This window comes from Anthonomus grandis, chromosome 1, assembly GCF_022605725.1.
Source record: "Anthonomus grandis grandis chromosome 1, icAntGran1.3, whole genome shotgun sequence".
Lineage (NCBI taxonomy): Eukaryota > Metazoa > Arthropoda > Insecta > Coleoptera > Curculionidae > Anthonomus > Anthonomus grandis.
The window spans coordinates 40211842-41295362 of record NC_065546.1 but is presented as its reverse complement, the minus strand read 5'-3'; the positions used below and the strand labels follow the sequence as shown (position 1 = coordinate 41295362).

At 32.3% G+C, this 1083521-nt stretch overlaps 8 protein-coding genes and 5 long non-coding RNA genes across 28 annotated transcripts; 6 read left to right on the top strand and 7 right to left on the bottom strand.

The window, feature by feature from the left end:
- Positions 1-1723: 1723 nt before the first annotated feature.
- On the bottom strand, positions 1724-3372 carry LOC126742073 (dehydrogenase/reductase SDR family member 4-like). The gene is made up of 7 exons (XM_050448609.1): positions 3104-3372; positions 2866-3043; positions 2732-2806; positions 2507-2653; positions 2304-2438; positions 1939-1994; positions 1724-1884 (listed from the first exon to the last, which is right to left on the bottom strand). Exons 1-7 carry the CDS (start codon positions 3145-3147, stop codon positions 1770-1772), a joined length of 750 nt encoding a protein of 249 aa, XP_050304566.1. The 5' UTR covers positions 3148-3372; the 3' UTR covers positions 1724-1769.
- Positions 3373-4262: 890 nt separating this feature from the next.
- Positions 4263-14511, bottom strand: LOC126742063 (glucose-6-phosphate isomerase). Its single transcript, XM_050448597.1, has 8 exons — positions 14097-14511; positions 9377-9682; positions 9033-9306; positions 8738-8977; positions 5640-5804; positions 5364-5503; positions 5060-5283; positions 4263-4905 (listed from the first exon to the last, which is right to left on the bottom strand). The coding sequence occupies exons 1-8, from the start codon at positions 14360-14362 to the stop codon at positions 4718-4720; spliced, it is 1803 nt and encodes a 600-aa protein (XP_050304554.1). The 5' UTR covers positions 14363-14511; the 3' UTR covers positions 4263-4717.
- On the top strand, positions 13765-158352 carry LOC126742055 (5-oxoprolinase). The gene is made up of 20 exons (XM_050448583.1): positions 13765-13915; positions 34984-35159; positions 35337-35528; positions 36043-36328; positions 36438-36680; positions 36874-37084; positions 37479-37731; positions 37864-38071; positions 38885-39058; positions 39174-39361; positions 39425-39590; positions 39644-39836; positions 44672-44929; positions 45581-45845; positions 60252-60484; positions 70220-70331; positions 80708-80932; positions 111337-111580; positions 124071-124168; positions 157758-158352. Exons 2-20 carry the CDS (start codon positions 34998-35000, stop codon positions 157914-157916), a joined length of 3870 nt encoding a protein of 1289 aa, XP_050304540.1. The 5' UTR covers positions 13765-13915; positions 34984-34997; the 3' UTR covers positions 157917-158352.
- LOC126742079 (uncharacterized) lies at positions 103537-124166 on the bottom strand. Of its 7 annotated transcripts, none has more exons than XR_007662487.1 (10): positions 124022-124166; positions 123466-123739; positions 123260-123349; positions 123128-123199; positions 122705-122773; positions 121911-122081; positions 105271-105459; positions 105018-105207; positions 104810-104962; positions 103537-104444 (listed from the first exon to the last, which is right to left on the bottom strand). It is a non-coding gene; the product is annotated as an uncharacterized LOC126742079 (long non-coding RNA). The 7 variants fall into 7 exon arrangements; XR_007662488.1 differs by having other exon boundaries at positions 123503-123739; XR_007662482.1 differs by having other exon boundaries at positions 123260-123739.
- A 12536-nt stretch (positions 158353-170888) lies between the features above and the next one.
- Positions 170889-793127, bottom strand: LOC126737743 (neuropilin and tolloid-like protein 2). 3 transcript variants are annotated; one of them, XM_050442771.1, is made up of 12 exons: positions 792457-793099; positions 403686-403736; positions 402828-403007; positions 312075-312338; positions 282151-282311; positions 228796-229033; positions 228478-228605; positions 208430-208567; positions 182366-182516; positions 182209-182278; positions 174223-174393; positions 170889-173693 (listed from the first exon to the last, which is right to left on the bottom strand). In XM_050442771.1, the coding sequence occupies exons 1-12, from the start codon at positions 792491-792493 to the stop codon at positions 173642-173644; spliced, it is 1641 nt and encodes a 546-aa protein (XP_050298728.1). In that variant the 5' UTR covers positions 792494-793099; the 3' UTR covers positions 170889-173641. The 3 variants fall into 3 exon arrangements, with proteins under 3 accessions (XP_050298728.1, XP_050298721.1, XP_050298737.1); XM_050442764.1 differs by having other exon boundaries at positions 182209-182516; positions 792457-792569; positions 792624-793098; XM_050442780.1 differs by lacking the exons at positions 170889-173693; positions 174223-174393; positions 182209-182278; ... (6 more) ...; positions 402828-403007; positions 403686-403736 and adding exons at positions 692974-693866; positions 693921-695152 and having other exon boundaries at positions 792457-793127.
- On the bottom strand, positions 265248-265833 carry LOC126737803 (uncharacterized). The gene is made up of 2 exons (XR_007661109.1): positions 265674-265833; positions 265248-265534 (listed from the first exon to the last, which is right to left on the bottom strand). It is a non-coding gene; the product is annotated as an uncharacterized LOC126737803 (long non-coding RNA).
- LOC126737821 (uncharacterized) lies at positions 270168-277016 on the top strand. The gene is made up of 5 exons (XR_007661116.1): positions 270168-270660; positions 271719-273514; positions 273822-273966; positions 274805-275104; positions 275185-277016. It is a non-coding gene; the product is annotated as an uncharacterized LOC126737821 (long non-coding RNA).
- LOC126737797 (uncharacterized) lies at positions 461795-463435 on the top strand. Its single transcript, XM_050442853.1, has 3 exons — positions 461795-461889; positions 461983-462180; positions 462262-463435. The coding sequence occupies exons 1-3, from the start codon at positions 461832-461834 to the stop codon at positions 462978-462980; spliced, it is 975 nt and encodes a 324-aa protein (XP_050298810.1). The 5' UTR covers positions 461795-461831; the 3' UTR covers positions 462981-463435.
- LOC126737825 (uncharacterized) lies at positions 746497-757456 on the top strand. The gene is made up of 3 exons (XR_007661119.1): positions 746497-746659; positions 756519-756755; positions 756981-757456. It is a non-coding gene; the product is annotated as an uncharacterized LOC126737825 (long non-coding RNA).
- A 36136-nt stretch (positions 793128-829263) lies between the features above and the next one.
- LOC126737762 (longitudinals lacking protein-like) lies at positions 829264-848883 on the bottom strand. Of its 7 annotated transcripts, none has more exons than XR_007661107.1 (4): positions 848734-848883; positions 848386-848594; positions 840864-841131; positions 840501-840785 (listed from the first exon to the last, which is right to left on the bottom strand). XR_007661107.1 is itself a non-coding variant. In XM_050442829.1 (3 exons), exon 3 carries the CDS (start codon positions 832440-832442, stop codon positions 831096-831098), a length of 1347 nt encoding a protein of 448 aa, XP_050298786.1. In that variant the 5' UTR covers positions 832443-840640; positions 840701-840785; positions 840864-840926; the 3' UTR covers positions 829264-831095. The 7 variants fall into 7 exon arrangements, 5 of the variants coding, with proteins under 5 accessions (XP_050298786.1, XP_050298762.1, XP_050298780.1 ...); XR_007661108.1 differs by having other exon boundaries at positions 840867-841131; XM_050442829.1 differs by lacking the exons at positions 848386-848594; positions 848734-848883 and having other exon boundaries at positions 829264-840640; positions 840701-840785; positions 840864-840926.
- Positions 848884-849109: 226 nt separating this feature from the next.
- On the top strand, positions 849110-1083220 carry LOC126737736 (dynein regulatory complex subunit 7). The gene is made up of 15 exons (XM_050442752.1): positions 849110-849331; positions 854857-855247; positions 855305-855430; positions 1060042-1060163; positions 1064732-1064963; positions 1065083-1065268; positions 1065451-1065667; positions 1065721-1065978; positions 1080730-1080871; positions 1081157-1081241; positions 1081302-1081489; positions 1081801-1081936; positions 1081992-1082297; positions 1082357-1082520; positions 1083093-1083220. The coding sequence occupies exons 1-15, from the start codon at positions 849231-849233 to the stop codon at positions 1083154-1083156; spliced, it is 2718 nt and encodes a 905-aa protein (XP_050298709.1). The 5' UTR covers positions 849110-849230; the 3' UTR covers positions 1083157-1083220.
- Positions 871889-872974, bottom strand: LOC126737809 (uncharacterized). Of its 2 annotated transcripts, XR_007661114.1 has the most exons (4): positions 872820-872974; positions 872454-872758; positions 872197-872371; positions 871889-872142 (listed from the first exon to the last, which is right to left on the bottom strand). It is a non-coding gene; the product is annotated as an uncharacterized LOC126737809 (long non-coding RNA). The 2 variants fall into 2 exon arrangements; XR_007661112.1 differs by having other exon boundaries at positions 871889-872371.
- On the top strand, positions 875102-877950 carry LOC126737759 (protein distal antenna). Its single transcript, XM_050442794.1, has one exon. The coding sequence runs from the start codon at positions 875833-875835 to the stop codon at positions 877270-877272; it is 1440 nt and encodes a 479-aa protein (XP_050298751.1). The 5' UTR covers positions 875102-875832; the 3' UTR covers positions 877273-877950.
- Positions 1083221-1083521: the final 301 nt, after the last annotated feature.

The window sequence follows — 1083521 nt, the reverse complement described above, 5'->3', positions numbered from 1 at the left end:
ATTTTACCCGAGCTAGGGATAAAATTCACTATATAGTAAAATTGTACAAATGGGTTATCCAGAATTTCAGGTCAGAATCTTTCAGTTAATATCAGATCTTTAATATGTCTGTTATTTACTCTTCCCTATATCAAACTTCTGTTACTTTGAGGTGCAGACTAGATTCTTGCGTGACCTTGTGTTTTTAAAATTCATGTAATTTTTACTCATAATAATTAGGAGGTGATTGATATTGGTTGTAATAAATCTCTCTACTCTTCAGAAAAGAACCCACTGTAATATTTATCATTATTAAAATCATTAATGGCTTGCTAGTCCTGTAACCTGATTCTATCTTAATTTGCTTTTTAATACTATACGACGCAAAACAAATAGGAATTTTTACGTTATTCCTATTTAGTATAGTTTCCTTTTTAGTGGTGACGTAACTCTAGAAAACAAAAATATTTTAACGATTATGATTAAATATACATGGAAGCTACACAGTAAAATCGGTATAACTAGTGATATAAATGAAGGAACGTTCCCTTCGTGCTATGGCGAATATTCGCGCCTGATAAATCGTTCGTGCGCGCAAGATAGATCGTTCTCTCGTGCGCGAACGTGCGCCAGAGAATTTTCAGCACGATTCCGTATTCCGCGCGCTTTATTTACAAAAACTACTGTCGGCGTCGGCAACAGCATCAATCACAAAGACAAAGCGGCGGTTCCCCGAATATTGCGGCTGGTCTCTTTTGTAGCAATGCCCACTGTAGTTTTTGCATGTTATTTATGCATTTTTTGTTCATTTTGTGTTGCGTTTAACAAAACGAGAGTTCAGAGACTGGATGAGTCCGATGACGAAGAGAGCGGGAAGATGATGACGAGAAGAGCCTACAGTGTTCACGATTTCGATTCCAATAGTAGCATTGGGCCAGAAAGTTTCGATGGGCTTGACTACTCTTGATCTTGATCCACAATTAGAGTACCTGAGTTAGGTTAAAACTGTATTTTTGGTTTATTGCAGTTTATTTTTTTGTATCAAGCTTTTTTTGAGTTACTTCTTACATCATAAAACGTTTCTCTTTACTTTACCTACTTTGTATTTGTATTTACATAGCATAGCACACAAACTATGCTCAGTCTTTAAGAATATAATATCAAACCTGATCGGTAACACAAATTCTTGTATATTCTTTAAAAACCCCTTTAGATATAATATTTGGTTATTTATGATGAATATTCTTATTCCATCCGGATTTATGAATATTATTATGTTAAAGTTTTTATAAAGTTAGAACAATAATTCAGTGTCGGTATTTTACAAAGCATTAGGAGAATATTGAGCATTTGGAGCATTTTGAGAAAAAATCATGAAAAATAAGTTTTTGAATACTTTACCACATCCCAAACATAAATTCTCAGGTTTTTTTCATTTATGCTTGTTTATTCTCGTTCGTGCTCAGGGAACATTCTTTTAAATTACGCGCTCGAGAATTTTACATCACTAGGTATAGCCATTGACATTAACTATAAATTAAAATAAATCCTAAAATTCTTTTTGACTAAATATAATAAGTCTATTTCCCCAAGGTTAAAGAACGCCTAATGCCTCATAATAAATTAAAAATAAAGCATTATTATCTTTGCATTCTGTTAAGTGTTAACAATTACGTTCTTTATTTTTTTTGTTTTTATCATATTACTATAAGATTTCGTGTGACATTAACCAAATAAGACCAAATTGAAGTTTAATAGGTATATTTGAAAGTATAAATTTACACTTGTTTTTAAAGTCTGGCACTAAATCCTCCAGAAACAAGAAGATTTTCTCCGGTAATATATGACGCATCATCAGATGCCAGGAATGCTACGGAAGAAGCGACTTCTTCAGATTTTCCGATTCTACAGAAAGGGAAATTTTTAAATAATATTACTTAACGTTTAATCACAAATTACCTTCCCATAGGAATGTTAGTCAGTTCCTCTTTTAACATATCATCAGAACTTCTCATCTAAAAGAAAAACAACTTATAATATTAATAAAAAGTGTGAATTTTAAATAAATCCGCTTTGCATAACATCATACCTGCGCTATTTGTTATGTATTATGTTATTTCGTATTGCGTTATACGAAGTGTATTTTTTATATTTTATGATTACCTAATGATGATAAATCAATGAGTTTTCGTTTTGTCTGTTTCTTTCTTAATATCAGGATAATGCCCCTTACATAAGAAATACTTAACAATATATACTTATTTAAAATATTTATCATTAACAAAATGGAGCAATTTCTTAATTTAGGTTTGTTGAATGCTTACAACTTTAGAAAACCTAGTTTCTATGTGTCCGGGACAAATGCAATTCACTGTAATTCCTTCTGGTGCAAGTTGTAATGCTGCATTTTTTGTAAGGCCTAAGAGGGCGGTTTTACTAAAACCATATGCACCTAATAACTATAAATATAAAAAGACGTTTTTATTTTAAATTCAAAACTAGGATTTAAATAAAGTTGAGGACTTACTATGTGAGGATAATAAGCTGAAATTGATGAAATAAATATAATCCGCCCATGCTTGCTTTTCCTTAATAATGGAAGTGCTTCTTTTGCAAGCAAAAAAGAGGACTTTACGTTAACATCATAAATTTTGTCAAATATTGACTCACTGCACTAAAAAGAATATGTATTATGCTACATTATAGTCTCTCCATAGTTCTTTTTGTTATTATTAAATGGAGTTTTGCATACATCTAAAATTCCACCGTGAACTGGATTTACTGCTGCGTTGGATACTAAAATATCTAGGCCGCCAAACGATTTTGCCTGAAAAGTCAGTACGTATAAAAACTAAAACATAGATAGTAATAGTAGATTATAGATACTTCTTCAAAGAGCTTCTTTCGGTTTTCAGCGTCTGAAACATGACAAACGAGACTTTTGACCCTAAGCCCTTCAGATTGTAATTCTTTTGTAGCTCGTTCGACATTTTCAGGTTTTCTGCTGCTTATTACAAGGCTTGCTCCTTCTTGACCAAGTCGTCTTGCAATCGCTAATCCTATACTACAATTGATAAATCAAACATTTATATTAATTTTTCAGAATTTATGGAATGAATCTTACCCATCTGTAGAAGCCGTTACAATTGCAACTCTGTTTGCTAGCATGTCTATTTCATCTAACACCCAATAAAGATTTATTTTTAATGAAATACTTATAAATAAACTGCCTCTCGCTTACATTAAATGAATGTATGTTAATTTATAAATAGCAGCAGTAAGCTGTTAACCTTGATTTAATTATTACCCATGCACGTATAAAATTATGCCCGCTTAACCTCCTTGGGTTTATACATGAATTTGTTTAACAAGCTTTCAAAGTTGTTATCAGACTGATAAAAATACCCTATCTGCTACAGTAATTGAAAATATAATAAAATGCTTTTTAATAAGTAGTAACAATTATGGATTTTTTTTGAAATGGGTATTGATAATGTTAAATATTATCAATAATAGTAGCGGATGTTCGATAATTAGGTTTATTACAAAATAATAATTAATACAAAAGTAACAAATAATATTCCGAGCAGCGTTTAACCCGAACACGGAGAGAATAATACCCATAAATTCTTTCTTTAACCATCGACAACCTTTTTACATTTCGATGATTCAGCTTATTATAATCTCCTGACCGGTGGCGGCTCGACAGAAATTCCTTATCACAAGATGTTTTCTTACAATACATAAAGGCTGCCCCACGATGAACTGCTATCAATGTAACAAACCAATGTAAACATTGGAAACTTGGTAATTAAAGAAGCTTTAAAATTTGGTAACGTTGTTTGATAGTAAGATTATGAAGTTATTTCTCCTAAAAATATCTTTAGTTATGCGGTGTTGCCAATTCTATATTAAACAGAACACGAATTTATTATTTTGAATCGAGCACCTACTAAAACTGCCTGCACAAAATTTTAGACATATTTTATGCACCTATGTAAAAATACAGGGTGGCCAAAAATTAGCCTCGAAATTTATATTGACAATAAATGACTTTTTCCATGTTTCTGTCATTGTGAATTCGAAGTATCACTCTATAAAATTATTGTGGATAAATTAATACAATGCACTAAAATAGTTTTCAAAATTTTTAAACTACTTTGCGTGGTAATGATAAACGGTTGCTGTACACTCAACCACAAAAGACGAGAGAAATTATTATTTTTTAGGTTTTGAGTACTAAAGAGAGCAGCACTTTTTATTAAGTTCTAAAGAAAAAACAATTTTGGGAAACATAATTTAATTTCATCAATAAATGTAAATAAACATCAAAATAACATATCCATAAAAATATCATTTAAAAACACTTGTATATAAAGTAAATTTCATAAAAGTGGGTGTAAAAATAATAAGTTTCAGTGTTAAAATATGGGACTTTCTAATTTGTTTTCTTGATACACTTTTGTACTTTATCTACGATTAACGTTAATATTTTTCAGCATTTGGGCTCTTTCTAGTTAAATTTCTGTTGTATGTAAGAAACCCTAGTCTATGCTCATAGCTAAGTCATCTAAAAGCACCAGAAAATTACTTTTAACCTTCCATGCTATTACAAATATTTGAAAAAGCAAAAATTATTAATTTACTAATCCCTAACCAATAAAGTAAGCAACCCAGCTATAAGTAAAGACCGGTCACTTTTACAATTAATACAAGGTTCACTATTGATAGAATCGTCTTAACGATTGGCTTTTATGAAATTAATAAGTCCGTTGGTAGAGGAATCGTGCGAAGATACTGGGTTGTTGTCTTGTAACTCCGGCTCTATAGCTTTGGCCAACTGTTTTCCCAGCTCCACACCCCATTGGTCGAACGAGTTAATGCTCCAAATGATGCCTTGTGTGAAGATTTTGTGCTCGTAGAGAGCTGAAAAACGTTTAGTTTGAAAGTAGAAGCTTTATTTCAAAAACGAAAATTTACTTTGCCCTAAAGAAGCGGTGTCTGCATGTGCAACCCTTATATTTTCCTGGTTCCCGACAATTTTTCGTCTTAAGTTTAACTGGTTTTTAATATTGCTTACCTATTAAAACACCCAAAGTAAAAGGTGTGAATTTCTTAACGACGATACTGTTAGTTGGCCTATTTCCCAAAAACACTTTGTGTGGCAATATTTTCTCTAACGTTTCGCCTGACATACCGGCCTTTTCCAATTCCGCGCGAGCTTGCTCGGTTGTTTTACCGAAAGCTAAAGCTTCGGTCTGAGCTAGGAAGTTAGCCAGAAGGATTTTATGATGAAGACCTTCACTAAAATATAAATAATCATTATGGCAATTTAAAAATTTATAAGCATTGTGGATTTAATTTTTTTAAATTATTCTGCTTACCGAATGGGATTTTGCGTTTGGGCTGGAGCAATAAAATCTGCGGGTATTATCTTGGTACCCTGATGTATCAACTGATAAAATGCATGTTGGCCGTTTGTACCTGGTTCTCCCCACACAATCGGTCCAGTACTATAATCCACCTAAAATATTTGATTACAGGTATGCCTTTTTTAAGGAAATTTTAAATGTAGAATCTAATTTAACAGATTTAAAATTTTCAATCATTGATTTAATCGGCTTATAAAGATTTAACATTTTTTAAAAAAAAATTCTTACTTGTTTACCACTTCTGGTAACATATTTTCCATTACTCTCCATGTCACCTTGTTGAAAATAGGCGGCGAATCTGTGAAGGTATTGGTCATAAGGAAGCAAGGCGTGAGTTTCAGCCCCATAGAAGTTGCCATACCAGATACCAAGAAGAGCAAGAATTACTGGAGCCTAAAAGTTTATGAAAAATTAAAACAAAGCAAGCCCTCTGTAATGCTTATTTTAATCTTAATTAATAATAAGAATCAACCATAAGATTAAGTAACTATCATCTATTCTTCATGTAAAATTATTTTAAAGTTTAATAAATATATTATATAGAATAAAATAAATAAATAAGGCCTTTTATTAGATGAAACAAAACACGTTCGTAATAACCGTTACTTACACCTAATAGTGCGTGGATGGCGAAGTCTAACAAACAAATGCAACCATACCTACATACATCTATACAGGGTGTTTCTTAACCTATACGCATAAACTTGGGAAATTATTGCTGACAGCAAATAATGACTAATAGTGAAAAAAAAATTAGTAAAATAGTTTTAGTTACGGAGACAAACGACTTATTAATTAAAATTTAAAAAAAACGTAAATTCTCCAAAATAAATGTTTATTTAACTATTATAGTAACTGTTCAAAGTTATTTCCATGACTTTCAATACATAATTGAGCACGCCTAATCCAAGAGATTTCCTCGGCGGCAGCAAATATCCGATTTCTTAATTCTTGTTCATTGTCAACTTCAGTTACATACACCAGAGATTTAAGGTGGCCCCAAAAATAAAAGTCAAGCGAATTAAGGTCGGGTGATCGAGGAGGCCATCCAATTGGACCACCTCGGCCTATCCATCGTTCGGGGCACATTCGATCCAAATGCCGTCGCACTGGTCGCGCAAAATATGGTGGAGCACCATCGTGAAGAAACCACAAATTCTGCCTAATGTGAAGAGGGACTTCTTCAAGGAGTACCGGCAAATTTTGTCGCAAGAATTGTAAATAAAGAGCACCAGTTAGACGATTATCCAAAATGAAAAGGCCAATAAGTATTCCGTTTACAATTCCAGCCCACACATTTACTGAAAATCGTTGTTGAAAGTTTGTTCGCCGAATGGCATGCGGATTTTCAACTGCCCAAAAATGCGTGTTGCGAAAATTGTGAATACCATTGCGTGTGAAAGTTGCTTCATCCGTAGCTAAAATGTTCCTGGTAAAGTTTGGGTTTAACTGCTGCTGATGTAACAACCACTCGCAAAAGTTTACTCGAGGCGCATGATCCCTTGGAAGTAAAGCTTGTACCCTTTGGACGTGAAATGGATACAGTAATTCATGCCTTAAAATTCGCCAAACTGTGACTGGTGATAATCCAAATTGCGTTGCAATTGTTCTAGTGCTTATGTCAGGATGCTCTTCGATGATATCTAAAATCAAATTCTCCAGATTTAAAATGCGCCTAAGTCTAATGGCTCCACCATGTTGCCCTGGCCTCGGCTGCAAATTTCCAGTTTCTCTACCCCGCTGAACCACACGCAAAAAAGCTTCACGCGACGGATGATACCTATGAGGAAACCTTTGTGCATAAAGATTAGCTGCAGCCACACTGTTTTGTCTTGATTCCCCGTATGCCAGTAACATGTCCATTAGTTCCTCATTTATTATATAGTTCAAATTATGCGGCATGATTTTAATAAAAAACGAAATACGACCACAACTGTATCAACTGATAGCAAAGTAGGTACTACTAAACATAATAAACATCATCCGGACTTGTTTAATTCTTAATTTGAAAACAAAATTCCACCTGATAAAGTTTTTGTGAAAAAAAAAGAATTATCTCAGAAAGTAAAAATATTTTACTTAAATTTTTTTTCACTATTAGTCATTATTTATCATTAGCAATAATTTCCCAAGTTTATGCGTATAGGTTAAGAAACACCCTGTATTTCACAAAAAGTAATTATTATAATAAAAATGTGTACACTGAACTATGAGAGTAAAAATAAACAAAAACACATGGATCAACGCTTGTATGGGGAAGAAAGGAATACAAACCAATAAAAAATAAAATGATATTGGGGCAGCAAAGGGGTAGTTTACCATAACATAAATACAAAATAAGTTCTGTGTGAAAAAAGAAAAACGCCAGGTCACACATATACTGGACAATTTTGTTTTTCTAGGAAATCTTTTTTTAATTTAAACTGAAATTTATTGACATTAAAGAGGCGAAATTCATCGGAAAGTTGAATAAGCTAATTGCATTGTAAGAAAAGGATCTAGTATAAAAAGCAGTTCGAAATTGGGGCATTATTATAACATGTTTACAGAATGTGCAGAACGTCGTATAATAAAAATAATTCGCAAAATATTAAAATTACGATCATGAATAGTTAAAGAGTTTCTGTGTAAAATTGCATAAGTGATGCTTCCAAATATTTTCCATTTTGAGCCATTTCAATTTAATAATTTTATGAGAAATGTGATCGCGTTTCTTAAGATCCAAAAATTAGACGAGAGCAAGCATTTTGCATTACTTGTATCATGTTTTTGTGAAAAATATCAAGGCAAGGAGAATATAAAAAATTACAATAATTAAAGATGAAAGAACGAGTGATTCAGTAAACATTTTTCTACGTTTAAAAAAGTGGCTATTAGTAAAAATAATCTTTATCCTGGTAAATGCCTTACGCCTTAACATTTCTACATGTGAACTAAAACGTAATCGAGAATCGAATACCATAACAATAGCTACGGATACCGACAAGCAAATTTTTGGAGTAAGGCTAATTGTATTTTACACTTATTTTTAGTTTTCTATGTTGCTAATAATTTCAGCAAACTATGAACAAGTAGGAATAAATTAGCTTCCGAAATAGAAAAATTGAAGATGTAACTGCATAGTGTATAAATAGAATTTTGAATAAGATTGTTTTGCATTATCAAGAAATTATATGAGACAAGTAAAAATCAGTAAACTTTTATTTAAAAGAATATCTCAAGTTTTTACTTTTCATTTATGTCCACTCCGTAAATATTAACGCACCTTAAACTGTAACAACTATCGCGATTAGTTTAATCATATTTTCAAATTTATAGTGACTTACATTTTGTTCTAACGGAGCAGTTTGAAAATGCTTGTCCAAGTGATGAGCCCCTTCTAAAAGTTGTTGAAAATTATCAAATCCGACGGAGAGGCAAATGCTTAAGCCTATGGCGGACCACAAGGAGTATCGTCCCCCGACCCAGTCCCAAAAACCGAACATATTTGCCGGATCGATACCGAATTCCGTAACTTTCGGCTCGTTTGTACTTAAAGCAACGAAGTGTTTTGCAACCGCAGCAGGCTGAAGGAATAATTACGATTAAAATATAATAAAATAAAATCACACTTCCGCTCACGTCTTTAGCATATCCTAAAAACCACTCTTTGGCAGAGGTGGCATTAGTAATAGTTTCCTGAGTGGTAAACGTTTTTGAAGCAATAATAAATAAAACAGTCTCTGGATCGACTTTTCTCAATGTTTCAGCCATATGGGTTCCATCAATGTTTGACACAAAGTGAACTTTAAGTCCTTTGTTGTAAGGTTTTAAGGCTTCTGTAACCATAAGAGGTCCAAGATCAGAGCCACCAATGCCAATGTTAATGACATCAGTGATTTGCTTTCCTGAATATCTGAAGCAAAAGCGCAGAAAATTGAATAAATTACATATGTAAACAACATATAATTTCAAAATAGATTTACCCCCGCCATTGTCCACTTAAAATAGAGTTAGTGAACTGTTTCATGTGCTCCAACACTGCATTGACATCAGGCATAACATCTTTCCCATCAACCAAAATTGGAGTGTTTGATCTGTTCCGTAGAGCCACATGAAGTACAGCCCTATCTTCAGTAAAGTTTATTTTTTTACCGGTAAACATAAAGTCTCTGGCCTGTTCGACTTTTCTGTCCTTCGCCAAAGCAAATAAGAGCCTAAGGGCTTGTTCATCAATACAGTTCTTGGAATAATCAACAAGGATTTCGCCATCGGGAGTGGCTACCTTAAGACTGGAAGAACAAATATATAAATAGTAACGAAAAACACATAATTTGTAGAGAATAGTAAAAGGGGTAATAAGTAAAGGTTTTTTGTTTTAGTTTATGGACCGAACTAATTCAATGTATTTATTGGCCAAGTAACTTACTTCGAATTGTAAGTAAAAAAACACTAAGATAAGAAAGAGCTTGCTCTTAATTAAGAAAATTGTTACACATGGCAATAGCTATGAATCCACTTAAAGATATCATAAAATTGTTTGTACTTATGAAATAAATAGGATAAGAAATATAAAAGAAAATAAATACATAATGTGCATAACACAAAAATTACCTTAAAAATTAAATTACTTCAATAAATATCTAACATTAATAAATACCTAATATATATTACTGTTTCTGTTACAGTTCTGTTTGAATTTTTTTAGTATTATTATTGTCTTAAAACGATTCAAACTGAATCAATGTGAAAATCGGGAGCCAACCTGTTAAAATATTTTAAAAAGAGGGAATCATTTTAATTCTTTTTTTTATTCAGAGACAGTCTATCAAAAATTCCTAACAAATGATCATTGTCATAGTCTCTCTGGGAAATATTAAAAATTGCCTGAAATACATGCACTTTAAAAACTTCAATTGAACCCCTCCAATCATTGCTATACAGGTATTGTACCGGCGGGACCCATATTCCAAGCTTGGTAAAACTATCAAAAAAATAAAGGACCACTTCAACATTTAGCTTCTTGGTGGTACTAGTAATAAATCTATAGATTTTTTGGGCATTATCTACTCTAGATAAAATGTCTTCAGAAAATTAAAGAGTGGGGTCAAGGATTACTTGTAGATCCTTCTGCTGAGGTGAATGACATACAAGCACACTGATTTTTAATATAAAGCTATTTAATTTCCACTAGCTCACACCATCATGTTGCAATGCCTGAAATACATTCTCTGATTCAATATGAAGAACATTTGAACACTTGCATTGTAAATTATACAAGAATTGCAAATCAAACCCTTGATATTGATGATGCAGCCGAAAACAAGAGTCATTCAAGATTGAAGCCTACTTTTAAAGAGACATGACTTGGAACCTTTAGTTTCAACATATTGGAACCTTTAACTGAGATATGACTGGATTAAGTAAGTTATATTTATGAAGATACAGCTAAGTCTTACAAATCCTTTAAAATTATACAGTGTCTCACTGTTTTCTCCATACCTGTATAGATAACATCAACCTAAGACTTTTCATTTATAGCTTAATGGACATATTGACAGAATGACGTAAGATTCGTACAAGTTGATTCTTTTAGGCAAGACTCCATGTTGTAAAGCGACCAGATATTTCAATCATTAGTCATAGTCAAGTTAGTCATCTAGACTCAATATAAGATACATATATTTCAATTTACTTTATATTGAAAATGATTTGTTTCTCTTGAGAATAAAATATAAAGATTAAAATAAAAACATTTTTTAAATTTTCATAAGCAAGTAATGAAATGAATATATTACTGTGCAACATGTTTTTTGCAATGGTCAATGTGGACATATCTTGCATTGGCATAAGATTATATACAGACCCAGTTTGAAATTTTATGTTAAACACACAATCAATATTAAATTTTTAAAAAAACACTACAATTAGCACAATTTAAAATTATTTAAAATCATTTACAACCTTACAAGTTTTGACACACTATAGAAATATTTAATATTTAATAATCTCTTAGCCACAGCCTGAAGCCTATTGAGACTAATGAACTTATCTGAGTAAGATATTTGTAAAAGTAGGTGCTTAGTAAAATGTTAGATTCCAAGTGATTAATAGATATATTATAATGGAAAGGTAAGTATTTCAAAGCAGAGAAATACAGGTTTTGCATCACCTCTGTAGACAGTTTCAGTAATGACTCCCTCCTGATCTCCTCTGCAAACTAAACAGTGTTTCCACATGTGCAGAATGGACCCAAACTATTAAATCATATACACAAGCTAAAAACATAAGAAAATGGTACAATCCCAATAGAACCCTCTGCTTAACGATTTGAGCTGAATTTCTAAAAAGAAATATACTAGGTGCAATCCTTTTACAAACAAGTTATATGTTTATACGTAGGTAGAAAAGGTAGTGCTCATGTAAACTTTGATTTTCAGTAAGAGAGCTTTTCAATTTAAATACAATGAGATTACAAAGACATAGTTAAATGCTTTGGACAGATCATCAAAAACTGAACCTATAAAAGTGTTTTCTATGGCCTCTCGCACATCATTAAAACTCACCTCAGAAAAAGAAAAGAAGTTATTGCTAAGATTTTGCTTGTGGTAGAGATAATAAAAATCTCTTTGGCCATAGATCAAAATAATTAGTTAACTTCCTCAGGGTCAATATTGACATTCCTCTCTATGTTGTTCCCTTAGTGATTCTCTTTCAGGATGCAGAAAAGGGCAACCCAACTCATTTGACTCTACACCGAAGACAGAAAAGTAGTTTTTTTTAAACTTTTGATATCTGTTGGAAAGAATAACTTTATTAAAAATTTAGGGATTATCCAATACTATTCTGATAGTTTTGCTAATCAAAATACCTGGGAAAACTGCAGCTTCAGAATAAACTAAAGATGTAACTAAAATAACACATATTTATGCAGGAATACCAAGCTTCTAAACTTCTTTGAGCAGTTACAGTGTGATCATGAGCACAATCCTAGATATGAAAACTTTGCTATTCCTGAAAGATCAAATTTCACTAACATAAATAGCAACTGCAAACATTATGGTTATTAAAATATGGAAAACCTCAACTTAAAACTTTAAAAAAGTGACTTTTAAGATTTGCTGTGATATAAAATAAAAAATCCTTGTGTTGCCTAATATTTATAAAATTGTATTTCTTTAGATTTTAAGTACCTATGTTTGTTTTATTATCTTTGTTTCATTTTATGAATCTTCTAATTTATGTGACATAGTATGTAAATTTTTAATGTTATATGACACAATCCACAATCTTATGAAGTATAATTCTTCATTATTAAGTGCAAACATATAAGGATCTATTATTAATTGAATCAGGAAGGATTTTAAGAAAGAAATGACATTAACTATAAATAGACTGGAAATAGAGGCCAAAAGTGTGAATCTTGTGGAACTACAGATCAGCTTAGATAAGTGATTATCAACTCTATCCAAGGCAATAAAGGAATACAAATATCAAATGAGTAAAATAGTCTAGATTACTTTATCAAAAGCCTTGCTAAAATCAGTATAAGTTTGTAACTAGAGTTTGCAAAAGGAAAAATTTATATAAACTGAACACTAATAACAGGCGATAAATTATGTAAGGAATTTAAGAAAAAAGTACATGGATCATTGTAGAATTCAAATTCAAATCTTTATTATCCAAAATTGACACAATACAGTATATGGAATTTGTCCATGTTCAAAGAAGCTAAAATTTCAATCATTATATACTTGAATCTACACTATAAGTTTATACTATTGTCACTATATAGTTTACATACTCAAAGAAATTATTAAGCATATAAAAGAGTAACAAAAATAAATAATATATACTTTATAGCTAGTTATTACTTCGAAAGGTAGGTAGGTCTTAATATCATAGTACCACTTCAAAACTAAAAAAGGTTTGTTGACAAACTATTACAATTTTTTATGTCATTTGGAAATTTATTAAATACTTTTTCAGGATAAAATTTTTTGAAAGAGTTAATCTAGTACGCAACAAAGATAAATCATTTCTTAGTCTAGTTGGATAATTATGAAGAAATAAGTAAAAACAGTTAATCCTATATCTTGGCCTATATTGGCTATAGACCATATTTTGGCCTTTAACTCTTGATACTTGTATGCAAAATTTCTATACAGGGCCACTCAGTGGCAACAGAATGTAAAATTTCTTTGGTAAGCACACAAAATCCATTTTTGCAACTTGATAAATAGTAATATAATTTTTCAATAAATGAATTTATCTGTATACCTATCCTATGGAGATAGCTTTGAATGACTGACTAATGTAAATTCTACTTGAATTTATGAATAAATATGCTCTTAAATAACAATAATCTATAGCAATTATTTAAAGTAGATAAGAAAACATGGCATTTTTTTTTGTAGTATGTTTAGTGTAGTTTGTTTCCTTGGCCAGTGCACTATTTTTAAATATATTTTTTCACTTAGTGATATCAAACTGGGGAGTATATATTATTTCAATTATTGCATAAGGTAAGACAAATTTATGTTATACATATGCAAGTTGCTGGAAATACTTGCTTCATGTTTAAAATCATAAAAATATGGAAAAACAAAACAGAATGTTTTATCTCTACTCTTCGCAAGGTCATTTAGAGGTGACCGGCCAACTAGGTTTAGAAGCAAATACTCAAAAACTAACAATTATTCTTACCTTAATTTATCGAATCGTTTAGGATCACTTGAAAACAAGTCTTTAATCACCAAATTGCTTTTATTTTGATTGTAATATTCTTGTAATTTTTGCCAAGTCGGCTCGGAGGTTAAGTGCGGTAACTCCATCTCGCTCTCAATTTCGGAATCGACAGCCTGATCTGGCGTTGGGGGCCCCGTCTTTAATGGGATGCGTGCGCAACCTTTTCCTTGTCGCGCCATACATTTTGGCCCGGTCATCACGCATTTTAATTTGTCATCCTCCATTATTGACAATTATTGTTTTATTTTAGTTTTACTAAGATGATCTTCAAAATAAGATTGTTTTAGATCTTTTTCCCCTTAAGTTTTGTTTGTTCCAGTTCTAAATTCACTAAAATTTGCAGCAGTAAAACGTTAAAATTTGATAGTTTAATATAACCTCAAACCAAATACAGCGGTTGGCTTGACACTAACTCATTCATTCATGACAAAAGAAAAAAATTCATTCCCTTAACTACTATCGTTGATTGAATATTTGGGAAGATACGCAACCTTATGGGCTAAAGCGTGACCGCAAATATGCGTGAAAAATAGATGGCGATTCTCTCCAGTATGCGCGAAAATAATTTCGTCCGTCGCTTCTCATTAGTAATCGGCCGATCATCCCTGAGTCGTGTGGGAGAGTTTTTGCACAGGTTCGTGTTTGCCGTATTGAAATTTGGTAGTTGTTAAAAAATTTTCTTGGATATCATAATCACAAATAGATAGATATATGTAAATGTGTTTAGTTTGTGAGATAGAAATATTTTTAATTAATAAAAGCTTTGCTAAATCAAATAATGTATCTTCTCTAATAAACCCATCAAATGACATGAATTTTTCAAATTTATGTCAAAACACAATAAAATCCTTTAATGAACTTTATTATACTCTAAAAGTAAATAATAATATATGCAAGTCAATTAATAAAATATTACTAGATAAAATAAATATAAATAAACCAAACCTATGTCCACAGCATATTGATAAATTTTTGCATTTATTAATTAAGACTTTGATTTATACCAACCTAAAATGGGAATCTCAAAATCTTATTAGAAAATCTTTAAAAAAATCTAATTATAAACCTCACAGAAAATTATCTATTTTATCAACAAAAATCAATCCGAACTCTTAAAGATATTGTCTCTTCATATCTATGAGAGCCATTTTCTCTTTTTCTTTTTTTTACTTTAAGAAAATTTTAAATCAATATATTATGTTTATGGTCTTTAGTGTTTTAAGTATTTTCAATAATTGTTTTCATGATGAAATTCATTCATGAAAAAGATAAAAAATAAGGCCTAAAAAGCCTTTAAAGTTATTGAGAAACTGGTTATAGTACGAATGGTAGCTTTCCTAATTAAAAAAAATAACATATTAAATGAATGTCGAGTAATGTTTTCGTTCCTGGAGAGATTATATTTGAGCTTGAAGAAGGTCACTTTGCTGCAGCGGTATTCTGCGACTTCTCTAAAGACTTTGACAGTGTCAACCATGGAATACTGCTCGGTAAGCTTTCTAGATATGGGTTTAGGGGAGTTGCTCTAGAATGGTTAAAATTTTGTTTCGTTAGACAGAAAAAAGTTTGTTTGGCCAAATGGCAGTTTGTCTGAACTTTGTGTAGTAAGCAGGGTTCGTTTCTCGGTCCTATTTTATTTCTATTGTATATAAATGACCTGGCGTCTCTCCAGATAAAAGGATTCTTCACTATTTTTGCAGATGACACCACTATCTTATGGGCAGACAATAATAAAAGCACATTAACAAGAACAATTTCTAAAGATTTATTAATGATTAAACAGTGGTTTGTTCTTTAAACATAGATAAGACTAAATTGTTAAGTTTTTATGTTCAGAGCAGTTCATGATTCACAACAAAGAATTGGAAGTGAATAATTTTAACAGATTCTTGGAATTGTTATCGATCATAAACCTAAGTTTTATGGAGATATGTCAGGAGGCAAAAACTGGCTAGACGATGTTATGCTGTTAGAGTGGTTTTAAATGAACTGAAATTGATATCTGCAAAAACGGTCTATTTTTGTTTGTTGAAAGTTGGAACTTACTTTCATACAAAAATACCTACAGTATGGAATAACATTTTGGAGTTGCATTAGTAAACGGCTTTTTGACTCGATGTTTGTTTTTAAAAAACGAGCCATTAAATATATGTGTCATAAATCTCCACAGGACATGCAGACCCCTATTTAAAGATACTTTCCTTGTGTTGCTTGTTTATTGTTGAGTCTGCTTACCTAATATATAAAAAATATAAATTGTATCTTCAAAATAATGGCTCCTTAAAACATTATAATATCAGAAAAAAATACAATATTCCAATGCCCATCCCGAAAAGTGAACTAAGAATTCTCTTATTTATTTGAGCATAAAATTTTTTAATCATTTTCCAAATGTCATAAAAGTCTCTAGAAGTTCTCCTTGCTTTAAAAAGTCCTTAACGAAACTTCTTAAAAGCAAGTATTTTTATAGCATTAGAATTTTTTGAAGATAGTTACGAATAGGCCAATAGTATATAATTAGTTTTTAGTAAAGATGTAAAGGTTAGAATTTATGATGTTACTCTAAAATTTTTAAGTCGTCTTGCTTTGAAATTGAAAATACATTTTGTGTTTATACTAGTATGTTGAACCCACTATTGTGTATTGTTTTTAAATTATGTGTTAGTAATATGTCGATTAATGTGCCTATTTTATATCATAGAAGTACCATGTCAACAAGTAGGTACCATGTATTTATGAATAAAGTATGTTTTGAATTTTTTGAAATTCGAAATTGTATTTAAAAGAGAGAGAGGTATATAATATTTAATAGGGATGATTCCAATTACTCACTAGAAATTACCTCGTTGAAAAAGTAATTAAAAGGGTTATTCAAAACTGCAAGTGGCCAACATGGCGTCGACAAGAAGAAAAAAAGTTGATTATGACTCTCTAAAGAAGGAACGTCGTATTTAAAAGTTAAAGATGTTAACTTGTAAATGAGAAAAAGTGTTTACAACAATGTATAAATGATTTTATTTTATATTTTCAAATAACGCCAGAAAAAAATAAAAAACCATTTTGCCAAATTTCACCTTTTTCCTAAATATTAGGAAGTATTTGGCATTTTTCCAATTTTTAGATTGCATTTATATTGCGCAACTTTCGCCTAATTAAACCATTTACTGCTCATCCTTACTTTGGACATCCTGTATAATCGCGATGAGACCCTTCATACTGTTAAACAAAATATTTGTTTTTTTTCTTATTAACTTTTTCTAGTTTTAAGAATTAGTAATTAAGTGTTTGCCTGTATTGCAAATTAAAATGTGGCCTATTTTCTATATTTTATAGTGTTGTTACACCCTTATTCAAAACCTTTTAAATTTTGCGATTTTATTTTTATATTAATTTCAGTTAAAGGTATCTATTTTTCAATATTTTTGTCCAAAAAAAGTGTACTTCACAGATCTCACTACCCTACACAGTTTTTGAGATATTGGCTGGTTTCACAAACCCGTATTGTCAAAAATCACATTACGGGCTACTTTTTGCAAAAAATTATTGACTATAAAACTATAGTACCGTATATAGATATTAAATATTTAATTATTGAATTTACTCTTTATATTTACGTGAAACCTACCTATATCATCACCTTTATTTAATTTTCTAATTAATAAATAAAAGCTTATTGAATTTTTGTTTTGTTTTTATTTATTTATTTATGTCTCAAAAAAGGATTTTGGTAAGTAATTATTTGTTCATAAAATTTAAGTTGTAAGAGATAGCACCTTCCAATACATTACTTGACCACCACATTTATCTAGTTATTTATGCGAGATCACAGCGCATTTAAATATCGGCAATAACAAAATAAATAAAAGCGCCGTTATCATCATCGCCCTTGTCTTAAAAAAATAACAAAACGGCCGGGCGCCCAAAGATTCCCGCGTCGTTAAACTGCAAATGGTCAATATAGCGCCGACAAAGAAAAACAAAACAAGTTGATGATGGCTCTTTAAAGACAGAACGTCGTATTTTAAATTTAAAGGTGTCATCGTATAGGCCAGAAAAAGTGGTCACAATAATTTATTCATTTAATAAATACTTTTGTCATATATTTTGAAATAACACCAGAAAAAAAAATGATTTTGCCAAATTTCAGTTTTTTGCAAAATTTAGGAAGTATTTAGATTTTATTATAAAAGGACACTATATGTTGCTTAACTTTCCTCTAATTATACCACCTCTATTGACGTCCTGTATAACCGTGATGCGGGGTCTTTAAACAAAATGTTTTTTTTTGTTACTAGGTATCTTTTTATAGTTTTAAGTATAGTTGTAACAACTGGTAATTGAGAATTTTCCTGTGTCGCTTAAAACTTAAAATGTGGCCTATTTTCTATTTCTATTAACATCCTCACTCACAACCCCTTACTTTACAGGTCTCACACTCTCACTACGCTGTACAATTTTTCAGATATTGAATCACATGACAAAATGAGTTACTTTTTACAAAAAAATATTGATCAAGAAGTTATATTACCATCGGTATTAAGTCTTAAGAATTATTTCAATTATTCTTTATAAAATTTACGTGAAACCTACTTATATCTTAAAATTTGTTCCACATATTTTTTGTATATTAGTTTTTAGTTAATTAAGTGCAACGGGCTTTTTATTTAAAAACTTGACCCTCTTGAACACAAAATGGAGGAAACATAATGTTTGTTGGAATTATAACGTGTATTAAACTTTGTTAATTTTATAAAAATAGTAAAAATGGTAATTTTGTAAAAATAGCTTTTTATATATATTTTTGTATTAATTTTTGTCTCAAAAACATATTTTGGTAAATAATTATTTGTTTATAAAATTTAACTTTTAAGAAATTTCAATATGCCTCCACCCTTAAGTATATCACTTATCACTTGACCACCACATAAATGACACCGTGTTGTATGTTAAAAAAAAATAATAAAAACATAGTTGGCAACATCATCCCATATCTTAAAAAATATCCAACACGGCCGCGTAACCGGAGATTCCAGCGTCGTTGAAAACCTGACTCAAAGAAGCCAAAAGCCAAGTCCACGCAGCTAAAATAAATCGTTCCTAGATATGACGCTTCGCGGCAGCACCACACGGTGCACGAAACTGAACGGCAATCCGATAGTCGACCGGGTACACTTTTTAACACAGGATTGCGTATCTTCCCAAATATTCAATCAACGGTAAAACATTACAGCTACCCGCGGGTCAGTATGACCCACTTATTTATTTTGAAAATAAAAAACTGTTTGATCAAAATAAACTAATTTATTCATAAAAAATGATGAAATAAACATTAATAAACAAATTTTGTTGGCCGAAATATCCTAAACACACTTTGGCAGATTTTTTTTGAACATTGCTGGCAAACTGGTATTTTGCAGGAATCGCAGAAGGTGTTCGTTTTGCGGTCCTTTTTCGGTGGGCAGAAAGCACATCTCTTTCTTTTGGATGCACCCTGAGCCTGCTGAAGAGCACAATGCGTTTTTATAACAACCCCAAGTATATCTGCAGTCAGTTCTCTCAACCTACGTGGTATTTTGTTGTTGTAAACTCTCGATCTCAAATAGGGTTCGCATAGTTGACGACCAAGATTTTTTAGAAAATTTAATCTACAAATTTCTTTGCCTTCGGCAGCAAATTGATAGATAACTCTGCTGTTGATTGCAGAAACGTTCAAAATCATTGGCCATCGGCGTGTCCTGCGAGATGTCGAATATGTTGCACATTTCTGGTCTAGTGCGTCAACACCGGCTTTTGTATCCTTGTAAAATAACACTATATCCGGCTTTTTTGATGAGTCGTCTACAACATATCGTTGTGCATTGTCGACAACAATATTACGTATTTGTTTTTTTTGGGAACGTGAGACACAATAGTGTGAGTAGAGGTAAACCCGAAAATGGAGGACTCTACTTCACGTTTTTTGCAAGGTAAGAATTCGGGTGGAACAAATCTTTTATTCATCTTGACTGTGCCAACATATGTAAGCTTACGATTGAGAAGTTCACCAGTTAATTCCATTGATGTGTACCAATTATCTCCCGTTATGTTTCTATTGGTCCCAACCACAGGACCAACTAAACGAAGTACTGTTTCTGTCGGTATAGACAAGTTAGACCGGTCACTGCGTTTTCCGGTGTAGATTTCAGAATTAATCATATAATGTGATTTGGAATCTGCTAAAATTTGAATCTTGATGCCGTATTTCGCCGGCTTAGCAGGCATGTACATTCTAAAACCGCAGCGCCCTCTAAAAGGAACTAACATTTCATCTACGGTTAAGAATTCAGAGGGCGTGTAACACATCATTGAGTTTTCAACAAATTCATTATAAATTTCGGATATTGCAGCCAGTTTGTCGACTTTCATTCTCTCCCGCCTGGTAACCATATCGTCGAATCTTAGGCAACATAATAGGAAAGAAAAAAGTGCAAGAGACATCGTACAACGAAATATATCTCAACCTGTCCCGTCGGTAGCCCATAGAGATCGTAGATCTTCGTGTCCGGATTTAAAAGAACCCAGCAAATATAAAAGGCCTAAAACGCCTCTATTTCAATTTTATCGGTCTCTTGAATAAAAACTGGTCGAAATAATGATCTGCTATTTTTTCGCTTCTTGAAAGTTGTATACTGACCTTGCATAGCTCTAATTTTTGTATTGGTATGTTCAACAATCTTTTCAAGAATAGAGTGTGTGATGAGAACTCTCCAAGATTCCAACTCCGATGAGGGAGAGTTCTGGCGAGCTGGTCCTTTCAATCCAGGAAGTATTTTTATAATATTAGTACTTTTCGTTTTTCCCCTAGGCAAGGGCACCTGACACCACTTAGTTTTATCTTTTCCATACCACAATTTTGTTTTCTTTACTGTTTGTCCTTCGTCTTCATATTCACTTTCCGATGATAACTCTGACTGACCCAATGGTTCATCATCTGACTGCCACTCATTTTCGCTATCGCTGTCATGTTCACTGAATTCTTCAGAATCACATTCGACCTTATCGCTTTCGTCTCCGTTGTCAAAAATCAGGTTACATGAAATCTGTCTGTCGTCAATAACGTTTGTGCCGCTGGTTGATGGTTCATTTGAAGTAGTTCTATTTTCTTCAGGCTTATTTATAGACTCCAGATCTTCTCAAAAAGTATTATTTTTTGTGTCATAATCTAAAAACAAAACAAAGTATATGTATATTATGAAGTGTTTATCCACATTAAGGCTCGTTTTCATGCGACATAATAATGTCATGACAGTTAAAGTCATGACAATATGACATTTTTTGTGAGTGTTTTCATGTATTCAATGTCTTGACTTTTGCATTAAACTAAAAATGGCGTCGACTGAAGTGATTGCGGCAGCTGCACGAGTGTTAAGTTTAATTATAAGTGAAAAAAAAGAAAAAAAAGGAAAAGTGAAAAAAAAATCTGGGTAAGACAATGGATCCAACGAAGAAATAAATTGGGTGCATGTAACACCCTTATACGAGAACTTGCTGCAGAAGATCCTTCAAGCTTTTTGAATTTCATGCGCATAGACCAGGCTATGTTTAATATTCTACTTGGGAAGGTTCAAACTAGCATTCAAAAGAAGAATACTGTTATGCGAGACGCATTATCAGCTAAATTGAAGCTTCAAATAACTCTGAGGTACTCGGCTACAGGAGACTCATTATCTTCTTTACAGTATTTGTATCGAGTCCCGAAACGTTCAATAAGTATATTCCTACCTGATGTGTTGGACGCCATATATGCAGGATTGAAGGAATTTATAAAGGTAAGTAATTTATTAATGTAACCAAATGTAACATTGAAACACGTTAATATGAAAACAAAACATTTATTCTGTGATCCCTCATAATTTTTATTATAAACGCATAAAAAAAACACTAACTCATAAAAATGTTTATGTAACATAATTTGTATAAGCGCGATAAAACACGTTGCTTACACTATAATTGCTGAAGTGACCAATTCGAAAAGTATGTTTGTAGTGGAGAACTTAGTGGTGGCGCTATATATGTAGAGTCTATTGCGACTGATTGATTGGTTACACCGCCTTCCCCAAAATTTTGTGCATATTGGGTTGTAGTTGGAGTATGCACGCTACTTGTGCTAAAGGATGAACTGGGACGAGAGGAATCTGATAAAGAATTCTGCTCTAAATATTGTAAGCGAGTTTGTGTAATCAGATTTTGGATTTCACTCTGAAATTTTAATGCTGCTGGTAACGGTAGCTTTTCTAGTTGCATACCAACGGAAGTCCCAAATGCTATAAATCCGTTGTTTGCGTGAGCATTTGAAATTTTTTCTAAGTAGGCTACAGCATTATCGATTGATGATATTTGCTTTTTGCGACATCGAGATGTGAGTGGCCGTTTTGTGACTGCTCTTGCTGGATTTGACTCTGAAGTATTGCTAGTTGATGGATTTAAGATACCGCTGGTGTTTGCATTATTTAGAGTAGCATTGTTGTCCATAGACGGATTCTCAATCGCTGTACGAGCAGCTTCATCCTCCTCCTCTTCTTCATCCTCGTCATCATCCGGTCGCTGTAAAAAAAAAATTATTTAGAATTGAAAATTAGAAAAATGATTTTTTTAGTTGAGCTTTACAGTACCTAGTATAATAGTTGGTTATTGTTTCAGATACCAAGGGACAAAAACGTATGGAAGAATATAGCACAAGGATTTGATAAGAAATGGAACTTCCCAGGCTGCGTGGGAGCATTAGACGGCAAGCACGTGGTAATTCAATGCCCACCCAATACGACATCTTTGTATTTTAATTACAAGGGAACATTTAGCATTGTCCTGTTAGCACTAGTCGATCACGATTATTGTTTCACATTAATAGACATCGGGGGATATGGAAGTCAATCAGATGGCGCAATTTTCGATCATTGTGCATTTAAAACTGCACTTGAATCAAATGCACTAGAGATTCCACCAGAATGTGTTATCTTAGGAGATGATGCCTTTCCATTAAAACGGTATCTCATGACTCAATACCCTCGACGTCCAGACATGCCATACGAACAGAAGATCTTTAACTACCGACATTGCCGTGCGAGGCGCATTGTAGAGAATGCTTTTGGTATACTAGCCAGTCGATTTCGTATATACAGGAAACCAATATGTGTAGCTGAACGTACTGCAGTTAAAATAGCAAAAGGTACTTGTGCCCTACACAACTGGATTCGAAAAACCATTGGACCCGCTAATGATAGCATAACTTGTGATGCAGAAGACTTTGTGCAGGGTAAAATTATACAAGGAAGTTGGCATAAGGAACCTTCTGAGGGATTAGTTAATCTAAGGGCTACAAAAAATCGAAATTACCGCAACGAAGCCCGTGAAAAAAGAAATAATTATGCGACATATTTTGTTGGAGAAGGCGCTGTAGACTGGCAAGATCAAATGATTTTGTGAATATTTCTTATTTTGTAATAAATGTATTAACTATAGAAAAAGTATTAATTCACTTACCAGGTTTGATTCCGAGAATATTTCTGTTGTTGGTCTTAGGAATCTATCAGCAACTTCAAACCAAAAAAGCTTTGGAACATACACATCTCCCGTTCCACTTCCAGTTTTTTTACTGTTTTTAATTTTCCGTACTTCTGTATTGTATGTACCACGAATACTCCTTATTTTTTTTGCGCAATGTTTTTACGTCTTTAATTCCAGTTCTAGCTAATAAATGTTCTTCTGCTTTGCTTCTTGCGATTCTGTCTTTAAATTCACGATTAATCTTATTCCACAAACAAGGAACTCTCTCATATTCCTCCAAAAAGTGAACAATATCAAAAAAACTATTTCCTTTTTCCATTATTTAAACCTTGTAAACTTATTCTTTTTAACCTCACTTTCACACGCGGGACTCGTAAACTTAATGCCACGTAGTCACGACAATGCGGAATTGCAGTTTTCACAAGGTTTGTTACTTGGAACTAACATAAAATGTCACAAAAATAACAACATGATATTTTTGATATCGCGACACTAATGCCACGGCGTCAAATTGTTGTCACGACAACGTGACTTTGAAGTTTACATGTTTTAAAATGTCGTGACTTTTAGTGTCATGGCACTAAAGTCGCGACATTATCGCCACATGAAAACTGACCTTAAATGTCAAAAAAATCAATAAAATATCGATCAAATCGTATAACGAAATACTTACTGTATATTCCCGGGTCAATTTGACCCACTAGACCGAAAAAAAATATCAACGCAACCACTAAGACACTTCTCCTCTCCTATGAAACACTAGATGGCGCAAAAAACGAATATGCCTTGAGTCAGTTTGACCCGGCGGATAGTAGTTAAGGGTTAAAATTTAGGTGTTGATTTTTTCTTTTATTTTTCTGACCCGTGGATTGGCATTGTCACTTGCTCGTTTTTTGCAATAAAAGTCGCTTTCTTTTGCAACTAAATTGAATCATGATTTGATACCGATTTGTTTGTTCAGAAGAACATGTTTGAATATTGTCCTCCGAAAGAACTAGGGTTAGGATCTTGATCCAAACAAAAACCGATTCCAAGCGGTCTATCGATTATTACCGTTCCTAAATGGTATTAACCAAACACGGCTAAGCGGTTATAGCTATAACCGTGTTGAGATACGTGACGTCAGTCGTCACCAATTAACCCTTTAGTCCCTTTATACGTCATCAATTTGGAACAGTAATTACACACGTCCGGAGCTGTTTTCTACACGTCAAATGTCAAAAATATTGAAATAAGTGCGGGAAAAAATAACAACAAACAACAAATTATTTCCTTTTTAAAAATGACACAAATTTATTATGCCTAGTTTTCTTTTTTGATCTATGTTTAAGAACTAATTACATATAACATTACTGGCGTCTGGAGTATTATTTACAAACAAACAAAATGATGACAGCGACAGCTGACAAGTTACGAAGTTACTTTAACCAAACCAAACACTAGTGCTGTCAGATTCGGTTACTTTTAACTACTTGTAACGATTCGTTATTTTCGGTACCAGTACTCGTTACTTCGGAGATCTGATCCGTTATTCGAGTACTCGTTTCCTTAAATTTTGCATTAGGTATTATTGGTATTCGGTTTGAAGTTAAATAATGAATATTACATTTTTCACGGGTTTTACCCGATGCAACTTTATATAGAACTTATTTAAAAACATTGCATAGAAACATAAGGGTCATAGGGGAATTAATAAACAATATTACACTTAGTGTAATTTTAAAGTGGAAATTTGGATTTTAATTAGATTTATATGTTTTTTCTTTTCAGTACTATTTGAACATATTTTTTGTTATTAAAAATCTGTTTTATTTTTTCAGGGAAGGGTGTGTATTTAAAATAATCAGATTTATTATTCAAATAAAATATACACGACACGTATTTTCCCTTAAAAATAATTATTTAGAAAATATTTTGATTAACGTTTAGAAAGAGTAAACTTTGGACATTCTTGCTTTTAATAGAGCTTCTTTTTCGAGATACAATCTCTCCTGCTTTCGAAAATATCCGTTCAGAAGGTACAGAGGTGGCGACTATACCCAAATATTTCTTGGCCAATTTACTAAGATGGGGATAAATTAATTTCCTGCTTTTCCAATATTGCAAGGGGTCTTTGTTTTCTATCAATAGGGGCATCTTCCATGTACATTCTGATTTTTATTATGGCTTGAGAAACTGAACTTTGGACTGAAATGTCTTTTGTTTGCCTATCAAAATCTTTCCAGACTAGATGAATTTCATTGTCTTCTTTATTTACTTCTGACTCATTTTTTGGTAACTTATTGTCCAAAGTTTGATCCTGATCTTGCTTTTCTTTATTAATTAATTGGACAACTAGGTCTTGAATTTTTTCTTTAGTTTTTTAGCAAGTACATCAGTACTAAATGCTCCGTCCTTAAATCGAGGATCTAATATTGCCGCTTTGGATATTGTATTATTCAATTCAATATTTACAAACCTAGTTGACATAGATTCCAATAAACTAATTAATAATTTCTTGGAGTCCTGTTGTGTAATGGTATCCTGAAATTTTTGAAGCACAACATTTAGGCCCCGAACAAGGTTAATCACTTTTGATAAAGTCACTGCTTCCTCAGAACTCATTTCCGTAGTAACTTGATCAAAAGGTTTTAAAATTTTACAGGCTTCTTTTAAGCTACTCCATTCGGGTTCTGTTAGCGGTTCAACTGGATAATGCAATAAGCCAATAGTAGCTGTGAGAGATTCTTCCACCTTAATCATTCTTTCGAACATTAAAAAAGGAGAATTCCACCTAGTAGGTACGCCATTTTTTAATTTTATTGGAGTAGAATCAGAATTTATTTGCTTCTGAGTGGAAAAAAAATTTGTATTGGGTTGAGTGCTCCTGTGAAAGTATTCTACTATAGATTTTACTTTTTTTCTTATGGTATCTAGTTCTTTAATTGCTTGTTGAACAAGGAGGTTTAAAGTATGAGCAAAGCAAGGGATGTGTGTCCAACCGGTTATTTTAATAGAATTAACGATATTTGCTGCATTATCTGTAGTAACTGCATGAATTTTATCTAATATATTCCATTGCGACGCAAGAGTTTGAATGTGCTCACATACATTTTTTGACGTATGGCTTTCTTTATAAATGAAAAAATCCAACAGAGCAGATACAAATACCCAATCAGAAACAAAATGAGCCGATATATAGCTTTTATTGGCTAGCGAAGTCCAGCCATCAGTTGTAAGGTTAATAAATTTTGCTTTGTTTAATAATACACTTAAAGCATCTTTTGCATCGTCATATTTTTTGGGTAACAATTGACTAAAAGTCTGTCTAGAAGGAAATTTATAAGATGGTTCAAGTTCTAGAATTAAGCGTCGAAATGTTCAAAATTAAGTTATTAATTTTCTGTTGTTTCTGTAGAGATATTGATCTGGATACAAAATTTCCCAATGATGACTGTACTTTCGGTGTTTTGGAGATGTGAGTTGGCTCTAATGCTGATTGTGTTTCTGATGATTGTAATATTGTTTTTACGGTAGACGCTGATGTCTTTCCTTGGCCCGTCCCTTAAAATTAACAAAAAAAAACTTTCAATTAGGTACAGTTACTTTATATTTTCACCACTTGGAGGGAATAATTGTTACTTTTTGCTTTATGATACAAAAAATTCTTACTTATTTATTCTTTATTAGGAAAAGTTACAGTAGTGGGTTAAATTTAATCCAAAAAATCAGTGGGCCCGATAACTTCATTAAACACACTAGTTTATTTTTGCACCATATTCCTTTAAGGCAATCAATAATGTATAAATTTAAATTAACAAATTTACCTTGAATGTTTGTCAATCTTTGCTCTACCGCCACGGTAATTCTGGAAACAGATTTTTGCAGATTAATCGTCGGATGCTTGCTCGATAGATGTTTCTTTAAGTTTGAAGTCGTTTCACCCTTGTAAGAATAAATTGTGCTACATAATATACATTTAGCATTTTCATTTGAAGAAGTTGTAAAATAGTGCTAAATATCACTTCGTTTCTGAGATCCAGACATACTAAGCCTTAAAATGTTTTAGCAATAGAAATGAGTTTTAAAAATTTATTAAGTGATTATTGTATCATATTTTCTAATAACGAAAAACTTTACTTTTTCTGTAATATTTTACAAAACATCTATAAAAACCTACCTTTTTCTCTACAAAATACACTATTAAATAAAATACACCATATAATATAGAAAACCAACTGCAAGCAACAAAAGAAACGATCGCAAACGCCACTGTCTATTCTGCTATGACACTGCAACAAATTTATCATATAAAAAACACGTTTTACTATACCGGGGAATCACCGAATCAATCTGTCAAAATAGTCGATACGTGCATTATCGATATCGAAACCGATGTCGTACCGTAAAGCCAAACATATTTTTCGTTCGCGCAGTGTAGAAGTTGCAGCAGACAACACAACCCAATCCACCCCACAAGTCATAACATAAGTCTTCTATTGCCAGCGCCCTCGCCTCACCCACCGGCCCCGACTATAGTCGATTCCTGTATTCGCTTTATATTTCTTACTACTAACTAGCCACTGAATATTCGCACCGGTGGCGGACTGCCATTACTGCCAATGCGCCCAGCGAAAGCCGTAGAGAAACGAGTACTCGAATCACCGTTTGTAAGCTGTCATCGATATCCGTTACTTCGGATCTGAGTAAGTAACGAGTACTCGAGTAACGAATAGTTACTTTTTTTACAGCTCTACCAAACACGTCCAAGCGGACACGATTGGTTATAAAAATGAAATGTTCAGTATGTTCAGAAATGTTCAAATCTTGATCCTCCAACTGTCAAACTGCGAATGAACATGATAAATGAAACATAACGCGTTGTGTTTAGCTGATCCGGTCCGAAAGAAAGCGGCTAAATATAGATTAATATTCTTAGATAGGAAACTCCCTTAAGAGCCAATATAACACTCACAAAACACAAATGTATACAAGAGAACACTGAAAGCCGATTGACTGCCGCCCTCTGAATGTCGCGAAGTAGTACTAACCGGAAGTAAAAATGAGTTTGTGACGTCATAATAGAGTGTAATCTTAAATTTGATTATGGCGCCAAATTTGAATTTCACTCGTGTTAAAAGCGGGACCTTTTTTGTTTCCATATTAAATAAAGTCCTCGATTTGTCACTTATTCTATTTGAGTACTATAATTTCTGAAATACCAATACATATCCTACTAGATACAAAGCTCTAGATCTCAGAAATTAAACAAGAAACAGTCACAAAATGTATAACTATGTTATAAGAAGATTATTTTTATAGAAATTCTTCCAAATTCCATAATGTATAAACTTCTGACTCAATTTAATTAGGAACTTTGTTGTATGAGCAACAAACTTTGCAAGTTATAATTTATTCAGGGTGTTATAAAAGGCCAATAAAAATTTAAAAAAAACAACAAGAAATTACTGCATACTCAATTCACCAGTAATGTCCCTTACTAAATATTATAAATTAAATAAAAATCAACAAATTAGCAATGAAAGAGAGAACAAGTAAACATTATAGCAGCAGAAGCAAAAGATAAAAAAATCACAAATGCATTATAAAGAGATTTCACAAAAAAATTCACAAGTTATACAATCAAAATTAACAGTTATACATGCTTGTTAAAGTATTAAATAAAATATAAACATTTTTCCAAATTCCATAGTATATAAACTTACGACTTAATTGAATGAGGCACTTTGTTGTATGAAGAGCAACCTTAGTAAAATAAAATTTATACAGGGTGTGGCAAAAGATTATAGTAAATGTACAAAGGCAAGAAAATTTTTATAAAATCACCAAGGAATTACTAATTATCCAGATTTGTAGAGGATACAAAATTGCTCATGTATTAAAGCTGCTGAAATTGCTCTTCTCTCAGGTTTCGCATTGCATTTTGAGTAAGTTTTGACATTGAATCTGTCAAAAAGTCTGTACAGAAACAAGAAGAACTCTGCTCCATATTGAGGTTCACTGGGTAGTTTATTTTGAAATCTTTGAAATCCAATATCTTGAAATAGAAAGCATATTTTCTAAAATATTAATTATTAAAATCATTCAAAAAAAAAATAATCTCACTCTGTTTTGCCATATTGTCCATTTAGAATCCTATGGTATTACTAAGCACCTGGGTGCAGTTTTTAACTTTCAATCCATTAGCATATTCTGTTGTCGCCTACTGCTTGATCTGATCAAAAGTAGTCAGTTCTTTATAATTGTGATCTGATAAAAGACATTTTTATATGTTCTGTATATCTTGGACTCAAACAAATAAAAATATATTATTTTATTAATTTCAAATATATCATGCAAAATATCCTTTGGCCACACCACAGTGGTGTCAGTCTAAGATTATTAAGTTAAATTTATTATTATGATAAAGCTAAAATACTAATTAAAGAGCTTAATTTAACCCAAGCAGTTTATCAAAATTAAGCTTAAGCTTACACCTCTGGTGGGGTTACTTGTTATGAAGATCATTCTAACTTATCTTGTATTAAGACTGGCAGGTTAACTGCAGGAATGGCATCTGGTTTCTTCTTGAATTGGACTTGAAAGAATGTATATTAAAACAATTTTCACATGCATAGAATTATTTATTACTGATATTTTCATGGTTTCAAGGCTTAAGAATCTGTACCCAAGTATTAAACATATTGGACCTCTTAAGAAATCAGGTCCTGTTAAGAAATCAATCAATTTGTGTCTTTTACTGTCCACAGATTTAAACTTCTCATGAAATTGTCTTTGTTTTTCATAATTACTGATAATAAACTTTAAAATCTAAAATTAATATAAATGTATATACAAACATTCAAGATATACATACCTGTAGATTTCTGTTGAAGATCTTCTTCAGGTTTTCACGAAAAAAAGACTACTATATTAAGTACAGTTTTAATTTTTAAAAAACTCAAAACAAGGAAACTTATGGAAATGGGTAACATGCCAAATACTGAACCACAGATTTACTTGGGTATTCTGTAAATCTGTGACTGAGCGAAAAAAAATGATAATATCAGTATAGTCCCAGTGATGGTGCGCTGCCTTTTCCAGCCATTCCAACGACTAACTGTCAAGTGTCAAAAATGTGACCGAAACGTGCTATCATTTAACGCCTCTCTTATTTTACTTTCTTTAGCCAATTTTCAGCGTGGGACGGTTCTTAGTTGGTATTTATCAATGCATTTCTGTGATTCTGGTTCTTCAAAATAGAGGAAATCGTGACGTCACGGACGCTCGGTTTTGGACTTTTTCGTTTATACAGTCTAGAAGAAGGCTATAGTCAAAATCGCTCTTATCGCGCGGGTGCATCTTAATTTGCGCAAACGTTTTTTAACTACAACGTGTTCGATAAACGAAACAGATATATGCAGCGTTAATGTATCAAAAGAAGATAAAATGATAAATGTCAGTGGTTCTAAAACAATTACTTTCATAACAAACATGCCTGTCTCGTTTCGATTGACGGATGACATTATTTGTCACAAGATAATTTAAATTTCAAATTATGGAAAAGAAAAAGCCTTTTTGTGGATTTCGAAATCCTCAAGCCAAAAAAATGATAGTTAATGTTATTAATTAGTTCGAGAACGAAAAAGAAAATAAAGGGTTGCCTAAGAATGTACAAGAAGAAGTAGCTAAAGCGCTTGGAATTAGTTTAAGAATGGTGCAAAAGGTTGTATATGAAAACAAGAACAATCTTATTCCCAAGAAGGAAAAAAAGTGTAAAAGGAAGAAGCCGAAGACTAAAGATTTAAGTGAATGTGTAAAAATGGAAGTAAGGGATAGGATTTATGAACTATATAGGCTAAAAACAAATATAACGCTGCCATTTCTGAGGGTTGTTTTAAAGCAACGCGGCACTTTGGAAATTGGACTTTCTGCTTTATCAAAATTAATTAAAAGCATAGGTTTTCGCTATAAAAAAGACTGCAATAGAAGATATTTGTGTTTAACTACCAAATATTGTGAGCCAACGAATAGGATTTTTAAGACAATATACACAAAATGAAAAATCAAAGTTAAGGAAAGTGGTATTCTTAGATGAAACTTGGATATTTTCAAACGGGAGTGGAATAAAATCTTGGCAAGATGAATCTGTGAAAAGCGTCAAAAGAAAAAAAGGATGTGGTCAGGGAAAACGATTTATTATTTTACATGCCGGGTCTTCAAGGGGATTCGTTCCAGGTGCAAGTTTAATTTTTTCTTCTAAGTCTAAAAGTATGGATTATTATGACAATATGAATTGCGAAATGTTTGAAAAATGGTTAAAGGAACAGTTAATACCGAACTTGCAAGAACCTTTCTTAATAGTATTAGACAATGCGTCATATCATTTAAGAATTTTGAATAAACAACCAAATGGAAGTTGGAGAAAAAGCAAAATTTATGAATGGTTAGTAAAAGAAAATCAGAATCCCTTGCCATATATGCTAAAATCCGAACTTCTTTCAATTGCAAAATCGCTGAAAAGACCAAAAATATATGCTGTTGACGAAATAGTACGTGAATATGACCATGAAGTTTTAAGATTGCCACCATACCATTGTCAGTTTAATGCCATTGAGTTTATATGGGCAGGGTCAAAATCTTATTATGAGAAGCATGTGGGTACTGGGCTTAGATCTGACCAGGTTGAAGCTGTTTGGAATGAGGCATTGAATCACATCACAAAGGAGTATTGGCGGAAATCAGTGGATCACACAGAAAACATTATTAGAACCTGGTGGAAGAGAGAAAAAGTACTCGATATCCAAGTTGAACCATTGATCTTGCTCCATTTGAAGAAGATTCGGAAAATGACGAAGAGTTTTCCGACTCTGTTAATGATAATAATGATAGTTATAATTAGTTTCTTTTTTTAGTCAAATTTGTTACTTCATTTTTACACATTCACTTAAATCTTCAGTCTTCGGCTTCTTCCTTTTACACTTTGTTTCCTGCTTGGAAATAAGATTGTTCTTGTTTTCATATACAACCTTTTGCACCATTCTTAAACTAATTCCAAGCGCTTTAGCTACTTCTTCTTGTACATTCTAAGCAATCCCTTATTTTCTTTTTCGTTATTAAAATAATTAGTCTTCTTTTTACATTTCAGTTATTATTTAGGTATGATTAAAAAGTACAAAATTTTTTTTTACAGCTAAGTAAATGAATTGGTGAATGCGCTGGGGGATAGATATGCCCGGCGCATTCTCCATTTTTTTAATAGTTAGTTTCAATCTTTTTTTGCCTTGTAATGTGTAAATAAATAAATATTCATAAGAAAACGACATTTTAAAGAACTGTCGTAGCTCGCCTCGTATTTATCTTTTTAAACAAAGTTAAATAAATGAATTGGTGAATGCGCTGGGAGATAGAAATGCCCGCCGCATTCACCAGTTTTTTTTTAGTTATTTTTTATCTTTTTTTGACTTTTAACTGATATAAAAGAAAAGATAACACAACTTTTTTAATTTTCTGTGCATCAACGTATAGATTGGGTCGAACGATAAATAATAAATCATAAAATTAAAATGTCATTTTAAAAGTGAGATTGTAACATGAACTTGCCTTTAAACAAAAAAAGTAGTTGTCTGGTCTCTACTGCACTGCATCACACATAATACAAATTAATTGTTTGTCATTATACCGAAATGTATAGTTTCCCAATAATTATTACAAAAAAACACAATCACACATAAACAAAGAAGAAGACAAGATCAAATAATCGTTTAAAATTAGACGCCGTGCCCTGAAATCGACAAATTAGTATGTGATGCACATACATAGGGTCATGCTAAATCGTATACTAATTTTTCAAAAATTTAAATAACAACCATTTTTTAATGAAATATGTACAATTTTAATGAAAGGCTAGGGAGGCATTTCTGCTCTCATAAAAAGTATAAAATGCTTAGATTTAGAGATTATTGCGTAAAGAAAAATTGTTATTGAGAATTCCGTCTATTTCAGACAATTTTTCAAAAAAGAAAAGTAAATATTATGTCTGGCAACTTAGCAGAATATCGGAGATTCTAGGCATATACCGATGAGGCGTATACCCAACGGGCTTTATACTTATGTGGCTCAATGTATTGTCAAACTCTCAAGGAAATAACATTTTGGCAGCCACTAATTTTTCAATTTGATTCATATTACGTGGTGACCTTTGAACCCGCACGATAAGAGCGAAGGCGACTATATGCTTGATTTGTAAAAAATTGATTGAGGATTACGATATGGTGTGCGCCCTTTATAAATTCTGAAAAATATATACCAATTAGTTTTAAATTATCAAGAAGAACAAGTAGTAGTTAAGGTTGAGGACCTGGAAACGACAAGGAATTTGCTTGATGGTACCTATGTTGGAAATTTTATATTATGTTATATTTATTACGCATACATATTTTATATTCTTTTCAACTACTTCATAGTAAAGTATTAATACGCTACTTAGTAAAAAAAAAAGTTTAATTAAAGGAAAAAACATATAAAACTAATTTCGGCAATAAGGTGTTTAGGGGTTCATCCATGCAAATTTATATAACCATTATACATAATTTATTTAGATAAATAAAAGCACAATAGTTTATTCGAGAGAAAAGAGTTGCTAAAGCTCTGGAAAATCAAAAAATTCGACTTTATTTTTCAATCAAACATAAAAGAAAAAACATAAACTCTTTGATTCCTAATAACCAATTCATTTTAGCGACTGTTTCTTTAGATCAGAATTTTTAAGTAATGGGAGACCAATACGTTACACTTACCTGTCAAAATTGTCAACCAAAAGAGTAACCGCGGTTCTTACCAATCCAACGTTGAAAATCGGCTTAATGGTTCGACAACTGTGATTTGTCTAGATATATTTCAAGCTACTAAAGCTGAATTTATCGTTAACATTGCGTTTTCTTTAAATACCACTAAAAATTAACATGAATCCCAGGAAACCCATGATCAGGTGTTGAAGGTGAAAAATACACAACACACTTAGCGATTTTGTCAGGTTATGCAATTTATATTATAAGTTTTTGAGGCTAGCCAAGATGTCTTAATTAAATAGCTACATAAATTTAAAATTTGGATCCATTTTAAATTAGTAAACCCTCAAATTAGGTTTAAGAGCTGATGGTTTATTTGATGATTTGGTGATTTCTAGTTCCATTATGCAATACTTGGCATAATGGAACTGAAGAATGAAATGTGTGGTGTGTTACATAGCTCCACTTAAACTGGAGTTAAACGTTAATTCAAATTTATAGTTGGTAAAAAGAGAATTTCCACTTATTTATAGGATTCAAGGAAAAAATGCCTACCAAATTTAAATTTGCCATTGATAGAGGAGGAACATTCACCGATGTCTTCGCAATCTGTCCAGGTGGTAAGATTAGAGTCCTTAAGTTACTCTCCGAAGATCCCCAACATTATAAGGATGCTCCCACAGAAGGAATCAGAAGAATTATACTTGAAGTAAGCAAAATAAGTTATATTAAAGAGTATCAAATTCGTAATTTATGTGCTCGTGTAGTATTCCGAGCCGCATATTATCCCCAGTCAAACATGTCTGGTACAGAAAAACAGAAAGAAGGGAACCCATGGCTTTTACTCGATTAAACACTCCTTAAATGCTGTGTTATTTATTTCCAGGAAACTAAAAAAAATGTGGACAAAAATGGGCACATAGACAACTCGGTAATAGAGTGGATCAGAATGGGAACGACGGTGGCCACGAACGCCTTATTGGAAAGGAAAGGGGAGAAAATGGTATTTGTTACCAACCAAGGCTTCAAAGATATTCTCTTAATTGGAAATCAAGCTAGGCCGAAAATTTTCGATTTGGTAAGAAATATATCAACATATTTGAGGCTTTAAAAACCGAATTACTATTCGATATGCATACGTTGTCCAAACACCAAAAAAAAGGGATTTCTTGAATTTTATTCATTTATTTCGATCCATCTTCCACATTTGTCAAAAAGTTATTATTGAGGTGTAAAAATCTCTTTCAGGGAACTTGTTCATATAAATCAAAGATAAAAGCTCTTATGGAATTCCGGTTATTTGACTCTCTATAGACAGCCAGAAATCGATACGACAATAATATGCCGAGTATTTGCAGATTCTCGTTCGAATATGAGCTGTCACCGGCTATTGAACGGCGCAATTTTAGAATAAAAAGAGTGCTTGGCTTATTTAACTTTCAGTTTATTCTTTTTTTAAATGATATTTTTTACCTACGTAGCTTATTAGGAGATGAAACTTTTGAGATGTGACAGAACCTTCCTGTCGAATATCTCACTAGAAGCAGCGGAATGATGCTTCATCTTTCTCTTATTCAAAAATGCCTTTTTAGAACATTCGTCGGCCAGAAGTTCTTTACTCTGAAGTGGTGGAAATCAACTGCAGAGTAATACCGACTCTAGATGAAAAATGCGAACTTTCTACGAATAACTGGCGCGTTGTCACTGGAAAAAGTGGCGAAAAATTCTACGTAAATAAAGAGTTGGATAAAGATGAAGTTCGGAAAAAATTATTGGCAGTTAAGTTGAAAGGATACGAGAGTATTTCCGTTGCATTTGCGCACAGTTACACCTTCTTTGAGCATGAAGTTGAAGTTGGGAAAATTGCGCAGGAAATTGGTAAAGTGATTTATAAGTTTTCTGTTGGACCTTTGACAACCAACTGAACTTCATTTAGAAATTTATCATATATAATCTTTTATACCAATATATGTATTCTTTCTAATAGGTTTTAGGCATATCTCACTCTCTCATCAAGTGATAGCTATGACCAGAATCGTGCCCAGGGGATTTACGTCATGCGCTGATGCCTACTTGACTCCTCATGTAAAGAAATACATTGAAGGTTTCTGTAGCGGATTCAAGGATAACCTTAAAGGTACAAGGGTACTATTTATGCAAAGTGATGGAGGTTTAACGCCCATGCAAAATTTTAATGGGGCTAGGGCAATCCTTTCTGGACCCGCTGGAGGTAAGATTAAAATTTGTACAGGGTGTTAGTGGAATATGAGGAGCAACCGATAACGCCGCTTAGTATTCAAAACTAATGTGCGCGCAAGTGAAAAATCCGGCAGGTTCGTCACGGCTCGTAGCTTATCGTTTCAGCATTGTTGCCATATGTTGCGAAAAATAATTAAACCTATTTAAAATTTTCGAACTTTAAGGTGTAGTGGGTTATGCGATGACGACTTGGCAAAAGGAAACTGACCTGCCGGTAATTGGCTTTGATATGGGTGGTACTTCCACGGACGTATCTAGATTCGCAGGAAACTTTGAACATGTTTATGAGAGTACCACAGCTGGTGTCACGATCCAAGCGCCGCAGTTGGATGTTAATACTGTGGCTGCAGGTGGTGGTTCTATGTTGTTTTTTAGGTAAGGACATCCAGATTTAGCAATTTCAAATAGAATAGAAATACTCCTACATAATATATGAAGGTTGGTCGTAAAGTAAGAAATATATTCAATATCTCGGTTTTTTTAATCTCTGTTGAAAAAGTTGAGCTCTGCTAAAAAAATGTTTTTTCTTTTCAAATTGCAAATTGTGAATGAGAATAACTCCAATCCACGCAAAATATGCCCAGAAAGAAAATAAAATCGACGGGTTCGAGCGATTTAAAAAGTCTTACTTACTCTACGACCACCCTGTACAATTCTTCAGTACACACATTCTACCTTTAATTGCAATAATTTACCCTGACATGTCACAAGATGATTTTTTTGAAGGATGATGTGGTGTAAAGAGTTAATCCGAAAACTATTTTTCCAGATCTGGAATGTTCGTAGTTGGTCCAGAATCAGCAGGAGCTCATCCAGGTCCTGTTTGTTATAAGAAAGGTGGCCCCTTAACAGTTACTGATGCCAATTTGGTCCTAGGCCGTCTTCTTCCAGACTTTTTTCCGAAAATATTCGGTCCTAATGAAGATTCTCCGTTAGATAAGGAGGCCACCGTTAAACAATTTGAGATTTTAACTCATAAAATAAATGAGTTTTTAGTAAGTCAAAAAAGGAAAGGCGAAAAGGTAAGTCATATTTATTTGTGTGCTAAAGAGGACATAAAAAAACGCAGATTGATTCTCTTACTTGTAATTATATACAAAAAAGCAAAAAATTAAACTATTGGCCTCAGTTCATAAAAAAATATTATTTTCTAGGTTAAAATGTCAGTTCAAGATGTAGCTATGGGCTTCATTCATGTAGCTAACGAAGCCATGTGTCGACCAATAAGAGCCCTAACCCAAGGAAAAGGTTATGACACTTCCAGACATGCTTTAGCATGCTTCGGTGGTGCCGGTGGACAGCATGCTTGTGCCATAGCAAGATCATTGGGGATGTCAACAGTTTTTGTTCATAAATATGCAGGTAAATAACTTTATATTTTAATATATTGGTGTATCCTGGAAACATTCCGTGGGGATGATTTAGGAAAATGTATTAATACTGGGGTGCTTGATATAAATATATGTATGTATGTTTATCGAGCCCAGTTAAAAATTTATTAACGTCTATACACACAAATTTGAATAGAAATTTAAGTGTGAATTAAAGCGTTTGATGCACAAAAATAATTAACTGATTGATTATACACGTAGACTGAATGTAATGACTTAAGCCTGCTAGAAACAATTATTTACACTGTATTTATTTTGATTTAAAAGATGTTCCAATATTCTGACCTGAACTGGCCTCCAAGTGGCCATGGCTCCTTATATACCAACCAGGTAGACCAGCAATATGTCTATAGAAAAAATATTGGTACACTTGTATATCAAGAGTCAACCATAAATTTGCATGTGATACAAGTTTTAATTAAACTATATATATATATATATATATATTGTCACAAATTTTAATTAAATTGTAGTCACAAAGTAATTTCAGATTTTTTCGGGTCTGAAATAACCTCCTAAAAATGTCACATCTTTTATATCTTTTCAATGTCTGCTTTAAAGAACCTGTTGAACTTTCAGACCTATTTAAAACGTTCAAAAAAGCCCGTAAGGAATGCATTTGAATTTTGTTTATTCTTTGAGTTATTTTTCATTATTTTTCATTTAATCCTTTGATTATGACTTCCTAATGATGTTATCTGTGATTTGCCATAAATAACGAAAAATGAAATTTTTAGTCTTTCGGATATTAAGCGATATGCTTATAGTTATTTTAACTTTGAAGGCATTTTATCAGCTTACGGGATGGCTCTGGCCGATGTAGTACAGGAAGCTCAAGAATCTTGCGCTAAAATTTATGACCCGACGAATTTTGCATATTTCGATAGTCGTCTGGAAGCCTTAAAACGGCAGTGCAAAGAAGAATTGGAAAATCACGGTTTTTCTGATAAGGATATTGGTTAGTAAGACATGCTTATAAATGGATTTCCATAAATGTACCAGTATGCCTGGTATAAATTCTGAAACTTTTCCGAGAACATTCAGTTTAATTATTAAAGTAAATTTTTTTCTAGTTTTTGAACCGTACCTACATATGCGCTACGACGGAACAGATTGTGCCCTCATGTGCAATCCCAGTAGCACGAAAAGTGAATCTCTGCACCCAAAAGAGGGTGATTTCATGAAATCATTTATTGAAAGATACAAATCTGAATTTGGATTTGTTATTTCTAATAGAAATGTTATTGTTGATGATATTAGGGTATTGATGTCTATTATTCTTAAAAACTCTTAGTTTTTATATGAATTATTATTTATTTCCTAGGTTAGGGGAGTGGGAAAGAGCCTTATTGAACAAGAAACACCACTGGACACATCTGAAACATTTTTAATAGCTCCGATCACCAAAACAAAAGTTTTTTTTGAAACCGAAGAGCTGGAAACAAACGTTTACCAGTTGAAGGATTTAAATTCCGGAAATAAATTAATAGGTAACAAAAACTTGGATATTTTGGATAATTATTAAAAAGGAATTTTTTTGTAGGCCCCTGTATAATAATGGATCAACTAAGCACCATCTTAGTGGAACCGGACTGTACGGCGATAATAACAAAATATGGAGATATAAAAATAACCATCGGATCCGGAAAAATAAAAGAGATCGGTCCTGAGCTGGATTCCATCCAACTTAGCATATTTAGTCATAGATTTATGAGTATTGCCGAACAGATGGGCAGGTAAGAAACTGAAGAGTAAAATTATGAATCATATCTAAAAATACGAAGTTTAAAGGGTAGCAGTTTAATGGGCACTAAAACTAAAATGATTCGTAGAGTGTCTATAAAGTTCTGCATCTTTTTGAATGGAGTAGCCTGCATAATACAAGGTAATTGACGACCGATAGTACATTAGCCGTATATGGAAACGTATTGAACGTAGCATTTTTCTGAAAATTTGGTTGCCATGGTAGTAGACAATGGCATGATCTAAGATATTTTCAGCACTGCAGCGTTGCCGCTTATATATATAAAATGGTAACATATTCGATTTTTCAAATGAAGTCTAAGGTACTTGAGGGGAATAAGGCCTAGCTAAGAAAAAAATTGAATAAAGTGAAAGACTGTAATGTTAATATTTAGTTTAATACACCAAAGTTCTTATAAGGTTATATTAATTTTAACAAACTTAAAAAAATAATCTCTAAAAAAAATTAGAAAACAAAAAATAAATATTAAGAAAAATAACGCAAATCGGCCTTATTATCCGATGGAGGTTTAATAAAGCCTATGCATAAAAATAGCACAACTAGTTAATTGGGCGAAGTTTAGCAGCCATCGGGACACTCAAAATCATCCATGTCATTGACTGTTAAGCCAACACATTCCTCATGGTACCATTTAAGACATTTGCTGCACTGCCTCATATCGGCCTGCCTGTCTTCCTCACATCCATGGAAATAGCATTCGGTACTTAACTTTTCCCTGCAGCTTTCAATATCTTTATTCAATTTGGCACGACTTTTGTTCTCCTCGGTAAAAAGATCTCTAGTGACTGGAGTTCCTTTGTAGTTTAGAGCTTTATTTCGATTTTTTTTAGGTTTTTCATTAGTTTTTACTGGTGTGGGCAAAAGCTCATTAAAAGAAGTGACTTTTGTTGTTCGTCTCTTTAATTCAGCAAGAGGGATATGGTCATCAGTCGAATCCGAGTCAGAAGAGTAAACATTGGAATAGGAAAATTTGCCAGACTTGTTGGATGCCATTCCAGACGGACCAGGTTGAGGAGATTCAGGTGAACACCTGTTTTCTTTGTTGGTATCATCCAGTGCCGGTACGTCTGAGAGAATTGAAGAAGCAAATGCTGTTCCTGGAATTGCCTCGGGATTTAATGGAAACAGACCAGTAGCCTTAAAACCGTTTATAATGTTACTATGTGTCATGCATTTAGACCAAACATTTGAAAGTATGATGTTAAAACGTGATTTGGTTAGCTTTTTGTTAGGATTCTGATCCAAGAATAATAATACCTCATTGTCCCAATGATGCTCAAATGAACGATATACAGATTTGTCGAGGGGTTGAACCTCATGTGTTGTATTCGATGGCAAACAGTAGAGATCTATATCAAGGGAGTCTCCAACATCAACAATTGACAAATCAAGATGACAAGCTGCACCATCAAAAACTAAGAGGCACCTTCCTGGACTTTTGTATCGGGCTTTTGTAAGTGCTTAAGGAATTCTTTAAAAAGTTCGTTAGTCATGTAGCCTTTACTTGATTTTTCCACTAGAGTTCCTGGTGGCAAATTATCATGTAATTCTGGCTTTAGCCTCTTTCGTTTAAAAATAATCATAGGAGGTATTGGTATTCCAAGGGCATTGACACATCCTCTCTGCATGTTCTGACGATTGAAAGTGAACACGTTTTACTCCTTTCTTAGCTAACACGGTTGGCTGGTGGTGAATAGTCAAGCGGCATCCTTTTTCATCCATATTATAAAGTCTTTCAGGGTGATTAATTAAATCAAGATCATCATACATTTTCCCTATTTTTGAAAAATGATCATCAACTATAAATTTATTAAGTTTTTGAGCCCTAGCTGGATTCATAAACTGTGCTTTTCTTTTAGAAATTACAGGATTTCTCTTCATAAAAGCCTTAAGCCAGTATTTACCAGCAAGTTTTGAAGTTGTATTAAATTGATGAGCAATTTTGTTATCTTCGCAGAATCTGAATACCAATCGACAAAGGATCCGTGGAGTCACAGGCTATTTCACTAAATCTCATTATTCTTTTAACGAGATCAGCTTCTTGTTCTTCTTTTAAAATAGATTTACGCCCTAGTCTTTTTATTAGGTTCTTCTGGGAATATTAAACCTTGCCGCAGCCCCATATGTACTCAGAGTACCGCGTTGAACAGATCGAACTGCTGATATTAAATCCTCCTCGCACCAAGGTGCCCTTTTAGGAGGCATGATGTTAAAAATCACTGAAAGTAAAACGAGAATAGTTTAGAAGTTTAATAATATGTTAATAAAAACATTAATTTGTCATGAGGATAATAAGGCCTACATGGAGGGTAATAAGGCCTATAGCTTATTTTTATAGGCCTTATTACCCATCCATGACGAAATATTATGTAAATTTATTTAAATTATGTCGGCTAAATTTAATCTAATAAACTATTGAAATCACAAAATATAAAGTCTAACCAAAATATCTGCAGTTATAAATTAAAAATACAATTATAAATACTAAAAATACTTACGTTTTTATTCGTTGTATCCTTATAATATCACACGCGGCGACCCGTCGACACAAGTCGTTGGAACTTACTGACGCCCGAAACCCGAAAGCGAGGAACGCGGGTAGTCCGTTCGAATGTCGTTTGTAAATGGACCAATAAGAGACGCGGACCCAACGCAATCGATTTGCGATTAATTTAAAACGGTTTTTTTGAATATAGGCCTTATTACCCGACAGGACCTATTACCTGCAGGTAGCTTATCTGAATTTCCTAAGCGCCTTTTTCGCTTAGGATTTTTGGTAATTTTAAGCGCGTAATAAATAACCATAATAATAAAAAACCGATAAATCGCAATAACTCAAAAACTTAAAATCTTGAGATGCGTCTTTTTAACTTAGGACGGCAGAATAGTCAGTGAGCAATAGTGTACAACATATCACCAATTTCAAAACCGAAAAAAAACAAAGGTTTTCTTTATTACATTTATTATTTAATATTCCTGAAAAATAATTACTTACAATTATACATATTATTCATTATAATAGATATATAAATTAGAATTAATCTTAAAATGTTTAAAAGTATTTTGTTAGTACTGAACTATGCCAACTCAAACAGATTAGAAAATATTGTTAAGATTTTTGTCTTATTTTCTTATCATACATGTAAAGACATTACCATTGGGTTAATAATATCCCTATTTTACTAACACAGATTCTATAGAGGATAATAATATATTAATTATAAATGTTTTTTATTTGCAAATATACAATACATATTATGTTTAGAACTAAAATACAAAACTATATATGCAAATAAAAGCCGACAAATTCAAATTAATGCAGTGCAGATTCTATTCTTCCACATTGTAAAACGAAGAAAAAGGAACATTTTATAAAGTATATAGTTCAGCTAGCAGACAATTAAGGTAATGTTTTCGAATAATACTTAAGACTAACGACATAAGTACAAACATTTATGTAGTAAACTTACACAAGTTAAACAATAGTCTATATTATTAAAAATAATTTAAAAACAAAACATGTCAGACGCAGACAGAAATGGCAAACAAAATACATATAATGATACATACAAAAAATATTAAATAACTACAACTAAATTAAATATTCAAAAAAATATATAATAATTGAAAAAAAAAATCTAAATGTCGCTGCTGAATAAATTAACTTTGCTTAATATACATACATACTTCTTTCTGTTTCCTTAAATTAAACATATTTTAAAACTTAATAAAAAATTTTATAACAGAGTATTATTTAAAAAAATAATATATCTATCAAATACAAAAGAAACTCTTTGAAAATAAAAACAACTTATAGTATAGCATATATCACATACATAGTATATATTTGTTGGTCTCATAATACTAAGAACATAACTTGGAACTATAATATTGAAAAAAAAGTTAACTGAAAGACAAATGCTTACAGAAAATAAAAATAAACTTACAAGTTGTTATAACAGAAACATTCACTCTGATCCATTCTGCGTGCTCAGCTCTCTTAGTCTCTATATCTATGTCTCGCCTCAGTGAACACAGGAAGTGGTATGATACGACCATGAAATAAAAACAAAAAATAGGCAGTGCAATTCTTATAAATAAATTCTCTAAATGATTCATGTGAAAATGAATGATAAAATAAATATGTATTGTAGTGTGAAGCCAGCAGTATCAGCGTTATTAAAATTTGTTGGACAGAACTGATCAGAACAAATTCTACAGCTCAAAGTCTTAATAAGATTTACATTACAATTAAAAATTAAATATATGTGAAAGGTGAAACATATTGATTAAGACTAACTGAATTTGATTTTATTAGTGATAAACAAAATCACATTTCAGTCAATGTCAACGAGGTAATTTCTGTCAGCTCAATTTTGCCAAGCAAGATGGCCGACATACGATTGCGATATTCATCATACAAGCTTCATACATGTGCTAGGAAATGAGTAAAGAAATAATTCTGTCCGATGTGGTCACGTTTATTTATTTGTCTATTACAATAGACCATGGGAGTTTGTTAGCGACAAAAAAATTAAAACTTAGAATATACGGTTAACCTACTATCAGTCGTCAATCACCCTGTATATCGTTCGAGCTTTCTCCAGGGGCTAGCTGTTTAGGCAAATTTTATTTATTGCACTTACACAACAATAGTTATATTAGATTACGTCCTTACGGCACCTTATTATATGCAACAGTTATAGCTTAGCTGAGACCCTAATAAATATTTTTACTTAATATACATCCAATTTGGTTCCTTTGAAAAAAAAAATTAAAAATTACATAAAAAACTTTTAATTTCAGGATCCTCCAACGCACGTCAATTTCGACAAACATAAAGGAGCGTCTGGATTTTTCATGTGCCCTTTTTGGGTCGGACGGGGGTCTGGTATCCAACGCCCCCCACATTCCCGTACACTTGGGAGCCATGCAAGAAGCGGTTCAATTCCAAATGAAAGCTAGACAACAATTTTTCCCCGGTGACGTAATCCTTTCTAATCATCCCAAGGCCGGCGGATCGCATTTACCCGACTTTACGGTCATTACGCCAGTGTTTTATAAGTAAGTTTAGCATTGTTTTATTCAGCGCCGCATCCGAGGGATAATAAGTTTTTTAAATATTAAAAACAAGCTTAACAAATATTTTTTAAATGCGTTTAAGTAAAACATTTTGTTAAAAAATGAGAAAATGTTCGTCGGATCCTAATAAGTTATGTATACTATTTCGTTATACATTTTCAATTTTCGTTAACTCATTTTAGTCCATGAAATATTAAAAAACGATGAAACATCTATAAGGGTGCAGGTATAAAATATTAAAAAACGATCATTGTGTCCAATAAAGTTATGCATAAATTACCATACAGGATATTCGAAAAACGAGTCAAATTTTGAAGATGCAGAATAATATAGGATTAAACCTAAAAACATTAGCTTAAGTACATTTTTGTTAATAATAATAATTTTATTAATAATCTAAACGACATCTATTTTTATTATTAAAACTTTAAACTTCTATTTCTAACTCTTAAATAAGTTTTTACTCTAAATCTGGAAAAATGTTCGTGTCCAATTATAAGGTAAGCACAAATAGACGCATTGTCATAAATTTGTTCAAAAGGTCATTGGCTATATCCAGTTAAGTTAAAGATCACTAATTAAATTGTTTGATTCTGGTTTTACTTAGATTTATGAATTTCTCAAACATTTCAGAGATCATAAGAAGCCAATATTTTTCGTTGCCAGCCGTGGACACCATGCAGATATAGGAGGAATAACACCCGGATCCATGCCTCCTCACTCCACTAGCCTTGACCAAGAAGGAGCGGCATTTAAATCATTTTTATTGGTCGAAAAAAATCAGTTTATGGAGGCAGAAGTTACTAAAGCGATAAAAGCTGCCGGTGGACGGAACTTACAAGATAATATTTCAGATCTTAGAGCTCAAGTGGCGGCTAATAAAAAGGGCATCGACTTGGTAAGTAGACCCACATTTATTTATTGTAGTTTATTATACTTTCCTTTTAGAGATTTATTATATTGTGACGTAGTTCAGGAACATTGTTTGAACAGTTTTTATTGATACCGTCAAAAAGCTTTACCTGATTCGCGTTGATTTTCGCTTAATTGTTTCCAAGGTAAACAACAAAACTGATTAATATCACGAAACGCGGTCTCTTTTGAAGACCTTTGGAACAATTTAGAAATGTTTAGAATTTTCTACATTGTTTTTGCTGATGGAGAAGAATAATTCTAAGAGAATACTGATAGACAAAGAAAGCAAGTATACAAATTCTAAAAAATTGAAAAAATTTAGCTACGCGGATTTTCAATATTTAATATAACCCAAATAACCTAAATTGGGGCCTAAATGGAGTCCTCAAACAAGAATAAGTAGTAAAACCTAGACACTAAGTAAAAAAAAAACTAAGCATAAGTAGAATTCTAAATAAACTTAACTAATCAACCCAAACCAGAAATAACGAGCCTGTTTTGCTCGTTATAGCAACTATAAAAATATTTAACGTATTTACATTTTCATAACAATATTTTGAATTTTAATATACTCTAAGGATTCTAGGTTTAAAACTATGATTCAAACTGACTAAATTAATAGTACTAACTAATTTATTTAATATAATAAAATCATCCTGTTATGATTAATTTATTATTTTACCATATAATAAATATAGTAACCAGAATATTAAATTTGCTTCCGCGAGTCAAATTCATTAAATTACTTCGTTAGTAAATTTGTTGATTAGCGTGATATCATCACCATTAGTATAATAACATTTGTTATCGTTATTTCATTTAAATTTGGCGTAAGTTTAATTTGGTAATAAATTATATTTTATCATAACTTTTTCATAATGCTTAAAGTCATTCATAAAGTTTCAGTCAAATTTGAAATAATTCGACAAAAAAATATTTTTAAGGCATTTCTTTCAGGTTCGTAAGACAATTAACTTTTATAAAACTTTAGAGCTCAACCATGAGAAGAAAAAATCTTTTTGTCTGAGTTTTAAGGTGAAAAGCTCATTTTTACATAATTTTCTCAACAGCTCTCAATATAATCAATCAATAATTACATGATGTGTTTTATTTTCTATAAGGTTTCCTCAGACCTACATAAAACCATTTTAACTTATAAAATCTATAAGGGAATAGTTTTATATATAACGGAGTAAATTTAGTTTCGGTTATAATATGGTGCCAAGATTTTAATGTAAAGAATGTTGCACCACATTTCAGAGAAAATACTACAATTCTTAAAAAAATAAAGTAGAAAATATTAATTTAATCCTACAGAGGTCGCGCTAGTTTTCAGACGCAAACGCTCGCGATGGGTAAAATTTACCCATATTTAAACAAAGAGGTTTTTCAAATATTTATTAAACCTTCAGGTAATACAAGTAAATAGAACTAACTAAATACACAAAAAACTTTAATATTAGCGTAAAGTTAAATTATAGATACGTTAAATTTTCAACTTATAATCTAAGAAACATTTTTTTTGCACAATTTTCACAAGAACAGTATTGATGCTCTCGACAAATATAAATTTTGCAACTGTAGCAACAAATTGTAGTTTTTCTGTCTTTTTTGTTTGTACAGATGGCACATCTTCCTCTGATACCAGTTGCTATTTGAACGTTATCGATGGTTTCCATTCCAACATATTTCCTTATTTTTTGGAGTAAGTCTCTTGGCAACGTAGTGATTGCAGCTCTGTTTTTTTATGTGTTCTTGACAAAAAGAAAGCCCCAACTCCTTCAGAAACTTTCTTCTTACCACAGTATTGCCCACATTTTCTGCATAAATTACTTGCGCATTTATTGCGGCTATATTTAGCACTGAAAAAAAAATTACAAGTGGCCAACGATTGGTTTTTCAGGAAACATTGTAGGATCCTTTCATTTCATCTACAACATTAACAGCGCCTTTTGTCTTGTTGTAGTAAGTAATAATTTCAGCTTTTAATTTTTCCTTAGTTTCGAGATCTATAGCATCATCATGGTGCATTGTCGAGAGTAGTAAAACCAATTTTCCTTTTGGTGATGTATGCGAAACCAAAGTTATATAATTTTTGAAACCAAACGTATTACAAGGAATTTCAGACTTCTTCTTTTTAGAGCAAAATTCAACTGGTATTTCTCTTTTATTTTTCCTTATTGTACCTACCATGGTAAGGTTATGGTTTTTCATTAACTCTTCGGATAAAAGAACGCTAGTGAACCAATTATCCATGGTCACGTTACGTCCTGTACCTGCAATGGGAAAAACCTACCTCTTCACTACTTCAAATGCCGAATTATCAAGATAGTATGGCCCCGGAGGCTGTTTACCTGCATATATTTCCAAATTAGATGTATAAAAGTTTTTTGAATCAACCATGGCAAAAATTTTTATTCCGTAACGGGCCGGTTTATTTTTTATATATATTGCCGAAACCCACATCGCCCACGGAAGGGTTCTAACATTCCGTCTGTTGTCACATTCTCTGATACGGTGTACATGTTTTGATATTTTTGGACAAAATCTTCAAACATGTCACGAACTGGAGCTAATTTGTCTTCTAATTTTCGCTCTTGGCGATCCAAAATATCGTCGAAACGCAGACATCTCATCAAAAATTTAAATCGAGATATCGACATCACAGCAGGAAATATATCCAAACCCATACCATGAGTTGCCCATAAATCGTATATGTTGACATGTGACGACTTAGCAACTCCAGCCAGGTACAAAAGTACAGAGTACTGGCGTTTAATTTTATCAATGTAAATGTTAGAGTAATCTACAATTTTTTGAAGCAAATCATTAGATAAAAAAAGATTCTAGAGGCGTCTTTACATGCTTCGCTTCAGGACGTACTCCTGGTTTGTGTCGATCAGTTACCTTATTGTGTTTAGGCGTCCGCACATTTTGACTTGGTCGATCTTTATTCCATTTAGTTCCGTCACGTCCGACATAGTTCCGCACAAAATTGGAAAGGGGAATATCATCAGGTATGTTCATTATTGCTTTATTTTCTTCAAAAGGATCCTCCTCTGAAGCCAAGTCGTGATCACTAAAGTGTAGATCATCTTCTTCATCTGTTTCTTGACCTCCTAGAATATCTTCGCCTTGGTCACTTTCTAACTCGTCGTACCATTTTAGCAACTGATCTTCAGTTTTTTTATCCATTTGTTAGAATAATATTATGCCTGCAAAAAATATGTCAATGCAGACATCACCTAAATAATAAAAAAATAACACTTATCTGTTGGTAACAAAACACTTAAAAACTGGAACGTAACCGCTCGGGCTATGGGTAAATTTTATTCAGCCAAAAACAATAGAAGACAAAAAAATTTTAAGCGTCCGGCAGCGATGGTCACCAAAACGAAACTGACGAATAACCTATTTTAGGAAGGTACTATAGGTGCGGGGCGGATATTCGCGCGTTTCACAAAGATACGGACCAAAGAAAAAGGAATGGGTATATTTTACCCAAGCGCGTGCGTTCTAGGGTTAAATAGAATTATTATACTATCAACTAAATTTGGAATGAAAGAAAAGAAAAAAAATACTACAGAAAAGAAAGTTCTGAAAATACAAACTAAAAATAAATTAAATTTACTTAAAAGTAAAAAATAATAATTTATATTTATATTGGATATTAATTATCCAATATCAATTCACCCTAACATCATAATATTTGAAGAATTATAAAAATTTGTTGGTCTTGATCCTTTATCCAGATAGAAAGTTTATTTAAATAACTAGAAAAAATTTTAGTTATATGGGCAAGTGTGTACATTTTTGGCCCAATGAATACTATGTCTTTGTGAGACTGCAGTATGCCAGTGGCACCACCAAGTTATCTTTATCAACCAATCGTATTGCAGCTGTATTTAAAATTGATTGTTTATATTTTTCTCTCTTTTTATGTATCGAAGAACACTTTTTATATATAATTTTCTTATTGTTAAAAGGTTTGTTCATCTATAAAGTAAATTTGATGGAAATCTTTTAGGTTCTTTGGTAAAAATATTGATTTAATATATTTTTGTGTGATGTTTTAAGGTTAAATTAGATAGATGGTAAGATAAAGCCATACATAAAAATTGACTCAATTAGTAGGTAATTAATATACAATTTTTAATAATTTCAAAGATAGAATTTCACGTAGTTGATAAAATTAATAAATGGTTTTGCCAATCTTTCCAACATAATCTATATGATTCACATAGCCCAAATTCGTATCAATACAAACACCCAAATATCTCACATGATTTCTGACCGATTTGATACGATCACATTTACACTGCATAGTTTTAGTGTAACAGGAATACTGATGCACTTTATAATCCGGAAAATTGTTATTATGATTATTATTTATTGAAAATGGAACATACCGGGTAGTGCGTCGCCGAGCGGAACAAATGAAATCCCACGTAAATTTTAAGGGGGTCAATTATTGGCTTCCCTGTACATTTTACAGAAAAAATGTAAGGTAACTTTTTGAAGAGACCAATCTGGCAAACCCTCGTGCAAAGTTTTAAAATATTTTAATGAGCGAATCTTGAATTATTTAATTAAATGTAATTGCCAAATCACTAAATTTTCGTTAACGTAATTAAATGGGATTCTCATCTCAATACTACCAGAAAATATGAATAAAAAGAATTTTAGGATATTATTGCAATAAAAATAAATAAATTTTAATCTTTACATTCTTTTAAAGCAATTTCTAAGGCGCTTAAAGTCATACTTTTTATTCAACTTAATTTAATCTATCTAGTTTTCATGCAATCGTGACATAGTTATTTGATTACATTTAAATGTAATATCAATGAAAGAAAATAGCAGTACAAATGAATAAAATTAAAGGCCTCCTATTTATATTAAAATATATGCTCTGCCTATTTAGCGAATGCTTTTAACTGCCAATATGTAAATATAAATTATGCATATTGCCCCAAAATCATGAGTGCTTTTGACATAATTATATTGTAGATTAACGTTCAAACTTATAAACTATTAGGCGTAATTCATTAAATTATTTAATGAGAATTTTATAATGAACTATTGAATGCTTAATGAATTAAGTTATTACAGAGAATGCTTATTACCTTAGAGTAACTCTTAAATTAATCTACTTATGCACCAAGGCATAGTAGAAATCTGGTCTTAATCCGATAAGCCCTTCCAGTCTATGCGTCTAATTTTGCCACTAAGTATCTTAGGCCATATGCAGCTGTATGCAGAATATTTAAGTAATTATGAGTAAGAAGACAGAATACCATAGGCATGAGGAGCCATCATGTTATATTAAATGTGTTTTGTGTTTCATAAGAAGACTATTTCAATAATGGACAACTGAGATAACATTTTTCGATTAATATCATATTATTCTTCATCTATTTTTAATTATTTTTGTAGATTTTTTCTTTTAACTTGTAAGATGCTTTAGATATTTTTGTTGAAGTTAAAAACTAGCTTGACTAGAATCGTTTTAGTTTCTGATACATCTTTTTTATTAAATTTTCTCTTGTTTATAGAATCACATGAACAAATTTAAAGTCTTCGGGATATTTCTGCTATCTTTTCTTAAAAGAAAGCATTTCTAAGAAATAATCTCATATATAAAATGTTTTTGTGGTTCTTTTGAGCCAGAATCATTTTTTTTTGTCAAGACCCAAAACTCAGATTTATAGATTTTGGGATAAATTAAATACTCTACATTATTAAATTACTTTTGGGAATATTATACTTTCCTTATAAATTGCAAGCTATTTCCAATATACCTGTAGTTCTCTGACATGAAAATTGGAATTGAAAAAAACATTTTTTTGGCCTAAAAATTTCTGAGCTAGAACAAGTTAAGTTCATGAAACTTGAAGATTTTCCTACTATTTTGTTTTTGAGGAAAACCTACATACATGTTCTTGCATAATTATCTGCATGCTTCAAAAACTGCAGACGGTAATGCAGTATTTTACAGTCCTTTGTTAAATCTAAAATGGCAATAGAAATTAGATAAAAATTTAAATGTCTTTTCATCAAGAGAAGCCATTGCTATTCGAGAAGAACTAAGTTTATACTGAGATAGCCTAAGAAAAATTCTATTATCTTTCCGAACTCTATATCTGTGCTACAATCTATCGAGACCAGAAATGGATTATGGTCGTACACAGTCCATCAATCCAACCATCCAATCTAATATTATTCCTTGTATAAGTTTGATGGGAAAAAGCATAACATTTTATTGGACCAAAGAAAATAAAGTTGCTTACCAGCTGGTAAAACAAATATTATCAATTGAATTTTTTTACTAAGCTCAATAATCAAATATGTGTTTTTTACTAAATGGAATGATATTAGGAATAGAGCTTGTATGAAATGGCCGACAAAATATTGCCTGTTGGAATCTATGATATCTTTAAATTATCAGCATAAAAACCTAAACGTGTCCAGGTGATTTGTGACTTTTATAATTAGAACGAAATTTGGACATTCCTAATATTAAACTCATGCATGCATTTACTATTCCATAATGTTATGAATTATGCTAAAACGCACGATGTATTACATACAGTCAGGATTCTGTTGAGATCATAGCCCCGATCACTTTTGAAGTCTAGAATGATCGAGGTAAGCTTACTGTAGGCTGCTTGTTAGTTAGATTACTCCAAAGCATTTAACAGGCTTAAAATCTAGAAAAATAAATATTCGTAATGGAGTTCCTCAAGGATTAATACTTAGACTTTTTCTTTTTATCTCATAAATTATCCGGCTGTGTACTTACCTTAAATATTCATGTATTTATATTACTATTAATGATTCCCAATTCATCTATCGTTTTTACTCGAGGAAAGAATCAAAGCTTAGAAGCTAACAACAAGATTAACGTGGATATCAACTTTTGTTTAACACTGCTGAAAAATATTACTTGGAGCTGAACAGAAAAAAACGTCAGATTCTCTGATTTAGTTAATATTACTTAAATAAGCTTAACCTTCTGGTGTAGGTGTATACCGAAAAAGTTGAACTTTTCAAGAGTGTTAGAGATGCATGCTGATTTGAGAATTTCATTCCATTCACTAATCCTTTATGAAAAACTATTATGTGATTATCCAGTTTTTTTGCAATTTGCATATTATTAGTTTAATCAGTGGCATGAGAAAATATCGCTGCAAAGAAAAAAAATCGGATGGCTTTCCATGAATGAAAAAAGACTACGTCATAGTCTAATGTTATACATATAATAACGTAATTTGTAATGTGCGACGAAAATAAAACTCTGGTATGATGCTCATAACGTCTCCAATGTCACTGGTTGACGTATTATAGGACTGATGTTGAGGGGTTCCAAAGCAGAAGATTTAGTCACGATTAGTCACGGCCTAATGCAACTTATACGGGAGCCAACCAGAATCTCGAATTGATAGGGAGACTCTGGCTTGCTAGCTTCCTGGATCTACTTCTCTCGACGGATTCTGACTCGTACAATAATACCGTACATCCAACACAAGGAACATCATATCACAAATTAATAACCGCAATATGTGATTTAGAAATCAAAATCCATACGGCATAGAGTTTGGTATTAAAAATCAGCTAACTGGAGCCATTTAAAGCAGTTCCTCTCGTCGTTTCCTTGGAATGATTTCCGGATTTTGGTTGATGAAGATCAGAAGGCATATATTTGAAACACCTTGGAAAGTTCTTCAGACAGTAAAGACAGTTGCACCAAGGCAGTTAAGGCCTACAAATTACATAAACTTTATTGTCTTGAAAAATGGGTGCAAGCAGATGATCGATATCTGCAAGGAAAAATATAAGAGAAACTTCTCAATTGCTCAAATGGATTCTGGACTATAACAAAAACACTTGAGATTTCTGTAGGTCAAAAATTCCACCTTTGACTACAAAAGATGGTTCCATTTAAATAAACGCAACAGAAAAGGCAGATTTGTTGGGTCAGATGTTCACATCAAACCCTACCGTAGACTCACGAGGCAAAAGACCACGGACGTTGCCGTGAAAGTCTTCTTCGATGCTGAAATAGTCTTTCTACACAGAGATTTTCAAAACTTGTGCACTAACAAGGCCAGCGGCCTTGGTGAAATGCCGCCAGTAGTATGAACAAAGTGTGTGGTCGTACTGACACCTACAGAAGAGGTCTCTTCATTGGAGATGGGAAACTTGCACCTGGATTCGGCCCAAAAAAATTTTTTTTTTCTTTATACTGACTTTTTCGGTATTCATCAATTACCGTTCGATTGTTTTAGTTACGGCAATTGCCAAGGTAATAGAGAAACCTGTCAACCGGCAAACTTTTTAAATATATGGAATCCAGCATCATTAGTGATTGTTAGCATGGTTTTCAAAAACACAGGTCTACTGGCGATCTGTTAACCTATGTGACGCATATTTTGATGTTTGGACCGAAGCTAGAGCAGCTAGACCGAGAAATATGATGAACCTCTGGATATTTCAAAGGCATTCGTTAAGGTCTAGGAGGAAAACCTGTTATATAAACCGTATTCTTACGGCATGCCACCAACTCTCTTGGCTTTGAAGCTTCCTCGAGAATCGATCCATCCAGATTGTGGTTGACGGACACCTTGCAGACGCTTCAAATTATCTCTTTCTATTCCAAATCAACCAATCAACCTTCTCGACCAGTTAAATTATTCGAAGTTAATTTAACTTAAAGCTTTGCTGATGACAGTACATTGGTATCTTCCTTCAAGTCGCTCAACCAGATGATTTCTGCTGAGACCCAGTGCTATAAGCATCGCCAGGTAATAACTATTAGTCTCAATCTTAACATAATTTTGAAGTGGAATCAGTGCAGGCTTAAAGCAGCTCAGGGTCTGTATTTACAAAGCAGACTGCCTCTGACGTCCCAAGCCTTATTAAGTCTAGGCTTACTTAGCCCTTGACTTCGTCAGTTCCCATGGTAGGTTGAAAGCAATGGGTCTTAGCGGGAATAGCTAAAGTGGCTTCTTAAAAACTCGTGGCGCTCTTTAGAACAAAAAGACTGTTACGAAGTGTAGATGAAGTGTTAACGTTTTACACGGCTCAGATTTATTTGTCTCTTGATCATTGCTCACATATACGGGATCTCTACACCCCAAAAAAAGCTGCTTAGTTTCATCCAAGAGGACCATTCCTCTTACGGGAGATCCAGAGATAACAAAAAGTTGTACAGTTTGTTCCATAAAAGGAAGGCGGCGGCCTTGACTCGGTTTTATCGATACCATTACGGTAAAAGCTTTTCCAAACTACACGCATGATCTACTTGATAGGCGACTTATGAATATCAAGTGCATCTGCAGACACCTAGAACGTTGCTATATCGGGAGTTTTTATATAAAAATTTTAGGAAACAATTTTCAGAACACGTCTTTCCCGACCATAACAACTTGCAGAACTTTAACAAAAATATTCACAGACACCTCCGTAGCAGTTCTTCTATTCATGATACTCGATTATCATGTGTGACAGCGTAATCCGTAAAAGAAGAATAAATAGTTAATTTATATATTATATGAAAGATAGTTTAGTTCGAGGTCTATAGCGAGGTCATAAAGAGAGTAATTAAAGTTAGTTTTAGTTACAAATTTAATTTCTAAACAGTAAATAAGTAGTTGTTTCTTTTCATCGCAATGAATCCGTTATTATTATTGAGTGCTATGCGGACAACACTGTATCAAATATATCGATCTGTTTTGATCTCCTTTGATTTTCGTAAAATTATAAGTTTTTAAGTGCAATCAAAGTATGTTACATCTGCTGAGTGACTAATCTTCAATAGTTTTCTAGTATCCGCTTATAAAACAGCGAATTTTCGCATTCGGAACCTAAAAACAACATTTATCTGGTTGCTTTTATTCAACGTTTCTGCTACGCTGAGAGATGGATGGATTGTGCAGATATTCCTGACGCAATCTTTGCATCGTAATTGGAGTCTGTTGGTATTTGAGCATGGTAATTTGGGGATGAAAACATGCCTTCTGATATCACAGTAGATACATGTGGTAAATGCAAGGACAATTTCATTGTTGTAAATAAGTCTGTTAAGTACAGTGGCTGCTTGCGTGGCTATTAGAGATGCATGGCTTAAAATAATCGTTGATTGTCCTAACTTGCACTGGTTATGTGATGATTGTAACAAAAAGCACATTCTTAATTCAACCGCCACCAGCTGTGATAATGTCTTGCTAGAAAAGGAGGTGGATTGTCTGAAGAGAGATCTAGAAGTAACCAAAAAGTTGCTTAGAAGCTCTGAATATACTATAGAGTTGCAAAAAACAGTGCTTAATTCTCATAATTTACATGATTCTAAATCAAGGGACGTCTCACCTCCAAATAGTAGTAACTATATCTCTACAGCAGCTACTAACTCATCTAGTAATGTATTAAATTCGAGTTCTGTTCTTCTTATCAAAACAAACGCGGAAACAGTCAGGACAATATCTTGGCTGAAATAGCACATTCAATCAATCCAGGGGATATAAAGGCTTGTATTAATAACACCAGGAAAATACGTGGGGGTGTTGCTATCCATTGTCAGGATGATAAATCATTACAGGCTTTAAAAACCTCTCTTAGTGCTACAGTAGGCGACAAATACAAAATTGATGAAGCTCTAAAATACAATCCAAGGTTACTTGTAAGGGATGTGCGATTGGAGGGATTGGAAACACCTGAACAGATAATCAATAACATCACGGCTTTAAATGATAACTTGGAGGCTGTTTCCTCTGAAATCAAGTTTATTACCTAGCTAAAGCACTCAAATAACATATATGACTTGGTAATTGAAGTCTCCCCTACGGTTCGGGGAATGCTTCTCAAAAAGGAATTTATTTTTATTGGATGGAGGAAATCTAAAATTGAGGACTATTTACGTGTTATTAAGTGCTACTGTTGCTGTGGATACGGCCACACAAGTAGGGACTGTAGGGAGCGCAAGGATATCTGTCCCGAATGTAGTAAGGACCATAATCTGAAAGAGTCTAAGTCCAGTGAGGAGAGTTGCATAAATTGTGTTAGACTAAACAACCAAAATAGGCATAAATCACCAATCGATCATTACGCTTATAACAAGAATAAAATTGCCCAGTATATGTAGGTTATCTTTCGAAATTAAGATCTAAAATTAATTATAACTGTTGAGTTCTGTTTTTTTCTTAAATGGTTCAGAATGCGCCTTCTTTGTTAAATATTGCCAATACAAATGTTAGATCTATTTTGCCTAGCATTGCAGAGCTTAATAATTTAGTTACTGATATATATGATATTATAGGAGTAGCAGAGACTTGGTTAAATCCAGCTATCTCATCCAATAATGTATCTTTACCCGGCTATTCATTTTATAGGAAAGATAAAGTTAACAGGATAGGTGGTGGTGTGGGGGTTTATGTGAGGTCCGTCATTCCCTGTGAGATTGTCAACATCGAGATCGATGTAAGTTTTGAGTTTATTTTTCTAAAACTAAAACTAAATGTCTCTAGTGTAGCATTGATTATGATTTATAGTCCTCCCCACACAAGGGTTTCTAACATTCTTGAATTTTGTGATGAATACATTCCTAATTTGCTTACTTTTTATGACTTCAATTATAATGGGTGACTTTCATATTGCCAAATTCATATTCCATGTTCTAGATGCTCACGGATTCGTTCAACTTATAAATGAGCCTACACGTATAACTAACTCATCAGCTACATGTCTTGATCCAATTTTTATAAGTTGCAGATATATTTGTCACAATAGTGGCACTATAATTTCAAATATAAGTGACCTAGATATAAAAATGAAAAAAACCGACGCAAAAATTATTAGTCTCCGTTGTTTTAAGAATGTTAATTTAATTAATTTTGAAACTGATTAGCAAAATATTGCTTGGGATCACTTATTTTACATTAAAGATATAAATGAAAAGGTTTTATTCTTGCAAAATAACATACCTTTATTATTTAACATATACATGCCCCACTTAAACAAATTAGAGTTAGTAAGAAGCCAGCCGCATGGCTAACAGATAACTTAAAATGAATTCTTAATGGAAGGGATAGAGCACACACACGAAATATAAACAATGTAAGACACCTGAAAATTGGAGTCTTTACAGGGATAGACGTAATTTTGCCCTTACAGGGATAGACGTAATTTTGCCCTTGCATCTATCAGGTGTGAAAAAGCGGCATATGTTCACCACTTGGAAGCTGTCAAAACTGGTAAGAGACTTTAGAACAGTTTAGGTAACATTCAGATTAAATATTAAAACAAAAACAGAATCGGAACTACCAATTGAGCTAGGTCAGCCCAATACAATTAATGACTATTTCATAAACATTTTCAATAAGTCAAATGCTTGTCTTAACAAAATTAACTATTACCAAAACCATAAGTTTTGCGCAGATCACACCTTTCATTTTGCCCTGGTGGACCAGATTAGTGTTTCTAGAGTCATTGATAATATTAAATCCAATGCAGCTGGAAATGATGGAATTTCTCTTCATATGTTGCGTCTATGTTTGCCACATCTTATTAATCATATTACTTACATTGTAAATACTTGCCTGGAAACTGGTTATTTCCTAGACCATGGCGCGAATCTATAGTCTGCCCAATTTCCAAAGTTTCTAATCCCAAAAATGTTCAAGACCTACGGCCCATAAGTCTCTTGCCTCTTGTCTCTAAAATCTTGGAAAGAATAGTACATGGTCAACTGATGGATCACCTTTGTGAGACTAATATTCTGCCAGCTCAATAATCCGGATTTAGAAAATACTTTTAGTGCTCTTAGTCATAGTACTACTAGTGCTCTTCTAAATATTACAGATAATATCATTACAGCCTTAGACAAAAAGTTGGCTGTGATTTTGGTAACACTGGATTATTCTAAGGTATTTGACTTGATTGATCATGACTTGCTCGTTGTCAAGTTGTCTTATTTTGGTTGTGATGACTCCGTCTTATCGTTTTTTAAATCGTATTTATAGAGACGGTCGCAGCGAGTATGGGTACAAAATGAATATTCTGAATCAAAAATATTAGTTTCCGGGATACCGCAGGGATCTATATTGGGGCCACTTTTGTTCCTAATGTATACCTCTGATCTACGTAACGTAGCCTTATACTCGGACGTCTACCTGTATGCGGACAATATTCAGGTTCTTCACCTATTTAATTCACATAATGTTTAGCTTGCAGCAGACTCCATTAATTTTGATTTGGAGCAGATAATCAATTTCTCCAGTAAACATAATTTGCAGATTAACCATATTAAAACTAAAGTTTTATTGTTTGCGGGTCGTAATCATTGGCATAACATAGAAAATACACTTAATATTACGCTTAATAATACTACTCTCACTTTTTCAAATCACGTAAAAATTTTGGGTCTCATTGTTGACACATTTTTCAGATTTAGGGATCACTGCAATATGTTATTACGCTTGCGAATGCTTTATGCAAATAAAAGTATTTTAAATTACAAAACAAGACAAAAGCTTTCTGAATCCTTGGTTATGTCTATCATTAATTATTGTATAATTGTGTATTGCCCATGTCTAGATAGAATAACGCAAAATCGCTTGCATCGTATTCAAAACACATGTTGTCGTTTTATTAATAATCTTAGGAAATACGAATATGTATCTTAAGCTATACTTCAACTTAAATGGCTAAAAATTGTGAATATATTGTAAAAATTGTGAAGTTGTATTTATTAGTATTTTTGTATCGCCTATTTAAAACACGCGGCTTTGTGTGAAAAGATGATTTACAGAAGTGAGGTTCATAGTCGTAATATAAGGTATAATATACTTTTAATGCCACGTCACACTACATCAATGTTTGAACGCTGTTTTACCTATCAAGCTGTGATTCTATTTAATCGTTTCAGGCCTAATTTTCATTTTACCATTTATTGTTATCGAAGATTCTATAAAGGTCTATTCTTGGAACATCAATGATTGGTTGTTCTCGGTTAATTTATTTAATTGTTACTTAGCTCATGGAACATATGTTTTACTTTAAAGTAGTATTAATTTAAGTTTTTTTTTAAAACTGGATAGGTTAAGAGATAAAGAGTAGCTTTTAGCTAATCTTCGCCTGTTCAGGCAAATACTGTAATTTGCAGGGTTTGTTAAGTAAAGACGATTTATTATTATTATTATTATTATTATTATATAAAAAATTACAATACATTTAATTGCCTATATAAATAATATAAACCTTTAATTAAAGCTGTTCATCTATGTTATAAATTAATTGCTTAGTTTTTGGAGATAAAAGCAAATTAAAAAGTTTTATGCTACAAAAGCTTTAAAAAAATAATAATTTTTTCGGCATTTAATTAATTATTTTTCAGGTCTTGGAACTTATTAATCAATACGGTCTGGTTGTTGTCCAAGCATATATGCAGCATATTCAAACAAACGCTGAACTTGCTGTTAGGGACATGCTAAGGGAGGTTGCCAGAAAAGCTGTCGCTGCAACGGGCAGTCCCACTTTAAAATACCTGGACTTTATGGATGACGGATCACCGATTAGTTTAACCGTTTCTTTGGATGAAGAAAATGGTTCTGCATTATGTGACTTCAGGTTAGTGTTTTATTGATGAGAAAAGCGAACATAAAAATATTTTAAAGCGATTTTCGGATAACCTCTTCACTTTAATGGCTTAACGAGATTTTAATGTATCTGTTATACAATACGTTAATGCTTTAAAGTTTATTTGGCGATTATATGCTGTTCCATACTCAGTTTCATTTTTCAGTGAAATAACTTATTAAAAATTGACCATTTTTTACTTTCTGTAATTTGTGTCATGAAAATTTGAAAAATTCATCCATTTATGTACAAAATATTTATGTTTACTGCTTTCTGCTTAACAGGGTACTTTGTTTAGGATGCTCGCAACATAAAATATGTATAGCTTATTTTGTATTAAGGTAGTATAAGACGTATTTTATCATAGGGAATGATATAGTTTTCTGAATGAGTAAAAGAAACCTATTTGGAATGATAAAATATTTATTTAAGCAAAAGTAGGCCAGTGACCTAAAAAAATTATAGAAAATGTGATTTTTTTACCTTAAACGTTTGGCTATTATAAAACAGTCAAGTCTGCAATTATTTTAAAAGCTATTAAAAAAATATATATTTTCTGTAAGGTTTTTTTAGTACGAAATTGCTAAAAAGGTTTTTTTTCTTATGGGCTATTGAGTTAGTGGTACTGTTAATTTTTCGAAACAATAGCGACTAAAAATTGTATATATTATCTTATGGACTTAAATAAATAAATGTAATATTCGATGGCGAAGAAAAACAAAAAAAACATTTTTTTCCTTGTTAAGAAGGAAATAACTAAGCATTAATCTTAGCAGTGAATTTAAAAGTAGATTGACTGTTCAAAGAAAGGCTTTTCTCCTAACGGCTTGGAAAACAATGAATATATATTACGGCAGTGATTTTTAATTAAATATTTAACTAAGCAAATTAAAAATGTCAGGCACCTAAAATAAATAAATATACTGATTTTTTTTTCTTGATCACTATTATGACTAATAATGACATATTTATAAGGTTCGTTACTTTAAACGTGTTAAAATAATGTTTTTTCTTTATTATCTTAAAATAATAAAGCGTTTATCGCATTTCAAAGATTTCATTGTGTATTAACCCTTTATCAAATTATTAAGATCAGCGATCTAAATCAAATAAAAATACAATTTTCCTATTATCTTAAAAATTAAACGTTACAATTAACCTTAAACGAGTAAATGTAATCCTAATTACCCTATAAACAATTATACAGTTATATTAGTATTGATTTTTCATGAAACATTTTTTCCTCGAACTTCAAAGCTTTACGACCTAAAACAAAAAATACTGTTTTTTCTCTGATTTTCAAGGCTTGTAACCTTAAGCGAATTAAAATAATGTATTTTCTTTATCACATTCAAAGCAACGACACATTTATTCTATCAATGATTGTTAACGTTTCTTATCTTAAATGACTTAAAGTAATGTTTTTTCTTTTTCACTTTGAATTAATGACCCATTTGTCTTATTAAATAATTTGTTTTTAATTTGATAAAAAAATATTTAGCCGGTGATTTTTAACCAAATATTAAGCCTCGTAGGAAATTAGAAAAAGTGGATCGACCTGAAACAATTAAAAATACTGTTCTTTTCTCGATCAACTTGAATATAGTGAAACATATATCTCATCAGTGATTTTCAACGATTATAACTTAAAACAAATTAATTAAATAATTATACCTTAACGGGTATTTTAAAGAATGATCGCCCAGAAAAATATTTTCAAAGACTACGAAATAATTAGTTTTATTTCTCACAGCAGTGAATTTCAGAATGCGTCAATGGCAAAACTTAAAAGTGGCGAATGTAAAGGTTCTGAAACTTAAAACTAGGATAGATACTGTTTTTTTCTTTTTTTGAAGTAAGTAAAACAAATAACTTTATATCTTATATCAATTGACATATTTTCCTTATCAGTGATTTTAATGACCAAACCACAAATAAAAAATGATTTTATATCTGCCTGTAGATAAATGTCAGAAACATCTTCGATTTCGTATATATTGGGCGTTTCACTAAGCCTGGGTAGCGGCTGTTTCTCGGGAACTATCAATCTGACATCATTGGAATTTTTTTTACCTAAAAAAAGTGGTCAACAGAAAGTCCCGGAAATTTATTTTTAAGTTCGAAATTTAGGTCTATTAAAAGTTTAATAATTCAATTTTGATTTTTTTTTGAAAAATCTTAGCTTAAGGTACCATTTTTTTTAATATAATTAGGAACCTTGGAATATTTTCCATCGGTTTGATCAAATACCTGGCATACCGACCCTCATAAAGTAAAGGAAGGCAGTTAAAGATACATAAATAAATAATCAATAAATTTAACAACAAACAACATTTATCTTAAAATAAAATTATGAAGTTCTCAAATTATTCTCCCTGTGTACCATGTGTCTTGGTTGCATTCTTTCACGAATATTGAGCACCACAATGATTTATTTTTCGGCCACTTAATCTGTTCAATATTCTTGTTTAATAGGCACATTCTATTGATAGTTAAACGCACCTCCTTAATATTCTTATAGTCTCCCCTCGCAACTTGATTCTTTAGTACTTCCCATAAAAATGTATCTAAAACATTCAAATCAGGAGATCTCGCCGGCCATCTTACAGGACCATTATTTCCAATCCATCTGTTACCGAAATCTGGATGAAACCAAACTTTATACTAATTTTCTAAAAGAATCACGTTCAATCATCGAATAATCGTCGGATCTTTTAAATTAGATCTTAAAAAACTGGTAATAAGAAGCTTCGTTAAGAGTTCCATTAATAAAGGTTGATTTGAATTTTTATTTTTTCCCGAACTTTTTGAAATTGATGCCACAGTTTGTAAATGTACTTTCATCGGTCCAATTCAAATTCTCAAAAAAACTGGGGTAATGAGTAATTTTTTGTGCTAGCCAGTTGCAAAAATACCTACGTACGTCTTTCAGCATCACCAGGATGCAGTTTTGAGCAAAATGAATTTAGATGGCTTAAATCCACTTTTTCTAAGTTATCTCCAAGACTCAAAATACTTAGGCCATAATAGTTTGGAATACTTGCCGAGTAGATATCTATAGGTTCATATTTTTTATACAGGGTGCATCAGCAAGGCGTACGGCTAAAATAGCGTCTAAATCTGTATATTTTTTTAAGTATTTAAGAAAAAAATACCTTTTTTTTTCTATTATTTATTTTAAATTATGAGGTTTTTTTTCACTTATTTTTTAAATTGGCGGCAATAAGTGGATTACGTCTTATTATAATATTATGACTTTATTGGATACAACATATTTCTTTGTAGTTGTCATGTTAGCACGATAACTAAATTCTAAATATTGTGGGTTAAGATAAATTAAACAACGATTATATTTAAAACGAATTTACTTTATTCCTTGTCAAAACTTTTTTAAAGAAAAAATTAGGAAACAGATGTTTAATTTAAAACAAATATTGAAAAACTAATCCAAATCTTTACAAAATGGAACTCTAATATGACTATTTTGTTCCCTTACTTTTTTCAGCCTTTCTTGTGGAACTTTTATTTTTTTGTACTTCTGTATTGTTTACCTTTTTGTTTGATACTTCTGTTTTTTCGTAATATTTTATTAGGTCGTAAAAGTAGTGCGTGTCTTTTGGAATCACTTTTTTTAACTGTTTTAAATCCATCCATTTTTTCTTTGAAATTTCTAACCCTTTACTGTATAAGGGCCTGGGTACGTATTCATCCAAGGTAATTCCTTTTTGTCTTTGTGGTAAAATTGCATACGGGTCGTCGTATTTAGTTTTATACAAGATTTCCCCCGAAGGTAAATATTTTAGACATCTTAAGTCTGCCACCTTTAACGGACTATTTAATTTTCCTGGGCGAATTAATACGAGTGGTCTAAATATTCCACTTCTAAAGGCATTGGGTTTTTTCTGGCATCTTTTATCATATTAATGTAGTCTGTATGTAGAAAAATATCTTTTCCCTTCAATCGTCTCTCAATAAGGCTATGAGAAGAGTCACACTCCGTTTGAGTATGACCCTTCTCAAGAAATTTTTATTCAATCTCAATATTAAATTTTGTTGCAAGAAAGGACAATGCATTGGACAGAACGACATTTTTATTTTGATAACCGCAACTATCCGAGTATAAAATAATAGGTTTTTTGTCTGCCAAAGCTGATGTCAGATGTTTGATGATGCAGGTTACAAAAACTTCTGTTTCATTCCACAGGAAATTTTTGCATGCATGGCTTGACAAGTTGTAGATGGTAAAATTGTGTATCTGCAATTTTGTTTTATAATACAAGGAGCTTGCTTGTAATTGAGGACATAATTTGACGGCCTGTACGTCCATTGTAAACTAATAAATAGACTGATCTTGTGCTTTCTTCTTGTCGAAGTCTTTTTCCTTTTGAGCATGATCATTTGCTAAAATATGATTCTGATAAACATTTTCGTCAATCTGATTCATTTTGTATCCACAGCATAAATCGCACTGATCCTTTCTAGGCTTAAACAATGCAAGATTCATTTCGTCAAACTCTTTTAGAAAAGTACTCATTGACAAGGGCAGCAGATCTTCGTTTAGGCATTTGTTTTTATAAAGTTGAAATACGTCAGTTTTTGATTTAAAATCTTCCTCTAGATATAACTTGTTTGACTTTTTGCGGCAGTAGTGACTTTCAATTTTAGGCAAACTATCTAAAAATAGGTGCAACTGTTCTAGCTTTTTATTTTGTTCAACTGAATGTATTGATGTATTTTTTTTATTAGTCTTATTTTTGTTTATGTCCTCCTGATTATTTTGTGTTCCAAACACTGATCCCTCATTAACCCAGTGCCTAACCATTCGTTCTTTTATACGTAGCGTACCAAGAAATGTTTGCTTGCACACTTGGTGTTTTCTGTCCTCAATTTTTAAATAGTACTGAAAGAAACCTTGTCTTCTGGATGGATTTTTTGTGTAACTTCTTTTTCTTTCAACGTAACTAGTCATGTGCAAAACGTTAAGACTTTTTTGCTCCCAGGACATATTCCAAAATGTTTTAAAAATTGATTGTCGGATTTCTTCTGACATTAGGTGGCAGAAACGATTTGCTGCTTTTTTACAAAAACTCGACATACATTTAGGTCCAAGTATTCTTTTATTTCTTTTTGTATCGTATTTCTTTTGTTTAACGGTCCCGTCTTTAGATCTTGGGTATCCAATGTACTCTTCTCCCATCATTCTTTTTCTTTTGTTGACATTTTTATCCTATAATTCTTTATTAGCTTTTTTCTTCCTTCTTTTTTCAGCTATTTTTGTATCTATAAAAAAAAGAAATTGACTTTTAAATAGGTTTTGCAACCCAAAATCGAATAAGATGGGAGAAGATTTTTGAATAGGGGTCCAATAAAAGTAGAAAGCTTCTTTATTTAAATATCGACGTTCGATTTTTATGAACTTATCTTTAGGACACTACAATGGTAAACGGATTTAAAATGTTTATTTTTTTAAATTTCGGAAAAAACTACTATGTTCTTTAAAGTATAAAACTTATAATTTCTTATAACTATAAAACTTATTATTTTTTTCATAATCGCGTTTCCCATAGACTTTCCGAGCTGGGGTGGTTAAATATGCAAAATCCTAGAGTTGCTCATTCACTTACTTTTTTTTATAAAATTCTTAAATACCGTAGTCCACCTTACCTATACCTTAAGATTACTTTAAGAAATGATGTTCACCATTTGGGCTTAAGAAGAAACACAATTCATATTCCAAGACATAAGACTCAATTATTTAAAAGGTCCTTTTCCTATAATTTTGCATATCAGATGAACTCTTTGGGCATAAGTTTTGAGTTGGGTTTGGTGTCTGTTTAGAGTTTTCACAGGGGAATGATGGTGCGTCTGATGAGTCAGCAGCTGTCTGCGTAAAATCTGAAGGGTCAATATTGTTAGTTTGGGTATGGGTGGAGACCGAAAATTTGTGTTTAGTGTGGGTAACTTAATGTGCGTGTTTTCCTTTTTTTTTGTGAGAGGTACTATGTTAATGTTAATGTTCTAAATTTTTTGGGTAGGTGTGTATAATTAAACTAAGTCTGTTACAAGCGTTTCTACATTTTTTTCTAGTTAGTTTTTTTAAGTTTTGGCCACAATGTTAAAGACCAGAATCTGCCCTGTGAAGATGCAGAATTCTGAATTTGTCGGCCTTTTATTTGCATAAAATAATAAATGTGTATTTCTTTCTCTTTTTTTATGTAGTTATGTTGAGTTTGCAAATAAAAAATATTTATTATTATTATTATATCTGGTTTACATCGAGGGGTCCTGAGGATGACTTTACTGAAGTCGAAACCTCGACATTTAAGTCAAGAAATTTTAGATTTATTGGGCCTCTACCCAACAATTTTCTCCGATCTTTAGTATTTTACTGATGTTAAATTTTACCTTCAGACTACTAAATCTGGGTCTTCGTCTGAGTTATGTTCATGCAAGTTTTTTTTATCAGGGTTATCTTCATCTGGGTTATTTTGATTTTGTTCTTCATTTAAGTCGTCTTCTTATGATAATCGTATAAATTCGGAATCAAAATTATCTTTGGGCTCTTTTTAGCTTGGCAAACCTTGCTTTTAAGTTCCAATAGAGATAGGTCATCTTCATCTATTTCATCCGTTTGGGGTGCTTCAATAGTATTATTTAAGTCGATTATTGGCAGACTGTTATAGATTACGTCTGCGGAATGCAAAAAATCAACGTTCACGCTGTGATTATCAAAGGGGTATTGAAAAAAGTTATTGTCATCTTCCTTACTTACTTCTAAATCGTAAGGCACATTGTACATCATATCGTTAATATTTACTTCGACATTGATGAATTTGGGTTCATTAGTAATAGTTTCGGTTTGATTTAAAGCCATTGTCATTATCTTTGCTACTCTATTAGAGATCTAAAACAAATAGTCCGTTTAAGTAAAAAACTTACAATATCTACCCATAACAAACTTTAAAGGTAAAATAAAAAAATAAATAGCTATAACCAGTTTTACTCTAAATAAAAAAGTTATTTTTCGTTCAATTTCTATAGGTGTCACAGTATTTTTTTTAATTTATAATTTGGCTTAAAATGCCTAAATTATAAATTATTCTTATAGATTTTGCTCAGATAAACCCATACAAATACATTTATTTATAGCTCTAATACGACCTAAGCCACAAAATACATGGTATCGTTACGTCGTATTAAGCAGTAATTTTTATAAATACATATGTCGTATCCAACATGGTTATTCAGAATTACAATACGACGTATATGACCTATATTTAAAAAGCAAATATTGTTACTATAATTTTATAGTATAAATAAATTTAAATGCGTTAAGAAAATAATAGATATTACAATGTAACTTACCTTCGACATTTTGAAAATATAGACACTTAAGATACCCTTTTTAATAATGCAACAAAGTATATACTATCAACACTCAGTAAAACCATGGAGCGACTGTGGTATACGACCTATTAGAAAGAAAAAAACCAGCTGTTTTATTTACGACATATTAGAAAAGGCGTCTAACAGATATTTCTAGTTAAATGATTTTTACGATATATTAGAATTCGAAGGAACACAGTGAATTGAAACCATTTTTGTAAAAAACGTACGTTTATGGTATCAGTTTTATCTTCTAGTAAAAGTCTGAGGTTTTTTTCATACAGAATGTCTAATATAAATTTTAGCAATTTACTCAAATAAAATATGCAATAAGTCGATTTTTTTAACGGAACATCCTGTATCTTTCTTTTTCATGAAGTTTCCTTATTTATTTGTCTACATTTCTTACAAAGTATGTCGTACACCTAACTCGCTTTTTTGAGATATTTTACATTCTTTAAAAAACGATGCCAATAAAAGCGCATAACTATGTATTTAAAAAAAATCTATCAATATTGCTTAGAAATTTTTTTTTGTAATGTTAACAGACTCTCGGCACAAATACTGATCTGAGATTTAAATAGTTGCTTTTGATTTACTGTTTTTTTTTGAATATCGTTAATAAAAATGTTTTGCATTCGAGCTGAAATAAGTTTTAAAGATTAAAATTATTATATTAATGCAAATTATGAATTATCCACGGAAGAACTTGTCGAAATGATATATGCTTTAGGGGCTGGAGAACGAAATTTACTTTTGGCATTCGACAAAAGAAATTATTTGAGAAACTTAAAGGAAGATTCGAAAGGATAGGAAGTGTTACGTATGAAAAACATGAACGGGTAAATCCAGCTACAAATGAAGAAAATAAAATGATAGTAGCTTTAAGTGTAGTTGAGACGCCTTAAAGAAGTACTATACAATTTGCTAGAGAATTACTGGTTGGTATTAGTGCAAGTTCCATTACACGAATGCTTCGAAGTGAACATTTTCATCCTTACCATATTCAACTATTACATAAACTACAGCCGTAGATTATGAAAGATGACTTACTTTTTATCAATGGGCATAATGCCATGGCAATGCATGTGCAAGTTCCATTACACGAATGCTTCGAAGTGAACATTTTCATCCTTACCATATTCAACTATTACATAAACTACAGCCGCAAGATTATGAAAGATGACTTACTTTTTATCAATGGGCATAAAATATAATTTCCGGAGAAAATTTCAGTTGAATTATTCAATTTTTGATTATGCTTTCTAGTGACTAAATTTCGAACTTAAAGATAATTTCCGGCATTTGTTCTTGGCCACTTTTATAGTAAAAAAAAATTCTTTTTAGATTGTTAGTTCCCAAGATATAGCCGTGATCCACGCCTAGTGACACACCCTATATTAAAAGTAATAATATGCACATTTATTATTTGTCATTACCAATATAATTTCACACATTAATAGATCTTTTAGCTTCTAAAAAATAAATAATAATTTTATTGGGTATTTAAATCGTATATAATTGTTCTTCCAATAAACAGTGCAAATAAATAAATTATTTACCTTTAATTTATAATGCTAAAAGTCAAATTTTTATTTATATTTATTTATTTTGGATACTCTTTATTATATAATATTTATAAATATAAATTATACGTGGAAATTCTGCAAACTTTATTGATTAATATTACAATTCAAATGAAAGAGGAATGTTCGATAAACCGCTTGAAAACCGAAATATAATCAGAGAAATTGTAACTAAAACTCGGTGGTTTATGCTTTTTGGAAACAATGGATAATACTAAGCCAAGCCCATAAAATTATTAATGACAAATCTGTGTTACTGTTATATAAAAGCCCCGACTTTAGTACGACTTTTTCAAATAAAATTTCACGATTTTTCACACATTTCTGCAACTGCCAATACCACTATAAAGATTAAAGACTTCCATGGACTTTTTAGCTCAGATAAACAGAGCATAAAATCCGAAGGTCGCGAGTTTAAATCTTCTAGTAATTTAAATGAGCATTTTGTCCATAAAAATGCTTTGATATTCGCCCAAAATTAAACCACAAAGTTTTGAATTTTTGATAATTCATCCTCAGTAAACTACACAAATTTAACTATTGCCATTAAAACTAGACAACTCTTCCTTGATAAACGCCACAAAATATAACCTAAATTACAACTAATAGTCCGTTTTCTCAGAATTTTGGGGGGGAATTAGTAGGAATCCAAGTATGTGACCTGGTAAACCGACATCCCAATTGCCTCCGTTTTTGTTTGACACGATTACGAGACCGTTTTCAGTGCCGTGCTAAACGCAGTGGTAATTTGCAGAGGATCCGGCGTTGAGGTGTGGGGTAATTGTAATGCACCCCGAGCAGTGTCGCTGTCCGCCCTAATTTATTGCCTCAGGTGCATGGTGGGACATGACGTACCCTTAAATCAGGTGAGTAGCTCGGAAAAAGATGTTTCGTAAAGAAATCTTGGTTTTATTTATTCTCGTACAGTAAACATAAAATGTTTACACTGAATTTTTGTGGCATAAGAGTGTTGGAAAAAAAAAGCTTTTTTGACACAATTAAAAGCAAATAATAATTTATTTATTTATCATAGTAGTGAATTTTTGGGCTTATTGAACTGAGAATAATTTAAAAAATCCGATTTTCTTTTATCTTAATTTATTTGCAATATAATTACTGAATAAAATCTCACTGAAAATTTATATTTTTTTTTAAATATCATTAATCTACTCTATCTAAATTTATTTTTATTAATATTTTATTATTCATATATTTTATGAATTTTTAATTTTAATAGTTGAATATTTAAAAGTTTAATTTTTTTGTTGATACATATATCTATTAAGTAAGTTAGATTTTATTCAGTAAATTATTCATTTATTTATTTCTATTTTTAGCAATATTGGTTCATTGTATTAAGTCATAATTTTTTTAAAGCAACCTTATTGCTTTTTACAGCTTAGAAGTCACATACAATAACTACAACAGTCATATTTCCTACGACATTGAAGAAAAAAATTTCAGCAGTAATTAGGGCTTATCAGCTGCAAACTATTAAGAAATAACTTTTTCTGTATTTGCCTTAAAATATTAATACATCTATCTCTCCACCTATTTTAAAAGCTTGTAAAATAAAAAATATCCTAATAGTGATTTTAGTGGGATCCTCAAATTAGAACAATTAAACAAATAGTTTTTTTATTACAACAGTGATTTTAATTGGTCGTCAACTAAAACATCAAACTAACAAATAAAATTATTTATTGTTAATTTAATTAAGGATCAATTAGGAATAAATAGGTTTTTTTATGACATTGGAATTTACTCAATATTTTTTCAAACATATATTTTAATACATTACCTATACCTAAATCTACTACCTTTACCTAAATATAACGATCCAAAAAACTTTTCCGACTTAGTATATACTAAAGTATTTTACCTGCCTTATTAAAAATATTTGAAAAGGTTTTATACCAGCAAATCCTAAAATTCTGCAATGACAACGAAATTATACCAGTTTGCCAATGTGGGTTCCGACAAGGTTTCAGCAACTCAACTGCTTTGGCAAAAGTAACTAATGATATCTTCGAGGCTTATGATAAGGGATTTGCAACTCTGTTTATTTTGTTAGACTATTCGAAGGCATTTGATACAATAAATCATCAGCTACTTATTGTTAAATATTATGGTTTCGAATCGTCAGCATTACAATTAGTAGAGTCTTATCTATCGGAAAGAACCCAGAGCATATTTTATAAAGGCAACTTTTCCGATAGGATTGATATTTTAACTGGAGTCCCACAAGGATCTATTTCGGGCCCACTGTTATTTATAATTTATACGTCTGACTTACTCGCTTCCTTAAAACATTGTAAAAAGGTTACCTATGCTGATGATACACAACTGTACATTTCATTCAAACCTGATGAATATAGAATTGTTAATGATTTAGTAAATCAAGAATTAGACATTATTCAGCATTGAGCATAATCTAACATTAAACTCTTCTAAATCTAACGTAATGTTATTTGCAAATAAAAAAAATCAGTATTTCTAAAGAATAATATTAATATTTCTATTAATCAAGTGCCACTTAACTTTATTGAGGTGACTCGTAACTTGGGCTTGATAATGGACTCTCAGCTAAGATTTGAACATCACGTTGCAGACATGAGAAAAAAAGCATTTTACAACTTAAAACTGCTTTATGCAAATCGTAAATATCTCAATAAAAATCTTGCAAAAGCGCTATCTGAATCACTAATGCTATCAAGATTCAACTATTGTGATTTTATTTACTTTCCATGTCTTACTTATCTTGAAAAAAATAAGATACAAGTCATGCAAAATGCCTGTTGCAGACTGATATTTGGCTAGACTTATTGAGTAGACGTGATCATATGTCACATAAGGTTAACCAGCTTAAATGGCTCAGAATGGAAAATCGTTGGAGACTTCATTTGGGTAGTTTTTTACATAAGACCATGAATTTATCAATAAATAGTACCCAGTCAGATTGTCTTTTTCTCACTAGGTCTGCAGTTCACAATAATAACATTAGGCGCAAACATAAATACACAATTCCCAAATTCCGTACTTCCGTTTTTAGAAAATCGTTTGCGTATAATTCAATTACTTTGCTTAACTTATTACCTGAAAACATGAAGTATTTCAACATTTTAAAGTTTAAATATAAACTTAGAGAAATTTTATTTGCTGAACAACTTGGCTAAAATGAAAGTTTTTTTTTCATTAATTTCTCAAAGCTTTAACTTACTGTTAACATTATTTGGATAATATAATTCGATAATTATGTTTCTGTTGCCATCAAAATAAAAATAAAAGTAAAAAAAGAAAAAGGGAAGGAAAAAGAAATAGAAAGAAAGAAGAAAGAATAAAAATTAAAAATTTAAAAATTGTGATGATTGTTTTTTTTCTTTTTTACAATGGTGAAATGTGTTTTGAAATGTTATTAGGTTAGCTAGTGTAAGGGTACCTGTATTTTTCTGTATTTTTTTTTGAATGTGTGTATTTTATCTAATAATAAGTTTTTATAAGATTGTTTCTATTCTTCTCAATTTTTGTGGTTAAGTAGAATAGCAGTGTTGCTAGACTTCGCCATAAACTTGTATAGTTTTTCAAATAAAGGCCAGATTTATTTATTTATTTAATAGATGACCGATCTGTCTTGAATACAGAAATTTTAGTTCATATATTATAATTTTAGTAGTGATTTATCTCATCGGTTACTTTAAAGATTAATATAAAATAAATGGGTAAAAATACTTTTTTTATAATCGGCTTAGGATGTTTTACAATTTGTATTATTATTATTTATTAGTAATTTTAGAAAAATATTACATTAGTGTTTTTACGTGCTCATAAATTTATTATGAGATTGGAAGCGGTTCATGTTGGGTTGGACTCAATTAAATATTTAATTAAGTATTTGTGTAAATAACTTATATTCATTCGTTAGTTATTTATAAATTTAAAGTATTTTTATTTTCAATAATTTTCATTTCATTTTTTTGGGAATATTTGTATATTATTAGTTATATATTTTTTTGAAAACAATACTATTTCCATTAACACTTTGAAAGTCACATGCAATAATTATCTGAAATATTTGTATTTGTGATGCTGTAGATTTCGTGTTTTTTACCTTTTATAAAAGTGTATGACCAGCATCTTTGGGATAATGGGTGAATTTTTCGAGTTAAATTATCTGAAAAGTGTAATCACAAAACAGTTTTACCGCTAACCAAAACTCTTTATTGTAGTCTCTACACATATTTCACTAACGATATTATAGCATCTTTAGGAAAATATGTTTCTGATTTAAGTGTTAAACTAAAGGTTTTAACTATAGGACTAACTGAATAGTGATTTTAATTCACCTCACCTGGAATAAATCAACCGATAGAGACTGGAATTTATTCAATATTTTGTGAAGGATTGATTTTATGAACTTTGAATGATTGAATACATGATACGAAAATCATGAATGATTGAATACATGACCTGGTATGAATACAGAACTTTTATTTCACATATTAATTAGCTTAACCATCACAAAATATTTATCTCTGCAGTGATTTTAATTGGTCATGAATTCCAAATTTATAAATACAATGTTTATTCATCATGGAGTTTTTGCACTTTTTTGTGGCTTATTAATATATTTAAAAAAACATAAGAGCAGTGATTTTACTTGCTCATAAATATTATATGGGATTGGAAACTGACCTAGTCGGGTTAGGCTCAATAAAATAGTTATTTCAGTAGTGATTGATCTCATCAGTTATTTTAAAGATTGATATACAGGTGTTTCGGGAGGAAAGGGAAATATTTTTTTTTAGAATAAATATTGGGAACATGTTCAGAAGGTCAAAATAAGATAAATTAACCCATATGTTTTAATCCGATTCTCAACCGTTTCTGAAATAATCGGTTCTGAAGTTTTTTTGTAAGAATTTTTATTTTAAAAGCAACACAAACAAATACTAGTAAAAAAACAAAAATCGGCTAGTTTAAAATGTTTTCGAAAATACCCCCACCTACTTCAAGGCAAGCTGCAGCACGTTTGTTAAGCGCTCGTGTTGCACGTTTAATTGCTTGGGGATTGTTTTTAATAATATTTTAAGCAAAATTTGATTGCGGAGTCCTTCTATGGTTTCTACTGGTGTTTTGTATACTAGAGCTTTCATCCACTTTCAGAGGCAATATCCAGTGAATTTAAGTCTTGTGACCTCGGTGGCGCACTCGGCGACTAAAATAAGGCGGGCCTCCATCGTGTTAAAAATACATTCGGTGTCGAACAGTTGAGGAACTTCATCCAACATGTGTATTAAATTGTCTTCCAAAAAGCGTAAATATCCCCCTCTAGTAAGATGCTCATCTAATACAAAAGGACCAAACAACTGGTCGTTCAGCATTCCACACCACACGTTAACACTGAATCGATGTTAAAAGTTTCGTTCAAACGTGGCATGAGGATTTTCATCTGACCACCGATGTTCATTGTGTCGGTTATTAATTCCATTGCGGATAAAATGCCCTTCATCGCTAAATAAAATGTATTGTAGGCCTCGATTTTGTTGGATCCATTCGCAAAATTAAACCCTTAAGCCATAATCACTCTCTTGAAGATGTTGAACCGGTTAAATATGGAAAGGCATAAAACCTTTTTTCCTAAGTGTCTTCCAAAAATCCACATGTGATGCTAATCGAAGTTCTTTTGTAATCCAGAACATTTTCTTCATTTTCCATATTTAGTCCCGTCTTTCATTCAGGATTAATAAAATTATTACGCTTGGGAACATTCCTAACTGTTTCCTGAGCATTTGCAAAAACTGTCTAAAAAACCTTTCGATTAGGAATTCTTCGATTTGGAAAACGACGTCGGTATTCATTAACAGCACGTAATGCGCTACCATTACAGAAACCATACACAAATATCATGTCAGCATACTCCTTATGGGTGAATGTGTGAGGCATTACGTAATGGAAATTTTGCTCTTTTCAAACTGAAACGCTCAGAATCAATCAAACTGATACCATGCTTGTCAAAAGTACCAGTCAATTAAAATAGGTATTAACAAACAATGATGAAATACCTGCAACCTTATTTCAGAAACGGTTAAGAATTGGATTAAAACATATGGCTTAATTTATCTATTCCCTTTTCTCCCGAAACACGATGTATAATAAATAGGTAAAAATTGTTTTTTTATAATCGGCTTCGAATCTTTTACATATTTGTCTTATTAGTAATTTAAAAAATATATTACAATAGTGTTTTTACTTGGTTATAAATTTTTCATGAGATTAGAAGCTGATCTTGTTGGGTTGGACTCAGTTGAATATTTATTTTGGATGTATTAATTATCTCTCTTACCACCCGTTTTAATACTGGTTTTCAAGAAATTAATATTTTTTATAAGACTTGAATTAATTAATATTTATTTCAGCAGTGATTGATTCAACTCGCTAAAAGCTGGTTATAGCTATTTCAAAAATTAATATATAATAAATTAATAAAAAAAAAATAATTTTTTTGTATCGACTTGCGATTTTTACAAATATTACAATAATAATTTAAGTTGATCTGAATTATTTGAACTTAATTAAATTTTTATCTCTTATTATTTTAAAAATTCGTAAAAATGAAGGAGTAAAATTTAACTGTACTTTGGAATTGAAAGATAATCAATGATTTTGATTATCTTTCAATTCCAAATTGTTGAATCCAAAGTTTCTTTCTTTATTCAGGATTTGTTTAAGTATTTTTAATTTCAATAATTTACCTTAGAAAAGTTTATTTTTTTGTTTATATATTTATTATAATAGATTTTTATTCACTGATTTACACGTTTATTAATTTTTTTTTTGGAAATATTTGTACGTTATTAGACATATATTTTCTTGAAAACAATACTATTTCTCTTAATAGCTTGGAAGTCACATAATTTATTAAAAAGTGAAATCACAAAACAGTTTTGGTTAGTAGACTCTTTATTTTACTCTCCACACGTGTTGCTAACGATATAATGGCATCTTTTGATTTGAGTGGTAAATTTGAGTGTATTATGTCAACCATAGGATTACCTGAATAGCGATTTTAATTCACCCCATCTGGAACAAATAAACCTTTTGTATTTCCTATAACATGAAAAATAATCTTAAAGGTTTATCAGCCATAAATAATTAGACCATGTATTAAAAAAATAAATATAAAAAAATATATATATTTTAATTTTGATATATATTTTAAATTTTATAATAAATAGATTTTAATGGGTTCGTCAAACTAGAACGAGTAAACAAACAGTTTTTTTGTTATCACAGCAGTCATTTTATTTGATCATTATTTCCTAATAACTGAAAAAAAAAGCGAATAAATACAATTTTTTTAAATGCTTATTTAGTTATGGATCGACCAGAAACGAATATTTTTTTTAATATAATTAGATTTTATTAAGTATTTTTATTAAGACATTGATTGGTGATTGTTGATAGTTGACTGACCTGCAATAAAATTTTATTTCATATGATAGCTTGGAAATCACAAAACATTTATCGCAGCAGTGACTTTAATTGGCCATAAATTCTAAATTACTGAATACAATGATTTTTTAAACATTTTTTTTATTAGTCATTTCAAAAAATATAATAGCAGTGATTTTACTTAATCATATATTTTTTATGTTATATATTTAGTAATATATAATTTTTTAATCTTTATGTATTTTAATTAATTATTTATTAGCATGAGAATCGGACAAAAATTATATATAAATTACTAAATACCATATTTAGTTAGTATTCATTAATTACCTCTTTTACTTAAGGTTTGAATAATGGTTCTACGAGAAATGAATTTATTTTTATTAGTGATTTAAAAAAGAGCATAGCAGTGATTTTACTTGATCATCCATTTTTTTTATGACTTTAGAAGCTGCTCTTGTCGGGTTAGACTGAATTAAATAATCATCTCAGTAGAGATTTTAAATATTCGTGAACTTGAACGAGTAAAATCATCATCAGAGTTTTATCGCAGCAATGATCTAGTTAGCTATTTTTAGCTCAGTTTTTTAATAAATTGAAAATCAGAAAAAATATACTGTTGCCATCAATATACTGGTTCTTTAGCTTTTTAGAATTTATTTATTACCTCTTCTACCTGCCATTTTATTGATGGTTTTACGAGAAATAAATATTTTTTTAACTGGAACTGGAATTATTTAAATATTTATCTAAATAGTGACATAGTAAATTATCGGATTGTATATGAGTATATATTCACAGTTATTTTAAAAACTCATCTACAGCCAATTAATTAAAAAAAACGTGTTTTTTTATTTTAATAATATTTGTCTCATTAGGTAGTGATTTAGTAGTGATTTTAAAAGTTAATTATTTTTTATTATTGCAATAGCTATTTTAAATATTTGCCAATCAGGAACGGATAAAAAATATTTTTTTCGTCGATAATCTTATAGCGATAGTGATTTTATAATAATTTTTTTTATAGGCCAATCGAAAATTCCCATTTTAAAATAAAAAAATATAAAATATTAATTTATTTGTTTTATTTATTAACGGTATCCACCAATTTTACAAAAATAAAATAATACAAAAGATACTAATATTAATACAACTTAAGCTAGATAATAGTAAGACATAAATCAATGTTACAAATTAATTTAAGAGAACTCCTAAAACTGCTAAAAGAAATGTGCAAGTCAAGACTATACCTATCAAAAGAACGTTGCATTCTAGTTATAGGATTGTGCTGTCCATAAGAACTACTATCAAAATCTACATAGAAGAGTTTTTTAAGTCTAGTCAATTTTTGGGCCCGAAAATTCAGTCTATTTAAAAGATAATCGTAATCAGTCATGCCAGATATTAATTTAAAAATAAAACACAAGTCTGAATTATTACGCCTTAACTCAAGTGGGTCCAAAGAGAGAACTGACATGACCGACTTGTAATTAGTATGGCCATTAGCTAATGGAACCTTTAAGTTTAAGTTTAAAAGAACAATTTCTTAAGAATTTATTTTGGACTTTCTCAATATTTTCAATATGCGATTCATAAAATGGAGACCATACGCAACTAGCATACTCCAAACTAGAACGGACCAACGAACAGTACAGAACTTTATAGACAGAGCTTGACTGCATCTAGTTATAAATCCTAGATTTCTATACGCTTTCTGAACTAACTTTTCAGCATGAGACACAAATGTCAACTTAGAATCGAAAATTACTCCGAGGTCCCGAACTTCCGCTACCCTTTTTAAAATAGTGGAGCCTATAGTATATTCTAACAATGTAAGATTGCGAATCCTTCCAAAAGTTATTGAATAACACTTCGGAACATTTAAATCTAAACCATTAAGGTTGCACCATTCACAGAGATCATGCAAGTCATTCTGTAACAATTGACATTGAACATTAGAATCAATAGACAAAAACAATTTAAAATTATCAGCAAATAATAAGAATTCACAATTTCTTACAAATAATCTTATATCATTAACAAAGATTGTAAAAAGCAACGGACCCATATGTGGCACCTGCGGAACGCCAGATGGCATAGAAAAGCTGCTAGATAAAAAGTTATTAAGCCGTATACATTGCGATCTGCCCAGTAGATAGTCCCTTGGCCAACAAATAACATTCGAACCAAAACCCAAAGCTTGGAGCTTTGCCAGTAGTAGTGCATGATTAACTCTCTCGAACGCCTATGTATTATTAAAGCACAGTTTTATTGGCCTATTATTGGTTCCATGACGTCCAATTCTATAGACCTTAAAGGGCTCAATATGATCTATTCCCAACTTATTGGACAGAACATCAAGTACGAACTCCTTATCATGACTAATTCTATTATTCATATCATCAGAATGACTTTCCTGGACATTAAACATCATAATATTATTTTTACGCTCATTTCTATCATTTATCTCAGAAATTATAATGACGTTACTATCCTTAATCTTATCATTTGTTGGTTGAGCCGGGTTGTTCTTAAATGTTTGAAGTTTCTGTAATGTCTCCACGAGTTTATTAATTGTTGATTGCTGAGAAACAATAAGTTTATGCAATTCAATAATGCCGTTTATCAGATCACCAATGGAAGTATTTTTTTAGACAAAATCTCAGGTAATGATATTACATCGCCCATTCCTATATTTTCCTGAACAGTCTTTATAGAACTAGAGCTTTCATTATCATTATGAACACCAATACTTGACAACCGTCTGTTGGTAACCGTACTACAAGAACTACACTTTCACTCATGACTCTTCTTCTTTTAAAAAGTCGCACAGATTTTGGCAAATTCGGTTTTGGAAAGATTAGAGCAGCCTTTGTGAAACCAGGAACGACACAAGCTGCATTCAACGGAAATTGCTCCTGATTTAATTACTTTATCGCAACTGCTACACAGTTCCCTGACAAGAAACTCAAAATCACAACGAAAATAAATTAATTAGACGAAAAAATATGATTTTATCAAATAATTCGCAACAAACATAAACACGACTTATTTGCTATCCTGCCGCGACGAGACTGGGACTTATCGATCTTGGAATATCGACAAATATTTATCTTAGGGTATGAGTTTAAAGATCCTTTGGTCCTGAATAGTCTGTGAACTTTGAGTGTAATTGAATATTGAATTTTCATTTAATCTTCTCGCCAAGATGTTAAAATCGTTAGCAAAATAAGAGTTTTGGTTAGCGGTAAAAATGTTTTGCGATTTGAGTGTCACATGTAAAGCTTCAACCCTAGGACGACTAACCTTAAGTGAGTAAAAAAATATAAAATATTTATCTCAGGAGTGTTTGTAAGAGAACCTTCGACTCAGAATGAACAAAAAATATTTTTTTCTTTATCTTGCTTTTTTTGGTAATTCTGAGGTTGAGTGAAGTCATGATAATAAAATTTTTATCGTATTTCTGATTTTAAAGATTTGTAGCTCATAAAAGACAAAAAAATAGTAGTTTTTCTGAACAACTGAAATAATGAAATATTTATTTCAGCACTGATTTGAGAGTTATAAAAACCCGAAATATATCTAAAACAATCAGTTTTTTCGTTGTTTTATTTTATTTATGCAATAACTTATATATCTTTTTATTGCCCCATTTGCCTATTTTTTTATCTCATTCAGATATACACATCTTATTCTACCCAACATTCTTCATTGATAAATTTTTAAAATCAATTTGAAAAAAAATAATAAAAGAAAAGAACCTATTAAGTTTAAATCCAACCATTTTCAGGGTTGTCTTACACCAGTTAAAGTGGAAATTCCCAAGGGTTCTATACTGGACCCTAGCGATAACGCAGCCGTGGTGGGCGGAAACGTTTTAACTTCTCAAAGGATCGTTGACGTTGTTCTTGGAGCTTTTAAAGCATGTGCGGCATCAAACGGGTGCATGAACAATATAACGTTTGGAAACGAGCATTGGGGGTGTTATGAAACTGTGGCCGGAGGTAGTGGAGCGGTAAGTTCATATTGTAACATTTCTACCATTCGTTAGGGTGAATTTAAACTTTCCATTCATTGAAATAGTCACTTATTTATTTTACTCGTAGAAACTAAAGACGATCACGTATTAGACTACTGAAAATTCGCAACATTGCCAATATTGCTACAATACCAATAGGTTCAAACGTTTTGCAAACATTCTAAAACATGTATAGGTAACCAGGTTACATAAAACTACATCGTTCGTTTGTTTTGAAATATACAGGGTGTCAAGTTTCAACGCGAAAATCTCTCGAATTAAAAAAGTTAGACAAAACCAATTCGGTTTTAAACAAAAATATTTTATAGGTAAGGGAAAGAATGCCTACTATATTTAAGTCATGAGGTGAACAAATTCTTGAGCTCCATGCTCTCCAGCCGCTTAGATGGGCTAAATATTAGATATATTTAGATGGGCTATCCCATTTTTGATACCTCAAATTAAAGCTTTTTCCAGTAATAATGTTTCTATTTAGTTTAATATAGCATACATTTTCTTTTTGTAAAATGCTATTATATTAAACAATATGCTCAAAATGCTGTTCACTTATGCTAAATAAAATAAAAATCTATTTTGAACGTTATTTTGCACATTTTGTAACTCTGTTTTTGGAATAAGGTCATATTCTGTAATAATTTGTTGCCGAAGATGATCAAGGAAATCTGGTTTCGTTTAAAGAAAACAGTTTTCAAGTAACCACAGGAAAAAAATCAAAAAGTATTAGATCTGGTAATCTGGGCGGCCAGTTTATTTGAGCTCTCTTCCAATCTACTGACCTGGAAATATATCGTTTAAATATTTGTTCACAGGATGAGCATAGTGAGGCTACTTTAGGGTCACCCTTTATAAGTAAAGGTCCAGTAAATTCCCGCCCATATATTTATTTTTTTGGAGTACTCTATACGTCCTTTCCTGAAAACATGTGGATTTTCATCATATCTTCAGTATAAATATTTTTAAGCAACTTAAAAGTAATTCTCAATTTTTCTGTTATTTCTGTATTTTTGATTTATGAGAACTTCCTGCTAACGCTAAGCCCTGGCGTAAAGACATGGCAAGATGCACTGCAAAATGTTCTAATACTTCTACTTGTAATTCAACTATCGAAAAGAATATAGTAGTTCTTCAAGTACTCTACGCTGAACCCATTCTTTTTGCTACCGGGTCCGTCCCTTTAAATTTTAAAATTAGAATGATTTTATTTTACGCGGCTTTTAAATGACTAAAAATGTAAGTGAAATAAGTGTCACTCACAGTAAAATAAAAATACAGCAGCAGTACTAAACGCATAACGACAATTCAACAAACTGAAATAGTTAATGTTTTTTTAAGACACTTTAAGCCTAACTCACTATACTTAAAGTCATCAGCATAATATGCAATTATATGATATAAATGTGAAGCCTTACACAGGATCACATATGCTGTCCTTTTCTAATCATAATCAATTTCCTGACGGGGATTCCAAAAACTACCTTTGTTCAAAAGGAAGCTAGGTAGGTTAGTCCAGCTCGATCATTCAGATTGTCACTGGCCTGATGATACCATTTATGAGATGATATGTTCCTTCATACATTTGGCATGAACTATTAAAGCTTTTATTTATTAATTTCAGTAATCGATTTTTAAGAAAATTATATTTCTATATCATAAAAAAAATGTGTTTTAAAATCACTTATTAATTCTGAGCGGTATTACCAAATTACCTTAAAAAGGAACAAAAACCCGTTTGGTAATTTTTTTAAATAAACTCTCATTACTATATTACTATTCTCATTATAAATACTCATTATTCTTTAAGAATCAGTTTAGCTTTAAAGAGAGTTTGTGAACCGAGGATGTTAAGTTGGTTACTAATTTATATTTACAAAGGAAAAAAATCATTTGTTCGTTCTTGGATTTGGCCGAAGAATTTGAATACCGTCGACCATAATATTTTTATAGAAATCTAGGAAAACGTTGTCTTAAAGGAATATCCTTTAATCTTGTCAGAACTTATGTTATTGAAAGAACTCGTGTGTGGTTATAAATAAAGAAAAGCCCAGTCTGTATGGGGGTTCTTCAAGGTAATGTTTTAGGCCCAATTTGGTTTACTACTATAGTGTAAATTATTTTAAACTATATAGTAAACCAATGCTGATGGTTGCAGATCACACTAAAATAAATTATATGGGTGATAATTGCGATAATTTAAAACCATGGCAGAGTCTGACCTGGAAAAAGTGTTTTCCTGGTTTAACAATTAAAAGTTAAGAATAAATTCTGACAAAACCTTTTTGATGAATATTTGTTGCAGTTTTTTCTAGTCTGAAAGTCCACAACCAAACTACAGGGTGATAACCTTAATGTATTTTTTTTGTATTCTGACTATAAACCAAACATTTATAATTTAAAACCCACACTTTAACCCATTAGGTTTTTGTATACAGGGTGTTTCGTAATTAGTGGAACAATTTCGGAGGGCCTCCAAATAAGCAAGTTTGCGTAATAAACCCCTGTCCGAAAATCATTAGATTTGGAAATAAAGAGTGATAAAATTTTAAGAAAAAAATCTTTTTCCGAAAATCGATAAGAAATAATAACATTCTTTACAACATATTTGAAAGAAATAGTATATTGCATACCTAGTAGGAAAAGCTTAACATTCCCGGGCGATCGTAAAAATTGCCAGTCGAGGCGCAAGCCGAGACTGGCAATACGAAGTCCGGGAATGTGGCTTTTTCTACGAGGTCTACATATTATTTTTCCGAAAATCGGGAATCATTAAAATTACGGTAAATTATTACTAATCATGTTAAAAATTTCAAATCAACATTATTATTTTTCCCTTAAATAAAAGAAGCCATGAAACATTGTTTCGTAACTACGGAAACGAAGTACATAATTTTAAATTGTCAAACTTGACGAGTGAAAAGTTTATTTGTGGCGTCTTTCCAAAGTATTGATTTTTTAACGTTTTAAAAAGCCAAAGTAACGTGTAAAATGATGAGTGATGATGACTGTTCCATTTCTGGAACCCCCCGAGAACTCACGGAGGCAGTGAATGCTGCATCATTGGAATTGTTACCAGCGAAATCTAGAAATAAGTATAACTATGCATACAACCGCTTCATGGACTAAGGAAATGTTATTTCCATACAGTACACTTTAGAGCATAAATGCGAACAGGTTTTTTCCTAAACAATTTTATTTTTAAAACTTTCAGCACAAACAAGGCTAACATTATATTTTAAAATTATTACTTATTATTTGTTATATTTACTGTTATTTGACAATTAGTACAAGTATTGAAAACTGGAAGAACTTGGGAACTAATAGAATTATTTTGTTGAATATTTTCCAAACTAATAATTTTATTTGTATGACAATAATTAATATTGGGCGTTACTGCAGTATTAGAAATATTAGATTTACTTTCTTGATTTTTTTCTGCTGTGAAAATTTTATTTGCCACTTCTTCCTTATTAGTAAGAGACTCTTCTATATATCCTTCAGCGACCTTTGTTAATCTCCATCCATCCAGTCTCTTTAAACTAGTAATATCTCCACCAGAATCAACAAGCATTGTGGCAGAAGACCGACGAAAACAGTGGCCGGTATATTCTTTCGAGTTTGGCAAATTCAAACAACTGGCCACTATTTTAGGCATGTTTCTAAATTGGTGAATTCCTACTACTTGTCTACTACCTTTTTCATTTTGGTACTTAAAAAAACCCAGTGGTATTCATGTCTCTTGGTCTTAAAGAGACATACTTGCGATACAGATTTAAGTACATTTCGTTTACTATAAATGATCTTGATGTATTGGTTTTTGAATCCGGTATGGTAACTAAAAGTTTAGATAGTAGGTCTTGTATATCTTGTACAGTCATTTTAACCAGCTCGTCCATTCTGCAAGCTCCGGAAATTCCAAATATTACAGCTACCTACAACAATAAATAAGCATGTAAAGAATCCAAATATAATTTGAAGTTTTATAAGTTACCTTAATCATTAAATATTCCTTATCTGGAGCTTCCTGAATAAATTTGTTTATTTCTTCTTTAGTTAAAATCTTGGATTTTTTTGGCTTATAGGCATGTGCTTGCCGTTTCAGGAATGTCCGAAGTTTTGAATATTTAGATATATCCACATCATGTCTAATTGCAAGGGTTGCCTTCAGCATTGAATAATTGGCCCATAAAGTTGAAGATTTCATCTTGAAACCAAGCTCCAAAAAGTATGCCATTACAACATTTTCCGAGAAAGAAGTTACATTTTTATTCGTACGGTAGTCCATGAAGCGGTTGTATGCATAGTTATACTTATTTCTAGATTTTACTGGTAACAATTCCAATGATGCAGCATTCACTGCCTCCGTGAGTTCTGGGGGGGTTTCAGAAATGGAACAGTCATCATCACTCATCATTTTACACGTTACTTTGGCTTTTTAAAACATTAAAAAATCAACACTTTGGAAAGACGCCACAAATAAACTTTTCACTCGTCAGTTTGACAATTTAAAATTATGTACTTCGTTTCCGTAGTTACGAAACAATGTTTCATGGCTTCTTTTATTTAAGGGAAAAATAATAATGTTGATTTGAAATTTTTAACATGACTAGTAATAATTTACAGTAATTTTAATGATCCCCGATTTTCGAAAAAATAGTATGTAGACCTCGTAGGAAAAGCCACATTCCCGGACTCCGTATTGCCAACAGGCAATTTTTACGATCGCCCGGGAATGTTAAGCTTTTCCTACTATTAGGTATACAATATACTATTTTTTTAACATTTACAATGAAAAAAATTCACTTTCTAGTACCGAATTCCACATTAAAAGCAAGTAATTTTTTCCTTATAATAAATAACGCACCTACAAATTTTAATTTTAGCGAAAGACATATCAAACTATAGATTTATTTTTTTTATGTAAAACTGGTATGAGAAAACAAAGCAAGAAACGAAATTTACTCTAAATTAAACGAGGATTAAAAAAATATTTTTAATTTAAAAATTTTTTCTTTAAATTATAAGCAGACTATCTGTAACGTAAGAAAATGCGATTTTGATTTTGCTTGAAGACTAGCAATGGACATGCACTTAAGTGAATTCGGAAGTTCATTATACAACGAAACAGCATTAAAAAGAAAACATGGGTGAAGAAAGGCAGAATGAAAACGAGGAGCCGATAATTTACTTATACATCTTAGAATGATGTTGTGCTAATCTCTTCGAAAACTGAATTTTTCACGAAGGTAAGCAGGGGAGGACGTAGCAAATAAATGACATCGAAAGTAGAAAAAGCAGAAAAATCCTTGTTTCGTTACATTCCAAGCTAACTTATCTCCGGAAACCGTTTTGCCATATTTAATAAAATAACTATATATGATTTATTTAAATATTTAGGAGAAAGATTTTTTATTTTGTTGCAGAAGACCTATGTCAAACACAAAAATTGATTTGGGAGTATTACGATAGGACTAGTTATTATTCCCAGAATTTGGATAGCTATGGCATGCATTACTTTTACTACAATAAGTATCCTTATCATTATTATCATCAGCATCTGCAACGAAAAGGAAAATTAGAAGATAATTTTTTTTAGTATTAGCTATTTATGACTTCAAATAATGCCTACAGTCGAGGGCTCAACCCGATTGAACTTTATTTCCAAATTAATGATGTTCATTACTACTAGATATGCTATATACTGATAAGCCATTATATATCTTTAACTAATAATAATATTGACAAGCAATTTTATAAGAAATATATTCTCGTAAATTTATTTGTTTGACTTGACTGGAACGATATATATTTTATATTATTTTACAAGTTATTGATTAATGTAATTTAAAAATTAAAAGTAGATATATGTGAAAAATTTTTACCAAAGCTACATATTTGAGTCCATATACAATTTGTAATTTAAACGAAATATATTTTTCTTATGGCATGAAATTAAAAAAAAAAAAACTATATCTATAAGAAAGCATGTATGAAAAAAAAACAATTTATATTTTTGCAAATTAGACTAAAAAATCAAAAAGACATGTTACGAAACTTGTTGCATTGGCAGTGTAAGCACCTGTAATTATTGGTTACGTAACAACAGGATAAGAAATACAAAAAACTTAAAAAATATGTTCTTACTGTATTTAAAAGTAAAAACTAATACAAAACAAATTTTGAAAACTTTTATTAAGCAAATTTTAAACCTGATACTGCAAACTGCACTTAACTAGTTAAGATGTAAAATTCTCTATACAGCGACTGTTCAACTGCAATTTATCGATGAAGCTAAGCACGCGCTAGACAAATCAACAGACTTTTCGGTTGAAATGCTGTAATTAAGCAGTCAGTTGTATAGGTTAAGTTATAAGCATTGAGAGCGAAAATATATAGGAAATGTAACTTGCGCATTTGTTTATGTTAGCTACTCTCGAACCAATGGTCAGACATGCGCCGGCATGACTCGCGGATTCTGTGTAAAGGATTATTACCGATAACTTTACCTTAGAGATACGTTTTACACGGCAGACGATCTTTTCCAAAATTTTCTATATTACACGTGTTTGACGTCGTGTATATAATTTTTTATTCCCCGTATAACAATTCTCTTGTATATAAAACGCCTCTAATACAGGTAAAACTGTAAAACGGCGCTTATTAAAACAGTTTTTTCCTTTCATCAAAGTTGTTACATAATTCATGAAATGACTGCGACTGAAAATTGTAAAGAAATTTCTCGAAATTCCTATTATGGTACATCCAAGTAGACTGGATATAAGGAGGCTTATCTCCGCGCTTCCCAAATGAGCTGACGCATACGCAAAATTAAACGATAAGTGAATTCGTTGAGTAGCCACTTCGGCGCTGTTGTTCAGAAGTGTCACTCTGATTGGCTACTCTGCACGTTGTTTTTATTTTCACTCGCCTCACTTGATGATTTCGTAAAAGAATTTTTGGTAAAAAATCGTTTTAAATTGATTTTCGATGCGAGCAAGGCGTTTTAACGTTCGCGGTTGCGCTATCGGCTCTCGTTCTGATCGGAAAAAAAGAAAAAAAGAGAAAAAAAAACGGTTTTAACTCTTTTTAAGACAGCACAGGTCAATATGAATATTTTTTTTTACTTCTTCATGTATTTTTCAAATTTTTGTTAACAATTTCACGAAATATAAAAAAAACCTAAATCACTGAAAAACACTGAACATATATTAAATTTATATAAAGTAACGAAGACGAACATTCGCAAAAAAAACCAAAATAGATGTTCTCTCTCCGCGGACCGATATTCAATGCCCGACCCTTTTCGCTATCTTTTTTGCCAGATGCTGTTGCTTTTTTTACAGGTGGCCGGGTGTGTCTTCGTAGTGCGTGGCGACTGATATAGGGCATATTTTGTCAACACAGCCCTTCCTGACATTTGCGTGTCCTCACGCTGGACAATCGAGCAGGCACCACAATTTTACACCTGTAATTGGCAAATACATAATATTTAGCTTTTGACAGGTTATCAGGGAATTAATTAAATATAAAATCATAACATTTTAATCGGGTAACGCAGTAGTCTCGATGTCCACCTAACCTAAATTAAATCAAGCAAATAGATAAAGATAAAGTAAATAGATAGATAAACAAAACAAATATATATAATACAATTGTTTGCAAACAAATAAAATATAAACGTGTAACAAAATAAACAGGTTATTCAAAAAAACAATACTTATGGGGTCCCAATTATTGGTGATGCACAGCACAGACCGGCGAAATGCCTGCATCATTACGATACAAATGTTCCTCCAAGTCAGAACTTGCGTGTGCATTTACCACCAGGAATGCATTCCACCCTTTTCTCTGATACGCTGCCCCACCAGAGAAAAGCCAGACCACAAGCCTGCCGAGTATCTTACTCGCTACCGATTCTTACTTGTACCTTACCCAAGGACGCATATTATCTACTACAGCCACACCAGAATACCTTATTCTTGATCGAGATGTACCTGGTATGTCTTCCACCTGTTATCGATCATTGTCCATTATCTTTGTGACCCTAAAAGGTCCTCGCCATTTTGGTAATAGCTTCCGGCTGTTACCAGTTGCTACTGAACTTATTATTTTTAACAAAACCAAATCTCCAATGTCCTATTTCACTGGATTCCACAACACATCTCTTGGTATCAAACCGACGTTTTTGATTTTCTTGATATCGACTTCAGCGAGCGATTTGCTCCCTCAAACCAGTAACATTTAGCACCTCACGTTCTTCTGCTTCTAACTGACCATTTCCAACTACACGGAAACCCATCAATACTTCACTGGGAGCAGCACCAAGGGACCGATTAAAAGTAACATTTTATCCGACTTGAATGTTACAAATATTTAAATCCCATTATTCATCATCATCAACATTAGCTCCCATTGCAGCAAGTAACTCAAGTATGGTCCTGTTATAGCGCTCCACCTGTCGATTTGCCCTTGGAACAGCTACAGCAGTCAGTTGGTGGTTAACACCTACTGAATTAACAAATTCAGCGAAAACAGATGACAGGTTCTACCTTGATCAGTTATTATCCGTCGGGGCACTCCAAAAATCTAAAACATATCTTTTAGAGATCTGTTAGTACATTTTGCTGAGGCGGTTTTAATAGAATATATCATAACAAATTTTGTAAATAAATCGACGATTACAATTATTTGTGTATTACCTTTCTTACTTTTAATAAATGGACCCAAGTGGTCTACATGAATGGTATGAAATGGTTTTGGTTCTTTAGGTATGCGATGGAGAAATCCAGGCTTTCTAACTCCTGGTGACCTAAAAAAATAAATAGTTTAATCAATTTCTTACATGTTTTAAAATAAATGGCCGCATGTTTTTAAACCAATATTTATTTGCAATTATTTCATAAGTTTTATCAAAACCGAAATGACCTGATTCATCATGAGCCATTTGCAAAATTTGAAAACGAACCATTTTTGGAACAAACCATCTTAACCCTTGCCCGGTAATTCTATAAACCTTTCCCCTTTTTAAAGCTTAATCGTTAAAAATATCTTTATTATTCCCTATTTCACCGGTTTCTAAAATCCGTTTTATACGTCTAATTTTGGAATCATTTTGCTGTGTAGCAAGCAACCAATCCTCCTCCTCTATTGTTACCATTAAATAAACTCTCTATTCCAATTTAGATTGCGACTAAGAGCATATTCATCACTCATTTGTTGATTATTTTTATGTTTAATTTCAAACTGATATTCGGTAAACTCTAACACCCACCTCCCAACTCGTGCATTCACTTCATGCTTTAAAAAGGTACTTCGGACCGCTGCACAATCTGTAAAAATAGTAACATTTCTGCGAAGTAAGTAGTGACGGAAACGTTTTACAGCTGTCACTACAGCTAACGCTTTCAGTTCAAACGAATGATAGTTTTGTTCAGTGGCACTCGTAGTTTTACTAAAGTAAGCTACTGCATATTCCTTCCCATCCTGTACCTGTATTAAAATCCCAGCTATATCTATTCGACTAGCGTCTGTGTATAACCGTGTTTCTAAATTAGGGTTAAATAATTTTAATATTGGTTTTGTTATAAAATATTGTCATAATTGTTTTTTCCCTTGTTTTTTCCCCCACAATACCCCTCATAATTAAATTAACTTTATCTTCGTCATTAAGAGGAATTTTTAGCTGTTGAATTAATGCTAATTTCTTACAGGTATATTCATATATAAAGTTTCACCAAATACCGGAACACAAGCCATCATATTTTGCATACTTTTAAATAAATTTCTTTTAGGTTTAAAATTTTGTAATAACATATCACGCCATTCTGGCCATTTAAACATACGCGTAAGTAAGCCTCTATACCATATTTCAGCCGGCCCTCTTAATTTACTAAGAGCAAAAAAGCAAACAGTTTTATCGTCCCATTCATGCATAATTGCATATTTATCAACAGAATCTATCCAGTCACTAATATTATTTATTAACGGATTTTTGAATAATATTATTGCTAGATGACATACTTATAGTACCAGCAGGCCTACCGTGTTTTGACAACAATTGGTCAATTCCCTAAACAATTGTTGTCCCCAGTTGGTCCCGAGACTCAACCTGCCGATCCATCACATTCCTGACGTCGCCGATGACATTTATCGCTTTTAGATTGAGTACGTGATGATCTCGACCTTGACCTTTCCCTGAAACTTCCTAAGTCACGATAGGGCTCCATTGCGCTTACGCAATGGAGCCCTATCTTATTAAGGATAAGGATTAGGATTGGGATTAAACTTATACCACTTCGTCGGCTGATTCTTAAATCATTTCGATTTTCCTTCCCAGTCCTATGATTTTGATGACCATACTCGAAACGATCGTCACGCCGACATGACATGGTTTTTGTAAAAAAGTAACGAAGACAAACATTCGCAAGAAAAACCAAAATAGATGTTCTCTCTCTGCGGACCGATATTCAATACCCTTTTTGGCTATCTTTTTTGCCAGATGTTGCTTTTTTTACAGGTGGCCGTAGAAGACACACTAGCACACACTTTCTAGTGCATAGCGACTGATATAGACAGGGCATATTTTGTCAACATTTTATATATCAAAAACTGTTTCGCATCCATTACGTTTTTTTTCGTCTGTGCAGGATGGAAATAGATTTCGAAAGTGGCGAGATACACTGCCACCAACAGCGCTGATGTGGCAGCTTTCTGAAACTAGTTTTTGTAAATTTTTGGGTACACACGTTTAGCATACAATCAGTCTCCTTATCTCTTGGGTGGGTTTGGGTAGGTCTCTTTGGGTACATCGGTTGAGGTCCTGCGGGCTCCGGGAATTAGTCCGGGCTGCTCCCACCTCTCCTGCTCTTTTTGCCGGTAATTGTTTTTATTTGTATGGAAAACTATGATGATCATATAAACATCGATTCCAAATGAATTCTACTTTACTCCGAATCAATGCTATTTGGAACATAACAAAGCATTTTCTTATAAATGCACTGATTTTACTATGATATTGGATGAGAAATTATGTATCATCCAGGTATATTCTCTGATTTTTTCCATTAAACTTACATCAGGCTTTTTCTATTTAGTCTGAAAAATTATTCATTACAGAGCCATGGAAAAACTAAGATTAGAAGTCAAGTTTTTATCCAAATTTCTAATATTATTTGTAAAAAAAATTGTTGATTTACTGTAACCATTGCAAAAGCTTGTCCAACCCTTCATAATTTTTTCCAAATTCTGAAAAAGTTTTGAAGGAAACACATGTAAGCCTTTATCATCTGCAGGCTTGTCACTCAAATGTTAAGACTTCATAAGAAAGCTATTGGCATTTGATATGAGTGATAAGACTTCAAGAGGTTTTGAATAATAATAATAATTGCTATGACCTAAGACTAAAAATAAAGAGTGAATACTCGCAAACTTCATAAATCTTTGAGTTTCGTGTAAATTTTATTTGAGCCCCTATGCTATTCACCCTAATTAATTTTAAATGCTATTAATTACTTACTCACTAATGAATACATATGCCGACACCTCAATTAATAAGCTTCTGATTTTATTTTGGACCTATATTTACGACGAAAAGTGAATATCAAATATTACAGTTAATTAGTATACATTTTTATATAGAACAAATTTGTTGAATGAATTTTAATTAAATTAAATTAAATTATTAATATTGCTTTATAAAGGGCCCTTGAAAAATATTTTAATAAAATATAAGCGAGCTTTTATATATTATTTTATGTGACTGGGTAAATTTTTAGTAAAAAATTTAGTTTTTTTTTCGGTTCGTAATAAATATATTTCCCTTTTTGTTTAAACAATATTATAAACAAAAGAAAAGTACTTTTGCTCTATAATGGCACATTCAATCGTTCAATTTATTCAATAATAATTAACATTCTGTTTACTGGACTGGTTCTTAATTCAAAGAAATTTGATATTTGTGTGTCTTGCTAATGTCATCTATTGCGTCTATTGCGACGTAGTAATGACGTTTATTGTCCTAGCGTGGATCACTGATATAACTCGCCCTTTTAGTTAGACTAAGAAATATCTTTTATATAAGACTTTTATTGGCATTTAACTCAAACTCTTCTTCTATAGGTTCTCCAACACCAGGTCTTCGTTTTGGTAGAAATTTTCTAAAATTCACAAAAAATGGAGTTCGATCTCTTGGAAATGATGAAGAAAAGAAAGAAAATCTAAATTTGAAACAATGCCAATTTTAAAACTTCTTCTTCTGCATTTACAATAAATATAGAGGACAATTAGAAAACCAATAAATATAAGTACAGTAAACCAATGGATATGCTTATTGTTGAATGGTTGCTGGATTATATTATCCAATTTTTCTGCATATTGATTCAATTTATATTGTGCTTTCATTAGTAATCAGTTTACTTGTTTTTAATGGTTTAAGATCTGGCATATAAGATTTATTTGGAAATTTTTCACAGCACTCATCACGGATGTTGACACTGCATGATAATTATAAGTTATTTTACTGCCTGTCTCAGTATTTTCTTTTAAGCGAACTCTTGTTGTACCAATAAATGCGTTATATTTAGGTTGCGATTTAAAAACAATTAAAAGTATTATTTTTAGTTATTTTGATCACAATGTCTCTTGACGAACACTTAATTGTTAATATTAATGAATCTGAGATTGTTCTACTAGTGGTATATTTAAAACAAAACCAACTTTAACATCTGCCGCCCTAGTAAAAAAAAAACAAGAAAAAGTGGAAGATTATTATTTTATAAAGCTTCAAAATTTGGAAAATTTTGCTAGATCACTTAACTAATTCAAAAGGTGTAATTATAGAGCTGTATAAAATTTTTAGGCGTGCAAAAGTAATTGCATTTAAAACATTGTCAAGTGTATTTTTAATAAAAGTATAGCTTTCCATTTGCAAGGTTCGAAAGAGAAATTTCAACTGCTTAGAAATGCATCATTTGCTAAATCATAAATTGACTTTTTAATTGCTGTTTATATCTTTATTGAATGTTTCTTCGTCCACTTGTAATTTTTAAATTGTTTTAATAAAGCATTTAATAACTGAAGAACTTTTAATTTACTTACAATTTTATATTCATATCTTGAAACTTTATTAATACAATAAATTGAAATATTCACCATCGGAAGCATACAAATGTATTTTCTTGTATTAGTCATAATTCCCAAATATTTTTCATTAACTGAATTTGAAATTTGATTGAAAAGACTAACATGGGTCTGAGCATCAATATGGAATGAACGACTATTTTAAAGGTGTCAAAAATATTATCAAGAATTTATTAATATTATCAATCGTATCTTTAATACGCTTGTCTTTAAAAAACAATAGGATTCCATTTATCATTAAATATTTTAATTGTTTCTTCTTCTTTATAATACACACCAATTGTATTATTAATAGGAGCTAAAATATATTGCGCTTGTACTACCACTAATATTAGTCCCAAGTATTTAGAAAAGAAAACTAAATCTTAGAACTGAATATTAGAATAAATATTTTCAAGATGAAATAGCATTCTATCGAAGTTAATTTTAGTTTTTTGTTTTGTTTAACCTAATTTAGAAGTTTTTTTCCTTTTTTTAATTTGATTTGTTTTTCTTTTATTTTGTTATAATTTGTTGGTCTGCTATGTATTTTTGGTAAACTGATATGGAAGCTAATACGGTTAAAAATGTTAATTTTGGGCATCTAAATGTCCGATCACTGTTTACAGGCTTTGATCATTTTGTAAATTTAATTACGTTAACCAATACTGACATTATGTGTATTTCTGAAAGCTGGCTGAGCGATTCTAAGGCTGATAATTTTCTGATCCCGAACTACAAATTATTTGTAAAGAATAGACGTGGTAGGGGTGGGGGCGTGGCTGTCTAAGTACGACAGATTTTTGAAAGCTCTTTAGTTTTTGCTGACATTGACTTTTCTGATGATTTAGAGTGTTTGTTTATTAAAGTAAATATAGGCAAAACAATTTTTTTTTGTTGGAACAGTCTATAGACCACCAAGGTCAGATTTAGAGCATTGTGTTGAATGTTTTGATGATATATTATCACATGCATGTCTACAGTATGAGAATATTATCATCCTAGGTGATGTTAATGTTACTCATTTTACAAATAATATTTTACTTGATTGTCTTACAGCTTATGATTTTACTCAGTTAATAAATGAGCCTACTCGTATTGGTGCTATGGCACAAACACTCATTGATGTTATCTATTTTAATAAACCCTCAAATGTTACCAGTACAGCAGTACTTAACGCTGATCTAATTAGTGACCATCAAGCTATATTTTGCAGTATCGAGATTGCGGCACAGAGTAGGGAGATAAAAACGAAACTCTATCGTAATTTTAAACATTTTTATAAAAATGATTTTTATAAGGACCTGAATAAAATTGCGTGGGATAATGTGTACTATATCAATAATCTAGACGAAAAAATTCAGTATCTTACTAGTAATATTTGCTCATTATTTGATAGACATGCACCCTTTACGACGCCAAAAATTTCTAAGCCTTATACCCCGTGGATAACTACAAATGTGCAGCTTTTTATAAAAGAAAAAAATAAGGCATTGTCAAGTTTTAAAAAATCTAAAAATTTGACTGATTGGGCATATTATAGACAGATGCGTAATCTTGTAGTGGGAATGATTAGGCGAGAAAAAAGAAATTATCTGCAATTTCATCAGAACATCAGAGATAGTAAACAGTTATGGAAAGCTATTAACAATCTAAGTCTAAAAAATGTCTCTAATCGTTCTATTCCTTTAAATCTCCCAGATCCAAACAAAATTAATGACTATTTTGCTTCAATTTATAGCCCGTTAGGTAGTTGCCCCGAAGAAGTTGCTAATTTTCAGAACAAACAGTTTAAGCATGATCTAAATTTTTCATTTCGATTAGCCAAAGTTGAGGAAATTTCTAAAATAGTCTTAAGCCTAAAATCAAATGCACACGGTTGTGATTCAATATCAGCGTTAATGTTGCAACACTGTATTCCAAAGCTATCTCCACATATTACGCATATTATAAACTGTTGCCTAGAAGCTGGGTACTTCCCGGGTATGTGGAAAATTTCTCTCTTAACACCTTTGGCTAAAATTAATAATCCAACTAATTTCAGCGACCTTAGACCAATTTCAATTATCCCGGTCATCGCTAAAGTTTTGGAAAAGTTTATGCAGCCGCACATTTATGACTTTCTCACCTCCAATAATATTATTCAGCTAAGCAATCTGGGTTTAGAAAACAACATAGCAAGACATCTGTCTTACTAAACGTTACCCAAGAGATAATTTCTGCAATGGATAAAGGTGACTCCACAGCACTTATAATGCTTGATTTTTCCAAAGCATTTGACACCTTGGATTATCATTTGCTTCTGGCAAAATTGGCTTATTATGGCTTTGATAATGTTTCCCAAATGTTTTTTAAATCCTACTTATCCAACAGAAGGCAAATGGTGGTCTTGGAAGATCAGACTTTTTCAAATATCAAATTTATAACATCTGGAGTACCTCAGGGATCTGTTTTGGGACATCTCTTATTTCTGATATATGTTTCTGATTTGTTTAAAGTTGTAAAATACTGCCAGATCCAGGGGTTCGCGGATGATATGCAAATTTATCATTCTTTTAAAGCTGAATCTGTATTGGAGGCATCAAATAAAATAAACGACGATCTTTCTAGAATTTCCTTCTTTTCCTCTCAAAATAATTTAAAACTCAATCCTTCAAAGTGTTATGTGCTTTACTTCTAAGAACAAAAAAAGAATAGCATTGGACGGTTTAAAGCTTTTTGTGGGAGGTAATCAGCTAAGTATGGTTAAATGTGCAAAAAATCTTGGATTGCTTTTGGATGATGAATTGCGCTTTAAGTTACACGTTTCTAATGTTATTAAAAAGTCATACTATTCTTTAAAGCCATTGTATGCAAACAGAAATATAATTAATTTTAAGGTAAGGAAAAAACTGTATGAGTCTTTAGTATTACCTATTATGAATTACTGCAATATTGTTTATTTTCCACATTTAGACAAAATCACTGCATACCGTTTGCAAAAGCTGCAAAATCAATGCTGCAGATTTATTTATGGACTGAGAAAGAATGATAGAATCTCTGCAAGGCTATGTGAACTTAGTTGGCTGCGCGTGGAAAATGTATTCTGTTTGCAATTGGCGGTTTTTGTGCATAGACTGCTAGCGTCGTCTACTCCTCCCTACCTCCGCAAAAAACTTACTTTTCGGAAAAATGTACATGAAGCAAATCTGAGATTTATAAATAAGTTCTCAATTCCTAGATATCGAACAGCCTTCTTTCGTCGTAGTTTTCTGTATAATGCTGTGGCAATTTACAATGACCTTGTTCCGAATCCTATAAAAGAAATGTCAGTAGCGGGTTTCAAGAAAAAACTAAAGCTGCATTTTTTAACAAAACAGAATAGCTTAATTGTCAGTAGGTATTTCTTATTTTATAATTTGGACCAATGGGTGTATATCTGTTTATTTTTATATTAATATTAGTGTTACCATTACAAATGTTAATTTTTTTCTTTCTGTTGTGCTATCTAAAATAATTTTGCTTACTTTTTATAAATAGGTTAAGTAGATTAGTCTTTGGCTAGACTTCGCCTATGTACACTATTGAAAAGTACAAATAAAGCCATTATTTATTTATCTATTTATTTATTTATTTGTTTCTGTAATACCAAAAGATGAAGTTACTCTTTTTATTAAGCCGGGCCAATTGTATTTTAATTTGATACGTCGATAGTTTTTATTAATATAACGAAGTAAATTAGTTTTACTTATATAATATTGATCTAAAATTATATGAATTTCGTCGTCATCAGCAAACACATAGCTTAATATATTGTTCTGCAAAAATAAGACAACAAATTTCTCAAATGGGTAATTCTAAATTATCTAGAACATAATATTTTGGGTAGTATTAAATTAATTTTTACTTTTGTCTCTGAAGTAGAAAAAACATTGGACTACTATTTTGGGATCAAAAGGTAAAAGTAAAATATTATGTTTACGATTTTATACCTATTTGATGTTAAAAATGTTGATTACATTTACATTGAAATTCGGTTGTTCTTCGTCTAGAAAGTCATCTAATTTTTGATCATGTAAATTTTCTAGCTCATTTTGTCTATAAATGGTTATGTATTTTACTTAATAATTCCTCATTTAAAATTTCATTTTTATAATAATCAATTATGTATTGAAATTTATATAGGTCAGTAAATAAATTATATTTTTGCGTTATCTGCGTACTAAAGTCATCACTTAATTCATTACTTTTATTTTCATTGACGTCATCACTTTTATTTTCATCCGGAGGTCTACCACAATAATTTCCTCTTAGGGTTGCATTTTTAGAATTATCATCACAATAGTTGTTTATTAAGACTGATATTTTATTATGTTAATTAATACAATCTCTAAAACGGATTATTTTAATGGGACACAATGCATCTGTATTCTTATTAATTTTATTGAGTTCGTGAATAATTGTATAATCGAATTATTCCAATTTTGAACGCCAACGATCTAACCTTAAGTGGGATCTTTAAATAAAAGCGAAACGACGATATGAAAGTAAATTTTCTACTAAATAATGATAACGGAAATGTTTTACTGCCCAAACAATTGAGGCGTGTTTTACAAAAAACACATATGTCCAAAATCCAAAATTTTCAGGAAATGAAAAAAACATTTTGTTTTAAAACAAATTCATTTCTTCATATTTTTTTACTAATTACAGCGTATATTAAGCTAATATACAAATACAAATCCTATCCTATTTAATAAATGTACTCACGTACATTTATTAAATCACTTATACTAGTTTTCCTTTTTTTTCAAAGCTTTAATTACAATAAATAAAATAATCCAAATACGACTTTAATTTTTAAAAGAACAATTTTTCTGTTTAATTGTAGGATATAATTATTACTACGGCTACTAGAATAATAATGGCGGTGACGCGGCAAACTTAAATACGATAGATAGTGCTGACGCGTCATTTAATGTCACATAGAGTTCCTGATGGCATTGTAGAAGAAACAACAACAAGCTTCTTATGTTTCATTAGAAAATACATTATGCTTGCTGAAATGGTCCTTTTTGCGTCTTGAGTAAATAAGGATAATTATGTCTTCTACTTGACTGCCCTGGCGTGGGTCACTGATATAACACAAATTAATTAATCAAATAGTCCCAAAAACTTAATTTTATCTAAGTTCAATATATTTACGTACTAAACTATGGTAAAAAATAACTTCTACCGGAATTATTATACATTTGGCACGCATCATTAGCAACCTAAATACTACTGTTTGGTCCCTAGCTCATTTCGCAAAACTTCAAAATGGCGGCGAGACGATATTTTGAAAAATTAAATTAAATAGAAAAGGGGGTCATGCGATACATCGTTTGAAAGATCCCACTGAACGCTTTAGGGGCTTAGAATATAATCTATAGCGAAATGGCAGCCTGTGAAAATATTATTTTTCGCATTTTTATTTTTTTACTACACCTGTTCAGGTGTAATTTTTTTGTAGGTGTGGTGTTGTTTGCACCATAATACTACACATCTATTATTATACAGTGCATCCCAAAAGTTATGTCTAAATTCATTTAAAATTCAGGGGTGTGCTCGAAAAAAAAACGCTAGGACCCGTCGATTTATATTTTAAGTTGCGCATTTTTGTACGTGAAGTTTGTATATACAGGGTAAATAAATTACGACCATAAACTTCATTTTTTCAAATGAAAGCACCTATTTCTATTTTATTTTTGAATTTGGCGTGGAATTCTACGTATGTTTCATGTATCATGTCCTATACCTAAAGTCAACAGTTATCGAAAAAAAGACGACCAAACAGTATTATTAAAGTTCACCTTACGAGTCACCTTATCTCTGAGAATTTTTATACAGAGCAAAATTCCATTCATTCATGTTTTTTTATTGTTGGCTGGTGATCGTGTATTTTCATAGAAACTGCATGATAGTTGTACACACAATATTATTTACCCTAACTATAATAGTTATAGTACCCACCAAACACTTAAACCATACATTGATAATTAAACATCTTTAATACTTTATTATAGCTATATTAGTTTATTATATATAATTTATTTTCACCAATTGAGTAGACTTGTAATTATATTCAGAATCTTGTTTTATTTTTTTAATTTCCTTTATTATTGATGGATTCATACTTTTGAAATTGGTTGTAATGAATTGATGTGGCGGTAAGAGTGAATATATACACAAATTGTTGTGATATATAATGTCTTTAGGTTAGTTATTTTTAAATATTAATATATAAATATTACATTAGTCTGATGCAGCCTTGGCTCTTTAAAGATGGCTTAAGTATATTTTATGTACCATACTAATTATTTTCAGTGCATTAGTATAAAAACCAGCCAAATCCAATATACCATATGTCAAAATAAGTTCTGCTAGCGATTTAGAGACAATTTCTGTACTTTATAAATATATAATCATCTAATCATCTCCATTTATGGACGTGTCTCAATAATATTGATATTAGTTTTGCGTATTTTGAGGCATATTTATTTGAAAAATTGATATTAAGTATGCTTTTTAGCATATATATTAAATTTTGACCTTCAAGGGTCAATTAGTTTTGGGATATCTTTGGCATATTCAAAATTATAGGTTTTGTTTCTTTTTCTTCTCTCTCACGTTTTATATTTCTACTGTCTTTCTGTAATCAAAATGTAATCAATTTATCTATCTCACTCTCACCACCTACATTAATTTTTTTTTTATATTTAGAATTACGGATAATTTTGCATCGAAAGAAATAAAGCTTTTCATAGTACATATAAACACTGAACCCATTCAAATTTAACTTAAAATACTTAAAAATGTTTAAAAAAAGTTTTAATATTTATTTTTAAGAGTTACATTTCAATCTAGAAAATATCACACGTGATTTATTTTTGATTACTTATATTGGATATTTCCAAAAATTGATGCATACAATATTGGTATTAAAAAGGTTTTAATTCATATATTAACATTTGTAATTTTTAAGGTTATGTGACACGTTTTTATAAATCCTACCTAAATAACATTTTGTATGCAAAGTCATTTTACAATTGTTTAATTAATTTGGCATGACAATAGGTTAAAAATTTAATTATAAACTAATACCTCATATAGCCTTCATAGTACATAACACCAAACCGTCTTTTCTAATTACTACAAACCTCTCTGTGGAAAATTCAGTTTTCTCGCCATTGTAAAATTAAAGTTAATTTTGGAGCAGCTGCAGCTGAATTAACCGCGAGATCATGGTGGACATAAATGTTATAAGTTGTAGCTACAAAATACACATGTCGACGTGTTGGTCTGCGCCCATACATTATGAAAACTACTTAGGGCTTACGGTGTTATACCTTATATGTTCGTCTAGTTTGTTCAAGTGTTTAACCGACGAAAGTGTCGCCCATAATTTATGACATTATGGCTCCCGGACAAAGTGAAAGAAAATATTTACTGAGGTCTAAGATTTTCACTTTATGAAGTATTTTGATTTTAATATTTGTTATGAAAGTATATTTTATTAAAAAGTACAGACTGTTTGCATTTGCATTTGCCAAGCTGATCTTTCTTAAGTTGTTTCCCTAAAATTTTCTTTTCGGAATTTTGAATATGAATCGTTAATTGGCTGAAATTACACTTTAAGTTTTGAGTATTATTTTTATAAATATTACTGCATAAATATATTAAAAAAATTAATCAAATTAATAGCAAAACAGTTAGCACATAGCCTCAACATTTAAATTTAATAACACTATTTAAAAATTCATTAAGGCAAAAGTTACTGCAATATAACCTTGCAATTGACATACTCAATATCAATGTGGCTTTTCCAAATAAGATGGGAAGAGTATGCCTAATTCAGCATACTCTTTTTTTAAATTATCTTCAAAAGTTCGCATCATAACCTAAAAAAAATGTAAAATGTATACTTAAATTCATTCAATAGATAAAAATAACCTTAAATATTACGCAGGAAGTAAACTTCAATACTATTTAAGGAGTGAAAAAAAAATCTGAAAATTAATTAAAAAATTCAAAACTTTAAATTGGGTCGAGAGGTTTATAGCATTGATTGAGAATATGGGAATGATGTTGAACCCATTATTCAATCAACGTTTATAGGTTAGGACGGGTTGGGCTTTTCACTGATAAATTCGCAACAACTACATATCGATGCTGTCAAGTAAAAACGGCACAAACATCATTTACCAAATTTTTCAGGAGACACTAAAAACTAAATATTTTATTTGTTTTAAAATTTTATACTTTTTTTACAAATTAAGGGGATAAATACGACTTATTATAATAAGGATTTCTTTTTTATTAAGTAAAAAGGTAAGTAAGTATAAGTATTTAGATTACGTTTCTCTTTTAAATTGGTTATTTCAGGTGATTTTTAGCTTGTTAGATTTCTTTTAACTTGGTTTGCTACTCTTTTCGCTTTTCGGGTTCATTTTTAATCTCTTGTATGTTCGGTGTATCTCGTAGAACTATTTTTTACAGGTATTCTTCCTTATCTCGAAAAACTCATCCATTATCCCAAAGATGCTGGTCATACACTTTTATAAAAGGTAAAAAACACGAAATCTACAGCATCACAAATACATTTAATAAAATAACAAAGGTTACATGTTTCGCTCGACTAGAGCATCATCAGACCTAAACAATAATTAAAATTATGTAACCCGAAAACAGGAGAATTCAACAAAAACTTACCATAACATACACAAAACACCTAATATTTAAGTAAACAAAGATTACAATAAAGTGGCACTATCTATGTACAAAGAACTCAACTAAACAATCAAATCCTTTATACATTTCAGAAATCTAACCATCATTTAAGAGTCTAGAACTACTTGAGGTTATTAAAAACTAGGTGGCCATCAAAATCAAACCTTTCATTAACACAGGACAGATCTGGGCTTTTAAAAGCTTTACTAATCTCCATTGTCTCCAACAAGTCTAGTTTTTTACTTTTGTTGCATTGATGCAGTATTTTTATATTTTGGCTGTCAGGAAAATCATGTCTGGAGTCGAGAAGGTGATTAGCAAAAGCTGATCTGGTCACTGTGATTTCGGTATTTTTAAATTTATTGTATTGGGCCTTGTGTTCACTAATCCTAGTAGAAATCTTCCTACCAGACTGGCCGACGTACACTGCAGGGCACTCTTTACACCTAATCTCATAAACTCCTGGAGAAGATAGCGGGGGTAGTTTATCTTTAGTTTTAATTAGATGTCTATTTAAGGTATTATTGGTTTTAAAAGCTGCGGTTATGCCAAAGGGAGAGAAAAAGCGGGATAATTGTAACGAAATTGGTCCAAAATAAGTAAACGACCTATTTTATCAGACAACAAACAAACAATATCAAAACTTTTAGGTCGTTTACTTATTTTGGACCAATTTCGTTACAATTATCCCGCTTTTTCTCTCCCTTTGGCATAACCGCAGCTTTTAAAACCAATAATACCTTAAATAGACATCTAATTAAAACTAAAGATAAACTACCCCCGCTATCTTCTCCAGGAGTTTATGAGATTAGGTGTAAAGAGTGCCCTGCAGTGTACGTCGGCCAGTCTGGTAGGAAGATTTCTACTAGGATTAGTGAACACAAGGCCCAATACAATAAATTTAAAAATACCGAAATCACAGTGACCAGATCAGCTTTTGCTAATCACCTTCTCGACTCCAGACATGATTTTCCTGACAGCCAAAATATAAAAATACTGCATCAATGCAACAAAAGTAAAAAACTAGACTTGTTGGAGACAATGGAGATTAGTAAAGCTTTTAAAAGCCCAGATCTGTCCTGTGTTAATGAAAGGTTTGATTTTGATGGCCACCTAGTTTTTAATAACCTCAAGTAGTTCTAGACTCTTAAATGATGGTTAGATTTCTGAAATGTATAAAGGATTTGATTGTTTAGTTGAGTTCTTTGTACATAGATAGTGCCACTTTATTGTAATCTTTGTTTACTTAAATATTAGGTGTTTTGTGTATGTTATGGTAAGTTTTTGTTGAATTCTCCTGTTTTCGGGTTACATAATTTTAATTATTGTTTAGGTCTGATGATGCTCTAGTCGAGCGAAACATGTAACCTTTGTTATTTTATTAAATGTATTTGTGATGCTGTAGATTTCGTGTTTTTTACCTTTTATAAAAAAAATTCTTCCTTATGTTTCCTTTAAATGTGACGTTTGCGATGTGGCCTTATTTCTTCTTATAGGAGCAAGACATTTCTGGCGTACGTTTCTTATTTATAGCTGAAGTTGCATCGACTGCCGTTCGTGGTGATGGGGTAGGGTAAATCGGTAACTCTTGCCATGAGAGCCAAGTCATCATCAGTAAGCAAGTGTGAATCTAAAAATTATGCACCTTAAGAAAAGCCGTTGGTAAAATTTAGTGGAATAAAAGCTCGCTGATATGTGATAACAATAAGATTTGCCATGTCTTTCAAACAAACCATTTGTCCGAGATTTCGAATAAAATCTTAATAAGTTAAAATATGTTTTAAAAGTCCATATATGTCAATGTCTGTAACAGTTGGCTTGTATGTGGTGTTATTGTTATCAAAACTCAATTATCTCATCTTGCTTGAAAATATCTAGACCTCTGAGAGATAAAATGGCTGCTGTGGTTGTCTAATATTAAGAATAGAACATTTTTATCTAGGGTATATTTTATCAAGTTAATGAAATGACAAAGAAAGAGTTCGTAGTTCTTACTAGTGATTCAGCTACTCTAGATCTTGGTGGCTCTCCAAGTGTCATATATGTTATTTACCATGCACAAGCCCGTGATGGTTTAGCCTCTCTCACCTAAAGGAACTTTGCTTTTTTCCTTTCTTGCTTTTTTTCTTTCTTTGACAGTCTGCACTCCTGTTTTATCACAATTATATATAAAATCTGGTGTAAACTTTTTTCGAGTTAATACCTGTCTAAGTAAATTATAAAGTCCCAACGGTGTGTTGAATTAAGGTTGTCGCCCGAGCAAGACTGGTCGGTCCCAGGGTTCGATACAATAACTTTAAGTTAATGGAGTCATTCGTATGAAGCTTCCTCATTTTTTGCCTAATTTGGAAGAATTTTCTTTTTTTTTTGACGATGTAAACCCATAATTCATTCTAGATATGGTTAGCAAATATTCAGCTAGACTTTTCTCTTCCTCACAAGTACACATTTTTTACCTCGTAAAGTTTGGCCTAAAGTCTCCTTTCTGTTTCAATTTTGCAACAAAGTCATTTTGTTGAGGTCGTATTTTGCAGCCGTGGTTCCCAGCTTGCACCCATCTATAACATCAAGTACAGCTTTTTTCATTCGTTCAGGTAAAGCCAGCACCGTTACGTTTTTTTGTTCACTTAAAAGGCATCCTGAATCTGAAAATATTTTTTTTATAAAAAATTATTATTATTATTATTATATACTCGTGGGGAGGATTGATACATGTATCAAGTCTCCCCAGATTCGGTTGTATATATCCTCCCTTGTATGACGTCATGTTTGTTGGGGCGGACCACTTTTTCACAATCGACTCGGTGAAAATATTTTAGCGATATCGTGAATTTAACTTCAGGTAAGTATACGTTTAAGTTTCAGGTTTTTACGACGAAGTAAATAAAACAAACCGGGTTTAACTTGGATTAATTGATTTATTACAACGAATAAATATTAAAGCGGACTGTATGAGGTTAAAATCAACTACAAAATTTAAGACCCGACACTGTAAAGGCGAGAAAATAATAAAAGTTACAGAAGTAAAAGTCCGTTCGCGACAAAATCTAGCGAGCGCGATCGAGTGTCTTTTGCACAAGTAGTAGGTCAAGAATAATAAAAAAGTTAGTAAAGGAACCGACCGGTCCTGATCGCGGCTCCTGATTGGCCGATACACACGTAAACAAAGGTTCTATAAATAGCTTGCCAAACGGACTGTCTGGTGATTTTCGCGACGGGCCAAATATATATTTTATTAGAAATTAAAGCAGGTGCGTTTATTACGTAAGATTTTCTCGTAACATACCGCCGCCCTTGAAATGACCGAGTTAAGAAAAGCGAGAGAGTTTCAATAAATAAAAGGTCACTGCAAAAACATAGAAATTCTAATGGATTGTCTCAGTCTCTAATTGTAGCGGACACACCTTTACTACACTTCGTTTAATCACGCCCCCCTTTGTCTTTATGCTCACCACGCGCACTACATTATCCTTACCAGGATGAATGTCTATGACTCGTCCAACACTCCAACACTGCGAAGGAAGACCATCCTCCTTAATTAACACTAGAACACCAAGCAGATTGTCAATGTTAGTCTTCACCTTCCATTTAAAGCGCTGGTGAAGGGTATGCAAGTAGTCAGAAGACCAAGTAGTCAGAGTCCAGAAATGCTGAGTCATCCTTTAAATGTGAGCATAACGATCTAGGCGATTTACAGGAACTTCCCTTAAATCTGATTCAGGCAGGGCGTTCAAAGGGCGTCCGATTAAGAAATGCCCCGGCCTCGAATTCAAAACCGCTTCAATTCGAACCACCAGGGTATAAAGTTCCTCATAAGTTAAAGGAGTATTGTTTACAACGCGCTTCAGGTGCTGCTTAAAAGACTTCACCGCCGCCTCCCACACACCTCCGAAGTGAGGTGATCGAGATGGTATAAAATGCCACTTCATACTGGTTGTTTACAAACACCTTTGAAACTTGCTGTCGCGTAAAACATTATTTATTGCGTTAAACTCGTTGTTGGCTCCCACAAAATTCGAACCGTTGTCAGAAAATAGGGATTCACACACCCCACGCCGAGCCACAAACCGCTTGAAGGCCGCAATGAAAGCCTGAGTTGTTAGTTCTGTAGCTAACTCTACATGGACGGCCTTGGTGGACAGGCAAATATAATATACACAAATATCCTTTGAGGTACTTTTTATTTCGAAATTTTGAATCTTTAATGATGAAGGGACCTGCATAATCCACACTACTCTTTGGGCAGGTAGATTCCCCATTTGTGGTTGAAGGTGTCTTGGATTTGCTTTAAAGCATTGAATACATTTTCGTATAATACCCTTTACAAGGGTTTTGCCATTTATGGGCTAAAATCTTTGGCGGACAAAGGATAAGGTAGAATGAATGTCTGGATGCAGGTTTTTCTCATGAACATACTGAATTATTAACCTTGTAAAGACAGAGTCATGGGGAAGCAACAGGGGGTGTTTGTAATCAAAGTTAACTTTGGCGTGTATTAATCTACCTCCAACTCAGAGAATACTGTCCTTATCGAGAAACGGGTTTAACGTGCTTAGACGACTGGAGGTTCGGACATTCTTGCCTCGTTTACTTCGTTCGATCTCATCACCAAAATATTCCCTTTGAATTTGCTTGACTACAAAGCCTAGAGTTTCATCAAATTTACAAGGTTGAATAGGGACAGTTTTCCTTAGTTCCATGGATGCTTTACAATTAAATACAAAGCGAAAACAATACGATAAAATACGATACAATTTAGTAAAACTTGAGTATTTATTCAAGATTTCATTCAAAAATTGGGAAGGAATAATTGTGGTTAATGTCACACGATTAGGATTGAATTCGGGAATTTGTTTTGAGTCATTGGGTTGACGTGCATATTTGCTAATGTGATTGATAGTGGGCCAATTCTCAGTGCATTCAATTAAAAAACTAGGACCGTGCCACCACAAGTCACTATTTTTTAGGTCATTCCCCTGGAGATTAAATCAGCAGGATTTTTTGCTGAAGGAATATGACACCAATTATTTGTGTCTGTGAGATGCTGTATTTCCGCTACGCGGTTGCATTCAAAGGTCTTTAAAGTTCGGGGTTCTAAGCATAACCAGGAAAGGACGAGAGACGAGTCTGTCCAATAGAATAACTCAACGGGTCGATTGTCTAAGGTTTCACAAAGTTTCTTCATGAGTTTGGCTAATAAAAGTGCACCGCAAAGTTCTAGACGCGGCAATGAATCCGCCTTGAGAGGAGCGACACGCGACTTGGCGCAAACTAATCTGCTATCACTCCTATCTTGGGATCGTATGTATATGCACGTACCATAAGCATTGCTGGATGCGTCAGAAAATCCATGTAATTGAAAGGTAGAAGCATTCTTAAGAAAGGCATGACGTGGAATTTTTATAGTGCTAGCCGAGTGAAGTTTGCTAAATAAATGCTTTACTAAATTTAACCATTTTTGGCGAATATCAGATGGAACAGGTTCATCCCAAGGGATTTTTAATAACCATAGTTTTTGTAGAAGACACTTGGCTTGAATTATCATAGGGCCTAGCAATCCCAGGGGATCGAAGAACTGAGAGATATCGGATAGCATAGAACGCTTGGTTACTATACTTGGATTAGGATTAACATTTGAATGGTAAATTAATTTATCAGATAATGAATTCCATACAATTCCTAATGTTTTGGAACTCTGGGAATCGTTAATGGAAAATTCAATTGAGTTTTCGTTTGCTAAATCGGACAATAAAAATGGGTCATTTGAAGCAAATTTTCTTAAGTCAAAACCGTATTCCTTAAAAATTTTTGATAGATTATTTCTTATTTTTAGAAGACCTTCTGATAAGGCACTCCCGGTTATGACGTCATCGACATAATAGTCCTTTTCTATGATTTCACTTTCAACAGGGTATTCAGAACGTTTGTCCAGCGATATTTGCTTCAGGCAACGAGTCACCAAGAACGAGGCGCTAGCTGTGCCATACGTGATGGTATTCAATTGAAAGTGAGATAACTCAGTGTCTGAGCTTTCGCGCCAGACAATTCTCTGAAGGTGGCGTTGCCGGGGGTCGATCAAGACCTGGCGATACATTTTTACTATATCACCAGTCAACACATAATTATGTTGTCGAAAACGAATGACAATTGAAAACAAATCATTTTGAACATTTGGTCCAACTTTCAAACATCATTCAGAGAAATGCCCGATCTAGATTTCGCGGACGCATCAAAGATGACACGTAATTTTGTGGTTAAGCTGTCGTGCTTCTCCACCGCGCGATGTGGGATGTAATAGATAGGACAATCAATGGGTTTGTTGGGAACAATTTTGGTCATGTGACCTAAGTCGACATATTCTTGCATGAATGAGACATAGGATTTTTTAAATTCTGCGTTTTTTGAAAACTTTCGCTCAATAGACAAAAATCTTTTAATCGCAGTGTCTTGAGAACTGCCTAATTGATCGACACTAGATTTGGTGGGCAGAGAAACTTGAAACCTTCCTGATTCATCACGACTGGTGGTTTTAATAAAATGAATTTCACATTCAGTCTCTTCTGCGGAAAGTTTATTGGCTAAATCGGGTGAATCTTCAATCTTCTAGAACCTTTCAAGACTATTATACATTGCGAAATCATTCAAGCTTAAACAGCAGTTTGCTTGACTAGGTAGGTTAAAAGGCAATGGGCCAGAAATCAATCAGCCTAGCTTACTTGATTGCAACATCGGATTATTTTTTTCCTAAGCTTATTTGTCCAGAGCTTAATAAACTATAAAACAAACTAGCCCCTATTAGAAGGTCTATTTCTGAGAGCTCAGAAAAGGTTGGATCAGCGAGACAAATATCAATAGGAATAGGAATCTGGGAGATATCTAAAGGTTGAGGTGGAATACTCTCAGTTATTTTGTCTATTACAAGAGCTGATAAACTAAATTTATAGCCATTGTGATTGGCGGCTAAAGACAGATTAACACACGTAGCCTGGTTGATTCCACAGACTGGAATATTGATTTTATTAAAAGCGAGGTTTAATTTCTCAAACAAGGTTTTAGACACAAAATTGGATTGTGAACCGCTGTCCAATAACGCTTTACATAAAATAGCGTTTCGGTGGTTATCATATACTTTGACTAAGGCTGTTGATAGCAGAACATAAGTGTTGGCGGTTGCATTGGCACAGGAGAAACTATAATGTAAGTTAGATGAATCTTGATAGTTACTGGCTGGTTCATGTTGTAAAATGTTAGTAGGAGGTGCTTGCGTTGGATTGTTTCTTGGATTTATTAAGGGTTGAGCTTCATTAATGGCTGGAATGATAGCTTTATGGGAATGATTGTTAGCATGCGCGTCATTGGTTTGCGTGAATAAACTTGTTTGACGGGGTATGGCACCTTGATTTGATCTGGTAATCGGTCTTGGCTTAAATGCTGTATTACTTGTGGAAGGATTAGTGGTTGGGTTGTTATCTTGATGTAGCAATGAGTGATGGTTACGACGACATGTTTTGCAAGTAAATTTAGATTTGCAAACGGAAGTAAAATGACCGGGGCGAAGACAATTAGTGCACAGGTTTAAACGCTTTGCTTCTTTGTAGCGAAAACTTATTGGCAGCTCAATAAAACAATTACACGAATAAACAAAATGGCTCTCATTGCAAAGTGGACAAGTAGTATTCGAAATAGGATTAGGATAGTCTACGAATGCCGCATGCGAGTGGGTCTTGTGTGCAGCGACAGACTTACTAGGATTTTCAAATTTGCTATTAACAGCCTTGAAATCAATCGATTCGAGCAAGTGACACCGTTCAGTGAGAAAATCAGTAAAGTTTTGTGTTGAAGGTCTTTCTTCATCCTTAGAGTATATTTCCCATTCCCTCCGAGTCGTTTGATTTAGCTTAGATACGAGTAAGTAGATAAGACACTCCAACACGTTTTCTCCTAGGTTCTGTAATAGGCGGAAATGCTTTTGAAAATTGTCTAAGAATTTACGCAAGCTTAAATGGGTTTCCTCTTTAATTGGAGGCAAGTTAAATAGGGCTTTGATGTGTGAATGGATAATGGCCTTTTTATTTTGGTATCGGTTGATCAATAATTTCCAGGCAATAGTGTAATTTTCATTGGTTGCGGTTAAAGAGCTAATGATATGAGATGCATCACCCTTCAGAGCTGATTGTAAATAGTAAAACTTTTGAACGTTTGATAGGGATGGATTAGCATCAATAAGGGATGTGAATGTTTTGTTAAATTGAGTCAAAGTATCGTAGGAACCTGAGAACTCCGGAATGGCAAATATGGGAAGTTTTGTAGTAAATATATTCGACACAATCGGATCCATATTAGTATTTTGAACTAAACCTTGAGGATTATCAGGGATAGTTGCCGGAGGAGGTTTAAGGGCCAATTGGGCCATAGACATATTAATTTCAGTTATAGATTTTAATTTCAGTACAAAAATCATAATAAATATGAGTAATGTCAGAGATTATTCTTCTTAAGCTATATAATAAATTTTATTTTAGGGTCCTACTTGGGATGGTTGTTCCGGTGTTCACACACACATGACTAACACCCGTATAACCGACGTAGAAATAGTGGAAAGAAGGTATCCCGTCCATGTTAAAACATTTACCCTTCGTCCGAATAGTGGAGGAAAAGGAAAATATAAGGGAGGAGATGGTGTTATTAGAGAGCTCATGTTTCGTGCAAAACTCACATTATCGGTTTTAACGGAAAGGAGAGTTCTGCAACCCTATGGATTGGAAGGTGAGAATTATTAATATATATATATTTTTTATTATGGCTACTAATTAGGGTAAAGACCATAAACACGATCTATGGCCAAGAGATAAACTCGTAAATTATACGCGCTAAATTTGCCGGATATCCGTAAATCAATCAAATCAATTTAACGTGTAACACACGAGGCGTCACACATATTCATAAGGAGATTGATTACAAGATATTTAGTTTCCTACTCGTATACCCAGTATTTACTATTTAATTAATCAATTGTAATATTGCAGTTTTGGATTTAAAAATTTAATTTGGTAGCAGCTCGTATAAACGGCATGAAAACTCAATGAAACTTGCAGTTTTATATATTTTTTGCTACTATAATATAATATATTATAGTTTATAAGTTAAGTATTTGGACACATTCTGTATATTAAAAATAATAATGATAATATTAACAATAATAATAATAATAATAAAAATAAGTTTATTTAACAAATCACCGTAAAATAAAGTTTAAAATTAAAATGTCTGAATAAACAAATGACTCACAAAAGGTGAAACTTGTCACCGATTTATGAATAATTTTACAGAGTGATGATTTAAACAAAGTAAATTTTAAAATAAAAAAGTTTAAACGAAAATCTTCCTAATTTGGTGCTATTTAACTTATTACACTAATAACTGATACCTAACATTCCTTTTTCAAATCAATAATAGTTTCATTTAAATGTTATAATTCCAATTTCAATTAAATAATATTTTTTGGATACTCCTTTTAGTTTAAAAATGTTGATTTTTTGCTAGAAATTTGTATGCATTTGCTAAGGATTTCCATGATATTTGTCAAAAATTTTTTTTATTGAAATTTCATTTTTCATAGGTAAAATATCTTACATGAGATTTGGATATTCGCTTTACGAATATCAAAAAAAATATTTTCTATCCTAATTTTATTTATTGAAATGTAATTTTCTAATTTTGATATTTTGGTTAAAATTTTGGAAATGAAACTCTTGATCGCTCTCAATATTTCTCTCGATTAAAAATAAAATTTGTAAAAATATTTTATATAAATTTTTTATATTTCTGCAGGAAATTTCAAGAAAATTGTTTTTTTTTTACAAAAAAGGTTTAGATGTTCGATAAAAGTTTTTCTGGTCTTCTATTTTTGACCATTTCACCAAGAATAATATCCTATTTTGTTACAATTACCATATACCGGAAGACACAGGAAATAGGGAATATTTAATAACTATTGTATTTTTCAAAATAAGCAAATGATATTTGATATATTTTACGCATGCATTTCCTTAGAAAATAATATTCTAAAAACAATGATACTACATTCGCTACTTTTTGATTTATACTTATAGAAAAAAATGTTTTTAAGTTTTAAAAGAAGTGTGTGTCATTAATACGTTAAAAGTTTTAATTTTTAATTAAGTAATATTATTCTCAGAATATAATTTTCTTTCAAAATACGTAATAATACACGAATTATCCTATTTAAAATAAAAAAGTTAGTGCCACTGGTTGTTAAATCGGAAGTGATGAAAAACAAAAGACTATGTCAAAAGATGCTTTTATAAATATTCTATTGATATACCAAATTTTGTTTATTTTTCTGGAGAAGTAAAAAAGTTATTAAGTGTTCCCTTTTTCATGTGTCACCCAGTATTATACTTTTTCATAATTTAGTTTTTTTTCTTAAAATTTTAATTTTTACCTTTTAAAAATTTAAAATATAATAAATTTAATAAAATACAATCTTATTTTCCAAAGTTTTTTAAAATTTAGTGCTATTTAAAAGACTGATCTTTGTGTTTTAAATTAAAATAAATTTAGATATATTTTGGCCATTCCTTTTTCAAATTTTACATAATATTTTTTCAAATATTACGAAATGTTTGTGTTTTATTACAGACTACAAATAATTCTAGATAAGATCCCTGGATAAGAGTTTTGTTAGAAAATATACAGAGTCGTGAATTAAGGATAATTCAATATTCAATTAAAGGAGAAAAAAATCATAGACACATCGAATTTATTTTCGAATCGCGCATATTTTAACATTAAATGTAATTATACAGGATGTCGTAAAAAATTTAACAAAAAATATTTTTCTCTTAAATTTAACCTCCTATATATTTTTGCATTTTTATATTCTCCAAATAATTCTGGCCAACTTTTTAATTTCGTAAATTAGAGACTTAAAAAGGGCGGAATTAATCAGAAATTGGTAGTGACGATATGCGAAAACTTTCAATTTTTTCGAATATGCGCATATTTTTAATCAAATCGTCTTTATTAAGGCGGGAAAATTCGCCGGATTTTGTTGCTTACATAATTTTACACTTTCAAGAGCAATGGGTGGAACAAGGATAAAGAGGTGACGCTGAATATGAATCGAACCTAGTTCGTTTCTGCACAGAATAATGAGTGGAAGTAGTATGGTGGCGTGGGAGAAGGATGGTGATGTCTAGCAACAATTATAACTGCACCGTCTTCGTCTCTTGACGTCACGGACTATTTTATTCATTAATTAATTCTTGATATTATGGCGATAATTTTAAACGGCATTTTAACAAATTATTATGATAATTAAAATAAATATAAATAATAATAATTATATGTATATTTGTAATATACAGAGGGCATTGATGTTTAGAAACATTTGTGAGGATGATAATATTATAGTAATATAATTATACCGAGGGTTTTAAGGTTTAGGGCGTATGTAAGGAAAACAACAATTATAATAATAGTTATAGTTGTAATAATGTACAGAGTGTTTTAAAGTTGTTGACTACCCAAAGCGCAGAAATCATCGTCATGAGTGATTTTAACGCTCACAATATCAACTGGCTGCGCTTCTGCAACAAGAACGACGATGAAGGATGAGAAGCTGAGCTATTTGCCACCATATGCAGGCTTACGCAGCTTGTGGAGGAACCTACCAGAATCCCCGATCGAGACGGCGAGTTCGCGAGTCTCCTAGATCTGGTCTTGGCTTCAGACCCTGACTCGTACACAGTATCAGTACATACCCCCCTAGGAACATCGGACCACAAATTGTTAACAGTCTCTTGCCAGTTGGAGGTTAAAACGCAGGATCCTCCGATTACGCGGAAGGTATGGCACTATAAATCAGCAGAGTGGAACCATCTTCGGGAATTTTATCGCTCATTCCCTTGGAAAGAAGTCTGATTTAGAACCAATAACATCTCAGAATGTGCAAACCAAATTAGAGAGGCGATCTTGGCAGGAATGGAAGCTTATATCCCTTTTTCTACTAAATGCGGATCAAACAACAAGCAATGGTTCAACCTGAATTGCAAAAAGGCAGTAAACACTAAAAACGCAGCGAATCGCATATGGCGTCAACATCCTTCCATTGAAAATCGGAGGAACTTTTTAGCCTCCAGAAATAGCTGCAAGCGAATTATTGATGAATGCAAAGAGAGTCACAACAACAGGATCAAAAACAAACTGCTAAACTGCCCAAATGAAACAAGATCTTTCTGGTCGGTATCGAAAGCCATTAGTCAAGGATTTGTTAAGTCGGCCTTGCCACCCCTAACAGCAGATGATGGTTCTATCGCGGTATCAGCAAGGGAAAAAGCCAACTTACTGGGTAAACTCTTCGCGTCTAATTCTACTCTGCATTCGCAAGGCAAAACACCGCCATATTTGCCAAGGGTTAATTCATCGATGGGAGAAATTTCGTTTCCCCAACGAATTATAAATAAAATTCTTAAAAGCGTAGACACCAACAAAGCTTCTAGACCCGATGGAATTCCAGCCCTAATACTAAAACGTTGTGCAGTCGAATTGACTCCTCCCTTATGTAGACTGTTCACGGCACCGTATAAGCAGGGCCAATTTCCAACAAGCTGGAAAACTGCTCGAGTGCAAACTGTACCCAAAAAGGGTAAGAAGACGATGCCCTCCAATTACCGCCCGATTGCACTAGTTTCAGTAATATCGAAGATTATGGAGAAAGCAGTCAACCAACAACTGTTAAGATATCTGGAATCATCTGGACTAATCAGCGATCATCAATACGGCTTCCGAAAGCTTAGATCCACCGGCGATCTTCTGGCCTACGTACTTCTAGCGGCGAGTCCTGCTCAGTCGCTCTTGACATTTCCTAGGCATTTGACAGAGTGTGGCATGAGGGACTTCTAACCAAGCTCTCCTCAATCAGCATACAAAACTCACTATTGAATGATACTGGCATGATCACGTTGCCGAGGTCGCCAGGGCGGCTTCCAAAAAACTCGGAGTGCTTTTCAAAACGAAAAAACTGTATACACCAGAACAGCTGCTGACTCTTTATAAGGCTCAAATACGCCCTTCCCTCGAGTATTGCTCGCATGTCTGGAGCTCTGAACCCAAGCATAGTTTAAACCTGCTGGATTCTATACAGAAGAGAGCTATTCGTCTTATCGACAAACCAGAACTGACAAAGAGTCTGGATAGTCTGGAGCACAGGAGAAAGGTGGCTGATCTCTGTTTATTCTACCGTTATTATCACGGTAAGTGCTCCTCGGAGCTGGCAGGCCTGATTCCACCCAGGGCTGCTCCGGCAAGAAGGACGCGTCTAGCAGTTGCGGCTCATCAACATCGAGTCCACCTGCCTACCCCAAGGACGTCGCTGTATCGGGACTCATTCATCTGGAGAACATCTTCTTTGTGGAACGGGCTTCCACCTCACATATTTCCCGACGCATACAACCTACAGCGTTTCAAGATAAATGCCCACAAATATCTTCGCGCAAGCACCACTCCAAGAGTGACATAGGACTTTCGTTTTGTGCTTGTGTTTACCATAAAAAAAAGTTTAAATGCTATGTTAAATTAATTCATATTTATACTTTTTTCAAGATCAAATTAATTAATTTCCAAATTGGTGAATCTTAGGGTCACGTGACCATCATAACTTCTTTGCTATTCGCCCGATTTGCTGAAATTTGTTATTTGTGGTTGACTTAGGATGCAATTAACAAATTTTGACAGATATTTGACATTTGAGATCCAGGTCACGTAACTACCGTAATTCTTTTGCTATTGATCCGATTGGGTTAAAATTTGGTATTTGGAGTTTATTTAGGATGCAACTAATAAATTTTGACAGATATTTGACATACTGAATTTTAAAGTCACGTGACTATCATAACTCTTTTGCTATTGATCCGATTGTGTTGAAATTGATTGTGAGTATTTGAAGTTGATTTAGGATGCAATTAATAAATTTTGACAGATATTTGATATTTAATACATTATATTGACATACAACGAGACTATATAAATACATTACGGTTCTTTGAAACATGATACCCCAACAACTGGTCCTCTCTTTTTTTGGCATCTAAACGTTGACCTCCCCGACTGACCAAACTTAAGTACTCCTGATAATTTTCGTTTTTATTTTAGGAATTCCTTTATGGCTCTGCACAGACAAGACCTATTTGCTCCAAACTGGTCCCCACGGACCAAAAGTATAGGAGCGAAATGACTATACTTGTTGATAATACCTGAAATATATATAACTGGTTATAAATCAGAAAATAACTTTCCCCAAGCCAGGCATAATATTAGGTGCCCAGTACTTAAAATAAGTAAATAGTATGTCTATAAAATAATTATCCTTTCAATTAAAAATTTGTCTAAAACTAGTCACTTGTCTAGGGTTATTATCAGTTTCTGCGACCTGGATCATCTTTTAGTAGCGTTGATGTACTTACATTTTATAAGGCCGCTTTTATTTGCAAAGCGAGCTGAACACTTGAGAGGTTGGGATTTTCGTGTAATGAAATTAGGATATCCAGTTTTTATTGTTAGCATCGCCAATCTTTCCTGGTCTGCCAAGATTCCTAACAATTCCAATATCTCTGCACTTATTCTCACTATAAGTCCGTAGACTGACTTATAGATTTTCTGTGCAGATATTTATTGTTGAATATTATTCGTATTATTACCTTCGTTGCGTATTTTAGTTTCCTCATAACAGCTAAGCATAATTTATTTTTAGATTTTATATCTCTCAGTTAAAAGTATTGTAAATGTTTTCAGTTGACAATACAGTTGAAATTTTTAAAGAATTTACACTTATTTAAAGACTATGTCAAATATTAAGAAAACATAGGTACAGGTAATTGCAAAAGTGGTTATAACCGATTATTATTATTATTATTATTATTATTATTATTATTGTTATTATTGTTATTATTATTATTATTATTATTATTATTATTATTATTATTATTATTATTATTATTATTATTATTATTATTATTTAAATACACTTAACCAAAAATACAAAAATTGTACAAAGTTTCATTAAAAAAAAAAAACGTGTCACAGTTTTTTACGATACTCATGTGCATATATTTACATTTGATATCAAAATATGACTGCCTCAAAAATAAAATTGACACTGATTTCTTTGATTAATTTATTCGTTATTAAATGACAATACAGATGAGATATAAATGTTTCCGTGATAAACAATACAGTAATTTGTACTCACGTACATAGAACACGGCATCAATAAAACAGTATATTACAAACCCTTAAGCAGAAGTTAATTTCAGCTTATAATTCAGAGCATGATATTACTCTGATTTTCTGGCTACACTTTCCTATAATGCGATTTATGGAAATAAGTGAAATCAAGTGAAAATAATTTAAGTAAGTTCGGAATATTAATACGAATACAATTCAGTAAAATAACGCATGACTACTCATTATTTCTAAATAATTTGTATTATTCATGAGCTCTGGAACGTAGGGAATGTACAAAATAATATAGATTTATAATCCAGGAAAAAAAACAAATCTTTTTCTGTATGTAAATAATTTAAGGTTCTTTTACAATGCATACGTTTTATCTGCTTTCCACTCAAAAGTATATACCGGGTGGTGCGTCGCCGAGCGGAATATAGGAAAACCCATGTATATTTTAAGGGGGTCAATTATTGGCTTCCCTGTGCATTTTACAGAAAAAATGTATGATAACTTTTTGAAGAGACCAATCTGGCCCTTGTGCCCCTTGTACAAAGTTTCAAAAAATTATAATAAGCGAATCTTAAATTATTCAATTAAATGTAATTGCAAAATTAGCAAATTTTCGGTTCAGGTAAAACCAAACAGGCACCAGTAAAATGAATATTGTCACTGACGTGAGGAAAAGTGTCAATAAATCAGTGACAGTCGATATTTGGAAACAAGTATGAATTATTCAATCGACGAAAAAATAGCCATAATTAAGTGGCATTATGCGAGAATCAGTTTTAGAGCAGTATTTATTATTCGTATAAATTCGAAAAACATCAAGAGCTGCAGGAAGGAGATGAAGAGCGAAGAATGGCATTTTGTTTTAAAATGATGGAAAGAGCAAATAATGATACGAATTTTTTAAGAAATATTTGTTTTACCGATGAATGTACATTTACCGTCAACAATGTTCACATCAAGTAGATCACGAAAATACCGGGTTATAAGGGAATACGAGCAGAACTAAGAAATCGAGTATTTTTTCGACCTCGTTTTTGAGGCCAAAAATAGGCACCAAAAATGCCATATCTCGGCTATTATAAAAACTACGACCTTGCGGATAGTCTCGTTGAATTCAAAATGACAAAACTAAGAGAAAACCGTTGGAACTTTCCCGATAGCTCCTATAGAAGCCGAGATATCAGCGTTCAAAGTTTGGGTTTTTCCGTTTTTCGGGTATACCCCCACGTATCGATTTAAAAAAAAAAAATTTTTTTCGAATTCGAACTAACTATACCAGCGGATTGTTCTCATCAAGTAGATCACGAAAATACCGGGTTATAAGGGAATCCGAGCAGAACTAAGAAATCGAGTATTTTTTCGACCTCGTTTTTGAAGCCATAAATGGGTATCAAAAATGCCATATCTCGGCTATTATAAAAGCTACGACCTTGCGGATAGTCTCGTTGAATTCAAAATGACAAAACTAAGAGAAAACCGTTGGAATTTTTTCGATAGCTCCTATAGAAGCCGATATATCAGCCTTCAAAATTTGGGTTTTTCCGTTTTTCGGGTATACCCCCACGTATCGATTTTTTTCAAAAAATTTTTTTTTTCGAATTCGAACTAACTATATTAGCGGATTGTTCTCATCAAGTAGATCACGAAAATACCGGGTTATAAGGGAATCCGAGCAGAACTAAGAAATCGAGTATTTTTTCGACCTCGTTTTTGAGGCCAAAAATGGGCATCAAAAATGCCATATCTCGGCTATTATAAAAGCTACTACCTTGCGGATAGTCTCGTTAAATTCAAAATGACAAAACTAAGACAAAACAGTTGGAATTTTTCCGATAGCTCCTATAGAAGCCGAGATATCAGCCTTCAAAGTTTGGGTTTTTCCGTTTTTCGGGTATACTCCCACGTATCGATTTAAAAAAAAAATTTTTTTTTCGAATTCGAACTAACTACACCAGCGGATTGTTCTCATCAAGTAGATCACGAAAATACCGGGTTATAAGGGAATCCGAGCAGAACTAAGAAATCGAGTATTTTTTCGACATTGTTTTTGAAGCCATAAATGGGTATCAAAAATGCCATATCTCGGCTATTATAAAAGCTACGACCTTGCGGATAGTCTCGTTGAATTCAAAATGACAAAACTAAGAGAAAACCGTTGGAATTTTTTCGATAGCTCCTATAGAAGCCGATATATCAGCCTTCAAAATTTGGGTTTTTCCGTTTTTCGGGTATACCCCCACGTATCGATTTTTTTCAAAAAAATTTTTTTTTTCGAATTCGAACTAACTATATTAGCGGATTGTTCTCATCAAGTAGATCACGAAAATACCGGGTTATAAGGGAATCCGAGCAGAACTAAGAAATCGAGTATTTTTTCGACCTCGTTTTTGAGGCCAAAAATGGGCATCAAAAATGCCATATCTCGGCTATTATAAAAGCTACGACCTTGCGGATAGCCTCGTTAAATTCAAAATGACAAAACTAAGACAAAACAGTTGGAATTTTTCCGATAGCTCCTATAGAAGCCGAGATATCAGCCTTCAAAGTTTGGGTTTTTCCGTTTTTCGGGTATACCCCCACGTATCGATTTTTAAAAAATTTTTTTTTTTTTTCAAATTCGAACTAACTATACCAGCGGATTGTTCTCATCAAGTAGATCACGAAAATACCGAATTATAAGGGAATACGAGCAGAACTAAGAAATCGAGTATTTTTTCGACCTCGTTTTTGAGGCCAAAAATAGGCACCAAAAATGCCATATCTCGGCTATTATAAAAACTACGACCTTGCGGATAGCCTCGTTGAATTCAAAATGACAAAACTAAGAGAAAACCGTTGGAACTTTCCCGATAGCTCCTATAGAAGCCGAGATATCAGCGTTCAAAGTTTGGGTTTTTCCGTTTTTCGGGTATACCCCCACGTATCGATTTAAAAAAAAAAATTTTTTTTCGAATTCGAACTAACTATACCAGCGGATTGTTCTCATCAAGTAGATCACGAAAATACCGGGTTATAAGGGAATCCGAGCAGAACTAAGAAATCGAGTATTTTTTCGACCTCGTTTTTGAAGGCAAAAATGGGCATCAAAAATGCCATATCTCGGCTATTATAAAAGCTACGAACTTGCTGATAGTTTCGTTGAATTCAAAATGACAAAACTAAGAGAAAACTGTTGGAATTTTCTCAATAGCTCCTATACAAGCGGAGATATCAGACTTCAAAGTTTGGGTTTTCCGTTTTTCGGGTATACCCGCACGTATCGATTATTAAAATTTTTTTTTTTTTTCTCGAATTCGAACTAACTATACCAGCGGATTGTTCTCATCAAGTAGATCACGAAAATACCGGGTTATAAGGGAATCCGAGCAGAACTAAGAAATCGAGTATTTTTTTCGACCTCGTTTTTGAAGGCAAAAATGGGCATCAAAAATGCCATATCTCGGCTATTATAAAAGCTACGAACTTGCTGATAGTCTCGTTGAATTCAAAACGACAAAACTAAGAGAAAACTGTTGTAATTTTTCCGATAGCTCCTATAGAAGCCGAGATATCAGCCTTCAAAGTTTGGGTTTTTCCGTTTTTCGGGTATACCCCCACGTATCGATTTTTTTCAAAAAATTTTTTTTTTTCGAATTTGAACTATCTATACCAGCGGATTATTCTCATCAAGTAGATCACGAAAATAACGGGTTATAACGGAATCCGAGCAGAACTAAGAAATCGAGTATTTTTTCGACATTGTTTAGTGGATTCATCTGAGGTGTTTTTTTATATAGCGTACGAGAATATTCATATATTCAAATAAAAAATAAAAGTCTAAGTAAACAAATTTTCTTACCTTTGGTCCGGTAAGTCCATCAATTCTAAGCGGTCCAGGAGGACCAGGTTCGCTCCTCTCACCTGCTGGTCCAGGTTCCGCTGGCATTTCCTGCCTACCATCGTGTCCCGAGGGACCCTCGCGACCTGAAGAACCCAGTAGTTCTGGAAGACCTGGCTCTCCAGGCACTCCCTTTTAAATGAAAATGTTTTATGTCGCGGTTTATATTCTCAAAAAGGAAACGGGTAAAGTATGCTCAAGAAGTGTAAAATACGTAAAGAAAGTATTAATATAATAAGTTAATTACATGCAATTTATACAGGTAATAATATAGCTATAACATGCATTTTACCTACATTAAAACATGTATTTAGGTGAAAAAGCGTGCAAGAAAGTATATTGTCGCTCATTTTTGAATAATTCATTCGTTTAAATCATTTAGAAAAAGAAAATTAAAATAATAGAAAATTAAACCAACTCACTTTGAGTGTAATGAGAGTTTCCCCGGTAATGTTATGGCCCCTTTCTTGCAGGCCCTTAAAATACACTAATTATAAATTAAAAAACCAAAACATAATTTACCATAAATCATAATAAAGGATTAATTATAAATAAACCGCTAAGCTCCCATAACCTAAAACTAAATAAACATGCGAAAACAACATATAAAACCAGAATGTTTATTTTTCAGGAATATTGAACTGCTGTATACTCAGTTTCCAGTAGGAGGGTAATAAAATAGACATTCTTGGTAAATATCTACACCACAAACACACAAACTGCGCCACTGATTGGGAGGGTTGCTGTCAATTTACCTTGACAGCTACGATCTCGGCGTAGCCTAGCGTCCCTCCTCGTAGAGTTGTCACTGATTTTTTAAAGCCCTAGATGGAAATTTATTTGTTTTACTTAATTCAAAATGAATATTCTAAGGAAAATTTATATTTTAAGCGGGCGAAATTTATTGATTTTTGTTTTTTTATTTAACATCTAATGGATCTATACTACGTTCAGAAACCTTGCAACATAAATAAAATCTTCGACATTTTAGGTGTTACTTACCCTTCCCGGTGGCTTTTAAAAAGAAATGAAATCAAATGAAAATAAGCATAGACAGTAGGGGTCTTTTCAAAATATATTTCTAAGCTACTTCAGAAAGAAATTGAACTTTTTGTCAACTATTTTGGGCAATTATAACTAAAATTAAATCACATAAAAAATAAATTAAGTATGTTTACCTTAAGGGCTTGTATCACATCGATGCCTGCACTTCCTGTTTGACCCTTTTGTCCTTTATCACCTGGTAGACTCTAAAATTTGTTTGTGTACATTATTTTTACTTTGAAAATAAAATTGACAGTAATGTTAACTTATTATGTGGGACCTTCAATGGGAAATTGCCATGCGCAGTTGCTAACCAATAATGCCACCTAGTTGATTGTAGAAACAGTGGGAGCGTACTTAAAATTAGATAAAAAATATTTGCTTTAAAAAAATTTAATTAAAAAAAAATTTCTAATATAGTTTAGTCTTTTAACACATTAGTGCATAACATCCACGAACTTAATAAATATACCTGGACTGCTAATGCATATAATAATATGGCCCCATACCCAAAAATTACTACTGCCTGATGGCCACCATTTTTATAGTGGTTGCCTAGTTTTTGGCGATTTGTAAACGACACGCTTGTGTATAATATGGTCTGCTTCAGGAGATGTCTTCCTTTTTTTAATACATGGATAATGTATCAGCATCCTTATTTAAACGTATTTGGCTCACTCTTTCTCAAAACCGAATTATTCTGAATTGTCTGTCTGTATTGTTTATCATAGTATCACTACGCTTTCCTGAAATGCGATTTATGGAAATAAGTGAAAATAATTTAAGTAAGTTAATTATATTAATACGAATACAATTCAGTAAAATAACGCATGACTACTCGTAATTTGTAAATAATTTGTATTATTCATGAGCTCTGGAACATCGTGGAATGTACAAAATAATATAGATTTATAATCCAGGAAAAAAAAACAATTCTTTTTTTGTATATAAATAATTTAAAGTTCTTTTACAATGCATACGTTTTATCTGCTTTCTACTCAGAAATACATATATAAATCCATACATACGCTTCTTCCGTCGTTTTTTATTCATGGCTCATTTTTTAACTTTTTCCAGGTGGCGAGGCTGGATCCAGAGGACTCAATCTTCTGATTAGGGCTGACGGAAGAACCATTAATCTTGGCCCAAAGACTGTGGTCGATATTCAACCCGGGGTAAGAATCATATAATCGCTTATCACCTCTATTAATGAAAGTTTGATCGTTATTCAAATCGTACCTAATATAGTTTCTTCGAAAGTTTTAAACGAATAAAATAGCAAACTTTAAATTGTACTAAAATAGAATTATGTTTTTTTTTTAACTTTTTTGTTTTGACAATTTTGTTTGTAATAATATCTTAAAAAAGCACAAAACCGAATAATTTTGGTGGATATCTTAATATTTATGATTTTATGTTTTATGAGTCTCACTCCTGCTAGAGTTTGCGTTCACGAAGTAAAATGCACAAAAAAAAAGTTGCCCCCAAAAAAAAACAAAAAAACCGACTGGACCGACTTTTTTTTTCAGTAAATAATCTGGCGTGCCCAAAATTGCTTTTTGATCATTCATTCTCAAGTGGCCACCCTATGTAAAAGTTTTTGGTAGAAGGATTATACATATTAATTAGTGAACATATTAATCAATAATAATTATAATTATTATTATTATTATTAATACTTCATACGAACTTTTTTATAATCATAGTAGCAATTTAATTTAGGGAATCGAAAAAAGATCAAGAAATGAAATCTGCTATAAAAAAAAATTAAATATATATTTTTTATAATAAGAAAAAGCAGTGGCGTACTGTTTTTTTTCAAAAATATTCGGTTTAAAGCCGGCCTAAACGCCAATGACCAATATTAAAAGTTAAATTATACACCAGAAAATGGCTCGTAATGCACTTCGAACCAATTAAAAAAAAAAATTGTAGAGAAATTTCAAATTTATAGAATTATTATATACCGGGTGACACGGGAAAAAGGATCACTTAATAACTTTTTTACTTTTTAAAATAAACAAATGAAATTTGGCATATCGATAGACTAGTTATAAGAGCATCTTTTGACATATTCTATTGTTTTCCATCACTTCCGGTTTAACAGGAAATGACACTAACTTTCTTATTTTAAACAACACTTGGTATATTATTACGTATTTCGATAAAAAATAATATTCTGAAATCAATGGTACTCTATCTGCTACTTTTTGTTTCATACGCATAGAAAAATAATTTTTTTAAATTTTAAAATAGGGTGTCATGAATACGTTGAACGTTTTAATGGTTAATCAAATTATCACGGAAAAATAGTTTTCATTGCATTTTATGTCTTAAATCTTTTACACGCGTATTTAAACAGTCCAAACCATTAATTTTACCATTTACTTTATTTTTTTAAATAGCACATTATTGGGAACAATCACTTTTAAAATGTGGTATCTCTTTCCCAATAATTTGATATGATTATCTTTTAAATCGGTTGATAAATAAGCCCATAAAAAGAAAAAAACTAACTCACAAAAGTAAATGAACAGAAAACATTGAAATGACACTTCCGCGTATTTTTTTCAAGTGACATAACACATCATATTTTATCAAACGTCATATCACTATTTAAGAATAAAAGAATACATTTTTCAATATAATATTTTTTTCAATATCTTAATACTACGTCTTTTATTTAATATTTACCTAACATAACAAAGGTACACACAATCGGTAAAAAAACAGAAAAAATATGAGGTTTATCAATTATTTTAATACAAAACTGTTTACATGTGTGCAATAATACACTTCAATTTATTATAAACTACTTTATCATTTAAAAAAAAAGTGAAATAATTAACGAACAAGTCTTAACAGCAAGAAAACAATTCACTGACTAACTCACAGCAAACGTTTGTATGCAAAATTGCCCAACATTACATTCCCAGAAATCTGCATAAGAAATATACGGGGTATCCCAAAAGTATGGACACACCCAAAAATCTTGGGAAATATGGGCGCTATAAAAAATCTTTAAATACAAAAGTTTTGGGGAATCTGATGGTGTTAAGATCACTTGACCTTGAGCTTGACCTTTAAGGTTATTTAAAGGTCAAAGCGATTTTTTTTAATGGGAACCCTTATTTTTGACACCGGATTCTGAAAGAGCGGAAAATTTTACCTCCGGGTATGTATTGACGCATGAGGTTGAAGTAATCCCAAGAGGTCAAATAATAAGGATTTCCATTTGAAGAAATGAGGTCGACCTTCAAATGACCTTGAAAATGAGGTTCAACGTCAAATCCAAGGTCACCGTTGGATTCCTCGTTAAGACTTACCTAGGGTATGACCTTTATTTGTTTTCTTTTACCACTGAACTCGCAAGATTTTTAAGAAGTCATTATTTGACCTCTCGGGATTACTTCAACCTCATACCTCAATACATACCCGGACGTAAAATTTTCCGCTCTTTCAGAATCCGGTGTCAAAAATAGGGGTTTCCATTTAAAAAAATCGCTTTGACCTTTAAATAGCCTTGAAGGTCAAGTTTAAGGTCACTATCAGATGCACCGATTGATTCCCCGAAACTCTTGTATTTAAAGATTTTTTCTAGCGCCCATATTTCCCAAGATTTTCGGGTGTGTCCATACTTTTGGGACACCCTGTATATTAAAAACATTGGTAAATAACTAGGATGCAGCGTGGACAATATTTCTTTAGATTCCCCTCTGGAGCGAATAACTGCAGTGAGTAGATTTATTCCGGTTAGCTTTATTAGGAGCCTCTCACATTCGGCCATCCTGAGCGGATATTGGTCGACTGTCTACTGTTTATCACTTATATCTGGAATAAGAAGTATGGAAACAAAATTCCATTAAATTCTATAAAATATGGTGCCACAGGGAAATTCCCAACGGAGGATTTAACTAAGTAATCCCGACAGCATTTAGGCTCGGGAACTATACCGACAGCCTCATCTCAGGGATGCACTTTACTCAAGAAGGCTGAGCGATTTCTTGACGGTTGAAGACCCAGAGAAGCTCACCAAATTTCACTTCATCGAACCCAGGGCTCCTCAAGAAAGCCCAACGGTATGAAAATTCATTGAAACTCAGGGACATTACTTCCCGACGGCTTATATCTATTCACAGCTAAGAGATTCCTAACTCTGACGGCTTCTTAAGGTGCCCAAGAGCCATCTCAACGGCTTAAATATAAAACATTGACAAAGAAATGATCACACATTTCGACTATCTTACCTTATTTAACGTCATCAAAAGTGACCCATTTCTTCATTTGCTCGGAAGCATAGACTCCAAGGTATAATAGATCCTAGACTTTTTCTGACCAGGAGGGTCAGTCACCTCAAACCTATCATTTCCAAGGCATTTGGATATTTTAAATGAACCTTTCCATTTGGGCACCAAGTTCCGACTATCTCCGGTGCTAACAATAGAGGAAATTTTTATGAGCACCAAGTCGCCTGGGCTAAAGGATTTTGGTCCGACGCGATGCTCATCAAAATTGGCCTTCTGTCGATGTTGACTGGCCTCTATTTTATCTATTATTGACTAGCGTAATCCCAAAACATCAACAGGATCTTCAGGTTCTACAAAGGCTAGATTTTGCGGACCAGATCGGTAGCCCAATAATGCTTCGGACGGTGAAGTCACAATGGCCTTATTGAGGGTGTTATTAAGGCCCAGTTGGATATTGATGATTTTTTCGTCCCATTCATCCTCATCTTTGTCTGCTCCCATTGTGGCCAACGAGTCAAGAACGGTTTCTCCTCACAAAAGTTTTTGAACGTCTTAGAAGTAAATGCCCTACTTCTATCGGTAATTATTCTTCTTGGTACCCCGAATATTTTTATAATTTCAGATACTTCCTGGACAACATATTTAGCTTTAGTGTTTTTAACGACTTTTCTAAAATAAAACTTGTGTGAACGCATCAACAATAACAATTAAATAACTATTGCCTTCTTTACTTTTACAAAACGGACCAAGGTGGTCAATGTGGATTGTATGAAATGGGCGGGGAATTTTTGGTATGGGATGCAAATCACCAGGCCGTTTACCTAAGGGGATCTTATGAAACATACAGTTTGTACAAGAATTTGCAAACTTATAAACAAATTTGCGTATTTTTGGGAACCAAAAACTAGCGGATATTCGTTCAAATGTTTTGTCAAATGCAAAATGTCCTATATAAAATTTAAACAATTATATTATCTTCTTTTGAAGGTTCGCTATTTTTAAGTTTTAATTGGAAAAAGGGCCATAGAGACTTCCATAAAAATGCTATAATTAATAACATTATTACAACATATAGTAAAACTGTCCAAATACTTGTTCTATTATAATAAATATGATTTTTAAGTAATTTATTATTTTCACTTTTTTGTAAATTAATATCATTCTGTAATTGATCAAATTTATTAAAATTAATATTATTAAGATTGAGCAGTTTTACTTTTTTATATACAGTGTTTCTTGTAAAGTTAAACGATACATTAGGTAATGGTATTTTCTTAAAAGTATGTTTAGTATTTTTATAAGCCTTAATAATTATATCATTTAATTTTAACATACATGGTGAACTTAGTTCTATGAGATAAGTACCAAAACATTATGTAAACATTATGTTATTTTGCGAGTTTTCGCAAGATTCTATTTCTACAATATCGGTAGTTGTTATAATAATCCACGTATTATCGTTAATATTTTGGATTTGTGTATCTTCTATATCTATAGATATTGGTTTACAATTTGAACTATTAGAATTATATTTAAGTAACTGTACCTCACAGGGGTATATTTTCATAGAATGATTCAGAATGAATATGATTACATGAATATCCATTTTCTGCAATTTTTTTACAGGGTTGGTTAGAATATCCAAAATGTTTTTCATTTAGCAATAAATATTTTAAATTGGGAACAATTATTTGAAAATGATTATTATTATTTTTTGTAGGTAGTGGAAATAAATGATACAAATTATAATTGTATTTCTCTACCAGAGGTATTTCTATAATAAAGATGATTTCTGATTCTTTAACGTAACTTCTAATATTTAAAGTATTTTCTATTAACAAAATAGTTTCTACTGAGGGTTCAAAGGGTAGTTTTTCAGGACCTAGATTCTTTTTTATTAGTTGTAGTTCAATTAGGAAATCTTTTATGTTGACAATTGCATTATGAAATACGTTTAGTTTTGCAAAACTTATGGCTACTTCAATTTCATGGAAAATATTATATATATTTTGAAAAAGTGTATTTATTTGGGAAAAAGTTGCGTGTATTCGAGTAATGTCGGAAATAAAGGCATTTTCTAGTTCAAAATGATTCATAGTTTCTAAAATTTGATTAATGCGATTCTTTAATGTTTCTTGATTATGAGATATATTTTTTATAGATTCTTGGAAAGTGTTAACGGATTTACTAAGGATTGTCATTTGTTGATTTAAGGAATGTTTTAGGTTATTTTGGTTTTGTCTTAGAATTTTGATATTTTTATCTATTCTTTCGGCATCTTCGTTATCCAAATTAGCTGTAATACTTTTTATTATACTACCTAATCCATTTATTAAGCCTCGTTTTTCACGTTTTTTAGTAGGAATTATTTGATTAATTTGTTCTTCAATTTTTCGTTGTAAATTGTCTGTTATTATAAATGAGTTGAAAAATTCATTTTAATATTTAGGATAAATATTAAGATTATTTTTGAGTTCATTATATTTATTACAAATGTTATCATATTCGTGAATTAAGTTTGTCAAGTCAAATATTTGTATAAAAGTCCAGTGATTTATTACCTTTTGTGCGTTTCCTATTTTGTAAGGTAAAATTCCAGGATTATTATTTAAGTAGTGGTATTTTGGGGATGCTCCAAAGGCGAAGGACCATCTGTAACAAGAGGTCTTTTTAACTCTTTAATATGAATTATTTCTGGTTTTCCCGGGTTTTTGCAACTTTTTATTTTTATTTGGTTTTAAATTTATCAAATCTTGGATTAAACATTCAATAGATCTTTGATCCGAGAAAGTTGTTAATAACACATTTTTTATTAAAGACCATTTATTTAATTCGCCACGAGAAACAATTAATTCAGCGGTTCTGCCAGTAAACTTACTTAATATTATATCAAAAAGACATGTATTTATAGATGCATTTGGATCGGTTTTATCTTGAAAAGCTTTAAGTAAATTTTCTACAGCGCTTATAAAACGATTTAATAATTTTGGGTTACCATCAAAACGGGGAATATTATCAGATTGATATTTTAAAAGTTGATAATCTGGTGGGGCCATTTCTTTTAAATTCAAGTTATCTAGAATCGAAATTAAAGAGTTTACGTTATTATCAGAATTCGACTCAATTTTTGCAAAGTTTAAATATTAAATACGTACGAAAAATAATCAATACTGTAAAAACAAAAATTAGATATACCAATACGTGAATCATAAAATAAAATATAGTATAAATAAAATGATTAAATGCGTAGAATAAAAATAAAATAATATATAATATATATATGGTCGAAAATAATATGATAATACTATAAATACAATATAAAAATATTTGTGTATACCGCTATCAATATGCCATTGATAATTTGTTGTGTTGATATACGAATATTTAAAGGTAAAATATATGTACAAAAATTAATAAAAATGTTAAGACTTACAATAAGGTAAGAATTAATATCTTCATTGGGATTTGATGACTTCTCTGTCTAGTCCAACTCTTCTTCTTGTCTGTAGCTGCTTTTTCTTCTTCCGATTCTCTCTTTTCCTGTCTCACGGGTCCAACAACAACGCGTCCAACGATTCTGGATTACTGGATAGATACCTTAGATCAGTACTCTCTGTCTATCTTTGTTCTCCTAGTGATTGGTTGAACGAAAAGCCACCTTAGATCGGTACTTTCTTACTTTTTGTCTTCCAAAATAGTCCAAAAGCTGTCTTAGATCGACACTATCTGGCTTCTGATCTTCACCTAATCGTTGTAGCACCTTTTTGAGTAAATTCTTGAAAGAAACCGTTCTTTTACGTATTCCGCGTCGATAAGAACGTCTTAAAAAATCCGAACGACTGCGCCAGTTACGTATGGGCCGAGGGTAACAAAGTTTTAAAAAAACAAACTTTTATTTAAAATATTATTCATGTCTAGCGGAGAAAAGATCCAGCCAAGGTGTCCAAAGTGTCGTCAATGGGAGGAAGAGAATAGCTGTCCTTTTTAATAACATTATTAAGCTGCAGGTAATTTACGCAGAATCTGGTCAAGCCTCTTTCTTCTTTAACAGTATATACTACCGGTAAAGATCATAGACTGTTAAGTGGTATATTGATGCCTTCCTTGGTCATGTTCTCAAACATATTATCAGCCATGTAAACGCCATTTTGATTGTCAAACCTTAGCTGCAGACTTGACTACATCGGATCTTACGATTGTCTTTTATCATAAAACATTACAATTTCTTTTTAACATACTGGTCCTGTTCTTCTTGAACAAAAGAATCACCAAAGAATATTTTTTTCCCAAATTTCCTCTTTTAAATCTTTCTTGTTTTCCAAAATCTTTTCTTCTTATCTGGCAGAATTTTCTCTTGGCTTTGCTTTAATGACCTTTCATCCGTTTTTGTGGAATTTTCAAACAATTTAGCTTCCAAACTTTGCACTGATATTGGTTACTACAGCAAAAACAAAATCGTTCGGGTTAGTTTACCTTCCTCAAGTAATGCATTACGAGGCCGCTCTCGTAAGTTTGATTTGTTTTCTGACGTATCGCAATCTCTTTCCTTCCCTTTTCAGTTCTTCACACACTTTAGTCCGATTTATTTCAGTTTACTTTTATTCTTCACTAATGGTGATTTCTAGAATGACGAAGCACAGTTGGTATTCGCAGAGTTGCCAATATCATTATAGTATTACTGCTGGATTTTTTTTAAACATATACATCTGCTTGTTCTTAGAGTCTTTCATATATTTATTATACTCTCTGGGTTGGCTTATATGTATAAGATTAATCCCAAAAAGGCCAGCAGGGAATACTGAATGAATTTTTCGACTCAGATACGTGTAAAAACGCTGTCCTAATGGGGTGTTTATTTTTGGTAAATTTATTCTAAAAAAAAACTTAGCATAAGGTTAACATAAGGTATTAAGTATTAAGGCAGGTTAGCATAAGGTTAACTTAACATAAGGGTGTGTAATTAATAATAATGTCTATTTCCACAATTTCCATTTAAATTGTCTTATAGCTACAGAGTAATAAAATAGCTGCCTTAATTTTCAATTTGGCTAATGTTATTTTAAAATTTATAATTTTAAAAACATCAAGGCTTAGTATTTCAAATTCGAATTTTAAATCACTTCTTATATAAATAATTTTAGCGTCCTAGTTATTAATATTTTCTCCATTATATAATAAGTCGTATCCCTGATATCTGCAGTAAATTTAAGTCTTGTATGATGAATGATTCGGTAAGGACAATGATTGAATTCTTTATGAAAGCTGTGCAGATATGCTTCTTACTTAATAAAATTATGAGAAAGACTTCGTATATTATCATGATAAATGAAAAAATCACTTTGGTCAAGAGCACCTTCATTTGAAAAATCTGTTACTTTCTTACAAGCTCATTATTTTCGTACAAGACTATAACTATAAAGTCTGCCCAACCAATCTGTAGCTAAGCGGTATCGGTGCGGGGAACGTGGTTGTAGACTAGACCCGCCTCATTTCATTCATGAAATGGCCAGTGACGTGCGAAATTTTATAAACCGATTACACAGATTTGAATGTATTAAATATTAAAAAATATGGTTGTTTTAATTTTAAAATAGGTATTTGTAGGTAAGATATTAATTTGAAAATTAAGGTCTTCTAAAATATTTTATTTGTAAATATGTAATAAAAAAATGACAGACAAGATTAGGGAAGTTTGAGATAAAAGTAAAGTAAAGAAAACACAAAATTTGTAATACACCTACTTAGTTTATTCACTTAAAATAAGAGTGCCGTACACGATGCCTGGATATCGCGAGGGAAAGCACACGGCAGATAATCCGAATTATGCTGTTTAAACATTGAATTTACTACATAATATGTATAATCTAAATTATTATTTAAATAAGTATAATCAATTTGTACCTGCTGAAGATATATTGCTAACCACTCCAGTAACAGTCTCACTCTACCAGAATTTTTTAAACGTTAGGTCATTGTCTATCCAAGTTTCATCTAAATAGACAATATTGCGACCTTCGGCTCGGTGTTTTTTCATTTCTCTTTGGTATTTATACCTTAAAGATGTTATTTTTGAAAAATATTTTCTTCTTCTGGCAATTTTTGCAACAGCTTTCTGCTAGTAGGCACAACTTTAAACCTATATAAATTTGATTTATTAGGTGTTTAACTATTTGAAAATCAAAGTTGTCGTCTTGTTCCACCTTCGTCATTCGCGGTCTTTTTTTTGCCGAAGTATATAATCCTGATATTCGATTTTTTTTTGTCGTCGTTCCAATTCATATTACTTATATTTATAGACATTTTATATTCAAAATAACCAACATTGACTTTAAATCTTTTTGTTTGTAAAGCAATCGAGCTTGGTTTTATTTCATTGAATATGATTTTTATTTATTACAACATTAGGCAGATAATTTTTGAAATTTAGTGTCGCATAAATTATGATTTTATTTTAATGTTTTTTTTTTATAACTGTGCTTAGGCTTTATAATTCTCTTATAATCATTTTACTTACCTATAAACATTCGCAATCACTTTCCTTGCCTGGCTATGAATTGTCTTTCTATGAATAAAGTTATTCATTTTAACGTAAATAACACCAAAACTGTTAAAAATTATGAACTTTAACAACAAAAAAACAAATAACACAAAACAACAACAAAACAGCAACAATAATAGCAAATAAACTAAACTATGCTACACTACTCAAAAGTCATAGGTCATAAATTAAGTAGGTACCTAAAAATACAACAATAAAAACAGTTTAATAGCTCAAAAGTATTAACATACGCCGCCGCCACTGAATCCGCAAGAAATCGATATTATTCCTAAAATTACACAAAACCTGGTAGGATGCGATCCAATAAGATAGAGAAAGACAGAGAGCTGCATAAAAATAATAAATTAATGGCCGCGATGTCATCAACCAATCACCTGTCCCCAAACAGCAAGATGCTTCCGCGAAAGCACTACGTTGCCGGCTTTGTAAGTTTTATTAGGAATTTCGGATAAATGTTAGTCAATATTGGATTTTATAATATGCAAAACATTAGCAAATAGAACAAAAAAATATGGTTTAAACTGCATTACATAATTTATTATCTTTTTTATGATTAAATAGCTGAATTTTACCATTATATTTACTTTTTATTCTATACTATTTCATTTTTGCAGTAAGACGTGACAACGCTTCAAAATTTCGCCCGCATTCTTTTCGTAGACACAGATCCGATGGTCAAACTATAGGTATAGGGTATTATTTTAAGATTGCGACAAAATGATCGAGAATGTGCTTCTTAGATAAAATTAAACATTATTATTTTTCAAGAAAAAAAACAAATGAAATTTGGTATATCAATAGAATAGTTATAAGAGCATCTTTTGGCATATTCTATTGTTTTCCATCACTTCCGCTTTAACAGGAAATTATACTAACTTTCTTATTTTAAATGGGACACTGGGTGTATTGTTACGTATTTCGATAAAAAATAATATTCTGAAAACAATGATACTGTATTTTCTACTTTCTATTTTATACTCATAGAAAAAATATTCTTTTAAAATTTTTGAATGTGTTCAAAGTTAAACGCATTCTCATTGTCACTTTTGAAATGTGGTTTCTTTTTCTTAATAATTTTATATGATTATCTTTTAAATCGGTTGATAAATAAGCCCATAAGGAGAAAAAAACTACAAAGTCACATAAATAAACGCATTTAATGAATAAAAATGGCATAGACAGCTTTGATTTCTTGAATGGCTGCGCTTTGACGCGTTCTTCATTTATTTTTCAATTGACATAATACATGACATCTTGTTAAGCTCAATTATTATTTGTTATTTAAATAAGTTTGCTAATATTTAAAATGATTACCAGTGAAGAAAAAGTTAATATACCGTACGCTATATATTCCCGCGCAAGTTACATCCCTAAAATAGCTGATGTTTACATTAAATAACTCTCCTTTACTATTAGATAAGGCAAGGTTATAAATATAAGGTAAAATGCATTGAGTACGACTTCATTGTTTAGCTTAACCTATTTTCTGTACTTTTGTTAAACCCCGATTTTGATTTTCTTTAATTTTGTTCCACGTACGAATCCTCCCTAAATAAATTTGTTACTCATACGAGGTATTTTAAATAAAAGTTTGTTTTTTTTAAAACTTGTTACCCTCGGCCCATACGTAACTGGCGCATTCGTTCGGATTTTTTGAGACGTTCTTATTGACGCGGAATACGTAAAAGAACGGTTTCTTTCAAGAATTTACTCAAAAAGGTGCTACAACGGTTAGGTGAAGATCAGAAGCCAGATAGTGTCGATCTGGCAAGTTGATTTAGCCTCTGAAGATTGGGAAGTGATGGCTTTTCTAGTGGGTGCTATATGTAATGCCTGGAAGACTTCCATGGTTTACATTCATGACATTATTGTGGTAGGAAAACTATTTCAAGACCACATGAAGAATCTGGAAGAAGTGTTTCTGAAGCCAGGAGGTTTTGGACTAAAATTGAGTCTAAAAAAATTTCATTTGTTTCAAAGGGCTGTGTAGTATCTGGGCGCTATGTTGAGGAATTTGCCAACATCGCAGAATCATTGACCTAGTTGACAAAAGAAAAATGGAAATTCCAATGGTTCCAAGACCAGAAAGCTTCTCCTAAAATAAGCTTTGTACAAGCCGACTGAGCTATCCTTTATCTAAAGTAAAATTTGTACTGGAAATCGACGCTTGCAGTGGCCTAGGAGCACGGCTATCCCAAAGCCAGAATGGCCAAGAAGAAAAAGTAATTGGTTATTTTAGTAAGACGTTGTGCAAGCCAGAGCCTAACTATTGCGTCACTCTTCGAGAGTCTTCAAAGCGATAGAGCACCTCTATGTGTGGTATAAGTTCCTGAAAGCGAACTGAACGATCAGCTCCTTCAGTTAAAAAATCCGGAGCGTGAAGTGGCAAGATCGATAGAGAAGCTATAAAAGTTTGACTTTGAAACTGAACACCGAGCAGATAATCTATGGAAATACAAATGCTCTACAAAGAGGACGATGTCTAAAAGACTGCAAACATTATCAATGGGCAGGGGAAAAATACTCCATCGTTGATGATACTTGGTAAAATGGGGATATAATAAGAGACCAACAGGACGATTTTGGTATCCAGATAGTCCAAACATGGATGAAGGAACAGAAGAAGCTAACATGGGAAGAACTTGTCCTTCTTACAAGCATAGCATAGCATCCTTAATAAATTTCAATATGGTTTTCAAGAGTCTAAAGGCACTAACGACGCTATCCTTGAGGTACTGCAAAAATTATATTTAAATCTTAATTATGGTAATGGCGCATTTATTCTTTGACATCTCTATAGCTTTGGATTGTGTATGCCATAATAGTTTATTAAGGAAATTGGAGGTTTATGACGTTAGGCAAACTCCACATCTGATTATTTAGAAATCTATTCTGGCGTTCATCAGAGTTCAATATTGGGCCCTCTTTTGTTTCTGCTCTATATAAATAATCCGTCCAGCTTACTTGAGTATGGCCGGTGTGCAGGTTTTGCCGATGACACTACCATTTTGTGGCATCACAATGACTTGTTACATGGTAGGATTAATGAAGATCTTAAACAAGTCGAGTATTGGTGTAACGCTAACCTTTGAATCTTCAATACATTCAAGGCTAATCTTTCAAACTTTAAATGTTGCGTCAGAAATATAGCAATGGGGCATAATTACTGTGTCGCATATTTATATAAATGCAAGTTCCTGGGACTCTTTACTGATAGCAAATTGAAGTTTGAAACCCATATTAGTAATTTGTGTAGTAAGTGTTTTTTATGTTTTTCCATCCGCACTGTGAGAAACAAGGTTGGGCATATTTCGCTCTTATGGAATTACATCTCAGATATGGAGTATGCTTTTGAGCATGACGCTATTTAAATCTGTATTTAAGTTGCAAAAAAGAGCATTGCGACATGTCTACAATCTCTCTTCCAGACAATCCTGGCGTCCATACAAGGTAAGATGCTGTCATTGCTATAGAGGGTATTACAAAATTCGATGCAAACATTTTAAGAGCGTATTGTTACAGTTAAAATAAGACTTTTTCCTATAAATATGTGTCCTAAAGTGCATCCCCTCGGGGCTACAACCCGGGCAAATTGCTTGAAGAAAATCGATTACTTGGAATAATGACTACAGTTATACGTCAAATCTTTTGGAAATGTTCAAGTCCTAATTGTCTTGGGTCTTCTTGACATTTTTGGATCAAAAAATGGTGTGAAAATTATGGTTAGGAAATGATTTGGAAGGGGGGGGCCTACCCTTTTGATGGCCCATATCTTATGTTTCCAATCAAAAATTTGAACATGTAGAGCAACATCTAGTTAGTCATGAAAAAATCTAAAATTATCATTTTTTGTATAAAATTAATTTGATCTGACAAAAAATAAAATAGTAACAGCTCACTTCGCGTTTTCTAATTTAAAAGTTTAAGAGGGTTTAATAGTGCTCCCCTTTCAATTATCAGCGATTTTCTCGAAAACGTTTAATTATAGTGAAAAAATGCGAGAGACCAAAAATTTTATATTTTTTCATGGCTAATTAGATGGTGTTGCTAGATTTTTAAATTTCTTATTGGAAACCCAAGATACGGGCCAACAGAAGGGTAAGCTCCCCTGAATCCTCCTCTAAAATTGGATTTACACCATTTTTGGGACGGTACATAAAAAGAGCACCCAAAAAACGGGAACATGCAAATTTTCAGAAGAATTGATGCATAATTGTAGTTTTCAAATAATCGATTTTCTCCAATTTGCGCGAGCTGTAGGTCTGGGAGGGTGCATTTTAGGACACATATTTATAGGAAAAAAATGTCTTATTTTAATTGCAACGACACGATCTTAAAATATTTGCACCGAATTACCAATTGGCACCGAATTGCCAATCCACATGACGCTTTGACAAAACAGTCTTTGATTTATGACAGTAAAAAGCTGTTCAACCATCTGCCAATTGGCATTAGACAAATTCAGTAAAGACTATAGAAAATTTAAATATAACGATAAAAAAATGCTAACCTACTATAGATTTAATCATGTGGATGAATATTTTGAACACCAATTTTAAAGAAGATTATTATTTTATTGTGATTGTATTTTGTTGTTGCTCTTATTTTTATTATACTTGTACTGTATTAACTTTAAATGGTCCGTATGTATCACTACTTGTATATAAACACGTAAAAGTTGACACATCCTTTCTTACATATTTGTATTTGTATTTTTTTAGCTTTCTCGAAAAACATTTAATGTTATGATAATAAAGAATATTTGATTTGATAATTTGCCTTGATTCTCCCAATGTCAAGTCATATCGGGAACAATAAAACTCTAATTTTGAAAGATGAACCCTTGAGGCGAAAAATAAATAACAATCACGGCACAGAGAAACGAAGGCAAATCGTGGTCCCTAAATTTCGAATTTCGGAAATGGGATTGGAAATCCGGCGTGTCTGGAAGATATCTTGAAGTAACAAAGACCTATGAAATACAGCAAGACCGATTTAGTTCTCCAGATGAGTATTCTCTGGCACGTTATGTGATTTTACAAATGTCAGGGGGAATAGCTGAAGTTTTTTATAAAAAGTTCGTAAAAATTCAAGAATGTTGTAGGTCTAACCCCAGAGTTAAGCAAGCACTCAAGATAACCAACGAAGAGAGTAGACAGATTTTCTACCTGGTTACCGAAGAAGCATCACACTAGAAGTTAACCTATAAGGGCGGTTAGGTTAGGCTATAAAGCGGCCCAAACCCGCTTTGTGTTCTCTAAAGGAGGACTAAGAAACCTAGCAATTCACAAACTCGCATGCGGAATCGATTACCTAAACCACAGATGTAAATAGCTCCGCACGGAGCTATTTACATCTGTGCCTAAACTAAAGGCGGCTGTACACGATGCGAGAAATCACGTGCGAGACGGCCTCGAATGTTCCACGCATGCGAGTTGGAATCGTGTACACTGTTCACGCGCGAGCACGTACGAAGTTCGTGCGTGCTCGAAACGACTTCAATTATATTTGTTATTTAACTAGTTTCTCGCAAGAGTTCGTGTGAGAGTGCCTTTTAACAGTTTTTTGCATTTTTTTACATTTTTTATAAACAATTTTTTAACAGTTTTTTGAGATTTCTTGTTATCATGGCTCGGTGGTCTGAGAATCAAATGACTACTTTTGTCCATTTATATGAAATGCATTTTTGTTTGTGGTAATCAAACTATCCTGAATATAAAAATCGTGAAAAAAGACAAAGCGCTTTGGAAACTATAGTCACGGAAATGAATATATCAGGTTTTACAGTAACTGAGTGTAAAAGTAAAATTAAAAATATGCGTTCACGTTAGTGCCAAGAGTTGAAGAAAATAAAAGCATCTATGAAAAGTGGTACAGGAAGGGATGATGTATATAAGCCGACATTGCCACAGTTCGAAGTCTTAAATGGGTTTTTGAGTAACTTTGTAGTGCAAAAACTGAATCAAACTTATAGGTAAGTAAAGGTGGAACAAATTTATGATTTATTTTAAATGATACTCCAGTCATCTGGTAGTTTTCCCTGCAAAGTTTTGCGGGAGTGTTGAAAATTTGCAATTTTGTAAATTTTGATGTGCTCTTTTTGAATTTTGATTTTGCCACCTCCTTTCCAAATTATTTTACAATAAAAACTGTTAAATACAAAATGAAACTCGAGACAATTACCTACAATTTATGTTAAAAAAACTGCTATTTGGAAAGGAGATAGTGTCAAAAAACTGCTTTCTGTAAATTTCTCAAAATCTGTAAAATTAATTAAGTAATAAAAACTGTTAAATACAAAATGAAACTCGAGACAATTACCTACAATTTATGTTAAAAAAACTGCTATTTGGAAAGGAGATAGTGTCAAAAAACTGCTTTCTGTAAATTTCTCAAAATCTGTAAAATTACTAATTTTTAAAACTCCTGGAAAACTTTCGAGGCAACCCCTATTTTTCGTACCAAATGATCGTACTATCATAACATTAATTAATCATTTTTTGCTGCCATGGTACAGCACCCTCTCCATTGAAATAAGCGCAGTATTTATTTCGTAGGTTAATGGAATCTTTTGACGAATTATTAGTACTCCTGTCTGCACGTAGGCTTGTTAGTCCTTGTGCAATGTGTCTTCATTGGCCAAGAACAATTTCTCCAGATTCCAGATCTTCTCTATCTGCTATTCCTTGTGACCAGTACGTTTGGTCCTTCGATGTTCGGAGCCAATTATGCAGGGAACATGCAGCAAATATTACTTTATTTACTTTATGTGGTGGTAAATTTGTATTGTAGAAAAATGCGTTTTCTACAATACGTCTCGCTCTTGAAAGTTCATAATTAAAATTTTTTTCTAATTCAGTTAAACCTCTTTTCTTGTAAGGCTTCATTGTTTAAACTGTGAGAGGAAACGCATCATCAGCTACAATTATTCCATTTTCTGGTAAATTTAACCTTTTATTCTGCAGCGAATCAAAAAAAGATTAGTTTCGAAAAATTCCTTCATCTGAAAATCGTCCTTTGGCTCCCACGTCAATGTAAGTAAAACGATAGTCCTCATTCAACAACGCCATTTTTTCCACGCTGTTTTTCCCTTTGTAGTTGAAAAAATCTGAACCACTTTTCGCAGGACTTCTAATGTTAACGTGCTTTTCATCCAATGCTCCAATTACATTTCGATTACATTTCCAAGTTCCAGCGATGTTTGAAGCCTCGCTGAATTCGCTGCCATTTTTCGATTATTGTATGAACCTGTAACAAAGGATTGTCATTAAACTCCGATGCGAATGGAATATTTATATATATTTATTTTCTTCTTTTCAGATCCCAACTCAAGACACGATAGAACAGACACAATATGAAGACGCAAATCATGATGAAGACGAGATGCAAGTTATAGATATAGATAAAGAAGCAGTAAGCCAAGAAAGAAATGTGTTGCACATGAAAAAGAACCGTTAACACCAACTTCTTTAACTATAAACAACACCCAAGTCGTTGACTCTGGCGGCGGTACTGGGAGATCGAACAGTCATAAAAGAAAAATGGAGAACACGGTTGAAAATAGTGACAAAGAAATAATTAAATCTGCAATGTAAAGACTTGAAAACATTTCTAATAATGTCACGACAGCTGCTAAAAATACTGAATTTGATATGTTTGGTCAAAGTGTTGCAGCGCAGTTAAATGTCCTACCACTTAAAGATGCTCTTGATCTCCAGTAACAGATTCCACAGTTAATTACAAAACATCGTATTAGCAAACTTAAGGAGATGCACAACCTCTACGACCCATAAATTCGGGTTATAAAGTGATTCATACTTCAGCTCACTCTAAAAACTCTGTATTCCAGGAAGAGTCGGAAAAATTATTACAGGAATCTACAGATGAATCTATTCTGTCGCTGTTTGATCTTTAGTTTGTTTTGCGATGTTTTCATTGAATCATTTTTGAACTTGTTAATTTGTATAATATAAGTAAATACTGTTTCGTTACTAATTATCTATTACTAATATATCTACTTATATGCAAAGTACTCACCTTTAAATACTCCGCCAACACCGTTCTAATATCGTCACAAACTTCTGGAATAAATCGCGACATTGTAGTAACAGGTAATCGAAATAAATACTGCAAGCTAGTGAATGAATCCCCCGTAGATAAATATCTGAACGTCACTTCCAGTTTAAGGTTAGATGACAATGGCTCACGCATCACTGTCCACTTCGGTTCAATCAAAGGATGCACTTTATTCAACAAGATATCGAATTGCTCTGGGTTTAGTCTGAAGACATTTTTAAATGAAGATGTATCTTCATTTCTTAACTCCTTATATAACTGATGTGAAACGTCAAATTGCTTTCGTCTACTTATCCAGCTTCTTACCCAGACCCGATGTCCGACATTTCGTTTTTTTCTTTTTAATAATTTTTTTGATATAATTACGGCCAAAATCGTACTGACGAGCGCCACACTCTCTTGAACGGAATTCATTTTGCAACTAACAAGAGCACGGATTTATTTGTCAAGTGCTTTAGAGATATCTCGAATCATGTCAATAGGATCACTTATGCTAGATTCGTGGTGTGAGACACAAATGCTCTTCTCGCACGTGATTTCTCGCATCGTGTACAGCCGCCTTAAAAGATGATTTGCAGCATATTGGAAGTGGTCTTTAGGTCTATATGCATGCAAGTTCTAGTGTGCTGTTATTCTCCCTAACGTCATTTTCTGGAGAAAACTGTTTATTGTTATTTCCACTGTTGATCATCAGCAAGACCAAACAGAACGCATTGATGCATCAGTTCAATGTGAGAAGTCCCATCGAAAGGATGGATATTGACTTTGCTGGGCCGTTTCCCGGATCAGAAGGCGGGAATAAATTTATCGTGATTGATCGTGATGGGCTACTTTAGCAAATGGGTTAAGGCCTAACCTCTACCTAAACAGAAAGCCTTGACTGTCGCTGATGCCTTAATGATGGCTGCTGACTGGATATACTTATTTCATGTACTTTTGGTGCTACAATTAGACTAAGGAAGAAATTTTGAGCTTAGTGTGTTCCAGAACATTTGTAAGACACCCGGAATTAGGAAAACGCTGTACACCCGCGATCAGATGGTATGATGTAACGAAGAAATAGAGCCATTAATCTGGTGGTGTTTGCTCAAAATAGTCTCAATAGTGATGAGAACAGAACTCTTTCATGCCATCTAAAGTTTGGTTGCTCGCTAGGACCCGCTGTTGCCGCAGAGGACTACGTCAGTGAGCTGCATAGTAGAATGGACACAAGAGACAAACAAACTTTTTTCGTTCGTCTCTTCTGTGGAATCGATGTCGTTCATAGTAAAATCAATAATCCAATGATTAGATGAAGAACGCATGTGATTTCAACGCTTAAGACCAGAGGTATAACAACGGTGACTTGGGTTGGCACTATAACTTTAAGAGACAGACTCAGTTAATCGACTGGCTCTTTATTATAAAAACCACGACAACGCTGAGCTGCGGCAAATCGAATTATACAATTTCGAATATCATAAGTACCTTTTATAGTCATAATAGTGTAATAAATTTGATACTACTAAATTAAGATTTTTGTTCAAAGTTTTTATTTTACTAAAAAATCTACTTTGTTTAAATTATTAGTTTGTACATTCGTAAATCCCTGACAAAGTTAATCATTTGTAGGTCATTTCTTTACTCAGATATTTTAATTTTAAGAGTAACTTTATTGTGCGTATTTTGTTGAATAAACTTATTAATATTATAAGTTTTACACGTCTAATTTTTTTTTTACTAGAACCACTGGAATGGAATTGGAACTCAAAAATATTAAATGGTACCATAAAGTAAGTAAATAAATAAATAAAAAAAGTTGTACGCATTTTTTGCTGCTAGAAAATCATTCGATTTTCCAAATAAAAAATAAATGTTTCTTTTTTGACATTTTCGGGTTGCCTTTATAATTTTAATAATAATAATAGTAATAAGAGCAATTCTTAACATAGTTTTATTATTTAGGTGTTCTGGATATTCATAAAGTTGGTTTTTATTTTTTTAGGTGAAAGCCGTTTCTTATTACTTCATAAAATGGTATAAATCAGAGAAACGTTTACTTGATTTTATCCAAGCAGTACATTTTTGACTATTTTGTGGCCTTGTATCTGACAGAACACCCTAAATAAGTTTTGTTGTTGCAAAAATAATAAACATATATGATTCTTTATGGGAGGTGAATTTTTGTTTTTGGTTAGCATCATGTAGTTCGTATTTTTTTATATCTGGGGTGGTGATGGCAGTGCAGTGCGAGGTGGGCGTCTTGGGGGTCCTGTACAGGAGAACATAGGGAATGTATTGTTCGATAATGGATAGAGATTTGTATATTCGACGAAGGTCGGATGACTATAACATTTTTTTTTGAAAGCATAGGCCCTTTGAATAATTTAATAGTAGGCCATTTAAACATAATATCCTTAAATACAGATTTTAAATACAGAATTTTCTTCAAAAACCATCATTCGCACTTGTTTCAATTTATCGCCCTCCATCAAAGAGCATACCAACGTTTTTAAATGATTTGGAAAGCATGCTTGAATCCTTGGTTATATTTCTATGACTATGAAATACTGGTGGGTGATTTTAATATCGAGTTCTTGAAAATAAATTTGTATAGTAACAGATTTATTTTGGAAAGTTTTAATTTGACACAAAATATTGTTGAACCTACCAGAATAGACTTAAATACAGGTAATGGTAGTCTTAATGATTTCATAATATCTAGTAAACAATTAATATCCAAAAAATCACAATCGATTCCAATTTCAGAGGCAATATCCGATCATAATTTAATTTTTTCTATTTTTGAATATGAAAACGTTAGAAATCAAGAACCACATATAATATTTCGAGATTACAATAATTTAAACTACAACAATTTCATCACGGATGCCATTCGATGGGAACGTATTTATTATTTAAGAAATATAGACGATAAAATCATTTTTTTAAATAAAAACATAACCATGCTCTTAGACAAGCATATTCCTGTTTAAACTAAAATATGAAAAAATAAGCCATTCTGCCTATGGATCACCGACAATATTAAACTTTTAATAAAATTAAGAGACCATGCGCATTAAAAATTTCATAAATCAAAATCAAACCTAGATTTGCAATATTATCGACAAATAAGAAATTATACAAAACACGCAATAATTCGTGAAAAAACCACTTTTTTCAATCAAATAACTAACAAAAAAGGCAAAGAATTTTAGACCGTTGCTGAAAAACTTAAGTTAACGAAAAAAAAAACATATGCTGACCTCCCAATTGATTTATGTAATCCGGATGACATTCAAAACTACTTCCAGAGTGTTAGCAGTTTACCAGATACCACTAACCAAGGCATCATCGAATATTATAAAAATAATAATTTTAACAACGAACAGGTAGTGTTTCGATTAAATATATATATATTAATTATAATAATTAACTTATTGAAGATTATTTCAACTATTAAAACCAGCGCAAAGTAAATAGACCAGTTGTCGATTAAAGATATAAAATTACGTCTGCCGTTTTGCTTAAATCCAATAGTCAATATTATTAACGAATGCATTTTACAACAAATATATCCATCAATATGGAAAAAGGCAATCATAAAGCCTATAGCTAAAATAGTAGAGCAAAAGGAAATTTCAGATTTAAGACCAATAAGTATACTGCCAGCTATATCTAAGGTCATTGAGAAACATATTTATAATGAGATATTTAGTTTTGCCGAATCTTTTAATATAATTCCGGTTTGCCAATCTGGATTTAGGAAAAATTTTAGCACTTCGACGGCTTTAGTAAACATATTAAACGACATAAGAATCATCGAGGAACAAAATCGTCCTACTTGTATGGCATTACTGGACTTCAGTAAAGCCTTCGATACCATAAATCACGAATTATTATTAGCAAAATTACAATTTTTGGGTGTGTCACTTGAAGGTATCAAATTTTTAAAGGATTATCTACATAATCCACAGAGTTGTGTGGTCGTTAATCAGGTCTCTGAAAACAAAGTCTCCACATTTATGACCTGTAATCGAGGAGTACCCCAGGGGTCGATACTCTTACCCCTGCTTTTTTCAATATATGTGTCAGATATGCAGGAAACAATAAAGTACTCAAGATTACAACAATATGACAAATATACTTACCTGTGAGCTGCGAAAATTTAAATACAGTGCAAGAAAAACTTAATTTAGACCTATTAAACCTAAATGCTTGGGCAGAGAATCATAACATTAAGTTGAATGCCACTAAATCAAAAATTCTAGTAATGTCGGCAAATAATTTATTAAGGGAAAATATAAAAAATACCATTTCTATTTAAATAAATGATACACAAATCCCAATAGTATCAGAAGCAAAAAACTTGGGTATAGCTTTCGATCAATCGAATCTCATGATAAAAACAAAATTAAAGCTGCATATCTAAGATTAAGGCAGCTTTATAAAATAAAAACATTTCTCACCCCAAAACAGAAATATCTACTTTGCCAAAGTCTGGTTTTGTCTTTGTTCGATTATGGGGACGTAATTTATGGAGATCGTTATCTGTAAGTACCAAAAAGGCTATGCAAAAAGTTCAGAATTCCCGCATGAGATTGGCATATAACATTTCATATAGACATCACATAAGACCGTATCTTAACGCTAATCAAGTTCTTAATATGAATAATAGAAGACTACTGCACATGCACATGTTTGTATACAGAGGCATAAAAAGAGGACAACCGGCATATTTAAGACACCAGCTTCAAGAATTTGTTCATTCTTATGCAACTCGAAATAACGATTTTATTGTACCTATCCACAGATAAGCGGCCTTTAGGCATTCTTTTAAATTTTGTAACGGTTGATTTTTGCTTAAACTATTTTATATATTAATCTAATTCTTTAAAAACAAAGTTTCTTAACTATTTAATCAAACAATTAAAAATTATCGAACTGTATATTACTATTTAATTCACAGCCATCCTGTATAAATAATATTCGTTTGAAAACAATCCTAGTCCGGCATTTTTTATACGCGTTCTGTTTTTTTTTTGGGTACATTTTTTTTTTGGGTTTTTTCGCTCACGGTAAATCACCGAGCATCGGGCATTTTCTGCCAAGATCCACTTCTGTGCAACTAAAATCGCTGTTTTGTCGCAATTTAATGCTTTAGTAATTTTTGCGTTCCTTTGTGGATTAATAGCTACAAAATTAGCAAATTAAATGAATTGTATCTCTGTAGGAGTTCTTTTAAAATTCATTTACTCACTTTGGTCAGGACAAATGGTTTTGGTCTTATAGTAGCATAGAAAATCTTTCGGGTTTCTGAAGTTTCTGAGACTTTATTCCAGCTTAATTGGTTTTTTTGGGTGACTATAATAGGTTTAAATTTCTTTTTAGCTTAAATAAATCAATTTATATTGGAGGACTCGAAAGCTAGAACAATTTTATTAATTCTGTTGCTTTCCCACTGCTGAATTCTGAAGTGTAAAAAAAAAGTATATAAAAGCCACAAAATTCCACCATTGTGTAAGTAAAAGATAAACCTATTTTTTCGTAATAATTTTATTAATATTAAGCCTTAAATAATAAGCCAAAAATATTAAAAATAAGTTCTTTATTCATCTTGAAGTTTGATATTAACTATACATTTTATTGACACTAAAGAATAATTTTATTACATAATAGCTTAGTTCTAAAATTTTATTACAACAAATTAAATAATTAAATAAGTACTGTAAATTTAAATTAAATATTTATTCTTAAATTTATGACAAAGTTACATGGGTACTGGGGTATTTTAGGGTTGAAGGATAGGGTGAAAAGAAAGACCGAAAGCAGTTCTATTCTTCCTCGTTGGTCTCTGGTTTCCAGATTGGATGAAAGTTAGTTTGGTCTGATGAAGTTCCAGATATGTCCAGTTGGTTGATGGTGTGCTCGATTCTTGAGTCTGTTGTGGTGTCCCAGGCTCCCAGATAAGTCGTGTTTTTGTAAATTTGGTGCAGCCTGAATGTTGAAAACAAAAGATTAATATATATATTTTTTGTAATTTAAATTAAGGCTAAATTGAAAACTTACCTATTTTTACTTACCGTGTCCAAAGTGTAAATTTTGCAAGTATTTATTTTATTCAAAAATAGTGCTTAAAATATTACTTATCGACACAAAAGGTGTGATAACACAGTTTTTATTTTCTTATATCGGCAGAAATGTAAACCAAATTGTGATCACAATAAGGTGGGTTTATCTTCGTTGTATTTTCTTTATAAGCTTTATTAAGTATTGTGTGGCCCTTTACTTAAATTCTATCGGGGAATTTGGTCACTGCCGCCCCTGAGCTTTATTTTATTTACTTCCTTTGTTTTAAAGAACTTGCACGACCACTCTCCGCGAGTTAGGCTAGCCCAGCACTCTTTTCTTGTCCACCCTTTTATATTGCATTTTATGTTGACCTATGGTAAAAAAAAATATGGGTGGCAATTTGTTGCTGATTAGATATGGAACAGTTTCTCCCAAGAACTAAAAGAATTACCTCTCCAAAGCTTTTTTAAACAAGTCAAATTAAAAATACTTTTGGGTCAAAATAATATTTGATTTTGTTTTTTCTTATATGTACTTGCAAAAAAAAAACAGTTTTACGTGTCTCTGACTAGTTTCGCCCATTCATCTGCATTTCTCTTCAGGCCGGTCTCGCTTTCTCGCATCAGCGCTGCCTCCCTATCTAAGCTGGCATCCCCATTCCCCATTGAGGGTATATAACTTTTTTTTATTAATATTTTTCTTAGTGGTTTTTCTTGATTTGTTTATGTTTTTACATTCCTATTCAAATATAGGTTCTTTTAATTTTGGCTCATAAATATTTAAAATATATTGCAACTGGAATGTTAATACACTCGCCGGCACAAAATTCCGCCACCCCGAAATATTGGCCAAGATTGATGTTTTATAATTTTTTTATTTTTTATCAGATTCTCACGATTTTGCCATCAGTTTTTAGATACGTTTGTTATGATTTTTTAAAATCATTTTGTAAAGTAGCATTTTTCGATTAGGCTATATTATACAGGAGTAAACAAACTGTTGTTTTTTCTCGTAATTTCAAAAGGCCCTGTAGGAAAATTAAGTTGGATAATTCTGTTTACATACTGTTCCTTGAAATCTTTGATGTATTCTAAACATTTCGATTTTTGATTCATTCCATTATCTCATTTCTGCTGCGAGCTGCAAATTTTTTATTAAAACGCTGATTTGAAGCGTATTTTTATTAGGAGAAACAAACACTAGGTATATCATAAAGTTAATTAAAAAAAACAATTTTAATAGCGTGTATTTCCTCCTCTCGCGGCAATAACAGCTTGCAGTCTTCGCGGCATCGAATGAATAAGGTTCCTTATTCTTTCTTGAGGAATAGCCTCATATTCTTCGATCAGCGCTAGTCGTAAGTCTTGCAAGGTTTGTGGTTGTACAGGACGACGACGAACGGCCGTTTTAAGTTGATCCCAAAGATGTTCTATTAGGTTGAGATCCGGGCCATTCCAATCTTGGGAGTCCAACTTCATCCAGATATTCGCTCACTACATGTGCAACGTGAGGTCTAGCATTATCATGCATTAACGTAAATTGGTTCCCAATGAATGGAGCAAATGGGACAACAACTTCTTGAAGGATTTCCTCAATGTAACGGTGGGCGGTTAGAGCTCCATTTTCAATAAATACAAGATTGGTGCGTGCTTCGGTAGAAATACCCGCCCAAATCATGACTGAACCGCCACGATATGAGATTTGTTCTGAAATGGTGCAGTCAGCATATCTTTCATTTCTACGTCTGTATACCCGCTCACGACCATCCGGCGTCCTTAAACAAACTCTGGATTCAGAATCTGTGAATAGTACGTTTGCCCACTGTTCTAGAGTCTACTCAAAATGCGATCTTGCAACCCTCAGTCGGTGTTGTCGATGCCGAGGAAGTAATTGTGGACATCTTGCTGGCCTTCGTGAATAAAGTCCAGCTTCTGCCAATCTTTTACGTATCGTTCTTTCACTTACACTTACTCCATGACGTATTCGCAAGTCATTTTTTAGACACACAGCAGTAGATCTTCGATCTCTTAAAGAACTAATGATGACAAAGTGATCATCAGCTGCAGAGGTCATTCTCCTTCTGCCAGAGCCTTGTCGTCTAGTAAAAATTCCCGTCTGTAAATACCTATTCCAGGCATCTCGAACTGTAGACCGCGGAAATCTCAGAGTACGGCCGACAAACTTTTGCTACGGCCATCCTCTATTAACGCAACAATTCTACCCACGTCTGCTGGAGCTAATACCATATTGACACACAGCAAATTATAATAGTGACACTGTCAAACTTTATGTCACATTAATTGCGTCCTTAGCCAACGTCGATAATTTTTAACCGAAAACTTGACATTAATTATCTAAAAATAAGCTTCAAATCAGCGTTTTAATAAAAAATTTGCAGCTCGCAGCAGAAATGAGATAATGGAATGAATAAAAAATCGAAATGTTTAGAATACATCAAAGATTACAAGGAACAGTATGTAAATAGAATTATCCACCTTAATTTTCCTACAGGGTCTTTTAAAATTACAAGAAAAAACAACAGTTTGTTTTACTCCTGTATAATATAGCCTAATCGAAAAATGCTACTTTACAAAATGATTTTAAAAAATCACAACAAATGTATCTAAAAACTGATGGCAAAATTGTGAGAATCTGATAAAAAATAAAAAAATTATAAAACATCAAACTTGGCCAATATTTAAGGGGGCCGAATTTTGTGCCGGCGAGTATAATTGTTTAAGGTCTTTAAAAGGGTTGTCTCACTTGTACTACAGTTTACTGATGGTGCAGGCAAACGGTTGTTTTAATAGAGAGACACTCCTATTTGCCATAATAAAATAAGTGAACACAAAAATGTAACTTGATTATAAAACTGACAAATAAAATCTTTTTGTATTTGTATTTGTATTTGTATTTGTATATTAAAAAAAAATACATTTCTTTTTCAAATTTGAGGTTGAGAAAAAGGGACTTAAAATGTACATTTCTAAAGTTAAATTTGTGTCAAATTTCCTTTGCGTAAAGTCATTATATATATAAATTTTTTATTACAACTTCTTGTCTGCTCTGGATTCGCGAAAATAAATATTTGCACAGACAGAACTGAATCTTTTATTAGGCCACTGTCTCGGCTGCTTAAAAAAATATGCTATATTAAGGAAAATTATATAAGATTAAAAGAAAAGTGGTATGTATTTGCTAGTTTGTTTCTTATGCCTTTTAAGCTAATTATAAAGGAATATAAATTTTTATATATCATATTTATATATGTATCTAATATTTATCGAACTATTTTTATCAAAGAGGAGCCATTTAAAGCTAACTTTAAAGTTAGAGTTTTTACTTTAATTAATACAACCATCTTAAGGATAATTAAATATAAATTGTCTAAAGTTTTATCAATGGCGTTATTTTTAAGGTAAATATCTTTCTGAAAAATAATTTCTAACTTATAGTTCAATAAAACTTATATCCAAGAGTTAATAAGATTACCATCGGTTAAATAAATTATATTCGAAACCTTATATTGAAAATTATTGCCGAGGTAGCGTTACCGACCGAGTATAAGGTCTAATCGTATTCGAGACACGAAAGTCATTTTAAATAAATTGAAATTTTAAAACGAAAATATTGGGATGTGGCTTGCCTGCTGGATGTTGGGATTTCTTACGAGAGTCTTTTGGATTTTTACTTTACGGTTTTATTATTTATGTTACATTTCTGATTGTCAGTGATTTTTGAAATTGGGATTAGCATATTTATACTGCTCTAGGTGATGCTGATTTAGGGTGGTTTATAATAAAAATGGAAGCGATGAGGCGGCTTTATAGTCAAATATTAAAATTAGCTTTTAAATTACCGTGTTATGAAATTAATTTTTTTTGATCAATTTACCGTCAAAGTTTATGACATTTTTAAAAGCATGTGATTTGAAATTATTTTTCACAGGTATTTACGAATTTCAAATGATTTGTTCTAGATATGATTTTCTTTTGCATGTAAAAGTAAAATTTTAGTTTTTCCAAGCATTTAGAGTAATTTTCGAAAATATTTTTTTTTGGAAAATTTTTCTTATTGAAATATTTAAAGACATTTTAAGTTCTATTTCAGACATCATTTACTATATTTTTATTAAGGGTTTCAAGTATTCTTCAGACACATAATCTTAGTAATATACACTACCGCTCAAAAGTATTTGCCCACCATATGTTCTTTTTAATATTTTAAATTAGATACAAAAGTCTTATCTTTATACCTATATTTAGATTGTATCTCTTTTGTAAATTGCATATATGCTTAAACAGCATACCTATCAACTATGGTTCATTGAAAAACATGCAACATAAAAATATGCACTTCTTCTAAAAAACTAATCTGTTTACAGCTCGTTTCCGATGAAATTTGAAACATTTAAAGGTGTTTAGTCTTCAAGAATTGATTTTGTCTAACATTAGTAAATAATTTCGCTTGTATATTGATGATTGTCACCGTTTCTTTGCTGGTTTTTTATCATTCTTTAAAATTGCTAAAACAAAAGAGTTATCGGTAGAAACCAAAGGTATTATCATTGGACTTCATAAGGCTGGAAAGACTAACCGTCAAATTTCGACGGATTTGGGAATTTCAATGCGGACTGTCGATTATAATGTTAGGAAATTCACCAGAGAAGGGACTATTAGCAACAAACCTCGATCGGGAAGGCCAAAGGCAACAAGTTCAAAGGAGGATTAAAATATTATAATTACAAGCAAACGTAATAGACGCCTTACCGCCCCTGAAATCACAGCAAAAATCAACAAGGAGCGTAAAAAAGCGGTCAGTGTTTCGACAGTAAAACGGCGACTTTATAATGCTGGTCTTAAAGGACGTTTAGCTGTATTAAAACCGCTACTGAAGAATGTTAATAAGAAGAAAAGACTTGAGTGGGCCCAATCACACAAAGAATAGACTATTGATGACTGGAAGAAAGTTCTCTGGAGTGACGAGTCGAAATTCGAGGTTTTTGGAATGAAAAGGCGAGTTTTTGTTTGCCGTTATGCCAATGAAAGGGACGCTGAGAACTGTACGGTGGCCTCAGTTAAATACGGTGGTGGTTCGGTGATGGTGTGGGGTTGTTTCTGAGGATCTGCAGTGGGGGATTTAATTAGAATAGAGGGAATTCTTCAAAAAGAGGGTTACAAAACAATTTTAAGTGACAATGTACTTCCTTCTGGTACTCGAATAATTGGGGAAAACTTCATCTTTCAACATGGCAATGACCCCAAGCACACGTCGAAATTATGCAAGCAATATTTAGGTCAATTACAAAGGCGACATCTTCTGAAAGTTATGATATGGCCCCCACAATCACCGGACCTCAATGCTATCGAATTACTGTGGGATGAACTGGATAGACAAGTGCGAAAGTCATGCCCGACATCAAAAGAAGACTTGTGGAGGATCACCCAAGAAGAGTGGTACAAGATACCTCAGGAAACTTTGGACAAATTAATTAGAAGACTATCGAAACTCTGTGAAGATGCTATTAAAAATCGAGGCGGACATGTAGATGAATCCAATATTTGATTTTCTTAAATTTAATTAATTGAAAAATGTATTGTTTATATTCATTTTGTTATAAATAAACCGTTTCATAAGAGTAACTGATGGGTTTATTATTTTTAGTTATAACTTTAAAACAGTCATATGTGGGCAAATACTGTTGAGCGGTAATGTACTTTTTGAACGCATTTAAAATATTCCTGTTTAATTTTTTGAAGTCTTAGATGTCATTCATGTAATTTTTTCAGGTATTTAGTATATCATATTTATATATCGTTGGCTTGCTGCAAAAACTCATTAAGTCAAAAATGATAGTTTCTGGAAAAATCAATTATTTACTAATGCCGATGGTTTAGGTGGTTTTGGGAAAAAATAATTTTGTAGTTTTTAGTTTCCGGCAATAAAATATGGTTTTGTGTGTTATTTCAAAGCTAACAGTAAAATAATAATGAAAAAGTAGTATTTTGTTAATCAATAATAATTGGAAAGATTAAAAATTATAAAATTTAAAATGTGACTAGTGAGTTTTGATTTTATTTGAAATATTGTCAAATTACTGCCTTAATGAGTTAATTTTTATAAATAAACTTGATGTTGAAAAACTAGTATACTTTTTTTGGTAATATACCTTTTTTATTAAAAAAAATACAAAACCTAATAATACATTTTGTTAAACATAATGTAACTAAGAACTAAAACGTCTCCCCGTCTGAGTCAGAATATCTAGGTTCAGGAATTACATCCTTCAATATTGTGCCTATTGGCAGCGATTTATACCAATCATGGTACTCATTAGCTATCACTCCTTTTTAGCATAACTTTAAAAGGTCTTCTTTTTTTTAACAGATATTGGCAGCATAGTTTTGTACAACTTGCTTATTTTCAAGGTACTATAGTCAATTTTTTGAGTGGCTCTCGATTTTCTTTCAATATTAATGCTTTTATATTCACCAAAATAATCATAGCGGTATTCAAGAATACCAGGCTGTATTTTCTGAAATCTGAAGCACTTTACTTTCAACCAGTTTACTTTATCATTATTACAATCAGTTGTCTTATTTCTAAATAAAGTCTTGGATAAATCCAGTAAATTAAGAAATTCATTAAACCTAAACTCTTTGGTGATGAATGGATCTCCAAATTTATTTCGGTTACGTTTGGATCTAGCTCGTTTAAAAATACTTATCCAGTCATGGACTACATAAACTGGTCGATATTTTTTCTCTTTTTCAATGCCACTGTGCATGGAATCAACATTCATGTAGCTGTGGCCACTTTCTAAGAATTTATGCTCTATGATATCAACCGCAGTTGTTTGAACAATATAAAGAAATAGAGCAGCAATATTCTGGTTTCGGTTTTGTCCACCGCATGTATCCGAATATAAGGTTACGTGTTTTACTTCCGGCTTTAAGCCTATAAACCATTTATACAGTGATGTTCCAATTTCACAGCTACCTCGCTTTCCATGTAGTTCAGTCCATGCAAAGCAGTATGCTCTGTTTGGTTCTGAAGGTTCATAAATAGTTAAGTTATAAGTACATATTAATTTTTCGGATGTAATACATCGGTGAAACATCGGAATATGGAATCTGTAACACAGATTGTAAGTCGAACGTAACCATGATAAATGCAGAATTGTCTTCCAAAGCAGCTTTATCAATTTCTTTTGATCGGGCCGCTTCGTTTTTCTGAGTAATATGATTTTGGTATGAACCTTCCAAGTTACAGCGGTCTTGAATGTTAGAATTTTGATACCGATTACAAGTTGCGCACTGATCTTTTTTTGGCTTAAAAAAAGAAATATTATAAGATGTGCAAAAAATGTTTCTATATGCATGGGAAGAAACTGATTTAAAATTATTCTTTAAACAGTAGGCCCGGTATAGGTCGTACATCTTTGAGATTGATAGCTTACGATCTAAATGGGACAATTCGTATAGTATTACAAATTTATGTTAAAAGTAGTAAATGCAGTATTATTATTCTGAGAATAATGATACTGCATTTGCTACTTTTTGTTTTATACTCATAGGAAAACTCAATTTTTTAAATATGGAATTAGGGTATCATGAATGCGTTTTCTGTCAGTTCCCAGTACACCTTTTTGCCCCTGTTTGGAATAACAGGATTCAGGTCTGGTTGATTAAATTCTGTAAATGTTGTATTTCTGATCCCGAGAAGTAGGTGTTCAAGCATTAAGCCAAGCGTTTCCTCATCGGTTTTCGTATATTCTTTATTAAAATTTATGCACGAACCAAGATTCTATTGCGGCCCCTTGGAGTCTTGTATATGCTGGTATTTCAATTAGGTCTCTGTATAGTTTCCTCCATTCTTCTTGTTTTGGCTTTTTTATGGCATCATTGTATCTGATTGTAAGCTTTGTCTCTATTGATTCGATTTCTCAGTTTTCTTTGCTCTGTTTAAAAGTTTTCTTACTGTTCCTCTAAGCTTGCTTAGTTCTTTGTCCACGACTGTTCCCTACCTAGGAATTGTTGGAGGACTCGATTTTTCAAATGCATGTCTGATAGTCTCTGGAACTGACTCCGTCAGCACTTTGAGCTTCAGATTGTTTTTAGCCTCCAGTGGACCAGGTTGCCCTTACGGCGGAGGTACTCATATGCCACTATAACTGCAATGGCTACCTATACAAAATAAGCTTATCCGACACAAACATTTGCAGATTCTGCGGTCAGGAAGAGGACTCTGGTCACAGTGCAAAAGGCCACCCGGGGTCAGATCCCCATTGCATCACATTACATTTCATTACATTAGATATTTCAGAAATTTGTTATGATTTTCATGATTTTTAATGATTGAATTTTTTTGTTTCATTTTGATTTTTGTTAAATATTTTACAGGATATTTTTAAAAAGTTTTGAGGTTTTTGGAATGATCCAGAGATTGAAACAAGGAAAATTTGATGCCATTTTTCTTGAATTTCTAACATTGGACATGACTTTGCATTTTATTGTAGGAACCTGGACGCAGTGTGGAATTTATAATTTGCTTTCCAGATGATGGACGCCATCTTTTATGTCCTAAACTGTAGTTTTTTTATGTCTTTCTGGTTGTTATAGTAAGAAAAAAAAACCTTTTTCTTTTTTTTTATTAAAATTGTTACTTATATTTTTATTTAAGCACAAGGTGGATTTATACAATTCAGTGAGAGATTTAAAGTGGACTGTATTTTTGTGATTAAAAGTAAATGTGGAAAGGTCGAAAAACCAGCCTTTAAAGATCCTTACCTTAAGGTATCTGTATCCGGCTTCAGCAGGCCTGCTATGGACTTCTTGGGTCTTCTAATTCGGGTTTAATTACTAAGAGTGGTTGCGGGTTTGATAAGTAAATCACGATATGTGATGCGGCAAGATTAAGACAACAGGTGCGGACATAAAGGTATAGATTATGACACTGGAATCAATGCGCGATGCGTAAAAGTGCTAACAAGGAAGTAAATCTTCTCTCTGGTCTCCGTTCAGCACAAACCAAAGGAATTTAAAAATTTAAAGGCTATCATACATGCGCAAATTTGTTATTGTTAAGGCTTAGAAAATATTAATTAAATTGAATATAATAAAAGGAGAAAATTAAATTAAAATGAAATGGTTTGGAGAGAAAAACAAATAAATATTAAGTATAAAAAGAAAAAAAACTAAACTATTTGGACGTTTACAAACTAAATGTGGACGGACCACTTTCTATATGTTTTTTAATAAATTCCTTATGGCAGTCTTATTATATTGCACTTTATAATATACAGCCTCGGATTTTTTTGTGTGATTAATATTCGCGTTAAGATTACTCTGAAATAGGCTTCAAATTTTCCGCCAAAGTCAAAAATCTACTTCAAAAAAGCTATTAAACCTTAAATTAATTCATAACTCAATAATTAAACATCACATATACGTATAAATTTCAATTTTATTCTATTCAGCAAATAGCGTAATATATCTGCAACTCAATTCTGTTTGGGCGCAAAAACCGTTTTCACCTTAACACTCTAACGTCATTAATCTTGACAAAAGGCAGTGCTGCCCAAAATTCGGACGACGAGATAACGTATTATATGCATTTCCGTTTTCGAGGTTATGAGATGATGAAGGTTTTACCCAGTCGGGGCAAGTAAAGCGAGCAAAAGCTCTTCCTACTAAATGGTTTTGTTCATACGTAACATGCAAATGCTAGTAAATCGTTAATAATTTGCTTTGCTTTTATTACCTTGATTAAATATTGTATAAAGTTGCTTAACAAAAAAGTTTTCTTTTTTAATAATTATATTTATTTCAGGATACATTCAAATTACAAACCCCAGGGGGTGGAGGTTACGGACCCGCGGGATTATCGAAACGACCGGTCGAAGAAGGAACATCGTCGGAGGGCGCCAAGAAAATGTTTACCGAACGTGGTAGCGTGTTTGAATATAGAATGGCGCAAGAAGGGGCATAATTATTGTTTAGGTTTAATTATCTTCTATCGATTACGGTGGCTCCGGTAGCCTTTTGTTCAAAATTTTAATCATAACATTGCAGTAATCATAACATTGCAGTAGTAGTAAAACGAAGTCATCCAAAACAATTTTTTTTGTTGGGTTGGTTTTTCCATTATTTAAAAAAAAATGTATGTTAAAAGTTATGAATTTAATTTGTTTTATTATTTAAAAATAAGATAAATATAAGTCTAAACTATTTGAATACTACCTAAGAAAATGCGTTTCATATCACTTTTTGTTATACATAGCGCATAAATAAGGCTCCTTTACTCCTTCCTTAATGCTTAAATTTCGCTATTTCAAGCTTGCAAGCATAAGACAATAAATAAATAAATAATTACTTTTATTCAAAAACAAAAATTTATACATTGAATAAATACTTTATGAATATTACATTTTGGTTTTAATGTAGTTTGAGTCTGGCCCAACTCTAGCATGAAGGTAGTCAACTGAACCAGATAAAAAACGCTGTAATAATATTTTTAGATTTATCTCCCTATAAGTCGGTCCCTTGACTCAAAAATGGAACATAGCATAAATCGCAGGGACATCTCGTTACATCTCATGAAATCTTTGAGACGCTTTCGGTACAGTGCAGGCCATAAATGGGATCATTCCAAGTTGATCTTATAGACGTCATTTGGATAGTATTATAAACGTACAGGGTGGGCCAATTTAGACGTTTTCTTATGGGAAGTCATGTCCCTGTTAGAGATAAAAAAATTTTGACCTCCATTCTCCGGGCTCAAATTTTAAAAGAAGTTTATTGAAGCAAATGAAATTTTTCTATGGCAAACAGTTTGGCCGCTAGAGGGCGTTTCTGAAATTTAGTCATTTTCGGCTATGGCTGTTGTGTTTTTAAAGATAAATGATTTCTGTAAAGACTTTCTTATAGCACTTTTAAGCGCTTAACATGCTCATGATATTTAAATTTATACAGGGTGCTTCATTATTAAATTTTTTTTTTTTTTTTTAATGGAATGCATATTATTTTTTTGCATTTTCTTATAGCCCTTAAAATTCCCTTTTCAAATATATATAACACTAATAATCTAAATTTAATAGTTTACGATATATAAATAAATTTCTTAAATATTAAAAACACGTAGGTAATGACTCGCCATTTTAATCGCGTAAACGGAAGAGTAGGCGTGTTTTAAACTGCTATAAGTGAAGCTTAATATTTACATAAACAAACTTGTTTTTATAATCTATGTTTTCCTTTGTATTTATATTTTGATATTAGAATCCAAAAACGTATCAATTTTTCAAAAAATTCCATATGATTAGATGTTTTATCAAATATAATGAGAATTTAAGGGCCTGCGATATCAACGTCCTTATTAAAAATAAGTGCAGTTATTTAAGACACTCAAAGATTAAAAAAGGACGTTATAGGTTCTGTATTTTTTATTTGTGATACTTCAGTAAGCGCTTTTAAAAATCAAAAGTAAATTAAACAATAGCTCCTATTTTATTAAATATTAATTATATTAATGGACAAATACAGTTATAAAAACAAAATAATACTGTAAAAAAAAAAGTATTTATTTATTTATTTATTTTAAACTTAGAATATGAACTAACAAACAAAAAGTAAAAACCAGATTTTATTTTTTTATTGATATTTTAACTAAAACTGCAACTCTATATATTACGTACTTATAACAAGTGTTCCTGATCAATGCACCAGCGGCTACGTTTTTCAACATTATCAACAGCGTTTCTTAATTCAATATTTGTTATTGTTGCAAATGCATTATGTAAAGCTTCTTCCAACATTACTCTTGAAGCAATTGGCTGTTGATATACCAAGTCTTTTATTCTTCCCCAAAGATAAAAATCTAAGGGTGTTAAGTCAGGGGATCTAGGCGGCTAACGTATTGGACCTTGATTTCCTCTCCACTGCTCACCAAACTGCTCATTTAAATAATTACTGACCACTCTAGAATTGTGCGGTGGCGCACCATCCTGCTGGAAAAATATAGGATGCCTCTGCTGGGCTAGAGGCAATTCCTCTAGGAAGCGCTCAACTTGCGTTTGCAGAATTTGTAAATATCCCTCTGAATTTAACTGTCCATCATAAATATAGGGACCAATAAATCTACCACGAAATATGCCTACCCATACACTAAAACTGTAACGGCCTTGATTTCTTACAGCCACCGTTGCGTGAGGATTTGCTCGAGCCCAGGTATACCTATTATACCTATTAAAAATGCCTGCACTACTAATCGATGCTTCATCCGTCCAAATACAATTGTAGCCAAATGTTGTATCTTGACCACACTTTTGCAAATACCACCGACAGAATTCCAATTTTCTATCACGATCCGCAGGAAAGAGATGATGAACTTTTCGGGTTCGATAAGCTTTATACCTATATTTTTTTTAAATCCGTCTTGCAGAGGTCCTTGGCACACCAGTTTCTACTTCCAATTTCCGGGTGGATAGATTAGAGTTATTTTCAATTGCGCCCAAAACTGTTATATCCAATAGTTCTTGATCGTCATTTATATTATTATTAGCATTTCTTCGCGGTTTAGCAAAAGAACCAAAATTAATAAGGTTTCTTTTTAATTTCTCAAACAGCGTACTATGTGGCTGCCCCCGTTCTGGATATCGTCGTTGATATAAATTACAGGCCTCTCTTGCATTTTCATTATATTCAATAAAACATTTAATCATATCGAATTTTTCATAGTTTTGATACATTGTGATTATCACATAAAAGAAATACAAAGTAAAACAGATTATGAAAATAAGCTTGTTTATGTCAAAATGACGTAGTTTTAGGCGTTTTAAATGGCACGGCATTATAATTTATTGATACTTAAGAAATCTATTTATATCTCCTAAACTAATGAATTTAGATTATAAGTGTTATATATATTTGAAAAGGGAATTTTAAGGGCTACAAGAAAATGCAAAAAAATAATATGCATTCCATTAAAAAAAAAAAAAAATTAATAATGAAGCACCCTGTATAAATTTAAATATCATGAGCATGTTAAGCGCTTAAAAGTGCTATAAGAAAGTCTTTACAGAAATCATTTATCTTTAAAAACACAGCAGCCATAGCCGAAAAACGAAAATGACCAAATTTCAGAAACGCCCTCTAGCGGCCAAACTGTTTGCCATCGCAAAATTTCATTTGCTTCAATAAACTTCTTTTAAAATTTGAGCCCGGAGAATGGAGGTCAAAATTTTTTTATCTCTAACAGGGACATGACTTCCCATAAGAAAACGTCTAAATTGGCCCACCCTGTACAGGGGACTTATTGGCTGCCAGTGGACGTATAAGTGACAACAATATTTACGTTTTTTCGGATATTGTTTAGAATATAAAAGGGATGGTAGAAAAACTATAACAAGCGGTATATTTTATAAAAAATCACTTAAATTTTAATATTGTACAGTTACGATTTCAATATTTTTTCGTATAACTCGTGTAATTTTTGGGTTAAGCATTACTCTTTCTAAAACAAAAAATTATTACTTGCATGAGTTTTTATTCTTGAATGAAATTCTTTTGCATCTTTAGACATTTTAAATATAATTCAGATTAACCTTCTTGCAGCACTATACTGTGGCAACTTAGAATGAAGGTAAAGTTAAGGGAGTCTAGTTCAAAGTCTCCAATTATTTATTACAAATAATTAGTTGCCGCTAAGGATCAAACTTACCAAATCTAAAAAGAAAATGGAGGATGCAGAATGCTGCGCAATGAACTGAACGTTCCATCCCTAATGTGCATTACAATAACAGGGAGAATCGACGACAACAGCGACCTCTCCATGCCATGGAGTATAATGTTAAATGGAACAATTGGTATGGTATTACAAATTTACGTTAAAAGTAGCAAATGCAGTATTATTATTCTGAGAATAATGATACTGCATTTGCTACTTTTGCTTTTATACTCATAGGAAAACTCAATTTTTAAATCTGGAATTAGGGTGTCATGAATGCGTTTTTTGTCAGTTCCCAGTACTCCTTTTTTCCCCTGTTTGAAATAACAGGATTCAGGCCTGTGTTGATTAAACTATTTCCGATCCCGAGAAGAGGGTGATCAAGTATTAAGCCAAGCGTTTCCTCCTCGGTTTTCATATATTCTTTATTAAAATTTATGCACGAACCAAGATTCTATTGCGGCCCCTTGGAGTCTTGCATAGGCTGGTATCTCAATTAGGTCCCTGTATAGTTTCCTCCATTCTTCTTGTTTTGGCTTTTTTATGGCATCATTGTATCTGATTGTAAGCTTTGTCTCTATTGATTCGATTTCTCAGTTTTCTTTGCTCTGTTTAAAAGTTGTCTTACTGTTCCTCTAAGCTTGCTTAGTTCTTTGTCCACGACTGTTCCCTACCTAGGAATTGTTGGAGGACTCGATTTTTCAAATGCATCTCTGATAGTCTCTGGAACTGACTCTGTCAGCACTTTGAGCTTCAGATTGTTTTTAGCCTCCAGTGGACCAGGTTGCGCCCTGATATCTCTTTATAGAGACTGCAGTTCGTTTTCGTCGAAGTCCTGTAAATCCTCGGTTTTGTGTCCGCAGATTCAACCTTTACCAGTTCAAACTTTATATACCTGTGATCTGATAAATTAGGTTCGTCAGATACGTGCCATCTTGTCACAAATTAGAACAATTACTTTTCTGCGGCGTACGTTGACGAATGACAGCTCATTCCCCATATTAAGCATATTTAATACGCTGACTGCCATGACATTTATATAAAAAAAATTCTCAGACGCCACTATGTCAAAATTGAAATAATTAGTCAAAATGGCTTACAAATCAACATTTTTAATATTATATGTTATATTTATTTTTTTTTTGTAAAAAAAACGACTTTCGAGTTATCTCGTGGTCGGGCGTCTCCGAGCAGAAGTTTCTTGCGGCGCCCAACCACGATTTCAAATAATGCACAAAGTGCGAAAAGTTTCTGTGAAAACTAATATAATAAAGGACTACAATGCACGAATGTCAGGTATTGACTAGTCCGATCAAATGCTAAGTTACTATAGCGCAGTAAGAAAAACCATTAGATGGCCGAAAAAGATTGCATTGCATATTCTCGAAATATACAGGGTGTCATTGAAATGGTGTAAAAAAATTCGGGGGGTGATAGTACTCCTAAAAATTTTAAAAAAAGTTCCTATAACTATAGGGCGGAAAATGCATATTAAGGAAGTTAGGGGCACTGAAAGGGTAAATTTAAAAAACGGTTTTTTGAAATTGTAGGCTTAAAAAACGAGATAAAATTTCGAAAAAAAATCCTCTGCCATAAATTTTGACCCAAAATCAAATGGTGATACTGAAAAATAATTTGGAAAATCGGAAAGGGTAGTTTTTGCAAGGGTAGGGGGTTAATTCGTGAATAACTTTTTTTAGGTTATTTTTTTCGCAACGTGGGTTCATTTTTTAAAAACTACATACTTTTTCCTACAAAAAAGGTACTCTTGTTACACATCGCCCAGAACGATGGTTTTCGAGAAAATTGAAGGCAAAAAGTTTGCTCTGATGGGTTGCTAACTGGTTAAACAACATAAACCTATGAAAGTTATGGGGTTTCAAAAGTAAACACGTAGTTATTAAATAATTAATTGAAAAATCTAAATTTTATGATTTTTAAAACATCTTATTGCTTTAAAAAACGAAATAAACCAATTACCAAAATTCCTTATTAAAATAATGCATTTCTTAATTCATTCATAGTAAATGTTCAAAGTGACCACCATTCATTTCAATGCAGACATCTGCTCTTCTTCTCCATGATCTGCGTACCCTGTGGAATATCCCTGGGGTTGTACGAATTTGATTGGAACAGTCGATAATGCGTTGACGTAGTTGCTCTTCAGTATTAATCGGCACTGAGTAAACCAAAGTTTTCAAGTGGCCCCAGAAGTAGAAATCTAATGGATTAAGATCTGGTGATCTTGCTGGCCAAGCTTGTGGACCACCACGTCCTATCCAACGCCTCTCAAAAACTTGGTTTAAATGATTCCTCACCGCTAGCGGAAAATGAGCTGGTGCACCATCATGCATAAAATACGTGATCTGCCTTTGTGCTATGGGAACTTCCTCCAAAAGTGCTGGTAGATCATGTATTAGAAAATTAAGGTAACTTTGACCATTTAGCCTAAAATGTTTATTATTATAAATAACAAGCGACTTTTCAAAAGGTGTCAAATTAACCTCGGGGGTAGAAAAAATGGTCCAATAAGTCTATCGCCAAGAATTCCCGCCCAAACATTAACATTTGGTACTCGCGGTGTAAACTAGGCTAATGAATCAAATAAGTATGCATTTAATAAGGAATTTTGGTAATTGGTTTATTTCGTTTTTTTAAAGCAATACGATGTTTTAAAAATCATGAAATTTAGATTTTTCAATTAATTATTTAATAACTACTTGTTTACTTTTGAAACCCCATAACTTTCATAAGTTTATGTTGTTTAACCAGTTAGCAGCCCATCAGAGCAAACTTTTTGCCTTCAATTTTCTCGAAAACCATCGTTCTGGGCGATGTGCAACAAGAGTACCTTTTTTGTAGGAAAAAGTATGTAGTTTTTAAAAAATGAACCCACGTTGCGAAGAAAATAACCTAAAAAAAGTTATTCACGAATTAACCCCCTACCCTTGCAAAAACTACCCTTTCCGATTTTCCAAATAATTTTTCAGTATCACCATTTGATTTTGGGTCAAAATTTATGGCAGAGGATTTTTTTTCGAAATTTTATCTCGTTTTTTAAGACTACAATTTCAAAAAACCGTTTTTTAAATTTACCCTTTCAGTGCCCCTAACTCCCTTAATATGCATTTTCCACCCTATAGTTATAGGAACTTTTTTTAAAATTTTTAGGAGTACTATCACCCCCCGAATTTTTTTACACCATTTCAATGACACCCTGTATATACATAACGCTTACTTGCTGTTTCGTAAATCGACCGGAAGCAGAATAAAATCTTTAAAATTTAGAGAGATGTTTGTGTCTACTCTTCTCGGTGATAAAATGTCCAGCAGCGTACAGCAGCGGGATTTTCATTATTTGGAAGGTATACCACCAACCGAAAAAAAAATCGACCTACATGAGCTTGCCGTGTATGTACTTCGAATAAACTTCGACGAGAAACACGTTATTTCTGTCCTGTCTGTGAAGAAAAACCAGCCTTGTGTGGAAAATTGCTTCAAGGACTACCACCTAAAGTAAAAACGACTAAACAAGATTTTTTAGACAATTTTTTTTATTATTTTTTTTTGTAAACTTCATATTATTATCCAAACTATCTGTAAATACTAGCAATTAAGTTTCCCTATTTTTAAGGCACAGTTTATGTTTTTCCGCTTTTTGTTAGAACTAAAAACAGTTTTAATTTTTTTTTGTGTCACTGCATTTTGCTTCCTCTGTACTAAACAAGATGAATATATAATTTAAAAATGACGCCACAGTGTGTTTTACTGGTCTATTGCGAGTGCCCAGCACCACAAATTTCAATGCAAATGCCACGAGTCTACTTGTACTGGGCGCTTAAAAGAGTAGTCAAAACCGAGATAACTCGTGGCTGGCGACTGGCTATAGATTGCCAACCACGAGTTATCTCGTGCTTGGCAGTCAACGTGTTAAGCCCAAGGCTGCACAGTAATCTAATAGTAACTTACCTCCTTCTTTCTTTTTTTCCACTCCATGATAAATTGAAATTGGCGGTTAAGCTGCCTGTACTGCGAACATGCGGCAAATACTTACTATCTTTGAAATTAAAAACCAAATATTATTCTACAAGAGTCTAATATAAAAGTGTTTGCCTTACACATTCACCCCCCATGGTATATGCTGACATGATATTCGTGTATGGTTTCTGCAATGGTACCGTATTACGTGCTGTTGATGAATGCCAACATCGTTTTCCAAATCGAAAAGTTTTTCAGACAGTTTTTGCAAATGCTTAGGAAACAGGAATGTTTCCAAGCGTAAGAATTAATTCTGAACGAGAGGCCGGACTAAATGGTGAAAATGTTCTGAATATGGCTAAAGAGAACTCGGGTGTAGGTACGAGGCGGATTACAAAAGAACTTCGATTAGCATCACATGTGGTCGTTTGAAAGACACTTAGAGAAAACGGTTTTAAGCCTTTCCATATTCAACCGGTTCGACATCTTCAAGAGGGTGATTATGGCTTAAAAGTTCAATTTTCCGAATGGATCCAAGAAAATCGACATACATACATTTTATTTAGCGATGAAGCTCATTTTACCCGCAATGGAATTATTAACCGACACAATGAACATCGGTGGTCAGATGAAAATCCTCAGGCCACGTTTCTAAAACGAAAACGAAACTTTCAAAATCGATTCAGTGTTAACGGGTGGTGTGGAATGCTGAACGAGCAGTTGTTCGGTCCTTTGTTGGTCCTGTTTGATGAGCGTCTTACTGGAGAAGAACGGTTGAGAATCGGTTTAAAACATATGGGTTAATTTATCTTATTTTGACCTTCTGAACAAAATATTTCCCTTTCCTCCCAAAACACCCTGTACATTGAAAAAAAAACATTTTTTTCTTTGTGTTTAAGTGTTTTAATCTTTAGATTCTCCCATTACTCTTAAATTTTGCCAATACGACTATGTAAATTTAATCCGAATAGTTGTGCATCAATTTGACTGTCTTTCACTGTATCCAAATGAATTGAAAGCTGCGGTTAAGCTGCGTGTTATTGCAAAATGCCGCGAATACTTTCAAAATATATTCTTACTACTGTGTATACTGGTTCAATAAGTACGTCATACCCATTTAGTACATGCTTGACATGTAAATAAGTATGTTTTATACCTTTAGTTTGATGTTTCAATCTTCTAATTGTCGTCCATCGTTTTATAATTATTATAAAGGGTGTTTTTTTTAGAGGTGGACAACTTTCATTTGGCAACACTGTTTTTTATGATAGCCGACCTGACAGTTCTGGGTTATTTTTAGATTAGTTTGGTTTGGCAATTCATCATGAACAGACTGACGCCGGAGCAACGTTTCCAAATTGTTCAAATTTATTTTGAAAGACATGGTTCTATTCGAGAAACACATCGGGCATTACGTGAGTTACATAGAATGTTGAGTGTGGTCAAAATATTAATAAAAAAGTGAGGATGATTGGAAAAAATACAAAACTTTAGAAATTATGAAGGGTTTTCTACATACGTTAAACACGTAATTATTGCCAGCTTGCACAAGATTTTTTAGCTCTTGATTTTGCTATAGTTAAAAAATATATATATTGGGGCAATTTTGAAACTTTGGAACTTTTTGGGGGCTATTATTGTAAATTTATATAATTTTTTATCGCTCTGTACCCTTTTTAATTACATATTTTGTAATTTACACACAAGAAATATAAAACAACAACCGTATTGATAAAAATGGCAGTGGCTTCAGTATGTCCCCAGTAGTATTTTTTGGTTTTGTCTGGAACACTTTTTAGTTGGATGGGTTGGCTGTGGACTCAATTTTAGATAATAAAGGCATAATATAGGTAGATTTTACATTACATGAACAAAACACATTTATCAGGTGTTAAAAAATAGGTATTATTTATTTAAATTATTTGATATTTTATGTAATTTAATATATAATAAGTAATAATAAATTTAAAAAAAAAAACATAATTTAAGATATTTAATTATTAATAGGTAAATAATAACGATGAGGTTTAATGTACATTAACTTATAGTCAAAACAATAAATATCTTTAAATTCATTATAGGCATTAGGAATAGGAATAAAGCATAGGAATTATAGGCGGTGGAATTATAACTGGCACAAACGTGTGTTTGTGCCTATAATTCCCATTTTCTAACTATTATCCCATTCCCTAAATAGGGCTCAAACGACTATCTAACCCACTATTTAGCGCCAACCCAAGGTTCCAATCCCTTTTTGCAATCCCAACTCTACATGTGCGCCAACCACACAGTCCCATGTGCACACACGGGGCTTCCGCCCCATGTGCGCCCGTCTTGTATGCGCATATTTTATGATTACATAAATAAACAAATACTTACCTATAATGAGACAGGACAGAAAATTACGATAATCCTACTAGTACAGTAGCCACTCCCAATAAATAATATTTGTTGACGTAAGTGACATTTTGACAGTCTTTTTTATTTATGAATAAATCCGTATTTACATATTTGATATTTCTGATTTGCGTATGGAAATTTGTGTTTATCACCTAAAGAAGTGATGTAAATCCTTCTAAATTACGGAATTTTGTTACTTAAGGCTTTAAATTTAAATTAATAGCATATACAATAGTCAACATGATGCCTAGTCGCAAATAGAATGTAATGAAGCCGGGTGTAATTGTGAATCATACGTAAGTAGAAAATCCTTTATAATTTTTAACATTTTCCATTTTTTTAGTTCATCCTTACTTTTTTATCAATAAAATTTTCAAACTCAATATTCTATGTAAAAATTTTCAAAAAAAAATCGTTTTTTAGACGTCCCTTTAACTTTAACGGACCCTTATGGTGCTCATAATCGTTCTTCAGAAAGATTAATTCGAGAAACTGTTGATCGTTTTCGCAATACTTTTACTCTAGTCGACAATACGCATCCCGTAAGACGCCGTACAGTGAGCACGCAACAAGCGATAGCTGCTGTGCAGCACAGTGTTGATAATGATCCAAATGTGTCAATTCGTCGTCGTTCTCAACAAGTGAACTTATGTCCATCCACTTTATGGAAAATTTTGCGCAAATATCTCGGACTGCGAGTATATAAAATTCAACTTGTCCAGGAGTTGAAACCCCAGGATCATCTTTGGCGCCGTACATTAGCTGAATGGGTGGAAGGAAAGATTGCTGTTGATCCACGATTTCATATGAAAATTTTGTTCAGTCATGAAGCACACTTTTGGTTAAATGGATATGTAAACAAGCAGAATTGAGAGAATTCACAAGGTATTGGCGAAAAACCGTTACATCTAGAAAAACTAACCGTTTGGTGCGCTTTATGGGCCGGTGGAATCATTGTCTTATGTCTTCAGAAATGCTGATGGTCAGAACGTTACAGTAAACGGTGAGTGATACAGAAACATGATAACCAACTTTTTTGTGCCTCAATTGGAAGCCGTTGCAGACGTTGCAGAAATGTGGTTTTAGCAGGACGGTGCCACGTGTCATACAGCGCGCCAAACAATTAATTTACTGCAAGAGACATTCGAGCAACGAATAATTTCAAGGAATGGACCTGTAAACTGGCCAGCTCGTTCATGTGACTTGACGCCATTAGATTATTTTCTTTGGGGCTATGTTAAGTCTACGGACATGTCTACGCTGATAAACCCGAAACACTTGAGCACTTGGAAGCCAACATACAACGCGTGATTGCCGAAATACAGCCTGCAGTACTGAAAAGAGTGTGTGAAAATTGGACCTCTATATTACGCCACGTATGCGCCAGCCGTGGGGGTCACATGTCCGAAATAATTTTTAAATATTAATGCCAAAAAAAATTCTTGAATATAAAAGCAAATTCGTTCATATTAATAAAAAGATGAATAAATGAAATTTTGTGTTTAATTTTAATTTAAAGTTCTCCGTCTCAAAAAAAACACCCTTTAGATATCAAAGTATAAAAGATATTTTGAAATATTTATTACAAAAGTGTGCAATCTCAATATTGGTTATGTATATGATTATGCAAAAGCAATATTTTAAGTTTTCATATTCCAATAATAAAAATGTGAAACAATGATTTAAAATATATTTTCCAGTCATACTTCCTGTTTTCCAGCGGCAGTTGAGATACTTCAATTTTAATACAAAGAGTTTGGCTTAGGTCTTTGTTTTTCGTTGTATGTGCACTGCTATATACCTGAAATAAAAATTATAGAACACGGTTTTCTCAGTTGAAATCGGTTCGTCAGTGGTGTTTGAGAAAATGGAGTTTTGATAGGAAGAAGTTAGCATATGTAATCGTTCTTAGTATGTAAAAATTTCTATCTGAAATATTGCAATAAAATTAAAATCTAAATTAAAAACTGAAATAAAATTTATAGCCTATGAATAAAAAACAAATATTAGAAGATTCAATATATAAAGTGTGCGTCGCATGCATTTTAGTTATGCATAACTGATAAAAAACTATGGTTTTGCCTCTTAGTTTGTATGTTTTAACCTGATGACTTGACTTGCACTATCTCAATATTGATCAAATTTTACCTTAAACTCTAGTTAAACTACTAAACTGCGAAGATGCTTAAAAAATATATTTTTTTATTAAGTCTAATAAGAATGTGTATGATATATTCATATTGATCATGGACAACTTAAAAAACTTTTTTAATCTATCATCAAATTTCAAAGCTTGAAAAGTCATCGTTATTTTAAAAATTAGCTTATGATATTAATTATTCAAAGTTATATTTTTAATGCTGGGGATAATACCAGTTTCAAACCCATATTAACACGCAACCGTGTCATCTACTCGCTTATTAAATTGCTTTTTGCACGTTTTCATTAATAGTATTGCGCCGCATAGTTAGATCGCACACCCAAAGGTAATTTATTAGAGCTATGTATAAACAGACTAATAATAATCAATTTCTAATTGAAAATGTTAATGGCTAATGTAGTTTGAACACGTAATTCGCATGAGTTAAAACTATCAGTACCTGCTAAGCGATAGCACGTATTGGATGCACAATGGTATTAATAGATACATTTATCTTGAAGATTTAGTATTATTACATGTTATTAAATGATATTATCTATGAAAGAAAACACCAATATGCAAATAAATAAAAGAAATGAATGCACGTGTACACGACTGCCAACATGTGTATAATTTTCTAAGTTTCAATTACTTTTTGAGATTCTTAATTAAAACTTCGTCTATACATTTTAATAATTTATTTACAAACATTATCCAAGAGAGATAGAGATACAAAAATGTACCTAATATATACAAGTTATTTTTAGCTATTATGGGGTGAATAATTAATAATTTAATTAAGTATTTTTAATGAGGGTATGGATATAAACAGTAGCTGTTTAGAAATATGCTAAAAATCCGCCTTTAAAATATTAAATAATGTTAAGATTTCCTGAAAATTAAGTACTTTTACAAAGTTTTTGAGATCATTTAAAAAACATCTAAAGTACGCTATTATTAATGAGTCGGACTTACAAGGGTTGGGATTTTTCTGGCTTAATAATTCCTAAACATTTCTATGCATTTTGTCTGATTTATTATTATATAATTCGCCATTTATTAATAATATTAAAATCACCTTGAAATTATTTAAAAATTTACGCAATAAAGCTAAAACGTATTTTTTTTGTAAATTTTCAAATGCATAATAACATAATCATTATGTATTTGGCATGAATTTAATTTCATTGCGAGAACCATTTAACATTAAACATTGATTTTTAAATGACTTATACACAGATATTGATAGCTATAAAATAACGATTAAAGAAAAACCGATCTTAATATTAAAAAGTATTTTTCTAAATTATCCTAGATTTTAAAATAATACTAATAAAAATTAGTTATACAGTTTAAGTGTCCAGTGTTAAGTACCAAGACTGTATAAATAATTTATTCAATGGATATTCGATCTAAAAAAATATTATTTTTATATAGGGTATCTCATTACACATATACAATTTTACTACTATAATTTGATTACAATAGAAGCGTGTCTCTATCATGGTATCAACTGGACTTGCAATCTAAATAAGAGACGATTTTTTCCATAATAGAATACCACTTGACTCATAATTTCATCAAAAGAGGTTTTTAAGTCATTCGAGTCTTAGTAGAAACAGATACAGTATTCCGAATTGGAATTCTGCTGGGAATCGAGCTGAAAAGCTAGTAGATTCTACTTGATTACTCTATACCTTAACCAAAATTTATAAAACACTCTTTTTCCATACATCAGTATTTGTTTCACAATTTTTTAACTAGTATTTTTCAAGATATTTAAAGCATAAATTAACGTTCCTGCGTTTAAATATTAAAAAAATCTGTTTGGATAGCTGTACACTCTAAATAAAACTTATAAAACACGTTTTTTTTAATAAAACATTCCTTGTTTTATTATTTTTTTCACCTTTAGAGATAATGAGATAAATTATACTAGAGCGAGGTAACCCGTTACTTGAAGGAAAGCTTAAAAGTTTAATAAAAATTGCTAAACACCTCTAAAAAATTACAAAATATTCTTTTCTCAATAGAATATTACTGGTTTCAAAATTTTTGCATTAGCGGCATTTAAGATGTTTGAGTTATATTAAGAAGAGGTTAGCTTAGGAACTCGTTCCTGGATTTATGTCCGAAAAAATTGAAAAGTTTTAATTGAATTGCTAAGCCCTTTAAGCAAAAATTAATATGCGTTTTTTTCAATAGATGTTTTATTGAAAAAGAAAGTTTCAAATTTTCGCACCAGTAATATTTAGGATATTTAAGATTTCTATTTTGCAAACTCCTTCCTAAACCTGGATCCAGAAACCTAAAATGTTCTATCTGGATTACTTAAAACCTCAAATAAAATGTATAAAACATTTTCTCAATAGAACACTTGTTTCGTCTTCCTGGACTTGGAGTCGGAAAAATCAAAAAGCTGTATTCAGATTTATATACACTTGAAATTAAATTAATTAAATACTCTAGTCTCAATAAAACATTAATTGTTTCATAATTTATCCAACAGTGGTGTTTGAGTTATTATAGAAAGTAGGAATTTGTTCATGGACTCGGAGAAAAATTTAAAAGTTCTATCTATATCTGTATATCTAATATTACTGCTTTCATAATTTGTGCACCTGGTTGTTGGGATATTTGAATTTTAGTAGAAAGTTGTTGGGTTAGAAACTTGTTCCTGAAAAAATTGAAAAGATTGGATCTAGATCGATATAAACTTTAAATATAATTAATTGAACACTCGAGACTATATGAAAATAATTGTTTCATTTTCTTTCCACCAGTGATTTTCAGTTATTTGAGTTTTGGTAGAATATAGTTGGCTTAGAAACTTTTTCTAGATTTGGAATAATGAAAGAGTTCTATCTGGATTGATCTACATTTCAACTAAAATGAATTTAACAGTCTGGTCGCAATAGAACATAAATTATTTCATAATTTTTACAGATGGTTTTTAGGATATTTGAGTTATAGTAATAGTAAGCGAACGCAGACATATAGAGCTGAACAACTTAATACCTTTAAGACTATTAATTCATAGAGCATTTTCAACATTCGATTCATACTTTTTCTACCATTGCATTTCAAGATATTGAGGTTTTAGAAGTAACAGGTGTAATCAATATGATAATATTTAGATGACAAGGCATTTTAACCAAAAACTCACAGAGACACGCCATAATTTTAATAATATAATAAATCCCTTTTGTCTAATAAGACGCCCTAGAAAATATAACTTTAAGTTTAAAATTTGAAAAACTAAATAACAGATTGTCAACAAGAAATTGATCTAATTTAAGATAAAATTGATTTAACATTACAAATGAAACTATTATGGCTGAGTGAAGGTTGAAACTTGAGTCCCACTTGTCGAGCCCATTACGTCCGAAGAACTGTCCACCCGAGCAGATTTTAAAATGTGCTGGCGCGGGTGTCTTCGTTTATAGGGCTCCCATTCATTGTTCAGCATATGTCAGTGTGTCACTATTACGTCTGGAGCTGATTTTGTTGTTTGGACGCTATACCTGAAATAAAAGACAAGTCTCTTTGAACATTAGAAAATGGAAGATCAGAAAAAGGAAAGGTTTTGTTCTATATTCACAGCATGATTTCACCTGACTTGAGTTGCTTGGCTGATGTTGAATTATTTTCAACATAAACAACAAAACTGATTAAAGGGCTCCTATACTTGCTATAATATGTGCACCGGGTCCTGCAGTAACATTCATAAGCAGAAGTACAGACTACAAATACTTCTTTAATTCATTTAGTGAAACGTCTTGAATAATTTCAACACATCAAATCTAAAGGCCTTAAAATAAATTCTACGGGATCTTTAAATGCTTACATATTAGATGTTCTTGTTAGAAAAACACACAGAAGTATTTTTAGCTGTCACAAAATTATTAAACATTATTATTTAAATCGATGAAGGCCACGAATTTTCAAAGCAACAAATTGTATCTAAAGAATATTACAATAACGGTATAAACAAAAGTACACACTGCGAAACTTCTTCTTCTAATTTATTTAATCACATATAACATTTCTTACCTTTTGTCATACTTGGACGAGGGAGTGTTGGACATTTCGCGATGCATTTCTATCTTCGCCTCAGCCTTAAACTTGTTACTATCTTTCCTATTGTAGCCGAAAGTGCTGAATGGAGCAGGCGGTGAGTTCGTGTGGACGCTATTGTTCGGCGTGCTATTTCCCGAACTGTATCTGGAAGAAGGAACATCCCGATGAAGTTCAAGTGCAGCAGGGACTTATCTACGCGTTTATGATTTTAGAGAAATCATTTATTTTCTACCAGCTTGCGACTTATATATTTTTATATGTCTCATTATTTATGAGGTAATGACCGAATATCTTCTGAAAGGCAAAAACCGTATTAATAGTCATCCTGTGAAAATGTCAAATAATTTCACACAAAAGTAATAGAGTCATCTTAGGAATTTGCATTTAGAGCTTGAAACCAAAAGGAATTCTGGTGAACATCCTTTTCATTATGTAAAGATTTTTTTTAATTATATTTTTTATCTTTTTATTAAAATTTGTAATTTTAAAATCAACCACAATTTAATTTAAGGTTAATAGTTTATTAAATATGGGATAAAATACTAATAAAAAATGAAGGTACAGGAAAACAAAATTGAGAAATCTTTTCATATGATTAATAATAGCTCAAGAAACATAAAATAATGAGAAACAATGTACAATTTAAAAATATGATTAAAATGATAATTTTAACTTAATGATTTTGTTTTTGTTTGTTATAACTTCTAATGCAAATTATAATAAAAAAAAAATTGAAATCGAAAAGTATGGATTTAAAGACAATCAAAATTCATACGCTTAAATGAATTTAATCCAGTAAGCATTATAATTTCCTATAATTTATACATTTACTAAAAGAAACTTGGTTGTTGCTTTTAAAGAAATTTGTAAAATTTTTTCATTTAATTAAATTACCTAAATTATAAAAATTCAAAAATTTTTACCTAAATTCAAAAATTCATAATCAAACTAAAATAATCTTAAATTAAATAAGTTTTATTAAATGCGGTATTTTCTACGTAAATTTCTTTAAAATATTAAATAATGTTAAGGTTTCCTAAAAATTAAGTACTTTTATAAACTTTTTGAGATCATTTAAAAAACATCTAAAGTACGCTATTATTGCTGAGTCGTACTTACAAGGGTTGGGATTTTTATGGCTTAATAATTCCTAAACATTTCTATGCATTTTGTCTGATTTATTATTATATAATTCGTCATTTAACAATAATATTAAAATCACCTTGAAATTATTTAAAAAATTAACTTCTTAAAACTTTATTAGTAATATTTTTTTTTTTAACCCTTATGTGACTGGGAAAAAAACACCTTCTAAGGACGGCGTGGGTACCCGGGTACCTACTATGTATTTTATATAGAGCCGTGGCTTTTTCTGTGAATTTCTAACTATAAACATGCACATCTGTGTGGGTTTTTCCCTATCTCTGGCGCTTCGGACTGTTTATGTTTTTGCACAAGATCAGTTCATATTCGTCAGTAACGAGTTGTACCCACTTGAGTAGAGTTTGAATTACGTTAAATCTAAAGTATTTTTTATACGTTAAAATGTCGGATAGTGAGGCTGATCCTAGTCGAAGCGATAGTGTAAGAGGAAAATGGCGGAAGACAAGGTAAAACAAATATATTTATTATTTTTACATAATAGGTAAAATGTCAAAGTTAATACAGAGTACAAAAGGAGGTAAATTAAATTATAATAGGTTGACCTATTTGGAATTAGAAGAAGCCTTAGAACACCTAAGTGATGAAGAAGAAGAGCCATTTATTGCTTCTAATGAAGAGGAGTATATTTCACAACTGTCAGATGGAGAGGGCGAGGATTCTGATGTTGAAAACGATCCTGTTGTAGGGCTAGAAGATTCGGAGTATGATGATGATGACGTTCATCCAGATTTAGCTTCACAATTCCATTGGACTAGTAAAGATGGCACTCAGTGGAATGACTCACCTACACTACAACGACAAACGGTAGGTCGAAATATTTTGCGTGAAAAAAGTGGTGCACCAGCCTTAAGTCGTTTATATACGCCCAAAGACATTTTCAAAACTATTATATCCCCAGAAATGTGTACCCTGATTCTAAAATATAGCAATAAAAAAGGGAATACAGTTACGGAGGAATATAACCAAAGGTTATTGGCAATAACTAAGCCGCCGAAAACATTTTCTCCAAAAGTATTTATTCCATTTACTGATGTAGAACTAGATGCATTTTTCGGAATTCTAATTACTGCTGGTTTACATAGGTTCAATAAATAACACATTTCTGAAATGTGGAAGATGGATTCGCTCCCTTTGTTTCGCGCAGCTATGCCTCGTGATCGCTTCAAAATGTTTCTAAGATTTATTCGGTTTGATGACCAGAATACGCGTATAAAACGTGCAAAGACAGATAAAGCAGCTCCAATTCGAGATATCTGGATTATGCTGAATTCAAATTTGGCAACAAATTATCGGCCAACAGAGTGTATTACAGTAGATGAATAATTATTTCCATATAGAGGACACACTAAGTTTATCCAGTACGTTCCCTCGAAACCAGCGAAATATGGAATAAAGGATTTTTGAGCTTGTGATGCGATACATTCCTATCCTCTAAAGGGTCAGCTATATACCTGAAAACCACCAGGTGGTGAACGTCAGGCAAATATTGGTGAGAGAACAGTATTGGGCTTAGTTGCACATTACAAGGGATCAGGAAGAAATATCACAACAGACAATTTTTTTACAAGTTTGCAACTTGCTCGTACTTTAAATTCATAGAATATGACTTTAGTAGGAACAGTTAGAAAAAATAAAACGTTTTTACCTTCCAATATGCAAGCACAAAAAGATAGAGCCATAAATTCAACCATTTTTGCATTCAACAAAGATGCTACATTGTGCTCTTATGTTCCAAAAAAAAAAACAAGGCAGTGATTTTTTTATCAACTATGCACACAACAGGCGAAGTAGATAATACTTCTGTTGCAAAGCCTGAAATTAACAAATATTATAACAAAACTAAAGGCGGTGTTTACCCTATGCTATGTGAATATACTGTCAAACGTAGAACAAATCGCTGGCCATTAGCATTTTTTTTTAACATAATTGACGTTGCTAGTTTAGCTTGTTATTGTATATACAAGGAACCTAATCCTTCTTTTAAAACTACTGATCAACGTCGGCGATTTTTAAAAGATCTTGGTAATGAGCTGTGTTTGTCAAGTATCCAAATAAGATCCCAAATTCCAAAAGTTGTTGGTAATCATTTTACTCGTCAGGCTATAGAAATGGTACTTCACCGACGAATGCCTGTTCCTTTAGGTAATCCAGTTAGAGAACAAGCAGTTTATGAACGAGATGCATCTGGACGTGTAAGGGTGGTTGGTAGTGGCCAAATATGCAGAAAGCGAACCCATAAACAGAGAAAAACTCGTAAAGCCTGTAAATCGTGCTCCAAACCAGTTTGTAATGAGCATTCAGTGGCTCAAACTATTTGTCAAAACTGTAATTCATAAGTAATGTTTTTTAGTGTTTTTAAGTGTTTGTTTCCTATGTTGCGTTAATTTGTACCTCACTGTAATTTTCTATGACTTCTTATTTCTGTATATATAATAAAACATATGATTTTTACTCTTAAAATTTTATTAGTATTATAAACATAGTATAGGTACCCGGGTAACCATCCAGTCAACTATGGGTGAAAATTTTCTACACCTTATTTACTTTGAAAAAAAAATAATTTCAAATTTTAACAATAACTTAAAAAAAACCAAATTAAGAAATGTCACAAAAGTACAAGCTTCATCGAAGGTGAGTTAAAAAGATATTCATATCTGAAAACTGAAAAGGTACCCGGGTACCTTTCCAGTCACATTCACATTCTAGTCACACGGGTTAATAAATATTTGATTAAAAAAATTATTTAAAGTAGTAGAGCCTTAAAAATGAATTAATTATTATTCAAAGTATTGGCAAGAAAAAAATAGTTTTTTACGGCATTTCCTAATTTACTTATAAAACACTTGAATTGGTTAAAAAACACATCTAAGATTTTTACAAGATCAATATTTATTTACAAGACAAAAAGTAAAGAGATGTTTTTTATTTTAAATTAAACAAGGATTTCATAAAAAAAAAGAAATTTAAAAAAACAGTTGCGCATCATTTTTTTAAATAAAGTTAATTAAAATTGTATGAAGATCGGCCCGCACACATGCCACTGGTGAATAAAATTAATAATTTTTGCACAAAAAGATGCGTCTTGATTAACTGTCTAAACGTGCCAGATTTCATTAAAATATCTAAAAAAGTGGTTTAAGAAAAATTTAAAAAAAATGATTTTTTTAATTAGAATTTTGACACCCTGTAATTTTTTAACGAATCATTTTTCGAATATTATTTATAATAGCAAACTTATTATTTTTTCGTTCTCCGTCGGCCATTTAATTTTCCGCTATCGAAACCGGACCACCCTGTATATATATTCAAATAAAATAATTGTTTTAATAAAATTTCCATTAAAAGACATTATTGATACATTTCAGAAATGTCTAGAAAACTAAGAAACTTATTATCGTAGAGCAAAAAAAAACCCTTAATTTTTGATTGTAATGATATTAATAACGAAGAAAATAGCTTAAAATAAATAAAAGTCATATATTTATCCTTAAAATCTATAAAACAAATATAAGAATTGTTAAAATAAAAACTTTAAATAAAAAATAACAAATTATAAGAATGTTATGAGAAATTATTAATTTTTTAGTTTACTCAGAATACACATTTCACTTAAAAACCATCACAGTTAAAATTAAATCTTTTACCAAACGTTTATTTTTTTCTTATTAAATATTTCAATTCTAATTAAAATTGTATTCTTTTAGTGTAAATGTAAAGAATTTCCCAAATTAAATGAACTAAAAAATAAGTTACTAAAACTTTGTTTTTAGATTTAGAATTCTTCATTTTCCATTAAGAATTTTTACAAATATATAATTATAATATTTTAAAAAACTGTTAAAACGACTATACAGGGTGTTTCCTAACTACGGTACGAAACTATACAGGGTAAATCGTTCGGTCGTTTTATGAAAAAAGTTCCTATGAACTTATGTCGGGAGTTGCTTTGTTTCTGAGATACAGGGCGATGAAGGTTCAAAAAAAATAACGGTATTTTAAAAATACTATAACTATCCTTAAACCGATTTGGTTGAAAATTGGTGCAGTTATTTGAAGTTATAAGACGCTTGTTTAGCTGTAACTAGATTGAAATTATTAGGTCCAGTGGCGTATCAGTGGACACCACATGCTTATTGTTGAGAAAAAAACAAGGCCAATAATTGTTTTGCAGCTTTTTATTAATTTTTGTATTTAAGCAACTAAAAATACAACTTTTTCGTATCTTATATTATCTTCATATCTGGCTTTGTTTTCGAAAAAAAAATTTAAAGTATCTTTAACTCATTCTAAAAATTATCCATGGACGACAACATGAAATAAAAACCAATTAATTCGATAAACCATTTCGATCTTAAAGTAAATGAGCAAAATGCCCACCTTCTGATAAAATACACGACTGCAAACGATTTGTCATTGAGTGTCTGACACGCTCAAAAATACCTGGAGTATCCTTTATGATATTGCAATTGACAATTATCCGATTCCTCAAGTCATTCACATCTAGAACAGGAGTTTTATAAACAAGAGCCTTCAGATGGCCCCATAAATAGTAATCAAGGGGATTCATATCAGGACTGCGAGCCGGCCAATATTGAGGTCCTGCACGTCCAATGCAGCAATTAGGGTAGATGACGTCGAGATGCTGACGAGCAAGAACACTGAAATGAGCTGGAGCCCGTCGTGCATAAACCACATGTTGACTCTTACTTGTAGGGGTACTTCTTCTAATAAAGTAGGTAAATGGTTTTGCAAGAAATCTGTGTAGGATTCACCTGTTAATCTTGCCGGTAAAAAAAATGGACCAATTAGGTAGTCACCAATAATTCCTATCCAAACGTTCAGCGAAAATTGTTGCTGAAAATGAGTTTCTCTAATAACGTGGGGATTTTTGTCGGCCCAAAAATGATAATTGTGAAAGTTCATAATAGCATCTCTTGAAAATTTTGCCTCGTCCGTAAATAAAATATTTGGTAGGAAATTATTATTAAGTGCCATCGTATGAATCAACCACCTGCAAAACATTAATCTTGGATGAAAATTTCGAGGCAGTAGAGCTTGTATACGCTGTATGTGATATAGATGCAGGTTTCTTTTTAGAACTTTCCAAACGGTTTTTGAACTGACTTCAAGCTGCTTCAGGATTGCACTCTTCCTGATACTATTGGAAGGATCTTCTTCTATCGCATCAAGTATAGCTTCTTCCAGTTCAGGCGTTGTTATAGTTTCTAGTCTTCCACCACCCATATTTTTATTAAAACTCCCAGTTTCACATAATCTTATATGTCGTTTTCTAAATGTTTTTGCACATGGAATTACTCTGTTAGGATATCTGTCCTGGTAAATTCTTTGTGCTTCTTCCGCATTTCCATTTGCTAATCCATAAATAAAGTGCATGTCGGTCATTTCATGGTTAGTAAAATTATTTATGATGGAGTAACGAATCACTGCTAATTGACAGCTGAATTTTACTTATAGCAATTCTATCACTGTCAGCTGATCTCCAAAGCAGATAGGTACAAAGGAGGTACTTGAATGGACTTGCCAATTATTTGTCATAAGAAGCAATGCATTTGTTATTTTGTTGTATTTCAAAAATCTGATAATAAAAATCGTAGAAGTTGAATGTTTACTATCATAGTAAACAAGACACAAGAGACCAAAAAGTCGTGCATTGGAGGGTGGACATTTTGCTCATGTACTTTAAGGTCCACATTGTTTATCGAATTAATTGGTATTTATTTCATGTTGTCGTCCATGGATAATTTTTAGAATGAGTTAAAGATACTTTAACTTTTTTTTCTCGAAAACAAAGCCAGATATGAAGATAATAAGATAAGATACGAAAAAGTTGTATTTTTACTTGCTTAAATACAAAAATAAATAAAAACCTGTAAAACAATTAATTATTGGCCTTGTTTTTTTCTCAACAATAAACATGTGGTTCCCACTGACACGCCACTGGACCTAATAATTTCAATCTAGTTACAGCTAAATAAGCGTCTTATAACTTCAAATAACTGCACGAAATTTCAACGAAATCGGTTTAAGGATAGTTATAGTATTTTTAAAATACCGTTATTTTTTTGAACCTTCATCGTCCTGTATCTCAGAAACAAAGCAACTCCCGACATACGTTCATAGGAACTTTTTTTCTTAAAACGACCTAACGATTCACCCTGTATAGTTTCGTACCGTAGTTAAGAAACACCCTGTATATAGTTTTATTTCATCTAACTATCTTACTAAAAATATGTTGATAAAATAAATGAGACTTAAAATATAAAAATGCAGATGAAGTTGAAATAAAGATGAAGTAAAATAAAACTTTAAAACAAATAATTAATAGATACACAGGACTATACTTATTTAGTGCTGGATATCCTCCTATAAATAAAAATAAAGTAGTAAATAAATAAAATATATCGAACGGAAACTTAGGAGTCCTGTGTTTAGGGATGACCGGGCTTATTAGAGTTACGTGTATGTCAATAATAGATGGTAGCGTGGAATCTGCTCTTGATAATACAATTTTGTAAATACATTTAACCACTTGGTTGCTTAAGAGCTTTATATATTTTAAATAGCTACTATTTTTAAATCTCTATTTTCGATATTCAATAAAAAACTTCAAAATAGTCACGTATTTAATAAAAAAACTAACTTAATTATTAAGCCTTTTAAAAATGATTTAATATTGAGTTTATATTGCAAAAGCCCTATTTTTTAATTCATAATACTTGTATTTTCCTTACCTATAAAAAACTAAAACTACACTAAATACATAAACAAACTTACTCTTGGGACGTGAACAAACTTTCCCTAGTTTGACACGCGCTATCGCACATCTTTGGTATATCCTCCTTATCTACGGTATAAATGTTTTGATTATACATGCTCCCGTTGGACGGCGCCGGGTGTGAATTCTTTATTAATATAGGAAGAATCTCTTCACCTGGAACGTAACAGGGAGCAGTTCCGGATTCTGTAGGTCCAAACCTGGTCGATTCTACCGAAGGGGTTCTATGTGGGCCACTGTTGGTCTTTGATGACCGTTTATCATCTTCAAGGTCCTTGTCTAATTGTTCTCTGCTACGTTTAAATTCCTGCAACAAATAAATAATGATATTATGTAATAAGAGCATGAAAATTAAGTTTTAATTTAAATTAATATGCCAAATAATATATTAGATAATAATAATAATAATACCAATGTTTATTAGTCACTCAAAAAGTAAAAAAAAAGTACAAACAGAGGTACAGAGATAGTGAAAAACACTATGTTATTTGAATGAAAAAAAGGACACTACGAATATTATTCGTTACCCTTAACAATATAATTTTGTACATACATAGTAAAATAATTTATACCTACATACATTTATGAATTTTAAGCCAATGTGTATAAAATTTAGGTTTTAATCTGATAAGGGATTCTGTGGGGTAACTAAGAAAAATACGTACTTTTGGATTGACTCTTTTAAATATCATTAATGGGATAAATAATTTTTGTTCCATTATAATAAAGATCATTTTTTCTGATATTAAGTGATTAAATATTTAAAATAACGCAGATAAATAATTTATCAGTTAAAAACTGATCTAGGAATATTACTTCCTGCTAATAAGTTAATGATCCATTTAAATTGCTACAGGACTTAAAAAATGTAAATTCAACCAAAATAAGAAATTAAAGTTTACATGTAATAAGGTAGTGTAAATAGACTTTCACTGCTTTCGGATTTAATCCTATTAAAATCAGTTATGAGGCAAATAGTTCTTGTTCCAGTATAATAAACGATTAAACGTTTTCGGTCACAAAATATTTATAATCCCTGCGAAAATAAATAATTTATTAACTAGAAATTTTATTTACTAGCTCTTTGGACTCAATAATATTATAATTTAAATTATCATAATAGGAACAAAATCCTTATTTTTAATTAAAGTTTTTCTCTTCATTGAAAAGCGAACAAATATGCTAAATGGATAAAAGGTGCCATGTTACATAAAAAACTATTTCCGATTTAATAGTATCCACTACACATTAGTGAGATTGTAAATGATGACTAATCCCGTTTCAGTCATGCGTAATTAAAGGAACTGCGATATCGCTGTTACGTAGCATTATTGAAGTTTTTTTATTGATTTTTTGTTAAAAACATTTACCATTTCCAATTTAAAAAAAGGCACTTTTTTGTGTGCAAAAAAAGCATCATTTATTTTAAAAAGTGCTATTGCTTATCTCACTTAAAGAACGACTCGAGTCACAATTAATTCGTTAGCCGATTTAAACGATCCTTTCTTATCCCACTTTCACCTTAAGTCATGCATTTAACTGAGATCGCCCATTTTTGGTCGGTTCGTTACTCTTAAGTCCTTTTTTTATCCTTTGTCGTCCGACCATTTTCTACGGAGGATTACTCCGTTTGGTTGGTGTAAAAGTAAATTAACAAAAGCTTATAGTGGCAGTGATGCATTTTCTTTTTTGGCGCCCAACGAAAATAATTGTTGGTTTTAAAGCAAAGAACAAGAAAAATCGAATGTATGCTTATGTAATCTGGAAAAGTTTGTCTATAATATACAGAGCGTTCGTGTAACGCAATATTCAATTTAGTGTTAAAGAGCTTTTAAATAAATGTGATTGTTGTAAAGGTAGAAAAACTTAATTATTTTTTGAGAAAACTAATTGTAGTAAATTATTAAAATAAATATAATTTACAACACAAAATCAAAAATCTATTAATATTCATTACTATTTTTACCTTAAAATGTTTAAGCGAACGGGTTAAATTAAAGCAATAAAGCTTTCACACTAAAACCATGTAAAAATACTTTTAAAAATTTCTAAGGTAATAACAACGAGATTATATCGCTCTAATGACTCGGTTAATAAAAATTGATGATCGTTTCGCTTTACTGGCAAAATATACCTTTTTAAATTAAACTTTTATATATTTTTGGGCAGGTTATTGCCAGCTTAATTTTGATTAATGCCTCTATTATAAACTTTTCTTAACGACATTTTCGTTGTAAAAAAATATAATTCAAACATTTGAACTCGAAGCTTCGGGTGTACAAAGTTAATTTAAGTTTTATAACTTACCACTCAAAGATTTTTCTTTAATTAGAATTTTATTTAAAAAAGTTTTTTTTTAAAGCAAACAACATTAGTACTATGGAGCTTAAGATAAATCAATTTTTTTAGCTAATTATCTGATTTTGATTTCTTCAGTAAATTTTTTCTGAATTTCAATAATTTTATTTTATTTTAAAAGGAAAGTTGAAAAACTGTTAAGTATAACAACTACAAAACATAGGTTTTTGAAAATTTGTACAAAGATTTAATATTCCAAAGATTTATAATTTTTATATTTTACATGATTGACATTATTCATTAGGAGGCCAAATGATTATGCAGTGCGCAATATATTTCCTTATTTAATTTTTCAAAAGTAACCTGAATTTAGATAAAAGTGTCATTAATATTACCACTATTAAAATTTCCTAATGTTATGTCACTTTAAGATGATCACTAACAAAAATTTTGCTTTTACCAATAACTGTTTAGAGGTAGGATATATTCCCAGGGCCTGGCGTGAGTCGGTGGTATATCTGACTCCCAAATTCTCGAATCCTGAAAGTGTTCAAGATTTGCGTCCGATAAGTTTTTTTCCTGTAATCTCCAAGGTTCTTGAAAGAATAGTCTATATGCTGCTGTCATAATTTTTATTAAAATTGACGAAAAACAAGGAAAAACACAAAGTCACGGTCTCACAACATGTAATTAAACGGGCTACACGGGTTTTGCTCTAGTTAGAGCATCATCAGGCCTTTAGAAGCCATCTACACACTTCACAGTACATAAATAAAAAATTTTAGGTTTAAAAAAATTACAAGACAGTTTCTTGTAAAAAAAACTCCTGAAATCAAAACTCTATGTACTAAAGTTATAAAATCTAAAAAGAAATCAATAATCCGCTAGTATGTAACTATCCTTTAGCCAAAGTCAGCAACCTACCGCACGGTACACTGTACAACATATATGTACTAAATCAAAAAAAAAAAAAATACCTTTCAGTGCGGTTAATTACATATAATACTGTGAAAGTCAGAATAGTGAAATTAAAAAAGATTAAGTAAATTATTATTTCAGTAGAGATACAACAAGAACTTTAATCACTAAACAATAATTGATAAATTAAGGAAACATTAAATAATATAAATTAGCCAATATGACTATACTCTATTTCCTTTTGGGTGAGAGCACAGTGCCTCATTATTTATGCAGAAGTGGCATAAATATAGGGTGAGTCTTCCATTTTTCTACATGTAACAAAATGATAAACCAGGCTGTTTTTACCAATTTTAAGTGGACAAGTCCTGTATGGTCTCAAATACAATAGGTCGTAAAATTCGGAACAATGGTTTCGAGTTCATTTTTATGACAAACGGGTTGCCAGTGTCGTCCCGACTGTGGATATTGATTTTAATTTTTAAGTTAAATAATTATGTGTTATGAAAAATTTATAAATAATGTTGGATTTCATCTATTATCTATTAGATAAAGATTTTTAGAAAAAGTATGGTTGGTAGGTATAACCTATATTTATTAAATTAACAAGAAACATTTCTTAAAAGCGGAAAAGCGTCATTATAAAACTATGGCAAATAAAATTAAATATAAAAATTTGATTACTACCGCAATTTGATTGTTTTCTAAATGTTTAAAAAATTGTTGTAAAATTTCATTTTTTTAATACCAACCAATAAAAAATGCAACTCTCCAAACATATCTTGTCAATTATAAGAAAGGTACATAAATATAAGGATCTTTTAATTTATTAACCATATTTACATATATTACAATAAAAATATTTACGAAATATACAAAAAAAAATCAATTTATAAATCACACATTTCATTACTCTCATCGCTTTCATCCGAATCAGACATTCTCACTGTTATAACTAAGGGTTCGACAGTTTCTTCTAGAAGATTATCGAGGGTCCACATCTTTTCTTCTTCTTTTATAGCATGATTCACAGCATTGCTCCAGTTTTCTTGGGTAACGTTATCCACTGCTGCTTTCAGAAGTTCTCTTCACACATCTTCACACTCTTCTCTCTCACATCTTTCAATTTAAAGGTTTTATTATTTCCAGCCACAAATCCTTTTACTTGAGCCCAAATTAACTCTATAGGATTTAATTCACAATGGTAAGGTGGCAAATGAAGTACAGTTATATTATGTTGTTTTGCCATTTCGTCAACAACGTGTCTTTTATATTTTGATTTATTTTCTGTAACTATTATAACTATTACTATTGTCAAAAGCTCTGCTTTTACCGCGTCATCTACAAAAGGTATTTCTTTTTCGGTAAGCCAGTTTTTTATTTCCCCTTTTCGCCAGCAGGATGATGGTAATTTTTCTATTAATCTTGAATGGTAGCTGGCATTGTCCATAACAATAATTGAATTTTCGGGAATTTACTTGATCATTTCGGAAAAATAATCTTCAAAAACATCAGCGTTCATTTCTTCGTGGTAATCCTTAGTTGACTTCGATTCGAATTCAAACAGACCGCCATTTAAAAATCCTTTATAGCTCTATATATAATATGTGTAATTATTAATCTGTGGCCCTTACCAGAAGGAGACTTCAAGCCAGTCGATAAACCTTCTAAAAAAACCTGACGGGAGCTTCCAACATTTTTATCCTGCCAGCACTTGCTCACAGTGTGTCCTTCGTTAAGCCAGGTTTCATCCCAATAATAAATGTTTCTTCCTTCCTTTCGATACTCCTTAATTTGCCTTAAATACTTTCTTCTCCAACAGACTATTTCTTCTTTATCTATTAAAATAGATTTTCTGTTTTGCTTTTGCCAAGAAAAATGTAATTCGTGTTTCCATAATTTTTTTCTTCCCATTTCTGGTACATTTTCGTCTTCTTTTATAAGTGTCAAAATTTTGTCGATAGTTGGGATTTCATTCTTAAAATAAAATGAATGTACTGTCCTCCTGATGATATGCTTTGCTGTCTCATCAACTGCTATCGGCTTCCTACCGGCAGTTTTCTTTACACTCTTCTTAGGCAAGTTCTCACGGTTTTCACTTTTTCTGTCACTAAGAAGTCTGTAAATTGTTGCTTTAGTTATGCCTGTCATATTGGCACATGTAGAAACTAGATTTCTAACAGTACTTAGAGGCATTTGATGCACAAGTGCATCATGTACGTTTAGTATTATAGTCCTTGCTTTAAAATCTAAAACACCTTTACACACTACGGGGCTAAACTTTGACATTCTTACAACAAATGCGCAACAATACTGAAAAATAAATTAAGTTTTTAGGATATATCTACATTATATACCATAAAATATAACTACCTGTTTGCATTTAATTGCACAATTTAGGTACCTATAATACTTATACCTCCATATTTACCTACCTAGACAATATCTACTTATAAGGGTTAAAAAGAACTTGTTCATTAGGTACTTAAGTAATTCAAAGAATTTATGGCTAAAATTGGCCTATTTCTTGCACTATTAAATAAACCCAACAAATGAAAATATTCAGGTACATTTAAAAGCAAATTGAATATATTTAGTTATAAAATAGAAATGATTCATTGAAAATACGAACGCAGAGAATGAAAATTAAAAAAAACTATTTAAAAAGTTGCACTTACAAAATGGTGGCATTAAATCCTTTTTTTAATTTATTATAACATTTTGCTTTATATTTAAAAACTGTACCTTAATAATTGTACTTTGAAAAAATTTAATATTTTTCATCCTTCCTTGTAATATGATTGAAGTTTTCACTATTTCCATTTTCATCATTTTATTATTCATTGAACCTACATACATATACGAATATTTTTGAAATTGGTCATCGCAATTTTTTGCAAGACAACTTGAATGGCTAAATGCATTGCTACAAACAGCACAAAGCAGGAAAACTAAGGTCGAAGCAACTTGAGTTGCAAAATAGTCGCTCTTTCGCATCTGGTTATGTCCAATCTGTGATAGAGAACTAAGCAAAATGATTTCTCTAGTTTTAAAATTGCATCGAAAACAATTTTCTTGGTAGTAAAAGGAAAATTGTGAAGCTTTGTAAAATTCGTTCTTTCACTTTGCCTTATGGAAACCTAATTAATAACAGCATCATTGTTCTTAGAGACGCTTATTATTATATTTTCCGCAGCAGTAGTAACTTGAGCATTTAGACGACTTCAATTGTGTTTCAATCAAATTGTTTTAGCATTAACTTGCTTTAACTTCTTAACTGTTTGACCGATTTTAACAAATTTGGTTTTGTTGAAAAGGAAATGCCTTGGGCAATAATAATCGTCTAAAATAAGTAAATAAAAAATCAAAAGAAATTATATGGCTTTTTCTTTATAAAAAAGCAGCCAAACAAAGACAATAAAAATTTCAACAATATCGCCCGGTTCAATAGATCGCTAGTCTGTCTCTACTAATTTAAAATGCTGAACATCTCTAACCGCACTATACGCTTTAAAAAACATCAATCTTTCCGCGTGTCTCTAAATCAAATGGCTCATTACATATTGAAACAAATCCGCAATTTTTTTTGTTAAATAAGAAGAAAGAGGGTTGATTTTAAATTTACAAGAACATGTACCACGTGTAATTAACAAAAAATCAAATTTTAAAACATTTAATTTGTATTTGGATTATGGAAGATCTTCGTCAGAGAAACTGCTGGCATAAATATATCTTCGACAGAAAGATTTGGCAACTTAAAACATCCAAAACATTTAAAGAAGCCAGTGAATTTTTTTTTTAAATCTCGTTCCCAAATATTGGAAAAATTAGATTAGGTAAATTTCCTAACACTATTAAAAACTTAGGGACACAATGAATAAAATGTTAAACAGGTGAGTCTAAAAAATATAAATTATTAAAAATGATGAAAAAAATTTATAACATCAGAACATTCATGTTGCTCCAAAGGGATTAAACGCAACCTGTCATTTTAACATTATTCTCGGAATTCTAACCCCTAGTTTAAAAAGTAAGTCTAGAAACCCAAAATACAACTTAAAATTTTAATTTAATTAAATCAGCTCAATAAGAAGAATAACAATTGAAAACCTGAGTTAAATACTAAAATTTACAAGAAACATAATCTCAGAAAATCTAGTTATGTCAAAATTATATCAAAATTTATTAATTATATATAATAGCCTATTGTGCTCCAAGGCAAATAATTAACACAAGAATCTTTAGATGTTTCCTTTTACTATGATTCTGTTTATAATTGCGCACATATACTCAATGAATATTTCTCGGTCTCCCGAGTTTGATTGTATCTCTGGGAAAGGATTAAAGATATAGTTTTTGCACCAAGGCCAACCTACCGCGAAGATATGATTCCAAGAATTAGGAATCCCATCTGGAACATCCCAAGACCTGAAATTGAGACTGCTGTTCTTTCAACTCATTAGCGTCTGCAGATATGCATCCAAAATAATGGAGGCCATTAGATAATTTTCTTTTTCCTTTCATTATTAAATAACGGTTCTTCTTAGAGCCACAGATCATCTCATAAAAAGAATTCAGTAAACTAATTATAATACACCCTCGATTATACTTATAATATTAAAGTGACTTAATATGATGCGGAAATTTGTAGCGGGGGTACTTACATACTTGCCGTATGTCCACCGTCTAACCTTTGACGTCGCAGGATATCCGTCAACCCCCTTCACTATTTCTTTACAGTTATAGGAGAAAAAGTTGACAAAATGCCTCGGGCGCCACTCTAAGTAATTAAAGGAGCTTAGAGTCCCCTCGAGCCTCTCGGGTAAGCCTTTAGACAGTGGAGAAACCAGGTAAAGATTGAAAGTAGACTGTCCGGTTATAATGAGATCTTATTGCTCTTAATCTTTATTATTACAAATACTAATAAGTAACAGGTTTGGTTGCTTAAAACTAAATGAACAAAAGTGTCCTTAAAATCTAACAATTCCCTTTACCAATTTCTATGATTAAGCACAGGCAGTCATTTAGGAAAATGTACCGGAAAATTCGGCACTCTATTAATGACGCAAAATAGTAGGAATCTTTACATTCGTTAAGCAAAGCCGGAAACTCAACATCAATCAAGCGAAGCAATCTCAATCAATCGGTCAGCATTTACCTCTGCTCTGTTGCTATACGAATAGTAATTATGACATCACAGACTCGGTTATTACTTGTCTCTCACCATTTTGAGAAGCCAAGTAATAATTAATAAACGCCTACAAAACACGAAGAAAGATAATGTCCAAGCAGTAGTTTTTATCAATCAAACAATTAAACGGAACGGTACGGCCGCGAACAGAGCAGAAAATAAAAAGTCAATAATAAAAATTATCAATTAAATACAAAATAAATCCGCAGTGAATGTTCCTCTGGTTGCAAACAAGAATGTAAATTTTCGCGAACGGAATTAATGAAACGTTGGTTTAATCACCCGTTTACTACCTGCCCTACAAAACACGAAGAAAGATAGTGTCCAAACCACAGTTTTAAAAGTTCATAATGCGGAGCGGAATCAATATGAATATTCTAATAATTAATCACAGATGAAAACTCACAGCGGAAACATAAAATACCACCGTCTTCCAAGCTTGTAAAAATGGTAACTAAAATACCGTAACGCGGATAATTTTACGATAATTTCATTAATATAACCCGCTTACTACCTGCCCTACAAAACACGAAGAAAGATATCAATAGCAACGGATTCGATAAAGATCTTAATACGCGAGCTTGGAAGCGGCCGGTCAACTGTCTACCTAACCCAATTCACACTGTCAACGTCAAGACAAAATTAAACGTAAATATTGAAAATTTAACGGTATTGAAATATGGAAAAATTACTGGTACTTCGCTCGAAATGTATGGTACGACCTTACTGCGACGAATGTGTCTTATGTTCAGAATACATTGACAGGCCTAAGTTTAATCCTTTTGGAGCAAACATAATTGTTTTGATAATATAAATTTTTTATGATTTTAATAGTGTTCGGAAATTTACCGTGCGATCCTTAGCCTTCGCAGGTTCATTTTTCTCATTTTCTTAATATTTGAGGCTAGACACAAGATTTTGAACGGTTGAAAAAAACGGTTTTCACTGCCTTCTTAAATTGTTATTTGGCTACTTTTTCGTGAAGAAAAAGTCATATTATTCTAGTTGATTCTTTTTATTTTAAGGTTTTGGGTCATGGTGTTTAAAGTAGCCCCTTGGCGGAGAAGGACTCACCTTTTTTCAACTATATCAAATCATGTTAAAATCGGTCAAATTACTAAAAAGTCAAAGTAGATTATTGCAAAAAAACTGAAATCCAACCACCATCTTTCTTAACATGACTTAAAAAATTCTTAGTTCATTATGCAAAAATTAAAGACTATGCAATTTTAAAATTTAATATGGAGTTAGCCCTCTGGTGGTCGTTTTTAGAATTTGAAAATCCAGCGATTCTTCATAGCCGATTTACTCTTCCAAAATATTTACATATATGTTTTTTTTCAAACAAACAGTCACGAAATTAATGTTTAATTTTTTTTTTAATTTGCACAAATGATTTCTTGTTAATTTAATTAGACACATATTTCAGCATTTTACAGAATATTTACAAAAATTAAAAAAATAATAATTATTTAGAATTTATTATATTTTTTTTATTCAGCATTAAGTCGCCTTACTCAAAAATTTGAAAACGTAGATTGTTGAAGATTTCTAAATCGACTCTATTTTGATTAAATTGATTAGATACGTAGTTTAACGTTTTCAAAAAAAAATATATTGTAAAAAAAAGTTTCGTTTTTAAATTCTACGAGTGTTATTAATTTAAGATAACAGACCTATTTTAGCATTTTTTATATTTGAAAATAAATAATAATTAAATAACTTAAATTAAAAAAAAAATTAAAATTAATTAAATACAGTAATTTTTGAATATATTTATATAGGACCTTTTAAAATATGACTAATTTTATAGCATAAGTTTAAGCAGTTTTTCATATAAGTTGATTTTAATTAATAAAATGATTTATAAATATACCGGGTGATTGCCATATGTTTATTCAGGAGTAGATAAAATTGACAGTTTTTGCCCATGAAGACCCGCAGGTTAAAAATGATTTTGAAAATCATTTGATATAGTAGCCAGTTTTGCCTGATTATATTTTCTTAATTAAGACTTCCTCAAAATTAAGTATAAAAACAAAGAATTCTACAATACTTACAATTTAGCAGAAACTTATTTTTAGGGCCAAAAAGACTAATAAATCAAAAGTTCTTGCCGTTTTGTGAAGTCAAACTTAACAAAACGATCTTAGGGACACCTACAATAATTTTAAGCCAGATACAGAATTATATATTATATAATTAATCTTTTTCCGAAAGTATTATTGAGAACTTTACCAATATCAATAAATTAGTCATTGTATTTTAATGACTATCAATTAATTTAATTAAAACAAAAGGCAACCTTCATAAAATAGAGCCCTTAAAAGCATTCCTATTAATAAATTTAATGCTAATTTTATTGAAATTAGAATTGCTTGTCACTGGAAGTTAACTAATTAATTTTTTCATCAGGCAAATAAGACTTTTTTTTTTCTTAAAAAATTCCTTTGACAAATATTTTAAGTTTAAATTGAAATTTATTCATAGGAACTTTTTCAATTTACTTTATATTTGTAGTTTTAATTAAAACTTTGAAAATTATCAGCTTGTAAAAAATAGGCAAAATATTTGAAAGTCCCAAAGCTTTAGGAAATTAAAACGATCTGATAGATGTTTAACCTTCAGTAGTTTTTCTCTTTTTAGAATGAAATTTGTGATGTAATCATGGAAAAATTTAAGACTCACTAATTATGAAACTATGGATGCTTACATATTAAACCATCTATACCACAAGCATATATTTTATTTGCTCTTCCATTGAATATACTGTTACGAATAATAAAATAAAGATGTATATAACATTCGTTATTTAAAGTAGCGCAACCCCACAAAATCTACACAGACGAGAGCATACAAAATACAATTTAGGTTGTTAAAATCGCATTATAACGTTCAAAATTTCCCTGGTGTAAAGCGGCGTCGAATATTTTTTGAAACAGGAAAATCGTGTACTAAAAATATAAATCAAATTTTTATGATTATTTGCTGATATTTGAATGTTTCATTTTTGGCTTTTATGTAAACACTCTATTGACTAAAAAGTACTAAAGTGTTTTTTTTAACTCCATTTTACCAATTTTTGTTTAAACAATGTTTACTAAAAATGTATTGAATCAGTTTATTTAGATAAAAAATATGAATCAAATATGTATGTTTATTGAGTGACACTCATACATAAAGGATGCCAATTTTTAAGGTGAAAAAACCATCATCAAATAATACTATCCTTAAGGTCGTAGCTCTTTTAAAAGGTCTGTCATTTTTAGAAAAGAATTTAAGGCTCAAATACCTGTAAAAAATGACTGCTTTTATTCCTATACAGGGTGTCCCGAAATTACATCGCAATATTTTACCAGCCGCACCTTTGTCTAAAAATAAGACAAAAATTCATATCCAGGAATCTTGAAAAGTGAATCGTTTTCATGTCACAGGGTGTTTTATAATTCCTATTGAAGATGGTTTTTTGTTAATATTTTCGAAACGCCTGGTCCTTATTTTTCGAAATTTTTATCGTATATGTACTACTGTTATTTTTACTAACTGATTTTATAACATCTTATGCTAAAATGTATACAGGGTCGATTAAATTGTATACAGTGGTCAGCAAAGATAAAAACGTCATAACTTTTTTTCTGGTTTCTTTTCAATTATTTGAATAATAAAATTAAAAGAACCAACATTTTTACATAAAAAGGAACTCTTGTCTGATTTCGTTAGAAGCCTCTGGTTTCAACAAATTTTTTGTTATTTTGTTCTGTTTGATATTTTCAATTTTTTTTTCTTAGCTAAAAAGTTAATTGTTGAGTATTTTGAAAACGGGCGCTCCTATCGAAATAAGACAAGAGCACCTTTTTTATGTAAAAATGTTGGTTCTTTTTAGTTTTACTATTCAGATAATTAAAAAGTAACCAGAAAAAAAGATATGACATTTTTATCTTTGCTGACCACTAATTTTAATCGACCCTGTATACATTTTAGCATAAATACTATTTATATCAGTTAGTAACAATAACAGTAGTACGTATACGATAAAAATTTCGAAAAATAAGGACTAGGCGTTTCGAAAATATTAACAAAAAACAATCTTCAATAGGAATTATAAAACATCCTGTAACATAAAAAAGATTCACTTTTCAAGATTCCTGTATATAAATTTTTTGTTTTATTTTTAGACAAAGATGCAGCTGGTAAAATATTGCGATGTAATTTCGGGACATTCTGTATATCTTTTTATATCCCATCATAAGCTGGTGCTTTCGTAATGTATGAGATAAGAAAATTACGGTTTAAAAGTTTATATGTTAGTTTTTTGTAAAAAAGTTCATGCCCACAGGTACCCAAAAAATTAAAAATTCCAACCTTTGAAGATCTTGGAAGAATCTCTGTGTTTCCGTGGGCTCTTTCGTTCTAAAAATCGCCAAATATGGCATTTTTGTGAATTTTTTTAGTAATCTTATTGTCACCGCATACTCTTTACATATGTTTATCAGCAGTAGTTTGAAGAAATTGGTAATTAATAACAAATCTTTTATTTTATAATAAAAATATTAATGATAAGGAAAACTTCGTCAAAATCCACACACGTCATGAGCACATCATGACGATGATCCACATCGACGCCAGAAGATCCGGCTTCGACTCCACAGAGCACCACGTGCCAGGGCAATAAAGACGAAAACTACACTTCGCGTCCGCTTGGTCAGTAAACCTCGGCTAAACCCATATATCTCAAAAGACGCAAGCACTCGAGGACAACACAGCTTTCTGTATGTTCATTGCTATCTGTTCAGGCACCGGAATTCTGGTATTTCCATAGTTCTTTCACAAATTTATCCTTAGTCCTCCCTAAAACATCAATTATGAGTACCAACAAAAGACCTGTTTTTCATTTTGGATAAAGCCTGTCTAGTTCACCAACCAGATCTACATATTTCGCTTGCATTTTCTCTTCCTTAACCTCGAGATTTGTTTTTGCCGGGGCAAAAAACTATATGACATATATAGCTAGTCGCTTTATCCAGAAGAACAATGTCAGGTTTATTAGCCTGAAAACGTGTAGCCGTAGAAAAAGCATAATTCCAATAAATGCAGCACTTGTGATTCCCCACTACTATTTCACTGTCTACGGTATCATCGATACCATAAAAATGTCGCAGATAATAATAGAGCGCATTAAATAGCCTGCAGTGGTACATTGTGCCGGTGCATGTATCAATAAGCAAGCTGAGAGTAAAGCCATAAGCGATTCCGGATACTAATGATATCTTTTGAAACTATTGTAGGCGACGTCAAAAAATTTATTACGGTAGGCTTGAGTTTTAATCACTCCATCCTGCCAACCATGCAGAAAGCCCTGAGTTTCAGACTTCAGACCGGTAGACTTTGAAGGTTTCTATACACTTTGTGCTGCTACTTGTTGAGATGCTCCTCAAAGAGTCTTCATTCTTCTAATCTTTTAATAAAAGCTTTCAGAGCATCTGAGTCTAAGCGACAGTGCATCATCCGCATCCAATCCGAATTTGAGACTTCGGCGATCTGGTGTTTGCCTTGCTAAAAATAAAATTTTCCGACATTAGCGGTTTCGTGATCTTTAACGGAGCGTAGTAGTAGGTCTTCGCTATTGATGATTTTGCAGGCCATTCCTAAAACCAGTCTATTATACAGATAATCCAAGCTTAAAAGACCCCTTACTTTTTTTAGGATTTAAATAAGTACACTGAGGATCATGGATAAACGCTGCGGCTGAGATGCGTTGTCTTACGTATCCTCACACCAGCTCACGCTACTCGCCCACCTCCCCATCAGCACTCTAAAGGAGTAGAAAACTACAGGTACTGAAAATATATTATAGCCTCGACGTTGCTTATAATAAGCTTCGATTTCTATATTTTACGCAGATGCTGATTATCGGTGCTTTGTAACATTTTTGGTATCGGTTTTGATCAACACCGAGATATCTGTTAATCTCACCTGCTTTAAAATTGCTTCGTCGGTGAGTTGCTGATTTTCTGGATAATTTTCGTAACATCTCTTTTTTACGGTATTATATTTTTTAAAACTACACTCGAATCCTTTAGGAATTATCGGCCATTTTTCTTCCTCCCATATGTCGAGGTAGCGTAGTTTGTTCTACGGCTTTCAATAGTAGTGTTCTTTATAGATCTATGGTCTACTCATTGCGCCTCTTTCATTCCTACATATTTGTAGGATTCTTCTACGTCATAAAATTTATTATTTGACTGTTTTTTATAAATAGAAACAGATCATCCATTTTTCTCTAAGAGACCAAACAAAAACAAAACAAAGGTAGGAACACAAAGTCACGGTCTCATCAACTCCATATAATTTGTTCAAACCTACACGTGTTTCGCTTCAATCGGAGCATCATCAGGCCTAAAAAATATATTAAGATATTTTTCACAAAAAGAACGCTTATAAATTATAATAAAACTCATTAGCTAGACCTACACAGATCACATTACAACTAACAACAAAGGAAAGCTAGGTTTAGTTAACAATTCCCACCATAGATAAAAATGTATGCTTAAAAAATAAAAAATTAAAAAAAAACGTAAAATGTCACCAGTGGGGAACGATCCAGGAACCTTCCTAGATCCTAGATTCATAGGCGCGCGTCTAACCTATAGGTCACCAAGTAACTTAATCAAACATGAGGAATAATCTGAACTATATTAATATGTGTGAATATAAAGAAACAATCTTAACAATAAAAACCAAAAATATATAAAATCGAAAAGGACAAGACTTGATTCTTTGAAAGAGGTTGTTGTAAATGAGGTGAGGTTCAAACGTGAAAATTTCGTTCACACACACAAGGACAGGGCTCTTCTTAGCTTTAGTTATTTCCATTTTTTCCAACAAGTCCAGTTTTTTGCCTTTTGAGCACTCATGCAAAATATCCGCTCCCTGAGTTAAAGAAAAATCATGTGAGGAGGCCAATAAATGATTTGCAAACGCCGATTTAGTTTCAATCATGTCAGTATCCCTGTAACTGTCCGATGATGCTCCGATAGGAGCGAAACAGGTGTAGCTTTGAACAAATTATATGGATTTGATGAGACCGTGACTTTGTGTTCTTACCTTTGTTTTGTGACTGTTTTTTATCTAAAAGTCACCTGGTTGCAATTTAATCCAAACAATGTTCACAGTTCGGCACATATTCACTCCAAAGGTCGTTCTTATATCCTATATGAATTTGATAATTACCTGTTCTTTATACGCAATGGTACATCCTGTCGTTTGAGCCGCTTTTATGCTATTCTGGTCACAATGTCTGTAAATACGTTCTGTAATTCAAGTTGTAATTAGTTTATAGAGTGTGGGTAAGAATGTTATTCGCCCATATTCAGCCGGATTTTGAGTGTTTTGGTAGTTCTTGTACATGAGGTAAGTGGTACCTTATGTTAAAGAATTGGGCATGTTCGGAGGATTCATCAGTTCATCATTCATCAGTCAGTTGTTGGTGTATTGACCACAGCTTCTTAATCCACTAATTTTGGACGTGACCTGGAGCTTTCCAGTTACGATTTTTTATTATTTATTGCATTAACTGAAAATGGTAAAAATGCCATTTGATTATATATTTAGTACTTTGGTCGTTCTTCATCCAGCCATTCACTATCGAGGTTGCATTCACTAAATGTTGTTTATTAATCATTGTCTGGCGAATTTTCCCTTATTTCGTTTAAGGCCTGTTGATGATTTATTTCTGCTGCAATATTTCTTCTAATAGAGTTAATTCGGGTTCCTGGGATCAAGTTGTTTCTAAGACTGATGCCGTATTAGTCCGGGACTCTCTACTCACTCACGTTTATATTTGGATAATTTCTGCAAAATTCAACATGTAGCTGTTGTCTGTAGCCAATCATCTGTTGCCTTAAAAAAATGTAAAAAAAATGCGCATTATAGATTCGTTCATGGTACTGTTCATTTTAAGCGCTGTCTCGGTAACTCTGCTTATCATTCTTATTATTATTATTAATATTATTTTTATTATTTTTATTATTATTTATATAAACTAAGAGGGAAAAAATATTCAATTAGTCATAAATGGGGTTTTTTTTATAATAACTTAATTATAAAATCTAATTTAAAATAAACTGCTAAAAAGTTCTTAAATATCCATATCCATTAGGGAGCTCTTTTTTGTTCATCTTTCCATTTATTCTTTTCTATCCTAATTGAACCAATGCAGCAGAAAATGTCATATTTTTCCCTTATGAAACTATTACCTTATACCGCTTTGACTGCTTCACTAATGAATTTCACTTTTTAATGGGATAAATAATCTACTTACCAGAGCTTTTAGGTCCCTATATCGATTTTACCAGTAAGCTTATGACGTTTTATACATCGTAATTAAGTTTTGATTAAGTAGCACTGCGATGGTGACAGTTTTTTTATATAAGCATTTTTAGTCTAGTAGCCACAGAAGCTTTTAAGTAAAATTAATAAAAAAATCATTATATTAGAAGGTCTTTAGTTTTGACGTTAAAAATAATCTATTCTTAAACTTTCTTTTCTGGTGATTTTAGATACGTTGCGATTTTCTTTGCATTTTTTATAAGTCTACCATATTTACTTTTTCTGATATTTTACGTATATTCCATTATATACAAGTACATTTTTAAGAAAATTTTTAAGTCACTTGAGTCGAATGAGTTTGGGATGGGTTAGTTATCTCTGAAATAGTCTTCCATTCACTAAAACTTGGAGCTTTTACTTATATTTTATTTCATTATTTTATAAACAACTGTGACTTCGTGATATGTTGGATGAGAACAAGGGTCCGGTATAGTAGTTCGATATCTAGAAAAATATTTCCCAAAACTCCATCCCAAACTTTTAAGGTCAACAGCTCAGCTTCCATGGGATCTATCGTCATATTTCCAACGTCTTTTTCTTAGTTTCATTTTTTTAAAGTGAATGAGACTATCCGCAAAATCGTAGTTCTCTTATAATTTTTGTAAAATTTAAAAATGTTCTTTTCATTCCCACACATCAGCTCGTATCCACCGACATAATCTGGTATTTTCATGATGTATCTGATGAGAACAAGATCCTGGCATAATTAGTTCGATATTAAGAAAAAAATTCTTGGGTAAAAAAATCTATGCTCTTATTTTATATTTATTTATTTATTCATGTAACCATATTAAAGTCCAGTGCAACGATATATTAGAATGGTCACCCATCAAAACACCAGCATTCCACCTGCTAAACAATGTCATCCACCTTCTATTTACATTGTTTGAGAAGTAAAATGCTGGTGTTTTGACGGGTGACCATTCTAATATATCGTTGCACTGGACTTTGTCAGTTTCCCTTAGATGTTGGTAAATTCGTTGAAATGTCTTTTGATTTTAAAAAGTACGGTTAGTAAATTCTTCTTCGTACAACCTTTTAGCCTACAATACATTGCAAGACGCAAGGCCATACAAGCATACTCAATAAACCTAGAATCATTATTTCGACTTAATTCAAATCAAATTCACCAAGAAATTCAAAAATCAATAAATTATTATCGAAATAAAGGATCAATGTATTAACAACGTGAAAGATGGCAAATTTTTAAAGATAGGCATTTGTTTATTGTGTACCATGGAAACATTTGCAACAATGGTGCGTTTAGAAAAACAAAAAATGCCGATAAAAAGATGCAAAGACATTTTTTTCAGTTTCCATTTTTTTCCAGGTTGTTTTTGTAAGAACCATACTGCATTTTTAAAAACATGTACTTTTGCAGATTAAACAACTTAAAATGGATTTTCTCTATAATTTTAATAACTGTCGCATCGCTGAAAAAAGAACATTTTATGTTTCTTTTTAATTAAAATAAAACAGTGAATTCTTATTTTTTTGTCTTCAAAAACGTTCATTTTGTCCATAATGAATAAGAGTGCTTTTTCTTTAGTTTAAGGATTAAACTACCCATAAATTATTATTTCAGAGCCTTGATCATACATGGTGTTAAAAATTAAAGTATCATAATATACAACCTAGTCCGGCCCTGGTAAAATAAACAAGGTGAATCTATTTTAACGACTCCATTTTTAGAGGCCCATAGTGGTGTTTTTCACGTACATTTTTTAAAAAATTATATCTACTTCAAAAGTTATGCAAGAAAAACTGCGGCGTCCTTAAGAGGCTGTATTTAAAGGGACGGCCTATAGTAATTTTTTTTTATAGGAAAGTTCCATATTACTATTTTATTTTCTACCTAAATCCGAGAAATGCCCACATTTTTGGGGACACGTTTTTTAAACCTATGATATTTATCGGGTTATGCGTGATAATTATACAGGGTGTTTTAGAACTATGGGATCAAACTTCTAGCGGTTGTTTAGTGCAACAGTAGAATCCATTTGAGTATAGGCACCCATGTCCGGAAATGTGTCACTACGCCACTACGGCCCTAAGACGCGTTTAAATTTAGAAAAAATATTAATTACCTAAATAGGATCTGATGCATTTATTTTTACCTTTTGTATATGATACCATCACAACAATTGTTCAAAATGTCTTCCTCCAATCTGAATACACCGATTTACACGCCGCACCTGATTTCGGCAAACTACACTAAAAATTTGATCCTCGTTTTAAATAATTTCAAATACTGCTGTTATTCGTCCAATTAAGTCTAGCTCTGATTCTATTGAAGTTTCGTAGACTAAAGACTTTACATGTTCCCACAAGAAAAAATCGAGCGACGTTAAATCGGATTACCTAGGAGGCCAAGAAACTCCACCTCTGGCAATCCAACGGTGCCCAAACCGCTGAGCCAAATACTCGCGTACTTGTACAGCAAAGTGAGCCGGCGCTGTATCATGCTGAAACCACATTTGCTGTCTAACGTTTAGTGGAACATTTTCAAGGAGTTTTGGGAGAACTTCCTCCAAGAAACGCAGATAAATAGGTCCTGTTTACCGTTCCGGTAGAAGGTATGGCCCAATTAAATAATCATCAACAATGCCTGCCCATACGTTGACAGACCAACAAATCTGATGTATTCTTGGAAAAATTGCATAAGGATTTTCTTCGTCCCAAACATGGCTATTCCTACTATTAAAAATACCGTATCTTGTGAAAGAGGCTTCATCGGTCCACAAAACATATCGTAAATAATTTGGTTGTGCAATGATGTGATCCAGAAGCCATCGACAAAATTGAACTCTAGGATGATAATCGGCTGCAGTTATACCTTGAACTTTCTGGAAGTGGTAAGGATGAAGTTGTTGTTCGTGTAGTACCCGCCAGACAGAAGCGTTACTCGTATTCATATTCTTAGCGACGTCACGTGTGCTATTTGATGGTTCATCGGCAACTCGCTGAAGCACCTCTTCTTCAAATTCGACCGTTCTTACGGTTCGAGCAACACCAGCATCATGCATCTTGGTCTTAAACATGCCTGTCTCAGCGAGCCGACGATGAACCGCAATAAAGTTTTTGTATCCAAGATACTGTCGTTCGGGATAACGATCATGATACAACCGCGATGCTGCTCGTGCATTGCAGTTTGTTGCTCCGTATGCCAAATGCATATCCGCCAATTCTTGATTGGTAAAGTTTTCCATTAGTGATAAATGTTTAAAAATTGTAATCTATAAAATTTTTAAACATGACATTGAGAATTGACATTGATAAGCGTTGATTTTAAACAATTGTTGTTATACATCATGTTATGGTATCTATCTCCTCTCAATGAAGAGATTTAATTTTGAAAATAGTGATTCCAAGTGTGAGATATATCACTTTGACATCTGTATTAACCTCAAACCTTTGAGAGTTGTGTTTTTCAAGTAAAGCAATGACTTGCACGTGCAATGTCACATATGAATTGTCGAGGTATCTTTATACGTAAAGTCAAAGTAATAAAACTGTTTTGACTTTAATAATCGAAGCAAAAATGGATTTTAAAAAAATTAACATTTTTGTCGCGCTACAAATATGCGACAAATATTATACATGGACAAATAGGCCCATAAAAATTGCAAACGCTACAGAACTTCTTAGTATAAAAACAAGGTAATGCAAAACTTTTAAATCTATGTAAATTTAGAGATACTCTTGGATCAACAAATAAATATTCATGTAAATTATATTTGTAAAAAGATTGCCAAGGAAGTTGGATTTTTTTGGAGAACCTCTACTGCTATTATTTTACCGCACTTTACTTACTCTTTGACTCATTACTTATACTATGGTCTCAAGAACACTTGAATCAAATATAATTTCCACAAAATAAAGTAATGCGAATTTTTCTTAACTGTAATAAACTTATACCTATCAATTAAAAGCCTCAAATATTAAAATGACTTCCTGTGAAGCAGAATCTTCTTTAGGCAAATTTAATTTATAAACTCGAGCACTGATTTACGCCCTTATATCTGTAAAAAGAAAATTAAATGTCAAAAGTTAGATCAGCTTTATTACAGAAATCATAATTTTTTGAAGGATTGCAAGTTTTCAAATCTCTTTCATTAGAAATCAAAAGCGACTTCATCACGTAATTAGAAATAGTAAGTGTTACGTGATGTACAGTTTATGTATTAACATATTGAATGTATTCGCCAAGTGCTTAATAACGAATATTATTATTAGTTTATTATTATTTATTATAGTTAATTTGATATCGAAGAAAGAAATGTTTTGATGAAAAAAAGCCATGCCTGAAGGTATTAGAAAATCAAAAATCTCAAATTTAGAAGTTTGATATCTCGGTCGTGGCTTTCTTACTATTCGAAATCTGTCATTTTCAAAAATTAATTTGCGGTAGTAAACAATAATTGCATTTTCTTATAATTTGCTCTTATCTCATTATAACCTGGCATTTTCGTTATAGCTATGAGAACAAGGCCCAAGGGTACTAAGTTCGATATCGAAAAAAAAATCTTTTAATAATATGTCTAAATTAATTAGTTTACAAAAAAAAGCCAGTTAAAATCAGTTTATAAAAGACTTAATCTTCTTATTTTCGTTAAACGCGTAATTTTATTTTACTTTTTATATATAATAAAATGAATGCATTAAAAGTACAGAGACAAACGGGCAGCTCATATACGTTCAACTTGCTTTACTGCCTTTCATGGGCTTCGGGAACAAATTCGTAGAAAGAAATATGAGTCCCTAATTGTGAAAAATGGCCGGGTTTCCTTAACACATACATCGCAAAAATGGGTAGTCAGACCCGGAAAATATTCTTTCATTTTCAGCTGCTGGGCTGGAAATGCTTTCAAAATGTGAATTTCGTGAAAAACTTAGGATTTTATTTTTTTGACATACCGGGTGACACAGAAAAAAGGGAACACCTAATATCTTTTTTATTTTTTAACATAAACAAATGAAATTTGGTATATCGATAGAATAGTTATAAGAGCATCTTTTGACATATTCTATTGTTTTCCATCACTTCCGGTTTAACAGGAAGAGACACCAACTTTCTTATTTTAAATGGGACATTATATTTTATCAAACGTCAGATTACTTTTTGAGAATAAAAAAATACATTTTTCAATGCAATATTTTTTCAGTATCTTAATACTACATATTTTATTTAACATTTGCGTAATATAACATAGATACACACCCAAGCAGTAAACAAACAGAAAAAATATGAGGTTTATAAATTATTTTAATATAAACTTTTTATATGTATTGTTCGAAACAACCACCTTCTTGTCTAATGAAAGTATTAAAAATATAAATATCAAATTATTCGGAAAAATAAACCGCATTTCAAAAGCGGTCGTTTTCAATAATGTACTATTTAAAAAAATAAAGCAAATGCCAAAATTAATTGTTTGGGCATTTTAAATAGACGTGTAAAGTCATAAAATGCAATGAAAAATATGTTTCCGTGATTACTTAATTAAAAATTAAAACTTTCAACGCGTTCATAGCACCCTATTTTAAAATTTAAAAAATGATTTTTACTATGAGTATTAAACAAAAAGTAGCAAATAGAGTATAATTGTTTTCAGAATATTATTTTCTATCGAAATACGTAATAATATACCAAGTGTCCCATTAAAAATAAGAAAATTAGTGTCTCTTCCTGTTAAACCGGAAGTGATAGTAAGCAATAGAATATGTCAGAAGATGCTCTTATAAATATTTTATCGATATACCAAATTTCATTTGTTTATGTTAAAAAATAAAAAAGTTATTAAGTGTTCCCCTTTTTCTGTGTCACCCGGTATATGTATATTAATTTAACAGTAATCTCGGATTTGCCCAAAATTTGTCTATGACAGTCTTTTTAATAAACTCACTGCTTTCTTTTAAATAGATGCGATGTATGCTCATCACACATAAACCTGTAAACCTTTCTTCACCCATGGTGCTTCTATGCCACGCATTAACTCTTCTAAGTATTTTCTTGGGAGAATCGAATATTCAGTGATGAAATGAGTGAACCAATGTATGGCATTATAAGAAAACGCCGCCAATATTCGTTATCATTGTCTAATGGCGTTACATTACTTCTGTGTGTTTGCTTGTGAGCAAGACGAGGCACCGAAATTTCTTTGTTCAAATCCATTGCAACAGCTCGCGAGTTATCGCAATCTTTAGTTGGGAGGTTAGAACTAATCGAGAAATTGTCAATTGCTTAGGCAATTGTTGAATAATTTTGTGCTTTTAGTTCAACGAACCCTACAAATTCTCCTCTGATTTTCATTTTGCTTGCGTCGTAGAATCGCATGCCTATTAACAGCTGTTCTTTCCCAGCTAAGTCTGCTGTTTCATCAGCTAAGACTGCGTAAGCCATGGTCTTCTGAACCTTACTTATTATATTCTCCTTAATAACTTCGCCACATAAATTTATTAATTCGTTTTGTATTTTTGACCATGTGTAAACTGAATTGCGACGGCACATTTCCGGAATTGATTCTCAACTTCAATAAATCTAATAACCCCTAAAACACCCTCATCTGTTTGTTTTTTCCTAAGAGGCATAATCAGGTGTACCGCAAATTACTATACAAGAAATAATTGATGACAATATTTGTCTATTTTCATCGATTGTTTTTTGGTGTCCACTTTGCAGTTGGATGTCTACAGGAACATTTCCAAGAAAATTTTTTGCAACCTTTGTCGCTATTAGGTGAAGGTTGGTCGTTGCATGCTTTCCGCAGTCTTCATGCATATTTTTGAACTTATATGGCCTGACCATAAACCTGACTTTTAGTCGCTTGGAATATACTAGCCATGGTACATATTAATCCAACAAAGTAGTAATTCCAACTAAAACAGTAATTTCTGGGCGGGATCCAAGGATTTTGTAGCAACTCCCACTTCTTTTCCGTCGATAGCTACGTAGCCAACCTAACAAAACGACCCAGATCATTTTCATGATAGCCATCGTCCACTATAATTGCAAGATCGACGTTGATAAGTTTGTCGGGATGTCAATAGAGAAGTCAATCATCCTTTTCACGTTTTGTTCTTTGATTTGATTTAATTAGATTTTTGACAGGAATTTTAAGTCAAGAAATAAAAGCAATAATTACTATTAGTATTCCTTGTTATACAGTGCATCCCAAAAGTTATATCTAAATTCATTTAAAATTCAGGGGTGTCTTCGAAAAAAAAAACGCACGGACACGTCGATTTTTATTTCAAGTTGCGCATTTTTGTACGTGAAGTTTGTATATACAGGGTTGCTCAAAAATAAATTACGACCATCAACTTCATTTTTTCAAATGAAAGCACCTTTTTTTATTTCATCTTTGAATTTCGCAAATAAAAAATTTTCGTTGCACATTTTCAATCATTTCCGGAGTTATGGCGCTCACTTCTCTGCGAATTCTCTCTTTCAAGTCGTCTAGATTATTTGGCCTATTAACAAATACCTTCCACTTGAGGTATCCCCACAAAAAAAAGTCGATTGGTGTTAGGTCAGGCAACCTAGCAGGCCATTCGATGGGTTCTCTCATTCCTATCCACCGATTGGGAAAGGTTTCATCCAAAAATGCTCGCACAGTGGCAGCATAGGGCAGAGGAGCGCCATCTTGCTGGAAAATTAGTTCTTCGTCAGGATAGTCTGGGTCCAATGGATTTGGAAATTAATTTAGTAATGCTGGAACTAATTCAAATTGGAGAAAATCGAGATACACTTGTCCCGTTAAACTCTGTTCAAAGAAAAAGGGACCTATTACTCTTTCGCGCACTATTCCACACCACACATTTAGTTTTTGAGGGTACTGGTTGTTTACCTCCATCATCCAATGCGGATTTTCTGTTGCCCAATGTCGACAATTTCGTCTGTTCACACTACCATTCAAACAGAACGTGGCTTCATCGGAAAAAATAATATTTGTTATTAAATTATTATTTAGATTGCACATGTTTTGTAAGCGTTCACAAAACTCATTTCGCCTATCGAAATCGTCATCAAATAACCCTTGCACAGGAATAACTTTGTAGGGGTGGTATTTGTGCTTTTTAACTATTCGGTGAATTATAGATTTCGCCATGTGTAAATTTGCCCTAATCTGCGACAGAGGAGTGCATGGATTTTCTTCCAAAGAAAGCAAAACGTCACGTTGTTCATTTTCATCTCGAGCAGGTCGACCAGATTTCGGCAGATTTCTAACATAACCGAATTCTCTAAATTTAGCCTCTATTCTACTCACCTTTTGACTTTTGACATATCGGAGGACGATCAGGATTTCATTGAATAATTGAGCAGCTTCTCTTTGAGTACGAGTTCTATCACCAAACCCAACCATGCACAGAATTTCAATTTTTTCTTGTTCCGTTAACTTTACCATTGTAAAAACCGCAACTTTGCTCATACACTTCACACTTGACAATATTTGTTTGGCTTACAACTGTCATACAGTTTCTATGAAAATACAGGGTCACCAGCCAACAATAAAAAAACACGAATAAATGTAATTTAGCTCTGTATAAAAATTCTCAGGGATCGTAAGGTGAACTTCAATAATAATGTTTGGTCGTCTTTTTTTCGATAATCGTTGACTTTAGGTATAGGACATGATGCATGAAACATACGTAGAATTCAAGATTACAAATCAAAAAAAAGGTGCTTTCATTTGAAAAAGTTGATGGTCGTAATTTATTTTTGAGCAACCCTGTATATACATACACGTACAAAAATGCGCAACTTGAAATAAAAAACGACGGGTCCGAGCATTTTTTTTTCGAACACACCCCTGAATTTTAAATGAATTTAGACATTAAGTATACTTACATATAAGTATAATATGTAAAAAACTACAAGTCTTTTAACCTCGTCCTATATAAATATTTAACTTCTTTCAGGCATGTTTTGCCATTCCATTTAAGACGTACTTTAGCCGATATATAGTACGACTCATTGACGTCATTTTGGATGTGACATTTGTACATCACTTTAAATAAGGACGTTAAAATGACTCCTCATAGAGACCAAAAAGTATGAAAAACGTTGGTACGAAAAATTTTGCTACCTAATTTTGATATTATGATATTAGGATGAAGTTGGTATTTGATGCTATGTTTGAATACTAATATGGTATTTTTTTTAAAATGTATTTTCCAGTAACAGATTGTCAAAACAGATTTTATAAGAATTAGACTATTTGATACAATAATTTTGTTTTTAAGATGCATATAGTGTAATGTTCTATGTTAACGGAAAGTCATTACTGTAAATAAGTATTATCTATTTACATATGGAATACGCATCGAGTGCCACCGGGGGATTCAACAACAACCGGTGTTCATAAATAATTTCTTCGCTAATAAAAAAAGTCTACCCTACAACTACACCAATAAAAACTTACTTTGATAGTTTTATGGTCCCTTAGAAGCTTCTTTATACAGTTATAGACGAAAGTTATAAACATCCCAGCTAAAATCAACGAGAAGATAACCATGATTATCACAATGTGGTCATCAGTCAATACGAAATTTTCACCACCCTGAAACAAACAAAAAAATTGCTAAGTTACTCTGATAATTCATTAGATTCAGCAAATTGATGGTTGTTAATAATGAGCGATTTAATTAAGAGGAAAACAAAAAAAAACACTTACTAATAAGTTTTTTGTGGAAATTGAAGAAATTTTTAATATTTTTTTTTTCACTTGCTATTGCCTAAAACTATTTAATTTTTAATTTATCTTTCGGAGTCAAGAATACAAAAATGTCAACGAATTTGGATGAACATTTTTTTTATACTGTTTTAAAAACGTATTCATTTGCGTTTGAAATTAACCTATTATAAAATCTGTTCTTGTATTATGTTGTAATAAGCAGCCAAATTCTCCACGGTTCTATTTCAACCTAATCATTTCTAAGAAGAGACAATGCTGAAAATTTATAATAACATTAAGCTCTTAACTCAGCCTTATTAAGTCCCCTCATAACTTTCTCAAGATATTCTCCAGATCGTTAGGAATACAAACACAGGGCGCAGAGTTAAAATATTAAAGTTAAAAGAGACGTGCCGGTGGTTTTCTCAGCAGTTTCGAATACCTTATTTAATCTTAATTTTCAAATGGAAAGGATGAAATTATCATACAAAGAAACCGTTGTTGGTAGTTATACTGTAATAAAGCAGGGTAGAGGATTATTAAAGTGAAATTTTAGTAAAACAAAAGTCTGTATTTGTAGTAACAATAGGTAAAGGATTTTGAAAAATGAACTGAAATAGAATAATAAAGTGAAGTTGTGGGTATAATTTAATAAGCCCACTGATAATTCAAGAGAACTTAAGCCTATAATTGGAAATAATTAATGAAGAAGAATATCTAAAAATTAAAATTTATTCATAGAGTTATATATTTGAGACTCCGTAATCCTCGAAAAACGTAATAAAATAATTCTCTTCCTCAATAATAAGATGATGTAGGTTCTTATTGAATAATCATTATAACATTTTAAAATAATTTGCAATTTTTCTCATTGTTAAGACTAAACGTAAAAAATAATAAAATAAAATAAACAATAATAAAAAAAAATATATTATGAAAAACAATATTATTTATATTTTTGGTCGTAGTTCAGGCTCAACAACTGTAAAGAATCTTAAAATACAGGGTGTTTGAGAACTATGGGATCAAACTTCTAGGGGTTGTTCAGTGCAACAGTAGAATCCATTTGAGTATAGGAACCCATGTCCGGAAATGTGTCACTACGCCACTACGGCCCTAAGAAGCGTTTACATTTAGAAAAAATATTAATTACCTAAATAGGAATTGTAGGGTTCGTTGAACTAAACCCTCGGGGGAACCTGTAACCCCTAGAGGGCGCGTCCCCAGGTGGCGGATAGGGGAATGCCTTCCAGATATGGGTGGTAGGAGGGAAATCAAATACCTCCCGCGGACCAAACAGGTGTGGGTGTCTGACTCCAGAGGAGCGACCCAAAACAGCGTCTGACCCAAAGTGGGCGGCTGAAACCAAAACTGGCCAACCCGCTAGGCAAGCGTGGCCTTTTAATGCCAAAACCCTTCCAATATTGAGTTCTAAAACAGATATACCCCAGGCGAGTAGCGTGAAAAACTCAGAATCTCGGACTGATAAGTCAAGTCGCCTCATGGATTCTGGGGGAGGCAAAAACTCAATAAACCCAAACATCAACCCCGCTTCAAAGATCGAAATCTAAATTGCTACGTATAACACCCGCACTATGAGATCAAAGGAACACCTTGAGATCCTGGAAAACGAACTAGAGGATATCAAATAGGATATAATTGGCCTAAGTGAAACTAGACGTCAAGGAGAGAGTGTGACCACCCTTACGTCTAGACACCTATTATATAAGAAGAACGCGGACACAAACTCACATATTGGTGGAGTGGCGATCATGATAAACAAAAAACTAAAACACCTAGTCACTAAAATGGAGGCTGCTTCAAACAGAGTAATATACATTATATTAAAGATCAATAAAAGATGCTCCATGCAAGTAATCCAAGTATACGCCCCTACAAGCTCCTCTCCAGACCAAGAAGTCGAACAATTTTATGAAGACATCGAGACAGCTCAAAGGTCGGAAAACGCCAAGTTTCAAATCATTATGAGAGATTTTAACGCGAAAATCGGCCGGAAAAACGAAGACGATCCACCAAATATAGGATCATATAGTATAGGAAACCGAAACGACAGAGGAAATGCTACTAGAATACCTCCAACATCAAAATCTATGCTGTTTGAACACCTTTTACAAAAAACCCCCCCAGAGAAAGTGGACTTGGAGAAGCCCGGACGGACAAATAAAAAACGAAATAGACTATATAATTTCCAACAGACGAGACATATGCCAAGATGTGTCTGTCTTAAACTCTTTCGATACAGGCAACGACCACCGATTGGTCCGAACAAGATTGCTAATCAACACTAAAGCTGAAAGGAAAAAGATGGTTCAAAAAGGAAACTATCCAACCACTGAAACATTGATGTCAAAGGTAGACGAATACCAAACTATTTTAGAAGCCAAACTGCACAACTTAAATTACCTGAAGAAAATGGAACTGGACGAGCTATCAACAACCATCACGAGCAGTATCCAGGTAGCAACAAAGAAAATTTGCTGTAAGTACAAAGTAAAAAAACCATCCAAACTAAGCCCAAACACACTGAAGCTAATAGACCAAAGGAAAAGAACTGCCAGAGACTCAAATGAATACAGGGAGATATGTAAAACAATAAACAAAGAATGTCGAAAAGACTTAAGATCTCATAATAATCAGCTAATAGAAAGAGCCATTGAAAAAAACTCAAACATGAAAGTACTCAGGTCAAATATGTCTGGAGGAAGGAAAACACTTTTTAAAATAAAAATGGGGAAATGGTTACAGATAGACAAGGTGTAATAAATGTCATTCAAGACTTCTACAAGGACCCTGCCTAAACCAAACATCGCCTGGCAAGAAATTCGGAACGTTGGATCCGAAGATATACCAGAAGTAAACAGAAGCGAACTAAAAAAGGCCCTGAAACAAATGAAAAGTAGGAAAGCACCTGGAGAAGACAGCGTTACCGCTGAGATGCTAAAAATGGGAGGAGCAGCGCTTGAGCATGCCCTTTGTCTCCTTTTAAACAAATGTATTAGCGAAGAGAAAATACCGGAATCTTGGCAAAATGCCGAAGTTGTTTTAATCTTCAAAAAAGCGGACAACACCAATATTGCAAACTATCGACCGATCAGTCTTCTTTCACACTTGTACAAGCTTCTCACAAAAGTTTTGACCAACCGGCTGACAAATAAACTTGACTTCTATCAACCAGTCGAGCAAGCAGGATTCAGGAAGGAATTTAGTACAAATGACCATCTACAAAACGTCCGTACTCTAATAGAGAAATGCTCCGAGTATAACATAACTGCACATGGCGTTCGTCGATTACGAGAAGGCGTTCGATTCTGTCGAGACCTGGGCTGTCCTGAACGCAATGGACGAGGCAAGAATTGACACAAGATACTCCAAACCTATAAAACACATCTACGACAACGCAACACTACAAGTGACCATCAACGAAGAAGCATCAACAAATAAGATCAAGATAGAAAAGGGGGTCCGCCAAGGAGTTACCATATCCCCTAAGCTCTTCACGATCGCACTGGAAAGTTCGTTTAAAAAGCTGCCATGGGGAAATAAAGGTATCAACGTAGATGGAGCTCGATTTGCTGATGATATTGTTGTCATTAGTGATGACATCAACGAGCTAAAAGATATGTTGGAAGAACTGCAAGAAACATCAAAACAAATCGGACTCAAGATGAATCTAAACAAAACCAAAATAATGACCAACGAACAAACAGTAATAACTATAGAAGGCCACGCTCTCGAAAACGTCGAGGAATACATATACCTGGGCCACGCTGTCAGACTGGGAAAACAAAACCAAACATCCGAAATATCCCGGAGAACAAGACTTGGAGCTGGGCAGCATTCGGAAGAATAGGATACATTTTAAAATCCCAAAGAATCCCAATTAATATTAAGCGGAAAGTCTACGAGGCTTGCATATCACCCGTTACAGCGTATGGACTCGAGACGATGACACTGACAAAGAGGAGCGCAGAAAGACTCAGAACAACCCAGAGAGCCATGGAGCGCGCCATACTGGGAACTAGCTTAAGAGACCACATTAGAAACGATGAGATTCGAAGAAGGACAAAGGTAACGGATGTTATGAAAAGAGTAGCCGAACTAAAATGGAGATGGGCAGGTCACGTTGCAAGGCAAGACCCATCTAGATGGACTAACAAAATCATGCAATGGCGCCCAAGAGCTACAAAAAGAAATGCGGGAAGACCACCAACGCGGTGGCGGGACGACATCCAACGAATAGCAGGGAGAAACTGGCTCCAAACTGCCCTAGATAGACAAACATGGAAAGCACTGGAAGAAGCCTACATTCAGGAGTGGATAGATACAGGCTAGAGAAGAAATAGGATCTGATACATTTATTTTTACCTTTTGTATATAATACTATCACAACAATTGTTCAAAATGTCTTCCTCCAACCTCAATACACCGTTTTAAACGCCGCACATGATTTCGGCGGACTACACTAAACATTTGATCCTCGTTTTGAATTATTTCAAATGCTACTGTTATTCATCCAATTAAGTCTAGCTCTGAGTCTACTGGAGTTTCGTAGACTAAAGACTGTACATGTCCCCACAAGAAAAAATCGAGCGACGTTAAATCGGGTGACCTAGGAGGCCAGGAAACTGCGCTCCACCTCTAGCAATCCAATGGTGCCCAAACCGCTGAGCCAAATACTCGCGTACTTGTACAGCAAAGTGAGCCGGCGTTCCATCATGCTGAAACCACATTTGCTGTCTAACGTTTAGTGGAACATTTTCAAGGAGTTCTGGGAGAACTTCCTCCAAGAAACACAGATAAATAGGTCCTGTTAACCGTTCCGGTAGAAGGTATGGCCCAATTAAATAATCATCAATAATGCCTGCGTATACGTTGACAGACCAACGATTCTGATGTTTTCTTGGAAAAATTGCATAAGGATTTTCTTCTTCGTCCCAAACATGGCTATTTCTACTATTAAAAATACCGTCTCTTGTGAAAGAGGCTTCATCGGTCCACAAAACATATCGTAAAAAATTTGGTTGTGCAATGATGTGATCCAGAAGCCATCGACAAAATTGAACTCTAGGATGATAATCGGCTGCAGTCATACCTTGAACTTTCTGGAACTGGTAAGGATGGAGTTGTTGCTCGTGTAGTACCCGCCAGACAGAAGCGTTACTCGTATTCATATTCTTAGCGACGTCACGTGTGCTATTTGATGGTTCATCGGCAACTCGCTGAAGCACCTCTTCTTCAAATTCGACCGTTCTTATGGTTCGAGCAACACCAGTATCATGCATCTTGGTCTTCACATGCCTGTCTCAGCGAGCCGCCGATGAACCGCAATAAACTTTTTGTATCCAGGATGCTGTCGTTCGGGATAACGTCCATGACACAACCGCGATGCTGCTCGTGCATTGCAGTTTGTTGCTCCGTATGCCAAATGCATATCTGCCAATTCTTGATTGGTAAAGTTTTCCATTAGCAATAAATGTTTAAAAATTGTAAGCTATAAAATTTTTAAACATGACATTGAGAATTGACATTGATAAGCGTTAATTTTAAACAATTGTTTTTATGGTATCATGTACAAAAGGTAAAAATAAATGTAGCAGATCCTATTTAGGTAATTAATGGTTTTTATAAATTTTAACGCGTCTTAGGGCCGTAGTGGCGTAGTGACGCATTTCCGGACATGGGTTTCTTTACTCAAATGGATTCTTCTGTTGCACTGAACAACCCCCAGAAGTTTGATCCCATAGTTCTGATACCTGTATTGGTATCCTATGATATAAATCACTATAAATACATCTGACAATGTCACTATACTATAAAGTCATGTATACCAGAAGTCAGGTGTCACATTGTCACTGTGTACTAGAAGTCAGGTAAGTTTCTCTCCTATAATTAAAAAAAAAACGAATAAAATATGATATTTTAAGAAAAAAACTTACGCAAATACAGCTTCTTTAAAAGCAGCCAACCTAAAAGGCTTAACAGTGTTATCCTTAGGTGTGCTTGTGTGTTCTAAATTTTCTTAGTAGATTGCAAAATAGAATTTTAATTCTTTTAATTTAATTAAACTAAAACAAACAGCACCTACGCCAGAGAAGAACAGAACACCAATGCATAAAATTAATAAGGAATAATTATTATTGTCAAGTTTCTAACAAACGGAGTTGAGCAACTCTTTAGAAGCTCATTCCACAGCTAAACTATAACCAAATTACCAATTTTTGAAAAATGGCTGTTTAATGTGCTTTATTTTAAAATCTAGTATGATGTGAGTGCGCCTGTGGATTAAAAATCCGTTTTAAGTAGAAAGACTCCTGTAAATTAATACAAAGTATGATAATTACGTCTGCTAGCCATTAATACAATTAATTAGGTATGGAGAAATGTGGTTACAAAATGGTATAGAAGATTGGCTAAAATGTATATTCAATACAATTCCAACAAATCAATGAGAAAAATGATATAAAAATGTCGTAACCTGCACAAGGACGTTTTTCGGTGTTTTGTTGATTACAATAAGAGCTTCGACAAAGTACAATACAGAAAGCTGCAATACGACTAAAGAGAAGGTTTACTTTTACTATATAATTTTACTATTTACTATACTCGTATATATTTAGACAAAAGCTTTAAAGGATCTACTCAAAAGCGAAAATGAGTACAAATCAATAAAAAATATATAAATACTATATAACATACCGACGACACTGTTATTCTAAGTGACAAATGTCAACTAAGAGACCTGCAACATCTATGTAAACGTAGAAGAAAATGCAGCTTTACATCGATATCAACAAGACAAATAATTTTATTGTTTTCAGTCGACATGCTGCACTACAGGTTGACACAAAAAAGGAGATAGAGTACAAAATATAATTATAGCATAGAGTCGCAGTAAAAATAGGGAAAATAAAGAAGTCAAAAATTTAAATAAAAGGATAAGTATAACATTTAATAAAGTTTTTTTTAATGGTCTTGTTTCGAGCACATTTTGTGACAAATTCTAAGTGGAATAACGGTATTCATGTTGTAGTTTAATAAAGTTATTAAATAAGAAAGTGGCTTTCTGCATATAATGATCTCTTTAGCAAGTGTGATTTCATAGCGTTGCAAATTGTTATAACTTGAACTTGAATGGCAGATAATTGCGGTTTTTTTTGTATTGTATATAAAAAAGCTTTTAACTAACTCTGGATATTAGGTTAAAAGATAAAGAGCATGCTCCTTGTTCTTAAGTTAGTAATTGCGAGATTCGGCCTTTCTGGAATTGCTGATATATTTTTCCGAATACAACAAGCAAACTCAAATTTGACTAAAGAAGAAAGGGTTAATATTTTATATTACTTTAAGAGTTCTGGACACGGGTAGTTTAAAAATATGTTCCAATTAATTCGCATAACATGTATCACAGGAAAAAGGTATAACGAAGATGTAAGGATGCTAAATATTGCATTGTCAAATACCCTGATATCGATCTTAGGGCAAAACATGCGTCTAATTTTTTGTATAAGGTGTGTAATAAATAATTAGATGTGTAATCGATGTGCAAGTCCCATTTTAAGGACTTTACTTTTACAATAAGTCGCAAAAACTTGCCAAGATTTAGTGGTGACTAAATCATGATAGCTTATCAGCTTACAAGAAGACATCATCATACCTTATAATCTCCCTTACAATCTAATTTCTGATATTAAGAGCCTTAAACCGCAGCACTCAGGGTTCTTCCGAACCCATACTGCTGCAACTTATTAATTAAGATATTATAAATGAATAGTTCAAATTTGTAGCGAAATTTGAATGATCTGTTGAATGATTTTTCTTTAGACACTAAATAGACTTTGGTCTACTAAATAGAAACGTTGGTGCATTTGTTACTCAAGAATCCAAATAGATAAGGAATAAGAATTTTATATTTAAACAGAAAAAGAAGCTTTTATAAACAATCTGTAATGATCTTATATAACGGGAAAAGGAGGGTAATTCAACGACAATCCAAAACTTAATATCAGATTTAAAAAAAAATTGTATTTTGTAATTGTAAAAGTTCCAGTGAGCTCTAGTCTTACATTTTAAATATTTTGGATGTGCTTTGCCTTTGAGTTTATTAATAGTTTAATGGTTGCGGTTATCCATGCTGTTAAATGGTTTTACTTAATTTTTTTTGTTTAAGAAACACTTTTTTTAAGTAGATTTAAAATATTCTTATTAAAAATGTCCTATTTTAATTCTTAAAGTTAAGTTAGGAATCGAATAAATTTGCCTTGCAATTCATTGAGTATGATCAAATATTGTCTCGGAAATTGGAAATTGAATCACATTGCTGCTGCAGCCATCGATATTGCTGTTTGTTATAATAACATCAATTAAACTTCATGTACCTATTCACGTATTTGAGATGAGATAAGATTCAAATTTAAGAAGATTAAAAATTTCAAGAAGCTTAATAATTAATTATTAATCCCTCAGGCCCAAGCAATCATCGAAAATGATAATAAAATATTACTTTTTCTATGTAGTTGGCATTATTACATAAGAAAATAAATAATTCAGGCTATTATTGAAGAATGAAACGATATAGAAACCAAGAAAAAAAATATTTTTGATCAATAATTTTATCAATTTTTTAACGATATTATTATTCTCAGGTCACATGTTATAAATGGGACATATAAATGGACATGGATGGTTATAAGATGCAATGGGCTATAATGAGCATTATTACGTAGTTAAGCGAATGATTCAGGTCATAATTAGTACGTAAAATATAGGAGATAACTTTAGATATTTGTTCTCTTCCTTCATTTATTTCCTTAGGCCAAACAATCATATTATATAAAAGATTAGTAATTTAGCTCATAACTGAAAAATGTAATGAGGTAGAAACCATTTCATAAGGAGAAATTATGCCCAATATGTGTCATATGCGTTATTATGCGAAAAATACAGAAAAGCAAAAGAATCTATATTCTATGGTTATTAAAGAACAAACCGTACAATAAATTGATATTAGTTTAAGTATAAATTTTTTTATTAGCATAATTAAATTTAAAAAAAAAACAATGTTTTTGAATATTAAATTTAAAATATCAAAATGCCTGAATTAAACAAAAAAAAACTCTAAATTTACATCAATATGGATAACATAAGTGTCCGATCCACCGTCATCAATCATTCTTTAATATAATCGTCTCGGTTAATCCTGTACAGTAACGTGATTTATGACGTAAAAAATAAGTATAACCCACTTCAAATCGATATTTTCTGTATAAGTTTACATTAATAGACCAAGTTAAAATGTCTTTTTATATATTATTAATCTACATGTAACTTTAAAGTATACGGATCGTTAGCCAAAGATCAATTTTATCTTTTGTAGAGCGAGAATTCAGTTGGAGTAAAGCCAAAAATGTACTTTTAATATCAACCTTGATTGATTTTACTAGAAATTTTAATGGTATGTGTTTTAATTTAAATACATACCATTAAAATAAAAAACGGTATAAATAAATGTTTCTAGTAGTTTTAGATAATTGTGTTTAGTACAGTAAGTGTGTAAATAAATTTACTTGAGTATTTTTATTTATATGGGTGTGAATATGTAGCTCATGAATTTAGAAGTGGATGAGCTGAAAAGTGAGTTGAACGGAAAAAACTGGTCAAAGCCAACCCGGACAACTTTGTTCTTGCTGGTGCAAGCGATATCGGTTAAATATTCCAAGGTTTCAAAGCTAAATTTATGGTAAATTCGGAAAAGTAGAAGAAGGTTTGAAACAAGAAGTGCTGGAAAATTCTGCAAAGAACAAAGAAGGTATATAAAAAGAATTGCAGGAAAATACTGCAGAGGTCAAGGGAGGTTTGAAAAAAGAATTATTCGAAAGTTCCGGCAACCTGGAAGTGAAATTGCAATAAAATTCTGCCCACCTGAAAGCTAAATTGCTGGAAAATTCTGCAGAATTGGAAGAAAACTCTGCCACACTCACCAATTTAACAACTGAGCTTGGGAAAAACCACTGCCCTACATGAGCTGTTCTGTAGATCTTCAGTAGTGAACTACAAGAATGAAGTTTGTGACAATACCAAATTCGACTGGTGCGCCTTAAATTGCTTTAATCTGATGGTACTTCTTCATGTGAAATTTATCAGCGTCAATTTGAAACCGCTGCAAAAGCAAAGAGTTGCTCATCCAGAAAGAAGGCTTATCGAAGAAGAGAGAGTCTACGAATACGACCTAGTGAGGCACTTAGAGATTTAAGTCATACCTGAAACATCAATCATTAGTAGCGGCTAGAAGAAAGAGATGCTAAATTGTGAAGAATCACCATCGTCGGTAATATTTGCAAAACGGGAACAGTCATCCGGGGTCAAGTGGATATTTTTACGGGAAATGTATAAATGCTTATTTTTATAGGTTTTGCACCATTGCATCTTTGTACATATTAAGGTTATGATATTGTTAGGTTATCTTGACTATTTTTTTATGTTTACTATTTCTTTCAGATACCTCGCATATATACTAAGAAGGCTGTGGCAGATGTGAAGGCGAAAAAAATGTCGATGAGACAAGCGTCAAAAGAATTTTTTTCTATGTAACCTTAAACTATCGCGTAAAGAATAAATCTGAACCTTATGGAGGACAGCCAGCATTAACAAATGAAGTAAAAAGAGTGCTTGTTGATGGTCTTCACCTGTGCGCACAGTGGGGTTTTCCACTAAAACCGACATCTGTTCGACGCATAAACTTCAATAAACGAGAAGCGGTTCCATAATAACCTGCTCGGTCTTGAATGGTTCCTCTGTTTCATGAATCGGCATCGGTAACTTACCACAAACTTTGCGGAGAGAAGAGTTCCAGTAAGCTATGTTATTATGTCTTTGTAAAACACCGTGCCACCGGAGGAATCAGATTCTTAATAAAAAGAAAATTTTATTTTTTTGACAATATGACTTTATTGCGTAAAAACACCTTCACTTAGTACAACTGCAATTGCATTACATTAAAAAATTTTGTTTTTTTAGACTGAAATTGACTAACGCGACGTAAAAATCGAGTGACGTAGTCCAGAGAGACCAGACAGACCAACAAGTTTCGAATCGGTTGAGGACACGAACTTAATAAATATACCTGGACTGCCAATTCAATCAAAAGTAAATGACCATTACTAGGGGGTCGCCATTTTGCGTGATGGTGTCCTTTCGATGTTGGTCACTCTGACAAATTTTAGTTGTGCCAATTGTAGGGAAACAAAACAATTAAAGTTTTTGAGAGGTTATGTTTACAAAAATACAAAATAGAAAGTTACATAACGGTAAGAATTTGGGATAGTTGCGTTATAACTGTGATTTTTCTGGTACTTTCGTTAAAATTTATGAAAGAAAGTAATCCTCACCTAAAATGAGACAACATTTTAATCAACTTGGAATAGATGCATGCACTTTAAAATATTTGTGTTATTATTCTGATAATCTTGCATCTTTTAAATCTAAACGTAAACTTGAATCGTATAAACCCTAATACCGTGAAAATAATGATCTTCATTTAAATTTTTGCTTGTATTTGCTTCACAAAATCAGTTAAAACACTTTTATTTTCTTTCTATTTTTACTATTACGAGTCTTACTTCTCCTCCATGTACAATATTTCCACATAAATAGATACAATCATCTATAAAAATCAAAATATAGATGATTTTATGAGGTTTTTTAATTAGCAAAGGTTTATATAGTAAAAATATATAATTCTATCATAAACAACACAGATAATTCACAATAATTCGGTTTTGAGAAACAGTGAACCAAATACCTTTAAATAAAGATAGACATTATTCACGTATTAAATAAGGAGGAAGATACATCGCCTGTTCCAGACGATATACTCAAGCGTCGTTTACAAATCGCCAAAAACTAGGAAATCTGCTATACTCACACGTCAAACGTCAGCGTCGTCAACTTCATTACCGTTATTTAATATATTTTTGTTGGCAACACTAAACATATTCAGAGTGACATCAAAAGGACACAACCACTATAAAATGGCGGCCACCAGGCAGTGGTCATTTTTGGGTAGCGTGGCCATATGCATTAGCAGTCCAGGTATATTTATTAAGTTCGTGGTTAAGGAGTATTGCAATCATCTACGGGATTCTCTTGAAAACATTCCACCGTCTAATATAATAAATTATGACCGAACCAACTTCGCTGACGATCCTGGTGCCCTCAAAGTATAGTCAAAGTGAGATACTAAGCATGCATTCAGGGCACTTGACGCGAGCAAAACTACCACCACGGTTGTTTGTTATTGTCGCGGGCAGAACTCGTCTTGCACCTCGCATCTGCACCCTACGCAATGTATAAAGCCCAAAATATTTACGAAGAGTGGAAAGAGAGTGGAAGGATCCGAGTATAATCGCTCCCAGAAAAGCTGGTGTGATTCTACTCTTTGCGAAGACTGTTTCTATTAAGTTGTATTGCCTTATTTTTAACAGCTGGAAGGTGATAAAAATGTTTTTTGGTAATAATCTCAGAAGCTATATAACAATAAGTATGACTTAAAAGTGCGCAAAAAATAACATTAGTTTTATCCTAATTCCACAAAATTGCGCGCACATGCTACAGCAGTGACGTACTAGACGTGGCTTATTTTCGCCCGTGAAAATTATCGTGAAGGAAAAATTCTAGAAATGTGGAAACTGCGAAACAGGGGTGTCCTTCCCAAGACCTTATTCCCTCGAATGTTAAAAAAAAACAATAGAGGATCTTGGAGATAGATTTAGAGTTAACGCTATGGCGGGGTTCAAGGCGTCTGCTATAGTGCATTTTAATCCCAACGCAGTTTTGGATAAGATAAAACGTACAACTGACGACTCTGAGCTGATGGAAAGTGCATGGAGGTATGTGTTAGAAAGTTTTGAACTTAAAAGCGGACCTAGTCAACCACCGAAACGGTGCAAGAAAATTAATATCGTGGCGGGTAAAAGCATCACCACTAATGATGTCACATCGACTCAAATTATATCAAAACAATAACAACCAAAACATGACAAGTCAAAAAGCAAGAGTGGTCGTGAAGTTGATGATGCTGAGGATTTAGATCCAGGCTCTTTGAGATCAGACAAAGAAGAAATTTGCGACGAAGTCGGCGAGTGCAGCACAAGCGAGCTAGATCACTCTGCTAATGGTCTGAACCTGGGTGGCTTTGTTACTGTGAAATTTAAAATAAATAAGCGTAACCGCCTGTATGTGGCCAACACCATACGTTAAATTTGTACTAAAAAGAATACTGCTTTTGTATTCCCCCCAATTCCCGATTTATCTATCATTGAACACGGCCAAATCCCAAGAAAAGTGAGTCTTAACAACGAACGCAGAGGTCGCCATTCGCCTTATTTAAGACATGGGGAAAAGGAAAACTTCAAATGTGACTGTTTATACGACTGATTGACAAAATTTTTTTTTATTTTGATTTACCAGTATGGGTTTCAAGTTTTTATTTACTGATTGCGATTGCAACAATAAAATTTTGGCTGTAATAGCGTTATATTACTTAGAAGAAATAAATATTTCTTATTTCTATACAGGCATGTTCCTTTATTAGTGAAGTGCCATACAACCTTTAAAAAATATATTTTTTTTATTTTTGAGTGATCCACTTTCCCCGTTAGCTCGTTTAAAATGAACTTCGGGCGATTTTAAATTGATGATCCACTTCACCGTATCAACATATTAACGTGAAGTGGATCATGCTTTGACTAAAAATAAATCATATAACATTTAACACAAGAACCGAAAAAAACGACATTTGATCGACGAGATGTGCAGGAATCTAAATTTCAAGTTTTAGTTGAATCGCTTAACCGGTTTAGAAGTTTTTTCAAAATTTGTCATATTAGTGATCCACTTCACCCCGGATGACGTATATAAGAAATCAAGAAAAAGATTCCAATATCGAGATAGCCCTAACCTAGATAAAAAAAATGGGAAGAAGCCAACTTGGGTAAAAGTTGTCAAATATTCTTCTAATGTCAAGTCATATTGGGCAAAATGGAACTTTCCAATTTTCAAAGAAGAATTCTTACAGCGGAAAATAGTTGACCATCACGTCAAAGAGGAAAGAATGTAGGCTTACAAATTCAGATTTCTGCGGTACTAAAATAAATCTATGCCGCTGTATTAGGACGACATCTAGAAATAAGAAAGACCATGAGAGAAGTAAAAGAAAGATTTTACTGGATCAATAGCAACGTAGTTTGTGCCTTAAGTAATGGACCTTAAAGAAAGCAGAAGATTTAATGCACCAGTATAACGTAGCAAGTCCCTTTGAAAATATTGCTATTGACTTTGCTAGTCCATTTTCCAAATAAAAGGCACTTATAAGTGCATCGTGGTTGTGATGGACTATTTGAGTAAGTGGGTTGCGGCGCGGCGCACTCTCTACCAAGCCAGAAAGTCAACATCTACTATCGCCATCGCCTTAATAAAGGAATAGATCTTATTAAGGATTCCTTTTAGAACTGCATTCAGATTACAGACGATATTTTGAATCCAGCCTGTTCCAGAAAAAAAAAAACGAGAGCTGCATTACATCCGCAATCAGATGCTATGGTGGAACGAATCAATAGAACCATTAACAGGTATTTCGCCTAAATAGTCTCTAGTCACTAAAGAGATTGGGATAGGTTTCTTCCATATAGATACTGGCCTATCGATCAGACATCTATAAAAGCACAGCAAAGTCTTAGGTTCGAATAGTGATGGGAAGAGAACTCCGTCTGCCATACGATCTGATGTGTCAGTGAGCTGGATAGAAGAATTGATGTAATTAATAGTCAAGTTCGTAATTCCGATCAAGATGCCAGCGATTGGATAAAAGTCGCATATCAGGACTACGCCAAAGACTAGAGGTACAACAACGGTGACCTGGTTTGGCTCTATGATACTAAGAGACGAAAGGGTCTGTCAGTATAATAGCATACCGATAAAGTTTGAGTCATTCACTTACTGACTGGGTTCTTATTAAAGGAACAACGAAGATGCTTATCTGGGGCAAATTAAACCAGAGTCACTTTTGACATTCGGTGAATTCATTGCTCATCATTCTAATGGCCAAAAAAGTTGATTTGGCATGAACTATAAAGTGCAGTAAGACTTTCTTACTACTTTAGCTGAGTATGGTCTGTATTGGAAGGCTAAATATTTATAAATGTTTGGAGGAATAGCTGTCGTTTTCCGTCGAAAGTTCGAAAGAGCTTCGTCTATCTAATCACAGAGTCGGACAAGCACTCAAGATTAGCTATGAAGAGACCTACCTGAAAGAGAATACCTGGTTAGCACAGTGGCGTTACATCACAAGCCAACCTAAAAGGATGTTTGGGACGCTTTGTATTCTCCAAAGGGCAATTTTGAAACTCGTATGCGGACTCGATATCCTGGACTGGAGAATGATTCACAGCATGTCAGAGGTAGTCTACAAGCGTGCAAGTTTGGGTATGCTGTTTTACTCCCCAATATCGTTATCTGGAGAAATGCGTTATTTCTACAAGAGGCCCAGTTGCAACAACAGGACCTTTGTGACTATATCGAGATCCATGATCAATTCATGTTTGATTCAATTTAGTTCGGAAAACTGGCGTGATCTTTAAATTAAATATAAATTATATTAAATAGATAAGATGTAAAACTTAGACCATTGAAAGGCTAGAATTAGTATACAACATCATGTGCACAGATACAAGGGGGTGTTTTGTTTACAAACATATTCATCGATTCTCTGTTATCAAGGTTTACACGCATTTTCAAAAGAAGAAAATTTTCAACTATATATCAACATATATTAATGTTAATTTAACTTATTGATTTTAGATTTTGGATTAAAAATAAAAAGTAAAAATCGATATATGTTATTCTAAACGCAAAAATAACATCTTCAAGGCAAAAAATTAATATTCTTATTCGTAAAAGACCTAAAAAAATCGAAATGCAACAGTGCAGGCAAAAGCTGATGTCATTTTACGAAATCCCATCTTGACAAACGGCTTTGTGTTTACATTTATCATTTGCAAAAATTTGCATTGTTTTATGTTTTTTCTTTAGTTTTTTGTTGAAAAAAGAGAAAGGTTGCGGCATTTCAGTGTTTTTACGAACTGTTACGATAGTAATACCTTGTGCGGCTTGTACCGCATCATGGGAAAAAGGACATTTAACACGATCTTTTCACAAGCAAATACCGATATTGTCATAACATCATATCAAAGGACAACCGTCGTCATAAACGTGAAATAATAAAAACTTATTAAGAAATTCATAATAATTTTAAAATATTGATTTGCCATAAAAATGCTTTTTATTAGATAAATACCTTTACTCTAATTATAACGTTAAAAAATGCATAAAGAATGTATAAATGGTAATATTGTCTATAATTTAATGCATAATGTATTAATAATAATTATTTATCATGTAAATATTTTTTGACGGCGTCACTGGTAAAAATTACTTGTGTCGGAAGAATCAACAATGCGATCGAACGGCGCGGCGTTGCGATGTTGTTGCCTTTTTCTCTAATATACGTGATCTACATTAATTTAGCTTTGAATGTTGACTTCTTTATAGTATCTTAGAGTATTATCTTAGCATATTTTATTAAAAAAAAACTATTTATGTTTTATTAAAGAGGAATGATATTGTTTTGCCCCTGTCAAAATAGGCGAACATTTTTTTATGACACTATAAAGTGTGTTTTATTGCCATATCTTAAAAAAAATTTCTGCAATAGCCAAAAAAAATCATAAAAATAACCAGTATAGATAAAATAATAAAAGAAATATAAATATGCATCTTTTCTAAACGTACTTTATGTATTTTTTCAACTAGTCAAATCCAAATATTTTCCTGATAATTTAAGTAAAGTATTTTCCATGAAATGACTTGTCATATCTAAAGGAAAGTTTTTTAATAGAAAAACATACTAAAAAATTAAAAACTTTAAGAAAATCTTTATACTGGCCTATTATTTGCAACTCCAAATTCCTTCTCAATAATTAAATTTTTTTTGCTAAATACTTTTCAAAAAAGTTCGGAAAAATAGCAAGAAAAAAAGCAAGATAAGAATTGATATATTTTATAGTTGCTGTCCATATATTAATACCTTTTAATTGTAAAAATCCAAAATTTTCCTTACTAATTCACATCAATTACTTGATTTTCCAAAATACAGTAAACCTTTTATGAGTTATATGTAGATTTTAAAACAAAATATGAAGGTAATAAATTACGTACCTGTAAGCGAGCGTCTACCAGATTATGCTAAACGTTGATTTATTATTTTAGGCTCAGTACTTGTCTATTTTTAGTTTAAAAGCAGGATGGAAGGAGAAAAATATACATTAATAAAAGTTTTTTTTAAAGTTTGATTCATTAATATTTAATTTAAAACTTATATACCCTGTGTCTGGACCTCACAAAAAATATCTTTTTACTTCGCAGATTAAGTTTTCAAATGAGCTGAAAACCTTGCATACCTTTTAACAAATTTTCTAAATGTTGTGGCCTTATCTGATTTTGGTAAAGGTACAGTCATTTTTATTTTTCACAAACTAGGCTGTGACTAAGCTAGCTAAAGCTCCCTATGTAATTATTTCTTTGTTTAACACTGATGGTAAAAATATGTAAAAAGTGAGCAAAACCTATAACTACTAAGGGCGATAGAAAATATAAAACTTCACACAAAATCGCTTTTGCTTTACATTTCTTCTTTAAATAATCACTTTTTATTAAATTTGTTTTAAAATATTTACATTTAAAGAAGAAATGTAAGACATTACACACATGATATATAATAGGGCGGGGCAGCTGTGTGATGAAATCCAGTTTTAAATAAAGCAAAAAAAAAATATTAAAAAAATGAGTTTACTTTATTCGTTACGTCTGCTTAGAGACATTCGTGTGAAGCGTAGTAAATAATATTTAAAACGTGGATTTCAAGAGCCAAAGAGCGATATTCTACCAAAAATCCAAGCGCAACAAATTGTGATTGAAAATCACCAAAAAAAAACTGTAGTAACTACAAAATTCACAACTGAACACGATACTTAGATTTTTGCTTATGAGGGTAACTGACCAGAATGGAATCCTGAAAAAATAAATGTATTCATGTTAGCATTAATCAGTAAAATATAAATGTACATTAAAATATTGTACATGAAGATATTTAAGAATCGAATTTAAATTTCTCAATACATTTTCTGCTTTTAACAGAAAAGTTTCTTATTATAAAGAAAATTTCTCTCTAAAAACTGCTATTTTAACTAAAGTTTATAGAAACTAATTGGCCTTTTCCGGACAAAATTAACATATTTTGTCCGGAAAGATGAGTCTTTTTTATTTCTGGTAATTATTTGCTTGGCCAAAAAGTCCATACTTGCCAAGTTTTCACTTCTTCTGGACACTTCTGGATTTCATTTTAATAAGATTACTATAATCAAGGTGTCCCCTTTCAACTAGTCAAAAATGATACAGTATTTACAAGAACCATGAAAAAGTAGTTTGAGATAGGACGTAGATAGTTGGAAGTGCCTCGTTAACAGGGCTCAAATACAGGGTGTTGAAATTTTTCAAAAAAATCGTTTTTTTCCCTTTGTATTAAAAACGCTTTAACCGATTTAAATGAATTTTTTTGGTTTTAAATAATAATAATTATAAAGTGTGTACATGTTTTTCTCATGTTTAGTGTCGGTGCATGCCTACTATCGTATTTTTACGATATGGGAGTCACTTTTTTAGGAGATCGAATCGGAAGTCAATTTTTGCAGAAAATGGAGATACCATACCCAATTGCAAATAATGTGGTCAGAGAGAATATTAGAGATCAGAGGAGAACTCTGGTTCCAGTACGAATGAGAATGAGAACTACAACAACAGGTGGATTGGTAGAGATGATCCAGTCCCCTGGCCAGCAAGGTCACCTGATCTGACACCTGTAGAGTTTTTTTTCTGGGGACCCCATGAAACAGTGTATCTACGCAACACCTGTAACCAATAGAGAAGACCTAGTTGCTAGAGTTGTGGTGGCTGCGGACTTTCTGATAAACGATACGGGGGTTTTTACTCGCGTACATCTTGGGTCCACAGGTGCAGAAAATGTGTGAAAATGAGGATACTTTGAGTATTTGGTTTGAATTGTTTATTGTTTGATTTTTTTTTAAATACTTAAATTATTTATTTTAAGTTGTTTCTTATTTTTTATTTAAATTGTTTATTGTTTAGTTAAATTATTTATGTTTTATTGTAATGACATTAAAATTTTCGTTGTAACAAAAAAGTTTTAAAGAATCCTTGTATTAATTTTATTTTTTTTGCACGAAAACGATGCGTTAGAGCGGAAAAACGCAAGGGATTTGTTTTATTAGAAATGAACAAGTTATTTCGAAAAAAATTTTTTTTTTCAAAAAACAGTGTTGCATCTTTTTTTAAAATTAATATACATGTGCTGCAACTCCGTCCTGGATAGGTTAAATTACCTGCAATTTCTCAAAAAGTTGCCTCACCACCTATCATTTAAAACCTAAAAGTTTCATTTTAATACAGAGGACAAAAACGATTTTTTTGAAAAATTTCAACATCCTGTATTTTGGAAACGGCGCTATGTCGGTATCCTATATCAAACTACTTCTTTATGGCTCCTATATATACTCGAGCTATTTTGACCATTTGAAAGGGGACACTCTGTATAGGTTCCTGGTTGTTTTGGATAATAAAGTATATAAATGATTTAGAATTCTACTTACATGGCATCCCTCTTCATCCCATCTAAACCTACAGTTATATCGCTCATTACACCTTAAAGTGGATGATATGCAGGTGTAGTCTTCGCAATCAAATTCATTATCGAGGCATCTTTTTGCGTTTGTTTTATCTTTAAAAAATAAAGATATTTAGTAATAAATTTAAAAAAAAAATTATATGGAACTAAATTAACTAAATTCTATACAAAAAGCGGTATTTTCATGCTTATATAGTATTACTATTTATTAGCGAGTACAAAAAGAATTACTTTTAATACATTTTCGTTAAAATCTTTTATATAGGGATGTAGCGCCTTTTACCTTTTTTTGAGTCCCTATAAGCAGTAAAATTTGCGGCAAACGTAGTAGATCCTCGAGAGTGTTGGGAATAAAATCGAACTATCATCACGTTATGGTTAACTTCTGATAATACTGTATCGGCCATTGACCCGCAGAATTTTTTTTTCGAATTTATTGTATTGTTCGAGAATACTTCGACAAAATTTGACTCGCAGTCGTTCGGTGTTTCAAGTTTGAACGCCTCGAACTGAAGTTGTATCTGAAACAAAGATATAAATTTGTAAATTTCTCGAGAAAATTAATATTAATTTTTAGTAGTGGATTTAATTAGAATAAAAAGAAAACTTATAACTATAGTTATATCACTTTAAACCTATACTAAGCAAGGTTCAAAGCGTTTTTTTTTTCAATAAAACGGTTTTGGAACAGTTTTTAAGATTACCTATAGATTATATATTTGATACTAATTTTGGGTTTTTAAATTACTTTTTATAAAAAGGGTAAACTGATTATAAATTAATCTTATAAAGAATTACAAACCCAAAATTTAAATCCGAAATTTATTTAGGTGATTTGGGTTAATATTAGGTGTTAAATAAGGATTAAATTTTATTTAAAATTTAATTATCTTACCAGTGTAAGCAAATATATATTTAATTCTTACTAATCTAGAAACATTGGGGTCATGAGTGAATTTAAATTTAAATTTTTTAGGCTTTTCTGCATATGTTTTAAATTATAACCTTTTTTTCAAGAGGTCACCTATAACTTTTTTTGCTACTGGATACTCATGCTATAACTCCGCTGGTATATTGCATAATAATAATAATAATAATAATAATATTCTTTATTTACATAATTCCGAAAATACAACAAAGAAAGTTCTAAAAAGTCTAGTATGAAACTACTCTTATACTAATAAAAAAAGAATAATTACATTATCTAGAAATATAATGAAATCTAAATAAATAAATAATAATATCTATTACAAATAAGCAGATCAGGAGATGGATAAGTGAGGATACATTGTAAGTTATTTTTCACCTTCTTCAGGTGTTAGAAATTATAAATTTTTTTGAACAATTCTACTGAGTTTTTCATAAACCATTCCGTGGGTTTTATAACCACGATGCTTTTTTTCTACCGTTTTTACCCAATACCTTTTTGTTTTTTTTTAATGGGGTGTATAACTTTTACATAATTTTTAATTCTTCTATGTTGGTCATGTAAGCTGTCCATGATGTTTTAAGCATTTTCCTGAATAGCCAGATCCCAAATACTTCCGGATTTTTAGTAGTGACTTCTATAAGTATTCCAGTATTCCATATGATACAGCAAAATAGAAAAGTCATAGCATACGTCGCGTTACTGGGAACTATTTATCAAATCTCTTTATTAAAATTTTGCAAAGTCAAAAATCGTGACAAAATAAAGGACAATAAACTCTGTCTTAAAACTTATAAAATAACATGTCGAAATAGTTTCATATATTTAAAAAACAAATCAAAAATTATTTCTATGCAAATATATGTTGCTGTTCAAAAAAAAAAAAATAATAATAATAATAATAATAATAATAATAATAATAATATTAATAATAATAATAATAATAATAATAATGTATTTATTTAGCTTGAGCTACAAAGGTAATACATAATATATAGATAATACAAGTATAATACATATTAAAAAAAAACTTAAAAATTTAAATCAATAAAAATAAAAAAATTGCAAATAATTTGAAAAAAAAGTTGAAAAAAAAAGTGTGTGCTTGTACAAAATGGCATACATATACAAAAAATACAAAAAGTCTCACATACAGAAAATTTATAAATAAAATTTAAGCCTAAAATAAAATAGCAAAAATAAAACAAAATACGAGTTAAAATTGTAAAATAAAAATAAAATAAATACACATATAAACTACAATTACATAAATAAAGGTAAAACGAATGATAAAACAAAATATGTACAAATAAAACTTACAGAAAAAGTATAAATAAAACACGAGTCTAAAATAAAACAAAGTACGAGTAGAATTGTAAAACTAAAACAAAATAAATATAAATACAAACCAACAACAACTACACAAACAAGGGTTATAAGGATAAAACGGTAAAAGAAAGTATGTATAAATAAAACTTAAAAATAACTAAAATTACTGTTTAAAAGTGTATAAATAAAATGAAACAACTAAAACTAAGAATAAAATGTTAACATGTATAAAAATAAAAATAAAATAAGACATTCACACACTGGTAAATTTTCTCAATAGCCTCCTAAACTGGTTTAAATTATCACAGCTTTTGATTTCAGTTGGCAACTTATTAAATTCAATAAGTCCCTTGCTGAGTACAGAATTTAATATCTGACTAGTATTGCATCTATCAAGGACAAAGTCTGTATTATTTCTGGTGCAGTAATTGTGGACGTCTCCGAACACTCTTATTTTATCACAAATATATGTGGGTAGTAGACGTTGTTTTAATTTAAAAATAAATACATACACACTAAACATAATTCTTTGCCTGACAGACATCATACCTAGCACACTTAACATAATAATAACAGGAGTGTATCGATTGCATTTTAGGATTAGTCTCATTGCTCTATTTTGAATTACTTCAAACTGTTTCACTTTGTCTTTAGGCAGGTTGAACAATAATGTGGAGCAAAACTGCAAATGGGGAACAGCAATGGCATTATACAGCAGGAGTTTTGTATGCATCGATAAGTTTTTTCCAACTCTATTAATAAACCCAACTTTCTTGGACAATTTTCTCATGGCGTAATCCGCATGTGCCATAAAATTCAAATTTGCATCCAAAATTGTACCCAAATACTTTATTTCATTTTCATAAAAAATACTCTCCCCACCTACACTGATGTTCACATTGTCAATATTTATTTGATTATTTTTCGATTTTTTAGTAAAAAGGCAAAATTTAGATTAACTTGTATTTAAACATAATTTGTTGATACAGAGCCAGCTGAAAATGTTGGTTAAGTCACTATTTATATCAGTTACCATCTGATCAATATTGTTTCCTATTATATAAATCATTGTGTCATCTGCAAATAACACAGTTTTACATGTTTGTATAACTTTTACCATATCATTTATATATAATAAGAACAATAATGGACCCAAAACTGTTCCCTGGGGAACACCAAATACAACATTTGAGAGACTATTCCCATACTTTACACGTTGGACTCTGTTACGCAAATAAGATTCAAACCAGTTCAAGACATCACCTCTAATTCCCAATTGGCTTAATTTATATAGCAGAATTTCTCGGTCTATCGTTTCGAATGCTCGTTTAAAATCTAAGAATACCGCTAAAATATATTTATTATTATCAATGGCTCTGAGAAAATTATCACATATATTAACGACAACAGACTCACACGAGTGACACTCACGAAAACAAGACTGATTTTCAATAATTATCGAGTTTTCGTTACAGTAATTTAGGAGTTGCTCTTTTACACATACCTCAAGGAGCTCTTCATAGACAGGTACCGTATTAATTGGTCGGAACTCATTATAGTTGATGGTATTTGGTACTTTGGGAACAGCAACAACAGTAGACAGTTTCCATGATTCCGGGAAGACTCCATTTTTTAAAGAAGTGTTAATAACATCCAAGACACGATCACCGACAGCACAAGATACGTCACACAAGACTTGCTTAGATATGCCTTTTTCTCCAACTCCAACGTTTTTAAAATTTTTAAGAATTCCTTTAATTTTTTTCATTGATACTTGACCAAACTTGGAAAATAGTTTACTAGGTTCAGCTCTGGTACCATTATTTATTACATTTGGTGACTGTGGGATGTTAGTGACAATAATGTGTATACTTTCTATAAAATATTTATTAAATTCTTGAGCAATGCTTGCTTCATCGCTGATTAATTTTCCGTTCAAATTGATTTGTTTGGTCAAAATATGCTTTTTACCTGATAGTAGAGCTTTAAGATTTTTCCATAATTCTTTATAATTCTTTTTGTTTTCGTCTATGCATTGTGCATAAAATTTTTCCTTCTCTACTCTAATTTTGTTTACAATAATATTTCTTTTAGTTTTATACTCTTTCCAGGCACCCTCATTTCTATCTAAAACGGCCCTTTTATATAAAGTATCTCTTTCTGGCATCATTTGTTTAATGTCAGACGTTATCCATTTTTTATCCGCATATTTTTGATTCTGGATAATCTGAACCCTAGGGCACATTTGGTCTAAAATAATCTCAATATCAGTGATCAATGAGTCAGCTAGTAGATTTATGTTGGAGCTATTCTTGTTCTAATCAATAGCAAGAAGTATTTCTTGTAGTAGATGCGAGTCGTAGTTTTTTAAACGATCTTTGATGTTTAACGGTTTTGATATTTTGGTTGTTTTCCTGATTAAGAGATATAGACAAAATCGCGCCAGATGCTTGTCATTGGTGACTATAAAATCGATTAATGTCTGGCTCGTAGGAGCTATTCTGGTAGGTGTTTCCACAATTTGTGTAAAACCATTTGTGTAAATTATATTTTTTATTTTGTTACTATAAAACGTATTTTTAAGTAAATCAAAGTTAAAATCCCCAACAATGATATTAATTCCACTAAAATTACTAACTTCATTCAAATACTCAGAGAAAAAATCTAAAAAATTTGCTTCTTCTTTTTTAGGTGGATGATATAGCACAGAACACAAATATTTCACGCCACAAACAGAAAACTCCAAAGACATTAGCCAGACAAAACTAATAACAGACGAAACATTTTTAATTTTATAACGTACATCAGATCTTACCAATGCCATCACTCCGCCTGTTCTACTGTTGTTACTAATAGATTGTTCCATTCTGTACCCATCTATGTCCAGCTCACAAGGTTCAATTTCAGCTGTAACGTGGGTCTCACTTAAAAGCAGGATCTTAGGTTTCCAGTCATTGACTAATAGGGTAATGTTATCCTTATTATTAAGATAACCCTGACAATTAAAGTAGACAATGGTCGTGTTAAGTACAATATTTGAATTTAATTGCTACCTTATGTATTTATTTCTCTGAATATCTTCAATTTTTTTATATGACTCGCATTTATTAACATCCCAAGAGACATGGTTAATATTTAAACTAAGACCATATTTTTCATTGGACAACACACAATTAGCACATTTGACAATATTTACGTTACATTCCTTTACATCATGATTACCGCAACACCTAGTGAATGATTTTATGTTACGCCTCTGTTATGTTACGCGCCTCTGTTTTAAACCTGTTATTTCGCCCGTCCATCTCTCTCTTGCTTTAAACTATAATCGAGCCACGTTATGTGAATCCATTCCGATATTCCTGTGTAACCAAAAGAGACAGATATATAACGATTATGTGCGCTAGTAGTAGTGGTGGTGGTAAACGTCTGTTTGCGTGTGCAACGGCCCCGCGAGAGGGAGAGAGTCGCTTCTTGCCTTTTGTATAATCTCAGAGTTTTATATAATAAGTAATGAACTTCGTTTAGGCATCTTAAGTATTCAATTAAAGGTTGTAAAATTGAGCCTTTAGTTTAATTTCCACCATTGGGGATGTCTCAGGCACCCTGCCGCAAGTGAGCCCCAACAGAAGTTGGTCCTTCGAGCCGGATAGCTGAATTTATGGTCCTTCGCAGCAAAACCCAAGAAACCCAAACGTTTTAATACGTCCAAAAATGGCGACCGTACGACTCCCAGCGGCCGCTGCAGCCGGCGCACCGATTGGCATGACGCAATAGTTTGTTTACATGACGAAATTGAATTTTTTGTCTGACGGAAGCAGTAAAACGAGGTTAGTCCGATCCATTTTATTATCCTAATCCATTTTAAGTTAATATTTATGCCAATTGAACCATTTTATTGCATATTATGCCAGTTTTCATCAAAATTGGTGTTTGTTTACTTTACTAACCTAAACGTACTTATACGTAAATTATATTCTATTAAACCTATTTATTCGTTTCGACTTTAGTCACCATCTACTCGCCATTTTTATGGTATTCATGCATATTTAACCTTAGCTTTATTTAAAGCAAAAACTACCTATCTAAATAAATATTATTTGTGTTTATTTTTTGTGTACACTGTACCCCATAAACCTCCAAGATGCCTAAAACTAAGCGAAGTAGCAAATCTAACGCAGACATTCCTAGTAATGTCGAACAATCTGTCCAACCTCAAGAGGACGAGCAAATTATTATTTATAATAATCTAATTAGTCGCCGTGACGCTTTAACAAATCAAATAAATCGATTCGAAACCTTTTTAGAAACAAAATGTGTCTCTTTAGACAATCCTCTTATAAAAATCGACTTAACAACCCGGTTAAGTAAAATCGAAACCATTTTAACTGATTTTGAGCATATTCAATTGGAAATCGAGCAAGTGTGTATAAACAATAAGTTTGATGAATCAAAAGACCAAGAACAAGAGCGTGAAACATTCGAAAATTTGTTTTACACTAATATTTCTAATGCGAAATTAATTTTGGAAAAAATAAATGCTTTAAATGTACCACCTACCACTGAAAGCACTAATTTAGTGGAACTCTCGAACTCTCAACACACAAACTTACCTTTCTTCCAATCGGGTGGGCAATATGGTCCTCGTTTACCACCTATACCTCTACCCAAATTTGATGGTTCATATGAAACTTGGACTCATTTTAGAGATACATTTGTCTCCCTTATTGACAAAAATGTGCAAATAAATAATGTAGAAAAATTCTACTATTTACAATCTACCCTACAGGGTGAAGCCACTCAAATTATAAACTCTCTATCTACAACTGAAAATAGTTATAACACTGCATGGTCCCTCTTAAAGGAACGATATGAAAATCTAAAAGCTATTATTTATTCTCATGTGAAATGTATATTTGATTTACCCATAATAAAAGATGAATCCTATACTCAACTGAGGAAATTTCTAGATACATTTCAAACCCATTTTAAATCTCTCGAAAATTTAAATGAGCCTGTAGATAAATGGTGCACACTTATTATTCATCTTTTAAGTTCTAAGCTAGATTTTAAAACCCGAAAGGAGTGGGAAACCCTTTCCAAAAGTATTGATAAACCAACAACTCAGGACTTTGTAAGTTTTTTATCACAACATTGTCGATTTTTAGAATCTTTAGATTTTAAATTAAATACCAAAAAACAATATGGTAAATTTGAAAAAACTTATGAGCGAAAATCTTTCATTTCCCAGAATTCTATTCCATCTTGTCCCATGTGTAATGATAATCACTTTATTTATTACACAAAAAAGGCAAATTTATGTACAAATTGTTTACGACATGGACATCGAAATGGAGAATGTAAATCTGCTCATACTTGCCGAAGGTGTCAAGGTAAACACCACACACTTTTACACAACGATTCTAATATCTCAAATTCAAATTTTAGCCATCGCAAATCTTCTTATCAATCCCACTCATTTCAGGACAGAGACAAGCAACCTAACCAATCATCGCATCGTGCCCTACCAATGATACAACCTAAACCCAACTTGACAAACCAAAATAATCATAAAAGCTTAGCCCAAGGCGAAAATGCCAATCGAAATGCCAACCACCCGACTACACTTTTAACTCCCAGTAATTATTATACCCCAAATAACGAGTCATTTTTGCAGAATGCACAACCTCAATCAAATCTTATTCACTCAAATGAACCCACTTACTCACATATACCTAATATGAGTGAAAATACTCAAAACTTACACTGTACTAATCAAAACCCTAATTCATTTGTATTACTGTCTACAGCATCAATATATGTTTATGACAAAAATAAGCTACCTATTCTTTGCAAGGCTGTTCTGGATAATGGCAGTCAATCAAATTTCATTAGTGAAAAATTGTTTAAAAAACTTGATTTACCCTACACCTCTGTAAATATGTCAATCTCAGGCATCGATCCAGATGTGACAAATCTCAACAAGCGTACTCAGTTACATGTTAAGTCCAGTGTAAGCAACTACTCACTAAACTTGCCTGCATTAGTCATTAATGCAATTACTGAGCTGACGCCTCAATTTCCTCTTGATATTTCTAACATTAAATTTCCAAATAATCTGCCCTTTGCTGATACATCTTTCCATACACCATCAGAAATCGATATCCTGATAGGTGCAGGATTATTCTATGAAATTCTTGGTTCTAATCAAATTAAAACAGGCAAAGGCAATCCTATTCTTCAAGAAACCAAGCTTGGATGGGTGATAAGTGGTCCAATATCCTTGTTAGCTACATCCCAAGCCAAATCTCAATCATTCTTTTGCACTAGCGAGCTTCAAAATAGTCTGGAAAAATTTTGGTCAATCGAAGAAACCACAGAGCAACATCCACAAAAACTTTCCAAAGAGGAGCTTGAATGCGAAGAGCATTTCAAGAATACTGTTGTTCGTGATTCAACAGGCCGTTTCATAGTTAACCTTCCGATCAAACCCACTGTTTTTGAACTAGGCGATTCCCTGAAATCATCTTTAAAACGTTTCCAGTCTTTGGAAATAAAATTCAATAAAAACCCTGAACTTAAAGAATCCTATTCTAAATTCATTAAAGAATATTTGCATCTAGGACATATGTCCAAAATAGATCCCGATAAATCCATATCTTCTACATATCCCATCTACTATCTTCCCCATCATTGCGTGGAAAAACTGGATAGCACCACAACACGCCTAAGAGTCGTTTTTGATGCTTCTTGTACCTCGAGTACTGGCATATCTCTTAATGACACTCTTAAGGTGGGTCCCAATATCCAAAATGATATTTTTTCTATCCTCTTAAATTTCCGAAAACATAATTATGTCTTAACAGGAGACATAGCAAAAATGTACAGGCAATTCCTAGTAGATCCCAGGCAGCGCAGCCTACAGCGCATAATATGGCGGGATAACCCAAATCAAGAAATTCAACACTTTGAACTCAACACCATCACATATGGAATGTCCAGTTCATCTTTTTTAGCCACTCGGTGTGTAAAGGAAATTGCTAACCAATGTGTAAACGATTACCCTCTTGAAAGCCATGTACTTATGTTCAATTGCTTTGTCGACGACATTTTAACAGGATGTGCTACGAAAAAAGAGCTTATCAACCTTAGAAAAAATCTTGTCAATGTACTTAAACCTTATGGGCTTGAACTGAGAAAGTTTCATTCAAACGACCCTGAAGTACTATTTGATTTAATTCCTGAAATCTCTAGTGATTCTAATTACATTTTAAACGATGACTCCCAGAGTACGAAAACCTTAGGTATTTCCTGGAATTCAAACCAAGATTTATTTATATATACCTCAACCATTAAATCAACTTCGCAGTTTGTAACTAAGAGAACTATACTCTCGCTTATATCCCAAATTTTTGACCCTTTGGGCCTTCTAGGTCCCATGATAGTACAGGTCAAAATCCTTTTACAAAAATTATGGCTATTGAAAATAGATTGGGACGAACCAGTTCCCATAGACATTTTTAGAACCTGGAATAATTTTATATATCATTTATCTCTTGTTGATTATTTTAAAATTCCCCGACAAGTAACGATTAAAAACCCTATTTTTTTTGAACTCCACGGTTTTAGTGATTCATCCATCAATGCTTTTGGTGCGTCTATATACGTACGATCAATTGATAGCTTCGGTAATATTGCTGTTAACCTCTTATGTGCCAAAAGCCGAGTAGCTCCCTTAAAGGCTGTAACTTTGCTACACCTTGAACTCTGTGGCGCTTTAGTTCTTTCTCGACTAATGACAAAAACTCTAACTGCTCTAAACTTAAATCCATTTAAGATAAATTATTACACAGATTCAACCATTGTCCTTTGTTGGCTTTCTTTAGAGCCACGCCAGCTAAAAACTTACGTATGCAATAGAGTTTCTCAAATACAGCAACTAACTGACACCAACAACTGGTACCATATAGCATCTGCTGAAAATCCAGCCGATATTATTTCGCGTGGTATTAATCCTCAAGATTTAAAAACTTCTCGTTTATGGTGGCACGGACCACTATTCCTTTCAAAACCCTTAGAAAGCTGGACCAATGAAAATCATATTTCAAATTACCATAAAGGAAAGTTCAATCCTGAAGTTTTGGAATTAAACCCCAAATCTATAATTCTTGCTTCAAGTAATATTACTCCAAATCCCATTTTTTATAAATTTTCCAATTATGTTAAGCTTACTAATGTCATAGCTTATTGTCTCAGATTTATTCATAATTCAAGAGCACCCAAATCATCACGTCAAGGTGGGAATTTAACACCCCTTGAGCGTGAAAATGCATTGACATGCATGGTAAAAATAATCCAAAATGAATGTTTTTCTAGCGACTTTAAAGATCTCCAATCTACACATGGATTAAAGAAACAAAGTAATTTAAGGTCTTTAAATCCGTTTGTTGACAACAGAGGAGTCTTACGAGTTGGTGGACGACTTGAAAATTCAAGGCTTGCCTATCAAGCTAAACACCCTATACTTTTGCCACAAGGTCATCCTTTTACCAGTCTTGTCATATCTCATGAACATCAAAGGAATTTCCACTCCGGAACTCAATCCACTTTGTCTTTTGTTAGGCAAAATTTCTGGCCTATACATGGCAAATCCTCAGTTAAGGCTGTTATTCGCAAATGTGTAGCTTGCTACAAGGCAAACCCTAAGTCTTTATCAACTCTTATGGGCGACTTGCCTAAGCCTCGAGTGAATCCATCTAGACCTTTCCTTCATACTGGCATAGATTATGCAGGGTTTTTCTTAATAAAGAATTCCAAAATAAGAAATAAAAAATTTATTAAAGCTTACCTCTGTGTATTTGTGTGCTTAGCCACCAAGGCGGTACATTTAGAGCTGGTAACCGATCTAACTTCCAAAGGTTTCTTGTCGATGCTCAAAAGGTTTGTGTCAAGACGTGGCCTATGCCAACATATATATTGTGACAATGGCACAAATTTTGTTGGAGCGGACAGCGAGCTACGCGAAATATATAAAATATATGAAACCTCTGAATTTCAATCCTATTTTGCGGCAAATATGATTCAATTTCACTACAATCCCGCGAGATCTCCTCATTTTGGAGGTTTGTGGGAGGGTGTAGTTAAATCTTTTAAATACCATTTACGACGGGTACTGTCTGATAAAAATCCTTTAACATATGAAGAATTTTATACGTTTGTGGTTCAAGTGGAGGCGATATTAAACTCACGTCCTCTCTTACCTATCAGTAATGACCCCCATGATTTTGAAACCCTAACTCCCGGACATTTCCTCGTTGGGCATCCATTAAACCTCATTCCCGACGTAGATCTTCAACAAACAGCAGCAAACAGGTTGACCAGATATGAAATGCTGCAGTCTATGGTTCAACACTTTTGGCTAAAGTGGTCTGAGCAGTACCTTCATACACTTCACGAACGATCCAAATGGCAGTTCAAGACTCCAGACCAGAATCTTCTTGGATCCTTGGTATTGCTGAAGGATGAGAACAGTCCCCCATCCAAATGGAGTACCGGAAGAATCGTTGCTACGCATCCTGGAAAGGACGGCAACATCCGTGTGGTTAGTGTGCGTACATCCAATGGAAACATTTTAAAAAGTAGTGTCATGAAAGTCTGTATACTTCCAATTAATGATGATATTTAATCTATAACTCTGTAATGCGTTTATACAGTGAACCTAGAGTAAACCCTTTTCTTTTTATGAATATTTTGAGGAATTTAGGCCATTTCCATTTTTCCAAGGTGACTTAAATTTAAACCAACTTTGTTAAGTTAAGGTTTGTTATTTTAATCTTAAGTGTTTCAGGTTTACAATTTATATTGAAATTTAAGATTTATATTTGTTATACGATTTAAGTGTATTTTAATCTTAAGTTTATTGAAAGTTACCGCAGTACTTTCAAGGGCGGCGGTATGAATGATTTTATGTTACGCCTCTGTTATGTTACGCGCCTCTGTTTTAAACCTGTTATTTCGCCCGTCCATCTCTCTCTTGCTTTAAACTATAATCGAGCCACGTTATGTGAATCCATTCCGATATTCCTGTGTAACCAAAAAGACAGATATATAACGATTATGTGCGCTAGTAGTAGTGGTGGTGGTAAACGTCTGTTTGCGTGTGCAACGGCCCCGCGAGAGGGAGAGAGTCGCTTCTTGCCTTTTGTATAATCTCAGAGTTTTATATAATAAGTAATGAACTTCGTTTAGGCATCTTAAGTATTCAATTAAAGGTTGTAAAATTGAGCCTTTAGTTTAATTTCCACCATTGGGGATGTCTCAGGCACCCTGCCGCAAGTGAGCCCCAACACCTAGCACACACTTTATTTTCTTTACAATCCTTAATAATATAACCGTAGCGACAACATCTAAAGCACCTACGTATCCCCTACTCATTAAAGACTGGACAACAGTTCCACCCAATATTCATCCTCTCCCTTTCTATAAATAGCCCATAAGAAGTGGCATCAACTTCAAAGATTATGTTAAATTTTTTATTTACAATTTTTGACCTTCGTACAATTTTAATTTACCTGTTTGCAGACTCTTGTAAGTTGTTTTGACTTTCAATTTTTTTAATTAGCTCATTTTCTGAAAGGGGATATTCGGATTCATTTATACCCACTACCTTGATTCTATGTTCTAACACCTTGGGGACCTCAACGCTATATGAATCTCCCATCTTTTTCTGAATCTGATTCTGAATATTAGATATATCTTTCTCGCTACCACACTTCAAAATAATTCCTCCATTCCTTGTTGGTTTACCTAGAGATAAACCTACTCCAATATCTGTAGGGTTTACTTTTTTCCGTAAGTCCTCCTTAACCTGCTGAACATTTTTTTGGGAAGCCTTCTGCTTGACGACCAATACCTTGTTATCGTTTTTCTTCTGTAAAATTGTAGCATATGATGTTGAATTACTCCCTGCTACTACAGTTTCTGATTTTTTTGTTTCTTTTAAACTGGCAATTTCTGATTTTAAATTACAATTTTACAAGAGACATATAAAAAGAAATATAAATATCTAAGTTTTTTTTTCAACTAGAAATAGGTACATATTTCATAAAAAAGTAAGTATTAAAAAAATCTTTTATATAGTTTCATAGGTTATTGTGAAATTCCATAAAGCAAGGGTCTAAACACAGTCCTGGCAGTTCCGCACAAGTCTTACAATAAAGGCTTGTATCTCTACGAATTCCACGTTTTAAACACCATCGGCATTTTTTTCGCAGCTTTCTATTACATGGGCTCTTTTCTAGTTTGGCTAGGATTGGCCTGGCTTGGATCTTAGGTACCATTGCTTCAACGGTCCTCTAGGAACGACATCTTCGGTCTACAACATTTATTGTATAACATATAGAAATTGTACAACATATAGTTTCCCTTATATGAAGTCTACTTTTTTATATCATCGTATGGTTTTACGATGGGTAGGGTAGAAGGACTGCAATTGATCTTGTAAATCTATACCCGACATATATTTGTTGTATTGCACGATTGGAATTGATTTAATTTTATTAATGCCAAATCTAGACAAAACTTCTATTAATGTATGTGCATGCTCGGTAATAATATTGAATACTAAGGCAAAGGACGATATTAGCGGCATCTTTGAAAGGTTCTTGCCCGGAGAATAAATCGACTCCTTTTTATTGTTAAAAAAATTCAATAATGGCCGAACTTAAAGAATTCCCAGGACAAATTTAAATCCCAAGAATAAAGTAATTTCTTTTTTATCGACAGAGTTGGGCTTAGATGGTTCATTTAATAGCACGTGTTCTGCGTACAACATACATATTAGTTTGTCATACTAAGATTTCAAAAAACTCGTTGTCGGCCAGGAATAAAAAAAATCAATAGGTTTAACTTCACCAGCTGGTATTGGTATTTTTAATTCTTGCTTTCTAGGGAGCGTAATTTGCCTAAAATCTGAGTTTTCTGCTCATATATACTAATTGTTCATTTTGCACATTCTCCACATCATCAATAGCTCCATGTCGCTCTGCGAGCCAGTAGACATTTCTTCTTGGCGTTCCTCAGATATTCCAGATGAATCACTTCAGTTGCTGCCTGAGTCTGGAAATGGCTATTAATCACTCGAACTTCAGAAATATTTTTTTCATTTCATCTTCAGTAAACACTTTGGGATTTTTGTTTTTCTAAACCATTTCAGTGCTGAAGGGTCTGGAGACGGACTGTCAGCGATTACAAAAAAAATCAAACGAAATGTCGTACCACGTATCACAACTTCAAAATAAAACCCATAAGAACATGCTCTTACGAAATCTTTTTTTTCTAATAAAAAATTATATTTGTTTATGATCTTCATAATTTGTCGGTTTTTAAAAGTTCCACTTGGTTCTTTTTTTAATAAAAGTTAAATCTGTCGTGTCTGGCTAGCAGTAAGTGTTGTTCTGTTCCATTTGTTTTAAAATTTCACTGGTCTTTTTGGTTGCCTTTTCTGGTTTAAAAAAGCGTTTCTTTGTTAAATCTATTATCTTGCTAAAATCCTTAATGTCCCCATGGATGCCATTCACCTGTTTAATTATTTTAACTTTATGTTAACGTATTCGCTTGCTTTGTTGTTTATTTTATTATAAATGGTTGCAGAGTCTTCATGTCCTAAAAAGGAATCATTTTCTTCTCAACTTTCTTCAGTTTCAACTCTTACTAGAGGAATTTGATCTGATTTAAAGCCGGCCAACATTAAAGCAGTTTTTAAACATCTTTTACGAAAAAGCGAAGCTCGTAGGAAGTTTTTGTTTCCACCGATTTTCTGACCGATTTTTTGATGATTTTGTTTGTGGCTTTTACCGTTATACGTATAAAGGTTGAGAGCACAGGATAGTAAGAAAAATGTATCTGCTCCTTTCAAAGAAAGAAAAAACATTAAAAAACTGTTTTTTTGGAAACTTTTAATCACGGTTCATTTGCGTTGTTATGGTTTTTCCAATAATTTTTAAGATTTACGGACATAAAAGCTCTTGACGAAAAGGTTTTTTCAAATGACGCTCTCTGAGATCAACCCACGGGAAGTTCCCTTATTCGCTCCGTGAAAATTTTACTTGCTACCTCGGGTATTAAAACGGCTCTGGGGCCGTATTTTCGAAACCATGCGAGAATCTTCGAATGCGAACAAAGTCGAGCGGCAAAATTCGCACACGAATTAAAAAGTGCAACAGCATTCGAAATTTCATTCGCATACGAACATAAAATGTAGTGGCAACGTAGCAGTAAAGTGGAGTGCTATTGGAGGCTATGTCAAACGGAATGAAGACGATAAAGATTTTTTAACCTAACCTAAAATTTAAGTCAGGTATTTTTGAGGTTTTTTTCATGTCGCTTCTTGGGTTTTTCGAATTGACTTTTTTTAAGTTGGATTTAAAAAATAAAAAATATTGCGATTTCGTTCGAGTGAGCAAAAGAAAGAACTAATTTCATTTATGGCAGAGCACCTGGAATTAAAGTCGGGCAAATTTACCGAAGATTTTTCAGCTAAAACTGCACAAGCCTTGTGGACAGATTACACAGTCTCCCTGGAGCACATAAAGAGCACATCAATTCCATTGTAATAGGCTTGCTTAATCTATATAATTTAATAAATTGAGCATCTGAATACATTTCAAGTGGGTCAAGAAATCAAGAGTAAATCCTATTCCTTCTATCTGCCAGAGTTTCAATCTCTTCCAGTGCATCGACGACGTTTTTTTGCACAAGATTGTTCTTTTGATTATTGTTATTTTTTTTTCAATAAACAACAAAAAACATTACGAAAATACTTAACCAACTCACACAATTAAAAAAAAAAATAAAGCTCGTTTAAAATTAAAACAAGACAAGTGGCGGAATCAAATTGAAAATCGCACACGAACTTTCAAATTCGAATGGTATATACCCATTCGAGACACCGCATGCAAAAAATTTTGCATACGAAGTGGTCGAAAATAGAAATACCGATTTTTCGTGTGAAATCCTCTAATTTCGTATGCGAATCAAAGTCGAATGGTTTCAAAAATACGACCCCTGGAGCCTAAGGGGTTTAATTAATAATATAACAAATTAATGGTATATTTTCTATGTAAATATATCAATCTTTTTAGTAGAAGGTATTCTCTACACAAATATTACTTCATAAAACAAACGGGTCTAAACAAGAATTTTTACTTAAAAAAAAAAAGTTTTACAGAAATGATTTTTTCACCAATACAAAAAAGATCATTCAATTTGATTTATTTACATGATTTGAAAGTTTAATCTTTTAGCTTTAAATAGAGGTATGGCGCTAGATAATATATAGATAATAACCACTTTTTGAGCCCCTTTTTAACCAACGTTTTCAGTTTTTTTTAATAACTCTTTATTAGCGCCACCTAGAGGTTTCAAATTTTAATAATTTTTTATCACAATCTACGTAGAGTAGTAGTTTTCTGACTTTGACGCCTAATACTGCCATACCTTAGCCACCTTCAAAAAATATTTTTTTCCCTCAGACAGCGGATTTCCTTGGCTTTAATCTACTAAAAGCCGTTTTTATTAAAAAGCCACTTTCTACGAAAAATCTCGAAAAATAGCGATTACAATCAAGCAGCGTGACCCTAAACACTACGGAGGTGACCGTCATGGTGAAATAAGTAAGTGGTCCAGCACCCAACGTAAAAGTATAGGAACGATATTTGAATCAAATAGCGTCTGGCTAGATGACGTCGTATCCATATGGTTTTTAAGCAAATGGCGGCAATTGGTAAATTGTATCGGACTCGACTTTTTAATTTCGAATATAAGGCATAAAATGGATCGAAATGAAACTTTGAATTTTCCGAATATGTGTATATTTTTTATCGAATGGTCTTTATTGAGGCGAGAAAATTCGCGCGCTTTAATGTTTATCATATTTACATTCTTGGGGCTAATTTGCGCAATGAGTGGGAGTAGGATTACGGTGTGGCAAAAGGATATTGTTGTCTGTTCTATTTTGAACCTGAACTCGTGAAGGTTAACTGACTGTTGCTGACTGCAGTTTAATTAATTATTTGATGGTAATATGGGTATTATTTTAAACGATTTTTAATACATTTTGAGGATTATTAAAAAAATATAAATATTATTAAATATATATTTATTATATACAGGAGGTCTTTAAGGTTTAGGTTATTGCACATACCGACTTCAAAATTGGTGTGCAGAACTTAAATCACTTAAAGCGGCTGAAGGATATTAGTATGTGGCTACCGGGCACTCTCATAAATTCATGTTTGGAAACCTCTAAAGCGCCAGTCCAAATAAATAGTACCACCTCACCCAAATCTAAGCCTTCCCAGTCTAAGTCTCACTCTCCGGACAGCCATAACCTGCAACATCGCTCAGTTCCATCAACATCTGCTACAATATCCAGAGAGGTTCAATCTTTGAAAATTAGTTCTGATAGGGAGGCCATTGCTGCCTCTAAATCCCTTGCAACAGAATTATTAGAGGTTAATTTTGTCATCGATAATAATTCAGTGGCGAATAAAGCAGCAAATATGGACCCGTTGACTCCACCAATAGTGCGGCTATCAAGAGACTCAGATGCGACTGATGGTCGCTATTTATTGGCCAGACTGAGAGACCCTTCCATCTTAAAACCTCTTAGGCTATTCCTTGCCTATCTGTATGATCAACCCTCCAGTGTGGGTTTTGAAGGACATACCAACACCAGCATCCGATTGGCACTTGCATCAGAGGGACTTCCTGGTGACATAGACTCTTTGCGGAGGCTCTACTTTCGCTACCATCGCCTATGGTATTGGTCCAACTGAAGTTGAAGCAGATCTGTCAGCCTTCAGGTCCTTCTTCTCATCAGAAAAGCTGCCTTCAAAACGCCTTCAAAAAATCAGAGAGAGTCATAGCAATTATTATTTTGGTGGATCTCCCGCCAGGAATAAAAATTTTTAAATGACTTGACGCAAACAGAGGATCAAGCACCCTCTGAAATACTGGACAATGGTAAGCTTAGTATTTTCTCTCTAATTATTCAGTCCTTAAGACATAAAACTAATGATTTATTTCTTTTACTAGAAGAGCTTCATTTTTCAGAAATCGTTGACATAACTGAACATTGGTTGCATGTTGGTGAGCCTGTGATGGTGAAAAATTACACTACAGTTGTCAGATTTGATAGAACAAATCTAACTTATGGAGGTACTGTAAGATTATCTACTAGCAACGACTTTTCAATGGTAACCAAGTTCGATAATTTAGTTTCTGAAAAAATATTTGAAAATTTTCCATTGTGTACAATAATAATTTTGATCTTTACGTTGTTTGTATTTACAGAACACCTGATGCTGACGTAAATATTTTTTTCCAAAAATTACTAAGCTTGCTTGAGTCTCTGCCGTTAAAAAGCAAACTCATTTTATGTGGCGACCTAAATATTGATTTTTCCAGTGTGTGTGCTGCTCAAGAATCTCTCCAGTCCATTTTCAACTCTTTTGGCTTAATCATGCACATTAAATCACCTACCAGAATAACTAAAACCTTAGTTAAGCTTACCTAAAGCTCTAATACAATAGATTATGTCGTATCTTCCTTTGAGCCAGATTTCGTCAATTGTACTGTCTTAAGCTCAAGTTTCTCAGACCATGAAGCAGTGTTAACAAAGTTTTTCATAACTAAATCTAAAAGTAAAAATGTTCCACGCAAATTAGGCCGTATTTTCTCGGATAAATTTTTTTTACATTTTAGGCACTTTTGTCAACCAACTGATTGGAATATTCTCTCTGACGACGTTGATTCAGAATTCTCTAGATTTGTAAAAACGCTATCTAGTCTTTCTCACAAATCCTTTCCTTTGAGACCTCTTAAAAAGAAGCAACATAACCCCTGGTCTACCCAAGGCTTGCGTACATCTGCTAAGAACATGCGCTAATTATCTCATCTTAAGAAATTTTCAGACAGCGCTTTTTTCATGAATACGTAAGACTTTACAAAAAAATTTATCAGAGAACTTTAAAAGCCGCCAAGGATATTTACTATAATGGGAGACTGGCTAAATCTAAAAATGTGGCTAAGGAAACATGGTCGATTGTTAATGCTTTGAGAAATAAGCCCTCTTTGTCGAATCTATGCCGTAAGCGTGGGTTAGGTTTGTTTTAACGATGCTATACATAAAGATACATCAGATATGCAATATGAATCTTAATAAGAGTTGTAGGGGCTATAGAATTTGTTCTGATCACATCATTTGTCATAGAGTTAGGCACGATGTTATACTCTGACTTCTATTAAAATATTAAGTTTTCACTAAAAACAATTATTTATTTATAAAACCGAAACACCTAAAAACATCTGCAGGTTATGGTACTGAAACTGCTAAAATTCTCATGACTGTAGACGTAAGTAATGAGTCTACTTTATTATGCTGTTTTATGGAAAATATTCAGTCTTTTCAACCTCAAACGATGCCTCAGTCCATGCCTTGACGGAAATCTGTTATTCAAGTCTTCTATAAAAAAAAAATTTCTAGCTTAGGCTGGTTTTTTCCAAAATAGTTTAAATTATGAACAGGAGATTATGTATCTGCTACAAAGTTGTCAAAACTAAAGTTATTTTTGAAAACTGGGAAAGCGGAATTTCAATCTTAAAAGTCCCACTACAATGATTGAATATTTCAAGTTATAGAAAGCAGCCTAAACGGAGCAACTAAGAAATTCATTAATTCACAGTTGCTAAATGTTCGTCGTTGTGCTCTGATGTTTAAGGAGATTTCCTTACTTTCAGGACTTTTTTATTATTATTACTTTTTTATTTAAATGTTTCCCATACAGTGAGAGAAAATTTTGAAAAATCTTTAATCCAAAAAAAGCAATTTTATCAGAAAGTATGAAAAATTTCATGGCTTTTGTTTTTGCAATAGATGCCTTTTTTAAGGATAAAATAAAAAATGATAATGATAAAAATGAGTTAATAGCATTTTTTAATATTTAAAATTTTCAGTTGATCAAATCAAATTTTCTTGTTGTATGTTGGTCATAAAAAAAATATTAGAAAAGTATAATACGAAAATTTTCTATTTTCCATCGGAAAGGAATACTGGGTATAACCACAGATGTAAATAGCTCCGCACGCAGGAGCTATTTACATCTGTGGTATAACCTTAAAGCAAGCAAATCATAAATTATTAAGTATAGAGCGTTTTCATGCTATTTGCCATAAATATTATTAAATATTACATAAATATAAAAGACGGTAGTTGATTTCCGAGAGCAGTGCAAGTAAACTGTAAGTTCTGAATATTCCGAGATAAAAGCCTATTTAATTGTTCGCTTACCTAAAAGCTTCCAAATAATCATGTCAAATTTTGGGGCCATGCTAATCAAATTGCTCCCTGACTTTGACTTGCAGGGTCAAAATGCTACAGCTGAGTGGAAATCTTAGCGTACGGAATTCGAGGAATATTTGATTGACCCGGGGCAAAAGCAGGTTACTGATGGTGAAACTCTCAATATTAAGGAGAATTATATGTTCTAGGTGTATCCAAGCCTTCAAATTATACATTCCTAACTATTAACCCGGGATTATATTTGCGAGCCTGATTGATAATATATATTCTTCCCACGGTGATATCTAGTTTTGCTTTAATAGCTTGTACTCATCACCTTAACAGTGAATTGTTAAACCTTCTCGAATTTTAACAATATTATTTATACATGCATTTGTTTGAGCTGGATTGACAGGGTTTGGACAATATTATTGAATACTTCATTTGGACTTAATATGTGATTTTTAGAACATTTTTTAACATATTTTTAGCAATCTCTAACTCTGAAATCTCTTTATCCTTACATAATTTATAGAACCAATAGCTTTGGTTGTCTCTAAGAATCTTAACCATGAGTCTCTGTACTTGGAAACTTAGAATCACCAAAAAAAATGTTCTTTACATTTTTCTCTACAAGTTTCTATCACCATCACATCAGTGCCATAATTATATTTCAATTTGACCAAACTAAGGTGCCATCTCAGTAAATTCTACGACGCGATGTGTGGCGAGCTAAAAAAACGCTTTTTTATATTATTGCGATAATGTGGTTGCAATATCATGCATTTAATTTTGGTTGATTATAAATAAAAGCGTATAGGCAGTATTTAAATAAAATAAACCCAACAATTTAACTACTGCTGCACTTTTTCAATTATTTAAACTTTAAAACTATGTATTTGAGCAGTTTTTACTCGCATGAAAATTTTAACAGAAAACATTTTGAAAAGTGGCGGCGGCGGCGTTTAAATCTAGTTATTAGAAAGAGATACATGAATAAATTAAAAGAAATTTAGATTTATTTAGATTCATAATTGATACGAGCTTTCTTTATCAGATTTATCTTCCATTGACGGTTTTTGTCGTAAAATCTCGCTGAAGCGCTCGTATTATTAGTCAGTTTGTTATTGTTTTGTCTATAAACCAGACGTGTTACAATTTGCGTTTTCTTGCTCAAAAATTATACTTAAAAAAATGCAAGATCGTGAAGAAGTGTTAAGTAATTGGCCTACAAAAAAGCCAAAGAAAATAAAGAAGGAGACAGTGATCAAAGAGTTAAAAGTTCGTGGTGAAGAGCACATAAATCACAAGGGCAAACGTGTTTTAGCGCGTAACACTGGCGAAGCATACAGGTATGTTAGAGGGTATATTTTTTAAGTGTGGGTTTTCCAATAAAAAAATATTTTTTTATAGTTGCAAAAATTCCTGTTTTTCCAAAGTTGCTGAAGAAAAAAGAATTGCCATTCTTAACCAGTTTAATAATATGACTGACAAAAATAATCAAGATTCTTATTTAACTGGTCTCATATCAATGAACCATATTATTAGAAGACGTCCCCGATCTGAAATAAATAAAAAACTCACGGTGCTAGTTTTACTTACAAAATAAGGGTGGATGAATCTGAAATAAAAGTGTGTAAGAAAGCTTTTCTCAGCCTATATGGCAATAAAGATGCTCGTTTAAGGCGAATTCAAGATTCCCTTATGACTACTGGAGCTTCTCCCAACGACAAAAGAGGAATACATGGAAATAGGCCAACAAAAACTCCAGATCACATTACGAGACTTATTAAAATCCATATAAAATCATTTTCCGCTAGACGCTCGCGTTATTCACGTCGTAAAAAACTGTTCCTATTTACCAGAATCTTTTACGTTAAGGGATATGCATAGAATGTTCCTACAAAGTTATAATATAAACATACCATATAAAAGTTACTGGAAAGTATTTAAGACACATTTTAACATTAAATTTGAATTTCCAAGATCTGACACTTGTTCAGAATGTGACAATCTTACTCAGCAACTAAACCATACAGATCTTAGCATAGATGAACGAAATAGATTAGAATTAGAAAAGGAGATACACCTTCGTAAAGCTGAAGCTTTTTTTGACCTAAAACGAAAATTTAAAATCAAAGCAAAAGCTGGAGAAGTAATGTATATTAGTTCTGATTTTATGCAAAATTTGCCCCTTCCTCACATACCATCTAACCCTGTTTTTTATAGCCGTCTACTTTGGTATAATGTTTTTGGTATACATGACCTTGGAACTGATAATGTTTGGATGTACACTTATCTTGAAAATTAAGCCAAAAAGGGTGCCAATGAGGTCACTTCGATGTTACTGCATTTCCTTAAAAACCACATCCATAACCGCAGTTTGGTTATTTTAAGTGACGGTTGCCCAGGGCAAAATAAAAATTACGTAATGGCTCATTTTTTGTACACCTTGGTCAATATTCTAAAAATCGTTGATTCAGTAGAATACATATTTCTAATGAGGGGTCATTCCTTTTTGCCAAACGATTCTGATTTTGCCCTGATAGAGAAAAAGAAAAGACACCTGGAGAGAGCCGACAGACCAGAGGATTGGGATAATATCTTTTTAAATACCAGAATGAAACCTAACTAACTGCGACCTGCAACTTTTTCCTAAAAACTTCAAAGCCAGCTATCAACATTAAAAAAATTAGGATTATGAAAATAACTAACCAAACATCTTTACTTTTTTTAAAGGACTCATACAGTGGCCCATTCAGAAGCAGTATTGTTGCCAAAGCAAATTTATCATGCAACATCCAATTGGAAAGGCTTTACAAGGAACCTCTTCCGTTTGCTTCAAATAAAGCTGAGAATTTAAGATCACTGTTACCGTTACTACGTCTTGTAGCTAATAAAAACTACTATGAATGTATTCTGGATAATACTTACCCTGATAACATGGACATTAATGAAGAAGATGATAATAGTAGTGGATGTGAAGATTAATTTACTACAAACTATTAAACTAATTCTTGTTAAGAATTTATTTTATGTTTAAATTTGTTAAATAAAATGTATGTTTTTTCTTATTTAACTTTTTTTTTCTTGCAAAAACAACTTATGTCCAACGGTTTTTTCAAATTTTTGACAAATATATTAGAATTATTTTTTTAAACAAGAATTAAATATATTAGCTTAATATACGTTGTAATTAATAAAAAAATATGAAGAAATTAATTTGTTTTAAAACAAAATGTTTTTTTCATTTCCTGAAAATTTTGGATTTTGGACATATGTGTTTTTTGTAAAACACGCCTCAATTAATGAAACTTTCATACGTACATTACGTTTTTCCGATGTGAAACACGATAAATTAGAAAAAAAACATATTTTTTATGGCTATGCAAGAATTAGTTTATCAATTATTTTATCATAAGTGATGTATCTGCTTGTAAATATTCTATTATAGTCTATAATTTGCAATAAATACATAAATAAAAAAATAAAAATGGGTATTAAATAAATAAAACAACATCAATCAGTGGCAACATAATTCAATGGTTTATGGCAGCTCCATAAATGACAGTATATATTTCGTAATCTGGATTCAGTTAAATTCAACATAGTGTCACTTCATAATCAATATAGTAGTTATTGATAATACGAGAATGTTTTCTATTGGTAACATCACAATTTCTTATCAGTAGAATCGTTTAGACGTATACTAGTCGACCAAAGTGTCTTGGCCTCTGAGATTTGGATGCGCGGTGACAAAACCGACGGGAGCTCATTTAAAGTGGTGCTCTCGTAGTGTTCACATTGTTTACTCCGCAATACCTATACTCACTCGGCAGTAAATCTTTATTAATATTTTGTGAGGTGATATTAAAACTTTTATAGTTCAAAATGCCCTTTCAAACTAGTTTAAAAAATAAAGTTCTTACCGGTCAAAGTCGGGAAATAATTAGCAGTTTGTTAAATTTTATGCAAGCAGAAGCTGTAGCTGGAGAAGTTTCAATTCCTCTCGAAAAGGTATGTATGTATACTATTAACTTATTATTATTACATTAACTTAACTTATTATCATTGTTTTTTACGCGACTGATGTAAGAGTAAACAATTAAAACAAGTTACAAATTATGACCTTTGATCCCACGAAATGTACGGTATTTTTTATAAGGGCATCAAAGTTTGGATTAAATTTGTAAAGGTTATTTTGATAATTTTTTAAATTGAGAATTTGATTTTGACTAAGGCGGTCACTTTTAAATGATAAAAATAATAATTTTTGTTTTAAGGAAATTGTCACTTTATATAATGTATCTATAAATTTATAATGTAGGTATATATGTACATAGGTATGTACCTACGTGTTATGAAATCATGATAAAGATTTTTATGGTTATTATATTTTTGTACATAATTTAAAATGTTTACTTTTTAAACAAATATGTAAATATATGTATATCTAGGTTTTTACCTAAAAAGTACCTACCTAGGAGAAGATAGTTTGGTAATATAGGTTAGGTACTTGTATTTAAGGTAATCAGGTTAACACCCCTTAATAACACGCAATTAGTTAATCCTTTTTATTGATTTGTTCCCTTAGATTAAAATAATTTGATATTTACCATTAGATCATCTTCAGAAAACTTAAGAAAATCCAATTAATACATATTTACCTGGCCTGGTGCGCCTTTATTTATAATTTTATAAATTTTTGTATAAGCTCGTATTTTTACCACGTGTTAATGCAACAGCAAAGTATTTTTTCCTTATGTGTAATTGTTTGGCAGATTTATAAATTAACTTTTTTTTATAGGTTCAAGAACGCATTGCAGCAGCAACAGGGGTATCAATTAGAAGTATTCGACGAATTAGAAAAGAGGCAACATTGGTTACATCAGGCCAATCAACATCGTTTTCAACACCTAACAGAACTAATAAAAATACCAAAATTAAAATTCGCTTGGACGACGCAGATTTGGGAATTTTGCGAAGAATAATCATTAACCACAATTTCACAGAGACGACAGTTCCTAGATTAAAAACAGTACATGCAAAATATGTCGCAGATACTGAGTATCAAGGATGTAAAGAGACTCTGTGTAAGGAAATGCATAAAATCGGTTTTCGATGGAATAAATTTAGGAGCAATCAAAGAGTGCTAATGGAGCAGCAACCCATCAGGCTGCTAAGAATAGAGTTTCTTAAAAAAATGCGTCAGTACAGAGAAGAAGGTAGTAATATAGTATATATGGACGAGACATACATTCACTCAACGCATACTCACTTAAAAGGTTGGAGTGATAACTCTTTGGAAGGCATTAAAAAAACAACAGGCAAGGGACCACGTCTCATTATAGTTCATGCAGCTGGCGAAGATGGTTTTGTCCCAAATGCGTATATTAGATGGAAATCCAACAGCACAAGTGGCGATTATCATCACGATATGAATTATGATAACTACAAAAAATGGTTTCAGACAATCTCGATCCAAACCTAAAGCAAAGGTCTGTTGTGGTAATTGACAATGCTCCATACCACAATAAGCAAATAGATAAAGCACCAACAACAATAACAAAAAAAGCAGAAATGCAACAATGGTTACGTTTAAGGGGTATATCATATGACGATAACATGTTAAAGCCGCAACTATATCATTTAATAAAACTGCATAAACCCAAATATAAAAGATATAAAATAGACGAGCTTTTCAATGCAAAAGGTCATGATATGCTAAGATTACCTCCATACCATCCAGACCTTAATCCCATTGAATTGGTTTGGGCTGAATTAAAACAATTCGTTGCCAAAAAAATGTTAATTTTAATTTCAATGAGGTAATTAAACATTGTGATGATTTCTTTAGAGAATTCTTTATTGACGAATGGAAATCAAGATGTGAACGAGCAAAACGATTTGAAAAAGAATTTATTTTAAAGGAACCTACAATTGATATAGCCATAGAAAAGGTTATAATTAACCTTAACGATAGCGATATTGAAACAGACAGTGATTACTCTAATGAGTCGGATAAACCAGAAAGTGACTTATCTGGAATAGACGAACTTACTGATAATGTTGAAGAACAAGCTGTGGAAAATAAGAATCTAACAGTTGACGATGATAAAACGTACCTTAATTTATAATTTTTTTTTATGTATAAATTTATTAATGAAATATTAGATAGGTATATTGCATTTATTACCATTTACATAACATAATTTCATTTTATAATAAGAACATTTTTTATGTATTATGTCTATATAAATTTACTTATAATGTATTAATATGTATATAATTAAATATATGTATCCATACATAATGTGTACAAAATGTAGGAAATACATAATAAATAAATATTGGTAAATATTAGACTGGATTTAATTTAGGATTATTAAATAAAGTAATATAAATACCTTTGTTATAATTATTCTTTTATTCTATTAATGTATTCAAAATTTTTATCCTAAGTAATTTCCGTCAAGGCTGGTACACACTTGGGACACACACGCATTGGTAAATATATTAATTCATACGTTCATTTACTATTCATAATATAATTTAATTAAAACAAAAATTAAATAAAATTTTAAGCGCGTCAAATATGCTGGATGTAAACGTAGTACATGAGCCTCGATTTATTGATTTGTATGTTTTGCATCTTCCTCGCACCCTGACTCTTTCACTTCTTTATTTGCGCATCTCAGAGGCCAAGACACTTTGGTTGACTAGTAGTTTCTATTTATTTTCATAGTTAGCGCAGTTGCTATAGTTAATATTATTGACAACAGAAAACGTTTACTTATTAAAAGAACTAAACTCGCCGTGACCCGTCACCAAACTATATTTTTAACTTTTATAAAAGGTAAAAACACAAAATCTACAGCATCACAAATAATATATGTATTTTTACCTTTTATAGAAGTGTATAACCAGCATCTTTGGGATAATGGATGAATTTTTCGAGTTTCGTATTTCTAATACCCATTCTGGCCTTACATCCTCTCTTCAGTTGCCAGTTAACACAAACATAAACAAATCCCGATTATTATGGTTATTTGATATTTTCTTTTATTCTAGCTGACAAACGAGAACGTATTTTTTAATTTAGAATAAATGGTACATTTATTTAAAAAAATTTAGGAAACCTTACAATATCAGCGAAGGTCTGGTCACTGTGAGCAAAATATACCTAAGACGCAATTTAAAATGTATTGCGAAAAATGCCAGAAATCTTACCGTCTCAAGTGTACTGACATGGCTGGAGTTAAAGCTAGATTAATGATGGAGCGAGGTAAAGATTGGACTTGTAGGGTGTAAAAGACAAACTATAAATCATATAAGTACTGGGGACTACTCAAGGAAGTCAACTAGGATGTCATTAAGTCTAGGTTCTATTGATTCAACGACGATCTAATTGAGCTGAGAACAGACATAAGTGCTCTAAAAGCTGATATGATAGATGTCAAAATGTCTTTTGATTTGTCCAATTTAATGGACGAAAAAAGAAGATGTGAAGAGCTTTTGCATATTAAAAACAAACTATCTGAAATGGAATTTGAAGAAATGGAAAACTTTTAAATGGTGCTTTTAACACAGCCGACACTGAAGTAATAATTAACGATAATTGCCTAAAATTATCTATTCCCGGAGATAAGCATTAGTACAGTAAATGTGTCAAAAAAAGGTCGTTTTGACGACAAAGTACCTACACACTTTTGCGGAAATCGTTAAAAGAGCATTTAAAACCTCGACGCATACCGGATTTTTGAAAAAACTCAAAAGTTTTTTGGATTTTATTTATTTCGAGAATGGTAGGTTTTTGTAAAAATTTGTAAGGACAAAAAATGTCGGGGACATCATTTTCTACAACTTTTCTCATTGAGTTAACTTGCTGCGATAAAAATTACAAAAAATAGATGGCGCCAAATAAACCGTTCCTTAGTTATAGCATCTCAAACTTGTCCCTTAGGATTTTTATAAACGATAATGATCTTTTTTGTGATTTTTTTATTTTTGCGAATATCGTAGTTGTTCATCACCGACTAAGTTAATTTAATTTTATTAGGTTTTCAAACTTTATTTACATTATTATTTTATTCTGCACTCATGTACTACTATGTATTATTATCATAAAAGGATGATTTACACGTCAATTTATTTATTTAACAAATAAATAAGTAAATAAACAATTGCACCTATTGTTAATGTGTAAAATAATAAACAACAATTTTTTCCGTACTTTATTATAAAATTAAAAAATCTTATGTAACCTTATCAAAGTGAGCAAACATAATAATTTCTAAAGTAATAATTTAAAAGTAAGAATTACAAACAACTTTAATTATTAAACATGAATTAATAAGTAATGGCAGTTAATTTCACTGTAATTATAACCACATAATAGTGATAAGCGCAACAAGCCGACAAGAACAAAGTAAAGTAAGTTATTGTAAGTACAAAACATTTTAAACGAAGATTATCATGAACGAAACACCTTTCATCAAATTCTTTCACAGTTTACCAACAAGGAATATTCTAACAAAAATATATACAATTTTTTTTTATTATAAATATTATATGAAAATTTTCTCTTTTGACTAATGAAGTTACTATTCATATACTATTTTCTTAAATATTCATATAATATTTTTCATTTTCTTATTATTGTTCATTATTATTATTTATAATTTTGCAATTAAAAATATTTTTTCTTAATGTAAATATGGAAGAACATTTTTAAATATTTTAAGTATAAAAAAACTTGATTTCATCATACAAAGCAAAATGGTCGTAATTGTACACGCTATAACTAGGGAACGGTTTATCGGCCAAGAAAATGTTTTAAATGAGTTTTGTAGATTTTTTTAAGACGAACAACTTTTTCATTGACAATGTTGCAATAAATATATTTTTTCTATCCCAAAAAGCGAAAAAACACTGTTTTGGGTACTTTGGCGCCATCTACTTTTTGTAATTTTCATCGCAGCAAGTAGACACAATGAGAAGAGTTGTACAAAATAATATCCCCGACATATTTTGTCCTTACAAATTTTTCCAGAAACTTACTATTCCCGAAATAAATGAAATTCAAAAAATTTTTGAGTTTTTTCAAAAACCCGGTACACGTCGAGGTTACAAATTTCAAGTTAAGCTTTTTGCATGCTCTTTTAACGATTGCCGCAAAAAAAAGTGTGTAGGTAATTTTTCGTCATAAATTTGACAGATTTACTGTACTACAGCTGTCGGAAAATAATAGTACCCGAATAAAAACTTCGTTCATCAAAAATATACCACATGTAGTAGCAAAGATATTTAACAAAGAGGAATTAGTAAAAAAATATTACCAAGAAAATACGAGAAGTAAATTCAAATGTAAGCATTCAAATGTGCAGCACCAATGAGAGTAATAATAAAATCTATGTTAATCAGCAGCAACATATCAGCTCTGAGCCAAGAAGTTAAAAATATCGACTATAAATTTGTGTTGTTTTTTACAGGTTTAGTACTAATAAGAAAAAGGGAAGATGAGAAAGGTATAAAAATTTGCAGTCTGAACCAAGTAAATAATATTTTAGATTAAGAAAACATCGTTTAATAAACTAAATTTAAAAAAAAATTGTATTTTTTCCATTTGTATTTTTTTCTTGATCTGAGATGATTTATGATATCTTATTAGATAATTTTAGATCTTTTAAATATGTTTTTTATCTATAGTGCAGTGGTTTAAATTCAAACTCCTCAAAAAATTTACAACTCATTTAACAAGCACTTCCTAGAGTATGTTAATGCTAACGGAGTTAGCATTAACTCCGTTAGCTCTCAAATTATATTTACAGTTCTTTTCTAACCCCCATGACCTAGAAAGAAATATGTAAGATACTTCTACATGTATGCAGGAAAACAATAGTTCATTTGAGCAGGGCAAATTTCCCAACCTACTAAAAACCGCCAGAGTAATCCCAATTTTTGTAAAATGTGACAAATACAATCTAAATAATTACCGCCTTATCTCAAACATGTCGATTTCCAGGTCTGACGCAATACCTTTTAAAATGTCTTACTTTTAGACTGTCAACATGGGTTCTTAAAAGGAAAATCTACTGAAACCGCCTTCTTTGAAAACTTAAATCATATTTATTACAAGCTTGATATGAAACAATTTGCTGTTGGGATATATTAAGGCCCTCAACAAGAGGCTTCTAAATCATAAACTTGAATCTTTTGGCATACGGGGAGGGGGGGGGGGAGCTGCTTTGAATTGGCTTATATCATATGTATCCGACAGGCGCCAACTTGTCAAAGTTACATCCAAATCAGGATGGATTCTCAATTACAAATTCAGGTCACAAATCCAAAGTGTTAGATACTGTATTCCCCAAAAGGCGGAACATTCTCATCTTCACTGTTCTTGCTATGTTGCAATGATTTAAGCGATTATCTAGAACAATCGGACCATCATAGAATTTATCAATATACGGACGACACCTCACTAACAATTTTCCACATGTCTGAGATTAAACTTACAGAAATTGCAAATAGTAATTTATTCAAATTTTCAGAAAGGGTGTCCCATGACCTTATACTCAACTTTCAATAATTAGCCCTTTTCAGTTTTCAGAAAACGCGTGGGTCATTAATCGCGATCCTATATAGTCTTTAAAATAGGTATCCATATTGACCAAGATGGTGCCGTCATATGGATTATTAATTTAACCAACAAATTAGTCTCCTCATGTTTTGCGGCATCTAAATTATTAAAGAAGTCCATTTAAAAGCAATTCTTCTCTAGGTGCACACACATGTTATGAGTCCACTCTCCTACGGTATTATTGTGTGGGGATTATCCATCGAAATTAATAGACTATTCCTATTGCAAAAACGCTGATGGTGCTGAGTGGGTAACTCATACCGCTAAATTTAACATCATATCAATAATCTCATTATACTTTTATAAATTATTGATATTCATTAGAAAGCACGAAAACTATTTTAAGAATAATTCTCATAATAATAGAGCATTTCAGACTCATTATGGGCTGGACCCTAGCATGTTCGAGACTTCACCAATGCTCTGGGCAATCAAAACATACTAAGCACTTTCCTCCAACATTAAAAGTATACAAAATTTTAACTTATATAAGAAAACAATCAAATCAATTTTAACTAAAAATGTAGTATATTCTCATAATGATGAACCGCCAGACAATTTTCAGGCAGCACTATTATGAGTCTTCTACCCTCACTTCTGCCACTCTTAGTTTCGTTTTTCATAGCTTTAATTGGTTTTATTTTATTTTATTGTATGTTATCCTACTTTTTAGTTCACTGTATCTGTTTAGTATTGTTTAGCGAACTTTGACAATGACTTTTTACCTAATATTTGATTTGTCGATTAATTCCTTTATTATTTTTAACCTTAGTGGTAATTATAATATTGTAGAATTACACGCACGCACTCCACATACAGTATATGTATCTTACAATTTTGAGAAAAAAATAAATAAACAAATAAAGTCTATATGTGATAACTCGCTCAACCTTAATATATTTTATTGCAATATAAAAGGAATAAGATTTAATTTTAATAACTTAATGTTGTTACTTAGTTCACTGAAGATTCACTGTGATGTTGAAATTTTATCACTCTCACTGCTTATCTTCTCCAAAATATAAATGTGTCTAAAATACCAAATTTACTTGTCTTTATAAGAAAAACAAAATAAACAAACTATAATTTAGGTAAAATCTGAATCAAGTCTACGGCAAAAAGTCATCGCTGTAGTCGACCTCAAATTTATTAGAATGAAAATCCAAAAAAATACCAAATTATATCAAATTACCGATTACCATCGCTAGGTGCGGGAAATATTGAAAAACATTACATAAACCTTTTTCGGATCATCACTACAATTCTTGCAGTATAGAAATCTTTAGGAGTGACATAAACATTAATCTTAATCTCGAAAAATTCATCCATTGTAATTAATTTTTAGTATAGCAAATCAAAATCTACTATTCCATCCTATAAACATTGAATACCTGGAATAAGCCTAGCTGCAAACCACAGGCGAGGTTGTTTGAGTTCAGCATCTCTCCACAAGCAACTTTCCACTTTTTCTTACAATATATATTTTTCTTAATCCACTAAATATCTTTTTAATGTGTTGTATTTTGTAACAGGTAAACAATGTACTCTTTAAAAGTTTCGTTTATGTGCTAACTAATAATATATATCTTGAGAGTAATCAAAAAAGTTAATAAAAAAAAAAGCAACTTGGCAACGTAAAATACCTCCTTGTTTATAATGCAAGTATGCGATGTTGCCACTTTGTGTTTTTTTTTCTAGATATGTTTGCATATTTCTAAAGCTAACGTCCGATCAATATAGATATTGATCTTGCTAGAGCAAGCAAAATCTAGAACGCAGCATATGTCGTTTACCAGCAACCTATTTATAGTCCGCGCCCGCTGTTATTTAATCGTTATAATGACCACATCTCCTGAAATTCCCAAGGAATTTTAATAATTTTTTGTACAGATATTAACAATCAATAAATCGATTTATGGTTACTAAATCGATTTATGGTGGTTAAAAACCTCTACAAACTAAAGTTTTTTTTTGTGAAAATTAGTTAAAAAGTCGAATGTTAAAGCAGGGAAAAAGGCGCCCAAACTATTTGAATTCATCTTTTTTCTATAATATACAATAAATATCTAAACGGGTTTGAGATCGCAAATTTCTACAAATAAAAGTTTGTTGGTAAAAAATTACTGAATTGTTAGATGTTATAACTCCTAACGGTTATAAGGAAAAGTTCTATCCATATAACTCAAAGTTATCTAACAAATCGCTCTCAGTACGTTGTCGTAAATGCAGTAAAGTCTTCTTGTACAACCGTAACTTCAGGAGTACCGCAAGGTTCTCATTTGGGACCGATTTTGTTCTCAATTTTTTTAAATGACATTGGTCAATGTTTCTCTACCTGTAGATATCTTGCATATGCAGATGACCTAAAAATCTTTACAACAATTAAGAAGGTATCAGATTTTCGTGTCCTGCAATCTGATCTTGCAAATTTTGAAAGGTACTGTACCTTAAATAAATTATTTATTAATCCAGAAAAGTTTCATTCTATACTTTTTAGCAGAAAACTATCTCAGACACAAAACAAATGTGATGTCTATCTCGGGAGCACTATCCTGAAGTAAGTGGAGTTTATTAAGGATTTAGGTGTGACGTTGGATTCCAGACTGCTCTTCGACGTTCATATAGAAAACATTGTTCAGAAAGCTCTAAAAAATCTAGGTTTTATAACTCGAATTACAAAGGGTTTTAGTAATCAATCATCATTAATATTATTATATAATGCGTTCGTTAAACCTACTATAGAATATGCGACAGTGGCTTGGAATCCGATGTATCACAAATATATTGACCAAATTGAAAGAGTTCAACGAAAGTTTGCAAATATAGTCAATTTTCGCTTTAATAGACAGAGACATTTTTTTACTTACTATAACTTAAAATTTTATGGTATGAAGCCCTTAGAGAGTCGTAGAAACAATTTTGATTTAATATTGATTTATAAAATTATTAATAATTTAATAGACTGCCCTTTCTGTCTGGAAAATTTACATATCAACGTTAATCCTTATATTTTGCGTAATAGATCAACCTTTAGCATCTCAAGATATTCTTCAAACTATTTGTCTAACTCTCCATTGTTCAGATGCGCCCGTAGTTTTAATAATTTTCAAGAAACTAATTTGAATAATGATATATTTTTCTCCAGTATGGCTTCATTTAAGCGATACTAAAATAAAGAACGATAAATATTGTCCTTTTTTTCGCTATTGTCATTATTCATATGTATATATGCTTCTTTATTATTTATAAGAGATACTATTAAATAAGTTAGTTATGTTTATATTGCTTGGTGTATTTGTTAGGTAGGTGAAAATGTAATGTTTGGCAAAACGCTTACTTGTATTTAAATTCATAAGATACTTTGTGCTTTCCTGTTATTGGATTGCTTAGTCTATCTGTAGGAGAGCCTTGTACTTAAATACATAAATAAATAAATATCCTTTAGCAGTTATAACCTGTAATAATTTTTTACCCAAAAAAACTTTCGTTTGTAGAGGTTTGCAACCATCTTAATTCTGTTTAGATATTTATGATATATTATAGAAAAAAGTTTATTTCGAATCCGTTGGAAGCTAAATTTTTAAATTCACTAAAAAACCTTAGTTTGTCAAGATTTATTCTCACTATAAACCAATTTAGTTATCCATTGTTGATCTAGACAAAAACATTATTAATACACCTTCAGAATTTCAGGAGATACGGGCATTGTATCGACTATCGATTAAATAACAGTAGGCGCGGACTATAAATATGTTGCTGGCAAACGACATATGCTGCGTTTTTGATTTGGTTGCTAGATGTTTACTGGACACTTCATTATTTTTGCGGCATTTCGGGTTCGAATAATTTATTAATATTTTCCTAAAAGAAATTAAGGGAAAAAGCTTATTAATTTTGGTAACCAATACTCAATAGATATATCACAAACATGTCGTCTTTTATAATATTATAATCTAGAAGGATGACACCATTGACACCTAACTCGCCTGCGAAAGGAACGATTTGAATTACCTTTTTCCCAATATATGTGACCCAGTTTAGACTTCTCATCATTTTTCAGCAAAAAGCGAGTTTTTAATTTTAATATTAATTAAAGAAATGTACTGAAACCACTCAACATATCCTTGTAATACTACATAGAGAAATGAATATTAAAAGAGTGTTCAAAAGGTAGCCTAAACTGATCATCAAGTTCTAAAACTTAACCTAAAAAATTTAGTTCGGTTAGACCGCATCGAGGGCCAACTTCTGTCATAATTATTGTCATTCGATTTTCTTTCGTCCCTTTCCACTACCCACCTTCGCATCATCGATCGTCGCCATTGCTTATTCCTTTTTATTTGGCGTCCATTGGGTGTGTCCTTTTGTTTTTTTCTCAACAAAAAATAGTTAAAAATGTTGCTTAAAGTCATTAAAGTGTAATTTCATCATATACAAGCTTTTTTGTTATTTTATTGTGTGGTTTCAGATCCCTAGGATGGGGTAAGTGCAATTTTTTTTATCAAAGAGTTTTCACCATGTTGTAGGTTTATATTTCCCGAAAGTGACATTATTAGGAGTTCCGAATGGTTTAAAATACTTGGTTTAAGCCCAACCTCAACAAGGTGTTATTTATGTCAAGACCATTTTAATGATATTTCATTTACTAGTACTATACATACTCGTTTAAGAAAGTGTGCTCTCCCAATTGCTGGCCCAAGTATTATTCAAAATGCCCCAGTACTGGTTGAGGCACAAGTACCTTGGGAAGATACATTGACTTTATTACCTGCTGTCATAATCCAGCAATCTCAATATAATGTTCAGAATGAACATAATTATGCTATAATATAGGTCACTTTTTACTAGGTTTGACGAAAGGTATCATCAGTGCTTTGCTGCTAGGAAGTACCAAAAGCACAATAAGTAAAACAACTTCAATTCTACCAGGTCACTACTCATGGAGGTACCTCACCTCGATAAGATGGGAGTAAGATCCAGGGATTCTCCTTGAATATTTAGGAAAAAGGACCGATGACATCTAGAATTTATACAATACAATAAGTATACATCAGTGTCAACTAATAATATCATACTCTCCATAAAGAATATTTTAATTACAGGGTTAGTTTTTATATATTACCACTCCCCTAACATTTTTGGATACCCCCTGTACAAAAAAGTAGGTAGTAAACATAAAATTTTTAGGGCATATTTTTGAGAAATATAGTTCTTATGTCTATAAATAATTAATTTATTAATTTGATAAATTGTAATAATTTTTGTATCATATCCTCAAAATGTAGAAAAAGCAAAATACATAGCATGGACAGTGTTGTGTCAAAGCAGCACAAAAACAAATTGTATCAGGATTCCTTTTAAGACAATAAATTATAAACTTACTTTACAATTGACTTTAATTCTACCCCTTACTAAATTTTTAAGAATGAAAAAAGTAAAAAAAGTTTATTTTTAAATGAGAAAAAATAAGGAGATTGTTTAACCTTAATATTAAAATTACATGTAGTAACAAATTATATTAAAGTCAATTAAGTATAAAAAATATATCAATATTCTTAACATTTTTTATACATTTTAACAAGAAATATTCCAACAATCATCAATATAAAAATTCCCAACATAAGGACATTTAGTATAATAAGGTTTCTAGTTAGGCGAGTCATTTTCCGAGTATTTTTCGGTTTTTCTCTTCAATTCATTCGTAATATCATTACTTCCTATTATCTGTTACTCTTCCTCCTGTCGTAACGTTGGATCAGCTAAGAACCAGACAATACAAACCACTAAAAAAAATAATATTAAATTATTAAAATTTTTTTTTTTAGATCTTATATGAAACAGCATCGATGTAATTAAATATAATCATAAAAATGTTTTTTTTATATTCTAAGGTACATGTTGTTATACAAAATATTAGATTACCTCCACAAAAAACAAAAAACATACAAACAACTATAAAGGCTAGTATAAGAGTTTGTTTTGAATTTTCCTCTTGTTCTCTCTCTGATATCATAGATCTTTTGCCTAAAAAATTCATAAAATAATTTTATCATATAATTTTACTATCTAATGTCAAATGACATGTCATTACAATATGCTATGATCGGAAGTACGGTTCTTTAAAAAATAGTGAAAAAAAAAACATTTTTCACAAATAAAAGCATTTAACGTAAATGCGTATTAAATTATCCATCCAATGATCCGCCTTACAGGCGAGATGAAAAACTGTCGATTGACGAGTCCGATAACCGTTAAGCCTCTCCCACGCAAACGAGAATAAAATAGCACATTTCATTTGCGTTTTTTTTTTCATCCGATAATCTGCTTAATAAATCCAAATTTTTTAATTAATTAACATGCTTTTCATTTTCAATGAAATATTTGTAATATGTTGTAAATTTATCAAACAAATAAAATTACATTATTTATTACAACAAAATTACATTATTACGATTGGTGAATTATATAGCTTTTCAGTATTTTTGAATTTTTGTAAAAGTTATAGTTCAAATTCATAAATTTTATAAAAATAAGAAAAAAAACCAGCTGGTCCCTTAGGAGAGCCTCTGTTTGATAAAAGTTTTATCAATATTGCTGTTTAATAACAGAATTATTCTTATGGTTTTATATAATTTAAAACTGAATATTTCATAAAAGAATAACTTAATAGGTATATCAAAAAAAAAAAAAATAAAAATATATATTTTTGTTGTTGCCCTTAGCTGATCCAGCATTACGAAAGAGAAAGTGACAAATAATGGGAGATAATAATATTACAGACCAGTAGAAAGAGATCGAGAAACATTCGGAAAATGTGCCGCGTAACTAAAACAACTGAGTATCTTAAACGCCTTTACGTTGAGAATTTTTGTATTGATTGGTGAACATTTATTATTGAATTAGTGGAATGTTTATTATTAACTTGCTTCTTCTTCTTCTTCTTTTTTTATGCCGCCTTCCTCGTAGATAACGCAGAATATGCCAGAAGCATACCATTTATCACCAAATGTTTTAGACATTTATCGTATATTCTAACGATGATTTTTATTTAAAATATTGTCGGTATGATTCTCATACGATGTTTTAAAAATCATTTTTGCATGCGTGTGTTTTGGCTGTCATAAAATAAAACAAAATTAAAATGTTTGGCATAAAATGTTTTGGAGGAAAATTAAAATAAAATAGGAAAAATCAATGCAGCAAACTAATAATTTCAAATATCCAATTTCTGGCTAATAATCATCTAAGTAACTATAAATAAAAATATAATATACTACCACTTCAACGCAATATTTCGTTTAAATCTCCACAGATATTTGGCACAACTATCCCAAAATTATCTAGGTATATTAGTTATTTAAATTAACCGCCATAGAAATAAGATAATTGTCTTTTAATTATTGTCAATGAGTAAATAAAAATACTTCGGTTATCCTCCACTAAATTTATTTAAAAATTATTAATCCGACTTGTTTCGGACATATGACATATCCATCATCAGGGATAACAAATTAAGGGGTTCCGCCAATACATCTTATATATATAGTGCCTCCGATAAGGTCAAAAGGTTAAAACGACTAGAAATGAATCAAAATGACATATTAAGATACATGAGAATGGGACTAAACCTGAATCTACAAAAACATTAAGATCACCTCATTACAACAATATGATAATTGTTTTCGTTTTATTGTTGTAATGCACTAGGTAAATCTCCCATAAGATAATTTAGTGGCTTTGGATTGGCTTTAAAACATTTATAACATTTTCTAATAACAGCGTTGCAAATTTTCCTACCCAACAAAGGCTAATACGATTCTCTTATAGAACAAAGCAATACTTGTACCCCACAATTCAAAGGCATGTATGTTCATGAATCAATATGAGCTTTGTTAAATTATGACCATTTGGTAAAATAATTGGAAACTTTGTCTCGTACGGCTGATCGGCATTTCTTGATCTACCATTTACGCGAATTAAATTGTTTTTCATGAAAGGATTAAGAGATAAAATTGTGTTAGTCTTTGATAATGGTTTATATAATAAACATTGATATTCTTTGGGAAACACTTCCCTTTGTACATGCATTATCAGTAGATTTTTAGCTGTAGTTATTTCTTCCACAGTCAAAGGATCGATTTTCTTTTAATTTAAGATTATAAATAAATCTTAATATATACGCTAATTGTTCTAAAAGAAGATCTTTCTAATAAATAATGAATAATATAATTCTCCCCTTCTATCACTAAACCCGATATAGTTTTTCGTTTTTCTGGTATAGCGTCAATATTGCTAGTATTTGGAGAGTCCCAAAGACTACTATCTAGTTTAAGCCATTGTGGACCACTCCACCACAAATCATTCTGTAATAATACCCAAGATAATACTCCTAGATAATAAATCGACTGGATTCTCCAGCGATTGGATCTCGTAACTCGATTTGCTACAAAGGTTTTCCATCTCACTGGTGCATCCTAAATCCAAGCTAAAACAATTTGGGAATCTGTCCGAAAGTATACCTTATTAAATTGTAATTCCAGTGAGTCTCTTGTTCTATTGTACAAATTTGCCAATAACAGAGAACCACACAGTTCTAAACGCGGCCAAGTAATCTGTTTTATGGGCGCAACTCTCGATTTTGCGCAGAACAGATTAGTAATAATCAAATTGTAGGGCGTAATACAATAAATGCACAAACAAGCTCCATAAGCTTTTTCAGAAGCATCACTAACTAAATCGGTGGACTTCCAAAGCATACTCCGAAAAAATAGTCTATTTTGGATCTTAATTATTATGTTGTTAATCTGACCCAAATCTTCTTGAAAGTCTGACCATATCTTTAGTATTTCATCTAAGAGTTTATTGTTCCAACCAATCTTGACCTTCCACAACTCTTGAATTATAAGTTTGCCCTTACTTATGATGAGACATACTAAGCCCAAAGGATCACAGACTTGGCATGCTATTGACAAAATGGATGTTTTTGATATTATTTTTAGAAGAAAAACTTTACTGTTATTAGCCTTATAAGTAATTATACCCTCATTGGAATCCCATTAAACACCTAACGTTTTGTTTTGCCCTCCTTGACCAATATTCAAGATATTAATATCTAAATTATCAAAAAGATCAAATTTTTTTAGTAAATTTTCATTATTACATATCCCATTTCCAAGTTGAAAACCGGCATAGAATTTAAAATTTTTTTAAAAAGAAATCTCTCCTTATTATGTTGCAGACTTGAGGAAATTCCTTTTTATTTTACGCAGCTAAATGAAACAAACATTTATAGCAGCTAAATATGGTGACGACGCATTACTATCTGTAACAGTATTTAAGGAGAAAACCTTTAATTCTTCCCTCTTATTAGCTCGCCAAAATATTTTCTGATACTTTCGCTGTTCAGGTGAAATTAATATTTGTCTAAACATCTTAGGAACATCCGCTGTCATAACATATTTATGCAGACGGAATCTATTAAACATAAGAAAATGTCATGTTGAAGAGGAGGACCCACGTATTACATATCATTTAAAAACAAATTATTATTTATTTTATAGGACGAATCAAATACCGCTCTACATTTCGTCGTAAGACTGGTTGTTTTTAATACCGCATGATGCGGAAAAAAAATCCTTTCGTATTTTCAAAATCCATATATAATTCAAACCTTCATACTCCAACATAAATTGAGAATATTCTTTTCTCAAACCATAATTTTTTACAAATTTACCTTCTACTAAGTCAAATCTTTTTAGAGCCTTATCTCTCGAATATCCAAGTTCTTCAATTTCTTCTTTAAGTTCTTTGTTCTTGTATTTCTCTTAACCGTCTTCTCAAAAAATTCTTCGCAGTAACCTTCTTAAACTGTTAGTTTTAGTTTTGACCCTTTAATTTCTTCAATATCCCAAAATTTATTTAAAATATCTTCTAAGGGTTTCTCAGTTCCTAGTATGGATAAGCAACTTATAGTTTTCTGCCAATATTTATCACCTTATGCTAATTTTCCTACTACAGCTCATCCAAACACAGTATTTTTTAATATGGGCAAGTCAGATCCTAACACATGATAACCTGGCGTTAAAATTCTTTAAAAGATCTCCGAACCTATCAGAACATCAATATCTTTACAAACTAACTTAACATGAGGATTAGCTATATAAAATGAACTTGGTATTTTTAATATTTCTTTATTAAAGTTCATGGTGGATACTATTATTTTATTATTATTGATAATTGTTTGGCCTACTCGTTTTACAATATGTTCAATTCTTTCTGGCCTTATTTCCAATAAATCACACATTTTTGTAGAAATAAAATTTGATTGTGAACCACTATCTAATAACGCACGCGTTTCAATAATTTTTCCATCAGAACGTTTTCAATTAACAACTGTCGAAAGTAAAATCTGCCTCGGTCAATAAAATTAATTCTGCTGTTTTGATTGGTCTAGACCGAGCGCAGGTACGTTTTGCTGCACTTAACGGAAACGTGGTGCAATATGCCAAATCCTGTTCAGCATCCGAGTCGAGACCGAACACAGGTGCGTTTTGCCGTGAGGCTTACTGCAACGCGGTACATTATGGCAAGGCGCACATTGAGACACACGCGACGCAACCCACGCAGGGCAGCACACGCCACGTTTTTGTATCATGTAGTTAGCATTGCACGCCCGCATATTAGGACGCAGCACAGCTTAAGCCACGAATGTGCCAAACAAAACGTGTGTCGCCCAGTGTTCGAGACACAGATTTCGTGAGCGAGTGTGGCAAAACAATGCAGGAAGAACTTATTGAGGCTGTCAGAAAATTTCCTGTTCTATATGATACAAATGATCCCTCATATATGAAATCCAAGCTAAAAGATGACATCTGGAACACGATTGCTAAACATGTTAAATTAAAAACCGGTAAGTACATAATACAATATACAGATAAAAACAATTTAGGATAGTTTATGATGTTTTATTTTTAAATTAAAAACATTTTACGGTGTACATACAAACTGAAAACATTGCTATCGAAAATTGCCAGGCTACATTACCATCCGTGTTAAAATACGCTGTAAACTTTTCTCTCACCGCAAAAGCATTCAATGAACTTCTACTATTTGTTGGTCGTAAGCGAAGTAACTCAGATGTAGGCATTTTTTCTAGTTGTTCGTCCAAAGTATTTACCTTTTCTTTTGTCAAATAGTTGTGTAATATACAAGCTCCTTTCACGACACTGACGACACTGTCCACTTTTATTTCAAATGCTTGTTTGAAAATACGAAATCGCGAAGCTAGAATTCCAAAAGCACATTCTGCACACTGGCGCGCTCGTGACAATCTGTAATCCAAGCACATTTCTTCTTGGATAGGGTCTCATAAAATTTTGTGTTAAAGGAAATGCCTCATCCCCTACGAAAACGTAAGGCAAAAGTCCTTCAACTGTTAGTAGTTCACTGGGTTCTGGTAGATTCAAAGTTTTGTTTGCTATTTTTTTTTCTAATGGACTACTAGAAAAAATATTTCTATCGCTAAATCTTCCCATTGATCTAATATCTATTGTTGTAAACTTATAGTTAGCATCAACACTCGCCATTAAGACAATGGAAAAATTATGTTTATAGTTATAGTATGAGGATCCCGTTTTTGACGGTTTCTTTATATCTATATGTTTACCGTCAACAGCACCTACGCAATATGGGAAGTGCCATTTGTCTTCAAACTCCAAAGATATTTTTTGCTACATTTCAGTTGTGGGCTGTGGTAAATATACGGGTTGCATATTTTCCCAAATAGCTTTTGATACTTCAAGAACGATATTGGAAACCGTGCGATCGCCCAATTTGTATCTATAGGCTATACTTTTGTAACTGTATCCCGACGCCAAATATCTGTAAATGAAAAAAAACATCAATATTATTTTATAAAGAAGAAATGTTATAATAGTTAAATCTAAAAATGTTCATATTTTATTGCAGGAAGCGAGGCAAAATAAAGTTGGCTAAAATTGCGAGGTTGTCGTCGTGAAGCATTACGTAGACTGAAAAATACTTTTAAAAGTGGATCTGCTGCAGCCGTGATAAAAGTCTGGAAATACCAGAAGCAAATGGATTTTCTAGTCCCTTATATGGGAAATCGACCACGCGAGGGTAACCTAGATCTCGAAAGCGAAGAAGAACAAACACAGGATTTGTCTCAAAATGCAGACAGTGATACTTCAGTTCATGAAAATGAAAACACTGAAAACTTGTCCGCAGAGGAGAATACCGAAACCGAACATTTGCTAAATAAAAATACAATAAGTAATTCTGGTATTTCTAAATCAATGTCGGACACTATTGTACAGAAAAATAAGCGAATGAAAAAAGATGATATAGCCGGCGTACTGAAGAAATCGATGATTCGGCGGGAAAAAAGAGCTGAAGAACGGGCAATTGAAAGAAAAAAAGCCAGTGAAGAGGCAGTAACACCTCAACGTAATGGACTTCAAAAGTTTTTTTTGGCCATGTATGAAATGACAAGGGAAATGCCTGCTACGTACCAACATGTTATAAGAAATAGAGTATATCAAGCAGTGTCAGAAGTAGAAGCTGAATATTTACAGTTAGGCACTTCTTCAATTCTCACACACAAACTTTTTCACAAACTGGTTCTCAGACTCCAATTTTGCACCAGCTTCAACCAATACCTCAGGAAACCTGCAGCCCTTCAACATCATACTCCCATGCTTCCTATTCATCTTTTACTAGCACACCCCTACAGTCTCCTGGTACAGAGGCACCAGAGTCAGTCAGTGCGCAGTCCAAAGACACCGCATCATTTTTTCATAACTTTTCAGTTTAACAAAAATGCATTCTAGTGTTATTTTTTTTAAATAAATAAATTTTTAGTTTACATTAAATAAATTTCTTACCTTAAGAATACAGCTGGTTTTTCTTTTGTTCCTATGGGTGTCTGGGCATTACAACCTTCAGAATAAATTGCCTCTTCTATTATATTGAGCACTTCATTAAACTGATTTTTATTTAGTCGAAAATAATTTGTAAACTTTGAGTCCGAAAATTCAGATGCCAGATTAAATTCGTCATGACTTTGTCTTTTTTTTCATGTAATTGCTTTTCCAATATGATTTCTTTCTTTTTTTAGATAGGTCGTACAGCAAAACTTCTGTTTCCCAATTTGCGTCCGAATCTGACTCAAAACTTAAGTCTAGTAATAAATTTTCCATGAATATTAATTTAAGAAAACTACCTACTACGCAGGAAACAACACAGCTTGTGTAACAATATGCCTGCAGCCGACACATCCCACGAATTTCGTGGACTTCGACGTTTGTGATGCTCTGCGTGGGTTGCGTCGCATGTGTCTCAATGTGCGCCTTGCCTATGCCTTGCCTCGTTTCGCATGCGATGTATAATTAACTGTTGGTCTGGACCGAGCGCAGGTACATTTGGCAACAAGGACTGAGACGAGGTGGATATTGTCAATTGCCATTTATTTTTTTTTTAATCAGTTTGCCGCGCGCTAGTGCATTCTGTGTTTTTGATTAGCTTGTTGTTTCGTATTGCTCAACTATGTCAATAGATTCACCGTATCCTTTGCCAGATATATTTAGATATCGTATTAAAGATGTTAATAATAAAACTACTATGCTTTATGCTGAGCTAAATTCGATTGAAGAGTGCGATAGGTGGATAAATGTCTTCTCAAAAATAACCTCGACAAAGTGGATAGTACGACTTACTCTGCCAGCATCAACTCGTATTACGTGCAGGTAAAAAATTATAACAATGTAATAAAATAAGGCTCGTTCGTAGTGGCATCAGAAACTAATCAGCGTCTATTTGATTGACCCGAAACAGAGTGGAATGGTTTGAAAACTGCAATCACACTAGTTAGTGGCTCTGACTAATTTCTGATCGCCTCTGCGAACATACCAGCTTTTTTGGAGTTTAAAAAATGACGGTTCTAGAACGATTTAAAACAATTGCACAGTTTACTATTAAATTTTTTCAAGAATATTTTAAATGCATTTTTTTTTGCATAATACAGAGCTTATTATAGGAAACAATTTTTTTTAGAAAAGATTATGTTTGTCATCATGCTTCCTACAGAAAGAAAACAAGTAATTCCCGGAAGTTGAAAAATTTGGAGTTTGAAGCGAAAATTTCTATTGTTGTTAAATTAATAACGGAAGTGACTAAAAGAAGAAATGATCATATAAAGGTAAATAATCATATTTAAAAGCCATTTTTTTAACTTGCAATATGTGCTGCTTAGCATCTAATAAAGTTTCTAACCCAAAGCACAACTTCTTGCCTTGCAAGTCGTTGGGAATAAGATATCTACCAATAATTTCCACAAAAAAAAATTAGAATAGAGTTACACTCTCAAAACTCCTTAAAAGCCATTGGGGTGAAATATCCTTATATAATATCCCTTTAAAAAAATTAAAGAAAATCCTAAAATTAGAGTTGTACCTTCAAATTCGCTTTAAGTGCTTCTTAGCAATAAATAAAGCTGCTGACTATAGCAAAAAATATATAAAAAAACCCAATAATAATAGTTTCACTTTCAAACGCGTTATGAGTGTTTCTTAGCATGAAATAAAGCTTCTAAATATGGCAAAACCCCTTGCAAGCCATTAGGGTGTGGTATATCCACCTATTTTTGAAAAAAATTTAAAAATTACTACGTTAAAATAAAGTTATATCTTTAAACTCGCTATGTGTGTTTCTTTGCATCTAATAAAGCTACTAACCAAGCAAAAAATGCAGTGTAAGTTTTTTAAGTAGTTTTTTGATTTTTTTTTTTTGAAAATAGGAGTGTATGTATATTTAACCCCCAACAACTTACATGGGGTAAGCTTTATTAGATGATATGAAACATGCATAGCAGGTTTAAATTTACATTAAGTTAAAAAAGTCACTTTGTAAGTTTAAAACAATTTCAGCCAAAAATTATGTATTTGCCTAATTATAAAAAAAAATATATCGATAAGCTTAGAAATAGAGAGCTGATGAAATTAGTTAGGGACACCTTTTATAATTGAGATATTTTTCAGAATAACTTACCTGCTGTTGTTACAATTAATACCGACCATACCCATAGCATAGACAGTGCTGATATATTTGGTGCATTGCCTGCTTCACGCGAAACGAGAATAATTTTTGAATCGTATTTAGATAATGGATTAGGCATCACAGAAGCTATCAATTATCATGTTTCAAAAATAGAGCTTGAAATGGATGAAATGGATTTGGCTAAAGGATCATTGAATCCGAAATATCGTACAATCAGGTACTGGTACGACAGTTGGAGAAAACTACACCTAGGACCACGTGATGGTGTTGGTGTCCTAGAGGTATATTTACAGTAGTAGCTTATACATTACATTTTAAAATTTCATTGTGCTCTTTCGCATCTTGTATTTGTATTTTTTAGAAGCTGAAAGAAAAACAAGATGAATATGGAAAATTGGGAATCACTGTAGAGATTCAGACAAATCCATTCACTATTGTTATTGTCACCCCTTTAATGAAGACAGCACATAACCTATCAAACGCAGGAGATATTGTTTTTTGTGGACAGTACCGCCTCCTGCAATGCAGAACATAATACAATAACCTTCATGTTGACAGTTACTGCTGCAGGAGCTGTACCATTAGCAATTATAATAACCAAGACGCAAACTTTTATAGATTATGTATCAGGGTTTTAGCTTGTTAAAAATGTTATAGGCAATAATGGATTTGGTGGACAAAGCGAACCAAAGCTCTTTAGCTTTATGACCGACGATAGCGAGGCGGAAAGGAGAGCCCTGAATCAAGTATTTCCCACAGCGAATTTGCTGCTTTGTACTTTCCATATTGGCTTTCCATAAAGCTGTTTGGAGGTACCTTTGTGATAAAAATCATTTGATTGTTAAAGAAGATCGTTCAGTACTGTACCAATTTTTCAAACAGATATTAATCTCGTCCTCAGATTTAAAAGCAGAATCTGATTTCTAAAAAGCTATTACTAATGAAGTCGCAGCTAAATACCCAAATTGGAAAATTTATGTAACAAATTACTGGAATCGTCGAGAAAGTTGGGCCCTGTGTTACCGTGATGCTAGAACACATGGAAATCAAACGAATAATTTCTCCGAAATTAGTGTTCGATTATACAAGGATATAGTTCTTAGAAGATGTAAAGCATATAATGTCGTTGCTCTCGTTGATTTCTCATCAACAGTTATGGAACAATACTATGTGAGCCGTCTCAGAGATTTTGCCAACGGTCGTTGTGATAAAAATCGACTTACACTTAAAGCACAAATTCATAAGGCATCATACCTTTCAAAAGAGATGATTGCACGACAAAACGAATATTGCTTTAAAGTACCAAGTGAAAAGAGTAACGAGCTCTATGATGTAGATTTACAAATCGGCTATTTTTCTTGTGAAAGTGGAAAATTGGGTGCTCTGTGCAAACACCAAGCTGGTGTTTATTATTTTTTCTTGGATATTAATGAGCCAACTGCAGATGACCGTTTCCATATAGCAATCTTAGCACTAGGTGATAAGGCCAACAAAAAATAATTTTACACGCCAATGACAAAAAATAATAAAATAATCGATAATTCGACAATTGTTCCTGAATATCCAGAAAATACAAATGAGAACTTGACAAATAATAATCGTGGCCTGATTGGAGAAGATATGTAGATATGTCCCTCGGGGAAAATATTGCAAGTGGCGATGTAACCTTCTCAATGTTAGTTGACGAACTAAAAATAAAACAACAAAAATTTGGTACTTCTTCTTTAATTGTTAACCGATGTTTGAAAAGATTGGATAAGGTTAAGAGCAGAGCAAGTTGGGACGTATTTCTGAGTTTCTTCGAAATGAATATTCCTTTAAGACATCGATCAGGAGCAGCGATACATGTTCAGCCTACCGCACTCGCCAGAAGAACAGCTGGAGTAACAAGAGGTAGCAGAAGGTTGCTATGTGGACGTCCACCTTCGAGTGACACACGGCCTACGATCAAACGAAAGCGTAACTTGGCTGCTAATGTTAAAAAAAATTTGCCAAATGCAAAATCGCATGGTACAGGTCATTAGATCGTAAACATATCTACTACTTATTAGATCTTAGAATATTCTGTTTCATTTTTAATTATTTTCAGTGAAAGGCACTTTGTTGTATACCTACATAGGTATATATCTTATAATGACATGTTTTATTAATAATTATTTTCAGTGAAAGGCACTAATATATTTGTTGTTTTCGTACATATATCTGTATTTGTTCTTATGAAATGTTCGTCGTACCTACAACCAGTACAAAACGAGGCAAGGCATAATGTAGCGCGTTTCAGTAAGCCTCATAGCAAAACGCACCTGTGTTCGGTCTCGACTCGGGCGCTGAAGGGGATTTGGCATATTGCACCACGTTTCAGTCAAGTGCAGCAAAACGTACCTGCGCTAGGTCTAGTAAACAGACCTTAATAACAGCTTGAGGATAATAACACATACAAATGCTTAAAAGTAGAAGGCAAAGATTATATAAACTATAAAAATGTAAATGAAAAACTAACCAAAGAATTTAGAAAACGACTAAGGCTGATTCCAAATACACACCTTAATCAGCTTAGAGGCATACAGCAATTTGCAATTCCTGCTCTGCTTTATAGTTTTGAAGTGATAAACTCGAGAATAAATTAAATAAAGCCAACAGACAAAAAAAATGAGAAAACTTCTACCACCTTACAGTAAGCACCATCTACGAGGGGATACCGAGCGTAAAAGAAGAAATGAAGATGGTACCCAAGTAACAATTTGCAGTCACCTAAGTTGTAATTAATCTTATTTTCACTAGTTGCAACGTTGCTTTCAGTGCAAAATTTAGTTGGTTTTGCAACGACGTTTAGTTTCGACCAAACTTCGACGTACTGCACCTGTATCGTATCTGTTGTAAAACTCTACTGTTTTTACAACGTATTTTTTACTATAGATGGTCGCAGTAGTAATTTATACTTAAAACAACGATGTGCAGACGTGTACAATTTTTCGAATCAAAAACCCAGTAAGAACAACGTTACCTCATCGTTAGCGAATGGGTATTACATTGCCTGATCGTCTGTGTTGAGCACTCATCGCTAAACAGGGAGCTTTTTGACATGTTAAGAGATTTAGGAAGAAGATGAAAAAGGTAGAGAGAATAAGAGGAGGAAAAAATACTCAATTCAACATTAATATATTACAATTAAATATTCTGCAACTTACTACAGATGCAAAAAAATACTTGCAATGGAAGCAAAAATGCCTACAACTAGCTTACCTGAAGTTGATATGGATTATCTAGAATCAAGTGGCAGAAGATAGCAGTGAAAAGGTTTGTATTAATTTTTACATGTGGACCACTTTAAAATGTTCTTCCACTCTCTCGGAGTTTATAGTTTTCGAAAAACTTTTGAAGAATTTTTTTGTAAAAGTTACAGTTTTTGTTTGTATAAAAACGTGCTGCATACGCGCAACAAACTGCAAACAATAATTGAAATATTAGAATTTTAGGTTAGGTCCATCCGTTCTTCCTCTTGCCTCAGGCCAACGATGGTCAACGACAACGGGTTTCTACCAATAAAAAAAAATACTTTTTTTTCGAAATCCGCTATAAATTCAGGGCGCGCGTGTTATTTAGTAGAAATAACATCTTTTCGCAGTAAACTATGTTCCGTTTATAAATTAAGTGCTTGTAAATCTTTCAAAACAGGTAGGGGAAGTGTGCCTGGTGATGGACCCCTTAAGAAATTATTGTTACCATTTCTTTAGTTTTGTTGTTTCCATTTTTTTTTATACAAAAATCAATCTATCACTGGATGTCAAATATAGGAAATAGTGAATTTTGTATTAATATATATTTTTTTTTAATAATAAACGCCTTTAAAAAAAAATATGAGGAGTCCATCAATGGCACATTATGTGCCCATGTTGGCCCCTGTTGTAAATAAATATTATTTTATCTTATTAACTTCTTTTTTAAGCTTTAATAAAAAAAAATAATTTGTGGGTACAAAAATATACATATAAACTCAAAGTACATAATTCACAAATAAATGATTTGCAACGGTAACTAACACCCGCAGACTCAATGTGGCACCACGATTTACATACTTGACAGCGAATTCACTTTTCTTTGCTACGTGAGTGAGAGAATAACTCGTTATAGTAAATGCAACTGGCATCATATATGTCTTCTTTACCTTTTTTAAGGAATTCCTCCAAGATAGACTCATCTTCGTCAGAACTGTCATTTTCAATGACAAGTTGCCGTTTTACTGCCCTACCTTATTGTTTTCTTAAGTTCGTTTCCTTTTCAATAACTTTTTCTTTGAGTTCTTGAATTTCTGGAGTGGAATTTAAATGACCAGTTTTTGCACGAGTTTTGCATTTTCTTTTTTCAACGCCCCGAGGTACCGCTTGAGGTGGAGGTAAAATTTCTTTCAGTGACATACTTAAAACTGAAGATGAAGAGGTGTTAAGAAAAGAAGTACTTGGTTGATTGTGAATGTCTAACTTGATGGTACTGAGTTGAGCCTCCAATGGAATCTGCCTATCCGTTGCTAAAGCTGGTGCAAACTCCCAATCTTCGAAAATATCGGGATTAAAAGGATGAATTCCCGTCTTTTTAAATGAATTTATTGCGTTAGATGGAATAGCACTCTTCAAAAAGTCTCGATTAAGAAGGCTTGCTATTTTATATTGTGTGACTGCCTTTTCTGGGTTTTGACGCAGCCATAATTGGATTTCCTGGTTAAAATAGGTGTGAAGAGGACGAAAGAATCTGACATTTAACGTTGAACGTGATGGGAACAGTGCGCCGGAAAACAAAATACTACAACCCCGTTTTCTTTAGAAAACTGTCTAGAGACAAGCCTTTTATGCCTACTGTGGCCATCTAAAAGTAAAAGAACCTAGTTCTCATTAGATGCTTTTGAATACCTTACAAAGTGCTTTAGCCATTTACAAAAAAATTCAGTGTTCATCCGTCCTTTTTCTTGCACAAAAGCTATGCTACCAGCGGGAGCACCAGTCATAAGCTCATCATTCATTCTTTGACGAGGATAAATAAGAGCAGGTGGAATATAAGTACCTATGGCATTCAGTGCGCACACTACAGTGACGTGTTGCCCCCGCTCTGCACTGCTGAGTACCCCAACTTGCTTGCGTCCTTTTGCAGCGTAAATTTTCTGACATTTCTTTTGGACTGTGGTCAAACCTGACTCATCCATATTATATATGTTTTCCGGAAGAAAGTTAAACTGCTCTAGAGTATTACATAGTGCTTGAAAATAGGCTTGAATATTTGGCTTGTTAAAAGCCTGGGCTCTGGCCAATGACGTGCTTTCTGGGCATCGCAAAGATATACGTCTTAAAAATCCCCTAACCCACTTCCAACCCAACCTGCCATTTTTGTTTTCCGATTAAAATTATGTTTTATATTATTCCTCTCGGCTACTTCAAATACCATCCGTCGCAAATCTTTAGAAGTTAGTCTAAAAAATCGTTTTTTCATTTCAATATGTTCGGCAATCTCCTCTTCGATGGCTTTAGAGAACGTTGCTTTTCGTCCTCCCAAATATCCTTTAGAACAGTGCCGCTTAGCCAAATGTCTTCTTAAAGTTGTCTTCGGTACATTGAAGGTTTTGGCTGCTAACTTAAAGCCCATATTGCTATTTCTTACATTCTCAATAGCCTGCCGCATGTCATCCTCATCCCACTGTTGCCTTTTTTTGGATGCCATATTTCAACCTAAATAGAAAAAAATATATCTATAGAATAATTAAATTTGTATATTGTTGCCAATGACGGACCCCTGGTCCATCATAAGACAATTTCAAGGGGTCCATCATACGCTGTTTAGCACAAATCACATAAAAAAAATAAAAAATTCTTTGCCATAACCTCAATTTTTTCGCGGTAGTTAAAACGAAACAGTTTTCCTACAGCAGTGAGAAAAATAAATAAAACAAAAATTATCTAACATTAGGTTAACCTACTTTGTTATATCAGTACTTACCAATTTTAACTTTTCTGTTTATTTTGATAAAATCACTTTATATTTGCACGAGTACATATAAACCACTAAAGAAAAGCTTTAATCAACCTAACAAATGCGACGAAAATGTATCTTGCGCGGTAAATTTAAATATTTAACTAGTGGTCCATCATGGGCAGGGATCCATCATAGGCATATTTACCCTATTTTACCCGTATAATTCACTATATTAAACTACATACAAAACAAATATTAATAAGGACTGTTCAAAAGATGGATTAAAAAGGTTGTATTTTTGGAGTAGCTGCTTGATCTATTAGTTTATTGTTAAAAAAGTAATTAATTTTTCTGTCGTTATGGCGTCCATTCGTCCAAAAATCAGTTACTGTAAAAACGTTGCAAAAGCGTTTAAAAAGTTAACGGGTAATCACTGCGTAATGTTGAGATAACCAAAAAAATCTCTTTCAAATTGGTGTAAAACGGGGTTGTCTCTACGGTTAAGAAAACGTAACAATACAACGTTGTGTTGCAATTTTTAACGTTATCGCGTCGAAAAATTGCTAATTGGGTAGGGAACTACTTTTTAATTTAAATTTGTATTAAAAAAATATTCCAAAATAAAAAAAAATTAAAGGATAGAATTTTCATTGTTTAATACATTAACAGTTTTAATATGTTTTTCCAATAAAAAAACCTTTGAAAATTTAGGGCGATGCAAAACTTTTTGTTGAATATATGTGCATAAGTCGTCATACTGGCGATGGGAGAAATCAAGGCTTAATTTTATCACAATTAATTAATACTAATGCTGTTTTTTTAAATCTTTGCAGTGATTTAAGAACGTTTATACTTATGTTAAAAATAATTTTTTTACCATTTGCTGGGCTATGATGCCATAAGTTATTAAGTTTTTCAACTTTTTGCAACTCTGAATACAAAAAAAGTACGGATTGTCGGCATCACTACGTTTTTTTAGTATCCTGCAGCAAGAGCTTTTATCTATGTAACTTTTCTGGTTATTTATTTAACTGTTATTAATTTTTCGAGTAATTTAACAAAACCAACTAAATTTTTGTTGTTTTAGCGTAAATAAAAAAAGGCACAAATTACAAAACAAATGTTTTTTTTTTGAGAATTTATGTTTTCGTTCTCGATCAGACATTGAGAGATATCAAGGATCTATTATATCATTACTATTATAATCAGCTTCATTGTCTTTTTGATTCTTATTAGCAATCAATAAATGAAACTTTTAAGCCTGTCAGTAGTAAAAATGCATAAAATGGAAAAGAAATCTAAAAAAGAAAAAATAGGAAAAAATAGTTTTAAGGCAAAAAAAATATTTAGCGAAAAAAGAGTGACTTACCCTCCAGTTATATCTGACAGTGATGACCCACATGCAATCGATTGGGAGATCGTGTTGCTTGTCAAACTCGATTATGTCCGCCGGTATGTCGTCCTTCGAAAATCGGCCTTCCTCCTTAAAGCTTATTTCCTTTTTACACTCTTTAATTTCCGGCACGCTGGCTGAAACCGAAATGACACCGAATACATTATTCACTTTGTTTCCGTGTAAAAAATAGGAAGTTAAATCATAAAATAAAACCGGCTTTACTGAAAAATTCTGGAAATATTAAGTGCTAGCAGTAATTTTAACGTAAAATTGAGCTACTCAGCTAATATTTACAGGATTTGTTTATAAATTAATTTAATATTTAATGTAGATTTAACGATAGTTTATTCCAAATTGGAGATTTTGCATGTTTTATAATAAATCAATTTAATCAGATTCCTAAATTTGATTGTATATTGTACAAGAAGACGATCTAAAATGAAATATTTAGGAAGCTGCAGTCTGATTTAAAAAGTAAATTCCGAGATTTGCAATGTCTTTCAAAAACTAGCCTTTAAACCCTATAAAGCAATTACTTTGGGGTCTGTCCTATTGTTTAAAGCCCTAAAGGTGATTTTTGGAGCTTGGGAAATGGTTTAAAATGAAATCTCAGTCGTGATACTCTCTGAGTGAAGCAGAAGTGGACTGAAAATGTAATCCTAAATAAACATAAAGTTTGTTCAGGCTTTAGCTTAGGCAAGGACATTTTATATATATAATATTTTCTGACTTCTTTTAGGAAACAATATATTATGGCGGTATTTTAGAACATTGTTTTTTTAAGTTGCCAGTTATAAAACGAAAACTTTCAAGAAAGATTTTTGGAAGTTTTTTATTCTACACAACCTTTATAAAAAAAGATATGTTTCAATTTACCGTCAGAAGTGGTCGAAAATATCATGGTTGAAAATATTCTGACAAATGGAGCTGCAACAGAAGTAAATGTTTATCGTGTAAACTTAAAGGAGAAGCAGCGAATCGGCTTGAATTGAATTGTCGAAACAGTGGGCTTCCGAAGCAGTTGTGCCATATTGTGCATATAGTTCTCCTCATGGACCCGTCATGCCCCACCGGGGGTTACCAGAGCCCAACGGCCTTAGAGAAACCGATAAGGCTCTCTGGTCTGAAGGACTTAAAGTCACTCGGTACACTGAAAGTGTTACCCAAGTATTTGAACCTGGCGCGCGTGAGTGGTCAACGGTTTCATCCTCCTCACAGCACCATCGGCATTCCGGGTTGTCCGCAATACCGATAGTATGGAGATGGCTTCTTAAGTGCCAGTGACCGGTTAAAAGACCTGTCACTAGCCGAATTTCGCGTCTTTTTAGCCTTTAGGCGTAGTTGATTTTTGGTGAGACAGGCAGAGGACCCACCTATGTGCGTTTTGGCCTGTCAGTCCATCTTCGGTGGGTTCCCTTTTGGTGGATCCACTGCCACGGCCGTGATAGCCTTAATGGCAGCTCTGCTGTCCGAGGATATTGATACGGCTGTATTGCGGTGTCCGCAGCTTAGGATTTTCTGTCCGCATTTTAATACAGCGAATACTTCGGCCTGGAAGACAGTGGCGTGCTCCCCCAGCGAGTATGCCCTACTGGTATGTGGGATCCCACCACAAAGCCCTGATCCAGCTCTGTTATTCATTCTGGAGCCATCTGTGTACCAGATGGTCCCATTATTTAGCAATGCAGGTCTGTTGGAATGCTGCCACTCCTCTCTGCCTGCAATGTGCGTCACGAATCCCTCGCAGTCCACAGTCACTGGAGCCATGCAGTCACTGCCCATCAGAAGGAGAGGACATTCCTGTATGGCCCGTGACCAAATTTTTGCGTGACCGGTCTCGCCAGCACGTAGTTCGCCGAGGACGTATAGCCTGTACGCAGTCCTCATTGCCTTGAATTGCACAACGAGGTCCAGAGGCGGAAGGCTCAACAGAGTCTCAAGCGCTCTCGTTGGCGCCGTCCGCATGGAACCCCTTTGTTGGAAACAAATCCAACAACCTTTTATTTGTATGTATTTTTGAATTGTGTTAGAATTTGTAAGTAATGTGCACGCCTATGACGCGACGCTATGCCAGTGGTTTGATTTTAGTGACAAGTGATTGATGTGACTTTGACTTTGGGCGCGTAAGCGGCGTTGTTCGTTAGTGCATTCTAAAAGTCGGCAAGAAGCGCACTGAAATCTTTTTTAGTTTTCTATTTTATATTTTAAGGCAGCAAAATGCTGAATCTTATACATAAAAAGTGTAAATTGCTGGAAATAGTGTATTATAGGAATTTTCTCATCGGCAGTGTCTTTTTTTCCCGACTCCAGCGCTTCCTGAAAATACAGTCCACATTTTTTTTTATATTGAAGCAGTTACATCACCGAATATGTGTACCAGTAAAAAGGGTTTGCACACCCTTATGCTGAGACATGCATAAGGAGACCTCAGGTATTGCCGAAAGCCCGCCTGCAGGCCCATAGCGCGCAGGTGGCCTTCTTCATTTTAGTGTCTGCATGATCATGCCAGGAGAGTTTGGGATCTAACTCGATTCCCAGAAATCGAACTGTCCTGGAGTAATGCAGCTGCACGCCACCTAGAAATATAACAGGGGGCGTGCCAAAGTTACGTCTCCTCGTAAATAGTAGGAGCTCTGCTTTTTTGGGGTTAATCCTGAGACCCCCCGAGAGGCACTATATGTCCACCATACGCAGGGCTCTCATCATAGGGCCCCGCATTGAGACGGCGTCTCTCCCTGGGCAAAGGATTACCAGATCATCAGCGTAGGCCTGTGTGTGTATAGGCCAGCATTGTTTAAAAGATTTATCAGGCTGTCGATCACAAGGCACCTCAAGGTAGGGAACGATACTCCTCCCTGCGGGCAGCCCCTAGCCGCCAACACAATCTCGTTGTTGAGCTGGGCAGATACATGACGTTTCGAGAGCATGGCCTTTATCCAGCTAACCAAACAGGGTTCTGAGCCGCGGCTCGCGGATCGGCTTATTCGCTCTAAACTATTAAGACAAACCATGGAAGGATATACGCACATATTTTTTAAATGTATTTCTAAAACCTGTTGTTCTTATGGACATATTCAAGGAAGCAGTTCTTTGACACTGGAATATTCCTGAATTGGTGGATAAGCAAATACACGATTTGAAGAATTTTTGCATTGCACTAAGAGATCTCTGGAGTCTCACTAAAAGGCTGGCGCTATTTCCAACTGATCATCAAATTAGTTCAAAGCGTCATGCTTTTATTCCGCCATACAAAATAAAACAACCATTTATCGAAAATTTGTGGATATATTGCACCTAATTGTTTCGAAACAGGAAATAATTCCACCAGAATTGGTAAGATTGTTTCTTCTTTGTTTAATACAGATGCAACACATACAGTGCATCCGTAAAGTAGCGGACAAATTCAATAAAAATGAAATGGGCCGTTTCTGAAAAAAATGCCCGAAGCCGTCGATTTTAATACTGGGTTTATGGTTTTTCTACGTGGAAATTAAAAATACAGGGTGACTCGAAAAAAAAGAAATTCCGTTATCAAAATGCTTTTTGAATAGAAATTTGAATAGAAACCACCATTTTTAAATGCAGAATCAGAAAGAACGCGTTTTTTTTATATGGATATGGTACGAATGAATAGTGGGTACATAAGCGATTTTAAACGAAAAATGATGATAAAATGTAAAATTAAAGAAATGCCCATGTAAAATAAATGTTCGAATGAGCACCGTTAATAACCTGACAATAACCAAGGCGATTTTCAAATCCTTTTTGAACGTTGTCAATGCCATTTGGAGTAATATTTCTAACTTCCTGGCATATTTGCTCTTTTAAATCGCTGGTTTAGTCACATACACTTTTTAAGTATCCCTATAAAAAGTAATGGAGGGGAGTTAAATCTGGCGATTAGGGTGGCTCTTAAATTAACCCTCGTCTACCTATCCAATGATTTGGAAAAACTTTATCTGGATAACGGCGAATGAAATTTCTGATGGTAAAATTGTTCGTTTTCGGGTTTCATAATTTTTATAAGGCAATTTTATTCAAGCCAGCTGTTTTTCTTATGCGGATATTTAATATCGGTCGCATAAAAAGTCGCTGTAACTTTTGTGAACTCCTTCGAAATAGTATTGGAGAGACGTATTCATTACCAATAATTAATAAATGACCAAGTTAATTGCATTATTGGTTCTTTTTATTTTACGACTTTTGCTACGTCTTTAACCATATACCTGTTACAATTGCATTGAGACTTTTGTAACTCCAGATGGCTAATACGAATTCTTGTTTGTATCTTGTATTTATCAAAGGGCTATTGATAAAGCTCTTATAGATATACAAATTAAATTTTCCGTTGTCTTTATTGATGCTACACTGATTCCTTCTATTTAATTTCTAAAGTCTCGGTCTTCGGTCACAAATCGGATTTTTATTTAATTTAAGATATTTCACATTTCTTAAAACTAAAATTCTGTTCCCATGGTACTGTGTTTCAAAAATTATTCCGCTGAGTTATTTCTGAATTCTCAAAAGTCCTATACATTTATTCGTTAGTCTTTAAGTTTTGTACTTTCGACAGTTTATACCAAGTTCACCTGAAATTGCAGCTCTGTATTCGAGCGATCGATGGTCTGGTTTGTAATAAAATATATTCACGTGGATTTAAAATACTACAAAAGATAAAACCTCAAGTAGTAGTCCAACAGAAATACTTTTTGGTACTTAAATTTACTCATTGCGATTAAAAAATTGATTGCATACATCTTTAGAGGATGATAATATGAGAAAGTCTTTATTCAAAATAAGAGAAGAAGCAAGTAAAAAATATAAGTAAATAATTAATGAGAATTCAGGTAAAATAAAAACTTTTGCTGTAAAAAATTTTGTTTATGAACAGTAGATAGTAAGATTAGGGGACCGGACCATATAGGATTATAATAGATATGGATATGAAGTGCAGAAAGTTAGTGGGAAAGAAAGCATAAGTAAATTGGTCCATGCTTAGCGCTGGCTGAATTAAGAACAAGAGATGTTTGATTGTGAGAGTAAAGATGGAAAAGAAAACATGAATGAGTAACAGTCAAGATAGCTGCGGTAATCGATTTCTTGGCAGCTGTAAAAGCTGCCTCAAAAAGTGTTCAGTTCTTGCAATTGGCACTATTGGCAACCTCGCGAACTGTGTACTGGCACAACCTTCTTTATCTCTAGCCACGAACATCATCACATCGGCAACATAGCGAGTCGATCGACGCCGCCATCTTGGAAACCCCATAACCCCATATATTGGCATATATTAGTAGGTAATCGCAGCGGTTTCCGTGGGTGTTTACCTCGTTTCTCTCTTAAAATTCCGGATTTTTGTGCTTAAATTTAAATTACTAACGTTAAGACTCAATTTTAAAAACCTACTCTAAGTTCTAGTTATATTGTTTAATGTGGATTTTGCGTAGTTATTTAAATAATCGAACCTAAAAGTCGAACAAAATTTACCGGCCGGCTAGCTAAATGACGTTTTAAAAGTGGGTTTGTTATTATTGTGTGTTTCTTGGCTTTCTTGCTTAAAATAGTTTTGTGACTTGTATTTTGAACTTGTGGTAGTTCATTTATTTGGTTAGTCTGTGGATAATAATATATTGCTTTATAGCTTAATATACATAGGGAGAAATATGGAAAATTGGTGTAGGTATTTGTCTCCTTACTTGTAAACAATATGTGGTAAGTAAGTAGTTTAAGTCAGGGTTAGGAGTTGTAGTAGCCGGTAGTAGGTAAGTTTATATAATATTTGTGTAATATTTGTACATTTTTAACATGCCAAGTCCACGCTGTGTCCCTGGATGCAAATCCAATTACAAAACTTCATTAGATGCAGGAGGCGAGGGAGCTGAATCAGTGTTTGGTTTTCCTAAAGATGAGCAAATTAAAGATAAATGGCTGAAAGCAATTCCTAGAGACAACTGAACTCCTACTAAGCATTCTGTTGTTTGTAGCATTTTGCCCCCACTGACATCATTCGGGAGGATATTTATCTTTTGCCAAATGGCACAATAACAAAAATACCTACTAAAACTCGATTAGTTCCTTCAGCAGTTCCTCAAATTTTTCCAAATTTACCTGGATATCTTTCAAAAAAAGTTCCTCTACCTCGAAAGAGTCTAGAAGAAAGAAATAAAGAACACGAACATCGTCTTGAACTCAACAATCTTGAATTTGAACAATCAGATCTTATTACAAATTTTCATATGATGTAAGTAAAAGTGTTTATAAATAGGAATGAACTGACCCATATTGACCTAAATTGGATTTTACCTTTCGAATTGAAACTAAATAGGTGGTCTCAGCTAGAGAATTTGTTGTCTAGATATAAATCACCTAGCTGTGAACCATCAGCTTAGCGATATTCTTTAAAAAAGCGTAAATTGCTTAAAGAGAGGCATTATTTTAATTAATAATAATTGTGATTTGGAATCAGCCTCGGAATTAGCCAATTATTATAATAATGAGGACTGGAATGAGGACGTATTTGAGAAAACTAACAATCTTTGTAACAGGCTTTTACTTTTAATTGATCAAAGAAATCTCCTGTCAAAGCATAAACGTTATTCACCATCAACCATTGTGATGTCTTTTATGTTATATACTTCCTGGCCTTGCACTTATGAGATGTTGAGAGACTTTTTCACACTACCCACTAAAAGACACTTGCAGTACCTTTCATCCAGTATTGATGTATCACCAAATATTAATAATGCACAAAAAATCAATAATGTTACCACAAATTATTTAAACATTGTATCTGGCTCTTTAACATCCACAGAAAAAGTAGTTAACTTATTAATTGATGAAATATATATTTCCAAAAGATTGGATTATCGAGGGAAGAGTCTAATTGGTGTAGCTGCAAATGATACTTCATTAGCTCAAACTGTATTAGCTTTCATGATATGTTCTTCTTTTGGAAATTTTTCAGAAATTGTAAAACTTTTGCCAGTTAATAAAATTAAAGGAATAGAGATGGTGCCAATTACCAACAATTTAATTTCTTTAGTACAGAAAAATTGTTTTGAAGTTTTAGATGTGATTACTGATAACCATAAAATTAACCATCCACCTGCTATTTCCATTCTTTGACTAGTCAAAAGCTGGCTTTTTGACAGGTGACCAAAACGGATTATAGATGGAGGCAACCATATCTACCTATATTTACTTTAAGAAAACTGATAATATGCTTTGATCTGCCCTGTATACTGGCTATTTTGTGTTCAAAATCACCCAATCTCATACTTATTTCTGTAAGTGTTTTTGACGACATTTTTGATGATACTTAACTTTCAATTTAAAACAATCATATTTTCACATTTATTATGTACCACACTGTATAATATGTAATAATTCAGGCTTTGCATGTTAATTTACAATTTAAAACTTTGTATCCACCATTTATTTACCATATGTAGAAATATTATTCGAAAAAAGCGAAAAAAAAATTTGATCAATAATAAGTAAACATCCAGAGGTAAATTTTTTTTTGTTGTATAAATTGGAATATAATCTTGATATTATGAAAATAAAGTTAAAAAATCATATCAAATCTATTTTCCAATGAATAGCATAATGCCTTCAACAAAACGGGCATTTCTGTTAGTAAAAAAAATTAAAATCATTGCCGAGTCCCGTTAAATACGGCTATTAAATCGATCCGGAAGCATAAGCGGTTCGCGGTGTTGCCTTGCGATGTTCGCGGCTAGAGTAAAGATGGCTGTGGTGCTGGACTAGTGAGCGGAAAACGCAGCGCGCGCAGGTATTTCGACATCCTTTCGTTTGTCGTTTTCAGCAGTGTGAGAGAACTAGCCTACGAGTCTGCACTTTAGTCAGAAAAATATTTTATTTGCGTATTTCATAACCTAATTTTATGTTATCTCGCATGTATTACTTTGACCCTTGTAATTTTAAATGTTATTAAATTCTCTCAGTCTCAGTATTTACTTGGTGTTATTAACGTTAAAGTGGCCCAACCAGGCCTTATATACAGAGATGATATCAAATTTCCTTACATGATCTCATGGTGGAATATTAGCTATTAGGATATTTAGTTACTTGTCAGGATGGACAAGTGGTATTAGTCACTTATGGTTGTTGCTTTGCTTCCAGGTGGCGTACTGGATTAGTGGCCGAGGACGTGCCTATACGTAATTATATATATTTTGAATATTATTTTGATTAGGGCATTTATTATATTAGTTTCAAAAGCGCTCAAGCTTTCTTTTTTAGCCTGGTTTGTAACTTAGTAGTGCTGAAATATTCGTAGTTCGAGCTGACAGCATATATGATCATTTGACATATACAGGGTGTCCGCTAATTAATGGTACATGGAAAAACCACAGACTCCTGATGTAAAAATATTACGATTTAACTATATTTACCTATATCCAAAAGTTAAAAATTAAAAAGTTAAACTTAAAACTTTTTTTTTTTGTTTTTCCCCAATAACTTTAACAAAAGTTAACTTTTTTTCACAAAAATTTGTAGTTAGGAGATTTTTAGGTCGAGAAATTAATTTTTTTAACAAATTGAGTGTACAATGTAGGGGGCGCTGTCTGCGACATCTTTTTCTCTTTCATAAGGTCATAACTTTTTTGTGCTTAACTGTATTTAAGTTTTTATTGAAAATAACACTTTTTTCATATTTTTACGTAAAAAAGGTATACTACTTTCGGGTCGCTCAGAGTCGCCATTTTCGAGATATCTGCCTTCAAATTATTTAGTACAACAGCTCAAGCAAGCAATAATGTCTTGTTACTCTTTACCAATCATTTTTTACATCATAAATAAAGTTTTAGTATAAGTCATTGAGAATAATGCAGACAAAAATTAGATTATCATTTAATTAACTTTATTTAAAATAACTATGACACTAGAAAATCTATTGAAAGAAAATAACATTAACGAAAACAAACTTAACTATGCGACTGATAACTTTTTTATTTTGAAACTGTGGCGAGATTTAGTAAAAAAATAGATCTGCTTTTGACAAAAACTGTTCAAAATGTCTACCATTCACTTCACTACATTTAACAGTTCTTTTGCTGAAAGATCTCCTAATTTAAAAAAATAATTGTTCGTTTCGTAGCTTTTGTGCAGCATATAAAATTCTCTGCCATAGTTCTTCTCTGGAATTCACTATTTCTTTGTAAACGAGCGACTTCATATAGCCCCATACACAAAAATCCAGCGGGTTAAAATCGGGACTTCGCGCCGGCCATGGCCTCTGGCTCCCACGACCTATCCAGCGATTAGGAAAACGGTTGTTCAGATACTCTCTGACAGCTCTAGAGAAGTGTGCTGGCGCTCCGTCTTGCATGGAATACATATGTTGCCTTATGTCCAGCGGAATATCATCGAGAAAATCTGGTAAATGTGTTTGTAGGAACTCAAGGTAGAGTTCTCCGTTTAAATTGGGCGGTAGTTCGAAAAGGCCCAATAAATAATTATCGATTATACCATACCATACATTAATTTTGAATTCATGTTGGAAATGACGTTCGTGTACTGAATGTGGATTTTGTAATGCCCATGTGTGTTTATCACTTATGTGTGTTTAATGCCTCTACGTGTAAACGTTGCTTCATCAGTAAATAGTATCTTATTCAGAAACATGAGGTCAGTATTTATTTGGGCACGGCAAAAACGGGCAAATTCTATCCTGGGCAAAAAATCATTTTCTAATAAATTTTGCACAGGAGTGAAATGATACGGATAAAGACCCTCTTCGTGAAATATTTTACAAATAGATGACTTGCCTACTCCAGTTGCCGCAGCAGTATGTCTTGCACTTATTTCCGGATTTTCAGCCACGCGGACCAGAATTTCTTCTTCTTGTTCTGGAGTTATAACCTTCGGGCGCCCTGCGGAATTCCGTTTAGGACGAAATGTACCTGTTTCTCCTAATCGATCGTAAAGATTTTTGAAGATCTTGAAAGCAGGTTGTCTTCGATTTAGATAGAGTTCTGAATATCGTCTATAGGCTTCGCGTCCATTAAAATTTGCCTGCGAATACACACAACATATCCCTCATTTCGGCATTTGAAAAAAGATTGTGACTCGGCATTGTTTCTCAACTTACGAAAAATTTAAAAATTCAACAAAACAGTAAACTGGATGCAAAATCACAGAAAACACTAATTAAATATTTTCTGACAACTTTAAACTAATCAACAAACAACAACAACATGGCGGTTTCCTAACAGCTGCGTCTCTAAAGTTCATTTGCTTTCTCATAGCTTACTTTAAAAAAGCGAATTATTTCCCGATTATATTAATTATTCAGCCGGGGTCGAGTGCATGGTGCACTAAATAATTTAAATACAAATATCTCCAAAACGGTAACTCTGAGCGACTTTAACTTAGTATACCTTTTTTACGTAAAAAATATGAAAAAAGTATTATGTTCAATAAAAACTTGAATACAGTTAAGCACAAAAAAGTTATGACCTTATGAAAGAGACAAAGATGTCGTAGACAGCGCCCTCTACATTGTACACTCAATTTGTTAAAAAAACGAATTTCTCGACCTAAAAAACCCATAACTATAAATTTTTGTGAAAAAAGTTAACTTTTGTTAAAGTTATTGGGGAAAAACAAAAAAAAAGTTTTAAGTTTAACACCCTGTATCTCAGTTAATATCAACTTTTGGATATAGGTAAATATAGTTAAATCGTAATATTTTCACATCAGGAGTCTGTGGTTTTTCCATGTACCATTAATTAGCGGACATTTTAAGTTAAAGATATTATTTTTTTTCTAAATTGTCAGTTTAACGGGGATTTTCTTCCAGTTTTCGTATATGAGACGGCGACATTAAAAAAATATTCTTTCATCCTATGGAAATTTGATCGAAAAACCCAATAAATGTACACCCACTCACTATTCTACACAGCCTTTATAAAAAAAATCCAATTTCGTAAAATTTTCTAACCTATTTCAATATTCAGTCTAATTTAATAAGGAAATTCAATCGATGAAATTTTCTAAAAAAGGTTTTTATAAGAACTCGGAATTGCTCACATATAATATTAGGCATTTATTTTCCTAAAAGTGACTACATATTTACGATATGAGCCGAACTTTGACCTAAAGTCGATATCATGCGTAAAGCTGTAAAATAATATAAAATAGCTTCGACTACTGCTCGTAAATAGAAATTTACAATCCTTGTAAAACTCATATCACTTTTATAAGGTTTTATAGCCCTCATATATCAACGGCTCAGTTAAGTAATCTTAAACGAACTACTAGATCAGATCCTATATCTTCCAGAGCCTATAACATGTTGCTCCAAAATGATTACCCTATAAAAGGCATAACGGCTGAACACATTTACTCGCATTAGGTATATACTACAGTAATATCTCTTAGAAGCTTTAACATGCCTGCTATATGTAACAATGTGGAATTAGTCTTGTAAATTATTGTTTTAAGCCACTGCTTTAGTAAAAATTACGTTTAGATTTAAAGGGTGTATACTGTATATACAGTGTGTATTGCCCAACTCTATTTACACAAGATTTTATTGGCCTCTGTAACTCATATGAAAAGAAAATTAAGATAAGACGTGTTTGTTTGAAAATAATAATTTTGTTGACAGTATTGGTAAATATACAGTGTCTCATAAACAAAGTTTTCATTCTAAAATAGGTTTTTTTTAATGAAACGGCCTGAAGATTTGCAAAATTAGCAAATTTTCGGTTCAGGTAAAACCAAACGGGCACCAGCAAACAATTTGTTATAAAGCTTTGTCAAATCTGACGTACAGCCGAATACAAGAAATGTTTTTTTTTCGTTTTATCAATCTCACAATTATACATTCAAAGTAAAACACATTACTTTTTATCAAAACTTTTATTTAATATAACGATATTAAAGTTAAACCAATAATATCTAGAATAGAGATTCATTTATGGTTTTGCAATTATTAATTTACTAAAAAAAATAAATAGGTATACCAGCGGATTGTTCTCATCAAGTAGATCATGAAAATACCGGGTTATAAGGGAATCCGAGCAGAACTAGGAAATCGAGTATTTTGTCGACCTCGTTTTTGAGGCCAAAAATGGGCATCAAAAATGCCATATCTCGGTTATTATAAAAGCTACGACCTTGCGGATAGTCTCGTTGAATTTAAAATAACAAAACTAAGACAAGACCCTTGGAATTTTCCCGATAGCTCCTATAGAAGCCGAGATATCAGGCTTTAAAATTTCGGGTTTTCCGTTTTTCGGGTATCCCCCACGTATCGGTTTTTTTCAAAAAAATTATTTTTTTTCCAATTCGAACTAACTATACCAGCGGATTGTTCTCATCAAGTAGATCACGAAAATACCGGGTTATAAGGGAATCCGAGCAGAACTAAGAAATCGAGTATTTTTTTGAGGCCAAAAATGGGCATCAAAAATGCCATATCTCGGCTATTATAAAAACTACGACCTTGCGGATATTCTCGTTGAATTCAAAATGACAAAACTAAGACAAAACCGTTGGAATTTTCGCGATAGCTCCTATAGAAGCCGAGATATCAGCCTTTAAAGTTTGGTTTTTTCCGTTTTTTACGTATACGGGTAATCGATATTATACCCCACGTATCGATTTTTTTCAAATTTTTTTTTTCGAATTCAAACTAATTAGGACATTTTGGACGAAATTTAATTTATAAGAAGAAATGGGCTTTTATTGGCAAACGAAAAATCGATTGGACAGCCACATTCATATGTAAGGAATGTTTGTAGACAGCACAATGATCAGCGGAAATTGTCAAGTCAGTACAACTATGTTGCTATATACCTACAAAGGCGGTTCATTTTTGAGGTTATGGATATTGGTAAGGTAAGAAATTGATAGCCGAAATTAATTAATAAATTGAAATTTGAGGTATAAACATGAACATTAAAAAATCATTTAACAATAACAGGCAACCATGTAGTTATTAGGACAAAAGACCAGCTTGGCAATACCGCGATTCAATGTGCTTTCTATAAGCATTAATGTTACAACATTGAATACACTAGAATGAACATTGGCTATTTTGGGTTGAGCATCATTTTAAAGTGCAAACGCTGTAAATTTCGTCCGGAGATATTCTCTCGATGGTATTTGGCTATTGCGTGCTTTATCTACGTTTGAATTGTTACCTACTTTTTATATATTATTGTTATTATAAGGATATTTTCGGTGATTCCTATGCATTTTCTTATTAATAATAGATAATAAAATTATTATAAACTTGCTTTTTACTAATAAATGGTAAAGAAATGTGTCACATATATTAGAAACTTTACTACAACTATCTCCTAAGGACGTTTGTGGTAGTAATAAAACTACTGGCTTTGAATAGTGAAAAAGTTTATTTTTATCTAATTAAAGATAATCATCAGAATCAAAATAGTAATGTAAAGGCAAATACACTGATTTTGATTGTAACAGTACTCTCCCACACAATCATCATTTTCTAACCCCATAAGACTAAAAGAAATACTTAAGAAATCATATAACCTCTTAAATTTTCAAGAATTACTTTGTTCAGAGAGTTCTTTTAAGTATCTGCGCTTTGATCACTGATGTACTAAAACCTTAGTTCTAAAAAACTCCAGTTTGAAGCTGGTCCTGGGTGCTTGGATGACTTTTAACGCAGCCTGGCTGTAGGAGTAAATGATGATTTCAGTCTCCGGGCCCTCTTTAACTTCTTCCCTGGTGGCCACCTCGAGAATAACGAACATTTCCGCTTAAAAGACTGTCGAATGTTTCCAAGCGAGAAAGCTTATCCTTGATCACTATCGCTACGATATACTTCAGCTTCTAACAGCCCTGTTTGGGCCATTCTTGAACCGACTGTTTACCATATTTGCAAATCCTTTCGAGGTTGAGCCTCTATGTTACGCCATTCTTTCCTGCTTACTATGTCATCCTCAAAGAAACCTCCTAATCACACAGCAGGAGCAGAGGAGCTTGAGGAGCAGCAGGATTGGTACTTCCTTCTTTGCCAGGCTTATTTTTTATTTACAGGCTATATTGTGATTGTGTGACTGTTAATACGTGGGACATCCTTGTAGACCCTTATAAACACGCTTAGCTGAGCACTTAAGTAAGCCCTCTTCTGCATTTGGGTTAGAATACAAGATCTAGTAACTATAATTTTAGTTTAAGGTCTAATTCTAAGTTTGCCTGTATACCGGTAATTAAATTATAACGTATATTTATACTCTTCACCCAAACATAAAATCCCTGTTGAAGCCTAGTTCGTTTTAACATCCAACTTTTGTGACAATTTTATGGTCAATGCTTCTAGGCCGATTTGTCGCCACTATAGTTTCGACAGGTTTGACGCTGAATTTGAAGTGAAGTTGAGAGAAGGATAATTCTAACCTATTTTAATGTTGTATAACTAACATCCTTCCTTATCTCAAATATTGTACGGCCTTCTACATTTAGTAATTACATTTTACATTTAGTGATTTGTAGTCTTGAATTTTGCTTTAATTTGTGACAACATTTTTCCACCATTATGTGGAACTCCTGTGCGTAACTAATAAGTGAGTACATTTTATTTCTCTATCTCTAAGTTCAATATTTTTTTCCTATAAATAAAAAATCATATTCAACTCACTGTCAAATAGAAGTCTTATAAGCCGAAAGAGCTCTTCTAAGCTATTAATAAACCTTTCGCCGAATATACAGGGTGTAACATAAGTGATGACTTTAATTTTAAGGGATGATTCCTTATCATATTTTAAGTAAAAAAGTTCATATAAACATATGTCCGGAAACGCTTCGTTTTCGAGCCTGTATCTCGAATTACTCAAATTAAAAATTCGTGTTAAACCTTTTTTTTTAAATAGATTTTTTATTAATATCTCATAAACGCATTTACCGAATTTGTTGAAATCTTTACACTTTGTTAGTCACTTTATAAGGTACCTTTTGGAATTTTCACATCTGGCCTAGAAATTTCAGGGGCAAGTATGATATTTTTTTAAAATAAAGCCTCTAAAAATGAAACTTTTTTGTCTCTTAATTTTATTTCGTATCTTGCTTCGTTTAGAACTAAATTTTAAAAACCATATTTTAGCACGTCTATCGGGCCTCCATAAAAAAAAACCTAAAATGCTTCAAAATTGATTTTATTGGGAATACTACATATTTATGCAGGTATGTATAAAAATTTCTCTGATAAGAACATTCCTGTCTTACATTAATATTTACCCGGTACTGGGTACTGTTAGTTGAATGTGTTTTACTGTGCAGATAACTATGAATAACGCCGAATTAGCTCAAACGCATTTCATTTATGGCCTTGCAGATAGAAATGGTGCAGAAGCCCGTCGAATTTATCATGAACGCTTTCCCGATAGACCAATTCCAGCAGAAAGAACTTTCATAAGACTTCATGCCCGTCTGTGTGAGACTGGATCTGTCAATGCTCAAGCTGAGCCCGTTGGTAGACCGAGGGCAATAATGACGCCACAACTAGAGGAAGTAATTCTCCAAGCAGTGGAAGACGATCCGTCAACAAGTACATGAAGAATCGAGATCGAGACAAGTACATGAAGAATCTCGACAATCGAGATTGTCAAGATCCCACATTTTGTCCTCTTGCTTAATTACATGCTGGACTGCTTTTCGCCAATTCTCTGGTGTCGCTTCCGTAATGGCTTGATCAAACAGTAGCTTAACATCTTTCATTTTAAAAGTCGTGTTTTGTCTTGCTACAAATCCTTTTACCTGCGCCCATATCAGTTCTATAGGATTTAGTTCGCAATGATATGGCGGTAAGCGCAGTACAGTTATATTATATTTTTCGGCTATATCTTCCACGGCGTATTTCATGAAACGAGTTTTGTGTAAGTTTGCTATTGCCAGCAGTTCTTTTTTTATCAAATTTGCTTCAAACGCAATACCTTTTGCAGTCAGCCAATCGATAATTTCTTGCTTTCTCCAACTTGAAGTTGGCGTCTTCTCTATTCGCCGTGAATGATAGCTTGCGTTATCCATAACCACCACCGAATTAGCCGGAAGAAATTTTATCATTTCACCAAAATAGTCCTCGAAAACGTCCGAGTTCATGTCTTCATGGTAATCTCCTGTGCGAGTCGACTCAAAGGTTAGCAGACCTTCTTTTAAAAATCCCTCTTCGCTTCCAATATGTGTGATTATAAGTCTTTTTCCTTTTCCCGAAGGTACTTTATTACCCGTAGACAGGCCTTCTATGAAAGCTTGGCGAGCACTGGTTATATTTTTGTCTTGCCACATTTTTTGGACTATATAACCTTCGTTAATCCACGTCTCATCAAGATAAAAAAACTTTCTTTTGCTCCCTGCGGTACTGCTTGATACTTCTCAAGTATTGTCGTCTCCAACAAACAATTTCGTCGCTCTCCAGTAAAAGTGCTTTGCGGTTATGCTTTTCCCAGGCAAAATCCATATTTTTTAATTTTATTTAGATTAATGTGATTTGACTATAGTTTGTAAAAGGTATCTAGGGCCAGTGAGGTATTGTGAATTTGGCTCCAAACATATACTTCTTGTAAACAACACGTGATCACGTTTTGGATTTTCCCCTTGAACAGTAGTTCAGTGCGGATTTGTTTTTTTTTTCTAATTCTTCGCCTTAAGCATACCTCAAGTAACTCTTAATTTTTTTTTTCAACTTTTATTTATTTAAAATTACTACAGTATTACATTTTGAATAATTATCTAAATTTAAATATCTCAGTGGAATTTAATTTTTTATATAAATGGAAGTGACTATGTAAATTCTTGGATGATTATAACAATCTGGTGGACCTATGGACTGTTATTTGAGTTTTTCCCAAATTATTTTCAGCTTTTAGGATCTAGGTACAGGCATAAATATAGGTCATCATTTTCTTGATTAATGGGGGCTTATATTCCATCATAATATATCAGGGTTTGGTGTAAAATATTTAAATCAAGTGGCGCTCTTATTAAAATTTCTCCCACTAAGGTAGTGTCTAAAAGCTGTGTCTCCACTGTCTAATAGCTGGCGGCCACCAAATCTCTGAATCTTTTAAAACAAAATTTGCTTGTCTGGACTTATTTTTTTGTGATTGGATAGTAGGTATGACTCACACGGGTTGGAAATAAATTGGTTTGAGCCGAGTTACGCGCTATTACTTTTTCCTCCTAGGCTGAATGGTGATACTTACAGACAATTTTTAGAAGAAATATTGCCAGATTTATTAGAAGACGTACCACTAGCAACAAGAAATACCATGTGGTTTATGCACGACGGTGCACCTGCTCATTTTAGTTTTGTCGCTCGAAACTATCTAAATGATACTTTTGCTCAGCAATGGATAGGTCGGGGGGGACCTCAGCTATGGCCAGCACGATCTCCAGACCTGAATATTCTGGACTATTTCTTTTGGGGATATCTGAAATCGCTTGTTTATGCGACGCCAGTTGTGGATGAAAACGATTTGAGAAACCCGATTGTAAACTCTTCTAATGTCATACGCAACACTGACATTTCTAGGCCAGATGTGAGAATTCCAAAAGGTACCTTATAAAGTGACTAACAAAATGTAAAGATTTCAACAAAATCGATAAATGCGTTTATGAGATATTAATAAAAAATCGATTTTAAAAAAAAGTTTTACACTCTGTATGTCGAAAACGAAGCATTTCCGGACATATGTTTATACGAACTTTTTTACTTAAAATATGACAAGGAATCACCCCTTAAAATTAAAGTCATCGCTTATGTTACACCCTGTATATGGTATGCATATTTCGTTTAAAAAAGCCTGAAACTTTAGATATTTTATCTAAAATTATAAAATTTTTAACAACAGTTACTGTGTTTACCGCCAGAGGGGGGAGCATTAACATGCACTAAATTAAAAATAAAACTCACCCTTCAATGTATCTAGGGTATAAAACATAATTAAAATCATTAAAAAAACATAATGTAAAAAGTCAAATTTCACAACTGACTTGCTCTAAAAATTAACTTTTTAAAAGGAAAAAACTCGTTACATCCTTGGAAATGGTGTTCCTAATTCCTTTTTAAATTCCAGGGCTGTGGAAAATAAGAAATAAGCAGAAGGGCAACTACTTCAGTCCCTAGATAAAATGGACGTGATGATACTTAAAATGCATCTTTTTATCCCCTAGAGAAGTGCCTTAAGTCTCTTAAGATTATGTTTAATAGCACTTCGAGCTCTTTGAAATGAGTTTTCTCATTATTTTTACATTATCTTACAAGAAATACTGAATTTTTATTATAATTGAGCTAAGTAATAAGTTTGAGCGAAAACCTAAAAAACTATATTTTAATCATTTTTATACAGTTTTTTGGGGGAAATTAATTAAAATAAAAGAGATTTATCATTGTCGAAATTTTATGAGTTTCCTGTAAAAATATTTTACTCAAATATCGCGTTTTGTTCAGAGCCTCAATAATATTCTCGGGTAACGCTGCAATTTTTCCATGTCAAAAGTCTGCGAAGCGTATGCTGTTTGCCCAAGCTGTTTGCCAGCAGCATCATGGAATAGAGAAAAGTTTTCCTAATACGCAGCTTGCATAACAATTTTGAGATATCAAGCAGATTCTTTAATAGTAGAAACAGAAATAAATTTGCTGTATATAGATATTTTTGGGCAATATACCAGGAGAAAAGAGTGGAATAAAGCAATTTTATGGTAAAATCATTCGCCAAAGCGTTCATACTATAACATTGTAAGCTAAGTAATTTGATTAGGACCGAAATAGTTTATCAAGCATTTTTTAATTTATATAAAAAAAATTAAATTGGTTTGATGTTAAAATTGATTTAATACTAAGATGCTAGTACAATTAGGAAAAATTAAGTAAACAAATTTTCAAAAGCAAAAAAACAAAATCAACGTACTACTTTCCTGTTAGCAATACTCAATGCTATGTTGTTAGTACAATTATTAAACATAAAGTGAATAAATGTTCAGGAAAAAGTTATAAAAAATTATTTTTTTCTATAGTAAATAATACGTTTATACAGTATATTTCTTCGAGAAATGCTTTGATGAATAGGTCAAAGGGCAATATTAAAAATTTTCTATACAACAAAGAGAAGTAGGAATTCACAAAATAAAGCAAAAAAATTTGAAATTTATATAGCATCGGCAAGAAGTCCTAATTGTAAGCTAAGATATTTGATTAATATTGAAGTAATAAAAAACTTTTTTGAAAGTAGTATAGCATTTTTATTTTTTTGGTTGCTTTTATAATGTAATAATTTAATATTGTATGAATAGGTAGTACTAATCGCGATATCTACTGTCTAGTTAATGGCATTGTAAAAATAAGAACTCCTAGATGGAGTTAACAGTTCTTCGCTTTGAATGTTAAATAATTTCCTTGAATCAGGTTGTTTTTCTCTCTCTCTCTCTCTCTGACTAACGTGATTTTTCTATCTGTTTGTCTTTGTCATTAGTCACTTACGCGATGCTCAAGGACCAACTTTACGAATTGGCATTTTCAATACCGGGTTATTGTTGCTATTCTTTTTCCTGTAACTTGACTACTACGCCTTTTGGGATTGGATTGATTGTACTCGCTGCAACTTAACTCTTAACTGGCGTGGTGACATTTTGAAACACAAACCACGTTATGGGGTCTCTAGGACTCTCAAAAAATTTTTCCTGGGACAATATTTTGACTTGACAACAGATTATAACAGTGTTATATTTTCTGTTTTATATTTTAGGGTAAAAAGGGCATTCCATAAAAAAAACCTATAAAGAAAATTCACTTTATTTTAACATAAAACAAAAGCGGTAATCTATCCAAAAAAACAAATAAAAAGAACATTTTTTTCTAAATGCGTAGGCAACCTTACGCCATCAAAATATTCGTTAAACTACTGTAGCTTTTTCTTTGTAATATATACCTGCAAAAAAATACTTGGTTATACAAAAGATATTTATACAAAAATCTGCAAGGATTATTTACCGTGATTTTTTTTTTTCATTTATTCACTTTCATCGACATCAATGAGCACATGATTTTGCATTTTGTGCATAAATAAGAAGCCTTCCTCCGTAGTCTTGGGTTGCAACGTGAGCAGTATTTTCTTGCGTTTCTATGTAAAACTTCCGGCTCTTCGTCGTTCTGTGGTTCAGTTGCAATTGCTAGTACCTTTTTGATACTCTCTCTCAAATGGTTTGGTAGACCAGGGTTGGCGGCTCTTTGAATAAGAAGAGGAACATATAGTTGTTTAGCCAGCAATTTTAGAAATTCAAGTCTTGATAACACCTGCCTGTTTTTATGAGATTGATGAATTATACAGTGTTTTCATTTCAAAACAATCCACCCTTAGAATTAGATATACAGGGGGGCGTTTAATTATGCATTTACTGAAGTTCTGTCAATCACCTCCTCACCTCCAGCTAAGCTCACTTTAATATGTCAAATGGGAACCTCCATCGTGTGATACATCATAGTAAGGAGCGTAAAATTCTCTATTCAACGGTACCAAAAAAAATGAAATCGGTAAATGTGTAAGCAAATAGCGAAAATGTCTAGAAATAATGAATATTTTATTTACGCCAAACTTTCGTATGTCAAATGGCTACCCCATGGTGTGATACATTATTTTAAAGGGCATTCATTATGCTATCAATAGATGTAAGAAAAAATAAAATTGATTGACCAAGAAGCAATTAAAGTATAAATCGGTAGGGTAGAAAAACAAATTTAATTAGTTTAACAAATTTATTTTATTAAATGTTCAAAATGCGCGCCGTTATTAGCAAGACAATAAAAAAGCCTATTTTCAAACTCCTTACGAACATTGGCAAGGGTCTGCCCGCTAATTTCTCTGCATTCTTGAAATATTCTATTTTTTTAAATTCTCAATATTCTCAGGTGGGGTTTTATAAACTTTGCTTTTTAAGTAGCCCCAAAGAAAAATACATAGTCTATACTCTATTTCCTTTTTGGTGAGAGCACAGTGCCTCATTATTTATGCAGAAGTAGCATAAATATAGGGTGAGTCTTCCATTTTTCTACATGTAACAAAATGATAAACCAGGCTGTTTTTACCAATTTTAAGTAGACAAGTCCTGTATGGTCTCAAATACAATAGGTCGTAAAATTCGGAACAATGGTTACGAGTTCATTTTTATGACAAACGGGTTGCCAGTGTCGTCCCGACTATGGATATTGATTTTAATTTTTAAGTTAAATAGTAAAATCTGTTATGAAAAATTTATAAATAATGTTGGATTTTATCTATTATCTATTAGATAAAGATTTTTAGAAAAAGTATGGTTGGTAGGTATAACCTATATTTATTAAATTAACAAGAAACATTTCTTAAAAGCGGAAAAGCCTCATTATAAAACTATGGCAAATAAAATGAAATATAAAAATTTGATTAATACCGCAATTTGATTGTTTTTTAAATGTTTAAAAAATTGTTGTAAAATTTCATTTTTTTAATACCAACCAATAAAAAATGCAACTCTCCAAACATATCTTATCATTTATAAGAAAGGTACATAAATATAAGGATCTTTTAATTTATTAACCATATTTACATATATTATACAATAAAAATATTTACGAAATATACAAAAAAAAATCAATTTATAAATCACACATTTCATTACTCTCATCGCTTTCATCCGAATCAGACATTCTCACTGTTATAACTAAGGGTTGGACAGTTTCTTCTAGAAGATTATCGAGGGTCCACATCTTTTCTTCTTCTTTTATAGCATGATTCACAGCATTGCTCCAGTTTTCTTGGGTAACGTTATCCATTGCTGCTTTCAGAAGTTCTCTCACATCTTTTAATTTAAAGGTTTTATTATTTCTAGCCACAAATCTTTTTACTTGAGCCCAAATTAACTCTATAGGATTTAATTCACAATGGTAAGGTGGCAAACGAAGTACAGTTATATTGTGTTGTTTTGCTATTTCGTCAACAACGTGTCTTTTATATTTTGATTTATTTTCTGTAACTATTTTCAGAAGCTCTGTTTTTCCCGCGTCATCTCCAAAAGATATTTCTTTTTCGGTAAGCCAGTTTTTTATTTCCCCTTTTCGCCAGCAGGATGATGGTAATTTTTCTATTAATCTTGTATGGTAGCTGGCATTGTCTATAACAATAATTGAATTTTCGGGAATTGACTTGATCATTTCGGAAAAATAATCTTCAAAAACATCAGCGTTCATTTCTTCGTGGTAATCCTTAGTTGACTTCGATTCGAATTCAAACAGACCGCCATTTAAAAATCCTTTATAGCTCCCAATATGTGTAATTATTAATCTGTGGCCCTTACCAGAAGGAGACTTCAAGCCAGTCGATAAACCTTCTAAAAAAGCCTGACGGGAGCTTCCAACATTTTTATCCTGCCAGCACTTAAGCCAGGTTTCATCCAAATAATAAATGTTTCTTCCTTCCTTTCGATACTCCTTAATTTGTCTTAAATACTTTCTTCTCCAACAGACTATTTCTTCTTTATCTATTAAAATAGATTTTCTATTTTGCTTTTGCCAAGAAAAATGTAATTCGTGTAAAATTTTCCATAATTTTTTTCTTCCCATTTCTGGTACATTTTCGTCTTCTTTTATAAGTGTCAAAATTTTGTCGATAGTTGGGATTTCATTCTTAAAATAAAATGAATGTACTGTCCTCCTGATGATATGCTTTGCTGTCTCATCAACTGCTATCAGCTTCCTACCGGCAGTTTTCTTTACACTCTTCTTAGGCAAGTTCTCACGGTTTTCACTTTTTCTATCACTAAGAAGTCCGTAAATTGTTGCATAACTTATGTCAGTCATATTAGCACATGTAGAAACTAGATTTCTAACAGTACTTAGAGGCATTTGATGCATAAGTGCATAATGTACGTTTAGTACTATAGTCCTTGCTTTAAAATCTAAAACACCTTTACACACTACGGGGCTAACCTTTGACATTCTTATAACAAATGCGCAACAATACTGAAAAATAAATTAAGTTTTTAGGATATATCTACATTATATACCATAAAATATAACTACCTGTTTGCATTTAAGATTGCACAATTTAGGTACCTATAATACTTATACCTCCATATTTACCTACCTAGACAATATCTACTTATAAGGGTTAAAAAGAACTTGTTCATTAGGTACTTAAGTAATTCAAAGAATTTATGGCTAAAATTGGCCTATTTCTTACACTATTAAATAAACCCAACAAATGAAAACATTCAGGTCTTAATGTACTTGAAAAGTGGGACGCCAATGGTTTACCACCGTTTTATGGCTATCGACCCTTTCGTGTGCTCCTACGGATTAAGAAATGGACTATAGTGGGGTTAGGTCCGGAAACCGCGCAGGCCATTCGATTGCACCACGTTGAAAATTATTTCTATTCTTTCGGCTAGCGTATACACCATTTTATTAACTCACTGTTTTAACTAAAATTGAAAAATTGCACGCTTCAAACTGACAGTTTTAACAATAATAAATCGCCTGCTTTTTAAACGCCTTAAAAATGTAAGGTATTGCAGTGTTTTTTTGTACCTATTAGGTAGGTTTCGCAAAAAATATAAGTGAAATAAATACACATACAAAGTTATAAGACTGCAAAGATTTTTGGAAAAAATTTGAAGACACTGTTTTTTCTCGCAAATAACGGTACACATTCTTTACTTAAAAAAATAAATAATTTGCTTGAACTAAATGTACTGTTTGCTACCACACATTTTGACTTCTAAATTGCTTGTATTGTTTTTTTGATGATCTATTATAAAAAGTGTAAGAATTTTAAAATGATGTAGGTACCACACTAAAAGTATTCATTTAAAATACCAAAGTTTGGCGTAAATAAAATATTCATTATTTCTAGACATTTTCGCTAACTATTTGCTTACACATTTACCGATTTCATTTTTTTTGGTACCGTTGAATAGAGAATTTTACCCTGCTTACTATGATGTATCACAAGATGGGGGTTCCCATTTGACATATTAAAGTGAGGTTAGCTGGAGGTGAGGAGGTGATTGACAGAACTTCAGTAAATGCATAATTAAACGTCCCCCTGTATATCGAATTTGACGGGTTTTTTTTTTTTTTTTTTTTTTAAGAAAGTTATTAAGGGTGGATTGTTTTGAAATGAAAGCACTGTATATGCATTCATTCCATTCATATCGACAATTCTATAGAATATTGCCATTGGCCATCGTCTTGTACGTCTGCTACCCGAATACTTGAAACATTTTTTGTCCACACCTGATTTCGTGTTTTTGTAAAATTCATTTATCTCCTGCAATCCTGTATCTGGGTCAACATTTTTAGTGTGGTGCGGGGATGAAAGGAGGACAACAGCTTTTCCCTTCTTCGGTACGATCGATAATAAAGTTATTGATTTGGTATTGCGATAGAGACATGACCCTACTTCTCTTGTTCTGAAAGGAAGGAATTTAAGAGGTTCTTCACGCTTATTTTTTTTAGTATACCAACGTGCGTGAGTTTGTTTTTTAATAAAATATCCTTCAAATATTCAATAGTTCAATTGAACTGTACCAGTTGTCTCCCGTGATATTCCTGTTGGTCCCAAAGATTGGTTTGCAAAGGCGAACAACAGCTTCCGTAGGAATAGCCAGCTTCTTCGCTTTGTCAGTCAAGTCCTCTGAAGTGTCGCTACCTTTACCACAATATATATAGGTGATGTACACATAATGAGTTCTGGCATCAGCTAAGCATTGCACCTTCACTCCATATTTTTCAGGTTTACTGGGTATGTGTTTAAAACGACATCGACCTTTAAAACCCACAAACATTTCATCTACCGTAACATTTCTACCCAAAGTATTAGCAGCCTGTGAATTTTTGTTGAATTTTTTTCAAAATTTCTGATATTGCAGCCGCTGAATCAATTTTCATTCGCTGCTTTCTTTTGTTGCGTGTATCAGATCGGATACATGTCAGAAGCACTTGAAACCTACGGGCTAAAAAACCAGTCGGAATATTTCTCTTCCAGTTACATCTGTGGCGAATATAGCTCCTGTACTTTCGTTATTTGATTTGAATATAGATGTCCAGTGCAAGAGACCAAGGAATCTATTAATCTCAATTTCGTTGGTGTCTCTAAATTCAGTGCGATTCTCATTGGAAGCCTTCTGTCTCTACTCCTGTAATTTTAGGTTAATGTAATGTACCATACATAACTTCTAACATGTCTTGGCTAAACATTTTTTTCCAGGCGTCAATTCGTCAAATATGCCACGCATAGAAGGGAGCTTTAGAATGTTGTGGCTGGGAATGCGGATGTTTCGTGTAGGTTCAACCGATGACCACTTATAACGATTTTTCCCATAATAATTTTTTCTTACATGTTCATTCCTTTCTTGATCTAAGTTCTCCTCCATCTCATCTTCCATTTCGTCCACAACATTCTCGACTCCTGCAGATGTATCAATTTCTTCCTCGGACATTTCACTTTGGGATTCATGTGCACTGAAAACATATTCACCATCTTCCATACTATCTCCTTCAAGATCTGAAGAATCACTGCCCACGCCTGAATAGTCTCTTCAAATTCGGGATCACCCGATTGCAACACTTTCGACGAGTTGCCATTTCTCAAAAAGGTCAAGAAAACTACGCTGTGAGGTCCCAGGGACTAGCACGCGCTCGGTTGAAAGGTACAATAGTGACTGACAATTTTGTCGTGCTAACATGAGGTTGCTGAGGCCATAGAAGGAAGGTAATAAAAAGGGTTCCGCGCTGGGATAAAAGGCTAAAAATGAATACCTGCTAATATAGTTCTGGGAGTCCCTGGGACTCCACAACGTCTGTTAAGGGTTAAAGCTAAGCAAGGCAATGTTGTATTGTCAATTCTTGTAAAACTAAGCCTGCGTGGGATTATTTATCGAAGAGGTACCCAGAAATTGCGTTTTGTTTTCTAAATGGTGTGGTCTTCAGGTTAACCATTTCAATTGCTCGAGGTTGGGATTCGACCTCATAGTTATGGTAACACTAGCCATGTAAAGTGAAATATTACTTTAATACACTTTATAAAGGACCCTCCAATATCTTGAGATAAGCTTGATTCCTATTTTTTGTTAAACGTTTTCTCATGGTTTTTAAGGCCGCCATTTTTGCGGTTGTACGTATTAATTTTAGGGTCCTATGCCGGATCCTAAACCTTAATGAGATCTTAGGTAAGGACTTACGCCAGATCTTAAGCCGAGTCTTAAGTTTTTAGGGGCATCCCAAGACCATCGCGAGACATCTCAGGTGCTGTTCACATTTCCCATTATAAATTAGAGCTTTATCAGGATTTATTGCTTCTTCGTTACGTTATTGATCGGACCTTAGTCGGCTGCTATCGTTGAATCTGCACAATGGGTCACCAGCTGGTCAAGGAAGATAAAAGGAACGTGAAAGCAATGTTACGATTTTATTTTGGAACTAGTCATATCGCTAATTTATATCATTTGATGGCTCCTTAATTTATTAATTATTGTCTAGTATCTAAAGTTCTTTCTTGGTAATTTACATTATAATGTAATTTACATATCTACCTAAATAATAATTTATTCAATACCTTTTAATCTTACTATCCTGATTTTCACTCAGTTTTATATGTCAGCAACCGCACTGAAAGGTATATGTATTTTTTATTTGATTTAGTACATGTTCTACAGTGTAAAGTGCGGTAGGTTACTGGCTGGCTTTAGCCAAAGGGTAGTTATATACTAGCAAGATAGTGATTTTTTTAATGTTTTAGAACTTTAATGCATTAAGTTTTGATTTCAGGCCCTATCATATTAGGAATGCAATTCTAAAGAGAGCACCTCTACATTCTTCAATATGTTTATAGAGCGAGCAGATCTACAGAAACCACACTACATCAATTAATACAAATCATTGAGAAAAGTATAAGTGATTAAGAAATAGCCATTTGCTCTTTTCTAGATATATCTGGAGCATTAATTAATACGTCACATGTACCAATCAAAAATGCCCTAAAGAAGAGAAACTTGAATAAAACCATAATTCAATATATTTTTTAAATGCTTGCTACAAGTACAGCTGAGATAACTGCAAGTGAAGAGGCTACAGGCATCAGAACTACTCATAGCATGGTCCAAGAAGGAGTGATCATCTTACACATAGAACTTAGTAGTCGATGAACTACTTCAAATATTGACAAACTATGGAATGAACTGCATAGGATATGGTAGTGATATAGTCATTATAGCGAAAGGCAGGTATAAGGTAGGACCTCACGCAAGAAAGCCTAAGCATTACGGAAAAATGGGTGCGTTAGAAGTAAACATCAATTCGGCAACAGGTACCATTGTATGATTCGCTCATAAAAGAAAAATGCAACCCATCAAAGATACTTATCTGAGCGGGAATTTGTATATACATCGAATGAAATAAAAAATCTGCAAATGGCACCTACGGAACAGTGGTGTGGCATGACTCAATAAAGTCAAGCACAGTAACGCCCAAACTCAACAGAGTTCGATAACTTGCACGCGTATGCATTGCAGAGGCTATAGAAACGTATCCCACAGAAGCACTGGAAGTTACAGTTGACCTAGAATCTTTTCGTATGCTATATTTTAAACAATATCTACTCACCTGTTTGATGCTCCCAAGGATGCTATAATTAGAGAATATCACTCTGTGACGAATGTCACTATAAAAAGTGACTGGAAAAATGAAAAAATTACCCAGTTTTTTAAATTGAATACCATCAAATGGTACACAAATAGTTCTAAAACCGAAAAAGGAACACTATCTGGAGAATTCGGGCCTGGCAGCAAATACTCGGAGAAATAGACGGTATAGAAAGATGCGCTCAATTAACACTGACCAGATACTATCTCAAGCAGCAGATCGGAATCTTCACCGACCGTGAAGCGGCTAAAATGGTAAGAGATTGTTAAGGGAAATTAAATGAGCTAGGAAAGAAAATTAAAGTTGCAATATTTTGAGTACCTAAGTACGAGGTAACGAAGATCCAATATTTTGGCGAAAAAGTGTTCCGGCTCTCAATTTGTGGAACTCAAACATTTCTGAGTCAGAGGCAAGAGTACATACAGGGTGTCCCGAAACTACATCGCAATATTTTACTAGCCGCATCTTTGTCTAAAAATAAGACAAAAACTTCATATACAGGAGTCTTGAAAAGTAAATCGTTTTCATGTTACAGGGAGTTTTATAATTCCTATTGAGGGTGGTCTTTTGTTAATATTTTCGAAACGCCTGGTTATTTTTTGAAATTTTTATCGTACACTACTGTTATTGTTACTAACTGATTTTATAACATTTTATGCTAAAATGCATACAGGGTCGTTTAAAATTAGTGGTCAGCAAAGATAAAAATGTCATGACTTTTTTTCTGGTTACTTTTTATTTATTTGGATAGTAAAATTAATAAGAAGAAAATTTAAAAAAAAATTTACATAAAAAAGGTACTCTTATCTTATTTCGTTAGAAGCCTCCGGTTTCAAGAAAAATAATTTAAGAAAAAAAGTTTCAAAAAAGTTCATGACTTGGTACTGAAAAGGTAACTATGTATAAAATAAAAAATTGCAGTTGGCTACATTTTTAACAATTTGTTGACTCAAAATGATCTCAAGCTCTCACGAGTTTAACTAAAACTAAACTACGTATTTCCACAGGTTTTTTAACGGAGTATTATAATGTTGAGCATCTTTGAGAACACGGCAGGAAATTAAAACTAGCACAGTCTAGTAAATGGAGATTCTGCGGGAAAGAGAAATATACCTCAGAATACTTAGTAACTGCTTGCAAAACCGTTGCCTAAAGTTTCTGCATAAATCATAGCATCACTAAAGCACAATTATTAGTCTTTATCAAAGCAATAGGATTATTCAAAGTAATTTGAATGGAGACTGACATCAGTAATTAGAAATGAGCACACAATAGATCTTATACTTAGATCGTAGTGTAATTTCACCCTCATTTTAATCTAACCCTAATCTAATCTAGTTTGACATAGCACTGTTACCGAATTTGTAATATCTTTTCTATTTATAGTTTTCGCATATGATATATTAATAAATTAACACCAATATAAAATATATGTACAAAAGAATTTAATGCAAACAAATCTGATATATATTTTTTTAAATTATTAATCAGCCATTTATTTCTAAAGCATGTGTATTAAACGATAAAAAAACTGACAATTGTTATTATTAATAATAATATTATCTGCTATAAAATTGGTATAATTTATTTCTATTTTTTTTTTACATACATACCAATGGAGCAAACAATTATTTCCAGAACATCTGTTCATTTGAGCGAACAATTAGCTTATTTTAGCTGTTTTAGCTCGTCTAAATAGCTGTTCTATTATTGTTATCAGCACTATTAAAACAATAATTGCTATATTAACAGGTTTATTTAATATTATTGGAAAAAAGCATACCAGGGGAATACTATTTTTAATCAAACAATTTTCTCCGAAAATTTAAAATAAACATTCTTTAGTATTAAGGGATTTATTTACAAATAATTAATATTTAAATCGGTACAAATCATACATAATACTAAAATAAATATAAAAATGTTTATTTATGATTTAAAATTAAAATTTTATCATGATTGTAGTGCCTTATTAAATAGAGTATTTAAAATTTCATATTTGCTAATAATGTTAATTAAATTATTTTGTATATTGCAATACCGATTTAGCTGTTTCTATAAAATACGTTCGTCTGTAAAATATGATAATGGAATTGGTTTTGTTTTTGCATTAGAAAATTGCGTGTATTTAATTTAAATATTTTCTTTATATACTATTAACTTTACAGTGAAAAATTTTTAGTAACAGAACTAAAAAAAACTTATAAGTAAATTATATACTTACATTTGTTGGCCCTGGGTACATAATGAAATACAGCTCTGAATCCCTTGCCTTCGATATTCTCGTCCGATTTGAAATATATCCATAAATGCCTATTAGACGATCTGACGTTCGGTGGAAATTCGTTTATGCCGCAAAAGTGCAATAGAACATTGTTAAATCCGTATTTTCCATCACGCACTTCGAGGAAATCATTTTTACATCCGTCGGATTTTTCGATTTCGAACCAGTCGAGGAAGTCTAGGTCTATTACGTGGTTTTTGGGAGCTGAAACAAAGAGATGGCTATATTATTTATAGTTTGTTCCAGAAGGATGGACTTTGACTTTATATTATTTTTTGTAAATAATTCGATTAACCCAGTATTTTTCGGTATGGAAAATGTAACCAAAAATCATCAATCTAATATGTCTAAAATGACATTTTCATTATACCGAATATCATGCATAAATATTTTTTGAAAAATATAAATTTTGGTAAAATTGTTTATTTCCCTTAGGATTAAAGAAATGAAAATAACTCATGGCATTACGGGCAAATATTTGTGGTCGATCCAATTATGTGTTCTATTTGAGGTCGGGTCGGTTTAAAATGCGTATATGCGGGTAAAAGCAAAAAATCTATTAGCAAAAAAATTTTTTTAGGCAAAAATTAACTACTTCAACTTTAAATTAAATTGTTTGACGGCTACTTGGGTTTGATAATAACAAGTTATCAGGTAGAATGAGCTGGGTAAAAGTAATTCCCTCACTTTAAATGTTCCACTTTATATCGATGGCACCAATTTAGCACCCTTTGTCATAAAAGCTAAATGTTGCACAACTCCCCCGAGCCGGATTACCTTAGCATTTATAGGCCTAATCGGACACATAAAAACAAACGTTTTTATCTGCGTAAGCACGTGCCTAAAATCCAAATGTCATAAAATTAGATATGGAAGGGCACGTTTAACTATGTCGGTAGGTGTCCTTTATGTTGTCGAAGATCTTCGCTCCTTACAGATTATTCTATAAAAAGGAACTTGTTATGACTTAAGCCAATATTATGAATTTTAGAGGAGGGTAAAGCATAAGGGTGAGTAGGGTTAATTGTATCTTTTTTGTCGAATCTTTTTGGCTTTAGCAGTACAAGTTTAAATAACTTAAGGATGGAGAAAACTTTCGCTAAAATACATTTCTTGTTAGCAACGTTACTATTCAAGCCTTAAAAGCAATTCGCTTTTGAATATTTGATGCTAGCATTACTGTATTTATAGCATTGTATAGCAATATTGTCAGCTAGATAACGTTTTAAAAAGTTTCATGTACTTCTTTTTTTGACAATATAAAATTAAAGTCTATACCTAGTAATAGTTATTGATATGTGCCTCTTTCTTTCAATTCCTTTTCTCTCCAAGTCAAAAAAACCAAAGGAAAAAAAGAGAACTAAATTGAGCCTTTTAAACCAAGAAAAATTGAAATGGTCTAAATGACAATCGTTCATAAAACTCATACTACCTTACCTACCTTACCTACTTACCTAGATTAGTCCCTACATACAACTTAAAATCTTACCATTAATTAATTATTAGAATAATACTGAGTGCTTTTAATACTTCTTAAATTTGAAGTTTCCTTACTTTCTAAAATTAAATCAATATAAAAAATTATTTATAATAAATTTAGTCAATTTAACAGCATTATAAGCAAACATTTTCAAAAGCGCCAGTTTATTTAATCAATAACTAATAAAAAAAATTTTTTTAATGAAAAATGCACAATTTAAATGGATATGAAACCTAACCTCCATTTTTTAAAATCTTAGTAAGTTATGAAGATTATGTCTCTGTGACATTTCATATATTAGATTTCGAATACGTTCAAGTAGACTAGTAGGTTGAAAAAAGGCGTCCTTTGTTAAACATTCACATCCAAGTTTTTTTGAGTAATTATGGACAGTTTTGTTAGGGTTTTTCTTAAAAGATCTATGTATTTAAATGTCTCTTGTGTTGCCTTATATTTGTTTAAAAGTTTCATTGTTGGGGCCTGAATAATATCTAGGTATTTCAAAAATTTCTTTAAAAAATTCAAAGATTTATATACAGGGTGGCCATTTGAAAACGAAACAGAGCCTATTTTGGGTCCCTCAGAATATTTGCGAAAAAATCCTCGGACCCGTCAATTTTTGATTCAATGTGACCATTTTTTTTGCTAGTTTCGCCCCCTTGAGGGCAAAGCCCTAGCGGGGGTGACAAGGGCCCCCAAAATTTTAAACGAAACGGGGGGTCGGGTGATACCTTATTTCGAAGGTATTTTTATGTGGATTATAACCCTAAAGTTTTAAATCGTTACAATTTGCCTAGTCGATACAGGGGCTAGGTAGGTATCTATGCCAATTCTACAAGGGAACTCTTGGTTATTGTTGAGACTGTTATTATAGCAACATTTTGAAGTTTAATAGTGTTTGTCAATTACTGCTGTCAGATCATAGTGTGTCAAACAAATAGCTCTTTAAAGTTAGTTAGTTACAACATTGAGTGTGATAATGGTTTATTCACTTGCTGAAAGAGTTGAAATAATTTCTCTTTTCTTCGCGAACAATGAAAATGCTAATAGAACTGCCCAGCTCTTTAACACACTACAAAACCCTAATCGACAGGTCCATCGCAAGTACATTTTGGAATTGGTTCAAAAATTTAGGGAAACTGGGTCTGTGGCTAATAAAAAGCGCGAAATGGATAATCCAGTGGTGAATGAAGCTTCAGAAGTAGCTATTTTAGGCCATATTGTGTAAGATCCTACATTGAGCACAAGGAAGTTATCAACCGTGTCTGGTATTAAGAGAAGCAGCATTCAGAAGATATTAAAAAAAAACAAGTTTCATCCGTACAAAATGCATCTGGTACAAGAACTAAACGAAGACGATTTTGATAGGCGAGTACAATTTTGTGAAACTATATCTGAACAAGCCGCCAATGATCCACACTTTCTATTTAATGTATGTTTTTCTGACGAATGCTCCTTTTTCCTAAACGGTACTGTGAATCGTCACAACTGTCGCTATTGGGCTGATTCAAATTCCAGAATATTTCGTGAGGTGCATACACAACATCCTAAAAAATTAAATGTTTGGGCTGGCATTTTTGATAAACATATCGTAGGCCCCTTTTTTACCTGGCAATTTAACAGGAGAGATGTACCTGGAGTTATTAGAAAATACAATTTATCCAGCATTAGTGGAGATACTAGAAAATAACGACGAGTACTTGGAAAATCGTCTAGTATTTCAGCAAGATGGGTCGCCACCCCAGTATGCTGCAAGGGTTCGTCAATATTTGGACCAAACGTTTCTAGGACAATGGATTGGAAGAAGAGGAGCTATTGAATGGCCTCCTCGTTCCCCGGACTTAAGCCCGTTAGATTTTTTTTATAGGACCATTTAAAAACTAAACGCAAATAGTACACAACCACCATTTTTTATTCAAAGTGGTGCAATCTCTATCTTTCTTAAAAACTACTTATTCTCGAGATATAAATTATTTGCTTAAAAATGACGTATAAATAATATATGTACTGAAAGAATAATACTCATAAAAGAAATAAATAGACGTAATAAATGCTAGAAAAAGTATCATTTAAAAAAGAGGCACTGATATTCTTATAATAGATGGTATATGCGAATGTTAAAATTATTCCTTACAAAATAAAAATAATCTTAGTTTGCTCATTAAGAACAATCATGAAAGCAAATATAAGTACATTCTAAATTAAAAGTGCTTAATTTAAATGGATATGAAGCTGTTAGTTAATTGTTTTGCTCAAAAAAAGTTTTAAATGTAAATTGTTAATTATTGTGCATCAGCTCATTCTAATTTAATTTAAAACTATAGTTTAAAATTAATAATTTCTTCTAATTATTATATAATTTCTTTTATTGGATATGTTCTATCAAACTCTATAATTTTTCTCACATTTTTAACACATTAAAACATCCTATTACAAGTGCATTTAAACGAAAAATATACGGAATATTAAGTTACGTTATATAAGACAAGAGATGGCACATAGGAAAGTTTGCAATTCAGAAAAAGGCGAAAGTCGAGACGGGAAATAGCGCCTGTCGTGACAGGAGATAAGAGCAAAGGCCCTTTAATGGAACATAAGGGAAATGATTGTGCGCCTTTTATCTTTTCGGTATAAAGGAGGGTGTAAATAAAAATTTCAAAGTAAATTAATGAAAAAATATATAAAATTTCATAATATTGTATGAAATTTCAGTTATGTTGGAGTTCAGTAAGTTTTAATTTAAAAAAGATTTTACAAGATGATTTAAGGCAGGAAGGAAAAATAAATCACGTAAATTCTTTTAGTGCCCCCCTTAAAAAATAGAATAAACGTATAGAATGCCTCTGATAAAAATTCACTAATTTAATTAGTTGAAACAGTTCCATCTAGTTTTCCTAGTCTGAACACATCAAACTTTCGGGAAAGTTTCTTGAAATATCCTTCTGACAGCGGCTGAGTCATTAAGTTTTTTCGGGCTAAGATAAATGACTTAGGTTTATAGAAAACTCTGAAAGAGGGAAATCCAAGATAACAAGGTCGAGATTGTAACATTCAGAAATAAGTTAAAATTTTTCATTCAGATGATAACTAGAAGATGATGTTTTCATTATACTCAGATTCAGATAATATTGAAAATCTCGATAAAATGGTTAGAAAAATGAGATTTATAATTCAAAGATCTTATGCCGTCACAAAAATAGCAAACTACAAGAGCAAAGATGGATACTCAAAACATTCAGATGAAAAATGAAAAATTATATTTCTTTATATCGCCATCTCAGTTTAGAGTAAACAATTATATTTTTTCTACATCGTTCAATAAACTATGGGAGAAAACAATAGTATTTAGAAAATTGAAGCAGAATATTATTGTCCTGAGGAGCAAACCTCGTCCAAAAGTACAAAAATTCTTCGCAGTAGGTAAAATGCAACATTTGCTATACGACATGTACAATTTAACAATTAAATGGGTGAATAAGCATTGAAACACCATAGCCTCCAGTCGCACTCTTTTTAGATAGATTTAGGATTTAAGTAGAGGATCTTTTGTGTTAAATGAGTTAACCTAATAAGTTTATTGACGAATTGTTAAGCTCTGATCTACGGTTGATCACATTTTTTTTTCAGTTTTTCAAAAGTTGAGGCAGATAGTAAGCTGTTTTGGACAATTACTCGCCTCTGCTCAGTGAGTCGCTGCTCGGTTACATTCTGCAAATTTATTTATTTTATTTATTTATTTATCAAAAACAAATAGGATGTTAACAGGCCGAAACCCAAAGGAACATCCATAAATTACAAAGTGTTTCAGGTGTACTTAACTAATACAAAATTAAAAAATAATTCAAGAGCAGAAATACATTAAAGTGCTAAGTTTCTAATTTTGTGTTTTTGTTAGTTAGAACAAGGATCTCTGATTTTCTTTTTAAACATAGAAAGAGAGCGGCAAAATAAATGTACAGAAAAAAATTTGGAATTATATAAGGAAAGCATACGACTTAACGGCAAGTTCCTTGCTACATTGGTTCTATACAAACAGACTGGAAACAAATAAGAATTTCGAAAATTTCGCTGAGGTATATGAAAAGGTATTTGGGATATTAGATAACTCGAGTCAATCTGATAGTTAATTATTTTATAGAGAAAGAACATGTCTGTGTGGGAGCGCCGTGTTTTAAGTGAATATAATTGATATTTAACTCTAAGTTCTATTAAATTAGCATGTAGGTTAAATATACCAGTATTTTTATAGTCCAAAAATCTTAAAAATTTATTTTGTATTATTTTCAATCTGTTAGCATGCACCGCATATTGCGGAGCCCAGACGACAGAGGCAAAACCCAAACGACTATAAATATAGGCAAAATATAATGCTTTTAGAGAGCTATTAGAAGTTAATAGCTTACTATTTCTTACAATTAATCCCAGCATTCGATTACACTTGATGCTTAAGTAATTAATATGTTCTGCGAAAGTTAGCTTTTGATCATATATGACACCCAGATCCCTCACTTTATCAGTCCTCTATTCCATTAGTAGAATTCCATTAAAATTATGATCGAATTGAAATAAGTTAGTATTACGTGTAAAACTAATGAATGCGCATTTATCATAATTAAGGTAAAGTTTATTTCTCTGACAATATTCATAAAATCTGTCCAAATCATTTTGTAAGAGAAAGCAATCACCGAGATTATTAATGGAAGCAAAAATCTTAATATCGTCTGCATAAAGTAATATTTTAGAAGAAGGTAAAACATTTTATAACATCATTTAAATAGATTATAAGTAATAAGGGCCCCAAGTGGAAACCTTAAGGTACGCCTGAGGGAACTGGATACGTGGAGGACTGGTGGCCATGTACAGTGACATACTGGGATCGATTAAAAATGTACGACGCTAACCACCGCAGGAGATCTCAATGAAATCCCACTCCAGCAAGTTTCTGTAATAAAGTGTTATGATCAATTTTGTCAAATGCTTTGCTGAAGTCGGTGTACACAGAGTCTACCTGCGTCTGACAATCCATTGAACAGAGTATATATTCCGAGAAAACAACTAAGTTGGAATCAATTGATCGTTTGGGAAAAAAACCGTGCTGCTCATCGATAATTATAGGTTTTAGAAAATGTATCAATTTATTATGAATTAATGATTCAAAAATTTTACCGAAGATATCAAGTTTACTTATTGGTCTATAGGTAATTTTTCACACTAGATTTGTTACCACTTTTATAAATTGGCACCACATTAGCCATCTTTCACTTGCAAGGGAACACACATTGCTTAAGAGATAAGTTATAAATAATAGACAATGGTTTATATAGCGACTGTGCACATTTTTTTACAAAAATAGACGGTATACCAACAGGCCCGCCACCCTTACTCTCGTCCAAGTCGGACAGAGCTCTCCATACTTCCTCTGAATCTAAAAAGAATGCATTAGGAATAATTGCATTAAATATGGGTGAATTATTATGATTTACTGACTGTACATACATAGGGTTTAAAAGCTTCCCTAAAAAAATCTGAGAATAGTTGGCTGACCTGAGGTCCCCGAGCAGCTTTCTGATCAACGTATATAGATTTGGGTATCCCACTACTTTTATTGTTAACCGAGATCAATTGCCAGAATTTCTTTTTATTCTTTGAAATATCATTATCAACAGATTTTACATAACTAACATAATCCGAATGTATTATTGTTTTACTTTGCCGACGTAACTCACTAAATACGCGATAATGAATTTCAGAGTTTGATCTTTTCCATTTTTTATGAGCTCGATTCTTTTGCAAAATTTTATCAATAGTTTTTTTTACTAAAATAAAGTGGAAAATTTTTATTAATTTGTTTTAAAGGTACATAATTATTTATTGCATGGTTTACAATTTCATAAAATTTACTTATACATAAATTTATGTTATAATCTTTAAAAATGTCTTCCCAATCAAAATTATCAAAATGCAAATTTAGACCATCGTAAATCACCTTTTTTAAAATTATGGACAATTATGGACAATTATGGATCAAGTATTCGGTTATTTTAGTTTTTGAGATTATTCATTTGGAAAAGACCAAAGAAGTTAAGCATGTCATAAAAAGTATTAAATTTAGGGTTATGATTTTCATCTACATAGTAAATTTCTCTCGGTATCAAATTAATAGTAGCGAAATTAAAATCATCGCAGATTAAAATTTTGTCCCCTAATATAAAATTTAAAATGCTCTGAAGCTTATCCAAGGAGCAGGTTAGCGCAAGATCATTACCTGGTGGAATATAAACACAGCAAAAATGGGCTTTACCGCCATTCTTAAAGTAAATCATAACCCAGACATCCTCTGCATCACTTTCCCACTCTGAAAGTCTCACAACAGTATATTCGTGTGACGCAGCAATTAAACATCCACCTCCATCACTTTTCACGCTCCCAGTCTGTTCTCGGTCTCGTCGAAAAACATGGTAACCATCGAAAAACATGGTAATAGTTCGGAATCAAAAACATCAGTATTCAACCAGGTTTCTGTTAGAAAGATACAATTAAAGTTGTTGGAGAGTAAATTACACTTGAAATCATGGGTTTTAGATCTTAGGCCCCTTACATTTTGATAAAAAGATGAAAAAAACGTGAACAGGATATATTAAGACCAAGAAAATATCACTGCCACAAATCTAAGTTAAATTTTAAAGAAAAAGCCTACATAGTAAGCAAATCTTCCTCACTTCTTATATGTTTGACATTGCTTCCGGGCATTTTTCGCATTAAAATATTGCCATTATTAATCCAGACATATTTGTAAGACTTGGCTCGAGCTTGTTCGCGAGTTTTTTTAAAAAGGAGTTTATTATGTGGGGATCGATTTTCATTTATGAATATGTTATTTGATATACCTTCAAGAGACAGACCGTCTTTATTATTATCTCTTCTTAGTTTTGAGACCTGAAGAACATTATCTCTTACTTTGCGTGATGCATATTTTATTACCACATTCTTAGGTTGATCTTTGCGAAAGGATTGAACCCTCTGCGTATGCTCTATAGCATCTTCTTCAACTTCAACTCCGATCAAGGTGTGAATCCTCTTGACTATGCTAATAAGATCCTCATTTCTTCCTTTAGGGAGTCCCTGTATTTCTATATTGGTGTTTCTAGATACCTGGTCATAATCGTTGACCCTCCCGGAAAGCTCCTTAACAGTCTTTTTTAAGGTCTCGTTTTCCGTTTTTAATATTTGAATTACCTTCATTTCTTCACTTAACTTCTTTAGAGATTCCTCAAACTCCGACACCTTATGAGAACAAAAATCCACAGACTGTAAAAGTTCATCTTGCTTAGTGCGGAACTCGCGAATTTGAGCCTTAATATCTCTCATAAAATCGACCATTTCAGCTTTAAATCCAATATCAGCAGTACTCGTGGAATAACCCAGTCCAATTGGGGCATCGATTGGACTTTGACCCACAGGATCGCCGCTGCCGCTGCAACTTGAACATTTCCACAAAATGCCCAGTTTATCGCTAATGATACTTACTTGATTTATCGATAGACCAACACATTTAGCATGATAAGAATTCCTACAGATTCCTTGGCATTGTATACCTGGAGATTTTTTCGTTATTTGTGACGTGGAGGATATACATATTGGCGACATTGTTTACTTAATACGCGAACTACTTCATATGTCGTTATGATATTATAGATTATCACTAAGAATACTGCAAGTTAAAAAATGGCACACAATTTACTTTAACTAAGAGACTTTAGCTACTAAATATTGCGTTTAAATAGAGAGCTGCGTAAGTACACACTGAGAAACGCTATTGAACTGTGATAATCTTGGGCAAAAGCACAATGGGCGGTTCTGTAGGAGACTAAATCTGTTTGAAACATACAACTTAAATACAACTTTACAACTTTTTTTTTTATAAAACCAATACAACTTTTGTAGTCTAAGAAATAGTGACTTGTCTTTTTCTTAAGACCTTAAGAAGACTAGCGAAGGAAGCAGCATGATGTCAAGTATCAACAAACCTATTGTCTAATGTGGCCTTCGCCATCGGCTTTGCAGAATCAAGAAATAAGAGAATCAAACCATCTAGATTCTTCAAATCTTCTTAGAGTTTCAAGAAAAATACAGGTCACTATTTCTTAGACTATAAAAGTTGCAGAGAAAAGGAAGCTGCTAAATTAAACAAAAGACATGAATTTTTCTAAGTACGCTCCTACTATAAAATTAGAATGTTTCAAACAGATTTAACCACCAACAGAACAGCCCATAGTGCTTTTACCCAAGAATATCATGATTTGCAGAATGTAACCGAGCAGCGACTCACTGAGCAGAGGCGAGTAATTGTCGAAAACAGCTTACTATCTGCCTCAACTAACCGTAGATCAGATCTTAACAATTCGTCAATAAACTTCTAAAAATGATTATGGAAGGCTCCGTAAGTGCAGTACGAATAAGAAGCAAAGCTTTCAACTTTTTTTTACTATAAATATTAGAGTAAAATAGTGAGACGCCATCTCGTCACTCATTTTTAAAACAGCTGTATAGAAGGTGACAAGGGATGCAACAAAATGACTTTTTTATTTACAAATCGAGGCCTCCGTTTTATATTAACCTTTGTGGATGATATAGATATCGGTGGGAACTCAATTGAGAACATTAAGCAAGAATTAAAAAAAAAATTAAATCTGCCTCGGAAAATATAGGTCTGAAGATAAATGAGAATAAAACCAATTATACGATCATATCAAGAACCTTAGAACATTGAATTGCTAGAATTAGCATTGCCGTGGAACTATGGGCAGTTTGTTTTGCTTGCAACATATCTGATGCAATGATGCCTAACGCTTATGTAGAAACTACAAAAAAAAAACACACTTTATTCACTTTTCATAAAATTTTTACAGCTATTTTTATTTTGACAGGAGCTATTCCTCTTTAATAAAATATGTAAAGCATTTTTTTTCAGAAAAAGACAACAACATGACAACGCCGCTCGATTGCATTGTTGATTCCACCGACACAAGTAATCTTTACCAGTGACGCCGTCAAAAATTATTTAGATGGTAAATATTTATTATTATTAGATTATGCTTTAAAATGTAAACAATATTACCGTTTATAAACTCTTTATGCGTTTTTTTACGTACTTCATTAGAGTAAAGGTACTTATTTAATATAAAGTATTTTTATGGAAATTAAATGTTTTATAACTATTATAGATTTCTTAATAAGTTTTTATTACTTACGTTTATAATGACGGTTGCCCTTGATATTATGACAATGTCGGTATTTACTTGTAAAAAGCTCGGCTTAAGTCGTCTTTTTTCCATGGTGTGGCACAAAGGGCACAAGTTTTTACTATCGTAACAATTTACAAAAACACTGAAATGACGAAATTTTTTTCCTTTTTCAACCAAAAACTAAAGAAGACATAAAACTTCACAAATGCCGAATGTAAACACAAAGCCACCGTTTGTCAAGGACATTTCGTCATACATCAGCTTTTGCCTGCGGTGTTGCCATTTCAAGTTTTTTAGAAGCGGCTTTAGGAATAAAAATGTTAATAATTTTTTTTGTGCTTTGAAGATGTTAATTTTCGCTTAGAATAACATATATCTAAGCTATGGTAAATAGCTGAAATTTTTTAATAATAATAATAATAATAATAATAATAATAATAATAATAATAATAATAATAATAATAATAATAATAATCATAATCTTTATTTAGCATAAAAAAAGCTACATATAAAATACAATGCATTTTTACAAAGTTCAATGAAATTATAATATTTTTGTAAACCCAGTACATTATAACCTACTTTCGTAAGCAGGAATAACAAATATCGAATTAATACATACGTGGGTCACTGCAAACCGATGATTTGACAAAACAAGTTATTGTAAACTATAAAATCGCATAGCGGCAATGACGACACCTGTATCTGGGTCAAGTTGTGGCCTAGTTGAATTGGGTTCAATAAGGGTCAACCCGGCGAGAACCCGCGGTGCCCCGGTTTTTCCAGGAACCACAGCATCCCGGTAATCCATGGATGCCGCTTTATTCCGGTCCGCAAACACCGTCTCGGCCCCGATCTAGGCCTTTCCCCACAAGGGCCCATCCAAAAGCTGTTAAAAGCCACATACAAGACCACTCCTACTAACGTATTGTTTAAACAAAAATTTTGCATTTTCTTTTTGAGGAAAATTCAATAGACAAACACCACACATAATTTTGCACGCACTCTATATACAGTTCTTAAGGAATATTTAATATCACTTCTTATTAAAACCATTACTCCTCCAGTTCTTCTATTATTTGTGATGCACTGTTCAATTCTATATCCATTGATCTTTAATTCACAGTGCTTCATTTCCTCATAAACATGAGTTTCAGATAAGAATAAGATCTTTGGTTGCCAATTAATTATAAATACAATTATATTATCCTTGTTATTTAAAAAACCCTGACAATTAAAATATACAATACTTGAATTTTTTGCCATTTCATCATCTAACTGCTATTTAAAAAACTTATTTTTTTACATGTTTTTTATCCTCTTCAGTGTTTCACACTGATTTATATCCGAAGTGACGTGATCGACATTTAGAGACATTCCATACTTTTTATTTGATAAGATACAATTGACACATTTATTAAAATTATTTTGGCATTCGTTAATATCGTGTTCTTCACTACACTTGGAACATACTTTTTTTTTGTTTACATTCTTTGCTGAAATGGCCGAATTGACAACAATTATAGCATCTAATTAGTCCATATTCATTGTAAACAGGACAACGATTCCACCCTATATTCATTTTTCCCCTATTTATAAACAAATTATAGGTTACATCATCAGCTTCGAATACTAAATTGAATCTATGGTTTAAAACGTTGGTTCTACGCAATATTTTTAAGCTAAAATTACTACAATTACTTTTTAGATAATTTTGTTTGATTAGCTTATTTATAATATCACTATCACTTATCTCATGCTCCTTCTCACTAAGTCCGATTACCCCAATTCCAGGATCCACTTTAGTTTTCAAATCATTCTTTACTTGTTTCTCGTCTCGTTTTCGTGATAAAACTTTTTACATACGGAACACTCGATCACTGATTTTACATCATCAAAACCCAATTTCCACACAAAGCAATTAAAAACACCTCGCTCTCGCCTAAACCTGCGATCGTCGCCATGGTCAGCGACCAACCATCTGATCGTTACCTGTTTTGCATTACAGAAAATAATAAACAGAAAAAATATATCTTGGACTAAAATGACAATATATCATTCAACACAGTAAAAAAACATAGACACAAACGAGAACGTAGAGAGAAAAAAGAGAAATATAAGAACTATACGACCAACGGACATTGTAAGAATAATTAAGCCAAAAGACCGATGGACAAAAGACAGGAAGATGCAAGAGTTGTTACGTTAGTATGGGAGCAGGCCTTGATCAGTAGAAGACTGTTAGAAAAACCACGAGTACGATGGACGGACGATATAACTTTAATTCTGAATATCTCGAGAGCTGAAGAGCTAATAATGGGCAGAGTCTAGTGGAGAAAAATTTTTGAGTCAGCCAAGCTCTCCGTATTCGGACTTCTATTCTATTGAATAGAAGTTTTAAAGAGACAGAGAGAAACATATATTTTAAGCTATGTGAGTTAAATGTTGAGGGATATAAGTTATAGAATAATGCACGATCAACAAAAATTAACAGAGAGGGGTGGAGGGGAACATCTTGTAGCGTTTTATTTTTCTATTCCTTATGTTCACTAACGCTCCATTGACATATCATTAATTTTAATAATTTCAGTCAACTTCTTTTATTTATATTTCTTTAAACTCACACTGTCAATGACACATTACTACTGTAACGCATCACTCTCCTGGTTTAATTACTCTTGCTATCTGTTGACGGTCCGTCACTTCTCTGATTGGCTGATATTGACAGCTCAGGTGACAGGTGGGGTCATTATCGATTTAGTCGGTACTGCGGCGTCCATTTTTCGACGACTTGTTCCCGTGTTGCAGGTAGGAGCGCACGTAAAAGGTCAATTTTTTTATTTCCGAAGTTTGTGCAGCAGGAAGTGGCCAATATGGTTTATAATTTATAGTCCTTAATCTTGTTCCTTTAGGGAACCGTTTATTTCATAATTCTGGTGCAGGATGCCCAAGATTTTGATGGATAGATAATAAAACTTAGCAAGGATTTTACTTTTCCGTTTTCCTCTTTATTCTTCTTCAATTGTTGATGGCTGCAGGCTTTTGATTTGCCGGGAAAATTGCTGAAAGCGGTGAAGCTGGAGCCAGAGTTAGAGCTAGTATTAGAGATTCCCAGTCCGGATAGCTAAGCTACAAATGGCATACATTCACAGTCTTGGTTTTGAAGGCTATCCGTTCATTTCTTGGAGGAATATACAGGCCAGTTTATTCCATTTATTTAAATATTACTAACCATATATTTGTCTCACTTATTTAAATTTTTATTAATATACCTTTTATTTCAATTTAACGTTACAAATATTTAATCAATGTCATAATATAATACGTCAATTTCTTATCTATAATATTAGTTATTTTTTGTTCAGTACTTTTCAGTACCCTTTTTGGTAGTTAAGTAGATATAACACGGTTAAGACTTGCAGTGCCATGAATTTAACAGTGCACTCTACGTACAGAACAAGCTTTAGTTTTTTAAGAAACAGTTTAGGTTTTTGTGAAAAAATATTTTTTACTAACTTTTTGATTATTTATTTAGATATTTTAATGAAATCTTTGATGTATCAAAAATAATTTTTTGACCTGAAAGTTTTCTTTTCTTTTTTTATCAGTGGTGTTGAGATTTTTAATTGGGTATTTTTGAAGAGAAAATGGAAGGTCAATTTTTTATTATTATTATTTATTTTATAGAGATTACCCTGAAAAACTTCCTAAAATCTTTGGAAAATTAAAAAAAAACTAAAAAAATAAAGAACTCTGGTATGGATTTTATTTTTTTGCACAAAAATGGTGTGTCAAATTGCTAAAATGCAAGATCTGTATTTTGTTAGAAATAAATAAGATATTAAGGAGAAAATAATTTTTTTTTTAAATCCACCTATCATTTAAACCGCTTAAAGCGTTTTTAATACAGAGGAAACAAAACGATTTTTTTGAAAAATTTCAACACCCTGTAATTTGGAAAAGGCACTTCGACCATCGATGTCTTATCTCAAACTACATTTTTATAGCTCTTGTATATACTATAGCATATTTGACTATTTGAAAGGGGACACCCTGTATCTATTAAATTCGGTATTAAATATTTATTAAGTTCGGAGTAATTAAATTCGTCTTTAAAAAAATCGCTGGTAAATGAAAAAGGGCCATTATAAAACTCAATTAAACTGTATATATAGACTATTTTATTTTTATATTTTATAAACTTAGGTTAAGTTTGTTTTGTTTTTCCCTAATTCTAACCAGTTAGTTCACTTTGTGTAGTTTAAGTTATGATTCTCGTTGCTTTGTTTATCTATGGTGTGTTTTGCAAATTATCTGTTTTGTAAATTTAACCATTTTTACTTTTATTAAAAAATGCAGATATTACTTTTTATTTAACTATGACACGAAATAAATGCTTTATTAAAAAATTAAAAATTCGGGGATAAAATTAAAATACATTTATATTATTTAATATTGTCAAGCGTTGTCTCTCTCTAATTTTTTATTAAATTTTGTGTGTCCAAAGACGAAAAAAAAAAAGAAAAAAATACCTATTTATTTAATTAATTCTTCGTGTTTTTGTGTTTCGAGCTTAAAATATCCAAAAGGACTCATAAGCCCCCAAAGAGGCATCCTGCAGGCGATTTGCTAAGACGGAGACCCAGCGGAAGATTTATCGACCCCTTAGGTAGGATTGCTGCAAATTAGTGCCGCATTAAAAGGGATTTATTCCGACCAAATATTTGGTTAAAATAAAACGACGTTAAGGATTAAATGGGTCTTATTTTTATTGAATTTTGCTTGAGAAACAAAAGGAAAGTTTAATTTTTAGTCAATGAGTTGTTTTTTTTGGGGTGTTAAACCTATTTCTTATTGAGTATAAAAACCGGGTTAATCTTAGAGACAAATAAATAGTTAAAGGGATAAGTCTTGTAGGAAGATTATTTCTAATATTGTCGGTCATTCCAGAAAATTAATTTTAATTAGAGCGGACACCCTAACCCTCTTTTAGGTCTGACCGTTATACGCGTTATACAAGTTTTACTTGAACTAATTTTCTCGGATTTCAGAAGTTTTCCTATTTATAGACGTACGCAAGTATGTAGACGATATAAGGCGCACTATGGGGTTATATTGAAGTAAACTGGTAACACCAAAATCTAATGTAAAAAAATCCTCTAATAATTCAAACAACAAAAAACTATCGTCTTCTGAGTAGAAAAAATATATACGAGACTTCAGCTATCAGCGTAATTCAACCAAATTTTAGAACTGATCCTTCTCAACTTAAGGATATAGCAACATCGCGCGTCGACAAGCAGAGTTAGGAAGCAAGTGCGCAATCGCGATCTTTGAGTAAAATTGCATTGCAAGATGCTAGAGTGAGTTTCATTTTTGGGTGTTTTAACAACTTTTTATGATCAGATTTAGATAAACTAAAAAATATTAAACTTGTGTAAAATGTATGATAATAAAGTTTATATAATATTACTTCAAATATAAGGATAATTTCTGGAAAATTTGAGATGTTTTAAAACTACCAGGCAACATTGCAAAACCGCTAAATTTAATTTTGGTTCTTTAGGTGCGTATATTTAAACCATTCGACAATATCGCATTATAAGTTATCAAATGGGGAGTAATCAAGCAAAACCATACAAATTCACTTTTTAACAAAGATGAGTTTATCAGGGATTTCTATATAATTTGACCAGATAAATTCAAAGGTGAGCTTAGATTTTAGCAAACCCACTAAATCCCTTCTAAAATCGACCTTAAAATCAAGTAAATCAAGCAAAACCAGATAAATCCACAAAATAAAATTGCAAATAGTAATCCGCATTGGAGGGTTACCATTTGGGTAAATGATAAAAAGACGCGTTTAAAGAAAAGCGAATAACTTCATAGCTACAGGGTCTCATTAAAATGTTTAAAAAAAAATTGGGGGATATGATAGTACTACTAAAAATAGAGTAAAAATAGTTCCTATAGTATAGAACAAAAATGCATTTAAAAAATAAAATAAATAAATTCCAAAATCCCCTATTAAATGGATTTAACATTGGACACCATTTGATTATTAGGGTCAATATTTATAACAAAGGATTTTTTTTGAAGTATCTTGTTTTTTAAGCCTACAATTTCAAAAATACCGTTTTTCAAATTCACTCTTTCTGTGCCCCTAACTTTCTCAATATGCATTTTCCGCCCTAGACTTATAGGAACCTTTTGCCTATTTTTAGGAGTACTATCATCCCTCGAGTTTCTTTACATCGTTTCAATGATGTCCTGTATATTAAAACATCACTTTTACCGTTGATTGAAGAGGCGATCAACGCTTTTACATTATAAAATAAACTACATATATCCAACTCAATCAAAATCAGATAAATAAATTATTTAATTACCAATAATTCTTATGTTAAATAATAAGAACTATAATATTGTTTACTAGGTCTATAATAACAATTGTTTCACGTATATAACACACTATAACTTATTTTGATAAGTGCATAGGTGCCCTATTGGCATGTTTTTTTGTAAATCTCTCGGAATTTTATATAAATAATTTATCTGGTTTCGCTCGATCGTTTCTCAAATATAGTACTAAAGTACTAAATCTTAGTGGGAATTAAAGAAAGTTATGATAGTATTACCGTTGTTGGCAAATGGTCTTAGTAGAACTCCTATATATATAGGAGTCCTATTCATTATTAGCATTTTCAAAGAATTTAGATCGTAGTTTCTTATTTATGTATTGATGAATATTAAAATTATGTTTATTTGTGGCACTTTTAATAGAAAACTGCAAAGAATCTAGGCAACAATGCATATAAGCTCTGCCTCAATTTGGTCGGTAAGGTGAGTGGTACCTTAAGACTAATTTAAAATATTAATAAGTACTTTTGATAATATTGTCAGCATTTAGTACCATCGCCTTAAGTTTTGAAATGTACCGACTTAGCCCTTAGAACATTGGATGCCTACAAAAAGCCTAGCTGCAAGCCATAGGTGAAATGTTGGGTTTCCAATTTTTCATATATATTTTTCTTAATTCACTAAATATTTTTTTAATGTGTTGTAATTTGTGACAGCTAAAAAAGTACTTTTGAAATTTTCTTTGCTAACTAATAATATATTTACTTTAAGACTAATCAACAAACTTTCTCATATTTGAGAAAATTTTTCTAGATATGTTCAGATGTGCATCTGATCGATCTCCAGCAACAAAAATCGAGAACGTAGCATATATCGTTTGCCAGCGACCTATTAGACCGCGCCACGAACTTAACAAATATGTCCGGACTGAAAAGTAAATGATTATCTGGTGGCCGCCATTTTGCGTAATTGTCTCTCTGACAAATTTCAGTTCTGCCAATTAGTAGGGAAACAAGACAATTAAAGTTTTTAGGATTTTATGTTTACAAAAACAAAATAGAAAGTTACATTTAGTTAAGAATTTAAGATAATTGCGTTAGATCTGAGATTTTTTTTGTATTATTAAGAATTTTGTCAAAATTTATGAAAGAAAGTAATCCTAACCTAAAAAGAAATAAGTTTCAATTAACTTGGGATAGATGCATGCACGTAATATTATAAATCCTAACACTATGAAAATGATAATGTTCATTTAAATTTTTGCATGTGTTTTCTTAACGAATTTAGTTAAAAACATGGTTATTGAAACTCTATGATTTCATTTCTATGATACCCATTCCAACAATTTTAACCTGACACATATGTTTTAATTTAGAATGTTTGAAAACAATATCAATAAAAAAAATGAATTTAGTTCGTGACAGATCACACGTCAAACGTCAGCGTCGTCAACTTTATTACCTTCATTTAATGTATTTTTTATTGGCAACACTGAAAATGTTCAGAGTGATCAACATCAAAAGGACACTACCACTATAAAAATGGCGGCCACGAGGCAGCGGTCATTTTTGGTTATGGTGGCCATATGCATTAACAGTCCAGGTAAATTCGTCCATAGAGTTCGTGGTCCGTGCCCATGGTTTTTTCCAAAAATAATTAAGAAGTCGTATGTTAAAGAAATGAAAAAGGCTCCCAAAACTCTCAAAGGATTTGAATAAGTTAAATAAGATAATAATTTATTATTCTATAATATATAATAAATATCTAAATGAATTTCAGATGGTTGCAAACCTCTAAAAACGAAAGTTTTTTGGTAAAATATTATTGAATTGTTAGATGTCAGAATAGAAAGGATGTCCGACAGAATGATGACAAAGCGGTCCACCCTGAAAGTCTTGAAACATAAATTGCTTAGCCAAAAAGGGCCGAAAACATCAAATTTAATATATTAAGCGGTATATACAGGGTGAGTTTTTTAAAGTGTTACAATGCGATATGTTAAAAACGGCTGCAAATTTTTTTTTGACATTTTGGTGACATTTTAAGTATACCGGGGGGCACTTTTTGTGATATTTTTGACATTTGTCCCTTCACCCCCCTAAGAGGAGCGAGGGTCACTTCCTTATTTTAAATGAAATGACGTGTTTTTTATTCTTAAATACGAATCTACATAAAATATGAAGTCTGTTTACAAAAAATTTTTAAAATTGCTCTGCACAGCAACAGTAGGATTTCCATGGCAACATAACAAGCAGTGTCACATAAAAATTTTGTGTGAAAAAAAAACGTGGTATTAACAAGTAAATTGTGTTTAAAAAGAAAAAAATGGAAGCGAATTTCAGTGTAGAAGTAGATATGTTGTTAATTTTGGGGGAGTGCAGAAAAAATTTTAGGGAGGCTGCAGTAGTGTGGGCCGAGAGGTTTCCGGATATTCCAAAATCTCATATGGCCTTTAAGAGACTGGAGACCAGAAGTCGTATGACTGGTAGTCTAAAAAGTAAACGACGAAATCGGATTAAAACGCAAACAGATGAAAATAAGGCAGTTGCTGTATTAGGAGCAGTAGCTATTGATCCTCAAATCAGTACCAGGCGGCTTGCTTTAGATGCTGGAATTAGTCAATCATCAATTATAACAATTCTGCACCGGTACAAGTTTCATCCTTACCACATTACACTTCATCAAGAGCTTTACGGGCATGATTTTGAGAATCGCATTAATTTTTGCACTTGGATTTCAACAAAAATACGTGAAAATAACCATTTTTTGAGAAACGTTATTTTTTCTGATGAGGCTTCTTTTAATAATTGCGGGCAGGTAAGATTTAACTTATTTAAATTAGAACATATTCAAGTTTTGATTGTTTGTGTTTCTAAAAGGTAAACAGGCACAACATGCATTACTGGGCAGCAAATAATCCTCACTGGATGAGAACTGTACCAAATCAACATCCCTGGTCTGTGAACGTATGGTGTGGTATTTTCGAGGATAGAGTAATTGGTCCGCATTTTTTCCAAGGTCATTTAAATGGACAGGTCTACACAGATTTTTTAAGAAATCAGTTACCTCGTCTACTAAACCAAAATTTAAATCCTAACGTATGGTTTCAGCAGGACGGAGCTCCACCCCATTATGCCATACAGGCCCGTACTTATTTAAATGAGATTTTTGAAAACAGGTGGATTGGTCGAGGTGGTCTTGTCAACTGGCCTGCTCGTTCGCCAGATTTGACCCCCCCTTGACTTTTTTTTATGGGGAAGACAAAGTAATGACAAAGCACCTACAACTCCAGAGGACATGAACAACAGGATTCGTTTTGCTTGTTCATTAGTGACACCAGCAATGTTACAGCGGGTACGAAACTCATGTCAAGAAAGGATAAGAAAGTGTTTGGAAGTCGAAGGCGGTCACTTCGAACAGCTCCTTAGGCATAATACATAGACGATAAATAGTTAAAAAGTAGGAAATAATTTGTTTTTATTGTAGTAGAATATTCGAATTATTTTTAAATTTAATCAAAACATTTTTGATCATAATTCCGTAACCAGCAGAGCAATTTTAAAATGTTTTTGTAAACAGACTTCTTATTTTATGTAGATTCGTATTTAAAAATAAAAAATACGTCATTCCATTTAAAATAAGGAAGTGACCCTCCCCCCTCTTAGGGGGGTGAAGGGACAAATGTTAAATATATCACAAAAAGTGCCGCCCGGTATACTTGAAATGTCACCAAAATGTCAAAAAAAAAATTTGCAGCCGTTTTTGACATATCGCATTGTAACACCCAAAATTTAAATAGACGTACACATATTCATAACAAACAATAACCCCAACAAAAACCAAATCACAATCTAATCAATGTTGTTAACTGTACAACAATCCAATTGTTGTACAGTTAACAACATTGGATCCAACAATTAGATTGTTATACAGTTAACAACAAACGGTTGTCAAGTATTGGTGTTCATAATGATAATGAAAGCTCTAGTTCTATAAAGACTGTTCAGGAAAATGTAGGAATGGGCGATGTAATATCATTACCTGAGATTTTGTCTAAGAGAAATGCTTCCATTGGTGATCTGATGAACGGCATTATTGAATTGCATAAACTTATTGTTTCTCAGCAATCAATAATTAATAAACTCGTGGAGGAATTACAGAAACTTCAAACATTTAAGAATCACCCTGCTCAACCAGCAAATGATAAGATTAAGGATAGTAACTCCATTATAATTTCTGAGATAAATGATAGAAATAAGCGCAAAAATAATATTATGATGTTTAATGTTCAGGAAAGTAATTCTGATGATATGAATAATAGAATTAGTCATGATAAGGAGTTCGTACTTGATGTTCTGTCCAATAAGTTGGGAATAGATCATATTGAGCCCTTTAAGGTCTATAGAATTAGTGGAGCCAATAATAGATATATAAAAGTGTGCTCTCGGTACTATTACGAGATTGTACAAAAATGTTTGAGAGAAAAAAAAAATTAGGTGTCTATAGTAATTAAAATGGATTTCACCAAATTACAGCGTGATGAAATCCGAAAAATCTATGGAGAATGGCAAAAAGAAAGGAAAAGGTGAAGATGTGATAGTTAAATTTACCAATGGGGTTCCATCAGTCTCTAAGAGAATTGTACGAGGTCCAAAAAACGATTAAGTGATTCCTTGGTAATGTAGTATTTTAACGCTGGGGGTATGAGGTCTAAGCTGAAGCATTTGAAGCAAACAATATCCGCATGCAGTTATGATGTCATTTCGTTAGCTGAAACATGGTTGTTTCCGGACATTTTGTCATCTGAATTGGAGTTTACGGCATAAACGTGATGTAAAAAAATAAAATAAACATGAAGTATTAGATGTGATAAAAGTGCCCTAACAAGTGCTAAGAAAAATGGTGGGGGTGTTTTACTCGCTATGAGAAAGGAGTTAAAGCCGCGATTAATTAAACACTCTTGTTCATCGTTAGAGCGTTTTTATTTCTGTACAACTTAATCTTAAGAATATTGTTTTTGGTGTGGTTTACCTGCCGCCAAAATCAGATATGGGTCAATACATTGCTTTCTGTAATACAGTACTGGAGATCATTGAGGCCCATCTGAATCGCTTATTTAGTATTGCAGGAGACTTTAACCTACCTGGCTGCACTTGGTTTAATGAAGATCAAAATCTTAAAGTTACCTTTTCGGATGGGTGTTCGAATGTCGCACCAGCTTCACTGGACAGGTATTTAATTACTTTCCTTGCGTCTATTGACTGATCCTTTATAAACAACACTTCTGATATAAATATTTTTCCTAAATAAGTTTTATGACCTTTTGTATGAAGGAATCAGCTATTTTGTGCCTATTAAGTCCTATAATACTGGTAGCTTTCCTGTATGGTTTTCAAGAGAGTTAAGAAGCTTAGTTTTACGTAAGAGCATTGCTCATAAGACGTTTAAGGAGTCTCAATTGCAAAGTGATTACTTGGTTTTCTCTGGGCTTCGGCAGTCATGCAGTGTGTTGAGCGGTCAGTGTTACCGCGATTATATTTCTCGTACTGAGAATAATCTATTGCTAAATCCTAGGTTATTCTGGACACATGTAAGCAATGTTAAAAAGTAAAATATTCTTCCTAAACATGTTTTTTTAATGATGAAACTAGTGATGAGGGTTGTGATACTGTTAATTTATTTGCCAAATATGTGTCAAACGTATATTCTGATAAAGCATTTCAAATACCTGAAAATTACATGACAGGGCTTGTGGATCAATTCGATGTCAAATTTGTAAAGTTATCTTTAGTAGAGGTTTTTGACGAGATTCTTGGCTTACAGAGCAAGACTTCTGCGGGACCGGATGGCATATCCAGCTTGCTACTTCGTGAATGTGTATGTACTCTGTCGAAGCCTATTTGCACTTTATTCAATCTGTCTTTAAAGTCGGGAGTATTTCCTTTTTTTTGGAAGAATTCGTATATTACGCCGATATTTAAGTTTGGTAATACTAGTGATGTCAGTAATTATCGGAGAGTTTGTATACAGTCAACCTTGCCTAAACTTTTGGATGCACTTGTAACCAAGCCATTGTCATGGCAATGTAAAAGCCTTATTATTAACAGTCAACATGGTTTTCAAAAAGGTCGTTCGACTGTTACTAAGTTAATATGTTATGAAGATTATCTGTTTAATGCTTTTGGTAAGAGTTCACAAGTTGATGCCGTTTATACGGATTTTTCGAAGGCGTTCGACAGAGTTAATCATGCGCTTCTTCTAGCAAAGCTCCAAGCTTTGGGTTTTAGATAAAATGTTATTTGTTGGCTAAGGGACTATCTACTGGGTAGATCGCTATGTATACGGCTTAATAACTTCTTATCTAGCAGCTTCTCTGTGCCACCTGGCGCTCCTCAGGGGTCACATGTGGGTCCATTGCTTTTTACAATCTTTGTTAATGATATAGGATTATTTGTAAGAAATTGTAAATTTTTATTATTCGCTGATGATTTAAAACTGTTTTTGTCTATTGATTCTAATGTTCAATGTCAATTGTTACAGGATGACCTGCATAATCTCTATGAATGGTGCAACCTTAATGGTTTAGATTTAAATGCTCCGAAGTGTTATTCAATAACTTTTGGAAGAATTCGCAATCCTACATTGTTTGATTATAGCGTAGGTTCCACTATTTTAAAAAGGGTAACGGAAGTTAGGGATCTCGGAGTAATTTTCGATTCTTAGTTGACATTTTTGTCTCATGCTGAAAAGTTAGTTCAGAAAGCGTATAGAAATCTAGGATTTATAACTAGATGCGGTCAAGACTTCTCATGCTCTGTCTATAAAGTTCTGTACTATTCGTTAGTCCGTTCTGGTTTGGAGTATGCTAGTCCCGTATGGTCTCGATTTTATAAATCGCATATTGAAAATATTGAGAAAGTCCAAAATAAATTCTTAAGAAATTGTTGTTTTAAACTTAAGGTTCCATTAGCTAATGGTCATAGTGATTACGAGTCGGTCATGTCAGTTCTTTCTTTGGACTCACTTGAGTTAAGGCGTAATAATTCAGACTTGTGTTTTATTTTTAAATTAATATCCTGCATGACTGATTGTGATTATCTTTTAAATAGGCTGAATTTTCGGGCGCAAAAATTGACTAGACTTAAAAAACTCTTCTATGTAGATTTTGATAGTTGTTCTTATGATCAACAAAACTATCTTCAAAATCCTATAACTAGAATGAAACGTTCTTTCGATAGGTATAGTCTTGACTTGCACGTTTGTTTTAGCAGTTTTAGGAGTTCTCTTAAATTAATTAATTAATTAGTGACTCGTTACTTTAACAGGTTTCTTTATTGTAACCCTAATTATAATAATTACAATAACCAACGATATATAAACCAAATATACAATAATTGAAGATTTATTACTAATCCCGAATTTCCTAGAGGCCCAGTAGATATTAGACCTCGACAATTACCTCAGAGACCATTACCAACAGTATATAATAAAACGTCAAATTAATTATATTTAATATTGAGGGGCACATTTATTGACAGAAATTGCGTTTCTCAGACTTCATCCCCCAGAGCCCCCATGTAATATTTTTTTAAATAGGAATAGAGGTCGAATGATATCTTGTATTAAATTTAATTTTATTTAATTTTATTCCCTACAATGCCCTATTTTAATTTTTTATTTCATTAACTCGATGTCAAGAAATAAGGATAAATATGAATAAAAAATAAAGCTTATTTTAAACGAAAAAACTAAAAAGTATCTAACACCTATTTTACTAAACGTTGAAATCCGTTGACCATATAAAAATACAATTGTTGTCCAAAACTTCTGCGCACATTTCGGGCGTTTTTAACTGACAATCGTTAACAATTGTATTTGAAAGATCCTTAAAAGCGTCAGGCTTTGTGGTAAAGACTTTGGTTCTTAGATAACCCCATAAAAAATCCAAAGAAGTAAGATCAGCAGAGCTATCAGACCATCCTACGGTACCTCTCTTGGCAATCCATCATTCAAAAAATATGACGAACGGTCATATTTTCTGTTGTGTGGGGGTCCCGCCCATCTTATTTAAACATCAGTTCATTTTCTAGAAGGTATCTTGTTCAAGTAACTCAGTTATTTTGAGTTTGATAGCGTCCTGTAGAAGGTCCGAGTCATTTTTAGCACTAAAATTTATATTAATAAAAAAAGATTTAACCAGCCCATGCATTCAGGTTTTGAGGTCGCTCTGTATGTTTCTCAAAATAAATGAGGATTAGTGTCGCTTCAGTATCGACAGTTGTGTCGATTGACTTCAACGTGTAAATATGACGAGTGGTTGTCTTAAAAACAGACATCGTACAGCAAATTTTTCTCACGATTTTAACGATCACTAAGGTACTCCCAAAATTGCACGCGACGTTCACAATCATCTTCTTTTAACTGATGTACTAGTTTGATTTTGTAGGCATGATATTTATGTCATTTTAAAATTTGGAAACAGTACTCTTAGGTACACCAGATGCAATAGCAAATTTTCGAGCAAATGTGTTAGGGAGAAATGAAGTGGTTGCAATTTTTACCACTTCATTTCTCTCTTGGATACTGCTGAACGTTTTTCTGTTTTGTCACCATTCTGTTTCTTGAAACTTCCTTATTAAATCAATTATATAAGGATGATTTACCCGGATGATTACCATTAAAATCACGTGCTGCTCCTCTAGCAGACTTATTCTTTTGAGAATAAATACCCAACAACTCAACTCTTTCTTGCAGCGTATAAACCTTTATTGTTGTCGATACTATCAATATCACCAGGACTAGATTAAACAAATACTTCTTATTACTGTTGTTATTGCTCACTTCAACAAAACGCAGATACCAAAATAAAAGAGCTAAATCAATAAAAGCATCGAAATATACAGGTACTTAGTGCATATTTTGACGTTTGTTTCTCAAAATAACTTTTCGAATTTTCGAAAAAAAAACAGGGTTTATAACCATCTCAAATCCATTTAGATATTTAGTATGCCATATTATAGAAAAAAAATATTCAAATCCTTTAGGAGTTTTGGGAGCCTTTTCCATTTCTTTAGCATTCGACTTTAATTAATTTTCACAAACAAAAAAAAGTTAGTTTGCAGAGGTTTGCAACACCCATAAATTGATTTAGTTATTTATTGTTATTATCTAAACAAAAAAATATTAAAATTCCTTGAGAATTTCAAGAGATACGGTCATTATATCGATTAAATAACAGTGGTCGCGGACAACTACAAATAGGTAGGTTGCTAGTTCTCGATTTAATTTTCTGGATAAGACCGAACTTGAGCTTCATACATTATTTTTGCAGCGTTTACTCATTTGAAAAACCGAAAAATTTGCCTCATTATAACAACATATTTAATTACACATTTTTATTAATATTTTCCTAAAAAAAAATTAAGAGAAACAGCTTAATTTTGGTATAGTACAAATGGTACTAGTATGTTCTATAGAGCTTAATGTTTAATATTTTATTTAATTTCCAATAAGGCTCACAAATATGCCTTCTTTTATGATATTATAACCTATAAGGATGACACCTAACTCGCGGGTGAAAGGAACGATTTGAATTTCCCTTTTCCCAATATATGTGACTCACTTCAGACTTCTTTATCATTCTTCAGCAAGAAGGAACTTCGAATATTAAGCATCAACAAAATATCTCCTCTGCCCCATGTGTAGATGTTACGTTCGATCCAAAACAGCCAATGTTCATTTTAATGTATTCAATGTTCTAAGACTGGTTGGGAACCGAATGAACTCGTGACAATTGCATTAACGTTATTGCCAAATATTGCTAGCAGTGTTTTTATTCATTATTAGAATTTCTTTAAAAATATTTAATTTCAAATAAAATTTGTTTAGGAGCACTAATTTACAGAAGTAAAGCAAAAATTTGAAAATCGTGCAATAAAGAGAATAGTCTTATTAGTTCTTGTTGGCAACATCGTGCAGCGACAAGAGTAAATTATTAAAGCAAGCACTGAGTTTAATAATAATAATAATAATAATAATAATAATAATCGTCTTTTATTCAAAAAAATAAAACAATAGATTGACAAATATTACAAATGGAAAAAAAAAGGCGAAGTCTAGCCTAAGGCTACTCAAACTTAACCCTAATAAATAATAAATAAATTTCGGTAATCATACATAATAATAATAAGAAAAATAATATAAAGATGAAATATTATAAAGAAACAATTGTTCACACCAAAAAAATACTTATACCCAACACGGAGGAGATATAAAACTCACAACCTGTACCAAAACAAGACTGTACACAAACAAATACCTTTGTATGCAATCGTAAACAACCAAAACTATCATCATGTTACCTTTGGAGCACACCATACTAGTGAGTTAAAAAATAGGAGCTCAACTGTTCTCTAAACAAATACAACCTAAATCCTGACTTAAACTATATAGTTAAATTATAAAGTAGTAAATCATTGTTTGGCAAGGAATTACATGTTTTAATCGCATTATAAGTAAAAGACTTCTTGTATGTTCTTGTATTATGTCGAGGAATAATATATTTAAATTTATTGCTGGTATTTATATCATGGACGCTCAAATTGGTTTTAAATTTATTTTTTAGAGATTTAGATATGAATTTTGAATTAGTAATTAAACCATGCATAAAAAGACCCAAATGTTGAGTTCTATGATTTGACATATTTAACCAGTTCAACTCATTAATTTTATGTGATACGTGATCTGACTTTCTTAAATTAAAAATTAGACGAATACATGTATTCTGCACCTTTTGAATACGATATTGTTCCGCTTGACGAAGACAAGGTCCATAAATAAAATCAGCATAGTTAAAGTGGGAAAGTATAAGAGTTTCACATAACATTGCCATTAACTTGGTACCTAAAAGGTTTCTATTGGAATATAGTTGTTTAAGCGATGTAAATGACCTTTGTAGAAGTAACTTAATATGATCGGAGAAATTAAGCTGACAATCAAGTATAACACCTAGATTACGAGCAGAATTACAAAATGGTAATATTTGGTCATCTATTTTGATTTTAATATTATTTTTTAAATATTCGTTTTGATTTTTTTTGCCAAACAGCATAAGTTTTGATTTTGATGGATTTAGTTGAAGGCCATGTTTTTTAGAGAGATCTTTTAGGTTGTTTAGCTCATGATTGATAGTTTCGTTACAAGTAACAAAGTCTTTTGAAGAGAAATGATAGTACAACTGGTATCGTTAGCAAAAGCTTGTATCTTTCCGACATGAAGAGAGCTTATAAGTTCAGAAGTGTAAATAATAAAGAAAAGGGGGCCAAGAATAGAGCCCTGAGGTACTTCTAATAGTATGGCACTAGACTCCGAGTACACACCATTAACAAACACTTTTTGTGACCTGTTAGAGAAGTATGATGCGATGAGTGACAGTGAGTCGACGTCGAAACCGTAATATCTTAGCTTTGCCAACAAGAGTCGATGATTTATAGTGTCAAATGCCTTGGAGTAATCTAATAGTATAAGAATACTTTCAAGTCCATGATCCAGTGCCTCAATTATATCATTAGTTACCACAGCCAAGGCGGAGGATGTGGAATACCCCTTACGAAACCCGTTTTGCAATTCTGAGATCATACCATTATCATTTAAATATGAGTACATCTGGCTGTATAAAATTTTCTCCATTATTTTCGAAATGGCAGGTAAAATTGCTATAATGCGTAAGTCATTGAAGGTCTCTGGTTTTTTTGATTTTGGTAAAAGTATTCCTATTGCAGTTTTCCAACTTTGAGGAAAATAATTTTGTTCTATGCAACTGTTAACAATATTAGTTATGTAAAGATCAATAAATGGACTGCAATATTTTAACATAGATGATGTGATTTTATCTGTGCCACAAGCAGTAGTTTTCATGTTTTGAATAATTTTATGAACATCTTCTATAGAACACATGGAAAGCTTACATTTTTTCGATGCGCTGAATTTGTTGTTTTCGTAAAATTCTATAGTTTCATCACAGTCGTTAGATCTGTTGTTAAAAAATTGAGAAAAATGCTGGTTTATTAAGTTTGGATCTGTTAAATTAGGTGATAACTTGCTATCACTTGAGCTTAAAACAAAACCTTTAAAACAACGATACGTAACAAGTTTTGATAAAGGTTTATTAGATTTTAGTTTTAAGTCAACAAAAACGAGTCTGTGATCAGAGATTGTATCGGCAGAGAGTGTACCAGAGGATGCAACTAATGTGGTATCACTGATAAAAATTGGATCTATAAGCTTGCTTGAATTTTGAGTTATCCGAGTTGGTTCGTTAAGTATCTGAACCAAACTATATGAGTCAAAACAGTTAAGGACAACATTATTAAAATCAAAAAAAATTAATATTAAAGTCTCCTAAACATAATACCACATCAAAATTTGGAACAACTTCAGATAAAATGTTATCAAAATCTTTCAAAAGAGGACCTATGTTTATATTTGCGGGGCGATAAAAATTACCAATGGCAATAGAAGAAGATTTTAGCTTTATTTCTAAAAAGATATATTTAAGTTCTTTACTTATTGGGAAATCAAATATAATTAAGTCTACATCTAAGTGATCCTTAACATAGGCATCCACACCGCCTCCTCTACCATCTCTGTTTTTTATATAAAAATTATAGCCCGGCATTTTGAAAACAGATACATCCTGACCATTAGAAAGCCAAGTTTCTGTGACTAAAATAACATCAAAATTATTTGAATTTACAATCAAAGTCTGAAAGTCATTGAAAGCTGTGTTTATTGAGCGCAAATTAATATGCGCTACTTTCATTTTCACGCCATAAAAATTTAAAACAAATAAATAAAATAACTGTACGTAAACAAAGAACTCCTTTAAACTTAATATTAACGCAACAAACAACATCATTACATAATAAAGATGGCTCCAGAAGTATCTACCAATCATACGATATACAAAAATATATCAAGAAAATAATAAATCACCCCCAAGTACAGTTCAACAATTATGAATAAAAAATATTTATAAATTGATTATAATTCTATGTGGGCAATAGAAATATGCAGGTTGAGTAATTAACAATTTAAATTTTAAGTGGGTGCAGGTTTTAAGTAATATATGATAAATCCAAATAATAAACACAATTAATGTAAAGAAAATATAAATCTACGCCCTAGTAACTGCTCATATGGATAAATAATATATATTATAACTTTTAATTTACTGCAAAAACAAGAAAAACCCAAAATTAAACAATTGCCACCAAGCAGTAATATTTACAACAAATAAATAATGTAGTAGTTTAGTTTTTTTTATAGTTAGTTTAGTTTTGGTTTCAACAAACTTTTATAATGTTGGCAGTCTCGAAATAAGTTGACATTCTGTCTTTTAATACTAACAAGTATAGCGTATAAAAAAACCTTTAAAAGCAAATAAATAAATACTGTTTAAAAGAGATTTAATTTTGAATTAGTTTTTCTAAAACTCTTTCTTTTATTGCTTGTACTTGTAAAAGCAAACAATTGTTCCAGGCTAACTTCGTTAAGCCCTTCGGGAGCATGACTTTTTCTTGCGAGTCGAACAAAACTTGTAAAACTCCGCCTGTTTTTTATGTTTTCCAGATTAAAAGTATTTTGCAAAAAATCAATATTTCACTTACACCAATAAAAAAAGAACTGATAATAAAATCAAACCATAATTCAACACTTTAAACGCATTTTTATATTTTTGTTTATTACATTATTTCGGAGAAAAAACAACTTTTACCAGTCGGACGCAGAACAACTTTCTTTCGCATTATAATTAGTTTTATCTAGGAAGTACGGCTTCGTGAGTCTTAAAGTTTAGTCCTAAGCAAAGTTTAATTAAAACTAATTTCATTGTGCCCAGGAAACTTCCCGAAGTGCAAAATTAATAATAAATGCCTACTTTGGCTTATTTTCCTTTATTTTGTTTGTTGTATTCCATTTTAACGAAACGAACGTAATCCATTGCAACAAATTATTATTTATAATGCAGCGCTTTTATTCACCAGATGCGAATTAGAACACTCGAGGTATAAAAAGAGATAATTGATATATTTAACGCATTTACACTAAACACGGTCAATTAAAGCAGTGTAGATAAATATCCGTAGGTTCATACTATTGGGATATTTACACTGTATTTACTTATAGTACTATTTACTAAGTGTTACTATTGAAAAGTCGCGCCAATATTCTCACTTCAACTGTCCCCCTGGTGGCACAAACTCCTAGTATACTCGCTAGACCATGGGTTCGGAAGATTTGCTAATCTTCCAAGTGTCTCCAGAGATGTCGTGTGGTGTGCCCGCTGTTTGCGTCATCGCGATGATTCCAAATTGCTAGGAAAATACACCACAGTTTTCTAAGCAGAGTGGTTTGTTATATTTTAAGTAGCAAACAAGTAGGAAGCATTGGAAAGTAACGAGATTTGTATGTACTTTTATGGCCAATATGCTCTCATCCAAGAACCCAGGGTCAGCGCAGCGCTAGTCCAGGAGTGCAGGGAAGTATTGGAAAGCAAGTCACACAAGCAAGTGTGACTGAGGTGGGTCTTAAGACACCAAGGCATTGAGGGAAATAAACGGGTTAATAAACTAACAAGATAGTAGGCCTTAAGCCGTGTCTTGACTTCAGTAAAAAACGTAATTCCCAAGCACTTAAGAAAGAAGTCAACATTTTATATACTTTATCTATGAAATTATCTTAAGTATATGTAAAACCGCAGACTAAAATTCAAGCTGTTTTTGTATTAATTTTGTCGTATTTTTAAAGAAATTTTTAAGGATGGGTCTATCGCCTTTAAAATAGTTCTGTTGGATGGGTCTATCAGCAATAGTCGGGAGGGGAGTCATGTGAGGTTATTATTATCTGATGGGTTTTGCCGGTTTTGCTTTTTACACGTTTATGAAAGTGGAGAATTTAGAATTTGGCTTATAATCGTCTAAATTTTTTACAGCTTACTGCCCCTGTTGTCCTTCGGCGATACAATAAAGTCTGCTTCTTCCTCCATTTTCTGAGAAAAAGTCCCTTTTTTGCCATGGTAACAAAACCCTTTTTTTATTAATTAAACAAGCTTAAAATTTTGATTTTTACAGCTTACTGCCTTTGTTGTCCATCACCGACACAATAAAGTCTACCTCTTCCTCCATTTTCTGAAAAAAAAACCGTTTTTTGCTATGGTAAGTAAAACACTGTTTTTATTAAGATAACAAGTTTAAAATTATGTTTTTTTCAGTTTTTGTTGTTCTGTCCCAGAAAGCCAAGACTACTTCTTTCATAATTTACTGAAAGAAAAAAGTCTCTTTTACATCCAAACTGTAATTATTTAAAAAAAAATATTGTAAATATATTATTATTAATGAAAAGTAAAATTTATTTCTGCTACTCGTGTACACTTTTTAAATCTGTTTTAGTATCTTTATGCTTCAGTGCGAGATGAAGTTGAAATCCATAGCGGCAACGGAGAAACTGTTTCCTTCCTTAATAGAAGAAACTGCTAACAAAAAAGGCAAAAAAAAACAGAGTTTAGAAAACTGTGTTAACTCTTTGGGCCAGATTCAAATGAGTGGTTAAATTTATAAAAGTATTTAGTATCCTCACTGTAATTTTAGGATCCATTATAATTAAAATGGAGTGTTTTGTATAAGATTTTTAGTTTTTAGCATAAGCATTTATTTTTATTAATTTTCATCTAATCTCTGCTATTATGCAGAATAACTAAAAACGCATAAGATATAGACAGCTAAATGGTTTTTAATGTAAAAGTTTATTTTAAAAATATGCTTGCACTTTTCTGACTACATAATTACTTTTTATTAAAAGATGTTGGTACTAAATATAGAGATGAGGTTTTCATGAGAAAGTTATTATAATAGTATATCATAATATGTATAAATTAAAAAAAAAAACAGTAATAAAGGACATTGAATGTGGCAACCAAAATCCTCGTTAATAATAACCACCAAATAAAATTAAATTTTAATACCCAAAAAAAAAAAGGAAATATATAACATTTGAAGACAAACCAAAACATTTTACACTTTTGTGTCAAAAAGTAAGTCTTTAATGCATTAATCCACAGAATAAATGGGCCTAAGTAATTTGTACCACCTATTCTCTCATCACTTAATATAAACACCCCATTGATGGCGCTAAAAACTAAACTTATTGAAATAAAATTTTTGGTTAAAGTGATTTACGTACTTAAATCTTATCTTTAAATTAAATATTATCCTGCTATTAACTATCCTAAATTTCTAGCTTTTTAATAAAACTAAACAAAAAAATTACGAATAATAAAATTTTAAATACAAATAAATTTTAAGGCCGGGCCTGTGCAACTTTTCACGCTTGAGTGGCTAAGACTGAGGTCAGACGTCTAACAAAATAGTACGTGGACGTCTGTAGTCAAATTTTACGAATCAACTGTATAAATTTAAAAAAAAATGTTTAAAACATTTATTTATTTAAAGGAATGATCAAATAACGCTTAGAATATTACTTTATGACTCTTTCCACATAAAATTTTGCGATTTAAACATGCATGCCATGTGACAATACAAGCAACACCGGTACACAGACTATTTGCGGCACATCAAAGATTCTAATAGATCTCTGAACTGGTCTTCGTCTAATCTCTCATCTCATTAGTGATAAAGGCTTGGCGGGAATCCTAACTGTGTGCAACTGCCAAAACAGGTATCTCTGTCTGAATTTCGGGACAGAAAATAAAACTTCATACGACATGTTAGGAATTTGCAATAGGTGGATTCGCTTAAGATGGAAAATTTTTGGAGCTACGACTCTTCAGCGAGAAGATCTGAAACAAAGAAAACTGGACTGAGATAGTTTTTATTAAAATGGGGAAGTGAATGGGGAGTGGAGGTGTGAATGAATGGGGAGTGGAGGTGTAGGGATGGGTGATTCTGGGATTTGCGAAAAGTGACTTTAATGCCTTCTTACTAAGCTAGATCCTCCAGCCTTCCTACTACTTCTGCTATTACTACTACGACTAAAAATACTATTAGGGTCGTAAAACCAAACCAAGTCACCGTGCTTATAGTTTTGATCTTTGGCATTGACATCATATGCGTCCCTCATCGGATCGCTAGCATCTCGAATGGAAATGCGCACTTGACTGACTATAAACGATAGCCACAAATGCTTCGCTAGATGATCCTTGCCTTTGCAAGAATGCGGCACGACTACCCTCGACATATAGATAGCGATAAGAAAGCGGAACTACCGAGGGGAGACTGCATCACAGTCTCACAGTTGTTGTAAGTAGTATTGTAAGTTGAAATTTATACAGGGTTACTGGTAATTCGATACATTCCTTTGGAGATGTGATAGGGAAGGGGGTAAGAAGTAAATTAAACCCTAATATGTATTATGCAAAAGTTGATAGTTTTCGACATATTTAATTTTTTCTGTTTTTCTCAAAAATGTAGACCTTAGTGGTTTAAAAGGCAGTTTCCAGAAAATCCGCTGTATATTTTTTTAACTTTTTAGGCAAAATACATGCTCAACACAATAGTGTTACGTTTGTAATGGCAAAAGTCCCGCAAATAGTTGTAACCATAGGTAAATTCTCGATGCAAAGTGTAATTTTTTTTTCTTAAATAAAATACTACACTTTCTAGTGGATATTTTTTGAAAAAAAATTATGCTACATTCTTCAAAATTTACGTAAAACTTCCTTATTATCTAAGCTCTATAACTTTCTAAAAACTTTCTTATTATCTAAGCTTATATCACATCTCCAAAGGAATGTATCGAATTACCAGTAACCCTGTATACTTTGACTGCATGAGCTGGCAAGTATCTGATATAACAATATAATTATATTAATGCCGAAAAACTTCCTAGCTTTTTAGTTCCTTTTAATATTTGCCTTCTTTTTATTTCTGCTGAAATTTAAATTTTTTATATCCAAACTTACTATCATTAATCAAATTTTCCGAAAAAGTCTTAACAAAATTGATTTGGCACAAAATTTTACGAGTTATTTAGCGCAGTTTACTTTCCTGAGTTTTGTTTTTCAAATTTAGGCGTGTTGACACGGAAGGTTAAGGAATCTTTTTAAAATAGTAATGAATTTTATTGTAAATATTGTATAAAAGCTAAATATTAAATAAAGTTTCAATCAAACTGTGTAGGAATTGCAATTTTTTTTCTGTAAAAAATGGCAAGTTCAAATGGAAACGATAAAAATGAAAAACAGAACGCATTGTACTAGATTTGTGGACAGCAAAAGGCATATATTTCTTGATTTAACAGGCCCAATAGGTTTACTAACAATATTAGTGATGAGAAATTTTATTTTAAATTTCTTTGTAAATCCTACTACTGATTTATTCATACCCAATTTGACGAGACACCTTAAACCAGACGCCATATCTTCAGTTAAGTTAGAATGGCCTTCATAACAAATGACCCTGCTAGAGGTGGTAAGGTTTAACCCTAATTATTAACGATAAACTGCTTGGGTTAAATTTAACTCTTTAATTATTAATTTATCTTAATGATAGTAAAAAAAAATATAACACTTAAATACTAATTTACTAATAATGAATCTCTTGGACTGATACCTGTTGTGTGGCCCAATGTCATCTTGTATGATATATTTGGTATCAAAGAAATTATCTTTTTATTTGAGGCAAAGATTTATAGAACATTTCATTAAAAAATGTCCTTTTTCAGACAATTATTATAAAGGCCATTTTTAATCACCTAGAACTGTCTTCGACTAATTTTTCTTCACTATAGGATCTCCAACTTAAAAATTTTTAGTAAAGCAATTTGAGACATTAAAAGTACCTTCTGAATGTTTTTCAGTCAAAAACAGCCAACAAATTATTTCAAAAGGCAATAATTTAATTCAATAAAGTGAAAATTGAAATTCTTTAGATTCTTTTGATGTATCTGCTCTATTCCCAAACATTCTTTTACCAGAGACTTTGGAATACTAATTAAACTTTTTGTAACGATTTCGATAATATCAAAGAAATAATTAAATTTACAAATATTTTAACATGTTTTAAATACTGATCACTTTGTAGGGATAGTCAACTTAAAATTACTTAAACCAGTTAATAATAGTCCAATCCAATATAGTCAATTGTATAGTTTAGTTTGTTTCGCCATGCTTCATCACATTTCACGCTCTATTGGTTACAACTTTAGTATATAAGGACACCAGTAAGTAGTTTTACTTTAGTTTTAATCTTTTCTCGAAAGTGCCAACTTTGTTAGTGAAACACGTGTCGAGAATAAAATGAAAAGTTTTGGTTAGTGCTAAAAGTAACTTGACAGACTTACTGCGATTTTTGCTTTTTTTGATTCGGATTAAACCATTTTTGAAAATTAATACAATAAGTCCTATTATTTAATAGGACTTATGTCAATAAACTTTGATGAATACTTAAATTTTTTTTAATCTTTTAATTTTTGATGAATACCTAAATTTTTTTTTTCTATTCATTTCTTTTAAAAACCATATAATCTTTCTTAAAGTGCATTTAATTCTGACCGATTTCAAATTAGTTCCCTATTAATTATCGCGTTTATTTTACTGGTCTTTTTTATTGTTCGGCGATTATAGTGTAAAATCCAAGGGATAATAATTCGACAAAAGTAATAAAAGATTTACTGTAACTTTACCAAAATAATTTCATTTACACAAATGATAGACAGATTTTTAATGAGAAAAAGTCAGCATTAGAAAGCACAACCTCATCTGCATCAAAAGAAACGGATAAAAAAAGTTTATATAATACTTCTAGCAGCAATGAACACAAGCGCCTGTACAAAGAAGCCTGTACAATTATTTAAGTTATAGATTTTCTTGGACAAGTAAGGAAGATAAATTTAATACAGAGTGCGTATGTCATAAAAATCTGTCAAATGTATAGACAGTTCCAAACAAGATGCAAAGTTATTTGGAACAAAATCATCAAAGCATCTCTCAAATAATCGCTTGCGTATTTCCAATTAATCATCTTCAGTTATGATGGACAATCGAATAAAACTCTCGCTGTAAATTGGCGGTAAAAAACTTATTTTACCGCCATGTAAAGAAATCTTTGCTACAATTTAATGTCTGGAAAGTCCGGATCAGTTGAACAAATTTCAAAGATACCTTTGCCAAATCACTCGACGACTCCATTGACGCATAATCGATATGTCAGTCAATATTTCAAGTATTGTCAGGGAGGTATTGGCAAATCTACATTTTGCTCTCCAACTATATGGAAGCATGGATATTTCGGAAAAACGTCAGTTGATATCTTGGTGAGATTTGCGCCCTTTGGCTGGAAATTTTGAACAATATTGTTAAATGGCGTCAAACCACGTTGAGCGACGCCATTTTAAGATCGCACAGACTTCTTGTGACCTAAAATGAGGTCCGAACGGCGTGATTATGCCGTCAACAAAATTACTTTTTTTTAACACAGTTAATCTGGTTCATTAAAAACCAAAGCCCATTAATTAAGTAATCTGTCATGTGAATAAAATAAAATATACAGTTGGTGGTGTGGTAGGGAGCGCTGTTTCACTTGCTTCTGCCATGTGTTTATGGACATGGTGGGCGGCCATATTGAACAAAAAAAGTGTTTTTTTACATCGTTTAGAGCATGTCATCTTGATCTAATCTTCTATATAGATTTAAAAAATATTATAGGAAAACATAGCTTATTTGAGCGTGCACTTGCTTTTATACAAATTGAAAGTTGTCAGTATTTTTATACCGAATATTTCCTTAGGAAAATTGATGAATGAATGTCTGCTCTATTTTGTTATACTTACAAATAAATAAAGTTATATATATATATATATATATATATATATATATATACAGGGTGTCCAAGATAAGAATCCTAAGCATGGGGATCTCGGTGCCTTGTGGTACTACTTCAAAAGTGTCAATGAGAAAGTGTCAATAGTTTTTTGATATCTTTTAAAATCAAGCCAGGAAAAAATAAAATCGATATTGGCAAATTTCCGTTTTTTCCAAATATCTCAGCAGGCCTTGGAAATTTTTGAAGTTTCTCAACGGCATGTAAATACGCTTCAAAGTGCACAACTTTTTCCTAATTTAACCGAAGCTGTATCTCCAACAGGTACCGAGATTCCCATGCTTAGGATCCGTATCTTGGACACCCTGTATATATATATTTTTTTTTTTTGATTATAAGTAAAAATATTCCAGAAGTCTTCGAAGGTCATTTTTCATTCCGGTTTAAGATGTCTTTTAGCATTTATTTAGGACGATCGATGTCTCTTAGATTCTTAAGACGTCATTTTGGATATGACATTTGTAGGTCGCTTTAAGGTCTTAAAGACCTCAAAAAAACTCGTCATATAGAACAAAAAGTACGAAAAACTACTTCTTCAAGACGTCATTCTACTACCTGCGTATAGCTGATATATTTGCTACTGTCGACTTTTTTCAAGCTTACGGACTCTAGTAGACAGATTGCATTGTGATATCTATAGATGTTGCCGCTGCAATGACGGGAAATATCAAGGGATTTTTAAGTTTTGTACTAAAGAAAAAGCAGTTGATGATAATTGCTCAATGCTTTTTGCATCGAAAAGCTCTAGTAGTAAAAGCTACGAATGGAGGCTTATTGGATGGAATTATTCATAAATTTTTTATTATCAACTATACTAAAACTCCTCCGATAAACTCAAGGGTGTTTGACAACCTTTGTAACGAAATGGGTGCAGATATTCAAGTCTTGTTATTTCATAATAAAATTCGTTGGTTTCTAAAGAAAAACTACTAAGGTACCTGCAGGCCTGTTATTAATATTTATTAATAAGGCCTGTCTGGTAATAAGGCCTATATCCAAAAAAACCGCTTTAAATTAATCGCAAATCGATTGCGTTGGGTCCGCGTCTCCTATTGGTCTATTTACAAACGACATTCGAACGGACTACTTAAACGGACTACTATTAAACTTCTAAACTATTCTCGTTTTATTTTCAGTGATTTTTAACATCATGCTTCCTAAAAGGGCACCTTGGTGCGAGGAGGATTTAATATCAGCAGTTCGATCTGTTCAACGCGGTACTCTGAGTACATATGGGGCTGCGGCAAGGTTTAATATTCCCAGAAGAACCATTAGAAATCATGTTCAGAATGGAATCCTAATCAAAAGACTAGGTCGTAAATCTAATTTAAAAGAAGAACAAGAAGCTGATCTTGTTAAAAGATTTTAATAATATATCTTGATAATAAGATTTAGTGAAATAGGTCTACCTGTGACTCCACGGATCTTTCGACGATTGGTATTCAGATTCTGCGATAAGAGATAATGTCGATGCCCTTGGAATAGCAATACCTCCTATGATTATTTTTAAAGGAAAGAGGCTAAAGCCAGAATTACATGATAATTTGCCACCAGGAACTCTAGTGGAAAAATCAAGTAAAGGCTACATGACTAACGAACTTTTTAAAGAACTCCTCAAGCACTTAGCCCGATACAAAAGTCCAGGAAGGTGCCTCTTAGTTTTTGATGGTGCAGCTTGTCATCTTGATTTGTCAATTGTTGATGTTGGAGACTCACTTGATATAGATCTTTACTGTTTGCCATCGAATACAACACATGAGCTTCAACCCCTCGACAAATCTGTATATTGTTCATTTGAGCATCATTGGGATAATAAGGTATTATTATTCTTGGATCAGAATCCTAACAAAAAGCTGACCAAATCATGTTTTCATCCTTTTCCAACATCATAATTTCAAATGTTTGGTCTAAATGCATGACACATAGTAACATTATAAACGGTTTTAAGGCTACTGGTCTGTTTCCATTAAATCTCGAGGCAATTCCAGAAACAGCATTTGCTGCTTCAATTCTCTCAGACGTACCGGCACCGGATGATACCAACAAAGAAAATAGGCGTCCACCTGAATCTCCTCAACCTGGTCCGTCATCCAACAAGTCTGGCAAATTTTCCTATTCCAATGTTTACTCTTCTGACTCGGATTCGACTGATGACCATATCCCTCTTGCTGAATTAAAGAGACGAACAACAAAAGTCACTTCTTTTAATGAGCTTTTGCCCACGCCAGTAAAAACTAATGAAAAACCTAAAAAAAATCGAAAAAAGCTCTAAACTACAAAGAAACTCCAGTCACTAGAGATCTTTTTACTGAGGAGAACACAAGTCGTGCCAAATTGAATAAAGATATTGCAAGCTCCAGGGAAAAGTTAAGTACCGAATGGTTTTGCCATTCGGTACTTAACTTTTCCTGTGAAGATTTAACTTTTCTCGTGAGGAAGACAGGCAGGCCGATATGAGGCAGTGCAGCAAATGTCTTAAATGGTACCATGAGGAATGTGTTGGCTTAACAGTCAATGACATGGATGATTTTGAGTGTCCCGATGGCTGCTAAACTTCGCCCAAGTAACGAGTTGGGCCATTTTTATGTATAGGCTTTATTAAACCTCCATCGGATAATAAGGCCGATTTGCGTTATTTTTCCTAATATTTATTTTTTGTTTTCTATTTTTTTTTTAGAGATTATTTTTTTAAGTTTGTTAAAATTAATATAACCTTATAAGCACTTTGGTGTATTAAACTAAATATTAACATTACAGTCTTTCACTTTATTCAATTTTTTTCTTAGTTAGGCCTTATTCCCAGGTTCTGGAACTTAAAAATAAGCTTCTCGGAGTTGTCAAGACCGAGGATGGTCAAACTCATTTTTGTCTTTGTCAAGACCCGCTTTGGTGTGTTAAGTTGGCTTACGTATCTGACATTTTTAGTAAGCTAAATCCTTTAAATGTAAAGGGCATAATATTATCAACGGATAAATTAAATGTGTTTTCCAAAAATTTTATATTATAGAACTCGGCTATAGCAAGAAATGATTTGACTGCTTTTCAACAAACGTATAACACTTTAATTAACCCAAAATATGAAGTGACAACTTTACTAAAGGAGAGCATATAAAAGCACCTATGTAAGTTACAAGAAGGGATAAGTAAATATTTTCTTCTATCCCAGGTAGGAAGATCGGACGTCAAATGACGTTACGCGACGTCACAGACTTTGTGTGACCTAAAATGACATCCGGGCGCCGTTATTTTAGGAACGTCAGTGAAAGACGTCTTTATGTCGTCCTGATTGGTCTTCTCAGATTAATTAGCGCTTACTTTCTGGTCTTTAAAATGAGTTTCTTTTACCACAGGTTACTGAGACTGAGTTTTTTTTATTACATAATTTATTACCAAAATCTAAATTTTAAAGTAAAAAAAAAATTAAAAAGAACAGACAATGTGGAGAATTGAACCCGAGATCACCTGCACTATATTCGCTGTAAAACAAATACACACTAAAGGCTGCTAATACCCAAAGGTGATTAACTTTTAGTAATCTATCACGTGACCAAAATAAGATATGCAATTGTGGTACAGGTAGCGCTGGCGGTGACTCCACCATTGCTCGACGACGTTTCACGTTTTTGGTTATTGAACATGCTCAATGCTACATGAAATTAGCAAATGGCCAAATTGGATGAAATCAGGTACATTATTTTATATTTTAATGGTTTAAATATCGACAGAACTTATTTTTTTAATAGCTGTTGCAGTTGTTTCTGCCATGTGTTCATTGACATGCTAAGCGGCCATATTGTGTAATAAAACGAATTTACTCCTTATGGCTTTTTGCAGCAGCAGTCTTCATAAGCTTCATTTTTTAAATGGAATCATCCTCTTCATGTTTTATTATTTGATTTAATCTAATTAGACTTTTGATAGTTTAAAATTTTAAGTTAAGAAAAAAAGTATTAATTTTTAATAATATGATAAGTATGTTGCCTTGTTATATTTATGTTACTTATAATTTTTTATAAAAGTATATGTAAAAAACTACATTGTTTATAAAAATGTCCGCCCGAAATATTATAAAAAATAAAAGTTGCCAGCAGTATTTTTGTACCGAATGTTTCCTTAAGAAAATTATCTGAAGGATGTTTGTATTTTATATTTTGGTATACTTACAAATAAATACATAAATATATATTTGGATTTTAAGTAAGAATGTTTTTTTATGTTCAGAAGTCCTCAAAGTCTTTAAAACTCGTCATATATAAATATTTGAGATCTTCCAGGCGTCTTTTTCCATTCCATTTAAGACGTCTTTTAGCACTTATTTACTACGTCTCATCGACGTCATTTAGCGTTTATTTAGGACGTCTCAGAAACATCTCTTCAGACGTCAATTTGTACGTCAATACGTCTTTCAGCTCGTAAGGACGTCAAAATGAGTCGTCACATGGACGTACCAAATACGACGTCCTCAATACGTCATTTTGCTACCTTGAATCTCGAGTGCTGACTGTGAGTGCAGCATTAATCTGTTTTGAAAAGGAATAACTCATCGAAGTGTATTCTGATACAGTTTTAAAATTTAGAAAAGTTGCTCTGGATGTTTTTTGGACTTAAGTTAAAAATAAATACCCAGACTTAACAAAGAAAGCAAAATCTCATTTGGTTTTAACATCACACTTGTGTGAATCTGCATTTTTTGTGATAAAAAATATAAAATCTGGATACCGGGCTTGACTACTTAATGCTGACAGCGAAGTATTAGTGTGCCTGTCTACAATTTGTCCTCGAATAAATAAACTTTACAAAAATCGACAAGGTAAGTTCCTAATTTTTTGATTTTTGTATTAGTTCTGTTATAGTATGTTCTAACAAAGAATTAAAAATACGAATTAAAAGACGTTTGTTTGATATCTGTAGGTAAATCCTACAACTATTAAAAAAATATTTTTTGGCCTCCTCTAGAGCACTACAACAAATAAAAAGTATAAGAACCTATAATAAGATAAAAATAAAATAAAATAATAAGAACCTGTATTATCCCCTACATTATTCAACAATCACAATTAAAAACTAACGGTTAAAAATAATTACTTAAAATCTCTAAAATTGTTCAAATAAATCTCTAAAATTGGTAAATATGAATTTTAGAATAATAAAAGAAAACAATTTTCATTAATTATTATATATATATGAAACCATCGTAAAGCAAGAATTCAATAGGAAATTAAATTAAATAAGTAATGTTTTATATGACACTTCTGAAAAGTTTAAGTGTAGTGTTTAAGTGTATTTGTGTTACTGTTTAAGTGTATCAACGATCTTAACCTCCTCAAATTTAAATTAGTGCCGTTCTGAATCTGCATGTTCTGTCAAAGAGGATTTATTTTTTGACCTTACTTATATTTCACGCGTTTTTAACGCTTCTTTCCTATTCCGTTACCCTAGTTATTAAACAAAGATCCGTTTGACCTATATAGGCATCCTGACAATCGGAGCATGAAAAGTTGTAAACAGCACTTTGTAGTTCTTTGGGTATTGACGCTTTTTGTCTACTGTATAGTTGTTGTTTTATTGTATTTTTGTATTTGAAAAGCTCATTTTTTAGAGAAAAAGCTAATCTTTTAGACAAATTGTTGACATATGAAATTTTTAATAATCGGTTGTAAGAATTGCATCAATTCAATTTTAAGAGGGGTCAAGATCATTGATTTATAAAATAACTACAAAAAAAATAGTTTTGGAAGATATTAATATAAGAAAACATCAATTCTACATTAATAAAAAATAAAACACTTTTAAACACATCATATTGAAATCCAATCAAAAGTATGCTCTTAGTGAAGAGTTATATTAATGTTGCGTTTCACAATTTACAACGAAAGCTCTTGACTTTTCTGTAGGTACATTTGAGTATATGTATATACATATTCCCCCCTATTAATTTTAAATGTTAGTTTTTAATTGCGATTGTTGAGTAATAATAGCGATATTGAAATATTTTACTAGATATTTAAAATATATTATACTGGTTGTAGTGCCTGACGAGAGCCGATGATAATAGGCAATTATAAAGTTCGAAACGTTGGCATAAAAAACATTGAAAAGGCTTGCAGTTTTATTTGGCCTCGTAAACAACTAATTCTAAAAACAAAGCTTTTTATTCGGCTATTAAAATAAAATATTGAAGTAAAAAAATAAATAATTAATTAAAAAAAATATATAATATACATGCATAATAAAATATAACGTAATAAATACAGGGTGTTCCTTAAAGACGTGCTACTATTCAAGGGGGTGATTCCTGCACCAATTTTAAGAAGATTCTATGAACATATGTCATAAACGTCTTAACTTTTGAAATACACGGTGTTAAAGTTTTTAAAAAAATTAGTTTTTTAATATTAACTTAAACAATATTGTAGACATTTTAATGAAATTTGGTACATGTATTCCATGCATCAAGACGTATTTTTTAATGTGCAAAAAGAAATGTTTTCTCTGCCAGTGTCGTCCCTACAGGTCTTCTATTAAATATTTTTAGTGACAAAAATACTACGCCACTGGTTTTTCTTAATATAAAAATTATTCACTATATATATACCACTTTTTAGCAAATTTGATTTTTTGTTTTTGTTTTTATCCGACGCATGATTTTCGCTTAAAGAAATAAAAATAAATTTACTTCCCTTATTTTTGAGCTGGTTTTAAAAATAATTTTTGTTTTAAGAAAAAGCGGAGGCGTAATATTTTTTTTCACTAAAAATATTCAATAGAAGACCTGTAGGGACGATACTGACAGAGAAAAATTTTTTTTGCGCATTAAAAAATGCGTTTTGATGCATAGAATACATGTACTTCATAAAAATGTTTAAGTTATTATTAAAAAATTGATTTTTTTTGAAAAGTTTTAACAACCTGTATCTCAAAAGTTAAGACGTTGAGGACATATGTTCATAGGAACTTTTTTTCTTAAAATGGCTTCAGGAATCACCCCCTTAAATATTAGCACGTCTTTAAGGAACACCCTATATATTTGCGCTGTACCTGTCCTGAAACTTTAAATGTTTAAAGATTTTACTAAAAATTTTTTCAAATTATTTGAAATGTTTTGCAATAACATTCTGAGATCCGTTAAAGGCATTGTCACGGAATACTGCGGCTGAAGCTTCCATGGTATCTAAGGTATACGTCTTTGAGATAGAATTTTAAATGAATTTAATTTTTTTCTTTCAGGAATCTCTATAAAGGGCCAACCATTAGATCAGACAAATAATCTTTAATAGAGTGCCTTGAAGGTCCGAAACGTCGGACGCTCTTATGCATTTTTATGAATTACGTGCTATATATTAATTTTTTGGGACAGATCAAAGAGAAAATTCAATCATGCAGATCTGCAAAGCATTAACGCTATGGACATTAAAAAGATCAAGATTTATTGTGATGTTCGTCAACACTGTCTTAACCTACCAAAAATTTGTTTAGGAAATTTCAGAAAACGAACCTCGAAAATGTTATAGTTCGCTAAAGCTTCCAGTAAGGTATTACAAATTAAAATTTAACTCTCACTTAAATTTTAAAGAAGTTCAGTCCTGAGAAAAGCTTAATAAAAACTAATTTCTCTGTGCCCAGGAAACTATCTGAAGATCAATTGAATATTAAAAGCGTACGTCGTTTTATTTTTGTTTCTTTTTAGGTTTGTTGTTTTTAACCGGACAAATCCATTAAAAAACATAAAATAAATTTGTTTATTTCGAAAATTATTTTTCCGAATAGAAAAAATTATGATTTGTTGGTTTTTTATTAGCCTTATATAATAATTTTTTTCGCTGTAATTGAATAAACTATACAATAAAAATAAATTTAAAAAAAAATCAGAGGCTAATTTAGAAAATTAAAAAAAGAATTTTTTTAACCCTTTGAGGCTGGATTTATTTTTTTTTAACTTTTGGTGAAAATTTTTGTTTTGCTCAATTAATTAAAGATTATTTAATATGTTTTTAATATTAAATCTTTTTTTTTTTTGCATATGAGTTAGTTACAATGAGGTGTACTCACTGTAAGGACACTAGGCAGATAAAAAAAAACAAATTGGCAAAAAACTTATTTTTTATTGCTAGAAAAATACATTGATTATAAAAAATTTATTTAGTATGATATTGACGGAAACAGTTTTTCTTATCTGGAAGGCACAGGGCAACATCACACCTGAAAAAATAACACTAATTAACTATGTTTATTTATTTATCAATGTAATATCAACAGCTATCTTGTACAATGCCATCTTGATTTGTCAGGTTCCGCCTTGGTACTACAAAAAGCACATCTTCCAGGCTTGCCATATAGAGGCATGTGGGAACAAGAGTCGTACCGAATTTCATATGGTACAGTACGTTTGAAATGATTTACCGTTGCCGATGGCCGACCCTTTTTCGGTAAACCTTGTTCAGCCCTAGGCCCACTGAACGCCGAAAAAGTTTTAGCGAAAGTTGCGTTGGAATCCGTTCTTTTTTGATACAATATGAATGCATTTACTAAGGATAAATCTATGAAATAGAAAAAAATTCTATGCCACCACTTTTTCGACTTTCGGTCAACCTCATGAAGAGTTTTTAGCATGTCCGTCTTATCCACGTATCCCATATGCGTATTATATTTCTTTACCAGTTCAGGACAAGTAACATCTTTGGCGGAACCATCTTTTTTTTGCGGGAAACCCATTGATTTTTGCATGGATCCAGATAATTAGTTAAAAAATGGACTGGCCTATTATCCATCCATTTCAAAAATGCCAACCCATCAGTGCTAACTCTCTAATCGAATTCACCCCTTGTTAACTGCTTGTCATCTAGTAGATCTGTTTGTAGATTCTTTCGATCTTTTCTGACGGTACCGCAAGCGTAAATCAACTCAGTTGCAGTTGTTTTAGCAGCTCGACCGAATTAAAATAATTGTCAAAATATGTTTCGTACCCTTTTCCAACTAAATCTCTTGTAAGGTCTCGAACAACTCTACCACCAAGAGACTTTTCCGTCATTTGACCTATTTTACCAGTGTAAATCTGAAACTGACATACGTATCCTGAATTTTCGGAACGAATTCAAACTTTATAGCCACGTTTTACTGGTTTCTTTGGTATATACTGTTTTAGGGAGCTTCGTCCTTTGAATCGGATCATCGACTCATCAATAGCTTAATGTTGACTTGGTTTCAAAGCATTTTTACATGTATCAGATAATACATCTAACAAAGGCCGTAATTTGTAAAGCTTATCAAAGTTTTGGTGATCACGGCCAGGCTGTACAGAGTTGTCGTTTAGGTGCAGGTTGGCTAACATCCATGAAAACCTGTCTCTTGACATTATTGAACTTATGAATGGATCTCTCATTTCCAATCGTGAGGATCAGTAATCCTTGTAGCTGGGTAGCTTTTTATGCCCATTATCAATTTATTGCAATAAAACCCTTTATTTCCTTTACATTAGTAGGCGTAAATGCGTGACTATTACCTCCGTTTCTTTGCAAGGCATATAAGTTAGTTTGAAAAGCTATGTGGTCTAACAGATGCTCAGGGAATATATGCAAAAACATGTCGGTAGGGGTTTCTATATCGGTGGGAATGTTTGGTCCTATTTCTTCTCCAAATTCTTTAAATTTTCGAACACAGTGTGAGTTGGAGTTAGTCCATATAGTTTTTTTGCGAATTACCTAGGCTCGTATTAGTGACAAAGGTAGCTCATCCTCACTGCTCCATTCGGCTAAGTCAGCATCAGCGTCTTGGGACAAAGTATCATTTCCAAATATAATAGGCATATTTTCTATGTCAAACAAATCATTTGCTGGCGACGCCGCTGCCGTTCGGCCTACTATTTCTGCGTCCCCTTCAATCTCATCTTCACTAACATCTCCTAACTCGCTAATGTTGTCACAAGGAATTTCTTCCAAATAATCATACAGGTCATTGGAGTTGAAATTTATAAGCTTGTTATAAAATTTATCTGTAAATAAAAATAAAATCCTATAAAAAAACCGTTAAAAAAATACTCATGAAATTTTGAGAAAATTATTTGTCTAAGAGACTGGTGTCACCGCCCTGACCACACCATATATTTTCTGTAAAACTAATACCTTTTTCTCAAAATTGGATTCTAGCGATAACATAAATATCATCCTAGATATTTTATTTCTAATATAAAAGCAAATCTTACCAACCATGGTCCCAAAAAATGCTCTAACAACCAAAAAACATGTGGAAACACGTGGAAACTTGTTACCACCACAATACCACGTGCGAACATTAATATGCAAACTGTCCAAATAATACTCGACTCTTATTGGCGCTTAAATTTAGAGGAGCGACACGCTTCCGCATACGTCATCAATGATATCTTCGCTGTAAGCACACCAGGAGCGTCAGTAAAAATTAATTTGTAAGTGTCCTCACCGCAAGCACTCTAGCACACAAAGGGTTAAAAAGTCATAAAAGGGAAGTGGCTGTGTTGGTTGACGGACGGTACGAAATAATCAAACTAGATATATTCAGAGCAAAATGTTTCTTATTAACTTAGCAGAGCGTTTTGGTGTATGAGCCATCATCATTGTTTACTGAAAGTGAGTTATATGTGCTAAAATGTACTCATTTCTCAGTTATAGACAGGAATTCCATATAGTGGCGGGGCTACAAATAACACACTACTTGTGAAAAGACGTATAATATTCAAAAAGGATGGAGACCTTAGTACTAAATAAACACAACGTTTAAATAAGAATCAGGATCAAATCTGTCAAAAGGATAGTGGCGACAGATCGGTCTAAGAATATTGATTACAAAATTGTCACGTTTCAGTTAAAACGAAATGGTGTACAAATAATGTTCAATAGTGAATTTGTGTGGAGAGAGCCATCACATAATAACTCTATTGATCTGTAAAACATTATGGCCGTGGACACTAAAAAGATCCAAACCTGATGTGATGGTTATCAGCATACTCTTAACATGTTAAAAATTCGTATGAGAAAACTCCACACTTTTAAGGAAAATGAAATTTCCAGTACGATAGAAACAAATCATCCATCCATCTATCATAAAAAAGACTAAATAAAAAACAAAAAAGATAATAAATTTACGGTTCCTGTAAGGTATTACAAGTTAGAATTTATTTTAATTTAAATATTAAAGATGGTTATTCCTGAGCAAATCCTAATTAAAACTAATGTATACTAACATTTCTTTGTGCTCAGGAAACTTCCTGAAAAGCAGAATGAATATTAAGAGCCTACTTTGATTTATTTCTGTTTTTTTATTTGCTATTTTTAGCCGAACGAATGTAATTTATTAAAACCAATTGTTTACATATGAAAGTTTGTTTAATTAAAAAAAAATATTGTTCCAAATAGGAAATATGGTTATTTCGTTAGTGTTTTACTATATATTGCTTTTTCAGTTTAAGATATTATAAAAAAAATCTCTAGATGTAAATAGTACCTTTGTATATTATAGTTTATTTATTGAGTTTTCTCCAGATCCTCCTTTGGATCTTTTATTTTGACTTAATGTAACAGTGCATAAAAATTAAAAACGTTTACCTTCCGGTTATAGCGGAAAAAAGTACCAATTTCGGTCCTTTAATTTAATCAATTAGTTCAAAATCTTGATGATTATACATTCAGCATCAGCTGTTAAAACTGTCATAATTGAGAAATTACTTTCGAATGACCAAAAAACTAATTCAAATTTAATTAGGCCAAATGCAAATTATTTCTTCTGTTAAAAGCGCATGCTGGCTATAAATTCTAATTAAATAGTTTTGGAGATTGCGTGAATTACTATTTAATTATGAGAAATGTTTTGTTTTATTTGCTTTTTACCAGATTAAACAGTAGAGGAATATCATTATTTCGATTAATAACGTGAGCTGAAATTAATTAAATTTGTTTTTGTTAATCTTTTTAAGGACTTTTAAAGAGCCATATTAAACACTAATTATCGACTAATTACCGCCTAATCAATTGCCGCTGTAATTAAACTGAGTACTTTTGTTTTAAAACGTAAAACACCAAAAAAAAATCGCTTTTTATATTCGTAAAAACAATGTGTCGGAATTTCCGTTTTTAATTACCTCCTAGTTTAGTAGAACGAGTCACGTTAATAAATAACCTTTAATCTGAAAACGAATCTTTGTCCCTTTAAATTAATTTGCATGTTCTGCTGTATTTTTTGAACCAAAAAATTCATTATTGGTTTTAAAAAAAATTCTAATTGGAACGTTATTATCACTAGATAAACAATAAAAAATATGGGAAAAATTAACGTAAAGGTAGTATTCAATCCATTTTATATACATCTATTATTATCTTCTTGATTTTGTACATTACGTTTTTATTTTATTAACAAATTAATACAACAAAATTGAAGGTTTGAATCTCGTTTCTATGTAGTTTTCATTCTTTATAAATCAAAGCAACGGCAAATTCATGTCTTACTAGATTATATCAGTGGGTTGTTTAAACCTATATTTATTCTTACAGCTCTTTTTATTTTCTTCTTGAGATCTTGCATAATAATTATAAATATTATTTGACATGGTAAAATCTACATTCGATTTTTGTGCTAAATTAAATATTATTAATTTAATATTATAAACTTGTTCCAAAATTAAATATTAGGACAATTCTTTCTATCTTGAGTTTTCTTTACTCCCTCTATAATACTTTGTACATAAATTAAAGATTTGTTTGAGTCGTATTTTTTTGGGCATTTATAGTTATCAAAAAATATAACATTTTTATTTTATATATAAAAACTATTCTAGGATATTTGGTGCTCAAAGTGCATGGCGTTTTAGGTACAAAGAATATTGTTACGGATGTAGTGGTGTCAGTAAATAAGCACACTTGAATACTAAATACTAAACTTTTATTCACTACTTTACTTATCAATAATCACTTACTCTTTCTAAACACTTATTGATTATTTAGCGTACTCTAATCACAACTATAAACTCCATCTTGCGATTTCTCCTTCTGGTTGCTTCATCTGCAACAACCGTTTTAAGGCTGCATAATATGGTCTACCGCTGTCACAATAGCTAGAAGCCCTCTCCTCATGATGCGATAATTTCTTTCCTCGGTAACTCGTTCCTCGTCATTCTGGACTTGTGATAACACAGCAAAATAAATTTTTCTTGTTGTGGGTATCGTAATAAAGACTGGAATATAAAGCAGGTTTTATCCTTCGAAAAGCAAAATCGCACTCGGTATTACATTGAAAACTGGATTTATGTTCTGTCAATATTGACAAATCTCACAAACCTTCGATAGTAAATCTAGAATCCAAGAAAAGTGAACTTTCCCATTATGAGAACATTGGCAAGATATACAAGATATGCCTTTCATGTAAGGCTTCGTAGTACAAATTCCATTGACTCTCGAACGTAGCGCTAGAATTAAACAGATCAAATGCCATAACACTAAACTGATAGAGGCCATAACCAGTAAATAACGCAGTTTTCTCCTTGTCTTCTTCACGAATACCTACTAGTCAATATCCACTTTATAGATCTATGGTTAAAAATCAGCTTGAACCGGTAAGAGTTGAAAGCGTATCGTCACTTCTAGGTGGATAACTTTTTGGGTATATTTTTTATAGTCCACACAGTATTTAGTTGATTCTTTTTCGTCACTAAGACGACTGGAGAAGACCATAGAGTGTTTGTGTCAATAATCCTTTCCTTTAGTATATTGTTTATAAGGGACAATACATTCTAGTGTTTGGTAACAGGTAGTCTTTAACGTGGCTAAAGGATTGGTTAAGTATTTCTAGTATTTATTTTATGCTTATCTATTCCAGTTGCACCACTAGGTTCATTAAAGACATTGCTATGCTTGGTGATGAACTCTTTGGCCTTGTTCAATTTGTTCGGATAAAGATGTTTCTAATCCTTGGTCAAAGAAATAACGCAACCTTATTCACATCTGGATACAGATCTTACTATTTGGTATAAAGCCACTAAGTTACCCTTGATTATCTTAAAGAATCTGCTGCAACACTTATCGCTGCTGCGCCTTCAGTTGCACTAGACAAAATACATTCTTCCGAACCGAATATGAGAATATTTAGTTTATTATGAAATTATAATCTGTTTTGCATAAGATCCATTCTCAAATTAAACTCATCTTCTATACCTGCCACTAATATTTTGCGACTTCCCAACACGCTTGACTCTATGAGACACTGCTGCTCCCGTGTCAACTGGAATGGTAGCCGGTCTTTCGTTAACTCCTTCTTCGATGGTCAGGCTTTTGATAGAAATATTCCCGGGGCCTTTATCTTCACAAGCAAACATCTCATTTCATGTGCCCAATGCATCTACATCGATAGCATTGGATATCTTGGCGGCGAGGAGGCTGCTGTATTTCTTCTTTTAATTCCTACCTTATTATATTAATAAGAGATTTTGTAGACCAGCACTATTGGTATCACCCTTACTCTCTTCGATGGAAACAACTCTGATCTTTGGCCTGGACATATTATCTTCAGCTTCAATTTCAATCTTAGCTATATCCAGCGCTTGATTGCTATTTTCACATTTCATGATGCGCAGCATTCATTGGATTTCTTGGTCTCTAATGCCATGTACAAAATATTAGGCAGCAAATTTTTCTTGGAATTTCTCAGCGACTCTTGGATAGTTCAGATGATCAAAGCGTCTTATATCTGTCTTAGACTCTCGTAAAGTTCTCCTGGCTTTTTGATGTCTAGATTTTATTTAAGACAGGTATAGCTGAATTCGTTGTTGGTGGCCAAATCTTCTTTCTAGGCTATGGCCAATATTTCATCGTCTCGTTGGTGAGAAGCTGGTAGCTGGAGCCACTCCAAGATCAATCCCAGAAAAGCTACTAACAAAGGAGTTGCTTTATCTTTATTATCCCAGCCATTGTTTGCTGCCTCTGCTTCAAATTGTCAGCTTTATATTCTGTGAGATATTATGAGTTGTTAATCCCACTGATGTTCGCCGTTTTGTCCATGTATTTTTGGACTATAAGTTGTATTATACAAGTGCTTTTGTGCTCTTTGTATCTCGTTTTCTATTTTCTGTTGCTCGACCCGAATCTTTTTTATTTAAATTATTTTCTGCCTGTTCGCCCTTAAAACCATCTTATATTAATTTCTGGAATCTTTCCTGTTATCGATGCTTCTTTTGACGTCTTCTTTCCTCATCCTGTCATCTCATGCTCTTCTTCCTTTTGTTTTTTCTGTCGTCGTCGCTCTTCTATTTAATTAAAAAATTCGTGAATTAATCCTGAAATGACATGAACTGGTTCTTGTCGTCCATCTCGGAATTTAATTTTCTTATATTTACCATTTACCAAAATTCTAAAATTCGTTTCCCTGTCCATCTGGTTTTTTAATACTTTGTGTTGCAAAATACCTTTTTTTATCCCTTTTGTGGCACCAATTGTTATGGATTGATGGAAACAAAAAAGGCTTGGACGTAGAATATTTGATGTACCGGTTCAACTAGAAGTATTAGGACATTTTGAATAGTTTTCATCAGCACAAAATGCAAATACCTAAAGAATTATTGTTGAAGATGATTCGGATCCAAGAATGACAGAAAAGGTAAGGATTATACCTGAGTTGCTTAAAAATATTTATTTTACCAATGAGTAACTGAGGCTTGGAAATTCAAAAGCACCCAATGGCCCAAATAGGGTATTTTAGTATTACTGTAGTCTATGTACATACATACTGAGTATGGTAATTAGACTTTGTTATAACATATGACAAAACCTAATTATCATACTCACTACTTCTATGTCTGGTCCACAATTTCACAGAAAACCGTGTGCCATTTAGTGATAAATTGTTATAATCAAAGGTTATAAATAACCGTATTTTTAGTGAGTAGTTGAAATGTGTGATCATGTGGAAGTTGGTTTTCAAAATAACATTGTAAAAAAAGATAGTAAAACTGTTAAGAAAGAAAGAAAACGTTTAAGTGTTCTCATTTATAAACTTTATATTTTATCCTTTTTTATCATAAGTTACAGTATCGCAGCTTTAGATGGGAACATTTATAATATCACTTCTTTACGAGTCTAACCATCTTTTAACGAAACTATTGATTTCAATAAACCGAGTAATTATTTTCTGGCGTCATGTACATATCAAAGGCCTAAAGAAAGTCGACTTTTAATAACAAATGAACAAACGCAACGAGTTGTCTATGCACAGTTGTCATTTTATCATTAACTGATAATAACATACTTCCAACTAAACAGTCTGGCTTTAGAGAAGGATTCAGCACAGCTACCATCCTCTTGAACATCATAGACAACATAATAAGGGCTCTCGATAAGAAACTGCCCGTAATTTTAGCTTCCTTAGATTATTCAAAGGCTTTCGATGTAATCGATCATGACTTGTTAGCCACCAAGTTAAAATTTTATGGTTGCAATGAAGTTGTTTTTTTCTTTTTTTAAGTCCTATCTCTGGAATGGTACTTAACGAGTACGTGTCAATAACAATTACTCCGATTCGAAACACATCATTTCTGGAGTTCCTCAAGGATCGATTCTAGGACCTCTTTTATTCTTGCTATATACTGTGAATCTTTCTTTAGTCGTAAATATCTCTAAGGTGTACCAGTACGCTGACGATACTCAGTTAATTTATTATGTCGATCCAGATGACATAGAACGGGCTTCTGAAAGTATAAATAGAGATCTAAGCTTAATCTTGCGCTACTCGAAAAAACACAATCTTAATATTAATGCCAGTAAGACTAATGTTTTACCAATAAAAATCGTCGTGCTAACGTTAAAAAAATATATACATTCAATATGATAATAACCCCATGGCTTTTGCTAAGACCGTCAAGATTCTAGGTTTAACTATTGATTCTTCTTTAAGATTCCAAGGACATATTAGTGCTGTCTTGCAGAGATACTATTTGCGTATGCGTTTGCTGTATGCTAACAAACATATTTTAAATTTTAAAACAAGAAAGTTTCCCTTTCTCACATTTATGTATCAGTTCAATAAAAACCAAAAGCCAAAATATGTATTAGAGAAATTAATTTCAAGAAATGCGATTCATGATAAGGATATAAAACATAAGACTCTGACATTGCCACACCATAGCACAGCTAGTTTCGCACCTAGTTATACTTAGATTACCGTAACAATTTATAATCGATTTAGACCTAATTTTTCAATTCCAATATCTCGCTTTAAAAATGATTATAAAACTCTGTTTTTGGAGGAACAATTGCACAATTAGTTTCTTGTTCTCTGCGGATTTACAAATGTATTTAATACATTTTTTCTCTCAATTTGTTTTTTGGTTAATTTTTATATTACTATTACTGCTTGTTTGTCAAAACATTTGTAATTATTATTATTAGGGTTTAGAGATAAAAGTAGCTTTAGCTAATCTTCGCCTTTTCGGGCAAATTTAATGTAATGTGCGTTTGATACCAAATAAAGACATATTTATTTATTATAACATTCAGCGAAATATTTGCATTTACACATAGTAATAGTTCTCGTCGTAAAAAAAATGGGCAAGGCCCCCTTTCACGCGCCAACATGTTTGCGCAAACTGATTTGTACAAACTGTTTTGCGCAAACATGTTGGAGTCTATGTTTGCATTTTGACGCTCAAATATTTTAGTCCATTCGGTCCACGACTTGTTAACCGTCGCGAAAAAGTCTCCTGTATTTATGGAATTAAAACAAAGCAAAAATGGATATTGATAAAGAGGAAGAACTACTGCTACTAGGACTTGCTGCTGTTTGTATTATTAAAAAGAAACTTATCTTGCAGAGAAAGAAAAGAAGACCAACTAGATCGTGGCTAGAAAAAAGACCTTTACTGGCTCATACTTCTTTAATACGAGAAGTAAGAAATGAACCCCAAGATTTTCGTAATTATTTGCGAATGGATGAAGAAACTTATCTTCAATTGTTAAGTTTAGTTACGTCAATCATTATAAATAAAGATACTGTCATGAAACGTGCAATTACACCACATGAACGGCTAACTGCTACATTGCGGTTTTTGGCTACCGGGAGATCCTACGAAGATCTTAAATTTTCCACGTGTATTTCGGCATGTCACCTAAGTCAAATTATTCCCGAAACCTGTGAGGCTATATACATTGCATTACGAGGTGAATATTTAAAGGTACGTAAATATAATTTTAACAAATAAAATATATTTCTCTTATAATAATACAGGAAATTTCAAAAAAACTATGTTCCTTTATCAAAAAGAAAAACAAACAAATAAAATTTTCTTAAAAAACACTTTCTCCAGGAAAAAACGAATAACAAAAGTTAAACATCTTTAAAATGTTGAAAGTATGTTGACACTGAGCTCTCACCCTTTTTTTGATTGCTGGGTTCATTCTGCAGTAGGGCTTCTTTTGTCAAGTGTTGTTGTTCTTGTTGAAACTGATCTTTTATGTTTGTTTGCTCTGGTGAATGGGGTAGACATGAAGTGAGATTGACTTCTTCCGGCATGTGTAGAAATGCTTGTTTTTGCTGTAGTTGCGAATAAGTTGGCTGTATTGACATTGGCCATTGTTGTCCGTGAGGTGGTTGATTGTACGGTTGTGTATGGTGCTGAAGTGTCTGTGGTTGTAGGTATCGCTGAGTCTGGTGCCGATAAGCCTCTATGTTTTGAAAATATGTTTGATTCTGTAACCGATTTGCAGGTTGATAAGTGGTTTGAGAAGCGGAGTTAGGAGTCAACTTTTCTAAGTGGGCCTCGTAAAAAATATCAATAATTAATTTTTTGGCATAAACCGCTTGAAGTGGAACAAGTTAACTTCACTGCCCATGTTTTGGCTATTAATGTAAATTTGTCTTCAACGGCGCCGTGGCTGTAAGACGTTTCCCAATCACATGTAATATATCATTTCATCTATCCAGCTGCCGTTTCATGGTTCTAGTTGTCTGAGTGGATGGGCGTGTGGATGTGGATGGTCCCAACGTCAAAGAGTGTGGTGTAGAGGGTGGAGAAATACTTGGCGACTCCCTTGGTGAGAATAATCCTGATTCACTAGTTGCTTCATCACGCTCAGCCGTAAATTGATGAAGTTCCTGAAAATCATACTAATATATCAATGTATATAATTATACTTTTTATAAAGAATTGTGAAACAGCTGTGAGTAATGAGGTATTATTTTGGTTACAGTTTCCTAAAACTACGACGGAATGGAAGAGTATCGGTAGAGAGTTTGAGCAAACATGGAATTTTCCACATTGCTTGGGCGCTGTTGATGGCAAGCATATACAAATTGTGGCACCTCCTCGATCTGGATCATACTACTATAATTACAAAAAAACTTACAGCATTGTGCTAATGGCCATTATGAATGCAAACTGTGAATTTATTATGTGCGATGTTGGAACTAACGGTCGAGTATCTGATGGTGGTGTGCTAGACAATACAATATTTATGAAGAACTTAATGGAAAATAAATTACATTTGCCAGCTGCAGAGGCAGTTGTCGACGGAGAGCCCCCCTTGAATTTCGTCTTCGTCGGAGATGAGGCATTTGCGCTGCGACCAGACTTCCTCAAGCCTTACAATCAAAGGGAATTGGACTATAATAAAAGGATTTTCAACTCCCGATTATCCCGTGCCCGCCGAATAGTCGAAAACGGATTCGGCATTTTAGCTGCCAGATTTCGAATTTTTTATACAAAAATCAATTTGAAAGTTGAAAATATTGATAAAGTAGTGTTAGCATCCTGTGTTCTTCACAACTTCCTACGAAAGCATACAAATGAAGCGTATGCTCCTATGGACGCATTCGACGTGAAAGACGTAACAACTGGTATCATTACGTCTGGCCTTCGCACAACTGATTATAATTTATTGGATCTTGCTCGCGGCCATCAGCGCAATGCCAGTTCAGAAGCAAAAGATGTAAGGGAGAAATTTTCAAACTATTTTAACAATTCTGGCAAAATTCCATGCCAGGATAAAATAGTTTCTTCAACAATTCAAGGCATTTAGAAAAGTAGCTACCTATATCTACTATTACATACCTACGTAATATAAATTTACTTCCTGATTCTTCATCTTCATCTTCAACATTGGTTTGCGTCTTTCGTGGAATTTCTTGATCCCGTATAAAGTTAAGCAAATCAAAATACCACAAATGAGGAACGTACACGTCTTCTTCACCAGCACCAGACCTCTCCGAATCAATAACTTTTTTTAATTCTCTCCTGTACGCGGTTCTTAAAGAGTTAATTTTTTTTACTACAGTTTCTTTGTTTGCTCCTACATCAAACTCCCGCATTTTTTTAATCATACTTTCATAAGCCTGTTGTTTCGCATTACGATCACTGTACTGCTTGGATTTTATATTCCAGAGACACGGGAATGATCTGTACAACTCAATAAACTCACTTAAAAACTGTTTTTCTTTCTTTGACATTGTAAAGCAGAACAAATAAAATTTTACACACTATTAAATGTGAGCGTTAACTAACAGGCCGCAGATAACTGAGCCCTCCGTGCAAATAGTTGCTAGGTTCGGCATAGCACTCCGAAAACTCTGAACTAAAAAAGGATAGAAATATTCCATGCACACGAATTAAAAAAGAATAGATAGTCTTGACATAGCTGATTAACGTCAAAAATCAGGTTTATCTGTCCTCCATTCACTCTTGATAATGAGCAGGAGTGAAAATATGACAGATAAACCACATTTTAGACGTTAATCAGCTGTATCGAAACTATCTATTCTTCTCTAACTCGCGTGCATGGAATATTTCTATCCTTTTTTAGTTTAGAGTTTTCGGAGTGCAATCCCGAACCCACCTAGTGTCAATGCGCAGGTACTAGGCTTAAAACATGCAGAAATCGGTTTGATTTGTCTTTTCACGCTTATACCAATGCAACAACCTCAAACAAAAATTCAAAACTCGACAGATTCGTTCAAACCCAACATTTTCGTATGTACAAACAAGATGTTTTCTCTTAAACGCACAAATTGTTTGCGCAAAACAGTTTGTACAAACCAGTTTGCGCAAACATGTTGGCGCGTGAAAGGGGGCCTTTAAGGCCGTAACCAATTTGCGTCGCAAAGGAAAAGCAGAAACAAAAGTAATTATTTTTATGAAATTTGTGAACATATAAAAGAAGTAATCAGTAATTTTTCCCTTGAAGAAAATTATTACAACCGAAAAAAGTCTTGAGTCATTTTGAGGCCCTAATCTTAATCGAATGCATTGTGCATACATAATAATAAAATAAAAGCATGTGGCTCAAACTATAAAGGGGCGACTTAAACATGAGCTGTAGTTACGTCATCGGAATGCTGAACGAGGAGAGCTAAAACAATGAATGCAGATAAAGAGTAGTATGATTAACAGTTGTTGATCTAAAACAGGTCTTATTCATTCCCACATGAACTCATTCAGTAATATTTTATAGCACACAGCACTCTTGTTATAATTTGGGTGTATATTTATCTGATTTAGACCATGCCTACATATGCTATCATTGTGACAATTAAAGGGTGTCCCAATAGGAACGCACATTTTGAATTGCGCAGCATTCTTTTTTTATCGCAGTATGTCAAAAAAAAACTGAAAAGAATAATGTAAACATTTTGCGATTAGTAGCCATGTAACAATATACGGTCGAACAACGAATTATTATTGTTAAAACACACTACAAATATGGAGAATGTTTTGCGGAAACAGTTCGTAAATTGCGGGGCATTTTTGGTCGACACGATGCACAAAATCACACGACCGTCCAAAGACTAATTGATAAATTTAAACAAAATGGTTCTGTCGTGGATGTAAAAACACCAGTACGTCACCGTACTAGCCGTTCTGTTGAAAATATTGCTGCAGTGCGTGAAAGTGTTGGCGAGAATCCGGGAACATCTATCCGTCATCGTGCACAGCAGTTGCACATTTCGAAGAGCACTACCCACCTAATTCCAATGAAAGATCTTCATTTACATGCCTATAAGATTCAATTGACCCAAGAATCAGTGGCGAAGCGTGAACTTTTTTTTCGGGTTAACAATAAAAATCGTTAATTAGAAAAAAATTTGTATTCAATATTATTTACTTTAATGAAATAGAGAATGAAAGCGCATGAAATATTAACTTAAAGAAAAAATTATGTAGTGATATAAAAAAGAAAAAAATAATTACCACTAGCATAAAAAGTTAGATAGATTAAAATAAATACTACTTACAAAAAAAACACAACTAAAATATAATTGCCGATATCTAACAGTCGTTTATAAATAACCACTAAAATTTCCACTAAAAAAACTTTTTCTATACACCCAAAAATTAAAATACTAATTATTAAATTACTATCGCACGCGCCCGCACCAAATACCAAATGCCGAAATGCAGAAAACAAACTGAAGATGTATTGCGGCCGACCAGATCAAGCGTGTCCATAAACAATAACCCCTAACAGCATAATAAAATAGCTGGTCGACTTCGATAGACAAAAGCTCGAATGTCTTTCCGGCGAGTAAATTTTGCATACGTAGAGGCTGAATGCTGATGTGGCCGGACCTCTGTAGCCTGCTTGATGCGTATTTGGTTCGATTAGATGCTCCAAATTTCGGAAGACAAATATCAATGTGTCTTCCTGGGGCTCGTATACATTAATTGGGTGTCAGCCCTGTATTTTTATTTTAATCGTTGCGGCAGGCGGGGCGCGCCTTCGGATTAATCATGTTTAGATACTATATAATAATAGTAAGGACAGCGACTACGTTTTGTGTTAATTTTTTTTTAATTTTAATTCAACAATTATATAAAATAATTACATCATAAATTAATGACAAATAACTGAATAATTTTGGGTAGACAGTGTCTACCTTGTCTACTCGTACGCTTCGCCGCTGCCAAGAATTAAACCAAAGGACCATGCGACGCGCCCTACATTTTCTTCTTGGGTATTGCACAAACACAACAACAAATGGATGTCGATTTTTCGAAAAAAATTTTGTATACCGATGAGGCACACTTTCACCTTAATGGCTTTGTTAATAAACAAAATTGTCGAATTTGGAACGAAGAAAATCCTAGAGTCATTCATGAGAAAAAAAGCATCCATTAAGAGTCACTGTTTGGTGCGGACTTTGGACAGGTAGAGTAATTGGACCGTACTTCTTCGAGGACGAGGCTGAAAATGCAGTTACCGTGAACAGCGAACGCTATCGTAACATGCTCACTGAGTTTTTATGGCCTCAATTGGATGGTATGGATACGGGCGGTATGTGGTACCAACAGGATGGTGCGACATGTTACACTACACGTGAAGGAATTCAATTATTGCAAAGAAAGTTTCCCGGTCGTGTGATTTCACGGAATGGAGACTAGAACTGGCCCACAAGTTCATGCGATTTAACGCCTTGTGACTTTTTACTTTGGGGTTTTTTAAAATCCCTCGTATACGCTAATAACCCAACAACAATTCCACAGTTGAAAAACGAAATTAGACGTATTATTAGCGAAACTGGGCCGCAATTATATGAAAATGTAATTGAAAATTTCTCAAAACGAATAAGAGCCTTTAACCTCACTTTAATATGTCAAATGGGAATCCCCATCGTGTGATACATCATAGTAAGAAGCGTAAAATTCTCTATTTAACGGTACCAAAAAAAATGAAATCGGTAAATGTGTAAGCAAATAGTTAGCGAAAATGTCTAGAAATAATGAATATTTTATTTACGCCAAACTTTGGTATGTCAAATGGCTACCCCATGATATGATAAATTATTTTAAAGGGCATTCATTATGCTATCAATGGTTGTAAAAAAAATAAAATTGATTGACCAAGAAGCAATTAAAGTGTAAATCGAAAGGGTAGAAAAACAAATTTAATTAGTTTATTAAATTTATTTTATTAAATGTTCAAAATGCGCGCCATTATTAGCAAGACAATAAAAAAGCCTATTTTCGAACTCCTTACGAACATTGGCAAGGGTCTGCCCGCTAATTTCTCTGCATTCTTGAAATATTCTATTTTTTAAATTCTCAATACTCTCAGGTGGGGTATTATAACCTTTGCTTTTTAAGTAGCCCCAAAGAAAAAAGTCTAGTGGGGTTAAGTCCGGAGACCGCGCAGGCCATTCGATTGCACCACGTCTGCCAATCCACTTTTCTCGAAAATTTTCATCAAGCCACTCTCGAACTACCAAAGTGTAGTGCGCGGGAGCTCCATCCTGGTGAAAATGTATATTATTTTCATTCAATAATATAGCACCATGTTGATCTACTTGATTTTCCATAGATTGGATGATGGTAGAGTATATTGCATTTTCTAAAAGGTTTAAATGAATTTTGCCAGTCAAATTTTCTTACAAAATGGCCCGATTATTTCATTCCCATAAATTCCTGCCCAAACATTAATTTTTTGGGGATATTGGGTATGGCCTTCCCGAAAAACATGCGGATTTTCATTATTCCAGTATCTACGATTATGTCTGTTCACCAGCCATTTAAAAAAATGACGTGACTGACGTAAATGTTCTTCAATAAATGGGGATCGTCGTCAATTCGCTGGCACATCACTTCACAAAATTGAATTCTCCTATTAAAATCATGAATTTTATAAGGAAAGAACTTATTTTTTTTTTAACTTTATGTACGGAACCAGTGAAAATATTTGTTTGTTTTGCGGCCTTTGGTATAGACAAAGTTGGATCCATAGCAAATTGTCCTAGTACTTTAACTTGGCATGCTTCATCGATAACTCTATTTTCATATTTTTTCTTATTGCAAATCGATCTCGTCTCTTCAAATTTTCGAATCAATTCTAATACGTATTTATGGCTCACGTTTTTATCTTGATACCTTTCATTAAATGCTCTCGCGGTTCTGCGAGCACGCCGATCTTGAGCTCCATAAAGGAAAATTATTTCTATTCTTTCGGCTAGCGTATACACCATTTTATTAACTCACTGTTTTTAACTAAAATTGAAAAATTGCACGCCTCAAACTGACAGTTTTAACAATAATAAATCGCCTGCTTTTTAAACGCCTTAAAAATGTAAGGTATTGCAGTGTTTTTTTGTACCTATTAGGTAGGTTTCGCAAAAAATATAAATGAAATAAATACACATATAAAGTTATAAGACTGCAAAGATTTTTGCAAACAATTTAAAGACACTCTTTTTTCTCGCAAATAACGGTACACATTCTTTACTTAAAAAAATAAATAATTTGCTTGAACTAAATGTACTGTTTGTTACCACACATTTTAACTTCTAAATTGCTTGGTTTTTTTTGATGATCTATTATAAAAAATGTAAGAATTTTAAAATGATGTAGGTACCACACTAAAAGTATTCATTTAAAATACCAAAGTTTGGCGTAAATAAAATATTCATTATTTCTAGACATTTTCGCTAACTATTTGCTTACACATTTACCGATTTCATTTTTTTTTGGTACCGTTGAATAGATAATTTTACGCTCCTTACTATGATGTATCACACGATGGGGGTTCCCATTTGACATATGAGGTTAGCTGGAGGTGAGGAGGTGATTGACAGAACTTCAGTAAATGCATAATTAAACGTCCCCCTGTATATCTAATTTGACGTGTTTTTTTTTTTTTTTAAGAAAGTTATTAAGGGTGGATCGTTTTGAAATGAAAGCACTGTATAAACAAATTGAACAAGAATTTTTAATTTATGGGCATTCACATTACTCGCGAGACTTCACTTAAATTCAGAAGCGAAATAAGTAACAAAAGCCTTAACCCCAAATAATATAAACGTTACGATAATGAATACATGCTTTAATAATCCTTTTAGAGCTTTAACAATGAAATTCGAAGATTTTAATGGCTTTCAGACTCTTGCTGACACCGTGGGAATAAGATAAAGTTACAAATATCCCAGTGTTCGTGGACTATGGTTCATAAAGGAAATCCAAAGATGGTGAAAACTAAGAAATCTAATAAACTGGAAGAATGGACCGAATGCGACGTATTAAATGAGGAAAAAAGAGGAGAGGACACAGTAGTAAAACTACCTCTATATGCAAAAATCGAATGTCGGCTGAAAAAAGTTTTGAGAATATGCAAGAATATATACCTGATTTTAAATAACTTTAAGTTAATATTTTTCAAAAAAATTTCAGAAATAACTATATATGAAACAGACGTTTTCAAACCTTAAACTTGTTAATAATTTCTGACACACCTTTACCTATCTCTACAAAATGTTTTTTCTATTTTGTTTTTAAACGTAGATTTTTCTGGAGGTATAATTTTTTACTAACTATGATTTTTAATAATTTAAGCTCATGTTTAAGTTGGTTATAAGTTTTTTATTTTCATTTTGTATATACCATTCTTCCTCCATCATTTTTTTTCTTTTCTTCTGGATGCAATTACTATTTACGATTTTCGTTGATTTTTACAAATTGAGCAAAGAATCTTTAATAGGAAAAAGGTTCATTTGCACGCAGCTGTAGCATTTTAAAATGTCTACATTAACAAAACTCTAAAAATGTATGGCGCTTATTCACCAATCCGCGATAAGTCTGAGTTATTACAATGACATAACTTTAGCAGTGTCAAACGAAGACACTATTGTTATATGAAATCTATAAAACTATTATTGACTTAACCTTATTGGAAAAATTTAATATCTTTATTTCCAGATTTTCTTCTAGATATCCGAATACTTTTTATGTCAAAACCTCTAGCACAAATGTTTCGCAAAATTCTCCACTCCATGCCATATGTAAAAAGATCAATTGAAGGGTACAGAGAAAAAACCAGATATGTCATTTCCTTTCACATTAGAGCAAATTGAATTTTAATGTTCAAAACCAATTATTTTTATTTCCAAAACGAATATAAACATGCAGTTTACATAAAACAGAAGTTAATATTATTATAAGCTATTATGACTATGGTTTTTTGGTTTAGAAAAACTAAATACGGCTTTATTGCAAAAAAATCTGCATCACTCAGGGTTTTGCAGGAACAAAAGCAGCAATGTCACCTGAAACCGACAAAAACCAGCTGCTTTTATTTTTGAAATAAAAAAGAAGATTTAATTTTTTGTAATTTTTAATGTTTATTTACCAACATATTATTATAAAGTAAGTTACAGATGAGCCAGGTTTTGAAAAAATGTCACGGCTTTTGGACTGCAAAACCTCATGAGGCTCATTAGGTCGTTAAACTTAGCCTTTGGAATTGGTAATGAACCTGTAAAAAAAATTACAAAAATTAATACATCTCATTTTTATTTAAAACCTTTTTATAACTTACCATCGTAAGTACTGCAGAACGGGCAGCAAAAATTATCCGCATCTTAATGCTGAATTTCGGTCAAAGCGTTTTCGTATTAATCCAGACAAAACTGGTCCATTGTATGTTGAACGGTAGTAGATAAGGCGGCTATGATCAGATGATACCACTATTTCCTGCAAAATCTGGATTTTAAATGGGCATTTTGGAAATATATTGTGTCTAAAAATGATTTCCAATCCACTATCATATTTTGTGACACACTCACTACAACAAACGGCGATGGTTTGGAGCGGGAAAGCCTAATGACTTCTTCGAACTCTTCCGGGACCTCAAAGAGGCTCTTCAAATCCCACAATCCTACATTCTTGTCATATTCCAAATAGGAGTGTCCTCTTATAGGGAATGTGATTTTTATTTCACTCAGATTATGAATTTTGTTGTTTACTACAAAATGAATATTGGCGTTTATAATACACGTCGTTAGTGGCAATTTTAGGAATTGAAATATTTTTTGCAGTCAAACTTTTAAGCTTAATTTGAAATTCATCACTCGTTGCGCATGTGTCACTACTAGGGTATCCAAAAGCAATATTGAATTCTTTATTAAAGATTGTTTTGTACGTTTCATACGAGACTTTAGCATTTAGATGCTTTTCCTTAAGGAGGTTAAACATCTTAGATAGAGGTTAAAGATCTTTTTGATTGTAAGTTCTTCTGGTAAATAGGTCTTTTTTGTAGCTTTTAGACTATAGTAGCTCTGAAGACCTTTAAAACTTTTGATGTGGTCACATACCAAACCTTTTGTTAAGTCGTCCAGCTTCCTATGAGTTGCACTATGCTTTCCACGTCTGTCCTTAGGAGCTGCACCACTTCGTTTGAGGCTTTCCTTTATATAATTTATTTTATTTTTTGTAATCCCATGAATGGAACAAAAAGCTTTGGCACACACCGGAATATCACCAACGCGAACTCGAACTCGATACGCATAACTTGCATCATGGAAACTGGCAGTATTCTCGTTTTGACGAAGTCTTCTATGCTGGACAGGTAAGACTGTAATTAAACCAGCTAAATAATAATTTTGCTCATCGTAAAAGCTTACAGCATTAAAATGTCTCAATATTTCTGCTTTTTGCGCCTCATTAAGTACCTCAAAGTACTTTAATCTTGAGTAATTACAAGGCTGTCCAGCTTCATGAGTGGATAACTTCAACATTTTAGAGACCTCCGATATCCGACCGGTTCTCTTTCTTTTTTTTTTGAAGGCATAATTTTGTTCTCAGTGGATCCCTCCGAATCACTATTAGCCATAATGGTTTATTATTAATCACACAGACAAACAAGAAGTCACACTTTTGCGCTTACAATAATACTGGCACGTTTTTTAAAAATTGCATCAGCCGGTTTGTTTACATGACATCGTCGGTTTTTTCCCTGGACGTTTGGACTAAGCTTGTTTTTATTCGGTACGCTATATTTTAGATACTAATTTACGCAAGACTACAGTGGTTGTTTTCCGGTTTTAGTACTCTAAAATAAACGTCTTCATTCGAAGAATTCAATGGCGCCTCTACCAAGATGTTCAATAAAAAGTAACATATCTGGTTTTTTCCCTGTACCCTTTAATTCTGTTAGAAAAAAATTATATTTATTTTATATTACTTCACTTAAACTGTCGGATATAAAATCCCACCTTTATCTAAATTATTCAGTTGCCCTTTGTATTCAATTATTATTCTGTAGAGTATTACATCAAAAATAAGTAACTTAATAATAAATCCCAACTATTTTTTACGCCATCTATAAAAATTATTATTTTATATATTTTTTTTTGACAAAACCGTGAAAATAATGCAATATTCCATATGCATGACTTATGACCCTCATAAAACCGCCACTACAAAAATAGAAACAGTAAAAACAATGAAATGCACCAATATATATTTTTTTAAAGCCATTTTACCAAAATAATATAAAAGCAAAAAGTACGTGAATACCCATCAATATTTTTTTTGTTATATGAAATCGCCAAACTTCAATTAAATGCCACACATACAAAAACAGCTTTATCCACGTACAATTTTATGTAAGGAGACTTAATCTAAAAATAACACATACAGGGCTGAAAAATAAAAAAAATATTTGTTTATTAAAAGTGATTTATAGGGAAGTCGAGATCTTCAGTATAATAATTAATTTTTAAATTAAAAGAAAATGCCCCAACGAAACTGTGTAGAATTGATGCTACAAAAGCTTGACCAGTAGTGACCAATATTAACAAAAAAAGCCTCAATACACAGAAATTCAATTATAAGAGTTTTGGATCACCATAAATTTCCGAAAGTTTTTTGTTTCACCAAAAAAAGACTATACACAACAAATTATAATAATAAAAAATATTAATAATTGATTGGTTTTAATCAAGAAAATAATTACATGTAAAAAAATATTAATCTTGAGACTTTTTTTTTAAACATAGGGTTATTTTCTAATACAAATTAAAATTAATAAATTGATAGTTTTTCTTGCGCTGGTTTTCCTGAGCGGCATAAATAAGTTCTTGTATTATAGTCCTCGGTTGGTTTCCACATGGTGACACTGGAAAACATATCCCAAGCATGTTCTATGGGATTCATGTCTAGCGATAGCAATTGCTGCCTTCCTATTCCAGATATTTATTTACAGCCCTGGTATGGTTAGTTTGGGCGTTATCATCCATAAAAACCTAAGGTCTGACCTAAGGGTCTATAATCTCACCAGTCATTGTGCCTTGAATATAAATTAATTCTGTACCGCCCTTAAATATATTACGTATATCTGACTGTCTTGACGTCAACAATCGAACCAAAAAAAAAATTCTAACATTTTTGTCGAGCAACAAATATGAGACGAATACGAAACATAAATATTGATAAATTAACCCATAAAAGACGCTGAAGAATTTCTCGTATAGAAACAAAGTGATGCTGGAACTTTTGAATCTATATAGCAGGCTTTTAATTAGGGAGCGAAATATAATATTCCTATGATTGGTTTACTAAGTTTTAAAATAAATGTTCAAAATAATATTGAGTAAGTCAAGGTGTTATTTGCTTATTGGCAGGTAAGCCGATCCATTAGTTTTGCAGTTACATAAAAAAAAAGTCTCGATATGGCGCATTTTATTTTGAGCATTGCTAGGTAAGGTAAGAACATACGAATGTTTTAATACGAATAACATAGTATAAAAATAAAGGAAGTTTAGGAAAAGAAAAAGAAGTTGGCGATACTTGCCAAATTAGTTCGAAAAATACGAATATAATAATTTTGCATTTTTTTTCCTTATTCCTATTGCATTTTATTCCTTCATATTTTTTTATACATGCAATATTAAATATTTTATTTTGGTAATGATTTTAGAAAAAAATTTAACTTTTTGATGCATAATTTTATTACGATATGCCATATTTTGACATTCATTAGAGGATTTATTAAGTCTGAAAATGAGGAATATTTAATTTTTACATTTTTCCTGTACTGCAAATAAATAAATTATCTTATTTTTTTTTTTAAATATTCTTGGGGTTACTTATTTTGAGAAGTCTAATTTGTACAAGATTCTTCATGATTCTTGGGTCTGAGCTAGCGTTTTAAGATTTCCGGCAAAATTGAGAAAAAATACGGAAATTTTAAATTTGTTATATGTCTACAAGTATGGTGACTGAATTTTTTATTAATATAAATCGTTACGTATTTCCTATATTTTTATAAATAGTTTAAGGGTCCTTATTTATAGAATATAATGATTAAACTTAACTGTATCGAAAATATTGATAACATGAAACTAAAGTAAAGCTAAAAATAATTAAAAAGAATCTAAAGTTGAAGGACAAAAAATCTGCAAATGAAACAGTAACGAACGCTATTGTTTTAGACGTCTTCTGGACCATGACAACAGTTTATGCAACATTAACGTGCACACTGAAGGCATATGGGCTTTTTGCATGTTATACAGGTGTATGCAGTCTTTCTTCTCAATCGGGAAGGACAAATATAGCAGTATTTCCTGGTTTGTAGACGTTCTTCTTGAACTGGAGGCTCCGGCATACTCAAAGTTCGACGAATTAGACCTTTTATATCTCTGTTAACATATAAATTTTCTAATCGATCTCTCATATGATTCTGAATCAACTGAGATGCTAAGGTTTTAATGAAAGTGAAACGGGACATATCATTATTAGGAAAGGAAGCATACATTATAAAAGAGTTTACACTGCAAATATCGAGAATTTTATAAAAAATTGCTAATGGCCATCGTCAAGTTCGGCGACTACACGTATATTTAGCACATTTCTCATCCATGGCATCAACTCCTCCTTTCGTACAGTTATAAAAGGCATTTATTTCAGTATTTCCTGTTGCTTCATCAGCTGCTTCACAATGGTGCATAGTTGATAAACTTATAACTGCTTTATTTTTTTTAGGAGTATGTGAAACAATAGTCATGTTTTTTGTAAATCCCTAAAGCGTATCACCTTACTTGCGATCTTTTCTAGGAAGAAGTTCAGGAGGAATCTCCTTTTTATTTTTTCTAAGGGTCCCCACAAATGTCAATTTATTTGCAAATAGGTGTTCTACAGACGAAAACCAGTTGTCAGCAGTTATATTCCTATTGGAATTGTACAAATATTTGGCGAGCCTTATGACTGACTGAGTTGGTTTTCGAAGTTTTTTCTCTTCATTCGTCAATCCACGACTGTCACTGTCTTTGCCTGCATAAATATAGGCGTTGTATAAATATTGGGTTCTTGTATCTGTTAGTGCCATTATTTTTATGCCATACTTTTCTGGTTTAGAGGGAATGTACATCTTGAATCTACATCTGCCTCGAAATCCCACCAACATTTCATCTATGCAAGCATTCGCACCTATCGTATAGGAGTTTCTGGCATTTTTAATGAAAGGTCAAATAATTCACTTATAGTAGCTACTGGATTTTCCTTCTTTCGTACTTCCCTGTCATCTGAATCGTCAAATAATAAAGCTGTTAATAGTATGAGAAAACGCTCTTTAGACATTACTGCTCAAAAGACATCCCTGCCTCTACCATCAGTCACAAAAATACTTCTAACGTCTTCATCGTTGGATTTGAAAATCGCAGTATATAACAATAAACCCAAAAGCGCCTCTAATTCCCTTATGCCAATGTCTACAAGCTCTGGTTTAATTTGCCGTTTATATTTTGTTCGAATGGAAGCTAATTTTTTGTTTGTCCACTTTAAAATCAGTTCAAACATCTGGGCAGGAAACAATTGACTGAAAAATGCCTTTTGATTAGTGTTATCACCTACAACAACACGTACCGCTGGTAAACGTACAATACTATGCGCTAAAGTACGCACATTTCTTGTGGGTTCATTTGTACTCCATTTGAATCTATTTTTTCCCATAGAAGTATTTTTTTCTTTTTTCTCCATTTCTGTTACATAAATGATCACTGTCTAGTTTTTTATCACTACTAGTTTTACTATCACTATCACTGCTAGAAACATCCATCTTTTGAGTTTCATTATGGTGTTCATAATTAGAGTCATCATCACTAAGCTCTTGTTCGCTTGCTGATTCATGCTCGCTCTCAATGTACTCATTTTCTTCGGGTTCAATGTCACTATTATCACTGTCTAGATTTTCATACCACTTTTTAGCGATTTCTTCAAAGTTTGAGTCAAGAACACGGACTTGTTTGGATGTGCCAGGCTTTGAACTAGCCATGATAATAGAATAATAATAAAAAAATATTACTTACCAGACTTCCAGGTGCGTACAACTTGAGTAAAAAAAATTCCAAGATACAGCCACTTTAACACGCTGCAGGCAACTAAAAATGCGGAAGGTACTTGGCGCGGCAGACGCTAGAAAAATTTGTGGTGGGAGTAACAGTAAGAAATCTATGTCGCGGAGTCTGCTAGACTCCATGTCAGTAGTTAAGGGTTAAGTTGTATTATGTTTTGGAAATTGAAAATTTGTTAGTTTTTTTGTTAGTTTTTCGTAAATATTATACAAATATGTATTTTCAATAAACGTATGGTAAACGTTTTTGATGTAATAATGTATAAATATGACATTCAGGCTTTTGTTATAGTTTTTATTTATATATATATATATATATATTGACAAGAGTCTACGAGACTCCCTGTCAGTATTACTGTTCGAAAAACAAGTGTCCGTACTTAAGGGTTAATACCCACATTATTGCAGAAAGTGTAAATTGTTTTTGACCTAAGATAAGAACCTCTATCAGATTGGTCCTTTTGGGGACACCGAAAAGATATATAAAATTTTCAAGTGCCTTAAGTACGTGTTCTACTTCCGTAAATTTCACAGCTTCTATAAAACCAAACTTTGTAAACCCATTAGCAATTACCAATAAATGAGTTTTTCCACTTGCCGTTATTATTAACGGCCCTAAATAGTATATATCAGTTGTTTTAAATGGCACGTTGGATTTTGGAATTGGATGTAAATAACCAAATTATAAAAATAATTTTTGTTCTCTGTTTTGTTTTCTAAATATAAAATATGAATTATCCGCACAATTTCATCGTCTAGCGGTTGTACTGCTATTACTCATTCTTCTTCCGTTAAATTGTCTATGGCATTTACACTGTAGTTCTGTTCACCAATATCACGGCTTAAACAAGCAAAATGTTTCATTTAATCAACAGGCTGATAATATACCTCCAGGGTAAACTCTTGCAGTTTCAACCACCATCTTTCTATCCGCAGTAGTAGATTTCGCTTTGTACTGCAAGCTCTTATTGCAGAAGAATCAGTGTATAATACCTTAAACTGTTTTCCTAATAGATATACTCAAAAATGTCTTAGCGCAAACACAACTGCCAGGGTTTCAATTTCAAACATTACTATATTTCTATCTAGATCTTATGTTTTTAAGACTGGCCTTGATATTATAATTTCTTCTACTTGCTCTATTGCTTTTGTTTGGATTGAAGTCCATATCCAATTTGCATTTTGCTGCAAAAGTTTTGTAAATTAACTGATAATTTGTGCATAATTTTCACAAACTTCCGGAAGTATCCCAAAAATCTCTGTAACTCCTTATTCTTTGGTTCATGTAAATTAATTAAAGCTTGTATTTTTACATTATCAGCACGCACCTCGACATGAGATAATTCTCTTCCCCAATGATTAAGCTCTTCCATACAAAATTTACATTTTTTCAGTTGTAAGGTAAGATTATATTTTCTAAATAAACTAAGAACTTTTCTTAATTCTTCCAAAGAATATTCTTGACTTTCTGCGGGTACTGAGACGTCATCAATGTATCCAATTGCCATCCTGGGTAGTAGTTCTGGTAAGATTTGATTCATCATTTGTTGAAAAATAAATGGAGCCTTCCACAAACAAAAACTCATTCGCAAGAAATCAAATTTTCCTTTCGGATCAATCAATGCAGTTTTTTCGATTGAATCTTTAGCCTCTGGAATTTGGTAGTACCCAGAAAATAAATCCAAAGATGTAAACATTTCAAAATATCTCAGTTTGTCAATTTGGTCTTCTCTCGTTATACTGTTTAACTTTGTAAAGTCGATAGCAGACAACATCAGGCTTAGGAATTAGAACTACAGGGCATGCATAGGTTAGTTATGCCCGTTAGATTAGTTAGACTCTTGAGTAATATTGTGTTCTAAGAGCTCATCCAAAATAACTTGACTTAACTTAATTTTTGTCTTCTATCCTCTCACCTGCTCAATTAGGTTGCTTTCAAGAAATTGGTTCACGCGTCCTTAAAGACAAACTTATTTGTTGTTCGTAAGTTACCTAATTATTTTTATTACAAGTGGCATATCGTTAGAAGGACTATTAACTAGAGAAGTTTTTCAACACATTTTAAAACCCCACAACTTTTTTTTGTTATTATTTTTTCCATTGTAAAGTTGACGTAACATTTTTTTTCTATTGATTTGAGGAAGTTTGTTACTCCACTATTACTTTCTTTTCAAATATTTTTCTCAGTTATTACCTAAATCTAAATGAGACAACATTAGTGTTTAAAATAAAATTAATTGTGCGCCATTTTGGCCAAAAATTAAAAAAAAATTGAAGGTTAAATTAAAAAAACGGGGAAAATCTAATAAAAAAAGGAAAAAATATATTACTCCTTAAATTTGAGGAAAAACAAAAAAATACTATGCGTTTTAAATAGCCAGTAACCTCCCCTATTCTCCGTTTTCGTTTGGCTACTCACCTTTTAAACACCCTGTATATAGAACAGTTTAGTTTCAAGTCCAATCTTGGCAAAACTAATAATTTGTCTATGCAGTACACTATTTCCAATTAATACTTGCGCAGGACAACAACCGAATCTGGAACTATCAACATTTGTTCTGTAATTTCTACATCATCTATGCTTAATAAAATATCGACAATCTTTTTACTTTCTATTATTTTACTAGCTAAACTTTGCCAATCTAACTAACAACTCGCATTTTTTGACAACAAATTCTCTAATTAAAAAGCATTCACTTCCCGTGTCAACAAGCCCGTACATTTTATTTAAATTAATAAAAACTTTTTTGTAAAACAAATTATTGGCGTGATAAAATGAATATTTTTTTTCTCCAACAATCTTTTTCCATATGATCTCGTTTACTCTGCAAATACTACACTCATTACTTACACCTGGATTAACTATATTAGACCTTACATTAGAGTAACTTGCTTTCTTAATATTAATTTTAAGACCTTAATATGCGTTACTATAAAACATAATGCAGGGAAAATAAGAGGGAAAAGAAGCCAGGGAAGAAGAACATCTTAAACATCTGTTCTTTTGACGCATAGTCATTTCCGCGTAAAAATATCAATATAATCATTCATCTAAACACTTATTGCTAAAAGGTAGTGGTCTAAGACCTGGGTTAATTATACTCCTGGCAATAATGTTAATTTTTGTCACGTTCCGGTAAGTTCTATGAAAGTTTATTTATTAAAGCTAAGTTTTGCCCAAAATATTCAATTAAGTTAGCGCTCAGAACTTCAAAATGTTGCCGCGTTTTTAAATACTGATCCTATAGTTCGAATATCAATACCGTATAGTTCATGAAAACGTTTTGTGAGGTCGATAAGCCTAAAGTCAGAGACATTCATTCGTAGAAATATTTTTACGGACAGGATCAATCGGTGATATTTCTTCCCACGTAAAAGAATACTTTTCATCGCTAACCTTATTGGCCTGTTTTTAAATCCTACTTTTTCCTCCAGCGATAAATTCTTCGGTACTTTGACAACTTTCACAGGTCGATTTTGTACAGGTTACGAGGGTGTATAACTGTCTTCTGAGATTGCAAACTTACTTTTTACTATAGCAGCACACAACACCACACAGGCACAAATAAAAATCTATTAGTTTCAATTATGCATACACAAAAGAGCGTCCTGACGTCGACGTCACGAAAATATTAACGTGTATACCTTATATTAATTTGTACTTTTGAAAGCTTTCCAGAAAGAAAGAAAGAAAGAAAGAAAGAAAATGTGCTATATTACGTAAGAATAATCTTGTTTACAAGCATCCTACAAGCTAAAAAAAACAAAAAAAATACAATTTCAAAAATTGACAAAACAATGAATAAAATTATCAACACAAGAGACAAAACTTTTTGAACATACTTGAATTAAAGATAACTAAATAAAACAATCAATTTCTAAATAAAAGTAAACTTGTTGACAAAACCAGAGAAGAAAAAAGGAAAAAAAAAGCTTTCCAATATGTCCAAGGTTAAAACCTATCATTAAAAAAGTCATCCAGGTTATAATATGCCTTAGCCAATAAAAGCGTCTTTAATTATCTTTTAAATTTCTTAACATCCGATATATGTCTAACACATAGAGGAACATGATTGTAAATTTTTTTACTTATGTAAATTAATGAGTTTTTAGTAAGGGAAGATGTAGAAATAGGTAGGGGAACATCATTTACACGACGAGTCAAATGGCCAGTGTCAGAGGGTAGTTTGGGAATTTTGTGAATAAGAGCAGCTGTTTCTAAGATAAAGAGTGAAAAAAAGAGTTTTTCAGAAATGAAGAGGGATTTGCAAAAATCTCTTGACTTAGCGGAACACAGGTATCTAACTGCTTTTTTTCTGAATAACAAAGACAATATTAAGTAGCCCCTTATTGGTTAAACCCCAAAAAGGCAAGCCATACCGAATATGAGATTCAATAAGTGAAAAGTACACAGAACGTGCAACCACCCCTCCCAACTCTTGTTTTGCCATTCTTACTGCAAAACATCCAGAAGATAATTTCCCAGCTAAATGTAAAATATGATCTTCAAACCGAAGGCGACCATCAATGGTAATTTCTAGAAACTTGCAGCACTCTTTATTTTGCAAGAGGGAATTTTCGTCAAACATCAGACCCTGAACATCGCACTTAAACCCCATAATAGACGTCTTTCTTACATTAAACACGATCCTGTTGGAAGCACACCACCCTGATAAAATCTGAAGGTCTTCAAGGATACAAGTCTTAATATAATCAGATTTTTTAAGGCTCCATAGTGTGGTGGTATCCTAAGCAAACTGAACACTAAGCACCTTGCCCTGCAGTTTCAATGAACTCAAGTCATCCACATACAGTAAAAATAACAGTGGTCCTAACACTGAACCCTGGGGAACGCCGCATTTTAGGGATCTAGAAGCAGACAAATGCCCAAACACTGTAATCTTCTGAGTACGATTTGATAGATAGGACTCAAGCCATCGCAACGCTACGCCCCTAAAACCATATTTATCGAGCTTAGATAACAGTTTTCCATGATCCACACAGTCAAATGCTTTGGCTAGATCACAAAACACTGCCGCCGATGACTCTCCAGAATTCAAGGACACATAGACGCTCTCCAAAAAGCTAAAAACAGCATCATGAATCCCTTTACCGGCTTGAAATCCAAACTGATTTGCAGACAAAATGCCGTTATGATGTAAAAAGGACAAAATTCTGCTTTTTGCAAGTTTTTTAACTATCTTAGAGAGGGTAGACAAAATAGAAATGGGACGTAAATTACAAGGCTGATCCAATTCTCCACCCTTATGAAAAGGGATAACCACTGCCTCTTTTAAACATGAAGGAAAAATGCCAATATGTAAAGAATTGTTTATGGCAGAAACTAAAGCATTTAAGGCTGAATCAGGCAAAAAGAGTAACAACCTCGAAAATATCCCATCAGCTCTAGATGATTTATTTTTTTTTAGGCGTTTGATTTCATATTTTACTTCGGTAAGATCGACAGGATGAAAGAATAGTGAATGCTCAACCGACACTTGTTGAAGATAGTGTAAGGGATCAATGTTACTACGAATGCCCTTGAGGAAGATATTAGGTATATCACAATAATAGTCGTTTAAAATGTCAGGTCTTAACTCCGGTTCAGATACTTTTCTATGGCAATGTCTAAAATCATTATTAATCGACCATCACTCTCTTTGCCTATTTGATGACATATTTAAGCGATCCCTATAATAATTAGATTTTGCTGCTTTAATAATTGTCTTTCTGTACAGACTACGGTATTTCTGATGATATACAAGGATATTTTCATTTGTGGTATATTTGCAGAATTTAGTCAAAAAACGGAGGTTTTTAGCTGAAATTCTAAGGCCTCTTATAACCCATGGTTTTCATTTCTTAGTTTTAAGCCTCATTTTAAGAAAGCACTGATTGATCTTATCACAAAGAACTTGAAAAAATAAAGTAAGTGGGTCAGAAGCCGTTTCAAGTGCTTTCCAATTTACCCAAGCTGTAGCAACAGAAAAAGCATTGAAATTTCTCCTGCTGAAAATTCTTCCCATATAATAATAAGTATTATATGGCATTTTAGCAAGAATAGCTTCATGGTCGGAAATACCAGATGGGAGTACTGTGCATAAAACGTCATCAAAATATGTACAGAAATAGTCAATTGTAGTTGCAGATGAAGAAGTTATTCGTGTGGGAGAACGAACGTGCATTTTCAAGTCGTAAGAATTTAAAATACTTAAAAGAGAAGTACGTGGCAAGGTTTCATCAGTGTAGTTGATATTAAAGTCACCAGCTAATATAACCTTAGAGTGTAGGGACAACTGGGATAAAAGAGAATCAAATTTGTCCAAAAATATCGCAATATCTCCTGTAGGTGGCCTATAAACACAAAGAATATATAAATTAAAACGCTTACAAAAAGAAAGAGAGAATTCAAAAACATTCTCTAACAGGAGATTATCATACTTATCATTATTACAAAAAATCGTTTCAATTGTTTGCCTAGCCAATGTATAGATTGTTCCTCCATGTATAGATTTTTGACGACAAAAATTTGATATAGGAACATAATCAGATATTAAAAAACATTTATTAGGCCTCAACCAGTTCTAGGCCCTATTCGACTAACTCCATGCGATTTCTCAACTTATTTACAAATTAACTCATGATACTGAAACTCTTGCAACAGCACAAAGGTACAAATACTTGAAACCGATAAATACAGAAAGACCGTCGGGGGACATCACCATTATTTATTTTTCCTGACATAAGGGAATATAACTATTGGAGAGTATCCTCATACTCCTGGATTACTTAGAAGCCTGCGACACAATAAATCACGAACTACTTAAATATTATGTTTCCTAAATAAGGAAAATATGTATAGAAGATTACTTGATATTTTAACTGCATGTCAATCAAGTCAACTTGGCATCGACTATTCATTTCTGAAAACACCATGGGCTTGACAACAAGACCCGTTTTAATAGATTTTCGTTTCCTTTGACATGCAACACACAGATTGAGGTATATTATGATTATGTCCTGCATTATATTTTTATACTTTTTATTTACTGCATTTAACATACGGTACTTTCCGTTATGTCCGATAGCCACGTGAGTCTCATGTAGGACCAATAAGTCTTTTAACTCTAGCATATTATACAAAAACGTCAAATTTTTTCAATCGACGATACTGTAAAGCCGATTTACATTTTGCTTCCTTCGCCACTTTTACAGACTCCAAAAACTCACTATACCGTATAGAGCTCATACAAGATGTATTTAAGTCTTTATGTGACATCAATTCAAAAAGCATTTCATTAAATCGCGTCTTAAAATGCGAAGCCACTTATTTTCTTGCGCTATCTGGAACTGAACTGCCTAAATATTGCACCATGCTGTATTATCTAAAAAATATTGGGAAAGACTAGTATGAACCGGGTAAATCTAGAATACAACGATATTTTGGACTTTATCCACTTTGCTTGGATAGTTCGGGTTTTATTCAGGTAACATTACATAAATTATTTACCTTTTGTTGCATACTATAGACCTTGCTTTGTATGTTATCGATAAAATAATACTTTCTAGTACGTAGTACGCAAAAAGTTTTCTTATAGCATTTTTCAGATCAATCGGTATTCTAGGAGCCATTTTGTCTCCTAGTGTAGGTGATAATTGTAGTTACGCACTAATATGTAATTTAAAAATTGTTTTTGATTTTATATTAGTTAAAATAGCGATTTTATACACGATTTAATAATGACGTAGACACATAATCACTATACGGTACTCACTATTCAAAAAAATTACATTAGGTTTATTACTCTTTGCCTCCATTTTCTTTCAGACTCAAAATTTAACTTTGCCTCATCTTAGGAGTCCTCATCCTAGGACACACTGTATATACAGTACCGGAGAAAATTTAAACTATTAAAAACCTATTGGTTAACCCATATTTTCAATTCCATATTAAAATATATTTTATTTTTGCAACAGTTTAGCTCAGACAAATGTGTTTACGTTTAGTTTGACCAGCAAATCGTTTATCTTTCATTCCAAAATATGCTGAGAATTTTGTCGGACAAAATTGAAGTAACTTTTTAAAAAGTATAATATTTTATTTTATTTTATTTTATTTTATTTTATTTTTTATTTTATTTATTTTCTTAAGGATACAAACAGGTAAACCCACTACAGTATCCACTCATAAATATAGAAGCAAATATAAACTTGCAAACACTAAAGTTAAATTCATCTCATCATTCTACACAGTGGAGATGACTGACAACTGTTAGTATTTCTGAAAGGTAAATTAAAAAGATCACTAAGTCTTAACTGCCATGATGGAACATTAAACCTCAACCCCTGCATCAAACATGGACAATTTACTTTATTATTCAACAGTTTATGCAAAAATAGGGTCTGAAATTTTTCTTCTGTTGTCAAGAGTAAGTATACCAAAATGTTTCCTTATATCACCTAAGTCATTAGTAGAACTATTTAAATTATCCCTATAATAAAGACACTTTAAAAATTTGTTCTGCACAGATTCCAATCTATCTTTATAAATTGAGTAAATCGGATTCCAAACAACACACCCAAAATTAAGCTTGCTATAAACAAATGCATAATACAAAAAAATATAGGATCTAGAGGATTTCAAAATTTTAGCCTGCCTATTAATAAACCCTAACATTTTATACGCACTTAACACTAAGGTATTAATATATTTATCAAAAAGTAACTTCTCGTCAAAAATGATTCCCAAATCCTTCACATCTTGAGCCCTTTTAAGATCAACATTATTTATATTATAATTAAATTGGATTTTTAATTTGTTTTTAGTAAATGAAATAAACTGACATTTTTCAATATTTAAAAAAAGGCAATTGATCCGACAGTATTCAACAAGGCTTTCTATATCCTCTTGCAGGAGCTGGCAGTCTTCGTGTGATTTTATAGCTCTAAAGAATTTAGGATCATCTGCAACTCCGAGTGTTTAAAACATTTAAATATATCATTTATAAATATTATGAAAAAAAGGGGGCCCAAATGAGATCCTTGGGGCACCCCCGACGTTACATTAACTATTTCGGAGTTTACGCCGTTTATGCAGTCTGTGAACCTTCGATTTGAGAGGTAAGATTCAACCCATTTTAAAAGAAAACCACCCACCCCTACCAAAGCTAGTTTTTTTAGCAAAATTGAAATGTTAATTTTATCGAAGGCCTTGCTGAAGTCTGTGTAGACGCTATCAACCTGAATACGTTTGTCCATATTTTTCTTTAAAAATTCAAGATAGGTGAGAGAATTGCTGTTTACAGAACGGTTTGCAAAAAACCCATGTTGTTCAAAAATCAATTGTCCTTTCACCAACTTAAAAAAATATGTATCTAAAAGTTTTTCAAATAATTTTGCAAATATACTGAGCTTACTTATTGGACGGTAGTTGGAGCTAATATTTTTTTGTCCGTTCTTATATATAGGAATTACATTGGAAACGTGATTATTTGATACACTTGGCGCTACAAAAACTGATTTAAAATACTCTGAGAATAAATCGCTAATTTTTTTTGAGGTGGAGGCTACAATATTATTATATTTCATAACTGAAGGTAAGCCAGAATTTCCCCTCTTAACAGATACAAGTTTCCAGAAAATTTTATTATTCGTTGATATTTCGTCCTCTAAAAAGGATATATAGTTATTAAAATCACGTTTTATTAGCCCCTTAGATCGACTTCTTAAGAGTTTAAATATGTTTATGATTTAATATTAATATATTAAGTTTATAATACTTTTGCATTCCTTCTTATTTAAGTATGCCTCGTGAAATTATTATCATTGATCCGATAGAACGCATTATAAATGCGTATAAAGCAGGTAACTTTCAAATCAATATTGCAAAGCAATTTTCTGTCGAAAAATATGTCGTTTCAAAGACTATTAAGAAATATCGAATTCGTGGTAATGTAGTAAACCTAAAAAGAGGTGGCCGCCACAGAAAAAACCCCTAAGAAACTAGACCGGCGTATAAAGAAGATAAGTCAAAGTGTTTCTAGGATGTCAAAATGATCCATACATTTTGGCTAAACTGGAAGGCACTTGCCTGCTCTCACGAACAAGAACCTTTACTTTACAAAAAAAATAGAGACATTAGGTTACTTTTTGCAACTTTTTATCATAACTGGACAGCCAAAGACTGAAAAAAGTTAAAAAAAACTTTTCCGACGAATTAAAATTTTGCATTTTCGGTAGCAATGGTGTGATGTGGATACGTAAATATGTTAACCCGTTAGTAACGCATGAAAAAAGTAATATACTGGTGTGGAGTTGATTTCCTTCATATGGTATGGGACCATTATAAATATAAAATTTGCGGGAAAATGAATCAATTCGAGGATCGAAACATTCCTAAAAATGATATATTGCCCCATATACAGAATGAAAAATGCCGTTAAAGTTCATATTCCAACATGACAATAATCCTAAACATACCGCCAAAATTGTAAAGCAATGATTTACGAAAAATCACATTAAATTTTTGAAGTGGGCACCTCAGTCATCGGTAGAAAATTTGTGAGAAATCGTAGACAATCAAATTTGAATAAAAAATTGAATAAAAAAAATGGAAATAGTGTTTTTTTTTCACTTTTTCCACATATTATCATCCGCTGGTTTTCTGTATGTTGCAAGAAGCACAATTATGTAAATACCTTAACACATTTGCATCTTTTTTTTACTTCTACATAAGTATCTTTTAAGTTAATTGCACTCGTAGTAAACCGACTTTGTTTGTAAATTAATATTTCGCATAGTTTTACTTAATTTTAAGTTTAATTTGAGTTCGTTGTATTAAAGGAATCCTGTGTATGTCTAAATGAATGCATGTCTTATATTTTCCATTCACCAAAATATAAGGTTTAACAGCCATGAGATTTGGGATTTGGGATAAATGTACAGAATTGGTACATACAATATAAGAATCACATTAATCTAGTGACTTTTAGGCATTTTATATCAATTAATTACTTACGTAATATTCGGGAGTTATCCTTCACTTATGATTAATTTCCTCTAAATTCTTGACCCAATTATATTATCCCTAAGTCCCAAAACTAATTAGCATCTGGAGCGAGCCTTTAGTTAGGACAAAAAGTTTGCTGCAGAGAAGACTAAACTATTAACGAAAACACAAGAAGATGGCCGAGTAAAACATTATATTTCATTAAATTTAATTTGAATGATATTTTGTTATTTATTAAAAATGGTTTTAAGTTTATGTTATATGTAATTTTATAATACTAAAGTTCTGGAAAAATTAAAAAATGCTATTTTTAGGCATCAATGCCAGACTCAATTTTAATGGAGACTTTATTTTAAATTGGGGTTGTCTTATGTAGAGTCAAATTACGAAAGAAATAATAAGAACGTGAGATGTTTTAGGTAGAAATAAAATTTTATATAAAAGATAAAAAGTTATGTTGGAAAAATTTTTATAGAAAAATATTTTATTAAAAATGGGTAATTTTTTATATTTTATAAATTAAATTATAAAATATAAAAAATATTTTTCATATATATCTTATATCTTTCATATATATATTATTTCTTAAATAATATTGTTTGGTGCTTATATGTTTTTTAACAATCGAATCCAAAAATATTATGATGAAATAATATTTCTCGAACATAAAAGTGAAAAAGTAGTTGCGGTCTATGTGCTACATGCGACATAAATAAATACATGAGTTAAATTTATTATCCATCACAAAGTAACTATAATAATGATAGTGGTAAAAAACATAAGAATTTACAATTGATTAGCCGGCCCTAAGCATAACTGATCATGTCATTATTAATTTGGTCTACTTGGTTTTATTATCGTCCAAGCCAGTGTTTTTTAATCTTTTTGATTTCGCGACCCCTTTAAAGGTTGAAATTTTCCGGCGACCCTCTTGTGTCATAGAAAGCCAAACATATAATTTAATTAAAAGACTACATACGTTAGGTAATGATTTTTTCCTATTTTGGTACATTTAGTTTATTCACGCGGGTCAAACTACGTCGGCGACGCACAGTGTTGCAACCAATGGACAAAAATGCACAAATAAAGCATTTAATTTTTAAAACATTCTTGGTGTTATGTTTAGCAAAATACCCGAGTAAGATAAGGCAGGTACCCTTAACTTTTTTTATTCAAAAATTTTTGGATAATAAAAACATTTTATACCGAAAAGATTTGTGGTTATTTTTAGAAGTTTAGTTTAAAATAAAATTGTTGTAGTGTGCACTAGTGTTTTAAAGTTAATATATTTTTAATTTGTTCACTTAAGTATGAACAACATTTTCGAAGGTAAGTTATCATTTTCATGTAAAGCCTTTTGCAGATATATAATTAAAAGTGTTAAAATACCCTTTTTCTCACTTTCAGCAAGATTTACAAAAAGTAGTTTAAAGTTGTTTCATACAATTTTTAGGATCAATCCTCCAAAGTGTTTGCTTTTAAATGACACCCATCACTTTTTGCGGAATAATGCGGAATTTTTGTTTTTTAGAAAAAACCATACCTAATACAATCCTGTATGAAAAATGGCTAAGTTGCGAAAAAAATAAAAAGGCATCAGGAATAATGGAAATAATTAAAACTTATGTTCAACTGACCTTGAAGCAAAGCTGCTAAATAGGAGCAAGCTATTTTCTGTTTCGTTAGAAAGAATGTGGAACAAATGTGGAAGACGCCGAGATGCTTTTCTTAGAAAACATTCGACATGGTTACAAAGCACTCTTCATTTACCCTATCTTCAACCAAATATTCCAACTGAAGCAACTGATATGGAAGTGGATCCTCAACCAAGACCTAGTCGTGGAAGACCGCATGTGCCTATTGAAGCTGCATCAAAAAGAACCAAATTGCGCAGAGTACAAGAGTTGTAGACAAATTATACGCCAGAAGAAATATGTTTTGCGGCAGAGAGGATTAATTCTCAACGAAAGGAAATTCCTTCAGAGGCAAAAAAATTAACACCTGAAGACGCCTTAGCACTTTACCACGACCTAAACCTTTCGGTTGAGAGATATAACATACTGCGTTCTAAGATTAATTCTTTGCATACAAACTGTTTTCCGAGCTATCGCACTCTATTTGAATGTAAAAAAACATTTTTATCCTCGCAAATTATTGTGACTGACACTTCAGCTGAAGTTAATCTTCAAGAGCTTCTAAATAAAACTGCAGAGGGTATTTTAAAAATTCAGGATAATATGATACATTCTGACAAATATTTTAAATTAATTTGCAAATGGGGGTTTGACGGTAGCTCGGGGCATAGTCTTTATAAGCAAAAATTTGAAGAGAGTTTGTTAACAGATGAATACATGTTTCTTACGAAATGTTATTTACTATGTTTGACGGTAGTGTGGCCAATATCCTTTCAGAAACCTGTTCTACATCCAGGTGCATTATTTGTGGAGTCACACCAAGGCAAATGAACCAGGACTCAGTGCTTCAAAGAACACCAAATGCTGAAAACTATCGCTTTGGCCTATCGACACTTCATTGCTGGATTCGTTTTTTTGAGTGTGTATTGCACATCGCCTATCGCTTACAATTAAAAACGTGGCAAGTAAAAGGTGGTGAAAGTAAGGAAATTTTTGAAAATACAAAAAAGAGAATTCAGTTAGAATTTAAAGACAAATTGGGATTAATTGTCGATAAGCCAAAGCCCAGGTATGGTTCTACAAATGATGGTAATAATGCCAGGACATTTTTTAAAAACCTAGAAATTAGCTCTGAAATAACAGGTATCGACTCAACTCTAATTAAAAACTTTCAATTAATTTTAAGAGTACTTTCTTCAGGTTCTAAGACTAACGTACCTAAATTTCAGTCCTGACTTATTGATACTAGGAGCATTTATTTAAATTTTTATGAATGGTACTACATGCCCAGTACTGTTCATAAAATTTTGACGCACGGTTGCGAAATTATTATAGCTTTTTTGAACTCCCTGTAGGGCAGCTGGCAGAAGATGCTCTCGAAGCTAGACACAAGGAATTTAGAAAAATTCGTTTACATCACACACGAAAAGTATCGAGAATTCAAAGCAATACAGACCTCATTAGAACCCTTTTGATAACTTCCGACCCTAACTTGGCTTATCTTAGAAATCTGTCAAAAAAACAAAACAAACCCATAACGTGGGATATGGATATTGTAGAATATTTAAATGACCATATAGAAACAGATTCGTTACTTTTAGAAAATGATAATGTACCCAAAGATGTTTAGTGTTGTAAAAAACTTCTTTTTTTTAACCTGTATAAAGACACCAATTTCTATTCAAACTATGTATAATTTGATAGGTTGTTGGTAAAAGTATTCATATATAAATAAAACCAAAAAATTGGTTACTTTAACTCTTAATTAGATAATGATTTTTGTCTTGATTTGTTTCACCCTGTATAAATACATCAATTCCTATTCAAACTATAATTTGATAGGTTGTTGGTAAAAGTGTCCATGTATAAATAAAACCAAAAAAATGGTTAATTTAACTTATAGTTGAATAATGATTTTTGTCCTGATTTTTTTCACCCTGTATAGAGACACCAATGCACTTTTTTGTTTAAAATATGATTAAATATTATTGTTTAAAGTGTCCATGTATAAATAAAAATTTAAAAGTGGTTAGTTTAACTTTTATCTAGTGATAATGATTTTTGTCCTGATTTCCCTATAAGTTGCAATACTGTGCGACTGGATGTTGCCACACCGCATTGTCGTTGCGGCGACGGTAAGAGCCCTGCGCGCGTAAATAAAACCGTCAAAGCTTATGCGGCATCTTACAACCAAGCATCAAAAAGAAGCTGATAAGCCGTTGGATTTCTTTAAACGAAAGTTAAAAGTTCTTACTCAGCAGCAAAATACTATAATTCAGGTAAGTAATAATATAATGTTTTCCTAGTCTCCACGAAGTGTTGGTAAGACCCTCAATGCACTTGAGCGACAAGCTTAAGGCGACTCTATTCTAATTGTTGCTATTTTTAACACGCTAGTTAGATAAAGGGATCGGCACAACTTCTTTTTAAAAACAAATTTTATTGAAGAAAAATTACAGATACGGATTTACGTTACTATTGACAGAACAAGTAAGAATGAGGTAAAACACAAAAGTACATATATTTATAATCTACGATATTCATTACGATTGATGTGGGGTCGATGGAGAGATTCAGCGATGGTAACATTTTCTCAAGCAGCCCACTTGGGAAGAAACTGATCAGACAAACTTTGGCTCTTCCATAACCGACTTTATTTGGTACAGCTGAGGTGCCTTTACCATACGTTTTTGTGGGTGATGCGCCCCTATCCGAGACGAAGTGTTACTGATAATCACGAAAATAAAATTTTTAACTACAGGCTGTCACGAGCTCGTCAATGTATTGAATGTGCCTTCGGAATTCTCGCTTCTCGGTTTCGTGTATTCAGAAGACCTCTTGAAATTAAAGTTGAAAGCGTTGTGAATGTTACAAAAGCAGCTTGCGTCCTGCACAATTATTTAAGAGGGTGTAAAGAAGCATGTAGCAACATGGAAGGAACCGATGCTGAAATGCCTACAAATCAGCTACTTTCATTGCGAAACTGTAATACCCGAAGTTCATCAAACGCTTTTCTAATAAGACAAAAATTTACGCAATATTTTAATACTGAAGGACAAATACAAGACAGAAAAAAGTGTTTTACAAGGAAAATTTTAATATTAATCTGACGTAGTAATGTATTGTTTTGATATACCTACCTACTTATAATTTTGTAGCCAAACTTTGTCGACCCCTGTCTAACTTTAATTAATATACAGCTTTAATTAATATAACATATTTGTTTAACTTACCGCTTTTCAAATTAAGTTCTTTTCCTATATCTTTCCATAATTCATCCTTTAATTTTCCTTTTAAATAATTGGGATCGTTGGTATCATAAAGAATTGTATGCCTCCTTACCAATTCAATTAATTGTTCATTCATTTCGAATATAACCTCAAAAAAAGTACCGCTAACCAAAAACTATGAACCACGTGGCACAGAAAACTGTGTCCGGGAGACTGCGCTAGGCAGATTTATTTTAACGCAGTTCTGTGCTACCCTACTCTGCGTTCCAATTTGCGCGGGTCTATTTAAATTAAGTGAATACAGAAACCTGCACTGCCCTGCGCTGCATCGCCTGTGTTACCTGCGTCCCAATGTGCGCCTGTGCGGCCGGCTTTATAGCAATCAGCTTTTGAATTTTAACAGTATAAAGACCAGTTTATTTCTAAAATTGAAATTCAAAAGGCAATTAGCATAAATGGCTGCGATGTACCCAAATTATGCTCTTTAAAGAGGAAGCAATGAACTATCCAATAAGAATTTTAACTAAGATTGCGACCCTGCTTAATTTGCAACAACTTTCCCTACGTATAGATTTATTGAATGAGCTATTTCAGAAATCTAAAAAGGTATATAGCTTCCATTAACATAAGCTAGCATCACGAAGATTTGCTGCAAAATAATTATACAAATATTTTACAAGAATCTGGAACTAAATCAGTCTAGGACCTAACTGGAAATCATGGCCAATGGCAGGAAACTGCCTCGAATCAGTTATTACTTCCTATTTATTACTACCAGGCAACGAAGTTTACATTCTGCGACAAGAGTAACAATTTATAAAAATTATTTTCATAAAAAGACTGGTAATTAATTACATTTGGGCAATTTGAGAATTTGTACTATGAGCCTAGAACCTATCTGAAAATCACGTTCAAGGGCAGAAAACTACGCAGAAATTACTAGGTACCTAGAGAAAAGTATTAAATTATTCTAGGCAATTGGGCTTATATTCAGCTCTAAGAGTAAGATATATACAGTGCCTAAAGTTCCGTATAAATTCGATAAAAATTAGAGACATGATTTTTTGAGAAAACGCTCGGACCCGTCGATTTTTATTTTAAGTTGCGCATTTTTCACATACATCTTTGTATACAGGGTGGAACAAAAAAAATATGACGTCATCGGTCATTTTTTTAAATGGAATGCTATATTTTTTATAGCATTTTTGAAATATAGGCAAAATTCCAAGTAAGTTTTGTATAACACACCTTATCTCAAAACTCAACTGTTTCCAAAATAATTACATTTAAATAACAAGAAAACAAATAAGTACGTCTATTTACAAACTAAGGTAAAATCGAGGATAAAAATAATGTTATAAACACTGTCAATTGTTTCTATTTCCATGGTTGCACTTGTAAAGAATCTCCATTTTCGAATGTCACTGTCAGCTCGAAAATTAATAGTTTTTATCAGAATAAATTATGGCTAATTTAACGGAAACCCAACAAATTAAAATTTTGATGATGCTAGGGTACGGGGATCGAGTACGCACGCAAAAAGAAGTAAGTGAACTGTTTAATGCCAAATACCCAAACCATCCTATTTCTCAGTCAACAGTTAGTAGAATAAAGCACAAATTCATAACTTCAGGTCATGTCAGGGATTTGCCAAGATCAGGTCGTCCAAAAATTTCTGAAGAAACAAAATTAAACGTTCTGCTCTCCGTGGAAGAAAATCCAAACAATGCAACTTCACAAATTTCAGTTGATAATAATATAGCCGGAACGTCAGTAAGACGCATCTTAAAAGCAAATGAATACCACCCTTATAAAATTATACTAACACACGAATTAAATGAGGACGATCCTGATCGAAAAACCAATTTTGCGAGCGAATGATGAACATTTGCAATAATAACCGTCAGTTTGTGTTACGAGTTTTGTTTTCGGATGAAGCAACTTTTTGTTTAAGCAGTGTCGTAAATCGGCAAAATTGTCGTTACTGGTCAGTGTCAAATCCACACTGGGCAACTGAGGCTCATACACAGTACCGTAAATCTATTAATGTTTGGGCTGGTATCGTGGAAAATAAAGTAATAGGGGCACACTTTTTCGAAGAAAACTTAACAGGACAACGCTATTTGAATTTTCTTCAAGAAGATCTTATCCCTGCTTTGGCTGCCCTATACCCAGACGAACAAGACCCTGCTGTCCCGACAGATAATTTGTGGTTTCAGCAAGACGGCGCACCGCCCGCCACATTTCTTTCGAGATGTCCGTAATTCCTTGGATACAGTGTTACCAGGAAGATGGATAGGACGAAGAGGGCCAATAGAGTGGCCGGCCAGGTCACCAGACCTAAATCCCTGCGACTATTTTCTATGCGGGTACCTAAAAAGTAAAATTTATATTGAGAAGCCAAACAACGTAGAAGATTTGAAAAATAGAATTAGATATGAAATAAGACGTATATCACCCAAAATTGATAGTGTTTTACATGAGTTTGTAAACCGTCTTGCTTTCTGCCAAGAAGTAAATGGGGATCAGTTTGAACACTTGATACACTATTAAGAGTTTTCACAGTTTATAACATTTTATCCTCCATTTTATCTTAAATTGTAAATAGACGTACTTACTTGCTTTCTTGTTGGTTAAGTGTAAATATTTCTGAAACAGTTGAGTTTTGGGATAAGGTGTGTTATACGAAACCTGCTTCGAATTTCGCCTATATTTCATAAATGCAATAAAAAATATAGCATTTTATTTAAAAAAATGACCGATGACGTCAAATTCTTTTTCTTCCACCCTGTATACAAAAATTTATGTGAAATAGTGCGCAACTTAAAATAAAAATCGACGAGTCCGAGCGTTTTCTCAAAAAATCATGTCTCTAATTTTTATCGAATTTATGCGGAACTTTAGGCGGTCACTGTAAATACCCAAATATATATATAAAATCATTTTAAAGTGGCAGAGTATTATAAAAATAAAACTGCTGCCTAAAATAAAATGTTTTTTTATTACAGTACATGTAAAACCGAGCGAAAATTTTATTCTCTTCTATTCTATTTTTTATATTATATTAGGATAAAAATTAGGTATTTAGAAATAACATTCACTAGCTGCAAACTACAGAGAAATGACTGCCTGGCATTAATTATTGCTTTTCGCTTATCAACACTTAAAATGGTCGAAAGAAATATCCATCAATTATTTCATAAAGGCAAGAAAATATCGAGAAATGTTTTCCTGAAATCGGTTATTACTTTATTCAAGGTAATTAGATTCAAGTTCTACTATAAGGGTAAGAAATAACCAGAACTCATATCAAGGGATGATAGTGCCCCTGAATTACTACCAGGATTAAATTATGAATAGAAATACGAATTACGAGTACCCACGAAAGATAATGAATAGAATCCAGTAATTATAAGATATGATTTTCGAGAAAATCTAAACTATATTTTCAAAATATAACGATGGTATAGAAAAAAAAGTTTAAACCTTCAAAAAGGAATGGACTCTTTGTTCATGGAAACCATTATTGCTACTAAAAAAATATTAGTATATACATGTTTTTGCGTATATAATTTCCTAAATTTCTTAAAAAAAAAGTACTAATGCATATTTTCAAGCTAACTGCTCCCTAAAAGACAACATAAGCTCAATTCAATAAAAAGTAATAATTCAATAAAAGTATAATGCGTAAAAAAATGACCCTAAAAATAAAATACGCCATTTAAATACGTTACTTGCCTGTAAGTACAAGTGTACAATTTGTATTATTGGGATAAGTGGGTGCATCTGGGGGAGATGCAGGACTGTAAAACTCGTTATTGGTGATATCGGCAAACCGATGGCAAGGGTGCAATAGTGGATAAGGATTCATGTATTCCGGCATTTCTGGTGATTCTGTTGTGGCAAATTCAATGTCACCTGAAATAAATAAAAAATATATTTTTTATACGATTTGATTGTAATAACAAATATTTAAAAACATTTTGCGAAAATTATTTTTAAACAATTATTTTTTTTTATATCAACAAACTAAACAAGGCAATCTCAAAAAAAATTATTTCTGGTAAGCTGATTAATTGTTTTCATTCGTAAACCCATAAAGCACTTTATTACATTTTTCTTTGGTTTTTTTGTTAGAAATAAAAGTACCCTAATTAAAAATTTCAGAAGCGTTCGTTGAACAAAGCCGCCAGGCACTTTTCGTGGATTTTCTTCCATCTCTGAGGCTGTTATAATTAAAAAGGCCGAAAATTTAATTTTCTGACAAGAAAAAGGAATTCTTTATAAAATTTGCGTCAATTCGCGACCCGTTCGCTCGCTTTTTCGTTATTTGGAAATAGTTTCTTTTTTTTTAGTTTAATCTCTGTTAATTGCTAAGACACAAAAGCGACTGCCAGAATCCTAATTTTATAATTTATACTTCAAAGAAACAGCTACTCTAAATTTTTAGTAAGAAGCCAGGAGAAGTTTAATTAATTTTTTTTTAAGAAACTAAGATGCAAATATCTTTGTTAAATCCCTTTGGTAAATTTAGTGTCTCAAAATAGAAGTTACCAATGTAATAAAAATTAAGAACCTAAATTTAATTACACTTACCAGTTTCTAACTGCGCTAAGGAAGTTGTAGGCAGATTTATAGCGTAGGAGACTGAAAAAGAAAACAATTATCAGATATTTTATGTATAATTTATCTATTTAAAAATTATAAGCCTTTAATATTTAAAAGTATGGTTATAAATAAATGAATTAAAATTAACTTAAGTTGTAATATTTATTTATGTCAATAGTATAAAACAATTCTGCAGATTTGCCGAAAAGTTCAGTTATACAAATATTAATAAAACATAAATAAATTTTAAAAAATATTCACTGTAATTAAAAAAATACTGCAAACTTAAGGTTTTTTTTATATTATAAATTAAATTCGAATTATATTAGGAAATATGTAATTATAAACCTCTAATATTTCTTAACGTTGGAATGTCACCGTTATTCGATAATTTGAAATAAGTTAAAAAATAGCATGGCACTAAATGTAAATATATTTCTATACTATTTTCCATGCTAATTATCAAAATGTGGATTTTAGGATTTTTTATTTAAATCACTTATGAAATTATATTTTTTTTAGGAAATATTTAGACCACTTACATAAATTAAATGCATTAATATAAATCATTATTACAACCGTGTTTAACAGTAAAGTTAAAAAGTATCTTAAACTCCTTAAAGCCGTTTAAAATATATTTTTTTTTGTTCATGTATCGAATTGAACTTTTTAACCCTTAAACTATTTGGCTTGTAAAAATAGGGCTTGCGCCAACCTCGAATCCGAATACGGATTACAAATTAAAGTCCTTTTCATTTAGGGACTGATTTACGCCGCTTTGTTTCTGAAATTTAATTATTTTGCCGGAAATAGTCGGCTTAAAAACTTTTTTCCGTTTACATTTAGCTACAAAATAACCCTCGTTTATTTATTAAAACGTACTTAATCTCGAAATTTTCATAAAATTGAAAACAATAGGGGATGCGAAAATAAGTAGGTGGCATCTTGTTTCTATAAAGAATTGTACGCTGTACATGGTTAAGTTATGCCTTAGATTTTGTTTCTTTTTATGAATAGTCTCTAACAAATTTTGTCAGATACCATCAAAACTCGATATTTTTGTGATGGAATATACCAAAGGCATATTAATAATGATTAATACCCAAACTTTGGAATACGATTGCGGAAATACTATCGGATTTTGGTTGATATTTTCACTGGTTGTATTATATTCCCACCTTTTGCTATTATCTTTTGTAATATATGGGTTCAAAGAATCTGCCCCGTTGATATATAAAGCCCTACCATAGAAACCTGCATCAACTCGGTTGTTCATTCGAGAGTTTTTTTTGTTTAGCAAACAGGCGCATTGGAGATCTAGCACTGCTCTCTTCAGGGATATGAGTCACAGAATCCTTACAATCGATCTGCCATATAGCCACTGTTTATTAGGAGAGGACATTTGTGTACAACCCATTAAGATAGGAAATTAATGCTTAATAGCGATATATGACGATGTTAAAATCTACAAGTATATGCCTTTGTCATTAAATTATGTAATGGCTTAAGTTGGTGGAGTAAGTCGAAGACAAGAACTGTGACCAAAATCACATTTCTTAACCGCCTAACTCGGTGTAACTCAGCCAAACTTCAGGCATATTAGTAATCCAACTTGATACTTGAAATTTTCCAAAGAGGGTACTTTATATAATTTCTCAAATATGTATATGTGGACATTTCTTGAAGTAAAAGTATATTCAGTGAATCCACTTAGTACTATCTTCCTCCATAGTGGCTTTACTTTTGATTGCAAAAACATTAAATTTTTTATATTGAAAGCAAAAAAGCTATATATTCTCAAAATACGTGAGTTCACAAAATACGTGACAGAAATTTGTTTATATATTGTTAACCAAATTAATTACACTCAGTATAGAACAAATAATTTCCACTCTTATAATTTTCAAACAATTAAACTTGCGAATTTGCGAACCACAAAATGCAACCTTAGCAATTGTGCGTATTTCATCTTTTTTTTTGACTATGGGTCATTGATATAATTTTTAGGTATAAATACAAGCTCGAAATCTAGGGAAATCATCAGTTAATCGATAACCACTTCGTGCTGATCCTCTACCCTCAGGTAGCAACCGGTTGGACCACAAACCCTTGGTCTGTGGAATACCCTTGTAAGAGAGTAACTCTGCCCTTTGAGGGAACCGACAAATTTCAGTTACCCAGTCGGTCTCCTTGCCTAAGGGAAGAGTTGGCTCAGATAGCTAGGTTCCGAGGAATCCCGGGGCATAATTATCCAAAGGGTTGGATTTAAAACTATTTCTTAATTTAGGTATTTTTATTATTGATAACACCCCCTCAGCTGAAAACCGATTGTCAAAGTTACACCCCGTACAACCCTTGGTCTTTTGTGGTAAGGCCCTTTGTACAGCCTAAGGTGACACAATACATTTGTCAAATAAAGTAAGTCGTTTTCCTCGAGTTGTTATCTGTCCCCCATCCCCGAAAGCCACGCATAATCAAGGATCTAGAAAGGCCTACTGCGCCTTTAATCAACGCAGCTGCGCAGGAACTATTTTATCTGAAAGGAGTTGGAGGTTTGTCGGACCAAGTCGACTAGACGGCGTGACAATATTGATGGCAATATATACCTTAGCGGCATAATTTTTTACTCAGGAGTCAATGGTTTTTAAACACGATTTGCCAGTTTTTAAAAAAGACCTTCTTTCATATATCCTTAGACGTAATCAATTAAAAGCGGCCTCAAATGAAAATATTCTCTAAATTTGTTTTTGTTAGTTTATATACGAAGACAAATCAAAGAGTGGTAGGCACCATAGAGATCATCCAGGTCACTTGTTTTTAACGCAAAACGTTACTTGCGATGCTTTCTTAAGTTAACGGTAGTGAAAATGAAACAAAACAACTTTGTTTTTAAATATTTAAGTAAGTCTTATCGAATTATGTTATCCGTTATTTTTTATTTATTGAGGAGTCCCAGCGGCGCCTAGACTATCAATAATATTGCGCCATAACATGACATTTAACCAACTGTTAGAACTGGTAATCCATGCTATTGAGAAAAAGAACACTCATTGGCGAGATGCTATTCCTACAACTTACCGTTTGTCAATCATCCTGCGTTATCTAGCTACAGAAAACACTTATAAGGACTTTAAATTTGTAAGTGCTATATCTCCATAGTCCATTGGCATAATCGTTATGGAAAGCTATAAGAAAAAACCTGAAGGATTACATAAAGGCAAGTAAATATCTAGCAGGCTAAAAGAATGATAATAATTTTTTATTTAAATGATAGGTTTAGTAACTATTTTTTAATGGAATTGTGAAAAAAATGTCGCTCTATTAGCTAGTGTAGGGGATTGTTTAGTATCGAATTTGCCAGAATATGCTTGCTAAGTATCATTAGCTACTGTAGAGACTGTAGACGATATGATATCTTGATGTGAAGTGCCCACTTGTTCCTCAAACAGTTGTTAAAAAGGTTGCATTTTCTCAAGTTCGATAGCCCATGCACAACAGATTTTTTGGTTATCATTTGGAGGGTGCTGAAACCGTTGGCCTGCCAAAGAAACTATGTTGTCGGAATCGTCTCTTTTTTTTGGTCGACCATCATTCTGTGACAAAATGTAATAATTTATTTTAAAAAAAGTAGAAAATTAATATTATCATTCTATGGCATCAAACTGTTCGTTTGCAGATTCTAAAAACACAAGCTGTACGGGAAGTTATTACAGGAAGGAATTTAACAATCAGTAGAATTTTCCAAACTGTTTGGGAACAGTGGACGGGAAACACGCCGCAATAAAAAAATCTACTAATTCAGGGTCATATTTTTATAATTATAAACACTTCTTTAGTATCGTACTGATGGCAGTGGTAAACTCGAATTATGAATTTATCATGGTCGATGCTGGCATAAATAGAAGGATATCAGACGGAGGTGTTTTGCACTGTACTGAATTTGAAGAGCACTATTTAACAAATTACTTCAGAACCATGTGAACTACCGAACAGTAAAGAAACTACAATTTGTCTTTGTGGGGGATGATGCATTTGCAACGACAGAAAATTTTATGAAACTTTACATTCACAACGGATTAACAGCTGAGCGGCGAATTTTTAATTATTGACTTCTAGTCGTACACGGCGTATAGTAGAAAATGCATTTGGCATTTTAGTTTCTAGATTTGGTATATATCAGAGATGCATTCCTCTATCCCCTAACAAAGTTTGAATATTTGTGTTAACATGTATTATATTATATTCTATGATTATTCTTTTCAGTATCCAGCAGAGTTCCCCAGGGCTCCGTCCTCGGCCCTCACCTGTTCCTGGCTTACACGTGTGAGTTACCTTCAGAACTAAAATGTTGGGTATCAATGTTTGCTGACGACACAAAAATATACACAGATCCCCTAACTTCTCATCAATAATTGCAAACCGATCTGGACACTATTTGGAAGTGGTGCAGTGAATGGTTACTTCCTCTTAACGCGGACATGTGAAGACCAGAACAAACCTCACGACGTTTCGAGCACACCACCCTCAGTCAGCCATCGAAAGACTTACTCTTTCCAGATCCAAGGGTGGCAGAGGACTAACTGATATTTCTTTTTCTTCAAAAAACAAGTAGCAGATCTTCAGAAATACTTCCTCACTATGAGGGAAACCTCTTCTTTTCATAGAGCAGTTGTGCTGGAGGATAACGGATACACACCCTTGAATCTTCGTACAGGTATAGCAGAACACATTACTGTAACAAGATCAGAGCATACAGCCATTAAAGTTAACACATGGAAGCAGAAGGCAATACACGGAAAGCATCCTCACGAACTTAATGCCGAACATGTCGATTATGAAACGTCGAACTACTGTTTTTGAAGGTGGTAGACAATGGTACAGTGAAAACATCTTGTCGAACTTACATTGTCTTATTTATTTAATGTAACACTACGTTTCGGTTGGTAAGTATCTCCAACCGTTATAACAGTTTACACTTGATAACGGTTGGAGATACTTACCAACCGAAACGTCGTGTTACATTAAATAAATAAGACAATGCAAGTTCGACAAGATGTTTTCGTCGAACTACTGGTTGACTCGTGGAGATCTATTTCCTGAAACTGAAGGCTTTATGATGGCTATACAAGACCAAGTGATTGCTACAAGAAATTACCTTAAGTACATTACTAAAGATGAGAAAGTAATCGACGATCAATTTAGAAAATGCCTGCGCGTACCGGAGACAATTCTACATATAACATCAGGATGCACATCTCTATCAGCTGCCGAATATCAGCACCGACATAACTGTGTGACAAAAATTATTCATCAAGAACTGGCAAAACTTTTTCATCTAATTGGCGAAACTTGCCTCTATTACCAGTACAAACCAGAAACCGTACTTGAAAATGACGACTTTCGCCTCTACTGGGACAGAACTGTTTTGACCGATAGGACGCTGACTTCAAACAGACCAGATATAATCTTAATAAACAAAGCCCAAAAGAAAACCTTTCTAATTGACATAGGAGTGCCAAATACCAATAATGTCCTAACGACATACACTAAACTTGCTAAATACGCACATCTGGCTCACGAGATAAACAACAATGGAGGCAAGATAATGTATATATACTTCCTCTAATTATTTCATCCACTGAAACTGTCCCTTTAACACTGTCCAAAAACCTTAACGCATTGGGTCTTTCCTCCTGGACGATTGTCACTATACAGAAATCTGTTAGACCTACTGAATACATTGTTCGAAAATTCCTAAATCTACCATAGCAAAATTCATCTTGCCTTCAGGCCGATGAAATTGACAACATCGCTATCAGCGAGCTAAAACAGAATAATAATAATAATAATAATAATAATAATAATAATAATAATAATAATAATAATAATAATAATAATAATAATAATAATAATAATAATAATAATGTTAACTTAGAACAAAACTGAACCCTGTGGCAGTGCCAGGGTTGCGCAAACCAGAAATGCAACTATAAGTGCAAAAGTTGTCAGATATACTTACTGCAATTTCTTTAACAATGATGGTCAGGTTTCATGACAAAGAATATTTATATAAATTATTATAAATGAAAATAAAAAAGTGTTATCAGCCGTATCAAACCTCTCATTAATATTCTTTTCTGCCTCTTTGTTATCCACGCTCATAGAGTTTTGCAAGTTAATTGGCTCTTCCAAACCCTCAAGAAAGCTTATATCGTGAAAATACCATAATGTAGGTTCCGCTATATCATCGGTTCCTGCCCCACTTTTTTCACTATGCTTTATTCGCTTCAACTCTTTTCGGAAATTGGTACATAATGAGTGAAACTTTTTTACTAACTGACCCTTATTTATTTTAAGATATTTCTCTCTGTATTTGCAAAGTATAACTACAAAGTTGGTCATACTGCTTATTTTTCTTTCGTCGATTTCCATAATCTTTCGACTTGGCAAATATTTGTACACTTCTATACACTCCAAAATAAAATTCCTTTTCTCTTCTTTGGAAGTCATCTTCATATATTTCACGAGCTACAAACGCTCGAGACAGAACTGATTAATTATTATTGTGCAATATTACTCACAGACTGTAGCTTTTTTTCAGAATGCACAATAAATATCAAAGCGAGTTTGATTTAGTCAATATATTGCACAATATTTTAATATTATCCACAGACAGCCAATAATATTGCGAAATATGAAACAATAATATTGATAGCCTAGGGGTCGCTTAAAAAAAATAAATGTTAAAGTTAAGGAACTGTATGTCATATGAGATTAATTATGCGTTGGTTTATAGTATGCGAAAATTAACAATGGACATTTTGTTAGAATTTTTTTAGCTAGTTAAAGTGAGGTACCTAATTAAAAGTAATTTAAATAAATTAACAAAACATCAAAAAATTATAACAATTACCTGCAACTTGCATCTAAAAGTTTACAATTTATGGAAATTACTGTTAGCTGAGCTACATCGTATTGTGCTGCTCACACAGCTGCTTAATGCGGCTTCGTATAATACATATATGTATATCACCAAATTTATTATGCGGCACGGTAGGCGGCGCCTTGTTTATTCGACTTTGCCATTCAAATTGTTTCGAAACGTACTAATACGAACAAGTCGCGTCATACAAAGTTAAGAAACTCGTATATATCGTTTAAAAGTCACTTCACATTAGTTACTTTTGGAAAGTAATATAGTTATTTTTTGCACCCACAAATGATATAAATTGACATTTATTTTTACCTCAGTATAAATTATATATTGATTATAAGGCTTAAAAAGTTAATAAAGTCCAGTTTGGCACTAGCATCAGCGGGCGGAAATTCCCTCTAAATGCAATTTAAATTAGCCTGCCTCGCTGATAAGTCATTAATTTTGGAAATATTGTCGACCTAGACATTTTGGATGTTATTAATTTCCCGATACTGGCTAGAACTTTATGATTAACATGACCATGTAAATAAAAATATTAAAAAAAAATGAATGGATCAGTTGTACGCTGTGCTTAACTCATAAATAAAATACACGACTTTTTTGTATTTAGCGTATAATTAAAAAAAAAATTTGCCGTCTAGCGCTTTCGGCTATGGGTCATCATCAGGGCTTAGGACATTGTCAAACCAACTAAGTATACACGGTGACCAAAATAAGGATTCTAAGCATGGGGATCTCAGTACCTATTGAAGTTACAGCCTAGGTTTAATTAGAAAAAAGTTGAGTACTTTGAAGCGTATTTAAATGCCGTTGAGAAAATTCAAAAATTTTCATGGGCTGCGGAAAAATTTGGAAAAAAGAGAAATTTGCCAAAATCAATTTAATTTTTTCTGACCTTATTTTAAAAGATATAAAAAAACTAACAACACTTTATTATTGCCATTTTTTAAGATCTACGTGATGAAAATTTAAGATTTTGTATCCAACGTTTCATTTTCGAGAAACCATCATCAAATTTATTTTTTTATATGGCCTGGAAAAAAAGTATATACCCTGCATCTGATTCCATTTTGTATTACAAATTCAATGATGTATCACATGTCACATTTTTTTAGATGCAAGAATAAATGCGATTTTTCTATTTTTTAAACATATTTTTAAGTAGGCTTTGCAAACAAAATAATGCTTTGACATTTTGACATACCTAAATAATTGTCACGAGTCATTGATTTCACATATTAGTTAAATATCTACTAACAAAGTAATGGAACATACTAGGAACTATTTATAAACAAAAAAAACTTATCTACCATAAGATAATCAAAAATTTTAATTACCTACACAAAAAAAAATAAATAAAATTTAAAAATAACTGAGATAACAAGTAAATCAACATTTTTTAATTTAATTTAAAGCAGATGTTTAAACAGATTCCCGTTATTTTCCAAACAAAAATAAGATCTTCTTACGGTAGAATTTAAGACATCACGCAATATGTCAGATATAATGCTATTGAATGCGTTATAGTTACACATTCTTGTAATTGCTACTCAGTCTTTAAAGAATGCTGCTATATTTGGTTTTTAAGAAACCCCCAAAGAAAGAAGTCCAGAGGTGTTAAGTCTGGGGATCGTGCTGACCAAGGTACTGCACTGGAGGATCTAATCCACTTTCTATCAGGAAATCTCTGCGTAAGATACTCGCGAACCTGCCTTGAATTATGTGCAGGAGAACCATCTTGTTAAAATCAGCAACTATTAAATTATGTCAGAGGTAAGTTATCCAGGCAGTCTTCCAAAGTATTTTCAAACAATTGAAGGTATCATTCTCTATTGTGGTAAATGAATGGACCTAGTATTTTGATGCCGAAAATTCCACACCACATATTAAAGCCACCTCCGCACGGAGCTATTTACATCTGTGCCAAAGCGCTCTTGATGTTTCGATATTTTTTTAATACGAGGATTTTGTTGCGCTCAGTAATGACTATTCCGGCAATTAAAGACACAAAAATGCCATGCCGTCGTCATTCTAGATCCCCTGGGTTCCGTGCTTGGCAAATTCTAAGTTTATACGGATGATATTTATTTTTACGTAAAATAAATTAAGCAGTGGATTTAACTACTCCTATATTTTTCTCAATTTGCCTAGTTAAGATAATGAGGTTCTCAATAACTGCTTGTAACAACTCTAAAAAAATGAACTTGCACGGCTGGTTTCTATCTGGAAATTTATTTAAATACATTGCTGCTGTATTTACAGTGTTCTTCTGGCACAAAATGTAGCATGTCAAACTTTTCTTCATTACTATAATAACTAGCCACCGTTCAACGATATTATCCTAACAAAAGAATACTCAACAATAAACAATAAAAACTGTAACAACAACAACAACAAAAAAACTCCAAAAACAACTTAATAATTCTAAATCAATTCAACAATTATTATTTTATACGACCACAACATAAAATTAACCCCTAAGTGATAAAGTAAGAGGTATTTACGTCAAAATGTAAAAGCATTATTTGTTTTTAATATTTTTTTTTGCGAACTCTACTTAAAAATATGATTAAAAAAAAATGAAAAATCGCATTTATTCTTGCATCTAATAAAAAAAAGTGACATGAGATACATCATTGGACTTGGAATAAAAAATGGAATCAGATACTGGGTATACTTTTTTCCGGGCTTATACAGATTATATTCAGTTTAGTTTTTTAATTGCCACACCGGAGGAAATTCATACTATCTTACACAAAATTAAATCTAATACAATGGGCGTTGATTTAATAAATTTAAAAACGTTATAAATAACGTTGCATATTATCAATTACATAATTGATACTGGTGACATTCCAATTCTTTGAAAAACTGCAATTGGTATCCCACGCCCTTATGGAAAAAGTTCTCTATAATCAACTTTTTTTTCATTTTATGGAGAATAAAATAATTTCAGATTTTCACCCCACGGCCTTAGCACCCGCCTCAGCGTTGGCATCCGTTCTTGACCATATTATAAAAGCGTTCGATGAAGGTTTTGTTTGTACTTTGATTATGCTTGATTGTTCGATACTTGAGGCATTCGATACTTAGATTATAATTAAATTAAATTTTACTGGCTAAACTCAAATACTATGGCTTTGACACCAAAGCGATCAAACTTCAAATATTTTCTCAGAGATAGATTCAAAAAGTCAGCCTGCATGATTCCGTTTTTAGCAGCATATCAATTAAATCGGTCCCCCAATGAGCCATTCTGTCTCCTCTTTTATTTATTATCCTCTTTAATTATTTATTATTTATACCATTGAAATAATAACAGCTCCGTCTTTTTGTAGCACGCAGGCATATGCTGATGATACCAATCTACTTTGCGTATCATCGGAGGCGGTGCAAAAAAATAAACGCGTATCTTAATAAAATCATTTTACTTTAATAGTGAAAAAAAGAAGTTATTATGTTTTGGGAATAAAGCTAAGAGAGAATTTGTCAAAAACAACTGGTTAAATATGGAAAATGGTCGAAGGCATCATCTATCAAATTTTGTTCATAAGTTGCTAGGGGTTTCTAGGCGTTGTTCAGTGCAACAGTAGAATCCATTTGATCATAGGAACCCATGTCCGGAAATGTGTCACTACGCCACTACGGCCCTAAGACGCGTTTAAATTTAGAAACAATATTAATTAGCTAAATAGGATCTGATGCATTTATTTTTACCTTTTGTTTATGATACCATCACAACAATTGTTCAAAATATCTTCCTCCAACCTCCTGATTAAAAATCTAATTAAGAAAAAAAAAACTGATACCGGGTTAATAAATTATTACTTTTAGTTTGGCAAAGAACAAATTATTTGTTTATAGATTCTAGGACTTTTAAGCAGACAATGAAAAAAATTGACTTATTTCTTTAGACTGATTTTTGCTAAGATAAATATGCTTTAAAATGTTTGAAAAATTACTGCTAAGATTTTTTTACACTTTCTTTTTGAAATCGACTCGGAAATTCATTTAATAACAAACCTATTACAATTTCAATGCTATATAATATGTCTCGCTTGCCTTTGATATCCAAGTTTCACAGATGGGAATTGTAAGGAGCACTTAACCGTTAAATCCGAGTTTAAATGGACATTTTCAAAGGGTCAAACCTTTTTGGGAATTCAGTGCAAGCGAAAACGTGCAGGTAATATTAAGAAGAAAGATCCTCACCAAACTTTATTTGTAACCTTGCATAATTAACTCCGTCTGTGGAAAATAATTAGAAAATAAGTGAAAAAGCAATGAAAAACAATAAAATCTAATCATACGATGCCCTTTAAAGTTGGTTTTAGAAACAAAGCCGCAGCTCAAACGAAAGGTTTTTGTTCCTTTTAAGTCAAAAGCCATCGAATATTCGACCAGCCAAAATACAGCGAAAGAAAAATGAAACTGGGATTTATTTGAACTAAAAGTCGAAGCCATTAGGAACTTCCTACTTTGGGGATTTGAAAATAAGGGGGGTAAGTCTAATGTCAAAAGTGGTACATAAGAAAAATGCCTTATTGTGGTGTTCATTATAATATCTCATTTCATTCTCTTACAAGTTACAAATTCATTATTTTATGAAAATTTAGGTCGGAACTTAAAATGGTACAGTCGGCAAGCTTTACCCTAACACATAAGTTATAAAAGTTGCCCGGTTAAGAAACCAGCGGCTCTCAAACATTTTTTTAATTTATATTTTTATAAGGTTTTTGTTGTAGTTTGATGGGTATTAGTATTAATTTTTATGGGTGTAAGTAATAATTTTTCATTTTCCTCTAAAATAAAAAAAGACCTAAATAGGCTGAAAAGCCTTACAATAAAAAAAAACGTTAAAAAATATAAACATTAAAAAATGATAATATTAAAAATTATAACATTAAAGGAAGTTTAGTCTGAAATTAAATACATTAAATTAAGTTTAGTGTGATTTTGAAGATAGTCAGTGTCCGAATAAATAGATTCATTACTACTTGAATAGTCATCTGGGCATATAATTAGGGGTCGTACCTCGTCTATCACTTGCTCGGCTTGATAGTTTTCAGCTATACTTTTTTCTATGTGATTTATAGATCTTCTCCATGTTTCTTCCTTTATTTGATCTAAGGATTCTTTCCATAAATTAAGAACACTGGCTTAATCGGATGTTTTGGAAGCGTGCTTATCATAATAATTTTTTCCTATGCCCCAAATTAACTCAACTGGATTATATTGGCAGTGGTACGGCGGTAGTGGCAGGACTTCATGCCCATATTTAAGAGCTATCTCATCAATCACATACTTCTTATTATACCTGTACGTTTTACATCTCTGCAGCAAATCAGCCTTTAAAAATTTATCGTCATGAGCAATATTTTTTTGCTCTAGCCGCGTTTTTATTTCCTCCTTCTTCTACAATTGTAATTGCTAGTGGGAAATTTGTCTTCTACTCTGAAATGGTATGAGGTGTTGTCCAAGACTATAATAGAAGGATTTTCCAACTGTTTGAAAAGTTTTTCTTCAAACCAATGTTCAAAAATATCGGCATCCATATTTCCGTGGTAGTCGTCTGTTTTTTTCGTCAAAGAGAACTAGATCTGCTGCTGGGAGAGCATTGCATGCTACCATCTTGCTATGATGTTTTTGATGAGTTCCCCTTGATAAAAATCCAAGTTTCGTCTAGAAACACAAATTGTTATGGATCTTTCGTTTCGTTAGTTTTTATTTTTTAGATATTTTCTCAGAAAATTCCATCTTATTGTCACTACATGTCAAAGTTCACATAGTACTGTCCGATTATTCGTCTTTTTTGTAACGAAATCCCAAACTCTATAGAACTTTTGCCAAACCAGTTAAACTAATGTCGCAAAGTTCTTTGTTCTTTATTATTCGTAGTATGGCAGCCATCGTCACGTGTTGTTTACTTTTTAACATGTTATAATAAATAATGGTTCCAATTTCGCTCTTAATTATTTGAGGTAGGTCCAGAGTTTTTGGATGCGGACGGATTCTTTTATTTGGTTTGTCCAGTTCTTCTTCGTTCATATTGCAAATCTTATGTAAAGTGCTTCTTGAGATCTGGCATGCATCACATGTCCGCTTGTTTACTGCCAAAATAGATGTTTCAGGTTATTTTTTTCTTGTTTAAAATAATTTTTTGTACTTTTCAAACTAAACGATGTTCACCTGAAGATAGATACCGATATTTAGCAATATGTTTGTATTCTTGCGAATCCATACTTTAAAAGTTCGAAATTCACAAAGTAAATTTAATTAATAGTTTCATGATATCACTTTAAAATACCAAAAGGAATAGAATATACGTATAGATCACCAAAGTATTTATTTCTCCAATCATGCAAATTATCACCTTTCAGGTATTTAATCCTCCTAACCTATCTTTTGGCACTATATTTAGGTTTTGTACTTTTCACAGAATTTATAATCCCTTTTCAACCCAACTCTACCTCTTTTTTACCTTATTAAATAATCATAAATATTAGATTACACTAATAAACAATAATATTAAAATAAAGTATTCCAGTATAAAAAAAGCATTTAAAAAAATATTAGTACCCTTTAAAATATTAGCCAATATTAGATTACAAACCAAAAATATATTTAAACCACTGGTAACAGTCGTCCAAACCGGTACTCAATATAAATAGTGAATAATGCGGCGATAAGGAATTCATTATTTAACCGTTCCATTTATAGTCCGAGATAATCTGCTATATGTTAGGGTAAAACTATTTTATATATCAAAATTTCTATCTAAACTTTAAAAGCAAAGAAATTATAACCTTTTTGAACATCAACTTAGGACAAAGACCAATCCTGAAATTTCTTAGAAATTATTGATATCTTAAATATTGATGCCCAAAAATAAAAATAAAAGTAAAAACAAAAAATCATCAGGAAAAGTTTTGATTTTTCTCAAAAAGTATCAGTTATTGCCTACAAGGTAATAAAATAAATGGCAGTTTTATAATTACTAACCTATTTCTAACATTACAGGCGTTTAAAATTGTTTAAAAATCAACTAAAAATTTGGAAATGAAAATAAAGAGAAATAGTAATTTTCTCTAAAAACTAAAGCTACATCTTTCTCATAATAATTAAAGAAGTTATGAAGTTTTCTTTGAAGCGAAATCAAATTTAGATTGATGTTTTTTTAACTATTGAATTTTTATCGTTTGAACAACTGTTATTTTAAAAAGTCAAGAAGAAAGTTTTCTTATTTTGTATTGCACAAGTTAAAACGCTTTTCTTTCCCTTCTTCATGAAGTATTACCTCAAATGCTTATTTTAAGTCTTGTTATGTAACGAGATGGAGAATTTATTTTTATTTCTCATAGTTTGTCTGTAAAAGCTTGGCATATAATTTATCGCAGAAATGTATTTTTAAGAATATTTAAGAAGTTAGTGGTAGTAAGAAGCTTATGCACAAAATTTTAGAAAAGTATTTTTTTTTCCGGTTTTTCTTATTAGATTCTACAATTTTTGAGTAATATGGACATGCTTTCTGATTCCATACATATGTCGAAAAAATGTCTTTCGTACCCTTTGTTTATAGAAAGTTGTAAGACATGAACCATATATAAAGTTACCACAATTAAAATGTCACACAATTTTTTTAAACGAAAAGCTAAGAATGTGCCAATTATTATATGATAATTTCAGTGCAAAAAACATTTTTCTTTTTATATTCTGAACGTGCGCACTAAACCTGAGATCTTTATTTATAGGTAAACTAAGATATTTTAGAGCTGGAATTTTAATGTAGAATCATTTATTTTTAATTTCAAGTTGCTTTTAATAGTTTCTTTTCATTTTACTTCCAATGCATCATAACAGTTTAGTTTTGTCAGAATTTAAGATTAGTTTATATCTAGTTCGGCAGATAAATCTTTAATTATTTGAATATTAGTTAGTCGGCTACCTCGATTCGTTTAATATAATTAATTTATTTTTTTGAATCTTGTATTGATGATCAAAATTTACTTTATTGATTGAGGCATTTTCCAGTTAACGAATGACATCTCTTCTTTTGAAAGTAAATAAATAAAGAAATTTTGGATAAAAGTAGGGGAGACCGGTGTCGATTATAACAGGTGTCGAAAGTAACACGACCGGCAACAGCGCCATCTTTTTCGATTTTATGGAAACACGCGTATGAGCCAAAGCAAAATGCGGTTCTGCTGACCCGTAATTAGCAGAGACAACCAAAGAGACGTGCAACCAGATAGAAATTTTTATCCTATTGTTGTAGCTCTCTTTAATCTGGATATATTGTATTTCGTTGTCTCTCTCTTCCCTTATAAAAGGTGAGCTAAGGTGGCGCCACAATACTAATCTTTCGCAATGCTAAATGTATTTAATTATCAGAGCAGGCAAGAGAAAAGATTCTTCCATCTCATTATTTGAGATTTTGGACGAGTGCTTAAATTTTACGTATTTTATTAGCTACCGGATTTAGGTGACCTTGTTTACAGTAGTTAGTAGTTGTATTTTTTTGTAGGATACAGATTTTAGTGTTTTGGCTTGTGTTAGGAACAGAAATATGTTCATTAAGGTAATCGTTAAGGCTGTAGTTAAAATAGGTATTCCATGGAGGTTCAAAAGCAAAAATTAAGAGATTTGCAAAAAAAACATTAAAAAAAAATTAAAAAACTAACATAAATAGTCAAATGAATTTAATTTTTATAATATAACCTAAAATAATTACAAGAATAACATTTGTTCGGACTATCTGTGCTGACTATTTGCTGCTATTTTAAATTTAGCTGTAATCTGTTTTATTCTTTTAATTAATTTTTATTGATTAAATAAATACTGGATCATAAATAATGAAACATGTGTATAGGTATTTCATACACATACAAATTAAACAGTATATTCATTATTATAGACTAGAACAGACTTATCTATGCTTTACTAATTAGTAGACAAACAGTTTTACCACTTTACCAAATCAATTTCATTTATTCTGGATACCTGTTTCGCTAACGATATTAGCATCTTCAGCAAAACATTAAAGTTTTTTTTATTTTAAGTGTTACATCAAAGGATATATTTTTTGGAATATTATTATAGTACTGTGATAATTAAAATCTTTCTATATTTTAATTGCATTTATATATATACATGTTACTGTTACCGTCTTAAATTATAAATTATGAAAATAATTAAGAAAATGCATGCACATATTATAGTTATACCATATACTGAAAATACAATACAAAGCGTTTCAGAATTAAATTTAGTTTATTTAGTTCCCCAATTTAAATGTTATTAAATTGCATTGTTTTAATTAAAATCAGCCGTTCTGTCTCAGAACATAATTATGATGTTTTGACTTCTGAGACATATTGGCTGATTTTAATAAAAATAAATCATTAAATGCTTAATAACCGAGGTTTGAATTATGGCGGCAAACGCTATCTGCGTCATCTACGTTCACCTTTCACGAAGAGAGACAAAGATGGAAAATAGTCGAATATTTTATTAGCGCACAGTTGCGCGTCTCTTTGGTTGTCTCTGTAATTAGTTTGAATATATCTTTCGTGCGTGTCGTTCGTTCTGTAGGCAAATTTTAATAAACTGCCGAAAAAGTAAATAAACGTGTCATCACATTTTTGTTTGTGAATCCCAAAGTGTTAAGATTGACAATATTTTAAGGTAAGGGTAGGCTTTGATAAAGCTTTTGCTTTATTTTTTAGTGGATAGCGGTTGGCTGTTTTTTTTTAAGTAAACAGAAATGTACACCTTACTTTTGAAGGGCATCAGGTGTCGATTGTAACACGTACTACGGTGTCAATTGTAACATGTTAGTACGTGTTAAAATCAAAGTTGTTTTTTAACTTTATTCCGATTTTATTTATTTATCTGTTGACTCCTTATATGGCAAGATTATTTGTTGTCTTATTGTTATAAGCCAATACGACAACAAGTAATTATCAAGTCTCTTTTAGAATATTTAACGATTTCTTTAAAAAATATTTTCTTCTTTATAGTCATAAAAAATGGTGAACCGAGACCAAGAAAGACCGACAGGGGACTGATACCTAAAGTTATTTATGAAGAAGCAGCAAGAAAGGTTATTGTTAATGAGCATATTAAGTTATGTTTAAGTTTAAGTTTATTATTAATGTTAGAAAAGTGGCTAAAAGTTATGGAATGTGCCATGTTTGATTAAATCGCTTTGTAAATGCTCTACGTAATAATTTACAGCCTAAGGTGGGGTACAATCCTTACAACAGGGTATTTACTGTTGAGCAAGAGTCACAGCTAGTTAAATAGTGTGAAAAAACTGTCGATTTGTACTTTGGCCTCACTACACGGGATCTTCGTAAACTAGCCTTTCAGTTTGCATCTGCCAATCGGCTTAACTATCCTCAAAAATGGAATGAAGTAGAACAGGCTAGTAAGGATTGGCTTGAAGCTTTCTTGAGAAGAAATCCTCATTTAACACTTCGCACACCCCAAGCAACAAGTCATGCGCGAGCCATGAATTTTAACAAAAAAAATGTCTCCAACTTTTGATAAACTGGCAACTGTCTTGGAAAGACACAATTTTGAGCCACAAAATATTTACAATATTGACGAGACTGGTGTGTCCACGGTGCAAAAGCCAACCAAGGTCATTGCAAAAAAAGGAACCAAGCAAGTAGGATCAGTAGCAAGTCAGGAGAGTGGAACACTTGTTACGCTGTGTGTGGCTGTAAACGCTGTTGGTAACGCAATTCCGCCAACGTTTGTATTTCCCCGGTTGCATTTCAAGGATAATTTTATTAGAGATGGATTTGTTGGATGCCTAGGAAAAGGAAATAAGTCCGGGTGGATGCAAGAAAATGAGTTTCTTGACTTTATAAAACACTTTGTGAAACACGCTAAACCCAGCGAGACTTATAAAGTTTTGGTTTTGTTAGACAATCACTCTTCACATGTATCAATTTTATTAATAGATTATTGCAGAACAAATTTCATAACATTGTTGTCTTTTTCACCAAACACTTATTCACGAAAAGAAACACTAATTCTTCACCTCAGCCAGGACCATCAACTGTCAGGGACACCACTCCTTCGCCTCAACTACAACCGGTAGCATTTATTATACCTGAAACCTTTGCCCAAATCCAATCTTTCTAAAGCGAAAAAAGGGGGTCGAATGAAAAGAAAAACTGCTATACTGACTGACACACCAGAAACAAACTCTATTGAAAAAAGTTTCAGTAAAACGGCAAATTGGCAAAGATGACACCACCAAAACAAATAAAAATAAGAGCAAGAAAGTGAATAAAACAGTTAAGAAAAAACCGGTGGAAAATTACTACGATTCTTCTAATGATGACACTTTCTGTTTAGTGCTTTCTGGATCATATTCCTTAAGCTGAGAAGAATGGATACAATGTAGAACTTGCAGAGAATGGGCGCATTTAACCTGCACAGATAAAAACCCATTTTATGTTTGCGTAAACTGTAATTCTGATAAAAGATTAATATTTTTATATTTCCTATTTTACGTAAAAAATAAACTTATTTTAAGGTGAAGTATTTTATTATAATCCCTTCTTTACTTTTTGCGTCGGTATAGATTATGGTTGTTACAATAAACACCATGCTTGTTACTATTGACGCTAGATAAGTGCCAATTGTAATAGTTGTCATAGCCTCCTAAAAAGTGGTATACTTTTATTTTAGTATAAATTTTATGAGTTTAAATTCCGACAAGTTTTATCGAACGTAGAACATATCCTTAGCAAAATAAATTTAGTTTTTTAGAGCGCAAGATTAACCAACGAAAAATAAAAAAGCATATTTTGTTACAATTGACACCGGTCTCCCCTACGCCATAAAAATTGCACAAAAAAGGGGGAATAGTAATTTATCTTATTTCGAAGGCATTCGGCTAGCTTTCAATTACGTTTTTATCTCAAAAAATTTTGAATTATTTATTCATTTATTTACGATCCATTTTCATATACGTAATATTTAATAACCGCAAAAATTTTATTAATACTGCATTTCATACAATTATAATTTGATATTCAAAACCTATCACCATCACAGTCATAAAACAAAACAGGACTGTTACAGCCTAAGGATACTGATGGTATTTTTAGCTGGATTTAAATTCATGCCATTCTGGACGTATTACTCTTCCGTCTGAAAAGACCTTACTCTTATTTGACCGTAAGGAAGGAAACAGCTAAAAAATATTTTAGGCCATCTGCAAAACATAAAAATCTAAATATTGAGAACATGTCCGTTATAAAAACAGGGATAATAAGCAACCTGAACAAAATAACAGAAAAATTACAAAAACCACCAAATTGTGATTTCTTACTATGTATTGATTTTTCAATTTTTGTTTGAACTGTCGCAAAACATCCACCAAATATATTAAGTTTCCCTCTTATCTTAGACCAAATTAATACCTTAAGATACCCTTCTCTTTATGCCTAATAAATCTTCGGTTTCAAAGTGGTTTTAATGTTGAAATCCGTACTTACTCCACCGCGGGTATTTTCTATTGCTTTTCGTTAAAAAGAGCTTTCTACGCTTCCGACCAAGGGCTCTTAAATTTGATTTAACGTTAAAGTGGTCAATTTAATTACGTTGCTTTAACTTTTTTTGGGAGATTTAGTTGGGATAGAAAATTTACTACTGTCAAGGCAGATGCTTTGCGAATATTAAATGACTCTTTTATTTGGTAACCCCTGCAGATTCGTAAGATCCTTTTTTATAGGATTATCTTAAGTTATAAATAGAAATTTTTTATTTGCACCCTTTTTAAAAAAGTTAAAAAAGTATTTAGGTATATTAACATATCGATAGGTAGGATAGGAAAATTTTACAGTGAACACAAAAAGCTTTATAGTGGCAAGATTAAGGATATAGTTAATATTATTTTAAGTTAAATATAATTAATATGTAAAAGACCAAATTATTTTTTAACAATTTTTTTTATTTTTTATAAATTGTTTTTTTTATCCACTTACCTCCCAAATAAACAAATTAATAAACAAACCAAACTTTCTTCAGTTTACGATAAAAATATTTATTTACCATCAAAATGCGTTTAAAACTTAAGGTTTTTTATGTTCATTACTTCTTTTTGGTAATGGTCTACAGGTTTCACCTATGTAAAATTTACCACAAGTACAAGAAATTTTATATATTACATTTTTATTAAATTAATTTTCCTTGAAAGGTTAAGTTTTTGTTAATAAATATCGTAATGTGTTTTGTGATTTAGAAATAGTTCATATATTAAATTTTTTAGCAAATCTTATCAGAAAAACCTGGAATAAATGGTAAAATAATATTTGTCGTAGAAATTGGTTGATTCAATTTTATACGTGGATTATCAAACTCTTTAAAGCAATTTTCTAAAAATTCTTTTGGATAATTTTTTTGTATTAAGATATTCTTAATAAAATCTTTTTTAGTTGTTAAATATTGCTTATTATAAATAATATTTGTACGATCATATAAACTTTTTACCACTCCTCTTTTTACCATTATTGGATGACTAGAATTAAAATTAAGATATCTATTAGTATGAGTTGGTTTACGGTAAATTCTAGTTTCAAAATTGTGTAAATCTTTTTTAATTAAAATATAAATAATTATAAGAAAAGAAAGCTGGTCATCAGCTTCCTTTTCAAGAGTAAATTTTATAGTTGATTCTTTGGAGTTAACGTATTTAAAAAAAATTTAAGATCTATTTCGTTATGGTGATATATTGAAAAAATATCATCAATATATCGCCACCATATTTTAGGTTTTTTGTATGTAATGTATTAATAATTTAAGATTCAAAATTTTCCATAAATATATTACTTAAAATTGGTGAAAGAGGAAAATCCATAGCCATACCAAAGTTTTGTTAATAAACTTCATTATTGTATTGGAAATAAGTTGTTTTTACATAATAGGTTAAAAGTTCTATAATTGTACTCACGTTTAGTGTTGTACGTTCTGCTAAATTATTAAGTAAATTATTGTATTTGAAACTTATTGAACTTAAATTAAACTAAGTATATCGAACTATCGTTCGTTCGAACCTCATTATAGATTTTAGTTCATATTTCTTTTAAATACGCGAATAAGTCTATTTTTTTCTTCTTCTTTTGAGCGTGTGAGATAGTAATTTCTAAATTGATTTTTGCTATAAGAGACAAAATACCCAATAAAATAAGTAACTCATTAGTATAATGGGTTAAATAAAATTTATATTTATAATAATTATCTAATAATGATTTTAAATATAACTCTTTGTTAAAATTGTTTACCCCTATCAGCATAATTTTGTTTATCAAAAAGTTTTCTCTTTTCAATATTCGTAAGACTAAATCTTTAATACTTTATTTACCAGAAAAAGGAAAAGATATACGTTGTTTGTTTTTGAAAGAAAAACACATAAACGAAAATATTCTTAATAAGACTTCTTATCTTACATAATGACTTCCATTGTGGCTTATGCCCTTCATGTCTTTACCTTACAACAAAACAAATCTAATCTTCCTATATGGAGTAAAATCAATCGGATTTACCTGATTAGAAACTTCTATTTTGTTTCGCTCTTTCTATTTTTCTTGGTTCCTTTATTTATCTAAGGGCTTGATTTAACTCGTTCAGATTCCTTTATTATAGTTAAACATCAGTTTTACAAGATCTTGACATAAAGGCTTTGAAGTGAAACTGAATATTAAATAAGTTTTAAATGCTTCATACACACATTTACAAATCTTGACCTTACATACATTTACTTGATTTTGTATAATAGTAAAGCATAACAGTTTGTAACTTTATTATTACCGTCATCAATAAGCTTCCTTGAGCATCTCGGAACTTTATAGTACGGAAACCACAACAACTTCCATATCAAGATGGGAACAACTATGCGGGAATCGAATTGCAGTTGATAATGGAAAACTAGTTGGAAAGTTGCTATTTCTCTTATTTACGATAATGTGCTGATGTATACCGATTTGTGTAACAGTTAAGAGATCAGAGATATGTAATCGATTTAATCTCTTACGTTTCTATTGGGAAATACATTATTTCTTTTTAGTTTTAAACTATCTAGGAAATTTTTTAAATTACTAGTATAATTTGCTTAGTATTTTTGTATAGAATAATTGTTTCAATTAAAAAAATATAAAATAGACAAAATATTGCACATAATTGCCGCAAAAGGATTAATCTAGATGTTATCATTATTAATCAAGTATTATCTAGAGTAACTTATTCTAACTTGTTTCTTATTTAAGACATATTACATCTCTTTTCTTCAATATAAAGAGCATATGTAGTACTTTTTTATAATCGATGAACCCTTTTCTTAAAATGTATTTTTTTCTTTTGACAAAAAAATGATTTTGAATCTGAAATTTATAAGATAAATAAATAATAATAAAACGTTGATCGCCGCATTGATTTTTACATTTTTCTTTATCACTAATTGTAAAAGAATTTTGTTAAAAACAACGATCCGGAAATATTTAAAAAAAAAATGTTTTCTGGTCAGATTATAAGGAAGAAAAATATCAAATAAGTCTTTTTTTCTCTTGTCTTATAGACTCCTACTTTTTGGAATTCCCGTATGTTATATAACTCTGAAGATCGTCTGATTAGTTTTAAAAATTGTTTTGGATTTACTAAAAAAGTCTTTTTTCTTTCTTCTATTCAATATCCAAAATAGCTGACCTAAAATATTAACCACAGTTGTGATTCTTCAACTGCTACTGGCTTAAAAGCATCAAAAATGTGTTTGTGCCCTTATTTATTTCTTAGTGTTTTTTTTATTAAAAACATCGAGAAAAAATCAATTTATTAATATCAATTTAATGACAACAGGTGAATAAATTTTAATATTTTTGACGTAAAATCGCATTAAAATATGCATTAAATTTCCAATTTTGCGCTACTCATGTAAGTACTTCATAGACTTTAACATTGTAATTTTGTTTTTTTGACAGGTTAGATTGTCTTCTGTCCCAGCTCCCTATTCACTCGCGTGTTATCTTGGTTGGAGATTTTAATATTATTTATCTAGAGGTTTCCTTACCGCAAAGAATTTCTCTTGATGGAATCTTCAAATCATTTGCACTCACCATGCATGTTAATGCACCCACTCGTATTTCGTCCTCTTCATCGACCACTATTGATTATTTCTGCAGTAATCTGGACGGTGTTACCTGTTCAGTGCACTCAGTGGGTATATCGGATCACGAGGGGGTATATGTCCTGGTAACTTTAAAAACAAATCTGGCCGCCGCATTGGGAGAGTGTTTAGTGGGAACAATTTGAATTTATTTTCTCAATCCATATCGTCTGTTAACTGGAATGCAATTCGGGCTGCTCCACAACCATTTTCTTCCTTTTATTATACATTACGTGATAAAATAAATATCTGCTTTCCCTTGGTTAGACTTAAATCCAAGAGATAAAAACCATGGATCACCGCGGGACTCAAAACATCTGCCCAAAATTTGCGACGCTTAGCAAGACTTCGCAAATCTATTGACAATAAATTCATCAGGTCTTATTTTCAGGATTATCGGAAAATTTATAGGCTTTTGATAAAAATCAGAAAAGAACTGTATTACAATGAGCGCTTAGATTCGTCCGGTAACAGACAGAAGAAAAGTTGGTTAATCATTAACGAATGTAGGCAGTCTTCTCGTCGGCGGTTGGTTGAATCGGACTTGGGGCCCGATGATTTCAATGACTATTTTTCTAATATTGCTGAGAAGTAACTGGAAGCAGTTCCCAGTGACGGCGATCCATTGCAGTATCTTAATCGGAATGCTATCAACCAATCATTCTTTTTTCACCCTGTAGATGCCACCGAAACCGGTCCTTGAAGCAATTCGGTGCTTGAAGAATCATAGGTCTTCGGGTTCCGATGGTATCTCTTCACGTCTGCTCTCACTTCTGCCTGCGAGCGCTTTAGGTGCTTTGGTTTGGGCAATCAATCAGTCATTTCTTCAATGCGAGTTCCCATGCTGTTTAAAGGAAGCTATGATTATCCCTCTTCATAACAATGGTAGCTTGGACCGACCCTCTAACTTCCGTCCCATATCAATTTTGTCTACCCTCTCCAAGGTTCTTGAGCGGCTTGCAAAAAAGAGAATTGTCTCTTTTTTGACCAAATACAATGTGCTGTCCCCTAATCAGTATGGATTTCAGTCATCTAAGGGCACGCAGGATGCCATTTTCAGGTTCTTGGAGAGTGTGTATATATCTATGAACTCCAAGGAGGCTGCAGCAGCGGTGTTCTGTGATCTGTCCAAGGCCGTCGATTGTGTGGATCATGGAATACTGCTGTCAAAGCTTAATTTTTACGGATTTAGGGGAGTGGCTTTGGGGTGGTTGAAGTCATACCTATCTGGCTGCACCCAGAGAGTGGTTGCATCTGGATTTTCGTTAGGGATAGCACATCTTAAATATGGTGTACCTCAAGGGTCAGTGTTGTGTCCTATTTTATTTTTATTATACGTTAATGACTTAAGCTCTCTATCTCTGCATGGACTAGTGGTTCAGCTTGCCGATGATACTACAATTCTGTGGCATAACAAAGATCAAAAAGTAGTCAAATCTCTCATAGTAGAGAACCTTCACAAAATTAAAGAGTGGTGCATCTGCAATCAGCTTGTATTCAATGTTGATAACACTTTTGTTCTGGGCTTTAAGTGTAATGCAGAGGGTTTTTTGTTTGATGAGCAGAGCCCACTACATGGTAGGGATTATTGTCGATTTCTCGGTCTCTTCATTGATGAGAGTTTAAGGTTTGACAACCACGTTTTGGGCCTCGCTGCTAAACTTTCTTTTGGTTGTTTTGCAGTCAGGGTTGCCAGGCATGAGTTGGGGCGGTTTTTGCTCGTTCAGTTTATTTCGCCTTAATAGACTCTCATATCCGTTATGGGTTGCCATTTTGGGGTTTGTGCTCCAAGGGACTTCTTAACATAATTTTTACTATTCAGAAAAAAGCATTAAGGTATCTGTGTGGTGTTGGTCTAAGAGTCTCTTGTAAACCTCTTTTTGTAGCTGAAAGTATTTTAACAATTTTCTCACTCTTTATATTATCTCACTCTTTATATTATAAGTCCGTAAGTCCACCATCCTGCACCAGTTATAATACTCGTCAAGTGGGCAACTTATCTCTTCCAATCCCCACCTTCTCACTTACGAGAAACTCTCTTATATTTATTAGTCGTAAAATATTTAATCATGTTCCTTTTTCGATTAAGACTGTTACAGACCTTAAAAAGTTTAGGAGAGAACTAAAGAAATTATTCTTACCAAAACCTTACTACAGCATTGAAGAGTATTTTAACGACTCATTTTAATATTTAAAATTAATTATATATCTGTTGATCAGATTTATTTTATTATTATTTTTTTATTATTCTTGTTTTATGTTGGTTTTCGCCTTTTTTTTTCTTCTTTGGTTTTCTCTTTGATTATATAAAATATGCTTCTATGTACAATCAAAATCGATTCTGTATACTGTTTTTGTCCTGTATCCTGTATAACCAAATAAATAGTTGTATTATAAATTCTAGGATTAGGAAGCTTTTAGCACAAGTTTGTAAACTTAGAAAATAAAGTATATTTTGACTTAGTCAAACACATTAATTGTTACCAACTTTACGCCATTGAATTCACCAACGTAGGAACTGAGTTAAACTGTAAGCAAATTACTTTAAAATTTTCATTTACAAGTAATTATGTCTGAAAATGACATGCATGAGTTCATTAAATATTGTGGTATATAATAGTTTATTGATTACCTTAAATTCTATTTTATTAAAAAATATAAATTGTTATAATTAGCACCTAAATGGGCCAAATTTAGTGGCCTTAATGTGCTTAAAATTAAACAAGAACACAATATGGGTACACCAATTCTATGTGGCTTAAGTTAGATATATTAGGAATTTTAAATGACCCCGTATTTAACCGTTGCTATTTAAGGTAGCGTACAGAAAACCCTTTTAATGGTTTTTGTAGCTATATCTGGGAAACAAATTGCTCTAGGGGTGAACTTTTTGGTGGTAAATGTTACTTACTTTAAAAGGAATTGCAATAAACGTATTTCACTTGGCAGCCATTGAGATAAATGCATTCTTAAAAGGTACTAACCGTTAGGTGGAGTGGTACAATTTAATTTAATTTTTAGCCTTAAATTGTAAATTTTTAATTTTCTGCTTTTGAAAAAAAAAGCTTAAGGTTACTTGCTTTAAAAGAAATAGTAGTGTGTATTATTTTTCTGCCATGGACACGTAAGAGTTTCAAAGTGGAATTGTGTATGCTTCATCACTAATCTAAGTCATTTACGATGTAATTAATTATCCTTATGAAACTTTAACAGCCTAAATTTTATTCCGCAGTTAAACTTGAAAAAACTTTGATTAATCGCCTTAGCTTACCGATTAGACAGCTAATTACACTACTACGCCGAATATTTTCGTTATTAGCGAAGTTTTTATTAGTGAACCCTATTTGAACTGAAAATTCCTGATTAAATAACTTAAGAAAAATTCGAGAAATAATTTCTTAAAAAGTTTTTTTTGTTATATAATAAATTGTGCCTGTCTCACATCCGAGAGTCTCCATTTATCTCTCCAGTGACAGGGCAGTTACACATTTGGCCAATTATGGGCTTAGGATTTATTTAATAGCCACAAGAGTCACGATATACGAATCAGGGAAACTTTGTATTACTGGTTAATAAAATACAGTTTGCAGATTAGTTAAAAAAATTGTTTTCCGCTTGTCTTTTAAACGAAAATAATTTTTGTTGTCACGTAATTGCTTTTATTTCAACGCATGCAGTACAGCTTGTAAATGACTATAAAGAACTGTACAAGGAAGTCAAAGTACTTACTTTAGATAAAGACTAAGCCATTTTTTCCAGGATTGGCCATATCTTTCAAAAATGTAACACCAGTCAAAGTTTGAAAAACTGAAAACTACTCGCACAAGTAAGATGGAGCCAATCTGCTCAAATGAAAAGGCATAATCAAGGTATCCGAGAGAACCCTATCCAATGTTTAAAAAATGTTTTGCTGCTTAATTTTGCGATTTTATCAAAGCGATTGGTACAGCATTACTCAATCGGCACCTACCTAGGGCAGAAGGCGATGAATTTTTTTTATGAGATAACAAGTACTCTGGACCAACTGGAAAGAGAACCACCAAAAAAAATATCTGCAGGCATGAACAGAATGCACTCAAAGATCTGAAAGCGGACACCAACAACGAGATTCTACCAGTGGACAAGGGCAAGACAAGATTTATAATAGATGCAAAAGACTAGACTACAGGTGAAACACTGAAAGACTTACAGGTGGTATACTTACTCTTATATTGGGTCAAACTCATTTCACATAATAGTAATAAATCCTTATTTCTAGGAGCTTCATAAAATATATAAGAAAGACTTATGCCCAATTCCAGGGATTCGCCAACATCCGAACTAGCCAAATTCATATTCAGCCATTACAAGGACGGACTCCCTTATCAAAAGTAAGAGTAAGTTATGATATTGAGAAACTTTATACAAATGTGAATATCTATTATCTAAGAATATGCGATCTAAGAATTCGTGATATCAGAGTTTAGATAATAACAACTTACGATTGAAGGTGTCAAGCGATTTAGAAAAATCCAATAAAACGAGAATACTATTCTTATCCCAATCTTTATTTAGGTCATCTGCAACATTAGACAATGCTACTGAAATAAAGCCGCGTGATTAAAATTAACTCGTTTAGCGTACAATATTCATATATTTGATTGTAGAGCATTCGCTCAAAAATCTTAGAAATTACAAGTAAAATACTTATTATACACAGATTGTCAAATAGGAATGGAGCGTTAATTTTAGGCAGAGGCTTATTAATTGATACATTTCCGTTAGTATGGAGAATAGATTGACTCAATGTAACAGTTGAGAATATCTGTTTGCAACTTTGCTTTGTATTTTTTATATCATAAATAAAATGTGTTCTTAAAATTTTTATAAATAATGGACTGTTTAAAAATCTTAAACTGCAAGCACGTGTTTTTTTTGTTTATTAAGCATCTTCTTTGTGCCAATACTGACGCCGCCGCCGTTTATAGACGTGATTATATTAAAATAAGCTTTTTTTAAATTTATTCGTATTTTACATTTTTTTAGTTTTTAATAAATAGTTCTTAGAAAAATTTGGAGTGTTATTGCTTTCCTTCCTTTTAAGAAGAAGAGGTTTACAGTGAAGTATAATACATATAATACCACCCCGGTATTATTCATGGTCCTTCGAGCCGGATACCAGAAGGCGAATCACTGGGTCTGCAAAATTGTTTTTTGTTCAACCTACAAATTTAAGGGGTGGAAAATTTGTACCAGTGCAGTAGTGAGTCACAGCGGCCGCAGATAAGAGTATGGTTTATGGTTAGCGCCGATTCTTGCTGTTTTTGGAAACCTGTATGGAAATTAGACGTCACAATAATTACTTATTAAGGGTAACGCGTGAGTAAGGTCTATTTTGTGATTGTTTTTAAACATTCAATTATGTTTTTGTTAACTTGCAACTTATTTATTTTGTATTTTTCATAGTCGCACGATTTTTATTTTATGTTCCATTTATTTTATAATTTTTTTTATCTTGGTAATTATTTTGCGGATTACATGTAAAATGGGCATACTAAAAAGACAGCGAGGCGCTATAAAGGCAAGCTTAAGTAATTTTTCTAAACATGTTGAAGATAATTTCAAAGACAAAAGTGATATTTCTAATACCACTATTATTGAATTAGAATCGCGAACAAATAATATTGAGGGAAATTTATTGCAAAAATTGGGTGACATTTAAAATAAAATTGAAGCTTCTTGCGATGAAAATGATTTAGAAAAAGAATATAAAGAAATGTGCAATTTTGAAAATAATTAATATTCTTTATTAGCCATTACAAGACAATATTTGTATGAAAATAAAAAAGGTGAAAACGTTGAAGAATCTTAAATCTGAATAAAACTTCCGGACATTCATTTGCCCATTTTTGATGGAGCGATTCAAAATTGGTTAGAATTTCGAGATATATTTGATTTTCACTTATTAATAGAGATAAGGCACGTCACAAATATTTAAAACAGAAAACTCCTGGGAATTTAAATTACTACAGACAGCTTCAAAATTTCACTAAACATGCCATAAGTAGAGAGAAAGCGGCATATTTCAAACAATTTTCTTTAAAAAAAGGTAAAGATTTTTGGAATACCGCTAAAAAACTTGATTTTACAAAAACTAAAAACAATCCTTCACCAGAAACACTAAATAATGCAGTAGACCTAAACTCATTTTTTTCTAACTGGAAAAAATTGACTTCTACAAAAATAATAAACTAAATGTTAATCAGGAAGAGTTTTATATCAATTTAATTGATGAGGAAAAAACTGCGAATATTATAAAAAACATTGGAAGTAATGCAATGAGAGTTGATAATATTTGTATTAAAGATTTAAATATATGTCTTCCTTATTGTTTAGAGGCTTTAGTTAATATTATTAATAGTTGTATTTTGCAGAAAATTTATCCTAGTGAATGGAAACAAGCTATTCTTATTCCTTTACCTAAAATTTCCTCCCCTGAAGAATTTAAAGACATAAGACCAATAAGCATTTTACCAGTTTATCAAAAATATTAAAACGTTACATTTATAATGAACTCTCTAAATATTTATATAATTTTAAAATAATTCCTGATTGTCAGTCGAGATTTCGAAAATCTTTTAGTACTACAACAAGTCTCATAAGCCTTATTAATGATATTAGAATTAAAGAAGACAAAAAACAGATAACTTGCTTAACCCTACTTGATTTTAGTAAAGCATTCGACACCATTGATCATAAATTACTATTAGCTAAATTACACTATTTTGGGTTGTCAACAAATGCCATTATATTTTTCCAATCTTATCTTGAGGGTCGGTCTCACTGCCTTCGGGTAATCAAAAAGTCAAATTATGAGTTCTCCATCTTCTTGCCTTTTACCATGGGTGTTCCACAAGGATCCATATTAGGACCGTTGCTGTTTTTTCTCTATGTGGCTGATATGGAAAAGTGTCTTCAAAATTCAAAACTCCAACAGTATGCTGACGATTCCCAGGTATATATTGCTTTTGATACTCCAGGTCTGTATGAGGCGCAAAATAAAATAAATACTGATCTACAGAGCTTGGCTGTGTTTACTGAGAATCAATCATAACTTAAAACTTAAGGCATCAAAATCGTGTGTAATGTTTGTAACGCATAACAAGAGTCAGCTGCAAAAGGTTTCAAACAGATTTAAAGTAGTTGTTAATGGCGAGTCTGTTCCAGTTGTAACTGAAAAACGTAATTTAGGTGTAGTTATTGATTCAAATCTTAACTTTACTTCCCATATTAAAGTCAAACTTCAAGCCGCCTACATCAGATTAAAGGGCCTTTATCAGTATAAGAAAATGTTTCCTTTAAAAATAAAATATTGTATACGGCGATTCTTTAACTAAAAACTTATCAAACAAAATACAAAAACTTCAGATTAGTTGCATGAGATATTCATTTAATATTGCCTCTAGAAACCGCATAACTCCATATTTAAATTCTAATTTAATTCTGAATATGAGCAATAGAAGGAAAGTCCATATGTTTCATTTAATTTATAAAATAATGAAAACCGGACAGCCTGCAAATTTAAGAAATTTATTTTTTAATCAAGATATTCCTTATAATACAAGAAATCCCCATTTGCTTAGAATTCCTTTACATAGAACAGCAACCTTTAAAAAATCTTTTTTATATATGGGCATTCGGATGTGGAATGAACTACCTATTTATATAAAGGAATGTTCGCCTAAAAAATTTATTATAAACTTAAAAAAATATCTCTTAAACACGCAAATTATGGTAAGCTAATGTGACCGTATTTTATAAAATGGTATTTTTGTTTTAATTAATGTTCTGCACACCTGATCTTGCTAATTGTAAATATTTACATTAAAATTGAATTCTCACTCGCCTGTTATCTACCCTTCGTGCTCGCCCCTATACCGTTCTCGCTCGTCTTTGGATTCTTTTGTTTTTTTTTTGTTTTTCTTATTGCCCAGCTTCATAGCCACTTGCTAGTTCATTGTAAAATGCTCATATTGTCCCTTTTGATTTTGGTATGGACCTTATTGTAAATACATAATATTACGTTTTTTAGAAAATAGTTTATTTAGGAACACGGGTTGTACAGCACATGTACAAGTAATCTATGTACTTGCATGTGTATCGGTTTTTTTTATAAAAATCGCGTTGCACTCCGATTACCAAACAAATTGTTGTAATTTTGAATTATTTGTATATTCATGGAATTTTGTTTTGTATATTCTGTAATAATGTTTAATAATTTTGAATGGTAATAAAAGTATTTATTAATTTTTTTTTTGAATAAAAACGAGCATTTGTCAGATATTTAACGGTTTCACTATTTAAGGGTGTCAATTAAAAATGAGCCTGCAAAAATAATTTCCACTCTAGAGTTTTCCTCCAGCAATCATAATTTAGCATGGGAATTGCTTGGGAAACGTTTTAACAATGATAAAATAATAATTCAAAATCACTTAAAAAATATTTTTAATATCTATAACCTATAAATAAAGAAGGTTCAAAGAGAATTAGGGCTTTATTAAATAAGATCACGAAAAATTTGCGCGCGTTAGGTCAATTTACCTATTAATTAGTGGGTGCAATGTACCTTTGGTTTATTTATTAGGCACTAAGCTAGATAAAATAACGTCTAAAGAATGGGAGACGCATAAAGCAAAAACTAAGTTATTTCCTTCATTAGAAGATTTTAAAAGGATTTTAACATCAAGAGCAGAACTTCTTGACAATTTAGACCAAAAGAATTTTGATAGAAATTATGGTAATAGTACAAGGGGTTTAATGCTTGTTGATGTAAATAATTTTAATGAACCACATTTTAAGCAAGTGAATATTAAAATAGCTAATTGCATATTTTGTAAAGGTCAACACTATATACAAATCCTAACTTTTTAAAAATACCTGTAGAAAAAAAAAAGGTCAAAGTATTATATCTTTAAAACTTTGCATAAATTGTTCGCAAGAGCAGCAAATTTTGATAAAAATTGTAGGCGTTGACCCTGTAAAAATAGAAAACCAGCAGTGAAAATGAAAGGCATAATTCATCCGCTATTTCGCGAGCTGAGAATTTAAATATTATAAACAATAATTCGGCAAACTGCATGGTAAGTGATGTTTTGTTATCTACCACGCGTATAAATGTTATGAATAAAGCCGGCAATAAGCAAGAATTACGCGTTGTTCTTGATAGCGGTTCCCAATCAAGTTTTATTACTGACCGAGCATGTAGTATGCTTGGTTTAGATCGAGAATATTATTATTATATCTTTGTGCCAATACTGACGCCGTCGCTGTTTAGAGACGTGATTATATTAAAATAAGCTTTTTTTTAATTCATTCGCATTTTACAATTTGGACCTGTGAGTTCACTCCATAATTTTTAGTTTTTAATATAAGTTCTTAAAAAAATTTGAAGTGTTATTGTGTTTTCCTTTCTTTCAAGAAGAAGAGGTTTAAAGTAAAGTATAATACATATAATACCACCCCGGTATTATTCAATATTAATAACTGGACTGCAATATTTTAGCAATAATGGCGAAATATAATCAGTAACCACGCTATTTATTTTGATATAATTTAAAATTAAGTTTCACCAGTTAATCAAAATAAAAACATGTTATTGTCTTTAAAGGAATTTTGGCTCTAATGTAAAGTGCACTCATAGCAATCTGCATTATTTTGGAAATACGAGTCAAAGAACTGACCATGATTATTTGGATTTGAAAGAAATTTTGGCCAAAAATTAGTTTTATTTTTACATATATTAAAATTGTTTAGAACATATCACATTTGCCACATTTGGATTTTGTTTATTGTCAAATAAGGAATTGATGTATTTCATGAAGCGCACTATTTCTTTATCGCATAGGCAGTTTTAAGTTTTTGGTTAGCCATGGTGCCTTAGTTTTTTGTAAAACAGAACTCAATAATTGACGCATATAATCCAAATAACTGCAAAATAAAATAATTAAATAAATTTATATAATTTTTTATGTAGTATTCGTAGTAGATGCTAGTCAAATTCAAGACTGGGCCATCACTTTCTCAAATCTATGATTAAAGCTGTTCAATATTATTAAGTCATGATTTATGCCGTCCAGGCACTTGAGCATTGATTAATGACCAAAATTCATATGATTCATGATTTTATAGTCCAAGCAAATGATTATTGATTGATGATTTCTATAGTCAGAGGCAAATGATAATTAATTCATTATTAAGATACTTGATCATCATTCTTAACCCCATGATTTATTGGTTTTTTATTCCGGATAGTTGAATCTTGATTCATTGATCAAACAATTAATTATCATTCGCAAGTCTCTGATAAATGATTTTCTTACTTTCTAGTAGCTAAATATTAATTCATAATTTTTATAGTCCAGGCAGTTGAGTATTGATTAACAGTTTAAATATCTGACTTGCTGGAATTGAAGTCCACGATGCAAATTTATTTTTATTTTAGAATTGAATATTGAATATTAATTTATTACAATTTAAACAATTTATTGTCATTCGCAATCCTCTGATTCGTGATTTTTCCATTCCAGTCAGTTGAGTATTGCTTAATAATTATATATTATTATTATTTATTATTGTTATATGTTGCATAATTTTTATAGTCCAAGCAAATGAATATTGATTAATGACTGTTATAGTTTAGGCAGTTGCTGGTCTTAAAGTCCATGATGCATGATTTTTTTTTATTTCAGCCAGTTGAGTATTGATTCATAATTTTTATAGTCAGGTGAATATTGTTTAGGGATTTCTATAGTCTAGGCACTTGATAATTGATTCATTATTAGGATACTTTATCATTATTCTTAAGCCCATGATTAATTATTTTTTTTAATTCAGTCAGTTGAGTTGACTTATAGGACGAATAAGGATTTATATAGTCCACGCAGATGAATATTGATTTCTATAGTCTAGGCAGTTAAATATTTATTTATTATTAAGCCTCTTAATAATCATTCATAGGCCCGTGAATATTGATAATTTTCATTTCAGCTAGTTGAGTATTGATTCTCCAAACAATTGAATACTGATTCATTATTTGGACACATTATACTGTCATTTTTAAGTATGTGATTTATGATTTTTTCTATTCTTGTCACTCTAGTATTAATTCATAATTTTTATTGTTCAAACAGATCAATATTATTTAATGATTTCTACAGTCTAGGCACTTGATAATTGATTCATTACAACGATACTTAATCATCATTTTTAAGCCCATGATTAATTATTTTTTTAATGCAGTCAGTTGAGTTGACTTATAATTCTTATAGCCCAGGCGGTTGAGTATTGATTAACAGTTTAAACGCCTGACTTGCTGGTATGAAAGTCCACGGTTTAAGATTATTTTTATTCATGCAGCTGTGAATTGATTCTATAGTACAAGCAATCGAATACTGATTCATTTTTCAGATACTTCACTGTCATTTTTAAGTATGTGATTCATGTTTTTTTCTATTCTAGTCACTTGAGTATTGATTCATAATTTTTACAGTCCAGGCAGTTGAGAATTGATTAACAGTTCAAACGCCTGACTTGTTGGCTTAAAAGTTCATGATTCAAGGTTATTTTTATTCATGCAATTGAGAATTGATTCTATAGTCCAAGCAGTTGAATATTGATTTATTATTTAAACAATTTTCTCAAGCTTGTGATTAATGATTTTTTGATTCCAGTCAGTTGAGTATTGATTCATAATTTTTATAGTCCAGGCAGATGAATATTGTTAAGTGATTTCTGCAATCTAGGCACTTGATAATTGATTTATTATTAGGATACTTAATCATCATTCTTAAGCTCATGATTAAATATTTTTTCAATGCAGACAGTTGAGTTGACTTATAATTTTTACCGTCCGGGCAGTTCAGTATTGATTATTGATTCAAACGGCTGACTTGCTGGCATAAAAGTCTTGACTAGAAAATGCAGTGCAAAATTATTAATTTTTATTTCTTATACATGGAGTGGATCGTGGTGAATATTAAAAGGACAGCTTTAACCAAAACAAAGTTGTGGCTTCGATATTGTTATGACCGTTTATTATTTGGAATAAAAGCGATATAGAACTAGCAAACTTCTTGAAGCACATTAATATTATTAGAACAAGTATCAAGTTTACGATGGGTTCGCCAACTGTGTCATCATTGCGCCTTTTGAATATTCTTGGAAAGAACAACAATGGACGCTTAAGAATATCAGCCTATCAAAAACTAACATACACAGGACCATACCTATAACTTTCACCATCTTGGCTCAATAAAGGTGAGAATCATTAAAACTCTCTGGAGGAGGGCAGCCACAATAATAATAATAATAATAAACGAATTTTTATTAAACTCGGCGAAGGGCAGCCAAAGCTGTTTGCTTAATCGAGCATACAGAAATCAGCAATACATATTATTATAAATTACATGGTATAAACAGTCCTAAATAGTAACACTAATTATGATAATGAGAAATGTACAAAATTCAATCCAAATATATTTGAAAGTTCACAATCCTGGTATAGAACTATATTTACTCAGCATAAACCCTTTTATGTTTTTCCTAAAACTTGACAAACTACAATTTTGAAGTTTATTATGCAACAAATTGTTATATAAGTTAATAAGGTTTCGATGTTAAGCTACGTCGAAATATAGCTGTGCGATGCTTTAGTATATTTAAAAGGGTATTTTGACGTGTGATATGATCATGAGTGGAGAATCTAAAAATTTAATGATCTCTAAGATACTCAGGCGCTCCGCTAGAGATGATTCTATGAAGAAAGCATGCGAAGTGTACCATCTCATGATCCTGCATATTTAACCACTTCAGTGCAGGTAACTTGTATCTGACGTGATCACGGGCCCTTAAATAATTGTAAATAAAACCGATACATGATTTCTGCAAGCGTTGTAATCTTTTTTTTTTGATGTTACATTCATGGCTGGGCCATACAGAAAATTACAATAAGCAGAATGAGAGAGAACCAATGTTTCGCATAAAAACTTTCTCAACGGCAGTTCGAGTATATCTTTATTTTTGTACAGATTCCGCAATGACATATACGACCTTTGAAGGACCATTGCCAATTGGCTGCGAAATTGTGACTTAGAATCAAATTATGATGCCGAGATTCTTACATTCTCTCACGATCGGGATTGGAGTTTGGGATACATGAATAGCCAAATTATTCGATTCGCCCACTCATGATCAGGACCAATGTATATTACGACTAACTTCGACGGATTCAGTCGCAACCCAATATTTTTAGAATATTCAGCTATTGACTCTAAACACTCATTCAATCGAAGAACAGCTTCGTCTGCATTTGCTTTAGAAAAACTGGTATATATTTGGGTGTCATCCGCGTATCGTTAAATTATACAATTATTGACAATAGAATCCACGTCACACGTATAAATAACAAACAGCAAGGGTCCCAAAATCGATCCCTGTGACACGCCTTTAGTCAAAGGCCTCAAAGATGATTTTCCATCCTCAAAACGCACTGACTAAGTTCTACCTAATAGGTAGCTCTCAAAAAAACAAATGGACGAAAGAGAAAATCCCAAAGAACTCAACTTAGCGCACAGAAGCTTGTGATCTATCGTGTCAAAAGCTCTGCTGTAATCAAGCAGAACCAGTGCTGTAGTATTACCCTTATCAGCTGCTTCATATATGTCATCTAAGACGCGTAATGAAATAGATGTTGTACTATAGCCTTTACGAAAGCCTGATTGATTAGGGCTGAGGAGAGAGTAGTGCTTTAGATAAGTAGTCACTTGGGCGTAAATTAGTTTTTCCAGGATCTTAGAGCACACACATAACAAACTTATAGATCGTAAGTCAGAAAACGTTACTAGTTTATTATTTTTGGGCAAAGGAAGAACCACAGATGATTTCCACAGATCAGGGAATTGGCCACACCCAAGGCATTCATTAAAAAGATGTGCAAGAAAAGGGACTATAACCGGGCAGCAAAGTTTAATCATTTGGATCGTTATACTATCCGACCCACAGGCATTTGATTTAATAGTAGAAATTGCATTTAATACATCAATTTCTAAACACGGTGTAAACTGAAAACTGCTTGTTGGATGTATCTGTTTATATTTATTTATACAAACGTTAGTGATATCTATCGCTAAAGCATCAACTGATTCTGTAAAAAAATTGTTTATATCTTCGGGATTCCTTAAATGATTTGGTATTGTTTTATTGTATTTTTGTTTCCCCTAAATATTAAGATCATCTAGAGCTTTCCATGTATCTTTACTACTATTATTTCGCGCTATAAATTGTAAATAGGCCCTTTTCTTTTTTCGAACAGCATTTGTAAAATGTGCCTGAATTCTTTATAAGCTTGCCAATCCTCTAGTTTTTTTGTTCGCTTATATTTAGATAATGTTTTATTTCACTCCCTTTTCATAATTTTTAATACATCCGTAAACCATGGTGCCTTTGGTTTTGTCACACATACCTTTTGAATAGGTACGTGGGAATTAAATAACGCCAATATTTTGTCTGTCATAAACTGTGCTTTTTCATTTATACAAGCAAGATCAAAAATCTGTCCCCCACCAGTGTTGTTTATCAAGTCAGAATTAAACGCCTCAAAATCAAAATATTTAAAACTCATAAATACAACAAATTTAGGCTTCCTGCTAGGTATTCTACATTTCACACGATATAAGCTGGTGGTCTGTTAACTCAATATGCAACATCAATACTGCAATCAGCAGCAAAATAGAGAACATCATCAAAGACTTTCACCACAAGGGATATCCTAGCAAAATAATAAAGACAAGCAGCGTATATAATAAGAAAAGAGGATCATTAACGGAAATTCGAAGAAAATCAGTAAAATAAGCAAATTATTTAACATCAAGGCTGCAGTCAGATATGAGGTTTAGTATCGAAGCTCAAGGCAAAATGCTTGAGCGCCAGGAACTTCTTATACCAAATCCTATTGTCATTGTGGAGTAAAAAATTGTAAAGTAGACCCTAATAGAAAAAATTTCAGATCACAAATAGCAGAATACACTTGGCTCAACTGCCACAACATACATAGGGTAGAAGCAAAGATTTTGTACAAGGAGCAATAATGAAAAAAAGAAGGTACCTGGAACCAACTTACATCGCAAAAATCAAGATATTTTCAGCCAGACAAGTATTGATATTGACAATATTTGGAGACCTCTACTATCAGGATGCAAGATCTAATGCGCCTCAGATAACATGTTATACACCTTTACACACAGCTCCAGAATAAGCTTGTCGAAAAGTTGTTGTTAGTTAACGTTTGATAATTCGGTTGGTGATACTTCCCAACTGGAAGTTCAAAAATTAGATTTACTAGTGTATCTATCATTTTCAAAAACACGAACATTTAATTTACGCTTTTACTCACCTACATAATTAAATTTTCCCGTTCGTTCTTAGATATTTTATGCTACTATTAAATTAAGATATAATTTTAAATACTTTTTTGTTAATTTTTATTTTTTTACAGACAAGGATCGTAATTTACTAAGCATAATTGGATGTTTAAATACTATTTTTTTAAGAAATCCTTGTGTAATTCGTATTTTGACTAAATATCAGAATCACTCTATTAAGGATTTCAGAAGAACAAAATATTATTTAATATAATATTTTGATTTGTTTATCTCTGATCTATATATTGTGTCTCCATCGAAAGTAATTATCATTATTTTTGCAACCTATATATAAAACAATAATATTCCTCTAGATTTATTAGAACTTTAATAATTAGTAAAAAACATCAATAAAAAATATGTATCGTATACAATTAAATATGGTTACGTATGTAACAAATACTCAAATAAGTTTAAATGTTATTTATAAATCATATTTTTTATTGTTTTATTTTTTAAATCAGATCATGCTTTTTCATTGCAGAAAATAGCTAAAACTTCTTCTTTTCTAATATGCTTTATTTTAAAAAGCTCTATTATTTTATTATAAAAAGTTATTTTATTAAACTTTAGAAAGAAAATAGAAGGAGTAGCAGTTTTAAGGCCGGCTATATTCCGATAATAATAAAACAACTTTTACGATTCTTAAATTAACTTAAAATAATAAAACTAAACTTTATTTAATGTTGCCATAATAGCGAAGTACGAAGATTACGACCGTTACTAAAAAGCATATTAGGCTTAAGGCGATCTGGTAATTTAACGATTTTACCGTTTTATTTGCTTTTATAAGAGCAATACACTCATCTTTAGATGATGTGCATAACTTAAGTATAAATGATACTCGCTTTTTTATTTATTACTTTGTATTTTCCTTCCGAATTGCTGATTTTCATAATATCTAATTATCAAAAATGTTGACATAAATATGATTAAACATTATAGAAATTAGAGTACGATTTAATTAATATTCTTATCTTCATTATAATTTTTAATATTTAAATATAGTAAGTAGTTTAATAATTCTTTGTCGTTTTTCCATTACCATACCTGTTTTGCATCTACTAATTTTTAACCACTACCTTAATAGTCATGTTACGCCAGATTTCTTTATAATACTTAAAGTATTTTTAATAATAGAAGTATCAGATTATGCAACTTAATTGAATACAATCTTCTAATTTATTCATACACTTCCAGATCTAAATAAAATTATGATTACAAAAGAAACTTTTCTACTAAAAGTTAATAAAAAATTATTATTTAATTGTTTTTGCAATATACAACAAAAAATGGAAAAATGAGCTTCGTGTGCATTTAAGTTCATGTACAACGGCGACAAAAGCTTTATATTCATTGTATACAGCATTTGATGACTAAAAAATTGTTTTTTACACATCAGTTTGCAAAAATGTTGTCCTATCCTTTCCTGAATGCTACTACTTACCTCCCAAAAGATACTCAGACAACTTTTTAAGTATTTTCTCTGGTTATTGCGGTAGTTCTGTAAATATCTAATAAAAATTCGCCCGCTTTTATCTATAGAAAAACATTTCGAACCGAATTTGCAAAGCAGATTATTCAAACTGCTTAAGTGGCAGCCTCTTTGCGTAAGTGTTAAACTTTGTGAAAGAAACTTTGCACTTATACGATGCGATGGGGGAGGGGAATGTGCTCTCTGGTCTCATCTCGTTATATGTAAACTTCTTTAATGACCCTTATGGAAACTTTTCACGTATTCGAGTGCCTTAGTTTCATATTAATTATGGAAAAATTAGTACGTTACAAGGAACAATTTATGATCCTTTTTGTCTACAGGAATTTTGATAAATTGTGATTAAGTACTATATCTAAGCAGTTAATAATTGTATAATATAATATTGGTGTTTTGGTTTTAGGTATCGCGCATGAAATTAAACTTATTTAAATAATTAATTGCATAATAAAAGTATAGGATAGTTATATGAAAAATTCTTCTTCTTTTCTTATTTTTGTCAGAGTTTGCGTTTCAGATTTTTTATTTAATAGTAACCATGGTCGTGCCTTGTATGGGTAAATACGATTATATTCAAAAAACCCATCTTTATACACTATTATTATTATTGCCGATTTCTAGGCCAGTGATGAACTTAGGTATAATACATGGTTGATAAAAAATATTTAAAATTGAGTCGACAATCAAAATCAGTAAAAATATATAGGGTATTCCATTAAAAAAATATATAATTATCTTTTTCAGAAAGACTCTATATTTTTAATTTATCGTCGATATCAAGATTTTCAACAGCTCTACATTTTTTATATAAAATGTTTTTTGATAACTCTTTTGGTTTACTTTGAAACTGACATTTATTTAACATATGTTACAGGTTAATCTAAAAAGATTCATGCCTACTTGTCTAAATAGAGTATTTCTTAAATTTATGGAACTGGCTACATTATGCAAAGTGCAGGTGGCCTTTTGCGTGGAGTGTGGTGGGTTTTCTCAGGCTCCCACGGGATGTATGCTCTGCAGCAACATTTGGAACTGCTGCTGCATTGAGGCGAAGAACGCTTGTAGCATGGCGTTTGGTTCTGTATCTAGCGGAGGGGGGACGGCAGCTACGGCTTGTTGCGGTGGTGTGGGTGGTGCGACAAGGCGGCTGTTGTCCTGGGTGCCCCAGGTAAACGGGAGATTTCGTCTGGCAGTTTTTGCCTTCAGGATCTGCTTGGGATTTCTGGGGCATCCTAGGTAGTTGGCAGTATGAGGACCTCCACAGTTGGCACATGTGGCCGGCTGGTCGCGTGGCTTGGTGCACTCGGCATTGACGTGGTATTGGCCACACTTCACGCACTTGTGAGCCGCCATGCACCCGGCCCGGGCGTGTCCGTGGAGCTGGCACCTGTGGCACTGTATTCTCTTAGACTTTTTTCTTTGGGCTCCTACCCTTATCTTCACGCCGCGCAGCTCCGTAAGTGAGAAGATCGACTTTTCTTCTCTCGGGAGCTGCATCAGGACCAGTGGTGTGGGCTGCCTATTCCTGTTGAAGTACCGTGCCGCAGAGTGAGGGTGAAAGCCTAGCTTCCTCAGGTCCTCCAAGATGCTATTGGCCGACCAGTGCTCGAACGGACCTCGGAGGACGATGTATAGCCTTCTCTCCTCTGGCGGGAAGAAGGAGTGGAACGGCACTTTTGAGGATTCCAGATAGTCCTGGGTGAGTCTGTAGTCCGTGATGGTCTGAGGGTGGATTTTTATTCCGTCGCGAGTGTTAACAACATGGCCATGTTGTACTCCTTTTGACTTCAGGACGGCGGCGACTTCCTCGAATTTTGTCTTTTCCTTTATAATGATCGGAGGGATCTTGGTCCTACGGGTTGGTGGAACTGGCTCGGGTTTGGGCTCAGGAGGAGTGTTCCTAAACTCAACCGTAGAGGTGGAGGTGGTAGAGGTGGTAGAGGGAGATTGGCCGGGTGGCGCGATGGTTGGCGTCTTCCTCCGCTTCCTCCTGCTGACGACAGGTTGGAACCCGTCGTCTTTGTCCTGGAGACCTACTGGTGTCGCAGGGCAGGAGCTAGGCTCCTGTGCGGGAGTTCGGCCATCTCGATGGACTCGACAGGTGTTTCCAGAGCGATAGGAGGGGCTTCGACTGCGGGACTGGCCTGTACCGCAGCGGAAGCGGACGGCAAGGCGGACTCGAGAGCCTTTATCCGGCTCTTGAGTGCCTTGGTCGTGTTTTCTCTTTACGCTTCTTATCCGGACTTCGTAGAAGTATGTTAACTCCTCCTGATTCGACGGGGTGGTCTGTAGAACGGCCAAATCCACTTTAAGTTCAGCCTCGTTAGACCAAAATAAATATGTTACGTACATACTTAAATACAGAATACCCAAATAAAAAGAATATTTGATTGTAATTGTATTTTATTTGTTAGCTTTAATTGTGCCACTGAAGATTACTAGTTGCTTAAATTAAATAATTTTTATATAAAGCTCTTCCTGTATCATCTTTGTATGAATTGAATGGCTCGTATATGATGTTACCGGTCCCAATCCCGGATAAAAGAAGAGGTCATTAGGTCATCAATATTCAGTGGCAAAGATGAAATATACTGAGCGAGCTAAAAGACAATAACATCATTATATGAGTCCTGTAGAAAGCTAAGATAGAAGGTACGGTAAAGAACAGAAACAGTGTGAGAGCTACACCTTAATTTACGGTAGTATAGAAAAATAAAAAAGAGCAAAAGAGAGAATAGCAAACAAATACCGGAGAAACTGGATATAAGAACGGTAAACTCAACGAATGCAGAAAGTGGTTGTAGTTCTCCCCTAGGAAAAACACATTAATACTAATTCCAAAAAGGTACAAAAGTCATCAAAACGGTACAAAACTTGCCTTTGAAAAAGGTTAAATTCAAAGTAATCTCACCGTAAAATCACAAATATTTTCGACTTTTATAATAATGGTTTTAAAGAACAACGCTTTTGTTGATGCATAGCAATTATGCTAACGGCAGAAATGGAAACTTACGAATTAATTTTTAGCTTTTCGACTTTTATAAGCTGACTTTTTTCTCAAAAGCTTCTGAACTATCCATTACTTACATACAGTGACCGCCTAAAGTTCCGCATAAATCCGATAATAATTAGAGACATGATTTTTTGAGAAAACGCTCGGAAGACTTCGATTTTTATTTTAAGTTGCGCATTATTTTATATACATTTTTGTATACAGGGTGGAACAAAAAAAAGATACGACGTTATCGGTCATTTTTTTAAATGAAATGCTATATTTTTTATTGCAATTATGAAATATAGGCGAAATTCCAAGAAGTTTTGTATAACACACCTTATCTCAAAACTCAACTGTTTCAGAAATATTTACATTTAACCAACAAGAAAGCAAGTAAGTTCGTCTATTTGCAAATGAAGATAAAATAGAGGATAAAATGTTATAAACTGTGAAAACTCTTATTAATGTATCAAGTGTTCAAACTGATCCCCATTTACTTCTTGGTAGAAAGCAAGCCGGTTTACAAGCTCATGTAAAACACTATCAATTATTTCGGGTGATATACGTCTAATTTCATATCTAATTCTATTTTTCAAATCTTCTACATTGTTAGGCTTCTCAATATAAACTTTACTTTTCAGGTACCCCCCATAGAAAATAGTCGCAGCGATTTAGGTCTGGTGACCTAGCCGGCCACTCTATTGACCCTCTTCGTCCTATTCATCTTCCTGGAAACAGTGTATCCAAGTAATTACCGACATCTCGAAAGAAATGTGGCGGTGCGCCGTCTTGCTGAAACCAAAAATTATCTGTCGGGACAGCAGGGTCTTGTTCGTCTGGGTATAGGGCAGCCAAAGCAGGGATAAGATCTTCTTGAGGAAAATTCAAATAGCGTTGTCCTGTTAAGTTTTCTTCAAAAAAGTATGGCCCTATTACTTTATTTTCCACGATACCAGCCCAAACATTAATAGATTTACGGTACTGTGTATGAGCCTCAGTTGGAGCCAGTGTGGATTTGACACTGACCAGTACCGACAATTTTGTCGATTTACGACACCGTTTAAACAAAAAGTTGCTCCATCCGAAAACCAAACTCGTAACACAAACTGACGGTTATTATTGCAAATGTTTATCATTTGCTCGCAAAATTGGTTTCTTCGATCAGCATCGTCCTCATTTAATTCGCGTATTAGTCTAATTTTATAAGAGTCATTTGCTTTTAAGATGCGTCTTGCTAACGTTCCAGCTATATTATTATCAACTGAAATTTGTGAAGTTGGATTGTTTGGATTTTCTTCGACGGAGAGCAGAACGTTTAACGATTCTTCAGAAATTTTTGGACGACCTGATCTTGGCAAATCTCTAACATGACCTGAATTTATGAATTTGTGCTCTATTCTACTAACTGTTGACTGAGAAATAGGATGATTTGGGTATTTGGCATTAAACAGTTAACTTACTTCTTTGTGCGTGCAAACTCGACCCCCGTACCCTAGCATCATCAAAATTTCAATTCGTTGGGTTTCCGTTAAATTAGCCATAATTTATTCTGATAAAAACTATTCATTTTCAAACTGACAGTGACATTTGAAAATGGAGATTCTTTACAAGTGTAACCATGAAAATAGAAACAATTGGCAGTGTTTATAACAATATTTTTATCCTCGATTTTACCTTAATTTGTAAATAGACGTACTTATTTGTTTTCTTGTTATTTAGATGTAAATATTTTGAAAACAGTTGAGTTTTGAGATAAGGCGTGTTATACGAAACTTGCTTGGAATTTCGCCTATATTTCATAAATGCAATAAAAAATATAGCATTCCATTTTAAAAAATGCCCGATGACGTCATATCTTTTTTTTGTTCCTCCCTGTATACAAAAATTTATGTGAAATAATGCGCAACTTAAAATAAAAATCGACGGTTCCGACCGTTTTCTCACATAATCATGTCTCTAATTTTTATCGAATTTATGCGGAACTTTAGGCGATCACTGTATAATACTCTATATAAAATTAGAAAAAAAGCCTTTTTTAGAATTCTGACAAAAAGAAAATTAAATTAGGGAGTGACTTTTAAAAAAGTATCTTAAAGTGATTTTTTAATCTCCAGTATTTAGCCTCGCGCTAATTGTTTGTAAATTTTAATTAAAAAAAGAGGAAAACATTCGTAAAGAAATATTCTTTTATTACCAGTTTGGATGTTAATCAAAGAAACTTGGAAACGTCATTAAGCAGGTCCATCAAATTAAAGGCAAGGCGTCATTTCCACTTTCATTAAAATTTCAACAACCATTAAAAAACCGGGGTCGTAAAATTATGTCTTGAAATTACGGTCTGTACTATATTCTTGTAAAATACGTTGCTTTTGTCAATAATCTTTTAAGAATAATTAAAATTCTTCTAAACGAATGATAAAAAAATCAACTTTAAGAAGTTGAAGAATTTTTCGTTATTTATTAAAAAAAAATTGAATACTGAGTATGTTGCTCTTATAAAATAAGTAGTAGGGCCGCACTTTTTTAAGACCCGGGGTGTTACAAAAGTGCGGCTCTACTTTAAAGGCCTAATATATAATTTATTTCAAGTTTTTCCTTTCTCCTAAGCCACGTTCTAAGGAAGAAGGGACCAGGTTGAGCCTTAAAATTCATTAAATCATCATAAATTTGTCCAATAGCAAAATAATTGCATCAGGCATATTCATCATAAACAGGAATTTTAAAATTATCAGTGACTTAGAGTGTAGAGGAATCAATCAATCAAAAGCTTTGTTGTCAAAAAATTTGTTGTCAAAAAGCAAAACACACAAATATAGAAACCAAAATATAAGTACGAAATAAATATATACAAAACTGGGTACAAAAGACATAAATGTACCGGGTCAAATTTCTTATACTAAATGTAAAAAGTAAGAAAATAGGAAAGTAAATAAAAATAGTAACAAGAAAGTAAAATTTAAAAAAAAGTTAAAAAAGTAACAAAAACAATCAAAAACATTAATACAATGTTTAAAAAGTCATAAAAAATTTTATAAAAATTTAGTAATACAAAATATTGCTATTTTACATCGTAAAAAAAATAATAATTAGCCAGTGCGTGCATGATACTCAAGAATTAATATTAAAAAAAAAATCATCTACTTCATATAAAGCTCTCTCCAGTTTGAATATGATTTCAAAGCATTGCGAAATCGAGGAAAAGATGTCAATGATGTTATTTCCAAAGGCAGATGATTGTGCATTTTTTTAGCTCCATAAAGAAAAGAGCTTTTTAATTATTCTGACCTTGGGATTGGCACGTAAAGATCATGCTCTGCGTTTCGAAATGGATAATTGCGAGATGGTCTATTAGGAATTTCTGATATATGCTTGCGAACCAAGCAATTAGATTCAAAAATGAATAAAGATGGAAAAGTTAATATTTTAAATCTTTTAAACATTTCTTGGCAGTGAGCTCGACTATCAAGTCCTAGTAAGTAGCGAACCGCTCTCTTTTGTAGCTTAAAAGGGCGTAACGAAGATGGGACTCAAAAAGGGCATAATACACTGTTCTTGATGACGAAAGATTTAATTCCCTGGAAATTTCTTATGGCAAAACAAGCTAAACTTAATTTTTTAACTAAAACATCGATATGTAATTCCCACTTCAAAGAGCCGTCAACAATAAGTCCCAAAAACTTCACAGATTCAACAACGTCCAAGCTGGTGTTGCTAAGTACAAACGGTTGGACAGTATTTTTATAAGATAATTCTTTAGTTTTTGAGATGTTTAAGCAGATAAAATTCGAATTGCACCACGATTTAATGTTGATAAGGTCTTTAGCAATAGTTGCATGAAGTGCCGCAACATCCGGATTGCTCCATGTAAAGCTAGTATCATCGGCAAAGAGACAGATTTTGCCGCTAATGTTAAGATGGGCGATATCATTAATAAACAGCAGAAACAGAATTGAGCCCAGAACTGAACCTTGAGGTACCCCACATTCTATTGTTCTGCTAGAAGACATGCTCGTATCAACCTTTACAAGCTGACTTCTGTAGCTAAGATAGAAGACTTAAGCTATTCGAGAGGCGTTCCTCTGAACCCATAGTGCTGTAGTTTGTTGATCAAGATAGTATGGCTTACACAATCAAAAGCCTTGGAGAAATCACAGAAAATAGTTGCTGTTGAATGATGATTGTTTATATTGGAGGAAACACTGTTAAAAAGGGAGAACATAGTATCATTAGTGCATTTATTACTCAAGAAGCCAAATTGATGGTTAGTATTTTATATTTAAACAGGAATGATAATAGCCTTTTTTTAACCAGTCTTTCTATGATCTTCGATTATGTTAGAAGGAGAGCGATTGGACGATAATTTGAAGGTTGCTCTTCATCTCCTCCTTTATGCAAGGGAATAATTATTGCAGTCTTAAGGCAGTTAAAAAAGACATCATTTTGATGAGATTTGTTAATTAGGTTTTTCAGATGGTTTAAGGTATCATCAGGCAGATTTGAAAACATTTTTAGAGTAAGACCATCTGTACCAGATGATAATATGTTTCTTATTTCATTTATTGTACTTTGAAGATCTGTTATTAGTACAGGGGTAAAAAAGAAACTATGTAAGTTTTCATTAGAGAGATATGAAAATGGACACCTTCTTATGAGATGTTATAGTAGTCATTAGGTTTTTAGCCACGTTTACAAAGTAATCGTTAAGATTCTCAGGTGAAGAGGGGATAGTGCTAGTCGAAGAAGGCTTATTTCTTAATTTGTTAACAATAGACCATGTTTCTTTAGCAACGTTACCAGAATTAGCCAGCCTGTTATTATAATAAATATCTTTTGCGGCTTTTATTGTTTTTCGATACAATTTCTTGTATAGCCTTACATAATTATGAAAAAATATGCTGTCCGAAAATTTTTTAGGTATGATAAAGAGCGCATGTTCCTTGCAGACACACGTAAGCCTTTAGTGAACCAGGGTTTATGATGCTTAATTTTGATGGGTCTATAAGGAAAGGACTTATTCGCAATACTTGACAGGGTCTTTACAAACTAAAAAAGTCACCATCGACATCATCAGAGATAAGACCCCAGTCAGCTGTTTGGCATAGATTCTTGAACTTGAAAAAATTTTTTACCAAAAAAATTTGGGCTAATTTACGAAAATTATTTTTGCTTAAAGTGTCAATAGTAAATTTGGCCAAACGTGTGCTTGTGAATTTTTGCTACAACTTTTTTGTTGTTAAAAGACATTGGCCCGGTAAGTCTCAAGTCGGAAAAAGCAAAAATGTTTTCTTAAAAAAGGTACTTTCTCAAAAAATCGCATAAACTTAACATTTCTAAGTAAAGAGTATTTAAAGGAAATCTATCATGCGTATGTAATTCTAGTGGTTTTTCAGAAAAAATACTTTGATTATGGAAACTGTGAAGATCGCTGTCTCATTGAACACATTTAATTTAAATTGAACCGTTACTTTAACATTTAATTTTTATTTATTGTTATACACTCTGTTTCGTTCACAATAGCGGCTTAAGCGCGTACAGCTAATTTAATACTCAGTGACTGGGACCTGTTCCAAAACACTTATCCGAAATTTTCTTACTTTTTTGCAAATAGCTGGTATGTTACCATTTTCATTTTCCTATGAAGACTATTAATATCGTTAACAGATATAGAGTAAACAATTAGTGTTTAGTGACCCAACAAATAAATGAGGTCGGCTAGGGTATCTGCAGAGTATATCAGAGTACAGCAAGCTATCCATCGGTGTACAAAAAACAAAACAATAAAAAAGTTTCCAATTATCCCTCCCCAATAGTTAAGAGAAAAATTTTACTATGATGTCTCGTTTGAATAATGGCAAGCAACTTCCTTTGCCAAGGAGGACTCTCAACTTCCATTTCCAAAACCAAAACAACTGTTAATCTCCCTTCTTTGCTGATCAGTACAGATGATGGAAACTTCTGATTTTATACCCGCTTCTTCGATGACCAATTGCTTTAAGGCTCTGGGAATTGACGGAATGACGTGAGAAAAACGCAATTTTTGTCAATAAATGTCCCACACAATAATAAATTTGACGTGTTATGTCGTTTTTGCTTAATCACATTATTTTTTTAAATTTTCAGGGTTAACTATTTTGTCGCGGATACCAGTGCATTCACAAAGATAGAAATAGATTTATGTAAAATTCAATTGTCTTTATATTATTTTATTTGTCGGACAGGTCGATTAGCATTGTCACTTGCGTGTTTTTTGCAATAAAAAATTTATATACATGGTAACTCTAGTAAAAACTATGGCGTCAATTTATAATTCTACGATATATTCTGAATACTTTTTGTACAGCATACCATATGCCTAAAGTCAGCGGTTTCTCCAATTCGAGGTAATATACTAATGAAACAAATAACTTTAAAAACTAAAAATTTAAACAACATTTATTGCAACTGATGTTCCATTTGTTGTCTATTTACTTCAATGTAATTTTGAAATCGGTAGATAACTTCCAATTACCCATTTTCTTTCACCTGCGGATTAGTTAGTCGAATTTCTTGCCTAATTCTGTGAAATTCTATTTAAATCCTTAAAATTATTTGGTCTATTCACATAAGGTTTGGATTTCAAATAGCTTCATAAGAAAAAAGTTAATGGGGTTATATCCGGTGACTTTGGTGGCCCCTAAATCAGTTCTCTTTGTCTAGTTCATCTGTTAGGAAAAGCTGCATCAAGACATTGTCAACTGGCTTGCCATCGCCAGTGAGGAGGTGAAAACTATATCTCGTTGCAAGGTCGTTACTCGACATGTGAGCCTCTTGCGGATCAGAGAATAAAACAACTGGAGCATGGATAAGTTTAAACTCTAGAAAGTCCAAGTAGCGATCTAAGTTTAATGTTTCTTTAATAAAAAAGGGTCTAAGGATTCGATTTTTTACAATACCCGCCCACATATTTATTTTTTAGAAGCGCTGTGTGGGATATTTTTGGGACCAATGAGGATTTTTGGTTACCGTCATTGTAAGTCTCAAGAATCTGCTCACAAAACTGTTATAAGGATATTAGTTTTTACATGAAGTATTTTTGCCACTGACCTTACTGATAAATTCCTATTCCTAAAAATTGTACTAATCGCAACATGGGGATTATTCTCCGTTTGTAATTCAGCGTATAATCTTCAGATAGCTTTGGAGGTTTTCCTTTAGTTAAATTTCTTACATGGCCGCGTTTCCTAAATTCTGATTTCATTTTGCTAGTGATGGATCTAGTTGTAGGACGATCACCATTAGTTACATTAAATTGATTGCAGACCTTTTGTTGTGTACACACTCGGTCTCCAAAACATGATCATAAATATTTCAATTCGTTCATTCTCAGATAAATACATTTTACTAAAAAATTATGCGTGCAATAACAAGTAATATGATAATTATACTCACAAATGTATGACATACCTTCATGAAGGAGGTTCTAAAATTGGAAACTGTTCGAAAATAATAAGATCTATTTATTTTCTGAGAAATCACATAAAAAATTAATATTGACGTCAATTTCTATTTAAGATATCCTGCAACCAAAATTTTCATTGCAAAGGACGCATTGAATCTAGTAAAAAACAACTTAAATATAAGTAGACGGAAGTGGCTGTGTTGTGACTCGAAGGACAATATAAATTAATCAAACCAGATGTATTCAGAGCAATTTAATTTTAAAAGCTTAGCAGAGCGCTTTCGGTCATATGAGCCATCATCAATGCTAACTGAAATGAGTTGGGTGTTGAAATGATATGCGTAAAAAACATTATGGTTATAGGTGAGCGAATGGAATGTACTCACTTGTCAGTTAAGCCCAGAAGTTTACCATAGTGGGAACACATTTGATATTATTAAAATATACATAACATTTAGACACACTTAAGACTATACAGAACACTAAATAGGACGAACAGTATTTAAAAAGGGGAGAACGTTGGTCTCCTTTGTGTTTTGTTTACATTTTATTGTGGTTTCTTAGATGGCGGGAAATACTATGTCAAATTAGGTTAGCCTACAGTTTTAGCCTACAACTTTACTTTAAAATTAATATTTAAATTATGCGAACCTATCAGAGTGGTAGTAGCGACAGATCGGTCTAGATGTCATTATCGTAAATGATGTGCGGTAGTGCGAGTTGGTTATAAATTGGTGGCACAAATTAGACTACAACAGTGAATTTTTGTTCGGATAAGGAAATTGTTATCCTTTAAGGATGAAAAAGCGAACTTTTAAATTAGAAAATTACCAATGCTTATACAAATTTTTAATTGCGGAGTCTCCTGTGTAATGGAACGTAAGGTCTGTTAAGATTCACTAGTATATATAAACAAGAGGGATTTTTAATGAGCTCGTTGGTGATATAAATATCCTCAAGAAAATTTAGTCAGTTACAGTTTTTAGAGGTAACCTGTTGGAGAATTTTAGAATTAGACTTTGGACTGAAATTATGGTTATTAGATTTTATATGTTCACCAAATGCAGAAGAGGGTCTACTTAAGTGCTCGGCTATGCGTGTTTTTTAGGGTCTACAAGTTCGACCCACGTATGAACAATCACATGAATCACACTGCAATCTGTAAATACCACTCTTTGATAATGTGTCAAGTTTATCCTTGGTATTAATCAAAATCGAACCTAAGCTATTTTTAGTTTTAGAAGAAATTTGTGATTCTGATTGGTGTTTAATGAAGCTATTGTTGATTTTCTTATTTAGATGAGAATTATTGAATGGTAAAGATATGAATTTACTATCTTTTTTAACATCAGGAAGGATCTGTTTTTTAATTTTAGCCAATTTTATTTTTCTGAATATAATATTAATTAGTTTGGGGTCATAGTTATTATTATAAGCAATTTGTTTAAGAACATTTATTTCGTTTTGAAAATTAGAAGGAGATAGAGGAATGCTTAAAAGACGGTGAATGTAACAATTAAAGGTTTTAAAATAAAATTGCCCTGAATACATTTGGTTTCATTAATTTGTATTGTTAAATATAAGTTGCAATAAATCTAAAATAACTTCGTATGTTGTAGTTTTATATGTTTTGTTAGTCTCTTAGGTCATACTCAAAAAACCATTGACCTTAGGCATTTAAGTTGTAATACAAAAAATGTTCAGAATTGAATTGTGAAAGGTCATAATATACAGGGAGTTTTATTTGAAAAAGGACGGTTGACGCCATATTTTTTACTTAAGGCACCACGTACACAAATTTTTTAATTCAAAAAACGTTTCTTTAATTTTAAATTAATTTGTTCCCTTTATCATGGCTGCACGTATGTATACTTGTATACCTCGTGCTTACGCCTAGCAAAACTTTCAATATGTCTGGGACATCAAAACTATTGGGCTATAGAGGAAACACTATTTTGTCAATATTTATAGTTGGGTGTCTGAGAGGGTAGCAAGACTGAGGTTTAACGATAAATAAAATATTTTCTAACAATAGTACACACAATATAATAATATATAAACACTCACCCTTAAACTTTAGCAAATTTAAACCACAATTTCACTGAAACTCACGCTCAAGCATACACTCCTCTAAATAACTTGGTCTTAAAATCTGGTCTTTTAAAACGCGCGTCTGTCAAATTCAAAAAATGTTTTTTGATCAACCGTTGATCGACCAATTATTAGTAAATAATACGCATGAAAAATTTTGGTTTTTAGGATACGGGTCATAAAACAAAATTAACATGATATTTAAACTTTTGTGTTAAAAAGACTTTTGTAAAACCCTGTATATTAAAATCGTTAAATAACGTTAAGTCCTAAACGGCCCTAATTTCTCTATTTTACTATTCTTGCTGGGATTATAAAGTAAGGTTTTAATATTTTAAGAAGATATACGGCTTAGTGCCTTACTTTTCAAAAAATTACCGGGAAAAAAGTATTTTATTATTATTTATTATCAGGCTTAAAAATACAAAAGAAGTGTGTTACTGCTTCTAAAGGCTGTGAAAAACATAAATCTCATGTGTAGTGGAAATATCAGTTGCATATTGTAATAGCAATTTTCTTGTCTTTGACGTTATACATTCCGTGAATGTATGAAATAGGCACGTCCAATGACTAGAAGCGTTGTTGAATTGATATATAATCGTGACGTGCCTCTTTCCACGAGGGGTGATGAAATACGAACGTATAGATAAAATAGAATGTTTCCCCTCGAATTTCATATATTTTACACCTGTGTATTTAACCAGGGGGATGCTTTCATAAAACCTAATGAGACGTTTGAGAATGTTTCAGGGTTTGAATTTTAATTAGGATTCTTAGTACGAAGGGATTTTTAATGGCTGCTTTAAGAAAGTGTTTTATGTTTGTTAATTATATACGAAAAAACGAACATAATTAATGTAGTTTTCCGTGTTAATATTCGTATCTCAATTAGGAGTCGAAAAAATATCAGAAAAGTGATATTTTTGGCATCTAATTGTGCATACTATCCAAGAAAACAATAATTAATAGCTGGTTCAAATAGCAGTAGAAATATTAGACGATTATTCTGCAAATTTGTAACTTTTTCTCCAAGATTTAGAGACTTTATTAAAAATAAACTTAAAATGACACTTAATTAAAATAAGGGTAGTAACTTACGTAATGAATAATACCACAAGTATCGGATTAAATTAACCCAACTTACAAAATTAATCGTCTTATGGTTAGAACCTTTGTGTTATTTTATTAAATTCACTCAACAAAAATTACTATTTGAATTTTCTGAATGAAAATGAATTTAATATAAAAAACCTGGAAATTTTTAGATGAAGCCGCTCAAGTTGAAGTTTTGGGTCATTTTGGCATAAATCCTAATACTTGCAAAATTGTTGCTGCCACTGATATTTCATTAGGCTCTCTCTGTTCACACAGTTACCAAACTTCATAAATTTCATCCATTCAAAATGAAAATATTGCAAGAGTTAACCGAAGACGATTTCGATAGGCGAGTTGAGTTTTGTGAAAAAATGACTGAAGCGATTAATGATAATACTATTCATGTAAAAAATATCTGCTTCAGCGATGGATGCACATTTTATCAAAATGGATTTGTTAATAAGCATAACTGTAGATATTGGAGCAATGAAAATCCTTATGCATTTGTAGAAGGATGTTCAGTACCCTCAAAAAATTAATATATGGGCAGGCATTTTAGGAAATAAAGTGATTGGGCCATTATTTATTAACGGAAATTTAAATGGAGACATTTATTTGAATATGTTGGAAAATACTATCAATTCGCCTATCACTGAATCCATTGAAAACCAAATCGATGATGATGGAAACTCTATACTTGATGACGCTGAAATATATTTCCAGCAAGACGGCGCTCCTCCTCACTATGTTCTTCCCGTTCGGCAATGGCTAGGCGACGAGTAGAGTCCAGATAAATGGATAGGGCGAAGGGGGCCTATAGAATGGCCTGTTAGAACTCCTGATATAAAGCCGTTAGACTTTTTTCTATGGGGTCATTTGAAATCTATTGTAGTCTACTCCCTAACCTGAAAGTTTGGATGAACTGGAAAATGTCCGTCAGGAATTTGAACATCGCCTATATCATTGTTTGGCCAAAAACGGACAACATTTTGAATAGTTATTAAAATAAAAACTGATATTTTTATGTTTTTGTTTTCTATCTGAACAAATTAAGATAAACAAAGATTTTTCTAATTTTCTCGAAAACGAGTCGACCGATTTGAAAAAATCAAACGTCAAAATAAAAGACTTCGAAAGACCTTTTAAGCAAGCTATTACTCGATATCCCTTGCCATTTAAAATTTTTAAGGGGATGACCCTGGGGGGCAATTGGTGAAAAGGGGTGAAGTAATTTTAGGTTAGAAAGTTGTCCACCTTGACAAACCTTTTGACGTATTTCGGCGTTTTTTTTTTAAACAGTGATTTTCGATAAATCCGTGTTGGGAAGTTTTCAAATGAACACCCTGTATATATATATATACAGGGTGATTTTTAACCTATGCGCATAAACTTGGGAAATGGTTGATGAAGATCAATAATGAGTAATAATGAGAAAAAAATGTAGTAAAATAGTATTGGTTTCTGAAATAAAGTTAAACAAATGACAACAGAACGTGTATCAGACGAACTTATTTTGTTTATTAATAACTGATAGTAAACAAGTCATAATGTTTGGAATTTGTTGTTTGGAGTCTTTAGCAGTACTTAGTTTGTTGGTGGCTGTGATCGTTTCTGATCGTTATTTTCACACGAACAAAATAAAAGTGTCAAATGTAATGGCGCACAATTTTACAAACGAAGAACTTGTCGACATGGTTTTGGTTTACGGAGAAACGCATCAGAATGCAGTGGCAGCAGCTGATCTGTATGCCCAAAGATTTCCCCGAAGATATCACCCGAGACATGGGGCTTTTTTATGTGTTATTTAGTGGGGTAGCGAAACAGACAATTTGTGGCCGCGGCCTGGACAAGATGGAGGAGCTATTAGACCTAGGCATATTCTAAATCTGGAGGAGGATATTTTAGAAGTTATCGAAGAACAACCTGGAATTAGCACTAGGACAATTGCAGCGCGATTTGGAATATCGCAATCTACTTACAAGTTGGCAAATTTTAAGGCACGAGTTGCTGTACCCGTTTCATGTGCAGAGGATACAAACCCTACTTCCAAGAGATTTGTCGCTTCGAGTACACTTTTGTGAGTGGTTGTTACATCACCAGCAGTTAAGTCCAAACTTTACCATGAACATTTTATTTACGGATGAGGCAAATTTTACACGCAATGGAATGTTCAACTTTCATAACACTCATTACTGGGCTTTGGAAAATCCGCATATTACACGGAGAACATACTTTCAACAACGTTTTTCTGTAAATGTATGGGCTGAAATTCTAAACGGGATGCTCATCCGGCCTTTTATTCTAGAAAATCGTTTGACTGGTGCTCGGTATTTAGAAAATTTTGCGCAACAATTTACCAGTGCTCCTTGAAAATGTGAATCTCAACGTTAGGTAGAACATGTGGTTTCTTCATGATGGTGCTCCACCAAATTTGTCACGACCAGTGCGACAACATTTAGATCGTGTGTTTCCCGGACGATGGATAGGCCGTGATGGTCCAGTTGGGTGGCCCCCTCGCTCGCCTCACCTTAATCCATTAGACTTTTATTTGTGGGGTCATATGAAAACAATGTTGTATGTAAACGAAGTTGATACTGAGGAAGAGCTACGACATCGCATACGGGCTGCCAGTGACGCAATTCGCCTACAGCCTGGTTTGGCCCGTGCATGTACGTCTTCATGGATTCGACGAGCTCAAGTCTGTATCGAAAATAATGGAAACAACTTCGAACAGTTGCTTTAAATTAGTTTAAATTAAACACGTTAAAAAATACACGTTTTCTATTTAAAAAAATATGGATATCTCCCAAACTAAAAATATTTTACTATTTTTTTTTTCATTATTACTCATTATTACTCATCAGCTATCATTTCCCAAGTTTATGCGCATAGGTTGAACTGGTCTTATGTCTTTAAGCTTCAAGACTTTATCACAAATAAATAATTTGACAATGAAAATTATAAAAACAAGAGTTTTTAAATGTACATACAATTTTATCTCAAAATAAACACTGATTTCGTCCAGGCTTGTTTACTACTGATGTAGTATGCAAACTAACCTTTTTGGGGCAGTTTGGTATCCTATCTTTTTGCTGATTATCTCACGGACAGAGAACAAATGGTAAAAATTTACGAAAGCACTTTTTTTACCACTTGTTCTTAGTTTGTGCATGGCTAACTTCAATCGGAGTATCTTAGGTCCTACTGCTGTCTCACTCAGAAATACAGTAAATACATTTTAGTAAAAAAAAATCTTAAAAGCTCCAAACTTAAAAGAAATTCTTGCTACTAGAATATTGCTTATATTTTAAGTGGTATATAAATTACCTAAACTGACCATAGTAAAATCGGCAGTCCAAAATAAGGTTTTTTATGGGACTTTTGTATTTATTTTAATAAAAAAACTAAAAACAAATTCACAATAAATTATACGTTAGCAAAAAACCTATAAAACTATTGATTACTTCGTTAGTCATTAATAATTTACTAATTATTTTTTTGGAAATAAATAAAAACCATACCTACGTGTAATATAAAAAAAAAATTAAGTAACGCATATCTTTGGTTCGACTAATAGCTTTGCTTTGAACAAATCAAAAGAAATTTTTATCAATATTTCATAAAAAGAGGTAGCTTAGGATTAGAGAAAAAATCAAAAGACTGCTTTATGCAAGGAGCAAATACGAACCTTTTGGCAATCGCGCGTCAGTAGCAGCAGTTTATTGTGATTTTGTCGTTAATCTTCCAAACTGACGTATCTCATAAAAATGCGAATTTGTGATTTTTACAGCAACTTGCTTCTAAATAAGTAAGTTTTTATCTCACAAAGTAGCGTAACTCAATTCGCATTGGTTCGTTGGTAAAATGAAAGACATTTTGTCGTATATCAAAATATTTTACATTTTAGTTCTCACAAACAGACGTAGGTCGAGATACGTCAGTTTGTAAGATATTTATTTTATTAAACATATCCAACCACTTCAGGCGTAACTCAGTTTACGAGTTCTGACAGGAATAATAATTCAAGTGCATAATCATTGCAGACTGGAAAAAATGCGGTGTTAGATAGTCAGTTCGTTGCAGCTTGCAGTTGTTGCTTGTTGTAGTTGATTTCAAGTTTACGATTGTACTGTTTTTATGATGGATGTGCTCGTGTTGTGGAAAGACGGGACAAAAAATGTCGTATTTTCTAAAGAACTGTTGTTTAGTGAACAATTAAAAATAGGCACTAAGGTTAAAATGTATTATTCCAATAAGTGGTATAGTGGAAAAATAATAGATACTGACGCCGACTTTTCTGTAAAAATTAAAAAATGTTCAGGTAAGACAGTGTGGAATATTTTGGTATTGTGGAACTTCACTTTAAATTTTATTTACAGTAATGCCTGACAGATATAGAATTATTTTTTTCAGAAACACTACAAGGCAAGTCAGTAGACACCGAGTGTGCAATGTCTAATTCATCTGATGAAGATATTCCTTTAAGTGCAATAATTAAAAAACGTTCAGGTAAGAATATGAATGATATTATGGGAATTATTTAAACTTTAGTTTTAGAAATACATTTTAAACTAATGACTAATATAAAATTACCTTCTTTAGAAAAACTAAAGTTTAAGTTACTAGAAGAATTACAGCCTGATAAAAGTAAAGAAAAACCTGCCGAAGAAAATATAAATAAAAAATTGCCAAGAGGCCAAGGAAAATCGAGCACCTGTGATAAAATAATAGATACAGAGTGTGTAATGTCACATTCATTTTATGACGATACTTCTTTGGGTGTAATTCAAAAAAGTTCAGGTAAGATTACAAACAAAATTTTTGGAATTTCGAACTCATCATTTTGGCTGCTGATTTTTGATATAGAAATATTTTTTTAAGAAAAACAACGGAAGTCCGAAGAAGACTTGGTCCTGGGACAGGTTAATAGAAACTCTGTTGTAGAAACTATAAACGAATTATCTTCAAGAGACGAAAAACAATTGAACGCTGATGATAACGAGGATTTTGGGGAAGATTGCTATGATTCTGACGCTGATCCTCCATACAAAGCTACGTGTGAAGTAAGAAGGTGTAAAGTTGAAGTATTTAGTTCATGCGAGCGTTGCCTTATTTTGCTATGCTGGGACCATTTTATCGACAATCCAGATTGCAGTAGACACGATAAAAGTTATAGAGAAAACAAAGCTAAAAGAATATCTAATTCGAATACAAATCTACAACCAGAACATCACACTGTAGAAGGGACAGAAAAAGAAGAGGTACAAAATAAAAAAAATCGTGTTAATAAACAAAAACTGGCCAAACATCTACGAAATTCAGGTAAAGAATACTTAACAGTCAAAGGGTTAAAAGTGATTTCAGCTAGGGTTATTAAGCCGAGATGCGGAGGTGAAAGTTGCCAAAAATTAGGTCGGCGTTGCTCTACAATCGATGAATCTCAGCGTTTGCAAATTTTTGCTGCATACTATGAGCTCGCAGATGTTAATCGTCAACGTGAATTTATAGTGCGTCATACGGAAAAAATCGATACTAAACAAAAAACAACAAAAACGGAACAATCACGCAGACAAAACAGTGTAAGATATTTTTTTCTATAAAAAATAGCCCTGTTCGTGTCTGCAAACAATTTTTCTTGAACACTTTGAGTATCTCAGAAAGAGTGGTAAGAACTGCTTTAGAAAAATTACATTCACTGGGCGTGGTAAATTTAGATAAAAGAGGTGGCCGAAGATCTGAACAAATTATTGCTAGAGACTACGCAGTAAGACTTAACATTGAGGAACACATAGCAAGATTTCCTCGCATAGAATCCCACTACTGTAGATCCAGTACAAGCCGAAAATACTTGCATCCATATCTTTCAGTTTCCAAAATGTATTACTTATATACCCAGTCACTTTCAGAAGATGAGCGTAAACCAAGTTTTGCAATTTATCAAAGAGTCTTCAAGTCGAAAAAATTATCATTCCACTCTCCTAAAAAAGACCAGTGCTCACTGTGCATGACGTACAAAACAGCAGATCCGGAAACAAAATCCGCAATAGAAGACAAGTACAAGAAACACGAATAAGAAAAAATTACAGCAAAAAAATGATTGCAAGTTAAAGGCTACCAACGATGCAACATTTCTATGTGCATCTTTTCATAAAGCATTGCAAAGTTACGATGAGCAAGGAGTGAAACTAGTATCTATGTATTGCGATGGCTGTAGCGGCCAGAATAAAAATAGCATCATGGCTACAATGTTACTCTATACAGTTTTGCATAGTAAAAATCTAGAAAAAATAACCCTAAGGTATTTTGAGTCGTATCATGGCCAGAACGAGGGAGACTCTGCGCATAGTACTATTTCACATGCTATGTCCCATGCTGGTAACATTTTCGTGCGTTCTCAGCTATATCCAGTCTTCAGACTTGCCAGAAGACAACATCCTTACCAAGTTAACCCCCTTGAATTTACTGATTTTTTGGATTTTAAAGGCCTTTCAAGAGATTTAAGACTTTTATCGGTAAAAACAGCAACTACTGGAGAGCAGATAAAATGGACGGAGATTATGGTAATTAAGGTGACCAAAAATTCTCCTCATGAGATATTTTTCAAAACAAGCCATCTTGAAGAAAAATACAAATCATTGTCACTTAAACGCCTTAAAGTCAACCTTAACAACGTACATCCTGGAAAGCTGAATTCAGAACCTATTAAAGTATCCAAGGAGAAGTTCTCCGATTTTCAAACATTCTGCATTGGTCAGACTCCCATAATAAGACTGGAAGAGTACAAGAACTTCTATGGTTTACTTCCACATTAAATAGGTCGCAACTGTGTTATTTGTTTGTTTTTCGTTCATGACAGTAGGCAGTGGTTTTAAGAATGACCTTTTTGTTTTTTGTTACCTACAGTATTATTCTTAGGATGAAGTTTATCTATTTAAAAAAAATCTTTGTTCAGTTTGTTCTTTACTACTTTTTTATGAAGAACTTTTCATACAAGTATGCGCATTTCTTTGTTTGATTTTGAATTGCAATAAAAAACTTTTTAATACAAAAAAATGTTTTTTAATTTCGTTTTATTTGCCTGAAGCGACGTATTATCTAAAGAAAAAATGGGCGTAAGCGAATTTAGATATTTTGGTCTCACAAATAGTCGTATCTGAAATTTTTCAAAAAATTTAAGAAACCGAAAGTTTTTAATCTTAATGCTCTTAGACAGTTTAAAGTAAACATATTTTTCCTTTATATAAATTAAAAATATGTTTATTTAACTAAATTATTAGTCCCCAATTTTACAGTCAAATAATCAATAAAACTTAAATCTGCTCTCCTGAACAATTAGGAAAAATGAGATACGCCAGTTTGGAAGATTAACGACGGTTTGTGCTGTGCATAGTTTAGTAAAAATTATGAGGTTTTAATTAAAATTAAATGGATCATGGCACACTGCAAGTCAATCTGATACTTAGAACATTGAAAGGCCTTTCAATGTTCTAAGATCTGATATAAAAGGTACAACATATTAATACTGAACTCTTTTAAATACTTGAAATTCCCCAGAAGTGCGAGATTTTAATACAGTAAATATTTTCGCCTAAACTAACCTATACAGGGGGTCTCGAAAGTAATGGGACATAGAACAACACTAGATTCCTTACGTCAAAATAATGTGATTGAGGTCAACTTACCTTATCTTAACTTTACTAGTAACTGAAATACAGGATGTCAAAGAATTATTTGATTTATCGTTTTTTTCTCGTAAACGATTCACTTTTCAAGATTTCTGTAAATGTAAAGTTTTTATCTTATTTTTAGAAAAAACATGCGGCTGGCAAAAAATAATTCTGATCTGAGTAAATTCTGATCACTTTTTTGTGCGGTTACTGATGCATAGTCTCTTCTCTGGAATCTTGAATTTAACATCTGAGTACAGTCTTTTATTTCGTGGTCTGTAGCAGGGCATTTTCTATAATCTTTCAGCGATTCATTATATATGATGGAATACCACGTTTAATTTCCATAAAAACAATGTTGGTGTCATTATAACATGGGTATGACATGTCTTTCCACTGATCATTTTAAATTTTTTCCACAGTACCATATAACGATAGAGCTTTCATGACTAAGGCATCATCTATTTCCAAGGGAATCCTGTGAATTTTAACTGCAAATTTTTGACTTTCCGATCCTAAAATTACAGGATAACTTTTGCCATCTAAATGCTCATATATATTAATTTTCCTTCATGCTGTTCCAAAAATCTTTGCTGATTTGACTTTAACATGTACCTTACACCCTCCATACATAGCGATAGTTTGAAAATCTTGGACATTTAACTTTAAATACTTTTCAATAAATTTGTGTGCTTCTAATGGACTGATGATTTTATCCGAGTATGCCGAAAAATTTAAGCCAAACGTATTAACGCGACTCATACTTGGAGATCGAATACCTGCTTGGAGATCGATATATACGGTTTACAAATACACTTTCAGAGCTCAACCGACCTGTACCGCAGTACCGGCCGTACAGCCAATGATATACCTCGAACAATTTGTAATGATTTTTTATTTTACGTTAAGCAAAATGTATTATTATGCGCTTTCATAAATTTTTGTATTTAATATTAAGTTGTAAGTAAGAAGTTTTTTAGCATTTAATTTTGCAATATTTATTTACAATTTGGATTGTAAATCACTTTACATTTATTTTTACTTTTAAATATTGAATTCTTATCCACAAAAAATAATTTAAAAAAGGTATCTTTTAGCGAATAACTTCCGCAAACTATAAAACTTAACACAAGTAAACGTTGGCTAACTAAGACACTTTGAAACTATTAAATATTTCAAAAAGTGGTTGCCGGCGCAATAATACAACACGAAATAGCTCGCGGTCGCTATACTCGACGACAACTTGGAAATTTTACCGGAACAAACTGGGATGAAGTGCAATTTTACGTGATCCTTTGAGGCAACAGCTCCCGTATGAAAAGTTTGCGCCTCAAAAGCCGCTCTACGCGCGTTTTATCTGCAAATGAGATTTTCGGATTAGGAATTTATGCGTTTACTCTGAGAATAAAACAACAGGCTAATTCAAAGCCTGCATTATAAGAGTATTCAAATTTTATATTTTTATTAAATTATGAAAATGAGAAAAGGAAAAATGTGCTTCTTTCACTTTTTATGATTACTGCATGTCTTTCATTCGTTTTTAATAATGATTTTTTTAATGGTGCATATAACTTCTTTTATTTTTCTTACTATAACATTATTTTTATCAAGCTATATTTAGTTAGTAGTGATTTTTCTAGGCAAAGAAATTCTTTATTTTTCTAAAAAGTGGAGTGTTTTTTGGTGAGTTTTTGAAAAGAAAAACATCAAATAAAAACTACATAATATGCACGCGTCAAATTAAAATAAACTAATTAATTGGTTAATGCCTACAGGTTTTAGATATAGTTTTTTGTATTCCAGTCAATCCTCCAATCATAAATGTAGATGACTTTTTATCGAGGTTTTAATGATTTTTAATGTGTAATGAAGAATTCGTGCATTTTTTTTTTAATTTGGAACGACGATTAACATTTTCACATCCAAACTGAATCAGCTTACATTGCGTACCTTGTAGTGATGTTTTAATTCCTATTTCTTTGCAAATTTAGGTGAAAAACAATTAAATGTCTAAATGTATTTTTAGACCTCTAAGGATGCTTTCGATCTGAAGTGATGTAAACTTTATTAAAAAAGATACAATTACCAGATAATCCAGGTCTTAGTAGATAAATTAAACAATGATGAAAAAATTTAAAAAAATATTTTTAGTTGGAAAATTGTTTTAAATGTAGTTTCACACTTTTTCACAACAATTTCTAAGCCTTCCAAACTTAAAAAACTAAAAAGTATATAGGTAACATTAGGAAGATCAAAAACGAAAAACTGCATATACATTTATATATGTATATTTTAGATCATCCTCGTTAATATTAAGAACTGTAATATTATAATTAATGCAACAAATTCATAGCTCCTTCCGTGCTCTAGAGTTTTTTTAATGTTAATTTTTTTTCTTCTATTTTGCTATAACCATCTATGTTGGAAGATGAATTTGGACAGTAGTCGCTCATTTCAAGCAGTTTATCTTTTTAATAATTCTTAATATAAGAAAAAAGCAAACCATTGAAAAGGTTTGTTGTTATAGGATTTTTTGAATAAATACCTGGGGACTTACGTAGTCTTACATCTTAAGCTATGTACAAGGTGTTCTTAGTTTATTTTTCTTTTTCCTTTTTTTAAATTCCTCTTTTTCACATTTATAATAATACTTATAATAAGGATTTTAAAAGTACATTAACATATCAGATTACAGTTTGATAAATCAAAATTAAAAATAAAAATAAAAGTGAATATTCAAAAAGGCGCGGTTCAGTTTGTCAGATTATAAATTTAACAACTGTTCAACTAACCTTAAGTTAACAACTCTAATACCTTAATTGAAGACTACAAAAGCAAATACTAAAAAACCTTTTGATTTAATTAATTTTCATATATTATTATCATTTTATAATTCTTAAGTGTACAAAAAAAAAGAAAAAAGAAGATTGCTGTTTATAAACTCTTTCAAATATCGATACACCTTGGCCGTTACTTGTTAATTACATATTTTATTAAATTAACTGGAGACATAGCAAGTACAATTGCAGGAAAATCATTTAGACGTTGCACAATAAGAATTAAAAAGAATCGTTCGAACAGGGAAGTAAAATGCACTGGAATTGTTAGCTTGTCCTTAAACCTTATGTTTATATAATGGATATCAATTCGAAATCGATCCTTATTATATAAGTGTGGCGGAGATTTAAGTAATAAAACATTGTCATATAAACAGACCATATGTAAATATCTTTTCTTACTCATAGACAACCACCCTAATTGGTTGAAATCCTGACTAATAAGTTCATATTTGCGAACACCATAAATATTAAGTGAAAACAGGAATTTTGTAATTTCTGTATTCGACTCGATACAGCTGCAGTTATACAGGGTCCGTAAACAATATCATAGCAGTTTAAATGTGATAATATTTAAGAGTCTCTCAACAGAATTTTAAGTTTTCTCTTGACAATATGCCGTTGTTGATAAAGTAATTTTAAATTGAAATATACTTATGTATGTTGCTAATTAGATTAAAATAAGCATTACTAAAATTGGCAACGTCCTGTTTTTAATTAACGCCACTTGGGTGTTTTTTAATTATTTCACTTAATTCACTTTTTAGTGAGGTGACAGCCCTCTCTGGGGGAACTGTGACCTTGTCGTCGGTGAGAGGGCTCAGTAACCTACAGCTAGGGAGCAATGCCGGCGGTAGCCTAGCTACCGGTAGGCCACCCATGCCGGTAAGGTCTCGAAGTGCTGAAGGTGAAGCTAAGAAAGTTCCCACGCAGTGTCTGATCCACAGTGGACGGCTGCAAACAGCGTCTGTTCTCCATGTCAGGAGCGGCTGATATTCACATCTTCCAACCCGTTTAGCCAACGTGGAAGATTATGGCTAAAAACCCTCGTAAACCATGATGGATTTTAAAATAAACGAAATAGTACCCCAGGTGGGTAGATCATCGCCTGACAAATCCCACACCAGTAACAAGGTCAGCCTCAAGGATTCTGGGGGAGGCAAAAATTCATCCCCTCCACTCTTAATAGAGAACAAATTTAAACTTTACCTAGCCACCTATAATATTCGAACAATGAGATCAACCGAACATCTGGAAGAATTAGAGGTGGAACTATTCCATATCAAATGGAACATCTTGGGCCTATGCGAAACCAGATTACCGGACGAAAAATGCATCACACTGAAATCAGGCCACCTTTTGTATCGAAACAACAGAGAGGAAAATACACACATTGGCGGAACAGCGATAATAATTCATAAGAGTATAAAGCGGCTAGTTACTAAGATAAAATCCATATGGAGTAGAGTCATTTACATAGTATTGAAGATATCGAAAAGATATAGCGTCCAAATAATTCAAGTATATGCCCCTACAAGCTCTGCACCCGATGATGAGATAGAGAGATTCTACGATGACATTTCACAAGCGCTGACAATAGAAACAGCACACTACAAATACATTATTGGCGATTTCAATGCTAAACTAGTACCATCGGGAAACAAAAATCAATATGTGGGTAAATTCAGACTGGGTTGTACCAACGAACGAGGAGAAAGACTGATCAATTATCTCCAAAAAGAAAGTATGTACTGTATGAACTCCTTCTTCAAAAAATCAGAAAAGAGACGTTGGATATGGAGAAGCCTGAACTCAAATACGAAAAACGAGATCGACTACGTACTAACCAATAAAAAGCTTACTATAAAAGACGTTTCGGCCCTAAATCGCTTTGATACTGGTAGCGATCACAGGTTGGTAAGAGCTAAAATAGAAATAAACGTGAAGAGTGAATGAAATAAACTAATCAAAATACAACCATTTCCCACATCAAAAACAATCCAGGAAAACCGCCAAAAATTCCAAGCTGAACTCAACAAGAAATTGTCTAATAAAGAAGCACTGAACAGCTTGAATATAAACAACCTAGAAAACAGAATAAGTACTGACATTAGAACGACAGCCAAAAAGATATGTGCCACTACCAAGAAAAATAATTCAAAAATAAAAAAGGAAACTAGAGAACGCATGGCGAAGAGAAGAAACTTGGAGAAAGGGACTCATGAATACAACGAAATTGACAGATTGATAAAAAAGGAAACAAGGGAAGATTTAAGGCAATACAACACAGAAATGATAATAACGACTATCGAAAACAACAAAAACATGAAAGTACTTAAAACACGTAACAATGATGGACGCCTCTAAATACATCAACTAAGGGACGCAAACGCAAACATCAAAGAGGACAGTAAAGATTTAATGGATATCGTGGAAAATTTCTACAGCACACTGTACACAGGAGATAACCCAGAACAAGCAATCGGAGTTGATGAAACGATTCTCAATGTAGGCTCCGAAGATCTACCTGACATCACCAGAGAAGAAGTAGAACTAGCATTTTCTCAAATGAAAAATGGTAAAGCACCAGGGGAAGATAAAATTACAGCTGAAATGGTAAAACTTGGGGGAAGAACTACTGTAGAAGGAATGACAATTCTTCTTAATAAATGTACGACAGAAGGCGTGATACCACAAGCATGGCAAAAGGCCCAGGTGATTTTACAGTACAAAAAAGGAGATAGGTTGAGAATCGACAACTATCGACCTATTACCTTACTCCTCCACCCGTACAAACTTCTGACAAACATAGTAACAAATAGGTTTACAGCTAAACTAGATGCCTATCAGCCCCCGGAACAAGCTGGCTTTCGAAAAGGTCATAGCACAATAGAACACATACAATTCGTTCGCACTATAATAGAAAAATGCAACGAGTACAATGAACCTTGCATTTGTCGACTATAACAAAGCTTTTGACTCTGTAGAGTTGTGGGCTATTTTTAAGGCCAACGAACAATGCAAGAATCGACTCTCGATACAAGCAGCTTCTCAAAAATATATACGAAAATGCGATAATCACCGTTAAAATCTCGGAAGAGATAGAAACAAACAAAATTCAAATAAAAAGAGGAGTAAGACAAGGGTACACCATCTCCCCAAAGCTGTTTACACTGGCACTGGAAGACGTTTTTAAAACTCTGGACTGGAACGAGAGAGGCATTAAAATCGACGGCAAACATCTGAGCTATTTACGCTTTGCGGATGATATAGTACTCTTTAGCAAGAATATAATAGAATTACAGGAGATGTTGGCAGAACTTCAAAGAGAATCGAAAAGAATAGGTTTAACCATGAATTTAAATAAAACAAAAGTCATGTCACCTGACAATATTCAAGTACATATAGAAGACCGAATTATTGACAACGTCGAAGAATATGTATATTTGGGACATTGCATCAAATTGGGCAAAGAAAATCAAACTGCCGAAATAAACAGACGTGTTCGTTTGACGTGGGCAGCCACGGGTAAACTGTCACACGTCTTGTCTTGAGAAATGAAACTATTCCAATTAATTTGAAAAGAAAGGTCTTCAATGCCTGCTTACTGCCCGTGATGACTTACGGAATGGAAACCATGACACTCACTGTTAAATCAGCTAACAAGCTTAGGACCACCCAAAGAGTCATAGAGCGGATGATGCTAGGAATAAGCCTGAGAGACCATGTCACAAATGAGGGTATTAGACAAAGAACTAAAGTTGAAGACGTCATAACACGCATAGCCCACCTGAAATGCAGCTGGGTAGGACACGTCGCCCGACAGGACGACTTGAGATGATCAAGACACATCGTTCAATGGAGACCTCGCATACATAAACGCAGCGTTGGCAGACCACAGTTACGCTGGCTCGATGATGTCAAAAACAAAGCAACAGATGGCACCAACTGGCACAGAACAAAGAAACATGGAAGAATATAGAGGAGACTAAGAGAAAACACAAATTCTGCCTAAACAACAAAATTATTTAAAAACATTTCTTGTAATAATTACGATATTACAGTTATTATTAATAACGAAGACGATCTAAAATAGGTATACATAAGTGTATATGCAGTTTTTCGCTTTTGATCGAATTTTCTTAATGTTATCTATTGTGACCTTTTAGTTTTTTCAATTTGGAAGGCTTAAAGATTGTGTTAAGTGTTGGTTATTTTATTTTAGTTAAGTTTTATAATTAATTGTTTAAAATAATTATTTTTATTCAATGTGATTTTAATTGTATAAAATAGGTTTATTGATTTTTAATCTAATGATTTTATTTATTTTTTATATATTTTTATGTATGAGTCCTGAGGATGATCTCGAGATATCGATCTCGATAGAGATCGGAATGTCGACAAAATATATAATTGATCGTGTGAAGCAGTTTTGACCTATATCCAACAAAAGCAATAATTAAGCAAACTTATCATCTGAGGTCACGAGAAATAATTCAAATCTAATTTCCATATTTAGATCCTTATCTCACGTTTAATGTAATTTACGAATCATTAGCAATTCATTTAATTAACCCATCTGATACTAAAACCCAATAAAGCATCTTTGTTTACTCACGTTGCATATTTTGAGCAATATTTTCAAATTATATTTACTAATTGCCTAAACCTGTTTACCCAATACAATATAATAGTCATTGTCTGTCAAGCAATGCATTCCGAAATTAAATATTGATTAAATCGCGATATATCAATCTAATTTTAATTCATTTTAATAAAAGCTAATAAAATAAGGGGTTAAAATAATTTCATTCTCGATACATTCCACATAAACAAAATTATGACAATAAAGTTTTGTTGTTCGTGCATCACTGTAGAGAGTTTTGAAGTAGTTTACTAGTGGATTAATTTTCCTATTCGTAATATGTAAGAAATTGTTGCTGTTTCAAGAAAATTGGAGCCGTAACAAGCCATGTTTATACAGTGCATGCGTAGAGTAAATGAAATGGACCGTTTCTGAAAAAAATGCTCGAACCTGTCGATTTTAATATTTGATTTAGAGTTTTTCTACGTAGAAATTAAATATATAGGGTGACTCAAAAAAAAGATCAATCAAAGACGTCATCGCTAAGTTTTTTAAATAGAAATGACCATTTTTTAATGCAGAATTCAGAATTTAAAAAAATACCTATATAAATTAGATGTTCGAATTGAGCACCATTAACAACCTGACAATAACCAAGGCAATTTAGAAATTCTTTTTGAACGTTATCAATGACATCTAAAGTAATATTTCTAATTTCCTGGCGTAATTGTTCTTTTAAATCCTCTAAACTGGCTGGTTTAGTGACATACACTTTATATAGAGTGGAGTTAAATCTGTCAATCTATAATACTAATAATAATAATAATGTTATCCTTTATTGCCAACGAAATGATCTCTAATCATAAGAAACGTCAAGATGGTGCACCATTATAGTGCTGTGTCTGATACAATTTAAAAACATAACAAAAACTAAAATAAATATATGTAATGCTTCATTTCACACTCATATAACTTAAATAATTAAAATTAAGTAATAAAATTTAAAATATGCTTAGAAAAATAAAATACAGACACACAGTTAAGACTCATCAACCAGCCACTTAAAAGTTAATAAAAAAGATTTATTTATCTATAGAAATAAAAGAAAAAATACAACTAATAATACTAATACGAATGCATTCACGTACCGTAATATCTACCACATATTAAAACTATAGAGACATTTTTCTTCAAGAAATTTTATTGTTTCCTCCCTAAGCATTTTGACACTCTTTATTTTTTCTCTAATGTGGCAAGGATTTTACCGCCCTGAACTTAGGCCCTCTTTCAAAAAAAATTGAATGATGTAGAGAAATGACTAAGTCACTACGACTCCTCGTAATCATTGACACTTCCTCTGAATAGTACTCGTATTTATGACTTCTCTGAAAAAGATCTGGCTGCTTTTTTGACAAACATGACCAGTGCCAAAAAATACAAAGATGGAGCAGTTAAAATCTCTAGTTTTCTAAAATATGACCAACACCAAAAACATATCTAATGATGCGTTTATGTACCCTAAAAACACCCATAGCCTCAACAGGCAATCCCCAAAATTAAATTTCATAATTCAATAATGACTGAATGCAAAACGCATAGTACAATTTAATGGTATCAGTAAATAAATTGTATCTGAGTCTGCGGACCAGAGCACAGTTGGTGTTTAGTCTGGAAATTAGTGTCTTGCAATGCTGACTCCAATTTAGCAATGGATCAACATGCATCCCATGAAACTTAAAGGATTCCACTATCGGAATTGTTTTAGTAACTCGTTTGACATATAAGGATTCATTAGATTGGACTTTATTAAAGTGTATTAATTGCAGTTTTATCTGTATTAAGTTTCAGCAAGTTGGCATGCACTAATTTTCCATTTCATTTACCATTCCTGAACAACTATCCGATAGACCAGCTACGGAGCCACTTGACAGTATACCTGATCCCCCGACACAAATCACCCATTCACATACTCGTATAATATAAATATAAGTGGTCCCAAAATAGATCTCTGGGTGGCGATTCAATAAACCCTCGTCCACCTATCTAACGATTTGGAAAAATTTCATCTATAATTTCGAACGGGTAAAGCATAGTGTAGCGGGGCTCCATCTTGCTGAAAAAAAAGATCACTTTGGTGCATGTCGGGTTTTTCCAAATCCGGATGCAAAATTATAGATTTTGCATCCGGATTCAGAGCGGGGATAAAATCACTTTGAAGAAAGTCCAAATACCTCTGACCAGTAATAGTGTCATCAAAAAAGTAAGGTCTTAAAACTCTTACTTCTATATACCGCACCAGATATTGACTTTTTGAGGGTGTTGTGTATGACATTCTGTGAACCAATGAGGGTTTTTGGTCGCCCAGTATTGACAATTCTGTCTTTCCACATGGCCGTTTAGAATAAACATTGCGTCGTCAGAAAATATTATCCGTTTTACAAAATTATTGTTATCATTACAAAATTGCTGTATTGGTTCACAAAATTTATTTCGGCGATCAAAATCATCTTCCGATAGCTCTTAAAGCAAGAGTATTTTATAAGAGTGAAACTGTGCTTTTTTCTATGCACAGTAGATCGCGAAAAATTAACATTAGAAGCCGTGCCTGTGATTGTGGCTTGGCATTATCTTGGACCGTTAAGAGAACGTCAAGCTTATTTGCCTTTGTTATTGAACCCCGACCAGTTTTTTGAGTATCCCGAACATGCCCAAATTCATAAAACTTTGCTTCAACTCTGCTTACCATGCTTTCTTTGGCTAATAGGCGACCAATCAGGATGAGTTGCATTAAACAACTGAATCAATCTCCGAAACCAATCATGCACAAGATTTTGATTATTTCACGTTCGGTTAATTTTCTCATATTTCATATAATAAAAGCAGGTAATAAAGTGGAGTTACTATTAAAACGTAGGATGACACTACTTTTGTCTCTGAAAAAGAATAAACACCATTTGCAAATGTAAAAATATTTTAAATATTTGCACCAAAATACATTCACTTTTTTACATTAACAACAACTAAAAAAAACCAAATACCAATATTTAATTTAGATAGGTATGTCTTTAATTTCACATATTATCATCATTTTTCATTCAAAATTGTTTATGTAACCACTATTCATTTCTACCATATCCTTTGTAAAAAAATGCGTTTTTTCTGATTCTGATTAAAAAATGGTTTCCATTTAAAAACATATTGATGACGTCATATTTTTTTTGAGTCATCCTGTATATTTAATTTCTATGTAGAAAAATCCTAAACCCAATATTAACACATTAAACGACACTAATACATTTTAGAAGTTGTCAATTTTGGCAGTAAATTTTTTTTAGATATCATGTTTTTAAGTATACCAAAATATTTTTAACACTTTGAATTAAGTAAAAAAACATTTTCAATTAGTTTTAAATTAGTTTAAAAATTTGACGCTGATGGACGTTCTGTCACAATATTAAGATTTTACCAGAGGCGATAATGATACAACGCTGATATACGTCGAACGCTGATCAGCGTTGAGCCACATCATAATTCCACATAATAATGTGACTGTGTCACAACGCTGATCAGCGTTATTTGTTTTTCTTTTTAAATAAAAGTCAACACTTTCATTATCTGAATAAACAAATTTCTTTATCTGAAAAGATACATGGGTATGGTTTAAGAAAGACTAATTTATACTAATTAGCATTTTTTTCATGCCACTCCTCGAAACAGTCTGGACATGGTAGCTTCTTAGCACAGCCTTTGCACCGGTAACTTGTCTCCTTACGTATTTTCTTGCTTGTGCATAACCTGCATTTCAAAAAAACAGATTTTTTGTTTGATTTTGCGGTAGGCTCACCGGGATTTTTTTCTGGCCAGAGGCCATTTGAAAACTTAGTCCAGGTTCTTGTGCATAAGTTACTTGAGAGAAACTTTTCGATTGTCATGTTTTTGACTACGTATTATATTTTTTGCTTTAATATCCCTAGGCAATTGAATTAAACATTTTATTAATTCATGTCTAAATTGAAGATATCGGAATTTTCTGGAGTTGCCTTTGCAGAATTTACGAGTAAGATTATACGCATTCCACACCGTTACATCAAGTAAATAAAAAAGAGCCTTTTTGTACCACCGTATGGTTTTTCTGGGGGTGGAGTAGGTCGATGTCATTTGATCGCAGTGGTTAATGCTGGACATATTATGATCATTGTACGTGGCTACTTCTTTAGGTTTCATTTGCTCTTTTTCATATCGATTTTTTACGCAGACCATCTGAGGATGGTTTCGGGTAGTAATCACCAACACATCACGCTTATCCCGCCATTTAGACACATAAACTTGTTTCCTCCTAACCCAAAAATGTTGGCCCTTTTTTAGTTTTCTTTTAATTAAAGTTTTTGGGTTACTTTTCCTGTTTGAACGTAACGTGCCATTGGTGTGCGTCTTGAAGCAATTTTTCGGACACCTATTGTAATAGTTATCCATAAACAGTTCATGACCTTTCATTAAATAAGGTTTCATCAGTCTATGTACTAGAGCTTCAGTCTTAGTGTTGTCTGACTCGTCATCTTCGTTTACTGGACCACTGTATAATTCCATATTTAGGAGGTAGATGTCAGATGTTGTTAGTTCAAAAAATTTGAGTCCATATCGAGACTTCTTATTCTTTATGTAAACTCTGAATTTTAATCTTCCACGAAAATTCAATAACGATTCATCAATTGAAAGTTCCTTGGAAGGGCTATAAACACTCTGAACTTGCTGAATTAGCATATCTATTAGGGGCTGGAGAACAACATAAAACCCTTAAGATTTGCTCAAACCTTCTGGATGACATTATATATGAAAATATGGGATGAAAATGCAATGTATCCGAATAAGAAAAATAGCGTCGCATGTTCTTGGTAGAAACTTGTCCTTGTAATAGGCATAGACCCAAAAACCTCTTTATTTCTTGGTTGCTTACTGGGCGAAAACTTGCATGTCAGCTATGGCGTGTTTTAGGTCTATTAGCATTTGTTAATGATATACCATAGTTGTTTGTACAGTCAACAAGGTAGTCTAATATGCTTGAAGTAAACAGGCATTCAAACACTTCCTCATAACTGTTGAGTGTGGTCCAATATTTATTTTTAAAACGTTGCTGCCCTCATTAAAGTTAAAATCAGGAATTGGAGCGATCGTAGGTTCCCAGGAATCTATATCCGAGACTAATGGTGAAGAAGATGAATCCTCTGATGAGACAACTTCGTCATTAGGTTTAATTTGCTCTTTTCCACAGGTACTGTGTTTTTTTGCTTGTACGTGACTGTCTTTCCATATTTGGAGCACTCGAAGACAGTTCATCGCTTTCATCAGATTCGGAAGATGGTTCATAATTTTTGTCAGAATCATACTCACCATCAACATCTGCAAATGGATCTGGTTCTTTATCTGTCGATAGCTCATCGAAAAGCTGAAGAAGCCGTTGCTGATCTCTTTCATATAGATCATAGTTATTTGTGTCTTCCATCTAAAGTATATAAAAACTAATGAATGAAAAGATCCATTTCTACCACGTTACGATATTATTATTTTATAACACTTTTTAATCACAACACAAATCAGTTTATCAACATGGCAGTACGGCAGTAAATGGGTAATTAAATGCAACATAAGTGCTTCCTGGAACGCTGCACGGCGTTCTGTTTGAGTTTGTGGAGAAAATATATAAATAAAAGGTAGGAGTAAATATACTTTAATAGGGTGACAGTACCCTGGTAATATCCGAATGCCTTGTGACAGTGGCTAATAAAATCATTATATTATACGATAAAGCAAAATGCTGCCATTTTTAGCCATCAAGCAAAGGACAGCGTTGTGTCATATCACATTTTTACGAAAAGACGCTGCTCAGCGTCTCTGTCCTTCAACGTGTTAAAATCGACAAGTTCAGGCATTTTTTTGAGAATTGGTCCATTTTATTTGTACTGAATTATCCGCTACATTATGGATGCACTGTATATTATACATGTAGTCCAAGCTGAATTTAAACACTCGATGCACAAAAATAGTCAACTGATTTATTAAATATGTAAAACTACTAGAAACATTTATTTGCACTGGAGCGAGTTCAGGAATTGCTTACCCGTTGTAAGTATAATATTTCCGGTGTATCTGCAAAGTGCTCTTTGGCTGACGATCTACCGTTACTATTTCTGAACGATTGATATGACACCGACAAGGAAGAAGGAAGCAAGGAATAGCGATTTAACCGCCTCGAAAGGAAGGACAAAATAAAACCCATTTCCTTTTTCATAAAAGAAATCACAATTTTCCATAAAAGGGAGATTCTATAAATCGAAATAATATAGTTTTAAATGAAAATAAATAAACTAACTAGTATATATGTTAATGTTTTAGTTTTATTAGCACAATATAATCTTTTTACTTTTATTCATTTTTTTGTGCAAAGCAAAGAGATCTTATAAAGGAAACAACGAGAAATGCAATCTATAAACCCCATACGAATAAATTAAATATAGTTATAATAAATATAAATAAACATTTCTTGACAAATGATCTTAATGACATTTCAACACACTAATCATACTATCTAATTACTATATGTGTGGGTGTGCACACGATGCGTACACAATTTCATTTCTGAACGGAAATCAGGGTGAGCTAAGGTGACTTTCCGATTTCTGAATTGACTGACTATTGTTCCGAAATATTCGCCAACCTTCCACGTGTCTCTCAAAAGGTTGCGCAGTGTACACACCGGTCGCTTGCACGTTTCAAAGAAGTGAAGTTTTGAAGTTTTTGCGGACATCTATTATTTTGTTATAAACGATAGCTCTTTTATCATAAAATGCTAGTCTAAAAATCTTAAAAAAATTGAACTGAGCTAAAGTCACCATTTAAAAACTCACTATCATTAGTTATTTACAAAAAAAATTGACTCAATTAGAATGACTGTGTGCAGCAGTTGATGTGGGTCATTCTAGTAGGAATGTTTCTACGACTCGGAAGTTGCTGAGACCAAATCGGCTTTTGCTATCCACCTCTTTTCTTTAAAAAACTACGTTGATGCACCAGTGTAAAAAGGGCGTTAAACTGAATCTTTTGGAAAAGTTAGGTCTGTATTAATAACGTTTTCAATTTCGAGCTGGCTTTAACCTTGAATAATATAAGTTTTCTATACAAACATCAATATATTTTAGTTTTCACAACATACCCTAATTTGCGGAGTCTGTTAACATTGGAGTGCTTGTTTAGGGTGTAGTAAGATCAGGCGCTGATCTGGTCAATTATGCTTTTTATTCATTGTTTTTCTATTTTGCTTCTTATTTGGTTTGAATTCCTGCACAGAATAAATAATAGCATTTTAATGATCAAATATTCTAGTAATCTTAATGTCTGTCGATAATGTGCACGTCTTATGTTTGCTGTATTTAAAAATGTAAATTTTAGAAACCGTTGATCAGGTATTTCGTTTTATTTTATAGCTTAATTTAATTAGGTTCTAGCATTTTATTAGACTTTATTTAGGTCTTATAATGCCTTGAACGTAATATAACTTCAATTTAACTATTTTTAAGTTATTTGAGAACTCATATCAGTTAACTAATAGTATAATTTATCTGAAAAAAATGAGCAAGATTTTATATGGCCAAACTATATACTTTTGCACAAGTGCTAATGCTATGGGCATATATCTTATATATTAAAACTTTTTGAAATATATAGGCTTCCATATTAATAAAGAACGATATCGACTCTATCATTTTGACTCTAATCGATTTGGCCGTTCTTCCGCAAGCAAAGATGCACTGAAGCAACATATTTTAAGGTAATAAATGATGTTTATTTATACTTTCAGGCTTATGTTCAAGTGCAACAATGGATGGGAAATGTATTTCTCCGGATAAATTTAGGAGGAGGATATTTAAAACTAAAATGTTTCCAATCACAATGCAGAAATGTCCTGAACTAGCAGAACTATAAAGATCTACGGTTAATGTAGGAATTGCTGTCAAAAAAATGTGTATGTTCACAAGTCGGACTGCAGCGATTACCTGATATATTCATGGAAATTACACGTTTATTTTTATTTATTTGAAGTTCTATTTTTTCTGTTTTATGGTTATAGCACTATTTATTTTTTCGGCAAAAGTTCACATCAAAATAAAAAATGTCTAATATAGAAGTCTAGTAGATCTTCTAAAAATTACTTTTTGACATAATCTTAAATAATTTGAGATGAATAAAAAAAATATGTTTCGTGTTTTTGATTTCTAATTTAAACAAAAATAATTCAGTTTTGATGCAACTTAAAGTATCATCTTAAAAATATAACCTATTATCTTTAAAAGCATAATATTTTCATGAAAATTGACATAATTATAGATAGCACCAGATTTCCATTATATATAAACCCAATTTATTTTGGGTACGGGATCCTATCAACCCCCATTTCCTCTTTATCTCAAAAAGGTAAATTATGCCCTTGAAAAATTGTACATCACTTTACCATAAGACAAAAATATATTCACTGTTCCACAATGTCACACTACCATATTTAAAAGATCTTATTAGTATAATAATATAATACTAATAATAATATAATATGCAAGAAGTGAGTTTTTTACAGTGCTGGAAAGTAAATGATTCGAGAATAATTTAAAATATTGTCGTAAAATTTTGATGAAACAATAGTGATGTGGCAAACACATTTAAATATTTTTTTTACGTTTTAACCTTTTTTTAATTTTAAGGGGTGGTAGGGGTATAACTTTGGAATTAAAAATGATATAATGCTTTTTATACCTAACATTTGAATTTACATGATATAATTAATAGATATCTATAATATACGTTTCAAAACAAAAATGAAAATAAACATAACAACTATTATTCTGATGAGCTGGAAAAACTATCACTATCATCATTATTTTCATATACGTGAATAAAATAAGTTCTTCCACTCGCGTTTCTATAATATTATCTATTCTCCACATTCTGCTTTCCACCTTTTGCACTACATGTTGGAGACATTTTTGCCACTTCCCAGGTGTAATGTTCATTAAGGCGCGATTAAAAAGGTCTTTCACATCATATAACTTATAGGTCGTATTATGTTTGGCAATAAAATTCTTCGCATCAGCCCATATAAGCTTAATTGGGTTGAGCTGGCAGTGATAAGGAGGCAAGCGTAGTACAATTTTATTTTGAGTCTTAGCTATTTCATCAACTATGTACTTATTGTATTGCGACTTATGTTGTTTTACAATATCTAAAAGCTGATATTTTAGCAGTGTTTCATCAATCTCGAGTTTCTTCAAATGGAGCCAGTTTTGAATGTCGGCTTTTCTTGAATTACTCGTTGGGACTTTTTCAAGCTTCCGTGAGTGATATGGGGCATTATCTAAAACTACTACTATTATACTAAAAAGACAGGCGATTTCCTCGTGGTAATCGCCTGTCTTTTTCGATTCGAAACTCCAAAAAGCGTCATTAACGAATCCATCAATACTGCCAATATGGCAAATTATCAGCTTTTTTTCTTTTCCTGAACAAAAAAAAAATATATTAACCAACATATTTTATAGTTTTTTTAACCCACCTACCTGCAGGATTTTTGAGCCCTGTTAAAAGTCCATGTATAAATGCTCTTCTTGACGACGTCAAGGTTTCATCCACCCAAGCTTTTGGTGTTGTATGACCAACATTTACCCAGGTCTCGTCTAAATAGTATATTTTACGTTTCTCATTTCTGTATGCCTTTATTGCTACCAAATAATCTCTCCTCCATCGGACAATTTCTGGCCTATCTAGCAGGATACTATTGCGCCCACGTTTTTTATACGTAAATTTTAAATGTTTCAAAACTTTATATAAGGTTGACCTTGAAACATTCGGTAAATCGGGATCATCGTTAACTACCCTGAGAACCTTATCTAAAGTCGGTATTTCATTCCTAAAAAAAATCGTGAACTTTCCTCCGTATTGCTTGTTTTTCAATTTCGCCCAGCGTTTCAATAAGGTTCATGCAATTCTGATTGGTTTTCGGTTTCGAAAACGAATGCGATTGTTGGTATTCTCTGATAACATTGAACACAGATGATCGACATATACCAACTTTTTTTGCAACACTTTGAACAATATTTTCTTTGACAGAATCAGGATGCTCTCCCAGTTCGCACTTATAAACATTTAAAATAAGTTCTTTCATCTCTTAAATGATTTTTCTTTAAACGTTTTTTAGGTGGGCTATAATCAACATAATTTTGATTTGGTCTGCTGTATCTGTGCTAGACATTTTACTTCTCCAGACAATTTAAAAACACACAAGCAGTAATGCCTAAACTAAACTAAACTAACATCACGTATACGTATATATACAAAAACAAAGAAAATGCAACTATGAAATTAAAAAGCAAAGCAGCGATGAACACGACATTCGGCGTAAAACTGATTGCAACCCTGTACAACGATACGCCGACCGGCGTCGATTGCAGGGGCACGGCGTTCTTCATTTTTACGACCAAACGACCAATTGAGAGAGTGCGAGAAACTGCGCACGTGCTGATCACGCGGTAGCCACTGTTTATGTCGTGTCTATCTTGGAAATAAATATACTAGAGCTACTTGCGTAGCTATATTTTAGTTTAATCTATGCCTGAAGTAAAGAGAGACGTATTTGAGACAGGATAAGTAAATTCTTTTGATTGTTGTCATTTAACTTGATAATCTTTACTTAATAATGGTGATTTAGATTAGATGACGGAAATTTACGGGTTGAATAAAAGTAGCCTATATAGCTAGACTTCGCCTGGTAAGTCTCATAAATCTGTCTAATTATGTACTTTTTTTCCTATTCTGTAACTATTGTTTCTATCTGGTAAAATTTTTATTTTTTTAATAAAAGTACTATCTATATAATTACATAATAATTTAAGAAACATAATGAAAATGAAGCAGAGTGAAATAACGGCAAAATGCATACTTTCCGTATATAAGTTATGGTTATGGTTATGGTTCCGTATTAAGATTTATAAGTTATGGTTATACCTATGTTCTATGTTGTGTTTTTTTTGTAAGTATTATTTATTTTTATCTATCTATCTTTTTATGCTAGTAGTAATTATTTATTTGTTTTTTATGTCACTACATAATTTTTCTCTTTGAGTTAATATTTAATGCGCTTTAATTCTCTATTTCATTAAAGTGAATAATATTGAATACACATTTTTTTCTAATTAACGATTTTTATTGTTTGTCTACCCGAAAAAAAAGTTCACGCTTCGCCACTGCCGAAAGGAAATTTAATGGGTAGAGATAAAGGAAATCCGAAAAAAATCTATATTTTGCTCCTTTTTATGAAAACCATCCGTATTTTATAATGAATCGTTATTAATTTATGCTTTTTTGCTTGCAGTGTACTTTTAAGGAGAAAATGTGGAAGAAAGTTGCAATGAAAAAACTGAATAACAAAATAAATAGTGAGCAGAGATGAAGACAAGAAAGAAAAACTTAATTTAAAACAAAAGAAGAAAGAGACTACAAGGAAAAAAGAGAAGATAAATTATACAAAATTATTATAAAAAACCATTGACTCTAGAAACTCCAAAAATCAGAGTTTGAGAAATTTTTTATTAAGCGCAGCACACTCGATTACAAATTAAATTATTAATACAAAAGCCGTCTTAATAAAATATCAGCAACCTAAATTATGAAAGAAGAGGGTGCAAAATTACTTGACGTCAGCTCCGTAGATGCGCTCGCCAAAGCAATTACGAAATAATTTCAAATCAGATTGCAGGACCTTTCTGGAGAAAAGGGAACGCGATCACATTAAGATACCTACTAGCAGAACATTATCAGGCTAATTTGTTAACAGAGACCTTTTTGGTCTTTTATATTAAAAATTCCTTAATATTCTCAAAAGGTATGGTGGAATTTTTAAACGACTTTTATAGGTTATTGAACAAAAAAAACACAATTTAAGAACAATAAGAATCGTATCTAAGCTATGCGAATAGAGACATTACAGAATGTTATTTGCCTGTGATGATGTAATATATATATATGTATGTATATTAAACATTTACTGTATTACTTTATAACTCCACGGAAATTCCACTTCAAGTTATGCTAAAACAATTTACCAGGAAAATCAACAAAGCTATTTAATTACTTAATGGAACGTAAGGAAGTTAAGGTAGCAATCAACTTGATTTTAGATTTGAGTTAAATTCCAAAATAAAAAATGATAAATTGCAAGACGACTCTCTGAAAGTAAATTAGAAAGATTAATTCGAATGTTAAAAAAAAGCAGGGCACCTTAATTATAAAATTTCATCTTTTGCAAATAGATTCAGATATACCAATTTCAACTTTAATCTTTTCCTAAAAACAAAAAGACTAAAGTTTAAATTACAATTTTTTAATTTGCGGATTTTTCTTTTACTTACTCTAGGTTTAGATATAATAAAATAATTGTGAATCGAATTCTTTAAATGTATGCAATTGATGGTATTAAAATTAGATAAAAATTAAAGAATATAATTATATAAGAAGAACCGCCGAGGCATCGTAATTTTAATCTTTTTTTTTACCATTTATAACAAGAAACCTATTTTTTGTATCTATAAACAAAAAATATACTACGTTTAAATTTCTTGTCATATATTCTTTATGTTAAGTGTACTGTAGATAGAATAAAAATATGCAATATGTTGTCATTTAAGTTATGCATAATTTTTATTTATTTTTCTTAGAATTGACTGTTGTTTTCTGTTATTTAGGAGAAACACCATAATAAAAAAAAGAAAATTGTGTCTATTTAAGTTATGCAATCTTTCATACGCTGTTAAGAATAATATTTAATTGCAATAAGCATTTATCATAAGCAAGTTAAATATTTTCAAAATAAATTCAACAGTACGAAAAAACTGATCTATGGGCCTTGAAAATTAAATTAATTTTCTAGAAAATTATCTTTTACTGCTTAATATATTTTTTTTTTATTCAGGCAATTTAAAAAAAATCAATAAATATTCACGAAGTTATATTTAAAAAGATTTAAAATTATTCTAGTTGCCTAAAAAAATTACTTAAACTCCCTAATATTTAAAAAAAATCTTCCGGGTAGTTTTTCTATTTCACAAGTTATAACTTGAATTCCTGGAAAAATATAAAGTTATTTTAACATTGTGAAAGGTCTTATTTAAAGTGCTTTAAAAATAAGATAACTGCCTGAACAAATTACTTAAACTGTCTAATTTTTCCAAGTGCTCTAAGAGCTACTTAAATAAAAAATATTTACACAAGATATTTTGAAGCCTAAAAAATTTTAAAGGGTCTCAAAACAAATTAGTCATCTGGAAAATGACTTAAAATGTTTATCTTAATTCATTCTTCATAGAAATATTCACAAATACTACTCATTCATAGTATTTGTAAATAGTTTACATAATACAGCCAATTGTACTGGAAAAATATTGACACATATTGGCCTCTAAATACCTGAAACAAAAACAAACTAAATTTAACTGGTTATATTATCTAAAAGTTATTTTACGTACATATATATAAATATATGCATAATTATTGTTTATACTCTATTTCAGAAGTGTATAGAGCAATAAACTGGGGAATTCCGTTCTGTTTGGCTACATTTCGTGGTAGGCGCAGGTACTTATAATATTTATGAATTTAATTTTCACGGATTAAATGCCTTTATTTTGAAAGAGATTAAATACTAAATAAATACTTTTAATCCTTTTGTATAGGTACCTATCTTTTAACGCTTTGTAACATGCAAAAATGGGGTCAGGTAATATATACAGACTATAAATACTTTTAAATCATATTTTAAACGTTAGTAGTCACTGCTACGCTGTAGTGTAATCACAATATTATTATCCCAATATTTAAAAAATGGAGGTATTCAGTCCAACGAAAAGATGTACTAAAAATTCTCCACTATCGCTGAGTGAAAAAGTTATTATTTTAAATGTACATGGTTGCATAAAACACGATTACCCTAGTTTTACTGTGCAAAAAATTGTTGAAAAATGTTCTCGAATGAGTGGAATTGGAAAGTCCACCATTTTCAAATTGTTGCGGGAAAGAAAAGTAGCAGGTCAAGTGGAATCTCCTAAGCAAAAGCCAGGACGACCTACAAAAGTCCTTGATGAAAATGCTAAATGTATAATTCGAAGAAAAGTTCACTCTTTTTATTTTAAAAAGGAAATACCCACCCTAGACAAAATTTTAATGGAGCTTGGCCGAGATGACAGTATTCCGTTGATAAGTAGAAAACTTTTATGGAAAACTTTAAAAAATATGGATTTTGCCTGGGAAAAGCATAACCGCAAAGCACCTTTACTGGAGAGCGACGAAATTGTTTGTTGGAGACGACAATACTTGAGAAGTATCAAGCAGTACCGCAGGGAGCAAAAGAAAGTTTTTTATCTTGATGAGACGTGGATTAACGAAGGTTATATAGTCCAAAAAATGTGGCAAGACAAAAATATAACCAGTGCTCGCCAAGCTTCCATAGAAGGCCTGTCTACGGGTATTAAAGTACCTTCGGGAAAAGGAAAAAGACTTATAATCACACATATTGGAAGCGAAGAGGGATTTTTAAAAGAAGGTCTGCTAACCTTTGAGTCGACTCGCACAGGAGATTACCATGAAGACATGAACTCAGACGTTTTCGAGGACTATTTTGGTGAAATGATAAAATTTCTTCCGGCTAATTCGGTGGTGGTTATGGATAACGCAAGCTATCATTCACGGCGAATAGAGAAGACGCCAACTTCAAGTTGGAGAAAGCAAGAAATTATCGATTGGCTGACTGCAAAAGGTATTGCGTTTGAAGCAAATTTGATAAAAAAAGAACTGCTGGCAATAGCAAACTTACACAAAACTCGTTTCATGAAATACGCCGTGGAGGATATAGCCGAAAAATATAATATAACTGTACTGCGCTTACCGCCATATCATTGCGAACTAAATCCTATAGAACTGATATGGGCGCAGGTAAAAGGATTTGTAGCAAGACAAAACACTACTTTTAAAATGAAAGATGTTAAGCTACTGTTTGATCAAGCCATTACGGAAGCGACACCAGAGAATTGGCGAAAAGCAGTCCAGCATGTAATTAAGCAAGAGGACAAAATGTGGGATCTTGACAACCTCATCGATCAGACAGTCGATCCTTTAATTATAATGTCAAGAGGTGATGACAGTTCGTCAGATGACGAAGAAGACTACAATCTATTATAATTTAAAATTGTTATACACTGTTCAAAAAGTGCCAGATCCAAAAGTGACATTTTCAACTGTTTTACTCTACATATTATGTTCAATAAATTTGTGAAAAAAATATATTATTCCATTTAAACAAAAGTAATTTTCTAAAATAAAATAGCATTTAAGTACATTAATTATAAGGTAAAAAACAAGTCCCAGTTGCACGCCTTTGGCGAACCGTTTTCAATGTTTATCAGTGGGTAACAATGGGCAAAACTCATAAATTGACCCAAAACCGGGTGGCACTACCTGCAATCAACGAAAAGAAAGAATTTTACATTGAAACTAATACCCAACTAAGGTAGTGGCATAAAATATTGGTGGATCACCAGGTACCACTTTTGCATACCTAATGAGATTTTATTGCTCTACACACTTCTGAAATAGAGTATAGTGTGTTTAATTTTTTAACACCCTTGCCTATTACTAGAGTAATCAACTAAAATGAAAATAGCGAAACTCATATAAAAATGTATATTATTTACTTAGTAATTATAATAAACGACTTTTATTGAATAAATAACTACAAATAAAGTTTTAAGCATATCCATAAAGTAAAAGTTAAGCTGGTAAGTGCAGTCTAGTTTTAAATGGCTACTCTGTTAAACCATCAAAAACCAGTTATTATGATCAAAACACAATACGCATACAAAAGACTATATCATATCAATACATAATTCAATAGGACTATATCAATACATGATTGATTATTATATGTATATGTATATTAATTAATACACAATACACGTAAATGCAGAAAGAACAAGCTACACTAAATAAGATTATTTGTTTCAACAGTATTTGGGAGCGACGATATTAATAGCACTCTTTTAATATTTGGCTGTATTGTACCTTACATGACCCATTTAATAAATTAGTGCCTGCGAGATTTATTATTTCTAAGTGGTGCGATTGTAGTTCTTCTTCTTAAAGTTAGCCATCCTGGCAGTTTCAGTGAACTAAGTTCTATTTCTCTTTTATCGTCTATGACTAAATTCCTGGAAGAAGTTATACCTGCACAAATTCACTCATCGGAGCACAAGACGAGGACAAAATTACTTATATAAATGTAGCTGTTAAATTATTTATGTGCATTTGATCTACTGAGTTATGATATTCTGTTAGTTATTTTATCTGATTGTGGCTTTGGAGTTAACGCCCAAGCTTTAATTAGGTGGTTTTTTAAAAATATAATATAAAAAGTCACACTTGATAGAAAATACTCAAAACTTTTGTCTATTTATGCAAGCTTTTTTTACGGAAATGTCTTGGGCCCTTTTTTACGATCATATATCATATAACGTACGCTGATTACACGCACCTTTGAGCAATGTAATATGTTTTTTCAAAAGCTCGTCAAAGAACTTAGGGTTAGTAAATTATAATAAACTTACATTTGATGAGCATATTACATCCTGTATGAAAAAATTCTACTAGTCCTAAAATCCGTTTCTTCCTACCGACATTCTTTAGAAATAGAAACAAAAGTTGTGATTTAAAGATTGTGTGAAGAACTAGATGGATCCAGAAGCATAGTCCCTCCCTTCCCAAACCCCGAAATATTGGGCTAAATAATTTTTAAACGAATCTTTTAAGTTAAAGCATGCACTATAAACTGTACTTTGGTAAACTGTGTATGAATGCGCCCACGCTATATCGAAAAAAAGTATTAAAAGAGTTTAAAAGATAAATCTGTTTCTATCTCTAAAACCTTTGAATGAAGCTTATTTATAGATCGTGTTATTTGTTCACATTGATTTATAGATGCAAAAATTCATATTTCAACAGCAAAATTCGAAACATTGATATTTTTGAATGCACCAATATCATTGCGATAAAATTCTCAATCCTCATAACTTGTTATCGTCTTCTGAGGCTACATGTTACAATGTTTAACATGGCTTAGCAGGTTTAAGATTAAGTTATTCGAATATGAATCTAACATTTTTACACATAAAGTTATTTTTCATCAACAAATACAGGGCAGTGTACTTGCAGCTATTTGAAATAACTTGAGTGTACGTTGAACTCTTACGAAGATTTATTTGCGTAAATATTATGTTGATGGAACCGCCCACCTACACTCAATGAAGACATTGAACAATTTTAATTGATAAGAACAGCCGGAGGTTAAACACAAGTAGAGTTGTAGAGTTTTGGATTTATATTTATACTTATTTTTAAATTGATCTTGGGAAGTAGAAACCCAATTTAAACTATAAAAACATTTTTTCATTTGTCACTAAGAATATAATAGATTAAAAGTGTGCTATTTATAATACGTCTTCAATTTAGACTTGTTAAAATAAAACTAAAATAAAAAGGGATATATATTGTGTTTTCGAAAATACAAATATCTCAAGAATCTATTTTTTAATTTTTTTATCATATTAGCATAAGCCTCTCCCCTAGACCCCTAACTAACCGATGCGTAACCTAACCAATGCAATATAGAGACATGCAATAGATTTTAAGCTTTTTAAATATATGTTTTTTATTAGAAAACTGGGAAGTTTGTACCCTTTATTACTGACGATTAGTTATGCTGATTATCTTAATGAATCGTGAATTTCGAAAAGGGCTTATCTCACAAAAACGTAATTTTCCAGGAAAAGCTAAAAACTGAATTGCTTCTGACAGATTTGAACTACGAAAATATGAATTTTCCTAATATTCACAACCTTTGTTTGACATCTTAACCTTGCCAATTTTTTTTCTTTTCAAATAAGTATACATGGAGAAAATGGACTTTAGAATTTTCCGAGATGAGCCGTTTTCGAAATTTAAGCACCACTATATAATCACAAGAACATAAATAAAGAAACTTCAACTTTATTTTTTAAAGAAAGATACAAAAAACTAAAAAAAATCCTTAAAGATCAAATTTTTTTTTATTAATTTATTTGGAAAATAATAATAAATAAAAAGTAACTCTGCTAAAAGTCTTGTTTGATGTCAGCTCCTGCTTCTCTGTTAGTAGTCGGCCAGCTCAAAATACTATCGTAAAAGTCTTCATATTCTGCAGGTATATACTGCCTCAACTTTTTCAAGTCAGTCATTTTTAAGTTATTTATTGGCAGTTTTGAGGAGTAGCATGGAAAGTCTTCAATAGTAGGAAGATTAGCACAAATACCTTTAGTTTTTGAAAGGCTAAAAGTTTCAGTATTAATTTCGCTGTCAATGAAGGGGCGGCATAAAACTTTTTCAGGCTTTTCTGGATTAAAGTCAAATTCATAAAAAGTTAAAAAGATACTTTGTTTTCTTTAGCAACTTTTTTTCCATAGCATCTTTCTGATAACGGTTTTGCTTTAAAGTGTACTTTGCACCATGCCTTGAAATCAATGATATCGGTATAAGTTATCGTTTTTACACAAAATTTGTCTGTTTTAGTGCTACTGAGTATTAAATTCGTATACTGCCCGTGAGTAAATAAACGATCTTCTCTTCTAATCTTACGCTTTATGGTTGCAAAATCTCTATCACAGTCATTAAAAGAATGACCTCTTTGGGAAAAGTAAAGAAAAACTTTTAAATTTCGAGTAAGTGACAAAGCGATAAGATATTTTATTATGGTATTATTTTTATTTTGCCCAGGACATTCGTCGCAGAATAAATGTAATTCTGTAATATTTTCAGGAACATTTTTACTTATAAAGTCATTTAAAAACGAAGCTACTTCGTTTGGTCCCTTCAACGCTTGGCCCTCGTGATAGGAATACAAAGTTGCCTTCCCCGTTTTCATATTATGTACGCAGAATTCGTATACCCAAAGTTGGCGGTAATAGAACACTTCTTGGACTAGAAGTACTGGCAGTGGTAGATTCTGCATATAATCGAAAGACAATCCGAAAATGGTACTGCCGTTCTCGTTACATTTTTCTGTAATAGCTTTGGCTTTATTAAAAAAATTCGATGCCCGACGCTTATGTATGATTAGCTCCGCACTGGCGACCCTCTTGGCATTATCGTTTAAATGGGGATTCTTCAGCTTAACGCTAATTTCTTCACATTTTGAGAACACATCAATTTGTGGCCTACCAAATGCCAAACCAAAATAATTTCTAAGAAACTGATAATTTACTTTGCTTTCTGGATATTTTGCCGAAAATATTTCATGCAATATTGTCACATTCAAAACAGATGATAAGTATTTTTTTACAATGTTATTTGAATAGTGAATTTCTTTAACAGGAATTAACTCGATAAAGTTTTAAATTAAAGCACATATTTCTGCGGGCATTACATTGCTTCTAGACCCGGCAGATTTTCCTTCAATTTTTAGTAGTCGAATTCTCTTTATTCTCTTGTCGGTAACACCATGCAGGTTTAGAAAGGCTACTTTACATACTTCTTTTCTATTTCCATCTGCTTCGATAAAATAGTTATAAGAGTAACTCGGCTTTGGCTTACTAGTTTCATCTTCTTGACGTTCAGAAGTATCCTTCACAGGGAACGCCTCCATCAATCCTTAAATATATATGTCCTGTTCATCTTTGGTATTAAAACCATTTATGCGATTCAATATTGCTTTTTTGGCATCATCGGAAAGATCAAAACATTTTCGAATGCACCTACAAAGATAAAACTATTTTTTCACAAAACCATTTTTGTATATGTTATATATTGAATATAATATCTACCTACTAAATAAATAAAACAATATTTATCTACCTCTATCCACATCTCCTATTATTTTTTAATTATGTAATAAAACATAAGTATACACCTACCTACAACTAGGCCCAGATTTCCTACAAGGAATATTTTTACCCACGTGGTTTGTGTGTGCAAGTCCCTTAACTTTAGCTTTTTTGATAATTATATTTTTATACATTTCACTATTTCTTACTCCTCGCTTCTTTTTCTCTACTCCTGTATCTGCCTCGTCCGAACTACTAGACTCACTCATTGTTTAGAAAAAAACTAGTAACGTTGAACAAAACAGTGCCCAAAATATGTGATTGTTTACTAATTCAAATGACAAACTTGACGTCACCAAGCAACTGTCATAAAGCGACTGAAACAAGCAAACTTTACGATGCCTATACTCCAATAAAATTCACGTCTTATGAAAATAAGAAATCCCCTGTTTGGTTCGCTTCATTTACTAAACGCGTCGCAATGCATTACGAAAAGGACCCATCTCAGCGAGATGATTCCTTTTCGAAATTTTGTTTTAAAACCACGAGTTCGTATTTGTAAGAACAAAATCAGATATGAGCCCTTTTCATTCATAAAATGTTGGTCTACTATTGAACCTGAAAAATTTGCGGAAAAGTCAAATTTGATCAAAATGCGAGTTGAGTCCTTTTCGAAATTCACGATTCATTTTAAGTTTGACTACAGTTGCGTCCCAAGATCTTTACATTCATTCTTTTTAATAAGGTTTGGTTATTAATATAATAATCATCTACAAAGAAACTGATTTAAGTGTAAAATTAATTGCTAAAGACTTATCTTTCTCAGACCATAGGTAAACAGCATTTAAATCTAACTGAGAAAAATGAATGTTTTTAGGGCTTAATAGTTTCAATTACACCGAGAAAAATAATCTAAGATCATCAGTGAGAATCTCACTACTGGTCAGTAAGATATCTTACTAACATAGGGGACAACAATATGGTCTAAATACCACTATTAGATTGATCTTAAGAAGATCGTCTCACTAACCATCAATAGACGACCTTAATAGATATATCATAAGACCATCAATGGGTCACCTTAAGACCATCTTTGATTGGTTAGTGAATATGAATATGCGTCTTACTAAGACTATAAGTGGATCTTATTAGTGGTAAATCCATATAATAATGTCTTAACATCACCTTGAGGTATTTTAATATTATACTAAGATAGTCTATTTTCCATAATACGGCAGTCTATTATTAATATTAAGATAGTCTTAATATGGTATAAGTTACATTCTACTAAAATCCATTCGCTATTAATTTTGCAATTTTTAGGCCAGGCTGAATCAATAAAAATTAAATGCGAACAAATTTCAAATAGAGGCTCGGAGCCTCATCGATTTTGTCAAAAGAAATACAGTAATATTTTAATATAGGTTGTTTAAGAGCTGCGGTATATAAAGTTCTTTTTTGATATTCACGAAATCTCGTCAAAACCGATACCGTTTGGAATACAATGTAAAACATATTAGTATTGAATTTTTAAACAAAGAATATATACCGGGTGGTGCGTAGCCGAGCGGAACATAGGAAAACCCATGTAAATTTTAAGGGGGTCCAAAGCCAATAGTTGCTTCCCTGTACATTTTATAGAAAAAATGTAAGATAACTTTTTGAAGAGACCAACCCTTGTGCAAAGTTTCAAAAAAATTTAATAAGCGAATCTTGAATTATTCAATTAAATGTAATTGCAAAATTAGCAAATTTTCGGTTCAGGTAAAATCAAACGGGCACCAGTAAAATGAATATTGCCACTGACGTGAGGAAAAGTGTGAATAAATCAGTGACAGTCGATATTTGAAAACAAGTATAAATTATTTAATCGACGAAAAAATAGCCATAATTAAGTGGCATTATGCGGGATAATGTTAACATAACGTTAACGTGTCTTACTTTGAATGTATGGTTGTGAGATTGATAAAGCGAAAAAAAAAACATTTCTTGTATTCGGCTGTACGTCAGATTTGACAAAGCCTTATAACAAATTATTTGCTGGTGGCTGCTGTCTGGTTTTACCTGAACCGAAAATTTGGTAATTTTGCAATTACATTTAATTGAATAATTCAAGATTCGCTTAATAAAATTTTTTGAAACTTTGCACGAGGGTTTGCCAGATGGGTCTCTTCAAAATGTTATCTTACATTTTTTTTGTAAAATATACAGGGAAGCCAATAATTGACCCCCTTAAAATTTACATGGGATTTCCTATGTTCCGCTCGGCGACGCACCACCCGGTATATCCGAGTTTTTCAAAAAAGTTCCCAATTAATTTTTAATGAGCCAATCTAGCCTTAAAAGTTCAAAATAAATAAATAAAAACTCTCAATTCAATAGTGCGACACTAAAATTGCTAAATAAAACAAACAAAATTGAGGAGTTAGAAAGTTTTCAACATGCCCTCAAACATATCATTAAAATTATGCGTTACTTCAAGGACTGTAGATTGCAACACAATGTATAAAAACTCTAAAATAAAAAAAAACTTCTATATTTTTTCTTAAGGTCTTATACACAATACTATTGTTCCCCCTCCATAAAATATATATATATTTTTAAATAAACTATGTTTAAAATACTCCTTAATCAAGTCGATATTTAATGAATGTACATAATATAATGTATCTTAAACAAAAAGGTAATAATATGGCAACGCCTCTCGATCTCATTATTGCTGCCACCGACACAAGGCATCACTTACCAGTAACTTCGTCAAAAAGTGTTTCCTTGATACATATTGATTAATAATAGAGTATGCTTTAAATATATGTAATATTACCGTTTACTGTCGATTTATGTGGTTTTTAGAGTAAAGGTTTATACTTAAAAAAAGCATTTTCATATAAATGAAATATTTATTAGATTTCTTTAATTAGATGTTTTAAGAATGACATTTTTTTCACTTATTTTATATTAGATCAAATAATATATACAGGGTGCTGACTGATTAAAAGGGACAGTATGGCTATATCGGAAACTAATCTACCCAATGTCTTTATTGAAAATATATAATAAATATAAATAGGTATTATGTCTATTTTTCTACCAAGACAACAACAAAACATGAAGTAAATTCTGTTAGAAAAACCACGGACAAAATTCCAGTTTTTTTTTTATAGTCTTTTTATAGTCAAGTATTTTCAAAAAAATATATTCTTATTTTACTTATACTCATATTTCAGACACACATTCATATTCAATTTTTATTTAAGCATATTTCTAAAATTTCCTATTCTACGTTTATAAGGACAGTTTCCTATGATGTGATGTTATGAATCTATTGATATTTACTTGTGAAAAGATCGACTTTAATTGCTTTTTTTCCATTGAATGAATATTTACCCAAATATTCAATCAAGGATTCTTATATAAGATTTATATGCGGAATTAGACAAAGGCATTGTAATTCACTTAAACTCAGGGAGCTTAAATGGCGGTTTGTGTACAACAGAAAAATATTGCACTCAGCTTCTTTTTTTAAAACAATATTAAATAGAAATATCATATTTGTCTTAATAAAAAAGTAGTCTTCCGTACTAATATTCGTAACCTTTACATGCATAGGAAGGATATTGTTAAAATCTCCAGGCACAACAAAGAGCCTTTTAAAAACGGATTTTCATATAAAGTCCAGTCCTAATAAATTTGAAAAGTTTAATTTTTATTTGATATATATAACTCTAATATGCGTGGGAAGAATATTTTTATAATCCCAAAGCACAATGAAGAAGAGTCTTAAAAAATGATTTTCATACAACATAGCCTCCACCCTTAATAAATGTGAATTTAATTTATCAGTTTGGAGTTTTATTATTATTATTATTATTATTATTATTATTATTATTATTATTATTATTATTATTATTATTATTATTATAGATTTCATGACCAACGGCAAACGCACTCCCCCCTGGGGACATCGGAAGGATGAAGCTCTGATGGAGTCTTTTCCATGTTATCGGACTCTGTTTTTTACATTTATTTACAAATAATAGACTTAAACTAAAATAACATGATATGTTTCATAAACTAGCGTTAGCAATGACGTCATCTTTATCGCTGTTGTCCCCTCGCGTCTTATGCTGATCTAGCAAAGAGTCAGCATATTGCGAGACCGAGGCCAGGAACCCGCCAATGGGATCATTAGACCAATATCGATAGCGTAAAATAGAACACAGAGCTTAACTTTTGTTTACCTTTATTTTTAAATATATTTTTGTATTTTTTTTATTAATACGGGTAAATATTTTATTAATAATTATATAAAAAGGCCCTTAAAATTACGGTTAAACACAAGTATCCACTTCCCCTTATTGAGGACCAAATTGATCGCCTGCGGGATTACAAATTCTTTATCAGCCTAGATTTGTTTTCTGGGTTTTTCCAAATTCCAATGTCATCCGAATCCATTCCATATACTGCTTTCGTTACTCCAGATAGCATATACGAGTTTTTAAGGATGGCGTGAGAGTGAAATACTTTACAGAAATACACCCTATGGGCTTCGCTGGGTTGTTCCAAAAGCTGCTCGCTTTCAGATTTGTCGCATGAATCACGACGATGTGGGACACTTTGCATTTGACAAAATGTATGAGATTCTTTCTTCCAAATACTGGTTTCCTAGAATGAGATCGTTTGTAAAGAAATATATTAAGAATTGTTTAAATTGTCTTTATTTCAAAACATCGGGCGGCCCGAAACCTGGGTACCTACATCCAATTCCGAAATCGCCAATTCCTTTTCATACGATCCATTTGGATCACTTAGTACTAAAACTGATTTGGTCATTAAGAGTCTCAACGACTTTATAAAACTTTTTGGCGCCCCACACCGTTTGATTACAGATGCAGGTACTGCTTTCACCTCTCGTAAGTTTCAAGATTATAAACAAAAGTTTGGTATGACTCACCATCTCACTGCTGTGAATCTGCCAAGGGGAAATGGTCAAGTGGAGAGGTCCAACCGAACTATATTGGAATCCTTAGCAGCGTTAAGCAAGGACAATGACAAACGGTGGGACGAGAATGTTCTTAAACTACAGTTGGGTATTAATGGTACTGTCAATAAGACATTGGAAGTCTCACCGAGTGAAGTACTAATGGGGTTTCGAGTCTCAGTGCAAGGTGGAAGAGAACCAGTTATTGAAGATCTAATCGATATAACTAAAATACGTCAAGAAGTCGTTCAGAGAATCCAAAAACCACAACTTCAAGATAAAGAGCGGTTCGACAAATCAAGATGTAAACCCAAGATCATTTCGTTGGAAGATCTTGTTTTGATAAAAGTAATTAGTTTGCCGGCTACAGGAACTATTCGAAAACTTACTCCTAAGTGGAGAGGTCCATTCCGGGTAACCAAAGTTTTAGAAAACGATCGTTATGAAGTAAGTGACGTAGTAGGATCTAAACGTTGGCATAAATCTGATCTTGGAGTGGTTGGTATTGAGAACATTAAAGCCTAGATTCACTTAGCGACGAATCCTTTTGATGAAAAGTAGTTCATTTTTAAGGTTGGGTAAGTCTAATTAAAATCTAGGTATCTGATCTTGTCTGTGACAGATGACCTATTCTTGCAAAAGTATTTACTTGAATTATAGACGCTGACCTTGACTGTGTCTGTGCTTTGCTTGACTTGTCTGTGGCAGTTGATCTGTTTTTCGTGACCGTAATGTTTATTGTTGTTATGTGAACCCGCCAGTGGGATCATTAGACCAATATCGATAGCGTAAAATAGAACACAGAGCTTAACTTTTGTTTAACTTTATTTTTAAATATATTTTTGTATTTTTTTTATTAGTTTATTTTCAATTATTTCAAATTATAAAATTAATTAACACTAGTTAACGTTATCTACGTTACTTTTCTCAATTTACCTTAATAAACTTTCTGACGATTCGAGATGTGGATAATAGCATCGACTTCTGCGTCAGCTTATAGATGCTTTTCTTAAGGTTAGGCAATTTTATGTTTTCGATCAGACCCTTTGGTATTACTCGTGTTGTTAAAGCAATAATGGGATTTGTCCGCACATCTCTAATTTCCCTTTGCCTTTGTATCTTTTGTTTAGATCCCTGTACTTCACAATATTTTCATTATGTTCGCTCTTAGGTTGTTCGTATTAAGAAAAGCTGCATCAATAAGGGTCGTTTTTCTAGAAATTTTATTTATTAGTATTAGGTCAGGCCTACTATTACTTACTCGTTGGTCTATAAGTATAGTGTGAGCCCAATACAATTTGTGTTGCTCATTTTCAAGAACTGGTTCCGGCTTAGAGAAATAATATAGTATCTTGGCTGCTGATAAAAGGTTTGGTTTTTCTGCGAGCTCTTGATGCAGTGTTTTTGCAACTAGATTATGCCGTTCTTTATATTCTGTTAATGCAAAAGTTTGACATCCACTAATAACATGCTCAATGAACTCCGTTGTCTCACATCAATATCTTCATCTGCCACTTTGTACCATTGAGTCATCTACGACAAACTTTAATAAATAACTACTTGTTGATATTGATCTTAGATAGCCACAAGAAACCCTCTAAATTCGTGGAATACTGTCCTGACGTCAACCAGTAGTTCGACAATTATATTTATTCATGACATTTTTGTTGCTCGGTGCTATGGTGTATGGAAAGCTCAAGCTCCTGGAGCTTAAGTGGTGTTAAGTGGTCTGCTTTACATAAGGCAAGATGAATGTCTGATGTTTTAGCTTTTTTTAAGAAGGAGAAGTTACTAATTTGTTGAGTCAGTTACTTCCCTATGTCGGCCATTCCTCTTCTTTCTCCTTATTCTCGATATATTCGAGGTAGTTTGTTTTACGGCACTGCGCGGATAATGCTTATTGGCTTTCGTTAAGAGTGTTCTAGTCTTTTTTGCAAGTTTAGATGCTTTAGTTCATCCTATAATACCAAAAGAGAAAGTTAGTAAACTAACTCCATATGTATTAATCTTTAAATAGGTTACTGTTTTTAAGACTTGTTTTAAGGAGTCGTCCCATTTTTTTAATGATCTTAGTAATTAACTCATACTTTATAGTTCTATGGTCTAGTCTATATGCCTGCTTCACTCCTAGATGTTTGTAGGATTCTCCATGGTCCATAACATTAACTATCTAACCGTTTTCTATCTGAAAGTAACCTGGTTGTAGTTTGGCCTTAATAATCTTCACAGTTCGGCAATTATTCAATCCAAAGGATTCAGAGGATTTTTCAACTATTTTAAGCATCTGTTTTTATTAGTTCTCTATTATCTTTTTTTAGGCCAAATCCGTACCTAGTTGAATTAAATTAACTAAAAAGTGGGTTCATAGCAAGGCATAACCAAAGTGGATTTGAGGTATTTCCCTGGAATATATATACTTTTACGAATAAATTCATATTAGTTCCAATACAGTTACCGTTAGGCACCTGAAGTTTTATTCATGTTCGCCAAGATGTGGTTATCTATTTTGAACAATTAAAGCTTTTTTGGTAGTTGGTTATGTACGCTGCGAAAAGTGTTCTCTTGTTGTTAAATGCCTGTATGCAAACTGCTATGATGCTATTCTAGTTACATTAGTATTAATTTTATTATTATTATTATTATTATTATTATTATTATTATTATTATTATTATTATTATTATTATAATTATTATTATTATTATTATTATTATTATTCTGTTTTAGCTCGCTGATAGCGGTGTTGTCAATTTTATCGGCCTGAAGGCAAGATGAATTTTGCTATGGTAGATTTAAGAACTTTCTCTTTTTCTCTATAGTGACAATCGTCCAGGAGGAAAGACCCAATGCGATAAGGTTTTTGGACAGTGTTAAAGGAACAATTCCAGGGAATGAAATAACTAGAGGAAGTATATATACATTATCTTGCCTCCATTGTTGTTTTATCTCGTGAGCTAGATCTGCGTATTTAGCAAGTTTAGTGTGTGTGTTTCTAGGACATTATTGGTATTTGGCACTTCTATGTCAATTAGAAAGGTTTCCTTTTGGGCTTTGTTTATTAAGATTATATCTGGTCTGTTTAAAGTTAGCGTCCTATCGGTCAAAACAGTTCTGTCCCAGGAGAGGCGAGAGTCGTCATTTTCAAGTACAGTTTCTGGTTTGTACTGGTAATAGGGGCAAGTTTCGCCAATTAGATGAAAAAATTTTGCCAGTTATTGATGAATAATTTTTGCCACATAGTTATGTCGGTGCAGATATTCGGCATCTGATAGAGATGTGCATCCTGATGTTATATGTTGAATTGTCTCCCGTACGCGCAGGTATTTTCTACATCGATCGTCGATTACTTTCTCATCTTTAGTAATGTACTTAAGGTAATTTCTTGTAGCAATCACTTGGTCTTGTATAGCTATCATAAAGCCTTCAGTTTCAGGAAATAGATCTCCACGAGTCAACCAGTAGTTCGAAGTTTCATAATCGACATGTTCGGCATTAAGTTCGTGAGGATGCTTTCCGTGTATTGCCTTCTGCTTCCATGTGTTAACTTTAATGGCTGTGTACTCTGATCTTGTTACAGTAATGTGTTCTGCTATACCTGCACGGAGATTCAAGGGTGTGTATCCGTTATCCGCTAGCACCTCTGCTCTATGAAGAGAAGAGGTTTCCCTCATAGTAAGGAAGTATTTCTGAAGATCTGCTACTTGTTTTTTGAAGAGCAAAGAAATATCAGTTAGTCCTCTCCACCCTTAGATCTGGGAAGAGTAAGTCTTTCGACTCCTGACTGAGGATGGTGTGCTCGAAACATCGTGAGGGTTGTTCTGGACTTCCTCTCAATCTCCTCTATATCAGTCTTTGTCCATCTAATGACTCCAAAAGAACACGTTAAGACAGGGATAGCGTTGGTATTAATCGCTTTAATCATCTTCTTACCATTCAGCTTAGTTTTTAAAATTATTATTATTATTATTATTATCATTATTATTATTATTATTATCAAAAAAAAATAATTACCTTGAAGTGCAATTGGGCGGGGCACGTTGCAAGTCTGGGCCATGTGACGATCGTTGGACTACCAAAATTACAGATTGGAGACCAAGATAAATAGCATTTAAGAGGAGGGAGGATAGGGAGATGTGGAAACAAATAAGTGAAGCCAGAAGTAGACTTTAGCGGCTGATTATGATCATAATGATTTGAAGATGATATTATTAAGTGCGTCTGAATTTTTAAATGACTTTTATAGTTTTTTAGTTAGAAAAGCAAGTATCTTATCCATTTAATTTTTGAATAATAATAAGTATATATGTTAATAATACTTGAGATTTAATAAGCATTTAGTATTTAAATTACTTAGTGTATGTCAAAATAAAAAATATACTGAATGATCAACCTTAATGTAAGACAAACACCCAGTAGGCTAATTAAAATTATATTTATTTAAATTGGTACAAAACAGAATCTTCGCTTTAAGTTATTTTCACGGTCTTTTCTTCACTAACTAAAAAACTACCTACAATGTCTATTCAAAAGGCTCAATGGGATATTACTGTAATATGATATCTACAAACAGACTCTTGTTTATTGGTTCTTAGAATTACCCGGTCCACTTTTGAAGAGTGTTTTGCTTAGGCCTGAACATATAAATTCAATAATTATAACATTAATGAAGTAATTTAACAATCAAACTCAATCCAAGTCCAGTTTCAGCATTTTTTTATATATGTCATAAAATTTATTACTTCTATAAAATTAAAAGAAATAAAAAATATTTTTGTTAACTGGATATATTAAAATTCAAAAACTAGGTATGGCATTATCAAATTTCTTCAAATTTATTAAAAATATCTATTAGTTGTTGTTAATATTCTGTATAAAAATCAGACTTGTTTTATTTGAAAAAAACTTATTGCTTAACAAAAAGCAAATCACTCATAAAAAATACTGACAAAAAGCAACAAAATATGTCAAAAAACTCCTTCAAAGCTACGCAATATAACTATATTCCATAAATGTTTTTTTTTATTAAATTTGCCATAACGTTAATTGTCTGTTTATTTGACGCCTATTATCAAACTTCGCAGTAAACTCCCTCAATATACCCACTAACTTTGTGCTCATGGTTGCGGTTAAGTCGACAAGATATTACTCTAACGGACTGGCTATATTCATTTCGAAGTTAATGGGCATATGTATTCATGAAATGTAGCAGACTGCCGCCGCAGCGTAAAATTAAACTCATATAGTAACACTAAATGGTATTAAAACAGCCTGCCTATCATCCAACACCTAATGTTATGTGTAATATTAAACCTAATTAATGTATTTATCATGACTAAACATTGGCTTTACATCCTTTTTTTGTCAAATATGATATTTTCATGTTATGAACATCCGGGCAATTCCAAATCCAAAAGCCAGAGTAAATCTTAAACTTTACTTTTTGCTTTGACCAAAGTTCGTGCATTTGCAGCTTTTCTACTAAATTAGGGCTTTATCGTGTCGCGGTCAGCACTAGAAATTCCTGCAAGGCGTTCTACTTTGACTAATGGCGTTTTCGGTATGATTTCCGCCCCCTAAACGTAGATATTTTATGTTCTGTAAACTAACGCTTTTCTTATGGTTTATCGTTTCAAGCAAATAGATTACCTAATATTATACTTAAAAGTTTTTAAATGAGCAATTAATTTAAGATGAAAAGTTTCTTATTACAGCCAAGTGTACCAACCACAAAACCGGAATTATTTGCAGAAAACTTCATACTTGTAGCTTTACTACTGTAAAAGCTTCGCATATTTTATGAATGTTGTTTATATATTTGACTTTTCATTACTAAGTTAAGGAAGAAGTTTCTCTAAATGTCACAGCGATGTTCAAACAGTCTCTTGGGAAGGAAGTGGGATATCACGTTTGTATTTTATTTACTTCACGTTATTACAGCTGCATATATATTGAAAAAATATTTTGAAAGCCGTTTTTTAAATATTTCTTTATCCTTAACTATTTCTATATAACCTTAGTTTGTCACGGTTTATATGTTACTATAAACCGATTTAGATATCCATTGTAAATATCTAGACAAAATATTAAAGTTCTTTGAAATTCCTGGAGATACGGGCATTATATTAATTAAATAATAATAGGCATCGACTATAAATATATTGCTGGCAAACAACACTTTTTTTTATGGTAAACACAAGCACAAGAGGAAAGTCCTATGTCACTCTTGGAGTGGTGCCTGCGCGAAAATATTTGTGGGCATTTATCTTGAATCGCTGTAGGTTGTATGCGTCGGGAAATATGTGAGGTGGAAGCCCGTTCTACAAAAAAGATGTTCTCCAGATGAATGAGTCCCAATACGGCGACGTTCTTGGGGTAGGCAGGTGGACTCGATGTTGATGAGCCGCAACTTCTAGACGCGTCCTTCTTGCCGGAACAGCCCTGGGTGGAATCAGGCCTACCAGCTCAGAGGAGCACTTACCGTGATAATAACGGTAGAATAGACAGAGATCGGCCACCTTTCTCCTGTGCTCCAGACTTTCCAGACTCTTTGTCAGTTCTGGTTTGTCGATAAGACGAATAGCTCTCTTCTGTATAGAATCCAGCAGGTTTAAACTATGCTTGGGTGCAGAGCTCCAGACATGCGAGCAATACTCGAGGGGAGGGCGTATTTGAGCCTTATAAAGAGTCAGCAGCTATTCTGGTGTATACAGTTTTTTCGTTTTGAAAAGCACTCGTGGCCAACGAAAAGGCAACGTGGCCATGCCAGGACACACTGTTGGTGACCTCGACTCCTAGAAGATGTAAAGATGATTTCATTGGCAGTGTTTTCCCTGCCACAACCAGCTCCGGGCCACCAAGGTTAGTCTTCATCGTAAATACTGCAGCCTGCGTTTTTTTAGCGTTGAAATTGACCAAATTGTTATCGCCCCACTCCAAGATTGCTCTAATATCGTTGTTGGTTGAAGCCACTTGTTGCTGCCTAAGATTTTGAGAACTTGCGGCTGTCGTTGGTTTGGCGGACTTAAATGTGGAAATAAGTGTGCTATCGTCCGTAAAGCTGTAGATTGGATTAACAGTGGTTCCTAGCAAATCGTTGATATATACCAAAAAAAGGGTGGGGGATAAAATGCATCCTTGAGCGACTCCAGTGTTAATGTTAAATTTGTCGGAGAGGTATCCATCGACGGCTACTTTTTGATCCAATTAAATAATGAGTTTTGTATGCCGATGGAGGAGAGCTTGGTTAGTAGTCCCTCATGCCACACTCTGCCAAATGCCTTGCCAATGTCAAGAGCGACTGAGCGGGACTCGCCGTGCTTCTCCATGGCCTCCGTCCACAAGTGTGTGACGTAGGCCAGAAGATCGCCGGTGGATCTAAGCTTTCGGAAGCCGTATTGATGATCGCTGATTAGTCCAGATGATTCCAGATATCTTAACAGTTGTTGGTTGACTGCTTTCTCCATAATCTTCGATATTACTGGAACTAGTGCAATCGGGCGGTAATTAATTGGAGGGCATCGTCTTCTTACCTTTTTTGGGTATAGCTTGCACTCGAGCAGTTTTCCAGCTTGTTGGAAATTGGCCCTGCTTATACGATGCCGTGAACAGTCTACATAAGGGAGGAGTCAATTCGTCTGCACGACGTTTTAGTATTAGGGCTGGAATTCCATCGGATCCAGAAGCTTTGTTGGTGTCTACGCTTTTAAGAATTTTATTTATAATTCGTTGGGGAAACAAAATTTCTCCCATCGATGAATTCACCCTTGGCAAATATGGCGGTGTTTTGCCTTGCGAGTGCAGAGTAGAATTGGACGCGAAGAGTTTACCCAGTAAGTTGGCTTTTTCCCTTACTGTTACCGCGATAGAACCATCATCTGCTGTTAGGGGTGGCAAGGCCGACTTAGCAAATCCTTGACTAACGGCTTTCGATACCGACCAGAAAGATCTTGTTCCATTTGGGCAGTTTAGCAGTTTGTTTTTGATCCTGTTGTTCTGACTCTCTTTGCATTCATCAATAATTCGCTTGCAGCTATTTCTGGAGGCTAAAAAGTTCCTCCGATTTTCTATGAAAGGATTTTTACGCCATTTGCGATATGCTGCGTTTTTAGTGTTTACTGCTTTTTTGCAATTCAGGTTGAACCATTGCTTATTGTTTGATCCGCATTTAGTAGAAAGAGGGATATAAGCTTCCATTCCTGCCAAGATCGTTTCTGTAATTTGATTTGCACATTCTGAGATGTTATGTGTTCTAAAGCAGACTTCTTTCCAAGGGAATGAGCGATAAAGTTCCCGAAGATGGTTTTACTCTGCTGATTTATAGTGCTATACCTTCCGCGGCATCGGAGGATCCTGCGTTTTAACCTCCAACTGGCAAGAGACTGTTATCAATTTGTGGTCCGATGTTGCTAGGGAGGCATGTACTGATACTGTGTACGAGTCAGGGTCTGAAGCCAAGACCAGATCTAGGAGACTCGCGAACTCGCCGTCTCGATCGGGGATTCTGGTAGGTTTCTCCACAAGCTGCGTAAGCCCGCATATGGTGGCAAATAGCTCAGCTTCTCGTCCTTCATCGTTGTTCTTGTTGCAGAAGCGCAGCCAGTTGATATTGTGAACGTTAAAATCACCCATGACGATGATTTCTGCGCTTGGGTAATCAATTTGCAGATGGTTAATGCAATCAACCAGGTTCAAAAAGAGCCGTCTATATTGGGTGTCGCTTGGTGGTCTGTAGATACAGGAGATAAATTTCGTGGCATCACTGGCTATTATTTTGAACCACATGACGTCGAAGTCCGCAGGGTCAAGCGTTTCCTCCCGCTGGCAACTCAAGTCGTTCTTGACAAATACTGCCAATCCAAAGTTTAGTCGAAATCGGAAATATCCAGGATAAATGAGGTGAACATTTGTTGTTGAAGGTTTCACCTTTGTTTCTGTCAATGCCAGAATGTGAGGCTTATTTGATTGCAGGTGTGATGTACTACATTAATATTGGTGTTTAGGCCTCTGATGTTGCAGAAATTGATTTTTAGGCTTTTTTATCCGCCTGATGGACCTCCCCCGACCAGCCTCCGCCCGGAGATCCGAATAGGAGGCAAGTTTACCTCCGGAAAGTTTTGGTCGCGAGGGCGCCATCATGCATTTACTTTTCTTCTCCATTTCCCCTTTGGAAACCGGACACATCGACATGGCGGCGAAACGTGAGTTCCATGGAACCACTTCACGCCGCCCTAAGTCCTATGTAGTGGTATTGAACCGGGCGATGCAAGTGGACATTATCTACCACCAAAGGGGTTACTCCTTTAGTCGCCTTTTACGACAGGCAGAGCGTACCGGAGGGCTATTCTACCCCGGCCCTCCCCGGGGACATATGCTGCGTTCTCGATTTTGATGCTGGATATTGATCAGACACAGCTTAATTTTTGCACACGTTAATTCTGCGGCATTTTGGATTCGAATAAGCAATACATTTGCTAGATAATAATAATATTATACTTAATTACACATTTTTATTAATATTTTGATATCCAATACGTAATAGATACTTCACAAAAATTTCTTTTATATTATAACATAGAAAGATGATACCTAACTCTTTAGACTTCTTTATAATTTTTCAGCAAAAAGGGAGTTTTTAGTCTTAGTATTAATTAAAAAAACGCACTGAAACCACTCAAAACATCCTTTTAATAGTAATGCTGTACGAAAGGTACACTGTCCAAAAGTAAACAACGAGCGTAGTCTGCGCAGTTGCCAAATACCTTTATGGCGATAATATTTCTGGGCAAAATCTACAGCGTTGCCACTGTGTATGGTAATTTGGTGAATTAAAGAATCTAAATCAAAAATATTAATTATTATTAGTGCTTAGTGTAAATATAGTACAAAATAGTTTTGAGTATTAGCATTTCAGCCTTTCTTTTGCTTTATAATAAAGAACGCAACTCAGTTTCTGCTAATTATATTAACTTATTAAGTTAAAATTGAGTAATCACACTAAGCATGTTTATCAACAAAATATCCCCTGTGTAGATGTTGCGCTTAATCCAGCAGCCAATGTTTATTACAGTCATCGTGTACCATTCAATGTTCTAAGGACTCCAAAATGTGTTATCAATTAAAATACGATGAACAGATGAGTTATATTTTAGGTAGACAATATAGGAAAATTAACAAGTTACTTTTAATAGATCTATTATATAAAAAACCACCTTATTCCAAAATGATCTTGATGACTTTTAAGTGAACGGAAAATATACAGGGTTGTCCATTTAACTTGAGACATCGCAATATCTCGAAAACTATACATGTATTCTGAAAATGTTTTATGTGAAGTTTGAATGGTTTCCAGGGGGCCATAGAATGACGTCATTGGTTTGACTTTGAGTGGACGTCTTCAAGGTAAAATGAAGGTCAACTTCACTTTTTTGCATAGAAACCTCTATTTTTTTTAATAGCATCTGATTTAGCGTTAAAAAATAAGTAACTTTCATCTGACACTTTTTTACATGTGACCTCTCCTTTTCAAGATATTAATTCTTCATTCTTTTACGAACTTTTTCCTTGACAATGACATTTGCCCTTGTAGGTAGTATCTGATGATCTATCAAAAGGATTGATAGGTATGTGGAGGTATCTTATGATAGAATTTTATTATCAACAGAATCGAAAAACGCACAAAGTTCAAATAAAAGAAATTGAAACAAAAAAAGTCTGAAAATTAATTCAATAAATGTTCAAAGTATTGACCTTCCACTTCTATACATTTTTCGACTCGCTTTCTAAACGATCGATAAACAGAGTGCAGCATTTGTGGAGTTATCTGCCCGCAAACCTTCGTGATTCGCAGCTTCATATTTTCGGGAGTCGTTGGTGGATCGCGATATACGATCTCCTTCAAATAACCTCATAGGAAAAAATCTAAGGGCGTCAAATCAGGTGACCGTGGCGGTCAGTGGATTGCTCCACCGCGACCTATCCAACGTCCATTGAAGTCACGATCCAACACTTGGCGCGCAACGCGTGAATAATGTGCAGGATAACCATCATGCTGGTACCACATATTTACTCTCAATTCAAAACACACATTTTCCAAAAATACTGGTAGAATCTCCTGCAAAAAATTACGGTATTTTTGGCCTGTAAGGATACCATCAATAAAATAAGGTCCTATGACTTCACAGATCATGGGCGCTGATGTTCTATCGCTCAAAACCACCTGGGATTTTCAACTGCCCAATAATACATGTTATGACGATTAACTACCCCATAAGTTCATAAATGAAGCTTCATCGGTGAATAAGACGCGCAGAAAGAAATTGTTATTTTCATGCAACTGATTTTGGGCCCATTCACAAAACAACACTCGATTTTGGAAATCGTTCCCGTGAAGCTCTTGATGTAACGACAGGTGATACGGATGAAACTTGTGACGTTTCAAAACTCTCAAGACACTTGTTTTGGAGATTCCAGAAGCAGAAGAAATTGTTTGTGAGCTGACTCCAAGATTATGGGCATCTGCAGCTAAGACGGCAATTTCACTCTTTTCACTGGTAATGCTTCTCTTTCGTGATCGATTTATCATTCTCACACTTCTATCTTCTATAAAGTGGTTCACTACGCGATAAAATGATGCTCGCGATGGAAGTCGCCGTTGAGGATGTCGCATAGTATACAGTTCAATGGCTCTATTAATATTTCGTTCAGATTCACCATAGATAAGGACCATTTCAACTTTTTCATTTATTGTTAGGCATTCCATAGTCTATAGTCAATCAACAAAATAGTCAAATGCTTGATAACTGGACGAATACTGTAAACCAAAATAATCTCTCATTTACCTTATTCATCAGTATTTGTTTACAATCGCCTGAAATACCTGAGATAAACATGTGAGATCTGTTCACTATAAAAAATTTTCGCATCATAACAACTTGCATTGATCATTGATCAACAATGCCTTGTCACAACAATATTGAAGAATTGCTGAACCAAAGCTATTCCTGTTTCTTATGTCATTGTTAAGGAAAAATTTCGTAAAAGAATCAAGAATTAATATCTTGAAAAGGAGACGTCGCGTGTAAAAAAGTGTCAGATCAAAGTTACTTATTTTTGAACGCCAAATCAGATACTACTAAAAAAATTGAGGTTTTTATGCAAAAAAGTGAAGTTGACCTTGAAAATCAATGACGTCAATTTATGGCCCCCTGAAAACCATTCAAACTTCACATAAAACATTTTCTGGATATATGTTTAGTTTTCGAGATATTGCGATGTCTCAAGTTAAATGGACCACCCGGTATTTATGTAATAAAATTCAAAGCTTATTGATTTGGCATAAATTGTTCAGTATTTTTTTTTGATAATTCATAAAAAAAGAAAAAAGCACAGCTATGTATCACAGTATGTGGCTATTTTCATACATATGTGAAATGAACATCTAAGCTTGTATGATTATACAGGGTGTTCATTTGAAAACTTCCCACCACGGATTCATCGAAAACCAGTGTTTAAAAAAAAACGCCGAAATACGTCAAAAGGTTTGCCAAGGGGGACAACTTTTTAACCTAAAATTACTTCACCCCCTTTCACCCTCTGCCCCCCAGGGTCATCCCCTTAATAATTTTAAATGGCAAGGGGTATCGAGTAATAGCTTGTTTAAAAGGTCTTTTAAAGTCTTTTATTTTGACGTTTGATTTTTTTAAATCGGTCGATTCGTTTTCGAGAAAATTAGAAAAATCTTTGTTTATCTTAATTTGTTCAAATAGAAAACAAGAACATGAAAATATCACTTTTTATTTCAATAAGTGTTCAAAACGTTGCCCGTTAGGGTATGCCAAATCTGCAATTCGTTTGTAATTTAAAATGGAGACTACCAACATAAACAGCAATTCTGAAGATTAGACGTGGAAAAAACTAAATAACAACCTGAATTTTTTTTTCGCATTCTTTTCATCAACACAGATATCCTGGGCGAACTGTATTTATTGTTATACCTGCTTAGTTATTTATAGTTGCTAAGGAAAATAAAGAATTTATTTTGCCGTCAGTTACATTTGTGGCAGTCTTGGAATAGTGAAAATTTATTTGTTGAATTAACGATTTTACTTCAAAAATGGTTTACACACTAGCCGAAAGAGTGGAAATTATTCTAATTTATGGTGCCCAAAATCAATGTGCTCGGCAAAGTCACGTTTAATGCCAGACATCCGGAGAAGATTACTTCGCATAGGTATATTTTGGACCTTGTTACTAAGTTTACTGAAACTGGATCTGTTGCGAATAAAAAATGTGATCATCGGCGAATTTTGGATGAAGCCGCTCAAGTTGAAGTTTTGGATCATTTTGGAATAAATCCTAATACTTCATTTCGCAAAATTGTTGCTGCCACTGGTATTTCATTAGGCTCTCTTCACACAGTTACCAAACTTCATAAATTTCATCCATTCAAAATGAAAATATTGCAAGAGTTAACCCAAGACGATTTCGATAGGTGAGTTGAGTTTTGTGAAAAAATGACTGAAACAATTAATGAAAATACTATTCATGTAAAGAATATCTGCTTCAGCGATGAATGCACATTTTATCTAAATGGATTTGTTAATAAGCATAACTTTAGATATTGGAGCAATGAAAATCCTCATGCATTTGTAGAAGGTCATACCCAGTACGCTCAAAAAATTAATGTATGTATTAAAGTGATTGGGCCATTATTTATTAACGGAAATTGAAATGGAGACAGTTATTTGGATATGTTGGAAAATACCATCAGTCCGCTTATCACTGAATCCATTGAAAACCAAATCGATGATGATGGAAACCCTATACTTGATGAGGCTGAATTATATTTCCAGCAAGACGGCGCTCCTCCTCACTATGTTCTTCCCGTTCGGAAATGGCTAGGCGACGAGTTTCCAGATAAATGGATATGGTGAAGGGGGCCTATAGAATGGCATGTTAGATCTCCTGATATAACGCCGTTAGACTTTTTTTCTATGGGGTCGTTTGAAATCTATTGTGTTTGCTCCCCAACCTGAAAGTTTCGATGAACTTCGTCAACGCATCATCGACAGCTGCCATGATATCCCACAACATGTTTTTTAAAATTTCCGTTAGGAATTTGAACATCGCCTATATCATTGTTTGGCCAAAAACGGGCAACATTTTGAACAGTTATTGAAAATAGAAACTGATATTTTCATGTTTTTGTTTTCTATCTGAACAAATTAAAATAAACACACAGTGGTTTTCGATAAATCCATGGTGGGAAGTTTTCAAATGAACACCCTGTATAATGGGCATGAGAATCATTTTTTTAATAAAAAAGAAGAAACTTCATCAGATTTTATTGACCTTTAAAAGATAAAGTGTCACTACTGTCGAGGATTAAAAATACAATTAAATTATATAATACATAATACAATACCTAAAGATCCAATATTTAAAATAATTATATACCGAAACATCTTAGTCAATCCAGAATAACTCAGAAATTATTATTATGGTAATAAGATTCATTTTTTAGCCCTTTTTTCCATTAAAATCATTAAACTAATAATTGGAAAACTTAAATAAGCACTTTTATAATTTAATTATATTTCATTTCACATAAACGGCTAAAAGCCCTTTTTGTATCATTCAAACTGAAATGGTTAGATGAAGAATTTCATAAAAAGATGAAGAAAGTTTTGTAGCAGAATTCAATTTTAATGTAAATCGAGTTTTTCTTATTGAAATTTCAAAATGGTATTTCCTTTCTTATTCGGTTCCTGAAAAATTAAATAACTTAAAAATATGATTTCAATTTGTATTATGAAAAATATTACGAAAAAGAGTTTAAGAATAATTACGCGTGTAAAGCTTAAATAATCGTATGCATTATATTTGTTAATAAAACTTGTTACTTAAAGCAAAATTACCACGGATGACTTCAAAACAAGACATTCGCTTTACGACATACACAATAAATGTGTTTCATTGACGAAATGTGTTTCCCCGTTATTTTTCGTAATGTACGGAAGGAAACCAAGTATAATAATTTACAGAGACGTGAGGACAATCTGATAATGTTCGAATGTTCCGCCATGTAACGGGGCGCTTTAATCCAGATTTCCTGGATAAGACGACGCTCAATCTTTTAGAAATGATTAATTGTAGTACATAACTCCGCTAAAAGAGGTTTTGTGTGTTTCAGTTGAGGTGTTGTGGAGTTTGAGTTCTTGGTATTATTAATTAATTTATGTGCTTAAGTAATATGTGGTTATATTTTATGGTAAAAGCCAGTTCTTTTCAGTTTTAGATTAGGTTTTTTCTTAATAAAAATAAGGTTAATAAATAAATAGTTTTATTTAGTAAAACAGGATAAATTTAAAAAGCATTAAAATAAATAGGTTAACATGGATTATTAATATGCGTTTATAAGTATGTAACTTTGTTCTTACCATTATTATAATAATGGGATAATGAATTCATACATAATAATGTCCTATGTAGAAATGTGCGCTACTGTAAAACAAATCAAACGTAAAGAAACAAGTGAAAAAAGCACCTCGATTACATCATCTCCTAAATTGTATCAACACAAAATCACAGATTTATAGAATATATTCTGTAAATCTGTGACAAAATATTGTAGTCCTATGGTTGGAACCTTTGGTATGACTTTCAAATTACGAGACAGTTTTACCACTAATCTTCAGAACTCTTTATTTTACTATCGACACGTGTTTCGCTAACGATCTTTGGGAGAACATAAAGCTCAATTTTATTCTTCTCCCGAAGATATTAACATCGTTAGCAAAACACGTGTCGAGAGTAAAATAAAGAGTTTTGGTTAGTGGCGAAACGGTCTCGTAATTCTAATACTACGAAATATTGTCTCAATAAAAAAAAGTTACCTAAAAATCAAAATTATGCTTCGCATTTTAAGAAATACTTAACCATACTTAAACCAAATAAAACCATAGATCTGTTCCACATTAACTGCCAAAAATCTGAGATGAAAATAAATATGAATGAGTCTAGGGAACTGAAAAAACAGTGCGAAATAAAACCTAAACGAAACACGACGAAACAAAAAAGAAACTGGGTTAATAATTTTATAAACAAAAATAAATGGCAAATATTTGCTACTCATTTTAGTCATGTTGGAAAAGAATATAGTTCCATATTAAAATATTAATATTTATACACCACAATTAAAAAATATGCTATTTCTTTAACTGACTAATGAACGGGAAGTTGCTAAAATCATACATACCTTAACAAATCACAAGGCGCTAAGCCAAGATGATTTGAAACCAGAAATAATTAATATTTTTTCTAGGTACTTAGTTAAACCTTTGGTATATTTGATGAAAAATGTTCTGTGAACGGTTGCTTTTACAAGATTTTAAAGGTTGCAGTAGCCAAACCACTATACAGTGCTTCTGTAAAGTAAGGAATAAATTTAATAAAAATGAAGTGGACCGTTTCTGAAAAAAATGCCCAAACCCGTCGATTTTATTATTTGATTTAGGGTTTTTCTACGTGGAAATTAAATATACAGGGCAACTAAAAAAAAAGATATGATGTTATCGACATGTTTTTTAAATAGAAACCACCATTCGTTAATGCAAAATCAAAAAGAACGCATTTTTTTACAAAGGATGTGTTACAAATTAATAGTGGTTACATAAGCAATTTTGAACAAAAAATGATGATAAAATTTTTAGTTGTTGTCGTTGTTGTCAGTGTCAAAAATTTAAATGTATTTTGGTGCAACTATTTGAAGTACTTTTACATTTGCCAGTGGTGTTTATTTTTTTTGAAGAGGCGAAAGCAGTATTATCCTGCGTTTTATTAGTAACTATATTTTATTACCTACTGTTATTGTATGAAATATAGTAAGAAAATTAACCGAAAGTGAAAGAATCGAAATCTTGTGCATGACTAATTTCGGAGATATATCGCTATACTTCAGCCTAAACAACCTTGATGGTTGTTCAGGCTGAAGTATACATTATTAAAAAGAGAAAACTTAGATCATTGTGCATTTCCTATTCAAAAATCCAAACTGATGAGGAGTCTGAATTTTATATTTAGACAGAAACGATAGGAGCCTTTTTTTAATTAATCGTTTAATGACTTTTGACAGCGTGGGGAGAAGTGCAATTGGGCGATAGTTTAAAGCTTCCGTTTTTTCTCCTCCTTTATGCAAGAAAATAATTATCTTAGCCTTATGACAGTTTGGAAAAACCCAACATTTTGGAATGACAGTCTAATAAGAGTAGTAAGATGATTTAAAGTGCATTCCGGTAGGTTTGCAAACATTTTTAGTGTTCAGTCCATCAGTTACCGATGAAGTTTTGTTTTTAATGTCTTTAATTGTACTGCTAAGCTCTGCTGTTACCAAGGGTGTGAAAAAGAAACTATACAAGTTCACATTAGAATTAGTAAGACATGACATTGGATCAATTGACGGGGTTATGGTACTGATTAAGTTTTTAGCCACATTTATACTTAAGCCTTAAACTTCTCTGTAGAGTTTCACGTAATTAAGAGAGATAGTGCAGTCTGAAAATTTTTTTAGGTGGGATAATGAGCGCATGTTTTTAGATGATGTACGTAAGCCTTTTGTGGTCCAAGGTTTATGTTTTTTAAATTTGACAGGCTTAAGAGGAAAAGGTTTAAACGTTAAACTAGATAATGTTTTTATGAAGGAAGAGACTTTGGTGTCTACATTCCAGTCAGTTGTTAGACAGAGGTTCTTGAAATTTAGAAACTTTTTGTTAGAAAAAATGCGGCTCAATTTGCCCGAGGAATTTTTGCCTGTGTTTGGCGACAACACAAAGTTTGTCAATACTGCTTCATGGTCAGAGAAACATGGACTTAAGACAGTACTGTCAACGAGTCCTGGATCAAAAGATGAAACTACATAATCTATGGTGCTGGAGCTAGTTTTAGAAATTCTAGTTGGTAAGTTAATAACCATGACTCGAGAAGTCAATGTTAAGGTCGTCACATACAATTAATTTGCTTTTTAGCAAAAGGTAGGGAGGGACTCAAGCGAGCTCAGTAATTTCTGAAAAAATATATTAACGTCCGCGTCGGGAGTTCTGTAAATACAAACAATATAGAGATCGTCATAAATATTATGATAGATAATAAAAAAATCGAATGCTTTTTTAGATCGCAGATTATCGAACTTGGTAACTGTTGAAAAATCGTTGTTAGTAGATAATATTATGGTACCTCCATGAGATAAATTACTTCTATTAAATTTAGCGATTGTTGTATAATTTTTAATAAAAACAGGCTCACCAACATTTAACCAATGTTCAGTAATGGCAATGATATCTGGAAAATTAAGCTCTTCTAAAAAAAGAAATAATTCATATGTTTTGTGTTTTAAGGATTGAATATTTATAAGAAACAAACTAAGCTTGCTTTCGACAAGCTTGCTTTCGACCAAAATTTAAAGAGGGTGCTTGATCCTCTGACCGCGTCATACTAACTAAAATTTTTTGTTCCTATTTGAAGAACTATCAGAATTGCTATGGCCTTCCCTAATTTTTTGCAGGCATAGAAGTTTCTCAGATGAAAAGTAATAACTAAAGGCAGCTAGATCAGCATCGACTTCAGATTGATTTATCCCATAGGCGCCACAGTGGTCAATTCATTTAAATAAGCAAGAAAATAGTAAAGAATCTGGAATAAATAAGCGACGAGAAAAAATGTGGTAATAGGCTTTAAAATCATAGCTGAAGTATTTGACTTCAAACCAAAATTTAAACAAACGTTTACTCAATTATTCATTGTTTCATTGCAGATATTACTATACAATTTTAAATTGCAAATTTAATATAGTAAAGTGTAATAAGTTTTTAAATTCTTTTGACAATAGAAGGAGCAGTTATACGTAAGCATATAGAGGTATTTACTTTTTGTCTTTGACAGAGTTATCTGTTATAAATTATTTTGAAAAAGGGTCCAAAAAAAAGTCCGAAAAAAGTATTTAAACCATATACAATTTTATTTTCTTTTTAATAGCAAAAAAAGTTTTACCAGGTTTTACTGTAAAATATATTTTAGTTGATAGACACATTATTAGAGAATTTTTCCATGTGTAAAAATTTGTCGTTCAGGTTCGTCTTTATAATTTGCATAATTTTTGCATAAGGTGCAATGATTGCGCAGAATTATACGAAACTTGCTGGGAATTTCGCCTATATTTCATAAATACAATAAAAATTATAGCATTCCATTTAAAAAAATGACCGATTACGTCATATCTTTTTTTTGTGCCACCCTGTACACAAAAATTTATGTGAAATAATGTGCAACTTAAAATAAAAATCGACGGGTCCGAGCGTTTTCTCAAAAAATCATGTCTCTAATTTTTATCGAATTTATGCGGAACTTTAGGCGGTCACTGTATATACAGGCTGATTCGGTATATTTCATACAATGGTTATCTTTTCTGTTTAAAAATATAGACCCTCGGCTTGAATTTAAAAGATTTTTCTTTTCTTTATTAAGAATCTCGTAAAAAATTTATTGTATGAAGTTTTTTTTTTAATGGAATACCCTGCATAATGTATTTTTACTCAATGCTCAAAAGATTAGAAATACATTTTGCAGTTACTCCTGCAAATTATTCCTGATTTCAAATTTATAGAGTTTGCATACCAAATTTTCAAAAGTAACTAATCAAAATGCAAAATAATTATAAAAGAGAAATTTAAACAAGAACAATTGAAATCGCGTCGTTCAATTGATTTTTTTCTACGGGATTCTTCGTCAGCATATTTGGATTTACCCAAATATAAATTAACCAAAGTGGCAAACAGCCCAGTAGTTTAACCAAATAAATTATACAATAATCTTCCCATTGAAATAAAAAAAAATTGAGAAGTTAATAATTTTAAAGCTTCATTGAAAATAATTTTAATTAAAAAATCCTTTTATACGATAACAGAATATTTAAATTGCAGCGTTTCATCCTTACTGCCATAATTCGTATTTGCTTGTTTGTTAAAAGCAGTAGTTTTCTTATATTCTTAATCTTTAGTTAATTGTAGATTTTTTATTGTTTTTTCTTAAGGCCTTTTAAACGTTAGATAAGGAAATCTCATCCATTTTTCACAAAGAGACCGACGTATACAACAGACGAAAAACAATGAAAAACACAAAGTCACGGTCTCACAACATAAAGACTTATGAGACTTATGTTGTGAGACTGTGACTTTGTGTTTTTCATTGTTTTTCGCCTTTTAAACGTTGTATGTTTAGATCTTATAGTTTTATTTTTTGACATTATATGATACCTTTTTGTATGAGTCTATGGAAATAAATATTTGAGTATTGAGCATAGAAAATTAAAAACCTTTTAGATTAAAACAAGGGATCTATATTTTTAAATAAAAATGTTAGTCATTAATGAAATATCGAATCACCCTGTATATGCATATTATGTACTTCTGTATATGACTTTAGGTTAATTATTTTATTTATAGGTTCTTCAAAAATAATTTAAAGCTAAAAAACTAATTTTGTAAAAATTAAATACTTTATTTTTAGCTCTATTTTTTAAAACATCTTGTGGAGGATTTTTTTATTTTTTATTTGGATGTTAATTTTTATTAAGTTATCGTACAAATCTGTTGTAATCATGTATTATTATTTTATGTCAAATAATTCTCACAAATCTTTTTTTCCTGCTAATTTCCAAAAATTTACTACTGTGAGGCGTCGTGAAAGCGATAATATAACTTACAAAGAGAATGGGTGTCCTTCAAAGCAGACTTAGAGGATTGGTCGTGAAGATAGGCAAGAAACAACCAATTATCTTTAGATCTTCGCACTCAATTTTGCATTTAACGCAATTATTAGGATTGCTATCGAAAACGATCTTACCACTAGCAATTTTATATAATTTAGCCAAAGAAGGGTAATATCCGCTCTACTAATTCTAACTGCAGCTTAATTGTAATATGGGAACTTGCGTTAAGAAAAACAATTGTTTTTTGTAATATGTTTATACATATTTCCACAATGATAAAATTACACACATAACTATCAATTTCAGCTTGTTGAGAATTAAAACACACACTTTTATATAAAACACTACCCTTTAAACGGCGTTTAACCCTTCATAACATGTAATAAAGGACAGATCGTCTATCATACGTGTCAACCGTCTCGCGCCACGATGTGATGTGTTTAAATGGAACTATTAAAAAAAAAGAACTAACTTTTCATTATTTTACTGTATTTAATTTAATTAAATTTAATGATGAAATGATGAAAATATTAATTAATTTAATGATGAAATATTTAACACCTTCAAATCCTATATTTCTGCGAAACAACATGGCTTTTACAAAAGTAGATCAACGGCGACAAACCTAGCGGATTTTCAGGATTTTTTAAGTAAAAATATCGAAAAAGGCTATCAAATTGATCATTGCTTACATCGATTTACAAAAAGCATTCGACAGTGTATGCCATGGTCTGTTGATAAAGAAACTTAAAGCATTCGGAGTACATGGATCGTACCTGAAGTGGATCAATTCATATGTAAATAGTCGTACTCAACAAGTCAAGCTAAGGGGAGGAACTTCAAGGAAAGTTCGAGTGACTTCCGGAGTACCTCAGGGATCACATCTTGAGCCAATTTTATTCCTTTTATATATAAATGAAGCTGTATCTCTTTTTAAATACTCTGAATGTCTTTTATATGCTGACGATCTAAATGTTCTTTCACCGGAAAAAAGTTTTTTATAGTTTTAGATAATATACATTAGACGGATGTTTGCTGGAAAGTGTAGACACTTTTAATGATTTAGGCGTTATTTTTGACCATCAATTGACTTTTAATGCTCATGTTGATAACATCACGATGAAGGGTTTTATAATGCTAGATTTTATTAGGAGACATTGTGATCAAATCAGTGATATTAGAACCATAAAATGTTTATACAATAGCTTAGTTCGTAGTATTTTAGAATACAGCTATATTATCTGGTCACCATTTTATAACATACATATAAATCGTATAAAAAGAGTTCAAAATAAGTTTTGCAAGTTTTTACTTTATAAACATAGGTTCTCTTATAAAACTATTTGTTATAACATTAGATGTCAGCTAGTTGGGCTGCAAACTTCAGAAAATAGAAGAAATAATGCCAGAATCTATTTTTTGTTTAAATTACTTAACGGTAAAATAGATAGTTCTTATCTTTTAAATAGGATATTATTAAAAGTCCTAAATAGGGTTACACGTCAAAGGATCCTTTTCTATGAATGATCTCACCGTACCAATTATGGATTTAGAGGGGTAACAGCCCAACTAATAAAATTATTTAATACGCACTATAGTTTGTATGATCTATTTACGGGAAAGTCTTATAATAGTTTTAAAAATAAGGTTATAAGAGGAACAGGGGGATAAGTTTGATAATATATGTAGCTACTTTATTTTCTTGCTTTTTTGTTTGATTTATGTATGTTGATTTGTAAGTTTATTGCATATTATTTGTGTTTTTTTAACATTTACATGTTAAAGATATGGCGTAAGGGGACAACAGTTTGAAGGGAGAACTTGAAGATGTAATACAAGTTTTTTAACGTTAATTTAAAAAAAAATAAGTGTGTCATTTTTTCGTTTTGAACTGAAATCTACTTTAAGGCAAACAAAGTAATTTTTGTTTCAACTTTTATTAAAAATTATTAATTATGAGTAGAAAAGGAAAATTCAGTTAATATAATTTCCAATTTTTCCAAGCAAATTAGCAAATTTTTTATTGTTCTAGCAAATGGTTTATTATTAGTTGAACGTAACTTTTTTTTGTGTGGTCTCTTGAAGAAAGAATGGATGATATGTTTCAATTTTTACAGATAAGATCAATTTATTTACTTTTAGAATGAAATTTTACTTACTCTTTGAGGTGGATTAAAAGAAACCGGTATTAAAGTAATTTTTAGAGGATTTTGAAAGTGAACTGCTTCAATTTAACTTATTTCTTACAGGCAGTTTAAACCGAAATATATTTTAAGGTGAGCAATGTCGCATTTGTTTTAATTTTTTTTTTAAAAAACAGTAGTTATCGGTAGTTAAGTTCCTTAATTTAAGGCATATTTTGCTAATTTTAAATAACAATATTTTTTTTAATTTCTGTTGAAAAAATTTGAAAAAAAAATTAAGCCAGAGAGTTAAAAAGCTAAGATTATTAAATATATTTTTTATTAGTAATATTTTTTTTACAAAGCAAGAACAGAAACGCTGCTCTTTACAAGTTAAAGTTTTCGTATAGTACTGGCTTTTACTGATGATATAGATATGGTGAGAAATATAACTGACAAGAAAGAATTTATAAAATTGAAAAAAGCTGCAAAATAAGTTGGATTTCAAATCAACGAAGATAAACAAAAGATATGGCTGCAACAAGAAGAGAACGACGAGATAGATTGGTACAGAAGGTGACAATGGACCACGTTTATCAGTTTGAACAATCGGATCACCTTTGATGACAATATATGTTGCGCTACAAAAAATAACGAAATTAAAAGATGTGTCCTCCTCAATCGTAATGTCTCATTAGGTGATAAGACAATACAATATATTACGGAAGTTTTCACCAATACACAATCCAATTTATAGATACTTAAAAGTTATAATATAATTCATAGTACTTACTATAGATATTTTAACAAAAATTAATGTGATTTTTTTTTTTCATATTATCTTAATTAAATAATGAAGCCATTAGAATGAAACGAAAAATTTTACTAGACCACAAATTAGGCCTCTGTTCAAAATTTTTCATTTTCTACAAACAAAAGTTTTTGTTTCCTTTGTAAATAAATAAATATGTTATTCTACTATAAGGAGCAGAGAAGCGGAGGAAGCACAAGTAACTAGGAGGAAATTAAAAATTCAAACAAAATTGCAAAACAAGTGAATCGACTTTCAGGAGATTATATTTTTATGACAAATGGCAAGTACGTAAAGTGATAATTAAAAATAATAAATGCACTTTAAATTACTTTATCAGTAACTTTTTAAAACTATTATAATTTCGTGTAATAAACTGTTAGTGTTAGTTTAATATTTAATTTTTTTTGGTTATTACTTCCCTTAATATTTGTTTTTAAATTTTAATTAAAATCTTAAGAATTTTTGGAAGCAAAAATAATATATTTCTTTGCAAATGTGATTTGTTAAAAAAATATTATTGTATTTCATTATTTAATTTCGATGTCCAGTGAAAATTTGTTTTATTTTTTTTTTAGAAATAAAGACTACAATAAAAAGTGTTAGGTTTAAAACATTAAATTCAGAATAAAGATTAATTGTATTTTTGTATAGAATTATCTTTAGGATTTTGTTTTGGCACATCTTTAAAATCATTCTTGGTCATAAGTGGTAAACAGTATCTTAAAATAGACTCTACAAAAGAATTATAAACGATTTTTATTGTTTTTTCATCTAGAATGTTTCGAAGCTGGTAAAATTTGTATTCCAGTAAAGATGTTGATCAATATATAAGCCTTAATATTTAATTTTATTGGTTTTCTGTATGCTTGGACAAGTACAAGTAGTATTTAATAAATTACAGGTTGTGGCATGAGTTTTAATATCAGATTGTTCGGGTTCATCGGCAGCCGTTAATGAAAATGCTATAAATTTAGTTTTAACAACGTTTAGGCTTATTTTATTGCGACTTATTCATTTTTGTAAAATGCTAAAGCCTTGATCAGCTTTAAAAAAAAAAATCCTAATTGTTGTCTGTAAATGTCACTGCAGTATCATCGGCAAAGCAAATAATCGAATCATTCTTCAGCAATTGTCCCAATTCATTAATATAAACGAAAAATAAAACTGGTCTCAGGACTGTGCCTTTAGGTTCTCCAGTGCTTATGATCGTCCCGCTACTTAATGTATCAGTACATCGCACTTTTTGGATACGATTTCAAACGATCTAACATATGTATGTGAAATATAAACGATAACAAAATAAAATGAAAACCATCTAAAAACTGCAGAAATATAATTCTTTGAAGGATACATGGACCAATTAAGGACAACAAGACAGCAATATTAAATAATAACTAATATAAAATTGGATATAGCTTAGGATATAAATTAAGTTAAAAATATTAAGATGCGCTGGTCATGTTAAGAAGAAAGATTAACGTATCGTGAAATTGAATGAACAAAAGCTTACAAGAATGGAATATTTATAATATGGCTTTACACAATAAAATTTTTTTGTTTTAATTTCCTAAAAGAATAGTTTGATTTTTTGTATACTAGTTTTACTTATTAAAAGAAATAAGAAATAAATATGTGCTATTCTGCTAGTTGTCAATAGACCCTAGATTTAGTACAAGATGCAAAAAAAAAATGTTAAAATTAACGTTTTTATCATAAAAAAAATCTGTAAAAATAAATAATTAACGCAAAGCAGCCCTTTTTTCGAGAATAGCAAGTTTATTCAGAAATTACTAAACAGAAATTTAAATTTAGGCATTTCATAATTTATGTTTTTCGATTCTTACAAAAATAGAATGTTTCTTTAATGCCCAAAAAAAAACAACAAAGTCTCTTTATTTCTTTTTATTCTATATTTTATTTCCAAGTCTTGGGACAAAATTTAAAATAACCTTAACTGAATGTAAAAAAAATTAAATAATAGGATTTTATGAATTTGTTTTATTGAATGCTTTTCATCTTTAAATGTTGAAAAAAAAATATTATTTTGTCAAAAAAAACTAAGAAAACTACGTGAGAGAAAAACTAAAAAATACCTTTAACTTATGCCCATAAGACCATTTTTGTAGCATTTTAATAAGCACAGCAAATATGTTATATTATAATACAGCACGTTAATTAACTAAGAAATAACTTACATTAATGTTAATATTGAATTTACCAACAATAGCTGTAGCTAAACATATTTTGTCACAATTTATCATTATCTAGCATTTTCTCCTCTTTTGTCATCACAATCGATCTAATTAAATCCATTCTCAGGTACAAAACCTGGATCAAACCATGCACTATATAAAGAAAAAGCAATTTCTCCAGAATCCTTCTTCGTAAAACGCAATAATCCAGATTAATCATTTTTGTGTGATAAATGGCCTCTTTACCCGAACTAACGGGATTACGTTCGTAGGAACATTTTTGGAACATTGTCAAATTGCAATATTTCACGAGACCTTAAATAATGGTAAGCTTTAGATATTTCAGGTTCGTAATATTTTGTTGCACAAGAAAAATTTTATGCAATATATGAAAAAGAGAACCGCATATAAAAAGAATATTATTTGGTATTACGACTCGAAAGGTAAACAGAGTCGTTTGTCGTCATTCGGATTGAGCACACTTTGATAAAGCGCACTCAAAATTGCTCAGTGTTTCAAGTAGATTCGTTGCCGGTATGCGTCACAAACAGAAATTTTAGATGAAAGTACGGAATTAATGTCCCGTAGTCTACTACCATGAAAAAAATAGATTTTTTGCGTAAAGGGAACAATAGAAAAGCACTTTGAAAATGAGTTTTTTACTTAACTATGATTTTAAAATATGAAAAATTTAAAATATTTTAAAATAAGTGTCTGGAATATTAAAATATATTAAAGGTCTATGGGGCACTATAGATTAGACATAAAATAAATGTTAAAATTAATGTTTATGATTAAATTCTTATCAAAATACATACATCTTAATTAATAAGATACATTCTTTCTAAACCATAAAAATACGTTTTAATTTTGTTTTACTTAAAAATGCGTTTCAAAATATAAATAAAATACCCAATAAATGTATATGTTTAAGTTATAATTAAATGCTTTGTCGAGGGTCCTCTAGTTATTAAAGTCTAAATTTCCATATTTTCAATATAGCTGAATATAATGCTCCCTGACGGACTGGTTAGGTGTAAATATCCATTGAATATTAATTACTTAATCCCTCTGTGAGCGATTAAAATTTAATTTTCGAAATTTTGTTTATCTATGTCCGACATAAAATTAATAAAAAATTATTTGTACTACAAAGGGTCATGACTTCATTTGAGATTCATTTTAATAAAAATTAATTTTATCAAAATTTATTGCGTTGATAACATTTATATTAAAATAGTTAATATTAATTAAAAATTTGTCAAATACACAATTAGAAATAATATAATTAAACCTTTTTTTTCTGATGATTTCTGGTTCCTAAAATATTAAATTATTGTACTTTTTATGGTATCTTAATTTTAAAATTAAATTTGATATAAAATTATTACATCTTAAATCTGCTGTGCTTTTACATTTCGTAAAAATGCTATAATTTAACCCGATATGAAAAGAAACAAAACATTAATCCAAAATTTTAATTTCTACACATTTTTTTCTTTAATGGGAAAAAATTGACATTAAAAATTTTTCTCTTTTGGACTAATACGCCTACCTCAGTATCGTTAAGAACTACTAAAATGATGATTCACATCCCTACATATTATGCATAATGGAAGTCTAATACTTATAACACATTGTCATCCATTTGAATTAAACGTAAATCAAATATAAATGTTCAAGAAATTTTCTGGAAACCTTAAGGCTGTTAAAAACCATATTCTTAAAATCAACATCTTAATGATCACTAAGTAAACAATCAAAACGCCAATAAAAATAAGAATTAGTATAATTTTTAAACATTATAAATGTTATCGTATTAAGGTATAAAAGTTTAGTAAATATAATATATATTATGTATATATTTGTTTATATATTATACTTTATAGAAAAAGTTATTATCTCGGGTTTATAAAACCTGATAGCTGTATAAACATCTATGTGGAATAACTCTAACAAAAACTATTTCAATTTAACAATGAGAATTCGAGACGATGCTATTGCTCATTAAAACATACCTATTCAAACTACCAAAAACTTATCGTAATTAATATAAATGTGTAGGATAAATTAAGATAATAAATGCAGTTTCGGTTAGTTATTAAGGGATTATAAACACTGATGAGTAATTTAGATTTATTTAATTTTTTTTTAATTTTATTTTATTTAAGCGAGTTATTTTACCAATTTATTTTATTTACGTTAAGTGAAGTATTTTTTTACATATTTTTCTTATTATTTAAAGGGTATTTATTTTGTTTATATTTTTATAGCGTTATTTTATGTCGATATTAGGTATAGCATATTTTTACTCACGCTTAAGAAGAAAGTAAGAGGATAGAGCTTTACGCAAGTCACTGAAGTCGTTTTCTATTTTATTTATTTTTTTTCATTTCGTTACTTTTAATTATTTTTATTAAAAAAAAATGGGGACATTAGGAAGTATTGAGAAAATTTGCCAAAATATAAGTAATGCTAAATTGACGATTCAAGCTTTACACATCATAGCATTCGGTAAGGAGGATCAAGCACGCGTTGCCAGAAAGAGTGTTCGTAAATTTACCGGATTTAATTTAGAAGGAACTTCTAAAGAATTTAGTAAAAAAGTGGATAGTGTAATGAATAGTGTGCCGTTTAATGATATTATAGGTATGTGTCACATTTTAAATTTAAATTATGCAGGAAGTCAAGACACAATAGTGAGACGCGTATTTTTAAATAATTTATCATGTAAAAATGACGAGGACGAGCTTGAAAACGACGAAGACGATGAGGAAGACGAGCCAGAAGAGGACGAGGTAGAAGTAGGTGAGGACGATGAAGACGAAAACCTTGAAGACGATATTGAGCCACTGGCAGAGGTTAGAAATCGCCTCCAAAGGACTTCACTTCAGCCAAAGAAAAATTGTAGATCATTTTCCTTAACTTTTCGTGACGTGGAAGATAGCATTAAACCTTTTAATGGCAAGGACGATTACCCTATTGAGAAATGGATTTCAGATTTTGAAGAAATTGCTGAAATTACCAACTGGAATGACTTACAGAAGTTAATATTTGCAAAATAGTCATTGACTGGGTTAGCTAAGGTATTCGTACAGTCCGAAAAAGGAATCAAGCCTTGGACGTGATAGAAGAAATTAATGGCTAAATTTGAAGTAAAAGTTACCAGTGTTCAAATTCATAAATTATTGATGGCGAGGAAAAAAGGATTCTTGGAATCGATACAAGAATATAAATTAGTTATGAGAGAAATAGGAAGTCGAGCAAATTTAGAAGCTGAAATAGTGATTCAATACATTAGATGGGATTTAAGATGACTCAGCCAACAAAATTGTTCTGTATGGTGCAAAAGATTTTTCCGAATTCAAAGAGAAGATAAAGTTATACGAACAAATAAAATCTAAAAGACAAATACATGAAGATAAGCCGAGATATCAGGACAAGAATAAATACGGAAGAAATGATTATAGGAAACATGTACGTCAAGAAGTAAAGAAGGAAGATAGGGCTGACAAGAATAGCCCTCGTTGTTTTAATTGTGGAGATAAAGGGCACAAGTCTAAAGATTGCCCGAGCAAAATGAAAAGAGTAATATGTTTTAAATGCAATGATTATGGACATTTAGCATCTCAGTGTCCTGGCAAAGACACTAGGAACGTGGCGCATCAAAATATTAGTATTACCGATATTTTACTAAAGAACTTGATAACAGTGAATTTTGAAGAAGTTAGTATAAACTCATTGCTTGATACTGGAAGTATCAAATGATAGTGATATAAGTGCAATCAGAGAAGATATCTATCACAAATACTTTGAAAATAATGTGTTATCCCACGATAGAATTACTGTGAAGGGACTAGGTAAACATAAAATGAAGACTTTAGGATCAATTCATAAGAAAGTTAAAATTAATGAAGATCATTTTAAAATTTTATTTCACATTTTTCCAAAGGAAGTTACTAGTTTTCAGGTAATCATAGGAAATAACCTACTCAAGCAAGCTGAGGTTTTTATAGGAGAAGACGGAATAACGGTTTTCCGAAAGAAAATAGATAACTTTTTAATGAAGATCACTGTTGATAAAGACGAAGACCTAACAACTGATATAGAGGTAACGCATATTGAAATTTCAGAATATAAGGAACAAGTGACCAATTTGATTAAAAATTACAAGCCGAAAAAGACCCAGAGGACTGATATAAAAATGAAGATCATATTGAAGAATGATGACCCTATTTATCAAAGGCCAGGGCGATTGGCTGTAACGGAACAATTAGAGGTAGAAATTGAGGAATGGTTAAAGGAAAAGTACATCCGATTTTGCAAGTCCTATAGTATTAGTTGGTAAAAAAGATGGAACTACCAGGATTTGTTATGACTTTCGTAAGATTAATAAAAATATTATAAAAGACAGATTTCCGCTGCCTCTAATAGAAGATGTTTTGGACAAGTTGGAAAACGCAAAAATCTTCACTACGATAGATTTGAAGAATGGCTTTTTTCATGTTGACGTTGAAGAAGAAAGTATTAAGTATACCTCTTTCATTACACCTTCTGGGCAATATGAACTTCTAAAGTGTCCATTTGGTCTATGTTATAGCCCAGCGTTATTTCAAGGTTTTACAAGCCATATTTTTCGACCGTTAACTTCAAAGAATGTTGTCATATATTACATGGATGATCTTATTGTACCTAGTGAGACATATAAAGAGGGGATGGAGAGATTAAAACAAGTTTTAGAGTTAGCGCGAATACATGGTTAGAAATTAAGAAGAAAACATGTCAGTTCCTAAAGAGAAGAGTTCAATTTTTAGGATACGCTATCGAAGACGGGAAAATACAGCTATCTGAAGAGAAGACTGAGGCTATTAAATATGTTACTGAACCAACTACCACTAAGAAGTTACAGTCATATCTAAGATTAACGGGATATTTCCGAAAGTTTATTCCTTCATACGCCAAAATAGCAAAGTCGTTAAGCGATATGCTTAAAAAAACGTACTTTTCAAGTTTGAAGACAAAGAGAGACAAGCTTTTTTACAGTTGAAAGATTTACTTACGAGATATCCTGTTCTACAAATTTATCAAAGGACTTCCAATAGAGCTTCACACGGATGCGAGCCAACATGGCTATGGAGTTTATTTATAACAAAAATCGAATAGTGACTCTAAGTTGCACCCTGTGTACTTACGTAAAACACCGCCAGAAGAAAAATATACATCTTGCGAACTGGAAGTTTTGGCTATTATCAACGCTGTTAAAAGATTTAGAGTAAACTTCTTGGGTTCAAAGTTCAAAATCGTAACAGACTGTTCAGCTTTTCAAAAGACAATGGAGAAAAAAGACCTTACGATCAGAGTAGCGAGGTGGGCTCTTTTGCTAGAAGAATACAACTATGAGATAGAGCATAGAAGCGAAAGTCGTTTGCCTCATGTAGATTCTCTAATTCGATATCCACAAGTGTTTACAATATCTGTAGAAAACGGAATCACACAAAGATTGAAGTTGGCACAAGAACAAGATGAGCAAATTGTGGCTGTTAAAAAGCTTTTAGAACTGAAAGAAGACCATGAAGGTTATTTTTTGAAGCACGGATTATTGTATAAATACGAGAATGGTGAAGAACTATTAGTAGCGCCAAAGAGGATACAAAACGAGATAATAAGAAAAGCTCACGAGGATGGAAACTTTGCTGTGAAGAAGACTGTGAGAAGAAGTATTGAAAAAAGAATTTTTTATACCTAGGTTAAAGGAAAAAAATTCAAACTGTTATTTCTAATTGCATTCGTTGTATATTAGGTAATAAAAATGAAGGAAAGAAAGAAAAACTATTTCATCCTATGCCCAAGCAAGAAGGTCCTTTACATACCTATCATCTCGATCATGTAGGGCCAATTGCTTCTACAAACAAGAATTATCAATACATTCTTGCTATAATTGACGACTTTACCAAATTTACATGGCTGTACTCCACGAAGTCGACTATAGCTAAGGAGACAGTAAATTGTTTAATAAAATTGCAAAACCCGTTTGGCAATCCAAAAAGAGTCATAACAGATAAAGGTACCGCTTTTACATCACATGAATTTAATGAATACTGCAAAGAGGAAGGTATAGAACACGTGACCATTACAACCGGCGTCGCTAGGGGTAATGGACAAGTGGAAAGAATTCACAGAACCGTTTTACCAGTTATAACTAAGCTTAGTCTAAATGTTCAAACAAAGTGGTATAAATATGTCGACAGAGTTCAACGAGCTCTGAATTCAACGTATCAACGAAGTGTTGACTCAACACCTTTTGATATTTTCATAGGAATAAAAATGAGGAAAAAAGAAGATATCATGATTAGAGATCTAATAGAACAAGAACCGAAACAGCAATTTGCAGAAGGCAGGGAAGAACTACACCAACAGTGTAAGGAACAAATAGTTAGAGTACAAGAAGAAAATAGAAAAGGGTATAACCTAAGAAGGAAAAAAGCTAAGCTCTATAAAGAAGGTGATCTGATAGCTATCAGAAGAACGCAGTTTGGATCTGGATTAAAAGTGCATAAGAAGTTTTTTGGGCCGTATTAAGTTATAAAGGTGAAAGATAATGAGAGATACTCGTACGATGTCGTAAAAGTAGGAATTCATGATGGACTCATCCGAACTATAACATGTGCAGAGTTTATGAAACCGTGGGTTTCGTATGAAGATGAGTCCGAGTCGGACTCATAGTCAGGCTGGCCGACTGTAGGATAAATTAGTTTTAGGTTCGTAGTTATTTAATTTATACGTATAATATTATTTTGCTTTCGAAATCCATTTCAATAAACAATAATCTCATTCAGGCTCCGTGAACGCTACTTATCGATGTGTTATGATTAGGTGGCAGTTTTTACTTTAACGGTGACATCGGTGATGACGAAAGGGGACATCTGTGGACAGTCTTCATGAAGGTTCCGAAATGAGATACGGGAAGGAGACGCGTTTTCGGGAAAATCATAAAAGACGTAGGGCGTGTCAGGATCAGTAAGACGTGGCTGCATCCTTTTCCTTTTCTATTATAGGACGTGAGACAAGTTATAACTATTTTAAAGCCGCTCGACGTAGGGATGTGAACGCGATTTACCATATCAGTTAACACTAATAAAACCCTACAAATATATCCTGATTAGCTCTCAGTTTTGATCTTAGTTTCCATCGAGCACATACTGACACTTGCAATAGCTGTGATGAGTTCAAATTAGCTATTGAGCATGAGGAGATCAAGAAGCAAACAAGCTACAATAATCGCTAAAGTTGTCCACCTGCGTAACGCTGAAAGTGCTAAAAAAGAAATGGATAATGCTAAGAAAAAGTTAAAAGATGATCTTACCCATAAGGCTGTATATTTTGATCTACAAAAAATGTTACCCCCCTTGGTGCTAACATGTATAAAAGTGTATTATGTAAGGCAATTATGGACGTACAACTTTAATGTACATGACATTGGCACCGATAATGCGTTTATGGTTCTTTGGCAAGCATTAAGAGGATGAAGAAATTGTATCATGTTTAATGCAGTACATCGAATTATTGCCCTCTACAGTCACTTACTTGACTGCCTTCTGTGATAATTATGGTAGGCAAAACAAAAGCCAACTTACAGTAAAATTCTGGTTGTATGTTGTAAACACAACCCACATTGAGACTGTTGACCTAAAATTTTTGCTCATTGGCTATTCTTATAATTATTGTAACCGCGACTTTGGTAAGGTCGAGAATACCAAGAAGAATACAAAAAGAGGTGTTTCGTTCCTAATGATTGTGATGGTGTATATTATAGCCACAACCAGCAATAAATTCTTAGCGAAAAAAAAATTGGATATAGACTTTCTTACTCTGGATCCAATCAACACTTTGTGAAAACTGTTAAAGATATTAGAAACATGCAGTGGCTGTAGTTTAGGAAGGAAAGGCCTTATACTTTGGTTCATAAATCTACATTTAATAAAGAAATGCCATTTTCTGAGTACAACATGCTTGCAAAAAAAGTTGGAACGATTTCTAAAACCTTGGGACAGCAGAGTCGTGATGATTAAGAAGACGAGACTAGAACTCGAAGATAATGTTTATAGCAGCGACTCAGAATAATTTTGCAAGTGCTACTTAAAGGACATTTTGATACAGTTTGTATTTTGTTTAGAGACCTTTATACATAGAGATACATGGAAAAAATAAATTTTTCTAATTTTGTAAAGTTTGCTTTACTACAGAATTCCTCATTTCCGTTAGAAGCCAAACAGTACAATTGACGACTTTTATCAAATCTTGGCTGGTAATCAGTATGAAAAATATTAAATTCAAATTAATCTTTTTTTATTATGTTAGTCTAAAACCCACGCAATAGACTGGTTTTAACATTTAATTGTAACAAATTAACTTTAATTTAAGTTGTCACAAAACTGAATTTGGTATACTTATACCCTTTGACTTCTCGACCCTTCATACATTTGTTTATATATAATACTCTGTAGTAAAAGTTATTATCCCGGGATTATAAAATCTGATAGCTATGTATATAAACGTCTATGAGGAACAACTCTAGTAAAAACAATTTCAGTTTAATAAAAAGAATCAGAGACAATGATGTTGCTAATTAAAACATACCCATTTAAACTATCAAAAACTCAGCGTAATAAGGATAATAAGATAATAATAAGAATAGTTCTCGTATTATGCTGGTGACCGGATCTAGAAAATAAAGACTTCAAATACATACAGTATTTTTTTTTAGAAATATAGGAAATAGAGTTTACACACTGTCAGAATAAACTAAATCGATGAAGGATAAAATAGTTACACCAGTAAAGTCGAAATTATACCCATTTGTAGTTACGTCATCCACGTGAGAAAAAACGTATGGCGTAGATATTTTTGCCACTCAATATTAGGTTATAAACTTTACCATCGCCTTCAGAAATTAATAGTGTGCTATGTATTTTTACACGTTCAGAAATTAACAAATGATTTATTTTAGCAGCATATTATTATATTTTTATATTCGTGTATATACTTTAATTTCCAAAAAATTTTAAAAAATCTTGTAGTATTTATTGTATTACTAACAAACTTAACAATTAACAAATATTATTATAATTAATCATAAATAATGTGACAACAAGTCCGAAACGGAATTGCACTTCAAATTGAGAATGTGATAGAGCGAGCCGCAGATGCAACAAAATTGAGCACAACAACGATCGCAAATATAAAGAAGAATGGGATAAAATTAGATCAGGATTACGCTTCTCATATATTTTCCAAGCAAAAGACCGCAAAAACCAAATCTACAACATAATTATTTGAAAAGTAGAATTCGGTACGAGCAGTAGACGTAACAAAACCGAGCTTACAAAAATTGTGAATAATGGTATAAAATTATTTTAACTTACTGGGAAAAATTTAAATACTGACAATTTCATTTACTTGTTCATGAAAAAAAATGCTGCTTGAAGGAATATGTTAACACATTAAAATGAAAATACCATCCGATAAAAATAAAACATACAAACTCAAAAAAACACGCCATATTGCATTACCAAGGTAATGAAATTGCAACGATATGATTGAATACTTAAACGACGATCATAAAATAAAATTTGCTAGAACAAAAAAAACTTAAATCAGAGATATTGTCTTCGTCATCGTCGTCTTCGTCGGTCGTAATCACAAGTGGCAGAATGTCATAGACATCACACACTTGTATTGCCTCCCAAGCCTTTTTAATTACCTTTTCTCTATGAAAAACATATTTTTGCCAATGATCTATAGAAATTTCGTTTATTACCCTTTCCCATGTAGTCAGAACTTCTGAAGGTGACCCTTTAAAATTAAAAATATATTGATCATATTTTCGTTTTTATTCCGACCATACCATTTCAGTTGCATTAAACTGGCAATCATATGGTGGCAGTCGCAAAATTTTGTGTCCTAAAGGTTTAACATATTCATCAAGGAAGTACTTTTTTTCACTAGGGAAGTTTCTGCGTCCAATATTCCATATTTTATCTTTCATGGCTTTTTCTGGAAAGCCAATATTCTCTTTCTTCAACCATTCGGTCAGTCTCTGCTTTATCCAAGATTTTCTCGGGATTTCTTCTAATAAACCAGAATGGTAACTTGCATTATCCATGATTATAAATGACTTTGGGGGAAGATTTGGAACCAGCTGAGTTTTAAACCAGTGTTCGAAGTTTTTCCTGTTCATATTATCATGATAATCTCCCGTCTTGAATCCACTCTTGAATATTAAATTTGCTCCCTTGATGAAGCCATCTTTGGTTCCGGCGTGGACCACGATATAACGATGACCTTAAAAATAAAAGATAATTTAATTCTCTTCTTTTAGAAATAATTCTTCCAGAACATAAATTTAATATAATTAATAAGTAATGTTCCATGCACATACGAGTAGTGTATAGAGTTAAATTCCCTCATATTGTCTTAAAGAGAAATTATATGAAATTATGAAACAGATGAAATTATGAAGTTAGAGGGCCCTTACAAGGGTAATAGTTTTTATTCAAAAAAAAATCTAAAAAGATAACAAGATAATTTTTACCTTTATTGTTTTTCCTTAAATCCGTGTGCCTGGTGTCATCTTGCCAGCTACTACGAAATGATCCCTTGCTAAAAATCCACGTCTCGTCAATGAAAACTGGAGTAAAACCTTCCGGACCTACATTTCTATTTTTGATATACTCCCTTAAAAAATTTATTCTTTTATGAACAATATTTGACAACCATCAAATATTTTCTGTTATTTGATTTTTTTCCACTTGAAGCCTATACTATTGATCCATCTTCTTAGTAAATGGAAAACTTAAAATATTCAACTTCTTCCCTGAACTTTTCTCTTATTGTTGCCAATATTACATATTCTTTTTTGGCGTACATAGAATAAACTGTGTCCCGAATTCTATGTTTCAAATATGTTGTAATTTTGGTTTTTTGCTTGGAATATATACGGGCTGCGTAATCCTGATCTGATTTTATCCCATTCTTCTTTATATTTGCGATTGTTGTTGTGCTCAATTTTGTTGCATCTGCGGCTCGCTGTATCACATTCTCAATTTGAAGTGCAATTCCGTTTTAGACTTGTTCCTTTTCCAGTTAAAAAAAAAGCCAATATATTTAAAATCATCAGCTTCGATTGTTCATTATACCTATTATATATTTTTTTAGGCATTATCTAACACTTTTCGAAATAACTTTCAAGAACAAGTTGACAAACCAATATTTTTGATTGACAGATATTTACACGTAACCTAGTATACAAAAGATGAATATTCATCAGACACCAATTTTTTTCAAAAGTTTGTTGTCGCCGCTGTTTGGACTATGCTAAACAAAGATAAACAAAAATGACGTCATTACAAATGGGTATAATTTCGACTTTAGTATTTGGTTCTATTAGCTAATACGTATTTTAACGTATATACATTTTTTAGTGACATCTATGCTATTTTTATTTTGTTTATTATATATATTTTAAATGAAAGTTGAGAATTAAATACTGGTAGAAACACAAATAAGTATACTGGTATTATTTATATTATAAATAATGCTATATTTTAGAGTATATAATTAATCTTTATGAGAAATATAAATTAAAATAAGTGATGGCTTTATTATCGAACTCTATGAAATAGTAATTTTTAAAGTCAGAAAAGCAGACTGCTATCTAGATGTACCATTATCTATTATTAATACAGACTGAGATTTATTATGTAGGTATGCTTTAAAAAATATAAGAGTTTGAGCCAAGAAACCATTATAATTTAATTTAGCCAGAAGCATCGTTTAGTTAATGCTATCTAACGCCTTATTTAAATATAGCACATCAATCTATCCCTTGATATCTTTAATCACACTAAGGAGACTTTTTATAGTGCTATAGTTTTTTCTAAAAGCTGACTGATATAATGGAACTATTTTATAGTATCTATAAACTCAGGTACTTGCAGCAGCGTATAATTTTAAAAAATTTTAGACACTTATAATATACTTATTGGCCTTAAATGTTTAATATCTTTTGAATTTTTAACTTTGAAGATAGGTTTAATAATGAGCTTCCATAATGCTAAGAACGTATATCTAGTATACAGGAGTTAGAAAACACATATTGTGACTCTTAATTGAAATCCCATCGACACCCGTAGTGTAAGAGCTGATCCAAGTTATTAAAATATTAGGTTGTTGTTCATCAACTAGCCTTAAATTAAAGCCATTTAAAAAAGCATTTATTTTATAAACATTTCGCGCGATATCTCAAATAGTTGCAAGATTATTATTGTATTCAAAAAAATACGCATTTAATTAATCTGCATTTTTTAATTTATTGTATAGATCAAAAAACTAATTAAATTATGCATATTTAAACACTAATAAATAATTGTCTTATTATCCAGAAGATATTTATTACCCGAGTATCTTTTTCAAGAGGTATGTAGATATATGAGGATTTTAAGATATTTTATACTAACTATTAATGAAACAAAATAATCACCTTTTGTTGAAGTTTAAAAGTCGGCATTTTTTTCTTTTTTAGAACTATTTAGACCCGTGTCTCAGTGTAAACTATCCGTAAGAATTACTAGAATGATTAGTCACATTCATTTATATTATGCATAAATGAATTATTGTGTGAACCTGCTCTAATTAATATAAGTGATACTTTCTTGAAAGAGCTGGATAAGAGCATCCTCCTTCTGGCTGTCTTTCTGGATTTTAGCGAGCATTCGAAATTATTAAAGAACCTGATACATATATTAAGAAAATTAGGAATAATCGTATTTGGTACAAAAGTTTCAATTTTATTTACAAATTAGATCTCAGAGAGTCAAGTTTAAAAACAACGTGTCAGAGTTACTAATAAACGAATATGAAGGATCGCAGTGAACTGTCTTAAGACCAGTTCTATTTCTCTTATGTATTAATGAGGTCGTTAATATTGTTATATTATAAATTGAGCTTTTTGCTGACGGTACTATAATTAATGGGGAAAGATCTAAATGAAATGTAGAGAATTCTTAATAATAACTTAAATAATTAAGTTATCATATCATCAGAATCAGTAATATTCTTTGTCTAAGTACATCAAATTCTAAATTTTACTTATTTAAAAAAAATTAATGCACATTTATGTAAAAGATATAAATATTTTGAAAACTAATGAAAAAATAAAACTTGGCAGTCAAATTAAATATTTAGGAGTAATATTTAAATTAATTTTTATGTACATGCTAACTACAAAACTTCATTTTTTTTTTTTTAATTAGTTTCATTTTAAAAGTCTGAAACGAATGATCAATGGATACAAAGTTGTTATTTAATAATAGATTTGCGACTTGGCATTTTGAATTTTGCTCAACAATTTTATACAATTTACCAAAAGTTAAAACTAAACAGTTGTAGCTTGTACAAAACAGGGCAGTGAGAAGCTAAGGTCTATTATTGAATATTATGTTGTCTCTTACGCAAAAAATTGTGTTTAACGTATACGTGTTTTTATATAAAAATTAAAAATAATATGTAACCATTTGGAAAAGAAATGAAGTTTTTTAGAGAGGTTTATAGCTTATAACAGACTCAATATTGTAACATTTTTATACTAATCGTTAGCTGTAAGTCTAAAAAATCTATTAAAACCATTAACCATAAGAGACTATGATTCTGTAAATATGTTTAAAAGGCTGTTTAAGGCAGATATATTATTTTAGATTTATTCGTTTTTTTTATTTTTTTTATTTTTTACAATGACTGGGTTAAAACCGGTCGGGGCCGAAGAGCTGTGAGCAAGTATTAAGTTCGGGACGTCCAGTACTCGATTTAGTTCACCAGAGACTGGTGAACTAAATCTGAGACTGGTAAATCTAAGACTGGTGAACTTAAATGTCTATGTCTAACCTTAAATGCCGATTATAGCAAAAACCAATATTGTGGGAATACAGCAAATTTTTACATCAACTGTTTTATTTAGATCCATATTTTTATATTAACCTCTAGTGCATATGCATGTTGTACTACTTACCCAATAAGAATATATGAATTAATTTGTAGGGGTATATTTATAATTATATATTTATTATTACTATTATTATTGTAAAGTTAGTTAGAGCACTATATGATCTAGTATTTAACCGGAATGCTCCTGTTGCTGGAAAAACCGGCTGCAGAATGTGAAGGACCGGGATACACCACATTGAGCCTAATTCAACTATAAGTTGACCTGAATGTCTAAATAAAAACTAAAACTTAAATTATTTTGTTATATTATTTATAATAATTACCTAATATTTAACATTAAGCGTTGCTCATAAATTTTAGGAAAATTGAATTAAATTGAAAAACTTGAATGGCAAAAATAGAAAAATGTTTTGGATATTTGAACCATATAAACTTAATTGTATTTAAACGTAACAGCAACATGCATTTAAGTTATGCGTATTAAAAATTTAGTAAATAATATTCGCAATTTGCAGAAATCCTAATTATACCTTTTCAAAAATCTGTTGCTTTGTGGAAAACGTGAATAATTTCAATTTAAATTACGCATACTATAAACTTCAATATATCTTTATTATTTTTTTCTCAAAAGTTCTTTTATAATTTTTTTTATCTCAATTTCACGGTTTTCAAGATACCTTTCAGTATAAAAGTTTAAAGCCCATTTTCGGTAAGCATATTTCCTAAATAGGGCCGACCTTTCAGAGGTTTTAATTAATTTACTTGTTTATATAATTGATAGTTGACAACATAATACTTAAGCTTATCATAATGGAAGAAAGATTTTTTTGTTGTTAATTTTTAAAAGAATAATTTGATTTTTTTATATAGTTTTACTATTCTTATTAAAATAAATAAGAAATAAATATATGCAATTCTGCTAATTTACCTAAGATTTAGAAGCAAAAAGGTTAAAATTAACGTTTTTTTTATTTTTTCATAAAAAAAGGAAATCAGTAAAAATAAATAAATAATACAGAGAAGTCCTTTTTTAGAGAATAGCAATGTTATTATTAAATTACAAAAATACAATAAACAACATGCATTTAAGTTATGCGTATTAAAAGTTTAATAAATATTGTAGAAGCAATTTGTAGAAATATTAATTATACCTTTTCAGAAGCCTGTTGCTTCGTGGAAATATAAACTTAATAACAAATTATTTGGCACATATTTACATGTTAAATATAGATGATTTCTAGAAAATATTTATTACGAAATCGAGAATCTTTTTGAAAATGAATATAGCATATTAGGATTTTAATACATTTTATCGGCATTACTAAAATAAATTCTTAAATCTAAGAAGTAATACCTTATTCTAATTATTAGTGGCGAAAATATATATTTCCATATATGGAAGACGTGCTGTGAAGACTAATGGCTACTACAAATAGGTCTTAAGTTACAGGTTATTTGAACAAAAAACTGAAATATTTGATATTTGTTCTAATTGAGTCTCAAATGCATCACATGTATTAAGACTCTAAGAAAGGATATATCCAAGAAATCGATTTTTTATCTGGTAAAGTGTTAAATTTCACCTCAGTGTCAAGAATCACTAAATAAATCAAATTAATGTTAAACATGTTATTCAATAAAATACATTCATTAAGAACTAGTAGTAACATTTCCATTATTGTTTTAAGCATAACTTAAATGAAGATGATACGCTTTTCCTAAGCTCCAATTTTTTAATTTTTTAGACAAAGCAGCAAAGATATGAAACTAATCCGAAATTGTATAAAATAAAATATTTGATGGGAATGAAATATAGCATGTTTTATAAATAAAACCAAGTAAATGCTACAGCCTTTTGAAAATGTATTTCCGTTGATTGAATATTTGGGAAGATACGCAACCTTATGGGCTAAAGCGTGACCGCAAATATGCGTGAAAAATAGATGGCGATTCTCTCCAGTATGCGCGAAAAATAATTTCGTCCGTCGCTTCTCATTAGTAATCGGCCGATCATCCCTGAGTCGTGTGAGAGAGTTTTTGCACAGGTTCGTGTTTGCCGTATTGCAATTTGGTAGTTCTTAAAATTTTTTCTTGGATATCATAATCACAAATAGATAGACATATGTAAATGTGTTTAGTTTGTGAGACAATGGCTCCTTTAGGCAAAATTAATAAGTGTGCGTATCGTGGGTGCAATAATGTAAGAAAATGTAAAAACAATGTTCTTAGTTTTTTCAAATTTCCGATTTTAAAACCAGTGTTACTTAACCAGTGGATAGAAAATATAGGCAATGCGGAAACATATGTTATGGATGAAAATTTATTAAAAAACAAAGTGGTGTGCGAGAAACATTTTGACAAAATATACATTGCAGTAAGTAATAAGCGAAAGAGACTTTTAAAATCAGCTGTACCAATTTCATGGAAAGGTATTATTTTTGATATTTTACTGTTTCCTTCCAAATTAGTGTTATAAATTTACTCTAAATTATAGAACCGGCCTCTAGAAACACAATTTCTTTGCCTGATACCTCATGTAACGCTCAAAGCCTTAAGAGTTTAGATGCAAAAGTTTCATCAATAAATTGGGAAAATGGTAAGTAAAGAATATTATAATATTACTTAAACTTGACACTTTATTTTTTATAGGCAGATTTTTTTAACTGTTGTATTAAAAGTACATAAGTGGGTATACTTTTAATGCTCATTCTTGTGCTCACATTACTGAAAATATTCCTATTTGCCCTTTTGCATATTTTCAAACCCTTTTACAAGTTGGTGACAAACCTTACCTATTACGACAATAAGTATTATAATATTATTATAACTATAATTATTATTATATATTACTTACATATAGACAGGATAATTCTTTTAATGCACAAATGTAAATGGACGACAGATCTCATCATTTTAGGATAAAAAGTTTGTTTGTTTTTTAGCAAAATTTGGAAATGCCTATTTATTTTAAGAAAGCTTCACTTTTCAAAAAAAGTTCTACAGCAAACAAATATTTTAAATTTAACAGGCCACTTAATTTGCTAACTAGAAGATGTTAAAGACGCATCACAAACATTTTTGGGCGGGATAAAGAAGCTTTTTATAGAATATTACTTTTTATTTATAGGGTGTATATTTATATCTATAGGTATATCTATAGGTATATATTTATTTATGTAAGATTTATGTTTATTAATTCTTATTGGTAATGGTCTACAGGTTTCACCTATGTAAAATTTACCACAAGTACAAAGAATTTTATATATTAGATTTTTATTAAGTTCATTTTAATTGAAAGGTTAAGTTATTCTTAATAAATATCGTAATGTGTTTTGTGATTTAAAAATAATTCTTATGTTAAATTTTTTAGCAATGCTTTTTATCTTATAAGAAAAACCTGGAATAAATAGTAAAATAAGATTTATCGTAAAAATTGGTTGATTCAATTTTATACGTGCATTATCAAACTCTAATTAAACTAACAAACTAAAATAATTATTTTGTATTAAGATATCTTTAACAAAATCTTTTTCAGTTGTTAAATATTGATTATTACAAGTAATGTATTTTTAATGGTATTTTCTAAATTAATTTTTGCTATAAGTAATACCCAATAAAATAAGTAACTTATAACAGATCTAAGTAGCAAAATACAGTGAAAACTACTTTTGGGTGATTACTTTTCAATTTTCTGTTAAATACTTTAGCCTTTGACAGTGTTTCGAAAATCGTAATATTATTATATATATTTATAGTAATCCTAATATTTAATAAACAAAAAACTGAATGCACTGGTCAATTTTGAGCACTTGTACTTAAATGCCTCTAAATTTACCAGATAGTCCCAAGTCCACCAAGTCTTTAGAAAGTTTTTATTTGTAGATACAATTGATACAAATGTATTGCCTGGCACGCATACTCAAGTTGATATTTTGCAGCATAGTCCAAAAAATGGTAAGTGTTTGGTAAATTTTTCCAAATTTGCTTTTGTTTGCAATAACATCTAAATAAGAAATGAATTACTTGAATTTTAAGGAAATATATTTTCTTTAAAAATTGGTAAAATTGGTAAAATTTGATCTATTCTGGTCTTCGAATAGATCAAGCATATGTCAACGAGTAAGCATATGTGAGAATGATCAACCATAAACCATATGTTTCTAAATAAAGGAAGTTAAAATTTTCTTTTAAACTTTAGTGTTTTTAAAGAATTTGAATATTCTTTAGCAATTGTCCAAAAATAATTCTACACCTGTTATTTTTAGTGATATAGAACAAATTTAGCTTTAACTGGCTGGTTGTAATATAATGATACAACTTAATAAACTTTTTTTCCATTTAAGAAATTTATTCCTAGTTAAAATATAAAATTAAACGTCCTCCTGTATATCTAAATTCACGTGTTTTTTTTTAGGAAGTTTTTTTTTGAGAAGTTATTAAGGATGGTTCGTTTTGAAATGAAAGCACTGTATAACTAACTTTTTTAAATGACCCCTTAATGTTTTAGAAGATTGATAAATTGTTTTATATTTCAGATAAACAATTAAAAACTTATTCTTGTAAGAGGCTTCACGAAGATGAGATTGTCGGTGACCAACATGAAAAAGTTAAACTTGTACGTCACAGTCCCAGTCCTCAAAGCACACAGACAGTTCCAAAGTTCACTGTAGATTATCCAGATACCCCATCTTCCACAAAATCTAATATTAAAAAAAAATCAAGAGTTTTAAGTGTTAAGTTAACTTCATTAAAAAAAAAGTTTAAAGCTCAGAAAAATAAGTATTTACGCCTTAAAAAGAAAGCAAATCTAGTGTCTAAAAACTTTTTGGCAAATTTACTTAAAGGAAAAAGTACAGCTGTAAAAACACTAATTAACATGCAGTTATCTCCAACGAGGAAAAAAGTTTGGACGACCAATGAGCGACATTTGGCACTTTCTCTTTATTATAAGTCGCCTGGATGTTACAAGTTTTTTAGAGAAAAATTGTTGTTTTTTTTGCCATCGGTTCGTACGATTCAGTCATGGCTTCGAGTTATAAATTTAAAAACTGGTCTGGAAAATGTTTTGACAAAAAAATTGAAAATAAAGGTCGAAACCATGTCTAGAAGAGAACGAGCATGTGTAGTCCTTTTTGATGAAATTCATTTAGAGCCTAAGTTACAATATAATAAATATCATGATTTTATTGAAGGATACGAGGATTTGGGATTTCTTGGGCGAAAAAACGAGGTTGCCAATTCCGCGTTAGTTTTTTTTGTTAGAGGCGTGTTTGAGAATTGGAAAGTTCCGCTCTGCTATTTTACTTCAAATGGGCCAATAAAACAGAATATGCTGGCACAAATAATACCATATGTTATTCGGGGTATACAAAATGTACAACTTTTCCCAGTCGCTCTAGTTTGTGATCAGGGCACCAACAATAGGAGTGCGTTTAAAATTTTAGGCGCAACCGAAAGACATCCCATTATTTCCATTAATAATTCTAATGTGTTTACCTTATTTGATGTTCCTCACTTACTAAAAAGCTTAAGGAATAATTTTATGAATCCAAAGTTAGAATTTCGAATAAATGGTATTTCTGTATCTTGGCAAGACGTTGTTAAAACGTACTTATTAGATAAAGAAAGCAAAACCACAAGAGCATTACCGAAAATTACAGATATCCACATAAATCCAAATACTTGGCAAAAAATGAGGGTTAAACTGGCTGCCCAGGTTTTCTCAAATTCATTTGCAGCTGCAATAAAAACATTATTTTACTTGCATGCAATTGACAGTGATACTGCCGAAAATACTGCAAACTTTTTAAACAACATTAACACCATATTTGACTCTCTCAATAGCAGAACTTTATTTGATTCAAATCCTGATAGACGACCCATATCTGCTCAAAACCCCACGTCGTTAAATAACTTAAAATTTGGTCTGAAATATTTTAGCTCAATTGAAGTATATGAAAATAATAAAAAAAGAAATAATATTCACTGCCTTAACGGATTTATTTGGACCCTTAATTCAGTCCTTGTTTTATTTGAATATTTAACAAACTCTTTTGATTGCAAATATGTTTTAACTAGGCATCTTAATCAGGATCCTCTAGAAAATTTATTTTCTGTTATAAGAAATAAGTGTGGATACAATGCAAAGCCAAGTGTGCAGCAGTTTCGAATTGCTTTGCAATGCAATATTAATATTAGGTTGCAAAAATCATTAGACAGTGGAAATTGTGAAGAAGATGTCCAAGATTTTTTAAAATTAGACGATAGTCAGACTAGTGAAGAAGTTTTCATTTCAGATATTGAATCCCATAAAAATGTTAATCATTATAATTCCGAAGTTGCATGTACAAGTAGCTCCATTTCTTCTGATCAAAAAATTTCAAGTTATTTAAATAAAACAGTAAGCTTGGAAACGTGCTCTAATGTTTATGTATCTGGATATTTCGCAAGAATGTTAATAGAGAAAACAAAGTGTGAAAACAATTGTGAATATTTTTGAAAAAAGACGAATCAGAAATAAGTGATAAGAAAGAAATATTTTTAATTAATAAAAGCTTTGCTAAATCAAATAATGTATCTTCTCTAATAAACCCATCAGAGGATTTTTCAAATTTATGTCAAAACACAATAAAATCCTTTAATGAACTTTATCATACTCTAAAAGTAAATAATAATATATGCAAGTCAATTAATAAAATATTACTAGATAAAATAAATATAAATAAACCAAACCTATGTCCACAGCATATTGATAAATTTTTGCATTTATTAATTAAGACTTTGATTTATAACAACCTAAAATGGGAATCTCAAAATCTTATTAGAAAATCTTTAAAAAAATCTAACTATAAACCTCACAGAAAATTATCTATTTTATCTACAAAAATCAATCCGAACTCTTAAAGATATTGTCTTTTCATGTCCATGAGAGCCATTTTCTCTTTTTCTTTTTTTTACTTTAAGAAAATTTTAAATTAATATATTATGTTTATGGTCTTTAGTGTTTTAAGTATTTTCAATAATTGTTTTCATGATGAAATTCATTCATGAAAAAGATAAAAATAAAGCCTAAAAAGCCTTAAAGTTATTGAGAAACTGGTTATAGGACGAATGATAGCTTTCCTAATTAAAAAAAATAACATATTAAATGAATATCGAGTAATGTTTTCATTCCTGGAGAGATTATATTTAAGATTGAAAAAGGTCACTTTGCTGCAGCGGTATTCTGCGACTTCTCTAAAGACTTTGACTGTGTCAACCATGGAATACTGCTCGGTAAGCTTTCTAGATATGGGTTTAGGGGAGTTGCTCTAGAATGGTTAAAATTTTGTTTTGTTAGACAGAAAAAAGTTTGTTTGGCCAAATGGCAGTTTGTCTGAACTTTGTGTAGTAAGCAGGGTTCGTTTCTCGGTCCTATTTTATTTCTATTGTATATAAATGACCTGGCGCCTCTCCAGATAAGAAGATTCTTCACTATTTTTGCAGATGACACCAGTATCTTATGGGCAGACAATAATAAAAGCACATTAACAAGAATCATTTATAAAGATTTATTAATGATTAAACAGTGGTTTGATGCTAATTTGTTGTCTTTAAACATAGATAAAACTAAATTGTTAAGTTTTTATGTTCAGAGCAGTTCATGATTCACAACACAAAATTGGAAGTGAATAATTTTAACAGATTTCTTGGAATTGTTATCGATCATAAACCTAAGTTTTATGGAGATATGTCAGGAGGCAAAAACTGGCTAGACGATGTTATATTGTTAGAGTAGTTTAAAATGAACTGAGATTGATATCTGCAAAAACGGTCTATTTTTTTTTTGTTGAAAGTTGGAACTTACTTTCATACAAAAATACCTATAGTATGGAATAACATTTTGGAGTCGCATTAGTAAACGGCTTTTTGACTCGATGTTTGTTTTTAAAAAACGAGCCATTAAATATATGTGTCATAAATCTCCACAGGATATGCAGACCCCTATTTAAAGATACTTTCCTTGTGTTGCTTGTTTATTGTTGAGTCTGCTTGCCTAATATACAAAAAATATAAATTGTATCTTCACAATAATGGCTCCTTAAAACATTATAATATCAGAAAAAAATGCAATATTCCAATGCCCATCCCGAAAAGTGAACTAAGAATTCTCTTATTTACTTAAGCATAAACTCTCTAGAAGTTCTCCTCACTTTAAAAAGTCCTTAACGAAACTTCTTAAAAGCAACTATTTTTATAGCATTAGAATTTTTTGAAGATAGTTAGGAATAGGCCAATAGTATATAATTAGTTTTTTAGTAAGGATGTAAAGGTTAGAATTTGTGATGTTACTCTAAAAAATTTTTAAGTCGTCTTGCTTTGAAATTGAAATTACATTTTGTGTTTATACTAGTATGTTGAACCCACTATTGTGTATTGTTTTTAAATTATGTGTTAGTATTATGTCGATTAATGTGCCTATTTTATATCATAGAAGTACCATGTCAACAAGTAGGTACCATGTATTTATGAATAAAGTAAGTTTTGAATTTTTTGAAATTCGAAAATGTATTTAAAAGAGAGAGAGGTATATAATATTTAATAGGGATGATTCCAACTACTCACTAAAAATTACCTCGTTGAAAAAGTAATTAAAAGGGTTATTCAAAACTGCAAGTGGCCAAGCGTCGACAAGAAGAAACAAAGTTGATTATGACTCTTTAAAGAAGGAACGTCGTATTTAAAAGTTAAAGATGTTAACTTGTAAATGAGAGAAATTGTTTACAACAATGTATAAATGATTTTATTTTATATTTTCAAATAACGCCAGAAAAAAATAAAAAAATCATTTTGCCAAATTTCACCTTTTTCCTGAATATTAGAAAGTATTTGGCATTTTTCCAATTTTTAGATTGCATTTATTCAATCATTGCATTTATATTGCGCAACTTTCGCCTAATTAAACCATTTACTGCTCATCCTTATTTTGGACATCCTGTATAATCGTGATGAGACCCTTCATACTGTTAAACAAAATATTTGTTTTTTTTTCTTATTAACTTTTTCTAGTTTTAAGAATTAGTAATTTTAATAAAGTGTTTGACTGTATTGCAAATTAAAATGTGGCCTATTTTCTATATTTTATAGTGTTGTTACACCCTTATTCAAAACCTTTTAAATTTTGCGATTTTATTTTTATATTAATTTCAGTTAAAGGTATCTATTTTTCAATATTTTTGTTCAAAAAAAGTGTACTTCACAGATCTCACTACCCTACACAGTTTTTGAGATATTGGCTGGTTTCACAAACCCGTATTGTCAAAAATCACATTACGGGCTACTTTTTGCAAAAAATTATTGACTTTAAAAAACTATAGTACCGTATATAGATATTAAATCTTTAATTATTTAATTTACTCTTTATATTTACGTGAAACCTACCTATATCATCACCTTTATTTAATATTTTTGTTAATTTTCTAATTAATAAATAAAAGCTTATTGAATTTTTGTTTTGTTTTTATTTATTTATTTTTGTCTCAAAAAAGGATTTTGGTAAGTAATTTATTATTTGTTAATAAAATTAAAGTTGTAAGAGATAGCACCTTCCAATACATTACTTGACCACCACATTTATCTAGTTATTTATGCGAGATCACAGCGCATTTAAATATCGGCAATAACAAAATAAATAAAAGCGCTGTTATCATCATCGCCCTTGTCTTAAAAAAATATCCAACACGGCCGGGTAACCGGAGATTCCAGCGTCGTTGAAAACCTGACTCAAAGAAGCCAAAAGCCAAATCCACACAGCTAAAATAAATCGTTCCTAGATTTGACGCTTCGCGGCAGCACCACACGGTGCACGAAACTGAACGGCAATCCGATAGTCGACCGGGTACACTTTTTAACACAGGATTGCGTATCTTCCCAAATATTCAATCAACGGTATTTCCCGGCGGTTAGCTTAAAAGGGTGCCGTTACTTCAGCAGATTTCATAATATGATACATCGTTGGATGCCGATATTTCTCTTTAGGGAAAATAACTTTAGTCCCTTGGACCTTTTTTGCTAGTCAAGCTTTTTCTGCTTGCCAACATTATGGAAATTCGTTCCGACTATCCGATCTTTAGATTATATTTCTGGAAGGCTTTGTTTGTAAATAATCTATTCTCCTAAAAAAATACATTTTTATGTTATGTTATGTTTTTATACAGTTTGGTAATGAAATTTATGACTCATATATTGCATGTCATACATTAAATACCTTAAATATATTTTTGATGCAGACGATTAAGTAATCCGTTACTGGAAAATTATTGGATTTGAATTTATTATTTACAATCTTTAAGCATTACGATTTTAAAATATATAGTGTGTTGACTTTAACTGGAATAAATTCAGTTAAAACTAATCAAATTTTATCTCGCAAAATTCCTAAAACCCGTCGATTTTTATTTATTTTTTTTCACATTTCAAGATAGTTTTTGTATTTTTTCACCTACAGGGGAAGTCCAAATTAACCCAAACTTTTTTTTCAAATGAAAAGCCACTTTTTTTAAACTCTATTGAAAAGAGCCCTTTTTCCTGATTAAATTGCCCTATTTACTTTTGTGATTATGTAAAGGAGAAATACGAAAAAAAAAAATCATTAAATTATTAAAAGTCGCGAAATATTTTGTATTGGTAAATTTTTGGCGTGTTTGTTTATTTTATTGGTATCGAGATATTTCCTGACATTGTTGTAGTGTCGCTGTTAAAGTGAATTTCAACCAGTTGTTAAATAAGTTAACTTATATTGAAAAAATGCCTTATTTATCCGAATCCCACAAGATTGAAATCTTAATGATGATTAGTTATGGGGATAGAAGTCGTACTCAGCTAGAGGTTGTCCACTTATTCAGGCAGAAATATCCAGATTTGCCACCTATTAACCAAGGTACGATTAGTAAAATCGAAAGCAGATTTCGAGAAGTTGGGCGCACGTGAGGGATGTTTTAAGACAAAGGTCTTTTAAAACCGATGAAAACACCCAATGAAATGTATTGTAAGCAATGGAAGAAAATCCGGTAACTGCAGCCAGTAGAGTAGCTCGGGAAAACTCTATTCATCATAAATCTGTGCTAAAAATGTTAAAAAGTGCAAACAAACGACCTTATAAAATGCAACCCATTCAAGAGTTAGTGGAAGACGATCCAGATCGCAGAGTTCAGTTCTGTGAATTAATGATGAACGCTATTGACGAAAATCGCATATCTTTGGAATGGATCCTTTTTTCTGATGAGGCTACATTCACCCTAAATGGCCATGTTAATAAGCAGAACTGTCGCTACTGGTCTGACGAGAACCCACACTGGGTAAGGGAAACTAATAGACAATATCCCCAGAAAACTAATGTTTGGGCTGGCATAATTGGCAGGCAAGTTATAGAGCCCATATTCTTCAATGATACTTTAACTGGGGAAAGATATCTAGAATTTCTTGAACGTGAACTAGTTCCAGTCTTACGTGCCTTATATCCGAGTCTGCTCGATCCAGATTTGTATGATGAAAGAATCTGGATGCAACAAGATGGTGCTTTCCCACATTATGTCCGTAATGTACGCCAGTATTTAGATGACAATTTTCCAAACAGATGGATTGGTAGAAGGGGTGCTATCGAGTGGCCGGCACGTTCTCCCGATCTCACTCCACTTGATTTTTTTTCTGTGGGGACATTTGAAAAGTCAAATTTATATGAGCAAACTAGGAAACCTAGACGAACTCAAAGAACGTATTAGGCAAGAAATCCGACAAACATCTCCAGAAGTGTTAGAAAATGTCAGAAACGAATGTTATTATCATCTTGGGCTTTGCCAACAAGTAAATGGTGCTCATTTTAAGCATCTTATACATTAAACGCAACTTTTAATAATTTAATGTTTTTTTTTTCGTCTTTCTCCTTTAGATAATCACAAAAGTAAATAGGGCAATTTAATCAAGAAAAAAAGCTCTTTTTAATGAGAGTTTAAAAAAAGTGGCTTTCCATTTGAAAAAAAAAGTTGGTGTTAATTTGGACCCCCCCTGTAGGTGAAAAAATACAAAAACTATCTCGAAATGTGAAAAAAATAAACAAAAATCGACGAGTCTCAGGAATTTTGCGAGATAAATTTTGATTAGTTTTAACTGAATTTATTCCAGTTAAAGTCACCACACTATACAGGGTGTCATTGAAATGGTGTAAAAAAATTCGGGGGGTGATAGTACTCCTAAAAATTTTAAAATAAGTTCCTATAACTATAGGGCGGAAAATGCATATTAAGGGAGTTAGGGGCACTGAAAGGGTAAATTTAAAAAACGGTTTTTTGAAATTGTAGGCTTAAAAAACGAGATAAAATTTCGAAAAAAAATCCTCTGCCATAAATTTTGACCCAAAATCAAATGGTGATACTGAAAAATAATTTGGAAAATCGGAAAGGGTAGTTTTTGCAAGGGTAGGGGGTTAATTCGTGAATAACTTTTTTTAGGTTATTTTCTTCGCAACGTGGGTTCATTTTTTAAAAACTACATACTTTTTCCTACAAAAAAGGTACTCTTGTTGCACATCGCCCAGAACGATGGTTTTCGAGAAAATTGAAGGCAAAAAGTTTGCTCTGATGGGTTGCTAACTGGTTAAACAACATAAACCTATGAAAGTTATGGGGTTTCAAAAGTAAACACGTAGTTATTAAATAATTTATTGAAAAATCTAAATTTTATGATTTTTAAAACATCTTATTGCTTTAAAAAACGAAATAAACCAATTACCAAAATTCCTTATTAAAATAATGCATTTCTTAATTCATTCATAGTAAATGTTCAAAGTGACCACCATCCAACCCCAGGGATATTCCACAGGGTACGCAGATCATGGAGAAGAAGAGCAGATGTCTGCATTGAAATGAATGGTGGTCACTTTGAACATTTACTATGAATGAATTAAGAAATGCATTATTTTAATAAGGAATTTTGGTAATTGGTTTATTTCGTTTTTTAAAGCAATAAGATGTTTTAAAAATCATAAAATTTAGATTTTTCAATTAATTATTTAATAACTACGTGTTTACTTTTGAAACCCCATAACTTTCATAGGTTTATGTTGTTTAACCAGTTAGCAACCCATCAGAGCAAATTTTTTGCCTTCAATTTTCTCGAAAACCATCGTTCTGGGCGATGTGCAACAAGAGTACCTTTTTTGTAGGAAAAAGTATGTAGTTTTTAAAAAATGAACCCACGTTGCGAAGAAAATAACCTAAAAAAAGTTATTCACGAATTAACCCCCTACCCTTGCAAAAACTACCCTTTCCGATTTTCCAAATTATTTTTCAGTATCACCATTTGATTTTGGGTCAAAATTTATGGCAGAGGATTTTTTTTCGAAATTTTATCTCGTTTTTTAAGCCTACAATTTCAAAAAACCGTTTTTTTTTTTACCCTTTCAGTGCCCCTAACTCCCTTAATATGCATTTTCCGCCCTATAGTTATAGGAACTTTTTTTAAAATTTTTAGGAGTACTATCACCCCTCGAATTTTTTTACACCATTTCAATGACACCCTGTATAGTATTATATTTTAAGTAGGACATTTTTTTTAGAATACTGCATTGGTTTATACAGGGTGTTTACTAAATATACAGCAAAAATTTAAGGGATTATTTCTCGGACTATTCTTAGGATATTCTATCCTTACACCACGATCGCATCTCGTTGCGTTACATTCTGTAACTATCGGATTTCTCAAATCTTTCTACATCTTCCACTGGAGTGGTAATGACTTTAGGTGTCCCCATAGTAAATAATCTAGGGGGTTTAAGTCCAGGTATCGAACAGGTCATACGCGAAATCCTCTTTGACCAATTCAGCGATCTCCGTATGTTACTGTTAAAGACTGTCGAGCTAAAATGTCCTGATGCACCATCGTGCAAAAGCCACATTGCATTTTTTGTAGCCAATGGTGCAGCCTCTCGAAACTTGTATAAGTATATCTTCCCGGCAAAAATACCGATTCAATTAGGAAGTCACCTATAATTCCCACCCAAACGTTTAATGAGAACTGATGTTAAAAGCGAACTTCAAGCACCTCATGAGGAATTTCTTCTGCCCAAACATTGCATTTATTGCATTGCACTTATTGCATTGCACTTATTGCATTGCACTTATTGCATTTTTTGAGAACTGGCTTCATTGGCCAAAAGAATAAATCAGTTGTTGAGGAATTTGTGCAATGTGTGCAAAATCCATTGATAGAATGCAATACGTGGAAGAAAATCTGCAGGAAGAAGTGCCTGAACGCGTTGTTTATGGTTTGGGTACAACAAATATTCTTTAAGAATCTTCTAATGTTTCCCGTTACTCACATTAAAGGTATTTGAATTTTTTCGAGTAGACATACCTGGATCTTCTTCTACTATGGCCAGCGCATTCTCTTCTAGTTTACCATTCTTACTATCATTGGTTTTCCTGGTCCTCCACTTCGCTTCAATGCTCCTGTTTCACAAGTCGTTGATGTATACTTTGAAAGGTTTTTCTATTAGGCATATTAGAATTAGGAAATCATTCACGGTACAATCGACTAGCTTCTAATAAATTTCTATCAGCAACTTTATAAATGTATGCATGTCAGCCATCTCGGTGTTAATGATAGACGACTTCACTAATAAGATTTTAAATATTAAAGACAGAAAACACACGTTTAAATTTTTCTAATATTTTAACATTGATTGACAATCTCAAGTTTTTTTGGCTACGTTAATCGAAATGTTTTTAAAAGATACCAACGGAATTATTAGATTTTTTATTACTTGGTAGATCAGTGTAGTACGCTATAGTTTTATTTGCGCTACGTTAATAATTTTAAATATCAAAATTGAATGGGTGAAATTCTTTTTCCCCGTATTTTCGAAAGCGTCCTATCAAAAATCAAAGAAGGACAAGATATCCCTAGAATAGTCCTAAGAATAATCTTTTAAATTTTGGCGGCAGATTTCGTGAACACTGTGTATATTTATCAATTTATTTATATTATGCCCGAGTGAGACTTTTTGGTGCTTTTTAATACAAATTTAAAATAAAAGCTTTTGTTTGAATTTTAAATTGGTTAAATCAGCAGAAAAGATATCAAATCCATTTTCCTTTACTTTTATAACTTCTCTGTACCGTACGAGTAAGATTTTATACAACTCAAGTTTCCTGGCGATCAATAATAGTGAAAACTTTTGAAACTCGAAAAACTCTTAAGAATTTTTTTGCAGCAAAAGTGTTCAAGTTATTGCTGAAAATTTGTATAATATATAAGACTTGGTTTCTTTCACATTTTCATATATAGTTTAAATTAATTTATCAAAAAAAACTAAAATGCTAAGAGTTAAAATAAGATTTCACAATAAGACTGGAGATTTTACTTTAAACTACTTTAAAAACAATATTTTTCTATGGTAAATTACGAGAAGAAATATTTTATTTCAAATCTTTTTATTTTTCCTAATAAAGCAGTCATTTATATATATTTTCGTACTTCAAATTCCTTAGAAAATAATTATCTGAAGCCAGAGAACAATACGAAAGTACGCAAGATGGAGAATGATTGAGATAAAGTAGTTTTTTCTCTCTAAAAATTATTTTTAAAAAATTATATGAGCAAATAGTACAAATTACTTATGTTTTATAATTTCAGCAATAAAATTGATAGCACATATTAAAATTAAATCGATTTTAAAGTTTATTAAATGTAATTTCAATTTATTTATGAAATTTATTTGAGTTTATTTAAAAATTACATATATCTATTTAAATAAATGTACCAAATATTAGCCGTCAAATCACGTATTTCATATACAAGGTGTCCCGGAAAATGTGGGAAATCTCTTGAATCCAGGGAGAAAACTTTTTTAAATTTCTGAAAATTTCCTATAAAAAAAATTCCTACTGGCCCTCCCTACGAAAATACGGCTCCTTAAAGACGCTGCTGGAAATCGGTTTTTCTTGAATAACTTTTGAAGTACTCGATATAATTTAATAAAAATTTAAGAAGTCTTTAAGACACATTAACCTTGTTTATTTTACCAGGGGCGGACCAGGTTGTACATTATAATATCAAAATGTTTAACACCCTGTATGATAAAAATTCTGAAATAATAAATATAGATAGCTTAAACCTTAATTAAAAGAAAAGGCACCCTTGTGCATTATTAATCAAATTAACCGATTTGGAAAAAAAACTAAGAAATCACTGTTTTATTTTAATTGAAAAGAACCATGATATGTTCTATTTTTTAGCAATGCGAGAGTTATTCAAACCACAGAGACGTTCCATTTCAAGTTGTTTAATATAAAAAAATACATATTTTTAGAAATGCAGTGTGATTCTTAAAAAGGCACCTTACCGAAATTCTTAAAAATGGAAACCTAAGTTTTTCTTGAAACAAAAAAAAACCTAAAAAAAGAATGTAGTAAATACAAAAGCTAATAATTCAAAACATTTAATTAAAAATATCATAATTAGATTCAACTTGGGTTCTGTGACGAATCGTGAACTGCTATACTCGCCACAGCAATCCTCGACTGTTCCTTATCGCATCACAATGACTCCTGACTCTCTGTAAAAATTCCTCCCGAGTATCGATAGGAGTTAAATACACCAAGGTTTTAAGGTGACCTCATAGGTAAAAATTCAATGGCGTTAGATCGGGAGACCGAGGAGGCTAGACAATGTATCATCCTCTACCTATCCAATGGTTTGAAAAAAACGTTATTTAAGTGGCTGCTTACAGCAACGCTCAAATGAGCTGGGGCTCCATCATGCATAAAATACTTGTTTTGGGGATCGCAAGTGGCAAATGCTCTATTAAATCCAGAAGAATGTTCTAAAGAACTCCAAATAAAGTTCTCTTTTCAAATATGGCGGTAATATGAATGACCCATTCAAAAAATTGCTAATGATTTCTGCACAAACATTAAGTCATTGGAACCTATGTTGATGATGAAAAACAACAGCGGCATGAGGATTTTCATTAGCTCATACATGCGATTAAATTCACAATAACATTTTTGGTAAACGCTGCTTCAGCGGTAAAAAGAATAATGCGTACTAAGTTTAGATTAGTTCGCTGCTGATCTAATAGCCAGTTCGCGAACTATATTCTATGAGGAAAATCTTCAGGAAATAGTTCATGCACTTTTTGTAGATGATGTAGGTATAACAGCTGTTCTTAAAGCATTATTGTTTTTGGTATATTAGCCTGAATGGTTATTTTTCGAGTGCTCGGTGGAGTATCAGCTACAGCATCCAAAATAATTTTCTCCAATTGTACCATACGTACTGTTCTCCTCTGACCTGCATCAGTACTTTTTTTCCTAAAACTTCCTAAAATTACAATAAAGAGAGTCAATAATAGCACCATAATAAGTGGAATCATTTATCTCTATTTTTCAGGTTACATTTTTAAGAACCACACTGCATTTTTAAAAACATGTCCTTTTCAGATTAAGCAACTTAAAATGGAAGTTCTCTGTTGTTTAAATAACTATCACGTCGCTAAAAAAAGAGCATATCATTTTTTTTATTAAAATAAAACAGTAATTCCTTTTTTTTCCAAAATGATTCATTTTATCGATAATAAACACGAGTGTCTTTTCCTTAGTTTAAGATCAGAGTCTTTATCATATCGCGTGTTAAAATGTAAACATTATAATATATAAACTAGTCTACCCGTAGTAAAATAAACAAGGTAAATGTGTTTTAAAGACTTCATTTTAAGAGGTCCTCAGTAGTGTTGATCACGTAAAATTTTTATTAAACTATAACAAGTACTTTAAAAGTTATTCAAGAAAAACCGACTTCCAGCAGCGTCTATAAGGAACCGTATGTACGTAAGGAGGGCCAATCTGATTTTTTTTTAATAGGAAAGTTCATATTATTTTTTATTTTCTACCTAAATTCGAGAGGTTTTCCACATTTTTTAGGAGACCCTGTGAAAAAATGCGCCAATATTAAAAAATATTGTAGCATTTTTTCAGTCTTTAGCTGTGAGCTAAACTACCTACTGGATGCCCAAAAGCGGTTAAATTATTTATTTATACACTGAAACTACTAAACACGATCACTTACGACTACTAGAAATATTTATTTACGCCGCATTTATTTACTGCTGCTTATAACCGATTTAAACCACGTTAGTTTAAATCACGTTAATATTCCTTACCGCATTGCACTGAACGCGGCTTCTTATATACTCGGCAGTATACTGTCCGGAACATTAGCTAATCTTCCATACTAACCTCCAGAGATGTCATGTGGTGTGCCCGCAAAAAGTTTTTCAACCACGCACACTGTAATGGATGGCTAGAGATATCGAAAAATGCTAAAATTATCCCTATTTATAAAAATATTGTTTTCAAAAATTCTTGAATCTGTCCTAAAGAAATCTATAGTAGTACACATTTCGAACAAAATAAGATTTTCTTCAAAAATCAGTTTGATTTCAATAACTAAAATGGTACCCTAGTCCTTGTTCTTATTTGAGTTGTTTTTTGGATGTTTTGAGGGTAATTGCCCCATTATGGTTTTTATGCTAAAAATATTTACCTTTTCATTTCATACTTGGCAAATCGCACACGATCCATTTTAACAGTATTGTCTTAATCCCAGAGATGGTAAGACATAGAGCTGCTGAAGGGTCGGTTCTAGGGCGTATTTCTATTTTCATGAACGACCTTGTCTACTTTCCGGGCGTAGAGGGGCTAATCCTTTTTGCAGATGACACCACCATATTTAGAACATAACATCTATGCCAAATATATAATTGTGATATTAAGGAGGCTGCTGTGTAAATTAAACACTGGGTTTCTCACAAATAAATTGGGGAAAAATCGGAATGCATAGATTTTAGCCTAAAGAAGAACAAAGAAAAGTGCTGCTCTAACGTGGTTTAATTTCTTAGCGTCTTCTTAGGCTCAATAGTAATATAAAAGTATCATGTTCAGCAACTTTGCAGGAGGCTTTCTAAATCTGTATATCTGATAAGAAACGTTACAAAATTATGTGTACAAACAAAACGTATTATAGCCCCATATTATGGTCATTATACACATTTTAAATTACAAAGAGAGTACATAATTCTAATGGCTAATAATTGGGTAACGAAAAGGATTGTCAATAGGGCTTTTTTAATCTGGAGGTATTGACAGTATCTTGTACATACCTCTTGCAGTGCTCTATATAGGTTAAAAACAACTTAAAACTTTTTCAGACACACCAAGAGGTAGCTCACTAGAAATAAAGAAGCCTAGTTTTAAATTAGTTTTTACCTATTGGTCCAGAAGTAACACCAGTTTCTATGCCTTGAAATGTTTGAATTCCTTACCAAGGAATTAAGCTATTAAATTAATAGGAGTTTCAATCTTTTTGATAGACTGAGTATTTATTCGAACTATCTTAACGTAACATTTTCTTAGTGTACTTTAAAAAAGGTTAGATATTTTATATTTTATAATATGCTGATTTTATAATAGTGACCTTCTTTTTTAATATGTATCTTTTTTGACGTGTTAAGTATTCCATTGGTGAGGAGTTTTTACCCAAACAAATTAATTAATAACAAATAAACAAGTTTAATAATATTTGTTAAATTATAATAAGGCGGATGATTTCTACATTATATTTTAAAATATATAATTAAAATTACTACTATTGTCATAAAACACTTGACTGATACGCCTAACTTAAATAGATTTTGTTATTAATATCGTTTTCGACTGTTACCTAGACTTTTTAATAAGCCAATGTTTCCTCAATAATTTTTTAATATAAATCAAATTAACTTGGCATTATATATTTTTTTAAAATATTTATATTCAATATATGTTTAACTTAAATTTATGATAAAAGTATTATTATCAAATATTAGATTTTTATTATGCATAATTTAAATGGAAATGAGTTATTAACATTAAGTGCACATGTTAAAATTAGTATATCAATTTTGTAATTTATAAAATATAATTTTAATAAAATTTATTTAATTTTATTTATGAAATTAAATGTATGTAAAAATATTACAAATTGGCTCAAACAAGCTGTAACTTAAAACCTATTTGCAATAGCCATTAGGCTTTATCGCACGTTTCGTACGAATGTGCCATTAATAATAAAAAAAAATATATATTTAAAAGAATTAATTCACAAATGTAGAAAAATATATTAACATTATAATATCCCTTCACGCTTTTTCAAAAAGATACTACGGTCCTATAATAAACACTTCTTAAAAATCTATATTTAATATACAGTGTGATGACTTTAACTGGAATAAATTTAGTTAAAACTAATCAAAATTTATCTCGCAAAATTCCTGAGACCCGTCGATTTTTGTTTATTTTTTTCACATTTCAAGATAGTTTTTGTATTTTTTCACCTACAGGGGGGGTCCAAATTAACCCAAACTTTTTTTTTCAAATGGAAAGCCACTTTTTTTTTTAAACTCTCATTGAAAAGAGCCCTTTTCCTGATTAAATTGCTCTATTTACTTTTGTGATTATCTGAAGGAGAAATACGAAAAAAAAAAATAAAAACCATTAAATTATTAAAAGTTGCGTTTAATGTATAAGATGCTCAAAATGAGCACCATTTACACTGTCTGACATTTTCTAACACTTCTGGAGATATTTGTCGGACTTCTTGCCTAATACGTTCTAGGTTTCCTGGTTTGGTCATATAAATTTGACTTTTCAAATGTCCCCACAGAAAAAAATCAAGTGGGGTGAGATCGGGAGAACGTGCCGGTCACTCGATTGCACCCCTTCTACCAATCCATCTGTTTGGAAAATTGTCATCTAAGTACTGGCGTACATTACGGGCATAATGTGGGAGAGCATTATCTTGTTGCATCCAGATTCTTTCATTATACAAATCTGGATCGAACTGACTCGGATATAAGGCACGTAAGACTGGAACTAGTTCATGTTTAAGAAATTCTAGATATCTTTCCCCAGTTAAAGTATCATTGAAGAATATGGGCCCTATAACTTGTCTGCCAATTATGCCAGCCCAAACATTAGTTTTCTGGGGATATTGTGTATTAGTTTCCCTTACCCAGTGTGGGTTCTCGTCAGACCAGAAGCGACAGTTCTGCTTATTAACATGGCCATTTAGGGTGAATGTAGCCTTATCAGAAAAAAGGATCCACTCCGAAGATATGCGATTTTCGTCAATCGCGTTCATCATTAATTCACAGAATTGAACTCTGCGATCTGGATCGTCTTTCAATAACTCTTGAACGGGTTGCATTTTATAAGGTCGTTTGTTTGCACTTTTTAAAATTTTTAGCACAGATTTATGATGAATAGAGTTTTCGCGAGCTACTTTTCTGGCGGCAGTTACCAGATTTTCTTCCATCGCTAACAATACATTTAATTAGGTGTTTTCGATTTTCGATTTTAGAAGACCTTTGTCTTGAAACATCCCTCACGTGTCCAACTTCTCGTAATCTGCTTTCGATTTTACTAACCGTACCTTGGTTAATAGGTGGCAAATCTGGATATTTCTGCCTGAATAAGTAAACAACCTCTAGCTGAGTACGACTTCTGTCCCCATAACCAATCATCATTAAGATTTCAATCTTGTTGGATTCGGATAAATATTTAACAACTGGTTGAAATTCACTTTAACAGTGACACTACAACAATGTCAGGAAATGTCTCGATGTCAATAAAATAAACAAACAAAAATAAACAAAATTTACCAGCACAAAATATTTCGAGACTTTTAATAATTTAATGGTTTTTATTTTTTTTCGTATTTCTCCTTTAGATGAGATTCCTCTTTTCAATGAGAGTTTAAAAAAGTGACTTTCCATTTGAAAAAAAAAAGTTTGGGTTAATTTGGACCACCCCTGTAGGTGAAAAAATACAAAAACTATCTTGAAATGAGAAAAAAAATAAACAAAAATTGACGGGTCTCAGGAATTTTGCGAGATAAAATTTGATTAGTTTTAACTGAATTTATTCCAGTTAAAGTCACCACACTGTATAAATAAGTACAATGTTTTTGTTGTCAGAATTTTAATATGGATGATTTAAATGGTTATTGGTCATGTTTTTCATAAATCAACAGGCTTTTCGAAAATAAGGTGTATTGGAAATCATTATATCATATGTATAATTAAAACTTGTTTCAAATATTCTTTATTAAATTTTTAATACACATAACTTAAATGCATTCTACTTACGTTTAAATTTAATAAAATTTATATGGTTAAACAATCCAAACTAATTTTCTATTTTTGTCAACGTTTCAATTTATCAGTTCTTGAATATTTTCATTGAAACATTCAAATTAATTCAAATTCAGTTTAATTAAAGTTTATGAAAAAGTGCTAAGAAAAATGTTTTTTTGACATAATTTATTGAGTTTGATGAATAAAACGAGATTTAATTACACTCTTTCGCTATAACACATTAGACTAGGATGGAGGTAATATTAAAATAAATTATTATTCCTATGTATAACTTAAATGGATATTACATTATTTTCTAAATTACAACATATACTTGCACCAACTTTTCTTACGCTTGAAATGAAAATTCTAAGAAAATCGCTTATTTGCTTCACCCATAAAAAGCAACAATTCTCCAAACAAAAGAATAATGACACAAAATATTATACTGATCATTTTCTTAGAAAATGCGAACGACGAAGTGAAATAAAATGATATTAGACGTGCCTCGATATGTTTATCTTCCAAACTATTTTCCGAACGACCGTTTTCACGACATTATTGACAGTATCGACTCAATATTTTGCCAAGATTATGTTTTGTCTCGCCCTTTTACGTTCCACTGTGAGATTGGAAAAACGTGATGGCTCGCAGATATTAGAATTTCCGGCCACATAGACCAAAAACCCCTAAAACGGTATTGCTGTAATGTCGTCAATATTATGGCTTATCGTAAATATTTTTACAAATTTTGCTATCCGAAGATTCTTTTATAGTGTACACTGCGCCCATTTTGGAAATAATTATAATAATAATAATAATACACGTTTATTATTTACCATGGAAATTACATAGAATATAAACTTACAGGTGTATTCAATAATTGAGGTAAATAAAAGCCAATGTATCAGACTTGCATTAAAAATGCAGGTTCTGTTCTACCTACATAGCTACAACATAAAAATCTTTTTAAACTAAATTACTTTTTAAATAAAACTAACGAATTAAACCAACAACTAATAAATTAAACTAACTACTAGATATAATGTACATAAATCTAGGTAGTTGATGATTTGGTACAGATTACAACAATAGAGCAATTAAATACGGAAGAATATATCTAATACTAGCCATTCAATTACAATTTATAAACAAGAAAAATTAAAAATAAATCTTCTAGCTCTAATATGCATGTTACTGATTATCTAATAAGATTTGCCTTACTTTTGTTTTGAATCTATAAGTGGAATTCGAAATATCAGTTATATCGGGTGATAGCACATTAATGGATATGAGAAATATTATAAGAGAATGATTTTTGAAAAACTGATTTTTGTGTTTAGAAATAGTTAAAGATTTACTTCTTAAACTTAAGTGGTGAATGTCTGTCCGAAATGTAATTTTGTTGTATAGGTAGGGAGGACTGCGGTATTTAATAATTTTATAATAATACTGGAATGTAGCTTACGTCTATTAAATATATTAAGCCACTTAAGATCATTAAGCTTATGTGATACATGACCTCGCCTATTAATACCATAAATAAAACGAATACAAGAGTTTTGCATTTTTTGAACTCTATAGGAGTCTTGACCATCTAGACAAGGTCCATAAACCACATCACAATGATCAAAATTTGACAACACAAGAGAGTCGAATGGCTCATGTTTACAATTCAGATCTAAGTAATGTCGATGAGGGTACATGGTTTTTAGAGCACAATACGACTTTTTAAGATTATTTGATATGTATCCACTAAACTTTAGTTGTGAATCGAGTGTTAAACCCAAGCTCTTGGTGCTCTCAACTACTTGAAGTTTTTGATGTCCAACAAACAAAGAAAATTTTTCATAAATAGTCCTTATTTGAACGTTATTTCCAAAGAGAATAACTACACATTTTTTAGGGTTTAATTTTAACATATGCTTTCTAGAGACTTTAACAAGTGTAAATACTAAATAGTAGTGGCCCCAATATACTACCTTGAGGCACCCCATTAAGAACTTGAAAAGGTTGCATCAATTTTTACCATTTGAGACCTATTACTTAGAAATGACTTTATTAAAGCTATAGCATGATTTGAGAATCCTATGTAGTGCAGTAAGGCTACCAATGTTTGATAAGCATCACTGAATGAGAAGCACACTAATGGATCGAAAATGTGTATAGTCAGTAGGATTACTTATTTTTGGAAGGGGTAAGACAATAGCTTCCTTCCAACAATTGGGAAAATAGTTAGTTTCTAAGCATTTATTTATTATATGTGTAATATATTCGCAAATATAAGGACATCAAAGCTCAAGAAGAGTTCTGTTAAGACCGTCTGATCCAAAGGCTTTACTTTTTATTTTTTTAATTATGTTAAATACCTCATTTTTCAATCTTCAATTTCAATTTTCCACTGCTCTGAACTGCAAAGAGAAATCTATGTCACTTTTTTTATTGGTTAAATAAAAATTTAAAAGTTCCTGATCTAAAGGCTGGTTTGAGATAGTAGAGTTTATAAAAAAAATTGTTAAATTGATCAACATCATTAAACTGCACCGCAATATCTTTTTTCTTAGACGGAGTTAGTTAAGAAACTAACTCCCTAGAAGAACTTAATAAAGTTCCTCCCATTTTTCTTGAGTACTGCAATTTTTAAATTTATGCTTATAATAGGCTTTGCGTTCCATTCTTATTGAAGCTGTTGTTAAGTTTCTTAATGATTTATAATATTCCCATTTTTCTGGATGTTTAGTGCGTTTAAACTGCTGAAGAGCTGCATCTCTTAATTTCTGCATTTTCTTAATATTCTCTGTAATCGAGGGTAGGAAGGGTTTTTTAGGCAATGCAATTGTTTTAAGAGTTATAGCGTTGTTAATAAATATGACTTTTTGATTAACATCAACGATATTGTAAACATTATTAAACGGTATCGATTAAAGGTCATTTTTAAATAGGTTGTAGTTTATATTTTTTAGATATCTAGAAATGATAGTTTTTGGTTTATAATTTAATTTGGCCATATGTATCTCACAATACATATGGCCGAATGAAGTGGTCGGAAAAATCAGAACAGATAACACCAGTGCATTTAATTTGGTCATAATTAGTGACTATTAAATCAATTAGGGAACTAGAAGATTTCGTGACTCTGGTTGGCTCCATTATAACTTGTTTCAAATTAAAGAGCTCAAACATCGAAACTAACTTTCTTGTGAAACGATTATCGGATTGTAACATATCAATATTAAAGTCTCCTATACAAAATATGTTGTTATACAAAGAAAACAAGTTAAAAACAAGGTCCTCCATTCTGTTTAAAAACTGCTGAATATTCGATCTAGGTGGTCTATAAATTATTCCAATAACAAAATATTCTTTCTTTATTGTAATTTTTGCCCAGATACATTCTAAAAACTCATGACTCTCAGAAAAGAGAATTTCAGTTTTAAATTGTTTTCTAAAATAAAGCATCTTTTTAAGGTATAATTATTTAGTTTTATATTATTGTTTGGTATATCTGGACCTAGCCAAGTTTCAGTCACACCAACAATGTCGAAATTATTGTTGAAAATGGTAGTCTTAAACTCGTCCAAATGCGGAACTAGTGATCTAACATTTATTTGAGAAATACGTAAAGACATTATACCTACCCTAAACAATTATTTGAAGTGAGACAAAAGAAAACCAGAAAAAAAATCTTTAAACTAAAAACTTATCTTAAAACTAAGGTTTACTAAACTAAGGCTTATTCTGTTCACAAAAAGTAATGTATACCTTTATTTTGTTTTTTGTTCCTTTTTCTAAACTGGAGCTAGAAGTGGTTCTAGCGGCAACAGTTCTGGTAAGAATACAATTTAAAACCGTAGGAATGCTGTTTATGACGATTTCCTGGCTCTTTTCTGATTTATCTTGATTCTGATTAACCCTGACTGGTGGAGCTACCTGGGAAATCTTAAATGGTGATTTGTCCTTTTCAGTATTGACACTGGATGGCGTTGAAGGTGCACTATTGTTACGAGTTAGCTGTTTCTTATTTATAAAGAATTCTGAAAAGGATACCTCGTCAGCCTCTATCAGATCGGTTACACTAAACACTTCTTCGTTAACTATTAGTTGGTTTTGTGATATTTTTGCCGTGAAACCTTTACTTTTGGCTAATTTAAAAAATTTGTAAATAATGTTTTGCTCTTGCTGTTGTTGGGCAGTTAGATCATTGGCAATTTTAATCCCAGTACCCTTTAATTTATATAAGTTCTTCAGTACCGATTTATTATCTAGGAAACGAGTAAACCTAATAATAACTGGTCTATTGACCTTTTCTTTTTTGCCAACTCTGTAAATATTGTGAATATTTTACAGATTTATTTGAACTGACAACGTGTCACTTAACAGTTGATAAATTATGTCTTCCAAATTATCTTCGTTTTTTTTGCAGTCCAAAAACGAGAACTTATTCCTCTTACTGGATTGTTCAATCCTTTGCAATTTTTTACTAACTTCCAATTTTTCCACTTCCAGTTCCAAGATCCTATCTTCCAAAGCTTCTATTTTATCTTTAAAATTCTTTAAATCATCCTTTATAGTCTGCACATCTATCTTAATAACATTACTTTGCAGCTTCACCTCTTGCAATAGTTGAAAGATCTGTTCATTAGTTATGGGAGACATTTTGATTTAAAAGTACTGGCCGATTTGCTTGTATAGTAGGTCTCGCTGACCGGTATGCTGATGACTTGGAACTTTTTACAAATTAGAGGTGATAGTTTATATTGTTTTGATTTTTTAAACCTCTTATTTATAATTGAAAACATTTATTAAACTTACAGATTTTTATACAGTTGGTTGTCTGGTATGTAACGAATTAATATCACTAACTTTTATGTTTTAATTTTTATTAGAACTTAGCAAATTTATTACTTAACGAGGAGCAAAGAAAATTAAGTTTGTTTTATTGTTAGACCTACTATATGATCTTGATTTGCTACTTTCTATTAAAGAACCAACCCTTGCGGTTAAATAAGAAATTTTCTACTTCTGCTACAAAAACACATATATAAATTCCAAATAACCAGAAATGTTTTTACTTCGCTGCAACTTATTTCTATAAGTTTCTTTAATCTTAAAAGTTAACAGCGGGCAAGAGCAACTTGAATGCACCCTAACGAAATAACTGTTAGAAGCTTGAGAGCGGTGCCGTAAAGCCCAACAGCTTTATCCTCACCATAATTTTTATCAAAATTCCTGCACTTTCTTTAAAATTGCTTTCTGCTTTCGAAATATAAAAGTGCCAAACTCTAGACACTTGAAAATATGATTTAATATAAAATTATATTATATTCATGAACTAAATTAATATTTATGGAGCTTAGTCCTTTGCTATTTTACAGTAAACATGCAATAAATATAATAGAGATAAGAAAATCATATATCTTAACAATAAAACATAGATATTTTTAAATGACCGAAATTTAATTACTATGCATAACTGAGATGGATCCCATAAACGTTTCCTTAATATTTCAAAAATTAACTAAGAATATATTATAAAATAAATTATTATACATTCATGCAATCAATTGCAAAACATATTAACCTTTAATATTTCAACCTCTAAACTATATAATGTTCATACAAGCGGGACAATATAACAGAATTTTGTCATTATATGGTAATATTATTACTTCAAAATACAACAGTTCGGATTGTTTGTTTATTTTATTAAGAGCTTCATGTATGTTCATGCCAATATTTAAATTATTTCAATTTTACTGATTAGTTTTCCTTTTCTGTGTGTAACTTATTTGTTGTAATTTACCAAATTTATTACCAGAAAATGTCATTATATATCTATTCTTTTTGAAAAAAAGTATATATAAAATATGTGCTTAAAATCTTTTATAGTATAAACCCAATAAAAGCTTAAATTCAATCTACTACATTGAAAGTTCTAGGACACCAATAGATTTTATCCGGAAATATGGCCTGAGATATTAATTGGAAATGTTTTGAGGCATTTGTTCACTACAGAAAGGTAACTAACACAAAATTGAATAATAAAACAAAAACAGCCACTAAAAGTTTCATTACATGATAATACTCAAGGGAAGAAAAAAATTAATAATCATATACAAAAATTTTAAAATTATTTTGCAAACTTTACGGTAAAAACACTCCAGGAAAATTTCTAGATCATCCTGAGCTTATTAGTAAAATTAAATGATTTTCAACACGACTTTAAAAGATCGGAGCTAAAGTTATATCTTCTTTTCAGTTTTACTATGGTTAGAACATTGGAAGTCCTTAAGTGTAATAAAAAGGTATATTTTTCTTATAAATGTACTAGCTGAATGCACACGGCGTTGCTCGCGTGAAAATAAAATAAAAGTCGAAGAAGGCCTCCAATAATAGTAAATGCAACCCACAATACACAAAAATAAAATCCGAAGCCTCGCCTCATTGACAGTACATGCAACCCACAATTGCCACGCCGTATTTCTTGAGGTTAAGGGGCGCGATTAATATAATATAATTATTATAAAACCAAGACACAAATAATCTTAAAAATTATTCGTTAGATGCAGAGCGAGCGGTAAGACTGAGTCGAGTCACCTCTCGGGTATCAGTCTCGCATGGACCCGCCTTGTTGTTATGTCTACCAAAATATAAATAATACAAAGACACTTTTTCAATTGTATTTATTAATCAGTTTTATGCCGCTATGCGATATTTATCATATCGCTAACACCCCTTATCGGTGGAATTTCAAAAAGTTCGTTCGTATCCGGGGCCTACATTATAAAAAAACATTGTTGCAGTTAATTTTTTTTTCTTAAGTTGATGCCTGCGACTCGTTGGTGCGGGCAGTCTCCGTTCAAACTCCGAAGCCACGCCCCCTTAGTTCTCGAGGTCACGGGTAACAATTTTCCCATTTTTTACCCCTTATCGGTGGAATTTCGAAAAATCCGTTCTTGTCCGGTGCCTACATTCCAAAAGGAACCCGTTGGCAAAATTTCACGTTTCTAGCTATTGTATTTTGGGCACAGATGTAAATAATTTTACATCTGTGGTTTGGGCTCTGCGGTGATAAGTCAGTCAGGACAAACTCTTTTATCCTCTTCAGACCCCAGGTATCATACATGATACGTTGAGATTTTATTTTCTCAAACAAAGCCCGCATTAATATTTCGCTCGGAACCAGACGTATTATTGTCGATGCCCACTGGCAATGCTGTTTATATTTTTTTCCGCACGCGATTTTGACATTGACATTGACATTTGACATGGTTTTAAGTAGGAATAGACGTAAGTATAGAAAAATTAATTATTTTGTTTTGTTTAAAATATAGTTTGTAGCTTGCAAAATTACGATTTAATAAAAAATTGTGAAAAAAGTTAAAATTTCGGATGATTTGGAGAGTTTTAGTTAGGGTATTATTGGTGATACCTTGGGATTCTACCAATTCAGATATATATTATATTATTATTTTTTAGTTAATAAAAACTACTTTTAGTTTTTATTTTTTGATGATAATATTTTTGTTTTAGGACCTTTAACACAAAAGGAGCTTCAAGATTTAGTAGACAACATTGATTTGAACCAGTCGGATATCGGAGAGCTGTCATCAGAAGATGAAGAGGAGGACCTGCCAACGCATTTTGCGGAAGATGAAGAAGATGAACAAACCGACTCTTCATTATCAGACGATGACCTACCTTTGTCCCATTTTCTCCCAGCAAGAAAAAAAGTTGGTCCCGAACTGCTCAGCTAGAGGTACATTCTTTTCCATTTTTGAATGATGCTACTGATGTAAACAAAGAGTTATAGTACCCTATCAAATATTTAGAAAAATAAATTTCAGACGACTTTTGCGAAGATATTGCACTTTACACAACCATGAAAGAAGTAAAAGATAAATGTTGTTCTTTCGAGACTATTTCTAATGAAATAAAAATGTTTCTTGGAGTGTCGATATTAATGGGAATTTATGGACTTCCAAGAATTCGGATGTTTTGGTCCAGAGAAATGAGGATTCCCATGATATCTGATAATATTACCAGAGACCGATACTTTGGTTTGCGCTGTCGTCTGAAACTTGTAGAAGATGATAAAATATCAAGGGAGCAAAGGAGTTTAGATAGCTTTTGGAAAGTAAGGCCAATGCTTGACCGAATTTTGAAAGGGTGTAGACAAAATAAAGGTACTGAGGCGGCATCAATCGACGAACAGATGATACCGTTCCATGGTAAAGTAATAATGCGACAATTTGTACGTGGAAAACCTGAACCAGTAGGCATTAAGAATTTTGTAATGACAACACCAACTGGAATTCCTTTGAATTTTTACTTGTAAGAAGGGAAGGGCTCATCACTAGAGTCAGCACTCACTCCTGTACCAGAGAAGCTTGATATAGGTGGCAGAATGGTACTCAAACTAACTGACACTTTACCAGTTGCTGTTTCAGTTTACACTGACAGATATTTTACATCTATTCCACTAATAGATGCATTATTGTCCAGAAAACTAACCCTAACAGGAACGATGATGTTAAATAGGCTTCCAAAAAACGCAACATTTTTAAAAGATAACGATTTAAAAAAATCAGGTAGAGGTTTTCATGACCAGTTGGTAAGACAGGATTTCAACGTTAATTTAGTAAAGTGGTTTGATTCGAAACCTGTACACTTTGCTTCATCATCTACTGGCGTTGAGCCACTAGGAACATGTTCACGTTGGTCCAAAACCGAAAATAAATACATAACAATAAATCAGCCTGCAATAGTAAAGGAATACAATTTAAAAATGGAAGGGGTGGATCTACTGGATAGAGTAATTGGAAAATATCCTATGCGTGCTCGAACAGACAAATGGACGATTCGAACCATTTATCACTTTTTTAATTTTTCAATTGCTGCTATAATTATATATTATTTTATAGCTGGTTAGAATACCGAGAGAAAGCTATGTCTTTAAATCATGCAAAGAAGAATATTATGGATTATGTATCTTGATTTTAAACTCTCGCTGGGTAAATCGTTAATTCATTCTGCTAATGAAAGCAAAAATGAAGGAAATAATATTGAGGAAGAAGAAGATGAATTACCAACTTCTCGCAAGCAAAGAAAAGTCGAGCCCGTACCGGACCAGAGAGATTGAAAAAAAAGAAATAAGCATTTACCTACTTTCATGAAGAACCAGCAAAAATCACGATCTAAAGGTCAAAAACCTGGCTGTGGAAAATTAACATTTGCAAAATGCACCTCCTGGAATATTTTTCTGTGTTGTAGCGTTGACAGAAATTGTTTTGATAACTAATATAATATTTTTCATAACTAATATAATATTATAAATATTATATTAGTTATGAAATAACTCAATTAATTAGTTCGACAAAAATTAATAAGTTCGACTTTTATTTTTATTGATATAATCCCAACGTATCATATATGACACGTATTTTTTTTCCAAAAATATAAAAAAGTAAAACAAAAAAAATTGAAAATTGTTTTATTAACATACTATCTACAAGAATAATTCAATGTGTTTTTGTAAATTTCATGTAATAGACTCTTGGGTCTGAAGAGGTTATATATATAGATTTGTGGAAAATATAGTCTATAAACCCTACTTCCAAATGATATTGACATTATTAGTCAAATTATTAACGATGCTTAAATTGACTAGAAAAAGTCAACGCTCAAAGGTGTATATATCCCTTCTTATTTTTACTATTCATATTGGAAAAGTCATCTTTTATTTACACCTATACACCTATTTAGTCAATATAATATACTTGCTCTTATGTACTTGGCAAAATATAATAAAAAAATACTAGTTCTGTGTAATTTTTGATTACTATTAGATACTCAATATAATATATTCGCCCTTTTCATATAAAATTGTATATACACACTTGGCGAAGACCCAATTACCATGGCGCAGCTTTATCGCTTTATGAAAATTTTCATGTTTAAACCGGTAAAGTAACGACTGCATCACAAAGATTTGATTTTATTATGGCTATAAAAAGACGTCATTAAATTTGAATCAATACAAAATTTTAATTTAATTTCGACAATATGCTAAAATAATGTCGAAATGCTTTAAAGAAAATGTAAATTTAAATTAAGATTTTCGTCTATTATGTAAAGTAAAATGTATTTGATACCAACATTTTTTTTTTACAAATAATCTCTTTTCAACTTAAGGTTTTTAACCCTTTTATATCCGTTAAAATGCAAATATTATGAAAACAACATATTGGTCTGAATATTTTATTTTTCAGTCTACTGCGCACTAAAGGCAAGAGGAAATTTGTTTACCCTATTTCTGCTATGTTAGCCAGTTATTAAGTCCGGGATTATTATAGATGGTTTAGTGTTCTAGCCGCAACACATGATATTAGGTGGAAAAAATGGTCTTTAAATATTATTACGAACAAATTAATACGTTAACTATTCTCATAGTTAGTGTACTACTTTTGTAGTTGATTATATTTATTTAGGGTTTTAGTTACGTTTGGTTTACTATGTTGACCAATAATGCCTAGTTTTTGAGTAGTTCATTTTACTTTGGTTATCTAGGTTATATTCTTTCAAATCCTTGTATTTTAAATTTTATAGAATTGATATAATTGCTTGCTTTGACTATAAGTATTCTCTTGAAATTATTGGTCGCTATCGGTAAAAACAACGAAGAAAATTCTTAAAATTTCTAATTTATTCCATGGGATTTTAAAAGGGACCGCGTTTCGAGATATTTTACTGAGTTTAATTAATTTGATTATTTACCTTGAAAATAATTAAACGACAGTCAATGCCTGTCAGGTTAGAACTTTTCACGTAGACAATAAAGGTGTGTTCTCGAATTTAGTTACAATTGGTGCCAGAAGTTAAGGATATATGGAAGCCCAATTTAGTAGGTGCCTTTAATAAGAAGCCAGGTCAAGGAGACCGAAAAATTATAATTCAACTTCTATTAAAGAAGTTTGATAAGCAGAAAAATGAACAAGGGGAACGAGACAAGAAACAAAGAGAGGAAAAACAAAACGAAAAACATAAAGACTTAATCAAAACTTTGAGAGACAACCTGAAGAAAGAAAATGAAGAGAGAGATAAAAAACAAGAAAACCTGATAAAGGCTACACAAGCAGACTTGAAAAACTTAAAATTAGATCTTAAAAAGTAATTAGAAGAACGTAAAAGGAAAACTGAAGATAACACAAGGAACGAGACCAAAGGGAAGTACTTAAAAAAATTGGAGAACGAAAAATAAAAGTAAATGTGTCCCAAAAGTTAAGCCACCAAAGTTTGACTACTTAAACGTTAATGCCCTTTGAGAGACCTAAGGAACCAGAAAAACTTCAACTAGTCAGCTTTATCACGCAAAAGCTGGCAAACGGGCTGCCATGTCCTGGAAAGAGCTTGGTAGTACCGGGAAAAAAATATGCTGTGAATTTGAAATAGTGGTGGATACAGGATCAAGGCATACTATCGTGAAGCTGAATATCGTACTCCCTGTAGAACTCCGCAGTTCGCGGATGAAAAAAGAAGTTTCAGTCACCATTAAATTAACAAGATTCCGAAAAGCCAGTACTAGTTGGATAAATCATAAATGATATCATAATAGGATATTGACGAGGAGAGAAATTTTTATGCACCTCCTACATGAAGATGAACGAAATACCAGAGTCATTAAGTAAAGGCCCAATTCACAGATCTATTAGAATCTTTGATGTGTCGCAGATGCCGCACTAAATAGTCCGTGCGCCTATGTCGTATTAATGGTCGCATGATATACATGTTTAAATAGCAAAATTTTATATAGTTTATTTATGAAATAATTTTAAATATACGTAAAACTCCATGTTTTACACAATTTTTTTATTTTTCTTTCGAAAATGTATATTTTTAGAAAGAATATAATTTATCAAAGGATTCTAAAAGTAGCAAAAGACATTTACTATAACAGGAAACTGGCAAAGTCTGGTAATGTCGCTAAAGAATCATGGTCGATTGTTAATTATCTGAGAAATAAACCTTCTAAGTCCCATACTATCTCTACCTCTCCTGAGAAGCTCAACAATTATTTAGTAAATGTAGCGAAGAATCTAATGAGTACCATAGCTTCTATCCACGATCCACTTTCTTATCTTTCTAGTGCAGATGAGAATTTACACAGTTTTTTCTTTACGCCAATAGTATTACCTGAGCTTCGCAGTACGATTAGGGATATCAAAAATAAGAGCTCTTCTGAAACCGATGGAAAACATGTTGAACATGTTTCTAAACCTGCCAGAGTGTACATTAAACCATCTTACAAATTTAATCAACCTGTCTTTTCAAAAAGGAGTTTTTTCCAACTGCCTTAAGAAGGCAATAATAATCCCTCTACATAAAGGAAGAGATAAAGATCAGTCTTCCAACTATCGCCCAATTGCTCTTCTTCCCACACTATCAAAAATTATTGAAAGATTAGTGAAAAAAAGGCTCCTATCATTTCTACTGAAATTTAAAATACTCATTCCTCAACAATTTGGATTTTTAAATAACAAATGAACAAATGATGCTATGTTTTCCCTTTTTAATAATGTATACTGTAGCTTAAACAACCAACATCCTACGGCATCTTCTGTGATTTTTCTAAAGCTTTTGATTGCGTAAACCATGATATCTTAATAAAAAAGTTGCAACACTACGGATTAAGAGTTATGCCCCTCGAATGGTTTAAGTAATATCTCAATAACAGGAGTCAGTTTGTGAGGATTGATGCTACGATGTCTTCTTGCAACCCAATAGAATGTGAGTGCCCCAAGGTTCAGTGCTTAGCCCTGTTTTGTTTCTCATATTTATCAATGATATCGCTAGTCAGAATATTAAAAAAAGATCCTGCCTATTCGCAAATGATACTAGTTTTACCTAAAGTAATCCGGATAGTGCCGAACTTCATAAAATCATATCAAGTGACTTAACTTCTATCAAAGCATGGTGCGACTCTAATCTTCTTTGCCTTAACATCTCCAAAAGTAAATTTTTGTCCTATAAAAATAATTTGCAATCTTTTGTACTGGATAGCGCAACCATTGACGAAGCCGACTCAGTAAAATTTTTGGGGCTTACTATTGACAAGTCGTTAAAATGGGACATGCACATTAAACCCTTAACAAGAAAATTAAGCTCCGCTTGTTTGCAAAGATTAATTTCCAAGGAGCTGAGCCTCTCAACTTCTATAACAGTATATTTTCCCTCTTTGAATCACACCTTCCTTACGCCCTTCCTTTTTGGGGTGTGTGTAGTGTCACTTAATTTGACAAAATTTCGTTTCATCAAATTCAGATAGGCCATCCCATAACTATCCTCTCAGAAACGCGGAGTATAATTTATATCTGCCTACTCCACATTCAGAATTGGTAAAAAACTCTATATTGTACAAAGCAAAAAAAATGAACTTTGAACAAATGAAAATTGAAGAATCATTTGCAATTGAACATCAAGTCCATCACATCTTTTTCTACTTTCCGTAAGGCATTAAAATCATTCCTACTGGAATGAGTCTTTTACTCGGTAAACGATTTTTTTAATACTTAATTTTAACTTCACACACACAGACTGATTTATTGTTTTTATATGTACTGTTTTATGTAGCTATATCTATATCTCACTTTTGTTTTATACTTTTTTAATTAACACTTTTGTATATTTTTAATTTTAAATTGTGTTTTATTTTTATGTTTTAATTATAGTATAAATAAATATTCATACTTTTGACCACATACAATTATTGATTGATATAAGTTTGTATATTTGTTTTACTAGTTTTATTTTATTTTTGTGTGTTTTGTTTGTTTTATGTTTGCTTTAGTTATCACCTTTGTCTGCAAATTGTAACATTTTTTGACAATAAAGCGATTGATTAATTGATTAATTAAAAGACAAGTAAACTCTTAAAACAAAGAGAGAACATTGGCGTATGCTCCGAAGTAGTGGCAGTCATGAAAAATGCTGATGGAAGTCGTTATATAAACAGACCTGGTCCTGTATGTTTACAAAGTGTTTTTGAAAAATCCTCTGCCAATTTAACCATAGACCAGTGTAGTACATTGTAACGTGTTTATTGTAAAAATTAATATATATTTTCCCTGCACGATAATGATCTGAAAAGAACTGATTTGGTGCAGCATCAAATTTACACTGGAGATAATGCTCCAATAAAATAAACAGCTCGAAGAATTCCGACAGCGGCGACAGCCAAGGTGAAATTTGTTCAATCAATCCCAGAGTTCATAAATATCTTGAGTTATACTAGTAAAGAAAAGAAACTGATCTACTAGATTTTGTGTAGACTATCGGCGATTGAATGACATTACAAAAAAATATTGTTATTCCCTACCAAGAATTGACCAAACCGTGGACACGTTATCAAGTTTACAATGGTTTTTAACTCTCTTTATGAAAAGGATACTGGCAGCTAAAAATGCACCAAGAAAATAAGGAAAGAACCACATTTTCGATTGGAATAGGGCTTTGGCGGTTTACAGTTATGCCCTTTGAAAGGTGTAACTGTGTAATGTGGAATGAATGTATATTATGAATAATGTTTAGTTTATCTGTATATGTTCATATTAGGAAAAATATTTGAAAATTATTAAAATAATATTCAAAAAGTAGTTATTACGGTCTGAGAGACTAACCTAAAATTGAAGTATTAACAATAGTGTCAAGTCTGATTCAGAAGCAATCGAAAATTGGCTATGACCCACTGATAAATACCATTTAACAAGGTTTCTGGGCCTTTGTACCTATTACATCAAATATGCAAAAAAATTTCCAAACCTTACAAAACCTCTATATAAGCTCACGGAGGACAAAATGATATTAAGTTGCTTTTAGCAGGCTGTGAGGGAGCAATTCGAGGGCTAAAAAGACCACTGATCATATCTCCTATAATTATTCATATGATTTTTCTGATATTGTATTACTAACTGAGCACTGGTTAAAGCCTAACGAATGTTTCTTAATATCTGATTATATTTCTATTTCAATTTTTTGTCGGCAACACTCCATACATGGAGGAACAGCTATTTTAGTTAAACAAACAATTGAAACTTTTTTCTGTAAAATTAATAAGTATGATAGCTTTTTGTTGGAGAAAGTATTTGAATTCTCCCTTTGTTTTTGTAAGCGATTTAATTTATATGTTCTTTGTGTTTATAGACCACCCACAGGAGATATTGGTATGTTCCTGGACAAACTTGATTCTCTATTATCCCAATTGTCTCTACACTCCATAGTTATATTGGCAGGTGACTTTAATATTAACTTCACTGATGTAAGGTTCCTATCATATCATACATCCCTTTTAAGTATATTGGAATCTTATGACTTAAAGATGCATGTTCTTTTACCCACACGTATAACAGCCTCATTTGCAACTACTATTGATTATTTGTGTACAAATTTAAATGATGTGTCATGTAGAGTACTCTCATCTAGTATTTCTGACCATGAAGCCATTCTCGCTAGGATTCCATGCAACACTGTATTTCCTTCATCTCATTATATAGGAAGAATTTTCAGCAGAGCAAATTTCAATGCTTTTTCTTCTACTACAGCTTTGGTTAATTGGAATGCAGTTGAAATGGCTCCTGACCCATTTACTTTGTTATTTCATGTGCTATGTGACAAGATCAATCAGTGTTTTCCTAAAAAGAGGCTTAAAATGAAAAATGGAAAACCATGGGTCACAGCAGGCCTCAGAACTTCAGCTAAAAACCTCCGTTTTTTGGCTAAGTTGTACAAGTATACAACTAATGCAAACATTATTCATTATCAGAAATATCGTAGTCTATACAGAAAGACGATAAAAGCAGCAAAGGTTAAATATAATAGTGACCGTTTAAATTAATAACTTCAGGCATTCTCACAAGAAAGTTGCAGAACCAGAAGTGAGACCAAATCAGTTTGGATTTCAAACGGGAAAAGGGACTTATGACGCTGTTTTCGGCTTTTTGGAGAGTGTCTATGTGTCCTTAAATTCTGGAGAGTCCGCGGCGGCAGTGTTTTGCGATTTATCCAAGGCATTTAATTGTGTAGATCACGAAATACTGCTGTCTAAGCTCAATAATTATGGCTTTAGAGATGTGACATTGCAATGGCTGGAATCCTAACTGTCTAATCGTACCCAAAGAGTTACAGTATCTGGATGTTTATCCGATTCCAGATCCCTTTAAACTGGAGTACCTTAGGGTTTAGTGTTAGGACCTTTATTATTTTTGCTCTATGTAAATAATTTGGGTTCATTAAAACTGAAGGGCAAAGTGGTTCAGTTTGCTGATGATACCACCATTTTATGGAATCATAGAGATTCTGATAATGTTAGAGCCCAGGTTTTAAGGATCTTAAGATTTTATCGGAGCGGTGTGCTGCAAACAGGCTTGTATTTAACGTGGGAAAAACCTTTATTATGGGATTTATTTTATTAAGTGTGACGTTCAGGGCCTTATGTTTAGTGAAAACTCCCCCTTGCAATACAAAGAAAGCTGTAAGTTCCTTGGTATTATCATTGATGGTCGCCTTCGCTTTCGCGAAGATCATATCCTAAATCTTGCATCAAAATTATCCTCTGAATGCTTTGCAGTAAGAATGGCGGGGCATGAGCTGGGAGGGGTAGTTGCACGTTCAGTGTACTTTTCTGCTATTGAGTCCCATCTTCGTTATGGCTTGCCTTTTTGGGGTTTAATGAACAAGGGATTATTAAACATAATTTTTGTGATTCAAAAAAAGGCAGTTAGATACCTATGTTCCGCTGGGTTTTTCTCTTTTTATATTTTTAAGTTTTTACTTAACTCTTTTTTCTCTTTTTATATTAGAAACAGCTACTCTTATTCATAAATGTCCTAAACCGCCCTCTAACACTGGTCATATGACTCGCCAGGTGAACGATTTTCCCTTACCAATCCCTACATCCTCACTTATATACCTTAGCAAAAAAATTTACAACCATGTTCCTCTATGTATCAGACAAATTTTAGAAGTTAAGAAATTCAAAAAGAAATTAAAATCACTTTTATTATCCAGGGCATATTATAGCCTTGACGATTTTTTTAATGATACCTTTTGATCTATGCACTGACATCATTTTAGTGTTTTAGTTTTGTTTCCTATTAAATATTTTAATTTACTTCCTCTAAATTCTGTTTTATTGACAGGTTTACTTATTTTTTAATGAAATTTATCTAAAAGATGCTTTTTTTTAATTTCTTCAATCTGTTTTGTTATAACTAATTTTGGTAATGTGTGTAAATTTTATAGTAAAATGCTTTAGATGTTATGTTTGTTTGAAATTTGAAATTTAAAGTGAATTTGGAATTTTTTAGTTTTTAGGATGCTTGTACACAAGATTTTGTTTTGTCTTACGTAATATAGCACATTTTCTTTCTTTCTATTGTATCCGATTTCTGGATAAACTTTTACTTTGAATACAGACTTAAACAATGTTATAATTGGAGACGTCCTTTCAAAAAAACATGAAGCTGGCGAGCAGGCGATAGCTAATTTCAGTAAAACGCTATGAGTTAAAAATAAACTGTTGTATAACTGGACGAGAGCTACTGGCAACAGTAAAAGCTACTAAACATTTTCATATATATTTTTATGGTCAACGATTTATCCTTTATCCTTAGGACTGATCATGCTTCTCTGAAACTGTTTCAGTTCAAAAACCCTGAATGACAAAATAATAAGTCCAAAGAAGTTTCAAAGCCAGCATGGAAAGATATTTGCGACAAATCACAACTAACATTATCAGTCTCAATGGAATTCGTTGGTTATATAAGATGGATTGTTAAAAAAATTTAAAAAGTTTTTTTTGTTTTTCAGGTTTCAGAGTTTCTGACGTTGTTAAAGGAGTACCTACTCTCGGATTAAGTGCAATCTAGAAAAGAGTGTGTTCTGCGCTGTAATATGTTTGATTTATTTGAAATTCAAAGAGGAATGAAAAATATATTAAAGTGATAGAAACATAGCAAAGTCGCATGTTATTGATTTATATTTTATTTTATTACATTTCAAAGCTCAGTCAAAATCTAAACTGCTTTAAAATGTGATTTTTTTAATAGAGCATATTAATTAATTGGCTATTAATAATATGAATCCTCGGGTTTAAGAAGAAAAATTTTACCAGAGAAGTCCCTAGGTGGTTAAACTGTAATTTTTTTAAGAAAAGAATAATACGCCACTTTTTATAAAAATCTAAAGTTCTTAATATTTTGTTAAAATTGAGTAGACACCGAGTGCAAAACCGAGTAATGCAACATCTGAGTAAAATAGAGTATACTAGTTTGTCAGTTCCTGCAAATATTTGTCTTTCATGTTTTTCACCTACGTTATTATGTAAAGATGTTTTATGTAATAAGTCAACATCGAATTATGAAGCAACGTTTTCCAGTCTTTAAATACTCGACTGCGTTACATTCATTAAATTACCAGATAATATAAATATATATATGTATCATTTATTAAGTCAAACAAACTAATACCAGTTATTCAATGAGGTTACTTAATATAATAATAATGACCATATTACATTAAAAAAAACTAAATAACTAAGAAACACTATACAATTACGATAAACATATGTATATTATACAAACATAAACAAAACACAAACTAGACAAATCAACATGAAAATGTTTTAAAAATAAGTGGTTTATTATACTAAATTTACGAATTAATAATTTTGACATGCCTTTTTAAAATCTTTAGACTTCCGATTGTTTTGACTGATATATATATTGAAAAAGATAATATCAGATAAAATACAACTTTTAATAGTATACTAGTTTTGTAAAATGGCTGGTTCATCTTTCATGTTTGGGGCGATTACTTGACATTTTTAAATTTCGACAATCCATGAATCATATAACTTTGCTTGTAACCACAACTGTGCAAAATTAAGAGAGAATAAAATACAAATCAGCCGGAATTGATATGTGAAAAAATTAGTTAAAGTGCATCAACGGAAAAGCTTCATTAAGCAGTGGTTTTATTTCAAAACAAACCACCCTTAATAACTTCTTAAAAAAACAGGTCGATTGTGATGCATCAATTTAAACGGTTTAAAGGGCATACCACATAAAGGTGTATAAAAATGTAAGTTTATAGAATTATAAACAGTAAAACTGAAAAAAGGTGCTCAAAAAATTAACAATTTAATAGTTGACAGAATTTATTTTATTAGTGCTTAAAATGTGCTCCGTTATTCGCGAGACAATAATAAAGTCTGTTTTGAAATTCCTCACCAATATTGAAAAGTGTTTTTATTTACAAGTAATGCGATCCTTTAAATCATTAATATTATCAAGTGAGGTTTTATAAAGTTTGCTTTTTAAATGCCCTTAAAGGAAAAAAATCTAATGGTGGTAAGTCTGGCGACCGTGCGGGCCCCATTCAATTGCAGCAAACCTGCCTGTTTGGAATTGGCAAATTTAAAGGGTATTTGAATGCACCGCCAATTTTGTTAGAAGTATTGATTATTTTAATTGACCAATAACAATCCATATCCGCGTGCATGCGTCAATGATGGCTTGGACAGGTGCACGCTTCCTCCCGCGAGAGACGGGCTTTTTTGATCGGTACCATCGTACGATACGCATCGAAACATAGAATAGCGTGTGTGTTGAGAAAACTGGCCGGCCAACCATCTAATCTACAGTTCTACAGTATACCAATTCATCGAGTGTCAGGTAAGTCGTTATTGACGCCGTAAATTTGTAATTGTTTTCTTTTTCTTATTTTCTTTTGCGTGTGAAGTTCACGCTGGTCCTTCAATACCTATTATTTGTCCTTTCCAAAAGGAGCCCCCCAAACATTTGATCCTTGCGAGCCCAATAAATCGAATCGTCCTTAAAATTTACAGTCTATTTAACTATCCAGAAGTGTTTAATCGCAACCTTGGTTTGAAGTCCATAGCAAGACGCAGATATTTCCTTTAAAAAAAACATTTGTTTACCATTTTTTATAGCAACGCTTGACCAAGTAGCATTCCTATGACACTGGTGTCGATTTCCATTTGTCCGAGTAATGTGCGGTTGCAATAACCGATAACCGGTCAGTTTTTAACCCATTGTTGTGACAGGTGACAAGACATAACGTCAATGTTTTGTTATTGTTTACCTAACCCAATTTTTGATTGTTTACCTTTGTGATTTTGCCCAATAGAAATTTGAACTTTAACTCTTTGATTGATAAAAGTTCATTTTTACCGACCAATATACCCTTTTGTGATTCAACGTTATTCCGGCGTTGTTTATACCAGTGATTTATCCACAAATCTTCCGATTTGTTTGGATACCCCATTCCATTAACGTTTATTGTGGAACGTTAAATTATTAGTGCTTCATTCCTTTGTGATATTCAACGTTATTCCGGCGTTGTCTATACCAGTGTTATATACACAAACCTAACAATTTGTCTGGATACCAATTTCCATTAATTCCATATTGTGGAGGTTTTATTTAGTATTTACCATTCTTAGTTACCATCATGTCTACAAATCAGCCAGTAGCAGCTAAATTAATAAAGAAGCGTCAGTCCTATATTAAACGCTTAGAAGCCATATATAATTTGGCTATTGAGTGTGAAAACCATCCTTCCAAGTTGAATTTACTGAGAGCCCGCGCTGAGGATTTCCCTAGTATTTGTTCTTCTTTTGAGACTTTGCATTTAGACATTTTAGCTTGCTCTGATGATGACAAACAGGATGAGCAACATTCTCTTGCAAATACCTTTGATGAAATGAAATATGTTGTTCATTCCTTGCTTCGAGAGTTACTCCCTCCAGTAGATGTTGTACCAAAAAGTGGCTGCAAAAGCAACAATCACTCCTTTAGTGAATTGCCAAGTGATGATCATGATCTTGACCTACCTAGAATTAAAGTCCCTGTCTTTTCTGGGAACAGAAGAGACTGGCCTGCCTTTTATGATCTATTTCGAACCCTTGTCCATGAGAAAAGATCCCTGTCTGATATACAAAGATTCCAACATCTCCAAATGGCTGTTCAAGGCGAAGCAGCTGAGCTTATTAGAAACATTGCCTTAACTGAAGCTAATTATCCTGTGGCTTTTAATGCTTTAATTGAGCGTTTTGAGAATAAGAGAGCCCTAGCAACTGACTATTGGCTAGCTATATATAATGCACCTCCAGCCAAAACTCACTCTGCCGGTGATCTGAGAAGACTTATCACTACCTTTTCCCAAAATATGGAGGCTTTAAATTCCTTGCAAGGAATTGATTTGTGGGATTTTACCAAATTAAATTTGCTATTGCAAAAAATTGACCCTTCCTTAAAAACCCGATTTGAAATTGAATGCAGTGATAAACCCATTCCCAGATATGGAGATTTAACTAGATTTTTAAACAAAACATGTAAAGCCTTGGAAAATAGTGTCCTTCTTAATGAGCCCAAAGTAGTATCTCAATCCAATTCGAAACAAAAGGAACCTTATGACCCTAATAGATCTAAAAGAGTGGTTCCAGCCAAAGCTTATATGACCAATACCGAGCAGAAATGTTTGTTCTGCAACCTGAGTTCACACCCCCTTGTAAAGTGTACCAAGTTTATTGAAGCAGAGGTTTCAGCAAGATATTCCTTTGTTAAACAGCAGCATATGTGTTTCAATTGTTTCTCCAGGACTCATAGTGTTCCTAGATGTCTTGGAACCAAGGTTTGTAAAATTTGTTCCAAGAAACACCATACTTTGCTGCACTTCCAACCTATCAATGATGTTCCCAATGTTAGTGAAGTCAAGGAACCCCCTACTGTTAATGCCACTTCTGTAGTGCCTTGCTTGACAAGTGTGCTTTCCCATGAAGAACCTACTTTGTTTGCTACAGCTGAAATATCAGTGTACAATATTTCTCAAGATTTGTTTCCTTGTCGTGCTATGCTTGACTGTGCTAGTGTGGCTAATTTTGTGACCTTATCTTGTGTACAGCAACTTGCTCTACCCATTACACCTAGCCAAATTCCTATTCAAGGCATAAACAATATGTCTACAGCTTCGTCATTAGGTACAGTTAAGCTAAAGGTTTTGTCCACAACTGGCCCATGTTTGGAATTTGAAGCAATTGTTGTGCATTCCATTTGTGAAAATACCCCAACCTTTCCAATTAATCCCTCCAAGTGGAAACATTTGAGAGGTCTTGAATTAGCCAACAAGAATTTTGCTGTACCCCATGGTATAGATTTGCTCCTAGGTGTTCCTTTGTTTTCCGAGATTATTCTCCCAGGTTTTAGGAAAAGTATCAATGGTAGTCCATGTGCTATTAAAACCATATTTGGATGGATTTTAATAGGTGGCAATAATACTCCCACTAATGAATTTGTGTCATTGTGTACCTATGTGCCAAGTACCATCCCAGTTGAAAGTCCTCTTGATATCAATTTGCATAAATTTTGGGAGCTTGAGGATGTTCCAGATAAGGTTCTCTTGAGTCCTGAGGAACAGAAATGTGAAGATTTCTTTGTTTCCACTTGTTCTCAAAAACCTGATGGACGCTATGTAGTGCGTCTTCCCTTTAAGCAACCAGACATTGACTTGGGTGATACCAGACATCAAGCCTTGAGACGTTTCAATTTGTTGGAGAACAGATTGATTAGAAATCCAAGTCTTCGAAGCTTGTATAACGATTTTATGCAAGATTATTTGGATCAAAACCACATGATACCCTGTACTTCCGCTGACAATCTTTCATATTATTTTCCTCACCATTGTGTTGTCAAAGATGACAGTGGAACTACTAAAATTAGAGTTGTATTTGACGGATCCTCAAAAGGCTCTAATAACCTTAGCTTAAATGATGTTTTATTGCCAGGTCCAAAACTCCAAAACGATATTGTTACCATTTTGTTAACCTTTAGATTTTTCCCCATTGTGTTTAGCACCGATATTCGCCAAATGTATAGAATGATCGGCATCCATGAACAAGATTTAAAATACCAAAAGATTTTATGGAGGTTTGATCCTTCAAACCCTATTCAAGAATATACCTTGTGTACTGTCACTTATGGTCTAAATTGTAGTCCATATTTGGCAATCCGAACCTTACACCAATTAGCCAAGGATTATGGAAAAGAATTCCCCCTTGCTCGTGACATTCTTTTAAAGTCAACTTACGTGGATGATATAATTGGTCTTGGTCATTCAGTTAAAGGAATCTTAGAACTTCAGAAGCAATTAACAGATTTACTCTTTTGCGGTGGGTTTGAGCTTCGAAAATGGACCTCTAATTGTAAGGAGTTGTTATCCCTAGTGCCTGAATCACATCAACACAATATCTCCTTTAATGACAATGCCAATTGTACCTTAAAAATTCTGGGGTTACAGTGGAACCCAGTGTTAGATGTATTTTCCTATTCAGTAAAACCAATCGCGCGTGAGTGCACCAAAAGAGTTATCTTGTCCGAAATAGCCAAAATTTATGATCCATTAGGGTTTGTAGCTCCAGTTGTATTAGTTGCCAAGTGCCTTATTCAGCGTCTTTGGATTCAAGGCGTTGGATGGGATGAAGTTCCTACTTCAGATGTTGTTAGCCAATGGCAAGTGTATGTCTCCCAACTTCCTTTATTATCCTCATTTGCGATTCCACGTCACGTAACTATTTCTGATGCTGTTTGCACTGAATTACATGGTTATTGTGATGCATCTTTGTTAGCCTATGGTGGTGTCTTATACATGAGACAAATTGATTCTGAAGGTAACGTACATGTAAATTTACTATGCGCAAAAAGTAAGGTGTGTCCTTTAAAGGTTCTATCCGTTCCCCGATTGGAGACATGTGCAGCTTTGCTTCTTTCCAATTTGATGCATTTTGTGATTACCAATTCTCCCATTAAATTTGACAGAATCTATGCTTGGTCTGACTCCAGTGTAGCCTTGTATTGGATTAAAAGTCATCCTTCCCGGCTTAAGACTTTTGTAGCCAATCGTGTTCAGCAGATCCAAGATAGAATTCCTCCCAATAGGTGGTTTCACATCAGTGGTGTAGGAAACCCTGCTGATTGCCTTTCTCGTAGTTTGTTGCCCAAGCAATTGCTTGACCATCCGTTATGGTTCAATGGCCCCCCATGGTTAAAGTTGTCTCACGAACTCTGGCCAACCCCTTTAGAGTTCGATCCAAAGGATAATCCGATTGCGCTTCAAGAAGAACGCAAAGTTACTTGTAATTTAACCATACCAGAAAATTCATGTGTTGTAATTAGGCTGCTTGAGCGGTTTTCTTCCTTAAAAACTGTTCAACACATCGTAGCATATTGCATACGGTTCCGGGATAAAGGTCTAAAGAAAAGATCACTTCCCTTATCCCAAAGTTTAAGTGCTGATGAGATATATCAAGCTACGTGTATCATTGTTAAATCTGTCCAAGACAAAGTCTTTGTTGAGGAAATTAAATGCCTAAAAACCAATTTAGCTACCCCTAAACCCTTTAGAAAACTTGCCCCGTTTTTGGACTCCCATGGAGTCGTCAGGGTGGGCGGACGTCTGCGCCATTCTGATTTACCATTTGATGCCAAGCATCCCATGCTTCTTCCCAGAGATCATCGATTGACCTCGTTAATTATTGAAATGTTTCATAAAGATCATGGCCATCCTGGTCCACGTCTTTTACAATATCTTTTAAGACAGCAATTTTGGATCTTATCTATTGGTAGAGCCGTAAATTCTGTCCTATCCCAATGTTTTAGATGTCATAGAGTGAAACCAATTCCGTTTTCCCCTTTCATGAGTGATATACCCAAAGTTCGTATTTCCCAAGTTAAACCATTTTCACAGTGTGGAGTGGATTATATGGGCCCTATACCACTTACCATGTCTAGGCGTAGAGGTGTTCAAAGCCAAAAGGGCTATATATGTCTGTTTGTGTGCATGGTTACCAAAGCCCTACACCTAGAAGTAGCGTCTGATTTGTCCTCTGAATGCTTTTTAGCGGCATTTAGACGCTTTGTTTCACGTCGTGGCAGATGCTCTGATATGTACAGTGACCAAGGCACCAATTTTGTAGGTGCTTCCCGAATGCTTTTGTCCTATCTGCAGGGTTCGGCGGAAACGTTGCATATTCAATGGCACTTTAATCCGCCTTCCGCACCACACTTCGGAGGCCTGTGGGAGGCAGGTGTTAAATCGGTTAAAGCGCATCTTGCGAGAGTGATAGGTCAACAAGTATTATCCTTTGAGGAAATGTCCACTGTTTTGGCGCAATGTGAAGCCATTTTGAATTCCAGACCACTCTGTGAGATGAGTCCCAACCCCAATGATTTAGAGTGTCTGACTCCTGGTCATTTCCTGACCATGGAAGCTCTTACCGCCCCTCCTGATGAGGCACTAATCGATATCCCTTTTCATCGACTGAAACGTTGGCAATTGATTCAGCAATTGCACCAAAGCTTCTGGAAACGTTGGTCTTTGGAATACCTAAATCGATTGCAACAACGCAATAAATGGACTCTCCCTGACCGTTGTCCAAAAGTTGGCTCTCTTGTCGTAATCAAAGACAATAACCAACCCCCTCTTAATTGGCTTATTGGTAGGCTGGAAAGGATTTACTCCAGTCCCGATAACGTTCCCAGAGTTGTGCAAATTCGTACAACGAAAGGACTATTGGACCGACCCCTAATAAAGGTTTGTCCTTTGCCATCTCAATAAGTTTGAGACCATTCTTTGTTTATTTTATTATTTCCTTTTTTTTTTTCCTTTTTTCATTATTTTCTCGGTTGTGTGTTGTTCTACCAATGGATGAAATTATAATTTGAATTAGCTAACCATTTTTATTTTGTTGTTTATTGAGGAGTTTTGCTATGGAAATCCTTATCAGGTGTGATTACACACTTGACCTTTTAAGTTGCCTAAGAGAAAAAATTGTATTTTTTGGTGGGCGGAATGTTTGGAATTGGCAAATTTAAAGGGTATTTGAATGCACCGCCAATTTTGTTAGAAGTATTGATTATTTTAATTGACCAATAACAATCCATATCCGCGTGCATGCGTCAATGATGGCTTGGACAGGTGCACGCTTCCTCCCGCGAGAGACGGGCTTTTTTGATCGGTACCATCGTACGATACGCATCGAAACATAGAATAGCGTGTGTGTTGAGAAAACTGGCCGGCCAACCATCTAATCTACAGTTCTACAGTATACCAATTCATCGAGTGTCAGGTAAGTCGTTATTGACGCCGTAAATTTGTAATTGTTTTCTTTTTCTTATTTTCTTTTGCGTGTGAAGTTCACGCTGGTCCTTCAATACCTATTATTTGTCCTTTCCAAAAGGAGCCCCCCAAACACTGCCAATACACTGAAAACTGTTCATCAAGCCACTCTCGAACTGTCAAAGCGTAGTGCGGGAAAGCTCGATCTTGTCGGAAATAGAAATTATGTTTGTTTAGTATCACAAAGATTGGACGATTGAAGTATATATGGTATTTCTAAGAAGGATTTTTTAAACTATTTGGACTCAATGAACTGTTTGTTATCATACATTTTTACTGGTAGCTCCCTTCAAGTTGCATCAATTTTTTAGCAAAGTAAGATTTACAATTACAATTACAATTACAAAATATTAATTCACATTTACAAAATATAAATCATTCAATAGCAAATAGACAACAATACAATAGTCTATATTGGTACAATATCCTATTAACAAAATTACCTTAATATTATTGTAGCGTCTATCACGGAATGGAACATTTCACTAGACCTTGGCCTGTATCGAAATTTCCCATCCTGTGTGGCAGTTTTCTGCTATTAAGTATAAATAATTAAAATGAAACCATATCATAACATTAAAATAATCTATATAATACATGCTAATATGCCCTAAATAGTTAATTCCATCTATATACAAAAGAAACAATTCCTATAAAGAGAAGCGCAAGAGAGGAGACAAGGAGACAAAACAACCCAGAATGAAGCAGCAGAAACAAGAGAAGCATTGGAAGAAGAGTCTTTCCGTTCTTCTAATATTATTTTTATAGTGTAATACACATTTATCTACTACGTTTCGTTCTTTTTTTTTTACATTAATCTTTTAAAGTGTTCGTAATGGTAAATGATAAAGTTTTTTATCTCAAAATTAAAAACTTTTCTATGCTTATTTACTTCGACTTTAGACCTTAGACCTGTGGGCAGAAGCTTAAGAAATTTGGGAAGTAGAAACAGCATATTTCTTTGCAAGTGTGATTTGCTGAAAAAATGCGATTGCAAATCTTTGTTTGTTTTAGAACGAGTATAATACTGATGGTCTAGTTCCCTAAAAATATATTTAACCTTTCTGTAGTAGCAAAGACATGCACTCACAAACAATCCTCTTAAATTTAGTACATTTAGTTCCGAATAAAGGTTGATTGTAGGATATTGATTGCTTTTGCTTAGGATAATCTTAAGTATTTTATTTTGGCATACTTTTAACATTTGCATGGCATTATCATTCAGACCACCCCAAATTACTAAGCAATATCTTAAAATTGATTCTACTAGTGAAGTATATACTATTTTTAGTGTTTTCTTATCTAAAATATTACGAAGCTAATAAAATTTATAATAAAGTTTTCTGGACGTTTCAAAAGCATGTTCATTCCAGCGTAGATTCTGGTCAATGTATAAACCTAAGTATTTAATTTTACTAATTTTTTGTATGCAAGGACAAGGACAGTTATTATTTAATAAATTACAAGTTGGGTTGTCAATGTTAATATTACTTTTTTTAGGTTGATCACTAGTTGTCAAAGAGAAAGCTATAAATATCGCCTTTGTTATATTTAGGGTAATTTTGTTTTCATTTATCCAGTTTTGAATTTCATAAAGGCCTTGCTCTGCTTTCGAGTATACACCATCCCAGCTGTTGTCTGTAAATGTGACTGCAGTATCATCGGCGTAACAAATAACCCAACTATCTTGTAGTAATTTTCCCAAATCATTAATATAGATCAAGAATAAAATTGGACCCAGGACTGTCCCTTGAGGAACTCCAGTATTTACAACCATATCACTACTTAGGATATCATTACATCGCACTCTTTGCACTCGATTTTCCAAGTAGAATCTAAAAAGCTCCAGAGCTTGACCCCTTACTCCAACATTTTCTAATTTATTTAACAGCAAGGTGTGGGAGACCGCCTGTATCGAAAGCCTTTGCAAAGTCCATATATACTGTAAGACATTTCTTATTTTCTTGCATATCTGACATAATTTTTTTAAACTAAACCAAATTGTGCATTAAAAATTATATTTTGTGATTCAAAAAATGAAATTAGGCGAGTCTTGACACATTTTTCCCATATTTTTGAAAAGTTACTTAGTAGAGATATGGGCCTGTAGTTTGTCATTTGATTTGGATAGCCGCTTTTAAAAATTGGAATCACTATAGCATTTTTCCACTCTATAGGGATCTTAGATGTTTTAAAGGTTAAGTTAATTATATGTGCTAAAGGATCTAAAATATATACATAAATTGTTTTAATTAATTAAACAGTTATACCATCCTCGCCAGGATATGAATCGGTTTTTAAGGAGTTTATGTGCATTATAAATTCTTTTTTATTTACTGGTCCTAAAAAGAGAGTTTTATCTATATTATTTTTATTGTCGTTATTGCATCGATTTTTTGAAATAATGTTATTTGCCATTGTTTCTCCAATTTTTGAAAAGAAGTTATTAAAAAGATTAGAGGTTTTTTCTTTATTTTTTGCAATATTGCCGGTTTCATCTTTAATTGTTATCACCCCTTTTTCATTATTTTTATTTGTTGTTTCGCTAATAATTTTCCACACCTTTTTGTAATTTTTGCCTACATCCTGTATTTGAGTTTTATAATACTGAAATTTAGTTTTTTAAATTAATTTATGTAAAAATTTACTGTATTTTTTATACTGTTCCTCTCTCTCGATGGTAAAATTTTTTAACAATTGTTGTTTTAAAGCATCTCGATGTTTGATAGAGTTAATTAATCCCGAAGAAATCCAAGGTTTGAGCCTTTTAAATTTTTCTTTGACAGTGAAAGTGGTTGTGCATTTTTTACATGGTTTTCCAGAGTAAACATAAATTTTTCATAGGCCTGCTGAGCGTTGTCCAAGGTGATACAGTCTGCCCACTTCTCTTGAGACAGTTGCAATTTTAGTTTTTCATAGTTTATTTTTTTAATATTTTGTTGTGCTGGTTTATTTACTGTCTTACCTAATTTTATATTAGAAGTTAAACCTATCAAGTAATGATCAGTAATATCGGTTTGAAATATAAATGGAGTTGGTTTAGATATTAATTGTTTGTCGTAACGCAATAATTTGTGATCTATGCAGCTTGATGACACTGCAGTCACGCGGGTAGCCTTGTTTACACAAGAAAAAAGACCATTTTCGTTCATTAAATTTATATATTCCGTGGTTTTTAAAAAGACTTGGTCTAAAATATTAATGTTTATATCGCCAATAAATATTTCTAAGTGATGAATACCTAAAGTCCCAAGATATTGCTCTAAGTCGTTTAAAAAAACATCTAAATTAGTTGAGGGAGGTCTATAGCAACAAGTCATGCAAACATCAACACTATCTATTTTCATGCCTACTTGTATACATCTTGTTTCAGAAAAAGATATTATGTTTGTTAAATATTTTATTTTATTTTTAATGTATACAACTAGGCCATCATTCTTATTAAACTGGGAATTATTATAGATTAAATTAAAATTGGGTAGATTAAAAAAACTTACTTCATCCTCCTCCAAACAAAAGGTCTCCGATAAAACTAAAATTTCGATATTTTCAGGCTCAATTGACTCAATTAATAACGCCAGTTTATCAAATTTTTTTCTCAAGCTTCTGACATTTAAGTGAATTATTTTTAACTTGTCCTCACCCTTAATGAACTCTTTTACCTCGTCCCCAAATATGGTGTCTCATACCCCTCGCTCTCCTCTATCGCTCCCAAAAAATTTAACATAAAAAATTACCTAAAAATAAGATAATAATAATAATATAGACAGTAGAAACAAAATATATAATTTTCCCCAGGAAAAAGAACTTGTAACAACAACCAGAAATTGAAAAAAAATAAACACTATTAAAAATGTTTGCATTCGCTCGCGTAATAAAAAGGAATAGATTTAAAAGAAAAATTCCCTAATTATAGGCATCTAAGTCTTCCAGATCTTTAATTCGGTGGTTTTTTTCCATCTTCCATTCTAATGAATACACTTCCATCCCTTGTGAAAACCCTTTTGCAGTCAACCTTCTCCTGAGTAGTTTTATACAAAAAGAGCCTTGACTTCGTTAATTCTTCCATCAAACCAATTTTAGTACCTTTGAGAATCCTCTTGTTTTTTAAAATATTGATTTTTTTCTGATAATCGGCAACTATTACTGGACGTGGTTTATCTCTGTTTTCTCCTACTCGATAGCATTTAATCATGTCTTCCTTTTTTATAGTCATTTTTACCTTTTGGCTAAAAAGCTTTATCATTTTGTCTTTAATTATTGTTTCGCCGTCCTCCTCTGGTACACCATAAACGCAAACGTTATTTATTTTTTCTTGTTGGCGAAAACTCTCTACGGTGGTCTCGAGCTGCTTTATTGTTTTGCGTTGACTATCGAGAGTACTTTGCATCGCATCCATTCTTTCACACATTTTTTTAAGAATGCCGTTAATGAAATTCTCGTCCGATAGCAATTGTTTCTTTTATTAACGTTTTCTGGTCAGCGGTCTTCGGTGGAGCCATTCTAACTATGCAATTTTGTAGACAATAAGATTATCTATACAATGATATAAAGTTCTTATCAGAACTTGCGTTTTTAACCGTTAAAATTTACGTTTAATCGCGGAGCTGAATACACGCCTCTTTACAGCATGACCGCCACACTCAAGAACAGATAGAAAATTGTTTGCCATTTAAAATAAAGTGTGTTATTACTATAGATTTTTGCTTACTCTTCTCTTATACCTCAACCGATTTTGTTTTTTTTTCGGTATAGTTAGATAGGAGATTCTATGTCTTTTAAGATAATGCATCACACTTAGGGTAGCCATTTGAAATACAAAAGTTTCAGATCAATAAAATATCCATTATCTCCAGATATTTTTGGTCACTATTTGCTGGTACGTCAATCGTTTTAATTTTTTTTGGCACTGTTTAATAGACATTTTAATGGTACATACAATGATGTGTCACATGATGGCGGTTCTCATTGAACACATCAAAGTGAGGTTAGTTGGAGGTAAAGAGGTGATTGACAGAACTTTAGCAAATATAAAATTAGACGTCCTCTGTATATTTATATTGTCGTTTTTTTTTTGAAGTTCTTAAGGGTGGTGCGGTTCGAAAACAAACTGTATAATCATTAGTGCATACAAAATAATATAATATACTTTTGGGTCTATGATGCTAATATGCTCCCAAGATAAATACTTCATTCTGGGTGCGTCAAAAAATATATAGTACCTTTGAAAAATGTGAAAATCGTATATTACGAGACAGTTTACTACTAACCAAAACTCTTTATTTTACTCTTAACACGTGTTTCGCTAACAATGTTAGAATCTTCAGGAGAAGATTAAAACTAAATTAAGCTGGTTACAAGTGTTTATTGTTTAAATTGTTTCTTTTTTTTTAATTAAATCTATTACTTCTGTGAGGAAATCATATCAAACGATGTACCAAAAAATGCATCATAGCAACTTTATGTTAAAAATAATGGTTCGAGTTACTAGGTAAGAAAAAGAAAATAATTAATAAAGAAAAAGGGATAATTAATATAATATTTCTGCCTTTATTATATCTTATTATTGTATCTGCTTCCTCATGCCACAGTCCACAAATCTACCAACACATATAGTCAATAGACATTTTCTCTCCATTTCATACTAAGGACGTTTAACTTTAATAACAGAACCGTTATATTCATAACGGAATGTATAAATTATACATTCGAAGAAACCCAACTAAGACAACACCAGCACTCCAGAGAGATATACGTGATGCTTTGTGAGTTTAAGTATCGGTCTTAAAATTGCAAGGGGAATACTGGCAACATGTTTGACGTGTCGCCGACCACTAGTACTCCGACTACAATCTCAGTATAAAGTTCATCAACTACAATAGGCATAAAAGCACATGGCTTTATATACCTGCACGATTTTGAAAGTCGGTGTTTTTTTTCTGATGAGCAAGCATTTGTGTGGTGCAGAATAGACATTGGATACGGGTATGGAGAAAGCCAATAACAGCCAACTGCCCAGCTTGCTAATGCACACTTCGTACTACTTTTTGCACGAGAAAGTACTATGTTCTGATACCATATATAATGGTCGCAGAGAATTAATGTATATTCAAATCACAGTAGCTAGTGACGGACGCTTAAGGCAGATTCTATTGCGAGGAGCTGTTGGTGAGGTTTTAATTTTTATAGATGATAATGCTCGACCTCGCCGTATCAGAGCTGAAAATGAGTATCTGAAATTAAAGGGCATCGTCTAACGCACTATCACGCTTTCTGAGGCAGTGGCAGCTACGCAGAAATCCGTCTGAAACTATACAAGAGCTTGCTCATACTACTCGGGAAAAATAGCACAATATTCCTCAACAACATATCTCTAATCTCAAAGAGTAAATTATTTGGCAGGCGTCTTCAATCATGCATGCGCACTATAGGTGGAAATAGACATATTTAAACAATTTCCAGTTCCTGTATTAAGAAAAACTGTTAATTTTGATTTGCAATAAAAAATAATTTTACATTTAAAAAAAATTCTTAGGAATACTAACGTTTTTTTTTTACAATTATTTTAGTTGTTTTCTAAATTAAAACTGATAATTATTAAGTTTATAATTTTATCTTGCCGATCAAAAAAACTTTCGGAAATTTAGGGTGATGCAAACCTTTTGAATCTATGTGTAGTTTTTAAATTTAAATTTTCTGATAGACTTTAGTCCATTACAAACCACAATGATGGATAGACTTAGAAAACGTATAAAAAGCAATTAATATTAAATTTAAATTTAGAAAGATACGCCTATTGACCAAGGGATTTTTAATGTTATTTTAAACCTCAGTTTTAAGGTAAAATAAATTGAATGGGTTTTTTACCTTAATACACAAAAGATCAAGTCCCTGGAGGTCTCACATGAACCACTGTGAGTTTACACTGCGGAAAAGATAAAAGCACATCACGTCAAGTAATAACCCTAAATTTCCAATTTATTCATATCTCTTGGCTAGTGTGGGCAGCTGCCGGACGAAAGGGGTAATAAATGCCCCTTTTGAGGTTATAAATTTAAGGAAGCCAGGGTTAATGCGGAATTTCTGTATATTATTTCTCGTATCCATTGATAATTTTTGTCTGAAAATATATTTAAAAATATATTTTTAAATTTAAAATTGCATTTATTACTATTTTAAAAAACCTTTTTTACAAAAACAAAATTAACTAGTGCTTTCATAGTAACGTGGAAAAAAAATTAGACGACCCCATTGAATTAATTATGTACTGCTTTTAAGGACATAATCTCGTTATAAGGGTTTTTTATAGCCTCTAATCGAATAAACCGTCTGGATATATGCGTCGTTGGTAATGCCCACATAAACAATTCATATATGAAAATAGAAAGATAAAACCCAATAATCATTTGGATGTGCCAGATTCCTGGCTGCTTGGAAACGTGTTCAGCTTTTAATTAGTTTTATTATGTTATGCGTTTTTTTTGTAAGCACATCATAGTCCGCTATACAGTGCGAACGTAAAGGTTGGAATAAATTCATTTAAAATTCAGGGGTATGTTAAAAAAAAAACGCTCGGACATGTCGATTTTTATTTTTAACTGCGGGTTTTCTTACTATAATTTTATGTATACAGGGTGGCCCAAAAATAAGTTACGGTCATCAACGTAATTTTTTTAAATGTAAACACCTATTTTTTATTTTAGATTTAGGTTCTACATCAAATTCTAAGTACATTTCATGTACCATGTCCTATACCTAAACTCGACCGTTGACGATTGAACACAATAAAAGGCTATTTTTGGAAGAGTTATTTATATCAAGCAACCTATTAGTTATTGTTTGGTTATTTACATTTGTGGTTGGTGTTTTTGATTGTTAACTTGTCACAATTTGTTGACATCAAATAATTTTGAGTGAATTTAGTTTGATTTAGATGCCTAAGCAAAGTTTTGCTTGTGTTAAGTTTATCAAAAGATAAAATTAAAATTTCAAAAAATGGTACATCTTAGTGAGCGAGAGCGAATAGAGATTTTGATGATGATTGGTTATGGAAACAGGATGCGCACTCAGATGGAAGTCTGTGAAATTTATCATGCCAAGTATCCTGATAGGCCACGTATATCTCAAAGTACTGTCAGTAAAATAGAACAGAAATATCGGGATTTGGGTCATGTCAGGGATAATTATACGAAAGGTCGGTCAAGTATATCAGAAGAGAAGCAACTAAATGTTTTGCTGGCAGTTGAAGAAGATTGCCATAAAACGACTCGCAATATTGCGTTAGAAAATCAGATATCCCAGACATCCGTCGTTAAGTATTCAGGTATAAATAAATGGCACCCTTACAAAGGTCAATTGGTTCATGAACTAAATGAAGATGACCCAGATAGGCGTTTAGAATTTTGTGAGAGACTTATGGACTTGTGCCATGCTAATCCACAATTTTCAAAAAAAAATGTATTTTCTGATGAGGCAACGTTTTGTCTTCATGGTAGTGTAAACCGGCAAAACTGCCGATATTGGGCTACTGAAAATCCGCACTGGATGATGGAGTGCCACAGCCAAGTCCCTCAAAAAGTAAATGTTTGGGCGGGGGTGATTGAAAACAGGGTTATAGGGCCCTTTTTCTTTGAAGGATACTTGAATGGTGAGAGGTATTTAGAGTTTTTAGAAAATGACTTGGTTCCATGCCTTGCCACTTTATACCCCGACCCAGAAGACCCGGATATATTAGATAATTCCTTATGGTATCAGCAAGATGGAGCTCCAGCCCATTACACTCGTCCCGTGCGCCAGTACCTGGATACCGTTTTCCCTGGACGTTGGATTGGTCGGAGGGGTGCAATTGAATGGCCGGCCAGATCGCCGGATCTGACTCCTTTAGATTTTTTTTTGTGGGGGTATCTTAAGTCCAAAGTTTATGTTAATCGGCCAAACAACATTGAAGACTTAAAAATTAGAATAACGGAAGAAATAAGATTGATAGAACCTTCTGTTATCGATAACGTTTTACAAGAATTTCAGCATCGACTGGGATATTGCCAAGAGGTTCGTGGCAGCCATTTTCAACACTTAATAAATTAATTAAAATATTTTTATGTATTCTTGCTTGATATAAATAACTCTTCCAAAAATAGCCTTTTATTGTGTTCAATCGTCAACGGTCGAGTTTAGGTATAGGACATGGTACATGAAATGTACTTAGAATTTGATGTAGAACCTAAATCTAAAATAAAAAATAGGTGTTTACATTTAAAAAAATTACGTTGATGACCGTAACTTATTTTTGGGCCACCCTATATACATAAAATTATAGTAAGAAAACCCGCAGTTAAAAATAAAAATCGACATGTCCGAGCGTTTTTTTTTGAACATACCCCTGAATTTTAAATGAGTTTATTCCAACCTTTACGTTCGCACTGTATATTAATAGAATAGTGAGTCGTGAGCTTTATATGGAAAAAGATCAGTTTTCAGAATTGGGATAGCACTAGAAAGAAAATTAAATTTTCTTTGAAATGACATAAAAACTTACTTTCTCCATTAAATCACAGGGTTTTGTCCCAATTTTTTTAGATTATTCCCGGGAAATAAGTGATTAGGAGTAGCTTTTCCAAAACAACTTTTATCCTCTTATTATATATGGAATACAGTAAAAATCCGGGCTTCTCCTTCCAAATTTAAACAAGCCGGTCTTATGAAAATAAAAACAGTAAAGTTTTCTAATCCGACTTTCTCGTTCTGGCCGGGTGCCAGTTTTAAAAGCATTCCTGGAAAATATATGGCTACAATTTAAAAATTTCAGACGAGGCCGAGACGGTGTGTTTTAAACGTTTCCGGATTTTTTTCCTTATAATTTGATTATGGTTAAGTACTTTTCTAAAGTGGGAAGTTGAAACTTTAGAGTAAGCAAAATTTAAATATATTTTTTTTAAATAGGCGTTAAAATAACGAAGTTAGTGAAAAAAGTTCAGCTTTTAGGTCTGTTAAATGAAGAATTTATTTATTAGATATACAAAATATGCTTAAAATATATACAGAATATGCTATGCTATAGCTTTAAAATAGCTATATTTTAACATATTATCTATAAAGTTAAACAATTTTAAATCTCTTGATTATTGTGATGAAATACAGGACTTCAAGAAGGCAGATTATGCAGCCTTAACAGCTACCTTCTTAATACAGATTGGGATAGTTTATTCTCATCTGATGTTAACGCTAATGTAGACTGTTTGTATAATGCATTAGGTAACGCTCTCACCTATTTTATACCTATTATAAAAATTAACAATAAATTTAAGTTTCCACTATGGTTCAGCGCAGAATTGAAATCAAATGTCTTGAAAAAAAATTGGCACATGCAAAGTGTAAACAGTCTAAAGCCGTTGAAGACTATGAAATTTTCAGTAATCTTAGAGCAATCTGTAAAAATCAGGCTGATCAGTACTACTCATACTATATTGAGCAAACTTCTTTTTCTTCTATTTCCAGTAACCCTAAATATTTATGGAAATATATAAGAGATAAGTACAAAATAACAGTATTCCATCTACTGTGAAATGCAGTGGGTGAAAATGGACATGAAATAGCATTTGCACAATATTTTTCTTTAGTCTACTACTGATGATTTTGATGTTTAAGAATTTACGCAGATATTGCATGTTCTTTTGATATTATTGAAATGCATGTACAAATATCTGAAGTCTTTGAAAAGTTAACCAATGTCAATATTAATAAGGGCTCTGAGCCTGACTGTACTCCACCTGTTTTCATACAACACTGGGCTTTTGCTTTGGCACGTCCACTATGGCTGATTTATAATTTGCCTTTCAAGATAGGTAGTTTTTCAACCTCATAGAAGTTAAATTATTTGACTCCTTTATTTAAGAATACTGGTCAGAGGGATGATGTGAAAAACTATCGTCCTGTTTCTCTGGCTTCTTGATTATTCATGAAAGTTTTATCACAGATTTTATATCAGAGAAATTTAAAAACATAATCTCAACTAAGCAGCATGGGTTTGTTAAGGGTAGGTCCATTACCACCAATTTATTGCTATACGAAACAGCTTTGTCGGGAGCATTGAATAATGGTATGTCGGTTGATTCCATATATACTGACTTTTCCAAGGCCTTTGACAGGGTTAATCATTCTCTCCTGGTTACGAAATTGTCACTTAAACTTTTATTCTAGTCCTTTTCCAGTAACGTCGGAAGTTCCTCAGGGTGCCCATTTTGCCCCTTTTTTATTTAACCTTTTTATTAATGATGTTGTTCATTGTTTTGATTATTGTAATGTGTTACTTTTTGCTGATGATGTTAAGATTTTTAAAATTATATACAGTAACTTGGCACATCATAAACTTTGCTATAATCTTCACAAATTTGACTTTTGGTGCAAGAACAATAGAATGGTCCTAAATGCTAAAAATGCAAATATATTCAATCTAGCAGAAGTTTTAGTCCAACATTCCATCAGTTCCATCTAATGGGTTCACTTACTGAGAAGGTATCAGAGATACGTGATCTTGGGGTGTTTTTTGATTGTAGAATAACTTTTTCAAAAAATATTGAACACCTGTGTAATAAGGCTTACAAAATATTGGATTTTATTAAGAGGTACACTCATGATTTTAGCAGTATTGATTCCATCAAACTTCTGTATTTTTCATTGGTTCGCAGTCAACTTGAATCGAATTCTTGTGTATGGTCACCTTATTATGCTAAATATATCGCACCCTGAAAACTAAACTGACACATTTCAAAAAACCCCGTTTTGAGTTATCGCCAAAAAACAAATTGACTTACCAGTAATTGGATTTTAAAGGGTGTTTAACGAAGTGTTTTATCGTATCTTGTGTATTTTTTTATGGAATAATTAAACACAAAATAATTTTAAGTATTTAAAACATTTTTTTCTTATTTCAACATAATTTTTCCTATTTTTATATAATTTTTAATAAATATGTTTTGAGTTGTGACGGTTTATATTTAAAAACAAATGGCAATTTGTTAAATTAAAATGACTCTGTTTTAAGGATAAATAGAAATAAGAAACAAAACCTTACATTATAATGTTTTTTTTTATTATATAAGAAATTTAGCTTATTACATTATTTTATTCATTATAATATAGTATAATAAGTATACATAAAATACAACAAATATATCAAAAAATGTAAATTCTAAAAGGAACTCGAGAATTGCATTACTTTGGTATCTACCTATAGTCCTTAAAAGTATGTTGCATCTAAATAACAAAAAAATTCTTAATTATAATTAATTAATGTTTTTTATAATATGTACAAATACATAAGGTAATATTTTATTAAAAAACTAATTTAGACTTATTCTTAAACAAGACTCTTACGCACATAGATTCTCAAAGTACGAAGCATAAAACTTCGGTATAGCCTGGTTTTTAACTAAATCTAATAAGTCTTTCTTTTTATTTTCACTTAAAGGTATTTTGTTTTGGTAGGCCTGCTTTAATTCAATATTTTTAATGTCTTTATACTTTCGCCTTTTTTTTCTTACACAAACTTCTTTCGAAGAATCATCTTCAAACGAAGTTTTATAGAAAAAGGAAAATGGACTTTCTCTATAAAATTCTAAGATTTTTAAATCTTTCCAAGTCACATTCTGTCCTTCATTTTTGGAAAAGTTAGTTCCCCATTCTTCTTGAAGAATGCGCATATCCCAAAAATCTTCATAGTTTAGCTCATGAATTGTAAATGGAGGTTTGGTTTTTTTTGCTGTTCTAATTAGTGTCACATACTGTTGTGGCGAATAAATTGGAGCAGATTTTAGATATTTTTCTATCTTATTTTCAATCATACTATGAACAGTATCGTTTTCATTCTGCGTATGCCCCCTTATCAGAAATTTGTGGGTTATTTTCTTTATTTTAAAATGATTTACAGCATAAAGATAGGCTGACGCAAGATATTTATTTTTCTGCTGTCCACTACAGTTATCGGAATATATAATTACCTCTAAATTTTCATTATCAGCTTGTCTAGCCATGTTATTTAAGAATTTTAAAACACACGACCCAATCTCCACTGTTCCCCTATTTCCCTCTATTTCATTCCAGAAAAAACAGTCGACGTTGGCAAATCGACTATAAAGTTTTCCACCTCCTTTTTGCTTTTTTGCTAATTCAGAAATAGTGAAATTAAAACAATTTAATTTTGACTTGTAATAGAATGATAAAATATCACCCCGAGGGCACTGCATTACAGCTTGTAAATCATATATCAAAATCCCTAAATTTTGAGTTATGACAGTTTAGTTTTCAGAGTGCGATATAATGTGTCTAGAAAAAGTTCAACGTAAATTCATAAGATACATTGCTTACAAGCTTAATATTCCTTGTATTGATATTAATTACAATGAAATGTATAGATTGCTGAACATTCAAAAGTTAGAGACTCGACGGAAAAACTGTAATATTGTCACAGCTTAATTTAAATGTGCCTCTTACTACAGTGCTCAGACAGATAATTAACAATAAATAAAACAGAAAAACTCAAATAGTGTCAGTATAGATTTGTTTCATTGTTCCTTGAGTTCACTTCAACGAATTTTAAAATCTGCTTAAGTGCAATATAATTTTATATCTTGACTTTGCTTAAAGTGTATTTTCTTTTCTATTATAGTTAGTCTGTTTTAAACCATTGTTGTCTTTATATTTTATTTAATTATATTGATGTTATCTGTTATCTGTTTTTTATGGCAGATATTTAATGATAGTACCGTTGATTGAATATTTGGGAAGATACGCAATCCTGTGTTAAAAAGTGTACCCGGTCGACTATCGGATTGCCGTTCAGTTTCGTGCACCGTGTGGTGCTGCCGCGAAGCGTCAAATCTAGGAACGATTTATTTTAGCTGTGTGGATTTGGCTTTTGGCTTCTTTGAGTCAGGTTTTCAACGACGCTGGAATCTCCGGTTACCCGGCCGTGTTGGATATTTTTTTAAGACAAGGGCGATGATGATAACAGCGCTTTTATTTATTTTGTTATTGCCGATATTTAAATGCGCTGTGATCTCGCATAAATAACTAGATAAATGTGGTGGTCAAGTAATGTATTGGAAGGTGCTATCTCTTACAACTTTAATTTTATTAACAAATAATAAATTACTTACCAAAATCCTTTTTTGAGACAAAAATAAATAAATAAAAACAAAACAAAAATTCAATAAGCTTTTATTTATTAATTAGAAAATTAACAAAAATATTAAATAAAGGTGATGATATAGGTAGGTTTCACGTAAATATAAAGAGTAAATTAAATAATTAAAGATTTAATATCTATATACGGTACTATAGTTTTTTAAAGTCAATAATTTTTTGCAAAAAGTAGCCCGTAATGTGATTTTTGACAATACGGGTTTGTGAAACCAGCCAATATCTCAAAAACTGTGTAGGGTAGTGAGATCTGTGAAGTACACTTTTTTTGAACAAAAATATTGAAAAATAGATACCTTTAACTGAAATTAATATAAAAATAAAATCGCAAAATTTAAAAGGTTTTGAATAAGGGTGTAACAACACTATAAAATATAGAAAATAGGCCACATTTTAATTTGCAATACAGTCAAACACTTTATTAAAATTACTAATTCTTAAAACTAGAAAAAGTTAATAAGAAAAAAAAACAAATATTTTGTTTAACAGTATGAAGGGTCTCATCACGATTATACAGGATGTCCAAAATAAGGATGAGCAGTAAATGGTTTAATTAGGCGAAAGTTGCGCAATATAAATGCAATGATTGAATAAATGCAATCTAAAAATTGGAAAAATGCCAAATACTTTCTAATATTCAGGAAAAAGGTGAAATTTGGCAAAATGATTTTTTTATTTTTTTCTGGCGTTATTTGAAAATATAAAATAAAATCATTTATACATTGTTGTAAACAATTTCTCTCATTTACAAGTTAACATCTTTAACTTTTAAATACGACGTTCCTTCTTTAAAGAGTCATAATCAACTTTGTTTCTTCTTGTCGACGCTTGGCCACTTGCAGTTTTGAATAACCCTTTTAATTACTTTTTCAACGAGGTAATTTTTAGTGAGTAGTTGGAATCATCCCTATTAAATATTATATACCTCTCTCTCTTTTAAATACATTTTCGAATTTCAAAAAATTCAAAACTTACTTTATTCATAAATACATGGTACCTACTTGTTGACATGGTACTTCTATGATATAAAATAGGCACATTAATCGACATAATACTAACACATAATTTAAAAACAATACACAATAGTGGGTTCAACATACTAGTATAAACACAAAATGTAATTTCAATTTCAAAGCAAGACGACTTAAAAATTTTTTAGAGTAACATCACAAATTCTAACCTTTACATCCTTACTAAAAAACTAATTATATACTATTGGCCTATTCCTAACTATCTTCAAAAAATTCTAATGCTATAAAAATAGTTGCTTTTAAGAAGTTTCGTTAAGGACTTTTTAAAGTGAGGAGAACTTCTAGAGAGTTTATGCTTAAGTAAATAAGAGAATTCTTAGTTCACTTTTCGGGATGGGCATTGGAATATTGCATTTTTTTCTGATATTATAATGTTTTAAGGAGCCATTATTGTGAAGATACAATTTATATTTTTTGTATATTAGGCAAGCAGACTCAACAATAAACAAGCAACACAAGGAAAGTATCTTTAAATAGGGGTCTGCATATCCTGTGGAGATTTATGACACATATATTTAATGGCTCGTTTTTTAAAAACAAACATCGAGTCAAAAAGCCGTTTACTAATGCGACTCCAAAATGTTATTCCATACTATAGGTATTTTTGTATGAAAGTAAGTTCCAACTTTCAACAAAAAAAAAATAGACCGTTTTTGCAGATATCAATCTCAGTTCATTTTAAACTACTCTAACAATATAACATCGTCTAGCCAGTTTTTGCCTCCTGACATATCTCCATAAAACTTAGGTTTATGATCGATAACAATTCCAAGAAATCTGTTAAAATTATTCACTTCCAATTTTGTGTTGTGAATCATGAACTGCTCTGAACATAAAAACTTAACAATTTAGTTTTATCTATGTTTAAAGACAACAAATTAGCATCAAACCACTGTTTAATCATTAATAAATCTTTATAAATGATTCTTGTTAATGTGCTTTTATTATTGTCTGCCCATAAGATACTGGTGTCATCTGCAAAAATAGTGAAGAATCTTCTTATCTGGAGAGGCGCCAGGTCATTTATATACAATAGAAATAAAATAGGACCGAGAAACGAACCCTGCTTACTACACAAAGTTCAGACAAACTGCCATTTGGCCAAACAAACTTTTTTCTGTCTAACAAAACAAAATTTTAACCATTCTAGAGCAACTCCCCTAAACCCATATCTAGAAAGCTTACCGAGCAGTATTCCATGGTTGACACAGTCAAAGTCTTTAGAGAAGTCGCAGAATACCGCTGCAGCAAAGTGACCTTTTTCAATCTTAAATATAATCTCTCCAGGAATGAAAACATTACTCGATATTCATTTAATATGTTATTTTTTTTAATTAGGAAAGCTATCATTCGTCCTATAACCAGTTTCTCAATAACTTTAAGGCTTTTTAGGCTTTATTTTTATCTTTTTCATGAATGAATTTCATCATGAAAACAATTATTGAAAATACTTAAAACACTAAAGACCATAAACATAATATATTAATTTAAAATTTTCTTAAAGTAAAAAAAAGAAAAAGAGAAAATGGCTCTCATGGACATGAAAAGACAATATCTTTAAGAGTTCGGATTGATTTTTGTAGATAAAATAGATAATTTTCTGTGAGGTTTATAGTTAGATTTTTTTAAAGATTTTCTAATAAGATTTTGAGATTCCCATTTTAGGTTGTTATAAATCAAAGTCTTAATTAATAAATGCAAAAATTTATCAATATGCTGTGGACATAGGTTTGGTTTATTTATATTTATTTTATCTAGTAATATTTTATTAATTGACTTGCATATATTATTATTTACTTTTAGAGTATGATAAAGTTCATTAAAGGATTTTATTGTGTTTTGACATAAATTTGAAAAATCCTCTGATGGGTTTATTAGAGAAGATACATTATTTGATTTAGCAAAGCTTTTATTAATTAAAAATATTTCTTTCTTATCACTTATTTCTGATTCGTCTTTTTTCAAAAATATTCACAATTGTTTTCACACTTTGTTTTCTCTATTAACATTCTTGCGAAATATCCAGATACATAAACATTAGAGCACGTTTCCAAGCTTACTGTTTTATTTAAATAACTTGAAATTTTTTGATCAGAAGAAATGGAGCTACTTGTACATGCAACTTCGGAATTATAATGATTAACATTTTTATGGGATTCAATATCTGAAATGAAAACTTCTTCACTAGTCTGACTATCGTCTAATTTTAAAAAATCTTGGACATCTTCTTCACAATTTCCACTGTCTAATGATTTTTGCAACCTAATATTAATATTGCATTGCAAAGCAATTCGAAACTGCTGCACACTTGGCTTTGCATTGTATCCACACTTATTTCTTATAACAGAAAATAAATTTTCTAGAGGATCCTGATTAAGATGCCTAGTTAAAACATATTTGCAATCAAAAGAGTTTGTTAAATATTCAAATAAAACAAGGACTGAATTAAGGGTCCAAATAAATCCGTTAAGGCAGTGAATATTATTTCTTTTTTTATTATTTTCATATACTTCAATTGAGCTAAAATATTTCAGACCAAATTTTAAGTTATTTAACGACGTGGGGTTTTGAGCAGATATGGGTCGTCTATCAGGATTTGAATCAAATAAAGTTCTGCTATTGAGAGAGTCAAATATGGTGTTAATGTTGTTTAAAAAGTTTGCAGTATTTTCGGCAGTATCACTGTCAATTGCATGCAAGTAAAATAATGTTTTTATTGCAGCTGCAAATGAATTTGAGAAAACCTGGGCAGCCAGTTTAACCCTCATTTTTTGCCAAGTATTTGGATTTATGTGGATATCTGTAATTTTCGGTAATGCTCTTGTGGTTTTGCTTTCTTTATCTAATAAGTACGTTTTAACAACGTCTTGCCAAGATACAGAAATACCATTTATTCGAAATTCTAACTTTGGATTCATAAAATTATTCCTTAAGCTTTTTAGTAAGTGAGGAACATCAAATAAGGTAAACACATTAGAATTATTAATGGAAATAATGGGATGTCTTTCGGTTGCGCCTAAAATTTTAAACGCACTCCTATTGTTGGTGCCCTGATCACAAACTAGAGCGACTGGGAAAAGTTGTACATTTTGTATACCCCGAATAACATATGGTATTATTTGTGCCAGCATATTCTGTTTTATTGGCCCATTTGAAGTAAAATAGCAGAGCGGAACTTTCCAATTCTCAAACACGCCTCTAACAAAAAAAACTAACGCGGAATTGGCAACCTCGTTTTTTCGCCCAAGAAATCCCAAATCCTCGTATCCTTCAATAAAATCATGATATTTATTATATTGTAACTTAGGCTCTAAATGAATTTCATCAAAAAGGACTACACATGCTCGTTCTCTTCTAGACATGGTTTCGACCTTTATTTTCAATTTTTTTGTCAAAACATTTTCCAGACCAGTTTTTAAATTTATAACTCGAAGCCATGACTGAATCGTACGAACCGATGGCAAAAAAAACAACAATTTTTCTCTAAAAAACTTGTAACATCCAGGCGACTTATAATAAAGAGAAAGTGCCAAATGTCGCTCATTGGTCGTCCAAACTTTTTTCCTCGTTGGAGATAACTGCATGTTAATTAGTGTTTTTACAGCTGTACTTTTTCCTTTAAGTAAATTTGCCAAAAAGTTTTTAGACACTAGATTTGCTTTCTTTTTAAGGCGTAAATACTTATTTTTCTGAGCTTTAAACTTTTTTTTTAATGAAGTTAACTTAACACTTAAAACTCTTGATTTTTTTTTAATATTAGATTTTGTGGAAGATGGGGTATCTGGATAATCTACAGTGAACTTTGGAACTGTCTGTGTGCTTTGAGGACTGGGACTGTGACGTACAAGTTTAACTTTTTCATGTTGGTCACCGACAATCTCATCTTCGTGAAGCCTCTTACAAGAATAAGTTTTTAATTGTTTATCTGAAATATAAAACAATTTATCAATCTTCTAAAACATTAAGGGGTCATTTAAAAAAGTTAGTTATACAGTGCTTTCATTTCAAAACGAACCATCCTTAATAACTTCTCAAAAAAAAACTTCCTAAAAAAAAACACGTGAATTTAGATATACAGGAGGACGTTTAATTTTATATTTTAACTAGGAATAAATTTCTTAAATGGAAAAAAAGTTTATTAAGTTGTATCATTATATTACAACCAGCCAGTTAAAGCTAAATTTGTTCTATATCACTAAAAATAACAGGTGTAGAATTATTTTTGGACAATTGCTAAAGAATATTCAAATTCTTTAAAAACACTAAAGTTTAAAAGAAAATTTTAACTTCCTTTATTTAGAAACATATGGTTTATGGTTGATCATTCTCACATATGCTTACTCGTTGACATATGCTTGATCTATTCGAAGACCAGAATAGATCAAATTTTACCAATTTTACCAATTTTTAAAGAAAATATATTTCCTTAAAATTCAAGTAATTCATTTCTTATTTAGATGTTATTGCAAACAAAAGCAAATTTGGAAAAATTTACCAAACACTTACCATTTTTTGGACTATGCTGCAAAATATCAACTTGAGTATGCGTGCCAGGCAATACATTTGTATCAATTGTATCTACAAATAAAAACTTTCTAAAGACTTGGTGGACTTGGGACTATCTGGTAAATTTAGAGGCATTTAAGTACAAGTGCTCAAAATTGACCAGTGCATTCAGTTTTTTGTTTATTAAATATTAGGATTACTATAAATATATATAATAATATTACGATTTTCGAAACACTGTCAAAGGCTAAAGTATTTAACAGAAAATTGAAAAGTAATCACCCAAAAGTAGTTTTCACTGTATTTTGCTACTTAGATCTGTTATAAGTTACTTATTTTATTGGGTATTACTTATAGCAAAAATTAATTTAGAAAATACCATTAAAAATACATTACTTGTAATAATCAATATTTAACAACTGAAAAAGATTTTGTTAAAGATATCTTAATACAAAATAATTATTTTAGTTTGTTAGTTTAATTAGAGTTTGATAATGCACGTATAAAATTGAATCAACCAATTTTTACGATAAATCTTATTTTACTATTTATTCCAGGTTTTTCTTATAAGATAAAAAGCATTGCTAAAAAATTTAACATAAGAATTATTTTTAAATCACAAAACACATTACGATATTTATTAAGAATAACTTAACCTTTCAATTAAAATGAACTTAATAAAAATCTAATATATAAAATTCTTTGTACTTGTGGTAAATTTTACATAGGTGAAACCTGTAGACCATTACCAATAAGAATTAATAAACATAAATCTTACATAAATAAATATATACCTATAGATATACCTATAGATATAAATATACACCCTATAAATAAAAAGTAATATTCTATAAAAAGCTTCTTTATCCCGCCCAAAAATGTTTGTGATGCGTCTTTAACATCTTCTAGTTAGCAAATTAAGTGGCCTGTTAAATTTAAAATATTTGTTTGCTGTAGAACTTTTTTTGAAAAGTGAAGCTTTCTTAAAATAAATAGGCATTTCCAAATTTTGCTAAAAAACAAACAAACTTTTTATCCTAAAATGATGAGATCTGTCGTCCATTTACATTTGTGCATTAAAAGAATTATCCTGTCTATATGTAAGTAATATATAATAATAATTATAGTTATAATAATATTATAATACTTATTGTCGTAATAGGTAAGGTTTGTCACCAACTTGTAAAAGGGTTTGAAAATATGCAAAAGGGCAAATAGGAATATTTTCAGTAATGTGAGCACAAGAATGAGCATTAAAAGTATACCCACTTATGTACTTTTAATACAACAGTTAAAAAAATCTGCCTATAAAAAATAAAGTGTCAAGTTTAAGTAATATTATAATATTCTTTACTTACCATTTTCCCAATTTATTGATGAAACTTTTGCATCTAAACTCTTAAGGCTTTGAGCGTTACATGAGGTATCAGGCAAAGAAATTGTGTTTCTAGAGGCCGGTTCTATAATTTAGAGTAAATTTATAACACTAATTTGGAAGGAAACAGTAAAATATCAAAAATAATACCTTTCCATGAAATTGGTACAGCTGATTTTAAAAGTCTCTTTCGCTTATTACTTACTGCAATGTATATTTTGTCAAAATGTTTCTCGCACACCACTTTGTTTTTTAATAAATTTTCATCCATAACATATGTTTCCGCATTGCCTATATTTTCTATCCACTGGTTAAGTAACACTGGTTTTAAAATCGGAAATTTGAAAAAACTAAGAACATTGTTTTTACATTTTCTTACATTATTGCACCCACGATACGCACACTTATTAATTTTGCCTAAAGGAGCCATTGTCTCACAAACTAAACACATTTACATATGTCTATCTATTTGTGATTATGATATCCAAGAAAAAATTTTAAGAACTACCAAATTGCAATACGGCAAACACGAACCTGTGCAAAAACTCTCTCACACGACTCAGGGATGATCGGCCGATTACTAATGAGAAGCGACGGACGAAATTATTTTTCGCGCATACTGGAGAGAATCGCCATCTATTTTTCACGCATATTTGCGGTCACGCTTTAGCCCATAAGGTTGCGTATCTTCCCAAATATTCAATCAACGATAGTACTAATACTTCAAGTGCTTTATTGCGATATAAAATCTTATTTTATTGAATATTTTTTATACTTATATTTATTTTGTAAATTGGTTAATTACCGTAATATATTAAATTGAGTTGACTCTCTCTAGTAGCATTTAATTTTTCTATATAATTTAATTTCCTATTAAAATAAGCCAGATGCTCCATTGCTTACTCAAATAAATCATATTATAGATTATTTTCAATTACCAAGTAAATAAAGCAACGATTTTTAGTGATATATGTGTAACTAAAATACATTTTTATTGTTTATCTCAAATTTATGACTGGTTCAGGTGTTTTGTATACTAGCGCCGCTAACATCGCTATACCGCGGATTTCTTGCTTCACTCTTGATTTATTGGATTCGGTTATCCTTGGTCCTGTTTTTCGTGCGTGGGTAACTTAACATTTGTGTACTTTATATGTGTAAGGAAAATCTTTTACTTATCAAGATCGGTATCAATTCCATTCTTAATTTATCCACAAGATCCCTGGATTTGTTTCTTGTACGCATTAAATTCTATTCTATAATATACGTTTTTGTACGCGTTAAATTCTATCATCCTTCCAGAGAACTAGGACGATGTAAGTCACCGAAAATTGATTGATATTGATTTATTAAAACCTTATGAGACCACGATTTAGTAATTTCGCAGCAAGATGCCTTAGATTTAATTGGAAACATAACATGGTGAGTGATATACCATTTCTTTATGGTCTATCATAATGTCATTATGATCACATTGATCTTTATTATTGCCATTGAAAAATTAATTCAGTAATTTTCTTTTCTCATTCCCATTTGAGGGTGTAATGGTTTGGATTTCTGTAATATACCGCGTGTGACATCAGAACAGTGATTTCCTAATTGCCGACTATAGAGGATTCTAACAGCAATATCAGCGGTTATGAGCACCAATTTTAAGACAATCTGTCCAACTTATCTTGGTAAAGAATTAGAACATATATTGCCAATTGGAGACTAGAAAAACTCAGGCTAGTTCATTTATATCAATATTGATAAATATTGCTAATGTTAGTCCAAATTGTTTTTCCAGGAATTAAAATGACCTAAACAATAAATAAAGTCTTACTAAGTACCTTCATGTTTTGAACATCTGTATCTATAATAATATTATGAAAATATAAATACGTTAATTATTCTCCTAGTTTTTGTGCTATATAAGTTGATTCAAACCATGAAAGATGACTTACTGAATTTAAAAGATAATCTTAAAAAGAAGTAGGGCGAACGAGACAGAAAACAAGAGGAATAAATTTTACAACTTAGAGAAGATCTGGAGATGAATCAGAAACAATTATTGACTAAATTCGGAGCAACAGTGGAAGAAGAATTGGGGCAAGTACAAAAAAAGATCCAAGAACTAGAGACGAAAGTAAAGCGGACTTCTCTTCATCCCGATCCTGGGATGCAAACAATGATGAAAGTGAAGCCACCAAAATTCTCCAACAATTTGTGGCCACAGATGTTGCTTGATTAGTAAATCTGGCTTATCCTTCAATGGTAATTTAAAAGGATATGATCAACACCTGAAACAAGGAGAGAATATTGGCGTATGCTCTGAAATAGTGGAAGTCATGAAAAATGCTGATAGAAGTCGTTATTCAAACAGACCTTTTCCTGTATGTTTACGAAACCTATTTGAAAAACCTTCTGCCAATTTAACCCACGTAAAATTCGCAATTTACTGCGTAGTAAATTGCGATGTCTTCTTAAAGAAAATCAAGATGTGTTTTCCTTACACGATAATGACCTGGGAAGTACTGATTTAGTGCATCATCGAATTAACACTGGAGACTATGCTCCTAATAAATAAGCACCTCGAAGGATTCCGATACCTTTCCAGAGTCCTTGAACATCTCCAGTTGTGCTAATGAAGAAAAAGGATGGATCCACCAGATTTTGTGTAGACTATCGGCGACTGAATGACATTACCAAGAAAGACAGTTATCCCCTACCAAGAATTGACGATACCCTGGATACGGTATTAGGTTCACAATGGTTCTCAATACTCGATCTAAAAAGTGGATACTGGCAGGTAAAGATACACCCAGAAGATAAGGAAAAGACCGAATTCTCGACTGGAAAAGGACTTTAGCAGTTTACAGTCATGCCCTTTGGACTCTGCAATGATTCAGCTACCTTTGAGGGACTTATGGAAACGATTTTACGTAAAATGACTTCATGTGGCAATCATGTTAAGTTTATCTGGATAACGTCATCATACTGGGAAAAACATTTGAAGATTATTTGAAGAATATTCAAAAGGCATTTGTTAAGCTCCGAAAGACCAATCTGAAGCCATAAAAGATATTGCTTATTTCAAAAAGAAGTTCGATACCTTGGTCATGTAATATCAGAAAAAGGTGTCAAGACTGATCCAGATAAAGTAGAAGCAATCGAAAATTGGCCAGGACCGACTGAAAAACACCAGTTAAGAAGTTTTCTGGGCCTTTGTACTTATTACAGAAGATTTGTAAGAAATTCCGCTAAATTTGCAAAGCCTCTACATAAGCTCACAGAGGACAAAATGGTATATAGTTGGTCCACAGACTGTGAAGAAGCATTTTAACGGTTAAACAGAGCACTGTGTACATCCCCAAATTAAAACATATCTGATTTCTGTACAAACTTTTATTGTGGATAGCAATGTTGGAATAAACAAAGCCGTTCTATCACAAAAATATGAAGATGGCGAGCAAGTTATAGCTTATTTCAATAAAACGCTATCACAACCAGAAAAAAACTATTGTGTTAACAGAGCTATTGGCAGCAGTAAAAGCTATTGAACATTTCCATAAATATTTGTATGGTCAACGATTCATCCTTAGCTCCCTTATTCATGCTTCTCTGAAATGGCTGTTTCAGTTCAAAAACCCCGAAGGACAAATAGCAAGGTGACATTAATGATTACAAGAATATCACTTTACAATAGAACATAGGAAAGGCGAATATCACTAAAACGCCGATGCTTTATCGAGAAGAGCCAGTATTGAAATATGTCTACATTGTTTTAAAAAGGAATCAAAACAGCATCCAGAGATATTTACTTGTAATCGTATTGGCCTTCATAGTTCTAAAAAGTGGGATGTAGCTAGTTTAATCCAGGATTAGTGTGATGACTCAGTATTTGGTCTTATTAAAGATCTGAAATCTCGAGAAATTTCAGAACCAGAATGGAAAGATATTTCTGACAAATCTCCAGAACTAAAAGCTTATTGGTCTCAATGGAATTCGTCGGTTATAAAAGCTGGATTATTAAAAAGAGTCTGGAAGAGCGTAGATGGAAAAAAGATATATCTGACAGTCCTTCCTCAAAAAAGGATTTTAAAAGTTCTTGAAGCTGTTCATGGCGGTCGGTGTTGGCGGAGGACATTTTGAAGTTAATACCTTGGCAAAAGTGAGAGAATGGTTTTACTGGCTAAATAGTCATGAAGATGTTGAACGCTGGTGCCGACAGTGTGAGCAGTGTTTGCCAAGCAACGGCCCAAGAACCCGGACAAGAGGAAAGATGATGCAGTATCTTGTTGGTGCACTCTTTGAACGAATTGTCTCATAGATGTAGCAGGACCCTTTCCTACTAGTAGCTCCAGTTATACTACATTACCTAAAGTGCTGTTTCAGAACTGAATTTGTCGATTTGGGTACCCAGAAAGATACACTCAGACCAAGGAAGGAACTTTGAGTCAAAAATATTCCAACGAGTATGCCAGTTGCTGGGCACCATTAAGACCCGTATAACCCCCCGTACACCCTCAGTCTGATGGAATGGTTGAAAGATTTAACCGCACATTTGAAACCTATTTGAGGATGGTGGTAAACACTAAGCAAACCGATTGGGATAACAACTATTCCTATTGGCATATTGTTCTTCTATCCACAAGTCAACTGGAAAAAGTTCGGCAAAAGTTGTCTTCGGTGATAAACTTTGTTTACCTTTGAACGTTATTACTGGGAGACCCCACAAGTCTGAAACCATTGAGGAGTACGTTGACCATTTACAAGAGCGTTTGCAAATTGTTCACGAACAAGCACGGGATAAACTTCACCTAAAAAGTAACAAAATGAAATCACGTTATGATATAAAGGCAAATTCTGCCGGTTTTAATCCTGAAGATAAAGTCTGGTTATACAATCTACGAAGGACGAAGAGCAAATCACCAAAGATTCAGAAGGATTGGGAAGGTTCATTTAATGTGGTCACCAGAATCAACGATGTGGTGTACCGTATCCAGCGACATCCGACAACGAAGATGACAATTGTAAACATCGTCCGGTTACCGCCCTATCATGACTCATAGGTGGTCCCATATTTGACCCTGGGGGTGTTGATTGATCGGGACGATAAAACTTGAGAGGGGAGCAGTATTATGAAAATGTAAATACGTTAATTATTCTCCTAGGTTTTGTACTATTTTATTAGTATTCTGTAGTTAAAGTTGATTCGTAGGGTTAAGGTAGGGTTCTACTTACGTTTGGTTTAATATTTTTATCTATAATATCTAGTTTTTAATTAGTTCATCTTGTTTGACGGCCCCATTTTCGCCCCAATTTAGATTATATTATTGTAAATCCCTGTATTTTTATTTTTTTAGAATTTGTATACTTGCTTCCTTTGACTGTCAGTATTCTCCTGAAATTATTAATCTCTTTCAGAAAAAACAATTAAGATAATTCTAAATATTTCGAAACTATTCCATCGGGCTGTAAAAAGGACGCGCTTTATGACATTTCATTCAGTTTTAATTGCTTAGTCAGTTTTTACCTTAAAAACAATTATACGGCAGTCAAGGCGAGTTGTTTGGTTGACAGTCAAGTTTTTAATTATTATTGAACCAATATGTAATTCAATATGTATTTCAAATTCAAATTATTATTACTAAAGTGAAGTGGAATCTTTTTATTATGTGAACTCAATGATTATGTTATTGTAAAAAGTATTTGGATATTTATCTATGATCAAGTATGACCATAGTTTGTAAAATTAAATTAAAAATGTGCCGAAGCGGTTCATATATTTATGAAAATGTTGCCTTTATTACATGTGCTGTTATGACATGGTAGCAAGGACTGTCATTATTTGTTGAATTTGAAACATGTTTAATTAGTTCAATTTTTGTAACAGGTTACAAATATAATAGATTTTTAACTGAGACGTCACTGAGGTCTTATTTATTTGAATTTGTTTTTAAGACCAATGTTTACAGGTATAATGACTATTACAAAAATTAGCCATGTTATAGGAATAATCAAAACTAAAACCAGTATAATTTTTTATGTTTATTTTAAAACTATATTTCTCACTCTCATAGGTTGCATCTTTCATCATTCTGTAGAGAACTTTTATATAAATCCTATTAACAATGACTTGAATTATCTAATATAATTTTTTTGTTTATAATTAGGTTGATTAGGATATCAACCTTTTGTTGGCTGTAGTAACTTATTAAAAGACGTGTATTAACGTAATTAAAGACCAGTCAAATTGCTTTAAACATTGCATAAATTGAGCCATGTTTAACTTTATTAACCATTTTATTGACAGAGTTTGGCTTATCGATAAGGTTTTTTTTTTAAATACAAGATCGAATAAATTAATATTAACATACCACCATGAAAATTTTAATATTCAAAAAATTATAGTTCTGAGTAAAAAGTGATTTTGAAATAGGTGGAGGCTTATATGAACATGTTAGTACAAGACACATTGCCAAGATCAATCATTTTACCCAATGAAACACAGAAAAGAGGCAGATTTATTTATAAAATATAATATTAAAATAATTTTTAACAAAAATTATAAAACCATCATATATGCTAGAATTAGTTTTTTCGAATTCTTACAACTGTTACTTATGTAAGAATCTGAGAAATATGCATCCATTTTGATATAAAATTGCTTGTAAGAAAAAGATGAGTAAATGAAATTTAGTGAGTTACTTGAGAAGCCTTTAATTAGCAATTTGACTAACTAAAGACTAACCTTATCAAAAGTCTTCTGTGTATCGGTAAATATAGCACTAAGTTAAAGTTTATTATGAATAGTCTGAGAATCATGGCTTGTAAATAAACGTCAAATAAAGACTGCGTTGGTAAAAAATTATATTGATTATTTTATGGATAATAGATTTAAATACTTTAGCAATTGATTTAAGCAAACAGCAAAATTCTCTAATTTGCCTGACTTTAAGCAAATATTAACAAGTACCATATCTGGTGCTTAAAGTCCGTTGAATATGTATGCGGCAATGTATTCAGCACCAAATGACTTTTTTTATTTAAGTTTTTTAGTGCTCTCTTTTACCATTACCTAAGTACTCCTTGGGAAAACTATTATATAAATTATTGACAGACTCCATTAAGTAAAAGTGAAATTTTCAGAACTCAGAAATGTCAGACTCGTCAAAAACACTTTTAAAAATGGTAGCCATTTTAACTTCACCTTTTTATGTTTTACCATCATAAATAACCTTATTTTGGATTGCAGAGCCACTCTTTTATTATTTATATATGCATTAAACCTAGAAGGTCAAGTATGCTTTTGTTTTCAATAGCCAACTAATATATTTATATTTTATTTGCCTTTTAGTTTAATTTCCAATATTTTCGAGTTCAATTAAAGATTTAAAGGAAAGTTACCTCTATCCGGATAGTTGCTTTTTATAGTTTATTTTCCTTTTAAGGTCATTAGAGAAATACAGGACTTCAACTTAAATTGTAATTCTATAGCTTTCTTAAATTAGAAGTCGATATTTAAATAGAATTAGGTAAGCTAGAACAAAACACTTGCCGCATAAACCAATTTCCTCAGAAGAAATATTTCTTTAGTACTTGACCTGCCGTTCAAGCTTTATACTACATTGGGCAACTAATCCTATTACAACGTACAATCGTTGATTGAATATTTGGGAAGATACGCAACCTTATGGGCTAAAGCGTGACCGCAAATATGCGTGAAAAATAGATGGCGATTCTCTCCAGTATGCGCGAAAAATAATTTCGTCCGTCGCTTCTCATTAGTAATCGGCCGATCATCCCTGAGTCGTGTGAGAGAGTTTTTGCACAGGTTCGTGTTTGCCGTATTGCAATTTGGTAGTTCTTAAAATTTTTTCTTGGATATCATAATCACAAATAGATAGACATATGTAAATGTGTTTAGTTTGTGAGACAATGGCTCCTTTAGGCAAAATTAATAAGTGTGCGTATCGTGGGTGCAATAATGTAAGAAAATGTAAAAACAATGTTCTTAGTTTTTTCAAATTTCCGATTTTAAAACCAGTGTTACTTAACCAGTGGATAGAAAATATAGGCAATGCGGAAACATATGTTATGGATGAAAATTTATTAAAAAACAAAGTGGTGTGCGAGAAACATTTTGACAAAATATACATTGCAGTAAGTAATAAGCGAAAGAGACTTTTAAAATCAGCTGTACCAATTTCATGGAAAGGTATTATTTTTGATATTTTACTGTTTCCTTCCAAATTAGTGTTATAAATTTACTCTAAATTATAGAACCGGCCTCTAGAAACACAATTTCTTTGCCTGATACCTCATGTAACGCTCAAAGCCTTAAGAGTTTAGATGCAAAAGTTTCATCAATAAATTGGGAAAATGGTAAGTAAAGAATATTATAATATTACTTAAACTTGACACTTTATTTTTTATAGGCAGATTTTTTTAACTGTTGTATTAAAAGTACATAAGTGGGTATACTTTTAATGCTCATTCTTGTGCTCACATTACTGAAAATATTCCTATTTGCCCTTTTGCATATTTTCAAACCCTTTTACAAGTTGGTGACAAACCTTACCTATTACGACAATAAGTATTATAATATTATTATAACTATAATTATTATTATATATTACTTACATATAGACAGGATAATTCTTTTAATGCACAAATGTAAATGGACGACAGATCTCATCATTTTAGGATAAAAAGTTTGTTTGTTTTTTAGCAAAATTTGGAAATGCCTATTTATTTTAAGAAAGCTTCACTTTTCAAAAAAAGTTCTACAGCAAACAAATATTTTAAATTTAACAGGCCACTTAATTTGCTAACTAGAAGATGTTAAAGACGCATCACAAACATTTTTGGGCGGGATAAAGAAGCTTTTTATAGAATATTACTTTTTATTTATAGGGTGTATATTTATATCTATAGGTATATCTATAGGTATATATTTATTTATGTAAGATTTATGTTTATTAATTCTTATTGGTAATGGTCTACAGGTTTCACCTATGTAAAATTTACCACAAGTACAAAGAATTTTATATATTAGATTTTTATTAAGTTCATTTTAATTGAAAGGTTAAGTTATTCTTAATAAATATCGTAATGTGTTTTGTGATTTAAAAATAATTCTTATGTTAAATTTTTTAGCAATGCTTTTTATCTTATAAGAAAAACCTGGAATAAATAGTAAAATAAGATTTATCGTAAAAATTGGTTGATTCAATTTTATACGTGCATTATCAAACTCTAATTAAACTAACAAACTAAAATAATTATTTTGTATTAAGATATCTTTAACAAAATCTTTTTCAGTTGTTAAATATTGATTATTACAAGTAATGTATTTTTAATGGTATTTTCTAAATTAATTTTTGCTATAAGTAATACCCAATAAAATAAGTAACTTATAACAGATCTAAGTAGCAAAATACAGTGAAAACTACTTTTGGGTGATTACTTTTCAATTTTCTGTTAAATACTTTAGCCTTTGACAGTGTTTCGAAAATCGTAATATTATTATATATATTTATAGTAATCCTAATATTTAATAAACAAAAAACTGAATGCACTGGTCAATTTTGAGCACTTGTACTTAAATGCCTCTAAATTTACCAGATAGTCCCAAGTCCACCAAGTCTTTAGAAAGTTTTTATTTGTAGATACAATTGATACAAATGTATTGCCTGGCACGCATACTCAAGTTGATATTTTGCAGCATAGTCCAAAAAATGGTAAGTGTTTGGTAAATTTTTCCAAATTTGCTTTTGTTTGCAATAACATCTAAATAAGAAATGAATTACTTGAATTTTAAGGAAATATATTTTCTTTAAAAATTGGTAAAATTGGTAAAATTTGATCTATTCTGGTCTTCGAATAGATCAAGCATATGTCAACGAGTAAGCATATGTGAGAATGATCAACCATAAACCATATGTTTCTAAATAAAGGAAGTTAAAATTTTCTTTTAAACTTTAGTGTTTTTAAAGAATTTGAATATTCTTTAGCAATTGTCCAAAAATAATTCTACACCTGTTATTTTTAGTGATATAGAACAAATTTAGCTTTAACTGGCTGGTTGTAATATAATGATACAACTTAATAAACTTTTTTTCCATTTAAGAAATTTATTCCTAGTTAAAATATAAAATTAAACGTCCTCCTGTATATCTAAATTCACGTGTTTTTTTTTAGGAAGTTTTTTTTTGAGAAGTTATTAAGGATGGTTCGTTTTGAAATGAAAGCACTGTATAACTAACTTTTTTAAATGACCCCTTAATGTTTTAGAAGATTGATAAATTGTTTTATATTTCAGATAAACAATTAAAAACTTATTCTTGTAAGAGGCTTCACGAAGATGAGATTGTCGGTGACCAACATGAAAAAGTTAAACTTGTACGTCACAGTCCCAGTCCTCAAAGCACACAGACAGTTCCAAAGTTCACTGTAGATTATCCAGATACCCCATCTTCCACAAAATCTAATATTAAAAAAAAATCAAGAGTTTTAAGTGTTAAGTTAACTTCATTAAAAAAAAAGTTTAAAGCTCAGAAAAATAAGTATTTACGCCTTAAAAAGAAAGCAAATCTAGTGTCTAAAAACTTTTTGGCAAATTTACTTAAAGGAAAAAGTACAGCTGTAAAAACACTAATTAACATGCAGTTATCTCCAACGAGGAAAAAAGTTTGGACGACCAATGAGCGACATTTGGCACTTTCTCTTTATTATAAGTCGCCTGGATGTTACAAGTTTTTTAGAGAAAAATTGTTGTTTTTTTTGCCATCGGTTCGTACGATTCAGTCATGGCTTCGAGTTATAAATTTAAAAACTGGTCTGGAAAATGTTTTGACAAAAAAATTGAAAATAAAGGTCGAAACCATGTCTAGAAGAGAACGAGCATGTGTAGTCCTTTTTGATGAAATTCATTTAGAGCCTAAGTTACAATATAATAAATATCATGATTTTATTGAAGGATACGAGGATTTGGGATTTCTTGGGCGAAAAAACGAGGTTGCCAATTCCGCGTTAGTTTTTTTTGTTAGAGGCGTGTTTGAGAATTGGAAAGTTCCGCTCTGCTATTTTACTTCAAATGGGCCAATAAAACAGAATATGCTGGCACAAATAATACCATATGTTATTCGGGGTATACAAAATGTACAACTTTTCCCAGTCGCTCTAGTTTGTGATCAGGGCACCAACAATAGGAGTGCGTTTAAAATTTTAGGCGCAACCGAAAGACATCCCATTATTTCCATTAATAATTCTAATGTGTTTACCTTATTTGATGTTCCTCACTTACTAAAAAGCTTAAGGAATAATTTTATGAATCCAAAGTTAGAATTTCGAATAAATGGTATTTCTGTATCTTGGCAAGACGTTGTTAAAACGTACTTATTAGATAAAGAAAGCAAAACCACAAGAGCATTACCGAAAATTACAGATATCCACATAAATCCAAATACTTGGCAAAAAATGAGGGTTAAACTGGCTGCCCAGGTTTTCTCAAATTCATTTGCAGCTGCAATAAAAACATTATTTTACTTGCATGCAATTGACAGTGATACTGCCGAAAATACTGCAAACTTTTTAAACAACATTAACACCATATTTGACTCTCTCAATAGCAGAACTTTATTTGATTCAAATCCTGATAGACGACCCATATCTGCTCAAAACCCCACGTCGTTAAATAACTTAAAATTTGGTCTGAAATATTTTAGCTCAATTGAAGTATATGAAAATAATAAAAAAAGAAATAATATTCACTGCCTTAACGGATTTATTTGGACCCTTAATTCAGTCCTTGTTTTATTTGAATATTTAACAAACTCTTTTGATTGCAAATATGTTTTAACTAGGCATCTTAATCAGGATCCTCTAGAAAATTTATTTTCTGTTATAAGAAATAAGTGTGGATACAATGCAAAGCCAAGTGTGCAGCAGTTTCGAATTGCTTTGCAATGCAATATTAATATTAGGTTGCAAAAATCATTAGACAGTGGAAATTGTGAAGAAGATGTCCAAGATTTTTTAAAATTAGACGATAGTCAGACTAGTGAAGAAGTTTTCATTTCAGATATTGAATCCCATAAAAATGTTAATCATTATAATTCCGAAGTTGCATGTACAAGTAGCTCCATTTCTTCTGATCAAAAAATTTCAAGTTATTTAAATAAAACAGTAAGCTTGGAAACGTGCTCTAATGTTTATGTATCTGGATATTTCGCAAGAATGTTAATAGAGAAAACAAAGTGTGAAAACAATTGTGAATATTTTTGAAAAAAGACGAATCAGAAATAAGTGATAAGAAAGAAATATTTTTAATTAATAAAAGCTTTGCTAAATCAAATAATGTATCTTCTCTAATAAACCCATCAGAGGATTTTTCAAATTTATGTCAAAACACAATAAAATCCTTTAATGAACTTTATCATACTCTAAAAGTAAATAATAATATATGCAAGTCAATTAATAAAATATTACTAGATAAAATAAATATAAATAAACCAAACCTATGTCCACAGCATATTGATAAATTTTTGCATTTATTAATTAAGACTTTGATTTATAACAACCTAAAATGGGAATCTCAAAATCTTATTAGAAAATCTTTAAAAAAATCTAACTATAAACCTCACAGAAAATTATCTATTTTATCTACAAAAATCAATCCGAACTCTTAAAGATATTGTCTTTTCATGTCCATGAGAGCCATTTTCTCTTTTTCTTTTTTTTACTTTAAGAAAATTTTAAATTAATATATTATGTTTATGGTCTTTAGTGTTTTAAGTATTTTCAATAATTGTTTTCATGATGAAATTCATTCATGAAAAAGATAAAAATAAAGCCTAAAAAGCCTTAAAGTTATTGAGAAACTGGTTATAGGACGAATGATAGCTTTCCTAATTAAAAAAAATAACATATTAAATGAATATCGAGTAATGTTTTCATTCCTGGAGAGATTATATTTAAGATTGAAAAAGGTCACTTTGCTGCAGCGGTATTCTGCGACTTCTCTAAAGACTTTGACTGTGTCAACCATGGAATACTGCTCGGTAAGCTTTCTAGATATGGGTTTAGGGGAGTTGCTCTAGAATGGTTAAAATTTTGTTTTGTTAGACAGAAAAAAGTTTGTTTGGCCAAATGGCAGTTTGTCTGAACTTTGTGTAGTAAGCAGGGTTCGTTTCTCGGTCCTATTTTATTTCTATTGTATATAAATGACCTGGCGCCTCTCCAGATAAGAAGATTCTTCACTATTTTTGCAGATGACACCAGTATCTTATGGGCAGACAATAATAAAAGCACATTAACAAGAATCATTTATAAAGATTTATTAATGATTAAACAGTGGTTTGATGCTAATTTGTTGTCTTTAAACATAGATAAAACTAAATTGTTAAGTTTTTATGTTCAGAGCAGTTCATGATTCACAACACAAAATTGGAAGTGAATAATTTTAACAGATTTCTTGGAATTGTTATCGATCATAAACCTAAGTTTTATGGAGATATGTCAGGAGGCAAAAACTGGCTAGACGATGTTATATTGTTAGAGTAGTTTAAAATGAACTGAGATTGATATCTGCAAAAACGGTCTATTTTTTTTTTGTTGAAAGTTGGAACTTACTTTCATACAAAAATACCTATAGTATGGAATAACATTTTGGAGTCGCATTAGTAAACGGCTTTTTGACTCGATGTTTGTTTTTAAAAAACGAGCCATTAAATATATGTGTCATAAATCTCCACAGGATATGCAGACCCCTATTTAAAGATACTTTCCTTGTGTTGCTTGTTTATTGTTGAGTCTGCTTGCCTAATATACAAAAAATATAAATTGTATCTTCACAATAATGGCTCCTTAAAACATTATAATATCAGAAAAAAATGCAATATTCCAATGCCCATCCCGAAAAGTGAACTAAGAATTCTCTTATTTACTTAAGCATAAACTCTCTAGAAGTTCTCCTCACTTTAAAAAGTCCTTAACGAAACTTCTTAAAAGCAACTATTTTTATAGCATTAGAATTTTTTGAAGATAGTTAGGAATAGGCCAATAGTATATAATTAGTTTTTTAGTAAGGATGTAAAGGTTAGAATTTGTGATGTTACTCTAAAAAATTTTTAAGTCGTCTTGCTTTGAAATTGAAATTACATTTTGTGTTTATACTAGTATGTTGAACCCACTATTGTGTATTGTTTTTAAATTATGTGTTAGTATTATGTCGATTAATGTGCCTATTTTATATCATAGAAGTACCATGTCAACAAGTAGGTACCATGTATTTATGAATAAAGTAAGTTTTGAATTTTTTGAAATTCGAAAATGTATTTAAAAGAGAGAGAGGTATATAATATTTAATAGGGATGATTCCAACTACTCACTAAAAATTACCTCGTTGAAAAAGTAATTAAAAGGGTTATTCAAAACTGCAAGTGGCCAAGCGTCGACAAGAAGAAACAAAGTTGATTATGACTCTTTAAAGAAGGAACGTCGTATTTAAAAGTTAAAGATGTTAACTTGTAAATGAGAGAAATTGTTTACAACAATGTATAAATGATTTTATTTTATATTTTCAAATAACGCCAGAAAAAAATAAAAAAATCATTTTGCCAAATTTCACCTTTTTCCTGAATATTAGAAAGTATTTGGCATTTTTCCAATTTTTAGATTGCATTTATTCAATCATTGCATTTATATTGCGCAACTTTCGCCTAATTAAACCATTTACTGCTCATCCTTATTTTGGACATCCTGTATAATCGTGATGAGACCCTTCATACTGTTAAACAAAATATTTGTTTTTTTTTCTTATTAACTTTTTCTAGTTTTAAGAATTAGTAATTTTAATAAAGTGTTTGACTGTATTGCAAATTAAAATGTGGCCTATTTTCTATATTTTATAGTGTTGTTACACCCTTATTCAAAACCTTTTAAATTTTGCGATTTTATTTTTATATTAATTTCAGTTAAAGGTATCTATTTTTCAATATTTTTGTTCAAAAAAAGTGTACTTCACAGATCTCACTACCCTACACAGTTTTTGAGATATTGGCTGGTTTCACAAACCCGTATTGTCAAAAATCACATTACGGGCTACTTTTTGCAAAAAATTATTGACTTTAAAAAACTATAGTACCGTATATAGATATTAAATCTTTAATTATTTAATTTACTCTTTATATTTACGTGAAACCTACCTATATCATCACCTTTATTTAATATTTTTGTTAATTTTCTAATTAATAAATAAAAGCTTATTGAATTTTTGTTTTGTTTTTATTTATTTATTTTTGTCTCAAAAAAGGATTTTGGTAAGTAATTTATTATTTGTTAATAAAATTAAAGTTGTAAGAGATAGCACCTTCCAATACATTACTTGACCACCACATTTATCTAGTTATTTATGCGAGATCACAGCGCATTTAAATATCGGCAATAACAAAATAAATAAAAGCGCTGTTATCATCATCGCCCTTGTCTTAAAAAAATATCCAACACGGCCGGGTAACCGGAGATTCCAGCGTCGTTGAAAACCTGACTCAAAGAAGCCAAAAGCCAAATCCACACAGCTAAAATAAATCGTTCCTAGATTTGACGCTTCGCGGCAGCACCACACGGTGCACGAAACTGAACGGCAATCCGATAGTCGACCGGGTACACTTTTTAACACAGGATTGCGTATCTTCCCAAATATTCAATCAACGGTACAATCCTGACTCCAAGTTATTCCACTAAACTACATATATTAACAAATAAATAAATAGGTTAATAACACGTCAACATGTTCAAGAAGACAAATGTATTAAAAGACAATTATATAAAAATTTAGAAAATATTGAAATTAAATAAATATGAAATTAGTTTTAAAACACCGCTGAAAATTAACCCCCACATTGTTGTACATGCTTCTACTTAAATTGTCAATGTCAGTTTGCTAAATTTGTAGCCATTGCTCTTGTAGTTTAGCAAGTTTCTTTTTATCTGGAATATTATTTCTTGATTTAAAATATGCATTTTAAACATATTCCAAATGTGCAGGATAAAAATTAATTCAGAAGATTGTGCATGCTATGGTAAGCTGAATATTGCGCAGCTCTAAAAGTATGATGTTTTACAAATTTTACATTAAATCTTTACGCCAGACGCCCCATTAAAGCTTTAGTACTATCTATTGGATATTATGTAACGAAATTGAGATAGGCCTAAAAATATCAGAATTCGCGTGGTGTTAAATGGTGTTACATTCTCATTAAGGCTATATTAGACACACACATTAGACATATTAAGATAAGATATTTCACTTATTAAAGTCCTTAACATAGGCTTATCTAATCGTATAATTGCCAAACCCTGACTGTGGATGTAGAGGGAGCCGCTTGCATCCTATATAAATATGAAGGATAGTCCCACATGGCAGCATCGACTCAAGGTAGCGAGGCATACATTTATCACCAAACTAGTGGAAAAGAAAAAGCCACTTGTTTTGCCTTTGAATGCAATTTCAGAAGACGCTGTATGGCTAAGATGTTCCTCTATGATTGACATAGCAAGAGATGAATGGCCTAACAGATCAGAGACACAAAAACTAGTTTTTAAAGAAGAAAGAAAACTAATTTTAAATATTAAACTATAGACCGGTAGTATAATCAATTTACTAATTTTATGAAAATACGTATACCTGAAATAGTCTATCAAACTTATATAAGGTAAGCTCTAAAAAAATTAATTATGATTCAGTGCAGAACTCTCATCATATCTGAATTTTTATTGGCCATATTAAAAACAAGATTGAAAATAGGATCGATTATTTTACATTATCATTATCATACGTAATAAAACAATTTATGATTTTTAAAGTAAATATCAATGTACATCATAAACTCTTTTCTACAAATTTGTATGTTCTTCGCTTTTTTCTAAGACTTTTTCATGAAACAATATGTTTTCTACTTCTTTTTCTAAGTCGCAGTGATCTTAAGCCACCCGAAACACTTTTTAGCGTGATATGGCATGGACATAAGTTCTTAAGTATATAATAAATTTCTTTATTATGCAGTAAATGCTATTCTTTCCAAGATTTTAAACATCACAGGACGACAGGATGGACCTTGATGGTTTTTGTTTTACAGGCCTCTATAAATTCGTCTGAATGCTGTAACAGTGATCGTTATTACCGAAAAGATTTACTATTTTTTTCGTGATAATAGACCGATTTTTGTACTCTTCATTTGCAAATATAGTGCACAGACGGTTCAAGAAGGTAGGGTTGTCAGCAACTGAAGTGTATTATAGTTTCTTTGCTCCTCTGAAGGTTGCAACAAAGTCACTCTTTTGGACTAGTTTCAAACTGGTCCAAAAGTGCATGGATGCGCTGGACCCGTTGGTTGAGTGAAACACAATACAGCTGTGGCGGATTCCAGAACACAGCAGAGTGGAGAGCAATAAGCATGCGGCGAGTTTGCCAGGCTCAGATCTTGGATCTTTGGACCAAATAAGACACACATTTCTCTACACCCTGGACTACTAGTACTGGGCGCGGGAAAAGACTACAGAAAATTGAAGTAGGAACAGCAGTTGCCGTTGCACCAAAAAAATGCTATCAAACCTAACTGAAGCTAGGATAGCGTTGATACCATCCCAGCACAGAGGGACTATAGCGAGGCTGACTGGAGTCCCGTGATGTGGTTAAGGAAACCGCATAACAGTTTATAGGAGAATGCAAAAGGTGGGCTAGGGGAAAAGCCATGTGTTGTTCCTTCCTGCCTCGACTTTAACTGGGAATGCCTGTTCTCCCTTATTACTGCGACGGGACGCGCCTGCTGCCTCCCTACTCTCCCAGAGAGAATAGCCAACGATAATGAATTTCACTCATACAACAGGTTAACATAAGAAGTTTTCTGAATAAAACAATATTCTAAAAGTTATTAAATGTCATTTATGTACTAATAAATACCTATAGCCTTATATTATTTAATGCATAATTTAAATGGTTGCGATAGCATTTTCTTTAAGTCATTAGATATCATCTCTGTACTTCTATAAATACTTCTATAGCTGCAACAATCTTCATCCAAAATAATGTCATTAAACGACAGTTTCAAAAATATAAATATATTTTCATAATTATAAAATGACCATACATGCAATTTTAAAACGGCAAAAGTTTTTTCCACATTTTTTCGATAGTCATTAAAATATTTCTAAGCCATTATTTTTAATTTTTTGCTTATAACCGGTTGACATTAAACATGTCAGTTACATAAATATTAATAAAGTCGTTTAACATATTCGAATAAACGTTTAAAATACATATTTCAATATGAATATGTCGAAAATTAAATTTAACATATAAAATTAAATTAAAAACGCGTTACTTCGGAATTTAATTTTTAAATTTAGTGAAATTGAAATTATTGAAAAATATTTTTATAGTTGGTTTGAATAAAATATTTAAATATCCTTTTTAAAGTTTTTGTTCACGCAATTGTTAGACACTTTTCAGGTTATAAAGAAAGTTTGAGCCAATTTTTGAGTTTCTACCTTATTTTATGTTAACATTATTACAGCCTTTAAATATTATTTTTTTTGATTCTACGGACAACTAGCAGCATCTTTGATTCTACCGACTAACCTTTTCTCTCTCCTACCGAGCTTATTAGATCTGCGGAATCTAGTAATTGCCTTAAATATAATTAGCCTTAAATAATTAACCAGTGCGTGCATAATACTCAAAAATTAATACTAAGAAAAAATCATCTATTGCTTATAAAGCTCTCTCCAGTAAATATGATTTCAAAGCATTGCGAAATCGAGGAAAACATGTCAATGATTTAATTTCCAAAGGCAGATGATTGTGCATTTTTTTAGCTCCGTAAAGAATAGAGCTTTTTATTAATTCTGACCTTGGGATTGGCACATAAAGATCATGCTCTGCGTTTCGAAATGGATAATTGCGAGATGGTCTATTACGAATTTCTGATATATGCTTGCGAACCAAGCAAATAGATTCAAGAATGAATAAAGATGGAAGAGTTAATATTTTAAATCTTTTAAACATTTCTTGGCAGTGAGCTCGACTATGAAGTCCTAGTAAATAGCGAACCGCTCTCTTTTGTAGTTCCATCGATATGTAATTCCCATTTCAAAGAGCTGTCAACAATAAGTCCCAAAAATTTCACAGATTCAACAACGTCCAAGCTGGTGTTGCTAAGTACAAAGGGTTGGATAGTACCCTTATAAGATAAGACTTTAGTTTTTGGCAGATTTAATGTTGATAAGGTCTTTAGCAAGAGTTGCATGAAGTGCTGCAACATCCGGATTGCTCCATGTAAAGCTAGTATCATCGGCAAAGAGACAGATTTTTCCGCTAATGTTAAGATGGGCCATATCATTAATAAACAGCAGAAACAGAATTGGGCCCAGAACTGAATCCCTTGAGGTACCCCACATTCTGTTGGTCTGCTAGAAGACATGGTCATATCAACCTTTACAAGCTGACTTTTGTAGCTAAGACAGGACTTAAACTATTCGAGAGGCATTCCTCTAAACCCATTGTGCTGTAATTTGTTGATCAAGATAGTATGGTTTACACAATCAAAAGCCTTGGAGAAATCACAGAAAATCGGGAGAACATAGCATCATTAGTGCATGTATTACTTAAGAAGCCAAATTGATAGGGAGTTAATATTTTATATTTACACACGAATGATAATAGCCTTTTTTTAATCAATCTTTCTATGATCTTCGATAATGTTGAAAGGAGAGCGATTAGACGATAATTTGAAGCTTGCTCTTTATCTCCTCCTTTATGCAACGGAATAATTATTGCAGTCTTAAGGCAGTTAGGAAATGATTTATTAATTAGGTTTCTCAGATGGTTTAAGGTGTTATCAGGCAGATTTAAGAACATCTTTAGAGTAAGACCATCTGTACCAGATGATAATTTGTTTCTTATTTCATTTATTATACTTTGAAGCACTGTTATTAGTACAGGGGTAAAAAAGAAACTATGTAAGTTCTCATTAGAGAGATATGAAAGTGGATCATCAGAAGGTGTTATAGTAGTCATTAGGTTTTTAACCACGTTTACAAAGTAATCGTTAAGATTCTCAGGTGAAGAGGGGATAGTGCTAGTCGAAGACGGCTTATTTCTTAATTCGTTAACAATAGACCATGTTTCTTTAGCAACGTTACCAGAATTAGCCAGCCTGTTATTATAATAAATATCTTTTGCGGCTTTTATTGCTTTGCGATACAATTTCCTGTATAGCCTTACATAGTAACAGAGACTGGCTGTTAACTGACTTAACCAATGAAGCAGTTGGGTTATTTTTATAGAGTGAACCGAGAATCGCGCGGCGGTGGTATTGGAGTATACAGGATGTTATACAATAAGATGCTCATCCTTAAAGGTATTAATAGAAAACAATTATTAATTAAGCAGAAAAGGTTAAATAAAGCCTAAACTCCTTAACTTTTTAACTAAAAGGTGTTACATTTTTAAGAAAAAAAAATGTTTCTTTATCATTATTTTATTAACGTCCTAGATATGCTTATGAAATTTAGCACTCACTGTCTGAGTGTCAACAGCAATTTTTTGGTGTAGGAGATTTTTTAATACTATACCCAGTGGCGACCGTACAAAAGCGTATACTAAATATTTTTTGAAAAATATTATGTACGCCACTATTTTTCCGTAAAATAAAAACCATTTTTATAATTTCCATTTATTTTAGGACAAATTTGATTTCTTGAATTTTTTTACGTCTGATATGCGATTTTTGCCGAAAAATAAGAAAACAATTTCTATGCATAGCCAAATTATTAGAAAAAAAAATTAATTTTATTGTGTACATTTAATGTGTACCGGGTGGGTGTCCCAGTTCAAGTATTTTTGACGAGTATCTCCGTTATTTGTAACGTTAACCGGTTGAGGTTTTTGCGACAGTATGCTACTTTTTCGTAAAGCTAAAAATGCCGTTAACAAAAATTTTATAGCCCTCTTAGTTTTTAAGATACAAGGCATTTTTGAAAATGTTGCACTTCTCCTTTATCATTCAACTTATCGAAAATATAAAATTATATTCCTATAAATTTTTTTCTGTAGAATAGAATGATGTAAGTGTTTTTTATTAAATATTTACTATTTTTGAGTTATAACCCAAACTTATGTTTTTTTTTTAAGTAGAACACGCTATATATTTCTAAACTAATGACAAAAGACAAAATTTGTTTTTTTTACCATTTCAAAAACATATATAATAGTAAACACGTTTTATCATAAACACGCAAATAAATAACAATTTTCTTAAACTAAATGCATAATTTGATACTAGCCATGGCTATTTTTTATGATAAGAAACAAAAATAAATATCAAATATTGGTGTATCTTTTCGATTTTGATCGACTTTATGTCTTCTTTCTAAAAGCAGTTTATTTTCGTTCATTTAGTATTTTTATTTAATTCATATTTATCATGTTTTTCGAATAATGGCAGCGTATGCAAATTAGGAAAAATATGATACACTAATATAATTTATAAAGAGTAATGAAATTTCTCAAGAAGTTTCTGCTTATTAAATATTCAGGAAAAAGGCAATCGTTCTTCGAGATATTTGCTCGTTAAAAAGCAAATTTAGTTGAGCACGGATCCTTTATTTACCCGCATCCTAAAACATGTAACAAAGCGAAAAGATAGATGTATTGGGCCATATAGTACAAAAGTTAAGAAGAAAATTGGTGTGCTAAAGACTGACTCAGAAATATAAGTATCGTCCATACAAATTTCATATAGTGCAACTATATTATGAAACTGTTTTTCCGTGGTATTTGCAGCAAATCGAAGCTATCGATTTATTTGCAAGACTTTTATCCGGTCCAATGAATGTTTTTTTTTTAAGTGGGAGCATTTTACATTGTTACAATACAAGGAACTAGAATACATATAATGTATTTAATGTTTGAGAATTAAAAAATCATGAATCAGAGGAGTTGGAGTGTCATGTTTTGATTTACCAGACAAATAATTTATAGGATTTATAGGAAGAAAAACTTCACGTAGCTAAAAACAGCACGTAGATCCTATACTAGAAATCCTTAAGCACGTTATTCCAGAACTGCTCGAAAATATTCAATTAGCTGAATATAATGCTCATTACCTTCAGCAAAATTTAATGGCGTTTCTTGATAATAACTTTCTATTTTTTTTAACTATCTATTTTTTAGCATTGTTGTTTATAGACTATTATTAAATTATGCATTTAAATTTAGAAAATTGTTATTTATTTGGGTATTTATGGAAAAAATATGAACTAAAAAATAGTTAATATTTAACAAAAATTATCTCTACCACTGTATTCTACGGAAAAAAATCTATAAGAATATTATTATACATTTTTAATAAGCTGAAGAATAACGGAAATACGAGAGGTGTCGCAAAATGCAACATTTTGTTTCAAGAATGCCCAGTATCTTAAAAGCTAAAAGTTCCATGAAAATTTTGTTAACAGCATCTTTAGCTTCACAAATAAGTCATACACTACCGTGGAAATTGCATTCCGGTAACGTTAAAAATAGCGAAGATATCCCACAGAAGTAGAAAGTGTCCACCTATGTTATGCATGCTTCAGTTTTTGTCTTTATTGAGTTTCGTAGTGTTTTAAGAGTATGTCTGATAGTAGAAACAGGTAGTCGGACTGCCATTGTCTTTGTTTTCGTACAACACGACGTTTCGGTTGGTAAGTATCTCCAACCGTACTGGGATAACGGGGAAGACAAACTTCAGGGCTTCTTACACCACCTGAACAACATGGTGCCAAGTATCAAATTCACCATGGAGACGATGAAAAAGTCGACGCTGCCATTCTTAGATGTTCTTGTCAAGAATACAAATGGCATTATAAAAACGCCTGTGTATCGAAAACCCTCACATACTGGACAATACCTACACTTTGATTCCAATGACTCTGGTTTGACTAAAGTTGGAATCATCAGATCTCTGTACAACCGAGCTATACCCATCTGCAATAACGAAGTAGACTTCAATGCGGAAGCAGCACTTTTTACTAAAGATCTGCAGCAGAATGGCTATCCCAAAAAAACTTATCCAGAAGTCAATGGCGAAGAAAACCAGAACCAAGCAAGAGGATGAATCAACTGGGCTTCTCGCAATCCCCTATATAAAAGGTACATCCGAGAAAATCGGACGAATTGCTAAGAAGTTTAATCTAAAAACCGCCTTTAGATCTGGCATTATAATAAGAAGTTCTGTTTCCAAAACAAAGCCAGAATCTACAGCAGACACCAAAAACTGCATCTACCAGATCCCTTGTGAGTGTGGGGACTCATATGTTGGCGAAACCAAATGACCTTTGGCAGTTAGGACCAAAGAACATCGCAAATGGACGACCACTGGAGAAGTAGCCAGATCAGGCATTGCTGAACATGCTTGGACAAAGGGTCATAACATTCACTGGTCTAAATACATAATGCATAACGCAAAACCAGGGCGTCTTCAGCCAACCCAGTGTGGATGTTTCCAATATATGAAGACCTCTTCTAGCAGACGCTCTCTTCACGCATCATCAGAATTCACGCCTCATTGATCCCATCAATCATATATAAGTCTGCAGAATAGGAAATTGCTTTAGTTTGCACTTGAGAACGGTTGGAGATACTTACCGACCAAAATGTCGTGTTTATACGAAAACAAAGACAATGTCAGTCCGACTATCTGTTTCTACATTACGATTGTCTACCACTTTCAAAAACATATTTCTGATAGTGTTACAACAAGCTGTTATGCCGTTTCTCAACTCCTTTTCGGTATGTACTATAGTGCTGTAATACAGTCTTAAGATGTCCCCACAGAATAAAATGAAGACTATTTAAATCTGGAGATCTAGGTGGCCATGATTGTGATCCATCACGCCCTATCCAACGATTTTAATAAGATTGATTTAAAAATTCCCGTACCTGGAAGCTGAAGAAGGTGAATGCCACAATATCATGAATAAGTCGCATACGATGTCGCGGAAAATACGGATCTTGTCTAGCAAATTTGACGAATCTTGTTTCGGAAACTTGCGATAATGATTTCTGTTTAGTCTATTGAGTATAAAATAAGGCCCAATTAAATAATCTCCAATGATTCCAGCCGATACATTTACAGAAAATTGCCCTTGGTGGTGGGATTCCGTGATAGCATGTGGGTTTTCTTCAACTTGGTTGTTGTAAAAATTTCTTTTTGAATTTCTGAAAAAATTAACTTCGTCCGTGAATAAAATTTTGACTTCAAATTGGGGATTTTCGGTCACCATTTGAAGAAACTATTAGCAGAAATTTATTCGTAATCGACAATCTTGAGGGAGTAGGGCCTTAACCTCTGATATCAATAATAGCAAATAATCACAAAGAATTCTAATACCATTTTCTACAGCAACTATCCATACCATCTACAAAGAGTACATGGTTTAAACGCGAATGATTTTTCTTAAGGGTAGAATTTTGTACATTGCACTTGAAGTTTAAGCATGACAATCGATTTACTTCGAAAATTGTATTTTTAGATTAAGGACGATTTCAAAGAGATAGGCCAATTAACTCGCAAAATCTTCACATTGATGCAGACGAAAATTCTTATGCAATAAGACAAAATCATCACTAAATTAATACAATGTCAAATCAAAATATGGGCAGGATTAATTAAACAATATTTGATGGGTTGGGTTACTACCAAGAGTTAATGATTAAAACTATTTACAATTTTTTAAAGAACAATTTCTTATTCTACTGAAAGATCTTATATTACAAACAAGCATGCATAACTTGTTTAGTCATGATCGCGCTCCACCTTATTTTAGTTTATTAGTTAGAGAGCATCTAAATAGAGGTTATCCAGACCAGTGGACAGGACGATCAGGACATATATCGTGGTCGGGTAGATTATTAGATTTAAGTCCTATGGATTTTTTCTGGTTAATTCAAAACACCGGGTTTATGATATATTATTGGAAACTAAAGGAGCTCTGTGACAAAGAATTTTCCGCCATAGCTAAGAAATGAAAAGTAACATCCAAAAGCTTTGGAGAGAGCAGCAAGGATTAGTTCGTCAAGCTCGAGAGTATAACAGATAAGATGGCGCTGACTTTGACCAATTTTTGTAGTTGTTATTGTAACTGTTATTGTTAACTTAAGACTTTTAACAAGTGGACTTTTTTTCTGGCTGAAATACGCGAAAATACTCTTTTTTTGGTCAGTTCTTTTATATAGGGTTGCATAAAAAAGTACTGACTAAATTATTTTAACCGAAATAGTGCTATAAGTAGCGCTATCTAGAAGTTTGTCCATAAACAGTGACAGAGGCCAGAGTTCCACATACTAGAAAACCTTCCTAAAATGAGTTGTATGCCAAAATCTAAAATGCTTCTTAAGTAATAAAGAAAAATAGAGAATACAATTTTGATACTGTGTTTATCGAAAACTATTAACTTTTAACCCTAGAACGCACGCGCTTGGGTAAAATATACCCATGCCTTTTTCTTTGGTATATTATAATATCCGCCCCCCACCTATAGTACCTTCCTAAAATAGATTATTCGTCAGATTCGTTTCGGTGACCATCGCTGCCGGACGCTTAACATTTTTTTGTCTGCTATTGTTTTTGGCTGGGTAAAATTTAGCCAGAGCGGTTACGTTCCAGTTTTTAAGTGTTTTATTACCAACAGGTAAGTGTTATTTTTTTATTATTTAGGTGCTGTCTGCATTAACATATTTTTTGCAGGCATAATATTATTCTAACAAATGAATAAAAAAACTGAAGATCAGTTGCTAAAATGGTACAACGAGTTAGAAAGTGACCAAGGCGAAGATATTCTAGGAGGTCAGGAAACAGATGAAGAAGATGATCTACACATTAGTGATCACGACTCGGCTTCAGAGGAGGATCCTTTTGAAGAAAATGAAGCAATAATAAACATACCTGATGATATTCCCTTTTCCAATTTTGTGCGGAACTATGTCGGACGTGACGGAACTAAATGGAATAAAGATCGACCAAGTCAAAATGTGCGGACGCCTAAACACAATAAGGTAACTGATCGACACAAACCATGAGTACGTCCTGAAGCGAAGCATGCAAAGACGCCTCTAGAATCTCTTAGTCTTTTTCATCTAATGATTTGCTTCAAAAAATTGTAGATTACTCCAAAATTTACACTGATAAAATTAAACGCCAGTACTCACGTGAACGAGATGCTTTGCATACAAATTTACATGAAATAAAAGCCGTTATCGGGCTTTTGTACCTGGCTGGAGTTGCTAAGTCGTCACATGTCAACATTTACGATTTATGGGCAACTGATGGTATGGATTTGGATATATTCCCTGCTATGATGTCGATATCTCGATTTAAATTTTTGATGAGATGTCTGCGTTTTGACGATATTTTGGATCGCCAAGAGCGAAAATTAGAAGACAAATTAGCTCTAGTTCGTGACATGTTTGAAGATTTTGTCCAAAAATATCAAAACATGTCAAAAATAAACCGGCCTGTTACGGAATAAAACTGTTTGCCATGGTTGATTCAAAAAACTTTTATACATCTAATTTGGAAATATATGCAGGTAAACAGCCTCCGGGACCATACTATCTTGATAATTTGGCATTTGAAGTAGTGAAGAGGTTGGTTTTTCTCATTTCAGGTACAGGACGTAACGTGACCATGGATAATTATTTCACTAGCGTTCTTTTATCTGAAGAGTTAATGAAAAACCATAACCTTACCATGGTAGGTGCAATAAGGAAAAATAAAAGAGAATTACCAGTTGAATTTTGCTCTAAAAAGAAGAAGTCTGAAATTCCTTATAATGCGTTTGAAAAATTATATAACTTTGGTTTCGCATACATCACCATGTACTACAATTTCAAGAGTTTCTATTAATTGCTTAAACTTGTAATTATACAATATTAGTTTTATTTTAAAATGTTCTTCAGTACTGTCCTATGAATTAACGCTTTCGAAATCTATAGGTTACCTAGTTTTATAAAAAAAGCCACCTACATTTTAAAATAACTCTCTATAAAGTACTTTTAATGCAAATATAATAAATTGAAAACCGATTTTCCGCTCTATAGAGAAAATTGCCATTTAACGTTCGATTAAAGCAAATTTTATTTCGCTCTACATTATCCGACTTTTTAGTTGTTATGTGAAAAAAGTTAATTATAAAAATTCATCGGATTTCTGGTTTGAAAACTAAAATCTGCCTGCCACAAGCCACTGCACTAATCATAGTAAAAACCACATTTATTGAATTTATTTTATATATTGACATACAGAATCGTTTGAATCCATATTTTTTACCTTTTTGGGGGAAAAAGTCCTTCAAAAAAAAAGGAATTATGGCATATGATCCTTAGTTACCTTAAAAAAATCTTGAAGTAATATAATATAAACTGCTACAAAGCTTCCATTAGTTTTTAAAACAAGAGAAAAAATAAATATTTAGAATAAAAAATATTAAAGAAATTGAACAAGAAAACTGTAAAAAATAACAAATATCCAAGAAAAAAACAAAAATAATCTTTGTAAAGCAACGCTTTACTTATTTCTATTTACCGCAAGGCCCTACTACTATTAAATTATACTGATTAGATACACCTTTTAAACTTTCATCCTTTTATTAATCATCTTAAAACTACATTCTTTTCAATAAAATACAGTGCGGTGTAAAAACGCTATTAATATAAACATCTGTAGCCATATAGAATCTCTTAAATCCAAAAAATGTTGCGTTTTGGAAAAAAAAATGGCTTCTGTTAATAAATTTTGCTTAGGTCCTTCTAAAAAGCAGGAATTATGTCATGCAACCCTTAGTTGTTGAAAATAAATCTTTAAGTAATATCAAATTCTTACTAATATTACTTTAAAGCTTTTAATTAGCAATTTTTAATATAAGAGTACAAATTCAATGTAAAAATGATCAAACAAGAAAATTGTGAAAATGAGCAAATACTCAAGCAAAACTAAAAATATTACTCGTAAAGCGACACTTTATCTATTTTTTTATCGCACGGACTTGTAATAAGATCAACATTAAATACCTGCAAGCCGTTATTACTATCTTAATCAGCTTAAAACTGGATTCTTGTCAACAAAATAGATCGTGATATTTATTCAAAAGCTGTTTTGATATTATTAGGTGGAAAAGGCTAATAATATTTAATATATACAACTGTAGAAATAAAGAATTTCTTGAATCCATAAATTTTCAGGCATAATGACACGTGACACTCAGTTCCCTGGACGAAATCTTTAACTTACATCGAATTCCTAGTAAAATTGCCTCAAAGCTTCCAATTTGTAGTTTTTGAAACAAGAGTTAAAAGTTAAAAAAATTAAACAAGAAAATTGTAAAAATTAAGAAATACTTGAGAAAAACTAAAAATAAAGCTGGTAAAGCGACGCTTTGGTGATTTTTTATTACTGATGGTAGTAGCAACTCTAGGGAATTACTAATGTGATCAACGTTTAAATCCCTTATTACTTTATTATCATCAAAACGACCTTAAATCTAATTTTTTTTGAATACTATACATCGTGGTATTTATTCGAAAGCTGTTGCCATGTTATTAGGTAGAAAACGCTATCAATATAACCAGCTGTGGGCATTAGGGACATCAAAAAGTAAATCCATTTGGTCAATGGGAATAAGGGAAAACCACGGAATAATCCAACTTACCTCAGATTTGAGCCTGACACAAGCATTAGCCGATATCGAGTTTGTCGGTATCGGCTAACTATAACAGATCAAAATTAAATTTAATGCAAAATACCACGTTTGCATTCAATACTAATTTAGAGAACCATGAAAATAAATAAAATAATAAGCAGGAGTTTGGCAGAAGATATATTTTTTATTTGCCAAAAAATATACAATATTTTTAGCAAATAAAATGGTAAAATATTCATATTAACGCATAAAGGTAGAATTTGATCTTCCACTGTTGTGTTAAAGGAATTTTGAAAAAAAAATCATTAATAAATATTATATCATCTTTATCGAAGCTCATTTTTTTCTTTTAGGCAACGTAATATTGGCCACAGCTCATTAATTAAGATTTTATTGTTTTTTCATAAAAAGCAAGCGGCAATAGAGAGCACCAACTGATTGAGAGAGAATTGATTTAATTTGAAATGATATATAAAAATGATTGTACCCACAGGGTGAGCCTCCAGGAACCGTGCTTGATTGTATAAACTCTGTGAGTATTGTTTTAGGCCAACTTGTCTCAACCCAAATCTGAATAAGACTGAAGACATGATTTTCATATTAAGGTAATCTGACTGTCTAAACAATCCTAATAAAATAAAGTTTATAGCAATAATTCTGGAACAAAAATTAACTTTTGAAAATCATCAATTTTGAAGTCCTGTTTGTGAAACGGCTGCATCTAGTATATTTATTTTTTGAGAAATTCAGCTCAAATAGGTAAACAGAGGGTAGCATTGTTAGCCTACCATTCTCTTGTGAATTAAACTGGTATATATTGTTTACTTGACTGGACCTATTCTGTTTATGTGGTAACAATGTTTGGTTTACAGAGAAAAGTAGTGCGAAGTCAGTTAGAAAGTCATTGCTGGAAAGGCCTACATAGTTGATGCAAAGTCTGTGTTTCACCGCTTTGAGATACTTACCTTTCCATCAGAACATATCGATAAATCCATTCTTCTTTAAAATCAATATAAAAAGGTTCAGGAGAACTATAAGTACTTCACTAGAAGAGGAACTGATCTTTACATGTCTTTTTTAGACTAAGTGTTTTTATTGTGTGTCAGTATTTTTAACTTCTGTTGTTTTAATTAGTTTTGAAATTTATTATCAAGTTTCTTGTTTTTTAAATTCTATGCCTATTTTGTCTTTAACATAAAATTTTGAGCTATCTGTAATTATCTTATATGTAATTAGTCTTAGGCCAATGAAAGATATATATTTCCTATTTATCACTGTAAAAATTTGTTAAAAAATTGTGATAGTGATCATAACAATTGCGTGAATTATTATTTATTCATTCATGTAGCAGAACAACAATAAGTCATTGGAATATAAGATATAAACTGCAATGTATGTTAATTCTTAAATTATTTAAAACTGCGTATAACAATCAAGTATTTAATAGAGTTCTCAGCAAAATTTTGAAATAAAATATATGTGAAATTTTTTATAATGGAGATTTGACTTTGCGAGTTAACTGTTTATTTATCACCGATACTGATGACGAAAAAACAATTACTTTGAGAACCAGGTCAGTATGAGTAGCGGCGATTAATATCTAATACATAACTATGCAAAATATGCAGGCCCTAAATTTATATGAAAAACTTCACCTGACGATTTATCCATACTTCTCCTTAAATAATCGCCTAGATATAGCTTATATGTTGGAGAAAGAATTAGGAATATAGCACAAATCTTTATACTCAATATAATTTCTAATAAATTCAATGTATGACGAAAATTCGGAGGTTCAGTACACTCAGCTTAAAATATAACATCTTATTTAATATGATATTAAGTATTTTCTCAATAGTTGTACATCTTCAATTGACAAGATTACACTATTTTCATGAAAATATGCAGATGAGTTATGCATAAAAAATGATTCTTAGTTCTTCAGTAACACAAAATTTACAGAACAATTCGATGTACACCCGAGTTTGCAAATCGTTCGACAATGTCTTTCTGCCTCACTTCAATCTTCATACATATTCAGTAGTAGTAGCAATCGTATCATCGTAATATGTCAGATATAGCTAATAATAATATTAATAATAATAATTATCACTGGGATTATGAGAGAAGGAAGGGAAATGTCTTGAAATTTCCACCTCTCCCGGTACCTCCGCACTTATTATTTGTCATTTGCAAATTTTCAATTATAAATCATGCCGGGACGGTTAAATTACACACACAAAGATTATATAAATTAATTTATTACTAATGGAGTATTTGAAGGTACTTTAATTAATAAGTTTTCCAAATTAATACCATTTCTAGTTATATTGATTTTAATTTTGCCGTCTCAAAATCTAATAACTAACAAGTTATTTAAATAATTTTATTCTTTAAAATTTTTAACTGAAAGCAAATTATTACTGATCATATAGGCATAACCAATAACACAACTGCTTAATCATTTAGATATTGCCGAGATGCGCAAATAGTTCAGGATTATTAGAATTTTTATTACTCCTACTTGGGAATTTTTTAGTTATAAGCCTAAAAGTAAAAATATACTAAAAAATTTATGATAATAAGAGATAATTAACCTTGTGTCCCTCCACTGCGATCCTAGGTCTATTGTGGCTTACTTCTAGGTGTTTATACTTCCCCAATCAAGTGCGCCTTCTTTAAGAGTTCGATAGTTTGATAGCGAGAAGCATTCTTAATGTCTTTTGTCTTAGCAAGCATCTTAGTTTGCTCTGCAGTCTTCCTCCATGCATAGTCTGCATTCGGCTATTTTCGCCAAACCAATCATATTCATGTGGTGACGCTCTGCAGTGGCTGGTATTTTTCTATCACTTGCATGGCTTTGATCCAGTTGCAGATAAGAGGGCTAACGCCTCTTGCTGCTATAGATTCATAGAGTGAGCGTGGTATTGCATTTTTGAAGGCTCCTTCAACAATGTTGAAGACTAAGTCTATTGATATACCTGCTTAGAAAACGTATTGGTGGACGTTAAGTGGGCGTTTCTCTAGGGGCATATCTTTTATGTGTCATCAATGTCCTTTTCCGAGGTCTTCAACAAAAAGAATGTCAGAGAGAATGACCTGAATTGACCTGAGCGAAAATGCCTCTGCAATTGGTCTGCCAGCTCTTGGTATTTATATTACATCGGTAGCTTTTCAGCACGCTCTACCATGTACCATGCTAGGCTGGCTCTAAATAGTGTTAACAGGTGTGGTACAGGTAATTCCAGCCGAACTTCAAGTACTGCTCTATGGATTTCGTGCCCTCCTGGTGATTTAAAAAGCTGAAATGGTTTAATAACACCTTTTCGCACTAGAAGAGATTATGGTTCTAGTAAAATGCCACATTTTCTTTCTATGGTCTATGCGATTTTGGCCCAATGTTTCCTCCATGATGATGAAGCAATTGTTACTGGTTTTGGCACGGTTGAAGAGTTTGCGTACTTCAGACCGCATTTCGTTAAGATTGTTGTTCCACCAAGGTGTACCGCTATTGTCCTGCTTCACTTACAAACATTACAATAGCCATGTAAACCATGTAGGTGATCATGATTCTTTATAGTTTTGTCACAGGATAGTAAGTTTTCCTGTACGGGACGATTTATATCCGGCCCAGTCAGTACTTCTCACGTTCCTGTTCTCAATTATAAGTCTGTTATTGATAGCAATGTCAAAACCTACGTGTCTATCATGAGCATGATAGTTTCCCTTTAGCTCCGATGATAGTTTTTCGAGTATATAGTCGAAAAGAGACTCACGTCTGTGATTAATGTTTGTGTTATCCAAGGCTGTATGATGAGAATATTGGATCACATCCCAGGATAACCTGTTTTTTTTTGCAGTATCAGATTTATCAGATTTTGCATTATCTGTGAAGAGGGTTATTCTACTAGATCGTCCGGAAAGTATGCAGGGCATATAACTGCCTCTGCACCATCCGGGAGCAAGACGTGGGCCACTCTGGTGTCCCTGTTAAAAAGGTTTGAGAGAATATAATGTTTTATGTTATTCCTGATCAGCATACAGACCCTGGAAATGTTGCCAAGGGGTGGTTCGATTACTTTACCAATGGGTATACCCAGTGCACCGACTCGACCTTTATTGGAGTTCGTTGGAACTCAGATAAGAGCTATATCAATTTTCACCTCATTGAAGATTTTTTCCAGGAGATTGCTTGCAGCCCTAGTATGCTGCAGATTGGCTTGTAGTACTTTAAAACCTGACGCAGCCGTTTTTTTTTGGCAGTGAGTTCACCCCCACTACCACCGGACTTGGGCCCTTTGGATCCTCCAGGTCTGCACCCTTTAGGCGGTGGACGAGGACGCTTGTATTTCCCTTCTTGGGCAGGCACCGTTTTGCCTGGCGTATTTTGGCTGTGCCGAGGGCAAATTGCTGCATTCCATGTGGACAACTGTCCAGAGATTTAAACTGAGGCCGTGTTAGGCGTATTATTGCCCAGCCCCAGACCCTTAGCTCTTCACTCTTGGGAGGCCTTAGATCTTAGACGCAACCACACCTGACGGAAGCCGAAGAACGGTCCACAGTCCATTCACCTCAGCGTCTCTGTTTGATGTGTCATCCACATTAAAGGACATTTAAATCTTTGTGGAAAAATTAAAGTAACCGTTTCTAATTCAAATGTCGCTTCCTACCAATTTTACTACACATTTTCGCGTACTACTGGATAGAGTATTTAAAAGAACTTCCATTTCACTTTTAAACAAGCCTAAATTAATCGGATAAATCTGTTAAAAGTTATAACCTTTTAAACAATTGCTTTTTCACTATCCTCCCATACTTTATAAAGGTAAGTCTGTAGCGTTTTATTTTTCTATTCCTTATGTTCACTACCGCTCTACTGACATTTCATTAATTTCAATAATTACATTAATAATTTCAGTTAACTTCTTTTATTCATATTTCTTTAAATTCACACTGTCAATGACACATTACTACTGTAACGCATCACTCTCCTGGTTTAATTATTCATGCTTTCTGTTGACGGTCCGTCACTCTTCCGATTGGTCATAATTAATATTTTCTCTGATTGGCTGACATTGACAGCTCAGGCGAGAGGTGGGGTCGTTACTTATTTAGTCGGTGCTGGGTCCATTTTTCGACGACTTGTTCCCGTGTTGCAGGTAGAAGCGCACATAAAAGGCCAATTTTTTATTTCCGAAGTTTGTGAAGCAGGAAGTGGCCAATATGGTTTGTAATTTATAGTCCTTAATCTTGTTCCTCTAGGGAACCATTTATTTTATAATTCTGGTGCAGGATGCCCAAGATTTTAATGGATAGATAATGAAACTTAGCTAGGTGAGTGTGTCACATTTTTAACGCCTTTAATTTTTTATGGACAGTGAATACAATGGCAACCGTTGTTTTAGGGTTTTACTTTTCCGTTTTCCTCTTTATTCTTCTTCAATTGTTGATAGCTGCAGGCTTTTGATTTCCCTGAGAAATTGCTGAAAGCGATGGAGCTGAAGCTAGAGTTAGAGCTAGTATTAGAGATTCCCAGTCCGGATAGCTGAGCTACAAATGTCATACATTCAAAGCCTCGATTTTGAAGACTAGCCGTTCATTTCTTCGAGGAATATACAGGCCAGAATATTTCATTTATTTAAATATTACTACTAACCATAGATTTGTCTCATTTATTTACATTTTTATTAATATACCTTTTATTTCAATTTATTGCTACAAATATTTAATCAATATCATAATTTAATACGTCAATTTCTTATCTATAATTTTAGTTATTTTTTGTTCAGTATTTTTCAGTATGTTTTTTAGTAGTTACGTAGATATAACTCGGTTAAGGCTGATATGCCTTAGGTAAAAAGGTTCATGAACTTTCCCCTGCATACTACAAATATATACCAAAAAAATTTAATAATTGCAATTAATTTTTCAAGTGCTGAAATCTACCTAGTAGCAAAATCATAATTTAAATGTTACTTTTGTCAAACTTATTTTAATCATATCAACATTATTCATATTTTAATTCATAATAAATTATTAACATTTAACAGATAGAATATGATAGAACATGAGGTGTATACATATCTTTGATGTAAATATAATTTGGTTGTATTGTTAAGATATTTTTCTTTTTTGCCTCTTTAAATCTACTTTATCCAGGGTCATTTAATTGTTAATTGAAATCTATATACCAAGTCTTTTTCTTAGTTTTCTTTCATTTATAAAAAAAAACTAAGTGGAGCCCTCTTATTTAATAGTTATAATCAAGTTTAGATTCTTTAATAGCCAGTCATAAGTGAACCTTCGAACAATCCCAAGCCTCCAATAATTCTGAGCAGCTACCATCTGCAAACTCTTGGCAACATAGTAACACTGTAAAGTTAACGCCACAAGTCAATGAGTCATTAAACAAAATGACTGAGAGAAGTATTACAAGGTTTCTAATTATGTTAAAAGAAAGGTACCTTAGGCTGACATTTTTGGGCGAAAATTTGAATTGCATTATTATCTTTATAATACATTATCTGTGTTTCTACTATATATATTACTATTTTGTACTTACATAAAAAGTGAAAATCTACTATCCATGAACATTACATTTACAACAAATATATTAAATTATTTAAAAAAAAATTAAAAACTGTGGTCCTATTAAATCAATCCTAATTATCCTTTTTTATAATTTGATTATTTATCCAAGATATTTATATCTTGACAATTGATTTGGTGTACTTTTATATCGGCATGCTCCGCAAGAGCCGTTTTATTTTCTAAACTACCTTATTCATAAGTTCTTTAGCTAGTTTTTCAGAAGTAGATATTTTTTGCGAAGTGAATAGCTGTTTAACAGTACTTTGACATTTAAGGGTTAGAAAAAATATTATTTATTTTTAAGTGTATTAGCCACTCTTTGTGAAAGATATCTCACATCTCACAACTTCTTTTGTTAGTAGCTTTTAACGTTTGGCAATCTTGTGTTTGCGGCTTGTATTTCTAAGTGTGGTTAAATAACTAATCCAAGTAGGTTGTGTCCAGGTTTTCGTTTTTAAAAAGTAGCATTTATATGTGTTTGTTGTTTTTGTTTGTGTGAGAAAAAAACAATGCAGTTAATCAGCGTGTGTGGTTTGATGATAATAAGCTACCTCACTATCTCCTTCTCCATCAAAATGCCTAACTCTTAAAACAAGATTGGTATTCTTTTAGGAAACATCTTCCTTGTTCCCGTTACCTTTCAAGTAAAAAATTAAATAGCGTTAGGTTTCGCCCTTTCGGTGAGGTTGGAAGAAACAATTTTTAAGAGATAGTTTTTAAAGGCGAAAAATCTTCGTCACATGTTTTTGCGTTTCCGAATTTATTTTGGTTAGAGTCCCCAACCTGTATATTCAAAACTAGTGCATTTTACTTTATATAATTTTAAAGGTAAAAAACACTAATAGTTTTAAAATTTTAATTAGCACTATTTATATCCATTGTAGCGCCCTGATAATGGCTTAATATAGGCTGAGACGTTAATATTATTTAGTAAAGTAAGTTTTATTTGACTTCCCATTCAGTTAACTAAGCAAGAAACATAACAGTTTTTAGTAACAAAAACAACAAAATAAAAAATTAAATGAAAATTAAATTACAAAGTATTGAAATTAAACATAAGGTGAATATTACTTTGTCAAAAAATTAATGTATTTCACGTAAAAATTTAATAACATAAAATATTCCAAGTGTTGGTATATTTTAGGTATCTTGGACTAATAATATAGTATAAGTTTTGTAAGTATAGGTTGAATCCATAGTTTTTCACAAGGACTTTTCACTTTATCTCGTATAGTTTAGGCGCTATATTTGTCGTACTGCTTGATGACGCACCCTGTACTTTAGACAAAAGACTTATTGAACCAACTCTCTAAGTAACTAATAATTAATAAGTGTTTTCTATGGTAATTAAGGTGCTCTTCCTGCCCATTGCCTTTGTCTCTTTTCGCTTTTAGCGATTTCTCGAATGGCTCATTACATTAATTTTCGTTTTGGCGAGAGGAGAGACAGCGACAGCTACAATACCCTTCGGGAAGACCCGTCTAGTCGCGATTCACATTCGCCTGCACTAAATTATCATATCGACGTAATCTCGGGGCTTTGGCACACTGTCAGGCATTGCGACGTTCATTTGTCTCGAAACAAAACAGATGCCAGCCCCCCGGTCTTTCGAACGATAGATATTAAATGAAACGACCTACACCATTCCGATGCTCAACATCTCCCATTTCACCGGTATAAGGGATTTACTATTTATACCCTATTTCTTATACTCCGGGACGTTTGAAAGCAGACATTTCCAATAAGAGAAATAGAAAAGTCTAAATATCTTTTTCTTATGATTGTGTGCATAACTTTAATGGATATATAATTTTTTCTATTATTTTTTCTCTAGTTACCTAAAGAAAAGCAGATTCTTACTGCCGTGGTAGATATATAAGAGTATACTATTCTCCCTAAGAGGATTTATATTAAAAATCTGCAATAAAAAACTTTGGTTTTATGTACAGACCAAAAACAAGGCCGCGGTTTTAAACTAAAAATCCCGCAATTTGCTTTTATTGTTTAGAATTTTCATTTAGGCGTAAATAAGTGCAAATAAATCCAGACAATATTGGCACAATAAATTTCGTTTAAAATAGCGGGATAATAGCTGGAGCCAATTTATTACTTAAGAGCCTTCGAGGGAAAACCCGGCATTAGTGAAAAGTTAATAAATTCCGTAATTTGCAAAACGGGAGTGAAAATTTGCCCCGAGAGTGATAAAATATTTGATATACCAGAAAAGACTTTTACATATTGTTGTTTTCCCTGGAAAAAACAAATATTTATTAAATAGTATATTTTAAAGCGCTCTGAGAACGCTACGAATTTAAACACATTATAATAATAATAATTTTTGACATATACAACCATTTAGTGTAATAATATATAAAAGAAAATTACGAAAACTCGGCGGAAACAAATTAACAACGATGAAACAAAAGACAGTTAAAGAGTCCGGCGCAGCTTTTTACTGCGATCCATTATTTCGTACACAGTTTCTCATGAGTTTTCCACGGCACATTAAAAATGAATAATCGAGTAAAGTTCCCTTTTTGGCGCTAGTGTTAGAAGTTTTTAGCACTACTACAGTTTAAAACTACGTGCTTCAGTCATTTTAGCCGAAAAAGACCTTAAAGCGATTTTATTTTATCTGTTACGACGGGGTCTCGCGTAACGACGAAGGAAGTTCAAAGTCGTTACACGTTTTTGGCATGGGATGTGTCCACCTATACTTCTTATTTCAATTTTTACCCATTTAATATCTTAGGTAATTAAGTACCGCCAATACGAAATAAATATAAGAATTTTTGTGCAAGTACACAAACCCTTTAATATTTTAGATGTTATTTATATGGATGCGATTGAAATTTTGCATATTTTTGAAAATGGGCTGGGTTAATTTTTTTAAATTTTACTAATATGATAAACCACTTAATTAAGTGCCTGCAATGTGGAATTAATATATATAGTTTTTTGGCGAAATTATTATTTTAAGCCTCAATATTGTTGGTTAAAAGCAATTAGGCATGATTAATTATATTTTATGCATAACTTAAATGCATGCGATAACTTTGAAGTTCAATAAATTTATATATTTTGGTAAAAGCTTCATTATAATTCGTTTTTTTTTTAATTTCACCGAACTAATACATTTCTTAATAAGGTACTTGGTAATATCTGACGTTAATTTAAAGAGTTTGTCACAAATCTATTCGCCTTGTAATCTTTTATGCATAGTTAAAATTAATGAAATTATTTTATCTTTAAGGGCCACGAATTTGAATGTTTATTTTAATTTATTACTCATATGATTAGTTATTTAATTAAAAGCCCGCAATGCGAAAAAAATTACAAGAGTTTTGTGCATTAATAACAATTTTAAGCATTAATTAATGTAAGTTGTGCATAAATAAATACTATTTTTAAATTGTAGATATCTGATAAATCGCGATAGCATTTACTTCGTAAAGTGATATGATACCTTAAATTTGTATGGTTTTCAATTGAGATTCGTTTTTTTTTAAATTTTATCAATAAATTACATTTAAGTGTCAATAGTGTTTATATACATATATATAGATACCTATTCGTCTTGAATATTGGCAATTATAACGTTTTAACAGTTCTACTGAGCGTTTCCCCAAACAACCTACGACTATAATGTTTTTCTTATACCGGGCCCTTAATACTTTTCCTTGTATTATGATTTGCAGAAAAGATTATCCATCGATATTTCTCATAACATGCCCCAGGTAATCTAGTTTACTTTTTCCAATAGTGTGGATGACTTCAACATTTTTTTCATTCTCCTTAGTAGTTCTAAGTTTGTAATATAAGCTGCCCATGGGCTCTGAGTATTTTCCTATATAGCTACAGCTTAAATGCTTCCAAACTTTTAATCGTGGCTAATTCTGTTAGTGTTCAGTATTCTACGCTATACAGTAAAATAGAAAAGGCATAGCAATATTAGTAGACCATATTGTTGAGTGTACTACGTAATATTATTCATTAACCGTTACAGAGTTTCCAACCTATCTATTTATCGAATATTATTCAGTCTACTCTGTTCAAAAGGATCCTTCCCTTTTCTACTCCACTAAGAGCTTCGTTGAAATTTTTTTCGGAATATAAGTTAAATATCAAAGACCTGAGGATATATCCTTATCTGACACCACGATGTATTTTCACCTGTTCCATTTAATCTCCATCAAGTCTAAAGCATGCTTCCTGATTTCTGTAGAGATTTAAAATTAATTTATTATTTTTATCGACCAAGCCCGCCATTTTTAAAATATTGATTATTTTATGATGTTGAACGCGATCAAATGCTTTTTCATTATCGATAAAGAAAGAAAAAATGCATATACATTACTGTTGACGAATCTTTATTTCTGGATTAGGATCAGAAATCCAAAGAGTGCCTCTCTGGTTCCAATTACCTTTATAAAACTAAATTGGTTTTCGGATATCTGATCCTTTCACTTGTTTTAAATTCTTCTGTTAGTGATTTTACGTAACAATTTTAGAATATCGTCCATCCAATGCCAAAACCGCGAATGCTCAAGTTTATAGTTTGGAGAATACCCATTTCACATTGGTACTAAAAATACACCCTTTTTTATAGTGCTGATGTATAATAGAATTGATTATTGTTTGTGTTGCAAATTAAATTTATATTAATTGTTATTTTTTTTATTTATTTTCTTAGAAAAGCACATTCGTTGTTTTGGTATGTAGGCAAAAAATTGAAAATTTGCACATTCGTGGTTTTGGCACTGAGGGGACGATATGAGTCTATAGGCTAATGCTCCGATATTCCTCCCAATTCCTTGTTCCAAGTTTTTTTGGCAACGCCATAAATTATAATTGCAGCCATTTTTCGAGGACTGTTGACAATATTGGTAAATCAAGTTATTCCTTTATAATCCAATAGCTTCAAAAGTTCAGTCTCTATGTGTGGTTCCACTATACTTTACTTTTTCATTTATTTTCTTGCTATTTCTATTTTGCGGTTAGTGTGGTGGACACCTTAACAATCTTTGATCTTCAAAAATCATTTCTAAGTAAGACCACCTGTTTTTTAGATCGTATTTGTAAATGATAACTTCTCTATTAGCGTCTATGAGTTTAATAACTTGTCGCTTTCTAAAGGTGCCATTTACCTTTTTCATCTTAGATCTTTAAAGTAGGTTAAAACCATGTCTGGCTTGTAGAATTTCTTTTTCTGAATATTTCTCTGCTGTTTCTATTTGGCTTCGCTAATCATTTTCTTATTTTGTGTCTCCTTCATCCAAACTTCCTTTTTGATTTCTTTATCTGATTAAAAAAAATTTTTCTATGTTGAAACTATTATCTTGGTAAATTCGTTAATCTCCACCTTTAATGTTTTTACCTTAACGTTAAAGTAGTTCGTTGTATTTGAGATTGTTGCTTTACAACTTATGTTATATTTTAGAAAAAATTTCTTCTTACCTTTATATAATTTCAATCAATTCAACTTGAAGATCTGAGTAAGAGACTTATTCTCTAATAAAAATATTTAGTTCTGAGCGTTTTTATAGATCATATCGCGTAGGATCTATAATATATGAGATTCATTTGCAACTACATCCATATGTCGTTATCTAATGTTGTGGTTTATCCGCCTTCGAGACGATCGCTTATTCCGGTGATCGTTCACTTTTATTAAGGATGTTTAATTTAAACATAATAAATATTTTTTGGGACTACCTGACGTTGAAGTATCATTAACTTGTAAAAACAGTGTTTTGCTAAAAACCGGCTCGCAACATAATGATTGTTATATTTTCAGGTAGTTAATAATTTTATTGATTAATTTTATTGGTTGATTAGTAAAATATTTTAAATACACTAAATGGTTCTATTTATAAAAATTTATAAATAAGGAATGTCAGATAATACCTACTTTTTAATTAAGATAAATCTCGTAACTTGTGTTAGCGACAATGTTTTGGCATACTTCTAATCAATGTTCTTAGGTAATGTTGGTCCAGATTATCCTATTCTATAATTACCAACTGTAGTCAAGGTCTCCAAGATAGGCTGGGTGGAAGTTTTCAAGTCTTATCCTTTTGTAGACCAGGTCGCAAGCATGCTCTATCGAATTTCAATCCGGACTACATGCCGGCCAGCCTAAAACTCTGATATTGACCACCTAATGATACTCAGTATTCTAGCTACGTCGAGGTTCTATTAATATTCAGAAGGAAGAAACCCATACCAATAAATAAAGGTCATAAGTATAAATGCAGTCGCAATCTTAACCACAACTTAAGCGGATGGGATTAGTTTTTATTGAGTACCATATTTTTGCATGTTTTTGAATGCGTTTTGTTAACTTGCGTTTTTTTAAATTACCCATATAATGAGTTCTAAGACAAATATAAGGAGGTTTCTAGCAAAATCAATATTTTTCAAGCATTACAATGTCGGTTAAAATGATCATTATTATTTTATGCATAATTTAAATAGATACGACGACGTTAAAGTATCATACATTTGTAGAATTCGATATGAGCGTTTTTTTTGTAAACTTTAACGACATAATAAATTGCTTAATTGCGTGCTTGCAATGCAAATATAAAGATTTTTGCCAAAATTGATTTTAATAATTAATAAAAAGTAGTATAGCATAATAGGATTTTTATCAATTATACCGATACTTAATTTATATAAAAGCCATCTTAACAAATTCGCGTTTTTTTTTGTCAAATCCAAAAACGAAAACTTTCCAGGAAAATCAAATAAATACTCGTATTAACTTCAGTAAAAATTTAATGTTGCCAAGGTGCCTTAAATTTCTAAAGCTTCAAATTCTTAAATATTTTTGTGAAACAACTTTAATTTTTGCATAAAATAGGTATTTTATTTTTATTATTTGAAAATATTATAAATCAAAATAAGGTTTTTATAACGTTTTTAATTTTATTATAATTGTACTTTAATTTGTATAATTTTTAAATAACGAATTCGTTTGCAAACAATGACAATACTAAAAAATATTTTTAAAATTCATTTTTTCTTGTTTGAAGCAATTTTAATATATTTTTATTGCTCAAACGTTCATGCTCTGGCGGCCAATTAAATTTCCTTAACTTTACGATTAAAATATGAAAAATGTAGAAATTAGGTTTGTCTTTACGCTTAAACTGCCCTAAATTACATATAAATTTTAATTAGACATTTTTCGCGTTACAAAATAATTTGTTTTACTAGTTTAATTATAACAGTTACACGATGCGCCATAATCCAATTTTGTCAGCGCGAGAAGACAAGCTTTCGAATTCAATTTTCTCTGCAAGGTTAAATATTGTAGTTAGAAGTTTCATAATGAGCATGCAACTTTAACGATACTATACTTCATTTTAAGTTTACTCTTTATCCTGCAAATTAAATTTTCCATAGATTATAATGAGCTCCAAGCTTTATTAATTATTTTTAACTTATATAAAAAGATTTTCTATATGTGTTATCTCCTTAAAATAATTTTTTACTTTTTAAAAACCTTTTATTTAGAAAAAGAATTACTATTTATAATTAAAATTTTAGAGTATTCATCCAATTTATTGTGAACAATATTAACAGCGCCTATACTGATCTTACTTAGTTTTAAAAGTTAAAGATACTGAAGGATAGATAACTGAAGGTATATAGTTTTTTGAGGTGCCCACAATATTGATAAAGGGTAAATGATATTTTGATAGATTCTAACAATATATTTTGCTTATGTCCTGGTGTTATTAACGAAGGCTGTACAAGAGAGCTGAACTTTAACTTGGCAAATCTGTGACAGTAGATGGTTCTGCTTCACGAAATACGTTATACAGATTGCATCTCTATCGATTCGCTATCGATATCGCAAAGCATCGCATGATCATCTCGCGCAATATCTTTTTAGGTTGTTGAAATCCGGTTCTACTATCCGATATATGTAGGGTATATGATAAGATAAAGTATAGGTTTCTAGTTTTAATAGAGGAATTTTAAAAGTGAAAAAAAATTATATGTCAAAGCATTGACCGTCAAGCATATTAGATGAATAGGTAGAAAGGTAGATTATTTTTATTTATTGTCGAAAGATTTGTTTAAGAGAGCCGATAAAATCAGTTTGTGTAATAATAAAACTGTGCAAAAGTTATGACATTTAGAAGAACAAATAGCAAGTCTTTAATAAAAGCAAAACTGCAGAAAAGATTCACGTGTCGAAAGCTCCTATTTTTGCCATTAAAGATAATATTTGTAAGATTCGCGATAGAATCTTTAATAATTTTAGCATTTTTAAGGTTTAAAGGCAGTTATAGGTTTCTTCGTCAATTTGCTCCTTTTCTATTGTTGAATTGAAGTTCTTTATAACAAAAGTAGTTACCTATACTTGATTTTTCACCAGTGATTTAATTTGCGTTTCCATTATGCGCAATTTTGTATTCAAATAATGAAATATGCACCATCAAAGACTTTGATTACCAGTAATGGATTTTCAGAGTGAGTGCAACAAATCAGAGATTTGAAACTGCTACTTGATTCCACCCTAGACTTCACTGCATATATGAATCACAGTATTATTAAACAAGATTTTTAATAACCTTGTTGGTATCTTCCTTAGCGATGTATGTTTTTAGAAAATTAATATCTTTTTAACATTATTTATATTTCTTTGACATTCTATATCATGTTTGTCATAATTTAATTTTTTGACCTTTTTTGCTTGCTAAGAAAGTTTAGTGAATATTTTATTTCTTGGAGTTCGGTTTTTATACGCTGGTTAAAGACCCCATTAGAAGATTCTTTACTTGGGCCATATCTGTTTGGTGAAGTTAATCCTGTTGTCAAGTTAAGGCTGTTTAGTTTAGGTTTTCTACATATTTGCTTGATTGTACAGTATCAAGAAGAGATCTGAATCTAAATTTTCTACCTCCTTTCATCTTCTAAGAGGTATACAGGATGTTTCAAAAGTCATGGTCCAAACTAAAAGGGGGAGTAGGGGAGGCTATTTGGAATCACAATAATCTCCTATGTTGTTATCCGATTTTTGATGGTTTAGAAGTTATAGCTGTTTTTCAGTTTTTTTCTATAATTTACTTTTGGCTTAAAAAAAATATTTTTTTCTTTGTCTGGGGCTTTATTTTTTAAATATATTTTTTTGTTTTTATTCCAACAAATGTTAAGTCTTTTTTATAAAAGTGTAGTGTAATTTTTTTTTTGTTTCGCTGCAGAAAACCTTGTTTAGTTTGTTTTTGGATTTTTCAAAAATGAATTCTAACAATTTAATGAAGCACTACACAGTACACAAAACCTACAGGAATTTAAACCAATGTTTAAAAACTTCCTACTATTTCTAGTCTTTCAATAAAAACATTTACCTTATAGTGTTTATTAATTGATCAATGTTTGTTTTACAGTCAAAATTTTTAGAAAAATGAAACGTAAAAGAAATAAAATTATACCACATTTTTTGCTTGCATACCACAAATTTGTCAATCGATTATCGATTTGTTAATCGATTTTTTTTCTGTTTTCTGACCTATTATACCATTAAAGTAATAATTAATTTGCATCAAGATGCCGAATCGGTATACCCCACGGGAATATGCTGAAATGCATTACATTTATAGATTGTGCGGTGGGAACGCTCGCCCTGCTGCAAGAGAGTATCGTGATCGTTATCCGGATCGTGAACGCTTTCCCGATCACAGAGTGTTCATACGAGTACATAACTCATATTTGCGGGGAGAAATACCTGGTCATGTACAACAAATAGGCAGACCGCGGTTGGATGATGAAGAGGTGCTTGCTTTGATAGAGGCGGACCCTTCTACAAGTATTCGTAGAATTTCTAGAGCTACTGGATTAGCTATAGCTACGATACATCGCATGTTGCGGAGGAACAACCAGCATCCATACCACGTGCAACGTGTTCAAGCCCTCTTACCCCGTGACTACGCGCCTAGAGTAGCATTTTGCAGAGAAATGCTTCGACGCTGTCTGCAAGACCCGGACTTTTTTGACTGCATTTTGTGGTCCGATGAGGCTTCATTTCAAAGACTTGGTATATTTAATATTCACAATCTTCACTATTGGGCTGTAGAAAATTCGAGATTAATAAGGCAAGATCGCTTCCAGTACCAATTCGGTGTAAATTTGTGGGCAGGAGTTCTCGGTGGTAGGTTTATTGGCCCTTTCGAGTTATCAGTCAGATTAAATGAAGAGAGCTACCTAGATTTTTTAGAACACCAACTTTATGACCTTTTGGAGGATATGCCTCTGGAATTACGGGCAAGAATGTGGCTGCAACACGACGGAGCGCCAGCGCATAGTGCACGAATAGTCAGAGACTATCTAAATGGTGCTTACCCAGATTGTTGGATAGGCAGAGGAGGAGTGGTATCGTGGCCGCCGCGCTCACCTGACCTTAATCCTCTTGACTATTTTTTATAGGGATACTTTAAAGAACTTGTATACCAAACGGAAAATAATACTGAAAATCGGCTTCGTCAAAAACTGCGAGATGCAGCAACAAGTTTACGAAACAATGCTCGAGCATTTAGAAACTTAAAAAGAAATTTTATAAGACGATGTTGTTTGTGTATAAGAGCCGGCGGCGGCCATTTTGAACATCTTTTTTAAATAAATGCCAATGAAATATTCGAAGTTTTATTTTAGCTTTTATTTCTTTTACGTTCCATTTTTCTAAAAATTTACTTAACTTATATTAAACAGATAAAGACCTTTAAATTAAACGTTTCTAATAAAAGGCTATAAGTTGTAAGAATCTTTAAAACGTTGGTTTAAATTCTTGCAGCGCCTTTGTGTACTGTGGTGCCTCATTAAAACAGTAAAATTTGTTTTTAAAGAAACCACAAAAAAAAATTAAACATGATTTTCTGCAGCGATAATACAATTTTTTTTTATGATATACTTTTATTAAAAACACTTGACATTTTTTACATAAAATACAAAAAAAATATATTTAAAAAATAAAGCCCCAGACATTAAAAAAAAATAAGTTTTTAATTCAGAAGTAAATAATAGCAAAAAAGTGAAAAACAGCTATAACTTCTAAACCATCAGAAATCGGATAACAACATAGGGGGTTATTGTGATTCCAAATAGCCTCCTCTACCCCCCTTTCAGTTTGGACTATGACTTTTGAAACACCCTGTATACAGATATCACCCTCTAATCAGAATACAAAAAAATTTATATATTGCTTTGGGTATATGTGCAAGTTTATATGCTTTCCACCCATTTTGTAGGCAACATCGATACCTTACAGTACTAACTTAAAATTATATGCGTTATTATATTTATACACTAAGGTGTCAGGGGTTCCCAAGTATATAAAAGTTTTATAACAAGAGAGTTACTTCACATTATTGAAAATGTATTTAAAAAAATCTTTAATAAGTTAAATGATTGCCGTTTTTAGAAAAAATTATTCAAAATTATCTCCATTTGCTCGTTTAACACACAATCTTGCTAGGCGAATCCACGACTCTTTACAAGCTGCAAAAATAAAATTTTGGTGTTATACGAATTAGATGACAAGAATTTCCAATGCACTCTTGAAAAAATCTCAAGGACGTTAAATTGAAGGCGAGATCTATCTTCTAATAATTGTCGCAGATAGTATTAAAGAAAATCTACATAAATTTCACCAGTCAGTCGACGAGGAATAAAATAGGATCTAATAAGCATGCTAGTGCCAGCCGAAATATTTAATGAAAATGCAATGGAAAAATAATCTTATTGAATTTTCATATTGGTAAAATATATCAATTTTCCAAACAAAATTAGTTTCGACAAATCTTAATTTCTGCCGAACTATTTTAAACGCCACTGGCAAAATACAACTCTTCTGGGATAATCTTTAGTTTGTTGTATTGTCTTTCACACTTAATATGGAAAACTTTAACTTGACCTGCTATAACTCTAGTACTTACTGTTTAGCACCTCTTCCAGCATGGCCTCCTCGTTGTTTTTTTAAATACTCTGTGTCACGAAGTCTAATAGCTTTATTTCCAAATGTGCCTGGGGCTGGATTATTTCTTCCTTGAAGGAATAATCATAAAACCTGCACACTGCGGCTGCTTTTTGTTAGCACTCTCTATAAGTAAGTAAGTATTAGGTCTAAACAAATACTAATATAAACATGTATCATAATCATACTTCAATTAATTATAAACTAACAAAATTTAAAACTAAAAATTGGAAAGTTTTTATTATTTACGTTACAACCGAACGAAAACGTTTACTTGCAAAAAGAAACTTATGAGAAAACTGTTTACGGATCCTTTTGTGTCCTGAGTAAGGTCTATTTAAGGTATGGGTACGAACAAAGCAGTTTTTTTCAAAGGCCTGACTGTTTCGCAAACACGAAAGTAATTTATCTGGAGGGTACGTTTTTCGAATATTCCCTCTTTTTCCTATAAATAGCTAAATACTCCTTTGCTTTCACGGTTGCTTCCGTAAACAACTGAACGTGTTACATAAACTGCAGAAGTATATTGTGCAACGTTATACCGTTCCGCATAAGATTTCCGGAGACATTTTAATATTTTAGGGATACAAGTGAGTACGGAGATGATGAATTAACAAACCGATGAAGTCGGATGAGGCAATTTTATTCCTGATACGAACATTATGTCATTTAAACACATGGTAAAAATAGGTAAAAAATCGTGTTGATTGTGATTTAAGCTGAATTTATATACTTGAGAACGTTCTTCGCTTGTGGCTTAAATCGGTAAGTCATTATATTCATTTAAGTTTAAATTGAAATTTGAAAAAAAAATTAACTAAACAAACTAACGGTCTAAACATTATATTCTATCTTTAAACTAATTAATGTGTTAATTCTGATGCATAGAATTGTAATTGAAATATCGTTTACAGTGACAATGTTTCCGTTAGCAAACATATGTTTGTAGGTAGTTACCTACAATATACTATACATTCGTACCACCTCAGGATACTGTCCTAATACTGTCCTGTCATACTCCTTAGGACTTTGGAGGTCTCAGCGACCTTTAATGAACTAGTAAGTAAGGAAAATATAATGTAAGAACTTAAAATGTAGCTATACCATTACAGCCTTTGTATATCTTGCATTATTAGTGCACGCAAGTGTAATTTTTGAAGGTTTAACCCTTGATGTAAATTCTGAGAAAAAAAAGGTTTTTCATAATTTGTGCATAACTTAAATGGATACTATGAGGAATTCTTAATTTTATATAATATAATTTAAAATATTTGCTCAATTTAATTTTAAAATAAAATGCTTAATTATATTTTATAATATCAGACAAATATGCACATACCTATTAATTTTAGGATTATTCCTCACAAGTCGGCTCTTAAAGTTTTTAAAAATGAACTCTATGGTATTTTAGGAATAACTTGAAAGTTGTTATAAATTGGACAAATCTGTGTACTTCTCAATTTAATATAAAAGAAATAAGACAAATTTGCATAATTTAATTTTGTATCCATTTTTAAAGAAAAAATGGATAAAATGTATCACTTAATTTAATAATTTTTATCACAAATGCTCTAAAATTTAATTACTTGGATTTAGATCGAGTTAATCTTTTAGAATGAACCTAACTTAAAAAGGGGTTAAAAAGGTTAATGTTTTCGTACCTAAGTTTATAAAAAAATAAGAAAAAGTATTTTTTATAATTATTTTTTTTTTTTAAAGTAAATTGTATATTATAAGTGCTCTAAAATATAAAACCATAGGCTTAGAATAGCTAAGCTCTTAAGAACTATTTTTTAATAGTTCATAAAAAAGTAAAGTAAACACGATAATATTTACTTAATTTTATATAAAAGGCATTAAATAAATTTGTATTTAGTGTCTCCATTTTATCAACTTCCAAATGTGTACAAGTAGTATCGCATAGCACATAATGAAATGACCTTTATTACAAGTCCTCTAAAACGTATTATCATCGGTTTTGGGTGAGCTTAACCTTTAAAGAAATTCATTTTTATTATTTTATGTGTAACTAAATAGATCTGATATTTTTTTTGAAATTTTATATAACAGAAATAAATTTTATAGTTAAAAAAACAGACGAAGTGCGAAAAACGACACACACAGCATCCCATATCACATAACTAAATGTTTTTTGACATAACTAAAGTCTTCTAAAATGTTATCTTATGGTTTAGGTTAGTTTAGATCTGAATTGGTAGCGCGACATTCTTACCTCTTGAGGTACTGTTCTAATACTGTCCTGTCATACTCCTTAGGACTTCGGTCCTTGGGAGGTCTCAATGACCTTTAATCAACTAGTAAGTAAGCAAAATATATATAAGAATTTTAGATGTAGCTATACGATCACATCCTTTCTATATTTTACATTATTAGGGCACGCAAGTGTGATTTTTGAAGATTTATATATTTAACCTTTGATGTGAATTCTGAGAAAAAAAGGTTTTTTCATAATTTGTGCATAACTTAAATGGATACTATAAGAATTTTTCAATTTTATATTTTAACTTAGCTCTTAATTGGTAGCACGACGTTTTATTCATTTTGCAGGATAACCTTTTATCAAACTTTTAAATACGGTTTCTTTTCTTTCTATATGGTACTTAAGTGAAAATGATTTTATGAAAAATGCATATTTTATGAACTAAATTGGCACTAATGGAAAACATATGTTACGTTACTACAATTCTATTCTCTATCGGAATCCCAGCATAGGGCTAATCAGTGCAATAGAACTAGGTTTGTAAACCATACTATCAGTTTAAATCGGATTTCTCTGTAAACTGCCACAGAGACATGACATAGATTTGATGGTCATTAAAATCGACACCCAAAAGGTCCCTTGGGAACTATAGCGAAGCAAACGCGGATAACCTCAGATTTGTATCAGTCCCTTAAGTGCCGAATCTCGACTAATGAAACTGGACTAATTTTTTGGAAATTAGCATTATATTTAATTACGAACGCATTTATATATTGTTTTTCATATTTTGTGTATAATATGGTTTATTTTAAAAATATTTAAAAAATATTTGTATATAAATTATAGGTGGTTATAAAATTAAATATCTTTAATGGATGTAATCCTACCAGGCCGTATTACCGCTAATTATTTATTTAAATTCATTCATTTCTTAAGCAATCTTCCTCATGCAAAAGCTATATAATCTAAGTTAATATCCTTTTACGCTAGCGCTGCTGTGAATGTTGAACTTTTGAAGTTTCAGGTTGAAAATTACGATTATGTTGGGCAGTTGAAATAACCGTTATTTTCATCGGGGGTGCACCGTATGTATAGACGAAAAGTTCAGCGCCAGAGGTGTTTGGTCGATTGTAACGGCTAATTGTCGCAGTGCCCGAGTTGCAGCCATTTTGCTCTTTTGAACAGTGGGAATAATTAAAACGTATGATTAAATGGTTCACTGTATTGCACCTAAAGTACAACTAGTGTAACGAAGAACATACATACATATGGATAACTGCACTTATACAAATTGGGTTGCAGGTCAACTAAGTTTACAACTTAAACCGTATTATCATTATTCTTATTATTGACTTTTAAGTTCGAGATATTGTTAAAAATTCACTTCGTCTATCTGTTTCTATAATGTAGTATTTTATTTGACCACCAACAAAATAAAAAATATTATTCTAAGAAAAAAATTATATACTTAAGAAATGTTCAATCTCTATGACATTACACCTATGTCAAAGTAAATTTTAAGTTCCTTTCTACCATCAAAGACCGCTTTATTACACTTCAGTGAGTTCAAAGGATATGACAAAGGTAAAGTCCAATAAAGCAACGTAATGGATGCCATTTTTTGTTATAAAATAAGAATAAAATATAGATTTTATTATTTATGTATCCTAAAAATTAAGGAACTGGAAAAACTTATTTTTATCAGTTGTGAATTAAAAAATTACAGTGGCGACTCCTTCATTGGGTCTAATTAAAACAATTTTTTTTTTCAAATTCCAATGTCTCCTTTTTTACAAAAAAAAAACTCAAAAAATATCTACATAAAGAAAAGTTTTCTTTTCTTTTTAAAAAATGTTTAGGGAAATGTTAATTTTAGTTTTAAATCTTCACCTTCCTTGGTTTCAGAGATATAGATTAGTCTTTGGAAATATGAAATGGACCAGATATATTACATTCTACTGCGGTGAATTTCTTGTGCATATTTTTGTGTCCATATCCCTAATTCGGTGCTTTTTAAGTTAGGGTTTTCATACATTTTTCTTGTATCCCTATGAAGTATTGGTAATATCACGAGGTCTAAGCTGTTATCAATGTCTAAAAGCTATTTTGTTTTCTTTAGTGTTTAAAGCGTGTTTTGGGAATTAAATTGGTGGTTCTTGCTGACTTTTTGGTATGTTGGTTTTCTTTTCTTGCTCTATAAAAACTTACTGTTCGGAAAACCTAAAAAAAATTATTTAAAGGAAGTAATCTTGAAGATTGTAGATGACTGGTGATCTTAAATCCTTGAGAAATAGTTACAAATATGTTATTTTGGTTATACGGAGAACTGATTTGTATAATAGAGCCTACAATAATTTGGGCTGTGTTCTTTTCATTCCTATCTAATTACATGGAAATCGTGGTTGTTCGCAAAGGCATTGATGGCAAAGGCTGTAATGTATTAAGCATTTTTGTTCTTTGGTTTTAAATTGATAGTAAACCAACCGATCTCGATCTTAGGGCAATTACAGACATTTCTGATGCGCCTTATTTTCTCTCGTTAGTTTTCCATTAGGAGAATTTTGATCTAGAATTTGCGTTATTTGTTTCCTTTAGCATTCTAGGCAGGGTTTGTATTGGAATTTTAGTTTTTCTATAAGATCTCATAGATCGTTCTTAGTTTGCCGGAAGTTTTAATTGTAACCGCATTTTGTGTTTAGAAGTTTTGAGAGTTTTATCTTATAGATTTTATAACAACTTCCAGGGGTTTATTTAAGACTTAAAAGTTATTTAAGACTTAACCTTTAACAACTATTCCAAAAACAAAAATCGCAACAACTATTGATGGGTCAGTATGACCCACTGTATTATTTATTCAAAAAAAGGTAACGAAACTTACAACGTATTTTCTAAAATAGAAACAAAAACATTTTAACAAAAAAAAAAACTTACTTAGTGCAGTTAGGACAAAATTTTACTGCACATTGTTGACAAATAGGCAGTATTTGTTTTTCGATCCTTTGACCATGGGCATATGGCACATCTTTTTTGCTTGGACGTTGTTCTATCAGTGAGTAGCACAGGAGGTTCTGGAATCTTAGTGTGAAATATATTGGAGCCCATTTCTCGAACCTTTCGAGGTACCTTTGTATTTCCTAGTCTTTTTATGACGAACGGCTTGCATAACGATACCCCTAGCCGCTTTAGAAAATCATAGCGCGTAATTTTTGTTTCATTAGATGCACAGTTATATAAAGCATAACTATTAATTCCAGCAATATTCAATATTGCATGAAATAATGCCATTGGCCAACGTTTTGTTCTGCGCGAAGTAGAACAATTTGCGCATTTTTCGTCAAGAGCATCAACCCCTGCTTTAGTCCCATTGTAGTACTCGATTATATCTGGTTTCAATGAAATTTCATTTATCTTATTATCGTGGTGCATGCTTGATACTAATATAACTGTATAACTTTATTAGTTTTTGGAACAAATGATACCATAGTAATCGCCGGAGAAAAACCAAACAGTGAACTTTTAGTGTCGCTTACGGCTGGATTGAAATTCTGGTGGTATTTGACGTTTATTTTTTTTTAGAGTGCCTACATAAGTAAGCTTATTATTCAGCAGCTCATTTACTATCTCAATTGAAGATTACCGGTTGTCAGCGGTTACATTGCGGTTGGTACCCATTATGTGCTTTGTCAAACGAAGCACAACCTCCGAAGGATTCGAAAAACGTTTTTCTTTAGGGGCCCGATCTCCAATTTGGGCACCTGTATATACTTCGGCGTTCAACATATAGTGGGTCTTTGAATCCGCCAGAATTTGTACTTTCAAGCCATACTTATCTGGTTTACTAGGGATGTACATACGGAATCCGCATCTACCCCTAAAGGGTACCAACATCTCATCCAGGGTAACATTATCACCAGGGTTATACATTTTCCGTTCGTTATCCACAAATGTATTATAAACTTCTGAAATCGGTGCCAGTTTGTCCAATTTGATCCTTTCCTTCCTGGTTTGTAAATCATCAAAGTGTAATCAACAAAGCAAAAAAGAAAATCTTGCAAGGCTCATTGTAGCTCTAAAAATGTCTCTTCCTGTTCCATCAGTACACCACATTGACCTTAGATCCTCATGATCAGACTTAAATAAGCCTTGAAGATATAACAAACCAAAAAATGCTTTTAGCTCATCTTCACTTGTTTTGGCAATAAACGTTGGCTGAAATTTTCTTATGGCAGCCCTACGTCTTTTGAAACTTTTATATTTGGCCTGACACAGTCCAATTTTTATATTTGTAAATTTACAAACTGTCTTTAGGATCTTATCATTTATAAGTAAGTTCCATGCTGACTCAGGTGACTTGGGTGGATTGGACAATGCAAAGCCCTTCAAACCTGGTTTAGTGTAAATAATGTTATGAGCTGCTGCTCTTCCACGTGTTGCTGCTCCTTTTGACCATCTTGTTCCATTCTTTCCAACCCAAGACGTAAAATTAATTAGAGGTTGATCTTCCTCAGAATCATCATTGCCAGAAACCCCAGAAGCCTCACTCAGAGAAATCATGTTCACTAAATAGCTCGCAGTACTCTTCAGAATCATCGCTTTTATCTCCATCCTCCAAAATTTTTCTAAGAGAGTCCTGTTCATTCTCAGCAATTTCCAAGGGCACATTGGCGCCATTTTCATCATCCGTGAACTCATTAGTTTCATCCACGTTTTCGAGGTCCTGCCAAAAATCGTCATTTTCTATAATGTCTAAAAGCTCCGCATCCGTGTATAATTTGGAATCCATTTTTATGGATAACTAGATACAAAAATTACAATAAACACTTGTTCGAAACAATTTTTATGCAAAAAAACTTACCAAAATAATTATTTCATAAGGTGCTAAATTGAAAATATTTATAACGCAACAACTACCTCTGGGTCACTTTGACCCATTGTCGTAAATTCGACCACAACGAAGCTGCATTCCTACGTAGTTAATGTGCTACTAAAAGTAAACACGCGCGCTAGACAAAGTCGTGAAGCCTTGCCCCCAAGTTACAAAATTGGAGGGGGAAATTTGAGTTTAAAGGGGTCTCTGGGTCAATTTGACCCCGTCAATAGTGGTTAGGGGTTAATAAGCCCTCATTAGTTTGCCAGGATTTCTTTATTTTTATTCATAGTTTCTTTTTTTTTATTTTGAATTTACCCTGGAGTCCGATTTACCCTTAGGTTGAACCTTCGGATCTTTTGTATTATCACCACTGTATGAACTGTTATCCCTTGGCTTGATTTATGACTACTTTAAATATCTACAAGAGTGGCGGCTATTGACTCTACCCCCGATAGCTAGTTAATAGCAGTTAGTATAGTAGTTCTACTTGTTTATATTTTTAACTATCTATAATCTATGTTTGTTCTAAACGTAATATTAGCGATAAGATTTAAATCTCGCACTAGTTGATTACACACCTTGTAGAATTTTACTTTATTAAGTGTGCTTAAATTTGGTTAATTACTGGTAAAAGCACGTATGATCATACTTCGCTACTAAAATGTGAAACTGTAAAATTTGGTAACTAACCTTTTTTTTTATAATTAAGAGATACTTCCACTGGTTGAGTCATTCCGACGTAGGTAAACTAAATATTTTAAATAATTTGATTGTGATTCCTATTTTGCACAGGCGCTTTTTTAATGTCAAAAAGTCAAAAATAAACGGTACACTTTTAAATCATTAAATCTTGATTCATTTGCCTGTATTTTTGTCCTCTTACTAAAATTTTTTGTAACGCCATGTAGAACTATTGAATATCTTATTCAAACGAGAATAAAAACAAACTTTAAAATTCTCATTTTTTTTTTAAATCACAACCCTCAACCCTATTTCAGATATTAAACTATAGCTAACGGAACTTAAACTTAATTGAAATTTGAATTGCCTGAATTTAGTGCAAATAAATTTTAATACGTCTATCTTGTCTGAGTTATAGATAAAATATTTTTCCTTAAATTCAAGGTTAATATAGCAATAATAACAAATATAAATGTTCATATTATATAGAAAGCTCCTTGTTATGAAAAACAAAATATATTATAAAATTGTAATTCATTTGCATAATGTACTTCAACACTATAATATGAAATAGACTCTACCTGTTCCGACGACCCCACGAGTCTAAGCGGCAGTCTCTTTTCAGTAGTAAATATGACAAGTTGTACGGGAATTTGCCGCACGAAATGGTACGTTCAGTTTATTATAAATTAGTTTCATTCAAGAAAACTGTCTATTATTAAAATGCGCAACACTCCTAATACATAAAATTAAGGCATTTTCCAAAGATATTTTTCTCGACTTAAACAGCTGTCCCTGATACCACTGAATTATTGTTGTTTGTCTTTTTTTTTTTAAAAGCTAATTTAAAACTTTTTTTTTTAATTTAACATAAAATTATATATAATATAAAGAACTGTAGAAGCCTACTTATGTTTAGAAAAACATTAAAAAGACATATATGTATACATATGTAAGTGTTTTAAATTTTAATTGTCTTTCTTTGTGTCTTTTATTTTTACACTTCTTAGTATCATTTTAAATTATATCTGTGCATATGTTTTATGTTCATTTTTTTATATTTTAATTTTTTTTTGTGTAGTTTAACGTTATATTTTACTCTTTTATTATTTATTTGCTTACTTTTATTATTGCCCTTTATATTTTCTAGTTTTATCAAGATATTGTAAATATGTTTTAAAAATTATAATATATATTATTGTACTTGTATGTAGCAATATGCTAAATAAATAAACATTATTGTTATTAATAAATTTTTTTTGTGTTAGTCAATGTTTTATTCAAAGATCAGTTTGTAAAAATTTTTTTAATGCATTATACACATGAATCTACATCATATATATGAAAAAGGAACTTTCAGGTTATTTCATGCAGGTTGTTTATTTTTCCAAGAAAACATCCCCTAAGGGCAAAATATCAATATTACACTGAACTTACGTACATACGTATCAAATCAAATTTTTTTTCTCTTTAAAAGTCAGGACGAAGCGGATGACTAACTGCATGGTAAATGCAAACAGGACGTTTAAGCGCCACTGACCGGGAATATCAAATATTGCATAAAAAGGGCTAATTTGTCCATCACAAAAACTGAGTATTTTCCGCTAGCGATCGCTCCAGTACGTTATTTTGTCGGAGAATAAAAATACTAATTCGGTTTGCCAGCTTGACAGCTGCATTACTGCTCACAAACTCAAAAGGCAAAAATCATTTTGTCGATGCAGTTGAAAGACGATTTAAACATCCATTAATTTTGTTTTTCCTTTTTAATACAATTGAATATCACCTTAAATATATCATTTTAGGCTATTTAGAGAGCAGAGAACCCAGAAATCACACAAAAACCACATTTTTTTAACATTTCAAGACAGTCTAGTTTGCATTCCTTTCTAAATCAAAGCATATAAGCCTTGACTAAATAAAAAAATTAATTAACTGAAAAATAAAAACACGAATATTTTTTTTACATTGAAAATTGTATGTTCGACTTTTTTAATTATCGTGTAATGGATTAAGACGCGTCAGTCAAGTGCAGAACTATGATATGAAGAAGGTGTTGTAAATAGTCGGCTCGTTTAACCCTAACAGATAACAAATTATCTCGGGGTTTAACAATGGACCGGTTAAACAATGAATTCCTTAACGCCGTATTATTCGCTATTAATATTGAGTACCGGTTTGGACGACTGTTACGAGCGGTTTAAAGACATTTTTCGTTTTTAATGTAATATTGGCTATTATTTTAAAGACTACTAATATTTGTTTTAAAGGAAATGTTTTTTTATACTTAAATAATTTGTTTTAATATTATTATTTATTAGTGTAACCTAATATTTATTATGATTTAATAAAGTGAAAAAGACGTAGAATTAGATTAAAAAAGGATTATAAATTCTGGGAAATGTACAAAACCCAAATATAGTGCCGAAAAAATAGGCCGACAGGATTATGTACCTGGAAGGTGATAATTTGCCTGATTGTACAAATAAATACTTTGGTGGTCTATACTTATATTTTATTCCTTTTGGTATTTTGAAATAATATCATCAGGCTATTAATTGAATTTACTTTGTGATTTTTAAATTTTTGAATTATGGATACGCAAGAAGACAATCATATGTCTAAATATCGGTTTCTATCTTTAGGTCAACGTCGTTTAGTTTTAAAAGTACAAAAAATTATTTTAAACAAAAAAAAATAACATGGGACATCTGTTTTGGCAGTAAAGAAGCGAACATGTGATGCATGCCAGATCTCAAGAAGTACTTGACATAAGACTTGGAATATGGAAACTGGACAAACCAAATAAAAGAATCTGTCGGCATCCAAAAAGTCTGGACCTAACCCAAACAATTAAGAGCGAAATTAGATTTATTATTTATAACATGTATAAAATTAAACAACACGTGACCATGCCTGCCGTACTATAAATAATAAAGAACAGAGAAGTTCGCGATATTAGTTTAACTAGTTTGGCAAAAGTACTAAAGAATTTGGGATTTCTTTACAAAAAGATGAACAATCGGACAATACTGTATGAACTTGTAGTAGGTACTTGAACTCACATGTAGGGACAAAAAGATGGAATTTTCTGAGAAAATATCCAAAAAATAAAAACTCGGAAGACTCCAAACAATTTGTGTTTCTAGACGAAACTTGGATTTTTGCCAAAAGGAGAACTCATCAAAATTATGATGGCAAGATGGTAGCACGCAATGCAGCAGTTCTAGTTGTGGAAAAAGGTACATTGGCTACATGCAGGAAATGAGAAGGGCTTTATCTCCGACGCTAGTTTGATTTTCTCTTCGATGAAACGAATAGACGACTACCACGGAAATATGGATGCCGATATTTTTGAACCTTGGTTTGAAAAAAAACTCCTCAAACGGTTGGAAAATCCTTCTATTATAGACTTGGAAAATGCCTCATAACATTCCAGAGTAGAAAAGAAATTTCCAGACGACTATTCAAATAGTAATGAATCGAATTATTTCGACACTGACATATCTTCAAAATCAGACTAAACTTAATTTAATGTATTTAATTTTAGGCTAAACTTTCTGTAATGTTATAATTTTTTAATGTTTATATTTTTGCTTCCCTGTTTATATTTTTTAGCATTTTTTTTATATAATAAGTCTTTTTTAGTAGAAAATAAAATATTATTACTTAAACCCATAGAAATAACCAGCCAAAGTGAGAACTAAGGTATTTTAATAAGGACTACGTGAAAAGATAAAGCTATTAATTTGTAAAAGACATCCAGTGGTGCGAAATATAAGCTAATAACTAAGTTATTACATTTTAGTTAAAATGTAATATAAATAATAAAATTTAAAGCATCAAACTTTAATAATTAAAAAGTTTGCCTTTTTAAAGCCATTTAAACCTCTGCCACTATTTAGCCCTAATCAAAATGATACTGCAGACAAGAATATTGAAAGAAAAGAACCTAAAATATTTTAACCTAATATTAGAGTTTTCAGATTTTAGAAATGCCAATGAAAAAGTAATTTTTGAACGTTTTTATATCCATGATATTACTACTTCATTAAGAAATAAAATTAAGTTTTAAAATACTTGTTTGGTCTTTTATCTTTACATAGTTTCGATATTCCACTTACGTATTAATATTATTTTAAGTTTTTTTATTTGGCAAAGAAGTTAGAAATAAGTTTCTTGGACTTCTTATCGACTTGCAGGCTAAAAAGGAGGAATGTCAAAAATCGTAAATTTTCAGGAAATCAATTTTTCATTTTGAAACCCAATAACTTACTACTTTATTACTTTGTATTGAATGTATTGACGGATTTAGTTTGTTATGCCTATTGGCGATTGGAATTGAGAAAATATTAAAGAAATTCCATTTAAAACATTTTTTAGAACAAAAAAGAAAAAGAAACTATAGATTGTATTAAACAAGAAGGAGGAACGTCACATATTTCCGCTGTTGTTTTGTGGTATAATCAGTTTTTTATACACAAACTATTCTAAAGCAAAACAGCAAAGGATATTTCGGATTTCTCATTTAATTGGGAAAGATCCAGAAAATGTATACCTTTTGGAAAGTAAGCCTTGTCTTTGACATTTCTGGTATGTTTTAATGTAGATAAATATTTTCTAGCGGTTGAATTGCGACAGAATTTCGTTAGGCACCACAGGTCATTGTACTTGGCCAGTGGTATAGGTAGTAGTCCTGCAAATAGATAAAATATTTATTTATTTATTTATTTATTTATTTATTTATTAACGGAATCCATTTACAAAAGTATTACATATCATACCCATACAAACATATATATTCAGATACAAAACTATCTATAAATCAGTGAAAGGTGTAGATGAGTTAATTAATTAAAGCCCCTATGAAATAATATTCTTTAACTGCCCCTTAAAAGATGTTATCCTAGAGTCAAAAAAGTTTATCTGTCTTGACAGACTATTAGCACTTCGAGCCATTCGTGTAATTGGCTCATTAATGCCATAATTGGTATGGTGGAATGGGACTGAAAATATTTCTGATTGTCTATTCAATCTGGAAGGCACCCTAAGTTTAAAAAGAGACAATAACTTGGAACAATCTATAGTAGCATTTGAAACCTTATGCATAAAACATAAGTCAAGTAATGTTCTTCGTGACTCTAATGTGGGTAAGTTCAGGTTATCCCTGACCCACTGATAGTAATACTCCTGTCTCCTGTAACCACATCTAAAAGCCGCCACCCTTAAAAATTTATTTTGAGTTTTTTCAATCTGCTCAATGTAGCAGTTATATGACGGGGACCACACAATTGAGCCATACTCCAAGATGGGCCTAACAAGAGAGCAATAAAGTAATCTAAAAGTAAACAAAGACAAATCAGTTGTAGATCGTTGGATAAAACCCAGCATTTTCATTGCCCTACCAGTCACCTGATTGATGTGACTTTTAAAAGACAACCTGGAGTCAATAAATATTCCTAAGTCAGAAACCTCTGTTTTGACACCAATTGCTACATTATTTATTTTATAAAGAAAAGCCATAGGGTTTCTTTGCTTAGAAAAAGTAATCTTATGGCACTTATTGATATTAAGGGACATTCTATTCAAGTGGCACCAATCAAAGAATAAATTGAGGTGTTTTTGCAGGAGCACAGCATCAGTTGAGCACAACTTGAAAATTGTCGTGCGCTAATGTTTGCTGATGATGTGAAGCCATTTAGGCTTATCACATCCCTTTGTGATAAGCCTAAATGGCTTCACATCATCAGCAAACATTAGCGCACGACAATTTTCAAGTTTCCAAACTAAATCAATCAAAAAGAGGCAAAACAAAACAGGGCCCGAGTGAGAGCCCTGTGGCACCCTAGATGGTACCAAAATTTCAGAGGAACATGTACCTCCAAGATTAACAATCTGGGTTCTACCTCTGATGAATCCCGAGATCCACTGAAGAAGAGGCCTCACAATACCTAAAGCCCTAAGCTTCTGCAAGAGTACCCCATGGTTAACCCGATCAAAAGCTTTGGAAAAATCTGTATATATTGAGTCAACCTGAAGTCCCTTCTCCAAGCAGCGTTACAGGTAGTTGACATACAGCACCAAATTAACATCAGTAGATCTGCCTTTTATAAATCCAAATTGCTCAGGATTAAATAAAGATTTAAAACTCCAGGCGATCCTATGACTGACCAGGCAGTCAAGCAGCTTTGGCAACTCAGATTGGTTACACACAGCCCGATAATTAGAAATTTCATTTCTACTACCAGATTTAAACATGGGTTTTAGAAAACTTCTCTTCCAGAGAGTGGGATAAGAACCAGTACCTAGAGATTTGTTAAAAATGAACAGTATTGGTTTCGTAAGAACACAAACACATTTCTTTAGGAAGAATGCCGGAATCCCATCTGGTCCAGAGCAGAGCTTATTCTTAGAGAAAGTAATAACCTCATAAACATCCTGTGTTGACAGAGTTAAAGTGCTTAGACAAATTGATTTATCAAAATCAAAAGATGGTATGTCATTGACTTGCTCATCCAAATAGACGGATGGAAAGGATTCTGCAAACATATCCGCAGTATCCGAGATATTCATACTAATCCTATTATTGTATGTCATTCTGGAGGGAAGACTAAAACCAGTTCTTTTATTTTGAATATATGACCAGAAGTACCTTGGATTGCCAGCGAGATTCATTTCCACCTTATTAATGTATTGCTGATAGCACAACTCTCTTAAGTACTCACATTGTTGTCTCAACAATACAAATTCATCATAATCCTGCTGTTGACCACTAATTTTAAACTTTTTGTGAATTTGGTTCTTTCTTATGATCAAACTGCGAAGCTCTGAAGAAAACCAAGATGGAAAAGAAGAACTTTTGTACCTCTTTAGAGGAATAAACCTTTCCATTGAGGAGTAGATCACATTATAGAAAATTGAAACTATGACATCAATAGATGTCTCTCCCAAAAACAATTGATTCCAGTCTATCCCAGCAAGACAATCGTTAATTGCTATGTAATCTCCCTTACCAAAATCATAAAAATATTCCTCATATATCATATCATCAGAATTTTCTGCACAACAAAGGTCAAAACTAATTGCTGTATGGTGTAAGCTATTCTCAAAAATTTTGTCTATTGCACGTTTAACACTAATTAAATCTGAGCTACTAAATACGAGATCCAAGGCAACCCCGTTGGTATTTAGAACCCCATTTACCTGGAAAAAGTTATAGAAGCTAAAGCAGTTGGCCAGAGAAAGCACAGACTCTCTGTCACTCTCCAGACAACCACCAACCACCAAACCAAGATCATCATTCTCCCATCTAGCATGTGGTAAATTGTAGTCACCTGCCAAGACAAACAAACTACTTGAATATCTACTATATACATATTCAACAGATTCACAATGGCTTAAATAGGCTTGAAGTGGAGATGGAGATGGTATATAAATGCAACCAACAACAAAGCTTTGATTGTCTATTGTAAGATATTGAAATCCAAGTTAACATTGGAAAAATAATATTATACCGGGTGGTGCGTCGCCGAGCGGAACATAGGAAAACCCATGTAAATTTTAAGGGGGTCAATTAAAGAGACCAATGAAGAGACCAATATGGCAAACCCTTGTGCCAAGTTTCAAAAAAAATTTAATAAGGGAACCGTCAATTATTCAATTAAATGTAATTGCAAAATTACCAAATTTTCGGTTCAGGTAAAACCAGTCACCAGCCACCAGCAAACAATTTGTTTTAAGGCTTTGCCAAATCTGACGTACAGCCGAATACAAGAATTTTTTTTTTTCGTTTTATCAATCTCACAACCATACATTCAAAGTAAGGCACTTTTATTAACAATACTTTTTTATCTAAACTTTTATTTAATATAACGATGAAGTTATATTAAATATTTATATCTATTTTTTCGTCGATTGAATAATTCATACTTGTTTTCAAATATCGACTGTCACTGATTTATTGACACTTTTCCTCACGTCAGTGACAATATTCATTTTACTGGTGCCCGTTTGGTTTTACCTGAACCGAAAATTTAATAATTTTGCAATTACATTTAATTAAATAATTCAAGATTCGCTTATTACATTTTTTCAAAACTTTGCACAAGGATTGGCCAAATTGGTCTCTTCAAAAAGTTATCTTACATTTTTTCTATACAATGTACAGGGAAGCCAATAATTGACCCCCTTAAAATTTACATGGGTTTTCCTATGTTCCACTCGGCGACGCACCACCCAGTATAATAGTTTAGTTAGGAATTTTAAGTTAACTAAATGTTTAATAAATAACTGGAGGGAGACCAAAGGATTTTCATTTTACCTTAAACTACGACTCCACTGCAAGTATGAACAATGTTTTCACTATATATAATAATGATTTTGGAACAAAAATAAAAAGTTGATATAGATATATGTTATTCTAAGCACAAAAATAACATCTTCAAAGCAAAATAAAAATTAATAACATTCTTATTCCCAAAACCGCTTGTAAGAAATTTAAAATGCCAACAACGCAAGCAAAAGCTGATGTCATCTTGACAAACGGCTTTGTAATTACATTCGGCATTTGTGAGGTTCTGTGTTTTATCTTTAGTTTTTGATTGAAAAAAGACGCATTTGAGTGTTTTTGTGAACTGTTACGATAGTAAAAATGTGTGCCTTTTGTGTCGCACCATGGGAAAAAGGCGATTTAAGCTGATCGTTTCACAAGTTAATACCTATATTGTCATAATATGATATGAAGAGCTAACCGTCCGCCTAAACGTAGAATAATGTAAACTTATTAAGAAATCTATAATATTTATAAAATATTTCATTTCCATAAAAATGCGTGTTATTGGATAAGTATCTTTACTTTAATGAAGTACAGTAAAAAAACGCATAAAGACTTAATAAACGGTAATATTGTTTATAATTTAAAGCATAATCTATTTATAATAAATATTTATTATGAAAATATCTTTTGACGACGTCACTGGTAAAGATTAGTTGTCTTCAAAGAATCAATAATGCGATCGAGCGGCGTTGCGATGTTGGTGCCTTTTTCTCTAATAAAAACGTTATCTACATTCATTTAACTTTGAATATTGACTTCTTAATAGAGTATCTGATTTTTCTGTATCTGTTTTATGCCGTTTCTACATAAGCATTTGACATCATTGCATCAGAGATGTTGCAAGCAAACAAACTCCCCATAGTCCCACGGCAATACTAATTCAAGCCTTTCAATGTTCTAATACTTTTATCGTTAGTTTCACAGAAGTAAAGCAGCGTTTTTTCTTTCTTATCGTTCTTTCTCGTGCGTATTTTTAATATTTTTATACTTACCCAAAAATTTTTTCACGCTCGGTAAACTTGTGCACTGTTTCTCTCACAAGCTACGAGCCGCCGCTTATAAGAAGTGAAAAAAATAATTACAGTTCATGTATAACCATCTGGCGATAAAAATAAAAAAACTATGATGATAATGCAAAAATGATAATTTTAGATTAGGGTTCATCGGTTTTAACACATATAACCTATATATTATATTAATTAATTAAATTTTAAACCATGAGGAAAAGAATAAACAGTTTTTAGCAATTAAAAAAATTAGTAATTTTGCAAAAAAAATTCCTGATAATGATTATTAATACGTTGAAACTTTGGAAAACATATGATTGAGATAAATTATTTTAAAGGGAATAAGAAATGCTTCCAAAGAAAGTTATAAAAAATGCAGGTACTTAAAAAAAAGAAGTTAATAGCCGTTGCCAAGAGACCAAACGTCTAAAAAAAATTAAATATGAAGTTTTGCAGAGCATAAAAAATTATAAAAGTTTCTAATTAAAAGTAAGTTTCTAAAGCCGATAGTTTTGGAAAAAATATTGGCAACTTTTTTCTAATTTAACCGCCCTCGTATTTCGTTTAACTTTCTCGACTTGCTTGACTTTTTGGTAAAAACAACTAAATATTTGAGACTTGTTTCGCCTAGATACAAAAATTAAATATTTGCACGCATTTAACTCTTTCTTTTGTATTTTTTTTCTAAATATGAAAAGACACAGAAAATTTATAAATAATATAAAATTATTAATATTATAAATTATTAATAATTAATTTTCGAGTATATTTATATAAAAAATAAACAGTATATAACAAACTTATTCTGAACAAACCACACATATTTATTTTAACTGGGAAACGCCGTAAAACTTTTAATTAATGCATAACGTATTTTAGGCGTTATATTAGGAGCCTAATTCCAATTTTATATCGCATTCTTTTATACAACAAATGTTAGGGTAAACTTTAATACCCAATTTACTATAACTGACGTTTTAAACAACAAAAGCTTTTTAAGACCTTTATAAAAGATGAATTTATGATGGACTTAGTCTATTTTGCGATCAGAATGTTAGAAAATAAACGTATAGGAAGAATTGGTCATTAAAGAAGACTCCTGAAATGTTACTTATTGCTAAAATTGACGTTTCTGTCTAATCGTCGTCATCTTCAGTACTGAACAGTAATAAAACAAAAATATTTTATATCTTAATATGCAGGATGTTTCAGTACCCACTGTACATACTTAAGGTGGTGATGAAGGTGTTTAAGAATTTAGTATTTCTTCCCCTTTACTTCTTCGAAGGTAGTTTAGCCCTAAAACCTTATAATTTTTTTAAATAAAAAAATGAGTTTTTCATTCTTTGGTTTTTAGTTACTGGTAACAGTGACATTCATCAATAGTTAATTAAATGAATGTATTTTTAAGGGTACAATAGCTGTTGAATTTTGAATCACAAACTAGTTTTTTTTCACTTGAGTCAAAGTCGAAGAATTTAGGCAAAAATGTGTAAAGACTAGGAATTTTGAAAATTTTAATCATAATCAATTTCTGCATGATTTGGGTCAAATCAATTGAAATAATGTTTATAATTCTTAATATATCAATTGTAAGGTGTCATTTCTAACATAAAGTAATATCAAGTTCTTTGATATGCATGCACCGATTTGCATTATGATAATTTGTTATTATGATAAAGGATAGAGATCTGACGTTTGTAAAATTTAAAAAGAGGTAAAAGTGAGACTGACAAATTAAAGTATAATAAGGAACGTAATTTTAAACTCGTATCAGGAGTAAGAAGAAAGCTTCCACAAATAGCATAGTCTCTTATGATGATAATAAAAGCTAGAAGACTTTTATGACTCTATTTTTAATTCCATAAAATGAAACGCACCCGGAAATAATAATTTAACACTGCGGATGTTGAATTATTATTTCCCACAACTCTTTGCTATTCATGCAACATAATACATTTCTTTTTAGACAAAGCTTGGTTTCCTAAATAGTGGAAATGAAAAATTTGAAAATCTGTTGTATTATATGCTAGTTTTCAAAAAATTCCAATCTAGAAACATTTATGAATTTAAGAACTGTTAGTAAACTATCAGCACTTTTATCAAAAACCCTAGAGAAGATTGCGTATAGGCAAGTAAAAATATATCTTTTAAAAAGCAATATGACCACTGCACTTTTAAATGTAACTCATAATATAATTAGAGCTAACAATAATTAAAAGTTAACATCCCTCATAATGCTTGTTGTTTCAAAGGGAATTTAATGCGGCCAATCACGATGTGTTAGATACAAAGAATATTACAGAACTAGATAATTATAATAAGAACACAAAGGTTATTTCTATGATCAAAAACAAAAAATTTATATTGATAGTATGTATTCAGAGTCGCTTCCGGTCACAGGCATTCCGCTTAGGCCAGTGGTCATTTATTAGTTTTAATTTATACCTTTGTTTTACTTGCAGAAATTGAAAACTGTCAGGTCCAGGATTTCGCTTTAATTTCGATGATTTAAAATTGTATTTTAATAAGCTCTGGAGGTCAACAGTTTATTATTAACTAAGATCCTATGAAAATATACAGCTTTTCAAAATCTTACAATTGCAATTGTTTGGAATAAGAAACTACGAGACGAATTCCTATACACTGAAATATTGCTTAAAATATTGGTTACTGAGAGCAGTTTTTAAGGTGAAAATATAGAACAGCCCTCTTTCGGGCAAATTTTTCCAATAAGTATAGTTATTATAATTAACAACTTTATATTACAATTAACAACTTTTAATATGTATTTGTGCAGTCTTAATTTATAATTCAGAATTAAATAATACTTTTTTTTGTTTTTTTGAAAATTGTTTCCACCATGCCAAATTTTGTAGTGATGGTATACTCGCAATTTGATATTAAGATGTTTTAAGCGGTCAACCACTTTCTATTTATATTTCTTTTTTTTTTTTAATTGACTGATCTTGAAAGTCTTTAATAAAGTTGCACAGATGCTAACGGCAGCTCATCAGTCTGGAGAACATTAATTGGTGGTGGGTTGGCATTATTTATTGTAGATATGCTTACCTTTTAAATTGTGGGCGCTATCTAGTTTATTAAGTTTTATAGGGGAAATGGTAAGAACCTTTAACTGGCAAATTGGTTCTCTCATAAACAAAATGTTAAGAAATATAAAATATAGTAAAACACAAAATAAACTTCAAATATTAACATTATATTATCAAAATATGGTTATATAAATATAAGTTAATAAAAGTTGTTAATCTCAATATATGTTTTTTCCATTTGAGGCTCTGATCAGTGATTACTGCCACATATCTAGTAAACTGTACCTTCTTTGTTTTATTCTTAAATCCATTTATCTGAATGCTATTACATTTTTTAGGGAAAAAGCTATGTAAGAGTGTAGCTAGTTTTTGATTACCTGCTATATGTCCAAGACGTATTCTTCCAAATGTTCCTCAATTAGAGTTGTATGTTAATAGTAAATAATATTAGCAGGAAATCGATAATTTTTCTCTCGAATGATTAAAAACTCTGGCCAGAATTTGGTGGTTTGGAATCCTTTGGCCTAAAAAATGCCTCTCATATTTCTGGACTCTCGCTCTTCCTTTACCGTCGAGTTGTTATATGTACTGTTTACAATATGAAGTTACTTAGGAGACGTAGATTTAATTTTACTGTAATGCATCTTTTTAAATTGCTAAATGGTCTTATAATTGATCCTCTATTCCTATTTAAACTTTCCCTTATGTGCGTGCATACCATACCAGACATTCCATTAGTTTTTACCTCCCATATATAAACAATAGTAATAGATATCAAAAATCTCCTTTTTTCTATAAGCGTAACCTCTATAATAAAATACACGATAAAATAGACTTATTTAATGTTACTTTACCCTAATTAAAATGAATTTTGAGAGTTATATAATAAGTTCATAGTTCGGTGAGGTAATGTAGATTGAGGATTGGTTTTGTAATAGGATTAGTTACCCAGTGTAATATATCCTGTAGTGCAAAAGTAGTGCTGTAAATGCAAATAAATAAAATAAAACTAGATTTTCTATGAAATACAAAAAAATAAATAAGACACGCAAATTACGCCGTATTTATGGAGATCAAAATTTTCTAAACTTTAAACACTGTCAAACAACTTCAAAAACTTCCTTTCTGATGATGTCAATACCGAGTTTTCTAGGTTTACTAATAGTCCAGGACGATTAGACTTTCTCTGCTGAAAAAATCCCATCTGGCTGAATTTTTTCCAGACCTTCTTTTTGACATTACAAATCATCCCTCAAAAGTCCCCATGAATCCAAGTGGAGCTTTTTTTTATGAGGGGTCAAAGGTCACAAAAAACACTTGTTTACAAATAATATCGAAACTATCAATCCTACGATAAAATGAGCTATTACCTTTCTTGTTCAGTATGAAATTCTCCACAAAAAAGGTCTTATGCATTTTTTTCGTAGAGGTAATTTTTTTATAGAAATTTTACTTTCAATGTTGGACATTGAAAAAATTTTAAAATATTGTACTTTTTTCCACGTCACCATAGAGGTAAAGTTCCAGACGCTTTTTTTTTCATGTGGTCTTCCCAATAGATCTAGTCCACGAAGCTACAACGAAAATATGAAGTAAATAGGATTTTTTATTTAGTCATCAGTGTGAAATGATGCGGCATCTTCCAAGTCTTCCCTAACTTCTAAGAGTTGAGCACAAAAAATTCATTGGATCTAAATTTTCATCAAATTCAATGTTTTTGGACTCTTCATTGTCCGATTTTATGTTTAAACAGGATTGTCCATGGCAGTAGTCGCAAATCGGAGAGCAGTGTAGTTCAAGTTTCCTACATCCGCAATTAGCTCTACAACCTTTCGTACAATTATAAAAGATTGTGTTTAATAAAACATCAGGAGCAGGTGGCAATAATGTTTGTATTGGCTGTAAATAATTATCAACCACGGTCCATCCCCAATCCAGTGGATTCAAATTCTTACCAAGCCATTTCTGGACTTGATAATAAACACGACATTAATGTGATTGAGCTGCACTCGATGTCGGTGGTAGCATTGAAAGTTTAACAGCTTTATCGTATCTTATTATGTGAATGGTATTATGACCATCGATTGTATAAACATTGGTATCAGCATTATCAGCAGCGAATTGTATAAATGTTCCAGTTTCAGGTAGTAATATGAACGGTTGAGGATGGTGAATAGCAGCAATTTCATACCGAAGTGTATCTTTATATGATGATGATAATCCCAAGCTTGATAATATGTCAAGAATACGCCTAGACCCGAATCTTCTATATAGAAAAACTGATAAGCCAATTAATAATGCAATGACTCAAAGCAGTACACTTTAATTTCAGTGGCTCCAGCTTTCCTTTTTTATTTTTAATGATAATTTGTTCCAATAAATATTGCAAACTTTCAGGAATATCTTCACTAATATTGTCGAACATTTGATTTGTAGGAGGATAGCAATCGCTAATAATAGGTGTGGATTGAATATCTTCGCGAATGATTGCTGCAGCGGCCTATAAAATTCTGAAACATTCTTCTTTTTCATCGTATTTTCGACTTTCATACCAGGTTTTGTTCAAGATATCATGACGAACATCGGAGAAGCAAATTATAGTCGAACTTCCACTCTTCGTGGTAACGGCGATTTTTTTACTGTAGTTTTCAACGGGTGTTGATTTCACGGCAACATTAATTGACAGTCATTATTATTGTCGATGTAATGAAAAATTTCTTCCATTGCTGAAGAGATCCTTGTATCTTGGGGTCTCCCATGCTTTTGGAATGATAAAGGTCGCGCGAAAGAGACGAAGCACTCACTATGATATTTCGCATTTACTGCTACTAAATCTTCTTCATAAATAATACGATTCTCAACTAGCCTACCAAGAGAATCATTACGCTTTTGAGCTGTAGCAAGCACTGTCTTTAAATGTCGATGTGGAGACCTGCTTGATTTTTCGCCGACGACTCATAGGAACTCGTCTTTCATGTTCTTCAGAACACTCCAATCCACAAAATAAACAATTTTTGTCGAATTCAAATTGCGCGCTCTCGGCAGAACGCATTCTTCGCCGAGGAGGGCTAGCAGTCGAGGTACTGAGGACAGCATCTCGCTCCCTTTTAGCCGCAGTAATACCACTTGCACGAGTATATTCCTTGCGACACACCACGTGTACTTTTATCGAATCGACACTCCGCAAAAATGCAATTTTTCCATCATTTCGCTCGATACTGGCGTCACGTAAGGTTTTAATACCGCACCCGAACAAACAGTCGCTCCGTCTGACAGCGATTTGTCGCAAATTATGCAATTTTCGGCCATTTCCCGATAACTAGGTGAATAATATCACGAAAAAACTGTGAGAAATTATTCTACACGTCTGTTTACAACTGAGAATAACAGAAAACTGGCCTGAAGACTGGTGAAATGACGTCAATGTCCCACAGCCAGGTATACAGTGACGCACATATGACCATAGAAAAAAAGGGCCAGCTGTGCTCTAGGTCACAAGGGGGAATACCTATAGAGCCCCTACCATAATTATTCAAGGAGAAAACGATTTCAAAACACGTTTTGACTCGAATTTTATGATTTTTGACAGTTTCGACACTTTGACCGCAATTTTCTGCAAATCGAAGGTCCCTACGAAAAAAATGCGTAAGATCTTTTTTGTGGAGAATTTCACACTGAACAAAAAAGGTAATAGCTCATTTTATCATAGGATTGATGGTTTCGACGATATTTGTAAAAAAGTGTTTTTTGTGACCTTTGACCCCCCATAAAAAAAGCTCCACTTGGATTCATGGGGACTTTTGAGGGATGATTTATAATGTCGAAAAGAAGCTCTGGTAAAAAATTCAGCCAGATGGGATTTTTTCAGCAGATTGATCTTCTTTTCGTCTAATAGTCCTGGACTATAAATCATTGTCTAGCTAAGTTTAAGTCTTTTTACTACTACTAGAGGCGTGCGTTTATCTTCAAAGAACATGCGCTGATTATCACACGTCTCTTAACAGTTAATTTGCTTTCTATATCCACTTTTATACCTCCATAACGAAAATTTATAGTTTCTTTTTTACGCTCATAGTATTAGCCGAGTTTCGCAGTATAATAAATTACTTTACAAACCAAATATCATCTGGAACGGATGCGTCTATCTTTAAAATGTTTTAATGTTCGTACTTCTATACTTGTATTCATAAGACCTTCAGTTTGTATTTTATTGTATAAAGATTTATAGTATTTATTTATGAGTATTTATAATTTATGTTTTCTGTATTGTGATCCTTTGTTGGTTTTTTTTTTGCTGTTTTAGTAGCTTCGCCTACAAAATTTGTAAAAGTTTTTGACAACAAAGCAGATGAAACCGTTTTTAAACTTAATTATTTAACTAAAAATTAGTCAAATTTAATTCCCGAATGTCTTTTAAATAAATGAAAAAAAATTACAATAGTTTTCTCTTAGCTTTCAAAATCTAACGTAAATTGAAAATTATAGTCATAGTTAAACTAATAGCCATAATAAACAATTTAAGCGCTCAATTATTGAACACCTAAATTTCCCCTTTTAACAACCTTAAGCATGTACAGTCCTGAAATACCACTGTATTAATTTTTTTTTTAAATAAACTGTTCTCACAAAATAACATTTTAAGCAAAAAATGTACATAGTCTATATTTTTATTTAAAAATTGTCTGTTTAGTGTTGGTCTTGAACTTTTAGGTTGACATAAACTTTTTAAATTGAGCGCAAAAAAAATGAGACTAAAAAGTAAAATTTGAGTCTTTTCAGTACATCAAAGAGAAAGAAACGTAAAGAAAAAATCACTTTTCAATGTAAATGGTTAAAAGAGAGTTGCACTAACGACGTGGGGTACTCGTATTCCCCCCAATCGGTTGGATGGATTATCGTTAACGGTAAACGAGGAACTTTTTTGCACAAGCTACATTCATTACTGACATGAAAAAGACTTGTCATAAAAAAAATCAGGTAAATTACATCTGTACAGTAAAAAAAATATATATATATTTTAGGTAGAAGTTATAATATTTTATGTATTTGTAATCAGGGAATAAGTATTATAATAGTGTTATATTATGAATTACTAAGCAAAAATCAGCCAATCACGTCACATGTCGCCATATTGATTTTAAACAAAAGAAGCTTAACCTAATAGAATAACGTAATAAAAAAGGTGCCATTCAAAATTATAGGCTGGAGCTATTTCTGATAAAGCCTTATATAATATCCAATTGTTTTATATAAAAAATTCTATGTTATTAAAGGTTAAAACAGCATCTTTTGCTTCTGGGACTATTTAAATGTAAAATAGTGGATACCATAAAAAGGGTTTAAATCCGACCTAAACAAGCCCTTCTGGCAGGGAACATTGTTTCTCGAATTGACCAATTGACCAAAGGCGAGGGAGAGAAGAAGGTTTCTTTTTACAGTTTAGGGTTCTAAGTAAATTGCTAAAGTCGATGTACAGAGTAAAGGAAATAAAATCCCAGCGGTGTTATTGAACAAGTAAACTCAATATGTTCAAGGTTAAAAGTTATACTGGATATATAGTTTGCAAAAAATATCATAAAAACAAGAAAAAAGAATCATTTAAGCCGAGTAATAAGAAAATTCAGCATAAAGTTTTATTTACTCCTGACCAAGCGGATTCCTGGTCGATGGTTCTTTAAAATCACTCTTGATATAAAAAGTTCAATCTAATATCAATTCATTCAAGATTTTCTTACTAGTTACAACTCAATAATCTTTATTAAACTTTGTAAAACAATTAGTTATTGTGATTCAATGATACAAGAATTTCGTGACTGTTAATGAATTTAAAAAGATTTTTTTTTTAATAGCCACGGTAGATAAATGTTAAAAATTACTATTGCTGTATACAGGGTGTCCCAAAAGTAGACGCCCAAACGAAAGGAGGCGATAGAGAAGGTCAGTAGCAATCAAAAAAACCCCACATACTATTATTCGATTGTTAATGGTTTAAAAGTTATTACCGTTTTTCTGTTTTTTATAAAAATAGTGTAATTTTATTTAATAAATCGCAACTCGTGTTTTTAAAAAATTAATTTATTAAACACAAGAATACAATTTATATTACAATGTTGCAAAGCTTACTTTACGACTGCGCTAAGATGACTAACTACTCCTCTTTTACATCCTCTATATATATACTTCTAAATGCTGAATAAGCTGTGACAATTATTATCTTAAACTAAACATATATTAAGCATAAGTGGCCATATAATTCCTCCCTTCCTTAGGTCTGAGAAAATTGGGGATTTTCGAGGGGTTTCAATTCTACGTCCACTTTTACAGTTTCTGTTTTATATTTTTTATAGAAATACATACTTATGACTAATGCAAGGATAATAACAATGATAATTACCAAAGTAATCGATAATCCGGAATTTATACTATCGAAGTGCTGTAAAGGATGAACTACCAATTTTTGAGCGTTGTCCAAATCTTCTTTAATATTTTCAAGATTTATTTCTTTTAAGTCTAGAGGTTCGATATTTTGAACTAATCGCTCATCGATATTAATGGAAGGAAGTTTTAGTCTTAGATTAATTGTTTCTGGTCTTTGTGAGTCAAAAATTTTATCATCTATTTTTACTTTACAATCTGAGGGTATAAGTAAGGTTGGTTTACTAATAGTTTCGATACTATATTGACTGGGACATTCAAAATAGATGTTCTTTTCAGAACTCGGAATTACTATGATTGAATTATCATTTAACTGCGTAGCAGACGTCTCTTTGTACTTAATAGGTATCATAGGACAATGATTGGTTAAGTTAATAGTGTGAACAATGCAAGGTTCGTTTTGATTAAGCAAATTATTAGGACATAAAAACATGCCTTCTATTTTAAAGCAGGTTTTTCTTAAATTATAGAAATTATTATTAGATTTTAACAAATAGGGGTTATTAATAGTGATTAATTGATTATTTACAGGAATTGGGTATATATGATAAAGCATGTAAGGTTTTTCCGATATTAGTGGAATGGCTACGTAAAATATAATTAAATTGTCTTTAATTGTTACGTCTGCATGTGCAATTTCATAATATTTGATTATATTGTTAAAAGGTATCCGGTTTTTAGGGTCAATGTTCAAGATAATCGTTTTAAGCTCTTGATATTTAAAAATGCTGTGATGCATTATATTTATCTCAGCGAAATTAATTGCGGTTTGAACGTTCGTATAGATTTCATGTAGCACACGAAGGTTGTTTTCTAAATTGTCAAGTAGCAAAATAAAATAAGAAGTTATGGTTATAGACTGGGTCATTTGTTTCAAGTCAGTGACCTGGGTCAATAATACTTCTTGGTTATTTTTAATATTGCTTAGTTGGGTGTCTATGTCTCTCGTCAAGTTTTTAACGATTGTCTGGGTTAGGGAAAGGTCATGATGCAAGGTATTTTGGTTATCTTGCAATGTCTTTATATACGTATCATAACGTTCTTGATCGCTATCATCTAAAGTGCCAAATAAAAACTTTTGTGTTTTACCTATGAAATTAAATAATCCTCTTTTGACTCTATTTTGAGGGGTAGAATAATGTTCAATAAAAGATTCTATTGATTTTACTTGTTCAAATAGATTATGAATTCTTGTTATCAATAGCTTATATAAGGGAAAGTAAGGGGTAACATTAGTTTTTCCGAGGGTGATATTAGTTTGTAAAAGGGTTGTTTTTGTAATGTTTAGACAGTCTTTTATGTTGGTTAAATTAACATGATAATATACATGATGGTAATTTGTTATGATATAACTAATTCCTTGGTACACTGGTAGCAAAGGATTCGTTAATTCTTCAATCTTATACTGGGCATTGACTATTAGCGGAAGTAGAAGAATGATTAGCTTCATGGTTTTTGTTCCTGAAAATTATGATCGTCTTTTAATATTCTTGGGATGTCGCTGATTTCTAAACTTAGTTTTCTTATATTTAGGTTCTAGTTTTGAGGCTAGTTTTCGCGGTGTACTTATAAGTTGTGTAGTAGCTTCAGGTATTTCGGGGTCATTTTCTCGTTCTTTATTTAATTTTGCTAAAATATTTGCCTTTTTTGCGTTTAATTTTGATGTTATGTTTTCATTGAGTTCTTTAAATATTTGTGCTAGTTCAAAAACATAATCAGTTTGCATTTGGTTTAAATTTTTTTCAAAATTTAATTGGTAATTTAGATTGCCTTTTAAAATTTGAAATGGGGTATATTCATGTGATGAATGAATACTGTTATTATAGTTTAAAATAGCTATGTCTATTAATTCTTGAATAGATTTACTACGATGATCGTTTCTAAGGGCAATAAGGCTTTCTTGAAGAGTTGAATGAAATCTTTCTATTGGGGAATTTGAATTTGGGTTGTATGGGGTTATAAAATGTAATTCTATTTGGTAGGTTTTACAGAGGTCTTGTACTAAATTACTTTTAAAGGATTTAGCATTGTCGGTGGTAATCTTGGAAGGTGTACCATGATGAGAAAAGAATTTAATCAAATTCTGACAGATTTCTATTGAGGTTTCATGTACAGGGTAGGCAGTTGCAAATTTTGAGAAATTGTCTATCAAGGTTAAATACTTTTGACCTGAAATTGAATATATGTCCATATATATATGTTCAAGGGGTCTCGATCCAGTTGGGGTTGGTTTATATACAACTTTGTATGGATGTCTATCATACTTTGTTTTTTGACATGTTTCACAAGTATTTACATAATCTATAACGTCTCTTTCCAGGCTCGGCCAGTAATAACGTTGTTTAATATTTTTTATGTTTTCCGTCATTCCTTTGTGCGATGTTTTCGTGGTATGATATCTTTCTATAATTTCTTTTCGTTCATCTACGTTTAAAACGTCTTCAAGAAGTGTGTTTGAAATAACAAGTTTGTATGCGTTATTTTTAAATGTTTCTTGAAAAATTCTTAAAATTAGGGGTTCTAATTCTTTATTTTGGAAATATAGGCAATATGTATCTGGTGGTAGATAATCCTTAAAGAGTGATTGTATATCAAAAGTTAAGGGGTCTTTATTTATAAAATAGATTAGTCTTTTTTTTGTTTCGAATAGGGTAGTTTTGGTCACATAGGGTTTTTCTTTTACTGTCCATTTAAATATAATCTGATTTTTGAATGTGTTTAAAGATTTATTAACATACGGGGCACCTAATATAGGGTCTTCCTTTGATGTGTGTACTGTTTCTGTTTCGGAGTTATCTTTTTTGTTATTTACGATCTCTTGAGGTTCTGGGGGTAATTTTTCTATGGATAGACTAGCTGTGTCTGTTTCCGATCCGTCTTTTTCTGGAATTTCTAGTAAAATGATGTCGTTTTCATGGCTTGTCGAAGGTTTTGGTGATTCTGATTTATTTTGTTCGGGTTCCTTGATTTTCTTCAAACTTGGTGGAGGTATTATTATTTGAGAAATAATATTAATCTTTTTTGTTTCTTTCTTTTTCTGTGGTTTTTCAAAAAGATTCGGTTGATCTTGAAAGTTATCAAAGAAATGATTGATTCTTTCGTGCCATAAATATTGGTGATCTGCCTCATTGTCATCGCATGTTGCTGACATGTGAGTAGAAGGAGGTTTCTCGATTTCCATGGGGTGTATTTCTCTTGGTGGTCGTGATAGTGCATCGGCGTTGCTATTATGAATACCTTTTTTATATTGAATTGTATATTCATACTCTTGAAGTTTGAGTCGCCATCTTACTAATTTTGAATTAGGCTCTTTGATCGAAAATAACCATTGAAGTGGTTTATGATCCGTTATAATTGTAAATTTTCGGCCAAAAAGGTAGGGACGAAAATATTTTGTAGCCCAAACTATTGCCAAAAGTTCCTTTTCAATTGTAGAGTAATTACATTCAGTGGAATTTAATGTACGACTAGCATATGAAATGGGTAAATCAGATCCGATGGGTCCTTGAGATAATATAGCTCCAATCGCGTATTCTGATGCGTCTGTTGTCAGTACAAAGGGTTTATGAAAATCAGGGTATTGTAGAATCGGGTCGTTAGTTAAAATGTTTTTACAGAGGTTAAATGCTGTACGGAAGGCTTTATCGTGAATAATTTTAACGTTTTTCTTAAGACAATTGGTAAGAGGTTTCGTGATCTTTGCGAAGTCTTTGATGAATTTTCTGTAATATCCGACGAGGCCTAAAAAGGATTTGATTTCTTTAGGGGTATTTGGAATTTTAAAATTTTTAATTGCTTCAATTTTCCGTGGGTTTGGTTTAACTCCTTCAGCTGTTATGATATGTCCTAGGAATTCTACGTCTTTTTTCAGAAATTCACATTTGTCTAATTGTATTTTCATGTTAAAAGACACAAGTCGCTCGAAGACTAATTTAAGGTTGTTAAGATGTTCTTGCAGGCTGGTTGAAAATATAATGATGTCGTCCATGTAGACTAAACATATTTTGCCTAGTAAACCTCGTAACACATTATCCATTGCTCTCTGAAATGTCGCAGGTGCATTCTTGAGTCCAAATGGCATGCGTACGTACTCGTAATGACCATGTTCTACATTAAATGCTGTCTTTGGTATGCTTTCCGGATCCATTTCTATCTGGTGAAATCCGCTAGCAAGGTCTATGGTTGTGAAGTAGTTACATCGGCCTAGTTTATCCAATATATCCGTGATGTTTGGAATTGGGTATCTATCGCCTATGGTTTTTTCATTCAATTTCCTATAATCAATGACGATTCTCCATTTCTTTTTTCCTGTCACATCGGCTTTCTTCGGGACTATCCATACAGGTGAACTCCATGGGGAATTTGAAGGTCTAATGATTTCATCATCTAGCATCTGTTCAATTTGGTTGTCGATTTCTTGTTTAAGGATATGCGGATATCTATAGCTTTTAGTATAGACTGGGATTTCATCGGTAGTGTTTATTTTATGTTTTACTTGATTTGAAAACGTTAATTTATCTCCGGGTTTGTGTAAGACTTTTTCGAACTTTCTTATTAGCTTAAAAAGTTCTCTGCGTTCCTCTTTATTTAAATGTTCGTGTCTAATCAGGGATTCTAAGTTTAAATCGTTACAAGGAATATTTTTACTAAAATGATTTGTTTTAAGGGTGTCGCAAGAAGGAATTTTATCTAATATTTCGTAATTATTAAGTTCAATTGGTTCCAAGGGTAATCCATTGGATACATGACCTTCTAACGCAATTGATCTTTTAGAATGATTAAGAATATCTATTATGTAGGAATTATTTTTGATCGTTACTAATGTAGGATGAATTGTTATTTCTTCATCATGAAAATAGGGGACTAACCAAGTTGTATCGTTGGGTAGATCGGTTTTTATTATACATTTTTGAACAGTTTCTGGAGGTATTTCGATTACGAATTCTTCAAAATTTTCTCTATAGTGGAAAGGAATTGTTAAATATTGATTTACCAAATTTTGATTTTCTAGGTCAATGTTTAAGCCAAGTTTGCATAAATCTTTAATTCCTAAAATACCATCAAAATATTCATGAAATGAAAATAAAATAAACTCTATTGATTTTGTTATGCCAAAATTTAGGAACAAGGGAATAAAAGCTCTACTTGTGGCTTTTTGTGAACCAGTACAAGTTTGTAGGGTACTAATGTATGGTTGAATTAACTCAGGAAAATAAGTTTCTGCTAATGAGGGTCTAAGAAGTGATGCGTGTGAACCTGTATCTATAAGTAATCGAATATTTAAAACAGGAATGTGTATGAAGGGTAGTTGATTAACTTGGAAGCTATTTAAACTTAAACAGGGTTTGTTTTCTCTGAGGCTTCTAAATGAAAATTTTCTAGTTGTTCTACTAGTGAATCTTCAGAATTGTCTTCAGGATTGTAATTTGGAAAATTATGTTCATCGTAATAGGGTTCATCATAGTTGTCAGAATAGGGGACGTTTTCGTTATAGCTATCAAAATATGGGACTTCATTTAGATTTTCTAAGTGAGTCAACTCATGTTTAGGTTGTGTATAATGAGGCATTTCTCTTCTAGGTTGTACACTTACTCCAGACATGGGTTGAGGATATTGGGGTTTTGTATTAGTGTATTGTATTCCGGACATTGGTTGGGGATATTGAGGTGTTCGTTGCGGGTTTCTTTGTGTAAACTGCTGGTTTTGTAGTTTATTAAATGGTTGGTTATATGGTCTAGATGTGTTTGGTTCATTTTGTCTAAATTGATTTGATTGATTTTGTCTTTGTTGATTAACTTGATTTTGTTTATATTGATTAAATTGATTCTGTTTATGGTGATTAAATTGATTTTGTGGTCTCAATTGATTATTGTTAATTTGTCTTTGTTGATTTATTTGTGGTTGATTTGGTGGTTTGTGTGAAGTTTGTCTTGCAGTATTTTGATTATGAAGGTAGTTGTTTTTGAATTGGTTTTGACTTGTTAAAATATCATAGTTTGTGATAATATCGATAGCTTGATCTAAGGTTTGTGGATTTTGCACAATTAGTAATGTTCTAAGTTCATTAGGGACGTTCGCTAAAAGATTTTGTGTAGCTGTTAGTTCATTTTGATTGATGAGAATTGTTTTGGCTTCGATATTATTAATTTCGGAACAAATCTTATTATTAATCTTATTAACTAATGACTTTAAGCGTTGAATATAATCATTAATAGATTCATTTTTTCTGCTTAAGAAAATTAATTGTTGCTGTAAATTAGCCCTAGTAATTGGATCGTTAAATTTTTGTTGTAATGCAATTTTTATTTCTGCCCAAGAGTTTAAGTCAGATCTTGTTAACAAAAAGTCTTCAGCCTCTCCTATAATTTTTTAAAAAGTATCTTGCATAAAAGGTATCAATTTGGTTTAAAAATGTTTCTAATCTGGATGGTTGACCATCAAAGCTTTTGAGAAGTGCAACGGTTGATTTTAATGCATCAGCCATTTTATTATTGTTTACTAAATTACTATTATCTACTAAATTTAAATTTATACCTAAACTATTATTATCTAAATTAAGGGATGATAAAGTATTATTTGCTATTTCGGAATAAAGCTCGTTTAAGCTAGAATCTAAAGAAGAATTACTGTTTGAAGTAATCTCTAAACTCTTTACTCTAGGATAAGTTATGTCACTAACTCTATTGTTAAATTTTTTCATTAGAGTTCATACTAAACTTCAAAAAAGAAAAAAAAATAATAATAAGAAATAAAATTTCAAATTTTCAATTATAAAATATTCAAAATATTTCCTTAATTAACAGGTTTTCCAACTAATAGAAACAATTCTATACAGTACAATAAAAAGTTTCTAGTTTCTGACCTGTATCAAATGATGTCTCTGCAACAACAGCTATACTGTAGTGAAGGCACCACCTGTCTTGGAAGCTAGCTATGCCAATTCTTCCTACTGGCTACTCGCAATGGCGTACCACTTTTCGAGGGTTGTTGGCCAGGAATCACTCAGCTCGTCTCAGTTTGCTCAGCAACTAAATTCTTGATCCTTTCTAAACTGTTAAAACAGAAGTGTGAACTACTGGTAATCCGCACTTTCCAGACACTAAGCACTGTATCCACGCTTATAGCTAAGGGATCACTCACTCACGTATTTACGTAATTCGCGTTACGTAACTCGCGACTACTCGTATCTGTACTCGACGATGATGTTCACAGAGATCCTCCGAAAGGATCCTACCGACTGCGCCAATTTTATTTAATAAATCGCAACTCGTGTTTTTAAAAAATTAATTTATTAAACACAAGAATACAATTTATATTACAATGTTGCAAAGCTTACTTTACGACTGCGCTAAGATGACTAACTACTCCTCTTTTACATCCTCTATATATATACTTCTAAATGCTGAATAAGCTGTGACAATTATTATCTTAAACTAAACATATATTAAGCATAAGTGGCCATATAATTGTGTCATGAATTCTGTAAAGAACTCACGTATTTGCGTGGTATTTGTTATGAATGTTGCCTTAAATAGTGTACTTTTTCATAAGTAATAATTGCATGTAAAATAATTACTTCTGTTACTACTTAGAAAATGATAATTTCCCAATTTGTTTAAGTTTTACATACATATTTTTGCGTTTGAATTGATGCTGCTACAAAGCACGTGTTCGACCAAAAATAAACAGCTATCAGAAAAAGTTGCTTTATTTATGCAGATTCTTTACGGTCAAATATTTATGATAAGAAAACTAAACATTCTTTTTCAAATAATTTTTAAGATCCACATACCGTTTCCCTGTCGCGAATGTAGTTAGTTTCTTTCTGGTTTTTCAACAAATTAGACTTTATTTCTTATACTTAGACTGTTTGCTGTTTCTATTTTCGGAGTTTTTCGTGTTTTAACTCCTATGCTACTATTACAAGTAAACCTTCACAAATGGCTTATAGTTCCCGCAAATATGCAGAAATGCACTATGTTTATGAGCTTTGTGATGGAAATGCTCGAGCTGCTGCCCGAGAATATGAAAGACGCTTTCCCGGTCAAAATCGCTATCCTGACCATAGAGTTTTCATAAATGTGCATCAGAGTTACTTGGAAGGCATCATTCCTAGTCAGCCACGGAGAGTAGGAAGACCTAGAAATGATAACGATGAAGATGATATTGTGGAATTTGCAACAGAGAATCCAACAACAAGTGTTCGTCGCATAACAAGGCGTTCGGGACTTCCCAAGTCCACAGTTCATCGAGTTTTACAAAGAAATCTGTTATATAATAAATCTAATATCCTTATCATGTGCAACGTGTTAAAGCACTTCTGCTCACTGATTATGAAAAAAGGATTCAGTTTTGTCGAGAAATGCTGCAGCGCAATAGAGAAGACTCTAATTTTTTTTAAAACATTTTGTGGAGTGACGAAAGCAGTTTTAAAAGAACAGAGATATTTAATATACACAATTTGCATTATTGGGACTATGTTAATCCTAATATAGTGAGAAATGATCGTTTTCAGCATCAGTTTTCAGTCAATCTATGGGCAGGGATCATTGAAGGCAAATTAATTGGACCATTGGAGCTACCAGGAAGACTTAACGGCGAAAATTATTTACATTTCTTGCAACATAACTTGAAAGATTAACTTAAAGACGTATCTGTAGCAACACGGCGAGACATGTAGCTGCAACACGACGGAGCTCCTGCTCACTCTGCCTGAATCGTAAAGCAACATCTTTTAATAATCGATGGATTGGAAGGGGAGGAACCATCCAATGGCCGCCGCGTTCGCCTGACCTGAACCCCTTAGACTTTTTTTTATGGGGATATTTCAAAGAACTTGTTTTTATCAATGAAAGCCAGACTGAAGTAGAACTGCGAAGAAAAATAAGATAAGCGACCAACGTTATTACCAACAATGACAGAGCCTTTCGGCGCATAAAAAGTAATTTCATCCGCTGTTGCCGAATGTGTATTAGGGCAGGTGGTTCGCATTTTGAACATTTATTGTGATGTTTAATAGCAATAAATTCTTTTTTTTTTCATTATTTAGAATTAGATTATTTAGTATTACAATATTTTGATTTTTGTCCAAAAACGATTAGTTTAATAAAAATGTCAATCAAAAAAGAGTCGTATCACTTATCTGAAAGTATTTCACCATATGAGAATCTTCATTAAATAAGTAACTTTTCCTGATAATTTTTAGCTTTTTGTAGTAAATTTGTTTCTGCCAGGTTCACTTAAAAGGCAAATAATTTTTAAATAAAAATTAAACATATTGAGAAATAATTTTTTTCTTACTAGTGAAAGAAACAATTATGCATCCAAATCATATTTATGAAAGGGTGCACTCCTTAGGGTCACACTCGCACTAAATACTAAGTAAATAAATTATAATATTTTTGTAATAAATTTTGTGCATGATGCATGAAGCGATTTTTACAAAAATGAGAAAAATGGAAATAACTTTTAAACCATCAACAATCGTATAATAGTATATAGGGTTTTTTTGATTGCAAATGATCTCCTCTTTCACCTCCTCTCGTTTGGACGTCTAATTTTGGGACACCCTGTATATTCTCACAGACATAAAAAGTGTTACACCCAGAAGGAATTATTTCTCTAACTGAAATTTTAATAAGGTAGTCTTACATCAAGAATAAACCGTTTAACAATTTTTATAGACAAGTAATACGTCCTATGATTGAAACCTTTGGTGTGATACTCTAAATCACGAGACAGGTTTACCACTAACCAAAACCGTGTTTCGCTAACGATGTTAGCATCTTCGGGAGATTTAAAATAAACTAAAACTGTCCACTTATAAGTGGCCTTATATACTAAATATGTAACTATTATAGCGGAAAATTCAATGAAACATGGCCGAACAAATCTTAAACACTAACTAAACTTTACAATTAACTACAAGGAATTAGATCTTTACCCCTGTTAAGAATGTTTTTTTGATTATTGAATATTGATAAAATTTCGTATGCAGGTAATTTTCTATTGTTATTAACTGGCTTAAAAAATTTAAAGCTGCCTCAAAGCGGCTTTTCAACTCTTCTATACTTCACATAAGCTAAACGTTCTATAATTCTGACATTAATTGGTCTTCTTATTTGTCCTATATACGGTTTGTATTGTATCATATCAATGTTATATCACAATCGTTGCAATTAATCTCATAGATCTTGGACTTTTCATTGGCTTTTATTTTATCTTGACCGAACTTTGATAAATTATTCTTAGACCTTAGTCTTTGAAAACCCTATCAAAGCCCCTTGTCAAAATACGACCATTACAAATTGAGAATCAGATAAAATCATATTTGTTAATATTTATTTTAGATATAAATAGGTTATGCTAGAGATAAATAAGACAATGCATTTGAACTTTTAATGTCACTGTTGATATAAAAAGTTAGGGAATCGAAATCTTATAAATCGCTGTTGAGATAAATCTTTTATTAGTTCAAGGCCACATAGATTTTTTTAATAAAAGTAAGTCAATAGGTTTAAAAATTAGAAAGTTGCTTCAAAAATAAAAAGGTGACAAATTAATTGTTTTATCACAGATTATGCGACCCATGCACATAAGAAGCACGATCTATCTATATCTAGGCTTAATAAATTTTTAAAATCACTAATGAGATAAATAATTGGCGTATCCAATTAAATTAAAAATAATAGTCTATTTAAATATTTCATTACGTCCAAGGAGACAAATTCATATTTTTATTGGTAATGATATACAGGAATGACTCTAGTTCGTTTTGATTTTCAAAGTCAATTTATAAATGTTATAAACTGCTGTTGAAATAAATCTTTTAAAACTTCTAAGGTAGTTTTTTTAATTAAATATAGATCATTAATCTTCAAAAATCACTGTAAAATAAATTAGTTATCGCCAGTTCCAGTGTAATAAAATTTCTTGTTTGTTGATTGAGTCGTAAAAATGTCTATTGAGAATAGTTGGCGCATCCAATTATACAGGGTGAAAATAAATGCGAAAAAATTCATGGGCTGATTCTTGGGTGAATTTTAAGAAAAAATTACTAATCTGTATTAACCTGTTAAATGTCTGCTGATGATTGTTGGTTGATTGTCAGTTCTCTTTTTTGATCCATTTCATTTAAATGGCAAATTATTCAAATGCAGAAATGACCGAGATGCATTTTGTTTATGGTCTTGCTAACGGAAATTCATTTCAAGCATCTAGAATGTATGCTGAAATGTACCCTCAATGAATGGCACCTTATCATACATTATTTGCACGCCTTCATCAAAGACTACGAGAAACTGGATTTTTTTAATCAAGAAAGCATGATTGTGATTGCCAACGCTATATTAGAACACCGGAATTAGAAAAAGCAGTACTTAATTTAATTGATAAACAACCTGACACCAGTACTAGAAAAATTGGTCTGCAGTACATATCAATCATATGACGGTATGGACTATTTTAAAGGCTTAGTTATTATATCCATATCACGTACAACGAGTCCAGGCTCTATTACCACTAGATTTTCCTAGGTGTCTTTCTCGTTGGATGTTAGAAGTCATTGAGCAAAATCCTCAGTTATTAAGGCAGATTCTATTTACCGACGAAGCCAATTTTTTCAAAGAGGCAATCATTTACTGCCATAATAATCACATTTCGACAGATGAAAATCCCCATGCAAGTGTAGTTGAAGCTCATCACCAACAACAATTTTCTTTAAATGTATGAGTTGGAATCATTGGAGACCACCTTATTGGCCCACATTTTCTATTACAGAGATTGAATGGGGAAACATACGCTAGTTTTCTGCAAGACATACTTCCAGGACTTCTTGAGGTGGTATCCCTAGATGTTAGAAGAGTAATGTGGTTTATGCAGGATGGGGCTTCTGCCCATTTTGATTTATTAGCACGTCGTTATTTAGACGAAACATATTTAAATCGTTAGATAGGCCGAGGCGGTTCTTAATTTTGGCCACCTCGGTCACCAGATATAAATCCAGTAGATTTTACCACATAAGGAAATTTAAAAACTTTGGTGTACAGGATTCCGGTACTAGATATTGTTGACTTGAGAAATCGAATCATTAAGTCATGTGCCGTAATTCAAAATTCTCCCGGAATTTTTTATCGGATTTGTCGACAAATGCGGAGACGTAGGGTAAGTCCGGGATAGTTGGCTCACTTTTTTAAAAAAATGACATAAAATGAAAACCCAAAAGTTAATCAAACCAAAGAAAAGAGATTTAACATAAGCATTTATTCCAGTTAACGTCAAAAGTAACATTTCAAGAAAAACTAAAAAATCTAACTCTACAAACAGTTTAAAAAAAATAAGCTGAATGGGCCAACTCTCCCAGGTGCTATGGGATAGTTGGCTCACTTATCCTGGGTGAGACGGCCCATTAAAAAAACTTAATTTAACATCGCTTTTTTGATAAAATTCTTCTACATAGGTCACAGAGATTCAAATATTTAGTGCAGCTTTCATGGAACCACCTTGTGCAGTGAATACATTGAATCCAGTCATCAGTTTTAATTGTGAGTTTGTATATCTCGCCACATTCAAGGCATTCTGTAGAATCGTCTTGTGAGCAATCCTCAGATTCGGAGACATAGTCGTCTGATGTGTCAGTATCTTTGGATAAGTCGTCTTTATTTAATTTAAGTTTTTTAGCTCTTGGTTTTTCGGTGGTTAGGTTTAATTTATTTTTCCCTTTTATGTTTTTAGTTTGTTTCTTTACACATGAATCATTTGACCCATCATCATTATTTTTTTATTTTTGCTTGTTTATAATCGTCGTATTTTTTTTAATTCTTTTTTCTTTTCTTTGTCCTTCTTACGCGCGTTAGCCAATTTATGTTTTTGAATATTTTCCGAAGATGTTAGGACGTAAGCTACCTGTTTTGCTCTTTTTCGTGCATTTTCAATATTAGCTGGTGTGCTTGGAACAGGCGAAAATTTGTTTAACAGTGTTCCGGGTGTGTCCTGATTTTGGTCTTCATCACGTTCCGATGGTATGTTATTCAAGCCTGACGTTGACGTGGATGGTATTGCTTGTTCTTGTTTTGACATTTGATTTTCATCATTATTAGCCCTATTTGCATCATTATTAACTGTTGCCGTATTATCTAAAAATACTTTTTTTATAAATAAATAAAAATACGTTTGTTAGAGGGACTTACCCAAATTTATCATTTTCTCTTCAGATCCCGAATATGCGTACTCTGGTATGGCTGAAGGATTAAATGGACAAACACCTGTTGACCTAAAAGCAGATACAGCATTCTCAACTGTCGCAGCTTTTGACCACGCCTTAGTTAGCAGCTGGCCAAATTGTAACCGGTTAATTTTCCTAGTTGGATTTGTTCTAATAAATGTGTTGCAAGCATTATTAAAGAAAGCTTTAAGGCTCTTAAAAAAACATCTATCTAAAGGTTGGAGAAACTGTGTGGTATGACTAGGCAGGCAAAGAGGAATAACACCATGTTCATCAGCGTATTCAAGCATCTCTGATGAGCTGCAATGCCTAGCATGCCCATCCAGTAAAAGTAGAACTTTTCCTTGCGGTTTACGTGGTATAAATTGATTTTTTAGCCAAGCAAACATTATATCAGTGTTAATGTAAGCTGATTTTTCATTCATATAAACAGTGGAGCCAGGGGGCATTCCATCTTCAAACTCAGCTTTTTTATTTTTCCCCTTGAATATACAAGTAGGTGGTATGTAATAACCTTCCGCATTACAACATGATACTGTTATGATTTTTCCCTTCTCTGAAGCAGTAATTGCAGCAACATTTTTTGAGCCTTTTGTAGCAATACCATAACCAGGTTTATTATTTAATTGTAAGCCCGTTTCGTCCATATTAAATATGTGACCAGCTTTGTTCATTATTTCTCCTTCGATTAATGTGGTTTCAAGTAAATTAAAATACATAGAAACATCTGTCTTATTCATTCCTTTACAACGGGCTAGTGACACCCCTTCAGCTTTTCTAACACTTAGGTCGGGGTTTCGTTTTAAAAACATAGTTAACCAATCATACCCAGCCAGTTTTTTCTCTTTATTAAATGTGTGTTTAATTTTCAACTGCTCTGCCAAGTTAAATGCCATTGCTCTGACGCATTCACGAGTTGGTGCAAATCCATGTTTCTGTAATTTCTGGATATGTAGCTTAATTTTTTTCTCATTTTCGATACCACGAACACAAGGTTGACCAAGAGTTCGTTTCTGGAAATCATTGTTTTTGAAGCGCCTGCGAAATGTTGGTGGTGGAATGTTGTTAAAATTACAGCATGCCTCTCTGATACCCATAACACCATTTCTGACAGCTTCTGCAGCATTGACTATGTCTTCTTCAGTCCAGTTTCCTCTTTGCACTGAACTTTTTCTAATGTAGTCAGTCGGCATGACTCTAAAAAATACATTTATATACTTTGGATGTCTAAATTGTACACTTAAATGCCAATTTTAGACTTAGATTTTTGTAAGGATTAAATAAAAAAATTATTTTTGTTTTTCGGGATAGATGGCCCATGGGCCAACTAACCATTTAGTAGTTGGGCCATCTATCCCAAAAGTCAGGGTGTGAGATGGCTCACTAAATATTTCCTAAGATTTATTAAATTTTAGAGGTACGGGTGCATACAACATAACCTCAAAAATGCACAAACCCAAAAAGAGTAACAAAAACTTGAAAAAAAACAAAATTTTCAGAAAAAAACTATACATATTAAAAGTAAGGTTAAATATTTTTAATGCTTGTAAAATATTTTTTTTAGCAAAATTTACCTTAAAGTGTCGAAAAAAAACCGCAAACCTGGATCACGATATATACAGCACGTTGAATAGGATGTGTCTAAAGATGCAGTGCCGTAAATCAAATATATTTAGGAAATATTAGAAAGAGCTATCGCACCCGGCGGGCCATCTCTCCCGGAATTACCCTAATACTAATTTACCCAGTCAGTTTATTTTGGATTTGTGTTCTCTATTCAATTGTGTGCTCCTTTAAAACTTTTTTCAATTTGATAATAATTTATTCGAACAAAAAACTGGATTGGCAGTGGACTCTAATTTGTCAACCTTTTTAGCCGAACTGTTTATGTATAAACTAGAACAACAAATTTCGAAACATCATTTATTTAAAAAACATATAAAACATAGGTTCGCTAAGTGGACGACATTTTTACTATTTTTAATGCAGCCAAAGACGATTTAGAAAACTTTGTTTATTTTATTAATTCTGTTCATCCCAACATACAGTTTACCTATGAGTTAAAGAAAGAATCATATTTACCATTTTCAGACACTCATAAAATTAATATTTTATTATTAAATTTTAATCACTAATCACAATAATCATTTTGAATTCCAAATATATCGAAAACCTACAGATAGAGTAATCCCCTTTTCCTCCAACCATCCTTTCAGCCAAAAATTTGCCACTTTTAATTGTTTTTTCATTTATTGTTTAATATTCCACTAAACGATATAAGTTTCAAAAAGGAGTATAATATAATTTTACAAATCGCTTAAAACAGAGGATATCCCATAAATTCAAGAAACTTTATAAACCACGGCTCAGTGAACCCAAGATTCTCGGATCTTATCGTTCTCTTACTTACTTTGGTAATATCTCTTCTAGTGTTGCACAGTGTTTTAAGTCCAATGAATCTGACACTAAACCCAATATTTGTTTTAAAACCAAAAACAACTTGGCAAAACATTTAGTAAACACTAAAGATACGCCAGAGAAAATCAAAAAGACGCACAACTGTGTGTTAATAAAACATCCTATTATTTTCCATCTTTGTCTCTCTTCGTGAAAGGTGAACGTAGATGGCGCAGATAGCGTTTGCCACCATAAGTCAAACCTCGGCTGTTAAGCATTTAATGATTTATTTTAATTAAAATCAGCCATTATGTCTCAGAAGTCAAAACCTCATAATTATGTTCTGAGACAAAACGGCTGATTTTTAAATTGAGGAACTAAATAAACTAAATATAATTCTGAAACATTTTCTATTGTGTTTTCAGTATATGGTATAACTATAATATGTACATGCATTTTATTAATTATTTTAATAATTTATAATTTAACACGGTAACAGTAACATGCATATAGATACATAAATGCAACTAAAATTTAGGAAGATTTTAATTATCACGGTACTATAATATTATTCCAAAAAATATATCCTTTGGTGTAACACTAATTAGTAAAGAATAGATAAGTCTGTTCTATTCTATAATAATGAATATACTGTTAAATTTGTATGTGTATGAAATACATATACACATGTTTCATTATTTATGATGCAGTATTATTTTAATCAATAAAAATTAATTAAAAGAATAAAACAGAAAGATTACAGCTAAATTAAAAATAGCAGCAAATAGTCAGCACAGATAGTCCGAGCAAATGTTATTCTTGTAATTATATTAAGTTTTATTATTAAATTTAAATTCATTCATGACTATTTATGTTAGTTTTATATTTTTTTTAAATGTTTTTTTTTTGCAAATCTTTTAATTTTTCCTTTTGAACCACCATGGAATACCCATTTTAACTACAGCCTTAACAATTACCTTAATGAACATATTTCTGTTCCTACTACAAGTCAAAACACTAAAATCTGTATCCTACAAACAACTACAACTACTAACTACTGTTATCAAGTTCATCTAATTCCAGTGGGTAATAAAATACGTAAAATTTAAGCACTCGTTCAAAATCTCAACTAATGATGTAAAACAAAACAAAATTAATCAGCAACAACAACTACATTGCTAGCTACATTGAAATTCACGTATTCATGTTGAGCAAGTATTGCACTGTTGCCGCACTTAATTATAATTTTAGAAATACTAGAGAATTGGACACTAACTATTTTGCATTTATTTACACGGAGATGGAAGAATTTTTTTTCTTGAGTGCTCTGATAATTAAATACATATAGCATTGCGAAAGATTAGTATTGTGACGCCACCTTAGGTCGCCTTCCATAAGGGAAGAGAAAGACAACGAAATACAGTATATACAGATTAAAGAGAGCAACAACAATAGGACAAAAATTTATCTCTCGTTGCACGTCTCTTTGGTTGTCTCTGGATACGCACCGATCTGGAGTTTACAAGTTAACTTGCTCCCACCCCTTATGTCGGCCAAAGTGGAAGGAAAACTGAAGTCAGAGTCAACGAACATTGAAGACTTATCACCCGAAATTAAAATACTTTTATTAGCAATAAATTCTCCTTTTGCGAACTACATATTATTCTGGCCATATTTTTGAAAATAACTTTTACCTTTATTGTTTTTAACGCCTTTATCTTTTAACATTTGCATTTAAATTATACTAAAATTGCATATTAAAAACGAAAAAAACATTAAACTTTAACACCCTGTATCTTAAAAACTAATCATTTTAGGACCCATGTTTATATAAGCTTTTTGACTTAAAATCGGTCCAGGAATGTTTCTTTTAAATTATGACATACCTTTAAGTAACACCCTGTATACTATTTGGTGACTCTTAGAAATCATTGTCATGATATTCGAGGGCGGGTCAATAAGTCCTTGACTTTTTGGATAAAAGACAGGTTTTTATATAAAAAGTTATTTTATTTTTCAACATAGTCTGCTTTAAGTTCTACACACTTAGTCCAACGTTTCTCCAATTTTTTTATCCCTTTGGAAAAATATGATTTGTCGAGGTCATCAAAATAGGCATTTGTTTGAGAGATAATTTCGTCGTTGGAGTCAAATCTCTTTCCGCCGAGCCATTTCTTTAAGTTTGGGAATAGGAAATAGTCACTGGGGGCTAAGTCTGAAGAATAGGGCGAATTCGTAACCTAATTTATGGATTTTTGCCATGGAAACTGCACATGTGTGGACCCTTGCATTGTCCTGGTGGAAAAGAACTTTTTTTTTGGCCAAATGTGGTCTTTTTTCTTTCAGTTCCTCATTGAATCTATCCAATAAGTTGGTATAATATTCTCCATTGATTGTTTTCCCCTTTTGAAGATAGTCAATGTGGTTTATACCGCGCGCATCCCAAAAAACGGTCGCCATGACTTTATTGGCTGACGAACCCACCTTTGCCTTCTTGGGCGCCGATTCACCCCGAGAAATCCACTGTTTTGACTGCTGTTTGGTCTCCGGCGTGTTGTGGTGGATCCACGTTTCGTCCACGGTGACGAAACGACGCAAAAATTTGTCCATATTGCGGTTGAATAACGCCAAACACGCCTGGGAAATTGTCACACGGTTGCGTTTGTGGTCGATTGTGAGCAAACGCGGCACCCATCTTGCGGAAAGCTTTCTAATACCCAAATGATTATTCAAAATTGAAACTACTGAACCATGTGAGATGCCTATGGCTTCCACAATCTCTCTCACTTTCAATCTCCGATCGGCTAAAACCATATCGTGAATTTTTTCGATTGTTTTGGATGTAGAGACCTCGACTGGGCGTCCAGAACGTTCGGCATCTTCCGTGCTTGTACGAAATGTCTTGTCGCCACATCGAAATTCAGTAAACCACTTCTTTACCATGGAAATGGATGGTGCAGAGTCCCCATAATATTTATCAAGCTTAGCCTTGGTTTGAGTGATGGTTTTTTTCCGTAAAAAATAATGCTTAATGAGCACACGAAATTCACTTTTTTCCATTTTCTTCTCAAAACGAGTGGTAGTCTGCTTTAAACAGCTGTCAAACAGAAAATAAATGACGCAGCTTCTTCAAATTTTGACAGGCGTCAACTGACAGTTCTCTGTTGACAGGAGCAGAGTTGCCATTTCCATTAAAGGGCGGGAAATTCAAAAAGTCACAGACTTATTGACCCGCCCTCGTAAAAATCACTGAAGTGATATGTAGATTGTTATTTATTATATTACATGTATCTTCTATTAGCTGAGAAGATAATATTAATAGGAGATCAGAATCAAAAATATCTTAAAGATTCATGGACCTTAGAAACCAATATAATGATCTAATACTATAGAAAAACGTTTTTTTCCTCTTCTTTCGGTGACTCATAAAAATTACTGCTTTGAAAAATTATTATTGCATTGAAAGTAATTTTTCTTTCACTGGTAGATCCATTTAAAACATTTTATCCTTTTTTTTGTTGCGAGAAACCACACAGCGAGTCGTGATTTGAAACTATATATTTTAAAAGTGTCTGTCACGTTTACCCGGGTAAGAAAACAAGTTCCACGGGACAGCAATATAAAGTTCCCTCGGAAGTCGTGAAAAAGCCAGACCGGTTTAACCCAGCAGATCCAAAGTTAGGACCGACCGGAGGGAGTTTTCCCGTGAATGAATTGTTATTGACTCAAGAAGAATTTAGAGCAAATGTCGATTCTCGATTTTTATTTTACATTCAATACTAAACTCGGATTTGGCTTCTACGCGAGGAAATCGCTAATAATTTATACCATATAGAGGCCACCGCTGCCGCCGCCGCCAGCAAGAGATTTCGGCTATTTTATTGACCGAGAGATAAAAGCCTCAAGAAATTTATATTTATGGGGATGAAACACGCGATCTGGCCCTGTATAGTATTCTACGTATTACAGAAATTTGATTTGTGGCTCTTAAAATATCCCTTTTTTGCTTTCCGGGTACCTGTAGTTGTTTTTATTATACGGGATGATTAAATTTGACCCTCAGAATTGATTCAACTTTACTATCAAATTCCCCATGACGATAATTGAATTGATCTAATAACAATAGTCATTCCTAAGATATCTCAACAGTACACTATAAAAGATTGTCTTGCACGCTTTGTTCTCTCTGATATCTATATTAAATTTTTAAATGTTATAATTTAATATATGATATATATTATGTTTTCCACTTTTCATACTAAATCCATTGTAAATCAAAAGAGAACAACACAAAGTCTCGGTCTTAAAAAATTCTCAAAAAATTATTATTTATTTGTTAAGTGTTGTTAAGTTAAGTGATGACAAATGTTTTGCTCCTAAGAGCATTATCAGACCTAAAAAAGTATGCAAACAAAAACAAAACAAATTACAAAAAGACCTTAAAGTAAAACAAAAAGTATACCTTGAGAAGGTTAAAATCACACCCGACTGGGTCAAATAAACACACACACTGAACGGTCAAATATAAGTTTAAAAAAACAATAACATAGAACTCGAATACAAGGAATTAATAAAATAAAAAGGAACTATCGAGATTTGAACCTACAACCTCACAGCAAGACTGTTAACGTTTGCTGCAATAAGCGTTAGGCCACACCTTTCATGTGATAAAAGCTTGAAAAGAAAGGAGGGGACTAGATGATGTTATTAAAAATGAGTCCCGGCTCAAAATTAAACACGTTGTTAATGTTGTAAGTCAAAACTGGACTTTTCTTTGCTCTTGTAATCTCTAGCTTCTCTATAAGATCCAGCTTTTTGTCCTTCTGGCAGTCATGAACCACTGCCACATTATTGGGGTAGCAAATATTATGACCTGTTGACAATAAATGATTGGCAAATGCTGATTTGGTCTCGACAGTAGTTTAAGGACAAAGCCTTATACCAAATTGTTTGCTGGTGGCTGGTGTCTGGTTTTACCTGAACCGAAAATTTGGTAATTTTGCAATTATATTTAATTGAATAATTTAAGATTCGCTTATTAAAATTTTTGACTTTGCACGAGGCTTTGCCAGATTGGTCTCTTCAAAAAGTTATCTTAAATTTTTTCTGTAAAATGTACAGGGAAGCCAAGAATTGATCCCCTTAAAATTTACATGGGATTTCCTATATTCTCGGCGACGCACCAGTAGGATGACTTCCTACGATAAGATGATTACGTGTATCTTTTTTTAAATATATAGGGTTATTTTAAATGACAGAAAAGTTGAATTTTCTGGGAATTCTCCTGATTTGCTCCGAAGTTTCCTTGATGCATAGAATCGTTAAAAATCTTGTAGGACCCTCCAGTGTGGCTTTCTTTGTTATGACTGGTACTTTCCTCTTAGTTGTCTTTATTAGTTTGCTTGGATATTCATTTTGCTGTAAGTCTTTGGTGATGTTTTTCATTTCCCTCTTGAGGTTGTTGTTGGATATAGTGGTTACTCTCCTATTTTTTATTGATCTCAATCTTTGTTAAACGAGGATAATTGAAGTTGAAGTGTGGGAATTGGCCTGTGTGTTTATTATTGTTCTTTACACAAACATCTGAAAAAGGCAGTACTGACTCCACTGATGAGTTTTACCTTCATCGTAAACATAATGCTAGGCCTAATGTTATTAATGTGCATATGAAATTTTGCTGGCTTTGTGCCTCTTTTGGCACAAACAATAACTGTATCATTGACATATAATAATAATAATAATAATAAATATTTTTTATTGGCATAGAAGAAACAAAAAAAATACAAGTTTACAAAATCTAGCAATAAATTTACGCAAATAAAAGGCCTACAAATTCAGAATTATGCCATGGCAGATTCTGGTCTTTAACATTGTGGCCCCACACTTCATTAAAAAAAAAAATGGTAATTTCAGTAACGCTCATTAACAGTAACGCTTAACTAATAACTGATTAAATACAGCTTTTTCTTTAATCATATACCTAATAAACCTACATATAAGAGTTCTAAATTCTAAATTTGACAGTTTAACATCAAGCAAAACAATACACATTGCAAATACCCAAAAAAACAGATTAAATTTTTTGTTAAATAACAAAAAATAGAAAAATTATTGCAGACAATAAATAAATAAATAAAATGATCCCAATACCAAAAATTGTAATAAATTACTCAAGAAAACAACCATTTAAAAAGTTAAAAAAGAAGAACTTAAATTATATACCCTGCTGATTCATTAGATGTACAATCATCCTATTACGAAAAGTATTACAAGAAATTGATAATTGGTCCGGATCCAAATTTAAAGAATTTATTTGATAAGCAAAATTGTAAGAAAATGATCGTTTAAATAACTGTGTTTTATGTCTCGGAATGAGAATAGTATTTCTTCTTAAATTTAAATGGTGTACATAATTTCTAAAAGTTATTTTTTGATAGAGATAGGGCGGACTACGATATATTAAAATTTTATAAAAAAATGTTAAAGAATGAGCAATTCTTCGATTATGCATATAAAGCCATCCAAGTTCGTGAAGTTTATGGGAAATGCGGTTTCTCCTGCGAATGCCAAATATTAGTCGAATGCAAGAGTTTTGGAGCTTTTGCAGTCTACCCCTATCCTCATAATCAAGACACCAGCCATACACTACATCACAGTAATTACATTGTGAAAGGACCAATGAATCACATAAAAGCTTCTTAATATCTTTACTTAAATAGTGTCTATGCAAATAAATTAATTTCAAAGCAAGATATGCCTTTTTAAGAATATTAGACACGTGATGTTTAAAACGAATATTATTATCTACTATAAGCATTATACCAAAGAGGAAAGGTTTCCAAATCCGGAATAGCAGAGCACGCGTGGCATAATGGACACAATATCCACTGGTCAGAAGCCAAGATTCTGCATAAGGAACAGCACTGGCAGAAGAGGAAGTTCTTAGAGGCAGCTTTCATTTCACAGAATCAGGGGATCTTCAGCCAGCCAAGCGTCGATATACCCAACATCTGGAAGCCTCTACTCTCAGGACAGTGTAGGATCTAGAGAGAGGCGTGTCCTCCCCCCCAACTCTTTTCACGGATGACTTTCCTTTCCATATCGCTGCACACATCTAGTATATAAGCCTATAGAATAGTAGTTTGCTGTCAGTTTACACTTGATAACGGTTGGAGATACTTACCAACCGAAACGTCGTGTTACATTAAATAAATAAGACAATGCAAGTCCCACAAGATGTGTTCACCGATCGCTTTGATAAGAGCGCGAAATCAAGTCCTTTGCTTAATACCTCATCAGTTTTGAACAGAGTTTTTTAAGATACTTTAATACTAGTTTTTTTCGTTAGAGGCGATTGGACTTGTACCTAATGCCTAAGCAATGTGTAGTTTTTAGTTTGTCAAACTTTAACTGGCGTTTGAATTTAAAATTCGTTTACATACATTTTCAAATTGTACCTTCTTCCTACGCTTGTACCTAAGTTGGAATCACAGCAGTGCTTTACTAACGTGTCCTAGAATGCACACTGATTTTGTTTCTGACATCGTGAATTTTAATCGAAAACCCACCAGAATAACATCGTGCCTCTCGTAGGAAGTTGATATGCTCTTTCTCTATTTTAAGCACTAATTAAACTTCACGTTCAATTAATTCAAAACTATTTTCAGCACTCACCATTAATTAATTAATAACTCATTTTGCAAGTTTCCAATTTAACTCAAATATGCCAGAAATATACTGAATTTGGGAAAATATTTTCATTCTTGAGATATCTAATATTTACATAAATTAACCGAAAGGCCCTTATCATCTGTTATACTACACATAATTTACTCCATTTTAGAATGCTCTTAAGTTAGAATGCTCTAATGTTCTTAAGTTAATCAAGAAATATGTGACTTGAATCTAATCAACTAAAATACCCCAAATTTTCCTACCACCATCAATGATAACCAAATAATTAATCCTCGTATCCTTTTTAAATATTCGCTTATGCCTTTTGTTAATACGATAAGCTTATTAATAGCTTATAGTGTCATTAATTATCATGCATGTAGCTAACGAGCTAATTTAGCGTGATTTTGCTGCAATTACGAGGAATAGGATTAAGTTTACGCAATATTAGGCATATTTCTCATTAAATCCGAAATTGATTATTTTTAAATAGGTAGAAAATATTCAAACTTTTAGAACTTTCTAATATAATTCTTAAATCAATTAGGCCCTGCAATGTAAATGCTTGCCTTCATCAGCATTAGCCTGAAACACATCGCATACACCAACTAAACAAGTAAGCAAACATACAAATACCGAAACATCCACGATTTGCTGTTTATGTAATCTGGATAGAGTTCGGCTATTTTGTTGTACAGCGCGGCTTTATTTATTTAGGATATTTCAAGAATATCTTGCAATGTATTAGGCCCACATTTAGAGGGCCGAGGACCGGTCCTAGACATTTTTTTTCTTCTCCGATTTTTTTTGTTACTTGTAAAGTTCGTATTAGAACATTAAAAGACTAGAATCAGAAAATAACAACTTTGTTTGAATTCATTATATGCTCAGGGGCAAAAGAGTGTTTTGTTTACAAACATATTAACCGATTCTCTGTTGTCAAGTTTACACATATTTCCAGAAGACAAAATTTTCAAGCAACGATCATTCGACAGTAACAATTTTCCGCGATCTCTAAAGCTTTCTTCTATGTAAAGCTTTTTTTTCTCTAAAGCTCTTGATAATGTAAATCATAATATCCTAATTCGCTATACCCGTAGTTTAGAGGAACTCCTCGCGAATGGCTTAATATTTATCGTAATAAGAGAAGTCAGCTTGTGGGGATTAATCCGTCGATTTTTTCTTGTAAGCTGATGAAGAATGAAGAAGAATTTAGGGTGCCTCAAGGTTACGTCTTAGGCTCTATTTTGTTTCTACGGCTTATAAAGGATATCACTAGTCTGGACATCAGCGGTAAACTCTGTCTTTGTGCGCACGATATCAGTTTTGCTTGGAGCAACCCGGATCATAAGACAGTATACAAAACCGTGACAATTTTATGGTGACTAGGTAATTTTTAGTCACCATAAAATAGTGGTACGATTCTAATCTTATGTGTCTTAACGTTTCTTAAACGAAAGCCTTCTCTTTCAAAAATACTTTGGAACCTCTTGTACTTTATAACACCAGTTTAAACGTCGTTGATTCTGGGAAGTTTTTAGGACGTATTGTAGATGAGCTTAGAACATTGAATGCCTAGAATAAGCCTAGCTGCGAACCATAGGCGAGGTTGTTTGAGTTCACCCTCTCTCAGACAATGATGCCAAATCGACTTTTCAATTTTTCATTCTGTGTTGTTTGTAACAGGTAAAAAATGTACTCTTTAAAAGTTTCGTTTATTTGCTGACTAATAATACAGGGTGTTTTTTATATATTGCGAAAAAATTCAGGAACGTGTTCTTTGTACAAAAATTTGCAAAAAAGTTCCTATAATCATAGGCCCTAAACCTTTTAGATTTTGAGCTACAGGGTAGTAAAGTTTTAACCAAAAAAAAATGATTTTTTTTTCGATAACTTAAATAACCCTGTTAAATCTTTAATTTAAAATACAAGTTTTTAAGTGATAAAAAATATTTCATTTTTTATTATTTATTTAAGTAATATTATTATTTTTACAAAAGTTGTTCAAAGTGTGCTCCTCCAACATCAATACAAGCATCTAATCAACGTCGCATTGATTGGCGGACACGTTCAAAAATTCCTGGTGTCTGCCGAATTATGTCACAAGACGTTATAATGCGATTACGCAATTCCTCTACATTATCAATTGGATTTCTATAAACTAGTGATTTAAGGTGGCCCCAGAATATTTGGATACGTAATAGCCAAATACTGCCGAGCCACTAAACTAAAATGGGCTGAAGCACCGTCATGTAAAAAAACATTTGCTGTCTCAGCTGAATGGGGACATCTTCTAGCATCGCTGGTAATTCATTTTCAAGAAATTCTTGACACCTTTGTCCAGTCAACCTTGCTGGTAAAAAAAAATGGACCGATGAGAAAGTTTTCAATAATACCGACCCATACATTAAGTGAAAACTGGTGCTGATGACAGTTTTCTGCCACAGCATGTGGGTTCTCATAATGCCATATGTGGTTATTGTGGAAGTTCATAATTGCGTCCCTGGAGAAATTAGCCTCATCGATTAAAAGTATTTTTCTTATAAACGGTGCATCTTGCCTTATGCGTTCTTGCATCCAACGACACAAAGCCGTTCTTTTCGGAAAATCGCCTGGCAAAAGTGCCTGCACCCACTGAATATGATACGGGTATAAAAGGTTTCTTTTAAGAGTATTCCAAACTGTAAAGTTACTAATCGGTACCATCTGAGCAATTTTCCTAATACTTGTGGTGGGATCTTCCTCGAATTCATTGAGCACCTGTTCTTCAATTTAAGAAGTAACTGTTCGTGGATGTCCGTTTTCAGCGGTGAGTTTTTTAAAGCTGCCGGTTTCACTTAGACGTTGGTGTAAACGCGTAAACATGGAGTGATGAGGAATAACACGATTCGGGTAATGTTCAGCATAAATACGCAAGGCGTATTTATGAAAAGTGCATATCGCACTTTTCATTATTTTTGTAATTGTTAGCCATTTTTTTAACAAATTAATCTTGTCAACTGGCGGACAGTGACTATGATTTAAAATTTAAAAAATAACAAAATCTTACAAATATCAACTTTATCGTGGGCAGAGGAAGAATGTGGTAAAAAGATTAAACTCTTAAACAAGAATGTGATTATCGTTGCGGCGGCGTTGTCCGTAGTTACGTTAAAAAAAATATGTTCACAGGCTACTTCGCGATTTTGGAAGCGTGAAATATTAACACGTTACTCATATGTCACTTTTTTAACATGTTAAATAAAGTGACATATTATGAACTACAATGAAATTTTAAATAAAATTAAAAAAAAAAACTTACTTTTTATAACGATCATAGAAAAAATAAATTTTAGCGATCAGTCAAAATAAAAAAATGTTTTTTAATTTTTTGTGCAAAAACCGTACATTTAACGGACAAAGTCCAAAGGATCAAAAATGTTGAAAATAAAACGGGGAATTTAAAAATATTTTGTAATACAAGAAAAACCAGTGGCGTACCATTTTTCTTTATAAAAGTATTCAACGGAAAACCCGTACACACGCCACTGGAGAATATAAAAATGTTAAAAGTATGTTGGTAAATGGCTCTGGATACACAGACCCGTACATACCAATCTTTGGACAAATATCTACAGGGGTATTTAAGTTATCGAAAAAAAAATCATTTTTTTTGTTAAAACTTTACCACCCTGTAGCTCAAAATCTAAAAGGTTTAAGACCTATGTTTATAGGAACTTTTTTGCGAATTTTTGTCCAAAGAACACGTTCCTGAATTTTGTCGCAATATATAAAAAACACCCTGTATATACCGTAAAAGTAATCAACAAATTTTTCAGAATAAAAAAAAGGATTCCTGACAAAAAAGTTAATGAAAAAAAGCAACTTGGCAACGTAGAATACCTCTATGTTTACAATGCACGTATACGAAGTTGCCACTACCAGTTGTGTTGTTTCTCTAGATATTTTTTTTATATCTGTGAAGCTAGCGCCCGATCGATATCCAGCAATCAAAAATCTAGAACGTAGCATATGTCGTTTGCCAGCAAACTATTTATAGTCCGCGCCCGAAATACGGGCATTATATTGATTAAATAATAATGGGCGCCGACTAGATGTTGCTGGCAAACGACATACGCTGCGTTCTCAATTTTGGTCGCTGGATATCGATCAGACACTACCTTCATTTTTGCATACCTTAATTTTGCGGCATTCGGATAAGCAATAAATTTGCTAGATTATAATAATACAGGGGAGAATGTTCCACAATCAGACATGTTCCACAATCAGACAAAGCATGTAATTTTGAAATTCCCGCCGCAAGTTTGACGTTTTTCGTTCGGATAGTGCGGTTATACACGCCGATGTGGTAAACAAAGTTTGAACGCTGTTCTCTTGGTTTTGTGGATTTTTTAGTAAAAAATCGTTTTTCAAGGTAAGTTTTTTCTTGATATGATATTATATGCTCTAATTTTTCTTTTGAAACTAGTATTACAAAAAACAATCTTTACATCAGATTTTGGGCTATTTTGTCGACATTTTATAAGCAAGTTTACTTTTGTAGGTTATGTATGAAGGTCACAGTTAAATTTAATTTTGTATTGTAGGTTGTGTTCCACTTTCAGACAGCATGTTTGTTCCACAATCAAACGCTTGTTTGGAGTGTTGTTGAAGTAATTGTTTTTGTAAAAATTTAATTTATATTTCAGGAAAAATAGCTCGAGGACGTCAGCGAAAAAGCAATAAAGGGCAATTTGATGAACAATCCATGAGAGCTGCTGTTAGAGCAATCATCGAAGAGAAGATGTCTTTAAGACAAGCAGCTGAAAGATACAATTTAAAATTTCAAACGGTTTATCAATATGTAAAAAGGCAAAAACAGAATCCCACCAAAGAGATTAAAATGGCTCCAAATTATGCTTGTAGAAAAGTTTTTTCCGAAAATCAAGAAAAAGCCCTAGCCGATTACGTATTAACTTGCTCAAAAAAGTGTTACGAATAAACGGTTATTAATATCAGAAAATTGGCTTATGAAATGGCAACTATTAATAATTGTAAAATTCCGGAAAATTGGCAAACAAACAACGAAGCTGGACGCGAATGGTTCCTTGGATTTATCTCCAGACATGCAGAATTAAGTCTTCGCCAGCCGGAAGAATGTAGCTTCTCCAGAGCGACATCATTCAACAAACACAATGTTGGACTTTTTTTCAAAAATTTAAAAAAAGTGTTTTAGAACCAGGGAAATTTTTACAGCGGTACAAGAACTTATAATTCAGATGAAACTGCCACCACAACCTTCCAAAAACCGAAAAAGATTGTTGCTTAGAGAGGGATCAAGCATGTCTCTTCCTGCACCAGCGCCGAACGAGGTTTACTGGTCACCACTTGTTGTATTATATCAGTATCCGGGAATACAATACCACCAGTCATGATTTTTCCACGAAAAAAGTTTAATCCTCGAATAACTTATGGAGCACCGCATGGAACTTTGGGATTGGTTTTCGATTCTGGATGGATCGATTCTGGTGAATTGTTTCCAAGCGTTGTAAGGCACTTCATTAAACATACGTCCAGCACAAAAGAAAACCCTTCTCTCCTAATTCTCCTTAACGCCACATACCTCCAACAAGCTACAACCATTAGATGTCTCGGTATTTTTTACTGCCTTACAAACATGACTTTTAGGCTGTGTGCATTTGAAAAATCGATGACTCCCGCTAATATCAAATCCGGATTTCGAAAAACTGGGATTTATCCCTTCGATAAATTCATATTTACAGATGACGATTTTGCATTGAAGAAAATATAATGTCAGACTCCTTAGTTTCAGTATCAGTTAGTTTAAACACAACACCTACACAAAATCACAAAGAAACTTTCGTAAGTCCACAACAATTTAAAGGATACCCAAAAACTGAAGAACCAAAAAATCAGAGAAAGAAGACAGAAAAAGCTAAAAGTATTATCGCCACGGACACTCCAGAAAAGATCGCCCTAGAAGCTAAACAAATGGAGCGAGAAAGAAAAAAAAGTGTTAAGAAGAATAAGGTCGTAAAAAGAAAAGTAATCGATGAAGACTCAGCAGACGAAGAAAATGAAGACGCCGCGTTGCTTGTAACCGAACGTTCCGATGATGATATTGATTTTGTAGGAGAAATCGATCCACTACCACTTCTAGATAAACTTAATAAACAGCCAGAAGTTAGCGATTTTATTTTTATAGAATTTATGGACAAAAAGAAAGAAATTTATTACATAGCTGAAGTGTTCAGTAAAAAGGATAAGGAATGCGAGGTCAAATTTTTGAGAAAGTCCGTTAAGTATAATAACAGCTTCATTGACCCCGAAATAGAAGACGTTTCATTGGTATGTTTGGAAAACATTAAGATGGTTTTACCAAAACCAGCACATGTGGAAACAATCTTATTTGAAGTAAATTTTTTAGCTTTAGAAGTTCGTTAAAACATTTTTAACTTTAGAAGTTCGTTAAAACAAACAACAACCTTTTGTCTTATTGTGGAACAATCAGTGTCTAGATGTGGAACATGTGTGTTTCAGTAACATTTCTTTTTTGAACCTTCCTTTGTTGAACAAACTTTTTTTAAATTAGTTTTTGGTTTATGATGTTTGTTCTACCATAAAAACCTAGGTTTAGCCCTAATTTATTTTAGTGATAATCATATTTTGGTTGGTTCAATAAACAAGGTCAATACTTAGCAAAATCTATTTTGTGTCTGATTGTTGAACACTTTCTCCTACTTAATTACATATTTTTATTAATATTTTGATATCCAATACTCAATAGATACTTCACGAATATGCCGTCTTTTATATTATAACCTAGAAGGATGATACCATTGACATCTAACTCGCCTGCAAAAGGAACAATTTGAATTTCCTTTTTTCCAATATATGTGACCCACTTTAGACTTCTTAATCATTTTTTTGCAAAAAGGGGGTTGAAAGATCTCAGTAGGTTGTTGTAAATGGCCTAAAATCTAAGAAGACAGCTGTGACTTCAGGTATGCCTTGAATCCTTTGCTGTTTTTCTATATGATATATGTTGCATTTTTTCACATAGTACCTACGCTTTACATGCGGATGATCTTAAAAACTCAAAAACTATTAATTCTGCTGCTAATTATTTTATTTTACAGTATTATTTATCTAATTTTATGAACTGTTATACTTTGAAAATACTTTTTGTCAATCTGGACAAATGTAATTGTATTTTGTTTTCTAAGAAGCCTGCAATTTCTGCAAGCTAAGTGTGATATTTGCCTAAACAACGTAAGCCTTAAATATTTGGATTATATTAAACATCTTGGGGTGATATTGGATCCTAGGCTTTTGTCTGAAAAACATCTTGAAAATATTGTACAATAGGCTCTTAAAAAACTTGCATTCGTTTTTCAAACAACAAAAGAATTTAGCAACGTAAATTCCTAAACAATATTATTTAATAGTATAGTAAGACCTGTACTGTAATACGCTACAAGAGTTTGGAATTGTACGCTAACGTCCGATTTAATATTTATATACAAGACTGTAAACAATATCATTGCTTCTTCATCTGTTTTAGAAAATCTCAATTTTAACATCAATCCCTACATCATTCGAAATAGACAAACTTTTGTAGTATCTAGGTATTTTTCCAATTACTTATCAAATTCTCCAATTATTAGATGTACCCGTATGTATAATAGTTTAGAGTTAAAGCATTCTTAAGCCGGCCACTCACGTTCCGGTAGACCTGTGCAGATACAACTGTGCAGGTACAACTGTGCAGGTAAAACTGTACAGGTATACCAAAGACCTGACAAGCCCACACACGCTATGGTAAAATTCTAGAATTTGTTTAGTTGATGATAACGTCGAAAGGTGATGATGCATTGGCTATGCTAGCACTCTTATTGACTTTAAATAAACGTGTAAGGAAAAAACGGGAAAAATGGTGCAAAGATTGGATACTGAAGCGAAAAAGTTACTGTCACGTCAGTTTATTGAACGAGTTAGAATTTGAACCTAAAGATTTTCAAAATTATCTACGAATAGATGAGAAAACATATTTAAAATTGCTTTCTTTGGTGAGTCCTTTTATTGTAAAGAAGGATACTGTAATGAGAAAATCCATTTCACCTCATGAAAGATTAACTGCAACTCTAAGATTCCTAGCAACAGGAAGAAGTTATGAAGACTTGAAGTATTCTACAATTATTTCACCTCAGGCCCTGGGAAAAATAATTCCCGAAACGTGTGATGCTTTGTATAAAGTTCTGCGCAAACAATACTTGAAAGTAAGCAAAAGACAATTTATTATTTTTTAAAAGGTATTTATTACAAATTATTTAAGTAGGAATATTAATAATTATTATCAATAACGGCATTATTTGACAGATGATGACTTGTACTTTAGGAGCCTGAATGTACATTTTCAAGAATTTTAAAAAAAGTCTGCGGGTGTACATAACCTTAAGAGTTGGCAAAAACAGGGTTTTTGTGCACTTTAGGTTTTTTATTCTTGAAAACGTACATTGTACATGTATACGTTTTTAAGAATTAAATAATTTGCGGGTTAATATTTTTTGCTCTTTCTCTGTGGGATTTCCTTATCTAAGGGGATTTCAAAATTCTTTTACCACTTGATCGTCTGTGAAGTTGGTAAAATAAGAAGCAGCAGATGTATTGTTCAATCGTACAACCACTACATCATCAGAAGACAGTTGTTGTTGGTTTGTTGAATTGTTTTGTTGGAATTGACAATTTGGACTTATAGCAGGGGTACTAATAAAGCTGGGAGAGGACGAATATGATGTAGAATTGGGAGCCGACTGGCAAGGCAGTATAAGTGGCTGGCATTGCTGCATGTTAGGATTTCTTGCATTATACATTTTCTGCATGTTAACGCATCTATGTTGCAGTGTAAGGCCGCCCAGTTCAGCCTCGAACATTACATCGTTGATTATTTTTTCTGCAATTAGACTCTGCAATTAGACTGGTCAAAACATCCTTGGTTAACGAATCGTAGTTGTTTTTTCCTGGCCTTGATCGAGAAGTAGTCACTGTGCCACTCTTTGAAGAACACGCAACCTTCTCATTTTGCGTTAGCGATTCGGTACCGTCTGTTGTAGGTTGTGCTTGAGATGGACATTCCAAGTCAACGTTTTCTTGTACTGACTCAACCTAAAATAAACAATATTATTAACATTAAAATAATATTACTTAGTATTTATTTGTAATATTATATTTATTTGTAATTTTGTAAACATTGTAATTTTATTGTTTTATTTTTTCAGTTTCCAAAATGCCAGGAAGATTGGAAAGAAATAGCAGATTTATTTGAGGCACGATGGGACTTTCCACACTGCGCAATCGACGACAAGCACATTGACATCATTCCGCCGGCTGGAAGTGGCTCTGAATTTTTTAATTATAAAGGCCGACACAGTATGGTTCTTTTAGGAATTGCAAATGCCAAATATTAATTTATTTTAGCAGATTTTGGGACCAATGGAAGAATTTCGGATGGAGGTGTTCTCCAAAACACAAAATTTTTCGAAATGTTGACAAAAGGTGATTTACGTATCCCAACCGAAGAACATGTCAAAGGAAATGGTAGGAATCTGCCGTATGTGTTTGTCGCCGACGACGCTTTTGCTTTACGATATGATGAAACCATTTCGACAAGCGGACTTGAACTCGAAAGAGAAAAATATATTTAACTATAGATTGTCTCGTGCAAGGCGCATCGTCGAAAATGCGTTTGGAATATTGGCTGCACGATTTCGTATATTTCATACTCAAATGCATGGAAAAGTAGCATGGAAAATTTAGAGCAACGAAACCCCTGCAATATCAATGATACAGCAAAAAATGTTACGGAAAATTTCATGTATTACTTTAATCATGAGAGCAGCGTACCATGGCAAAACAATTATATTAACTAAATATATAATGAATATAAACAATAATAGATTGTGTTTTATTAATTTACCTCAGATAAAGTCTCCTCATCTGCATTCAAGTTCGATGTGGAATTTCTTGGCGTTTCTTGGTCACTAAGAAAGACAAATAAGTCGTAGTACCACAACTTAGGGTGATAAACTTCATCTGCGGATGCTCCCGATTTAACAGAATCTTCATTTTTTTTTCTCTTTTCTTACATTGCTTCTTAGATTATTAATTTTTTCTATTACAGCATTTTTATCGGCTGTAGGATCTAATTCTTTCAGTTTCTCCACAAGTGTCTTATATGCTGCATCCCTTTTTGCACCATCATGATATTCTTTCGCCTTAATTCGCCATAAACCGGGCGAAAATTTATAAATTTCTATAAACTCAGCAATTATTCGACGTTGTTCTTCCGTACTTAACGCCATTTTATTAAAAAAAAAGTGGCCTTCGTATCCAATTACCGAAAAAACTGACGAACTGTTCAGGTTAGTCGGCACACACGTTCCGGTACATCGTACGACAACACTCTGGCACAGGTACACCGAATCGATTTTCAATTCTGCTCCGGTCACCTGCACAGTTACTCCGAACTGCGCAGGTTTGCTCACACACACGTTGCAGTATACCTGTACAGGCACGCCTGTGCAGGCATACCTCTCAGGTCTACCGGAACGTGAGTGGCCGGCTTTATATTGATTTTTTTTGAGCTTTTATGCTTTTAAACGACACCTAAGACGGCTTCCCGATTAAACTCCATGGGTATTTTGTTTGTTTTTTTCTCGATTGTGATGTAATTTTTAGAATTAATGGTGCGTAGTTTACTTCCAACTACGGAGCATTAATTCTTTATATTATGTAGAACTTGTTTACTAATTTGTACTTGTGATATAACGTGCTTTCTTATTATTGGACAGCTACGTCTGTAAATAAATAAATAAAAAAATCCAATACAGTACTCAAACAAAATGTATTATTGCATAATCAAGAAAGAAAATTAATTGGTTTAAAAAAATGATGTTTTTTTTTACAAATTTCTTTATTTTCAAACATATTAAAATCATATCTTTACAAAACCAAAATCCTTAAAACAGTGCCAATGCACTGGTACCAAGGATATGTAACGTTCAGAGTGTACAACAACCTTAACCATATATACAGATATATTAAATATACTATAAACCTTTCAAAAAAAAAGAAAATAAAACAAATCAAAATCCCTGACGATGTCAATTACATCACTACCCTTATAAATCCAATTAAATACCTACAATAAGTGCAATTTTAGATATTTTTGTTTAAGTATATTTATAGCAACCAAGCAAAACGAAAAAAAAAACTATTCTAATATATGACTTAAAAGTTTCGCTGTGACTTTTTTAACCGAGTCCATGTTCTTAATGACTACTGGAAGACTATTATATACTATTATAGCCTGATAAACTGGATTACGTAAACCTACATTAGTCCTGATATTATTGTCCCAATAGATGTCACGTTGAGCCCTGGTATAATGATCGTAAATATTTTCAGTAGAGACCATTCTCACATTAGTCTTTTGGATGTTATTAGTTACTTTAAACATATATTTGCCCTGTTCAAATATAAGTAACTCTCTCAGCATTAAGACACCCCCAACCCCCTATGTAGGTCCACAGTGCTTGTACGCCAATCAATTTTAAATAATCCCTTTAATATTTTATTTTGCAATACCTGCATTTTATTAAAATCCACCTGACCACAAGAGCCCCATAAAGGGAGAAGGTATCTAAAATGCGACAAGAAAAAGGAATTGTAAATATACATCTTGCTTTTAAACGTTAAATAGTCTCTAACCCTGTATATAGCTCCTAGCATTGGTATAATTTTATTAGTTACATGCATTAAGTGCTCTTTCCAGTTCAAGTTATCATCTATGATTAGCCCTAAATATTTAATGTGTGACACTTTTTCAATTAAAATATTGTTTATTTTTACTACCGGATTTCTAGAAACTTTGTTTTTTTGTAGAAAAATAAAAAATTAGTTTTAAGAATATTAATTTTTAATTTATTGCACAGTAACCATTTGGAATATTTTTCAAGATCTGTGTTAACAACACGCTCCAGGCTCTCAAGATCACTATCACTGTACAACATAGCTGTGTCATCCGCAAACGTAAAATATCGACCAGTCAAGCCAGCACTCCTAAGACTGAGCACGTAAAGAGCGTAGAGTAGTGGCCCAAGAACAGAGCCCTGTGGAACCCCACACTCAGTTAGTTCAATTTCGCTAACTATTTGATTAATATTCACAGCTTGTTGTCGATTATATAGATAGGATTTTAAAATGTTATAAACGGGCCCTCTTAATCCCATATTATGTAATTTAGCTAAAAGCACATCCCAGCTAACGACGTCAAAAGCCCTTTTCAGGTCGATAAAGACAGCCACTACCATTTTTTTACTTTCTAGTTGAGTAATTATTTCATTTAAGAAATCCATCGTAGCACTTAGCGTGTTAGAATTTTTTAAAAAGCCATCCAAGTCCAACATTCGGCCGTTTAAAACCCGTTCTATTATTTTCGAAAAAGTACTTATTAAACTAATTGGTCTGTAATTGCCCATAGAATCTTGAGATCCCGACTTAAAGATCGGCGTAATTTTAGCGAATTTGAGTTCGTCAGGCAAAAAAAAAAGCAAAAATATCGTTAACCAGTTTTGTAAGAATTTTGATTAGACTGGGATCTAATACGCAAAGATTATTAACAGTAACTTGATCATCTCCAGGAGCAGAGTTACGCTTCAAACTATTAACTGTGTCCTGTTTACCTATTCTAGCAAAGTGGCGATTCAAGCAGTTTGCAATTTCGTAAGTGTCCGAGACTATACTATTATTTACATTTGTCTCCTTAATTTTATTTAAATTAAGGTTTTTTCTGCTTAATAAATTATTTATCACTGACCACTGTTTTTTGGTATCGGAACCTGCTTCTGCCCATTTTTTTCTAAAATGAGTATTTTTAAGTGTTTTAATTTTATTATAATATTATATTATAGTAATTTTATTTTCTATGTTACGAAATTGGTTTTTTATTTCTCTGTTATTATCGTTATTACGCATGTCTTCAAATAGTCGATCTCGCTCTCTTATTAAGTTTACAAGCTCCTCTGTTATCCAGATATTATTATTTATGCATTTTATTTTTCGCTCGTATTCAGCTGCAGCCTTGCTAGATTGTATTATATTAATAAGATACTGGAATGAGGTAATTTCTGTCTCTTTTATTTGTTGTTCAAATAGTCTTTTAAACTTTCCATTGTTAATCCCTTTCAAAGTATGTGTCGTTTTTACGTTAGCCGGCCTAACTATCTCATCCAAATGTATAGTGAGTTTTTCATGATCTGATAGCGCATTAGATTCGATTTTTACTGAACATTTTTCCTTACATTTAAAATCAGTTAATACATGATCTAAAAGTTTATTGGTGTTTTGCGTAATTCTTGTAGCATTTAAAATATTTAGTTTATTTTTAATATGAAAGTTATTAAGGGCTAGGGTGTTTTTATAATTAATTATTTCTCTATTACTAATATCTAATAAATCTAAATTAATATCACCAACAATAATATGATTAATTGGATAGGAACTCATAATACTTTCTAACATATTTAAGGTTTCACCATATGAATAAGATGGTGGTCTATACACTAAACTAACAATTAAATTTTTATGATCAATCTGAATACATGCCAAACTAAAAATCATTTTTTTCTGATATTTGTAGTATCTTAAAATTTAAGCCACTCTTTAAATAAATAGAAGCTTCACCCCCTCTTTTTTCTCTACAAGAATGGATTGATTGATACCCGTCCAACTCAAATAGATGCGTTTCCTCAGAAGATTGCCAAGTTTCAACAAACATAAAAATATCTACATTACGGTCCTTTGCATAACATTTAATCTCATTGAATTTATTTCTAATACTCTGTATATTTAAATAAACAATATTTAGATTTTTTTATCTAGTTTTTTAAATCAGATTCTGTACTAATCACTAAAACCCTGCTATTTTCATGTTTCTTTAATAAAATAGACCCATTACTAAACCAAAGGTATTTATAATTATTCTCCTTTCTAAATGTTTGTGTCTTTTTAAATAAGTCTAGGTTGTGTTTAGTTAGATCATGATTTAGATATACATTATGATTTTCAGTAAACCCTAACACCAAAGTATTTAAATTATACCTTTTAGGAGATTTCATAAGTTTTTTCTTAATGTCCTCAATTTTTATGTTAATCTTGATGGGTGTCTTCTTTCCTTCTTCTTTGGCTCCTACTCTAAGGGCTGTAAAATTACTGTCTAGATCTACTTGAAGCTGCTTTCCAATATTACAAACCAGCTGCTGCAAATTTTCTGTGGTTTTATAAGGGACCCCATAAACAATAACATTATTCGTGAGCTCCCTTTGTTCCTTCTTATTTAACTGGTTTTTTATACCACTAAGTTCCAGTTTCAGCTCTTCATTTATTTTGACCTGCTCTTCATATTTCTGGAAAAGAACATCGTACTTCTTTTCCATGTTTTTTAAGGCATTCATGACATCATTAATTGTGTAATTAGAAGTCTGAGACTCCGGCTTCTTAGTTCTTTTCACACACTTGCTAAAGTCCAGTTCAGAGATCTATTAGAATCTTTGATGTGTCGCAGATGCCGCACTAACTAGTCCGTGCGCCTATGTCATATTTATTGTTGCATGATATATATGTTTAAATGGCAAAATTTTATATTGCCTATCTATGAAATCATTTTAAATATACGTAAAACCCCATGTTTTATACTATTTTTTATTTTTCTTTCGAAAATGTCAATTTTTAGAAAGAAAATAATATCACAAGAAAATAATATCAAAAAATTGACCGCGGACTAAAATCCAAGCATCTTACAAAATATTTTAAACACTTCCAGCACTCACAGACTTGTCACCTCTTTTTAGCCAGTCTATTAAACAAAGATAAAACACCTGCGTTCTGGCGATTCCTACTTTAGGCTGTGCAAGTGATTGTGTATCTCTCTCTATCCCACTGATTTTAAGAATTACGGGGCCGTACCCAAATAAATTTTTGGGCAGTTTTTGTATTACTTTCGACGTGTTTTTAAAGAGATCTTTAAGGATGGGTCTATCGCCTTTAAAATAATTGTTGGATGGGTCTATCACCTTTAATAGTTGGGAGGGGGGCCATGTGAGGTTATTATTTGATGTGTTTTGCCGGTTATGCTTTTTACACGTTTATGAAAGTAAAGAATTTAGAATTTGGCCTGTATTCGTCTAAATTTTTTACAGTTTTTACTGTGAGGAAGTGTGTTATTTATTTGTGTTTGTGGATTTGTTTTGGTATTATACCTAAAAACTTTAAAATGTTTCGACCCTGGGAAAATAGGAAAAAAGTGTTTGTGCGGGCTTATGGAGACCGTGGGTGTACAAGAAAGACAATAACATTTGTGATAAAAACAATAAGAGTGATCTGGACAGTGGTTAAGACTTACATAGTTCTAATAGTTCATTTTCTAGAATTGAGGAAGCAAAAAGAAGCAAGGAAAGTAGAAGCTACAGAGGAAATCAAGCAGTTTTAAAACGTAAATTGAAAAAACGTAAACGTAAATTTAAAAACGTAATTGTTTAAGTACAGACGCCAAACAAATTTATCTAAATATTTATAACAATCTAAGGAATGATCCTCAGTTCACAAATGATTGTAGTGCTTTGCAAAAAACAGCGTTTTTAACAGGGGTTCCCTATAGTACAATATGCCTGTAAAAAAAAGATTAAAGACAGAATAAAAAGGAAAGATGCAGGACAATCAAAGGGATTTGACATGGATATTGCCAAATTGCTAAGGAAAGGTGTGTATTCTAAATACAAAAACAATGAGGTTCTGACCATAGAGACATCTTATCGGCAAGGGACAAACATTTCTCAGTCTCAACCTTGCGGAGATACCTGATAAAACTTGGATTTAAGCTTAAGATGGTTAACAAAAGAGCTGCTGTAATGGAATTGTCAGGTGGTGTATAGAATATTTGAGGAAAATTTAAAAAATTTGCAAGGAAGAAAGATCCATATATTATTTAGCCGAAACATGATATGATACATTTATGATTGATGTATGATTTCCATTCTCTGGGAAAAAAGTCCCTTTTTTGCCATAGTAAGAAAACCATATTTTTATTAATAAAACAAGTTTAAAATTTTGTTTTTTACAGCTTACTGCCTCTGTTTGTCCTTCAGTGACACAATAAAGACTGCTTCTTCCACCATTCTCTGGAAAATCTCTTTTTTGATATGGTAAGAAAACGCTGTTTTTATTAAGAAAACAAGTCTAAAATTTTGTGTTTTTACAGCTTACTGCCCCTGTTGTCCTTCAGTGACACAATAAAGACTGCTTCTTCCACCATTCTCTGGGCAAAAACCCTTTTTTGCTATGGTAAGAAAAACACTGTTTTTAATAAGAAAACAAGTCTAAAATTTTGTTTTTTACAGCTTACTACCCCTGTTGTCCTTCAGCGACACAATGAAGACTGCTTCTTCCTCCAGTCTCTGGAAAAAAGTCCCTTTTTTGCCATAGTAAGAAAATCCTATTTTTATTAATTTAAACGAGTTTAAAGTTTTGTTTTTTTCAGCTTACTGCCCCTGTCTGTCTTATGTAATGCTTTAGTATCCATATGCTGATGTGCGAGATGAAGTTGGAATCCATGGCGGCAACAGAGAAACTGTTTCCTTCCTTAATGGAAGAAACTGCTAAAGAACAATGGCAAAAAAACAGAATTTAGAAATTGTATTAACTTTTTGGGCCAGATTCAAAAGAGTGGGTAAATTTATAAAAGTATTTCGTATCCTCACTGTAGTTTTAGGATCCAGTATACTTAAAATGTAGTGTTTTGTATAAGATTTTTAGTTTTTAGTATGAGCATTTATTTTTGTTAATTTTTATCTAATCTCTCCTAATATGCATAATAACTAAATACGAGGCAAACAAATTAATAAATATTACATTCAGGATGCAAAGTGTGTTTTTTTTATAAGTAAAACTTGTGTCTTTTAAACGCATAAAGTATAGACAGCTAGTTGATTTTTAATGTAAAAGTTTATTTTAAAAAATATACTTCCAGTTTTCTGACTGACCTGACATAATTACTTTTTATCAAAAGAAGTTGGTACTAAATATAGAGATGGGGGGTTTTCATGAGTATATTATTATAATATATCATAATATGTATTAATTAAAAAAAACTATAATAAAGGGCATTGAATATGGCAGCCACAATCCCCATTAATAATCACCACCATGTAAAAATAAATTTCAATTCCCAAAAAAAGAAAATATATAAAATTTGAAGACAAACCAAAACATTTTACACTTTTGTGTCAAAAAGTAACTATTTAATGCCTTAATCCACAGAATAAATGGGCCTAAGTAATTCGTATCACCTATTCTCTCATCAAACTCAAAAATGCTTTATTGTCAATATAAATATAGAAGTTGTAGACAAAGCCAAAGCCAAGTACATTAAAGGAATAAAAACGAGAAACTAATTTAAAATAAAATAAAATTATATAAAACTTTGAAAAATACTTAAATGCTAATCATTAAAAAATTCACCTAAACTATAGTACGCTTTACTAGCAAGAAATATTTTCGTCCTTGTACGTAGGCTTTTTTTAGTCTTAAGTTATCTTATTTCTAGTGGAAGTTTATTAAACAGCTTTCTACCTCCATATATAATAGAGCTACGGACAAGTTCAAAATGAGGAATGGGTAGCCTTAACAAATAATTTTGTCGCGTATTATAGTGGCTTCCTAAGTGGAGTTCCTGTTTATATTTTCTAAAAACTAAGCAAACTGTTTCCAAAATAAAAATACAACACAGGGTTAAAATATTATGACTTACAAAAAGCGGGCGACATGAGTCACGAGACTTGGCCCCACATAGATATCTAATGGCCCTTTTCTGGAGTACAAACACTGAACTAAAAAGTGAATTTGAACATGAACCCCAAAAGCAAATTCCATATTGAAGGTGCGACTTGATAATCGTGAAGTATGCAGATCTGGCGATGGAGAAATTAAGACTGGTGGCAATAACCCTTAGGGCGTAGCAGCCTGATAAGACTTTTCTACATACTATATTCACAATATGGTCTTCAAATTTAAGGAACTTCTCTATGGAAAGACCCAAAAACTTACTGAACGGTGGCATTGTGATGGCTTCATTATTTAAACATATATCATTTGTATTACATTTAAAATTAAGGATATTTGTTTTGGAAACATTAAATGTCAAAAAATTTGCAACACACCAGTCTTTTATTTTTAACAAATTTCCACGTATATTGGCCTCCATTTGAGAAACATCAGAGTCGTGCCAGAGGATGGTGGTATCATCGGCAAACAATGTAAATTTGCCAGTTACCTGCAGTTGTGGCAGATCGTTCACATAAATGAGAAAAAGTAAAGGACCAAGTACTGATCCTTACGGGACACCCACATTTATATTAAGTGTTCCTTAGAGATACCACCATTAAATTTGACAGCCTGGACACGATTTGATAAGTAGGAACGAAACCACTCAAGGGCAGTTCCTCTAAAACCATAGAGCTCCAGTTTCATCAGCAGCACTCTGTGACTCACGCAGTCAAATGCCTTGGACAAGTCATAGAATACCGCTGCTGCAACTTCAACAACATTCAGTCGGTTGTACAGGTGCTCTAGAAAGCTAAAGATAGCATCATTTGTGCTCACAGACTCACGAAAGCCAAACTGCTAAAGACTCAATAGGCCAAACCTATTTAAAAATGAAACCATCCTCACCTTAACGAGCCGTTCCACTATCTTGGCTAAAGTAGGCAATAACGCTATAGGTCTAAGTTAGAAGGACAGTCGGATCGCCACCCTTGTAAAGAGGAACAATCATTGCTCTTTTTAAGCACTCTGGGAAAACTCCAGACATAAATGAAAAGTTAATTGACTCGGCCAAGACTTGCAAAGCAACAAGCGGTAAAGCAGAAAATATTTTAAGAGAAAGCCCATCCCAACCCTATTGAACTCTTATTCTTAATAATTACCATTAACTGTTCTTCTACACTTGTGGGGCCAAAAAAGAAAGATTCGGCTACTACCACATTGCTGAGATAGCTCCTGGGATCTATTTTTTGTGAGAGATTGGCTGCAAGGTTACTAGCAATATCACAGTAGAAGGAATCGAGGACATTGGAATCTAAGGTACTTGAAATAACCAAGACACAATTTTTGCCCCTAAGCTCATTTAAAATCTTCCAAGACTCTTTTGCTCTGTTGGAGGAATTATTTATCCTCCTTTGAAAGTAGGTCCACTTAGCCGTTCTGATTGAGTTTCTGTAAATCTTGCGGTATCTGTTATAATAATTTTAAAATGTTGCATTGTTCATAGCGTATTTCCTATTGTAAAAAAGGGAGCGCATATTTTTCCCAGATACTCGTAAACCCTTAGTATACCAAGGTTTTCTATTTCGATTCTTTTATTGACAACAGGAAAAGCAGTGTTAAAATTGTTTAATACTATTTGATGAAAGCTATGCAGTAGATTAACAGTAGTCAGTAGTCAATACATTATTCCAACTTGACATGTTGCAAAGCAAAGAGACTTGACTTGTCATAAGGGACTGATGGCGCTAAAAACTAAACTTATGAAATTAAAATTTTTGGTTAAACTCATTTAACGTACTTAAATCTTATATTTAAATTAAATATTATCTTGCTATCAACTATCCTGAATTTCTAACTTAGTAAAACTAAACCCAAAAATCCCGAATAATAAAGTTTTAAATACAAATAAATTTTAAGGCCGGACCTGTGCAACTTTTTGGCTGTGACTAGGGTCAGGCGTTTAACAAAATAGTACGTGCGCGCATGTAGTCAAATTTTACGAATCAAATGTATAAATTCTTTAAAAAATGCTTAAAACATTTATTTATTTAATGAAATGATTAAATATCGCTTAGAATATTACTGTATGACTCTTTCCACATAAAATTTTGCGTTTTAAACATGCATGTCGTGTGGCAATACAAGCAACACCGGCACCCGGACTATTTGCGGTACATCAAAGATTCTAATAGATCTCTGAACTGAACTATACAAATCCATTCTTCTGTTGATTTGCTTAGCTTCTGGAAATGTTTTTGATTCATAGAGAGGCCCAGCCTATGTTTCCAAACAAGACATTTATCACATAGTGTTGGCGCTACTTAAAATGGTTAAACTTGGCAACCGCGCCAAACGCACCAGCCTGCTGCTGCACCTCCGACGCTCGAGCTCTTCTCCGCTGACCAGCGGTTCGACAACAAGGCCTCCGTCCGATTTATTAACTTTAAGTTATTTTTAACCGATTTATATGTCCGCCAGCCTTTATATTTTGTATGGAATAAAGTTAATTAAAAACTAAAGTTACAGTCCGTTAGAACATGGTCCTTCGCGACAGATTAGGACTAAAATCGGTGCATTTCTGAACGAAACAAAGCAAGAAAACAAGTTAGTGTATTCGCCGCCGAACAACGACGCCGGGTTTTTTCCACAACGACGGGCTCGGCGCGAGTTATACGGTCGTGGCGGCGCGAAACAATTGGCCTGGTAGTAAAGCAGACGGGGTGAGTCGTTCCTAGTATTTTTGTTTCCTATCCTAAGGTTAATCCCCTAATCTCTGAGTTCAAAATTTACATGCTAGTTTTTATTGCATAAATTTGTATTAGTTAAACTCTGCTAGTATTTTTTTGGGTGGTCTTAACCTATAATTTGAATTTATTTGGTCAGCAGAAGGGCTTAATTTCAAGCCAGTATTTATTTTATTTGAGTATTTCAAGTGTTTAATTTATAACAGAATGCCTCCCGAGGGTTTAACAAAAAAGCGCGCTGGCTTCAAAGTGTCATTAACTGCCTTTATTAAATTCGTAAACAAGTGTAAGGATGAGTATCCGCCAGAAGGTCTGAGTGACATTCAAGCTTTTAATTTGCAAGAAAGGTTAATAAAACTAGAAAATACCTTTACACAATTTAATGAAGTTCAGACGGCGATTGAGGAGACTGTTGAGGAGGAAAGCTTACAAGCCGAGTTTAATGAGCGCACTAGTTTTGAAGATTTATATTTTCAGCATCTCGCGATTGCTAAAAGTATGCTTTCTGGTCCAGATGAGCCTCCCCAACCACCCTCAAACCCAAGTGTTATTCACAGTATAACAAGTCCACAAGTTCCCGTTAAACTTCCAGATATTCCTTTACCTACTTTCGACGGCTCCTTCGAAACATGGCTTGAATTTCGGGATACATTCGATTCGCTAATAAATAAAAATACAGAATTATCCGAAATTCAAAAATTTCACTATTTAAGGGCTTCTTTAGAGGAAAGGGCTGCCGAAATCATTAAGGCATTAGAGTTTTCCGAGAGCGGCTATGCAGTGGCATGGAATGCACTTCTGGAGCGGTACAACAATCATAAATTGCTTATTCATAACCATTTAAAGGCGATTTTTTCTTTAGAGAGTATTCAAAAGGAATCATCTGCGAAAATTCGAGTACTGGTGGATGATTTGAGCAAGCATCTTAGTTCAATAAAACAGTTAGGGCAAGCAATCACCAATTGGGACACGCTTTTAATTTTTATGATTACCTCTAAGCTAGATCAAAAAATTAACTTAGATTGGGAAAGATCTTCAGCTAGTACTAATGCGCCCACGCTAGATCAGTTTATTGCATTTCTTAAAAATCGTGCGGATGTATTAGAGACAATCGAGTTTAAAGGTAATTCATTAAATCGCGGCAGCGCGCCAAAGCCAGACAAGGAAAGGCATTTTTCTAGAGACAAGCCAGTTAGGTCTTTAGTAGTAAGCAAATATTCGTGTTATTTTTGTAACGAAAATCACTCAATTTATTCTTGCAAAAAATTTATTGTTTTGCCCATTCCAGAGAGAGCAAATTTTATTAAAAATAAAAGGTTATGCATGAATTGCCTTCGCGACAATCACAAGGGTAAAAGATGTCAAGTAGGCCCTTGTAAAATATGTAGGGCGTGGCACAATTCATTGCTTCATGTGGATGAAAACAACACGTATTCTTTAAATGACTGTCCAGAGTCAAGTAGTAATGAGCAGACAACTGCTGCTTTAAGCAAGCAAGTTCCTTCGGGAAAGGGATACGTTTTTCTATCCACAGCTAGAATAAAAGTGTTCGACAAGCAGGGAAGGGGTCATTTCGCTAAAGCGCTGTTAGATTGTGGATCCCAGTCTTCTTTCATTTCCAAGGAAATGTCAGAACGTCTTGGACTAGAACAAGACGTAGCTAATCTTTCAGTTCTTGGAATAGCCAATATTACTTCCAGTATTCAAAGCAAGTGTCAAGTCCAAATTTATTCAATGTATAAGGATTTTAAGGCTACTTTAACGTGCTTTATTTTACCAGAGGTAACAAGTATTTCGTCAGCTAGTTTTGACTTGCAGCATTTAAATATTCCAGCAAACCTTTACCTTGCCGATCCAGACTTTTTAAAATCGGGTTCTGTTGATATTCTAATTGGTGCCGATCTATTTTGGAGTTTATTAGGAGAAAGTAAAATATCATGCGGTAAAAATCAGCCATTTTTACAAGAGACAGAGCTAGGGTGGATTTTAGCCGGCATGATAGGCAACTCTCCTTCTTCCAATGCATCTCCTTATTTGTGCAATTTAAGTACTACTTCTGAGCTACAAAAATCCATTGCCAAATTCTGGGAAATAGAGGAAATAAGCACCTCCAGAGCTCTTTCTAAAGAGGAATCTATTTGCGAAACTCTTTTCACACAAAGCACCCAAAGAGATTCTCAAGGGCGTTTTATTGTCACTTTGCCTTTAAAGCAAGCTCCAGACACATTGGGCAAATCCAGAGACCTAGCGGAAAAGAGGTTCTATGCTACCGAGAAAAGGTTGAGTAAAAACAAGGTTTTGCGCGATTACTATACTGACTTTATGGCGGAATATGAAGCATTAAATCATATGACCTTGCAAAAGGAAGATGATTCCAGCAGTTCCGAAATAGAGTATTATATGCCTCATCACGGCGTCTTTCGAGAGTCAAGTGTGACCACAAAGCTGCGCGTAGTCTTTGACGCTTCAGCTGCCACAAGCAACGGTCTTTCCCTGAACAATATTCAGCTAGTCGGTCCAGTTCTTCAAGACGACTTGTTCTCGATACTAGTTCGATTTCGTAAACATACTTACGTCATCTCGGCCGACATCGCAAAGATGTACCGGCAAGTCTTAGTCGATCCAAGTCAAAGGGCTCTGCAAAAAATATTTTGGCGACCTAATCCCCAAGCTAAGGTACAAACCTACACTTTAAACACCGTAACCTACGGGCATGCAAGTGCTAGTTTTTTAGCCATTCGATGTTTAGTTCAGTTGGCAAACGAGTGCGAACTTTCTAATCCCGACATCGCAGAGATTATCAAGCGCGACTTTTACGTTGATGATCTTTTGTCAGGAGCAGATAGCATCGTACAGGCAAGATATATCTGCCAAAAGGTTACAGAAGTTTTGAAACAAGGATGTTTTGAGCTTCGCAAATGGCATTCTAATGAGCAAGAAATATTAAATATATTTGAATCTAGTAACCAAATGTCAAGCGAAGTGCTAGAATTTGCTCCTGACGAAAAATCCAAAACTTTAGGTCTAACTTGGGTTTGCAAAAATGATTTTTTAGTTTATGACGTGCAAGCCGCTCTGACCGAACGCAAAGTCACCAAGCGAAACGTACTTTCTTTGACCGCCAGAATTTTTGATCCTTTGGGTCTCCTAAGTCCTTCCACTATAATAGCTAAGATATTCATGCAACGCTTGTGGTCAGAAAAGTTAAAGTGGGACGATCCATTACCATTATCGCTAGCATCGGAATGGAATCGATTTCGTCAAGACTTAGAAAACTTAAATAAGCTAGAAATTGATCGTCACGTTCTCTGCAAAGATCCCATAGAGATTGAACTTCATGGTTTCGCCGACGCATCAGAGAAGGCCTATGGTGCCTGCGTTCACCTTCGCTCTGTTGCGCAAGACGGCTGTATAACCGTAAACCTTTTATGTGCCAAGACCAAAGTTGCTCCACTTAAAGCTATAACAATCCCCAAATTGGAGCTATGTGCAGCATTGCTGCTAGCTAGGCTAGCTCACAAGGTTATACAATCCGTAAAGTTAAAGTTCGACAATCTCGTATTTTGGTCAGACTCATCTATCACTTTAGCATGGCTGAAGACTAGCCCAAACCTATTAAAGGTTTTTGAAAGCAATCGAGTCTCAGAGATTCAAGGCCTAACTGAAAGTGGCGAGTGGAAGTACGTTCCTAGCCAAGACAACCCCGCCGACCTCGCATCGCGCGGTTTACTTTCAAGCCAGTTGCTTAAAACTTCCAGTTGGTGGCATGGTCCTTTATGGTTGTCAGGACCCAAGTCCGAGTGGCCTACTTTTCAACATCACGTTCAAGAGCTGCCCGGTTTAAAGCCAGTTAAAACTGTGGCGATGCCTGTTAACATTTTAAAAAATGATTTTCCCTTCAAGCGCGTCTCAACTCTTGATCGTTTGCAAAGAATTGTATGCTACATTTTGAGATTTAAAAATTTGTGTCTTAAAAATTCACAAACTAGAAATTCCATTTCGTTACAGGAAATGAATGAAGCATTAAAGTGTATTTTATACGCCGCGCAAACACAAAGTTTTCCTGATCAGCATTTACAATTATCCAAGGGTAAAACTTTAGACAAGAATAACAAGCTTAGTAGTTTAAATCCGTTTATGGGTAGCGATGGTTTAATGCGAGTAGGCGGCCGTTTAAAATTTTCAGAGTTACCAGTTAATGCCAAGCATCCAATTATCCTAGATTGTAAGCATCATTTAACGAGATTAATATTTGAAAGGGAGCATCGAAATCTACTTCATCCAGGTCCTCAACTTCTCTTATTTACTGTTAGGGAACGGTACTGGCCGATCTCTGGTCGAAATCTAGCTCGATCAGTCACTAAAAATTGTTTGCAATGTTTTAGATTCAAGGCTGCCACTATCAGCCCTATTATGGGGAATTTACCTCGCGAGCGTGTCACGCCCTCAAGTCCATTCCAAGTCACTGGCATAGATTACGCTGGGCCCTTTCTCGTGCGTAGTAGTCGTACGAGCCGTAAATATGAAAAATGTTATATAGGGGTATTTGTCTGCTTTTCCACGAAAGCCGTTCATTTAGAGCTTATATCTACTTTGTCGTCCAAGTCTTTTATACAAGCTTTACGTCGCTTTGTGTCTAGACGCGGCAAGCCCTCAAAAATATATTCAGACAACGGCACTACTTTCGTTGGGGCCAGTCGAGAGTTAGGTGAATTTTTAAAAATATCAGGCAACGAGCTAACTAGCCTAGCAATAAAGGAGAATATTGAATGGTCATTTATTCCTCCATACTCCCCGCATTTCGGTGGCCTCTGGGAGGCAGGCGTAAAAAGCGTCAAACATCACCTTAAAAGAGTTCTAGCAGATGCGCGCTTAACGTTCGAAGAATTCTGCACAGTTTTGTGCCAAATAGAAGGGATTTTGAACTCAAGACCTCTTTGTCCCATGTCGTCCGACCCAAACGATTTCCTATCTTTAACCCCGGCTCATTTCCTTATTGGAAAACCAATTGTGGCCGCTCCAGATGAGCCTGTAGAAGACCTACGAAGCAACCGGTTGACCAGATTCCAGTTACTCCAGAAAATCTGTCAGCATTTTTGGCGTCGTTGGGAACGAGAGTACCTTGGTGAGTTGCAGCAACGCAGCAAATGGAAGACAAATTGTGGAGCATTGAAGGAGGGAGCGTTAGTCCTAATCAAGGAGGAGCACACTTCGCCGACTAATTGGAAATTGGGTCGCATCCTCACGCTTCACCCAGGGGCCGACAACATTTGCCGCGTCGCCTCTATCAAGATAGCGAGCGGCATTGTGAAGAGGAGCTTTTCGAGAATCTGCCCACTTCCATTGGATTGAAAGTGTGGGCCCTTTCAAGGCCGGGGGCATGTTGGCGCTACTTAAAATGGTTAAACTTGGCAACCGCGCCAAACGCACCAGCCTGCTGCTGCACCTCCGACGCTCGAGCTCTTCTCCGCTGACCAGCGGTTCGACAACAAGGCCTCCGTTCGATTTATTAACTTTAAGTTATTTTTAACCGATTTATATGTCCGCCAGCCTTTATATTTTGTATGGAATAAAGTTAATTAAAAACTAAAGTTACAGTCCGTTAGAACACATAGTAAACTTTCTTCATTATCAGCCACATTTTTGTTACATATATCACAAACTTCTATTTCAGGCATAATGTTAGAAATTTAGCACGACGTTTGGCAACCTCGCAGGAACAGAACAATCGCAGAATGTAAATAAACACACGTTGGCTATCACAAAAATCACGTTATAAAGGATCTTTTATATCTAAACTCACACATGTATGCTGTAACGATATTGCCTATAAGTTTTCTAGATTTAATTCGCCGTAAAAACTTGATAAAGTAACAATTATTATGCACGCTGAAAGCAAGCAGTTGCACACCATTGCCATCAATTAATAAATGTTCGATTTTATCTTCTTCGTAAAGTACCTTTTATTTTAATTTTAACATTTTTTTGTAAACCTGGAATAAATTTGGATTTTTATTTAATAAATAAGACAATTTATTTTAATATAAATTGTTTTATTTAGGACGATTATAAAATGTAGATTGGTCTATGGCGAAAGTAATGAGTTATCCGAGGTAGATACTATTTTTGTTTAATGACCCGAAAGTAAAAAAATAAATACATATAAATAATAATAAATTAGTAAAGTATATTCCATTAAAATTTTAATACATCTATCTCACAAAGCACTTTTTTCAAGGCCCTTTCAATTATTTCATAAGCTTATCTTTAAAAATAAAACCATCCTTTAAATAAAAAAGTATTTTTTGGTTCTTTGGACAATTCAGCAAATTACACTTTGTGTTAGTCTAAATTAATATGCATCTTCATGGCGTTCGCACTTTACTGCTAAGTAAGCCTCAGTAAATGAAAAGTTAAAAATGTAGCCTAGAGCTAGAAGGAAACGAATGCATCTAGTTAGCTTGAAGCAATCTAGAGCCGACTTAACGGTGAATTATACCTCGTTCTAGCTGACAAATAGCCCACGGTGTTTACCTGCCGTTTCAAGTAACTAACAAGAGAATGCCGTAGGTTCAATCTTAAATTAATCTTGTTAGATAGAGACAAATTGTTTTCATTTATTTTTCTTCTTATTCTTGCTTTTACTACTGAGAGCTGAAATAGAGAGGAATACAAAATATATTAGTAGATTGAACTGGCTTGTCGACTTTTTTAAATATATTTTTAACCTAAAAGAAACTTAGAAAAGCGAGAAATTGGTATGTTATTAACTTTAAAAAATGTTTAGAGGTAAATCTTATTTATAAATAGCGGAAACCAGTGCTAAGCTCTGAGCAAAAAATATCCTTTAATATATGTTTTTCAATTTTGTTTTCCATTTAATAAAATCATTCATAAGTACCTGCAAAACAAAAAATAATGTATTCCTCAAAAAAGCGACATGAAAGCTGCTTTTACGTCTACTAAAAGTAAAACAACATCACACCAATAAAAGATTTCCATTAATTTTTCAAAAATCTGATTTAACTTTAAATTACCTTATCCTGTGCCTGTCAGTCTGAATTTGTATATTTCTTCAAGGCATTTCTTAAATATTGTCGTTTTATTCAAAAAGGGAGGCTTGAAAATGGAATCAAAGGAATTAATTGAGAATGCCTTTATTATTAAGTTAATACTGACCCATGTCAGACTTTGATTGAAGTTAATGAAAGATAAATCAGTTTTGACGTTTTTTCTCATGAAGCACTTTATACATTTAGAATACCAATATTAATATTCAGGGAATTTTATCTATTATAATATTTTACGATATTCACGTAAAACAAAAGGTTATTTTGAAAGTAGCCTGTAAAGTCTACACTTTATATGATAATATTTAAAACATAATCCCATTTATTATTTAATATAATAGACGCCTGTCTAATAATAAAATTAAAATGTATGCAGGAGACAATTTCGGTTCATATTATATTATTGTTGTAGCATGTGGTAAAGTAGTAAAATGGCACCTTGGGATTTAAATTTCTTTTATCGAGCACAGGCAACCTTTTGTTATATAGCTTTTATTAAAAATATAAAAGCTGTGTGGGATAATTTTGTGCATTACCGCATTTTCATTTATTATTCAGTTTAATAAAGCTGCACCAAAATATTTTTGGAACGGTTATATTGTTACTTTTAATAATATAACAGTTACTGAGGTCTATAGATCTTACATGATCGTACTTCTATTGGCATACGATTTCCAGATGTTCCAGACACCATTAGAGGAATTAAATGATAATGTTTTTGAAAAAGGCAGTATGTTCGAACTTTTATAACAACTATTCTACAGACTTTTCAACTAAAAGTGTGTAAAATGAATTTCACGCATAATCAGACATCGATTATGTGTAAAGTTCATTAGATCTTGCCGTGTCGCAACAGTATGAGTCTCCAGATATTGGGAATCTCAACACTGGGTTGGATGAAGATTTCTTGGTTTTGCGTGATATATGTTGCTTCTGGGAATCTTCTTTTCTTTCATTGTTGTTCCTTGCATAAAATATTTGCTTCTGTCTAATTTATGTCTTATTTTTGAGTCTACTCACCCTATACAGTCTTTACATTCACAAATTATATTATTACAACGATAATTTGCCTAAAAAGGTGTTTTTGCCCTCTCGTTATAATTCACATTGTATGAGCGTTTCATCATCAGCTACTACGGTAATGCCAAGTAAGTATTCCATTTTCATCAATATTTCCCTTCCTTATAACAATTTTGGTTTCTTCATTCACTGCAACCTCCATTGACTTCCACGGACTTTCACAAATCATCATGGGTATATTAACTTCCATATCCGCAATCGAGCATCCAAAAGAAAGATATTTATTTTCTAATATTTAAGAGAATAAGTGTTAAACATCAAATATTCATCTTCCTACTATGATATTTTCTATCTGACTTTAATTGCTAAAACGATTTCTTTATGAAGAAACGTACCCATACCAAAGTTTTTAAAATTATACCTTTTATTGGCAATTTCGTTATCAAATTTGACATGTTCCACAATTATATCAGGTGACATACTTCTAGTAGTATCATCCTCATCACTCGTTTAAAAAAATACCTCTTAGTGTACTTATAGGAAAGTATAAAGAATGTATAATATCTATAATATTACAACATTATAAAAATTTGTTATGGTTATAAAAATTGCCTTAAAAAACTATGACTGAATAACAATATTAACTCCTATCCTGTGTTAAAAATAATTTTTTAACAGACTTTTAAGCAAGTAGCTCATTGTAAAATATCCTGCGTACTCTTATATGATATCTCTAGGAAAAGAAATATTTTATTTAAAATAAATGGTTGGTGACTCATTTTAAATCATCATAAAATATTCAGATTGCCACTCTATGCCTAAAGATTTTTATAAAACATTGATATAAAATCTTGTTTAATGACAGTGTAAATTTTAATAGACAAGACTCATATATCTTTCTTATAATACATAGGTAAGAGACAAAAGATATTTAAATTGATAGCATACGTGACACTACCGCTTTTTCTAATATAATTTTGCAAATATTTAGGGGTTGAATTTTTAATTTAATTGAAGCCAGAAAAGTAAAATTCGGTTTGCAGAAAAAATCTCCCTCAAAATAAAATATTACCTATTCGAGCTTCTTTTTTCAAATATTTCTGGGCACTGTAGTATTTATTTATTGGAACCCTGATGTATGATTAGGTAAATATTAAATAATATCTACAATAAAGCTATAATTCCATTGAAATGTAAAAACTATTTAATATGTACTTATCTTGATTGAATTGAGCACGTCAAAACAATATAGATTTTACTCACCTCTTCTGCTCTTTCGTCTTTTTGAGGCATACTTTATCTAGCCATTACCAACAATTTTCAAATAAAAATGGAAATGGACACAAAATAATTATAAGAGATAAATCAATAGTCATATAAATTGATCCGTCGCGTCGCACCAGCAAGAGGCAAGAGTGTGGAATTGCAAAAAGACTATTAAAATCAAACCGATATACGTATACAAACTAATATGTATACGTAGAATTACATAAGTAGATCAATAAGATTTAGACATTGTTGATGCTTTGGGTTCATGTCTCAAAAAGAATACGGATCTCTACCCTGTCATTATAGAACTATATGACATCTTGAGTCAAAATGATCCCAAATGGAAGGTTTTGTTCGAGAAAATGGATGACATTCACAACTTGCTTGCCAATAGTAGATCTGAAAATGGTCAAGAGTCAATGTTTCACTCAATCAGGGATATGAAACAAGAGCTCTTTTAACCTGTCTTCACTTCTTTTGGGAAATCACGACGAATCCGCCAAGATCCAGATTCATGATTCCCCCAAAAAGAACTTGGCAAGGAAATGGAAGATTTACGGAAGAGTATTAATCAAATGGCCCTTAAAATGGAAAAGTTGACAATTAAGGAAAAAGAATTCCCTAAATACATATCACCAATAGCAAAAAGATCCATTTCCATTTCTATACAGACCGATAAGGAATCAGAAGTTTCGCCCCTATAAAAAAAATAACGGTTTCACCTCAGAAAACCATAACTAGGGAAGAATGGCATTACTTAATCGTCTCCAATATTTCTCCTGACTATACAGTAAACCAGCTTGCTCACTACGTTAAAGATAAGCTCCAGACTAATGCTTTTATTCGATATTTTCCCTTCACGCTAAATGAAGACAGTGTGAACTCCAGCTTTAAAGTAGGTGTCCAAAACAAGGAAAAGATCCTTGTCCAGCTAAAAGAGACAAACGTATGGCCGGCTGGTGCTGTAGTGGATGGACGTTGGATGGATCCATTACCACCGTTAAATTCTCCACCCGCAGCTAATAAAACCTTAACTCCCAAACCTGTCTCAAATTAACTCAATATGCTTCAAATTGGCACAGATAAAGATACGATAGCTGCATCTAAATCATTTGGACAAGAAAATGTCAGCTTCAAACTTGTGGAGAAGGCCAACGATGATGATGGACTGCATAATATGGACCCGATGACTCCTCCAGTAGTGCGACTATCCCAAAAATCTGATGCGGAAAATGAACGGTACCTGTTGGCTAGACTGAGAGACCCCACCATCTTAAAAACTCTTAGGCTCTACTTGGCATACCTCTATGACCAGCCTTCCAACGACTGTCTCGAAGGCCACACCAAGACCAGTGTCAAGCTAATGCACCTACCTACTAATATAGACTCATTCCAACGCTTGTATATCCGTTTCCACGACGTCCATGGAATTGGTGCAGCCGAAGTGGAGCAAGACCTCTCCGCTTTTGGATCCTTCTTTTCTTCAGAAAAAATTTTAAGGCTTCAAAAAATACGAGAAAGTCAATTTAATTATTTTTCCAGTGGTTCCTCATCTAGGAACAAAAATTTTTAAATAACGTGACGTGACCAGAGCATCAAGCACCCTCTGATAAATCAGATGATAGCAAGCTTAGCGTATTTCTTCTTAACATTCAGTCCTTAAGACACAAAACTAATAAATTATTTCTTTTATTAGAAGAGCTAAATTTTCCAGAAATAGTTGCTATAACCGAACACTGGCTAAACATTGATGAATCTGTTTTTGTTCAAAATTACACTACAATAGGAAGATTTAATTGAACTAATTTATCTCATGGGGGCACTATGATTATGTCTATAAACAACGATTTTTCACCGGTAACTAAGTTTGATAACTTTTTATCAGAAAAAGTATTTGAATTTTCCATAGTTTACCATAAAACATACGACCTCTATATTATTTGTGTATATAGAACTCCTGACGCTGACTTACAGACTTTCCTTCAAAAAATACTAAGCTTGCTAGAATCCTTGCCCTTAAAAGGTAAATTAATTTTGTGTGGCGACCTTAATATTGATTTTTCCAGTGTGTGTGCTGCTCCAGAATCTCTTCACTCTTTTTTTTGGTCTCAATGAGTATAGTAATGCATATTAACTTTCCTACCAGAATAACTAGAAATAGATCTAGTACCATCGACTATGTCGTGTCATCTTTTGCTCCTGAATTCGTAGATTGTACGGTTTTTAATTCCGGATTTTCTGATCATGAAGCTGCATTAACTAAATTTTCCATAAATTCTAAAGGCAAAAAACACGTGGCCGTGTTTTTGGCAAAAACAATTTCTTACAAGTCAAGAACTTATGCCAAACGGCTGATTGGGATTTTCTTTCTGACGATATAGATAGTGAATTTTCTAGTTTTATAAAGTCTTTATCAAGTATTGCAGATAAGTCGTTTCCTCTTAGACCGATCAAAATTAAACATCATAAGCCATGGACCACTAAAAGCTTACGTGTTTCTGGAAAAAACATGCGCATATTATCACATCTGAAAAAATTTACAGACAGCGTATTTTTTCACGTGGCCGTGTTTTTGGCAAAAACAATTTCTTACAAGTCAAGAACTTATGCCAAACGGCTGATTGGGATTTTCTTTCTGACGATATAGATAGTGAATTTTCTAGTTTTATAAAGTCTTTATCAAGTATTGCAGATAAGTCGTTTCCTCTTAGACCGATCAAAATTAAACATCATAAGCCATGGACCACTAAAAGCTTACGTGTTTCTGGAAAAAACATGCGCATATTATCACATCTGAAAAAATTTACAGACAGCGTATTTTTTCATAACTATGTCAAGCTTTACAGAAAAATGTAACATAAGACTATAAAAGCTGCAAAAGATATTTATTATAATAAAAGGATGATCGAATCAACTAATGTTACCAAAGAAACATGGTCTATTGTAAATGAATTAAGAAATAAGACTTCTTTATCTAGCATTATCCCTACTTCACCTGAGGACCTTAATCACTACTTTGTTAATGTAGCTAAAAATCCAATGGCTACCATAACACCTTCTCACGATCCTCGTTCATATCTCCCAAATGAAAATTTACACAGCTTCTTTTTTATCCTCATTGTATCAACAGAGCTTCAAACTACAATAAATGAAATAAAAAACAAATCATCAGATGGGCTCACTCTCAAAATGTTTTCCAATCTGCCAAATTGCACCTTAATCCATCTAACAAACTTAATTAACAAGTCATTCCAAAATGGAGTCTTTCCTACCTGTCTTAAGACTGCAATAATTATTCCTTTGCATAAGGGAGGAGATAAACAACAAGCTTCAAACTATCGCCCAATCGCACTCCTTCCCACTTTATCAAAGATCATTGAACGATTGGTTAAAAAAAGGCTCTTGCACAAATGATGCTATGTTTTATCTCTTTAATAGTATTTACAAATATAAATAATAATCATTCAACAGCAACATTTTTTTGTGATTTGTCCAAGGCTTTTGATTGTGTAAACCATAACATCTTAATTGATCACCATGGGTTCAGAGGAACGCCCCTTGAGTGGTTTAAATCGTATCTCAGTTACAGAAATCAGCTTGTAAAGGTTGATACGACGAAGTCTTCTTGCAAACCAATAGAATGTGGGGTATCTCAAGGTTGACATGGCCAATCTTAACATCAGTGGCAAAATCTGTCTTTTTGCTGACGATACTAGCTTTACATGGAGCAATCCGGATGCTAGGGCACTATATGCTACTATTTCTTATGACTTAATTACCATTAAATCGTGGTGCGATTCTAATCTTCTGTGCCTAAATGTCTTAAAAACTAAAGTCTTATCATATAAAACTATTATTCAACCCTTTGTACTTAACAACACCAGTTTGAACGTCGTTGAATCTGTGAAGTTCTTGGGACTTAATGTTGACTACTCCCTAAAATAGGACTTGCATATTGATGCCTTATATAAAAAAATAAGTTCAGCATTTTCTGCCTTAAGATCAGTTTCCAGAGAATTAAGTTTTTAAACATCAAGAACAGTTTATTATGCCCTTTTTGAGTCACATCTACATTACGCCCTTCCATTCTGGGGCCCATGCGGTGTGACTGAATTTGAGCGCATCTTTAAACTCCAAAAGAGAGCAGCAGTTCGGTATCTGCTTGGACTTAATAGCAGAGCTCACTGTCAAGAAATCTTTCAAAAATATAAGATACTTACTCTTCCCTCTTTATTCATATTTGAATCTATTTGCTTAGTACGCAAACATAAGTCAGAAATGCCAAGTAGGCCGTCTCACAATTATTCACTTCGCAACGCAGTGCATGATCTTTATCTGCAAACCCCTCGGTCCGAGTTAGTAAAAAGCTCTCTTCTATACAGAGCCAAAAAGATGCATAATCATTTGCATTTGGAAATTAAATCAATTACTTCTTTTCCTCAATTTCATAATGCTTTGAAGGCGTACTTTCTGGAAAAAGCCTTGTACGCAGTGGAGGACTTTTTTCTAGGATAACTTTTTGGGTATTACACTCACACTAGCTCTTTTTATATCTTAAAATAGAGAATACATTAGTTTTTTTTTTAGTAAATAAATTGCACTTTCATTCTGTATTTAATTAATTTACTGTTATAGACTATTGTGTTTATTTTTATTGACATTTTATACATCATGATGTATATTGACCAGGTACATTGTTTTTGTACAGTTTTACATGTATTTATTTTGTTTGTATATTTATTTTTATTTTTTTATTTTGTGTGTTTTGTTTTGTTTTTATATGTTTTTTTATTAGCTTTGTCTACAAAATTTTATAATTTTTTGACAATAAGGCATATGATTGATGGAAAGCCTGACCATTAAGTGTCCCTTTCGTCGATCAACAAAATTCTACTGATATCAGACAATAGTAAGTTCAGGTTAAGAAATGTCCTCTAATGAAGACTGGGATCTAATTGCCACACTAATATTCGAATCCGACTAAAAGCCTCACAAAGTTTTTTTTCTTAATTTATAATTTAAAATGAAATAAGCCTATTTACATTAAAAAACAACTTTTATTCTAATATAACTTTCTTTGAGTAATTTTTTGACATATTTTTACACCTCAAATTTTTGTATTTAAATTTTTGAAACTTCCTGAAACAAAACAAAAGTTCTTCAGTTTTTTGGGATGCTCTTTAATAGCTACATACTAATTTTGAAGTTTCATTAATAGAAACTTCGGCTTCTTTAGGAACTATCGGATCAAAATAATGAAACCCGTGCGTATTATCAGCATATGACTGAACATCAGAGTTCCTAGTAGCAATCTCAAAAATAAAAAATCTATAAATTAAAAATAAGAATGGACTAATAAAAGATCCTTGTGGAATTCGAGATACTACGTTTTGTGATAAAAAAAGTTATGCTTACCAATACGCACAGACTGCTGTCTACAACTACTAAAGAATACTTCTGGAGTTTTATTGAAGCACAGAGTTATTCATGATCAAGTATTTCAAAGACCTTGAAATAATCTAGAAATAGCGAGACCACAGCCATATTTTTATCTGTTGCTCTAATTATTTTTTCCCCCAAATTTAATAGTAGTACTGTGACCAGCCCTAAAACTCGATTGATGTTTTGGAAACAAATTATTTGCTACCCTAGGCATGCGCTGAATGTTTGATAAAATAGCCGATAAGCTTGTCAGACTTATCTGATTAAGAAGCTTAACAGAAGCGCAAAACCATCCAAGAATTTACCCTTTAAAACGAATTCCTCAAAAATCAATCTGATATAAAAAAATACAAAAACTTTAAAGTTCTCAATGCATCTTACAAACGAAAAAATATAGCCATTCACCACAAAATAAAAGATGTAGATTCCCAAATCTCTGATAACTTCTGCCAAAAGCCAATATCAGCTCAATCGCAGACTTTAGACATCGATATGTCAGACGTGAAAAGATGATGCATAAAACTTCAAAACCCTAAAACAAATCCTTATACAAAAAACGGAATTGTTCGCCCTTAAAAAATCAGTCAGGTAAATCTAAAAACCTTTAAAGACTCGCTTTATATGCCCGACATTACTTATTCATTCCATCGACTTCCAAAAACTTTTAAAATCCCATAAATTGACGTAAGAAACACAAAAAACTTCAAAAGTATTTTGAAACCCCAATACAAAATAAAATTAAAATTTCCCACATGAGAAATCATCCCTTAGGACACGCTTTTACCATCCCGTAGCCACCGCGCCCTAACAAAATATTTTAAGAAACAGAGCCTCGAGTTCTATACTTATTTTCTTCATTAGTATAGGAAGCCGTGATAAGAATAATTAGAGGACATCAATGAGGAGCATTGAGAAATTGACTAGCTGAAAACCGGCTACTACCAAAAGACTGAAACCCACCACCTCCTAATAATGTCGATTCCCCAATCACAATCAAATATTTACAACCTTAAAGTCCCAAGAAACAAACCGTAAATCTTTCGTAACTTATTTTTTAAAAATCGGAAGCTCTGTCCCGAATAACTGAAAATCGCAGCCCAGAAAGTGATTAACAATACCACCAGACAGACAACAGACGTCAAGCATAAGAGAAGAAAATGTATCGATACAATTTCACCTTGAAAATGCAAATAATACTCAATCCTTGTAATGCGGACATTTTATAAGCACTCGTAAAAAGAAGGAGTGAAACATATCAAACTAATAAAACTTATTTTGAGATTAGTCAAATTAAAGAGAAAACTCAGCTCAGAAAACACCCATGAAAAATCCGAAAAAGGAGGATGATAAAAGAACAGAAAAAGGATCTATTTAGGAATCCAAGTAAAGAGAACAAGTTACTTCAAGCACCACCTGATATTTCCAAATGGTTTCTTAAAATGGCTCTAGATTTAGACATGTGAGTAAATGTAAGGAGAAGTAAGCAGCATGTGCTAGAAATGTGGAGAACAGCAAACAAAAGACTGTTCAAGTAAAGTTTTAAAACGTCGCAACTGTTTAAAACCTAAATTATAACCTAAAGATAGCCAAAATTCAGCCAGAGATTTTCAATATCCGGTTTACCAACCAAGACTTACACAGTATCAAAGTAACATCAACTACTCTTTAAACCAGTCCGTTTTTCCATAAACAATCCAGACCCAAGGCACATCTGAAGTGAAAAATCCATCAAAATGTTTAATCTCTAGGATACTATTGACCGCTTAAATCCTAGGTTCATGTTACACGAGGATTGTGACGAGTTTTGTGTCTTAACGACTATTAGAAGTCAGAAGAACAGATAAAAACGATAGCGATAAATAACTTTCATTTAGTATCAAGCTTTTGCAGGGAAGGGGAGAGATATGGAGGCACAGCAATATTTTGCAAAAACAGTAATAAGTATAAACCTAGAATTAGAAATATTAATTTATCAATCAATGGCAGTTCAACATTTTAATGTACTTCAGTAGAATGTAGAGCAGAATGCTGCAGTGGAATATTCATAAATTTCATTACGGCGTTGCCACGTAATTCGTATTTTTATGATAATTTTAGTGTTTTAAGGGGTTTATTACAATTCTTATAGCAACCACTGTGTTCAATCTTGATAAATGAAATTTTTAATGTAGTTAGTTTACGGTATTAGCTTTATCTCTCAGTAAAAGTCTGAAGTTTTTTTTATACAGACTGTCTAATATAAATTTACCATTTTATTCAAATAAAATATGCAATCAGTCAATTCTTTTAATGGAACACCCTGTATTTGTCTCTTTTATAAAGTTTGCTTATTTATTGTCTTACACCTAATTCACTTTTTTTGAGATATTTTATATTCTTTAAAAAACGATGCCAATAAAATCGTCTATTAACTATGTATGTGTTTATAATAACAATTATGTATTAAAACTAAGTCATAAAAGTTTAAACTTGTCCTAAAATTAAATTATAACTACACTACAAACTAACCTCAATATGACCTCCTAAGTTTCGAGCACAAGCATTAATTAAAAACTAACTATACCAGCGTCTTCTTTAGACCACTTAAAAGTCATTTTTCGACTTCGTTTTTGAGGCCAAAAATGGGCTCCAAAAATGCGATGTCTCACCTACTATACGACCTTGCGGATGGTCTCGTTGGATTCAGAAAGACGAAACTAAGACAAGGCTGTTGGAATTTTCCAGATCGGACCGACAGAAGCCAAGATATCGACCTCCAAAGTTTGTTTTTTTTCGTTTTTCGGGTATACCCCCGTATCGATTTTTTTCACCAAAAACTTTTTTTTCGAAATCAAACTAACTATACCAGCGTCTTCTTTTGACCACCTGCATTACGAAAATACCGGGTTATACCGAGATTCCAGCAGAACTAACTGAATGACAGCACTTTGAAAATTCGGAAAAAGTCATTTTTCGACCTCGTTTCCAGATCGGTTTAGTAGAAGCCGAGATATCGACCTCCAAAGTTTGAGTTTTTTCGTTTTTCGGGTATACCCCCCCGTATCGATTTTTTTCACCAAAAACTTTTTTTTCGAAATCAAACTAACTATACCAGCGTCTTCTTTTGACCACCTGCATTACGAAAATACCGGGTTATACCGAGATTCCAGCAGAACTAACTGAATGACAGCACTTTGAAAGTTCGGAAAAAAGTCATTTTTCGACCTCGTTTCCAGATCGGTTTAGTAGAAGCTGAGATATCGACCTCCAAAGTTTGAGTTTTTTCGTTTTTCGGGTATACCCCCCCGTATCGATTTTTTTCACCAAAATTTTTTTTTTCGAAATCGAACTTACTATACCAGCGTCTTCTTTAGACCAGCTACATTACGAAAATACCGGGTTATAACGAGATTCGAGCAGAACTAACTGAATGACAGCACTTTGAAAGTTCGGAAAAAAGTCATTTTTCAACCTCGTTTTTGAGGCCAAAAATGGGCTCCAAAAATGCGATATCTCATCTACTATCAGAGCTACGACCTTGCGGATGGTCTCGTTGGATTCAGAAAGACGAAACTAAGACAAAACCGTTGGAATTTTCCAGATCGGACCGGTAGAAGCCAAGATATCAACCTCCAAAATGTGGGTTATTTCGTGTTTCGGGTATACCCCCCCGTATCGATTTTTTTCCAATTCCCCTTATCAACACAAATATGCAGCCTTTAATTCAATGTTCTACCATTTATTTAAATTACCTCTGTCCAAAGACGCTTTTCAAAAAGAACATAATATTATAAAAATAATTGCTGTAAACAATAATTTCTCACTTCACAGCTTGAACAAATTATATTACAAATTTTATAATAAATATAATCTGTCCTATCACATCGTCTACCCACTGAACAACATCACCAACAATAATAATTTTAGATGCCTTAGTTATTTCGGCGGCATTTCTTAACAACTTGCAAAATTTTTTAAACCTTTCAACTTTTCCATAGCTTTCAAAACGACTAACTCGCTAAGAAAGAACCTAGTAAAAACGCTGGATAAAAGTGACCCTCTATCTAAATCGGGTGTATATTGTCTTAATTGTAGGGATTACCCTGCTGTTTATGTGGGACAATCAGGAAGGAGAGTATCCACAAGAATACAGGAACATCTAAGCCTCGTTGATAAGTTCAGGGACACCGACACCACAGAAACTAAGTCAGCATTTGCTAACCATTTATTATCAACGGATCATAGTTTTTCCGTCCCTGAAAATGTTTCTATTGTTCACGAGTGCCCTAAGGGTAAAAAGTTGGATCTCTCGGAGAAAATGGAAATCACCAAAGCCAAAAAGAGTCCAATTTTGACATGCGTTAATGATGTTTTCACCTTTGAGCCAGGACTTCTTTAATGATCTTATCTAACCTCTTGTTTCTGCTCACGATACGCATATATGCCTTTGACTCTAATATTCATAAGCAGGGCTGGCCGTGTGGTTAACGGTCTGGTGTTTCACCGAGATCGACTTTAGAGGGTGGGTTCAAATACTACTACACCTGTCACGTTTTTTCCTTTTTATATTTTTTGTTGAATTTTTGTGCCGTGTTATTGTTTTTATTATAAAATATGTGGGTATTCTCATATTTAAATTTTATTTGTCAGTACTTAGCAGGTCATCTAGCTATAAGGTAATTTTAACTAATTTTTAATATTTGATTTTGTTTTAGTGTAAGGTTTTATTGTAGTTACGTGTGTTTTTCTGTTTATTGTAGGTCTGATGATGCTTTATTAGCGAAACATGTTACCTGATTAATACATATAAAAAGATATTTTGAGACTGAGACTTAGAATTTTCATTTTTTCTTTAATATAGTTAACGCACGTGCCAAGCAATATGAAACCCGAATTAAAAATTGGAATGAATATGTATATAACATTTTTAAATTCTATTATTCCAGATGTAATGCTCCCTAACCAACATTCCATACAACACTTTAATGGAAAAAATTATAGAACAGTGATTTTAAATTCTGTTACATCACCAGTGGAAATTAGCGGCATAGCACATTAATAAAAAAATGAAAATAGCAGTGGAATAGATGAAATTCCTATAAGTATTAATAAACGAGCATCTCCTGAATGTCATGAACAACTTTTTTAAATATGAAGTATTTTCCGAAAATCTAAAAATTGTCGAAATAAATCCGTGCTTTAAAAAATGAGATTCTGATAGTTTCAACAGTTATAGTATAATTGTAATATGTGTAATATTGTAATGTGTTAATTATAATTATAATAGTTATAGACTCATAAGCCTATTTAAGGGCTTTTCAAACATTTTCGAAGCAGCTATGAGCACAAGACTGAAATTTCTTTACTTGCTTCTAGTAACCTGATTAGTGAAAATCAACACAGTTTCTTAAAAGGCGAATCCACACAAACCGCTATATTTGCATTCATTAAAAACATTGTAGAATATTTTGAAATCGGTGAAGTTGCTCTTGGAATGATGTTGTAGATGTAACCAAAGCGTGCGATTGTTTGAATATGGACCTGTTAATAAAATGGTTGGAAAAAATGGCATAAAAATTAGCGTTATAGAGGGGTTTGGGTCCTACATCAATAACAGAAAACAAATAGTAAAAATGTCAAAGGATGGGAAAACAGGTTATTATAAATATTTATTTAGTGATAAAGGAATGGCACAAGATATCATACTTAGTCCGGTATTGTTCATAATATTTATTATTGATCTTTGTTCATTATTAATTTTTAAAATTTATTAATGAACAATCTTGATCGCCTAATAAGTCCCCCTAACTAAAATTAGGTTAAATCTTTTGATGTCACTAACATTATTAGTACTGGTAAATCAATAAAAGAATTAAGCAAGTAAATTCTTTGACATAATCCCATACTGGTTTAATACAAATATGTTAATTTTAAACAAAGAACAAAATATTTTAATAGTACATACAAAATGTAACATATAAAAGCCTTTGCGAATAGAATGTGGTAATACCAATTTAGTTAAAAGCGAAAATGTCAAGATGTTAGGTTTACACATCAATGAACACCTTGACGGGTCACACCACATAAATCAGCTATTAAAGAAATTAAATTCTATTTGTTCTCTTAGTAAGTTTCGAAAATACATGAATGAGAAGAGGACATCCCTAAGAACTCTATAGATTGCTAGCTTGCATAATAATAACTATGCAAGTATAAAATTATTTAACCTAACTAACAAAGCAGAAAAAAAGGATTGTTGAAAATAGGATGCTTTAAGGATGCAATTAAACATCTGTTAATGAAGCTGGGAAGTTATTCTTTAAGCGACTATTGTATTTAATCCTAATTAATGTTTTTATTGATATTATTTAATTTCATATACAGCATTAAAATAAAGAGATTATTATTATAAGTAATAGTTTTCCTTTAGGCGATTTATGTAAACTTTTATATAAATTTTACATTCATTTATAACTGATACAAACTCTCATACCTTATAATTTTTCCTCCAAAGTGTAATACTGTCGTTTTGTTATCATAGCTTTTAAAACAAATAACCTACTATAAAAAGAGAACATTAAAAAGAAAACATTCTTCATAAAAAAGAACTTAGATCAGACAGACCTTATCTCTAAGTCTGGTGTACGTTGCCTACAATGTGTAGATTATTCTGTTGTTTTACGTAGCAGAGTCAGGATGAAGAGTGTCTACTAGGGTCCAAGAACACCTAAGTTATGTTAGTTAATTTAAAAACATAACTGCTAGTAGCAGGTACTTATTGACATAAGGTTACTTACTCCTGATACAACATTAAGTGTTTAATCATTCTCGAAAAAAAATATTGATTCGAGTTCACAATCGCAAATGACAAAAACGCACATCGATAAATAATAAAACGTACATACTGATATCCGTCAAATTGATAACACTGTCAACCCTCAGAAATAATTTAGGGAAATTCCCTATTGATGACTTTAGAATTTATTGTTGTTATGTATTGAGTTGCCATAATTAAAGTCGTGTTGCCACCTGTCATATTTAGTTTGAGAACCGAAGAAATTATCAAAAGTTGAGTTCGATTAAGATTTTTTAGTAAGGATTCAAGGGCTCTCTGAGCTTGAGTAGCGTGTAACTACTAAGGGTCAGCTACTAAGCGGGTAAACTATGTTTTAAATTACGTAGCTAGGTCACTGCGGCAAATAAAAAAATGGGCCTCACTGCTATCAAAACTGGTAAGGTTTTATGAAGTAAAATTATTAAATATACAAATAATTTAAAAATGCTAAGTTACTTTATCATCAGCTCTTTTTTTAATGCATTGCAAGGCAGGTAAAAAAAAATAGTGAACACTAGCAACATAAATTACAATTATTTTAATAATTGGAGTAAGTATTGGGCAATAAAACGAAATAGAAAAGATTCGAGGGTTTATTATGTAAAGATCGAACTTACCAACTGATTAAATAGCTTATATAATCATAATATTTTCCTAGATTTAGTTTTCGCAAAAGTATCAATAACTTCGGATAAATTCAAAATTGACGCGATTTTGTTTTCAATTGAGTCGAATTTGGCCCATACTATTTCTTAAATAATTTTTTATTATTTTTAATTTGCTGAAGTGACAGGAATTGTAAAGAATAATTCAGGTACAAGTGGGTGGTAACTATTAACAAATTGAAGTGAAAAGCTAGGGCCTACTATATCTGAATATTTTACTATATCTTTGGAATTCGTATAAATAGTATAAATGGAATTCGTTAATATATAACACTTTTATAATAAAATTGCTTCATTAACATGTAATAAAAATGTTGGTATTAGAAAATCGAATGTTTGACAGACTGCACTCATATCAGTAAACCGTGTGTTTAATTGAGATATTAATGTATCAAGTTTCTGAAGCAGACTGCTACAGAAACCAAATCTGCTTTTCCAAAACGACTTTTTTGTTGTAAATGACTTGTATAATCACTTCTTAAAGTTTGGCGGTTTTTATAGTAGACACCCTATATAATGGGGTTATCCGGAAAATTGTATGTTGATTTTGATTGAAAAATTTGTGAAAATGGCCTAATTTCGAATTCGATTTTGAATAAGTCATTTAATGAGATCTAAATAATTTAATCACGAAAGTAACTAAAATTTAAAATTTAGTTGCAAACGAGCCAGAGCGCAATCAGGAAATATATCCATCAGTTTTTTATTGTAATTGGTAAACTCAATTTATATTATATTAGATTATTTTTAAAACAATATTTAATATGGCGATTGCAGAAACTATACCCTTTAAAAATAATTTGCATTTTTTAGATCGAAATAAAACATAATTCAGAAGCTATTTAGTTTCAAAAGTGTATTATCTTTAGGAACTTTTCACTCCCTCAGTCCCATTTTATGTTTATAATTAACCGAAAAGTTGAGCTTTCCCGACAAAAATCCGCCCTGAGGGATCCGCGCTGGAGACTTGTGGAAGAGACAAGCGAGGGCTCAGCTTAAAATAAAGCTTAAACTATGTATACTATTTAAATTACGTCAAGTTAAAACTTGTAACTCCGGATGTTTTTGAAATATTTTAAAACCCGAAAGTGTTTGTGTATTTATTAGCTTTCAACCTCTTGATAATTTTTTTTTGTTTTCATATTTTTTATAATTATTCTTGCAAAAGTTTAAAAACGTTTCAGTAGCCTTAATCAGGTTATTTACCGGAAATCAATTTATAAGATAATAACCTGATGTTTGCATTTCTTTTCATTTGCATCTTCAGGAGGAAATATTTTGATTTATTAGTAAATTGTAAGAAAGCGTGGTACATATAGTAAAGGGTATCTTACTTGATACATGGAATGTGCACACACTGGAAAAACCTGCAAAACACAACTCAAGAGATGAAACGACTTAAACTGCAGATTTTAGGCGTTAGCGAGATGAGATGGCTATGGTATAGGAGTTAATAACAACTTTGAAACATTATTATATATTCTGTTGAAACATTAAACAACACTTTCCAGTATTGTAGGCTTTATACTGCACAAACATAGATAACTGTTCTACAAATTAATGCCTGTAAATGTCAAACTTCTCCAAATGTATGCTCGTACTACAAACTACAGTAACGAAGATGTCGACCAGTTCTATAAGCAAATAACAGATATGATCAAAACTTTGCCACAGCTTGGTATGTATGTCATGATAGGCGATTTTTCAGATGATTGACAAATCAACGTGGTGACACTCTGAGTAAAGTAACCAATACATGCTTTTAACACCATCTTAGAAGATTGTACTCGTCGAAACAGAATGATCAGCGAACTAGGAATCAAATAAACTTCGTCCTCATTAAAAAGAGAATAAGAAGGAGCATCAGAAACATAAAAACCTAGCTAGGAGCAGACGTATAATAAGATCATTACCCGTCGATAGGAAGAATGAGAATCAAAATCGAAAAATCGAAAAGCTGAAGAAAAAATATGTAGGTAAATATGATTTCAGAAAACCTAAAGACACAGCGACAAACAATTTAATAGGAAGTGGACTTTTGCTAAAATCATAAACATACAGAGAGAAATATGGGCGAAAATAAGAACAGATAAAGAGAAACTATAATAAAATATAATGGAAATCGAAGAATATCAAGCCAAATTTGATAACTTTAATTTTCACAAGAAGTTAAAGGAAGTAATGGCAACAGTTAAAGTTTGTAAGGGTAACCAGGGCCGAGTTATGGTAAAGAAGTCGAAAATTAGGCAAGCCTAGAAAGAGCACATTAAACAACTGTTTGATAAAGTGAGAACGGTGCCGTCTTAGAGGTAGAAGTGCACACTGCTTTGAGAAATACTAAAGATCAAAGGACGTTAGATTCCGATTTAATTTTTGCTGAATTAAGATGATCGAAGAGAAGAATTTAGAGTAACTAATAAAAGTGTTCAATTTGATCTATGAGACGGGCGTCATCTCCACAGAATGGCTGAAATCTGAATTTGTAACCCTCTCCAAAAAGCTTAAGGCTAGGAAATATAGCGAGTTTCGAACAATAAGCTTGACGGGCCATCTACTAAAGATATCCCCAAAGATAATTCACAGTAAAAAATTTAAACTATGTGAGAAACGGATATCACAGACCCAATCTGGCTTTAAAAGTTCCACTGTAGAACTAGAGATGCTCTATTTTAATTTAAGTGTTGTTCCAGCGATGAAAAGATGTTTAGTAAGTTATAAGAAGGCGCATGATCAATACTATCTTCTAAAATTTTTAATTTTTACTCGAAATATATCTTCAGAGAATCCCTGCAAGATATTGATACTAAAATCCTGCTAAATGAAGATCGAGTAAATTAATGATAATTAGTAAAAACCAAAGCACCTACGGTATTTTATTGGTAAACGATACTCCTTTAGAAAAAGTCAACAAATAAACACACTTTAGCACACATAACTGATAACTGGAACCATTATATAAAGATCAGAACGCGTAATAAAAAACTCACAACAGCATTTGTCAGGGTAAAACAAGTCTTTACCAGCCACAACTTACTACTAACAGCTGTTAACGAAAATTCGCTTCTTTCTTATGGAACCAAAAACCAAATTTGATAATTTTAATTTTCACAAGAAGGTAAAGGAAGTAATGGCAACCGTTAAAGTTTTTAAGGATAACCAGGGCCGAGTTATGGTAAAGAAGTCGAAAATTAGGCAAGCCTAGGAAGAGCACATTAAACAACTGTTTGATAAAGTGAGAACGGTGCCGTCTTAGAGGTAGAAGTGCACACTGCTTTGAGAAATACTAAAGATCAAAGGACGTTAGATTCCGATTCAATTTTTGCTGAATTAAATTGATCGAAGAAAAGAATTTAGAGTAACTAATAAAAGTGTTTAATTTGATCTATGAGACGGGCGTCATCTCCACAGAATGGCTGAAATCTGAATTTGTAACCCTCTCCAAAAAGCTTAAGGCTAGGAAATATAGCGAGTTTCGAACAATAAGCTTGACGGGCGATCTACTAAAGATATCCCCAAAGATAATTCACAGTAAAAAATTTAAACTATGTGAGAAACGGATATCAGAGACCCAATCTGGCTTTAAAAGTTGCACTGTAGGACTAGAGATGCTATTTTCATTTAAGTGTTGTTCCAGCGATGAAGGGATGTTTAGTAAGTTATAAGAAGGCGTATGATCAATCTTCTAAAATTTTCAATTTTTACTCGAAATATATCTTCAGAGAATCCCTGCAAGATATTGATACTAAAATCCTGCTAAATGAAGATCGAGTAAATTAATGATAATTAGTAAAAACCAAAGCACCTACGGTATTTTATTGGTAAACGATACTCCTTTAGAAAAAGTCAACAAATAAACACACTTTAGCACACATAACTGATAACTGGAACCATTATATAAAGATCAGAACGCGTAATAAAAAACTCACAACAGCATTTGTCAGGGTAAAACAAGTCTTTACCAGCCACAACTTACTACTAACAGCTGTTAACGAAAATTCGCTTCTTTCTTATGGAACCAAAAACCAAATTTGATAACTTTAATTTTCACAAGAAGGTAAAGAAAGTAATGGCAACCGTTAAAGTTTTTAAGGATAACCAGGGCCGAGTTATGGTAAAGAAGTCGAAAATTAGGCAAGCCTAGGAAGAGCACATTAAACAACTGTTTGATAAAGTGAGAACGGTGCCGTCTTAGAGGTAGAAGTGCACACTGCTTTGAGAAATACTAAAGATCAAAGGACGTTAGATTCCGATTCAATTTTTGCTGAATTAAATTGATCGAAGAAAAGAATTTAGAGTAACTAATAAAAGTGTTTAATTTGATCTATGAGACGGGCGTCATCTCCACAGAATGGCTGAAATCTGAATTTGTAACCCTCTCCAAAAAGCTTAATGCTAGGAAATATAGCGAGTTTCGAATAATAAGCTTGACGGGCCATCTACTAAAGATATCCCTAAAGATAATTCACAGTAAAAAATTTAAACTATGTGAGAAAAGGATATCATAGACCCAATCTGGCTTTAAAAGTTCCACTGTAGAACTAGAGATGCTCTATTTTAATTTAAGTGTTGTTCCAGCGATGAAAAGATGTTTAGTAAGTTATAAGAAGGCGCATGATCAATACTATCTTCTAAAATTTTTAATTTTTACTCGAAATATATCTTCAGAGAATCCCTGCAAGATATTAACACTAAAATTCTGCTAAATAAAGATCGATTAAATTAATGATAATTAGTAAAAACCAAAGCACCTACGGTATTTTATTGGTAAACGATACTCCTTTAGAAAAAGTCAACAAATAAACACACTTTAGCACACATAACTGATAACTGGAACCATTATGTAAAGATCAGAACGCGTAATAAAAAACTCACAACAGCATTTGTCAGGGTAAAACAAGTCTTTACCAGCCACAACTTACTACTAACAGCTGTTAACGAAAATTTGCTTCTTTCTTATGGAACCAAATCGTGGACCCTTGACGTGAAAGCCTCTCTTAGTGATGCATTTGAAATTTGCCCACAAATACCCTGGATGGAGAGAATAACAAATATGGAAGTGCTGAGAAATGACGAGGAAAGGAAAAAGAAGTCCTGAATACAGTTAAGAATCAAAAGCTAGAATATCTTGGATATATAATTCCTAATGAGAGCCAATATGTCCTACGAAATCCAGCAAAACAAGATGGATGCAGCGGAACAAATCAGATCAGAAGGAGAATATCGTCATTCAACATAAGAACGTGATTCAACGAATCAAGTACTCAGATAGTTTAGCGCTGCTGTTAACGAAATTGAAATAGCCAACACACGGAACATATAGGTACTCTTAGAAGAATATAGATTGTTTATTAACGATTTAAGCTCAACATTTTTGGATTTTTTCCTTCCTGGATTTACTTCTGACTGGATTACCTGGAAATAATGTCTTATGTGTAGTCTCTTCTTAACTCTTCTATCAACTTAAGGCCATTACATCAGTGGTGTTTTTAATTTTAAACAGTTATATAGAGTTCCAAGGACATTGCTACGAAATCACCTTCAATTCAAATATCCATTTAAAGTTTATGTCGGCCGTACACAACTTCCTAATTAGCCCTCGCTTACAAACGCAACTCTAATGTACTTGAAACCAAGTTTCGGACATGCAGATGCCGCGAAACGTATTATTTGCTTGAATAAGAAGACCACTGAGTCTAGGCCCTTAATTGCTTGTAGTGGTTAACAAAGGTTTTAGCGTTCAAAGTTTCCTCTCATAATAGTTCTTATATGAAATAGGTAATATTTGAATGTTGAGTTCTAATTTTACTTACAAGGTTCTTATTTAGCAAGCTTTAATTAAACTTTAATTTTTACTTAAGCTTACATATTTTTTTAATTCAATGAGTTTTTTAACTATACTCGTAAATCATAAAAAAAAAATTTAAAAATGGACAAAACAATCTGGAAAACATTCTGGAACTTTAATCTCGGTGTTATTTCAGGACGAAAATAATAATTTTACTTCGGAAATTGAATGCCCTCCTGCTGCTGTTGTGTCGCAAAAACCATCAAATGACTCCTGCTTTTACGGCATCTAAAAATAAAATTAAAACCTACATGAAGGTCGGAGACAATGTTTTATTTGTAACAAAATGCTTCACATATTTAAAAAAAAACATTTCATTTCTTTTATATAGGCCACGTGAGGTCGATAGTTATTTTTTGGCTTTACGTTTTTTTTACTTATGTATTGAAAAACTTTCTAGCAAATTCAAATGTTGAATTTTTGTGTCAATAAAATAGATAATTTTTGTGACGCATATGTGGTACACGTGCGCCCTACTGAGTTTATTTGACGTATTAGCATGCCGCGACACGAGATCCAGAAAACTTGCTAGAAAACATCGAATATTCGGTCAACGAATTCAATCTGTTCGAATATACAATGAATACAATTGAAACCAAGAATGATAAAGACTTACTCACTAATAAAATATCGAGTGAAAGTTCATTTACTTCTGAGGAATATGTCCTAGAAGAGGAAGAAAACGAGTCAACCAGTGAAAATGATGAAGATGGTGAAACAAATCCTATAGAAATACCTCCACAACCAACAACATCCAGAGAAGTTTTGGTACTGCTGAAGTTAAAAAAACACGGAAAAGGAAAGCAGAACCAGATACATGGAAAAGAAACGAACGAAAAATAAAAAGAATGTCTGGTAAGAGCTATCAAACCAGAAAAAATATCGTCATGCCAGAAAAAAAGCCAAGCTACATCAATTGCTCAAGGTGCGGATTCAAATGTTCTGATAAGATACCTTTGGAGAGACAGCAAATTTTGCATCAAGAGTATTGGGGACTTGCTAATGCCGATCATCAAAAAGCATACTTATGCTCGTTGGTCACAGAAAATAGCATTCAACGTCACAGGAAACGAAAGCCAGAAAGCAATATCACAAAAACTAAATCACGCGTATATTCACTACCTGATGAACAAAGCTCTAATGTGCGAGTTTGCTTAAAATTTTGTTGTGCAACTTTTAGCATAAGTTTCCAAATTATTGACCTTGCTTTGAAAAAACGTGGTCCAGGTGGAGCTTATATTGGTATATATACTTTTAGCATAAGTTTTCAAATTATTGACCTTGCTTTGAAAAAACGTGGTCCAGGTGGAGCTTATATTGGTACTGATGGACGAAAAGGAAAAATTCCTGCCAATAGTACATCCGAAAAAGCAACAAATCATGTTAAAAAACATATAGACAGCTTTCCTCGTATGGAAAGTCACTACAGTCGGCGCGATACGAAAAAATTGTATTTGGCAGCTGATTTGAATTTATCTGCTATGTATCGTTTGTATGTGGAAATTTATTGTACAAGTGAATCAATCCCTCCTGTTTCTATTAATGTTTACCGAAAAATATTTAATAGTTATGATCCACAACTATCGTTCCATGTCGTTGAATAGGACCAATGTTCCACATGCAATGTGTATTATAGCGCTACAGACAAAACCAATTTGAAAGAAAGCTGGCAACTTCATAAAAAGAAGGAGAAAGAAGCAATGAAGATGAAAATACCGAGCAATTTCTTTTGATTTAGAAGCTATTTTGTTAGTCTATTACAAATAATCTATTACAAGCGTAAGCTCTCTGTTTTTAATTTCACCATATTTGATTATTTTGATCACAGTGGTCACTGTTTCCTTTGGGATGAAACTCATGGCTCTAAAGGAGCTTCAGAAATTGGTACGTGCCTATTAAAGTATTTGTACAACTTACCTCAGACTGTGTCACATGTTTCTAGTTTTTCTGATACTTACGGAGGGCAAAATCGGAATCAATTTGTTACTGCAGCGATGTTGTTTGCTGTCAATAAAATTGAACACTTACAAATTGTAGATCTAAAGTTTATGGAATACGGCCATTCCTATCTAGAGGCAGATTCAATACACGCCACTATTGAACGAGCACGTATCAGCTCTATAAAGTTGCTTTTCCAGATTTTTATGACTTACAGGAACTGGCGTCACTTGTAATGCAAAATACCAAAGTAAATACTTCTAAGGAACAAATAAAATGACTTTACATCAAATGGCTAAGATTTGATAAATCTAAACCATTCATCATTCAATATAAATATTCATTGGCTGAATGAATTCTTAGAATTTAATGTTTTGCAAGGAAGAAAAACGAAAACTGTATCATGGGAAACTCTGGACTTAGCACAAAAATATAAACAAAGATTGCCAATTTCAGAAGCCAAAAAAAAAGACTTACTTTATTTGCTTGGTAAGCAAATTATTCCCATGGCATACAAAAGTTATTTTGAAAGTTTGCCGAGTTCAAAGAAAGCCAAAGATCTTGTTCCATATAAAACAAATCCTAACGTCAACGATGAAGAGGATTAAAATGCCGATAATACGATAAGCTTTGCTCTACCTTTAATTTGTCACCGAATGTGTTTTTCTCAATAAAATTTTGAAATTGTAATAATAAATAAATTGTTTTTTTTTATTAAGCCTATTTGTAGTATGTCCACTGGAGGAAATTTAATATATTATATGTCCAGCATATTTCAAATTATAACTATTTTTATTAAAAATGATGATAGCAATTTGTAATATCATAATATATTGGTATTACAAATATCTGAACTCTATATATGTAGTTTAATTTTGTGCCTCGGTCAGTCGAATATCATTCAAAATTGAAACTAAGCTTGTTAGCGCGCTGAAAGTTTTGCTGAATCCCGAACGACAATATTAGTAGTTAAATAAGAAAATATTAGCTATGAGTTTTAGAATTGCCATTTTCCATAGAAGGCTGCATTATTAATTAAGATTTATATCCTTTGATATTGAAATCCCGTCGGCTCCATCTGCATTAGATTTTGTTCAAGAAGTTAATTTGATTAAGATACTTTTATCAACATTTGAAGTTTTAGTCTTAAATATTGGGAGTTACCCTCCTTGGTTCTTTTATCCGCTGCCGCATCTACCGCTCTTCCGTTCTGGATTAATTTTCTTTATTATTATTATTATTATTATTATTATTATTATTATTTGTTTCCTTCTGATTTATTTTGTATAAATTATTTTTTTATTTCTAAGGGTTATTTCGTCTGGACCAAGAGATTAACGGTTTTTATAATCGAGAATTAATCCTTTTTGTCAAAATTTTAATTAGGTGTATAACTATATTTTATAATTTTATATATGGGCAAATTAAACATTTAAATTTGAATTTGAATTTTATCAATAAATTGAGATAATTCTTAAGTACTTATTAAGTCATTTCTAGAAAAGTCAACAGCTTCCTTACTCGTACTATTTGACAAAGTGTTGGTGTTATTAAAAAAAATTATTATATCTGTTGAGTTAGAAATGTTCCCTGGCAAATCGTTTTAAAAGTTGCGATATCTGGTTAAATCTCGTTTTTCTACTGTCTTCTAAGTTTTACCTATCATAATTAAAAGTTAGTTAAAAATAATATTTTTTCCTTTATTATAACGTGTTTTATGTACTTAAACTATTGCAATAATTGTTGATCACGATCCCTCAATTTAAAAAAAAATGATGTTTGTGAGTGATGTTTTTTCTTCATTTTAGTTGGAGCATGAATTCAAAAGAAATGATATATACTCATAAAAATTTGAATAACTTGTAATGTATGTACATGAGACCGAAGGAGTGTTTAATGTTCGCTTTCCTGTCCGTCCAGAATGTCGAAAGTATATTCGTGAGCTAATTCAGAAATTTATCGAGACGGATAGTGTTGCCAGTAGGTAGAATCCAGGGCATAGCAGCTGTCCAGAAAAAAAACAAGTGGATATTATAGCATTTATGGTAAGAGATCCACAATAGTCTACTTCCACAGTTGATGACACGTGTGATGTATCTTCTACTACTGTAAAAAGGGTACCTACTTAAAAAAACATAAATTTTATTCATATAAAATTAAATGATTCATCAATTGATAGAAGATCTTCCTGATCGACATATGAAATTCTGCGAAGTAATGATCGAGAGAATAGGATACCAGGCGGCTTATGTGAAGAACATTTGTTTCAGTGACGAATGTACTTTTTTTTGGAATGGTTTGTGGTCTATGTGGACAAAATGTCCGTTATTGGAGCGACGTAAATCCCCACATATTTTATGAAACACATACATAATACCCAGAAAAAGTAAATGTGGGCTGGCATATTAGGGAATCACATTAATGGACCTCTTAAAATTTGACAAGGGTTCACGTGTTGCAAAATGCAGTAAAACCACTGATCTTTAAGATTATTCGAGACAATCCCTTAGCAAAATTAAAGACGACTACTTAAATGGAAATAAAGAAAATTAATAACCATCGTTACATAAATAGCTTTTGTTTTAAAATATGTCAAAAAATCCATTGTTTTGCACAATTTAATTTTTTCTTCCTTTTTAAAAATAAGCCTGCCTATTTGCATAATACAATATCGAAACAAGTTTACTGAGAATTCAGTTTGAATTTTCAATACCTTATATTTGCTAAATATTTTACACAAAGTATGGCTCAAAAGTAAAGCAACTTAAACTAAACATATTTCCTTAGATTTACAAAATTATTTTATTTGTAAAATAAATAAATTTATTTTTGTTACATTTTTTTTCATTTCCCACCCTTATTGGCCAAAAACGGGTAATTGACATAAAATTTCCCTAATTTCCTACACTATGTCCCAGTATTTGTCAAATACGGGGGATTAGCGTAGTTTTAAATATTTTGTTGAATTATTAAATCATTGCAAACAAAATTTGATACTTAGTTTGACCTAAAAATATAAAAAAAATTTCAAATAAAGATTTCTGGCATTTTGTTTAAGATTCAGATACAAGGGTTTAGCTTATGACGGCAGAATAGGAACTTTCGAATTATCATTCAATTTTACTTCTTCCCGCATAATGTAATATCATTAAAATATTGGTTTGAAAAAAAAGCCTATTTCTTTTAAATATAAAATACTGTCTAACTTATCAATTTGGATTTTTGTCTAACAAATACAGCAGCGATGTTCTCCCATTTTGATAGATTATACTTCTGCGTTAATAAGGATCACTCCACAGAAACAATTTTCTACTATTACTCTAATGCTTGTCACTGTAAATCAAAATATGTTAATTGATAAGTTTTAGTACCAGAGGTTCAGAAGAACACTTGATGATTTAAGTCATATCTAAATAACAGAAATCAGCTTTTAAGGATCGATATGACGACGTTTTATTACAAGCCAATAGAATATGGGGTACCTCATCCATCCATATCTACATTATAATAAGGATTTCGAATTAAAGAACCGCATTCCAAAAGTAACCTGACATTTTACGAAGTTCTTTAAAGAACTCCCTATAGTTTACAATTGCTTTCCTAAAATTAGAGCAGTGCCATTTCCAACCATCTGTCCCGGTTACGTAATTCAATGAAAATATTACTATTTATAGCTTGAGTTTTTAATATGTTATTAAAAATAAGATTTAAAAAACGTATACTATTTGATAAAACGACTGCATTAGACCCATCAGTTCACACAATCTTCACTTCATTGACATCATTTCTCCATCTTGCCACGGGTATGTTATAGTACGACAAATTATAAATCTTACATCTGGATAATTCTGATGATAAGATTTGCAAGCAGTTACAATGAAAGTCATAAACGGCACGTCAAAAACCGACAGTAATGTAAAGACGGCACAAGAATTTTGATTCTATTTGCAAGTCTCGGCATGTCTATATAATTTATAAGTATTATAGCTCTATAAGCCAAGTTCAGAATAACTAAAATTAATATATATTGTATACATTTACAGTCAAATATAATATATATTTGACTGGGCTTGCTTAATTCGCAAGCGTGTATCAGCCAGCTTTTTTTGAATCTCGTTAGATTATTTGAAAAGGTTTCAAAATTTTAATAAAGTAAATTACTTTATCACCCAGAAAAAAATTTCAGTAAATTAATTATTTTTACCTATGACACAAAATAAACAGTGTTTTTTGTTTTTAGTGATGTCAGTGATTTTGTCATAATGATTTTTTCATAGTCCACCTTACTGATCACTTGAAGATTGCCAATATGATCGGCAGGTATGACAGTTGACTTTAATAACCATAAAGCTATCTTACTTTTCGAAGCAGCTTGTTTAAAATTGTCACTAAATTTTAACCGTTTACTGTCTTTTACCGCTATCACTCTCGGCAGATTAGTAAAGGTCTGGCCAATTAAAAGTGGAACTTTTTGTTAATGATCAGGTACTACTAAAAAGTTTACAATTCTATGGACATTATCGATTTGTATCGGTAACGTTGTTTTTCCTAACGCTTTTACCTGTTTTAATCCATACTGCCCAACTATGGAGAAAGGCAGTAACTTCCAAAAAATGTAAAAATCGTTTTTTTGCTTTGCTGGAAAGATATGCAAATTTTACATCCTAAACCAATGCAAAACAGTAAAATCATCAGTAAATCATTTACTTAATAAGAAAAATATGAAAAATACTTACTGCCTTTTAAATAAGTAAAGCATTTACAACAGAAGAAAGCAGTAAATATATAATACAAAGCAAATAGGCAGTATCTTTATGTAAAAAAATAGTTGCTGCTTTCTTGTGTTGGATTAAGTGACTTTTGTGACAACAGAAAAAAGCAGTAAATAAGTGTATAATACAACACAAGTAGGCATTTTCTTTGGGTAAACAAATAGATGATGTTTTCTAGCAATGCATCAGGTGGTTTTGTTCAGTTTGTAACCTTACTATTTAGTGTCTGCGGCCCTTGCAAAAATAATACCTCGTGTTTAATCAGTCATACTTGCACAGTGAGAACGAGCGTTGATTAGTTTTTTTAGTTAGTAAGTAGTTGTAAATTAACAGTGAATATGGACAAAAAAAGGTAAGTGTGAAAGAGATAATTATTTATTTATGTGGATTTCAAGAAGTAAAATAAATAAAAAAATTTTTCAATAAAATTTTGCTCAAAAATGATTTATAGGGTGTCAAAGTTATAAAAAATACAGAATTGATTCTACAAATGGCGATGAATAAAAATTCCAGTAATATGGGGGAAGAAATATGTCATGAGGAGCCTGACAATATTATCGAAGAAGCGTCTCAACATAGCTTTATAATTTTGCAGAATGAAAGTACTGGCATAGAAAATGAAGAAGACTCTAGCAGTCCAGATGAAAATATTCCTTTGGCTAATTTAAAAGAAATACAGAGAAAGAGAAATATGAAAAAGAAGAAAAACAAAATATCACGGAAAGAAAGGTCTAAACTAAAAAATATAACAAAACATCCACTTAGAGAAGCCTGCAAAGATTCATGCAGCAAATAGTGCAAGAAATTAATAAAAGAAGAACAAAGACAATCAATTCATGACAGTTTTTGGTCTTTAACATGGTATGATCAAAGAAAGTTTATCCTTAATTCATGTAGCCGAGTGTCAGTTAAAAAGAGAACTATAACTGCTGGATATTCTCAACGAAATTTAACTTTTTCTTACAAATTAACTCAAGACAGTGGAATGCCAGTGGATGTATGTAAGATTTTTTATTTAACAACACTGGGATACCATCCAAAAAATGACAGAGTTATTTTTAATGTTTTGCACAAAACTGGACCATGATCAATATTACCAAATAAAGACCGCAGGGGACATAATCCTTCAGCCAATAAAATTGATAGGTAATTGATATTAAATCATATCGAAACGTTTCATCTAAGCATTTCCCACTACCGACGTGAGCATGCTCCTTACGTGAAATACCTGCCCAGCGATGTAACCATTGTTTCTATGCATCAAGATTTTATATAAAAACACCCAGAACACAAATGTGGATATGAAGCATATAGAAAAATATTATTTGCAGAAAACATTAGATTTACAAAACTGGGCCATGAAGAATGTGAAAGTTGCGAAGTTATGAATCTGCATGAGCACCAAAGTGAACATTTAAACCCAGAGTGCTCAGTTTGCAAGAAATGGTCAGATGACATAAATAAGGCTAAAATCGCCAGAAATCTATATAAAGCACATGCAAACACTGACTACGATTGTAAAACAGTTTGCGTTTCAGCAGATTTAGAAAAAATCATCATGCTTGATGCAAGGTTTTAAAAAAGTTTTGTTTACTCAAAGGTTAGTAGCTTACAACGAAACTTTTGCACCCCTTGGTTCAAAAAAATCCAATGCCAAAAAAGTATTACCATTTGCAGTTACTTGGCATGAAGCCATACGGGGAAGAGGGAAAGAGGAGTTGATAAGTTGTTTCTTTCAGTTCATACTTCGACATAGAGACGCTGAAAATTTTATATTTTGGCTCGATAACTGCTCTTCCCAAAATAAAAATTGGGCAATAATGACATTTCTTGTTTACATTGTCAATTCTTTAAGAGTGGCAGCTCAGACTATTGATTTTTTTTATTTTGAGGCCTATCATACGTTTATGTCAGCCGACTCCCTAGACCATCAAATTGCACTATTACTTAAGCGTCAAAAAAAAAACTTGTGACTTTATTGATTTCGTCACCGCTATTCAAAAAGCAAACGGAGGAAAAATTGAAACAAAAGAAATGATGATAACTGATTTTTATGAGTTTAAAGACTTGTCATCAGTTCATAAGAGAAACATGACAACTAACAAAGAAAAGATATTGCTATCGGATATTGTCCATGTAAAACACTTGATGGTCCAATGTGATCTAGAAAGTGAAAACTTTAAAACACTTAATTTCCTTCGGAGTGATGTATATAAAATAAAAACAATTTCTGACGCTCTTCAGTTTACTATTCCATGTGGAATTAGTGAGGAAAAAAAGCAACTATTATAAAAAATTTGTTGAGCCTAATGACCGAAAATCGAAAAGAATTCTGGCTTAATTTACCTGTGTTTACCGCTCCACAAAAAACACAAAATATTAAAAAAAAATGTAACAAAAAAAGAGTGACTCAATAAATAAAAATGTTCAAAGTTTACCTGTGTTATTTTTCATTATTACCCAACACTTAAAAGCAGTATAATAAAAAATCAATGCAGAAAAGCAGTATGTGACACTTACTGCTTTATTAAATGCCTCAGAAGGATATTTAATACAATGGAGAAAAGCAGTAATTGGCTTAATTAATTACTATAGAACTAAAAAAACGTTTTTGCTTATTGAAAAAACATTTCTGATATTGTCTTTAATATAAGAACACATTTTTGTTTAATTTAAGAACACATTTAAGTTTGCTTAAAAAAAAGCTTGGCAAATGATCTTAAAGTTTTTGCCCTTTTCCCACAAATTTGCTGATTAGCAGATACTGCCTTTTTCTATAGTTGGGCAGTATAGCCCTTTATTATGACGTCACAGTTTTTCTCAATGGATAAATTTAATCTATTTACATCACTATCGCATATAATCCTACAACTGGAACCAAAATTAATATATGCTTTACACTTCTTATTATCTACAATAATATCCTTAAAATATTTTTTATTTGTTTGAGTCTCCAGTTATAATACTTGTTCTGCACCAGACTGTTTAGTTCCTTTTGATGCACAGTTTTCCTTCTTGTATCCCATTTTCCCACATTTGAAACATTTAATTGACTTTTGATTTTGTGCTCGATGCCCTAAGGAGTCGCATTGATAACAACTTCTGTTTGATGTCTTGGTATGTGATTGATGCTTTATAAAATTCCTTCTGTGAAATTTATTTTGAATTTTTTAAATGGGCGCTTTAACTGTCTGGCGATTAGGTCCACTTTGCTGGGGTTTTTCGCAGGTCTTTAAAAAATTTAAAAGCTCTTCACAGGTCTAAAAATCATTGGCCTTAGCAGCTGCTTTTACTGTAGAGTCATATATGCCTCCTATCATACATGACACTGCACTCTTGACAAATATTTGGCACTGGTTTAATAAAGCAAACGTTTCGTAATTTAAATACGATTCCTCCGAGCGTTTGACGCGCTGCACCATATTTATTAGAATATCATAAAAATCTTGTCTTGACGGAAAAGCTCTCTGCAGCTGTACATTCCATTCCTCCCAAGAATAATTTATTGTTGGCAAACTGTGGTACCAAATCTGAGCTGAGCCAGTTAAACTCGACAGAGCATTATACACGGTCATTCCATCATTCATTGTACAGCAGAAAATCCTTAAAAATGCTGAAATGATCTTATCAGTGATTGTAACTAATTGTATTACAATAGAAAGCATTTTTAATTCACTCTTAATATTTTTTCCAAGACGTTCCAATTTAAAAAAGTGATGATTAAATTTTTTTTTCAAAAGTAGGGAAATTTCCTGATTATTTAAGCTAAAATTTGTTTTGTTACTAAAATTATTTTACCAGTAGAAACTATAATTCTATAGTACTTTTTTGGAGAAAATAATAAAATTAGTCATAACAGGAATCTTTTATTAATTTTAATGAATAGTATCCCTTATGAGGCTTCGACATCACTGTTGAGATAATAGTTTTGTCCTTTCCAGTAAGTAAAACAGCAATATTTTATTATAAATTATAAACTAAGTAATGTTTGAGAGGACTATTATTAATCTCTTAAATTTTCTGGTAATTCTTTACCAAGCTTAACTATTGCAAAAACAATATATTTAAAAAATCGATTGAATTAAAAAAACAGATTAATAAATAGTTATTTATTTAAAACAGTAACAAATTTTAATCTTCATTTAAACGCTTAATAACGTATAAATCATACGGTTGATTTTCCAGACATAAAAATAATCGGTAACATTTTCCAAAAATCAAACAGAATTAGCGGACATTTTTCGCTCCTATTTTCATGAATAATGGTTTAAATTCATTATATACATACTGGACAGCCTGGCATAGGTCCAACTATGTGCTGGTAATGTCCATTGGACTGCATGCGTCTATTTTTATAATTATTCGTTTTACTCTTTATCCGGGTATGGTCTATGAACTTGACATCAATTTTAACGTCTTATTAAAAGCATTACAAACTTGTGTACGCTCCAGATTCCAGCATTTCCATGGCTGCAATGCTCTAGCAATTGCATTCCGAAAATAAACCAGTGTCATCATTTTTTTTTTAATTTTATATTTGCTTAAAGGTTCTATTTTATTATTTATTAGGCAAGCATGGTATTTATTGATTTTAGTAATGTAAATACAGTTTTTGTGCAATGTTTAATATGATAAAAAGATTGTCTCAGCAGTGGTCTTGAAGTCTTACCTATAAGGCATCTGTAGTGTACGAGTATCTTGAAACTGATACAACATTTATTTTTTGAAACATTTTTACTCTAATAATATTTTTAGAATTTTTATTGTATTAAAATAATTTAAAATTATTTTTACTGTTTCTGCATTAGGATAATGAATATTTATTTTGGCGGTGATTTTATGAACGTATATATATAAAACTTCATATAAAATTAATACCTAGGATGGTTTGCGCCAGTATAGTAGTTTATAATATCTTGTTTTGGTTTCTTATATATTTTATAGTATCGTTTTTTTTCTCTTAGTAAAACTTTTACATTTGCACAATTATATAATTTTCCTTTCTTTTAACATTAATTCACAACCACTTCTTGACTGTATTAATATAGAAGTGGAGCTGTTTTCATGCAGGTAAATTTGTGAAGAGCTTGAGCTGCTGTTTTGTTTTATTTATTCTTTTTCTTTGCTTTTATCTTTTGCAGTAATTAGGTGGGATTAACGTTTGTAAATTTGTTATAATATTTATTTAATTACTAATTAAATTAACAGCTACTAATTTTGTAAGCCTATCTCTGGTTCAGTATAGATATAAATAATATTGATAACATAATATCACTTCTTTTAAAACCTATACCATTTTTGTTTTTGTTTTGATCATTTTTTTAATTTAACGCCATTCACTACTCCTTTAGTTGCACAAGCTTCATTTGGTAATGAAAAATGTCACTATTATGCTTGTATATATCTGTGTTCTCTTTTAAAGCATGAAGGTTGCACAACTCAATGTAAAATCGCTTTTCAATAGTTTTCATGAGTTTACCTCATTGGTTGTTAAACATGACTTCGATGTTGTTATGTTAACCGAGACGTGGCTAAACAATAATTTATCTGTTGATGCACTGAATATCCCTGGGTACTGTTTTTATCACAAGGATCGATCTGGTAGAGGTGGGGGAGTTGGTGCCTATGTAAAATGTAATATAAAACATACAACTATTGTTTTTAATTTACAAACATCTGATCAACTAGAATACATATTGTTAAAAATTACACTTCCAAATAAAAATATAATAATCGGAGCTTTTTATCGACCACCTAACACAAATATAAACAATATGATAAATGATTTTGAAAACATAATATCTGAGACATTTCTTCAAGCGGATATACTTTTATACCTGGGAGATTTTAACATCAACTTTTTTAATTTATCTAATCCTATACTGGATACTTTTGAGTCTTATGGTTTGCAACAGCTTATAAAATGAGCAACAGCTATAAAATGAGCCTACTAGAGTGACACAGGCCTCAAGGACTCTTATTGATCCTATATTTATCAATAATTTTGACATAGTAAAACAATGTGGAACGATATCTTCAAATGCAATTTCTGACCATAGAGAGACCATGTCTCTTAATATTAAAAAAGCACCTCCTAGAATATTCTCTTTTAGATCATTTAGAAATTTTAATCAACTAAATTTGGAAAACGATTTTTTAAATATGTCGTGGCATCAAATTTTATGGGAAGAGAACTTAGAAAGTAAACTAGAACTTTTCAACCATTTCATTATAGAACTTTTTGATAAACATGCTCCCATAATAGAGGTCCGAGCAACAAAACCAAAAGCTCCTTGGTTAAATGATGAAATTCGTCACCTAAAAGTATTGAGAGATAAAAGTTGGCAAAAGTATAGAAAAACTAGATCGGACACTGACCATTTACTCTATAAGAATATTCGTAACCAGACATTATCTGCCACTAGAGCTGCAAAAAGCAGATATATTATAAATACTTCTCAATTAAACAATACATCTAAACTCTGGAAAACACTTCAAGCTTTAAATGTTCGCTCACAAAAAAAAACACATTATACCAAGTAACCTCTCAAATCCTAATGAAATTAATAGTTATTTTACATCCTTCTTGCAATCCATATCAAATCCCTCAAATAATCAAATTTTATATTATAACACCCATATATTCAACCCAGAAATAAACTTCAAATTTTCTGTAGCTACAATAGATGAAATACACTCCGCTATACATAACATCCGAACTAACACTGCTGGTACAGATCAAATTAATGCAAAAATGCTAAAAATATGTAGCCCTTTAATAGATCATATAATTTTACACATTGTTAACACGGCCATAGAGAAGAAACAAGTCCCAACAATCTGGAAAACTGCTCTGGGAATCCCACTACCAAAGAACAGTCAGCCCTCCCATTTTTCTGAGTTGAGGATCATAAGTATTCTTCCCACCCTGTCAAAAATTTTTGAGCGAATCCTTTATAACCAAATATTCACTTATTTTACTGTTAATAAAGTCCTGCCTGATAATCAATGTGGATTTCGAGAGAATTTTAGTACAGTATCTGCTTTAGCATATGTGCTTGATGATATATTCAGGGCCTGCGATGAAGGCTACATAAATATTTTGGTACTTCTAGACTTCTCCAAGGCCTTTGATACTCTGGATCACCGTCTCCTATTGGTTAAGCTAAAATATTATGGGTTCGACGCGGACTCAATTATTAATGGTCAATTAATTAACTCATTTCTAAGCAAACGGTCGCAAAAGGTGGTCTATAACAATATTACATCGAATGCATTGGATGTTCTGTCGGGTGTGCCACAAGGAGCTATTTTATCACCCCTTCTATTTATTATTTACACCATTGATATAATTCTTGCACCTAAACTGTGTAAAACACAGGCATACGCGGATGACACACAAATCTATGTCTCTTTTGATTATAACAAATCGCAAGAAACGGCCGATAAAATAAACGCTGATCTTTAGGTAATTAAAGAATTATCTGCTGAACATAACCTAAACTTAAATTCTGACAAAACTAAACTATTATGTATTGGCAGCAAAATCAAAAGAAACTCTATTAAAAATAAATGATACTACATTAAAATTTGTATCCAGCGCAAAAAATCTTGGCTTAACTATCGACGAAGATCTCAGATTTAGTGCACACGTTCAGAATACGAGGGTTGTCTTTTAAGTTTTGCATATGCAGCTGGAATAAAACAAAAAATAACTTTTAACGACTTTATTGTTTTTCAAAGTATTCTCCACGAAATTTAATGCACCTTTGCATGCGCTCAAACCAGTTGTCAAAGCTGTTATTACACTCGTTTGTGGGTACTGTCAAAATTACATTTTTAAAGGCGTTAACTGCTTCCTCTGGCGTCTGAAACCTCTGACCACGCAGTTCATTCTTGATTTTTGGAAAAGTATAGAAATCGTTGGGACTTAGGTCGGGACTGTACGGAGGATGATCCAATAATTCGACGTTTTGATAAGTTAAAAATTCAATAGTTTTCCGGGCTGTGTGCGAACTTGCATTGTCTTGGTGGAGGATGATTCGTCGTTGTGGGTTCGCTTTTCGAAGCTCAGCGATGACTTTCGGCAAACAAATGGTAATGTACCAATCGGCAGTAACAGTTCGTTGATTCTCCAGAGGAATTGTTGCAACATGACCTGCTTTTGAGACAAATGTTGCAACCATCTTTTTGGATACACTTCGAGAACGAATGACTTTTGTTGGCTTTTCTTCATCTTGAAATACCCATACAGACGACTGACGTTTATTTTCAGGTTCATATGAGTAAATCCATGATTCATCACCACTGACAATGCTGTACACATTTTTAGAGTTTCCTGCCTCAAAGCGGTCTAGAGTTGTTTGACACCACATCACCCTAGCTTCTTTCTGTTCTTCAGTTAACAGATGCGGTATCCAGCGGGCAACTAATTTTCTTACCCGTAATTCTTCATGCAAAATTTTTTGAATTGAGGTCTTTGAAATCGCCAATGAAGCCTCAATCTCACGATATGTCACATGTCGATCTTCCGTGATAAGCATACGCACAGCATCGATGTTTTCTTCGGTGACAGCCGTTTTTGCTGCACCTGACCTTGGATCGTCGCTAAGACTAACCCGTCCACGCTTGAATTCTGCATACCAACGAGAAACTGTCGACTGATGTGGTGCTTCATTACCGAAAACAGAAATCAACTCAGCACAGCATTCTTGTTGAGATAATTGCCTTCGAAAATTGTAAAAAATGATGGCCCGAAAATGTTCTCTGTTTAATTCCATGGTATGCGCAATTTGCTACCTTTAAAAATTCACTGTAGCTGTAAAACTATATGTATCGCACTGACGTTTTGAATTTAAGAAAAGTAAAGTTTGAGGTTAAGTTTGACTAATGACATTTGATTAGTGACGCCCTCTATGTTTCTATATGCAAAACTTAAAAGACATCCCTCGTATAACAAGAAAAAGCTTCTGTGCGCTGAAATTATTATAATAATCGGCACATTCTTAACTACTCGTTGAAAAAAAATTTATGCGACACATAAGTACTCTCACATTTTAACTATGGTGACTTTATATACGGTCCATGTCTTACAGCTCTCGATAAACAAAAAATACAAAGGGTACAGAACCATATTAGGTTAACCAACAGACCATATTATTCATAAAATTGTAGAATCTAACTAACTAAATATGGAAAGCCGTAGAAAACTACATCTTTCAAATTTTGTGCATAAGCTTCTCAATACCACTAACACCTCGAATACTCTTAAAAATAAATTTCTGCCAAGGACAAGCATGCATGGACAAAATATTAGAAACAAAAACAAATTCTCCATCCCGTTACATAAAACATCTATGTATAAAAGATCCTTTTCATATAATGCAATCACCTTATATAATTCCATGCATGATAATTTTAAAATATTTAATATTAATAAATTTAAATACAAAATGCGTTTGTTTTTATTTAATCAACAAATGAGCATGTTGAGGCAATACTTAATAAAAAAATAAAAAAAAATAAAAAAATGGGAGAATAACCAGGAAAAGTGTATCTAACTTGTGTAATAAACCAACCTTATAATATATTTGAAGAATTTATAAACAGGTATTGGCATTGTATGCTGAACTGCTTTACTAGTCCAGTCCTACTGGACTACTACTAGTAGGCTTTGAAATTATTTTAAAATATAACTATCTACTTTTTAAAGAAAATCTCTACCTGCTACTGGATAAAGGTATATTACGGTCTTTTGTATGACACAGTTTGTCGTTGTGTATAATAATTCTTTAAGTAACTTTTTTTTTCTATAATGTGTGCAAATATTTAAAGAGCTATTCGCTAATAAGTTGCATGATATTGTTTTATTTTCACTTTAGAGGGATTAGGTAGGTTAAGTAAGAGTAGCCACATGGCTAGACTTCGCCTCTCTTATTTATCCCTATAGAAATGTATGTATGATAATCACAACTGTAAATTATTTGTTTGTTAAATAAAAGACGTTTATTATTATTATTATATAAACCCAAACTTAGTAAAATCATTTTTTTCCCTTATCATCTTGGAAACTAGGATATTTGTCTTGGTAAAATAATAATCTGTGTAATAATGTGTGAATAAATGTGATATTGAGCAAAAGAACTTTTTTGTCTTAAGACACAAAAGATTTAAAGGAAATTATCTTGATATTAAAGCTACACCAACCGTTGAACAATATTAAAAAAAATATATTTTTTTTAATAATCAGCATGGGAATAGTAAAATATTGTATAATTGGTTCTTTAGAAATACTTTAACATGCAATATTTAACATCTAAAAACTTTATAATAACTTTAGCTTAATTCCGAATCTTGTTCCGATTTTGAAATATTTGGAAAAAATCAAAAAGTTACATTTTTGAAAAAGGGCTGTATTTTTTTTATTTCAACGTATTTTTAAAATCTGTAAAGACATTATCGGGACAACTTTTTAAACTATACCTCATTTTAAAGGAAAAAAAGATCTTTTTAATTTAGCAAAAAAACGAAATGGCTGCCATAAGAAAAAAGTTAAGGATGGAATCTCAGAACCAAAACGTCGAAAACAAAAACTGAATTCAGGTATGCGTTGTCCTTTAAAAGTTGTCCTGATAATGTCTATAAAGACTTTAAAAATACGTTGAAATAGGAAAAATACAGCCCTTTTTCAAAAATGTAACTTTTTGATTTTTTCCAAATATTTCAAAATCGGAAGAAGATAAAATCATTCTGAAAGCGGCACTAAATTGGTAAATAAATGCTCTACAACTTTCCTAATTTAACCAATTTTCTATTTCTTATAGTTTCCAAGATACCCATACATGTACACCCAATTTGGGCCACACTGTATATGAATATTATAGTCTGAGTCCTCCTAGTGGACAAAAAACATAAATGAGAATCATAGAGAACCGATGTATATGAAATCATATAAGGGTACATCCCATACTTTTTAGTATAAGCACATGTTAGAAACCATTCTGTACTTTAGTGTAGCTAAATCCGGAAATGTTGGATGCATACTCTAACTGCTACCACAGTAGTACCACACCCAAGCAATACCTCATATATTATTATCGTTAAATATATATTTATTCAAAGATCTTTCAGTAAATTTTTGGTTTTGGTAAATTTATCAACCGTATGTGGTCAAGGTACATTCATTTAACTTTAAAATTTACGTATATCATATACTATTCTGTTTACAAAAGGGAGAAAATGTCGGCATTTAAAAAAATTGACACGGGATTTGCATATCTAGTTTTTAAACTCGATTACTACATAGGGAAACCTAGAGAAAACTAGGAAATGCAATAACGTCTATGAAATATAATAATTATACCAAACAAGATATACAAATAAAAAAAAAACTCAAGAATACAATTTACACCACTGGTAAATATTAATTCTTTTCTTGTACATCTGCAAATTAAATAAAAGCTACTATGGTAGTAAAATTATTTAAAAGAAAACTTTCTTTTTAAGTTTTAACACCCTATAGATCCGAAGATAAGAGATTTAGAACATGACCTAACAAATTTATGCTTAAATAGATACCTTTATTATAAATTCTATATCAGCAACTATTAAACGATTAAAATAAAGGTGTATACTGGTTTTCTACCTTATACCTTTGTATACCTAAATATTCAACTTTTTGTTGATGATAAGTATATTTATTTAGCAGCTCATTCCATTAAACGCATTTTCTAAACGTCCTTAAATAGTATACAATATACCAAACATGAACGTTTAACTTTTATAAAATAATCAAAGATATCACATGTTATTGTTAAACGTGAATAACATAACACTAAATTACTCAACGTATTTTAAGTGGACTTTTTATCCGATATTTATTGTTGAAGTTCAACTAAAAATGTAAACCTTGTGTAAACCAAAAACAAACGTTTATTTAACTATCGTATATTGCTTGGGTATATAATCTCAAGGTAGTCTAAATATTAATATCCTTAGAATTAAAAATAATAAATCCAAGTAATTTAAAAACCTTATTTAGAATATTGTTATGATGAGTATTAAATCTTAGTCTGAAATAGTATAATCAGTTATTTAATACCTCTTAAGTTCACAATTTAGAATATGATAATCCTTAATCAAAACATTTAAAACAAAAGTAAATACATGATGGCGCCCTTACGACCAAAACTTTCCGGAGGTAAACTCGCCTCCCATTCGGATCTCCGGGCGGAGGCTGGTCGGGGAGGTCCATCAAGCGGATCAAAAAGCCTAAAAATCAATTTCTGCATTATCGGAGGCCTAAACACCAATATTAATGCAGTACACCAACACCTGCAATCAAATAAGCCTCACATTCTGGCATTGGCAGAAACAAAGGTGAAACCTTCAACAACAAATGTTGTCCTCATTTATCCTGGATACGATCTACACACCCGATTTCGACTAAACTTTGGATTGGCAGTATTTGTCAAGAACGACTTGAGTTGCCAGCGGGAGGAAACGCTTGAACCCGCGGACTTGCGGACGTCATGTGGTTCAAAATAATAGCCAGTGGTGCCACGAAATTTATCTGCTGTATCTACAGACCACCAAGCGACACCCAATATAGACGGCTCTTTTTGAACCTGGTTAATTGCATTAACCATCTGCAAATTGACTACCCAAGCGCAGAAATCATCGTCATGGGTGATTTTAACGTTCACAATATCAACTGGCTGCGCTTCTGCAACAAGAACGACGATGAAGGACGAGAAGCTGAGCTATTTGCCACCATATGCGGGCTTACGTAGCTTGTGAATGCCCCCCTAGGAACACCGGACCACAAATTGATAACAGTCTTTTGCCAGTTGGAGGTTAAAACGCAGGATCCTCCGATGCCGCGGAAGGTATGGCACTATAAATCAGCAGAGTGGAACCATCTTCGGGAATTTTATTGCTCATTCCCTTAGAAAGAAGTCTGCTTTAGAACCAATAACATCTTAGAATGTGCAAACCAAATTACAGAGACGATCTTGGCAGGAATGGAAGCTTATATCCCTTCTTCTACTAAATGCGGATCAAACAACAAGCAATGGTTCAATCTGAATTGCAAAAAGGCAGTAAACACTAAAAACGCAGCATATCGCAAATGGCGTCAACTTCCTTCCATCGAAAATCGGAGGAACTTTTTAGCCTCCAGAAATAGCTGCAAGCGAACTATTGATGAATGCAAAGAGTGTCACAACAACAGGATCAAAAACAAACTGCTAAACTGCTCAAATGAAACAAGATCTTTCTGGTCGGTATCGAAAGCCGTTAGTCAAGGATTTGCTAAGTCGACCTTGCTACCCCTAACAGCAGATGATGGTTCTGTCGCAGTAACAGCAAAGGAAAAAGCCAACTTACTGGGTAAACTCTTCGCGTCCAATTCTACTCTGTACTCGCAAGGCAAAACACCGCCATATCTACCAAGGGTGAATTCATCGATGGGAGAAATTTCGTTTCCCCAACGAATTATAAATAAAATTCTTAAGAGCGTAGACACCAACAAAGCTTCTGGACCCGATGGAATTCCAGCCCTAATACTAAAACGTTGTTCAGACGAATTGACTCCTCCCTTATGTAGACTGTTTACGGTATCGTATAAGCAGGGCCAATTTCCAACAAGCTGGAAAACTGCTCGAGTGCAAGCTGTACCCAAAAAGGGTAAGAAGACGATGCCCTCCAATTACCGCCCGATTGCACTAGTTTCAGTAATATCGAAGATTATGGAGAAAGCAGTCAACCAACAACTGTTACCAAAACCAAAGATATCTGGAATCATCTGGACTAATCAGCGATCATCAATACGGCTTCCGAAAGCTTAGATCCACCGGCGATCTTCTGGCCTACGTCACACACTTGTGGACGGAGGCCATGGAGAAGCACGGCGAGTCCCGCTCAATCGCTCTTGACATTTCCAAGGCATTTAACAGAGTGTGGTATGAGGGATTACTAACCAAGCTCTCCTCAATCAGCATACAAAACTCATTATTGATTTGGATCAAAAGTTTTCTTGAACAACGAACAATCCAAGTAGCCGTCGATGGATACCTCTCCGACAAATTTAATATTAACGCTGGAGTCCCTCAAGGATGCATTCTATCCCCCACCCTTTTCTTGATATATATCAGTATTTACGATGAAGACTAACCTTGGTGGCCCGGAGCTGGTTATGGCAGGGAAAACATTGCCAATGAAATCATCGTTACATCTTCTAGGAGTCGAGGTCACCAACAGTGTGTCCTGGCATGACCACGTTGCCGAGGTCGCCAGGGCGGCTTCCAAAAAACTCGGAGTGCTTTTCAAAACGAAAAAACTGTATACACCAGAACAACTGCTGACTCTTTATAAAGCTCAAATACGCCCTTCCCTCGAGTATTGCTCGCATGTCTGGAGCTCTGCACCCAAGCATAGTTTAAACCTGCTGGATTCTATACAGTTAACATTCGTCTTATCGACAAACCAGAACTGGCAAAGAGTCTGGATAGTCTGGAGCACAGGAGAAAGGTGGCTGATCTCTGTTTATTCTACCGTTATTATCACGGGCTGTATATATGCTTATATCTGAGCTGGCAGGCCTGATTCCACCCAGGGCTGTTCCGGCAAGTAGGACGGGTCTAGCAGTTGCGGCTCATCAACATCGAGTTCACCTGCCTACCCCAAGGACGTCGCTGTATCGGGACTCATTCATCTGGAGAACATCTTCTTTGTGGAACGGGCTTCCACCTCACATATTTCCCGACCCATACAACCTACAGCGATTCAAGATAAATGCCCACAAATATCTTCGCGCAAGCACCACTCCAAGAGTGACATAGGACTTTCCTCTTGTGCTTGTGTTTACCATAAAAAAAAAATTACCTTTGGACAAAAGGAGACACTCCAACAGTTATCACAACTTTACAGGCATTCTATTCTAAATCAGGATATGGATAGTATTTGGAATATCAACTTTATCCCCTTTATTAGATCCAGATTTAAAAAGCTTAAAATCATCTGCAAACATTAGGCTCATGCAGGACTCCAAACACTTCTTCCACAAGGAAGTCATTAATTGTAGGAAGCTATAAACCTCAAAGAACTTCCAGAAAAAAAGAATGGGCACTAAGATACAATAGTCAACCTTGTCAAAAGCCTTGGCATAATCTGTGTAAATCACATCAAATTGCTGTTCTGCCTCAAATGTTTAAAGAATGCAATTTTTTTGAATGTTACGAATTAAATAAGAAGTGAATCCAAGTGGATAATTTCTGACTAAAACTGAGTTCCCTAACTATTTACGTTAGTATTAAGGCATCTAGGCAGACATGTACATACTTAAGTAGAAAATATTAAAGCATTCTTTAACACCCTGTTAAGAAAGGGCATCCGACTAATCACACCCACCAAAAAGATCATACAACAAAATAAAATTCAAAAGTAAATAAATTTTCAATATATCGAACCTAAATATAATTTAACTATAATAAAAAATTTACTTAAACAAGACAAGATTAAAATAATTTACATAATATGATGTCAGAACCAATTCAAGCAATATTCTTTCAAATATACATTAATACTAAAAACATATTATTGATGTATTACATATACAACATTGCCATCTTTTAAATGGAATAAATATCACACATTTAGATGTTATAAATCTTACTTTAATGTGCGTTAGATTTGGAATACTTAGAGAAAAACGTATGTAGAATTAATTATAAAGAATAAAATAATTATGTATAATTACATTTATCAGAGATAAAATTTGACTTATTTTTAGTTAGGTAGTTGTGTTTTAAAACAGCTACATTGAAAATATCTTTATTATTTTACACAAAAAGTGTTACGCGACCAAATTTCAAATATAATTTCATTTGTAAAATAAAAGCTCTGTCTATGTTTGAAGATTCATCCGAAAATATTAAACTATGCCTAATTCTGGATTGTACAAATGCATGATACGCGGACAATGCAGCATCCCTACCTACCTTTTCGATAATTACACTTATTACATAACAACATCTAGATATGCAGACAGCAATTTCTTCCACATGCATTCTCCAATCGAGTCTTTTGTCTAATCTTTATTGTTGAAATTTGATTGATCACAGAAACTATCTAACTGAAGCTTGTGTAAATATTTTCCATGCAGTTGGGTTCTAGCTCACATAAGAATTTGAGCAGACGCTTTTTTAACTCTGTAAAATTTTCTATTTCTCTCAATTTACCCGGCAAATATTTGCACAATTTAATACACGAGTAAAAAGAATTTTTTCCCGTCAATGTAAAAAGATGCATAGAAATATTGTAGAAGACACCGAATAATATGGTTATGATTCCCCAGATATAAATATCTCAAATATTTAACTATTTCGTTTTATGAATAAAATTCTTTCAAAAAATTATATGACAAAAAATATGTATAAAAATTATAAGGTAAAATAATTATATAATTTAATATAAAAATAACCTGTATAGTTCCTCAGTGGTTTAATTTTTGTTATTATTGACTAATAACTGTCTTTAGATTTCAAAGACCCAAAATATAGTTTCATATTTCAGATGTGAGTTTCATATGCCATAGTAAGCATTTTTACTTACACTTTAAGTCTTTAAAAGTTCAATATCCGAATATTCAGCTAAACTTTTAAGGTATAGTATGCAAAGGAAAGTTTTTTGAAATAAAGTATATGATTATCAAAAGTTGTTGTTCTCATCTAGATACATATTCTAGTAGTTTTTGGCTGTTACTAGCAAGAATATAGCAGAATTGCACAGTAATGTAGCAAGTAGACTCTGAGTGCAAAATAACAATTGTGTAGTCTGTATTTTACAATTTAGAGTAATAATATGCAAAATCATGTCACTGAGAAAAATTACAAATGGTAAAAAGTCTAGGATGCTTCCTTGAGGAATACCTAGTTCGTAAATTTACCTTTTTAAAAAAACTTCTTTTGTATTGATCAAATCTAATCATCGAACTTCCATTGTCCGCATTTCAAATTTAGCACGACGTTTCGGTTGGGAAGTATCTCTAACCGTTATCAAGTGTATCAAGTTACTAGGTTTGAAATAATTTCTCTTGTCACATAATTATTTATTTACTATCTATTTCAAAAATATCTCTAACTACTTCTGGATAAGTTTTCTGGATACTTTTTTTTGTTCCTGTAAGTAGTTTTTTCTACTCCAAAGTACTGTCCAAAGACCCCGGAACTAAAACGCTGCTTTTCCTACTATATGTTAACGATCTCTCAGAATTCATTAGCGATGTTAAATTGTTCATGTACGCAGACGATACTACTAGTGTAGTTACAGAAGAAAGTATGAAGGAAATCGTATTCAAAGCCTGCTCTATTATAGAAAATTTTAACGATTGGTGTGAGTATAATCACCTTATAATAAATTTGGAAAAGACTAAATGCTTAAGTTTCTCAAAGAATGTGTTGGAGGCTCAGAGTTTTTCTGTGGTTTTGGATACTATTTCAATTGTCTGTGAATCGTCAGTTAAGTTTCTGGGATGCATAATAGACCAACATCTTACTTTTCTTTTTCAAATTGACGAAATATGCAGCAAATTATCTAGACTATATTTTTTATTGTTTTTTATTGTTTTACCCTTAAAAGGCATCTAGGAATGAAAGGTCTACTGAGTGTAAATTATGTTACAGTGTACCTTCTCTTGACCTCACATGTTGCTGTTTGGGGTAATAGATCAGAGGCACAAAGGGTATTTGTATTTCAGAAAAGATTTATGAGACTGATTTTTGGTTTGAAATATAATGAGAGCTGCCGGGAAACATTTAAAAAAATATAATATTTTACCAGTGCCCAAAATTTATATATTTAAATTACTGTTATACATATTTAAAAACCAAGAACATTTCTTCAAAATAAGTGATTTTAATAAATATAATGTTAGATGTAAGGATGCTCTTTATTTGCCAAAATTTAACTTCGTTTATTTTAAAAAGACCCCCTTTTATGAAGGAATTAGCCTATTTAATCAACTCCCTGCTTCGTTAAAACAAATAGATAACTTCAACATATTTTAAGATTAGACTGAAATGGCTTATTATAAGTTCTGTCGTATATGATATCAACGAATTTAGCAACATGCTGAAAGTCACTTCTGCCTAGTAAGTGTCTGTACTTTGTTTGTACTGTTAGTTGGTACTTTTGTAGTTATTATAGTTTTAGATATGTGTAATTACGTTTTTTTTTTTTATAATAGTTTTATTTTTTTAAATAAGTTAATTAGGATTATCAGTTTCTTTCTCCTGACTTGTCTTATTCTATTGTATATGTAATATCAAATGACCAAATAAATCAGTAAATTGGGATCGCTGTCACTCCCAGATGGTGGCCTTACTACCAATGAGCAGGAGCCCCTGAAGGTCATGCTGCGCACTCACTTCCCAGACTCCAACTTATCTCGCGATCCTCCTAGCTGTTCTCGGACTTCAATTCGTTTAGAGTACGAGACTGCTAGAAGAATAATTACCTACGAGAGGGTGATCGGTCGGTAATCGGTAATCAAGTCATTGCCCCTCCATCAAATCATGGATGGATTATATCCATGCCTTTTGCAAAACGGGTGAGAAGTACTAACCCCACAAATCGGCAGACTATTTAGGACCTCCATTGCTCAGGGCTACGTCCGAAAGTATGGCGTAAAGTAAAAGTCGTCTTCATTTCGAAACCTGGAAAAAGCGATTTTACAGATCCCAAATCGTACAGTCTGTTATGACTCTAGATTGCGTGCAGCTACAATACTCCAGGACAGTCCAATTCTTGGGAATCAAGTTAGATTCCAAACTCTCCTAGAAGATTACGCAGACACCAAAATCAAGAAGGCCACCTGAGCGCTATGGGCCTCAATGGTATCAATTATTAGTATTGCCAAATGCGTAGCGATCACATCAATGAAGGATCTGCTGGGCTAGTAGAACCACCGCAGATTGACCCCTGGTATGCGGCAGGTTAAAGCGCTCATAGGTGGGCCCTCTGCCTGTCTCACCAAAAATCTACTATTCCTAAAAAGATGCGAAATTCGGCTAGTGACAGGTCTTTTAACCGGACACTGGCACTTAAGAAGCCATCTACATACCATCGGTATTGCGGACAACCCAGAGTGTGATAAATTGCATAATATTTTTTGTTTTTGACTTTAGAAGGATTAGGGAAGATTTAGGGGAAGTCCGATGCCTCTGTGAGTAAACGTATGATACGAAACTTTAGAACGATTTTAGAATTATTAGGTTCACTTCTCCGTGATGGTTCCTAGTTATCAAAAGGATTGAGCTCTCCTTTCCAAGTTGTCGGGCCCATGTGGCACTTTATAAATTTCCGGACGCTTTAGATTGTAGCAAGGCAAACTGCTTTTTGCATAAACTTGGGCATTTACTAAGCCCACGTACTTTGATACTCTTTAGAAGGTATCTATTATAATTGTTTGAATATTTTCCATCTTCCACTGCCTCTAGGGAGGGGGGGACCTGTTCTCCCGTTATAGGTTCTCGATGTCTCGGTTTTACTCGAGAAGGAATAACCAAATGCGAAGCGCAAACATATGTCTTTAATGATTTGAGCATATTTGCGCTGTTTAGATAGGTTCGTAATACCTATTTCATCCTTTATAATGAACCTTGTGGTTAGTTTCTTTTAATTGCTTTATGGTCCACTTTTTGCGCCTGCTGCACGCCTAGATATGTAAGGTTTGTCAGTACCCATTGCCTCGATGTTTTATCCATTCTCTATATCGTATCCCTCTTCACTTCCGCAATTGGATTTTTCATTTGATTATATTGAGGATACGACATTGTTCCAGACCAAACTGCATGCCAGCTGGAGAACTCTATATCTCTATGTTCAGCATTTGCTTAAGTCTACACAATATTTAACGTTAAACGAGTGAGGTTTAACTCGACAATTTTCTTGATGTCTATGTTTCTTTTTAATATCTGAGACACTTATCCAATTCGCAACTTTGTTATCTTGAGCAACTTTACTCCCACACGATTGCAACTTTCCACGAATTAACAAGGTATCACCAGGACGAACTTTACTGCATGAAAAGCGTGCTGAATTATGAGTACATCCCACAAAAACCTTGGAACCCAGAGGTCTACAAATCCGCGCTTTTTTTGCTTGTTCTCGCTTAGATTCTTTCTTTTGCTACCTTTTGCTGCTTCCCTTACCATCACTGAAGCCTCGTCAATCTCCTCCATGCCAAAAAACTTAACCCTCACACTTTTATTTACTTAAATAGGTACATTAGAAAAATGTACTAAATTCGACGTACTGACTACTGTTTCAAAACAAAAACACGTGAAAAATAAATACATCAAACTTCTAGCCCCAAAGCGCGTAAATCAAACTTCCGTCACCTGATCAATTTTATCGGATTCTGATTGACTGGTATTATATGTTTGCTTTTGATTGGGCGCTACTTGAGCATTTGTTCGTTTTTGCTCAGGTTAGCAATGTTTAACATATGAAATGGTCCGGATTTATTTGCTTTTGGTTAGGTTACTTTTAAGTTTTGTGCATGTGGCTACCATTACTAAGCGATCCAATATTTAACTAATTTTTTTAAATTTGATCATATGTTTGCTTTTGCTTGGGCGCTCCTCAACTAGTCTGTGCGCCTATGTCGTATTAATTGTCGCATAATATACACGTTTAAATGGCAAAATTTTATATAATTTATTCATGAAATCATTTTAAATATACGTAAAACCGCACGTTTTACACTATTTTTAATTTTTCTTTCGAAAATGTCCATTTTTAGAAAGAAAATAATATCAAAAAATTGACCGCGGACTAAAATCCAAGCATCTTACACAATATTTTAAACACTTCCAGCACTCACAGACTTCTCACCTCTTTTTAGCCAGTCTATTAAACAAAGATAAAACACCTGCGTTCTGGCGATTCCTACTTTAGACTGTGTAAGTGATTGTATATCTCTCTCTATCCCACTGATTTTGAGGATTACGGGATCGTACCTAGATAAATTTTTGGGTTGTTTTTGTAATATTTTCGTTCCGTTTTTAAAAGGATCTTTAAGAATGGGTCTATCGCCTTTAAAATAGTGTTGTTGGATGGGTCTATCACCTTTAATAGTTGGGAGGAGAGGAGATGTTGGATTTAGTACCAACATCTCCTCTCCATAGAGATGGTAAGTTATTATAATAATATATCATAATATGTATAAATTTTAAAAAAGACCATAATAAAGGACATTAAATGTGGTAGCCAAAATCCCCTAACAATATAATAAAACCAAATGAAAATAAATCTCAACACTTAAAAAAAGAAAATATATAAAATTTGAAGACAAAAAACCTTTAATGCCTTAATTCACAGAATAAATGGGCCTAAGTAATTTGTACCACCTACTCTCTCATTACTTATTATAAACATCCCACTGATGGCGCTAGAACTTAACTTATTAAATTAAAATTTTTCGTTAAACTGATTTTACGTACTTAAATCTTACAGTTAAATAAAATATTATCTTGCCATCAACTATCCTGAATTTTTAGCTTTATAAAACTAAACCCAAAAATCCCGAATAATAAAATTTTAAATACAATACAACAGGCCGGACCTGTGCAACTTTTCAGGCTTGAGTGGCTGGGACTGAGGTCAGACGTCTAACAAAATAGTACGTGGGCGTCTGAAGTCAAATTTTATGAACCAAATGAATAAATTTAAAAAATATGTTTAAAACATTTATTTATTTAGTGGTATAATTAAATATCGCTTAGAATATTACTTTATGACTCTTTCCACGTAAAATTATGCGATTTAAACATGCATGCCATGTGACAATACAGGCAACACCAGCACACGGACTATTCGCGGCACATCAAAGATTCTAATAGATCTCTGAACTGGACTTTACCTATAGCTCCTCATAAGGCGTTATGCGGAAGGCTAATCGTATCGAAAACCACAAAGCAATCGCCAGGTGTTTGGAAAAATCTTTACATATCAAAGTCTTCTTCAATTCTTCCACTAGGGTAACCATCTTCGGACTCTCCAAAATGTCGAATATTAGGATAGCCAATCGCACACTATGTTCCGGATAGAGCCTGCGCAGTTCGCCAAGATCTAGGTAATTGGCTCGCTTTTCCCGTTATTTGTGGTGAATTTTAGTTTGTAAAGCACTCTGAGAACATCGTTGTGTCATTGGACAACCGGTTGACAATAGATGCATAAGGAATTCAGGCTGCTGTCTACAGGCTCGAAATGTATTATCGGATTACACGTTATGCCATTTTGGCACTGGAGCAAAAAACCTTCGGTCTCAGATTTACGCTTAGCGGATTTAAGGAACCCAAAAGTGAGTTTTCGTGATTTCTACATTTCTGTACAGGCCAAGCTGGGGCGTATTCATATCGAGAACTTCATAACATAGGGGCGTATTACCGAAATTATAAGCTTGCGTAAGTCTTACCATTTAAGACTACCAACACAGACTTATAGTCGATACGCCCCTCTGTTACGCTGTAACACTGGGCGTAGTGTTATTTTAGTTAATATTTTGCCTGTAAAATTTGTCGATTAGCCTTTATTCAATAAAACCAAGTTAAAAAAAAATATGTATTTTTCCAAAATGACTAATCAGTTCCATTCTTACTACAAAAGTTCATAAAAAAAATTAAAATTAAACTTTAACTTAACATTTAACAAAAACAAACTTGAATAAACTAATTTTTGCGGCCACTACGCATCTTTGATCGTATCCTGTTTTTAAGAGTTGCCAGGCTTCATCATCCGAAGTATCTTGATTTCCGTCATGGGGTAAATCTTTATAATACTGATGGTATCCTCGAGGTATAACCTCATCTTTGCATAACTCTTATAAATCAGCGTACTTCTTTTCATTTATTGGTAGATGTTCAGTGTATAAGTTAGGAACCTCAAATTGCGTCCCAGAAGGTCGGCCACGCGTTTTCTTGATAATATCCACAATATGATAATTTTCATTCCAGTGTTCATTTTTGAAGAAAAGCAACCTTGGACACTCTTTTGTAAATTTTATTGCTTTAACATTCTTCCAGTTTAAAGTTTCTCCCTGTTCAGCAACTGTGCAGTTAGGCATAACATTTTCGCGATAAATCTTGAAATTTTTGAAGTCGGTATATTCTAACACATGAACTTAGTATGGCTGACCTTTTCTTTTTGCTAAATGAATAACGGTAAACCAGTCGCTTGGAATATAGATTTTGGAATAACGCGATGCAGACTCAATTGTTGATTGCATAGAGTCGCACTCCATGTGAGTATGACCGACTTCTAAAAATTTTATTTCAATGCTCTCTAGAGCAGGATGTTTAAAAAGAGCCTGATGAAACATAGCAGCTACTGTAGAATTTCTATTCTGTCCAGGGCAGTTATTGGAAAACATTATTAGGTGCTTTGCAGTCAACGGTACATACTTTTCAATAAACATAGAGAGACATGTAGAAATTTAATTTGAACCACGTTTTCCATTGGTCTCATCCCAAATATAAGAATAACCTGTCTTGTCTTTTGTTGCATAAATAGTAAAATTATATGCAGCTAATTTTCGTTTATAAAATAGCGACTTAGCAAAAAAAAGTGGGCATATACAAAACTGCTTCTAAGTCAAAATTACAAGTAAAATAGGTTGGGTCACTTCTTGGTTTCTCAGCATCTTGTTTTCTTATGACATTTATGGTGTCTTTTCTTTTTATGTGTAGCTGGTATTCAGGTTCACGTACACTACAATTCGTAGCAACAACATTGATCTTTTCTTGGAATATAAAATGCAATCTTCTTTTCTATCAATCTGTCCTTATATTTTGACTTAGATACTGGTTTAACCTCAAGTCCCTTGCGATATTCCAGATAAAGTGTATACATTCTTTCTTTATTTAAAATACTTTTCAAATATTTTTTGGTACTGTCTTTTCTACACCAATCAGCTGGCACAACTGGGAAGGAAATGCGGTCATCCATTATTTGAATAGCATCATCAGGAAGTTTGATACCCGGAGCATGTGTTCCCCTGTTATCTGGAGATGGAAGGTTTACATCATTGCGAAGAGATTTTTGCAATGAAGTTTGCATCATTTTTTCAGAAATACCCAATGTAGATAAGAAAAATTGCTTGCAAACTGAAATTTCCACATTAAGGTATAAAAAGCTGTAAGTATTTGTGTTGTACTTTCTTCGAGATAATTGAACTCTGCCCGTTGTAGTTGCTTTTCTCTTTACCCTTGAACTTATATAAAATCTCTTTGTCTTGAGAGATTTTTAAGTCCCCAAAAATTATTAAAAATAATTTGTCTTCCCGCGTAATTAATTTTTTCGGTACATCTCAATTTGCAATTATTGCATACATTTTTTAACGTTCTTGCAGGAACTAAATTTTCTTTAGAATTAACATATTCCATGCCACTGTTTCTTTTGAGTTTTCGGACATTTTGTTTCCATTATGTAGGTTGTTTTCGTTTTTGTCGTTTAATTGGTCCTAAAACCAAAAGTACATTATCATCAACAAACAGGAATAAAAGAGGTACAAAACTATTAAGACCAATTTAACATTTACTGCCCTTAAGTAATAATTAATAATGCTCGTGCTTTAAGGCAAGCTAATTAAAATTATTATTTCGTTAAAAAAATGCCTTTTAAAGTGACAAAACCTAATAACTATTATAATAAAAAAAAATATTTTTTTTTTAATATTTTATTAAATTTATAAAAAAATAATAAAAAAATAAAGAAAAAAGTGCACTTAAATTCCAAATCTTTGCCCTTATTATAAATAACCACTTACTTTCCATTCCACCATCTAGGAATTCATCTTGTTCTGAATTTACTTCTTGTACGCTTTGGTTATCTAGTTCAGACAAATCGTTTTCAAAAGTCGCCACGCCAAAATTGTCTTCGCCACTGTCAACATAATCGGGGTCTCTGAGAGAATTATCGGAATCAAAGGCATTACTTGCTGAATCGGATTCGACGGGTCCTCAAACCTATATAAGCTTATTAAAATGGTTAAAAATACAAGTATTGTTTATTAGTCCGGTTGTTTTTTCCATATTCTGAAAAAGTTTCTTAATTTTTTTTCATTATTATTTCGGTAGTATAAAAAAGTACCATTTTTTTTAAAACTCGAGTAATAACTCCTCAGAAATGCAAAAAAATAATAATTATACTATTTAAAAAAAATTCCGTGTTATGCCAATTGAGGAAAACAATTTTCAAAATTTTTTGAAGACGTTCGACTAGTTTTAAGAAAAAAGCATTTTCAAAAATCAATTTAAAAAGAAATTATCATAATATGTTTTTATAAAGGCAAACATACGAATATTTGTGATGTGGCCATTAGATATTTTTGTGAAGGTGGATGTGATTTAAAAGAACTATTATCTGCTTACACAGGGATTAAATATAAATTAACCACAGAAAATTTAAAATACTTACCAACATCTGTAGCCATAGCAATAATTTTTTTAGTTCTCGAAGACATTTCAGCAACAAGAACACTCTTGTTAACTTTCGGAAACGAACACTACACGTTGAATATAACATGAATAATTTTAAGGTTATGTGCCGGTGTATAAATATTCATTATTTATGTCTCGGTTTATGTTTATCTAAGTCAGTCTTAGTCATTAGATGACTGATGTATTTAAGGGTATAAAGGAATGTCTAAATGTAAAAGACTATCATTTTAATATACCAATTATTTTAAGTTATTACGCCCTTCTGTTAAAATTTAACCACGCTGTTACCCACGCTAATATTATTAAGGCGTATGTTCATACGCCAAATAGTTTTGTTTATTCCTATTATAACATACAGGCGAATGAACATACGCTTTTTTATTAAACTGCATAGCTGTCAGTTTGTTGTTACGCCGAAATATTATAGCATTTATCTCGGAAATAATTATCCGTGTATATACGCCTTTTTGTTAAAACGTGCATTACATCAAGATCTATCGTATGCCCTAAAAAACGCGTTTTACCAAAAACGGCAGATACGCCTCTATGTTATGAAGGACTCGATAAGATCTTCTAAAAGGCTTTGTTGTTGAGCTCTTTACTGTCGATATTAATGTCCTTGACTCTAGTCTTAATATAAACAGAGTTGTCATTTGGGTCAATTCCGTTAATACAGGATCGTGTCGGCTGTTCGTCGTATAGTCGCCTTGTCGTACTTTAGACCTAAGGCCGCGACTTTCTCGTCGATACTGATGAGCGGGGATACAAGGTACGGTATCATTTTGCGTGCAGTAATGTCCAACTATCGCAGATCCTCTCTAAACCATTTGATCAGTCCAAAACAGTAAAGCAATAATAGGACTATAGGAGGCAAATTAATGGCTATCACTTTGCTTATTCCAGATGACTAGGATTTCGTATTCGTTTCCTAAATTTACTTTTAAGTGTTGTTTTTACTTCTTTAACGCCGTAGCCCCTGTTTTGCTCGATACCAAGGCAAATATTATTATTACTATTTTTCTACAACCGGAAAATAAGATTTTAGTACTTTACCAATGTTTACTAGTTTTAAAAACATATTCTTTTGTATTGCTTTTAATTTTAACCACCTGAATTGTTAGTTAAAATAATAATTATTAAAAACAAGACAAAAAATCAACATACGAATTTACCGAATTAACAATACAAATAAACAAATAAAATACCTGTTTTGTCCCCCAATAAGTGACTGTTATTTTTGATATTTTTTCTGTCGCTATAAGCTGGCCGCACATTTGATACGAATTTGTATCGTACGTAAACGAACGATGCTCGTTGTACGAATTAAGCGCGCATACTGAGTACGTTTTTCTCCGTATATCAATAAGATTTTTCCCTAAATGAGTGTTTTAGTGACATTGTTTTTCTTTGGAATTGTATGTCGTGTCCTCAAAATAATCCAAGGACAAATACAACCGGGAAACGAAGGAAGGGGAGGGGGGAGGGTACGATATACCAAATGAACCGACCATCGAGGCAATAAGTACGGCGCGAAAAGTGCAATCAAGCAATGAATAAAGAAGTCACCACAAGGTTTATTAAAAAAGTATGACAAGAATTACTAAACTTAACAACAAAAATATGTTCAAAGCATTCAACGCATACGTTTGCTCCGAACCTCGTTACTATATATTAAATAATATAATCGACTGAAGTAAAACCAATATCGAGAACTTCGGAAGATCAGGAATTGGGCATCGAACCATGCTACCTCAATATCTTGGAGGAAGAGGACTCATAGATAACAACAGATAACTGGATAGCCAAATAACGAGTGCGATAATATTTTCAGAAACAGACGCAAAACTTTTTGTTGTTTTGGCCAAGCCAAGGTGACATGCAACACCTCTGCGAGTGAGCAAAATTAGGAATATCTCGTAAGTATTATGTCATCAATATCGCGTCGAACTACATGCTGACGCGACGTCCAGATGTTTCCAGAAAAGAAGGGTCCCTTGCTGGCTATTTAAAATCAAGTCATGCCAACAAGGAAGTACATCATTAAGAACCTATCTAAACAGAGTGACCAACATCGCTATGGATACCAGGCGTAGGTAGCCACAACACTTGACTGAAGGACACCAGGCATTTTCTAGATAGGCACGATTCAGCAGGGAAGATACCTCATCAAAAGCTGGTAAAAGTCAATTCATAAAGGAGGACGATCTCCCCTATTACAAGTACATTTCCGAGTTTATTCTTAAAACCAACAATCATAAGCTATAGGCCAGCGTGTGATGCATAATAAACTACATCTTATACTTATAGATAGGAATACTAAGCAGACAAGTTTTGTCGACGTAGCCAGTACCAAACAACCGCAATCTCTTTGATAAGCACAATGATAAGATAAAGTCAAGTACAGAAGCTTGGAAATACAGATGAAGAGGCAGCGGAATATGGAAACGGTTCAAATGGTCCCAAATATTATTTTGATAGCAGGTGTTATCTTAAAAGACCTCCTAAGGAACGAACTTTCTGCGAAAATATTTCTTAACACGCCTCACTAAGCTCTATTGGTTCTGCTAGAGGTCTTGGGAGAACGAGGAGGCCTCAGCAACATTGTTTGCCTGTCATGTTGTGGCAAACAGATCTGAATCGGTTCGTAAGCATTTGCAGGCGGATATACCAAAAGATATAAAGAGTTTCTGCGTTGCATTAAGGGGCTCTACAGGTAAGCGGCCGGTGCTATTTCCAACTGATCATCATATTAGTTCGAAGCGTCGTGCTTTACTCAGCCAGACAAGAAGGAACAATCATCATTTCTGGGCAAGTGTGTTTGTGGCAAAATTGGATGTGGCTAGTGATCTGTAATCTGTGAATTGGCAGGTAGTGCACAATAGCAAGATCGTAAAGTCTGTTACGTGTTTTACTTGTGGAAAACCAGTGCAGGTATTGCCGCAAGCACAAATGAAAGCCAAAAATGGTAAGATTGTTTCTTTTCTTTTTGATTCAGGATCTGACTGATCTTTGATTAAACATAGTGTTTCAGCTTTGTTAAATGGAAAATAAAAAGACTGTATGCTATCTCTAAAGGGTTTGAGCGGGAATGCTATATTGTGGAATTTACAATTTATAATATTAGATGAAATTCAAGATATTTTTCTTGAACTTGTTTTATGTGTAGTCTCTGATAAGTACGTTTCTTTTGATGTTATATTGGGCAGAGATTTATTAAGCCAAAATATCAGTGTTTGTTTTAGTAACAAAGGTTTAGTTTTGACTCGTAAAAAAAAATGTTTTTAAATGAAAAAAAAGTAAATTTAGAAAAAATTAAAAAATTGATACTGACGTTGAATTTTGTTCAACGGTCTACGTTGGACAAAATCGTTTAGCTCCCGTTCAGCGTGAAATTGTTCGTTCTAGGGTTTCAGAGTTATTAGAGGTCAATATAATAAAAGGTTTTATCTGTTTTGGCAGATGCCGGATTTTCATTCAATTTGAAAAAGTGCAAATTTCTTAAAACTGAAGTTCAGTACAATCACAATTCACGGCAATCACGAAGCTGCCTGGCAGACATTATTAAAACATCTTACTTCTGAACCCGTGCTTTCTATTTATGATTCAGATTTGTGAACCGAGTTGCACCAAGTTCTGAAGGCTACGGCGCTCTTTTATTACCAAAGAAAGATGGTAAATTACGTGTGGTTGCGTATTTCAGTAAACGTACTTCTGAGGTGGAATCAAGGTATCGTTCATATGAACTTGAAACATTAGCTGTCATAAACGCTGTTAATCATTTTAGGCATTATCTGTATGGGAAATATTGTACCGTTGTTTTAAAAGTTTCTAAAAAAAATAAAATTTATTTAACACCTAGAGTGCATCGTCGGTGGGCATTTTTACAAGGCTTTGACTTTGACACTCAGTATCGTGAAGGTAATCGCGTGAAGCACGTCGATTTCTTTTCACGAAATCATTTACCTATTTCTATTAAGTCAGCAGCTGCACATCTATTGTAAAAAAAAGTTCAAATTTTAGAGTTGCTAAGAGATTGGCTTTAAGTGGAACAGCAAAGAGATGATGAAATTCTTCAAATAATTTCTAAGTGGGAATCTGATGAACCGCCTACTGATTTATTAAAAATTTATGATGTTCGAAATAATATTTTGTTGAAGAAAATAGAAAGAAATGAAAAATCAAAATGGTTTCCTATTGTTCCACGTACGTAAATCAACCATGTTCATGTAGGTTTAAAACATATAGGGTAAAAAAAAAACTTTGGATAAGCTGTACGACTTTTATTGGTTTCCAAATATGTCAGAAAATTTGTAGATAATTGTCTTATTTGTAAAGCATCTAAGAACAAAAGTGGAAAGTCACTGGTTCAGCTACATTCTATTCCCAAAATTTCAAAACTCTGGCATACAGTTCACATCGATATTTCTGGAAAATTAAGTGCGAAAAGTGACAGAAAAGAATATGCTTTGGTAATTATAGATGGTATTACGAAATTCGTTGTTTTATATCACATTTCTTCACTGACGGGTAAACAGGCCGTTGATTCTCTTCGGAATTTTACTCACTTGTTCGTAGCTCCAAGTCGTATAATATAGGACCAGGGAAAATGCTTCACTAGTTCCGAATTTAAAAATTTTGTTCTAAAAGTAATATTGATCTTCACTTCATAGCCCATAGTGCAAGTAAAGTAAATGGTCAGGTCGAACGAGTAATGCAGGTCCAAGAATACTCTTACCGTAGTTGAGGCTGAAGAATCAAAAACATGGCAAGATTTGGGAGAGGTTCAGTTAGCCTTAAATAGTGCCAGGCATAAGACCACGGGGTATAGTCCGGCAGAAATGTTATTTGGTACTAAAATTCACTCATTACAAATAAACAGTTTGGTTGATCAATTTTTGGATGATGATGGTAACACGAGTCCGTCTTTAACTTAAATAAGAGAAGAAGCAAGTAAAAACATAAATAAATGCGCAAAATTAGATACGGAACGTTTTAATACAAATAAAGGCAAAATAAAATCTTTTGTCGTAGGTGATTTTTTTATGCTAAATGTAATGAGCAAATGTTGTCAAAATTAGATCATTTAGGAGAATTAGAAGTTTAGGGGACCTTACAGGATAAGAAGAGTTTTAGCAAATGATAAATATGAAGTAGAAAAAATAAATGGTAAAGAAGGGTTAAGTAAATTTATTCACGATCAATGTCTGCTTGTGCCCACTGGTCAAGGACAAGAGATATTTGACTTTGAGCGTGATGATGTTGAAAAATGTGTGGATGAACCAGTGTTGGCTAATGAGTAAGAATAAATAGGTTAAAAAGAGAAGGATTAAAAAAAAAGAGTAGGCATTTTTAAAAGTATAGAAGTTTCTTGTAAAAAAAAAACAGAAGTAAGGCTAATATTAGACTGCGGGATGATATTAGCAAGTTTAAAGTAGCAAAGATAAGTGCGATTATCTGATACTTGATAGCTGTTGCGATAGCTAGGTCAAGTGTGAGAGTAGTCAAGATAGTTGCGGCTATCTGTTACTGAGAATAGCTGCTGAGGTAGCTAGATGAGAAATTTAAAGACGACTGCGGTTGCCTGGGGCTTAACAGCTACTGCGGTAGCTTGGTTGAGCGTGATGTATAGTAAAGATAACTGGGGTTATCTGATGTTACTTAAAAACTGCTGCGGTAGTTTTTGGCTTCAATACATGGTGTATTAAAAAAAAAACATTTAGAAGAAGTATTACTGCGGTAATCTTCTGGGTGTATTATGATTCATCATCATATGATATTTCACTAATCACTGCGGTGATTTGTTTTGTGTGTTACGAAGGTAACAAGGTGTTTAAAAACGAAAGTTGAGTAAAGAATGGTTGGAGTGTTGTTGTTTAATAGTTGTTTGGGTTGTTCCAGGTGGAACAATGGCCTAGCGCACGACCACGAGGACGTGCGACATGTCAGTATGGCCGTGTCGGCTATATGTATTTTTCTAAGAATATTAAGATAAGGATTTGTTTTGATTAGTAATAGGCTTGGTATTAAGTTACTGTCACCGATCGGCGGTACGGCCGTCCATTAATTATTTTTATGAGTCTGGGTTCATGTTGATTTTTAGTGAAGTTTATTTAAAAATAAAATAAAGGACATGACTCAATATCTTTTAAGAGATATCGACAGAGTGGAACGAAGCCGGGAATGAATGCTTGGAGAAGCATAAAGAAACAAAAAAGGCAGTCTTTTGAGAGAACTAATGGTAGAAAGACCGGCTTCGGATCACTAGTTCTTTTTATTTTATTTGAGACGGTACTTTATACTGACGGTACGTTAGCTTACTCGTTTATTTAGTATTATTGTGTGTAATTCGTGTTTATTTGTCAATATAGTAATTAAGTGTGCGTTTTCACGAATTACGAAAATAATAATACTGACTCTCCGACATGTATATAATCTACATTTACTAGGCAATACCTAGGCTTCAACAGAATTCAGGCACTATTGTATTAAATAGTCCTGGAAGTCTGAATTAATGGCCTGTTAGTTACCATATAATTATTATTATTCTCTCGGCGAATTTCTTTGGGATTTCCTGTGATTTGGGATTGTAAATACTTTGTGATGCAGTTTTTTTTTTAATTTGTGGTTTGTATCTTTAAGAACTTTATTGTGATGTGTTTAATTTTAACATATTTTAATCTATTTACGTGGTTTACTTATCTGTGTTTAAGGCTTATTTTAGTAAGTAAATTAGAGTAACTGTATTGTGTTTTTTGTTTTAGTGACATTTTTTAAAATTTTAACTATAAACTCTATTTTATGATTTGCTAATGACACTTTATGTATGTTAAAACAATAAAGTAATATTTGATTTGATTAAAAATTTAAGGTATTACATAAGGGGTGGTGCCATTTAAAATTTTGGGGTTGTGGTGCACTGAGGCCAAGGGGGACCTTATAACCAAAATGTGCCAATAGTTCCCCTATATGTATAACATTTGTAGTAGATTGGGTTTTTTCCTACTCTTTTAGTATCAGAGATATTTGCATTAACAGTTTTTAAATTGACATGCTGTATAATAGAATAAATATTTCGTGGTGATTTTAAACGTTCATAGACCAAAAACCAGTAATTTTTTTTGATTAATAGGTATGGTCGAAATGATACAATATATAATTATTTAATTATTTTATGAAATAATCACTAGCTTGGAAGTGATGAAATGTTGGCATCAGCAGTGTTTTAAAAGTTCATTGACCGAACATCAGATTTTTTTTTCTTTTAATGATTTTCCAATAAAAATACATAATCAAAAACAGCGATAATTTTTTTTAAATAAAAATCTAATATTAATTTAGTAACAGAACTTAAAATCTCAAGATTTATTAAGTAGTATGTTTGGAAGCATGTTTGAAAACTCGTGAAATATCCCACCAAAATAAAGTTGCTTGGTATTTAATATTTCTGACTGATTTATTTAAAAGTATAGACTTACCCCATAGAAGTAAACCGGCACATCGTATCGATACCATCAGGAAATCCAAATATCCAACCAAAAATTAAAAACAGCACTACATCTAACAATTTCTGTGACCGTCAGACACTCAGCTATAAATAAAATTTGGAGTCACGGCTAGTAAAAATTGTACTGTTAACACTTACACACATAAAAATCACATAAAACTTTCGTGTTTTATAGTTTATTTATTGCACAACACTTAAGATTCAACACGGGATTCTTAATGGGTATATTAAATAACCATGAACGTCTCACATACCTGATTAAGCATAAAAAGACGCTTATCGAATTTTTTACACAAAACGTCGAGAATAAAATAAAAAATTATTAAAAAAACCCAAAAACATGTTTTTTTTGTCTTTTGTAACTGGAAACCTGAAAATGCCAAGAAGTTCTCGTAGTAGTTTCGGGCGTCGCGACGTTAACTCCTGCGAACTTTCGGCGCGCCAACCGCTCCCAGAGAACGCGTCGCACAAACTGAATAATTTTTAGCTGTTCCCGCTGCTGGAATTTCATAGCGTCAGCGGGATTTTCAGTTTCGGCACTCCTCTCATGTGGTGGTAATTCCATTGCGGCATACATGTAGAAGTATACGGGTCTATATAGTAAAAGAAGGGTAGTATTTTTGTAGAAATACTCTTGGGAACTATATATGTTCGGTTGTCACTTAGGTCTAAAAGGGGTTAATTTAGAAGTTGTTTGGATAAGGGGTTAAAATGTGTTCGTTCTAATATTACTAGAATGCTAATTATTGCCGGAGAGGGTTGACGCAAGCTAATTCTCATAAAAAAATAGGCCTTTATGTAAAAGGTGTCCGAATTTAGTATTATACTGCCGTCCTAGTGAAAAAGGTCGTATCTAAATTTTTTATTAAAATTGAGATTTTTATATTTTTTTATTCTACGCTTTCCCCTTTATAATAATTGTTGAACCACTGTTTTCTGGAAAATTGGGATCTTAAATAAAGCCACAAGAGACAGCTCAAAACGTTTTAATTTATAACATTAAAAAATTTGCACTTTCAAGGCAAGCGACATTTTTTTTATAATGTCATATACTCTACGAACTTAAACTACTTAGGCCATTTCACCACAACATCTGGTTACAAATAACCGGTTTTCGGTCGCTACCGTAATAATATCATTGTTTTACAACACCCCTTCTCCATGAAATTATTTCCTAAAAGTACACATAGAAAATATAGAGTACGCAGCTTTAAACCCAAAAAAAAACTTCACTAAACAAATATGATTTGTACTAAACCCATCATAGCACGAAACTTTGTAAACTTTACTTTAAACAAGGGTTTTGTCAAAACATCAGCTATCTGGTTTATTAAACCCTTATCTATCTTCTCTTTAATAAAACTAAACTTAATGTCAATATGTCTCAATCTACGATTATTTCCGGATTATTTGCAATTCTTAAGGCAGACTGATTGTCTTCAAAAATTTTTATTGACAGCTCTAAAGAGTCTAACTTTAAATCTGATAGTAACTTAAATAACCAACATGTTTCAACTACCGCCATAGATAATGCACAATACTCCGCCTCCGTTGAGGAAATAGCTAGTTTGTTATTTTTTGCTTGCCCAACTAATTGTACAACCATAAAATTGAAACAAAAACCCACTTGTTGACTTTCTATCAAAGATGTCACCACCCCAATCAGAATCTACGTAAGCACAAAGAACGTCTACTTTATTATTTTTTGTAAAGACTAACTATAACCATAATGTACCCTTTAAATATCTTAGGATTTAAAGGGTACATTATGGTTTTATATTTTATGGTTTAATATTTTAAAGTCAAAATTCGGGTCCAAAGGAGTATTAATATCATTACAATCAGTCATTCCAAATCTATTTAGAACTCGCTTTAAATAATCCCCCTGACTTAATTCAACAATTCCCTGATCCAAATTTTGCCTTACACTTATTCCCAAGTACTCTGAAATTTGTCCTAAGTCTTTCATGCTAAAATTTTGCTTAAACATAGATTTAACATTTTCAACATCTACTAAATCACAACCTATAATTAATACGTCATCCACGTAAAGCAAAACAAATAATCTTTTGTTATTACAAATTCGTAAGTACAAACAAGAATCATGGTCTGATTTAGCAAACTTTTCCTTTATCATTAAATTATCAAATTTATTATTCCAATACTTCGGAAAATTTTTAAGACCATATATAGACTTATTTAATTTAAATACTTTTTGACTCACAGTTTGACCTGGGGATGTCATGTACACCTCCTCCTTGATGTCACCATAAAGGAAAGCACTTTGCACATCCATTTGATGCACTCATCATTCCATAATGATTAGCCATTGCCAAAAGACTTCGAAATGTGCACAACTTGGCAACAGGTGCATACAAGTCATACAACTCCTCACTTAAGTTCAGTTGAAATCCCCTTGCCACTAAACGCACTTTATACTGTCCATCACTTTTAATCTTAAAAACCCATTTACTCTCAATTAGTTTTTTGTCCTTGGGTCTTGGCACTTCATCCCACGTATTTTGTCTCTAAGCACTTTTAGTTCCTTTTGTATAGCCTCCTGTCATTTCACACTGTGCTTTCCCGACAGAGCTTCTTTCAAGTCTAAAGGCTCCTTACTGTCTGTATAAAAGCACATATCACACTCTTCCATATCAAAATTCATATCATGATCTTTCATCCACCCTGGTTGTCGAACTTTCCTCTTTCTAGTTCCCTTAAAATGCATATCTGTTGTTCATTGACCCCTGATTCAGCTTCCCTCACTGATTCAACGAGAGACTAATCGAAACCATTTACATCCTCAAGAATATCAATCTCCTCATTAGGTTCATCCAGCGCACGCTCACTACTATGGTCTCTTAGATTAGCTAGCTTCGGTACTTCTTCGTGGTCAAGTGGTTCCCTTAATAAGCGCCCTTTATTCATTTCCTCCTTTTCTTCTGGAAAGTTTAAAAGCACACGCTTTTCCTCCTTTAGAGTGTCCTTTAACTGAAGTTTGTCATCTCCAGGAATAAACACCACATCTCTGTGAATCTCAACAGTTTTCTTTTCTGGCAGATATACTCGATAACCTTTTACCTCATCACTGCATCCAACAAAAATTCCAAAGATGTTTTTAGCATCTAATTTCAACCTCTTGTTTTGGAATATGAACACTAACCTTTGTGCCAAATTCCTGGAAAAAGTTCATACTTGACTGTTTATGAAACCATAATTCATAAAGTGTCTTGTCTCTCTGAGTACTGGCTCTAGCTCTATTTAATGTAAACACTGCTGCATTCGCCGCTTCAGCCCAAAAAACTTTATCTAAACCAGAAGAATGAAGCATAGTTCTCACCAGCTCCAGTATGGTTCGATTATCATTCCGCTCTCCCATTTTGTTCTGGAGTATACGGACATGTCTTCTGATGCATAATTCCTTTATTTTCACACATACTTTCAACCTTCTCATTGACAAATTCCAAACCATTATCTGTCCGCAACGTCTTTACTTTCTTTTGTGTCATATTTTCTGACCAATTTAAAAAAACTGTCAATTTTTTTCTCAGTTTCTGATTTGCTGTGCAAAAAATAAACTTTCCTAGAATTTAAAAAATCATCCTTTAAATTTAGCATATACTTAGCCCCTCCTAAAGATGTAACCTCTAATGGTCCACACAAATCTGAATGTATCAGCTCACAAGGCATTTGAGCTCTGCTATGGCTTTCTGGGAATGACAATCTGTGTTGTTTTTCAGACAAACACTTATTACAAAATGGCTGCTTTTCATCCTGAAACTCAATATTACCTTTTCTCAGCACTTTTCTGACATGATCAAAGTGTATATAAGCCATTCTTTGATGCCATTTGTCCAAGCTCATAACAGCATTACAATGATCAAACTCTAAACTTTCTATTTTAAACTCCATTCTAAATAATTTACCCTTTCTCTTTGCTATGGCTCTTATTTTCCCTTCTTGGTCTATGATTTCACACTTGCTCTTATCTGAGTGCATTTTATAGCCTTTATCTAGTGATGTACTCAAAGAGAAAATATTTACTACTAGATCTGTTAAGTCAGTTCTTACCCAACTGCATCCGTTGAAAGCCAACACTTGCACTTTTCCCACTCCTTTTACTTCTACAAAGTTCCCATCACCAACTCTTACTTTTTTTCTTACCAGCAAAGTTTTCATTTCTGTAAACTGGTCATTGTCATAGCACATATGCTCGGTTTCGCCACTGTCCATTTACCAACGATGTTTAACATCCTCTGATCGAATTATCGCCATAATGTCCACACCACATTCCGATATTAGTGCCTGGTCAGCTGATCTCTGGTTGTCCTTATCCTGAGTAGCATCTGCATGCCTTTGCTTCTTGAACCAACATTTCTCCATTAAGTGCCCTGGCTTCTTACAAAAGTTACAGGTTCGTTGGGGGCAATTTCTTTTAAAATGATTTCCACCACACTGAAAGCATTTAATACCTGAACTACCTCTTGTACCAGCCTTATTTTTGAACTTCGACATATTGGAACCTACTGATAAAGCCTGCGCCTTTTCTGTCTTCTTACTTATTTCCTCTTCCAGCATCAACCTCGACAATAGATCTGTCAGGGTCTGTTTATCTTCAGGAGTAGATTCCCAAGCAGACACAAAATACTTCAGGATTTCTGGCCGGGAAATAGGAACTTCAGTAATGACCATTTTGTCACTAATTTCTTCGCCCATTGATTTTAACGTGCCTTTTATTTCTTCTAATTGGGAAATAAAGTCTGCCACCTTTCCATCTACATACTCTAGAGCAAAAAATCTTTGCGTTAGTAGATGTACACTGACCTGCGACTGACGCTCATGGATTTTCTTAAGTTTTCCCCACATTTCTGCTGAGGATTTGCATGTTAAAATGTGATTTATGATCCTCTCATCCAGCCTGGAAACTATAATCTCTTGAGCCTTGGCGTCTTTGTTATCCCACTCTTGGGTGTTTCCTGGAGGCCTCTCTGTGGTGCCATCCACTATGCCAAAATAGCCCTCTGGCCTTAATGCTATTTGTTCTTGAAACTTCCAAGTAACCCAATTTTCACCGTTTAATTTTGCGATACTTAACAAGCCTATTTGCTCCGCCATGTCTTTGTGTTCCTCTTAGGGTTCCTTCAAGCCTCACAACTGAAGTAATACACTTTTATAGCCCTAAAAACTTCAATATAATAATATTAATAAATAATAATTATAATATTAATTACTGCTTGCTACTTAATTGCTGCTTGTTTTGACAAACAAGCAGTAATAGTAATATAAAAATTAACCAAAGAACAAATTGAAAAAAAAAATTAAAAACAATTAAATGAATTTGTAAATGCGCAGAGAAAAAAAAGTAATTGTACAATTGTTCCTCCAAGAACAAAGTTTTATAATCATTTTTAAAGCGAGATATTGGAATTGAAAAATTAGGTCGAAGTCGATTATAAATTGTGCCGGCATTGTAAGTATAACCGTTGATTGAATATTTGGGAAGATACGCAATCCTGTGTTAAAAAGTGTACCCGGTCGACTATCGGATTGCCGTTCAGTTTCGTGCACCGTGTGGTGCTGCCGCGAAGCGTCAAATCTAGGAACGATTTATTTTAGCTGCGTGGACATGGCTTTTGGCTTCTTTGAGTCAGGTTTTCAACGACGCTGGAATCTCCGGTTACGCGGCCGTGTTGGATATTTTTTTAAGATATGGGATGATGCTGCCAACTATGTTTTTATTTATTTTTTTTTGAACATACAACACGGTGTCATTTATGTGGTGGTCAAGTGATAAGTGATATACTTAAGGGTGGAGGCATATTGAAATTTCTTAAAAGTTAAATTTTATAAACAAATAATTACTTACCAAAATATGTTTTTGAGACAAAAATTAATACATAAATATATACAAAAAGCTATTTTTACAAAATTACCAACAAAGTTTAAAACAAGTTATAATTCCAACAAACATTATGTTTCCTCCATTTTGTGTTCAAGAGGGTCAAGTTTTTAAATAAAAAGCCCGTTGCACTTAATTAACTAAAAACTAATATACAAAAAATATATGGAACAAATTTTAAGATATAAGTAGGTTTCACGTAAATATTATAAAGAATAATTGAAATAATTCATAAGACTTAATACCGATGGTAATATAACTTCTTGATCAATAATTTTTTGTAAAAAGTAACCCATTTTATCATGTGATTCAATATCTGAAAAATTGTGTAGCGTAGTAAGATCTGTAAAATAAGGGGTTGTGAGTGAGGATGTAAATAGAAATAGAAAATAGGCCACATTTTAAGTTTTAAGCGACACAGGAAAATTCTCAATTACCAGTTGTTACAACTGTACTTAAAACTATAAAAAGATACCTAGTAACAAAAAAAAAACATTTTTACAACTATGCTTAAAACTATAAAAAGATACCTAGTAACAAAAAAAAAACATTTTGTTCAAAGACCCCGCATCACGGTTATACAGGACGTCAATAGAGGTGGTATAATTAGAGGAAAGTTGAGCAATATAGTGTCCTTTTATAATAAAATCTAAATACTTTGTAAAATCTAAATTTGGCAAAATCATTTTATTTTTTTTCTGGCGTTATTTCAAAATATACAGTGTGCCCCACTTAAGGGTTAGCCACCCCTCTAAAATTTTTGTTTCTTGACCAATTTTCAAAAACTTTTTTTTGTTGGATAGCTGGTCAAAAATGGCACTTATGAGCCAAGTTCGACATTTAAAGAAAGCAGGTCATGGCCTACTGTATTCAAGTTTGAAGTGCAAAAATTCGAGAAGTAGTATTAGCGATATTTATTTTTCAAAAATGGTACTGGATTATTATTCAGGACCACTTAAAACATAAGTGTACCAAATTTGGTTATGATAGTATACAGGGTGTTGAAATAAATTGGAGTCAAATTTTTAAAAGGCGCAATAACATTCGTAATCAAATACGAATATTTTTTAAATTTTTGGCTAATTGGCATGCGTCTTGAGAACACAAAGGTTGGAAATATCCTTTAATAAACAACAATCGATCATATTATCATTCTATTTTGGGCTCAATTTGTTTGTTTTTTTTTTATGAGTTTGTTTGATATGATTGTGTCTGGTTAAAAATTATTTTGTGGGAATTTTACCCAAGTATGCTATGAAAGAAAATGTTCCTGACAGTTTGTCAAAGTTTTCATGCATTTAGTTCATTTTGACTGCTTGTCGAACAATTATGGGTGATTATAATTTGAACGAAAGAGTTGAAGTAGTGCGGCTAGTTAGCGATGGAGAGAACATTTTGTGAAGCTGCGGCGGAATTTAACAGGAGACATCCTGGTAAAAACATCCACCATTCAACAATAGCCAGAATAAACTACGGGTTTCAGTCTGGTTCAGTAGGCGGAGTACGTCCTCATTTACATCGTAATCGAGCAAATAATAATAACCAAATAATTCTTGAATACTTTAATGCTAATCCGCAATCTAGCATTAGAGTTGCTAGTGCCAACTTAAATATTTCCAAAAATTGCATATGGAGGTGTTTAAAGAAAAATAACAAGAAGCCTTTCAAGCCTATAATCCTTCACACTTTGGAACACGGGGATGAAGAACGCAGGATGGAATATTGTTTGTGGTTACAAGGCGAGTATTTGGCTAACCCTACATTTTTGAAAAATATTTTATACACCGATGAGGCAACATTTACTACAAACGGCATTGTGTCATCTCAAAAATATTAGAATGTAGAGTAACGTAAATCCCCATTGGGTGATACAATAACGAACGTATAATCGGGCCGTTTTTCTTAAAATGAAAATCTAAATGGACTTAATTTTCTTCGATTCCTGGAAGGTGATTTTAGTAACGTAATCGATGATTTGCCGTTAGCCGAAACAAGAAACTTACACATACAATTTGACGGTGCGCCTATCCACAATGCAGTGGTAGCGCGGAATTGGCTAAGTCAGAATTATCCGAATCGATGGATAGGACGAAACAGTCGATTAATTCAGTGGCCAGCACGTTCCCCCGACCTTTCTCCCTTAGATTTTTTTCTTTGGGGAACCCTTAAAAACAAAGTGTACAAATCAAGACCGCAAACTCTACATAATATTTGTGAGCGCATTAGACAAGATTGTAATGAAATAAGCAGGGTACAGTTAAGAAGGGTGGTAGTAAACAACAGAAGACGCATAGAAAAATGTATAAGAATTAATGGAGGACATATTGAAGGAACTAATATTTAGTTTTGTGGCATTAATTTTTCAATTTGAGTGTTAGCAAAGATAAAATACTAGTAGTATTATTATCTTTGGTGTTAGGTAATTCCTTAAGGTAATTATTTTCAGTTTTTGCTGCTTATCCTACATTACATTATTAAGTAACTAGTGAAGTATGAATTGCAAACTAACAATGAAATATAACTAAAAAATTTATAAATGAAGTTGTATTATTATGAAGCCCAAAATAGTATGACAATATGATCGATTGTTGTTTATTGAAGGATATTTCCAACCTTTGTGTTCTCAAGACGCATCCCAATTAGCCAAAAATTTAAAAAATATTCGTATTTGATTAAGAATGTTATTGCGCCTTTTAAAAATTTGACTCCAATTTATTTCAACACCCTGTATACTATCATAACCAAATTTGGTACACTTATGTTTTAAGTGGTCCTGAACAATAATCCAGTACCATTTTTCAAAAATAAATATCGCTAATACTACTTCTCGATTTTTCGCACTTCAAACTTGAATACAGTAGGCCATGACTTGCTTTCTCTAAATGTCGAACTTGGCTCATAAGTGCCATTTTTGACCATCTATCCAACAAAAAAAAGTTTTTGAAAATTGGTCAAGAAACAAAAATTTTAGAGGGGTGGCTAACCCTTAAGTGGGACACACTGTATGACAAAAGTATTTATTAAATGAATAAATTATTGTGACCACTTTTTCTCGTCTATACGATGACACCTTTAAATTTAAAATACGATGTTCTGTCTTTAAAGAGCCATCATCAACTTTGTTTTTTTTTGTCGGCGCTATATTAACCATTTGCAGTTTAACGACGCGGGAATCTTGGGGCGCCCGGCCGTTTTGTTATTTTTTTAAGACAAGGGCGATGATGATAACAGCGCTTTTATTTAATCTGTTATTGCCGATATTTAAATGCGCTGTGATCTCGCATAAATAACTAGATAAATGTGATGGTCAAGTAATGTATTGGAAGGTGCTATCTCTTACAACTTAAATTTTATTAACAAATAATAAATTACGTACCAAAATCCTTTTTTGAGACAAAAATAAATAAATAAAAACAAACATTCAATAAGCTTTTATTTATTAATTAGAAAATTAACAAAAATATTAAATAAAGGTGATGATATAGGTAGGTTTCACGTAAATATAAAGAGTAAATTAAATAATTAAAGATTTAATATCTATATACGGTACTATAGTTTTTTAAAGTCAATAATTTTTTGTAAAAAGTAACCCGTAATGTGATTTTTGACAATACGGGTTTATCAAACCAGCCAATATCTCAAAAACTGTGTAGGGTAGTGAGATCTGTGAAGTACACTTTTTTTGGACAAAAATATTAAAAAATAGATACCTTTAACTGAAATTAATATAAAAATAAAATCGCTAAATTTAAAAGGTTTTGAATAAGGGTGTAACAACACTATAAAATATAGAAAATAGGTCACATTTTAATTTGCAATACAGGCAAACACTTAATTATTAATTCTTAAAACTAGAAAAAGTTAATAAGAAAAAAAAACAAATATTTTTGTTTAACAGTATGAAGGGTCTCATCGGGATTATACAGGATGTCCAAAATAAGGATGAGCAGTAAATGGTTTAATTAGGCGAAAGTTGCGCAATATAAATGCAATGATTGAATAAATGCAATCTAAAAATTGGAATAATGCCAAATACTTCCTAATATTCAGGAAAAAGGTGAAATTTGGCAAAATGGTTTTTATTTTTTTCTGGCGTTATTTGAAAATATAAAAAAAAATCATTTATACATTGTTGTAAACACTTTCTCTCATTTACAAGTTAACATCTTTAACTTTTAAATACGACGTTCCTTCTTTAGAGAGTCATAATCAACTTTATTTCTTCTTGTCGACGCCATGTTGGCCACTTGCAGTTTTGAATAATCCTTTTAATTACTTTTTCAACGCGGTAATTTCTAGTGAGTAGTTGGAATCATCCCTATTAAATATTATATACCTCTCTCTTTTTTAAATACAATTTCAAAAAATTCAAAACATACTTTATTCATAAATACATGGTACCTACTTGTTGACATGGTACTTCTATGATATGAAATAGGCACATTAATCGACATATTACTAACACATAATTTAAAAACAAAACACAATAGAGGGTTCAACATACTAGTATAAACACAAAATGTATTTTCAATTTCAAAGCAAGACGACTTAAAAAATTTTTAGAGTAACATCACAAATTCTAACCTTTACATCTTTACTAAAAACTAATTATATACTATTGGCCTATTTCTAACTATCTTGAAAAAACTCTAATGCTATAAAAATACTTGCTTTTAAGAAGTTTCGTTCAGGACTTTTTAAAGCGAGGAAAACTTCTAGAGACTTTTATGACATTTGGAAAATGATTAAAAAATGTTATGCTCAAGTAAATAAGAGAATTCTTAGTTCACTTTTCGGGATGGGCATTGGAATATTGTATTTTTTTCTGATATTATAATGTTTTAAGGAGCCATTATTTTGAAGATACAATTTATATTTTTTGTATATTAGGCAAGCAGACTCAACAATAAACAAGCAACACAAGGAAAGTATTTTTAAATAGAGGTCTGCATGTCCTGTGGAGATTTATGACACATATATTTAATGGCTCGTTTTTTAAAAACAAACATCGAGTCAAAAAGCCGTTTACTAATGCAACTCCAAAATGTTATTCCATACTCTAGGTATTTTTGTATGAAAGTAAGTTCCAACTTTCAACAAAAAAAAAATAGACCGTTTTTGCAGATATCAATCTCAGTTCATTTAAAACCACTCTAACAGCATAACATAGTCTAGCCAGTTTTTGCCTCCTTATATATCTCCATAAAACGTAGGTTTATGATCGATAACAATTCCAAGAAATCTGTTAAAATTATTCACTTCCAATTCTTTGTTGTGAATCATGAACTGCTCTGAAAATAAAAACTTAACAATTTAGTCTTATCTATGTTTAAAGACAACAAATTAGCATCAAACCACTGTTTAATCGTTAATAAATCTTTAGAAATTGTTCTTGTTAATGTGCTTTTATTATTGTCTGCCCATAAGATAGTGGTGTCATCTGTAAAAATAGTAAAGAATCCTCTTATCTGGAGAGACGTCAGGTCATTTATATACAATAGAAATAAAATAGGACCGAGAAACGAACCCTGCTTACTACACAAAGTTCAGTCAAACTGCCATTTGGCCAAACAAACTTTTTTCTGTCTAACAAAACAAAATTTTAGCCATTCTAGAGCAACTCCCCTAAACCCTAAAAATATTTGTATTTACATTTCTTTTTCTTTTTAAACGGATATGTTGCATTCTTTTAGCCCTAATTTGGTTTTTTAAAACATCTATTTTAAAATGTACAGCACCCAACTGTTTTTTTGTATCGGATTTTGTGGATGAGGGATTTGATATTTGACATAGGTCATTTGCCTGTCGTTCTGGGCTTGTTATTTTACATATAATTCTTTTTTTTCAGTTACAGGGTTTTCGGGGGTGTTACATAAACGCTTAACACTATAAATAAATAAATTTATATCTGCCTCATCATTATCATCGTCAACTGCTGGATTTCTCTTTCTGGAATAAGTTTTGATGGTGTCCGCTAAAACAAAAACATTACAAGGATAGAGTATTGCAAATAGCTTATATTTATTGGTGTACAATTGCTGTATTGTTTCCCTGTAACGTTACATTTCTGTAATTTGCTTTTTGAAACATTTACTCTAATATCTAAAATCTTTAAAAAAGTTTCAAACCAAAAAATAATTAGCGGACCCTATAAATAAAAAGTAATATCCTATAAAAAGCATCTTTATCCCGCCCAAAAATGTTTGTGATACGTCTTTAACATCTTCTAGTTAGCAAATTAAGTGGCCTGTTAAATTTAAAATATTTGTTTGCTGTAGAACTTTTTTTGAAAAGCGAAGCTTTCTTAAAATAAATAGGCATTTCCAAATTTTGCTAAAAAACAAACAAACTTTTTATCCTAAAACGATGAGATCTATCGTCCATTTACATTTGTGCATTAAAAGAATTATCCTGTCAATATGTAAATATATAATAATAATTATAGTTATAATAATATTATAATACTTAATGTCGCAATAGGTAAGGTTTGTCACCAACTTGTAAAAGGGTTTGAAAATATGCAAAAGGGCAAATAGGAATATTTTCAGTAATGCGAGCATTAGTATACCCACTCATGTACTTTTAATACAACAGTTAAAAAAATCTGCCTATAAAAAATAAAGTGTCAAGTTTAAGTAATATTATAATATTATTTACTTACCATTTTCCCAATTATTGATGAAACTTTTGCATCTAAACTCTCAAGGCTTTGAGCGTTACATGAGGTATCAGGCAAAGAAATTGTATTTCTAGAGGCCGATTCTATAATTTAGAGTAAATTTATAACCCTAATTTGGAAGGAAACAGTAAAATATCAAAAATAATACCTTTCCATGAAATTGGTACAGCTGATTTTAAAAGTCTCTTTCGCTTATTACTTACTGTATAATATATATTGATATATTTTGTCAAAATGTTTCTCGCAAAATACTTTGTTTTTTAATAAATTTTCATCCATAACATATTTCCGCATTGCCTATATTTTCTATCCACTGGTTAAGCAACACTGGTTTTAAAATCGGAAATTTGAAAAAACTGAGAACATTGTTTTTACATTTTCTTACATTATTGCACCCACGATAATGCACACTGATTAATTTTCCCTAAAGGAGCCATTGTCTCACAAACTAAACACATTTACATATATCTATCTATTTGTGATTATGATATCCAAGAAAATTTTTAACTACTAAATTGCAATGCGGCAAACACGAACCTGTGCAAAAACTCTCCCACACGACTCAGGGATGATCGGCCGATTACTAATGAGAAGCGACGGACGAAATTATTTTCGCGCATACTGGAGAGAATCGCCATCTATTTTTCACGCATTTTTGCGGTCACGCTTTAGCCCATAAGGTTGCGTATCTTCCCAAATATTCAATCAACGGTATAACTACGTGAGAAAAGAGGTGTGTGCTACGGTGTGGCAATGTCAGAGTTTTACGCCTTATACTTAGAACCACAAAACACAAATATATAGAGAAGTGGTGGTTGCATAAAAACTGATCGAATTCTTCTGACAAATCTGCTAGCGCCCTCTCGCTTGGCAACGGAAACTGTTGTAACTAACTTGACAGTTTGACGTGCCTAATTGGACCAATGAAAATGGCACAAAGGCGTTGTCAAATTAGAGCGGGAAAATTCAAATTATGTTATTATTTAATCGCAATATCCATAGTAAATACCTAATCATAAAGGTTACTTTTAGATTAGGTGTTAGCAATATTGATCAGGGGAAAATAGAATTCTTTAGCTATATTTCACATACATATCTAAATGAGTTCATGTACTTGAATAATCAGTTAACAATAGTGTACAATATATCACCAATTTCAAAATGGAAATTAAACAATGTTTTTTTTTAATACATTTATTATTTAATTTTCCTGAAAAATAATTACTTAAAAATGTATAATATAACGTAAAATAAAATTAACATTAAAATTATATACATAATATACAATAATTCATCTAAAAATATTTAAAAGTATTTTGTTAGCACTGAACTATGCCAACCCAAACAGATTAGAAAATATTGTGAAGACTTTTGTGTTATTTTCTTAACATACGTGTAAAGACATTACCATTAGGTTAATAATATCCCTATTTTACTAACAGAAACAGATTCTATAGAGGATAATAATATATTAATAATAAATGTTTTTTTATTTGCAAAAATACAATACACAAAATATTTATAAGTGTAGTACAAAACTATGTATGCAAATGAAAGGCCGACAAATCCAAATTTCTACAGTGCAGATTCTAGTCTTCAACACTGTGACCCGAAAAAAAGGAACATTTTATAAAGTATATAGTTCACCTAGCAGACAATTAGCATAATATTTTCGGATAATACTTAGATGATAAGACTAATGACATAAGTAATACCATCCATGTACTAAACCTTCACAAGTGAAATAGAATAGATATACTAGAATAGAATACATAATCTATATTACTAAAAATGATTTAAAAACCAAAATTTACATTTCATATCTCTCTCCATGTTTTTCTTATAATGGGGACTGAAAGAAATTGAAAAATCTTTTATTACTATGTTAATTACTATTACTATGTATCTGAACCATTCTTACATGAAGGATACTTACATAAAAATTTTAATAAATTTTTTAATTATCGAACGGAAATGAGAGGCCAGACATTTTGTAATATGTATTTATAACTGTTGCGTAATTCAATTTAAATCGACAAAAAATATAAACAAAATTTATTTTTATTTGTTACGCCACTGTTCTTCACGGCGGCGTTATGTAATAAAGGAAACCACCCCGCCCGCCTGTTATGACACCGGCTTGTAACGGCCTAGAGTGTGAGTAGTAGTCGTCGGTGACGAGGAGTTAAGAGAAATGTTGCCTTTGATTTGCAATAATGTGCATGTGTAATAATTAGTCTTTAATTGGGGTTGTAATGGGATTGGGGTGAAATTGTCCTAAATAAAGTGTAGTGCAAGTGACATTGGGTTTTATTGGCCCAGTGAAATGGATATCAATACGAGAAATAGAAAATAGATAACGGGTGGAATTCTCGAAGTCCCCCACATTTTTTGGTGACCCCGACGTGATAAGTCGCAATAAGTGATGAAATATTGGATCAGAAGGCAAGAAAATACCCAATTTAACCCTAGAAAATGTAGTTTTGGTGAAATTTGGGATTGCATCATTCCCGTTTCTGCGGCTGCGCCCGGCACCGCATAGCAACAGTAATCCGTAATCCGAATCCGTACCTGTCGGCTCCTGATACCGCTTGGTAACAACCGTTTTTATTCGAATAATTGTTCTGGCGAATGAGAGCGCTGGATTCGATTTGTCATTGGTTGAATGGATGATGACGAAATTGGTGTTTTGCAAGTTGAAAGGTCAAGTCAAGTAAATATAAATAAGGATCATGGTAGGTAGGTCAGTAGCGGTCGGGTAAGTTTTTAAACAGTTTATACAATAATAATGTAATAGGGTATTGTTGTTAGGGCTGTTGTCAATTATTATGTAGTGCGTTTTAAGTGGTATTTTCTTGACAGTAAAATAAATAAGAACTTAATAAATAAATAAATATCGAATAATAGTCGATAAATAAATAATAATAATTAATTAATATTAATAGATATTAATAAATAATACTAATTAATCATCAATAAATAAATAAGAATAGTAAAATAATAAATAGGGCAATAACAAATAAATAGATAAGGGCCTTTGAATAAATAATAATAAAATAAATAAGTAGAATTTAAAATAAATAAGAAGGCCTGTCAGTGTGTTGACTAAAATAAAGTAAGTTATTTTTAGGAAATAGAAGTAAGTAGATATTTCCTCCCCATCCTCTCCCAGTTCATGTAAAATAAACAATAAGTAGGTAAATAAATAATATGTAAATTTAATAATAAATTAATAAGTAAATAAAGGAAGTTATTCCTATAAAGTAAATAAAGTAGTAAGTATAAGGTAAATAGAATAAACAATAACGAGATATACCTAAGTGGTAAATAATATTAATATTTGTGAGTGTTACGCAAAAACTATAAAATAATAATTTTTGTAATTTAATAAGTAAGATTTTATTGTCAACAATGCCTACTGCTCAAGATAAAGTAGATTTAAATAAATTAGTTAGTGATAAATTACAAATTTGTGCCCAATTGGATCGGTTTAATAATTTTATTACAAATGTAGATGAGTCTGTGTCCAAGTTAATCATAGAGGCTCGCCTTAAAAGGTGTGAGACTCTATGGGACAAGTTTGAAGAGTTACAATCAAGTATCGATTTTATAGAGCCGTCTGATAGTTCGGAAAGAATAGATTTCGAAGAAAATTATTTTGAAACTGTATGTAAATTTCAAGAAAGATTAAAGGACCTTTCAAAAGGTGATGTTCAAATAAATAATAATAGTGAAATAAATAATATAAATAATGTTCAACAAAACTATGTGAAGCTACCTTCACTAGATTTACCCACCTTTAGTGGGAGCTATGACTCTTGGTTAAGTTTTTATGATACTTTTGTGGCCTTAATTCACAATAATAATTCTTTAGGGCCCGTACAGAAGTTTTATTATTTGAAATCCTGCTTAAAGGGCGAGGCTGCTCAGGTGGTTCATTCTATTGAAGTAAGTGATGCAAATTATAATATTGCCTTTCAGTTGTTACGAGATAGGTTCGAAAATAAAAAATTTATAATTCAGAGTCATGTTAAGGCTCTTTTTGAGTTACCCATGGTAGGGAAAAATGTTCTTAATGATTTGCGCACTCTAACTGACAGTATTCAGAAAAATATCAGAGCCTTGAAAAGTTTAAATGAACCCGTGGACAGTTGGAATACCCTGTTGATTTACATGTTTACTAACAAGTTAGATATACATTCCATGAGAGAATGGGAAACATTTTGTGTCAAACAAAGTGATATTAAGTGTCAAGATTTTTTCAATTTTGTTAATGAACGTTGTCATGTATTGGAAAATTTAGAGTCTCATAAAAAATCGTTAAGTCAGGGTGGTTTTTTAACTGGGTCAAATAGTTCACAAAATAAGTCTACTGGGTTCAAGGGCTCGAAGGGTGTTCATAGTTTTGTAGCTACAGAAGGTCAAGGGGGTAGCACGGGTGACAAAGGGCATAATAATTTTTGTCCTATATGTAAGGGCAATCGACATTTAATATTCAGATGTCCTAAATTTTTAGGTTTAAAGGAATATGAAAGGATAAAGGAAATAAAAGGATTACATTTATGCCTAAATTGTTTTAAGAGTAATCATATTAGTACGAGATGTTCCTTTAAGGGTTGTGATAAATGTGGTAAACCACATCACACTCTATTACATTTAGATTTTTCAAAGACTGAGCCTAAAAATAATGTAAATAAAAATAATGTAAATAATGCTTCATCAAATAATAACAGTGAAGTTGAAATAAGAGCTACACCTCAGGGTGAAACGGTAAGCACCCATAGTAGTTTGAGTGTGAATAATTGTAGTCAAGGCGAGGTGTTGTTATCAACAGCTGAGGTTTTGATTGTTGATGATAACGGGGCTACACATAATGTGAGAGCACTGTTAGACAGTGGCTCACAATCGAATTTTATTAGTTCTGAAGTTGTTAATAAGCTTAATTTAAATGTCAAGGAAATAAATATGAGCATATTGGGGATAAATACATCAATAACTAAAACAAATAAAGCTGTGGAAATTTATATTAAATCAAAAATAAATGAATTTTCTGTTTTGTTAACATGTTTTGTGTTAAATAAAATAACTAGTAAACTTCCAACGGTGCATATAAATAAAGATAAATTGAAAATACCTTGTAATATTAGCTTAGCTGATCCAAGTTTTAATATCCCAGCCAAAATTGATTTGTTGTTAGGGGCGAGTGTATTTTATGAGCTTTTACTTGCTGGCCAAATAAGTAATCAGAATATGCCCACTCTACAAAAAACAAGGTTGGGGTGGATAGTAAGTGGTACTGTGCCTGATAGTTGTAATAATAAAAAGGGTGAAATTAGTGAAGTGCCTGTTAACAGTTGTTTAAGTGTTTGTGGCTTTTCATCAAAGATTAATATAAGTGACCAATTAGAAAGGTTTTGGAAATTAGAAGAAGTTAATGAAGGGAATCTGTTAAGTAAAGAAGAAAATGAATCTGAAGAGCTTTTCAAACAAACAACCACAGTTGGACCAGATGGAAAATTTATTGTTCAGCTTCCTGTGAAAGGAAATTTAGATAATCTTGGTTCTTCGAAGGAAATTGCTGAAAAAAGATTTCTTAATTTAGAGAAAAGGTTAAATGCAAATAGTGACTTAAAGGAAGAATATTCTCGATTTATCAAGGAATACGAAGAGCTTGGTCACATGACTGAGATATCGAAGGAAGAAATAAAATGTAAGGAAGCTGAATATTATATGCCACATCATGGAGTGGTGAAAGCAGACAGTACCACTACGAAGTTGCGAGTAGTGTTTGACGCCAGTGCGAAGACCAATAGAGGTGTTAGTTTAAATGAGATGTTAAGAGCAGGGCCAACTATACAGGATGACTTGTATTCCATTTTGATAAGATTTAGGAAACACAATGTCGTCCTGGGAGCTGATGTCGAGAAGATGTACCGACAAGTATGGGTACATCCCAATCAAAGAAATTTACAGAGAATAGTATGGAGAAGCAATCCAAATGATGACTTCAAATATTACCGCCTGAATACATTGACTTATGGCACTACACCAGCTTCCTATTTGGCAATTAGATCATTACATGAGGCAGCAATAGAGCAGCAAGAAGCTTTTCCAAAGGTTGCTTTTGAGATATTTCAAAATTTTTTTGTTGATGATCTTCTTACGGGGGGATCGTCAGTAGAAGAAGTGATAGAGTTAAAAAAGGGCATATCACAGGTCTTAGAAGGACGCGGATTTAAATTACGGAAGTGGGTGTCAAATAGAATAGAGATATTTGAAAATGAGGAAGCAGACAATATAAATCAATATGTAGTGGATAAAGAAGTTACCAAAACATTGGGGCTAGTTTGGAATATAAGGCAAGATAGCCTTCAGTATGTAATTTCTCTAGATTATCCTGTGAAAGTTACAAAACGTAATGTTTTGTCAATAATATCTAGAATTTATGACCCCCTTGGGTTGGTGGGTCCAATTATCATTGTCTCAAAAATGATCATGCAAGAAATATGGAGGGACAAGCTTGATTGGGATGAAGAGCTTCCCCACAATATCCATGAGTCTTGGAGGCGTTTTTTCCAGAACTTGCCATGTTTAAATAATCTTCAGATTTCTAGACATGTAATGAGTGAAGATGCTATTAAAGTAGAATTACATGGTTTTTGCGACGCGTCTGAAAGGGCTTATGGTGCGTGTATAATTTTGCGATCGATATCCTACAAAAATAAAGTACATACTTACCTTCTTTGTGCCAAGTCCAGGGTCGCACCGTTGAAAACGATAACCCTCCCAAGGTTGGAACTATGTGGGGCGTTGTTGTTGTCAAGATTAATTACTAAAACAGTAAATTCTTTGAAAATGGAAATTAATAAAATTATAGGGTGGACCGATTCCAGGATCGTTTTGGCATGGTTGTCTTCGGATCCCAGTAAATGGAGTATTTTTGTGAGCCACCGAGTTGCAGAATTACAAGAGAATAAATTAGTGAATAAGTGGAATCATGTGGCAAGTCAGGATAATCCGGCCGACCTCATCTCGAGAGGTTGTAGCGTAGTTGAATTGATAAATTCAGATTTATGGTGGCACGGACCAGCATGGTTAAAAATGGATGATAATTATTGGCCTGATCAAAATGATTTGACAATTTGCACGCAAGATTTGCCAGAAATAAAGGGTGTAAGGGCTCATTTTCTACACTGTACTTTAGGTGAAGGTAATGAATTAATAAATAAATTTTCAAGTTTTCTGCGGCTTCAAAGAGTAACCGCGCTTTGTTTAAGATTTTGTAATAATTCTCGATTGAAAGGGGGTGAGAGATTAAATGGAAATTTAACGGTAAATGAATTAGAGAAAGCTTTGTGGGTTCTGTGCAAAATTTCTCAGGCTTCTGATTTTCCAGAAGAACTTAAGGCGTTAAAAAATAAAAAACTGATTTCACGATCAAGTAAGTTAATTTCATTAAATCCTTTTTTGGATGATAATAATGTTTTGCGTGTAGGTGGGCGCATTGGAAAGGCTTTAATTTCATATGATAAAAAATTTCCTATTATTTTAGATAATAACAATTTTAGTAAGTTAATAATAGAATATGAACATAAAAAGAATTTGCATATGGGCGCCCAAAATTTATTAGCGAACATTCGTTACAGATTTTGGATTTTGGGTGGTATTAGTGCGGTCAAAAGAGTACTGCGTAAATGTATTGTATGTTTTAAGGTTAATCCCTCTAGCATCCATACTTTAATGGGTGAACTGCCTGAGCGGAGAATTTCACCTGCTAGACCTTTTTTTACTTGTGGCGTGGACTACGCAGGTCCTTTTAACATAAAGACTTCAACTTTGCGAAATAGCAAAATTTTAAAGGCTTACCTATGTGTGTTCATTTGTTTCGTTACGCGTGCCGTTCATTTAGAAGTCGTTTCCGACCTCTCAACTAGCGCCTTTTTAAATGCTTTAAAACGGTTTATTAGCCGGCGTGGCAAATGCCAAACTATATTTTCTGATTGTGGCACAAATTTTGTGGGCGCTAACCACGAAATGAGGGATTTTATGAATTTAATTAATAATGAAAATTTTAATAATAAGGTGATCAAACAATTGTCTCAAGATGGTATAAATTGGAAGTTTATACCGCCTCGATCCCCTCATTTCGGTGGTTTGTGGGAGGCTGCGGTAAAACAGGCAAAATACCATTTAAAACGCATTGTAGGCAATGCAACCTTAACTTTTGAGGAGTTGACAACAGTTTTTACTCAAATTGAGGCCTGTATGAATTCCCGGCCGCTTAGCGCTTTATCTAATGATCCAAATGATCTTTCGCCGTTGACTCCGGGACATTTTTTAATTGGAGACTCGTTGGTGGCTCTTCCGGAGTCTGATGTGAGTGAAGTGAATCCGAATAGGTTGAATAGATTTCAGTATGTGAAACAGCTGGTTCAGCATTTCTGGAATCGCTGGCAAACGGAATGCCTCAGTGAACTAATTAGACGTTCTAAGTGGGATCAAGTTACTGGTCCAACCATCAAAATTGGTGACTTAGTGTTGTTAAAGGAAGAAAATCTACCGCCTTTAAAGTGGTCCCTAGGTCGGGTTTTAGAATTATATCCGGGCAGTGATAATATAACTCGGGTTGTGTTGGTCAAGACTGACCATGGTAATTTTAAGCGCGCTGTAGCCAAATTGTGCATTCTGCCACTGGCTTAATTTGTAAATAGTTAGTACCCTTTTAGTGAATAAGAATAATATGTTAACTTGTAGATTAAGTTCTTTTTAAATTGAAATTATTCATATTAGGATTAATTTTTTTGTTGAAAGAAGGTGATTCTTTCAAGGCCGGCGGTATGTTGCGTAATTCAATTTAAATCGACAAAAAATATAAACAAAATTTATTTTTATTTGTTACGCCACTGTTCTTCACGGCGGCGTTATGTAATAAAGGAAACCACCCCGCCCGCCTGTTATGACACCGGCTTGTAACGGCCTAGAGTGTGAGTAGTAGTCGTCGGTGACGAGGAGTTAAGAGAAATGTTGCCTTTGATTTGCAATAATGTGCATGTGTAATAATTAGTCTTTAATTGGGGTTGTAATGGGATTGGGGTGAAATTGTCCTAAATAAAGTGTAGTGCAAGTGACATTGGGTTTTATTGGCCCAGTGAAATGGATATCAATACGAGAAATAGAAAATAGATAACGGGTGGAATTCTCGAAGTCCCCCACAATAACAATCAAGTTAAAAATTAAATATTTGAAAGGTGAAACATCTTGATTAAAACCAACTGAATTTGACTTTATTACAGACTAAAAATTGACGATACAGAAAAATAAGGGTAATAAATTAACCCACATTTTCCTACCAGATACCTAGAATTACTGCAAATCAATTAAAATATTAATTGATAATAGCTTGTTGATCATCAGTCGATGTCAACGTCATTTCTGTCAGCTCCTGTCAATTTTACCAAGCAAGATGGCCGACATATGATTCCGATTTTCACCATACAAGCTTCATTCATGTGATTAAATGCCTAGAATAAGCCTAGCTGCAAACCATATATGCGTTATACTCCACGTATGCGTTATGCACTCGTTGAAACACCTTGTAGTCATAGGATATCGTAGGATAATAGGATATCGTTCACGATATTCCCTTTCAGCCGCTCGAGTGTTTCCATTACAAAATCCATAAACATAATGCATTTCTGCATACTCACGGACGGTATAAGGCATTATGTTCAGTTGTATAAATAATACAAAATTGTATGTACTTAGCCAGTACCTGGACAACACAACACTACCTATTTTAAATTATTTTTAAATTTTGTTTACGACAAAAAACACGACAAATCAACATTCTTCAAAATAACCGCAGATAAATTGGTCAGTATTAGAAGTCGACATACTTATGTATTTTTAAACATTTTTGAGACACTTTACTATCTTAATATTATTATTTTTTCGTAAAATAATAAAGCAAAATATTGATTTAGCCATGGAATATTTTTTTTGCTTATTTCTTAAAAAAAATAAAAATTTAATTAGACAATAAGAAATTTTAATAATCTATTCAAGTTGTACTTTGCTGGAATCAGTATGATTTAAAGAAGGTATTTTAAGGTTCAGGGTCACTCGCATGTCTTATATTTTCTTCGCAAAAAAATGGCATCAAAGTTAAGTACTTATTTTTAAAGTTGTAAAAAGTCCAAAAAAATTGTTTTTCTAGTGCTCTTAAAAAGTAATGTTTAAGAAACATATTTTTGTTGGAGAGGCACATCATTTCTAGGTACAATAAAAAAAAACAGATTGTTTAATCAACTGTATAATTTTTTTAAAAGCTTTTATTTGACAACGGTGATAGAATTAAAAAAATACACATATATGGCTATAACTTTTAACCTATTCACAATTGCATAACAACATAGGGGGTGATTTTGATTGTAAATGACTCCCTCTATCCCTGTTTGACTTTGAACCATCACTTTTGGGACACCCTGTATATATACAAAATGAATTAATATATTAAAGAAAACTTTATAATAGCTTTAAAATATGTAAATATTTCTTAAGACCTTTAGATACTACATGGCATTTTTTTCATTTAATTTGTTATTAATTCAAAAACAATAACATTTAACATCATATTTATTATTAACAAAATTTTTTTAAAGAAATTTAAGTCCTGAAAATATTCTTTGATCAATTAAGGTTTGCATTACACAAAATATTTAGTTTGTAGAAACTTTGTAAGACACCCCACTGCTTCTCGACGTATTTTTCCTTGTATGATCCTTTACACATTCAGATTTTTAAGTTTTTGTGGCAAAATCAATAAACGATAGTAAGAGATCCCTAAGAGACAAATTAAATTAAAAAAATGCCATATAGTATCTAAAGATCTTGAGAAATATTTAAATATTATAAAGTTGTCTTTAAAATATTAATTCATTTTGTGTTTCTTAAAAATATTTGTAAGATAAAAGAAAATAATAAAGAACCTTTAAACAATGATCAGCATACCAAAAGTATAGCAATTACATCGTTGTCACTATCATCAAGGGCTGTTTGAAAAAAGGCAATGATGGAATTGTAAAATAATAACATGTCACCCTCGATTAAATTTGTGGAAGCACTTGAATATAAAGCATCTTTAATACATGGCTCATAATGTTTACTTGACAGTTTTAGGACGAATTTTTCATCTAAGTGTATGATCCTAATTTATTAAGAAATAGGTATATAATGTGTCAATTTGAACTTTTCCCCTTAATATTTTTCTTGTAGTTAAAAATATGAAAACTGGAAAAAACACGTCAATTTTATTTGTAAGGAGGCCACTATAAATGAATATTTTTGAACTTCTTCTTTCAATTCCCTAGGGAGTATAGATCCTTCTGCTACTTTGTTGCTTTTCTTTTAGAGATTTCCGGAAAATGGCGTTTCAAAGTTGCAACAATTGCACAATTGCAACAATTGCACGTATTGAGATTTTGGTTTTTAAATTAGTGTTTACTCAGAAACTATTGCGGTGGGTCTAAAAATACGTTGTTTTTTTAAAGCAAACTCGATAAGAAAATTTCAAATATGTAGCCAAAACAGAAATATTATTGCTAATTAGTTTTCAATGAAAGAAATGTAAATCATAAAGTAAGATATGTGGTGAATTTCCCGACAAAGTTCTCCGAAGCTAGTTCGTTGAGAAGTATAAAAAAGCACGAGTGATGAATAAAGGAATTCAAATTGTGGTTTTGTGATTATTTGCTTTTTGCGGACAGTAACATAGCAAACAGGAATATTGCATGAGGCAGTAAAAAAGGTACTAAAAATACACTCCATCCATATAAAATGCCGATACTTGAAGTACTCTATAATTATGATTTTGATAAAAAAATAAATTTGTGTGAATTCATGAATCGTCAGACCAACGCCATCCTTAATATTTTGCGAATATCTGTTTCAGCAACGAATTTTAATTTTTTCTCAAGCAAATTGTCGATATCGGAGTGACGAAAATCCGCATATTTTTCGAAAAGGGCATACACTATCCCCAGAAATTAATGGTTGAGCTGCTATTCTTGGAAATGTAACAATGTGGCACAAATTACTGATCCTTTATCTATTAGGGAAAAAACTTAATGGGTGATCTGTACCTTAATATGATATAAAGAGACTATTAATCCTCTTATGACCAATGAGCTAGAACACTCACATCAGTTTTACAGGAAGATTTATTAATGTTTCAGCGGGAGGGTGCTTCACCACATTATTTTCTACCGGACTGGCAGTAGTTAAACGAAAGATTCCCAGACAAATGACTCTTAGACTTCTTGCTTTGGAGGCGCCTTAAATCCATTGTTTATAAACCATATACCACCTGCTGATATTTGATCTTAAAAAACGAATTGCAGCAGAATGCCAGTCAATTCCCGGTTAAGCTTTCCGAAATAACACGAACGAATTTGAAAACAGACTATTATTGTTTTTAAAAAAAAGACCAAATTTTCAACAAACTTAGTAAGCCAAGGTAGTGGTTTATTTTATTGTAGAAATTTCTCTTTTTCAAATAAAAAGTTATTTTTGTCAAAATAAAATAATCAATGAATAGAAAATGAATTCTCGAAACTAGATTTTCTTCCTGTTATTCAACGATTTTAATGTTCTAATCATTTGTACTATACAAAGAAACTCAATGCAATAGCTTTTATATAATTACTGTCCTGCAAACGAAAATCTCAATGTAGGCAAGTTTAATTGTTTCGGCAACTTTGTAACGCGATTATTTGGAAAGCTCTGGACAAAAACGGCTAAAAAGAGAATTGAGCACCATTTAAACCGATTTACTATAATTCAAACTAAAAAATATGCATACATTATAGGAGATTCTTGTTTCAGCGGTGTCATCTTACTTTACCATCATTAATGAAGATCTTAAATTAAATCTTATAATTACTATATCATATTTCTGTCTGTAAAGACATAAAAAACCGAAATATGAAATTATTAACGACATTTGTAAATATATTTCATCCATGTTGACGGGCAGGGGTACGACAACGGTGACTTGGTTTGACTCTACGACCTTAAGTGGCGGAAGGGTTTGTGACCGAATCTTCAAACATCTTGGGATGAGCTACACAAAATTCTTCTGAAAGCCCTCAACGATGTTCTCTACAGAATGCAAAAGCCACTAATAGACTTCAACCGAATAGCTCCTTATTATGGAAACTTATTACGAAGACACTAAGCTGCGGCATATTCAATCAGAATCCGATTTAGCATACCGCCAAAATTCAAAATACGAATTTTTCAATGCATGTAGTTGAACAGCAAGATTTGGCATCTCTGACCTATATATTTGCTAATATAAGACTTTGTTTTGTTAGGTATTTATATTTTAGATGGAAAAAGAAATGCGATGTGCATATAAAAGACGCTCAATAAAGAAATATTTGTAGCTGCTATAAATTAGTAAATTAATGGTTTTTTTCTACATATTTACAGCATGATCAAGATTTTTAAGAATATGAAAATAGGTAATTTATAAATAGTTTTAGTAGCCAAATTTGATTTTTATAGATATCTATGTAGTACCTTATTGAAATCATTTTATTATGATAGCGATATAGGTATAAAATCATTATTACTGGAGATAGTTGTTGGAGGTGGTCAGAAATTAAAAAAAAACAAAAACCTGTCATCCGCAGGACACTAAGTATTTCTAGGGTTCTTTAGTTGAACCGAGTACGGTGGGGCTGCTGTATTAATTAGTAAATAAGTACAAGTGCATGAGTGAATACGATATATATATATATATAAAACACATTAAACATTCTAAAAATTATGGCATTATTATTAATGATAACACTTCAAAGTTTGTATAATTTGTTTGGTATTTTAGATTGTTTGAAAGATGTTTTTTATGGTGTTATACTAAAATTTAGTGTGAAAAAACCTTTTAAATGTCATATTCCTATGATAGGTACCTATAATTTACATAATATAATAATTGACAATGAACGTTTGAAGTTTATTTAAATAGCCAATTATACATTATTTAGGAGATTAAATATGTGAATCAGAGAATATCAAGTGGGTAGATGATAAAGATTGTTAGGCGCTGAATAACTAAAAGTATATGAATTGCTAAAAAAACCGTATAAATAACATATAATCTTTTATTTAACAATTAAAATCAAAATATATATTACAAATAATTCTAAAAAAATATGTGTGTGTTTTTAAATTTTTGTATAATTGTTTAGGCATTGTTTTAATAAAATCCCATGGGTGATGCATCATCAGAGTGCATCAAAATATTTCATGAATATTTTGAGGCAGCAAACTTGCTGAGTAGTTTTCAAAGACAATTTGAAAATTATTTAAATCATTGTAATGACAATTATTATTATAAAAATCATATTTTATAATAATAATTTTAAAATAAACTATACTATGAACTCTATATTATATTAAGATTGGCCAAAATGTATTATATTATATAATATCAACAACTTAAAACTAAAATCGAAGAAATAGAAAAGAAACTAAATCCATCATATGTCATCATATGCTTGGTCTGTAGACTAGCACTTCTTTAGCTAGCATTGTCATCTCTGCTGGTCACATACAGCCCAACCGTCCATTTAACAGATTTTTTTGTAGTACCATGAAAGAAAAAAAATGACTGTTCTGTATACATCTTCATAAATAAATATATTCACAGAGAGTCTGCCCCTCATCATACCATCTCCGTTTTAAAGCAATTCAGTTAGGTTTTCGGCGCTCTAAAAATGTTATATGGCAATCCAAATATAAGTACATTTGAAAATTTAAATATAAAATAAGTAAAATACCAATAAGCTAAAATAGTCTCAAGATAAAAGATAGGTGGAAACCTATATAGATAGAAACCAAACACCTAATCTCAAACCTCTTAAAATTGATATTTACAATATTGCTTAAAAATTGATAGCTACTGACCCAGCACCAAAGCCGTTAAAGACTATAGTTAAATGGAACACAAAATACTGAATAATACACCATCATATTTTAGTTACATACATACCTACAAAGATAAAATATAGCCATAATAACAATTCATATGTGTTCCATCTATACAAATAATCCTTCGTGTCATAAATGCGTTGAAAATTTTAATCAAGTAATCACGGAAAAATAATAACTTACATTGTATTTTATTACTTAAATAAATACAGTCGTCAGAAAACATTTCAAATATTAGCAAGCATAGAAATTCTTTAGAATAGAAATTTATCAACCGATTTAAAAAATAATCATATCAAATTATTGAAAAAAAAAACCTTATTTCAAAAGTGTTTGTTCCCAATAACGTGCTATTTAAAAAAACAAAGTAAATACCAAAATTAATGGTTTGGACATTTTAAATAGACGTGTAAAAGATTTAAATCATAAAATGTAGCGAAAACTATTTTTCCTTGATTACTTGATTAAAAATTGAAACTTTCAACGCATTCATGGCACCCTATTTTAAAATTGAAAAAAAATTATTTTTTCTATGAATATAAAAAAAAAGTAACAAATGCAGTATCATTGTTCTCAAAATATGATTTTTTATCGTAATACGTAATAATATACCCAGTTAAAATAAGAAAGTTAGTGTCACTTCCGGTTAAACTGGAAGTGGCGAAAAACAACTAAATATGTCAAAAGATGCTCTTATAATAATTCTATCGATATACCAAATTTCATTTGTTTATCTTAAAAAGTAAAAAAGTTATTAAGTGTTCCCTGTTTTCTGTGTCACCCAGTATATATTCTCGTTTGGGTGGAAAACAAGTCAAGCCTCATTTAAAGTTTTTTAACTAACTTTATAGCTTTTTGTGATTTTCCGGTGTCATCGGTTGATAAGTTATTTTACAAGCGTGCAAACATCCAATCATTGTACAATTACCGAGAATAGAAGACAGGTACATTTTTCAATTATGACATTTTCGACGTATTAACATTTTCCAAGATATAATTACAAGTTCAAGCCTATTTTGAACATATATATGTCACAGTTCTCAATTTTTACAATTCAATTCTAATTCTTAGACTTCCATGTTCCACCGATCAAAATTTTGGGAATTTCCATTTCCTTGGCGTCATGTAGGTTAGGATATTCGTGCAAATATCTTTAATGCACATTAGGAGTTATCTGATATAATCAGATACATAAAAGATTTTTTAAATTTTCGGCGAATCCATCCTTCCCAACACTTTCCTGGTTCCATCCATTTTAACCACCCTGATAATTCTGTTCGACTTGCATGAGATTATGTACTACGATCATCACAAAAAATCAAAATGCAAAGTGAGCATAATTACTCAGAGACCACTAGTGACAAAAAAGTCCTATTTGCAACTCAAAAAAGTTGCAGTCCCAGAGTGTGTCTCAAGATGTATTCATTGCTGTTGCTTAAATAGAGAGAGAACATCTTTATTCATTTAATAAGTCCATTTTAAAAATAAAAATCGTCTAAAATCAAGGTTGCAAGTCTTACAAGTTCAAAATCTCTAAATGTCTCACTTGACAAACCTTTACACTGCGAATCTGGATAGTACGCCAATCTCCTTTAACTAATGAGAAATCAGATCTCCGCTTTGAAAAGTTCCGTAGGCCATAGTCACAAATCCTCTTTTCTTCTTAATAATAAAAGGGGCTTAATCTGTTTTATTAGGTTTCATGGGCCATACTTCATACATTCATCTTTACCCTTTTGTGACTAATCAAAACCATTCAGTAGGAATTTGGCAAAAATGCAAACTTTTAAAGTTAGATTTAAAAATCTGTATTTTACTAATTTTTTTTTTGTTTTAATTATTATTTTACTTTTACTGCTTTATGTTAATTTTTTTTTTAAACATATGATTATGCTTAGAACATTGAAAGGCATTTCAATGTTAAAGTTCTATGATTCATTGTTCTATGATGTTCAAGTGATTATGTTTAATTAAGTTCAATTATTAGGTTTAAATTTTCAAGAAAAATATAGGTTTACATTTTTTAAAACAATTTGGTTAAGGTGCCGTCAAGTTTTTGGAAAAATATATTTTTTTTTTAATTAGGTAAGTTTGCTACATGCATGTATGTTATAATGTTTTTAACACTTATGGAAATGAAAAAAAGGGGCAATTTTTTCTGGCAGTTTAGAAATTATTGGAATTGAAATTATAATAATTAATAAATAAAAAATATGCTTTATACTTGAAACAATTCCATATTCATACAAAAAGGTGTTATTAATACCATGCTTACAGTTTACAGTATTTAATTTCGAATGTATTGTACTATTTTTATAGCCCTTTTTGTTTCAGTTGATCTTAAAATAAAATATTTAAAAGACTTTTTAATACTTTTTCTATAAATTATCTTGTTTTATTTTTATTTGAAATTTGCTCCTCTACTTTCAAAATTACAACAACAACTTTCAAAATTACCAACTTGTGGGTATAATTAAACTGATAAGCGTATTGTTAACTTTAAAATAAAATAAAATAAAATAAAATTATATTTAAATATATCTTTCTTTAATCTTCAGATAACGCATCAACTTCTGTAATTCTGCGAATGACTTGAAAGAAAGAAAGAAAATGTGCTATATTACGTAAGAATAATCTTGTGTACAAGCATCCTACAAGCTAAAAAACAAAACAAAAATACAATTTCAAAAATTGACAAAACAATGAATTATATTTAAACAACAGAAGACAAAACTTTGTGAACATACTTGAATTAAAGATAACTAAATAAAACAATCAATTACTAAATAAAGGTTAACTTGTTGACAAAACTAGAGAAGAAAAGGAGAAAAAAAACTTTCCAACATGTCCAAGGTTAAAACCTATCATTAAAAAAGTCATCCAGGTTATAATATGCCTTAGCCAATAAAAGCGACTTTAATTATCTTTTAAATTTCTTAACATCCGATATATGTCTAACACATAGATGAACATGATTATAAATTTTTTTACTTATGTAAATTAATGAGTTTTTGGTAAGGGAAGACATTGGAATAGATAGGGGAACATCATTTACACGACGAGTCAAATGGCCAGTGTCAGAGGGTAGTTTGGGAATTTTGTGAATAAGAGCAGCTGTTTCTAAGATAAAGAGTGAAAAAAGGGATTTTTTCAGAAATGAAGAGGAGTTTGCAAGAATCTCTTAACTTAGCAGAACACAGGTATCTAACTACTTTTTTTTGAATAACAAAGACAATGTTAAGTAGCCCCTTATTGGTTAAACCCCAAAAAGGCAAGCCATACCGAATATGAGATTCAATAAGTGAAAAGTACATTGAACGTGCAACCACCCCTCCCACATCTTGTTTTGCCATTCTTACTGCAAAACATCCAGAAGATAATTTCCCAGCTAAATGTAAAATATGATCTTCAAACCGAAGGCGACCATCAATGGTAATTCCTAGGAACTTGCAGCACTCTTTCTTCTGCAAGAGGGATTTTTCGTTAAACATCAGACCCTGAACATCGCACTTAAACCCCATAATAGACGTCTTTCTTACATTAAACACGAGCCTGTTGGAAGCACACCACCCTGATAAAATCTGAAGATCCTCAAGGATACAAGTCTTAATATAATCAGAATTTTTATGGCTCCATAGTATGGTGGTATCATCAGCAAACTAAACCACCTTGCCCTGCAGTTTCAATGAACTCAAGTCATCCACATACAGTAAAAATAACAGTGGTCCCAACACTGAACCCTGGGGAACGCCGCATTTTAGGGATCTAGAAGCAGACAAACGCCCAGACACTGTAACCTTCTGAGTACGGTTTGATAGATAGGACTCAAGCCATCGCAATGCTACGCCCCTAAAACCATATTTATCGAGCTTAGATAACAGTATTTCATGATCCACATAGTCAAATGCTTTGGATAGATCACAAAACACTGCCGCCGATGACTCTCCAGAATTCAAGAATACATAGACGCTCTCCAAAAAGCTAAAAACAGGATCATGAGTCCCTTTACCGGCTTGAAATCCAAACTGATTTGCAGACAAAATGCCATTATGATGTAAAAAAGACAAAATTCTGCTTTTTGCAAGTTTTTCAACTATCTTAGAGAGGGTAGACAAAATAGAAATGGGACGGAAATTACAAAGCTGATCCAAATCTCCACCCTTATGAAGAGGGATAACCACTGTCTGAAGAATAAACATGAAGGAAAAATGCCAATATGTAACGAATTGTTTATGGCAGAAACTAAAGCATTTAAGGCTGAATCAGGCAAAAAGAGTAACAACCTCGAAGATATCCCATCAGCTCCAGATGATTTATGGTTTTTTAGGCGTTTGATTTTATTTTTTAATTCGGTAAGTTCGACAGGATGAAAGAAAAATGTTGAAGATAGTACAGGGGATCAATGTTACTACGAATGCCCTTGAGCAAGATATTAGGTATATCACAATAATAGTCGTTTAAAATGTCAGGTCTTAACTCCGGCTCAGATACTTTTCTATGGCAATGTCTAAAATCATTAATAATCGACCAACACTCTCTTTGCCTATTTGATGACATATTTAAGCGATCCCTATAATAATTAGAGTTTGCTGCTTTAATTGTCTTTCTGTACAGATTACGGTATTTCTGATGATATACAAGGATATTTTCATTTGTGGTATATTTGCACAATTTAGTCAAAAAACGGAGGTTTTTAGCTGAAATTCTAAGGCCTCTTGTAACCCATGGTTTTCGTTTCTTAGTTTTAAGCCTCATTTTAGGAAAGCACTGATTGATCTTATCACACAGAACTTGAAAAAATAAAGTAAGTGAGTTAGAAACCGTTTTAATTTCAAGTGCATTCCAATTTACCGAAGCTGTAGCAGCAGAAAAAGCATTGAAATTTCTCCTGCTGAAAATTCTTCCCATATAATGAGATGAAGATGATACAGTATTATATGGCATTTTAGCAAGAATAGCTTCATGGTCGGAAATACCAGATGGGAGTACTGTGCATAAAACGTCATCAAAATTTGTACAGAAATAGTCAATTGTAGTTGCAGATGAAGAAGTTATTCGTGTGGGAGAAAGAACGTGCATTTTCAAGTCGTAAGAATTTAAAATACTTAAAAGAGAAGTACGTGGCAAGGTTTCATCAGTGTAGTTGATATTAAAGTCACCAGCCAATATAACCTTAGAGTGTAAGGACAACTGGGATAAAAGAGAATCAAGTTTATCCAGAAACATAGCAATATCTCCTGTAGGTGGCCTATACACACAAATAATATATAAATTAAAACTCTTACAAAAAGAAAGAGAGAATTCAAAAACATTCTCTAACAGAAGATTATCATACTTATCAATACTACAAAAAATCGTTTCAATTGTTTGCCTAGCCAAGATCATGGTTCCTCCATGTATAGATTGTTGACGACAAAAATTTGATATAGGATTAAATAAATTTCGCGGAATAGATCAGTGTTCAATTTCCCGCCACATAAGTCGATCGCCCTTCATCCTTGTCATCAACGTCAATAGAGCTGTCAAAGGAATTTCTGTTTGATCATTAGGCAACATGCATTTCTCTATATTTGTATTTTGTTACTGAAATTCGGAATATTGGCGCAAGAAAATAGTTGTAAGCAGAAATAAATATCTCTAGTAGTTGCGAGTGATTGTGTTTTCGTAGTGAAGTGCTTAAAAGAACTAATTGATTACTTGCGCTTATTTTAATTCAAACCTAACGAAAAGGAAAAATGCTAAAACAATTTAAGCAAGGTAACTACGAGAAAAAAGTTCAAATGGTTGGTCACAGGGTAGAACTTGGTCTACCCTATGGCACTAGGTGGTGCAGTTAGAGATAAACATAGAGCGGTGAAAAACAAGCTGAAATTTCAACGTCACCATAGAGAAATGAATATTAAATATACTTTTATTAATTAATTATATTAATTAATTTTATTAATTATACTTTTAATTACTCTATGAACGTCACACAATAAATCTTTGACAATGAAGTTATTGAATGTGTTTCGAACAATAATGAACTATTTGATTTCCTGTACGATTGCTCGGTGGCAGATGTTTCTAAACTTTGGATAAATTTAAAGTTGCCTTAAAATTTCGCCAACACAACATCAAGAAAAACTGGATAGCCAAAGGAATATGGCCCTTACCATTTACGCACTCTCCGCTTTTTAGTTACATCTACACTATGAAAAATGTACAGGGTGGCCAAATAAGTATGCGAAGTACTGTATCTCGGAACGTACTCATCGCAGAGGCTTGCGGTAAGTAATTATGTTATTAAAACGGCTAAGAGAAGAAGCTAAAAAATATGTGTGTATATATTGCGAATTTCGATATATTAACCTAACAAAAAAATACTTGATTTTTAAAGTTGACAATCTGAAACTTTTTTGTTGGACAGTTTAGTTTCTGCAGTATCTCTAAAAATAATGTGGTGGGGGGTATTCAAAAGTTTTCGTGAAAAACACCCTCTCAGAAATGGCTTAGTCGACTTTAACACAATTGTATTCTTTAAAAAGAGCCATTCTTGGGCTTTAACCGTTTTAGTATTCGAAGTGTTTTGTTAGGTTCACATGTCGCCGCCATAGGGCTCTTCCGAACATTCCGACAGAAATAGTAAATTTTTTCAAAAAAATTAAATGTATTGGTATGATTTTTTTTTTCATAAAAAAGTAGCTGAAGGATGCCTAAACAGGCTCGCGAAAACTGCTATCGTTCCTCTCGATATCTTATTCCTAACCTAAAATTTAAACAAAAGACAATTTTGGTTTGGTTTGGTTTGTGGTTTTAATGGCTTCTGCTAAGAGGCAATCTGCCAGCAGATTTGGAGATTCGGGAAAACTGCCGGGTATATACCCTGTTCCCCGATAAGTTTCAGTAATTTTTATTACTGAAATGCAGGGTGACGCCTCCCCTACGATGCATCCGGCATCATCCGGCCTGGCTACCGACGTGAATAGGTTCAGCTACCACTGGCAAAGGGCAAGGGCAGGAAAGGGTCTAGGAAGGATTCCTAAGGATAGGAAAGGAAAGAACGACCACGTGTTAACTGGGTGAAGGATGACGCGGAAGTGGGCTTGATACTTTCACTAAATTTACTTCTTAAAGGCACGTTATATCCAACGGCAAGGGGTAGGAAAGGGTTTAGGAAAGGAGTTCGAAGGATAGGAAAGGAATAGAACGACCACGTGTTGACTGAGTGAAGGATGACGCGGAAGTGGAAAGACAATTTTATACGAATGTAATTATTAATTTTCTCGAATTTTCTTTTATATTAATTTGTGGCCCTGAAAACGATCGATTTAAAAGCTGAAGATATTTCTAATGCCTTCGTAGATGTCCAAAATGTTGACCATTATGCTCTATACATTCTTGAAGCCTCTCATGGGTAGACAGAACTGCAACTTCAATTTCGGCTCTGGGTACATTTTTAATGACACTCCGAATCCGGCTTTTCATATGTTCTCTGGTCGTAGGTTGGCTCTGAAATTCGATGTCCTTTATTCGACCCTATAAATAAAAATCAAGACAAGTTAAATCTGATGATCATGGAGGCCATGGAAGGAGACTTCCTCTTCCAATCCACCGCTGTTGAATAACTGCATTAATGTGCTCTCGCACAGCAATAGCAAAATGTATGGAGCAACCATCTAACTGCAAAACCATGTTTTGCCGCAATTCCATTGGCACATCTTCCAGCAACAACGACAATTAATTGGTCAAAACGTTAAGATAGACGTTGCTGATTAGGGATTGTTCAAAAAAGTATGGCCTAATAATTCTGCCCCCAGTATATCACACCACACATTTAAACTCCAACGACCTTCGTGCCGAAGTTCACGCAACTAATGCGGATTTTCTGCAAACCAGTAATGCATATTGTGCAGATTGACTCTACCGTCGCTATTAAAGGTAACTTTATAAGTCAATAGAATTTTGAACAAAAATTCTCTATTTTTTCCGAATCATACCCAACGACAATAGTCCAACCTACGATCGAAGCCTTTAAAGGCCTGATGTAAAGCAACATGATTTGGGTGTATTCTAAAATTAATTAATATTACTAGTAAGAATTGAAATAAATAAATAAATTCAGCACTCTTAAAAATAGGTGAATAAAAATTCAACAATTGTATAGATTTTACATACAATTTGATTCTGGAAATGGTACAGAATCAATTTGTGTAGAATTTCTCCATGCTATTGTGTTTAAACAACTGTGGTTTTATAATCAACAAATTGTGTATCAATTTGATTTATTTTATTGTATATATAGTACACTATTTGTGTACTTAAATTCGACAATATTTTATATTTATTTAATATAATTGTTCAGTAAATGAGCAAACTCTTAGTGTTTTTTTAACATGGTATGTACAGAAAAAAAAACACAATTTGTGCATTTTAAATACACACGTTAGTGTAGGTTGGTTTTACAATATATTTTATTTTCTTTTATTTCAACTATAAAATTTTATTACAAATTGTGTATATTAATACTATATATTGTTTTATAAATTTAAATATAGTGTAGGTTACTTATTTTAGGTTTGTATATCAAATTAACATAAGAACTGGAGTTTTTTATTACAATGTTTTGTATTTATATTCATAAAAATTTTAAATACATTTTAGAGAATTTCGTCATAAATCTGTGTAATAATAAATTTTAGGGCGCCTGGGAAAAACAGGATAGGTCATAATTTGATTAAAATAAAATAAGTCTTGTAAAAAATGGCAAATAAGTGAGGCCCAATGTTTGGTAAGAAAAGAAGTCATATTAGAAAAATACAGATTGAATATGTATTTTCCTAATTTGACTTATTTTCCATATTGACTGTTTTTTTCCCAGCACTCTAACATTTATGTTTTATAAAAATTTTAGTTGTATAGGTAGGGTAAAAAAATTCACTTGTTTCAAAGAAACATTTTTTTATTTAAATACCTTTTAAAAAAGTACATATAACCTGCACAACAAAATAAAAAAACTTTAGTAGTAGTATTACAAATACACATTAAAAACGCAAATAGGAACTTAAAATGGAAATTCTTAGTTGTAAAAACAGGATTTTAACCTAAAGGCTAATAAACACATACATTTATGTGCAGGGTCATTTTTTATATTTGCGTGCCCATAAACAGGGATAATGTAAGTGATAGAGAAAAACTTTTTATACAAAAGTTGCATTATTTTTTTCCGTATTATCTTCTAGATTTGTAAAAAAAAAACAAAAGCGCATTGCAAAGTTATATCACTAATATTAACCCCTGTATATGGGCTCGCAAATATAAAAAATGAGCCTGTACATATGTATGTAGTTACTTAACATCTACAGTATATCAGGCGGGTAATTTTTAACAAAACAACAATCATTTACTGCTATCAATTTTTTTTTAACGCATGGTGTTGAAAATTGCACTTTTCATAACTTAAGGAGGCTTTAGAGCTAATTCTGTTAAAAATAGAAAAAAAACCTTAGAAATCATTAAAAAAGTTTAAATTAAAAACCCGAAATGGAAAATTGAAATCTGTTTTTTCTTCATAACAGAATTAGCTTTAGATCCCTTTTAAAGTCATAAAAAGTGCCATTTTCAACACCTTATATTAAAAAAATAGTTAACAAGTATGACATTTATGATACATGAAAATTTTTAACATTTTATGTAGAATTTAAAAATGTGTTGACTATAGGGTGGTTGGTTTACAATAAGTAAGGTTTTGGCATGTTTACATATACCGGATTTTCATATCCCATGGAAATCAAAATTATTGTTATTTCTTTTTAAATCGCCCTTCATCAATTTATTTCAAAATCGCTTAATAAAAATAAATGACACAACAAAACGAAAAAACTTAAAAGAAATAGAAATACCTAATAGGAACGTAATTAGGAACTTAACGAAAATTCTTATGTAGATACATACCTACATATTAACAACATACAGTTTTAAGCTAAGGGTTTTATTTACAGGTACATAATAATATGCTCCTGGAGTTGGTCCAATAAACCCCACTCCTTAACTTTATCTTCAACGAATATATCCATATTTTTCTTATGCAATTTTAACACTTTTAACACTTAATGAAACGAAAAAAACCTTAAAACAAATTAATGCCGGTCGGTTGATTGAAGGACTGAAGAATGAACAGTTGAACACCTGTGGCACTGGGAATTATAGCAATGCTGCCAAATCAAAGGTATCTTAAAGATTACACCGCCAATTAAAAAAGTTACGTTTCCTTTTTCCTTACGTGTGTTATTATCACGATATTATTTAAATAAATAAAATTAGAACTTATGCTGATTGAGCTTATTTTTAAATATCATATTAAATCATTTTCAATTAACAACTTTAAATCGACTGCAAATTTTAATGCACACCTTTACAACTGTTTAATCTTGAATCTGGCAACATTGACGCTAACAACGAAGTTCTAGCGGCAAAGGCAAGGGCGTCGGGCGCGTCCTCCTTTATACACAATTGTGTATTATAACTACACAATACATTTTTAAAATTCTACAATTGTGAAGGGCTATTAGCAAGAATCTTTTTTAATCTACACAATTGTAAATAAAATCAACACAAGCCAGAATAAAAAATTAATTAAAAATTGTAGTAAAAATATACTTGGTTATTAGATTTTTTACCAAACTGCATTGGATTAAAAAAAAAAGTAGAATATTTATACACATTATCTTAATAATTAATATCTACTTATGGTGTATTAATTTAATATACAATAATTGTATGAAATATACACATTAAAACATACACAAAATGCCTAAGAATTTTTATACAGGACTGTGAGATATTATCTAACAATTGTGTATTAAAATTAAACATTTTTTTTACACAACAAAATGTGAAAAAATCCATCAGGATTTTTCTGTGTGAGAGAATATTAGAATAATAAAACATTGTGACTGTCATTTAAACATACCTATTGAATTGAATTGACGAAACAGTGGGCTGCCAAGGCAGTTGTGCATATAGGTCTCCTGATGGACCCGTCATGCCCCACCGAGGGTTACCAGAGCCCAACGGCATTAGAGAAACCTATAAGGCTCTCTGGTATGAAGGACTTAAAGTCGCTTGGTACACTGAAAGTGTTACCCAAGTATTTGAACCTGGCGCGGGTGAGTGCTGGGCACTCCCCGACTACATGGTCAACGGTTTCATCCTCCTCACAGCACGATCGGCATTCCGGGTTGTCCGCAATACCGATAGCATGGAGATGGCTTCTTAAGTGCCAGTGACCGGTTAAAAGACCTGTCACTAGTCGAATTTCGCGTCTTTTTAGACGTAGTAGATTTTTGGTGAGACAGGCAGAGGGCCCACCTATGTGCGCTTTGGCCTGTCTCATACCAGGGGACTCAGTCCATCTTCGGTGGGTCCACTTGTCCAGCAGATCCTTCATTGATGCGACCGCAACGCATTTGGCGATATCAACTATGGGTTCCGGCCCCATCGGCACATTCGCGGATCCCAGTCTGGCAAGAGAGTCCGCTTGTTCATTACCTGCATGGCCCGCATGGCCAGGTATCCAGACGAGCTGGACCCTGCATCCAACCTGTACCAGTTTTTTCAGGACTTTTATGCACTCTAGTACAAGCTTGGAGCTTACCTTAGCGGCCGTGATAGCCTTAATGGCAGCTCTGCTGTCCGAGCATATTGATACGACTGTATTGCGGTGTCCGCAGCTTAGGATTTTCTGTCCGCATTTTAATACAGCGAATACTTCGGCCTGGAAGACAGTGGCGTGCTCCCCCAGCGAGTATGCCCTACTGGTATGTGGGATCCCACCAATAAGCCCTGATCCAGCTCTGCTATTCATTCTGGAGCCATCTGTGTACCAGATGGTTCCCCTATTTAGCAATGCAGGTCTGTTGGAATGCTGCCACACCTCTCTGCCTGCAATATGCGTCACGAATCCCTCGCAGTCCACAGTCACTGGAGCCATGCAGTCACTGCCCATCAGAAGGAGAGGACATTCCTGTATGGCCCGTGACCAAATTTTTGCGTGACCGGTCTCGCCAGCACGTAGTTCGCCGAGGACGTATAGCCTGTACGCAGTCCTCATTGCCTCGAATTGCACAACGAGGTCCAGAGGCGGAAGACTCAGCAGAGTCTCAAGCGCTGTAGTTGGCGCCGTCCGCATAGAACCCGTTATGCTGAGACATGCAAGACGTTGGATTCTGTCCAGTTGTGCACGAATTTTCGCTTTCTCAGTACATGGCCACCAAACGATAGCCCCGTATGTGAGAAGAGGTCTCACAATGTGCGAGTAGATCCAGTGGAGGATCTTAGGAGACAAACCGCAGGTATTGCCGAAAGCCCGCCTGCAGGCCCATAGCGCGCAGGTGGCCTTCTTCATTCTGGTGTCTGCATGATCGTGCCAGGAGAGTTTGGGATCCAACTTGATTCCCAGAAATCGAACTGTCCTGGAGTAATGCAGCTGCACGCCACCTAGAGATATAACAGGGGGCGTGCCAAAGTTACGTCTCCTCGTGAATAGTAGGAGCTCTGCTTTTTTGGGGTTAATCCTGAGACCTCCCTAGAGGCACCATGTGTCCACCATACGCAGGGCTCTCATCATAGGGCCCCGCATTGAGACGGCGTCTTTCCCTGTGCAAAGGATTACCAGATCATCAGCGTAGGCCTGTGTGTATAGGGCCAGCATTGTTTAAAAGATTTATCAGGCTGTCGACCACAAGGCACCACAAGGTAGGGGACAATACTCCTCCCTGCGGGCAGCCCCTAGCCGCCAACGTTTCGACAATCTCGTTGTTGAGCTGGGCAGATACATGACGTTTCGAGAGCATGGCCTCTATCCAGCTAACCAAACAGGGTTCTGAGCCGCGGCTCTCGAGTGCTTGGCAGATTAATGCAAAAGGGGATACAGCAAAAACTGTCGAACAAAAAAGTTTTAGATTGTCTTCTACTTTAAAGGTCAAGTATTTTTTTGTTCGGTTAATATATCGAAATCCACAAAAACTTTATTTCTTGAGTTTCAACATCGCATATACGCCGCCTATAGCGGTCATTTTAAAAACTTAAAACTATTTTCCATGTTTTTTACCGCAAGCCTCTGCGATGAGTAAGTATGTTCCGAGATACAGTACCTCGCATTTTTCGTTGGCCACCCTTTTTTCAGTTAAAACGGAACAGAAAATTGGTTTTAGGAGATCAGATTAGGTTTACATATTTATTTTACGTAATCTACAGAATGATTAGATTTTGCAGGATGGCATCACTATTAAAATTTCCACAAATTCTGCACAAATTAAAAGGGCTTTTTCTAACTGTAAAGATATACACTACCCAAAATGCAATAGATTAACCTTTGACAGTTTAAAGAAACTCCTATTTTTCCACTCCTTATGTTGATTTGCTTTAAAAACCAAAAGTGATGCGAATTTTAAGGCAGAATTATTTAAAGAGTAAATTATTTTAAACAAAATAAAACCATAATTGTTTACATTCGCTACAACCGGGTTAAAAATCAATTCTTGACCATTGGTTGAGATTTTATGGCATTCGACGTCTCATTCATCCCTGGAATAGCCTTTAAATATTACACGATTGTTATCCCCAAGAAAAAATCAAACTTATTGGTTAACATGAAATGATATATTTCCTTGCTTCATTTTATCGACAAGAAATGTTTCCAAAAAAATTACGGTTCTTTTAAGGGATATCGATTTCTTGTTCCAGAAAATTTATCCTATCAGTTAATGTGTAAAACCAGCATACAAATTCTCAGTTTCGGGCTAATGCATTTATTTTCATTCCCAGCTTCAAAATTACATGAACATTAGTTTGGAAATTGCCCCCATATTTTACAAAGCAGCGTTACAAATTACCTGTTTTATTAGAAAAGGAAAATAAATTGAGCCCACACATAAGCTACTTTAGAGCCACAAATTGGCATTTATCTTGTATATTATATGTTTTATACGTAAATAAATTAAAACTGGCTTATATGAAATATCCAGGAAGGTGTCCCTTTTCCTTATTTAATTAATTGTCGAAACGATTTAAATACTGATATTTTTATAAAGTGAAAACTCAATTTCCAGAGAAAATACCGGGATATTTGACGAAGTATGCCAAAGCTAAATACAACACGTTGTTATTATTTCATTACAGGTGCAAATTACAAATTTATATTCAAAACATAAGCCCCAACGCTGCAACAATACTACTATTATAGTTGACTTAAATCGAATGGGAAACTCCTTTAAGAAACTACTTAATCAAATGGGAAACATCCACAGAAACTAACGTCATATTTATTGTAGGTTTTAGAAACCACAGAAACTCAACATAGCAATTATATTTCCTTTTTTTATTAATTCCCAAGCAAAATTTACAAATATTCTTATCAAAAGGAAATTATTTAAAACTAAATACAAAAGAATATATAAAACAATAAAATACTGATATTAGAGAATAACGGCAATCGATCACAAATTTGCTTGTCATTGAATTATAATATTAATTCAATGACAAGCAAATTTATATTTAAACCCTCAAATTTAAGAAATGAATTTGAAAATAAACAGTGATATCACAAGTATATTTCATTACCTGCTTTAAAGAAAGACAAAATGCCTGTGGGTAAGTTTCTGAAACAAATTTAGCTTATCATCATTCTAAGTATGTATAGCAGTAGAAAATAAAAAAGAAATAAGTTATTTATTCAAAACAAAAAAGTGAATGCTTGGGGATTATTAGAATATTTAAAACCAAAAAAGATATATTATGCTACATGTATCATCAATAGTGAGACTGCAGTCACAAATTTAATTAAAACTTATTTCTTCACTATAAATTTATTATGTGGTAAGATTGAAGGCTGGTATTAAGAAATTAACAATATATTTATAGTTTTGTAGTATAAATCTGTTGTAAGTGGTTATTGCAAAATATACTTCTTTTTTACACTTATATTTAGTTTAACAATCAAACAAATGCCTGATTCATTGGGGCAACATTTGGGTAAATGAAGCGCCATTGAATGTAAACAATTTGACACTTTAAACTAATAACTGTCAATATTTTATCTCACAGTCAAAATATGCTAAGGTTAAGTAACCTTAACCGGATACCTAACAATGCAGAAAAAATCATCAGCGGGTCAATAATCGACAATTATTATTATTATTACACAGTATAATGTAAACGTATAATATATAAAAAAAATTCTACAAAATATAGAAACAACTAAAATTATATTCAAGATTTTATTTATTACAAGTGCCCTAAGAAAAATAGGTATATAAAGCTAGATCCACACCGTCAGCAACACATAGGAACATTGTATGTTGCTTGTTCCTGGAACTTGTTTATGACTGTTGCTAAAAGTGTATTTAAGCAACAACAAAAGTTCCTAGAAGTTGCTCATTCTCATACTTAGCGGCAAAGATCAAAGGAAATATAGAGCACAACAGTGAAGATGTAATTAATTTTTAAAAAATGTAATGGAATCGACAATAGTGTCAATGAGAAAATCGCACATATCCAAAACCTGGTTCTGAGTATATTCTGTTAGCATGTAGTTTTTCCTGCAAGCACATGCAATTTCTGTCAGACAAGATGCAGTTCGTCCTTGCACCGAAAAAGATATAAATTACGTAAATGAAAGTATTATTCATTTTTTAGTCCTTTTTTTCATCATATGGAACATAGGGACCAGTATGGTGATCCAAAATAATCTGCGTACTCTAGTCGACTATTTTCAGTTTCAGTTAATGAGCTTATTTCTGTGATGACATCATCATTTACGTTTTTTCTCCATGTACCCGATATCAATTTACCAGTGTCTCTGTCTACTATAAAATATACCGGATGGAAGGTAAGTGTTTTGAAAGCTGACTACTTTTTAAAAAAATGTGTAAACAGACAAATGCGCTCACTATTTTCTTTCTAAATATTTGTTGCGCCACATTGGTGTTACACTGGTGTAGACACGTGTTTTCTGTTGCAGGTACATAATGATACTTTCACAAGAATGAATTACCTAGAGGTGGGTGCAAATTTTTTACGCAACTTTTGCTGCTGTTTCTGATTCCATAAACAGGTCGCGGCAACCAGCAACAAAATGTTCCCCTGTATTTCTTTGGTGTCGACAAGGCTTTATGTCACAAGGTAAATACTGATCAGACCATTTTTTTTTTATATTTTGCTCAAAGCACAAATATACTTTTGCAAGTATCGTAAAAAAAGTTAACATGATATTCATTAGGCACTAATTTTAATCCTAATATTTCATCATATAGAAGGTGTTTTTTAGAAATGTGGGCAAGCCCCAAAGAATAAACTCTTAACGAAAAAGCCTATATAATTGTGGTTTGTTTGGGAAACAATTTTATAGATATCTTTCTAGTTTTTTTTTTGATCTGCAATAAGAAAAAACAACTTAAAAGTATGTTTTTTTTTTAAATATTACTTCCCCTAAGTTTTAATGCCTACATAATAAACATATTTGAGAGTTTAATCCAAGAAAAAAACTTCCCTCTATTGTAACCAACTTGTACCAATCAACAATTTAGTCATTTAAGGAAAGAGAGAAGAAAATACATTTAAATTACTAATATGTTTTTATAAGCTTAATTATATGAATCGATTATTTCTGATAGAGCCTAAGTGCCGTTTCGGCCATTTTGTTTTTAATATGCTTCAATAAATTTTGAGCCAAATCCTAGCGTTTGGTGCAGAAAAGAACTAAATTCAATTATTCCCTACTTGCATTTCTGGGTGAGAAAATAATGGTTTAGTGCAGAAAGGACCTAAGTAAACTAACTTAGCCCCTTTAAGAAATAAATATTAAAATGTGTGTCGTACTGTATTTGACCTTGCGCTCTGTTTTGTTTTGAAATGCAAGCTTCGTGTGTCGAAATATTTTTAGTGATTTACTGGCTTGGATACTGTGTGCATTTAAGAGTAATATAATTGCATTTTTGTGGCAATATGTCTAGTTCGGACGAAAATAGAAGCACTGAAAGTGAAGAGGAGCTATCTCAATCAGATAATCTTAGAAAAAGACGCCGAGGTGTGAGAAATGATGATTGTGTGAGAAATGATTTTTTTGATTAAATTATCAAAGAAATTTAATCAAAAAAGGTAGAATCAGTGGTATTGCGTTTAAAGATTATAAAGGCAAGATGGTTGCTGCCAGGCAAATCAGAGGTGCTTGCAAATAAGTTTAATAAAAGTTATATATTGAATAGCCTAGGTATATAGATAAGTTATTTTTTAGATGTAAAATGCAGTGTTTTACTAAGCTAAACGATTAGCAAAAGCAAATAGTGTTTGAGAATTTGATTTTGATTGAACAAAAATTTTGAGGATATATATCTTCAAGGTCTGATACATCAGAAAAATGTGGCAAACCGAAGAAGTCAGAAAAATGAAAACAGTAAAGTAAGGGAAGTATCTTTTGATCATTTTATTCGCGTTGGGGAACTCAGAGTAAAAGTATGTTGTAAGGCTTTTTTTTAAATTTGCAGTCTGTATCTGAAAAAAGAGAATAAAATCATTGATTAAAAATAATGTGACTCCCAGAGATAAACGTGGCAAAAATATTAAACGGGCAATGCCGGAAGATCAAAACACATTAATTCGTCAGCACATTGAAAGCTATCCAGTAAAAGAAAGTCACTATTCGGGAAAAGAATATAAATATCTAGATAGTAGACTTAATATAATATGTTTAGATCCAAGTATCCTGAAACGAAAATTAAATACAGCTATTATTATACATTTTTTCGCGAAAACTTTACTTTGAAATTTGGGCGTCCTCAAATAGACACATGCGTAAAATGTGAAGAGTTGAATTTAAAAATCAAAAGTTCCTCTCTAGGAGATGCCTTAAAAAAAGTGGCTGTTGCTGAGTTGTTGGTACACAAAAAGAGGGCCAACAAGTTTTATACGAAGCTAAAGGATACTATTAAAGAGTGTCACGATAGGGACGACGTGGTAGGGCTCGCATTTGACTATATACAAAATGTTCATCTACCACATATACCTGTACAAGAAGTCTTCTATAAGACCCAACTAACGGTTCATGTATTTTGCATACATAATCTTAAAACGGAAAATTCTTTTTTTTTATATTTATCACGAGGGACAGGCCAATAAGGGTCCTAATGAAGTATGCACCTTTTTGCTTGATTATATAAAAAATAACATACCACCCAACATAAAAGAGTTAAAACTTTTTTGTGACAACTGCCCTGGGCAAAATAAGAACCACGCTATTATAAGATTATGTTTGGCCCTTATAGATATGGGGCGCTTCAATAAAATTGAGCATTATTTTTCCATTAGAGGTCACTCCTTTTTGCCCTGTGACAGGGATTTTGGTGTCATAAAAAGATACTTAAAAAAATTTTACAGAATATTTGAAATTCATAAGTACACAGAAATTATTGTTAATTCAAGTGCCAAACGCAAGTTTACTGCAAAAGAACTTAAAACTAGTGAGATTCTTGATTTTAAGCAATGGTGGCCTAAGTATTATAAAAAGACAAGCCTGTCTATTGAATCTCAAAAAAGAAATGTTCCTCGATCTCAAAAAACTTATTTTGCAATTTCGACCTCTAATCATTCTGTATATAGCTCTGAAACTTCAGGTTATGTAAGGGCATCGGAATATATTAATAGCATTTTTGGTGTTAATCACTTCCATTTGGCCTTACCCAAATACAACAGCCAATTTAGTATTGTATGGCCCAAAATACCAGCATATCCTGAAGACATGGTGCCAATTTTGGAAACAAAAATAGCCCATTTGCAAAGCCTTAATCAACGGTTACCAGAAGATAAGCAGGAATTTTACGTCCACATAATAAATTCCTGGAAAACCAAGAAATCCAAAGCTAAATAACCTGAACCATCTTAATAGAACTGAAAACCATGGTTTTTTCGATTTTGTTTTAAATTTTGTGAGAATAATGTTTTATTTCTATTTTTTATATGTATTATATTATTACTTTAATTTTAATTATATGTATATAATTTCGTGGCTGTTTTTCACAATAAAATTACCATATTAGGGGATTGTATAAAAACCTAAAAAAGTAAATTTGTTTTATAAAATGTATATTTCTGAAAGGACCTAAGTTAATTTTTTTGAAAAATCTGTCTAATAAAGAAAATCCAAAATTCTACATTGATTTCATTAATTTACACCTTTAACCGAACCCTACCAGTAAAAAAACGAATAATCAATTTAAAATATCAAGAGGTTAAAAAATAAACAACATTTTTCTGTTTTTCTCAAAACTTTTTAATATCACTTAGTCCCTTTAAGAAATAATTGATTCATATATATTATTTGTGTATTTTGTTTATCTTTTGACCTTGTCTAGACCAAGCTTTCTGAAATATTCCATATCCTCTTACAATAATTGTAAAATGTTAAAATTTTAATCTACCAAATGGTGTTATAGACAGACCCCAGTGGCTCATTTTTATTTTTTGCAATTAAATTAGTTGGAGCAGATCTTATTTTCTCATTTAGCTAATTACAAAATATAAATCCATTAAAAATGAAAGCAATTTTGAAAAGCAGTGGTGTAATGTTAAGAAGCTTTTAATCTATTGTAGGATCTTGTAAAGAGTAAGTAAGTAATTTGGATGCCATTAAAAAATTGCTCGAGTTTTATATATATAAAATATACAGCTATTATCTCTGAGGACAGTTCCACATGATTTAGCTCTCTCCAATGTATATAAAATTTACATGGCATATTTCTTACACCTTTAAATTAAAAATACAAATCTATAAGGCTAAATGATGAGCTTTTAATTTTCTCATCTAATTTAATGATTTTCTTTTTCTCTAACTTTTTGACTCTTAACTCTTGTATTATTGGAAAAAAAATCTCTTAGACGAAATAATATTAAGAAAATCCAGAATAAAAGTAAATCATAAAATTTTTCAAAAACAAAATAGTTTTACAAAGTCAAAAATAACAAAATAATAACTATTTCTCAAAACAAAAATTAATTTGTTATTAACCATAAAAAAACACCCTGTATAAGTACATGTAATAAACAATAAATTGATAGTTCACTAGAATTATGTATTTAAAATGCTTTTTAATTAAACTGGACCAATAGATCTAAAATACCTAATATTTCACCAATTATTCCTTCTTAAAGGTCCCATCAGTATTTCCTTATTACCTAGAATTAATAGTAAATTAAACAGAAAAAATGCAATTTAAGTAATCTAAAAGTATTTAAGAATAGTGGTGAATATAACAGCGAAAGGGGAAAATCTAAAGCTTCACTGCCTTATAGCACAGTAGGTGACATCCTTACGCATAAGTACCGATCAACAGAGCTTTAGGGCTAATTTATCAATTTACACTACCCTTATTTAATCTTTACACAGACTTCACACGTAATGAACACAACGAAATATAATTCATATTATATTTCCAGTAAGATTTTATTTTGTATAAAGGTTGTAAATTGTAAAATTCGAATAAAGGTATTACAGAATAAAGTTCTCTATACTATAACTTTCTTGAAGGCAAAAAATATCTGGTTTAACTTTATCTGGAAAGAATCATATTTATCAAACTACTAAATAACTGTCGTATATATCTTTCCTATTACATGTGATGCCTGGCCCTCCTAAATCTTATTTTCTTCCTTCTTAATATTATTAAATTGCTGCCAACAGTAATTAAGACAGTTTACCCTAAAATAAACCAACATTCGTTCCAATTACGGTTGGCCAACACAAGATAAACATGGTTTTGATTTGAGCTCATATTACCACATTTAACAGTTATAATCGCCACCTTCTTCATTTTCCCCACCTGCTGAAAGCTAACTACGAAGTCAAGAAATCATTATTCCCTTTTTATTGCTTGCGGCGCCTCCGCCAGCCCTTTCACCTTCAGCCGGTCAGCGGTTTTTAAGAAAGCAGGAAGCTGTTCCTGGCTCACATTAACCTCACCGGCATACATGAACTCTAGGATGGCTTGCAGGTGGCTGTATGCCACATCCTTAAGGATTATAATGGGGTGTTTTGAAGGATTTTCCTAAAAACAAGTCAAAACTTTAGTTATATACATATACAAAAAATAAACCTATAAACTTAACATCTCATAACACAATATTTATTTATTTAATACATACAGGGAAAACTGCATTAAATAACTTACAAGATTAACACAGTATACGGGTAATCATTTAATGTAAAGTGCTAAATTCAAAATAAGAAAACATATAAAATCTTAATATGACAGCACTATTACCAAGCTTAGAACTTATCACAAAGGTCTTTTTACTCGAGTCATAATGATATAATTAATGTCAGTATCAGGATGTTTATTTAGAAAACTATGAAAAGTGGCATGATATCTAAGCAGCTGATGAGAGAACATTAAATGTTATACAATTTATAAGAAAGGGCCAATCAGTATCACCATGTATAAGTTTGAACATGAATATTGCACCACAGACATCTCTATAACTAGAGAGTGGCATCAGAGCCAGATGAATCTTAATAAAACCTTTAATATGATAAACCATGGCAGTATGAAACCTATAAGCACAATGTCAAAATAATAGAAAAAAATAATAAACAACCTTTAACGTGGTCTGATCATATCTATATGGACCACTGTGTGATAAATAAATTTGGGCTGAATATTCTAATTCTAAGTTGTACATAGGAGACTTTAATTTACCTAAAGCCCAATGGTTGAATGCTGTAAAAATGGAGTAAAAGTATGTGTTGAACAGTCGAAACATATTCTTGGATATATTTGCAAATGGTCATATTTTAGATTTTGTTTGAGATCCAATTTTTGGTGACTCCATAAATCATAATAGAACCTTTGGTGACACTCAAATTACAAGACAATGTTACGACTAACCAAAACTAGGTTTTAATCATCCGTTGGAGATTGGTTAGCGAAACACATATCGAGAATTAAAGAGTTTTAGTTAGTGCTAAATACTTCAAACGCAGTTTTAATATTTTTTGACTGATGATTCTAAATATTGTTCTTGTTGCCTTAAATTACAATTTGAAGTGTTTGACTGACATGGATTATCGTTCATAAGATTGTATTCCTAGCTTCTCCCTCATGGCTTGTAGCTCCTCTCCAAACCACATAGCTCCCCAAATCACAGGCCTGTAAGTTTTTTAAACCTCAGGGAATGCAATCTTGCAGCTGCACTAATCTATCCACAAACTGCAAACATTTATTATCAGTATTAATATCATGGTTTAGAAATTGCCAACTCTTAGACTCAATTGCCTTGTAAAGATTAAAAATACCCATTTGTACAAATGGATAACTCATTATTTGGGCTTTATTAATTTTTCAATTACTAATCAAATAGCTAGTATCAACATGCAATTCTATAGCAAGATGGTCCGAGAATGCAGGGTTAAAGACATTTATATTAAAATTTGAGAGCTCTGTGAAATTAAAAAACACATTATCAAGACAATGATTATTTCTAGTATTGACAAAAACCTGCTGTCCAAGATCATAAAAATCCACTATATCTAAACATTTTCTTTTCATGTCATATTCTCTGTCAAAACATTTATTAAAGTCTCTGTTTATTATTAAACATTTTTTAACATTAGCACATACTTCACATTGATTTTCCGAAGAAATTTGGCTTATTTTATCTAGTGATTTTACTATTGATGACTCCCCAGTAAAGGGTATCTCGACAAAAGGAATCTTCTACTTTATAGCCTTCCGGTGTCAAAATTATGCAGTTCATTAGAAAGCATATATAGTGCTCTGTAAATCAGAGACATTTAAACACAACACTGTGCACATGAATTTGTGCCATATCGTCGTTGAAATACTAATACCTCGTAAACCACAAAAAATCAAATTTTTGTTTTTGGTGGCATTGGTTAGCGTAAACCGAATTCTACAACTCTGTTAATACATTGTATACACCAAAAATTTTACTTGGTGAATATTTAGGATTTCTAATACCTCTTACAGTAAATGGCCATATTTTTGTAGGCAATATCTCTTAACCTAAATATTTCTCTCTCTCCTCTAACTTAAATATTTAGAATATATCGTATCCCACAAATGACTGTTACTAAATGATTAAGTTAATACCTCGTAACGCGCTTTAGTCGCGGTTAAGACTTGTTGAAGTAAAGTGTTTCTGTGGGTTCTATTCTTTAATATTATTGTCTTTTTATCGAAGAAACAGTAATTTATTACTTATTTGTTAACAATAAAAATGTCTTCATTTCGCGGAAAATTGTTAGTGTCCTTGGTCAAAAAACAAAATAACCCAGGTAAGTTTATGCGTATACATTCGCTTTAAAATAGAGTACATTAGGGTGGGTTTAGGTCCTTTTGTGATTTGTCTTATATTATGGAGTAATTATTTTATTCTACTTATGCCGAATTTATACATTTTGCATAATCACAATCATAAGTAAAACTCAACAAAAAAACGACTTAAAACTTTAGGACTTTTGATTGTGATTTGTGATTATGCAAAATGTTGTACAAACTCTGCATAAAGGCAAAATTAGTCCTTATTTTTTATTAACGTAAAATTTTAAAGTAGCTACGGGTATAATCGACTTTACTCCAATAAAAAGTTAAATTTAAATATTAGTTAGTTAGTTTTGTAACATTTTTTTTTTTAATTTTTTAATTAAAGATAAAATTTAAATTTAGCTTTTTGTTATAGTTATGTCGAGTATACTCTAATGGTATAATATTTTGAACAGATGACTTCAATCAAAATTTACATAAGCCCGAACTTATCACGCCTGTTAATGCTTTGGACCAAGAGAGAATAATAGAAAGTTTAACTCCTTTTGATATCAATTCCCTTCCCATTATATTTGATGAAGATGATATTGACACTACTTGCTATACTGAGACCTGCTGTACCATTGTTTCATCTGGTGCCACCAACGAATTACTGGAAAATCGTAATGAAGAAAGTGACGTTGAAAATCCCGATGGGATTGCCGAGATAAATATTTATTCAAGCAATAAAATCGATTTAGAAAACCTATTAGATCTTGACGAAAGGCATAATATGAACTATGAAGGTGTTACGTTACAAACTATGGAGATAGATCAAGATGAGATACTTCAAAATGAAAATTCAATGGAACCGGACTATGATAATACTGGTGGCAATACTGACGGTAAAGATCATGATTACATTTCAGAAGTAGACAACTGTTCTGATAGCTCAAATAGCAAAATTGAATCACATAACCTGAAAGACCCTGGCCAAAATCATGTAGACGACAAAGCCTCTACATCGCAGACTATAAAGACAGATCATGATGATTTACCTGAAAACGAAAACCCGCTAGAACCAGACTATGGTAACATGTTAGAAGGACGAAAACGAAGCATTAAGCGTCAAGAGGATAGGTGGGGCAAAAATAAAACAAAGCGACAAAGAATGGAAGGACAACCATACATGGGTTACAGTAGAAAAGACGGCAAAGTTAGTAATAATATTCCCAAAGAGGCTCGAAAAGTAGGACCGCCATGCAAATCAAAGGAATGTATTAGAGTCAAAAATAAGTACTGTGCAAAAATATCTGAAGAAGAACGCCTTAGAATATTAAAAGTTTTAAAAAATAAAAATATTTAAAAGACCAACGAAAAATGTTTGTTATAAACCATGTAACAGAGAGCAATCCAAAAAGAACCTATACGAAAACAGAAGACAGTAAGCGAAAAAAAACCTTGCAATATTTTTTAACCATTAATAATGAGAAACTACAAGTTTGCAAAAAGATGTTTCTACAAACATTTTGCTTAGGCGAATTTTCGGTTCAGGATTGAATAAAAAAAGGAGATCTTGGTATGACTACTTCAACAGAAGTTAACAAACAAAAGAAAAAACCTTCTTTTAGAGCAGATAGAGTCCATAAAATGAGAGAATATGCCGGTGACGTCAGACTTCGCGCATCTAAGCTGGCTATCGTTAAGCGTAGAAGCGTAGAATTCTAGCAGATGTGAAAGAGAGAGATGCATGTATGTACGGTCAAGTAAACCTAATCAGGGAAATATGGGGCCTCCCCTTTATTGATTTTTTGGTTTAAATTTAAGTTTGTGCGCATTTTACGTCACCGGCATATTCTCTCATTTTATGGACTCTAAAGATGCTGACAAAGAATACCTTAAAGAATTTTTTGACAAGTTGTCTAAATTACCATTACATTATGCTTGTTCCAGTTCTACAAAATTGTATTTAGAAACCACTGTTGAAAGCTTAACTCACCTCTTTAATTTGTATAAGGAAACCTGTAATAAAGATAACAGATCAGTCCTATCTAGAACGGTCTTCAATAGTATGTTCCATTCTAAAAATTTGTCATTATATCCCATAAAAAAGGACAAGTGTGACCTATGCACTAAACATAAAGTAGGGCAACTTTCAGATGAAGAATGGACTGTTCATAGACGCAAAAAGGATAGGGCTCGGGATGAGAAGAACAAAGACAAAAAGGAAGCAAACACTAATAAAACAGGACGCGTTTTAACAGTTGATTTGCAAGCAGTTAAAGTTTGTCCATTCGTTCAAGTCAGTGCCATTTTTGTAAGCTTAAACTATGCTGTCATAATTTTACTGTTTATGATACAGTTTCTCATCAGGCAACTTGCTTTTGGTTCACAGAAACTGATGCTGATATGACAGCAGCAATGTCTGTGACCTGTTTGCTGAAATATTTGGATATAAAATGTTAAAATGAATCTGGTCCAATTATAATCTACAGCGATGGATGCACATACCAAAATCGGAACAGCATTATGTCAAATGCCTTACTCAATTATGCTGTGATTAATAATGTGGAGATTGTTCAGAAATGTTTAGAAATTGGGCATACACAGATGGTATGTGACTCCGTCCACAGCTGTATTGAAAGAAAAATAAAAGGAAAAGACATACACTTACCCAGTGATTATTTGTGCATTTCAAAAGAAGCAAGATCTAAGCCAGCCCCTTATGATGTGTGTATGGAGTATACAGATTTTAAAAACTTTATTCCAAAAAGATTTCATCAATATAATTCTATCAGACCAGGAAAAGTAAGTTGTTTCTTAACTATATTAATATCATTAAGTTTATTAATGATATTAAAATTATGTTTTTTGTAAGGTTGTAAATGATCCCGTAGTAACAGACATCAAAGCACTCAGATATTTGCCTAATGAAAAAATTTATTACAAACTTGATTTTGATGCCAACTGGAAAGAGCTTCCACAAAGACCAAAATAGGTGTTAGATGTTGTGGAGTGGCCAGTCATATATAATGAGAAAAGAAAAATAAAGAAACAAAAGTGGCAACACCTGCAAGCTTTAAAATCCATTATACCCAGAGACTGTCACAGTTTTTATGACAATTTAGTATACAGTGAAGTTTAATATTTTCCTACCATTGTAAATTAGGCCTAGTTATTAATAAAAAATACGTGTAATTGTTCCTAACAAAGTGTTTTGTCTACAAAGGGTAAACTGTGTATCCCACTCCAAAAACAAGATATTCATTACAATACCTCGTATGCCACGAAAAATGTTCATACAATTAAAATTAGTAAAAAACTTTAATTTCTAATAATGTTGAATGTGAAAATAGATTATATAAAAAATATTCAATATCTAAGTTAAATACTTTAAATAAAAAATAGTTTTTTTCATCTCCTGAAAAATTTCATTTGTGGGTTTACGAGGTATTAGTACTTCAACGACGATATGCTTATTTAGTAGACCATTTTATTGATGTAAAAGTAGTACCTTTCTTTCTTCACCTGAAAAACTATGTAATCCTGGGAAATTCTTCTGTCAGTCCAATAAGAACTTGAATTTGGTTTAATTATTTAGACTCCACAGTATAATAGTAAGTCATGCCTTGAGAAAATATAGAAGAAATTTTTCAGGTATTCAATTTGCAGGTTTAATTTGAATCTCATTTCAGAACATTATTATTCTCTTAATTTAAACCAATTATTGATTATCCTAGCCCTAAATCTATAAAACACAGATTTTTGTACGACGTTTCTTTAATCTATAAAACTTCAAATGGTATTGTATCTAGTCTGTTCTTACAATCTAAGATAAGTTTTTCAATTCCTCAAAAAACCCTTAGGCAAAATAATCTAATTTTTCATTAGTTTTTGCAGAATTAATTATGATAGACATTCTTTTATTAACAAAAAGCTCTGGATTTTTTAAATAGAGAGGAGAGATTATGTTTTTATTAATCCTAAAACTTTAGTTAATAAACTAAAGTATTCAGTAAGTAATCTATAGAAGCCAGTATTATGTAGATTGAATTATTGTTATTTTTTTAAGGCTAATAGCTCTTTGCATGGAATTAATTATTTATTTATGTTAAATTTAAATTTTGATAACCTAATTATATTATATCCTGTTTTTATTTTATAACAGGTGTTACTAAAATAAAAATAAAATAAACTTGGTTGTGTGACTATAGTCCAGTAACTTGGAGAGCACCTCAGAGATAATGGAGATCATTTAACAAAATCTTTTTTTAAATTTTCATGAAAAAATGAGACTATAAGAGCAGACTTTATTTTATCATTTTGGTAAATAATAAATATAATTCATTAAAACTGAAAGCAGTTGTTTATGTCAGAAAAGCAATGGCGCAATGCGAAGGAGATATTTATCTACTGTAGGATATTGTATAGTAAAAGTTATTGAATGACATTAAAAATTTGCCTGGTTCTGTTATACCTACTGTTAAAAACCTATTATCTCTGAAGCCAGCTCCACACAATTCAGATCATTTCAATGTATATAAAATTTACATGGCATATTTCTGTAGTATAAATACACAAGAAATTAACCCTAGATTTACTAGGCTAGAGTACAATAGTTCTGTTCTTAACGCCTTTCTTATTTTCATACTTACTATAAATTTATTTCTTTTTTTTTTACCTATAGTGTTGCTAAATTATTAGGAAAATAAGTAAAGAATAAATAATTAAAATAGTTAATAATATTTCTAAGGATAAGTGTACAATTTTTTCCTGACCACTTAACCCTTCACAGATTATAATAAATAGTGGCAATAGAAATCTTTTGTTCTCCGACAACAAAGCAAGTTTTGACTTTGATCCTTTAAACCATTATCTCCCAGTCAGTTAAGACAGTGGTATAAGATATTTAACTTTTTTTTTGATCGCCAATAATGTTGTGTTTTGTTTATTATTAATAAAAAATTTTATTATAAAACTACTACTACTATAGTAAACTCATAGTTAAAAATGAGAATAATTCTGACTAAATCATACCTCCAATAAGCTTTTAAAATATGGACTACATGCAGACAAGACCATCTTGTGTGCTTTACATGTTTGGCCCTCACAAGCTAAGGTAACATCTGTAAAGCTTTTTTCATCCCTTAAATGCCTAAAAGAGGAGACCATATTGCTTTGAAAGTCGTTCCATTTTAAAAAGAACTGCTGCTGATCAGCCATTCTTGCGGCGTGAATTGTGTAATCTGCAAGAAAAAAGAAAATTTTCTTAAAGATGTGCTTGACCCTTGGAAAATGTTTGTTTTCTTGTTTTACATAACCCTCTTTCTCTATCTATTGAAGAATTATAGAAAAGTTTTAGTGAATATAAGCCTGTATACTTACAATTTTCGTTATATAAATTGAAAAAGAAATTTTTCAAATATGTTTTTTTCTTATTATTAACAAAAAGGATACGGAATAATACACGACAGAACATTCATACAAAAACAACATTTGACACATGTCATGATCATTTGACACATGTGAGAGAGCTTCTTTTCTTCTTAACGTCAAAATGGTGATGTTTAAGGTCTTTGCTTCTATTAAGGTTTAATGAGACGAAATAATGTTTTTAATAATTAATTCAATTCAATTGAATTCTTTAATTTTCTTAAATCGCTTTAAAGGTTTTAATGAATTTTTATAATTAGATTTTATACTATACGCGTGAAGGAAGGAGAAGATCACTTGTTTGTTTCTATGACAACAAAAAGTTGTGTCAATAAATCTGTCATCTGTCGCGTTAACCCTAAGGCATTTTTCTCAACTTCACAATATATTGCGTCAATAAAATATAATAAGAACAATAATATTATCGTGAAAAAGCAAGTAAAGATAGTATGGATGATGAAAGTATCCAGAATATATCCAGGAAATCGAAAGCGAGTGTTGAAAAAAGACAGTCGCACTCAACTGTGAGTGACGATAAAAGCTTTCAAAAGTAAGTGTAAAATTATAGTTTTGGTTATTTTAAAATAGATAAATATTACTAATTTATATATTATATATTTAACTTTTTATATATAACATATTTAACTACCAATACCATAGTTGGAATTCATGTCACAGTTTTATTATCCCATGGCGCGGTAAATGCGCATGCACTACACCCAGTTAGCATCTTTTCGACGCGACAACGCTGCAAATTGCAATGCAACGTTGCATTGTTACGTTGTCTTAACCGTAGAGACAACCCCGTTTTACACCAATTTGAAAGAGATTTTTTTGGTTGTCTCAACGTTACGCAGTGACTACCCGCTAACTTTCTAAACGCTTTTGCAACGTTTTTAGAGTTACTGATTTTTGGACGGTTGAACGCCATAACGACAGAAAAATTAATTGAGGAGCAGACTTTCTAGATGCATTTTGTCCATTTTTTGTAATTTTGGCAAATAAGCAAAAACTGCTACGTGTCTGGCAAGAAATTTATCGAAAATATCATATACCCGAAAAATTGAACAAAAATTATGCAAATGATGTACTTATATGCAGACAATCTGGTATTGATTATATCCTAAAAAACTTTGAAAAACTGTAGGACATACTGCATTTAGTTTCTCAACCTTGGACAAATTGCATTTTGTTTGTCTATACAAAGCGGCATGAATAAGTATAGCAAGGATATGAAAAAAACGTAAGTAGGTTTTTACGATCAGTATTTTATTTTTGATATACAAAATATTTTTAAATGTCATAGAGGTCCCCATCGTCATCATTATTGCAATCACATAGCATGTCACCTTCTTCGCTAGCATTATCACCCTCAGTTTCATCTTGGGTCACTTGATTCTCATTTTGTTCATGGTTATTAGAGAGAATAGGTTGCAACCATGTTAACTCAGGATCATTAATCCAATTTGCCTGTGATAGTTCCACCAAAAGTTTTGAGAGGCTCTGGAGTTTTTTTGTTTTAAGATAGTTTTGAAGCATTACAACAGGTAGCTGTAAAGTCGAAAGCTTTTTTCCGCGTTTTAATAACGTTTGAAATTGTTTAGATGGATCGTCATTTCTGTAGAACAACCCGGTCTTAAGCAAAATATTGCTGTTTTTTGTGACCTCTTAATAATAGTCCGTTTGGCCGCACTGATCCCTTCAATTTTCTTTAAAGAGGTTAACGCAGTTTTTATATCGTAAACAACCCAGTCCTTACCAAGTTGTCTAACGTCTCCCTTCTTGGAGTATATCTCATGATATTTTGTAGGTGTTTTTATTGTACTGTAGGATCGTGTAACTTTTTCTATTTGCCCGAAAACACGATCCGCTGGCAAATACGAATGGCCGCGTACCGGAAAGGTAAGACTTACCTGACATTACTTTTACGCTCTTTAGACGTAAGATTTTTTTCCTTTTTCTACTACCACGATCCGTATCACCAACTATATGATCCCCTGTCATAGGGAAATCCATTATTTTAAAATTATTCCGTAAAAAACAAAGAACTTGAAAGTACTCAAAATAAACATATAATAATGCATAATACTGTAGCAAAGTGTATATAGTTTGCAACGCCATTTTTGGTTGAAAATTTGAAAAAAAGGACAAAATGCATATGGAAAGTCTGCTCCACAATTACTTTTTTAACAATAAGCTAATAGATAACTCCAGTAGGCAGATACTCCAAAAATACAACCTTTTTAATCCATCTTTTGAACAGTCCTTATTAATATTTGTTTTGTATGTAGTATAATATAGTGAATTATACGGGTAAAATACCCGTTTTGAAAGAGTTACAAGCATTTAATTTATAAACGGAACATAGTTTACCGTTAAAAGATGTTATTTTAGCCCTAAATAACACGCGCGCCCTGAATTTATCGCGGATTTGGAAAAAAAAATAAGTAATTTTTTTTATTCGTTACATATAAGAAACTGTCGTTGTCTCTGGTTGGCCTGAAGCAAGAGGAAGAACGGATGGACCCAATCTAAATTTTAATATTTCAGTTATTATTTACAGTTTGTTGCGCGTATGTAGCACGTTTTTTTACAAACTTTAATAAACAAAAACTTTAACTTTTACAAAAAAATTCATAAGCTCTTCAAAAAATACAAACTCAGAATGTAATGTTACATTACATTCAATACAATACAATATTTTACAATACAACATTACATTCTGAGTTCTCATTGCTGCTGCTGCTATATAAATTCTAAAAAATAAAACTTTCTAAAATTTACCATTGTTTTTAAAGTGGTTAGTCTCTTGTGTAAAGAAAGGCTATAAAGTAGGATATAGGAACCATGAAGGAAACCATTTACAAAAAGTAAACCCAGTATTTTAAATTTTAAATATGTAAAATTTAATACAAACCTTTTTACTGCTACCTTCCACCACTTCCATTGATTCTACATAATCCATATCAACTTCAGGTAAGCTAGTTGTAGGCATTTTTATTTCCATTGGAAGTTTTTTTTTGCGTCTGTAGTAAGTTGCAGAATATTTAGTCTTTATATATCTTCATTTTTTAAAGCAAAACGAAAATAATAAATCCCAATAATTCCAAGCAAAAAAACTCTTAACATGTCGAAAAGCTCCCTCTATAGCGAAAAATGAGTGAGGGCCGACCACAGAAACTAATCTAGTAAATGTTTGCAAAGACATTCTATAAAATTATTGCCATTTATTCAGATGATTACTTAATTCTCTTGATACTACACATGAAGCATGTTTAAGGTTTATTTTGTTATACGGATGCACCCAATAACGTCGTTTCTTTCGTTTTTTATTTGTTTTGATAATAATAATGTGGTAACAACAGCAACTATTGCGTCGTCCAAACTATCATCGGTGTCCATTGCTAACTGAAAACTGAAACTAATTTTATTTTTGATTCATTAGTTTGTGTATCACCGACACAGTTTCGATTTGCGTATTTCATGTTTCATGTTTCTTAGATGTTCCCGCCTAAGGACAAATTTATTTAACTAAGTGATGCAACTTGTGATGCAAAAGCGTTCTCTAAGCTAAGGCATTCATGTCTTTTTAAGTATAATGTCATATCTGTATCAAGTACTTATCAGTCTTACAAACCTCACTTTATTATCCAGAGAAATTTGACTCTTCGATCTTTATTTATACTGGAAAGTGATTGCTTGATCCTTATAAAGTACTCTTTAGTTACCTGGTAGGAAACTGTAAATAATACTAGGTCCTCATATAATATAAATTTACCAATCCCTACATTGTCCTCAATTTTTTAGGAGAATAAAAAAATATTTTTTTGGTCAAATATTAAATTAACACTTTATATTTAACTTCTCAATTTTATATTTAAACATTATTACCTAATATAATACCTAAATAATACCTATATAATACCTAAAGCCAAAACGATACTAAGGCATGATTAATATTTAATATTTAAAGACATAGCACATTGCGCCATCTACTGTTTTGATTACCAATTTTCTGGCAAATGGGTCAATAAAATTTGTCTAAGAATTCAATAATGCCTTATAAATAAGTGCCTTTGAACTTTAAAGAAAATTTCATATTATGCTAAGCAATTTCAGGCGTAGCACGTAGATGGAGACTCTAATGTGACATTTAGGTTATTTGAATATAATGGCTGTTTATTACATGTAGTTACAGTGCATTTTTATTTAGTAATAAGATCCCTAATATCCCAAGTGTGTTAAGCTCTAAATGGAAATTATTTACAGCAAAACATATGCTGAAAACGCGAAAATTAAAATACAAAATTCAAATTTTCCGTCAAACCGGCAAGGGAGTTTCCAGGGCCGACTTGAGAAAAGTGCCCTAAGTGAACTTAAAATTTGGGTCTCCCTCATAAAGAAAGTAAAATAAGAATAGAACTTAATCACACCTATACCAGATGGCAAGTACAGCGCAAAATTCACAGCCATTAAAACTATTTCAGAAAGAATTAATCGATATTGCAGATAGCTACGATACCGACTGAGTCATGTCAAGAAAATCGCGGGAACGTCGAGTTCGGTATAAAGCGGGAGATTTAAATTTAAGGCGTGCATTTATGTACTACACATTCAGGTCCAATATATGTAATCAATTATAGTGAAATAAGAATACTTAGAGGTAAGAAAATAGTGAGATAAGAAAAAGAACATAAATGAAATAAAATATGTGCATGTTAGAGAAAAACGAGTTTTTAAATCTTTCTGAGCACATTAAAAAGAAATACAATTTTTCTCACCTTTATTTATACTAAATTTTCATATTTCTCACAGCTTATCATCTGACATTGCGCCTTTTAAAAATATAGACATTTTTCATATTGATTTATTTTAAAATATAGTTAATAAAATTAGTAGAGGTTTTGTTCAAGAGGACTAAAATTTGGCTTTAAATGCAAAGATTAGTCTAAATTATAACCTTTTCCATATTTCTTATAGTTTTCAGGATAAATGCTATAAAGCAAAAGGTCAGAGCCAAAAAGGTATAATGTCTCCATAAGAGCCTTGAATATAATACCAAATTTTATTCACACAATAGCATATTTTTCTTTGGCCTCTGGATATATACTACTGGACATGAAAGTAAGGACATAGAGGTGGCATATAAAACAGAAAAGGAAATCTGTAGGAATAATAAACATTTAACAATTAGATTGTTAGACTTAATTTAAAGAAACTTAGTAGAAAATTTTCATAATTTAATGGAAGCTATGAACGAATTATATTTCCATCTTTACAGGTTTTTAAGATATTTTGAGTTTTCATTGGAAAAAAGTTGGCCAGAGAAGCTTTTTCAAGAGCTCAGATTTCTAGTCAAAGAGTACTTATGTCCTGAATAAAATTTTTTGAGAAATTTTCTCTTTATTAGATCCCTTTTGTTTCATATTTTAGTTTTTGTGGTAAAAAGTTGCTTAAAGAAGTCTGCTCTTTCAGGAGTCAACAGAGCTTAGAAACAAATTATTTTACAATTTTTAGTCGAATGTAGTTCCGTCCTAAATGATATTTTTAGAACCATTTTTCAATGATAAAATGCACTTTGCTTCAAATTTTGATTTGCAAGTTGAAGTCCATTCTTGAAGTAGAGTGGATATAATATAGCGGGTTGGGAAGGGGGGGGAAGGCTTTTCTCATTTCGATAAGTACACTCATCATCTTCAGACTCTAACACTACATGGTTATGACGTTTACAAAAATAAACAGGAAACGAAAAAAAAACGAAGTAAACATCACAGCTATGTAGTATTTGAGTCTGCAGATGATGAGTGAACAGTGAACTTATCGAAGAAAAGTCTTCGCCCCCTTTCCAATCCGCTATATCATATTTTTATTTTTAGCGATTTTTCAGATATTTAACTTTTAGGACTGCCTCATGTGATTTATATTATGCAGTGTTTCAATGCCTCCCTAATGTTCTCCTACGGTTTTTTACTGATAGAATGGACATATTTCAATTTTATTTATACTTATATAATTGGGATAATAAATAACTATTGCAGTATCCCTTTTTTAATCTCAAAATTTTTCCCTTTACAGAATTTCAAAGAGCAACCTAAGCATTGAAGATGGTAGCGTAGAAATATTCTCCGAACATGATCATAGTAATGTTGAAACACAAGTCGAACCCAAACCATTTTCATACATAGAAATGCTTGACGTACCACGGTACTTGCCTGAACCCCTAACTATCACCACCGATTACTTAAAAATGATTTGCAATGAGCTGGGACTAATAAAGTTATACTGGCCGAACTTGACGGAAGTGACTTTCGAAGACCGAAGCAATTTTCCGGAAAATTACTTAAGAAATACGGACAAAGAGAAGTGTTTGCTTTTATATGCGGAGAACTTTAGGAGGCAATTTTGCCATAAGTTTCCTAATAGGAAACCGTTGTTTTTGGCTTGCGATAACGAATGTGGAGTTCAAGTAAGTACCTATGAGAATTATTTTTGCGGATGTTAAATAAATATTGTTTTATCGAAGAAATTGGTTTGCACCACCCTTCGTCCAACGACCCTGCCCTATTCGGAAATATCCACATGGGAGAATTGTGCGAAATTTGTTGCTGACCATATCAGATACGAGACTTTGGATGAACCAATTTTAATTGTAAGTATTTATTTAATTCATTGCATTAGATTCATAATGTTTTCTTAATATTACGTTCCATTAACACTCACTTTCGGCACAAGAGATGTAGGTTCTTAGAACGATACTGAAATAAATATGGCAGACAATAATGTCCAAATGAAGTAAAAAACTTTATTTAAAATATGCTCTCTATCTCTAAAATGCTTTGGAGAGACCAATATATTTCTCTGCACAAATGAGGTTTTTATGTTTTTAGGTTAGCCTTAAATCTTATTTTATGTTTGTGCTATACCTATTTATTAAAGCGAGATAAATTATTAAGTAGCAAAAAGTTCACATATTCCTAATTATAGCCAAAAAGGTTGCTTTATCATCATAGGACGAAATTTTGTGTGCAACTTATTTAAATAAATTGAATAGACAAATATTGAGTAGTTTTACAGTGCATTGAAAAAATCTGAATACTGTCAAGAACTCCACCAAAAACTACTGACTTAATTTGTCATATGATCTAAAACTCATATAACAAATTTATTACTACTAGTAAATTTAGTAAGAGGTGCCTCCAAGGCTATATCTCTTAAGCTTAGTGTCTCATGCTTCATACATAATCGGAAGCTTTTGGTAAGTCAAAAAATACCTAACCAAGGGCTCAAGCAGAAATTCAAACATGGCATCGCCAATAATATTTGTCTTAAAACTCTCGTTTTTACTTATTAGTAAACTCTCTAAAGTCAAAAGACTCAACAATTATTCTTTATTCCTTGATTATTGCTTCAAGGCTTTCCTCTGTATTAATGGATTCAATTTTTTAGCCTTCTTCTTTAAGATTTAGAAAAGACTTTAATCTCGTAATGTCTTTGTTACTTGAAGATCCTTTTCTTAGTGAAAAGGTATCATTTTTCTATTCGTCTGGAAGTTTTAATGTTCGAGAAAGACGTGCTTTCTTAGTTTATTCCACAGATATGCACTTCTCCATTCGAGTCCATATATGGCGATATTCTAGGTGTCTGCAATTGCAATCGATATCCATGATTCGCATCTGCCTACTGCACCTGCTATCGCACCTGCCTATCTTGCTTGTGTAGCTTTAGGTGGAATGATATAGGTCAGTTGGGAAGAGTATTTACTATGCTGATATCAATAAAATTGAGTCAGTTCCGCCACATTCCTTGTATCTGCAAAACTGTCCTAGCTTATAGTTCGAGCAGCTTCAAAATGTGTTTAGGTGTAGAGCTCCATATGTGAGAGCAATACTCAAGAGCTGGACGAATCTGAGCCCTGTAAAGCGTTAAAACCTGTTGCAGGTATACAACCTTTTCGTTTTAAAGAAAATCTAAGTTTTTGGCATACTTCCAACATCCATACCTACAAGCTGATGAAGACAATAGCAAAGTAAATAGGGTTTCCATCATCATCGATTTGGTTTTCAATGGATTCGGTGATAAGCGGATTGATGGAATTTTCCAACATATCCAAATAAATGTCTCCATTTAAATTTTCGTTAATAAATAATGGCCCAATCACTTTATTTCCTAAAATGCCTGCCCATACATTAGTTTTTTGAGGGCACTGGGTATGCCCTTCTACAAATGCATGAGAATTTTCATTGCTCCAATATCTACAGTTATGCTTATTAACAAATCTATTTAAATAAAATGTGCATTCATTGCTGAAGCAGATATTCTTTACATGAATAGTATTATCAATAATCGCTTCAGTCATTTTTTCACAAAACTCAACTCGCCTAGCAGCAACTTGCCCTTAGTGAATTTTTGTCAATGTTTGAAGACACTTTAATAAATCTTAACACATTGTGATAAAATTTTATGTTTTGGGGACTTTAACGTAGACATGCTTAAGTTGGAGTCGAGTAGGGTTGATGACTTAAATGGGATTTTTGATACTTTTGATTTAAAACAGTATTTTTCTGAACCAACGAGAGTCTCTAATGGTTCGTTAACTCTCCTCGATCTAATATGCTATAATTCGGATAATTTAGTTGACTCTGGTATTATAAATATACATATATCGGATCATTTTTTAACGTACTGTAATCTACACAACAATAATCTAAAACAATACGTTTTCTTACAGACCTTTGACACGAATTAACTTTGATAATTTTCAGATTCATCTAGAAGATGCATCAATTATGATACTGAGGATATTGATGAAAAAGTGTCTATCCTTACTAATCATATGCTTAATATACTAGATATTCATGCACCTCTTACTGTTAAAACTTGTAAAAATAGACCTTACTATCCTTGGATTACTGATAATATAAAAATAATGAAGCAACACAGAAATCGGGCTTTAATGCGCTTTCGAAAAACAAGAAATTTGGAACATTGGAACTATTATAAGCAGATAAGAAATTTTACCACCATCGCCGTACGTAATGAAAAAAAGGCTTATTTAAATAACAAATTTCAAAATTGCACTACTCGAGATAAATGTAATGAGCTTTATAAGTTGAATATAATAAATTACAAATCTAGACAAATTCCCGAACATCTAAAAAAAGTCGATGAACTTAACGACGGGTTCAGTCACTTAACTTCTAATATTACTCCTCCGACAAACGAAACTTTCAATTTCTATAAATCTAATCAGAAGTTTCCTCCATTATTTTTTTTACACCAGTGGATGAAAATTTAGTATCAAATTTAATTATTAAACTTAAATCTAAGGCGTTTGGGCCTGATAATTTAAACACAACATTAATAATTCTTTTTTGTCCATTTATAATACCATTTATTACCCATATTATAAATAGTTGTTTGTTAAACTCGTACTTTCCAAAATCTTAGAAGTCTGCTTTTATTTTGCCATTTAGATCCCTTAAATTATGGCGAACTTAGATCAATTTCAATTTTACCAGCCCTTTTAAAAATTTTGGAAAAAGTAATGGAAAAACAAATTACCGCCTATGTTACTGATAAGAATATTATATTACAAAAACAGTCGGGATTACGAAGGGAATTTAGCTGTGTTACCGCTCTTACTGACGTCACTGATGAGGTTGTCGCCAGTTTGGACAAGGGTGATGCAATGATTTTAATACTGCTTGATTACTCTAAAGCATTTGATATGCTAAATCACGAACTTTTGATTAATATTTTACATTATTTCGGTTTTAATACTACAGCTACTAAATTAATTTTATCTTTTTTAAGTGATAGAATACAACGAGTTTTAATTGGAGAAGATAAGTCTAGGGTGGCAATAGTAAGGTCTGGCGTCCCACAGGGTAGCATTCTGGGTCCTTTGTTGTATAGCATTTTTACGTCGGCTTTTATGGATAAATTGCAATTCTGTAAATACCACCTCTACGCCGATGACACACAATTATATTTGTCATTTAATGCTAGTAATATTGAAAGAGCTAATTTTTGTTTGAATGCTGACCTTGCTCTAGTAAATAGAGTCTCGACAGATCATTCTCTTAAATTGAATCTAGCCAAGAGCATGGCAATGTTATTTTGTGGTGATAATAGAAGGGCGGTTTTGGATCACGTCCAGCTAATTCTTAATGGAGAACTTATCCCTTTTCATGTCTCAACTAAAACTCTAGGCCTAATCATAGACGTCAAGCTAAAGTTCACAGATCACATTACAACTTGTCTTAAGAAAGGATTTTCAATGCTAAAAAAACTTTACAAGCAGAGATCTTATCTGTCAAAAGAAACAAAAAAAATTTTATTAATTCTATCCCATGTTAATTATGCAGATACAGTATATGGACCATTTTTAGACCGCGCTAACTCTGCAAGAAATCAAAAATTACAGAACTCGTGCATAAGGTTTATTTGTGGAATTAGACGTAGGGAAATGGTATCACATAAATTAGTTGATCTTAAATGGCTTAATATGTTAAATCGCCGAGAGTTTCACTCCATATGTTTTTTTTTATAAAATAATGAAATTTAAAGCACCACCATATCTCTATAATAAGGTCAGATATCGTACTGACGTTCACAATATAAATATTCGCAGGCATGACCTTTTGTCTATACCTTTACATAAGAAAGAAATTTTTAAAAATTCATTTTCTTACAATATTGTGTCCAAAATTAATAAATACAAAATTTGGGATTTTTCTAAATCGGCTTTTAAAAAATCAATAAAAATGGTTCTTTCATCTAAACAAAATAATATTTAATGCATTGAAATAATTTATGTTATTTCTTGTTAATACTGACATCTCTGGTAAATCAGTCGCCCTGGTTCTGCTCTCTTTTGTGTCGGGATTCCGTGTTTGGATCTGGCGCGCGTTTGGAAATATAAATTTTTATATGTATATTTTTCTCTACTATAATAGTCTACAACAGAAATATAGTCAATATAGCTGTCCCCCTTGTTCCTCCTTTCCTGCCTCCTATTAGTTAACAATAAGTAAGCTAGGGTAATTTAGATTTCTTTTCTTTTCGGTTAGTTATGGATGTAGGGTATGCATGCTATTCGTACAGTTTATAATGCGGTTCGCGACTTTTTTTTTTAAATTATAAGCATAATATTCAAGGTCCTAACAGCTCCTTCTTCTGAGGGTAGCTGAAACATGACCTTTATTTCCTCTTTACAATTACATGCTAAATTAATACACACTGATGGATTTTTTTTCTTTGTATTTATATTGTAAACTTATTTATATCTATGAGTGAGCATATGTAATATCTTATGAGGAAATATAAACTGTCTATTATTATTATTATTATTATTATTTACTTTCGTCTCAACTTTTAAACAATAAAAATGTCATTTTGCGGCCTTTTGATACTATTGATAATGAATCGAATACTTGTGGTAAATATTTTTAAGCATTTCATAATGTGTTAGTTTATGATCGTTTTGCCGATCAAATTTTAAGAGAGTATCAATTCCTTAACACGTGTCATTTTTCACCTGAATATATTTTAAACCTGAATTATAATTTTTAAATACAATGTACATTAAAAAATATCATTAATATTTGCTTAATAAAACAAATACAGTACCGTTTTTTAAGATAAAAATTCAAGGTTAAATTGAATTTTTGACATTAAAATTAACGATTCACTTATTTTGGGTATTATGTCACTTATAATAAATATCAATTTAGAAAATACTATCTCATACGCTCAAATATTGAAAAGAAGAAGAAAATAAACTTATTCACATATATTTAAAATTATTTGAACTTAAATTTTTAACGAAACCTTTCGTTATATTTACTTTAATGTAAGTTCAATAAGTCTTAAATACAATAATTTAATTAGATATAATAGATACCGCGAATTAATCCAATTATTATAATTCATGCCAATGACGAATCCAGTTCTGAAGAGATGGATAGTGATGCTAAAAATAGGTAAGCATTTTTGGACGTAAAAAAAATTGGGTGCAAAATTATGAATATGTAGTTAACTTCACTTATATTTGATTTCGATAAGCCCAAAAAATTTCATTGTCAGTTTTATTTCAATGAAAATTCATTGTTCAGTGAGAATTTTTGGGCTTATCGAAACAATATCAGCGGAGGCAAGTATAACAATATTCTATTGCAGCACAGCCATGACGTTATTTTATACCTGTGTTACAACAAACCACCCACCTTTTTGGCAATTTTTTTGATAATTAAAAAAAAACTGTGTAAAAAATATGTGTCACTAAATCTAACCACGACTTTTGCGTGACTTGATAAATGTTTTTGTTGGTTGTAAAATAACATTTTTACTATATATATTAAGCCAGAGAAACAAAAATTATGTGCACGCCAATGCCTTATAAAGAACGCCGCGTGCTAAACGTTTTTAGTTTTTATACTTGTCCAAGTAACTTCACCTAAACTATACTACAAATATTGAATGTTAAAAAACAATGCTATAAAACACATAAAAAGTATTTCTTCTTGTCTATTTCAAGTCTGATTTGCCAAGTCTCTCTCTAATGATCCACTTATCTCATTTTTATTTCCCTCTTTTATTTGATCACATAAATTTTGCATTCCAAACCTCGATAAAATATAATTAAAACGCGATCAGGAGCGTAAACATCCCCGAGTATAAAATTAACGATAATAAAAGCCACTTTTATTTATATTGTATAATCCCTGACCTTGCCTGATGAGGCTGTTATTAAAAGTCGGAAACTTTTGAATGAATGGGGGTTATAAATTCGTGACGAGAGCAATGGAATGCATTTATGAATGGGGAGACGGAGAAAAAAGATATTGTATTATGTCTGTTCGTAGTAGAGATATTAGGGGCTTGTTGGATAGATACGTTATTTATTATTTCTTCTATTGAGAAATTTTTGAGATTAGGCAAAAAAGCATATATAAAGTATGAATAGCTGTTAAAGGTTGTCGTTTTGCACAAAAAGAGTACTATACGCCAAAAAGTCAGAAATCCCAATTATGCACATGCATGTGCATAGGGCTCGTTTGATAAGCAAGTTGTTCCTCCCATTACTTTATAATGATATAATTGAAGTTATGTTTATGACTTACTGGCTTACTACCGGTTCATTTTCATTGAAAAATCGCATTAGAAATTTAATTATATACTAACTTAGAAAAAGTTGCCTATTTCTGTGACTAAACAAACAATCCGAATATTTTAAAGTTTACACGAAAAAAAAGCGAAATTTTGCAGGAACTCACAGAGAATTTTCCTTAGGCTTCTAAAATAAAAAAAGTCGCATTCTAAATATGCTAAAACTCCCTTTTTTAGAAAAAAGAAAAAGGGATTAAACCAATCAATTTTAATACTATCGTTATTTCCCCAAGTGAATAAGAGTTTTCGTATACATCTTTTTTGTTTTATTTGTTGTCTTGACATAAGTCTTGGGTTCTCTGAGATATTTTAAAATTAATTTATATTAGTAAAATACATTTCATGAGACCATGCGTCGGAGAATGACAGACTTCAAGAATGACAGTCAGAAATAATGTGTACGATGTCGAAAGTCGTAAATATTACGTGCTATTTAAAAAAATATATTAATATTATTACGAACCTCTATCGTTAATCGGGGATCATTATAGTCCTAGTTTATGAATAGTCACGAATTTAAAAAAAATTACAAAATGCCAGTTCTGTTGCAATATTTTTTTTTGCCGTATACGTCAATTTTGACATAGGCCTCTCTTCTGTTGCATAGTTTCTTATGAGGATTTTTTCCATGGTATTATATTTTACTTTTTTATAAGATAATGCATAAGAAAAAGATAATTATTTTTAAAGCAATGTATATCATAAAGAAGGATGAAAAAAATACAGTTTTATAGCAGGAATACACAATAGAAAACCATAAACAAACTTCATACAGTGTGAAGTTTGTGTATGGCTTTTAAAGGCCTGATGACGCTCCAGCTAGAGCGAAACATGTGTAGCCTGTGATTATATGTTGTGAGACCGTGACTTTGTGTTTTCTTTGTTTTCGTCAATTTTGTGTGTTGGTCTATTTAAGAATAATGGATGACATTTTTGTATATGGATGTGACAGTAGTGAACGCGTTCCGTTACAGTTTACTTTTTGTGCTTATTTAAATGTATTCGAAGATAGAAGCCAGCCTAAACAGAGTCCACATTAAATAAAATCACTATAGTCGCCTTCGCTCTTATCGTACGGGTTCAAAGGTCACCACGTAATATGAATCAAATTGAAAAATCAGTGGCTGCCAAAATGTTATTTCCTTGAGAGTTTGACAATACATTGAACGCCGTCATGTGACATATTAAAGTCCGTATACACCTTAGATCATAATTATTAACTGACGTGATACCTTTAACGCCGTAAAAATGTCTGCCGAGATTCGACATGTAAAACATACGTTGGTTATTTCCTTTCATGACGTGAAAAAGCCCATAAGTATAAAGCCCGTTGGGTATACGCCTCATCGGTATATGCCTAGAATCCCCGATATTCTGCTAAGTTGCCAAACATAATATTTACTTTTCTTTTTTGAAAAATTGTCCGAAATAGACGGAATTCTCAATAACAATTTTTCTTTACCCAATAATATCTAAATCTAAGCATTTTATATTTTTTTATGAGAGCAAAAATGCCTCCATAGCCTTTCATTAAAATTGTACATATTTCATTTAAAAATGGTTGTTACCTAAATTTTTGAGAAATTAGTATACGATTTAGCATGACCCTATGTATGTGCATAACATACTAATTTGTCGATTTCAGGGCACAGCGTCTAATTTTTAACGATTATTTGATCATGTCTTCTTCTTTGTTTATGTGTGATTGTGTTTTTTTGTAATAATATTGGGAAACTATACATTTTGGTATAATGACAAACAATTAATTTGTATTGTGTGTGATGCAGTGCAGTCAGAGACCAGAAAACTACTTTCTTTGTTTAAAGGCAAGTTCATGTTACAATCTCGCTTTTAAAATGACATTTTAATTTTATGATTTACTATTTGTCGTTCGACCCAATCTATAAGTTGATGCACAGAAAATTAAAAAAGTTGTGTTATCTTTTCTTTTATATCAGTTAAAAGTCCAAAAAAGATAAAAAATAACTAAAAAAAAACTGGTGAATGCGGCGGGCATTTCTATCTCCCAGCGCATTCACCAATTCATTTATTTAACTTTGTTTAAAAAGATAAATACAAGGCGAGCTACGACAGTTCTTTAAAATGTCGTTTTCTTAAGACAATTTTTTTTACACATTACAGGGCAAAAAAAAGATTAAAAAATAACTTAAAAAAAACTGGTGAATGCGGCGGGCATTTCTATTTCCCAGGGCATTCACCAATTTATTTACTTAGCTTTTTTTAAAAAGATAAATACGAGGGGAGCTACGACAGTTCTTTAAAATGTCGTTTTCTTATGAATATTTATTTATTTACACATTACAAGGCAAAAAAAGATTGAAACTAACTATTAAAAAAATGGAAAATGCGCCGGGCATATCTATCTCCCAGCGCATTCACCAATTTATTTACTTAGCTTTGTTTAAAAAAAAAATGTTGCACTTTTTAATCCTACCTAAATAATAAACGAACTGCAAAAAGAAAACTAATTATTTTAATAACGAAAAAGAAAATAAGGGATTGCTTAGAATGTACAAGAAGAAGTAGCTAAAGCGCTTGGAATTAGTTTAAGAACGGTGCAAAAGGTTGTATATGAAAACAAGAAGAATCTTATTTCCAAGCAGGAAACAAAGTGTAAAAGGAAGAAGTCGAAGAAGAAAAATGAAGTAACAAATTTAACTAAAAAAAGAAACTAGTTATAACTATCATTATCATTAACAGAGTCGGAAAACTCTTCGTCATTTTCCGAATCTTCTTCAAATGGAGCAATGATCAATGGTTCAACTTGGATATCGAGTACTTTTTCTCTCTTCCACCAGGTTCTAATAATGTTTTCTGTGTGATCCACTGATTTCCGCCAATACTCCTTTGTGATGTGATTCAATGCCTCATTCCAAACAGCTTCAACCTGGTCAGATCTAAGCCCAGCACCCACTCTTGCTTCTCATAATGAGATTTTGACTCTGCCCATATAAGCTCAATGGCATTAAACTGACAATGGTATGGTGGCAACCTTAAAACTTCATGGCCATATTCACGTACTATTTCGTCAACAGCATATATTTTTGGTCTTTTCAGCGATTTTGCAATTGAAAGAAGTTCGGATTTTAGCATATATGGCAAGGGATTCTGATTTTCTTTTACTAACCATTCATAAATTTCGCGTTTTCTCCAACTTCCATTTGGTTGTTTATTCAAAATGCTTGAATGATACGACGCATTGTCTAATACTATTAAGGAAGGTTCTTGCAAGTTCGGTATTAACTGTTCCTTTAACCATTTTTTAAACATTTCGCAATTCATATTGTCATGATAATCCATACTTTTAGACTTAGAAGAAAAAATTAAACTTGCACCTGGAATGAATCCCGTTGAAGACCCGGCATGTAAAATAATAAATCGTTTTCCCTGACCACATCCTTTTTTTCTTTTCACGCTTTTCACAGATTCATCTTGCCAAGATTTTATTCCACTCCCGTTTGAAAATATCCAAGTTTCATCTAAGAATACCACTTTCCTTAATTTTGATTTTTCATTTTGTGTATATTGTCTTAAAAATCCTATTCGTTGGCTCACAATATTTGGTAGTTCACACAAATATCTTCTATTGCAGTCTTTTTTATAGCGAAAACCTATGCTTTTAATTAATTTTGATAAAGCAGAAAGTCCAATTTCCAAAGTGCCGCGTTGCTTTAAAACATCCCTCAGAAATGGCAGCGTTATATTTGGTTTTAGCCTATATAGTTCATAAATCCTATCCCTTACTTCTATTTTTACACATTCACTTAAATCTTCAGTCTTCGGCTTCTTCCTTTTACACTTTTTTTCCTTCTTAGGAATAAGATTGTTCTTGTCTTCATATACAACCTTTTGCACCATTCTTAAACTAATTCCAAGCGCTTTAGCTACTTCTTCTTGTACATTCTTAGGCAACCCTTTATTTTCTTTTTCGTTCTCGAAGTAATTAATAACATTAAGTACCATTTTTTTTGCTTGAGGAATTAGAAATCCACAAAAAGCTTTTTCTTTTCCATAATTTGAAATTTAAATTTTCTTGTGACAAATAATGTCATCCGTCAATCGAAACGAGACAGGCATGTTTGTTATGAAAGTAATTGTTTTAGAACCATTGACATTTATCATTTTATCTTTTTTTGATACATTAACGCTGCATATATCTGTTTCGTTTATCTGACGCGTTGTAGTTAAAAAACGTTGTTGCGCAAATTGAAATGAAACGTAACTACAAAAGTTTGTCGTTGATAATCCGATACACCCGCACGATAAAAGCGATTTTGACTATATAACCTGAAAATGATCTTAATAATTGACCTCAAGGACAAGATGGTTAAGAGTATTTAAAAATTTACAAAACATTATTAAAGATCTAGAAAGTATTATTTTGTCATTTGAACTTGATTTGACATTTTTAAGGTTAAGATAACAAAGTTTGAATTATCATTTTAAACGTAAAGTTTCCCACTCTTTTCGAATCTACTACAAAAAATAGGAATTTCCATTTAAAAAAATTATTTTGACCTTGAGAAACAACTTCAAGATCAAAACTACGTCACCCAATATGTAGCTATGAAGTATAATATATTTTCCAAAAGCCCAAAAAAACTAAATATAAATATACAGATACAGACACAGTTAAAGTAAAGTAAAATATTGCATTATTTGTTATATGAAGAATTTAAAAAAATCATCTTTTATTTCCTTCCATAATACCTTTATGAAACCAGTAAGTAATTTTTTTTATATAGCTATAAATTCATTTTTATCTTCAAAAAGGTTGTCATTATTTTAGCCAAAAATTCCAAGAAGAGTTAAAACCAATAAACGGTAACTTACTTTGGTATAGAATAAAACGGATTAAATAATAATTTATAACTTAGCGGTCTAAAATTGCCCATTGGGTTTAAGCAGGTATAAAAATTTACCTTCAAAGAAATAGTTTTGCTTTCTACCAAAGTTTCTATTACAATACCTTTATTAAAAAAGGCGTTATTTGCTTGACATTTTGAAACTAGAAATTTGTTTTTTTTTAAATTTAAGCTGTAGCTAAATCTAAAGTTATTGTTGAACGATAGCTTATGAAAAACTAAAATAGGTATCTTTGCTTTTGTTATTATTTTGCAAATGTGTTTAGAATTTATCATAGAATCCAAAAATGCATTAATAAATGGTGTGTTCTATTTATAATAATAAAGTTGACAGCTGTCTAGTCTTCTTGACGCAGGCTGTATATTTTTCAGCAACCTGAATACTCAAGATCGCAAAAAATAAAAGATCATTGACGTGTCCGAGGGTTTTTCAACCAGGTAGTTCGTTTAACTGTGAAAGGTATTTTTCCAGACTTTTTAGACACATTGTATAAAGAACACTTTAATTAAAAATCCCCAACAAATTTGCAACATATTTAACAGGACTTCCTAGAGTCGACTTATGCCAGTGGAGATAAGACCCAATCTAATATATACTATACAATTTTCTTAAATTGTAGTTACAATTTTTTCCTAAATTCCGTGACCTCATATACATCATATATATCACATACTCTACATACTATCATATACTAGATCCTCTATAGGATCTTCTACAGAAATGTAAAAAAACATTAAGTAGAGCTGATGAAGTGACTGTCAAGACAACTTCTTAAAGGGAAAATCCAGTAAAATGCCACTCGAAAGCTCGAGTTATACAATATTCATTATCAGCTTGATATGAAACAGTTTATTGTTGGAATTTGTTCTTTGCATTTTTCGATACAATTAACAGTTTGCCAGAAAATCGCTGGTAAACGAAATAGGAACATTATTAAACCCGATCAAACTATCAAATTAGAAAAAACGAAGTATGCTGTGACTGCTAATTTTTGTCAAATCAAATTAATTTTTTCGGAAAAATACAAGAAATGATCATTTTAGATTTTTTCACGGCTAACTAGATGGTGGCCCACATTTTCAAAATTCTTATCGGTAACATAAGATATAGGCCATTATAAGGGTAAGCCCCCCTGAATCTGAGTTTTGGCCATTTTTGGGACGAAAAATGTCAAGAGAACCCAAGAAATTAAAAATTGCAAATTTTCAAAAGATTGAATGCATAACTATCGTTAGTGTTCCAACTAATCTATTTTCTCCAAGCAATAAGCGCGGGCTGTAGCTTTGAGGGGGTGCATTTTAGGACACATGTTTATAGGAAAAACGTCTTATTTTTACTCCAGCAATACGTTCTTAAAATATTTGCACCCAATTTTGTAACACCCTATACACCACACATTTTTAATGGTAAGTCGCTTCAACTTGCATTAATTTTTTTGGCAAACTTGTTTGCCATTTAAAATAATAAGCCGTATGAATAGAAAGGAGCATATGCTTATACTTGCAAAATTCAAAGTAAGTGCTTTAATGAGTATGAATAAAATTGTAAGTAAATACTTTTGCTTAAAAGTACGACGCAAATGCTCACGAAATAAAAGAATTTGCTTCAAGCATATAAATAAAGCCAATCATTTGCTTACAAGTGTGAGCATTTACTTGAGTAAAAGTGATGCTACTGTTTAGTAGCATCAGACCTATAAACATTAATGGGCCGTATGAATAAAAATGAGCAAAAACTTCTATTTGTAAAACTTGAAGCACCTGCTATATAGTTTATCAAGAAAAATGTAAGTAGACGGTTATGTTCAAACTTGTATTAGAAGAATTAGCATCTACTCACCTTTAGGTATTTGCTCAGGTTGTTATGAATAAAATGCATCCTTTGCTTACTTAGTTGAGAATTTGCCCCAAAATTTTTGCATCTCGTTGGTAGGAGATGCACCTTGCAATAAGCTGGTCATAAAATGGCATATTTCAATTTACAGAAGCAATACAAAGTGCGTAGGGAAGCTGATTGGTGAGATTTTAAATCTCTTTACAGATTTTAACAAAAAAAATGTAAATTGGATGGCAACGTACTTTTTGGGAGAAAATCTTAAAAGAGGAGAAGATTCTTCCAATCATAAAATGAAGATATTCTTGCGATATATGGCCAATCCTTGATTTCAGATGGGTGTAGCGGAAGAATTGGGAATCACTCAGTCGACTATTTTAAAAACAAAAATAATTTGTAACGAACAAAATAGTTGAAAAGTCCCCAAACCCAACCCAAACTAAACGAAGCACAGCAAGCGTGTCAAGAGAAATTTCAGTTTTTAAGTGCTATTGGAGTGATTAATTGCAGGCGTGTTTAGACTTTAAAACCGAATCAACACGGTGATGAATACATCACCAGAAAGGGATTGGCGAATTTAAATGTGCAGGCAACATGTAACTCAGTGGAAATGTTATTAGTGCTGATGTTATATTTTTGCCGGAATCTGTACACGGTGCAGGAATTTGGAGGAACTTCTATATACGTGTAACTATGAAACAGTTTCCTGATGCAGTAATACGGGGTGATGAGGGGTATGGCTTAGAACCGTGGCTAATGACTTCATTCAGAAACCGTAATAACGCATTGGAAAGAGCTCACAACAGACTGTTTAAGAAAGAAATGGTTGTAATTGAAAGGTGTTTTGGCCAACTTAAGTGCAGGTTTCCAGTTTTGAAATCTATGTAACGAGTTTAAATTAGAAAAAGTTCTATCCGTCATTATTTGTTGCATCGTGCTTTACAATATTGCCAAGTATTTGGGAGATGCTGATTTTGAATATAATGCAGAACCAGATGACAATTATCATAACGGTGGTGACTACGAAGTAGAAAATTGGCTTCTACAGTTCAGCTTCTACCTACATTTAATATATTTTTTAAATCCTAACATTTTTAATTTACCATTTTATTCCGACTTTCTATTTTCTGATAAAAAAAATATTTATATTTTATTTCGAATTCAGTACAACTCAACAATATACAAATACAAAGATATACAAAAAATATATGTAAAGTCCAGTGCAACGATATATTAGAATCGTCACCCGTCAAAACACCAGCATTCCACCTGCCAAACAATGTCATCCACCTTCTATTTACATTGTTTGACAAGTAAAATGCTGGTGTTTTGACAGGTGACCATTCTAATATATCGTTTCAATGGACTTTATATCTTTAGTTCAATTATGTTATTATATTAGAATTATGATCATGGCTGGCATTTGGCTGCGCCGATGTTTTCCATATTGCCTCTTCTTAAAACTGCCTCTGGATACGAGTAGTCTTTGATATAAGAATACGGTATTGTATTCCTGTGTTGCCAGTTTAGAAGTTTCTTCTGTTTCAAATGACTGCAAGTTCTTGTTTTTTTGCTGCTTCAATGCTTTTTGTGGCAGTGTTATAAGCCAGTCTTCCTTTTCTTTATCGGATTGGAAAGATAAGGAAGAGCACTTTTGACTCTTAGAATGGAATAATCTATCAAGATTCTAATTAAATGTTTTTAGAAAAATTCTCTATGTTTATATGCAAAAAAGGGCTAATTTATTAACACAAAACTATTTTAAAAATGACATATTCAATCATAAGTACGAAAAATGCTCTGTTTAAAAATATAAATATTTAAAAAAAATATAATATTTTTTAAATTATATCGCGTTTTCTAGATGTATGTTATTATCAAACATGGGTAATAAAAGAAAGTGGAGTTTTTTTGACATAGTCGCGGCACTTTTGTACTACATACATCCATATATCACATTTTAATAAAAAAGATACATCGATTTATGTGATGCAAACTTTTCTTCAATCAGTTAACAAAGAAAATAAAATCTTACCTTGCATTTTACCTATAGTCGGATTCTCCTCCCCATCCAATAATTCAAGTAAAATTTTTTCCCACAATTTTTGTCATTGCCAGTTTTGTTCTTGTCAACCTTATTTCTTAGTCTCGTTTTCATGTTGCTTACTTTTTCATTAGTTGCGAAACGGTTAATGGCCTTCCTACCTCGTTTTTTTATTTTTTATATGTGGAATTTGTCATTTAGTTAGGATCTCAGGTCTTTCTTGCAAGTGCATTGCTAGTAGTGGATTGATAGGTACCTTTTTCTTTATCATTCTCCTCGTCTGAAGGTATTTTAATTACACTTACAATCAATATATGGTCAAATGAATGCAGACGCAACTTGACTGTTTGCGAGTTTCGATAGGAATGACCAATGAAAATGAGCACAAATGCTTATTTTATTGAAGCAAATGCTTTTAGATATAAGCAAATCGTTATTCATATTAACTCGAGTAGATGCTTATATTCCTACCAGTTACTCTAAGCTCTTGCTTTGAGCGTTTGCTTATACTCATGAACATTTGCTTTCTTTTTATTCAATGTCTTTTATTACCACAAATTTCTGGTTACTATTTGCTTATTACATACTATTACTATTTACATACCAACCGGTTTTTTTTTTCGGTTTGGTTAAATAGGAGATTGTATCCGGTTCAAAATGATGTATCACATTTAGGGTAGTTATTTGATATACAAAAGTTTGAGGTCGATAAAATATCCATTATTTAATATTTCCAGAGGATTTTTGGTCTCTATTCGCGGTACAGGGTGTCCCAAATTCGAGCCTCACCACTGGGATCTCGTAAACTATAAGAGATACGAGGTCGGTTAAATCAAGGCAAAGTTATGCCTGTGGTGCTCCTTAAAATGCCCTTTTGAAATTAAAAAAAAAATCCGAATAGTTTTCGCGATTTCATTTAAATTTTTTTAAGACTATTTGAATAGATATAATAAAATAAATTACTCATTCTCATTGCTATTTTCTCTATATTACAAAATGGTGTCGTCAGATTTTCAAACCGACGTTTCGTATTTGAGCTGCCATCATCAAGTTTGTTTTTTTAAATACGGCCCTGGATTTTTTATTGCGGATTTTAAGAGCCCCTTATGTTCCTAAACCAAAGTTTATTCAAAAATTTTATAATAATGACAAAAAAATTATTGGCATTAAAAACAAACACCTTTTTTTATAAAAACGCATTAATAAGAAAAGCTTAAACACTATCATAAAAGGAGGTTTAAAAATGGCACAATTAAAGCAAATGTTCAAATAGTAATCCGCCTGCTTGGATGCATTTTCGTGTTAGTCTGTGAATTTTATGGATGGTACGCTGAATAGTCCTTGTGGGGATAGCTCTAATGTTAGGCTTGACGTAAGGCTTCAAGATTTTGTGGAGTATTTTGATAAAGACGATTTTGAAGAACTCCCTAAAAAAAGTAATCTAAAGGGTTTAGGTCGGGGCTTCTAGCGGGCCAACGTACGGGTCCTTGGTTTTCAATCTATTTGTTAGGGAACAGTTCATTTAATAAATTGGTGACGCTTCGTCTATTATGGGATAGTGCACCCTCCTGTTGCCACTATAGTTGATGTAATACATCCAAAGGTTCTTCCATTAAGGCATCCATTATATTGGTCCTTATTCGGAAGTTAGACTTCCTTCAAGAAAAAACGGGCCGTTAATTTTATTATGCTACATACCAACCCTTACATTAAATGATTGTTGTCCCTGAGGTCTTACTTCTTGATTCTGCCTTGGGTTTTCTATTGACCAATAGTGTTCGTTATTTCTATTAAATAGTCCATTTGTTGAAAAACTGCATTCATCTGTCACTATAATTTTATTTAGGAAGTCGGCATCTTCATTAACTCTATCTTGCAACCAGTAGCAACATTCAAAGCGTCTCTCAGCATCGCTAGGTCTTGACTAATATGAATTTTATAAGGTTTATATCCACGATTATGTAAAGTTCTTTAAACTGTCATTCGAGGTAGTGCCACTTCGTTTGAGAAAACTCTGATTGAAACTCAAGGATTATTATTTGCCTTAAAAATAATTAAAAATTATTCATTTTGCTTTCTATTCTGCAATGGTTTTAAAACTTACAGTGTCTAGGATAATTTGTTCCTTTTCGGAAGCGACTCGTCTTCCATATTTAACCCTTGGTTCAACAAAACTTCCGTATTGAGCTAAAGTATTATCAATATTAGCAAAATAAGTGAAATGCGGCCGTCGCGTCGTCTTTGTGAAATAATGAACGAAATTCAATGTCAATGTCAAAATATTTAATAGTTTATAAACAATGATCGTCAGCGCGGACGACGCACCGCCACTTTGATAAATAATTGCTTAAATTTGTACATATTTATGTCAGGGCCTAAGATTTAAAGAATCCTACTTTAATTATAATAATAATAAACTACTTTAATAAGTTTAAAATTAATCAGGATTTACAAGCTATTTGTGATGTTTCTTCAAAGCATTTATTAAAATTAAATCCTTCGAAGTCATCTATAATATTCATAGTTAATCGAACTAATGTAAATAATATTTTAAATGATATAAACATTAAATAGGGGGACGAAAGAATTCCAGTTGTTGACAAATGTAAGAGTTTGGGCATTATAGTAGATAATAATATTCGTTTTAAACATCACGTGTCTAATATTCTTAAAAAGGCATATCTTGCTTTAAAATTAATTTATTTGCATAGACACTATTTAAGTAATGATATTAAGAAGCTTTTATGTGATTCATTGGTCCTTTCACAATGTAATTACTGTGATGTAGTGTATGGCTGGTGTCTTGATTATGAGGTTAGGGGTAGACTGCAAAAGCTCCAAAACTCTCAGGAGAAACCGCATTTCCCATAAACTTTACGAACTTGGATGGCTTAATATGCATAATCGAAGAATTGCTCATTCTTTAACATTTTTTTTTTTAAATTTTAATATATCGTAGTCCGCCCTATCTCTATCAAAAAATAACTTTTAGAAATGATGTACACCATTAAAATTTAAGAAGAAATACTATTCTCATTCTGAGACATAAAACACAGTTATTTAAACGATCATTTTCTTACAATTTTGCTTATCAAATAAATTCTTTAAATTTGGATCCGGACCGATTACCAATTTCTTGTAATACTTTTCGTAATAGGATGATTGTACATATAATGATTTAGCAGGGTATATAATTTAAGTTCTTCTTTTTTAACTTTTTGAATGGTTGTTTTCTTGAGTAATTTATTACAATTTTTGGTATTGGGATCATTTTATTTATTGTCTGTAATAATTTTTCTATTTTTTGTTATTTAACAAAACATTTTATCTGTTTTTTGGGTATTTGCAATGTGTATTGTTTTGCTTGATAATAAACTGTCAAATTTAGAATTTAGAACTTTTATATGTAGGTTTATTAGGTATATGAACCTACTATAAAGAAAATGCTGTATTTAATCAGTTATTAGTTAAGCGTTACTGTTAATGAGCGTTACTGAAATTACCATTTTTTTTTAATGAAGTGTGGGGCCACAATGTTAAAGACCAGAATCTGCCATGGCAGAATTCTGAATTTGTAGGCCTTTTATTTGCGTATTTATTACTAGATTTTGTAAACTTGTATTTTTTTGTTTCTTCTATGCACATAAAAAATATTTATTATTATTATTATTATTTATTGTATTATTTATTAACCTTTTTTTTTGTTGTTATTGTAAAGAAAACGTTTTTGATCCTATTAAAAATATATTTCTGGTCTTTCTCTTTAACACATCCTTATGGAAATATCTGTTAATATAAAATTTTTGAATAAGTGCGATATTGTTTTCGGAACATAAGGTGCTCTTAAAATCTTTAATAAAAAATTCAGGGCCGTATTTAACAAAAAAATATTAGATGATGACAGCTTAAATACGAAACGTCGGTTTGAAAATCTGACGACACCATTATGTAAAATAGAGAAAGTAGCAATGAGAAAGAGTAATTTATTTTGTTATATCTGCTCAAATAGAGTCGTAAAAAAATAAAAATGAAATCGCGAATATTCGTTTTTTTTCAAATGGCTTCGGAACTATTCGGAATTTTTGAAATTTCAAAAGGGCATTTTAATGAGCACCAAATTGCGCAACTTTGCCTCAATTTAACCGATGTTGTAACTCTTCTAGTTTACGAATTTGGGAAACCCTGTACATCAACCGATTTAATTTTCTTTAGCACAGTTGAATAGACACTTACTAGTACATGATGGGCGTTTGTATTTGATATATCAAAGTGAGGGTAGTTGGAGGTGAGGAGGTGATTTACAACTTTATCAAATATAAACTTAAACGTCTGCAAGTATATATCTAAATTGACGTTTTTTTTTTGTTTTTTTTGCAGTGATTAAGGGTACTAGTAGTACTAGTAGTTTGTTTTGAAATAAAATCACTGTATAATGCGATTTCGATAATTCTTAATGTGTCCTGATATAATAATGCCGGATATTCAAGGATGTGTGGGGAGGGTTGGCGGCACGCATCAGCTGTTCGACGCACGTGACGTAAAACATTGCGATATCGCAGAGATGATGATTCTTCGGGCTGCGTAAAAGTGCCTTCGCGCAAAACATCCCCTTCACCTAATAACACGAGGGCAAGGGTGCCGCGCGACGAAGGGTGAGGGACGTAACAACCCATGGGGGTGGTGGGGTGACGCGTCAATCTGCACGCGAACCATACCATTGGCATACCATACCCTCAGTAGCCGTTGTCGGACCTTGCGCCCGCTCTATAGTTAGTGAAGTCCGATCTCCCAAGTATTGATCTAAAACCGGACAAAGGAACCGAGTGACCAGCGAGCGAGCCTCTCAAGAAACCCACCGCGAGAGAGATTCGCGCGGTAGTTCGTATTTAGCGTTCGTCGCGAATAGTCGAAGTGTTCGGTGTTCAACTTGCGTGGTCAACGTTCGTCGCGTAAACAAAGCTCTTTGAAAAAAATATTTTTTTCTTTATTATGTGCTGCCGAAACAACTGTGGTGTTTAAAAGTTAAAAAAAAAAAAACAATAACTTCATGCGCATCCTACGACGCAGACACGTGGTTTTATTGTGCGTAATTTAACAAGTGAATATTCATTGATAAAATGTCGACAGCAAAAGCCGGCAAGAGACCTTTGAGATCCCTTACTGCTCATGAGAAATTAAGCGCTATCAAACGCGTTAGTGTTGGCGGCGAAAGTAAAGCTTCAGTAGCACGGGACATAGGCGTGCCAGAATCTACTTTACGAGGCTGGTGCAAAAATCAAGAAAAGATCAGCTATCAGGTACGTACCAGCCCCTCAAGCCCAGAAGAACCAACCGAGAACCTTAATTACTTACCCGCCAAACGCAGAAAACTCCAGGATGATCAACCTTACAATCTGAGCATGAAAAGCTCAGACGTTTCAAATTGCTCATACTCACCAAATTCGGAAGCAAACTCATCGGAGTATCCTAAATCGGACCCGGAAAATTCGCCGCTTAACTTACGCACCACCAAGAACCCTGAATCACAGGTCATCACCAATACCACTCCTAAAACCAATATACAAACCTCAGAAAAAGATCGACAGGAAAACGGGACTGAAAAAAACAGAGGGGAACTTGATAGATTGGCTATTGAACTGGGCCTCGATGTACCGGAAGTGCTAATGTCCTCTTTTAGCGGCTCCAACAATTTCGCCGACCTCACCGCCGCTCTCGTGCAATGGAGAACCGCTTATCAGAGCTGGTACTACCAACAGCAGCAACAAAAAGTCTTACAGCAACAACCCAATGTGAAACCAACCATTGCAGTAGATACTAAAATGGTTCCTGCCACCAGTAGTCTTCCGCAGACCAATGGCGGCTTACTTACCACCGTGGATAAAAGAGACAAAATAACAAACATTGAGCAACAACCCACCGTCTACGACTCAGTTTCCTATTGGCTTAGACAACAATCGTTGCTAAACCTAAGCAGTCAACCCTCTACAATCAGCTCAGCGACTTCAAATGCACCTCCAGTTACTTCTACCGCAGGGGGAAGTACCACTACATCCACCTCTTTAGTCGACCAGGCCAATCAACAGTTGAGACTCTGGAGCTGGTATCAACAGAATTATGGTTTCTCTCAGCTGCGGAATATACAGCCAATGGTACAACCAGAGGCACCACCTCAGGCACCTCAGACAGCCACTCAACAGCCTCAGATATTGTATCATCAATTGACTAAGAATACAAATGAGAGGGATGTGAACAGTGAAAATGATACTGTTAAAGAAGATAAACCAAAGATTGTCAGTAAGAATCGTTCTGTCTTGGATAATTTGTTGTTGAACAATAACAGTATTAGCTGTGACGTAAACAAGGAGGAGGATTATGATGGTATGGATGCTCAAGAAGCTATTGAAAATGGTGAAAAATTTCTTCATTGGCTAGAGAACTGTAGCGATCCTTCTGTGACCACTCTACAGCTCCATACAGTCCAAAGCTTGATTAAGAATCTGAAGAGTGGGTTGGATAGAAAGAGTGACCAGAGCAGAAACAAAGTCAGGAGGAAGTAATTTGATATTTCCTTTATTGCAAGATTTTTTTTTTTGGTTTAAAGCGCCGAAATTTTTAGTACAAATTTTCGTCTAAGCTCAAAAAAATAAAAGGATTAAACAGGGTATCCATTTAGTTGTATAATATTTAAATAAATATCTTATTCAATCCCTGTGGCAAAAGTGTGAACTAACCAAAGCACTTGCTGATGGCTGTTAAGATTTAGTCAGATTGTATAATAGTTAATCTTAACATTTTTTTGTAAAAAGTTCCTGAATGTTACCTTATATGTATGTAATAATAATTGTATATAATATATTATACTGTGTGCTAGAGACTTTTCACGGAAAAACTTTATTAATTTGCGCACAAATTTTTAATACTCGCATAACTTAAAAATTGTTGGGAATTTTTGAAGAGTCTCTGTATTTAATTTATCGAAATTTATCTAATTGTTGTTGATGCCAAACTTATTATTACCGAAGGTCATTTATTTGCTCAATTTTTTTTATAATAATTAAATGTTTGTATAATAATTAGTTTCTTCCTACCAAAGTATTATTATTTAGGGTAACTTATGATTTGCAATATACGCTTAAAATGATTTAGGATTCATTTAATATTAATTGCAATAATGATCTCCAGAATTGTACAGGGTGATTTATTTTGTGCGTACATTTGTAATTTGTTTAATAGTACATAAACTTATTTAGTGCTATTGTCTTTACCAAAATATATTATGTTTTTTTTTTTCGATTTAAGAATGTTTTTTTAATTTTTTTTTATGATTATTTATAACTACAGTATTTTTATACAAAATTAATAAACGTTCTTGGGCCCTTGTATTACGTTTTGTTTTATTTCATTTCCTCATGAAATCGTCTAGAATATATATATTTTTTTATTTCATTGCATATTTTAATACAAAAATTCATAGAAAAAAATCTAGCTATCCTTTTTGTTGAATAAATTAGTTCTTAATTTTTTGACGGAATTTAACGTAACTTGTCTTCTGATTTCAAAAATAAATTCAATATAATTTTTTAACAACCAAATTTTTAATTCAATAACAAATTTATTACGTATATTTTTTTTACATTTGAATGATTTTATATTCATTTTGGTATAGTTTTCTGATTTCAAAAATTAATTCAGTATGAATTTTAAATAAAATTTTTTTTTCTTATTAATATATTATAGAAAATAATTTTTTATTATGATTCTTCACTCTTATTTAAAAAAAAAATAAATATTAATTTTTGCACGTAACTAATAGGAAAAAAATTATTAATTAAATATTTTTTTGTTATTTTAGTTATGTTGAACTAATTTTAGAACAGTTTTCTGATTTAAAAATAAGTTCAATATTATATAGTTTAAATATACATATAATTATACAATAATATATTAATAATTTTAAAGTAAATTTTTACTTCACTTTATAAAAAAGAAACAATTTTTTTAATTTTTTTAAATTTTTTACTCAATCAGTTTTCTAATTTCAAAAATAAATCTCTATTAATTTTTATTAACGAGCAATTTTTTTTTAAATTTATACATTATAAATTTTTTTTAGTGATTTTTTTGGACATCTTTCTGATTTTAAATATAAATTCAATACTAATTTTTTGCAAATGCTTTTGCGCATTTACGCTTCATGAATATTTATATAATGGTTTTACTTATTTTAGAAAATTTTTTAATTTGAAACAATAAATGAATATTAGTTTTTGACACGTAATTTTTTTAATTTGTCTCATGAATTTTTTTATTTTTTTATCCTTTTACTCATTGTTTTACTTATAACTTAACTTTTAAATCTAATTCCACAGAAATTCTTTTTAATTACACTATGAAAATTAAACTACATTTTTTATTTTAATAATCTTGAACTCACCTTTGGACGGTTTTCTGATTTAAAAATAAATTCGATAATATATTATTATACAATCATATATTAACCATTTTAGAGTAATTTTTCTGTTTTCACTTTATATAAAAATATATTTTTTTAATTTTGTTCATTTCTCGGTCATTTAGTTTTATATAAATTTTCATTAACGATTTTTTTTCATTGTACATTATAAATTTTTGATTTGTTTTTAGGGCAGATTTTTGATTTTAGATATAAATTCATTAATAATTTCTTGCAAGTATTTTTGTAAATTTACGCCTGATAAATAATTTAAAAAAATTTTAAATATTTTTACTTATTTTAGAAAAATTTTCTAATTTAAAAAATTGAATATAATTTTTTTATTTTAATGATTCTTTTACTCATAACTTAAGTTCAAAAATTAATTCTACATAAATTTTTGTCTTATAAATCTTTAAAAAAAATTGTCGTATAAATTTTTTTTATTTTAATGATTCTTTTACTCATAACTTAACTTCAAAAATAAATTCTACAGAAATTTTTGACAAGGTTTTTTTTAAAATTTCTATTTATGAAAATTAAATAATTTTTTTTTACATTACGAAAAACATCGTTAAGTTTTAACCAATTATTATCAACATAAATTTAAAAGGTTACAAAAATGAGTAAGTTGCAATTAAAAAGATTACAGTTTTCTGACATCAAAAATTAGCTTTATTTTCAAAAGAAAAAAGAACCTTTTTCAAGAATTAATTAAATAAAAAAAAAATACATTTTTTGATCAGAACTTATTACTAAAATATAATAAAACAAAGCCGAAAAAGTCACTTAAATTTTATGCAATTTTTTTAACAAAGTAATATCGATTTTTTTCCGAATTTTGTGGAAAAAAGAAGCAAATGACCAAATATTACAAGAATAAATTACAAAATAACAACTCCTTTTCCATATTTGGCGTATTTGGTTTGTTAGTTAAATTTGATATTATTATAGTTTTTTTTTAAATTTTAATGAAAATATTGAATCTACAGCATAATAAGGCGGCGACTTTCCCTTATTAGGTGTATAAGAATTGTTGTTATATGTATTTTTATTTTTATTGATTTTTGAGGAATTTATTGGTTTTTCTATGTAGCTATTTATGCTAAATCAATATCAATATTATTTTTAATATTTGAAACAGTTTTCTTTTTAATTGTCTGAAATAAAATACTTATTAATTTTTTTTACGTTTCATTCTTCCAAAAAAAAACTTTTTTGCGCAAATTTTAAGAGAAAATTATATATTCAGTTTTATTTTTGATAGCTTAAGGAAATTTTTTAGCATTTTGTCAAATTACTAATCTTGGTGGGCACGCAGCTACACTTAAAAGCGACTACCACAGTATCAATTTTAACAAATGACAGATGTTCGATTGATATTATTTCGGTATTAAGGACGCAAAACCAAGATAAAAACTTTCATTACAAATGTAAACCCTTAAAGCTTTTAAATGGCTTCTTACGTTAAGGGTGGCCACTTGTAAAGTACCTCTTTGATTTGTGGTTAAACATTAAATTAAGTTTAGACAAATTGTCTAAATAGCTTATAGTGCTTTAGATAAATATTCTCGGAATTCACCCTTAAAATACTATTTTGAAGGGTGTTTAATATTATTTAAAATAAGAAAATATACCTAAATGCGTTTCAAAGAATTTATATTTAATATCATTACTGTTGACAAATTTACAAATTTTCGGACATTATAGGTAACTCAATTTCACTTGCTCATATACATATCTGTATACAGTGTGGTGACTTTAACTGGAATAAATTCAGTTAAAACTAATCAAATTTTATCTCGCAAAATTCCTGAGACCCGTCGATTTTTGTTTATTTTTTTTTCACATTTTAAGATAGTTTTTGTATTTTTTCACGTACAGGGGGGGTCCAAATTAACCCAAACCCTTTTTTTAAACTCTCATTGAAAAGAGCCCTTTTTCCTGATTAAATTGCCCTATTTACTTTTGTGATTATCTAAAGGAGAAATACGAAAAAAAAATAAAAACCACTAAATTATTAAAAGTCTCGAAATATTTTGTGTTGGTAAATTTTTGGCATGTTTGTTTATTTTATTAGTATCGAGACATTTCCTGACATTGTTGTGGTGTCACTGTTAAAGTGAATTTCAACCAGTTGTTAAATAAGTTAACTTATATTGAAAAAATGCCTTATTTATCCGAATGCCACAAGATTGAAATCTTAATGATGATTGGTTATGGGGACAGAAGTCGTACTCAGCTAGAGGTTGTCCACTTATTCAGGCAGAAATATCCAGATTTGCCACCTATTAACGAAGGTACGGTTAGTAAAATCGAAAGCAGATTTCGAGAAGTTGGGCACGTGAGGGATGTTTCAAGACAAAGGCCTTCTAAAATCGATGAAAACACCCAATTAAATGTATCGTTAGCGATGGAAGAAAATCCGGTAACTGTAGCCAGAAAAGTAGCTCGCGAAAACTCTATTCATCATAAACCTGTGCTAAAAATTTTAAAAAGTGCAAACAAAGACCTTATAAAATGCAACCTGTTCAAGAGTTATTGGAAGACGATCCAGATCGCAGAGTTCAGTTCTGTGAATTAATGATGAACGCCATTGACGAAAATCGCATATCTTCGGAGGGGATCTTTTTTCTGATGAGGCTACATTCACCCTAAATGGCCATGTTAATAAGCAGAACTGTCGCTACTGGTCTAACGAGAACCCACACTGGGTAAGGGAAACTAATACACAATATCTCCAGAAAACTAATGTTTGGGCTGGCATAATTGGCAGACAAGTTATAGGGCCCATATTCTTCAATGATACTTTAACTGGGGAAAGATATCTAGAATTTCTTGAACATGAACTAGTTCCAGTCTTATGTGCCTTATATCCGAGTCAGTTCGATCCAGATTTGTATGATGAAAGAATCTGGATGCAACAAGATGGTGCTCCCATACATTATGCCCGTAATGTACGCCAGTATTTAGATAACAATTTTCCAAACAGATGGATTGGTAGAAGGGGTGCAATCGAGTGGCCGGCACGTTCTCCCGATCTCACTCCACTTGATTTTTTTCTGTAGGGACATTTGAAAAGTCAAATTTATATGAGCAAACCAGGAAACCTAGACGAACTCAAAGAACGTATTAGGCAAGAAATCCGACAAATATCTCCAGAAGTGTTAGAAAATGTCAGAAACGAATTTTATTATCGTCTTGGGCTTTGCCAACAAGTAAATGGTGCTCATTTTGAGCATCTTATACATTAAACGCAATTTTTAATAATTTAATGGTTTTTTTTCGTATTTCTGCTTTAGATAATCACAAAAGTAAATAGAGCAATTTAATCAAGAAAAAGGGCTCTTTTCAATGAGAGTTTAAAAAAAGTGGCTTTCCATTAGGTAGGCTTTAGTAGGTGAAAAAATACAAAAACTATCTTGAAATGTGAAAAAAAATAAACAAAAATCGACGGGTCTCAGGAATTTTGCGAGATAAATTTTGATTAGTTTTAACTGAATTTATTCCAGTTAAAGTCACCACACTGTATAATCGACTTAGACCTCTGTTGACTTTCTGACCTAAAAAACAATCGAAATAAACGCCGAATACCAAAGTTGTCCGGTGTAACGTGAACCGACAAAAGTTAAAAAATAAAAAAAGTAAAAGAAAAACAATAAGAGTCCATTTCATGAATGGGAAAATGAGAAATATGAATGGGCCATAGTAAAACGTAGTAAAACTACAAAACAAATAAAAAGCAGACTTACCGCATTCAAACTTTCTATGCCCTTCGTTTCGTTCCGAAGCCAACTTTTATATAATGGGAAATAAAATTCTGATGGAGTTAGTTTGTACAGACCGGGAGCTTATGTATCATATCCTTTATATACAAATTAATATTTTTATGAATACTTTATTATATTTTAGTTTACATAGTTTCGACCAATTTGTTTATTAGTATCTCAATATTAATTATTTATTGATTTTCTGAAAAAAAAATCAAAAAGTGTGGAACTTTTTGATTTTTTTTTTTAAAACCTAAATTGTAATTTTTCTAATTTTTTTTAGTCTATATGTCATATAAGCCTATTTTGTTTACAAAATTTACAACATATGAAAATCTAAGTATTAATTAATTTTTGTTAACTATTACAAGATTTTAATACAGGAAAACCTAGAATATTAATTAATTTAAAAAAAAATTAGTTAAGAAAGTTAATAAAATTAGATCATAAGAGTTTTAAGGTGGTTTAAATTAAATTAGATAATTCTCACGAGATATTTCTCACTTTTCTATTTAAAATGCCGAGTATATCTGACATTTCTCGAATATCTTCGGAGATATTTTTTTTTCAATATGCACAACTATCGTTAATTATTGCTAACAAAAAAGGATACTATGCAATACGTCTTTATACAGCTGATAAAAAACACATAGTAATAAAATGTTATTTAACCACAAGAGTTTCAGGGTCGTTTTGATTTGTCAATTTTTGAGCATTTACTTATGTCTTTAATTTAAAAGTTTCTAGTATATCCGAAATCTCGAATTTTTAAAAATAATTTGAATTCAAAAATATGTTAAACATACAGTAAAACCTCTCTTGAGCGGACAATCATGGGACCTTCAAAAAGTGTCCGCTCAACGGAGGTGTCCGTCCAAGGGAAAAAGGCCGCACAGAAGCAAAATTAAACAGCATCTTATTTTTTTAAACAAGTTTAATATTAATTATTTAATGACAATAAGTATATAATTAGCGTTACAAAATAATTATAATTATGCAAAAAAATAAACTTAAAAAACAAACCAAAACAGAAACTTATGAAATAACAAACCGAAAATAAACTAAACTAGTACATACATACATATAAAGATTTTTGTAAGAAATAATATGTAAATATTTTGGAACACATGTACAAATTAAGATCATTGTTTATGTTTAAAATATTCTAATAAAGACGTTTGTCAATTTTTTTCTTGAGCAAAGTATCTTGGAAATGAAGATCAAGCTTAGATAGTAAATCTAGAGCAGATAGGTCACCCCTAGCCTGAGTAAAGCGTTTTAACTGTTGCGTCATATTAAAAGCCTGTTGATAGGTAGTCAATTCCTTTTCTTCCTCAACGTGTTCCTCTTCTGACTCATCGGATAATACCACTACTTCCTCTGGATTCGAAACCTCCAGAGGAAGGTCATCAATTTGCTCTAATATTAAATCATTGTCTACATTAAAAAATTCGTTGATATCATTATTGTTTATCATTCTATAATTATTCTTATATGTTTATAAAGTAAATTGCATCTAGGACGTGTATTTTTCTTGTTAATTCTTGGGCTGATTCAGCAGTTTTTATGGCTTATAAAAGTTTTTTAATAATGATAGTCCTATAAAATGTTTTAAAACTCTTAATAATGCCCTGATCTAAAAGCTTTACAATAGAAGTGCAGTTTGGAGGCAAAAAAAATCAATTTAATATTTTTCATTCTTATATCCTTTGGGTGACAACATGCATTGTCGAGAAATAATAAAATTTCTCGCTTTTCACGCATCATTTTTTTATCAAATTGATTTAACCATTCGGCCATTAGTTCATTAGTTCACCGGTCATCCAAGCTTTTTTATTCCACCTATAAGTAACTGGCAATTCTTTCACATTAATATTTTTAAATGCTCTTGGTTTGGCCGTTTTTCCGATCACTAGAGGTTTTTCTTTTTGTCCCTCCATATTTACACAAAAAAGAATAGTCAGTCTCTCTCTTGAAAATTTACCTCCAATACATCTTTCTCGCTTCAAATGTAGAGTCCTGTTTGGCACTGCTCGGAAAAATAGCCCAGTCTCATCAGCATTATAGATATTTTTGGGAGCATAGTTCTTAATTATAGATGGTACTTTCTCCCAAAATGTCGTGACATCGGCAGAGTTCACACTTGCGGCCTCCCCACTGATAGTTCTAAAAGCAATGTTGTGCTGGGTACGAAACTTTTGCAGCCAACCTTCTGATGCACTGAAAGTTCTATACCCCAAACCATCAGCGATTTCTTTGGCTTTCGTTATAACAATTGTACCTAAAAAGATAATAGGCATATGTAAAATATACAGTAATATGTGTTATAATTGAAGTATGTTTTTGAAGGTGGTAGACAATGGTACAGTGAAAACATCTTGTCGGACTTGCATTGTCTTATTTATTTAATGTAACACGACGTTTCGGTTGGTAAGTATCTCCAACCGTTTTCAAGTGTAAACTGACTCAGTTTTAATTCCGACTCAGTTCATAATTGAAGTATGTTACCTGATAATGGAATATTTTTGCTTCGAGCTCTAATGAACCACTCATAGCACTGTCTGTCAATATTTCGGCCCTCTTCTCTTAGGAAGCTTCTTTTTTCATTCACATGTATATTTGAGTGGAACTTACTTTATAAAACATCCTTATTTTTAATAATCTCAGCTGCCTGTGTTTTTCCTATTCCAAACCGTTTTGCTAAGTCGTGTACGCTTAGATTGTCTTTATTAAAAATCTCAATTACGTCAACTTTTTCTTTAAGAGTTAGCACTTTACGTTTCGACGACATATCGGTTGTTACGCTAATAACGCTAGAAGATACAACAATAAACTAAAGCCAAATGCATTAACAAAACAGTCAAAACACAAAAACATCCCGACAAACCGGCGCCATGCGAGGAGTACCGTCCGCATGCAATCCGTAATGCAACCCCCGATTGCGTGTTTAAATTTTTTCTGTGTCCGCTCAAGAGAAGGTTTAGCGGTTCTTCGGACCACTTTTAGGTGTTCGCGTCCGCCCGAGACAGTGTCCGTTAAAGCATATGGGAATTTAGTATATTTTCAATGCGACCAAAAAAAATGTCCGCTCAAGGGAGTTGTCCGTCTATTGAAGGTGTCCGTATCGGGAGGTTTGACTGTATTTCAATTTTACCAGTGACATAGTCCGCGTTTGGATCGAACCATATGTTGAACTGATAATATTTTGTCTGCATTCGATTTTAATATACCAATAATGTTGGTAATGGACTATAACAAGGCTTTTAATACTCTGAGCCATAAACATATAATAAGTATTTTGTTTTTATTTGGTTTAGAGAATTATAGATTTTTTTTGGATTAAAGAGCATGCTCATTAATTGTCTTAAAAATAGCTACCGTTATAACGTTTTTTTTATGATTTCTTTTACCGAGTCTCAAGGCTCTATCTTTGAGCAAATCCTTATTTTAGTATATGTGTGAAACATCAAAAAAATATGGATCTTATCGAAGCAGCACTATTATGCTTATGATAATTGCTTTCCCAATCGGTGGACAATCTCGATAGATAAACCTTTACCAAAAGTGTCAAATTTATTGATCGGATAGTAATAAGTATTTTGCCAGTTTTATCCAAATTTTTTAAAAGGGTGTAATTAAACCAGCTGATCACATACTGCAATGTAAATAAAATTTTTCTGGAAAATTAATGTGGCTGTAGAAAAGCTTAACTACGAGTTGCTCTCGCTACCGTCGCTGTTGACATAATAAATAAAAATAGGCCTTAATAGATAGAAAATTATCATCGACACTTATGTTTTCGATTTTTCGAAAGCGTTCGATATGATCAATGACTTTCTTTTAATAGCAATATCGTATTATCAAGTTCTTATCTAGTCGGTAGAGCTCAATAAATAATATTTTTTTATAATTGCTTTTCTGATGATTTTAAAACCTTATAGGATTCTATTCTGAGGCTCTTTTTGTTTACTTTCTACACTTTTGATTACTTGATTTTTTTAAATGCATCCTATATTTATTTAATCATGATATAAATTTCCTTAAGCAGCTCACTTTGAACATAACTTTAAACTTAGCCTTTTAAAAACTAGTGTTATGAAATTTGACCCTAAAAAAGATTTTCTCAAAAGCAATAGGATGGATATTAATACATCCACGTATAACTCTTACTAAATCTAATAGTGCAGAGATATTGGATGTTGTTCTGGCTACTGAAATGAGACTTTGTGAACATGTAAGACCATTAATTCAAAAGTCACTTTTTAACATTTTTAACATTAATCGGCGTATTTATAGTTTTTATGTTGTTTTTTTTTCTTTGTGAATCTCTGATCCTGTTATTGTAATATCATTTATGATCCGTGCTTAGACATAAATCATAAAAATCGGAAAAAATACGACATTTGCTTAGGCCTAATAGTTTTATAATGAAAATATTACCATATTTCTCATAGTTTTTAAGAACTTAACTGGTTGATGAGGATGGATAGGCGTAAAGAGTGGCATATGGGGAACTTCTTATTTAAAATTCCATTAAACCCGTCATTTTCACTAGTACAGAAGCTCTAGTAGGATACCACCTTCGGACTGCTCCGTTTCAGTGCTCATTTGCTTCTAATGTCATTAAGCTCATTAGATATCATTAAACTCATTATCTGTTGAATCTTAGTATCGATTAACCTGCAATGTTTATTCAACCTCTTATATATATTGTGGAAGAATTTTTGTTTTATTTCTTAATTTTGTGTTTGTTTTCTTTCTTGAATTTATAACTTATACCAGGTGAAAGTTCCTAAGTCTGTGAGTGGCTACCATTCATTAATACCTTGGTACTGTTTACGGATTTTTAAAAAATCATTGCTTACAATTCAATTTCCAAATATCTGCAATTATGAATTTTAGGGTTAAAAGAAAAATTATAAAGAATTAATTTATACCAACAATGACAATGACCCTATAAAATTTATTGAGCACTACAAAAACTGACGTTTAATTATCTATAGTGTCTGCGATTAACATAATAAGTAAATGCGTGTAGTCAAAAAAAAATTAAACCTTACAGATATTAATCAATATCTGCTATGTGATTCGCTGGTCCTATGAAAGCTTACTTATTGCGATACCGTGTATAGTAAGTATATGCTTCAGAGATGCTGGGAAGATAGGAATTTAAAAACTTAAAAATGTTTTATAATATATGATATTAAGAAAACGCTACCCAATATATTAAGCCTAGGGAAGCCAAGTGGTTGATTATGCACAACAGAGGGGTTTTTTACGCACCTTCATTGCCTTTTAAACCAAAAAACTCAAAATACACTTATTTTTACAATAAAAAAATAGCATTTCGCAGAGGTATTCACAATATTACAAGCCGTTATAAAAGACGAAACTTATAAAGGATCATTTTCTTATTAAATTTCAAAAATTACATTATATTAAATAACTGTCATACAAATACCGAAAGACCGTTGTTTAGTTCAAGTTTTTTAAAGACAATATTTTTAGGAAATTACTACAAGAACAATAAAACATCATTTAGCAGGCATTTTTTAGTAGCTAAATAAAAAAAATACATTAAATAAATATTGGTACTATAATTTTTATTATTATTATAAATATATGCATGATATATGAGATATTGCAACCATTTTTGCTAAAATGTATACAGGGTCGTGTAAAATAAGTGGTCGGTAAAGTTTAAATTGTTAAAACTTTTTTCTAGCAACTCCGTGATAATTTTGGTATTAGAATTGAAAAGAACAGCGTAAGTTATTTCGGTAACAGTTAATAAAATTAAAAAGCATCTTAAAAATCCCTTGTGGATAAACATGACCTAAGACTATCACAAATACTTTATTTAAGATCAAAAATTGTTTTTCGAGTTTAATTGTTTTTTTTTATGTAATTGAATAGGTAAAAAAAAGGAGCAATTAATTTATTACGTAAAAAAACATAAAAACACCAAACAAAAAAGCACAAATTACAACAAATGTTCAAAGTGGTTTCCATTTTGCTGAAGACACAATCTTGCCCTACGCGTTATTGCGCGAGTAGCCCTTAAAACAAAAAATGGATTTCTCTTTATTTCATTAACAGCCCAGTTAATCCTTTGCATCAGTTGTTCACGGGTATTTATCTCCACGGTATATACTAACTCATTTAAATGTCCCCATAAATAATAATCTAATAAAGTTAGATCTGGAGATCGAGGAGGCCAATTTATGGACCACCTCAACCAATCCAACGTTCAGGAAAATGGTTATTCATCCACTCACGCACATTGCGACCAAAATGAGCAGGCGCTCCGCTCCGTCTTGTTGAAAAATCATGTTTTGGCGTAAGATAAGAGGAACTTCTTCCAGAAGCTGCACAAGATTATTTTCCATCATATGAAGATAATTCTCCAAAGTTAGCCGATTGGGTAATTCTATCGGGCCAATAAGTTGGTCCCCGATTAATCCCGCCCACAAATTTACCGAAAACCTTCTTTGAAAATTACTACGCCTTATGGCTCTTGGATTTTGATCCGCCCAAAAATGCATATTATGCATGTTAAATGAACCATTTCGTGTGAAAGTGGCTTCGTCCGTCCATAAAATGGAAGGAATTAAGTTTGGATTATTAATTACCCATTGACAAAATTGGATCCTCAACGGAAAATCGTCTGGCTCTAAATCTTGGACCCGCTGGTAATGAAACGGATGTAACCCTTGGGATCTTAGCATTCTTCCAATCTAATAAAAATTAAATTACTATCGTAACAATAAGTAATTTTTTTAATTACTTACTATAGAGCGAGGGATATGTGTGGCTCTTGACACATTTCTTATACTTGCCCCCGGATTTTCTTCAAAAACATTTGAAACATTTTCTAAATTATAATCTTCTTGTGGTCTGCCTTATCCACGAGCTCTTTGAAAACTTCCGTTATTGCATAAATTTCGGTGAGTGTTTATAAAAACTTGACGATCTGGAACATGTCTTAGGGGAAATCTTCGGCGATACTCACGGAGAGCCGCTAAAGAACTGCCATTACACAAACCATAAACAAAATGCATGTCAGCTAACTCTTTTTGTCTAATTTGTAAATCTATCCATAATTTTTGAAAAATGAATCACAAAAAAGAACTAATTTACTTTGCCAAAGCAAATTTAAAAAATATGAAATGTCAACAAAACCTTAAACAAAATTTAACAAATAAACTAATTGTCAACAAACACAGAACTATTATTTTACAAGATGTTATTTGTAGTTACTTTTTGAAATACCAATTCATGATTTATTAATAATTGATTTTTTCGAAAACGGAAGCTCCTATCAAAATTAGACAAGAGCACCTTTTTTATGTAAAAATGTTTATTCTTTTCAATTCTAATACCAAAATTATCACGGAGTTGCTAGAAAAAAAGTTTTAACAATTTTAAACTTTACCGACCACTTATTTTACACATATTTACACACATTTTTGCAAAAATGGTTGCAATATCAGTTTTTAATAAAACCAATAGTAAATGTTGAAAATTTCAAAAGATTACAACTAGGCGTTCCAGATATATTAACAAAAAACCATCTTTAAAATGATTCATAAAACACCCTGTAACTTAAAAACGATGCACTCTTGAACCATACTGTATATGGACTTTTTGTCTTATTTTTAGACAAAGATGCGGCTGGTAAAATATTGCGATGTAATTTCGGGACACCCTGTATAGTGTGTTATGTGCTCCAGAAAATGTGCTAGCTCAGTATAATTTTTGTACCAAATAATAAATGTCATCACCGACAATCGAAGTCACACTTTGGGTTTACATTGAGATGTCCTTAGAGCGGGCTTCTCGAAGCACTCCAGTGGTATATGTATAATATGTTGGCTACTACTGGAGATGACGATGAACTCGTTAGAAGAGCTTTATTCTGGGCTTAAAACTTATCTTTGAATTAAAAGTAGGAGTTACGGAGACAAATCTCGAAAAGGTTAATCACCCCCTGCAGTGAAAGTCCATTGCGTTCTACAAGTGTTGCTTGTTGTTTCCCTGATGATGTAAAAAGGGGTGGCACATTTGTTTAAATACTACATTAGTAGTCTAAAGGAGTTCGAGGAAATATGCTGAGTTTCGTACAGGGAAAGCCATGTTCGCTTGTATTTCACAATTTCCGATGTTAAAATCGCAAAAGCAATTGAACATCAAGACGCCATCTCAAAGATAACCATACGAGTTTTAGTATCGAAGGCCATTTTAAAATACCAATTGGTTACCAGAGACTGGGTATACCAAATCCCCTGCGAATGTAGAGAGTGATAGAGAAGATAAAGCGACCACTGGAAGTCAGGACAAAGGAAAAGTGGACCGGAACAGAAGGTAAACACACATTGGACAGAATCAAAAATTTTTTGCAATTAACAACATTGGAAGACTATAACATTTCTGGAAGCTACTTACATGACGCAAAACAAAGGCAACTTTAACCAGGCCAGTACTGATACCTTTACTGAAGACCTCTACTATCAGAAAACTGCAAGTTCTGATGCGCTTCCCTCATAACTACTTGTCACACCTTTATACACACCTCTAGTATACATATGTATAAAAGGTTGGAGATATTTCGTCTTTTCTGGGATATCTTTAAATATGTTCGGAATTGGCGGAGTAATCACATAGTAATTATTTTTTGTTAATTAATCATCCTAATAAATTTGTAAAAAGAGAGTAATCTCTACTATTAAAGAGTTTTAGATTCAACATTTTGCGCATGGCTGCCAACAACTGCTTTCGTTTTGGATATTTTTGAAATTTTGAGTATTTCCAAAGATAATGATAAATTCCACAATCTTTGAAAATTGTTTTTGTTGATCACGGAACCTGCTGATGTTAATCAAACGTAACGCCTTCAATGTTGATTTGAAATAATATAATATGGCTCTCATAAAATGAAATAGCACTAAGTGTAATCAAAGGTGTGTAGTGTTATCCGGAAATATGCTCGAGCACGTCGATTATTTATCGTAAAAAAATATACGGACGTCAACAGTTATTTTTTTCAATGACAATCCTGTTTTTTTTAATGATGATTATTTTAGGGGTTTAAAAAGTTACATATATGTACCAAATTTAATTTTTTGTTCATTAAAAGATGTTTAACAAATACTTTCTTATTCGAAAAATTAATTCAGTTTAATAGTCTTTCTTTAATAAATGCTTGAAATGTTAAGTATAAAAAAAGTAAGGAGAATAGTATCAATCTTGCGGGAACAAATAGAATATGTCCTATTTCCGGATGAATCAACGTTTATGTTGAATGGGGAAGTAAATCGTCAAAATTGTCATTATTGACCGAAGGCTACTCAACGTCCAGAATAAGTCTTTGGGCAGGGATTGTGATGTTATAGGACCGTTTTTCTTTCAAGAAAATTCTAATGGAGCAAGATATTTAATATTCTTGTAAGAGGACTTAGTTCTGAATTTGGCTATTTTATTTTCTTACCTAGAAACTGATGTCCGAATAAAAATATCTAGTTTTAACAGGACGGCGCCCCTCCTCATCTCGCAAGACATGTCCGTGAGTACCTGGATGATTTATTTTTAGGTAGATGGATTGGCAGAAGATCCTTTGAATGGTGACCGAAGTCTCCTGACTTTTTCTTATGAAATTACTAGACTAAGGAGTAAAAACTTTCGAAGTAGGTTAATTTTCGACGAAGCGATTATAAATGTTCAAAATGAGTTTCAGTTCCGTTTTAGATATTGTCAGTTAGTAAATGGACAACATTTTGAACACTTAATAAAAAAAAGACTATTGAATTGAAAAGACAAGGAGTAAAAAATTGAAATTTGGCATGCATGCGTAAGGTGTTAAACTTATTGTAACTGTTAATAATGATATTCATTAGAAAAGAGGTTTACCATTTAAAAAATAATCGATGTCGTCATATCTCATATTTGAGACACCTTATGACAATCTTTATACATTAAAATAAAGACAAATTAAAATCCTAATCGAGGTGTCCAAGCATATTTGAGAAAAAAAACATCTTTGAATTTTTTTTGTTTGTAGTTGGCATGTCGTTTGTATGAATGCTCCCGGTCTAAAAGCAGTAGTTAAACTGTATTATTCATGTCTCTCTCTCTCGCCCGTTCTTCGTTTAGAAGCAGCCCGACCCGACTGGATGCGATTTATTATTTTTAAGTGAATCGCTTAATTACGCCAAACGACTGCGACGGCGACCTGTTGATTCGGAAATGCCATTAATTTTTATTAACTTAAAAGTTGCTCGTATACTCAACTGAAAACTCCGGCCACGTCAAGATTTATGTTTTTATCAAAACGTGAAAAGTGAGAGTTTTTATACTCTTTAAGGGAGTTTTAGAAAGTTTTATTGGGAGCATCGCGAGTTTTTAATTCTATAAAAAGTTTTCAAAAATGTGGCTTAAGGGCGTATACAAGTGATTTTATGAATTCGCGAAATCAATTAAAAATCTATTTTCATATTTATGCCTGGTATGCTTCTCAGTTTCAGATATATTAAAAGATGTAAGAAAAATAAATTTTTTCACATACAGGGTGTCCCGAAATTACATCGCAATATTTTACCAGCCGCAACTTTGTCTAAAAATAAGACAAAAACTTCATATATAGGAATCTCGAAAGTGAATCGTTTCCATGTTACAGGGTGTTTTATAATTCCTACTGAAAATTGTTTTTTGTTAATATTTTCAAAACGCCTGGTCGTTACTTTTCGAAATGTTTGTCGTATAATACTGTTATTATTACTAACTGATGTTTAACATTTTATGCTAAAATGTATACAGGGTCGATTAAAATTAGTGTTCAGCAAAGATAAAAATGTCATAACTTTTTTTCTAGTTACTTTTTAATTATTTGGATAGTAAAATTAAAAAGAACCAACATTTTTACATAAAAAGGTGCTCTTGTCTTATTTCGACAGGAGCGCCCGTTTTTGAAATAATCAGAATAAGTGTTTTGCAACCTACATTACAAGTATTTTTGATCACGTTCAATAAAATTAAAAGGTATGTTACAAATCATCAGTTATAAACATGGTACAAATACTTAATTTTAAGATCAAAAACTGTTTTCTTTATTTAAAATTTTATTTCAAAATTGTAAACAATTGAGAAAAATTAAAACAATTAACTTATTAACTAAAAAAAAAAGAAAATACCAAACAAAACAAATTATCTTGCCCTACGCCTTATTGCGCGAGAAGCCCTTAAAATAGAAAATGGATTTCCCTTAATCTCATTAACCGCCAAATTAATCCTCTGAATTAATTCTTCACGGGTATTAGTTTTTACAGCATGTACCAATTCGTTTAAATGACCAGCACATAAATAGTAATCTACTGATATTAGATCTAGAGATCGAGGAGGCCAATTTATAGGATCACCTCGATCAATCCAACTTTCAGCAAAATGGATATCCATTCACTGACGAGCATGACGTCCAAAATGAGCAGGCGCTCCATCGTGCTGAAATATTAAATTCTGTCGTATGTTAAGAAGAACGTCTTCCAAAAGCTGCCCAAAATTCTGTTCCAGCATATTGAAATAGTTTTCAGAGGTAAGACGGTTTAGTAACTCTATCGGGCCAATACGTTGGTCCCCGATTAATACCGCCTACAAATTTATTAAAAACCTCCTCTGAAAGTTGGTAGGTCGTATCGCTCTTGGATTGTCATCTGCCCAAACATGCATTCGTCGGCTTAAGATGCAAATGGCCTAACTCCAGTTTTAGCTAAAATTAACATTTTAGGTTGGTTAGGTTCATAAAAATTAACCGCGTCGACTTAAATACGCCTAACAACCGAAATGTCAAAAATGCCGCGACAAAATACCAGTCGAAACTTGCCTATCTCCGGCTTAATTTTCAACAATACGCAATTGGCCTCAGTGTGTAATGGTAATAACAGGTGAAATGTTGTTGTTCTTAATTTTATGTGCATAAAATAATATCTGAGGTAAGTATCGATAATTTTTTAACGCTTTAATTACCTTTGACGTTCAAATTATCTAGAGAACATAAATTTAGTATTTAAATTTTGTGCATTCTTGGGTAAATCTGATGTTAAAATATCGTGTTGGAGGCAATTTTCATCTTATACTTACTTAGTTTGGATAGGAGATTATTTATAGTTTCGATGAAAAACATAAAAGTACCTATTAATATTTTTTCCCCTATAATACCTATAAAAAATCTAATTTAGAATTTGGCTTTACTGTAAAAACTAACATTATGAATTTTTGCTTAGCTACATAAAAGTATACTTTCTAATTAATGCTGTATATTTCAGAATGAATCCGCAATCCCGTGCGATGAAAATGCTTTTATTGGCTAAGCAAAACACCCAGGAAAAGCCCAACGGACAAAGCGATTCCGAAAGCGATATAACAAGAGATTTCTTAACATTTTGTGATACTTTCGATCAAAATGAGGATTTATCTACACTCTTAGCTGAGTACTAATCTAGCAAGCTCCTCAGCATCTAATAACCACTTATTAGCTGACGACAATTTAATTACTGATGATGATTTACTCACCCTGGCTAAAGAAGAAGTTGCTAACCTGAATTTTATCTCCTCAAATTTTCCTGAAGATGAAATCTACATTAAACCAGAAGATCGTCAGAATTTCGTTCCAGAATCAATTCATGGTAAAGAAGTCCCAACCTCCATTTTGGAAGAAGAAGTTATTGCAGTTTCTTCTAGTCGTTCAGATAAATCTTATGAACCCAGTGAAAATGAAACAAAGTTCAAGTGAAAATGAAGAGCTACAAAATCGATACCCCTTCACGGCAAAAAGAGACGTCATGTAGATCAAAAGGAATGGAAGAAAAATAAAAATAAGATTTTGAGACAAGAAGGAAAGGAATATTTTGAAAAACAAAAGCAAGAAGAAAAATGGAATTATGATATTAAAAAAAGCAAAAGCTATAGGACCGAGATGCAAATGCAGTAATGGTAAGTCACAAAAACCAGTAATGAAGTGCAATGAGATAACAGAAGATCAAAGAACAGAAATTTTTACAAGATTTTGGAATTTTTTGTGGAACGAAAAACAATTGTTTCTAAGGACGCTGGTTGAAAAGAAAAGTACTTCAAGAGCTAGGGACCGAAAAAAAGAGAACGAGTCAAGAACGGAATTTTCCTATATATATTTTCTTTATACAACATCCAAGATAAGAGTATGCAAAACAATGTTTTGCAATACTCTTTTAATTGCACCAAGAACTGTTGCACATTGGTTGATTGAAAAAAATTAATCACACCACACTGCAAATGATTTGGTGGATGATGACCTTAATGATACGCGTGATAATAATTCCTCCCAAATAGTGAATCAAAAAGCGAAAATCGACACACAAAAAGAAAATTTGTGCAATTTCTTTAAAGTTCTTCCAAAACTAGAGTCACATTATTGTCGAAAGAGCACAAAGAAATTATACCTTGAAAGATCTTGGCAAACAAAAATGGAATTATATCGGTTTATAAGAATGACTGGTGTAGAAAAAACGATTCACAACCGCTATCTATTGCAGCATTTAATAACAGTTTCGACGATTTTAATTTAGATGAATGTGATACGTGTGTGGGTTACAAGACTGGTAATATCGACGAAGCTACCTATCAAGAACATCAGAAGAAAAAGAAGGAGGCACGAAAGGAAAAAGAGGTTGACAAAACAAAAGAAGATGTAAAAGCTTTTTCAATGGATTTGCAATCAGTTCTACTGAGTCCAAAATCTAATGTCAGTGCTCTATATTATAAAACAAAATTAATAGTCCATAATTTTACAATTATGGACATTAAATCCATGGATGGATATTGTTTCCTCTCGCATGAGGGTCATGCCGGACAAACTGCCAACACATTTGCTACCATCATTTACAAGTTTTTAGAGACTAATATTATACACACTTTTCAACTTTGCACAAAAGCATGGGATTACAATTGAGCAAAAGTTTTTAGAAAAAGGGAATAAGCAAATGGAGTGCGATTCAATGCACTCCACAATCGAGCGGAAACTAAAAAACCAGAGTCATAAACGTCCCAGCAGACTATGTCAATATTTGTCAAACTGCTCGTATAAATCCGAAACCCTACGTGGTGGAGTACTTGGATCATACATATTTTAAAAACTTTCAAGATGTTCAATATATTAGTTCCATCCGTCTTGGTAGATCGTCAGGTGGTCCTACTGTAACAAACATTAGAGCACTTCAGTATAATGAACACAGAATTCTCTTTAAAATCAGGCATACAGAAGAATGGATGCCTTTGCCTTATAGAATGACGAAAAAAGATAAAAAAATCTGGAATTTAGAAGAGTTGCCGTTAATGTATCCGACTCCAATACCAATTAAATCTGAAAAATTTCAACACTTAATGGACCTTAAATCTTCAATTCCTAAGGACTTTCATTTTTTTTATGATAACTTACCACATTTGTAAAATGCCTCTTTCTTTTTGTCTTTTGCTTGCGTCTTTAGAGTTTTTTTATAATTAAGTTGCAATAAATCAGATTATTGCCTATCTCCTGTTGCGAACCCATGCTCATTGAACGCATATTACCTAACTCCCAATATTTCAAGAATAAAGCCTATTTTTGACAAGAGCAACAATTTTCTATGTTCTAGCATTAAAAAAAATAAAATATTTTGGAAACTTATCTTGTTTTATTATATTTTCTCATTCTGACAAGTTTTTTTGCATCTCCTGAATAATTTAAAATTTTGGAGTTAGGCCATTTGCATCTTAAGCCGATGATATTATGCATATTAAACGAACCATTTCTAGTGAAGGTAGCTTTAGTAGCTTCGTAGTCAGTCCATAAAATAAAAGGGACTAAAATTGGGTTGTTAATTATCCATTTACAAAATTGGACCCTCAGCGCAAAATAGTCCGATACCAACTCTTCAAATCTTTGGTTATGATAGGGATGTAAGCTTTGGATTCTTAAAATTTAAATTTTTACTATTACCTATGTCGGCAGTATTTTTTTTAAATAATTACTATTGACCGGGCGATTTTCTTCGAAATAGTTTAAGACGTTTTCCAAGTTATGATTTGCTTATGGCCTGCCTTGTCCACGAGCTATTCGAAATCTTCCATTTTCAAAAGTTACATCACAAGTTATGGTGAATATTAACAAAAACTTAACGATGGCAGCAGCTAACGAGCTGCCATTATACAAACCATACACAAAATGCATATCGCCCAACTCTTGATTCGTAACTCTATGCATAGTTTTAAACAAACAACACAAAGAACTATTTAACTTTACCAACGTAAATGTAAAATAATTAAAATGCTAATCAAAACGTCAAACAAAATTCAAGCAATAAACAAATTGTCAACAAGTACTGCCAACTACTATTTTTCATTTTATAGATAGTTACCTTTTCAATACCAAGTCATGATTTACTTAATAATAATTTTTCTTAAAACCGGAGGTTTCTAACGAAATAAGACAAGAGTACCTTTTTGATGTACAAATTTTGATTTTAATTTTACTATCCAAATAATTAAAAAGTAACCAGAAAAAAAAGTTATGATATTACTTCTTTGCTGACCACTAATTTTAAACGACCTTCTATACATTTTAGTATAAAATTTTATCAAATCAGTAACAATAACAGTAGTATACGATAAAAATTTCGGAAAGTGACGACCAGGCGTTTTGAAAATATTAACAAAAAACCATTAATCCATTAAACCAGGAATTATAAAATACCCTGTAACATGAAAACGTTTCATGTATATGAAGTTTTTGTCTTATTTTTAGAAAAAGATGCGGCTGGTAAAATATTGCGATGTAATTTCGGGACACCCTGTATAGTGGTGCAAAAAACAGACAATTTAATTGTGATATTAAACAAAACTTAAATATACGTATTCATATGACTCCATCTCACTGTACAATACATTCCCACTATTCAAACCCAACTAAGAAAAACTAAAACTTCTTCTAGCGTATCAAACAACCGCTCTAGGTGGGAAATAACGGTTTGTGTCCTTGTGAATAGGACCACCATATGGGAAAAACCGGTGTGGAACCGCGCAAAAGGTTTTTGATCCGCGACCCTTTTTTTCTCTCTGGTCCTTAGCGATCGCCCTTTCGTTCCCGCGAGAATCGGGAACGGCATGAGGGGATTCATCATTGTCTGCTCTGGTCTAGGATTACTCCTTTGTTATCTCAGAGAACCGAATTTGTATGGCAGGTATATTAGTTCAATTCTATTTAAAGAAAGCGGTGTGTCAAGCGATATAAAACGCATGAAAAGGAATAATGTAAAGGATGTTTAATATTTGAAAAAAAACCCTTACTGGTGAAGTTCTCTGATTAGGTTTTGGTCAAATATCAGAATGTATTACTTAGTACAATTCTAGTTATAATACCTGCCAAAATACCATCCAATAATATAGATTTTCCCTTCTTGTTTCGACATTTTCGATTAAGCATGCTGTTACAAACATCCTTATTTACATAGCTTGTAGGACAAATTTGTAATAGGTTGATATATTATTCGCTACACAGAGGTAATCCGAAGCATTTGGACATGTTAGCCGGTTAGACAAAGGGCATTTGAGGCCTGCCTGGCCGAGGCAGCGAGCGCGCCCTAATTTCGGCTAATAGATTCCCAAAGGGCCCGAGCAAGCACAGCGGGATAATTTAGGGATAACACCGGCAGCGTATTCACATCAGCGAAGACCGGGAGAGGCCGAAGGGAGGACGTGAAATCGCGGGGTTCAGTTCAATACCCATCAGGACCTCCGCATAGGCCGGGGTTGACCCTCGGGGTCTTCTTATAGTTGTTATGACCTTTCCTTGCCTTTATTCGATCCAGGCTCTTATAGTCCTTAACGGCAGGTATTTTCAAATTATGGGAAATGTTTTACTACTTTCTTTAACAAATGTAAGAACGTGTTAATAATAATAATCGTCTTTTATTCAAAAAAAAACAACAGATTGAGAAATATTACAAATGAAAAAAAAAAGACAAGTCTAGCCATAAATTTCGGTAATCATACATAATAACAATAAGAAGACAGATGAAATATTATTAAGAAATAATTGTTCCCACAAAAAAATACTTATATACTTCTTTATACTCATGGGGGAGATATAAAACTCACAATCTGTACCAAAACAGCACACGATATTAGTAAGTTAGAAAATACGAGCTCAACTGTTCTCTAAACAAATACAACCTAAATCCTGACTTAAACTTAGTTAAATTATGTGTAGCAAATCATTGTTTGGCAAGGAGTTACCTGTTTTAATCGCATTATAAGTAAAAGACTTCTTGTATGTTCCTGTATTATATCGAGGAATAATATATTTAAATTTCTTTCTGGTATTTATATCATGGACGCTCAAGTTGGTTGTAAATTTATTTTTTAGAGATGTAGATATGAATTAATGAATAAGTAATTAAACCATCTACAAAAACACCCAAATGTTGAGTTCTACGATTTGACAATTTAGCCAGTTCAACTCATTAATTTTATGTAATATGTGATCTGATTTTCTTAAATTAAAAATTAGACGAATATATATATTATGCACCTTTTGAATACAATATTGTTCCGCTTGACGAAGGCAACGGTCATAAATAAAATGAGCATAGTTAAAGTGGGAAAGTACAAGAGTTTCACCTAACATTGCCATTAACTTGGTACTTAAAAGGTTTTATTTGGAATATAATTGTTTAAGCGATATATATGACCTTTGTAGAAGTTGCTTAACATGATCGGAAAAGTTAAGCTGACAATCAAGTATAACATCTAGATTACGAGCAGAATTACAAAATGGTAATATTTGGTAATCTATTTTAATTATAATATAATTTTTTTAATATTGGTTTTGATTTCTTTTGCCAAACAGCATAAGTTTTGATTTTTATGAAGTCAGTTGAAGGCCGTGTTGTTTAGAGAGATCTTTTAGGTTGTTTAGTTCATGATTAATAGTTTCGTTACAAGTAACAACGTCTTTTGAAGAGAAGTGATAGTACATCTGGGTATCGTTAACAAAAGCTTGTATCTTTCCGACATGAAGAGAACTTATAAGTTCAGACGTGTAAATAATGAAGAAAAGGGGACTCTCTATCCTTGGATAGAGCCCTGAGGTACTCCTGATAGTATGGCACACCATTAACAAACATATCATTTACAAACACTTTTTGTGACTTGTAAGAGAACTATGATGCGATGAGTGACAGTGAGTCGACGTCAAAACCGTAATATCTTAGCTCTGCCAACAAGAACAGATGATTTATAGTGTCAAATGTTTTGGAGTAATCTAATAGTATAAGAATACTTTCAAGTCCATGATCCAGTGTCTCCATTATATCATCAAATACCACAGCCAAGGCGGAGGATGTGGAATACCCTTTACGAAACTTGTTTTCCAATTCTGAGATCATACCATTATCATTTAAATATGAGTACATTTGGCTGTATAAAACTTTCTTCATTATTTTCGAAATGGCAGGTAAAGTTGTTATAATGCGTAAGTCATTAAAGGTCTTTGTGGTTTTTTGAGTTTTTTTATTTATTCAATACTTTACAAACACCAAGTAGGTAATTACATGTAAAGTAAAGACAAAAGTACATAGTAAATTTAATTTCTTTTAGAGTAACATTTAAATCTACATGTATCTCACTTAGAACTTGATTACTCACAGACATCATACGATTAAAAGGAGATTCATTTCTAGAACTAGAATAAAATATTTTTCCATAATTGGATTCTAATTCTTCTCTTTGACAGATTAAAAGCAATATAATTTATTGAACAACTATCATTAAATATTATATCATTAACTATATAGTACAAAAACATCACAGCTTGTCTCCCTTCTTTTAAAAAGTGACTAAATATGAAAACTAGCAAGCATAGAATTGTAAGAGGTATCATAAATGGATAATAGCTATTTTTACTTAAATGCAAATACCTTAAAAAGCGCTTCTGAACCCTTTCAATTTGATCTATGTGTATGGCCTCGATAGGCATCCATATTTGTGAGGCATATTTAAGATGTGGTCTCACTGGTGCATTATATAGTTTAACTTTGGTGTCAAGCTGAAAGCCCTTGCCGTTTCTAATAACAAAACAAGTGCCTTTAATGCTTTGTTCCTTATATGAGGAAAGTGTGTTTTTGAAGGTGGTAGACAATGGTACAGTGAAAACATCTTGTCGGACTTACATATACTAACAACATTATTGTGTTACAATAAATAAATAAGACAATGCAAGTCCGACAAGATGTTTTCACGTGAGGAAAGTGGTTGTTGAATTTCATATTTGATTGAAAAATTACACCCAAGTCTTTTGCCTCATTTTTTCTTGTCACCTGATAAGATTTATTGACATTATATGGATGTAAGATTGGGTTTGTTTTTCTTGTAAATGTAATAACTTCACATTTATTTTTATTTAAGAATATGTTGTTAGACACAGTTACACACATTATCAATATCTTTTTGGAGAGGATCACAGTCTGTCTGTGTCCTGATGGTTCTGCAGAACTTAAAGACATCTGCAAACATAAGTCCTACAGAGTCTGAGAGGCAATCAGGTAGCGTGTTTATGAAACACAAGAAAAGTAATGGCCCCAAATTGCTTCCCTGGGGAAGCCCTGATGAAACAACCGTATTCCATGATCTCTGAGTGCCTACTTTCACCCATTGTACTCTTTGAGAGAGGTATGACAGCTATAAAACCATATCCATTCTTGGACACTCCAAGCTCCACAAGCCTGCCAAGTCGATATTTGATAATCAACCTTATCGAATGCTTTTTCACAATCTGTATATATTACATCTAATTGACTTTTATCAGATATTAACTCAGCCGCAAGCTCTGATATTATAGATAAATTTGTTACACTGAATCTGTTTTCCATAAAACCATGCTGAAATTTGGACATTTTAGGATTTAAAGATGAAGACAAGTCATTATACAGAATCATTTCAAAGATTTTTGCCAAGACATTAATAAAACTTATTGGACAATAATTTTTGATATCTTTCTTATTACCACCTTTAAATATAGGTGTTATTTGTGCTGCTTTTAATGCGTCAGGAAACTGATTACTAGACAATAAAAAATTTAAAATAGGTTTCACCATATATTCAGCGAAACCTTTATAAATAAAAGCAGGAATATTGTCTGGCCAAGTTGATTTCTTAGGTTTTAATTTCTTTATACTATTTATTATACTATCTTCTGTAATTTGTACACAATTAAAAGCATTATTTGTAAAAACTGTGTTGTTTATGTCATTATTTGATAATTATTCAAAAATGGACTGGAAATGCTCTGCAAAAGCATCAGCAATACTTTTAGCATTGGAGTCTGTATTTTCATTATTGATCCTTTCACTGGCAAGCTATCCTTTTTTGATTTAAGGTGCAAAAACTGTCAAAATGCATTGGGGTCTAAATTTAAATTGTGCTTAATATTCTTTTTCCAATTATTGTGCTCTAATATTGTTTGAGATTTAATGATTTTTCTGAGATTCTTAAACTGGTTTTGCAGAGTCAAGTCAGCCTCTTTCCTACAGATTACGATGTATTTTATAAATAATAATAGTATTTAATGAGACATCCATTTCTGTATTTTACGTAATATTTTACAAATTCACACAAGCTATACACGCTATCACAGTTTTGCAGATATCGTGAGAATAATATCAGACTATTATAATTGGACTAGTAGCTGCGAAATTCAATGACGAAATGGTGACTGCGAAGTCATGGGAGGCAAGAGTAGGAGAGCAGTAATAAATAAACTGATCGATGATATTTTAAATGTAAAAAGTTGGTAAAGGAAGTTTAAATTTCAGAAAAATGCCTGTATAGGTACCGAATTTATTGACGGAACTTAAGGAAAATTGTCTTTATATTGGGTATAATCCATCTTATCATAAGGGACAATTTAACTAGAAAAATTTAAAAAGTAACAAAATTTGGCGATCCATTTATAGAGTACTTATATACAGATACAGTGTGTCCAAGATAAGGATCCTAAGCATGAGGATCTCAGTACCTATTGAAGTTACAGCCGAGGTTAAATTAGAAAAAAGTTGCGTACCGTAAAACGAGGTTACTTTGCACCATTTTTTTTAGTTTTATTTTATTAGTTAGGATGTAACGTCACTCGAAAGAAGATCTGAACTTTTTATTATAAATATCAATTGAGCAGGTTGTCATATAACTCTGATTATAGCTATTTGTTACGTATATTGCCTAATCAAGAGAACAACCTAGTTTTATTAGTGGTGCAAAGTATACCCCAAAAAAGTCATACTTTGCACCACTCAATATTTTATTAATATTTGGCTACTAAATGCTTGCTGGTGCATAGAAAACCCTTATTATTTCAAACTTTGCACCAATTAAATGCAAAAAAATGTTCGTGGGCCAAGTTTTGTGAATTTAAATCTACCTACCTACATATATTTATGAAACAAACATAAAAGAAAATTGCTACAATTTAAATGAACAAACTTTATTATAACATTATAATAGTAAAAATACAACGTTTGAAACTAATCCCACCACAATTTGTCGCATTCTGGGACAATGTACAATCCTCGTTTGGACATTTTCTTGGGAGGGCTAATGGCGCCAATTACGTTGTCCCACGAATACCATATTTCGTCACGTCTTTCTGGCCATTTCCAAAACTTTATCGATCTGGCCATAGCATTGATCATCGCTCCATCGTTTTCTATTGCTGTTATCACTCCAGGATAAACATGATCTTCATAGGAAAATAAACCGTACTCACCAACAAATTTTTTAACATCATCTAATCCAGATTTTTTGACTTTTTCGATAATATTTGTTCCAAGAGAGTTTTTCATTAAATTCTTTTTTCTTCCATCTCTTGCATCTCATTTATTTCATCATCTGATGAATCCCTGCCTAGTGGAAAGTGGTCGTCCAAAACAATGTCCTCCTCTGAATCATCTACGATTTCTGGTTCAACAGCTTGAAGAGGTGTGGAAAGTAGATGCTCCAGTTAGATCTGTTAAACTAATTTCAGAATGGGCAATACTGTATCCTGCTGAAACCGTTATTTTCTTCTTCCTACGTGGCTTAAACTGTGTGGCTTCCTGTCTTTTATCTTCTAAGTACTTAATGAAAGTGTTTTCGATATCCGACGAACTTGATTTATTTGTGTCGCTAGCAGTTGTCATATTAGATTGCTTAGTTGTTGTTAACCGCTCCAAGAGCGGTGTCACATCGCAAGGGACGATACCGCATTTCCTAAATCCCGACTTTAATATCTCAGCGCGATTCTTTTGAATTTTTTCCATTAATGATCGTTAAAGCATTGGAAAATGCTGTTGCTCAAGTACATTTGATCTACTCCCTCATGAGTTTCCTTATATTGAGATAAAAAGTCTCTCCAGGCTCTTTTCATGGCGGCAAATAATGCGACATCTAGCGGTTGTGTAACGTGGGTGCTGTTCGGAGGCAAACATACAAAATCAATGTCGTGTCTTCGACATAAATCGAGGACTTCATCATTAATATGAGAAGACAAATTGTCTCCCAAAACGACCTTCTTTCCCTGAATTTTTTTAAGCCTGGGCAATAGGAAAGTGCTGAACCAATTTGCAAATGTCTGTGATTCGAGCCAACCAGATGCAGTATTTGCATAACGCGTACCAGGGGGACGATTCTCAGTCCAGGTGTCCCACAAATGCTTGGATTTGTACACCACATAAGGAGGTAGAAGCTCACCAGCTGCATTTCCACAAATCATAAGAGAAATGCTACTCTTTGAGGAATTACAAATTCGTTCAGGATACTTAACACCACGTTTAGTTAATATCTTTTTTTGAGCGGGGTCATCGGTTAAGTGTCTCGTCATAATTAAAAATAGCATGCGGCTCTACACCAGTTAATGTTTGTCATTTGGTTTGCATTGAGTGCTGCTCTACTTCTTTTTATGTTCGAGGCTATCCTTGCAGTAAGGTCCTTATGACGAGTTAAAAATGATTTGACCCAATCGATACCTGGAGTATTATCCCTTAAACGAGTTATTTTTTTTCCTTTGCGCTTTAAATAGCTCTTGATTATTTGTCGCAATTCCATTCCAGTAACAGGAAAACCAGAATCACTAAGGCTATGAATGCATTGTACGAAACATCTTTTCTCCTAATAAGAGAATATTGATGGGTATACAGGTTTTCTAGCGTGTGTTTGTAAAAAATAGTTCTCCTTGGAATGTTAAAGGATTCAGCGGCAACTCTTGTGCTCATGCCATCTTGTATTGCTGACAAACATGCCTTCAAATCTTCTTCTGAGTAGTCTGCATATCTGCGAGATCCCAGTTTCCTTTTATAACGTCTGGGCATTTTCTGAAAACCATTTACCTATTTAACTTTTACTCTTGCGAATGAAAATAGTTTGGACGTGACAAGTAGGGGATACTTTGCACCGCTCAAGTGGTATACCCAATTCCACGTGATAAATGCACAAGTAAACAATGTTTTTTTTATTGCTATCCTTGTTTATACCCGTTATTTTAACTAACGTTATTTAAAAAATTAACCCGTTAATTTTTTAGTTGAGAAAGTTTAAAAATTTTCATGACCCACTTCATTGGCACTTTTTAAGAGCTACGTGATGGCGTTTTTAGATCTTGTGTCCGACGTTTCGTTTTCGACAAACCATCATCAACTTTATTTATTTATATGGCTCGGAAAGAAGTATACCCTGTATCTGATTAAATTTTTTATTACAAATTCAACGATGTATCACATGTAACATTTTTTTTTAGATGCAAGAATTTAAGGTAGGTAATTCAAGGTATTTCTTTAATTTTACGTTTTATCATTCAAAATTGCTTATGTAACCACTATTTATTTGTACCATTTCTGATTCTGTATTAAAAAATGGTGGTTGCATTTAAAAAACATATCGATGACGTCATATCTTTTGAGTCACCCTGTATATTTAATTTCAGAAATGGTTCATTTCATTTTCACTGAATTCAACCGCTACTTTATGGATGTACTGTATAACTTTACTAAATGTGTGCTTTTGAATCTTTATAACTACTCATTAAAGTAACTGACAAGAACAGAAATCGTGAAAGTGACAACGACATTTATAATAGTCAATCTTATCAGACCCAGCCTACCTTAAAAAGAATCAATATGTTGCGGGTGGCGCCCTCTATAATGTAATTTGCCATATAAAAAACACCCATTGTCCAAATTTTGTTAGCCAAAATTCAAAAAAATTACACTAAGTTTATCACCCTGTACATTGGGTATCTTTGACATTTGGACTGGAAAAATTAAACTTAACCTGATTTTGGTAAAATATTTATTTATTTATGTGTTACCCTGTATAAGTACATGAAATTTGATGGTATATGGATTGATAATGTGTATATGGATATGGCTTGTTAAACTAAGCTTAATTTACTTTGAAAACTAAATTAACAATAATATAATTTAAACATTATTTGTTTTGGTTTGTTCGAATTTGTATTATCCAAAATGGCGCTGCAGGACAAAATTGGAAAAATAATTGAGGAAGTGAAGAGTAGGCCCGCTTTATACAAAAAAAGTTGAAAAGAATATTCCGATATTAATTTAATAAAGAAGTTGTGAGATGAGGATGAAGTTTGTGAAGCCGTCGTTCCTAGATGGGGAGAACTTAGCAAAGAAAACAAAACAAAAGAAGGTAAGTGTAATAAAATATTAGTGTATTTATAAGCGTAAAACGTTTATACATAATATTTATACTTTGTCATATTGGTACGAAATACAGCCTTGCGGTGAAATAAAATATGATGATAAATAATGACGAACATTTTGTTCACTGATATAATTTCTTCCTCGTATGAAGGTGAAAATACAAAATAAAGTCATGTGTTGGGCAAAATCTCGAGTGTACATTCAACTATGCGACGAGCTTTAGTATGTCTATATTTGAATATTCGTTTAGTATAATTTAAATTTTTTCTTGCATATGATCGTAAAATGTGACTTGAAAGTCCGAATGATTCGTCGCCTACTATATAAAATATCATTATGGTTCCGTTTTCATCATTAGGTAGCCTTCTCCCATCAAGCATATTTAGCTGATTTGCAACTAAGCTTCTACCAACATTAGAGCTTTTAAATATATCTGAATCACTACATGTTCTAAAGGAATCGACATCGATAGCTACAAACTTATAATCTTCATCGACACACGCCATTAATACACAAGAAAAAATACGAAGTTTCGGAATGCTGTGGTTTTACCATTCCGATATGTGTTTTCCGTCTACTGCCCCGATTAAGTTTGAAAAATTTGTACGTTGGTAAAATTCATCAGCAATTTAAATCCAATCCTGTTCTTGTTTACTGGGCATAAATAAAGGATGGAGAATACTCCATAGTTACGCACATGTTGTTTCCACAATTTCTCTTATTGTAGACGCTCCAAGCAAATATTGATATGAGAGTGAGTTGAAACTATCTCCGGAGGCCAAGTACCTGTAAATAAAAATAATACGCTTAAGAACGCTTTAAAATGACTTTTTTCAACTCGACCTATTTTTTTTTCTTTCAGGGCATAACGTGCAAAAAAAATGGGAAAATTTGAAGACTTGGTTTCGGAGAGAAGTCAATTCTCAACAAAATACAAAATATGTATACTTTGATAAATGGCTGTTTCTTTTACCTTGTATTAAGATGAGACCAACAGAAAGTAATATTGGTTCTCCCGAAGAACAAGATGATGACAATGACAATGTCAATGTTCAGGAAGAAGGTCATGAAAGTAGAGTTGTTCCTTCCTTAAAAGTGCGATCTCCGGATGAGAAACTAGATGCAAAAATTCAAATTTTAGGAGTTTAAAAAAAAATAAGAATGGCAAAGGTTCATCCTTCGAATTTCTTGCAAAGACAATCACATTTTGTTCATCAGCCTCACACTTCAACCTTCGTACCATCCCCTTTCCCTTCACCAAGTGCAGCAGCTTCTTCCAGATCTTCATCAAGTTTTTCTAATTCTCAGTACTTTGTATAACCCACCAATTTGTCACAGAATATTACAACACATCAGCAATCAGAGCATTCATCTAATCTACACCATCACCTATTTATGATACTGCTCAATCATAGCTATCGAATTTTACAGACTCTACAGAAAGTGAGTTATATGATTTGTAATATATTTCTTTATAATTAAAGCAACTTGTTTTATGTTTACTTACCTTAGTGTTACACTTAATCTTTCCTCTACCGGAACAGCAAGTCGCAGTTGCGTGTCTTTATTTTTTTATTAGTGGGCCTTCCGAAGACACCAACTGTTGGAAACTGGTTGGAGTCATTCTATAGAATGCAAAAACTTTTTCGGATATTCAACTAATTTTTGATGTAATGTTTAGAATTTTTCGAAATTTAATCTACTACTGTAAATTGGGTGCACCCAAAACTCTCTAACCCGTTTCGTTACTTTTTTTCTCCTTGCTATTATGGCGCAGATTGATTTGATTGATATATTATATTACGGAAATTTTCACAAATACACAATCCAATTTATAGACACAACTCAAACGTTATAATATAATTCATAGTACTAACTATAGATATTTTAATAAAAACTTATGTGATTCTTATTTTTCATATTATCTCAATTAAATAATGTATCCATTAGAATGAAACGAAAAATTTTACTAGACCACAAATTAGGCCTGTGTTCAAAATTTTTCAGTTCCTACATTGATACAAAGACAAAAAAAAAAATTTGTTTCCTTTGTAAGTAAATAAATATGTTATTCTACTATAAGAAGCAGAGGAGCGAAGGAGGCACAAGTAGTAACTAGGAGGAAATTAAAAATTCAAACAAAATTGCAAAACTAATTAATCGACTTTTAGGGGATTATATTTTATAACAAATGGCAACTACGTAAACTGATAATCAAAAATAATTAACAAATGACTTTGAATTACTTTATCAGTAACTTTTTAGACTATTATAATTTCGTGTAATAAACTGTGTTAGTTCAATATTTAAATTTTTTTGGTTATGACTTCCCTCAATTTTTGTTTTTAAATTTTGCGGTAAAATCTTAAGAATTTTCGCAAGCAAAAATAATATATTTCTCTGCAAAGAGATTTGTTAAAAAAATTATTGTATTTCATTATTTCTTTTAGAACGAGTGCTTTAATGATGATCAAGCTCAGTAAAAATATGTTTTATTTTTTTGTAGAATGGTAATTTATTTTTACTATACATGTTGGTATTTTTTCCCAAGATCAGCTATAGAATATTGGGTTGATTAGGCAATAATTGTAGTAGTGTGCGCACCCACCAAGAACTAACAGAAACTATCGGCCATGCAGCCCGAATCCGATCAAACTATCGGCCGATAAACAATCTATATTATGCGCTCGCTGTTAAAAGTTACTTATTTTGGAAAATTAAATAATATTTTGACACGTTTATGATAGCATTTAAGAAATTAAGGTTTTAATTAATTTAGGCTAATAGTTCATAGAATAAAAAATGGTCAATCAAATACCGCCATTCCGACATTGATTTTAGCAGTCACACAAAAAAAATTGCTGAAATATTATCATAATATGTGGACATCTTGGCATTATATCGCGAGAATCGGATTGTACCTAAGTTTTATACACCCCCAATTTTAATGTTAATAATTATTAGAAAGTCGCGTTCTCATTAAAGAGTGCATTGAAGGGTTGGAAGCGGGGGATGGGGAGCCGATTTCTCGTTAATTATAAAAGTGACGGCGCGACCATGGGGAACAAGAAAAGCAGAAGGACAGGGGGATGGAAAAAGCCAAGGGGGGGTCCGAGGGGTTCACTTTACTTCGCTTCGCGAACGTTACGCTGACAGCGAAACGGAGCGGCTCAACTTATACACAATTACAATTTATTTATCCTCGGAGGGTGCTGCTGCAGATGGCCGCCGCCGTCGACCCGGTGCGTGTGGGTCTTTAATGGTGGTGACGGGGCTCGCGAAATAGGCCCGCGGGTTCAGTGGCGGCGAATAAACTCTTAAAACATTTTCTTCTTCTTTCTGAAAATCAATATGCTTTTTCGAATCAGTTTTCAATGAGTCCTTCTGAAGGCGTAAAAACAAACTCAGTTCATTTTTTTTCTTCACACAGAGTTTATAAACTTTATGGCTTCAGTTAGTTTAAACCTGAAACTCGATGTCTAAAAATGTCAATGAAGCCTCAAACGAAATCTGCGTCAGTTAAATTAAAGGACCTCGCTAGATGGCACCAAGCATTCCAGAAACATACCATTTTAGCACTATTCTCAGAATTTCTACATGGTAGCTTCTCCTTTAAGGTATAGCTTAAGATTGATTGTCTTTTCTTTGTTATTTATTTATTGAATTACAGTATCAATAGCCATAGAGGCCAATTACAGATAGCACCTATAATATGTACTTACTACTCTAAAATGAAATCCATATACCGGGTGGTGCGTCGTCGAGCGGAACATAGGAAAACCCATGTAAATTTAGTGGGGTCAATTATTGGCTTCCCTGTACATTTTATAGAAAAAATGTAAGATAACTTTTTGAAAAGACCAATCTGGCAAGCCCTTGTGGAACGTTTCGAAAAATTTTAATAAGCGAATCTTGAATTATTCTTGCAAAATTACCAAATTTTCGGTTAAACCAAACGGGCACCAGTAAAATGAATATTGTCACTGACGTGAGGAAAAGTGTCAATAAATCAGTGATAGTCGATATTTGAAAACAAGTATGAATTATTTAATCGACGAAAAAATAGCCATAATTAAGTGGCATTATGCGAGAAACAGTTTTAGAGCAGTATCTGAAATGTTTTCAGTTTATTTCCCCACCAAGCCCATTCCGTCCATTTCAACTATTAAACGTATTGTCAATCAGTTCGAGTCCAAAGGTACAGTAATAAAAAAGAGCAAATAATGATAGGAATTTTTTAAGAAATATTTGTTTTACCAATGAATGTACCGGGTGGCCAACTAAGAATGGACGTCGGCGATATCTCAGGCCCTAATAGTCGTAGCGCCTTAAAAAAAAATTTGTAATAAAAGTGGCCAAAAAAAATGCTGGAAATTATTTTGAAGTTCATTGGTCAACCGCTAGAGGGCACCACAGCTTCTTTAAATCTTAAAATTGCATTTTTGCCAAAAAACCTCCAATAACGTACACCTCAAAATATTATATTAATATTTTAGGAAGATTTCCTCACAAAAAAGTTTCTACAAAAATTTCTGTCAGTTGTCAAATAAAGTGGTGGGGGGCGTTTTTAGCTTGAATAAAGAAAACAGCTGAAAATCAGCTATGACTGGACCGAGTTTTTTTAAACATATATTTTTTTAAAGTCTATTGTTGCCTTATTTTTTCATCAAAAAAAAAATTTCAAATTACTTTTCCTAAAATCCGCTAGAGGGCGTTGACTTGTGACTAACCCTTTCTGACATATTATTTCAAAAAACTCAAATGCAACTATATATATTTTTTTACGTCATTAAAAGCGGGGAAGAAAACCAAAGAAATTGGTGAAAACGGCACTTCGATATAACTTGTTAAACTAAACTTATTAACAAAATAGTGTCCATTCGAAAATAAAAGTCATAAAAATGGTCATAAATTACTATTTGCTTAGGCAAGCTGAATAAACTCGTATTAACTAAGTATTTTTAAAATGAAACAAAGTGAGTAGTGTTTTAGAAAATCCGAGATATAGAATTGATCGTTATACGTTTATTTATACAGGGTGTTACTTAAATAAAGTTGACCAAATTGGCCTATTTTGGGAAAACTGTGCATACAGTTTATAGTTGTTCTATAGGAAAGTTTTGAAAATTTGGCACTTGTAACAATTTTGATGATACCGGATGTAGATGAAAACTTGCTTATTTTAAATAGAACACTCTATAATATGTTATTTGATATTTAAATTCTACATACAATTTTAAGAAATCTTAAGTGGTACAATAAATAATATGTTATACATATTTAGTGCCTCCTCAAATGTTCAAAATGCATTCCATCATTTTCTATGCACTGAAACATCTTTTGTTCGGTATACAAAACTGCAGTCTCTACCTCAGCAAATGAGAGAGTCTGCATGCAATCCCTAATCCGGCCAATCATATTTTGTCGCGTCGTAGGTCTTGCAAAAACAATTTCTTTAACTCGACCCCATAAATAAAAATCCAGGCACGTTAGGTCTGGTGATCTAGCCGGCCATGGAAAGGTACCGCCCCATCCTATCCATCTACCAGGGTGGGTAGCATCTAAGAACTCCCGAACATTTTGGGCGAAATGTGCTGAACAGCCATCGTGCTGGAACATCATTCGTTGGCGAATTTCAAGTGGCACATCCTCTAATAAAATTGGCAATTCCTCCCTTAAAAACTGCCAATAATTTGCACCATTTAGTGCGTTGTTAAAAAAAATGGGTCGATAATTCGACCTCCTAATATTCCTGCCCAACAATTTAAAGACCAACGGCCTTGATGCTGGACTTCTCGCATCCAGTGCAGATTCGTTGGTGACTAGTAATGAATATTGTGGAGATTCACGCCTCCATTGCTGTAAAATGTAGCCTCATTTCTCCACAATATGTTTGAAAGCACCTGAGGATTCTCTGCAATCATACCCAAAAGCCAGTGACAATGGTCTAGCCTTCGGTCAAAATCTTGTGCACTTAATTCTTGATGCAGAACTAAATGATATGGATGAAACCTGGAACAAGATGATGACTGCTGATTCAACAGAATAGACCAATCTGGAACAATACGAACAACTGGCACAACACGAAAAACTGGAACAACACGGAAAACTGGAAAAACAAAGTTCACAATACGGCGAACTAACAAGAAAACTATTGGATGTTATTAGCGAGACTTAAAAACGCTTTAACAATCGCAAGAAGAGACGCTGAAATGACTTTTAACTGAAATTTTTACATATTTTGCTTCCATGATTACCTACCACTTTTGTTTCCATAGCCTACTAACTCAACTTTCCTATGCACAGTTTTCCCAAAAGACCAATGGCCCATTTGGTCAACTTGGTTTAGTTAACACCCTGTATAAATAAACGTATAACGATCAATCCTGAATGTCGGATTTTCTAAAAGAGTACTATAAGTTTGTTTGTCTAAAAAAATACTTATATAAAAGGAGTTTATTCAGTTTGTCTAAGCAAATAGGAGTTTATCGCCATTTTTGTCATTTTTATTTTCCAATGGACACTTTTTTTTTGTAACTTTTGTTTAAGAAATGATATCGAAGTGCCGTTTTCACCAGTTTCTTTGGTTTTCTTCCCCGCTTTAAATGACGTAAAAAAATATATATAGTTGCATTTGAGTTTTTTGAAATAATCCGTCAGAAAGAGTTAGTCACAAGTCAACGCCCTCTAGCGGATTTTAGGAAAAGTAATTTGAATTTTTTTTTTTATGAAAAAATAAGGCAACAATAGACTTAAAAAAAAATATGTTTAAAAAAAATCGGTCCAGTCATAGCTCATTTTCAGCTCTTTTCTTTATTCAAGCTAAAAACGCCCCCCACTACTTTATTTGACAACTGACAGAAATTTTTGTAGAAACTTTTTTGTGAGGAAATCTTCCTAGAATATTAATATAATATTTTGAGGTGTACGTTATTGAAGGTTTTTTGGCAAAAATGCAATTTTAAGATTTAATGAAGCTGTGGCGCCCTCTAGCGGTTGACCAATGAACTTCAAAATAATTTCCAGCTTTTTTTTTTGGCCACTTTTATTACAAAATTTTTTTTTTCAAGGCGCTACGACTATTAGGGCCTGAGATATTGCCGACGTCCATGCTTAGTTGGCCACCCGGTACATTTACCTTCAACAATGAACCAAATGTTCAAAATTGCCGGTATTGGAGCCAAGAAAATGAACATTGCTTTATTCATACTCGGACACAATATCCCCAAAAAACAAATGTATTCGTGGGAATTATCGGACACCATATCATTGGACCCCTTTTTATGGACTATAACCTAACAGCTGAAACCTATTTGGACTTATTTCAAAATCAAATTGGACCCGCCTTGGAAGAAGTTGTTCAGGAAGATCAAATGATCTGGTACCAAATGGATGGTTGCCCGGCCCATAATGCCCGTATGGTTAGAGAGTGCTTGGAAAATGCTTTTAACGGCAATATTATTGGTCCACGGTACCGGACACTTTGGCCAGCCAGGTCACCTGATCTTTCACTGAATGACTTTTTTTTGTGGGGTCATTTAAAAAGTGTCATTTCCAAAAGTGTAAAATTTGGGAATTCGTTAGAATGTAATAAAATTTTCCAATATCAACTAAGTAACTGTAGAAATAAATTTTATGACCGATTAGGATATTATTTAGCTGTTAATGGGGGGTTGTTTGAACATTTGATTAATTGATGTTTTTATGTAATTTTCTATTATTTTAAAAAAAGTTATTGTATTTTATTTTATTTTATTTTTCCACACTTAGTAAAATATTAAGAGTTCTGTTCTTTCTTTTTTCGGATCGATTTTCGATCTTCTGAGTTAAACATTTGCAATTATTTATTGCAATGTCTTTGGACTCGAATTTACTAACAATAGGTTTATTGGTTGAAATGAGCCAGATAAGCTTGATGGGAAAATAAATTGAAAATATTTCAGATACTGCTATTGGTTTAATTAAATTCTAAGTATGATATAATTTTTTTTTTTTAAATTGATAATAATACTTGTTATTGGTTTAACTTCATCGTGATATTAAATAAAAGTTTAGATAAAAAAGTAATGTTAACGTGTCTTACTTTGAATGTAAAACGAAAAAAAAACATTTCTTGTATTCGGCTGTACGTCAGATTTGACAAAGCCTTATAACAAATTGTTTGCTGGTGGCTGGTGTCTGGTTTTACCTAAACCGAAAATTTGGTAATTTTGCAAGAATAATTCAAGATTCGCTTATTAAAATTTTTTGAAACTTTGCACGAGGGTTTGTTAGATTGGTCTCAGTTGGTCGTTAAGTATTTACAACTACCCACATCTGGAAAAAAAATATACATGTTTATATTATTACATATCAGGCCTGAAACTAAGAAGCAAAAAGTCTAATCTCACAATTTCTCTAAAACGTCTTAAATCTGTAATAGCAATATCAAGGTCAGAGGCATAAATATTAAAATAATCACACATTCTATATATTGGTGAGTTCTTTTATATATTTGTTCTAGGACAATCAAGATGAAAAATTTTTCTTTGTCTGGTATTATCAACATTAATCAAGAATGGCAGCATTGCTATAATATGAAGAGCTTCAATCTTATTTGTCAAAATTTTATAAATGTACACTAGGGATGTTTTAATGCGCCGATTTTCTAGGGATAATCTGTTAAATATTTTCAGAAGCAAAGTATGGTTATAACCATAATTGTTCGAGATAATATCCAAATCTCTTAAAAAACCTATAGGGATTATATATATACCATGCACCAGCGATACATACCCAGCGATTTCCCCTAGAAGAGGCTTTAAACTAATTCAAGTAGGTACTCCATCCTTTTTTGTTATCCAATTTTGATGACTTTACTTTTATCATTGTTTGCATTCAAGGATCGGGATGAAGAGAGGCACGCTTAATTCCCATCTCTAGTTCTTATCTTTCTATGCACTTGCCCTACTTCTTCTTCAACTGTTGCTTCGAAGTTAGTCATTACTCGTTTCTGTTTTATCTTCAGATCCTCTCTGAGTTGTAAATCTCGTTCTTCTTGCACGTCAAATTTCTTTAATAAATTTTTCGGTCTCCATCTTGGCCTGACTTTTTAATAAAGACATCCACTAAAATGGATTTACAAATATCTTTTACTTTTGACACCGGCTGTAACGAAATTCAGTGAGACACTTTGATTGACAGTGTAAAAAAAAATGACTTGAATTGATTGTCGTTTAATTGTTTATAAGCTAAAAACTGACTAAACAACAAAACTGAATAAAATCCCACGAAACAGTCAAAACAAGCAAGGATGCACATTCTAAAAATTTAAACTACAGTGATTTACAATCATTTAAAATAAATAACCTAAATTAGGTTTCAAATAGGGCCCTCAAACAAGATGAACTACTTAAAAAAACAGAACACTTTAGGTGATAAACACTTTTTTATTTTTATGAATGCAACAACAACTCAAAAAATATTTAATAGCCGGAAAAAGAATTTTAATAATAAATATCCAAATATTAGTAATTAGGATTTTGATGTAGAATTAATTGGCGAGGAACAGCTTATTAAAAGTATTAATACCATAAGTTTTTCTATTTGTGCGGATGGCTTGTCGATGAGAGGTTGTTTGCGTTTTTGCCTAAAACCCCTTACAAACATAATAAGTAATGTAAAATATGTAAGTATATGTAAAAGATGTTTGAAAAGCATATAATAGCAGGTTAATAAATTTGTAGAATTTAATAAAATAATGCCGTCAACTCAGTCACGATTTAAAAAAATTATAGTATAATTAGAAGCATAGTTAATATGGTGAACAATATAAGAAATTACGAAGAATTAAAAAATACTACTTGTTTGGCTCTATTGGATTTTAGTAAACCCTTTGGCACTATTGATCACAGTATGCTGTTGGCAAAATTGAAATATTTTGGATTTTCATCTAGGGCTATAGAATTCTTGGATTCTTACTATCAAGACAGATCGCACTGCGTATCTGTACAGCAAGCTGAACTTTTAAACGTGAGATTTAATGTCCCACAAGGTTCCATTATGGGAGTATTGCTATTTTCAATTTATGTTTGTGATGTCAATACAACATTGACAAATACAGTAATACGCTGATGACTCACAAATATTTATGCCGCTTTCAATTAAAAATTTGCAGGATGCCGGCTAAACTGCAGAATTACCGTATATTCGCGAGCTAATTCAGAAATTTACCGAGATGAGTAGTGTTGCCAGTAGGAAGAATCCAGGCTTCTCTTTTTAGACTAAAATTGACAGGGGACCTTTACTTAAACATGTTGAAAAATGCCGTAGAACCACTGATCCTTGAGACTTATTGAAGACGATGCTCATGAATTTGAGTTAGAAACAGTTTTTCAACAAGATACAGCACCGTCTCCCTTTGTCAGAAATGTTACAGAATATTTGACTAATACTTACCCTAATCGGTGGATTGGTAGTCGAGGGCCTACCGAGTGGCCAGCCAGATGGCCCGAACTTACACCTCTGAACTTTTTTTAATAGGGATATTTGAAAAAAAAGCCTACGTCACCCAGACAAAATCTATCTTTGATCTACGTCAAACAATAATTGATGCATGTCACAATAATGATGTTACCACTTTCCAAAATGTTAGTGAAGAGTTCTCCAATAGATTATTTTTCTGCCTTGAAGTTAATGATGCACACTTTCAACATCTTTTGTAGTGAAATAGTTTCTTTTCGGTGTTACCTAAAGTTTAATTATTTTAAATGGAAATTAAAATGCGAAAAATAAGATTTCGATAGGCTGCCATTTGTGAGATAGCATAGTTAAGCAATGTCGCAAGACTGTAAATGTGCTCTAACTGTTTATTCATTTAATAATTTGTTTTTTTTTATATGACTTTTACTTGATGCAATGATTATGATGATGTTTTAATGCAATGATATTATTGATGAGTTATTTTATTGGGTATTACATCACTTATAGCAAAAATCAATTTAGAAATTACTATCTCACACGCTTAAAAATTGAAAAGAAGAAGAAAATAGACTTATTCACATATTCAAAAGTAATATAAACTGAAATCTTAAATGATACTGTTTAATATACCTAATTTATTTTAAGTTCAATAAGTTTTAAATACAATAATTTACTTAAGGTATAATAGATTTTTATATACTAGTTATTTTTATATACTATTTATATACCTAAGAGCTGAGGTTTAATCTATTAATCTCTGAGCTCGTTTCTTCTTTTCAATATCAAAAAATCCTTTCAATATCTTTTCAATAAACAAAATATATTGATCTTTCAAATCTTCTACTATATAATACCTCCTTTAAAACTCCTTCCTAATTCGACAATACTTGAAATTGTTTTTTTTTTAAATTTTAATATTCATAACAAAGTTAGGTAGCATATTGAAAAGAAGAAATGAGAAAGAAGAATGAAAAGAAGAAATGAGAAAGAAGCTCAGAGATTACTAGATTAAACCTCTGCTCCTAGGTGTACAGGGTGGCCCATCGAAAACGTACCGCAAGGCAAATGTGTGACGATCTCATTAAAATTTATTGAGAGAGTGAGACTGAACCCAGAGGGAACATAGAACACATCTTTAAGTCGAAACACTAATTTAATCATTTCAAGTAAACAAACGATAAGGATACGAGAAACAATTTTTTGTCCTTTAAATGAACTTGTCGTTTTTGCGGAAAATTCTTTCTTTCACATTTAATGAATAAAAATATCCAGTTTCTTTCTTCCCCTTTAAATTAGGACAAGTAGTTTTGCTAAATACCTGTTTTGTGGTTAAAGTGTTTAAAATATGTTGAACCTTTAAATTTATCATTAATTATGGTCTACTCAATTGCAGAAAGAGTAGAGATTATTGACCTTTTTTTAAAAACAATGAGCGTGGAAATCGGGTCGCGGATCTATTTAATGAACGGCATCCTGAGGACAGGAATTGGTTGCAAAGTTTCGCGAAATAGGTTCAGTTCATAACAAAAAGAGGAATGTTAAAAATGCAGTGTTTCATAAAGCTATAGAGACTGCAGTATTGGGGGAAGTTGCAATGGATAGTACGCTAAAAACAAGACAATTGGCCATTGCACCGGGTGTATCTCGAATAACTGTACAAATTATCCGGGTATTGAAGAAATACAAGTTCCATCCTTATAAAATTCGCTTACTGCAAGAATTGATTGAAGAGGACTTTGATCGTCGCTTACAGTTTTGCGAAGTTACGAGTGAGCGAGTGTTAAAGAATAATAATTTCATATTTAATGTGTGTTTTTCGGACGAGTGTTCTTTCTTTCTAAATGGTTTAGTGAATCGCCACATTTGCCGTTATTCGGCTAACAACAATCCAAGTATTTTTTACGAAACACACACACAACCCCGCAGAAGTTGTATGGGCTGGTATTTTTGGAAATTCCATTGTGGTCCCTTTTAATTTTCCTCCCTGGAAATTTAACAGGCGATATGTATTTAGATTTGTTATAAAATGTCATCGACCCAGCTCTAACAGATATCATAGAAGAGGACCGCGCATACAATGATCAGGAATTGATTTTCCAACAAGACGGAGCTCCTCCACATTTCTCACTAAATGTACGCAACTATTTAAATGATAGATTTCCAAGACGTTAGATAGGACGAGGGGGCGCATTTGAGTGGTCCTTTAGATTTTTTCATGTGGGGACACATAAAATCCGTAGTTTCCAAAACTCCACCTGCTACATTAGAATAGTTGCGAAGAAGAATTATTTACGTATGTCGCGAAGTGACCGCAAATACTTCTAAACATTCGGCAACGATTTAAAGAATTTGAATCACTGTATGAACGTTGGCGGACAGCACTTCGAGCATTTACTTGATTAAAATGGTAAGCATTAAATCGCTTTTTGCATTTTTCGTGACACATTATTGTTTAACGTTCAAGAGCCCATATTTCTTGAACGAGTGACTCGATTTTTAAAAACTGAGCAGCGTTGTATAGCGAATGACAAGATTCTTTTAAAGAGATACCACTTGACCCCTAGTCTCATTTAAAAAAAATTAGGGGATGTGACCCCGGCTTAAAGAGTTGAGTTTTTTGAAATGGTTTTTATGTCAAAAGTTGTCCCCCTGACAAACATACTTGACGAATTTTTGGATTTTGTCGAAAAGTTTTTTCCCAACCTGTAATGCCTTGAGGTACGTTTTCGATAGGCCACTCTGTATAAGAATATCTATTATACCTCAAGTAAATTATTGTATTTAAAAATTATTGAACTCAAATTAAATTAGGTATATCGAACGGTATCATTATAGATTTCAGTTCATATTTCTTTTATATACACTACCGGCCAAAAGTGAAGAAACATTTACAAATTTAACAATAACATCTTAACATACAAGATATTATTTTACATTTTTATTAGAAAATATTTAGCTCTATTATTGCAGCATAAAAACACATCCTTCTTGTGATTATTTATCATTAGTTTGATCTTAACGTTGAGTGTTAAACTGTTATATACGATTTGTGCAAAATGCCTCGCGGAATAGATCTGTGTATTGATCTCCGAAAATTAATTATTTCAAAATTTCAAGCTGGTGTAAAACAAAGTGAAATTGCTAGGCAAATAACTCGTAATAGTTCCGTAGTTTCAAAAACTATTGGTGCTTTTAAAAAATATAATAATGTGACTACCCGTCCAAGGTATGGACGGCCAAGGAAAACGAATAAAGTTATTGAGAGAAAAATAAAAATGTTGGCAACAGAACATCCCTTTATGCCCGCCACAGAAATTTATAATGAAATACCTGGGGTACTATTCGTCGTCGTTTGACTGAATTTGGACTTTATAGCCGTCGTCCAGCCAAAAAACCATTCATTTCTAAAAAGAATAGATTGGCTAGACTCCAATTTGCACAGGAACATCTTGATTGGACAACCGAAAAGTGGAAAACGATTCTATTTTCTGATGAAAGTAAGTTCTGCCTATTCGGATCTGATGGAATAAAAGGGGTTCGTCGTCCTGCCAATACTAGACTTAATCCAAAGTACACCAGGGCAACTGTGAAACATGGAGGAGGCAATATCATGATTTGGGGTTGCTTTTCCGGATCAGGAGTAGGACCATTAAGAAAAGTTGAAGGAAAAATGGACAGATTTTAATTTTTAAGAATTCTTCAGGATCATATGCTTTCATACGCAGAAGAAAATATGCCACTTCGATGGTCGTCTCAGCAGGATAACGATCCGAAGCATACCGCAAAAGTAGTAAAGAAATGGTTTAATGTGCCCCTTATGAAATGGCCCGCACAAAGTCCGGATCTAAACCCGATAAAAAACCTATGGGACCATTTAGATAGGAAAATCAGATAAAAAAATAAAGATAAATTTAGAAACCAGGATGATTTTTTCACAGCTCTTCAAGAGGAGTGGAATTCCATTTCAGCAGATTATATTGACAGCCTAATGAACTCTATGCGAAGTCGGTGTGCTGAAGTTATAAAAAATAAGGGTTTTGCTACACATTATTAGTCTTTGTATGTACAACTAACTAATACCCTGTAAAAACAAGAATAAAATATATTAGTTGTCACTTGTTTTTTTTTTAATTTTTTATTGAGGTACTGAAGACTAGAAACAAAATTATATTTAAAAAAATAAAAAATAAATGATCAAATACACTAATAAAAAATAAATACAAAAGACACTTTGTTTCTCCACTTTTGTCCGGTAGTGTACGTTAATAAGTTTATTTTCTTCTTCTTTTCAATTTTTGAGCGTGTGAAATAGTAATTTTTAAATTGATTTTTGCTGTAAGTGACGTAATACCCAATAAAATAAGTAACTTACTATGAATTCGTCACAACAATACAGATTTTACTTACTTTGTTGCTAATAAAATGTTTTGAATTTGAATTGATGATTTTTTAACGATATTTTTGGACCTGTGCTCATAATTTTCATATTTTCTAATACCGTTTGTTTTATTTTATTATTTTTTAAATTACTTCTTCGAACTTTGGTTTTTGGTTCTTGTTTTTACTTATTTTTACTCTTTTTTTTTTTAATTTTAAGGTGTTTTTTCTCAAATTTGATAGTTAAAAAATATGTATTGGTTCTTCCATGAATTTCTAATTTTTTAGTTTTCTTGATGCTTGTACGCATGATTTTGTCTTACATAATGTAGCAATTTTCTTTCTTTCTTTTAAAAACTGGATAAGTGCTGTATTTATAAGAAAACTTGTAAGGATTCTTTTTAAGAAGTAGACCCAGTTTCTTTAGTTACTTACTTTTAAGGGTTAAGTTGGATAAGGAGTCAATTAGAATTCAAGCTCATAAAAAAAAATTATTTATTGCATACGCTTCGTCCTGTATTAAGCCTTCTTCAGGGCAAACAGAAAAATCAAAGCTTCTCGTTAGATTTTGAAAAGTGGAACATTGTCTTATGTTTTAAATGATTCCATTTGGTTTAGGTCATTAATCGAAAACCAAAATTAATAAAACTGGTTCCTGATTTTAGATCTTTGTAAAGCCTTAGACAGTATCAAGAATACCTTTTTTAGAAAAAAAATATCAGATTTTTCTAAATTCAAGATATCGCCGTCTATGTAAAAAGAACGATTGTTGCATGTACCACCAGAAAACATGAAGACCCATGATGGTCCGCGGGTATATTATACGGGTCCGTTTTTTCTTCTTTCGCCGACCGACCGACTGTCGCGACCGCTCATCCCATCAGGGCTTGATTGGGTTTCAGCCGTAGGGTCGACGGCGGTGGCCGTTGAAGACGCCACCATAACCGTCATCTTTGCCAGCTGTTAATGACGATGACGGCAAAAAAAGAGAAAAAGAATCCGCGCTCCGCGAACGAAACAAAAGACAGGAAAACGTTGTTGTCTCTTCGGCATGGGTCAGGCGCCTGTAAACGGTTTCGAATATGAAAATTTATTTCGGTGGTGTACCTGTGGAGGTAGAGAACTGTTGTATAATAAGATAAAAGATCAAAGATAAAAATACGTCATGGAACGTAGCAACGGAATCGAAAACGAAAATCTAGTTTTTATAGTCGCTTAGATAGAAGTCCTGCCCGCTAAAATTTTTCATGTGTCATTTTTTAAATTTTACAGGAGAGACAAAAAAAACTATTTGCTACAGCGTCATTTAAATGGTGTAAAAAAATCGGGCAAAGATAGTACTCCTAAAAATAGTAAAAAAAGTTTCTAGCGAGTCAGCCAATATAAGATTGTTCCCCGGCCATATCGCGGAAATCGTTCGTCGTATGACTTAAGTAAATTTTGTTTTTCATATTTTAAAAAAAGACCAGTTTATCGATCATTTTCGTAGAAGAATCAGTTATTTTAAAAATCAAGATGGTGGTGAGCGTTTAATTGTTTTTGCAATAACGCTGCTTTAACTTCTTAACGAATTGTTTGACCGAATTTAACAAATTTGGTATCATTGAAAAGAGCATTCTTTGGGGAATAATAATCGACCAAAATATAGTTCATTTAGCTGAATCCTTCACCGCCATGGGGATTAGTTTTAACACAAAAAAGTAAAGGCAGAAAAGAAAGACAACGTTTTCTGAGGTCTCCTGAACTGAAACAAGAAATTCTATAATGTGTTAAAGAGGATCCCGTACTTAGCACCAGGCGAATAGATATGGAATTAGGAGTATTTAAAAAAGTCGTTAATAGAGGAATGAATGAATTAATCATCTGTTTATAGTCAAAAAATTTTACAATTTGTAGACAAAGCTGATAACTAAAGTAAAACACAAAAACAAACAAAACACACAAAAATAAAATAAAACTAATAAAACAAATATATGTACAATCTTATACAAATCAATAATTGTATGTGGTCAAAAGTATAAATAAATAAATAAAAAAAACACTACATAGCTACTAGCTACATAAAACAGTACATATAAAAACAATAAATCAGTCTGTGTGTGTGAAGTTAAAATTAAGTATTAAAAAAATCGTTTACCGAGTAAAAGGCTCTGTCCAGTAGGAATGATTTTAATGCCTTGCGCAAAATAGGAAAAGATGTGATGGACTTGATGTTCAATGGCAAATGATTGTGCATTTTTTTTGCTTTGTACAATATAGAGTTTTTTACCAATTCTAAATGTGGAGTAGGCAGATATAAATCATACTCCGCGTTTCTGAGATGATAATTATGGGATGGTCTATCTGAATTTGATGAAACATGCTTGCGAATTAGACAAACGGACTCATATATAAGTAGTGACGGCAAAGTTAGGATATTCAATTTTTTAAAGAAATCCTGGCAATGAGCTCTATTGATTGATTAAAGTCTGAAAATGTTGTCAAATTGAGTGACACTACACGCACCCCAAAAAGAAAGGGCGTAACGAAGGTGTGATTCAAAGAGGGAAAAATACACTGTTATAGAGGTTGAGAGGCTAAGCTTCTTGGAAATTGATCTTAGCGCAAAACAAGCGGAGCTTAATTTTCTTGTTAAAGGGTTAATGTGCATGTCCCATTTTAACGACTTGTCAACAGTAAGCCCCAAAAATTTCACTGAGTCGGCTGCGTCAATGGTTGCCTTATCCAGTACAAAAGATTGCAAATTATTTTTATAGGACAAAAATTTAGTTTTGGAGATGTTAAGGCAAAGAAGATTAGAGTCGCACCATGCTTTGATAGAAGTTAAGTCACTTGATATGATTTTATGAAGTTCGGCAATATCCGGATTGCTCCAGGTAAAACTAGTATCATCCGCGAATAGGCAGATTCTTCCTTTAATATTCAGACTAGCGATATCATTGATAAATATGAGAAACAAAATAGGGCCAAGCACTGAACCTTGAGGCACTCTACATTCTATTGACTTGCAAGAAGACATCGTAGTATCAATCCTCACAACCTGACTTAAACCATTCGAGGGGCATACCTCTAAACCCATGTGCTGTTGCTAAAGTTGCAAAACCATGTGTTGCAACTTTTTTATTAAGATATCATGGTATACGCAATCAAAAGCTTTAGAAAAATCACAGAAGATTGTTGCCGTAGGATGTTGGTTGTTTAAGCTACAGTATACATTATTAAAAAGGGAAAACATAGCATCATTTGTGCATTTGTTATTTAAAAATCCAAATTATTGAGGAGTGAGTATTTTAAATTTCAGTAGAAATGATAGGAGCCTTTTTTTCACTAATCTTTCAATAATTTTTGATTTTTATCTCCTCCTTTATGTAGAGGGATTATTAGTGCCTTCTTAAGGCAGTTGGGAAAAACTCCTTTTAGAAAAGACAGATTGATTAAATTTGTAAGATGGTTTAATGTACACTCTGGCAGGTTTAAAAACATGTTCAACGTGAGTCCATCGGTTCCAGAAGAGCTCTTATTTTTAATTTCCCTAATCATACTGCGAAGCTCAGGTAATACGAGGGCGGGTCAATGAGTCCGTGACTTTTTAAATAAAAGACAGGTTTTTATATAAAAAGTTATTTTGTTTTTCAACATAGTCTCCTTTGAGTTCTATACACTTAGTCCAACGTTTCCCCAATTTTTTTATCCCTTCGGAAAAATATGATTTGTCGAGGTCATCAAAATAGGCATTTGTTTGAGAGATGATTTCGTCGTTGGAGTCAAATCTCTTTCCGCCGAGCCATTTCTTTAAGTTTGGGAATAGGAAATAGTCACTGGGGGCTAAGTCTGGAGAATAGGGCGAATGAGGAAGTAATTGGTAACCTAATTCATGGATTTTTGCCATGGAAACTGCACATGTGTGGACCCTTGCATTGTCCTGGTGGCAAAGAACGTTTTTTTTGGCCAAATGTGGTCTTTTTTCTTTCAGTTCCTCATTGAATCTATCCAATAAGTTGGTATAATATTCTCCATTAATTGTTTTCCCTTTTTGAAGATAGTCAATGTGGATTATATCGCGTGCATCCCAAAAAAGGGTCGCCATGACTTTGTTGGCTGACAAACCCACCTTTGCCTTCTTGGGCACCGATTCACCCCGAGAAATCCACTGTCTTGACTGCTGTTTGGTCTCCGGCGTGTTATGGTGGATCCACGTTTCGTCCACGGTGATGAAACGACGCAAAAATTCATCCATATTGCGGTTGAATAACGCCAAACACTCCTGGGAAATTGTCACACGGTTGCGTTTGTGGTCGATTGTGAGCAAACCCGGCACCCATCTTGCGGAAAGCTTTCTCATACCCAAATGATCATTCAAAATTGAAACTACTGAACCATGTGAGATGCCTATGGCTTCCACAATCTCTCTCACTTTTAATCTCCGATCGGCTAAAACCATATCGTGAATTTTTTCGATTGTTTTGGATGTAGAGACCTCGACTGGGCGTCCAGAACGTTCGGCATCTTCCGTGCTTGTACGGCCACATCGAAATTCAGTAATCCACTTCTTTACCATGGAAATGGATGGTGCAGAGTCCCCATAATATTTATCAAGCTTAGCCTTGGTTTGAGTGATGGTTTTTTTCCGTAAAAAATAATGCTTAATGAGCACACGAAATTCACTTTTTTCCATTTTCTTCTCAAAACGAGTGGTAGTCTGGTATCAACAGCTGTCAAACCCAAATTAAATGACGCAGCTTGTTCAAAATTTGACAGGCGTCAACTGACAGTTCTCTGTTGACAGGAGCAGAGTTGCCATTTCCATTAAAGGGCCGGAAATTCAAAAAGTCACGGACTTATTGACCCGCCCTCGTACTATTGGCGTAAAGAAAAAACTGTGTAAATTCTCATCTGCACTAGAAAGATAAAAAAGTGGATCGAGGGTAGCAGCTATGGTACTCATTAGATTCTTCGCGGGATCAGAGAACAGTTGTTATATCCATACCATAAGACGTCAGTTATTTCTTACCTTATTTTGGTAATTTTATTCATGTCAGAACAGAAAGAATCTTAAACTGTAGCAATAATATTTTGTTTACTGACAAAGCTTGTTTCACCAGGAGAGTGGTACATAATTTTGATAGTGTACACGTATATACTGAAGAATTCCACATGCAGAAAGAAGAGACCATTTTCAATACGTTTTGAAATAATCTAGGGGCGGGTATAATTGGCAATTTCATAACTAGTTCTGTAATTCTTCCTCCAAGATTTACGGGAGAGATTTATCTGCAGCATGTACAAAACGTTTTGCCGGATATGTGGGTTATGGATGATTAAGTACCAAAAAGTATTAAAATTATAATTATTAATATTCGTACGGTACTCAAATAAGTGGATAGATAGAGGACGTAATGGTGCCTCCGTCAATTTGTCTTTACGTTTTCCAGATTTTACTTATCTGGATCTCTTTTTCTGGGTATACATTGAGTCTATGGTATACAACACACACGCTTACGCTTAGAAAATACTTTATTTCTTGCTTGACTTTTATGGCATATTATAATAACTATAGAGGTGTGTACAGGAGAATCATTAAATTTGCCAAGAGGAGATATTTTAATAACCGTTTGAGTGGCGCTAAGCGTTGTACCTCTTTTTAAGAAAGATGATACTGAATCTCCCTCCAACTATCGACCAATTTCTCTCTTATCAACAATTTCAAAAATTGTCGAAAAACTCGTCAAGATTCGGATGCTGGATTTTCTTAGGAGAAATCAGGTTTTATCAACATCATAATTTGGCTTTCAAAACTATCTAAGTAAAAACGATGCAATTTTTTCATTTCTAAGACAGCTTTATCTAAGCCTCAATGAGGGTAGCTGTATTTTGTGACTTCACTAAGGCATTCGATTGTGTTGATCACAGAATTCTGTTGCGCAAGCTGGAGTTTTATGGATTTCGTGGTGTTTCCTTGAAATGGCTTACATTCTATCTCTCTGATAGATCACAGGTAGTAGTGTTTCAAAATAGCACTTCAAAAGCTCAACCTGTAGGTGTGCCTCAGGGTTTTGTATTGGGACCCTTATTGTTTTTAATTTTTGTTAATGACTTTCCAAATTTGAAAATCTCTGGAAAATTTGTTATGTTTGCTGATGACACCACTGTCTTGTGGAATAAGACAAAACCAAAGAGGATCTACATCTAACTATCGGCTTGGATCTGAATATTCTTGGAGATTGGTGTAAGGCTAACTTGATAGCACTTAATGTCTCTAAGACAAATATACTAACCCTTAAGTGTCAGTTGCCGGTCTCCATTTTGAACTCTGAACTTCTTGAGCTTTAGGAGGTTTACAAGTTCTTGGGTACCTGGATTGATTCAAGATTAAAGTTCTCGACGCACATCACTGATATAGCAAAGAGGGTGGCTCGTGGTGGCTAGTTTGTGAATTGGGTGCCAGGATTGCTAGAGACGTTTATTATGCCCTAGTGGAGTATCATCTACGATATGGCATTTCCTTCTGGGGCTCCTGTGGCGAGACCACTTTTTATAAAAAACACTTTTTATTCTCCAAAAACGAGCGGTTAAATTTATGTTTGGGTTTAATCGTTTTCAATCTTGCAAACCATTTTTTCGGTCTCAAAAAATATGAACCCACAACAACCATCCTTGTTTATTCTAGCAACCTGTTGTTTGATTAACTCTTAATTTAATTCAGTAATAGGTGCTAATAACCCTAATTTTACGAGAAGTTTTTATATTGTACCCTTGCCTATACTCACTCAACATTAACAAAGAATTCCTTAATTTATTCCAGTTTAAAATTTTTTAACCATATTTCTTCTTCGATTCGAAAAATTAAAGGCAAGAATAAATTTGCAGAAAAATTAAAGCGATTGGTGCTGGGGAAGGCTTACTGTAGATTGTCAGAGTATTTAGAGGATAATTTTGACCTTTGACTTAAATTTTTAATATTTTATTATATATATATTTTTTTAATCTTGTATTTTTTGTAAAAATTCGTATTTTTGTTTTATTTAGTTATTTAGTTTGTGCTTTGTTTATACCAATGTTATTTGTTGAAACAATAAAGCTTTCTTTTTCTTCTTTTTTTCTTCTTCAATACAACGACCAATAATAAAGAGGAAATATGACAATGCAGTTAAGACCCAACAAATAAAAATCAATCTGAATGAATCAACTGGACTAACTAGGCTTAACAGGATAAAAGTTTTTAGAGCCTACAAACGTTACACAATAACATCTTCTCAAGGGTGACATAGCTCCAATCTGCATTCAATGTAATATAACTCTCACTATCAAACAGATCTCTGTAGATTAAAGGTCTTACAAGGTGAAGAAAATCTAAAACCAAAAAACTAAAAAAAAACTCTGGAGTAGGTACCTGCTACACTTACCCCGGTTAGGATAACCTTAACTATATGCTTATGTGAAATTCTCTAGTACTTTTTCGGGTTGGGTTTTTTGTGACGTAAAAATCCCACGCTATTTGAATCACGAGATTTATTATTTAATATTTATTACTTATTTATTATTTTTTACTTGAAAATGACAGCTCGAATAACATCATTAGCAGGTACCCAGTAATCCAGTTCGTAGATTACCTTTATTTAGCAATTGATTGTTTTATTTAGTTATCTTTAATTCAAGTATGTTCAAAAAGTTTTGTCTTCTTGTGTTTAATTTTGTTCACTGTTTTGTCAATTTTTGAAATTGTATTTGTGTTTTGTTTTTTTTAGCTTGTAGGATGCTTGTACACAAGATTATTCTTACGTAATATAGCACATTTTCTTTCTTTCTTTCCTTCTTTCTTTAGATATTATCAGATGGACCCAAGCAGAAATAAAAAAATTAACCACGCGAACAAGAAAAATACTTGGATACGGTGATCAGATATTTGCAAAGCCAGATGAACGACAATGTTAATCATAGCAGTAAAGATGACGAAATAGAAGCCCATAATGCAAACAAGTCTAAGACGAAGCAAATTAACGACATTAAGGAATATCTGAAACAGCAAGTGAAAGATGGCCAAATTAGAAAAAGTCCAAACCTTTACATGGGCAGCTTACAAAACAGATAGAAAACGAGATAATAAACATAACTCAGAGGTAGGCGTGGCTGTTATATGCAAATGTGAAAACAGAAGCATACTGACAACAGTGTGTCAAAATATATGAAGACAAAAATAAGAAAAACTATCTGTGAACAAAAATGCAGACTCTGTCATGCCTTCACTGAAACCATCCATCATATCGTTTCAGGCTGTCCCATCATAGCCAAAACAAGATTACATGAAACGGCATAGCACAGTAGAAAAACATCTTCCCTGCAACATCACTTATTTGCGGCTTAATTCACTCACAAATTTCATAAAAACAGATTAAAAGAAAATAAATATTTTGCATATTTTTTGACATATACGTTAATTTGAGCTACGGTTAAACCACAAGAGGTATTTTTTTAGACCGTTTATTATTACGATGAACTTAAACTATTTCTTCCAGACCTAAAATGAATGAATATTCCAAAGTCATAGTTATGGAGTGCGGTGTTAACCTTAGAAATAGACTGATATGGAAACGATCCAGAAAATAGGCAACTCACCGAGAAATCAATTTTGAAGAGTACTCTTAAGACATACGGATATCTCGGTATCGATCAAAACCAAACACAGGAAACAAAGCTCCGAAGCAGGTATAAGCCGCGCCTGAGTAAAATATAGGAATCGGAGCTTTCCGTGGCTTCATAAGCAAGGTCGCTACTCTACAAATATGTCTATAGTCCTTTGGAGTGCTAAAGTGGAGGCGTAATGAATTGCATGAGCTGGATGTGAGTACACGTAAGAGAATACATCTTACGCTCAGAGCCTTCATCTTAAGGTAGGCTGGTTTTAGGAATGGTATGCAAAATTATGATAGCGGAGATCCATTGTTACTACGCCTCGTTAAAGATCACGAGGCCGCTAATGTCGAAGCATTTCTCTATAAGGTAGCAGTGAATGTAGCATATCGCTTAAGTCTCAGATTTGGATTAGATGTTAAACCGAATCCGGATGTGGACGTGGTTGTTGCAATTCTAAAGACAGAAATATAAAATAGAAACAGAAATAAAAGCGTACTTATCGTGCAAGCGTGCGTAGCGTATTCTTTATTATAAAAGCGTTGATCTTAATCAAGCCACAGCAACAAACTATACAGGGTGTTCATTTAAAAACTTCCCACCACGGATTTATCGAAAACCACTGTATAAAAAAAAAAACGCCAAAATACGTCAAAAGGTTTGTCAAAGGGGACAACTTTCTAACCTAAAATTACTTCACCCCCTTTCACCCTCTGCCCCTAGGGTCATCCCCTTAAAAATTTTAAATGGCAAGAGGCATCGAGTAATAGCTTGTTTAAAAGGTCTTTCGAAGTCTTTTATTTTGACATTTGATTTTTTAAATCGGTCGATTCGTATTCGAGAAAATTTAAAAAATCTTTGTTTATCTTAATTTGTTCAGATAGAAAACAAAAACATAAAAATATCAGTTTTTATTTCAATAAGTGTTCAAAATGTTGCCCGTTTTTGGCCAAACAATGATATAGGCGATGTTCAAATTCCTCACGGACATTTTCAAAAACATGTTGTGGGATATCATGGCAGCTGTCGATGATGCATTGACGAAGTTCATCCAAACTTTCAGGTTGGGGAGTAAACACAATAGATTTCAAATGACCCCATAGAAAAAAGTCTAACGGCGTTCTATCAGGAGATCTAGCAGGCCATTCTATAGTCCCCCTTCGCTCTATCCATTTATCTGGAAATTCGTCGTCTAGCCATTCCCGAACGGGAAGAACATAGTGAGTGAGGAGGAGCGCCGTCTTGCTGGAAATATATTTCAGCCTCATCAAAAATAGGGTTTCCATCATCATCGATTTGGTTTTCAATGGATTCAGTGATAAGCGGATTAATGGAATTTTCCAACATATCCAAATAAATGTCTCCATTTAAATTTCCGTTAATAAATAATAGCCCAATCACTTTATTTCCTAAAATGCCTACCCATACATTAATTTTTTGAGGGTACTGGGTATGCCCTTCTACAAATGCATGAGGATTTTCATTGCTCCAATATCTACAGTTATGCTCATTAACAAATCCCTAAGCGATTAATGATAATACATGAATAGTATTATCATTAATCGCTTCAGTCATTTTTTCACAAAACTCAACTCGCCTATCGAAATCGTCTTCGGTTAACTCTTGCAATATCTTTATTTTGAATGGATGAAATTTATGAAGTTTGATAACTGTGTGAACAGAGCCTAATGAAATACCAGTGGCAGCAACAATTTTGCGTAATGAAGTATTAGGATTTATTCCAAAATGACCCAAAACTTCAATCAATCAATCAATCAATCAAATATGCTTTATTGTCAAAAAATTAAAAACATTTTGTAGACAAAGCTATACATAAAAAGCAAAACACACAAATATAGAAACCAAAATACAAGTATTTAATAAATATATACATAACTGGGTACAAAAGACATAAATGTACCTGGAGCTCGACTATCAAGTCCTAGTAAGTAGCGAACCGCTCTCTTTTGTAGTTTAAATATGCGCTTAAACTGAGTCACACAGCATGTGCCCCAGAATGGAAGGGCGTAACGAAGATGGGACTCAAAAAGGGCATCATACACTGTTCTTGATGACGAAAGATTTAATTCCCTGGAAACTGATCTTATGGCAAAACAAGCTGAACTTAATTTATTAGATAAAACATCGATATATAATTCCCACTTCAAAGAAATCTCAACAATAAGTCCCAAAAATTTCACAGATTCAACAACGTCCAAGCTGGTGTTGCTAAGTACAAAGGGTTGGAGAGTACCTTTATAAGATAAGACTTTAGTTTTTGAGATGTTTAAGCAGAGAAGATTTAAACCGCACCACGATTTAATGTTGATAAGGTCTTTAGCAATAGTTGCATGAAGTGCCGCAACATCCGGATTGCTCCATGTAAAGCTAGTATCATCGGCAAAGAGACAGATTTTGCCGCTAATGTTAAGATGGGCCATATCATTAATAAACAGCAGAAACAGAATTAGACCCAGAACTGAACCTTGAGGTACCCCACATTCTATTGGTCTGCTAGAAGACATGGTCGTATCCACCTTTACAAGCTGCCTTCTGTAGCTAAGATAGGACTTAAACCATTCGAGAGGCGTTCCTCTGAACCCATAGTGCTGTAATTTGTTGATCAAGATAGTATGGTTTACACAATCAAAAGCCTTGGAGAAATCACAAAAAATAGTTGCTGTTGAGTGATGATTGTTTATACTGTAGTAAACACTGTTAAAAAGGGAGAACATCATTAGTACTTAAGAAGCCAAATTGATGAGGAGTTAGTATTTTATATTTAAACAGGAATGATTTATAGCCTTTTTTTAACCAATCTTTCTATGATCTTCGATAATGCTGGAAGGAGAGCGATTGGACGATAATTTGAAGCTTGCTCCTTGAAACTTGAAACTTGAGCGGTTTCATCCAAAATTCGCCGATGATCACGTTTTTTATTTGCAACAGATCCAGTTTCAGTAAACTTAGTAACAAGGTCCAAAACATACCTATGCAAAGTTATCTTCTCCAGATGTCTGGCGTTAAACGTGACGGCAGTTTGCCGAGCACATTGATTTTGGGCACCATAAATTAGAATAATTTCCACTCTTTCGGCTAGTGTGTAAATCATTTTGGAAGTAAAATCTTCAATTCAACAAATAAATTTTTACTATTCCAAGACTGTCACAAGTGTAACTGACGGCAAAATAAATTCTTTATTTTCCTTAGCAACTATAAATAACTAAGCAGGTATAACAATGAATACAGTTCGCCCAGGTATCTGTGTTGATGAAAAGAATGCGGAAAAAAATTCAGGTTGTTATTTAGTTTTTTCCACGTCTAATCTTCGGAATTGCTATTTATGTTGGTAGTTTTCGTTTTAAATTATATTCGAATTGTAGATTTGGCAAACTCGAACGGGCAACATTTTGAACACTTATTGAAATAAAAATTGATATTTTCATGTTTTTGTTTTCTATCTGAACAAATTAAGATAAATAAAGATTTTTCTAATTTTCTCGAAAACGAATAGACCGATTTAAAAAAATCAAACGTCAAAATAAAAGACTTCGAAAGACCTTTTAAACAAGCTATTACTCGATACCCCTTGCCATTTAAAATTTTTAAGGGGATGACCCTGGGGGGCAGAGGGTGAAAGGGGGTGAAGTAATTTTAGGTTAGAAAGTTGTTCCCCTTGACAAACTTTTTGACGTATTTCGGCGTTTTTTTTTTAAACAGTGGTTTTCGATAAATCCTTGGTGGAAAGTTTTCAAATGAACACCCTGTATATAGGATGAAATAAAGAAACTAGCTGTAAACAAAAATGCAAAAATGCAGATTTTGCCATGCCTTCAGTAAAACTATCAATCATATCGTCTTAGTCTGTCCTATCCTGGCGAAAATAAAGGTTGGTACACATTGTGACATAACTCGGAAATAGCTTGAATAGTTGATTCTGCTGAAGGTACTATCAAATAGTACACCCAGATTCACACGGGCAGATGAATCACGATAAATAAGTCAGATCTAGCGATTAAAAATAAGAAAAAGAAACAATCCCTCCTGACCGATGTGGCAGCTCCATGCTTTTAGGGATAGCTTTGGTAATGCGTAACATACATACTAAAGTTATCCCTAATATTATCATCGGTGCAACAAGCTTTATTTTAAGATTAATTCAGAACAGCAAAACATTCATCTGAATGCTGTACACTCGGTTTTGCTCAAAAATAAGACCTGAGCACAAGCACACATGCACAATATAAAAATTTGAAGTGTATAATGAAAACCACAGATGTAAATAGCTTCGCGCTCCGCTCTTGCGGAGCTATTTACATCATTCTGTGATGAAAACGCTCGGACCCGTCGATTTTTATTTTTAATTGCGCATTATTTCACATAAATTTTTGTATGCAGGGTGGAACAAAAAAAAAAGATATAACCTCATCGGTCATTTTTTTAAATGGAATGCTAAATTCCAGATGGCGAAATTCCAAGCAAGTTTTGTATAACACACTTTATCTCAAAACTCAACTGTTTCAGAAATATTTACATTTAACCAACAAGAAAGCAAGTAAGTACGTCTATTTACAAATTAAGATAAAATGGAGGATAAAATGTTATAAACTGTGAAAACTCTTATTAATGTATCAAGTGTTCAAACTTATCCCCATTTACTTCTTGGCAGAAAGCAAGACGGTTTACAAACTCATGTAAAACACTATCAATTATTTCGGGTGATATACGTCCACTTTCATATCTAATTCTATTTTTCAAATCTTCTACGTTGTTTGGCTTCTCAATATATATTTTACTTTTCAGGTACCCCCATAGAAAATAGTCGCAGGGATTTAGGTCTGGTGACCTGACCGGCCACTCTATTGGCCCTCTTCATCCTATCCATCTTCCTGGGAATGGCGATGCGCCGTCTTGCTACTGAAACCATAAATTATCTGTGGGGGCAGCAGGGTCTTGTTCGTCTGGGTATAGGGCAGCCAAAGCAGGGATAAGATCTTCTTGAAGAAAATTCAAAAAGCGTTGTCCTGTTAAGTTTTCTTCGAAAAAGTATGGCCCTATCACTTTATTTTCCACGATACCAACCCAAACATTAATAGATTTACGGTACTGTGTATGGGCCTCAGTTGCCCAGTGTGGATTTGACACTGACCAGTACCGACTGTGAAGTTGCATTGTTTGGATTTTCTTCGACAAAGAGCAGAACGTTTAATTTTGTTTCTTCAGAAATTTTTGGACGACCTGATCTTAGCAAATCCCTAACGTGACCTGAAGTTATGAATTTGTCCTCTATTCTACTGCTGACTGAGAAATAGGATGGTTTGGGTATTTGGCATTAAACAGTTCACTTACTTCTTTTTGCGTGCACACTCGAGCCCCGTACCCTAGCATCATCAAAAATTCAATTCGTTGGGTTTCCGTTAAATTAGCCATAATTTATTCTGATAAAAACTATTAATTTTTGAACTGACAGTGACATTCGAAAATGGAGATTCTTTACAACTGCATACATGGAAATAGAAACAATTGGCAGTGTTTATAACATTATTTTTATCCTCGATTTTACCTCAATTTGTAAATAGACGTACTTATTTGTTTTCTTGTTATTTAAATGTGAATACATATTTCGGAAACAGTTGAGTTTTGAGATAAGGTGTGTTATATATGAAACTTTCTTGGAATTTCGCCTATATTTCATAAATGCAATAAAAAATATAGCATTTCATTTAAAAAAATGACCGATGACGTTATATCTCTTTTCATGACGTCATGTCTTTTTTGTTTTTTGATCTATGTTTATAGGCATTTTTTTGCTTAATTTCGTGCGAATATCAGGTTCCTGAATTTTGTCGCAATATTCAAAAAAACTTGGATAATGCGCGTATGAAACAAACTCAACCACTTTTTACCAATCTTATTTTACCATATACACCTGGAGCGAGTTCAGGAATTCCACACGCAGTGTGAATTCCTGATATTTATGGTAACTGTTAAGTGCTCTTTGGGTGACGCTCTAACGTTACTATTTCTGAAATGAGGAAAAAGGAAGCAAGGAGTAGCGATCTAAGCTTCTCGGAAGAAAGGACAAGACAGAACATAACATAGCGTAGATTTATGTTTAATTTACCTACTTTGTTTCTTTTTTTATAAAGAAATCACAATTTTCCATTAAAAGAAAATAGTTAGGAATTAGAACTATGGAAGAAACAGAGGTACCACTCATGAATTGGTAACTGACGAAAATGAGAAACCCATAATCAGAGATAATTATAGTCTTGTATATTAAAATTTATGTTTTAGTTTTGTTAGCACAATATTATCTTTTTACTTTTATTCATTTATTTGTGCAAGGGAAAGAGATCTTATAAAGGAAACAGCGAGAAATTCAATGCACAAAACCCATACAATTAATCTAAGGAGATTTTATAATAAATATATGTAAATAAATATTTCTTGACTAATGACGTTAATGACATTCATGACTAATCACACCACCTAATTACCGCGTGTCTGAGTGTGCACACGGTGCACACAATTTCATTTCTGTGAATTCTGTGTTCACAGAAAGCAGGGTGCACATTAATGTGACTCGGATTTCTGGACGCTTAGGACGTTACACTGGCATCACACTCATACTGGGTGTGCCATTTCTAAACTCGCCTCTGCTTTTTCTGATAAAATCAAAAGAATTGGAAAAAATATTACAAAGTAATAACTACTAAAATACAATCTTTTATTATAATTATTGTAGTAAATATAAGTATGACGTATATGCATTATCGAAAAGACCCTTACATTTTTAATACAATGATTTCCATAAGTCAGAAATATCACCAAATAGCATTTAACAATAATCATAGAATACTTATGCGTTCATTCATGAGGAATTAAGGGAAATACATAAGTACATGCATTCGGTTGATTTTAACAAAACATGAATTCCTTTACTAAAAAAAAGGTATATAACAGGACAAAGTAATATGAATATATTTTATTTATATATTTCGTATTCGTGTATTATATTAGGACCGCCGTGACCTTACCAATATACCAAAAAACGAAGCCGTTGTTCCTACTTTATTTCTTTTTATCAAAATCAAACAAATGTCAATTTAGGAAAAAAAGTACAAGGTATCTATAAAAAAAGTAATTGTTTTTTTATGAAAGGTCTTTTATTCATTAGATTGAGTTTTTCCTTCTTTTCATATTAAGAAGAATAAAGTTGGATATTGAAAAGAGAAAACAAGCTTAGATATTTAAAACCTTATTTCATGTGTATATAAAAATATTTTAAGAGCAATTCGAATTGTGTATATAATTTTTACGTAAGATTCATAATTTCTTCTAACTGCATCAATAATTAACAAATATAACACATATATCGCAAATATAACAAAAAAAGTAAATATTCCCGCGGAGTATGCAAATTTATATGGAACTCTGGTTATTTATGTGTGCCATCCAATAATTCTCAGAATCGGGATTTAACCCTTGTTACCCAGTTCTTTTATATCCAACGTTTTCTGATATTGACCTACCTCAATAAGTTTATTTGTGGGTCGCAAATAACCACGATAAATCATTTTGTGTTGTAGATACTGTATGGATATCGATTTATGTTAACCGTGACAGGGAAGGGTAATTTGAGATAATAGGGTCAAATAATAAAATATAATAATTATACCAACTTTAGTTCTTATTGTCTGTAAACATGGATGGTAATGTTAAAATTGTCACATAAAGCAGGGTTATTAACGGCATTTTGTATTTAGACAAACCAGTAGGTGAAATTTTGAAAATCATTACTGGTAACGCCACATTACAATTCTTAATTAATATTTTGTATATAAGTTCGAGGGTGACCATCGGGATCTCGGAAACCTTCAGGCTCCGCTATCTATCCTTTCCAGCTGTGAGAGGCGAGGAAGAAATTATTTTACGGTATAGCAGAAACATTCTTAAAACGACAAATGTTACATTCCAGGGCTGGTTTATTATAAAATTACGGTTTTTGACTTTTCGATAGCACGGCGGCAGTGTATGAGATAGGTAGATACAAAAATCGACACGCTTACTATTCACGCTAATAGTTATTAGTCCAAGTTGTTTTAATGAGATGCTACATATTGATGATTATTATAGAAAATGAACAAAAACACGAGATTGAATGCAAAAAGGAAACCTCCAAAAAAAGAGAATATACCTTACGCTATAGTATAAGTATACGATATTTTTTTTATTTGAACAATGCCGTTGATAAAAGATCGGTACACGGATACAATGACAACTGAATTTTTTAGTGACGCCCTTACATTTTATATACAGGGTGATTAATGACCGATACATTAGATGTAAATGGACATTAAATTTTTCAGAAAATTAGGTTTTTATCGTGGCTTATTAAATAAACTACGCTTTATTACTTCAAATATTTTTAGAATTGCGAAATTTCCTGAATGTCCTCTATAACACTTTTTTTTAATCATGGCTCTGTATCAGTAGCTGTTTTTAAGAAAAAATAACTCGTGATTTTTGTTTTATGAAAACTTAGGTGAAATAAATGCTCACGTATGATCGATAATCAAATTCATAGTGTTGATAGTATATAGTGCAAAATACTTAAAATTGTATAGCGGAATAGACAATATAGCACTTGACTTAAGCTATGGCGACCAATGTCAAAACTCTGATTTGTTACCGGGTGAGCTTAAAAAGGCAACAACATAACTTGGATTTATGGTTCCTAGAACGCCGGAAATGACTTACTGCATCTAATTTTAAAGTAATTTGCACAAAATTTAGCACTAGGAGTAAGGGAGATGTTAAGAAACTTGTCAAGCAACTACTCTATCAAAAAATATTGAATTCAAATAGCATTAATTGGGGTGGGCAGAATGAGAAATGCGCAATTGAGACATTAGAAAAGATTATCAGTAAAAACGTATCACCTTGTCTGTATGATTGAATTAAAGCTTTCCATATTTGACAGCAGATGCCTCATTCGGAAAAAAGTGGGAATAAAATGTTCATTTAGTGCCAGAAACCTCACTCCTAAGGAAAGGAAGAATTAATCAAAACCATGAATGGTTTTACCAAGTACAAGTCAGTTATTAATAACTAGAGGAGCATATTGCTGTTTTGGGTTAGGAAGCCGTTCTGTATATAAAAAAAATAATTTTAATAAATGAAGTATTTTCCGACAAAATAAAAGATGAATTTGATCGATTTTTTATTAAGTATTTACTCGAACTTGTGGATTCTGGAAAATCTAGAAATATGGATATTAGGAACATCACATTAAAATAAATATATAGTGTGAAGAATTTGTATTGACATAAACTCGAGAGTTTTGAGTTTTTTGTAATTATACTTCGCTATACCTATCTCTAGCGGTTTTTGAGAAATTAAATAATTTTCCGTGTTTTGTGTTAAAAACCAAGGCACAAATAATATCTTGGATTTACGAATAGTCCATTGTTTTTAAATGGAATATCTTATATTTTATTTTATATTCTAATGGAAGTTAAAATACCTTTAATTCAATGTACATAATACTACCTTTACCTAAGTTTTCATTGAGTATTAGATATAAATACTCAACTCAAACTCAAAAATGCTTTATTGTCAATATAAACACAGAAGTTCTAGACAAAGCCAATAGACTGTACATTAAAGGAATAAAAACAAGAAACGAATTTAAAACAAAACAAAACTATATAAAACTTTGAAAAATACTTAAATGCTAATCATTAAAAAATTCGCTTAAACTATAGTATGCCTTAGTATCAAGAAATATTTTCGTCCTTGTACGTAGGCTTTTTTCAGTCTTGAGTTGTCTTATTTCTAGTGGAAGTTTATTAAACAGCTTTCTATCTCCATATATGATAGAGCTACGGACAAGTTCAAAATGAGGAATGGGTAGCCTCAACAAATAATTTTGTCGCGTATTATAGTGGCTTCCTAAGTGGAGTTCCTGTTTATATTTTCTAAAAACTAAGCAAATTGTTTCCAAAATAAAGATACAACACACGGTTAAAATATTATGACTTACAAAAAGCGGGCGACATGAGTCACGAGTCTTGGCCCCACATAGATATCTAATGGCCCTTTTCTGGAGCACAAACACTGAACTAAAAAGTGAATTTGAACATGAACCTCAAAAGCAAATTCCATATCGAAGGTGCGACTCGATAATCGCGAAGTATGCAGATCTGGCGATGGAGAAATTAAGACTGGTGGCAATAACCCTTAGGGCGTAGCAGCCTGATGAGACTTTTCTACATACATTCACAATATGGTCTTCAAATTTAAGGAACTTGTCTATGGAAAGACCCAAAAACTTACTGAACGGTGGCATGGTGATGGCTTCATTATTTAAACATATATCATTTGTATTACATTTAAAATTAAGGATATTTGTTTTGGAAACATTAAATGTCAAAAAATTTGCATCACATCAGTCTTTTATTTTTAACAAATCTGCACGTATATTGGCCTCCATTTGAAAAACATCAGAGTCGTGCCAGAGGATGGTGGGATCATCGGCAAACAATGTAAATTTGCCAGTTACCTGCAGTTGTGGCAGATCGTTCACATAAATGAGAAAAAGTAAAGGACCAAGTACTGATCCTTGCGGAACACCCACATTTATATTAAGTTCCTTAGCTTTGACAGCCTGAACACGATTTGATAAGTAGGAACGAAACCACTCAAGGGCAGTTCCTCTGAAACCATAGAGCTCCAGTTTCATCAGCAGCACTCTGTGACTCACGCAGTCAAATGCCTTGGACAAGTCACAGAATACCGCTGCTGCAACTTCACCAACATTCAGTCGGTTGTATAGGTGCTCTAGAAAGCTAAAGATAGCATCATTTGTGCTCACAGACTCACGAAAGTCAAACTGCTGAAGACTCAATAGGCCAAACCTATTTAAAAATGAAACCATCCTCACCTTAACGAGCCGTTCCACTATCTTGGCTAAAGTAGGCAATAACGCTATAGGTCTAAAGTTAGAAGGACAGTCGCGATCGCCACCCTTGTAAAGAGGAACAATCATTGCTCTTTTTAAGCACTTTGGGAAAACTCCAGACTTAAATGAAAAGTTAATTGACTCGGCCAAGACTTGCAAAGCAACAAGAGGTAAAGCAGAAAATATTTTAAGAGAAAGCCCATCCCAACCTGATGAACTCTTATTCTTAATATTAACCATTAACTGTTTAAGCTCTTCTACACTTGTGGGGGCAAAAAAGAATGATTCGAATACTACCACATTGCTGAGATAGCTCCTGCGATCTATTTTTTGAAATGTTTTTTAAAAATGTTGCATTGTTCATACCGTATTTCCTAATGTAAAAAAGAGGGCGCATATTTTTCCCAGATACTCGTAAACCCTTAGTATACCAAAGTTTTCTATTTCGTTTCTTAATATTGACAACAGGAAAAGCAGTGTTAAAATTGTTTAATACTATTTGATAAAAGCTATGCAGTGGGTTAACAGTAGTCAGTAGTCAATACATTATTCCAACTTGACATATTGCAAAGCAAGGAGAATTTGCGGAAATTAGCTCTAGTATAAAGTCTATCGCGTGCAAACTTATTCTCATTAGCTGCACTATTAAGCTTTACTAATCCCACTATTGCCTCATGGTCAGACAAACCGGCACTGATTGTTGTACACTGATTTTCGTGTTGGTTAAAATTCGTACAGAAGTAATCTATCAGTGAGGAAGAAAATGCTGAAATCCGGGTTGGCTGATCCACGTGCATCTTAAAATTAAATGAGTTTAACAGATTAAAAAGCATTCGATTTGATCCATTAGATTTGTCTAAAAAATTTACATTAAGATCGCCAGTCAGAATCAACATCGCATTAACCGAAATTTCACTTAAGAGGATCTCCAACCTTTCTAAAAACAAATCTAAATTACCAGATGGAGATCGATATAATCCTAAAATATACAAATTTAACTTACTGCTAAATACAATAGAAAACTCGCACACCTTTTCAATTAATAGATGATCAAATCTGTCAATAGTAATAAACACAAATTTAGTTAAAAAAGCTTTCTCTAACATAATAAGATTATCACCATGTCTATATTGCTTGCGTGAAAATTTGGAAATTAGTACATAACCAAGGATATCAATAGGCTCGTCAGACCTCGACCAGTGTTCAACAAGAATTAACACACTAGGAAAGTTAACCGATTCTAAAAATAGTTCCAATTCGCTAACTTTTGAACGCACAGATTGAACATTAAGAAATGCTAGGGAAACTTGATTACGGTGGGAGTTTCTATTAAAAAAGAAGATCCAATAGCAAGGGTGTCTATAGATTGCTCTAGTTGAGGCGTAACCGAAGACCTACCTTCGATCAAGGGTGTATCGCTGATTATCCCACTATTGCTAATACCTAAAGATGCTAATACTAATTTGGATGACAGAAAAGTATTTTTAACATATAAAGATAAAAGTTTGCACATAGATTTGGCAGAGTGACGGTACCTAAAATTTTGTCTGACATCAGTAATTATTCTCACAGAAAAGTTACGGTTACAGATGAAAGAATTCATAAAATGAATTGTATTGTAATATCTGCTTTTTGAGCACTTATTAAAATCGCATTTAATACAGACAATTACATTAGGCATAGTTCTTATTAAGTTGTTAATGTAGTGTTAAGGAATGTTTTGCCATATTTCCGGTAATTGATTGGCTAGTTGTTCTAAGGTGAGAGGTGGCTGTTCGAGCTGGTTTAATCTTCGAGACATTTCGGCCCATACACGTTCAATGCAATTCATGTCGGGTAAATGTGGTGGCCAGTCCATTCTGGTAATGCCATGAAATTCAATGCGATCATTGACAATTCTCGCACGGTGCGGGCGAGCATTATCATCGATTAAAACGAATTCTTCGCCTATTGCACCAAAAAATGGTACAATTATGTTCTCTATAATAATGTCTCTATATTGTATAGCGTTCATTGTTTCATTTCTTAACACCACTAAATCGGTGCGGCCATCGAAACATATGCCTCTCCAAACGCAAACTGAGCCGCCACCAAAAAGGGTAGTGGGCGCCATCAAATTTTCATGGTATCGCTGTCCCCTTTCCCTCCACACCAGAATTCGACCATCACACATATGTAGCCAAAATCTGGACACATACAAGGCCTCCAGTTTTGAACATTCCAATTACTGTGTTCTATTGCCCACCGATTTCTGCATGCACGATGTTCCCCCGTCAACCGTGGATGTGTGGCACGTCGTCTGACTCTTAAATTGGACGCATGTAATCTTCTAACAGTCTGATTAGAAATTACCCTCCCAGTAGCATGCCTTAAGTAGCTGTTAATTCTCGAAGCCGTAAGGCCGCTTTCAGACGGGTCGGTATGGCAGCGGTACAACAGCCGTGCGGTAGACGTTCGGTATGAAGCAGAGCAAATGTCGCTTCTATATAACCAAATGTTTGACTTCACACGAGTCGACGCAACAAGATTTCGGCACGACATGCTTTCTACATGCTGCTTATCTGCAAGTTTTTAGGCGGTAAATGGTTTATACCGCATGTATGTTTGATTGTTTACGTTTGTGTTTGGAAGTTGAAAATGTCGAATGAGACAAATTTAGTACAAGAAATAGAAAAATATGAGTGTCTCTATAACTACATAATCGCAGAATATTCGCGGAATATTGGGCTTGATAAAATAATTTGCTAAATAATTACGAACAGTAGCTCCAGAAGGTGCAGGGTTTATGCGAATAATCTCTTCTAGCAAATTATAGTTTTGTTAATTCAGTCGATGTTCGGATGTTGGTGTCAAATACCACGTCCCGTCTTTAATTCGTATAAAATTATGTAAAACACAAACACATTTTATTATATTTATAATATTAGAGATTTTTGGACACCTTATGGGGGTTAGCAACACTTTCTTGAGTTTTTTGACACAAATTTTTGAGTTTCCATGCCAAAACTACATTCTATAGTTTTTCGTCCCCTGCTCAACCTATAGTTAAATATACGTTTCTTATTATCCAGTGTCTGTATAGGGAATGGTCTCATTAAATATCGTTTTAAGGGAAACGCGTTATCTCCTACGAAGAAATATGGTACTTTTTCCTGGCTCTCATCATGTGGCAAACAAGCACTAGCGGGTAGATTTATTAATTTAGTACAAGAAATAGAAAAATATGAGTGTCTCTATAACTATAAAATCGCAGAATATTCGCGGAAAGATATTACGGATAAAGCATGGGAAAGAGTGGCAAAAAAAAACAAACCTCTCAGGTAATAAACATTTTTTATATTAGTCTTATAAACAATAGTTATACTGCCATGGGATGCTACCATTTGGCTTGATAAAATAATTTGCTAAATAATTACGAACAGTAGCTCCAGAAGATGCAGGGTTTATGCGAATAATCTCTTCTAGCAAATTATAGTTTTGAACTGCGATATTTAGTCGATGTTCGGATGTTGGTGTCGAATACCACGTCCCGTCTTTAATTCGTATAAAATTATGTAAAACACAAACACATTTTATTATATTTATAATATTAGAGATTTTTGTACACCTTATAGAGGTTAGCAACACTTGAAATGTTTGAGTTACCATGCCAAAACTACATTCTATGGTTTCTCGTCCCCTGCTCAACCTATAATTAAATATACGTTTCTTATTATCCAGTGTTTGTATAGGCAATGGTCTCATTAAATATCGTTTTAAGGGAAACGCGTTATCTGCTACAAAGAAATATGGTACTTCTTCCTGGCTCTCATCATGTGGCAAACAAGCACTAGCGGGTAGATTTAGACCATTTCTTTCCAACCACTGACCTAAATTTGATGCACGAAAAATTCCTCCATCATTATTTCTGCCTGCATAGCCGGTTTCTATCATTGTGAATAAGCCATCTGCATCACAAACCGCAAGTAAAACAATTGAATGGTAGTGTTTGTAGTTGTAATTTGTTGATCCAGAGTTGGAAATTTTTTGTATTCTAACGTGCTTGCCATCAATTGCTCCTAAGCAGTTGGGTAAATTCCATAATTCGTAAAAGCGATTTGCTATTTCCTTCCACTTTTCGTTAGAGGGAATTTTCATATGAACATTGGAAGAGTGTTCCAAACAGCTAATGTTGTTTCATTTACTATATACGATACTGTCGTAACTCCTTTTGCAAAATATAAGACCAGAGCAGAATAAGTGCATCCCGTGGCAAGATACCTAGAATTAATAAGAAATAATTAAACATATAACTTCTGTATTTCTACAAATTGATTTGTTTTTATTTTATTTCAGTTCAAGAGTGTAAGGAAAAAATGGCGCAACATCAGATCCTCATTTCTTCGAAGTATGAAGACCCCTCCAAGTGGTTCTAAACCAAAAAAACCGTATTACCTCAAGGATTATTTGCAATTTATACTAATATAATGTAAAAGCAGTAAATACTTCCGAAAATAATGGCAATGTCCCAGAACCTATTCCTGATGAAGACCGTAGTTGTGAAAATCTAGCAACAGAAGACTCACCTTCAAATGAAAATTTTAATGAAAATTCTCAGAATGACGACTTTAATTTAACAGAAGAAACAAATCGACCTGCATCATTAGCAAAACAGAAAACAATACAACATTTATCAGCGACGCCTGCATCTACCTCAATGAGTACCGTTCGATGTCGTAAACGTTACAATACAGATGTATGCAGTATGCAAACATTTGTCAACTATTTAAAAGCAAAAACAAGAAAGGTTCAAGATGTGGAGAACTCTCAAAATAAAGAAATAATTAGCCACATGCATCACTTCTTACTGAGCATGCTACCTGACCTGGAAAGTATGACAGAAGAACAACAAAGGAAATTTAAAATCAAACTGATGATCCTTGTTGATGAAATAAAATCGCAAAATGTTTAACCTACATTCAATCCATCCTCCTCATCATTCGAAAGACCATCTACCAGCCACTCTGTACTAACACCTTTAGTGTCTTCTGATCGACCGATTCACACTCCAGAAGAAACTTATTACAATGAAATTCCGACAGCGCAATCAGGGTCAGCCGTAGCACCAAATGTTTACTCTTTTTTCTCGAATTTCAATACAGATAATGTAGAGTAGTGTGTTTTGTTTTATTCATAGTACTTACCGCAAAGTTATTAAAATCCTTTCTCCAGCACTTACACATTCTCTCATGTTCGTTTTTTGTCTACGAATAATTGGACTAAGTTGTTCAAGTTCTTGGAATGAAGCTTTTCTCATTCTGTACATTGACTGAAATTTTCCATCATTTTAAGTTAATTCTTGAGCGGCAACAAATAACCTACAGTTAATGTTTCTTTCAATGTATGGATGCACCCAATATTGTCTTTTTTTTTCTCTGTTGTAATCTCTTAAAATACATATATAAGACAATGTCCTCTTCATCACTAGACGACGACATGTTCACTACACTGCTGTGGAATATGTTGCCTCATGTAAATAGATAATGCGGCAGAGCATCGTTACGGTAATTGCTGCGCCGCTACCAGACCGCTGCTACACCGACCCGTGTGAAAGCGGCATAAATGTTCGGTTTCTTCTTGCGGTTACTGTTATATAGCGGTCTTGAGCATGAGTTGTAGCACGTTCTCGACCTCCACCATGTCTGTAAGCTGCAGACCCAGTCTCTACATATCGATTCCATGTACGACTCACGACACTTTGGGACACATTTAGCCGGTTAGCAACTTTTTCTTGAGTTAGGCCCTCCTGTAGCCAACGTACTAATTGCTCGAGTTGCACTGTTTCTAACCGTCGTAGAACCATTATTTTTAAGAGAGTAAAGAGATTTATTGGTAACAAGCACTTTTATGTGACTAAATTGTTAGGATTTTGAAACCGAATTCTTTAAAAGAGATAAGAATGTATAAAAAAAAAAAGGAAAAAACGACAAAAAATATTTGCTATCAACAGGATTTACTCATAGCATAAAACGCAACTTGATGAATTTTATTTTTTTAGGCAAATTTCGGTAATTTTATAAAATATCCAGTTCGATTGTTGAGCAGTTTATTATGAATGTATTGGCATATTTTACTGCATATCCGCAAGCTTCAATTAAATGTAGGTACTAAGGCTGATTTAGGTTTGTTTTATTATTCAATTCAGAAAATATTAGTCAATCATAAAATGCATTCATACAGGTTCACGAGAGTGCAGGATTTGAAATAGGCAGAATTCTGTAAAAACATTTTGATCCGTATTGGTGAAGAGGCTGATTTTCTAAGAAAAATAATTTGCACCGACAAAGCAAAATTTTTCAGGGTGAGAATTTTCAATAGGAAAAAAATTATTTTTGGGCTGATTTAAGTCCATACGCGACAAAAAAATGGGTTTTAAAGTGTATTTTGCCTTTTAAAAGATAATCAAGTAAACTTTTTAATTTGTGAGAAGCTACTAAATTCCGCCAAGATTTTAGAAATTTTAAGAAGTGTTGTAAGTAGTTTTTTGGAAAATCTGGTATTGCAAAATTTTCGTACTTGTTGGTTTCAACTTGACGGAGCCCCACCTCAATGTGGAGACAGTACAAAAGAACTGCACGACATGTTCGATGATAGATGGTTTAGGTGTATGGGATCATGGGATTCGCCGGCGAGGTCGCCAGATCTGACCCCCTTTGATGTGGGGTAATATAAAGGAAACAATATACGCAACACCAGTACAGCCTATATCAGCGACTTATAACGTATTTTAAAGAGCTAGATAAAAGCAAAATTAGAGGAGCGACGAATATATCCACCAGAAAACGATTTTATAAAAAATGTTTAGAGCATAATGATAGTCATTCCGAAAATTTCCTATACGATGATGATAGTGAATGATACGATAGTGAATATCGAAGTATTTTGGAGTATAAATAAGATTTTTTTATCCATTGATTGTAATTCTAGATACAATGTGTTAAATTTTCTACATGTTCTTGCTATTATTTCAGTAAATTGTCCATGGAAAATAAATAGTCCCATCAAAACTTCATTTAAGTAGTTAATAATAATGACTTTTTTTAAATAGGTTTATTATAAAACACAATAGTAACTATAACTTTCATTGATATTCATATTAAAGCATTTTGATATTTTAGTTACCTAATTAGCTATGAAAACTAAGTAATTTACAAAATAAAAATGTTTTAAATTATGAGATTTCAGAAAAATAAGTATAAATACTTCTAGAACGTGACTACTTAGGTATAGGAATGTTTTATATTAAATGAAAGGTATTTTAACTGTGTAACTTCACCCGTGTTTCTGCTAAATATTAAGTTAATTCTTAAAATTTTTCCATTAAATCGAAACTATAATTGGATTTCGCAGACATTTAAAAAAGGCACTATTTAAATAAAATACAATACTGGCCCGAAAACCTTCGCCTTTAGAAAACTATTAAATAACTATTTTAGTCCTAAACCAAATTAAAAAAAAATCGAATCAAATACACACTAGTAAAATGCTTTTATTCATACAAATAAGTATTTCTGTTTAAGAAATTGTTTATATTTAAATTGAAATTATGTGACCTCGCCATCATTGTGTTGTTTAAAAATGCATTATTTAAATCAACTTTAATACGGGCCTGAAAACCTAAAATTGAAAATAACGCTAAAACGAAGTAGTTAAATAATCCGTAGAGGACGCCACGATTAAATATGCATTTGGAAGGGTTAAGGATATATCGTTTTTTTTTGCGAATGTAATTTTTTTTAAATTACTTTTTTTACCAACTTACAGAAAAAGGTTTACTGGATACCTAAAAGTACTTTAAAATATGATGTGAGGTCTACTATTAGTTTTTAAATTGCCTTGAAGTATGCCAATATTTAATTAAAAAATTCATATATTTCTTAATTTTTACTACACTTCTCATATAGTTTTCAGCATGTATCAATCCTTTATCTGAAATATTAAAAAAAAATTAGCCAAAAAGTGCAACGGTGTCCAAATAAAACGATAAATGCAAAACCTCTAAAAAGCAGGCAATTTTCGCAGGCCTGGGAAGCGGAGCCTTAAAAGATACGATGTAGGTTAAAAAGAAGTTGCCTAATTTGATGCCCATTAAACGGAATTTTAATAATCGTCAAATTATGTAACCTTGCCGTAATTTACCCGATTTTCTTACAATTTTCGAGATCCGAATGGCCACCTTCGAATTTGGGACATACTGTACACTCCTTAAAAGATAAACAACCCTTAAAAATTGCGTTTTTTCAAATTAGCTTGAGGTAAAATTAGTTTAGTTACTATTTAGCACCAATGGATTTAATTTTTAGATCTTATGATTTGATTTGTATTACCAGTGCCGTAGAGAGTACTCATTCTTACTTTTGTGCCTTCTCAAGAATGTAACAATTTTGCAAAAATCAAACAAAATAAAAAATATTTGCAGAAATGAATTTTATACTACAATATTACATAAATTTACAATAGTAAATATTAAACCCTTACAAATCCTAGGCATACTGATAACGTCGCTTTAATAAATATTTGTAAACATTTGTTGGCGATCAAATTATCAACGTAATTTATTCAAACGTTTTAAGGTTCAATCAATATTTAATACAACATAATATAACACCTCATTTAATGCGAAAGGACGTACACTATTTCAATTACTTTACTATCATTACAGTACTTTTCTCCTTAGGCAGGAAAATAGTTAAAACTTTAAAAAATCCTTATTAACCTTATATAATTAGTTGCCAACATTTCCAACAAGTTTTTTGATGACTTTTCCACTTATTTAGATATAAATGTATTTAGGATATGTATAGAATCATCTTTTTAATCCAGTGGGGTCGTAAGTTAAATCTTAATCAATGGTGAATTTATTATTGTTGTAAATTTTTGAATCCGATGTCAAATTTTGACAGATGATCAGTTTTTTTTTATGGAACACCCTGCATATGACTTCATAGTTAAAAAGAGCCGAATTTTCTGATTTCAAATATATATAGTTTAACTATGTTTTATTAAACCGTTTCGGAAATATCGGGCTCCAAACTTAAAAAAAATAATATATTGAAGATCTTGGTAGGCGCTGTATTGTTATTGCTTAACATTTATTAAAAAACAAATCATTCAGATGACATTGTCATTTCTTATTTGTTGACCCATAAATGTTAAAAAATGCCGTACAGTGATGAAGAAAAATGTGACATCGTCCGTATATTTTATAAAAATAATAATAACGCAAATCCCGCCGGAGAGAAATATCGTCGAACCTTTCCTTTACGTGCCATTCCGGCAAAAAATACGTTTAAAAATATAGAACGAGCATTTTGCATCAGGAAAACTCTACGAAGAAAACGTCGGACAGTTCTTGTCGATCCAGAAGAAGAATTACATATTTTGCTATATTTCGAAGGTAGGTAAGTTTTTACTAATTTTTAAATACATTTAGATCTACGCTATCATGTTCGAGCCTTTGTCTCCCTCAAATTGCCCATCAAAAATGTTGAATTTCTTTTTAGAACACCCAAATCATTCCATTGAAGATGCCAGAATTTACTTTTATCGATCGGCCAAAAAAATTTATTCAACTTTAAAAAAGTATAAATATTTTGCTTATCGAATATTACCTGTTCAAACTTTAAGTGTAGAGTAAAGAAATAAATGTGGGAAAAAAGGGTGGAATTTTGTCAAGAGATGCTAGTGCTAAAAGAAGAAGATAATAACTTTTTTAAAAAAAAAATTGTTGACCGACGAGTGCACCTTTACAACCGCGGGCATTTACAATTGAAAAAATGTTCGCTTTTGGTCAAGAACAAACCCCCGAATAACAAGGGAAATTAAGTTTCAAGGGCGGCAATCTCTACATGTATGGTGTGGAATTTTAAATAACCAGGTCATAGGACCTATTTTGTATAACGACAACTTGACGTGAAAGAGATACCTAGAGATGCTTACTTATCAAATTGAAGCTAAACTTGAAGATCTACTACATAGAATATGAATACGAGCAAATAGTTTGGCATCAAGATGGTGCCCCATCGCATAATGTGTTGAGATTTTTAAATGAAAGATATAACCTGTGGATTGGACGAACTGGGCCAATTCGTTGGCCACCAAACAGTCCAGACCTGACACCTCTTGATTCATTTCTTTGGGGTTACCTGCAAAATAAAGTTTACGAACAGAGAACTGAAAATGTCGAGGAGCTCCGCAGAAAAATTATTACCGCGATAGATAATATCAATCAAAATCATAGACAATTTAATAGGAATACAATACACAAAATTGAGCAGGATTATATAAACTGTATTGATAATGGTGGTGGTTATATAGAGCAATTATAGTTATAATTACGTCTAAATTAAAGTTTAACAATTGTTAAATTAATGTATCCTTGTCAACAAAAAGATGCAAAATATCACCTTAGTAATAATAAATCTTCTGTTTTTATTGTTTCTACTCAATTCATTTATCTTAAAAAAAAACGCCAAACAATAACAATGCAGCGCTTACCAAGTTCTTCAATATATTATTTTTTTAAAGTTTGGAGCCCGATATTTCCGAAACGGTTTAATAAAACATAGTTAAACTATATATATTTGAAATCAAAAAATTCGGCTCTTTTTAACTATGAAGTCATATACAGGGTGTTCCATAAGAAAAAAACTGATCATCTGTCAAAATTTGACGTTTCTAAACGAAAAAAAAAATTTGACATCGGATTCAAAAATTTAAAGTAAAACCCCAAAAGTTTTGTATTAAATTTTTTTTTTAACTTTTCGTATTACCCCTGTAGGAGGGGGTCAATATATGGAGAAAGACGCTGTACATAACATACACAACCTTATTAGTAAAAATATAAACCTAAAATAAAATTGTTCCGATTGTAATTAGTCAATAATGTTATTATTCACAAGTTAGTTTGCGAATATTCAACCCGAACCCAAGCTAAACCTAATGCAACGTTGCCAGATCATTTGCAGTTACTTTATTGGCTAAAATTTTATTGTGTCATGATCTTATAATATTCTAAGAGCAAAAACAACATCTTCAAGCAAAAAAAAATTATCCCTAAAATCGCTTCTAAAAAATTTAACACCGCAAGCGAAAGCTCAGTGGTGCGCAAAATTTCATCTTGTCAAAGGGCTTTATGTTTACATTCGGTATTTGTGAATTTGTGTTTTTTCTATAGTTTTTGGTTGAAAACGAAAAAAGGTTTGATCTGAATGTTTTTGTGAACTGTTACTAGTAAGATGGTAAAAACTCGTGTCGCTTCTGCCGCACCATAAAAAAAACTAATTCAAGTCAATCTTTTACAAGTAAATACCGATACTGTCATAACATTATATTAAGAGAGTATCATCAACTATCATCATTAACGCAGAATAGGGAATCATAGAAATAAGCCTAAATGAGAAAATAAGAACTGAATAATAATAATAATAAGGCTTTTATTTACAACAGTCACCCACTTGCAGGAAATGCAGAAAGAATTGTATACAACAGGTTTAAGGTTTAAAATTAAATAATACTATATAATATTAAGCTAAAGGAAAAGTTATGGAAGAGGCTTATAGGCTATAATAAAAATTTTAGAAAACATACATTTACTCAAAGCATTACCTACCTACAAAATCTCTAAGAGAAATTCAAGATTTAAGATTATTGATTAAAAAATCCTATTAAGAAAGACATTGAAGCAACAAAGAGATCCAAATTGTGGTTAAAAAAAGTATTAAATAAGTTACACATATAATAAATCGGCGACCTTCTAAAAATGTTATTTATTGCTCTATTACACTGAAATGTTCGAGAGTTTTTAGAGTTTAATCTGGGAACAACAAAGCAAATTTAATTTAACAATGAGCTACAGTGGATTTTATAATTAACTAACTTATATAAAAAGGCCACGGACGCTACCACACGGCGGTCGGCTAAGGCTTTCATGTTAAAACTTGCAAGCATTATATTTTGACATGTTCCTCTTGCTGGATAAATACCATCGGTCTTGTACATTAAAAATTTTAAAAATCTGCGCTGAATTGACTGAATTTTATCAATCTCCACCTGATATACTGGATGCCATATAATTGAAGCGTACTCAAGCTTGGAGCGAACAAATGAGCAATATAAGAACTGCACCACCCTAACTTCATCAAAATTGCGACAATTTTTAATTATAAAACCCAGAGATCTGGATGCTGCTATAACTGTATTATAGATATGATTTTTAAAGTTGAAATTTTGGTCAAAAGTAACACCCAAATCTTTAATTTCAATACACCTAGTTAAAGGAAAATTTTGTATTTCATAATTATGCTGAATAAAATTTTTGTTTCTACAAAAAGTTACCTGAAAACATTTTGACACATTAAGAAAAAGTCTGTTATTCCGACACCAGTCATATACAGATCGTGTTATCGTGACCTACGTATTACCCAAAATAATGGCAACAGCGCTTGGTTGCGGCTTGCAGGCGGCGGAATTTTTCGTTTTTATTTTTTGAACCGGGAGTCAGCAGACCTCACTTTGCTGTGTTACTGCACGTTGCATTAATAATTTTTGAGCGTTATTTTCGTGTTTCTTTCACTAGAGCTGTTTATACCCCTTCCGAGTTCAACTAATTAAATGGTTTTATGGAGGCAATTCGGCAGTACAATGTAGAGATTTGTTTTCAGTGACATTTGAGAATAGACCGATTGCTTGTGCAAAAACGGTTTTAAATATGGTTACAAATTTTGAGACATTTTTTTGTCTTCAAGATTGTAAAAAATGCCACACAAAACGTCAAGAACCACCTGTTGAAGTCGTCTAGGATATAGAATGGCGGGAAGAAATGGTTTGCAGGACGTTGCAAAATTTCGCCTCTATGCGGTTTCCTATAAGTAACGAAAGAAAACACGATCTGTATATTATTTAGTTCAGATTGAAGCGGTTGGCAATTAGATATGGTTTCTATTTTTCTATACTATACTATACTATATACTAAATATAAATTTTTTAAATCGTCTGCAAAAAGCAGTTTAAGACATAAAATAGCCAGTGCAAGGTCATTGATAAACAACAAAAAAAGAAGCGGACCCAAGTTTGCACCTTGTGGGACACCAGCGATCTTACGATGTATTGATTGGAGCGAAAACCGTCGATTTCGACAAACTGCATTCGGTCTAGAACGTACGAAGAAAATAATTTTATGGAAAATAATACATTTTCAGAGCAACCCAGATAATAAAGTTTTATCAATAAAATAGTGATATCTACTTAATCGAAAGCCTTCTGAAAATCCATGTACTAAATCTGTTGTTTAGGGCTTGACATATGTATTCGGAAAGACAACATAAATTAGTGATACATGATCTTCGTTTCATAAAGCCATGTTGATCGGGCGATATTAGTATACTTACTTGTGAGTGTAATTGTTTGTGTATACAAATTTCAAAAAGCTTAGAAAAATTGCATAGAATTGATATCGGTTTATAGTTTCTAAGTTCTGACTTGTCGCCCTTTTTAAAAACTGGAATAACTCGCGCGATCTTCCAACAAGACGGAAACGACCCTGTTTGAATGGATAAATTAAAAATGTGAGCTAATGGTTTCGCTAAAGGTGTAACGCAGTCTTTAACTAAAAAGCTTGGAATAGAATCGGTACCACATGTTAATCTGTTTTTGAGTTTTTTAGATGCTTTGATTATATCGAACTCTTGAACAGGATTAATTAAGACTGTGTTTTGATTATGCAGTTAAGTATGAGGAACAAAGTTGCATGCATCTGAATCAATAAAAATGCTCTGGAAGAAATTAGCAAAAGCCTCGACTATTGACTTGGAATCCGAGAACTCATTAGTGCCATCTTACACCACACCTGGTATTCTGAAGTCGCCCTTCTTCATCTGTATGTATGTCCAAAACTGAGAAATGTCAGCGTAGATATTATTTTGTAATTGACGTAAATAATTTGTAAATGTACTATCAAGTAGTGTTTTAAGAGTTAGTCTAGCATTTCAAAATATTTCATAGTAATAGTTAGTTTTGTGTTTTTTATTTTTTTTGTAAGCTAATTCTTTATTTTCAATTAAGCGAATGATCTCAAAAGTGTACCAAGGGGGATATCTTCGTTTCCGATTTATTTTTAATGGTACAGTGGTTTTAAAAACATTATTAATTAAGTTATACAAAATGTCACAGGCTTTGTTAACGTCTGTGCATTCAAACAATTGCTTCCAATCGATATTCAAGATTAATTCATATAAAAGAGGAAAATTTCTCTTACGAAAGTTAAATACCTTAGGAGCAGTTTTGCACAACCCAAAAGGAGACGATTTTTTCATAATAAAATAGAACTTGAATGTGAAATGTATGAAATACAAGAATACTTATATTTTTAAATTCATATCTCATTCATATCTTTTTTTTTGAAATACTTACCTATTAATAGGCTTTCTTTTTTTAATAACTTTATTTATGACCCAAAAATAGTTTACAAACTGGCACCAGGGCCTAAAACTTAACAAAAAAAAGAAAAAAAATACAACAAAATTAGGAACATAATTCTCAATAAATTTAGTACAATATTACTTGATTAATATAAAGATTATGGTTTACAGCCTTACATATTTAATATATTTATTTAGTTTACCTTAAGGTATTGTTTTAGTCTTTTACACATATTTTGTAGCTTTTTAGATTCACAATAGTTTCTGGAATTTTATTGAAGACACTTATTGCACTATGTAATGGAGAGTCCTGACATTTTTTTGTTCGCACCAATGCATTTCTCAACATGTTTTTATTTCTTAGCTGATACTTTTGACAGTCTTTAATTTGTAATAATTTTCCCTTTAAACTAGTCTTAATATTATTTAACTGTATAAATTTTATAAATTTAATTTGTTCATAGGTTCTTAATTGATTAATGTTTAAAATACCAGTATTTTTATAAATTATATCACTTGGTGTGTAATAATCTAAAGAATAAACTAATTTAACTGCTTTATTTTGCACTCGTTGTATTTTATTTAATAAATAATTTGGAACATTTCCCCAACATACTATAAGGTACCTCAAATGTGGTTCAATAAAGCTGTTGTAGAGTAAATTTTTTGTTTGAATATTTAACATGTGAGAGCACCTTCTCAAAGCACCAAGCATAGGAGATATTTTGTCACTAATTTTTTGTATATGATTATTCCATGAAAGTTTATTATTTATATTTAAACCTAAATATTTGTAGTCTGTCACTTCTTTAAGTTTATTGCCGCTTACATGTACACTAATATCACATTTTGTTTTATTTTTATTACTTACAATCATGTAGACAGTTTTGGTAGCATTTATACTAAGCCTATTATAACACAGCCACTTATAGTATATAACTAAAGAGTCATTTATTTCCTTTTCAAGGGTTTTAATGTCTTTGGCTGAGAACACTAGAACTGTGTCATCAGCAAACATAAAATACTTAGCTATAAGACCAGCATATTTTAGGCTATGCACATACAATAGGTAAAGCAACGGTCCAAGCACTGACCCCTGCGCTACCCCCACATTTAAAGTCTCTGCCTCACTGTTTTGGTCGTTTACTGTTGTGTAGTGTCTCCTACTTACTGAATATGTCCTTAGTAAGCTTCCACATATGCCTCGAAATCCCATTTTACTAGTTTTACATAGCAGCAATTCAATATCAACAGTGTCGAAGGCTTTTTGCAGGTCGACAAAGACAGCTACAACATATTTTTGTTGATCAATTTCATTTGACACATACTCTAATAGGTCCGAGACAGCTCCCAAGGTGTTACTCTTTATTTGAAATCCATATTGTTGGTCATCGAATTGAAAATTCTGTTCTATAAACCTAGTCATACGTTTCTTAATTATTTTTTCTATTAGTTTGGAGAATGTACTCAGTAGCGAAATAGGCCTATAGTTGTTTAGATCCTCACATTTTCCATTCTTGTGCACTGGTATTATATTTGCTGTTTTTAAGTCTTCTGGAAAAATTCCTGTCTCTAATATTCCATTAACCATTGTCACTACAATATCTCCTATTACATGGGTTAATTTTTCTAAGTCTTTGGTGGTAACTTTGTCCAGGCCTGGAGAGCTGTTTTGTTTCAATTCAGAAATTGTATTTATTATTTCATTTTTGTCTGTAGGTTCTAAGAAAATGGTATTTATTGTTTCCTCCTATAAATGTTGTAGTTTGAGTTTTTTCCATTTTAAGGGCAAGTTTTTTTCCTATAGATGTAAAATGGTGATTAAACTCCTGTACAATTTGTTTTTCGTTTGTAATTTTTTGTCCATCTATCTCAATTTTGCTTTATTTTAGTATTGTTGTTTTTCTTTTTCTTATAAAGTTCATTAATCACTCTCCATGTCTTCTTAGAATCTCCACTCACTGCCTTAAATCTCATCTCAGCATACTTCTGTTGCAAATTCTTTCGCATATTATTTACTGTATTGTTCATGCTCTTAAATTCTCTTTCTGTAAACTCATTTGGGATCCTCTTCCAGCGAATATATAGTTCATCCCGTATTTTTAATTTTCTTATAAACTCCGGAGTAATCCAATCATTAGCAGATCTAATCTTTAGTGTATATTTCTTAGAACATTGGTTTTTAGAGTTAACAATAATCTCAGCCAATTCTTGGAAGGATTGTACACTATTATTTTTTCCATGTAGTTTTTCTTGCACCATTTGAATCCACCTTTCTTCATCTAATTTATATTTAATAATTCTTTCTTTCTTGTATTTTTCTACCTTTCTATTAAGAGTTATTTTTATTATTTTATGATCAGAAACCATATGATCATCTAGTTTTATTTTGCACTGTAGGTTCTTATTTGCTATGATATGATCTATAAGTATTATTTAACTTGTTTGTGTTGTTCGAGTAGCATTGTCAATAGTTAGCTTATTTTTTATTTCAAAGGCGTTGATTGATATTACATTTTTATATTCATTTACTATGTGAGAATCTATTAATAAGTTTATGTTTATGTCACCTACAATTAAGCAAGCATTTTTTTCACTTTCCATGATATTGTCCAGTTCACTAATAAATTTTTGTGCATTGCTGCTCGGTGGTCTGTATATACTCCATATAGTACATTTAAGTTTAGTCAAGGTTATTGACAAAAAATTGCACTCTTCCAAATTTACAAAGGATGTATCTTTTACTGTATAGTCTATATTGTTTTTTAAAGAAATACTTGTGCCCCCTCCTCGGGTAGGTATTCCTACAATTGTGTACGAAAAAATAGTTTTCAATATTATAAAATTGTGTCTCATTTTGAAAGATCCATGTTTCTGTTAAAACCAATATGTGAATGTTTATATAGGTTGCTATAAAGAATAAAACGCGACTGATTTTATGTTTTTTGGTGTCTTGACACAAACATGGCATATTAAAATGTTAAAATGTACATTAATTATTAAGAAATCTATAATAGTTATGAAATATTTAATTTCCATAAAAATGATTTTTATTAGATAGGTACCTGTACTCTAATGAAGTACATTAACAAAACGCATAGAGCTCAGAAACGGTAATATTGTGTATAGTTAAAGCATAATCTATTATCAGTAAATATTTATCATGTAAATATTTTTTGACGACGTCACTGGTACAGATTTTTAATGTCGGTAGCATCAACAATGCGATCGACCAGGGTTGAGGTGTTGTTGATATTTCCTTTAATATACGTTATCTACATTCATTTAATTTTAAATATTAACCTCTTTATAGAGTATCTTATCATATTTTATTTAGAAAAATGCTTCATATTTCATTAAAGAGGAATAGTAGTATCGTTTTCTGCCTGTCAAGATAAGTGTCAAATTTTTATGATATTATAAAGTGTTCTTTTACAATTTCTGATAAGCATTTGGCATCATTGCATCAGAGATTTTGCAAGCAAACAAACTGCCTATAGTCCATGGTAATGCTAATTCTAGCCTTACAATGTTCTAAAGTCATAATACGAAATGCCTTTGAAAACATTAATTTTTTTTATGTCCTCTTATACAAACTTACTGCTTCAATAAGTTGGCAATGCCGATAATCTAATTTTTTTCTAACCAAATCCAAATACCATACAAACGAATAAAATCCAGCGTAGTCCAGTAATAAGTAGATATGTTTCCTTTAAATTTTAAGGTCTTTTACATAAATCTACTAAATATTAAACTTTTCTCTTTAGTTTGGTCATAATAAAGTTTCCCATAGAAGTTTTGAAAGAGCGATTATAACTTCCGTCCCTTTCTTACTGGTTCCATCCATTTCTACTCCGATATTGTTCTTTTTACGTATTACCCACAGAAATGCGGAGAATATAAATGTTGTTAAATCTACATTCAACAGATGTCAACTTGAAAAAGTATTTAAAAGTAAACTGGATAGCTCGAATTAATTTAACATGTTCTTCGTAAATTTAATTATGAAAATAACTTTTCTGGATCTCCTGGAATTTTTTTTAATAACACCGTGTTGGTATTTAGATTTAAGCAGCGCTCTAATTTAATTATATATTTTCTTATATAAAACATATATAGGGTGTTCATTTGAAAACTTTCCACTACGGATTTATCGAAAACCACTGTTAAAAAAAAAGCCGAAATACGTCAAAAGTTTTGTCAAAAAGGACAACTTTCTAACCTAAAATTACTTCACCCCGTTTCACCCTCTGCTCCCAGGATCATCCCCTTAAAAATTTTAAATGGCAAGGGGTATCGAGTAGTAGCTTGTTTAAAAGGTCCTTCGAAGTCTTTTATTTTGACGTTCGATTTTTTTAAATCGGTCGATTCTTATTGTCGATTATTATTCTTCGTCTCGATTATATTTTGAAAATGACGCACTTCCGACCATCTGTGCCCTATCTCAAACTACTTCTCACAATTTTGACTAGCTGAACGGGGACAGGGTTTTTACAAGTGTAAACCAATAATAATAGCTAAGCAGATACTTTTTAAAGAGATTTTAAAAGATCTTGTTTTAAATTAATGTAAAAATGGATATTTGCAATAGCTCGATGACCTTTTGTTCACATGGGCTGTTAACCATGCACAAAGGATTCACAGGATTCGGCTTGGCATAATGTCACCAAGTTCGTATCCTTATCGATCCCACCACCCCGTGTGTTATCCCACGTATAGTTTTGCCCTTCTCTCCTCCCTCCTCCCCCTGACCCCGCGGATCCCTTCGCCGACCGCTCGGCATCGGTTCGCCCGTTGAACCCCCTTTTAGACCTGCAGCAGGGGATATCCGCCGCCGCCACGCATCGCGAGAAGGACGCGAACGTAATGGCCAATACCAGAGGCGTACGTTACTTCATAAGTTAAATAAGAAAAAGAAATTCTATTTTTTTGATCTCTACTTTCTTTGTCTTCACTTTTGCTGCCTGAATACTCTGAAAATCGTATTCTTCTTAATCAGTTTGAAGCATCAGTCAGCATTAGAAAGTAAAAAAATAATTTTTCTATAGCAAGAAAGCGCAAAACTGAAATTTTAATAGGAAAGCGTTATTATAGAAAATTTGGACTACTGAGTGATCTGGAAACGGAGGCTTGTGTGCATTTTTAAATATGAGGTCAGTAATAATTTCTGCAGTGCTCACTTTCATATGATCTTTGACTTTCATATGATTCTATATTCTAATTTTCCAATAAGACCAGATATTCCCCCCTTGGTGACGAGACTTAACAGTTTTTTGAAAGTGAATCTTATAAGAGTTGATTAGAGTTAATAGGAACCTGAACGTGTGAAAGAGAATGCATTTTTGCATTGTAAAAAAGAGAAACAAAAAGAAATTGGATAATCAACGAGCCTTTCCAGAAAATTTTGAATAGTTTTTAGTCTGGAGGGTAGGATAATGTAATATATTAGAGGGGATCTCAGTAGAAGCATATACATATTTTCATTAATTACTGCCTTTCACACTTCCAGATTCTTCTTAACTCTAACCAACTATTACAAAATTAATGATTTGCTTGCATTAAGTCTTAAGTTATTATTTTGTATAAACTAATTAATCATGTTGTTTTGCTCATTAAAAGTTTATTGAAATACGGGACAATCATTTGACGAAAAAAAAGTTACATATTGCTATATTTTGCTTGTGTATATCTACTACAAATATAGAGAAAAGAAGAAGCTCCATTATGGATCCCTGTAGTACTCCTGCATTCATAGGTAAAAAGTTGGATTTCATGTTCTTTTCAAATTCTACTTTCAAACAATCTCAGTGCGCTCAATTTTTAAGATACGATTTTAAAAACTGAATGCATTCTTAAATAATCCGAAATACATTAGTTTGGCAAAAAGCATTTCATGTTTAATAGTATCAGAAGCCTTACTAAAGTCAAAAGGTCACACGCATATTATTCTTGTATTTTAATCGGGATTAGACCATTGACAAGTTTTATAAGAGGTGTCTTAGTACTAAAAACTAAACTGACAATTAGGAATTACGGTCATTAATTTAAAAAAAATTATTTTAAAAAGGTTATACAGGGTGTCACAAAATTCGGTGAAAATATTTTAAGAGCGTATTGCTGTAGTCAAAATAAGACTTTTTTTTGTATATCCTAAAATGCGTCTCCTCAGAGCTACAACCCGGGAAAATTGCTGGAAGAAAATCGATTATTTAGAACCGTGGCTACATGTATGCGTCAAATCTTCTGAAAACTTGCCCTTGAAAAAAAGTCCTCGTTTTTTGAGTGCTCTTTTAATTTTCCGTCCCAAGAATGGTGTAAATCCAATTTTAGGGGATGATTTAGGGGAGCTTACTTTTCGGATGTTCCATATCTTAGATTTTCAATAAAAAAATTACAAATCAATAGTTACCCATGAAAAAATCTAAAATTTTGGTCTCTCGCATTTTTTTGATATAATTAAACGTTTTCGAGAAAATTGCTTAAGGAAAAGGGAGCATTATTAAACCCAATTAAACTATTAAACTAGAAAAAAACGACATAGGCCATGATTGCTATATTTTTTTTCAAATTAAATTAATTTTATCGAAAAAGTTCAAAAAAACAATGCTTTTCGATTTTTTAATGGCTAATTAGATGCTGTTCTAGATTTTCAAATTTCTTATTGAAAAAATAAGATATGGGCCATCATAAGGGTAAGTCCCCCTGAATCTTTCCCTAAATTTGGGTTTACATCAATTTTGGGACAGAAAATGTCTGAATGAATGAAAATGTGCATAACTGTAGTCAGTGTTTCAAATAATTGATTATCTTCAAGCAATTCGCGCGGGCTGTAGCTCTAAGGGGGTGCATTTTAGGACACATGTTTACGAAAAAAAAAAGTCTTATTTTAACTTCAATTTCTAATATTTTTGAAATTGCAGGTAGAATACTAATTAATCTCAGATGCTTATCATTTACAGGATTTGATGTCTTCGGTAATAATATTTGCATGTTTCCATAGACAGGGTGCGTCAACAAGGTGTACGGCAAAGATAGCGTCTAAACCATATGACATAGAGCAAAAAGTTGTAGGGTTGCCAAAAATCTATAAAGTAGAAATACTTTAATTTATACATGGTAGGTTTCATAAAAGTTATCAGAAAATATGTATCTTTTTTAAATAGGACGCTCTATATATTATTTCACAAAATGATTGGCCATAAAGAGAGCTTCACTTTGACATAAAATTATTTAAATTTGTATACGGCGATGTTAGGATATAAATTTTTTCGTTTTTTTTAATTTTTTAGAGGGTTTGTTTAGAACACACTTCTTAGTTTGTAGATTTTTGGGAACTCTACAACTTTGCTATAAAACTTTTTGCTCTCTGTCGTCTAGTTTAGACGCTATCTTTGCCGACACCTTCTTGACGTCGGCAAAGATGTATACAGATAATCGTTTTAAAGTTAGTTGTTAAAAGTAATAATTTTATTTAAAATAGGCTTTTTGGAAGATGGAAAACAGAGTCTAATGTTACGCATAAGATTTCAAATTATAAAATTTACAACCTTTAACAGGCTTGTTTGATATAATTGCACAGTTATCGATAATATCATAGACGTGAGTTTCTTTTATCTTTAACATAATTATTATAAGCTATGTCCCTCAATTTCTTTCAAAGTTTAATATTTGATGTAATCCATGATCTATATTCTCTTCTCAGTAGTTTTTTCAAATGTGTATGAATTAAATTTAAAATCTTTGAGTTGTAATAATTTTTATTTCCTATTAACATTTCTCATGCGATGAACACTATTTTATTGTAAATAATACCTTTCCTCTACTTCAACAAATATACAGGGTATTATTTAAGTACGTGGCCAGACTCCAGGAGGTCATTCTATGAGTAGTTTCAAGAAGAAAAGTTTACATAAACATAGGTCCAGAAATGCTTCATTTATAAGATACAGGGTGTCAAACTTTTTTTAAAAATCGGTTTTTTCTAAATATCTTAATAAGCTTTCAGTCGAATTTGTTCAAGTTTAAAAAACCTATTTTTAGATCTACCCATAAACTTTTATTTCAATGAAAAAAAATGTATTAATAAATAACACCAAACTTATAATAGTTGCTGAAAATTGCCCTCCCTCAACCTCAATGCAAACTCAGCTCGTCTTAATATTGATTGCCGAACTCGTTGAAATATTAAATCACATGAATCCCGTATCCGTTAAGTTAATTCTTCTTCAGTGTTGACTGGAGTTTTGTAAACGAAGAACTTTAAATGCTCTCAAAGAAAAAAACCTAACGGATTTAAATCCGGTGACCTGGGTGTCCATGACTGTGGACTTCCGCGCCCGATCCAGTTTTCTCAAAAAGTTGCATTGCTGAAGTGAGGTGGAGCCCCATCGTATACATAAAATAAATTCCAAAAAATTACGATATTCTTGACAATTTAATCTCGGAGGTAAAAAATGAGGTCTAATGAGATAATCATCTACAATACCAACCAGTTGCTGAAAATTAACTTCTGTAACCGCATAGGGATTTTCTTCAGCCCAGATATGATTTTTGTGAAAGTTCATAATTTAATTTCGGGAAAAGCACCCTTTATCGGTAAATAAAATACGGGATAGAAATCTTTGAAATGCTACCTGTTGTTGCAAAAGCCAAGTACAATAAACAACTCGTTCGGGAAAATCGGCAGGTAATAACGCTTGAATGTGGTAAGGATACAGTTGATATTCTTTTAAAATCCAGCAACCATACAATAAAGTGATAAATATTTAATGGTTCTGCAATTTTGCGTGTACTTGTATCGGGTCTACGCTCAACTTCATGTAAAACCGCTTCCTCAATCTCCACTGTTCTTACTGTGACCGGTCTCTCAATTACAGCAGCCGACCTTTGAAATGTGCTTGATTTGCACAGCCTTTGACGTATTCTCACAAATATTTGTCTATTTGGTATAATGCGATGAGGGTATCTTTCTTGATAAATGCGCCTAGCCGCTCTAGAATTGCCTTTAGCCATTCCATAAACAAAATGCATATCGGCCATTTCTGTGTTTGTAAGTTGAACCATTTTCCAATATTAGTAATTTTATTAGATTAATTTTATTAAATTTAATAGATTTAATTTTATTAAGTTGGAAAACTTAATAAAATTAAATCAACTTAGTCGGTGATATACATATGTACGTAAATTATCGTGTATACATAATTCTTACAATTATTGAGCAGAATCGCAACGTAATTAAGAAGTAGCCAAGAGTACGAGATTTCCGATTTATTCCGACAATGTATTAGCCGTTGTGCATAATCTATTTTTTGAAATTTTTTTAGATGAATTTTGTAGGTTTTTTTTGAGACGAACACTAGTTCATTGTAAATGCTGCGATAAATAATGTTTTTCTATCCCAAAAAGCAAAAAAACGCTCTTTTGGGTACTTTGGCGCCATCAATTTTTTGTAATTTTTATCACAGCAAGTAAACTCAATGAGAAAAGTTGTAGAAAATGATATCCACGACATTTTTTTTCCTTACAAATTTTTCCAAAAACCTACCATTCTCGAGATAAATGAAATCAAAAAAACTTTTTCAGTTTTTTCAAAAACCTGGTACGTGTCGCAGTCACAAATTTCAAGTTAAGCTTTTTAAATGCTCTTTTAACGATTTTCGCAAAAAAAAGTGTGTTGGTAATTATTCGTCAAAGCGACCTTTTTTTTTGACAGATTTACTGTACTGTAGTGTTTTTGGGAAAATAGTCATTAGTCGATATAAAATTCATAAAATGACTATTATTAATATCATGTCCTATAAGATTTGCGTGATCATAAAAGGGTACTGACAAATTTCTTATTTCTTTTTTCTAATTATAGACTCATTCAAATATAATTTTTTTTAATAATCTTTTATCTTAGTGGATTTTTTCGGTCATTTAATAAAAATACATAACAACTAAGAAGCTCCAAATGGAAATGAATTATTTTATATTCAACCGTTGTCAGAGAAGTAGTAAAGTAAACCGAAAGTCAAACTTCCATGCCTCGTACCAACGCGAAGGATATTTAAAGGCAGATGTTTTCTTTTGTGGGCGAATTAAGGGTGCCCCGCAGATTTGGGACCAATTGCGTTTCGCGGTACCGTACCCAGTACCCGCCGGCACCGTATAATTCGACTGTCGAAACGAAAAAAAAAAGGTTTGTAATAAAGGACCCGTCATTTTTGAAACCTTAAGAAACGTTAAATAGTCGCTTTTTCGCTTTATCTTAGTTGGTCCTATTCGAAAATGTTATGGTAAAGTAAAAGATACCAATGAAATTAGAAATTTATTTCTTCTCTTTTTTAGGTTTTTCATTAATTTTTTACTTTTTTATGTTATTAGGTATACTAGGCAAGAAAAACATAATTTCTCGAATATCCAAACAATAGCATAGAATTAAAAGGTAATATCTAAAAAAGTGAAAAATATCCATTGTCACTCTTATATTGATATCTCCGTCTCAGACAACATATTATTAGAATTTTGTAAAAAAACTGAACTTGAGTAACACTACACTTGAACATTGAGTTACCTTGTGGCAAAATACTAAATATAAGTTGATTTATTTGTGACTTCTAGTTGGCATAAAATGCAAATATCAAAGTAAAAACTCCATATTAAAGGTATATACAGTTTCTGGTAAAAATACAGGTCCGGATTTTATTATAGCTAGAGCGATCTATAAGGTAACTGTTTTAAATGGAGATATCACTAACAAATTGATCAAATCAAACTAAGAAACAAATATCCAATAATAAAAATAGATAGGGCAAAATAAATAAAGTGTGATCAGAAATTTAGAAGTGATGAAGAATGAAAACAAGTAATTGAAAGATCGGTTGGAGTTGAGGAAAGCCTAGAAATATGAACGTTAATAATTTTGTCTTTGCAAGAGCGAGAAAGAAGCTCATTGCAATGAAAGGAGCTTCTTCAGAAATTTGGAATAGCAAGTAAGGTGAAAAAGTAGGATAATATAATGATTTAAAGAGGATCGCAGCAAAAGCATATACCGGGTGACACAGGAAAAAGAGAACGCTTAATAACTTTTTTACGTTTCCAGACAAACAAATGAAATTTAATATATCGATATAATGGTCATAAAAGGCGCTTTTGACATATTCTGTTATTTTTTGTTACCTATTGGTTTTTATTTTAAATGGGACGATTGATATATTATTACGTATTTTGATAGAAATAAATAATCTGAGAATAATAATAATCCGCATGTGCTACTATTTGTGTTATACCTATAGAAAAAATCAATTTCTTAAAATTTTGAAATAAGGTGCCATAAATGCATCGAAAATTTTAATTTTTAATCAAGTAATTACGCTAAAATATTATTCATTGTGTTTTATTACTTAAATCAGTTTTTCAGAAATACAGTCAGTAAACATTTAAAATATTAGTAAACACAAGAATTGATTCAAAAAACTGCAAACAAATTTATTTGAATGACAAATAATAATTGGTCATGTATTATGTCAACTGAAAAATAATTCAAAACGCGGCCTCCTAGTCAAGAAATCAAAGCCTTCTCTTCTATTTCTATTAATTAAATGCGTTTATTTATATGACTATTTTTTTCTTCTTATGGGCTTATTGGGAAAAAAACCTTATTTCAAAAGCGGTTGTTCCCAATAACATGCTTTATTTAAAAAAATAAAATAATTACCAAAATTACTGGTTTGGACCTTTTTTAAATGGGCTTGTAAAAGATTTTTCCCTGATTACTTGACTAAAAATTAAAATTTTCAACGCATTTATGGCATCCTATTTTAGAATTAAAGAAATTGATATTTTCCGTAAGTATAAAACAAAAAGTAGCAAATGCAGTATTATTATTCTCAGAATATTCAACTGGATATGTCAAAAGATGCTCTTATAGCAATTCCATTAATATACCAAATATTATTTGTTGATCTTGAAGAATAGAATAGTTCTTAAGTGTTCCCTTTTTCCTGTGTCACCCAGTATAGTACTTACGTCTAAAAAATCTTGGGAAATTTTTAAATGAGCATCAAATATTATGGATGTACAACATAATGCGGTAACTATTTTAACTAACATGGCAACTTTTATATTTCTGCATATCAAATAAATTTATCGGTGAACAAACTTAAGGCATCATTATATTTTTAATCTGCCAACAAAAGCAGGCACCAAAAAATACACAAAGCTTACAAAAAATCTAAATGAGCTTCTAATTTTCAAAACCAGTTTACCAAAATACCAACTAAACTTCAAAAACTCTAAATGAGCATCTAATTTTCAAATTCATTTCAACTAAAATATTATATAATCATCAATTTTTTTTCTTAAAAGCGTTGATTGAAGAGGCGATTCCCTTTTCAATCAACGTTAAAAGTTTTTATTTTGCATTCGGCAACAGCTTTCGTTAATGAATTACAAAAAAATCCGGCAACGTGCGTTTATACTGGAGCGACAGTTAACTGGGTTTGGGATTCCCATATACGTTTATTGGTTATGGTGTATATAATATTTCAGTAGTATAAACAGTTGTTTTATGCACCGTTTTATTCGTTTTAAACATTAAATAATCATGGAACTCGATACTGTTTTACCCGGGAATAGTTCTGATGACAATATTCAAATGAAGAATGAAAACGAAACAAAAAAAAAGCGTGGCGAGAGTAAGCAGTGGCTCTTTGTAAGAAAATTTGCATGTGTTAAAGAAGCGGAGGAAGTTGTTCGTGCAGAAAATACTTGGTCTATTTTAATAACACATATGACTGAAGAAGGAAAGAAAAGGTTTTATCGCTGTAACAAAGTAAAACTTCGTGGTCCTCAGTGTGCGGCACAAATTTATTTACTGTTTGAAGCTAACATCAAATGCTGTTTTGCTCTATCGTGTAGAGGCTGCCCATAACCATGAGTCGATTGGAATTCGGTCTGATTACCGAATAAGTCAGGAAGTTAAGACAGAAATAAACAAACTATTTGATTTACATTTGAAGCCTAAAGCTATTTTAAAAAGTCTTAGTAAGATGGAGGGAGTAAAATTAACATCAATGAAACAATTGAACAATTATCTATCAAGTCGTAGACGTGTTAAATACGGTTAATCAACTATAAATCTAGGAGAACTGGAGCGATGGATATTAAATCATACAGCAGTTCCCGAGGACATACACATACACATACATTTATAGCCCGTTAGGTAGTTGCCCCGAAGAAGTTGCTAATTTTCAGAACAAACAGTTTAAGCATGATCTAAACTTTTCATTTCGATTAGCCAAAGTTGAGGAAATTTCTAAAATAGTCTTAAGCCAATCAAATGCACACAGTTGTGATTCAATATCAGCGTTAATGTTGCAACACTGTATTCCAAAGCTATCTCCACATATTACGCATATTATAAACTGTTGCCTAGAAGCTGGGTATTTCTCGGGTATGTGGAAAATTTCTCTCTTAACACCTTTAGCTAAAATTAATAATCCAACTAATTTCAGCGACCTTAGACCAATTTTAATTATCCCGGTCATCGCTAAAGTCTTGGAAAAGTTTATACAGCCGCAAATTTATGACTTTCTCACCTCCAATAATCTTATTCCGCATAAGCAATCTGGGTTTAGATAACAACATAGCACGACATCTGTCTTACTAAACGTTACCCAAGATATAATTTCTGCAATAGATAAAGGTGACTCCACAGCACTTATAATGCTTGATTTTTCCAAAGCATTTGACACCTTGGATCATCATTTGCTTTTGGCAAAATTTGCTTATTATGGCTTTGATAATGTTTCCCAAATGTTTTTTAAATCCTACTTATCTAACAGAAGGCAAATGGTGGTCTTGGAAGATCAGACTTTTTCAAATATCAAATATATAACATCTGGAGTACCTCAGGGATCTGTTTTGGGACCTCTCTTATTTCTGATGTATGTTTCTGATTTGTTTAAAGTTGTAAAATACTGCCAGATCCAGGGGTTCGCGGATGATATGCAAATTTATCATTCTTTTAAAGCTGAATCTGTATTGGAGGCATCAAATAAAATAAACGACGATCTTTCTAGAATTTCCTTCTTTTCCTCTCAACATAATTTAAAACTCAATCCTTCAAAGTGTTGTGTTATGTGCTTTACTTCTAAGAATAAAAAAAGAATAGCATTGGACGGTTTAAAGCTTTTTGTAGGAGGTAATCAGCTAAGTATGGTTAAATGTGCAAAAAATCTTGGATTGCTTTTGGATGATGAATTGCGCTTTAAGTTACATGTTTCTAATGTTATTAAAAAGTCATAATATTCTTTAAAACCATTGTATGCAAACAGAAATATAATTAATTTTAAGGTAAGGAAAAAACTGTGTGAGTCTTTAGTAAAACATTTACTGGGGTTAGCAGAACGCCATGCAAATATTATCCATGCTGATGCGACATACAAGTTGATTTGGCAAAGGTTCCCGGTATTAGTTGTAGGAACTACAAATAAACATAGAAAATTTCATCCGATATGTCTAGGAGTTTCGACAAAAGAGCGTCAGGAAGATTTTACCATTTTATATAATAGTTTAAAAGAACAGGTTTTGTTTGTATACGGACATTCTCTACAACCGTCGGTATTAGTTTGTGATGCCGCAAAGAGCATCCAAAATGCTTTTACAGAAGTCTTTGGTCCTGAACCCGTTGTGAGAATGTGTTGGGCACATGCAAAAACAAAAAAACCAGGGTTGAAGAAACTTGCTCAGACAAAAATGACGGAAAGAATATATTACAAGACATTGATGCTTTACAGTCCGTTACTTCTCCTGAACATTTTACTAGCCCATCACAGCTTTTTATGAGGGAATGGAAAACCCAAACTAATTTTATTAAATACTTCAAAGAAGAGTGGTTAACTCAAAATCGCAATTGGTACCTAGGTGCTGCCCCAGGATCACCAGCCACAAACAACGCACTGGAATCGTTTAATAGAACCATAAAAGATAGCAATACATTACGCGAAAGATTTCCTTTGTCTCGTTTTCTGGTTATCGCATCGGAGATGGTTAACGAATGGTCCTGCAAAACTACAGAGGAGTCCTTTTCAATTATTCCGCTTATGAAACTTCCTGATTGGACAAAAGCATATCAATGGGCAAAATTAGACAAAAAAATAAAGGTGTTAGATGCTGACACGAAGAACAATGTCTATATAGTACCAGGAGGTCAAGTATTGGATGTTCAGGCTGAAAAAACTTTTGATGAATTCAAAGAATTTTTTTTCCCACTTGGAGAGTAACAATTCCCAAAGAAAAAGATGATTGGATGAATGGTAGCTGCAATTGTCCACAGTTTTTTAAGATGTATATCTTCTGGGCCTAGCAATTAGATTAAAATATACAGTTCCGCCTGTAGAGGCAAAAAATATCCATATTGGACAAAAAAGAAAGCGTGGACGTCCATCAAAATCCAAACCTGCTTTGGTAATTCACTGATGTTTTTAATTTATTGAAGTCTTATTAATTATTTGTTTAATGTTCACTCTTTTTTGTTTTGTGGTTCAAATACTGTTTTAAAAATGGCATTTTTTGTTCTTTTTGTTTTATAAATAGTATTATAAATAAGATAATAAAGTATATTTGTGATGCCTATTTTTGTTTTATTTTATGCTCACTAGCTTCTGTCATATTATAAAGTATGAAGTTCAAACAGTTTTTAGAAGCTTTATTATTTAAATAGCTATCCAGATTAGTATAAAACAGTTGACAATATTAACTTTATTAGATGCTAAAGAATAGATGCTCAATGAGTATTTTTGTTGCTCCACCCAGTTTTTAAACGTGCTGAAAAGTACAAAAACTGATGTTCGATTAAATACTACCCAAAAATCTTTGCTATAGTTTTCCGATCAAAATAAGGTAAACAATGGAAAAAATAGAAGCGTAAGATGATATTTTATTCTTTAGCTGAAATAACTATCCAGAGCTTGAAGGAGCCTGAAGCATGTAAGCCAACAATTTCTTCAAGGCAAAAGTCAAGAAGCTTTTCCAGCAAATTTGAAATACCAAATAATGTGTAAAGGCAGGATAATATGACATTTTTACGATGTCCTCAATACAAAGGTTACAAAGTGCTTAATTGTAAATGATCTTCGTTAAAGGTTAATCGACAAGGTAAGGAAAGAGGATTAAAATATTGCCAAAAAAGAAGTTAAGAAAAATTATTTAATTTTTGGCAAAGAAGCACAAAACTTATAAAGTTTAGATAACGAAAGGCAATATAAGGAACAAGGCTCAAAATATTAATAAAAGAGGAATTCCCCCTAAAAACGATTTTATTTAGTGCAGAAATGTGTTAAATATTATACATTTTTATTAAATGGATAGTAAAAAGAGAAGCAGCAGGTGTAGGTACGAGCATCCTTTATTATAAAAAAAGTTACATTTTAATTCTCAAGGAGTTTTTTCAAGGCAGAATAATATCTTAAGGAATATGAATTCAAATATTAACAGAGGAGAACTCTTTGGATGGAAGGCCAAGCTGGAAGAGAAGAAAGAAGCAAAAACCTTATAAATTCAAAAAAGTAGTCCATTTTTCTCAAAGAGACCTCTTAATAAGAAAAATTTAGAGATTGGAGGCACACAAAGTCAATAGTCTCAGATTGTTTATTTTTTAAAAAACTATTATACGTGCTTCGCCCTAAGGCATCATTATAAAAGACAACGATGCATAGACACGAATTACAATGTTGAGATATGACTTATCGGTAAAGGTATTCGTTTAACATTACAAACATTTAAGTTAAAACAAAAAATAAATACTTAAAAAAATATTGCTGACGTTCACATTAAAAACTTAATTAAATAAAAGTAAACACAACAAGCTGTAAGAGGTTAAGTTGAACGGGAGAACGGAAATAAAATTAAAAGCAAAAAATAAAAATTAAAAGTGAAATGTGACTTGGTCGAGAATTGAACCAGGGACCAGAAGTCAAGTCCTATACTGTCTTGTCTGAATGATGTTTTTACCTTTGAACCGCATTTAATTTTTAACAATATTTATCATGTCCTGCATTGCACGTATGTTTAGAGCTTGCCTACGAACCGATTGGTCGTTGGTTAAATTCTCGACCAAGTCATATTTCACTTTTTATTTTTTATTTTTTGCTTTATTTTCTTTCTCCCGTTCAACGTAACCTCATTGTCAAATCACAAAGAGGGGCCTTGTGTGCTAAAGATGTAAATAGTTTTGATTTTGTTTTTATCTTCTGTCGAAAATGCTAACAAACTTAGCGAAACACGTATCGAGAGTAAAATAAAGAATATTGGTTAGTGGTAAAACTGTATTGTGATTCGAGTATCGCACCAAAGGTTCCAACCATAGAACTAATATATGGGCTTTCAAACCTAATCCGTTTAAATGATCCGGAGCAGTTAGACATCCTAGCACTGAACGCGAAAACTCCTAATGTCTTTGATCGTATAAAAGGGGCGAAAAAGGGGCCCTACCACCCCACGTATCCCGGAAAACGCATCTTGCGTTTCGAATTCTGGTCATTAGCGTTCTTTTCATCCTGGGGTAAAACACCGCTTCTGTTCCATTGGTGTGTACGAGCATCCACCTATATTTTTTCGATATATAGAGGTTGCCGTTATCAAAGGTCCCTTTGAATGCTTTTTGTGCCCCCGTTTCGAAAACGCGCCGCATATTAAGCGGCATAACTCGCTAATTATGTGTGTAACGATCATCCCAACCAGGATTGTGGACGTTTACAAAGAAGCAGTGCCCAGAAAAGGGGATAGAAAGATTTACTGAAGCATTTAATTCGTAGCGTAGGCACTCGCGTGAAATATGAAAAAAAGCTACATTTATAGTTTATCAAATTCAGGTTGTAAAACGAGGGTAAAATTATATATTTTGGAATGTTTGACAAAAGGAGAGAAGAGGTTAAAACTTCCGGTCTTGCCGGAAATTGCTTTAGAATTCTTTTTTTAATGAAAGATCCGCTGGCATATTTTTAATTGTTTTGCTCAAAAATTAAATTTTGCGACTCGTTATGCTCCACTTTTTATTCCTTGCCATAAAAAAAGTACCATTTGCATCAATGATTACATGAAAAAAGAAAAAATGTCTTAGTCCTATAAAGTTTCTAAAATCATATTTCTATATCTGATTTAATTTTAAATTTTGGTTTATTATTATAACAAAATTAAAAAAATATATAATAATGTTTGTCATATAAATGCTAATATGTTGGTTTTTAAGCGTTTATTAAAAAACCAATTATTCCATAAAAATAATAGAAAATATTGAGAATATATAAAATATTGAGATTTTTTTTTTCTTTTAAGCTCACTCCTTTCAGAGAGTTCTCTTTTCCGTTAATCTTTTGATCCTTGTTCCTTTCATCACCTTTTCACAACTTTAATAACATTGACGAAAGCAAAGAAAACATATAGCAAATGGCTAAATTTAATTCGCTCTAGCTAGAGGATCATCAGGCCTTCAAGCCAGTGTGTAGGTTGTGAAATAACTTTTAGAGGCCTGAAGATGTACTAGTCAGAGCAAAACACGTGTAGCCATATATTATTTATTATGAGACCATGACTGTGTATTTTCTTAGTATGTCCAATTTTGTATGTTGGTCTCTTTGCAAAGAGTAAACGAGATTTTTGTATTTAACTTTAATAGTTTTTTTTTGCTTCTTTGCAATAAATACAATGTTATTTCTATTCCAGGCTTAATATTATTAATATCTGACTTCTTTTTTATTCCTGTATCGATTGATATTTAACGAAGAGCATCTGAAAATGAACACTTTATAAATGTTTCCTAACGTTATCCTTAAAATGTTATGTTATCGTTCCTTTCATTCTTATGCATATACATTTATTTTTTGTGACATACATTTAGACAAATATAAGTATTTTGATTTCCAGGATCTCATTGCTTTCAGGGTATTCAACTCTGTTAATATTTTGTTCCATGTATCTTTCCTTCCGTACCTTCAAATCACGAGACTTAAAAGAGAGACTTAAACTTCTTTTTAATAAAATAAGTAATTTTTCTTGTCTACGCTTGCTTTCCATCCAAAGAGTTCTCCTCTATTAATACTTTAATCCCGTTTCTCTTCAGATTTCCTTGGCTAATATACAAGGTCTCTCACGACGAATAGACGGGATCGATATCTCGGAAACTAATTTTTCTAAAATTTTGAAAATTTTGCAAGATGGCACAGTCGATGGGGGCCATACAACTAAAATATTTTGACAGTTGTGACGTTTCCGATTATACCAGAAGTAGATATCAACTTCGTTATTTTAAATGGCACACCCTGTTTATTTTTACATTTTTGGCTTCCACGTGAAATTCTACGCGTATTTTGTGTATAATGGCTAATATCACATACTCAGACTACAGTATCAGTGACAAATTATGATGAAGCCAAATTTTTGCAGCTAGGTTCTGATAAGGAGGGTATACCTGCTGTAAGTGCCATATAAAAGAAAATATAAATATTTATGGACCAGTTGACGCCTGCAATAGTAAAGCTGTTCCCAATATTTGATACAGAAAATAGTCGCTACTTGTTGGTTAGACTGAGAGATCCTTTCATTTTAAAATCTCTCAGGCTCTTCGTTTCCTTCCTCCATAACCAACCTTTAAGTAAAAATTTTGAAGACTACACAAACGCCAGCATTAAATTAATGCTAGCATCAGAGAGACTTCCTAGTGATCTAAATTCCAAAGTATATGAAATATTTAATACTCGAAAGTATTTCAAAAATTATACTGTTGCTTCCATAATGCCTACGGTATTGATTTCAAAAAAGTTGAAGCAAAAACTAATTATTTTTATCAGAAAGACTCCTACGGGTTAAAGCACTTTTTTAATGGTTCTGCAACAAAATTTCAAAATATGTTTTGATTATATGAGGCAGTCAGAGGATCAAGACATTTGATAATCTTATTATCTGAAAAAATATTTGTCTACTACGATGTCGCTAATAAAAGAAATATATGCAAAAAACTGGGATAAAATAAAAAGTTATTTGTCTTTTTCTAGATTTATCTAAAGCTTTCGATACGGTGGACCATAAAATATTGATTAATTGTTCTAAAAATTTTGTAATTTGAGGCGCAGTATTATAGCTTATTAAATCGTATCTCTGTGGTAGACAACCGATAGTTCAGATTGATAACTGCCAAAGCAGTAACAAACTTATTAATAAAAGAATTAATAAACTTATTAAAAATTAAATAATTGAAGTGCCACAAGGCACAATCCTAGATCCTCTTCTCTTTAATACCTTTATTGATGGTTTACTAGACCCAAATCATGGATTTGGAAACGTGTCGTCTTTTTCATAATGTCGTTTTATATGAACGTGAATTATGGGAAGAGGTCAGGGAAACAACAGAAATAAGCCTACCCTTATTAAAAAATTGGTTTGATTAAGTGTTTTTGACCATGACAAGACCAAATTTTTTACTTTCAGCTGCACAAATACAAATGTATGCCAATATTTAGCACTTTAAAGTTAAGTATTGCAGAAGACGTTGTGAAATCTATGGACACCATATTTGGGATTAGTAATTGACCCCCATTTAAAATGGGATATTTACATCAATAATACGGTAAAAAATTGAGAAGTTTATTATTTAAAATATCTACATATTTAAAATATCTTAATCTTTATAACAAAGTATTACTTTGATTAAATTATCAGATTTATAAAGAATCAAATGATTCTAACATTCGAGATTTGTGTGAGTCTAAATTATGATTAATGCAGTATAAACGTAGATTTTCTTTTTCTATTAATTCTTACCCAATGCTAGAAATAAAGATAGAATTAAAACGCAATCTTAAATGTATCAACTTCACACGCGATAATAGTATATAATAATAATAATAATAATAATAATAATAATAATATGTTATTATTAGTATTATTATTATTTTATATGTTCTTAGGATATATAAAATAGATGAACGCATTGTGACTCTACTGGAGAGCACAATGGCGATATGGAGAACAACTATGCATCTACAACTTCCTACTGGAGAGAGTATTGAGACAAACACAATACCGATCCGTAAGGGTATATTCCAGGGCGACTCTCTGAGTCCACTTTGGTTCTGTCTAGCCATGAATCCTCTATCATCTCGACTCAATTCGACCTCTTACGGCTTTGCTATTAAGAAGAATAGTAGGGAAATCGCAAGAGTCATTCATTTGCTCTATATGGACGACCTAAAGCTAATGGGTGCCAATAGTAATCAACTGGATCAGATGCTGAACATCGTGAAGGAATTCTCTGCTGATATCGGAATGAGGTTTGGGCTGGATAAGTGTCGTATTAACAATATTGTACGAGGAAAGATGCAGCCAGGATTCTTCGAGATGCAGGATGGCCAAACTATAGATGCCATGGAAGAGGGTGATACATACAAATACCTGGGAATGGTGCAGGCAGCGCGAATAGACCACCGAACAATGAAAGATAAACTCACTGCTGAGTTTACAACAAGAGTAAAGCACATAGTGAAAACGAGCCTCAACAGTAAGAATCTATTTAAGGCGTTGAATACGTATGCCTGTACAGCACTAACATATTCCTTTAGAATTATGGGATGGAGCAAGACGGACATCCAGAACTTGCAACGGAAGGCACGAACATTATTGACTAAGGCTCAAAAACACCACCCTCGAAGTGCCACAGAAAGAACTACGCTACCAAGACATCAGGGAGGTAGCGAATTGGCAGACATTGGCAAACAGTTAGACCGACAAATTTCAGCTCTGAGAAATGTCTTTCATGAAAAGGCTAGATCGTCCGCTCTGCACCGTGCTATATGCGAGGTCGATGACTCTACACCTCTGAAACTGAAGAATCGCGAAATCGAAAGTCACCACGTCAAATTAGATATACAGGGGGACGTTTAATTATGCATTTACTGAAGTTCTGTCAATCACCTCCTCACCTTCAGCTAAACTCACTTTAATATGTCAAATGGGAACCCCCATCGTGTGATACATCATAGTAAGCAGCGTAAAATTCTCTATTCAACGGTACCAAAAAAAAATGAAATCGGTAAATGTGTAAGCAAATAGTTGCGTGTAATGTGTAAGCGAAAATGTCTAGAAATAATAAATATTTTATTTACGCCAAACTTTGGTATGTCAAATGGCTACCCCATGGTGTGATACATTATTTTAAAGGGCATTCATTATGCTATCAATGGTTGTAAAAAAAAATAAAACAGTAACTAGTAAAGTAAGCTTTCCCTTATCCCGTTGATCTAAAATATCATTTGTGATACTCAAAAGAGCCGTACTCCAACTATGACTTTTTTAAACTCAGAGTCAAAAGAATTCCTTTTTTAAGGAAAGATATTTACTTAATTGATTGTATAGTACCCTTTCTAAATTCTTAGAAAGCGTAGGTAAAATACTGATAGTACGCAGTTGCATCTTTTCAATAGAACTACTTTTTGGTAGTGATATAAGGAGTGCTTTCTTCTACATGTTTGGAAATACACCTTCTATAATGGCGTAGTTAATAACATGTGTTATGTAGGGTAGGATAAATTGAATGCATAATTTCAAATATAGAATATTTATACTATCTACTCCAGTGGCTGTAGTTTTAATCTGCGATATAATCTCAGGTACTTGAGTATCTTTTATTGGATGAAAAATAAATCTTGGTAAATAATTATTTTTGTTATTAAATTTTAATTGTTCAACATTTTCCGCAAGAGTGGGTACTGAATTTAAAAAATGCGTATTAATAGTTTCAACGTTTGCTAAGTGTTCTGGAATACTATTGTTTTTATTAGAGCTTATGTTTAATTTTTTTTATATGGACCCAAAGATCTTTAGGATTTTTGTTATCAATTTTATGGGAAAAGAACATTTTCTTCTCTGTTCTAATAGCTATAGTAAAAATATTTTTAAAACTTTTATAGTTTATCCAGTCAGTCTCAAGCCTTGTTTTCTTATACTTTGCGAGCGCCTTATCCCTATCTTTTTTAGTGGCTCTAAGAGTATCAGTAAACCATGAAGCATATCTTTTAGTAATGCGCCGTGTAATAATATGGTACATGTAAATCTAATAAAATATTAATATTTTCACTTATGAAAGCTACCGATATAACTGTCAATATATTTTATGTTATTTATATTATTCCAGGGCATCGACATTAAATCTGAATAAAATTGACCATGATCCAAAGATTTGAAATTCCTATATGTTTTAAGCTCAGGTATGTCTTTTTTACCTTAGCATTTAAATTACAAAATATTAAGTCATGATCACTAAAATCTACATTAAAAGTTCCCTTTTCAATTATTTGTTCACTACTGGTTGAAATAATATAGTCTATGAGAGAGGGTGTTACGTTAGTTCTTTGCGTAGGAGAATTTATGAATAGAAATAGCCCAAATCCATCAAAAAAATCAAATGCGTTCTTAGTATCAGCGCTTTCTACATTTTATAAATTAATATTATAATCTCCCAAACAAATAACTTCATCAACCATAGGGATAATTTGAGAAAGTGTAACTTCAAGTTCATCAAAAAAATCGAGATAATTAAAATTAGGGGGTTTATATACCGTTCCCAATGCAATGCTTAGCTGGGTAGTTTAATTTTAATCCATTTTTGTTCTATTACTCAGCCAGAAATTGGATGTTATTTTTTATAAAAAACGCGACACCACCTCCTCTTCCCTCCCTGTCTCGACGCCTTAAACTATATCCATTTATTTGCAAAAGAAGCAAGATTATTTATTAAGAGCCATTTATTTAAGATCTGGATGGTTTTTGGTGCCACATATTTATACACAACTTCCAAACTATATTAAAACAAAAATAAATTTAAAAAATATTTTAAAATGTAAATCTTAAATAAGAGTCTTTAATATTGTAGAGGTAAATGACTTTTAAGAGTCTTTTTAAGATTCATCTAGTAAATTACGCAAAAGTGTATAAAGTAATGACACAAGTTCGCATGTATATAGATCTAGTATATAATGTATAATGGATTATGATTGGTAAAATGTATTGAATGTTGTATGTAAATATAGAAATTATGATTATTGCGTGGCGGTGTTATGTTCAAAGTCCTTTTAATACATGTTTTTAAATAGTACAAAATTTTGTTATCTTGGCTATTTGTCAGCCATTTTTATATTAACATTTGTAAAAATAATTACAATTAGAGGAATTGCATGTTGGTGCGAGGCATCTGGCCAAATACAAGGTAATTTTAATATACAGTGCTTTCATTTTAAAACGAATTTCATTCCACCCTTGATAACTATCTAAAAAAAAAAAACCTCCTCACCTCCAGCTAACCTCACTTTAATATGTTAAATGGGAACCCCCATCGTGTGATATATCATAGTAAGGAGCGTAAAATTCTCTATTCAACGGTACCAAAAAAAAATGAAATCGGTAAATGTGTAAGCAAATAGTTAGCGAAAATGTCTAAAAATAATGAATATTTTATTAAGGCCAAACTTTGGTATGTCAAATGGCTACCCCATGGTATGATACATTATTTTAAAGGGCATTCATTATGGTATCAATGGTTGTAAAAAAAATAAAATTGATTGATCAAGAAGCAATTAAAGTGTAAATCGGTAGGGTAGAAAAACAAATTTAATTAGTTTAACAAATTTATTTTATTAAATATTCAAAATGCGCGCCGTTATTAGCAAGACAATAAAAAAGCCTATTTTCAAACTCCTTACGAACATTGGCAAGGGTCTGCCCGCTAATTTCTCTGCATTCTTGAAATATTCTATTTTTTAAATTCTCAATACTCTCAGGTAGGGTTTTATAAACTTTGCTTTTTAAGTAGCCCCAAAGAAAAAAGTCTAGTGAAGTTAGGTCCGGAGACCGCGCAGGCCATTCGATTGCACCACGTCTGCCAATCCACTTTTCTCGAAAATTTTCATCAAGCCACTCTCGAACTACCGAAGTGTAGTGCGCGGGAGCTTAATCCTGCTGAAAATGTATATTATTTTCATTCAATAATACAGCACCATGTTGATCTACTTGATTTTTCATAGATTGGATGATGGAAGGGTATATTGCATTTTCTAAAAGGTTTAAATAAATTTCGCCAGTCAAATTTTCTTCCAAAAAAAATAGCCCGATTATTTCATTCCCATAAATTCCTGCCCAAACATTAATTGTTTGGGAATATTGGGTATGGCCTTCCCGAAAAACATGCGGATTTTCATCATCCCAGTATCTACAGTTATATCTGTTCATCAGGCCAAAAAAAGGTCGATTCGTGACTGAAGCAAATGTTCTTCAATAAATGGGGATCGTCGTCAATTCGCTGGCACATCACTTCACAAAATTGAATTCTCCTATCAAAATCATCTTCTCCGAGTTCATGAAGAATATGAATTTTATAAGGAAAGAACTTTTTTTTTTAAAACTTTATGTACGGAACCAGTGGAAATATTTGTTAGTTTTGCGGTCTTTGGTATAGACAAAGTTGGACCTATAGCAAATTGTCCTAGTACTTCAACTTGGCATGCTTCATCGACAACTCTATTTGGATATTTTTTCTTATTGCAAATCGATCCGGTCTCTTCAAATTTTCGTATCAATTCTAATACGTATTTATGGCTCACGTTTTTATCTTCATACCTTTCATTAAATGCTCTCGCGGTTCTGCGAGCACACTGATCTTGAGCTCCATAAAGGAAAATTATTTATATTCTTTCGGCTAGCGTATACACCATTTTATTAACTCACTGTTTCAACTAAAATTGAAAAATTGCACGCGTCAAACTGACAGTTTTAACAATAATAAATCGCATGCTTTTTAAACGCCTTAAAAATATAAGTTATTGCAGTGTTTTTTTGCAGTTTGTACCTATTATGTAGGTTTCGCAAAAAATATAAGTGAAATAAATACACATAGAAAGTTATAAGACTGCAAAGATTTATGCAAAAAATTTGAAGACACTCTTTTTTCTCGCAAATAACGGTACACATTCTTTACTTAAAAAAATAAATAATTTGCTTAAACTAAATGTACTGTTTGTTACCACACATTTTAACTTCTAAATTGCTTGTATTTTTTTGATGATTTATTATAAAAAATGTAAGAATTTTAAAATGATGTAGGTACCTTACTAAAAGTATTCATTTAAAATACCAAAGTTTGGCGTAAATAAAATATTCATTATTTCTAGACATTTTCGCTAAATATTTGCTTACACATTTACCGATTTCATTTTTTTTTGGTACCGTTAAATAGAGAATTTTACGCTGCTTACTATGATGTATCACACGATGGGGGTTCCCATTGGACATATTAAAGTGAGGTTAGCTGGAAGTGAAGAGGTGATTGACAGAACTTTAGTAAATGCATAACTAAACGTCCCCCTGTTTTTCTAATTTGACGTGTTTTTTTTTTTTTTTAAGAAAGTTATTAAGGGTGGATCGTTTTGAAATGAAAGCACTGTATAATTTTAAATAGCACAAAATTTAATATTAAAATCGTTCTAATTATGCATTTAAGACCACTTAAAAAAGACCTTCAAAAAAACATGTTTTTTTTTAATAATTTTTTTTTACTACGGCACTATATAAACTTTGGCAGTTCTTACTCTTTTCTAATTTATGCAGTACCTAAAATATAATGATCATCCTTAAAAATCAATCTTTCCATTTCTAACCTATCTGTATCTCAACAACAAAAGTAGGACATAGCTCGTTTAGAACCTGCAATTACGACCAAAAAATGACACAAGACAAGATACGCGATGGAATGACCATCTTAACGATCGTTCGCGCAGTACCTATACAAAAGACCTTCGTGGAACCTAATTGTGCGACTCCAAATCCTTTTGTTAAAGCACAACTTTTCTATTTCTAGAATATTGTTTCCGAGTTTCGGGTGAATTGCATGCACGGTGTATTTTCAACCGTTTGGGTTGCAGATTTGTAACGGCCGTTCTTTGAAGGGCAGGTACAGAAAAACGTATTAGGTGAGTCCCAAGGGTACTTGCGCTATACGTTTACTCTGACTAAACGGGTCATAAAACTATTCAAACGGGGATTTATTGCCCTGTTTTAAAAAAATCTTAGTTTTTAATTCGGAAAAGGGTATTATTATTATTATTATGAAATTCATTTGAAAACTATGATGATTTATCAGGGATTTTAGCTGAAATACGTAAACAACTGCACCGACTCAATGAGTTATAACTTGCTCGTAAAAACCTAATATATTTAACTGCCCTGATTCAATAACATTTTATAACGACAAATAACTGGAAAATACTAAAAATATTTTTAATCATAAAATAAAGTTATGTGTCTGCAAAGGCACGTCTTGACGAAGATTTTAAGAGCGAATCAAGGAAAATAATATGTTTAAATGAAGCATATTTATGAGCGGAAATAAGCACCCTTGGTTGACAAAAGTCTTGCTGAAAAACTCGCTAAATTAAAATATAACATTTTTCTTAAGACTGCTTGATCTATCAGTATACAGCGATCTACGAATAATCAACATGATATTTTGATTGAACAAAACTCTTTCCTCTCACCTCGTAGAGTTCTCACTATGTGTCTGAAATAGATAAAAAATAATTAACTGTATAGAAAAAAAACTTCAAACGTCTAGAACAAAGTAAGTAATTAGTCAAAGTGCCTCGGAAAGAGTAAGAAAATAAGTTTTAATTTAAAGAACTATCCTGAGTTAATAAGAAATGGCTTTGAATGTTTTAAAAAAAATATTAGTAGTACTTATTTATATATATATATAGTCGCCTTCGCTCTTATCGTGCGGGTTCAAAGGTCACCACGTAATATGAATCAAATTGAAAAATCAGCTGAAAAAAGGCTGCCAAAATGTTATTTCCTTCAGAGTTTGATAATACATTGAACGCCGTCATGTGACATATTAAAGCCGCGTATACATCTTAGATCATAATTATTAACTGACGTGATGCCTTTAACGCCGTAAAAATGTCTGCGGAATACTACGTATCCGAGATTCGGCATGTAAAACATACGTTGGTTATTTCCTTTCATGACGTGAAAAAGCCCATAAGTATAAAGCCCGTTGGGTATATGCCTCATCGGTATACGCCTAGAATCTCCGATATTCTGCCAGACATAATATTTACTTTTCTTTTTTGAAAAATTGTCCAAAATAGACGGAATTCTCAATAACAATTTTATCTTTACGCAATAATATCTAAATCTAAGCATTTTATATTTTTTATGAGAGCAAAAATGCCTCCCTAGCCTTTCATTAAAATTGTACATATTTCATTAAAAAATGGTTGTTACCTAAATTTTTGAGAAATTAGTATACGATTTAGCATGACCCTATGTACGTGCATAACATACAAATTTGTCGATTTCAGGGCACAGCGTCTAATTTTTGACGATTATTTAATCTTGTCTTCTTTGTTTATGTGTGATTGTATTTTTTTGTAATAATTATTGGGAAACTATACATTTTGATATAATGACAAACAATTAATTTGTATTGTGTGTGATGCAGTGCAGTCAGAGACCAGAAAACTACTTTCTTTGTTTAAAGGCAAGTTCATGTTACAATCTCACTTTTAAAATGACATTTTAATTTTATGATTTATTATTTGTCGTTCGACCCAATCTATACGTTGATGCACAGAAAATTAAAAAAGTTGTGTTATCTTTTCTTTTATATTAGTTAAAAGTCAAAAAAAGATAAAAAATAACCAAAAAAAAAACTGGTGAATGCGGCGGGCATTTCTATCTCCCAGCGCAGTCACCAATTTATTTACTTAGCTTTGTTAAAAAAAAAATTTGTACTTTTTAATCATAACTAAATAATAAACGAAATGCAAAAAGAAAACTAATTATTTTAATAACGAAAAAGAAAATAAGGGATTGCTTAGAATGTACAAGAAGAAGTAGCTAAAGTGCTTGGAATTAGTTTAACAATGGTGTAAAAGGTTGTATATGAAAACCGTTGTATATGAAATATAGAAAAATCTTATTTCCAAGCAGGAAACAAAGTGTAAAAGGAAGAAGCCGAAGACTGAAGATTTAAGTGAATGTGTAAAAATGGAGTAACAAATTTGACTAAAAAAAGAAACTAATTATAACTATCATAATGACTAACAGAGTCGGAAAACTATTCGTCATTTTCCGAATCTTCTTCAAATGGAGCAATGATCAATGGTTCAACTTGGATATCGAGTACTTTTTCTCTTTTCCACCAGGTTCTAATAATGTTTTCTGCGTGATCCACTGATTTCCGCCAATACTCCTTTGTGATGTGATTCAATGCCTCATTCCAAACAGCTTCAACCTGGTCAGATCTAAGCCCAGCACCCAGATGCTTCTCATAATAAGATTTTGATCCTGCCCATATAAGCTCAATGGCATTAAAGTGACAATGGTATGGTGGCAATCTTAAAACTTCATGGCCATATTCACGTACTATTCCGTCAACAGCATATATTTTTGGTCTTTTCAGCGATTTTGCAATTGAAAGAAGTTCGGATTTTAGCATATATGGCAAGGGATTCTGATTTTCTTTTACTAACCATTTATAAATTTTGCTTTTTCTTCAACTTCCATTTGATCGTTTATTCAAAATTCTTAAATGATACGACGCATTGTCTAATACTATTAAGGAAGGTTCTTGCAAGTTCGGTATTAACTGTTCCTTTAACCATTTTTCAAACATTTCGCAATTCATATTGTCATGATAATCCATACTTTTAGACTTAGAAGAAAAAATTAAACTTGCACCTGGAACGAATCCCGTTGAAGACCCGGCATGTAAAATAATAAATCGTTTTCCTTGACCACATCCTTTTTTTCTTTTCACGCTTTTCACAGATTCATCTTGCCAAGATTTTATTCCACTCCCGTTTGAAAATATCCAAGTTTCATCTAAGAATACCTCTTTCCTTAACTTTGATATTTCATTTTGCGTATATTGTCTTAAAAATCCTATTCGTTGGCTCACAATATTTGGTAGTTCACACAAATATCTTCTATTGCAGTCTTTTTTATAGCGAAAACCTATGCTTTTAATTAATTTTGATAAAGCAGAAAGTCCAATTTCTAAAGTGCCGCGTTGCTTTAAAACATCCCTCAGAAATGGCAGCGTTATATTTGTTTTTAGCCTATATAGTTCATAAATCCTATCCCTTACTTTCATTTTTACACATTCACTTAAATCTTCAGTCTTCGGCTTCTTCCTTTTACACTTTATTTCCTTCTTGGGAATAAGATTGTTCTTGTTTTCATATACAACCTTTTGCACCATTCTTAAACTAATTCCAAGCGCTTTAGCTACTTCTTCTTGCACATTCTTAGGCAACCCTTTATTTTCTTTTTCGTTCTCGAAGTAATTAATAACATTAAGTACCATTTTTTTGGCTTGAGGATTTAGAAATCCACAAAAAGGCTTTTTCTTTTCCATAATTTTAATAAGACGCGTTGTAGTTAAAAAACGTTGTTGCGCAAATTGAAATGAAACGTAACTACAAAAGTTTGTCGTTGATAATCCGATACACCCGCACGATAAGAGCGATTTTGACTATAGTACATTTCATGTATGTTGATTAGGAGCTACAAACAAATGTATCAAGAATAACAAAAACAGTAAATCGCAAGACATTACGATATATAACGTGCTTCAATTAACCTTGAATATCGACTTCGTTAAAAAGTAGATTATCATAGTTTATAAAAAAAAATTGATATTTTATTGAGGAGGAACAGTAGAATTGTTTTGTGTCCGTCAAATTAAGTGACCAATTTTTATGATGTAATAAAGTATTTTTTTGCAATTTCTACATAAGCATTTGGCATCAGTGCATTAAGGATGTCGCAAGCAAACAAACTGTCCGTATTTCCTTCCACAGCATGCTATTCCTATCCTTTCAATATTCTACGGTTCTAATGGCTCTTATGGAAGTCTTTTATCTAAGTATTAATCTATGATGCAAGGCCTCTGGTCAAGCACAATGGGTTTAGTACAAATTTAAAATTTTATTTTATTATTATTTTATACTATTTATTACTTCCTTTTATATTAAAGTTGTAGTAGGAGGTAAGAAATTTATAAAATGTTTCAATTCAAACAAAAGAATTGATGATAATGATTGAAAAAGTTACGTGGAAACACAATATTTTGATATAAAAAATAGGAACAAGGGAAAAACCGAGTTCGAGTCCTCTCCGCCCCTGGTAAAAACCCACCCGTTTTGAAGGCACCCCCCGCGGCAAATCCGCGTAGGTCGTCGCCAACAACGCGTCACTCATCCCAGCCGTTCGCCGTTCCGAAGAGAAGCAATAAAGGAGACACGCAAACCCGTAAAATCCACGAAGGGCCGACCGACCGGCTGGGACAGACCGCCGAACCGACGACGACGGGATCCAAAAAAGACCCTTTCAGGTTCTGATGACACAAAAAAAAAGTTTTTGTTCGTTACAGTTTGTTGTTTTTTTTTTTAAGATCTATTACGAAGTCGAGCATTACAGAGTTTGATTTTTGTCATTATCCGCATTGAAAAAAATTAATCGATGAAATCAAATTTATAAGTTTATCATTTGGAAAATGGTTAATTCAACAAAAAAACTTTTAAAAGAATCGATATTTGAGCGTTGGCCAAACTTTATAAACATGTTTAAACTAATTTTTACTTGGTGTCAGATTAATATTGTTTTATTTTTTATAATAGGTTAGGTGGCCGCAAAATTTTGGTTAGATCGCGGACTGATATGAATTGTTAAGAATTTGTTGAATCCTACTGTTTTATGCTAAACGGCAAACTTGCCAGTAATTTAAAATTGGTTGTATGATAGATCGCGTACCGCGATAAAATTACATAAACATGAAAGAAAAGACATCATGAATCCAAATCTTACGGCTTGCCAGCCTGTAACACAGCCCCAACCCTCAGCAAGTCAATGCTTCAGGAGTGCATTTAAACTAACATTTACTAAGGAGTGTATCGGTTGTACGCTGTGTTTGATTAATAAATAAAACACACTACTTGTATTCAGCGTATAATTATTTAGCAGCAATTTTTTAATTTAATATCCGCTGAATACAAGTAATGTGATTAATTTAATAAAATTTACTACATTAAGTACCGATATTAGATTTTGGGAAATTGTTACTCACACTTTTTAATAACAAATGGCATGGACTTGCCACTGTTTTATTATCAGCCGGCAGATGACAGGCACACAGGAACTCGTCAAAAGAAAATGCGTTTATCTGTCAATTTTTTTAAAAATAAGAGTAGGGGTCGAGTGCTGCCTTGAAGTAAAGCTAATTTTATTCTCACAGGACGTGTAGGGCCAGTAATGGTGTGGCTGACTATAACAATTTTTCAAACCTTAGAGCAAGATGTAAAATCTTATCAAATACTTGTTACAATAGCTATATCTCAAACTTAGATCAGCTGCTCTATACTGACCTCAGACGGTTTTCGTATAACTTAAATACCAAGAGAAGATTAAACAGATTACCAAATTCATTGTATTATAGGGAAAGTAAATTGATAGGTTGCGATCAAATAGCTGAAGGTTTTGCTCAATTCTTTTCGACCGTTAATAGTCACAGTAATAATGGTTTGGCCAACAATGAGAATCAGCAGTCGAGCGGGAGTATGTCTATATCCATCCCTAACCCTGTTTTATCTATTGGATTAATTTTTGTAAAAAATTTAATAAAATTTCCAAACTACCACCTAGACTTAGATTGGGTCCTGATGGTTTGTCCAATTATTTTCGGATAAAAACAGTATGCACTGTTTCTTGTCCTCTTTTTATAATTTTTAAAAAATCCATGGATTTTAGAGATTTCCATCATTGTGGAAACATAATTAAACTGTACCTATTCTTAAGTCTGGAGACCGTGAAAATATTGAGAATTACAAAAGTGTTTGCCTGCAATCTGCCATTCCGAAACTGCTGGATAGTCTTATTTATGACCAATTGTATTTTTATAGTAAGGGACAATTGATCAGTGAGCAGCATGGCTTACTGAAAAACTTGCTGGTTTTCCAGAACGTTGTTGAGTGTCTTGGAGGGGAGCGGTCAGCTTGATGCTGTATACACCGACTTCTCCAAGGCATTCGACAAGGTCGATCATACTATACTGCTCAGCAAGCTGGTGCATTTTGGTTTTTCGAATCTTAGGGTTGCTTGCTTTAGGGACTTTTTGTCAGGCAGGACTCAACAGACGAAAATCGGAAATGCCAGATCAAGTGGTGTGAGTGTAACCTCTGAAGTTCTTCAAGGGGGGCATTGTTCTCCTTTACTATTTAATATTTTCATAAATGATATAAATTCGTAAAAGTTCGTAAAAGTGTTTTACGAACAGTTTCTTTTTGGTTTTTGCAGACGATGTCAAGTTTTATAGGAAAGTAGTTTCTTCTTCTGATCAAGTCTTATTACAGAGTGACTTAGATATGCTCAATCAATGGTGTATTGCCAATGAACTGTTTTTGAATGTGAGTAAATGTAAGTTTACTAGTTTCTTTGACTTATTTTACAATATAGAGGGCATTTCTCTTCAGTCATGTAATATTGTTAAGGATCTTGGTGTTTGATTTGATGAGCACCTAAACTTTAACACACATATAACTAATCTGGTTCTTAACTCCTTTTTCGATTTTGTTTATATAACCTTGGTATGAGGATTCCCAACGATCACATTTATGATGATGCTCGGAAGTTGTTGGACCTATCAACGCTGAGGCAAAGGAGAGTTTGTGCTGATTTGGTGGTCTTTTATAAATTGGTGAATGGTCAGTTAAACGGTCCTGAACTCGTTGGTGCAATACCTTTCAATATACCATCTAGGAATTTTAGGCATAATAGATTATTCTCACTACCATTTCATGGCACTAATTATGCATCCCGCACTCCCCTATTAAACTTAAGTTTATTAATTCTAATGAAGTTGAAATATTGGGCGTTACTTTACCTAGTTTTAAAAAGCAAATTAAAAGTTTAATCTAATATCAGTGTCCAAAGATTTATTAGTGTCATCAGGTAATATTATTATTATTATTATTATTTCTATTATTATTACTATTTTTTTATTATTTACATAACCTGGTTGTTATAATGTGGATTAGTGAATTGCTATTGATTAATGTTGGATCTTAATTAATAGTAAATGATTTGATATATTTTTATTTATTGTTAACTTTATTTAAATATTAGGCTAATATGGATTATTATTTGTTATTGTTTTAATAGTTTATATTACTTCTTAGAATGCAACAACATATCATATTGACTCTATTATTTTTGTTTTGGAGTGTTAAATTGGGTAAAAGGCTAAAATGTTATTTGGTATTTAAATTTCTTTGTTTTGTAATTAGATTGATCCCGTAAATAAAAAATAAAGAATAAAGGACATTCCGAAAATTCAAGTTAATTTGACAAAAACGTCAAAATTTGCACTAAAAACCTGCATCTTTGGACAACGCTTTTGTTGGTCTAGTAATTCTTAAATAACTCGATTCTTACGTAGCCTTATGCTAAATGACAAACTTGCTGGGTTAAATATTGACCGAGGCAGCTTAATTTATTTTTGAATTACTTAAAATTAGTTATATCAGGATGCATCGCGTACCGCGATAAAATGATCTTACGACTTGCCACCCTGTAACACAGTCGCAACCCTCGGCAAATCATTTCTTCAGGGGTTCATTTAAACGAAAATTTGCTACCTGAAGTACCGATATGAGATTTTGAGAAGTTGTTACTCACACTTTTTAACAACAAATAAGAGTGAAAAACTAGTCACTCTTTTTTCAGCCATACTATAATTTTCGAGATATTCTCAGTATACAAAGAATGTTCGAGACAAAACAGTCCACCCTGAAACCCTTGAAAAATAAATTTTTTGCCAAAATCGGCCAAGCACATCAAATGTAATATTGAAGGAAACATTTATTGGCAGACATTGCGTTTTTCTGATGTCATCCCCTCACCCACAATAGCCCCAATGTCAATTTTTTTAAATGAGATATAAGAAAACGAGTGATAACTTGAAGTAAAGCTAATTTTATTCTCTATATAGCCCTACTTTTATTTTTTTAGTTTATTAATTCGTTCTTAAGAAATATGAAAAAACGTGGCTGACATTCTTCAAGAGTTTAAATCTGGCAATTTTGTGGCCTGCATACATTTTCTTTTTTTTTATTATATAGATGTGATATTTACTTAAAGAAAAAATAAATTCCAAAAATTCAAGTTATTTTTACAAAAAACCCCAAAATATCTGCATATTTCGACAACGCTTCTGTTGGTTTGATTATTTTTATTTTGGGATCGGTGTTTTGTTGAAATGAACAGTATTAACAGTAGCATAAAGTATTTGTTTAATCTAGTCCTGGTGATATTGATACTATTGATAGAAACAATGGTTTATATGCTGCAAGAAAGAATTGTATTGATGCTTTTAATGGTACCCAGCTAGCACGTATATGTACCTGTAATGTAATATTATATTAATTTAATGATATTAGGCCTCTCGTGAGACGTACTTTTAATGTAACATAGAGAGACTCACGAGCGTCAAATTATTCTAAAAAGTTATATTGAAGGTATGTGACCAAGAGACAATGTAATATTAAAATGTTGTAGGTATATTATAAAAATATGTCATAAACACGTAACAATGTCACTAAAAGGAATACGACAGAAAATTTTTGCAATGACCATTTTGTTTATTTATTGAATTATATAATACCAGTGGTTACAAAAATATAATATATAGTAATAGATAATAAGAAAAAATTACTAAATTTAACCAAAACAACAAATCAAAAATACAATTTACAGTTATACATATACAATAATACTCACAATTTCAATATATAATATGCTAAATTTATTATCATAAAATATTAATGCTAATTATCTCCCTATTCAGGAAAGTAGCTGGTTGTGAGACAAATTCATTATTACAGCTACTGTTTTAAATGTTTTTCTGACTAAAACACAATTTAATATGTGATCTAAATCAACCTTAGTATTAAGTTAAATCCTAACTCTTTTAACGAATTCATTAAAATCGGCAATTCGGATATTTCGTGGAATTGAATTATATGATTCTATGGTCTGTACATACTCTGTATGTTGATTACAAGTTGCTACTATATCAAGAATAAAAAAAAACAGCCGCATATCGCAGGATATTACGTTATATAACGTGTTATATAACGTAACGGTGGGACAATCAACCGGAAAAAAAGGTAAATTATCCTTATGTTTGATGAGGAAGTTTCAAGAAAGAGTCAGTACAAAACAGAAAAAATTAAGTTAAGCAGTGATAAATGTGGAAAGTGGTCGAAAGTGTAGTGTTAGATCATGTTGAGTTGAAACCTAAAACATCTGCTCGAAAAATCGATACCGCATCAGGCGTGTGTAAAAGTACCGTTCACCAAATTACACAAATATCATCCTTACAAAATCAAAATAGTACATGAGCTAAATGAAGGTGACTTTGAGCGTCGTGTACAATTTTGTAAGTAATTTGCTGTACAATGTCTGTTTCTAGGACGAATGCTCATTTATTGACATGGTAAAGTCAATAGATACAACTGTCGATACTAGAGCGACACGAATCCTCATTTATTTCGAGAAGCACATACGCAGCAACGTCCAAAACTTAATGTATGGGCTGGTACCCTGGAAGATCATATCTTTAGATCTCTTTTATTAATACAAATCCTAATGCTGAAAATGACTTGGACTTCCACAGGACGCCATCAATCCCAGAATAACTGAGCTATTTGAACAGTATAATGATGTTTTAACAACATGCGGCATCACCATATTATGCTGCTGCCGGTTATCATTTTTTGAACCACGTGTTTCCTGGACGATAGATTGGCCGGAGAGGTACTGTAGAATGGCTTGCTGATTTTCCTGATCTTATCCCGTTGGATTTTTTTATGGGGTCATCTAAAAACCAAAGTCTTTGCCACAAATATTGGTTGTAAAAATCTGTATAATATATTCCAAGTAGTGTTTACACAAACTTAAAATAATTTTTGAGCTTTTTCTAAAATTTATTCCAGGTAGCTAAACTATTTCCAAATTTGTACTAAGAACGTCAGTGTGTGCGTGACCAGAGACCTCGCACCAGCACGCACTTCTCTATATCACAATCACTGCATTTAAGTTGAAACACTTTAGAATTTTTTAAGTGATACGAGGCTTATATCCACCATTTTTAATGGATTTTTATATAGAATAGGGTGAAAAATAGTACAAATTATTTGAAGTCAGTGGAAACACTACTTGGCATATATTATACAAATTCATAAGTGATCATTAGAAATTGAAAATCGCCCTGTAAAAACCTAAAATATTTTAAAAAGGCTTTTGCTGCCTAAATAAATGCCTTAGAAAGCTGAAAAATTTTGTGAAGTGTCTGGAAAAATGAAACAATTTTAACCGACATTTACTATATTCGAAGCAGTCTTTCAACCTAATTCAAATACTTTAAGTCTTGTTTTGGATATTTTTTTAGGTAGCTAAAGTCGACTTAATTTTTTTTTTTAATTTTTTAGTAAAGATATACCAGGAACACCCTTCCTTAAAGACGTGCTAATATTAAAGGGGGTGATTCCTAAACCCATTTTAAGAAAAAAAGTTCTTATGAACATATGTCCAAAACGTCTTCACTTTTGAGATACAAAGTGTTAAAGTTTAAAAAAAAATCAGTTTTTTACTAATAACTTAAACAATATTGTAGACATTTTTATGAAATTTGGTACATATATTGCATCAATACCTATTTTTTTATGTGCAAAAAAAAAATTTTCTTTGCCAGTGGCGTCCCTACAGGTCTTCTTTTGAATATTTTTAGTGAAAAAAATATTACGGCACCGCTTTTTATTAAAATAAAAATTATTTTTTAAATCTTCAATCAAGAAAAGTTTTTTTTTCCTCTAATGCATGGTTTTCGCTTAAAAAAATTAAACAATTTTACTTCCCGAAAAAGCCAGCTCAGAAACATACATAGAAGACTCCGCGACTTTATTGGCATTAACTAAAGACGTGTTACGGCACTTTTTTTACTCCCATTTACTTTTTAAACGCATTAATAACATGAGTATTTCTTAAATTATTAAATTTCTTTCGATACTTCTTGTAATAAATCCGATTCTTTAATTTGCTTGCAATCGACCAACAAACATTTTCACACCGCATCAGATTTTTACGGAAGTAAAATTGTTTTTATTTTTTTAAGCGAAAATCATGCGTCCAGGAGATTAAATTTGCTAATAAGCGATTGAGGATTTAAAAAATATATTTTATTTTAAGAAAAAACAGTGGCGTAGTATTTTTTTCACTAAAAATGTTCAATAGAAGATCGTAGATGTAGGGAGGCCACTGGCATTTCATTTTTCCAGATAGAATTAAAGAGCTCTTCTAGAAATTTATTCCAGATAGCTAAAGATAATTTTGATGCTTCTAGACCTATTTAATTTTTCTAAAGTGGAACTCCTTTTAATATATGTATTTTTTTTCAACTATAATAATTTTTCAGCTTGTCCAAGCATTTTTAATAAATTTCAAACTTTACAGAAATATTTTTAATAATTTTTTTTGGGTTTCTTTTTTATCTTCTACCTCTCTTAAAGGGAGACAGATTTACCTCTTGCAATAGTTGCATCAGGTAGACAAATAAACAAGAGTCATAAAATATGTTTTCTACGTAATTGTTTAACTACACAAAAGAAACACTAATTTCTAAAAGATCCATACTTAATTTAATTAAGAAATAAAATAATAATATAGCAAAAAGCTCTAGGAATTAAATTTTTATGCTTATATGCACATCTCACTTTAAATTATTATGGAAGAGGGAATTAAATTACACCAAAGGAACTACACCAGAAAAACACAATTGCCAGAGGATCCAGATGAAAATTAAATTATGATATAGAAATATAAACGTTCAATTTTCAATGTTATATCCTTATCTGACTCTGAGGTATCATAAAATAGGTAAACAAGTTGATGTTTTTTCTTTGTAACTGGGTAAATTATGTCTGAAAAATAGAATTTTCTGTGATTTAGAAATGAAATATTGATATAAACTCAATCCAACTCCCTCACTATGAGGTCTAATAGAATAGGATAATTAAATTATTTTTTTTCTATAAAATTGGATAAACGACACCAGAAAAACTCAATTTGCAGTAGATCGAGACAATAATTTAGAAAGTGATTTTAGATGGGAGGATGATTTTAGAGGGAATTTAGAAAATGAAGAAAAGAGAAAAGGTCAATATTATATTATATGATAAAGTAAAACAGGGTAAAAAGGTATGTTTTTTCTATCGTAAGTATATAAGGGTAAAATTATTTCAGACTGATGAATTTTACCCTCACGGTTACCAAGTCATTTTATACAGTAACCCACCCCTGGCATAATTTTTACACGAGCCGCCCGTTTCGGTTATTGGCTATTGGACCAAGGCCAAATTGAAAAGATTGAAAGATGGGTCGGCGGCGACCCTTCACGGTGGGCGAAAGCGGCTTTCACGTAGTGAAACCGATTCTTGGAAATATTTGCAGCGGCAAACTTCCCCGTCGACACTCGGGGTTGGCCGGTCGCATATTCATAAAATTACATTTCCGCTTGCCGCTGTTGGTTTCGTCATCCTCTTTTGAGCACATGCTTTTTAAAAGAACCATCGCACCGCACCGTTCGTTTCTTACAGGGTAGTTCTTTGGCGATTTTTCGTTTTTCGTTTTTGTCTATTATTTATTGATTCTTGGAGCCTATAGTTATCTATCTTAGAATTTTAGACGCTAATTTATAATTGTCAATTATCTATGAGGTACTTAAAAATTATAATTGGTGTAATCCTATTTGGAACTTAATTAAATATTTTATTTATTTATTATAATTAATTTACTTATATCACTCAACAGAGAAACTCCAACAATAGAGTGGAAGCGATTTATACGAACATGAAATCATCTTATCAAAATAAATTTAATATTACAGATATGATAAATTATTAATAAATATATAAAAAATAAGAAAACAAGATTATCTAAACTAAGCGAATTTTTTAAATTTCGGCTAGGCTACAGTTTAATATATCGCATTGATTCTGTATAGAGTTGTATGTATTGCAAGCTCTACGTATACTGAAAGGTAAAAAGTTTGAGAACTGCGAACTGATTGAATTTGCAAGATCTCTAGCGAGTTAATTACGCCAATAATTTATGTAAGAACTGTAAATCAGCCGAATCCCTTCTTTCCTGTAAGAATTTTACCTGAGATCTTTCAAGTAAACGATCATGTGAGAAGCCGATTTCCGGGTACACTCTTTCGCATTTAAACCAAAGGAATTTAAAAAATTTTCGCTGTATATTTTCAAGCTCTTGAATATCTTTCTGATAGTATGGCGACCAATACTTAATACTCAATACCCAAATATATATTTCCTTATACAAATAAGTATCGGAAAATGTCAAAAATAAAATTACAAGACCCAAACATACAACTTTTAAAAGGTCTTGAGAAAAAACAATAAAAAATCTACAATTAACTAAAGACTAAGAATATAAGAAAACTACAGCTTTTAACAAACAAACAAATACGAATTATGGTAGTAAGGATGAGACGCTGTGATTTAAATATTCTGTTACCGTATAAAAGGAATTTTTAATTAAAATTCTTTTCAATGAAGCTTTGAAATTATTAACCTTCTCATTTTTTTTATTTCAATGGGAAGATAATTGTATAATTTAATTGGTAAAACTACTGGGCCGTTTGCCACTTTGGTTAATTTACATTTGGGTAAACCCAAATTTAAGTTAACCCTGAGTTCATAGTGGGTATCTCTAGACAAAGAATGATCAGACAGGTTACGCTTTATATGCATGACCGAGTTGAAAATAAATAGGCAAGGAAATGGCATAATTTTCAAGTCTGGAAAGAGTTTTCTACAAAAGAATGTATAAGGCTTAAATAAAATAGTTAGGCATAAATTGATATATTTTTTTTAAAACCATATCTACATGATAGGACCAACTAAGATGTTCATCGATTAATATTCCTAAGTACTTGACAACCTTATTTTGTTCCATGGTTTTTTTATGCATTTTAACAAGCAAGCTTTTATTCAAATCGGTAAGACTAAAAAATATCATTTCAGTTTTTGACTCATTAAGCACTAGGCAGTTCCTGCTACTGATACTTATCATTCGGTCAATTACCCCGGTTGTACCTCTAGATAGTTCTTCTAAGTCACCACTCGACGTTGATATAACAGCATCATCTGCAAACGCAGCTATATGGTTGCCAGGAAGTTTGTCCAAGTTGCTATCAAAAAATATAACAAATAACAGTGGCCCCAAAATGCTACCCGTAACTGGTAGGGACTCAGACGCAACTGAAACATTTCCATTCTTTAATATGGTTTTTTGATATCTACCGCTCAGGTAGGATTTAATCCATTTATGGGCAAGACCACGCATACCACAGTCCTTAAATCTATTCAACATTAGGCTAATATTTATTACATCAAACGCCCTTTTTAAATCAAAAAATAGGCTTACATATTTATTGTTTAATTCCAAGTTAGACAAAACATATGAATATAGGGACAAAATTGCATCTTGTGTAGAGCGACCCGTCCTGAAACCAAACTGGTATTTACTAAAAAAATATTTTCTTTAAGTAGAAAAGACTCCAAAGCTTTAGAGAAACATTTTTCAAAAACTTTCGAAAACACCTATAAGAGTGAAATTTCTCGATAATTGGATATCAGATACTTATCACCTCTTTTATAGATAGGGACAACAAGAGAGTTCTTCAGAGCCGATGGAAATGACCCCTCATAACAAGATATGTAATCGGTGTCACCAAAAATTCAAGGACGTGTTTAATAAGAGAGCAGGGAATTCCATCATCACCAGCTGAGTATTTGTTAATGACAGATAAGATAATTTCACGTATTTCACATCAATGAATTTAAAATTATTTTATTCTTTAATGTTTTTGGCGATCTATTTGTTAAGGCCTATTATTTACAGATTATAAAAAAAATGTTAAAAAGTTCAGTGGCTTTCTGCATATCGCTAAAATTAGAACCGTTTTCGTTAATAAAATATTCCGGTTGTTTGGAACATTCCGAATTGTCGGTATTATTCTTAATCACTGGCCATGCTGTCTTCGAGATATTATAAGACTTAGCAAAAAGTACATATTGGGTACGTTTGGCTATTTTGGTTTTTAAAAAATCTTGTTTTTTTAATATATTATATTCCTTTAAAATATTTTCATTATGTGTGTTATATTTATAGCTCTTAAACAAATCTCTTAAAAATTGACCTTCATTAATCAAATCTTCTGTCATCTACGGCCTGCGGGTGGTTCGACTTTTAGGATAGCACCTTTCCAATGAAAAGGAATCATATACAGCAAACTAAAAAGTGTTAAAAAAACTGTCGAACTCAGAATCTAAGGAGGATCCGTTACAAAAAAATTGAATTCCAATTTATATTTGACACCATAGAATAAAACTTTTTAATATTATATTCCCGTATAAAGAACCTTTTTTCATAAGATGATAAGAAGATGATATATTAATAGGTAGTAAGGGCACTGACGTAAGCTGCATGAAGTGATCAGAAAGATCACAGTGTACAACGCGAGCGCAAATGTCATCGTTTTTAACAGATGTAAATATATTGTCAATAGTAGATTTCAATTGATTCTCTATAATTCTTATATGCTGAATAATAGTTTTATGTAACCCAAAACTCGAGAAAACATTTAAAATTTTCAAGGAATTTCTACAGGACGCATCTTCAAAATGTTCATTAAAGTCGCCATATACAGTGTGGTGACTTTAACTGGAATAAATTCAGTTAAAACTAATCAAAGTTTATCTCGCAAAATTCCTGAGACCCGTCGATTTTTGTTTATTTTTTTTCACATTTCAAGATGGTTTTTGTATTTTTTCACCTACGGGAGTCCAAATTAACCCAAACTTTTTTTTTTCAATTTCAACCAGTTGTTAAATAAGTTAACTTATATTGAAAAAATGCCTTATTTATTCGAATCCCACAAGATTGAAATCTTAATGATGATTGGTTATGGGGACAGAAGTCGTACTCAGCTAGAAGTTGTCCACTTATTCAGGCAGAAATATCCAGATTTGCCACCTATTATAACCAAGGTACGGTTAGTAAAATCGAAAGCAGATTTCAAGAAGTTGGGCACGTGAGGGATGTTTCAAGACAAAGGTCTTCTAAAATCGATGAAAATACCCAATTAAATGTATTGTTAGCGATGGAAGAGGGAAGAAAATCCGGTAACTGCAGCCGGAATAGTAGCTCGCAAAAACTCTATTCATCATAAATCGGTGCTAAAAATTTTAAAAAGTGCAAACAAACGACCTTATAAAATGCAACCCGTTCAATAGTTATTGGAAGACGATCCAGATCGCAGAGTTCAGTTCTGTGAATTAATGATGAACGCCATTGACGAAAATCGCATATCTTCGGAGTGGATCCTTTTTTCTGATGAGGCTACATTCACCCTAAATGGCCATGTCAATAAGCAGAACTGTTGCTACTGGTCTGACTAGAACCCACACTGCATAAGGGAAACTAATACACAATATCCCCAGAAAACTAATGTTTGGGCTGGCATAATTGGCAGGCAAGTTATAGGGCCCATATTCTTCAATGATACTTTAACTGAGGAAAGATATCTAGAATTTCTTGAATATGAACTAGTTCCAGTCTTACGTGCCTTATATCCGAGTCAGTTCGATCCAGATTTGTATGATGAAAGAATCTGGATGCAACAAGATGGTGCTCTTTCACATTATGCCGGTAATGTACGCCAGTATTTAGATGACAATTTTCCAAACAGATGGATTAGTAGAAGGGGTGCAATCGAGTGGCCGGCACGTTCTCCCGATCTCACCCCACTTGATTTTTTTCTGTGGGGACATTTGATAACCAGAAGTGTTAGAAAATGTCAGAAACGAATTTTATTATCGTCTTGGGCTTTGCCAACAAGTAAATGGTGCTCATTTTGAGCATCTTATACATTAAACGCAACTTTTAATAACTTAATGGCTTTTATTTTTTTTCCGTATTTCTCCTTTAGATAAATAGGGAAATTTAATCAAGAAAAAGGACTCTTTTCAATGAGAGTTTAAAAAAAGTGGATTTCCATTTGAAAAAAAAAGTTGGCGTTAATTTGAACTCCCCTTGTAGGTGAAAAAATACAAGAACTATCTTGAAATGTGAAAAAAAAAAAACAAAAATCGACGGGTCTCAGGAATTTTGCGAGATAAATTTTGATTAGTTTTAACTGAATTTATTCCAGTTAAAGTCACCACACTGTATAATAGCCAAAGTGGTGGGCTTAATAACTTCATTTAATAATCCCTCCAAAATATTTACATAATTATCAATACTCTCAGAGGGTGATCGATATATACAACCAATAAGATATTTCTGATTATTAATTTTTAAATTACAAACTCAATAGTCTTTTCTACACAATCTAAGGAAACTTCACATTCATTAAAACTGAGATCCTTGCGGATATAAATTGCGACGCCCTCTCATATCAAAGCGTGAAAAGTAAGAGGCTAAAAAATAACCTTCAAATAACAACCAGACTTGGGAAGAATATTCCAAAATTGAACGAACATAGGTGAAGTACAGGAGTTTAATGCTAGAGATATTCTCAAAAAATTAAGAGTTCCTGATAATAAAACCCTGCCTTTTATAACTTCTTTATATGATATCTTCGATATGAAAAAGTATGCTATTAAAAATGACTCGCAAGTTGTTATTCTTGCACCATTCATTCATTGAGTTAATGGCTGCTTGAAGTTTAATGCAGCCCTTAATACTATCAATTCTACAGTATAATTTTTTATTATCACAGTATAATAAGCTGTTTACGTCTAGGTGCTTAGAAATGGTATTAATAAATAAGTTGAGAAGTAGAAGTCCCAATATGGAGCCTTGTGGTACCCCTGAAGGAGTGACTATTTCAGTTGAGCTATGTCCAAAGCATTCAACATGTTGAGGACGTGTAGTGAGATAAGAAGAGATAAGAGAAGTTAAACGAGTTGAAAACCAAAATTGGTCAGAAAGATTTAATATGAGAATGGAATGGTCAAGACGGTCGAAAGCTTTCGAGAAATCTGTATAGACTACATCAACTTGAGAATTATCATTTATAGATTCTGATATAAATTCCGTGATCGTAATAAGATTAGTGGTAGTGGATCTGCCCTTCATGAAGCCATGCTGTCTAGTGTCTATAAGATGTTTTATAGGAAAGTATAATGCTGAATGAAGAACACGCTCAAAAAGTTTAGAAAAGTTGTTAATAAGTGTAACCGGCCAATAGTTATCGATAAGATTTTTATAATTTTTTTTTAACCGGAATAATTTTAGATATTTTCGAGAGCCGAGGAAATTCTTCAGTTCTGAGGTCAAGATTAAACAATATTGTTAGCGGTTTACAAAAAGCGTATGCACAGTCAAATATAGGAAATGCGGGTATTTTATCGGGACCAACTATTTTTAACCGGCTTAACTGATTTTAAAGCATTTCATTTTCTGTGAAAGATGTGATGTTAATAGTATCGCAATGTGAGTACTTGATTTCAGTTATCTCCTGTTGGGATGTGCTAGTGTATCAGTTAAAAAAAATTGAGCAGTCTGCTATTTTTTGGGGGTCAGTTAGGAGAGAACCAGTTTGATCATACATATTACATGGCATAGAACTGAAAATGAACTTCCAAAAATTGTTTGGTTGTGTTGAAAGATGCTGCTCAAGGTTAGAGCAGTAGGATTTATATGAGTGATCAATGTTTGATTTTATTTGTTTGCGCAAGTTGCGAAAGTTACTTAAGTCCTGTTGATTGGCAGAACGCTTATATTTTTTTCAGGCTCTATGTTTTTGCTTAACTAGTCTTAATATTTGTGGAGTAAACTATGGCGAATATATGCACTTTCTTTTCGAGGTTTTAGGAACGTATTTATCTAGATAAGAATACAATTGCTGATAAAAAAGTTCGACAGCTGTATGACATTATTAAATGAGTAGAGCATATCCCAATTTATTTCCAGGTATTTTACTAGTATGTAGTATTCTAAGATCAGCTCTTTTAAAATTATAGAAGACATTTTCTACTTTAAGATGATTGTGAAATTGTTTATTAGAAGTGGTTTTAAATTTATTAAAACGTGATGGATAAAAAATATCCTCTTTCAACAAAAAATCATGGCATTTTTCAATGAAACAAAACTCAGGAGTTGGCGAAATAACGAAATCTAGTAACCGCTCTTGAAAATTATATAACGAATTAGCAAGGATTAAAGATTCAGCAAGGTTTACATTGACCGTATAATTTAATTTGTGGGTGAGGTCCGGGGGTGCGAGGGTGACGCTAATATCGATATAATTATCTGCATGTACGTAGAGCAATATTATAAAATAAAGGGTTGCTGGCTGATGAGTTAGAACTGTAAAAAAAGTTTATGCGTTCATTTTTATGTGGATGTTGTGCATATTAAAATTTAACTTAGTATGCATTTCTTACTATAAAAAATCAAAAGATAAGTTTTCTAATTCATGTCTTTTTTGCTGATAGCAACAAAGATGCCAGTCTAACGCATGTATTCCTTAGACTAATACTATGCTCCACTTTGCTTTAAAACTAGCTAGAATTTTAAAATCTTATATGCCTCTTACATTTAGCGTCTCTTTTTGTATTTACAATAAATCTTAGATAAAGCCGAACACAATATACAAGGACTACTGGAAAGTGGTTGTTATAAACCTTTAATACCATATAATTCTCCCCAATGCAATACCTAAAATGCAAAACATTCTTGAACCAATGTATTATGTAATTAATGTATTAATCATTTAAAAAAATACAGAAATCATAAAGTTCTAATCTTAATACATATTAAAAACCAGGGACGAAACCAGTGGGGAGGTCCTGAGGGTCCGGATCCCTTCCCTCCTTGAATTATTAGTATTTTAAATAATTTTTATACTAATCTTTCAAGTTGAAGCACTCTATAAACAATACTATAAACTATACTTTGTTACACTATGTGTACAAAATAATAATCTTTGGATGGTACAGATGTCTTTTTAGCGGTGTGTGCATTAAAGCTATTAGACTATAGACTAGATTTTCTTGTCACAATAAAACTTATCCGATTTATTAATTGACCTTTAGTTTCGAGCCGTTAGTCGTTCAGAGAAAAATGTGGTCAAATTAAACGATTATTTGTTAGCACCAAATAGTCATCGAAAACTTTCGTTGAGAATTAGCTAAACCAAATGGGGGTTTTTATTTACCCATATATAAGATAGATGATGATAGAGTCCTAAAAATACTTCTTAGTTGATTTGATATCAACCTAGCAAATGCCAGTCTAGTTAAGTGGTCACGCCCTTCTAATGTTATCTGGAAAGGTTAATCTTACCTGTACATGGAAAGCGTATAAATTTTTTATTTTTTATAGTTCCCCATACTTGTGACTAGAGTACGGCTAATTGAGCGCTAGTATATCGCCTAGTGCTAGTGGATCTTCTCTTACAAGGTTGATAATATTTTCTTCTTGAACCACTCTTTCAACATGAACATCGGTTAAGGGAAATTTACTATTAAAAGTTGCAGCAAACGCTTGGTGCTTCAGAATTCCACGACTCGGAAATCGTCTTCTGTATGCTTCTGCAGCAGCCCTTCCGTTACCAGTACAGAATCCGCACCTAATATTTTATGCTTTTAATAATGTCAAACAAAAACAATATCTGTCAACAATCTCAGACTTAATCAGTTTGAAGCATTAATGTTTATTGAAATTAATTGATGTTTCCTTTAGCAATTGTAGGTATACATATAGTTTTCATTAGTAGCGCTTAGGTATACCTTTAAAGCACACATCGCTGAAAAGACGTTTGTAAGTAAAAATTCTATGTGAGGTACGCGCAAAGGTACATTGCGCAAAATCAAGCAATGACCCAGTATCGAAATACCCAACATCTGGATACCTCTACTGTCAGGGCTCTGCACGATCTAATACATTTCATGCCTGACCAAAAGTTTCACATGACTATGCACATCATTAGTGTATAAAACCGTAGAAAAGTAGTAGTTGTTAGTTTATTCTTGATAACGGTTTTTTACTAGAGTGGCTAAAGCTATAAAATCATCTTACAAGAAAAAAAAATTGAAGTCAAATGCATTCAATTTATTTTAATAATTTGATAATATTCCTAATTATAATTTTTTTACCTCAAATTTGGGATTTAGAAATTTTATTTAACATCAATTTAGGACCTAAAATTGGTAGTAAAAGAAATTGTAATACTGAAAAGAAAGGAAATTGGAAGAGCGTTTAAGAAAACTTATTCCTGTAGGTTAAGTTTAATAATTTAATTGAGAATCAAAACACAGAGAAAAAGTGGGAGTTACATCCATTAAAGTTATGCAAGATATTTCGAAAATATATATGCTCCCGGCTTGAATATGGCATTTCCTAGAGTTTAAAATTACGTATTAATAATAATAATAATAATAATAATAATAATAATAATAATAATAATAATAATAATAAGCGTTATTTCCAACAGCTTACAAGTACCCAGTTACAGGAAAATCTATTAAAAATATAAATGTACAAGAACGAATGTATCAACTGATCCATGCAACTAAACTATAAAAGAGGATTAATAAAATTATTAGGATAATTTTATTAATCAAGAATTAATTTAAATCAAAAGAGCAGAAAAAAATGAGTAAATAAATGTATACAACTAAGAACTAAATAACCTAGTCTCCTCCACCGACTATACGCAGGTGAGTCAAAATAAGTGCCAGATTGTCATGGTGAATATCACAAGAATCAGCAATATTGTGTTAAAGTTTTGACACATAATAGGACTCTAGTACAGAATGTTGGACCTGGCTGTGTCCAAGTTAAAAGCTGGATACTTTCTAGATCCTAGGCGTGGTATATGAAAGCAAATTCTTTGCAAAAGGGATGGGCAGTCAATTTTATGGTTAAGTAAATTAGACTAGGATTTCAGCAAATGCATTTTTCTCCTCTTCGCAAGTGACCGTTCAGTATATCTAGAGAGCAGCAGGTTATGGTCAAAACCCCTTGGAGGATAGACTTCATCATCCTTAAATGCCAAATATTTAAGGAATCGCCGTTTGACTGATTTCAATAGGTGAATGTGCTGGTTGTAAATGGGAGACCAAATGATGAAGCTGTAGTCCAGCCTGGATCTAAAAAATGTAAAATAGAGAGTTTTGGGAGTGGCAGTGTTCGAAAAAAGTTAGCAATTTCTAATAATAAAGCCCAGATTGCGAGTAGCTCTAGATACAGTATCTTCGATGTGAGGGATAAAAGAAAAATTTTTGGTCAAAGGTGACTCCAAGATCCTTAAAACAGGTAGAGCTTGCCAGAGACTCTCCATTGACTGACTAATTAAAGACAACTGGAGTTTTGATTCGAAAGTAGCTGGCCACATTACATTTGGAAACATTAAGGTTAATTATGTTTAAAGTGCACCAATAGTACACTATTGATGTTCTCTTGCAGTTGACCACAATCTGTTATAGAGTCAATCCTACGGAAAAGCTTTAGGTCATCAGCATACGCTAACCGAGAGCAATTGAGGGTGGAGATCAAGTCATTAGTGAAAACGTTAAAGAGAAGGGGGCCCTGAGTTAGAGCCCTGAGGTGGGTGAAAAACAAGCAGATCTAAAGCCTTCGACCACTACAAACTGAGAGCGGTTAACTAAATAGGAGGAGCTTTATCAAGCGACCGGAGAATTCAAACTGGCGTGCAAGCTTATTTAATAAGATGAAATGGTCAATCTGGTCAAAAGCTTGACCTCTATCATTAAGTGCTTCACACACAAACTGAGAAAAGAATGCTAGGTTTGTAGTACATGATCGGCCAGAAACGAAGCCATGTTGATCGTTGGCCAGCATGGACTTAACCTTGGGAAAAATTAATTTATAAAGAGCCAACTCAAATAACTTTGAGAAATTGCACAGACTGGATATAGGGCGGTAATTCACTATTGTTCCAGCATCGCCCTTTTTAAAGATAGGGCAAACTTTGGCTTGCTTCCAGATATTAGGAAAAATACCAGTGTTAAGGATTAGATTAGAAATGTGGAGCAGAGGCTCTGTAAGTACAACAGAGCTGTCTTTATTTCTTTGCATACCATCAAGTATTATTTAAAGATTCTTTTTTGGCTGGAAGTACCCTGAAGGCTATAAAATCATTTAAACAAAAATAAAATTGAATCCGTTACTATTAAAATTATGTATGTATATTCTTACATAAATTTTTAAATTTATGGTCAAGTTAGTTTTTTCCTAACCTTAGTTATCCTAACCATCTGATTTTTTTTTAATTTTGTTAGTCTCCTTAAATAATTTTAAAATAAAAAAAGGTAAATCCTAGTAATTAAACTGCATGAATTCGTGTCTTTTTCCGGCCTAAAAATAATAGATTTATAGCAACGATTTAATGTCAGAACGTTACTCTAAAACCATTTGACCATTTTGCCTCGGATCCCCTTTTTGCTCATTTTTATTTTAATGGTGGCAGCCGCTCGACATCCCTCACGTGGAATAAATATTGGAAGGCCGTCCATCATGCGGCCTATAATGACACTTGGGCAACCAATAATGCACTTTATATGCATTATCGCGATTCTCTCAATTTGGCCTCACTAGGAGCTTTGTTACTTGACTGACAGAACAAGCACCATAGGAAAATGAAAATCTCGTTTTAACAGTTAGTTTGCATACATTTATTTGGAGAAAACAATATACTGGTTCTGGCATCTTATTCCGAGCAACTTTAAATTAGGATACCATAGCTTTAACCCTAAGATAGGATTTAAATCCGATGAATGGGACGGTCACGGAAAAAGAATAACGCCTGCTTCTTGAAGAAAGTCCAAAGTATGATTAATATAAAAATAGAATTTAAAGATAAATGATGATAAAGATGATGGGGACGTGCGTTGTCTTTAAAAGTATGCCTTTCCCTTTAGATAAGGCAGTAAAGTGATAAAGCGAAGAAGTAATCGGCTACCATAGGCAATAACCCCCCAAACCATTAGTCCAAGAATTCTTCTCACGCCACTCAACAGCAAATCTATCCATTTTCTATCCATATCCGAGACACGCACGCATTACCGTCATTGGACTACAATTAACGGCGGCCAATTTGGCGATAGGACAAGTAGTAGGGGAGACGGCTGCAAAATTTTGGTTACATCGCGTACTGATATGAATTATTCAAGACTCGTGGATTCTTTTGTAGTCTTATGCTAAACTGCAAACTTACTGGGTGAAATGTTGACCGAGGTAGTGTAACTAATTATTGGGTAATTAAAAATTGGTTTAACCAGGATACATCGTGTACCGCGATCAAATTACATCAACATGAGAGCAAAAGATGTCGAAAGAAACTAGCAAGAAAAGGTTCTTCGGCATCTTACATCGGACCGGCACCTGCACTGGTAGTGCCCAGAAGCACCAGCCGCAATGAGATTAAGGGTGAAAAGAAAACATTAAGCTCACTGGACAGAAATGAGACATCGAAAGAGAGAAAGCACATTTATGAACTTTATAATAGAGAAAAAAATTACTAGAGGTTTTCTTACATTTGGGAGGAAGAAACTCCACTGACAGGTATCAGGGACACATGGCCATTAACGAACACTTGAACAGAATTGAAGTGTATAATCGAGACCTTAATTGCCGATTTTGCGAAAAGGAACCAGAGCAGTCCGACATATCACTTGCAACTACGAGGCCTTGTGCCGCAAAAAGCAACAAATATTTAGGAGAGATATACTGGACCCAGAGGCACTAGGTACCACAGTAACAAGAAACCTGTACCGGCTGCGTATTTACATACTATACTACAGCACAGAGCACCATAGAACTCGGTGGCTCTGCAGTGCAGTACAATAATATGTAGTTGAGAAATATGTGTATTTATCACTACATACTATACTACGCTACAGAGTATTAGAAAGAAAAATGTCTTTGTAATTTGTTTAGTGCTGTAAAATTGGTAGTAACACATTTAATTATGTTGTTATTATTATTGAATTTTGTTTTTTTTTTTGTTGGCGATTTCGATATACAAGATAAAGGATGTTTAAATATTTAATGCATATGATGCGACTGGAAAAAGAAAACAAATACCTAATGTTGTGAAGGTGTGTTGTATTTTAAAAATTTTAATAGTGGCTTCTGGGCTTTTAAAGGTCCGTAAATACAAATTTTAAATACGTACAAGTAAAACGTAATTTCTTTAGTCCATTCCGAAATTTTTAAAATATAGGTTTTGCTTCAGAATGTACAGATTTTATATTTTGTATTATTAATTTGCTTGTAAGGATAATATAGTGGAATAAACTTTTCTGAAATAGCGAAAAAATACCCTTTTGTTGGAACAACAAAATAGTAATAGCACAAAAGTTGATTTATATTATTCTGCAATTCATATGAATTAAGAACTAAATTAGACTCCTTCAGTGGTTAAGCTTGACTACGTTAAGTATTCTTCTAAGTTTGCTTAAAATTTTTTTTTTGAATTTCAAAATAGCTTGCAAGCTGTTTAGAATTAGGTGTACCAAGTAAGGATGCGACTGTAAGAGATTATTTTATTACATTAATTTTAATAGAAAAATAAAACAGATTTATAGGTATTAAACACATATTAATTAAAAATAAACATAGGTACTTGACGTAAAATAAAAATAAAATATCTCAGTCTACCAAACTTTATGTTAGTATCTTAACCTTATTATCTAATTAGTTGTATTAGTATCTAAATTAGTAATTTTATTATAGTTAGTTAGCCCAAACCAAACTTTTTAATGAGATTTGGTGTTTTGACGATTGCAGTCCACAGCTTGATTAAGTGACCTTGGAACCTTACGTCTTCGGATGATTTTTTAATTTTTTGCTGGCCTTCCTGCCTGAATTCTCTTTGATCCAGATGTCATTCTATATCTTGGGTGGTTAGAGTTTAGTAGAGCCTTCTAGACTAAAGTTATGGAGATCTATTAGCACAACATTATTTTTGGTTTTCTGGTAATGCAGTATTTTTTTTCAAGTCTTATTTGTCTGGCAGAGCTCATTGCGTAGCTCTTAATAGAGAATTTTGCACTGAAAATTCTATTTACCACACTGTATCTACAGCTGGTGTCCCACAACGTTCCATTTTGGGTCCATTGCTTTTTTCTACTTGTGGACGTAGGCTGTACTTTAATTATTTTTCCATGACGAATATTCTTCATTCTACTAAATAGATTTAGCAGCTTCAATGAGGTATTTATTGTTTCTAATATTTTGTTCAGTTTTACATATTTGTTGCTTCAGGAGTCGAGTCTCTTTTAACCATCTGTACGAGATTTGAAAAATGTTGACCTAATTGTTCTACCGCAACTTCTTTTCTCTTAAGTAGATCATCTGGATGTGAAGATGATGAAGGCAAATTGGAACTATATATAAATATGCTTCTAATTCTACCATTTCTAATCCGCAAAGTCTTCAGGTTTTGCTTTCATATTTTAAGCAAAAGTAATTGCTTTCTTTTTATTCATTAAACCCTTTAAATTTTAAATCTAAACTAAATAGGTAGCACCTTATTCAAATTTAACAATTTATATGTACTTATTTATATACATACTTTGTATTCATATACATAAAAATAAAAAACCTAACTTAGAAATAAAGCACTATCGAAATTCTAAAACCCAAAATACAACACACCTTCACAACATTGGTTTTAAAGTAGCATTAATGTATTCATTAAATATTTTAACACGCCTCATTTTCTATATTAAAAATCACAAACAAAAATGAAACAAAAACCAATAATAATAATTACGTAAATAATTACACATTTATTTACTATTAATACCAATTTTACAGCACCAAAAAAATCACATAAAAACATGTTTCTTTCTAATGCTCTCTAGCGTAGTATAGTATGTAGTGATAAATAAGCGCATTTCTCAACTACATATTATACTGCGGTGCAGAGCCGCCAAGTTCTATGGTGATCTGAGCAAAACAAAAAAAATAGTTTGCGAAATCAAATTTCACGAGATGCCAGCCTGTAACACAGCCCCAACCCCTGGGCAAGTAATTTCTTAAGAGGTGCATTTAAAGAAATATTGCTATATCGCGCATCGATATGAGACTTTGAGAAATTGTTACTGATACTTTTCAACAACAAATTGAATGGACTTGCCAGTAATAGACAACTAGTGAAAAACTTGCCAGAGTTTAATTAACCATTCCGTAGAGCGCGCTTTTCCTAGAGAAAGCAGATTTGGGAATGTTCCCTTGGTTATCCCATAAATATGATTTCATCGACTTTAACATAAGTTTATTCTGTTTTTGAAGGTGGTAGACAATGGTACAGTGAAAACATCTTGTCGGACTTGCATTGTCTTATTTATTTAATGTAACACGACGTTTCGGTTGGTAAGTATCTCCAACCGTTATCAAGTGTAAACTGTCAGTTTGAACCAAATCCTATCTCGAACATGGTCAGGCAACGTTTGTAGAAGGACATTAAAATCGTTTTGTAAAAAGTTTAAATACATTTCACCTGTAAGATGTCTATTAAAAAAGTGCGGTCCAATCACGTAATGTCCTATTATTCCTGCCCAAACATTAAGCGACCATCTATATTGATGATGAATTTCTCGGGTGCAGAATGGATTGCTGATGTCGTAATAATGAAAATTATGTTTATTAACACTGCCATTATTATGGAATGTAGCTTCATCCGAAAAAGCACAAAAAATTTAAAAAAATTGAGCTTGACGAATCTTATTTTGCGCTCATTAAGGAAAAGCCATTCTTCTTTCATAATCCTGCATAAGTAATTCCTGCAACAATTGAATATGGTAAGAATGGAATTTTTCGCTTCAAAGCATGCGAGATATTGATGTTGCACTAAAGGGTAATTCTTTAGCAAGCTGAACACTTTTATGAGGATCTTCAACGACAGTTAAAGCTACTGTCATCCTGTTTTTCTGATTTGTAACTGGCTTTACCCGTTCATGTTTTTCATAAATTACACTTCCTTTTCTCTCAAATCTTTATTTTAGTTTTTTAAACACTTGTGCTTGGGGATGTCTTCTTTCAGGATAAAGTTGCGCATAAATTCTAGATGCCAAAATGCAATTTCTTTCAGCAGCTCCAAGGGCATATATCATATCAACACATTCCTCACGAAGAAAATTCATATTGATTACAAAATGAACAATAAAAATTAAAAATCGATTAACTAACTTACTGATAATAATTTTTAAAATGGTTTTTGGAGAAAAAACATTGATCTTGTCTACTGCTGTCATACAACTAATAATTCGACAATTATTATTTGACGTTTAAACCAATGTTTCTAAGCATCTTGATCAAAACTTAAAGAATCAAAACTTAAAGTTTTATGCATAGTATTTTACAGAAAAGTTAAAATATCTAAAAAAGTACTTGGTTTAGCTATAGGACATATAAAATAAAAAATGAAGGTATTTAAGAGACAAACTTAATTAGATAAACATTTACAGGGTGTTCCATTTGAAAAATTTGAGATATTGCGTATTTATTTTCAGCAAGTTATTTAAAAACACCCTGTATTAAAAAATTACAATTTATCATAGTCAGCCTAGAGAAGGTACCCTAGACTAAACTGTGGTACAAGTTTCATAGGCGCAGAATAAATTTTAAGTTAACTATGATTTTTGAAACGAACCCTCTAAAAGGGAAAAAATAACATAAAAAAATTAATTACGTTGCAACGCCGCACGGAAATTTTAAAAACGTTATACCAAAGTAAAATACTTTTTTTGCTTCACATTTTAGTACCGTATATTATTCTGCAATTCCGTATTTTAGTACCAATATGCAGGGCGTACCATTTAAAAAATAATAATATTTTATAGTAACTTTTTTGTGACACACCCTGTATACATAATAATAAGTTCGTAGGCCTTCGTCAACCCTACAACTTTGCTATAGAACTTTTTACTCTACCTCGTATAGTTAAGGTGCTATCTTAGCCGTACACCTTGTTGGCACATCCTGTATAAACCTCTCGGCCGATTTATAGGCTATTTTGTTTTTTAACTCAAAATCGATTTTTCCAGTGACTGCAAGAATTGTCCAAAACCAATTCAAATTATTCTTCGAATAATAATAGCATGGTATGCAATTAGTGGCAAAAAATTATAATTTAAACGAGTGTAAAGTTTTTCTCTTAAACTCATCAAAACAAACTTCACACTCACCCAAATTACCATTTTTTATTTCTTGTACCGTTTTAATTTTTTTGTACTGTTCTATAACTCAATAATACTTTTAGTTTAATGGAAACATTCATTATTTATCTTCATGCCGTTTTATATAACAATACCTAATATAAAACGGCTTACACTCGCAGCTAACATAATTAAAAAAAAAACATGTCAAAAATTTATATTCAAGGAGGATAATTCTATAAATTCTATAAATGTTATCTTTGTATTTCTTTTGTAAAAAGGCGTGACTTGTACTTGGCAGGTATTGTCATATAATCAACAATATGCTCTTAATTTTTCCTCTCAGTTTTCTCTGGAACGGAGTTGGTTGAAGGAGATCATTAAAATGGCCGCAAAATCTCCAAATTCTTTACAGTTGAATTTTTTATGGACGTATTTAAGATCAACGGTATGTAGGGAAAACCCAGAAATTTGAGTTCTCTTAATTAAATGTTTGTTTTTTGAATAAAAGATACCAAGCTTCTTCAAAGCTGTCGGAATCATCTGATTATATATGGTGTTCATATTTTATGCGCTCACTGCATCTAAAATTAATTAAAGAATAAAATTTTTTTGGTATAATTTTGTGCAATACTGGACGTCACTGAAAAGAAAACGCAATATTACTAACAACGTGCCAAGTTTTAAAAACTCAATTTCTTAAAAGGTGTTTTTTTCTTTACATTTTAAACGTTTAATCAAAAAATACATACTTTAAGCTGCGATCGAGCTAAATTTCTAGTATATAGAGTTTTATATATTATAGTTATATTTTTTTTCAGAAAAAAATTATTGTTAATGTAAATGCTGCATTATTAATCACTTTTATAACTCAATAAATATGAGTATAATATATATATATATATATAATATATATATTGCAGTAGCTATGTTATATACAGGGTGTACCGGAAAATGTAGGAAATATCACGGATTGAGGTAGAAAATAAAAAAAATAATTTTAAATAAGCGTTCGGTATTTAATATACAGGGCGTGAAAATGAGAAATATTAAATCTTTTTTTAGAAGTAAGTCAAGTGTTTTATAAGATGGTAAATTAAAATTTGGTGTGAGGGGTTTTTTGGAACGAAAAATTAAAATCCGTTCACGGATTTGCTATACCTTGCGGAGGGCGCAACCTGCGGTATATTGCATATGTTAAAAATATCAAAACATTTTTGTACCCCTATATAATAAAGTTCTAGTAAAAAATTCTAATTATCCAATCTTTTCTTGTAAAAAAAGTATTCTTAGTAAATGTCGGCCTGAGAATCCGTTTATTAGATATCTTAATTTTAAAATCGAGATACTTCTGAATGCTCTTAACAAGCTTCTCAATTACTTTTAAAATAAATCTACATTTTTTCAATTACATATTTGTATTTAGTGTTTTTTCTTACAACTTTTAAAACCCTAATGGCTCATAGACCAAGAAATGTGCCCTTTTCCGAAATGGCGGATATGATTTTGATGTTTGGTAAGTTTTAAATATTGTATAAACAGTAAATACCTGTCAATTCTCAATTAGGAAAATGTGACTCCAATGCTAGTTTAGCTGCTAGACGCTATGCCCAGACATTCTCAAATCGATTTCATCCCAAAAGAAAATATTTTTTAAATTTGATTAACCGTCTAAGGGAGACTGGAAGTTTCGGCGAAAGACGGAAAGGTAATTGCGGCCGACCTCGTGCGGTTCAACCAGGGCAAGAGGAAGAAATATCAAGAATTGTCCAAGAATCACCAAACATTAGTACATGGGTTTTGGCTAAACGGGTGAGAAATATTGGGAAAACCGAGACACATAATGTTTTACGGAGTCAAACAACTTTATCCATTACATCTTCAAAAAGTACAGGGTCTTTTACCCGATGATCCCGAGGCAAGACTTGCTTTTTGTAGATGATTATGTGAAATGAATAATAGAAATGGGGATTTTATAAGAGTGATTCTGTTTACTGACGAAGCCATGTTCACGAGAAACGGCATGACAAATATCCATAACGCACACATATGGGCTGAAGAGAATAGGCTGAATCCTAGAGCCATAGTTGAGACACATCATCAAGTAAATTTTAAAGTCAATGTGTGGGCAGGTGTTGTGGATAACTTTCTTTTAGGACCTATCATTTTACCCCAAGTAATTTGACTGGTGATTCAAGAAATACTGCCCGATTTGCTTGATGATTTGCCTCTAAATTTAAGACAAAATCTCTGGTTTTAACTTGATGGTGCTCTAGTTTGCTATAAATGTTAGAAACTATTTACATCCAATATTTTCTAATCGCTGGATTGGTCGGGGTCGAGATGCTCTTGTTCCATGGCCACCCCGTTCGCCCGACCTTACACCTTTGGATTTTTCAGTCTCGGGATGTATAAAAGACTTTGTGTATATGGTTCCGATTTTAAACAAGGATCATTTAAGGGAAAGAATCATTGCAGCTGGATAGCATTTCAGATTGAAATCAAATATTTTTCAAAGCCTTAGATTTTATAAGGCTTAATAAAGAGGGCTCGTATGTGTATACAAATCAGTGGAGGTCACGTAGAATAAATAATTTATGAGCATTATTTCTTGATTTTTATTATAATAAGTAATTTAGCATTAATTTAGAAAAAAACAATTTACGTTTATTTTGTTACCTTGGTAAAATGTATCTGGATGTTAAAATTAAGATATCTTATGAATGAATTCCCAGGCCGAAATTTACTTAAAATACTTTTTTTACAAGAAAAGATTGGATATTTAGAATTTTAATTTACTAGAACTTTATTATACAGGGGTACAAAAATGTTTTGGTATTTTTAACACATGCAATATACCGCAGGTGGCGCCCTCTGCAAATATAACGAATCTGTGAACGGATTTTAATTTCTTAATCCAAAAAACCCACTTACACCAAATTTTAATTTAATGTCTTATGAAACACTCGAGCACCCAATTAAAAAATGGCATAATAAAAGTCGCATTATTTTGGTTCACCCTATATGTTAACCTCCTTTTTCTGGACACCTTGTATATTGTTATCAAAATATAAAAACGTTCACTATTCTCATAGTGTATTGTGGTGCTGTATTTTTTGTAGTTTATGTCGATTAGTTATGTTTAGTGAGGGTTCTACTTACGTGTACTTCTACTTACAGTGTCTAGTTTTAAGTAGTTCAGTTTGTTTGAGGGTCTCATTTGGGTCCCAAATTAGGTTACTTAGGTTATTTTATTATAAATTCTGACAACAAAGTTTTCTACACTTTGAATTCTTACTTACGTTGACCGTCAGTAAACTCGAAATTATTAGTTTCCAACGGTAAAACAATGGAGAAAGTTCTAGAAAGTAGTTCGAAATTGTTCCATGAGTCTTCAAAGGGATCGCGTTTCATGACAATTTAATCAGTTTTATTGTATAGCGCTGAAACAATTAAACGGCCATCAACACGGGTCAAGTTTTGACATTGCCAATAAAAAGAGTTTGGTGGTGATATAAAAGAGTATTCTTAGAGTGAGTGTGTTCCTGAATTACGTTACAATATATATTTAATTAGATTTACATTTATGATTCTTTACCATACGTTTAGATCTGATGGTGGCCTAATATAGGGTTAACTATGTGTAATTAACTTAATACATCCCTTTGACTGTGTGCATGTATTTTGTATTGTATTTTATTTACTAAATCACTTATAGAACATGGACTATCTTAGCGAATTCGCTAAAATTATTAAACAAAACCACATTTGCCATTAACCGAGTATTTAATTGACGCTTCAGTAATCGGGGGAATAACCGCTGCCTCCTCTGCACGTGACAAGCGAGATATGCTCGGATAAGATACGATGCTGTCCAGGCGCTGTATTTCCCCATCCCGTCCCGTCTCATCCCGTGACCGCCTCGCCACGTCCGTTATCTCACGGGATAAGACTGGACGGGATCGCCTATGGCCTTCATCCCGCTTTGTCCAGAAACGCCAACTTATACGTATTAAACTTGTATGGTTGCCGCTGGTGTTTGGCTCTAGTAAGGCCCCAAAGCTGTTATGCATCAGTGCGGATGATAAGCTACCATAGGTATCCCTTAGGGTTTAAGGGAAGTGGAAATAGGTGAAGTACTAAATTTTTGAATAAGTAATCACTTTACTGTCCTTTTTAACTCTGAAAAATACCCAGTTTAAAAGTAAAAAACAAAATTTTCATTAGGAATATTAATAATTTGGATAATTAATGAATAACCTTAATGAATACGATTTATGTTGTCCTTTTTAAATGAATTATGCATTACCGCACGCTTGAAAAATTCTTCAAATTTACCCTGATGATATCCCAATGCCTAATAACACATTGGGAGCGAAATAAGACAAACAGTTGAAAATTTAAATGAAGCTCTTTAAGATGTATATGACTACTTTATTAAAGTCCTAGATGCTTAACATACCTATAATAATCAATGGAACAATGCATCCAGGAAATATTGTAAAAACTCTTAAAGTCAGTAGTTCGAAAATCCTATCCTGTTGCCTGAAATCTTTATAAACATAGACACATTTTAACATAAGACATAGATAAAAGATTATGTGCCTTAATAGTTTAGACCCACTATTATGTGACTTCTTGCCAACAATAGTGATTTAGTATTTGTACGCTATCTTGATCTAAAAACCAGTAACTCTTATTAAAAAATCAAAAATTAATGTGTATGATTTATTTTCGGAGTTCCAAGGAGAGACCATATCTCACTGTAATTGGCATATTAAAACTGGCTCAATATCCATCTGAGAAGACTTATAGACTTATATTACCTTAAGTTCATCTGGCAAGACTGAAAAATGTTTTGCGTATTAAAATACCGAAGTATCTAAGAGAAAAATTAATCTTTAGGTCCATGATTTCCAGAAGATTTAGTAAGCGAAAATATCCCCTCAAAAAATAGTACTGCTTGAAATATCTTTTAAATATAGAGCAACCAATATTGATAATTCCATTCCGCTGGTAATTCGGCAACGAGGTTCGAAAAGAACTTATAAACTATATCTACTGTAAACTTAAAACACATTAAATAAGATTGTTATATGTTATTGACTTAACTTAACATTAATATTTATAGTTAAGTTACATTAAGCAAAGTTTACAGAATAAGATATTTAGCATTTTATGCTGTACACCATTACCTTTTTTTAAGAGAAATTCTTAAGTTTTTGAATTAACATATTACTGTTACCTATTGTAAGCTAATGAAATCTGCAGCACTCGGTTAAAATGAGTAGATCACTGAACTTCGCCGATTATAAAAATAAAGCCGATATTACTATTATTAATGATTTAAATAAGTTGCAAAATTTGTGCATAACTCAAATGTATTCGGACGCATTAATTTTTTTAAGATGTATATCCAACAGGAAAATGTATCTAAATTCTCTCTGATGGTTTTCCAATAGCATAGGCTATTTTTGTAGACCCTGGGCTATACAATTTGAGGTGAAATGAGAAAATGTATGCATGGAATTTGAATTATTTTAAAAATATTTGCATAACTTTAATGGATTCGATTTTCTTCCTTGGTACACGGCATTGGTTGTAAATTTCCATGTCCAAGTGTGTAAAATGCTTAAGCTACTGCACTGCATAGAAAAAAAAATTAAACTATTTGCTCCACTATCTAAAATAGAAATTCAATGGTTTGACTGCCTAAAATTGATAACAAACTGTATGTCTTGGATTCAAATTAAGAAAAAAGTATGTGACTGTCTTAAATTAAATTCTTGTTCTTGCGCTTTACAAAAATCCAAGCCGAAAATAAAGAAATATGTATTGGAAAAAACCCAAAGTTTCAATTTCGTAGGAAAAGAAAATCTACGATGCTAAAAATTCAAGTCCTGTTCGAATTCTTAAAAAAAAAATCTAAGAGTTAACTTACTACAAGAAAAATAGAAGAAGATGTAAGAAAAAAATCCTCAAAAAACAAAATAATATTAAATAAAATAATAAATTCCTGTAAGTATAATAAATAAATAACTAAATAAATTAAATTTTTTGTCTTCTGAAATAAATTCAGAAATGATTACCTATTAATTGCCTGAAAAAATTAAAAGAAAAAACCTCAACAGCTTGAAATATAGAAAATTATGGCAAAAGTTGCTTGAAAAATTGCATAAAAAGTTTTTCCTGTACTACATGAAAAAATCGTAGCGCTCTTGTTGTGTACGCACCCGGTTTCCAAAACTAATCATCATAAGTATTTCAATTCGTTCTTACTGAGATAAATGCCCTTAAAAAATCACGCATAATATGACAGTTATACTCACAAATGACAAACCGTTATCAAGTAGGTTCTAAAATTGGAAACTGTTAGAAAATCATAAGGTCTACATACTTCCTAGGAAATCACATAAAAAGTTAATGTTGGCGTCACAGTTCTTACTTGAGATATTCTGTAACCAAATTCTTTTTTTATGTTTTAACTTCATATGTTTAGTAAGTCTGTTTCGTCATATTTGACAAACCATTGACTTTGGGCGTATGGTTTGCTAAACAGAAAGTATTCAGATTGAATTAGAGGTGTAAATATGAAGTGTAAAAGGTCATAATATACACGGTGTTTTGTTTAAAAAAATTAATAGACTGTGTAGAATTTTTTTTATTTCAAAACAACATATAAGTAACAATACTAATCGATGTCTCCCAAAAATAAAAAGAGAATAAGATACCTGAATTTTAAATGAAATGTTGTGGTGATTAAAAAAAAATACTAAAAACTATATGAAATAAGTACAACAATCTGCCTAAAATTAATACATAAAATAAATTCCTACTACATAAATTAAAAAAAATATATCTAAGGTTTCATAGTTTGACAAATGATTACATTTGAAACCATAGATTTATTATGCAGCTTGATGACGATACAGAATTCTTCATCAAACACAATAAAAGAAAAACGAAATAAATTTCCAAACAAAATCATATTGTCCTTAAAACGGCTTAAATGTACACATTGCATCGCAAAATATCGACCTGATTAAGAAGCGGATGAACGGGTGGAATCTCCCAAATTATTCAAACGTGAACGAACATACACATTCATAAGGGCTTAAGGTGGCTTCAAAGGGAGTGGCACCGTGCATCGGTATGTGATCACACAAAATGCCACAGGTATAATACGGAACATAATCCAGGAAATTTCTTCTACAAGTTAACTTTGTTTTTTTTTATCTTAGTTTCAAGCAGGATGGTTATTGGTATTATTCTAAGCATTAGAACCGTCTTTTTCTAATAACTTTCAATTTCAGCTTATTAAGGGATAAGGGAAGGGGAAACTTTTTTAGGCAGTAGCGTCAGGGATTATTTTAATTAAACCTTGAACTTTATATTTAAAAAAATGGTTATAATAGATTTGAAGTAGTTTATGATTTAAGGCAGCAGCTACAAATTTCATGTTGGTTTTTTAAGCAGTTAAAAGGCATAACTTTCTGTTTTATTGCAGGCGTTAATGTTAGTTAATGCATACATATAATTTTTGTGGTTTCAAGCAATAGTTATGGTTCAGGACATGGTTTAATTTTTTTTATTTAAGGTAGTTACAATATTTTTAGTTTTTGACATACTAATCATAGACTTTTTCTTATTTTAAGAATGTTTAGCTGTGAATTTTTCTAGTATTTTTCTTTGGTGCTCAGGAAAAGTAAAATTTAATGTATTTATTTGCGCAGTTATTTTTATCATATATTTTTTATTTTAAATTCTTGTTCTAAAAATAGTTATATATCTTAGCTAAGGATTCTCGAAGTGGCAAGTCAAATGTTCTGGGCAGTTCATCAGTGGTAATGTTCTGACATGTTCTACAAGAGTTCTTGGCAAATCATTTTTCTTTTTAAAATTTTTAGGCAACTGAGATATAAGATTCCCTTTTAATTTCAGGCAATTGAACCAATAAATTCAGGTATATTAATTATACTAATTTCTTTAGATTTAGATGTTTAAATTTAGTGAATTATTTTCATGATTTTTAGGTTAGGTAAGCCATAAACTTGCCAGTATAATATCGTTAGAAATTTCAACAATTTTGCTATTTTGCTTTTAGCTAATTATTTGTGAAATATTTTTTTAAAAAGTTGAATAAGACCTCAGGGCAGTCAAAACATAGCACATTTCAGGCTGATCATTCATTAATATGCATTGGGCAGTAACCCAACAATGGGCAGTAACTATTAGCACATGGGCATAGATTTCTTATTTAATTAATTTACTTAAGCCAAAAATTTCACACTGTTAGGTAATAGATTCTTTAAAGACAGTCGATATTTTACAGTTCTATATTTTTTAACGTAGAGTAAAACGTGGGGCTGGCGCTCCGTGTGTAAATGTATATACAAAGGCACAAACACGGGGCTGCCAACCCGTATTTGTGCCTTTGAAAAATGAATTTTTACCTTTACAAAAACTTCAAAGATAACGGAGATACGATGGGAGTCTCAAAATGCAAAATTTTCAAAAATGCCATGTAACTTAAAAACTAAAAGGGCTATGAAAATGTTGTTAATGACATCTTTAATTTTACGGAAAAGTGGTACAATGTCGCGAAAACCGCAACTCTGTATCTCTAAAAGTAATGGAGATATTCCGCAAAAGTACCCAAAATAGGACACCCTGTACAATACTCAGCTGGACTTTGGTGCGTTTCTTCCGATACATCCTGTATTTAATTTTCGATTTGATTGAAACTACTCCACGACCGTCTTGGTTCTATTAAGCAGTAGAGAGTCATTCATGCAGTAATTAAGAAACTCTTTGCCCCGAAGAAGCCAATACGCAGGAGTTAGTCCTATTCTTCTGTCACCCTGACAATAGATAGATATATAGGTCTCATTAAAATAATGGTAATATAAGTTATGTTTTCTTAGGGCATAATCATGCTAATATTTACTCCTAGCTATTGATTATATCGAGATCTATCGTATCCCGGAACTCCATCAGAGAAACCCAAATACCAGTCGTTGCCAACCTGATCGAGGATGGTCATCACAGCTTGCCGCGAGTGTAATCAACCCCCGCCGAGGTAAGGGATGTTCGAGGCAAATGGGCGGCTGATGGGCGGCCTATAGTCAAAGGGAGTGAGGAGGGGGTGGAAGCGGTGAGATGACCGGCGTTCCCGAGGGCGCGGAATGACCGGCCGGCGCCCGACGTTCATCAAAAGACCGCAAACCCTAACAAAGTAACAAAATCCGACGAATTTTCGGCATCGAAACGGTTTTAAGTTGCCCTGCGGTTTCCACCGATCTTCGGTGGTGTAACTATAAACGGTTTGTTTCGAGCATAAATTTATTAGCGATTTTATTTGTGCCTTTTGGGTTTTTACGAAAATGATTTGTAAAATTTAAAGCGAGATCTAAGGTTTGATTTTTCTAATAGTATTAATATTAAGAACTACTAGAACATATGATGCTTGACTGAAGAACAACAAAGATTCTCCATCAATGCAATTCCAATTAAAAGAGGCATTTTCCAGAAGGACAGTCTAAGGCCTTTTTAGTTCTGTTTAGCATTAAACCCGCTTAGTTAAATTTTTAATCCGAATTGAAATAGTTAATTAATTAGCAGAGATGCTAAGCTGACTGTTATACATTGGCGACCTGAAATTGTATGCGAGAAATACCCAGCAACTTCAGGGCCTGTTAGAATATAGAAGATAAACATTGAACTTGTTATAACATTCGGCAAGTCAATCAAAATGAAAATGAACCTAAATAAATGTGCAGTACTCAAAGTTGAAAAAGGAAAAGAGAGAATATGTTACTTATGGACGACATCACCAGTGTTCCTGCACTATGGTTAAAACAGAATTTCGGCGTCTAAGAAAAATGTTAATAGTCTGTCTTTATTAAAGAAATAAAATGTTTAATTATAATATTTGTTATAATTCTAATAAATTTACAAATAATAATAATCTTCAATTTTCTTTGCAACTTGTGGATCAAAATTCAATTTTTTTTTTTGAAAATATCTTTATTATCTTTAATAATGTTTACATGTATATATTACACCTAATCAATGCATGCAAACGTTGGTCACGAAAGTAACTATTTTACTTCTATACAGTAAGCCTATGCCTAAAAAAAACTAAGTATCAAAGAATATTTAAATTTTTTTGTAATAACTACTAAATTGTTAAACACATCTTTGATATATATATATATATATATATATATATATTAATCAAATAAAAAGTACGGCTAAGGGAGAAGATGGTTTATCAATACTTGATAGAAAGCTTTGTCTGCCATTTTGTATTACCAATTTAACAAATATTATGAACTCATGTCTCTTAGAAAGCTTATTTTCGAATGGGTGAAAAAAATCCGTTATTAAACGTGTGTCAAAAGTTTTTAAGCCTAAGGAAATACAAGATCTTCGTCCTAAAGGTATTTTATTAGTTCTTTTTAAGATTATAGGAAAACACATATATTGTCAAATCTCGAAATACACATATTCATTTGGAATAATTCCTAGCTCCCAATCAAGTTTCCGTTAACATTGTAAAACAATAACCACGAATGAACCAATAGTGAATCTCACAAATGAAATAAGATCCGCTCAAGATAAAAATCATAGTACAATTCTTACATTATTAGATTTCAGTAAAGCTTTTGACAAGATCTTTTGTAAGTTACTTCTAGCAAAATTAAAATTGTTTGGTTTTTCTGTTCAGGCTTTAACCCTAATGTCAAATTATCTAAGCAACAGAATGCACTGTGTCTCTGTTATTAAAGATGCCATCTTAGAGAAATCGACTTATTTAAATATTACAACTGGTATGCCACAAGGGTCTATTTTGGGGCCATTCTTGTTTTCTATATATATTTCAGACATGACTTAAACCTTACAATACTCTAAATCACAACAATATGAAGACGACTTCCAGGTATACAATTTTTGCACTTACTATAGAAACTCAATTAAATAGTGACCTGAATAAATTAAATAAATATACACAATGCCTACAAAATCATACTAACCAAACCTTACAAAATCATGCATATTTCTGTTTGGTAATAGTAATATTATTTATAATCATAATAAAAAATAACAGTAAAATTCAAATTCAAAATAATGTATTGCCTATTGTTAAAGAATCAAAAAATCTTGGCCTAATTTTCGTCTCATTTTTATCAGTTGAGTCACATATTGCTGCTAAACTGCGTATTGCTTACATGCGGTTTAAGAGCTTAAATAAATTTAAAAACTTCTTATCATTTCAAGTAAAATCTAGCTTATGCAAAAGTATTTTGTTGTGATTGGTTGATTATGGAGATATTGTTTATGGTGAGTCACTCACAGGAATGTTGTATCGTAAAATCCAAAAATTACAAAACTCTTGTATGAGGTTTGCTTATAATATTTCAAATAGGTCCCACATTACTCCTTATTAAAATAGTAATTTAATTTTAAATATGGAAAACAGGAGAAAGCCATATGTTTAATTTTATTTATAGAATTCTCAAAACAGGTCAGTTAGTGTATTTAATGGATTTATTTAAAGGTTTTTTCGACGACTCATTTTGACTATTTTAGAGTACCACGGCATAGGTCAGCTAAATATCAAAAATCATTTGAGTACATTGCAACTAAGTTTTGGAATAACTTGCCAAGAGAGGTCAAGACTTTTAAGCAGCGAAAGTTCTTGTATATTAAAACCATGTTGCTTATTTAGCAATTAGTTAGGGTTATGAATTGAGCCTGTGAAATAGGTCTAAGTATGTCTAAGTGTGCCTAATGGTTACAAGTAATAATTACTTTAAATTTAAAACATTTAAATTTGAGTATCTGCACCTTTCTCTGAGCATTTTTTTCCCTTTGACTTGTTCTGGGCTTTGACACATATGATACGCGACCCCTCTATTTTTATATAATATACTCGTTTAACACACAATGAAAAATATATATAAAGAAGACTTCTTTTATATTTCTTTATTTTTTTGTATGGTTCAGTGATATACGTGTCTGTGCAACATGTGCATTAGGGTGCTTATGTTATCGGTTTTTTTATAATCGCTGCGCAAGACGTTTTCACCATATTGTTAATTTTTATTTTTTTAATTGGTAAATAAAGTATATTTAAATTTGAAAATAACAGGCATAAACACGTGGACAGTGCCAGTGATAGTAGTGCCAGTATACTTGATTTTTTTAAAATTTTGTATTTGTGTATAAGCCTTAATTTACATAAAGAAATATTTTTTTAAACTTCCGGTTTAACAGGAAGTAACCACACCTTTTTAATTTTCTTATGGAACCCTGTATATTTTTTTACGCTGTTCGGTGCGCATTAAATTTCTCTGTTCAGCAACATATCAGTTGACATTTAATTAACAAGTGACAGTTAAAACTGATTTTAATGTAAATCATTTAGATAGATATGGGCATCGAATTAGCAATTGTTTTAGCTAAGTGTGCTAGTATTTAAAATTGTGGACGTATGTATTTCGAAACAATTTTTTTTTGTCAATAACTAATAACTGTTTTTTACTTAAATGATATTGTTTTGCAAAACGTTTTTAATCCTTTACATATTTTAAAAAATATAGGATAAAAACTGAAAAAATTTATTTAATATACATAAAATGCATTTAGTTGTATTAAGTTATAACATTTTTATAAATATAAAAAAATTTTAATTTATTCAAACTCGAAGATCGGTCTCAAATACAATTGTAAAGTGGATGAGGCTCGAGCGCTTTACAAATAAAAAAGACCTATATCGACTTTTTCCCTTATATTTTCATAATTGCACTGACCTAAGTTTGTAAGTTTAGTTTTTTTAGTACAAATAACAAAATTATTAAAATTTCTAAACGGAATCGGAAAGAGCATTATCATCATCATATTTTTATTAAAAATGTTTTATCCAGTATGAAAATATGAAATTTTAATATGTATTTGGAAAAAAATCGTTTTCGTAGATTTTCTCCGTTTTGAGCTGAACAGACTTAAGCACTTTTTTGCCTGGTACAGCAGCGCTTGAGAAATACCTTCAATAATACATGTTCATTCTAAAGAAGAACTAACTCTAAGATCCTGTATGCAAGTGATGCCATCAAAAATTATTTTATTGGGCGTATTTTGGTTTTTCCTGAATCTTCAAATTTCTTCAGTTCTATCTATGCACATAAAATCTTTCCTTCTCCACTATTAACAATAACATTTCTTAGACTTTTATATTCATTTCATATATTACTATTTTCCATGGTAGCTTTTTGTTAGAGTCGATCCCTTTGCTGCATTTGTACTCTTATATTAAGTGTTTCCATTTTTTATATATATATTTTAGCTTTTGAAAAATTTTAACCCTTGAGCATAAGGGGCATTTGATTAATTTTTGGAAAAAACCTTGTATTTGCTCACTTAATTCTATTTACATTTATGTGCCAGGTATTATATGTAAATTCCCTACTTGGGTGGAAAAAAACTTACTTTTTGGACATTTCCGCTCACTTACTATCTAGAAAATTTCACTTTTTGAAATTTTTCGTTAATATAGACAATTTTTCACTTAATTATTGTACTTACAATCATTATTTTCTGTAAAGTCTAGTTACCTTCTGCCAATTTCCATTTAAGATCTAGAAGAATTTGGAACTTTCCTTATACTGCCTGGATAATTTCACTTATTACTTAATTACTATAATTATTTTTTGCAAGTTAATATAGATAATTTTTCACTTACTATTTTAAGACGTAATTATTTTCTGCAAATTTTACTTACTCTCTACCAATTTCTATTTAAGATCTAAAAGCATTTGGAAAATTCTATGTAATGTCTGGAAAATTTTATACTTATTTTCGGTACATTTTTACCTGGTTATTATTGGCTTTTTTCTAAATACTTTCAGCTACCACCTAAAAATGTCATTCATCACTTATTAACTATAATTATTTTCTGGAAGTTCTAGTTACTCTCTGCCAATGTCTGTTTAGGATCTAGAGGAATTTGAAAATTTCTTCACTTAATCTGGAATTCCCATTTCAGGCTTCACATGCGATTCTGCTGTATCCACACCAGATTTATCGCAGATTTATATTTACTTATTTACCTGAACAATTAATAATATGTTTATACGCTTTCGGATTAAATATGTAAATAAAAAAAATTATTGCTGAACGGTCTAAAACAAAGGGGATAACAAAAATTTATGGCTTCACTGTCGAAGATGTAAGAAAAATCTTTGGCTTAACTGCCTAAAATTTTATTTTTCCTGGAACGCCTGGAAACAATGTTAAACTGCCTTAATTACATTAAAAAAACTGTGGCTTAACTGCCTAAAAAGGACAAAAATAATAAAAATGGAAATCAATAACTTCTGGACAATAACAAATTTATGGTTAAACAGCCTAAAATATAAAGTATAACATAATATAGAAAAAGTTCATTTCTATGGAGTATCACCGCTCAGCTGCCGGTTGGTTCCAGGTTATCTTACCAGTTTTCAGGGAGAAGTCTGAGACGAAGTCTGAGACGAAAGAATAATAGTGCGAGTTTCTTAAGGCTCGATAAGTGAGCATTTGCTCTTTCTCATTACATATACGTTTATAATGAGAAATATATTATCTTTACATTGTCTTAAGTTAGCATAACTTTATATGCTGCGGACACTAGTTTTTTAACCCTTGAAAAACCCAAAAGGCTTTGATTGACAAGAAAAAGGCATGTATGTAGGTTTCAAATTATTGGTTTTCTGATAACAAACTAAATCTAAACAGAAAATTAGTTTTCAATTTGCTGTAGTAAATTGTGGTAATTCTCTCATTTTTCTAGAAAGTTGACTTTCTACTTCTTGTGATAATGTGATAAAACTTTGAATAAAAGTAAGTCTGTTGGGATCTGTTTTGATTACCATAAACCGTTGCTGTTAAATAAAATATCTCAATATGGTTAGCGAATAACCTCCCCCACACCTCTGCCTAGATTGGGCCTCTTGCAATTCTTTTCTGATGTTGATAAATGACTTGTCGTCTTTTTTGCAAATGAAACTTTAGCCAATGCAGTAGGTTAAGGTGATAAGACTCTTCACTTACTAGCTAGGAAATGCATATAGCTCACATTAGATGTTGCTGCTAAGAAAATTGACGCTGTTTAAATACCTTAAAGCAACATTTTACGTTCATCACGACTCAAGTTGAGGTCGTGCAGAATAGAAGCTTCCTCCCACCACTCTTCTAAGTTTTTGGAATTATAGTTGTCAGTTATTTGCCTTGTTGCGACCTGGTGGATATATAATGACCACGGTGTGCAATAGGTTCTCAAAGTAAAGTCCAACTCCATTTTCTGATTCTCTACACCCCTGCCTAAGTTGGGACTGGACCTTCTCAAGGGAGTGTTTACTTGGATGGACTATTTCTGCTGTTTATAAATTACTTGCCTCCTTTTTTTGGAGATGTCACTTCAGCCATTGTAGTAGATCAAGGCTAAGAGACTCTTGCCCTGTAATCGCAAGCCCACGTTGCATGTTGGTGCTAAGAAAATTGTCTATGTTTAAACACTTTAGTTCAGGATAGGTCATTAGGAGTAAGGATTCGTGAGGGCTGATTCTTATATCTTTATCTTGTATCCACATTAGGTAAATAATTGTTGATAGTTATTTGTCTTGGAGTGATCTGGTGAAGTTGGAGGGCAATAGATTGTCTCAGAAGGCAATTTTTTCCAGACAGAAAGTAGTTTTTTATTTTAATTATATTCCTTTAAATAGTTTAATGATGGTTTCTGTCATTTTAAGAGAAACTCTTTTAGTCAGCTAAGGACAATGGTCACGTCTTCCAGGCAAATTGATATCAATACTGGATAATTTTACTATTTTCTATGAGAAGCTGAGTCTCATTTCCTAATTTGTCTAGATATTTAAATTGTTTTTCTACTATTCCGGGCATTTGGGACCAATTTTTTTCCTTTTCAAGCAACTAAAATAATTTTTTACTTCTTCTAGATAGAAATAATTTTTCATTTCCAAGTACTGTAAGTCATTCCTTTCATGTCTGGACCTTTAAAGACGTTTTCTTATTTTGCAGTATTAATGTTCAATTTCCAGTAGTCAACTGTAGTAATTTTCTCATTTTGCTAGAAAGCTGACTTTATTTCTACTTTTTGTGATAATAACAGCCGTAAAAGAATTGAATAAAAATTGAAAACTATTTTTATTCAATTCTTTTACGAAGGCCTGATGAAAATCGTCAAAGGGTTGCATAGGAGTCTTAAGTTGTTCTTAGAAAATTATGAAAATATATTATCAAAAAAATGCAAATCTATATTTGTATTAAGTTAAGTATGTATTTAATTTGAAATAATACACAACCTTAATTTATGAGAGTATATTTTCGACTGGCCGGGAGATACAATAAATGCCGTAAATGCCGTCGGTTTCGAGCCGGCAAAAAAAAAGGTAACAAATAATAATACAGCTATGCGGTGTAATGTAAATAAACAACGGATATGGAACACCCTCCCCCAATAACAAAAAGAAAAAAAAATCAACCAGTCAAACATCAAACCTAACTGTCTTCTAAACTAAGACACTTGCAAACGATCCGGCATTTTAATTTTGCTACGTCTACGCAACACACGTGTACCCGAATCACTTTCTAAATCAGATTTATCACTATCTGATAAAACCACCACTTCATCTTCACTAGAGCTAAAACTATTATTATCAATCGAGGTAGATCTTGGAATTATGGTTGTATTTGTCTTATTATGTTCAGGCTGAAATGTTACATAATTTTTTTTTAACTGGCTGAGATGCCTCTTCCATTTTATTCCATTATCTACCTCTATTACGTAAGTTCTTCGACCAAGAATATCTTGAACAACCCCTTGACACCACCTACTTTTGTCTGCATTTGGACGATAATCTTGAGCCCACACTTTTTCTCCAATACAAAATGATATGTCTCGAACCTTTTTAAAATTTTTCTCCATTTTATGCTGTTTATTTTTAATTACATTTTCGGTGGAAGGAAGCAATAAGTCAAATCTAGTGCGTAAAGAGCGACCAAAAATAATTTTGGATGGACATTCTTGAGTGGTTGTTTGAGGCGTATTGCGATATTGAAAAAGAAACGTATCTAAAATAAGTTGCAGATCAGTTTTATGATCTTTGTAACCTTTAATAAGCGCTCTTTTTAAAATTTTAACACCGGACTCCGCCAATCCATTAGTCTCTGGATGAAAAGGAGCACCCGTCTTGTGGATAATACCCAAACTCTCTAGAAAAGAACTAAATTCAACAGACATAAAAGTTTGTGCATTATCTGTAGCTATTTCTTTGGGCAATCCAAACTGAGAAAATAACTTTCTTAGAATTTGTATTGTTTTAGAAGAAGACATATTTTGCACAATAAAACATTCCAACCATTTGGATGTGGCGTCTTCAACAACTAAAAATGTTTTATTAAACAAAGGGCCAAAAAAATCTACATGCAAACGAGTCCATGCATTTTTAGGGCAATCCCACATTATCAAAGAAGGTTTAGGTGACTTATCCGCATACATTGAACAAATTTTACATCGCCGAGCAATATTTTCTATAGCCTCGTCGATTTTTGGCCACCATACGTATGAGCGAGCCAAAGCCTTCATTTTGACAATGCCAATGTGGGTTAAGTGTAGCTCTTCCAAAATACTCGTTTGAAAACTTGAAGGTACAATTAAACGATACCCCCACATTAAACAACCGTGTTCAATAGATACTTCGTTTTTTCTTATAAAAAACGGCTTAAGGTCTACAGAAGGACAAGTTTTAGGCCAGCCATTTTTAACATAAAAAAAAACTTTGCTAAGGATTGGATCTTTACCAGTTTGCTCTTTAATTTTCAAAAAATTTACTGGAAAATCGGAATTTTGAATATAATTTAAATATGACACTTTATCATTGTCACTTGATGAAAACACAATGGAACTACTATTATAATAATAGTGAATATTTTCAACACTAGTTCCTAGTCGAGATAAAAAATCCGAGTAATTCTTTTTTGTGTTGACGTATTTAATTTCAAAGTTAAATGATGATAAAATATACGCCCACCTTTGTAGGCGATTAGCTGCAAAAACCGGTAGCCCCTTTTTATCTCCAAAAATGGCTAAAAGGGGCTTGTGATCGGTATACAAGGTAAATTTTGTCCCATACAAAAATTGAAAAAATTTTTTTACTCCAAAAATGATGGCTAGAGCCTCTTTCTCAATTTGTGAAAAACCTAATTCGCTTTTACTTAATAATCTGGAAGCAAAAGCGATTGGCCTCTCAGAACCGTCTGGATAAAAATGACTAATAATCGCTCCAAGCCCTACACTGCTAGCATCCACCAAGAGTTTAATGGGTATTTTGGGATCAAAATGAGCCAGAACCGATGGAGAAATTAACATTTCCTTGATTTTAGAAAAACTATTTTGACATTCTGTACTCCATTCCCAAGGAACGTTTTTTTTTAACAAATTATATAAGGGGAAGAGTATTGTTGATGCGTTTGGTAAAAATTTAACATAATAATTTACCCCCCCTAAAAATGATTTCAGTTCTGTAATATTTGAAGGATTTTTAGTTTTAATGACGGCTTCTACTCTTTCTTGGGTCTTATGTAGCCCAAATTTATCGATTCGATGGCCCATGTACGTCAAGGAGTCTTGCATAAAGCTGCATTTGTTTTTTTTTACTTTAAGGCCGCATTCACTTAATTTTGTAAAAACCCGTTCTAACCTCTCTAAATGTTCAAGGTCATTTTTTCCCGTTATTAAAATATCATCAAGAAACGCTATAACGCCCGGTATACCGTTAAATAGTTGTTCCATAATAACTTGAAATATGGAGGGTGCACAATGAATGCCAAAGGGTAGCCTCTGATAAGAAAATAAACCTCTATGTGTAGAGATTGTCACCAACTCTGTAGAATTTTCATCCAGAAGAATTTGCTGGTATGCCTCTGACAAATCGATTTTTGAAAATTTTAAACCCCCTTCCAGCCGACTAAATAAATATTCTATTCGCGGAAGCGGAAACTGTTGAAATTCCAGTTGTGGATTCAAGGTTACCTTAAAATCTCCACAAATTCTTAGACCACCATTTTTCTTCAATATGGGAACAATAGGGGTGGCCCATTTAGAAAATTCTGTCGGAATTAATACCTTATTTTTAATTAAACGATCTAATTCTTCGTCAATTTTTGGCTTAAGCGCGATTGGAACAGGACGTGGTTTAAAAAATCGCGGAATAGCATTTTCCTTTAACTTAAGGGTTACTTTAAACTTGTTGAAAGTGCCCAGAGTACCATCAAAAATTTGACCAAAATGTTTTAATAAATATTGAAGCTTGGTCTCCGAATTTACGTATAACAACCTATTACTATTGTTACTATCTATTTTACATAAACCAATGTTCAACATTTTTAAGCCGTTACGCCCTATTAATGGAGGTCCTCCATTTTTAATGACATATGTTTTTAAAATGTAATTGTTGTCGTCATAGATAATATTTAGGTTAAGATAACCTAAGGGGTTAAATGATACACCCACATAATCTTTAAGAGACAGATCATTACGAATCAAATTATATTTTGTAAAATAATGTTTATACAAATTTTCAGAAATAGCCGCATGAGCAAATCCAGAATCAATTTCAAAATCAAATTGTAAACCGTCAATTAATAGCTTAATAATTATAGGCCTTTCGTTACCTTTAGAATTATAACGCAACTTATTATAATATGATGAAGAATTACTCTTAATGTTAAAGCACATCTCGTCATTCTCATCAGATGAGTCTTGCAAAAGGTTTTCTTGCAAAAAATTATGACCTGATAGCTTCTTGCACATAGGTGCCAAATGGCCTTTGATTCCACATTTGTGACAGAAACAGCTACGATAAGCACAGTTAGAAAAAACGTGATTTGCACGCCCACACACCGAACATTTTGGTAGAGCCGGTTTTTCTTGATGGTCTCTTTTAACAGTATATTTAGATTTTGACTTACCCCGATTTTGACGAGAAGTACCTGGATTTTGATTATAATATATTTCCTCTAGTTCTGTTTTAATCGGGGCCTGAGACTCCTTGGATACGCGCTTTTCATGATCAGCGACCGCAGACTCCTTTGCCAAAGCAATTTTTTCCATAAACTGAAACGTACAGTCCCTACTGATGGCATTTTCTTCAAACAAACGATCGGAAAAACGCACGTCATTAATACCGATCGCAAAAATATCTCTCATTAGCGTACTGAGAGTTATTGTAGCCTCAAATCCGCAATTACTCACTAAATTTTTTACACGAGCTGCCCAATCACACACTTTTTCACCGGGCTCTCTTTGAGCAGAGTAAAATTTACTTCTCTCCGAAAAATAGGACCGCACTGGAGCAAAATGCTTTAATAACAATTTATCCAAATCCTGGAATTTCACTTCCGGTGGCGTTTTCGGTACACACAAATTTCTTAACAACACGTAACAATCTTCATTTAATGTATTTAGAAGAGTCGCACGCATTTTATCGTCCTCCGTTATACCATTTGCCACGAAAAACTGTTTTAGCCGCTCGGAAAATATCGCGTAATCCGACTTTTCCGGATCAAACGTACTTAAATTTCCGAGAAAAGATGACATTTTCACCGACTACTTTTAACAATTTAGGTCCGTAAGATCGACTGCGCCAATGATGTGTATGTATTTAATTTGAAATAATACACAACCTTAATTTATGAGAGTATATTTTCGACTGGCCGGGAGATACAATAAATGCCGTAAATGCCGTCGGTTTCGAGCCGGCAAAAAAAAAGGTAACAAATAATAATACAGCTATGCGGTGTAATGTAAATAAACAACGGATATGGAACAGTTAACATAGGAAATCTTAATGTGTCTCAAATTGCCTATCATGCTATGGTTTATTCTTTGTTTACATATGGCTGACTTGCCAGGGGTCACTCTGCTCACGGAGACAGGATATTCGGTTTCTTTCTTTTGGTTGAAAAAAGAAAAAGGTGTCATTTTAGTATTTTTGTTAACGATGGTGAAAACTTGTGCCATTTGTGCCGCATCTTGGGAAAAAGGCGGTTCAAGCCAATCTTTTTAAACGTAAATACCGATACTGTCCTAACATCATATCAAGGGAAAAGTGTTATCAAGAAAGAGGCCTAAATAAAAATTTGAATGTGTAATACAATATATAATTATTAATATATATATATATATATATATATATATATATATATATATATATATATATTAATATATTATTGTAATAAACTACGTATCTATTAATAGGTTGTAATAAATAAAAACTCGAGTTTTGTCCACGGTTTTATTAACAGGACTGTTTTTTTGTTGACTTGCCGAAAAAAAATGGCATAATAATATGTTAAACATTTGTACTTAAAACATGAATTATAAGGAAAATTATAAGAATTATCAAATACTTAATTTCTTTTAATATTTAAGTTAGTGGTAAATTATCCTCAGCAAGTTAGAGCAATACCTTCTTAAGAAAATTTTTAATTTCACAAATCAATCTATAATACTCTCAATAATATGTAATGCTCTTATACCGTACCCAAAAAAGCAACCCAATATCATGCAGGATTCACCACCATGCTTTACAGTCGGCTCTGTATACGTTGGATCAAAAACTTTGCTTTCTGAGTAATGTACCTCCATTACATTTACTTTCATCAGTAAAAAGAATCCGGCCTTCTGGTTCTTCTGATTAGCCGTTTTTTCAGCAGCTCTTCTACTTAATAATCCTGCTTTCGTTAGATGTCTTTGAATGGTCTTAGAACAAACATTAACACTATGCAATTCACTTAAAATTTTATTTTCCAATTGGTGGGGATCAATGTTTTAACGATCATTTCAATTTTTTTAATTGTTTTTCTCGGGCGGCCAATTTTTTTAATGCTCTTTAACAAATTTCGTGTTTTCAAATTAGAAATTGTCTTGCTTAAAACAGTTTTAGGCAAACTAAGCATTTTGCTTATGTCCACTTGTCGCACACCACTCTTGTGTGCATCAACTATTTTTGTACGAAAATCTACCGACAAATATCTTCCGCGGGGCATATTCACTAATAAATTATTAACAGATATTATGTAAAATGAAATAAAGCCTAAATAAATTTTAATTTGGTTAATTCTTATCGGAGTTTCTCTATTTCAATTGTCCAATCTAAAATATTTGGATAATATTATAAATAAACAACTAAGGTGGAATGTGTTGGAAATAAACACGTTGTTAAGGGCGACAACATTTTTAGAAAATATTAACATAAATACTGAAGGTTTTTACATTAAGGGGATTTTAATAGGTTTCTCTATTTTTGTCCGATAATGTATGGGACAAAAGTATAAATAAAATTTATGACTTAACAAGCTGAAATATAAGAAAAATCTTTGGCTGAACTACCTGAAAACGTAATTTTCTTTAAAATTATTTAGGCAATTAGGAGAAAATTTTCTTTTACTTAGGAGCTTTTAAGTCATAACCTTAGAATAATACTAGACTAAAATTAGAATTGCCGTGGAACTGTGGGCCGTTTGTTTGCTTGCAACATCTCTGATGTCAAGCGCTAATATGAAAATGGCAAAAAACGCTACTGTTCCTCTTAATTAGAATATGAAGCATCTTTTTAAATAATATTCTACAATGATTTTAGATTATAAATAATTATTTATAATAGATTGTGCTTTAAATAGAAATAATATTACAATTTATGAACTCTATGTGTTTTTTTAACGTACTTCAAAAGTAAAGGTACTTATATAATAACAAGATTTTTTATGGAAATTAAGTATTTGATAATTCTTATAATTTTCCTTATAATTCATGTTTTAAGTACAAACATATTATTATGCCATTTTTTTTCGGCAAGTCAACAAAAAAACAGTCCTGTTAATAAAACCGTGGACAAAACTCGAGTTTTTATTTATTACAACCTATTAATAGATACGTAGTTTATTACAATAATATATTAATATATATATATATATATATATATATATATATATATATAGATATATATACTGATGAAAGTAAATGTAATGGAGGTACATTACTCAGAAAGCAAAGTTTTTGATCCAACGTATACAGAGCCGACTGTAAAGCATGGTGGTGAATCCTGCATGATATTGGGTTGCTTTTTTGGGTACGGTATAAGAGCATTACATATTATTGAGAGTATTATAGATTGATTTGTGAAATTAAAAATTTTCTTAAGAAGGTATTGCTCTAACTTGCTGAGGATAATTTACCACTAACCTGGATGTGTGAATAGGATAACGACCCTAAACATAAATGAAAGATAATTCAAGAATGACTTTTATCAGAAAAAATGAGGGTTATAAACCAACCCAACCCAACCCTATTGAAAGCCTCTGGGAGGAACTAGACCGGCGCAAGAATAGGATAATATCAGATAAGCAATAAAAATTATCTAAAAGTTTTGCAAGGATCCTGGAATCCTTTTGGAGAAGAAACCATGATGAAACTTTTGGAATCCATACCAAACGGATGTCGCCAGGTTATTGCCAATAAGGGATACTCTAGTACTATAAGTAATATGTTGAAATATTTAGTAAAGAAATTTAGTTTCTCTACTTTTGTCCTTAGTGTATTTAGTTTATTTAAATAAAATATTTGGTTTTCGTTATATAGTTTATTACTTTACAAAAATAAAATCCTTAAAAATATTGTTCATTTCTATTATGTATAGAACGGCATTACTTTCGGTATATATAAATAAACCTAATTTTAATTATTTTTTAAAGTTTCTCTACTTTTGTCCCTTTGTTTGTTTACTGTATACAGAGTGCTTTCATTTCAAAACGAACCACCCTTAATAACTTCTTAAAGAAAACATATCAATTTAGATATACAGGAGGACGTTTAATTTTATATTTGACACTGTTCTGTGTGAATCGACTTCTCACCTCCAGCTAACCATACTTTTACATGTCAAATGGGAACCTCCATCATGTGACACAAAACATTAAAATTTCTATTTAACAGTACCAAAAAAATATTAAATCGGTTATCGTATAAGTGAATAAATAGTAAGCAAAAATATGTGGTAACAAAAGACGTTTTATCAAAACTTTGGTATGTCAAATAGTTGCCTCACACATTATTCAATTGTACAAGAATAACACTGCAGTAACTAGCATTTTTAATACATTTATAAATCAGTTAATTATTATTGTTAAAATTGTCATTTTGACGCTCCGTTAAAAATTCAGAAGTGCGAATAATTTAAAATCAAAACGCTACACTACATTACGCTTTGACAGTTTAGGAATGGCTTAATGAATAGTTTCCAGGGATGTGGATTGGCAGACGTAGTACAATTGATTGGTTTTTACTTTACTTGGTTTCTACTAGATCCACAAAGATTATAAACCCCTACCTGAAAATATTTATGATATAAACTATTGCATTATTTGCGAATTTAGACATATTAGCAGATAAACACTTGCTAATGTTCCTATGAAATTTTAAAACAGACTTTATTATTGTGTCGCGAATAACAGAGCATATTTTGAGCACTTAAATTCTGTAAACTGACTAAATTTTTTATTTCTGAAACACGTTTTTACACCCTTACTGTTTATAAGTCAATAAACCAATCTTTTTAGGCACCATTGGGTGGTAGATTGTATGCCCTTTGATATGATGTATCATACTATAGGAAAGCCATTTGATATACCAAAGTATGACTTCGATACAATATTCGTTATTACCAGACATTTTAGCTCACTATTCGCTGCTACATCAACCAATTTAATTTTTTTTAACACCTTTTAATGCTGCTTACAATGATGTATCATACGATGGAGGTTCCCATTTGACATATCAAAGTGAGATAGCTGGAGGTGGGGAGGTTAGCAGGAGAGAACTTTGTCAAATGCAAAATTAAGCGTCTCCCTGTATATCTAGATTGGCGTGTTTTTTCGATTTGAAATGAAAGCATTGTATGTTCCTCGTATTTCAATTTTTATCATTTTTAATCTTAGAAAATTACAAAATTCCCATAAAACAACAAATTTCCAGATTTCAAAAGAGACGCAATTTGAATATACAGAATAGTTCAGAAGTTAGAGGGAAGCAACTTGTTTTAAGTCCTCAAAAAATGGCCCCATCCTTAAGCTTTTTCACCTTTCGAGATAAGATTTCGTACTGAACACATAAAATCTAATCACGCTGTATAATAAAGGATACGACATCCAAAACCACGACATCCTGCACAAGACGTTATTCGTCGCCAGTGGCGACCATCACACGGAAACAGGGGGCGAAGACGTCAAGGGGGGGTTACCCTCTCGCGCGGTGTGCAGATGTCGCGGTCCGTCGAGCCCCGCGAGGCTTCCCTGATGTCCCCCCTGCCCAACCCGCCCCCTGCCCCCCTGCCCGCCCCCCACGTCGCGGCGACGGCAGTGGCCGTCACGCACGCATGAGGCGCGAGGTCAGCCGAGGGGTGGAGGGGGCGGCGGGCACAGGGGGGGTGGCGAAATCGGACGGTAAATAGAATTTCGGGGCCTACTATGTTATTGGTAATGTCAAATGCGGAAGAGACAAAGATATATTTACAAAAAAACTTTTTTTGGAGTTCCTGAACGTATTCAGAATAGGGTTAAAGTAATAGCCTTAGAACATTGAATGGTATGTATTATCGTGCCAAAAAAAACTGGGACATTAAAATTTAGGTAGGGAATTGTCTCCTAGTCTATTATAGTAAATCGCACTCCTTGGGTATGGTATGCATATTTACGCATTATGAATTTTTGCAGTCTTAATAATTACATATTTCAATAGTAATATTGATAAAAAACATTTTTATTTTTCGGTATTTATTTTTATTTGGAACACATTTTATAAATAAACCAAAACTAACTAATATCTTTATTGATAATATGGAATAAAAAAATATTAATACTTAAGCGCACCGTCGTTATCAATTACAGCTTGCAAACGTCGTGGCATACTTAAAATTACGTTTCTTGGTTTTATTTGGCCCCATGCGTCATCTATCTTTAGGAATAATTCATTCTAATTTCTAGGCCTAAAATTATCTTTATACATATATTTTGCGATTTTACCCCAAACGGTTTCAATCGGGTTGATATCAGGGCGTTTCGAGGACCACGGTAAAACTTGAATTCGTCTTTCGTCTAGATAGTTTTAAATTATACGGGCTGTATGTATAGGAGCATTACCATGTTGGAAAATAAAATCTTGCCCATAGATTACACCAACCGATGGCATCATAACATTGTTCAGGATATTGCAATATCCTAAGGCATTAAGCCTTGCACTATTTGACAAACGCCTGGTCCTGTAAAACTAATCCAGGCCCAAACGTTTATACTAAAACGTCCACTTTGATTAGTCTTATGTGTATATCTTTCATCATATCTGATATTATTACTAATATTGTTTAATAGTAAACGCAGAATTTTTTTTCATCCGAAAATATTACCGTTTCCCATATGTTGTTTTGGTGTGCATATTGATGGGCAAATTCTAATCTTCTCTGTTTGTTTGCTTCAGTCAAAAATATTTTATTTGTTGCACAGCAACTTTTAATTTCCGAATTTCTTGTCCTACTACGAGCTGTATTAGCAGAACCAGGAAAATGCGTGTCTTCTTTTGCCTTTATTGCTGTTTCAAACAGATTGGTTCTTAGAAAGCCAACTAGCTCTCTATCTTGAATGCCGTTTGAAATTTTTGGTCGACCAGAACCTGGATTTCTTACAGTTGGATTTCTCCATATTCTGAAATTTTTGCCTTAGTTAAGGAAACGGTATTTTTACTAATGCCTAATTGTTCCTGCGATTTTTCTCCATCCATCAGACGAGTGTATATTATCGCTTTTTGTTGAGGAGATAATGCAGGCATTTTGAAAGAACGATTTTGTTGATGCTGCTGTCACAAAATTAAATTAACTTTAACAACATCAAAATATATTATTCTAATAGATTTTGCTAAAATAAGTCAAGGTGCACACCATAGACGTGTGTGAGTTCACGATCTCAGACAATCATATCTTTTCATGTAATGTATATGCATACAGGGTATTTCAAATTCGACCCTTTACATGGGGATCTCGAAATCTATAAGAGATACGAAGATTGTTAAATTAGGGCGAAGTTGAAAATTTTTGAGGATAGAAATATGCAGTTTGAAAAAATTAAAAATTCCGAGACCTTTCGAAGATATTGGAAAAAAATATGAAATTTTCGAAAATCGATTTTATTTTTTATGTGCTTATTTAATATTCAATTTGAAAATAATTTGAACTTTTACATTTCCATTTTTTTGGTGCTACATGACGGTGTTTTTAGATTTTCAATACGATGTTTCGTCTTTTGCTAACCATTATCAACTTTGTTTTTTCTTATAAACGCCATATTTGGTTTTTGCATTTTGAATCTTTGCAAAATTATCTTTTTAATAATGTATCACAAGTAAAAATTTAGAACTTGGGGGAACTTCTTGAAAGTCACTCCTGAAATCTTAATGTAATGGCCTATTGGTCACTCACTTCCATTATTACTATGTATGTAGGTATAAGTTATTACGTTAGGTATAAGTTATTTTTTTTGCTTTTTGAGTGACTAATAAATGTTAATATTATTATTTTTATTATAAAAAACTACATTTGCCGCAGTAGGCTGCATAAGCTGACAAAACAATATTTAAACTGTCAATAAATATTACACGTTATCAACACAAGATAGACAGAACTACTAGCAATGCAATGCAATAGTAGTGCACATATTACGTCCCAACACACCTGTCAATATTTCAAAAGAGACTAATTAATCTATTTACACAAAAAAAAACTTTATTAACAATTTTATTTTATATGAAGCACGCGTTGGGAAATAAATAAATAAAAAAAAACATAAAGTTAACAACAAAAAGCATTGATTTTAAAATAAAATTATATTAAGTGCTCAAATTGTTGTCCCTGTGTACCAAGGCACAATTGCACTCTCATATGAATACTGACCACCGCAAGATTTATCTCTCGTCTACTTAATCTGTTAAACTCCCTAATAATAGTTAATAGCATCTCCTTAATATTTTTAAATTTCCCTCTCCTGGAAATTACCCCCATAAACTCGAATTTTAGGTGTTCCCCATAAAAATGTATTTAAAACATTAAAATCAGGAGACCTTGCCGGTCATCTTACAGAACCATTATTTCCAATCCACCTGTCACCAAACCTTTCTAAGATAGTTTCAAACTTGTCGTATATTATATGTGGAAGCACCATCTTGATGAAACCAAATTTTACAATAATTTTCTAAAGGAGTTATGTTATCCAAATAGTCTTTAAAATCGAATCTTAAAAACTGGTAATAAAAATCTTTGTTAAGAGTTAAGAACTCAAAATTCGATTTATAAATACCTGTCCAAACATTTGCAAACCAAACAGCTAAATCACACTTATGCCCAAATTTCCCGAAATTGTCAGGGATTATTTTGGCTCCAAATGCATTTATTATTACTGTTAAAACTGCCACAGCTTATAAATGTACTTTCATCGGTCCATATCACATTCTCAAAAAAAATTGGGGTGATTAGTCATTTTTTGCATTAGCCAGTTGCAAAAAAACACACGTCTTTCAGCATCACCTGGACCTTAGAATATTGAAAGGCTAGAAGTAGCATTGCCGTCGAACAATGGAGAGTTTGTTTGCTTGCAACATCTCTGATGCAATGACACCAAATGCTTATGTAGAAAAACACACTTTATAATATAATAAAAAGTGTCACTTATTTTGACATGCGCAAAACAATACTATTTTTCTTTAATAAAATATGAAGCATTTTTTTTCATAAAATATGATAAGATATTCTATAAAGAAGTGAACATTCAAAGTTAAATAAATGTAGTTCACGTATATTAAAGAAAAAGGCAACAACATCGCAACGCCGCTCGATCGTTTGTTGATTCCACCGACACAAGTAATTTTTACCAGTGACGTCGTCAAAAAATATTTACATGATAAATGTTTATTATTAATAGATTATACTTGCTGATTATGCGATTTTTTAACGTACTTTATTAGAGTAAGGGTACTTATCTAATAAAAAGCATTTATGGAATTTTTTTTTTTAGAATTAATATAAGACTTCTTAATAAGTTTTTATTATTCTACGTTTATGACGACAGTTGTCCCTTGATATGATGTTATGGCAATATCATTATTTACTTGTAAAAAGATCGGCACAAACGGCACAAGTTTTTACTATCGTGAGTTCACAAAACCACTGAAATGACTCAACCTTTTTTTTTTTCAAAAAAAAACTAAAGAATAAACACAGAACTTCACGAATGCCAAATGTAAACACAAAGCCGTTAGTCAAGGTGACATTTCGCAAGATCACATCAGCTTTTACCTGCGGTGTTGCCATTTTAAATTTTTAAAAGCGGTTTTAGGAATAAGAATGTTAATAATTTTGTTTTGCACTGAAGATGTTAGTTTTGCGCTTAGAATAACATATATCTATTTCTACTTTTATCTTTAATTTTAAATCTAACATCAATAAGGTAAATTAACTATATTATGTGGTTATCTATAGTGCAGAAAATTTCCTCTTTTGAAAATGCGTGTAAACTTGACAACAGAAAATCGATATATATGTTTGTAAATAAAACACCCCCCTTGCCCCTGTGCACATATGGAACTCAAACAAAGTTGTTATTTACTAATTCTAGCTTTTCAATGTTCTAAGATCAGGATGCAGTTTTTGAGCTAAATGAAAACATTTGTATTAAAGGCAATAAAATTTTGAGAAACTTGCCGTATAGATTTCTCTAGGTTCATATTTATCTACAAAGTATTTTTGTATGTATCGCAATAAGTACAAAAATTGCCAATCCTTTACCTCATTAAGTAACTTTTCTTTAGTTTTTTTATCTATTCCATCTCCATATTTACTTTTAGGCTTATTAAAAGAACCAAACATATCAAGATTTTTATCCAATGTTTTAAATAAAGTAAGGTGCGGTTGCTGTCGCTTCAAATCCAAATACATTTCTGACGTTCTAATGCCATTTTTATGGTATTTCTAATAAATTTTAATCATATTTCGCTTTTCTTCATTCGTAAAAATCTTAATTGCTTAAATTATTAATAAAATACCTATCACTTTGTTATAAAATACTAACAAAACATACAAATATGCAAAACTTATAATATTTACATATATCAGTTTATCACAGCCTACTGCGGCAAATTAAGTTTTTTTCAAAAAATCAGGTTTTTACCAAAAATAAATATTACTTGCGATACATTATTAAAAAGGTAATTTTGCAGAGATTTTAAAAATGTAAAAATCCAATACAGCGCCCGTAAGAAAAAACAGGGTTGATGATGGCGGGCAAAAGATGAAACGTCGTATTAAAAATTTAAAACTACCATCGAGTTGGATTTGGATAAGAAAGGAATTATTTACGTCATCGAATTTTACGTTTATAACAAATCTTTAAATTATTTCGACTGTGATATTCATTGGGTTATTTTTTTTTTATACTTTTCGTTGTTTTAACTGTTTTCTTTTATTGTTACCTATAATTGTTACGCAAGGACGATATTAGGTAATATTTTAAATACATTAAGCAGTTAAGTCATAAATTATTTTCGTTTTTTGTTCAAGCAATTGAGGTATACATTTTCCGTTTCTGGTATTACGAGAGTTAAAAGGCATATATTACTTATTTTATTTCATGCTATTCAGTTATAAACTTTAGTTGTTTTTGTTATTTCAGGTGATGCGAAATCACTTTTTTTATTTTAGGCAATTCTACTAATTAATTCAAGAAATTTCAAAGGCAAGGGATATAGTTTAGTTTTCCCTGCATGTCATAAATTTTCTGATATAGAAGATCGAACAGAGTGGAAAAGTAAATTCTAAACCGTTACAAATCACAGATTTCTTATCTTATGGCCATTAGTCAATCTATATTTCAATTATTGTTATTGTAAATTTTTGAGAAATGAAGCTATGGATTACTTTTATTTTAACTGGAAATTCGTCGAATTTTAGTTGAATTCTAAATAATTTAAAGGCACATATTTCATTTTCATTTAAAATCCTTATTTTAAGAAGTTGAGTGATAAATTTTCGTATTTTTTTAAGCAGTTAAACCCTAGTTTACTACTATTTCATGTTCTTAAGCCTAGAATTTTCTATTCAGGTAAAAGACATATATTTGTTTTTTTTTTATTTTAGAGCCACAGATTTTTCTTTTACTTTAAATTGTTAAGCCATGAATTTCCTTTTGGGAGGGCAGTAGGTGAATTTCAAGATATTGGCTAGCACAGTTTTCATGTCTTATTTTAGACAGTTAAAGCATACATTTTTAAAAATTGTTATTTTTTCAGGTGGTTTAGCCATTTTTTAGACTATTAAAGCATAGACTTTGGAGACGGTCTGAATATTAAATGAATTCCAGGCAGTTGAATTAATACATAAATGGTGGTTGAGTCATATATATTTTTTAAACTTATTTCAGGTTTTTAATCTCTTGATGTTTCTCTAAGATAGTTGATCAGTATTTTTTTTATGAAGCTTATTATATTAAGAGCTATTTTCATTCTAATTTTAATCGTTTTTGTTAACTGTGTTAGGCAATTGAGCCAAAAAACTTGTTAATTCTGTTAATTTAGATGGTTTCGGATCAAGTAATTATAAAATTCCAGGCACTTGCTATTTAATGCAGCCGATCCAAAAAAATACCATCATTTTTGCTAATTCAGAATCATACATTTTTTGTTACTTCAAATTATTAACCCATGGATTTTCGTTTCAGGCGGTTGGGCAATAAATAAATTCGAGACAGTTAAGAGGCACTTATTTATTTTTATTTCAGGCAATTAAGCCATAAATAATAGTCATTTATGTTTTTCCAGCCAATTAAACTATATATTTTTCTTTTATTTATTTTAAGTTTTTAATCGGTCGATTGTCTTTTAAAATGATCAAGCAATAATTTTATTTTAAAGAGGTTTTTATTGTCATTTTAGTAGGTTTTGGTATTGTATGAAATTTGTTTTTTTTGTTATACTTTAGACGGCTTATTATTAAGCCAAACTTGACGTAATCCAATATTAATTAAATTTCAGACTTTTTAGTTATTTTAAGTTTTATAGGCAGATCCACTTTTTGCCTTCAGGCAGTCAAACTATAATACGTTGTCTTTTTTATTGATTGATTTTTTGTTTGTTTTTGTTTTCAGGCAGTTCTTCAATAGATCTGTCCTTTAAATCTGGCCGTCAAGGCATCTTTGAGCAAATTGAGTATTAAATAGATTCAAGGCAGTTGAGAGGTAGATCCTTTTCTCTATTTTATTCTATTCTATTCTATTTTATTCTAGTCGAATTGTAACTTGGAGAGATAATATAAAAACTATTTCCAACATCCGTAAACTGTCTATTATTACTTAATAGACTGTTTACGGATAAATGGATTGCGGCGCATGGCCCGATTCGTTGGCCACCTAAGTAACTAGAACTAAGTCCTCTCGATTATTAATTTTGGGGTTACATAAAGAATGAAATATATATGAAAAATACAGAGTCGTTAATGAACTTCTAACACATATTAGGCAAATAATTGGATCAATAGATGAGAGGTAAATCTTAAAAGCTACAAGACGCGTGCTCAGAAATATATTGAATAAGCATATCTTTGCTAATTTTTGTAAATTACATAGCGCGACTTGATGTTATTTTTATACTTTCCCGAATTTTACAATGTTAATAGTATAGCTATAACTTCATTATTTTTAAAATTAGGCTATTAATATAAATAAATTTGTTATTATACAAATTATTTTCTTTTGAATGCCGTAAAAATATACAGAGGATTCCATTTAACAAAAGTACATTTTTTCAAAAAAGCAATGTTTAATTTTTATTTGTTTTTACCATTTAACAGAAAAATTCCTACTAGTATGCTAAATTAACCAGACCCTGTTTCTTAAATCGAAACACAGATACCAATAGTGCCAACTTAATCGGAGGCAATATTGATCGAGTTAAGTTTTAGTATCTCTTGTCACAGTTGTATTTCAGTATTTGCAAATTTTTCGTAGAGGTTTATCTTGAAATTTTGTACTTTTTCGCCGGTCTAAAGTGACATTTATTTGTGAATTGAGACAGTCAAAATAGCATTTTTTTAAAGGTTGACCGTTCCTACATATAAAGAATAAAATATTTTGAGAAGCAGGTTCATTTAGCTTCAATATTAACATCAGAATTAGGTTGATTTTGTTCAGTTGGAAAGTCATATTTTTTCTGGAATATATTGTTTGTTTACTCTGGTAAATGAGTATAAATGCAAACAAGTACGGGTTATTTGTTATCCCTCAGACGTAGACGCTGCACTCCAATTACATACAGTGTTTTCATTTCAGAACGAACCACTCAAGAAAAAACACGTCAATTTAGATATCCAGGAGGACGTTTAATTTTATATTTGACAAAGTTCTGTCAAGCACCTCCTCATCTCCAGCTAACCTCACTTTGATATGTCAAATGGGAACCCCTATCGTGTGACACGTCATTCTAAGCAAATTTTTAGTCAATAGTGACAAAAAATGTCTGGGAATAATGGATATTTTATCGACCTTAAGCTTTTGTATTTCAAATGGCTACCCCAAGTTACACATCATTTTAAAGGGCGCCTGACACGTGGTCGTATAAACATTTCTAGGCAAATTAATGAATAACTTTTAGTTTATTTGATATTTAAAGCACTGAATCAGTTTAATTAATTGTATGATTTGTTCAGTTACTTTTCTTTTAATAATTTTTTTGATCTGCAATTTATGATTTCTTACTGAGTTATATTGATAAATTACTAATTAAGGATTAGTAAGGATTGGTTATCTGCAAATCTTAATTTTTTCCTTTTTTTGTACTTTTTTTATTTGATTTAAGCATAAGTAAATATATAATTTTTTAAACTACCCCTTAATATTGAGCAACTCCTAACATTTTAAATGTAACACTTTACTTATTCGTTAATTGAAATTATTGTAATTTTTTTTGGTAATTTAATTTTTTTTTGAGTGACATATTTGTCATCTCTTTAAATAAGTGTACATTTGTTTGAATTATAAAAATGGCATTTAGGGTAATTTTAAATCAATGACCTTCTTGTCTTAGACGCATGATCGTTAATCGCCATGATCGTTAAACGCCCTATTAATGAGTACATATATACATACTATACAGGGTGGAATCATTAAGAGATATCTAATGAGTTGTATACAAGGTGAATTAAAGGGAATTTCTTTTGAATGAATTATATTTGCAACAAATAATATGAAACAAAGTCATCTTTTAAAAATGCATTTCATTTTCTACAACTTATTCAAAGAGGAGATTCCATATGGAAAATGCTTGCTATAGGTGATAGATCCGTAGCCCACTCGCATATTTTAAAAGGAGATCTCCCGAACAAACACGTTAGTAAAGTTTGTGATTTTGAAAATCTAAAATAGTAAAATGCCTTTTACACTTACTATTATTACACAGTCTCCCAGAAGCACATAAAGAGTATATCAGTTTCATCGTAATAGGCTTGCTTTATCTATATAATTTATTAAATTTAACATTTGAATACATTTCAAATGGGTCAAGAAATGAAGAGTACATACGTTTTATCTGCCATAGTTTCAGTCTTTTCCAGTGCATCGACGACGTTTCTTTGTACAAGATTTTTTAATCTTGCCATTTGATTATTGTCATTTTTTTCTCAATAAACAACAAAAAATACTACGAAAATACTTAACCAACTCACACAAATTAAAAAAAAAAAACAAAGCTAGTTTAAAATCAAAACAAGACAAGTAGCAAAATCAAATTGAAAATCGCACAGGAACTGAAAAAGTTCGCATACGAAGCGGTCGAAAATACGAATATTGATTTTTCGTGCGAAAATCTGTAATTTCGTATGAGAATCAAAGTCGAATGGTTTCAAAAATACGGCCCCATTTGACATATTGTTGCTTAGCGATAAGAAAAAGAAGACTTGCTTTTGGGATTTAATTACGTAATGCATATGAAGCAAGTAGGAATATCTTAAACTGTATAATCTAGAGCGACGAAGCTAACTTCAAACAAAGGCATATTTAGCCGAAAAAATGTACATTATTGGTCCTAAGAAAATCTTTTCTTTACCCTCCAAATCAATTTAGTATAAACGTTTGGTATACCTCAATAAGAAGCCAAATAACAAAGAAGATTTTTTGGATAATGTTCACATGGAGAGATGGTTTCAAATCTATTTTGAACACGATGGAACATCTCTTCATCATCTAAATAATGTAATAATATTATTGAATAAACTGTTTAACGATAATCGGATTGGGACACGTAGTTCGATTCGTTGGCCACCTAGGTCTACAGATCAACTCCTCCAATTCTTTTTTTCGTCGAAGAAATTATTTATGAACATTGGTTGAACCTCCGGTAGTGTGGAACTTCATGCCCGGTTAGTCACTAACTTCCCTGCTGGGTGGTACCCGCTAGTTCCAGACGGTGCGGTCTGTTCTGTTGCAGTCCTATTATTCCCTACAGACTCCCTATTTAGTTCTGTTGCTTCCTCCATATTTAGTTCTGTTGCTTCAAGAAAATCCAGTATTTGTGGCTTAGAATGTCAAGAGTGGTTTTCTTCTCTTTCGTACAATCTCTAAATAGCGAATATCTACTTGCCCGTGTCTACGTAGGTATTCCCTGTAGGGTGCGTGTGTCCTGTGAGCAGTCGTGCTACCTTTTGCAGTTGTTGCCTAGAGAGCCTCAGTATTAGGTCACCCTCCCTAAAAGGTGGGCTGTCCAAAAGCTTGTTGTTTGGAAAGTTCCAGCTTTATCAGTTGTTCCCAGTAGTTTTTATCCTCACGTTGCAACCAGTCTGATATCCCTTTTCTAGGTCTCATCGATGACACAGCATATTGGTTCTAGGCCTGTAAGCCTGTTGCCCCCTTAGGATTATCTCTGGCTTAGTTTGCTTATTGACTATATCCGTGAGATCCTCCCAGCAATTTTGTACAGTTTGACCTAGTCTCAAATTGTCCCAAAGCGTTTGTTCGGGTCTCCTGTAATGATTACAAAGGTTCGGCTCCTTAACGCCCCTTCTTTCATCTATTGGACACAGGTCTGGATTCCTATTATGTTTGTCCGTAAGTCTGTTACTTCAGTCTTGCAGTAACAAAGGCCCAAAGTTAAGCGTGAGTTTCTTGCTGTATTGTTCATCCTCTACTATGCTTACTGCTACGTCGATCTTCGATAGTACCTCCTTTATTATAAAGATCTGGCTTTGTGGCCTTGGTTTTATCAGTTCTTAGTGTCTTACGCCCAAAACACTGTATGTGTTTTCAAATTAGCCTTTTTTATTTTGATATTGCTTCAGTCCTTACTTCTAGATCTAGTGGGCTTAGCCCTGTCAGGTTTTGTAGAGCAACAGTCGGTGTCGCTGACAACGTACCTACTATACCCCAACACGCTGTTATTTGTGTTTTGTGGAGTAAGTTGGTTGAGTTGCATGTATTTTCCAAAGCGCACTAGGTCTCTTATGGTCTCTAGTTTCCTCCTCTTTGTATAGGCAACTAGGTCCAGGGTCCAGGTCCTAGGGTCCACAGCATCAGTAAGAGTACTTCCCCCTGAGGTGTACCCCTGCACACCTTGGCTTTTACCTTGGTACTATTGAGACTCGTTGTCTCGTTGTCACCTTCTTATGGTTTAGCATTTGGTTGACCAACAGAACATTTCACCAACTGCCTATCATAGGATGTGTAAGCCGTGTTGTCAAATACTCCCTTAATATCAAAGAAGGCTTCTAACATAAGAATTTCTCTGTTGCTTAAAGATTATTCGACCCTCTGGGATCGAACATTTTTGGCGTTACATAAAGAATGAAGTGTATACAAAAAATACAGAATTATTGATGAACTTCAAACATATATTAGGAAAATAATTCGATCGATAGATGGAAAATCAATCTTAAAAGCTACAAGATATGTGCGTTGTTCTTGATCATTTATCGTAAAGTAAGCAGGTTTACTTGATGTTTTTATATTTCAAAACCAATTTGCCTAAGTTTTGTAAAATTATTAATAAGGCTAACACTGTTATTTTTAGGTGAAAGCTTTTTAAGAAAATTATTTTCTTTTGATTTATGTAAAAATATACAGGCAATTCCATTTACCAAAAGTATATTTGTCACATTTTCTCGAAACGAACGAATGTTCAACTTTTTTTCTGTTTTCACCATTTTACTCAACAAAAATCATACTAGTTTGCTAATTTAGTAGTAATATTAGTGCTGACTTAATGGGAAGCTCCCTATATGGAAAATTCAATAAATAAAGTTAAGGGGGCTAAATAGTCTGGTCACTGACGCGCCTGTCACATTAAAAAACAATCAATCAATAAATCTTTTGAGCGAGGATCTACTGGTTTTGATTTGCGGTTGATTTTTTCGTAATTTGGAAAACCAGTGGCGCTTGCATTTTTTTAAATAATTAATTACCCAACTCTCACTCACTGACTGATGAGCCGCCAGCATTTATGTTGCCGTGACCGCATCCTCTTTAATTAGCCTCTGTTGTTTTTAGCTTTACTTAAAAACAAATTCCTTCAAATTCTGAACCTGAAATATTAACGCAATTCTTCATTTTTAATTAATTATTTAATTAAGGTCATTAATGTGCACCAGAATCTATAAATACATTTTACAAAAAAAAAATGTTTTTAATCATACACGGCCTTTGAAATGGCATAAAAGGTTCTCAGAATTCTGCCGATCCCATTTTCGTCTCCGCGGGCAGTATAGCCCGAGGGACAGCGTCCGTTAGTTCGCCCCCTCCGGTTCCCCATCGTCCCTCTCGTACCCCCCAGGCTGTGTCGGTGTTAAGGGGCTCGGGGTCCATTTCACCCCCCGAAACTCCCGCGGCCCCACGATCGAGATGTCGCGTTCGTGTTAGCTGAAACGGGACGGACGGCAGGCAGGCAGTAGCAGCAGCAGCAGCAGCGGTTCGAATTTGAGATGCATTTACTAAATTGGAATGTTTGGTCCTTTGTCTTCGGATGAGCAAACGGCAGAGAGGCTTCATTTGGGACGGGTCTATCCCTCTTATACCGGAGTAGTTCGGCTTGTTTTTCAGGACGTTTGAGGGAGGAATAGTTTAAGGGGATTACTAACGAAGCCGGATTAAAAAATTGTACATATGGCAGAAACACGTTCACAAAAATATTCAACACATCTTTTAACTAAGCATTTTTAAAAAATACTAATGTTTAGTTCAATAGTAGAATCACCGGGATAAATGAAATTTGTTAAACTGATTCCTTCTGATAAATAAATATATAATAAATAGTCATATATTTCCAGCCGGTAAGTCACCTAATTGCAGGTAATAGAAAAATAAAGCTTGATAAAGTTTATAAAAAAAATAACAAAAAAAAATCCAAAGAGGAAAAAGAAACAACAAAACCAAAGAATAATAATAAGTCTTTTTATTTAAAGCCAAAAAAAAACAAATACATACATACATACATACATAGTCTAACCCTAGGGCTACTCTTACTTAACCATTAAAAATAGATAGCATAAAAGAAGAATAGAAATACAAAAAGAAGTATATTGCGGGAATTAAATGCTCAAGTTCCTTGCACAGGTAAAGGAAAGGGGGCGTGCAGCAAACCCAGAATAAAAATACACAGATTATTGGTGGTATAAAATATTATTTTTCAAGTTGACTCTTTGACGAGATTGAACATATTTAGTTATATTTGGGCTTGAAAGAGGAAAAAACGAAATTTAAATTTGAATTTATTAATATTTAGAATTTTAAAGTGGTTAGGAATATGGTTGTAGCGTCTAATATCTTCAGATATTCTACAAATTAATATGAATTTGGGAATAATTTAAATAAAATGACTACTGATCTGAGTTCATTTAATAATAATTGGTCAAAATTCTTACATGCACAGGTGTGAGACAGGGCGAAAGCATCAAGAATTTATAGAAAAACCTATTGGCATTTTAACAATTATTAAGGAGATTTCGTACAGCGATATTTATATATACGAATGTATATTCATACATTACACCCTTGCCCTTAATTCTACAAATTAATCCAAATTAATTAATTAAAGCACTAATCTATCAGGTGATTGTAACTTACTGCGACGCCTTAACACCCTGTTACTATCTGTTTTATTTTCTAAATTTTCAACTGTATTTCCATCACTTACACCAGTAGTATTTGACTATTATTGTTCACATAACTATTTTCTTAATTTAATTCAGAGCTTGGAATAATCGAAATTTCATTTTGATTTTTATTTATTGAGAAATTATTTTTAAGTTGATCTGTATGGCGTTTTCATGTCATTCCACAATTTGTTTTTACTATGTAGGTTCTTCTACCAAGCACTTCAAAAATAATTTCTGGGCACCATGGAAATTTGCCTCTGTGAAAATCTTTTATCCATACTTTATCCCCTTTTCCAAACAACGTATCTCTTCTTGAGTTATTATAATATTCCTTTTGTTTACTTTGTTTTTCTTTAACTACATTTGATATCGAGAGTAAAAGCAAATCAAATTTAAAACCACCCATTAAAATTTTAGCTGGTGTTTCTTCTGTCGTACAATGTGGTGTGTTATGGTAATAAATAAAAAACGATTAATAATTAAATTAATATCCATGGTTGGATTCTCAAAGCGAGCCTTTAATATTGCGTTTTCCATTATACCGACTGCATTTTCTGCTATGCCATTTGTAGATGGATGGTATGGAGCTTCCGTTACATGTCTTATGCCGCTTTCCTTTAAAAAAAAATGCATTTCATCGCATACGCATTCTCAAAGTACCTTTTTAGCAGAATACTGATAAGTTCTCTGAACCGCAAAGAGCTATCCAAAGTCAATCGAAGAACCTTCATATTATCAGAAAAAGGAATTGATGTGGTATTCAGTTGAATTTTAACAGATGAAAAAATATTTTTACGAGCATTTTTATTTGAAAATAGTAGCATTTTAGTTTTGGCTGGATTAAGGACTAAGTTATGCTCCTTTGAGTAGATTGAAATTGAATTATGTTTAGCGTTTAAATTATATTCAACTAAATTATCGTTGTGTATCGTCCTGTGTATCGTCGGTATACTGGTGAATTTCTGATAAATTTAAAACCTTTGGTAGGTCTGACGTGTAAACAAGAAATAAAAGAAGCCCAGGGATAGATCCTTGAGGTACATACCCCTGATACTATATGTTTTGATTCAGAACTGTAAGCATGTATGCGTACTCTTTATGGCCGATTTCACAGTTATGGTTTTCACAGTTTTCACAGTTTCACGATATGTTTTAAAAAAAGATAAAACTATTCTATCATGGTGTCGTATGAACTGTGATCTCATGATAGATGGTGAAAACATTTCGAATTTAAAAGAACATAAAAACTTAGATATTATTTTTGACACAAATTTAAGATTTAAAACGCTGGAAGGTATCTAAAGTAGTTCAAAGAGCATATATGTCTATGAGAAACTTGTACAAAAGTAAGGCTCTCTTAAGTGTTACTCTAAAGAAGCAACTTTGTGAAGCTCTCGTCTTATCGCATTGTATGTATTCTAATTTTGTATATGGACCATGTCTTGATGTTTACAGTAGGTACAAACTGCAAAAAATACAAAATTCTTACATTCGCTTCGTTTATGGCTTAAGAAGACGGGATCACGTAACTTGTAAGCTGAAAGAATTAAACTGGCTCAATGTGCAAAATAGAGAAAAACTTTATTATTGTTGTTTCTTGTTTAAACTTTTAAAAAACAATTATTCAGCCTACTTACATAATAAACTTAAAACAGGAATCTCTAGACATACCGAACACGCACGGTCTTAAAATTTTATATACCCCGTTCACAGCACTGCAATTTTTCAAAGGTCATTTGTTGAACCTCGTAAGCATGCCTTTCATGTAGTGATTCTCCCATTCAAGCTTGCATTTTTGATTGCTCAATGTTATTGTATGGGTAGCTCAAGCTCCTGGAGTTTAAGTGGTGTTAAGTCGTCTGCTTCACATATTGTTAATGCCTGATGTTTCGGCCTTTCTTAAGAAAAAGCATCGCAAGTTACTGGTGCATATTGTCTTTCGTTAGGAGTGTTCTAGCCTTTCTTTGGAAGTTTTCGATGTCTGTTTTAGTCCATCCTATAATACCAAAAGAGGAAGTTAGTGAACTAACTCGATATGTATTACTAAACACAATCTCCCTTATGAAAATACAGTAGCCTTAATATTTCACAGGGCATATACCAGATCATTAACTTATTTTTCTTTAATATTTTATAGTAGTGTTACCAAAATTCGTTTAAATAAAATTGATCGGTTAATTTGATGCATTAAGTATAGTAGTTGCAGCATTCTGTGCCTCACCGGTGCAGGCTCCTCTCGCATCATCGGGAAAAGCGCCATTATATTTAAGAAGAGCATATTTAGAATAAAAATATAATTGTTCCATACTGACAATATTGTGAATATCCGTAATTAAATAATTATGTAGTTGCCGTAGTAAGATAGTAGAATGCCGATATTACATCAAATCCACATTATAGTATATTATTATCTATATTTATGCTGATGAACCTGACACCAGAAAATGCTGGATGGAAATATTTTCAAAGACTTTTAAACTACATATTCCCGCTGAGATGTATGCAATAATGTGGACATTATAGTATGTTTTACAACATCGGAGTGGTGCATCGCCAAGCTGGTCATAGGATATACAATTTTTTTTTTCAAATATTGGCTTAACTGTATATTTTACAGAAAAACTATATAAGACTTTCTTAAAGGCTTAAAGGTGGAGTAAAGATAAGCCGCCATACCAGAATTCATTACTTTTTATTAAGTGATTTTTTGTATAAATAAGTGCTATGAACTACTTGCAAAAAACAAACAAGAAAGCAAAACAAAACAAGCAAAAAAGTATTAAAAGTAAATCCAAAATAATTGTTTAAACTAATGCATTAATTTTTCTTAATCAAATGCTCAAACAATTCTCCATTTACCGCCAAACAATATCCTAATGGATTGTAAAATTCGGTTCTTACATTACTAAGCTGATATGCCGTTATTTGATTACATGCTGTTAAAATTGCCATCTTTAACTCTTCAAATTTTGATAACGTACATCTTCATATATAATACTTTTAATGTGACCCGACAGGAAAAAGTCGTTTGGTGAAAGGCCCAGAGACCTGGCTTGCCAATTAATAGTCTAAATTAATTTATTAACGCCAATTACGCGATCATTAAATACGTTTTGAAGATATTCCCTGACTTGCTGTGAATTGTCTGCAGGACAACTATTTATTTGCAACTTCATCCAATGCTGGTCCAATTTGATTTTGTAGAGTTCAAAAAATGCGTCTTCTCTCAACTATTTGTTCCCAAAAAAGGCAAATAATTTTATGACCAAAAATGTCCGCCTAAAATTTACCTTTTAAGGTAAAAGTTTGTCCGTAAAACTAACATTTCATAAAAAATACCCTATGGGTATTTGCTTTTTCAATAACTTCAAAACAGAAATCTGCTCTTCGGATTTCATCGCCTTCCCTAAGTTCCTGATGGTTTTGATATTTAAAATTATGGTATTTGTATTTTTTTAGTGTGCGCAATACCGTACTATGATCTTTTCCTACATTTTCTTCAAGAATTCTGCTGCTAATTCCTTTAATTTGTTCAACATATTACAATTCAAAATCTTAATTATTTTCTCCAGCTCTGCCATTACTCTTTTGATTATTAGTATAATATTATATGCTTATAAATTCTTAACATTAATTTTTTATTCACTTCCTTTACCGTGTCCCCTTTAAGGGGATAAACGTATGGCTAATTTTATAGTAAAAAATAAAATAAAATTCTATTTAAATATATCTCTCATCACTCTTCAGCTAATACATTAACTTCTGTAATTCTACAAATGACTTCAAATTTAAATATCGCGCAATAGATTAGGTTTACATTTCCCGCCATAAGCCGCACAAGATGATCGCCCCCTCCTCAGCCTTGTCAAAAACGCCAACAGAGTTGTCAACGGAATTTCTGTCTGAGCATTAGGTAGCACGCATTTCTTTATATTTGTGTTCTGTTCTGTGTGCTACAGTACGAGAATTCTAACAATTAATGGAGACTTATAAGAGAATTCGTACAGGAAATGCATGCTGTTATATTCAATAAATCATAGCCTATTACTAGTTGCATTTACTATAAAAATATTTAGGGGTCACGCAATTTAAACTATATAAAGTAAATTATTTTAATGCAGCATGACGATAAGCCTGTTAAGAAATTAATATTTTGCAATATTTTTATTTCTAAAATATTTCATTTCCCAGTAAATAATAATGAGATGTCACATATCTCATAACTAGGTTTTTGAAAAAGGCAAGCTTAATATGTAAATTTACGTAAAAGTGCTGCTTCTATTTTCTGTCATATTATAAAAACTAGAAATTGCGGGGCTTTGTTCTCGCACCAGTAATGTTTCGTATTCTCTAAAGCCTTTACGTAATTCTATTTTAATTTTGTGTTCAAAAATTGTTTTTCTGTTACGAAGTAAAGTAACGTAGTAAAGAAATAATGTATCCTTTAGGGTCAAGATAGATCAATGAGTGGAGGGCTGTCCATCGACAATTCATATTAAATCGAACATTTAGTCTTTCATAATGTTAATTTATTCAATATTAAAGCCGTTCTCCTTTTAAAATTTAATGAAATTTAGTGGTGGTTTAAGGTATATATACTAAACAGTCTTTGTTTCAAGCCTGACTGAAATTCTCCGAACCGTTCCAGGAAGATCGTTAGGGAACGGACATCGTTACGTCCCTCGTCCCTTCGTTTGCCGTTCCCAATTCGCGTCCCCGCGGTGTAGCTGCGACCCTTCGTCCCCTCACCCCCGACGAGGGACAGCGTCCGTTTTCGCTACCCCTCGCTCCGCGCGACTTCGAAACCCTCCAACCCTCCAAGTTTCGGGACCCCAAACGCCCTCCTCCCAACCCCCCACGATTTACGGCCTCCGCGCTACACGGCGACGTAATTATTGACGGTCGAACCCGCGTTGCCGGCGCCGACGGTCCTAAAAAGGAGCCGTTTCTCTCCTCTCTGGATATACCCGGATTTTCCAGAATTCGGAATATCATCCTAAAATGGGGAACATTTTCTTTTAGGAAAAAAATACTTTTGAACACGAAAATTCGATTTTTAGTATACAAAAATTGTTCGATTTAAGTTTCGAAATTTCATTTTGATTTTAAAAAATATATCGTTTTTCTTTTCCCAGCAAAAGGAAATTGCAAAAATAAACTTCTAATAAGTTGTATATACCGGGTGGTGCATCGCCAAGCAGGCCATAGGGAATCCCCTATAAATTATGATACTCTCAAATATTGGCACAGATCCCTACAGTACTACATGCCCTTCATAACTCCTAACTGTATATATGACAGTCTGTCATTGCATCTCCTATAGATTCTTCAATGAGTAATTTTCAGGAACATTTTTAGCATGTGATTCATAAGAATAATATTTTTGTAGTCACTACACGCTTCGGCTCCCTGCTTACTAACAATTCAGATATAAGCCATTCTTTTGAAATGTTCCTAGTATTGTAGATGTTATTAAAAGTGCCAGTTAGTAACGTGAAGAACTCATCGGCAAGAGGTTTGAGAAATTCCAAGTGTACTCCATCCGGCTCATAAGAGTTTCTCTTAGAATTCCCTTAGAATGCTTAGATTATTAGTAACAGCTTTAATTTCTTCTCTCCTGATATCAGGTCCGAGAAGAGAGGGAAAATCAAATATCAATTGTCTAAAATAAAAAAAAGACTGACTTACCAGATTAATAGCTTTATTGCTTGGAATTAGCAAAAAAATTATAATGCGTAGTAGTAATGCGTTAGTAGTAATGCGTAGTAGTTATTTTTATAATAATTAGTAATGCGTTTAGTGGTAGGTTTTCGATTTGTACGTTTGATAGCTCTATTACTTCACGTAAATCAGGTATATCGTTTAGGTCGAAATGTTCTGTTAAAAGTTTCTGTTGTATCCCAGTCCGAGTATACCAGAAGACCGTCTTGGTTTGCTATGGGCGGGAACTCTGTTTTTGTTCTCCCTCTCAGTATTTTTGAAGCCTTCTAGAATTTTGATTTGTCTTCATCGCCATCGTTCAGTTCTTCTAAAAAATTGTCCTATCTTTCATTTTTGAAGTCGAAGACTTCGTTTTTTATTCTTTTCGTAAGATTATTCGCAATTCTTTTTGTCTGTGGGTCTTTTTGCAGTCTAGCCTGTTTATTTAGTATGTTTCTTGTTCTTATTAACCTTTTAATTCTCATTGGGAAGACTATGGAGTGGGTGTTTGGGATTGGGATTTTAGTGGTTGCTAAATTAAACGATTCTTTAATTGCATTTATTAATTGTTTTATTGAGGAATCTATTTTCCTTGGTTGGATTGGATTGGGTGATTTTCTGCAAGTATATTTTCAAATATTTCTCAGTTGATGATGAGTTTTTCATGATAGGGATCTTGCATAGAAGTTTGAGCTACAGTGATTAGGATTGGGGTATGATCAGGGGAACTAAGGGAGTCCATATTTTCAACCACAATGTTATGGCTTAAGTTTTTTGTGACAGCTATATCTAGAATATGAGGAGTGGTATGGTGATAGTGTGTAGGGTCTTACTACTGTAGGTGCTACTACCTGTATGGTATTTTCACTTATGTATCTTACCAGTGTGCGCCCAGCTGCTGCCTCTGCTCTGCATCCCCAGCTTCTATTTTTTGCATTCCAATCCCCCGCCGCTATGGTGGGGGTGTCTTCTCTAAAAAAAGTGTCTAATGTTTCTCTTGTTAAGTATTGAGATGGTGGCTTATATACTGAAATGATGAGAACCTCTTTGTTTTCTAAGAATACTTTAATTGCTGTGTTTTCTATTGCCGGGTCTGTATTACGTTGCGGTACTTCTTGGTGGGTCATGTTGCTATGTTGTGCAAACATAGCATTCATAATGTAATTAGGAATATTTCTCTAGGCACAGTTTAAAATGTACAGCAAGAATTTATCAGTCGTCTGGGGTACTGTAGATTTGTTAGTGAAAGCCACCTCCAGCATTGGATAAAATAAATTTTAAAAATATAGAACGTAATTTATCAATTTATATTGTCATAAAGTGTAAAAATTATTATTTAAACGTAATTATTTCGTAAACACTTGAAGTTGGTTATAAGACATTATACATGAAGCATGTTTTGTCAGATTTTTTTTCTGAAGAATTCGAAAATTGTTCAAAACGTTAAATTTCAAACCTTTACCTTTAATATTAAAATATGCTCGTTTCAAAAATAAACTCGTGCGAATTTATTCATTATTAAATCACAAACCTGTACAATCTGTTTATAAGGTTATTTATTCTAATTCAACCTCTTAATGCTTTAACCATCCAGTTGGTTCCATAAAAAGAATATTCGCCAAATTGAGGATTTAATAAAAAGTGTCGGTTATTATAGAGTCATCCTCAATAAAAATATAAATATCTACAAAAAAAGAAATCTAATATCCCCCTAATAAATTACTTGCGGCAGAGGTGGAGGGGGTGAAAAGGGCAATTTGTACAAAACAATTCGAATAAAAACACCCTTCGTGTTACGGCTTAAATCCCCTTTAAAGAATTATACACTTTAAAATTGCATTAACTTGCCGACTCGACGAAACTCTATATACGGAAGCAACAAGTTGCCATAAAAATCAAATAATATATTATTCCGGCTCGTTATATGGAGCATACGGAAATTGGGTTAAGATAGGTCATTAACAAACAGGGACGTACTATATTAATTTCACATTATTTATTTATTTTAATTTTGATTAAGATTTACAGGGTGTGCCAAATTTAGGGGGTAACCGTATCATAAATACGTAAGGTCGATAAGTTTTATTTATAATTTATATATTTAATATTAATTTTATATTTTTTTGTAGCCTAAGCGCCTATATTCACCCCATACGATTTTCTTGAGACAGTCAGGACAATCTTTTGAAATAGCTACGTGTCTATGTTCCTTGCTTATTGGATTGGGATATGATGCCTATGTGATTTCTGGGTAAGAAAAATTAATATTGTAACGAAATTCGGGAACACACTTTTATTGTCAACGTCAAAAACACTACCCTAACTCGCCTTGACTGTCGTTTAATTGTTTCCAAGGTAAAAACTGACTAAACAATTAAAACTGAATGAATTGTCACGAAGCGCATCCTTTTTAAAACCCGATGGAACAGTTTCGAAATATTTAGAATTATCTTCATTATTTTTGCCCAAAGAGACCAATAATTTTAGGAGAATACTGACAGTCAAAGCAAGGAAGTATACAAATTCTAGAAAATTAGAACTACAGGGATTTACAATAATATAACCTAAATAACCTAAATTGGGGTCAAAATGGGGCTCTCGAACAAGATGAACTACTTAAAAACTAAACACTATAGATGAAAAGTATCAAATGATCAATCATGAAAATATCATGTTTGATCGTCTCGATCAAACATGGGACCACCTGAGTCATGATAGGGCGCTAGCCGGACGATGTTTACAATTTTCATCTTCGCTGTCGGATGTCGCTGGATACGGTACACCACGTCGTTGATTCTGGTGACCACATTGAATGGACCTTCCCAATCCTTCTGGATTTTTGGTGACTTGCCCTTCGTCCTCCGTGGATTGTATAACCAGACTTTATCCCCAGGATTAAAACCGGTAGAATTTGCCTTTATGTCATAACGTGATTTCATTCTGTTACTTTCTAGATGAAGTTTATCCCGTGCTTGTTCGTGAACAATTTGTAAACGTTCTTGTAAATGGTCGACGTACTCCTCAAGGGTTTCAGACTTATGGGGTCTTCCAGTAATAATGTCCAAAGGTAAACGAAGTTCATCACCGTAGACAACTTTTGCCGGGCTTTTTCCAGTTGACTTGTGGTTAGAAGAACGATATGCCAATAGGAATGGTTGTATACAGGTATCCCAGCCGGTTTGCTTAGAGTTTACCACCATCCTCAAATGAGTTTCAAATGTGCGGTTAAATCTTTCAACCATTCCATCAGACTGAGGGTGTAGTGGGGTTGGGTTGGGTTCTCCCACTTTTGCCAAGGTCTTACTAACTCCAAAATTTCCTCCGCCGACACCGCCATGAACAGCTTCAAGAACTTCCGAAATCCGTTTTCGAGGAAGGACTGTCAGATATGTCTTTTCTTTTCCATCTACGCTCTCCCAGACTCTTTTTAATAATCCATCTTTTATAACCAATGAATTCCATTGAGACCAATAAGCTTTTAGTTCTGGAAATTTGTCAGAAATGTCTTTCCATTCTGGTTTTGAAATTTCTCGAGATTTCAGTTGGTAAATAAGACCAAATACTGGGTCATCACACTGATTGGATTAAACTAGCTACATCCCACTCTTTAGAACTGTGAAGATCAATACGATTACAAGTAAATATCTCTGGATACTGTTTTGATTCCTTTTTAAAACAATGTTGACATGTTTCAATACAGGGTCTTCTCGATAAAGCATCGGCATTTTGGTGATATGCGCCTTTCCTATGTTCTATTGTAAAGTCATACTCTTGTAATCGTTGAAGCCACCTTGCTATTTATTCTTCGGGGTTTTTAAACTGAAACAGCCATTTCAACGTAGCATAGTCGGTTCTAAGGATAAATCGTTGAACATACAAATATTTATGGAAATGTTCAATAGCTTTTACTGCTGCCAATAGCTCTCGTCTGGTGACACAATAGTTTCTTTCTGGTCTTGATAACGTTTTACTGAAATAAGCTATCACTTGCTCGCCATCTTCATATTTTTGTGTTCCAACATTACTTGCATCGGTATCCAAAATAAAAGTTTGTCCAGGAATCGGATATGTTAAAATTGGAGATGTTGAGAATTGGAGATTGGAGAGTTGAAATGCTTCTTCACAGTCTGTTGACCAACTAAATACCATTTTGTCCTCCGTGAGCTTATGTAGAGGCTTTGCAAGATTAGCGAAATTTCTTACAAATCTTTTGTAATAGGTACAAAGGCCCAGAAAGCTTCTTAACTGGTGTTTGTCAGTGGGTCGTGGCCATTTTTCGATTGCCTCTACTTTATCTGGATCAGTCTTGACACCTTTTTCTGATATTACATGGCTAAGGTATCGAACTTCTTTTTAAAATAAGCAACATTTTTTAAGACTTAGCTTCAGGTTGGCCTTTCGCAGTTTAACAAATACCTTTTGAATATTCTTTAAATGATCTTCAAATATTTTCCCCAGTATGATAACGTCATCCAGATAAACTAAACATGATTCCCAAGTCAGTCATTCCACGTAAAACTGTGTCCATAAATATCTCAAAGGTAGCTGGAGCATTGCAGAGTCCACAGGGCATTACTGTAAACTGCCAAAGTCCTGTTCCAGTCGAGAATACGGTCTTTTCCTTATCTTCTGGGTGCATCTTTACCTGCCAGTATCCACTCTTTAGATCGAGTGTTGAGAACAATTGTGAACCTGATAGCGTGTCCAGGGTGTCGTCAATTCTTGGTAGGGGATAACTGTCTTTCTTGGTAATGTCATTCAGTCGCCGATAGTCTACACAAAATCTAGTGGATCATTTTTCTTCACTAGCACAACTGGAGATGTCCAAGGACTCTGAGAAGGTTCTATCACTCCTTGTGTCCTCATTTCTTGAAGCATTGAGGAAACTTCTTTTTGTTTAGCTATCGGAATTCTTCGAGGTGCTTGTTTAATCGAAGCATTGTCTCCAGTGTTAATTCTATGCTGCACCAAATCAGTTCATTTTTCAGTTCACTTCGGTCATTATCGTGCAAGGAAAACACTAATAAGAAGTGAAGAGATTTGTGGTTTCTCAATGAAAATTTTCTGAAAATAAAATGTTTAGGTAGTAAGAAGGATTTTCCAAATATCAATTGGAAATTTTCAAATTTCAATTAGTTATATTTAAATAAGAAGTTTGTAAATTCTAAACAGAAATGTTTAAAAAAGAAGTGCAATATGTGGATTTTAAGTGGAAATATACAAAAATAAGTATAACAGAAAAAATCTCAAAGAACTTTCAAAGAGTAAGTGGAATTATTTAAATAAAAAGTGAAAATTTTCTGATATAAAGCAAAGATCAATTTGAAATTTTTATATATTCAGTGGAAATGTTCAAATGTTCAAACGAGTGAGGGAAATTTACGAACACTAACTAAGAAATTTCCATATAATTTTTTAAAATCATATTTGAACATTTTCAACCTATAAATGAACAATTTGATATAATTATTAAAGGAAATCTTCTGGTTGTAACGAATACTGCAAAAAGATTAATACAATTTTGCAGTAGGTATGTGGAAGCTTTCAAATTTTAAATGAAAATTTCGTTACTAGCTGAAAATATGCGGAGAATGAAGAAAGGCATTTCTAGGTCCTAAGATCAAATTTCCACATATCATGTGGAAAATTTCCAAATAAATTTCTAGTAGAAAATAGAAATTGAAAGCTTTCAAACACTAAGAATAAAAGTTTGTATAACCTAAAATTGGAAAATCCCGAATAGTAACTAGATATTTGCAGATAGAGAGTAGGTTGATATTAATTGAAATTTTTCAATAAACAAGTTAATTTTACTAGGTAGCTTTTTCATTTGCCCTCCGGACGGAAGTATCCACACATGTAGTATCTAGTAACATTTTCTTATCTAAAAATTACCATGTCTTAGAACATTGAAAGGCTAGAATTAGGATTGCCTTGGAACTAAGGGAAGTTTGTTTGCTTGCAACATCTCTGATGCATTGATGCCAAATGCTTGTTGTAGATGCCAAATGTAGAAATGGCAAAAAAAAAACACTATATAATATGATAAAAGTTTGTTACTTATTTTGACAGGCGCAAAACAATAATATTCCTTTTTAATAAAATCTGAAGCATTTTTTTGTAGGAAATATGATAAAATACTCTATAAAGAAGTCAAGATACAAAGTTAAATGAATGTAGATAACTTATATTAGAAAAAAATGCAACAACATCGCAACTCCGCTCGATCGCATTATTGATTTCACCGACGCAAGCAATCTTTACCAGTGACGTCGTCAAAAAATATTTAAATGATAAATATTTATTATTAATAGATTATACTTTTAATTATAAACAATATTGCCGTTTATGAACTCTTTATGCGTTTTTTAATGTACTTCATTCGAGTAAAGGTACTTATCTAATAAAAAGCATTTTTATGGAAATTAAATATTTCATGTTTATTATAGATTTCTTAATAAAAGTTTTTCTTATTCTGCGTTTATGACGACGGTTGTCACTTGATATGATGTTATGACAATATAGGTATTCACTTGTGAAAAGATCGGCTTAAATCTATAACTGAAACTTTCCTCTTTTGAAAATGCATGAAAACTTGACAACAGAGAATCGATTAACATGTTTGTAAACAAAACACCTCCTTGTCCGTGTGCACATGTTAAACTAAAATAAAGTGGTTGTTTACTAATTCTAGCCTTTCAATGTTTTAATTTCCATATTTTATTTTAAAATATTCACCTTTTATTTTTAATTTTGTTCAATTGGAAACTTTTACATTGCAATTTTCATTCTTTGGCAATAAATCCTTAAATTTTCCAGATATGCCATAAAGGATGTAACAGAACGCATAATGTGCAGAGTCGACTGCCCTTTCGAACCCTATAAAGAGGAAGTATCCGAGGTACAAGTGGTGGTTGAAGATCAAAAATATAAAATAACAAACAAAAAGGAAATACAAAGTAAATTCATATTAATGATGGAACAACGTGAAAAAGATAAAATAAAAGAATTAGAGGAACGACATGCTGAAATGGAAAGAGAAAGAACTCTGGTAAAATTAAATTTTCTTAATGAATTCAACAATTTATTCCATATTATAACGTTTCCAAAAGTTCGTTTCCTTTCTGTCGTATATACAAACAAATTATGTGTAAATTTTGTAATAAATAGGAAGAAGAAAAACGACCATTTGACGAACTAGAAGGTCAAAGAGTCCACGCATGGATACTTCTTGCATCTGGCTGCCGAAATGTTCCAGAAAACCTATTCATCGAGCCTAGTACCGGCATATCACACCCCCTTAATAGCGACTTGTATTGCGGAATCGAAAGTATTTGGAACCATGAAAACTATTGGGTAATGAACACAAATTTTTCATCATATGTATGAAATTCTTAATAACTCATGAATAAAACAGATGTACATGCTTTTGCTTAAGTTTTTTAAGATAAACACATTCCGCTTTAATGCAACAAATAAAGACGGAGGTAAAGTAAAATCATGTGCTTCATTTTATTAATACGACCCATTATCGCCAGGTGAATTTGCAAGACTGTTCTCAAGGTTTAGGAAACTTAAGTTACGATTTAACCGATACAGAAAAATGGGAACATTTGCTAGTAGGAGAACCTCTAAGGTGGAGAAAACATAAAGTAGCAGAAATAGGTGAAGATGAAGAAGTTGAAGACTTTTGGGATGAAAAGCATCTTGATATGCCCTATTATTGGTCAATGAAGATCAATATTCCCCATGATGGTACTATAATAAATATAATTTTGAGGAAAAATCCTAATATACTATTTCTTTAGTGCTCCAGAAACGATTCCCTTTAGGTGCAAAAGTGACCCAATATAAAAGAACAGTGGTCGAGGAATACGCCCCTTATGTATGCGAGGATGGAGAGGTTCAAAAAATTGTTCGATATAAGGATTTTGCTTGTACTGATATCGAGCTGATTGAGGAAAAGTTTGAAAATAGACACGATAAGTTGATTCAGGCAATTCTAAATTCTAAAACAAACTTGGTTGTTGAGTATTTTGCTCCTGGGAGAGAGGACAGTGTTATAAGTAAATATTTATTGGTTTTGTATGCACTTTTAAGAATTTCCTTATTTTCTTGTAAATATCATTTATTTTGTTTTATCGTCTTTCCGAATTTTGGAATAGTTTTTAATTTTCATTCCGGGCATATGACGTAATTTTTTTTAATTAAAAAGATGATTTGAATCTGGGCATTTTAAACTTAACGCTCTTGAGTATTTTACTCCCGATGGAGAAGATAATGTGAAATTAAGTTTTATTAATTGGGCTTCAGTCATTGCAAATAATTTTAAAAGTTTTTTTAACTTATATTTTCTAATAGTGTGTGTTAGTGATTTGATTGTTTAGTTAAGTTCTTTGTACAGAGTGTCCCAATTTCGAGGGTGACCATTGCAATCTCGGAAACCGTACGAGTTACAGGTCGGATAAATGGAGGCAAAGTTGCGCAATTTGAAGCTTAATAAAATGACGTTTAAAAAATTTTAAAATTCCGAATACTTATAAAATACCGAGATATCCAAAAAAAAACGAAATTTGTCACAATCGTTTTTACCTTCTACCGAATTTATTAAAAGAGATATCGGAAAACTAAAAACAGTTTTTCATTGGCATTTTTTATGCCCTACAACATGATGCAAAAAAAAAAATCCAACCTTTCGTTTTTTTTCGATCATTAACTTTATTTTTTCTTATGGGCGCCATATTAGATTTTCTCATTTTTAAAAAGTACTTTTTAAAAATGAGAAACTACATTTGGATTTTTTTTTGTTGCAAGATTTTAAATAATTATTATTATTATGTAACAGGCTTCAAGCATGTTTTCCACACTTAGTTTATTAGTTTCTTTTTATGTCTTCCAAGGAATAAAAGTAATTTTTCATGTTCTGCATCTGATCTGTTCTTCATGCATTTGAGGTAGTTTTTTATTTTATTCCAAGCATTTGAAGCAGATTTTTTTAAATACCAAGGATAAATTAATTCAGGACATTTTATATTTAAAAATTATCTTTATTTTGAGAATTTTGCTGATATACTTTTTTTTTCTATGAACTTTTAATACTAACATATAACAAGGTGCTCGCGCATTTATAACTGTAAACTGTGCATTTTGAAAAGCAAAAAGTGATTTTGGAAAATTTACGACGAAGACGTAAAAACCGTATGTACACACTGCATTAATCTAAAGCAATAATTTAATATTACAATACAGTAATAATACTATTATTAATTAAAAATTATTAGTCCGGCCCACTGTGGTCAATTCATTCAAATTAGCAAAAAACCGTAAAGAATCTCGAATAATTAAACGACGAGAAGAAATGTAGTGACTTTGAATGAATGACTTTGAAATCCTTGCCATGGATAATTCTGATACAAACATTTTACATACAAACTCATACAAACATTTATTTCTGATTTAAACTATTTGTCAGTTTTGAAGTATTGACTTCATACCAAAATTTAGACAAACCTTTGTTCAATTATTCATGTTTTGTTGCAGATATTATCATACAATTTTAAATTACAAATTTAATATAGTAAAGTGTAATAAGTTTTTAAATCTTTTCACAATGGAAAGAGCAGTTATACGAAAGTATTTACTTTTTGTCTTTGACAGAGTTATCTATTATAAATTATTTTGAAAAGTAGAGAAGTCCGAAAAATGTATTTAAACTATATAGAATTATATTTTCTTTTTAATAACAAAAAAAGTTTTACCGGGTTTTACTTTAAAATATATTTTAGTTGATAGAAACATTATTAGAGATTTTTTCCATATGTAAAAATGTGCCATCCTCGTTATATTATAAAGAGTGTCCTCTTTATAATTTGCATAATTGTTTTAAGGTGCAGACTAATCAATAATTAGAATTTTACAATATTATGTATATGTAATAACTCTGAATTCGTTTTTAAGTAACTTCTACCTGACCGATTGTTTTGAAATTTGGTAGGTGTTTGCGGATAACATGATAATAGAATATATTGATACTTTTGAGTTTCCTCCTTTATTAATTTTAAGGGTAGAGGGTACTTATTAACTTGGTTAGATTTTGTTGAATTTTTGGTTGGAATTTTTGGAATTGGTATATAGGGGTTTTGGAGGATGAAAAATCTGAATTTTTAATTAGATTTAAAAAAATCAATATGGCACAATGAAAATGGTGGCTTTTTATTCAAATAAGTATAAGTTCTAGTTGTCTCATTTCTCATGTTCTAAAATTTAAAACGTGTTTGAGGTTTCTCCAAAGTCCAAAAAAAACATTTTTTCTGGTTTTTATAGAAATATTATTTAAATTTCCCGCTCCCGCTTTTTGCCCATTCAATCCAATGGTGATTTGAACATAGAATAGCGAAATTAGCATATTGTAAACCGTATAAGTGTAAAGTCCACCCAAGTTCTAGAGCAAAACAGTATTATCTTTATTTTCTAATATTAAGTCCAAGATGATATCATCCAAACATTAAGAGAGAAACAGTATTAAGTCCAAACGTTTGTTTCTATTTGATTTGTTGCGTTTTATCATTCAGCGTTTAGAGTCAACAGGTCAACACGTGTTTTGTTAGTTTTGCGGTAACCTAAAATTATTGCTTTTATTGGTTATAAGCATAGATGTATTGGTATCAAATAAGTCTAAGTGTGCGATTTTGTGTTAGTGTTAAGTGCAGGACTACCTACTTGATATTTTAAAAATGGGGGAAAGATCTCGAAAGCTACTTTGGATGGCATTAAACAATCCTAGCAGCCCTGAGCATTTCGGTGGTGACACTGTAGAAGTATATGAATGCTCCCAACGTAAGTTCCTTCTCTGCTCCTTCCCTCACCACTTTATTTTTTTAAATATAAAGAAATGGGCGTTGCAAAAGGTATCTAGTATTTTTTCCTAGGCTCTCCACTACATGAAAATAAAGAAGAGAGTCATACTGTAAGTGCCCAAGTCCCAGCGAAAAATTCTGATAAAATAGAGTCAGGTAGTTCCTTTATTCCCAGTAGTGTTTCAAACAGTGATAGCGAATCGGTGGCCACAGACGAAAATCAACAAGAAGAAATTATGGAAGAAGACAATGAGCTAAAGAATTTAAAAAAAGAAAAGAAGCGTAAAAGGAATGAATCGTCTTGGGAAAGAAATGTGCGAAAAAAGAAGAGAATGGCTGGCGAAAAGTATAAATCTTCAAAGAGTAAGAAAATCATAAAAGAAAAGAAAGTTAAAGAATCTTGTAGGAATTGCCGTTTAAAATGCAATGAAAAAATTGCGGGTCCTGAAAGAATTCAGATAAATCAAGAATTTTGGAACCAAGAAACAACTATAGATCAAAAACGACAATTTTTATGTTCTTGCATTGAACTGACTTCTATAGAACGAAAGAGAAAACGCACAGAAAGTCGTTCCGGAAAACGGCAGTACAACTTGAAATATTTTTTTACTCTTAACAGCAACAAATATCAAGTTTGCAAAACATTTTTTTTGCGTACATTAGATATATCCCAAACATTTATCAGGTGTGCACTTCAAAAACGCCAATCCAGTGGAATTGTTAAATGTGACAAAAGAGGAAAGCAGCCATCAACTAATAAAATTAGTGATGATGTGAAAAATCACATTCGAGAGCATATCGCATCATTTCCTTGTGAAGAATCCCACTACAGTCGCAGAAGAACCGCAAAAAAATATTTGGGAAATCATCTTAACATTTCAACAATGTATAGGATGTACAAAGAAGATTGTGATTTAAAAAATCTTTTACCTGAAGAAGTTGGCAAAGAATGGCTCTACAGTCAAATTTTTAACACTGAGTTTAATTTGTCATTTGCTCCTCCATCAAAAGATACCTGCGATGTGTGTGACGAGTTTTTGATTAATCTAAGACAGTCAGATAATATATTAGACAAAGATATGTCAAAGAATAATAAAGAACAAAAGGTATTAATGATAGACTTAAAAAAATGCCTTCCCTGTCCTAAACTTATTAATTCTCAGAGCTTTTATAGTCTTAAGCTATGGTGTTTTAATTATACCGTTTATGATTCAACCGAACAACAGGCCAATTGCCTAATGTGGGATGAGTCAATTGCTGGGCGCGGTGGGAACGAAATGGCTTCATGTTTTGTCCAATACATACAATCTTTACCAAAAACTATATCGTCAATAATTATTTGGACTGATAATTGCCCATCACAAAACCGCAATTTACAGATGATAATGTGTTATTTTTATCTGCCTGCATTAAATCCCCATATCAAAGAAATAAGTCACAAATATCTTCTTCGTGGCCACACACACATGGAGGTGGATAATGTGCATTCAGCAATAGAAAGGGAAGCTAAAAAATGTCCAAACTTTCAAATAATAACTCCATGGGATTGGCTCCAGCTTGCTAGGATTTCGGGTAAAAACAAAGATTTTAAAATATTTGAAATGGCAATAACTGAATTTAAGGATTTTAATAAAATGTACAACTCACCCGATTCGCCATTACAAAATATCAAAAAAACTCAAAATGGCGATAAATTTTTAATCTCTCAAACAGTATTCATGCAGGTTGGGAAAGATCAGCCTGGTATTTTGTTTTTTAAAACTAGTTTTGATCAAGAATTTCAAAGCGTGGACTTCAACAAAAGAGCAGCTAGAAAAAGTCATAAAATTATTAAGGATTCAGTAGTCTTATTACGGGATACTTTAAATCCAATAAGCACAAAAAAATGTAATGATCTCGGCAAAAACTTCTAAAGTGGGTGCTAGTAAGGTTTCATAATTTTTTCCAGAATTTCAAACATAAGGAAACCATTCAAGAGAATAATGCAGAGTAGTAAAAGTGACTGTAGTTTTCGAGAATAAAAAAAAGGTAATTTTTTAAAGTTTTTTTTCTTTTATTTTTTCCTAATAGTTATGATGTTTTCATATTAACCTATTTCTTAGAGGTTTCCCTAGAAAATGCCAATACATTTTTTTGTTGTAAACTATTATTTTTTTTTTTAATATTAAGTACAATATTAAAAAAAAATTGAAAAAAATGTCCAATTTTTTGCAAAAAGTAATACTTAAATAAAAAACAAAAAAAATATTTTGGTTTGTGACCTTATTAAGTATTTAAATTCTTCAATAATATTAAAAAAACTGCTTAAATTATCAGAAAAATAAAATTATTAACAAAATTTTTGTTTTGGTTTCGCTCTCCTGTAAAATTCTTGATTTGTGACTTAATACACTTTTGCTCTGAGGTACGGATATAATATTTCAATAGAAAAAGCACTAATAAGTATAATTATCAGTCTAATAAAATTAAAGGAATTTAGTGTACTTTTTAAAAAATGTTAACTTGATTATTTTTCTATGTATTTATAAACTTACGTATACGTACTAACACAAACTCTTTTTTAAATATTACCAACCTTTATTATTTTGTTTCGAATGTACAGGGGTAATTCGTTATATTTCATACAATGGCTATCGTTTCTGTTTAAAAAGATAGACCTTTGATTTAAATTTAAAAAATTTTTAATTTTTTTTTTATTAAGAATGTCGTAAAAAAAACAATTGAACGTTGCGATTTCAATATATTATAGTATGAAGTTTTTTTTAATGGAATACACTGTATAATATATTTTTAATATTTTTATTAAAATCACATTATTCAGTTATTCTTACAAACTATTCCTGATTTCAAATATATAGTTTGCATACCAAAATGTCAAAAATGACCTATTCTTGCTAATTTCCAAAGATTGACCACTGTGCGGCCGGACGATACGTATTTACAACGAATCGTGTGAACATTCCAAGCACCCGCATCCGTATTATTTATTTCTTATCGACACAAAATAAACTATACCATACATTATAAAATATTTATTTCATATAGTAGTTTTGAATTATTCTTTAGTATTGCAAAAATCGCATGGTTAATGACGAACTACATGCGATGCTTAAAACCTTAATTACCTCAAACGAAGAAATTAAAAAAGAGATTAAACAAAACAGAGCAACATTTACCGCAGAAATCTGAGATTTGAGAGAGGATTTCTTGAGTGAAGTTCAGAAACTGAAGGAGGAGAACGAATCACTTAAAGAAGAGCTACGTCAGCTACAAGGAAAAGTTACCAAAATTGGTAGAGCCTCAAAGAAGTACAGTATTGTAAAGTAGGGCTACTTTGTGACATTGCCACTTTTAACTAAAATTAATTTTTTTCCCAGGTCGCTAAAAACGATAGAATGATTTAAATTTCATATAACAATAGTATACCGGGTGCGCCATCTAGGTCAATATGACAAAAGCCGGTAGCAAAACATCGCTCCTCATACCAGAGCAGAGTTGAAAATTAGGCACAAACAGGTGTTTTTCGATTTGTGTGTAAACTTTCTATTGAGCGCAAAAAACCGTGAAAGATTTTTTAACTAAGGTAAGTTTATATTAAAGTATAATATGTTTGTTTGCTTTACTGTAAAAATTGTATACTTTCGAGTTTTTTTTAATTTGTTTTTTCTATTTTTACGAAAAAAATACAAAACGAGGAGCGACTTTGTGACAAAAAAATGTCACAAAGTAGCCGCTTACCTGTTAAACAAAGACCGAAAAAATTGTTTTCTTTTAGATACAATGCCAAGGGCGTACAAAAAAAAATTGGCTGCCGCAGCTACAAAAACTATACAGAAGAAAAGTTAGCTGAAGCTCTTAATGATATAAAAAATAAACGGATATCATTACGCGGTGCTGCGGAAAAATATGGTATACATCGAAATACTTTATGACTGAAAATTAAAGAACGGCACAAAAACAGGCCTGGACAACAAAAAGTATTTACCGACCAAGAAGAAGATGTCTTTGCCGCCCATATTATCACTGTGTCAACTTTTGGTTTTCCCGTAAGCACATTTGATCTAAGATGTATAGTTAAATCGTATATAGAACATCAAGGCAAAAAAGTTAAGCCTTTTAAAAACAATATGCCAGGACCTGATTGGGTCAAGTCCTTTTTGAAGCGACAACCGCAGCTTTCACAAAGAATCGCGCAGAATATTACACATGCTAGGGCTGCCACTGATGAAGAAACTGTAAAAAAAATTCTTTGATAATTGGAGGCTAAATTAGAAGGAATTCTTGCAGAAAGTATATGGAATTATGACGAAACAAACCTTGTTGACGACCCAGGCCAGACAAAAATAATAACCAAAAGGGGAACAAAGTACCCTGAGCGAACCAGAAACTCTTCCAAAGCTTGTACTTCTCTAATGGTATGCGGAACTACCGAGGGTCAATTAGCTCCACTTTATATTAATTATAAATCTCAAAAATTATGGAATACATGGATTGAAAATGGACCCGCAAATGCGCGATATAATAGAACGGCTTCGGGATGGTTTGACTACCAAGTTTTTGAGGATTGGTTTTTAAATCTTATGCTGCCAATATTAAAACGGCAAGAAGGGCGAAAGGCCCTTATAGGAGATAATCTTAGCTCGCATTTAAATCAGCAGGTCATTCAAGCATGTGAAGCTAATAATATTCGCTTTATATCTTTACCTCCTAATACAACGCATCTACTCCAACCACTTGACGTGGCCTTTTTCCGCCCAATGAAGGAAAAATGGCGCAAAATTTTAAACGAGTGGAAGGCAAGCAACTACGGCAGCAGAGTCTGTTCTATACCAAAGGATGAATTTCCAAGCCTTTTAAAAAAGCTGATGAGTCAGTTAGAAGAAAGAGGACCTGATGGCCTAAGATCTGGCTTTAGAAAGGCAGGCATTTATCCTTTAGATCGAAACGAGGTCATGGACCGTTTATGCACTTGTATTGTAACAGCTGATACCGAAATAGCTGAGGTTGTGGGTAATAGTTTTATTCAACACCTTACCAATGTAAGGACTGACGCAACCAAAGGGAGGCAGATCAAAAGAAGAAAGCGCCTAAAAGTTCCACCGTGTAAAAGCATAAGTAGTAGTGATTTTAACATCCCATCTGCTCCCATTTCTGCTGAGAATACGCAAAACAACGATGACCCTCAACCTGGACCCTCCGGCATCCAACAAAAGAAACGCCTAAAAAGCGGTCGAGATAATGGATCAAAATCAGATAGTTAGAAAATCAGAACCAAATTAAATACATGGAAAGTGATGACAGTCCATGGGATGAACATTTTTCCAGTGATGAAGATGACCGGGTACTTGAAGAAAGAACTGTAGCGCAAAAAGCAGAAAAGTCAGAGGGAAAGTACGTCGTTGTGAAATTTGAAGGAAAGTATTTTCCAGGTCAAGTTACGACCGTATACAGCATAGGAGCAACAGTAAATGTGATGGAACGTGTTGGAACGCAGTGGAAGTGGCCTCAAAAGAAAAACGAGATATTTTATAGAAATGAGGAAATTATTATAGGCATAAATGCCCCAATTCATCGTGGAAAAAGAGGGTTATTTGACATACCAGAGTTAAGTGATTTTGTTGTGTAATCACAGGTGTATCATATATTATTTACCACCAGTTTTATTACCTACTTAGTTTTCTTTTGTTTAAAGTTACCTACACATTAATAAACATTTTGTTAATATTTTGCATAAGAGCATTTAGACATGTAAGATAAAAGTTATTTTGTACTTAATTATTTATGTGTTTTTATCTATCAAATATCCTTATTTAAAATTTTAATATTATATATTTTTTGAATATAAATAGAGCATGGGTGTTACTTTGTGCCAAAGTTGTATTTCACGTTAAATATCAAACAAAATGATCCCTGTCATAAAGTAGCCCCACTTTACGGTATTATAATTATAATAGTAAAAACGTTTATTAGTCACTCAAAAATAAAAAAAAAAGTACAAACAGAGGTACACAGACAGTGAACAACACTGTTATTTCAATGTAAATAAGAAAAATAAGAATATTATTCGTTACCCTTAACAATATAATTTTGTACACACATAATAGTAATTTATACCTACATACATAGTAATAATGGAAGTGAGTGACCAATAGGCCATTATATTCAGACTTTCAAGGGTGACTTTCAAGAAGCTCTCCCAAATTCTGTTAAGGCCTTAGAATTAAAAATCGTATGCAAAAAAAAAACCTAAAAAGGGAATGGGATAGAAAGAGGAGAGGCAAAAGTTAAACTATAATATCAATTTTAAATTTCATCTTTGTATATAATATTTAAAAAAAAATATTTTATTTTATTATAAAATATTAATTTGCACATTAATATTTATTTTCAATTTCGTGTTTGTGACCCAATATCTTCAATATTGCGGAGGGTGGTTGGGTGGGGTCAGAAATAAAACAGAAACGGTATCACAAACCCACTTTCTCTGAGAGATTTCTTAACTACCAATCAAATCACTCATTTAAACAAAAATTAAACATAATTAGCAACCTAAAATCCCGCGCAATAGCCTTATCTCACTCCAGTTTTCATAAAAAAAATGTTAACAAAATTAAAGATATTTTACTAAAAAACAATTTTCCTCATAAACTATTAAACAAAATCCTAAACAACAACCCTACACCTATTGAAGTCAAAGAAAACTAAAACCATAAATTTGCAAAAATTCCTTATGTCAAAGGTTTGTCTGAAAGGCTATCAGGAGTTGTTTCTGATGATGAAGTCAGAATAGCGTTCAAAAATGAAAATACCATCAACAAATACTTCTCAAAACTCAAAGATAAAACACCAAATGAGTTACAAAGTGGCGTGGTTTATAAAATACCCTGTTCTGATTGTCAAGGTCTGTATGTGGGTCAAACGGGCAGGTACTTAAAAACCAGAATTAGCGAACACGAAAGAAGCGTAAAACCAACGAACTACGCAGCATCTGGGAAGACTGCTCTAGCAGAACACTCCTTCAATCAACAACACCAATTTGATTTTAACAGCACTCGGATCATTGGCAGAGAATCAAATTATAAAAAAAGAATTTTACTAGAAATGGTTAATATAAAAAAGTATAAAGAAAGCATAAATAAAAAACAAGACACCGATGATCTAAATGCAAGTTACTATAATTTAATTAATTTACTACCAAAAAGATAAAACTAAAACATAAAATTTATTTTTGTCAAAGAGTGTATGTCCCAAATTTAGATCACACAGTGTATTAACAAATTAAGTTTCTGGTTTTGAACGTATAGATACATACATCTTCCTTATCTACTAATCCTTAACTTATCAACATAACATTGAATCATAAAAATTAAATAAATAAACGCTCGGAAGAATAAAAACATTTGTTTCTTGGCTTATTGTTGATTCTAGTTTGCCCACAATAACACCTACAATTTAACCCATGTTGGAAATAATTCTACGCTCCTATTTTAATTATAACTTAAGAAACCTAGACTTAGGTAAGAGGTGTAATGTATATAAAAAAAAAAAAATATTAATTTTATACTGTTTTTTTTTTTTATAAAAAATTTTTTTTTAACGGATTGTACCTGAATGTAATTTTAACTGTGTCGTGGTTTTTGTTTTTTGTTGTTTTAATTTTTGTAACTTAAAGAACATTTATTTTAATAGTGTTTTTTATGTACTTGAAATTACTTTGTTTTATCTCTGTAATTACTTGAATCCATTTCAGTGTCCTGAGGATGACTTAATATAAGTCGAAACGTCGACATTTAGGTAAACAGGTTTCTGTTTTATTTCTGACCCCACCCAACCACCCTCCGCAATATTAATATTTATAGTTCTTTTGAATTAGTTTAGAAAGAGAAAATGTATGCGTTGAACAAATACCGCTTAAATTTTACTTTAAACGCGTTCTCGGACATCGAAAAGTCTAATATTTTTAATTTATTTAAAAGGTGCACGATTACATAGGAAAATGACTTTATAAAATGTTCTTTAATGTGAGAGGGAACAGTTAATAAATTTTTTCTTCTTACATTTAAATTGTGTACATCTCTTCGATAGGTCACCTTTCTAACTAGATATAGTGGAGTTTCCCATTTAAGCACCTTGTAAAAAAAACAAACAGAATGCAGCAACTTTTTCGTCGAAATTCCATTTTAGCCATGCTGTGTCTTTCAGCTTATGATATATATTATGCTCTCTTCTTATCTCTTCCATATATAAGCTAAGGCAAGAATTTTGTAGTTTCTGTATTCTATATAGTCATAATAATGAAGACAGGGCCCATAGATGGTATCGCAGAAGTTTGTTGGTGATAATACCTACAAGTGAATCGTAAAGCATTTTTTTAATGTTGGCACTTAAAAAGTGTCTCTGGAAAAAAAAAGATCTTAAAGCAGAATATCCAGTTTTAAATTTGAGCGTAATTTATGCTCTTTAAATGTTAATTTATGATCGATTACCAGACCAAGATTCTTGGCACTGTTTTTAAAAATATTTTCATCGTTATTAAGATGAATTTTTAAATTACTCAATAGAGCAGTTCTGTGGCTATGGCTACAAAAAAGAATAGCTTTTGATTTAGCAGAGTTAATTTTTCAATGTAGCTTTTGAATTTTAGCCAGTAAGTTGCTAATGTCAGTAATAATTTTTTGATTGGTTTGAGCAACACCAGAGTGTTTTTATACGAAAAATAAATATGAGTGTCATCAGCGTAGTTATGGTGTTTACAATCTTTTATTATTTTTATAATTTGTGATGTATGAAGTGTATACATAGAGCAATGGGCCAAGAATACTATTTTAGGGAACGCCAATGATCACATCCAGGGCTTTCGAAATTTTGCCATTTAATGTTACCCTTTGTTTCCGATTAGACAAATAAGAACATATTAAAGAACCGGCCGACTCGCAAAAACCTAAATAATGTAGTAATGCTAGAAGAATTTTGTGATTTACCAAATCAAAAGCCTTGGAAAAATCTAAAAGAACCAACACGGTGGCTAGGATATTATCCAGAGCATTTAAAATATCGTCAGTAAGTGCAGTAGTACAACTGTAACTTTTACGAAAACCAGACTGATATTCTGGTATTATTAAAAGTTAAGTAATTCAGAACTTGTAGCTCTATAACTTTCTCCATAACTTTTGAAAGAACAGGAAGAATACTTACAGAACGAAGAATATTAAATTCAGTGGGGTTCTTTATGGTTTACAAAATTCTGGAGAAAATTGTCGAAGAAGTGATCGACATAACAAGCTGCCTGGAAGTTATCAACAATTGGGTTCAACAGTTATCAACAGTTATCAACAACAAGTGGGAATCGAATGTCGTTTCTAAGATATACGCAACTTTAACCGCCTTGTAAGGCCTAGCACTGGACAAGCTCGGCAAATATCTCTTGAACTGAACAGCTATTTTTTTTATGGTAAACACAAGCACAAGAGGAAAGTCCTATGTCACTCTTGGAGTGGTGCTTGCGCGAAGATATTTGTGGGCATTTATCTTGAATCGCTGTAGGTTGTATGCGTCGGGAAATATGTAAGGTGGAAGCCCATTCCACAAAGAAGATGTTCTCCAGATGAATGAGTCCCGATACAGCGACGTCCTTGGGGTAGGCAGATGGACTCGATGTTGATGAGCCGCAACTGCTAGACGCGTCCTTCTTGCCGGAACATCCCTGGGTGGAATCAGACCTGCCAGCTCAGAGGAGCACTTACCGTGATAATAACGGTAAAATAAACAGAGATCAGCCACCTTTCTCCTGTGCTCCAGATTATCCAGACTCTTTGTCAGTTCTGGTTTTGTCGATAAGACGAATAGCTTTCTTCTGTATAGAATCCAGCAGGTTTAAACTATGCTTGGGTGCAGAGCTCCAGACATGAGAGCAATACTCGAGGGAAGGGCGTATTTGAGCCTTATAAAGAGTCAGCAGCTGTTCTGGTGTATACAGTTTTTTCGTTTTGAAAAGGACTTCGAGTTTTTTGGAAGCCGCCCTGGCGACCTCGGCAACGTGGTCATGCCAGGACACACTGTTGGTGACCTCGACTCCTAGAAGATGTAAAGATGATTTCATTGGCAATGTTTTCCCTGCCATAACCAGCTCCGGGCCACCAAGGTTAGTCTTCATCGTAAATAATGCAGCCTGCGTTTTTTTAGCGTTAAAATTTACCAAATTGTTATCGCCCTACTCCAAGATTGCTCTAATATCGTTGTTGGTTGAAGCTACTCGTTGCTGCCTAAGATTCTGAGAACTTGCGGCTGTCGTTGGTTTGGCGGACTTAAATGTGGAAATAAGTGTGCTATCGTCCGCAAAGCTGTAGATTGGATTGACAGTAGTTCCTAGCAAATCGTTGATATATAGGTGGGGGATAGAATGCATCCTTGAGGGACTCCAGCGTTAATGTTAAATTTGTCGGAGAGGTATCCATCGACGGCTACTTGGATTGTTCGTTGTTCAAGAAAACTTTTGATCAAATTCAATAATGAGTTTTGTATGCCGATTGAGGAGAGCTTGGTTAGTAGTCCCTCATGCCACACTCTGTCAAATGCCTTGGAAATGTCAAGAGCGACTGAGCGGGACTCGCCGTGCTTCTCCATGGCCTCCGTCCACAAGTGTGTGACGTAGGCCAGAAGATCGCCGGTGGATCTAAGCTTTCGGAAGCCGTATTGATGATCGCTGATTAGTCCAGATGATTCCAGATATCTTAACAGTTGTTGGTTGACTGCTTTCTCCATAATCTTCGATATTACTGGAACTAGTGCAATCGGGCGATAATTGGAGGGCATCGTCTTCTTACCCTTTTTGGGTACAGCTTGCACTCGAGCAGTTTTCCAGCTTATTGGAAATGAGCCCTGCTTATATGATGCCGTGAACAGTCTACATAAGGGAGGAGTCAATTCGTCTGCACAACGTTTTAGTATTAGGGCTGGAATTCCATCGGGTCCAGAAGCTTTGTTGGTGTCTACGCTTTTAAGAATTTTATTTATAATTCGTTGGGGAAAAGAAATTTCTCCCATCGATGAATTCACCCTTGGCAAATATGGCGGTGTTTTGCCTTGCGAGTGCAGAGTAGAATTGGACGCGAAGAATTTACCTAGTAAGTTGGCTTTTTCCCTTGCTGTTACCGCGATAGAACCATCATCTGCTGTTAGGGGTGGCAAGGCCGACTTAGCAAATCCTTGACTAACGGCTTTCGATACCGACCAGAAAGATCTTGTTCCATTTGGGCAGTTTAGCAGTTTGTTTTTGACTCTCTTTGCATTCATCAATAATTCGCTTGCAGCTATTTCTGGAGGCTAAATTATTAAGTATTAAGCTTAAGTATTACTTAAAACGAGATATTTTGGGTAATGCCAAAAAACTAAAAGGAACGAATATCTTCATATCGCCTGAGTATATCACGGAGGAATACGAAGAAAGAAAACCCCTTCGAAGGCATTCAAGTGAAGCCCACAAGAACAACAAAGAAGCTTATATTAAGGCCAAAAAACAAATAATCCGAAGTCAAAAAATGTACAAAGAAACGTATCTTCCAATTCCTATAACTTTAGTGAAGGTGAAACTAGCAACCAAAAGAGAGAGCAGGCAAGCTCTAATCTATCAGCAAGCTATATCTTTATTATTAATATTTTTTCTCTTTTATGGCATATATTTTCTTTTTTATTTTGTTATAATAAAATAAAATAAAATCGCCTTGAAATATACATTAATTGATATGTTCGTGAAATATTTTGAGAGAGTGAGGATACATTTGTCAATTAACTTAAAGGATTCTGGAAAAGATCCAGAGATCTAGGTCCTCTCTGAGTATGTAACAGAAAGTATGTGCGATGTGTATAAAATATTGGTTTAAAATTTTCTAAGCTCTCGATAAGATAAAATACACCAATACCCTGTATAAGTATTTTCGATTTTACAAAAACAAAATATTTTAGAGCATATTTATTTTAAAAACGAAGATAATCCAGAAGCTGAAAGGACCATTTTCTTTAATAGTAAGGCCCGATTTGATGGACTTTCAAAAATTGAGATCGCTCCGAACGTATGTACTGAGCATTATAGTGATAGAGATGACAAGTAAGTAAATTTTTTAAGAAGTAAAACCACTAGTGTATATTTCACTAAGAAAGTAAGCCAATTTTGTAAGTGTTCCAGAAATTTCACATCATTTTTTTCTACAGTTTTTCTATTGTAGAAAAATAGTTGTCTTTATCCCTTGGAATTGTCCTCTGTCCTGTCTTTATCCCTGTCTTAATCCCTGTCTTTATTAACTACTGCATATATTATTAACCATTGCCGCTGGATGACCTTCATACTTTGGATCACTTTATTTATTTTTTTAAATTTTAAAATGATTTTCAGGTTATATTATCGCCAAGTGATTTACGACAAGAAAAAAGATGGAAAAAAAGAAGCAGAACAAGGGACAAGTCGTAGACCTATTTTGGTACCGCTATAAAACCCATTGTAACCTAAGCAGACATTTTGATTTTGTTTTAAATTTTAGAAAATTATCCAGAAATTTTTGAGGGATGAGCAGAAATTACCTTATGACGACGTAGCCGTTAGGGAATTTAATATTAGAGACAGAGAAATCCACCTTAAATACCATTATGGAAAGGACAACGTGACCGCATCCACAAGAACTTTCATTAAACCACCGATATCCGAAATGGGGGAGGGGATGACTTTTAGGTAAGAAATTATAGTAAGTTCCAGTTATTTAAATTATAATAGGTTCTAGTAAGGACATTAATAGATTATTATTATTAAGAATTAAGTTGAGCACATACTTCATACAGCAGGTCTAGTACATAAGTCTGGTACCTTTAAATTACTTAAAAAACGTCTATTTCTGACGTACATATTATTCTAGAAAGATCAAATATGGAATGAATACAAGCCAAACATTAACGTGTAGTACATAATTGGAAAGTTTGACCTGAAAAGGGTCCATCTGACATTTCTTTTTCATCAATTTCTGAATACAAAATATTGAAATTTAGGCCAGAACTAACCTATGGATATCAAGCACAAATCGGAGCTAAGCCGCCGAGACAACTCCAGTTATTTTTGCTTCTCGAGCAGCAAATAAAGGACGAAAAAGAAGTTATAGAGCTTATACGGGATTTTGAAAATCAGGTAACATTCCCAAAAAAAAATTTAAGAAGTAATTCAACTAATGAGCCTTTTGCAGATCTCTGAATTTCTACTTCTTCGTGCCCACGAGATGGCATTTTCCGCCCTGGATGTATCGATTTACAATCGTGAACAAAATCAAGAGTATCGCACCGGTATGCTGGAACAAGAAGATAAGCAAAGGATGTATAAGGAAAAAGAAGTGGAAGAAGAGATCGACTATCTCTCACCTTATTTAGCTCGGTTAGGTAGCCGCAGTTCTTTAACGTATCAGGAGGCATTAGATATTAAATATGCCTGCTTGGATGATTATAAGGCTTTACTGGTTAAGAGGGCAAATGATATTCAGCATCAGTTTGACAAGGTAGGAATTCTCCAACGCTTTGCATGCTTAGACCAACTTCTACTTTTAAATGTTTTAAGATGACATCAAAAGTAGAAGACATGCAAAACTGGTATACCCAGAATCATGATAATCTCTCCCCAGAAGAAGAAGCGCAATATTTTCAGGAAGTCAACGACATACTCTTCTATTTGCGCACCTTGGAATTTCGTCTACAAAGGCATAAGGATCTCTCCTATACTAGGTAATCTCCCCCTTTAACTAACTTGATCCTCACAACTCCTTACACCTCTCTATAGTAAAGGGTTAGCAACCCTGATCAATCTTAGGTAAATATAATACCAATTACAGAGGTCATAAGTAATAATCATCTACTTAAGCGTCAAATGTTATCAACATGATCATTTCAAAACAAACCAGTAAAGCTCCCATTATACTGATTTCAATTTAATCTGGGTTAACATATTGACTCAAGTCTAGAGAGACCATTTTCTTGCAATGTTTTTACTGAACATAAATGTGGTTGCTATACGTTGTAGGGCCCATAAGATATAAAAGCAAAGGATTTGTACTGCAGTAAATTAAAATTAAACTAGTGAAAACATGTTCACATAATGCCCTGCGAGCAATTTCATTGTCCTCTTAAATTGTTTAGACTTTGGGTTACTTAATGGTATTGCTGTTGACAACCCTGTTCTAGTTGGTTACTCCTCTTATTTAAGTTTAGTTACTACTTTGGTTGCTTAAACGACAGATTCTGTAAACCAATATATTTGTCTATAAATGTTTATATTTATTTTTATTTACTTTTTTTAGGTACCAGTTTATGCTTTACTATGTCACTCGTCATCCGATGCTGGACGTTCTCGAAGAAAATTGAGATTACACTAATAATTTTGTATGGTATATATTTATAAATATATTATTATTGATATAAACATAAATGTTTTATATAGTGGGTGAAAATATAGGTTTCTATATGGCTCGGTAAGAGCCTCTTTACTCATCAAATATACAGGGTATTAGCAAATAAGTGCGTCAAACTTCTGGGGGTGATTCTGCATGGAAAAATAATGACAGTTTGGTATATAAACGTATGTCCGCAAATGCTTCGTTTTCCGAGATACGGGGTGTTAAAGTTTTTTCTAAAAATTGACGATTTATTTATTGCTCTGAAATCGGTAGAGATATGCAAATGAAATTTGGAGGGTTTTAAGAGGTACTTATCGCGCAGTTTTTGATATG

What these genes read in the sequence shown, in the direction of transcription:
- LOC126742073 (XM_050448609.1), bottom strand. Translation starts at nt 3,147, where the DNA reads ATGCTAGCAAACAGAGTTGCAATTGTAACGGCTTCTACAGATGG. An exon ending in TTCACGGTGGAATTTTAGAT is followed by an intron (nt 2,654 to 2,731) that starts GTATGCAAAACT and finishes TATTCTTTTTAG; the next exon opens with TGCAGTGAGTCAATATTTGA. An exon ending in AAACTAGGTTTTCTAAAGTT is followed by an intron (nt 1,995 to 2,303) that starts GTAAGCATTCAA and finishes TTTTTCTTTTAG; the next exon opens with ATGAGAAGTTCTGATGATAT.
- LOC126737762 (XM_050442805.1), bottom strand. Translation starts at nt 832,442, where the DNA reads ATGAAGAAGGCCACCTGCGCGCTATGGGCCTGCAGGCGGGCTTTCGGC.
- LOC126742055 (XM_050448583.1), top strand. Translation starts at nt 34,998, where the DNA reads ATGCCTACCAAATTTAAATTTGCCATTGATAGAGGAGGAACATTCACC. An exon ending in ATTGCCGAACAGATGGGCAG is followed by an intron (nt 39,837 to 44,671) that starts GTAAGAAACTGA and finishes TTTTAATTTCAG; the next exon opens with GATCCTCCAACGCACGTCAA. An exon ending in ATGACGTACCCTTAAATCAG is followed by an intron (nt 70,332 to 80,707) that starts GTGAGTAGCTCG and finishes AACCATTTTCAG; the next exon opens with GGTTGTCTTACACCAGTTAA.
- LOC126737797 (XM_050442853.1), top strand. Translation starts at nt 461,832, where the DNA reads ATGTCTAATTCATCTGATGAAGATATTCCTTTAAGTGCAATAATTAAA. An exon ending in AATAATTAAAAAACGTTCAG is followed by an intron (nt 461,890 to 461,982) that starts GTAAGAATATGA and finishes TACCTTCTTTAG; the next exon opens with AAAAACTAAAGTTTAAGTTA. An exon ending in TGTAATTCAAAAAAGTTCAG is followed by an intron (nt 462,181 to 462,261) that starts GTAAGATTACAA and finishes TATTTTTTTAAG; the next exon opens with AAAAACAACGGAAGTCCGAA.
- LOC126742063 (XM_050448597.1), bottom strand. Translation starts at nt 14,362, where the DNA reads ATGGAGGATGACAAATTAAAATGCGTGATGACCGGGCCAAAATGTATG. An exon ending in TTAAGTGGACAATGGCGGGG is followed by an intron (nt 9,307 to 9,376) that starts GTAAATCTATTT and finishes CTTTTGCTTCAG; the next exon opens with ATATTCAGGAAAGCAAATCA. An exon ending in TTACCAGAAGTGGTAAACAA is followed by an intron (nt 5,504 to 5,639) that starts GTAAGAATTTTT and finishes CAAATATTTTAG; the next exon opens with GTGGATTATAGTACTGGACC.
- LOC126737743 (XM_050442764.1), bottom strand. Translation starts at nt 792,493, where the DNA reads ATGGTATCGATACGATGTGCCGGTTTACTTCTATGGG. An exon ending in TTGTACACTTGTACTTACAG is followed by an intron (nt 312,339 to 402,827) that starts GCAAGTAACGTA and finishes TCTTTGTTTCAG; the next exon opens with CTCCCAAAAACCACGTAATA. An exon ending in GGGATGAAGAGGGATGCCAT is followed by an intron (nt 208,568 to 228,477) that starts GTAAGTAGAATT and finishes TGTTTGTTTCAG; the next exon opens with GGTGGTGAAAATTTCGTATT.
- LOC126737759 (XM_050442794.1), top strand. Translation starts at nt 875,833, where the DNA reads ATGTCGACAGCAAAAGCCGGCAAGAGACCTTTGAGATCCCTTACTGCT.
- LOC126737736 (XM_050442752.1), top strand. Translation starts at nt 849,231, where the DNA reads ATGGATGATGAAAGTATCCAGAATATATCCAGGAAATCGAAAGCGAGT. An exon ending in TGGATGAACCAATTTTAATT is followed by an intron (nt 855,431 to 1,060,041) that starts GTAAGTATTTAT and finishes ATTTTTTTGTAG; the next exon opens with CCTAAGCGCCTATATTCACC. An exon ending in AAGGATCTCTCCTATACTAG is followed by an intron (nt 1,082,521 to 1,083,092) that starts GTAATCTCCCCC and finishes TACTTTTTTTAG; the next exon opens with GTACCAGTTTATGCTTTACT.